Source organism: Podarcis bocagei (genome assembly GCF_964188305.1).
Source record: "Podarcis bocagei genome assembly, chromosome: 6".
Taxonomy (NCBI): domain Eukaryota; kingdom Metazoa; phylum Chordata; class Lepidosauria; order Squamata; family Lacertidae; genus Podarcis; species Podarcis bocagei.
This window is the reverse complement of record NC_138130.1, coordinates 69077846-70231278: the sequence shown is the minus strand read 5'-3', so window position 1 is coordinate 70231278 and position 1153433 is coordinate 69077846. Positions and strand designations below refer to the sequence as shown.

The 1153433-nt window shown below is 42.3% G+C and overlaps 16 protein-coding genes and 2 long non-coding RNA genes across 49 annotated transcripts; 14 read left to right on the top strand and 4 right to left on the bottom strand.

Annotated features, from left to right (window-relative positions):
* Positions 1-236323: 236323 nt before the first annotated feature.
* Positions 236324-240284, bottom strand: LOC308589700. The gene is made up of 2 exons (XR_014009421.1): positions 240145-240284; positions 236324-239734 (listed from the first exon to the last, which is right to left on the bottom strand). It is a non-coding gene; the product is annotated as an uncharacterized lncRNA (long non-coding RNA).
* An 80-nt stretch (positions 240285-240364) lies between these two features.
* NECTIN3 (nectin cell adhesion molecule 3) lies at positions 240365-285295 on the top strand. 3 transcript variants are annotated; one of them, XM_081198988.1, is made up of 8 exons: positions 241075-241383; positions 249900-250238; positions 259043-259339; positions 260454-260571; positions 264006-264157; positions 275424-275562; positions 277340-277424; positions 283532-285295. In XM_081198988.1, exons 1-8 carry the CDS (start codon positions 241182-241184, stop codon positions 283706-283708), a joined length of 1509 nt encoding a protein of 502 aa, XP_081055114.1. In that variant the 5' UTR covers positions 241075-241181; the 3' UTR covers positions 283709-285295. The 3 variants fall into 3 exon arrangements, with proteins under 3 accessions (XP_081055115.1, XP_081055114.1, XP_081055113.1); XM_081198989.1 differs by lacking the exons at positions 241075-241383; positions 275424-275562; positions 277340-277424; positions 283532-285295 and adding exons at positions 240365-240648; positions 269872-271402; XM_081198987.1 differs by lacking the exons at positions 275424-275562; positions 277340-277424; positions 283532-285295 and adding an exon at positions 269872-271402 and having other exon boundaries at positions 241087-241383.
* Positions 285296-287672: 2377 nt separating this feature from the next.
* On the bottom strand, positions 287673-761858 carry LOC308589698 (uncharacterized protein). 3 transcript variants are annotated; one of them, XR_014009418.1, is made up of 6 exons: positions 760925-761858; positions 760482-760570; positions 759263-759309; positions 758668-758702; positions 754064-756828; positions 287673-288227 (listed from the first exon to the last, which is right to left on the bottom strand). XR_014009418.1 is itself a non-coding variant. In XM_081199120.1 (4 exons), the coding sequence occupies exons 1-4, from the start codon at positions 760505-760507 to the stop codon at positions 756628-756630; spliced, it is 312 nt and encodes a 103-aa protein (XP_081055246.1). In that variant the 5' UTR covers positions 760508-761850; the 3' UTR covers positions 753182-756627. The 3 variants fall into 3 exon arrangements, 1 of the variants encoding a protein (XP_081055246.1); XR_014009419.1 differs by having other exon boundaries at positions 759263-759312; positions 760925-761850; XM_081199120.1 differs by lacking the exon at positions 287673-288227 and having other exon boundaries at positions 753182-756828; positions 759263-759312; positions 760482-761850.
* Positions 305989-310623, top strand: LOC308589220. Its single transcript, XR_014009164.1, has 4 exons — positions 305989-306742; positions 307888-307955; positions 309296-309425; positions 310420-310623. It is a non-coding gene; the product is annotated as an uncharacterized lncRNA (long non-coding RNA).
* On the top strand, positions 412141-454760 carry CD96 (CD96 molecule). The gene is made up of 12 exons (XM_081199010.1): positions 412141-412360; positions 415117-415521; positions 420317-420363; positions 427087-427177; positions 427774-427947; positions 428768-428842; positions 429343-429423; positions 439525-439599; positions 445705-445794; positions 448216-448308; positions 451477-451600; positions 453684-454760. The coding sequence occupies exons 1-12, from the start codon at positions 412300-412302 to the stop codon at positions 453853-453855; spliced, it is 1488 nt and encodes a 495-aa protein (XP_081055136.1). The 5' UTR covers positions 412141-412299; the 3' UTR covers positions 453856-454760.
* PLCXD2 (phosphatidylinositol specific phospholipase C X domain containing 2) lies at positions 466156-490258 on the top strand. Its single transcript, XM_081199067.1, has 4 exons — positions 466156-467227; positions 483112-483572; positions 485525-485766; positions 489635-490258. Exons 1-4 carry the CDS (start codon positions 467128-467130, stop codon positions 489783-489785), a joined length of 954 nt encoding a protein of 317 aa, XP_081055193.1. The 5' UTR covers positions 466156-467127; the 3' UTR covers positions 489786-490258.
* Positions 537441-613460, top strand: PHLDB2 (pleckstrin homology like domain family B member 2). Of its 10 annotated transcripts, XM_081198914.1 has the most exons (22): positions 537441-537554; positions 554896-554999; positions 556926-557024; positions 560768-562104; positions 572744-573127; positions 575658-575801; positions 577063-577200; positions 588736-588864; positions 590690-590845; positions 591544-591654; positions 592846-592935; positions 594453-594587; positions 596331-596504; positions 598737-598871; positions 599208-599307; positions 602678-602713; positions 603391-603598; positions 604708-604798; positions 606591-606737; positions 607762-607981; positions 609405-609490; positions 610486-613460. In XM_081198914.1, the coding sequence occupies exons 3-22, from the start codon at positions 556940-556942 to the stop codon at positions 610624-610626; spliced, it is 4047 nt and encodes a 1348-aa protein (XP_081055040.1). In that variant the 5' UTR covers positions 537441-537554; positions 554896-554999; positions 556926-556939; the 3' UTR covers positions 610627-613460. The 10 variants fall into 10 exon arrangements, with proteins under 10 accessions (XP_081055040.1, XP_081055038.1, XP_081055043.1 ...); XM_081198912.1 differs by lacking the exon at positions 554896-554999 and having other exon boundaries at positions 537452-537554; XM_081198915.1 differs by lacking the exons at positions 537441-537554; positions 554896-554999 and adding an exon at positions 537561-537703.
* ABHD10 (abhydrolase domain containing 10, depalmitoylase) lies at positions 617540-624226 on the top strand. Its single transcript, XM_081199077.1, has 5 exons — positions 617540-617689; positions 619957-620140; positions 620360-620471; positions 621584-621721; positions 622932-624226. Exons 1-5 carry the CDS (start codon positions 617590-617592, stop codon positions 623265-623267), a joined length of 870 nt encoding a protein of 289 aa, XP_081055203.1. The 5' UTR covers positions 617540-617589; the 3' UTR covers positions 623268-624226.
* TAGLN3 (transgelin 3) lies at positions 633903-644411 on the top strand. Of its 2 annotated transcripts, none has more exons than XM_081196919.1 (5): positions 633903-634010; positions 634727-634908; positions 635957-636131; positions 641956-642058; positions 643863-644411. In XM_081196919.1, exons 2-5 carry the CDS (start codon positions 634729-634731, stop codon positions 644002-644004), a joined length of 600 nt encoding a protein of 199 aa, XP_081053045.1. In that variant the 5' UTR covers positions 633903-634010; positions 634727-634728; the 3' UTR covers positions 644005-644411. The 2 variants fall into 2 exon arrangements, with proteins under 2 accessions (XP_081053045.1, XP_081053044.1); XM_081196918.1 differs by lacking the exon at positions 633903-634010 and adding an exon at positions 634031-634387.
* Positions 657526-693192, top strand: TMPRSS7 (transmembrane serine protease 7). The gene is made up of 18 exons (XM_081198177.1): positions 657526-657699; positions 659195-659396; positions 661679-661809; positions 664511-664578; positions 664876-665069; positions 666778-666816; positions 668941-669169; positions 669692-669822; positions 672238-672350; positions 674173-674279; positions 675856-675992; positions 677364-677471; positions 678824-678934; positions 679859-679975; positions 683898-684075; positions 684885-685153; positions 686170-686306; positions 693020-693192. The coding sequence occupies exons 1-18, from the start codon at positions 657649-657651 to the stop codon at positions 693188-693190; spliced, it is 2493 nt and encodes an 830-aa protein (XP_081054303.1). The 5' UTR covers positions 657526-657648; the 3' UTR covers positions 693191-693192.
* LOC308589639 (suppressor of tumorigenicity 14 protein-like) lies at positions 704072-727558 on the top strand. Its single transcript, XM_081198971.1, has 18 exons — positions 704072-704266; positions 704401-704569; positions 705308-705432; positions 706472-706539; positions 707605-707801; positions 707891-707929; positions 710310-710526; positions 711959-712101; positions 712572-712669; positions 716473-716585; positions 717777-717910; positions 718713-718817; positions 719412-719525; positions 721617-721736; positions 723062-723245; positions 724312-724586; positions 725062-725198; positions 726127-727558. Exons 1-18 carry the CDS (start codon positions 704186-704188, stop codon positions 726283-726285), a joined length of 2478 nt encoding a protein of 825 aa, XP_081055097.1. The 5' UTR covers positions 704072-704185; the 3' UTR covers positions 726286-727558.
* Positions 731114-752270, top strand: LOC308589827 (TPA-induced transmembrane protein). 3 transcript variants are annotated; one of them, XM_081199288.1, is made up of 7 exons: positions 731114-731323; positions 743033-743298; positions 744882-745005; positions 746743-746900; positions 748810-748880; positions 750040-750239; positions 751291-752270. In XM_081199288.1, exons 2-7 carry the CDS (start codon positions 743212-743214, stop codon positions 751308-751310), a joined length of 660 nt encoding a protein of 219 aa, XP_081055414.1. In that variant the 5' UTR covers positions 731114-731323; positions 743033-743211; the 3' UTR covers positions 751311-752270. The 3 variants fall into 3 exon arrangements, with proteins under 3 accessions (XP_081055414.1, XP_081055415.1, XP_081055413.1); XM_081199289.1 differs by lacking the exon at positions 731114-731323 and having other exon boundaries at positions 742375-743298; positions 746746-746900; XM_081199287.1 differs by lacking the exon at positions 731114-731323 and having other exon boundaries at positions 742382-743298.
* Positions 761859-762953: 1095 nt separating the features above from the next.
* Positions 762954-772490, top strand: LOC308589670 (OX-2 membrane glycoprotein-like). Its single transcript, XM_081199064.1, has 5 exons — positions 762954-763054; positions 765910-766242; positions 766580-766897; positions 768166-768317; positions 769245-772490. The coding sequence occupies exons 1-5, from the start codon at positions 763003-763005 to the stop codon at positions 769347-769349; spliced, it is 960 nt and encodes a 319-aa protein (XP_081055190.1). The 5' UTR covers positions 762954-763002; the 3' UTR covers positions 769350-772490.
* Positions 772491-777049: 4559 nt separating this feature from the next.
* On the top strand, positions 777050-794083 carry CD200 (CD200 molecule). Of its 3 annotated transcripts, none has more exons than XM_081199087.1 (6): positions 777050-777194; positions 781891-781972; positions 782957-783283; positions 785036-785299; positions 786132-786233; positions 792869-794083. In XM_081199087.1, the coding sequence occupies exons 1-5, from the start codon at positions 777183-777185 to the stop codon at positions 786224-786226; spliced, it is 780 nt and encodes a 259-aa protein (XP_081055213.1). In that variant the 5' UTR covers positions 777050-777182; the 3' UTR covers positions 786227-786233; positions 792869-794083. The 3 variants fall into 3 exon arrangements, with proteins under 3 accessions (XP_081055213.1, XP_081055212.1, XP_081055211.1); XM_081199086.1 differs by having other exon boundaries at positions 792748-794083; XM_081199085.1 differs by having other exon boundaries at positions 792707-794083.
* A 12399-nt stretch (positions 794084-806482) lies between these two features.
* BTLA (B and T lymphocyte associated) lies at positions 806483-819038 on the bottom strand. Of its 3 annotated transcripts, none has more exons than XM_081197603.1 (5): positions 818742-819038; positions 814564-814857; positions 810130-810291; positions 809480-809526; positions 806483-807977 (listed from the first exon to the last, which is right to left on the bottom strand). In XM_081197603.1, exons 1-5 carry the CDS (start codon positions 818809-818811, stop codon positions 807660-807662), a joined length of 891 nt encoding a protein of 296 aa, XP_081053729.1. In that variant the 5' UTR covers positions 818812-819038; the 3' UTR covers positions 806483-807659. The 3 variants fall into 3 exon arrangements, with proteins under 3 accessions (XP_081053729.1, XP_081053730.1, XP_081053731.1); XM_081197604.1 differs by having other exon boundaries at positions 810130-810273; XM_081197605.1 differs by having other exon boundaries at positions 810130-810252.
* Positions 819039-820760: 1722 nt separating this feature from the next.
* On the bottom strand, positions 820761-836517 carry CGGBP1 (CGG triplet repeat binding protein 1). 8 transcript variants are annotated; one of them, XM_081199097.1, is made up of 4 exons: positions 836354-836512; positions 828313-828372; positions 827165-827305; positions 820761-826390 (listed from the first exon to the last, which is right to left on the bottom strand). In XM_081199097.1, the coding sequence occupies exons 3-4, from the start codon at positions 827168-827170 to the stop codon at positions 825872-825874; spliced, it is 525 nt and encodes a 174-aa protein (XP_081055223.1). In that variant the 5' UTR covers positions 827171-827305; positions 828313-828372; positions 836354-836512; the 3' UTR covers positions 820761-825871. The 8 variants fall into 8 exon arrangements, with proteins under 8 accessions (XP_081055223.1, XP_081055224.1, XP_081055227.1 ...); XM_081199098.1 differs by having other exon boundaries at positions 836427-836478; XM_081199101.1 differs by lacking the exon at positions 827165-827305 and having other exon boundaries at positions 836354-836513.
* An 82-nt stretch (positions 836518-836599) lies between these two features.
* On the top strand, positions 836600-855735 carry ZNF654 (zinc finger protein 654; the record flags this gene model as incomplete). Of its 5 annotated transcripts, none has more annotated exons than XM_081198940.1 (9): positions 836600-837028; positions 844687-844832; positions 847024-847105; positions 847975-848110; positions 849121-849323; positions 850861-851000; positions 851306-851447; positions 852527-854804; positions 855102-855735. In XM_081198940.1, the coding sequence occupies exons 3-9, from the start codon at positions 847088-847090 to the stop codon at positions 855107-855109; spliced, it is 2925 nt and encodes a 974-aa protein (XP_081055066.1). In that variant the 5' UTR covers positions 836600-837028; positions 844687-844832; positions 847024-847087. The 5 variants fall into 5 exon arrangements, with proteins under 5 accessions (XP_081055066.1, XP_081055064.1, XP_081055065.1 ...); XM_081198939.1 differs by lacking the exon at positions 836600-837028 and adding an exon at positions 837097-837292; XM_081198942.1 differs by lacking the exon at positions 836600-837028 and adding an exon at positions 837479-837612.
* A 6308-nt stretch (positions 855736-862043) lies between these two features.
* LOC308589672 (uncharacterized protein C3orf38 homolog) lies at positions 862044-868644 on the top strand. Its single transcript, XM_081199066.1, has 3 exons — positions 862044-862262; positions 866645-866865; positions 867974-868644. Exons 1-3 carry the CDS (start codon positions 862124-862126, stop codon positions 868565-868567), a joined length of 954 nt encoding a protein of 317 aa, XP_081055192.1. The 5' UTR covers positions 862044-862123; the 3' UTR covers positions 868568-868644.
* The last annotated feature ends 284789 nt before the right edge of the window (positions 868645-1153433 follow it).

The following is a 1153433-nucleotide window of genomic DNA, read 5'->3' as shown; positions in this document are numbered from 1 at the left end:
CCCAGCTACTTCGCAGCAGGGCGACGCATCGGAATCGTCGGTCGAGGATAGCCTTCCTCTCCCTCCGAAGACGTCCTCGGGTGGTCATCGCCGCCATAAGAGAAGTTCAAGGAGGCGTGCCAAGAAGAGGCGTAGGGACACCTCGTCCTCTTCATCAGGTGCGTCATCCCAGAGTTCGAGTAGTGATGAGGAAGCGCCCCTTAAGTTATACTGGGGTTTTGGGGAAACCTCGGGGCTTCCAAAATGGGTTTGGGAGCGGAGGGCGAACTCCCATAGGGCCAGGTATGGGGCAGTGCTAGACTGCCTTGAAGGGGTCCTGGTGCCGGATGTAAAAGTCTCTACCAACTCGGCCAGGGACATTATTCCGGGGGCTCACCTGTCCGCCAAATTACGCTCAAGGATCTTGGACGGCCGCTACGTTGATATCTTTAGCTTAGCCCCCCCGTTGGAAGGTCAGGAGCCTCTGGATAAGGGCCTGCCTGCTCCTAAGAAGCGGTCGATCATAGCTAAGGCCGACAGGACCTTTGAGCGTTGGCTAGATAGTTTTCAGGTTTTTGCTGGAGTTGTGGCCGCGGCCTACCCCAGGAGATCATTGCATCTTTGGGTGTATCTATCCATTGTCCGTTCCGCCTTCACAATGGCCGGAGAAACTGCTGCGCTAGCTTACGACCAGAATTTTAGGCGTAGGGCGGCGAAGATCCCTACTGCCCGCTGGGATCGGAAGGACTTGGATGTCTGGACCACTTATGTGGCCCCCCGAATAGAGAAGAAGGTCCCTGACTCCCAGAAGTTTAAGGCTGCCCCTACCAGGTTGGGAAAAAAGTTTTTTTGCTGGGATTTTAATAAGGGTGCTTGCACACGGCAGTCTTGTAAATACGCACATGCGTGTGATAGGTGTTCAGGGAACCATTCCGGGTCCGCGTGCCAGACTGGCCGCCGCCCCTTTCGGAAAGGGGGGGGCTCTCAACAGCCCCCAAAAACCGCAGCCCAAGCCCCTGCCGGGGGAGCAGGGAAGTAGCTTGATCTCTTTAGCTTACACCCCGGTAAGGCTACAGCCGCTGCTTTCTTTGTTGGAGTTGTACCCCGATGCCAAGGCGGCGTCTTATTTGCGCGAAGGTTTTTCTTTAGGTTTTAGAATCCCGGTGGTCTCTACCCCGGTTGCCAGAAACCCAGCCAACCAGAAATCGATTAGGGATATGCCAGAGGTGGCACGAAGAAAAATTGGCAAGGAACTAGCTTTACGTCGCATGGCCGGTCCATTTGCGGTCCCTCCATTTCCCAATTTGCATATTTCACCTTTGGGCATAGTTCCCAAAAAAGCCCCGGGGGAATTTCGCCTAATACATAATCTCTCACATCCCAGAGGCACATCAGTAAATGATGTGATTCCCCCGGAGCTTTGTTCAGTGAGGTATGCTTCATTGGATCACGCGATCAAGATGATCCGAAAATTTGGGCCAGGCGCCTTACTGGCAAAATGCGACATTGAATCAGCATTTCGGCTGCTTCCTATTCATCCCGATGATTTTTGGTTGCTGGGATTTCAGTTCGAAGGAAGTTTTTACTTTGATAAGGCTATGCCCATGGGCTGCTCAGTTGCCTGTGCGGCCTTTGAGAGTTTTAGTTCGTTTTTGGAATGGGCTTTACGTGAAAAAACCGGTTTAAGCGGTGTCACGCATTATCTTGATGATTTTTTGGTCGCCTCTGCAGGCAATACGGGGGATTGTGTAGTCTTATTGCAAGCCTTCGCTTCCTTAACGGAAGAGCTGGGCGTCCCGTTAGCGGCTGAGAAGACCGAGGGTCCTTCTACCAAGCTGACTTACCTGGGTATCTTGTTGGATACCGTGGCTCAAACATCTAGCCTGCCTCCTGAAAAAATAACCAATTTAAGAATGGTCATTGAGGAGATGATTCCTTTAAAGAAGGTCTCCCTGCGGCAACTTCAGTCTTTGCTGGGCCACCTGAACTTTGCTTGCAGGGTGGTCGCTCCCGGGCGCCCTTTCTGTTCACGCTTGGCCAGACTCACCTCGGGCCTGCAGGCCCCGCATCACAGGGTCCGCCTTCCTTCTCAGGTACGGGCTGACCTTGCTATTTGGTTGGAATTCTTGGAGGAGTTTAATGGGGTGTCCTTGTGGCAGGACACTTTGAACCTCCACAACGACTTCCAAGTGCATTCGGATGCTGCGGGGTCCTTAGGGTTCGGCTTGTACTGGGATGGCAGGTGGTGCGCTGAGCGCTGGCCTCCTGCATGGAGGGGGCAGGCTATAACCAGGGACTTAACCTTTCTTGAGTTTTTCCCCATTGTAGTGGCAGTGCACTTATGGGTCGAACAATTTAGGGATCACCGTGTTTGTTTCTGGACTGATAACCAGGCGGTGGTGAATGTACTGGCCAAGCAGTCTTCACGATCCCCTCGGGTATCTGCCCTTCTTCGGGCCTTCGTTTTGCATTGCTTGCGTTTTAACATTGTTTTTTCTGCCCGTTTTGTCCCAGGAATTTCTAACGAAATTGCTGATGCTCTGTCCCGTTTTCAGATGGAGCGTTTCAGGTCCCTGGTGCCAGTGGCTCGAGACCGTCCGGAAATTTTCCCGGATCATCTCTGGAACCTTGGCAGAACTTAGTCTTACAGGGAGTAGCTGCATCTTGCACCTTCTACCTTGAGGTCCTATAAAAAGGCTTGGGCGGACTTTTTGTTATTTAGTGGGCAGCCTGCTGGGGAGGTTACCACCCCCCATTCCACCTCTCAGGTGCTCCGGTATCTGGCACATCTATTCCAGATGCGTCGGGCAGCTAGGACCCTACGCCTGCATTCTGCAGCAATTTCCTTTTTTAGTAAAGCATATTTTAATAAAGATCCGTGTAAGAAGTTTGTAGTGCGTAGGGCCCTGGAGGGATGGGGGCGACTCACTCCTTCCAGGCCCGTCTCCAGACGACCCATTACATTTGAATTGCTGGCGCAGATGCGGTCTAAGCTGCGGAGCATCTGTTGGTCGAAATTTGAGGTTCGTCTATTTTCAGCAGCCTTTTCATTAACTTTCTTTGGGGCCCTGAGGGTGGGCGACGTGGTCCTCGAGCCCAAGCAGGACGGAGGTTCCAGGGGTCTGTTGATGCAGGATGTGAGTGTGTCTTCAAGGGACCTGCAGGTTCACATCAGGAATTCAAAGACGGACCAACTAGGCAGGGGCGCTGTCATTACACTTCCTGCGACGGGCGAAGGTGGCCCTTGCCCGGTGAAGGACCTGAAGAAGTATTTAGCCCTGTGCCCTGGTGGCGAAGGGCCCCTGTTCATACACGAAAATGGCCGCCCGCTGGTGAGACACCAGTTTGCGGGAGTGTTGCGCAAAGCTGTGGAGGCTTGTGGCCTCCCGGCTTCCGAGTTTGCCCCTCACTCGTTTAGGATTGGGGCAGCGACAACTGCCGCTCACTGGGGTTTGTCAGTTAAGAGGATTAAGGACCTGGGTCGATGGCGTTCGGATGCATTCAGAACCTACGTGAGGAGATAATCTGTTGTCGTACTTACATATGTGTGTTTTACCCTAGGTCGGGCTGCTATCCGTATTTGGATAGTAGGGCACAGTATTGTGCACTGGGCTGCGGACAGAGCTCGCCAGTCCGGACTGGGTGACAGCCTGGGATTCCCGCGCCACGTTCAGGTGTCCTGGATTTCCAGAAGGGGGATGCTGTGGAGGGAATTGTTACCTCTCATGCGAAGGCGTGTCTTCCAATGTGGCCCTCCTTCAGCGATCGTGGTGCAGCTCGGGGAGAACGATATGGTTTCCTCTTCCTGCTACGAGTTGCGTGCTACCATATTACAGGACCTTGGGGAATTGTCGGCACGGGTGCCGTCAACTAAGCTATTTTGGTCACAGCTGTTGCAACGCCGCACCTGGCGTGGTAGTCCTTGCCCAGTCGCCACTGAACGTGTAAGGAAGCGGATTAATTCCGCAGCAAGCAGGCTGGTGGTGAATCTGGGTGGGGCTGTAATCCCTCACTCTCTGATTTCATTCAAGGCGATTGAGTTTTACAGGGATGATGGGGTTCATCTCTCGCCATTGGGGAATGATGTGTGGCTAGATGCTCTAGTGTCTAGGCTGAGGGTGTGGTTTAATTTGTGAGTGGTTGGCGGCGAGCGTAAGGGCTCGAATGGCGGTTAGGCATTGGTTAAAATTGGTTGGTGGAGGGGTATGGATTGGCTGTGCCTGCCCCTCCAATGCTGCTGAGACGGGTATTCCGTTAAAGGAATTCTGAAGCTTACCATCCCCCTCGTCCAAACCCTGACGGCAGGGTGCGGGCCGTGTAAGCTTCAAGGAACATGCGCGGAGCAGTGAGAGTCTGTGACGCAGCTCCATCTGACTCTGACCATGTTTCCTCCGGGACTGGCTAAGGAGTCAGTGCTGTCCCCCCAAGGCGGGGGGGGACAGGTAGTCATAACCAATGCCTAAGCAACCACTCTCAATCTGTATATAAATAAAGTTGTGGCCAAAATTATGCCAAAAACCAAAACAAAAATTATGTGTGATGTCTGAGTTATTGGGGTAGGGGCTTTGTGGGACCTCAGCACGCAAAGCGTGTTCTCATAGAAGAGAGAGCACGTGTTGCGGATGGGGCCAAACAAAGCCCCCAGTTAGTGACCATCCCATTGAGGGCAATGGGATGGAGCAGATTGGTTAAAGCTGTTGCTGGGGCAAAATCGATGTTGCCAATTTAGGGGTGGGTTTAGTCCCCTTATATAAGCAGGGTCCACAGCTTTCTCTTTCTCTTTTGCTGTGGACATCGGATCTCCCGCCCGCCCTCCCTTGTTTGGGCTTGCGCTTTGACCTTGCTTTGCCTGTCATGGGGTCGTTCGCCTTGGTGCGGGGGCCCAGTAGGAATTTTTCCAATTGGCTGATTAGTGCGTGCCTTTTGGGTTTTGCCTACTGCTTAGCAAATCGTCACAACTTGTAAGGTTGGCGGTTAGGCATTGGTTAAAATTGGTTGGTGGAGGGGTATGGATTGGCTGTGCCTGCCCCTCCAATGCTGCTGAGACGGGTATTCCGTTAAAGGAATTCTGAAGCTTACCATCCCCCTCGTCCAAACCCTGACGGCAGGGTGCGGGCCGTGTAAGCTTCAAGGAACATGCGCGGAGCAGTGAGAGTCTGTGACGCAGCTCCATCTGACTCTGACCATGTTTCCTCCGGGACTGGCTAAGGAGTCAGTGCTGTCCCCCCAAGGCGGGGGGGGACAGGTAGTCATAACCAATGCCTAAGCAACCACTCTCAATCTGTATATAAATAAAGTTGTGGCCAAAATTATGCCAAAAACCAAAACAAAAATTATGTGTGATGTCTGAGTTATTGGGGTAGGGGCTTTGTGGGACCTCAGCACGCAACCTGGAAACACAGCTTTTAAAGAAAGAATAAGAGGATCTTTGGGGGGGGCTATCTTTTTCCTTTTACTTTGAGTGGACAAACCTTGCTGCAAGACCCATGGGAATGAGTAGAAGTTGGTTGCAAGAGCACCGTAGTGCTTTAGCACACCTGTTCATTTCAGTGGGGCTTGTACATGAGAATATTCCAGTGGGCTGCCTAAGCTAATCTCAATACACCTGCTCATTGCAAAACGTGTTCTCAATTAAAGGAGAGCGTGTGTTGCGGATGGGGCCAGGCAAGACACCCCGTAGTTGCCAGGCAGGATAGGTTGAAGGGGCCCGGCTCAGATTGGTGGATGGTGTTGCTGGGGTGAAATTGATGTTGCCAGTTTGGAGGTGGGAACAGAGGTTATTTGAGCAATGCTCACAGCAATCTGCTTTCTCTTTTGCTGTGGGCACCGGATCACCCGCCCGCCCTCCCTTGTTTTGGGCTTGTGCTTTGACCTTGCTATGCCTGTCATGGGGTCGTCTGCCTTGGTGCAGGGGCCTGGTAGAAATTTTTCCATTTGGCTGATTAGTGTGTGCCATTTGGTTTTTGCCTACTGCGTAGCAAATCGTCACAACTTGTAAGGTTGGCGGTTAGGCATTGGTTTAAATTGGTTGGAGGAGGGGTATGTATTGGCTGGGCCTGCCCCTTCAATGCTGCTGCTGCATGGGAATTCCATTAAAGGAATTCAGGGGCTTACCATTTTTTCGTCCAAACCCCTGGAATCGGGTTTGGGCCGCGTATGCCCCTGGGAGCATGCGGGGAGAAGCTGAGGGTCTGTGCCGCAGCTCCAGTTATCCCTGATTTTGTTCCTCCACACTGGCTTTCGCTGGAATCCGGGAGTCAGTGCTGTCCCCAAGGCGGGGGGGGGGGGGACGGACAGACGGACAGATAGTCATAACCAATGCCTAAGCAACCACTCACAATTTGTATGTTCAATAAAGTTGTGGCCAAAATTATGCCAAAAACCTTAAACAAAAATTATGAGTGATGTGTGAGTTATTGGGTGTTTTGGGGACCTCAGCACGCAAAGAGGTTGGAACATACATTTCAAATTTTAGAAAATGTAACAGTGGAATCCAGGCATTTAAATGAGAAATACGTGAAGTTATTTACAATATTTTTACATCTATAAGACTCTGCTTTTTCCTAAATTTTTGAAGTTTAAAATAAGGGGTCATCTTATACACGGATAGTGCATAGTGCATTTTCTTAATTCTGAGTCCCAAAATATAGGGGCTGGGATGTCTTATACACGAGGGCATGTTACACACAGAAAAATATGGTATTTATTTGTTTTTATATATATATATATATATATATATATATATATATATATATATATATATGCAGGTTTTGGTGTCTTCGGGTGTCTTCCCGTGTAAGAGTTGGGGTGTCTAGGCGACGTTTCGACGAGGTCTCACTCGTCATCTTCAGGCTGGTGCTTTCGGCTTCTTGTTACTGGAACAGAGCAGGATCTCAGTGTTTGAGTTCCTATAAATACTGTTGGGGGGGTGTGGTGTATAGCCTCCAACGTTCTGGGCAGAGAGGAAGTTCCCAGGTTAGTGTGCCTTTTCTTCTTTTGTTCATTAATTACTTGAGGGATATCTTGAGTGATTTCTTGAGTGATATTCTGAGTACCACTTAGGAGGGTCATTAGGTGTGGATTAGTTGCTAAAGCTTTCGTGTCTTGACCTCTTGAGCTTGTGAAGAGTTTTTCTGAGAAGATGGCTGTACTGCAAATAGTTGTGCTCTGGCTTGGCTTCGTGTATAGGGGCGGGTTGTGGTTTTGTGCCCTGTGCCAGCCAGATCTGTGTAGGGATTGCAGGGGGGTGCAGCATCCGGAGGTGCCACTATGGTTTGGCTACTGGATGGTGTCTGTAATTTATCTGTGGAGAGGGTCTGGGTTTGGGTCTGTTGTGGTTGATTGGAGATGGCGTTCTGTGTGCCTCTGGTTCTGGTGTCGGTTTTTGTGGGGAGGGCTAATTTCCAGATGTCTGGCAGGCGGGACGTGTCGTCACGCTTGTTCATGTTGTGAGGGTGTTTCTCTATCTCGATGGCTTCCATGATTATTCTCTTGTGGTGATGTTCCATGTTAAAGAGCAATTTGGAATCTGCAAAATTAATTTCGTGTCCTGTTTCTTTCATGTGTTGGTAAAGAGAGAAAGTTTTTTCTTCTTTTTTGACGGCATTCTTGTGTTCTGCGATACGTGCATTTATTCGTCTGTTTGTTTGTCCAATGTACGTGGCTGGGCAGACTTTGCAGACTTTGCAGACTTTGACGACACCTTTGTAATTTGTAATTTGGCCACACGGGAAGGAAAAACTAGATAGCTTCCTCACACATCTCAACAGCCTACACCCCAAAATACAATTCACTATGGAAATAGAAGCCAACAACCAACTTCCCTTCCTTGACGTCCTAATCTACAAAAAACCTGATGGCTCCCTAGGACACACTATCTACCGGAAAAAAACACACACCAACCGCTACTTACATGCACAATCACACCACCACCCTGCACAAATAAACTCCGTAGCCAAGACTCTCATCTCCAGAACCAAACGCCTGGCTGACAAAGACCACTTGACAACTGAGTTACAGAATCTCTCAAATGTGTTAATCGCCAACGGATACCAGCAAAACAGGGTTACGAAGCTAATCCAAAAAGAAACACCCCCCAAAAACCAAGACACAGAAGAAAACAATGGCATGGCCCTCCTTCCTTATATCAAGGGCACTACAGATAAAATTAGCAAAATCCTCCATAAACACAATATCAAAACAGCCTTTTGCACCAACCAAAAAATAGCCAATATCCTCAGAAACCCCAAAGATAAAATCCAGTTAGAAAACCAAGGGGTCTATGAAATACCCTGCAAAGTCTGCCCAGCCACGTACATTGGACAAACAAACAGACGAATAAATGCACGTATCGCAGAACACAAGAATGCCGTCAAAAAAGAAGAAAAAACTTCCTCTCTTTACCAACACATGAAAGAAACAGGACACGAAATTAATTTTGCAGATTCCAAATTGCTCTTTAACATGGAACATCACCACAAGAGAATAATCATGGAAGCCATCGAGATAGAGAAACACCCTCACAACATGAACAAGCGTGACGACACGTCCCGCCTGCCAGACATCTGGAAATTAGCCCTCCCCACAAAAACCGACACCAGAACCAGAGGCACACAGAACGCCATCTCCAATCAACCACAACAGACCCAAACCCAGACCCTCTCCACAGATAAATTACAGACACCATCCAGTAGCCAAACCATAGTGGCACCTCCGGATGCTGCACCCCCCTGCAATCCCTACACAGATCTGGCTGGCACAGGGCACAAAACCACAACCCGCCCCTATACACGAAGCCAAGCCAGAGCACAACTATTTGCAGTACAGCCATCTTCTCAGAAAAACTCTTCACAAGCTCAAGAGGTCAAGACACGAAAGCTTTAGCAACTAATCCACACCTAATGACCCTCCTAAGTGGTACTCAGAATATCACTCAAGAAATCACTCAAGATATCCCTCAAGTAATTAATGAACAAAAGAAGAAAAGGCACACTAACCTGGGAACTTCCTCTCTGCCCAGAACGTTGGAGGCTATACACCACACCCCCCCAACAGTATTTATAGGAACTCAAACACTGAGATCCTGCTCTGTTCCAGTAACAAGAAGCCGAAAGCACCAGCCTGAAGATGACGAGTGAGACCTCGTCGAAACGTCGCCTAGACACCCCAACTCTTACACGGGAAGACACCCGAAGACACCAAAACCTGCATTCCTATACCCGTGAAAATCTACGAAAGCATATATATATATATATATATATATATATATATATATATATATATATATATATATATATATCTGTATCATAAAGATATATCACAGCAGTTTACAACAATATAGAAACATAGAACTAAATGAAAAAATCATAAAATCAACTTAAGAGCAAAAAGAAATTGAAAACAAATATCAACAGACCATTGTGGGAGATGTACTTTTACTTGCCTGCATAGGCCTGGCAAAACAATAAAGTTTTCAGCACTGTGGTGGTACTACTACTACTACTTTTGTTGTTTAGTCGTTTAGTCGTGTCTGACTCTTCGTGACCCCATGGACCAGAGCACGCCAGGCACTCCTGTCTTCCACTGCCTCCCGCAGTTTGGTCAGACTCGTGTTTGTAGCTTCAAGAACACCGTCCAACCATCTCGTCCTCTGTCGTCCCCTTCTCCTTGTGCCCTCAATCTTTCCCATCATCAGGGTCTTTTCCAGGGAGTCTTCTCTTCTCATGAGGTGGCCAAAGTATTGGAGCCTCAGCTTCAGGATCTGTCCTTCCAGTGAGCACTCAGGGCTGATTTCCTGAAGAATGGATACGTTTGATCTTCTTGCAGTCCATGGGACTCTCTTCATGGAGCAGGAACCGGCAAGCCACTCCAGTATCCCTGCCAAGAAAACTCCATGGACAAAGGCAACAGGCATATAAAAGTTATGACGCTGGAAGATGAACCCCTCAGATCGGAAGGCGTCCAACATGCTACTGAGGAAGAGCGGAGGACAAGTACAAGTAGATTCAGAGCTGATGAAGCGGCTGGGCCAAAGCTGAAAGGACGCTCAGTTGTGGATATGCCTGGAAGCGAAAGGAAAGTCCAATGCTGTAAAGAAAAATATTGCATAGGAACCTGGAATGTAAGAACCATGAACCTTGGTAAGTTGGATGTGGTCAAAAATGAGATGGCAAGAATAAATATTGACATCCTGGGCATCAGTGAACTAAAATGGATGGGAATGGGCGAATTCAGTTCGGATGACCATCATATCTACTACTGTGGGCAAGAACCCCGTAAAAGAAATGGAGTGGCCCTTATAGTCAACTACTACTACTACTACTACTACTACTACTACTACTACTACTACTAAATTTTGTATACTGCCCTATACCTGCAGGTCTCAAGGAGTCTCACAGGATAAAAGGTTAAGCCTTTTCTTTTATAGAAATACAATTATGAGGAAAACATCACCCATTCACATTCTGCCTGTCAACCATCTTATCGCCTGTGTGTAGACACCAACTTTTGGTGGCTCCTACACTCCACCTGCAAAAGAGGACTCAAACTCTTATATAGCACAAAGCTTATGCAGATTTTACGCATATCTACCCCCTTTTTTTGTTAGCAGGTGGAGAGCCCAATCCACATATAGCCCCAGGCAACTCCTTTGGCACCCCTGTGTAGATTAACAGCAGCAACAAAGCAATGACCTGTTGGCCATTGCTTTTGTTGATGCATTAGTCTTATTGCATTCTAATTGCTTTGAATTGTTTTATAGGAACACAGGAAACTACCTTATAATGAGTCAGAGCATCGGACCATCTAGCTCTGTAGTGTGGCTTTCCAAGATTTCAGACTGGGATTTCTCCCGGCCCAACTGGAGCAGCCGGGGATTGAACTTGGGACCTTTGACATGAAGAGCAGATACTCTACCACTGAGCTACAGCCCTTCCACAACAGAGCTAAGCAGTGTTTAACTCTGCAAGCCTCCTTGGTGCTCTGTGACACAAGGTGGGGTTCAGATGCATGAAACAAGTCAATGAAATATGGTAGCAACTCCCTGTTGACCTTCTCCATATGTACTTGTGTTGTTGGAAGCAGCTATGAAGATTTAATTAATGATAGTGATATAATTAGGTTGGGTTTGTGCTTGGGATCGGACTTATTTCATGGCTTTGGGCAACTCATTTAAGCCCCTGTGTATCCAGTCCCCCTTCTGATGATAAATCAATAGCGACAATGCTGCTCACCTCTGAAGGTGAATTCTTTTCAAAAATAGAATGTGCAATACGCAGCAAATTAGTACAATGCTTGGTATTCCACTATCCAGTAATTAAGCAGCAGTCTGTATAACCCCCCTATCTGGGAGCTGAAAACTCTCTCTCTCTCTCTCTCTCTCTCTCTCTCTCTCTCTCTCTCTCTCTCTGTGTGTGTGTGTGTGTGTGTGTGTGTGTTGTATAAATTCCAACAGACAAGGTCTAAGAAAAGAAAAAAGGATCTTTTGGTATTTTACTGTCAGTTCCCTGAACTGTCTCCCAGCGCTGTAATTTCAGGTCTGCTTAAATAAGACATCAATCTTCAGTATGTGTTGAACAATTAAAAACTGACACACACACTCTTTCTTATCTGTCATGCTGATGTTTCAGCTTGTACTCTTGTTAACTTGCCAGCAGAAAAATCCAAAGGATGAGCCACAGATGGCTTCTTACTAAGCATTCAGTACCATTAACTGTATTAAGATGCTCCTGTTAAATAAGTATCAGTCTATAATTGTTACACCCGCTGCTTTTACGGTTTTTCCTCAACTGTTGGGCTATTCTCAAGCCTCTGGGGCTCCTTAAGAGCCATTAGCTCTCCTCCTTTTGGGGTTTTTTCCTCAAGTGTTGTTATCTTACACTGAAGGAAGATGTGATTGTAATTAAGGCAGCACTGAGTGGCCCCAATTAACCCCAAGATAATCTGCTGTAAAGATACATTGAAGAGATTGACTATCTTGTCTGTTTAGATTTTAAGCTTTTTAACAGAGGACAAACAGTGGAAAAGGAAATGTTCTGAGGTGAAATGACTTTCCTGTTGTTCAACAAAATGAGAATGATAATAAGAAAGGCACACACAGCTTTGTCTTCTGTCCATATGGCCCTATTTAAAGCACACAGAGGATGTTTCTACAAGGTACAGAGATCCTGGACCAATTTTGTGGCAGATGCCTCATCTTTAAGAATTGATGCATTGGTATATCCCACTATTGCATCCAAGTTTTCTCATCCAAGTCTGTTCTGCCATGTTTCTGTTTCCAGTACTGTAATTTTTTAAATAAAAAAATGCATTAAATGTTGCATTTAAATACATTACTTACAGGGCTATATGAGGCCACAATTGTTACACCAGCCAAAGTTGGCAAAAGACACTCCTAGTCACTGAGGCGATCTAGGCCTCTAGTGACTGAGATGGTTCCAGAACAACTGTCATGACTAAGGTCTTTGAGAGCAGAAACTGGAAAGTGCTGGAAAATTCTAGCAGATTCACCTCTGATGCAAATATTGTTTTGACTACGTAAAGGTCATGCTGACCCAGGAGAGATAAATTCCTGTGCTCAGCGAGCTGCTCTCTCTCTTACTTTCGCTTGTACAGTGTTTGTAACAAAGTTTTTTTGCCTCAGTAAAGTTTTTCCTTTACTGTGAATCTTTTGTCTCTGCATTTTGACTCTGCGTGGTTCTTTTATTTGACTGTCCATCAAGAACGTCCACGACTACCAACAGGCTTTCTTCAACAGGTTCTACCCCATTCAAAGCAGACTGTTGGTACAGCCTATGGTACCCCCATTACACTTCATGGAGACAATTTTGTTTCAAACGAGCTATTCCAGTTGGATGAAAGTGTGTGTGTATGTTGATTGACATTGTTTTTGAACCAACTTCCAGCTGCCTTTATAGTAGGACTGTAAACCACAATGAGACTTATGTGCAAGGAAGGTGATTCATAACTGAATAAATAACCACTGCCTTTTCAAAAACAGGCAGTAGCTAACACAGTGTCCTGCCGCACACATTCAAAATATACCTGCAGACACTCCGGGAAATGACAGCTTGTGATGACAGGCCATATCTCCCAGGTCCACTGGAAGGGGAGGTGGGGAAGTGTCTGCTCCCTTGCAACCATTGGGGCAGCCATATTTTTCTCCATATGATGTCCTGAGGTCCTGCTGCTGATTCTTCTGAGTGGAGCTGTGCTTCAGTATTCTGCCCTGATGGCTCTGCTGTATCACATATTCATCTTTTCCAATGGCCATTGCACCCAGGCATACTCAGATCAGAGAAATCATTGTCATAATTATGATGCTGCCCATCTGATTGGGTTGCCCCAGCCACTCTGGGCAGCTTCCAGCATATACAGGACATAATAAAACATCAAACATTAAAAAACTTCCCTATAGAGGGCTGCCTTCAGATCTCTTCTAAAGACTGTATAGTTATTTATCTCCTTGACATCTGATGGGAGGGCATTCCACAGGGTGGGTGCCACTACCAAGAAGGCCCTCTGCCTGGTTCCCTGTAACTTCACTTCTCACAGTGGGGGAACTAACAGAAGGCAGATACACTGAGATGCACCTCTTAAAGTAAACCTTTTCAAAAGTAATTGTAGAATGCTTACATGCAGGAAACTTATGGTGAACTCTGAACATCCATGGCATCTCCTCGTCCCTCCTTATACTTTCTTGTCTCACAGCATTTTTATTCAACAGCAAGTGACACTCATAGTCATCCCCATTGTCTTGTGTCCATACCTGAATATCTGCCAGCTGTAGTGATGTACTGCTATGAAAAATGTAAAAGCCATGGAGGACTCAGGCGTATTCATTCTGCAGACAAAGCACTCTGTCTATTTGCAAAATTGGCAGGGTGCCCTTAAAACGTATCACTTTTCCATTATGTGCAAAGTGTTTTAATCCTGATCCCTAATCACCCATAATAATGATATTTACTGTGCCACTGTATCTCAGGGTCCATTATTAAGCCATTCATTCCATTACGAAACGTCTCCTTTATACTAGAAGGGCCAGAGGCAATTATGCCCTAAGATTTTCTAATATACAAGGTTCTCATTATGTATTTGAGCTCCTGGGTTACCAGCAAAACCAATTTTGGATTTCACTCCACAATCAATATTTTTATTTTGCTCTAATGGCTTTGCTGCCAAATAATTCGCTCCAATATGTGTAATGTTCCATGATGTAATCTTTCACAGTATGTCTTCCCTTCAGAACATAGCAACAAACTTGCACAGAAAAGTTCTTGATTAGCCAGAGTTTCAGTATTGAAGTATTTTAAGGGTGCATGATTAGCGGCAAAATTCTTAACTAGAGGCTTGATTCAGCTGTCCTTAACTTAGCAGAAAGCAACACGTTTCAGTAGAATTCCCTACATATATCAAAAACTGAGGGCAGAATTGCTTCAGTTCTTTGTAGATCACATTGCAAGGATGGTTCTAAAATGGATACATAATGGTCATATCCATTCTTTCAAAAAATGAGCACTAAATGGCTCACTCAGCAGACAAAAAGTACGCCTTTCTACGTTTCCCCCAGATGCAATCAGTCTTTAAAAGTTATTTTTCCAGAAAATCAAAGGCGTTTTCTCAGGCCATTATCTATTTCTCTTTGCTTTTAGGGGAAAATATGATACTAAACTTGGTCTTTAAAGTATCACTTTTAAAAAATAAATAAAAAATCATCCATGGCAAAATATAGCAATGCCACAATTGCTGAGATTTGATGCAAAAACAAACCACAGTTTTGAAGCAACCCTTCTCCCAGACTTCCTTGTGAATATGTTTTTTAAATGAAGAAGGAATTAGAAAAATAAAGCTAATAAACGAGATGTAAGCAGATATTGTGTTGTTGTTTTTTTAAAAAAGGCTGTTGATGAATGTTATTACTTGATGTATTTAACAAGGAGTAGTAGGCAGAGCATTATAAATTGAGTGGTTGAATAAACAATGATACTGGAGTGTATGACAATAATAACCTTGAGGATTTTTTTAAAAATGCATTAAATCCACTATGATGGACATTTGATCATTGCTATAGATTTTCCTTTTACTACCAATTCTATGAGTCTGTAAGCTACATTATACCTAGAGCTGATCTTATTAGTTATACTCTCTGCATTGCAGTTTAGAACCCAGGAATTTGCAGGCATCTGAAGGAGGCATCAATGCAGATAGGGAGAGAAGTGTCTCCTGTCTAAATATTCAATGTGCCAGCTGTTGGTGGGGAGAAACAGAGGCAAATGAGTTTTGGATGAACTATTGTGGAATAAACACCCCTTTGCTTTAATTTTCACAGTGTCTTCTTCAGATTGGAAAGTCCAAAGTTAAGAAGGTGTGCGCAGCAATAAGTTCCACTGGTTTTGTTGAGGTTAAAAAGGTAAAGGGAAAGGACCCCTGATAGTTGAGTCCAGTCGTGAACAACTCTAGGGTTGCAGCGCTCATCTCACTTTACTGGCCAAGGGAGCTGACGTTTATCCACAGACAGTTATTCTGGGTCATGTGGCCAGAGCAGTGCACGGAAACGCCATTTACCTTCCCGCCAGAGCGGTACCTATTTATCTACTTGCACTTTTTGGGCGTGCTTTCAGACTGCTAGGTTGGCAGGAGCTGGGACTGAACAATGGGAGCTCATCCCGTCGCGGGATTCGAACTGCCGACTTTCTGATTGGCAAGCCCAAGGCTCAGTGATTTACACCACAGTGCCACGTGCGTCCCTTTGTTGAGGTTTTTGTTGTTTAGTCGTGTCTGACTCTTCGTGACCCCATGGACCAGAGCACGCCAGGCACTTCTGTCTTGTACTGCCTTCCGCAGTTTAGTCAAACTCATGCTGGTAGCTTCGAGAACACTATCCAACCATCTCGTCCTCTGTCGTCCCCTTCTCCTTGTGCCCTCCATCTTTCCCAACATCAGGGTCTTTTACAGGGAGTCTTCTCTTCTCATGAGGTGGCCAAAGTATTGGAGTCTCAGCTTCAGGATCTGTCCTTCCAGTGAGCACTCAGGGCTGATTTCCTTAAGAATGGAGAGGTTTGATCTTCTTGCAGTCCATGGGACTCTCAAGAGTCTCCTCCAGCACCATAATTCAAAAGCATCAATTCTTCGGCGATCAGCCTTCTTTATGGTCCAGCTCTCACTTTTGTTGAGATTAGTCCTCAGTAAATGTACAGAGGAGCTATTTGTGTGTGTATTTATTTATTTATTTATTTATTTATTTATTTATTATGTATTCCATTTGTATCCTGCGCTTCCTCTCAAAGGAGTCTTTAATACCAAAATGTTAAAACAGTACCTTTACAGACCAATACAGCTATTGTTTAGAAAGCAAGTGAAAGCTATTCCTTGCAGATTCTCAAGGGCTGAAACACAGAGAGCTGCTTCAGGAGGTTCAGCAGACCATATAAAATGAAATTGGGGTCAAATACAACCCTGGACTGCAAGTTGCTCACCAGTGAAATAAGGTTAAGGTAAAGAACCCCTGGATGGTTAAGTCCAGTTAAAGGTGACCCTTGTACCTATGGGACTACCTCTCCTGGTATATCCCACAAAGGACCTTAAGGTCCACAAATAACAACACGTTGGAGGTCCCGAGCCGCATGGTGGTTAGATTGGTCTCAACTAGGGCCAGGGCCTTTTAAGTACTGGACCCAACTTGGTGGAACGTTCTGTCACAAGAGACCAGGGCCCTGCGGGACTTGAGATCTTTCCGCAGGGCCTGCAAGACAGAGCTGTTCTGCCTGGCCTTTGGTTTGGACTCAGTCCAACCCTTATGTTTCCCTCCCCTTATGGCTTTGATTTATGGGCTACTACTTGTTACAGGTTAAAATTGTATTTTAACCTGTATTTTAAATAACTATTTCTTTCACCCCCCCCATTATGTTTTATTGTAATTTTATTGGTGTTAGCCACCCTGAGCCTGTTTCTAGCCTGGGAGTGCAGGGTATAATTATTTTTTTTAAAAAAATATTATTATTATTATTATTCAGTGGTTTAGACTACAGCGCCACCTGTGTCCCATGTGAAATATCACATACACTTCCACTGTGGAGGGTGGGCAAATAAGGTCCCTTTTTTCATATTTCTGGAAAGCATAAATATGAAAGACTTCAAAACTTATCAAGGGAAGTAGAAATGGAAACTGAAATCCACAAGCTATTCATGCGACTTCCTGTACAACAAGATTCCACATTTGTGTTTTCTTTGAGATGCCCTCAGTCTAAATATTTTCCCTGTTGCATGGGAATGTAGGATGTTTCCATATACTGAGTCAGATTATTGATCTATCTAGCTAAGTGATGTCTACACTGACCAGCAGTGGCTTTTCATGGTTTCAGATAGAAGACGTTCACAGCTGGAGCTGCCAGGGAATGAACCTGGGACCTTCAAGTTAACAAGCTGGAACACGTGCAGAGGAGGGCAGCCAAGATGATCAAGGGTCTGGAAACTAAGCATTATGAGCAGCGCTTGAAGAAGCCAAGTATGTTTATCCAGAAGAAGAGGAGAGATACGATAGCCATCTTCAAATATCTTAAGAGCTGTTACAAGAAAGGAGATTCCGACTCAACATATGGAGAAACGTTCTGACAGTGAGAGCTGTTTGACAGTGGAACAGTCTCCCTTGGGAGGTGGTGGGCTCTTCTTCCTTGGAGGAGGTTTTTAAACAGGAGGTGGGATGTCCATCTGTCATGGATGCTTTAGCTGAGATTCCTGCATTGCAGGGGATTGGACTAGATGGCCCTTGGGCCCCTTCCAACTTTGCATCATTCTTCATGCAAAGCAGATGTTTACCACTTGAGCTATGAGCCCTTCTACCTTTCTAGAGAAAAGCCAGAGCCTTATTAAGATAGCCAGAATTCAGCCAGAAAAGGAAAGGAAAGGGGAAACACTTCAGCGAAGGCTTTAAAATGGGGTGGGGGACCTCCACCAGCATCACACAACACTCTTATCTTTCTATCAGTGACTGGGAAATTTCAAGCTGTAACTAGGCTGCTGCAGTACTTCCCCCCATAGTGATAATTGTATCAGTAGCAACGTAAACTCAGAGAATAGATTGAACAGACGAACAGTAATCCACACAAGTCAGCTGGGAAAGTTAATGGATTTTTTTGGCTCTTTCTCTCCTCAAACAGAAAAGGAGACATAATATGTGTTAATGGTCACAGCCTAGCCCAAGCCAAGTTACATTAGCTGAGGAAAATAGGCCATATTCATCTCACCACTTCAGTCCTCTATTTTTAATCTGTATCTCATTATCTCCTTCAGCTTCCACTCTCTCTCTCTCTGCTTTGCTTTCTGTTTGTTACAACCTGCCCAGATATCACACACCTCACACCCTCCCATGGTCTTAGAGCTGCTGTCCTCAGTTATTTCTGTAAGTGACTTTGGAGTTCTCACTTTCCGGCCTAGCAGTCCTTTCGCCAAAACAGTCACAGTGACTGGGATGAGTGTTAACAACATATTCTTGTTCTACTTATTATAGTGACCCAAAAGAATCAACTTCCCTCATAATATGCAACGTCTCACCCAAATGGAATTTCTCCACCTTTATCAGTATATCTTCTGTGTCTTGTGTTCTTTCCATAGCCACCAATGGGAATTCTATGTGTTGAGGACCTGGGCTTGGTTAGGTCCTATGTACATTTGGGACAAACGTAATTTAGGGTTTTAGCTCTGCCTAAAGATGCAAGGGGAGGAGGCTGGTGTGTGTATGCAAGCCCCTGCCCTGGAATCCCTGTATGCACCAACTTCACCTCAAATCTTTCCACACTGAATGGAAAAGTATGAAGAGGGCTTCTAAGAGCATTTGGCCAAGCACTCTTAGAAATCTCTTCACAGTAGAGATTCTTTGTGTTATATGGGGTCCAATCATTGGAAGGCTTCTAAGTGCATTAAGTCAATATGCTTGGCAGCTGCCTTCAAACCTTCCCACTAAATGCAGAAAGTGAAACTGGTATGTTCAGAGATCTTCCTGCATTGAGCATGTGGGTCTGGGTGCCCTCAGAACTAGGGATGGGGGAGAATTTTGATTTAGTTAGCATTTAAAGGTGACACTACCTAACTCACACAATGCACAAACCAAACCACAGCCATCCTTCAAAATCTGTACTACTCTGAATTTTGCGATGCAGTTCTCCAGTCAAGTAACTTGTATAAAGATGCATGCAAAATGTGCACGACAATACATATGCCAGAGAAAAGAATAAACAAAAATGCATTTTAATTGGGAAATTGCTTTGCTAAAATTGTGTCTATTAGGTGAAATTGCATGCAACAATGTGCGTACTAGGAGAAATTTGCACCACAGTGCTGATAAATTACTATGAGGTCTCAAAACCCAAAAACTACATGCAGACTTTCAGAACTTGCTCCTCAATCTAGGAAGGCCTAGAGCAGTGTTTCTCAACCTGTGGGTCCCCAGATGTTGCTGGACTACAACTCCCATCATTCCTAGCCAGCATGACCAGTGGTCAGGGATGATGGGAGTTGTAGTCCAATAACATCAGGGGGCCCACAGGTTGAGAACCGCTGGTCTAAAGCATGGGTAGGCAAACTAAGGCCCAGTGGGGCAGATCTGGCCCAATCTCCTTCTCAATCCAGCCTGTGTATGGTCTGGGAATCAGCATGTTTTTACATGAGTAGAATGTGTGCTTTTATTTAAATTGCATCTCTGGGTTATTTGTGGGGGATAGGAATTCATTCATTTCCTTCCCCCAAAAATATAGTCCGGCCCCCCACAAGGTCTGAGGGATGGTGGACTGGCCCCTTGCTGAAAAAGTTTGCTGACCCCTGGGACTCTAGAGTGAAGCTCTTTCCTGCAGGGGCATGGGGAGCAGGGTTTGTGTGCATGAACCAGCTTCTCAGCATATGTTTCTGCAATGAGCAGGAAGTTCTGAAGGGGCTTCTAAGAACGTTCAGCTGAATGCACTTGATACAACCTTCAGATCTTCCTACTCAAGTGCAGCTTGGGGGTAAAGTGAGCACACAGACTGCACACACGGATGGGGGTTGCATGTGTCCCTCTGCTTCTGCGGTTAGCCCTTGTGTGTTCAAACTGAAGAGGGCTTTTCTGTTCTTTGTAACAAAGGAGCTGCAGTTTGCCTCCAATATCTTACTGCAAACAGCTCAAGCAATGGCAAGGCAGGATATGATGCTGTCAGTCTCAGTTTACTGAAGAATGCACAAATATGGGTTACAGTTGCAAAATGTGTGCGTTTCCAGTGCTGCCACTGCCTTTGATTAATGGTTTTGCAAGAAGATGAGAGGATACAGATTTACTTGCAAACAGAGTTAAGGCATCACTGAGCCACTTGGGAATAAACTTCCCTTGTAAAACCAATATGCAGTATTTCACCTTCCTATCAAAATCACAGCAGATGAATGTGAAACTAGAGTCTAGGAGACAAAATTTTAAAGTGACTGAAAAAGAGAGAGAATGCAACTAGGAAAGACAGAATAATGAAAAGTGAATGATAGCAAATTGATTGTCCCTATTGCAAACAGCAACAAAGGGGAAATCATTCAGAATTAGTTTGGTACGAATCTTGTGAACTGCCCTGAGACCTGCGGGTATAGGGTGGTATTTAAATTCAACTAATAATAATAATAATAATAATAATAATAATAATAATAATAATAATACAATGGCTTGAATACAGAAAACCCAGCACTCAAATCTTTACATAACCATGAAGCCCATTGGGTGGCCCTAGTAGACAAGAGTCTCTCTACTGGACAAGCTTGTTGTGAGGATTAAAAGGGCAACCGACATGGAAAGATCATAAATTCTAGAGGTGGGCACAGGCTCCAAGATTCACCTTGTGTCTGTATTTGTGCATTTTTAAAATAATTCAATTTGTTTCTGAGTCACTCTGTGTTCACTCCTCTTTGATCTGTGTCTCAGGCTTCAAGAAGCTCTTGTGCAAAACAAAGCACTACCTTTCACCATTCAATCTAACGAAGAACCTCTAAACAATTAGAACTCACCCCTCTTTTTGGCCAAAGTTGATGAAATTTACAGGCACAGGAGCCTCTCCAGAGTCAAGCCTTCCAGAGTTAAGCCTTCCAAATTGCTGACAAATAGGCCCAGAAGCTTTCCCTTTTGTGGGGAAAGGAAAAGTGAATAATTTAATTCCATAATCCCTAATGGGGACGGAGTTGGATTTCATCCCTTTTTTTGCTTTAAAATAATAATAATAATAATAATAATAATAATTTATTATTTATACCCCGCCCACCTAATTAATAGGTGGTGCAATTTCTTGCTAGTTCATCCTTTAAAACTTCGCAACTTCACACCTGCCTTTCTTTTTTATCCAATAGACTTCACAATGTGAGGTTGTCTAGAACGAGGTCTGTGGAGTTGTAAAGAGATCAGTGCTTTGTTTATTTGGTTAAAGCAATGTGACATAGGATTTTTTTGGGGGGATAAATGAAGCTATTAATGTACAAACAACAACAACAACATTCTCCACTGCTCTGCTGTAACAATCAATCAATCAATCAATCAATCAATCAATCAATCAAAAAGATCAAAACTGAGAGCTCTTGAGTGCTCCACAAGCAACATTTTGAATCGCCTCACTTCTTGCAAAACCCATGGACTAGAGAAACAGAGATACTATACTGGGGGGGGGGGAAATAGAGCTACACAGCACAGAAAAACACAGAAGCAGAGCAAGAGAGTGAAACAAGGTTTTGTGGGGCTCCTGATCTGACATGATGAGAGAATGGATTATTGTCCTCATATTTTGACTTTGCCCTAATTTGCTTTATTATTTGGCCTGCACACAAAGCCAATGCACACTTGTAATAAACACTTTTGAAAACTTGCAGTTAAAGGAAAGCTTCCCAATATTAGATACAACCGAGCTCATTTGTACCAAAAACTGATCTTGTGCTTATGAATCAAAAATATGTGCTATATATTCACCAAAAGATTTGAGGTCAAGCTAGATGTGGGTTTTTGTGTTTTGTTTGCTGAATAGCAGTTACAAGGTTGTGGGTGGAGCTGCTCCACTGTGGTCCCAGTGTGCAATGGCCCCTTTCCTGGCTACTATTTGACCAATGAGGAAACCACGGGGAGATCATGGTTGAGGCACAGGGCTAAATCCCATTTCCCACCATGCTTTGTTCCAAGTATGGAGTAAAGATCCAAGCCTGCAAGGGCCAAGCATCACAACTAGCTTGGCCTTCAGCCTACACTTTTTAGTAGCACAGGTGGCAGCAGGTGTAGTATATCTTCCATCCTAGTGCAGCAATAGTCATGCTGGATTTCTGTCTGACAATAAAGAACTGAAAGTGTAGGATAAGTCCTCAAGGTTCGCCATTGAGACTGAAAATTCATTTCCCAGAACTGTCTCAATCCCTCACCATTATGTGATGGGTTTAATTCCATGAAATATTCCAATGACGTGTTTGCAAGAGTTTTCTAGGGCCATTGTACTGCAAAACTTTTTTTGGGTAAAAAATCCATCTTGTAACATATGTCCTGCAGTGTGTTATTGTATATGAAAGCCAGAGAACCTCTCTTTTGTGGACTCTGGACTCTGTTTGTCCAGACATTTTGAGAAACACACACGCACGCACGCACACACACACACACGCACGCGTTTTTACAACACAGCTAGTGATGATGACATGGGGAGATGTGTAGGTTTTACTTCATGTTGCAGAGCAAGAAGGGGAGAACTGAACAAGGGCACATGACATGCAATTCCATCCTCGGCTGCCTGGGGAAAATGGGAAAACACACACTCTCTCTCTCTCTCTGTGATAGTTCTCGTGCCGCTTAAACAAATATATATTTATCACAGAGAATGTAGGAGCCATTTCTAGGAAGTCACTGCACACCAGGAGCAAAATGAAAACACCAGTGAATCATTAATGACCTTTGAAGCATGTGCTGAGAAACTTCTACCAGGAGAACATTCTGCAGATGTCACAGTGATTAAGGGCAGATGCAGAGGATGAAACCAGTCTGAAGATTTCATTATATATATGTATGTGTGTGTGTATTATATGACTGCTGACGAGAGAGAAAATGGGATAAGCTACTGTAACCTCAATGACTCATACACAACATGCATAATAATTGTGACTGACAATTTTTATTTGTATAACAGGCTGTTAAGTCAGCATCAATTCATTTTTCTTACTGAGCGTTTGTTTTCATCATGGTGTGAACTCTGCCAATTTTGTTCCAGCTTGGCTAACACATTAATCCTGAAGTGTGACAGCATGGCTTCAGTCGTTGTGTTCGACAAAGTGATTATGTTGGGAGGGGTGGAACAAACTTCTGTCAAGAAGCAATGAGAGCTTCCTTCTACAAAGTACAGAACTTTAGGTCCAGAATCATGAAAACTGATTTCAATCCTGGACTGAGACAAGGTAGTGTTGGAGACTAGAAGCGAACCAACCATCCATGACCTTGTTTGAACTGACTTCAGTGCTTAGCCTCATTGACGCCTGTATTTATGTAAAGTTTCACTAAGGAAGGTCTGGGCTAGCACTCTGATGGGATGTATCTGATTCTAGGCCAGAATGCTGGAGCTTGGAACACAGCATATGGAACCCACCCCACCCCCATCCCCGATTCTTACCTTTTTATCCCACCATTCACTTCCTCTACAGACACTTGATGGAGGCCATTATTTAAATATGCAATTAGAGCTGCTTCTTCCTCACAATGTGATCATGTTCACAACATTGACGACGGTACAACATCAAATGGCCAATCAGATTTGGCTTGGAGGCAACATGACTGAGGACAAATGCAGCCAATCAAAGTAAAGATTATTGTATCATATTGCCCTTATTTTAGGAGGGTGGTGGTTGCTGTAACAGAGAGTTAGACTGTTATCCATTTTATATAAAAAACCCCCACAAACAGCAGTCAGGGGTTCTGGTCTAAAAGGCAGGTGCTTTCTCTTACAATTATTAACTTAATCTCTTTCTCGGTATTGTTGTATGTCTTTTGCCCCAGTGATGGGAGAGAACAGGAGCTTGTTTGTCCCAGATTCATGTTAGGTGGAGCAGAAAGGGGTGTATACAGTGGTGCCCCGCAAGACGAATGCCTCGCAAGATGAAAAACTCGCTAGACGAAAGGGTTTTCCGTTTTTGCGTTGCTTCGCTACATGAATTTCCCTATGGGCTTGCTTTGCAAGACGAAAACGTCTTGCGCTTTTTTTTAAAAGCCACTTGAAGAGGCGCAGTTGCGACGGACCGTGCTTCGCAAGACGAAAAACATCGCAAGACGAAAAGACTCGCGGAACGAATTCTTTTCGTCTTGCGAGGCACCACTGTAGCTGCAACCAGGCAAGTTGGGGAGTAAGGAACAGTTGTTATTGCAACTATTGCTACCACCTCCTCAATGGCTACTCACCAGTCAAATGATGCAAACACTTCCTTGTCTTAAACTCCATATCCTACTGCTTTCTTTCCCCCTGTTCTGGGTTCTCCAGTGCTCAAATTACTGGGGCGCCCATTTAGGATGAACAAATCTGTCAGCTACAATTTGGCTCAATTGCTCACTTTTCTAATCTTAAAATTCAGTGGTCTCCGTTTCTGCATCAGTTTGCAGTTTTGAAAAGAGTCCACAGAAAATAATATCAGCATTTTAGTTTGCATTTCTCCTCATATACACATTTCACCTGATAAACACATTTTGGAAAGCAATTTCCCTAAACGTAGTGCACATGGTGCTTCATTTTCACTACTAATATATTTGAATTTTATCCATACATTGCCCCATTAACACATTTTTGTACACTTTGTTGTTAGAAACATGCTATCATAGAGTTGCAAGGGGACTCCAAGGGCCATCTTCTTGTAGAACTGCATTGCAAAAGTCAGAAAAGTGAAAATTCCAAAGGATACCTGTGTTTTGTTTTGCAGATTGTTTTGGGAAGTGTGAATCAGGCAGGCCCACTTTACAATACTAACCTAGCCTATTTCCCCTATGCTCATAGGACCCTTTTTGTTGCCTATGAATAGGCTGCAAAGTCAAGGAGGGGGTTTCAATCCCTCTAATCAGGGGCAGACTGGGGCAATCTTTGGCAATATGGCACCCTGAGTGTGGCCAAAACATGGCATCCCCAAATGGGTCTTCTCAATTATGGATCTTCTCAATTTTGCTACCCTTAGCTCAGCACTCTGTGCGGGGGAACCACTTACACTGCCCTAAATCCTGCACTGCATCTAATCAACAGTTTGCATAGACGGGGTCAGTCAATGTGGTGCTCTCCAGATGTTTCAGACTACAATGCCAATCATCCCTGGCCATGCTAGCTGGAGCTCATGGGAGTTAAAAGTCCAAAACATCTGGGGGGAACTCTGCTGTAGACCATACTCAAAAGACTCATTTGCACCAATGAAAAAAACAAAGATCATGGTGCTGGCATATCATCACAAGAGAAGAATTTCATTGGGGAAACCATTTGAACCAGGCAGGAGCCTCACAGAAAATCAATTCCCCTTCGCATTCTAAAGCCTCTTTCTCCCTTTACTTTGAATCCAGCTTTTCTCCCTGTGCTATTTATAAAATAGCTATGGCTTCTTGAAAATGTTTTCTAACACAGTCTGCATGAAAGTTGCTTAATAGCAGCTTAGTGACACACTCTGATCTTTGACAAAAACCACCCAAATAGTCATTCGGTAATCTAATTGCCTTGATAAAGCTATTTTCTGCAAGATTGCCTATGGTTTTATTTCTTTCGCAGAGGTCAGCCTTGTTTATAGCGTATACATTAGAGGACCAATAGCCTCTCAGGTGCTTAAAATCTTGGAAAGTAAACTGTCTCAGAAGTGGAATTCCATCTTCTTACTTGCCCAGACCTCACTCTTGAATTCTATTAGCTTTAGTGTTTGGAACTAGTAAAAGAGAGAGTAGCATACTTTGAAATGTGTTTAAAAACCTGAATAACTCCAGTATTTTGCTGCTGATCTTCGCTTTTGTTGTTGTTTTTTACAGTCCTGCATGGTGAGGGATGATAGGATTGATCTATTATTTTTGGTCATCTGCTAATCACTAGAGCTCTTCTTGATGCTGCTGATTAAATTTCATCTATTACACACATAGAATCATAGAATTGTGGAGTTGTAGAGTTAGAAGGGACCCCAAGTGTCATCTAGTCCAACCCCTTTGCTGCCACCATGCTGGCCCTAATCCACATTGGGTCCTCCCACACCTACTTTTTAAGAAACAAACAAAATAAATACTGTGCAATTGCTAGTGGTGCAGTCATTGTCATATCTAATTTGACTTTTAGTAATCTGCACTGTTGTTGTTGTTTAGTCGTTCAGTCGTGTCCGACTCTTCGTGACCCCATGGACCAGAGCACGCCAGGCACTCCTGTCTTCCACCGCCTCCCGCAGTTTGGTCAGGCTCATGTTTGTAGCTTCGAGAACACTGTCCAACCATCTTGTCCTCTGTCTCCCCTTCTCCTTGTGCCCTCCATCTTTCCCAACATCAGGGTCTTTTCCAGGGAGTCTTCTCTTCTCATGAGGTGGCCAAAGTATTGGAGCCTCAGCTTCAGGATCTGTCCTTCCAGTGAGCACTCAGGGCTGATTTCCTGAAGAATGGATACGTTTGATCTTCTTGCAGTCCATGGGACTCTCAAGAGTCTCCTCCAACACCATAATTCAAAAGCATCAATTCTTCAGCGATCAGCCTTCTTTATGGTCCAGCTCTCACTTCCATACATCACTACTGGGAAAACCATAGCTTTAACAATCTGCAATATCTTGCTTAAATAATCAGGGGGGAAATTGCTGTGTACAGCTGTGAAATAAAATGTATGGTAAAATGGCCAGTTGTCAATAACCACCCTCATACCTCTCAGTCTATGCTTCTCTGGTGTGAAATGCCTCACATTTTGTCAATATAGTCTCTCAGTATGTGAATAGGGAGTGTGAATTAAGTACCCGAGTGGGGCATGTTTGTATTTATGAGTAAAATTTTTAAATGGATATAGACAGAATAATTTATTATCATTCAATATGGAGTAATGTTGGTTGGAATTAATGGCAGCAAAGTTAATATTAAAGAAAAAACATGGTTGACATATACCAATAATAATAATTCAGGAACCCCTCTTGAACTTTTCATGAGAAAAATAAATGAACGATTCTGAGACACCTTGACTTAAAAGAAATATTGTTTAACAGAAAGTGGAGAAGATGGGTGTTAGCATGGACTGAATGTTTTAAATAATCATTTTTTTCTGTAACCGACAGGTAGAAAATTGGAAGATCTTCCTTCCTTCCTTCCTTCCTTCCTTCCTTCCTTCCTTCCTTCCTTCCTTCTCTCTCTTCTTTTTCTTTTTTCTTTGGAGTCCTATGTCTGGGGCCTTTATTAAGGTCCAATGATCGTATACTCACTGGGTTGGTAAACGGTTAATGGAGGACCCCAGGTTAGAGACAAGGAAATGTCGATCTCTCAGGGTGAGAGGCTAGGAGGAAAAAGGAAAGATCCCAGGTGAGATCTGGAATGTTTTCTGTGGGTGGTAAGGGCTTCATATTCTACTTATTCAATTTGTATTGTTTGTAGCAGCTATTGTATTATGAAAAAAATTAAATAAAAATCTCATTACTGGCAATAGGTCGAGGCAATTTATTACCCTCCCCCCCAGCATATCCATGAATTTTCTCAGCTCCCTGTTTGCATAAACTATTTGTACAATCATATTTCTTCAATGTTAGTGGAGAGGAGGGGGTTTCACCAGAATTGTCTGTTTTACATGTCTTGGAATTTCATGCAATTAATATAGGCAGAGACAGTCATGTCAGACTAACCTGATCTCGTTTTTTGACAGAATTACAACCCTGGTAGATGAAGGGAACGCAGTGGATGTAGCCTACCTTGATTTCAGCAAGGCATTTGACAAGGTGCCCCATGATATTCTTGTAAAGAAGCTGGTAAAATGCGGTCTTGACTATGCTACCACTCAGTGGATTTGTAACTGGCTGACTGACCGAACCCAAAGGGTGCTCATCAATGGCTCCTCTTCATCCTGGAGAAGAGTGACTAGTGGGGTGCAACAGGGTTCTGTCTTGGGCCCGGTCTTATTCAACATCTTTATCAACGACTTGGATGATGGACTCAAGGGCATCCTGATCAAATTTGCAGATGACACCAAACTGGGAGGGGTGGCTAACACCCCAGAGGACAGGATCATACTTCAAAATGACCTTGACAGATTAGAGAACTGGGCCAAAACAAACAAGATGAACTTTAACAGGGAGAAATGTAAAGTATTGCATTTGGCCAAAAAAAATGAGAGGCACAAATACAAGATGGGTGACACCTGGCTTGAGAGCAGTACATGTTAAAAGGATCTAGGAGTCTTCGTTGACCAGAAACTTGACATGAGCCAACAGTGTGACACGGCAGCTAAAAAAGCCAATGCAATTCTGGGCTGCATCAATAGGAGTATAGCATCTAGAACAAGGGAAGTAATAGTGCCACTGTATTCTGCTCTGGTCAGACCTCACCTGGAGTACTGTGTCCAGTTCTGGGCACCACAGTTCAAGAAGGACACTGACAAACTGGAACATGTCCAGAGGAGGGCAACCAAAATGGTCAAAGGCCTGGAAACGATGCCTTATGAGGAACGGCTAAGGGAGCTGGGCATGTTTAGCCTGGAGAAGAGGAGGTTAAGGGGTGATATGATAGCCATGTTCAAATATATAAAAGGATGTCACATAGAGGAGGGAGAAAAGTTGTTTTCTGCTGCTCCAGAGAAGCGGACACGGAGCAATGGATCCAAACTACAAGAAAGAAGATTCCACCTAAACATTAGGAAGAACTTCCTGACAGTAAGTGCTGTTCGACAGTGGAATTTGCTGCCAAGGAGTGTGGTGGAGTCTCCTGCTTTGGAGGTCTTTAAGCAGAGGCTTGACAACCATATGTCAGGAGTGCTCTGATGGTGTTTCCTGCTTGGCAGGGGGTTGGACTCGATGGCCCTTGTGGTCTCTTCCAACTCTATGATTCTATGAAGAAGACCACCAACATTTCCCCCCTGGTAAATGCTTATGTAAGAACATAAATGGTCCAGTGTCTTGTTCTCACATTGGACAGCCTGATGCCTAGAGGCAGCCTGCAGGCAAGACCCAAGAGCCCCAGCCCTCTCCTCCCATGTGAGTCCCAGCACCAGTTATACACAGCAAACTGTCCCTAGCTGTGAAAGCAGAACACAGCCATCATGGATAATAACCCCTGACGTCATTATCCTCCATGAATCTGCCTAATTCTCTTTTAAAGTCCACCACATTGGTGGCAATTACTACATATCATGCAAATTGAATTCCATAGTCTACATACTGTGTGAAGAAATACATCCTGGGAACCAAATGGATGGCTTTGGTTCTATGATGGAAGAAAGACAGAATATAAAGTGTAAGAAAATAAGTGTGGAATGTTGTATCAGTTCACAGTAAAGGAACTAACCCACCTCATCCAATTTACTTGGGAATAAGCTCTACTGAAGTCAATAAGACTTAATGTGAAGTTAGACGTTGTTGTTGTTGTTGTTAGATTTTATATACTGCCCTATACCTGGAAGCCTCAGGGCGGTTCACAGAACAGTTAAGATCGCAGCCTCAGTCAGGTGGTGTGTGTTGAGGTGATTTGCACCAACATCTTTATTTCCATTGGTCTCATATTAAAGAACCATTGTGAGTTTGTTCCTTAATCCCAACCAGCTAAATCCTGCTAACAACCCATGACCCCAGGGGATTTTAAATAAATAAATAAATAAATAAATAAATAAATCCTTCCGAAGCCTACAAATCTATATTTGCTGGGGCCAGAATATTGTGTTTGACAGATTAATGGAAGGATAAGCAATGGTAAGAGCTTTCAGGCACACCCATAATTGTCATGTACAGTTATATTAGCTCACACATGGCTTTGTTTGGCCTGTTTATTTTTTTCGCTGGACCCATTTCAGCTCTTGGGCTGAAAAAGGTTCCCCACATCTGATCTAAGGGTATATGGACAACCTCTGCAGTTTTCTTGAACACACACAGGCATTAGTTTTGCAGAAATTTCCATGAATAGTGTATCAAATGGATGCGATGCTGTTTTGTTTCTTAACATGAGCCAAACTCACATTAATTAGCATGCAAGATCAATCTGATTGTCCCTCTTAACATTACCCTCACAAGTGGATTTAAAAGCTATTTGCCTTCAGTTTTACAAAGGTAGCTATACACAATGTCTGTTCACTTTTCATAAAAGGCACTCGGACTGAACATTTTATTCAATGCGTCCGTTGCATGCAGAAGAAGATCAGCTAATATAGCTGTGGCTTGTCAAATCCTCTCTCCGGGCCTAATTTTTCATTTTAGAGGGCTAAATCACATCGCAGCCTCAGGCGCAAATTATACATTGCCCACTTGTTGCCAGCGAAAAGGCACCACTCGGTGTACTCACTCGGCTCTGCCATTTCAAAGAGGAGCCTCTGAGGGCCAATGCACATATAAATCAGCTGCCCTGTGGAAGCTGCTCTAAACACACTCCCATGGTGCTTCTCTCAGCAACAAAAGCAGCAGCTAACAGACCCTATTGTGCAAGGAACTGAGCAGGCACTGCTTATTTCTCACGTGTGCCCGGTGATTCTGCTGCTCTTTGCACTTTGATTTCCCAGTACTACACACATTTTTTATAATGTGTGGGCACATGCCATTTACCCTGCAAGGAGATAGGCAAAACACACATTAAAGAGACTTGGGTGGAATCTACACACATATAAAAACTGTTCTGAAAATGCGTTTTTTAAAAAAATACACTGAATTTTCCATAAGGATCACCATCGCCATTTAATGTCACATTGTATATTGCACTTACAACACGCTTAAAACGTTTTATTTGCAGCTGTATAGCTGAGTCCTTGGAAAGTAGCTTGATGAACTGTTGAGAATGCATTCCATGTAACTAGGAATTTAATCTCAACATCACAGAAGTTGCTTGACGGGGTCTGTTCTGTGGTGGCACCCTGACTATTTTATTCATTTATTTTAGAAGCCTCCCAAGGGGTTTTTCTTTCTCCAGATCTGGAAATATGGGCAGCTCCAGGGTGCTGAAGAAATGTAATGATAATGTAAACTCAAAACACACCCACCAAAATTCTGAAAAAACTTGCTAAATTGCCTTGAAGCAGAGGCAGAAAACCCCTTTCACAGGAGAAGAAAACTTTTGGGAAATTGGGAAACTGATGTCAGCACAGCACTGGTTTCATGATTACATTTTAGGCATCAATGCTGGGGGAGGGATGCAACACTAGCATGCAAAGAGAAAGGGTAATGCTGAAGAGTTGCCAAGCTGGCATCTAAAGATGAAACCTCCAAAATTGCCTCCTGAGCCAAATGTGTACATGTTGCGGATGTAGATAAGCTATATTCCCAAACAGCCCGAGGTATATATTTCCCCCACACAGAAAAAGGTTCACAGTTTTTTTCTTGTTCACAGTTGAGTCCAGATGCTGCGAATTGCTCCTTCACTGGAGTGTTTCAATATGTTGGTGACATAATTATTCTTTAATTAAATAATTGCACACAGTAATACACAAATGCAGGTATCACAGGATAAATACCTAAACATGTTCTTGGCTGACACTGTCTAGCCCAGCAGTCTAATTCTTGGCTAAATGATTGAAAGGGGAACGGAGAGGCTAGCCAATGACATGATCAAAAATATTATTGACTAGGAAAGGATCCAAGAGGGTCACCTCTGGACCTGTTCAGATAGCAGGTAATTTTGGGGAAAACAGCAAACGGCCAGGAGCTGCAGCAGTTGGAGAAGAGATCCCCGGAAGAACAAATTTGTCAAAGATTAGCCATGCATTATAACAATTACAAAAGGCCATCAGCGATTTACAGCATAGGCCATTCATGTAGCTCCTGAAGAAACAAACCACTCAGTGCATATAGAAGAAACTGGTGTTCTTTCCAGTTCTGTATAAATTTACTAAGGAGTTTAATGCGCTTGGTTTCTTTCCTTTTTAAAAATGGAAAGGGGGCAAGGTGCAATAATACCATCAGGGGTTGTTTTTTCCAGCTGGAACTCTGTTCTGGCATCTCTCAGGTGAGCACCGTTGCCATTCTAATGGTGCTAATGGTGAGTTCCAGCACCTATTTTTCTAGAAAAATAGCACTGAATACCATCATTATTATGATTAGGTTCATAATCATGATGGGGGTTGCTTTGGAATAATGTATTACCTCACCGTTTTATATCAAGGGAAGCGATAACTCCTCCGCCACCACCCCAATGGTTGGAGCAAAAGGGTGCAGCTTCTCTTAGTGCAGCCTAGGTCAGATGATTCATTCACCATAAGTGGAATACTGTCACAGGCAGAACACCATCGGTAGGATTAACATTTAGGGAGGGCAATAAGGGAACGTCGCTCCTGCTTGTATTTCAAGTCAAATGTCATTTTGGAATGATCGTACAAGGTACCTGTACAATCAGCTACAGGTCACCACATCACAAAAATGATGGCTATTGGAAGAAAACCTCAAATTGCTTGAAAAGCAGCTTGGCACAGCAAATCCCCAGCTCTGCAGTTGAATTCAGACTGTGTGCTGCTGTTTGGAGCATGTGGGTGATTAGTCTGTTTATCACAATGGGGGTGGGGGATAACCTTTTCTAAAATGTCAAGAGCTTCATAGGCCATGGCCTTGATTTAACCTTGGTCTTCTATTATCGCAGCTGCTCTTCCTCCATCCATTAATGTTTTATTACCTTTTATCAACTGTTTGTCTCACTCTGAAGAGTAACTGATGAGTTGTAACTCAAAGGTACGAGTCCGAATGAGCGGCAGCTAGAAACATTTCCCAGACTAGGGAAGACGTGTAAATAAGAATTGCTTAACACAGAGGCTCTCAAATTGTGGGGTGAGCCAAGACGCCTGGAGGGAGGGGCACAAAGGTCAAGGAGCAGGGAGAAGATCCTGTAGCATTTTGCTTCCAGCAGCAGAGGTGTGGCAATGCAACCCCCTCCCTCCAAACTGCTGTGCTCATCAATGAAGCTGTGCTGAGGTAGCGAATGTGCCAGTTATCTTCCACAACCCTTCTTTCCTGGCTGCCTGGCTTTGGAAGGGGGTCTCAGAAGCCGTGTTGTCCTAATGTCAGTGTTGCATAAGTGCCCCAGTCCACAGATCCCAATACACACAGCACATCAGTAAAGCCACATACATGTGGCTTGTGCAGGAGGATGCTGAGGGCTTGCCAGGGAGACCTGCGCCTAGGTTGCATGACTGAGAAGTTGGAGTAAGCTTAGAAGGAAGTTTGGGTTTGTGTCTTTCATATGCAAGCTAAACTGGAGGATTTTTAAAAAAAAAATATTTTGCCAGTTCCTTTTTATGGATGTGCAATCAATATAATTTTTTATAGACACAAAGAGCTACATACCTAGGTCTGATACTTTGACAACCTCACCTAACAGACTTTGTTTTTCACTTTTTCTTTATGGGGAATAAACCCTGACAAGACTATATATTATATTAATTTACAGAATTTTCACTCAACCTTTCCGCTCTCAGTAGAGCTCTTCAGCTTCTTTTGAGCCTCCACTTAGGGTACATTCAGACTTGGGGAATACTTTTCCTGATTAGTGCTTTTGTCCTATTTTCTAACATTCATTTCACACTACAGTGCCTGTGTTGTGGAACTGCGGCTTTTTGACCACTTTAATGACACGTTGCACTTCATTCACACCAGTGGACAAGTCCTCTACACTTTCTGCATGTGAATGTTTCTGTTCCCCCATGATCCCCCCCCCTCCCCGAAAACAGCAGAGAACATTGGGGGAGAGAAACTTCACACAGAATACTATATACTTCATTGGTATTATCCAACATATGACTTAGTTGTATTCAAAATTTCTTTCTTAGGGCGCATATCTCATTTTGCATAGCAAAGGCAGGTTGGTAACTGACAGGGTGAAGGAATGTGTGGGAAGTAATCAGCTTGTTACACAATAGAGAAGGTAGCCTTCTCAGTAGAGAGAACATCTTCCCATTGTGTTTTTACTGTGGGGATAAGCGATTTACGTACTACCATCGTTGTCACAATAAACTTACCAGATTGAAGCTAGCTTGTTTTTCATTTGAGACAGAACAATTGACACAATTGTCTTATTTGTCAAGGATTTCCAATGCTGTGAAAGGGCAACCGCGTCACCTGAATATAAATGTGATTTAAATTGAAATATAGCATCCAGAATAGTATTTTCCAAGGAATTTATGTTAACTGTTGAACAATATCCACACAGAATGATGTCTAAAACTGTTGAACAATATCCACACAGAATGATGTCTAAAACAAAACAAAAGAAAGAGAACTGCTACAGCGGTGGTAGGAAACTGCTCATTGATTAATTTATTTTAAAGTGCATATTTAAATCCTAATATATTTGATATAGCCCCATCTACCAAATTCAGGCTGCATATATGCAGTTGAAGTTTACTCAAAACTGGAAATTTGGCAGTGGCCATTCCAACCCTCTTTTTAGTTTTGCAGTTTTTTTTACCTTAAATTCCTTGCTTTTGCACCTTTCCGCTTTTGCAGAGGTGAAGATCATGGCATCCTTCTGGACCAGCTGTCTGAGTTTGGGATGGGTGGTACCGCTTTGTGGTGGTTCCTGTCCTACTTAGATGGTGGTTTCCAGAGTGTGATGCTTGTTCTTCAGCCTTGTGGAGCCTTCAATGTTGGGTTCTTCTGAGTTCTTCAAGGACCGTTTTTCCTCATATGAACCGATCCTGACCCTGCAATCATAATCTGAGGCCCTTCTTTGTGTGCCTCTTCCACAAGAGAGTGGCAACACAAGAATGGGCTTTTTCTATGGCAGCTCCCCATTTGTGGAATGCTCTCCCCAGAGCGGCTTCCCTGGTGTCTTCATAACATTTCTTTAGGTGCCAGGTGAAAACATTCCTCTTTCACCAGGCCTTTGGATGATTAACATTCCATGTATTTTTAAATGTGTTTGTGGGAGGAGGATTACTGGTTTGTACATTTTGTTCATGCTTTTATTATGCATTTTGTGTTCTCATTTTGTATTTTTATGTTGTGAAGCACCCTGTGATCTTCAGATAAGGGCAGTATAAAAATTTAATAAATATTAAGATAATGATTTTTTTTTATTATTTCAACCAGCTTGTGCATTTTTATTCTTGCTTTCCTCTAAAATGCCCATCTTGCACTCATATTTTGATTTCAGGACTGCATTGCAAAATTCAGAGAATGCAAATTTTGAAAGAAAGTTGCATTTGTAGATCTACGTATTGCTTTGGTAAGTATGAAATAGGTTGGCTTGCACTAAAATGCAAACCAAACCAAATTTCTCCCTCTTCTTTTCTTACAACACCCATTCCCACACTGTATTTTTAAAATCTAAATCTCTGCTAACTGTTGTAAGAGAGGCATTCTCTCCCACCCCCGCCTGATAGCCACTGACATGAATATTAGCCTTTTCAGCACAAAACTTCAAGGACCACATGGTTTCCTTCCACTCCAGTTACATTCAGCTTTAGAAGAGCAACAGCAGGCTGTTCAGTACAAAAAAGTCCCAGGAAAGCAGAGCCTTGCCAACTGGCAAAATCTGATTGCAAATGCCATCCTGTATGTAAAGTTATCAGTCAAACTCAGAATTTCTTCCTACCATTTTCACTTCCTGAGTACATCATTGTTTTTAGGAGGTAGGGGAAAATGTGATTCAGATTATTTAACTCCACTAAACATATTGCTTAAGAAAGCTGGGGAAAGTCTGCTAAAATAAAAACTTTGTTTTAAGTAACAACTGGGGAGATTTTTGGTTCATTTTGCATTTAAAGGTGAAACTACCTAATTTGTACTTTCCAAACCAATGCTTAGGAATTCACACTGAATGTTGAAATGCAGTTTTCCAACCAACTATTGTGTACAGAAAGACATAAATGAGGGTAAAGTGTGCATAAAATTTCAAATATACCTGAGAAAAACATAAAAAGCATATTAGGGAATATTCATTTGGGGGGGAAATGTATATTAAACAAAACTGCATACCAAAATGTGTATAAAATTTCAGTAAAATGGTGGTGAATTTTCATGAGGATCTTTTTAAAAAACCCGTAAACTGTTGTGGAAATGATCTTAGGATTGGAGAACTGACCTTAAGACTGGAAAAATGAGAAACTGAAATCAACATATTTACCCGATCTCTTGTTTAGAGTAGTGTTGTGCCGATACCAGTCCTCCAGTTTCATGACACTTATATTCCCCTGTGAAAGTGGCTTTCATTTTTCTGCCTCTTTCTCAGGCCACTTTTGGTGTGGGATTCAATCACATACCAGCAAATTTAGATTGCCCAGTTATAGCTGAGGGAAGCCTTGCACAACAAACCTGCTTCCTGAAAAGATCAAACTTTTTGAGCAAAGGAAAGTGAAAATGCACTGGAAAGTGTGTGCTAACACTTGCTTTGATGCAACTTTGGCTACATTGGCCTCATACTTTTAAAGCAATATATACCATTTTTTTCTCCCTCTTGAAGATCACTCACGGCCAGATAAGAATGTCTTCCATGAACATATACCATTTTAAACAGTTGCTGGATTATCAGCTTGTCGTGGTGAGTGGGCCTGCATATTCCTGTGAACTCTGTGAGTGAAGCCGTTGGCAATCTCATACTCCTAGCAAGGTCACCCAAGGTGGTAAGGTCAAGGGGGAGGAACCAAAGAATGATCCCAAAAATCCTGCATGGCAGAACAGGCAGAAAATAACTAGCGATATGGTACAATGGCTGTGAAGGTGCATGAAGGCTGCAGCAGGTAACACAAGTCATCATGAAACTCATGAAACTCTGTGAATATTGTGTGTTGATCAGCATGCACTGATCTCCACAGATAAAACACACAGGCTTCTTCATATACCACTTCAGTCATGTACTCCCCAAAGTAACCTGGGAACTGTAGCTTGTTATGAGTACTGAGAATTGTTTGGAGACCCCTGTTCCACACACAGAGCTACAATTCTCGGCGTGGTTTCTAAATCAATCCCTCTTCCCAGAGAAACCTCCATGCAAACAAAGCAGAATTAATGTTCACTAAATAGCTGATGTCTTCTAACCTCTGTGCAAACAGATCAGGACAGAAGCTGGTCACCTGGAAGCACTATCCGAGATCCCAACTTATTACAGGTTACGGCTTATTTCAAAACAGAAGGAGGGATGTATAAAATGAGGGTACACACAGCTTGGTATACAGAGCAGAATCCATGAGGACACCTATACAAGTAATATTTAATTGGTAGGGGAAAATTAGGATGAGACTGGTGGAGAATTATGTCTTCTGATCAGCAAGAATTGCCTTAATCTTTTATTTGTTCCTATGAAGATCTATCTGGTTACCCTGGATTATGAAGAAAGGAAGATAGAAAAAAAAGAATGCCATAATCCTCAAATAATCCACACAGATACAGTTTGATTAAACATAAAATGAATACATGAATTTATTATCAACAAAACAAGATGGTGTTGTCATTCCTACAAGCAAAACTGTGGCTCAGCTTGGCCTGAAATTAGACAGAAATCAATGCCTTTCCCCCCAGCTTTCACTTGTCACACCTGCAAAATATGATCATGAAGCCAATCTAACTTAAGTTTTATCCTCCCCATCCAGTGTCTCCTTATTTCAAGGGTTGTTTTTATAGACATTTCTTTATCTAAATAATAGTAACATCTTTGCCAGTACCAGAATTTAGTAAGGGAGAAATCCCCAAAGTTTTATGTAGGTCTCTGTACGTTATACAGATATAATGAAGTAGTGACATGACAAGCTCAGCAGAAAAGCACCCTTTTTTAAATGGGAAATTGAATGAGGATTTCAGCTACCCCTTCATTAAAGGCAACTGAATGCTCACTGGCTGCACAATTTTTCATACATGGGAAGACAGCAGGGAGCAGGTTTTGACATTTGGGGAAAGAGATTTTTGGCATTTGTGATTATCAGCACTAGGAAGTGTACAGCATTTTCAATCACCCCTTTCACCGAAGTCCTTGTGAGTAAAAGTTTTACATTCTTGTAAGCAAGGTCCATTGCCTCCTACATGAGCACAATAAGATGGCTTTATTTATGTGTTTATAGTCCCTATAAGAAAATGAATTGTGGGTCGGGTGAGTTGGTGGAAAGGAAGAACGGTGTCCACAAGTAGATTTGCTCATATTGGGCGATTCACACTTAGTTCTGATAGCAGATGGCCACTTTAGGTATGAACACTGTTGTGATAAAAAAAAAGTTTTTTATTTTTATTTTTAAAAATACTGGTTACGTCTGTTTCTCAGCAAGCAGCTATTCTTACCACAGCAAGAGCTCCACACCCACTGAAACCAACTATGCATATCTCTGAACTTCTGGAGCAGTGCCTGCTTGAGGAAGCAGAATAATATGAAGCAAAGGTGGTCAGTTTCAGTATTTCTTGGAAAGGAGCACTTTATTTTCCAGACAAAGGACTGGAGGCTGGATGTGCCATGTGTGTTATGTTTGACTGTTCTTAATTAGCACAAATGGGCCTATCAGAATGGCTTTGCTGACAAGGACTTAACAGCAATGATTTATTGATTTATTTAAATGATAAAATTCAACCGTGCTTTTGTATACAGGGCGTTCAAGGCAGTCTATGGGATAAAAACAGCACAGTATATATATAAAAAACACCCAATAAAATCTTCCTCCCAGGGTTAATTTTATCCAAGTCTCAGTAGGGCGTTTCTGAGCTAGGAGAATGTAAGAGATTTTCTTCCCGCTCACAGGAAAACCACCTGAACGCACGCACAGCTCTTGGTGCAATCTCATTCTACTGGGGATAATGTGTGAATATGACAAGCATGTGTGGGGTGGGGGCTATACACCCAGTGAGCATCCTCACTTCAGATTGGGGCCACACACACACACAGAGAGATTACATTATGGTTAAATAATTCTCAACCCACTGAATGTGCTTGTGAAGGAGGCTGAGATACAGAACAAACATAGATACACTTTCATAATCGAGTGGGTGTGTGGGAGGGAGAGGGAGAAGGAACTAATATAGTTAGAAAAAGTTGAGCAAGTTGAGAGAGATGAACCGCTGTCAAGTCAAATGCAATGAACAGCTAAGCTTCCCCTTAGCTTTGGAGGGTTAAATTGTAATAAGAGGTAAGCTGAGGTAAAGCCCATCAGAGGGAGGAAAATCCTGGAGCACAATGCAGTTCTACGTCAAGGCAGCCATCAAATCATTCCACCTACAGAACTCAGCTTTGACAAAAGGCAAGGCAGGATTTTGATAAAGCCACTCTGCTCCAGCAACATCATAAATGCCTGGGACTGGACTAACATGGAGAGAGATCAAGAATAGAGTTAGCTACTGCAGGCGAAAGGTTTAGCATTGTGCGCCAGACTTAATAACTTGCAGGATGCTGAGCTAACAGGCTGCAGCATTCATAACAAGTCCATGTCCTTTTGATGTATACATTTGAAACCTAGACAAGAAAAAAGAGAGAGAGATGCATAAGGGGTCGGTGGTGGGTGGGAATTCAATGTTCAGTCCTATTATATAGTCCCTAGTGCACAATGTGATTAGTTATGAAAGCCACTATTGCTCCGAACCTCAGATTAAGCATGTGTTTAACTTGGTCCACATAATACATAAATCCCATTTTGCTGTTTGATTTTCGTGCATGTGCTTATTTGGTATTGCATTTTTATTATGCATTTATAGAAAGCTTCAAGATCCAGGAAGATGCTCTTGTTGTTGAAGGGTTCTTGATGAACAGACCAGCTTTTGAATAAGCACCCCATAAAATGTTGACCCACATATGCAGTTGTATCTATTATTCACATCATTGACATTCTCCGACTGAAAGATGGCAGCAGCAACAGTGGTCAGAGTCAGGCAACAATGAGGTATATATGAGAGATTCACAGTTAGAATGCTGATCCTAGGGCAGGAGGTTATGCGGTGAACCTCATTTGCATCTGCTACTCCTGCAAAAAGACTCTTGAACTCTAAAGTCTTGAACGTGAACCCAGAACCCATTCCTTTATGCCCAACTATACTTTATATCAAGGCTACTCTCTTCCTTTTCATTGCAGTCTGAGGAATGGTCTGTGCAGATTCATCACATAACTCATTTGTGCAATGATGGTTTGTTCTGTGCACCCAGTACAAAATAAGCTTCATACAATGTGGTATACATGCATTTACTACATGGACAGCTTCAGAATCATACTTAGAGATAATCCCTGCAATCCTATGGTCCCTGGGAGGGTCTTCCAGGGGTCACAAAATGCAATCTGACCTCCCTCTTTGAACCTGGAGAAAGGGGGCAGGGACAGAGCGGGAAAGAGTGGTGACCCCAGAGAGGGAAATCCTATGTCAGAGTTTCCCTCTCTATCACTATTGAAACTTCTGTAGTCCTTGCCCAACAGATATCAGAGCTCCAACATCAGTAATGCTGAGGAGAGGCATGCTAGGAATGGATTGGGGGAATGCCAGGGAAAGACCAAGTGGGCTTGGATCCAAAAGTATCCACCATATTTCTCACTCTATAAGACGCACCCGACCATAAGACGCACCTAGTTTTTAGAGGAGGAAAACAAGAAAAGCCAGCAAGAGCTGCAGACACGCTCACTCGGCATGGTTCTTTAAAGATAGAACGGCTCTTGCTGGCTTTTCCGGGAGGTGGGAGAAGGGACTGATGGGCTGCCCTCCAACCCTTCTCCCACCTCCTTGAAAAGCCAGAGCAAGCTGCGCAGCTATCGCTGAAGCCAGCAGAGCGGGAGGGGGAACGGAAGGGGCTCCATAAGGTCTCCCTTCCATTCCTCCTCCCGCTTCGCTGGGAAGCCAGCAGAACAAGAGGCATTGCGCAGCTCTCGCTCTTGCTGTTCTGGCTTCAGCGATAGCTGTGCAGCCTGCATTTGCTCCATAAGACGCACACACATTTCCCCTTACTTTTTATGGAGTGAAATATACGGTAACTCCTTCCCAGTCACTCAATATGCTATGAAACTGTGAAGTGTCTAGTGTGTCAAGGCCCCTCGACCCCGTCACTCTCTATGTAATGAATAACCAGCAGCATATCAATTTGGGTTCAAATAGGCCACAACTTTATTGGTTACAGACAGGGCTTTTTTTCAGCCAGAACTCACTGGAACTCAGTGCTGGTACTTCTCAGGTGGGTGCCATAACCATTCTAAGAGAACAAGGGAGGTGTTCATGCTGAGTTCTGGTACCTCTTTTTCTATAAAAATAGCACTGGTAAAAGGTTTGGCGTAGACATTGGGTAAAGTCTTTTATTGAACTCCAGCCAGTCTGCTGGGAGTGTATCTAAGGGTAAACCATGTATTGGGGAGGGGGGAGGCTATGACCTACAACAAATAGGGATAACCCCAAGAGGTGTTGTGTTTCTTTAATTTACCTTTAAGAATACAAAATACCTTGAACATAAGAAGGGCTCTGTTAGATTAGGCCAAAGGTCCACTCAGTGCAGCATACTGCTCTCACAGTGGCCAGCTAGGTTGCTGGTGGGAATCTGACAAGCACAACTCTGCTCACCATCGATTTCCAACAACTGGTATCTCAAGGCTCACTGCCTCTGGCTGTGTAGGTAGATCATGGCTACCAGAAGTTTTATCCTCCATGAATTTGTCTAATCCTCATTTAAAACCATCCAAGTTGGGAATCACCACTACCTATTTTGGGAGCCAGTTCCATAGTTTACCTATGCATTGCGTGAAGAAGTACTTTCTTTCGCTGGACCTGAATCTTCCAACGTTGAGCATCATTGGATGTCCTCAAGTTCCAGCATTATGAGAGGAGACAATTTTTTTTCTATTTTCTCCACAATATGCATAATTTTATCACTTGGCTTATTTTCTAAATTTAAATGCCCCAAATGTTGTAAGCTTTCCTCATGAAGAAGTTGCGCGAAACCCTTGATTATTTTAGTTGCCACTTCCCAAACATTTCCCAGGTCTAGTGCAATGGTACAATTTCTCCTCCCAAAAGAAAAAGAGGCTTTAAAAATTATTTCCCCTCACTATACTTAACGTCGTAGTGTGATCACTCATTACAAAACTATTCTGTGCCATGGTTAAGAACCTGCGCAATCATTAATGGCATGTCTATTCAAGAAACAATAAAACTGGTCCATTCAAGCAACAATAGCCCATCACCGATAGCAGCCAATTGCAACAACCTCTTCATCAGATCTGCTTGTCTCTTCTTCAAAGTGAGATCTGAAAACAAAAGAGATTTTGCAGTGTGCCAAGCAGAAGAACAAAAAACCAGGCTTTCTTTAGAGCAGCCTTTCCCAACCTGGTGCCCTCCATCTATTTTGGACTACAACGCCCATCAGTCTCTGCCAGCATGGATGTATTAGCTGGGTCGGATGGGAGTTGTTGTCCAAAACATCTGGAAGGCAACAGGTTGAGGAAATCTGCTGTAGAGGATTTCAACTATCTAATATCTAATATATCTAATATATATTAAGAGGGCATTTCAGTCTAAAAGGCCTGCCATGTGTTTCCTCATTTTTAAAGCAATTCTATAAATTGCATGCATGCTACGGTAATATATTCAAATTATGTATGGTGGTGAGGATTTAATTGATTAATTGTCTCCAGACTAGTGGTCTTACATATTTAAAGGACTCCACCTGCTTTTGGGAATTTATCAGGAGCCAATGGAAAACACAGCACACCTCTGCAATATTCTCTGTGCAAAGTCATATTCATAGAGCTAGGCAGGCAGTACAATTGCCATTTTGAGGAGCTGTGCATTTACTGCCATATCTAGCTTGGTGGTTCTTATTTCCTTTTTCATATCTATGTGACTGCTGTTAGTGGCGTGTGAGAAAACTCACAGCATTCTTAATGACGCAAGCTGGATACATCTAAAATTAGTTTTTCTAAACTTTGGGGAAACTAATTTAGTCATACATCATTAAGAAACTGTACTAAACAAGGCAAAAAATTAAAATGAAGATTAAAACAATGCGAATGTCTGGACTCAAATCCAATTTTGGTTACTTCTGCTATTTCTACCAACTGAAAACACTTATTAATTAACAGGCACTGACAGAGCGTGCGCCATCTGGACTGAACAGGTGGACTGTTTTGATAATAAGCAAATGCATGCTGTAAGAAGCGAGCCACGTTCTGTTTTCTAAAAAAGAAACAAGAGGGAAAATGCAGGGATTGTTAAAAATCACGGGTCAGAGAACATCCTACTTTGTTAGATAAGTGACACAGATAAAAACACCTCTAAGCTCCACGCACATAAAAAGCATGTTGAAAATTAAAATCAAAGTAGAGAGAAGCATAATCATGAAGTGACATTTCCCTGTCTGACTTTCTGTACTTTTCATATTGCTTTTTTTAAAGGTTGCATTTGAAGTGTTCTCTTTTTGCTTTTTTGCGCATCACTCTGGGTTTGCTTTTGTCTTTCAAAGTGGAAAAGCACTTCTAACAAAGAGAGAGAGAGAGAAAAAACAACCCTTGGCCTTGCTCTCTGCCATCTCTCTCCCCTGCTATATCCTGACACATCGGCTACCTGTGACCTTTGCTCATCACCTCCCCAAGACAATCCTACTTTTTCTCCTGTGCTTCCCCTTAGGCCTGGAACTGCCTCCCAGAATGCTTCTCTGAGAGACCAGTTTCCTTACTTCCTTCAAATCTTCCTCAAAACCCAACTTTACTGTAAAGTAATAATAATAAGGTAAAGGTACCCCTGACCGTTAGGTCCAGTTGTGGACGATTCTGGGGTTGGGGTGCTCATCTTGCTCTGTAGGCCGAGGGAGCTGGCATTTGTCTGCAGACAGCTTTTGGGTCACATGGCCAGCATGACTAAGCTGCTTCTGGTGAACCAGAGCAGCGCATGGAAGCGCCGTTTACCTTCCCGCCAGAGTGGTACCTGTTTATCTACTTGCGCTTTGATGTGCTTTCGAACTGCTAGGTGGGCAGGAGCAGGGACCGAACAACAGGAGCTCACCCCATAGCAGGATTTCAAACCGCCAACCTTCTGATCGGCAAGCCCTAGGGTCTGTGGTTTAGACCACAGCATCACCCGCGTCCCAAAGTAATAATAATAGTAATCGTAATAATAAGCCCTTGGAATGCTTCTGACAGGGTCTCCTTGACTTTAATTGCTGCAACACTTTGCAAAAGAAGGTGAGGCAACCACACACCCCTGTGCCACGTTTTTCTTCCCTCTGTGGACACTGTCAGAGGCAGTGTGCCTCTGCATGCAACTTGTTGGGAACATCATTGTTGCATCCAGTTCTGGGATTCCCAGTGGGTTCTGGTTGGCCATTGTGAGAACAGGATTTTGGACTAGATGGGCCATTGGCCTGAACTAGCAGGTTTGTTCTATGTTCCTCTAAGCAGCCTCCTAGTTCCATTACTTTTACTATAGCTAAACCTAATAATGCCTAGCTGAAACAATGACATATCTCCTCCCAATCACCCCCTGGCCCCATTTCCCTCTTTTTCTGTTGTTTCCCTTATTTCTAGGTTTTCTAAAATGTAAGTGCCTTTAGGGTGGGACTCATCCTCATTCAGACATAAATGCTATAAAAAATACATTGGACTGTAAACTCGGAGTAGATCCATTGAAATAAATGAGCCCAAGTTAGTTATTCCTATGAATTTCAATGGGTCTCATCTGAGAAGGACTAGCATTAGTGGCAATGTGTTATTATTACTTTGGTGGGGGTGCTTAATTATCAATATTTATTTCATTTATTTAAAATGGATACAGCCAACCCAGACATGCAAGATCCTGTAAAAGAGAACAGTACAAATCAAACCATAGTATTTTCACAAGCAGGGGCGCCGACTTATAAAAAATATTGGGGGGGCCCATACCGGGGTCCATACTGGCGGCAGGATGGCAGTGGTGCTTTTGCATGCAAGAACCGGCCTGCCCTCCCCAGGCTTCGCGCCGGGAGGCGGCCACCCCCTCCTACCAATGTCACCTTAGCCGAACCCAGAAAAAAAGCCCCGCTCTGGCGGCGGGAACTCCCGTCCCCTCCATTCTCCCCTCACCCCGGTCCCTCGCCGGCGACGAATACACCGTTCCTTGGCCCCGCGGCTCCATTCCTTTCTAAAGTCCCGCCGCTGGGGGTCTGACTGACCGACCTGCCCGCCCCTTCTCAGGAGCTCTCGGTCACTTTGGGAGGCGCCCGCCGGAGTCCCCTGCGCGGTTTTTGGCAAGGTGCCTAATAATTTTCTTAAATTATTGGGGGGCAGAGCCCCCCCCAAACGAATTTTTGAGGGGGCTCGGGCCCCCTCAGGCCCCATGGAGTCGACGCCTATGTTCACAAGGGCAATGGTACGAAAATCAGAAACGTTAACATTAATTCTCTTTTTACTGTTGGTCACTATAAGCAAGTCTTAAACAGGAGAAGTTTTGCATTGTTTCCAAGACTGAGATTTACTGACAGCCAAGATCGAGAATGCCTCCACCTATGTCCTTGATGTTCTGATTTGATACAGATGATACTTCTTGGACAGCATCCTCAGAGAATCTCCAGGACCAGAGGAAAACGGCAGAGAAATTGGCTCTTCAGATATGTAAAACTGAAATCACTCTACAGGTAATAAATACTCTGCTTCCTCCTCCTCCATGGTAGAATAAACTGTGTTTAATCTTCGTAGATAACAAGGAAGTATATGTGAGAAAAGAAATGGGAATGTAGAACATCAGCTTTGCACACAGAAAGCCCCAAGTTGAAACCCTAGCATCTTCAGGTACGTCTGGGAGAAGGCCATGCCTGAAACCCTAGAAAGTTTCCCTCCAGCGACTCCCACCATCCCTGACCATTGGCTGGTGCTGATGGGAATTGTGGAGTTCAACAATGTCTGGAGGGCACCAGGTTGGCTTTCCCTGCAATACATAAAACAAACATATCATTCTATACTGACGGGAGAGAGAAAAAACAAGTAGAGCAAACAAACAGACAACTCTGTAAAAGTGCCTTCGCAAATAAATAAGCTTTGGACTGGCAATGAAATGACTATAGTCCTGATGGGGAAGGGATTCTGCCGATGGGGTGTCTCTCATAAGGCAAACAGATGTGCAATGATACTGTTGTAGCATCATCAGCTTTACTTAGGAGGCGGTCACTTAGCACCCAACCTAACCGTGCACACCTTTCCAGAAAGTCCTAGGCAGATTGTGTTGTTGTTGAGTCTTTCTGAATCAGAAAGGCCCACTCATTGCTCCTTCCCCACCTAGACTGTGATGTACGGTTGACTCTCTTCTTGTCCTTGAGAATTGTTGGGGACAGAGGGGGTTGCATTTCGTATGCGACACAGAACATACTGGTACGTGCTGGACACAGATATTTGTTACTTGGCAACAACTCCCTTTCTCTTAGCAACAGAAATAGAATAATGGATGGGGTTTTGGGGGGGGAGGGGGGGCAAGATACGGAACATAAAACATGAAGTTGACTCACATTTCTTCACCACCAAAACATTCATTTTAGGAATGCTGAGAAACAATGGAAAAATATATTTCATATTCACTTGGGGGACAGAAAGGGTGAATCTAAAACTGGCTTTATTGTTTATAGGGACATTCTAGACCCCCGTAAACGGAAAATGGAATGCAGTCATGAAATCGTAGATCACAGAGCTGTCTATGATCCAAATATCATGAGTGTTTGGCTACAGAGTAAGGATGTTTCCAAATGGCAAGAGATGCCTACAAAGTGTTCAACAGTTACCTTTTAAAGGCTGTACCTTTAAAGCACATTCAAGAGACATTCTCTCAAAGAATTCTGGGCACTGTAGTTTACCACTCCCGGAGTTGCCATTCTCAGCAGCTCTTAACAACCTGAAGTGCCCAGAATTCTTTGAGGGAAAGAATGAGCTTTCAGTGTACTTTAAAGGTATAATGTGTACTTAGTCTTAAAGGCACTCAATGAACTTGTTAAAACTCCTGAGCAAATGGCGTCTCACAAAAAGACTCTATTTACACTCCATTACATCTTCCCCTCCTTATCTCCTGTTAACTTACTGTTGAGTGTAACTCAATTGGTCTAGGCAGCAAGAAAGATCAATGGTTCAGGAATCCAGTCAAGTTCTAAAGACCTAAAAGATAATCTTACCCCTTATATTCCCAAGCAATTCCTGTGCTCTGCAGGAAAGGGGGTCCTATGGCTTCCATCTAATCAGCAGGTTTGTGCCTTAGAAAATTGGAGGCTTATTAAATCGATGATTGTTTCACTCATGTTGCGGTGGCCTTTCTTGGCCTGATGAAAAGTTCCCATAAAAATGCAATAATCAGTTGGACATGAATTGTATAGTGTCAGAAATGTCTAATACGAAAGGGAAAAAAATATGAACACTAAAAAAGAATTTGAATAATGACTGGGTTTTTTAAACGGCAGCTTCAGACTCTACCAATATTTTCTTCTTGATGATTGTCTCAGGAACCAATCTTACGTAAACTTATTTCCGGGAAGAGAGCTAGCCAGCTAATCTTCATAAATAATGCATCTGACCACTTTTGTGTCAGGGAAGCATATTACTTGTGAAAGCATTTTGATTATTAACCACTGTCTCCATGGATAAGGAGGAAAATGCACATTAGAAATGCTTCCTGAACTGTTTCCAGCCATCAAATTAAGAATGTATGATTGTGGCTTCTCTTGCCGACCAGCTTTACCTGGCATTAACCAACAACTCATCACCTAATTGGCTGTTCTATTTATTTGCCCACATTTAATATGCCCACTTCTTTGATGCCATTTCTTGTATATTTGCTCTAGAGTCCCACCTGTTTATTGGGCTTGGTGAGATATTCCAGGAAATGCAGATATTCCGGGAATACATACCGCTCTTTGATGGAAGCGGGAAAACTATGGGAGTTTCCTGGGCCATGATGCCCATAAGATTGATTTATCAGAAACATATTGAAAGCTATTATGGCTGCCAATATTTTTAGAGGCCAATTGGAAGGGCCAGAACTACAGCATAGACTGGCCAGATGCAGAGGAGTGGTGGGAGGCACCAGTTGGGGAACCCCCAAGAGAATCCCCAGGGGAAGAAGGCTCAAAGCCAGGGAACTGGTGGTGGAACAATGATGAGTGGTCAGGGGGAGAAGAGAGAGCAGACAGCAGACTGGGATGAGGTGTTGGAAGCTGAAGTGGCAACAGGCTTTAGTGAGCAGGAAGAGACTGTGGCAGAGGGCAGTCCAGAATCAGAGGCAGAAGCGTAGGCTGGAGAGGAGATGGGGACAGACTGCTGAAGAAGCCAGGGAGTCTCCACCTCCTGCTGTGAGCAGTTTCCCTCTCCACTGGTCTCCCAGAACACAGAGAGGAATGAAGAGGGTGGAGCAAAGAGATACAAGACAAAGATGCCTCAGGTTACTGGGGAAGGACCTGGTGGGTAGGTGGGGAAGCTGCCTAAGATGTGTCTGGCCGTTGTTTCTTCTTTTCTTTTAAAGTAAAAGGAACTGTGGGGTGTAATCCATTGGAACAGTCAAGTACAACATTCCTTATTTCCCTAGAGTGGGCACAGGCAGGCGGATGTTACTCCAGTCAGCGTAACTTCCTGTTCCACTGATCTGGAGCTTCCTCCCCCTGCATGTGCCCTGGGAGATGGGCATGGCCCTGGCTGACTCTGTAAAAGAGCCGAGTCATGCAGCCATTTTCTCTCTAGATCTCTCACTCTTGCTGATCTCTTGCTTTCCCCTCTCTTGATGCCATGCTGCTCTCCTGCAGCCATTTTGTTCTCTATGTATTTTTGCTGCCTGTTGGCTCTCAGCCAGCAGCACATGAGCTCCAGCTCCATGTGAGGTGAACTCACAGATTGTTATGTAACTACTAAGTAAAGCCTGCCTTTCAGGGATCTAATCGTGAACTGAAATGTGAGTGAACTTCTTGTTACTTTTAAGGAAAGACTCTTGTGTCTTTATTCTTTTAAGAGGGATAAAAGGGGACACCAGGAATAAGCCATCCGGGCAAGCCAGATTGGATTATTTAACTAAAGAGATTCAAATGAATCTGCAAACTAGCTTCCTGCTATATTGAGGAAAATCTGCTCTGCTACATGAGGGAAAGATAATACTTATTCAATATATCCTTTCCTACAATCCCTAACATTCCCACAGGAACAACTTCCATTAACAACCAAATCAGGGAGTGCATCAGTCTTAGGCACTTGCAGCTAGTAACAGTGGTCAGTGGGATGGTGCAGGCAGGGCGATGCCACACAACTGGCTTCCCAATGCTGAGCATCACTGCTGCTTACTGAGAGGGGGGGGCAATTTGTGGGGAGCGCAGCATGGTTCGGGCGTTGCAGCAGAGTTGTCTAATTGGCTCCGCCACTCCCTGTCTCCCTCTTGGTAAATAGCAGTGATGCTCAGCATGGCAAAGCCAGGTTTGCGACATAGCTTTCCTTCACCGCTCGGCTAACTACTTCTGGTAGCTGGCCTCCCTGGCTTTCTGCATTTCAATTAAAGTCCAGGAGAAGATGTCACGTGGAAACATCTCCTGTGCTTTGGTTTTTTCAGATCAGGAAGCATGGGCAGCCAAGGAGGCTACAGAGTGCCAGAGGGAAACAGACACACCACCCTTGGCCACGTCACTATCATAAAGTACCGTATTTTTCGACCCATAAGACGCACTTTTCCCCCTCCAAAAATGAAGGGGAAATGTGCCTGCGTCTTATGGGGCGAATGCAGGCTTTCGCTGAAGCCTGGAGAGTGAGGGGGGGTCGGTGCGTACCGACCCCTCTCGCTCTCCAGGCTTCAGGAAGCTCTGCACAACCCTCGGGAGACCGGCTCCGAAGGTTGCGCAGAGCTGCCTGCAATCCCGGGACCAGCGCAGCTCTGCGCGGCCACCGGGAGCCGGGGGAGAAGCTCCGACCCCGCTCCCGGGGGCCGCGCAGAGCTGCCTGCGGTCCTGGGACCAGCGCAGCTCTGCCCGGCCACCGGGAGCCGGGGGCGAAGCTCCGCCCCGCTCCCGGTGGCCGCGCAGAGCTGCCTGTGGTCCTGGGACCAGCGCAGCTCTGCGCTGCCATCCGGAGCGGGGCGCTAAGCTCCGCCCCACTCCCGGTGGCCGTGCAGAGCTGCCTGCGGTCCTGGGACCAGCGCAGCTCTGCGCCGCCATCCCGAGCGGGGCGCTAAGTCCCGCCCCGCTCGGGATGGCGGCACAGAGCTGCCTGCCGTCCCGGGACTGCAGGCAGGTCTACGCCCCATCCCGAGTGGGGCGCTAGGTCCCGCCCCGCTCGGGATGGCGGCACAGAGCTGCCTGCCGTCCCGGGACTGCAGGCAGGTCTACGCCCCATCCCGAGCGGGGCGCTAGGTCCCGCCCCGCTCGGGATGGTGGCACAGAGCTGCCTGCCGTCGCGGGACTGCAGGCAGGTCTACGCCGCCATCCCGAGCGGGGCGCTAAGTCCCGCCCCGCTCGGGATGGCGGCACAGAGCTGCCTGCCCTCCCGGGACTGGTGCACTTCTCCCCATCGCCAGCCCCACAAGCTCGGGGGACAGCGGGGAGGCAGAGCGTGCCTTCCCACTGTTCCCCGACCTGGTTCTTCCAGCCCCGCACCTGGGGGGGGAAATAAATTTTTTTTTCTTTATTTCCCCCCAAAAAAACTAGGTGCGTCTTATGGGCCGGAGCGTCTTATGGGGCGCAAAATACGGTAACTTCCACTAGAGATCCCCACCAAAATAACAGAGAAATCCTACAGTAACCTTTAATGAGGCAGAGAAACAGACACATATCTGATAGGAGAAGTAAACTTTATCAAAAAATTGGAGGACAGGTTTTGGGACAAGACTACAATGTAATATTCCAGTTCTGCTTTTTTTGTGCTGCCAAAAAGTTTATTGGATAATTCCACAAAAAGAGGCTTTCCATGGCCCCCCCACAGTTGTTGTTTGGGCAGAATACGTCTTCCATCTGTTGATTTAAATATGTTAATAGAGACAGCTAATCAGCTACAGCCTAGAATATAAAAAATAAAATAAAACCCTACCCCAAAATTAGAGCTGATAAAGCTGAATGTATCGCAACCACCATAGCCTGGAATACCCACAATGGAGGCTGTGACTTGTGTCCTTTTGCGTGCGTAAAGAACATTCAGTTTAAACTACTGCTCCAAGGTGTGGCTATGGCAATCTGGACCAGCAGGTGCATTGTTTGATGGGTTAAAAATAGTAGGTAAATGTTTAGGACAAAATAATTCATTATTATTAGCAGTAATATTAGTACTAGGATTTACACGCAAGTTGATTCTACAACATGTCTAGATAATGGTTCACATTATCAACATTTATATTGCATATTCAGAATTTTCATCTTCCTTCTTGAGAGTAGAAGCCACTAGGGAAAGGCAGAAATCAAATTATAAATATAGTACACAAACTTAAATAAAGGCAAGCATGAATTTGCATCTTAATATGAATAAATAAATAAATGAGTAATGAAAAAATGAATAATAGCTTTGGGATGTAGAACCGAAGATTGCAATTTGAAATCTGAGCTTGGCATATTCTATTTTAATTTTGCATGAAACCAGTGCAGCAAAGGGTAAAATACGTAACCTGGGCAAGATTTTTGAAGACTGTAGTTTAAATGTCTCGCCTGGGCTTCCTGATATGGACTCTATATTGGGCTAGATGGGGCAATGGTCAGACATGGTATAAAGTAGCTTTCTATGTTTCTAAAAGTACGGTCCCACTCTGTACATGAATATACCCTACATGCAAATAACAGGTACATAGATCAGATCTCACCTAAAGTACAGGATTTGCACTTTCTGCTGGCACCAGCTGTTAGACTATGGGATGGAGGTCTTCAGGTGGAGGCTGGAGGGCTACCAATCAGGGATCCTGTAGTAGTGGACATCCTGCAGTGGCAGAGGGTTAGGAAAATAGGCAGTGAAAACACGGAAGCCAACTTTGACTTTAGCATGCTCTAGCTTCTTAAATTTTAACTATTCATCCTTAACATTCTGTTAATACATTTCAGTGTATTTAATATCCAAGAGTTATTTTTAGGGGAGAAATTAATTTACTGCATGAGTAAATACTGCCTAAAATCATAGATGCATTTCTTCCATTAACACGTGAGTACTTTTAAAGAAAAGAAAAATTCATTAACCAAGCACTGGACATGCAGGCAAGATTTGAAAATGTAGCCAGTGGTTTTACAAATTAGGGTTGGCAATGCCTCATTTCTGAAATGAATAGCGGAAGAAAACAATTACCGTGCCTGTTTATACAGCCTGTAAACAACAACAGCTGAACTTCCCTAAGTCACTGTGTGTGTGTGTGTGTTGTGTGTGTAACAGATTCAATAGATGAATTATGACAAAAATTAGGAGAGCAGGGATGGTAAACCTCTGGCCTATGGGCCAGATTTGGTTCATCAGCCCTCCCCATTTGACCCAGCAGGCTGCTTTCTCCAAAGCTCATTCACCTGCCCAACCCCATACTTCATATTTATTGTTTGTTGTGGGCCAGGTAGAGACATGTCTGGATTGGTTAATCATGCAGTTGAACCCTGTAGAAAACAAGAATGAACTCCCCATGTATGTGCAGATGGTTCAGTCCTGCTTCGTTCAAGTGCATAAGACAGGCCTGAACCTAAACCCTGGGGGAAGCAGAATTCAACTCCAGTTGTGTATGGGAGAGTTTCCTGAATTCTCATAATCAATTGTGGAAACAATCGGTAAGACAAACATGTGTTTAATTTATTCTAGAAATTAGACCTTCCTCATGACAAATGGAAGAAAGGGAGAAATTTAGAGTAACTGGCACTTGCTGAAAAGGCAATTAAACAAATTTTGTCCTTGTCAAAAGACCCATGCTTAGTATAGTATTGAGCAACTCAGTATAATCTGTTATAGTTTAACCCAAGTGTAAAGTCAGTCTTGTCTTCTACTGTAGCTTACTCTTTGTTCCAACTGTTTGTTCACAATTCCCCCTTGTGGCAACATCTAGAACCAGCTCATATGATGTTCACCTGGACTTTAACTTTAGTTGACCATGTTGATCAAGCTAGTGGTCATTTTTATGGTGTAAATACTGACACCTAGCCAGTGCTGGAGAACAATCGGTTTGCCTTTCTTTTGTTCTCAAATTCACCCACCCACTTGGTGATCCTGCAGCCTGTAAGTTGTTTGTGTCTAGCAGTACGTCTTGAGATGTTCCCAAGATCTTGAACCCTAGAGTATCAATGAAAATGTACCTGTACATGTTATTAGGCCATGTAAAAATGGGTTTCAAGAAACAACAGGGACAAGCATACAAAAAGACCCAATTCACATTGGATGTGCAGCTTCTTATTCTTATTACCATCATACATTTTAATTGTTGTTTTGCATAAGGAAGTCTCAAAGTGACTTGTGAAAATAAATTTCAATATGAATTGCAACATTTAAAACCAGAAAGCCAACAAGCTAAAAGTGACCATACAGTAATTATAAATAACAAATGCCTATTTTCCTCCGATATGCGTAAGATCACCAGAAGATTACCCAGATAAAATGCCAACCCATGTTAACATGGGGTTGAAATATTAATGTTGGAACCAGGTGACTCTCCCTGGGGTGAGCATTTTACTTGCAATGGGACACCAGTAAAGAGGTCTGATCTCTTGTTGTCATCTTCTGGACTTCTGTTGGAAGGGACTTGTAAATATAGTGCCCCAGTTATGATCTCAGGGTCTAGGTAGCAAAAGACATCTCACAAGATATGATGTTTTCAAGTCATGTACTGCCTTATAAGTTAAAACCAACATTTTGCACTGGGCTCAGAGATGAATCTGCAAACAGTGCAGCTTAACCAGAATTGGTTTTGTATGTTAAGAGTGTGTGGTCTTTGCTAGCAATGTGGCCTCTGAATTCTGCATCATCTACAGTTTCTACATTGTCTTCAAAGGGAGCCCGTGTATGTCAGCACTAAAGCAGATAGACATAACTTTATATATGGCACTAGTTTCCTGTGGTCTGACACTCATTCTGTTTATGGATTTTGCCATGTGAAGAGTTTGGCATGAGATGTTTGATAATGGAAGTCTCCTGGAGACATTTCTACTCCCTCTGGCCTTATATAGGCTTCTTTACTTTAAGGCAGAAACTTTGTAAATCACAATAATCTTTTACAAGGTAAAGCGCAATGCTGGGTGGGGATGTGTCAGCAAAATAAATAAATAAAAGGACAGGTTAAGATGTTCAGAATGCTACACTTTGGAGTATATGCGCTGCATATTTCTTGAAGAGACGTAGATGAATATATGGCTGTACAGTAGAACCTAAATCTATGGAATGGTGACAACAGCATGGTACAAAAATATCTCAAATTGGCTTGTCATTTCTTCCTTAATCCAATAGGCTCTGGGTTTTATTCCTAACCACTGTAAGTTAGGCCAAGATAAATAATTTTTCTTCTTTAGACAGAGGCATGCTGAGTGGAATATAGTGTTCTTTTGACATCAATGTGAACATTACTGTGTGAAGAGAAACAGCTACATACCTGGCTTAGAGTGGACAAAATGGGTTTGGATTTGATAGGAGGAACATAACAATGCGGGAGAATTGCTTTACTGAATCAAACTATGACCCATCAAGTTGAGCATTCTGTTTCCAACAGCAACTAGCCAATTACCTCCTAAAATCCAATTTAGAAATGAACAGTATGCCAAAGGGTGGGAAATCTCTCAAAAAGTTATCATACCCTACCCATTCTTGCTTGAAACTGTTTATTTCTCATTTGTAGTGCACAGTTCAAAGGTTAACCCTCATCCCACCCCATGCTGGATTTCTTCAAGAAGAAGGGTTGGTGGATCCCATACAATCACCTCAAAGACTGTGGACCTATGAGTCTACAACTGTGCTCAAACTGGAAGGCACTTGTGCAAGAGGCAATCACTACGTGGATGGAGATGCATAAATTGTGCCCTTATGTGTGAGTACCTTCTCATTACAACTATCAACCTCATTATGGTGTAGGAGGCAAGTGTGCTGTGGTTGCTGCATTTATGAGCCATTGCTTAATGTTATTTTATTTGGGAAAAGAGGCTGCAAAGGAGTTTTCTTTTAGGAAACCACCAAAATTGTTGAGCTTTGGGAAAACCTTTCCTCAAATTTTAAGCTTTTGAAGCTGTTTCCACTGCTTTTTCCATTGCGTTGCCATAATTCCGGGTTTCCCCAGACATTTTGCCACTTCAGCAAAATTCCCCCAATGCCATTTTTACACCCGAAAACCAGGACATGTCAGGAATTTTCCTGACATATGGCAAGCCTACCTTTGTGGGTGAAGCCATGAACCATACTGCTGCTGGTTGATTATTTGTCAGGATTAACCAAGGTAACCCCCTCCAAGATCACCATTTTAGGGAGTGCTATGGCCCATCATCCCCCATCTGGATGTCTGGACAGAAGCACCTCCTCCTAGATCCCTTTAATGGACTGCCCTGATTCCTTGGACCAGGGGGTGAGGCTCGCAGCCCCCTTTCACCCACCTTGACTAAAGTTTCAACCCAATGCCTTATCTGCCATCAAGATGGGACAATTGCTACAAGGAAGGCAAAACCCTCAGACAGGCCCAAGACAAATTGAAGACAAATTCCTCCCTGGCCCTGAATACATTGACCAAAAATTTCCATAGCAAGTTATTACACAAGACCTGCCTGATTACCCATGGACAGACCTGCAGAATAACACTTGGGGTAGGAGGATGGGGAATCCAGTGCTGACTGAGGCTGAGTGTAGGGCACGGCTGACCTATATAGTCTTGGACTAGAGGGAAGATGTTTTCCCTCTGGTTCACTCCCAGAGCACGCTCCTCAGCTTGACCATGATTGGCTGCAATTGTGTGTGAACACAGCCAGGAGGGGAGGAAGTGGCTTTCTACCCTGGCCTGTGCCAATGCCAGAAGTCCGCCCAGCTCCGCTACAGCTGTGCCAGATCCCAATGGTCACTTCCCTCCAGCAGCCAGTAAGGATTTATGCATCTTAAATTTGGAATAATTAGGTTGTCATTGGTCATACATGATTCCAGGTATGTTACAATACAAACATAAACACAGGATTCTGTCTCATAGCAGAATAGCCAAGAAATTTCCAGGGCCACCAAAGTTCAACTCTTAAACAAAGGAACAACTTAATTAGAGACATTGAGAAAGAGCACCCACCCATTCATGGAGACATAGGCCAAGAAATCATACAAGACCGCAAGAGAGTGGACTTGTGAAAAGCCAACCAGAGTAGCTTATGCTCAGATGAGATTTTCATTCTCTACTTCACCATTCAAAAGGTTGATTTTAATAAGCTGGACTAGTGGTAAGTCAAGGATCAAGGACAGAACAGATCATTTGCACCACATGCAGCTGCTGGGTGACCTTGGGCCAGTCACACTTCTCTGAAGTCTCTCAGCCCCACTCACCTCACAGAGTGTTTGTTGTGGGGGAGGAAGGGAAAGGAGAATGTTAGCCGCTTTGAGACTCCTGAAGGGGAGTGAAAGGCGGGATATCAAATCCAAACTCCTCCTCCTCCTTCTCCTCCTCCTCCTCCTCCTCCTCCTCCTCCTCCTCCTCCTCCTCTTCTTCTTCTTCTTCTTCTTCTTCTTCTTCTTCTTCCAGGCTAGATTGGCATAGGGACCCGGGAAATGCCCTTGGCTGCATTTATGGATACTTAACCATGAATCATCAGCGATTAGCCATTGATTGTAAACAATCACTACCTGAGGAGTTTTATACCAAAGAGTAGCCTATAAATCTTGTAGCAAGTGAAGCCATTCTGCATCCATCAGACCTTTCTTTCCAACAAAACGAAGGGTGTGGATTTGGAAATATTTCATGGGGACCACATGAAAATCCACTGACTTCTGCAAGATTGGCCTATGAACTTGTAATCCACACAAACACACATGCTTTATTGTACATTTTAAAAGAGAAGGAGTGGTTCATCAGACACCTGCCAATAAGGGAGCTGCTGCACACTTTGGAAATGCCATTGGGCTGGCATGATGCATTCATATAGAGTTTATTCCATTTTCCCGATGTTTTCCTAACTGCTAATTTTCACATTATATTTGAGTTTTTGCATAACATGAAAGACACTTCTGGGAATACAGCACAAGTATAGCACTCATTCCTGTGTTATTTGCTTCCATAAAAAAATCTGTTTGCAAATAACATGGAAATGAGTGCTAAACTTGCACTATATTCTGCTATATTTCTAAAAGCGGCTTTTGCATCATGTGAAAGCTCAGGTGTAATGTGTACATTAACAGTTATGGGAGCATCAGGGAAGTAGAATAAACTCCCATGTGAATGCTGTGGGAGATTTGCAGTCAAAACTAACAAGCACAATGTTAGCTAATGTATGAAAGGGGTTAGGACCGTAAAGTTGTATTTGCTGAAAGACAGACTCAGACCATAGAAATGTAATTCATAGAGTAGACCTGCAAATAGGAAAGAGGCAGGGAAATGCACTGAAAAGTGTGGAATGAGCAAATGATTAACAGCAAGATGTATAAACACCCTAGAAGTTAAGGTTGCCATACGTCCAACATAGCCGGGATTTGGCCATTGTAAACAGTGGCCAAGCAGAATTTGCTGAAATGTCCGGGAAAATCTGGATGTATGTCAACCCATGTTGAAAGTGTAGATTTTTGCAAATTTCCTTAAAAATAGGTCAAAAACTTTGCCCAGCCCCCAAAAGAAAAAGCTCAACAACTCTGCCAAGAAAGCTCAACTTTTGTGTCCAAATCTTCACTTTTTGAAATATGGCAACCCTATTGAATGCTCATTGTCATATAACTTCCCCACAAACACATCTGAATGGTCAATGAAGATGAGATGCAATCCTACTTCCATGCAAGCTTTGTGCAAGCAAATCAAGATGAACGCTCAATTAATAGGTCATGGTCAATTTTCAGAAGCATTACAAAACAAAGGTGCCGTAAGTTGCCCATTGTTTATAATGACAACGTGTATAAAAAAATGTTTTTCAGGCCCTAACGTATAATTACATGCTATTCATTTAAACGTTCCTTCTAATTTAAACCCATTCCTTTCTTTTTCTTCAAATGCATGTTATGTTGCATTGATGAGTAATCATTTCTATGTTCCTCCCTCAAGGTTCCTGTATTTCCTTTGCTCCAGGATGCAATTTCCATATATATTCTTTGCTGTACTTAGCATTCAAATACTTTAACTAGCAGGTGTCACAATAATACTTGTTGGGAGCATGATGCAAAGCGTTGCAAAATGCAATTTTATTAAGAAGCAGCAAGCTTTTTATTTCATATCTCAATGCTAATAGTACTTAATTTTTTTAAGTTTCACGAATGGCAATATTTCACAAATCACTGACACTGGCATTGTAGACAAGGCTTAAAAAAAAAACAACCCCAAAAAACCACCCTAGTTTTTTAAATATTTCATGTTTGATTGTGAGGTACATACATTTCCATTGAAACCATCCTCAAAATGTCAGCTGATACCAAGTACCAACTGTGAAGGAAATTAAATGGGTAATAATAGTAATTTACTCCAATTACTACGCTCTCTGAATAGGTTTATAATATACAATTCCACACAGGGTTTCACCTCACAATATGAATCCGCCGTTAGTTGCTGCTGAGAACTGAACCTCGGTGAAGCTTAACATTATCAGCCACCACATTCATATCTGTTCCCTGTAGATTCTTATAAGTTACATTTCCCTATTCTACCAGAGGAAGATAAGCTGCTCTGCATCTGTAGACATTCCCTGTAATGCCTCTTTTGACCCTGCAGAGTCTATACAGATAAGCAGAGCTGCAGCAGTAGGATGACATATGCAGCAGGAAGCTTGTTTATGCTTTCAGCTGACTGCAAGGGGTCCTGGCCATACCCCGTTGTTTTTTAGCAGCGGTCAAAGCAAGGCATATTGTTTGAAATAAAAGGGCTTTTGAAATGTCCTAAATTTCACACAGAGAAACAAACGCAAATATGACATTCTAGAGCTATAGAGCTGTCATTTCTGCACAAACATGAAATGGAAACTGGGGGTACAATCAGATTTATATATTGTTCTAGTAACAAGAAGCCGAAAGCACCAGCCTGAAGATGACGAGTGAGACCTCGTCGAAACGTCGCCTAGACACCCCAACTCTTACACGGGAAGATACCCGAAGACACCAAAACCTGCATTCCTGTACCCGTGAAAATCTACGAAAGCATATATATATATATATATATATATATATATATATATATATATATATATATATATATATTGGGGGGAATTACCGTATTTTTCGCCCTATAGGACACATCGTCCCATAAGGCGCACCTAGTTTTTTTGGGGGGGAAATAAAGGGGAAAAAATTATTCCCCCCCCCCCCAGGCACAGAGCTTCCCCCGACCCCAGCCCCCAGAACAGGCAACTCTCTGCAAGCCATGGGAGCCCAGCACCGGGCTCCCGCGCCTTGCAGAGAGCTGCGCGAAGCCTGGAGAGCGAAAGGGGTCGGTGCGCACCGACCCCGCTCGCTCTCCAGGCTTCAGCAAAAGCCTGCATTTGCCCCATAGGACGCACGCACATTTCCCCTTCATTTTTGGAGGGGAAAAACTGCGTCCTATAGGGCAAAAAATACAGTACTTGATTTTACAAGTGTAAGATTATAACTTTACCAAATACATATCCATATTTAGAGATTTCTCCAAGTCTCTAGACATCCAACCTTCCCCTCCATGGATCCTATTATCAACCTTCATATTATTATCAACTGCATATTATTTCATCATCTAGTTTTATGTCTTTCCATTTTGTCCATAGTATTTTCTACAACACAAGTGTTATTGCAATCTTGCTAATGTTTTCATCTGCTTACAGTGGTACTTTGGGTTACAAACACTTCAGGTTACAAATGCTTCAGGTTACAGACACTGCTAACTTCGAAGTAGTACCTTGGGTTAAGAACTTTACTTCAGGATGAGGACAGAAATTGCACTGTGGTGCCATGGCGGCAGCGGGAGGCCCCATTAGCTAAAGTGGTACCTCAGGTTAAGAACAGTTTCAGGTTAAGAATGGACCTCCAGAACGAATGAAGTTCTTAACCAGAGGTACCACTGTACAGTGGTCTCTCAAGTAAATTGTATTTTTTCCCCATTCTTTATTAAAGTTTTAGTCTTCTTGGTTTTAAAAGTATGCCTATAGTGTCAAGTTATGATCAGCAGGCAAGAAGTGAACTTCACTTTCCCCCATCTGTTCATCAATGAGATCCATAAAATCATTAAATAATCACATATGCAGATAAATCTGCCAAGATACCTTCTGCCAAGATACCTGGCCTTCCACAGTCTCTTCTGCCCTGTTGCTCAGAAGGAGAACCATTTCAGCCTAGCAGGATCTTACTGAGGGTTTGCCCAGCTTTCGCTGCTCCTCATAGAATCAATACTGGCTGGTGCCCTTGGGACTGGTAGGGTGGAGGGCAGGGAGGCCACCAGTTGGTGGAGCCAGAACCAATGACAGGCAGAGCCAGCTGATTCTAGTGTTTGTCCCCATACTCCTCTGTCAGGAATGAGCCAACTCTAAGCGAAGGTTTGCAGCCAACTGCAGAAAGCAGCCAGGAACAGAGAGGCTTTGATGTTAGTCATGCTGGGGAGCCAGTGTGGTGTAGTGGTTAAGAGCGGTAGTCACGTAATCTGGGAAACCGGGTTCGTGTCCCCGCTCCTCCACATGCAGCTGCTGGGTGACCTTGGGCCAGTCACACTTCTGTGAAGTCTCTCAGCCCCACTCACCTCACAGAGTGTTTGTTGTGGGGGAGGAAGGGAAAGGAGAATGTTAGCCGCTTTGAGACTCCTGAAGGGGAGTGAAAGGCGGGATATCAAATCCAAACTCTTCTTCTTCTTCTTCTGGGGAGAGCTGACAGCTGCAGACTCCGGCTCTCCCTGACTTGGCTGATAAGGCAGTAGCTGAGAACAGGCTAGAAGTACAAAGCTCGCCGGAAGTACAAACAGGCAAAAAGAACTTGGAGACAGCCTCTCGGAAAACAAAGAGGCGGGAGCTGATCCACTAAGTCCAAGGAATCGGCGAATGGGAGGGGTGCAAGGTAGGAAGCAAAACAAGAGATGTAAGGTTCATAAGTTCAATATCTTCTGTTGATGCCGGAAGGAGTCTTCAGAAGGGTCATCTTGAGTAATGGTGCCGGAGGCTTTGTTAGAGCCGTCTGGAGTTATCTGTTTGTTTTTGCAATAAATCCACCTTTTTAATTAGCTACGCTTACTGTGGTATCAAGCTGGGAACCTGGACTCCTGACATCCTCCCTGAATCACACAAGCCCAAGACTGAGGCTAAGGAAGAGGAAGATGACAAGCAGTGCTGCCCCCTGGATTGGTTGCAAATAAGAAGGTGAGCAGTTGTTGGCTGGTTGAGGTTGATAGGGCAGTGCTGTATTTGCCAAAATGGACCAACCTCCACAGCACAGAATTAGGATCACAAACAGATTCCAGGAGACTCTGCTGATCCAACACAGTAAACCTAAGTGACTAAATGTTCTGTGTAAGAAACCCGGCTACAGCTTGCTAGTACAACATTGGAAGTTTTATGAATCAACCTGTAACTAAGTGCTAAAATAAAAGCCCCTGACTAGTTAAGGGTTGATGTGAAAATTCTCCACAGCAGGGACAAGGCAGTGAATGTACAGTTTTTCAAGCAGTCTCTGTAACGAACTCAGCTTGAGCCTCTGTTACATTCTGCTTGTTAACCGTACCTCAGCACTTTTGTTCGCATTTATCCCCACCAGTTCAGCCAACTCAGTTTCAAGAAGTCAACAGGAACACACGAAGCTGCCTTATACTGAATCAGACCATTGATTCATCTTGTTCACTGCTGTCTTCACTGACTAGCACTGGGTTTCCAAGTTTCAAGTCAGGAGTCCTGCCTGGAAATTTCAGGGCTGAGCACAGACCTTCAGCATGCAAACCCCGGGTTCTGCCACTGAGATATGGCCCTCCTATGAGTTCTGTGCAATGGCATTGTGGTGATGATGGAATGTGAAAGAGCTAGTTTTGACATTTAAAATGCTTTATGTACTGGGACCAGGGTATCTGAAGGATTCATTATGAACTTCTGAGGCCCTTCACCAGGTGAGGTGTTCCTAGGGAAGTGAGGAGGCAGTGATTTCTGTTCCGTCCTGGGTTCATTGCAATCAGGGCTGTTTCTGCTAAAACTACATTCTGTAGCAATGTTCATCTTGCGATCTGCTATAGCTGGAACATAATTAATCATGTAATTAATGTCAGTGCAGTTCAATTGAAGGGAAACCCCCAAAACAATGCAGTACATTATGTGATTATTTACATTGGGTGATGCTCAACTAAATTTGAGTAAAACCAAATGAAATTAATGATGGGAGAAACAATGCCCCTTTGAGATGTTAATGTGTGACTCAGGTGGTATGTACAGTGGTACCTCAGGTTACAAACACTTTGGGTTACAGACTCTGCTAACCTGGAAGTAGTACCTCTGGTTAAGACCTTTGCCCCAGGATGAGAACAGAAACCACACGCTGGCAGCGTGGGGGCAGCGGGAGGCTCCATTAGCTAAGTTGGTACCTCAGGTTAAGAACGATTTCATGTTAAGAACGGCCCTCCGGAATGAATTAAGTTCGTAAACCGAGGTACCACTGTATGTGTAAATAAACCATATATCATAACGACACCACAGTCTCTGCTGTGTATCATTTACTTTTTAAAAAATAATTTTATTGTTTATTTAACATAATTGTTACAAATATAAGCAAAATATTGCAAATACATATAGTGGTACCTCGGGTTACATACGCTTCAGGTTACAGACTCCACTAACCCAGAAATAGTACCTCGGGTTAAGAACTTTGCTTCAGGATGAGAACAGAAATCGTGCTCCAGCGGTGTGGCGGCAGCAGGAGGCCCCATTAGCTAAAGTGGTGCTTCAGGTTAAGAACAGTTTCAGGTTAAGAACGGACCTCCGGAATGAATTAAGTACTTAACCCGAGGTACCACTGTACATACATATATATTTCAAATAAGCACATATACATGAAAAAAGAAACAAAGGAGAAAAGAAAAAAGAATGGAAAAAAATAAAGAGAAAAAAGAAGAAGAAAAGTTGGAAGAATTTCTCCCAAGTTTATTCTACAAATATCTCAATATAAAAATAATAATAAAATTTCATTGATTGACTTCCATCGCTTACATTGCATTTCCTATATACATTTTAAGCAAGATTGTATCTGTTATTCCGTATTTTTCCCATACAATCTCACACAAATATTCTAATCAATAAATTTTCTAAATCTCTCATAAATCTATTCTAAACACAACCAATACCTTACATTTAATCCTCATAAATACTCATTTAAGCATTTCCAAAAGGAAACACGAACCCTGAATAAATGCCTGGAAGCCCTGGAATCTTGGACCACTTGGAGATTGAGGTGGCATGCAACAATAGATTTAAACTACAGCTCCCCTACCTGCTGAATCCTGGGAACTGTGATGAAAATCATAGCTGGGTGAGGGGTAAACTACAGTTTCCAAGATTCTTTGGCGAGGAGGGAAATGTGCTTTGAATGTGTGGTGTGTCTGCAACCTTCAATAAAAGCTCCTAAGACTGGAGACGGAACATATCAAAACATCTCACCAAGTGCTGAAGGGAATCTGGACCATTGAATCCCATCCCTTTATATCTCAAGGGAAGCAAATCAGTTGGATATTCTGCCTTGTAATTTGTTATGTTTTTCTTCTCCATGTTCAAGGGATGTAACCAATGATTTATTATAATCATGGGCTCTTTAAGTCAGTATTGATAGGAGATAGGCTCATTGCTGATCAAGCTCAGTAACAACAATAATGGAATGGGAAAGATAAATAAAAATAAAATAAAATCTAATGAAGAATGGAAACTAAAATGAAAACTTCCTGCCCAATAGCTCTGTTCTGGCCCTGTTCCCATTGTAATTCCATACCATGACCTGCACTCCATTTTAAAAAGCAAGATAGATTGCTTCTCATTCAAGCGGATAACTGCTATACTAAGCACTGGTCCAATGCAGACAAGATAATTGAACAAAATTAGCATTTAGAATATGAATGCAAAAAAAGTGGCAAATGACCTATGAGATCAACATGAAGATATACAATGGTCTGAGTCACCCAAACTATGTTTAGCTTCATGGCTGAAGAAAACAAGGGGGCCAGGATAAGCCCGTCCCCCGCTCTTCAGCCCTGAGGGTAGTAGATCTGTACAGTGGTACCTCAGGTTAAGTACTTAATTCATTCTGGAGATCCGTTCTTAACCTGAAACTGTTCTTAACCTGAAGCACCACTTTAGCTAATGGGGCCTTCGGCTGCCACTACGCTGCCTGAAGCAAAGTTCTTATCCCAAGGTACTATTTCTGGGTTAGCAGAGTCTGTAACCTGAAGCGTATGTAACCTGAAGCGTATGTAACCCGAGGTACCACTGTACTGGAATCTGTCCCCTAGTTTCTTCCCCTTGTGAAGGAGGCTTCTGCTTTTCTGCCTTATTCTCAGAGCGCTTGAAAATTTATTTAGAATGCCAATGACTTGAAAGACTAACATGCACATACAAAGCACATGTTGTAAGCAGGCATTTTGTATGTGCATGTTAGTCTTTCAAGTCATTTTAATGATTGATTTGTATTGCTTTCAAATGCTTTTATGTTGTTGTACACTGCCCTGGAGTTTTGCAAGAGGGCAGTATATAAATGCTTTTATAAAGAGAGCATGTGTGGCGTAGTGGTTAGAGAGACTAAGATGTGGGAGACCAGGGTTCAAAACTGCACTTGGCCATGAAGCCCAATGGGTGACCTTGGGACATTTCACTGCCTCTCAGCCTAACCAAGCTCTGAGGGTTGTCATGGGGATTAAGTGAGGAGGCCGGTGGAGAATCATGTGCACAAAACTGAGCTCCTTGGAGGAAAAAGTAGGATATAATTGCAATAAATAAAAAACAAGCAAATGTTTCTTCAACACCCTGCAGCCTCCCCAGCTACCCCAGCTTCCTGATAGGAAACAAAACCCATGGGAGTAGTTAACATATGATGCTTTCCCCTGAAAGCAGTGCAGGAGAAGGTAAGCAAAGGTTGTTGTTGTTTAGTCGTTTAGTCGTGTCTGACTCTTTGTGACCCCATGGACCAGAGCATGCCAGGCACCCCTGTCTTCCACTGCCTCCCGCAGTTTGGTCAGACTCATGTTTGTAGCTTCGAGAACACTGTCCAACCATCTCGTCCTCTGTCGTCCCCTTCTCCTTGTGCCCTCAATCTTTCCCAACATCAGGGTCTTTTCCAGGGAGTCTTCTCTTCTCAGGAGGTGGCCAAAGTATAGGAGCCTCAGCTTCACGATCTGTCCTTCCAGTGAGCACTCAGGGCTGATTTCCTTAAGAATGGATCGGTTTGATCTTCTTGTAGTCCATGGGACTCTCAAGAGTCTCCTCCAGCACCATAATTTAAAGACATCAATTCTTCAGCGATCAGCTTTCTTTATGCTCCAGCTCTCACTTCCATACATCACTACTGGAAGCAAAGGTAAGCAAAGCCAAAAGGTCAAGTCAAAGTGAATAAACAATTAAACACAGACTAACACAACACTGCAAGATGGTGAAGTCAGTTCCTCCCACCCAAGGCTTTAGAAGAGGAGTATCCCGATAGAACACTGAAATTAGCATATTAATGAAACATATTAATGAAAAGTGGCAGCAATTTACAAAGTCAACGGGTCTTTAGCAGCTAATATTCCATAGTTAGGAAAGGGAGGAGTACAAGACAGTTAAGGGGAGAGAGATAAGTCTACTTAAGCAATGGATGGAGGAAGAGGACCAGAAGCTCCAATTTTCTAGTATCAGGATTCTTAATAGGCCGAGGCAAGCTCTTGCATAAGGAGTGTAATTAGTAGCGTCTCTTATCTGAGCTGGGCAGGAAAGCAATAAACTCATCCTTTCAGTCACTGCCCTTCATGGCATTTCCGAAGCCTCTGTTGGCGTCCAGCCTAACCTCCTGATTAGCCAAGCTCTAAATAAACTTCCTGCCCCTGTGGAACTCTCAGTCCTGAAAAATTTCCTCAATGATTTGTTACCTGCTGCTCAAGGTGTCCTCAGGACACTCCTAATTGAATGAATGTGCTGTGCCCTTGATTCCTGGAAATCTAGCTTCATCAAATATAGAGAGACCATGTCTTATAAAAAAAAAAGTCAATCTAGCCCTGCATCTCCTGCATCAACTGGCAGCTGCTCTCCAGAGTTTAAGAAGCATTTCCCAGACCTCCTTACCCATGGCATTTTGTAATGGCAGAGTCAAGCATGGGAAGCCTGGATCTTGTATGTGTTTGATCAGTGAGTTATTCTTTGCTAGAATGTCTTCTGCTGTGGGTTAAACCACAGAGCCTAGGACTTGCTGATCAGAAGGTTGGCGGTTCGAATCCCCACGACAGGGTGAGCTCCCGTTGCTTGGTCCCTGCTCCTGCCAATCTAGCAGTTCGAAAGCACGTCAAAAGTTCAAGTAGATAAATAGGTACCGCTCCAGCGGGAAGGTAAACGGTGTTTCTGTGTGCTGCTCTGGTTCGCCAGAAGCGGCTTAGTCATGCTGGCCACATGACCCGGAAGCTGTACGCCATCTCACTCGGCCAATAAAGCAAGATGAGCGCCGCAACCCCAGAGTTGGCCACGACTGGACCTAATGGTCAGGGGTTCCCTTTACCTTTACCTATATCCTGGTGTCAGGATGCTGTCAGTGTCTCCTGGCTGGTTGCCCAGGAAAGTATAAAGACAAGGTAAAGTATATTACCGTCCTTTTTTATTTCAGTTTTTACAGAGAGAGACTATGAAACGCAGTCTCTTGGATAATGGTGTTGTCCCGAGTGAATCTCCACTCCCTGTCTCTCCCACTTCCTCATTCGTCATTCTCATCATCTCCTCTACAAGTGTTGCTACGTGCCCTCTGTCTTTGAGCTCTTTGCTCTCCTACTTTTAAGGCTCTTCCGGTTCTGGGAGATGGAGGGCCTGGAATGCTTTCTAATGACAACATGTCAACTGGTTGTTCTAGTTCTCCCATGATTTCCCAGCTTTAGCCTTCATCTACCTCTGAGCTGCTACCTCCCTCAAAGCCCTGTTGTAAATCTATGCTGTCTTCTTCTTCCTCCTTCCTGGAAGGGTCAGGATGGGGAGGTGGTCTCCACCATTCCTCCTCTGCTCAGTCCCTGACACCTGAGTAGAAATATAATCATAACCACCATTTTCTCTAATCATCTAATCATCACTTCTGATGTCTAGATGGTCCAACTTTGCTCTCTGTCTTGAGACCAGTAGTAGATGGTGTACTGATGGGGCAGTGTTCACATGAGCTCCTGACAGCTGATCTGCTGCTATTGCTTATGAGAAAGGGGAGAGGTGAGGAGGTTGACATGGTGCGAAGGAGCTGGCAGACCTTCTTGCCACCTCCCTCCTCTTCATTTTGTTGAAGAGCAGCAACTCAGCTGTTGGGGGGGGGGTTAGGTAAACACCACCCCACCCCACTGTGCCATTCGTTACTCCTTGAGACTCCCACTCATATCATTTTATTTATTTAGCAAGATTTATGTGCCAATTAATCACAGAATATGTCTAGGCCATTTTCCAGATATAGGAGTACATGATACTCCTTTAAAAAAAGAGATAAAAACAGAATTTAAAAACAGCAGACAAGAACATGATTAACATAGGACTAAAATCAAGAGTTTAAGACACATTAATAAAATAAAATATTAGCTTTTGTTTGGGATACTGATAGCCTTTAAGCATTCAGTTGTAAAATACCCAGGGTTTGGTCCAGACTGCATAATAGAAAAGGCATTTCAAAATCAGTGTGACTTACATTAATCATAACTAACCAAGTTTCATTGATTTCACTGGATCTTTTCAAGGTATGACCACGTCAGGATTTTACCCTTTGTTGGGTACATGGCTTATTTGGGTAGCTGGTTTTTGGTGGGATGAAAGGGAAGCAGTTTGGTAGTTATTTAATGTATTGTTCTTGCTTTGTTTTTACCACCAGGGAGAAGAAAAGGTGCTTGTGGGATTCTCTGCCTCAGGTAAACCTGAGGTGCTATGTTATTGACTGGTCAGGATGGGGGGGGGGAGAGAGAGAGAGAGAGAGAGAGAGAGAGAGAGAGAGAATTTTGCCTCAGGCAGCAAAATGCCTTGAGCCAGCCTTGTCATCAGTGGGGAAAAATCCAACTGGTCAGTCAGTATGAGCATTGAGTCATCTGAACAGTGGTATTCCTAACAAATTGGTTCCTGTTTGCAGGATATAAACATCTCAAAAAACGCTAGCTAACTTTTCTTGAATGAAAGGCTCCTTTTTAGTCTCCTGAAATAAAATTACATTAGGAAATGTTCTGTCCTGTTTTAATGCAAAAATGATGCTGTTTTAAGGAAACTACTTCAGATTTGCTCTTATATAAAATCAACATTTTGCTCCTTTCCCCTCCTTTCACGTATGACGCAATATCTGCACATACAATTGCTAATTTTCACACGCTCTTATCCAATCTCCTGGATGCAGAAAGAAAGAAAGAAAGAAAGAAAGAAAGAAAGAAAGAAAGAAAGAAAGAAAGAAAGAAAGATTCATTTCCCTACAGTCAAATGCATCAGCCCTGCCCTCTCACCTAATTGAATGGGCAAACACTCATGCTGAGTGTAACATGATTCTGTATAATTTAAAGTTGGGGAAGGGAGCATCTATGATGTTGAACAATTTTCTTGAGCAGTTTTATAGAAGAACATAAGTCTAAGTGCATTAGGAATATATTAATAGACATTAGGAATGTCTATTAATCATGGACATTCATAATGCACCATCATTTTTATGATGTCTGTTGTGTTATATTTGATTATATTACTAAGTATTACTTTTAATTTTGTATTTGTGTGCTCTTTGTGTTTTAGATACCCTGTTGCTGATTTTCTCCTCTTTTCATGCTGTTACTGTTACATAAATCTGTATTATGTACTACTTATTATAATAGTATTTGTATAATTGTTTTAATTTTTATGTTGTGTAGACACTATGTTATGTGGTAAAATTTATTTATTAATTAAATTTCTATACCATGCTTCACCTGAGGAACATATGGCAGCTTACAACATGAAAACACTAAAATACATAATATAGTAACAAACAAAAACAGTACCCTTCCTCTGTATTTGTGTTGTATGTTGTAAACTGCCCTGTGTCTTTGGAAGAAGGGTAGTATATAAATCAGGCATAGGCAAACTTGGCCCTCCAGATGTTTTGGGACTACAACTTCCATCATCTCTGACCACTGGTCCTGTTAGCTAGGGATGATGGGAGTTGTAGTCCCAAAACATCTGGAGGGCTGAGTTTGCCTATGCCCAAATTTAATAAATAAATGAAATGAATGAACTAATGAATCTATTAATATTGCACTCCTCAAAATTTAGAATTTCTTACACTACTCATCTCCTTAGAAAGATAAAAAATTGTAAATTATACTGCTACTTCATATGAATAATAATAAAAATCATTTATTCTTATATTGTTTGTCTTTTAGGGAAAATATACTGGTAATTGACCAGCATATTATTGCATTTTCTCCCCAATTAGTTTTATACTAGTTAAATTATCCATTTTATTGATTTGGGGAGTCAACGCAATGGCTTTTATGATCTAATGCTTCATCTTGCTATGTGCCCCATTGACACAGAACAATTTTTCTCTCATCCATCCCTTTTCTCCTCCTCATTTTTCATTTTGCTCTCCTTTTTCTACTTTTCTTACTTACCTGGATGAAGACAGAAGCTTAGGCTACAAATTCACAGAGATAAATGACTTACAACCAGAGTATAAGGTAATTATTAGAAACTTATCTTCTGGAAAATGTTGTAGCACCCAAAAATATAATGGATGTCAATGTTTCTTTTTCTTTAATGCATTTTTGCTTTAAAGACATTTTCTAAATATATAGATAAAATATATAAAACACAGAAAGGAAATGCATTCAGGAGAGTTTAAAAAATGGTATGATCATTGCTATCAGTTAACAGACTTAGTCTACAGAGAAAGAGAAGAACAAGGTGGCATTTCATAGTATTTTGTGGAACTAATGCACTATGTATTTGAGCATGGATCGAGCCAGATAGTGGATGTTATGTGTAAGATAAGGCATCTGCTTTATTTTAGAGATGAGAGGACAATGGTCCAAATTAGAAAAGGAAGCAAAAAAAGAAATGGAACTCCAGATTTCTTCACTTGGTGGTCTCCCTATTGGCTTCCTTTTACCTCAGGGACCCCCAATATCTCTCTGTGGTGGACCTCTGAGCTTGGGCTGCTTCAAATTCCCATGGATGGGACTGAATGTTGTGTTGTTGGAGTTTTCCCTCCACACACTGAAAACACCTCTGGTCACTAATGCAGCAAAAGCAATGTGGGAGACAGCAGTTATGAGTTATAAGCTCAACCTGCTTGACGTAAGGTACGAGTGCTACGAGTGCTATGAGTTGGGGAATATCGCTGTGTCTTACTTATCAGTCACTGCCCGCCTTAAGCAAGGCAGTCCCTGGTCAATAAGATTCTGCCCTGCCACTATCTGCCTGCTTCAATGGAGCTCAGAGTATCACTTGACAAGTAATATAACAACAACAACAATTTATTATTTATACCATCTGGCTGGGTTTCCCAGCCACTCTGGGTGGCTTCCAACAAAATATTAAAAATACATTAAAACATCAGTCATTAAAAATTTCCCTAAACAGGCTGCCTTCAGATGTCTTCTAAAAGTCAGATACAGTGGTACCTCGGGTTACATATGCTTCAGGTTACAGACTCCGCTAACCCAGTAATAGTGCTTCAGGTTAAGAACTTTGCTTCAGGATAAGAACAGAAATCATGCTCCAGTGGCGCGGCGGCAGAAGGAGGCCCCATTAGCTAAAGTGGGGCTTCAGGTTAAGAACAGTTTCAGGTTAAGAACGGACCTCCAGAACGAATTAAGTGCTTAACCTGAGGTACCACTGTAGTTGTTTATTTCCTTGACATTTGATGGGAGGGCGTTCCACAAGGTGGGCACCACTACCAAGAAGGCCCTTTGCCTGGTTCCCTGTAACCTCACTTCTCATAGTGAGGGAACCGCCAGAAGGCCCTCGGCGCTGGACCTCAGTGTCCGGGCTGAACAATGGGGGTGGAGGCGCTCCTTCAGGTATACTGGGCCGAGGCTGTTTAGGGCTTTAAAGGTCAGCACCAACACTTTGAATTGTGCTCGGAAATGTACTGGGAGCCAATGTAGGTCTTTCGAGACTGGTGTTATATGGTCTCGGCAGCCACTCCCAGTCACCAGTCTAGCTGCTGCATTCTGGATTAGTTGTAGTTTCTGGGTCACCTTCAAAGGTAGCCCCACATAGAGTGCATTGCAGTAGTCCAAGCAGGAGAAAACCAGAGCATGTACCCCTCTTGCGAGACAGTCTGCGGGCAGGTAGGGTCTTAGCCTGCATACCAGGTGGTGGACTGAGCCACTGTACCATGTAAAGCAGATGGAAAAAAAGATATATAATAACACAGAATGTTGAAAATGGGACAAACCACACATGCATGTAACTTCTTTCGCAGATTAAGGGAAAGGTTTTCTACCTACCCCTTTATCCATAAGAAAGAGATCCTAATCAATCTCAATGTGTGCTTGGCTATGACCTCCAGTCACATGGCTCAACATATGCTTATTGTATTGTCCTTCTCTCTCATCGCCTTCCCCTCCTCAGTTACTGGTTGCTGTGGAGAAACGTCTTTTAACTCAAACTCATCATTAACAGCACACACATATCCCATAAGGTAGCCACCTACAATGAAAGGTATTGTGGTTTAAATCCACTTAAAAGCTAAGCCCCTTAACCTTTGGATCATGGTGCTAGGATGCTCAGAGGCACTTCTAGGAGGAGCAAAAAAGGATCAAAATAATCTTAAAACAGAAACTGAATTGTTAGGTTTTGCCTCTGATACACAAACTAGTTTCTGCAGCTAGGTTATCTCTGGCTCAATTCAAGTCCTTGATAGGTGGGATAAGAATGAAATAAATTAAGTAAATCAAACACTCTGGAAACCAGTTTTCCATTCAGGCTGCAAGTAAACTTTGCAGACCTTCTACACTATTCCATTTATCTCGCATAATTGGCTGAAATGTTTTGACGTTATCAGAAGTGAACCTCCAAATGATTTAGATACTTCCTCGTTACTGGGGTTGAAACAATGGCATCAATTACTGCAGCTGTTATTGGCTGATCTAAAAATATGTTTTTCATCTCAGGCATGAGACTTGCATATTGCCATATTTCTCTCCCATATATCACCAATTTCCCTTAAAAGAGTTGTCTGGAGATAAAAGATGTAAAAAGCCATGAAGTTAAGAAATAGGGCATTTCCATCCATCAACATCTTGGCGCTCCTGTATTTTTAATTTTTTAAATCACAAACTCTGACTAGCATCAGTACTGGAAACATAGTATTATAAAAGGATTAAGTCTCAGGGTCCTTCAATCACCAGAATTAGGAGTTTGAAATCTATGTAATATGATATCCAATTTGCAGTCTATGGGCTGACTATTATACTGAAGAGGCACTGAGAGACAGGCTGGTTCTGAAAATGTCACTATCTGACAGCTGGTTTCTACTCAAGTATACCAACATTTAAATATGATTCCATGACTGAAGGAAAACTAGCAAAATAAAAGAAGAAAGAAGCAAGAGAGCAACTTAGCTAAAGAACACACACTTGCTTTTTTGACTGCTTGTGATTCAATCTACTCAGAACATATGAAGAACGCTTCTAGGTCAGGTTAGTGGCCCATCTAGTCCAGCATCCTCTGGACTAGTGTGGTGTAGTGGTTAAGAGCGGTAGACTCGTAATCTGGTGAACCAGGTTCGCGTCTCTGCTCCTCCACATGCAGCTGCTGGGTGACCTTGGGCTAGTCACACTTCTCTGAAGTCTCTCAGCCTCACTCACCTCACAGAGCGTTTGTTGTGGGGGAGGAAGGGAAAGGAGAAGGTTAGCCGCTTTGAGACTCCTTAGGGTAGTGATAAAGCCGGATATCAAATGCAAAACCTTCTTCTTCTCATAATGGCCAACCAGATGTTTATGGAACGGCAAGAAGCGGGACAACTCTTTGCCTACTTGTGATTTCCAGCAACTGGTATTCAGACGCATACTGTCTCCAACAGTGTTGGTAGAAAAAATCCACTGTGGCTAGTAGCCATGAATAATGAGTTGAACTCCTTCCTTTTCTTTCCCCCCCTTTTTTGGAGGTGGAGCAATCTTTTAATATCAGTCTGGCAGAAATCACGCCAAGTCCTCAAAAGGCTGTGCTAAACCATGTCTAAGGGAACCCCCAACCGTGCTCTACTTCACATATTATTTTTTTCCTGTTTAGAACTATTGTTAATCACTTTTCTACTGAAAGGTAGAAAGAAAACAGTATACACCAGGAGGTCTTGGTTTGCCTATAACAAATCCAGGTTTGCCATTCAGCAAGAGACGCCGTCTATTCTGGTCACCAAATAGTCCATCTTTTATGATGCGTGTGTATTCCTTCCTGTCCCATTCACACTCCCATTTTTAGATGTATACCTAGAAACATGGTGTGAGATTCAGCATTAATCAGAATAGACCAACTGAAATCCCATTATATTACTTAAGTGCATGAATTTTAAGTCTTTTTTTCTGAATATGACTGGCATTATCACCCATAATGTGCTAAAAGGCTCTAAAGAGTTGCAGTTGCAAGAACAAAATATTTTACAGTATTTTTAAATCACTGGCCTTGATTTCTGTGAAGAACACATCATATGCCTGGTATCTCTCATAATTGCACTGCCCAGGATATGTATAACAAAAACTGGCCTTCTTTAAAGAATGCCTAGATTGCTTGCACTCTGCTGAGCCAGGTCCATAGAGCTGCTCACTGTATACTTTTGCTAACGCTAGACTCATGTTCTGCTGTGCAGCCTCCTGTGGAACCTCATGAAGCCTCAGTAATTCATACCATAATTTCCTGTTACCTTTCGAAAATTATGCCTGAGCCTTAAGTGACTGTGATCAGGAATCAGTGAAATATTCAGTCTGTGCCGCTGAATAATGAACACAATAACTTCATAGCAAAAAACATCATTCAGTGCACAATGCCTTTAATGTCAGAGAACAGAGCAAATGTTATTTCCTTTAGAAAGCAACTATCAAGGTCATTGTGGTTCTTGTGTGAAGACCAATGTAATTAACCAGAAGTTCTGAAGTATAATAATCAAACCATCAGAACCTGTCACTCAAAATGTCCTCAGATAGAATTGTCACAATGGGAACTTCCTATTGTGGTAAGGTTTTCAGTTGTTGCTGTTGTTATCCCACAGTAGCTGTCGTGGAATACTACTCAGTATTGATCCAGAGTAGATTCCAGTGTATAGTTAGCAGAGCAAAAACTTAAACACGTTGCAGGCAATTGTATTTCATCCAGCAGAGCTTTACTGCTATTGAAGGCAAATGAGCATAATGGTCACAAATCCAGGATTGGCACTGTCCATAAGATATCCAGTTGCAGCAGACTTAACTTAAACTCACACTAACTTATAACAAGACTAAACCTTAACACCACACCAGAAGGAAGAGAGATAGAAAGAGAAAGGCTCCTTCTGGCCTTACTTTTATAGTCAGCATGATCTTGACTGAAAGAGATAACAGAAACAGTTTAAGCCAGCTGTAACCAGCTTCTCAGAAGGAATAACCCAAACATCATGAACCGTCTGCTTGTTTCTTTCACACAGAGAAGCTTCCAGAACCCTCTTGAATTAAGTAGAATAGGAAAGATCTCTACACATCAGATCAATACTTTCTGTACTAAGAAATGCAAACTGACAGTAGCCACCCCATTAAACCTCACTTGACCAGAAAAGGGCTTTCATAGATGAGCTCCACATCCAGGTGGGCACATGGGGACGGAAGGAACCACTCAGGTAATCTGTTCTCAAGCTATTAAGGGCTTTCAGTCTCAAAAAAACCCAGCCCTTTGATTTGGCCCTGAAACTGGCCTAGGACCTGGTGAAGATGATAGAGCATAGCTATCAATCTTGGGTTCAAATAATTAATCTTGCAGATCAAGTTTGGACAAGCTGAAGTTTCCAAACCATTTTCAAAGACAGTCCACAGACAACGCATCACAGTAATTTAATCTAAGCAGGAGGTTACCAGAGCCTGGAGTTCTTAAATAAGAACTAAAGAAGGTTATTATTAAATGCCAAGCGTTTAATATTATTTTGTTGACTTACTGACAGAAACATGAAGAAATATTTAACGAATTCTTGACTAGGGAAAATAATTTTGAAATTCATGGATGGACATGTAAGCAGTAAAATAAAATAAAGGACCAGTACTTTTACCCAGAACCACACACACCTTGACAACTGTGGACCAAGGGGCAGAGCATTTTACAAATAGAGACTTGCAGTCTATTGCCATGGGTGCTCAAAACACAGAAGGGCAGAAGCTGGCCACAGTTGTCCAAAGATAAATGCTGGCATAAGGTTACCATAAAGGTAAAGGTAAAGGACCCCTGACAGTTAAGTCCAGTCACGAACAACTCTAGGGTTGCGGTGCTCATCACACTTTACTGGCCGAGGGAGCAACGTATGTCCACAGACAGTTTTTCCAGGTTATGTGGCCAGCATGACTAAGCTGCTTCTGGCGAAACCAAAGCAGCGCATGGAAACACCATTTACCATAGGAAAGCTTAAATAATTATTTCATTTCTATTCACACATTCTGTTTTTCAAGTGCAGGGTCAGAGGAAATGAGAATGAGACATTCAAACAGCTGGAAAGGAAAGAGCTCCATGTGAATGGTCACATTTCACTCTCCTTGAGTAAGAGAAGGATTGCAAATAAAAGTTTAAAAGGGTCATAAATGCTCCTTTCCTTGCTATCATCCTAATTTGTGCAGTGACAAGTTAATTTAAAATAAACAGGGCCTGTGATCACTTGGCCTAGTTTTTAATTCAACTGTGACACAAATAGGGAAAACAAAAGCAAGCAATCCAAGCCTCACATGCAGGCGTCATTACATGGAAGAAATCCATGCAAAGAAAACGGAGTCCAGCTTCTTGCCTGACTCAACCTAATCTGGGATGGCTGAAGCAGTGCATTATCAGCAAAATGCATCTGAAGCTATTGCCACACCTTATCCTAACAAATTCCTCTTCCCAGTAGCTGACAGCTGATTGTTGCACCCCTTTAATAGTTCTGCTCATATTCTAGACCATTCAAACATAGTCAAGAGCCAGAGTGCCAAAAAGCATTTAAGGATGTTTTGTTACAAAGTTAAATGCAGATCTGGGGGGAAATGTGAATGTTTTGATTGAGAAACATTTCAAGATACAAAAATGCAAATGCATTTAGTCCAGCTACTGTTTCAGCTTATTAGTTGCTTCTCTGTAAAATCCCTGAAGCAGCATTATGTACAACTGCATAAGTTCTGAATGCGTTTTCGGAAACTCAGTATACTCTCATAACTAATGCCATGACTGACGCCTGTCAGAGGTGTCAATCTAAATCAGCTGGCTTGGCCGCTGCTCTTGACTCAGATGAGAACATCCCACTTCATATTTTGCTTTGAAAGCATAAAATTTTGAAGAAAAATTCTGTGCAGTGGAGAAGCTTATGTTTTCTGCATTAGATGATCACATTCCCTGTCCTTTTGAGACGTGGACCTACAGCACCCCCAGTGGTGACAAAGAGTTGCTGAGGTAGAAGAATGCAAACTGTTCAGGGTGTGCTATAAGAAGGCAGCCTTTCCCTGCACTGTTCCAATACTGTAACTGTCTGTTTTTATGAAATTGCACTGCTCCCAATAAGTTCCGAGCATTTACACTAATAGACAGAAATCTTCAATTAATAGACTGCATCCTATGAATTAATAGACTGCATCCTATGAATTGCAGCAATAAATAAATAGCACAGCTGGCCCATGAAGGGGGGGAAACACATTGGGGCATATACCTTTATTAGGCCAACCAAAATGTTACAAAAGAGTGTGCAAGCTTTTTAGTTTTTCAGAATGATTTGTCAGTTTGGGGAAGACAGCTTGAAAAGCTTGCACACACTTTAACATTTAGGACACATTGCTCCCATCATTTTCAATTGCACTAGTTTCCTGTTCATCCCTAGACTCAATTGACAATGCTGTATTTGATATTTTAAGCCCTAAATGGCTTGAGACCTGGTACTCTAGGGACCACCTTCTTCTACATGTTCCATCCCTCAATGTACATGCAAGATGATAGAAAGTGTGCTGGAGTTTTAAGAAATAATTGCTTTATTTTGATGTGACATTTCCTAGGCAACATCACACTTCGTTTGATGTATGAAATGGGCAAACAGGAGACTATATATTGATATTAGGCTGGAGAACAGTGAAAGAACAGAGAAGAACAGAATTTTTTTTAAGGCATACCTTGATTCAAGGAGGGTGCGTGTTTTGAATTTCCATTATAAGGGTTAACTAATTCATAACCCTAAAAGCAAGTTAATTACATGTAGATTAGTTTACTTTTGAGGCATTCTAAAAACTCATTTAGGCAATCCAAATATAGATTAAAAGTGTCCTTCACAGTTAAATTTACACCTGCTGCACATGTTTACCTCACAAATAGGCAAACTAGATAAGGTGACTTCCTTAGCCAAAGAACTGTAATTTTTTCAGGTCAAGCAGATCTCTCTTCAGATCGTTCAGTATTCATCTTAATTATATACACTGGAGGACCCAACACTTCCATACCCCCCCCCCTTTGCAAACTGATGTGGAAATGTGGACAAGTAAACTTAGGACAAGAAAAATAAGAAACAGAGAGAAATCAACCTTGGCAGCTTTGCCTTTCCCTAATGACCGCTCCCCACATTTGCATGGGCGCACACAGTCCCTGGACCCGGTGTGGCTCCATCAGCACAGGCTTGGCTTCACATTCCCCCAGGTGGGATACTTGGAGGTCTCCACCTACCTCAGTCAGTTGTCCAATACCGCCTGGGGGAAGCGTTGCCAAGGAGACCAGGCCAGGTAGGGGAGGGACTACCTGCCCACACAATAGAGGGAGGATCTTACCTGGGTATCCTCAGTTGGCTCCAGAGCTTCTCCCACCCTACCTACCCTCAGTTAAGTCTTATTTTGCAGGCTAACCTTTTCTTCACAGGTATGCGGGCGCTGCTATGTCAAGGTCGCTGTTGAAGGGCCGGAAAGGAATTCCACTGCATTGGCAGGTTTTGCCTTTCCCGTAGCAAAACGTCACAACTTTGGCGGTATCAGGCCTTGGGTGGAATCCTTTAGTCTATCTTCCTGAATGGGGGAGGCATCAAGCGGTGACCCACACCCCCTTCCTCTTTGCAGCGGTGATACCAGGGTTCCCCGTTAAAGGGGTTTCTGAGGGGAGGCTTTGACCGTACGCCGAGAGACCGTCATTGTTCTCCCCTGCGGCAGCAACGTAATGGGGGCGGCTATCTCTGCTTCAACATATGTTCCCCAGAGCCGACCCCCCCCCTCACACACACACTGGATAACCCTGATGTTCCCTAGGTCCCCGGCTGGGGACTGGGGAGGGATAATGCCCAATGCCTGAGCCAAGGTCTACCCACATCTGAAAGTAAAGTTGTGGCCAATTTAATCCCATAGCACGTTGTCTTGAGTCGTTATTTCACATGGGGGGGCCGCCCAGGGTTGGGGGACTCCGCCTGTCCACGCAATGCTGAATTCCAAATATAGAAAGAAAAAGGCCACACCAACCTCTCTCGCCACCAAGGAAATATAACAAGCAAATAGAAAGAGTAACGCTGACACAAACCCCCCCCACACACACACTAAGCAGAAGAATAGCTTTCTAACCCCACCCCAACCCCTCTTTTCCCCTCTTTTCTTCCCAGTCTTACACTGCATGCAACACTAACGTCTCACAATAAATGAAACTGATCTGCAGAAAACACAACCTGAAAAAAGAGGTGCACGTACTCTTGTAATGCACATACTCTTGTAAACTAGGAAATCTGTAATAAAAAATTATTTGAAAAGAAAAAAACAAAATCAGACATAACCCATTGAATTCACCCTTTGTATTCCTATGGCAGGGATCACTGTATATAGGAATGCTCCCAAATTCTTTCACTAAGCAGATAGAGGAAAGCACATTTTGGTAGGAGTTCACAAATTTTTGAAAGAACCCATAGCAACATAGAGTTAAACTACAAATAGCCATCTATTTTAGTCTGTTCATTAAAATAGTCTTCAGCTAGCAGGGTATAATTAAACTGTGAACATTCCATCCTTCTTGGGTGAACCATCAGCAAATTATATAGTTGCACATGTTGTTTACAGAGAGCACTTCCCATTGGCATTCAGACACTGATTTTATGAGGCAAGAGTGTCAGAATTGACTTTTCTTTTAAAAATAAATGCAGTAATGCCAAACAGATTTTTCTAAAATAACGGGGTGAAATGTGCACCTTGCTTTCCTGATCCTATCAAAATGCTCTTGGAAATATTTATCATTATACTCTACAACAAGCCAAACTTTTGTCTCCAATGCAAATCCACTGAAACAAGAAATTTCTTTCTGCTTTTAATCCACTCTACATTCTTCCCAGTCTTTGAGAACATTCGCTGAGCCTTTATTTTTCGGCACTATTAAGATACGCAGCTACCAATTCAAGTTCCCCAGAGATACAGAGGAATAAACAGACAGGTGGGTTTGAAGAAGTGAACTTTTAAAACAGCCTTTGAATGTGGTAGTCAGGCTGTTTGGTGTAAAACTGACAACCTTGGCCTGCTAACCCCAAGGACGTCATGTCTTCTGCAGTAAATCACATGACCATCTCCCACAGAGCCTTGCTGCACTACAGTTGCCATAGCACTGAGAGGCAAACCTAGCAACAGGCACATCAACTTCCAAAGCATACAACTCCAAATGACATTTTTAAAATACAATTAGTTACCCAGACTTGCCTGTTCCAAAATATATTGTACTGTTTCAAGAGGGGACGTCAAGGCCCTTAGATGTCTTTTGTTATTGGGGAAAAAGTATGCTGAATAGAATGGTTAATTGCTATTCAAATTAACAAGAAAGGCTGCATAATGCAAAGAAAGGTTTTGCTAATCCAATTCATTTTGATATGTTTACAGTGCAAACTTCTGATCTCATTTTACTGTGACTCAAGTACTTGAAACACACACACACACACACACACACACAAAATGCAAAATCACTAATTGAAATTAAAACATTCTATGTATACTGCTTTATCGCAGTTGTATCTGTGGGTCCTTCTTAACACCTCCTGTTACACAGTATTTAAGGATAGAGACATATACAATCCTTTGTTCAATTACCAAGTTCATGTGAAAAAATTTCAAAGCACTGAAAGGAAAAAATACGATTTAATGCATGCTCTCAAGATCTCTCACATCTGTCAAAAATAGTTATAGAGTATTGTTCCAATCAAGTGGTTTCACTACAGAATGATCCTTGAAAATGGTGGGCCCCCAATTGCACAAAATACAGGTTATGTGGCGTGGCATTGCTAAAAAGCGTCTGTGTCTTGTGATGCAAAAGATTTTTTTTAAAAAGCCTTTCCTAACACAGAACATGAAGTTCTGGACCCTATCCAGAACAGAAGTCTTAATATGTTCAGTTAATTACTAACTATTGTATATTTCAATCAACAATTATTACCTTTGAGAAAACTGTTTTCTTTTCAGCAACTATGTTACTGTTGTTTCTATAGATATAATGACTTGCTCAAAGCAACTGGTGTGGGTCAGGGCTCTACAAGATTAAAACAAGGGCTGGATCTAGATACATCAAAGAAGTGTTTCAGTTTAAAGCATTTGTAAATTTAACCAGGGAAAACAGGTAGAGAAAAACAGGACTCCACATCGCCACCCGGTGACACAATTTTACATTGCATATGCAACGCATATACTGTAAATCACTTTTCTTTTTAACCAGTCCAGCTGAGTCGTAGGTCTCTCACGCCCACACCAAGAATATGGGTGCCCTTCCTGCTGCGTGAATTTAGCTACACCTGCATTTTCAGACTTTCCAAGTGTCCCTTTTTTCCAGGGACAGTCTTGGATTTACAGAAGCCGTCCCGGTTTCTGATTTGATCCTAGAATGTCCCTCTTTTCCTTAGGCCATCCCTATTTTCCCTGGAGAAATATTGGAGGGTATGGAGTTCTGTGACCCCCGAGCCAAGGAGATCAGTAACTATACAACTATTAGAAGACATCGGAAGACAGCCTTATATAGGAAAGTTTAAAAAAAAGTTTAATGTTTTATTCTGCCTTTATATATGTTGGAAGCCACCCAGACTGGCTGGGGCAACCCAGTCAGATGGATGGGGTATAAATAATCAAATTATTGAATAGGATGTCCCTATTTTCATTGGAGAAATGTTGGAGGGTATGCATTTTGCCTAGTGCGATTTATGTTTTCAGTAATTCTTGTTTCTATCGGTAAGTTGCCTTGAGTTCTGTCAGGGAAAAAGGTAGGGTATAAATAAATACAGAATGATAACAATAATTGTAATAATAATTTACACCAGGCTCATTAAGCGGGAAAAGTGAATGGCGTTTGGTTGCAGAACTCCACACCATTACCCCCCCTCCCTTTGCCCCAGCATAACTTCAACCAATTTAACTTCTGGAAGCAGCCCTTTTCCTGAGCCAGTGTAAGTAGATAACAGAGCCATGCTGGAGGAGGTCAATAACCCACATATATCCTGTTTTCAAAATGGCCACCCAGACGCCTGTGGGAAACCCGCAAGCAGGACTCAGCCCAAGAGCACTCCCTCCTCCAGCATCCAACACCTGTATTCAGAAGTGTTACTGCCTCTAACGGCAGGTAAGTCATTTGCACCTGCTTAGGGCTAGCTCAGCCATGACGTGGGTGGCGCTGTGGTCTAAACCACTGAGCCTAGGGCTTGCCAGTCAGAAGGTCAGTGGTTCAAATCCCTAAGACGGGGTGAGCTCCTGTTGCTCGTTCCCAGCTCCTGCCAACCTAGCAATTCGAAAGCACATCAAAGTGCAAGTAGATAAATAGGTACCGCTCTGCCAGGAAGGTAAACGGTGTTTCCATGCACTGCACTGGTTCACCAGAAGCGGCTTAGTCATGCTGGCCACATGACCCAGAAGTTGTATGCCGGCTCCTTCGGCCTACAGAGCAAGATGAGCACTGCAACCCCAGAGTCGGCCACGACTGGACCTAATGGTCAGGGTCCCTTTACCTTTAGGGCTAGCTCAGCCACAGGGTCGGGAGATGAAGCACATCCTAATCTCTCCTAGCCAGCATATCTGGAGGCTACGATTTCACAGTCAGTCCCCTTTTGCCTTCGCTGCCTGCCTTTGGTATCTGCTCCCCTGTCAGTTCTTTGCCTTTTTCACCCTGCCTGATTCATCCACTCTGCCTTCTTGCCCTCTCACTGCTCCTGATCATAGTGAGAGGTAGTGAGAGTTCATAAAATGCTTAAACCGGGCCTCCTCATCTTTATGATGCTAACTATTCTGCTCTTAAATTACTTCAGTGTCTTTGGTTCTGTTATTTCCACAACTGAAGGATCCCCTCTGAGTGAGCATTACAGAATGATGGCAAGCCGTTAAAATAATTTGTATGCTCTCATTTTATGACTCCGCTCACCTCCCTTAGAGATGCTTTGGATTAAGAGTGTGTGGATGAGGTCAATTTCTTTTTCTTTAAGAATAATTAAAACAGTGTAACTTGCTCTGCGCTTTAGGAATTTTTTTATTTTTAAGAATGAAATAATGTGAGAAAAACTGAACTTTGGGTAATATGGATCCAAATCAGTCTAGAAATTGATTTTTCTCAAGATCTTTGAGATGGGGGAAGTGGAAATACCCTTTTTGGGAGGGGGAACACTACCATTGCTATGTGCTAGTCATTTAATTATGACTCTCCCACTAAACCTAAATAAGTATTATTAAATAGACCAAGGCTAATGTGCTTAGGATCATAATGTGGTGTCAGGCTTCAGGGACTCAGCTGAAGTTTGTCAGGAGATAAACAGAACAAAGTGAAAGGAGTCTCTTACCAGTTAGAGATTTTAATGATCACAGCGAGAGAACAAGGAAACCAGCCCTAGGAATGAAGGTGCTCCCAATTGAGGATTCCACCCACTTCCCCCCTTGTCACCCACGTCACTTCCTCATCTTGCAAACTGATCTCACAACCACTGTGCTTTCTGTGCTGCTACCTTATCTGCTCTCCTTGACCTTGGAGAGTGGGTAGAACCCCCAGAACAGTGTAAAGGATAGGAGAGGGCAGATCATTCCACTGGGCAAGCAGAAATGCTTGAGATGATGGAACTATCTCCTTGGTGCTACATTGAATTCCACCATGTGTCAACAATATTGGGGTGGATAGATCAGTCTATTTCTGGTCTGTGTCAACTGTGCATGTGTTAAGTCATAAGCCCATGCTGTTTCTGTATTAGGTTGCCATTTCTTAAAGATGTAAAATATTCATAATTAAATAGGTTGCATAATTTCCCCCATCCCCACCTTCCCCCAAAATATGTATTTAAATATGCATTTTAACTCAGCACGGTTAATCACAAAATACACATTCTAATGCATTTTGAGATGTCCTTTGAGCTGAGGACTACAGTGTAAAGTCTGGAGAAGTGCAAAATCTGAAGAATAATTATATTCTTATCCTATATCAGTCTAGGAAGTGCTGCTTAGAAATGCAGACCAAATGAAATTATCCTCCCTATGAGAGTCCTGACAAGACTCTTAGTTCCAAACAAGCACCTTAACTTTCATTCAACCTTGTCATTTTAGCCACCTTTAAATGAGAAAAATGCACCTTCTTCATTATTTTTTTCCAGGCTGGTATTAGAATGAGGTAATTAATGGGAAACCACATACATATAAAAATTATACCATCTGGCACAATTAGTCAGCCTGAAGGGTGGTTAATGAACTGTATTAGGCACAATCAAGTGTGTGTGTGTGTGTGTGTGTGTGTGTGTGCATGTCTATGTATATATCCTATAAAGTACACACATACATTAGTCCATAAATGGTGGCTTCATCTGCTTTTACACACACTGGATTGCCCCCAAAACTTTTCTTTTAAATCCCAAGCTAGCTTTATATTTGTTGACATCTTGGAGAACAAATGCACAGAAGAATGAGCTTTCTAAATGTCATGAAGGAGTTTGATAACTGACATGAGGGAGCCTTAAAAACAAGCCATATCAAGGTTCGAATGGATTTGTGGTCTTTTTGTGCATGCATAACGTACACTGGTGGAGGAAAACCCTGATTAAAATTCAACTATTCAACTCTAATTTGAATGTGGAGGTTCTCTGTAATGCATCAACTATGACAGATGCTGCCATTTCCTGAAACTCATTCTTTTACATATACTCATTAAGGGTGCCGGAGGAATTCATCTTAATCTGTTTGTCCACTGAGAGAAATGAGCAGCTGTTAATGTTCCCTCATAGACATCTTTGTAGCCTTCCCCGTAGCCAACTGCTAGAGAGAAAATGAACATCTAACATATGTAATTTTATAGAGTCTCCTCCTGCTACCGTTGTGCAGGCATTCCTTCGCAACAGCAAGCCACAGTCCCCAAGGGGTTGCCTGTTTACAAAGAAAACTTTGAACACAGCCTTTAGCAATTGACTGAAATGAATTCCTTCATAACATTTCAAGGAAATAACAAACCATTATACATAACCTATCTCAAGACTATACCAGTTTTAACCTACAATATCCTAGCTGGCTGGCATCCCTTAGAAACAGCCTCTTTCGAATCTAGGAATCTTTGCCTTATACCAAATCAGAGATGTGATGTGTATTGTCTACACTGTTGGTGGGACTTCTCCAAGTTTTTCCCCCCTCCCCCCCCAACAGGAGTCTTTCCTGGCTGTACCTAGAGAGGTCAGGAACTGAGCCTTGGATCTCTTGCATGCAACTCTTGCCCATAAATCTGATATCTCCAGCCACTTGTTGACATCCGTCAATCTCGAGAGACAATGGAGTGTTTCCCCAGAAAACACAAATTCTCTTTACATTTCGAGCACATTTTAAGCTACAAAATGGGCATTTCTGTAAGAATTTTCACCTAAAATGCACATTTTCATATGCACTTGGGTATGTTTTTGAGCCAAGAACTGTATAGTGAAATTCAAAGACAGGTAAAAACCAAAGAATAGCTGCATTCTAATCCACGTATCACATATTAGGCTGAATTTGGACAGTTTGCTTGAAAATGTAGACAAAACATAATTCTAGGGCACCCCTGTTTATGATCTCACACTCCACCATTTTATTGTAATATCACAACAATATGTTATATTATTTCCTTAATATGAATGGGAAATCCTGTCTAATTCAGAATTATTCTGAACCACCAGATTTATTGGCATCATCCAGTCCATCAGTTTGTTTGGTTACCAAGGCTGCAAATAACACCTTTTCATTTCCCATGGCTATCTTGGAAACTTGAATTTTTTGTTAAGAGCAATCTAAATAATTGTTAATCTGAATGCTATTGTGGGGGGAATGCAACTTGTGTGAACTGCTTCCATGCAATGTCCCATCTGGTCTGACCGGACATGGAGACATCCACACTGGAAGTAGATTGCATGAGGGCAATTAACTTAAGGAGGTAATACATGCACAGCCTCACAATAAAATGCAGCCCAGTGGGAAGAAGAGAAGACAAAGGCGGAGGAGGAAGGGTAGAACATAGGGGGAAAAACTGTATCCTTACACAGGCATAGGCAGGTGTTTGGGACTACAATTCCCATCATCGCTAGCTAACAGGACCAGTGGTCAGGGATGATGGGAATTGTAGTCCCAAACATCTGGAGGGCCGGACTTTGCCTATGCTTGTCCTTACATAAAGAAGTAACCTATGATGAAATAGGGTAACCAGACCTCCTGAGCAAGGCCCCACCGGAGCATCTCAGAAAATAAGAGACCACCTGGAGAGCTGATGGTCCTTGGGATGTTAGGCAGTGCAACCTTGAGAGCAATCATTTGAAATCGTGGTATATTTCACAATAAATCTTGCTTTGGCTCTTTGCTGCTTAGCCCTTCTGGCAGCAAAGGAAGAGGCAAAATCTCCAGCTGGTACTGAGTGGGAAAAATCTCTTTATCAAATAACAACAGCCCTAGAGTCTTAATAAACATTTATGTTTCTTCAGCAGGAGGACGTTAGTCTTGTGTCCCTGGGGAGGTTTGTCATCAACTGAAACATTCTGGATATTTTATTTTATTTTTAATTAGGACTATTATTATTTGATAAAAATATTTTTTTCTAGTACCACTTTGAGGCTTTGCCTTTCCTTTTGCTTCCTTTGCTTTTGGGTGCTGTTACCTTCCCCAGAAAACACAAATTCTCCACTAAATTTTGGCAATGAGTCCAATGCAGAGGAGAACAGGCACTGTATTGTGAAGTAGCCTGCATGCTGCAAGCTTTGATGCAAATCTTCTAAGCGCTGTGGGTTCCTATCCTCCTAGGTGTAGAGAAAGGAATGGGTGAACACAGCTACACACAGATCAATGCCAGGCTATCTAAAACCTTCCATATTAGCCTAAAATTCCACAATGCAGCATGCTATCAGAAACATTTCATTCTAAAGGCTCACTGGAGGCTTAGCCTTTGCCTTGAAGCCAAAGAACTGATAGCCTTTGCCATTTATCACAAGTAAAATTACACTGCAAGTGCTTTCTGCTCATTCAGAGCATATTTCATTGCAGCATTTGCCATTTGAGTTGGGAATACCATGGGGGAAAGCGAGCTTCAGTTCAGAGCCATTCAGAATGACTATGTGACATTTTAGACTGGTATAGGAGTTTTCCCACTGGTTGTGGTATGAGTGATCCCAGAACCATGTCAGTCCCCACAAAAGGCAGAGGTTTCACAAGGGACTGAACTCAACTCTCAGTTAACACTCTGACCTCAGCTTTTCCATTACACCTCGACTTTAGATTCAGGAAATATCTCCACTGCTGGCATTTGTGGAAAATGTTAATGTTGATTTCCTTAGATTGCTACACACAATTAAACACTGAACTCACATTGTATGCAGTGAATGAACTTTCCTGTCAGTATCGCCTTAGCTTAGCAAGTGGTCACACATAACATTACCACATTTGGTTGAAAGCATGACCGATTATCGCCTGGGTGCCACCTGTCAAACTGACCCATAAATATTTATTTGCATCATCGCCTCTGATACATTTCCTCTTTCTTCTTATAATTGATATCTACTGCAGGTGGATGTGAGTCTGAAGATTATCCTATTTCCCTTTTTTCATTTACCCACTGTGCTTTTTTAGGCTCTCTAGGAAGTTCGCAATAAAAGTTAAAATTGTAAAATGGAACAGTACCTTCACTCTAAAGCAGGCTAAAAAAACAGTACAAAATAAAAACAGAATAAAATGAGCAACATAGGATAACCGCTGCTGAAAAGATCTAAGGAATTCTAAAGACCCCCAAGAGACTAAAAAGGTCCTCACAGGGTGCCACCAGGTGAGCATCTCTGTGGAAGGCATTGAACTACCAGAGCACTACCTAGTGGAGGTGGGGATTTTTCTCAGCTGAGTCAAGGCTTGAATAAGAAAAGAAACAGAATACAGTCGTAAGTTGGAAGTCAAACAGAATCCATTCCGGAAGTCCATTTGACTTCCAAAACGTTCGGAAACCAAAGCACAGCTTCTGATTGGCTGCAGGAATTCGGGTTCCAAAGAACGTTTGCAAACCAAAACACTCACTTCCAGGTTTGCAGCATTTGGGAGCCAAAATGTCTGAGTACCAAGGCGTTCGGGATCCAAGGTACAACTGTACACATTTCTGCCCCTGCCTCTTACCTTACCTACACTTTTGTGCAAATGAAATAAGACACTTTCTCTCATAGCCAGGTGGGAAGTCTCTGTGCTTCTCAGCTTCAGGTGGAGGGGAAACATCTGAAAACCTGAGGGTTACATGTTTTGGTTTTTTTCTTCATTTTTCCTTGCTCTTGTTCTACTTTGCAGTTCTCACTTATTTCCTCAGATTATATAATGATGCCTGAATGGCATGATGATGATGATTCGTGTTACAATTTAAATGGTTGCCATTCCTGAGTGTGTTTTAAAGTTAATCTCCCTTTTTAAAAAATACTTCTAAGTAGCAATTTACAACGATAGCTTTCACTGAGAATGCTCAAGAAAGGAGTTATAGACTCATATGTTGCTCAGCTCTGCTGGCAGGGAAGCCAGTGTCACTATTGTGTGGATCCTCATACACCAAGCCAAAGGGTTATTAGTGCTGTCCCACAATTAGCCAACTCAGCATTCCAGGACATACAGAGGCTAAACGCCGTTCCAATATTTGAACGAGCAACATTGCTTGGTCTTCCTGCTGAAAAGCTCTGACATTCCTTTCTCCGCAGATCTCGGGAGACCATGTGGTGCCTTTAATTGTGAACAAGCAAACATTAGTCTGGTGGCTCGAGAATTCGGCAGATGAAATGAAACAGAAGCTGTCACTGCAGGTGGGTTAACAGCTGCTGCCAAGTACCTCTCCATCTTCCGATCTTAGAGAACAAGCTCACACGGAGGAAGAGGATATCTCCCAATGTCAATGGAGGAGCAATGGGCGAGATGTAATCTGCTTCACCCGAGGTGGTGGAGGAGATATTGTGGACGGCATGTGTTCCTTAAAGGATTGAAATTGAGAGACAGAGATGAATCCCTCTTCTTAAAAGGGGGCTTTATATAGCATAATTTGCACCACTACCTTTGGAAAAGGTTGAACTGCACCGCCACCTTGAAGCTTAAATTGAAATTCATTTCTGAGGTAATTCAGCTATCCAAAGATTCTGAGCTGATATTATATGGAAAAGCAGCAGCAGCAGCTATGTGCCTCCCGGCAGCTGCCTCGGGTACAAGAAACCCACGGGTGCCCTGCCCACCCCTAGTGCTGCTGGAGTTGCACAGTGGCAGTTTCTTTTGGTGAGATCTCACAAGTAAGTAAGACTTTGGCAGGGGCAGCTTCCCGCCTCAGGTGGTATACAGGACAGGCCACCCCTCGTGCCTCCCTCCAGTCTATCTCTGTCTTTGGCTACATTTAAAGCACTATTGTACAATTATTATTTTTTAAATTGGGTTTTATAAACAAGAATAATGTTATACAAATAAGTATGCCAAGTTTTCTCGTGCCATTTGTATATCACAAAAACAGCATACTAAATGTGGATGCGGAGACTTTTGAGGAAGGTGAATGTCTTTTGCACAAAGGAGCAGTTAACAGTCAACCATTCTAAAACTGAAGTGGTGATTTTGGGGAAGAAGAGAAAATCTCACAGATGGAGCTTGCACAATAAACTTATTGAACAACAATGCTATTATAAGTACCAGGGCTTGGGCTTTAAGTCAAAACTGTCCTGGAAGCCACACCTCCTCGCAGCTAAATTGAAATTCTCTCACTCTACTCATTCTTTATAATGGGTTTCCAGAGATTGGGGGGGGGATGAGTTTAGTTGCCCCCACAGTTGAGGTATTTCAAAAGAAGATTGTGTCACAAGTATTGTACTGTGCAGAGATTTGGGGATATAGTAATGTCCTCCCCTTAGAAGTGGTGCAGAACTCTTTCCTGAAATCGCTGTTGATTGTCCCCAAAGGTACACCCTCCCCCCTTTTAAGAGCTAAAACAGGGCTAATCTCCATACTAAATGTGGAGTAATATTTACAACATAGTCATGGTTTCCGCCAAGGAATCCTAGGAACTGTAGTTTGTTAAGGGTGCTGAGAGTTATTTGTAGACTCCTGCTTTTCTCTGAGAGCTACAATTCTCACAGTGGTTTAATTATCAATCTCTCTTCTCAGAATACTCTGGGAATAAGTTCTATGTAAAAATCAAAGCCACGATAAATACTTTTCTATATAAGTGTGCTTTTTTATAGATGCTGTAAAATGGGTTTGTTTGTTTTTTGTTTGTTTTGTAGGGGGCGGGGCTAGTCGATAAGAGAGCATGCCTAATTATTCCTGAGTAAATCAAGAGAGGGGAATAGCTGCTTGCAAACCTTAAGGAGATACTATATCCTGTGGGAAGCCTGACACCTGATCCTATGCATCATGGGCTACATGCAGCAAAGCATAGATTTACTTGACAGGTAGAAGTTCCCAGCCTTGTTTTTATAGGCAAATTCTTATTCTTAGGATAGGATGGAATCAAAATGTAAATGAAAAGGAAGGATTAACTATTCCTGAATTATAGATGCAAAAACTTCATTTTAGATCTTTGAACATGTATAACCGCAACTATTGTTTATGGCAGTTTGCTAATTTAACTTTATTTGTAGATTTTGGCTACTGTATCATACATTTACATATTAAGATTGAAAAAGTACTGTTAAAACACTCACTCTGTGTATTTCTTCTTTACAAACCCTCTGCCATTCACCTAAATCCCTTGGACTAGGGAGCTATGGCGATTATTCTTCATGATAAACTGTTCCTGCTTTATCTTCTATAATCTCATTTTCAGCCTCTAATTTTATCTAGCACGTCCTCCCTTATCTAATCTTCTCTTATCCTCAGATCCTGATCATTTATATCTCACTTGACACCCAGACACATGACCACATACATAAATTACAAAAGAGCAGACTTGTTTATATTCTAGGGATACTGAAACAGTTTGCAGGCTTCGCGGTTCAAGGAGAACAACAGATTGTAAGCACCTCTCCTATTTGGAAATCTGGGCATGCTAAACCTTAAGAGTGCAAATTTGCAATGTTCACATTGTGTGTTGCTTCTTTCTGATCTCTGCCATGTTGCTATAACTCTTTTGTTTTGATCAATCTATTATTATTATTACCCCATATTTCCTGCCGACAGGACTCAGTCAATCAAATTTGGTCCAATTGATTAATTAATTAATTGTGCTCCAATTGATTGATTCATGTTGTTTACATAAATTAACCCTGTTGCTGTCTTATATTTGTTCATGGCTTCTCATGAAACACCTCAAAGCAACTTACAACATTTTTAAATACAGAATTTGTCAGGTGCTTAAAATCCAAAACACAAAGTAAAATGTAAGAATGATGAAAGTTTTCATCCATCAAACAAATAAAAAAGATGACTCCTACCCTACCACCACTAAAAGATGAATACTAAAAACTGGCCATTTTATATAAATCTATATGAACTTTCTTTTGTGGGGGGGAGGGCAAAGCCATTCCTATCATTAGACAGAGTGAGGTGAGTTCTTCAGGCAGCTGATGGGGCTGGGGGCAATTGTACCAGTTCCTAGCTGTTCCTCCAAAGCCATTCACCTCTGTTAAACTACAGAGCTATGTAAGCCCATGGCCTGTCCTTGGCTTTCTAAACTAGTCAGCTGCCTCAGGTGTGGTGGAGGAGACTTCACCTGGCTTCCTGATGTGGAACAGGGAGGGGTCTCACCTTGTCCCTCACCTCTGGCAACATAATGTCTCAGTCAAGTGCTCATAGGATGGTATTCAATTAAGTTTGAGTCAGAGCAGACTGAAATTACTGAACTTAGTCATGTTAGGCCCTTGTGAGGACCAGGACATTCACAGGGAAACCAAAATGCTTGTTTACAAAGAAGAAGAAGAGTTTGGATTTGATATCCCGCCTTTCACTCCCCTTCAGGAGTCTCAAAGCGGCTAACATTCTCCTTTCCCTTCCTCCCCCACAACAAACACTCTGTGAGGTGAGTGGGGCTGAGAGACTTCACAGAAGTGTGACTGGCCCAAGGTCACCCAGCAGCTGCATGTGGAGGAGCGGAGACACGAACCCGGTTTCCCAGATTACGCGACTACCGCTCTTAACCACTACACCACACAAAGCTATTGTACTACAAACCTTACTGTACACTTGTGAAACATGGACCACTTATAAACACCATCTTCAACTCCTTGAAAGATTCCATCAATGGTGTCTTCAAAAAATTTTACACATCACTTGGGAAGACAGGTGAACTAATGCCAGTGTACTGGAAGAAGCAAAGATCACCAGTGTCGAAGCAATGATTCTTCAACATCAACTTCGTTGGAGTGGTCATGTTGTGCAGATGCCTGATTATCATCTTCCAAAGCAACTACTCTATTCTGAACTTAAAAATGGAAAGTGTAATGGTGGTAGTCAACATAAGATGTTTAAAGATTCTCTCAAGACAAATCAGAAGAAATGTAGCCTAAACACTGACAACTGGGAAACACTGGCCTGCAAACACTCCAATTGGAGAACAGCCTTTACCAAAGGTGTCATGGGTTTTGAAGACGCCTGAACTCAGGACGAAAGCGAGAAACACACTAAGAAGAAGGCATGCTTGGCAAGCCCTCACTGTGATCAACTCCCACTCGGAAACCCATGTCTCCACTGTGGAAGGACGTGTGGATCCAGAATTGGCCTCCACAATCACTTACGGACTCACTGTTAAGACCATGTTCACAGAAGACCATCTTACTCAGCTACAAGTGATCGCCAAAGAAGTAGAAGATTCAGTCCAATAGGTTTCCTCTGTATAAAACTTAGTTTAATACCAGCCATAATTATTTAAATATGACCCTGACACACAGTGTATTTGGTTGATACAGCATCACACATGAAAACCATTAAAAGCGGGGGGGGGGGGGGTTAAAAATAGCCATCACGAATAACAGATAAACTGGAAGCAATGACAAGACTCTCACTGGGATGGTGGAGATTCATTTCAGTGTTGTTGTTGTTTTAACAGGTAATAAATCACAACCCTTTCCTTTCAGCTGCAGACAGCTTGTGGGGAGGGAGAAATGTCTAGTGACAAATGCGGAAAAGCAGCTTTTCTGGGGATGATATTTACTATTTGGTATTTCAAAAACCCAATGGAGAGGAAAAGACCAGTCCCTTAGATGAGTTTCTCTCTAGACAATTGCTGAGAGAGTTCTCTGCAGTTTCCCGTTGCTGCAAGAATGCTTTGCCCAGTTCCAATAAAGGCGTATGTTAAAGGAAACCTATTTACCAGGCTTTGTTAAGCCACATGAACAGGCAGACTAATATGTCTATATTATAAAAGGCAGACAATGCCTTTCAGAAAGCAAACAAAGACATTCCTATTAGGAGCCCAGACCTACAGAATCTCAGCTGTTTGCTGGGGAACAGAAGGTGTTAGCTGAGAATTTCTAGCCCTGTAGGGAAACCCATAATATCGCTTGCATTTGAGTTTACACTGCTCCCTCCCACCACATAAAACTAAATACATAGCTGCACCCCTCAACTCGTCCCCCCTCCCAAATCACATACCCGCTGCCTGCATCCATTTTATTTGAGGCTCCTAGCTGCCCATTAGAAACACAGGCATGATAAAACTTACAAAAGAAAACAGTTTTGTGCCTCTGAAGTTCAATCAGCATTTTCTAAAAATAACTCTTGCCAATGGGGAAGGGTTGAAAATTGAATAAATGAGCGCAAGCTGGTGTCCTGGCTGTGATTCAGACATAAAAAGCTTTTTAAAAACAGCACAGTCCCCTGAAGGCCACCACCACACACAAATATAGCTAGTTCAGTGTTTATAATTTCATTTATATCTGGTATATCCACAACTCAAAGTGATAAGAAAACAACAGGACAGAGACAAGATATTGGAGTTCTGTTTTCAGCTGCACAAGGTAAAGCGCCACAGAAATTTGCAGCCTATGAAGCTAAAACATACTGGTTGCCTGTCCTGAGGGTGGCTTCAGACATTACTATTCCCAGGGTGAACCAAAAGTTCTTCCCCCTGGCATCGCTGTAGTGATCAACATGACCTTTCCTATGGCAGCTCTCCAACTTTGGAAGACCTCCCTAAAAAAGACTGACTGCCACTGACATTATCAACTTTTCTTAAGATGTCCTTGCTTGCCCAATAATCTTGAACGTGTTACATTTGGTGTTTAGCTGTTTTCATTGTTTCATGGTGGTTTATATTCTGGTTTTATTGCATAGTGGAACCCCGGTTGTCGAACGTAATCCGTTCCAGAAGACCGTTTGACTTCCAAAATGTTTGACAACTGAGGCGCAATTGCCAATTGGCAAAATCCATTGAAAAAATGGAGAAATGGGCCTCGGAAGCCGTTCGACTTCCGAGGAGCGTTCGAAAATGGAAGCATTCACCTCTGGGTTGTCGGTGTTCGAAAACTGAAATCTTTGGCTTCTGAAGCATTTGACAACCGAGGTTCCACTGTATTTTATTATTGTTGCTGTTATTGCCCTACAATGCCCTGGGACCCATTTATAAGAAGGGCAATTCTAAATCTAGCATGAATGAATTAAATCTAATAAACACTCCTTACTCCACATGTCTGTACATCAGCATCTAAAGATCAGAAGCAACGGTTCCCTTATTCCCACCAAAAAAAGAATGGTCCCACATGGGAGAATCAGGGTTCATGCCCATGTTACCTAATCAATATGGAAATGTAGGAGTGCTGTCAGGACTCAACATAAGGACACAAAGCCTTGGAGCTGCACAGAAGACAGCCAGCAGCATTGTAGGAGCAATACACTAGAAAGTGAAAAATTGTATCAGCTGCCGGCCATATCAGTTCATTGCCATTTAAATGCTAGGGTGAAAGTAGCTGTGATCTCAGCCAATCTTATACTACCTTTGGGTTTGCAAAGCCAATGAGAAACCTAGAGAATGGAAGGTCTAAGCCAAACCCACTCAGTCGTCCCGCCCCCCTTCTGTAGCTCAACACTCACACACTTCTTCCTGTTCCGGAGGATCTCATAGCCAGTCTATGTGGGCAGAATCAGGCCAGATCCTCAAGCAACTTCATTGAAGAGTTGTGAACTTTCAGTCCAGTAGTTCACCACATGGGCCTGTTTGATAATGGAACACAACTGCTTTCCCCATTGACAATAGGATGCCTCTCCCCGCTTCTTAATTCAGCAACTGTTTGGTATTCATGTTTTCATGCTCCTGCAAATATTTAAATTTCGTAGGATACTTGTATTGTGACTGGTTTTTTTTTAAAGAGCTTTCCAGGATTGGTTGCTTTGTGTTCTCATTGCAGCTAGCTATCTTCTTATTAACTCAATTTATCTTCCAGTGCACCTAATATTTATTTATTTTTATATATTGTGGTGTGTCCCCCACACACAGAAGAGAAAATGCAGAGTAGCTTTTTTATGGAGTTCCCAACCATCTCCCAGCTCTGAACTGATCAGATTGTCACCCTCTTAGCTTCAACAAAGCTGAAGTCTCAGGTGCTCTCAGGCATGTATATACTGTACACACACAACACATTTCTACCACCTTCTCTTTCAATCCAGCTGATAAAATAGGCTGTTGGCTCACAAAAGCTCATGCTTCAGCCAATCAGGCGATCTCTGAAGTGCTATGGCACTCCTTTTCGTACGCACACATCAAATCATGCCATATACAACCTCCCAGAACAGACACTCTTGCCATCAAAGGCTATTGAAGTCGGTTTATTTATTCCCCTTTGTTCACTGTACATTTCCAGGACTTGATGTAATAGCTTTCGAAAGCAAAACGACTTTGCTAAATTCTGCAGGTCGGGGCTAAGGCACAGAGCTCCTCTCAGCTGTCACCCTCTTTGTCTCCCAGACAATTTCAAGATACGCGGTCAGCTTTTCATGCTGCTAACGCAAAAAGAGAGGAGCTTTCAAGAGCGACTTTCAGAAGCCCACGGCTAAGATGAGAGAGACCCCAAATCACAACAGCTCACAGACCCACAGCTTGCAGAGTTGTTGCATAGGGGCAGTGGGAGAGAATGACACGCCAGTGTCCCCCTGTTTAAAGCCAAGCGGTTCTGTTGTACGCTCTTTAGTCAACCGGAATCCCACCGTGGCACACAATTACAAATGATCCTTCCAGATAAATAAACATTCTAACCACCAGCCTTGAATGAGAGACACCGTTGTCCTGTGCTATTAAAGGGAATTAATCAAAGTCTCAAAGTGGTTTAGAGAAAACAATTCGATAGAGCAGGATTACCAAGCAGCTCCTCAGTTAACACTAAGCATTAAGACACCTGCCAATGTCCTAAGGAGCGCATTCTGCTGGGAAGCTGTTTCTCTCCGAAGCTCCATCTTTCTTGTGCTCATGCTAGAGACATTAGCATGAAAACAGAAGGGCTTAAAAAAGAAAGAAAGAAGGAAAGGAAAGCCCAATTTTGCAGCTCTTTCCCCCAGTATAATCAAAGATGCACAGTCGCCACACAACCCATTATTTGGGGCTTTGTTTCCATTTTCCTTTCTGTTTTCTCCAGTGTAACATAAATCTCTTTGAGGCAGGACTGGGCCCCATCTGCAATACACATTTAAAGCAGTATACCATGGCTACCAATGCTTGGCACCGGATTTAAAGTGGTGCAGGTGGTTGCCCCGCATAGGGAACTGAGCAGAGGGGGCACCAAACTAAGAAGATCCATAACTGAGAAGATCCATTTGGGGAGCACAAAATTTTGCGCTCTCACCGGGTGCCATATTACAAAAGGTTACCAAACTCTGCCCCTGCCAATGGTCATGGCTTCCTCTCAAAGAATACTGGGAACCCTAGTTTGTAAAGGGTCCCAAGAGTTGCTAGGATTCCCCACACAGAGCTGCAGTTCCCAGAGTTCCCTGGCAAGAGGGATGAATTCTTAGACTATGTTGGGAATTGTAATTCTTGTGGGATATAATCCACTGAGAGCAGATAAGTACAACATTCCTTGTTTTCCTAGAGTGGACATGCAAAGAAATGTTTGGTCCAGCCAGTTGAAACTTCCTGTTCCTCCTGGCCTGGAGCATCCTTCATTGCATGTGACTAGTGGGTGACCTTTCCAGACCTGGTAAAAGACCACTATATGCTGCCACTCTCTCTCTTTTCCATCTTCCTTTTATTCTGTGAACTGCTGGACTGCTAGCCTGCAGTCACTAGGTAAATCTCCCTTATGGGGTAAACCTGTATGTATATGTTTGAAACTTTAAGCCTAAAGCCTGTCTTCAGGGATCACACTGTGCTCTGCCTGATCGTGAGTAAACTTTCTTTTTGTTACTTATGAACAAGACTGTGGTGTCTTTATTCTTTTAGGAGGGATTCAAGGGGTCTTACCAGAAAAACATTAGAACACATTTCATTCTGGACAAGCCAGATTGAATTGTGTATTGTCTTAAGAAAATCACATGAATTTGCAAATAGTTTTCCACTGTGTAAAGGGAAATGCAATCTGCTAAGTAAAGAAGCTTGCTAACGCAAGTTAGGAAGGATATTAACAAACAATATATCCTCTCCTGCCACCCTGAACATTCTCACAGTTTTGTGAGGGGAATAATGGTCTCCACTGGGTCTAAACCACTGAGCCTTGGGCTTGCTGATCAGAAGGTTGGCGGTTCAAATCCCCGTGACGGGGTGAGCTCCCATTGCTCGGTCCCTGCTGTGGAGCTCCATTTTTACCAACCCGATTTCTCATACAAAGTTTAAAACTGAAACGCTTCTTTGTTGTGCCTAGATCCAGCATTTGATAGTGCCCCTGTCAGTCCCTGTTGAGATGCCCTGTTGAGCAGTATCCAACAAACTAGTGCCACCAGTTGGCAGTGGTGGACCTTGGGGGTCTCAAATTTCAGTAGCATCCTGTACAATACAAAAATTTGGTGCCCCCTGCCTCTCACCTTCCATTCTACAACATAGTTGCAGCACGCCCAAGTCTCTACGCCCAATGTGACCAAACCATCCACCTCTGCTTTGGGCTATGTAATGGAACTTCCTTACCTTCTCATCTCCCTGCCCAATGCCTCCAAATCCATACTGTACACGGGAAGAGGAGAAGGAGGAGAGGTTGCATTGCATAGCCAAAAGTGCTGGCAGTAGCAGAATTATTGAGATAGATAGTGCCCTTAGTCTTATATTACCATCAATGAGGCCCAAGTGCCGTTACGGACAATAATTAATTGTGCAAAGACATTGCTGGGTTCAAGCTGTTTGTCCAGGGAAGAGATCTGCAGAAAGGAAACTGCAGAATTACAAACAACAAACTTCTTCCATACGACAGAAAACCATCTTAGCTTTGGCCTCCTGTGCATTTTTCAATAAAGCCCATTCCCCACTCCCACCCCAGACAGTGACAACACTAAATTCTGTAATAAAAATATCTGACAATCTTTAACGTATCAGAATGATTCCAGTATATATACTGTAACCTAATTGGGATTTTTATTGCCTTTGTCCCCACATTTATTTTGGGGAGCCTTTTCCTCATTTCTCTGAAGGTATTTGGTTTATGAACAACAGCATAATTTGGAGCTTAAAATTGTTGTTGTTGTTTTATTTCACTAGCCCAAGATGATGGATGAAGTCAATATTAAATAAATGAATCAATTTCTAGACAGTCTGGGTTTGTTGTGGTGGTTGAGGTTGTTTTTTCTTCTTTCCAGAATGCACATGTATTGAATCCATAATTTCTCTCACTCAGAAAACTGTGCATGACCAATAAGCAATAAGCAAATGGCAGAAAGCTGAAAACCTATTAAGGGATTTGCTGTCGCATTGGGGTTTATATAAGTCACTTACATATGTTGAATTTATTCATTTTACTTACTATGTTTTATACAGCACCTTTCTGCAAAAGTTTCCAGTGCATATTGTAGTTTAAAATAAAGGCTCAACGTCTAAGGCTGCAGTTCTTAGCATACTTACCTGGAAGTCTCATTGAACTCAGTGAGATTCACTTTGTGCAGACTTACACAGAATTGTAGAGTTGGAACAGACCACAAGGCTCACTGGTCCAACCAGTAGATTGTGATCTACCGGAGATCCCCAGCTGATACTGGTAGATTGCGGGATCCTTATCGTGCACAAAAAGCTATGGAGTGGGGAGCTAAAAAATACTCTGTACAATCCAAAAGCTCAACTACCCTGGGCAATCCACCCACTCCAAACACGCTCCTTCTCCCTCCAGTGACAATGGGTAGATCACTGCCAGTTTTTTTTATACTGGGAGTAGATCACAGTCTCTTGGGGGTTGGACATGCCTGCTCTAGTGCAACCACCTGAAACGCAAGAATCTTTTGCCCAACGTGGGGCTCAAACCCACAGCCCTGAGATCAAGAGTCCCATGTTCTATCAGCTGAGCTATCCAAAGGGTCATAGGAATGCACTGTGAAAAGACATGACATGAAAGTGGGGGGGGGGAGAGAGAGAAATGGCAAAATGAGTGGCAAATAGCCAGTTTTAAGTACCAACTCTTTCATCCTTCCAGGTAGGGCTAGGCAAGTCTGGAAATCCTGGAGAGCTTGATAACACAAAGCTAGATGAACCAGTAGTCTGACTTGGTATAAGGCAGCTTCTTATACTGTGGAAATGAACTTAAGACAATGATCAAGTTGAATGGTAACTGCAGGAGGCAGTTCTGGGTAGGGAGGAGACCCAGGGCAGTTGATCCCAGCCAGGCCCATTGAGAAGGACTTGCTGTCTAACCTCTCCTTTTGATCCAGGGCGGAATGGATGGTGACCAGCTGGGGCCAGTTGGCCCTAGTTAAGTACTGACAGAGAGGGCCTTGCTGCCTCATTTCTCATTCAGATGTAGCATGGAATGGTTGCTAATGGACACTGATGTGCTTCAAACACACTTTAAAGGTTCAGTGTGTGAACCACCCCCCAAAACTTGCTAAATGTTATGGATGATGTCCTCTCCATTGCAACAGCCATGCAGCAAGTTTTTAAGTAGCTGTCACATGATTCTTAGTAGGAGTGGACAAATCAGACTATGGGCACATCTGCACCTTGCACTAAAAGCATTATATTGTTACTTTAGTCATCAGGGCTTCCTCAAAAGGATCCCTGGGAACTCTGGTTTGTTAAGAGTGCTGAGAGTTGTTTAGGAGACTCCCGTTCCCCTCCCAGCTATAAGGTGAAAACTGTTGAACCAACCAAACCAGTTATTTTGTTAAAGTATTGGCTGGCAAGTTAAGTCCAAAGAGGTTGCCCTGTTGCTATAGAGACAAATGGATAGTTGTTCAACCTCACCTGTCATCCTATGAGGAAGAACAGTAGGTCAAAGGGTCTGTATGTGAGAAAGTTTTGTGAGAAAGAAAGTTTTGACTAATGCTGGAAGCTGGAGGCCTAAGAGCTTGACTTGCTTTGTGCTGAACCCAAAGCTATGGCTTGCGGATCTTCCTGGGAACTTATTGGAAAGGCGAGACCCCTGTTTATGCCAGGGGTCAGCAAGGTTTATCTTGCCTGGGCCGGATTGGTCCCACAGAGATCCCTCCATGAGCCGGATCACGCATGCACCTGCAATTTCCAGCACCGCAGAAGCGAGCTCCCGCATTGCACTGTGCCGGTTTAGCACAGTGTGCGAGTGGGTAACTAGGTTTGGGGGCAGCTCGGGGGCCGGTCAAATGGCCTCTGCAGGCCACTTCCAGCCCATGGGCCTTAGGTTGCTGACCCCTGGTTTATGCTGTGCGTCCATCCTATCCTCAGGTTGTATACATCTGTAAATAAAGCCATATACCCCAAAGGCAGCACAGTCTACAATGACCTTCATTCCAAGGAACCGAACCCCACTTAAGAACTGGAACCCTGAAGTTCTTTGCCAATCAGAGATTGGGATGCATGCAACAATATGTTCATTAGAAACTTTCAGAGCAGGCAGCTTGATAAACTGCTTGATAATATTTATATTTATGCTGTTCGTTTTCACTCTTGTGAAGCAATGCAGCCATAAAAAGGGATTTGCTAGAATGAGCAGCCTTGCCACTTGAACGCCACATGTAATTGAAAGTCTCTTATGGTAGCCAGTTTTGATCCAATTCCTTCAGGATGCTGCTTTCCACGCTGCTGAAACCTCACATAGTATTGCAGCAGAATCGTCAAAGGGCACATGGGAGAAGTACACTCATGTGAAAACAGCCCTGTGAACACCAAATAACACCCCTCAGTTAAGCTCTGTCACAACTGTCTGTGACACATTTAACCCACCTACCATTTAAACTGTCAGAAAAGGCTAATCAGTGCTCTCCGAGGAGGCAATTAAATAGGCTGGAAAATATATTTTCCAAATAATCTGGCCTTTTAAAGTTGGTAAATCAAGAAAGCAAGCACTTAATGACTTTAACTGAAATAACATATTTACTAATTGACAGGGTTAGAGCTAGTGCCTCTCATCCTCTGTTGGTTAAATAGATAGGAACGGTACACGTAGCACTGTCTTGCTTTGCACGTAGTGAATTAGATCCCACACTAACACTCTGCAAAAGGCTGCCTTGGTTACAACATCCTCACTGAACCGGATAGAGTAAGTACAGGATTTGTAAGAAAGGAGAAATGGGTCTCCAGAAATGTCTAACTTGCCCCTGATGCGGAGGACATAGGCGCCAACTCCATGGGGCTTGAGGGGGCTCGAGCCCCCTCAAAAAATTTTTTTGGGGGGCTCAGCCCCCCCAATAATCTCGGGCGGGCGCCCTTCCAGCAGAGCGCCGCCGCCGTCTCCCGCCTCCTCCCCACCTGCTCCTTCGCCAGCCAGCCAGCCGCGCGCCCTAATCGGAGAGCCCCGGCCGTCCCCCGCGAGATTAGGGAATCCCCGGGGGCAGGGGCTCCTGCCTCGCTGCTTCGCAGCACCACCGCCACTGCCAAGGCACTGCCGGAAATCCCGCGAGAACAGGGGAATCCCGACTGGCCACACCTCCCAGCCAGCCAATCGGCTGGCTGGGGGGGCGTGGCTTGCCCTATTTAGGGCCGGAGCCACTTTATTTGCATATTCATGAGCTTATTTATTATTCATGAGCTTTCCCGGGCCCCCCCAATATTTTTTCTAAGTCCACGTCCCTGGCGGAGGACACAATAGGAAGTATCTCAAACCAGAAAATGAACCTACATTTATGGATTTATTTTTTGTGTTTCTAGCTCACCTTTTCTCCAAAGAGCTCAAGGTGGTGTGCATGATTCTCCACCTCCACATTTAATTCCAGTAACAACCCTGTGGGGCCACCCTGTGAGCTTCATGGCTGAGTGGGGATTTGAACCCAGGCCCTTGTCCAGTGCTCCAACCTCTCCACTGGATCATTAGTTCCTTTTACAAAGGTCCTGCCCCATCTCTATTTTCTTCTTTCTCACCTTCTTTCTGAGCATCTTGGGAATGTCCCATTCAAAACTCTAAAGTGAGGAACCTCAGGCTCTGGAGCTGAATGCATCCGCCTGGGCTTCCACAAAGGTGCACATCCGCCGCTCTGTCCACCTCTGGCTCCTCCCACTTTTGTATCAGGCCTCACTCACCCTGGGAAGATTAGCCAAGAGGGAATGTGGCCCTCGGGCTGATGAAGGTTCCCCATCCCTGCTCTAAATGGGCAAACTTCTCAAAGCAAAGTACAGAACAAAGTGCCTCTCTCTATTTTCAAAACAGTGATATGTACATAAGGAGTTGATCGCACATAGTGGCTATTATCAGAGCTGACAACAGCAGCCACCTGTTCAGCAACATACTTAAAGTTCCCAGTGCAATGCTGTAGAACCCAAAAGTTGCCTGCCCCAAAAGTTGAAGGCAGAGATCCAACTGCAAGAAACCAATGCATAAAATACCGTATTTTTTGCACCATAACACTCACTTTTTTCCTCCTAAAAAGTAAGGGGAAATGTCTGTGCGTGTTATGGAGGGAATGCCTATGGGTGGCATGCCTACGGATTTTCCTCCTCTAAAAGCTACGTGCGTGTTATGGTCGGGTGTGTGTTATAGAGCGAAAAATACGGTATTTTATGCACAGCTTGAAAATTGCTTCTAGGTCAGCGTGGGGAATTCTAGGAACATACACACACACCCCAACAAGGGCTGCTGTTCATGCCTCTAGAATCTCACTGAAAGAAGGCAAACGTCTTCAGAATCAGGGCATTAACGGCATTAAATGACACTGCTGTTTTTTGAAGTCACATTTTCTCTGCTAAATTGTGAGCAATGTTTCCTATGCTTAATTGTGTCTTCCTAATTATGAAGCCGTTGTAAGGTGCAGTTTGTTACTTTGGTCTGGAAACATTTCCTGTTGATGTTGATACTAAGAACCAATTCGCACAACCATTACACCAGTTTAGATTTTCTGTTTAGGGAGAGTAGGAGACTCCCTTCCCAGTTCAGACAGCGTATATTTGTTTCTCAAAATCATCTGAGCCAGGTTCTCAGAAACAGCACATAAAAAGGTAAAGTAGAGCCTGGAATGTACCTCTTTAGACCACAGCTGAGGACTCACCCCACTGAATGCAGTAGGAGAGTTTTTACACATAGAGCTAAATGCAAGGGAAGATAGAACCCTTCACCATAAGGCCTACTTCATTATGTGTAGGGAAATGGTTATTAGTAGTGGTATTATTAGATTATATTATTAGTGGACGCAGATGGTGCTGTGGTCTAAACCACTAAGCCTCTTGGGTTTGCGGATCGGAAGGTCAGTGATTCGAATCCCCATGACGGGGTGAGCTCCCATTGCTCTATCCCAGCTCCTGCCAACCTAGCAGTTTGAAAGCACACCACTGCAAGTAGATAAATAGGTACCGCTGCACAACCTGCCGAGAGAGTCCGTTCCCCTGCTAGATGACTCTTACCATCAAAACTATTTTCCTAAAATTCACCACTTATTTTTGCATTTTAATCTCACGTATAACCCCAGATCGCAATTTGCTGCAAATGACATCATGCCACACACATCTCTTTTCCTGGCTGGCTTCAATCTGAAGTAGTGTTCCTGCCTTAAGCATATCATTGGCCCTTTATGTTTTAAGGGTTCCATATTGCAGTGAGTTATGGTTGGTGCCAGCAATGCAGTGGTGCTAGCTACAAGTGCATTTTAGACCATTACCTTAGACAGAAAGTAAGTGATTAGCTACACACTGTGAAATGCTGTACTGTGTATGATTTTCTGAGTAAAGCTAATGACCCATCTACCTAGAGTTATATGCCAAGAAGTGACAGGGCATTATTTCACTGCCATGCATGCTCATTCAAACAAAAATGTCAACATAAATGTGTTTTTTGGTGTGGGGGCACAATGAGGGATCTTTATGGACAAAGCACCCGGTCACCTTCAAATGTACATGCCGAAAAGCAGAGAAAATTGCAGAAAACATGAAGGTCTATGTGCTCTGGTCTTCTTCTTCTTTGGCGAACACTCATAGCTGAGTAAGATTGTCTTCCGCACTCTAGCATTAGTGGGAGGGAAGACACGAGCTCTCTCAATTTAAAGACATACTTTACAAGATGACACAGTATAATTTGGCAACTGGTCCTAATCATGAATTCATAATATATCTTAAGAACTCAAAAGAGAGTTACGTAAAAGAAAGAGATAATGTGGAGATTATCTGCATTAGCTGCTTTCAAACAGGGCTGTAGCATCCCATTTACAGCATACTCCCTATTGTATTATTAGGGCCTCATTATATTCTCTTTTCTGGCTTCTATCTTATCTGAAAGAAAAATATATTTCAAGAGAAAGGTTTTGGATAGACTTCATCTTGCACAATAGAGCCATCAAGGGAGCTTTAGATTTCAATTGGACGTTATATAGGATAGTTGGCAACTAGTCACAGCATTTCAAAAAATGCTGAGCCGCAACTTTCAAGCTGTACCATATTTCACACTACATATATCACAACAACGACAAATGTTAGTGTTTAGCCCAGCATTAACCAACATGGTGCCCCCCCAGATGTGGTTGAACTGCAACTCCCAAGAGCTCCAGCCTGCATGGCTAATGGTCAGGGGTGATGGGAATCAAATTTTGAAACATCTGGAAGGTGCCATGTTGGATATCCCTCTATGGCAAGGTATCTGCCAGATGTGGTGGGACTATCAATCCCATCATCCCTGACCATTAGCTATGCTTGGTTGAGGCTGATGGAAACTGGCTTTCAACAACAACATCTGGAGGTCCACAAGATTCCTACTACAAGGCAGTTTTCAAAGGCCTAGGATAACAAGGTAAGAAAAAGGTGGCAATCATTCATGAAGAGAGAAAGAAGGAATCCTACCCAAGAGAAAGAAAGGTGGGCTGAGATGGACAATTGGAGCCACAAGTCATCCAGCCACCCAAAGGCAGCCCACTTCTATGGTACCATTTTATAACAAGCTCAGACAGTTACAGTGCAATTCTGTAGCTTTCACTCAAAATTAAGTCCCATTGGCATCATTGGGGCTTCCTCCCAGGTGCATCAAATGGAAAACTGGGAGTGATGTTCACACACACACACAGCTAGAATGCATCTATGTGGCCAAACTTCTGTACATATTTGTGTAGACCACTTTGGGGTACATTTGTTTTTATTGAACGGTCTATGCGTTTTGCCAAGTAAATCAACATCCATTCCATTTATTGAACACCATTCTAGTTCTAGATAAAGACGGTCAAAGTGCCATTGTGGGACTTTACAGTTGCCTAGCCAGGTGTGGAGAACCTACAACTCTCGAGATAGTGTCAGCCTCCAGGTCCATTATCTCCAGTTTGCATGGTGAATCATCAAGGCTGATGGGAGTTGGAATCCAGCTGTGAGAGGTTATGGTTTCCTGGCCTATGTGGGTCACAGGCCCAAGGTCCTGCTGGTAAGCTCCCAGGGGACAGTCAAGAACCTGTTTTTAGAAGCAGTCTTGTGTCACCCAAGAAATGGGTCCTGAAACTCAGGTCAACTCAGAAGCAGCCTACAGCATGTCTCTCTCTCTCTCTCTCTCTCTCTCTCTCTCTCTCTCTCTGTGTGTGTGTGTGTGTGTGTGTGTGTGAGAGAGAGAGAGAGAGAGAGAGAGAGAGAGAGAGGGAGAGAGAGAGAGAAATTAAATCTCACACAGATGTCTGGTGGGAAGTGACATCAGACCGACTGCAAACAGTGCTGAAAGCTAACTACATTTTGGACTTTATTTTAGCTAACAAAAAAGAACCCAAGCTCTTTATTAGTTTTCATCTATCACTCTGTTCTAAACTTTATGGTGCAGTCGCACCTGTCACTCTTGATGATTAAACACTGTCTCCATTAGATCATTTCAACGAGATATTTTTGAAAGGGCAAAAAGTACACTTGATGGAGCTAAGCCTGAAAAGGGCTTTGCAATATTGAGTTCTTCTTTCAATACCAGGTTATTGGCAGACGGAAGATAAACGGCACAGAAAACTCTCCTGAATCTGGAATCTTCCTGGGGGTTTTGGGGCTTGCTTAAGTATATCGTTAAAAATCTTTCTTTAAAAACTACCTTTTACTGAATAGCTCAATCATAAATTGATAAACTGGGATTCCCCCAAATCGGCAGATATTCAAAGAGGGAAGAGGGACTACTTTAAGTTTTGGTGATGGGAACCAGTTTCCCTATTTGCACATTAAAATATCACATGCGTTTTCAAAGGACTTCCTTTTCATTCATTCTAAATTTCTTGGGAAGACTGATGCCTGTGATCATTGTAAGCAAAAGAAAATGTGCAAAAGAATCCCAGTGCTTATTAAAAATCAAAATAAAGCTGCCATCCTCTACCCACTTACCTGGGAGTAAGCATCATTGGACTATTCATGAGTAGTTATTTATAGCATTGCACTTTAAGGAAATTTTCACCCTCAATAATGGATCTTTTAAATCATCTCATATGTTTTATAACTCTTTTTATTGATTTCCATTTATGAAACAATTTACAAATGCAATTTCAGATAATAGCAAGGGTAAGTGAGAATTGGTTCAATACATAACCAGTTCTCACTTATGCCCAATTCAGATACCTATTCAGTTTTTGATGTACGTTGATTTAGTCCTGGTGAGTTCAGCTTAATTGCACTGCCCGTTTCTGTGAGTCTCATAGGCTCCCAATACCAATATTTTCAGGTGAAACTTGCTCTCCTTTGACGATCATGATGGGCTTTCTAAATGTAAAAATAAAGGCTGAACTTGTTCTCTCTCTCTCTCCCCTCCTCCTAGGGGTGGTGTTAATGATCTCTGCTCCTCTCACATTGCTGAAGGAAGGTTTGTGAATAATTACATAATTAAGGCATATTGTTTCAGTTAATTAAGTGGTGTCCTAAACTGCACTGAAAAATACTTGAGATGCTGGCATATATAGCTGTGATAAAACGTACACCTTATAAACCAGGGATGGGCAGTCATGCAGATAAATACAGTTCCAGAGGCTGCTTTTTCAGCAGTTTTAGCACTCTGAGTAATAGCCAAAGAAAATATTCTGACATCTATGTGTATGTACTGCAAGAAAGTACAAAGGCAATATAAATTGAACAGTGGACACTGTACGTATTAATTTGTTTTCCAAGACTTGAAATTGCAGACTTAAAAACCTGTGAATACTCTTGGCTAGTTGAACAGGAGTCTAGACATCACTTAATAAAAATCCACTGAAATCACTGGATAAAACATTTTTACAGCCTCTCTTTCTGTTTCTCTGCATTGGTATAGTGCATAATATTTCATTACCTTGGTATTGCATGGGCATTCCAAATACTCATTCTGGATGACTCTGCACAGCAGAGCCTGACAAATATAACAAATAACTCTTATATTTATCTTCATATTGATAATATCAGTATAAGGAAACATGTCTTCCTTATTTAGGACTGTTTAGGTTTAATTACCATCATTGGCAAGAGTAGTTGTTGATCCCAACAGTGATTCCATGTGGGCCCATCTTGGCTGTAAGACTGCGTTTGACCCTACTTCTTCCAAAGTGACAGGTGGATGTTGCCTGGTGTGTCATGTAGAAGTTGCATAGGAACTGCACTGTACAGAAGTAGAGTAGGAAGAAATATGGCATGGAGACTCGGGAAAGAGTCATTCACACACACACACACACACACACACACACACACACACACTGCTGCCTAGCAGATAAATTAGCACCACTGCAGACAATTTAGAGCTAAGGCTTCCTTTAAATTTACTTGTAGTGCCACCCCAACCATTAGGCACCTGCCTCAGGTGGTAGATACTGACTGGGTGGAATATTGATGAACAAAGTTATATGTGCTACACTGCCTGCACTGTGTCTGCTAAGCTAGCCTGCTGCCCTTAGGTGTGATGGAGGCTGCTGTCCCATAGCAGTACAGTGGTACCTCGGATTACAGACGCTTCAGGTTACAGATGCTTCAGGTTACAGACTCAGCTAACCCAGAAATAGTACGTCAGGTTAAGAACTTTGCTTCAAGATCAGAACAGAAATCGTGCGGCAGCAGCGGGAGGCCCCATTAGCTAAAGTGGTACTTCAGGTTAAGAACAGTTTCAGGTTAAGAACGGACCTCCAGAATGAATTAAGTTCTTAACCCGAGGTACCACTGTAGATGCAACCCAGTCTGGCTGAGTTTCTGTTTGCTCTTTGCCTTCAGGTAGGAAGAGCTGCATGGAGTTCCCCCATTCACCACAGATTTATCCCTGTCAGATGTTTGGAATCCCTGTGAGGAGAGGTGACAGAAGAGCCTAGCAAGGTGAGGATAAAAGGGCCAACTGCCCTCTGCTTCAAATTTATTGAGGCAGATGAAAGGAATACGCTGTGCCATTCCCCCCCCCATCCAGTCTGCATCATTTAATAAGAAAAGAAATTGCATGCAAGATTATCAAAGGGAAAATAAAATTTCAGAGAAAATCCTGTGGCTCCCAAGGTATCTGTTGCACTTACCTTAATTTTTCTGATGGAGGTGCTTAGTTTTTGGTGAGTGTTCTGTCTTTCATTCCACAAATCACCTCAAGGGTGATCTGCTTCAGTAAACCTTCCATTCCAAAAAAGGGTGTCTCCAAACTAAGTGAATGAGTGGTAAAATAGCAAATGAATAGTAAACGTGTGTAAAGTGATGCATGACAACAATAATTTCACATATGGTATCTGAACTGATTGCAGTGGCGTAGCGTGGGGGGTGCAGGGGGGGTGGCCGCACCGGGCGCAACATCTGGGGGTTAGGGTTAGGGGGCGCAAATCCACGGGTTAGTGGGCGCAAATTACTTGCCTTGCCCTGGGTGCTGACAACCCACGCTACGCCACTGACTGATTGTGATTGACCAGGAACAAGACCTTGGGGCTATAGTGGATAGCCCAGTGAAGATGCTTCTATACAAATCTATGGTAGGGCAACATCTGTAATGCAGTTCTGGTCCCCTCATCTAAAAAAGGATATTGTAAAAAGTTTAGAAAATGGCAACAAAAATGATCAAGGGGGTGGAGTGACAGCCCTATAAGGAGAGGTTATAGCATTGGGGACTTTTTAGTTTAAATAACAGGCAAGAAAGAGGTGACATGATAGAAGAATATAAAATTATGCACGTCATGGGAAAAGTGGGTAGATTTTTTTTTTTTTTTAGGGTGGTTTAACAATCAACCCTTCTTCATTGGGAATTCTGGGAATTGTGTCTCTGTGAAGGTAATAGGGATCTCTTAACACCCTTCAGCACCCTTAACAAAGTACAAGTCTCAGAATTCTTTGGGAGAAGCCCTGATTGTTTAACATAGTGTTTTAAATGTATGGTGTGACTATGGCTCTATATGAGGTCCAACATCTCTTGCGGGAAGCCTAAGCAGGAAAAAAACCAACACCATGGTAAATGACGCCATCTTTTAAGACATATTTTCTACATGAGTACATTTTAACTAATAAAATATGTTGGTTTTGAATGTTCAAAACATGTTCTGAGTTGCTAAGATTGTAATGTGCAATGCATAAACCAAGCATGACATTAGAACAAGGTATGCAGTGATTGTTTCTGCTGTTTTTGTAAATTAGAGCTGTTTGTAATGAAGCAGTGTAATGGAAATATCAAACCTAGTGATGCCTCTATTAACTTTTCTCAAATCAACAGACGAGAAAGTTAATTTGAGCTTTATGTAAGACATTTGCTGGATGAAAAGAAAGCTACTTCAAGAATCAGATAAACAGTCTGGAGCTGGGGGGGGGGGGGACATCTCTCCTCTCTACCCTGTCCACAACTCTTGAAGTATAGACCCATGACAGAAAGTAAAGGAATCCTAGTTTGGTTTGAACGGGTGACTTTATGGCAGAGAATGAGGAGGGTCCATTTCTTGCCCCTGCATGAATCACAGTGATTAGGCTATTTGTACCCAGGAAAGGGCATAGTCGGTGTACCAGCTTAAGCTGATATTAGGTGCTCCTAGTCAGAGAGCTAACCTGGGCCTCCAGTGACAGAAATGGATCTACCACACACCTTTTCCTTCAGAGGGAGTGCAAGCCTGTCCAGAACAGGTGGACTCTCCAACTCCCTCATCCTTTCCAAGCACTGGTTGTGTATCTGGAAGTGACATAGTGGGAGCGACTGTTGTGCGTATACACTGCAGCATTAGAAGTAGGACAATGTCAACATTATACAGGGATCTGACAGGTTTGCATTTTATTAACGGCTCATACGAGCCAACTTCTAGGGGCTGTGGGGGCTTTGGCCCCGAGAATAAATATTTGAGGGGCCCTGGCCCCCACAAAGTTGATGGACATTCCCATTCAAATGGCATGTGTGCACTGCGTCATGTAATCAATTATGAGAGGCGGGGCTTACCTGGGCCACCACAATATTTTATTCAAGTTGGCACCCATGGTTATGGCTTAGTCAGAGTATGATGAAGACAAGTTATGCTTCACCAAGTTCCCCCTTTAACATTGAAGGGCACAGGAGCAATTTTGGACTCAAAGGGACCACCTTGTAGCATGAAGCCCACAGGTGATGAGCACAGTCCATCTGTTGCAAAAACATAAGGACACAGGAAGTCTCCTTATACCGGTCTCGCTCAGCATTGGCCCATCTAGCTCAGTATTGTGTACATCAACTCAGTGGCGTAGTGTGGGTTGTCAGCACCCGGGGCAAGGCAAGTAATTTGCGCCCCCTAACCCGTGGATTTGCGCCCCCTAACCCTAACCCCCAGATGTTGTGCCTGGTGCAGCCGGCCCCCCCTGCACCCCCCGCGCTACGCCACTGCATCAACTTGCAGTGGGTCTCCAAGGTTTCAGATGGGGGACATTCTCAGCCCCACCAAAGATGCCAGGATCGAATCTGGGGCTATCCAAGCACAAAGCAAATGCTCTATCAATAAGCTATGGCTCTTCTCATGGGAAGGCAGACAAGGACAGACAAAGTGGGCAGAGAAACGTTTTATGTGTGCAAGGATATATGCCATTCACACAACACTGAACATGGGAGGCTGAGACTTGCTTTTGCTCTGTATTACATGTGCAAGTGGCCTAAGCAAACAAATAGCACATTGTTGCTTTCTGTTATATGCATGCAACATGTAGTGTAAATAATTCACTTACTAACTTCTTCTGAATGCAGCTAAAGTTACAGTGATAGCCAAGTATGCTAAAAAAACAAAACCATGTGTCTGGAAGGGTCACTTCTGTGTCCAGGTGAAGGAGAAGATAGCATAGCAATCAGGGAACAGGAAAAGTGCAAAAGCATAAATTGAACTTTCCCAGCGCTGAAGGGTAAAAGGGATCAGACACACTTTATGTCAGAGCTGCCACAATGTTACGAGACACTGAAAATGATGCCAGGAGAATACAACAGTGTCAATTTCCAAAAGCTTACAATGATGCCCCTAAGGCACAGAATCAACTTTTGCTAGCAAGATGCTTTGGTACACTGACTCAGAGGACACCTTTGAAGTTTTAGGATGATCTGCACAGCAAACGCGAGATAACAGAAGGAGTTAATTAAAATGCTTATGCCACCACACATGTATTACATTATGCTACTAAAAGGACAAAGCACTTGAGGCTACAATCCTAGGGACACATATCTGTGCACATTGAGTGGAATGGAACTTACTGTTGAGTAATGATGATGATGATGATGATGATGATGATGATAATAATAATAATAATAATAATAATAATAATAATAATAATAATAACAACAACAACATATTATTTATACCCTGTCCATCTGACTGGGTTTCCCCAGCCACTCTGGCCAGCTTCCAACAAAAGATTAAAAATACATTAAAATATCAGTCATAAAAAACTTCCCTAAACAGGGCTGAAAACTTGTAAATGATAGCCGTATAAGGGATAGCACCATAAGACTTTTTTAAAAAAAACCCCAAAAACAAAACAGCCCTTTGATAACTGGAATTTCTGAATAGCTGAAACATTTATCAGAGGTGTGTACTCACATTCAGCAAAATACACACTCTTGTGCATCATGTTGGCAGCAGTAATGGGGACATTTCTCCAGGCACAGGGCTTTGTACTATTAGTGTGAAGCAGCAATATTTAATATATGTTCATGGTGGCTTGGCAAACTGTCAAGTGATGGTGGTGGTTGATCCAATCTCTCCAGCCCCATTTTGAATTGAATCATCATTTTGGTAAAATCCCCACACTGTAACACAGGCATACAATGAAAAGCATGATATAAAACACTTTCCCTAAGTATGTCGTCTAGACTGATCATAACTTTCAAAATTTAAACCAAATCTTATTATGTGGCACATAATTGCACATATGCTGCTCTGCGCACATTCTCAGACTAATGTGCCTTATGCTGTGAAAAGGATTATTATGTGGCTTTCAAGAAATCTGATTCAATATGTGGATCAAAATGCTGCCCATTTTCTTCCCTTAATGCAACAGCAAGGTGTCCTCTGTAGAGTTCACACAGGGTCGTTCTTTTCCCCATTGAAAAACCATTATTTAAGTAGCACACTTAAAGATTTATTTATTTTTTTTTACTTATTTGATATTAGCCTCTGATTTACCTGACTTGCCTTTGTTTAGCATGAAGAACTTGAAACAGCATTCATAAAGAATACATATTGGTAAAAGAACAATTCACTGTCTTCCATGTTGTAAAGCAGTGGGGGTGTTTTTTTTGAGACATCACAGATGAGAAACCAAATCTTTGGTGGTACAAAAGGGTTTAATTTAGAGGAATTCTATGGCCTGGCAGAAAGGAAAGGCACTTGCAGATATGCTTTGAAGTCTATAGTGTCCTTTTAATAACAATGAAGCTCTTGCGTGCAAAATAAAGACCACCAGTGGGTCGCTTCCCTCCCGTTCAGACACATGTCAATACGAATAGATGAATGTCTCTCCCATTGCCACTGACACATTACATAATTTTCTCATCACAGCAGCCCATGGAACAAGGCAGGATCCTAGTGGCAAATGACTGGACCAATATATTCCTTTATCTATCAACCCTATGCTACAGAACAACAAACTGGGAGGCGGATGAGATTGATATGCTTCTTAAATGTAGTTGATAATAGGATACAACAGCCTGATTGTTATACTGTATTGGCACTAAGAGGCTGTAGTTACTTTGTAGAATTCTTCGGATGGGGAAGACAGCATCTCACACTTACAGAAAACAAACGTAAAACCCACTGTGGAGACTCACCAGAGCACAATAAGGCCAGGAGTGCATTGGGAAGAAGTTGAAATGTTCAAGCATATTCAGTATGTTCCTCAGTTGTTGCTGCATTCAGTCTTTCAAGCTAGCTTCACCTAGCCCTGAAGCCAGGATGGGGCAAATGGAAACACAGTCTCTCCTTGACATGTGCTTCACCACCATCTCCTAGCAATTTATTGGAATATTATCTTATTTTAATTTGTGGTGGGACAGAAAAATGAGTGCTTACATTTAAAGAATGACAGCTTGTTTTAAGAACAGGAATAGGAACGTTGCTTTGCACACTATGGTTAGCTGACTGGCTGGCTACAGAGTCCTAATTTCTTATTTCTCCAATGTGTGAAGCTCAGCATGAGGCCTTTTCAGGGTTTCTGGTCAGAAGAATCAGCCCAGCAACCAGTAAAACAAATCCCAATTGGTTTCCATTTGCTTAGCCTTTTATATAGCAACCAGTGAAAACATTTCCCCTTGATTATCCAACTCGGAGGAAAAGCTAAAGGGCCCTTTCCTTGTAGAAGAGGAAAGGGCAAATTTTACTGACTCTCAGATTCCCAGACCATTGGAGTGAGATTTAGGAAAAGGAGAATACACCCAATTCTTGCGTTTCGAGTGCCAACCAAACCATACATGCACTGAAATGAATCTAGCTTTCAAAATTCACACTTCTCTGAATTTTGTGGCACAACTCTGTACCCAAAACCTGTTATTAAAATGCTTTATATTGGGAGTGGCAGGGCAGGTGGAATGTGCATAAAAATGCATATATGTATTAACAAAACAACATAAAAATTTAATACACAAATGATATCCTGATAAAAGGGAATTCATGATAAAAAGAGAATCCATTTTCATTCATGATGTCAAGGAGGGTTAGCTCCAGGGCCTGCAAAGGATAAACATGAATGGGTGCATTGCTGCTTCAGTCTTTCGCAGCAGTTATTACTTTCCTGGCATGGCATATAATCCCAATCCTGGGAAATTTACACCCAAGATGATGGGCAAATTGGGGGGGGGGATCAGGTCATACTGGGATTATATATATATTTATATACATACACGCACACATGGAACATACTGGAAGAAAAACTAAGAAACAATCCATTTTTGTTTTACTGAAATGGACTTTAAACCATTTCTTTAAAAAAAAAGTTCATTATTTATTTGTAAATAATTATTTTATTTACCAATAATAATGATTTTAAACAACACTGCGGATGTGAAAGGGTAAATTTGCTCAGTCCTTGATAAGTGGCAAACTACAGCCATTCATTGCCCCGTAAAATATGTAGTCAGTAACAAAACTGATATAAGACAGCATTACCTGGTTGCCAGTCTTATAAACAGTAAACTTTCAGCTGAAATAAAATAGAAGACTTGAGAGAATGGCTTTCTTTGTCTGCTGTAACCAAGTAAGGAAGGCCATCTCCACTTTATGTTGTTGAGAGTTGTTGTTTGCTATGACATAATTAAATCTTAGCTGGCAATTTGTCTGGTGGAGCCAGAGATTCAAAAAAGGCCTTTTAATATTCCTTCAGAGAAGAAAGAATGCAGGTGACATACTAAGGCAAGTAAACACTGTTTGAAAGGCCCAGCTGCAAAACATCTTTTAAGACAGGCCTCCGCCTCACAAGCTTGCAATTCAAACTGAGGACAGGTGCACAAACAAGGACAGGAAGGTTGCATGAGTGGGCTGCGGAAGGAGACGGGGCAAGGGGATGCTGCTTCGTGACCCAAGCTAGGTTTTTTTAAATACTGTTTGCTACAGTTTCCATTTCAATAGAGCCACCCCTGGGGTCCTGGCAAACTTCCCTCCGTCTCAGCAAAGCAGCTTGTAAAGTCCATGACTCTGTATGGCCTACTGCTGAGTCAAATAATGGCAGTGGCGTTTGCTTGCGCAATTGCTGCAGCTTATTGTGTTCTGCGCCACTGATGAAATCTGCTACTGTACATCAACCCCCTGAGAGAACAATTACCTGTTACATCTTCCCCACTCCTCAACCCAAAGTATTTGGTTGAGTTTATAGTTCGGTCAGCAAGCAGCCATATCCACCCTTTATCTTAAAAATAAAGCATCTCTTGTTTTTGTGTATGCGCTGGAGATGGTGCTGTTCGTTAATCGGGAACTTCTGTTCCTCAAAGCCCATGGAAATGAATGGAAGTGAGACAACTGGGCTTTGGGACAACCTCTGTTCATTTCGGAATGATTCAGTACCAACCTCTGATCAACTGTACCCCTTTTGCCATGATCAAAACCTCCATCAAATTCTGTGTATTTGTGCAAAGAGGGCACCTTTCTCTGCAGGGACTTTGATGTGACTGCAAAATGTTCTTTGATATTGAGAAGGCAGGAGAGTAGGGCATACTCAGCCCAGGCAGAGGTCCATGGTCTAATTTTCTGCAGCCCTGGGGTACGCTGGGAGCACAGAAGGCTTAGAAAAATCACAAGGTGACATGTTTGCCAAACTGCAGGACGAAAGGATATATTTGAAATGAAACTGGAAAAATCTGTGGAACACAAGCTGCAGCAGCAACACTTTTAGTGATATTAATGTTTGAAAGTAAAAGTCTTTTATGAATTGATGGATAATGGGATTCTAGATTAAGAAACTGTGCTTTAAATGTGCGCTGCTAGAATAATTTAGGAAGGCAGAGAGAGGCCTCTGGCAATGCTTCCTTGCAGCCAAATCCTTAAGCCGATTAGGAGGTGCTGGCCTTTCCCCGTTCTTTATTTTCACTTCTAAAAGAATTCAGTGCCACATGCCCCAGACATAAGTGTATGAGATCCCTCTATTGACAGGTTAGCCTTGGATGCATCTCTCTGGCAGACCATTGCTCGTAGCTGGAGGAAGACTATAGATCTCGGCCATCTCTTAATGCAGAGCCAAGTCATCCAGCCTGAGCTTCCACAGCTGCTGCCCAACAGGAAACCAATTGGCAGAATTGGCAGCAACAGCAGCAGATACCATTCTATGCTAATGATAATATGTTGTTCTTTGGTCAATTCTGCTGTTTTAAATGTGCATTTTATATTTGAATTCCTTTAGTAATGCTTTCTTTAGAAATTGTTGAGATGATTTTTAAAAAAACAAAAAACTTTGCTGCGTTAAATGTGTAAAAGGCGAAGGATTTATACGATCTGAGGTGAAACCAGAGTATTTTTGCTGCGTTAAATGTGAATCCTGTAGTTGACGTCCTTTGCAATGTTTTATTTTGAAATCTTTTGAGATATTTTAGTTTCCGGTTTAATTAGGTTGCTGTGAATGTACACTTCACATTTGACTTTCTTCTTTGATTTTTTGTTTTGTTTTAGATTGTTTTATTTTATGTTTTGTAGCTTGTAAAGCACAGTACAAAAATGAAATGAATAAATTAATGGTGATGATGATGTCAGCCAATGTCCTAGGTGAGATCAGTCAGCAGCCCTGTTCAAGAAGCTCTTTGTAAAACTATAACTGCAAGACCTCCGGAACATATTTCAGGTTTCTCTTCTGTATTTTACAATGCCTGATAGCACTTGGATTATAAAAGAATGCTAAAATTTTCCATGGCGGATAATGGTTCAGGTGTAATGAACTCTGGAAAAACAAATTAGGTTGTAAAAGGATAGGTCTGCATTGCAGATTGCCATACTTCAATCTGGCTCTTGGGGTGAGTAGGGCTAGCTGGCAAATCGTACAAACTGGGCCATTCATTATTTCATGCCAGTGGCGTAGCGTGGGGGGTGCAGGGGGGGGTTAGGGTGTGCAAATCCATGGGTTAGGGGGTGCAAATTACTTGCCTTGCCCCGGGTGCTGACAACCCACGCTACGCCACTGTTTCATGCTGTTAGCCCTGCACCTCAGTAGCTCTCACTTGAATGTGGGCATGTATCAAAAATGAAGCTGCTGTGACTTTGTAATGATCCTAGGATGCACACCCTACCCTGAAAGCACTCTGATGTCACTTTAATCGCTGGGGCTTCTGGCAAAGAATCCCGGGAACCATACTTTGTGAAGGATGCTTGGAATTGTCACTCTGTGATGCTGTGGGACAAGTCAGTGGTCAGGACTGAAGGGCGTGTCAGGAGTTACAGACAAACCTGGAGGCAGGGTCAAGGAGGCAGCCAGAGCAGGACTGAAGACTAACCAGGAAATATTGCAGCACACATGAAGAACATGGTGCTCAAGAAAGGGTCAGCTGGAGCAAGAAGCCCTTTACATTTTGTTCTCTCTGAAAATATCTAGTGTGCTGGAGACAGTCTAGTTCCTGTAGATACTTCACTGAGAAGGCTCTCATGTGTGGTTCAGCACGTTGGAGAACTGCACTCAAATCCAGCAGTGGGTGGACCTAAATAAATCAAAGATATACAGTGGTACCTCGGGTTAAGAATTTAATTCGTTCTGGAGGTCTATTCTTAACCTGAAACTGTTCTTAACTTGAAGCACTACTTTAGCTAATGGGGCCTCCTGCCGCCACTGCTGCATGATTTCTTTTCTCATACTGAAGCAAAGTTCTTAGCCTGAGGTAATATTTCTGGGTTAGCGGAGTCTATAACCTGAAGCATATGTAACCTGAAGCGTATGTAACCCAAGGTACCACTGTAAGTGCTTTTGAGGAATAATAGTTGCCTTTGCATAACCCTCGGGATGCGGGTGGCACTGTGGTCTAAACCACAGAGTCTAGGGCTTGCCGATCAGAAGGTCGGTGGTTCGAATCCCCGCGATGGGGTGAGCTCCCATTGCTCAGTCCCTGCTCCTGCCAACCTAGCAGTTCAAAAGCACGTCAAAATGCAAGTAGATAAATAGGTACTGCACCGGCAGGAAGGTAAATGGCATTTCCATGCGCAGCTCTGGTTTGCCAGAAGTGGCTTAGTCATGCTGGCCGCATGACCCGGAAGCTGTACGCCGGCTCCCTCGACCAGTAAAGTGAGATGAGCGCCACAACCCCAGAGTTGTCTGCGGCTGGACCTAATGGTCAGGGGTCCCTTTACCTTTTTGCATAACCCTCAGTGATGTTCCCAACTTCTAAAATATGGATGGTTGAAGATCCTCCAGAAAGAGGCACCTAATTGTTGGTGTTCATTTGAAGGCATAGTCTATTCTTGTTCATGTCCCTCTGTGTGGCAGCATTATCAGCGCAGCCTTTTTCAACTAGGCTCTTAGTGATATACCTGCACCTTATTTAGCCTGAGATGGGGTGGTGGAGATAAGGAAAGAAAGTGTATCCTGTGAACAAGAATACTGCAAGTTAAAATTCAGCAGGATTTCATTTTAAAGTCTGTATTCCTCCCATTAGACTTACAAACTGCAAGCCAAAAGTTCCACTAAAGCAGAAGCAACTGGAGTGATATTCCACAGTTAAAACCTCCAAATATGTAATTTAACAAAATAGAAACTGGAAGAGTCTCATCAGAAAAACACTGACTGTGCTCTTTTCAGAGCAAAAATATTGCAAAATTGGGACATAAACGAAGCAAAATCACTGGTGTAGATATGAAAAGATTACCTTATTAGTGTCGTTCAGAAAATAGCATTTCTAATGCAGATTGGCAAATTCTAGGTGACATTTGGCTTTTGAAATCTTACATATGCTCTTAAAACAAAATCTAACCCCGTTATTTTAAATTTAACGAAGTCCAAAAAAATAATAATCACCCAGCTATGTACTTCAAAGAATCAATTAAGCATTTTATGAACATAGGGAGTAATTTAATCTGATAGGAAGGCTGTCTTTTCTGAAGCTTTGCCTTGGATGGAGTACAAGAAAAAATGTAGCAATTCGAGTAAAAAGCCGATTACACTGCATAAGCCAGGAAATTAGTAGGATAATGGAGTCATGAAGGAATGAAGCCAGCAGCCACCTTCCTTCACAATGAACAAGTCTGGGCCTTGGATTGTTCCCTGAAAGGATTCTGTGGCCTCCTTCTATTGCTTCTTCCCTGCAAGGCAAGACTTGCAACTCTAATTTCACCTAAACTGCCTATTGTTATTATTATTCATGCCAAAATGCAATACGGCTTCTAAGCAGTTTACAGCTATAAAATCAATTATCAAACCCATGCATAAAATTCTAAAAATACAGCTACCTTTAATCAAAATACCCTGTAAAACAATAACCTTAAAATATCCCTTTAAAAATATAAAAAGCAAGCCCATTAGAATGGCACAACCCTTAAGAAAAACAGTTAGAACAATTATCAGCAATCAAAGCAAGCGATTCAAGACAGAAGATCGGGGAAATGCTTGTCTAAACAGGTGTGACTTCAGGAGCCGGTGGAACGCCAGTACTGATGGGGCTTCCAGCAAGGAGAGCATTCCGCAACGCTGGTGTTACTCAACTGTAACTTACCCCATATATGCCCACTTGACTGTAGAACAGGTACTGGCACAAGTGCCATATAACATTCATTTCACACTTGTAAGAAATCAGCCATTTAGCATAGCAGCACCTACCCTATTGACATAAGGCAGGCATTGTGGCTGTACTCTTTTCAGTGCCTGCTAAAAACCTTTTCATTCAGGAAATCCTATGTAGCTATGTAGAAGTTTGTGTTTTAATCTGTTTTTAGCTTACTGTTGATTTTAATTATATTTTGATTTTTTTAAAAAAATCTGTTTTTATCTTTGTCTTTCATTGACAATCTTAATGTTTCTTTTATTTTTTTCGTAAACCACTTAAAGGTTTTATTTACAACCAAGTGTTATTTACAGTTTGTTAAAGAAATCAATCGATTTCAGTGGGCCTACTTTGTTTATACTTGAGAGGTTTAGCATATACAACTAATACACACAGGGTATATTTTCCGTCAAATTGAAAAGAACGACGACACTCCTTGACTTCTTGTGTTGTTATTCCCAGTCTTAAGTCGCATCTATGATAAGGATCAGAATGAGGCCTCGTCTCCTGTGTTTGCAGTTTCTTCAATGACTTGGTGCACAGAGCTCTCCTACACAATACAAGGCTCCCATTCTAAGTGGAGACCTACGCAGATTGTTTGTTAAAGCGGAGCTATGGCTTCCGGATACAAATATGCTTGCTAGACATAAGACAGACATTTTTCATATTTCCAGACAACAATTTAGCATTGTGAAACAGTCGGTTTCTGCAGCTGTCAGGTTGATGTTTTGTTTGATAATTCCGCCCCCCACCCCCAATCTCTTTTTCTAAGTCTATTAATTTGTCTCCGGCACTAACAAGAACTTCTCTTCCACAGTTCAAAGCAAATTTCCCTGGAAGTTGCTGATCCTTGAACAATCTTTATTTATTTGTTATTTGTTATTTTTATTTGGGTGACTTGCACTCCTGTCTCTTGGATATATATCTTTCTTCTTGTCAATTTTAAGTATAGTATCAGCAGCATCTTTGTTCCTTTTGTAGCTCTCCTGGGCATCCTTTCTTGGTTTAAATTAAGTGATAAATCTCAGCTTTCTACATCCTGCAGTACACTATGTTTTTTTCCAAAGAGGTGCTGTCCCTTGACCAGTTCAAATCTGCCAGCCAGCTAGACCCCACGCAATGAATAAGCAATCTTGTTTTTCATGCAGAGAATTGCTTGTTTGAAGTGCTCTGCTGGATCAGACCAAAGGTCCATCTACTTCAGCATCCTGCTTCTCACAGTGACCAAACAGATGCCTCTGGGTAGCCTACAAGCCAAGAATGGAAGCAACGGACCTCTCGGCAGAGAAATGGTACTCAAAGAGGCGTACTGCATGGATGGTACTGAATATACATGTCAATAATCCTTAAAGGGAAAAACCACAACTTAGAGCACGTACCTCACATGTGGAAGGTCCCAGATTTAATCCAGAGCCTCCTTGCAGAGCTTAGAAAGACTCGTCTGAAACACTGCAGAGCCACTACTGGGCCATCTGCCCCATTGCTGTGCTCCTCACGTGATAACTCTCCCACCTCACTTAACACCGGAACTTGTGGACGTCCAATGAAGCTGAATGTTGGTAGATTGAGGACAGTCCAAAGAAAGCACTTCTTCATGCATAGTTGAAACTATGGGAACTCACTCCAATAGGAGGCAGCGATGTTGGTTCAGGTGTATAGAGACCTATAGAGCTTGGGACCAAGATAACTAAACAATCATCATGCCTTATAAACCCAATTTGTGTTGTCGCTCTGCAGGAGAGGGCTTCATGCCATCTAATCAGGAGGTCAGCTCCATATGATATAGGAGTTTGGCATTTGGTGATGTGGAACATTCCTTTGGAATTCTCTCCTGTTAAATATTAGACAGGCACAAGCCCTCTTGTCTTTTTGGTGCCTGTTGAAGACCTCTTTCAACCACCCTTTCAAATGGAGTTGTTTTCCAACTCTGCATCTGCACTGAATTGTTCTTCAATGTTTTCATTGTTTTGTCACTTGTTTGTTTGCCACCCTGGGGAGAAGGGCAGGATATACATCTAAATACTGATTTAGATGTAGGCAGAAAGATTTAGATGCCCAGGGTGGGGTGAGGGACAAAGAGGACAGCTACAAGTCAGGCCAATTCATAACTCTCAGGGGCTGGGGGGAGCTTCCACTAAGTCTTCTCTATAACTGTCAATCTGAATCTATTCTTGCCCATTTCAATTTTGAACTCTAACTTAATTATGGTTGTGAGTATGGAATCAGGGGTATAGAATCAAGATAATTATCCTGGGTTACCTAAAGTGGTGTATACAGGTATAATCATGTGTTTATTGTGTAAGTATACAGGGCACAGATGGATGGAGAGATTATTTTACATACATTTATGGGTGCTCCTGGGTAGGAGTTTATTATGGGTACAGTGTTTCTAATGCATGAAACTTTCTTGGATCATCCATGTGAGATCATGGATGTCAAAATGCCAACCTCTACCCCCCCCCACTATTTAATCTGGATTTAAACTTTCCAAGGAAAATCTGATAATTTAAACGGGAGGTAATATTTTCAACAACATTTTCAAATTAAACCTTCTTCTGGAAGCACCCTAAGCCTTCACATAATTGTCACAGGATATTTCATTTTTAGCATTTCACTTCCATGTAGACCTCACTGACCGCACTCTCCCCCCTCTCCATGTGTGTATCCATCCCTTCCAACTAAGGGCAACATGTCATTGTTTGCTTTTAAGATTTTACAAGACTCTTCATGGTTTTGCTTCCATCCAGAGAATAATGCACAAAATTGGCCATGACTGTTATTTTCTGTGTAGCACCCTTGGAAGTCCCATGCTAAGCTAACTATCAGTACTGATTTTGCTTTTGAACACAATGCAGGGTTCTCCTCTGATTCAGGTTTAGCTAATGATAAACATATCGGGATGGATCTGCGATGTCTTCTGCTGGAACTTTGCTCTCTCAATATAGCCTCCCACTTCACACCCCTCTCCTTGGGTAGCTGCATTCTCCTTACCTCAGCTGCTCACTCAGTCCTTGGCTGCTTATTTCCTCTGCCTGCTTGAAAAAAATTAAAGCAGCCAAGTATCTTTTGAACTTCCCTTGGGCATGGGGCAGTTCTCATCGTCTGCTCGGCTCCCACACAGCGATGTCTGTACACAAAAATCAAAGCTCACTTAATGAGGCTTCTTCAACCAGGCTCTCTGAAATGGTAGCAAGCCGTGTTTTTCTCTTTCCTTGCCTTTTCATAAAGGGGTTGCTATGGCCACTTTGACTGGTCCTAGCTTTGATTTTAGCTTCACTGGGTTTCTCAGAATTATTCTATCTTGTACATATTATCATTCTTTAAGATGGAAAACCCAGGGTTTCCTCCCCCTCCCACTTTAAACCTTTTAAAAACTTGATTGTTGGTAAGCTTAACATTCAGATATAATTGCATGTTGTTTCCTACATCGGTCCTCACCTCATATGCTTAAAAATTTCCCATGCCACTTAGATTAGTAATTTGTGCTGTTGTTGCTTCTGTGGATCTAAATTTTTCATATTGTGCTCCCAATCTGTTTTTCCTAGTAATTTTCTAGATTTGGGGGTCTATAAGGTCTTGTTCCTGCTCTGCCCAGAGTGGAAGGTCTGTTACCTGCCATGACGCTGTTGATATTCACTTCCTTCACATACAATAGCAGCAGGAAAGTTGTTTCTGCACTGTGAAAATATTACATTGTTGTCAACTGCATTTGAATGATGCAACCACATAGAAGAGACCAATTTCATGATTTTTTTCTAGCAACCTGCAGCATCCAGTCATGCTTCCCAATCCAGTTATGGAAAATATTAGGCCCATTTAAATACTTGTGGTGCTGTGGGTTAAACCACAGAGCCTAGGACTTGCCGATCAGAAGGTCAGCAGTTTGAATCCCCGTGATGGGGTGAGCTCCCGTTGCTCGGTCCCTGCTCCTGCCAACCTAGCAGTTCGAAAACACGTCAAAGTGCAAGTAGATAAATAGGTACCGCTCTGGCGGGAAGGTAAACGGTGTTTCCGTGTGCTGCTCTGGTTCGCCAGAAGCGGCTCAATCATGCTGGCCGCATGACCTGGAAGCTATACGCCGGCTCCCTCGGCCAATAAAGTAAAATGAGCGCCGCAACCCCAGAGTCGTCTGCGGCTGGACCTAATGGTCAGGGGTCCCTTTATACACTGTGTTCATATGCAAATCCACATTTTAACCCTTACCAGCTAAATAAAACCCTTAAGTTCAGGGTCAAACTGGACTGGAGATTCATGACTGGGTTTTAAATTTTAGGAAATAATAGCAGGGTGGTAGATTTAAATCTCCTGAGAAATCTCTATTAAGTCTCCTGAGAAATCTCTATGTGGGAAAAGAAGCTACAGTTAGAACTGGATATGGAACAACTGATTGGTTCAAAATTGGGAAAGGAGTACGACAAGGCTGTATATTGTCTCCCTGCTTATTTAATTTATATGTAGAATTCATCATGCAAAAGGCTGGGCTGGATGAATCCGAAGCCGGAATTAAGATTGCCGGAAGAAATATCAACAACCTCAGATATGCAGATGACACAACCTTGATGGCAGAAAGTGAGGAGGAATTAAAGAACCTTTTATTGAGGGTGAAAGAGGAGAGCGCAAAATATGGTCTGAAGCTCAACATCAAAAAAACGAAGATCATGGCCACTGGTCCCATCACCTCCTGGCAAATAGAAGGGGAAGAAATGGAGGCAGTAAGAGATTTTACTTTCTTGGGCTCCATGATCACTGCAGATGGTGACACCAGTCACGAAATTAAAAGACGCCTGCTTCTTGGGAGAAAAGCAATGACAAACCTAGACAGCATCTTAAAAAGTAGAGACATCACCTTGCCAACAAAGGTCCATATAGTAAAAACTATGGTTTTCCCTGTAGTGATGTATGGAAGTGAGAGCTGGACCATAAAGAAGGCTGATCGCTGAAGAATTGATGCTTTTGAATTATGGTGCTGGAGGAGACTCTTGAGAGTCCCATGGACTGCAAGAAGATCAAACCTCTCCATTCTTAAGGAAATCAGCCCTGAGTGCTCACTGGAAGGACAGATCGTGAAGCTGAGGCTCCAATACTTTGGCCACCTCATGAGAAGAGAAGACTCCCTGGAAAAGACCCTGATGTTGGGAAAGATGGAGGGCACAAGGAGAAGGGGACGACAGAGGATGAGATGGTTGGATGGTGTTCTTGAAACTACCAGCATAAGTTTGATCAAACTGTGGGAGGCAGTGGAGGACAGAAGTGCCTGGCGTGCTCTGGTCCATGGGGTCACGAAGAGTCGGACACAACTAAACGGCTAAACAACAACAAGATTTAAATCATGACTGCAGTGTTGGAGAAGGGGAATCCCACCCCACTCCCAGACTTTCCATTCAGAAAAAGTGCCCACAGCATCTAACAATTGATAAGCTATTGTTAGTTTATTATTTTGTTTGTTTATTTATCAGATTTCTTACCTGCCCTTCAGTCAAGGTTCAGTTCATAAGGTCCCAGGGTGGGTTACAACCATGCAAAATAAAAAATAATAATAAATAAATAAAAGTAGTTTAAATAGTTCACAATCAAAGGAGCAGGAGTATGTCCCAAAATATATATAATTCAGGTGTAAAAAAACAAAACAAAACCCAGGGCAAAGAGGCATATGGCAGAAGCTATAGTGAGGGTTCCAGACCCAGCTTTGTGGGCAGACTATCAAACAGCTCAGTGATTTAGTGCAAAATGGAACAAAACTGAATAGCAAAGCAATATTAAGCAGACACAGGATGGCAGTGGAAAGCAAAAGAAATTAACCGATTAAATAAAATGCCTGATGGAATGAAAAAGTCTTGAAGAGGCAACGTAGAAAGATAATGAGGGAGAGCCAGACATATCTCTCACAACTAGTAAGTCCACAAACTGGGCACAGATACAGAGAATGCCCTTTTGAGCACATTTGCCTACCTGACAGGCCTGAAAGAAGAGGTAGGCTCATATGGGAGAAAATGTTGTTTGGCCCTAAACTTTGTGAGGTATTTCCGTCCCAAAGCAGAACCCTGGAATGGATGATCTAGTGGGCTGCTTCCAGACCTATCTTTATAACCTCATACTTGCCTGTGCTTATTGGAACTGTTATGATATTTGAGGTTTCATTTCATTCCCCGACCTTCAAGCTGACGTACAAGGATTAAACACGGCACAATTCTGAAAGTAGGAAATGTTTAAAAAGACAATCTTTGCAGCTATGAAATGTTAGCTATTTTATTTTATTCCGTTAATGCCTTGAAAGGTCAAATGGATATCAACTTGTTAAATTGACTTTATTAAAAAAAGTATCTTATGGGTTGAGCTATTTCACACCTGCAGCTAATTTTTACGATCAGAGAATAATGCTTTGGAATACTGGGGTCATAATGGAAATGCTGACAGATTTGCTACAAAAGGTGCTGGGGGGGCACCATGTGTTACAGCTTTGCTATAAATTCCTATTAACACAATGCAACTATCTTAATTAAATTGCTTTTAACAGAATAAATTATGGGAAGAATCAAATTCTTTAAGCCTTTGAGTGTGGTGGCCAAACAACCATGTATATCGTTCTGCAATAAAGGAAGCAGGCGGGAGCAGAACTGCTGAAATTAGCTGCTGCATATATTCTATTTAACAGGGGAATTCCTTCTGCTTTGCTAGCAACAGTACGACTGTCAAGAACCTTTTACACTGCACTTGACTCCGTGAGAATTTTACTACTTTAAATTAAACTCCAAAGAGTTAGCAGGGAAGCACAGTGGACAAAATGCCTTCCTGTTCATTAATGGGATTACATGTAACTTGGGAAATGATGGCTGGTACTTCATCATGGGAGGGATGGGAGAAAAACATAAAGCTTTCACAGTGGATATCGACTTTGGGTCAACATTCAATTTCTTCCTCCCCCACCCCCACCCCATTTGTGTAAAGCACAAAGGACCATAATCAGGTTTTTAAAAGCTGCTAGATCTATGTGGAAAGTGGCTTGGGTTCAGCATCTTGGCAGCCTTCCAGGTGACCAGCAAGCCAAGGTTGATTAAAAACACATTCTGGATGACTTCCCATTTTGCTCCTTCTGATCCCCAAGGTGCTAAGTCACAATAATGAACTTTGGAGTGTCTGAGTGGTGGAAAGGCAAGATTAAGTCCTGAATAGAAGAGGGCCCAACCCTGAGCTGTTTTGTTAAGAGGATGCGTGGGTCTCTGCGCCAGCTTTGTAGGGGTAAGGTCAAAATGTTCAGATTGGTTTTATTGCTCAAGAGAATAAGGGACAAGGCCAACGAAAGAAGGCAGCCTGTCTCAATTTTTAAAAGAAAGCGGAAAATATATATACCTGCCTTGGGTCAAGTGTCCAATGAGCAGGCTGCATAGAGTGTGACCCACTTGCCTTCTGCGTTAACAGCTGCACAAATCTTACAGCAGCTTCCTGGTGTCTTAAAAAAGCCAGCTGTTGACCTTGCACTCAAGGGTGAAGAAGTATTACTTGTTCATTATCCACAATGTGGTTTGCAGCCCCTATTCCCTTTAGAATGCAAAGAATTAAACTGAGCAGTAGTTTTTGGATCAACTGGAATGGAATTCTCCCTGGAACAACCCCCCCAGAAATGCTTTTTTCAGTACTTTTTATGTGTAGCTTTTCGTGCTTTTGGTATCTTAGTTTTGCTTAAAGGAAGAAGCACGGGAAGTGGTGAAACTGAGGTATAGCTTATCAGCACCAATGTCAAATTCCTACTGCACTGACTATATGGTTCTTACTACCTGTCTCATGATTGGCCAATCCATTGTATGCATGCTAGGATACCAGCCTTGACCACAGTAGGCAATTATGGGTAATTTCCAATGTACACAAGCTGACATCTACTCACACAGCAGGACTTCTTTCTTTTCTCTCCCTGCAGTCCCACAAGTTTACCCCAAAACTTCCCTAACCATCTGAAGCAGAGTTTGAGAGTGGGTTGGAGGGCAGATGAGGAAAAGGAAGCCCCATTGCATGAGAGAATTTCTGTTCCGCTCAGTGCTATATCCTTAGCAGAATTCAAAACAGCTACTGAACAAGTTTGACAGCATTTTCCCACTGTGGCTATTTTTTGCTGACAGCAACCACCCCCAATAGAAGAACACAGGAGAAATAAACAAGAACCTTTTTAGGTGATATCTTTCCTCCTCTAGCTGCCTAGTGAAGTGATTGCATGTGCACATCTCCATGTGATGTTCTTCATATAGTAGATATGAAGCTGATGGCTTCTGCTGAACCATCTGATTGGTCTATCTAATCCAATATTTTCTACAGGGCTGTCTTTGGCTACTAGTCATGATGACGACACTATCTTCCATATTAGAGATGACAAGCAAAAAGTTCTACTATTCATTTGTCCTGATTGTAGATGGCATCTGGACACTGCATTGGAGAACAAAATGCTAGACTAGATCCTTTGGTCTGATCCAGCAGTGCTCATCGTATGTTCTATGCTGTCATCTGCTTCACAAAGTCCCAGCCATCCTATTAACCATGAGCCAGTGTGGTGTAGTGGTTAAGAGCGGTAGTCTCGTAATCTGGTGAACCGGGTTCGCGTCTCTGCTCCTCCACATGCAGCTGTTGGGTGACCTTGGGCTAGTCACACTTCTTTGAAGTCTCTCAGCCCCACTCACCTCATAGAGTGTTTGTTGTGGGGGAGGAAGGGAAAGGAGAAGGTTAGCCGCTTTGAGACTCCTTCGGGTAGTGATAAAGCAGGATATCAAATCCAAACTCCTCCTCCTCCTCCTTTAACACAGGCATGGGAAATCTCCAGCCCTCAGGCCAAACCCAGCCTCCCATGCTGTGGGACCATTTCCCCTAAACCAAACCCACCAACCCTGCAGCTCAGATCACATGTGAGGTAGCTACAGAGGACCATTCAGGAGCTTAATGTGAAGTCCTGAGTGTTCCTCTGCGGGAACAAAGTTGCACTCCTCCCAGCATCAGCTGATGGACAGGGGGAGTGTGTTATGCTCTGACAACAAGTGATTTCATTGAAACGGCTGCTGAAGCAGAGGTTCCCCCCTTGGTCCCCAATGCAAACTGCTTTGTACTACAGGAACAGCAAAGCCCATTGTGCTGTGGTTCCAGGTGATTGACACAGGTGGATTGTCCTGTTCACCTGCTGAAATTGGCCCTGAGGGGTCGAGGCACATTGGGCCAAAAAGATTCCCCACTCCTGCTTTAACAGGGCATGTGGGGAGTGAAGCTCCACACACAATCAGTCAGGTTTCTTTTTCTTATAGCTGAAAAAATATAATCATGTAGTCACAGTAATCACAGAACACTGAGCTCTCTCTGTATCAAAGAGAGCAGCACATAAGCAGAAAGGCATAAAAATAAAATGTTCTGCACACATTTATTAATGATAATAAGAGCACATTTTTTGTTCTAATACAGTTTTGTTTTGACCTTGCAATTATTTCTGATGCAGTATGTAATTTAGGAAAAAGCCATTTTAATTCAAAATATAGCTCAATCATTTAAAATGATGTGATAGATGAACAATGTAATTATCTATTATGACTATGCTACCTATTGAGGAACATAGCATCCAGATTCACCATGCGGGGAGGTGGAGTCGAGTTTTCTATTTTAGAAAATAATGGGTGTGGTATGATTAAGAAAGTGAATCTACTTCTTTAGAGCACACACACATACACAGATAATATAATCACAGAGATTTGGAAAATTTAAGAAGTGTTTCAAAAGAGCCAGTAGGAGAAGGCTATTGGCCCTTATGTTCAAATTGCCCTTAAAAGATAGTTGAAAACTGTGTCACAAAGTGAGACCTCTTAATGTAGCACTTCTTTAGAAGCTTAACATGGGATTTCAGGTAAGTTCCCCTGATAAGCAAAAAGCCTGATATGAGTAATGAAACTGTGCCACCATTTTGTATTCTCTTTGTTTCTTATAAAAAGGCTGCTTTTTACTTTTAGAGGTTGTCATCCACAGGAGAGTCACATGACTGGCATAAAAAAAAGAAGGGTCAAAATTGCAGCCTAGAAACCTGGCAACTGAGGTAAAAGAAAATCATAACCACAGGTCTGCTTGTCCTGGTTCCCACTGGATGGAGAACTCAAACTCAGGTTGCTGTTCACAGCAAAATCTTTAATCTTCAGAATTGGAGAGATACACAGGCAAATTATGGTTCAAAGGCACAGTGGGTGCTACGCATGGCAAGAATGCAGTTGTTTTAATCCAACAGCAACACACCCCTTGCAACCCCATTATGAGGGGAAAGGGTGGACACAACATGGCGTGGCAATGGTTCTGAGCCTTAGACTGGACAAGCAACCTAGCACTTTTCTGAGAAGTCTGAACCAGCCCCATCTGTTCGTGCCAGCATTGATGCCTCCATGACCTGGGTAATGGAGGAGCAGAAGCAGAAGGACAGATGGAGTAACCCCATCTGTGCAAGAGAAGACTGAAAACTGTGCTGCTGCACTGGGTCAAGAAACCCTTTTCTTGACCCGCAGCCATTTATAATATTTCTTGGCTCCACAGCCATTTATGATATTCTGAATCACTTGGAGTTTTACATTGAATTGTATTGTTTCATGAATTTATTTGTTTGTTTTGCCTTATGTGTATGCCACCGTGTTTTGGAAATGATTATAGCATTTGTAATGTTTGCTAATTTTTAATGTTACTGTTATTATTGTGAGCTGCTTTGAGCTTAGCATTGTTGTTGGAAAAAACAACCTTGATTTTAAAAAGGTTTTGCCATGTAACCTTGAAAAGCCTTAATTACATAATAGCCAGTATTGTTATAAAGGTATGTTTTGGGGACCATTTTCATTCATATGGGTAGTTTTAAAACAGCTATCTCCCATTCTGGATTTATTCATCTGTCTTGAATTCCTGCCCCCCAATTGCAATGGGCTACTGTACAGATTCCTTTCATATTTCCCCGGTTCCAATTATTTGTTGTAGTGTTTTGTGCTTTAACAACCAAGCTACAACAAGTCTCTCTGGTCTGTATGTTTATTCTAAAACACATACCCGCAAGTATAACTGAAACTTTTGACATCTTTTTTAAAAAAGTTCACATGTATTTTAGTTGTCCAATCCAATTATTGACCATTACTTTTAAATGTTTATCCAGTTGGGTTATATTTTCATCTTCTGTTTGTCTGCACATGAAGTTTCCAAGTACCAGAGTTTGTTAAACTTAGAAAGGTCTCAGGAACCAAATGTAGAATATTTTTCTGTTGCTCAGCTTAAACTTTTTTAACAAGCCATTAATGAAAGAAACTGGCTCTGTCCTTATTAAATCAATAGCGCTTCCTGAGTTTTCATGTTCATGGGAGGAGAATGTTCCTTCTCTTGCTTGGGCTTCTGATTAAGCTGCTCCTGAGCTTCTGAATTAGGAGAGAGAACCCCAACCCCTCTTCAGACTACCCCACGTGTACAGTACTGTTTGAATCCCAAGACCTAAATGTTTGCAAGAACATAGGAAGAGACTGCTGGATAAGGCCAGTGGCCCACCTAGCCCAGAATCCTGTTCTCCCCATGGCCAACCAAATGCCTATGGAAAATCAGCAAGCAGAATTTGAGCACTCTCCCCTCCTGTGGTTTCCAAAGCTGGTATTCAAAAGCACTGCTGCTTCCAACTGCAGAGGCAGAGCAGAGCCATCATGGGCTAGTAGCCATTGATAGCCCTCTCCTCCCTGGATTAGTCTCATCTTCTATTAAAACCATCAAGCTGGTGGCCATCACTGCCTCATCGGGGAGAAAGTACTTACTTGTATTTGGTCTGAATCCTTCCAGCATTCAGCTTAGTTGGCTTTCCACAAGTTCTAGCATTTCACGTGAAGTTGACTGAAATGATGAGATCTGAATGACAGATCTTTCCAGAGCTACATGTTTTTGCTGGTTACCAAGAGGGGAATGGGCATGGCAGCAGAGATTGACTGCATCATGCCAATAAATGCAGCCCCCCTCACACCACTCTGCCAGCCGCTACTTCATTTAACCCCACTTTTGCATTTTCCCCTTTATACCCATACGCAATAGCCAAGTGAAGACAATATTTCATGCAACTGATAAAGTAGACAAATCCACAAAACCTTTTACCATAACAAATTGGCAGCCTTTCAGGTGCTACTACTGGCTTTATTTATTTTTTAAAAAAATGTTTAGGGGTACTCCTATTCCGTCTGAGACTCAGGAAACACCGTGACAGGAAATGAGGCTGCCATTGGGGGTAGTAATGGAACTGACGATTCACCATGGTAGAGAAGAAACTAATTTTTTTTTAAAAAAAATTAGTTTCTTCTCCCGTTAGATTAACAAAATGTTTAGGGATATGCATACCCCTGTGTCCTCCCAGAAAAAAAGCACTCTGTATGTGTGTGTGTGTGTATTGTACATATATATCATACATATATATCATGCACTGTACATCTATATATTTGTGACACACGTGTGTGTGGGGGGGTGTATACACCCACACACCAACTTTTTTTCCAAGGAAATGAAAGTGGTGTACTTGGTTCTATTCTTCCCCATTTCATCACTGCAACAACCCAGGACCTTCATGGTTGAGTGGGGATTCAAACCCTGGTCTCCCAGGTCATAGTCCCAAACTCTAACCATTACACCACACTGGCTCTTACCATGGTATTTGCACAACCAGGAATGCAGTTAATAAAAAGAAATCCAGATTAGCTTACCTAAGGAACCGAATCTGAAATCTATCCTACACTCCGTTCTTGCATTCCTGCATTGCAGGGGATTGGACTAGATCACTGGTAGCCTACCTTTCAACTCTATAATTCTGTGATCACTCAGGTGGCAGGGTTCAACTCTACAATTCTGTGATCACTCAGGTGGCAGGGTTGCTGCTTTTGCATGTTTTCTCACACTGCTTCAGATATGCTGGTGCCCACAACAAAAGTGATTGTATGGAAGGGGCTGGTAGTGAGGTTTGTTGCCAAATCAGTGTCTTCCTTGAGGGCTGGTCGGTGCTGCTATGGAAAGTAATCATGGCACTGTTCTCTCCTGCATGCATTTCTCAGGTTCTACAGGGACATGAAGATATGCCCAAAACAACAGCCCAGACAGTGTCTTTATTAAATACTTAAGCTGTCCATTGCCTGGTGGGTGTGGCCCTATAATTACATTCCTTACCTGTCACAGGAAAAGTTATATAAGATAAGCATCAAAGCAGAACACTGTCTGATGCCTTATGTCCATTAATTAGGAGTGATTTGATATTTTAATAAGGACTGAGTTAATGCTTTTAAGTTTTGCCCTTTGATGCAATGCTATGGGAGGACCAAAAATGTGTGTGTGTACACACATAGCTATTATCTTGTCCTTATTCAAATGAATGGCCTAGATGGAACATTTATGGCTATCTAAGATCTGCTAGGATTTAATTTTACAACAGTTTGTAAAATCAAGATAATCGTAGTACTCTAATATATCAGCCCCACTTTTTTTACAGACCTGCATATTTTATCACCAAATACTCCAGAAACTACAGCACCAGCTTATAACTCTTTATAGGATATATCCTATCATCTCTGACCTTTGGACATGCTGGCTGGGGTGATCGGAATTGGACTCCAACAATATCTAGAGAGTTATAGGTTCTCTAACCCTTTGCTAAACTGACTATGCCATACCACATGGGTAGGCAAACTAAGGCCCGGGGGCCGGATCCAGCCCAATCACCTTCTAAATCCGGCCCACAGACGGTCCGGGAATCAGCATATTTTACATGAGTAGAATGTGTCCTTTTATTTAAAATGCATCTCTGGGTTATTTGTGGGACATAGGAATTCGTTCATTTTTTTTCTTCCAAAATATAGTCCGGACCCCCACAAAAGGTCTGAGGGATAGTGGACCGGCCCCCTGCTGAAAAAGTTTGCTGAGAATGAATGACACCCTCTTTCGAGACAAGGAAATCCTCACGAAGGCCCAAAAGACTTTAAAAGACTATTTTGAAATAAATCTGAGGGCCGACGTGGAGAAAAGAGTGATCTGGGACGCAAGTAAAGCGGTGATGAGAGGATTCTTGATTCAACAAAATTCAATAAAGAGGAAAAAACAAAATGAGAAAAAAGAAAAGATTTTGGAAAAGATAAAGGAAGGAGAGAGAAAATTAAGAATAAAACCAAAGTCCCAGGAGATTTTAAGAGAGATCAAGCTATATCAAACACAATATATGGAATTGATGAACCAAGAGATTGAATGGAAGATAAAACAAATGAAGCAAAAGACCTTTGAATCAGCAAATAAATGCGGCAAACTTCTGGCATGGCAACTGAAGAAAAGGCAGAAATTAAATACAGTTACAAGCCTAGAGGTGGATGGAAAAAATATATCTAAACCTAATGAAATTAGAAATTGTTTCTTGAGTTACTTTAAAAAACTCTACACTCAAGGCCCGCAAAATGAAGAAGATATAGACAAATTCCTTGATAAATATGGACTACAAATAATCTCTCATCAAAGCAAGATGGATTTGAACCAGAGAATTTCAGAACAAGAGATAGAGGCTGCCATTCAGAATATGCAATTGGGCAAATCTCCAGGACCAGATGGACTGACTTCCAGATACTACAAATCGCTGAAGGAATGGTTGATTCAACCACTAAAAGAAGTTTGCAACGAGATTCTTGAGGGAAAAAAGGCACCTGAATCGTGGAAAGAAGCATATATTTCACTCATACCAAAGTCAGAGACTGAAAAGACACAACTCAAGAACTACCGCCCAATATCATTACTTAATGTGGATTACAAAATCTTTGCAGACATTTTGGCAAAAAGACTTAAAAGAGTGTTGATGGAGAAGATTCATAGGGACCAAGCAGGCTTTCTCCCTAAAAGGCATCTAGCAGACAATGTAAGGAATGTAATAGACATTTTGGAAAAGCTAGAGGTGAATATAAACACTAAAGCAGTATTGATTTTTGTGGACGCGGAGAAAGCCTTTGACAATATTTCTTGGAGTTTTATGATAAAGAATCTTCATGGGATGGGGGTAGGTCAAGGTTTTGAGAATGGTATGGCTGCAATATATTCTGAACAAAAAGCTAAATTGATTGTAAATAACGTAGTGACGGAGGAACTTAAGATAGAAAAAGGAACACGACAGGGGTGCCCAATTTCCCCATTACTTTTTATTTCAGTTCTGGAGGTGTTGCTGAACATGATAAGGAATGACCAGCAGGTTAAAGGAGTGCAGGTCGGAGCTAAACATTACAAGTTAAGAGCGTTTGCAGATGACCTAGTACTGACTTTGCAAGAGCCAAACACTAGTACGAAAAAGGTCTTAGAAATAATACAACAGTTTGGCCAGGTAGCTGGATTTAAGTTGAATAAACAAAAAACCAAAGTTTTAGGAAAAAACTTAACAGATACAGAAAAGGAGAAATTCCAAGAGGAGACAGGGTTGACAGTGGTCAAGAAGGTGAAATACCTAGGGGTTTATTTGACATCTAAAAATGTGAATTTGTATAAAGACAATTATGAAAAATGTTGGTCAGAAATTAAAAAAGATCTAGAAATATGGTCAAATTTGAAATTGTCAATGTTAGGCCGAATTGCTGTGATTAAAATGAATGTATTGCCTAGAATGTTATTTTTGTTCCAGACCTTGCAGATTCTGGATAAGATGGAATGTTTTAAGAGGTGGCAGAAAGATATTTCGAAATTTGTCTGGCAGGGCAAAAAGCCCAGAATCAAATTTAAAATATTGACAGATGCTAAAGAAAGAGGGGGTTTTGCCCTGCCGGACTTGAAATTGTACTATGAGGCAGCAGCATTTTGCTGGCTGAAAGAATGGATGCTCCTCGAAAATACAGACATCTTAGATCTGGAAGGTTTTAATAATGCTTTTGGTTGGCATGCATATCTATGGTATGATAAAGTCAACAGTGCCTTTAAGAATCACATTGTTAGAAAAGCATTGTTCAATGTTTGGATAAGATACAAAGATCTGTTGGAAAACAAAACCCCTAGATGGGTCTCACCAGTGGAGGCCAAGGCAGTGAAGAAACTCAATATGGAGGTCGGATGGCCGAAGTATTGGGAAATCTTGGAACAAGATGGAGATAAGTTCAAATTGCAAAGTCATGAGAAATTGAAACATAAGGTACAAAATTGGTTTCAATATCATCAAATAATGGAATTTTTCAAACAGGATAGGAAAATTGGCTTCCAGATGGAAAAATCAAAACTAGAAACTGAATTGTTAGAACCCAGTACTAAGAATTTATCTAGAATGTATAACTTGTTGCTGAAATGGAACACACAGGATGAAACAGTCAAATCAGCTATGATTAAGTGGGCACAGGATGTCGGTCACAACATCATGTCAGATGACTGGGAATGGTTATGGAACACCGGTATCAAATTTGCGGCATGTAATGCCTTAAAGGAAAATATTATGAAAATGGTATACAGGTGGTACATGACCCCAGTCAAGCTGGCAAAAATTTATCATCTGCCCGATAACAAATGTTGGAAATGTAAAGAGACTGAAGGTACCTTCTACCACCTTTGGTGGACATGCCCGAAGATTAAGGCTTTCTGGGAAATGATCTATAATGAAATGAAAAAGGTACTTAAATGTACCTTTCCTAAAAAACCAGAGGCCTTTCTCCTGGGCATTGTCGGCCAATTGGTGTCAAAGAGGGATAGAACTTTCTTTATGTACGCTACAACAGCAGCAAGAATACTTATCGCGAAGTATTGGAAGACACAAGATCTACCCACTCTGGAAGAATGGCAGATGAAAGTGATGGACTATATGACATTGGCTGAGATGACAGGCAGAATCCGCGATCAACGAATAGAGACGGTGGAAGAAGAATGGAGAAAATTTAAAAGCTATCTTAAGGACTACTATAAACTTAATGAATGTTAAAGTGTTCTGGTTTTCAGAAACAAAGGGATACAGTGATACAAGGTCAGAATATAGAGAGGACTACGATGACAGAGGCGGAGAGTAACAATAGGGAGTTGCTATAAAAATATGGACACTGGGATGCAGAAAGGGGGGGTATGGGGAAGTCCGAGAAAAGAGGTTTATGAAAATAGGTGATGAAACTATACATGTATGTTTGTTCTTTTAAGTGTTTGTTTGTTGTTTAAAACTTTGTAGAACCAATAAAAAATTTTTTTTTAAAAAAAGAAAAAGTTTGCTGACCCATGATACCATGTACACAGGAGAATTTTCCTGTGGGTTGTATCTCATAACCCTACAACTGTTGTGTCACACTCCCTTGACACCCTAGAACTGAATGGACTTGGGTCTTGAAAATGTACGCTGACATGTTTCTGGAATGATGTGTATTTTGTAGGTCATGCTGCAACTCAGGTCTGCCTTTGTAAACTAGTGATTGTAAAATACACTAGGGAACTGCAGTAAGTATTAGTTTGGTATGGAAGCAAGAGTAGTGCAATAAATTCACTTTGAATTGGTCATTATCTGTTGTTGTCTTTGTATGAAATATTATGTCCTGCTTTTCCACCACCAGATCTACAAAGTGCCTGACAATTATTCTCTAGCAAATGAAATGAAGAAAGTTGCATCTGACTGAGTCATAGAGAGCAATTCAACATAGAGCTATGGCAATAATTCCAACAGTGCAAGCTTTTCGGCTTGCCAGAGGGAACAACCCCATGTGCTGTTATCCAGCCCACCCCAAGTTAATTGGAGTTTTTGTGGGGCACACAGGGGAAGGAAAAAGAGAAAGTGCTGTTGCATTACCGGAAGTCCTTGCACAGGCTTCGTCTAGAGGGATGCATTAGTTGAATCCAGCTGATATTCAGAGTATACCATTGAAATCAATGGGCATAAGTAAGGCATTACTAATTTAAGTCATTACTAACATAAGTCCACTGACTTCACTGGGTCTGCTTCTCAGTATGACTCAGATACAACCCAGATTGAATATTTCAAAAGGGAATAATGGCCAAATTCTTGTTCAGATGTTGGTCTTGTCAATCGTTTTGCACGGACATTTCATTCTGAAACAAGCTCACTGTTGTACTTCCTTTCAATCGATAGAAATTATTTTCTTAAAAGAAAATCCATGCTAACTCAATTCCTCAAGCTACAAAAAAGCACAAGTTGGACTCTGTCTTATAAAGGAAGATGAGGGGGTGGGGGGAGACAGAAATTCCATTACTCGAGAATGAACACCTTGGATTTCTATACCAAGTAAAAGTCAGGTGGTTCCTGCCAGTAAATACAGCCATTAAGTGATCAATTTTCAAGGGTAAGCAATAATGAATTGTATGTCATTTTTCATGGGCCTTCTTTTTGAATAAGCAAACTGACATTATGGACATACCAGTAAAGGTGCTGAATAAATACAATATATTGATATTGTGTTGTGACATCTCTTCCTAGCATAAAAACTTTCAGCTCGAAGTAAGCCCAGGCAAATCAGATTCTTTCGAAGACTTTCTACTAGACTGCCTAAAGTCAATTTTTTTCTCTAAAGACTGGGCTGTTATCTTAATTACTTTAGCTGGCTCATAAGATGCTGCAATCAGTATTTTCACTGATCCCTTGAGTAAGTAGGAAATTGTAAAAAAGACAAAAAGCAGAATTAGCCCATTGCATAGCTAACTGCTAGTGCAACCACCCACTATAGTCTTAAGGACTATAGTTTGTGTAATGGCTGTTCAATAAACACAATAAATCAAACTGAACTTAAGGACAATACACCAAAATGCTTATCTTTCAACATTAAAGACAGTCTGAGCAAAAAATCTCTTAAGATCAGAATACATGAAGAGACTTGTTGGATCAGAACCCTTAGCTCAGCTTCCTGTTTCCCAAAGAGGCCATCCAAATTCCTCCCCAAACCACTTATGTCCCATCTCTGGGGACCCCTCCTTGGCCGCTCCTCCAAGTCCAGAGGTTACAACTCACCACTGATCACAGGCTCTGCTATTGGCCTGAATCCAACCTTAAAAATGAACTGCCAAAGTACAGTAGTACTTGAGTTAAGGAAGGACAAAAGGGGTAGATGAGTTGGGAAGATTTTAAATCAAGCTGAGAAACAATTCAACAAGCTACATCTTCATGGCCCCGTGATCTTACTATCAGCAAATTAATAAATAGGATTTTGAGTTTGAAATTTGGTTTTAGATCTTTTGGCAAAAAGTGGGGTATTTTTTATTATTATTTCATTTTGGAAACTGCTAGTTTTGCATGTAGTACTCTGCACTAATATTGCCATCAGTGTAGGAGGGAAAATTCAACACTTGGTCTTACTTCATGATGATGATGATGATGACGATGATGATTTTATTATTTATACCCTGCCCATTGGACTGGGTTGCCCCAGCCACTCTGGGCAGTTTTCAACACATATAAAAACATAATGAAACATCAAACATTAAAAACCTCCCTATACAGGAGTGCCTTCAGACATCTTCTAAAAGTTGTATGGCTACTTATCTCCTTGACATCTAACTGGAGATGTACCACAGGCTCTCTCTGCTTTTCCAGACTGCCACTTTTGCATCCAGCTTCCAGCTTCCAAAACTCCCTAATCTCTCTACTCTAAACTCTGACTTTTTCTGTTGAGGGAGAGGTCTCTACCAATTTGTCCTCTTGCATGAGTCCCTTGATCCTTTCTTCTCTTAATGGGCCTTCACCCAGGATGCTAGCCAGGCTTGATTAGCTTTTAACACTTGCTGGATCCAAGGTTTAGAAGTCAGGCACCCAGTTTAACACCCCAGGCCTTGATTAAATTCTAATACAATATCTTTGCAAGTCACACTTGGGGCAAGTGCTTTTCAAAAAATGTTGGCATAACACAAGCATTCCTATTTTTGCAACATTCAGTTCTTAGAGATTATCACCTTTCTGAGCACATTTTTCATGTCTCTTTGAAAACTCTTGACAGTCCCTATTCATCAAGAACACTTGCCAGGTTTGGCAACTTTCCTCCTTTGTAGCTATCTCATCACATTGGAAGGCAACCAACAAGGACATGTAGGAGGAGGTGAGCTTGCATGACTCCTGTCCTTGGGTGGAATACAATCCAGCAGAACTTTCATTGGTTGGTCATGTGTAGCAGCAAACCCTCCATAAGACAGTACTTGAAATGATTTGGCAGTCCACAAAAACAGGTAAACTCTTGCTATAATCTTGAGTTTCTGGATGAGTTGTACTGCACATGATATGCTACATTACATGTGGGGATCAGCACATAGCTGAAGAGGAATGCAATTCCTGTTCTTATATGGCTAGTAGGTCTTTGTAATGGGCAAAAAAGAAAATGAAAAAAGACTAGTAGCGGATTCTTTCTAAATACAGGAACTGCTTCACAAAAGTTACTTTCAGTGTGACTGAAGATGGTGTCTCACAATAACATACAGTGGTACCTCGGGTTAAGAACTTAATTCGTTCCGGAGGGCCGTTCTTAACCAGAAACTGTTCTTAACCTGAAGCATCACTTTAGCTAATGGGGCCTCCTGCTGCGGCTGCGCCGCCGGAGCACGATTTCTGTTCTCATCCTGAAGAAAAGTTCTTAACCTGAAGCACTGTTTCTGGGTTAGCAGAGTCTGTAACCTGAAGCGTATGTAACCCGAGGTACCACTGTATCTGAATGATCAGCTCTGGGCTGAACCTGAGGAATTATCTTTTAGAGCCACTAAACTCATTAGACATGATGGAAGCCTCCATCATGAGTTCTGCTGATTGCAGCAATACCACTGTCAATCAGGACAACCTTAGAAGCCAGCTGCTGCCACTACTAAAGCGTCCTGCATTGATGTTTTACTTGTGGTCAGCTAGGCTAGCTAAACACTAAGGGACTGTAATCCAGTACATTTTAAAATGCTCTTTTTTTAATAAAAAAAAATGAACCTTGGAGAATGGTGTGACACAGGACACATCCAAAAGTTGCATCATTTCATCCATTTAAATAAATAACTACAGCTACATGGATGCTATACATTAAAGGGCACTTACCACTCTCTAAAACAGTTCAAGAATAATGCATCTTGTGATTTTACATTATTATTATTTTGCAGGCCATAACTATTTGCCTGATAATTTCTGGAAGAGGGGAGACCAGTGAAAAGTGGGAGAAATATTTTCTCAAACAAGAGGCACAGTAGATGGATTGGCAGCAGTTAATGACTTGAAGTCTTTTTTCAAGTCTACCCATTGGTGTGGGGAGATGTTTTGTCACTTACTAGGGGTGTGCAGATGCACTGTGGGTGGGCTGAATAACAAGGCAAAGTGAGATGATGATTTAGGAAAGCGTGTTCTCCTTCATGGAGAGCACGTGTTGCGGTGGGGTCTGCTGAGCCACCCCTCTGTTACCAGGCAGGGTCTCTAAAGATGGCCTGGGGCAGTGATTGGTTCACTGGGTTGCTGGGGTAAAAGTTATGTTGCAATTTTGGTGGGAGGGGTAATATGTTTAAATACTCTGCACGCAGCCTGGAGCTTTCTCTTTGCTGCGTGCAACGGATCACCCGCCCACCCGCCCTTGAGTAAGGGGTTGTTGCATTGACCTTGCTATGCCTGTCATGGGGTCATCTGCCGTTGGGGCAGGGGCCTGGTAGGAATTTTGTCCATCTGGCTGATTGGCTGTTGCCATTTGGTTTTTGCCTACTGCGTAGCAAATTGTCACAACTTGTAAGGTTGCGGTTAGGCATTGGTTATAAATTGGTGGAGGAGGGGTTAGGATAGGCTGGGCCTGCCCCTCCATGGTTGCTGCGGAAAGGGAATTCCATTAAAGGAATCCTGGGGCTTGCCATCTTTTCGTCCAATCCCTGGAATGGGACTAGGGCCGGTAAGCCTTCGGGGAGCAGGCGGGTGAGAGGTGAGGGTCTGTGACTCAGCTCCATTTCTCCCCGACTTGCTTTCCCCCGCACTGTCTTTCAGTGGTGCCCGGAAGTCAGTTCTGTCCCCAGGCGGGGGGACAGATAGTCTTAACCAATGCCTAAACAACCACTCACGGTTTTGTATTTAAATAAAGTTGTGGCCAAAATTATGCCAAAAACCTTAAACAAAAATTAAGTGTGCATTGTGAGTTATTTGGGGGGTGGCTTGGGGACCTCGACACGCAACATAGAATTGTAGGTTGGAATGGTCCCCCAAGGGACGTATTGTCCAACCCCTTGAAGTGCAGGCATCACAGCTAAATAATCACTGACAGATGGCCATCCAACCTATGTTTAAAAACTTCCAAGAAAGGAAAGTCCATCACTTTTTGAACTGTTCCACTGTTGAATAGCTCTTACAGCTAGCCAGAAAGTTCTTCCTGATGTTTAGTCAGAATATCCTTTCTTGGGATTTGAATCCATTGGTTCAGGTTCTACTCTCAGGAGCAACGGAAAATTGTGTCTTTTCTTCTCCAGGCTAAACATACCTAATTCCCTCAATTGTTCCTCATAACCCTTTATCATCTCAGTCACCCTCCTCTACACATGTTCCAGCTTGTCAATATAACTTCTTAAACTGTGGTGCCCAGAACTAGACACAGTGCTCACAGTGAGGCCTGACAATAAAGCCCTGAGCCTGATCAGGGTTCCCTGCAAAGCCTTGTATGTCACTCTGTGTTTTCTGACCTTATAGCTCTGTATTCCTCTATCTATATATTTTTCTAGATCCAAGAACCAAGGCTGTCCAAAAGTGTTTCCTTCAAAAGCACTGAAAAGCTCTGGGTTTTATTTCATTGTTCTTAAGGCATATCATTGGATGAATAATAATAATACAGTGGTACCGCAGTTTAAGAACAGCCCTGTTTACAAACTATTCAGTTTACGAACTTTGCAAAACCGGAAGTAGTGTCCCGGTTTGCGAACTTTACCTTGGTCTAAGAACAGAATCCGAACGGTGGAAGGGCACCAGTGGCAGGAGGCCTCATTAGGGAAAGCGCGCCTCTGTTTAAGAATGGTTTTGGTTTAAGAACGGACTTCCGGAACGGATTAAGTTCGTAAACCGAGGTACCACTGTAAAATTAAAAGCTTTGCTTAATTTTTCACTGACCTAAATTGCTCTGCTTTAATGAGCACAATAAAAATAAAATCCAGAGTTCTTCAGAACTCCACAGGACAACTTCATATTATAGTGCCTATCAGAGGCTTGTAATTCCCATCAGAAGATGCTAACAAGCACGGACCATGTTGGTGTGAAGCAGCAAAGTTTTCAGAAATGTACCAGAGTTCACACCACTCAGGTTTTCAATGGGCTGTGAAAGGTACTGGCCTGAGAAAGAGTTTGCCCTAATATGGAGGAAAGTATGTATGTATGTATGTATGTATGTATGTATGTATGCATGCATAAACAAACAAACAAACAAACAAACAATTGTATATCACCCTATACCTGCAGGTCTCAGGGTGGTAAATCTCTTTTACTTCCCCTATGAAAGGTACCTGGAACTGTCTGTCTGCAATTTGGCAGATCTCATCCACTCTTGTTGGGCTCACGTGACTGCAAATTTCATCTTGCCATTATAAAGCTTGTTATATTGTGGTAACCAGTCTGCCTCTAATTCTTGAAACTTCATAATGTATGGAACTAGAATGTATGGTTTTGCAATACAAATGCCAACATTTCTGTCAAAAACTGATCTGACTGTATTTACTTCATTCACTATTTAACAGCTTGATTTTAAAAGGATTACAAGGTTAAATAAAAGATACAAAATTAGGTAGTGAGTTAGCCAAATTCATTGTCTAAGTGGCCAGAGGCATACCCATAATTTTTTCTATTCTTCTAAATCAGGGTAGGAAAATCTGGACTCCTTCAGATGCTGTTTGACTCCATCTCCCATTATCTCCAGAAATGCATGAACCTTTTGCTGAATGTGGGGCTCAAACCCACAATCTTGAGATTACGAATCTTACACTCTACTGACTGAACTTGTAAAGCTATAAAGAGGCAGCAGCATGTGGTCATCCATTCAATTTCTAACCAAGGAGGACCCTGCCTAGCTTCACAAGCAAGCCAGCAGTTTCAGCACTGCACCACCAGAGGCAAACCCGAAACTTAGCTTTAACAATGAACTATGGACGGAATTCAGTAAGGTGAAGGCTAGTTAACACTCCATTGATGTCAAGGCTAGGTGGTGAACTCTACATTTTGATAATAAATCCTTAGCTGTCAATGATGCTTCTTCTCCCAGCGAAATGGAGAAGAAGAAACACAACTCCTGGCGACCTTTCCCCCCTCCCACCCCATCACTTCAAAGACAAATATGAAAGCCTTAATTTGAGTCTGCCTCAGACACAGAAACTATTTTGAATGATAGGGTGTAATTGCAAAGCAAGTTTCCACTCCACCCTCCAGAATTGCCCCATCTCTCTCCAAAGACTCTTTTCATCTATAACCCCCAAAGAAAGCAACTATATATGCAGTTTGTGTGAATACTCAAATCCTATCTGGCAAAAAGGAAGAAATCTCAAATTTACATCTCTTCCAGATATTTCCCTCACCCGTTTCATGCCTACACACTAGACTGAGCAAAACTCCGAGATCCCCTCCAATAGGATGCTGATCCCTCTGCACCCCTAGAACTCATCTTTAAGAAGCTTAGTTCAAGATGTAGCTTTTCATCAGGATCAGGTCATAAGTTTCTCCTTCATCAATAGATACTGTAATAGTCCTAGCTAAGAAAATCTCTGTGTTCCCATTCTTTACTCACTTGATTCAACTAACACATACTCATAGTAGACCCTTTTAAAACAATGAAACTCTTCAAATCCATTGATTTTAATGGGTCTGTTCTGAATATGTTGGCTACCAACCTGGATGTGGATTTTTTATTTTTTTGTATATAATACTTAAAAGCAGAAGCTTGAAGTCGCCTGACTTGGTGTACAGCTAGGTCTCATCTTAACTCACATGTCTAGACAGCTTGGCTCCATCCTACATATTTGAAAGCTAAAGTGTATGAGAATCACAGAGTTGACAATGAGCAATGGCCTGAGTTTTCTTTTTCTGCTCATGAGAAATCCCACTGCTCTGAATTCTCTTTGGGTTCAAAGGTAGGGGAAGGTGCTTGTGGTGGCAATTACTGATTAAAATAGGAGCATCTTTTCTGAGCATCTACAGTGGTACCTTGGGTTAAGTACTTAATTCATTCTGGAGGTTCGTTCTTAACCTGAAACTGTTCTTAACCTAAAACACCACTTTTGCTAATGGGGCCTCCTGCTGCCGCTGCGTCGCCGGAGCATGATTTCTGTTCTCATCCTGAAGCAAAGTTCTTAACCCGAGGTACTATTTCTGGGTTAGCAGAGTCTATAACCTGAAGTGTATGTAACCTGAAGCGTATGTAACCCGAGGTACCACTGTACTCTTCTTCGTCACAATGCGACATGTATAAGAATGAACACTCACTCCTCCAATTGTGGGCGCCCTTTGCGAGACCATGCGCAAAACCCCCGAGCCACTTGAGATTTACCAGCTGGTTGTGCTGGCCCGCCTCCCTGATGTTGCAGTCATTGGTGGTTACTGCCAAACCCCGGTTCAAATAATCCAATCAGCGGCTTTGGGGGAGGCGGGGCCAGCCGAGCGGACCGTGAGTGAGCAGGCTTCACTCCGGTCCACTTGAGGTGAATAAAAGGGGCGGAGCCAGCAGCAAAGCATGCAGTAATTGTCACAACTTTGGTGGTTGGGCGGAATCCTTTAGTCTATCTTCCCTAAATGGGGGAGGGGGCGTGAAGTGGTGACTCACCCTCCCCCCCTCGGTGGCGATTCCAAGGTTCCCTGTTAAAGGGGTTTTATAAAGGGAGTCACTGGCCATACACTGAAAGGTTGTCAGTGAACTCCCCTGTGTTGCACGGAAAAGGGGGTGGTCTGGCTGCCTAAACAGACGTTTTGCAGTGCCCCCTCCCCGGATCCGATTAACCCTGATGTGCCTCAATCCCCCGCCTGGGGGCTGGGAAGGATACACGCCCAATGCCTAAGCCAAGGTCTTCCTCCATCTGAAAGGGTTAATAAAGTTGTGGCCAATTTTAATTCCATAACACGTTGTCATGACTTATTCATTCCTTCTGGTGGTCTCTCGGGGTCGGGGGGGGCGGAGGGTGGTCTCCACCTGGGCTCGCAAATAAGAAAGAGCATCAAAGAACATGCAAGATACCTCTTGCACGCTACAGAGGCTCTACAGTTGGAATGGTCGGGCTGAGGGTTGAGGGCTCACAGTCCAGCAGCAGGTCCACTAACAAGAGCTCTCTGGACCTGCTTCTCCTCTTCACCTTTTCAATCTGCTTGTCCCGCTGCCTCTTGCTCTGCCCCTGACAATAGTGACAGTGATGATGAGCAGTAGATGTCACTGCCTGCTTGCTCGCACATTCTGTTTAGCAAGCAAGCAGATGGTAGCAATGATGAAAAAGGGGAGCAGCAGCAGCTGTTGATAATGGTGGAGTGCCCATGAAGGCTGTCTTCTTGCCCAGCACTCACTCCACTCACACCTACACATCTAGAATTAGATAACAGGTCAGTGTGATTCAAACATTGGTCCCTAGAAGCTGTTGGAATTCAACTTCCAGTAGCCTTGTGCCCATCGGCTAAGCTGGCTAGGGATGATGGAGTTTATAGTGCAACAACCCAGGGTTGAAGGACAGTGTCCTAGGTCAAGTCAGTGTTTGACTATTTCACAAATGTTCTCAGTTTGAGAATTGCAGTGAACCTGGGACGTGTTCAGTCACTCTTCTTCTCACCCACAGTATTCACACCTATCTTTGAAATGATTTCTACTCCAAATAACCAGCATTTTCAAGAGTGCTTTTTCTTCAGCTGTTACTCTACTTAACCCACTAGCAGTCTTCAAGCCTTCTGTTGCAGTTCTCCCACCGCAACTTCAAATATTCCCCACACACACACACATGGTGGTCACGGATTGCACAAACTACATCTTTTAAAGTGGACGTTCACAAAATAAACCACAGTTTCCCCTGTGCTCGTCTCTTTAAGAGTTTGAAGTATGGCGTTGCTTTGCTAAAATGTTGCAGCTGACACAAAGGGCTCTGACAACTGTTCAGACTGAAGGTTTTTCTTCTTCTTTAGGGTTCCAGCATCTATGCCATTCAATCCCTGAGGCTACAGACACATAAATATTCTGACATGTCCAAAAACAACAGGTGTGACCCTGCAGCTTCCCTACTCCTTCAGAGACCCCACAAAACAAAAATAACCCCTCCCTTTAAAATAAATGTACTCTTGAAAAACGTGAAATATCACATGTTCAGGCTAAGGGCAACAAAGCCATCACAGTGCCTGTCACACACCCTATCCATATGCCGTCATCAGATACTCTTACAAAGCAAGCTTTGTTTCTGCCTCTTGGACAATACCTATTACTGCCTTTGTGTTTGTTCTTCTCTCTCCTCTGACCTTTCCATATATTAAACAAAACATTCCAGCAACAGGTACGTGGAAACCAGGTACAAGCACACCTCCCAGCTTAAAAAAAAAAGCAGTGTAGTATAATCAGTCATTGTTCCACCAGTTCACTCCAACCATGGGAAATTCCTCTTTTTTGTTGTTGGCTTTCAAAGGGAAAAATGTAAATAATGTGGCCATGTTCCAAAGTGAAAGTGTCTTGTTATATTTCCAGAGGGCAACTGGTACTAGGTCTACTTAAAAACAACAACATAATTACCTACTCAATGCCCTTTTAACTCATGGAGGCTATTGGATTTCAGAACTTCCTCTGGCATCTGACACCTTATTTTGCTGGTGATCTGACTGACTTGCAGAGCAGCAAGATAACCTTGGTCATCAACACAGTTGCTCCACAAAGAATGCTTCCCACTACTTCATCAACGAAGGATAGTTCATTTATGTTGATTTGACACAACCTAAGACAGTTGGGAGGCACCTTGTATGCTTCCTTCTGGCAACTCCTGCAGCCAAGCTGGTGCCAAAGTATTGCTCTGCTTTCCTTTGGACCACATCAGTGAGGCTGATGTCTTGGCAGCCCAGGATCTTCATATCCCCTGCCCAGGCTTGCACCCTGGGGAGGTCACTTCGGTGCTGCTAACACAGTGGTTTGACTTCACCCCCGGAGGAACACTCCATTGTCTCTCAAGACAAACGAAGGTCAACAACAAGAAGATACATTTGATGCAGATCAAGAAGCTAGGAAGATGGTTACAGCACACAGGTTCAGGTGGACAGTGGGATAGATCAGTTTTTGAAAGACTATGCCATGGTAGTGGCAGCTGTGTAGATATTCTTTTCACCTGCCAACGAGTATGGAGATTGTCTTTCAGAAATGCCTTTCTAGGTCATAAAAGGCCTGTGAAAACCAACATATCTAACTGAGATACCATCTATTGATCTTGCAGACAAAAACCTCTTCTATGAGAACCACACATTCCACTTCATTGTCTCAGTTTGACATACCAGGGGGGTCTGTCAGATATGTTGCCTGGATTCTTTTCTGTTGTATTTATGCATCATAATATGGTATTTACCTGTCCCATGTAAGATTAGATGCTCGTGAACACAAAAAAAGGCCTCCACAGTGGCAGTGCCAATACTGCACAATGCACAAGGTCTTCTGCCATGCTTTCTCTCTCAGGACTGGCACCAGAGCCTGGCTTTAGCAAAGTGCACCAGTGTCTCTTCTGCCATTACTCATAGATATCAGAGGTGTAACGCTGAAAATGCCTCAGTGAACCATATGATGTGTGTTTTTCCAATGGTATATTTTTATTTTATTTTAAGTTGATGCCCATATTAATTTTGTATTGGCAGAATCCTTGATATTTACAGATGTACATGTAATTAAAAATTACGTGCCCATAGTATGGGGACTAACAGCTAGGAAACAAAAGTGGATTCTGTGTGCTCAGCCTCTAAAAGACTTGTTTTTCTAGCCTGGAAGGATAAACACTCACTACCTATTACACAATAGTCTGAGGACCTCACCATCCTGGCTACATTTGATCAGATTCCTGTGGAGTCCCATTGCAATATTTGGAAGGTTAATATTAACCTATAGTACCTATATGCTTAACCTAAGATGGGTGTACTAATGGTTACGGTGTTCTTAATCTGAGTTGATGGTGGTATTCCTATTTTTTCTTTCATTTTTTTGATTTTGATTATAACCCTTTTATTTTTTCTTTCTCTCTACTTCCTCTAACTTAAATATGCAACTAATATATATATATATATATTTAAAGAGAATTAAGACAAGATCAGGCATACAAGATACAATAAAACTCAGGGAGACTAAATTGCATGAGCAAACCTCAGGAAGTCCTTACATATTCCTTCCTGCTCAGCAGGAGCCAATGGCCTGCCTGGAGTCAGGCCATATCTTGAAGGTTCTTCCTTGAGAAAAGATATGTAACTCACCACACGAGGCATTTCCCAGTAGTTCCTGACACATAACTACGTAGCTAATGTAACACGTTTCTAGTTGCTCTGAAAGTAAAATCCGAGCCAGAAACTTTTATGTGGATTTGAGAATACCATGTGATGTCTTCTGACCTATTGGTGTAAAGAGGCATCTTTGCCAATCCAGCTGGTCTTCATACAGTCTCCTCCTTTAGCTGGCCAATAGTATACAAGTTGTTGATATCTTGGGCAGAAATGAACATCCTCATACCATCCAGTTGCCTCTCTCTCTCTCTCTCTCTCTCTCTCTCTCTCTCTCTCTCTCTCTCTCTCTCTCACACACACACACACACACACACACACACCCCATTTGCTAAGTTTACACAGCTTTTTAATTTGAAGGTGGGAGGGGAAGAACTTATAGAAGCATAGGACCCTCCTCTATTATCCAAAGATCAGTCACCTGATATACCGTATTGTCCAAATGCAACATGACACTATTTAAATAAATAGCACTCCATTTAACACACACTTTCGTCCTCAAGCTGCTCAGATAAACGAGGTTGCCCTGTACTTGCAAAGATGGTGTTCTCCTCCCTCCCTCTTTCAGTAAAAGAACTTTGTACCTTTGGATTTATTTTGCTACTTGATGCTATCACACTTCAGCATTCACAGGTTTGAGGCCAATAAGGTCTGCCTGCATATGTTGGCCTGATTTAAAGCTTCAGGTTTATCCTGAAGAATGTATTCTCCTGAGACTTGAGATCATATATAAATAGTGGCAGCATACCTTGGATGCTTCTAGCATTTCTCCCATGGCAGTAACGGAGACAGGGTTTGTTTTTTTAAAGAAAGGCTAGAACAGCTGTTGCAGATATTTCATGTTTCGACTGAACACTTTCCTTTATCAGTAAGGCAGCTTACTCCTTAGCAATCTTTTTCCCCTGGATCTTTTTTCAGATCACCAGGAAACCATCTCAAACCCCTCCGTGTAAAGATGCTGTCACTTAATGCATGCACATAAACAAACTACTTACAAGCCTCACTGCACATGTCAAGGAAACAGTCACTGAAACCATTAAGCAGGATGCAATAAACACGAGGCAACATGCATACATCTGTTTTTCTCCTGTCTCTGTGAATGGATTACACTCCCAACCATTTCTAATTAGTACAGTAAATCACATTTTGGAGATGAACTGGGTAAGAGTAAGCTTACAGGCTCCTGGTATATACCACACAAGATAAAGTTTTTACCCATATCCTCTACATTGCAGGGACCACCTGTGGGTATGGGGACAGGATTAGATTCTCATGGGGTATCCAGTGTCGTCTTAGAATCATAGAATCATAGAGTTGGAAGAGACCACAAGGGCCATCGAGTCCAACCCCCTGCCAAGCAGGAAACACCATCAGAGCACTCCTGACATATGGTTGTCAAGCCTCTGCTTAAAGACCTCCAAAGTAGGAGACTCCACCACACTCCTTGGCAGCAAATTCCACTGTCGAACAGCTCTTACTGTCAGGAAGTTCTTCCTAATGTTTAGGTGGAATCTTCCTTCTTGTAGTTTGGCTCCATTGCTCCGTGTCCGCTTCTCTGGAGCAGCAGAAAACAACCTTTCTCCCTCCTCTATGTGACATCCTTTTATATATTTGAACATGGCTATCATATCACCCCTTAACCTCCTCTTCTCCAGGCTAAACATGCCCAGCTCCCTTAGCCGTTCCTCATAAGGCATCGTTTCCAGGCCTTTGACCATTTTGGTTGCCCTCCTCTGGACACGTTCCAGTTTGTCAGTGTCCTTCTTGAACTGTGGTGCCCAGAACTGGACACACTTGTCTTCTTTTTCTTCTTCTTCTTCTTAAGATTACACCAATTCATGGCAGTGGCGTAGTGTGGGTTGTCAGCACCCGGGGCAAGGCAAGTAATTTGCGCCCCCTAACCCATGGATTTGCGTCCCCTAACCCTAACCCCCAGATGTTGCGCCTGGTGCGGCCGGCCCCCCCTGCACCCCCCACGCTACGCCACTGATTCATGGAATAGTTGCGGCAAAATAAACATATGATGGTATAGCAGAGGCGATGGTTACATTTTAAACATTTAAAATAAAAACTATTTAAAAAGCATTTTAGAGCTCATAATCCCGTGACTGAAAGAATCCTGAGGTCCATACAATCCTCACAGAAGTGTGTTGGACTGTAAGTTGGACAGCTTCTTCCTCTGCCCTTGGCTTACAGGTTGCAAGAAGAGTGTCAGTGGTGATGTTTTCCACTCCTGTCATCCAGTTTACAGACTGGCTGGCAAACCACAGCAACTGAACTGATGCTGGCAGAATATGCCAGTGTGGCAGCATGGTATAGACCAGCATAGTGATTACCAATAACAGTCAGTGGGGCAGGGCATGGTGGAACAGCACTGCGTATCTGGCTTCCCAATGCTGGGGTTGTTACCAATAGTGGGGAGGTAGTAGAGGGGTCCCCCTTCGTGGATCACTGCCTTGTCATGGTGAAGGGGCTTGAATAACCCCAAGAAGCTATGAGCTATGCTGTGCAGAGCCGCTCAAGATGGACAGGTCACAGCTGAGTGTTTAGACTAAATGTGATCCACCTGGAGAAGGAACTGGCAAACCACTCCAGTATTTTGCCAAGAAAACTCCATGGACAAAAAAAGGAGAAGCTCTGAAAAGAAAGTGAGAGTTTCCAAGGCATGCTCTGGTTCATGGGTTCATGGAGAGTCGACCACAACTAAGACGACTAAACAACAACAAAGTGGAGGGGTCAGCATGGTGCAGGTGCAGCAGCAGAGCATCCGAGTGGCTCCACCGCTGCACCTGCACTGCCTCCCTGCTATCTCACCCCTCGCCCTCCAAGTAACCAGCAGTGACCCTGGCATTGGGAAACCAGGTAAAGAGCACCACCCTGCCCTGCCCTGCCCTTCCAGCTGCTATTGGTGACAACAGTGCATTGAAGGAAGGGTTGACCAGTGAATGCTTTATACTAGCTGAACAACTCCATTTCAAGGAAAGGAGTTGCATTGTTAGTGAAGGTAGAAAGAAGGGGCAGACTACATTTATACAACTTTTTTGCAAGATTGAGGCTCAGAGGGAAAGTAGGAAGTCCAATCTGAAGCAAGTCAAAGTACAGAGCAGACAAGAACAGGACTTTGGAGAGCTCCAATGACACCCTGCTAGCTGTAGCCTTCTTTGGCGATCACTCATAGCTGAGTAAGATTGTCTTCCATAAACACGGTTTTAACAATGAGTCTGTAAGTGACTGTGGAGGCCAATTCTGGACCCACACGTCCTTCCACAGTGGGGACATTGGTTTCTGGGCAGGAGTTGATCACGGTGTGGATTTGCCAAGTGTGCCTTCCTCTTAGCACGTTTCTCCCTTGCTTCCTGAGTTCGAGTGTCTTCAAAGCCCATGACACCTTTGGTAAAGGCTGTTCTCCAATTGGCTAGCTGTAGTTATCTCTTCATGACGCAGCTCCAGTAGACGTTATCTCTGCAGAGAGCTAGAGCCAACTGGAGCCTTATATGGACTGACAAAAAACGGAGTGCATGTCCTCCACTACTCTGGAGGAATTTGCTGTTGGGTTAAAGGCCCCTTGCCTTATTTTGTTGTCTTTGGCTTCTGCAAGATTGGGGTGAAAGAGCTACTGCAGATGACTCATCATCTGTATCAGAGGATGGTGGCAGGAATGCGTTGCCTAGGCATCAATAAAATCCTGGTTCTCCCACAAAAAGGTAGCCTCAGCTTCAGCCTCATCAGAGTCTTTCTCTGTACATTGCAGGTTGCAGATTTTGGCAATCAGATTCTGTTCCTGAAAGTCATAGTTGGCTATATATTTTGTACCGGAAGAGAGCTGAACCTGGTAAAAATGGAGCACTGAGCCAAACGTTCTTGATGGAACATTTCCAGCAAAAACTTAGAGGGGTGTTGCAACTTTTTCAGGGTCAGAGCTTATTAGTTGCAGCGACAGCAACAGTCTTTTTCCTTTTAAAAAAACCCAACAATGTGGGTTTGCTGCTGCCACAAACAACAACAGTACTCCTATCAGCAGTTCGCTGAACACCATTGTTCCACACAATGCCAACCCTTGGAATGACAGTACATATTTGAAGGGTTCAAAATGTGGCAGCCAGCAAGAGCCACTGCTGCCACTACTTTTTCTAGCAAACCCTGGCCTACCACCTTACTAGACTCTTTTTCTTGCTGCTCCCAAAACAGCCACCCAATGCCCCCACTTTTGCATCTGCAAAAATGATTACCATCAGAATGTCGCCAACTATGGCCAGTGCCCCTGCAGTCAGATTAGTTGAGCCCCTCTGAATAAGCAGCCAGTCGGAATGAACAAAGGAATCAGATTAACCCCATTCATACCCATTTGCTCCCGATGGCATTCATTTTGTAACGAATAAAAAGTCAACAAAATTGATCTCATTCAGTTCAATTTTTCATTATTTCCAAAGAGAATGCACTCTGTGAGAGTGGACTGTCCATGTGAGTGTCATCATGACTGATGAGTGTCAGCATTGCTTCCAAGGTCTCTGTGGGAGTGAGTATCACTATTGCCATGTTAGCTCTTTTTTATCATAATAATATTTTATTCTTTTTTCCAGTTGCTATGTCAGATCTTGTTCCTTTTATTATTGTGCTTTGGGGGTTTGCTGCTGGGGTAGCAGAGGATCTAGAGAACATCAACTTGGCAGTAGTGGTGAACACTAATAGCTATAGGATTAGATTATCAGACATTTTTGAGCATCTATTAAAAAGTCATTTCTGCTCCCTTTTTTCATGAGATTCCCCCGCTCAACCAAACCAAGCTTTTTTACTTCAAAGATCCCTTTGGAAGTTGGAATGTTCATGAACATTCCATAATGGGTGGGAGAGGGTGGCAGGTGAAAAATTACATTTCAGTTACTCAAAAAAATCCATTACAATCAATGGGACTTCCTTTTAAGCCAATATTTTAGGGCCATTTTAGCAAATCATAGTGCAAAGTTTTGCCCTCTAATGGCACAATACAAGAAGTGATGACTAGTATGAAAAATGATCTATCCAGTTTTTTAAAAAAATACAGTGGTACCTCGGGTTAAGTACTTAATTCGTTCTGGAGGTCCATTCTTAACCTGAAACTGTTCTTAACCTGAAGCACCACTTTAGCTAATGGGGCCTCCTGCTGCCGCCGCGCCACCAGAGCACGATTTCTGTTCTCATCCTGAAGCAAAGTTCTTAAAGTTCCTGCCTCAACTAGAGCCAGGGCTTTCTCGGCCGCGGCTCCAATCTGGTGGAACGCTCTGTCACAAGAGACTAGGGCCCTGCAGGACCTGACATCTTTCCGCAGGGCCTGCATGACAGAGCTGTTCCACCAGGCCTTTGGCCAGGGCACAGCCTCACTCCCTCCTCTGGCAATCTGCACAGAATTTTGCTTAATGGTTGCCATCAATTTGATTTTAATTAATTTTTATAATGAAATGTTTTTAGAATGCTGGATTATTTGATTGTTGTTAGCCGCCCTGAGCCCAGCTTTGGCTGGGGAGGGCGGGATATAAATAAAATTTATTATTATTATTATTATTATTATTAACCTGAAGCACTATTTCTGGGTTAGCGGAGTATGTAACCTGAAGCATACGTAACCCGGAGCGTATGTAATCCGAGGTACCACTGTAATTTAAAACCAAAGATTTCATGATTTTCTAACATAATGTATGTAAGCACATGAAACAAGCTATACTCCTAACTGGGAAAATGTGTCATTCATGGCATAAGTACCATTGAAGGGCTCAAGGGCTGGAAGACGGCCATGAAATACACAAAGTGGGGAGAATATAGCAAGGTGCAGGATAAAAACTATTTCCCCTCATTTAAAATAGAACCAAGTTAATGGCAATGATAATTCAAGAAGACAGTAGACGTTAATTCAAAAGACCCCAACTGTGTTTCGGGAGAACAAGGAGTCTGGCCTGGAGGGAAAAAAAAGAATCAGGAAAGGGATTAAGACAAATCAAAGAAAGTGAAAGCATTCAAAGCCAGCTGGCTTTCTTCGTCCTACAATTTCTTAATTCCAAAGAGAACAGCAGCACACACAACAACAAATTAGGCTAGTACAAAATCCAGACTAATAAGAGAGGGTTTAGATGCTGCAGCTGGCTTTAGTAACACTGAAAACGAGAAGCAAATTAATTTTACATAAAAATTGAGGTGAGTAATTACATTCTCATATCACTTCTATAAACTTCTATGTATCCTTTATGTGAGGCCTGAATTTTCCGTGCTTCTATCACAATCTTTCCAAATTAGCACCATGCTCAGGATTAAACTGAATGTGGCACTGACCACACCTCTGAACCTCTGGGATGTTCTTCTTTTTAAATACAGTAACAAGATGGACACCCTCCCATCACAATCAGAGCCATGCAGTGGCTGAAAGAAGTTAAACTATTTTCCCCATGCTATTTTTCCACTGAAAATCCCCTCCAGACTACTATTTGCTCCAAAGAGCAGTTTCAGAGAAACCATTTCCAGTGGGTAGATGGCAGGAGGGAAACAGTTAGACTGCTTCATTGGACAGTTTCACAATTAATTGAGCGTGGACCCCTGTTGTGAATGTTGACACAGCTTCATGGCTCCTGGGAAGCCATTCCTGGGAAATGTGAAGCAATCCTTCAAGGCCCAAAGATTAGGAACATAGGGAGCTGCCTCACACAGAATCAAACAGTTTCTCACCTGTCAGTCTATGCAGACTGACAGTGGCTCTCAAGGGTTTCAGATGACGAGTCTTTCCAACCCTAACTGGAGATACCAAAGATTGAACCTGGGACCTTCTTCACCTGCAAAATGGGTATTCTACAACTGAGCTACAGACCTTTTCTTCAAGAAGTTACGGAATCAGTCCAAGGCTCCAGTCCTGCCCACGTTTACTTTTTTTAAAAAAATAATAATTTATTTAATCATTTTTTCAATACAAACAACAACTGCAAAAAACACATACAACAAAAACCATAATAACAATAATAACACAATTTGACAATTCGGATTTGAATACAGTGGTACCTCAGGTTAAGTACTTAATTCGTTCTGGAGGTCCATTCTTAACCTGAAACTGTTCTTAACCTAAAGCACCACTTTAGCTAATGGGGCCTCCCGCTGCCTCCACGCTGCTGCCACGTGATTTCTGTTCTCATCCTGAAGCAAAGTTCTTAACCTGAGGTACTATTTCTGGGTTAGCGGAGTCTGTAACCTGAGGCGTCTGTAACCTGAGGAACCACTGTACATTGATATACCTTTACCTTTACACCTTTTTAAAAAATATTTTCCCACCTCTCTCTCCTCCCCCTACTTCCCACCACTATCCGCCTTATCGCTTAAATATTCATTCCAGATTTCTTCATATTTATCCATTCTTATTTTGCGTCAACATGCAATTCGTTCATATGTAGCTAATCTGTCCATATTATCAATCCGTGTACTCAATGGAATCTTTTTGCTGCTCTTCCAATTCATCAAAACAAGTTTTTTTGCTTCTAATATAGCACAGTACATCCCTATTTATTTATTTTTTGACCCCTTGAAATCTCCCATGTTTCCAGAATATAATTTAGAATTAAATTCAATTCCCCTAAATAACAATTTCTTTTTATTACTCTTGCTATAGATATCCTCACCTCACACCAAAATGATCTTATCATTGGGCAGTTAATCAACATATGCACTAAGTTTGCATTTTTACTCCCACATCTCCAGCAGTTGTCTGCACTTGTTATTTTCTTCTGGTATAGTTTTGCTGGAGTCCAGTGGACTCTGAATATTATTTTCTGTTGAATAAGTCTTAGTCTTAAATCCGTAGAGGCTATTTCTGTTGATTTTATACTTGACTCCCATATATCATTTGTTATCTGTACCTCTAACTCTTCACTCCATTTTTGTCTATCATATTCTAAATCGTATTTCTTCCTGTTGAGTAGGGTTTTATATAGTGCAAGTGTAGAGTTCTTTGTTTTTGTTGCAGAGATCAAATCTTGTAGCAACATGGGTGTTTCCTATGCTGCTATAGGGTCAGGGCCAAACTGCCTTTCCAACATACGTTTCAATTGGATGTATTGCGATTGTGTTTCACTGGTTAATCCATACTTTACTTGCAAAGTCTTATATTCCACAAATTTGTAATTTTCATCCATTAATTGATTCAATGTTAAAATACCATTTTTCATCCAATTTTGCTAAATTATTACTTGATTTCCAATTTTTAATTTTGGGTTGGCCTGCAAAATGGGTATTCTACAACTGAGCTACAGACCTTTTCTTCAAGAAGTTACCGAATCAGTCCAAGGCTCCAGTGCTGCCCACGTTTACCTGAAAGCAGGCTCCAGTGGGACATATCAATAAATATGCTTAAGGTCAGGGCTGCTGTTGGTTGGCTTTTGTCATTGGCTGTTTCTGATCTTGCTCCATGAGAACAAGTCTATGTCTCCTCAGCCACTTTTTGGGTGTCACCTTCTGTCCATGTCCTGTGGCATCTTTCTCAGCAAGATGTTTTTACAGAGCGTCTTTTGGACCTGCGCCAATATCCAGCACTCTCAGCAGCCATCCATGATGCAATTTTGTGCAAAACACTTCAGCGCTTAAAACCGCCAGCCAAACTAGAGTGGTATTGTTGCCTGCTGAGCCCTCCAGCTTTCGAAAGAGGATTAAGTACTGCTCTGTTTACTGGCTTGTTCGTTGTATTGTTTTGCTGCATTAAAGAGATCACATCCACTGTGAAGGCTTTTCTTTTGTTTTCTGGGCTTTTGCTCCATTTTAAATAACCTTTTTGTGCTAGTCAAAAGTTTCCCTCCTTGCGGTTCCTGCTGTGCCAGACAAGACTGTGTGCGTGAAAATGCACTTAGTGGTGCGACATACATTACAATTACAGCCTTTGTTTCAAATCACTTCCTCAAACGCTTCATGCAAGTGAGTTTTTGACACCTGCTTCTTTTGCATGGGAAGATTTGCTTTTTCCTAAGAATATCGGAGCAAAGGTCTACGTCACCCAGCAGCTTATTTCCAACTGTGGGTAGCCAAATGCTTCTGGGAAGCAGAGCATGAAAACAATAATCCTTAGCACCTTAATATCTTTCAGAGTGTCTCTCCTGATATGAACCTACTTGGACCCTTTGGTCTTCATTCGAGACCCTCCTCTGGGTGCCCCCTTTGAGGGAGGTTTGGAAGATGGTAACAAGGGAGAACAAGGGTTCAGTTGTGGCTCCCCACTTGTGAAATGCTCTCCCCATTGAGATCTGCCTGGTGCCATCATTTACATCCTTTCAGCGGCAGATAAATACTTAGCCCTCTCCCAGGCAATTTGCTGAGTATTGTGTATATGCTCCTTGCTGAAGCTTTTGCTGCTTTTTCATTGGGTCCATTTTATGGGGTTTGTAGTGCTTTTATTGTACAGTGGTACCTCGGTTTACAAACTTAATCCATTCTAGAAGTCCTTTCTTAAACCAAAACCGTTCTTAAACCAAGGCGTGCTTTCCCTAATGAGGCCTCCCGCCGCCAGTGCCTTCCACCGTTCGGATTCCGTTCTTAGACCGAGGTAAAGTTTGCAAACTGGGACACTACTTCCGCTTTTGCAGAGTTCATAAACCGAATAGTTCATAAACAGGGCTGTTCTTAAACAGAGGTACCACTTGCATAAAATGTATTGCTGTTTCCTTAGGTAGCAAGTGAGTAATGAATTAATAACAATAAATATCATTTATTCGTTATATTTAAAACTGAGCCTTCCTCTAAAGAGATCACTGTGACATACATGGTTCTTCTTTCTCTCCATTTTATCCTTGCCACAACACTGTGAGCTAGCTTGGACTGAGAAATGGTGAGGTAGCTTCATGGCTTAACAGGGATTTGAACCTGTGGCCACATCTTCACCATACATTTAAAGCAATATTGGACCACCAAAAAAGTATTGGCTTTCACCTAAGAATACTGGGAAGTATACTTTTGTTAAGGATGTTGAGAGTTGTTAGAAGACCCCTATTCTCCTCACAGAGGAATAATTCCCAGAGTTCCCTGGGAAGGTGGGTTGATTGCTACACACTTGGAACTGTAGCAGTGTGAGGGGAAGGGGTCTACTAACAACTCTTGACCTTAAACTTGTCTTTGAATTTAACGGGCAATTTTTTCATGCAGTTATAAGTTGCTGGGGAGAGGGCTAATAATCATCACTGGGATCACAGCAAGCAAGGAAGAGGACCTGAACACTTTCCTTCTCTGATGTAGTCCTGCAAAAATTATTCCTCCAAAGCTGATATTTTTATGGAGAGGAAAGACTCCCTTGGAGCCAACAGGAACTTTTCTCCCGATGCGTACAGCAACATTGGAGGAGTACAGTGGTACCTCGGGTTACATACGCTTCAGGTTACAGACGCTTCAGGTTACAGACTCCACTAACCCAGAAATAGTACCTCGGGTTAAGAACTTTGCTTCAGGATGAGAACAGAAATCATGCTCCGGCGGCACAGCGGCAGCAGGAGGCCCCATTAGCTAAAGTGATGCTTCAGGTTAAGAACACTTTCAGGTTAAGAACGGACCTCCGGAATGAATTAAGTACTTAACCCGAGGTACCACTGTGTGTGTGTTCTCATTAAATGCAAAGATGTATTGGCCAAAGATTCACTGAAACATTGCATCTAGTTTTTCCCTAAATAGTTTAAATGCCATAAATATATAGGGTAACATATATTCTACCAAGCATCTTTCAGAAGAGTTGTGTGGCTACAAAGCTGAAGATTATTTCATGTTTTTGAGACAAAGAAGCCTGAAGTGTATAAAGTATTTGCTCCATAGTACTGAGCTCCATTTACATTCTACCATTTACATACGTAATTGTTTTGGAATATTTATTGTTATTAATTCATTTTGGAATATGGCATCCAGCTCTTTATGATATGTGGCTCTATCCACTTTCGTTTCCATTGGAGAAGTTTAGTATAGCTGTCTAGGGGTGGGGACTTGGTTATTTCTGTACAATGTCTTGGAGCTGTCTCATGATGACAATCTTATTTGTAACTTTGTTTTGCAACCAAAGTCCACAGTCCAACACAGGCTTTTCAAGAGACAAGATAACAGCCTCTGTGCTGTTTTTGGTTTTTTGGGTTTTGTTTTGTTTTTTTAAATAAACTAGTATAGCTTAGGTGTTAGTGGACGACTTCATGTGTAAATAATGAGTTATACAACTAATAAGGTGCATCTCTCATTGTGAAATCCTCAAACTTGGGGTCAGTAATTTGAGGAACAGGAGCACATAGCCAAGAGTGATTCTTTGTCCTCTAATTAACTGTTGTTCACAAAGCCAGTAAAAACAAATAAAACAAATAAATCCGATACCTGAAACCTCATTTTGAGGTGGTTTGGGTGACCAAGAGATTGTGCCCTTATATGGTAAGTAAAGGGTGTCAAGATACTGGTCTAAATCAATGTACAATGCATTTGCAGAAAAACACACCATAAAATATATTATTTCCCAGGGAAATCCACAACAGTCATCTAATCCAATTTGGTCAATATCTGCAAGAAGGCAAGAAACTCTCAATCAATAGGAAGTGGACACTGGGAAAGAGGGACAGTCCAAGCCAGGAGTGTCATCAATGTGCAAATAAGGTTTTCTTTTGATTAATGTTAACAGATATTGCATGCCTCATGTATTCTAAACTGCCACTTATCTAATATTCTTGGTTGTAAGCTTTCCTTTGATAGTCCCTTTTGGACATGCTGGTTTGAAGGGGGAAGAGGGTGAGGTGAGTGGGTGTGTTTACAGCAATCTGTAGTTCTCCTTACTCTGTTAATCAAGCCCTCATCCCTGGTGATGCTTGAAGAGACAGCCTGGAATTGTCCAACAGCTGTGTATTTTGAAGACACATTCCAGCTTGCTGCTTGTAAGACATGGATTTGTTATCCATACGGACTCTTGGACTCCACAGCCAGGGCTTATTGACAAATTCCAAGTGGAAGGACAGAGACTTTGAGCCAGCAGAAGGCAGTTGCCTGGCACAGATGTGTAAAATTTGTAGACACTAAAACTTAATTGGATCTTACAAAGCCACAAAGGCAGCTGGGATGGGTGAAGAGGGTCTGCTAGCTCTGAGGTCTAGAGCAGAAGACCCTGTGCAAAAGGGCGCCATTTTGATATTTAATGTCAAGCACCAAAATGCTTCAGGGTTGACATGTATCTGTCGGAGACTGGGACACATCAGGATTTAGAGATTGCTAATCAACCATGTAGTTGTGATAATGATGAAAATATACTTTATAAAAGCAGTGAACAAAGAATTATAATAATATACAGCTCGGACCATGCAAGGGCTTTACCACCTGTCGCTATGTTATGAGGTTAAAAAAAATAATAATCAGATAGAAGTAGTTAATGAAAGGCAATAAAAAAAATCTCTGAGGAATCAGAGCTGCCTTCCAGTATAATTATAAACAGTGCTCTGTCAATACTGCCAAAGCCTTGAGCAAAGGAACTTGCACCATGTCTCTGTGTGTTTCTAGGTCGTTTCAAGCCTACCTCACTGAAGAGGCTAAAGGAAAGGAACATGTCTTTCAGCAGAATCTTATGCAAGCCTATTCAGAACTAAGTCCTATTGAATTTACTGAGACTTATTCGCAGGCAAGTATATGTTGCAAAATGGTTGTAAAAGTAATGGGTGGGGAGCCAAATGTGGCTCCTCCAGGCTTCTCTACCTGTTTCTTGGAACCTCACTCAGGAACACACCCTCTCTTCAGGTCACACACCCACTAGTCCTGCTTTGTATCCAAAGTGTCTTTACTTCACTGGAATGTATCCTTAAAGTCCAGTACAGACGTACCTCAGAAGTCGAACGGAATACGTTCTGGAAGTCTGTTCGACTTCTGAAAAGTTTGGAAACCAAGTCACGGCTTCTGATTTGTTCCCGATTGCACAGGTGTGCTGGAAACTATAGTGGAAGCTGCGCCGGATGTTTGGCTTCCAAAAAAAGTTCGAAAACCAGAACACTTACTTCCAGTTTTTGATTGTTCAGGAGCTGGAACGTTTGACTCCCAAGGTGTTCAGGAGCCAAGGTACAACTGTAATGCCTTTTGCTTGTCTAGATGAAGGATCATGAGGAGTGTGTGGATTTGAGAGAAACTACCCTGCCATACAAGGGTAAAATTTACTTCTGTTGCTCTCCTCACTTTTTGCCTCCCACCAATGGCATGTGGACCTTGGAAAGTTGCTCAGAAGGAAATGTAGCCCTCAGGAAGAAAACGATTCCCCACCCCTGTACCAAAGCTTCACGATAAATATCTATTGCCACTTAGACAGCTACGATGATTCACTTTAGGTTTAAGTGTTAAACAATTCTGTGTAATGTGTAGCTTAGGGGCTACTGTGGGCCAGCAAAAGGAAAGCAGACAGCAAAGACTGGCTTTATGGCACTGATGATAAACAGAGTTTATAGCAAATGCAAAACTACATCGAGAGCACTGGAAGATCTCATAACATTGGCATTGAGTAGTTAACTCCTCTGGAAGGTTGTAGCGTGAGATCTAACTTAGCACTTAACCTTTGGATTAAAAGCAGTGCCAAGCATTACAGATGGTTGTACTACAATGGCAATAGCTGGGGGGAGGCAGCGGCAGTGGCGTTTCATAAGACTTTCCTTAATGACATTGCTTGCTTCCCTAGTCATTTTGTCTATTGCCCTTGATTTATGGGCGTGTAGGTGGTTAGAGTGCTTTCTTGCACTCCATATAAGAAGAAAACAGGATCAATTCACATCTTAAACTCATTATGCAGAATTTTACAAATGCAAATTGCCTAACACTGACAGTGTAGTTAAATGTCAGTATGCGGTTCCTAGATACTTATGAACAATTTGCAAGTGCCAGCTATAATTTAAGTTTGTTTTCTTTATGCCTTTTAAGCCTTGTTTTCTTTCTCTCTTTCGGAACTGTCTCTCTAGAGGAAACGCAGCCCCAATCGCCGCCAAACTGATCAAGTTGCTATGCAGGTCTGCTTTCCTCTTCTGATACTACCTTATTAATTATTGTAAAATCCCAGAAGTCATTGAAAGGCACTCATTTTACAGCTATTATCATGGCAATGCAACTGTATTCTTTATGCTGCAGACAGGAGCTCGCAGCAGCAGCCTTACGGCAAAGCCTTATGGGTGCTGCTGCTCTGAAAGCCCCCATGGTGAGCAGAAAGTTCATCTACACATGCTCAAAGGCAGGTACAAATAGAGAACCAATCACTACTTCTTGAAGCTGAGTCATAGCATGGAAAACAGGCTGAACCTGTTCCTACAACTCAGAGAAGGAAACGTACAGTCAGATTCAGCTAACCAGCAGAAGCCAGTGCAAGGAACCACGCTAGTGCAATTGAGCTTTCCCCACTTTTCTCCCTTGGACACCCCTGAGCCTCCATCAAATCCAGTCTAAGAGAGTCAGGAAAACCCCCAGAACAGCACACAAGAGGAGATCATTCTGTATGACAAGCAGAAATGCTTGTGCTTACGGAACAATTAGCATAGCACGGTGTTGAATTCCACCCATATGAAGCTGCCTTATAGCAGCCAGGTGGGCCAGTATACAACACTGAAAATCTAAAACTACTTAGGAAGCTGCTTAGAAGAATCTAGAACTGCTCAGAACTACTCAGGAGCCCTTGTTAACAATATGAGCAGAAAGGACAAGCTTCGAATAGAAATGGCCGTTTATTTACAGTGGTACCTCGGGTTAAGAACTTAATTCGTTCTGGAGGTCTGTACTTAACCTGAAATTGTTCTCAACCTGAGGTACCGCTTTAGCTAATGGGGCCTCCCGCCGCCACCGCACAATTTCTGTTCTCAACCTGAAGCAAAGTTCTTAACCTGAGGTACTATTTCTGGGTTAGCAGAGTCTGTAACCTGAAGTGTCTGTAACCTGAAGCGTCTGTAACCCAAGGTACCACTGTATTTGATTTCTAACCCTCCACTCCCACCTTGCCTTTCTCTGAGAAGTTTGCATGGGAGGCATGAGGTTCTGCGCCCTACTTCCTCTTTTATTCTCACAAAATACATTTAATCTGAGGAACTTTATTCCTTTTTGTTTGTTTGTTCAACTTCTGACCCGTCTTTTCCTCCAAGGAGCTCAAGGTAACATACACAGTCATTTAACCTCCACAACAACCCTGTGAGGTAGGTTAGGCTGAGAGGAGTGACCAGTCAAAAGTCATGGCTATGTGGGGATTTGAACCTTGGGTCTCCCACGTCCTAGTCTGACTGTCTCTAACCCCCACCCCCACCCCACTGGTACAAAATTCCATTTGAAATTGTCTGCATTGTAGATACGATTTAGAACTATTTAGGTGCATTTCAGGGCAGCATGTGTTTTGACTCACACAAAAAGATCCAGCTCTCACATGCATGTGGTTTGGGATTAATGTGTAAATCATGTATATGCACATGTTCTTAGAGACACAGGAAACACCTCTGCAAATCTGGTAGTGTCTCTGGGCCCAAGGTCTCTAAGTGAGATTCATGGCAAATTATCCTAGAATTGGGTTATCCCCACCCCCCACCCCTTGGCCAGGAAATAGTGGGTCGTGACTTAAATTATAAGCCCATTATAGTTGGAAAAGGGAGAAAATTAAGAAATTCAAAATATGCTTTTGGTCATTTGAGATTTTGTTCAATGCCTATATTTAGTAATGTGGTGGTGTTTTTTTTAAAGGGAGAAATGAGAATGCAGTTTTAACTGAATGAAGAATTGAGTAACAACAAAAAGTATAAGTACCATACAGCTAACTTAAGTCTGGATTCCCCCCCCCCTGCCACACACAAAATCCACATTTAAATACATTCAACTGAAAAACTCATTACAGACTGCAATTACTCGTTCCTAGATTAAGCCATCATTAATGCCTGTGGTGCCACTCTTGTAATTTGGCCAGAATCTGAAAAAAGGAAGAGAAAATAAACAAGCTGCACATGCCTATAAAAGGAACAGTGTGAGTCTAAGTGGGTATACTCATAAGTAAGCCATTTCACATGGGGCAGTAGCCACTGGCTTTGAATGCCTAATCTGATGAATGCTGCTCATACAGGTACCAAATTGGCTGACCTGTATACAATGTTACATTGTATACTGACACATATACAACATTATGAAGGAAGGAAGAACATCATGGTAAGGGAGTTTGATTTGCAATACAATTAAGTATCACAAGCTGGGAAAATACCAACACATAGGTTGTTTCAAAGCACCTGGACCACGTTGCAAATAGACCTGCCACAGTTCTTATCAGCTCCCCTATCTCTGACAATCTCCTTAATGGGAATATTAGTCGTGTGCACGTGAGATATAATCCTTCCAGTGCCAAGCAAATTCCTTGTTCCTAGCACTGAGTCACTGACACACCTCCAAGCGCAAACATTATAAGCAAACATATGGCATATGTCAACAAGAGGTGATAAGATAAAAAAAACCCCAGTTCTTGAGAAACTAGAGGTTTGAATAGACACCATGATTAAATCACTGTAGTAAGGGTTGTCATCTTGACATATTTCTTGTTTCGACTACATTTAATGGGGTTTCCAACAGCCATATTTATATCGAACTTAGAGACAGCTCAGGTGATTCACTCTGGTTAATATCACTATCTAGAAAATACCCTTCTTGAGAGATATGCCTTCAAAACAAAACAAAACAAAACAAAACAAGACATTTTAACGGTCTTCCTACCAATAGAAAGTAAATTTTAGTCTTGCTAAACACAAGGAGCACACAGACTCCCTAGAGGAAATTCATCAAGTGCAGCTGATATGTAGTCTTCACTGACACAGTGCTCTTCAAACAAGGATCTTCTGTAGGTGGCTTTGATGAGGGCTCCCTTTAGGACAGGAGAAATGCAGATGCCAATAGAAGACCAGATACAGGCACCCCTTGGTGGATACACATAAATGAAGAGATCACTGAACCAGTCCTATAAACCCCAGACGTAAGTAGCTTGTAGGATTCAGTGTAAAGGTCTTAGCTGTGGTATATGGGGGACTTTGGGCAACAGAAAGTCTAATTGCAGTGTGTGAGAAAGGGATGGGGTGGATTACAGTTTAGAGAAGGTTTGTGGTCCACATATAATGTCAGTGATAGTTTCTCTGATTTACACATGTGTCCACAGGCCCCCAAAAGTTGGCAAATCCCACACTGCATGAGTGTAACCAGTGCTCTTACAGTGTTGCTTCTCCAAGACCTCAGGTATTTTTTACAAAGAGCTGTATCCTGCACCAGACAGTGTGGGGAGCAGCACTCATTTGACCTCTGGCCACCTGCATCACTACTGCATGCTGGGAGGGCCAGAGGGAGGGCCAAGGGGGCAGAGAAGTCAGTGTGGTGCAAACACACACGCAAGGACAGCAGGTTGGCTCCGCTGATGCACTTGCACCATGTCAACCTTGCCGCCACCTCAACCCTCTGCCTTGCCATCGTGGTGTGCAGCAGAGATCCAAGTGATAGGTGGTCAGGTGAATGATTCTGTCACACTCCACCATCCACTACTGGCTGTCTCTGATATCAAATGAAAAACAATGAAGTAGACCAGGGGTCAGCAAACTTTTTCAGCAGGGGGCTGATCCACTGTCCCTCAAACAGACTATATTGGGGGGGGGGAGGAAATGAACAAATTCCTATGCCCCACAAATAACACAGAGATGCATTTTAAATAAAAGCACACATTCTACTCATGTAAAAACACCGGGCAGGCCCCACAAATAACCCAGAGATGCATTTTAAATAAAAGGGCACATTCTACTCATGTAAAAACACGCTGATTCCCGGACCGTCCATGGGCTGGATTGAGAAGGCGATTGGGCTGGATCCAGCCCCCGGGCCTTAGTTTGCCTACCCATGAAGCAGACCATCCAACTTTCACAAGCCTCTTGTTTTAAAAAATGTGATGCCTTCTTGCTTACACTAGCCAAGGGCCAAAGTAATATCTTGCCTTTGAGACAGAGATGCCGTCAGGGCTGGACCGAGACATTTTGCCACCTGAGGTCGCAGCAATCACAAATTGTTGCCTCCAAGCCAGAGAGGAAGGGGTGGGTGACAATCTATATCAGGAACAAGGAGGGAATAAAGATCTACATCAGGAACAAGGAGGGCAGCACCTCCTATTTGCCAAGAGGCTGCTGTAGAAGTGGCAGTTGGGGAAGGCTGCCAAGAAATGGAAGTGGCAGCGGCAGCAGGCATTGCATTCCTTGGAGGCTGTTTCCACTGCCCCTATGGATCCTGCCACCCAAAGTGGTCACCTCACATTGCCTCATGAGTGAGCCATCCTAGATGCAGTCATAAAACTGCTCTCTGGGGCTGGTTCCTAATGACAATAATATATGGATGATCCATATCACATTGGTACCCTCATTTATGTTAATACTTCCCACATTTGCATCAGTGGCTACAAAAGAAGGAGGAAGCTGAGGTCTAGGAAGCATGTACCTTATCTCATCCACCAATGGAGGTTGGGGATGTGACACAAATGTTGACGTCTGCAGGGTGGTGTTACAGGAGCAACCTTGCCAGAAATGTCAAGCAAGAACTTTGCATGTTTTCAGATTTGGGCATTGCCCTAATTGAGAGCAGCTGTCCTTCACAGGAATCACTTGAAGGGCCAGAATGATTGTTCCTGCTCCTTTTAGAGATGTTAGGTGTTTTTGGTCTATTATTTTGCAATTAGACACATACGCACCAATCCTGTTTATCTACTAAGGAATGCTGTGTGTTTTTATCAAGACAGTCATGCTTTATGAGCCTGCTCACTTCCATAGCACAATCCTATCTATACACGTCTACTCAGAAGTAAATCACACTGAGTTCAGTCAGACTTACTCCCTGGTAAATTGGTATAGGATTGCAGTGTTAGTTACAAATGAAGCAGGTGGCTGCAGGATATTAAATGTTTAGCAATAGGGGATGAAAAATGATATGAAGAAATAAGTTTCCCACAGGAAATTAAAGTTTGTACACAGTGGCATATGTTTGATAACACCCTCCAATGTGCCTTCTGTAAAGTGCACATCTTTGCTTCCAAGATCCACCCTTAAATGAAAACTGAACTGACTGCATTCCATGCCAAGGTCTTTTCGTGCTTTTTGTCGTACAATTTTCCACAGATAAATGTGGCTTAAAAGAGCCACATGAGAAAGAACATCTAATCCGAACCTGCAAAAGCTGGGCTATTTTTTTAAAAAAACACCTATATTATCAGCCACAGATCACCAGTGTGCTCACCAGTACCTCAATAAATATTGCCTCAAAAATCCACAGTGCACAAGAGACGGTTTGGTCTTCCTGCCCATTTCCTGTTTGAACTGCTCAGCCTCTCCTATACTGATCACATCAACCTTTAAGCATTCCCATATTTCACTGGATGACAGAATTGGATGGCTTCCCTCCCTTCACTTCTGAACAGAGAAGCGGGGCAAAGAGCATGGGCATGATGGTGGCTGATGTAGGTAATTTTTTCTCTTTGATGAGGGTTGCTGATGGGAGATGGTCCCACAGTATTTTTTGGTCCTGTCTCTTTTTCCACTCTGTTAGATGGAACAGCCATTTGTGTTATGTCTCACCCTCATGGCAGCCATTTTGTGTTATGGCAGATGCCATAGGCGCCGACTCCATGGGGCTTGAGGGGGCTCGAGCCCCCTCAAAAAATTTTTTGGGGGGGCTCAGCCCCCCCAATAATCTCGGGCGGGCGCCCTTTCAGCAGAGCGCCGCCGCCGTCCCCCGCCTCCTCCTCACCTGCTCCTTCGCCAGCCAGCCAGCCGCGCGCCCTAATCGGAGGCACTGCCGGAAATCCCGCGAGAACAGGGGAATCCCGACTGGCCACACCTCCCAGCCAGCCAATCGGCTGGCTGGGGGGGCGTGGCTTGCCCTATTTAGGGCCGGAGCCACTTTATTTGCATATTCATGAGCTTATTTATTATTCATGAGCTTTCCCGGGCCCCCCCAATATTTTTTCTAAGTCCGCGTCCCTGGCAGATGCCCCACAACCACCATTTTTTACTGACACCCATAGCACTTTCTCAAAATTCCAAATGTGCCCACTAGTCTAGAAAGGTTGGGAACCCCTGCTATAGACTGAGCTGGTCAAGGGATGCTCAGGCATGATATGAGAGCTTGAGCTAGTCATCTGACAGTAATTGGCCCTAATCAGCCTTTAAATCTCAACTATGGCCATTCAAGGTTGTGCATTGAGAGTACGATTAGGTGGATCTGTCATTTCCCAGTCGGTGTCAGTTTTGTATGCCTTCATTCATAAGTCTATCCTGTCCCATTTCCACATCAACCTGTGGTGCTGGTGGTTGTTTGTTTTGCATTATTGCAAAGTGCAGATTTTAATGCATGCTTTAAACTGAAAGACACATCTTTAGACAGATTTTGGTTTGGTGAGCTGCTGCTCACCATGAGCTAATGGCAGAACATCAACATAGGCAGGGGGATGTTTCAAAGGGCCCTCTCAGAGCTAGAGCCAGCTCTGGCACAGGCAGACAAAAACCTGCAGCCACTGTGGGTTTAAAGGGCTGTGTGCAGAAGCTCTGAGTAAATCTACACGAAGGCTGACTACTTACAAGATTAACAAGTTTACAGAACCCAACCCCTAGTACAAGCTAGAAGAGAAAGCCACTGGCTCAGATGACTTTATAAGAGGGTTAGAGACTCTTATAGAGGATAATAAGCAATAGCTTTGGGACATGATAGTTAAGTGGGACTCCTTTCATCAGAAGTTGGATGCTTCTGAAGTCAAGTTCCTGGGAGACAAAAATAGTGGGGGATAAAAATTGCAATCATGCCCTCCTTGTAGGGTTTCCAGAAGCATTTTGCAGGAAACTGATGCTGAACTAGGTGGTCCATTGTCAAATCCAGTGGTCTTTTCTTATAGTTGTACGACTTGGCAGAGGTAGCACATGGAGGAACTGAACAGCCAGTGCTTTAAACATACCTTTGTGGACAACGTGACTTGGATAGTATGCTGTATCCAGTAAAATATATGCAAGTCCACTGCTCAGTGCAAGTCTGATGTTTATGTTTCCAATCTGGAAGCCCCACCCATCAGAAGAACTGGAAAGAGTACAGAAATGTCCTTTTTGTTCCTTTAGCCTTGGCATTTGCATGTCTCCCTATACAAACAGCTGAATAATAATGTGTCGTGGCCAATATGCTTTAAAAACATTCTTCTCCTCCTCCATCTTTTTTTTTGTGGTATCTGCATGCCCTTGCAAGTAAAACTCTACAGTGCTGCCTTTTGCAAAGATTTTGACCATACTGACATTGGTACTTGGTGGGTGATTTCATTTTCAAATAATACCTGCCATACAAATTACATTTAACGACAGTCCTTTAGTAAGCAGAAAAAATGCTTGTAGAACAGCCTTTGTCAATGGGAGAATGCTCCCATGTACACCTTCTAGTGTACATTGATAGATGTCCTTGCACTGGGAATTAAAATAGTTTGTCTCCTTGAGAACACAAAGATGCTGATTGTCAAATGTTACATTGAAGAATTTTGAATGCTGTATAATGGAGTGCTGAGATTAACCCTGTTATAACTGTTTTCTGTGGCAATAAGTGAAGTACATTTTGTGCCATTTTTGTCTCTCTGTTGAAGTTAGCCACCCATGAAATTTCTGTTGAAGGGCATCATAGAAATATCTATAATGAATTAAATAAATATAGGAAAGGGAGGGGAAGCAAGACTATTGATTGTAAACACTATGAGTTGTATCCAGTTACCTTCCACATAGTGATATAAGAAGGCATTGATTTCCATTCTGACCCACGTTCACCACATGCAGAGCTGTTCCCATCCCACTGCAGTTCGGCTTGGAACAAAATCTACATTATTCATCTCACTGTCTGCTGGGGCAGAATTTTACGTAATTAATAATGTAATTAAATATTGTCTTTATGATGTTATTCCACACCATTCATTTCAGTGCAAATGTGGTGGGGAAGCCATCAACTGCATCATTTGCAGATTGAAAAGAACTGCTGCAAATATGAATTGTATTCATTGGATTGGTTTCCATTCTAGACACAGATCTATTCTGAGTATAACTTGCATCAGATTCAATCTTATATGGCTTGTTATTTATCACAGTACAGTGGTACCTCGGGTTACATACGCTTCAGGTTACATACGCTTCAGGTTACAGACTCCGCTAAACCAGAAATAGTACCTCAGGTTAAGAACTTTGCTTCAGGATGAGAACAGAAATCATGCTCTGGTGGCACAGCAGCAGTGGGAGGCCCCATTAGCTAAAGTGGTGCTTCAGATTAAGAACAGTTTCAGGTTAAAAACAGACCTCCAGAACGAATTAAGTTCTTAACCCGAGGTACCACTGTATATGCAAAATGCACACTTCGTAGAGACGTGAATATGATATTTTCATATCCAAGAGCCACAGAAAACACAGTTTGCTACACTTTCCAGAAGGCATGATGTCTGCCACAATAGATGGAGGTTAATTTGAGCTGCTCCACCTACAGCTCTCCTGAATATAACTGGCATTCCCTCACTCCCCAGCAGGTTCTTCTTCCACCTGTTTCAGATTTTAAGAACTCCTAACCTTTCTCTTTATGTTTCTTCTTGGTGAAAACATTGCCAGAGATCCCTTCCATTGAATTTCATTCATTCCCATTTCTCTTCATTCGTGGTGGTACCTCTTAGCACAGCAATAGGTGTAGCTGGGTCACATTCAGGCGAAACAAAGTAGCATCACATCAAGTTGAGGCAAAGCAAGGTCCGAACTCCAGTGAAAGCATTGACTGCAGTGTTAGATTTAGGTCAGTGCAGGCAGTTTCCCTGCACAGGGCACTGAGACAAGGGGGTACAAAATAATAATTGTTAGTACAAAATGTATTTATATGGGTACCTACTGAGAAGATCCATTAAAAAGCAACTGTACCAAAATGAATTATTGTGAATATAATGAATATTTAGGGGTCACACGGAATTTTATCTTTGCTCAGGATGCCATATTACCCAAGTCCACCCCTGCCAGCTGGAGTGGAGCTGTTCAGCACGTTGCAAAAGCCTTCTTGAGGTCTGCTGACATCTACCTAGCTTAGCCTTGCTCTTGGCTTCACCACCTCTAAGGAACTGTATGTTCTCTTGAAGGATCATAGCCTTGTTCTGCAACCACTGACTCCTCTGGTGTGATGTGGGAGGAGGTTGCCCTGAGACTGACCTGTCTGAATCACATGAGTCCAGCAACTACTTAAAACTATGTGCATTTGTCCAGGGGACAGTCAAGTAGGGAGGGGAATCAAAGGATATGGTTTACACATACCATTGGATTGAGATGGCCTGCAGCACACAAGGCTATTATACTAGCCTCTCCATCACTCATGGTAGGGGCCTGTACTTGTGTATGGGGGGGGGAGCGGGGAACCCATCAATTTGTGATTTATTTATTTATTTATGATTTCAGAGCAGAATGTTGCAGATTCTTGTGCTTCATTATATTTTAAATTCAGGTAGGTAGCCATGTTGGTCTGATGCAGTAGAAATAAAATAAAAATAAAAATAGAAAATTGTCCAGTAGTACCTTAGAGACCAACTAAGTTTGTTCTGGGTATAGGTTTTCATGCATCTGAAGAAGTGTACATGCACACAAAAGCTTATACTCTGAACAAACTTAGTTGGTCTCTAAGGTGCTAAGGACGTGGGTGGCGCTGTGGTTTAAACCACTGTGCCGCTTGGACTTGCCGATCAGAAGATCAGCTGTTCAAATCCCCGCGACGGGGTGAGCTCCCATTGTTGGGTCCCAGCTCCTGCTAACCTAGCAGTTCAAAAGCACACCAGTGCAAGTAGATAAATAGGTACCGCTCCGGCGGGAAGGTAAACGGCATTTCCGTGCGCTGCTCTGGTTCGCCAGAAGCGGCTTAGTCATGCTGGCCACATGACCCGGAAAAACTGTCTGTGGAAGTGGACAAACGCTGGCTCCCTCGGCCTGTAAAGCAAGATGAGCACCACAGAGTCATTCACGACTGGACTTAACTGTCGGGGGTCCCATTACCTTTACCTAAGGTGCCAGTGGAAATTTTATTTATTTATTATATTTTAAAGTTTATTTTTAATCTCTGTCTACACAAACTATTCCAGGTAGCAATAGATTTATTGCATATTGGGCTAGTTGCATTAAAGCAGTAGATCAGGCATCTGGTGTTGAAACTGCAAAAATCAATGAGAAATTCAATTTTTAAAAGGGCATGACATACGAACTACACCTGTAAATTGATTCCTATGTTCATTGCTTGCTTGTTACGGTCCCTAAATTAGCTTCTATACATTTTAAAGCACCCCAGACATTAATGTATTCACTGAAAATAAGCAACAGCTATTACAAGGTAGGTAAACAGGCTGCATTAAAGTACCTTCTCACTCCAGTGATGATCAAATCTGGAATAAAATCCTGCCATTTGAACTCGTTTCTAATTTAAACATCCTAAAACATTTAAGAATGGGTCATGGTGTAGATTATAGTTCATGCTGCATTTGAAATATGAATGGCTAATTTCCCTCTTTCAGTGTTCATTAAGCAGCATGATCATTCTTTGTGAGCAGGTAGGATGCATACTGATGAAACCTAATGCTTTTATAGCTTTTTATCAGTAAACCTCTAAAGAGGGCTAGATTGTTTTAACAAAACAAAAACCCATGTATCAAGACTTTTTTTAAATACCCCCAAATTTATCTTATTGTTGGTCTACATTGATGCCTCCAAGAAAGAACATGTACACAACAAGCCAGCTGAAAACTGGTGCTCATAGATAGGACTCCAACAGCTTTGGAATATGCAAAAATAGGTAGGTGTAGTCAACTTTCTTGAGTTGCATTTTTGTTCTGGTTGATTCCTCTTGTACATCATTTTTTTATTGCTGCTCTTTGATACAACATTGTCTCCTGGTGTTTTATTTAATCGCTATTTACTTTATAATATTTTAAAATCTTGCTTCATTTGTTAAGTACCTTGGACTTTATATTTTGAAAGGCGGCATGTATGTTTTATTAACAAATGATTTACGGTACTCTAGGATATGATATTGCATACTAAACAAAGGTGCAGAGAGAGAGAGAGAGAGAATTGAATAGAGTAAAAGTATGTATTGCAGAATTATATTTATCAAAAAACCTTAGAATTGGTTATAACACTATTGAAATAATTTGAACATACTCGTATTTGTATTTCATTTATTTGAACTTTTTGGCGGAAAGTTCAACAGTAGAATGGACCTCCTTGGAGATTTTTAAGCAAAGGTTAGTTGGCCATCTGCCATGGATGTTTTATTTGAAATTCCCACATTGCAGGGGGTCGGACTGAGATGACCCTCAGAGCCCCTTCCAACTCTACAATTCTTTGAGTACATGATTGGGAAGGGGATCGTGTTGCTTTTAAAAGAAGTACAGTGGTACATCGGGTTAAGAACTTAATTCATTCTGGAGGCCCATTCTTAACCTGAAACTGTTCTTAACTTGAGGTACCACGTTAGCTAATGGGGCCTTCTGCTGCTTCTGCGCCACCACCGCACGATTTCTGTTCTGATCCTGAAGCAAAGTTCTAAATCTGAGGTATTATTTCTGGGTTCGCGGAGTCTGTAACCTGAAGTGTCTGTAACCTGAGGTACCACTGTATTCAGATCTGTTGGGAGAATATACTATACCAAAGATATGAAACCTTGCACAGAGCATATGCCATTCTTGGAAAGAAACTGGCACGCTGTCTCTAGACTTTAATGTGGTCGGGGAGCACAGGGTGGTGTAATCATAGGCCAAGCTTCTACAACAGGAGCAGACAAGATTAATGGAGACCGGCTGAAGGGCAACCATAACTGCACACAGAAAAACAGACGGTAGTTGATGTTATGATTGATAGGAAAGAATTTTTGACCATTGGAACTACAAGACCTGCATTCTAATAAAGGGACTCAAACTATCCTCATGCAGGAATGCTCTAAGAAAGAAAAATCTATTCTAATGTCCCTTAATGTAATTAAGACTACTGACTTTTGATATAAGGAAATGCACATCAAACCTCACTTTTGCACGGAGAACAGTTATTTCCAATGCATTCTTGTATGATACAGTAGTAGATTTATCACATCTTGGGAAATTTTTGCTGGGTCTTCAGGAATGTAAATCACAGGTGTCGCATCTAGCAAAGCATTTCACCAATCACTTTTCCTGTGAGAACGTGATGGATGCCTTTGATGCTGAGCTGCCCTCCCTCCACCCGATAGCCCCAGGGATGCAGCCAGTCACGGGGTAATCAAATTGTTGGCAGCTTGTTCATCTAGTGTAAGATAATGGGGAGTAGCTCAAATCTGAACTCAAAGCACTGAGTTTCTGGCAGCTTCTGTTCTGCTCCACATGGGTGCTCTGTTTTCATAGCTCCCTGGCACTCTTAGCTCAATGCTTTGATAACACAATCTGGCCAAGAGAATCAGCCTGCTTGAATCCCCAAAGGCCAGTCCCTATCCACCACGCACTATAAAGTTTTGGCCTCAGAATCTGGCCCTTTCTAGCTGGTGGGAGAGCAGTTAATGCTCCTGATCTCTTTCCTTGCTGCCTTAGAGCCTGGTCCCTGTTTTTTTCAGACCACAGACCTGCTTCTGGCCCACTTGGATTAGCAGCCAGGTTTCCCAAGTGCCTTGTCAAGATTTGGCACTCACATCAGTGGGCTGCATGGGTGAAATGGATCTCAAATCCTGGTGATGGTACCACTTCGGAATCAGAATAATGCAAAATGAAGACAAATGGCTTGGTGAACAGTCCCTTTATTACCTGGGGAAAGCCTTGTAATCCATTGCCACCTTGCACAAAATTTCCCACTGATCCGCATTCATTGTCTACCTCCATGCATAGATTGTAGCCTCAGCATTTAGTCATAAGAAACACAAATAGTTATAAAGATAGAAGATGAAAAGGACTCACCTGTGATACAGGACCTTGGGGTGCTGAATCCGTGTGCAGCCCCCTTCACATGAAGTGTTTTCAAACCACCGGTCTGGTACAGGGAAGAAAGCTGCATTGGCATTCAAACTGGCTTAGGCATGGGTTAGAGACCCTTTAAATGAGATGGAACTGGCATGAAAGTCTGCATGGGTAAATTATTTTTGTGAATTCTGCATCAGATGCAAATAAGTCCTGACCCATTCTCACTGCTATTGTCATATAAGAGTTAAATAAAATAAGATAGACAGAGGTACTCATGTTGATCGTTTGAAAGAACAGGTGTTTGAAAGAACAGGTCTGTTTCCCCACCTACTTAAAATGCAAACATCCGGGCTGAAGAGATGTTTACCCTTTCCTTCATATCTCTGCTCATGCTCCCTTGAAAGTCAGGGATCCATTGAATGCATTTGCCAACACTTATACTTTCGGCTAAGTGCTAATTAGCAATAGCTTATTAAAACCAATTATGTTGAGTTACCCGTGATTTTAATCACCCAGAAGTTGAGCATTCTATCCAAAACAGCTAGTCCTTATGCCTGAATACACAAAGCTTTCCCTGCAGGAATTTGCTTTTATATATTGTGGCAAATTAACAATGAAAAATTGAGATCAAGCTAACAAATTAGAACGTTTTCCAACAAAGATTGCAACCTCCTCTGGCTGAGCCAAAGCACAGAATCTGAAGAAGGAATGGGTGTAAGAGTATCATTACTAGACTTAGTATCAGTGCAACCTCAGCATAGTACTGCAAATTCTGTATGGGGGTGAGGAGATAAAAAAAATTTAAAACCAATAATTGCATATTTTGTATGGTAGCAACCTATTTGTCCTTGCTTCTAGGCAATCCCCTTATGGACTATAATTTCTTACTGGCCATCTAGTGACCTACTTGCCTCTCAATTTCATTTTCCTAATCACTTCAGTTCTCCACATTTCCATATCAGTTTGCATTTTTAAAAATCCATATGAAAATTTGCCAGCATTTTAGTGAAAATTTATTGTAATGTGCACATTTTTATATGTACTTTTGCCTTATATACACATTTTTGCAAATAAATTTCCTCTGGTGACAGGCATTTTTAATTGTTCAGTTCACTAATGCATTCATCTTTACACACACTTTACACCAAAATACACAATTTTGTTCATAATTACTTGACTGGAGAACTGCATTACAAAATTCAGAAAAGTGCAGATTTTGGTGGATGGCTGGTTTTTTCCAGTTTTTGTATTGTTTTGCAAACTGTCAATTTGGTAGGCTTGCTTTTTAAAAGTGATCTGAATTGAATCTCTCCTTTGTCTGTACTGGCAGCAATGGGCCACCTAAGAGATACACTATTCTAGAAACTAGGCCCTGCAAGAAACTTGGGTGCTAGCTCTGTTCTCATATTTACTCAGGCAACACTATTACATAAGGTAACACCTGCGATTACATCAGGCGCGCCTGTTTACCCTACAGTGTGGCATTCTCCAAACTGGTGCCGTCAAGAGGTTTTTAATAATTATAATGGGGAATCAAAAAATGGCTATAACTTTTATTTTATTTTCACAGAAGTAGCTGACATTTTTCCCAGTAGTGATGTATGGAAGTGAAAGCTGGACCATAAAGAAGGCTGATCGCCGAAGAATTGATGCTTTTGAATTATGGTGCTGGAGGAGACTCTTGAGAGCCCCATGGACTGCAAGAAGATCAAACCTCTCCATTCTTAAGGAAATCAGCCCTGAGTGCTCACTGGAAGGGCAGATCGTGAAGCTGAGGCTCCAATACTTTGGCCACCTCATGAGAAGAGAAGACTCCCTGGAAAATACCCTGATGTTGGGAAAGATGGAGGGCACAAGAAGAAGGGGACGACAGAGGACAAGGTGGTTCAACAGTGTTCTCGAAGCTACCAACATGAGTATGACCAAACTGCGGGAGGCAGTGGAAGACAGAAGTGCCTGGCGTGCTCTGGTCCATGGGGTCACGAAGAGTCGGACACAACTAAATGACTAAACAACAACAACAGCTGACATTTGCAGGCAAATGAGCTCCTCTACAGAGCTCCTCTGTAAGTCTGACAAATTTCAAGCCAATCCGTCCAAGGGTTTTGTGCAAGAAACTTTTAAAAACATTTTTAAAAGAAGTCTCAAAGTTTCTAAATTTTCTTCCAGAATTTAATCCAAATTGCAGGCATGGTCAATGACACAATTTAATTCAGGAAGGTGAGATCATGACCCAGATCACTCTAAAGCACCTCCTTATTTAAGATGCACACAAAACCAATGCACACCCCTAGGGTTTACAAATGTCTACATGTGTGTCTCTCTCTGCCTCTCATATATAAAATTAGTGTTCTTATCATATAATGGCTGTTAGCCATGATGGCAATATCCAGTTAGCTGCTGGGAATCACCAGCAGGCAAGAGCTGTAGCAAGCACGATGATGAACAAGGTGGATATTTGCTATTGTCCACCAGTTCTTACGTAATGGATGAGAATGTGAATCTAGGATCGTGGGTAACTAATGGGGGAGGGAGTTATTTCTGTTCATGTAGCTTTTAGAATGGGTTGTGCCTTCTCTGTGCTTTTTTATTCTTTCAACCATGCTGCCAATTCTGGTTAATATTGCGGTTCTCCATAAATTTGGAACCAAGGCTGCAACCATAAATCAAATTGCAAAATTTCAAGCTTGCAAAAAAGAAAAGAAAAGAATTCTCTAGTAAACACAATGTCCTTGATTTTAATATGAATAAGATACATTACACTAATCACTGGACTTATTCTTACCCTTTGTTTCCTCCAAAATAGTCACTGAGGTCAGGGCTGCATTTAGCCAGCATAATTATGCCTGCAAAGAAACCAACTATTGTAACGGCCACAATTGCCCTGCAGTTATATCAGCAGAAAACCTTTTATTCTGGTCTAGCTTGAGGTTGAGCAAAATACCTTTGTGAATTTCAGTTTTGACACATGCAGGAAACTGGGATAAAATAGTCATTTCCCCACCTCTCCCTTTAAACATTTGCATGTAAATTTTATTAAGCAGATGCAAGTAGACCAGATTTACTGGGGACATTGGCACTGCTGTGTCTTTGTTTAAAAAAAGAAAAGAAGGGAAATAGCAGGTATTGGGGGCAGGGACTTTAATTAGGACTATGGTGCACTTACACAGGAGGTAAAAAAGGTAAAGGACCCCTGGATGGTTAAGTGCAGTCAAATGTCACTATGGGGTTGCGGCGCTTATCTCGCTTTCAGGTTGAGGGAGCCGGCGTTTGTCCACAGTCAGCTTTCTGGGTCATGTGGCCAGCACGACTAAACCGCTTCTGGTGCAACAGAGCACCGTGCCGAAAGTCAGAGCACACAGAAACACCATTTGCCTTCCCGCTGCAGCGGTACCTATTTATCTACTTGCACTGGTGTGCTTTCAAACTGCTAGGTCGGAAGGAGCTGGGACAGAGCAACAGGAGCTCACTCTGTCACGGGGATTCAAACCGCCAACCTTCTGATCGGTAAGCCCAAGAGGCTCAATGAAGAAGAAGAAGAGAAGAGTTTGGATTTGATATCCCAGTTTATCACTACCCGAAGGAGTCTCAAAGCGGCTAACATTCTCCTTTCCCTTCCTGCCCCACAACAAACACTCAGTGAGGTGAGTGGGGCTGAGAGACTTCAAAGAAGTGTGACTAGCCCAAGGTCTCCCAGCAGCTGCATGTGGAGGAGCGGAGACACAAACCTGGTTCACCAGATTATGAGTCTACCACTCTTAACCACTACACCACACTGGCTCTCACCACCCGCGTCCCTTGGGAACATAGGGTAGGGTAGAGTACTCCAAAAGTAGAGTACTGAGACTACTTTCCTCCTGCGTCATAGCCTCCACCCTGCCACAGTTTCTATTACCCTCAAGGGCACCAATGGTGGTGTTCCTACCTTAGCTTCTAGAAGCCAGGAGACAACAGTTGTTGGAAAATGTTCAGCTCCCCATTATATTGCATTCCCAAGAAAAATCACCTAGTACTAGAATCGGAGGCTAAGTGCTCTCATCAAAACAATGGAAATATTATAGCCTCACACCTTTCCACCAGGAATTTTGCCGTCTGTCGCTGGAAATGGTAGGCTAGTGAGCTACCACAGACTATCTACTCAGGTCTCATAGTCGCCTTCAAGTGCTGAAGAGAACAGGTTGTTCAATGTGATCCCTTGCAATTAATGATGGTATCTGGTTCTAGATTTGCCATGCCCAACAAAAGTATGGGCTGTCTACTTAGAATCATAGAATCATAGAGTTGGAAGAGACCACAAGAACCATCGAGTCCAACCCCCTGCCAAGCAGGAACTTTTCTTTGGTCAACAGGACAGCACTTTCCATTGGCTACACTTCAACCTCCAGATTCAGTTTCAAGGTGTTGACTATGGTGACTCTGAGATGAAGTGCATATCCTCCAGATGTTGGATATACTCTGGGTACAACCCAACATGTCTATCGCCTGGTTCTGACAGGTAGGCAAGTTAACCTATGTTCCTTGGACCCTTCTCTCAAACACAGTTCATTGCCTTCACCAAGGCTACCACATAATAAGTGTTTTGAAAACAGCAAGCTAAGCATTCCTCAAATTATTATCTCTTTTGAATTTTTGTATCTGAGCTCCAACCTGGTCTTAGAATTACTTACACTTCAGAACAACAGCATGATCCACCCCATTGATTTCCATTAGAAATGGTAAGTAACAAGCTTAACTCACCCACCTCATTGAAATGAATGGATTTAAGAGTGTGTGGCTGGATTATGCCCTTAATGATATATTATTTTCATATCACTTATTGCTACACAAATGGTTTTACAATTTTCTCAACTATGTAAGGTAGTGATATGCCCAAGACAATGATTTCCATGCCATTGAGACAGATAATAATTTATTGTAAGGAATACGTCATGCTGAAGTCAATTCACCGGCAAAAAATGTGGGTGGCTGCCCATTTTGATAAAAATATGACCAACCGTTTGGATTAGCATAAAGTAACTTGGGAAATTTCTTGTGTTGCTTACTTTCTGATGAGTAACAGCATGCAGCATTGTTAAGCTTGATTAAGCAAATTTAATTGGTTGTCCTTAATGCATTCTTGCAAATGTGAAATAGTCCATTTAAGTATGGCTGTTAATCTTTCAATAATTTGTAAGAAATAAAATAACTAACCATGAAGTATTAATCTAATGGTTCGCTTGAGGGACTGGCATTTTCTGTTGCTAAGAGTCATGTGTTTATAATGCTTATTCATTATGAACTGGGAAGTCCCATCTCGTGCATTTTACCTGTAAATAAATCCCATTGATTCCAATAGGATTTTCCTCCAAGTAATGTGTATATATACTATTGCAACTTTACATCATGATTCATATCTGTTCAGGTACAGATGCAGCCACCTGCATGTAGAGGGATTGGCACAGGGTTCAATAGAGCTCTGTTCTCTTCCCTTCACCTGTCCTGATAAGTAAATATCCTGATATGTGCATGCACTGGTCCATTAATGGAAACAGGAGAATCATATGCCTCCCACAATCATATCTGAACCTTAAGACAGTCTTCGGAGGCCCTGCTCCAGATGTCTTTGTCAAGTGAAGTAGGTAGCTACCAAGAAGAGCAGTGACACGTGTGCTGCCAGCTTTTATGGCTCACTGAGGAGGCAGCCAGCCAATGCTCTTTCATCCAGAGCGGTAACACCCACCCCCTGCAAGAGTAGGCCTCTCATTGGCCAATTTAAAGGGCAGGAGCTGGCGGGACCTCCAGTCAGCTACCCAGGTGATCAGAGGAATTTACCAATGACTGCCTGGCCATGTTTGTTCTGGATATCTAAGGATCAGGGACGCGGACTTAGAAAAAATATTGGGGGGGCCCGGGAAAGCTCATGAATAATAAATAAGCTCATGAATATGCAAATAAAGTGGCTCCGGCCCTAAATAGGGCAAGCCACGCCCCCCAGCCAGCCGATTGGCTGGCTGGGAGGTGTGGCCAGTCGGGATTCCCCTGTTCTCGCGGGATTGCCGGCCGGGGCTCTCCGATTAGGGCGCGCGGCTGGCTGGCTGGCGAAGGAGCAGGTGAGGAGGAGGCAGGGGACGGCGGCGGCGCTCTGCTGGAAGGGCGCCCGCCCGAGATTATTGGGGGGGCTGAGCCCCCCAAAAAATTTTTTTGAGGGGGCTCGAGCCCCCTCAAGCCCCATGGAGTCGGCGCCTATGCTAAGGATGGCAGAACAGAGTGTGAGGATCCACAACAACTGCCCACCTGGAGGAAAGGGTAAGCATCCAAAGCACCATATAATTAGGATTACTGTGAATTTTGAAGGACAGCTGTGCTGCAGTTTGTGTGCTTGTTTTGGAAGTCATGAGAATTAGAGAGTTCACATTCAACTGCGAACTGAACAAATCCCCCTGCCCCCCACATGCCTAAATATGCTGGAACTTTTACACCTAGGAGTTTGTTGGGCTGACAGGTACTGCCATTACTGTATTATTTCCTGTGAGTAAAGGAAAGGGTATAGCTATGCTTGGACTATTTGTGGCCAGGGATTACAATTGACCAACTCTTCACATGGTTACAGATGCCATGGTGATATTTTTTTTTTACAGATTTCTGTGAATAAATTCTAGCATTTCTGTTTAAAAATGGCTGGGCAAACTGGACAATACTCGCCTTCCAATATGTGCCTTTGCACAGAAGGCAGTGAGAGCCCTTCTCACAAACCAATCTTTCCTGCAGGCTCCCACTGGGATGTCATGTAGGGTTGCCATATGTCCGGATTTTCCCAGACATGTCCGGGAATGGAATTACTGTCTGGGGGGATTGAAATTACTTTCCCAAAAAAAGCTCAACATACGGCAACCCTAATCATGTTCAGATGTAGGCTTCATGTCCAGAAACTTAGCATGCATGTAGCCCCAAATGGCACATCTGATTATTTGGGGAAATAATCAAGTAATCAGCCACGCAAAATTGCCCTACATATGTAGGCTGTGATAAGGTAAAAAGGTAAAGGACTCCTGGATGGTTAAGTCCAGTCAAAGGCGATGATGGGGTTGCGGTGCTCATCTTGCTTTCAGGCCAAGGGAGCCGGCGTTTGTCCACAGAGAGTTTTCTGGGTCATGTGGCCAGCATAATTAAACCGCTACTGGTGCACGGAGGACTGTGACAAGTGCCGTTTACCTTCCCGCCGCAGCAGTACCTATTTATCTACTTGCACTGGTGTGCTTTCGAGCTGCTAGGTTGTCAGGAGCTGGGAAAGAGCAGTGGGAGCTCACCCCAAAGAGGGAATTCAAATCACCGACCTTCCAATCAGCAAGCCCAAGAGGCTCAGTGGTTTAGCAGAGGTGAGGCAAATAACCTGGGTAGGCTTGTGTGTGTGTGTGTGTGTGTGCGCGCACACACACACACACACACACACACACACACACACACACACTCCCCTCTCTGCAATGGACTAGGCTGAGTAGAAAGTATCATCCAATCCAGCTGTGCAGTGCACTGAGTGTGGATTGGTTCATTCTTCATCTGGCATTATGTACATTCCCTAATTGTGGATGGCCTTGATACAGAGAAAATGCTGAGTTTGAGTGTTAGATACAAAGATGCTTTGGGGGGCCTCCTCAGCAGGGAAAACCAGTGCTGGTTTAACTACTAGGACCACAAACAATGTGCTAATTGCCAGGAGGCAGATCTGAAAGTTTCTTCTAATTAGAATGAATGGGTTTCCTTTTCAGCTTACTGTCAGGGTTTTCTTTGTTTTTAAATAAAGGCCTGAAAAGCTGTGGAAACCTTGTATGCACTGAATAATATGAGGTCCTCCAGCAGCAAAGCCACTCCAGCCAAGCCCAGGTAATGTCCTATTACGAAAACTAATTGTCAAGCTCTTTTTACTGTGAGCATGCTATGTACACAGCTTTGTTGCAAAGGGAGCATGAGAAGTCACATTAGTAGCAGGAAATCACATTTTATCTTACTGTGGATGTAAAGTCCCATCTCTTAGCTGGCAATAACACGTGAAAGTGTCCTTAAATGCTACAATCAGTCCTGTGTGTGTGATTGAAAGGGCATGTATAACGTTCCAAATAAAAGGATGGAACTGAAATTGCCATATTGAAAGCAGTTCTCCAAGTTGCAATGGAACCGCTTGGGTTTGCTTCTCTAATTACTTTCTGATGCAATGAACTTGGACAGGTTGTCCTGCTTCTGCTGCCCTATTTTAATCCAGCCAAAATGTCCACAAGTCTCCTATTGTTTGTGAAAACCTTGTTAACAAACACACACACACATTTTGGGACTCCCATACCAGAGTCTTCAGCACTTTCCATTGGGAAAGGTTCCACTAGAAATAAGTCAATTTGGTCACCTAGGGTGCTTTCAGAAATCAGATTTGAACTGGCTTTTGCTTCAGTTGGTACAATACAAATGTATCCATCTATTTATATAGAAATTTAATTAACTGCTTAATTAATAATAATAATAATAAATCTCCAAGTGGCATACAAATAAAAATATATATAAAATATGACTAAAATCCACAAACCAAATAAAAATACATAAAACTGTTATTAGAACTAAAGATAAGATCAATACAACTTTTAAAACATAACTAAATTGTGTATCCTGAGAGACTTGCTGAAACAGAAAATTTTTCATCAGGCATCTTAACAACAACAACAACAATTTATTATTTATACCCCACCCATCTGCCTGGGTTTTCCCCACCACTCTGGGCGGCTCCCAACAGAATATTAAAAACACAATAAAACATCAAACTTTAAAAACTTCCCTAAACAAGGCTGCCTTCAGATGTTGTTCAGATAGTCAGATAGTTGTTCATTTCCTTAACACCTGACGGGAGGGTGTTCCACAGGGTGGACATCACCACCGAGAAGGCCCTCTGCCTGTTTCCCTGCAACCTCACTTTTCACAGTGAGGGAACTGTCAGAAGGCCCTCAGAGCTGGACCTCAGTGTCCAAGCTAAACTATGGGGGTGGAGATGCTCCTTCAAGTATTATAGTGAGGGTGCCTGCCTAATGTCCATAGACAGGGAGTTTCAGAGCACAGGAATGACTTCTCACAAATGCAGAATAGGCATTATATTGCACTTGTAATAGTGCAAGTTCTGCAGGTCAAAGTGATCAAACAGTATGGAGCAAGGCCTTATGAAAGCTGGTCCAAATCATTATGGGCTTGATATACCTGAACTTGGCCTGGTAACAAATTGGCAGCCAGTGCAGAGATCTCTGAGCACAGGTGGAATATGCTGGCAAACTCTCACTCAGCAAATCTGCTGTGGCATTCTGCACTTTCTGTAGCTTCCATATCAACTGCAAGGAAAGTCCTGCATAGAGTGGGCTGCAGCAACCCAGTCCTGACGTTACCAAATGCCTGGGCTAGCATGGTCAAGCTATCTTGGTTCAGGAATGGTCACAAGTGTCGTACCAGCAGGAGCTGGTGAGAGGTGCTTCATTGGCGGGAGCCAAAATGGGATATCCCAAGATCCAATCAGAAGCTGGGATGGCTTCCATTATTCTGGAATGTCCCACTCAGGTCGGGACACTTACTTTGGAGTAAGCTGGTTGAGCGCCCAAGCAAAATGTTCCAGCTTGTGAGCTTTGGAGCACTTTCTAGAAGATTTTCAGGGACTGCGTCCATCAAACGTCTGAGGAGTATCCCTTGAATAGCCCTTTGAGTTCAAAGATAATTCCAGAATCTGTGATGTATGCGAGGTAAACAACCAAAGGTGCTTTCATTACTGTAAAATGACATTAGCTAAAACAGTACTGAGAAATTTATTTTTGGCCTTTTGTGAGTTTTCTTTTAGAAGTGGTGTTCTTGGGAATGTAAACTGCTGTAGTTATGCTCGTGGGAAGCGCAAAAAAAAAAAAAAGAATTTGTGCATGTGGTGAGGCTTTTCTTATCCTTTCCCGTGGAGCAAACTTACTCCTGCCTTCCATACACTATTGCATCACAGGCTCCATTTAAATCTCAGGAGAGCTTTATAACAACCTTGAAATGCAGCACAGGAGGGAAAGAAAGGAGAGGAAATCTCCGTGTAGTTCATTGCACATACATAAAAGAGACTGCTGGATCATGGCTAATATCTTCATTAAGCAACAAAGCTCCCTTTACATTTCAAATCTACACTGAAATGCGCCCATTTACAGAAGGAAACATTTGGCCAATCTGTGCAGGGAAATCAATAACACTATAGCAAATGATCCCAAACACACCACAGCCCTCTATTTCCTTCAGAATGTTTGACATTTGCATTTGCAGTGTATTTTTTTACAGTGCCCTTGAGCCACATATGTCTTACCACCAGCTATTCACAAGCACATTAAGGGTCAATCTACCTTGTCAAAGGTCAGCTCATGGCAATCTTCCTTTTGTGCTATTTTGGATGGGCAAGCATCATCATATTAATATTTGGTCAATGTTGTTTTTAAGCGCAGCACTCACCAGAGTTCAAACGCTGAGTGGCACTAATGTTAATCTGTCCAGATATTTGCACCTCCCAACCTCCCTTTGGCCAGGCAGCTTCCAAGCTTTTCATTATAACTATTCCATTTGTATTTTCTCAGTCTGGTATGAGTACAAGTGAGATAATTGCTCAGCTCAGCAAGTTTCCTACCTTTGTGTTCTTAGACTTCAATAAAGCAGTATATTTCCAACTGTGGGTTTAGCACTCTTGCCTCAGGCCACTGTCCCAGAGGGGCTACTGGCGCATCATAAAATGTTCTACTTCTAAATATTTTTTTCTCCTTGTACGTAGAATCTATGCATGTGTGTTTTTGCTGCAAGGAGGTGAAATGCTTGGTGAACACGTTGCAATTTTTTGACACCTCCAAAAGCTCTTTGATTTTTAAGTAAGCCTTTGTGCAACAGTGCCACATTAATTGTAGTTGTTCAAAGAAAAGATCTAGATCAGAGATCTGACATTAAGGTAGCAACTTGTGAAGTTAAAGATAGCTTATCAGGGGTGCATTTCGATGGCTTTGTGGGGAAGGAAACACAGTGAGCTTTTGATGGAGAATTGCAGCCTTAATTACAAATAATGAGTAAAAACATTATGGCATATTTTAGAAAAGTCAGGTTTGGCAGATATGATAAAGAAATTACCCATTAAAGCAATACAATCTACTATTTTGCATCCCATACAACAATGAGTCTTATAGCACCTGAAAGACAAGCTCTGCTGGATCAGATCCAAGCCCCATCTAGTACAGTATCCTGTTTCTTGTAGTGGGAATGTATCTGGGAAGCCCAGGAGCAGGAGATTAAGTTACGAATACTCTCCCACTCATGTTCCCAGCAACTTACACTCAAATATATGCCACCTCCAAAACTGGAGGAGGCACACAGCCATTGTGACTAATAGCCAATGATAGCCTGCTTTGGGTTGTCTAATCTCCCTTTAAAATCATCTAAGAAAGTAACTGTCACCATATCTTGTGGCAGCAAATTCCATAGTTTAAGCACAATGTGAAGAAATACTTCTTCTTTTCTCTCCTGAACCTCCTACCATTCAGATTCATTGGAGGACCTTGGGTTCTAGCAGGGCTGACCCACCCATGAGACTAAGTGAGGAGACTGCCTCAGGCAGCAGGATCCACCGGGGCAGCAGATCCCAATGTTGATCCTTCTTCCCCCTTGTTCCTGATGCAGATCTTCCCTTACCCCTTCTTCCCTCATATGGAGGGGGTGTCATTTTGAGGTTTGCGTCAACTGCCAAAATGTTTTGGGCTGGCCATGGGTTACAGAATAATGAGATGGATCAAAATGCCACTCTTCTCTTTTATGGCGTAAGCTCTCATCGACCATACTCCCCTTCATCAGATATATCATCTGCTGAATCCACAGACCCTCACAGCATACCATCCTTCCATGCGTAACTTCCCAGATTTCCTCAGAAATTCAGCCTGAACAACCTGTGAATTCAACATAGTTTCAACTATCTGGAAAGTATGTGTTACACCATCTCTGCTCCCAGTTTATTGATTCTGAACAACATTTATGTCAAATCATTGCAACACACTAAACCACTGTGTGCCTGACAATATCATAAATATCCCTTCATACTTTCTGTTACCACTGCTGTAGTCACTGATGTGCACACCACTGAGCAATCTCTCGTGCTGAAGGGCCAGCAAAATGAAACATTTTTTTCCTTACACAGGAATGATGCTCAAAGGGCTGGAGGTGGATTCAAGACCTGCTCACTCACAGCCCCAGTGATGGGGACTGGGAGCAAAGTCTGAGCTTGTGTACCCTCTCCCGCCATGTGCCAAGCCTTAGTATGAAGTCCAGCTTACACCTGGGAATGCTGACACACATGTACCATGTGATTACCCCTCCTTGTGGCAGTCACATTATGCCAGTAGGGTCAACACTCAAAGAAATTTGACTCTGGTCTGACATGTGCTTGAGGAGGGCACTTTGACACAAGATGATGATGATGATGATGATGATGATGATAATAATAATAATAATAATAATAATAATAATAATAATAATAATAATAATAATAATAGTAATAATAATAATAATTTATTTATACCCCCACCCATCTGGCTAGGTTTCCCAAATCACTCTAGGAGGCTCTCAACAGAATATTAAAAACATGATAAAACATCAAATATTAAAAACTTCCCTAAACAAGGCTGCCTTCAGATGTCTTCTAAAAGTCAGATAATTGTTTATTTCCTTGACATCTGATGCAAGGACATTCCACATGCCGGGTGCCACTACTGAAGAGGCCCTCTGCCTGCTTCCCTGTAACTTCGCTTTTCACAGTGAGGAAAACACCAGAAGGCCCTCGGAGCTGGACCTCAGTGTCTGGGTTGAATGATGGAGGTGGAGTTGCTCCTTCAAATATTATACTGAGCCAAGGCTGTTTAGGGCTTTAAAGACTGAATACAATGTTCTTACATATACAGATATTTAAATTTCTTCCCATAGAAATTAGCGTGTCCACTGAGCTCAGCTGGTGAGGCCCTTCTGTGACTCCTGCCATTTTGTGAGGTATGGCTGGTGAGGATGTCTAATGGGGCCTTCTCTATTGTGTTATCAATAATATAAAGCTCCGTGACCCATGAGTTTTGTTTAGCCCTTTCTCTACCAGTTTTCTACCATCAACTGAAGATTTCACAGTTCTGTTCTTTTGGTCTATTTGCAGTCTCTATCTATTTATTTGCCCCCTGGTTGTTTCACCTGCACACACTCTCTGTGTGTGCTTCTGTTTACATTGTTTTAAAGGGAGATTGTTTAGATAGCCCCCGCCCCTTAATATTGTTTATTTGGAGATGGAAGAGCAGGAAAGAAAGGAAAATAAATAGACCCTCCCTCATTGGTGTTCAACAGATGGGTCAGGATCAACCTGAAATGAGAAGCCCAGAGATCATTTTCTGCTGCCTTTTAAATTTATTTTAAAAGGGAAAGTGAGAATCAAGTAGAAAGGTGCACAGAGAGTGAGAAGCAGAAAAGAAGGGAAACTGAATCCTCTGGAGCAGGATGGGTTTAAAGACGACTCCCAGGTTTGAAAAGGTTGAAGACTACAGTTCCAAGATACAGCTCTCCAAAACAACATTATTCCAGTATTTGCTTTTATCATGTGATAGCCTGTCCTCTTGGAACTTTTATCAAATGGTGACTAACTCTAACAGACTCCTGTATTTTCCTCAAAGAAATACCTTTCAATGTGTAATAAGGTCATCACAACCTGAATGAGTTGTCTGTAATCATTGTCCAGTATAGTGAAAAGAGGTACCATTGTGGAGTTGATTATAGTCTACCCTAAAGCAAGCAAGAAAGTCTGGCCAAGATCTAAACATTCTAGTTAGACTAGCCTCTGATACACTCATCTAATCTGGGAAGGAAAGGAAAAACGACAGCCAGGCATACTCCCAATTCATCCTGCAATATTTCTATTTTATTTTGAGTGCTGCTGCAAGACTTTATGCCACCTGAGGGAAGGTGGGCCAACCACTGTTGCCTCTAACCAAATCATCCTGCTCCCACCACTGGCACTGCTTCCTCTTCCATCCTCCTTTGGTTTTTAGAATGGTCCTCTGTGGCTATCCAGTCAATGTTTCATTCTGAGGAACATAATATTGTGAGCAAGTTGGCCCTACTACACCTGTGCTACTCCCACTTTTGCAGCAGCAAATCCTGTGGAACCATAAGAATCTGCATTCTTCAGGGCCAGCTCACTCCCAGTGCCTCACTCTGAGGAAGGGCCCTTTAGGAATGCCACACCACAGCCACTTTCCTGTGATGACAAGGACCTCATAGAGTTATTGGCAGCAGCTGCCAGGTCAAGAGTGGTGACTGGGTGACTGACAGCAGAGAGACTGCTACCCTAGCAGTAGCAGCAACCGCCAATCAGCCTGCCAGTGAAATGCTGACAGGTAGCCAATCACATCTCTGCAGGCAGGTGGAGAGCAGGGAGGTCCCTGATGGGCCATCTCTCCAAATCCACCTCCTTGGCTCATAGGGTGCCTGGACCTAAGTGAATTCCCGACCTTCTGGTCTGAATCATCCCCAAGGCAGCTTTCTATGGATTGTAACAATGCAAGGCAATTAACATGGCGAGGTGGCCAAGAGACCTAATGGGAAAACTTCTCCCTGGCTCTCTGTTGTTCCTACCACTGCAGCTGCAGAAAATCCAAGGGAAAATAATTTACACTTCCAAATGTAACTCTCCCTAGGATGTGAGGCTTCTCACTCAGGCCTGATGGAATCACAGAGATAAGAAAATCACAGTGTGAGCCATCTAATCCTTTGGACAGGAAACTTCCAGGTTTATTTCTCAAGCCATATTTATATCTCCCTTAGGACAGAAATGAGAGTTGGCCACAGAAACCAATGGAGAGAAATTAATGTTTCACATGAAATAAGACCTGACTTAGAAAGAGCACAAAATCCTGCCTTTGGTACTGCCTTTTCCTCCCAGGGGGTGGGACAGAAATGCTGCTGTCCAATCACAGGTTTCTATAGGCACCTGTCACTTTTGCTCCAGGTGAGTAAAAAAGAATGATAAAAGAAGCATAAGTTCAGATGGGGATGTCAGCTTAGCCAGAACCCATAAATTGGGATTCCTATTCCTGAGCGCTGCCTGTACCTTTACTTGCCTGAATAAATATCTCTCTCTTACTCACAAGTGCGATCCTTTGCTTGAATGTTTTTGGCTGGGAACCAGGATATGAGCAGAAGGAGGTGGGATGTCTTACACATTCCAGATGAAATAAAAGGAAAATATATATATATATATATATATATATATATATATATATATATATATGTAGGTTTTGGTGTCTTCGGGTGTCTTCCCGTGTAAGAGTTGGGGCTCTGTTCTAGTAACAACAAGCCGAAAGCACCAGCCTGAAGATGACGAGTGAGACCTCGTCGAAACGTCGCCTAGACACCCCAACTCTTACACGGGAAGACACCCGAAGACACCAAAACCTACATTCCTGTACCCGTGAAAATCTACGAAAGCATATATATATATATATATATATATATGTAGGTTTTGGTGTCTTCGGGTGTCTTCCCGTGTAAGAGTTGGGGTGTCTAGGCGACGTTTCGACGAGGTCTCACTCGTCATCTTCAGGCTGGTGCTTTCGGCTTCTTGTTACTAGAACAGAGCTAGCTGTTACTAGCTCTGTTCTAGTAACAAGAAGCCGAAAGCACCAGCCTGAAGATGACGAGTGAGACCTCGTCGAAACGTCGCCTAGACACCCCAACTCTTACACGGGAAGACACCCGAAGACACCAAAACCTACATTCCTGTACCCGTGAAAATCTACGAAAACATATATATATATATATATATATATATATATATATATATATATATATATTGCTACACAAGTGGCTGTAAGGATGCAAGACACTAACTCCAGATTATTACACACAATGGTCCTGGACACAGAGAAATGCACATCAGCCCCATTAATTCCAATGGAATGTGTAGAAGATATATTGAAATAAGTCTTTTGCAAAAGAGGTTACCAGTGGAGCATATCTCTGGTACATTATGTTCTCAATAGCATTGGATAAAAGTATATTTCTGCAGGCACAATTCTTAATGCAAGATAACTGCTTCTGCTTTTGGTGTCAACATCCTGTCTAGGACTGTTCGTCGAGGAGCTTGTTCCGAAGTAAAACAACAGTTTAGGAACATTCATCAGCTTCCCCGTTCCTCAAAATAAAATGTCAGAAAAGATTCTCTTCATGATAACAGCTCTTGTGCCTTGAGTAAATGCTGTTTTATTTAAGCGTTATCACTTCATCTCATGTACTCTGCATAATGGATTTCACATGAAAAGGACCTCATTAGTGAGCTGCTTTTTATGTCTACACCGAAAGTTCGGAAACTGTAAGAAGGAGAACAGTCTATAAGGAACTGAGAAACATCAAGGTGCAATGAACATCATAAAGCTACTAAGTGACTGTCTTGTTTTTCAAGGGAGAAAATGGAGCAGCAAAGGATTTCCTTTCAAGTAAAACAAGAACCTGTCTCCATATCCTGTGCAGGGAGTTAATGCAAACCTGAGAGGTCAATTTGAAAATTTCTGATGTGGATCACTGTTTCAGCCTTGAAAGAAATAGGTGCAGAGTGCAAGCCCCCTGACTCTTTGTCAGAAAATAGATCATGCAAAGACTGTGTGAACATCACTGTGATCTTCCAAAGTTCAAGGCTGCTTGAAGGTCATTGTCTCAAGGCATAATATCTTTTCATTCTCAGTAATATTGTGAAGTTCTTATAGTTCTTACAAGACGGTGATTTGGATGATCTTCCCACAGTTGATAAATATAAGGTTGGCATAAGTCACTGTTATGATTCTCCAGTTACTGCCAGTGAATATGAAGAGCCCTCTGTTTCACAGATGCCCTTTAGTGACTCTAAGAATAGCCAAATCAATCTATTTCCAGTCAATGTCACTTTTACATGTGTTTGCTCAACAATCTGGTTCGTTACATTTCCCCCCTTATATATTGCTTGAAAAATTGCATTTAAATATACATTCCTAATAAGGTTTCTCTCAAAATAAACACAATTTTATGCTTCTTTTTTTAAAAAAGCTGAAAACTACATTGGGACAACAAGGAGCAGTGAAAGTTGGTGAATAATGAACAGTGCAGTCCTAGCAATGTCTATTAGAATTAAGTCCTATTGAATTAAATGGGGCTATTCCTGGGTTTATGGGGCTAGGATCGCAGCCTAAGCTCTGAATGAACACTGTCAAAGAGGTGCAGTTGAGTTCAGTTTACCTTAGAATTCACAAATTCCTCAAGTGTCCCTAACTAGCTCAATGTGAGATACTTGGCTCCTCGCTGTCCATTTATGCAGCCAGTATGATTTCTAAAAGTAGCCCTTTTAATGGGAATTTTAAAAATTCATTAAAATGCAAGCCCTCGTTTGACAGCACTCTGTAATTAAATTTATTCTACTTAATGCTATTTTCATGTGGTGCTGAATTAGCTTACCGCCAGAATATTCCAATGCTTCTGAATTGACTTTTGGTTTCAAATTTTAACAATGTTGATAATGTTAAAACCTACTTTAATTTGGAAGCGGTGACCTGCGACTGGAATATTAGAAATTGGAGATAGTGTGCAATGGTGGCAGAGACCATTGGCCTCGGGTGGGAAAGATCCTGTCTCAATTATCCACTTGGCCATGAAAGTCACTGGGTGACTTTTAGCCAGCCACCATTTCTCAGCCTAACTTCCCTTACAAGCTTGGTGTGATGCTAAAATGGACTAACCCCAAGTACACGTCCCTGAACCGCCATTGTTGGTTTCAAGTATCAACATGGTTAGGCATCTGCAAAGCACACCCTGTGAGCAACCCATACTGAATACAGCTCATTGGGCATGTTACACTGGACTTTGGGGGCATATCAAAGTGCCAAGACTTTTCCCAGGCTCAGGAGAAGGCCAACAGCTTGCACCCAACATGCATGGCTTCAGAGGTACTCTGAAGTAGCAAGATTTCTCACTGAGCCCTTTGGATTTGAATGCTGGATTAACCACCAGAAGTGGTATGGTGCTGTAGTCAGAGTATTGGACTGAGAGTTAAACTCTTAAATCATGCAGGATGGTTGTAGGGGGGGGGGAATAGGGCAGGGGGTACTGTGCAGAGTAAAACTGTAATAAAACTATTTTATAACACACTGATTTTTATTTAATGCATGTAATTTCCACACAGAAAAGGGTTAAACCACAGAGCCTAGGACTTGCCGATTGGAAGGTTGGCGGTTCAAATCCCCGCGACGGGGTGAGCTCCTGTTGCTCGGTCCCTGCTCCTGCCACCTAGCAGGTCGAAAGCACATCAAAGTGTAAGTAGATAAATAGGTACTGCTCCGGCGGGAAGGTAAACAGCGTTTCCGTGCGCTGCTCTGGTTCGCCAGAAGCGGCATAGTCATGCTGGCCACAGCTGTACGCCAGCTCCCTCGGCCAATAAAGCGAGATGAGCCCCACAACCCCAGAGTTGGTCACGACTGGACCTAAGGTCAGGGGTCCCTTTACCTTTACTCTTTAATTTCCACAATTAGGGCCAATGCAAGATGCTGACAGTCACTGGTCTTGTACAATAATAATAAAAAAACTATCAAATTATAATTCAAGAATGTACCCAATCACAAAATCTCAGCAGTGTCACTTAGGTAGAGGGTCCAGGAATCAATTATAGCATAGAAACTCCTGCAAAGAAAGAAAGAAAGAAAGAAAGAAAGAAACGTGGGGGGAGAGGAACTGGAATAAGGAGTGGATGAGAAATTGTATTATAAAGCCACATTTTAATTATGAGCCTGCATGTTCAGTGGCTCTGTTTTAATAATCTAGGAATTAATTAGTTCATGAAGGATAGTCAGGCAGACAAGGAAGCGCAGCTGGGGGAGTGGGGAGAGGGTGGTGTGAGGGGTCTTTCTTACAATAAAGACACATTTTAATTATAGTCCTGGGTGTTCAGTGGCTCAGTTTCAATATCAAGTCTGACAGATTCATTCTAACAATTTTGGGATAGCATATTTTTTATGCCCTGTGGAAGGATACAAGTCAATGTCCCCTTGGAGCGTGAACAATGGGTCACTGTCCTTATAGAGGAATAATAATTTAATGCTTTTTAAAAATGTGTGTTATGGCCTATTCGCTATGCTCCGAAACTGTCTGGCTGAAGCTCAGCCTTCCATCGGTGAAATGGCTGTTTGGCTGACTGCAGAGGATGTGGCATGCTGCTTCATGGTTCTTTATTACTGCTAAATAGATGTGTTATAGTATACATTGCCATATTTAGCTCAAGCTTTGGAATGCTTGCATGCTAGCAGTCTTCATATGAGGCATCTTCGGTTTGCATCACTACACTGCCTCTGGCAAATGTGCTGCGGGGGGGGGGGGAGCAAGAGGTACCATTTATAATGCTTAGATCAACAAATTATACCATGTCGTGAATGGCATGCCATTTGTTGGCATAAGGCAGCCTGCCTAACCTACCTCAGAGGGCTACTATGAGGATTAAATGAGTGGGAAGATTTGGAGAACTGTGAAAACTGAAGGATATTTACATGCTGATCAGGCAAGTCTGCATCTGAATTCATAGGAAATGAATTCCTCAAGCATTCTGCATGTCCCTTCAGTGCTATCCTAGGGGGAAACTGATCCTGATACCCCTACTACCTATAGCAGGCTTCCCTCAGGAGAGAGGTGACATGGGAATTCAGAGCTGTTGCCAAATCTGGGAACCTCCGTATAGGACCACAGCTCATTTTGCCCTGAACGAGTCTTAGAAAACCACTTTTGTTCTCCGGCCAAATAGTTGGCACAGTGTTTTGTAGTTGTAACCTTGTCATGAACCCTGAATCCCAGCTGGAATCTATTCTGTCTATATGAGCTATGAGCATGATGCAGGCATTTGCTTCAGGTTAAACCTGCGAGCAACATGAGACTCACTGTGCATCTGTTTTTCAGGAAGCCAGGCGTGACCTCCCTCGCTGCTTGTCCTGGTGGGGAGATGTCAACGGCAACCGTCAGAAATCGAAGACTTGGCTGTGATTAAGGCTGAAATGAATGCAAAAGGCTTGCTGAAAACAATACCTGTTGGGTGTTTGGGACTAAGTATCTCTCATAAAGTGTTAATTCAATATATGGGGTAACTCTTGAAATTGGTACAGTTCTGCCCTATGTGAAACATGAGGGAACCTACTTTGTTCAATGTTTTCAGGGGCGGAGGAAGGGGGTTGCAGTGGGGGCAGGCCACCTCGGGTGTCACCACTGAGGGGGGTGGCAAAATGCCGGGCGGTACTTACCCTGGGGCCTGCAGCACACCTGAGCCACACATCTCTCCTGGGAGTGAGACAGTGGCTTGGGCACCCGCAGGCTCCGTGCTGCCCCAAACGGTCCACCATAGGACAGCTGAGTGGAAGGAGGCAGGCAGACTCCTCAGAGGCCCTGGGCAGCGTCCTGCCCCAACTTGCCCCATGGGCAGCTGCCCTGCCCCTGGGTGCAGGACACACACACCACCCCAGGATGTGCTGGGCCCGGGAGTAACCTAGGCAATGCGGTCCAGGTCCAGTCCCGAATCCAAGGGTTCCGCAAGGAGTCAGTCCGACAGAGCCAAGGCAGGACAGGATCTCAGGTAGGTTCTGGCAAACAGCAACGTTGCTCCCGCAGCCTGAGGCAGGGTCCAACAGCCTTTTATCTCTGACGGGGTAACGGCTGGTCCTGATCCCCCGGTGACTCACCTCCCTGTCTCGCCCGAAGGCGAGCACTCCTCCTGTGAGTACTCAGGTCTCTCCTTCTCTCAGACCTCAGTCTCTGCAGCTCGGGAAATGTCTGTGGGTTACTAGACCCAGAGGCCGCCTCAGCCTCTCCTGACCCAACCGGTAGCAGAGCAGCTGTAAGTGATTGCCCTGAAGGCAACGAGGTAATCCCCGCATCAGGAACCAGGGCAGGCTCAGGCCCCTGACTCGGCCCAGCTGGTGCTTGTTGCAGGGGAACCTGTGCAGACTGGGGCTCTTCAGAATCAGGCCCCAGACTTGGTTCAGATGCCGTCTGAGCCAAAGCATCCGCTGCGGACTGAGACTCCTCTGGCTCCGAGTCCAAGCCCAAGTCCCAGCCATCACACAGGCGCCTGATTGGCTTGCTCCACCACTGAATGTATTGTGTACATCTCAGGGGTGCGGACCTCATTCCCTTGTCAGGAGTCTTCCAGAGGCTGCCCATCTGCCAGTAGGCAGGGGCAGAGGCAAATGTGGGTGGAGAAATTGATGCACGTCTTGCCTTTCCACAGTTGGCTACCTTCCAATAGTGCAAAAACTAGCAGTTCCTGCACACACACGTCCCTCTATCTAGGCAAACAAGAGGCAGAATGCTGCAGCCAAATGCTTAAGGGAGCTTCTGCTTGAGAAGATGTGACACCATTGTTAAAACAGCTGCACTGCCGATCCAGCTTCAAGGTTCTTGTATCAATTTACATAAGCCTCAACAACTTGTGTCCAGGATATCTCAGAAATTGTCTGAACCCTTATATCAAGATCTTTTTCTCTGAAATGCCAACAAATCTGAAAAGCTGGGGATCCCCCCCCCTTAAAACACCCATGACCGTCTTGAAAACTTGCAAACCTTTGGAGATGGTTAATCAAATTTCAGCAGCAAATGGAAACCTCAAAGCAACCATCTCTTTCCCCCGCCACCAAATAAAGCAAGTCCAATTTTTTTTAATATTGTAAAAGTGTTTTAAAATTCTGCTATAATTTAACTTAGTTTGATTGGAAGCTGCCCTATATGTGACAGAAAGGTGAGGAGCACCTTGTTTATTTACTTATTTATCTACCTAAAAGCATTTGCAAACCACTTAATGTTTTTAAATAATCTGTATTAAGTTCTACTAAATAAAATTGGTTTCACCTTCTGGAAGAGGCAGAGAGGGAGAGCTAGGCAAACTTTTCTCATATGTGCTCCTATTCATTCCCTTAACTCCTTGCTTAATCTATGGGATAGAAGAGGAAAATTCTGACAGCTCCCGTCAAGCTCCAATTTTAGTGGCCCACCTCTGAGTCAGGGTTAGCAAATTTGACAGATGACCACAAGCCCTGTCATATTATACTGCTTTATACATTCCCTCATTCTGCAAATGAGAACATCCAAGCTCTGATGGATGCCTTTGTATGAATCCTCAGATTTTAATGGCTGTCTGTGAACCACGTCCAGAACTGACCTCACTCTCTACATTTTTGAAGACTTTGTCAGATTTAGCTACCCCAACATCTTTCTTATTATGCAGCTATCCCATTTAAGGAATATTTTACAAGCGATGCCTCCATATTCTTGCATTGCTGTCTGTAGCAGTTGCTTCTTAAAATCAGCCTCATATTCATCCATGGATCCCAAACTTCCATTTTCAAGTCATCTGAATGTGGATCCTGACAGGAAGGGACCTTGAGGTCTCAAATTTCAGCGGCACCTTGTGCAATGCCAAAATTCAGCAAAACCCCACCACCACCACCACCTCTCACACTCCATTCTAAATAAAAGTTGCAGTGTCCCCTGAGGTACACCCCAAGGCTCCATGCCCAGTGTGACCAAACGGGTCATGCTCCCAGAAATCCACCTCTGATCCAGAAAGCCCTTCTGTGAGAATTGCTCCTAAACCACATTACATGTTATTCCACAAGGAATCCTGACACTCAGATGTGACTCCTGAGAGGGCATAGAAGCTGCAGGGGAAAGAGATGGAGAGAAAACCCCACTGTGGAAGCAGAACTTTACCCCACAGATCTTATGACCAATGCCGTTATAAGCCTTCCGTTTCTTAAGTCTTCTTCAGTTTGAACATGCAAAGGGGCAAGCAGGAAAGTACAGAGTAAATCCCAGGTTCAAACCCATGGACCATCAGGAAAGCTAGGAAAGACTGAACTCCTGCAGAGCTACTGCCAGTCAATATTGAGCTAGATCAGGTGTGGGGTACATTTAGCCCTCCAGGTGTTGCTGAACTACAGCTCCCATAATCCCTGACCATTGGCCATGCTTGCTGAGGCTGATGGGAGCTGTAGTTCATCCACATCTGGAGGGTCAAATGTTCCCCACACCTGAGCTAGATTGGAGCAATAGTTTGACTATTGGTTCCTGTGTTCCCCTTGGTGCTGATGTGCATGTCAGGTGCATTCCCCGAATTAATGCATCGTGTCCAGTGCACACATTGTCACTGAGGGAAAGAGACTTGCCTTTCACATTCCCAGTTGCCCCTGTTGTACATTCAAACTGAACATCTGAGGAGTCTGAAGACCTCAGAGAACTATATTCAGTGTTGTGTGTGTGTGCCCTGCACTCAAGTGGGAATGCTACAAAAGATCAGACCACAACAATCTGGGCTGAGACCTGGGAATCTCAGTTTTCATTTGGCATTAGACTTTCTTCTAGTCCTGATGGAGGAAGTGTGTGTGTGTGTGTGTGTGTGTGTGTGTGTGTGTGTGTGTAGGCAGAAACGTAACAATATTGTAAGATTTGGGGTTCCTAGGCACAGACATCTGCTTATCTTACTACAAAAGTGTAGGTGTTATGGAAGGAAGGTGGTTAGCATTAAGTATATTCATTTATGATTATGGGTTTGATTTTTTTAAAAGTTATATCAGTAGAGCACCGATAAGCAATTTCTAGTCTGCCTTTTTCATTAGCATGCAAATTAAAACTATGAAAGAAAATGGTCTTTTTAATGTTTCCCCTTTCTATAGCAGGATCACTTTTTGTCCTTCGCTTTGTCCAAAGCACATGCTCATATATTAAAGACAACTGCAGAGTTCTGCCTTAGTACCTCATCAAAGAGTAGCAGCATTGAATCAAGATTCCTGGGCAGAACCTCATTGGAAACTCTTCTGTGAAAAAAGAAGACAGGGAGAAAGGAAGGAAGGAAGGAAGGAAGGAAGGAAGGAAGGAAGGAAGGAAGGAAGGAAGGGACCACGAAAACGAGCTGATATCTTTCAATTATTCCAGGAATGTTGCAATACACTACACTTTTCAGCTCTAGTTGGTTAATAGTAGTGATAGATGGACTACTCCCCCTTTGATATACAAATGGCTTCTGTGAACTGGCTTATCCAGAGTCAGAATGGGAGGACAATGAGGTCTGAGCCCTCTTCCAACTCTGTCCTTCACTTTTCTGCCTTGCTGCTAGAAAGCCTCCAGCCTTTTCTGCCGGCCTTTCAACCACTTCCCCGTCTGCTTCCCTCTGCCATCATTATCATCAACAGCAATGGCAAGAGAGAGAGTAAGGCTGTTCTCATCCCATTCTTTGCAGTTCTCCAACCATGGTGCTGCTTTGGCTGCAAGCCAAGTACCCGTAATCAGAGTAAATCACATTCCCCCGTGCTCCTGATGACTGGATCAGAAGTATAGCATAAGGGTTAAGCACAGGAGACACAATGAAAGACTCCGCTCCTTCCTGCTGCTGCCAGAAGAATAGGAAGGGTGGAGGGTTCAGGATAGAAGGCTGGTTGAGAGAGAGGGAAGTCACATAGATTCAAACTGCCAACCTTCCAATCGGCAAGCCCAAGAGGCTTGGTGGTTTAGACCACAGGGCTACTACTAAATCAGGCCCCTTGCTGCTAGAGCTGAAAAGCATAGCAGTGTCATTCCTCACCACCAATAAAAAGCAGACCACAAGCAAGATAACCAACACAAATGATAGTCCAGTGGTAGCAACAATCAGTGAGAGGCCAGCACTTCCCCTTTGGGATAACCAGCATTTTGATCTCCCATGGCTCCTGTGCTTTTCAAGACTGTAGGCTAGACAGCAATGAAACAGGTGCAGTAGTTGCTCCCAACAAGAAGGCTCGGTAAAAAGAAGCAGAGTGTTTTGCCTTTTACTTCCTTGTCTCACACACAGCTTTCAAATCCACAGGGCTACGACATGAACAGGGAAATTTTGCAAACAAGGGAATTCTATCTAATATATCACTGAGGTTTGAATAGGGAGCTGCAGTTATTCCAGCCCAACCACAATTTTCAATACCCAGACATTAGGTCGTGCAAATATAGTCAGTCTAGTGTAAATATACCATATATAATTCCTCCTTCTCTCTGGCTCATTGTCTGAGCAGGTCATTAAAGTACCTGGCAGTCAGACAGCCTAAGCTAGACATTCCCCTACTCAGCTTTTTAGTTGACTCTACTCTTGGTCAACTGCCCCTGCTTCTCTTGTTCCTATGCTGCCTGCAAAGGATCATATGCTTTCACCCTTGTGACAGAGTTATAACAAAATGCCCGTTCACCTTCAAATAAGCACAGCCCACTCTGTCTACTACTATCAATGGATAAATTTTGCACTTCTTGCACAAAGAGTTCTCTTTGCAATCATTTTGCTGTTCACAGAGGAGTTTTTACGCTAGATAAGGAGGTATTTTAAATGCATTAGGAGTAAGATATATTATAAGGTATTGTGACTTTTGTTGTATTCACAGACATTTGTGTCAGCAAAATAGTCATGACTATGACCATGAATGCTATTTAACTGTTCAGGTTTCCCCCTGCCTTCAAATTATAAAGACTAGGGCATAGAATTCATCATGTCTTGTGTGCACCCACGACACTGAATTTTTTTAAAGCAAGGGAATAAAAAGTGTCCTGTTCAGAGACCTAAGTAGCATACTGAGTACTGTTAGAATGGGTACAAACAAAATAATAATAATGAATACTAGCATTTTATCTTTTGAGGTTATGGTTTTCAAACTCTGTTCTGGTACCATGGCAAGCAATTATCTGTAGAGCAAACTAGGTTAGGAGGTCCAATAATGCAGAAAGTAGGAGTGCTGGATTTGTGCCTCAACTTTGATCCAAAGGCCAAAAGCTAAGAGTTGTTAGAATCAGAGACCCACAGAAACTGCAACTCTAAGCCTAGACTCCACCAAGGGGCCGTCTTCATTACCCCCTGGGGGTAACCCCATTTACTATCTCAGGAGGTCAACCCAAAAAGTGATAGCAGAAAGGCAACAGGTTCCAGGCCAGAAAAATTGCTCTCTTTACTGCTCTCAACTTGTCATCAAGAATGTAGCACCTGGAAGAGGTAGCCTGCTCCAAGGTTATACAAAAGTTCAATCGAAACCAAGTGCTTGTCAATTCTCTGTCCAAGGTTCTGAACAAACCTGTGTCTTTGTGATTTTGGTCCAGAATTTTGACTGTACTGACTAGTAGCAGCTCTCTGGGGGTTTCAAACAAGGATCTTTCCCAGTCCTACCTGAAGATGTTGAGAATTGAATCTGGGACATTTTGCACACAAAACAGATGGTCTACCACAGAGCTCCCCAGCTCACCAAGGACAGTGAGGGACAATAGCCTTTTCAGACCACACCAGGGTGAATGTGCGGAGTTGGAATGGCACCCACAGGCCCATCTCAACCCCTGTGTGTTCATCTGAACCTGTTCACACACCATATGTGCACAGGCTCCAGGCACAGCTTTGGGTGAATGCACAAAGGTTAAGATACAGGGCTATTGGGTGTCACTGAGATTCCCATGCTGTCACATATTTATTTTGCCTGAAAAGAGGGAATATGTATCAGATGTTCTTTGCGGGGAAGATCATTAATGTCGTGTAAGCTTCCTTACCACTGTCTGCTTTTTAAGTTTAAAAGAAAGGGGGTAAATTTTTAAAGAGCATTGCCATTGCCACTGCCAAAGAATAATACCGAAAGAAATTTTGCAGAGTTTAACACCACTCTGAAATGGCCCTCCTTTATGTCTAAATTTCAAAGTCCAGTAAAGTAAGCTTTCAGTTCAGACCTAGTTTCTATTTGATTTATCTAAAGAGAGGAATACTGAGCCAGAAAAGGTAGCACCAAGTACGGGGCATATCTCATACATGTAATTTTGAAGGCAGATGATATGAAACTTGTTGTTCCAGGCAATGTAACTTGGTTTTATGGTTTTGCATTGCTGACTTTCCTCTTGAAAGAAAAATCGATTTACATGATAAGAGAATGCCTGACGTGATAAGGGAATAAGGATAATATAATTATTTTAAACACCTAGCAATGGTTCTCCTACACAAAGAGTAGTGCTATTATAATTATTATAAAAACTACTCAGAAAAAATGACTGTTCCAAGAGATTTTCACATTCACAAGCAAATCACTAGCCACCAGATCAGTTTGAACACGGTAGTTACTACTCTAGGTCACCAATTGAATTTTTACCATAAAATTAAACAAAAACTGCACAGGGGTGAAGGTAAAGTACAATGTTGCATTGGCATTGTCAAGTTTTCACATTGGCAAATACAGGAAGATGTGTTAGGGATTCAAATGCCAGTCTTCCTTTGACTTTGATACCCATTCATAAAACAAGGATGTTGATAAAACTCTGACTCTGATTCATGTGTTATATGCATGAAGACTGATCCATGCACAGAAGAGGAAGCATGGTCAAGTTGTTGCCCCCATCCTCAATGTTGCAACCATCCCTGGCCCCTCATCCCAGCATCCATGCATTGATCATGGATGTCTGACAAGGAGAGCCCACACGTGTAGAGCTCAATGTTCACGGGCTTTCTTTTTTCAGACATCCACAATTGGTGCACAGATTTCAGGGGCAGGGATGATTATGACATTGGGTATGGAGGTGCCATCCTCCATGAAATGAAATCCTCTTCACCTGTATATAATGCAAAGTGGGCCAGTAGAATGTGGAAATCTGGACTCATTATGGTGACAGTGTGATAACTCTCGAGAGCTATGCATAAATCAGCTCTTTCAGGGGTATAACATCATCCCTTGCAAAAAAAATTTTTTAAAGTAGGTTTCTTTGTTTTGTTTTCCCACTTCCCATTTTAGATTCTAAGCTTCTCGGGGCAGCAACCCATCTATGCTGTATATGTAACTCTGTAAAGCATCATGATGGTGACAGGCTTGCTACCATAAGTAGAGAAAAGTGTGAGCCCATAAAATAAAGTCTCTCCTCCAGAGGCTTGCTGAAATCTGACCAACAGAAAGAACATATGAACAAAGAATATTGCCTTAGACTGTTGGTCTACCTAACTTAGTATTCTATACTGATGAGCAATAGTTTTGCCACTTTTCAGACAGGAGTCTTCCCCAGCCCTACCTGAAGATGCCAAGGATTGAACCTGCAACTTCTGAGAGCATGTGCTTTACCACTGAGCAATGGTAAGAACTTTTCACTTAACCTGGTTTGGGGCAGAGTTAATGCAAAAAGGGAATGGGGCTTTAGCCTTTTTCGTTTCCACTGTAACACTTTGGTTTAAGTGGGTATTTAGCATTTTTTTTATTAATCCATATTTCCTAACCTCAGGCTGAGTTTTAAACAGCTAATAGGGATTGTTTCAGCCCAAAGCTGAAAGAAACTGAGCAGATGGACAAAGGCAGTTTCAAATATGGCAAAATTCCCTAGCAGGGATGTTAACTAAACACTTAATCTTCTTAGAGGTAATCACATTACCATTGTTTAGAGTTTTAAATTAAGATTAGGTTTCAATTCAAACATGACACATAGATGCCCCGTGCATGCAAGAGGTCAGATCGCATCATCATAATGGAACCTTTTCACCTCTTGCCCCATGAAACAATGATAAACCGTTTCTTAATTAAGGAGCACATTTCTGAGAGCCACCTCTGCTTGACTTCCAAAAGGCAATGTGTTGCATCCTGCATACACAGCAGGGCTTTTCCAGCTTCCCATCCCACTGCAGCACTTTCTGCCCCTGTCCAGAGACGATCAGTGAAGACTGAAAACTACCCAAAGTGGGTTTCAACACAGCATGAAGAATTGCATTTAGGAAGAAAAATCAGAGACAAATGGAGGGCAACCGAAATGATTGAGGGAATGGGGAAACTCCCCCATGAGGCAAGGTTACAGTATTTGAGGTGTTTTAGAGAAAAGGCAAGTAAGAGGAGATTGGATAAAGGTTCTCTGGTTTAGAGGTTTATGAGTGGAACCCATAACAAAATGTTGCGGTGTATTCCCACACCCTCAGGGAGCCAAGTCCTTGCCCCCCCCCAACTCTAGACTCTCCTCTCAGATTCTTGCTATAAATTTCAGGAGATTGGACAGGCCAAATTCCTCTTCCCTCATATCCCTTTCCAGTTTCCTTTCCCCCACTTCAGTAGGCACCTTAACATTTCATAAACACTGACCATTCACAAGGCCATTTGTTAGCCTTTTTAAAAAATAAAGCTTCTTAATTTACAAGCTTCTTTACTTTGGCATACCTAGGAAATTCTCCAAGTATGTAGAAAGCACTATCCTATTTTGGGGGGCGGCCCTGTTTTTCATTTCTCCACTAATAGGCAGTCAAATACAAAAGTTCTCTGTTAGTGGGAATGGTCATTTTGACCATGGTATACATGTATGGAGAGCTGGTATTTTTAAACTCTCATACCACAACCACAGTGCTTATGGGGTCTGATGACATGACTGATGTGCTCTCTTGATGCAAACCCATAGCTGATTGAGCTGGGTAGACAGTACCACACTACTTTTAAGTTTCCAGCATTCTGTATTTTCGGATAGCGTCACATTGGTGTATGTTTTGTTTTTGTTTTTTATCTGTACATGAACCATTTTAGTGAAACCTGCAAAATTCCTTCAGATTTATATGACTGACACTTCTATAAAATGCCATATAATTGTCCTTCCCAAGCACAGATAAAAGAAATTGCAAGACTTGTATTGACCCAGTAAGTGCAAAATACAAATCTAAAACCTGTTTGTGGTGATGATCTTGTAAGTAGTGTCAAATTTGATTCTCTAGTCAAGCTAACATGTAAAATGTATTTGCCAGAATGTATTGGCAAATGGAAATCACACGTAACTGGATATCTCTGTTTCGGCTCAAGATCACTTTGTTCTAATTACAACTGATTTATCAGTTCACTTCAGGGAAGTCTCCAGCACACTCTAGTACAGTACAGTCATTTTCATCTTACAACATAAAAAATATGTGCTGTACAACAAAATCTCAAAGGTGGGAGAAAAATGCCTATTGTATATCAACAACGAACCATCTGTTACATGCCCGAAGAGATTAGCCAATCAAAGCAATAAGCTTTTGAAATTGGAGGTGTTCATAAATTTAAAAGAAGGAGGGCAATTTTATTAAATTCCCTCTTCCCTCTACTCACCATACCCTAAATCTGTTTCAGTCTCAGGCCCTTCAGAACAGCATAGAAGGTGGTGCAGGGTTCTTTGTAGGAAGGGGGGAAATCAAAGAAAATGATCTTCCCTTCTCTTACATTAGCAAATACAGAAGCCATTCTGGAACTGTAGCACTGAAACTTGCACAATCTCTCTCTCTCTCTGTCTCCATAACTTTGAGGAAAACATACTAGGAAACCCAATGTTATGCTTAATGAGCTATGACTCATTTGAATTCTCCTGTACAGTATTGCCACTTGTCTTACAGTAGCCACCTACATTTGATGCCGATACTTGAGCTATATTCCTCTCTCAGTATTTTGCCAGGCTGGGCTGCTTCAGAGAGAGGAACAATTCCAAAAGTCTGGAACCTCAAGCTTTCCTAGACCCTCTGATCCTGCTGCATAGGAAACATGGCACTTCCACAGAGCGGTTTATTGTGGATTTGGAACTGATCATGCATGGAAGGGGTTTTTGTTTGCTTTTGCAGTGCCCATACGACAACCTCATCCAAATGCCACTCCATTTCCTACTCCCAAAATTTCATTCAGGTTTATTGTTCCCATGGGTGTTTTCAACTTATCGGGTTTTCTGCAGCAATGGTAAATCCAGATTCAACAAGGAAAATACTAAAGGAATGGCATCTGTATGAAGACATTCTCAAGTGGACAAAAGTGCCTGAATAGCACTGAGTCCACCACAAACTGCAATGTCAAAGTGCACATAATGCTAAAATTCACCACACATTTGGTGCTTTTTCTTCAAAGGTAAATGTTTTGAGGAAAGTTTGCAACTGAAGTTAGAATACTCCAGAGTTGTGTGGCATACAGAACATAGGATTCCCAGTGAGCAGCTGAAATTCCTCTTGGGTCAGCAGAAGGGACCATGAGTTAATACAGAGTACATGCTTTGTCTGCAGGAGGTTCCAGGTTCTGTTTCTAGTCAAAGGGACCTCAGGTAGCAGGAAATATCTTTGTCTAAGACAGCAGAGAGCCACTGCCAGTTAAGCTAGCAGCCTACATCAGGGGAGGGGAACCTCTAGCCCTCAGTTGCTGGACTCCAACTCCCATCAGCCCCATGACCATTGGCCAAGAATGATGGGACCCTTATTTTGGCAGCATTTGGAAGGCCATAGATTCTCAGCCCTGGAGCTGGATGGACCAAAGATCTGATTCAGTATAAGGAGGCATTGCATGTTCATGCACAATAAACTCTGGAACTGGTTCCAAACCAAAGTGTTGTCCACCTGATATTAAATCATGTGCAAAGGCATCAAAAACTACCCTGCCTCATTTTGAATTAATATCGCCACATTTGACAAGGGGAGTTTTGCATGGCAGTTGTTTAAACACTGTCTTTTCTGCCCATCATGGTAGTGAAATTAGGAATAATAGGCATGCTTTATTCCTGAAACCGTAGCATTACTGGGGGTTTATGAACAAAATGATGAATTTAGAATAAACCCCATTTATGGTATTCCGCATTACCATGAGCACATAATCCTTTCCGCAGGCTAAAAGACTGTCAATAGGCTGCTTCATAAAATAATGAATGTTTGCAGTAACAATTTCATGGGTTGGCTGCAAGTTAATAGCCTTTATTTCCAGTGTAACTTCCTTAGAGGTAGCCTAGTAAACAGTTTTTATATTTATAATATATTATGTTAACAATGCTACTTATTTTCTAGTTTGATAAAGACATTATATTTTAGTATGACTGGCCGCAACAATGACAAGGAGGAATATTTAGAGTATACTATATTTTGACAGCCGTTTAGAATAATCATAGCAAATGGGAAATTCTGTTCACTTTGGTCTCTTATTGGTCTGTTTGATTTCTATCCCCATTCATCCTTCAGACTGTTAAGGACTTTGTACACAGAGTTGAATCCAGAGAGTGCTAGTTAGTTAGAGGATGGATTCAGGGGGTTTAGTCACAATGGAAACAATGACATTTTAAGTTTTCCATCACATATTTCTCCTATTGATTCCAGTGAGGCTAAAGGAGCAATCCTGTACATTCAGAAACACAGGATAGCAGTTTCAGTTCCTCAGGATCCAACTCACAGTATTTTGTTTTTCTAATTTATGTCATGCTGAGAAACAGTGTTTGCACGATCACCAGGGAATTTTAAGTATTTTATTTATTATTTAGGAGATTTTATAGCCTGCTTTCTTATTGGAATTCCTAAAACAGATTACAAGAAGGATTGGTAGATCTTTGGGTGATCTGCAGCAGGTCAACAAAGGCTTCTGACTCTCACCTGTTTAAAACTAGCAACAGCAGCTTATCCCAGCTAATTTTTCCCACAAGGATTTCATGATGAGGCTACAGAGTGCCGGATAAATGCTTAACAGAAAGAAAAATATATCACCCATTGCCACCTCGTAACATTCAAGTATGCTCAAGCCTGTACTAAACAACATTCTGAAATAATTAAAAAGTGTTCTGATGGAAAGGGAGAAAAATAGAAGCTTCTTTTGTGGGGGAAGAACTTTTTGAGAAATTGGCTCATAGGCTTCATCACAGCACTCACTAATGAGGATAACGCCAGAATGATCAACTCTGAGAGAGGCACTTTTGATTTTTTTTACTGGCCATCATATAGTCCCAGCCTATAGTTTGCTTCCTCTGTCTTGCTTCCTTTGTTTCTCAGTGTGTATTGATTTTGCAGGGGTGTGTGCAGGCACACTGACACATGCACGTGTGGGAGACAGAAATGAATGGTGGCAAAGCTGTCAAATTCAAAGCCCCACAAATTAATCATCCCCATACATTCACAGATCAGGCACAGTGCGTATAACAACAGATCAATTTTCTCTCATACCACCTACCGCTGTGTCTGAATCATGACCTGTAAAGGCTATTTTCAAGGGAGGTGGTATAATTCATTTTCCCATGTTTAGTTCATTGTTAGGCTCTCTGACAAAAAGGCAGAAAATTGGTGTGAAGCGTTTATTTAATTAATATTTCTCCACTGTTGCCACCCACCTCTTCCCTTATCCTGAGAGCTCAGAATTGGTGACAAGGCTAAAAAGACTTTGATAAAAAAAAACTAACAAAATAAAATACTTCTTTAAAACATTTTAGTACTCTGTGGATATTCTTTCTTTCTTTTTAATACCATTTGTTTGCTTAACCTTGCTAATTAAAGTGAGTGTAATGTTTAGGCCCTAAACCAAAATGCCTTATATGACATTTGGAAAGTGCTTGGCAAAAGGAACTCAATAGTTCTCAAGGGGAGCCCATATACCCTGCAAAATGAGTAGAAGACACCACAAACTATGGGTTCAGTGCATATCCTACTGAAATCAATGGGGACACTGCCATGCTACTGAATGGAATAGGCTATCCCCATGCACAGGTCTGTGCTTGTGAATGTAACCCCTGAGCCTAGCATAGCTAATTGCTCTTCGGGCCTTGCTGTGAAACGGGTCCAGGAGACACCATATCCTGCCATCTGTCAGGAGCTGGGGCCAGGAAGCTTCTGCTCTGCACACAGCTGCTCCAGGAGTAGGGATGTGAGGAGGCAACAATTCCTTTCACAGTCAACAAATGTCCATCACAATCAACAAATCTAAAAAAATGTAGTATAAACACCAATAACTGGGAAACACTGGCCTGCAAGTGCTCCAATTGGAGAACAGCCTTTACCAAAGGTGTCATGGGTTTTGAAGACGCTTGAACTCAGGACGCAAGGGAGAAACATGCTACGAGGAAGGCACACTTGGCAAACCCTCACCATGATCAACTCCTGCCTGGAAACCTATGTCCCCACTGTGGAAGGATGTGTGGATCCAGAATTGGACTCCACAGTCACTTATGGACTCACTTTTAAAATCGTGTTCATGGAAGACAATCTTACTCGGCTACAAGTGATCGCCAAAGAAGAAAAAGGAGGAGGAGGAAGAGGAAATCAACACTCATTCTGCTACAGTTTGGCTTCCTCTGAAACCCACTCTGATTTGATTATCTGCTATGGCAGAAATGAACAAAATTAATTAATTTTAATGCATTTCAATGGAAGAGAAATGTCAAACACAATGCAGAAAGTCACCTCAATATAACCTAGAACTGCACATAGTATTTAAATACAAATAATAAAGTGCAATATTTCTGTAACATCGATTCTACACTGTTCATGACAGCTGGGTAAAGAAAGAAGAAGTAAAACAGAGAGGCTTAATATTTTGAAGTGCATACTTTTCTACAGCTTTAAATCTTGTGCAGGCTGTTACTAAATGTGAAATGCAAAGGAAGTGAAGTGCAGGAAGTTTGTCATTCTGCCTCTTGCTTTCTTCTCTTGTACATGAAAAAGTACTATTTCGAACTTGCTATATTAGATTTTCAAAAAGTGTATTTGCAAAGAAGTATAACGGCTATCTCAAATTGTTGGGAATATATTTTAATGGTAGTTTTATCCCACGGTGACAAGCCAAGTGTAAATATTATTTCCTCCCAGAAAATCTTTGCTATATTTATGGAAAACTCTTATATGCATTCTATACTCAGAGAGCTAGCTCTGTTTAATAGTGTCTCTCCCCCACTACTCCACATACACAAGCTGACTGGACCAGCAGTCAAACCTGACATCAACACTAGCAACAGGGCACCATCCACTCATCTGAGGGCAGCAGAATTAAGGGACACAGGGCACAGTGGGTGGCACATGCAGCTGTGCCCTCCAACACATCACTCCTCCCCCCATCTGTTACCTGGGGCAGCCACATATAAGTTTGTCAACAAACATTTGGTTGGCAAATATATTTTAAGATAGACTGCTTCCTCAAATTGGCTTATTAGTGGAGATTTTCTAACTTTTTAAACAAGTGAAACTGGCTTTCTGTCCCTGAGAAGAAATGAAATTGGTTCTCTGTAAATTAAAATACAACCAAGCAAAAAATAGCTAGGAACTCATCTGCACATATTTATGCAATCATTAGTATATGTATATTTAAAGCCTTTGATAATAGATATGAACCATCTTTCCCACAATATCTCCTCCCAAACACACACATACACACCATGAAATGGTCCTCCCATTATCATTCTTTTCCACTGCTCAGGTCAGAGGCAGCTACTGCTTGTTAGATTAAAGATTGTTGTTGTTTTTACGTTGGGGGAAAAAACCACACCAATTTCTTCCACATTACAAAAGAAACCATGTTAGTTTTCATTAAAAAGATGAACAATTATTTTATACGATTCCATGCAGTAGCTATCACCCACAACACAGCAAAAGTTCTATAATGAACAGTGAAACTCTGAACTGAATTTTGTCTACACCAAACCAACAGATTAAGACATTTGGAACATTCAAACATTCCTAAATCTGAGATACAGTCCTAAAACAAGAGTGTAAGACCAAAACTCACACCAAGAGGACAACCATTACAGGACAAATAACATAAGAGAAACAGTAGGACAATCCCAAAATCACCTACTGTAACTCTCTCTACACAAATAAACACAATGCATCATAACAGAGTCACAGCCTATGTTAGAATGAGTCTACTCTCACAGATAAGCTAGACAAAATATGGCACACAGACAACCCCTCCAAATTAAAACTACTACTTAAAAGCAGTAAGTAGATCATAGCAGCATCACACCAATATGTCTAACCACAAATTGTGCCCCTTAATCAAAACCAGTAATATAGTCAGAAAACCTAACAACACCAACCCATAACATTACTACAGAGATGTACCTGGTATCTTCTATATAAAATGTGCACCAGCAGTATACACTGAGCAAAGAGGACTGTATCAAAGAATGACTGCAAATAATCTGATATTTTATAAAAATCAAATGTGTTTTTACTTGGGTTTGCCCGTATAAGCAAAGAAAACCAAAGCAACAAACACAACTAGGGGGCCGGGGCATCAACCAAATATCCTATCCCATAGGAACATGGTAAGAAGTAATCCATATTGCATTTTTATTCATGCATTCCAAATTCCAAGGGTACTACAAGCAGCCATTGAAGAAGATCTGCACTGCTAGCATATACAGTGTAATAAATATAAGAGTAGTGTAGAAAACATCCAGAGTTTCAATTCCTCGTAGAGAAAGCAAATTAAGAGTGATTTCTCTCTCTCTCTTATGCTAATATTCCACACATTACTGTACCAAATTGCAGTGTTCAAACTATGTAGTGGCTTCCATATCTGGGCATTAGCCTGTCTCTCAGAATCTAGTAAAAATATTATAAGGTCCCTAGATTTCACTGTTCTGTTTTCACATTCAAATATAGATAATTAAAAAGTTGTGGAGGACATTGTCAAGGTTCTTGGATAATATCACAGATTTCAATGAAACCTCTCCCCAGAACTGCTTACCTCGAGGGCACTCCCACCAGAGGCAGCATTTAATGCCTCCAGCACATCCTGCCAACATGTTGGTGTTATGTTAGCCGTCACATGCAATAATTGTACAGGAGTTCTTGTGCCCATCTATGGCTAATCTTTAAAATGCTAGAACATTAGCAGTGGCAAATGCTAGAACATTAGCAGTGGCAAATGCTAGAACATTAGCAGTGGCAAAGTTTTTATCGGTAGTTGCAAGAACCAATGATCCCTATATTCTGAACAAAATGCTTGTTTAACCTGGAGGTAGGCTGTAGGAATTGTGTATTGCTTTGTAACGATTTGTTGGGTCCCTAGACCGTAATAAAGATTGTTGTTGTTGTTAAAGTGTTTCCCGTCATGTAGTCTGACACTGACCTCACTGGTCTGGAACATCACAGATTTGTCCATTTCACTTGTATCTGTCTCCCAGACAACTTCAAACCCTGCAATTTCTATAAAGATCTTAGAAATACTTAGACTAATCCCTTGCTTTTTCAGCCAGCATTAATAAGAGCCTGGCTGCCTGTTTCTGAACGCCTAGATCCTTAAGAAATGTTGCAATTGACATAACTGGAGCCAGTGGCAGAGAGCAGGTGGGGCGGGGCTGGCGGGCATCCTGGGGGCGTGGCATACTGCCCGTAGGGGCATGGCGTGCATCCTGGGGGTTTGGTGTGCTACGCGTAGGGGCGTGGTGCCCAGCGCAGGTGGGGGGGCAGCCGTGATGGCACCCCACCCGGATCACACTGCTGCCGGTGGTGCACTCCCCCCACACGCCTCTTCCTCCACCAGTGACTGAAGCCATCGCATATTTAAGTTTCCAATCTCTCTCTCTCTCTCTCTCTCTCTCTCTCTCTCTGTCTGTCTGTCTCTCTGCTTCTGAATGAACATTTTGGCTTCCCTGGACACTCCAGCAAACCCCCTTGGAGTAGCCATCCTTAAGGAAATTAATTTTGATGGATTTAAGGAGTGTGAGGTGGCAGAATAGAAATTTATTCAACAATAGGACTGTATCAGTCAGGGGCTAAATGGGGAGTTTGGTTTCTTCTCATATCATAAACATAAAGAGGATTCCTGGTGTTATACCCTGAATTTTTCAGTATACAGTTCAAAGTATAGGTGACTGTCTCTTTAAAGACCGAGGACATCTCATTTCTCTGATTTGCAATCTGCAGTTGCTCAGCTCTAGCATCTGATGAAGCAGTCATCTGCAAAAGCTGGTGCTCTTTCAGTGAAACCATTCTGTTCAGGCTTAAAAGTGCAAATGGACTCTTAATTTCTCTTTCTACATTGCGATGAGCAGCTGCATTTTCCAAACCGCTGCTGTTCCTGCTGAATTCTCCATTATGCACAGTATATTACAGGACAAGGGCAGACACATTCTGCTGAAGTCTACTTGTCTCCTGGTCCTTTTGCATGCAGGACATTTGTAAAGAGGTGTGGCAGGAACTGTCAGGCACTCGATAACTCTGCCTCTAGGCAATGTCCTATAGAAGCTGTTGAAGCATGACATGTCAGGTTATTCTGCCCTGTACCTTGGGCCTAAAAGGCTCCCAGGTCTCAGAGCTCCTGAATAAGGAGCAGAAGTCAATCATACATGACGGAAACTGACACTTTCAGAGAAGCTGGGACTAGCGTGCATAATCAGACGGTTTCCCTGTGCGTTTTCAGAATTCCTACTGGGGAAAAATTTATTTGTCCCCTAAACACAAAGTTTCCTAGCAACTCTGTTTCAACCAGTATTTCTGCCTCAAAAGGTTTGTACTCTGCAGAGTGAAATTGACAGAAATCTTATTTGGTGGGTGTGAGAAGACATGAACTTCTCGCACTGAGGGGAACACCAGAAGGCCCAATAAGACAGTCTTTGGAACGAGAAATAATCTGAAGTGGCCACAGACTCAACAATGGTAGGCAACACAAAGAGTGCGCAAGCACAAATATTAGGTGAAGTAAGTCATGATGAGATGGTACCTTCATAACTCATGCATTAACTGCAGTTCAGAGGAAAGAAAAATATTATCTTGGCTAAGTGCATTTAGAGGGCTATAAATGAGAAAAGGTGCTCTTTGACTAGACCATGAAAAATTGGAGAAGAGACTGATTAGCCCAAGATGCATAGATTCTGGTTGAAGGCCCCAAAGCAAAGATATCATAAAAGTATGTCATACGTTGCTGTAATGTAGTGTAAGCAATGAATACACAAGAAGGGCAGAGAAGAAAGAAATGCAACTACAACACTATGATGCAACAGAAAAAGATAAGATAAGCCAGAAGAGGAAGCAGCGCTATTTTCCAAGTTGTTTAAGGTGCATGATTCAAAGTTTTATCTAAAACCTTTGAACTGTATGATAAGTTAAATGATTGTTGGACAATGCATCTGGGCTTATAAATAACCCTTATGCTATTTGGCATGTGTTCCTTACAGGTCATTTTAATTGCTTTCAAGAAGAATAAAATCACCACAGAGCGTCACTTCCAGAAATCAACTTTATACTTGGCCATGACCAATCCAGGTTGAAACTTCTGTTGACATTCAGCTCACTGGATGCTTAAACTCACGGCATGATTATGGGACTACGTAAGCGGGGTTTGAAAATCAGCTGTTACATTCAGAAAGATAAATTCAAAGAAGTGAAAACAGGAAAATGAATGTGCTTAATAAAATATAACTACACTCCTTTCGGAGGAGCCCAGATATTTCTGCAAGTGACAAAATTTGCCCATTCACTTAAAAATTAGAGGAATACGGTTCCGCAGAACAGGTCACTTAAATTCCAGATTCTTTCCTGCCCCAATATTTTATTTTTAATAATTAATATTAATTAAATTAATAATGGAGCACAAAGAGGCTGTAGCCAGGTCTTTCAGTGTGGATGAGACTTGGCGATATGGTGAGGAAAAGGGCAAGCAACTCAAACTTCTTGTTGCTTCTCTGAGAGATTTGGAGCAACTCTTTTTCCCATATATGAAATTCCTAGCATTCACTTGTTGTATTCCACTGCTGCTGATACACGCCAAGATTGCACATAAAGGCATAACTGGGAACCCATAGATTGCCCCTTTGTGAAAGTTGTTTGCCATGCAGGGTTAAAAATAAACATTTTAATGAGATTTTCAAAGTACAGTTTCGCCTGTGATACCAAAGTTTATGTGAGATCAGAGTCCAGACCCATCAAGATGCAGCTGCCATTTGAAACTACACCCACAGTGCACAACCATTCAAGGTTGCCTCCACACAGATTGTGCTGTAGGCTAAACCTGAATTTCATTACCTTTGAACCATGATCAAACTGCTATTCTTGCAGGCTGTAGTCCTGCCTAATTATACATAAACTAATCCCAGTGATTACAGGCAGAATTATACATATGAAAGTGTGTGTGAGAGGTTGTAACCATGGTAGCGTAATAGGTAATCTCTGTGTAAATTACAATGCTCTTTGGCTAAAGAGTATTACTCTTTCCCATGGCTCTTGATACATAAAAAGAGCAAAGGACATGTTCATCATTGCATTTCTGACAGGTTGACAGCTCCTTGGCATCATCTGCACCTCTATTCCCAATTGACTTCTCCAGACAAGACTCTCTGTGTTGATTGATAACCCTATTCAAAGTTTGTGCTCTGTTTACTTTTAGCTGTGAGATTTAAAACGCTCTCATTTATAGAATTGTAGAGTTGGACGGGACCTTCAGGATCATCTAGTCCAACCCCCTGCAATGCAGGAATCTTAACTAAAGCATCCATGACAGGTGGCCATCCAACCTCTGCAAAAAAACCCCTCTAAGAAAGGAGAGTTCACCATCTGCCGAGGGAATCCATTCCATTGTCAACCAGCTCTTACTGTCAGAAAGGTCTTCCATATGTTTAGTCACAGTCTTCTTTCTTGTAACTTGAAGCCATTGGTTCAGGTTCTACCCTCTGCAGCAGAAGAAGACATCCTCCATGTGACAGCTTGCTCCGTCCTCCATGTGACAGCCCTTTACATATTTGAAGATGGCTATTATATCTCCTCTCAGTCTCCTCTTTTCCAGGCTAAACATACCCAGCTTCCCCAACTGTTCCTCATAAGGCTTGGTTTCCAGACCCTTAATCATCCTAGTCGCCCTCATCTGCAAACATTTGTTTTCTCCTGCCCCGGAGAGTAGGAACTGAACCAATGGCTTAGATGTCATGGATGCTTGAGTTGAAATTCTTGCATAGCAAGGGGTTGGACTAGATGACCCTCAGGATGCCTTCCAACTCTACAATTCTATGATTTCATGATTCTATTATTTCCCTTAGTTCCATTTCTTATAAATGCCCTTCTTAAATTTTAGCTCATCTGTAAGCTCCTTACACAGCCTCACTAGTTTCTTTAGATGCCTCCCACTTTTCTTTCTTGTTGGAATTTTCTGCATTTGTGCCTTCAATATTTCACCTTTAAGAAACTCCCATCCATCTTGGACTCCCTTCTCTTTGAGTAATTCTGACCATGGGATCTCACTCAGTAGCTCCTTGAGATTTATGAAATCTGCCTCCTTAAAGCCCAGCGTACATATCTGACTGCATTCAGCTTTCCCTTGCCTCTTTATAATGAAACTCAAGTGGACACGATCACTTCCTCCCAAGGCTCCCAGGACTTCCACTTAATCGATCAGTTCCTCCTCGTTGATGAAGGCCAGGTCCAACATAGAGGTCTGTGTCTTTTTGCTTAGTACTTTTTATTTATTTTGGGACTTCCTGTGAAGTTATTGCGTTCGTCCTTGAATCAGAGTCTCTGCTGCCTCACCAGCGCTCCTAAAGCAGGGAAGGTCCACCTCTGAACTTCTCAGATATCTCTACCAAGGTCCGTTGCAAGGTGAAAGACAGTACGTGTCTATTTCCCTCCCTCCCACACTTCTCTAAGATGCCACAGGGTTTCATTCCCACCTCCAACAGAAGCTGAAAAAGTACATGCCCCAGTGGTGGACTTTGGGCTCTAAAATTTCAGCAGTGCCCTGTGTGATGCTAAAATTCAGTGCCGCCTGCCTCTCACACTCTGTTCTATAGCATTGTTGTGGCGCTCCCTGCAGTGCAGTGCTCAGTGCAGCCAAACCAGTTCCGCTACCCTAAAACTCACTCTGGATACCCATAGATTCTTGTTCCCAAGCTGAATTGCTACCTATTCCTTCAGTTCAATTACAGAGGAAAAAGTTAATTTTGCAAAATAAAATAAAATAAATCAAAACAAACCTCAGCACATAATCAGCTACACACACAATGAAGACATTGGCCTAGTAAATATCTTGTTTTAAAGTGAAAAAGATTAACAAGCATATATATGTGTGTGTGTTTGTGTGTGTATTTATATACATCACAGAATCTTTATCTGCCAAAGCAGATGTTCACATTTTAATTCTGCCATAATTCATGCTGGCAAATGAAACACACTAGCTATATTGTTAGCATTTTGTTTTAGCCACTTGAGCATCTTGCAATAATAAACGTATAAATGTTCTGTACAATCAAAGTTTCCTTGATGTAACCTTTCTGAAAACAGTGCAACTATTCTGCCATATTTACATAATGTGATGTCCTCCAGTGCCTTCTCTGACCATTTCTGTTCAGTGGGTGCTTTTAAGACTACATGCTTTATTTAAAGATATATGGCACGCTTATTCTATGAAAGTGGTTGAAAGGAACACCCAAAACTACAGGAGAAATTAACATTTGAATAAGTGGGAAGCTTTACTGTTACAAAATGACTTTATGTAGCAATGTCAGGATCCACTCTTATACACACATACCTGATGTTAAGTTCCAATGAACTCAATGAGACTTGTCTGAGTGCATATGCATAGGATTGCAGTGTCAGATAACTGAGGCTAAGATCATGGTCACTCTATTACAGGCCAATGTGGAATAGCACTTGCACCATAGGAAAACTGGACACATGCATTTGATTGAGGAATCTTGTTTGCAGAAAAGCCTTTTGCACCGATGGCTCTGGATTGGGCTTTTGTACATCAACCTTGGAAGAGCATGCCTAGTCCCATACCATAGCTATCCTTCATAATGGCTGCACCAAACAATTTGTGAGCAAAGGATAGCCCTGACAACCCTTACCAGCTTTTCTGCCTAAGTCACAAACCATTCATAGCTAACAATTTGGCCTGGCTTCACTGCCTCAAGTGACCTTGTCCATCTGTAACTTCCATAGTTGCCCTGACAGGTAGCATCAATTAGCTTGAGCCTTCCCTGTTCTATCTTATGCCATCATCATCATCATCAACAACAACAACAACATTTTATTTGTAGGCCGCCTTTCCATAGTTAAAACCGAGTTCAAGGTGGCTTACAACATGAAAAGATTAACGTAATTACCAACACAAGTAGTCACAAACAACAAATAAAACACATTGAAAGGACACCACCAAACTGAACAATTGAGTTCTCTGCTATATGAATGCACTGTATTGCCTCGGTATGTCCTCAAAATGCAAATTTGATTTGGATGATTTCTGAATCCGAGCCAAATCAGACAGATTCAGAGATCTGGGGCTCTTCCAAGGTGAAGTGTCTTGCAAGGTGTCAAAACTGAATTAGAGTGATTCCCAAAGCCTTGAGGCCAGCTCAGAGCTTCAGAGAGCTGAGGGAACATAGACTAAAACTATCTCTCTTTTATTTTGCTGCATCCTACCCCCTATAAGGATAGGGGACAGTTCTAGCTCCTAGCTAGGGAATACTGTAACTTTTTTTACTCCACTATGTGGAGGGATGTAGAAGGAAGGAACCTGCCATTGAGCACAAAAACCCCTTCCCCCAAACACCCCGCCCCATACCTGTTAGCTAATTATCTAGGGTAGCCAACATGATGTCCTATAGCTGTTGTTAGACTACAGGTGCCATTACCCCCAGCCAGCATGACCAATGGTGAGGGATGATGGGAGATGGGAGTCATACATGGCTCAGCAACATCTTGATGCTGCCTTTCAAGTTCTGGTTTGTTTGCTTGAGAAACAATTTTTTAAAACCTTAACAATAAAGAAACTAGCCAGCCAGTGACTTCTTTGGGCTGACTCAGGAAGTTCAGCCAGTCTCAGTTTGGAATTCTAATCCTAAACGGTACTGAATGCACAAGAACAGGAAGTTTTAGATGCATATAATGGTCCTAATTCTACACATAATTACAGGTAAGCGCGTGTCTGTTGTGTTGATTTCAGTGGGATTTTGGCATACTTTTCACTGGATGGTCACCGTGGTTTCCATATGCCCACAGCCATGTTTTCCTTTCATATTTCATACACACAGTTCCCTGTTCGGAAGGCCTTTCTAGCATGGCCTGGAGCTTAGCCTTCTTTTGAGTTGGATTCCTTTTAATGGTCTGCACATTTATGGGAAATAGCACATTATGCAGTCTGAGTGGCTATTTTTTTTATTACAACAAAGAAGATTATAGTATTAGAGACAATACAGAATTGTGGGTTTCATAGGAAATGAAAATCTTTAATTAATTTGTGAAAACTTTATACTTTAGGGCTCTTAATAATCTTTCAGTATAACAGATAAGAGCCATTACTGGAGAATTTGCGAGCCCAGCAGGAATTAATAAAATCATATTCTTTCTTTCTTTCTTTCTTTCTTTCTTTCTTTCTTTCTTTCTATCAGTCATGAAACAACTCCAGCCTTAATTATGGGTGGGTGGTTTTTTTGTTTGGCTTTTGTTTTTTTTAAAAAAAAAAATATTCCTATACACAATGGCGCAATAGTAGGAATGCTGGCAATAATTCCAACAAGAGTTCCTACCAATGAATATGAGTTTTTGTTTCAGAAACAATGAACTGTAATATTAGTTGGTTTGGTATTCTTAGAGAATAGATACTCGAAGGAAGATAATTTAGTTGAAAATGGATGGGGGAGCCTTTGTCCTTCCTGATGTTGCTGGAATCCAACCACCATCAACCCTGGTCAGTTTGGCCAATGGTCAGGGATGATGAAAGGCTCACCTTCATTACATATTTTTAGGCACCAGGCAAAAACATTCCTCTTCTCCCTGGCTTTGGGCTACTCAAACAATTTATGGCCTTTTAAACTGTGAGGGGTATTGGTTTTGTTCTTCATTATTATATGCATGGGGGGGGGCTTATGTTGTAAACTGCCCTGTGATCTTCGGACGAAAGGCAATATAAAAATTTAATAAATAATAATAACATCTGGAGGGACCCACATTTGCTACCACTGGTCTAAACATCTCCCTCCCCAATGCAGGATGCTAATTCACATTAACATGATATGATGATATGATATGATATGATATGATATGATATGATATGATATGATATGATATGATATGATATATGATATGATATTATATGAAGACCCTTCCATTCTTCTTTTCTTCAAACTCTTACGAGCACCAGACTCAATGGCAAACAGGAACCACAGGGTTTGCTTATTTCAGCAATGGGGGGTGGGGGGGTGGGGAGAGAGAGACATAATTCCTAGGTGAATGCCTTAGTTTAAAAATAAAGGAAGGGAGAAAACTTTTAGTACAGGTACTCAAGCCGAACTCTGTCATGAGACTTTCAGAAAGAAACACTTGCCACCAGTATCGCAAGACAGTGGTGGACACTTATTATATAATTGAGAGTTGACACTTAATATATAACTGAGAGTATGTACTGGGTTGTATATCTGTACAAAGTGCTTTCAGCTACCAAGCAAGGAATGAAGGAATTAGTGTGGGGAGCAGGTTCTGGGAAATAATTTTAGTCCTTGTGGGGAAACTAGAGCAACAGGACTGAGAAAAGGCTTTGCCAGCTGCCAGAGGGCAGGGAGACTGCTATTATTATTTTTAAAGTGGGCCAAAAATCTCTCCCCACTTTTGTGGGTCCATTTGTTCCTCTGTGAAAATAGGGAGTGATTTTCTGGGGGGTGGATAGGAATTTTTAGTGGGCTATATCAGCTATTAGACTGTTAGATTAATTATTCTAACCCCAAATCCAAATGCTGTCATTTGCGAGGCACATTCTTCTACAGTTTTTGTTTCTTTTAATTTTGTCCTGCCATTTCTCGGGGACAAAGGCCTACTTCCCTCTCACACCTCCCTCATACATGATCTAGATCCCTGGAACAGGCAGGGTTCCAGACTGCACACATAAGGCATACATGCTTACACCTAGGTCACATTCACCTCATGCTTTTAAAGGATACCACTTTAAAGCGGTCATGGCTCCCTCAAAAGAATTATAGGAAGTGCAATTTCTAATGGGTGCTGAGAGTTGTTAGGAGCCCCCTGGACAACTTTATTTTTTTTAATTTTGGGATGTGGGTGGCACTGTGGGTTAAACCACAGAGCCTAGGACTTGCCGATCAGAAGGTCGGCGGTTCGAATCACTGCGACAGGGTGAGCTCCTGTTGCTCGGTCCCTGCTCCTGCCAACCTAGTGCAGTCATACCTCGAGTTGAATGTGCTTCGGGTTGAGCGCGTTCAAATTGCTCTCCGCAGCAACCCGGAAGTAATGGCACACGTTACTTCCGGGTTTCGCAGCTCGTGCATGCGCTCAAAATGATGTCATGCGCATGCGCGATAGCGGCTAAACACAGCCCGAGCACACGCAGATGCGCCGTCGTGTCTTGTGTTCCATTTGGGATGCGAACGGGGCTCCGGAACGGATCCTGTTCGCATCCCGAGGTACCACTGTAGTTCGAAAGCACGTCAGAGTGCAAGTAGATAAATAGGTACCGCTCCAGCGGGAAGGTAAATGGCGTTTCCGTGCACTGCTCTGGTTCACCAGAAGCAGCTTCGTCATGCTGGCCACATGACCCGGAAGCTGTACGCCGGCTCCCTTAGCCAATAAAGAGAGATGAGCGCCGCAACCCCAGAGTCAGTCACGACTGGACCTAATGGTCAGGGGTCCCTTTACCTTTACCTTTATTCCTCTCCCAGAGCTACAATTCCCAGAGTGGTTTAAAAATCAATTCCTCTTTGCAGGGAAATCTAAGAACTGTTAGGAGAAACTGGGGTCTCCTAACAACTCTCAGCACCCTTAACAAACTACAGCTTCTGGTATTCTTTGGGGGAAGCCATGACTGTTAAAAGCAGTGTCACAAAAGCAGTATCACAAATGAATAGTGTGAATGTTCCTTACTATGTTCACAGGTTGTTCCACGGATTATCAAATGCTCATACATATAGGTGGAATCAGTAGCTGTGAAGAGGTGTGAACTTTCTTCCCCTCTCAGCGCATTTGGTGAAGAGCCCTGCCATTCTCTGTGTTTTCAAAGAAATAATGCACTTCCAGTTTATAAATGTCCTTTTCACTGCTGTAATATAATATCAATATCTAACGAGAAAAGGAGACCACACTGAGCTAATCTCTGTGAAGCAGCTGTTTCTCAAAAAGGCCAATTACTATTATATTTGCCTTATTTGATATTTCTGTGTTTTAAAGATTGCTCACCAAGGCATTTGTGGCCCTTTAATAGAAGCTTAAAACATTCGGGGAAATGCCTATAGGTAACTGGTAAGAGGAGTTATACTTACTCTGTAATCAGTCTCAGCAGGGAAGGGCTCACGTCACACACATAATAGTGATTCTTTGCCTTTGTCTACAATTGCCGGAGTAGACTTTCAGAGAGCTGCAGCAGCTCTCTTTACTTCAAGAACTGGAGTCTAGCCTTCTGTGTTTTGCCTGTGGAAGAGTGGAACAGGTCGTGCAGGTCCCGTATTTCCAGAAATATTTTATTTTAAAAGCAGATTGGTTTTACGCTTAAGTGAAACTGGAGTTTTCCAAGGTACAGATCTGGGAAGTTTGCTTGCTTATGTGTTTGCTTGCCTAAGACAAAGTGATCGCTAAATCTAAAGTCTGTTAAAGCTTTGCATGCTGTGATGGAGCTTAGATGTGGGTTTAATAAAGAAGACGGCAAAAGCCCCCACCTCTGGCCACAACAGGTAGCTATGGTAACACTTGATGTAATGTTACATCATGAGATCCCCTGCCCACACTCCCATGGGGAGAGGATGGGATACTCCATGTGTGGCTGTCTGAATATGGAGTTTGGCCCTTAGGGCAGCAGAGGAAACAGCTTATGTTTGTAAAGTAGATGGGATTGTCAAGACAGCATCATCCTGTCATCTTAGGATAGCTCCTTTTAAACTTGGAGGGTAGAGCAAAACTAGCAGAAAACTTGGTTTGCAGGCTCCTAGGAACTCAGAAGTCATCAACGCAGAACAAGGATTAACTCAGGATAAAGTTGTGGGAGCTCGTTAATTGCAGAGGTGGAAATTCATACCAGGCACCTTTCTCTCGCTTCAAAATCCTCAAGGCCCAAGAGCAGTGACGGACCTGGCTGCATGGTTACCTGGAGCAGCAGTCATGTGTGCACCTGGGGGGGGGGGACGGCGGCACAATCCTCCACATGTGGTGACGGCGCAATCCTCCACACAAGGCTGTAGCCCTGGGGCAGTGGTGTGAGTCCCCCGCGGTGTGCCTTTTTGTCACCCCCCTCAGAGATGGCATCCGGGGCAGACTGCACCCCCCGCATCCCCCTTCCTACACCCCTGCCCAAGAGAACAGAGAATCTCACGATGCCAGCAACAGAACTTTCAATTTATATGCTACATTCTAAACGCAATGCAGTGGTAACACAATATGGAAGAAGAAGGAGCAAAACAGGACAATTGTGGAAGGGAGTTATTTCTCCCTCCTACCAAAAGCACGTGCAGTGGGTTTCTTGAAATGTATGCAGTAGTGTGTGCAAATTCAGATTAACAAATAATCAAAATAAATAAGAAAATCCCCAGGAGAGCACATGCCCCAGTCTAAGAAGCACTGTCTACAGGAATGAAAACAATTTTGACCTGCCTGGTAAGAAGTTTTTCTGCTGTACGTTAATCTGTTTTCCAGAGCAGTGTTCCTACATCCACTATTAATTGCCTCAGTCCCATTCTGATTTTGAAGGTGTGAGGCAAGCCTTCAGAGGTGTTATAGGTCCACAGAGAGTTTTCAGCTCAGTACTAGCTAAAATCAGATACACTTAGAATAGAAACAAAAGGTTTTATCATTAAGATTCAACATGATATAAAGGTGATGTAAATGCTATGAAAAATATGTAAGAAAAAACAGAAATTTTAGAAAATGTGAAGAAATTACAAACAATTGACTTTGTAAAAGCTGATGCGACTTCTCTTATTCATTTCGGAATATTTTGCCGGACACCAGTCAGAGTGCAAAAAGTATTCACTACCAATTGGGAATGTAGTGCCAACAAATCAAGTCAGGACCACCGATTACTGCAAATACAGTTTTACTCCAGTTCTTGAAAATCATGATTTCACCTTCCATTTTAACAGATTAAACAACAGATTGCAATAGACCTGATGTAATTTTGATGAATGATAGATAAATAAATGGCTACTGTGCTAGATAGTGCAATACCTCTCAAATGAGAAAAACTGAGCATGTAAAAGCAAAAATTCAACAACCTCTAACACCTAGCCTTGGAAATAACACGCATCTGGAAACTCAAAACAATTTAAATAGCCTTCCTCTCAGTATCAGTTACAAGAATTCTCCCAAATAGCCCGAAGCAAAACTGCAAGTACCATTGTTCCTATTAAATGCAATGCAAAAAGCTGTCGCTCTCCAGACGTCACATATAAATCAGGAAATTCCTAAACAGTGACTGACACTCCTTACAGAACGATGCCTGGGATATCTGATCCCTGCCTGAATGAGCACAGAAACTGCCAGGGATCATATTTGACACTCCCCCATTCTGAGCGGTAGGGAATTCCGAGAGCAGCCGCTTTTACACAGGCAATGAGGAAACACTACCAGTAACTCCCGGTGTTTTCATAGTATCTGCTTTATTACAAATATTTACACCAAGGATGTGGGAAGGAAGGAAGCCAGTCTTTAGTGAAGAACGAACCAGCTGCAAACTCAGACTACAGCCTCCTTCACTGGCTACAGTCATTTCTCTCTATTTCCCACGCAAGCAGGTGCACTTGTTACCTATTGTGGCCTAGCTCCTAAAAATAAATGAATGGGTGGTAATTTGATTCGCTCCTCTGGGAGAACATTTGCCAAGAGTCTTGGGTCCTGTCTGTGAGCTATAATGATGGTGAGCTGGCTTGTGGGGTGTCAGAAAGTGAGGTGAGCAGTAGAGGCTGGTGATTTTTGTCTGAGGCCACTAATACTTTTCTCAAGGGGGCACGCTCTAATGCAATTCTAACATATTTTTCACCTGGACATTTATTTATTTATTATTGCTGAATCAGGCTGCTAGATTTGTTAGGACTAATCCCCAGGCAGTGGTTTTGCTCCTGAACCTATAGCTGCTCATAATCTGCAGTTGACAAGGGCTTATGCATTCATGTCAAATTGTTTCAGTCTTGAGCTCCTCTCAGCTTCTTGAAAGAATAATTGTTCAACATTCACTGCTTTCTCCCATCTCTGATTCATCACCCTTCCAAAGCTCAAGAGATTCCATCGCGGAGATGCAGGCCCTGGAATGTTTAAACTTGTGTCACTTAAAAATTCACCCGATCTGTTTTTATTTAATAATAATTTCTAATTTCCTCATTGAGTCTGTAAATAATGAAATTTATTTACTTGGAAAATAAAGTGTTGTCTATCTTCTGTTGGAACTGCCCGCCCCCCCCAACATTGCAAATGATCACTGCATCTGAAAAATCTGAAAAATTCTAACCCGGGAGTGGAATCTTGTGTGGCAGTGAAATGTAATGGGATGCTCCATGTCAAACAATACTTTCTGGGTTGGGAATGAAGAATATTGTGATGTTAATGTGTCAAGCATTCTTGTGTATGTCATGGCAACTCGACAAAAAAGGGGGGGGCAGCTCATTAGTCTTTCACCAGCGAGTGAAGAACCCAGTGCACCACACCATTATCAAAACGGAATTACACCAGAAGCTCTACCAACATTTCCTTTTCTTTATTTTTAAAATGGTGTTTTAAGAGTGAGAGTGAGAGGATGTGTACGTGTGTGTGTGCATGCGTGCGTGCGTGCATGCAAATCAGTGAAGGAAGAGAAGGGAAATTGAGAAAAATGAGAGGATTGGGGGGAAACTAAAATAGGTATACAAACAATAAAAACTGGGTCCCATGTAGCAGGATGGGGCAAAAATAGATCCTACATGTGAAAAAGTTCTGATTACGATTCAGAATTCTACTTTCTCTTAAGGTAAAGGTAAAGGGACCCCTGACCATTAGGTCCAGTTGTGACCGACTCTGGGGTTGCGGCGCTCATCTCGCTTTATTGGCCGAGGGAGCCGGCGTACAGCTTCTGGGTCATGTGGCCAGCACGACTAAGCCACTTCTGGCGAACCAGAGCAGCCCACGGAAAGCCGTTTACCTTCCCGCCGGAGCGGTACCTATTTATCTACTTGCACTTTGATGTTCTTTCGAACTGCTAGGTTGGCAGGAGCTGGGACTGAGCAATTGGAGCTCACCCCGTCACGGGGATTCGAACCGCCGACCTTCTGATTGGCAAGTCCTAGGCTCTGTGGTTTAACCCACAGCGCCACCCGCGTCCCTCCTTTCTCTTACAGTTACCAATAAACTAATTTTCCTGCAATCGTGGCAATCCACTCGAAGGGCAAGAGGTGCAGTCCCCCTCCCCAATGATTCATTTCTACCAGCTTCCCAGCTTTCATTTTTTAAAGAGGAAGTTTCTAGCATTTGCAGAGCCTGAGATATGAGCAAAGTGTACAGACTTCCTCCTCCTCCTCCTCCTCCTTCTCCTTCTTCTTCTTTTGGTGAAAAACTAGCTTGCTTCTCCCTTTCTGTGTTTTACTATCTCGCCGCCCCCCCCCCCAGCAAGAAAAATTCCTGCAGATACCCATGCCTGCAATTTACTCCTTGCGGAGTTTGGATATCAATATGCTTTCTATTCTGCCTTTTGTGTGCACGCCCAAAGGGCAAGACATGAGATGCAACAGAGTCATGCAGTAACAGAGATGATAGCATAAAATTACAGGCTGCTCAGAGCTCAAATATCCTCAAGAACAGTTAGAATTATGAGGAATGTAGCCTTCAGATTATATCTGTAGAATTTTAGAGCTGGGTTTATAACAACTTTTCCCAACTTGGTTTCCAACAGGTGTTGTGCAGCAGAGATGGGGAACCTGTGGTCCACCAGTTGTTGTTGGACTACAACTCCCATCATCAATGACCATTGGCTAGAGCAGAGGTCAACATGGTGCCCTCCAAATGTTACCAACTACAACTCCCATAATGTATTGTTATTATTAAAAATTATATGCCGCTTTGCTTTTAAAGGGAAATACCCAAGTAGTTTCCAAGAATGAGCATTAGCCCAGCAACATATGAATGGCGCTACATTGGCTACCCCTGCTCTAGAGGGCCTCAGATTCCCCATCCTTGCTATATAGAAAGTTTTCATCTTCCATTTCTAATGTTGGATGCTCCCACCTTGCATTTTCAAACTTCAGTAATTTTTCTTAAAATTTGCTAAAAGGAGAAGTTAATACAGTTGTGCCCATGTGTAAGCCATGGGAAATGATGATAATCATTTTCTTCGAAGTTCCCACCTTTTTATTGTATTGCTGTTTTTATAATGAGTGCTTAAAATAGGGTAAATTCTAAAATATAGGCATTCAGTGCCTCTCTAATCCCAAACCTCCAGCATTTCCACTGCCATTAACATTCCTTTTCCTCATTTAATGTCTTTGCTTGTTCACATCTTAGCTTTTCTGTGAACACCAGTTATGGTAGCATGATCGCGGGTTCCGTCTGAGGGCTTTTCAGGGTTATATATATCAGTTCTGAGTATTGAGACTATGGTGACATTTGAATCATATTTGAGTCTTGAGAATATGGTGACATTTTAGATGGAAACAGGACTCATTGCTTGCCATACCACTTTAATGAGTTACAATGAAGTGTTGTGGATCAGTGGTTGCCAGCTTTTTTATTTTTGCAAGCACAGCGGTTCCTTGGGTTACAGACGCTTCAGGTAACAGACGCTTCAGGTTACATACTCCACTAACCCAGAAATAGTACCTCGGGTTAAGAACTTTGCTTCAGGATGAGAACAGAAATTGGGCAGCGGCAGCAGGAGGCCCCATTAGCTAAAGTGGTACCTCAGGTTAAGAACAGTTTCAGGTTAAGAACGGACCTCCAGAACAAATTAAGTTCTTAACCCGAGGTACCACTGTATCGCTTTCTTTGTATGAGAGAGTGTCGCACTGGTGTGCACTACATTGCATACCAAGCCACCTTTCCTTGAGAAACCCCCTAACTTATCAACATACAGGCCCAAGTGTACAAACAGTGCTTTTTCCCTAAGAAACAAAGTGCTGGAACTCACCGCTCCAGTCGCCAACCCATACCCTGACGCCATCTTGAAACCAAAATCACGTGACACCAACTTATAGAAAGATTCAGATTGTTTCCCCCCTCTCATTGCCTTTGCTCATTAGCAGGCACAAGGCAGTCATGTGCTCTTCTGGGCTGCTGTTTCATACCCTCGTTTCTTTGCGTGAAGCTTCCCAAGCAGTGTTACTTGGTGGGCATGCCATGCGGTGCAGATTTCCCACATTGCACACAGCTATGGCAGCAGCCAGCGAGCACCACTTTCCCCTTCTGGCCTGCACCCGGCATCAGCCTGGCCTGCGTTGCACAGGTGCCCTCCAAGGGGCAAGTCTTGGTGAATTTCTGCATCACGAGGAAGCTGGAGTGCACCTTCTGCCCCACTGCTGTGCATGTGTCGCTCTTTTGCTCTTGCCAGCCGCTCGGAGGTTTGTGGCTTTCGTAAACAAGTAGCATTATCACCATCAGGAAGCTGGCCCACAGTGGCACCCACCTGAGATGTGCCAGAACTGCATTTCGGCGCGTCCAGTCTGAAAAAAAGCCCTGCCTACAAGTTATCCAAGCCTTTCACAGATATTTGCTACAAGTGCCCATCCATGATGTCGAATATTCAGTGTAGACCCTTCAAACCAATGTCTCTCGAATGAATCCTTTGTCATTTGAAGGGGTCTGCCAATACAAGTTTGGGTAGCAGAGCTTCAAAAGATCTCTTGCTGAAACCTTAAGAGCTTCAGCCAATCTCAGGGAGCAATACTGGACTAGATGAACCAGTGTAATTCAGCTGATGCAGCATGTAAAAGTGCAGTGGGAAATCAATGCACGTAGGATATCCATCAGCATGCAGAAGTCTGCCCAGCGCATTCCTTCTGTAGATGTGGGTTTCCCCACCCACTGTCCTTTCTGCAGTCCTATCTCCAGCTTGCCTTCTTTATTCTCCCCATATCCCAAATCATTATTTCTTCTCTGTATCACCAAAGGTCTCTCTGAACCCTATATCAATCCCACCTCCCTCTTTCTACCTTTTCTTACTCTACTGGTTTCTCTCTCCCACTTCCTCTCTTATCTATGCTGCTTCTTGAGTTCAGTGGCAACCACACGCAAGGCTTTCGGTCTCCCAGTAATGTGAAGGAACATCAGCCATTGTGATCTATGCATGGACTGGGGGGCAGCAACAGGCTGCGGAAAAATAGTACTAAGTCCACCACTCACTTCCGTAGTGAGGAAGAACAATGGAGAAGGTGGTGTTCTCCCATGCACACTTTGAAGAACTGAGATTCCCACAAAGTTGTGGGAAAGGACTACATATTATGAATTCAGGAGGCCACAAATGGTCCTGGTGGAAGTTGCAGTTGATCCACAGGTCGTGCCTTTTGCAGGGCTGTTCCAGACAGCATCAAATAATAGATATTCACTGGGTGAGGAAAAAAGGGGAGATTTAAATTTGATTTACTTATCAATAGTCTAGCAAATCATCTTGTTCTTTCTAAGATCAGGTAAATCTGTGGCTTGGGAACTAATTCCCAACATTCCACTTTCACATAATCATAATACTCATAGAAAGCTTTGAAAAGAACAAATGGCATATAATATATTCCATAGTGGAATACAAGGTTCGTATTTGCACAAAATATTCATGAATTTTGCCAAATAAACTCATATTTAGTGAGAATGTGCCAACCATGAGATTGTTTTGTCTTATAAATCACAAACGGTCCCCAAGCAGAAGAAAAGTCAGATGGGTCCACATCATCCCTAGTGGCACATATTTTATGAGTCAGTTTTTCAGAAATGGCAACGAACATGACTTTTTAAAACCATAGGTCCATAGATCTTAGCTATTACCATTGCAAATTATGATTACAGCAAGCCAGGAAAAAGAAAAGGTAATTTCTGTGTGGTGGGGGGGAGCTGATGAGCCTGTAGAATAGTGTGACATCTGAACTGAATTGTTAGCATGATTAACACAATGGGTGAAAACCTCAAGGCGTATACTCCAGAGTAGTGGAAATCTGCACACACAGTTTGTGTGATGTGTTAATCATGGTACAGTCCTTGTCATAACTAGCTAATAAATGTTCCAGATTCTTCTAACACAGCAGTAGCACTGATGCTTAACTCTTGTTGAGAAATATAGTGTAAGAACGCAAGCTGGGTTATAGACACTTTAAGAGCCATTGCTAGGTTAGAGTTACGGCATTTTTCAAATTCCAAATAGAGACATAATAACCTCATAATATTACACTCCCAAACAATGTCTTGCTGTCTTGCCTTTATAGCCTTGCTCTTAATAGATATGCACATGCACGAACAAGAAAATACATCTACATATTTAATACCTTTGTATAAACAGGTGCATATCATTAACTGAAATTAATGCCTGTAGCCTTTTCATGTATAACACAGTCACGGTGTAAGGTATAGTCACACTGTACATCATTTCTAAAGCCTTGCACATGCTTCACACATATTTGGAAGAAATGCCTGTGGAGATTGCTGCAGTCCTGTGAAGCTGTGCATTTGTGTTTCTAGTTCACATGGAATTATTACCTGCACAGTCACGAGGATGCTCAAGCCAGAAGATAATCATACTGAACAAATTCAGTAGTACTGCTCCATCTGTAATTCCTGACTGGAATCCAGAATTTATTCCTCACTCCCCATTGGTTGGCCAGGGAAGGAAAAACCTGCACGCAAAACAACCCATCACCTGAAATGTATAGAAGAGGGAAAGAGATAGAACCTACTCGCATGAGACACAGGCCTATGACCAGGATTTGTAATCTCAGTAACAGTTGCTGAGATCAGACTGCATCTACAGGAGGAGAGAGAACATAGAAACCTGCCTTAGACCGTCAGACCATTGGTCGCTCAAGCTAAGTACTGTCTACACCAGGGTTCCCCAAACTTGGGTCTCCAGCTGTTTTTGGACTACAACTCCCATCCTCCCTAGCTAGCAGGACCAGTGCTCAGGGAACATGGGAATTGTAGTCCAAAAATAGCTGGAGATCCAAGTTTGGGAAACCCTGGTCTCCACACTGACTGGCAGTGGCTCTTCAGGGTTTCAGACATGAATCTTTCCCAGCCCCACCTGAAGATGACAGGGATTGACTCTGAGTTTGTTTGCATGAAAAATCCACTAAACTAAGGTCCTTCATACACAAGTTCTGTGGAAGAGAGCCCTCTTTGGGTTCTACAAAAGAAACTTCTTAAAGAGTCTTCTTCTTCGTCGTCGTCGTCGTCTTCTTCTTGGTCCTTGCATTGCCTTTCACACCATCACTTGACATGCCCCCTTTAAACAACAGACTTAAAACAGTTTGACATGGCCAACAGGCGCACCTATTCATAGGTAGGTTTATTTGCAGACAGGCACCCAAACCACTGCTTCAAGCACCCCATTTGTACTAGTGTCTTTCCCCTCATTTCTGTTCTAATATTTACATATGCAAACTTGAAACATTCATAGATGAATTTGCTTGGGAGAAGTGCATGTTAAATCTCTCTCTCTCTCTCTCTCTCTCTCTCTCTCTCTCTCTCTCTGGCTTATCAGTTAACCACAGGGTGTATTCTTCTATGGTGTTTTGAATAAGATTACTGTATATGGTAAAAGATATGCAGGTAGTATCTAGCACTGTATTATACTTATTTTTTTCTGCTTTCTCAATACGGAGTATTCCTCTCTTTCTTATTTCTTCTGCTGCTGCTATATGACCTTTTTCATGTACAAAGTATGAATTATTGTGTTGCAGTCTGTTATAGTTCTTTCACAGTCTTCTCTCTCTTTCTCTCTATATAGAGAAAGTTCGCCAGAGGCAAAAGGAAGTTATAAGTTCTTTGTTTCTTTTTAATAAGTCACTTATATTACAAAACTGAAGTGAGTACCAAAGTCATTTTGAAGCAATATTTAACCATCGCTCCAAAGCCATCAAAGTGAGAAAATCAGTTAAGGCTGATGCTCTAACTTGAATTCACAGCGAAAGAAAATAAACACCAGATGCTTGGGGGGTGGACGTGATATACAGAATTAAAATTATACACACTATTACACAACAACTACTGCTGTGTTGATCCCAGAAGATGGAATGTTGACTTGCTCAAATGGAAATGAACAAACACCAAGTATCGTAATGAAATACATAATGACGAGGTTTATCACCAAAGCATTTGCAAGGGCAAAGTCCTAGCTGAACCGAAAACAAAAGTTTATGAAATAATCACAGCATCAAAGGGACCTGAGAAGAGGGGTGCCCTGTTCCTATTTGTAAGCACCAATGGGGTTGCTGGTGGAAGAGTACTCTAACACAAGCCAACTGGTGATAGCTCACTTTGGAAATGCTGACACCCTACTGGGGCAGGAGAGGAAAGGGGTAGAATGGTGGATCAGGAGTGGGTTGTTTGGCTGTAAGTTATGGCCAACTGGACCGTCTCTCCACCTGTTCCTCCACCAGCATCCCATCATACTAAACTGTTCTCGAAGAGTAGATAAGAAAATAATTTAAAATACAATATGTGCAGTAAGTTGCAATACCATTACCAATTCAGTAATTACAGTTTATTCAAAATAGCCATTTCCTCAAAGGAAAGGAAATGACTGTCTAAATGACTTGAATAATAAGATTCCATAAATTTACAGCAACTGAACTCACCTGTCCTCTGAGGTGGGAGAGATCTTTCACTTTATGTTGGGACCTGTTCCAAGTTCTCTGCTACGTGCAGAAGAGACCGGAAGGATCAGTCTCTTACTTCATCCTGTAGTCCAGTGACCCTTGGAAACAGTGAGAATCTCTGTTGATGCTTCTATGTGTCTCCCAAAGCAGACAGGAAGTGAGACTGAAGCCTCCTTGTTATCCCCCACTCCATAACTTGGCCATAACTTACAGCCTGTCCTCTGCGGATACCAAAGAGTTAGAAGAAAGGCAGGATTTGTCTCTCACACCCAGGGACAGAACACTCCCATGTCCACATTCTCTGCAATGTGAGAGAACTTGGGGAAAGGGAGAGGTTTCTGACTTTGAGATGGCACATAGGAGCAGCGATTCCCAGAAAGAGTGATGTGGTTGCCACCGGTCATTTGGCAGCTACATTTGTAGACCCCTGCCATATCACTAATTCTCTACTGTACTCTAAATGCATGTATGGTACAATCTTATAGGGATGCGGGTGGCGCTGTGGTCTAAACCACTGAGCCTCTTGGGCTTGCTGATCAGAAGGTTGGCGGTTCAAATTCCCGCAACGGGGTGAGCTCCCAGTGCTCTTTCCCAGCTCCTGCCAACCTAGCAGTTCGAAAGCACACTAGTGCAAGCAGATAAATAGGTACTGCTCCGGCGGGAAGGTAAACGGTGTTTCTGTGCGTTCTGGTTTCCGTCACGGTGTTCTGTTGCACCAGAAGCAGTTTAGTCATGCTGCCCACGACCCAGAAAGCTGTCTGTGGACAAATACCAGCTCCCTCGGCCTGAAAGCAAGATGAGCACTGCAGCCCCATAGTCGCCTTTGACTGGGCTTAACCGTCCAGGGGTCCTTTACCTTTTACCTTACAATCTTATACATTGTACTTTCCGATTGAGTTTTACTCATTTTCCATAAGGTTTCCCCCCCAGATTGCAGCTCTTAGAGTGGCTTTACAAGAATAAACCTTTAAAATACCAAACCCTAAAGTATGCCTGTTATACAATCCCAGCATAAGACTAACGACCAGGATAAACGAAAAGGAGTTTGCTTGCTTATGGGAAAGAAAATAACAGATATGGCATCAAGCCACATTTTGCAGGAGAGGATGGCACAAGTGAACCAGCTCTGTCTTTGGCCACTATCTGTTATGGAGGTGGCCTGACCAGAGTCTCAGAGGCCTAAGTGTTCTTACAGTGGAATGGATGATGTTGCCTTAGGTTGGGAATAGGCATCTGTTCCAGTGTTCCTTAGTAGGTTGTTCAAAGCCTGGCTAAAATAAAATATATTTTGCAGATTTGGAAACTGCAAACGTATACAAGAATAGGGAAGAAATAACAAAATTTGACTAGCTTTTACTCACTATTTAACTTCACTGCCATCCTAAAGTTAAAAGAAACATTCTTTGTGCTCTTACAAATATGTGTTTTTCTCACAATTCTTAATAGAATATTAGTGACAAAATTAATTATGTACTTGAAGGCTTCTTTAAGTCACATCACACAGACCCCATTCAGATTGTATGGCTTCCAGCATAGGTGCAGAATTATGAACTTAAAAGTTCTTCCGTGTAAAAAAAACAAGACCTCACAGACCACCCCCCCATGTCACATTCATAGAAATTAGTACTCTAGGGAGAAAAACAGACAGCTTGGCAATTTTAAAAGGTTTAGTCATATGCTAAAGAAATAGCATCCACACCTGCAGTCGGAACAGGTATAGTCTCAACACACCTGTATCATTTTATTGTTCTGAATATGTAGACTGGCTCTTCCAATAATAGGTTATTTAAGAGAAAAGGAACAACTAACTTTGGCAGCTGAAAAACCCTAGACCTTGATTAATAAAACCTTAATTTGATGTGTGTATGTTTTCTATAAGCTGCCTTGGAAGAGCTTTTAGCTTTGAGAGGCGGCCTACAAATAGCTCTGAAACATTTTTAGATTTGAACTGGATTCAAAATCCATACCTGTGTGTCTATGGGATGTATACTTTCAGTTGTACCAGGAGCTATGGGGTGGGAGAAAAGGCCAACTAATAGCTGCAGTGTATTCCAATTTACAGCTACCCCATGGTCTGCAACTTATGTTATACAACCTGAAATCACTGAGAACTCCCCAGCACTTCACACTGCAGACTCTTCTTCGAGCTCTCTACCTTTTGCCCTTCAAGCACAGCATGTTCCAAACAGGAAGGAAGGAATAATGCAGTTTGGCCTAAAGCTGCTCCTGTTAGGGGGTGCTTTTTATTTGCCTACCTACGGCTCCTTTATGTTCTTTGCTCCATTTCAAGTCAGGATTTTGACAGAATTGTCGGAAGTAGCAGAATATAGCTAAGACAAAGGCTACTCCTTCATCAGCCACATCAAGGTCTACCTAGTCTGGCACCTTGTTCCTAGCTAGATGTTTCCGAGAAGCACAAAAACAGGTTTTAAAAACAAAGAAAGAAACCAGCATCCCTCTGGCGTTGCTTGTACCCAGCATCTGCTATTGACTTTGCTACTTCTGCCTTGCAGGCTCCATTTAAAGCCCATGGCTGTTAGCCACAATAAATCCATTATCCACATATTTGTTTAATACCAAGTATTAAGGATACAATCCAAAGTACATTCACTAGGAAATATAGGCTGTCCACACATTACCGTTTATGCTACCTCTAGTATTTGAAGCAGTGGACACACAATATTCCCCACAATCCATATCTATCCTGTAGTTTCTTGAGGAATACTGTTGTAGGATACGTTTCCCCTCACATCAGCTTCCATCCACTTTGAAAACATCTTATTTATTATTATTATTATTTACTGAATTTAGATACTGCCCTATACCCGGAAGTATCAGGGCGGTTCACAGAACAAAATACAAATCCACAAAATTCATAATCAGAATAAAAACAACAAACCAATAACCCTGTCAAAACCCCCCACATTTTTAAAGGGCATAGAATGTTAATAAGATCAACCAAAGGCCTGGTTGACAAGGAATGTTTTGCCTGGCACTTAAAGGTGTATAATGAAGGCACTAGGTGAACTTCCCTGAGAAGGGCATTCCATAGACGGGGAGCCACTGCAGAGAAGGCCCATTCTTGTGTTGCCACCCTCCAGACCTCTTGAGGAGGCATACGAAGGAGGGCCTCAGAAGATGATCTCAGGGTCCAGGTAGGTTCATATGGAAAGAGGCGGTCCTTGAGGTATTGCGGTCCTGAGCCATTTAAGGTTTTATATGTCAAAACCAGCACTTTGAATTGGGCCTGGAAACTAATTGGTAGCCAGTGCAGTCAGACCAGGATTGGTGTAATATTCTCATGGCCACTGAATTCTGTACTAGCTGAAATTTCCAAACCGTCTTCAAAGGCAGCCCTATGTATAATGCATTACAGTAATCTAACCTTGAGGTTATCAGAGCATAGACAACAGTAGTTAGGCCATCCCTGTCCAGACAGGGGCGTAGCTGGACCACCAGCTGAAGCTGATGGAAGGCAGTCTGGGCCACTGAGGCCAGCTGAGCCTCGAGCGACAGCAAAGGATCCAGGAGTACCCCAAGCTACGACTCTGCTCCTTCAGAGGAAGTGTAACCCCATCAAGAGCAGGCGATCTCTCACCCATCCGGTCTAGGGAACCACCCACTAACAGCACCTCAGTCTAATCTGGACTGAGTTTCAGTTTGCTGGCTCTCATCCAGACCATTACCGAGATAAGACACTGGTCCAGCACTTCCACTGTCTCATCTGCAGATGTAAAGGAGAAAGAGAGCTGAGTGTCATCAACATACTGCTGACAACGTACTCAAAACCTCCAGATAACCCCACTCAATGGTTTCATATAGACATTAAACAATGTAGGGGATAGGACTGAGCCTTGCAGAACCCCACATTGAAGGTTCCATGGGGCGGAAAAGCATTCCCCAAGCAACACCCTCTGGGAAAGAAATTCCACCGCAAAGTGGTGCCAACCATTTAGGCAACATTCACTTCATAGGGAAGCTGAGGCAGCCCTTGCAGAAGAAAGCTTCATGAATAGGATTTGGGGGCTTACAGATGTGGTGAAACCAAACAGGTAATGCATATCAGGTGAAAGCATCCCTGCCTCCTATCTGGTGTGAACAGTAACATGCAAATGGAACTTGAAACACAGCAGGGGGGAAATAACTTTGTTGCATTGTAAGCTGGGACGCGGGTGGTGCTGTGGGTTAAACCACAGAGCCTAGGGCTTGCCGATCAGAAGGTGGGCGGTTCGAATCCCCGCAAAGGGGTGAGCTCCCGTTGCTCGGTCCCTGCTCCTGCCAACCTAGCAGTTCAAAAGCACCCCTAAGTGCAAGTAGATAAATAGGTACCACTCCGGCAGGAAGGTGAATGCTGTTTCCGTGCACTGCTCTGGTTCTTCAGAAGCGGCTTAGTCATGCTGGTCACATGACCCGGAAGCTGTATGCTGGCTCCCTCGGCTAATAAAGCGAGATGAGCGCCACAACCCCAGAGTCATCTGTGACTGGACTTAATGGTCAGGGGTCCCTTTACCTTTACCTTTAAGCTGTTAATGTGTGCATAGTCATAATTGAATCAATGGGACTTACTAAGTAAAGGTGCTTGGGTTTGGGCAGTAAATGACAGAGAAAACATGCTTTGTGACCTGTTTGTTCCTTTAAAAAAGAAAGTTTGCCGAGTTGCACAGAGACTTGATAATAAGAATATCAAACTATGTAGACAGTGATACCCAATAAGCAGAAATCCCAGTATTGAATCACATTTGTGAAAACACACTTATTTGGCATCCTTACACTCTCTGCAAATCTATCAGGCAGGTGTTTCCAAAATGTGCTACAATGTTTTTTGGGATTGAAGTCTCAACAGGTAGTTTGTGTTCAGTTTAAAAGATTGTATATGAAAACAGAAAAATTACACAATTCAAAAATTGATTTTGTTAACTCTCTCAGTTAATTTGCTCTTCCTGATAATAAAGCTAAGCAAGTTCACATAATTGGAAACTTAATTCTTATTTACTCTAACGTGATTTGCAAACCCTGCTTTTACAAAGTACCATTCGGATTCTCTTAATGTGTAGTACATACATATATACACTATTCTCAAACTTTTCTTCATCCTTGTTGAAGTAAGAGCATCCCCTCAACAACTGTGTTTCACTGACAGTTTTCTTCAAATGCTCTGAATGAGATGCTGAACCATTTTATTGGGAGTCAAAAGAACCTCCCTGGATGAAGTGAGTATTGCAAAATCAGGTTCTTAATATCTGCAAGCATCTCCATCCCGCATTCAAGATCTGTTCATAAACATCCTTCTGCCTTCCCTTCATCTCCAAACCCATTATTTGCTAAAGAGATCTGATTGGCTAAGAGGATTGGGAACATGATACCCTGCTTTTCACTGGTGCCAGTTCTAATCTGTTTCCACAGTGCAGAAAGGAATGAAGCTTACGCCCATCCCACATCTTCGATGGACTGTGCAAAATGAGTTTTGTTGCAGTCTTATTGGCAGAGGGCAAATGCCCACATCCTAGACATGACCACAGAAACGGGCAGTAGTAGTTGGGATGCAGGTTACAGAAGGAGAGAGCTACCGTACCTTCTGTCGCTTTCAGAAAAAGGCTGCAATAGATGGACAGGGAAGTAAAGGAAAGCTTGCACTGTCACTACCTTCATTAACCCCCATCTCCCCGCACGCTTTGAACGGATGCAGATGGTGCAACTGCTGCAATTGTCAAGCCCGTATCTTTCACCAGCAATTAAATCTGCTGATAAACAAGCATTTAATTTTCCAGTAACTGGTTGCCACATCTAATTTTGTCAGGTAGCCTGTAACCTTTCCTCCTTCATTCCGGGTCACATGCCCTTTTCCATTCACGTCCGAAAACTCTAATTCCAAACTACTTTTTCCTTTCGTGGTTGCTGATTTTTTTTTTTTTTAAAGCGGCAAAGGGGGCCGGGAACGAGGGAGGACCAGAAGGTGAACCTACTGGTGTTAACATTCTCCTGCTGCGTCGTTAAGCGCTCCTGAACTCAGGTGATTATTTGGAGCCATGCCACGGCTGGAAGAAGATGATGATGAGGATGAAGAAGAGTGTCGGGTATTTGCTTGCTGGCTGACGGTCGTTTGCAAAACAACCCTGTCGCCTTTCTGTCTCTTGCTGTGCTCCTGGTGCTTCTTCCAGCTGGTCGGAGGAAGAGGATTCTCGGAGGGTCCTAGCGTGGAAGGAGAAAGAGCGGGGCTGGCAACGGTTTGCGGACGGAAAACCAGCAAGCCTGTATTTTTCACCAGGCACGAAGGACTTAATAACCACCCAGAGTAAAACTGGCAGACGAGGCAAAGGAAGGTAGAGAAGGGGAAATCATGGAGAGGAAAAGGAAACTCAATCGTGGTTAGAAGCAAAGAAAAAGAAAGAAATGCTACAGAGGAAAGAGGGGTGGGTGGGAAAAAAAAATAGAAATGAAAGTATAAAAAACAGAGAGTGAGAAGCACTGATTATCTCTCTCTGCCCCGCCCCCCGCCTCTAAAAAACCCCCTCCTAATTTGCAAGTAGGGAAGGGGAGGGGGAGGAGCGGCATGTACCACTAATTCTCAAAGGGAGGGAGAGGGAGCCATTGTGACATACCCTCCGCTCCCACCTTCCCGCTCCCGGGTGCCAAGCTTCCTCGTCGGAGGCGTCGATTTGTTCAGACCGGGGACGTCCCGTCAGAGAAAGGCCTTCAGGGAAAGAGAAGCGCCAAGGAGGTGGGGACCCGCGCTCTTAACGCCCCTCCCCTCGCGGTTGGGATGGTCCGTCCCGTTCCTTCGGTGGGAGGAGGAGGAGGGGCAGCGGGCGCGACGCCTCCCCGCGCAGCGACACACGGACCCGGCGCTGCGAAGGGAAGGAGGCGGAGGAGGAGGCTGCGCTGCCGAGCCGTAGCGGCGGCGGTTGCTGCTGCTGAGAACGGAGCCCCCAGCATGGCCGGGTCCACTGTGGCGGCGGACGCTCCGCCGGCTCCTCCCGGCCGCCGCCGCCGCCGCTGCTCGTCCTCTTCCCCTCCATCTCGGCTCTGTTGCCGCCGCCGCCCGGCTGCGCCCGCCCTGCCCGGCTTGCTGTCGCTGGGCTTGCTCCTCTCCCGCGTCTGCTGCGGTGAGTCGCCGCAGAAACTTTTCTCTTTTTTCCGCAAAGGGGGCGGCGGCGGCTCCTCTCCGGACCAAACCAGTTCCCTCTCCCCCTCCACCCTCTCCCCTCCGTCGTCCGAGCGCGGGGCGCTGTGGGAGGGACGGAGGTTGAGAAAGAGCGAGCGAGGGAGGGAGAAGTGGCGGGCGGGACTTCGGGGAAACTTTTCCCTCAGCCGCTAGTCGGGAGAAGTTGGCGTGTCCGGTGGAGGCGAGGTGGGCCAAGCTGGAGGCGAGAGACCCCGGCCGGGGGTGGGGAGTGCCTCGCGTGTTTTCTCTTCATGAGAGGAAATGGAGGAATCCACCTCGAGGGTCCTTCCCGCCCCCGCCCCCGCCCCTTTTTCAACATTTCGCGAGGGGGGGCTGGAGGGTGAGCTTGTTCAGTGTGTGTGTGGGGGGGGCGGCTGCTTCTGGGTGTGGCGCTCGAGGGGGGCTTCTTGTGAAGGGGGGGGGGCGCGAAGCCGGGCAAGAGAAAGAGAGTTGTGGGGCGTCGAAGAGCAAGGGATGTGTGCGAGGGTGTGTCTTGTCTGCAGCTCATGTTCCTCTGCTGAGATAAATATTCGTTTTCTCTTGCGCTCGTTAAAAGGCACACACATACACAGAGGCAGCGCTTTCCGAGCCCGTGGCTGCGCTAGCACGATCAACATCGCCATCCGTTACAGTGGCGGGAGGTTCCCCCTGACTTCGGTAGGCGGGAGCCTCGAAGGTCCGCAGCTCTTTTTTATAGTTTGCGTGTATTTGTGCGTTGCCAACCCCGCGCATCTGCTATTCCGGGAGCGCTCCTCTGCCCGGCGTCGGCGCGCAGGCGGAGAGAGTGAGCGTGTGTGTCCCGCCGCCTTGTTGTGTTTTGTTGTCGGCGCTGTTGCTGGGAGTTGGAGCTGTTGGGATTCCACTTGTCACTTGGAGCCGCCGCCGCCGAGACCGTTACGTCCGGCATTCTGGGAGCTGCGCTGGCTAGAAGCTGCTCTCGCTCGTCTCCGTTCTGTCTGGGCTGATGACGGGGCAGCCGTGATTTGTGGGCAGGACAGGCCGATGCCATGATGTAGCTGGCCGCCGCCCTTTTAAATGCACCCCCTCCCGGTCTCTCCCCCCCCCCCAATCCCGTCTTAGGGAAGCCCCTGGCTTCAAAAACAACTGGTGTGCTTTGCCAGAATTGGCCAATAGCCAGTTTGATGGTGAGCAGCAGGTGCTGAAGCAAATGCGAATATGTGGGGATGGCTTATCTTGGAAGCACTCGTTTCAGGGTCTCTTCGTAGAATCGTAGAATTGGAAAGGGAGCACAGGGGTCATCTAGTCCAACCCCTGTGGAGGACTCCATAAGGAGAGTCAAATCAGCTGAGTGCTCCACTCCTCATTACACAGCCGTTAAGAGTCCTCCAGACTCTGATATACACCTGAAGATAATTGTAGGGTAGTGCAACAGATGCTTGTGGATTTACCAGAAAAGTGATGTGTTTCATGCATGTGTATTCATCACTTCATGTCTACCTTAGTTTGTGCAAAAGCCAGAAATCCTATAGACCTCTGACTACAATATTTTCAATGCTAGTTTAATACATGCTTTTTAAAAATAGCTTAATAGCTATTTGAGATAATTTGCTCCTAGAAGATCCACACTTTGTCCTTAAATTCCTCCTGGCTGCTTTCAAAGCAGTTGTTTAATGTTTGGCTCTAAACATTTCCAGGTGCTAGATATGATTGTAAACAATTACATTCACTGCCTTCAGTGTTATGGTACGCCACCATTTCTGCATGATATCTCAGTGAAAATTCCATTAAAAGACAACAGGCTTCAGTTGATTTGATCTTTTTTAACTTAGAATTATAGAGTTGGAAGGGACTCTGAGGGTCATTTAGTCCAACCCCCAGCAGTGCAGGAATCACAACTAAAGCAACCATGACAGATGGCCATCCAACCTCTGTTTAAAAACTTCCAGGGAAGGGGAGTCCTCCACTTTCCGAGGGAGTCCGTTCCACTGTTGGAACAGCTGTTATTGTTAGGAAGTACTTCCTGATGTTTCGTCAGAATCTACTTTCTTGTAACTTGAAGTCATTGGTTTGGGTCCTACCCTGTGGAACAGGATTAAAACAAGCTTGCTCCATCCTCCATGTGACAGCCCTTTAACTATTGGAAGATTGCTATCATATCTCCTCTCAGTCTCTTCCTTTCCAAGCTAAACATACCCAGCTCCCTTGATGGTTCCTCATAAGGCTTGGTTTCGGACCCTTGATCATCTTGAGCACCCTTCTCTGCACACGTTTCAGCTTGACAGTCAATATCTTCTTAAATTGTGGCACCAAGAACTGGACACAGTACTCCAGATGTGATCTGAACAAGGCAAAATAAGAGCAGTACTATGACTTCCATTGATCTGGATAGTATACTTCTGTTGATGCAGCGTAGAATAGCATTGATTTTTTTCTGCTGCTGCATCACACTGTTGAAGCATGTTAAGATTGTGGTCAACTAAGACACAGATCATTTTCAGGTGTGTGTGTTATACAATCACCTGCATCCCTTTTTCTCATTCTTGATAGTATTACTAGTCATCACAGCTTTTTCCAAAATTGAAAGCTGAGGAGTTGGCTTATTTACAGCTCTTCATCTGAAGATTTTTAAATCTTCAACAAAAGGACTAATGTAATGAGGTATTCAAGTTCAGCTATATAAGTAAACATGAAATATTTACAAATCACCATAATACTACAACATTAATCAGAAAAATTAACACACACTGGCTCATCCTTCACGAATCTGTATTTAAGACTATCTGTGAATTAGAGGTTGGTAATGTGACATTTTTAGTCCTTTAGCAGGTACCAAGAGTGATAAGTTGTTCAATATCAAAATATTAATAACATAACCATCATTTTAAGTTGTGCACATCTTTGAATTTTGTGGTGGTGTTCTTGGCTCAAAACTTACCAAAAGTGTTTTGAAATGTGTATTTTAGAAGAAAGTATGTTTAGAAATTCATACACTGAGGTAAAATACACTTATGTATGTTGTGATAAAATAGGAACATATAGCTGAATTCATCTGCACAGATTCCCCCTCCCCAATCCAGTGATAGACAGCATAGACTCCTGAAATGCATTTCAGTCATGAAGGGAATGGAGCTGGGCTGGATAAGGACCTGCTGAGTCCTAAGCTGATCCAGCTACTGGCCCAGCTGGCAGTGGATCATATATGTCTCTGCTGTGCCAGCCTGGAGATGCTGCAGTGACAGTCAGCATTCTTAATTGAATTCATGAGGACTGCAACGTTGTTGTGCCTATGATACTGAGATGTGAACCATCTAGTCAGGGGTTTAGATCTTATCTCTACCATGAACTCAGTAGATGACCTTAAGCAAACCGCTCTTGGCCTTGGTCCCCATCTGGAATGTGGCTCTAGTAAAACTTGCCTACATTGCAACCATCTGTAATGTGTTGAATTACATATTGGAGATGATGAGGCATTAAACACTGAAGAATCGGGGAAAGCCAAATTCAGATTTTTGAGGTATTTTAGTAAAAGATTTACTTAGTGAAAATTCTCTGCACACCATGGCATGTGGCCAAATGTAGTTCTTGTTGAATGAATCCTTGTCATATCTGTCAAGGTACTTAGAATATTTCAGTAAAAAATTAAGAGAGCCATATTCTACAGGATCTTCCTCTCTTCTTCCTTTATATTGGCAGCACTGAATATTTTAATGAGGGCCATGAAAATGAAACTAGTTTCATGTCTATAATTTTCAGGAAGAATTTTGTTCTTTCCTATCATACTTTTTAATCCTGGAAAGTCTTTCATATATTTATCAACACAAATTAGCCTAAGGACTCTTTAGTAGCTCCAGGTATTTTTGAATGATACTGATTCCTTCCAATCAAAATTTTTGGCCCAGCGTTGAATTGGAACCTACTTTGGTTGTCCTAGCGGACCGCTTGTGCTGGGAAATGAGAATGTAAACTTGTTGATTTTCCTGGAGCTCTCAGTGACAGTTGATGGCACCTCATAGGATTTGTATAGGAGGGGACTTTTTTCTATACATGGTTCCACTGATTTCTGGAGGGCTTGCTGCAGAAGGTGATGCTGGGGGACTGCAGCTCTGTCACTGAGGTGCAGCAGAGAGGATCTTGTTTCAGTATCTATATGAAATGGCTGAGTGAAGTCCAGAGACACTTTGCTGAGCAATGTGTTGGTAACACCCACCTTTTTATCTCTTCTTTACCTTGGAGGCTAAGGAGGCAAGGAATCTTGAAACTGTTTGAGTGTGAGACTTGATAGTATGTAAAAAAAATGAAACTTAATCCAGACAAGATGAAACTACTGTTGAGTGGGATATTTTTCTAAATCTGGATTTAGGTGATACAGATTGTTCTGGACATGGTTACACTCCCCCTCAAGGAATGGGTTCATAGTTTGGGCTGTTCCGTGACCAGCATGTTTGCCCTGGAGGCTCAGGTGACATCAGGACATAGGAGTGCCTTTTACTAGCTTCAGCTGGCACATTAGCTGTGATACATCCTGGCTAAGTCAAACTTCACCCATCAATCATGCCCTAGTAACCTACAGATTACTGCGGAAATGTGTGATAAAAACAAAACTGTGGTACAAAATGCTAGTGCCTAGCCTGGGTTGTGTGATTAGAACAAATGGTTGGAGTCTTGTATTATCTGAGCTAATTTTCTTTGTTTCTAAGCTTAAGGTGCTGCTTTTAACCTTTAGAGCTCAACATAGCATTGTGACAGGATGTCTTAAGGACCACTTTATGTGCCATCACTCTGTTCAACACCTGGGCCTTTGTGCCAGATGCCATTGCCAAATAAAGTCCAGTAGGCATCTACTAGAAGCAAGATCTTTGATAAGGACTACCATGTAGAATGCCCACCCCAGAGATTTGCTGGGTCCTGTTTCTGTACTCCTGGCTGTAAACCTCCTTTCAGTAAGCTGCTGCTTGTTGTGGCTTGTTTATCTGATGTGCTTTTCCTGCTTTGTACTTCTTGTTGTATCATATATTGGTTTTATTTTGTGAGCGGCTTTGATTTTTATTCCTGATAAGGTGGGATATACATTATTAAAATAAACAGATATATCTGGAGTTTTTGGCTGTCAACCACAGCTGCTGCAGGATAATAATTTCAGTGCTTATTTTATTTAAATGATTTATTATATCCTGCTTTAAAAATAAATTATTAAGCAGTTTGCTAGAATGAAATATGTATGCTAACATTATAATGCATGCATATATAATATATGTATACAAATTTAGCATTAATATCAGAATGAAACAGGTGGTACCATTAAAGTAATGATTATAAACTGCCTTCTATAATTTTTTTATAAGGTTTCAGCATCTCTCTCCAAATAGAGAGGGAGGATGTTCTGTATTACATTGAGTGAGAATTTCACCATTTCCATGCCACCACCAAGAAAGCCCTGGTCTTGCACTCCTCCACATTGAATATATACAAAAGGCAATCCAGAGAGTACAGCCTACAGTAGAGATCCTAACATCAGGCAGGCTCATATGAGTGTGTGAAGATATTTAACTCTGTCAGAGTTTAATACCTTCATTTTAGATTGATTCCGGAAACAAATAAGCAGCCAATATAACTGCTGTAGGATTGCTGCACTATGCTCTGACCATCTCCCCATATTTTGCCCTTTGTGAGAGGCAGCCTTGTGAGAGAAGAGCTGTAATAGTTTGGTCTGGGTGTAGCTGGTGCACAGGCCAAATCTGCCTCTTCTAGACAGAACCATAGATTGTAAAAGTTGCTACTGGACGCCAGCACCACCTGGGCATCCAGGAGCAAAGAAAGGTGCTTCTAGATCCAGTACACGGCATACTTAATAATTTCAGGGGGATCACAACCTAATCTGAGACAGGATGCACAGCTCTTTGCAGACTAGCAGAACTTCCAGCAGCAATTCTCTGGATTAAATTTCAGTTTGTTCACTGAAGTTGAGCTGGGCAGGATGTGGTAGATAGTTTCCCCTTGCAAGCTGAAAATATGGCAGGACTTGAAATGATATGGCAAAGTTAGCAGCCATCATATTGATAACCTTACCCAGCTTCTAGCGGTGATGAAAGCAAGGGAGGTAACTGTTGTGGGAGACTACTTTAAGTTGGAAAAGACTGAGATAATTGGGTTTACCCCTCTTATCCTTCCCCAAAGGCAAAGAGAGTTCAAGTTTGAACACTCCAGGAAAGAGCCTGTGGGGAAGAGTATTAGGAGATGACAGGAGATAACTGTGACCACAAGAGGGCAATCCTGTCTAGGCAATCTGGTTTAGAGAGTTGGGGGTTTGTAAAAATGCTGGAAGGCAACTAGTTAAATAAATAAAAACAGCTAACTCTTGATGGTTAAGAGATTTGGGCTCGCACTTTGAGAGTGGCTATATAATAGCTGGACGCGGGTGGTGCTGTGGGTAAAACCACAGTGCCTAGGACTTGCTGATCATATGGTCGGCGGTTCGAATCCCCGCGGCGGGGTGAGCTCCCATTTTTCGGTCCCAGCTCTTGCCCACCTAGCAGTTCGAAAGCACCATTAAAAAAGTGCAAGTAGATAAATAGGTACCGCTTTATAGCGGGAAGGTAAACGGCGTTCCGTGTGCTGCTCTGGTGCAGGCTCGCCAGAGCAGCGATGTCACACTGGCCACGTGACCCGGAAGTGTCTGCGGATGGCGCCGGCTCCCAGCCTCTAGAGTGAGATGAGCGCACAACCCTAGAGTCTGACAAGACTGGCCCGTACGGGCAGGGGTACCTTTACCTTTACCTTTATATAATAGCTATTCTGCATTGGCCTTCTTGCTTACCAAAACTACTTCTGCACACTGACTCGGAGGTTTGCATCCCCATCCAGCCATGAAGCTCACTAGGTGACCTTGGGGCAGACACAGCCTCTTAGTCCAACCTACCTCACAGGGTTTTTGTGAGGAGCTCCTTGAAAGAAATGTGGTATATAAATGAATTCAAGTAGAGCTTGAATGCTGAACCTGGTTCCTTCACATGGAGTACAACTCAATCTAAACAAGAGAGTGTTACTCAATCTCAAGTCAGGTTGTATACCCAGACATCAGTCAGGTTTATCATAGCTAACATAACTTTTGTCTTGTATGAATTAGGTAAGTTTTTGTTGCTTTGGCCCATATCTTTTTCTTCACAGTTTTAGAACTTCTCCCCATCAAATTCCTGGAAGACTATAAAAGAGTGAGCAAGATGTGCCATGGTCATACTGACCTCTTCCATTAGTTTAATTAGGGTTGCCATGTTTCAAAAATGGTTGAGATTTTTATTTTTGCCAAAGTTGCTGAGCTATGAATGTAGGTCAGTAACAAGGATAAGAACCCCGGTACCTGGCTGGAAGGCACATTGGAAGGGATAATTGGTCTCTTCATTTAGAAACTTACTCAACAGGGTCACCATTAGTTGTGTGACAAACTTAGATTCCCATATGGGAGCTAATTGTTCTAAATAATAGTCTAACCTCTGCTTCCTTCAGATTTAGATTGAAGGATTCATTTCAAGGATGCATGAAGACAAACTATTCTGCTAGTTGACCTAATAAACTAGAATAGGGTTCATCTTTTTAATACTGTGTAGTAATGATGCTCCCTGTATATATGCAATGATTCTAGCAAGCTGATAGTCATTTCTTAGTTGCCAGACCAGGTTTTCAGTTGCTATGGTGATTTTCCAGCATTCAATTCTCTGGTAGATGAAGTCAGTGTTACTCAGCTTTATATTTTAAACTTAGTTCTCTCAATTTTAAAGTGTTTCCAACCACAGTCATGTAAATGATTTCATATTTCAGATCACAAAATGTTGCTTCCATTGAGATGAACTTAAAGGCTCTTGTTCAAAATACGGCTTGTGGATTGTGAACGTTATCTTTAAGTTACTTTGCAGACATATAGTGAATTTTTTTGAGTTAAATGCTGTTAAGCATGAATGCATTTTGCTTTTAAGAACTACTTGGGATGGAAGTTGGCATGATCATGCAAGTCTCTTTCAGTTTCAGTGGAGAAGTTTAGTGTCCTGTCTTATCAAGTGGTGCAAGAGGATGTAAACTTTCTGGTACCCGTTATTATAACATCCCTGCTTTATTCAAACCTTTGCTGCTGTTTTAAATGACCACTTTCCTCCCTTCTCATGCCCATGGTGTAGACACTGGTATTGTACAATCTGCTTTCTCACCCTGACTTCAAACAAATCTAGAATTGTGATGAGGCACTACAAATCTTCCAGTGAGGCTTTGGGTGCACATGTGTATGTGTGATAAGAAATTACAACTCTACTATGTACATCAAATAATTCCATATCAATAGTTATGTAAGGGAACATAAACAGTACGGGCACTTAAAATCATTTCAAATTAGATCTAATGTTGTCTTGAAATTTTGTGTTCTAGTAGTTATTAGATTTATGAAAGAATGGGATTTATAATCATCTCAACTCTCTTTATGTGTTACAGAGTATGTTAATTTTGTTAGAAAAGATATAATCCATATTTTTCTACACCACTGGTGTACATTAGATCTGGTATAACCAGAGATTTCCAGTTAATTGCTATTTCTAGCTTTGCTGCTGCAAATAATGTCATCATAATCTCAACATCTGTCTCATTCAAAGCACCTTTTATGCAGGCAGAAAACATGGGTTCAAAGCTGTATTGTATCAATTGCTATAATTTAAGCCACGGTTTAGTGGTATGTGGATGAGCCTCAGCAACTACCTTTCTCTTGCCACTTGGTGGGGATTAGTACTTTTGCCAAATTTACTTCTGGTTTCAAAGAATCACAGATTAGCATTATGTGCAAACCAAGAAACAAACAATGGGGAAGGGTGCCCAGGGGAGGAATGCATTGCAGCAGAGAGGGAGAAAATCCATTGTGCAAGCCAAAGTCTGTTGCATGAGCAGAGCAGATCTTCCCTGAACACAGAAGTAGTCTGCAAATGTGTGTAGGTACCAGTATCCCAGGAAAGTATGGTAATGTTCAAATTTCTGTCATCTGTACTAAAGTTTTTATTGTAATATATCAAGCAAATCATTGCTAAAATTCCGGATAAAGGTAGTAATTTTGCTATGAGAAATTGCAATTAATAGCAGCTAAACTTTCACAATGGTAAAATACCTGTGGACTCAATGATAACACAAATTTTCACACAAGAATAATGTGTGATGCAGAATGACTCATATTTTGTTCTCTTTCTACTTTTTTTTCACATTCAGGTGCCTTAGCTGGACCAAAAGTTGATCCACGTGTGAGAGCAGTATGGGGGAAGAGTGTTACACTGAAATGCATAATTGATATAAATGAAACATTAACACAGATTACATGGGAGAAAATGCATGGAAAGACTCCACAGACTATTGCTGTACATCATCCTGATTATGGATTTTCCGTTCAAGGAGAATATCAAGGAAGAGTATTTCTTAAGAATGCCTCACTTACAGATGCATCAATCATCCTAAGAAATATTACCTTCTCTGATTCTGGAGAATATGTATGCAAAGCAGCTACGTTTCCTCTAGGAAGTTCCCAGTCATCAACAACTGTAACTGTATTGGGTATGCTTATTTTTTTATTTATTTTGTAGACATTCTACCTACATGTTTGAAGATCAGTATTAAAACTGGAGTTTGCAATATGTGTTCCAGCACAAGAATTGTCACTTTTGTTTCAATACTTCTTGGAAGTCCTTGCTTTGTTTAGAAAATTAACTAACTAAAGCAGTGGAGATTCAACCTGGTAAAATGGTTATCTTTCTGGTCTTTTGGCTATTTCATACCTCATTGTGTTTCAGTTAAGGTGGATTTTTCTTCCATTGATTAAAGTTTATGCTCCTTGTAAACCACATTGGAATCATTCTTGAAAAAAGTATAATATATACCTAAATATATCTAGATAAACTGGTTCGGCATTATGAAAATGGTAATGGCCAATGAGGTTTCCTGAAAGACCATTTGATTACCGTTCCTGTCTTCCCTTACAGTGGAGAGCTGCAAAAGAGGGCATTGCATGGGTGCTGTGGACCAATAATAGTTTCAGTATACAGTGGTACCTCTGGATGCGAACGGGATCCGTTCCAGAGCCCCGTTCGCATCCTGAGTAGAACGTAACATGCAACTGTGCGGGTCGCGTTTTGCCGCTTCTGCGCATGCGCGTGATGTCATTTTGAGCGTCTGCGCATGCCTGAGTGGCAAAACCCAGAAGTTACGCACTTGGTTACTTCCGGGTTGCCACAGAGCGCAACCCAAAAATACATAACATGAAGCTACTTCAACCTGAGGTATGACTGTATGTACTGTTTCCATGTATATTTGCTTCCATGTATACTAGCTATCTCAAAACAATTCAAGTCAAATCTAATGGGCTTTGTTCATTCATTTTAAACTGGTTTCATGGCCTCTGACTGATTTTTTGTTTGTTTATAATTATTGCCTCTTAGTTTATATTTTTTATTTTATTTTACTATATTATAGTTTAGCTCATTGACTTGGAATACCTCAGGATGAAGGGCTGTTTAGACATTTTAAAAATATATAAATACTTCTAGCCCCTTGGTAGCAAATTGTCTACTGAGCTGATGATTTGCCATTACTTGGTCATATTTTCACACATGCTCACTAGGGGGAACGTGACCTTGTAGCTTCTTCAATGAATAGAGAAAATATGTTTTATTCTCTGACGTATTTATCTAGAAGAGTTTTAGTTAGCTAGGTATTCCCTTGATTTAGGTTTGAATGCTATTGTCTGGAAATGGAACGTTCAGTTGGATTGTATTACAAAATTCTTTGAGTGTGCGAAGTTGCAGCATATTAGTATTGTATCTTATAGGAACATAAGAAGCTGCTTTATACCATGTCAAACTATTCTTCTATTTAGCTTAGTATTGTCTTCACTGACTGGTGGCAGCTCCTCAAGGTTTCAAGCAGGAGCCTTTCCTAGCTCTGCCTGGAGATGCTGGGGATTGAACCTGGGATCTTCTGCATGCAAGGCAGATTCCCCACCCTGATCTTCCTTTAAAAAACCCCCCTTCCTTTTTAAAGAGTTAATTGGTGAAAGTATTATCCTATATATTCAGTGATATACTCTAGATCAGCTCCAGGAAAATTATTTGATTTTCTCCTTTAGAAGCCAGCCTAATTAGGTACATCAATGTATATTATACTTGTTCCTATTACAGTGGTGCCCCGCAAGACGAATGCCTCGCAAGACGGAAAACTCACTAGACGAAAGAGTTTTCCGTTTTGGAGGTGCTTCGCAAAACGAATTTCCTATGGGCTTGCTTCGCAAGATGACAATGTCTTGCGAGTTCCTGCTGGTTTTTTTCCTCCCCCCCCCCTTTTTTTCTAAGCCGCTAAGCCACTTATCAGCTGATCCGATCAACAGATAAGCCGCTAATAGCGCTAATCCGCTAATCCTTCAATGGGCTTGCTTCGCAAGACGAAAAAACCGCTAGACGAAGAGAATCACAGAACGGATTCTTTTCGTCTTGCGAGGCACCACTGTACTGTATTTACCTTGAGAATAGCTCCTGTGCTACCGTAGAAACCTGGCATAAAGCATATTCCTCAATTTCTATTTTATGTGAATGTGACTAACCCATTAAAACTTTCCATGCTGTAACTGTACTGTGTGATAACTAACTTTAGCCCCCTCTATATGCCCTCTCTTAAAATAACTGTTGGACAATTTCCTTGAACTGTCCTTCCCATATTTATTAGTTGCTTACTTACATTCCAGCTTTCCCTAAGTTGGAATTCAAGGTGACTTGCAACATTTTAAAGACAATAAACAAAAAAAAAACCTATAAACTACCGTATTTTTTGCACCATAACACTCACTTTTTTCCTCCTAGAAAGTAAGGGGAAATGTCTGTTCGTGTTATGGAGGGAATGCCTATGGGTGGCATGCCTACGGATTTTCCTCCTCTAAAAACTACGTGCGTGTTATGGTCGGGTGCGTGTTATAGAGCGAAAAATACGGTAATTAAAACAAACTAGTTAAAAACAAATAATTAAGATACATCAGAATACATTTAGAACCAGGAATTAAAATACATTTTGTCCTGACAGTAGACTATTGATCAGCATCACCTGTGCCTTAAGTTTTCAAAGGCCTGTCTTAGTAGGAAGGACTTAGCCTGCTGATGGATAACAAAGATGGAGCAACTACAGAAAAGACTGTGTCATGTGCCACCAGCACCAATGCTTCTAATGTTGATGGAGCTCAGAGGAAGTTATCACTTGAGGATTTTAGTACATAGGCAGTTTCATATAAGGAGGTTTTTCAGGTAGCCTGGGTCCAAAAGCTGCATAGGCTCTTGACAAGGTTGCTGGTGGCGAAGTTAGAAGTGTGTCCTTGTTGTTTTTATAAGTCCTTAACAAGATTTTTTTCTTTGTTTACAGAATGTTATAAAATATAAGGAATTGGTTCTAGCAGTTCTTGTAATTTGTTCTGGTAAAATATGCTTCTCCTTGAGAAGGCGCTTGATCTTAACCAAAATGAAGCATCCTCATCCTATGCTTCCTTTTTTACCTTTGTGCACAGCAACAAAATGGTTTTTTTCCTCTCTCTTTTGGAAAGCTTAATTCTTGGCAATAAATGTGGCCTTCACAAAATAGCAACAGCATTCTACATAATGCTGTATAACCTCTTAGCATTGTTGTGGTAACATTTGTGATATATGGTTTGCTGTTTGATGCCTGCCTCCACCAGTAGATTCTTATATTGATCAGAGGACAACACATTTCTGAAATGACCCAGAACATAGAATATATTCCTATTGAGTGCACTGCTGCTGCCACAGGAACTTTCCCTGGTGACTATAACATCAACAGTTGTTGGTGTGTTTGGAAAACATTAAGACTTGCTCTGCAGTGTGAATAGACAGAGCCTGCATGGTTTCTATCAATATTATTTTAAATGTTAACTTCAGTATTTTGCAAATATGGGGAGATTGTTTATTTGTGTTTAACCCCTTTGTTTGCAAATGTTGAAATTTAAATAATTATTTCTGGTAAGCTAAAGCTAGCTGGACAAAGCTGTGTTATGGGATATTCTTTGTTATAAGATTAGAATTTAGAAGGCAACTTCCAAAATAGGGGTGAAATGAAGTAACTACAGACAGCTTAGATAAAACAGTGATCTTCTAGGAGGAGTCCGCAGCAAGTGTTAACAAGGTTCGCATTCTATGCAGCTTCAGATGTATAGTAATTTGGATCTTGATTTCTGCATTTTACAGGTTTTTCCTTTAGATAGTAATAAAATGCCCTGCCTTTAATTCTGATCCTATTAATGAAGGCATTTTCATAGAAGAAAAATAATGGTCAGTGCAATTTAAATACTGGAAATTCTCCATCATGTTCCTTTTACTGGTCATATTACCAAGTGCTAATTCCCACACCCTATACCCATACCCACCATCTTTGTGGGATAAGGAAGGGACAGGCTTTTAAAAGTTTATACCTCCTTGATGTATGTTTCTGTAATAGTGCATCACACCCAAGGGCAGTTTCTTACAAGTATTAGATTAGACAGTGATGATTGTTATTTCATATAACTTGGCTGCAACCCTTCACAAGCAGATTGACTTAAGAGTTAGGTCTGACCCCCGCCTGGATTTATCTGTAAAATATTAGCCTCTAAACCCATTATATCAGTGAAGATCCACATGAGACAGTCTCCAAGTTAAGACCTGGCAGGGCAGACAGTAGTCCTAGTTGCATGTAAATCTATTTAAGGGTAAATGTCTAGTCATCCCAAGGTACATTGCAAATAAGTACTTCATTAGGCATTATTACTTTGCTCAAGGAGGAAATAATATCAGGATGAGGTTGTGAATTTTAATAGTGGTTTCCAAAGAAAATAGCTGCTGTGGACAAGTCTTCAGACCATTTCCTGCCTATTCTTGGTTGATATGACCTCGGAACATTGCAAAGAAGTGCTGCACACCCTACATGAAGCAGAGTCTATCAGTCTATGATCTACTCTGTCATTTTTCCAGTCACTGAAAATAAGTAATACATGGTCCATCTCTTCTTAAGCCCTTTACTCACCCTATCATTCATTTTGGAAAGACATTGACTAAATATATTTTCACTTGGTTTCCATTACTAAGTTGACCAAACTTATTTCAAAGTTTTCAAATCTTCTCCCCCAGTAATCCTTCAGGTTTAGTCAGTTGATTTATTAATATTGAAAATAGATTATTTACTTTGATCTTTATGTTTGTCTTTCTCAAAATCCAAATTCATTCAGTAACTAACTAACTTAGTCTTTTTTCTTAATCCTGTATCAGTTCTGAATCTAATGTTCCTAATTTTATCCTTCCTAGTTTCTCTTATCACACAGAATTTATCAACAACTCTTATCTATATATCATAATGTTCAGATTAACATATTTAGAACAAAAGGGAGAAAAATGATTATTTTTGCATAGAGCATAATATATAAGGCATTGCACACAAACACTCATAAAACATGCATTGGACAAAATTTATTGTAATTGGAACAAACCTTGGCAAGTTGTGGTTTTCACTCTCCTCTCTGCAGTCTTCTCATGTGCAGCTGCAAAGAGTTAAGCTTCATTTTCTGTTCTTGATTAACCCTAATTTACGTTGCACACATTTGACAAATTGCGGTTCATCTTAAATCATGGGTTATGAAGCCGCTTACCTACAGTGTGGACATAGCCCAATACTGTGGTTAATCCAAAATTCAAAACCAAAGCAGAAAAGCTCTGGCAGAAAAGAAGAGGGAAGGATGGGAGTGGACAAGGTTCATCTATGGCAAGTTGAGAAATGGTGTGATGAGTCAAGTACTGTTTCTCTGAAACACTTGTGGCTTGTTTTTTTTGTCCTTAAAATTCAAATGAGTTAAAATGGAAGAATGGGTGCAAGTTTCCTCTGTTGGAACTGTTGGGTAGTTGATTCTAAGATGAAAACTTGCCCTTTGTGCTTTATATCCTATGGGGTGATGGGGCGGTGTGGCAGGAAGAGGAGAGGGAAGCAGGGACTGTATAACTAGCACTAGGAAAGATCAATAAGTGGTCCACTGAAACGTCCAGCAATTTTCAGGTGAAAATAGTTTGGAAATCCCTGCTGTTTAGGATTGAGCAGCATGCGACAAGCACTGTCACTTGACTGGGACCATCATTTTGTTTTCAGATATCTAGCAGTGTGAAGAAAGACTTGTAGTTTAGCTAGCATGACTGAGAAATTAAAACAGCAGTTATTCAGTGCCCAGAGTGTAAAGGACAATCTTTTCTTGCTCAAGTAGTTTACTGTAGGCTAAGAATTTCTGCTACTTCGTGAGAACTTATCTTTCAGTCTTTCTCTGCAACAATAAATGTTAGAAACCCATATTTAATCTTTGCAGTAGTAATTCACGGGAAGCCAAATATTAACATACAGGGGTGGGTTAACCTATGTGTTAACCTGTTCCACTGATATTGACAGTAGCAGAAAGAAAAACTCCAGTGGACACAGTGCTGGGGAGGGTGCACTGCTATGATGGTGATGTAAACCATTTCCTCCCTGGTTGTTGGGTTGATCATTAGAATGGGGTGTGTCTGTTTCTGTGCCTTGTGTGTTTATGAGCTGTATGCATGGTGGAGGGGGAGGAGTGTACCCACAATCACTGCTTTGTAGTAGAATTCTATATAGTAGATTTATGAAACACAGACTATCTAGAACATCCTGAGTATTCTATCATAATTTTAACTATTTATGTAGATAACAAATTAAATTTAAATGGCGCCATACTTCATGGTCTAAGCAAAAAAGTAGCATTATCTAACTTTGTTTCAGAATTAGCCTGTGCAAATAGCCTTTTCCCAAATTTCTTACAATTACCCCTTCATTGCAGCCACCTGAACAACACCACTGCATTCTGGGGCAAAGTGTTTAAGGGGGAGGCAGTGGGGATGGGGGTGGAAGGAAGGCTTACTGACTGTGTAAACTTTCCTCTCTGGTTAAAATCTTTACTTTTAAATGGGTTTATTTAGGAAATGTATACCCCATTCTTCCAGTGGAATCTCAGGAGGGTTTACAACAAAGGAAAATAACAATTCTGTTAAATCGACCATTTAAAAATGGGTGTTTGGTTGAACTTCCTAAAATGAGGTTTTTTGCATAAAAAATAAAGTGCTTGGTAAAACTGAAAAGATCTAACCTTCTGGCAGAAAGCAGAAGGGGGCGGGCGGAGGGTGGCAAACAAATCTCATCAGGTAAGTTATTCCACAGTCTGATAGGTATGGAAAACAATCTCTCTCACCTCAATCATGCTTCTGCTACAGGCAGACCTAGGAGAAAGGCCTGTCCACAAATATCTTAGGAACAGTGTAGGCTGGTAAGGAAGGTATCTTGGACCCACACAGTTTAGGACTAAAGGTAAGCACCAATACTTTGAATGCTACCTGGAAACATTAACAACTAGTGCAGCTGTTGGTTGAACACTCAGAAATACCCTTCCTGTATTATCGACCAACTGAAGTTTATTAAGATTCTTTCAGGTAGCCTAGTGTAAAAGTACATCTGTTTAGGAATGGACATATCACTATTTGCATTCAGATGCAAAGCTGGAAACGGGAATACCCCCAAATTGCAACACTGATTTTTGGAGGCAGGAGTTACACTCCAATCCAGAATAGACTGTATCCCGGGGGAGGAGGTGTGGTCTAACTAGGAGCATTATTGTCTTGATTCTGGGCATCAACAGTTTTTCTAATGTCTGATGAAAATAAGAATAAGTGTACCCTTAAATTGCACACTGTTGACAAAATGTACTAAATCCCTAAATCCAGAAGCTCCATGTAGATATTGAAATAGCATGGAGGACCAGACTAAACCCTTAGGTACACTATTTGCCAGTAGCCAAGGCATAGTATAAGAGTCCTCTAGTTTTATTTGAATGAACTGTGGAACTTGCTATGAATAAACTATGAAACTGTAACAGAACTCTGCATGTCTTGACTCTGGAAATAGGTTTAATTGCTTAAGTGGGCAGTAACAGTTTGTCTTTAGTAATGTTAATATTTATCTTCAGATATTCCCATTGGAATGTACTATATCCTCATATTTCTTATAAATGTGACATTTATTCAATTCAAGGTGGCTGTACTGATCTGATTAGGAACTGAGCTATTATGATACTGTGTCTAATTACCTGACAGAAGAAAGCCCTATTGAACTGTACAGAATAGGTTTGCACTGCTCACCTACTTGTTGTTTACTGGCTGACTAATTATTCAGGTAGGCAGTGATGGACTACGGGGTGTCCTGCCCTATTCAATTTGTACATCTGAGAAGAATTATCACAATAAGTCAAGTAGAGCACTTTTCTTTTGAAATAAAATTGCAGATAAGTTCAAATAAATGTAATGCTAGTTACCATAACAATGTATAGAAAAAAAGAAGCTATGTGAAAGGCATTCACCATCAGGCTGGAAGCCCTACCAGAAACTATTAAGGAAGATTATTGATGAAGTAATTGGCAGTATTTATATATGTCTGTGTTGAATATCTAGAGGTGGTTGGAGGATGGATGGCAGTTAATGGATTGAGGTTGAATCCCAACAAGACAGAAGTGCTGTTTCTGGGGGGCAGAGGGGGGGCAGGTGTGGGGAATTCCCTGGTCCTGAATGGGGTAACTGTGCCTCTGAAGGACCAGGTGTGCAGCCTTGTGGTCATTTTGGACTCACAACTGTCTGTGGAACCACAGGTCCTTTCTGTGTCCAAGACGACTGTTCACCAGCTCCAACTGGTGTGCCGCCTGAGACCCCACCTGTTTGCCCACTGCCTCACCATAGTGGTAGATATCCTGTTTATCTCCTGCTTGGACTACTGCAATGTGCTCTATTGCAATGGGCCTACCTTTGAAGGTGACTTCAGAAACTAATCCGGAATATGGTTGCTAGACTGGTGACTGGGAGTGGCCGCTAGGACCATATAGCACTGGTCCTTAAAGACCTACAAGGTGTTGGTGTTGACCTTGGAAGCCATTAACAGCTTTGGCCCTATATATCGGCAGGAGTCTCCACCCTTCATTGTTCAGCTCAGAAACTGAGGTTCAGCTCTGAGGGGCTTCTGGTGGTTCCCTCACTGTGAAAAGTGACGTTACAGGGAATAAGGCCGAGGGCGTTCTCGGTAGTCACACCTGCCCTGTGGAACACCCATCAGATGTCAACAGGATAAATAGTTAAACAGCCTTCTGTAGACATCTGAAGCCTGCCCTATATCAGGATGCTTCTAATGGGTGGTGGTGGTGTTTCTGTATATTATGTTGGAAGCTGCCCAGAGTTGCTGGGGCAACCCAGTCAGATGGGCGGGGTACAAAAAATAAATTATTCTTATGTATTTTTCTGTAGTTGAACCAGTCGTGAGCCTAAAAAAGGGACCAAATGCTTTAATTGATGGTGCCAATCAGACACTTGCCGCAATTTGCACAGCAGCCACCGGAAAACCAGCTGCAGAGGTTCTCTGGGAAGGTAGTCTTGGTGAAATGGAATCCACTTCAACTTCATATCCCAATGAAACTGTGACAGTAGAGAGTAAATACAAACTGGTCCCCACAAGATTTGCTAGAGGAAGGCATATAACATGTGTTGTGAAACATCCAGCCTTGGAAAAGGAGATTAGAATGGTGTATGTGCTTGACATTCAATGTAAGTAAGTTGCAATACGTTCTCTGTCCTCATCACTTTGTCCTCTAAAAACATTTCATATTGCAAGTGATAGGATATCTTGTTGATATCAAATATCTCCAGGCTTTAAATACATTTAAATGGTTCTAAATAGCCTTTGACTTAGACCTTACCCTTTAAAAATAAAAGCCCTAGGTTGGGAACAAGGAGGAATGTTGACATATGTTTCCTCTCTCAAGTCATCCTATCTTGAGAAGTAGCTAGTAGCTAGCAATTGCTCTCTTCCATATTCTGATTTGGGTCCCATCCCAAGGTAACTTATTGTTCTGCCATATTTATAATGTGGCTTCTCCCAGAAATATCTTGATCAGATTGCTTAAATGGTCAGGACCATTGCACAGCACATTTGAATTATTCCATAGTAACATCTTAATCTTGTCGTTACTGGCTATATAAAGTCAAATAGGAAATAATTATGTATTTCACACTCTTATTTTGGGTCTTTGAAGTACCAAAACTTCAAGTTACATATAGACTTAAGAGTTTATATGTAACTTGAAGTTTTGGTACTTCAAAGACCCAAAATAAGAGTGTGAAATACATAATGTGTTAACTTTAAGCTACAGGGTGCCCCTGGGATATCAGAAGTTATCTGGGGTGGTGGATCAATTCAGGGGGTGCATGGCAACCATATTCTAATTAAATTCCAGGTTAACTGAAATTGATAACCTGCAGGATAGTTTCCACTACTTAATGCTTATTTATTAGAATATGTTCCTGACAAATACATTTTGAAGTTGTATATATGATCTGTGCAGATAACGTGCAATAAATAGTATCTAATTTAGATAATGTTAAACGTGTTGAGAATGTTAAGATGGTTTCTCAACAGCCCTCTTATTGACAATTTCACTTAAGAATGTTCCTTAATGGAATCAAATGTATTTTGTCCAAATTCTATTGACGGTGCAGGTTGACAATGATGGCAAGCAGGCAGAAGGTGAAATCTGGGTAGGTTAGGTATTCATTAGAAGCTAAGAAAATAATTTAGATGGGGACTGTTTAAAGTTGCTATATTCCACAAAGTCTTACTTGATTGTTTTCCATAGCAGCTTACGTTTATATATGTTTGTAGATTCCCCCGAGGTTACAGTGACTGGGTATGATGGAAACTGGTATATCGGAAGAGAGAATGTTTTACTCAGGTGTAATGCTGATGCAAATCCACTGCCAATGGAGTTTACATGGAGTCGGTAAGTTCTTGTTTAATTCTGGCATTCATAAAAATGTAAAATATTTTTCAATTCTGAATCTTAATTTCTTAAATATGTATCAGTCTGTGAACACTATGTTGCAAATAGTTAATTCAAATTGTAAAGTTAAGGAATTAATTACCATCAAATGTGGTAGTAGCACTTAGCATACCTGACTTCTTTAAAGGATAAGGCCAATCCAAGGAAAATAGGTTATTCAATGGCTATTAACCATAACAGTTCAAAATGTTCATCTTGAGTGGCAATATACCTCTAATTTACCAGATGCTTGGAGTAAATAGTGTGTGGCTGTTTGAATCTTCCAGAAGTACAGTGGTACCTCCGGTTGCGGACGGGATCTGTTCTTGGGCTCCGGTCAGATCCTGAGGTTTCCACAACCAGAGGGAGTGCTTCTGCGCATGCGCGCACGGTGAAACCCAGAAAAATACTTCCAGATGTGTGCGTATCCAGAGGTACCACTGTATCTGACTGGTCACTTGAGGGGAGGGTCAGAATTGTAGATTAGATGGCTCCTTGGTCTGTTCTAGCAAGAGAAATATTTTAAGCAGCATATTTGTCACAACTCAAAGCTTTCAGGGAGAATGCAACACTGGTTTTCACAGAAAAAAACCATCTCCTGCATATGCTAACAGCGTAAGAGAAAGACACAATTTGAATTATTTATGAATAAAATAGTATGCTTTATTGTTAAGTAGTAATACATTGCCACATTGAATTTATCAACAGACATAACAGGCTTCAGTATAAACTGTAGAATAGTTTTTTTGCAGAATGTATTGATTTTATGTATAGCAGATTTGGAGACTAGATGGCTTTTTGAAATTCTGCAAAGCTGCTAGTATTTTGTTGGAGGATTGCCTGTCATGATTAATGTTAAACACAAATGCTGCAATTGATTAACTTTGGGCGACAGTTATACTTGATTCAGAAGTAATCTATGATCTATTATTTCATGGTATAAATATACAACAGAGTAAAATGTTGAATAAAATTTTAAAAAGTTGCATCATGTCCATAACTAGTTAATAGCTGCCTTGTATCATTTTAAAGATAATTTTATTTTAATGTCATTTTATGTATAATCAATTTAAATGTAGTTTTCATCTTAATTTGCTGGCTCTGCAAATTATTTGAAGTTAAAATGCTCTCTGAAACTACAGTCAGTATATTTGTAGTAATGAAATCACCACTACAAATGCAGTTCCAAATATAGCACAATGGAAGATTTCTTTCTTCTTTTTTTAAAGGTCCAAACGTGTCCTATTAGAGGAACCGAGTTTGGATGTTCGTAGTAGCGACCTATACTTTTTCAATTCTTCTGCCTCTGATTTTGAAGCCATTCAAACCATTCTTTTGAAACTTGAAGCACCTTGTATTTTCATTGTCACTTTGGAGGATAACTGGCTTAAAAGCTCCCCTTTTATGCTGATTGGGCAGCTCTAGGGACCCTGTTGCAGAACAATAACAGTTCTTTGACCACCACCCCCTGCAACTTTGGATCGCAACAAAACCGATCTTAAGGTGAAAAACACTGTCCATAACTGAAGACAGAAGATGAAGTGATATAAGTATTTAAAATCAACACTGATCAGGAGCATATAACTCTTTAATCAGTAGGCTCTGCCCTCCTTCAGGCAGGCCTACATGTTATTCTTTCCTTGTGACCTGGCATTTGCCCTTTTCCTTTATGTTAGGCTGTGGCTGTGTACATACCATACTTTTAAAGCATATGGCTTTCCAAATAGTTTCCGCTCACAGGGCTACAGTTCCTGGCAACCTTAACAAACTCCACTTCGTAGGATTAAATATATGCACTTTAAATATATGGTGTGTACACAGGCTCACATTAATGGAGACCAGGTCTAGTTTAGTAGGTGAATTAAATGATGATATGCCACCTTTGTGTACCGCTTGCATGCAGCAAGAAGAAAATATAATTAAATGCTCTTGAGAAGCCTTAATTTCTTCTTCTGTTGCATTGTGGGCAAGGTACTTTATTACTGAAGATGATATAGCTTCACATCCTGTAATCTTGCTGCAGTTGATCTTATTACATATCTGTTAAACATTGTTAACAAGACATTTAACATTTTTACTGTTGTAGTAGTTTGGTTTGAATTAAAGTGTTGGTAACCAAGAAAAAGATTTTGAACCTGCTTCTGCTATGTAGCAAAATTCTGCTTATGTTCTGTTTATGTTCATGGTGTTTACGTGAATATATACAAATGTGAACAGGTAACTTAAATGGGGGTGGGAGTGGGCGGTCCTTGGGTGCAACTAGTTAAGAGATTTAGAATGCTCTGTTCTCTCCTCTCCCTCAGTTTTGTCAGTGTGCCATGTACCTCAATGCATGAAGCAAATAAAGGATTTACACTTCTGTGCTGAACTTGCCAAAGATATGCATGTATACTTATAGAATAATTAACTCAGACTGATTGAGTTGTGATGCTACATTGGAGGTATTGTGAGAAATTTAAATAGCACCCCACATCCACTCACCATTGCCATCTGATAAGCTGCTGGCTTGCTCATATAGGAAAAGGGTGCATCAATTGGCACTTTACTGAAGGCTCTCCCAATTCTGGAGCCAACCCTAGATGAGAGAATAGCAGCTTTGTAGCTAATATAACTGGCATGGAGGTACTGAGTAACACTGATGAGTTTTCTGTAGAGGTTCAGATGAGGAGCTACATACGTGTATTCTGTACAGCATAAAAAGTAACTAAACAATAGTCATTTAGATTATGCTTTAATATTATATGAATGAATTATATTAATATTAAATGACTTAATTGTGTGATGTGAGAAGAATGACCAGAATTTAATATACATTATTTGGAATGGGCATAAGGCTAAATTGGTGTATGGACACCTAATGCTCAGCTCAGCACCCTGAGAAGAGAATTGTTTTAATACCAAATTTGACATTGTACACATCGCACCAATATTTTAAAGTAAATGACTAGCTCTTAGGAGTATGACAAAGTCTCAATGTTTGTGGCAATGTCTGCTGGGATCTTAGAAGTCAGTACAGAAGTTGAGCAGAATTTCAGGATGTCAAAACATGACAATTGAAATCCTTGTATATTTCTGTGTATATCTTCATGATTCTCACAGTTGCCTAGCATGGAACTCTTTTGGAAACTGAGGGAAGAGTGTGTTACAGAAACCTAAGACTGTTCAGTGGTTCTATATTAGTTTTAGAATACATGAACAAAATTACTGCTGAACTCCTTCAGTTCTCATATTAAATATAATTGTGAAATTCAGTTTTTTATTCCTCTTACTTTGAGATACTCTGCACATGAACTTATTTGCTTCTAGAGAAGGAGAACCTCTTAGCTATTTAAAATTATCTGATTTGAATAAAATATTAGATTTGGAACACTCAAAAATGTCTCTTTGTGATTCAGGTTGGATCGACATTGGCCTGAAGGTTTACAGCCTTTAAACAATACTCTGCATTTCAACAGTCCATTGACATATAATTATACTGGAACTTATGTTTGTACAGTGGCTAATCCACTTGGTCAAAAAAGTGATCAAAAGACTATCTACATATTAGGTAAGTCACTGGGTGTTTTTTCTTCAGTATTTGAACAAACTTCTTAATGAGAGGTCAGCAATATAATGGTCATAGTGTGTTATTTATTGTTTCGTTTTAACTATTAGCTTGAGAGAACATCATCCAGTTGACTTAAAGTTCCTTGTAAGAACATTTCTATTGCATGGGATATATATTATATAAGCAAAAATATAGGGATGCATCTGAACACAACGCTGACAGAAATAATGGTTGGCTTTATAGTAGCTGGAGAGATTAGCATTAGGAACACGAAGTGGGTTGTAAGTGAGCAAACATTTGCCCTCTTGTAAAGATGATTGACATGACATAATCTAGTATGATCTTTGAAAGCAAACCAGTGCACTTTTCTTTACTGTTGACACAGCTGTGGTTGAAATCAGAAGTTGGGGAAATGAAGTTTTAAGTAGGAGTTTTAAATGTACTTAACAATAATTTAAGGTAGTGTTTCTTGTACTGTGGGCTGGGGATTGCCAGTGGGCGTAGCCTTGGCACAACAGCCCATCTAGTGCCTCCTTACTTTTCTGCCCCCTGGTCTTTCTGTAACTGAGACCAGCAGCTCACTGCATGCACATGTTTAGACGTAAATGACGGCTAGAGAATGAAGCTGTGGCACGCACAAAACAGGAAGAAGAAGAATGAGTGGGCTGACAGGCTGGCTGTATGTGAGGAGGAGGAGAGAGAACAGGAAGAAGGGAGGCAAAAGGAATGGACAGATGGAGACAGAAGCCTTCTGGGAACTTCATTTCAACAGTGCTTGCATCCCATTCCTCTTGTTCCCCACACAGTCTCCTACCGAGTGATGATGACCTCCTGCCTAATTCGTGGCAGTAGAAGAGCAACCTCTCATTGACATATAATGAGAACCGGAGAGCCTGTTTGTGTGTGCGTGGCCACAGGAGGGTGGGAGAGCAGGTGGGCCTGAGAGACCAGGGAACTGAAGAGTTTTTTTGGGGGGAGGGATGTAAGAAGTAAAGTCCTTCAAAAATCAGTTTTGCTATGTGTGCTTTTAAATTTGTTCACAACTGACCTGGAATTAGGTTAGGGTAAGCAGTGAGGTAGCCATATTTACTGATGATACCAAAGGGTTCAAGGAAGTTAAGAGAAAAAGAAATTGTGAGAAGCCACAAAAAGGATGAATTCTTACTGTGTGAACATAATTTATGAAAAGAGCTATACTTCGAAGTGCTGAAAAATAGATGGTAGACCTGCAACAGTCGCATTGTTCATTCTTTTAAAAGCAAACTTGATATGAACATTCAATTACAGTAGGGAAAAAAATGAAAACTTGTTAAAGTTAGGGTTAAATTTTATCCTTTATATAAGGATTTCCTGCAGTCTGACTTTCACTCTTGATCTTCTCAAGAAGCAGATATATATTCTTATGTTTTATGTACAATACAATATCTAAGTCCATAGTGGGACATTATTTGTATGTTTGGTTATTTATTTATTTATTTATTTATTGCTCAAGGTAGCATACACAATTCTTCCCATTTTATCCTCATAATACCCCTGTGAGGTAAATTAAGCTGTAAGTTAGTGAGTGACCAGCCCAAGGACCTCCAGTGATCTTATTGGCTGATTGAGAATTTAAACCCTGGTCTCTGCAGGCCCTAGTTTGGCAAACAAACCACTACACCACACTGGCTATCTTGTTCTAAATGTTACAGACAGCATCCTATGCAACATATAACAGCATCTATTGCATTTAACAGAAAATCTTCACTTTCCGTTGTTTAAGAGATAAATGTAGTTACTTTGCCCTAAAACATCCAATCTTACATGTTCAAATTCACGTTAGTCATTAATATTCCCACTCTTCATAAGTTATATGTTTACTATTCTCTGAGCTCAATGCCTGGCATTTGGATTTTGTACTCCAGTGCATGCCAACCTCTTTTTTTCAAGCAGTCATATTTTGGCAGGTCACACTTTTGCACATTCACAGGTTGCTGGATCTCAGCATGGTCTCAGGTACTGATAGACCATGCAGTGTCTTGTGTAAGACTTAGGCTAACTCAAGCTATTTTGGAGGTTATTGGCCTGAGCTGAAGCATTTGACAGTGTCTTATGCCTAAGCAAAGCATTAAACGTACAGACACAAATCTATGCCATCTTATAGATGTCACTCTTCTAGAGGTGTGGGTTTATGATTTGTAGTAAGTCAAAGCTGCTTGTGGGAGTGCACACCCACTATTGTTTATTGATTGCTACAGTGGCATGGTGGTGCCATGCTTGGAAGTTATTTGCACCCAAATGAAATGTTGAATCATGCATGTTATATCTATATGTAAATTCCTATTGATTATTCACATACTTTTTTCCTTTAGATAAATCGTTCCTATTAAGTATTGGGTCTTTTTGCTGCTTATTTAATTGTATTTGAACAGAAGTCATGTGCAATAATGCATGGGTTCTCATTATATGAAGTTTTGAATTTGGAGTATGTTAAAGCTAGGGGGGGGACGCGGGTGGCGTTGTGGGTTAAAAAGCCTCAGCGCCTAGGGCTTGCCGACCGAAAGGTCGGCGGTTCGAATCCCCGCGGCGGGGTGCGCTCCCGCTGCTCGGTCCCAGCGCCTGCCAACCTAGCAGTTCGAAAGCACCCCCGGGTGCAAGTAGATAAATAGGTACCGCTTACCAGCGGGAAGGTAAACGACGTTCCGTGTGCTGCGCTGGCTCGCCAGATGCAGCTTTGTCACGCTGGCCACGTGACCCGGAAGTGTCTCCGGACAGCGCTGGCCCCCGGCCAATAGATGTGAGATGGGCGCACAAACCCCAGAGTCTGTCAAGACTGGCCCGTTCGGGCAGGGGTACCTTTACCTTTACCTTTAAAGCTAAGGGGGTTGGGACCATGGAAGGTCCTGTATCAGCAGGGCTTGAAGGAGAAGACTGAAGGGAAGGAGTTGGCTTGTGAGGAATAGAAAGGAGAAGAGTCTTTGAAGGAAGTTGATAGGGAAGCAGCTGTTGAAGGCAAATTCCAGACGGGTAGCAGTCTGCTACAACAAAACCAGTCTTTTACACATTTAGAGACAAACAGATTTATTTTGGCATAGGTTTCATGAAATAAAACTCATCAGATGCACCAGGTGTCATCCTTGGTTGGCAGATATACCTGTCAGCTTGTAATGGGTAGAAAGAAAAATAATAATCAACATTGGGGCCGAAAAGCCATGAAGGAAGGTCAAGAGGGGGTGCTGTACATAGACTTACTTTTCCTCTATTCTTCCCACTCCTCAATTTATCTGCCGTCTTCCTAGGACAGTCTAGAGCAGCCCACAAGCTTCAGGTCCCATCATTCCTCTGCCCTCTAGCATCTAATTCTGATGTGACCTTGAAAGAGGGAGGGACTAAAGGAAGAAGAGGAAGCCACCAAGCCCCTTCCATTGCCACAGCTTTGGCCAGTTTGGCATGCCTTGGCCTGGGATCATGGAAAGCCTCAATAGCCACTCCCTCAACAATGCTCCCTGTCTCTCAAGTAGTGTGGACAGAAGGTCCTCTGATTGCCTACTCAGGCCCATGGTGTGCTGCAAATAAATTATGCTGACTGGATTGGTATACTGTAAAACAGGTGTGGGGTGGAAGAGGAGGAGGAGGAGGAAAAAGCTCCCTGACATCACCCTGATCAAATGGCAACCTGATTTTCAAGACAACAATTTCAGCATGTTTCCAGATTTCCCCCTTTTTCTTTTTAGCCTGGTGATACTTCTGTTTCGAAAAATGATAGAAACTAATTAAATCTTTTTCACCTACCTACTTCATACAGGATCAGAGAACTTTATTCACTCCTTTTTAAACTAAACATCATTACTCTAGATCAGGGGTTCCCAAACTGTGGTCCATATAAGAAAAAGTAGCAATTAAAATATGATTGGAAATTATACAGCATTTAGCACAGTGCATTACAGTTGCTACAACAAGTGTGTGTGTGGGGGGGGAGATCATGAAGTTGTCTACCAAGACACTCGGCAATTTTCAAGTGGTCCGTTAGAAGAAAAGTTTGGGAACCACTGTTCAAGATCCCTATGTTCATCTGTGTAGTATCCCCATTTTACAAATTCCTCTCCTTTCTCTTGTTCATTTAATGTACTTAATATATACATAAAGAATTAAACAACTCACTGATGAAAGTGAGTGAATTATGTTACTTAATGACAAGTGGCATAGTAGCAGTAGCATAGACCTAATATTAGTAGAATTTTTTGAGAAAATTGATTTGTTATTAAAGCATGTCAAAAAGGCTATAAAGATTATATTATGAAAGTTACTGTTCATGGTATTTTAGGATTTAATTGAATTATTCAGTGTATAGCCAGCTAAAATATAATAATAATTATTAAAATTACTTAGATTGTATTTCAGTCTTCTAGATTTTGTCTACTTAATTAACCTACACAGCTAATAATTTATTTGAAGAAGTAGTCTAAACGTTAACAATAACATTTCATGAATAGCCTCCTCCAGTGGGCTATTAGTTTTTAAAATAGTTTTAAAAAATAATTAAATATTCTAAACTGTCTCCTACCCATTTTTATATCATCTAGAATTCACTTGATAAATGTGAAGTATATTAATACTATTATATTTAGGATCCAAAGAACACTACTTTATGTATGTCCTAGGGTTTGGGCATGATGAGTAGAATTTTTTTGTTTCCTCTGACATATCCATGGCTCATATCACAAGCAGCTTATGCAACTCAACACAATTTCAAGATCATTGCCATGTGAGACTGAAAAGGGACCCACTGTTTGTTATACACAGCTTCAGACTGTCTTGGGTACATAGAACAACTTTTGTTTCTTTAAGCAATTTCCTTATCACCCACATACAACAGTTTCCAATACCCAAATGTAGTCTTAAACACATCTTGCATATTCAACCCTTAACAAACCTGAGCAATACTGATGCCAAGTAAAGATTGTATGTGTTATTTGAGCTTTTAAGTACCCATACCACAACAGAATAAACCTGCAACTTTAGGTGTCAAATATTAGAAGGTTCATTAGGTGCTTTTCATAGAAGCTGAATAAATTATAGAATTGTAGTGTTGGAAAGGAACCCTGGGGGTCAATTTTGAAATAAGAAACAAATTTCTTATGCTTTGATTTGTTCCACAAGTCCTTTGTTTTTTTAGAAGGTTCCTATTTTGATTAAAATGTTTCTTTAGTACTAATGAGAATTTTGGAAGCATTGAAGTGCACAACAAACTTTTTAATGCTGCTATCTTTTAAAATCTTGTAACTATCAAATTGAATCCTACCACTACATACATGGTCAGGGGAAATGAAAATAATGAAGAACTAACTTCAGCATGCAGCTTATAGTTTTTCATTCTCTAACAAAACTATATATAATACATTATTTCTTTCATTCTTAACTCTGCCTTGGAATATAAGAAAAGGTTGACTTTTCAGCTGATAGCATTGATCCATGTTTGCTCTAAAACAGCATGGAAAAAATTGTTGATGATATTGTTAGAGTAAACTATTTTTTCATACTTCAGTAAGCTGGTCCAGAAGTTAAGTCTGCTCCCTCTACCCAGAGTAATGAAATTAAATGAAGAATGAAAAACTATGTTGAAGTACACTCACTTACTCATCAACTGTGCTTTCTTATCAGCTCTTAACTTAATTTAGTTTGCATTGACATTCTCTGCCTTTTCTGTGTCTTGTGTATCTCTGCTCTTTCATTAGATCCTCCTACTACTACCACTTCACCACCCACGATTCCATGGCTCCCTTCAACTGATGGCATCACAGGTTTAGCAACTCAGCCAAAACTAAAGCTTTTTCCAACATCACCATGGCCAGCAATGCAGGAAGACAATTGGGGCACTATCATCGGTAGTGCAGTGGGCGGGGCTCTTTTCCTGATATTTGTATGTGTCTTGGCTGGAGTTATCTTGTATAGGAGAAGGAGGACGTTCCGTGGTGACTACTTCGCCAAGAACTACATTCCACCATCAGATATGCAAAAGGAGTCCCAAATAGATACCCTCCAGGTAGAGGATGTGGATTCTTACCCTGACAGTGTGAAAAAGGAAATAAAACATCCTGTGAACAGTCACATAACTAAAGACTACTTGGGAGAATCTGAAAAAACAGACTGGAACAAAGTAGACACTATTAACAGGTACCAGGACAGGTATGAAAGACCAATGGATTACTATGAAGGTGGAACACTGGGAATGAAATACTTAGGTGAAGAATGTTATGAAGAAAATGAAGATGACTTAGTTTCACATGTAGATGGCTCTGTAATATCTCGAAAGGAGTGGTATGTCTAAAGACCACCTTCAAGTCTTGACTATACATAAAGCTCCTTCATTAGCTGATCACTTTCAGATTGTTTATACTTTTTCTTGAGGAATAGGTTTTTGAAGTTGATTTTCAAGCTTTTTATATTCTAACTTGACAATTGAAATGTAAAAACCTCATTTAAATGTATTGAAGCTGCTTTATTATTTTTTTCAATGCTGTACTACTGTCTTTCACAAGATATGAATTTTAATATAGTGCTTTATTTGGCCTATAGCACAAGATAACCAAGTGCTAAGTGGAAAAAGAAATTGTTATAAAAAGTTTGAAATGAAGCAACTGTCTTTGCTTGTGACTACAAATTTATGATCAAGACTTACCTTGATAGTACTTTTTGATCCATAATTCTAGTAAACAGTAACATGAAACTGATTCAAGTACAGAGCTGATCTAAGGTACACTTTGTTTACAAAAAAATTTATGACATGAAATATTCTGATGGCACAGTTTTTTCAAAGCTTTATTTTTAGGTTTTCTGCACAGAATTTAATACCTCTACATTTTTGAGCCTTGCCATTTAGATACTGTAGTAGGTGGTACCTTTTACAGATGACTTGTTGCACTGAACCTGCTGCAATAGACTTTTCAATGAATAAAGTCTTGCAGCATAACAGGAACTCTATATTTTTACACTGCATTTTATTTCCAAGCACTGGGATGTAAGATTCCAATCACTTCAGTTTTGTTTCCAGACTCATCCTTTCCAGAAGATCTATTAAATGTTGTTTCAATACGATACAAACAGTTTACCTTACCTAAATGGAAAAAGTAATGTTCAGTAAATATTAGGTTTCCATAACATTAATTAAGCACAGAGCTACAAATGCATTGAGTTGAAACCCAGATGCAACTTCTGTATTTGAATGGAGATGCATTTTAAGAAATAAACTTTTGGCTTTTCACAGAATTTGATGGTACAAGAAGTATTTGGACTGTCTAAAGAAATGTTGGCTAAAAAGCAGGGAAGCATTAAATGCAGGAGCAAATTTAGACTTTGTAAGCATTTGTCACTATGAAAAGCATGGCATATTTTGAAAGAGAAGGATGAAACACTTTGGCTTAAACAGAAAATATACTATTATGGTATATTTCATATGAGGCATTTTGAGAAATTTATGCTGCTTGAAAAGAATTGGAGTAGTGCAGTAAAATTACTATTAAAGTAAATTATTAATTAATAGATGGGAGAAACAAATATATGTAAGGAGGGATTTTCTCTGAAGGACATAGGAAATAGAGGCAACTGTGTTGTTTAAAAATACATCTCACATATAGGCTTTAGAATACCTAGTTGGTTGTGTAGAGAATATAGCACAACCAATAGGAGCCCATCATACTTGCTTAGAAGCAAATCCCACTGAAAATCTTACATTCAAACATGCTCAAAACTGAAAAGGTAGATGAGTGTTTGCTTCAATAGAAACTTCTTTAAAACACTTGCATATGAAGAATTAGATGAATTTGGTAGCATGTGTACAGACAATATTAATGCTTTTTAGCTTCCCAGTAAAAACCTTGGAAGTAATATGAGCACATTACATAATGACTTGCAGTATTTTATAGCTTTTCAGTCAGTACAGTATCTGTATTAAGGTGCAGTTTTGACAGCACACTGTGACTTGGTTGCTATGTCTTCAGAAATGTGACTGCAGTTGAGTATAAATACATGAAACAGGTTTTCTATGCGTCTCTATCACATTGATAATTTAAGTGGTAACACTATTTTACTTCACCAAAGTATATCTTCAGTACATTTGGAAGTAAAATTATTAAACCATGCTTGCCTGTGAACTCAAGTGAGTTCCAATAATTGCTTCATGGATCTGATCCATCAATGGCTGAAGTTCTTACTTCAGTTAGCTTTTGATCAGGCCACAAGGTAGCAGGTCCTAATGTGTGTGTGTGTTTTGGTTTTTTTTAAAGCTAGCTCATGGTCTTAGGAACATCTCCATTGTAATGCCATACTTTTCTGTAAGCCCTCTAGAAAGCTTTCTTGTAACACTCAAATTTAGAAGCAAGTACCTAATATTCTGTGTTTTCAATATAAATTTGTTAAAATTTGATCAAGAGCTTTACAGTTTAAAATGAAGAGGTTCATACTAGGTTTAAGATGTTCAGTGTTGCAGTGTTTTTATCTAATGTATGTTTGGTGTAAATACAGAATTGATTGTAAGTATGAATAGTTGTGTGAAATAAATCTTTTGTTAAATTAATTTCTTGAATGCAGGTCATATGCACAAATGATGGAAAGGCATATAAAATGTAATAGAGGTTAGATTTGTGGTGAGGAAACAGGTAGACTAGAAAATGAGAGCTGAATACAGAAAAAAACTGTTGAATTAGTACTTCTATATAGCATCTGAAATACTTAACTATATTGGTAAAAGTGTTCATAGATTACTTACTAGTCAACATAGCTGTCCTTGATGACAGATTGTATATTTTGTACTCCATAGTCTAGGTAAATTGCAGACAAAGCTGTAAGGTTACACTTAATTTTTAGTTGCAGAAAGTTTGGTCTGCTGTTTTGCTTGAAGTTGCCAAATTATTTTACTCTGTCAACTATGGAGAAAAGTTGATAACGATAAACACAAGACTTGAGTTGGTCTTGCCTTCAGATGACTCTACACATATAAGAATCCCCAAACAAATAGAATCCATACACAGGATAAATATGGATTGTGCCCAGTGTACTGTATTTTGTAGTACTATTTCTCAGCATGTCCAGAAAACATTTGCTGCTGTAGCCACCAACATGCCTTTAGTGTTTATATACAAAGTAGCTATCATTGAGATGATCCTTGTTTAAAATCAAATGAGCCAGCACAAGTTGATTTCCAGAATGAATGAAAAACGATTGCAGCATAGCATAAACAGTTTGAGTTTTGTGAGTTGTATCAGCTGGGAGACAACCTAATACATAGCTATGTATGTATGTATGCTTTGTGATGAAGATTGTATGCTTGTGTGATGAAAGCATATGTGCCTATTTTGTCAATGCTGCTAAATATATGTATACTTTGGTGTTCGTTGGATTAATAGCTTGGGAGTCATTATGCAGTAGCAAACTTCCAGACACTCATTCTTTGCCAGTTGGTTGTTGCGCATTCCATTCTTCCTGAGAAGAGCTGATTTTGCAGTTTGCTAATGATTCCCAGGCAGTCTCCCATTCACGCAGTTTTCAGAGTCAATTCTATGTAGCATCAGTAGAATTGCATTGTGTGCCTTCAGACCATTCTTTGGGCTGCTAAGTCAAAGAACTCAGTTGATAGTATTCTGCAGTTTGCAAATTACATTCAGTGTGTAATAAATCACAAGTCCTCATGAATATCGATGTTGAGTGTGAGAAGTACTGATTGTTCAGTTGGGAAATAGATTGGAAAGGGAAGGTGTGTACCAGATAAGGGCAGATCATACTTAATATTCATATTTGCCATGAATGAACAGGCTTTCTTGGGTAGGGGAAATGCAGTAGTGTGGCCCAAGTGAGCTTAAGTTAGATCCCCTGAAAGCAGTGGCCTTTTTCTTACTTAGTTTTTGCATTGGTTAGCCTTGGTTTCAATAAAACATGGTCTTGTATAGCTTGTCCCTGTATACATTTGTTGATGCAGGTGTGGATCTTTCCTCCAAGATGAAAAAAAAAAGCAGTTTGGGGTGATAGTGTGAAAACTCTTGTACCGGGAATGGATTAAGAAGTACCCCACCTGTACCTTCTGCTTTGGATTTCATCCTCCACAGCCACATTTTGCAAAAGGAAAAAAATAGGGACAAACTACACACCGTGTGTAGTTGAGACATGTATAAGTAATATTTTAGGTGGATTTGGGCCATTGGTATATAGACCTCCAAAGTCTAGACCTTTCCCCCTTGGAAATGATGTTATATGAATGTGTGTTTTTCCCCATTCTTGCAGCTGTCTAAAGCTTTTCATGGCAGTGTTGCATGTTGGTGAAGCAAAAAGCTGTGCATGCATTCATCTATTCTGAGATATGATGGAGATAAAAATAATGCTAAAGATATTTTCAAATACTTCTGAAATATTTAAGCAATGATTTGCACATACAATACAGGTAACACATTTCATGTAACAGAGTAACTGGGCAACTAATTAACTTGCCACTAAAGGGTAACACTCTTATTGACCTGCCACTGTGGTCCACTTCTGCTATGATGAGTCAATTGTGAACATTTCTAATGTACCTGGTACAGTTCCTGATTTTCAACATGTCATTGAAAAAAGTTACAGGCCTTCAGATTTTTACAGAGATTTTGTTTGTGTTTTAAGTAAAATAAAACAATGTCTACTGATTTCTACAAAAAAGATACAGCTAGCACATTTGATAGTAAAATTAGATAACTTCAGATATCGTCGTTTTGTCCTATCTCAGGGATATAGAATAAGCAAAGTTGCTTTGGTAAGTATAACTTCAGTAGCTTACGCTTTTGCATTCTTAAAGTATTAGATAACTATTTCTAAACCAGACGGAACTTTCAGTATAACTGCCATTTATTTTTGTATGTTGTTCCTATGCACAGTCTAAAAACAAATGGTTCTTTTTGTAGATTGAAATACAAAAGTTTGCTATGCTAAAAATTACTTTTCCAGACATTGTTAAAGGCATCTGTCTCAAATACTTAACGCCTTGTGAGTTAAGAATTGAAAATCATTTTCATGTCAACATATTTTGATTCCTCTTTTTTCATCTTTAAAAGTTTAAGACTGTATGTTCAAATTCTGCCTTCAGCAATCATTTTTTAATATTGCATAGCTGTTTATGACCCGCATGCAGTGGAAATGATAAATTGTAGATTCCACAACATGTTTAACTCAGAGGCAGCTAACTTTATTTCTTTTTCCTGAATTTGAGGAGTTTTGATAACATGACTCATTGCTTGAAAATCATAATGCATGCTGAATTACATTTCAGATGTTCCATTTAAGCAGTCGTCATCAGTAGCTGTAGCTGGGGCTGTAATAGGAGCAGTACTTGCTCTCTTTATCATTACCATCTTTGTGACAGTACTACTGACTCCCAGAAAGAAAAGGCCCTCTTACATGGACAAAATGTAAGTTTTTTGTTTGTTTCTAAGCTGATATCCTTGCTTTCTAAAAAGCTTGAAGTGTTTACTCTCCCTTTTCTCATGCTATACCATTCTATTCTGCTTTAAGGCACAGTCCCTGTAGTGCTAATACAAAATGTCAGCATACACTACTCAAAAAATATATACCTAGTCTAAGAACTTTATACTATCACAAATTAAAAATTATTTGTGTTTCTAATGTGTTTATTTTATTTTATTTTTATTTAGAAAGATCTGTAGACTGCTTAATCACAAAACTCTGTAACCAGTATACATTATATACTTATTGAAAAAGCACAGCTAAAATGATGCCATCTGCAGCGATATCAGCAAAGGCTAATTGTCTGTTATTTGTAAAGTTTTATGTTTCTGTTGAATATGTTGGTGGTGGGTGGGTGGAACCCCTAAAATAATATTGTATACCTGCCTCTATATGTTGTACACCTAGACGTACAATAAAGGTGTTGTTAGGTTTAAGAAACCATAGTGCTTCCCTTTTAATTTCTCAATAGTCTCTTACTGGCTATTAAAAAGCTAGCATCTTTCTGACTTTCTTTATAGATATTCTGTTGGCTTTTAGCTTTAATTAAAAAAGAAGAAAAAAAGAATGAGTCGGTTTCCTGCTGGGTAGGTGTGGGTGTGGGAGAGATAAACATGAAGATGATCTAGAAATCATTCATAGTTCTGAACTTCATAGACTGAACTTAATTCACCTTCAGTTCATCCAGCAATGTTAAGCACTACTTTCAGAGATTTTGTAAACTAGTTCTGTGAACTTCATTCAGCTGACCTGAGGGTCATAGTAGATAGCTCATTGAAGATATTGAGTGAGTGTGCTAGTGATCATTAGGAAAGGAATAAAACTACCAATATCCTAATGCCATTATAGAAATCTCTGGTGTGGCTGCATTTGGAATACTGTGTACAGTTTGGGTCACCTCACCTCAAAATGGATATTGAAGAGTTGGAAAAGGTTCAGAAAAAGGGCAACCAAATATCAAGGGGATGGAACGATACCCTAATGAGGGAACATTGCAGCCTTTGGAACTTCTTGGTTAAGAGAAAAGGTGAATAAGAGGTGACATGATAGAAGGTTGTAAAATCAGACATGGCATGGGGAAAGTTGCAAGAGAAAAGCTCCCTCCGCCCCCAATCATAAGACTAGAACTCCTCAACATTCAATGTAGCTGAATGTTGGAAGATTCAGGACAGATAAAATAAAGTACTTTTTCCATAGTTAAACTATGGAATTCTCCCCCCCCCCAAAGTAGCAGTGATCGCCACCAACCTGGATAGCTTTTAAAGAGAATTATACAAATTCAGGGAGAATAAGGCTGCCAATGACTACTAGCCAAGATGGCTATACTCCAAGGTTGGAGGCAGCAATGCTTCTGGAAACCAGTTGCAGGACATTGCAGGAGGGGAGAGTGCTCTTGTGTTTATGGTCCTGGTTGCAGTCTTCCCAGGTGCATCTGTTTGGTCACTGGGCTAGATGGGCCACTGAACTGATCCAGCAGGGCTGTTCTTATACGATGTGCTCTGTTTCTCTTTATACAGGTAATGCCTGACAAATCTGTTGAGTTATTGAAACCAATGCCATTTAAGAATTTGTCGCAAGTGGGATACTTGCAATTTTATATTAATGGCATTTCCTATTATATGACCAAGGAAGTTTCCATTTTACTTGTTTACAGCTGTAATCTACACTTGATTCAATTATTTCTCCAATAGTGGTGACTAAACTCCAAGTTTTCCAATGCAGGATTGATCTTCCACCAACACACAAGCCTCCGTGTTCATATGAAGAAAGAGCTCGTTCCTTGTCTCAGAAAGAAATAATTCTTCCAGTAAGTTATTGATGAAGCATACTTCCAAAGTAAAATGATCTTTTAATGTTGCTTATTACAAATTGATCTATAGAAGATATTCAGTTGACATAAGACATTATTTTGTTACTCAATTGATATTGTATATTTCTGCCAGCCAGACTTCTAAGTAATTACACTAATCTGTTTAATTCCCATATAAGGGTTTAATCAGGTTCTTGAACCTCAAAAGACTGTTAGGGGTTTATCCTAAGCTGGAGTCCTCTTTGAGAACGAACCTCAGATTGCATTATATATCTGAGTAAATGTATGCGTGTCTTGTCAAGTCTGAAGGGTGCACGCTCATGAACTTCATTACATGTCCCTTTTAAAATACTTGAAAGTGAGTGCTGAAGGAATTGCAGGTAGTAAATCTTCTGCAACCCCATCCCCACAAGAGTTCTACTAAGACTCAAGGCAGAGTGGCAGCAAATCTTTAGGGGTGGGCAGGGGAAGGTGGGAGAAATACTTGTTCAGTCAACTTTATTATTAAAGGTAAAGGGACCCCTGACCGTTAGGTCCAGTCATGGATGACTCTGGAGTTGCAGCGCTCATTTCGCTTTACTGGCCGAGGGAGCCGGCGTACAGCTTCTGGGTCATGTGGCCAGCATGACTAAGCCACTTCTGGTGAGCCAGAGCAGCGCACGGAAACGCCTTTTACCTTCCTGCTGGAGCAATACCTATTTATCTACTTGCACTTTGACGTGCTTTCAAACTGCTAGGTTAGCAGGAGCAGGGACCGCGTAACAGGAGCTCATCCCGTTGTGGGGATTCAAACTGCTGACCTTCCGATCGGCAAGCTCTAGGCTCAGTGGTTTAGACCACAGCGCCACCCGCGTCCCTCAACTTTATTATAAGCCTACACAAAAGATATTTTAATTTCACCCCCACCCCCATTCAAAAGAATGCTCACCCACTACCCACTGAAAGTAATGAAAAGTCTGGGCCACATACTTTGATTCAGCGTAACTTATAATGGATTTCTGTACCACATTAATTGGCTTTTCAGGAGTCCACATTCTGTATTGTTATTTAGCCACCCAAATCTGCTGTTAGGTTCTTCTATGGCTATAGAAACCAACAGGATTGGAGGAATGCAGCCACTCCAGAAAAAGCTAGAGTTAGCCCTAACAATATGAGGCAGTAATCTTGCTAGCCTGCACAGTCAACAACATGGTCACCATTGCATTCTGACTAAGAAAATCTTATCAAAGGCATGCAAGTTTCTGGTCACTGAAGCTTCCAGTATAAGATTGTGTAAATCCTTGTGTTCCCCAACTAGCAGTTGAAGCCCCTGAAATACTGATGTGAAAGAATATTGTGAGCAAAACGAGGTTCAGGGTCAAGCTGCCTGGTTAAAAGTTCTAGACATCATCTAATAGTGACTAAATACAGTCTAGCCAGGCCCCCAGCACGCACCATTCAGAAGTAATCGTGCAGTATTGTAGAACTGAATAGTGTTTGTTTAGTACACTATGAAGCAAAAAATGTTTGGCTTATATTATAAAATATCAAAGGAAGTAGAATAAACCCAGACAAAATATGACTACCAATCCAGAAAGCAGTATGACTCCATCAGAATCAAGTGATGTTCTAATGTTTGGCTAGCAAATCTCAGAAGAGACTAGCATTGTTAAGTTTTGGCATCCACTTGTAATGAAAGCTGATTGGCTTTGCATTAACTATTGCGAATTCATTGCATCCAAAACTACAGTTAAAATAGTTTTGCATATTGGAATCTTTACAGAATACAAAGCTGCTTCACTATAGTTGCCCAAAATTATGTAAGGATGAGCTGCAAGCAAGATACTTGTGTTTGCTTTCTGTGTTAAAGATTAGGCCAATGTTGGGTTGAGGTTGAGGTAGGGGGTTGGTATTCATTTCTGAGGTTTGGAGATACTTGTGTGCAAGTACCATAGAACTTTTTTTTTTAAAAAAAATCCTTCTCAATTCTTCTAAAATCAAAGTGCTTATGAAATTCTCTTTGTTTTCTATATTATTTTGTGGAATGATACCAGGTGATAAGAAGACATAAACAGTGTATCTTCTTCAGTGTATCTGAAGACGTGTGCATGCACACGAAAGCTCATACCAAGAACTAACTTAGTTGGTCTTTAAGGTGCTACTGGAAGGAATTTTTTTATTTTGACTATGGCAGACCAACACGGCTACCTATCTACTACAAGAAGACATAAATGCATTCTTACTGTGTACATTGCTGTAGCTGCATGTGATTGTGGTATAAGGCACATTCATACCTATCTTAAGGCAAGATGTTTTCCTTAAAATTTTTTTAAAAAATATTTAGTGCATTTCATCAAACTTCCATAGAAACAACAAAATAATACTATGCAAACAGAAAACAATTCAGCAGTAACTAAAAGCATAGCAGAGTGATTGTTAATTTTAAACTTCAACTGATACAAAACAAAAACTGGTGGGTCTGACCTGGCTAAAGGAATGGATCAAATTAGATGACTCGGATGTATTGGATTTAGAAGGAGTAGAGACGAGATTTGGATGGCATGCCTATTTAATAGATGAAAAAGTGAGAGTACATAAAGGCTTCCTAGGGCATATAATCAGAAAATCTATATATAAAATATGGGAGAAATATAAAAGACTTTTAGAACTGAAAACTCCCTGGTGGGCATCGCCAGCAGAAATTGTCGCAGTGAAAAAATTAAATATGAAAGAAAATTGGGCTACCTATAAAACTGTATTAAAGGAAGAAAACGGGGAATTGGAATTAAAGGACTACACAGAAATTAAAGCTCATATTAGTGATTGGTTCCAATATATTCAAATTAAGTATAGATTAGCAAAAGACAAAAAGTTAGGATTTGAAAAAGAAATATCAAAATTTGATAAATATTTAATACAAGAAAAATCAAAAAATATATCTAAATTGTATAATCTGATTTTAGAGTGGGAAACAAAGGATGAACTGGTTAAAGCATCAATGATTAAATGGGCGCAAGACATTGGGAAAAATATTATGTTTGAACAATGGGAAAAATTGTGGAAAGAAGATATGAAATTCACCATGTGTTATATACTGAAAGAAAATTACCTTAAAATGCAACATAGATGGTATTTAACACCTGAAAGAATAGCAAAAATGAATAAAAACTGTAGCGATATCTGCTGGCGATGCAACACGGGAAAAGGTACTATGATACATATATGGTGGAATTGTTTAAACATCAAACAATTTTGGGAAATAATATATAATGAAATGAAAAAAATGTTTAGATACTCATTTAGGAAAACACCAGAAGGTTTTCTATTGGGAATAGTACCAGGAAGCCTAAAGGAAGAAGATAAGACCTTATATTTATACGCAACAGTAGCAGCAAGGTTATTGATTGCGAAAAACTGGAAAAGTGGTATAATACCGACAAAAACAGAGTGGCTTGCCAAATTATTGGAGTATTACAATATATCCAAAACAATGGAAGAAATTGGAAGGATTTCAAAAGAAAAGATAGATAGGGACTGGAAGGTGTTTAAAAGATACTTGCAAAATCATATCGAAAAATCAGAACTCCTATTAGAATAAACAAGTTCCGTTTCAAATACTGAAATATCAAATAAGATGGAAAATAACATGTAATAGAAAAAGAAGTATAAAATTAGGGTAAAGGTGTGTGAAAGAAAGTAATAGAAGTGGAAAGATATTGTAATTGAGTAGATTGGAAGTCAACACAAAGGTGGGGTGAAGGGTCGGTGGATGGTGATGGGGAAAGGAACTATTTGTGGGATTGAGTGTAAGTATGTTTGAATATTTTTAAAGATTGTATGAAATGTATGTTTGTATGCTTGTATATATGTATTAATGATAAATAATAATAATAATAGTAAAATAAATTTAAAAAAAGAAAAACAAAACAAAAACTTGACTTTCTGGACAGCCAGCAAGGATGATACTCTTCACTTGGGGCAGAAGTTCTCTTAATACTGGGTTACCTACAGAAATGGCCCTGCATTGTGGGGAGGTTAGACCTTCCCTACAACATGGATGAATCTGTGGCAGGTCCTCAGCATTAGCTCTTAAGTGTCAGGAAGATCTTGTTTCTTGAAGCACGTAGTGACTGCCCCAACGCTGGTCATCACAGCAATCTCAGTAAGTTTGGCACCCAGCAGAAGTCCCGATGTGCAAGTGGACTGGAGTACTGCCACTGTCATGCCTGCTACTTCTTCACATTTCAGCAGCAAAAGATTATGCCACAGATTGTCTACTGATGAATCCTTCTGCTCAAAGCACTGAGACAGAAACCACAATGCCTACTCTCAGACCTTCCCCACTTTTCCACATTGATCAGTCTTCTTTGAGTCTTAGGATCCAGATGTTTGCAGTGGCTTAGAATCTGCTACTTGCCTTTCTCCCATCTAGGCAGCAAACAGTTGCCTGGTGTCCAAAACTGGGTGAAATGCAAGGTGCTGTAAGTTTTTATAAACCTGAGTTTTGAATGAGAAGGAGGACATGGAGCCAGAAGAAAGGAAAATACCCTGTTTCTGAATAACAGTTTCATATTTCTGCCTCCAATGCAAAGTGTTGGTTTTGACCTTTAGGGCCCTAGCTTGGATTCAGGGTACTTGGAGGATAGGCACTCCCAACATGTACCTGCCTTAGACAGCATCAGCATCTTCAGAAGCTCTTCTCCAGGTGCCCCAATCAGGTGAAATGTGCCAAATATTTACCAGTGGAAGTGCCCTTTCAGTAGTGGCACCCTAGTTATGTAATGTCCTCTCCACACTTTGCACAATATCGCAACCTCTCCTGTGCTGAACAGCCTGGTTCCCAGAATTCTGGATTCCTCACCGCTAACCAAGGGCAAACAAGATAGTATGCATAAACTCAACCTTGTGCAACTCAGCCTTTCCCCTGAAAAACACTCAAGGAAGAGGTCACATGGACTGCTGAATCAAGCAGAGGGAGCAGGTGCCACACATTCTTCACTGTTGGGTTTTTCCTTCAGATGACCCCTTGGTAAAAAATTGTCACTACTATATCACTTGGGACGCGGGTAGCACTGTGGGTTCAACCACAAAGCCTAGGACTTGCCAGTCAGAAGGTCGGTGGTTTGAATCCCCGCGACGGGGTGAGCTCCCGTTGCTCGGTCCCTGCTCCTTCCAACCTAGCAGTTCGAAAGCACGTCAAAGTGCAAGTAGATAAATAGGTACTGCTCCAGCGGTAAGGTAAACGGTGTTTCTGTGCGCTGCTTTGGTTCACCAGAAGCGGCTTAGTCATGCTGGCCACCTGAGCCGGAAGCTGTACGCCGGCTCCCTTGGCAAATAAAGCAAGATGAGTGCTGCAACCCCAGAGTCAGTCATGACTGGACCTAATGGTCGGGGTCCCTTTACCTTTACTATATCACTTAGTATGGAAGATTATGTCCATATGCAGAATAAATGTGGGCCTTAAATGAAGCTTTTCAACCATTAAATAATACTAAGTTTTGAAGAATACTGTAAAAGGGAGAATAGGCCTTCATTCAATATTTGTTTTTTGTTTTTTTTTACTGAGCTGTCTTAATACTGTTTTAAATTGCATGTTGACAAATATTAATGGTACTGAATGTGCATTATATTGAAGAAAGTATAAGTTACAGAAAGTCCATATCATTATACTATAAATTAAGTACAGTGGTGCCTCGCAAGACGAAAAGAATCCGTTCTGAGAGTCTCTTCGTCTAGCGGTTTTTTCGTCTTGCAAAGCAAGCCCATTGACGGATTAGCGGCTTTTAGCGGCTTATCGGATCAGCTGATAAGCGGCTTAGAAGGGGGGGGGAGGAAAAAAAACCAGCAGGAACTCGCAAGACATTTTCGTCTTGCGAAGCAAGCCCATAGGAGATTCGTTTTGCGAAGCACCTCCAAAACGGAAAACTCTTTCGTCTAGCGAGTTTTCCGTCTTGCGGGGCACCACTGTAATTGTATTTATTTATTATTTAGGATTCCACAGCAATTAGTACATCTAGTTTGAGTATTGTCATTCAAGGACATACCTTTTAAGAAGAAAGCAATATGATGAAGAAGCCAGATAGATTTTTGTATCATACTTTAATCATCTATTTTGTTTTTTTTAGAAGATGGTAAACTGCAGGCAACTGAGCTATGAAGAAGAAAATTCTTTGGCTCCTGATAGCCATCAGCAAATGTGCCCAGCTTTCAAGCAAACAAATTGCAAAGACTGGAGCAGCAAGAAGCATCCTGAGCCAGACAATAGAAGAGTGTATATCAATCCCAGGGAACATTATGTTTGACTTCTCACCTGTAAATTGATGATCAAAAGTAATATGACTTTTCTAATAACTGTTTTATATCATATGGATTTCTAGCTTATATGATTTAGGTTCAGTGAATGCTTTGCCTTCTCTTATTGTGGAAAAAATGAGGCAAAGGAAATGGGAATAGTAGTAAAACTCAAATTTGTAGAGAACAGTGTTTCTTAATGCTTTACTACAGTAAATATGTCTACCACAGATTTCTGTGTATTTTGAAATTTCTATGTATTTTTATTCAACTCAGATGGGGGTATAATGGTGAAATTAGAACCAATTTTTCTTAGCTATTCCTCTGATTTGTTTCTACCTAACTTACCCTATAATACTTACTGTTGTGAGTTTGTCCAATCTCCCCCACTCGGCAGCTTCATTGGCTGCTGCTTTTTGGAGTATGGAAAGTTGCATTGCAATGACATTGCATCATGTGTTTTGTAATCTTAGATATTACTGGAAGGGAGAAGAGAAGGCAATGGGGTCTTGGCATTTGGCTACAGCCATGAATGTTTGTAAAACAGTAAAAACCAAGTGCTCATTTACTGATTCGTTGCCTTTTAGGAAATGCTGGAAAGTGTTGCCTACTTCATAAATGGACGGTTTTGCTATTGTCCTGGGTTAGTGCTAGCCTAAATCGTTACCTTGCCATTTAAAACAGTGGAGCACAACTTTTCAGTATTCACTTCCATACCAGTGATTCTTACCTGAATCAGATTTTTTTTAGTCATTCGCTTAATCAGTCATACCAGAAGTAAAAATTGGAATATTGAAAAGGTAAAGAGTGACTTCATATACTACAGAAAGAGAAATAAAAATAACGTAGCAAAAATAATGGATAAGCTGTTTGTTTTTGTTCCATTATTTACATGAGTGTAGAAAACAATTTAACAGGGAACCCCCTTGGGTGCAGTTTCCCCTGAATTTCCCATATTTAGTATTTTTTAGCTAATTTCTTTGGCCCAATTATGTGTAATCCCGTAGCCATAAAGGGCTCCTACATTCAGTCTTTTCATTTACATTGCAAGGTGCATCGACTAGTTACTTTGCTGCTTTGTTCTCAAATGTAGTAAAAGGTTGGCTTCACCTAATGTGTCTTATTTAGACCTGCAAACAAGTGGGGAGGTCCTATCATGTTGCCAATAACAGGCCAGTGGGAGGTGTAGATAGTTCTACAAGCCTACATTTCATTGGTTTTCATCCTTATTATGTGGAACAATGTTAAAGGTTCCATGGGGTTTATAGAAATGCAAATAGGCCTTTGAACAGAGTTTCAAGTTTATTGCTGAAGGTAAGTAGCAAAATAAATGGCAAGTAACCTTGAAATGCAAATTATGTACTAAGATGTAGCTTTTATGTAAAAAGCCTGGCTAAGTCAATTGTGCCTGTACAAAACAAATGCATTTCAGTTCTATATGTACAGAGGTGTAGCGTGATTTAGGTGCACGTTTGCCTACATGATTTTGTGTTTTGAGCACAGAGCTTAGAAAAATGGGTGAGGTATGTACTGTATAGGGAGATTAGTGAATTTAGAGCAGACTATAAAGTTTCAATAAAGATGAATTTGATACACTGTTTTAAGGTCTTGTGTTGAAACACTAAACACATATTCATATTTTTGTTGCTTAAAAATGTATAAGTGGTTTTGCATTTTAAACACAAACAAACTTTGTTTTTAATACTTGTATATGTGCCAATATCAGTTTGAAGAAATGTGAAAGTAGAAAATTTGCATTGAACTATTCTAAACATGCCTGGGTGGATAGAAGAAGTTGTTACATTTATTTCTGCATAGTAAGCAAAATAAATTGGACCCAAGCAGGATGAGTGGATTGGGCATTGGTTTTATGTATGTTCCCACCCCCATGTAGTAGAGATTCATTAAGATCTGGTCTAAATCTCTGAGATTTGCCACCTGAGAGTCTATTTCAAGACTCCATCCTCACTGGGTCCCCTCTTTCAAATTTAAATGAACATGTAGGCATGACAGAAAGGGATTTACAGAATTTGCCACTAGGCATTTTTTTGAAAATATGCAGCAGTGTCTGTGTCAAGAACCATGGAAAGTGTAGTTCCTGTGGTTCTTGCCATAGGCATTAACTTGCATTCTCATAGCACTGCTTAGGGCCCAATAGATTCAATGCTGTGAGTTGTTCCAACCATTACCAGGTAAGTTTGCAAAAGAGCAGTGGCAATGGCACTTCTGGTAGGGTGACAGCCCTCACTGGGCTCAGTGCAAGTCATGGGTTGTATTGAAATACCTGGAAACGGAATCATATAATTGGGGTCCCAAAGGTCATTACTCCAACTGTCTCCTGGTACAGAAAATTTACTATGATAGCAGTGGCCACTTATCAGTGATAAGTAGCTGTCCAGCTTCTGCTTTAAAAACCTCTAACAGGAAAATCCACCACCTTCCAATGCATTCTATTTCCATTGTCAGATAGCTTGTAACACTTGGAAGTTTTTTGTAGTGTTTATCCCATTTCCTTTTTCTTGTAATTTTTCTGGTGGTTCCCTTGCTGCGAGAAGCCAAGTTTCAGGGAACCAGGCAGAGGGCCTTCTCAGTAGTGGCACCCGCCCTGTGGAACGTCCTCCCTCCAGATGTCAAAGAGAAAAACAACTACCAGACTTTTAGAAGGCATTTGAAGGCAACCCTGTTTAGGGAAGCTTTTAATGTTTAACAGACTATTATATTTTAATATTTAATTATATTTTAATATTTTGTTGGCAGCCGCCCAGAGTGGCTGGGGAAACCCAGGCAGATGGGTGGGGTATAAATATATCATCATCATCATCATTTCAGAATCAACAGCAGTTGAAGCAGAGTATCCTTTTCTGTCCCCACTGCCTTCTAAATTTATCAAAACATGTTTATAGTATGTTCTTTTCCTTTCGTCATCAGCTGCTTCAGTGGCCTGTTTTCAGGTAGAAAGGTAGGGCTCTTTTAAAAAAAATATGTTATTTCAATTGTTCTAGCAATAGGAGTATTACTTTTATATATCATGAGAATTGCATTTCATTCTTCAATATAGTATTTTATCTGGTTCACTTATTTAGGGCAAAGAAATCAATGTACTGTGGATTTTTTTAAAAAAAAAATCATACTCCATGAAATAGTTCTTATAGTTAAGTATTTGAGTATTAAAAATCTGAAGCACTAAAGCGTCGAGCCAGTAGAAGTTACACATTGGTGGAATTTTTGCAGAAAGTCATTCACCTCAACTCTTGAATTTACTCATTTATAATTGATACTGAGCTTTGAATTCGGTTGCAATTGAAGGTACTACAAAACATTTATCAACATAATTTGTTTTTTCCTACCCGTAACTTTGAAAGCAAACTTGTAAATTGCATGCTTACAACCAGTTCTTCTCTAGGTTAAAGATAGCTATTGGAAAGCCATAGCTAACTTCTGTCATCATAGTGGTGTGTCCTTCATCAAGGCCATGCTAAAATATATTTCCAAATGCTTTCTTTATTGCAGAAGCATATCTTAGTCTGTTACCAATACTAGTTTCAGCTTTCTGTCCTTATAAAAAATTTCCTAATAAACGGATTTGCTTGATGTCACTCTTGAAATGCAAAGTGGGGTATATGTGTGTTTAAAATGTATATTAGGGCAATTTTCAGCATACGTATCAGCTGATAGTTATGGCTTTACTCCTCTTATTTTTTAAAAAAAGTTCATTGTAAAGTGAGCTGTTTGTAGCCTAGTTTAAAATGTTAATGAAAGCTTCCTCTTCACTTGAGTATACTTGCTTTATAGTGGTTGGAAGGTAGAAACTTCTATGGGCTATTGATGATCCTGCCACATCACTTGTTAATCATTATGAAGATCATTAATGAGAAATGGGTTAAGAATAATTCCGAACTTATTTTGCAAGAAATACTATACTGGCAGCATTAAGAAAAAATATACCAAGGCTAACTCTGAATTGAAGCTGTGAACTGTTTATCTACTGCAGCTCAACAGATGAGGCAGAAAATTTGTGTTTTCCTCAATGCAGACTGCCAGCAGATAAACATTTCTGTCTGACGATGCTGCTGTCATCTAATCACTTTGGTTATGTTGGTCATCTTATGATAGACTGCATTATCCAAAGTAGCTTTCTATAAATACTGGTCATTTCTCCTGGTTCTTCCAGGTTTGGACTGAAACTTTTTGTTGCATTGGTTTTATACTTTTATCAGCTGTAAGGATGGGAAGGACTGGGCTCATGAAATAGGTTGTTGTTGTTGCTGCTGCTGCTGCTGTTGTTTTTCCATAGAGTAGGTGTGACCAGTATGGTGCCTTCCAGTGGTACGGTAAAGGTAAAGGGACCCCTGACAATTAAGTCCAGTCACAGACGACTCTGGGGTTGCGGCACTCATCAAGCTTTACTGGCTGAGGAAGCCGGTGTACAACTTCCGGGTCATGTGGCCAGCATGACTAAGCCGCTTCTGGCAAACCAGAGCAGCGCACGGAAATGCCATTTACCTTCCTGCCGGGGTGGTACCTATTTATCTACTTGCACTGCATGCTTCCGAACTGCTAGGTTGGCAGGAGCAGAGGCTGAGCAACGGGAGCTCACCCCCCGTCGCGGGGATTCGAACCGCCGACCTTCCAAATGGCAAGCCCAAGAGGCTCAGTGGTGTAACCCACAGCGCCACCTGTGTCCCGTTGCCCTCCAGTGGTAGATCCATGCTATTGGCAATGCCAGTTGGGGTTGATGGAAGTTCTAGTATAGCAACATCTTATTGGTCCCTCATTAGTTACCCCTGCTGTAGATTTCATGGCAACCTGGGGAAATGTCAGTACTTGCTTAACACTGGATAGTTCAGATAAGATGCTGACGAAAACCAGACAATAATTAAGGCATCCTGCCTTAGGAAAAGCATTGAAATGACAAAACATCTAATGGTATGCAAAAATATTTTCATCATATTACTTGGGCTTTCCAAAACCTAAAGTTTTCCAGATGCATGTACAGTCATTTTTATTACATTTCCGTGTGAGATGGTAATGCAGTTTAACTTTTCAAAAGCATGTCAGATTCCCCCCCCCCCCAGTCTTGTTAACCCAAGCCAAGAGAATTGCATTCTGCATTGGTGATCATGTTACAGAACTAAATCAATTTCATACTCTGAATATAAGCTGTCTACTCCTGCCTTTTGCATAGGACTAGCAATCGAGATATCACTATGTGTTTTCTGCTTATGCCCAGACTAAGTTCTGGATTATTCAGCCATGGACAATCTGGCTCTCAAGGAGATGGGTGAAATATGTTGAATGTTGCTATACTTAACTGTATAAAGGAAATCAAAACTTGATTAAAATTTAGCAGCCTTCAATATTTGTCTGTATGAAACGCTTCAATTCATGATGATAAGGGAAGAAGAAACCAAATAATATTTGTTGTTGCATTCTAGAAAACCTTAGCTCAACTATAATTTTCCTACACTTGGAACAGTGTTTCTATACAGTTATTTGCCTGCTGTATCCCAATTCTCATGGTAAAATTCAGCAATGCAACCTGACATAATATTGTTTTATCAAGTGGAGGCATATCTACAAGTAGCTAACAGAACTGTAGAACAAACAGCCTTACATTTTTGGGTTACTTTATGGTGTAGCAAGATCTCACTTGGTCTACAAAATGTGAATCACTCTGCCAAATACACTTAAGTCTACCCACTAACAGGAACTCCCTATACAATTTAAACTCTCAGGTGTTCACAATGCCTGAACAAGCCTATAGTGTCTTTTTGCTCATTGTGGACAGTTTGCTTTCTTTTCCTTTCTGTGGAAGGCTATTCTAGAAATTTCATTGCTGGTGGGTGAGTAGTGTTTTTCTCCCCTAGTCCCTGGACAGGTGATTTTGCTTAAATGTACCATACAACTGGAGTAGTGTAGCTAATTATTACCATTATTATTATTTACTAAATCTGAATACTGCCCTTCACCCAAATATCACAGGGTTCACAACATAAAAATACAGTTCATCGTTGAAGTTGCTTCTGTGCATTCATAGAAATGAATTTTGAGTAATGCATGCCAGTGGCGGGTGTGACCAGAGGAAAAAGTAGACAGAATAATCAGAGAGACCCCTAGATTTTTGCTTCATTCCAGCCTTTCAAAAGTCAGAGGCTATTTCCGTGGATTCAGTATGCGCATTCAGCTGCCAGTCAAGTAATGAGAGTGTAGAAAAATTAACATGGCATGCGTGCATGTGCATGTCAACTGGTAAAAATTTTTTAGTTTGAATAAACCAGAGAAGTACTTAATAGCATAGAGAGAGAGAGAGACTCTTGATATGCAGTGCAGGTGCTTTCAAGACGATGTTCTTTCCTCAAACCAGACTGAAAAGGGATCTCTCCCTGTTGCGTGCTAGCGGAGAGCATACCCAAATATAGAACAAAACAGTTCTGCAACATTTTTTGCTGCCCTGACTCTTTGACATTAACAATTGTGCAATGGATTGACTTCATACTCAGCACGTGCCCTGCAGCTTGGAGCCAGGGATGCAGCAGGGGGCCCAGATGGTTACCCAATGTGATCCCGAATTGGATTTGCTGCCACTCTTCATGGGAAGCAGAAGAGTGCCAGCACTGGGTAGTTGTATTCCAAACTGTCCCCATTTTTGTTCTACATACTTCCCCCTTCATTTTCAGCATCAAACTTGCTTCTAGTTTCTACAAGCAAAAAGGTCACCTCGTTCCTGCCCAAACAATGAAATTTCAAAAAGGATAGAAAGTGGTTTTTTTTTACTCCCTTTCCCAATATTCCCAGATTAACCATGGTGTTTTTTAACCCACTTCCAGAATCTTTTGGTGGCTCAGTTCAAGTCATGGATTGTATTGAAAGAACTGGTTGCTGCAGCCTATATTGTTACCGTTATCATTGCTTATTGAATTTGTATACCAACCTTTATCCGTAGATCTCAGGGCAGTTCATAATATTATTATATGTTTAGGGAAGCTTTTAATGTTTGATGCATAACTGTATTTTAATATTTTGTTGGAAGCTGCCCAGAGTGGCTGGGGAAGCCCAGTCAGATGAGCGAGGTATAATATAATATAATATAATATAATATAATATAATATAATATAATATAATATAATATAATATAATATAATATAATATAATATAATATAATATAATTTGTACAGATGAAGCCCCAAGGTAAACAGCATCTGTTGGTTACTGTCCGTTGTACTGGAATAAGGGAACCTTTCATTGGGAAGGACCAATAAAAATGTGGAATTCACAGTAAGATGTGATGATTAGAGACAGGAGGTAGTGCTAACTGAACTGTGGCCTTTTTGTTAAGCCGATTCTCTAATAAGCTGGGAGCTCCAGGGTTTTAAGGTTAGTTTGGCCATTTCATTTTCCAACAAGTTTACAGTTAGGTTACAAGCACTATAATCCTCTGGCACTGAATGGGACACTTCATCCCTTTGCAAATATTAGGTGGGGAGGTTCCAATCAAAACTTATCAGTATCAAGGTGTTTGAGGTTTTAAAAATTGCATTCATCATCCTGTCCATTGACTAAGAGTCAGCTAATGTTCTTCGTCTTCCTTTGCATGTTCCAGGAATGGACATTGCATTAAAATAAAACTGATGAAGCATTAACATCTTAGGAATTATTACAATTTGTATGTCTATTGGTTTTTCCTTCCTTTGAAAATAAATTTATGTCGTAATTAATTCCCTACAATCAAACTTCATATTTACTAGCTCACAGATTTTGCACTATGTATCCTTTTACAATTTTATTTATTCATTCAAAAACCTGTATCAGCTTTTCACTATTTGGTTCTCCAAGCAGCTTACAACAATAGCGTATGCAACATACAGAATCTAAAACATAAACCTACAAAATTAAAAACCTCAAGTATTTAAAAACTCCAGAAAAAAAAGAAAAATATGAAAAGCATTAAGTGTTCAAAGGCCTTGGGAAAAAAACCATTCTGAACAGGCACCTGAAACTCAGTAGGGAATGTTGCTTGCTTAACTTCTTGGTGGAGCGAGTTCCATAGATATGAGCTCACAACATTGAAGGCATGATTCCTCAATGACATCTGTTGTGCTTTTGGCTCTTGGGGAACCAAATGATCTGAGTGACCAACTTGGGGTGTCTAGGATAAGGCTGTCCTTACACCATCATGGCATAATGCCAGGGAGGTGTGGGAATCTACCCTCCTCCTCTCTCCCACTCCAAGAAGAAAAACATGGATATCTATGTGTTTGTTGTTGTTCTGGAATGCCTTATGCATTATGATGATGGATAGAAGGTGGTGCTAAATGACCTCTGACCTTTTGTGATTTCCTAGATAAACTTGAGGTTCTTAATCTGAATTTGACATAGTAGCTCTATTAATGACTGTTCTGTCGTAGTTCAGTTGCCCTGTGCATCTTTCACTGCCTTTCGTAATAAATCAAAGGCTATCTGTAAACCTGATAATTAATGGAGTTGTAACTGCAGTTCAGTCGACTGAGGTCTGCTTAATCTTGGAGCTCTTTGGTTACTCCCCAAGCTTTTATCAAATTGCAACAAATCTCTCAGTTCACTCTAGAAGCCACATATTTATTGCCAGGCATAGAACATGATTGGGCTATGGCTAGGGAGGGAAGGATGGGGAGAGGATTGTAGTGCTCAGCTCTCCATAATGTGGCTGCACATGACGGTGTCATTTGTCAATACCAGATGTATAAGAAGGATGTTGACAAGCTGGAACGTGGGCAGAGGAGGGCTACCAGGATGATCAAGCCATTGAAGGTGCTTGAGCCCCCAATGGCACAGGTGGTTCCATGAGTGCCTCCAGACTGCACTTCTGATCTTCAGAGATGGGCCAAAATGACACCCACCATTTCCCTTCCCCATGTACCCCAGAATAGCTTTTCCTAACCTGGTGCCCTTCCAGATGGAAGACATATGGAAGGGTACCCTAGAACAGTGTTTCCCAACCGGTGTTCCGCGGCACACGAGTGTGCCGTGAGACATCGGCTGGTGTGCCGCGAGATGCCTGGAGGGAGGCGGGCGAGTCGGGCGGCGAGAGGCGGGGCGGCGGCGGCGAGGAGAGGCCGCGCCTCCTGCTGCTGCCTGGCGCTCCTCGCAGCCGGCAGCGCTGCCTGGGCGCCTCCGCGCGACTCTGTCTCGCTGGGTTTGGTCTCCCAGCAGAGACGGGTCACACGCGCACCTCCCTCCCTCCCTCAGCCTGCGCGGAGGGAGAGCCAGAGAGAGGCATCGCTCCTGCGCGGCGGGAGAGGGAGCAGCCGGAGCGATGCCCCAAACGAGCTGAATTCCGAGCGAGGGACTGAGGGGGGAGGGAAAAAACTTTCACTTTCGTGCGTCCCTCCCGGCGTGACGCTGCACGCTGACGTCACGGGGCGGGGCTTTAATGGTGGTGTGCCGCGAGATTTTTTTTCAGTAAACAGGTGTGCCGTTGCCCAAAAAAGTTTGGGAAACACTGCCCTAGAATGATGCCACATTCGAGATACCATGGAGGAAATAAAAAGGCAGCTGGGCTACCAAAAGAACTCTTGCTGCCACAGAGGCCGTGGCTACAAGGAAAAGGAAGACACTCCCTTGCTGCTGGTTGGTGAGCTGCCTTGGATCCCGACAGCAATCTTTGCACATCTTCCCTGAAGTAATCATTGCTCTCTTCTTTCAGGGACTTAAAATATGACTGCCCCCACCCTAATTCAGCTGAAAGTGCTCGCTGGGGAAAAAATATGTTCAGTCCTTTGTATAAATATTGTAGATCTGGGGGATGCAATTACCCATCCTTTGCATCTGAGTCATAAGAGATGACTTCAGCTGCCGGTTGTGTTATTCTGAAAGCAAAGCTTAAAGTATCTGCCTCTCTGGTGCCTCAGATGTAGCTATCATCTGCCCCATTGCATGCTGCTATTATCTTGCTGGGGAAGCATTTGTGCTTTGTAGCCACACATCCTGCAGGACTTCTGTTTTCAGTAAATCAAAGGCATAATTTGCAAACAATGGTACTTTTAATAATAATAACAACAATGGTGATTATGTTATGGTTCCTTCTTTGTGCCAACAATTTAAAGGGCGAGACTTTTGCAATACTGCTTGTGGGAGTGACTGCGGAGGCTGTTTCTGCATTTCATCATTTACTATTACACCACTATTTGTATGTGTGATTAGAAGTTGCACCAATAGGCATTTTAAACAGCAATGTATCTTTGAGATGCTGGAAAAACATTGGAAAGAAACCAGATGCGCATCTGTAATCTCTAGGCATTAGGGGCTTCTGATCCCAGCTTCTTGCAAAACATCTACGTAGCTACTGTTGAAGTCAGAATCCTGCACTAGACAGAACATCTGCAGGTTCCAGCAATACAATTGCGGCTAGCTCTTATAACATGGAGATAATCCAGACCCTTGCTACTTTCTTTCATCCCCTTTTGTCAGCTGCATAAGACTTAGTTGAGCTGAATGCCACTCTTAAGATTTGAGAGAAAGAAAGAAAACAAGAATTAAATCTGACAGATGTATCCACCTCAGGGGCGGAATGGAGGGGAACACAAGGGAAGGAGAGATAGGAATCTGTTAATAAGACCCGTTGGTTAAATCTAGTCCTGACACTTTATTTGGATTTTTTAAAACCCAGTAAGATTTAGTGAAATCAAATGATGGAACCACTACTTGATTTGGTGGTACCCAGAGTTAGGTGCTATGGTGGATCAAATCTGGATTTCAGGGGTAAATATATAAAGGTGGTAGCATTCCCCCCCCCCCCCGTGACCAAATTTCTGAATCCTGATTGGCATATTTAGAATCCTAATGTTTGAATACCTAATGGGATTTGCCTTGTTAGGATTTGAAGTGCACAACTAACATTTATTTTACGGGTGATTCTTGCACATTTGATACTGTACCGAGAACAGGAGTTCACTCCAGGATGCTCAGTAAACACCACCACTGGTCATAAATAACACACAAGTGTACTTATCCAGCGTCATCGGCCACCATAGATGAGGGGCTGAAAATGAATATGTGGAATGTTTGGATTTCTTGAAGCACAGAGTATCTTGGTCAGTTACACCCTGGCAGTTACACCAGGCACCCTGAAAAATGGAAGGGTTGTGTTTCTTGGAAAGTGGGGAGGGATATTATATTTTAGTTTATGCTCAACTAAAAAGCGGTATCTGAAGAAGTGTGCATGCACACGAAAGCTTATACCAAGAACAAACTTAGTTGGTCTCTAAGGTGCTACTAGACAATTTTTATATATATTTGAAAAGTAGTCAACCTTTCTTTCCACTCCCTTGGCTGCCCAGTTCCAGACGGTTGTATCGTCCCCCAGTGTGCTGCTTCCCCTCACAACATGCGGTGGCATCGCTTGTCTTCCCACTGACTGGTACTGTAATTAACCTGGCTCTAATTACATGCAATAGCTGTTTGCACAGGGAGGCTGTATAATTAAAACACGGAGGCATCGAGATTAAATTAATTCCACTAGAATCAACAGAACTATCCTGCAGGGAGGAACCCGTTTTCCTTGCAGTCTCTGCAACATGAGCTGTTACGGACCCACTCCACCTCAGTATCCTGGCTGTCTACAACTAAGCACACTCACTGATCAATATAAGTACAAGACCTTTTCATACTTGCTTTCTTCTTTTCCTGGTCCCCTGGAGTAACTGCCTCTGATCTTACTTATGTGGTGACTTTAATTATTTTGCTTCCATCTCATTTGTGTGCTGTAATTTAATCTTCATCTAATTACTTACCATTTGCATTTATTTCTCCTGCCCTGCCCTTCGTGCTGGTAGTGACCTATGCTGAGGTTTAGCCATAATCACCTGTGTAGTCTGCACATAACAGCATTTTAATTTTATTTATATATTTATTTATTGGTGTGCGAGTGCACACACACACATATGTGTATATGTGTGTGTGTGTGTGTGTGTGTGTGTGTGTGTGTGTGTGTGTGTAATGTCTTTGCCACCTTCTGTGTTTGAAAACAAAATGTAATGGAAATTAAAAGCCAGTGTGGAATTAACCAAAACGTCAATTAAAAGGCAGCATATATGCAGCAGCAATCAGAAAGCCCGTTTTTCAAAGTGGCACTGCAAAAATCCTACCAGAAAATGTACAAGGAAATCGCGGGGAAATACTTCCAAGTCCTACAACTTCTTTATCTGCCTTTTAAGTCTTTTATCTCCCTGGATTGTGGGTGGTTTTCCAATCGATAACTATATCCCACATCTGATGATGTTCCAGGTTCAGATATGCCATGATTCAGGAAGCTAGGGATGACTGAAGGAAGAGGGCTTCTCCACTTAGGTGCCATTTCGATGCACTGTATTAAGGCAGAGTTTGGCCTGCTCAGACATAAAAATGAACTCTGTCTTACAAAAAGTTTCAAATAAAGCATTTTTCATGACCTATTCAATCAGGTCAAAACAATTTACAAAACATAAAGCAGGGTCAAGGATTGTTAGAAGTAAAGCATCTACTATTGCATAATCAATTGGAGTAATTGAGCGGACTATTAAAAGCTAGCTCGTTGGCAATTTCAAAGGAATACGCATCTTTCTTGCAGCTTCCCGGCTACCCTTTTACTCCCTCCCAACCCAAAAGTTATTACTATAACCACGAAGGAGAATGTGGTGCAGGTGGGGGAGTTGAACTGGTGGGGAACTGGGGAAGAAAGGGCCATCCCAGCACTCATCCTTGACTTCATAAACCAGGGATCGGCAACCTAAGGCCCATGGGCCGGTAGCAACCCACAAGGCTTGTCTAACCAGTCCATGGCGACCCCTGCCACCCCTTGCTCTTACCGGTGCAGTGCAGGGACCGCCTTCCAGGTTGATGGCGCCTTCTGGGATGTGCTCCTATGTGCTCCTGCTTCATTCTAACCCTGGAAAAAAAACCTTTTTGGGGAGGGGTGAGATTTTGCATGGCATTCCGAAGCACACATTTTTGGCTGTTGCACAAGATCGTCACCCCCACCCCCCAAGAAAGCGCTTCTTCAGAGCAATATTGCAACGTGAGAGTGCGCAAAAGTGTCAAAACACTATTAATGATAAAAAACTGGTTTTAAGAATAACTGTATTAAAATAATCCCCAAGCAATTAATTAATTGCTTTTTGATTAAATTAAGAGAACTGTTGGACTTTTCCCTCTTCACCAGCTAATCAGGGGTGGGGAGAGAGAATGTTCTGCTCCATATGCAGAAGAAAAGAGCAGAAAAAAATTGAAGACTTGCTTCTCTGTAGAACAAACAGGACGACCATAATCTGTTTTTGAAGTATGTTTTTGAGAAGAAAAATTCCTCAACGTATTTTGCCTCCAGTTTGGTTGGTTGCATGATCATATTTTTTTTTAAATGATATTTATTAAAGTTTCAAAAAAGGTTACAAAAATAAGAAAATGGAAAAAAAGAAAAGAAAAATACAAAATACAGAAAAATAAAAACACTTAAAAACAAATAAATCTTTCCATGTCTTGTCTTTCATTTACTTGTTTCCCTGACCTCCTCACACCTCCTTTTTTTGTATTCCAGTTGTTAATTCAGCAAATCCTTTCCCTCTTTGTTTTTATCCTAATCCTTTATCTGCCATTCTTCCAGGGTGGGTAGATCTTGTGTCTTCCAGTACTTTGCAATAAGTATTCTTGCTGCTGTTGTAGCATACATAAAGAAACTTCTATCCTTCTTTGACACCAATTGGCCAACCATGCCCAGGAGAAAAGCCTCTGGTTTCTTCAGAAAGGTATATTTAAATACCTTTTTCATTTCATTATAGATCATCTCCCAGAAAGCCTTAATCCTTGGGCACGTCCACCAAAGGTGAAAAAATGTGCCTTCAGTTTCTTTACATTTCCAACATTTATTATCGGGCAAATGATAGATTTTTGCAAGCTTGACTGGTGTCATGTACCACCTGTATATCATTTTCATAATATTCTCTCTTAAGGCATTACATGCCGTAAACTTCATACCTGTGGTCCATAACTGTTCCCAGTCAACAATCATTATGTTATGTCCAACATCTTGTGCCCATTTAATCATAGCAGATTTCACCGTTTCATCCTGAGTATTCCATTTCAACAGCAAGTTATACATCTTTGACAGAATCTTGGTTTTGGGTTCTAACAGTTCTGTTTCCAATTTGGTTGCATGATCAAAGGGTGAATCTGAGATTAAAGTGAATTGAAAAGGGATCAGCAACTCTGGGAGTTTGGACTCCTTTCTGTTCCGTGTATGTCAAACAATAGTAAAATTTGGGGTGGTTTTTTTAAACCTAACAAGCTCTGCTCCCATCACCACCCTGTGGAATATTGAAGGTGGAAGATCACTCACGGAGACTTGCTGTGTGGTTTAGAACCTAGATCATCCAGGGTTCAAGATTGCACAGGGAGCCTCCATGAACCTTGTAGGGTGACGGAAATGGCAAGAAGGGGTTTTTGCATGTTCACCCACACTTTCCCTGCTGTTGTGTGCATTTTCCTTCTGAGCAGAATGTACAGGATGCCTGTATAGACCACATAGGTGCATGTCAATGACCAAACACAGACCAAATATCTATGGCTTGATCAGCTCTAAAAGCCTTTGACTTTGTTGATGGGGATTGTGGTCCCAATAATTATTAGGATTTCTGTGTCTTCCATGTAGACATTGTCCTGGCTGTCTTGGCAATACCTATCTAGAATGATGGGGTATTCCTTAATGAATTTTCCTTTTCTAAAAAAAACTTTTTTTTTGTCTGTTGTCCTTCCACATTCCTGAGACATTTCATCCGAGAATTTATCCTTATGTTTATTTCAAATTTAATTTTTGGGGAACTCTCGTTGCAATGTAATGGTATGCATATGTCCCTTAGAAATCTTAGTAGATATTTTGAAACCCTCTTGCCTTTTCCTGTAAGACCTATTACAGTCGTTAAGAGTCGTCAACAGGCTCATCTCAGCTATCTGCCAATCTCCCATTCCCACCACCCTTCTGAGTAATACCCCTCCCCACCTTCTCACTATATAGAAGGATCTGGCAACTTCTGTTTCAGTGTATCTGAAGAAGTGTGCATGCACACGAAAGCTCATACCAAGAACTAACTTAGTTGGTCTTTAAGGTGCTACTGGAAGGAATTTTTTTATTTTGGAAAATGTGTAAATATATATATATATTAAAAGGCATCACCTTTTAAAAAATAATCAGGCAGCGCAGCAGGTCTTCAAATCTAGGCAATCTTATGTAAATGTTTTAAGATGCAACCATAGCCATTCAGTTTTCAAAAGTATCTTTGCCAAATGTGCTTCCATTCTCACTGAATTAAAGATGGCATAGCTGTCCAGTGATCACCCCCGATTTGCATAAATTTGAATCAAAGTCCGTAGGAAAATGTTTCTGAAAATTGAAGCATTCATAGAAGGGCCCCGTGAAAATTGATAGCCTTTGGATGACAAGGACCAGCTCATATTCCCCCCTCACCACAAGACAAACAGTTTGTCATTAGTTCTAAATCAGCTCAGAAATGAGTTTGCACTGATCTTCTATCCCTGACCTGGAGTGACAGCCTTTCCAGATTATCCTTTTTACTACCGCATCGCTTGTTTGCAAGGAATCCAAATGGATTTTTTTTCGAGGTAACCCTTTTGTTGTTGAGATGTCATCCTTTTCCAACAAATGACAGCATTTTGTCTCTGTGTGAGGCGGTGGTTGGAGATCACTCAATTTTGCTCCCAGCTGGCACATCAATTGCAACCGAGAGGGCTGTACAGAATGTGGTTCACAGGTGGCCTGGGTTCAGCGCTGGAGCAAACAATCCCCTTCTTATCTTAAAACAGCAAATAGGGCATGCAGCTAGTTATCCTGCAACATGGCTAGATGCTCACAGAAGAACCATGGGTGTTTAAAATCCTCTAATATGGCTTTGGGGCTTATTCTGAGACTAACTGCAGAAAGGTACTGAAACTAACCCTAGTTGGGTGAGTTGCTGATATGTAAGCGGGGGCAGGCAGGGGAAGTATAGTGAACACTGTCACTATTCCCTGTGTGTTGCCATCCTCTGTTGCTCTCCAGCTCACAGAGGGTGAATATGTGAAGGATTTATTTGTGGATGTTCCCCATGCAGTTTAGAACTTCAACTATGCAGGTTCACAAATTGCTTGGGGGCACACTATCACACACAACATACTGTTATGAGTTCGTGGGTGCTAGGCCTGTATAATCCCCGGATCCAGCAGGTGTTAGAATTTAATTAAGGCTTAGGGCAGGAGTGCCCAAACTTTTTTTCAAAGAGGGCCAGATTTGATGAAGTGAACATGCATGATGAGCTTTTTTTAGGATTGAAGTTGTTGAGAATTTTTTTATGATTTTACCCCCAATTTGTTAAGCTTTTTTTAAGGATTTGACCCCAATAAGTAAACTGCCACAGGGGCTGGTTTTGTCCAGATTAGGCCCCCAAAACGGACATTGGACTTGCCTGACTTCGGGTGTTAAAATGGGTGCCAGAACCATGTGTATTACACTTTTATCCCCTTGAATCAGCATATGTTTAAAGGCCAATTAACACTCGTGTATTGAGCTGTGTGCTAGACACTTTTAAATCCTGTAATCAGCAAGTGTTAAAAGCTATTTAAACTAGGATAACTTCCTTTGTGGAGGTGATAGCCTGGGTGTTGGGCCATTAAGAGAGCAATAGATCAAAGGAACTTGGTGTGAGATGGCAAATAGGTGGGGCCTCTCTCCCTCAACAGATAAAGCCAGAATGATGTGAGTTAGGAGTTATGTGATGGAGAAGCAAAGCAGCAGGCAGAGCAGGTTTAATGATGTTCAATGTCTGTTTGGATCCTTTTGGAGTATTACTGATATGAACTCTGCCATCGTAAGTATGTGTAGAGAAACCAAATATCATAAAGACACCACAGTCTCTGCTGTGCCTCATTTCCAACCGGAAACTAAAGCTCTGGGCAAGTACTGGGAATCCCTGGAATCTTGCCCTGGCTAAAGATTGGTGTGACACACAAAAAGACATTTAAAGGCTGTCCACCCACCACCACAAATAATCCTAGCAGCTGTAGTTTTGTTAACTGATCTGGGAATTATAACTCTGTGAGGGGTAAATTACATCTCCCAGGATTCTTGTGGGTGGGGAAGGATGGGCTTGAAAAACCTCCCAGCGAACAAACCACAATGAATGATCAGTAACAGCCAATGTTGTCTAGTCTCCCTGAAAACAAATCAGGATGAATGCTCAACAAACAGGTCATCTCAAAGCACTGAGAATAAAAGCAATTTTAACTAATCCAAAAGAAAACAAATTAAGATTTCACACTTGGTTTCCCCACCACACTCAGGTAACATACAAAACTACCATCATTTCTACTCAAAACAAACAATTCTCACCACGGCTTTTCAGTAGTTATGCATGTAACGGTTGGCATATAAAATTTCAAGGAACCCTGTGGGGTCTTTTTCATAATGATTGTATAATTCCTTGTAAATGCTAACAAGCAGCTCAGCATGCAAATTAACCAAAGTGCTCAGTTCTTTTTCTTTTTCTCTCTATTAACACCCTCGAACTGTCTATGTACTAAACACCACTTGCCCTTGCTATGCAACACATCTCATGGTGGCAGAACAGTCCTTCCTGCTCTCTCCAGTCGACTGGATCTGTTTTGCTACTTCTTCACAGGGGTGTAAATCTTGGCCAAACGACAGGTCTTTGCCGTTTTCTCCACTGAATTATTTACTTGCCTCCAGCCTTTATTTGCTCATTTGAAACCCCATGATATCCTCTATTCATCAAGGAAACTGCCTCTGTTGAGTTTATAAAACCCTTGACTCCTGGAAAGTTATATGTGTGCTTTCCATGAAAGAGAGAGAGAGGTTATGGACGTAATATGGTTTGCCTGTAGATTTTCTGATTATTCTTGCCTATAGCCTGAATGGACAGCCAATGGCCAGCAAGGTCAGAGGTTGAGAGTTCTTCCAAACTAGACTCAGAAAATCACCATGGGAGTTCTGAAAAACACATACCTCAAATAAGAGGAGTTGCTACCATTGCAATCACAGTTGAGAGAACTCCATTTTCCATGCATCCCTACGAATACCCAGATGCCAGAAAAAGGGAAAATAAGGAGATTTTCTTCCTTACAGGTCACACCGCTGCTGCCTTGCTGCTACAAATGGAGGGGATGAAATCTGATTTAGTTCACATTTAATGGTGAACCTGCCACAGCAGTACTTTCTGAAACAATATTTGAAGTGAAATGCAACCATCTTCCAAAACTCGCACTTCCTTCAATTTTGCCATACAGTTTTCCAGCAAAATAATGTGTAAAAAATACATACGCATGGATTAAGGGAAAGTGTGCATGGAAATGCATATGTGAGCGAATATTGCTTTGCAAAAATGTGTATTAGGCAAAATTGCATATAAATATATGTATATTCAGAGTAAGACCAAAAATTGCTGCTGGATTGTCATGAGGATGTTTTGAAAATGTAAACCGGTGTGAAAATGCGAAGGACTGAATAAGAACAAGAATTGAAGATTGGGGAAATGGCTCCTTGCCACCACCTATACATGCTTTGTCTGCAGAATATTTAACCCCTGCAAGGTTTAACTCTTTGGTTAAAAGAGTTACATAACAAGTAATGGGAAGGATCTGTTTGAAATCCTGGAGAGTGGATTCTCATCGGAGTGGACAATACTAGGCTAACTGGACATGATCCTGGCAGAAGTCAAAATACCATGATTAGCTTTCACATTTTCAAGCCACTTAGAGCTGTTCATAGTCCTTGACATGAATGAAGAAACTGCCCAGATCCTATTTTGGAAATCTATACAGGAAAGAAGGCTGCTTTTAAAATCTGGTCTAGATTTTGCAATCTAGTTTAAATTCTAACAAATGCCTTCAAACATCAGGTGCGTATTTAAAAGGGAGTGACTCCTTTTCAATGGATGTCTTCAAAGGCCTTGAATTAATGCCAAGTTTGAAACTAGTTGCAGATAGGTAGCCGTGTTGGTCTGCCATAGTCAAACTTAAAAAAATTCCTTCCAGTAGCACCTTAAAGACCAACTAAGTTAGTTCTTGGTATAAGCTTTCGTGTGCATGCATCTGAAGAAGTGTGCATGCACACGAAAGCTTATACCAAGAACTAACTTAGTTGGTCTTTAAGGTGCTACTGGAAGGAATTTTTTTAAGTTTGAAACTATTTGCAAACTGATGAAATTTCAATTTCACAAAATCAAAAGAATTCAGAAAGTTGCTTGAAGAGAAAGTAGAAGGAAAAACAGCAACTTTGGTCCAGAAGCGATGCATATTAAACCCTCTTTCCCAGAGCCTGCTTCTGCAATCAAAATGAAAGAAAGAGAAATATGCTGGTTAGTCATTTCTATTCAACTCTGGCGAAGTATGTTGATGATTCACGGAACTGAGCAAGCAAGCCAACAGGACTGCAGTACTTGCAGCATGTAACTGGACAGGAAACATCAGAGCTAGTCAGCCTTGAAGAGGCGTGTTAATGGCTAGAAGAAACTCAGTGCAATTTCATATGCCATCAATCTTTTCCAGAGCTATCGTTTCTGGACTTGGGTGATCAGCTGGTGGTTGCCTGTGGATTGGAACACACATCCAGACCAGGGAAAAAAAAGCTGCAGATGGCTGTTGCATGCGTTTGGGTTGGTCTTGTGGGTTTGTGGCAGTGCCAGCTCTGGGTTTCATATTTTTGGTGGGGTGGGGATTGTGTTGGTTTTGGACGAGACATCCTCTGTGAACTCCCCTTCTTCAATGAAATTCCTCACCCCTGGTTTCAGCAGCTGCTACTGCATTCACCATTGCTGGTGCTGCTCTCTGGCCAAAGAGTCTGTGGATGAGCAGCTGGTAGCAATTGCTGCTACTGTTCTTCTGTTGCACATGCCACCTCCACTGTTCACACCGAGTCCATCATATCACATTCTCTTGCATTTATAACTCACTTATTTTTTTTAAAGCCACCCAGGCAACATAAAAATACTGCCATTAAAACAAAATACCATACTTTTCTGTCTATAAGACGCCCCCATGTATAAGATGCCCCCTATTTTGGGGGACTGAGATTTCAGAAAATTGGTGGAGATGGCTAAAAGTTGTTGAGCTTTCTTTTGCAGAGGATTGGCCAGAGTTGTTGAACTTTTTCTGGGGTGGGGGGATTACCGAGGGTTGTTTAGCTTTTTAAAGGGGGGGGGATGGCGAAAATCGCTCACGCGTCACAAAAAACGCATCGTGTCTCTCCCCTCGCCGGCAGAAGCTGCCAATCGCACACCCAATTGCAGCAGCTTCGGCCAGTCAACACCACCCATTGACGCAGCAACCAAACACAAAACATCTAAAAGAGTGTTATGAAAGCATATAAAATCAAATAAAAACAGCCATGGAAGCACACTTTTTAGTACTACTTTTTGAGAGCTTGTGGCCTGATTTTCATGTTCCCCAGGAATCCTTCCTAGGCAGAATGGGAAGAAAATAGAATAATTCTAAGGACTTGTTGTGCAGCTTTTAAAGAAGGTGGATTTAGGAGCACGGTTCTAATGTCTTCAGCAGCATTCACATCCATCACACTAGTATTCATCGCAGCAGACATGCCCTGCACATGCAGCCAGGAAAATTAATAATAATTTCATTTTCAGCAATGGTTAATTTAAATACAGAGGCTCTTCTAAGAAGTAAAGAAAGATGCTAAAGCAATAAAAGACAAAAGTTAATCATGCTGGCTGCCTTGCCTCATTATACGACAGCTGTTGGAGTCTGTTATTTGGTTTCCACTGAGGGGGAATTATAGATCTTCTCAGCTGCATCTGCTTCCATCCATTCTGAAGACATTCCTTCATTGTCGAGGGATTGTTTAAGCAATAATTCGACCTTTCTTCTGTGATATTGCTGCATAATTAAGATCAGATAACTTATATGATATAAATGAGAAATAAATGGAGATTTGGGATGGGAGCTGTTGAACGGCTGCTGGAGGTCCAGTTATTCCTCAGCCTGAGTTTCTCATCTGGTACTAAAGTGTTGTCCAAAACAAGTTCCAGGGGCGCTGCTTATCTGGGTTGCTTTCTTTGGAGGAGAGATCACTGGGGACTTGAGGCATTTTGTAATGTTGCATACCTGCTGGCTGCCTATAGCCTCAAACAACTTGCACAAATACAAAGCCAACAAGGAGCATTTCAGAAAGAAGAAATGTAGTGAAGCCCTGTTGAGACGACAGCAATTATACATAAATGACGATGTGAACGATGTAAATTGTAAAGCAATTTATGTATCTGTTTACACAGAATGTGCACATGTGTTATTTTGTTGTACAGAACTATGGTGAGAAACATTCACAGCAAGACTCTATGCCATGTTGACAGGAAGACAGGAGGAAATTCACTTAATAGTTTGTTCTCAGCAGATTCCCCCAACAACTCTAGATAGAAGTCATAGTAGCAAATAAACAACTCACAACTATACCAAGATTGTAGCAAATTGAATCAATAATAAAAGCAACAACAATAGTTTTGCACAACACAGGGTTATGGTCAAGTAAATGTAACAACAACAACAGCAACAACAACACTTAAAGCACTGCTAGTTTCCAAAATATTCTTAGTGGTAAAATGAATCCTAGTTTACAAATGTTTCCCAGAATTTCAAAAACAGCTCTGTTTAGCTTGCTAAGCATTTGATTCAGCTTTGAGATGTTAGAAAACGATGGCTCTTTCATAAACATGGAGCTGCTAATTGATAGTGCTTGGGCATTCAGTCAAGAGTGGATTGCTCATGCTCCACTGAATAGCTATCTCATGATTTCACTGTAAAAATGTCACTAGCAGTGCTGGCTAACTCCGCCAACAAGATGACACAAATGCCTGGTCTACCCACACAGCAGAATGAGGTGGAAGAATGCTGAGGTGGGTGGACGAATTTTAGGCTGCAGGTAGGGTATAATTTGTTACAATTATGCACACACAGAGACCTTAAAAATGAGAAACCAGTCAAATGAGTGAGCTCCCTGACATGTTTTCCATTTTCATGTAGGTTGTGGTGCAGTAGTTCAAAGAGGCAAACCTCCCCCCCCCCACTTCGTGATCAGAAGTGGTACCCTCCATTCTACATCATTCTGCAGTAAGTGTGGAATCAGCCTCAGTGGCTGCTAAGCAACCCAGTGGCTCCTACATGGTAGGTTTGGGAGGGGGGGATGTTGGAGAGATGGTTCATCATCTGCAGTGCAAACAGATGACACCAATGTGGTTTTGAAGAAGGATACTGAAGAGTATGCATCTGAAGTTTCTTCTCATTCCAGAAGTCATCGTGTGACAACTGGCGACACTAGTTGAATATTCACACTGATCACAAGTAAAAGGAATAAAATACTTGCTGTGTTAATAAAGTTGGCTTGTAACACGCCATCAATTGATTTGTCATTGGGCAGAAAGAAGGATGCTCAAAATGAGTGGGAGACAGAGGGACGCACCAGAGATGTGTATCTTGCAAGGCTTCTGCTTAGTCCGAAGGAAAAATGAATATGGATGAGACTGTAATGGGACAAAGTGAGATGCTGGGACTTCCTGGATCCCAATGCAAACTGCAATGGAACTGGAAGCAGCCAGTAGATCAGATTCTTCTCTCCCCCATGGGCTAAGTTTGAGAAGTGGGCTGGGATGCTCTCTTGTGAGGCATCTGATGTCACAACGGCATCAAGTGACCCATTATGTCATCCGTGGTGCTGTGCAAGCTTTGACAACCAGCTAATCCAATACAAAAAGATTCCAGGTGCAGCAGGACAGGAGGAGAGGAAATGAGTGTAAGAATAGCAGATGTGAAAAAGAAGCAATGGCTTTGCTGGAAGACTTTGAGGAAGTGACTCTACATCACAGATTTACTGAGTCACTGACAGATGCAAAGCCTGACAGATGCGGCCAGAACATTGCAGATCATAGTGGTTTTGAAGCCTATTTGGACAGAAGCTGGAGGCTTGTTGGTGGGAGGGAAGCCACAAGTCAGACAGAGTCATATAATTCCGGTGCAGGGATGTTAAGGTGGGAGAAATTGGCTGACTGGCTTCACTAGCTTAATTTAAACGTGCATTTGAGGCTTTCTATATTGATTGTACTTTAGTCTAGAAAGAGCTTCATTCCAGCCAATTAATACTGCAATTGAGTCATAAGGCTCTTAGCTCTGCATACTATTTTTCTTTCAAGCCCAACTGTCTCCACTGGACAGATTTTTTTCCCCCAATCCCCCCTTCCGAAATAATTAGGGTTTCTAACTTGCAGAGGTTAATTGCCAAAGATCACTAGTAGTTCTTGTAGAATGGCAGTGGTGCCCACCTGAGAGGTGCCAGAGCTGAGCTCCAGCTGAAAAAACCTTGGTCACTAGGTACATTTTCTGTAGGTTGGTGGGTGAAAACCTTTCACAACAGAGTTGATATTCCTTGTTTCTGCTCCCCTCCCTCCCTTCTGTTCTCTCCATGTCAGTCTCAAATGGCACATAACAAAAAGATGCTACACTTCAGGAGGGCCACAAATACAATAAACAATGTACTAGATATTTAGCAGCTTTTCCAGAATAGATGGTTTGTTGGATATCCCATTAGTGACACATGGCTAAGATTGATCCACACAGGAATAACATACTTTCTATTTCTGGAAAGTCTACTATGATAAATCTGCAGGGTATTTATAGTCCCTATTTCTGAAACATCCGCTCTGACCTCTGAGCCCTTTATAATGCAAAGGGAATAAATCTAGAATGAAACTTAGACTGGGAATTATCCATCTTTTCCCACAGAGAAAAACCTATATAAAACTTACCTCCTTTACCATTTTTACCACCCTAGATCATGAAATATATTCATCTGCTGGTTATGATTGGCCAGAGACCCTTTGCAAGCTCTGTGTTTGGACTACAGTGGGGAAATTGTCCCATCTGTGCCTTTTGTCTTTTAATGTTCTTCAATTTAGCCCTGTCCTAAAACCACCCTCTCTAAGGTGCTACTGGAAGGAATTTTTTAATTTTGTTTCAACCACCCCCTGTGTTAGAGCTACCACCTATCAGGGTATCTCATGTCTTTCCTATAACTGTGCTCCTCTCAGTCCCTTTCCCCCCAAGAGGCTGCTTCACACCAATCTGGTTCAGTCTGTTGAGTATCACACTTCCTGGATTGTTCTTTCTCTCTTTCAAGCCTGTGCCAACTCTGAGGAAGTTTGCCTTCAGTCACAGGAAGTCCTCCAAGCAGAAGCTCCAAAATGGGTGAGTACAAATTGCCAATCTGGGCTGATTTCTCCTTCCTCTCCTTACACCACAATCCCAGTTTCTTTGGATGCTTGCCCCACACTCCATACAGGGCCTGCCTGTCCATCAGGCAGACTGAAGCAGCCGCTTTGGGTGGGAGAATTCCATGGGGTGGTGCCCCTATGGATGCCCTGCTAGGGATGGTCTTTGGTAATATGACACCCTGAGCGAGGACAAAATTGGGCACCCACCCCATAATATTTCTTATTTTCAAATAATTCCTTTTGATACAGTTGCTTTTCTGCTGCCCCTTGCTTCAGCACCCTGTGCAGGGGAACCGCCCACAGCACCCTAAAGCCAGCGCTGTCCCTGCCACTGCCAGGGTTGAATGGCTGTGATGGCTTTTGGTGAGATCATGCCGGAAGCGCATGTATTTTAATTGTGTAACAATAAAATGGGGAGGCCCAGACTGATATCTGTCTTGCGAGCCCATATCCTCTTATACTTCACTGCCTGGATATTAACTGGTTGCTTAAAACCTTGTAAGTAATTTGGGGAGGATATGCCTGAAGAGGAGTAAGCATAAACTACGCCTTTAAAATGATCAAGTTATGTAACTGCACAATGACACAATAGAGCTCATTTAGGTTCTGCAGTTAGTTAAGTGAGAAGCAAAAGGAAGCTCGACTGACAGGCATGAATGAGTAAACACAAACACTCTCAGCACCCTAATTTTAATAAGCACTGTAAATGGCCTCCCGTTTCTTTATTTTGAGACACAGCAGGTTTGTAGCTCGTAACTATTTAGCTGGATAAGATATCTGCTCTCTTTATTTCGTGGTCAAATTGCTTGTATAATTCATTTTAGTGTGTAACTTTATAAACTTTACATCTGAAATCCTGGAATCAATTGCTGCTCTGTTTGCTTTTAATTTAGATTATTACAATAGACTCCGCTTAACTTGGTGTCCTATATTTCCTCCCTTTCTTCCTTTATTAGGTGAACAAGATGCAAGAGAGTTACTGGGAGATACACAAACACACACAGAGAGAGACCTCTTGCCAGCTACCTTGATTTATTTATTATTTCTCAGGGTGCAAAGCATCAAGCAATTAAACGCTTGTGCCATAGATTGTCTCAATATTACATTATACAACTCTCCTTTCTGTATATTATTACAATGGTATTTCTTTCTTTCCTTCCTTCCTTCCTTCCTTCCTTCCTTCCTTCCTTCCTTCCTTCCTTCCTTCTTTCTTTCTTTCTTTCTTTCTTTCTTTCTTTCTTTCTTTCTTTCTTTCTTTCTTTCTTCTCTCTCCCCATTCCCTTCACTATAACCTATCTGCTCTAACTCATTTAGAGAGTTGCCAAAGGAAAGAGCCTATACAGCACTTCTTGTGACCTCCAAAACCGAACAAAGAGGCACCTTCTAGAAAATTCTAAATGGAATGCTTCATTGTGCCTTCATGCTAATTCCTTGTACTTCCCAGGTATGAATTTGTGTTTGACAGCACCAATTTCCAACGCTGCAAGCTTCCCACATTTTTGGCAACCTGTATGTATGCTGTCACTGTTGCATATGTGAACGCTTTTAAAGTTGAGACAATTTTCTGTGTCTGCAAGGCATTTTACACTTAGCATTCTGACAAAATAAAAAGCCACCAGAACTGGCAGTGTTTGTTTGTTTATTCCACAGGATGACTAAGGCCCCATCTGCACTGTACATTAAAAGCAGTGCCATATCATTTTAAAGAGTTACGGCTTCCTGCAAAGAATCCTGGGAACTGCTGTTTATGAATGGTGCTGAGAACTGTTTAGGAGACCTGTGTTCCCCTCTTACAGCCACAGTTCTAAGAACTGTACAACAAGTCCTTCTTCCCAGGGAACACTGGGAATTGTAGCTCTGAGAGGCAAAAGGGGGTCCCCTAATTCCGCTCAGCGCCCTTGTCCTCATGGAATGTTGGTGCAGTTGATAGTGGACCATGTTATTATCCACCTCTACTTCAAAACTTATTAGGGTATTTTGCTTTTCCAAGCGAAAAAACACCATAAAACAAATCTGAGCTCAGGAAACTGCACTGCAGAGTTTTTGCTGCTGTGGGAATTTCTTCAAAACTGACCAAAAATGAAAAGTCTATCTGTCTCTCCCCCTCCCCTCCCTTTAATATGGTCAGTAAATTGGCATAATTTTCTGAAGATGTTTTTCATTCATAGTAATTAATGCATACTTAAGCTTTGAAGCCTAAAGCTTTAGTTCAGCATTTCCGCTCAAACTCCCCAGCTATAGGGGGGAAAGAAGTCATCGTCAGAATTTAGCAAAGGCATTATTGCCTTGAAGGCCTTTTCTTTAGATCTCAGAATGGTACTAATTAGTGGATAGATGACTGATCTGAGAGATTTGACACCCACGTTTTCACTTCGGAAAGTTGGTTAAAAATGAGTGACTTTCTTGTTACTGCCACTTTGTCACTTGATCTTACCCAGGTTTGAAATCCGAGATAGTGGCCTCCTCCAAGAAGAAGCAAAGGGCCTGCTCCTTGTCCCAACAAAGAAAGTGCAAGAAGCGATGGTTCTGTAAATGGGATGCAGAAAACGGTCACCAAGGAAGGTTGGAATCAGGACTGAGACAAATATACAAAGATGAACCTTTTGGGCACATTCTCAACAGCAGTGGAGAAGCAAAAAATAAATGAGGTGGAGAAAGTTTAGAAATGGGGTTCTTACTTTTCTTTTATTAGCAGTGAGGAGTTGGGTAGGGGGCCTGGTTAGAGTGTAATAATAATAATAATAATAATAATAATAATAATAATAATAATAATAATATTTTTATTTATATCCCGCCCTCCCCAGCCAAAGCCGGGCTCAGGGCGGCTAACAACAATAAAATAATACATGTATCAGTGTAGTGCTGATAATGCCAAGGTTGCAGGTTTGATTCCCATATAGGTTCTCAGGGTCTCTTCCAGCTCCACAATTCTAAGATTCTATGAAATCTATCAATTTCTATTTCTCTCCATTTTTCAATTCCCTCTTCATCTTCAGTTTGATCTGCAGTTAAGAACACAAGAGCCTCCTCAATGAAAGCAGTGACCCAGCATCAGGTTCTCCCAATGGCCTCCCAGCTGATGCCTACCCCATCTTGACCAAAAGATGCTCTCTACTGCCCAGCTTCTCATGCATGTCCCTCCCAGCTATCAGAAGATCAGGTCCTCAGGCCTCCTCCTTTGATTCTCCTTCTTATCTTCTACACCAGTGATCAGATATGTGGTAATCTTGGGGGTTGGGGAGTGTCTTCCAGGCTGAGGTCACACTTTCAGGGGCATGGCTGGAAGCTGTTTCTTGTAGCTCCAAGGAGATTAGGCATCTCAGGCTTTGAAGTGTGTCTTGAGGCAGTTTTGTTTCACAATGTTGAAATACCAAGCCTGTTGCGTTGTTCCTGGTAGCGGACTTCATTCCTCCGCTACTGGAAGCTAAACATTCATTATTCACTCACACCATTTAGTACTGTTTCATATAACATCGAGAATGTTAAAGGCTGGCATACTTTGAGAAAACTAATGGGGCAATATTATAGAAATGAAAGTTAGTTTATGAAGAAAAGATAAAGAGTTTATACTTGACCGGAGGCATTAAAGGAAAGACTGCACACAATTTCATATACCGCACAAGCATTTCTAACGTATTTAAAACCATAACAGGACAACTAAAAGTATAACTCTCCTACCCATACAAGTTCCCTGAGGAATTTCTCCAGCCCACCCACAGATGTGCAGAAATTGGCACCACACCACCTCACCCTGAGAATGGGATTGTGAAGGAGGGGAGGCATTTTGTGATCAGCCATAGTTAGAATACTATTTCCATCTTTCTTAGACAAAATGGGAGAAGGCTCACACAGTTCTTTGCTATGCATAACACAGACAGACTGCCACCAGACTACAATTTTATCATATAAATAAAAAAAGCAGTGCAATCAGTTGACTAAAATACAACAGTGAATTAGCAGTAAGAAAACACAAGTGACCATAGGAGTCAACTCCTAGGGGCTGAGGTCTCTTTGCCCCCCCCCCAAAAAAATATGTGATGGGGCCAGGACCCACCCAAAGTTGATGGGTATTTTCCATTCAAATGGTGTGCATGTGCCACATCATGTGACTGATTATAAAGGATAAAGTCAGGACCATGTACACACTCCTTGGAGGAAGAGTGTGAAATAAGAGTTCTTGAATTATGATTTTTTTTGTTCAAATTTCACCTTTGAGTTTGTATGTAGAAAGTATGTCTGCCTTGTTCTTAAGTCTGGGTCCCCCCCCCCCCGAAATCATCATCTTCTGCTGTCTCAGAACTTGGTAAGTGTTTGCACATCAAATGATGGGAGCTTTGGCTGTATTTACAAATTGTCCCAAACTGTAAAGCGCTGTTGGAGAGAGTCTAGACTGAGAAATACAGTACAGTGGTACCTCGGGTTACATACGCTTCAGGTTACAGACTCTGCTAATCCAGAAATATTACCTCGGGTTAAAAAGTTTGCTTCAGGATGAGAACAGAAATCGTGCTCTGGTGGTGTGGCAGCAGCAGGAGGCCCCATTAGCTAAAGTGGTGCTTCAGGTTAAGAACAGTTTCAGGTTAAGAATGGACCTCCGGAACGAATTAAGTACTTAACCCGAGGTACAATGCTTGCCTCAGATGATGACCATCTGACCATTTCTGTGCTAGTGCAGGCTAGCACATGTTTAAGAATATCCCAAAGCCCCAGACATTCAGTATACATCCAGCATTGGTTGGTTTCTTTCACTATGAAGGCATTCTTAGCATACCTTGCAACAACCTCTGCTATATTGGAAGGTCATGAGCAGCAGCTGCAATCGTGGTATCCTCTGCTGTGGAAGCTCTAGGGAACCAGAGGTAATAGGATAGGCTGGGAGCAAAGTGCATTGCAGTAAGAGCTGCTAAAGATGTTCAAGCTGTCTTTCTAAGTTTCGACTAGACCTAGTTGCATAGCACTATTTCAAGTAATGTAGAATCACTGAGTTCGAAGGGACAAAATAGCCACCCTCTCTAATCTGAACCTGTGCCCTAGCATCGGGGTGTGACATCTAATTCCTTGGTCAGCAGCAGGTTTTTCTGGGACTGGTTTGCAGCAGAGGGACAGAGTCCGACTATTACTGTCCAATGAAAAGTAGACTTCTGAATAGTGCAATGATTACAGTTGCCTCCTTGATTTGGAAGCCAGAAAAGGGGACACGTGACTCCCTTCGTGGGTCTGTGATGAGCCTTACTCTTTACAACCAGATGATGTACCTTACACTATACAGCATCCATGGGGAGTCTTTTCCAAGCAGAAGACCACATTCCCCAGTGTGCAACCTTCCAGGAGCTACATGCCGGTGGCTGGATGGCAAAAGGTAAGTAGAGCAATGGGTGTAGTTCTTCGTACAGCCAGTGACATTTACAGCCATGCCAATGCCAGAGGTTTCTCCACCCCTCTCCATCCTCCATCCAGGCAAGCAAGAGGCATTATCACAGCTCAAGGACACACTCCAGACAGCCAAAGGCACTGGAGGAGAGCACAGTGCAAGGCTGATGAGAAAATTGTGACCAAAGGAGCAGGTGTGGTCTGGAGGGAGTCTCAAGCACCCCTGAGCCTGAGATTCCCCACCCCTGATATACAGAGATTCTGGCACTGATTGTTTCTCTTGCAGCTGGCTCTGAATAGCTGGCAGGACCTTGGACAGTTCCGTGGCTTTTAAAAAAAAGCAAATCCTCTCAACCCCAAAGCTACAAACCCAGTTTTGTTTGACTTTCTCGCGTTCTGGCAGCTTGATGCTGGGCAATTAACAATACATCTAAATCCATAAAGTAGCTGATAAATTTGAATACGCTGACTAAGTTTTAGCTTTGCATGCCTGTCCAAAGTAGTTTAAAATCTCATTATTAAGCAGAAGTAGAAAGTGCCTTTTCACACCAACGGCTGGAATCAAAATAACTTGCCCAGAATAATCAAGTTGCTTTCTTTCTCCTATCAGAATTAAATTTATCGTATGTTAAAAGAGCATTGCATGCCTTAGCCTTATTAGCAGTTCTTCTCACCATCTTGATAAGGGGAACAAAAGTATACCCCCCAACATTTATCTGATGAAAATAGGGATGTCCCATTCCATAATGATTATTTTACTATTTATACCCCACACATCGTATTGGGTTGTTCCAGCCACTCTGGGCAGCTTCCAACATATATAAATTCATTTTAAAAAATTAAACTTTTTTTTTAAAAAAAACCTTCCCTATACAGGATCGCCTTCAGATGGCTCAGGGGTTGGATAACTCCATACCCTCCAACATTTCTCCAATGAAAATAGGTGCATTCTAAGGAAAAGTGGGACATTCTGGGATCAAATCAGAAACTGGGATGGCTTCTCTAAAACAGGGACATTTGCAGGGTCTGCAAAAGTGCATTGCAAAGTCATTTCACAGGCGGACTAGATTTTTTTGGATCCCAAGCAAATCAAACACATTTTGTTGCTCAGAATTAAGAATATAAAATTAAGGCTTGTGACATCACCATAAGCATCAAGAGGATTGCAGGAAAAGTGAGCTTTGTTTACAGTAGTAAGACTACTAATATGCAGATATACCACCCCTGTGTGTGTGTAAAGTGGGACAACACAATTGCTAATTGCCAAATCATGCAACTGCTGATTGACATCATATCTAGTTTCACCCATAACAGATATGATTAGGGTGTGTACTCCCAGAATCACAGATGACGGCTGAATGACATTGGAAAGCATGCTGTGTACAGATTTCTAGCAAGAACAGCACCAGCTGCTGTTATCTGCTTGTAACTAACCTCATCATTGTACTGCTTAGTGAACAAACATGTGTCCAAGCTGTGATGATAGCCACAAAGTATTGCTGGTGGATGATAAACAGCAATACCTCAGGAGCACTGCTGCTTATTAAGTGTTCCATAAGCACATTTAATTTCTCTGCCACCTTTTGTTTCAGGAATTCAAATGCATTTGCTACAAATAAAAGGAGACACAAGAGAACACAAACTCTCTCTCCCCCCCCCATATTTGCCCTTTCAATATTTGTGCTGCTTAAGCCTGTGTGTCTTACTGTGATTGTAGCTCTGTGCTTTGAAGCTGTGACCTTCAAGATCTAAACAAAAGTCATTGTGGCTTAAAAGCAAAAGCAATGAACTAACAGAATGCTAAATCTGCCCAGACAGGGACTGGGAGAGTTGCTCTGCAAAGATGAACTGGCTTTTTAATGTTCCATAATCACCTCCTTGAGTTGTTAACATGTAAAATGTGCCCCTCTCCCTTTGTTTAGAAATAACTATGCAAGACATGGTGCATGTCTAACTAAAGCCCAGGCTGTGTCTGGCCTCTTTGTAGTTAAGGAATTCTACTAGCCCAAGAGCGCATTCTATTGATCCTGCAGGAAGACATGAAAATTTAGGGCCAAACTAGATATTTTCTAGGTGCATAGCATCTAGCTATCTCACACTGGGGGCAGGGGGGGGCATAGCAACCCTTATTGGAAAGGCAGTGCAATGGACAGAAGACTTAATAGTTTCTCTCGCCAGTGTGATTGAAATTAATTTGCTCTGCATGAAGCTAGGAACCTTAGAGGGGAAAGTCTCCATTGATGCTAACAGGACTTTCCCTGCTAAGGATCTTAGTCACATGTGGAGTGGGAGTAACCTTTGTTCTGATCAGTGTGTGTGTGTGTGTGTGTGTGTGTGTGTGTGTGTGTGAGAGAGAGAGAGAGAGAGAGAGAGAGAGAGAGAGAGAAGATAATTCTCCCCATACACATTCTGCCTTCTCAATAAGGATTCCCCTAGCACCATGATGTCTGTAATTAAGTAAGAAGAAAAAAACTATAGATCCATAACTGCATGCTAAATATTTAGCAAATGTCTAGTTTACCCCTTAAATATCTCAATGTCTCTACACCTTTTTTCATTCAGCTTTCTTAGGAAGGGTATTCACAGAAACAAAAAGCATTTTCCCCAATCAAGAAAATCTGGGCAATATCATAGGATTTGTAATTACATGAATTATTGCTTTGACCCGATCCAAAGTCAATTAGAGCACTATGGAAAAAGATTTGGTGTCAGCAATTCCATTGTCTCTCATCCAAGCAGTTCCCCGTGTGTAAACAGTTTCTTGAAGCTATAGTGTCAATTAAAAACTCCTTGCTGATATTTAACTGGCTCCCTCTCTATCCCTTTTCCTCCTTTAAAAAAAACAGGGGGGGGGGAGAAACACTCTTGCAAATATATTGCTGATCTAGAAAAGATTTAAATATGAGAATCCATTTTTTTTAAGAGATAGAGCGAGCAGAAGTTTCCGCCCCAAATGTCAGACAAAATGAAACTTCTGTATCTGTGTGCAAGCTTTGATATTCTCGCTTTAGAAAATACATTTTTATGTTTGCCTTTGAAGTGTGTGCTCTCCATTCAGCCCAGCTTAGCGGCTGATATATGTCAAATATGTGGCATTTAAAACATGAATGGAATCAAGATGATTCTTTGAAGCAAAATGACGGATCTCAGACAAAAGTTAACTTGTATATCTCGCAGGACATGTGATAGCAGGGCTGCTCTTGTTATACAGAGCAAAGTGGTGACCTTCTGTCACACTTCTTTAGAAAGCTCTAGTGATTTAGTCCATGGGGCTACTTAGCACACTGATTGGCAGGAGCAGCCCAAGATCTCAGGCTAAGGTTAATGATGTACTTGTTCCAGTCTCCGGATTGACATTGTCTCCCAATGACATTGACCAAAGTACAGCTGGGTCTGGAGGCTACCAGACTTGCCACAGCTTTCCTAGTATAGACCAGAACATCTCTGCCTCCTAGTATTATCTGATGGGTACAGTGGAGAAGGTCAAATCTATGTTATGGCAAGCAAGTGGCCTACAGGTTCCATGCTGATCCTGTTGACTTCATTGGAAACATGATGGGACTTGAAGCCTACTGGATCTTTAAACCCCTTTCCATAGATCCGAACCTTCACCTGAATTTTGCTATAGAGCACAAGAGAGCAGGGTGGCTGGTGCCCATTGAAATGGTATGGGCAGAAGATAGGAAGATCAGCACTAGGTGGAAGCAGAGCCAACTAATTCCAATTTTGCCCCCATCCTCCTCCGTACTGAGTTCTACAAGGGGCAGCACCAAGATTGAGGAGAAAGAATCTGGCAGCCACTGCCACACCCTAGACTGGATGTAGGCAGAACAAGGCTGGTGGGGCAAAAACCCATTTGCCCAAATCAACCAACCTCCACTGCTAGAGAGATTTCCTATCCAGCAGATGTATTCTAAATTAACTTTATTTTAGAATTATATTGAGGGGGTGCCTGTTCCTTACTTGCTTGGTACTTTGAATTAAAAAGGGACATGCTCTATCATGGGCTAGTGGCTAATTATGGTGTAGTTTGTTCTAGAACTTTACATAACACAAAATGGCTGCAGAAGAGGAGGAAGAGAGACAGTGCTGTAAAATGATACAGGGGATGCCTACTCTCAGTGGAAAATAAGGCCACGTACATCAGCAGCCGCCATGCTCACTCATAGAGAGAAGCTCTCTGCCCCTCTCTTCTGTTCATAACAGAACATAAGGAGGGTGTCTGATCCAGTGAAATTGATGGAATGTAGTTATGGTTAATGGGAAAGTGTTGAATGTAAGAATGACCAAGCCAGGGCAAACAGGAACTGAGCAGGAAGAGCAAACAGTCTCTTGTGCACAGTTAATTTTTTTCAGGGGGTATTTACTGAACCTTTCACAGGTGACATTGCCTCCTATGGCAGGCACTGGATCCACATCCCCTGCTTAATGTCTATAGTTGGGCAGCATGGGAGATGGTGGCATTTCATTAGCACATAGACAGGATCTAGCAGCCCAATGAACAATTCCAGCAAAATATGCTGTGCTCTAAAACCTCAAGGTCCTTAGCAGGAGGTTGAGCAAACAGTGACGAAAAGGACCAAGTCAAATATTCACATTTTCAGGTGTATCAAGTTTCACATAAAATTTGAGGATTACTGCTTCTTGATTTGCATATTTTAAAGCCTCTGTTAATTAAATAAGCTATCCTGCTGAATTCTATTTGAACCAAAAATTGAACAAACTTTGCAAGCTGCTGTCTGTGCTGCCCCCTTCCCCAATTTAGAGGTATGTGGGAAAGAAATTGAGACGGTGTTTTTCTTTGGAATGTGATTGCTGGACATTGCTGAATCAAAAGTAAAACAAACGTTAAAGCCCCGACTCCCAACAAATGGAAGCAGTGGGTATCTAAGCAGATTGCTAGAGCAAAGTCTGAGAAGAGGTGACTCAATTAAAGCTTTTGTATGTCATGGAGAAAGTGGAAAGATAAAAGTTTCCCCTCTCTCATTAAACATCAGAACTCATTATCATCCATTGAAGATTAATATTAAAAGATTCAGGACACAGAAAAGAAAATACTTTGTCATGCAGCACGTAGTTAATTGTGGACCTCGCTCCCACATCTCTCTAGCAGAGATGGCCACCAACCTTGGTGGCTTTAGAAGAAGATTAGGCAAATTCATGGAGGAGAGGACAATTGATGGCTACTAGCCATGATAGGTATGCTTTGCCTCCAAAGGAGAAGACAGCAATGCTTCTGACTACCAGTTAGCAGGAACCACAGCAGGGTAGAGTGCTCTTGCACTCAAATCCTGCTTCTGGCAGGATCTGGTTGGCCACTGTGAGTCCAGGATGTGGGACTAGGTGGGCCATTGGCCTGATCCAGAAGGCTCTTCTTATATTCTGAAAATGTTCAGGGCCTCACACCTCTGATTTTGTTAAAATGAGTTGAAAGGTTATAGCACATTCATATACAGTCATACCTTGGTTCTCGAACGCCTTGGTACTTGGGCCTTTTGTCTCTTGAATGCCGCAAACCTGGAAGTGAGTGTTCCGGTTGGCGAACGTTTTTCAGAAGTTGAACGTCCGATGCGCCTACTATGGCTTCCGATAGAGTGCAGGAAGCTCCTGCAGCCAATCGGAAGCCGCGCCTTGGTTGTTGAATGGTTCTGGAAGTCGAACGACTCCTGGAATGCATTAAGTTTGACAACAAAGGTACAACTGCACAGTGGTATCTTGATTCTCAAACGCCTTGGTACTCAAACAACTTGGAACCCAAACACTGCAAACCTGGAAGGAAGTGTTCTGGCTTGCAATTTTTTTTGGAAGTCGAATGTGCCCCGTTTTGAGTGTTACGCTTCCAATATGAGTGCCACACTTCCGTTTGGAGTGTTACACTGATGTCTGTTTGTTTTTGCTATTTATATTGCATTTTTGTTTTTGCGACTCTTTTTTGTTTGTTTTTGTGACTGTGGTGACTGTGTGGAACCCAGTTCATCTACTGATTGATGATTGCGTGACTGCAGTACATTGTTTATTGCTTTCATTTTATGGATCAATGGTCTCGTTAGATAGTAAAATTCATGTTAAATTGCTGTTTTAGGGGTTGTTTTTAAAAGTGTGGAATGGTTTAATCCATTTTGCATTACTTTCTATGGGAAAGCATGCCTTGGTTTTGGAACACTTTGGTTTTGGAACAGACTTCTGGAACAGATTAAGTTTGAGACCCAAAGTACCACTGTACAGCCAAATTGCAACTTACACACATTTTAGCTCAGCTTTATGTGCTTGGCCTATACACCCACCCACCCTTGGGAGAGCATTTGGAGGTGCGGGTAAAGTGTGTTTTGACTATACACAATTTGGGCTTTATGCGCTGTCCCCAGAACATAACTCCTGCCTAAGTTGAGAGTTGACGGTGTAATCTGCTGTCTTTATGGTATTGCTCTTTTTAATGTTATCAAAACAACTTTTAGGGATGAGAGACTGATGACCAAATCTTTGGAACAGTGGCTCTGTGAGGTTGCCGAAATCGGGAAGATCTCTGCAGCGCTCCAAGGAGCAGTGTGAAGCTTCAACATCATCCTGCTCCACCATCTCTCTGTGCTGCTAAGCTGGCCACTCAGATGCAGCAACCACCTCTGGTAGCTATAGTCCTGCAGAGCATGTGTCATTGTGCTGTATGATTGAGACCTCTTTAATAAAGGAAACAGACAAACATTTCTGAAAACTAGTCCCACTGCCTTGGTCTGTATGCATTCCTCCAGTCTTGGATTGCACTTTTGACATAAACCCTCATGTCACTACTCAGCAGGCTGGTGGCTTTAACAAATTGTGCTTCCTTGAAGGAGAAACTCTCTGTTACTTCTGCCTCACTCCATCATCCACTTATTTCTTCCCAGGAAACAAATATCTTACAGTTTTAGTTCTATTGCATCAAGAAGATCGCAGAGCTAGCAGACCAAAAATCCATCCCATACTGAATCTATCATCATGCCTCTGCTCCTGGCAATTATAGTGGCATATTTCCTCCTCTCAGTATAGCTCCTGCCCTTAGCAATGGGAGGTTAGAAATTCAAATGTGCTGGTACATTAATCTGGGACATTAAAATAAAATAAAAAAGCCCACCATTTCCATGTGTTGATGGAAATAGGATTATAAATACTCCTGAATTACAACTGTCACTCTGAAATGCACGGGCAACAAAGAACATAGAAGAATTGAGTATCTTGCATAAAGGACACTGTTCTTTATCTACCAAGCCCATTTCAATGACATCTGAAAAGGATTCAGGTGACTGAGAATGAGATGGAACCATTGATGTTCAAACTCCTTTGGACCAACATTTTGTTATAATTCGATCTTTGCTAATTTGAAACAGGCTTACATCCTGCCTTGCCATACAGAGTGACCCAATATAAAACTATTTAAAAAACAACACCAAAAACGATCAAATCCATATATAAAGCAAATTTGAAAGCAGACTGAGTAGCAAATAAAAGCAGATGACGGAGAAAATCAGTTTCCTATTCTGCTATTTATTTTGATTTGATTGTTCAATTACATAAATATTATTTATTGATTTTTTTTATTTGCCTGATTGTATATTTTATTGCTCTGGTTTTGATTTTAAATTGTATTGCAAACCACCTTGAGATAAATGACTGTGAAGAGCGATACAGAAAAGCCCATTGAAATATACGTTTTGACAGGTGGGGAAAACATTCTGAGTCTGAGAGCTGCATTCCCTCCTGGGCAACATTCTGAGGGTCACATGACCATAGTGGATAGAGACAAAAGAGAGGGGGACTCGGAGGTGTGTACAACCATGTGCACACACTCTCCATTGAGGGAAACAAGAGGTATCATTGTACCTCAAGGGCACAATGCAGTGAGGCAAAAGGACAAGAAGAGGGTGTGGTGCAGAGCTGGTGAAGCAAAGGTGCTAAGGAGATAGGGATGTTGCCGGAGGAGGAGACAGTCCTATTGGGGGGATAGAAAAGCCTGGAGGCTCCCCACTCTTGCACTGCAGGAAACCAGCATAGAGGTTGCCATTTGGATTTCTAGGGAAGAGACTTCCACAACATGTGTGCAGCCACAGAGAAAGGCCCTCTTAGCCTGCTCCTGTCAAACATTTGTCTTCTTCCTTTTCTTTTTCATTATGGCTGCATTCAGACAACACTTTTTTCCATCTTCCTGGTATTTTCTTACCCATTTGTTTTTGCCTCTTTCACACAGCTGCTGGAGATCTAGTGGAATCTACCAAAAGTTCAGCATCTATTTCCATGTTGGCAGTTGACAGGTTTCCCGACAGCATTTCCAAAGAGATGTTCAGCATCAAGCTTATGGGAAATTAACTCAACTGAAAAGGGCTTCTGTTGATAAATCTCCTGCCTAATTGCTTAGGAAAATATTCATATTCCCAAACCCTCAACATCTGCCTTTTTTAAAAAAAATTATTGAATAATCAGGAGAATCTAAAAAGTTAAATAAATGTTATCATTCATTATTAGATTGCAAGAGCTTCCTTATCTTCCATTCTTTTGTATGGTAACACACCAGGCCCCAAAGAGTTTCAAGCTGAAAGTTTGCCTTGAACTCACTGCCCCATTTCAACTGTCAATCCATCCATCAAATAATTAATTGGCTAATCTGTGTAAATGGCTTCCAGGCCTCATTGGTAATGGCATAATGTTTTCCTTAATCTGACTTTAAGCAACTGTGTATTTAACCATTATACAAGATATTTAACAAAGAGCATCTCATGCTTCTCTCTCCAGCTGCCTTACACAAAGTGTATCATATCTAGAACACCTGCCACTTCCCAGAAGAACACAGGTATTTAAAAGAGTTAGCATTTTCCCTCCTGCTAAGATTTTTCAGCCAAACATGCTTAGACTACTCCAGATCAAAACAGAATGGTTAGAGGCAAGTCTGCTATGTGCCTTCTAATGCCCCAAGTTGCTATTCCCAGGTCAGACATAATGTCTAAAAAGGACTATTCCTTAACAGCCATTTCTTCTCTTTTGGAAACCCAGAAGAACTCTGGATTTCACTGAAAGGGCAATCACTACTGGCACCAACAATTACAGCGCCTCACATTCTTTGCAGGAAGTCCAGAAGCTTAAACTTGCATAGGGCCATTCTTGTTTGCAACATAGACATGTTCTTCCAGGTTGGGTTAGCGAGGGGCACATGTGCAAACGATGTGCAAACGATGTCACTTCCCCTCTGTGACATCACTGTGATGCACGGGGGCAGGTTTGCACAGTTGAATTAAACAACATTAACTCTTGAAAGGATGGCGCACACCCGGCCCATGCTCTGCTACAGAGATGGTCCTGGCCTTTCATGTCTCCAAAAAGTGCCCCGGGTGCATTTCAGTAGCACAGTGGGCAATCTAGCAATGGCAGCATGTTGTTGAGAGCCACGTGACCTCACCGCACTTGGCAACTGCCGCAGTTTAGGACCTGCCAGCTGCTGTGATGTGTGAAATGCATCTTAGTTCATTAAGATCAAAGGAGCCAGGCATTTGTTCTCGGTGTGGATGTCTCCAGCCAAAAGTATTTACGCTGATTAACGGCTTTTGCTTGAATTGTTAACCTTCAAATAAGCCATCCCTTGGGAAATTGCTGATGCCACAGTCACTTGTCTCAAAACTCAGCTGTCTGCTCTTTATTGAACTTGATGTGCAAATATTTAAAAGATAATTGAAACACTAATTAAATACTGTGTCTGGGCACTCTATTCAGGCATTCATAGGTGGGGTAAATCATCTAATGACAATTTCAGAAGCTACAAACCCATCCTAGAAGCCTGAGAGAGGGGCTGCTTTTTTAATCCACTCTTGCTGACTTATCATTATCTGCCTGCTCTCAAAATATCACAGTGAGCAGGTAAAAAAAAACACCACAAAAAAACCCAGCCAAAAACAAAACAAATAAAAGAAAGCAACTCCAGGGAAGTACAAGGGCTTCCCTGACAAAAGAGACTATGACTTAAGTGGAATAATGGGCAAAGCTAGCTCTCTCATGAGGCAATATCAGGCATCAGTGCAGCAAACTTTCCATTATCAATTTATTATGGGTGCTTTCAGTCTTTTGCTATTTTTGAGTGGGATTTGGTCGCTGAATCCTGGTAAATTCAGGTTGCATAATTAAATCTCCTTTGGGGCTCTGGCACAAGAAACCTGCTTCTCCCAGAAGTTGATAAGAAAAAATGATAGGGGAATTCACGGGAAAATGTGGAGATAGCGCTTGCTTAATGCAATGTCACCTAACCTGCCCGCAAACAGGTCAGAATGAATTTGCAGTAAATAGCTGATGCCATCTAACTTCCCAGCAAAGTTTGTGCAAACGAATCAGGGTGAAGGCTTAATAAACAGGTTGTCTGGAAGTGACCTGTGTTTAACAGCAAAACTGGGGGGACTGGGGACCCTGATCTTGTGCTTGTTTCTTTTATGCAAAATGTAGTGATTTAGTGGAAGGTCTAACATGCTGGACCTTCCACTAAACAGGAGTGCCTGGCGTGTTCTGGTCCATGGGGTCACGAAGAGTCGGACACAACTAAATGACTAAACGACTAAACAACAACAACTAACATGCTGGAGGTGAACAAATTCAGACTGTGAAGGGGGGTGGGAATGTTTTGTTCATGCTGGTTGCAATAGAGGGGGGGAGAGTTTTTAGCTTTGGGGGTGACCAAAGTCTTACATTGAGCTGAATGCACTTACAAACATCCTTGAGGGCTTGTAGGTATCCTGATTGCAAGGAGATGTGTAAGCACATTCAGCTGAAAGTCCCCTTCAGACCTCTTGCACTCTCACACAGGTACAAAGCTCTATCTTCAAGTGGGAGAATATTCAGCACGGACCAAATCGGAGCAGTATCCCAGAGTCACTGAAACTGATAAAGTTCCTTCTGTTGAATTCTAGCTCCCATCTGAATTGGCCAGCTGGAATGGCCTCTAAAATACCTTTCTCTTGAATAGCCACCTGCAATAGCCAGTTGGGGGGAAAGTCTTGCGATCTGACAAAGCATACAATTCTCAACTGGATAAGGTAAAGCTATCTGTTTTGCTGGGGTTTTTTATGGCAAACAAGCATGTTTAATGCATTTTGATACTTTTTTTTTAATACAAGGACTGCATCAGAACATTTGTGAAGAAGCCAGTGGATAATTTCCAAATCCATACACCAGTCCAGAAAACACAGATCAACTTTCTTTATATTGGAATTCAGAAAGATTAGACTCCTCCAGGATGCCTAGGCGCATGCACATTCGTCATGTGGATGTTTGTAGTGGAGGAGACACAAAGAAATATAATACTGCAGGGAACTGTGCATGCAGAGTGCTCTAAGCTACTGTTACAGGCCACCTCAATCTCTGCAGAGCGGTGCATGAGATTCCAGGGGTCTTGACACTCACCCAGGGTTTGTGTTTCCTTCAGAAAACTAGTCACAACAGAGGCTATAGTGTCTTTATGATATATGGTTTCTTTACACATACTGTACATGCAACCTGAAGCTTTTGATGAAGGGGCTCACAGCAGCAGCACCCAAAATGTGCCAGCTTACTCCATAGTAACTGCAGCATCAGCATCCTTCCTCTGCAGCCTCTCTTGTTCAGTTTACCAGTTCCTCTCTGATTCCTGGTTTCATCACCCCATATTCCTAAACTAAGCCCTCTTTATCTACAGAGGGAGGGAGGGCTCTTTCCATTTGCATTCCAGAACCTTTTTCTTTTGATGCTTTGATCTCCTAACGGTTCATCCCCACCCCAACCGGATGCCTGACTTAATGAACACTTGTCGATTTGGTTAGGATTACAGTGTCCATTGCACAACTCAGGAAGTGTGCCTAAAATACACGCTGCGTTTTCTTGGAATCTAAGATTAGCTTCCTGTGTGAGGTGTTTACTTAAGCTTGTGTTAAAAACTATGTATCAGACTATCTAGGAGTTAGAACAGGGGTAGGCAACCTAAGGCCTGGGGGCCGGATGTGGCCCAATCGCCTTCTCAATCCAGCCAACGGATGGTCCGGGAATCAGCATGCTTTTACATGAGTAGAATGTGTCCTTTTATTTAAAATGCATCTCTGGGTTATTTGTGGGGTATAGGAATTTGTTCATTCCAACCCCCCCCCCCCAATATAATCTGGCCCGCCACATGGTCTGAGGGACGGTGGACTGGCCCATGGCTGAAAAAAGGTTGCTGACCCCTGAGTTAGAAGATGTCTAATACATAGTTTTTAAATACAAGATTAAATAAACACCTCACACAGGAAGCCAATCCTGATTTAGCTTAATTACACGCTTAAATGCAAACAAGTCTAGCTATCACTTCACAACAGAGACTAGCTTATGCCACCCCAAACATTAATTAAATTCTGACATTAGCTTGATCCAGAACTTAGGCCATCATGCACCCCTGATTTCATAACGCTACATTTGGAAATGCTATATTAGAATGGGTGCATTCTAATGTGGATAGGGAACCAGTGGCCCTCCAAAAGGTGCTGGATAATGGGATAGGGAGGCATCAAGAGGACCAAAGATTCCCTACCCCTGTTCTATTGCACCAGTTCATCTCTAGAAACAAGACCAAGTAATTTAGAAATCCTGACCCTAGAGAGAAATCTAGATTGAGATATTTGTGGGAGCACCTGTATTTCAAATATAGCCTTGGTGCCCTATCTTTACTGCCCCTTCTTAAGTAAAGGTTATCTTATTTCAGGACCAAGGGTTGTGGAGTAGATGGCCTGTGATATCCACATTGTGATGATATTTGATTCTATAAAAGGCTTTCTATAATAAATTTATGGCAGATTGTACCATAATTGGCTTGTCAGGATATAGCAGGGCAACACGTTCCCATTTATGCAACCTTGCATTCATTCTCCCCAATAAAATGCTCCTGTTCGGCATTGTGCTGCATTGGCTTTTTCTCCCTGCAATGCTCCTGGGATTGTTGCCAGTTGTACAGCCAACAACTGCTTGGCTAAGGATGGATTGTCTGCCTGTCTCGAATCCTGTATTCCACATAATTTATCGATTCCATTTCCAAATGGATCCCAGCAGCCAACGGCAAAACACAAAATACTTCAGAGCACAACTGTAATCAAGGGGTGCTTTACAACTGGTAATAGAGCCGTGAAAAAGTGGTATTTTTTAAAGTAGCATTAAAATATCAATTGCCCCAATTCCAAAGCCACTCATATGGATTATTTTTAGAGGGCTCTAAACTGGTAGCTGTGGAGACTGTAATGGGGAAATGAGTTATTTATAGAAGCCATTAACACAGCCCTTTTAACTTACTCACTTTCACATTTGTTTTTTTTGTGTTTGTGTGTGATCAAGGGACTAGTCTCAAAAGTAAAGACAGTGCTTGCTCTTTCTGCCCGGATCCTGTTTGCCCTGGCTCAGCCTCTCCTGATGGTGGCGCTGTGGCCTAAACCACTGAGCCTCTTGGGCTTGCCAATAGAAGGTCAGCAGTTTGAATCCCCGTGACGGAGTGAGCTCCTGTTGCTCTATCCTAGCTCCTGCCAACCGAGCAGTTCAGAAGTACGTCTGTGCAAGTACAGTGGTACCTCGGGTTAAGAACTTAATTCGTTCTGGCGGTTCTTAACCTGAAACTGTTCTTAACCTGAGATACCACTTTAGCTAATGGGGCCTCCCACAGCCGTCCCGCCGCCACCGTGCAATTTCTGTTCTCATCCTGAAGCAAAGTTCTTAACACAAGGTACTATTTTTGGGTTAGCGGAGTCTGTAACCTGAAGTGTCTGTAACCTGAAGCGTCTGTAACCCAAGGTACCACTGTAGATAAATAGGTACCGCTGCATCGGAAAGATAAATGGCATTTCCATGTGCTCTAGTTTCCATCACGGCATTCCATTGCTCCAGAAGCAGTTTAGTCATGCTTGTCACATGATCTGGAAAGCTGTCTGTGGACAAACACTGGCTCCCTCAACCTGAAAGTGAGATAAGCGCCGCACCCATAGTCACCTTTGACTGAACTTAACCATCCAGGGGTCCTTTACACTTACCTTTTACACCCCTTAAGCATGCCCATATTTCACTGGATGTCAGGATTGAACCCTCTCATTCATTCTGAATAGAGGAGAGGTGTAAAGAGCTTCTTTTTGTGAATTTGGCTGAGGGGAAGGTGCTTTCCCCCCCTTGATGGGGTTGGTGTGCAGCATGCCTGCAACATTTTGTGGTCCCATCTCTTTTTCTGCAGCGTTAGAAGTGGGGGCCATTTCCTGTTATGCCACATCCCCCAAGCAGTCATTATGCCATACCCCAGCTGCCGCCATGTTGTGACCCAAGGCACTCAAAATTCCAAATGTGCTCATTGGTCCAAAAAGGCTGGCACCCCCCATGCTAAGCACATGTTGCTTGGGGTTCTATTGGCTAAGAAGAGATTCAACTGTCCACTGCAATTTAATTGTCATAATTTGATTATTGAACCCTGGCCAAGATGGCTCAGCTACCTGGAGCAGCTGACTAATGTAGTAGCTAGCTCATTTTCCATTCTACAGACAGTATGCTACTTAAGGATATTTTAATTTGTTCTCTTCAGACCCTCTGCTCGTTCAGTTGCCAGGATGTGCATGGTTGCTCTAATTATGGCATCTCCACTGACTGTTCCTTCATTCCCAGCATGTGAAACGGTTGGTCAGATTACAACTTTGAACCTTGTCTGAGGATTTGTCTGCTTCTGATGTTTTGGTTTAACCTCCATTCTCCACACACACACCCCACCCCACTACTCTGATCATGCTCTTATTACTTTATATCTAAATATTTCCATCACCCTTGGAGATGGTCATTAAATCTTGTTGGGCAGGGGCTTGAAACAGTTTGACTTCCTTCACTTCTCCTTGAACTTTCCAGATGTATTTTCTTTAATGAGGATTATTAAGTTGTGATCTATTAGCGATGTTGCAACAGTCCCCTTTCCCATGTGACCCTGCTGCTGTAATAATTACTGTTCTAGGTAGAATCTGGGGGAAGCCTCCACATTAATCCTAAGCTTCCTATGTGCTTCTGAGCAGTGGTGACTTCTGACAGAAGATCGCCAGTGGTGTTCAATTACTGCACAGTGTGTGCCTGACACTAGTTTTAGATCAAAGAAATCAAAACTGATGCAGACTGATTACTTTGCAATCTCAAGACTCTGGTCACCTGAAATATGGATTAGACATGGCAAGTTTGGTTAACTATCTAGGCTCTTGTACTAATTAATTAGTTGTCCTAAGGCCACCTTTTACTTGGTTCACTTACTGTGTCACATTGTTATGTGAATGACATCTGTTATAACACATGTTAAGACATTCTGAGTCCTACTTGAATATATTACTGGGGTCCTAACTGCACTATATAGTTAAAGCAGTATCATACTGTTGCAAATAAACAGGTGAAAGGAAAACCCACACACGTTGAGGAGAAGAAAAGGGTTTATTGTCTTTATTGGCCAGTAAAGTTGACTCAGAGGAATCAGTTCAAATTCTGAGCAGCACTTACAGAGCAGGTGCTCTCTGATACACAGTTCTTAAGGAATGAATATGCATAAGCTTCTGTCCAATCCTAGAATTACACATTCTACTAATAAGATCCCTATATGGGCAACTCTAATTGCATATTCATTAGAGGCAGAACAAAGACTCTTTCTAAGCATCACCTTGCAGCACGTGAAGAAGAGTGGGCCTCGTCTTATTATGCATGTACTCTGGTATGTGGTAAACAAGATAAGGAGGAAGGCCGTCCCTGGTACCTTAAGAACAGAATGTTTCCTGATACAATGGGGCAACTCTTTGGTGCAAAGGAGATTAGCTAGAGGTCTCTGCTTCAATACCACTTTAAACAGACACGATTTCTTCCAAAGAATCCTGGGAACTGTAGTTTGTCAGCAGTGCTGAGAATTGTCAGGATACCCTGATTCACTTCACAGAGCTACAGTTCCCAGATTTTCCTGGCAAGAGGGATTGATTGTTAAACCATTCTGAGAGCTGTAGCTCTGTGAGGGGAACAGAGGCCTCCTAATAACTCTCAGCACCATGGGTGCAGCCAGGATTTTTGTTAGGGGGCAGGCCTTTTACTGCGGGGGGCAGGCTTTTAGTTGGGGGTGCAGAACCTCAGTTAGCTATGTATTTTTATTGCTTTTTATTGATTTGAGGGGGCAGCTGCTCCCTGCCCCCCTCCCAGCTATGCCCATGCTCAGTACCCTTAATAAACTACATCTTCCAGGATTGGGCGAAGTCATGACTGTTGTGGTTAAAGCAGTATCATACCGATGCAGATAAACAGGTGAAAGAAAAACCCACGCACATCGAGTGGTATGATACTGCTTTAAATGTAGAGTGCAGATGGAGCCTTGGCACAGATGAATCTAGCTGAGCTTAGATACTGATGAATTCCTGTCACTTCTATGTAGCAAAGCATCTGTCCAGGGGAGCCTGACTGCATCTTGACTGAAGGTTATGCTATACATTTCTTCTGGATTCAAGAATGCATAGTTTATTACATCTTCCTACAGCCTGCCCCATCCAGCTCAGGATAGGTAATAAAAATAAATAAATATTCCATTAAAATTTGGTGCCAGCTTAACCCTGAGCACCAAAATTTAGCCCAAGCAGGTACCGTATTTTTCGCCCTATAGGACACACTTTTCCCCCTCCAAAAATGAAGGGGAAATGTGTGAGCGTCCTATGGGGCGAATGCAGGCTTTCCCGGGCTTCCAGCAGCTCTGTGCGACCCTCCGGAGCCCGGTGCAAAGCCGCACCAGGCTCCAGAGAGTGGCGCAGAGCTGCCTGCATTCTGAAGCCTGGTGCGCGCTAAAGAGCACGCCCGGGCTTCACGCAGCTCTCCGCAAGCCTGGAGAGACCGGCACGGCTCCCTAGGCTTGCAGATTGCAGGCTGTTCTGGGGGCTGGGGTCGGGGGAAGCTCGGGCTTCCCCCGCGCCTGCCCCGTGCCTGGGGGGGGGAATAATTTTTTTTCTTTATTTCCCCCCACAAAAAAATTAGGTGCGTCCTATGAGACGGTGCGTCCTATGGGGCGAAAAATACGGTATTTTCTGACTTCCAATCCAATGCTCAGGCTTGAATTCTGGTGAGTGTCCAAAGACAGGAAGTTCAATGCATATCTGCATGTATAAGATGAATCCAAGATCAGACCTTATTTCTGACAGAGCTGCATTGACAATTGAAGATTCCATCCATGTTAAGGCTGGATCCTGGACTCATAAGAGTAAAATTAGTTGTAGCTCAGGAAAATAAGCTGAGTTGCACCCAAAGAGTGCCTTTTAGGCTTCTGTGGTTTGCAGTAATTAAATAGTATTTGGCATTAGCAATATTTGACAGTAAGTTTCTTTAAATGAATTCAACTGTCAATGCTTGCTGGAAGTGCTCTCCCCCTACTTTTTGTGAGAGTGGGGAGGAGGTATATTGCCCTGAGCTTCCAAGTTGTCTTATATGCTTATCATCCGTGTTTCATAGCCGACCGTGAATTCTACAAGCTATTGTTCCTGTCAGTAACTTTGTGACTGTTGCTCTGTAATTAAAGTGTAGTTACGTACGGCACTCATCCAAATGCTGGGGGATTCAATGATTAAACAGATTTTTATTCCTTGCACTGATTTATCACCATGGCATGAGAACTTGGTTAGAATTGATTTTTGTTTTCAGATTTCTCTGCACACCAATAATGGATTGTTAGTTAGCTTAAAGCTTTGTCTTCCTATCAGAAGATTGATAAGGATTGTTATAGCAGCCTGCTGTTTAATCAGTCTGCTGCACAATTCTTGTTGCTGTGATTATTTTGGAGCAGCTCTTTATTAGTGATATTTCTTGTAAAATGACTTAGTCATTTAATAATCCATCAGTAGATAGTAATTCAGTCACTACATAATAGTGTTTAGTGGAATCATCAGGCCCTTTGCCTGGGTGGGTGTTTCGGTCTTTCTAAATGTCTTGGTTTGGCAGGCACCTTTTTTTTTTATAAAATTTTTTTATTGTGTTTCTTTCCATAGGTGAACAAATTTGTTTGGACAACAATATACAAGAAACATTTTCCATATATATAAAGAAAAGCATAGAAAAAAGAAAAGATCATTATAAAATTTTTTCAACATCTTTTTGGACCTCCTCGCATCCTCTCAGCATTGCGTTCATCATTCTAACCAATTCAGCAATTTATTATCTTATTTCCCAACTTATTATACCTTTGTATTTATTATGTTACCAATTTCAAAAATTTGTAATTTAATTTTAACACTCTTAAAAAACATAATATTTTGTTTCTAGTTTGTCTCATTTTTTCCATCAATACTTACTTTATCATTTACTTAAAATAAATTGCAGAAGCATAACATTTCTTAATCGTGCACAATCTTAACACTCAAACAACTTATAATGTTTTTGCAAATAGTCCTTAAATTTTTTCCAGTCCTCCTCCATTGTTTCTTCGCTCAGATCTCGAATTCTGCCGGTCATTTCTGCCAACTCCATGTAGTCCATCAGCTGCGTCTGCCAGTCCTCCAGTGTGGGTAAATCTGGTGTCTTCCAGAACTTTGCGATAAGAATCCTAGCTGCTGTGGTTGCATACATAAACAAGGTTCTGTCCTTCTTTGGCACCTTCCGGTCCACCATGCCCAGAAGAAAGGCCTCAGGTTTCTTAGAAAAGGTATATCTGAATACCTTTTTCAACTCATTATGTATCATTTCCCAAAAGGCCTTTACTTTCGGGCAGGTCCACCAGAGGTGAAAGAATGTCCCTTCTGCCTCCTTGCATTTCCAACACTTATTATCAGAAAGATGGTATATTTTAGCCAACTTGACTGGGGTCATGTACCACCGGTATACCATTTTCATAATGTTCTCTTTCAAGGCACTACATGCCGTGAATTTCATACCGGTGTTCCATAACCTTTCCCAGTCCTCAGACATAATGTTGTGTCCTACATCCTGTGCCCATTTTATCATAGCAGATTTAACTGTCTCATCCTGTGTGTTCCATTTAAGCAGCAAGTCATACATCCTCGAAAGTACCTTAGTCTTTGATTCTAGTAACTCCGTCTCCAGTTTCGATTTCTCCAACTGGAAACCCACTTTTTTGTCCATTTTGAATACCTCTTGAATTTGAGCATAATGTAACCAATCTCGCACCTTACCTTTTAATTTGTCCTGGCTTTGGAGCTTCCAATTGTCTCCAACTCTTTCAATCAGTTCCCAATATTTTGGCCAATAGGCCTCCATATTGGGCTTTTTTTTAGAAATCTTGGCTTCGAGAAATCTTGGCTTCTGGCAGGCACCTTTATCCATTGTTCTTAAATGGAGATAGCATGTCTTCCCTAAAAGAGGGCACATGTTGCGATGAGACCTGGAGACTGATCTCCTGGTTGTGGGTAGGTATATTGGACAGCCACAACACCCGATTGGTAGGTCCCACATTGCTGGGTTTAATCTGACCAATGGGGTGCAGTCTAAAAGGACCGAGGGGCCTATATATGCCCATGCACGTGACCCAGAGCTTCCTCTTTCGGCTTGTGCATTGGAACACCCGCCCACCTCTCCCTACATTCAGGGCATGTTGAGATTGACCTTGCTATGCCGTCGTGTGTCGTCTGTCATTGGGACAGGGGCACAGCAGGAATTTTCCCCACTTGGCTAATTGGCTATTGCCATTTGGGTTTCACCTGCCGCATAGCAAATCATCACAACTTGTAAGGTTGCGGATAGGTGATAGGGGTGGGAGAACGGTCTCGCCATCCCTATGTGAAGGATATTCCATTAAAGCAATCCAGGGACTCAACTTGGTTTGATCAACCCCCAAGAAGGGGTTGTGCCCGTGCCTGAGTCCAGGGGAGTGGGCATAGTCTGTTCCCGGGCTTTCCACCTACCTCAGGTGTTCACCTTTGGCTGACCTATGATAGAGCTCTGGGTCAGTGCTACCTGCAAGGGTGCAGGGAGCTAGTCGAACCAGAGTGTTTACAACCACTCACTTTCTGTAATCAATAAAGTTGTGGCCTAAATTCTGCCAAAAACCAAACTAAAATTTGAGTCAAATGTGTGTTTATTTAGGGGGGGAGGTCTCTGTGTCTGAACATGCAAAAGCATGTGTGCCTAAGTGCAATGCATGTGTGGAATAGTCATAGCTTATGAAAAGGAAATGTAGTCCTCCTTAAACTAGGGACCTGGGAAAACCATTGCAAGACCATAAGGCAGTTGTGGGGAACCTGTGACCATGAAGATGTTGTTTGACTTAAACTCCCATCAGCCCCAGCCAGTGTAGCCAATGGCCAAGGATGAAGGGAGATGTAGTCTAGCAACAACTACAGGGTCACAGGTTCGATGGTTGGGTAGGGTTTCACAGCTCACATGACCTCCAGTTGGTTGTGTCACTGCTGCTTAGTGGATATAGCAGGGGAAGGATTGTTCTGTATAATTGTTTAATTCACACTGAAATGTAGAATGTCTGAATGTGTATTACTGAAGGCTTTAACATGGGGATTTCCCATGGGGCTACATTAAGCTTTCTGAGCTCCTAGATGGGTTGAAAAATCATGGTTATTGTTCTCTGTTAGCTCTGACGTGGTGTTTAACCCTAGATCACATGAAATGTATTGAATTGCAAATTTGACATCATGGAAGGATGGTGGCTGTTTGTCTTTGCTCCCAGGCTCCGGGGAGTAAGGATGTGTAAATGAGCCTCTCCGAGAGTGAAAACAGCTCCAGGCAAAATGGAGGCTGTAAGGAGAGAGAGAATTTTGCATTTAGGTCTATTTGGAATTATCTTTTATTTCTATGATGCTGAGCCTATGCTGAACTTGCCCAAGATATTGTATGGAATTCTTTGGATGTATCATAGATGATTTTGTTCTGTTTTGCACCCATGCTTACATACCTGCTTCCCCTCCTTTCATGAAAATTTAAAGTTGATGCAACTACGGCAGTGTACCTGGTCAGTGAATTACCTTCCCATGATGGTTTACCTTTGCAATTCAAAGACATAATCCGTTTCCTTGACAAAACGAATTTAACACAGTTGCTCTCTGCTATGTTGAATTTCTTTCTCCCCCTTTCTATAAATTGCCCTTAAAAATCTTCAAATGTTAATCTCTTAACCTTTAAGAGCTCATTAGAGGGGAAAAGTACATCTCTCTGCCGTAGAATCGATCTGTCACGTTTCTGCTTAAATGGAACCTTCTTGTTTGTTTTTCCTCCCACGGGTGTAAAGTTTTGCTGCATGTTTGGCTTAAAGCAGGCATGGCCAAACTTGGCCCTCCAGCTGTTTTGGGACTACAATTCCCATCATCCCTGACCACAGGTCCTGTTAGCTGGGATGATGGGAGTTGTAGTCCCAAAACAGCTGGAGGGCCAAGTTTGGCCATGACTGGCTTAAAGTATACAGGAGCAGGACCCCCTATTTCATAGAATCGTAGAGTTGTAGAGTTGGAAGGGACCCCGAGGGTCATCTAGTCCAACCTCCTGAAATGCAGGAACTTCTTAAAATAGCTTACATAGGAAGTATGTGGATTCCCTTTGTTTACAAACACATTTGATTTTTTAACAAGAACATGTTCTTTTGAAGGCTAACAGAAAAACACTAGCTTCATGGAGAGAAGCAGTACTCTGGCAGTACTCTGATTAAGGCATTGCCAGCTCTATAACTAACATTGCTTGGAGTGGGAGGGCATAGCTATAGCCACTGCCCACCCTCCCATCATCGTATCCCTGGATGTCCTGCATCCCCAACATTGGGTATGAAATGATAAAGAGGGGAGTCGGCAGTAAGCCTGAAATCTCTTCCCCCATCCCATGACACAATCAGGCTTCCAAATCACAGAGAGGAGCCTCCCTGTGTAGAGGAGGGCCTCCATTTCAGATCTCTCCCCTGAATGCATAGCCAGGAATGGACCACAGTCAATGGGGACGCCCCTTCAGGGTGTGGCCCTGCTCTCTTGTATCACGTGATGTAAGGGTTCCTCTTGAGAGTTCCCTGGCTATCTGCCCAGGAAACCAGAGGTGCAGAGAGAGCATTTCAGTTCTTTTATTTCAATCCACAGGAACATCCACAGGAACACAGGAAGGCACGGAAACTACACCCTTTCGCTCAAGCCGACATTGCTCAGAGTAATGCTCCACCCACATTACTTGTCACTTGGCTGCTGCACAGATTCTAACACATCTGACTTCTGCCTCTGTTCACTGCTACCTTGTTCCTGTTCTTCACCACCCATTCTTTCCCAACTCCTTTCTCCTTCTGAGGTGTGACCTGTCTCAAGCCACCAATTCGATGCCTCACTCTCTTCTCCTTCCTCCTCTCTGGAATGCTCTTAGGGTGACAATCTCCACCACTCCTCCTCAGGCCAGTCCCTGACACGTGCTGTTGATCACATGACTTGGAGTACCCAAATAGGCCCTGTGCAGTGATTACAGTCTTGAACCAGGAGTTAGGAGAGACAGATTCACATTGCTACTCCAACATGAAACTCTGGGCCAGTCACTAACATATCAGACAAGGTTTTGTCAAGGCTATATATTTGAGGTTAGGGACTGAACCATTGGCTTGCTCTGAGCTCCTTCAAAGAAGAAGAGATTACTGGGGTTACTAGGTCAATTGCCTATTGAAACCCTTTCGTGTGAGCAGTGTTTGGCAAGCAACTCTTGTTTAAACAGTAGACTTTGCTTATTGCAATCACACATGCAGAGAGATGCTTCTTGGCTGTCTCTTAGTGTGGAGCCAAGTCACCCAGCCTGAGCTTCCACAGCTTCCACCTGCCATGACCACCATGGGCAGCGACAACAGCATATATGTTCTATGTTAATGATGACATTTTATTCTCTTGCTAATTGTGCTGTTTGAAATATCCATTTCATATTTGACTTCCTTTAGTAATGTTTCTTTTGAAATGTTTAAGATTATATTTGTTGTTGTTAGCTTTGCTGCCTTAGAAGTGCATTCTGTAGTTGACCTCCTTTGTAATGTTTCATTTTGAAATCTTTAAGATGGTATTTTAGTTTCCTGTTAATTATGCTGCTTTGAATGCATACTTTACATTTGACTTTCTTGAGTAATGTTTTGTTCTGGGTTGTTTTATTTGATGTTTTAATGTGTTGTAAACCTCTTGGAGATTTTATTTCTAAAAACTACAAAGTGATATAGAAATGAAAGTAAATGTAATGCTTGTAGGTAAGAATATAATAATGTTATTTACTGTAGAAAGTGCATAACTTGGATAGAAAGCTTCTAGTTGTGGTTCGAGGACCCGACCCCCGTGTGGTGAAATAAAGACACAAGGACACGTGATATATGGTTAATGGGCAAGAAAAGGCCACAACTTTATTGGTTACAGCAATGGAAAAGGTATTGGCTTAGGCATTGGATGATGGGTTATTCAACCAGTGGGTGGAGCCTGTCGATGCTGATCCGACTCTAAGCCCACCCCTGTTGTCACCGAGGGCCGTGCCAAGGCCTCCCGCCAAGCAGGCATCGGACGGATACACGACCCCCAGATTCCTTTAACGGAATACCCCTAAAAAACAGAAGGCATAGGCGATGGCCACACCTAGCACTTCGACACACCACAACACATTATTCCAATGCCTAACCTACCCGCCAATACCGCAAAAAAGTTGTGACGATTGCTACGAGGTAGGCGAAAAAACCAAATAGCCTAGTGCCAAGTGGAAAAATTCCTACCCGGCCCCCCAAGCAACCAGGGCGACCAACCTAAGGTCCATAGCAAGGCCAAAAAACCTAAGCCCTGACTAAAAGGGAGTGGAGGGTGGGTGACTTTCCGAAGAGGCGACGAGGGAAAAATGAGGCCGGGGAAAGGCTGGCGCCGCAGCAAAAAGCTGCTGAACACGCCCCCTCAGCAGCACCTGGTTGGGTGGCACACAGAGGGGGCGTGGGCGCCAGCCAGGTGAGTTAGAGGCAGGGGGCTACGCCCCCTGCAAGGCGGAGCTCGGGCTCCCGACCACAACCACTCCCCTCTCTTTCAGGGAGGAGAGTCTTTGTGGTTCGAGGACCCGACCCCCGTGTGGTGAAATAAAGACACAAGGACACGTGATATATGGTTAATGGGCAAGAAAAGGCCACAACTTTATTGGTTACAGCAATGGAAAAGGTATTGGCTTAGGCATTGGATGATGGGTTATTCAACCAGTGGGTGGAGCCTGTCGATGCTGATCCGACTCTAAGCCCACCCCTGTTGTCACCGAGGGCCGTGCCAAGGCCTCCCGCCAAGCAGGCATCGGACGGATACACGACCCCCAGATTCCTTTAACGGAATACCCCTAAAAAACAGAAGGCATAGGCGATGGCCACACCTAGCACTTCGACACACCACAACACATTATTCCAATGCCTAACCGCCACCCGAGCCAAAGGCTCGCCGCCAATACCCTCACTGCTGCAACCAATCCCGAATGCTTTTACTGACACTAGCTAGCCAAATGTCGCTCCCCAAGTCCGAAAGGTGGACACCATCATTCCGGTATAGCGCTTGGTCGCAAATACGAATACGATCATGCCGGATGACACGGCCAGACATAAAGCACACCCAACGGGCTACCGCCCGATTTACGAGTTTCCTGGTTCTTTCAATGGCCAAACAATTTTGCGCTCCGCGCCACTCAAGTCTTTTTAAGAAGGAGGACCAGAACACCGTCGTTCTGGGGCACAATGCTGCCAAAGTATTCAAGTCTCTTTTAATGCTCCCCAATAAGTCCACACTTTTTCTGCTGGTTAGGTCATTCTCTCCCAACTGTATCACGATGGCGTCGGGAGGGCCAAAATTGGCTACTTTCTCCCGGAGCAACGGCATCAGCTCCTCCCATCGCATGCCTCTTCTCGCAAACCAGGAAACTCGGACATCATTTGGGAGGCCAAGGTTAGGTGCCAGGCCGCAACTTGCTGCGCGTGCGCGGGCCCAATGAACAATACTGTGACCGCAGATCCAAATATTTCTTCTGAGCAACGCTAGGGGTAAAGACAGAAAAGACGGCAGGTAAGTGGGGCCCAGCGACTGAAAGCGTACTAGCGAATGTAAGACTTATAAGCATTTGATCTCCACCGGCCCATTTCTTTGATCCTATCCGCCGGTAGCCCTAAGTGCGCAGCCGTGGTTGCGGCACCAATCCTAAAAGAGTGCGCAGCGTACTCCTGGGCAGATAGCCCACAGTCCCCAATTGCCTTGCGCAGCACCCTGGTGAATTGGTATCTCGACATGGGCGACCCATCCTCGTGAATCAAAAATGGACCTGGGCCAGGCGGCCTAAGCTCGAGATACCGCCTAGTGTCCTTTACCGGACATGGGCCCTGCTGTGTTGATGCTGAGAGTTTCACCAGGACACCCTTGCCGGCCTGATCGGTTTTGGACTGTCGTATGAGCACTGACACGGAAGAACTAGACAGCTGCACATCCTCACACTGGAGTCCGCGGTTTGAACCCCGTGCACTAACTTCAAACACAACCTCCCCAACCCTTAGTGCGCCGAAAAAGGCGATAGAATATGCTGCAGAAAAAAGGCGTGCTTCAAACCTGGACCAGCAAATCAACCTTAGTTTTTTACGAATTTGAGACAGCAACCCATACGAAATCGGCTTACGGCCTTCGTCCCTGGGAGGCTGTAACCTGCTCCATCCCTCGATTGCCCTACGTATCATGAAGTCGCAACACGGGTCATGAGCGAATGTAGCTTTTGAGAAGAAACTGATAGCTGCTACATGAATTTTTAATGTTTTTGGGGCACGCCCCAGGTCGTCGAGATGTGAAAGGTACTGCAAAACGTCGTCTGTGGTGGGAGGCACATTATATGAGAGCCCGGATAACCTAAACCTGAAACCCATGAAATCGCTCCAGGCCTTCTTGTAGGACCTGAGCGTGGAAGGTGCTACGGACGCTAATACTCCCTGTATCACTTTGCGTCTCCAACGTTCCACAGGTACTCCGGAAAGGGTTCGGGCAACTGTTGTGCTCCAGGTGCCAGCGACCGGAAGCGAGGAATCTGGAATCGAGATAAGGCATCAGCTATATCATTCTTGGCTCCAGGTACAAATTTGGCTGAAAATATTATATTGTACTCAAGGCAACGGAGGACGAAGGCCCGAAGAAGGGAGGAAACCCTCTCAGACCGAGATGACTGCCTGGCAAGAATGTTCACCACCGCCAGGTTGTCGGTCCTGAAGCACACACGATGGTCCCGGAACTCCTCCGTCCAAATGTGAACAGCTACCACTATAGGAAAGAACTCGAGAAAGGTGAGATCCCGTGTGATGGCCTGGCCTAACCAAGCCGCCGGCCAACGCTGAGCACACCAACGCCCCTTGAAGTACAGGCCGAAGCCAATGGATCCGGCCGCGTCCGATTGTACCTGGAAGTCTGAAGACAAGTTCAACACATCCTGCCATAGAGATACCCCGTTGTAATTCTCTAAGAAGGCCAACCACATCTCGAGATCTAACTTGACCGACCTTGGGAGGCGAACCCTATGGAGCGGGTGTCTAAGACCGACAGACAATCTAGTCAGGCGGGCACAGAAGGGGCGTCCGGGGGACACCACTCTGCACGCGAAATTAAAGTGCCCTAGCAACGACTGAATCTGCCTAAGGGTAATCTTTTTAAACCTAAGAGTGTCCTGAATTAATTCCCTAAGGGCTTCGATCTTTTCAACGGGAAGGCGTGACGACTGAGCCACAGTATCTAACTCAATGCCCAGGTAAGTGAGTAGCGTGGCGGGTCCCTCCGTTTTCTCGGCTGCAAGTGGGACCCCCAGGTCCTGCGCAAGGGCAGCGAAGGCCTTAAGTAAGGCTGCGCATTCCCCGGTGTCGGGGCGACCCACAAAAAGGAAATCATCCAGGTAATGCGTGACACCGGAGGCATTTGTCCTGAAGCGAAGGGCCCAGTCCAAGAACGTGCTGAAGGCCTCAAAGGCCGAACAGGCCACTGCGCAGCCCATAGGCATGGCCCTGTCAACGTAATACTTTCCTTGAAATTTGAAACCCAGCAACCTAAAGTCGCTGGGGTGGACTGGGAGAAGGCGGAAGGCCGATTCGATATCGCACTTAGCCAACAGCGCCCCGCGTCCAAAACTACGGATTAACTTGACTGCCTGGTCAAAAGATGCGTACTTGACTGTGCAAAGCTCAGGTGGGATAGCGTCGTTAACCGAACCGCCTTTCGGGTAGGAGAGGTTGTGAATGAGTCTAAATTCCCCGGGGGTCTTCTTGGGCACAATACCTAGTGGAGATATGTGAAGGTTTGGAATTGGAGGGCTGTCAAACGGGCCTGCCACCCTGCCTGCGCTAACCTCCTTGGCTATCTTACGTTCGGCGACTTCCGGCCTTTCCCTGACTGATTTTTGGTTTGGTGAATCTTTCGCAATCAAAGAACCTGCAATAGGAATTCGAAACCCGCTGGAAAACCCTTCACGTAGATAGGATGCAGCTTTTTTATCTGGGTAAAAGGCCAAAAGGTTACATAGGGGGGCCAGCTTGATAGGGGAGAAGGCCAATTCCAGATTCATCTCATCTCCTGTTCCCAGCTGCGGGGGCTCCCCTGGGACTGGGATGATGGAACCCCCGGCCACCCCGAAAGGGCTGCTTCCCTCCCTTAAAGCAGGATGTAGCGGGGTGAGCCCCACCGCATCTCTCACATTCATGCAGGTATCTACAAGATGGCCTCTGGCATGACCCTTTATTGTACTCCCAGCATACGCGACGCCTGTAATCCTTTCTCTGCTCATTCCTGGCCGACCGATATGGGTCAACTGGTTTCTTCTCCACGTATGGGCCAACCGCCACTGACCAAATGCCGCTCTCAATCTGATCCCAGCGTGCCAGCGGGATCCTGGAAGCTTTTCTCCGAAATTTCTTGTCGTAGCTTATGGCTGCAGCCTCCCCGGACAGGGCGCAGGCCGTGCGGATATGTGAAAGGTAAGCGACAAGGTGAACGGCCCTCTTGGGGTAGGCAGCAACAATAGTCCCCATAAAGGCCTGAAAACCATCAAGCCAGTTTTCGAATGTCCTAGGTACGGAAGGATGCCTGCTCCTTTTCTTACCGTGGGAAGGCCTCTTTTCCCCCCTGCCCAACTCCTCAGCCGGGGGCACTAACTTAAACATGTCCACAAACTCTCCATTTAAGATTTTCGCACGTAGCTTGGGGGATAGATGATCACCTGGTATAACATCTGAGGTTGAGTAGGTGGATATGGAGGCGTCTTTTACCAGAGCCCCATCCTTCCACTCTTGGGTCCCCCCGAACCTTTTTCGGTGGGTATTGGACCTCCTAGAAAGAGCCCAATCCGGGAGACCAGACACTTCCTCGCCCTTCCCCCAGTAGGACCCCAGGGACGCGTCGCTATCATAGTCCGAGGAAGAAGTACCTGTATCATCGTCTGAGTCGTCCTTTCTTGACTTGCCTTTCCTGCAGACGTGCTTTTTCTTCTCGCGCCTCTTACCCGAGGGTTTCTCCCCCGATGCTGCAGTGGTAGCGTCCTCCACCTCCTGTGGTTCGTCATCCTCGCCTGCTGAAGACCCTGAATCCGGCGACTGCGCCCTGGGCCGCTTGTCCTGCGTGCGGGTAGAAGAGCTGGGGGCAGCAAGATCGTTATTACGAGCAGACTTAGAGCGTGCTTTTCCCCCCCGAGCGCGAGGCGCAGAAGCCAAGGCCTGCGACTGGGACCTGGTCCGTACCGGACCCGGGCTGGAATCCACAGCTGCCCTAGCTCCCTGAGCATCCTCAAACAATGCGGTGGACGTACAAGGTAATTCGTCCCACCGGTCAGATCTTGAACCCCCAGGAATCACCTGGGTCTCAGGGATAACGTCGGGCGAAGAGGGGGGGCTAGGATCGGGGTAGCGTTGTTCATATTCGTCGATAAATGATCTAAAAGCGTTAAGAAAGTGGGAAACGGGCTTTGCTTTATTGCCCTTCCGCTGCTGCCCCCTGGCTGTGCTCCCCCCAGCGTTGCGTGTGGCTTCGGACACATGTTTTCTCTTAGGAGCCATGAGTCCGCCTTGTGCCCTAATACCGCAACGGTGCTTGATAGTGTGTGAGTGTGTGTGTGTGTGTGCAGATTTATGTGTATGTATATATATGACTAATACTTTCCTAATGTATATATGTTTCTGTTTCTATCTATTTATTATTTATTATATTATTATAATTTTTGAAAATTTTTTTTTTTTTTTTAAATATATGATATTATTATTTATTTATTCTAATATATTTATTTATTATTGTTGTGGGTTTTTTTTTTTTTTTTAAATTATTTATTTATTTATACAATTATTATTATATTATTAATGTATCTCCCGGAATTGATTGGGTTAGTAACCAAATGCAATACCAATATGAATTTGAAATCAATCTGCTACTCTTACTATCCCCAGGATTAAAGAATATTATGATAAATTGTCAGTGTCTGGCGATGTCCCTAATTGCTTGACACAGTACAGTGTATTAGGATTGCAGCTGCAAGGAACAAGCAAGGGGGAAATAAACAACCACTAACACTACTAAGGAAAGAAAACAAAATGCAAGCAGCGCCAACTGCTCAGGCTTATCACTCTACGAAACAGGAAACTGCCAGCAGTTTGGTTGCCGAGCAACAAGACAACAATCCCAATCCCCCCAGCAGCCTAAACAAAAGGTATTCAAAGAGTGCAGCAGAATTAAAAGACTCCCTCCCTCAGGAGAAACAGCCCCTATTCAAAAGCACTTTCCGAAGAGGCGACGAGGGAAAAATGAGGCCGGGGAAAGGCTGGCGCCGCAGCAAAAAGCTGCTGAACACGCCCCCTCAGCAGCACCTGGTTGGGTGGCACACAGAGGGGGCGTGGGCGCCAGCCAGGTGAGTTAGAGGCAGGGGGCTACGCCCCCTGCAAGGCGGAGCTCGGGCTCCCGACCACAACCACTCCCCTCTCTTTCAGGGAGGAGAGTCTTTCTAGTCTAACTAACTAGTTTAGAGAAGAACAAGGCAGCCATGCTTACTCCTTTGCGCCTCGAGGCCCCAAGACCCACCCTGAAAATAACTACACACGGACACTTCTGTTAGTTTAATTTTTTGGGCAAAATTTGGCCACAACTTTATTGCAATACAATCACGTGAATGGTATTGGCTTAGGCATTGACTCCCCACTATAACTGACTCCACCTCTCAGGGGGATCGTCCAATGGGGTAAACCAAACAAGGGAGCAAGGTCGATGAGGACCAGCCTAAGCTCACCCTGGGGTTCCTGTGGTACTGGCATGGCCTTAGCCCCTCAAGCGGACTTTAGACAAGATCCAGGACCCCCAGATTCCTTTAACAGAATACCCAGTTCCTGGAGGGGCAGGTGATGGCCGCACTTCACCTCCCCACAATCCAACCGAGCCAATGCCTAACCACCACCTTACAAGTTGTGACGATTTGCTAAGGGGTAGGCAAAAACCAAAATGGCTAAAGCCAATCTGCCAAATGGAAAAAATTCCTACCCAGCCCCTGTTCCAAAACAGGCGACCCAAACCAAAGCAAGGTCAAGCAAACTAGGGAGGGAGGGTGTTCAGCAGTGCAAAGCAAGTGCCCCTGATTGCATCACACTGCCAGTTTTAAAGCCCCTGGGATCACGCCACCCTCCGGCTATTGGCTAAACAGCCTGGCGCAATCCCAGGGGCATGGCCAGGACTTCCTGCTACTCCCGCCCACAATTTTAACCCTATAGGTGTGAGCCCCTGAGTCCTGAGCGCAACCAGGACCCTCTGATATGACGATCCCATTTGTACTCTCAGGGATATTTAAAGACAACCTTTCATCTTCAGGTCTAAGTGCGAGGAGGAAGTTGTAAAACGGGACACAACCTGAGAATATCAATCGAACATAGAAGAGATAGAGAGTTCAGCTCAAGATTTATAGGGGAAGCCTGGGGAAATGCAGGTCCTAACCCATGAAAACCCCTCTTCTGGAAGCTGAACTGAACCCAAACTTTCCGGATAAATAAAATCAAAACACTTTGAGAAGCAGACGGCGGTTATTAACTTAGCAGAAGTGTACTCATCAACAGTGTGGCTTGGTGCCAGGATTTGAGCTGACAACCCATCTTGAAATGTCACGATAAGGTGAGACATCACACATTTATGTGGTCTTACAAACCTCAGCATCCTTAAGGAGGGGAATTGTTTATTGTTCAGTGGATGAAATCTATGATTATACCCAGGGATAGACCAGGACATTTTGTAATGGAACGCAAACTCCCCTGTTGCTGCTGCCACCTCTCCCACAGATGTGGGACCTCTCCCTGGCACGGCACCTGCACTGCTGCTAACCACAACTGCAACCTTGCCCGTGGCTGAACCTGCACTGCCGCTATGATGCAGCAGCAGCAGAGCAGAAAGGGCGCAGCTTTAGCAGTGAGGTCAGGGGTCCTGTGGCAGCAGCGGTGGTGCCACGGGTGAAGCTGCAGCAAGGCTTGCAGCAACACAACAGCAGGGTCAGGGGAACGGATCTGCCGCCTGAGGCAAATAGCTTCGTCTCAAGGAAGCATCAGCCTTGATTGTGTCTCAGTCACTGAGAGGTCATATTTGCCCATCAGTTGGGCAGCATGATGTACCCAGTTTTTAAGGGGTAATCCATTTGAGAGCTCAATCAGGCATTTTTTGGGTAGCCTAGTGTTGTCCATCTGTTGAACTCTAAACCAGTAACAGAGAATTCTTTTATCTATTTGGCTCTCTATGCTCAACATGCGAGTTTCCAACCTGACCATGGCAGATTGCACGTCTTTGGGTAAACCTAAAAGAACTCTTAAAAAATAATTCTGTGGGGGTTCCAAAACCCGAGACCGATTGTGTCTCCATTTATAACAAGGAAGTATGGGGAAATGTGAAGTTATCTATCACACACACACACATACACACACACAAATGTCATAGCACTATCTGTCAGCTGGCACTTATTGCGTTTGATCTTGCGATTTGTGTTTTGTTTTGTTCTTTGGGCTTGTATCCTGAATGCCAGGTAAATGAAACAAATGTGATTAAGTGATTAAAGTGCAGCTCACACAGCAGCTGGGAAGAGTGTCTTCAGTTCTCACATCTCTCCTTCACTGCTTCTGAATATGTCAGCTTTTATGTTTGCAAAGTAGGTTACTTCATCTGTGCCGCCTCCACTCTAATAATTGAAGCTGTATAAGCATTTTATAAATTGCCCTGAATGTCTTTACGTTGATACGTTGTTTTTTTTCTTTTTAAGATGAAAAAATGATATCAATAAATAGATTTATTGCTCCTGCCCCATTCTACCCCAATTCTCCACCTGTGGATCCTGAAAAATTGCATTGCATAATGTTGCCATTTTAGAGGCTGTCATGCCAATTAGATGTGATGTGAAATGTCATCAATGCCACTTGCAAAGATCACATTTGTTTTATTTATTTTGCTTTCCTCATTGATTTCTGTTTGTCACTCGCCGGATGCCATAATTGGTGCTTTGATCTTAAACACACCTACTGATTACAAGAAAGGTTAATTTCTGGGCTGCTTATTATAATAAATGTATGTTTCATGATCAAACAGCCCTGCATGACCTTTCTGTAGTAACAAGTTAGGCTTTGTGCTTTGTTTGTTTTGGTGGTCAGAAACTGGCATGATCTCCACGGGAAACAATGTGAAACAACCACATAACGTCAGTTTCAGAGACATCCCTCCAACTGCATTTATCATTTCTCTTTTAAGTGTCAGCTCCCAGTTCCCTCTGCGAGTTTATCCCCTCACTCCCTTTATCACCAACTGCTCCTGCTACACTTTCTTACACTTTTAAATAAGTTTGCTATGTTTTTATGCTGCATGTATTCATATATTCTTCCTATTTTGAAGAAAAAGGCATAAGTCAGTGGTAGAGCATCTTCCTTGCATGCAAAAGGGCCCAGGTTCAATCTCTGGTTATCTCTCTTTTTTAAAAAAATAATATTTATTAAAATCAAACCAAATTATATATTCCAAATTATACAAATTATCCAATAATCAAACAATCCCAATGTTATGCCTAATTATAAATTATTATTATTTTTTAGCTGACTTCCCATGCTTCAAGATTGGAGGGAATCTTAATCATCTCATAGTTCTACTGCATTTCAAAATATTACAATAATTCTCTTAATACATTCTGATTTTAATCCTCCATTATTTTCAACAGCCTCTGCATTCATTCTGCAAGTGAGTTTAAGTCGAAATAAAATGTTTCTGTGTGGATTTTATGTCTTTATTCTTCTTCTTTATAGTCCAAATTTGTAGTCCAAGATTCCCCTCTGTAAATTAACATCCTCTCTTCACAAACTGGTGTTCCTGCCAAATCAGTCCAGGAGTCTTCCATTGCAGGTAGCTGCCATATCGACACACAGCCCAGATAAAATCACATCATGGCTTCTGCCCAATGTTGTTCCTTAACCTGTGGCTAGTCAAACATTACCTTTTCCGGCGGGGGGGGGGGTGTTACCAAGTAAACTGGAACTACAAGTATCAAAAAGTAAAATGTTAGAGGTTTACCCCCCTCCCATAGCAATATACAGTGGTACCTCAGGTTACAGATGCTTCAGCTTAGACTCCGCTAACCCAGAAATAGTGCTTTAGGTTAAGAACTTTGCTTCAGGATAAGAACAAAAATCGGGCTCTGGCAGCACGGTAGCAGCAGGAGGCCCCATTAGCTAAAGTGGTGCTTCAGGTTAAGAACAGTTTCAGATTAAGAACGGACCTCTGGAACGAATTAAATACTTAACCTGAGGTACCACTGTAATTTGATTCAGCTAGCTGGTCAGTCTACTTTCGGTTTCACTCCTGGCTCCTTGCTGAAGTAATACAGTGGTACCTCGGGTTACAGACGCTTCAGGTTCCAGACTCCACTAACCCAGAAGTAGTACCTCCGGTTAAGAACTTTGCTTCAGGATGAGAACAGTAATAGTGCGTCGGCGGCACGGCGGCAGTGGGAGGCCCCATTAGCTAAAGTGGTGCTTCAGGTTAAGAACAGTTTCAGGTTAAGAGTGGACCTCCAGAATGAATTAAGTTCTAAACCCGAGGTACCACTGTACTGCGTCACAAACCTCCCAAGCAGATATCCAAAGTTCTTTGGTCTTTCTCCAGTTGTTAATGAGATGTCTCTTCTAAATCTTTTGATCTTCTTCCAGGAAACCCAAAATTGAAAGCATTGATTTTCCTTTTTTCTCCCCAATCTATGGTAATCTCAGGGACAACTGAAAATGACTTGTGTCTGAAACTTCCAGTCAGTGTAGACAGTACTGAACTTGATAGACCAGCAGCCTGACTCAGAATAAGGCAGCTATCTATGTTCCTAATGTCAAGTAATGCAAAGTACCTATGGATGTTATTCCCCTATAAGAAGCCAAGAATGCCTCCAGTGAAGCTTCAAAGTATAAACCCTGTATCTTTTCTGTATGAACTTCCTTCCCATTTCTGCAGCATTTTCCTCAGATGTACACCAGTCTTTACTAAGCCAATGTAATTCATTTGGAAATGATGCAAGTGGAGAATGAATGTTTGGCTTAGAAAAGAACATTGTGGCACAAGGAAAGACGCAACAGGCTGTGTTTGCTTCATCACAAAGCTCGGAATGCAAAATAAAACTGAACAAAGATGCATGTCAAAGCATGAGATAATTAATCTCCTCATAGTAATATTACTTTGAGTAATCTTTATTGAGAATGTTTGATCCCTGTGCTCCCTAAACTTCTTTCTTTCTTTCTTTCTTTCTTTCTTTCTTTCTTTCTTTCTTTCTTTCTTTCTTTCTTTCTTTCTTTCTTTCTTCCCTCCCTCCCTCCCTCCCTCCCTCCCTCCCCCCCTTCCTTCCTGATTTTTGTAGTATTATTCTTCAATCAATAAGCAATTAAAAAAACGCCAGCAATGAGCAGTGCCTTGCATGGCCCGTGTAAGTGTGACCTCAGTCAGGGGTAGGCAGAAACTCAGTCACTGATAAATATCTTTTTGACCCTGTGCTGACAACTTGTGGTCATGAAAACAAACTGGTTGAAAGGAGGGTTGAACAACTGGTTCCCTGATAACGTAAGAGCTTGAGCAGAAGACAGTATCTCTTAGCGAGATTTCTGCATTTACTTGAAACCGTGTGATGTGTCTGATGCCACAGCCCAGGGGTGGGGAATTTGTCAGCAATCAGTTATCAGGGAAGAGCTTCAGGGTAGAAGTCAAAGACCCCACTTAGCAGAATGGTGATTTACCTGCCCTTCACCCTAAGGTCCTAGGGTGAATTGCAATAAATAAATAACTATATTGGAAATAGTCAGTGCTTTTTTTTGGGGGGGGGGGATGCAGGGGTATACATACCCCTAAACATTTTGTGAATCTAATTTTGGCCTCACAGATCCTGAAGCTGAGGCTCCAATACTTTGGTCATCTCATGAGAAGACTCCCTGGAAAGACCCTGTTGCTGGGAAGGATTGAGGGCACAAGGAGAAGGGGATGACAGGGAACTAGATGGTTGGACGGTGTTCTTGAAGCTACTAACATGAGTTTGACCAAGCTGCAGGAGGCAGTGGAAGACAGGAGTGCCTGGTGTGCTCTGGTCCATGGGGTCATGAAGAGTCAGACCCAACTAAACAACTAAAGAACAACAACAGATTTCAATATGAGTAGGAAAATGAGAGTACCCCTAAACTTTTTTCTTTTTTTTTTTAGAAAAAAAGCATTGGAAATAGTTTAAAACAACTTATAATCACAGAAATTAAGTGGGTCCTAAAATAAACATATCTGACGTCAAAGCCCAGAATAAAAAGGTGCTTCTTCAGCAGTTACCAAAAACAGTACAGCGGTACCTCTGGTTGTGAACAGGATCCGTTCCAGAGGCCTGTTTGCAACCTGAAGAGAATGCAACCCGCATCTGCGCATGCACAGGTCATGATTCGCTGCTTCTGCACATGCGCGTGACGTCATTTTGAACGTCTGTGCATGTGCAAGCAGCGAAACCCGGAAGTAACCCTTTCCGGTACTTCCAGGTTGCTGCAGGAGGCAACCTGAAAACATGCTACCTGAAGCAAACGTAACATGAGGTATGGCTGTATAATGAAGGTGCCAGGCATTCCACAACTTAGGGGCTGCCACAGAAAATGCCCTCTTCCGGGCCACCATCCTCTGAGTTTCTGAAGATGATGGAACAACCAATACAGCACCTTCTGTGCATTAACACCTGAGAGGGTCGCTAGAGAAGGAGGTAATCTTTTGGATATTTGGGGGCTCAATAGGGCTTGAAACACCTTGAAATGGGTAGGTGGGTCCCCCAAAGGCAACAAGACTTGCTGACCCCATTTCAGTGGAAGTGAGGAAATACTCCTTGCAATCTATAGAGTGACAATTATGTCCAGACTCTGCCCCTCTGCTCACAACAACATATAAATCGAAGACAGGCAAAACTAAATAGCTTTTGGACAATTTTGGCCAAGAATGTCCTTAAGTCTGTTTTTACCTTAATACTGCAACTGGCATTGTGGGGTTGGTTGAAATTCCTGATATGGTGGCAGATCTGACCATGAAAAAGCACAGAGTTCAGAAACCCTTCATGAGCACAGGAGAGCCTGTGTGCCTTATCAAGGGGCAACCAATGAGGCTTATCTAATCTAATTATTACTGTGCTACTAGGGGAATTTAGAACCATTATGTATATTTGAACTTAACATGACCCGCACAGTTAATTTTCCTTAAACAAAGGTGGTCTCGATAAGGATAGTGGCATTTGTATCCATCTGCATTTTATCTCTGTGTTTGAAAACAGGAACAGTTTTCAAACTGTTCCTGTATTAGGAAGCTGTATTAGGAACAGACAGGTTCTCTTGAGTGAAAAAAAGTTCTGCTCGTGGACCACACTTTTTTTACGCTGTTGAACTACAAGTCCCATCCACCCCAGCCAGTATGACCAATGTTCAAAGAATATGGGAGCTGCAGTAAAAGAAAATCAGGGGAGGGGGGCACCATGTTAGTTAACCCTGTCATAGATGCTATGTTTCCCATAGCTGTATTTTGTATTATATTATTATTATATAATTATATTTATGTTTACTATGTTTCCCATAGCTGTATTTCCCATAGCTACTTTTCCACAAGTGACACCCATACTCTGAAGAAGTTACCGGTATGTCCTGAGCTATCATGGATCTAGACAATTTTGATGGAAGAGAACATCTTTTAATTAGAACATTAGAGATACTTATTTCTACACAAACACTTATACATATATCAAATAGTCACACATTGAAGGAGAATATTGTTTCATATGCTTTAGGTGAAATCTTTGCAAATGGCATTTATCTAGCACATTTTTGTGTGAAAGTGCTATGAGGTATTCCCTAAACCTTCCCCTACAAAGTAGATACAATTTTACTTATCCAGAACTGACACAGGCTGATATTTTGCCATATATTTCCTCCTAGGCTTCTCCCTGTAGTTATGCTATCCTTGGACAGTGAAGCTATTCAGTGCATTAGCATTTACATTATGCCAAGTGCTGCAATTGAAACATTTATCCTGCAATTTCCATATAAATGTCTTAAACAGCTCTCCAGCTTGTCTACATGTTCAGCTATAAAAGAGTCATCTTTTGTTGAAGAGGCTAATATCAGATGCGATAATACCTTTACCCCAAGGCAGGCCCTCTTTGTAATGATCACTTTTTAAAAAAATAATTTAGGTTCACTTTCCTTTTCTCTGTGCAGACGCCTCCATTCATAATGAATTTAAATCCACGCAACACAAACCCATCTGGAGATAGAATTATGTAGGAGGCTCCATTTTGGAAAAAAATACATAATTGCATTATAATAAAGATGTCATTCCTGAAGATAGTGGGTAGTGAAATATGCCATAAGCTGAGACAGGTGCCAATTATTCTTATAGATATTATTCTTTTTAGATAACTCAGTTGGGAGTTTTAATAAATAATATGCTGTTCAATAGGAAAATCTCTGGTCTCAGAAACATTAACTGGATGACAAACAAAATATGTTTGTCTACTGAAGCCAAAAGCAGACTCCAAAGAGCATTGTGTTATTAGATGGACAGCCCAGATTTATATGAATGATGCCTAACATGACTTTAACCAACATCTAACAAAAAGTATAGCCTATGTGGCACCTCTTTTTGTTCTCCCAGTAACTCTATGCATAGAACTATTATGAAGCATAATTGTCAGTCATGCATGTCTAGTGCAAGCAAGTAATACGTAAATCCAATGATGATTTTTGTGGTCATTAATAAGTGTACTTATAAACGTGCAGCATTGCTGCGACATGGAGAACAAATGATATGCATGTCCAAGAAATAATATTAAGCAGCCTGAAAACACACACAAACACACACACACACACAGCTTCCAATTATAAGCAAATTTTCTTAAAATTAGGACTTATTTATTCCAAGGGCGGAATCATTTTTTATTCTGATGCAGCCATTCAAAGGACAAACTGGAGAAGCTTGACTGTGTATATGCAATTTGATTGTTTTATAAGTAAATGAAGTATTTTTCCATTGTTGTACGGATGGTGTCAGAAGAAGCAAAACCTCGATGCACAGATTTCTGCTTTCTTTTTTGTGCATTTTATGGTGCAAATACCTTTGAGTTGTTTGTTTGCAGCTAGTAGTTCAGTGCTCAAGAACAGATGGCAGCTTTTCTCAAAAAAGGTGCCAAAAAGGGGGGGATTTGCTAGTGATTTGTGTGTCTGCTTTTCATCAATCCAGAGTAACATTGGAATGGAAAATCTCAATTAGCCCACCTCCTCTCTTGCCTCTTGGAGAGCCCAGCCCAGGCTTTAGAGACCTTAAAGCCAGAAGGTATTTTGTGAGGCATTGGGGCTGGATTGATGGTAGCTGCTTAGTATTATGCCACTAATGATCTCCCCCTCCCCTCCTAGTGCCCAATTCCACCTGCTTTGTGTTGGTTCCATTTCTGCCATTTGTTGTCTTTTATAGTGTTTGTATATGACTCTTGTTCCAATATTTGGTTGTTGGCGGCCATTGTCTACAAGAACAGTGGGGGATAATTTTAAAGGAACAAATAAATAGTGCTTTTCAGTGCTCCCCATTGGGTTCAAAAGTATTACAAACGTTGCTCTTACTATTATGCAAAGGAGGAACATGGCAGAATTTTATAAGCAAAGAAGACGGGAAAGCTGCTTGAACAAGTTGCGTCTGCCTGATTCTCCTCTTCAAGACCTTTCCTGGGGGTCCCATAAACAGGGAAAGACCAGACAGTTGTATGGGGAAGGAGGAGGAGAAACCCCTCGTTCATCAGCAGCCTTCTTAGGTACCATGGAACACAACTGTCCATTTTTCTATTTTAACATCTGTGGCGAGTGAACAGATCAGTGGCCTCAAAATACAGTGGTTTCTACATTCATAACTGTGCTTGATTCAGAAGGAAAGGTGGACGGCTGCATCCCTGACAAGGTCCTTACCTGACCAAATCTTACCTGACTATATGCAAAAAAAAAGTCCCCAGCTTTTTCAACCATTGCCATAGGAGATTCAGGACTAGCCAAAGGAAGGATTACTTTGCACATTGCATAGTGAAGCCGCAGAATTCGCTATCACAAGATGTATTGACATCCACCAACTTGGGGGTTAGGGCAAATTCATGGGGAATATGTCTACCAGTGGCTACTAGTCATGATGGCTTTATTACCTTCAGTATCAAAGGCAGTAGGCCTCTAAATACTAGTTGCTGGGGATCCTGAGCAAGAGAGGGCTATTATGCTCACGTTGTGCTGGTGGTTTCCACAGCCATCTGCTTGGCTGCTGTGACAATGGGATGCTGGACTAGGAAGGCCTTTGGTCTGATCTGGAATAGCATTTTTTACCCCCATTAGGCAAGAAACAAGCATGTCAGATAGAGACCCTCTGTTTTAAACCTTTGAGCACTTGGGAGTTGGTGGCAGGGGGAAGAATTATGTTTATGACTTCTTACATGTTATCAGTGCTTTTTTCTGGGGGTACGCAGGGGTATGCATACCCCTAAACATTTTGTGAATCTAAGTTTGGCCTCATTGAGGGGGCAATATTTCAATATGAGTAGTACCCGTAAACATTTTTTTAAAGGAAAAAAAGCACTACACGTTATTAATGATCAAATAATTGATACATGGACATTTTAGTTGAGTGAAGGTGACTGCCAGCTGACCCTTGTTTTAGAGAGCTTTGCTTTCAATCTCTAGAGCCATATTCCCAAAGGAATAAAAGGACTATAGGAAATAATTCCTAAGTGGCTTCATCAACAGCTGGTGATATTTTTAACTCTACCATTACGCTTGGATGATATGCAGCACATTCCCTGGGTGTAATGTTACCTTTTAATAAATCCACAGCGAAACTCCCTAGACATTCCATACTGATCTCATTGTTTGGGACTTGTGCTGATGTTCTGCCTTTGAAGCATCTGAAGAACCGACAGCAAATGAAAGAAAGGGAGATTTGCGTGTTCCCATTTTATACCTGTGTACAACAGAGCTGAAATGAACATTCACAAATATTCAAAAGCTGTTGAATTTTCAATGTGGGGCATTCTGATGCCTGAATGAGAATCTGCAAAAGTAAAACTTCAAATGTTGGACTCTGACTGTTAACATTTCAATTAGAATTTTTCAGATTTCTTGGCATCTGTTGTTTTGTTTTCATTGTAGCAGACTTCATGTACAAAATCTCATAAGCTGTCTACTGTTACATACTAATTGCAAGGTTTTTTGTCATCAACTGTCAAATACTTAAGTTAAATGTTATGGGATGCCAACCATAAAAAAAAATTATCGTATTTAACCGACTAGTGATTTCATGCAAAACTTATTTATAAATGCTGATATTGCTCTTCCCAGCCAACATATCCATCTCATCAACCACATTTTATTTTGTTTCTGAGAGATTTTGTTCAGGTTTAGATCAAAGAATCATAGAATTGTAGAGTTGGAAGGGAGCCTAAGGGTCATCTCATCCAACCTCCTGCAGTATAGAAATAAATGCAGCACTGGAACAAAGGAGCAAGACAAATTCACACCATTTTCAAAGCCAGAGGAAAAGAAACAAGGATCCTTTAAAAGAGAGAGTGCCGTATAATTTTATGAAGCACCTCATCTCTGATCTATTACCAGTAATTAAGACCTGCAAATCGTATAACACACCATAACATACAGTGATGTCTTTTACTGAGCCTGATCAATGGTTTTGCTGTTTTCATGGCTGGCCAGCATTTCAGCCCTTTCTTAGCCTTATCTAGAGCTTTAGGAGCCAGTATTGGATAGAGAAGACCACCTTGCAACATGGTGATCAGTTTTGATCGTAAACCTCTTCCACTGTCTTCTTCTTTAGGAGAAGAAAAGGCTATGGAGTGGCACCTATGGGACCGCCTCTTCTGGTATGCCCCGCAGAGGACTTTAAGGTCCACAAATGACAACACTTTGGACGTCCCAAGTCGCAAGGTGGTTAGATTGTTCTCAACTAGGGCCAGGGCCTTTTCAGTACCGGCCCCAACTTGGTAGAATGCTCTATCACAAGAGACTATGGCCCTGCGGGACTTAACATCTTTCCGCGGGGCCTGCAAGACAGAGCTGTTCCACTTGGCCTTTGGTTTGGACTCAGTCTGACCCTTATGTTTCCTTCCCCTTATGGTTTTGATCTATGGGCTACTTTTAAAACAAGGCTGCATTTTAAATTGCCCCCCCATTATGTTTTTATTGTAATTTTATTGGTGTTAGCTTTGGCTGGGGAGGGTGGGGTATAAATAAAATTTATTATTATTATTACACAAATCCAGAGTGGAGTGCCTACGATGGTTGGATGGCACCTTGTACGCCTCCTTCTGGCAACTCCTGCAGCGAAGCTGGTGCCAAACATATTGCTTTCCTCTCCTTTGGACCTCATCAGCAAGGCCAAGAAGGGGGTCTTGCCATCTGGGCAGGCCAGGACCTCCACACACACAGCCCAGGCTTGAGGTCACTTCCTTGTTGGTAACACATCAGTTTGGCTTTACCCCCAGAGACACACTCCATTGTCTCTCAAGACAGATGCCAACAACACTGTGAGTATTGTCTTTATGACTGGAGTGGTGTTAATTAATTTGGCTTGATTGGCATTTAATCCAGGTGGCTGAGAGAATTTAATAAATGCTTGTGCTAATAGCTGAGGTAGTTTTGGGTTGTGGGCACTGTTCCTCAAGCCTTCCTCAAGCTAGGCCTGCAGAGGTACTTGAGATGTCCTTTACCTGGTATGCACGCTGAGATGAACATTGGCGAATGGGGGCACAGTGTGCATGTCAGGTTTATACACCCAAGGAGGCAGAAATCTTGACAAACTTTGTTGCATTGGCCCAGTGCTTGGCTGTCAACTCACCCAGGAGATAGAAAAGTTAGAATCTCTCCATTTGTTGCCACTCACATGCCTAGACATATTTGGTCTGTTTGGTTTAATTGATTTACAGATCCTCTAGTTTGTTATAGGTTAATAAATGCAACCTGTTCAGCAATAAGATTGTTTGTCTCGAGTCTTCTTTCTAATGCGATGGCAAAGAAGACACCTGAAGATCTTCTGCACAACAGCTTATTAATATGAAAAGAGGTATTTGGGTCACTATGTTTAGGGCTTAAAAAGAAGCAGCTGGGCAGCCAACCAAGTTTTAAAAGAAATGTACTTTTATTTATTTAATAAATATGCTTTAAGAGATTAACACACTGGAAGACAGCATTACTGTAATAAGTTTCAGAGAATCAGATACTTCTACTTAGAGAAGTGCTGGCCTCGTCATCTGCCTACTTATTTTTACAGCAATTATCATTACCTCTCTAACAAGTGTTTGCCTGACAGTTCAATATGTGAATTATGATTAATTAGGATTTTCTTATCCCCCCCCCCCACAAACCTAGTCATCATTAGAAGTGCTGTGAGCAGTGATTAACTGATGACCTGTGCCTATTCATTTTGGATATAAAAGCATGTCTGCCAGGAAGGAGCAAAGATCTTTTCTTCTTAGATGTATTCCTTAGAAAAGAGGACATTTTTAGTTTCAGGACAGAAGGTTCAATTAGAAGATGAAGAGGAACTTTGTTTCAGACTTTATTGGTGTCTCGTTTCACTTGACAGCCGACTTCCCGCGACTGAGAGTTCTTATCCATATTGTTGCAGACCACCCCAAACTCCAAGCGGTGCTAGATTCCAGAGGTTTCAGGTGTTTACTCAAAGTTTGTGTTTCCTTTTGGGAATGAGGCACAGCGGAGACTGTGGTATTTTTATGATATATGGTTTATTTACACATATCTACAACCTAAGCCTACAATGGAGGAGTTTACAACATTAACACACCCAGAAGTTATTGTTTCTCCCACAGCTGTAGCCTTGGATTCAAACAGAAATCAAACTCAAACGTTGCTCTGACTGTCTCTTCAGCTTGCTGCTCTACTCCTGGGTCACATCACTGTCACCAAAACTCTCTACTCTAAACTCTGACTTAATCTATTGAGCAGGGGGCTCCATCCATTTGCCATCTTGCACCAACCACCTTAATGGCTCATCACCCAGGGTATTGCCTCACCAGGAGACCAGCCTGATGCACAATGTGAGAGACATGACATTGCACACATTATTGATGTAAACACCTGCAGTGAAATTGATTTTTTAAGAAGGAAATAAGCTTAGTTAAACTGTGTATGCTGCTGGGGATGTGAACTTCAGCCTGGTAAAACAGGAGCACTTCCTGGGATGTTCCAGATCTCATGAAGATCCTGATCTCCTGTCTCTTAGCTACACCTGCACAGGGATGACTAAGAGGGATTGTTTCATGGTTGATAATTCCTAGCTTTGCCCGATGTTACTGAATGTTGTGGTTTAAAGCAAGTGTGTGTGTGTGTGTGTGTGTACTCAGCATAGACATAGTGGAGAACTAGTTGTATAACCCAGTAATTTTAAAACAAGGATGAAAATATCAGAGATGTGCCTATTTAGTCTCCTAAATCAGCACCAATCTTGAAGCCAAATGCTTGTATTTCATACAGTCAATGCAACCAGTTTTTAACACATCCACCTAGGCTATTTTGCACAGCCCTCTTGGCAGCCAGATTCTGAGATGCTGACAAAAGATTACGGATCACCTTATCTGTGACAGGTGAACAGATGAGTGTTACTGAAGTCCTGCCTAGAGGAAATAAAAGCACAGTTGGACTTTCTGGAACTGGCTAATGATGATGCTGGCAAAACACAATGAACTGAATGAGAGCATGATTTTTTCCTGCACGGTGTGCCTGACTAATGTGTTGCTCATCACTTCATAATGGGGGACCATACAGTGATAATTTTTTGTCTGCTTTCAAATATCCATACTATTTAAAAGAGAATAGAAAAACCTGATGGGTAGGAGCTGATAAAGGGAAGTTGAGCCTAACGATCCCCGTTCAGTTTTTAATCTTGCTTTTCAAAGAGTTTGGCTTGTCCAGGCTTTGTATTTCATAGGCTAATCACACTGTGATTCAAAACACTCCCCTCAACGTAATCTGGCACACACATGAATCATTAGCAAAGAAATGAAAATTTAGACACAGCTTTGATGTATTTAGACTATGAATGTGGTCCTAAATGCTGTGATTTGGAGGTTATTGGAGGCACTCTCTCTTTTTCATTGGATTTAGATACCACATAGAAAAGGTAAGCTTCCAAGCAGGGATGAAGAGCAACTGGCCCTCCAGATGTTGATGGACTCCAACTCCCATCAGCCCTTGCCAGCCTGGCTAATGGCCAGAGATGGTGACAGTGATAGTGCAGCAACATCTGGAAGGCTACAGATTTCCCAGCCCTGCTTTAACGAAACCACAACACTCTGACCTCTTCATACTCACCTAGTGAGAATACAAGAAAAAAACCTGCTGCCTGGTTCTTTTCCTTCTTTGTTCTTTGCATTACTGCCACTGTCCCTTTCTTGTCCCATTCTCAGCTGCTGGGGAAAATCAGCTGCAGATAACAGAAAAACACTACCACCCAGAGCCATGCCAACGTATTGACACAAGAATGTAGAGGGCTTCAGCTGCTGCGGCAAAGCTGAGCCAGCAGAGGAAGCAACGCAACCCCATTTGACCCTTAATTTCCACACTCCAGGCAGACCCACTGCAGTTGCTACCAGATTTATCCAGATTAATAGTACTGCAAGTCCGCAACTTTCACACGTTTAACTTATGCGCATTCAGCTTTACACGCTTGGCAAATAAATAAATAAAAAGAGGACGGGCATACAGGAAGAAAGACTTTGGCAATTCTAGGTAAAGGTAAAGGGACCCCTGTCCATTAGGTCAAGTCGCGGATGACTCTGGGGTTGCGGCGCTCATCTCGCTTTATTGGCTAAGGGAGCCGGTGTACAGCTTCCGGGTCATGTGGCTAGCATGACTAAGCCGCTTCTGGCGAACCAGAGCAGCGCACGGAAATGCTGTTTACCTTCCCACCAGAGCGTACCTATTTATTTACTTGCACTTTGATGTGCTTTTGAACTGCTAGGTTGGCAGGAGCTGGGACCAAGCAATGGGAGCTCACCCTGTCACGGGGATTCAAACCGCCGATCTTCTGATTGGCAAGCCCTAGGTTCTGTGGTTTAATCTACAGCACCACCCATTGTGGCAATTCTACTCGACATTAAAGTCAATGTGTTTTGACTATTGGCTTTAGGCACGATCCCTGAAGCATAACCCTGAGTAAGTTGTGGGTTTACTGTACTACTGCACAAAGACCATGGCCACCAAAGATGAAGATATCGAGATCTGAAGATGCTGTGAAATCATGTCCATGGGGGGTGGTAAGGTGCTGGGATGAACAGTATGAAGAAGAAAATGTTGCTGGAAGGTTCTGAAATCCCTCCTCCCCTTTGCCTTTTGGCAGCCATTGCTAACCTGTTGCCCTCCAGATGTTTTGGAGACGTAGCCACTGCTGCATCAATTATGTGATCCTAGAGAGGCCTTAGGACATGTTCCTGTTATTTGATTATACTGTATTGTTTTGTTCATTAACTAAGCCACGTACGTTTTATCTCAGGTGCAGTCCCAGGAAAGTCTCTTCTATTTTGCAAAACAAAATAGTGGGAGTCAGATTAATGTTCTATTGCTCCACAACACCTCCTCCTTCTCCTTGACAAAGGTTGCCCATGGGGAAGGACTGTAGCTCGATGGTGGAACATCTGCTTTGCATGTAGAAGGTCTAGTCCCTTGCATCTCCAGGTATGGCTGGGAATGTCTCCTGCCTGAAACCCTGGAGAGCTGCTGGAGTCAGTGCAGGAAATATTGAGTCAGATGGTCCATTGGTCTGACTCAGAAAAGGCAACTTCCCAAATACTGCCTTCTGCTGTGAGGAACCATAAGTTCAGGTGGCTGAGGGGAAGCAAGTAGCTCACTCCGTGAAAGTCCCCTTGCTCTTGCCCAAGACACTTCAGACCTCAACAGGTATAGAATATATTGGGGATGAATGTAGCTTACTGTGTTCTTTTCCTAAGCCCAAGACAAGCTCCACAATGGCACTAGGGACAAGTTCGCTTCCCACCTCTGAGACCCAAACTCATCACAGAGGCCACTGAAAAGACTCTAAGGAGGACTGATTTCAGAGATTTAGGTATGTAATATTGTTCTCTCCAGGGATGCCTCATTAGCTGGGTAAGGAACTGGGGTGGGGGTTTGGGGGGAAAGTCAGAAAGAGAGAGAGAGAGAGAAATCATTTTGCCCAGTCTCCTTACCCCACCTCATCTCCCAAGTCCTCATTGGTTCTAGTTTTTTTATTGCTGGCCTAGTTTTATACTCATTAGGAGGATAGGGTGCTGGTTTCCTTATTAATTTTGTATGCATTGTGATTTAGAGACCACAAAAAAACCCGCACACAACTTTGGTGCTTAGCATAGACAATTTCCTTTGACTTTAATATACATTAAAATAAGTTCTTAGAGATAGGAAAAACTGTGTCTACTTTATCCTCCAGAGAGTTATATACTGTGAGTGAGATTAAATCTGCTACAGGAGGATGTCATCTGAAGAATACAGATGAAAATGTACTAATATGAATAACAAATTAGTCTGTATTTAACATTAGTAATTCTTCTCCAAACTCCTCTTGTGTTTCACTTCTCGCTCCCAGCACTTAACTGTTTGCCTGGAGTGACCCACTTTGGAGATCCCTGGAAGGGGCAAGTGTTTTGATCCTGAGGTGTCTTGAAATAGGACATCTGAGAGCCCTCTTTACAGATGGACTGATAATGGATTGCTAGATGGACTTCAGAATAGATTTGGCTGACTCAGCTGATGACCTTTATATAACTGTGTGAATTTTCCAAGCCTAACTCAAGGGCAGGGGAGTTGGTCTGTAGGGAGAGGACGGCCATCCATGCAACTTGGAAGTGCAGCCAAGGTCCCCTTTGACAGCAGGGAGGATCCTAAGACATATACTCCTCATTTGCAGATTGGCCATTCAGGAGACCTAGGTACTGTTCACATTACTGTGTTAGGGAATAGTGAAGTTGTTGTTTTCTCCTAGTGTTTCACAACTCTCCCCTCACCTTCTCCAGCTGTTCACATCAGCATGGCTTCAATTAATTTCTGTTTTGCGTACACACCAGGGGGCGTTGATGGGGGCAGGAATGTCTTTAACCTATGCTAAGGCTTAAGGATGCCAATCAGCATGAAGCCGATTTGAGAAACAACACATCAGACAGTAGCATCTTATAATAAAATGCAAGATACTGATACGTTTTGGATAGTGTCCCATGAACATGGGTTAAAAACCCAGCACTGGCAATGCAGTGAGTGCACAGTACATAGGACTACATTTACCCACTATTTCTATTGCAGCAGGCATCCTTGAATTGTTTGCCTGTATCTGCACATCAATATATCGGGGTGAGGAAGCTGTGGCCCAGAGGTTGATGGACCACTGGACTTTCTTCATTCCTACTGTGCTGGTTGGGGCTGGTGGGAATTGGAGCTCAACATCTGCAAGGCTGCGTGTAATGTATCTCTGAAACATATGAAGCTGGCTTAGTACTGTGTACTTTGCCTGAGAATAGCTTTCTGAATATTTGGCAAAGGTCTTTCCTGCCACATGCAACCCAAAATCCTTTGAGAGGAACCTGGGATCTAATCCATGTAAAGCTGTGGCCCATCTCCACTAGGGAGTCAGGAAAGTTCAGGATTCATGTGATGGAGCCAGTGGTGTCCCTTTCTGGTTTGATTGTCTCTTACATTTGTACTGTATCATATTTGGCTGGTCACCATCAATAACTAGAAATTTCACCCTGGAGAGGGCAAGGGATGCCAGGAGAGGGATGGAGCACTCATCTCTTCTTCTGGCAGCCCACTGCTAAGCACGAAGGAGGGTGCTTTGCTTCTTTCCCACCCAGTGTAGGAACTAAGTGGGCTGCTAAGTGGGTGGAGTCAGGGAGAACTTACAGTATGGAAACACAGTGAGCTGATGAAGAAGGGATGATGTTCTCCCTGCCTGTATCCAGGGGATGTCCATGAAGGACTTTTGGGGTAGGTTCCCAACTCAGCTCCAGCAGCAAAACCCATGGCTATGTCAAAGGAGGAGGTCAAGCCAAACCTTGAGAGTTTCAATGCTGGAAGGTCCAAGCCCAGGTCAACAGGGCACACACCAGAGATGCCAATGTCACTGCATTAGGTGCAGTGGTTCTCAACCTGTGGGTCCCCAGATGTTGTTGGACTACAACTCCCATCATCCCTGAGCTCTGGCCTTGCTAGCTAGGGGTGATGGGAGTTGTAGTTCAACAACATCTGGGGACCCACAGGTTGAGAAAGGCTGCTCTAGATTAAAGGGTGCTTGAGGACACTTGCAGTCCCTTGAGTGAAAAGGCTCTATGAGAACCTTGGGCATTGCCCAGGAGGTCAGGCCATATCAGCTTTCAGTTGGCCATTCAACTTCCCCTCCTAAAACTTGATTTCTTGTCTTGCTTTCTTCCAGATCTCCCCAGCTGCCAACCCCCTGAATTCCTGTTTTATTGTTTTATTGTCTATTATAGATTATGTTTTGTCTCAGATCTAATCTCTTGTGCCTAACTTCAGTTTGCCCTTACTTTATGCGGTCCTATTGACACAGCTGGGCAATTTTGCATTTTGACCTAAGCCTGCAGTGGACTAATACCTAGACTACCCCAAGCAAGACAGCACTGTGCGAACAAGAGAAATGAAATAGGTCCTTTTTGCAGGCTCAGAATCTAAAGGCAAAAACCAAGACACAATATAAAAAAGGGAAGGGAAGTATGAAACAAAAACAAATGTAGAGCCAGTTAGAAAAAGCCAGAGTGAGGCATCAGTTGTGATTTTAGGAGATGCTTGAATGTAAAAATCAGAGGAGAGTAACTTCTCAAGTGGAAAGCCATTCCAGTGACAGGGAGCTGAAAGGGAAAGAGAGGGTAATCTTAACCTCAACTAAAAGACTGGGAGCTGTAGAGTGAAGGGTTTGCATAACAGCATACAGAAAAAGAACATTAGATAGGCCGTTGAGATCTCTGAAAGTAAGTATAAGAAGTTTAAAGAGTAGATGGAAATCTAAGGAAGAGAATGGTGCAAAGGAACAATATGATCTGAATGACAAACAGGAACCAATGTCAACATTTAGAGTTGGGACGCTTAAGTTGAGTTGAAGCAGGAAGAACAAGGAGAACGATGTTTCAAATAACAGTAGGTCTCTTCAGCACCAGAGCTCTTTAGTGTTGCCCACCTGTGTCCTTCCACCCACCGCTCATGTAGTGTTGGTTCAATGGGCGGCCAACTTTGGTGTTTCAAATTTCAGGAGTACCCTGTGCAAGGCAAAAAAAAATTGGCACCCCCACCCCACCTCTTGCCTCCCATTCTGCTCAATTCACTATGTGATAGTTGTGGCACCTCGCAGAGCCCCCTAGGCTTGGCACACAGTGTGGCAGAATCAATCATGCTACCCTAAATCTGGTTCAATGATCTATGCTACATACACCAGCCCACAAGTGGATGAACCACATCTAATAAGAAGTAGGGTGCATGATGTTATCAGCCTGCCCAGATCACTCTGCAATGTGTGGATGGCATCTGTACTGCATGCATGGGTTGTGATATCAATTTCCTCAGCTGTTATTGTTCAAGCAGAAGGTAGGAAGTTCGGCCTGCACATACTAGCACAGCCTTGACTGTTCCAGTCATGAAATATCAGGATTTCTCAGTTCAAAAAAGTAAGTCGACTGCTTACTGGTAATTTTCAGGAAAAGGATTTTCAAACCCCCACCCCACAAAAATGATGGTGAATGTGTGGAAGTTTACACTATTTGAACTACAGTGGTACCTCAGGTTACATACGCTTCAGGTTACAGACTCCGCTAACCCAGAAATATTACCTCAGGTTAAGAACTTTGCTTCAGGATGAGAACAGAAATCGTGCAGCAGCAGCACAGTGGCAGCAGGAGGCCCCATTAGCTAAAGCAGTGCTTCAGGTTAAGAACAGTTCCAGGTTAAGAACGGACCTCTGGAGCAAATTAAGTACTTAACCCGAGGTACGACTGTACTGGGTTGGTTTTTTTTTTTGCTATTGTCCTATTTTGGCAGACGGCTAGGTCATGGTGGAGTATTATGTGGGCCATGTGACACTGGCTTGTCTGCTTCTATTGCCAAGAGACCAGGTGATCCATATCTACTTGTTTCCTGATGTCCATAGCTGTCAACTTTTCTCTTTTCTTGCGAGGCATCCTATTCGGAATAACGGAATTTCCCTTAAAAAAGGGAAACGTTGACAGCTATGCTGATGTCCTCTGGGTGCCCTCTGGAAACAGATGCTCAGCAGACACCACCCTGCGGCTGTAAGTGACAATGTCATATCTACCACCAAAGGTGATCTCTAGCTCTTCTCTTCCCTTTACACAACTCGCACAACTCACCATGGGATGTGATATCATCAAGTTGGGTGCTTGAATGTAAATGTGTATTTATTGGCTGGTTAAACAGCTGAGCGGCTTCAGTATTTGCTTAAGCCCTCTGCTTCAGCTGTTTCCCATTCACTGCATTAAGTTAGGTTGTGCAAATGGATTACACTTGTCATAGTATCACAGCTGATTCTTGACTAGATGACAGCAAAATGCTTCCACAATTACTCAGAGCATAGTTTAAAATACATCGTGCTGGGGATTTACTAACATCTTGACAAATACCCAGTGATTGTCTGAAGCACTGAGTCTAAGCAAACAAACATGACTGACTATTAATGAAGCAGCTAATGATATTTTATCAGCTATATTTATCAGCCATTTCTTCCAACCATGTGCAATGACTACATGGAGAGGACATGAGATCATGTTTACTTTCTCTTACCTATCTGGGCTTCATGTGTGAACAGTCTGCATAAGGAGACCACAGGCATTGGGTATAAACCCCTCTCCCTCCACACATTTTTTTTTTTTTTTGCAAACAATGCAACAAAATGAAAATGAAAATTTAACATATGCACACACACACGAAACCCAAAATTGGGCTGCTTCATTCACACACCCTGGGAATAATAATAAATATTATTCATGTAGGAAGGTGGTAACATATTTTTAAAATATTTGCTTTATTTAAAATATCAGAATATTGCCCTTGAGGTCTTACAATATTTTCACTTGAAACCAGAAAGTTATGATCAATTCCAAATAGTAGCATATTTCATAGAATGCATTTGAACATTGTTATCATTCTTATATAAAATGAAATTTTGTCGCAAAGTTGAAAATGAATCTTTTTTTTCTTTGCCCTCTAGCATCCCTTAATTTTAAAGTTAATTTTTCATCCGCAGCTGCAGTACAGATTTGTCTATACCAAAAATCCTTATTTAATCCTCCTACGTTTCCCCCCATTTTCTTACAGTAATCATCCTCCCACATCTGTAGAGGAAGAGGATAGTTAACAAAATGCAACTTTTGAATGGGAGCCATGTTTAGCATTGCTCCAGTGATATGGATTGATTTCCTGCAGAGTGGATGGGCTGGAAGTATTGGACTGTGAGGGATGGAAATTGCTAGAAAGGGCCCAGGAAGATACAATTCAGATGCAACATCAAGAGCCCTCATGGGAGGCAGACAGGGAGCAGGCTAAAAGGGAGCACTTCTAAACAGAAAAGGTTCAGGAAAAGGGCCAGCAAAGCAGGACAGGGCAAGGAGGAGAAACAAAAAGGAAATAAACAGAAGCAGAGTGTGAGACTCATACAAGCTGTTGACTCACTTCCTTTAGCACAAGAATGCAAGAGCTCTGCTGGGTCAGGTCAAAGGCACATCTCTTCTAGCATCCTGTTCTCACACAGGCTGACCAGATGCCTATGGGAAGCACCTCAGTGCTGCAACCCTTGTAACTCAAAGTAACTGGTATGTAGAGCACGTTCTCTCTAACTACGAAAGTAGAACACCATGGCCAATAAAACCATTGATAGCCTTATCCTCCATTAATTTGCCTAATTTGCCTTTCTTAAATTCAAACAAGCTAGTGACCAGCATCACATTTTGTGGAAGCAAACTCCATAATATGCACTGTGTGAAGAAATACTTTATTTTGTCTGTCCCAAATCGTCCAGCATTAAGCTTCATTGGATGGCCCCAAAATCTAATATTATGAGGGGAAAGCCTCTCTCTATCCACTTTTCCCACACCACATCTTATGCACCTCTGTCATGCTCCCTCCTTATTGACTTTTTTTAGAATATAAACCAAAAAAGCCCGAATCTCGTAACCTTTCCTCATGGGGTATTACTCCACTCTCTTAATCATTTTTATTGCCCTTTTCTGAACATTTTCCAACTCATTTTTGAGGTGTGGCAACCAGAACTAAAAACAATATTCCAGGTGTGACCTACCCATATGACATTATGACAGGGACATATTTATTTTCAGTCATTTTCAAAATGATCCCTAACATGGATTTCACTTTTCACAGCTGCTGTGGGCAGCAGACTACCATATAAGTGCATATATGTGAAATTAGGATTCCCCATCCCACCATATGAACACTTGCTTATATTGAATTTACTTTGTCCATTTACTGTCCATTTACCCAGTGCCTTTCCGAAAGCTGGGGCTTGTTACTTATGTCCTTTTTCCAGCTAGGTGTAGATGGCAACCTCAGAAAGCTATGGGGTGGATGGGAAGCAATCTTTGGTCAAGAAACTCAGGCTCAAGAAAGCTGGCCTGAATGGATGTCCATCTGCCTGTCTGCCTGCCTGCCTGTCTTGAGGGCAGAAATGTCTCTCTCTGCCTAGACTCTGAAATGTGGGAAGCAGAAATACCTCAGTTTTATGGCAAGGTGCCACTGTGGAGAAGATACAGGATGTGTTACTTCTTACAACTTGCAGCTCTGAGTGACCTTCATGGGCTTAACATGTTCCCTGATAAGGCTTGAGAACATGACCCCTAAAACAATGGGAAACTATTTTTGCAAGTTTCTGCCCCCTGATATGTCATTTACCAACACAGAAACAAATGCCTGATATAAATGAAAGGAGGGAGGAGAAAAAGAATCAGCCTACGATGAGAAAAAGCATTTGGGGGCACAGAGCTCCATCTCTTGTTCACACAAATAGTTCCCTGCCCCCAATGCCTTTTTAGGCAGCCCTATTTAGGGAAGCTTTTAATGTTTAATAGACTATTGTGTTTTAATATTCTGTTGGAAGCCGCCCATTGGGTTAGGATGGCGGGGGTGGTGGTTCTGTACTGTTTTCCTCATACTTTTTGTACAGCTCCAATTAATCTTTTCTTTTGAGGTATTCTACTTCTCTATTACCAGAACTGTTCCTGGCTATTCCCCGCCCCCCACCCCCACCCCCACCGACGGAGCTAGCTTTTTTCTGTGTTGGGCTTTTAGCAGTTCTGATTAATTTGTTACATAGAGAGAGCTTTGGCCATGGACAGTTGTTACAGGTTAATGTTTCTTTCTAAATGCAGCTCAGACTCCACAACTTTATTCTGAAACATTACACACACATTTCAGGAGAAGAAAAGGCTAAGGAGTAAATCAATACAGTGGTACCTCTGGTTGCTACAGAATCCATTCCGGACGCCCGTTTGCAACATAAAAAGAGCGCAGCCAGAAGCGCCATATCTGCACAGGTGCACGGTGTGATTTGGTGCTTGTGTGTATGCGCGAAGCGCGATTTAGCGCTTCTGCATATGCGCGAGTGGCGAAACCAGGAAGTAACCCTTTCTGGTACGTCTGGGTTGCCGTGGGACGTAACTTGAAAGAACGTAACATGAGGTATGACTGTACACAAATCTAGAGTGGAGTCCCTAAGACGGTTGGATGGCACCTTGTACGCCTCCTTCTGGCAACTCCTGCAGCCAAGCTGATGCTAAATATATTCTTCTGCTTTCCTTTGGACCACATCAGTGAGGCCAAGAGGGGGGCCTTGTCATCTGAGCAGCCCAGGATCTCCAGATACACCAGCCAGGCTTGCGCCCCAGAGAGGTCACTTTGGTGCTGCTAATGCAGCAGTTTGATTTCACCCCTCATTGTACCTCAAGACAGACAGATGCCAACAGCTTTGGCTAAAAGCCAGGAAGGTAAAACTGAGAAGTATCTCCTGATCCAACACAGGATGAAGGCACCAACATAGGTTTATGTTGTAGGTTTAAGGGGATGAATTTCAGCTGGAGACACATCAGTCATCCTTTGAGGAACCCACATTCTATATCTGCCTTGATTGAGCCTCTCCACTTGTACATATTAATATCAATATTTTACTAAGGTGATTTCAGTTAAAATAAATAAAGTGATACGGAAAAAAAGAAGGAAAAGTGAGAGGGAGAAAAACAACAACAAAGATACATATAAAAGCAAAAATATGCAAAAAGGAAGAAGCAATATATGATATTCCCATACATCCTTGTATAAATTGGTATAGTGTTATTGTCCTAGTGCTTATGTAAATGCTAATAGCCTACTACGTTTTGTATAAACTCATTGCAAATGTTATTGTATTTATCCACACAGAGCCTGTGCCTGGAAGCAGTCCATTCATAATTTGCCAGGGATGTCATATCGTCAGTCCAATGATTGAAGGGTATCACATCTTTATTTCCCCCCTAATTCTTCAGTATCAATCTCTTGGCCACCATATAGGGCATGGAAAATCCATTTCTGTTGTCCCTTTGATAATTTCCATAGTGGAGGTATATAGTTCAATAAAATATTCTCCGCTGAAACATTTAACTTTTTTTTTGCACAGTCATAGTTAAACAGTCCAGCACTTTCTCCCCAAACCTCTTAAGTAAAGGACACTGTACAAACATGTGTTTCAGAGAGGCATTGTCCTTGCCACATCTCCAACACTGAGCTATCTTAGCTAACCCGTTTTTATTCAGCTGTACAACCACTTGCATGTAGAAGATGCCTGTTTGCTTAACCACTCAGGAATTGTAGATCTGATGCTGGTTATTAAGTAACCTGAACTGGCTGCCCAATATTCTGTGGTGTTACGCTTCGCTGAGCTCATTGTAACTAAGAAAATATTTTTTTGTCCACAGCCTTCTCTAATTCATTTGCATGACTGGCTATGAGTGGTTTGATTGTTAAGTGATGGGGAAAAGCACAATACAGTGAAGCTTTTAAAGTAAAAATAGCAGGCACTGAAAGTTTGCATTTCATTTGAGGCATCTCTGGATATAATATTAAAAAATAATAACAGGAAGAAGCAAAGACCATCTTGCACATCATGGACTTTAACTTTAAAGGCTGTCGTTTCAAGATTAAATATCTCACCGTCTTGACTGCTGTCCATTAAGCCTGCGTTCCTTGTTCAAATTCTTCAGAGTTTATTTCCCTTGACTAGATGAGGTCGTATGATTTCAGTTGGAACCAAGCATGTCATGATGTCTCTCTGTCTGCTTTCTGATTCATGTTATTAGTCAATCTAATTAGGACAAATATTCTACATTATCATTTGAATGCTTAAGGTGTATCTTGATTTATTGCAGAGAACACTGAAAAAGGCAGGCATCCATCTAACTTTCTGCATGTTCAGCTTCTATGCTAAGCTAAGAGTTCTTTACCTTCTGTGTTTTTAGCATTTTAGTCTTTATCCATAAGCCACCTTGAGTCTTGTCAGGGGAAAATGAGGGGTATAGCAGCAGCAGCAGCAGCAGCAACAACAACAACAACAACACACCAGTATAAAAGAATGCAAATAATATCTATGCATTCTAAATACCTTCATGCTCAGTGGGATTTCTGGCAGAGAAGATTTCAGATTTGACTGCATTCATATCGGTTGAAAGAGCATGCTAAACATACTTAGCCCAAGCCCAGAGAATGCTAAAATCTCATTGAAATGAATGAGAGTTTCGTTGTGACTGACTTGTCCCATTGGATTTGATGGGATTCAAATGAAACTAACTTTTGTTGGATTCTGGCCATCTTCTTTTCAACATTTGTTGAAATGAATGAAGGAATCTAGTCTTATTGCCCACTGGCAATGACTCCCAAGGTTGGGTATGTTGCACACAATAATATCTGAGTGGCAGTAGTATGAAAAGAGAAAGGAGACATGGTCCTAGGTCAGCCTTGCCCTTTCGGGTGCTCTCCAGATGTTCTGGACCACAATGCCCATTGGTCACACCCAGCACAGTCAATGGTCAGGGATGGTGGGACCTGTGGCCACCAGGTTCCTTACCAGGGTTTCCCCAACTTGGGGCTCCAGCTGTTTTTGGACTACAACTCCCATCATCCCTAGCTAGCAGCACCAGTGGTCAGGGATGATGGGGATTGTAGTCCAAAACCAGCTGGAGACCCAAGTTTGGGAAGTCCTTCTGTAGGCTATCTCATGTATGCCTAACTGATGAACATTTGGCTGAGGCTGGAGAAATCTGGCTTCCTTCCATGTTGACAATCCACAGGGAAAATAGGATGTGGTTTGCAAATATGGGAGAGCCAGATCCAGCTAATTCGACTCTCTGATGCTGCTGTAGCTCCAGTGACAAATCTACTGTTTCCTGGGCCACAGCTAAAGTTATTTATAGCTTCAGGATGCTTGCTGTGCAAATCATTGCCTTTGTTTCACAGTGAAGTTACACGATCTGTCCACTGGAGATGGTCTTTTAGCCATAGTCAGGGCCTACAGTTCTGCACCTGTCTACAAAGATGGGGAAACAGAAACTGCATCCATATAGAGGGCAGCTGTGCTAATACAAAATTTCATGCTGAATTGGAGGTGCAAGGAGTAGTACCTCACACGAAAGAGAGACTGAACATTCTGAGCTAATTTATGTGGACTGCACTTTCCATATTCACTTCACAATTCCCCATTTTTTCTGTCTGGAGAAAAACAGCATAGCGATGGGCACAATTTCTAAGTGCATATTGGTCAGGGACCAGAAAATGTAGTTCCCACAGTATGCCTGCCAGGACCTCCTATGGCATCAGCAATGGGTCTCAGTAAATGTCCCTTCGCAAAGTTTCTGTGCATTCAAGACTGTTTGTTCTTCATGCTTCAACTGGCTCAACATCTCCTACATCAGGGTTGCCATACGTCCAGAATTTCCTGGACACAGTCAGTATTCAGCCCTCGTAAACAGCATCCAGGCGGAAATCGCTGAAATGTCCGGTAGTGTAGATTTTCATGAATTCCACTAAAAATAGCTCAACAACTTTTGCGTCTGGATTTTGACTTACGGCAACCCTATTGAAGATGCCTCCACGTTCCTATTTCATTGGATGCTAGGACTGGACTCCCACCCTGCTCTCTTTGTGTGGTTTTGTTTATTGTTTCTGCGGAAGAACATTCTCTGTGGGCTAAATGCTGCATAGTAGTATTAATGAACATTAATACATTAATTATCCAAGTTGTATACTGCATTTATATCCCAGAAGCCATCACCATGCATAATGCAACATTGGAGAAAATAAGTAGAAGCAACAGAGACTGAACTGTCAAAGCTGAAACACATTGCAATAATTATCCCCTGGATGATACAGCTTTCAGAGAGGCCTTGCTCACCAAATCATTTATCCAGTACAGAAATCAAGTCCAACAATGTGATCGGTCATTAGGGTTTTACTAATAGTAACAATCAAATGGCAGTTACCTTACTTTGCCTAATGGTAGATCTGACCCTATGGAATAGGTAAGGGGAAATTGTGCATGTAACTTCATCCTAGCTCATCATCAACCAATGGCATGGCAAAGGAGCAGCCTACAGGCTTGAATTGTCTGCTCAGCAGCTGGTGCGCAAAAGATTCAATCCTGATGTGGTTCCTACCGCATTCACTGTGGGGTATATGCAGGCGAAGGAGCAGCCTTCTGCCTTCCTGCCTGATGCCCCACCTCCTGAAAGCTCTGGATCACCCTGGGCAGCCTAACCCGATTTTGGGCTATCTTGATTTGACTTAGCCAAAGCCCAGATGGGTCCTAATTGGTTCAGCATTTGGCCAAATCCAATGGACATTGGCCTGGTCCTCTATAACAGGTATAGGTTCTCCCAGTTGGTGAGTACGGTATATGATGTGCACATAAGAAATAAACAATAAACCCTGTATCATTTGCTACTGACAGTATTCTTCTGTGGGGATTTCCGTATCATGGGAGCATCTCTGTCTTTCCATTGTTATCCAGATTCAATATTGTTTGCTCATAAACAGAACAGATAGTTCAAATCTGCCTTGTGGAAGTTAATTGTAGAAACTGGATGACTTTCAATTATACAGACCAATGATATCCTGGCTGCTATTCGATAAATCAAGACTAAGGATAAAAGTGAGGACTTTAGCTGCTTCACTGGTTTTTATTACGATATTAAATGACAATATGAAACCTTATAGAGCAAGGCAAATTAAGAACTTATTGGAAAAATGCATCCAGGAGAGCTCTTTCCCCTTGAAGGTACATCTTCAAGCATAATGCCTTCCTAGGCTTTATAGTGGTAAAACCAAAGTGATGATATAAATTCACACAAACATGCTTGAATTTAATTTCTCCGTATCTGCACACACACCCAAATGTAGTTGGTGAAGATAGTTTAGGATTATATAATATGATGGGATGCATCATTCTGAAGATGGGAAAAAATGGGAACATTTTGATTCATGTTTCTATAGAATCATTTCCAAATGTCTTTCCCTGACAACTAAAAGGAAAGAGAGCTTTGAAAGAGGAAAATAGGTTTGTTCCATTGCATAAAATTATTCAGTCCAAGCATAGTTTAACATAAGCTATGAATCTAGGTGTACATTTATCCTATATTATGCCTATACATCTATGTGTAAGAGAGTTTATCTTCCACAGTCTCACAAACTCACACATGCAATGATAACTACCATGCTCTAACATGCATAATAATAATAATAATAATAATAATAATAATAATAATAATAATAATAATAATACCCTTATCAGGGAATTTGCTATTGGAAGGAGAGAGGTAGAAGCATTTGCAATTAATTCTGACTAAAGGACAGATAATCTTATGCTGTGTTAGGAAGCCTCTTTGATAGACATTTACAGATGTTCTAAGAGTCTCATGTATTAGAGCTTTTAGACAGTGCAATAGGGCATCTGGCAGATTTATCCAGTAACTTACATTCATACAGGTCTTAAAATGGGGATAATATTTATTGAATATACACATGGAATCAAAATATGTACATTTATTACGGCAGTGGGGAATAGCTCGCAAACAGGCACATTTATTATGGCAATGGGGATTAGTTTAGGAATATAAATTATTCCCCGTGTGTGTGTGTGTGTGTGTGTGTGTGTGTGTGGTTTGAAAAAATTAGCTAGATAATTCTAGCCACAACTAAACTAATACATATACAGCTCACACTTGAGGAGGAGCATGAGGCATTAGAGGAGGTGGGCGAAGGGTAGGTCTATAGAAATGGAGGAGTGAAAGAGAGTGTAATCTGAATTATGAGGCAACACAGGGTTGCAGAAGAAAAGGAGTCCTCAGCACTGCTTGAAGTGGTACACTTATCTCTTCTTTCACTCTGACTCACTAGGCCTCAGTCACGTGCAGCTGCCATGAAACTGAATGGGAGGCTGAGTTAGGAAGGGATCTGAGGTTGGCTTTGAAAGAACAGTCACACACAGTCAAGCTTGGATAAGGAAGCTGATGGGGATGCTACAATTTGTAGGGATAAGATCTCCTGAAGATAGGATAGAAGGTGACACAGATACATTTTTCAGCCCTATTGAAATTGTGGACAAATAAAACTGGGGCAGAAATAGTAAGACAGGAAATGATTCTGAGAGTGATCCCAATTTCTAGTGCAGTTCATAGCAATAGGATTCGGTGAACATATGCCGTATTCCACAATCTTCACAGTGATGCAATCAACACTTCCTGGAACAGGGGTGCCAACTTGAAGAAAATATTGAGGTGGGCAACTAAGCCCTACCCCACATAATCAATCACATGACGCAGTGCACGAGCACCATTTGAATGGCAATACCCATCAACTTTGGGGCTCCCCAGCCATCTCAAATATTTTATTGGGCAGGGGCAAAGACCCCTCAGCCCCTAGGAGTTGGCTCCCACATCCTGGGATCCCTAGGGGAACTCTTAGGAGCTCATGGAATGCCCTAAAGTGGACTAAATAAATTTCAGTGTGCTATAAAAGTCTGTGGATCTACCAAGTTATTTAAAAGTCAAATAGAAAAGAGTCTCTTCCACTCACTCTGGTGCTTTTATCAGAAGCAAAGCAATTATATTTTGGAAGCACAGGTTAAAAGTTCCAAGAAGCAACATTACCCAAAATGAAGGGTGGAAATATTTTCTACAAATGTTTCCCACCCACATCTATTAATATGATTCCCAAACACCTCTCCTCTTGACTCCTTGTGAATGGAGCACTGAAAACCTTTATGCCACCCTTCTACTGGCTTGACCTCTTTTGTGTTAATAATGCAAATTGCAGCAATGTTAAGCCAATAATTGTATAATGATGAGTTGACCCCAGATTATTTTCTCTTCCTTTTTCACTGCCCTTCTAAAATAAAACAATCATTTGCTTCTGAAGATGCTCAGAAAGTTTGCTTCATTACGAAGCTTAATTATATGGACCTCCGAAAAGTTACTGTTAAGTGTTCTGCACATTTCCAGATGTTAAGAAGTCCAAGGACAGTGTTAGTGGAGGAGAGAGAGTCCTGGAGAACAGCTATTATATTTGTTTTAACAAATGTTGCAGAGCATAATCAGCACTAGCAGGAGAGCTAGTGATAAGAATTACTGCCAGCCATACCCTCCTGCAGGATATTGCATATTGTCAGGGACTGAAGCTCCCACCAACTTTCCTTTAATGTTTTCCTCTTTCAATTCACACGCAACAGTCTGTGACTACTGAGCATTCCCAGCCCTGACTAGGCTTAAGATTTCTCTGTTGAAACCTGTGTTCATGTTGCACTTGCCTTTGTTGAAGCTAGTTTTCATGAATAACTGTCACCCCCCAAATGCCTTCAAGAACAACTGCAAATTTGATCCCCTAAATTCTCTCAGCACTACCTTGCATGCTTATGGGATTAATAATGAGGTATTACCTACTTTTTTGTTCTAATAGAGTCAAGCAGATGTTTAAAGAAAGCATCCATCTCTATTTTAAGGGGTGGCGGTTGTGATCAATCACACAAATGTCTAATTCACCTTAGGACCCATTATACAAAACGATACTTGGTCTAGAGAATTACTTTGTAACCCTTTAAGACAATCATTCACAGCACAGCCTTATTGCCCTCTGATTTCTTGGTTGGGTGGTTAAAAAACTTTCCAACCCACAAAAGACTTTGTGAGTCAGGTGAGCTCAAGGATGTCTCCCATTATTTACTAAGGTATCTGAAGAAGTGTGCATGCTCACGAAAGCTCATACCAATAACTAACTTAGAACATGGCTACCTACCTGTAACTAGAATTATTTACTAAGTTACCCTATGCACAAATTTCTTATTTGTATCTTTTGATCATTGTCAAATAAATCCCTCCTGGGCCAGATATCTACAGTACTTGCAGGCAAACATGTATTCACTAAGATCAAGGTAGCAAAATTTGCTCTGGCAGCTAAGAACATACAAGCCAGGTTGCAAAAACCTTAGGATGGGTGAGTGGGTAAAATGTGCTTTTGTTCTATTGTATTTTTAACACATGTATAGCTCCCTGTGGAGGGACAATGTGTGGTTTATATTATGCGGGGAGTATTTGGGGGGTTTTTTTCTTGGCGTGGGAGGGGTTGTATATATATATTTACTGAATATGTTAAATGGATTGCTATAATTTATATTGTGGTGAACTATGACTTGAAGCAATGGCATTTCATTCATTTTCTCTCTAGTGAATGAATGTTAGATATTGTTGGGACCTACCACCTTGAACCCACTGCATTCCCTTTCCGCATAGGTTTGTATTTGTATTGCACGCTGAACTTTGGCAAAATAAATAAATAATCTTTGCACAAGGGGAACAAGGAAGGCAAAAGGGGGATCCTTAAACTTTTTATCGTGTAAGTCATTTGTCATTTATCTTTTGCCAGTTTCATTGTGAGGCCAATCACAACCTTTGTGCATCTATAGCCTCTAAAATGCAGGCAGCCGCCTGTTTACATGGGGGTTACATTCTGAGGCACTGTGAGCATCAGTGAAATCACATATAATTGAAACCCATTGAAAAAAGCCTGCAAACACCCATTCTGTCCCGACCCTGACTCTGTTCCACCCTCGTTCTGCCCTTTTAGTGATGTTTCACTGACATCTGCATGATTTTTCCAGTTCACTTCCAGATTTGGCATGATGCATGTTTACACAGTCACACACATAGTGAACGTGCATAAACGGGGGTACTGCCTGTATTGAATAATGACCGCTCCCCGCTTAAAACGGGGGGCGCCCTTTGCGTGGACGCGCGCAGCCCTGGATCTGGAGCGGCCCCATCAGCATAGGCTTGGCTTTACCTTCCCTCAGGTGGGATACCTGGAGGTCCCCGCCTACCTCAGTCAGTTGTCCAATCCCACCTGGGGGAAGCGTTGCCAAGGAGACCAGGCCAGGTAGGGGAGGGATTACCTGCCCACACAATAGAGGGAGGATCTTACCTGGGAATCCTCACTTGGCTCCAGAGCTTCTCCCACCCTACCCACCCTCAGTTAATGTCTTCCTTTGCAGGTTAACTTTTCTTCACAGGTTTTGCAGGTTAACTTTTCTTCACAGGTATGTGGGCGCTACTACAATAAGGTTGCTGTTAAAGGGCCGGAAAGGAATTTCCCTGCATTGGCAGGTTTCGCTTTTCCCGTAGCAAAACATCACAACTTTGGCGGTATCAGGCCTTGGGCGGAATCCTTTAGTCCATCTTCCTCTTTGCGGCGGCGATACCAGGGTTCCCCGTTAAAGGGGTTTCTGAAGGGAGGCTTTGACCATACGCCGAGAGGTCGTCATTGCTCTCCCCTGCGGCGGCGGCGTAACGGGGGCGGCTATCTCTGCTTGAAGATGTGTTCTCCAGAGCCCACCCCCCCCCCCCACACACACTGGATAACCCTGAAGCTCCCTAGGTCCCCGGCTGGGGACTGGGGAGGGAGAACGCCCAATGCCTGAGCCAAGGTCTACCCACATTTGAAATTTAATAAAGTTGTGGCCAATTTAATCCCATAGCACGTTGTCTTGAGTCGTTATTACACATGACGGGAGGGGGGACCGCTCGGGATCTGGGGACTCCGCCTGTCCACACAATGTAAATTTCCAGTCAGCAATTAACATTTATTACATTGCTTTTTATGGGCATTTTGAAGATGGTGGACTAATCTACCTTCCCAATAAAGAATCATGCTGTTCCATTATCAATGAATCTGCAGGCCGATGGAATATTGAATAGTGTGCATGCTCAGAAATAACAAGAAATTATTCCTGAGATCATATATTTTGCTAGCACTATGATAACATTTCTGAAGAGCAAATGTGTACATGGCACAGAAATGCCAAATGAGATCACCTGTCTTAGATCACCTGTCACATCTGAGTTCTGATTGGCATTGCTTTACTCTAGAGGAGAGTACATGCATCTCAGCAGCTTTACACCTAAGGAGTGCATTAAAAATGAAAGAAATCCCGAGGTATAATCCATACCACTTAGAGTTGAACAGTATGCAAAAGCTAAATTCAGTTTAGTAAGTGAATTATGAAATCACTTCTTGAATTACTGGATAAAAAAACACACATCTTCTGCATGCTGTTTCCCCCCCATGGATAGTGAGCAACAGCGCTTCCACCTGTTACTGAGATATGCTCCCTTGGATACATCTGTGCCTGCCTGGCTATGCTAAGGAAATGAGGAGCCATTAAAAAGGATAATAGAATAAAACACGCAGTGAAAAGTCCAGGGAACCCATCAATAAAAGGGAAGGAAGCAATTGCTAAAGACAAGGCACTCTAAATGTAGCTTTTATAGCCAGAGGGCAGAAAATTGAGAGAGAATTTTTGCAAACAATTGAATTTATAGTAATAGAATGTAAACACATTGCGCCCTTCAGTTCAAAGTGCTGAACAGATAAAAGAGGAGAACAGAACACCAGTGTCTGTTGGAAATGTATTTTTCCTTGTTAAGTCCTAATACTGGAGATTTATATTGCAAGATTCTAAACCTAATGTATTATCCCTCAGTGCCAGGGGGCTCAGCTGTACTGGCAAAAGGTTACAGATGAGACAGAAGTTTGCTTCAGAGGCTGGTGTTTGCGAGTGAAGGTTAAGCGTGTACTTGAGTGAACTTTTAATGATCCTTTACTTTGAGAATAGAAGCTCAGTGCCTTTTTGCCATGAGTTTTCACAAGCAGAAGTCCAGGTGCTGTAAGCAGATGGAGAAGAATGCTTGAGCATTCGCTGTAGGTAACAATGCTGGTTAGCAAGACCTACTCAGCCGGTCCTTTGGAGCACATGCTGGGACTTTGCTCTCCGCTGGTTGTGGAACAATGAGGAAGATCTCCCAGATCTGTACCCTACTGGGGAAGGCAATCTACTAGATATCCCGGTCTCAAGTTGTTCATGGTTTGAAATAGCAACAACGAACGCTTATAGTTTGGCCTTATAGCTGTTAGGCTGTCAGTGCAGATCTGTTAACAGAGGTGTGTGATGTGTAAAGCCAGGTGCCCCATGAAGCATCGTTGCAACTGCAGTTGGCACTAGCCTCAGCTTCTGAACCAGGTGCAAGGGTCGATCCACATACAGCACATTACAGTAGTCTAATTGTGAGGATACTAATGTATATAGATTGCCAAAGCAAGGCTGTTCCGGTCCAGGAAGAACTGCTGTTGGTGCACCAGCCTAGATTGGTAACAGCTACTCCAAGGAGAAAGGAGAGCAGTTTTGTGCTTGGCTCCTGCTTACAGGCTTCCCAAAGGCATCTGTTTGACTATGATGAGAAAGGATGCTGGAGTACATGGGCCATTGGCTTGATCCAGTAGGCTCTTCTTAGGATTTTATCTTTTGTCCTGCTGGTAATAATAATAATAATAATACAGTGGTACCTCGGGTTAAGTACTTAATTCCTTCCGGAGGTCTGTTCTTAACCTGAAACTGTTTTTAACCTGAAGCACCACTTTAGCTAATGGGGCCTCCCGCTGCCGCCACGCCGCTGGAGCACGATTTCTGTTCTTATCCTGAAGCAAAGTTCTTAACCTGAAGCACTATTTCTGGGTTAGCAGAGTCTGTAACCTGAAGCGTATGTAACCTGAAGCGTATGTAACCCGAGGTACCACTGTAATTAATACCCTGCCCATCTGGCTTGGGCGGCTTCCAACAAAATATTAAAAATACAATAAAACATCTAACTAACTAACTAATGGGACGTGGGTGGCACTGTGGTCTAAACCAGTGTTTCCCAAACGTTTTTGGGCAACGGCACACCTCTTTACTGAAAAAAAATCTCGCGGCACACCACCATTGAAGCCCCGCCCCGTGACGTCAGCGCGCAGTGTCACGCCGGGAGGATTTCCCCTCCGGTCCCATGCCTTCGTTTGGGGCATCGCTCCGGCTGCTCCCTCTCCCACCGCGCAGGAGCGATGCCTCTCTCTGGCTCTCCCTCCGCGCAGGCTGAGGGAGGGAGGGAGGTGCGCGTGTGACCCGTCTCTGCTGGGAGACCAAACCCAGCGAGGCAGAGTCGCGCGGAGGCGCCCAGGCAGCGCTGCCGGCTGCGAGGAGGAGCGCCAGGCAGCAGCAGGAGGCGCGGCCTCTCCTCGCCGCCGCCGCCCTGCCTCTCGCCGCCCGACTCGCCCGCCTCCCTCCAGGCATCTCGCGGCACACCAGCCGGTGTCTCACGGCACACTCGTGTGCCGCGGAACACCGGTTGGGAAACACTGGTCTAAACCACAGAGCCTAGGGCTTGCCGGTCAGAAGGTCAGCAGTTTGAATTCCCACAACGGGGTGAGCTCCCATTGCTCGGTCCCTGCTCTGGCCAACCTAGCAGTTTGAAAGCACTTCAAAGTGCAAATAGCTCTGGCGGGAAGGTAAATGGCATTTCCGTGTGCTGCTCTAGTTCGCCAGAAGCAGCTTAGTCATGCTGGCCACATGACCCGAAAGCTGTATGCCGGCTCCCTTGGCCAGTAAAGCGAGATGAGTGCCGCAACCCCAGAGTCGTCCTAACTAACTAATACATCAAATACTTTGGTTCTTAAGATGCATTCATGATGCATTCATAATGCTAAATATTGTTGCAGACCGTTTTTGTTCATGCCGATCCTGCTAATATAATATTACTATGTGATATTTTAACATGCATGCCTGTCCTTGCCCAGTGGCGCCTGCCATTTGAGGATCCAATACAAACGGACGGCATTCATCAGGGTTTCTAAAGTGTTTGACCGTAAAGACACAATTTCTCTCCCATTCTGTGCGGATTCTTTTAGATGTAAATTGTGCCTTCATCAGGAGCTATCTCGCAAGAGTGCTCTATTTCAGGGCATCTGCAGCACTGCATGTAAATGAAGCCCCTGGGAATTATGAGGAGCAGGCAACTCCTTTGGGTATCGGAGCCATCAGTATGCAGGCAACATGGGGCCTCATCACACTTTTCATCACTTGCACATGATGTACTCTCTCTGCTGCCCTAATGCCTCCACAGCAAGGAAGGGAATGAGTTCCCAAAGATCGCTGCAGAGAAAATGTCAGTGGTGGTGGGGGAGAACGGTGAGATGAGGCACTTCAAAGCCGATCCTAAGCATGCTTACTCAGAAGTACATCCCACTGGGTTCTGTTTAAAGATAAGCATGCCATTCAGTTCCTTTATTGTTACATTGAATTACTCTGCCCCGTCATTCCACTTCTAAATTCTAGTTTAACTAGGAGAATTTCTATTGTAAAAAAACCTATTTCTGGAATTGGAATCTCTGCAATCTGCTGCAGTGTTTAGTTCATTTGCATCTTTGTTTCAAATGTAATGTTAAATCATATTTCAGCCTTGTGTGCTCCACACTTGTCCTCCTCTGGCATGGTTGTGAGGAGTCTTTCTTTTTGAACCACCCACAGTTTGTCAGTTTGTTTAAACTATGGTTTGTCTGAACAAGCCAAGATCAAACCACAGTTTCCGATTCTGGCTTGTTTCTTTAAACCATTGTTACAGCTAACCACAGTTCAGACAAGGCAACAAGCACAGTTTAAACCAGAAGTGAATGCTTCTGATATCTTTCTTGCAGCTGCACAAGAAGGGGAGTAGGAAACTGGCTCCATGCAGACACTGTGGTTTAGCATTCGGTCTCAGTTGCATCACTGTTTCCAATGTGCATTAATAAAACACCACAAAAGTGGCAATCTTGATGTGATTTCATCAATTGTTTGAGTTTTATGCGGTGTTGTGCAGGTTTCCTGATCCTATGTCTATGCTAGACCATATTGCTTTTGGGCAACCAAAAAGGAATATCTGAAATGAGATTGTGAGACAAAGCATCACTGTTGACCTAATAAAATAATAATTTAAAAAATCCATCTGCTCATTTTTAATTGGTGAGGTAGATTATTATTATTGCAATGCAAATCTTTGGAGATGGATAGAGTTAGAAGTGGGCTTGTCCTGAAGCTGTTATCACTAAGGGGACTCCATATCTCATTCTGTAGCTCTCCCAGGATGCATCACTTTATTTAGGTAAGGTTTCACAATTATTATTTTTTCCTGCTTATCTGCTCCTTTCCTTTTGCCCTTTGTGATTTTCCCATCCATTTATCAGACAATGTCATTTGTTTATTTCCCTACAACTCAAGGCAGGAAGTTAACCTACACCAAGAGACCAGATTGAGAGACTACTGGCATCATCCAGCCTTTTATGTGTGACATGATTAACTATCTCTCGTAAGTGACCCTTACAAGTGGGTAAGCAGTGGCCTGGTACCATGTTACTTTCCTAGTGGAAGCTGGGCAGAGGATATATTAGTGAGACTTAACATTTTTTAATAGGAAAAAAGAGCATGACAGCATTTATACTGATTTCCTGCTCAACAATTCCACAGGGCGGTTTAATCTGCATGCAGCGTAATAGTTTTGTGCCCACTGCCACTACCTTTGGCAAGGCTTCCCACACCATCATTTGTCAGACAGAAAAGCTGCTCTATAACTCACTCCGAAGATACATAGACCTCGAAGGCACACTACATGCTGCATGTGAAATGGATCCCATTGTTTTAGGGCTCCTTTCCAGCATTGTGGAAGATTCCTATCACTCTGTTGGGTAAGAGAAGCACTCACTTAATGGGAGCACTAGGTGTTGCCGTGTACAAAAATGCAAACAAGGTTTGGAAATTCTAGGAAATGAAAAAGGACTTTGCTTGATTACCTACAACACACACCTTTTTTTTTGCTGTTAGCTGCCTTTATACCAGGTGTTTCCAATAATCAGATGCTGCAGAACAGACATAGCTCAGTGATGTAGCACATTCTTTGCATTTAGATTGTCCCAATTTAACACACACACACTTTGCCTGAAGTCTTGGAAAGCTACTGGCAGTTAAAATAGGATACCAGACTAGATGAAGGTGCCAAAACCATTAATATGTTGATGGCACTCAGTTCTGTTTTCATATGACTCAGAACTTGCAATCTCAGGATTTTCTCAGTATTTGGCTAGAAGTGGGGATTAAATATGGGCAACAATGAGATCTACAGCCAGCTCCAGGACATGAAACTGCAGGAGTGGGGGACTTTTGTCATGCTGGTATTGTTACAGTGCTCTTCACCTTTCACACTGCAAGGAAGAATAATGTAGAGTCCAACTTCAGCCCCTGTTGCATTGTGGGAAATATAAATGCAAAGTTGAATTCAGTCCCTTCTTGTTTTGGCATCTTTCTCTGTAAAGCTCTCCAAAAGAGAAAAGGAGAGGACAGTGTGTCTTTTCCATTGGTTGGAGAAGCAACAAAATCTCTTTTTTAAAAAAGTTTTTCCCCTCCCCAATTTTACTGCTTTGATAATAACGATGCTAAGCTATGTCATACAAAATATGCACATTGACCAATTGCATTGATAATTGACATAATGAGCATCTAGCTGATCCTGGAAAAATTAATTGAGAGGTTTGAGTTCACTGCCTTGAGAGTCCTAATCTTCCATTCCAGAACCACTAAGCAAGGATGGATGGATGGATTTTGCTCTCTGGAAACGAGACAACAATCCCCTGAGACTGCACTTGGCTGCTTCTCAAAGTACATCACACTGGGGGGTCTGGCTGCAGAAGCCAGACAAAGCACCTTCCTTGTGTCTGGATATGCAATGCCAACTTGAGCTTGCTAGCTAAAGTCAAGCAAATAAACAGCCATCCCTTGGGCCTGGCTGAAAGGACCATTGATGTTGTGACAAATGGCTGAATTTAAGTTAATTGGTAGGGTTCTAAAACGGATCTCCCTTCACTCAATGCTTGACAAGGACAGAGGTAGAATAGGCAGCCATGGCCGTACTTAGAGAGTGAAATGTTTTGTTTGACAACAGCCTAGTCAGTCAGTAGCAAAATAAGAATGCATGAAGAGCCCTGCTAGATCATCCCAACAGCACATCATCTAGGAGCCAGTGTGGTGTAGTGGTTAAGAGTGGTAGACTTGTAATCTGGTGAACTGGGTTCGCTTTCCCACTCCTCGACATGCAGCTGCAGGGTGACCTTGGGCTAGTCACATTTCTCTGAAGTCTCTCAGCCTCACTCACCTCACAGAGTGTTTGTTGTGGGGGAGGAAGGTGTGGTGTTTGCCTCCTAGGTGGGTCATAAGGAAAGGGTTAAAATGAGTGTGATGTGATTGGCCAGTGGAAACTGATAAGAGGAGTTAGGACTAGAGGGGGAGTTGTGTGAAAGTCAGTTGAGAGTTGGGAGTTGAAGAAGGAAGAGGGAGGTTTAGTCTGTGGGTTGGTCGAGTTGTGTGGTGAGGGAATGAGAGGGATTGTTAGGTGGAGTCAGATAGATAGTTGGAATAATCAGTTTGAAGTTGTTAGGAACACATAGAACAGTTACGGAACTAAGATTAAGAAACTGCCAAGAAAAATTAACTGAAACAATAAGTTTGTTCATGCCTATAAATAAACTTGATTATTTGTTAATGTTAACAACTGTCTGGACTCCGTGATTACCCGTGAGGAGAAATGAGTTGGTGGCAGCGAAGAAAGCAATCACAGTGGTGGCACAGGGTCAATAGACCGTCAAACGTCCGGGGGCCCTATGTGATCACCACAGAGGGAAAGGAGAATGTTAGCCACTTTGAGACTCCTTAGGGTAGTGATAAAGTGGGATATCAAATCCAAACTACTACTCTTCTTCTTCTTCTTCTTCTTCTTCTTCTTCTTCTTCTTCTTCTTCTTCTTCTTCTTGTTGTTGTCAGAGAATCAGAGAATTGTAGACTTGGAAGGGACCACAAGCATCATCTAGTCTGATCTCCCAATGTGGGACTCAAAACCGTGACCCTGAAATTAAGAGTCTCATGCTCTATCAGCTGAGCTATCCCTACTTACCCAGCAACCTGTCCTGACAGTGGCCAACCAGAAGCCTGAATGCAACAGCATTTTTCCCATGTGAGATTCCTAGCAACTGGTATTCAGAGACATAAAGAAAGCTCAACAACTTTGGTTCCAGCACCTCTTTCTCTAGAATAATAGCCCTGGGTAGAACCTAGCCATTGAAGGCACCTGGAGAGAAAACATGAAGCCGACGCCATGTATGTGTGGAAGAGGAGGAGGATAACACCCCCAGTGCCTGCCCCAACCTCTGTGTCCATTCAGGGGAAGGTCTAGGCAGAGTCTGACCTGCATGCATATGATCAGGACTCAGCAAGAGCAAAACTGGGAACTTCAAACCAGTGCTCACACGTGAGTTCTTCAATGGGATGAAATACCGTGCAAAACCTGCAACGCTTTACCATTAAACAGTGTTCACTCCAAATCTCAAAGCTGCTTTCATACTGGAACTCAAGAAATATATTGGAGAAGCAGAAGTATACAGTCAGTTTAATTGTGCTCACTTGTTCATCTCTGTTAAATCCTTTCCTGCTGGTTATGTAGATGGAACATGCTTTTCTTACACCATTTCAATCTACTTTTCATGGGTTGCTTTTTCGGGAGAGTCAATGGTAAAATCTCGAGTTTCTCCAGGGCCCAACAAATCTTAGCTCTGATTGTTCATTTATTCCCCAGGAAGTCATTAGGAAAGCAGCACAGGAACCTGCCTGAAATGTACCAACATCAAAACGGGATGTGATGGTGTGGCTCAAATTCCATAGGCATACATTATTGCCTTGATTATTATTGCTAGCATTTCGTTTCTGGTTTTGTCATAAGCTTTATTGGAAGAGTAAAACATTAGGCTGCTAATATTATTGTTGTTTGCTGAGTGACTGACTGAACTTTAACTGAACTGCAGTCAACATCTTGAAAAATATCTGCAAGTTGGGTCCTCCATCATGGAGGGCACGTGTTGCAGTGAGATCACCAGAAACTGTCTCCCTGTTGTGGGGTGGGACCGTTTGGATGGCCACAACACCCCATTGGTTGCTGGGGCAGAAATTTGATCAGTTGGGTTGGCTATTGGCTGCTGAGGGGCTCCTTAAGCTGCCAATCGTTGCACGTCGCTGGAGAGTTTCACTTTCTTGCGATGTGCAGCAGATCACCCGCCCTCCTCTCACTATATTTAGGGTTGTTCTTTTGGCCTTGCCATGCCTGTCTAGGGGTCGTCTGTTTTCGGAACAGGGGCCCGGTAGGAATTTTGCCACTTGGCTGATTGGCTGGTGCCACTTGGTTTTTGCCTACCGTGCAGCAAATCATCACAACATTGTAAGGTTGGCGGTTAGGCATTTGGTTCAATGTTTTGTGGAGGGGACGTGGTTGGCTATTCCTGTCCCTCCATTGCTGCTGCTAGGGAATTCCATTAAAGGAATCCAGGGGCTCGCCTTGCTTTTTTCTGAACCCTGTCAAGGGGCTAGGGCACGCCAGACCCCTGGGAGCATCTGGGGTGAGCTGTGAGATCAAAGGAGTTATCACTCCCCCAGGATGCTTTCCCTTACTGACATATGGTGGAGTCCAGTGTCAGTCCTGTTCCTGCCACTGTCCACGTTCAGGTAGTCTGGAACCAATGCCTAAGCAACCACTCACATGCTGTAATCAATAAAGTTGTGGCCAAAATTTAATGCCAAAAACCTTAAACTAAAATCTGTGTCTATTGTGTCTTCATTTGGGGGTGGTTTTGGGGGTCTTCACATGCAAAACTGAGCAACTAGGCCAACTTATCTGTAGCATTCTCACTTAACAGTAAAGCTGATATTAAAATGAATCGAATTAAGTGCCCTTTTACTAAACTCTGTTGGGAAATTATGCTCCAAGTTACCATTGTAAATCTCCTTCTCTCCTCCTCTTCCTCTTTCATGATAGATAATATAATTCAATAGCTGCTTCTGTTGTTCGTTCTTGTGTAATGATATACACATGCATGCATGCATACTCACACACACACACACACACACACACACACACACACGGAGAGAGAGAGAGAGAGAGAGAGAGAGAGAGAGAGAGAGAGAGAGAGAGATTCTCTCTGGCCTATATGTAAAAAGTAGTTGCCCATAATGCATATGCTTTCAGTTTGGCAATTAAACTTATCCCTTTATTTGCCAAATACTTTTCTGTTTGTGTGACAGAGCAATCTCCCCTCTCCTTCCCCTCCCTGTGCACCCCCTTGCATAAACAAGGGGGAAAAGTATATAAAAAAGGGAAACTGCTTATGATGTTTTCAAAACACTTAACATTGCATTTATCCTGCCCTTTTTTTTAATTTAAAAAAGATATTGCAAGTTGCTCTCTTCAAAATCCAATTATGGAAGCAGACTGAAATTAATTTACTGTATCATTGATTTTTCAAGGGGCAGGAGTTGGCTGCAACAATTCGGAACAATTAAATAATTATAAACTTCAGAGTTGCCTAAACAACAATAATATAGAGAGTAATAGGTAAATGAAAAATCTGAAAATCAATTACTAATCTACTAACTGACATTGGGCAAGCCTCTACTGGCTTCAGTTGATTATCCCCCACCCCCAAAAGGAATGAGGAATAGCCGATGTTGATGTAAAATGTTTATAAATGCTACAATTGGACTTGCACAATCCATGCTGTAGAAATGGTACCATGAATTTGCTGCAAATGAAGGATGGCTTGTCGTGTGTGTGTGTGTGTGTGTGTGTGTGTGTGTGTGTACACACAGAGAGGGGGGGGGGAGGAAGTCATAGTAAGGTAAAAGATAAAAGACCCCTGGACGGTTAAGTTCAGTCAAAAGCATGGGGTTGCGGCACTCATCTCGCTTTCAGGCCAAGGGAGCTGGCGTTTGTCCACAGACAGCTTTCAGGGTCATGTGACCAGCATGACTAAACCGCTTCTGGGCCAATGGAAAACTGTGACTGAAACCAGAGCGCACGGAAATGCCATTTACCTTCCTGTCACCTGTTTATCTACTTGCACTGCTAGGTTGGCAGGAGCTGGGGCAGAGCAACGGGAGCTCACTCCTCACGGGAATTCGAACCGCTGACCTTCCGATTGGCAAGGCCAAGAGGCTCAGTGGTTTAAACCACAGCGCCACCTGCACCATAGACATGGTATTACTGTGCTAGCAGTGCCATATAGGTGTCCAATGTAAGTATCCACATCCTCTGTGTGTGTTGCTTACTGGGTCCACAGTAAATCAGTCATGTGTGATTACTTAATAACCAAACCAGCTCATAGCTCACCATACTTACCTCCATCCATTTCCAGGGGTGTTTTGGGGAGTCTAGTGTTCTGTAATAAATACTGAACTAATGTATGTGGAGGAACACAACTAGGTTTTAGGGGAGGAATGGCAACCCATAACAACAGCCTGGTCCCTTTGCTACCCTGTTTTCTCCCCATTCCTCAGTGTCCTGGTCAGTCTGCTCTCCTAGCTGCCATCACCCTGACTCATCAGGCAGTATTAGGAAAGGCTTTGTTTTTCTTTTTTAAAATAACCAGTTGCATGGCAGCAGTAGCAGGTATCAAGCATCATCTAGCCAGCTCCAGCTACCAGTGGCCGATTGTTGGGTCACACCCACATCAATTGGATCTTGTACTTCTTTCATTGAATTCCATCCAAGAGACACCTGAAATTCAAAGTTAAAATGCCTGACAAATCTCTGCTGGAAGAGCGTTTCACAGCACAGGCCTGGCAAAACTGCCACTTCTAGTTGAGGACACTTTACTGATTTATATAAGCTGCTCACCTCCCCTAAATGACTTATGACTATCTTAGAAGCCAAGCCAATTTGTCTCTGCCAAATAACTTTGCAGAAGCGAAGTTTTCTGACCCCTGTTTCTTTCAACAAGCCTCTTCAGAGGGTTGTGGGAAGCACACGAAAATGCTCAAATAGGGAGGAAGCTTTCCTTCAATTAATATGTGTTAGCATCTGAGCCTAATTTGGGGCAATTGCCCGCCTTACCTCAGACCACATTGTTCAGGAAGACCTTCAAATCTTGTGAGATCATGACAGGCGGTTGCATGGGGAGCAAGAGATGGAAAACTTCTTTCTCTGAACATAAGTTAACTTACCTTAGGATCCAGCCCAGTAACTGCAAGACATGAAAAGAACATCAGTTAAAGAAATCAAGATAAGGTAGGAGGCAAGATTCAAAACAGCAAATTTCAGCACCCATAAGCATGTTCATAGGACTGGTCAAGGATGGTTTTCATGGCTTTTCTAAAAAGGAGGCAGGGAAATCCACAATCAAGGAGGTAGCATCAAAAAGGCCATACAGTGGTACCTTGGAAGTCAAACAGAATCCATTCTGGAAGTCTGTTTGATTTCCAAAATGTTCGGAAACCAAAGCGCAGTGGACGTTTAGGTTCCAAAGAACGTTTGCAAACTGGAACACTCACTTCTGGGTTTGCGGCATTCAGGAGCCAAAACGTTCAACTTGCAAGGTGTTTGGGATCCAAGTTATTATCAATATAACCATTCTCAACTCAAAAGGTAGTTCACCAGCAAAAACCCTCCTTTCCTGATCTCAATGGCCAAAATAGGCACATCATGATCTAACTAGATGACCACTTTATTGGTCAACCAGATGCCTACAGGAAGTCCACAAGGAAGATCCGAGTGCCACAGCATCCCTCCCATTCATTTCCCCCAGCAAGTGGTATTAAGATGTAAACAATGGACCAGTAACCATTGATGCTATTGACCTAAGCCTGCTGTTTACTGCTGGATACTACATGTTCAATAAAACCCTTCCCAAATGCAAAGAGATCAAAATTAGCCATCATTACTTTGCGGTCTTCGAATGCAGCATATGCCCCCAGCTGAAGAGGAGGGGAAAACCTGTTGGAAATAATGTACTAGAAAAAAGAACCTCCTTCCTAGCCTTCTGCTATTAGTCAAGTGGTTGCCTGGGCTTGACAACTTATGGTGATTAATGAACTGGAGAGTGTTCAGGGAACAGCCATAAAAACTACAAAAAGGTTGAAATGCGAGGTGAGCAATTTAGTCCAAGGAGGAGAAGACTAGCAGTGTTGGGGTATTCAAAAAACTGTGCTAAGCACAATGTCAATCATTTGCATGTCTCTGTGTGTTTAACCACCGAGAAACACCATGAGAAATAAGCACCGCAATTCAGATCATCTGTGTGTAACTGATTCCCCTTGGCAACTATGCCAGGCAACACCTTGACGGCTTTCTGCCCATCCAAGTCTCAGAGCTCTTTGCCTATTCAGCATCACAGTCAGGAAGTCTGCTTCTGGATCAGGACCAATGACTTAACTTTTCTGAGCCTCCAAGCAAGGTGATGAGCCGCTTCCTGCTTTTGAAAAGTTAAGTCCCTTGCTACAGTACATGTGAATGTCATGATAAACTATGCTTTATCCTCATGGTAATAATCCCAGCCTTCCCCTGGGCTTCCAAACTCCCCCGTGTCCTCTTCTGGTATAGCCACAAGTAAGGGCTTAGATACTTTCGCTTATGATTGGAATTAGCCACAATTTAGCATTAAACCTGAACAGGAAACTGTAGTTGATCTTAATGATGGTTTATTGAAAAACAACCCAGCTTCATAAACTGCAAAATGAAGTTGGCTTGTTTCAGCAAGCCATAGATAAGATTAATCACAGTTTATTGCAAGCTGTAGTTAATCAAGAAGGGACGTAAAACATTCTGAGCACCTCCTTACAACTGGTGGAAACAGGGGGAGCAAGACTCATTCCCCTCATGACAAACCAAGGTGATTCTGATTTCCTACTGCAGTCATTATCTAGATACTATGCATTGGTAAAGGTAAAGGGATGTGAGTGGTGCTGTGGTCTAAACCGCTGAGCCTCTTGGGCTTGCTGATTGGAAGCTAGGTGGTTCAAATCCACATGACCGTTGCTCTGTCCCAGCTTCTGCCAACCTGACAGTTTGAAAGCATACCAGTGCAAGTAGATAAATACCGTTATTTTTCGCTCTATAAGATGCACCAGACCATAAGATGCACCTAGTTTTTGAAGGAGGAAAACAAGAAAAAAAATATTCTGAATACCAGAAGCCAGAACAGCAAGAGGGACCGCTGCGCAGCAAAAGTAGCGATCCCTCTTGCTGTTCTGGCTTCTGGGATAGCTGCGCAGCTTTCATTCACTCCATAAGACGCACACACATTTCCCCTTACTTTTTAGGAGGGAAAAAGTGAGTCTTATAGAGCAAAAAATACGGTACTTACAGCTGTGATGGGATGGTAAATAGCGTTTTCATGCACTCTGGCACTTGTCATGGTGTGCTGTTGCACCAGAAGCAGTTTAGTCATGCTGGCTATATGGCCCAGAAAACTGTCTGTGGGCAAATGTCTGCTCCCTTGGCCTGAAAAGCAAAATGAGCGCCACACCCCATTGTTGCCTTTGACTGGACTTTACCATCCAGGGTCCTTTGCTATGCATTGCTTGGTCTGCACAGTAGCTCATAATATTCAGAATACCCTCCATGCATCTTCAAACTTTATAAATACATGTGTTGCTTGGTTTTCATTTTAATCTTTATTTAGTTCAAACTGCTTATGTCTATGAGTCATGCAACTTTTGGGAGTTTTTTTATTTATATATAAAAAAACCCTAATCTTGCCGAGTGAAGTAGGGGTTTGTTTCCTTCCTGCAGGAAAGACAGATTCTGCCAATTGTTCTTCTCTGCTTTGTGGCAGCTCAGATGAAAAAACGACAGTGATAAGCCCTGATTGGGGAGGAAGGAAGGATGTTTGTTTTATGTATTTATTTTTGTCTCTGCTTTGATTCAAAGTCTCTTATGTTTCTAATTTCTGGGGATTTGGAGAATTGACTCTTAATCCTCACTGTTGGCTTTTTAAGATGCAGCATGAAATGCAGTTTCCACACGAAAAGAACGAAAGAAAGAAATTAAGACATTATTGACTTCTGAACGGCTCCTCCATGAAATATTTATTCTGCAGGGGTAAGCAACATCCAGATACTTCTGGACTGTTTGCATGCACAAATAGTGTGAGGCATGCTTAAAGGCTATTTAATATGAGGGTGAGACACCCTCTTATTCTTGTTTGTCTTCACTCTCTGAGGCAAACTGCTACTATTCCCGTACGACGGGTGAACAGGTGAGGCAGAGAAATACCGACTGAGAAACTCCACCAGTTGTATTCAAGGCTGAACCAGAATCTGAACTGAGACCTCACAGGTCTGAGGCCCACAATAAAATTATACAGCTGAACTCTCTTGATAAAACTCTTTTTGTAACCTGTGTGATAGACAAACCTAAGAATTATTCAATGGGAGATTCTGTGAAAGAAGCAGGATTGTACTCATATTTTATTTTTGAGCTGACATCTGGTGCGATCCATCAAGTGTGTCACACCTCAAAAGGTGCCTCAAAATAAGGGAAAATCGGGTCAGCCCTACCATTGGGCTGAGTGAGGCAGCTACCTCAGGCAACAGATCCTAAGGGAAAGGGAGTGTGTGTGTCATGTGGCTTGCTCTGCCCCTTCTAGGCTAGCCTCTGCCTGCCAGTACAGCCTGTCCTGTTGATAGTGTTGAGGAGAGAGTCAGCTGCAGCCTTTGAATAGCCTGAGAGCAATCTAAGATTTGCATCCAATGTAGTGCTAAATGTCTTGTCGGCAGAAGGATTCATGCTTGCACAATAGAGCTTTCTCCCTTTTCTCTTACTGTACCCCTTAAATAGTTCTGGGGTCCCCCAACCCCCCAGAACAGATTGGGGAGTGCATGGATTTCGAATAAATGTGCAATTAATTGTGACTGTTTTGAATTCCGTTGTGTTGTCTTCCTCAGTGGGTTGTGTGAGCCTCAGTTCTGAATACAGTGGTACCTCAGGTTAAGTACTTAATTTGTTCCGGAGGTCTGTTCTTAACCTGAAACTGTTCTTAACCTGAAGCACCACTTTAGCTAATGGGGCCTCCTGCTGCTGCTGCGCCACGCCGCTGCACGATTCCTGTTCTCATCCTGAAGCAAAGTTCTTAACCTGAGGTAATATTTCTGGGTTAGCGGAGTCTGTAACCTGAAGCGTATTTAACCTGAAGCGTATGTAACCCGAGGTACCACTGTAGTGCTTTTTATAGGATAAGGGGCGCTAGGAGCATGCACATGAAAGCTTATACCCAGAACAATTTTTGTGCTACTGGACAATTTTTTAATTTTTTAATTTATTTCAACTGTGTAAGACCAACACGGCTACCTACCTGAATTATGGAACCCAGTGAGCGTTGGCTTGGGGGGGGGGAGTAGGAACCACTAGGGTATCCTAGCTCACAGGGTTGTTATGAACATGTAACAGAGGGCAGAGAGTCATGGATACTGCCTTGGAGGAAAGATGGGTTTTAAATGTAATAAATGGGAAGAGCTGATATATCCTTTAAAAAGAATAAGACTGAAAGTTATCCCCTCCCCCTGCTAACTAACATAGCTGTCTAAAGTTGCGAAACAGAAAATAGGCTAAAGTAAGACTACGTGGTATTTGAACACAAGTCTTTTTTTTTTTTTTTTTGCAAAGTTAGTTTATCATTTAATGACATTCCTGCTTCAAAGTATCCTCCCCACCCCCCACCCCGGCCGGTGGGGAGCTGCGTTTCCTTAAGCGATGTTTAGAGGACACCGGGCTGCAAGGGAATCATTTCTCGCCTCTAGCACGAACAGCTCTCGCGCCAAGTCCTCTGAAAAAAAGGCTCGCTTTGTGAATAATTGAAAGTGTCCCCAGAGTTCAGGATTTCTTTTGCTGGGAGAGGGGGGGTGCATGCCTGCGCTGCTCTCTCGGAGGCGGCGCGGCTGCAACCGTCGAAGAATTGCCAGGCAATTGATGTTGTTCTTCTGAGCGGGAGGGATAATGGAAGGGGCTGGTGGGCCTTGGGTTGCGAAAGCCATTTTAAAAAAAAACAAACCCCAAAACCTTCAGGATTGCCTTCACTGGAAGTGAAAGCACCAAGAGGAGATAATTGGGGAGCCCCGTCGCCATCCTCCAAATGTGAGCAAAGTTAACGCGCGCCGGGGGATTTGATTTCCCTTCGCTGCACGTGGAGGCTCGCAAATGAGATTGCGGCGCCACCTACCGACGGTTCTTCAATACTGCTTCTCTGGGGAGCGGTAGCAAAAAGCAGTGAATTCCGAAAGTGGGATCCGGGTCAACTGCCAAGAACTTAAAACAGAGCTTTCCAAACTTTTCATGTTGGTGACACACTTTTCAGACATGCCTCATTTGGCGACACAGTAATTCGGTTTTGCATCATTTCGCGACACAGTAATTCAGTTTTACCAGCAACGAAAGTGTTCCAGCATGGATAGCTGGCTATTTGAAACGTAGATATCGAATCATGTTCACATGAAAGCGTATGTCCTTGGGGTACGGCTAATGACTTCTGTCTTTTCTAAAGCAGAGCATCACAGTGCCTCCTAAACTGATGACTTTGAAGCAGAACGCTACACACTGTCTACACAGAACACAGAATTTGTCTCGTTTTACGTTAGCATTCCAACTTTGTGAAGTTGTGGCCACAGTTCCACCGAGCTCTTCCCTGACTCTCCTAACTATCGTGTCTTCTGGAGCTGCAAGCTCTGCACATTTCCCAGGGAGGTCTGCATATCAAAGCAGAGAATCTTGCACATTGTCTTCCATCCAGGATTCTCACCTGGCACTGGCTGTGCTATATTCAGTCTAAGGATGCGGAAGAAGTTTAGCTTGGTTTGTGTTGTAATGCCAACCTAACCCGTGCTTCCTGGAACAATGTGTGAACTGAAACCCAGAATTCCCTCAAAACTTGCACTTCCCCTCATTCTGTGGTGTTGTTCACAAAGGAAAGTATGTATCTGAGGGGAAACTGTGAATTATAATAGTAGTGAAAATAATGTAACAAAAATGTGTATATATATCAGGAGAAATCTGCACTAAAAGTCTAATGAATTTTTGTCAGGGTTTGCATTTTTTTTTTTTATCCTGCAAATTCCATCCCTATCTGAGACACAGAAGAAGAAGAGGAGGAGGAGGAGGAGGAGGAGGAGGAGGAGGAGTTTGGATTTGATATCCCGCTTTATCACTACCCGAAGGAGTCTCAAAGCGGCTAACATTCTCCTTTCCCTTCCTCCCCCAGAACAAACACTCTGTGAGGAGAGTGGGGCTGAGAGACTTCAGAGAAGTGTGACTAGCCCAAGGTCACCCAGCAGCTGCATGTGGAGGAGCAGGGAAGCAAACCCGGTTCACCAGATTACGAGTCTACCGCTCTTAACCACTACACCACACTGGCTCTCGAATGTTAGCTGCGCACTGTGGCCTAGCTTTCAGCCTTCTTCCTCTTTCCTCTTGGATTAGCAGCACTGTGCTTCAGGTCCTCTGCATAGTTCCCTGCCATGGATCTGTTTATAATCCTTTTTAATAAACCTGTGACGTCAGAAATACCTGTGTGCCTAGTACAGATTCAAGAGACAGAATAGAGGCCAGGGGTCTTTGCACCAATGTATCAGTGTGGACTGCCAGGAGCAGTGTGAGGATAAGGCAAGGGAACAAGGCATAGACTAATTGGAACAAGGCATTGCCCAAACATCCTCCAAAACTCAATCCTATAATGGAGCTCTTAGAATCAGAATTGTAGAGTTGGAAGGGACCCTCAGGCCAATCTAGTCCAACCCCCTGCAATGCAGGAATCTCAGCTAAAGCATCCATGACAGATGTGTTAGAATTCCTGCTCCATGACTGCAGTCATGGGATTGTTGTCTACCACATGATGGTATATGTTTTGACTCCACAGAGTGGGAAGTGATGAAGACAGGATGTTTATGTTACTGTATTCTGTGAAGTGGGACTATTGTCCTTTGTTCTTTTTCTCTTTGCTGTCTGATGCTAGAGAGAGAGGGAGCCATGTTGCAGTGCTCTGTGTGTGTTTATATGTAAATAGATTATGTAATTAGATTAGCCAAAATGCTGAGTTGCTGAGGTCTGTTATGCATGATGCGCAAACTCTGCAGATCCCTAAGTGTGCCGGTGTTGGTTGGCATCGGTCGCTGTGATGTTCGGGCTGAAGAAAGCTTATGAAGCAACATGCCAGTCGGGCATATATCTCTGCCAGGGTCCTACTCGAGTGTAGGCTGAACTCCTGACAAGATGGCCTTCCAACCTCTGCTTTAAAACCTCCAAGGAAGGAGACTCCAGAATGTTCGACTGTTCAACAGCTCTTACTGTCAGAAAGTTCTTCCTGATGTTTCCCTACATGATATTGAAGAGTTGCAGCAGCTTTGTGCTGCAACAACCTCTCCCTGCCCTGACTTTTCTATAGGCGAGATACTCATATCTGTTCAGTAGCTTTGCTTCTTTTTTCTCTCTAATGGCCCTCTTCTGAGCAATGTCCGTGCCCAATCTGCTGTGTACATAGTTGATCAAACTGGCAAATTAAAGGAGGGGATACCTTGTATCAGACAAACCTTGCTTCCTGGTTTATGTTGCCTCATATGACCCATTGGCAAAAGGAAGAACTCCATTCCACCGGCATTCTGAAGTTGGCGTCTGCAAGAGTCAAGCAGAGAGAGATTTTTCAGAATCGTTCCATATATTGCATTGAAAGAAACAATGTCTTCTGCTGAGCAATCAGTTCTGCAAGATTGTTCTTTGAGATATTATTGCCCAGACTGCAGGACCTGAAGGGACTGCAGTGTTAGGTTGTGTGTGTGTGTGTGTGTGTGTGTGTGTGTGTGTGTGTGTGTAAGCAAGCTATTTGTTTATCTTATGCTGCACATTCATGAATATTGCAAAGGAGCATTTCGGGCATAAGGATACCACTGGCAAGCCAAGGCACGTTTTGAATCGGAGTCGTAACTCATGATCTTACATTCTTTTCCAATGCTATATTTTATCTCAAGTGTAAATAACTAGTGGTCCTGTCCACATCAGCTTGAAGAGGATAAATTAAATCTTACCACCAAGCAGGAACCTCTTGTCTCATCTTCCCTGACGTGCCCATTCCCAGTGTTATGACAAGGGCCAGCAAACAGGGTCCAAGGAAAGCCAGTGCAGATGAATAATGGTTGTTAGCATACCTCTCTGAGGACAGGACCTAATGACCTAGGAACTACAGTGGAGTTCAGAGTGACCCTCTTGTGCACATGGCATATATCATACTGTGCTTGCGCTGTCGTCTCCAATTGTGATGAATAGTTATGGGATCAATAAAACTGCTACTGTGCAATTTTTCTACTGTGTCACACAGATAGCTGTATATGCTGACCTCTTGCTCTTTTTTTCCTCCTGCTGTTAAAGGAGAAGTAGGTGAAGGGAGAGAGAGGTAGAAGGCAACAAAGCAGAAAATGGAACAGAGTGCCTCCAAAAAAAGGGTGAAAGTTGAAGCAGTTATATAAATCAGGTGAAAGTAGACTTCAGGCTTGTGGGGTCTACTGTGTTGTTGTCTCCTAGGTCCCTAAGATCTGCCAACCAGAGTATATAAAGTACAGTGGTACCTCAGGTTACATATGCTTCAGGTTACAGACGCTTCAAGTTACAGACTCCGCTAACCCAGAAATAGTACCTCGGGTTAAGAACTTTGCTTCAGGATGAGAACAGAAATCGTGCTCTGGCGACACGGCAGCAGCAGGAGGCCCCATTAGCTAAAGTGGTGCTTCAGGTTAAGAACAGTTTCAGGTTAAGAACGGACCTCTGGAACGAATTAAGTACTTAACCCGAGGTACCACTGTACATATAAGGTGTTATCATTTAAGGGTGAAGAATTTTCAGAGCAAGAATTTATTTTGAATACCGAAACTTAACTGAGCTTACATAGGAAACAGTCCCAAGAACCTCCCATCTCTGGCATTTCAGCCAAATAATTTGGGGTAGGGTGGGAATTAATTTATGGTTGCCATTGCTAAGCAATCCTCGCTGATTTACGTACTTCAAACCATCCAGAGATCTGCCAGTGGACCCCACCAACACTCACCCCCAATTTACAGTAAATTAGTAACATCCCAGTCTTCCTTCTGAGCTTCCGCCCATCTACTTCTGCAGTTGAATTCACATTTCAGAGTTGATTGGCTGAAGCAAAACGTATAATGGTGCAGAGTCCCATCCTTGGTTCCTTTCAAATTATGAAAAAGCCATTTGCTAAGAATCTTTATATATATATATATATATATATATATATATATATATATATATATATATATTTGCTTTCGTAGATTTTCACGGGTACAGGAATGCAGGTTTTGGTGTCTTCGGGTGTCTTCCCGTGTAAGAGTTGGGGTGTCTAGGCGACGTTTCGACGAGGTCTCACTCGTCATCTTCAGGCTGGTGCTTTCGGCTTCTTGTTACTGGAACAGAGCAGGATCTCAGTGTTTGAGTTCCTATAAATACTGTTGAGGGGGTGTGGTGTATAGCCTCCAACGTTCTGGGCAGAGAGGAAGTTCCCAGGTTAGTGTGCCTTTTCTTCTTTTGTTCATTAATTACTTGAGGGATATCTTGAGTGATTTCTTGAGTGATATTCTGAGTACCACTTAGGAGGGTCATTAGGTGTGGATTAGTTGCTAAAGCTTTCGTGTCTTGACCTCTTGAGCTTGTGAAGAGTTTTTCTGAGAAGATGGCTGTACTGCAAATAGTTGTGCTCTGGCTTGGCTTCGTGTATAGGGGCGAGCTGTGGTTTTGTGCCCTGTGCCAGCCAGATCTGTGTAGGGATTGCAGGGGGGTGCAGCATCCGGAGGTGCCACTATGGTTTGGCTACTGGATGGTGTCTGTAATTTATCTGTGGAGAGGGCCTGGGTTTGGGTCTGGTGTGGTTGATTGGAGATGGCGTTCTGTGTGCCTCTGGTTCTGGTGTCGGTTTTTGTGGGGAGGGCTAATTTCCAGATGTCTGGCAGGCGGGACGTGTCGTCACGCTTGTTCATGTTGTGAGGGTGTTTCTCTATCTCGATGGCTTCCATGATTATTCTCTTGTGGTGATGTTCCATGTTAAAGAGCAATTTGGAATCTGCAAAATTAATTTCGTGTCCTGTTTCTTTCATGTGTTGGTAAAGAGAGGAAGTTTTTTCTTCTTTTTTGACGGCATTCTTGTGTTCTGCGATACGTGCATTTATTCGTCTGTTTGTTTGTCCAATGTACGTGGCTGGGCAGACTTTGCAGGGTATTTCATAGACCCCTTGGTTTTCTAACTGGATTTTATCTTTGGGGTTTCTGAGGATATTGGCTATTTTTTGGTTGGTGCAAAAGGCTGTTTTGATATTGTGTTTATGGAGGATTTTGCTAATTTTATCCCACCACCTATCTGGAAAAAACAGATCCCACCACCTATCTGGAAAAAACCACCAAATCCAAAATAAAAGCCTCTCCTATCAGTGAAGAAATCCAGCTAAGAATCATCCCCAGAGAAAAATCATCCAGATGCCCCAAACTCTACGGTCTCCCCAAGATACACAAAGAAGGAACACCACTCAGACCAATAGTCAGCTCCATAGGCTCACCTCTACAAAATCTCGCTAAATTTCTCGCTAAGCAACTTCAGCCCTATGCAGAATCTATCGCTTCACACGTTACAAACTCCTTCCAGTTCATAGAAACAATAAAGAAGCAAAACCTACATCCCGATGACCTACTTGTGAGCTTCGATGTTGTATCTCTCTTCACACAAGTGCCCATTAATGAAGCCTTGACAGCCATTCAAAACAAATACAATCCCCCCGAATACATCCTGGACCTGACCAACCACTGCCTAACCAACACGTACTTCATCCACAATGGACAAAGATACAAACAGATAGAAGGAGCACCTATGGGATCACCCCTCTCTCCGGTCATCGCAAATCTGTACATGGAACACTTTGAAACCAATGCTTTAGACAAGTCAGAACACAAACCCAAACTTTGGCTCAGATATGTTGACGACACCTTTGTAATTTGGCCACACGGGAAGGAAAAACTAGATAGCTTCCTCACACATCTCAACAGCCTACACCCCAAAATACAATTCACTATGGAAATAGAAGCCAACAACCAACTTCCCTTCCTTGACGTCCTAATCTACAAAAAACCTGATGGCTCCCTAGGACACACTATCTACCGGAAAAAAACACACACCAACCGCTACTTACATGCACAATCACACCACCACCCTGCACAAATAAACTCCGTAGCCAAGACTCTCATCTCCAGAACCAAACGCCTGGCTGACAAAGACCACTTGACAACTGAGTTACAGAATCTCTCAAATGTGTTAATCGCCAACGGATACCAGCAAAACAGGGTTACGAAGCTAATCCAAAAAGAAACACCCCCCAAAAACCAAGACACAGAAGAAAACAATGGCATGGCCCTCCTTCCTTATATCAAGGGCACTACAGATAAAATTAGCAAAATCCTCCATAAACACAATATCAAAACAGCCTTTTGCACCAACCAAAAAATAGCCAATATCCTCAGAAACCCCAAAGATAAAATCCAGTTAGAAAACCAAGGGGTCTATGAAATACCCTGCAAAGTCTGCCCAGCCACGTACATTGGACAAACAAACAGACGAATAAATGCACGTATCGCAGAACACAAGAATGCCGTCAAAAAAGAAGAAAAAACTTCCTCTCTTTACCAACACATGAAAGAAACAGGACACGAAATTAATTTTGCAGATTCCAAATTGCTCTTTAACATGGAACATCACCACAAGAGAATAATCATGGAAGCCATCGAGATAGAGAAGCACCCTCACAACATGAACAAGCGTGACGACACGTCCCGCCTGCCAGACATCTGGAAATTAGCCCTCCCCACAAAAACCGACACCAGAACCAGAGGCACACAGAACGCCATCTCCAATCAACCACACCAGACCCAAACCCAGGCCCTCTCCACAGATAAATTACAGACACCATCCAGTAGCCAAACCATAGTGGCACCTCCGGATGCTGCACCCCCCTGCAATCCCTACACAGATCTGGCTGGCACAGGGCACAAAACCACAGCTCGCCCCTATACACGAAGCCAAGCCAGAGCACAACTATTTGCAGTACAGCCATCTTCTCAGAAAAACTCTTCACAAGCTCAAGAGGTCAAGACACGAAAGCTTTAGCAACTAATCCACACCTAATGACCCTCCTAAGTGGTACTCAGAATATCACTCAAGAAATCACTCAAGATATCCCTCAAGTAATTAATGAACAAAAGAAGAAAAGGCACACTAACCTGGGAACTTCCTCTCTGCCCAGAACGTTGGAGGCTATACACCACACCCCCTCAACAGTATTTATAGGAACTCAAACACTGAGATCCTGCTCTGTTCCAGTAACAAGAAGCCGAAAGCACCAGCCTGAAGATGACGAGTGAGACCTCGTCGAAACGTCGCCTAGACACCCCAACTCTTACACGGGAAGACACCCGAAGACACCAAAACCTGCATTCCTGTACCCGTGAAAATCTACGAAAGCAAATATCTCACCTCTACGGGGAGGAAACCTTCCAGCTGACAAGAACCTACGAGAAACTAGAAATCCGAAGAGCCACCATCTTATGTGATCTCTTGTTCCTACGCAACTGCCGAGACAACAACTTAATTCCCACATGCTTCCAACTTAAATTCCACTCTAAAACCCCAGCTACCGAAAGGATCCTGAAACGAACTGAACTATCCCTAATCAGAAACGAACTACATAAGAAAAGATACCTACTAAACCAAACCAACAAAGATCTGCTCACTCTTCACCTCAAACTCTGTAACAAAATCCACCCTGCACTCTGGGACAAATGCAAACAACTAGCCGTTTGGAGAGCTGAAACTGAGTCCTCTCACAAGACAGACACACACACCAACAAACTCCACAAACTAGAGAAACGCCAGAAGCCCAGCCACCCTCCACAACAACCCATGAAACAAACAGTACATAACATATCAGACAGGATCCTCACCTCAACTGAAACCAAAGTACTCTCCAAAGGTTTCAACTTTGCAGTCGCCCCGAGACGCATCCCCACGGAAAACATCATATGCGGAGTCGAAGCTAGCCTAACCAAAATCAACCCAGATGAAGCCAATAAAATCAGACTTGAAGTCACCAACATCCTCTGCTCCAGCAAACCACCCAGAAGCAATTTACACAAAGAAGAACGGAAAGCACTCACCAACCTGAGGAAAGACAACAACATAATCATTCTCCCAGCAGACAAAGGTAATGCCACTGTTGTGATGAACACATCGGACTACCAAGCAAAACTATCAAATCTACTCCAAGACCCTACCTACCAACCTATAAAAACAGATCCCACCACCTATCTGGAAAAAACCACCAAATCCAAAATAAAAGCCTCTCCTATCAGTGAAGAAATCCAGCTAAGAATCATCCCCAGAGAAAAATCATCCAGATGCCCCAAACTCTACGGTCTCCCCAAGATACACAAAGAAGGAACACCACTCAGACCAATAGTCAGCTCCATAGGCTCACCTCTACAAAATCTCGCTAAATTTCTCGCTAAGCAACTTCAGCCCTATGCAGAATCTATCGCTTCACACGTTACAAACTCCTTCCAGTTCATAGAAACAATAAAGAAGCAAAACCTACATCCCGATGACCTACTTGTGAGCTTCGATGTTGTATCTCTCTTCACACAAGTGCCCATTAATGAAGCCTTGACAGCCATTCAAAACAAATACAATCCCCCCGAATACATCCTGGACCTGACCAACCACTGCCTAACCAACACGTACTTCATCCACAATGGACAAAGATACAAACAGATAGAAGGAGCACCTATGGGATCACCCCTCTCTCCGGTCATCGCAAATCTGTACATGGAACACTTTGAAACCAATGCTTTAGACAAGTCAGAACACAAACCCAAACTTTGGCTCAGATATGTTGACGACACCTTTGTAATTTGGCCACACGGGAAGGAAAAACTAGATAGCTTCCTCACACATCTCAACAGCCTACACCCCAAAATACAATTCACTATGGAAATAGAAGCCAACAACCAACTTCCCTTCCTTGACGTCCTAATCTACAAAAAACCTGATGGCTCCCTAGGACACACTATCTACCGGAAAAAAACACACACCAACCGCTACTTACATGCACAATCACACCACCACCCTGCACAAATAAACTCCGTAGCCAAGACTCTCATCTCCAGAACCAAACGCCTGGCTGACAAAGACCACTTGACAACTGAGTTACAGAATCTCTCAAATGTGTTAATCGCCAACGGATACCAGCAAAACAGGGTTACGAAGCTAATCCAAAAAGAAACACCCCCCAAAAACCAAGACACAGAAGAAAACAATGGCATGGCCCTCCTTCCTTATATCAAGGGCACTACAGATAAAATTAGCAAAATCCTCCATAAACACAATATCAAAACAGCCTTTTGCACCAACCAAAAAATAGCCAATATCCTCAGAAACCCCAAAGATAAAATCCAGTTAGAAAACCAAGGGGTCTATGAAATACCCTGCAAAGTCTGCCCAGCCACGTACATTGGACAAACAAACAGACGAATAAATGCACGTATCGCAGAACACAAGAATGCCGTCAAAAAAGAAGAAAAAACTTCCTCTCTTTACCAACACATGAAAGAAACAGGACACGAAATTAATTTTGCAGATTCCAAATTGCTCTTTAACATGGAACATCACCACAAGAGAATAATCATGGAAGCCATCGAGATAGAGAAGCACCCTCACAACATGAACAAGCGTGACGACACGTCCCGCCTGCCAGACATCTGGAAATTAGCCCTCCCCACAAAAACCGACACCAGAACCAGAGGCACACAGAACGCCATCTCCAATCAACCACACCAGACCCAAACCCAGGCCCTCTCCACAGATAAATTACAGACACCATCCAGTAGCCAAACCATAGTGGCACCTCCGGATGCTGCACCCCCCTGCAATCCCTACACAGATCTGGCTGGCACAGGGCACAAAACCACAGCTCGCCCCTATACACGAAGCCAAGCCAGAGCACAACTATTTGCAGTACAGCCATCTTCTCAGAAAAACTCTTCACAAGCTCAAGAGGTCAAGACACGAAAGCTTTAGCAACTAATCCACACCTAATGACCCTCCTAAGTGGTACTCAGAATATCACTCAAGAAATCACTCAAGATATCCCTCAAGTAATTAATGAACAAAAGAAGAAAAGGCACACTAACCTGGGAACTTCCTCTCTGCCCAGAACGTTGGAGGCTATACACCACACCCCCTCAACAGTATTTATAGGAACTCAAACACTGAGATCCTGCTCTGTTCCAGTAACAAGAAGCCGAAAGCACCAGCCTGAAGATGACGAGTGAGACCTCGTCGAAACGTCGCCTAGACACCCCAACTCTTACACGGGAAGACACCCGAAGACACCAAAACCTGCATTCCTGTACCCGTGAAAATCTACGAAAGCAAATATCTCACCTCTACGGGGAGGAAACCTTCCAGCTGACAAGAACCTACGAGAAACTAGAAATCCGAAGAGCCACCATCTTATGTGATCTCTTGTTCCTACGCAACTGCCGAGACAACAACTTAATTCCCACATGCTTCCAACTTAAATTCCACTCTAAAACCCCAGCTACCGAAAGGATCCTGAAACGAACTGAACTATCCCTAATCAGAAACGAACTACATAAGAAAAGATACCTACTAAACCAAACCAACAAAGATCTGCTCACTCTTCACCTCAAACTCTGTAACAAAATCCACCCTGCACTCTGGGACAAATGCAAACAACTAGCCGTTTGGAGAGCTGAAACTGAGTCCTCTCACAAGACAGACACACACACCAACAAACTCCACAAACTAGAGAAACGCCAGAAGCCCAGCCACCCTCCACAACAACCCATGAAACAAACAGTACATAACATATCAGACAGGATCCTCACCTCAACTGAAACCAAAGTACTCTCCAAAGGTTTCAACTTTGCAGTCGCCCCGAGACGCATCCCCACGGAAAACATCATATGCGGAGTCGAAGCTAGCCTAACCAAAATCAACCCAGATGAAGCCAATAAAATCAGACTTGAAGTCACCAACATCCTCTGCTCCAGCAAACCACCCAGAAGCAATTTACACAAAGAAGAACGGAAAGCACTCACCAACCTGAGGAAAGACAACAACATAATCATTCTCCCAGCAGACAAAGGTAATGCCACTGTTGTGATGAACACATCGGACTACCAAGCAAAACTATCAAATCTACTCCAAGACCCTACCTACCAACCTATAAAAACAGATCCCACCACCTATCTGGAAAAAACCACCAAATCCAAAATAAAAGCCTCTCCTATCAGTGAAGAAATCCAGCTAAGAATCATCCCCAGAGAAAAATCATCCAGATGCCCCAAACTCTACGGTCTCCCCAAGATACACAAAGAAGGAACACCACTCAGACCAATAGTCAGCTCCATAGGCTCACCTCTACAAAATCTCGCTAAATTTCTCGCTAAGCAACTTCAGCCCTATGCAGAATCTATCGCTTCACACGTTACAAACTCCTTCCAGTTCATAGAAACAATAAAGAAGCAAAACCTACATCCCGATGACCTACTTGTGAGCTTCGATGTTGTATCTCTCTTCACACAAGTGCCCATTAATGAAGCCTTGACAGCCATTCAAAACAAATACAATCCCCCCGAATACATCCTGGACCTGACCAACCACTGCCTAACCAACACGTACTTCATCCACAATGGACAAAGATACAAACAGATAGAAGGAGCACCTATGGGATCACCCCTCTCTCCGGTCATCGCAAATCTGTACATGGAACACTTTGAAACCAATGCTTTAGACAAGTCAGAACACAAACCCAAACTTTGGCTCAGATATGTTGACGACACCTTTGTAATTTGGCCACACGGGAAGGAAAAACTAGATAGCTTCCTCACACATCTCAACAGCCTACACCCCAAAATACAATTCACTATGGAAATAGAAGCCAACAACCAACTTCCCTTCCTTGACGTCCTAATCTACAAAAAACCTGATGGCTCCCTAGGACACACTATCTACCGGAAAAAAACACACACCAACCGCTACTTACATGCACAATCACACCACCACCCTGCACAAATAAACTCCGTAGCCAAGACTCTCATCTCCAGAACCAAACGCCTGGCTGACAAAGACCACTTGACAACTGAGTTACAGAATCTCTCAAATGTGTTAATCGCCAACGGATACCAGCAAAACAGGGTTACGAAGCTAATCCAAAAAGAAACACCCCCCAAAAACCAAGACACAGAAGAAAACAATGGCATGGCCCTCCTTCCTTATATCAAGGGCACTACAGATAAAATTAGCAAAATCCTCCATAAACACAATATCAAAACAGCCTTTTGCACCAACCAAAAAATAGCCAATATCCTCAGAAACCCCAAAGATAAAATCCAGTTAGAAAACCAAGGGGTCTATGAAATACCCTGCAAAGTCTGCCCAGCCACGTACATTGGACAAACAAACAGACGAATAAATGCACGTATCGCAGAACACAAGAATGCCGTCAAAAAAGAAGAAAAAACTTCCTCTCTTTACCAACACATGAAAGAAACAGGACACGAAATTAATTTTGCAGATTCCAAATTGCTCTTTAACATGGAACATCACCACAAGAGAATAATCATGGAAGCCATCGAGATAGAGAAACACCCTCACAACATGAACAAGCGTGACGACACGTCCCGCCTGCCAGACATCTGGAAATTAGCCCTCCCCACAAAAACCGACACCAGAACCAGAGGCACACAGAACGCCATCTCCAATCAACCACACCAGACCCAAACCCAGGCCCTCTCCACAGATAAATTACAGACACCATCCAGTAGCCAAACCATAGTGGCACCTCCGGATGCTGCACCCCCCTGCAATCCCTACACAGATCTGGCTGGCACAGGGCACAAAACCACAGCTCGCCCCTATACACGAAGCCAAGCCAGAGCACAACTATTTGCAGTACAGCCATCTTCTCAGAAAAACTCTTCACAAGCTCAAGAGGTCAAGACACGAAAGCTTTAGCAACTAATCCACACCTAATGACCCTCCTAAGTGGTACTCAGAATATCACTCAAGAAATCACTCAAGATATCCCTCAAGTAATTAATGAACAAAAGAAGAAAAGGCACACTAACCTGGGAACTTCCTCTCTGCCCAGAACGTTGGAGGCTATACACCACACCCCCTCAACAGTATTTATAGGAACTCAAACACTGAGATCCTGCTCTGTTCCAGTAACAAGAAGCCGAAAGCACCAGCCTGAAGATGACGAGTGAGACCTCGTCGAAACGTCGCCTAGACACCCCAACTCTTACACGGGAAGACACCCGAAGACACCAAAACCTGCATTCCTGTACCCGTGAAAATCTACGAAAGCAAATATCTCACCTCTACGGGGAGGAAACCTTCCAGCTGACAAGAACCTACGAGAAACTAGAAATCCGAAGAGCCACCATCTTATGTGATCTCTTGTTCCTACGCAACTGCCGAGACAACAACTTAATTCTCACATGCTTCCAACTTAAATTCCACTCTAAAACCCCAGCTACCGAAAGGATCCTGAAACGAACTGAACTATCCCTAATCAGAAACGAACTACATAAGAAAAGATACCTACTAAACCAAACCAACAAAGATCTGCTCACTCTTCACCTCAAACTCTGTAACAAAATCCACCCTGCACTCTGGGACAAATGCAAACAACTAGCCGTTTGGAGAGCTGAAACTGAGTCCTCTCACAAGACAGACACACACACCAACAAACTCCACAAACTAGAGAAACGCCAGAAGCCCAGCCACCCTCCACAACAACCCATGAAACAAACAGTACATAACATATCAGACAGGATCCTCACCTCAACTGAAACCAAAGTACTCTCCAAAGGTTTCAACTTTGCAGTCGCCCCGAGACGCATCCCCACGGAAAACATCATATGCGGAGTCGAAGCTAGCCTAACCAAAATCAACCCAGATGAAGCCAATAAAATCAGACTTGAAGTCACCAACATCCTCTGCTCCAGCAAACCACCCAGAAGCAATTTACACAAAGAAGAACGGAAAGCACTCACCAACCTGAGGAAAGACAACAACATAATCATTCTCCCAGCAGACAAAGGTAATGCCACTGTTGTGATGAACACATCGGACTACCAAGCAAAACTATCAAATCTACTCCAAGACCCTACCTACCAACCTATAAAAACAGATCCCACCACCTATCTGGAAAAAACCACCAAATCCAAAATAAAAGCCTCTCCTATCAGTGAAGAAATCCAGCTAAGAATCATCCCCAGAGAAAAATCATCCAGATGCCCCAAACTCTACGGTCTCCCCAAGATACACAAAGAAGGAACACCACTCAGACCAATAGTCAGCTCCATAGGCTCACCTCTACAAAATCTCGCTAAATTTCTCGCTAAGCAACTTCAGCCCTATGCAGAATCTATCGCTTCACACGTTACAAACTCCTTCCAGTTCATAGAAACAATAAAGAAGCAAAACCTACATCCCGATGACCTACTTGTGAGCTTCGATGTTGTATCTCTCTTCACACAAGTGCCCATTAATGAAGCCTTGACAGCCATTCAAAACAAATACAATCCCCCCGAATACATCCTGGACCTGACCAACCACTGCCTAACCAACACGTACTTCATCCACAATGGACAAAGATACAAACAGATAGAAGGAGCACCTATGGGATCACCCCTCTCTCCGGTCATCGCAAATCTGTACATGGAACACTTTGAAACCAATGCTTTAGACAAGTCAGAACACAAACCCAAACTTTGGCTCAGATATGTTGACGACACCTTTGTAATTTGGCCACACGGGAAGGAAAAACTAGATAGCTTCCTCACACATCTCAACAGCCTACACCCCAAAATACAATTCACTATGGAAATAGAAGCCAACAACCAACTTCCCTTCCTTGACGTCCTAATCTACAAAAAACCTGATGGCTCCCTAGGACACACTATCTACCGGAAAAAAACACACACCAACCGCTACTTACATGCACAATCACACCACCACCCTGCACAAATAAACTCCGTAGCCAAGACTCTCATCTCCAGAACCAAACGCCTGGCTGACAAAGACCACTTGACAACTGAGTTACAGAATCTCTCAAATGTGTTAATCGCCAACGGATACCAGCAAAACAGGGTTACGAAGCTAATCCAAAAAGAAACACCCCCCAAAAACCAAGACACAGAAGAAAACAATGGCATGGCCCTCCTTCCTTATATCAAGGGCACTACAGATAAAATTAGCAAAATCCTCCATAAACACAATATCAAAACAGCCTTTTGCACCAACCAAAAAATAGCCAATATCCTCAGAAACCCCAAAGATAAAATCCAGTTAGAAAACCAAGGGGTCTATGAAATACCCTGCAAAGTCTGCCCATCCACGTACATTGGACAAACAAACAGACGAATAAATGCACGTATCGCAGAACACAAGAATGCCGTCAAAAAAGAAGAAAAAACTTCCTCTCTTTACCAACACATGAAAGAAACAGGACACGAAATTAATTTTGCAGATTCCAAATTGCTCTTTAACATGGAACATCACCACAAGAGAATAATCATGGAAGCCATCGAGATAGAGAAACACCCTCACAACATGAACAAGCGTGACGACACGTCCCGCCTGCCAGACATCTGGAAATTAGCCCTCCCCACAAAAACCGACACCAGAACCAGAGGCACACAGAACGCCATCTCCAATCAACCACACCAGACCCAAACCCAGGCCCTCTCCACAGATAAATTACAGACACCATCCAGTAGCCAAACCATAGTGGCACCTCCGGATGCTGCACCCCCCTGCAATCCCTACACAGATCTGGCTGGCACAGGGCACAAAACCACAGCTCGCCCCTATACACGAAGCCAAGCCAGAGCACAACTATTTGCAGTACAGCCATCTTCTCAGAAAAACTCTTCACAAGCTCAAGAGGTCAAGACACGAAAGCTTTAGCAACTAATCCACACCTAATGACCCTCCTAAGTGGTACTCAGAATATCACTCAAGAAATCACTCAAGATATCCCTCAAGTAATTAATGAACAAAAGAAGAAAAGGCACACTAACCTGGGAACTTCCTCTCTGCCCAGAACGTTGGAGGCTATACACCACACCCCCTCAACAGTATTTATAGGAACTCAAACACTGAGATCCTGCTCTGTTCCAGTAACAAGAAGCCGAAAGCACCAGCCTGAAGATGACGAGTGAGACCTCGTCGAAACGTCGCCTAGACACCCCAACTCTTACACGGGAAGACACCCGAAGACACCAAAACCTGCATATATATATATATATATATATATATATATATATATATATATATATATATATATATTAATTTTTATTCAGTTTCCAATATACATTCCATCCATATATAACATCCTCTTCTAACATATACATCTTTTAGACTTCCCTCAGCCTATCTGACAATTTTCCATATAATCACAATTACTCACATTTCTTAAATTTATATTGCGCTTTAACAATCTTAATCTTATCATATCTTTTAAGCAACATTTCTATCCATCATTTTCACAGAGCTTCTTGAAAGCCAACAAGCGTTATTTGCTTTTCACATACATTTTTGGTATACTCTGTAAATTTATTCCAGTCCTCGGTGAATCTCTGATCACGTTGATTCCGAATTTTCCCCATTAATTTGTCCATTTCTGCATATTCCATCAATTTCATTCTCCATTCTTCCCTCGTCGGCATTTCTTCCTGTTTCCATTTCTGGGCCATCAAAATTCTAACTGCTGTCACTGCATACCTAAATAGTTTCACATCCTTCTTTTTAATTTCATTCCCTAATATTCCTAATAAAAATGCTTCTGGTTTCTTAACAAAAGTATATTTCAACATTTTCTTCATCTCATTATAAATCATTTCCCAGAAGCTTTTCACTTTCTTACACTCCCACCACATGTGATAGAATGTTCCTTCTTTTTCCTGACATTTCCAACATTTATTACTAACTTTATACATCTTACCAAGTTTCACTGGTGTTACATACCATCTATACATCATTTTCATAACATTTTCTTTTATTGTAGTGCATGCAGTGAATTTCATTCCTTCTTTCCACAATTTTATCCACTCATCAAATGGTATATTATAACCAAAATCTTTAGCCCACTGAATCATAACTGATTTAACTTCCTCGTCCTTTGTATGCCACTCAAGTAATAATTTATACATTTTTGATAAAATTTTAACATCACTATCCAAAATTTCTTGATGAAACCTAGATTTCTTTTCCTGAAAACCTCTTTCTGACAACTCTTTTTTGAACATTGCATTTAACTGAAAGTAGTGCAACCAATCATTTACGTTTTCTTTAACTTCTTCATATGGTCTCAATTTCAATTTATTACCTTCTTTAATTATCAAATTCTCATAAGTAATCCATCTCCCTGTCATATTGATCTTTTTCACACTCATTATCTCCAATGGTGATAACCAGTATGGAGTTTTAAACTCTAGTAAATTTTTATACCTATTCCAAACTTCCATCAACGATCCTCTAAAGATGTGGTTTTCAAAACCTTTATGCACTCTATTCTTTTCACACCATAAATACGCGTGCATTTGCTAAGAATCTTTGTCACAACCCTCTTGTTTTTCAAATATCATCTATACTACAGTAATGCCATCAGCAGTCACAGACACGCACACACCTTTTCCCCACCAGCAAAGGATGTGACCTTTAGATGAGCATCTCTCATCAACGGCACCAGGTTCAGGCCTGGCTCTGGGAGCGAATCACCCTTGGTCACCCTGATGGATGACATTTACAAAGAGAGGGACAAGGGGAATGTGACTTTGATCCTGCTTCTTGATCTCTTTATGGCTTTTGGTGTCGCTGACCATGTTTCCCTCCTGGTTTGGCTCTGTGGGATGGGAACTGGGGGCACTATGTTACAATGGTTCTGGTCCTACTTACAGCACTCCTGTTCAGTACAGATTGGGCGGTGGGTGTGCGATCGTAGCATCCAGTAAAATATGGGTGTACTTAAGGGTGTGTATTCAATGTAGGAAAGACTGAATTGCTGCAAACATGGGCCGAATAGGAAGTGCAAATGGACCTTTGTGTATTGTGGATTTTTGAGCGGCTATTTATTTAGACCTTTGGCAGTCACAATAGTGCCCACAGGTATTAGGATGACAACTCCTGCTATAATATAAAAGGGGAAAGAACAAGCATTTGCTCTAACACCACATGAGATATACATATGTCACTAATGGCTTCATGTTCTCCCAGGGAACCGGAAGGTGTTATTGGTTTGTTTTGTTCTTGTTTGTAATATGTATTTTGTGTTTTTATCTAGAAGAAGTAGAAGAAGAAGAGTTTGGATTTGATATCCTGCTTTATCACTACCCTAAGGAGTCTCAAAGCGGCTAACAATCTCATTTCCCTTCCTCCCCCACAACAAACACTCTGTGAAGTGAGTGGGGCTGAGAGACCTCAAAGAAGTGTGACTGGCCCAAGGTCACCCAGCAGCTGCATGTGGAGGAGCAGGGAAGCAAACCCAGTTCACCAGATTATGAGTCCACCGTTCTTAACCACTACACCACACTGGCTCTCATCTAGCATTTATATGCTATGAGCCACCCCGAGATCTTTGGGTGAAGGGCGCTATACAAAATACCGGTAAGTCAATAATAATAATGTCCATTGTCAGGTCAAACTGTTTTATTTAGAGCTGAAAACTCCAGCTAAACATGACCAAAAATATTTTGGAAATAGGGGCAAGTTTTCTTATCATACGCTGTTTCATTTTCTTCTACTCCTCCTCCTCTTCCTCCTCCTTCTTCCTGGCAAACTGCATATGAACATACGTTTATTCAAATAAAAAAAAACCCTAAACACAGTGGTTTCCTGTAAGCATCTATTTCCTCTCAGAGATGTGAGAAAGAAAGCATGAAAAGCAGAACTCATCATGCAAATAGTAGAAAAGTCCTTCTGTTGTATATCTAACCACGGACAGAACATTTTATCTTCTTTGAGAGACATCTGAATGTGTTGTTACTCTTTCTTTAAAAATAATTTTTCTTAGCAACGTGAGGTAAAGATGGAGAGGAGATGGCAGTTTCAGGTGCATTATTTGTTCATCCTCACACACTTGATCAATGGTAAGTTCATCTTCTTTAAAGAAACCTCTTCCTGTTAGGTTGATAAATCTGTTGCATGCCTGAGCTGAGGGTGAGGACCCAAGTCAATTATGTGGTGTCTCCTTCCAGCTCTATAGCCATGGTCGTATTTCTTGGGGACTTCCGAAAAGTCACTTTTGGATATGAAGTACTGCATTAGGCTGACATTGCAGAACAATTATTTTGGTTCTTACCATAACTGTATTTTCAAGGGGAGTTTGCTAATAACGATGTGGTTAAAATATTCTTACTATTTATTAATAAGAATTCAAGAATAAGCTGTAATTTCATTTCTGAAGGAAAGTGCTGGGTTGTCTGTTTTTCTCTGGTTTTTGGAACCTCTGTCAGTGTGGACTTTGCACTAAAGAGGACAGAATGTAACACAGGGAATGGGGAAACAGGAAGCATCTTGCAGATGATACTTGATTCCAGCTCCCATAAGCCACAGCCATCACGGCCACTGGTCAGTGATATAACAGTTTTAGCTCAATAACATTTGGAGGGCCGCAGGTTCCACACTCTGTTGCAACATTTCAGAAGTAAGGGCGTTAGTTGTACACGAATTGATCACGAATTAGTTGATCACAAATTGTAGTGATCTTATGCAGCTTTTCCTTCACATGGGGCTTAAGAGAATATCCATGGGCGGACTTTGGCAATATGGTGTCCTGAGTGAAAACAAAATTTGGTCACCCTCCCAAATATTTCTTATTTTCACAATAATTCCTTTTAGTACAGTTTCTTTTTAATGGATCTTCTCAGTAGGTACCTGTATAAATATAGATATTATTATTATTATTATTATTATTATTATTATTATTATTATTATTATTTTGCATCTCTTCAGCTTGGTGCCCTAAGTCTGCTGCTGGAATATCCTGGTAGGACAGGGGTCGCAAACCTTTTTGGAGCCTTTGGGCATGTTTGCAGACAGGAGAAGCTGTATGCAGTTTTGCCTACAATATACATTTTTTAAAAGCAATCCTCCTCCCTAATATAATGCATTTTGTATGGTGTGTTTTTTTTGGTAATGCATTTTATGTGGACTTCAGCCTAGTGTATGCTACACATTGCTTGACTGAAGAACCACAGTGCTGAATTTAGAGAAATGTGAATTTAGAAAATTGGCTGCTTTGCTTTGTGTAATCTTTAGAAAGGGCAAATTGTGTAAGTTTGCCTTTAAAAGTGAATGGAATCAAGTTTCTCCCCTATCCCTACCGCTATGGTAGGATGTGCCAAAAACCAATATAAGCAAAATGGCTGTGGTGCTACCGTAGTTCTATCTACTGGTTCTCCCTAAGTGCTCCTGTACTGGTTCAGCGAGTCTCATGGATAGACTTGATCCTATCAGATAGGGCAAGCAGCTGAATCTCTCTGGCTAGGATTATAAACCTAAATGCAGACCAGACAGTCAAACTAGAGTCAGCCCATACTTAACAACTTTGGCCTGATAATAGACCCCTCATGACAACTTGAAAGATACAGATACTCAAGAGTTGCAGCACGTTCTGAGATAAAAGGACTATTAATAAAAGTTAAGTATTAAAATATTTATTCCTAATTCCCTGTTGATGTTGCACTTTGATCTTCATGCATGCTCTTAAGCATAATTCTCAGGAAGAATTTCCTGTGTAGAATTCTCTCAAAAGTGAAGCAGCTTCCTGAATGCAAGATGCTGAATTGAGATCCCTGGGCTGTTTATACTGCTCTTTGTTCCTCGTTAGAGAAATATATACTCTTGCTCTTTATTCTAAAAAGTCTCTTAAGGCGTACTCACACAGCGTTTAAAGGCCAGGATACTATGATTGTAGGTCCTAGATAAAGCTCTTCACTTGACCCCTGCACCATCTCATAAAAACCCAATCTCTTCTCACACGGGAATATGCTCCCAACATTTTCTGTCCCAAATCGGGGACACTCCCTCAACCCCCCGTCCCTTACCAGCCCAGGCTACCTTGGCCCACCACCATTTGCAAGCATGCCCAGGACACCTTCTGGTGGGAAGGCAAATGGTGTTTCTGTGCGCTGCTCTAGTTCGCCAGAAGTGGCTTAGTCATGCTGGCCACATGACCCGGAAGCTCCCTCGGCCAATAAAGCAAGATGAGTGCCGCAACCCCAGAGTCGGCCACGACTGGACCTAATGGTCAGGGGTCCCTTTACCTTTACCTTTACCTTATGTGCACATAAGAAGGGGTCCCCAGATCTCTTGGCTTTCTGAGCTGTGATAGCAGGCAAAAGGACTCTTCCAGCATTGAAGCATTCTACACAGGTAGAAAAGGGCTGTGGGGGCCAATCTTTTAGCCTTTTTTCTCTAGGCCATACTTTCAGAATAAAAATTTGCTCGTGCCATTCCAATTTTTTATTGAAAACAAATACAATGGAAAACAAAAAGAGACAACTCCTAGCAGTGCTACATTTATAACATAGAACACAGCTAATTTATAATGTTTGAGGGACATCCAGAAGGTATAAAATAATGCAGCTATGTAATAACTTGGATCATTCCCAAATATAATATGGATTGCCCTTGAATCTCATGCCACATTTGTCAGCGTCTCCTGCCACACCAGGCCACACCCTTTGAGAACCACTGTTTTTGCACCACTATCTCCATCACATTGCTCATGCCAGTTTCCCCATATTCTACTGCCAGGTGTGTGGTGGGAACCTAGGAATTATAAACATGAGGATATAGAGCATGTGAAAATGACACTATGTGCATTTGTGTTCTCTTGCAGCCCAGTCTAACATCATCCTTCAGGACGGGAAAACTGTCTATGGTTTGCCTGGCAGCAATGTGACTCTATCATGTAGCATCCCGAAGGAAAAGGGTATCTATGTAACACAAATGCAGTGGACAAAGATTCAGGATGGTCGGCCGAGAAAGATAGCTGTATACCACCCTACCTATGGCACACGATACCATGAAAAGGCTTACAACTACTCTGTAAGTTTCAGGAAGGATGTCCACAATTGCCTGGGTGGCCACACTGATATTACAGCCAGCAACATAGAATGCAGTCAATGGATTCTGCAGCTGAAGAATGTGAGTCTGGAAATGTCTGGCTTGTATGAGTGCAACTTTGCTACATATCCAACTGGAACAAGCCGCTCAGAAATCAGTCTTGTTGTTAAGAACAGTGGTAAGCAGTAATTGACACATTAAGATTTGTTTTTAATGAGGGGCATTATAATCTTTTAAACAGTATCTCTTTCGCAGTGACTCCAGATAATGCATTTACATTGCTGCTCGGCTGACCGTGTTCCTGTTGCAAGTAATGTGCTTCAGTTTACATTCCATTCAGGGCAGAAACAGTAAAACGGCAAGTTTTTTAAAATTCTGCTCCGCAGCCAACAGATTAAATAATCGTACTGTGTAAAATCAATAATGTTTGTTTTACCAGTGCAATAAAACTCAAATTGACAAATCCAGCAGTCATCAACATAAATGCAAGTTATTTCATCAGCAAAATGTTTTACTAAAAAGCCACATCTCTGCCTGGTGCCCACAAAGAAGTTACCTGTCACACCATGCTTGGGTGGGCAGCCCAGCAGCAACAGCCCTAATCCAAATTGACACCTGCCTTTCCTCACATGGCTGTGAGATCTGGAGCAGGAGCTCCAATGGCAATCAGAATTTGATTGAGCATCTGTGTTAGGGAATCATACTCCATGAAAGCTGAGATGAAGAGTCAAAGGAATATAGAATACTTCAGATGCTGGAAAGGTTGCCATAATGTGAATTTACCATTCTCCTGAAATATCGGGTTGCCCACACACCCGCTTGTGCCATGTCTAGAAAGCACCACTTCCCCCAGGAATACCTGCTCTTTAGCACTGAATCAGAGCAAATGTCAATCTGCAGAAAACCCAATTGATGTTTGCTCCGATTCAGCGGTAAAGATTGGGTTTTCCCAGGGGCAAGTGGCAGTCTTCATGAGCCCTTAGTCCCAGTTCTCATTGATTAGATAAGTCTATGTCTGGTGATGGTTTCTATAACAAAATGCTCTCCACTGAGGAGAGGAGTGACATTCTTGCATATGGAAAACTAACATGTCAGGGACTAGGGACACCTCTCCTTGATATGTAGTTTAATATGTGGATTATTATTTTTCTGTGAAAAGAAACTTCCTAGAGCATGTCTATATGAGTCTAGGGAGGTTACGAGCATTTGAATAAGGATGCTTGCCAAAGGTTGGAGGCAGGATCATAGCAAGCAAGGATTTACTGTACAAGCTCCCTTCTTGCAGACCGTCCTGCTGCAGGCATGCATGGAAAACAAGGGACAGGACTTGTTTGTTCTGATAATCATAGAATTATAGACTTGGAAGGAAACCTGAAGGTCACCGAGTATTGGAGGCAAGACTAACTGGACTGATAAATGCAGTTTTGATTGTGACAGGCACACTGATCATACATAGTTCAGGGTTTTTATCTGCCATTGACAACTTGATAGATAAGAAAAAATCCAAGACCATAAAGATGATCTGGTCAAATGGATAGAGCACCTAGTGGAATGGATGGATTGTTTGAGATGGATTTGTGTTTGTTCCTGATGCTGCCCTTTTCAAGCTTTGCTCTTCACTTCTTACAGAAGTGTGACCACCCACCCCAGCATTATCACTAACTACTGGACAAAAGTCAGACAAACTGTTTAGTTTATATTTCCTCTCTTCCATATAACAGCACTAGCCCTTGCTGTCTGCTGCATTCCCTGGTTGAGAGTACAAAATAATAGCTAGCAAGAAAACAGACAAACCCCAACATCCTGCAAAATTTGTCTTTTCACCCAACTGGGTTAGAAGATGCTCAGAAACAGAGTTGGGGGATGAAGGATATTAGTCATTAAGAAAACATAACTTCACTTCAAAGTAAAGCAAACCCATCTGGAGGGAACAAAGCCCAACCCAAGTCACTGGGGAAGGATAATTGGCAGACGTGGAGGACCAAAGTGGAGGCAATGAGTGTTACTGCAGAACTGGATCAAAGGAAGGATGACACAATAAGACTGTTGACGCAGCATTGTGAGAATGCAGAGAGCAGCTCTGGGAGCTGCAAAATATTCAGCTACTTAACCAACCTCTTCCTGACCTTAATTTAAACCACCTGGTCTGCATTTTTTGCATTCATGCACTTGGGGTGTTTACTGGTTGACTATATAATTGGCCTGCTCTTTCTCTAGCAAACACTGTCCTTGGTTATGATGCTAAACACCACAATTCAGCACTGCGGGAACAAGGCTGGGTGAGCAACAGACATAAAACCAAACCACGGTCCATTGAAACAGGAAGCAATTGCTTCTCTTCGCCTCCTTGCAGCCATGCTAGAAGAAGAGAGGATGTGAAGCGGGGTGGTGGTGGTGGAGGTGATGCAAACCTGAGACTCATCTAAACTCATTTGAATAGAATCATAGAATTCTAGAGTTGGAAAGCACTTAAAGGTCATCTAGTCCAACCCCATAGGTAAAGGGATCCCTGACCATTAGGTCCAGTTGTGACCGACTTTGGTGTTGCGGCGCTCATCTCGCTTTATTGGCCGAGGGAGCCGGCATACTGCTTCCAGGTCATGTGGCCAGCATGACTAAGCCGCTTCTGGTGAACTAGAGCAGCGCACAGAAACACCGTTTACCTTCCCGCCGGAGCGGCACCTATTTATCTACTTGCACTTTGATGTGCTTTTGAACTGCTAGGTTGGCAGGAGCAGGGACCAAGCAACAGGTGCTCACCCGGTGCGGGGATTCGAACCGCCGACCTTCTGATCAGCAAGTCCCAGGCTCTGTGGTTTAACCCACAGCGCCACCCGCGTCCCTGTCCAACCCCATAGTATGGTTTAAACAAGGCCACTGTGTGGCAATGCTGTACTGCAGGGACAGGGAAACTGTGGCCATGCGTATGTTGGACCGCAACATCCATTGTTTGTGATCAGTGGCCATGCTTCCTAGGTCTGATGGCAGCTAGAGTCCAACAATTGTAGAGTTGACAATTCCAACTCAACAATTCTATGGTTCTAGGATTCTAACATCTGGAGGACCACAAGTTCTTCGCCCTCCTGTCTTACATTCTGTCCAGTGCTCATCAGTACAAAGCCTACATTCACAGAGGAGCCAAAAATTAATTACATGCAGGCCGTTCTCTTTGCAACAGGATTCTATTTACCAATGTCCTTGCTATAACAGAATGATGGCATTGCAACTCGTTGCATCCTAATTGTATAAATAGATTTTCTACTGGGGAGTTTGAATGAAGAAAGGCATGCCAACGATGTGAGGGAGAGTAATGCCTGCCTTATAAAGTCTCAGGAAATGCATCCCTTTGTTGGCTCTGCTCTACAGCGTTGCAATCCTGAGCATGTTTGATATTATCCCAAATCCTCTGATGATCTGGTGTACCAGTGGCTTATGATATCTGGAGTGTTTTAATAACCTCAGTATCCATGTGCTGGAATGCCCAGTGCTTGGCATCTGGGCTTAAGATGGGGTGCTCTGAGGACAGCTTCATCAATTCGTACAATCTGAGTTTGCCCATAGATCATCGCCATTGATGGAAAATTGCCTTGGACCCCAATCTAAGTGAATTGAAGGGAGTTCACAGAATGAAAGCTTCCAGTCAGCTCTTCCCACTACCTGCCGTCTGCAACCCTAAGAAAGTCTCTATGGAGGAACATAGATAGTTGTCTTATACTGAGTCAATCATTGCTCCATCTTGCTTAGCACTGTCTGCGGTCACTTGCAGCAGGTCCTCAGACATGGGATATTTACCCAGATCTACCAGGAGATACTGGGGAGTGAACCCTTTGACCAAGCAGATGTTCTGCCACCAATCTATAACCTTCCTCAGAGGGGGGAAAATGTGGGACATAGCTCAGTGGGCTGCTCAGGGGAGGAAAGAAAAGACAGCAAAGTTTCCTTCTGGGGACTTCCTTAAATTATCTTGGTTTAGGATCCAAGCCCAATTTGTGGCAAATCCTTTCTCAGCAGTCATCTGCCTTGCCTCACCTTGTTCAGAAAGCCTCCCTGACCCTCTAGTTGCTCAACTTTGTTAATTGTTTAATTGCACACTGAAATAGAGAATGCCTGTATGTGTGTTGCTAAGGGTTTAACATTGGAAAATTTCTTTGGAATATGCTAAGCTAGAAAGAGCTCTCTGAGCTTCTAGCTGGGTTGATAATTAATTGTTGATGTTCTCTTCACATGAATGTTTAACCTTAGATCACGTGTTCAAGGTATTCACTTGCAAATTTCATTTTGAAAGGTAGTTGCCTTTGCCTTTTGGCACAGTGAGAAAAGGATATGATAAGATGCCTCTCCAGGAGTTGCATAACCTTAGGCTGGATGCAGACTAATGCAGGATATGAAAGAAAGAGATCTTTGATCTTTGATTTGATCACAATTATGTTATATATTTAAGAAGAAGAACCTATGCTTGAATATGCATATGCTTTATACAAATTTCTGGATGTATCATTGATTGTTTTGTATCTGTTTTTTGAAGAACTTTGAATAATACTTATGGATATTTATATTCCAAAATTATTACATTTTTATGCATCCAATTTCTTCATGCTGTGCAATATTAATATCTGCAATAAACCTGGGTCCCCAGATGTTGTCAGAATACAACTCAGAATACAACAGAATACAGCTATCCCTGGCCTGCTAGACAGAGAAGATAGGAGTTGTAGTCCAACAACATCTGGGAACTCAAGATTGAGAAAGGATGCAGGTGGCTGCATAGGAAGAAATGGGAAGAAAATGTCTTAAGTTATTGCTAGGCTGTTGAATGGATCCTAGTATCTGTAGTACTGTTCTTGAACATCATCTCCTCTTCTATTTGAATCTGTTTCATAAATGCAAAGTAATGATTATTGTGTAAGAATTTGCAGTGCTGACTTGGCTGCTGTCTAACTAATATAAATGTGTATTTTCTTTCTGTGCTCAAGTGAAACCAGAAATCTCTATTGGACTCCAAGCAAGTTTCGCAAGAGAGGTTAGTAAATTTAGAGGTACAAATGCATGAGTTAGTGTATAGCTTTATTGCTCCAGTCATCCAATCAAATGGGACAAAATTGAGAATTCAGCCACAAGCAAACTAGCTAGGGCAACTGATTTGTGAACGTTTCCCCCTCAAGTTTGGAATCATCCAGTCAGAATTTCCTCCTAGTAATTATGTGGCCCTTGGATGGTATTGAACCTTTGAAGGAAAGAATTCAGAATGCTCATTAGCTTGAAGTACTTGTTATTTGACATCTGCAGGTGGCATAATAGAATAGAAAAGAACAACACATTATCTCATTATCTCATCCTTGTCCTTTGTTCACATGCAACCTGTTTCAGGATTTACCTGACCACAGGGAAAGGGCTGTAGCTCAGTGCTGGAGCAGCTGCCTTGAATAGAATCATGGAATCATAGAGTTGGAAGCATACAGAAGGCACTATGTTCAATTCCTAGCATCTCCAGGGCTCATAATGTCCCCTCTCTGAAATCCTGGAGAGCTGAGGCCTGTCGATGTACACAATGAAAAGCTAGATGGACCAATGCTCTGATTCAGTATAAGGCAGTTGCCCATAGAATCATAGAATCATTGAATTGGAAGAGACCACAAGAGCCATCGAGTCCAACCCCCTGCCAAGCAGGAAACACCATCAGAGCACTCCTGACATATGGTTGTCAAGCCTCTGCTTAAAGACCTCCAAAGAAGGGGACTCCACCACACTCCTTGGCAGCAAATTCCACTGTCGAACAGCTCTTACTGTCAGGAAGTTCTTCCTAATGTTTAGGTGGAATCTTCTTTCTTGTAGTTTGGATCCATTGCTCCGTGTCCGCTTCTCTGGAGCAGCAGAAAACAACCTTTCTCCCTCCTCTAGTAATAATAATAATAATAAATTTTATTTATATCCCGCCCTCCCCAGCCGAAGCCGGGCTCAGGGCGGCTAACAACAATAAAACAGTATAAAAGTATAGCATAAACAACATTCTAAAATCATTCATTATAAAATTAATTAATTCAGGCCACTGGCAACCATTGGGCCAGAGCTCCGCGAGATTGCTGAGGGAGGGAGTCAGGCTGTGCCCTGGCCAAAGGCCTGGTGGAACAGCTCTGTCTTGCAGGCCCTGCGGAAAGATGTCAAGTCCCGCAGGGCCCTGGTCTCTTGTGACAGAGTGTTCCACCAGATCGGAGCCACAGCCGAAAAAGCCCTGGCTCTAGTTGAGGCCAGCCTAACTTCTCTGTGGCCTGGGACCTTCAAGATGTTTTTATTTGAAGACCGTAAGTTTCTCTGTGGGGCATACCAGGAGAGGCGGTCCCGTAGGTACGAGGGTCCTAGGCCGTATAGGGCTTTAAAGGTTAAAACCAGCACCTTAAACCTGATCCTGTACTCCACCGGGAGCCAGTGCAGCTGGTGTAGCACCGGGTGAATGTGATCTCACAGCGAAGACCTCGTAAGGAGTCTCGCTGCAGCATTCTGCACCCGCTGGAGTTTCTGGGTCAGTCTCAAGGGCAGCCCCACGTAGAGCGAGTTACAATAATCCAGTCTGGAGGTGACCGTCGCGTGGATCACAGTGGCTAGGTCCGGGCGAGAGAGGTAAGGAGCCAACTGCTTAGCTTGGCGGAGATGGAAAAATGCCGCCTTTGTTATAGCTGTAATCTGCGCCTCCATGGAAAGGGAGGTGTCGAAGATTACACCCAAACTCTTAACGGACAGTGCTGGCACTAATTGCGCCCCTGCAAGAGATGGGAGTTGCCCCCCCCCAATCCCATATTGCCCCGTCCCAGCCACAGGACCTCTGTCTTCGAAGGATTTAGCTTCAACCGGCTCCCACGTAACCATCCAGCCACAGCTTCCAAACATCTGGTCAGTGTGTCTGGGGCCGAGTCAGGATGGCCATCCATCAACAGATAGAGTTGGGTGTCATCGGCATACTGATGGCAACCCAGCCCAAAACTCCGAACAAGCTGGGCGAGGGGGCGCATAAAGATGTTGAAAAGCATCGGGGAGAGTATCGCACCCTGAGGTACTCCACACACCAAGGAGTGGCGCGATGACAATTCCCCCCCAAGCGCCACCCTCTGTCCCCGACCAGAGAGAAACGAGCGCAGCCATTGAAGGACTGTGCCCTGGATCCCCACGTCGGCAAGGCGGTGGTCCAGAAGTTCGTGAACGACCATGTCAAAAGCTGCTGACAGATCTAGAAGAATCAGCAGCCCCGACCCGCCTCGATTCAGCTGTCTACGAAGATCATCTGTTAGGGCGACCAGAGCCGTCTCGGTCCCATGACCAGCGCGGAAGCCAGACTGGAATGGATCCAGAGCCGATGTTTCATCCAGAAACCCACCAAGCTGCTCAGCAACCGCTCTCTCAATCACCTTACCCAGGAACGGAAGATTCGAAACCGGGCGGTAATTGGATAGATCTAAAGGATCTAATGATGTTTTCTTTAAGAGCGGGCGCACCACTGCCTCCTTCAGTTCCCCTGGGAATGTCCCCGTGCCAAGGGACAAATTGATGATATCCCCCAGGAGGGCCCGCACCTCGTCTGGAGATGCTCTAATCAGCCAAGACGGGCACGGGTCGAGAGGACAGGTGGTGGGCTTTCCAGCTCGGAGGAGTCTGTCCACATTGGCTGGGGATATCCGGTCGAAGTTGGAATACTGGACCCGAGGACAGTCGAGGGGCCTCCAGTTCCTTTATTGTATCCAAATTGGCAGGGAGGTCATGGCGGAGCAACAAGACCTTCTCCGCAAAAAAGCTCGCAAATGCTTCACAGCTAAGTGTCAAATTGTTATTTAAATTTGTCTGTCCCTCAAGGGACGTTAAAGACCTGATTATACTAAATAATTGCGCTGGGCGAGAGCTAGCGGATGCAATGGAGGCCGAGAAGTATGACTTCTTAGCAGCCTTCACCGCCATCTCGTAGGTTTTCATAAAAGCCCTATAAGATGTTCTTGAGGCTCCGTCACGGGCACCCCGCCATACTCGCTCTAGCCGTCTGAGGTCCCGCTTCATTTTCCGGAGCTCCTCGGTAAACCAGGGAGCCCGGTTTCTGCGGGGTCGCAGAGGGCGCTTAGGTGCGATCTCATCGATGGCTGCCAGGAGCTGGGTATTCCAGCCCTCAACAAGCTCAGTCAATGAGTCGCCAGGGGGAGCAAGGTCCCGCAAGGCTTGGCGGAATCTATCAGGGTCCATCAGCCTCTGCGGGCGAGCCCAAATTGGCTTGCCACCTAAGCAGGGTGGGGGTGGAAAGTCAATCCTGGCTTTCAGAGCGTAGTGATCAGACCATGGCACCTTCATCGAAGGAGACAGGATCACATCTATACCTGCGCCAAAGATCAAATCCAGCGTGTGGCCTGCTTGATGTGTGGGGCCCGAAACAAACTGGGAGAGCCCTAGTGTCGCCATGGAAGACACCAGGTCCAGAGCCTGTGAGGAGGGAGTGGCATCAGCATGGATGTTAAAGTCCCCCAATACCAATAGGTTAGGGAACTCCAAGGCCTAGCCGGCCACCGCCTCCAATAGGCCTGACAGGGTGGCTGCTGGTGCGCTAGGTGGCCGGTACACCAGCCAGACAGCCAAGCTCTCCTCGGAGCCCCACACTAGGCCAACACATTCAATGCCGGGGATCGATGGCGATGGTAGAGCCCTGAAAGAACAATCTTCCCGGATTAATAATGCCACCCCTCCCCCCTGGCCCACAGTCCGCGACTGGTGGAGGACGGAGAAACCCGGGGGCGCCATCTCTCGTAAGGTAACTGTTGCCCCTTCGCGCACCCAGGTCTCCGTCACACAAGCCAGGTCGACCCCCTGCGAGATAAAGAAGTCTCGCAGGGTGGCGGTTTTATTGCCTATAGACCTGGCATTGCACAGCACCAGTGACGGAGGTGAGTAATCCTTGCTCACCCTACCCTCGTCCCTTGGGATGGGGCGCAGATTGGAAGGGGTACGAGCGTATCCATATCTCGATCCCCTTCGCCTATAACATCCATGCTGTGACATCCTTTTATATATTTGAACATGGCTATCATATCACCCCTTAACCTCCTCTTCTCCAGGCTAAACATGCCCAGCTCCCTTAGCCGTTCCTCATAAGGCATCGTTTCCAGGCCTTTGACCATTTTGGTTGCCCTCCCCTCCATGTCGTTCCCCTCCATGTCGTTCCCTTCTTATGAATGGGATCATCTCAGGAGCAGACCACGCCCATTACCAATCCACTCTACTCTATGCATTATCATGCAATGCATAGAGGGGATTGGTAATGGGAGCCAAGCTTTGTACACTGGTAACTGTATATATTTACATGCAAGAAGAACAACCGAAGCAACCGAAGAAGGCTCCAGGAGTCATCCTGTCTAATTCAGATTTTAACAATTATATATATATATATATATATATATATATATATATATATATATATATATAACAATATTATTTTAATTTTAAAATAAAATGTTTTATTTGGCCCATTTCAGATCATAACATTTTCCCTAAGTTTGATATGCTTGAAAACACAGGTCCACCTTTTAACATAATCCCTGCTTCGATAGCCTAAGGAGTCATTTCAATCTCATGTGATGTTGTTCCTATATCCGTCCATCTTCCTATCGCATTTCTTGTTCTCAGTTTTATACCCGCAGAGAAAAGTGAAATAAATTATTTATATGGTCAACAGGGGGGCAGTAAAAAATACAGCAACCACCCACAGTTCTGAGCTTTCTAAAACGGCTGGAAATGTTAAGTCCCTGTCTATATTTTGCACCTCAGATCACATTCAGTTTCAAACTTCAGTTAACAAAACACTCTGCAGGTACGAGCAGATCTATGAAGGTAAAAGCGTTTTTTTAACAGCTCATCTTTCTCTAGGTAGTTTAGTATTTTGCATTGTATGCATCGAGAATAAGGCTCTTGCGGTCTGCTCGCGGTGTCCTCATATTTAGCACTGTCTACGGGGTACCAAACCACATCCTCTCTGCTTTTAGACTAAACGCATGCCAGATGGAGCCACAGCTATGATCATCCTTTCCTTCATGTTTTGAACTATTTTAGTGGTAATGTTTTAGTGGTTTCATTACACCTGCAGCTCTGTACAAAATGTTCAGGGTGATTATGGGGACAGAGGATCAAAGACTGAATGTTTCTGTAAAGCTTACCCTGAAGTATTCAAACATCTTATTGATTTATTGATTGATATGGCACCTTTACTATGGTGATTTAGACCAGTGTTTCCCAACCACTGTTCCGCGGCACACTAGTGTGCTGCGAGATGTTGCCTGGTGTGCCGCGAGATGTTGCCTGGAGGGAGGCGGGCGAGTCGGGCGGCAAGAGGCGGGGCGGCGGCGGCGAGGAGAGGCCGCCCAGCGCGGGGCTCTCGCCGTCTGCCTGCCTGGCTGCCTGCGAGCTCCGCAGCGCCCGCCTCGCGGCTCTCATTCCCTGCCAAAGCTCACCCAGCCAAGCCGCGCTCTCCTTCCTGCCTCGCTTTGCTGCCTCCTCCCCCCCCACCCCAAAGCTTGGAGGTTCCCGGCTTTCTGGGAAATGATATACAATGAAATGAAAAAGATACTTAAATGTACTTTCCCTAAAAAAACAGAGGCCTTTCTCTTGGGCATTGTCGGCCAATTGGTGTTAAAGAAGGACAGAACTTTTTTTATGTATGCTACAACAGCAGCAAGAATACTCATCGCAAAGTATTGGAAGACACAAGATTTACCCACCCTGGAAGAATGGCAGATGAAAGTGATGGACTATATGACATTAGCTGAGATGACTGGCAGAATCCGCGATCAGGGAAAGGAGACGGCGGAAGAAGAATGGAAGAAATTCAAAATCTATCTTAAGGACTATTATAAACTTGTTGAATGTTAGAATGTCAAGGTTTTGAGTAAGAAAGGGTTACAGCGAAACAAGATTAGATTGAAGGAGAGATTGAGAGGACAGAGGATTGACAGATATATTTAGAGTTGCTAAAAACTTTTGGTCATTGGGATGCAGAAAGGGGAGGTATGGGGAAGTCTGAGAAACATGGTTTATGAAAAAAGGTTATGAAATTATACATGTTTGTATGTCTTTTTATATGTTTGTATTGTCCTAAATTTTTTTTGTAAAACTAATAAAAAAATTTAAAAAAAAAACAAAGCTTGGAGGTTCCCCGGCAAGGGGGAGGGAAAAAAATTGAAACTTACACTTTCGTGCGTCCCTCCCGGCGTGACGCTGCGCGCTGACGTCACGGGGCTGTAATGGTGGTGTGCCTCGAGATTTTTTTCATCAAACAAGTGTGCCTTTGCCCAAAAAAGGTTGGGAAACACTGATTTAGACCATCTTCCCTGTGGGGGAAGAGGGAGAAAGCAAAGGGGGCAGGCCAAAGAAAAGGTCTGTCCCTGTTCCAGTCAAACTGCTCTCCCCCTCAGGTTAAAGGACACTGGGACTTCTTCAGGGAAGAAGGCAGTGAGGGAGACAGGTAATCAAAACATCAGTTGGACAGTCTCATTGCCACCACAGGGCAACTTTACCTTTAATAACATGTATTTGTTTGGGTATTTTAAAAGTGTAAACCACCTTGGGTACCTTGGCAGATAAGCACATAAGCGCTGTAAATAAATAAGTACAAAAGACAGGTTATGCGAGGCTGATTATCCCACACAAAGATCCAACATTACTCTGCAATGTAATGTTCATTATAGCCAAGCCATTACTGACTTGTTTTCCTTTGATTTTCTAATAGGCTAATATTACTTGTGTGGTAAGGAAGGCATTTCCTAAGCCCGACCTTCAGTGGTACATGGATGGAGAGATACTGAAGGACAAATCCAGAGGTAATGCAAACATGATCTAAAATGGCATTTCAAAAATTCACTTTTAAAAAATATCCTGCTGTAACCAGAGAGCACAGTACTCTTTCTGTGAGCAGGAGAATGTAAACATTCATAATCTATGTGGGAGGAAAAGCAGCTTTTATGCTGAACACAACTCTCATTTAATGATAAACTAATGCTCCACCTTCCTCAAAAATACAGAGAAAGAGGTACACACAACAGTAAGGATTCCATTATCATAATTCCACAAAAGCAGGGAGAAGAGGTGCAATTTAACCTGGCACTGAAATGATGTTCACATTAAGCTAAGTCAGACCATTGTTCCAGAAAGCTCAGTATTGACTTTCCAGGGTTTCTGGCAGAAGTCTTTGTCAGCCCTTTCTGGAAGCACCAAGATTTAACCAAGGATCTTTTGCATGCAAAATAGGTGCTCTGTCACTTTACTGTGGCCCAGTGCTAAACCTCTGAGCTATGGGTTTATCCTTCTTGTTAGCTGGTTTGAGTTTTCTTTGAGTTTTAAAGGTTTGATTATGAGTTTTAAAGGTTAAAAAAAGGAATAAATAAAGACCGATCTCATTTCTACTTATTTTTCAAAGGAATATCCATACAAAAAGAAGATGCAAAGTTTGAGGGAGGTTTTTATGAGAGGAGATCACTGTTGACAATACGAAGTACAACTTGGCCATCCATTTATCAGGCTTTCAAATGCATGTCTGTGTATCCTTTCCCTGGAAATGACATTTCATCTGAAGAAATAGTTCTCCCTTATGGTAAGTCAAATTAAGTTATGAGCCACCTGAAATCCAAAGAGCATATGATATGCATGAACTCAATCTAACTGAAGCCTCTTTGACAATGTGAAGTCTGCAGAAACAAAAGAAAAACACTTCATTCCATAAATCACCTCACACATGTTTTCAAGGTATAAATTCAGTCATGCTAAGAAAACAGTTGAATATGCTGGTATATATTCAGTACTAATGCATATTCAGCAGGCAATACATTTTTTTGTATTATTTATAAAATTTCTAAACCACATTTATGACAGAATCCACAGTGGTGTACAGCAACAGTAAAAATGATAATACATCACATCAACACCACACATCTTTTATAGGGGAAAAAAACCCTGAAAGGCAGCAATACCTATGAAGCAGGCTCAGGCAGTAAAACAAATTTAAAATGCCTGGGCAAATAAAAATGTTTTCGTTTGTTGGAGAAAAGTTTGTAATGTCAGTGCAAACATTGTTTTGCAAAAAATGCTGCTGGATTTTTGTGGCCTCAAAATTCTATTCACTTTCTCTACAATATTTTCATAATCTAGAAATTATTTAGAATAGACATGAAACTTCACTCTTTACTATGTTGCCCAGCACCACAGAGTACTTAGAAATTTGTATTCTCATCTTAAAACATTGGCCTCCAGGGATTAGCCTGTGTTGTCATTGTAAGGTCACTGCAATATTGATGAAAAGTCATGTTTTGTGTGTATTGTGTTGGTACATCAAGAATCCAATCAAACTCTCAGTTATTGTGATGTTGTCATTAACCTATTATTGGATTGTTCACTGCAATGGTTATTTTCAACAGGGTTTCTGACTACATCTTTGCCACTCTCAGAATCTGTTACTCAAGTTACTACAGTCTCGGACAGCTCCACACAAAGTAAGTGAAGTCTATATTTTTGTGCTTTGCTTAAAACCTGCACACACAAAAATCACATAAATACTGAGAGTAAATGTGGCAATGGTAGAGCATTTTCTCAGCTACCATGATGTTGTTTCCCCACCTAAATACAGAACCATAAAGTTTCTGGGAGGTTACTAAAGCTCCATTGTAAGCTCTGTTGTAAGAAGAATGAATTTAACAAGCAAAGATATACACTAAGCTGGAAGAGCTAAACCACAAGACCAGGTTCAGTCAATATCCTAAGCCAAACCATGGCACAGCACATGTGCAGTGACAAAATGACCAGTGAGAAACCTGCATCCTTGCACTCTTGAATTTTTGCTTAACCATAGTTTGACTTACCCCACCATACAAACCCTACTATTGTTTTAACGTACCAAGAATCAAATCTCTCGGTTAGTACTGTACTAAGTTGTTCTTAAGCTATTATTAGACAGTTCATCCACTACATTTGAGACTATTGTTATTTTCAACAGGGCTTCAGACTACGGCGATGGAAGCTTCAAAATCCAGTAGTCAGGTTACACCAGTTTTGGATTCCCTCACAAAAAGTACCGGTAAGTTATGTTTATCTGTATGAATCACTTTCTGCACTTTTCTGAGAAATTCATCCAACAATAAATGATTAAAATACTTACCAAGCTCTGATATTGCTATTCCAACATGTATCCCATTCCACCTAGGATGGTCCAACTGGAGAACATCTCACTACATTTGTTGTTTATATGGAAAGTTCAATATGGCAAATTGAACCCACATGCTCCATGCAATGCCCCTAGGCTAAGTGGCATCAAGTTTCCCCCTCAAAGCCTAATTATGGGGAAAGGGTGGTAGCTCAGTGGTAGAGTGTGTGCTTTGCCTGCAGGAAATCTTAGGCTGCAATTCACACCATCTCCAGGTAAAGCTTAGAAACAATGAAAACCAGAAACCTGAAGAACCATTGTCAGCCAACAGATACTACTGAGTAAGGCGAACCACTGCTCTGACTCAGTCTAGAGCAGCTTCCTACAGTCCGGTGTTGTGTAGGGATTCAGGAATGTCTGATTCGCACCTCGAAAGACGAAAGATATACCAAGTATGCAAATATGTTCTCAAGTTGCTCTTACACACTGCTCATGTAAGGAAGGGAGAATGTTCTGATCTCGGGTTGAGGACCTCTTTCCAGCCAAATGGCTGCAGTTCCTTTCTAGCCAACCTCCCAACAGGCAGCCACAGGTCAGTGGTGGGCAGGGGCCAGAAGCAAAACATTGATTCACTCGCATACCTCTCTCCATCCCCCATCCAGGCAAACAGGGAGCATGGGCAAAGTTCAAAGATGCAATCTAGCCAGGCAATAATAATAATAATAATAATAATAATAATAATAATTTATTTATATCCCGCCCTCCCCAGCCGAAGCTGGGCTCAGGGAGGCTAACAACAATCAAAATAATCCAACATTCTAAAAACATTCATTATAAAATTAATTAAAATCAAATTAATGGCAACCATTAAGCAACATTCTGTGCAGATTGCCAGAGGAGGGGGTCAGGCTGCGCCCTGATCAAAGGCCTGGTGGAACAGCTCTGTCTTGCAGGCCCTGCGGAAGGATGTCAGGTCCTGCAGGGCCCTAGTCTCTTGTGACAGAGCGTTCCACCAGATTGGAGCCGCAGCCGAGAAAGCCCTGGCTCTAGTTGAGGCCAGCCTAACCTCTCTGTGGCCTGGGATCTTCAGGATGTTTTTATTTGCAGACCGTAAATTTCTCTGTGGGACATACCAGGAGAGGTGGTCCCATAGGTACGAGGGTCCTAGGCCGTATAGGGCTTTAAAGGTTAAAACCAGCACCTTAAACCTGATCCTGTACTCCACCGGGAGCCAGTGCAGCTGGTATAGTACCAGATGAATATGATCTCGCAGCGAAGACCCCATAAGGAGTCTCGCCGCGGCATTCTGCACCCGCTGGAGTTTCTGGGTCAGTCTCAAGGGCAGCCCCACGTAGAGCGAGTTACAATAATCCAGTCTGGAGGTGACAGTCGCGTGGTTCACAGTGGCTAGGTCAGGGCGAGAGAGATAAGGAGCCAACTGCTTAGCTTGGCGGAGATGAAAAATGAGTGTGGAAAACAGCGGTTTGGTCTGGGCAGAAGGGGGTATGCTTTGGGGAGGATTCTGGGAGACATATAGAGAAGCCTGGAAAGCTGCATTCAACCCTCAGGCCTGAATTCCCCCATCTCTGTGCTAATCTACCACCACTGCCAAATCTTCTCAACCACCATCTCCCTTCTCCTTATATTCCCCCATCTACTCCCCATTACCCTACATATAGGAGTGTGACCTTTCAAGGTAGAGAAGGAGAGAGGGGAACATGAAACAGCAGATAATCTATGTGTGTGTTTCTCCAAGTTCTTATAGGGTGGTTTTGTGTACTCTCCTTTGTTTTTCTCTTCATTTTGCCTTCCCTGGCCAAGTCACAGACTTGTCAAAAGACTAACCCGCTCCCTCCGTTCATCTGCAGCATTTTTATTTTTATTTGCCAAATCTCTAATATACATATTTAAGTCCGCCTCAGAAAATAAGCAGAAAAAGCACCGGCAGTGAAGTGACTTCATCATAGCCAAGTGATGCAGCCCAAAAGGGAATGCAGTCTGAGAGATTCTTAAAATATTCTCTGAATCCATCTCTCCTGGGAGCCATTGTGCACATGTGAAATTACATTAGGAGCTGCCGAGGTCCAGATGGAGCACAAAGTCAACTGTTTGCTGAACATTTGTCTTGAGCTGGCTCAGATTTCCTTGTAGGACAGGCACAGCATAGCATCATGATGAGATTTCATACATCTGACAAAGGGCAGCAGTCGGCTGTTTCTCCTTTTCTTTTTTTAGTTCAGGTTCACCTACTCCTGAGCTTGTTTTCTTGCGGCCGCATTTGTTGCCAAGCTAACTTTTTCTAAAATATTTCTTAAGTTCTTTCATGGATGTCTGTGAGAAAGTGGGATGGAGCTCAGTGGTAGAGCATCTGCTTTGCACAGAGAAGGTCCCAGGTTCGATACTTGACATCAAGATAGGATTGGGAAGATACATTGTCTGAAACCCAGGAATGTCGCTGCCCTTGAGTGTAGATAATACTGAGATGGATGGATTGTCATGGACTGGCTGGATGCTTAGGAGTGGTAGGAGGCATCAGCTGAGGAACCCCAAAGGGCACCCCTAGGGGAAGAAGGCTCAGAGCCAGGGGAGTGGTGGTGGAATGATAATGAGTGGTCAGAGGGAGAAGAAGGAGCAGACTGGGAAGAGAAGGTGTCAGAAGCAGAAGCGGTAACAAGATTTGGTGAGCAGGAAGAGGCTGTGGCAGAGAGCAGTTCAGACTCTGAGGCAGAAGTAGAGGCTGGAGGGGAGTAGGGCCAGGAGACAGAGAGGCAGGCTGCTGAGCTAGCAGGGCAGCGGCGCTCGCCTATCGGCGCGCGCAGTTTGATCCATCTTTTAGATTTAGGGGAGCTAGTCTCAAAAGTTTGTTGGGGGAGACCTAGGTTGTTGTTTTTTTGTGGGGGGAGTTATTTGTCCTGTCTTCACACTTTTTATGATGGAGGACCGCTGTAGCCACCCCCAACGACACATTCTCAAGATGGAGGGGGAGGGAACAGCTGCTGTCGCCTGTGGTTCCTGCGCAATGTTTGCCATCTTGCCAAAGGTTGCAAGCAGCTTTACCTGCAGCAATTGCATGTTGATTGCCCTCTTAAAAGACAAAGTCCAGCAACTGGAGGAACGTGTAGCTACGCTCCAAAGAATTAGAGAGCTGGAGCTCTTCTTGGAAGCAACAGACCACACCGTCTCCACCAAGGAGGAGACAAGGGACTCCCCAGAGAAGGAGGCTAGTTCACCAACACAGGAGCCAGATATATGGAGAAATGTGACTCAAAGAAGTAGGAGGCCCAGGGTTCGTTCTGATTGTTTAGAAATACACAATCGCTTTGAGGTCCTCTCCCCTAGCATGGAAGACGAAGAGCAGACTCCATTTGAGGATCTCTCCCTCATTTCATTCGATCAAGTATATGAAGACGAGCAGCAAAGTCAGTCCTCAGGGAATGTGCAGGCGACCTTGGAACGGACAGCTCATGGAAGAACCCCGACCAAACCTAAGAGGAGGCGTGTAGTGGTGATAGGGGATTCCCTACTGAGGGGAACAGAAGCAGTGATCTGTGGGCCTGACAAGATGTCTCGGGAAGTGTGCTGTCTCCCCGGGGCTAAGATCCAAGATGTAACTGAACGACTGCAAGGAATCATAAAACCCACTGACAAATACCCCTTCCTCTTGGTTCATGTGGGAACCAATGACACTGCAAGCAATAGCCTCCAGAAGATCAAAGGAGACTACGAGGCTCTCGGCAGGAAATTGAAGCAATTAAATGCACAAATTGTCATCTCATCTGTCCTCCCAGTTGAACGACGTGGCCCAGGGGGAGAGGGAAAAATAGTGGAAGTGAACAGCTGGCTTCGCAGATGGTGTAAACAGGAACGGTTTGGATTCTTAGATCACGGACTGCAGTTTCTTGAAGATGGACTTCTGGCAAGCGATGGGCTGCACCTCACAACGGTTGGGAGAAATGTTTTTGCCAAAAATCTCAGAAACCTCATCAGGAGGGCTTTAAACTGACTAATGTGGGGGAGGGAGACAGTGCTCCTGAAGGTAGGAGCCTATCAATTGATGAAGATGATCATCCAAATGTCATAGACCAAATGGAGCAAACAGCACGCAGACCTAGTGGTGGGAGGAAAAAATCCTTAAATAAGAGACACGGGGGAATGATTAATGGACTTCAATGTCTGTACACTAATGCGCAAAGCATGGGAAATAAACAAGATGAGCTTGAGCTCTTGGTACAGCAAACTAAATATGACATAATAGGCATCACTGAAACCTGGTGGGATAAGTCCCACGATTGGAATGTAATAATGGGGGGATACAATCTATTTCAGAGAAACAGACCAGACAAGAAAGGAGGAGGAGTGGCGTTATATGTCAGGGATGTGTATACCTGTGAAGAGATCCAAGATTTAGAACCTCAAAGCCAAAGTGAGAGCATTTGGGTCAAAATTAAGGGAGAGAAGAATAACAGTGACCTCATTGTGGGAGTTTACTATAGATCCCCAAGCCAAACGGAGGACTTAGATGATGCCTTCCTGGAACAGATGGCCAAGCATGCAAAAGGAAGGGAGATAGTAGTAATGGGGGACTTCAATTACCCGGATATTTGTTGGATGTCAAACTCAGCCAAGAGCATAAGGTCAAACAGATTCCTCACTGGCCTTGCAGACAACTTCATTGTCCAGAAAGTGGGAGAAGCAACAAGAGGAACAGCCATTTTAGATCTGGTCCTAACCAATGTTGATGACCTGGTTAGTGGGGTAGAAGTGGAAGGATCATTAGGCGCGAGTGATCATGCTCTTCTGAAGTTTACTATACAGCGGAAAGGAGCAGCCAAGCATACTAGGACTCAATTTCTTGACTTTAAGAAAGCCGACTTCATAAAACTTAGGGAAGTGCTGGGTGAGATCCCATGGACAGTAATACTAAAAGGAAAGGGAGTTCATGATGGCTGGGAGTTTGTTAAGAGGGAGATAGTAAAAGCACAACGTCAGGCAATACCAATGAGACAGAAACATGGAAGGTGCTTAAAGAAGCCAGGGTGGCTATCTAAAGAACTTTTAACTGAGTTAAGATTAAAAAAGGATGTGTACAAAAAATGGAAAAGGGGGGAAACCACCAAAGAGGAATTCAAACAAATAGCCAGCAACTGTAGACACAAAGTCAGAAAAGCTAAAGCACAGAATGAACTCAGGCTTGCTAGAGAGGTTAAAAGCAACAAAAAAGGCTTTTATGGGTATGTTCGTAGCAAAAGGAAGAACAAAGAAACAGTGGGGTCACTCAGAGGAGAAGATGGTGAAATGCAAATAGGAGACACAGAAAGGGCTGAACTCCTCAATGCCTTCTTTGCCTCAGTCTTCTCCGATAAAGAAAACAATGCCCGACCTGAAGAATTTGGAGCAAATGATTCAGCAAAGGAAACACAGCCCAGAATAACTAAGGAGATAGTACAAGATTACTTGGCTAGTTTAGATGTATTCAAGTCTCCAGGGCCAGATGAACTGCATCCAAGAGTATTAAAAGAACTGGCAGGTGTGATCTCAGAACCACTGGCAGTCATCTTTGAGAATTCCTGGAGAATAGGCGAAGTCCCGGCAGACTGGAGGAGGGCAAATGTTGTCCCTATTTTCAAAAAGGGGAAAAGAGAGGACCCAAATAATTACCGCCCAGTCAGTCTGACATCAATACCAGGGAAGATTCTGGAGCAGATCATTAAGCAAACAGTCTGTGCGCACCTAGAAAGGAATGCTGTGATCACCAATAGTCAGCATGGATTTCTGAAAAATAAGTCATGTCAGACTAACCTGATCTCGTTTTTTGACAGAATTACAAGCCTGGTAGATGAAGGGAATGCAGTGGATGTAGCCTACCTTGATTTCAGCAAGGCATTTGACAAGGTGCCCCATGATATTCTTGTAAAGAAGCTGGTAAAATGCGGTCTTGACTATGCTACCACTCAGTGGATTTGTAACTGGCTGACTGACCGAACCCAAAGGGTGCTCATCAATGGTTCCTCTTCATCCTGGAGAAGAGTGACTAGTGGGGTGCCACAGGGTTCTGTTTTGGGCCCGGTCTTATTCAACATCTTTATCAACGACTTGGATGATGGACTCAAGGGCATCCTGATCAAATTTGCAGATGACACCAAACTGGGAGGGGTGGCTAACACCCCAGAGGACAGGATCACACTTCAAAACGACCTTGACAGATTAGAGAACTGGGCAAAAACAAACAAGATGAATTTTAACAGGGAGAAATGTAAAGTATTGCACTTGGGCAAAAAAAATGAGAGGCACAAATACAAGATGGGTGACACCTGGCTTGAGAGCAGTACATGTGAAAAGGATCTAGGAGTCTTGGTTGACCACAAACTTGACATGAGCCAACAGTGTGACGTGGCAGCTAAAAAAGCCAATGCAATTCTGGGCTGCATCAATAGGAGTATAGCATCTAGATCAAGGGAAGTAATAGTGCCACAGTATTCTGCTCTGGTCAGACCTCACCTGGAGTACTGTGTCCAGTTCTGGGCACCACAGTTCAAGAAGGACACTGACAAACTGGAACGTGTCCAGAGGAGGGCAACCAAAATGGTCAAAGGCCTGGAAACGATGCCTTATGAGGAACGGTTAAGGGAGCTGGGCATGTTTAGCCTGGAGAAGAGGAGGTTAAGGGGTGATATGATAGCCATGTTCAAATATATAAAAGGATGTCACATAGAGGAGGGAGAAAGGTTGTTTTCTGCTGCTCCAGAGAAGCGGACACGGAGCAATGGATCCAAACTACAAGAAAGAAGATTCCACCTAAACATTAGGAAGAACTTCCTGACAGTAAGAGCTGTTCGACAGTGGAATTTGCTGCCAAGGAGTGTGGTGGAGTCTCCTACTTTGGAGGTCTTTAAGCAGAGGCTTGACAACCATATGTCAGGAGTGCTCTGTTGGTGTTTCCTGCTTGGCAGGGGGTTGGACTTGATGGCCCTTGTGGTCTCTTCCAACTCTATGATTCTATGATTCTATGATTCTATGAAAAACCCAGGCAGTTTCCCCCTCCTGTTGTGACTAGCTCTGTCTCTCCCCACCAGTTTCCTAGAACTCAAAGAAATGAAGAAGGCAGAACGGAGGGGGGTTGTGTGCAGGCACAGTTTATGACTGCTTGGGAAAGACCCTGGAGAGGAGGAGCCTTAGAAAGTGAGGGGAAGGTGGGGACCTTCAGTCCTTGCAACTTCCTTGTTGCTGGGGAAGCAAGGGAAGAGTTGCTGGGATCACTAGTCCTGCGCTGTTTTGGTTTCTTGAATAAGGGATTGATTTCACTGACACCATGTTGTGCTTTGATTTCTTGGCTGTAGCTCCTGAGATGGCCCAATACACTTATATATTTATACTTCACCTTTTTTCCTTGGTGGGACTCAGAATGGATTGCAATAAAAATAGTAAAGGTAAAGGGACCCCTGACCATTAGGTCCAGTCGTGGCCAACTCTGGGGTTGCAGCGCTCATCTCGGAAGCCGGCGTACAGCTTCTGGGTCATGTGGCCAGCATGACTAAGCCGCTTCTGGCGAACCAGAGCAGTGCACGGAAATGCCGTTTACCTTCCCGCTGGAGCGGTACCTATTTATCTACTTGCACTTTGACATGCTTTCGAACTGCTAGGTTGGCAGGAGCAGGGACTAAGCAATCGGAGCTCACCCCGTTGCGGGGATTCGAACCGCCAACCATCTGATGGGCAAGTCCTAGGCTCTGTGGTTTAACCCACAGCGCCACCTGCGTCCCTACACAATAAAAATAAGAAGCACTAAAAACATAGGGGGGGGGGGAATCAATAAAAACCAATTATATATATTCTCTCTCTCTCTCTCTCTCTCTCTCTCTCTCTCTCTCTCTCTGTGTGTGTGTGTGTGTGTGTCTGTGTGTGTGTGTGTGTGTGTGTAAAATATGCTTAAAACATACCAATAATTCCAATAAAAACAGCATGGCCCCAGAACTTTCAATAAAAGCAGGCAGTTCCCAAAAGCCTGTTGGAACAAGAAAGTCTTCACCTGCCAGTGGAAGGACAACAAGGAGGGATCCTTATCCAGTATAAAACAGATTCCAATGCTCCTTTGAAATGTCAACATGTACTTGCCTTTTAAAAACATGAACCTGAATACAAACTCCATTGCTTTCAAGTATGCTCTTCTTATCTAGTTGATGTGTAGGGGGCCCTGATACAGCCTCCTCTTTTGTATGCAGCAATGTTATATGAGAAAACACTTGCGGAAGTCCTTCTTTATTCACTTCATTGACTGGCACTGCTCAACATGACTATCTGTACTGCGTGCGTGGAATATCTCTGCTGCCGAATTGAACAGGGCACTCGACTTCCTTAGACGTCCCATGTCATGGTTCATAAATGTCATGTTGGTTGCAAAGTGCTTTTGTTGCTCTTGCTGTCTGACAAATCCCCTGCTTGCCTTAATAAAGCTGTAACTTCCCTTTGCCTTCTTTTCACTGTAAAAGTTTCCCATTCAACTTTGCTCAGTGAGATAATCCGAATGACAGCTGTTCGGCGCTTAGCTTCCATAGGAACATCCTTTGTGCGCCAGGCACTAAGAGACACTTTGACACAGAGTGTTAATCACTGTACGTCTCTCCTTCTCAAGCTTGCAGCCAGTGTCAAAGAGCCAGTTTCTTTTCTCCCCAAACCCAGATAGATGTCAAGGATGATTGACCTCTTCCCATAGAAATGTCTGAAATAAGACTTTGAAATGTGTCATCCTTCAAAACATAGTCTCCGTAAAATTTGGGCAAGAGGTATTGAGAAAGCTGTGGCCGGGAGAAAGGGAGGGAACCTACCAGTGCATTTTTTTCTGGGGGTACACAGGGCTACACGTACCCCTAAACATTTTGTGAATCTAATGGGAGCAGAAACTAAAAAAAAAATTTTAAATGTTTAGTTTCTTCTCTAGCACGGTGACTCATAAGTCCCATTGCTACCTCCAGTGTCCATTTACTGTTTTTATTTTTCCTGATTTGAACTATAAAATGGTGGTTTTCTTGAATCAAAATGAAAGTTGCCCTAAATATTTTTTAAGGGGAAAAAAGCACTGGAACCTACAGTAGGAGGGAGGAGGAGGAAGAAATGGGGAAGAAGCCAGAAGAAGTGGGGGAGAGGGGCAAGGAGGCTAAAGGGAAGCTCAGGAAGATTTTAAGTATGTTCCACTGTTTATGTGGAAGATTCTAAGTCCATTTTCCAAATGCAGGAATAATACCCCTTCAGAGTTGGAGGTGGCAGGAACATGGCAATGAGGAGATTTCACCCCTCCCATACCCAAGAATCTCCTGACCATCTCCTGATGGTCTCTGCTGACTCTCCAGAGAAGAGGAGGCGTGTCCTACCTATCTACTTATTCTGCCCAGCAACATATCTGTGTGTGAGAGAGAGAGTCAGTCAGTCAGTGTATCGGAGAGAGTGAGAGTGTTAGAGATCCTAGAGATAAGATTGCTGCTAAGAGCAGCTGCAGACTCTCAGTGTAGCATTGATTTATGCTTAGAATATTCAGCTCTGTATATAGTTTTGTATCATAGTTGTAGTTATAGAATAAAAGGAAGATATTCTACAGAGCTGCTCTCCGAGTGGTTTATACTCTGCAAGACTCTGCAAAACTCTGCTGCGCAACGACTGTATTATTGAGACAGTGAATCCGGTGCTCTCAGCTCTAAGCTGTGAGTCCACAGCACTGTGACCTGTTCCTGTGAGAAAGGAGGTCTCTGGCGGTGCTACCCAGCTCGCCTAGCCCAGTCGGGGTTGAGGTGCATGAGTCCAGTTGGTGCACTGGCTCTAGGGCGATGCTGACAGGCATTGGTGTTGCTATGCACAGCACACACCCCTACTCAAGCCACACTTCATGTCCATGCATGTTGTTCAAATGAATGAACAGGGCATTTGTATCCCCACAAAATGAAGCTTTTTCACTAGCGTTGTGACCTGTCCCATGGGAAATCTCTTCAACAAAGCATTGATGCAACACTTTGAACAAGGACCTTAAAGACACTTTGATTTCCACAGAGACCGGGCTTTCGACTAAAAACCTGCAAGATAACACCGTTACTAAGATCTCCAGTTACTCTGCAGTGCCACAAAGTAAGTAGCCTACAGTAGCTTTTTATGTTAACAGCCAGATGCGTTGACCCATTGCCCAACACAAACCAGTTGTTTGGGGGGGGGGAGAGGGAAGTTAACTTCAATGAAAGATCCAGAAGTGAAGAGAAATGCAAACTATTCCTTTGCATATACAGTCATACCTTGGTTCTCGAATGTAATCCATTCCGGAAGTCCGTTCAACTTCTGAAAACGTTGAAAAACCAAGGTGTGGCTTCCAATTGGCTGCAGGAGCTTCCTTCACTCAATCAGAAGCCATAGAAGCCACGTCAGTGTTGGAATTCTGCCTGGGTCAGAGGAATGTGCCACAGCGTAGGCACCGGCAGATATTCCTGTCGACCTCCCCGCGTCTCCACTCTGCTGATAAGCAGGCGAGGTCCCGGCGATTCATCTCAGATGTGTGAGAGGAACACACCGTTCACCCTCTCTCCCCTTTGGTGTCCCCCAGAGAGGGGAAAGAAGCAGACAGAAAACTATTTACATCTTTTATTTCTGTCTCTCATATCAGTACAGAGAAACACGTCTGCACTCGACAACAGCAAGAAGAAACTCCACCCATGTACTTCCAGTACAGGTCATATGACACACACACTGAGCTAACATCCGGTGCTCAGTACGGATTGGACTGCCCCTTTGTTCCCATGGCAACAGTCACAAACATCCTGTCTGGCTTTCCAGCCACAAGCAGCTGACTGAGCTGCTGGAGCCTTTGCTTGCTGCAACATTGGTGCTTTATGGTAACATACTCCCCCTAAAGTATCAATGCGTGCTGCGAGCAAAGCGTCATCCAGAGAAGAAAACAAACAGTTGTTATACTTATAACATTCCCCTGTTGTTTCAGTTCCACCCTTGGAACTACCCGCCACTGGTTTTACCAATGTACCTCTCTGGTTGTGTGACTTCACATTTCCTTGGTTAACAACTCTCTGTTGTGCCTTTGTCTCTGACTTAGACACAGCTTCAATCTGTCCTTGGTCGTTTACAACAGCAACATATGCAAGGTTAGCAAACTCCTTTGAATACCTCTTGGGTGGTATACCCTTCGTTGCTCTCTCAGACCTACGTAAGAGCTGCTGCTCTTCTCTGCTTTCTGGTTCAGCCTCTGAACTCTCTGGAGAACCAGTACTAAGCTTAATCAGTGGTTTATCCTCCTTTCCTGAGGGTCTAGTCATTATTTGAGATTTCCTCTCAATGACTGTGACAACTGAGCTGTCTGAGCTATCAGTGTCATCACCATCAGTACCACTGAACTCAATAAGATCAAACTCATCATCATCATCATCAGAATCATCTGTGGAAAAAGTGTGAACAATTACTCTCTCCCGTTCAGGAGCACTCTCTAGAAACTTTGTGAGAATCACCTGACCAGATTCAGACAAAATTACTCTGTAGAGACCTTTTTCATAACCCACAAAGATGCCTCTGGCATTCTTTACACCACTTGGAGCTTCTGTTCTCACATGAGACCCGAAAACCTTGAAATAGGCAACAGAAGGTTTTCTATTAAACAGCTTCTCAAAAGGAGAACATCCCAACTCTGTTGAGACTTTTCTCAACCACACATGAAGATAGGACGCTAGAGATTCGGCCCAATATTCATGTGGCAAATGTGAACTCAGCAATTGCGCATTCATCCCTTTTTGCAATTCTTTGTTCACCCTAACACAGACACATTTCTTCCATGCTTCTTCGGAACTAGCAAGTTTGTGCCTTATCCCTTTCTCATCCAGGAACCTCTGGAAATCCTGTAAAAGAAAAACTGGCTTGTCATCTGTGAAAAGACAATCAATGTTAGCATCATACATACTTTTAACCTTGTCACAAAACTCCTGAAACTTTTCTAAAGTTTCCTGCGGTTTCTTCATCATATAAACCCAAGAATAATTAGTGTAACAATCAACACACACAAGGTAATATTTTGCACCGCCTCTAGATGGTTCTAGAGGACCAATCACATCAGCATACACCCGCTGAAAAGCTCTGTCGACCTTCTTGGACACCTTCCTGGTGCTCATACTGGTCACACCTGCAAGAGAAATTTTGTTAGAATCAGAAGTATTACATTTCATGTAATCACTTTGATCAAAAGTCAACAAATACAGTCCATCTTTCTCTTTGGCAGTTAGAAACAGTTCTCTATCTTTGTAGATCTTGCATCTTTTAGCATCATAGTACAGTTTTAGTCCCTTCTTTGCAATCTGCGAAGCACTCAGCAGACTAAATTTCAGTTCTGGAACCAGGTAAACATCGCTTATAGTCAAGTTCAGACTCTCAAGATACACAGTTCCAATTCCGGTCGCTTCCAGTTCTTGACCGTTGGCTTGTTTCACAGTGAAGCTTTGCTTCTTCAACGTCGAAAACAGTTCTCTGTGTGGGCAGAGATGCTTCGTGGCGCCCGTATCAATTATGAATGCGTTCCCAACATCTGGCGTGGTTCCTTTCGCCATCATCACCTTTGCAGGTTTCACCTGGCACATGGTACGGCTTTTGCTTGACGCCTCAGGCTTCGTAGAGCTGTTCTTGGCTCCTTTTGACTGTCGCGGCTTCTTACAGTTTCGCTGTAGATGCCCAGTCTGTCCACAATTATAGCATCGGACGGCACTCAATGCTATGGCATGCTCTCCAGTAGCATCAGCAGTGGGAAGATTTGAACTCTGTTCTTGCCCCCCTCCGTCTTTCACTTCCAGTGCAGCAAGTCTGTCGTGTTCGTTCAGGACGACGGCACACACCCTTTCCGCGGTTAGCTGCTGAGCAGGTAGCGAACCAAGCTGACTGGCAACAACCTTGTAGGTGCGATTAAGGCTGTTTATCATCATGAAGCAAAACACTTCCTCCTGTAGACGGAAATTGCGTTCCACCATCTGTTGACGCAGGAACTTCATTTCTGTCAGGTGCGCTTGAACATCTCCATCAGGCGCTAATCTCAGATTGGTCAACTTCTCAAAATACAGCAACGCTGAAGAACCAGCATCTCTCTGGTGCGTTGTACGCAGCGCGTTCCAAACCTCTTGCGCAAATTCCAAATGCTGTATATGCACCAATTGATCATCTGAGACGCACAGAATTATAGCAGTCCTAGCCTTCACATTCTGTGACTCCCAAGCACGCGTTGGTGCTGCTGGGATGGGATTCTCTATCACCCCAAACAGTCTCTGATTCTGCAGCAGGGCCTTCATCTTTACAGACCAAGATGAATAATTGTCATTGGTCAGGAGGGGTGGAGAAGGCAAGCCTCCCCCCTTCTTGGCATCCATTTTGAGTCCTTGCATTGACTCTAAAACACAAGCCTCTAAAATCCAATAGCTGGCTTGTTTACTCTCTTGACACCTGGCAACTCTGACACTGGCTGCGTTGGAAAGTCCCTTCCAGCAGTTCGTGAGGACCTAGTCATAACAAAACTTTGTTTTCGCCTCTCTGAGGCATAGACTGACTGTCCAGCCCTCTCGAGTAACATTCCATTTCTCCTCTCTGAGGCACAGCCTTCTGAAGGACGTTGCCTAGCAACAGCGCATTCCTTTCCTCGGACAGGAAACCACAAAAATGCCTGGTATGCAGGCCTCTTCTAAGTTGGAGCTGCTTTCCCACACTCGCTCTCCGTGAAGCAGAGAATGAACCATTCTGCATTCACACTTTTAAGCCCTTAAAGTCTCATACCTTGAGCATCGGCTTGGCTGTCAGCTTCTTCTGGTCAGCTTCTGGCTGCAGAGAATCAGCCTCTCACTTCAGGCTTCCATGGAGCAGAGGAGGACAATTCACCAGCCTCTCATGCAGATGTCCGATGGATCGAAGAAAACAGCAACCATCCGAAGGCTGCCACTGTTGGAATTCTGCCTGGGTCAGAGGAATGTGCCACAGCGTAGGCACCGGCAGATATTCCTGTCGACCTCCCCGCGTCTCCACTCTGCTGATAAGCAGGCGAGGTCCCGGCGATTCATCTCAGATGTGTGAGAGGAACACACCGTTCACCCTCTCTCCCCTTTGGTGTCCCCCAGAGAGGGGAAAGAAGCAGACAGAAAACTATTTACATCTTTTATTTCTGTCTCTCATATCAGTACAGAGAAACACGTCTGCACTCGACAACAGCAAGAAGAAACTCCACCCATGTACTTCCAGTACAGGTCATATGACACACACACTGAGCTAACATCCGGTGCTCAGTACGGATTGGACTGCCCCTTTGTTCCCATGGCAACAGTCACAAACATCCTGTCTGGCTTTCCAGCCACAAGCAGCTGACTGAGCTGCTGGAGCCTTTGCTTGCTGCAACATTGGTGCTTTATGGTAACAGTCAGACGTTCAGCTTCCAAAAAAAGTTCACAAACCAGAACACTCACTTCTGGGTTTGCAGCATTCAGGAGCCAAAACGTTTGCGTCAGAAGGCGTTTGAGAACCAAGGTACAACTGTACTATCAAAGAAAGATGATAGAGCTTGCTCACTATTTTGTGACGTTTTGGTTGACAGGGAATTTGGGATTTATTTATTTTTATCAAACTAAATGTGGCAATGTAACCCTTAGCCGGGCATGCAGATACAACTAACCCCTTCTTCTGCTTACCTTATCAGGTGGCTTTCTCTTTGAGAAAAGCTCATTTATATGGCACGCAGAAGGTTATATCCTCCTCCCTGCTGTGGATTAAGTGGGAGGAGCTCATCCATGCCTGTCTCTGTCCCACTACACCTCTGCCTTTGACTCTGGGCTCATCCAGACTCTGAGCCCTCTGTTGCCCTTCCCATAGAGACTGAATAGTTCAACCCGTGCTAGATTCCCCCCCCTAGCTGTACCATATTGCTCCGACTGAAATGTTGCTTGTCTTGCTGCCTGGAAAAAGGCTCCCAGTCATTAATCCGGGAAGACTCTAACCAGTGGCCTAAGGGTTAGTGCTTGCTATTCACAATTACGATTCTCTTAACACAATCATTTCTCATGTGTAACACGCTTAGCAGGCTGCTCCTCTTTCAGGCTGCGGATGCTTGCTTGACTTACAAGCTGTGAAAAGCTATTCCCTGTGGCAAGTCATTCTGCTTAAAAGTTCACATACATAACACGCAATTAGGATCCAACAAACTAATATTGATCGCTCGCTCCCAAACTGTTTCCTACACAAGTGAGAAGTGTCGGATGAAATGTGGAGGGCAAGGGTCTGACAAGAATACCCTTTTCCTCCTTCACCCACCCACCCCAAATACATGGGGTGCAATAGATCACTGGAAAATAAATTATATTTGCTCAAATCTCCCCAGTGCAGAGGTGCAAGAGCTGCAGATTCTGAGGGAACTCAATGCCCTCACCACGGGGGGAGAAGCTTTGGATGTTATAATGGAAATCTGGGGAAAGATGGACGATTCTCACAGAATGCCTCCCTCGTCCTGTTCCACAATGTCTGAAATTGCCCAGACAACAAAGGTTGTTTTCAGATATGGGGCTAAATGAAGATATGCCCACATATATTTATGACATGTTGGGAGGAATGCTAGAACATTATTTGCTTTTCTGTTATAACTATATTCAAAAATCTCTGTGTGTCTGCAATTTAATTGTAAACATGTATAATTAAAGCCACCATGTACATCACTTCTGCTCATAGGGTTGTCATATGTCTGGAATTTCCCGGGCTTACTGGAATACTGCAGTCGGAAGCAGTATGTGATTGGAAATTGGCAAAAATATCTGGGGAAATCCGGATGTATGGCAATCTATGTTGGGTTTTTTGCTGATTTTTCTTAAAAATATCTCAAAAATATTATTATTTTTCAATTTTGCCCAAAGCTCAACAACTTTGGCAAAACAAAACAAAACTCAACAATTTTTGTGTCTGTATTTTCACTCTTTAAAATATGGCAACCCTGGGATACAACACAGTGAGTGACATCTTACACTCACTAGTTCATCATTTAACCAATGTTTTTGTTTTGCTTGATGTTGATGCCAACAGCAGCCCTTTTACAAAACTGAAATATCTAGTTGGCTAATTTTTTATCATATAAATAAATAATGGTGCTAAAATTGTTACAATTTCAGAACACGGAAATCAAGCCAGTATAATATATATCATGTTGGGGGTGTTGGTTTGGATTTGTTTTTAAAGGGAATCTATCCACCAGCAGAGAGCCAGAAGTAACCACACTGACTACACTTGATCTATCATCCACTGGGAAGGACTGGTTTAATAATACAGGTGAGTTACTGTTTCACTTTCAGATGTATCCTGCTGCAAACATTTCTTTTTGATCCTGATCTAGAAATCTTTCCATTGATCTCTTGGGTGGAGGTGTGGGAATAAAGGAAGGTGATTCATGCTTAAATTTCCCCTCCCTAAATCTCCATGATCATAACGATCGATTATGGCAGTAGGGATGTTCAAATGACCTTCTCTCCGAATACAGCAAATGTGTGTTGGAGGAACCAGGTGTGCCTGGTGTCTCTCCCTCCAGTGTCACAGCAACCCTTCCCTCACTGTCCATATACTCAGCACCATGTTTGAAGTGGGAGCCCTCAAGAGTACAGATATGTACGTATTGGCTCTACATTGAGAATGGTTCACAAACAGGGCTGTGTATTGGGTGGAGCTGATGTGTGTACAGCTGGATATGTTTGGAGTCCCCATCAGATGTCACCTGTGGACATTAGAAAATTATTTATTTATTTATTTATTTATTTATTCATTCATTCATTCATTCATTCATTCATTCATTCCCCGCCCATCTGGCTGGTTTTCCCCAGGCACTCTGGGCGGCTGGCAACAAAATATTAAAATACAATAGTCCTTCAGATATTAAAAGCTTCCCTAAACAGGGCTGCCTTCAGATGTCTTCTAAAAGACTGGTAGTTGCTTTTTCCTTTGACATCTGGTGGGAGGGTGTTCCACAGGGCGGGCACCACTACCGAGAAGGCTCTCTGCTTAGTTCCTTGTAACTTCACTTCTCGCAGTAAGGGAACTGCCTGAAGGCCCTCGGCGCTGGACCTCAGTGTCCAGGCTGAATGATTGGGTGGAGATGCTCCTTCAGGTATACTGGGTCTGAGGCCGTTTAGGGCTTTAAAGGTCAGAACCTACACTTTGAAATGTGCTCAGAAACATACTGGGACCCAATGTAGGTCTTTCAGGACCAGTGTTATATGGTCTCGGTGGCCGCTCCCAGCCACCAGTTTAGCTGCCGCATTCTGGATTAGTTGTACTTTCTGGGTCACCTTCAAAGGTAGCCTCATGTAGAGCGCATTGCAGTAGTCCAAGCGGGAGATAACTAGAGCATGCACCACTCTGGCGAGACAGTCTGCGGGCAGATAGGGTCTCAGCCTGCATACCAGATGGAGCTGGTAAACAGCTGCTCTGAACACAGAATTGACCTGTGCCTCCATGGACAGCTGCGAGTCCAAAATGATTCCCAGGCTGTGCACCTGGTCCCTCAGGGACCAGGGAGTCCTCCACACCTACTCCCCTCCTGTCCCCCCAAAACAGTACTTCTGTCTTGTGAGGATTCAACCTCAATCAGTTAGCCGCCATCCATCCTCCAACCTTGCATGGTGCAAGTGGAGTGGAAGAAGCAAAGATCACCAGTGTCAAAGCAAATGATTCTTTAACATCAACTTCATTGGACTGGTCATGTTGTGCAGGTGCCTGAGTATCATTTTCCAAAGCAACTACTCTATTCCAAGCTTAAAAATGGAAAGCGTAATGCTGGTGGTCAACAAAAGAGGTTTAAAGACTCTCTCAAGGCAAATTGGGGGGAAATGTAGTATAAACACTGATAACTGGGAAACACTGGCCTGTGAGTGCTCCATTTGGAGAACAGCCTTTACCAAAGGTGTCATGGACTTTGAAGATGCTCGAACTCAGGATGAAAGGGAGAAAGGTGCTAAGAGGAAGGCACGCTTGGCAAACCTTCATCAGGATCAACTCCCACCTAGAAACCTATGACCCCACTGTGGAAGGACGTGTGGATCCAGAACTGGCCTCCACAGTCACTTACGGACTCACTGCTAAAACCATGTTCATGGAAGACAATCTTACTCAGCTACGAGTGATCGCCAAAGAAGACGAAAGAAGAAGAGGGAATGCATTAGTTGTACACATGAAAGGGGTCACCTGAACACCTCTAGTACTATCCATTGATTTGGAAGTGTTTACCTGGTACAGGGGCACTGGATGCTCATTATGGGTCTCCCTTTGTGTATGAGCAAGCATATACATAAAAATTAATTGCATGGCATCATATGCATTTGGATATATGAAGGTTCAGGCACAAGTGAGCACAAAATGTGCAGCTAGAGAATGCGCTAATGCTTACGTGTACAAAAGTTAAGGCAGGTACCTTAACTTACCATTTCCATGCTTTTTGTGTGTGTGCATTACTGAATTTAAGTGCCTGAAACAAAACAAATTAGCCCTTAATTATAACCCATTGGGGTGTGGTTGAGCTTTTAAGATTGTTTTATTTATGTTGATGCCAGTTTCAGCCCTTTTCAAAGTGGAAATTATCTAGTTGGCTACAATTTTATCATCAAAATAAACAAAAGGCTAAGATGGTTAACATTTCAGAATAGGAATTTAAAGTTTCTGTAACATATCATGTGGGGATCACTGGGTTTTTGTTTTTTTAAGGTGATCTTAACTCCACCAGAAGAGTGACTGAAGAAACCCCTCTGACTAGCCATGATAATTCATCCACAATAAAGGACCAGTTTAAAAGCACAGGTGAGTTACTGTTTCTTTTTTAAACCTACTTCATTTGGGCCCAGATCTAGTAGGTTTTCCAGTGCTGGTTCTGGTAACATGTATCTCTTAGGTGAGAGAATTATATGAAGGGGATTCATGTTTAAATCCTACCCTTCAACCCTCGATGATAATGATTGTATCTGTCTATCATCTATCTATCTATCTATCTATCTATCTATCTATCTATCTATCTATCTATCTATCATCTATCTATCTATCTATCTATCTATCTATCTATCATCTCTCTATCTATCTATCATCTATTACCTTTATCTTCCAAGGATCTCTAGGTGGTGTACATGGTTCTTCTCCTCCCCATTGCATCCTCACAAAAGCCCTGTGAGGTAGGTTAGGCTAGGAGATGGTGATTGGCCTGAGGTCACCCATGGTTGAGTGGGAATTTGAACTTTGGTCTCCCAGGTCCTAGTCCAACACTCTAACCATTACACCATACTGGCTCTCCACCACAACACCATTAAACCTAACAGTAAGAGCATTCAAATGGCCTTTTCTATGCATACATGCAATGGGTGGAGGGAGGACCAGGTTGAGCCTGGTGTCTCCACCTCCAGTACCATGGGTTCCATATCCCTATCTTCTTTATCTGGGATGCAGGTAGCATTGTGGTCTAAACCACTGAGCCTCTTGGGCTTGCTGATCAGAAGGCTCAAATCCCACCGACGGGGTGAGCTCCCGTTGCTCTGTCCCAGCTCCTGCCAACCTAGCAGCTTGAAAGCACACCAGTGCAAGTAGAGAAATAGGTACCGCTGTGGTGGGAAGGTAAACAGCATTTCCATGTGCTCTGGTTGTCATCACGGTGTTCCATTGCACCAGAAGCAGTTTAGTCATGACCTGGACTTTCCACATGACCTGGAAAGCTGTCTGTGGACAAACGCCGGCTCCCTCAGCCTGAAAGAGAGATGAGAGCCACAACCCCATAGTCGCCTTTGACTGGACTTAACCATCCAGGGGTCCTTTACCTTTTTTTTTTTTTTTTTTTTACTTCCTTGTCCACATGCTCAGCATAGAGTTTGAAATGGGAGCCCACATGAGTATAGCTCATGGGCTCTCCATTCAGTTAAAAACTGTTCACAGGACAGCTGACTGGATGGCGAGCCCATGCTTATACAGTTGTACATATATTGGCCGGCTTTCTTTCAAATGTCACACATGGACATCAGAGGGTGATGGTGCCAGCAGAGTGTACACTATTGGAGGTGCAGCCACATATTAGATGTCTGCATGGAGTGGGCTGTTTGAACACCACCAGTACTAACCATTCATTTGGGACTGTGGGTATGTGGTACAGGAGCAGTGGCTGCTCCTTATGAGTTTTTTTTTATTGGGAGACCTAATCTGTCACAGAGCACATGCAGAAAAATGAATAGCACAGAATCTCATGCAAAAATTGCTCTTTGTAGATATAAATCTGTGCATAAATTGCCCTTTCTTAATCAGGAAACATGTGCTATTCTTGGTCAGTTCTTTTTAATGCATACCAATTATGTATGTGTGTGTACATTGTACAGCTTTTGTGATATTTTTGAATTCTAATACAACAATGTACTCGGAACAAAAACAAATAAAACAGCCTAACAAAAGCCAGTGAATGCAATCAAATAAGCCCTAAAAGTGGCACAGAGCAACTCTAAGCATATCCGCCAAGAGCAATTTCATAAGTCTGAAACATACATCCGGTGAACCGACAGACAATTTGAGACACAAGCGTGTGTTTGATTTTGTTATTTTGACTCAAATTAAAAATCCTCAGTGACCATTATGCCATGGTACGTGCTCCAGAGAAACATCTTGCATTTGCCTCATTTCCTTTTGCTAGAAGTAACAGCCACTAGTTTGCATATGTCAGTGTCTCACAGTGCCATTTATAACCACCTGAGCAGTCATACAAAACTAAATTAGGCTTCCTGTTCTTTGCTCTTCCCTTTGCACCATTCACTCCTCTGAGACCAATCTGAGAATTTCTGTGTGGGCAGAAAGGGCAACACCAAAAATATAGGTTAGAGCAGAGCAGAGATAAGCAAAAGCCTCTATTTTCCCCTTGTCAGAGGACAACAGGCAAAGGAGTGCTTGGACAGCTCCTCCCAAATGCTTCTATTGACATAGATGTGACATACATGCAGTTGCCTTGAAAGACTGAAACTGCAGGATGTGGCTACTCACATCCTGAGTGGGAACTAGTTGCTCAGAGCTACTTTTTATTGCTTGCTAGGCATGCTGCAAGATGCTGGTTTTGACTGTGAAACTGAAAACCATTGGGATGGTTTGCCTGCTTAGAAACAGAACCTTTTGTCGTATCACATCTGCTTTGCACCCATAAGGTTGCAGGTTCAATCCCTTACATCTCCAGATATGGCTGGGGGAGACCCCTGTCTGAAATCTTGGAGAGCCTGTACCAGTCAGAGTAAGGCTTCCTTGATCTTGACACTACTTCAGACAGTACTTCATATGTCTCAAGCTTCTGTTTCACAGAGCTAACTGGCACTTTCTACCTTTCCAACCTGCAAGGATTGAGATGTGTATTAATGTGTCAATCAGTCAAAAGCAGATATGGCTGTCGCAGTTTCCAGGTTCGCCTCCAGACTGCCACTGTTTCGTGGGAGGGATTCGTTTGCATACCAAAAATGCAGATTTGTGAAATTAAAAAGGATTAAAATACCCTATCATAACAAATCTGCTTTAAAAAAGAAAAAGAAACCCAGACATTTTGCTGTAAGGAAAGTGACAGGGAAACGCACTAGAAATAGATAGTGGTTGGTTGACGGGAAGTCGTATAGCCTCTGCACAAACACATCAGAAGGAATGCTCATTAAATAGTGGACATTGCATAACCGTCATGCATGCATTGTACAATCAAATCAGAATGAATGTTGAATTAACAGCTCCACTAGAGGAACCTCAGACTCATAGCCACTCGGTTGCCAGCTGCTGTGAACAAGCGCTGCTGCTTTACTTGCAAACAGCAATTTCACACAATTTGTTTCTCATTGTGACTACCAGGTACAACTCTCATGTTGACAAGAAAAATGTATTGTCTGAATCAGCCCTTGGTTTAGAAATGGGGGAGGAGAAAGCAGCTGTTTGAAGTTGTATTGTTTTTGCCTATGATAGCTGAGGTTCATTTTTTAGGTACTGCAACTAGACCAGGAAAGACTTCCTTCCCCTGGCCAGCAGTTGTAGCCGTTCTGCTTCTCTTATGCACATGCTTATTCATTTTGGGAGTCAGAAAATGGTGTCAGTATCAAAGAGAAATGTAAGTAGTACATGCCCTCCTGGCATTTTGCATGCTAATACAAAATGTGCTGTTGTGAAATAAATCCCCAACGAAAGCACTCGGAAAGGGCCATAGCTCAGTGGCCGAACAACTGTTTTGCATGGAGAAGCTTCCAAGTTAAATCCCCAGCCTCTCCAGGAAGGGCTGAGAAAGACCCCTGTCTCAAAAACTTGGGGTAATGGTGGCAGTCACAGTGGACAATAAGCTAAATGGACCAATGGTCTGACTCAGTATAAAGCAGCTTCATGCATGCCTGAGATTTGCAATCTGGTTAGGACGGGGTGTAATTTAGCATTCTTGAAATTGCAGTTGCTGAGTCCCCTTGACCACAGTGGGACTTGAGCATGTTCAGTGCATCTGCACCAATCTGCATAATGCAGGGTAGCCAAGATGGCACCCTTCTTCAACATTGCTGGACTACAACTCCCATCAACCCCCAAATATTGGCCATTCAGGTTGAATCCAGCAACATCTCAAGGCATCTCATTGACTTGCCCCAGTTGGAGGCTGCATCACAATAAAGAACTGGAATACAACACGAGTGGTGCTGTGTAAAACCTTGGCTAATTTCTTCAGACAACATCAGAATCACAGATACTTATTAAGCATGGCGAATAAGAGACAAAACATATTTTCCTGCTGGCATCCCTATTGAAATCCTCAGTGTTTTATGTACTCACATATACACAGAAGTGTGAGGCATCATGCAAGCAATTCCAACTCCTGTCAACTGTAATGAAGTATAACATTTTGCTTAAAAGAGACATCTATACTATTTAAAATGGCTGGTTGTGTCTTTTTATATAACTATCCATGACCTCCATTATTGCGTACGACAAGGACAGGATTGGGGCAAGTCATAATTATAAACCAGACTACTGCAATATGCTCTACGTGGGACTGCTCTAGAAGATGACTTAGAAACTTCAACTGGTCCAAAATGCAGCTGACATAGACCCTATTTTTTAAGACAGCTGCATGGGTTATCAGCTCATTTCCAAACCCAGTTCAAGGTACTCACCATTAGTGAACCCCAAACAGCTCAGTTCACAAATATCTGAAATACCACTTCCTTCCCTACAGACCTTCTCAGATGTTAAGATTGATAGTTCCACTGGCCTCAGGAGTTTGGGAAGGAGGGGTTTCCACTGCCCTCAGAAGGTGTCCAGAGAGGGGTTTCTCTGTGACAGTCCCTAAGCTGCGTAGTTCCTTCACCACAGAGGTGTGCCTGAGTAGTTTCTGTTTTATTCTGAAGATGCACCTGGCCTGAAACTTGAGATTTAACAGATTTTCATATCGCTTGTTCATTATTATTATTATTATTATTATTATTATTATTATTATTATTATTATTATTATTATTATTATTACCCCACCCATCTGGCTGGGCTTCCCCAGCCACTCTGGGCAGCTTCCAACAAAATATTAAAATACAGTAATGCATCAAACATTAAAAGCTTCCCTAAACAGGGCTGCCTTCAGATGTCTTCTAAAAGTCTGGTAGTTGTTTTTCTCTTTAACATCTGGTGCGAGGGTGTTCCGCAGTGCGGTGCCACTACCGAGAAGGCCCTCTGCCTGGTTCCCTGGAACTTGGCTTCTCGCAGTGAGGGAACCACCAGAAGGCCTTCGGCACTGGACCTCAGTGTCTGGGTAGAATGATGGGGATGGAGATGCTCCTTCAGATATACTGGACCAAGGCTTGCATGCTCTCTGAAGAAGCACACGCATAACTTGGGGGTAGCCTTCAATGCACCTTTGCCATCAGAGACCTAAGTGACCTTTGTGGTTAGGATTATCAGCATTGTCTATACCCATCTCTGGACTGGAGTAGTCTGGCTAATGTAGTCCATTCATTGGCAACCTCAAAACTAGATTGCTGTAATCTGCTCTATGTGGGGCTGCCCTTGTATATTGCCCAGAAACTTTATGTATGAGGTTGTTTTCTCCTCAGAAGTATGACTTCTTAATTTTGTTTACCTTCCCTACCATTTTATTGTGTGTTGCTGTTGTGTTTTGCTGTGTATTATTTTTAAATACACTGGGTGTTGTTTTTTCATTTTAGTCTGAACAGACCGCCGTCTTTCAAGCCGCCTCCTCCTCCAGTTAAATACACCTCTATTCAAGAATTAGAGGGAATGTACTCATCATGCAATGAACAGGAAAATGGGCCTGAAGCCTTCCAGGATAATACGAGTCTTTATTGTATGAACCTCACAGGCATGCAGTGGCAGTGAGCCACATGGAAATTTAGACTGCTTAAACCTGCATGGATGCGAAAGCTGCAATATAGCATAACTACGTGGTCAGAAAATAATGCAAATGTTGAGCAGCTTGTGGAGGAACCATGAAGTGGTTGTGTTGCAGGAAGTAAAGCATAAATCAGAGCTAAGTGTACCATCCATATCATATCCATTCTACTTTGTCTGGATTCAGTACGTAGTAACGGTAGCGTCTCTGAAAAGCGCTAACATCAGAATTTGAATGAAATCATTGCCAGGTGATTTCCAGATCTCCTTATTTCTAAGCTTGCCTTGTGATTTTGAGATGCCATTAAGAAGGGGGGGGGGACACAAATTGGGCAGATACATATTTATTCTTCCTTCTTGTTTGTCCCATGATTTGGAAAATGCCATAATTATGCAATCTGTGAGGCATTTGGGAATCAGAATTTTAATGTAGTTCTCGTGCAATTTTAAATTACCCTTGTATTTTGATTTTCCAAACACTGTCTTGTGTATGTTTTTAAAGGCACTTTAGGATAATAAACGGCTAAAAAATAATGCTGTAGTAACTATGTAGGACCAGAAGGTGGCTCTGTAGGCTTAATTTTTGCATATACTGTAAAATGTTTCCCATAATATGGTGATAACCCAGAATGTAAACAGCTGCTAAATCTGCTAATATGCAATATGTTTCAAAATAAGTGATTTGTGGATATAAACAGAGATAAGTAGGCTGAGTAGTTGACATTTTTCTTTTTTTTCTTTTTCTTTTTTTAATGTACGAATTTAAACCAAACATGAACAATATCCATACCAGAATTTGCCTCTGATTTTCTGTCAACAGTAGCTACTTTTGTGAACTTCATATCTGAAAAGCTCTGATACTAGGATGCAAATAATATATTTGCCAAATGGTTTCCAAATCTCGTAATTGCTAAGCTTATTATCATAATTTAAAAATACAATTTAAAATAAAATTAAACGAGTGCTAAATATTAATGGATTTATTCTTTTCCCCCTAGCCACAGTTCATGTATGTTTGCTATAAGGTGGAAAGTGATACTGAGTTTGCGATCCTCATCTCACCTACCTGGGAGTAAGGCTCATTTAAGCATGCTGTTAGGAAGTCTTGAAGATGGATAGATTACCTGATTTTATTTAGGAGGCTTGAGATAAAGTCACCCTGAAATGGTTTGGTGATTTGTCTTTAAGGAAATGTGAAAGCAGCTGCCAGTTTAATTTTAATCATATTTTGAGTCTGGATAGCTCAGTCGGTAGAGCATGAAACACTTAATCCCTGGTCTTGAGCCACACGTTGGGTGAAAGAAGAAGAAGAAGAGTTTCGATTTGATATCCCGCCTTTCACTCCCTTTAAGGAGTCTCAAAGCGGCAAACATTCTCCTTTCCCTTCCTCCCCCACAACAAACACTCTGTGAGGTGAGTGGGGCTGAGAGACTTCAGAAAAGTGTGACTGGCCCAAGGTCACCCAGCAGCTGCATGTGGAGGAGCGGAGACGCGAACCCGGTTCCCCAGATTACGAGACTACCGCTCTTAATCACTACACCACACTGGCTCTCAAAAGATTCTTGCATTGCAGGGGGTTGGACAAGATGACCCTCGTGACTCCTTCCAACCCTACAATTCCATGACCCTATAAGTGTTTGCATAAAGACATTCAATCAGATCGCTCAGATTTTCAAATGACACAGAATACTGAGCCTTCCACGGTTACTGGTGTTCCAATTCCAGAGGATCAGAGGGAGGCCGCCCCCTCATATTCTGTGATATCCCATGATTAATTAGTGTTTCTTAGAAAGTTATCAGAGGTGCGGTCATAATTTGGCTAAAACTGGAGTAGGGAGCCAAGAAGATATCATTAAGAGCCATCACCTTTAATCTTTTAACCACTAGGGGACAGGGGACAGCAAACTTTTTCAGCAGGGGGCCAGTCCACTGTACCTCAGACCTTGTGGGGTGGCAGACTATAGTGGGGGGGGGGAGGAAATGAACAAATTCCTATGCCCCACAAATAACCCAAAGATGCATTTTAAATAAAAGCAACACGCTGATTCCCGGACCATCTGTGGGCTGGATTTAGAAGGTGATTGGGCCGTATCCGGCCCCCGGGCCTTACTTTGCCTACCCATGTACTAGGAGAATTAAGCTGTCTTGTCACAGATGTAACCGTCCTGATAGACTGTGTTCTGTACTTGCAGGATCTCCTCACCTCACATATGCCCACTTGACAACTTTATTCTGTGGAACTAGTACTGTTACAGATGCCGCATAATATGGACTCTGCACTTGTAACATACCCTCCAACATTTCTTTGATGAAAATAGGGATGTCCCATTCCATAATGATAATTTTACTATTTATACCCCAGACTTCTTACCGAGTTGCCCAGTCACTTTGGGCAGCTTCCAACATATATTAAAAACATAATAAGAGATTAAACTTTTTTTTAATATTGGGGGTCAGATAATGCCCTACCCTCCAACATTTCTTCAATGAAAATAGGGACATCCTAAGGAAAAGTGGGTCAGGGGTCCCTTTACCTTTACCTTTTAAGGAAAAGTGGGACATTCTGGGATCAAATCAGAAACCGTGATGGCTTCTCTAAATTAGGTATGTCCCTGGAAAATAGGGACACTTGGAGGGTCTGTTGTAAAAAATTGATCTTTGGAACTCCCAGCCTCCTGACATTAGGTGCCTTGGCTGTACTCTTTTCAGTACCGTGGTACCTCGGGTTACATACGATTCAGGTTACATACGCTTTAGGTTACAGACTCTGCTAACCCAGAAATAGTACTTCGGGTTAAGAACTTTGCTTCAGGATGAGAACAGAAATTGTGCTCTGGTGGCACGGCAGCAGTGGGAGGCCCCATTAGCTAAAGTGCTTCAGGTTAAGAACAGACCTCCAGAACGAATTAAGTTCTTAACCCGAGGTACCACTGTACTTGCTTAAATATGTGTGTTTAGCCAAGCCTATCCAGACATGCAGAAGTTGCATGTGTTTTACTTCTAGTTAGCTATTGTGGATTTTAATCTTTTGAATATTTTTAAATATCAATCTTAACTATTTTTTTAAATCAAAATACTTCATATTTCTGTAAGCCACTTGGAGGCTTTCTTGCAATCAAGAGGTATCAAAATTTTGTTAAATGAGTGCAAAAAATAACTGCACGCTGCTCAAGAGAAACTTTTCCAGAGTTCTCCTTTGCAGGCAGCTTGTAGCTCACATCAGATGTTTTGTTCAGTCATGAAGCCATCTAATGAATCTCTCAATGGTATGCATAGGTACTTATGGAATGCTAGCATGGAGCACGTGGCAATCTTAGCAGTGCATCAGGAAAACAGTCTAGCAGAGCCGCTCATGTTGATCGTGATGTGATCTTCCCATGCCCAGCAAATGACGATCATCACATCCTGTAAATGCAACAGAACGTTGGAACAGCATGTGATTTCCAAGGCTCAAGGCAAGCCGTTTCGCCTTCCAGATTCATTAATAAAGCACACTATGTTTTAAAAACAGACAGGTGACATAGATAATACCTCCGTTTTGAAGGTTTAGGGTGTGGGTAGCTGGCAGAGCTGTGTGATCTGGGTGGGTAAAGGAAGATTTCAAGAAGCAGCTGAGGGTTTAGATTTGACATTAATCATATTTGATGTTAATTGCGTGAATACAATTGATGTTCAAACAGCTGTTTCACTGGCATCAGTGGAGGCTTACCTTGAAATGAAAATGGCTTCAGAGAGCCCCCCCCCTTTTTTTTAACAGGACCTTGCCTGGGATAGAAAGGATTAAACTCTCCCTTCCCACCTCCAATCCCAAGGCTGCTCAGCTGCTTCCCACAAAGGCTGTTTGCATAACAAACCACACACACACACACTTGCATACCTGAATGAAATTAATGCCACATCTAGTTTGGTTAGCTGGGATGTGTGCCCCAAGTTAGCTAGGACAAGTGTTGAGAAACTGCTCTTTCAAAAGCATCCGGGACTGAGGTTTTAAAACTACCTTTTTCTCAATACCCTTTTCTCACTATACCTTTAATTTACAGGTCTTGCAACTCCACTATTTAAACAAGAGACGGCTAATGGGAAAGACTCATTTACGTCAAAAAGTTGTCTGCTGATTTTGCCTTGTTTGACTCAGTGCTACTTTGTGGTTTCGAAACCAAAGTAAGATTTCCTGACTGCTGAGATTGGGAAATACTAGACTGTTTTCCCCTACAAGTCTTCTTATGCTCTAGAAAACGTCTTAATTAGTAAATGCTCAAATCTATATTTTAGATGACGGTGAGTTGGTGAAGCTATCGCTTCAAATTTCCTTTCTCTCTTTCTGTCTTTTCTTAGTAGTGTGCTGTTTATAAAGACAACCTACCATTTTCAAAAGCTACTCCGGTGTAAGAAGAAGAAGAGTTTATGTCCCCTCCAAAAATATTAAAGTCATTTTAAATTTACCATCACTTCCAAATGTGCCTGTGAGGTTAAAACAATAAAAAACAAAACAAACAAGATTTCTAGACTGGTTTGACTGGTTTGGAAATCTTTTTTTTCCCCACAGCCAAACATGTGCAATCCATCCATAATAGAAACTCCCTGAAGAAGGAGCATGAAATTAAAATATCACATTGATCTTCATCTGAGATTTGATCCCTGGTGAATATGAGCTGATTACTCTTCCCCTTGCATAGCTCCCAAGAGCTTTATTGGCAGGAAGTCAAGAGGTTTGCTAATAAGCTCTCCTAATCATGTAAAAATACATTCAAAGTAAGACAGAAACACAGTGTTGCACTTTTGTTCTATAGGGGGTGATCCCAAAGAACTGTTGCAATAATTACATTGAACTAAAACCTTCTTCTCTCTTCTGTTTACTTTGCTTCCTTGTTTTGTTGTTTACTTTAAGTTAGAAGAGTACAATCACACTCCAATTCAGTGGTGAATTGTTATTTTAATTATCTTTGGGTGATAGCCATACAAAGTTGTAGAGCAGATTCCTTGAAATCAAGACTTAAGTCTATTGATTTCAAGGGGGTCTACTTTGAGCATCACTTCAGTGGATAACACCCAATATAATTAGAGGACCCAGAAAACACTGGTGGTGGCAGTTCAAGAACTGCCCTGATCATTTTAGGTCACTGCAGTAGTAAACTTGTGTGTAAACCGAACCACTCCAGGTGGCAGTTGTGGGCTCATATGAGCAGTGCTATTTTTCTAGAAAAAGAGGTGATGGAATTCTCCATGAACACCTTCCTTGTTCTCTTATAATAACAATGGCGCCCACCTGAGAGGTGCCAACGCTGAGTTCCAGTGAGTTCTGGCTGAAAAAAAGCCCTGCGTATGAGGTAAACACCTCCCTATAAACACACAAGCACACACATGCCACTGTGGTTTGCCGGCAGAAGGGTGTCACTGCAAAACTGAGAAAGTGGATGAGGGACCTCATGAAACTAAGGCTTCCTCAGGCTTAATTACAGCAGCAAACAATGGTTTGACATTCATTCATTCTTTCTATAACCTGCCATTTATCCTGAAGGAGCCTCATTGAATGTAGCCAGTGTGTTAGCTACACCTAGGTTGAAGTCATTATTAAGTTTCAGCTGAGTGAAGATTCCAATCCTTCATTCAAGGCTAGCGTGCTGATAATTACAGTGCATTGTCTTTCCAGCATGCTTGAGAAGAGAGTTAGCAGGGACAGATTTGGTAAAAATTAAAATCAGTCAGTGAATGAGATATGCTTAGGGATGGTTAGAACAGTGTGGAAGAGGAGGAAAGAGTGACTGTTTATATATGGTAAAGGGAATGTTTTACCTTCAAAGGGTTCCAGGTACCATCCCTGACATCTTGAGATAGGGCTGGGAGAGACCCTAGAAAACTCCTACCTGTCAGTACAGACCATAATGACCTAAATGGATCAACAAACTGAGTCAGTAAACAGCAGGCTCCCATGTTCCTACAAAGTGCAACTTCTCTTCTTCCAGTTTGGCGGCATTGTGTGTGTAGGCGATAGAAGTACCTACCTGAAAAACAAAGGAACACTTGGGAGGTGGAAACAATTTGTTTCACTTTTATTATGGATGATACATCTCATCAGATGCTCTTGTTTCCTGGTCCACATTTCTTCTAAAGCAGCTTTTCTGTTCCTGAAAAATTCCGATTTTCAGAGCTGCAGAGTTATGGATTTGCTTTGGGTTAATGGGGCCTTGCACTCGTTCCTGCTCCAGGCACCTGAGTTGTCCTCTGATTGACCTCAGTGGCTTTAAAAGCAAAGTGCAACATTGCCTGTAAATGGGATTGACATGAACTATGCTGGGTCCATAGATTCTGATGACAGAAGCACTGTGTGAGGATTCATTGTATTTTGTGCTATGGAGTATATAGCGTTCTCTCTCTCCTCCCTCCCTCTCCCTCTCCTTCTCTCTGTGTGTCTGAAGTATAAAAAGTACATCTGCTACCTGCAAGGGGTATTATGATCCTGGGAGAACTTTTTTTACTATTTGTAAAACCAAAAGTTCAACAAGGCAATACTCAACATGCCTAGTCAGTACAGAGTTCAATGGGATGAGTGGGGTCAGGATTGCAGCCTAAAGCCCAAATCACATGCATGCAATGACCATCTGTCAAAGCTTGCAGAGGCCATCAGAAGCTTAGGGATTTTGTAAAATATTCGGCGGTTTATAAATGCTTTTAAATAAATGACTATGTGCCGGGCAAAAGAGGCATTTAGCCCTCTCCCTGCTCTTGCTTGCCCTCCAAGTGGTGTTTTTTAATGTCCTAAGGCTGCAATACTAAGCACACTTCCAAGATGTTCCATTCCTGATCCCAGCAGCCTTGCTTGCCCTTTCCTGCCACCTACCAGCACAATTTGTCCTACAAACTAAAGTCCAGGTGAGCTGCAGAGGAAGCAGGAAGACAAGGCTGAGCAGCTTCCATGCAACTGTCTGCTTTGCTTCCACCTTCTTCCTCTTCGGCCTCCAATGCTGATGAGTACCAAATGGCGCTGTCAGTGTGAGGCTGTTGAGGAGCTGCCCTGCCCTGCTCTGACTGTTCCTCTGCTGCTTGTCTGTGCCACCTGCCACCTGGGCCATTTGGGTGCTTGCTTATTTGCCTCCTCCTCTGTCATCACACTGCAGTTGACCTGGATGCCTATTGGCAATGTGACAACATTTTTCCTTACACATTATATACCTAGATACACATTTATATTGTACCCATATACAGTGGTACCTCGGGTTACATACGCTTCAGGTTACATACACTTCAGGTTACAGACTCCGCTAACCCAAAAATAGTGCTTCAGGTTAAGAACTTTGCTTCAGGATGAGAACAGAAATCGTGCTCCAGCAGTGTGGCAGCAGCAGGAGACCCCATTAGCTAAAGTGGTGCTTCAGGTTAAGAACAGTTTCAGGTTAAGTACGGACCTCTGGAATGAAATAAGTACTTAACCCGAGGTACCACTGTATAGTATGTTATTATACATTATATATAGTCAGACAACTCCCCCCCTATACAATATATCTCCTGCATTTCTTCCAGTGTGACCACCCCAGACCTGCCTAATTTCAGCAAGGTATTGGCCTCATTCACCTTCAGACTATACACTCGTACTTCTTCCCTTGTGGTGTCAAGGGAAGCGAGACCCAAACTACACATTAAATGAAAATATGTACAGTGGTACCTCGGGTTACATACACTTCAGGTTACATACGCTTCAGGTTACAGACTCCGCTAACCCAGAAACAGTGCTTCAGGTTAAGAACTTTGCTTCAGGATGAGAACAGAAATCGTGCTCCGGTGGCGTGGCGGCAGCAGGAAGCCCCATTAGCTAAAGTGGTGCTTCAGGTTAAGAACAGTTTCAGGTTAAGTACGGACCTCCAGAATGAATTAAGTACTTAACCTGAGGTATAGTAAATCCCCATGATTGCTGTCCATAGATTTAGTTACACAGTAATATTGCAGGACAACCTTTTTTGCAGTTATAATTGCTTCTTTCTTGACTTTGCCATACAGCAGGTTTCAGTTAAAGGATTTGGAAGGTAATAGTTTGTCAACCTTTTTAACGACAATGTAATATAGCCTATTGTATAAATGACATGTGCTATCCTACTTAATCCTTACCTCTGACTCTTTCTCATTTTACATTTTACGACGGTATATAGAAACCGTCATATGCATAGAGGTTGAGGATGGATGCATTAAGAATGAAAGGCAATCACTTTATTTGACTGCTGTGTGGACAGCTGGTGCAGGAGGAGGAAGTTGCATGGAATTGTGGGAAACATAAGCAGGCTGACTCAGGAGAACATAAAGAGCAGGCCACTAGAAACCAGGGATTCTTTTTTGATGCCTGGGGGAGAGGGTGAGATTTCATCCGGACAACAGCTGATATCCTACTGCATTCTTAACTTTGTCTCCACCACAGATAGAGAGAGAGAGTGCACATTCCAGTTTTTGTATTCTCATAGAAAGTGGATCCAATTCCTTCCAAGATGCCTTATCTAATTGAGTGCATGTTTATTTGAAACTAACTCATTCCACATCAAAGCCCTTCCTCTCCTTTATACTTTGGCTATTGACTTGCATTCACAGCATTGAGAAAAACAGATAAAACAAGCCTTACATGTCTATCACAGCTGTGCAGCCAGTGCTGACATGTCATATTTACCATTAAAAAGATCCTGAAAACAACATTATTGTACATATTAGAGCATGTCTGTCTCAGGAGACAATGGAGAAGTATGCCTTTGGGGATGAAGTCAAACTATTGGAAGGTTGCAGCACCTGCTGTGGCTGTAGAGACCAATGCAGGAGAGACATGTTTTGTTGCAGCCGAGGTAAGAAGAAGAAGAAGAGTTTGGATTTGATATCCCGCTTTATCACTACCCGAAGGAGTCTCAAAGCGGCTAACAATCTCCTTTCCCTTCCTCCCCCACAACAAACACTCTGTGAGGTGAGTGGGGCTGAGAGACTTCAAAGAAGTGTGACTGGCCCAAGGTCACCCAACAGCTGCATGTGGAGGAGCGGAGAGCCGAACCCGGTTCATCAAATTACGAGTCTATCACTCTTAACCACTGCACCACACTGGCTGGATGAAGACATCCAGTTTTGCTGCTATCGGTGCACCATTGTGCTTCTTCTCTCTGTGCTCCTCCAAGCAGTCATTCCTCCTCTGGTCACTGCTGCGGATACACAACATGTCCTTTACCCTTTACCTTCACTGTATAAAGGTATCATGCCCATTGCCCCATTGGCATGTGCCCACAAGAGAATGTGGCTCTCAGGTTTCCCAACCCTACCTTAAAATCACACCTCAGATTTCTTATCTGTAGGAAAGACTGGCCCCTGTCATGTTATACCACAGGAAGGAGGTGACCATATTTGGGACTTCCAGTTGATATACAGCTGTCAATGCGCAGGTCCTTTTGGACATGGAAGAAGGCAGAACATGGGTGGGGAGGAATGGGGCATGGCACACTCCACCCAATGCACGAGGGGGCCAGGAATGGAACCCCCATGCAAAATAGTTACAGCCTGTATATCACTTACATCTTTTGTGTGTTTTAACACATGCTGTGAGAGTGGCAGGTATGTGCTTGAGGGCATGTGTTTTTGGCATCAAAACTGTAATGTTGTGAAACAGTCTTAAGAGTTAATTTGGAAGTTCATCTCTACCCCCCCCCTTCTGTATGTGCCTTTTTGCCCGCATGAAGGGTAGGGAGCCACAAAAACTAGTACTGCATACAAGTGAGGCAAACAAAGAGCTCCACTGTAATTCAGTTTTAAGTTGATCCCACAGTCTGGGATGAAATTCATCCTGTGAATTCATTCTCAACCTCGCAATGTGACAGATATCATTGCAGCAGGATCCAGCTCTGAAACCAGCACTATCACTTGTCAGTATAGTGGACATGCATGCCTCAGTGAAAATAAAACCCTGAAATGTTTTGGCAAAGTACACGTGGTGTTCGGTCTGCAGAGACTGGGCTCTTTTCCAAAGTGTCGCGTCTAACACATATTTAAAATGAGCCTCTGGGATCAGGTTACTGAATTAGGAACATGAAGTATTTTCTGGAAGTGACAATGAAACCACGTAATACATTTGATGATGAAAAACTGTAATCTCTCAAAGGTTATGGACATAAGGTAAAGCCACTGGAGAATTTTCCAGGCATCTCAGAATGCAATCCAGATTCTGTATAAAGGCTTTGCGTTTTCCAATTGCTTCCATAAGGTTAATAAAGCAATGACTTCATTGCAATGGCCAAGAGGTTTGCTCCAGGTCAGACCAAAAATTCATGTGCTCAGCTTCAACACTGACATTTTTTTTTTCCAAATCCAACACTCCTAGATTAAGGTGAATGAGCAACACATTAGTCATTATGTGTCTCAGAGACATAGGGCTTATTTAAGATAGGGATCACCGGTGCCTATTATTTTCTAAGCTCAAGAGGTAACAGATGAAAGAGAGAGAAAATTCACTTCTGTGCTGTAGTTCGGAAACCTGAGCTCTGCTTCAGCATTAATAGATTTGGATGGCAGGAATAAAAAGATGGGCTCTGTCCCATTGAAATTTAGTTCTTGTGACTGAATTCCATTGAACCTCAGAGAACAAATTGGTTGCAACAAACTGAAGCTGTATTTCTGGCTGGGATGCCAGGCTGGGTGAGGAAGTTGAATTGGATGGAGCTGTCCCACCCCCCAGTGCTGCTGCCCTCTGCAAAGCAAGAATGCACATGTGGCAGTAGCCCTGTCACTCCATAAAGTCACACAGGGTAGTGTATGGGAGTTAGGATTACTTACAGGAAATAAGCCCCACTGAACTAAACTGTAGAGGCATATCTATTTCCAATTAGACATAAATAGGATTGCACTGTCAATCAGAGTTAACTTCAGCTGGATGTTTGTTATGCAGGGTCTTGTGTATTTTGGCCCATTGGTAGCAAAGTGCATTTGTTTATCTTTGAAAGTAACATGGAAGGGCGGAATTACAAGAAAGAGGTCAAACCTTATGCTATGACATTTGTGAGATATATCCTAAATGCAGCTATATTGGCTGTTACTGTGATGAAGACCATGGGGGATACATAACCCTTTCTCTTGCACGATTTTTCTGAACAAGATTGGCATGTTGCTATCGCAGAGAGAGAATACAGGCATGATACAGACACTGGTATTTTGTTTTTTAACCACTGAGGAACATAACAGTTTGGGCAGATGATTTGATCATGAAAATAGAGGGGAAGATTAAGAACATCAAGCGATCCCTGCAAGATCAGACCAAAGACCAGTTCAGTTCATCATTCTGCTCTGTGCGTTCTTTGTACTAAACAAAACATAATCAAACTGCTGTGCCAAGCTAATCCAAATCCCACAAAAAAAGCAAAATTCTGCAACCCGGAGAAACAATGCACATTTGCTTGAGCCCTCTTATTTTGCATGTTTTGTGTTTTTGTTTTTTGCTTTAGCTAATCAGAAGGAATAGTAGCATACAGACCTAGCATCAAAAATATTCGTGGAAACCATGGGAAATACTGTTGTTTCAGCTGTACTGCTACTACTACAGTAGCACGATCTCGCTGAAGGGGGGTGGGTAGCCTGAGTCTCTCCAGATGTTGTTTGCTTCTATACTGCATCAGCCCCAGCCAGTGCAGCAAAAAGTCAGGGATGATGGGAGTTATAGTTCAACAACATTTGGAGGAACTCCCATCCTTGTAACAGAGTATAGCTATTCAGAACAGTTTTGCATTTAACTTTATTACATGCACCAGCATCAAAAAGAAGAAGAAACAGAGTGAGTGTGCTTCAGTATTTGTTTCAAAGCAGACTTGCAACCACAGCCACTAAGCACATTTCAACAAACATTAGAACGTGGCTTTATTTATCCTGCTGCTCCAGTTTGATCTACTTTACAGAAAAGAAATGGTAGAAGCATGTTGTCGAGGCTTTGGAAATAAGTAGGGCAGCTGAAATGAGATTACAGAGGAAGAGTTTCTATTTATTTATTTATTTATTTATTTGATAAAGGATTCCAACCTCATTGTGCTGATCCTGTTTTGTTTTAATAGTTACACACAATGATAAATTTTAAAAAAATATCTCAAAAACGATTTTTGTCCAATGCTTTTTCACCCTTTTAAAAAGTAAGGATCTTGACAAAAGAGATAAAAGCAACTTCTGGAGAAAGTGGGTAAAATTGAGTGTTCTCTCACAAATGACAGTCAGATGATGAGCCTCATCCCCCCCCAAAAAAAGAAAAATCATAAAGAATCCTTTTGGCTACTACACTCCTGTATCACCTTGCAGCTAACATGTTTATTGCAGCAGAAGCTTTTGCTGAAGAGAGAACCAACTTCATCAGACGTTTGTCCATCCTGGAGTTTCATTTTTAATGTTTCCTTCAAAACTGGGAAAGGAAACCTGTGTCCCCTCCAGATGATGCTTTCTGAAAGCAGGAGCTGTTTGACAGCGGAATGGTCTCCATCTGGAGGCTGCGGACTCTCCTTCCTTTGAGGTTTTTAAGGAGAAGTTGCACGGCCATCTGCCACGAACGCTTCAGTTGAAATTCATGCAGCGCAGTGGGTTTGGATGGATGACCCACGGGATCCCTTCCGATTCTATGATTCTGCCACCTTAGCGCCACGTGCCCTCAAAGAATCCGCAAACTGAGCACGTTGGGAGCGCCCTGGAGAAAATTAGCCCAATTAGCGCTGAGCCAGCCTTCAACCAATGGGCGGCTGGCTGGGAACTGCCCTCCTGTACCAACCGGCTGCGCCAGCCACCCTGACACGCGACGAAGGGAGGGCTGTGCCATCAGCTCGTCGCCAGCCAATCAGCGCGCCGAGGCTTGGCCGGAGAGCGATAATTTGTTTTGACCGCTCGCTGGTGCGCGCTCCCGTGGGAGATATCCTCAGGCTTGTTCTTGGCGCAAAGGCGGGACTCCTCTGCCCTCGCCTGCCAGGTGCGCCGCGGGGACCCGCGCGCTGTGACGTCAGCGGGGAGGGCGGGGCCTCCGCTCGAGCCCCTGGCAGAGGGAGCGTGAGGTCAGGCGTCCTGAGCGAGCCCCTTTGGCGCGAAGGCGGGATTAAGCCGCAGAGGCGGCGGCGAGGCAGCCGCTCGGAGCATGGCAGAAAGGGAGCCGCGGGCGCTGGCTGACCCAGAGAGCGGCAGGTGGACGAGACCTCCGAGGAGACGCCGCGGCTGCTGACGAGGACTTGGACGAAGCGGGAAGCGGCGAGCCAGAGCAGCCTCGGCAACGGGCAACGGAGTGCCGCGGAGAGGATGGCGCTGGAAAGCAGCAGCAGCAGCAGCAGCGCGCACTGGATGGGCTCCCTGCCGTCCGCCCTCAGCGCCCTTCCTCTGGCCAATCTAGCCATCCCAGGTAAGACCCTGCTCTGCTTTGGGCTCCTCTAGGGTATCCCTGGAGCACCTGCTCCTTCTTGGCTTGCTTGTGTCGGGGAATCCACCCGAATTACTAGGAAGGGGTTTTTGTTTGTTTTCTAAGCGGTGTAGCCTAGTGGTTAAGAGACTTAGCCGAACCAGTTAGGGAATCCCAGGGAAGCCACTCTCTATTTCAGCACCACGGCTCCAGTGGGATAACGCTGACTTCGCTTGTTGTAACGATTACAGATGTATGCAGTGGTTTTTTTCCTTTAAAAAAATGTTTGGGGGTGCTCTCATTTGGACTCGAGAAAATCCCCATTTTATAGTTCAAATCGGGGAAAATAAATACAGTAAACGGACAGAAGTAAAAAGATTCACAAATCTTTAGGGGTATGTGCCCCCCCCCTAGAAAAAAAGCACTGGATGTATGTGATAATAGATCAAAGAGTTGGAAGGGACCACAGGGGTCATCTAAGTCCAACCCCCTGCGATGCAGGAATCTTTTGCTCCACATGGGGCTCGAACCCACGACCCCCAGATAAAGAGTCTCATGCTCTGCCAACTGAGCTATGTTGGATAATGTTTGTGAAACATTTTAATGTGCTGTACAAAATGTGAAGTATTAATACTGTTTTGCTGTTATTAGGCACTCGTGGAGTAAATCATCAATCTTAAACCATACTATCACAATGAGGAAAATGAGATCTAAAATTGTATTGTTTTGGTGGGGTGACTAACACACAAACATAAAGTTCTTCTGATTGCAGTTTTATTTATGAGGGTGGGTTAAGATGTCTTTCCCTTCCTGTTTATGGGGTTTCAGATTTTATTGTTGATTTATTCTATGCTGTCAGCTAAATCAGGGGTATTCACTGAAACAGGTTAGATACTCCATAGGTAACAAAAACATTTTGGAATACTATTGTTTCCCTAGTGTGTTTTCACCAATCTTCAGGCAAGGCAGAACAACAAAAAATGAAAGGCCTCTTTTGGATAGTACCCAAAAGGAAGGTTTGCGAGCAGAAGCTGCTCTTTTCAATTATTTTTTCTCAAGGAATGTGTGTGTGTGTGGTTATTTCAGAATACCAATCTGCAGCATAATTTTTGAGTTTTTGGAAACTGGGGTAATCACCAAAGTTATTAAAACCTAAAAAAAATAAGGAAACAAGGTGCTTCTAGGGCTGCAGTATTAGGAAGTGGAGGAAAACACTCTAGACTAGTTGCTTAGTGCTTGATCAAAGAACTAGATGTATTTACAACTAGAAAGTGTTGACTCTGAAATATATATCTTGGGAAGAGCTTACTGCCCTGGATGTGTTTTTCTCCTATGTTTCACCCTCTTTGGTGCAGAGGTATTCCATTCTCCCAGTCACATATCCATTTGTTAAATATCTGAGCACTAGTCAAATGCGGCTCAAAACAATCTGGTGTCATTCAAGAAATGATCCTCTCTTTGTGGTTAAATCTGTGGTAACTAGTTGTCAGTGTCTTGCTGTTTAAGGGCATCCTCTAATCTTCCACCTGAAATGGACCACCTTACCAGTAACTTTTGTACCTGGCTACAGTATGGTTATTTACCATTTGTTCATTTTCATTTACGCATATATTCTGGTGAAACATCTCAAAAGTGATTAGCAATTTTTTTTAAAAAAAATCAATAATAAAAGCTTTCTTGAAAAAAAACCAGAAAAACAAGTACAGATACAGACTGGGGTTTTGTGGTTGTTGTTTTTTAAAAAAGAATCCACCTAAATGGTTTGTTGCTCAGGTTCCCAAACCTGTATCCCCCTCAAACAGCCTCTGAATAAGTAAAGGCCTGTTAAAACACTCATACTAGTACAGTATTGAAGAAGCTTTCCTATGGGGACTACTAGCCACTGCTATAGAACCATCAGTGGAGGCGGAATTCCCACCTGTATCTGTCATTGTTGGGGATGTGTGTGTGATGGGGGCAACTAAGCTAAGCACTGAAAAGCAGAGATTTGCTGATTACCCCTTGCTCTGCAAGGTTTCCGGGCAGTCTGGACTAGATTTTGATGTTGTGGGGAGGGGAGAGGAAGGGATGAGAAAGTTCCACTGCACAAGTGGAAGTCCACTTTAAAAGAGGACTTGGATACACCCCATAATCCCCCCTGAGTCTCTGCTGCCTAAATAGCTTTCATGTCACTGCGCCAGTGAAAGTTGGAGTTATTTATGTGAAGGATTTAATGAGAAGATGTGCACAAAACTTGACATTTGATTGCAGAGAATACTCATTCTTGGTACCACTGCCAAAGTCTTATCAAAAAGGTGATAGGGTCAAGCTGTTCTCTAAAGGGGTTTCCTGTGACCTAATGTTTTGTTATTGAACTGAATTCAAATAGCACAGATGACTATATATGCCTGGTTTCTTCCTGGGGAGTGGGGAGAGGAAACACATTTACATACTCATGTGCATATGTATTCTGCATGATACGCTTCTCTGCCCAGTGCCCATAAAGGTGTGATAGAATAATTTCCCCTTTTTTAAGATAAAGAGAATGGTGGTTGAACATTACTGTAAATGAGCCTGGTTAACCAGGATAAAATGTTCAGTACTGTCTCCGGCTTTAGGATGTAATCGGATAACTAGCTGAGGTCAAACAACATTCCCCAACACAGTCTAGGTAGACTGTGTATTATTGCAATTATAGGCTTATTATTGAGGAAGGGTGACCTTTTCTTAGAAATATTCATCGTTGGTTTCTGCTAGAGACAGGATACCAGACTAGATGAATCATTGTTCTGCTGTAGTAATGACCATGTCTGTTCATCTCCCAGAACTGGCAAAGCACAGCTAGACACGACCTGGCATTTGGCTTGTCATGTTTTGCATTTGCAGGACACTTGTCAAACAAGGAATGTCGCAGTTCAGCAGAACCACAGCTTCAGCCCTGCTCTTCAAGATATTAATAAGTCTTTGAAAGGCCCTGTTGGGGCATAACAGTACAACTGCTCCAGTAAATGTCTGCTCATAATCCTCCATATGTTTCTTGATAAGGGATGGAGAGTGTATCCCTATTAAAACTAATCTCATTTTAATGTCTAGTGAGACTGAGGAGATATGAAAACATGCTTTGAATTTAGAGGTCGATTGGCTTATTGAAAGAACTTTCTCCAAACCTAGATCCTGCTACTGCATTTTCCAAAATGGCTCAACATCTAAAATTGACCATAAAACTGATAATTATAATGTTGCAAAAAAGAGGCTATCTTTATCAAAATTTGCAGGTCTTCTATAGTTCAGGGATAGCCAACCCCCATCATCCCTGTTCAATGGCTAGATTGGTTGGGCTGATGGGAAGTGGAGTCCAATAATGTAGAGGGCACCACATCTACGCCAATCTAGTTCCTCTATCTAGTTGTGAGAGGCCTTGTGTATGCTGCCAATGGAATAGAATGCGGAGAGATAAGAAGAGCTCCCTGGCTGTAGCATTCCAGAATTTCAGGCAGGATTCTTGCCAAGCCCTACCTGAAGACTCCAGGGATTGAACTAGGGACTGCATGCAAAGCAGATGCTCTACCACTGAGCTATGGTGCTTCTCTTATCTGGATTCAGGAGAAGCCATAGCTAACAGACTAGCCTTGGCTGGGCATAGGCACTTCTAGCCCCAGAAGCTGCTTGAGACTTCAGTCCTTTAGGACTTTGTCTTCAGTCAAAGCATATATGGAATGAAACGTAGCTAGCAATGAGAACTTTTAGGTATGGCTTCCTTTAGTTATTAATGCTTACATCATAAATAGCCACGTGCCATAATGCTGATAATGAGTAATGCTCAAATGATTTCTACTGTTTATTCTAGTCATTCCATTGATGTGCCTTAACATAAAGATAACATGAGAAATTGTGAGCTGTGTGAATAAGTACTGTCTTTTCCCACTCCTGAATCTCCCAACATTCAGCTTCTTTGGCTCTTCTTGAGTTCTAGTATTATAGGCGGAGAGGGGGAGACTTTTCTCTATCCACTTTCTCCACATCATTCTGTATATCTCTGTTGTATCTCTTCTTATTCAAGTATGATTAATATTGGCTAACTCCCCATATCTCTAGTTTTCACAGCTGAATTATAACCAATTTCTTTTACTGGCTTTAGTCTCCCTCCTAGAAGTTAATACTATCCAATATTTTGTTGTTGTTTTCTTTCTCCAGTAAGCATAGCATATCAGTTCACTCTGAGCGATGCTGTACATTGGTAAGTCACATTGAGTACTGAAATAATTTCCTATTACATCATGAGCCAGATACTTTGCAGCTTTTACACTAAGCAACTTAAGCCGTCTCTGTATCTATTTAACAGTGCAATCCTATGCATATCTACTCAGAAGTTAGTCCCATTGAGATCAATGGAGCTTACTCTCATTTAAGTGGGAATAGGACTTCAGCCTCAGTTACTTCTTGTAATTTTATCAGTCCTATGGTGTAATATGAATATGTTATAGTACTTGATGTACCTTACATAACTGATCATGCTGAAATTGCATGCTGTCTTCTGCTGAATATTAGTAATGAGTGGAAGGGATGCATCAAACCTTAATTATATTCCTCAGTAGTAGTTATGTATCCTATATGTGTCAATAAAAAAACACTTGTTTCTTGGTTAATGTTTGCTCAGTGAAATTGTGACAATATGGAATGGGAGAGCCATGTATTCTGAGCTGGAGCAACCAGCTCAAACCTCTTCACATGTTGAGCTTCTCAGGTAGACTAGAGGTTGAATAGTAGGATTGATTATGCATTTTCTCCCAAGGTAAGGGGAAGTGACCTTGCTAAGCCTGGTATTAACCCATTCATACATTAGATTTAAGTATGTTGATTATATGAGGCTGGTTATCACACATGTTATGATTTAACAGTAAATAGTGGGACAACCCCCCACCCCACTGCTCAGACCTATACCTACAAATCATGAACCTGTGACTAGAAATCGTCACACCAACAGAAGCGTGGATGAACCCTGTGCAAGTGTAATCCCTGTGATGAAGAAGAGTTGATAGCAGTGTGCTGAATACGTAGGTGCTTGTTAAATCATCAAGTTTAATAGATGCTCATCCAAGCTTGGCATATGATTAAACAAGACACATGGGATTGGGTGATGGCACATACAAGGTTCCTATTCTTTAGCAGCAAGTTTAGGAAGATGGAGGGAAATGATGACAACTATTGACTTGCCTTTTTCACTTTTCCTTAACCAGCATACGTCAGGAACAAATGTTTTACTTCCTTACAGCACATGACATTTTATATCATGGGCTTCTAACATTCAAATTCATGGGCACCAGTATGTCTCTTTGCTAAGCCAAATTTCTAGCCACTTAGATGACGGCCATTTGGTGTCCTTTAACTTACCATTGTAAACAAGTAAACTTATTTTGGCAAGTTGGCTAGTTTAACTCATTCAGAATTGTTACACTAAAGTTTATATTGGTCAAATGCAATATAAATGGTGGATTTCTTGCAGGTGGTCCTGATTGGTTAGAATTGCTTGACAAGGCCCTGGCTCTGAAGTTCCCCGCAGAAATAAACACACAGACACAAGTATGTTGGGTTAATGGGATAAATTACACCACAACTTTAGTGGTTACAGATGTTAGCGGTTTGGCTTAGGCATTTGGGTGAAGCCAGACTATATCCTGGCTCTCCTGCCCATCTGCAGGAAGTCTCTCAAGGGTCAACCACCGATAAGGGGGAGCCCTATGATATACATCAATTGAGAGCACCCCCCAGGGTCACTGATGGGGTCATGGCATGGCCTTAGCCCACGCCCGGGCTTTGGACAGGAACCACACCCCCAGATCCCTTTAATGGGATACCCTTAACAAGCAGGGGCAGGCAGAGGCAACAACCTCCCCTCCCATAAACAAGGCTTACCCAATGCCTAACCGCCACTCAAGCCAAAAGGCTTGCCGCCAACAACCTCACCTGCAACCAACACCTAATGCCCTCAACAATATCAACCAGCCAAATATCATTACCCTTATCAGAAAGGTGAACACCATCGTTACGAAACAAGGCCACCTGGTCGGACATAATAGCGGGGTGCCGTATCACCCAGCCCTTCCATTCCACCACACAATTAGCAATTCTCTTGGCCCTATTGATTGCCGCCAGATGGGGGCAATCCCGCCAACAACGCCTCTCCAAAAGCTGGGACCAGATTAACGTCAAGTCCGGGGTGTGTGACACTGCCAGGAGCCCTGATGACATGAGCAGCACCCCTCCGCCCACTCCTGGGTCACCACGAGGTCCCGGATGTCCACCAGCAATGGTGCACCTCCGGGGAAGGGGAGCAGTCTAATAACATCTTCAGCCCCTCCAAAAAGCTCCCTTGTGTGTGTTGATAGACCCAGCTCTGCTTTAAACAGAAGCATGAGTAAAGCATGGTAAATTAATTTGGCGAAATGGTGTAAGAGGATTGTGTGTGCTTGTATGAGGGTAATGAATAAGGTATTCTTTACAATTTCCTCAAAATAGTTTTGAACCAGCCTGAATTAGTTCAAATAATAAAAAAATAAGTTGCATTGGACTCCTTTCAATCTGTACTACATTTGTCTGAAGTTTAACAAATAGCAACAGGTTCTTTTAAAGTCTGTGTTTGATTGCTTAATTATTTGATTATTTGCTCAACTAGAAAACCATAAATGACAATGATTAATTATATGTTACCATTGCTTTTTACAAAATATTAAAATAACTCATCAAACATTTAAAATGTGTGATGCAGGATAAAACATAAGAAAGAGTGGCTTATGGTCTGAGTTTCAAGAATTATGTTTTCTGCACTGTTTTTCCAGTATTAGAACTAACTCCAGGAAAATGATGATCTGCTAGCTGCTGCCTTTAATCTCTGTGGCATCTGTTGAACTGTCCCTTCTCTCTTCCACCCCCTCCTCCCTTCCTTTCATCTCTCTGTGTGCGTGCTGCATAGTAGTTTCACTGGGTTTTGACACAATTCTTTCCATGAGGATAGGTTCAGCTGTTTCTCTTCACAGCCTGCACTACGCCCTTCCGCTCTCGTCCCTCCCTCAGCACTTAGCAAAATCATGATTCTTACAGCCTGTGGTGCTAGGTCTATGACTGCACGTGTTTATTACCCTACTTTGAATAATTTGCTTCATAAAAAGCTAAAAGTCTGTAAGATGCTTTTAACCATTTCTGGGTTGTTGTTTTTCTTTTCTTTTAAAAACCAGTTTAATACACAGTGATCTGCTCTTGGTGTAAACAGTTATTCTTATCAATTACTGCTGCACACATTAATAATAGAATCATAAAATTGTAGAGTTGGAAGGATCCCCTAGTTCAACCCCCTGCAGTGCAGGAATATGCACCTGTCACATGCAGGGATTGAACCTGCAACCTTGGCGTTATCAGTGCCGCACTCTAACCAACCTAGCTGTCCACACCTATATTATTCTTACTCTGGATGTGTTAAGTCTTCACAGTAAACCAGGGATGGATATCCCTTTTCAGCTTGAGGGGCCACTTTTCTCTGGGGGCTGCATAGCAGAGTGGTTATAGCCAAATTTGCGGTAAGGTCCACACTCTTATCCACATGTATTCACACACCATACACACAAACACACATACCACTTACACACCGTCACACACCCTAACCATGTTATTGTTTCATCCTGTTATGAAAAGTACTGACATCAAAAGATCTTGTCTGTGGTAGGCTTATTACTATGCAGATCTCCTTCAGTGAGATTATGCATGTGTCACCTGAGATAGCAGTTTTCAATAGCTATTGAAATCGCCCCAAAACTGAAGCTGTTATCTTGAGAGGGCTAAACCCTTTGACAGTGGTAACGAGGAAATTCCATTACAGACTTGCTTGTCATATATTTCTGGTGTTTGCAATTCCAGGATTTCAGTTTGAGAGAGAGAATGTGGTGAGCATAAATTTGAAGAGGACAGGTGTTGATGGGCAAGTGTGCATTGATGAGACAAGGACGAAATATTTGAAGTGGGTGCTCACTGCTAATTTTCCACTTCCCCAAGTTAACATGTACATAGTTGAAATTACCTTTGCACCTTGATGATCGTCTAGTAAAAGACAGAAGGCATTCCATGTTAAGCATTGAAATTAGAACAAAACTTGGTTAAATGGAAACATTGTTTAATGTTGCACAAGAGGCGACCTCTGACTTCTCTGACATATGCTGCAATTCTGCCCATCAGCATTTTCTATTTCACATTTTTCCTCCCTTGATTCAACAAAATAAAGATTCTGCAACACAGTGAAGGCATTTGAAGATTCCATGCCACCTTATGTCACTTTTGGGGCAGGGCCTAGAATGCTGTTGCAATTGTCATTTCATTTACTCAAGCTGTGATTCATTTGTAATACATACTCATGGAAAGTAATAACCTTGCAATGTTCTTGTACAATGTGGAACTGAACTCACAGAAGATTACAGATAACAACTGTAAAATACTTCATGGTTTAACTTTGAACCTTGGACCCTGACCTACAGCAAAATCATTTTATGTAGTATGAAAATACACACAGCCCAGGAAAAATGTAGGAAGCATAAAGGCAAATGCTTCCCTTTAAAAGCTTGGCTAAGAGGGGAACAGATTTCTACTCCTATGGCATGAGGACCAATCTGGAATAGGCTGATGAAGAGATTCATTGAAGGGCAAAGCAGCTAAGCTTGACCATCTGTTTTCTTGGAGGTCATGTCAGCATGAAAATGCAAAGATGCAAATTTAGAGAAGGCAACACCACTACAAAAAAAAAACACACCCCTGCTTTATTTAATCTCCAATTTACAGCAGCATAATTATGACTCCACAAAACAGTTTGAATAGAACAAACATTATACTTAAAAGCTCAATGCTGGTTAACTGGGCTTCCAAACAGTGCACTGCAGTGGGCAGGTCAATCTACAATTGCCTACTAGATTGCTAGATTTTTTCCTAAAGGAGTGGATACTGACTTTGCTGTCAGATTAGCCTTCAGCTCTAGTATGCCAAATTCATACGTTTGATAACATTTATCGATAGCCTACAACTTCTGCTTGGATTTCTATATGGGAAAGAAGTAAGTGTGCAAAAGTCAAAATTATATCACACCTGCAAAGACAGTACCTAAAAGCAGATATGAGAACATATCTCTGAGAAAGGAGAAGGATGTGGATGAGCCACTGTAAAAATCATCATCATCTTCATCAGCTTGAGATAATTTGCCCCTGGAAAAGCAACAAATTTCAGTATCCAGAATATTGTTAGTTTCCTAGTATTGTGTATTTGCCACTTTTGCTGTGTATGGCATTTTCACTTTTATCCCAGAAAGATAATGGTGATCTTTTTATCTTAAAAAAAATATAATACGGTTGCATGCATTAGACCTGCTGATTTCAAACAGCAAATGACCCTGGGCTGAATTTGAATAAGTGTTTTGAAACCACTGAGCATCTTATCTCAAAAGATCCAATTCACTGTAAAAATGGGGTCTTAGAGAGAGAGCATGTGTGAATGCTCAGCAGAATTCCATGTTGCTATCTTGTGTGCATCGTCACATCATGCTGATCTCTGCTGCTGAACCATGTCTGCAAACGTTTCTTAATGTGGGTTAGTGATGGGGGTGCTGAAAACAGGATCCAGGAAATGGCAGTGAGTGCATGTTATTGACTCAGCATGCCCTGGGTAGGGCTAGGAGTGAAGATGAGTATGTATCCCACGGCTACCATGCCCCTATGTGGCTATGAGAACATGGTCTAAAAATACTCCGCAGAACCCCCTAAGCATTCAAATGCTTTGACATGTGAGAGAAAAATCTCCCTAGAAGCTGCATTTTTAAAGTGGAAAAAATAACAAGAAGGGAAATGGTTAAGCAGCCTCTACCCCATCTTTCTCCAGGTCTCAAATGTTGCCACTGAATCTGCTATAAACAAGAACCCCAACCCAACTGTGCAGAACATTTAAGTTGGCCCTAAGAAGGCTCTTGATGGCCTTCCTTGTCTCTTTGCTGCAGCACTGAAGAGAACTCTATTAAATCAGTTTGCTTGTCAAGAGAGGTCAGTTGTGTTATTCATTTGGCTTAATTTGTCAACATAATGTTTCCTCCAGCCCTTAGCCTTCTAACAACCAAAGCGAAGTGAGCAGTTCTGTTAGCTTATATTTTAAAGGCTGGTTTAAAGATACTAATCGGCTTATTAATGATTTGAATCCTCAAGCCTCATGAGGTTTTACTGGGTGCATTTCCAACTAGGGCAGCTTTGCTTCCTTGCTAGTGCAGTGCAGTGCCAAACTGGCAGCCAGGAAATAAATAAAAAAGCACTTTTCCACAATTGACCTGAGGGGGCATTTTATGAAGATTTATCGTGGTGTATCTACTATTTGAGAACAAAATGCAACATATTTTCATACAGACTTTTTTTTATAGCCCATGCTATTCTGAAAATGTACGGTGGTGTTTGGAAATTACAGTATATACTACAGAAGGTAGCTTTCTGGGACCAAAATAATATTTAGCCTTTTACTGCAGGGTTTCCCAAACTTGGGTCTCTGGCTGTTTTTGTACTACAACTCCCATCATCCCTAGCTAGCAGGACCAGTGGTCAGGGATGATGGGAATTGTAGTCCAAAAACAGCTGGAGACCCAAGATTGGGAATAATTGTTTTCCTGCATAGGACAAGGATGGAGAACTGATGGATCTCCTGATCACAGACCATGCTTGCCAGGACTGAAAGTATGCGGAATCCAACAACATATGGAGGCACACCAGTTTTCCATCCCGAACATAGGGCCCACACAGATAGACCTGTCTGCTCCTTGAGGTGTAGCTACTTTTCCACTTCCTGGACAGATGTGTTTAGAATAACCCATACACTCTACAGCAAGTTCAAATGAGGCTCCTGTAACTCCTTTAGAAATAATGATAGAAATAATTTACAAATATTGTGTATATACTTGCTGTTGTTATTCAACATAGTGACTGCTTAGCAAGGGGTGCTAGAATGGGCAAGTGATGGGTTTGCAATTGGCTGGGCTAATTGCAAGAATGTTAGGAAGGCTAAAGAGATTATCCAAAGGGCATGACATGTTAAATTAAGCAAAGTCAATCACTCTCCCCTGTTCCTCTCTCCCTCTCTCTGACTCAACTGACACAACTAACCCAGCCTTTTCACTTTCTTCTCAAATATATGGAAGACAAATCAGTTTTCTTTTTAAAGCTGAGAAATATTAGTTTCAATATGTGTGTTTTAACATGCATTTTCCCTTCTGATATGTACTTTTTCAAATGACAGGACTTCTGCTGTAAAGGTGCAGAATGTTGTAGTCCTTTTTTTTTTAAAAAAAAGCTTATTTTCTGGAAAACTGGGAGAGGGCATTTTGCAAATCTTTCTTAGATTTTCAAATACAACCGTTTGACTGACAGTGTGCATGATTTGCTGGAATCAGCTGGCTCTAAAGTGGTTTTGTGGATTGTGAATATTAGCTTCTTCCAGTGCAACGAATTAGGTAGATTACAGATGGAAAAACCAATATACATATAAGGGATTAGCCTCACTTCACACTGGAGGTACTTATAGTCATGTGAGGGCCCGCAAATCTTTGTACTTAACTCTGTGCTCTGATTGCTAGCTAATGCATCTTCATTCCATTGTCATTCTGAAATTCTTGCAAGGGAGGAATGGCAACATTAATTTTCTTTCTTTTTCAGTAACATTTATTGGTTTTCATTGGAATAATAACTTTTCCATGGAGACCAGCACTGTATATTGAGAAGAATCTGAATGCATGAATATTGCTATCAAGCTCTATTTATGTGTGCATTCATAGCCTTGAAGAGCATGGAGTGGCCACGAAGCTAAATTTACATTGAACTCTTTCACAAGGCCTTTTACCATCGCACTGTTAGAATGGTTGAGTTGTGACACTAAACAGCAAGATTAAAAAAGCAATTCTGCATCTGTAGTTACCTTCTATGATTAAAAAGATAAGAGGGTTGGGGGAGAGCTTAATAGGGGCGTGATATGCCCATATGCTAATTTTGTGAACATGCAAATAGGTTGTAGAACAGTTGTTTGCCCCTGCTATGTTGCATTCCAAGGGTACATGTGCATTGGTGGCTTTCTAGACTTTTCAGTGCAATACAGTGCATGTTTATTCACATCTGAGAATTCAGCTGGATATTAACCATGATGGCTATTGTTATATTCTGAAGTTCTCGCCCTGGGCCAGCAGGGGGATACTGTAGATAGTTATGCAAATGAAGGATCAAAAGTGACGTTCAGTGATTGGATAGTTTGTATGCAAATGAAGGATAGAAAGTAACGTTCAGTGATTGGATAGTTTTAGAAAATGGCAACAGTTACATTGTTCTGGAGCTCTATATAAGCAGGCTGACTGAGCTCCTCAGTTAGTTCTGTTCCAGCTTACAAATAAAGAGCTGCTTTGGAAGAATCGTTGTGTCGTCTGATATGTTCGCCCACAACTTAGCAGCTATGTTCCACTGTCAGCGGCAGTATGTCTCTGAATAGCAGTTTCGGGGACTTGAAGATGGGCAAAGTACTGTTGCTCCTGCTTGCAAGCTTCCCACAGGCATCTGATTGGCCATTGTAAGAGCAGGGTGCTTGTCGAAGTGAGCTATTGGCCCAATCTAGCAGGTTCTTCTTACAGTCTTATGTAATGGGACTTGCTCCCCGATAAGTGCATGCTGAAAAGCTGTTGTGCACTTCCTTGAATTGTGTGGGAGCTGGATTTGTTCTGATTATGAGACATCGTTTAGTTCCTCCTGGATGATCAGAGTATGAGTAACTCTCATTAGCTGGCATCTTTCCTTTTACATGGTTTTGTGCCAGCTCACTGTCATTTATATTCAGTCACAGAGGAAGAAATTCTTCTTTGTTTATCTGCTCTAGCTTCAGGCGAAAGAAGCTCTTACCTCTTCAACATTTCTTTTTCTTCTGTTGTTCGGTCTCTGAAGATCAAATATGTGAAGTGCTTTGAACAAGAATTCCATGTGTAAAGCAAAAGAACCAATTTTTAACAAATGTGTAAAGTAAAAATAAAAAAGTCCTAAACAAAGAAGTGAGGAGCGTAAATCCTTCGTGATGCTGATTGTTGCTGGCATTCTCAGAATGCGGCACATTGATGTTTTGATTTGTACACAGTATGGGCATCCAGGTGGATTCAATGCCACTAACAAGGTAATCCATTTAAGACCTTCATCTCATTTGCAGCTCAAACTGGGCATGGCAGGAGACATGTTTTTGAAGAGTCTGCTTCCAAGCACACTTTAGGTGGATTCCAACCCCCAGCAAATGGCATATGTCTGATAACTCTTTGCAAATAAGGAACCCTTTTTGTAAACTTTACTGTTTGGTGTTTGTTTGTTTTTTTAAAGGAAACAACTGGTGAAATTAAAAATAAAATATCATGTTGGTTACAATGACTATGTTCCAAGAACAAACTCTGGCTACAGATCATGTTTCCTTTCATCCCTCTGTGAGCCAGGAGGAGCGAAGTGAGTACAGTTTTGTACATGCACAGCAAGCTATGATTTATGCCTTTCCATGGCATGCTGAAGCAGCCTAGATGTGTCATCATACCAGCATGTGCTCTTTAGTATTTAGCATATGATGTACCTTTAACAAGAAGGTATTTCTTAAGATAACAAGACAACGGTGATACATTATGTATCAGTGTTCAACGCAGCAGGCTAAGTAATCCAGAGGGAAAAGCTAATGGTAAGCTGACTGCTTGCTACTCCCTATCTCTGACTTGTTTGCCGGTGCCGGTCGCTGGAAGACTGTCCAGTGTAAGACTAGTCCAATATTAGCACATGGAATGTGCAGTTAAAGCCTTTGATCTGCAAACATCTAGGAAGCATTTCTCTCACCTAACACAATCGCATAGCAGACATAGGATGTCGCCTTCTTAGGCCAGGGTAGGCTACAGTGTCAGAGGATAAATCATCACAGGAATGAATGGCTTTATCTGGAGCACCTTATTTGGGTGTGTTGGGTGTATACACTCTGGGGAAGTTCAGTCAAGCAATTAAGCTCACCCCAGAAAACAACTGTTTAGCAGAGTTGTTTTTACTAGGTCAACACCAACATACACTACTATACACTACTATACACACACACACACACAAAGGTAAAGGACCCCTGGACAGTTACATCTAGTCAAAGGTGACTATGGGGTTGCGGTACTCCTGTTATAAGTAGTCTTCTCTCTCTGAACCTAGAGAGGGCTCTCTGCTTCAAAGTGCTTACTGTGTTAAAGTCCGTAGCCAAGTCTTTAGTTCAGTTGATTTCAAAGTCCTGCAACTGGCGGAATTCTCTCAAGTTCTGAAGTCTAGAAGTTTTCCAACTCCCTCCTCAGAAAATCTCTTGAAAAAGTCTTCACTCAAATCTTCACAGTCTTCACAGTTCCAGCAGAGAGCCATCAACAATTCCTGCAATCTCCCACCAGGACCCACACAGTATGCTGTAACTTGAGCTCGTTTATATACAAAGTGACTTACCAAGTAACACAGATAAGAGAGTAGCAAGATGCCTGCAGGTGCATTGTGGGGAATGAGTTGTCTCTGCTGACTTGTGGAGAATTAACCCTTTAACTGCATTCCCGAAGACACTTCTGTATTACAAAAAATGACATTTGAATACAGTGGTACCTCAGGTTAAGAACTTAATTCGTTCTGGAGGTCTGTTCTTAACCTGAAACTGTTCTTAACTTGAGGTAAGTGTGATTTCTGTTCTCATCCTGAAGCAAAGTTCTTAACCCGAGGTACTATTTCTGGGTTAGCGGAGTCTGTAACCTGAATCATCTGTAACCCGAAGTGTCTGTAACCCGAGGTACCACTGTAATGGGGTTATTTCTTGTCAGCTTCTAATATTTCTGTATAACCATTTCTCATTAGACAAGGTCCCAGCTGGGGATATCAGTAACTTTTACAGAAAATAGTGTCTTGGCAGTGAAACATGAAGTTCAAGGTTTTGTTAAATTCTGAGTTGGTAAATGCTGAATTGGTGGATGGTAAAGGTGTGTGTGAATCCTGACATTGCAAGCTGGAAACATCTGTTTTTCTCCTTTGTGCGCATGGTTCTTCTTTCAAGGAGTCTACACAGGAGTCTGGTCACCTGCTTATCTCCTTAGGCAGCCTTTACCAATCTGGTGCCCTTAGTTGTCCTGGCTGGGGCTGATGAGAGTTGCAGTCCCAAACAACTAGAGGACAGCAGATTGACAAAGGCTTTCCTTTGATGACCCATGGATGACATTTTCTCATCACCAAATATTGGGTGGGGAGACTGAGGTGCAAAACATCTAACATTGGAGCTTCTGTTTCTCCAAATCCTGGCTTCCAGAATGCAACTACAAAAACAAACACCACAACTAAGGGCCAGTTCAGGCTGTAAAATTCCTCCACTGAGGATACGTGCAGCTGTTCTATATGATGGGTTTTTTAAAAAAAAATTGTTAGTAACATTTCTATGTTTTTGTAATGCTGCAAAACAGTGACTGTTTTGATTTTAATTAAATGCCTTAGGAATTCTGGTATAGAAAGGCAGAATATAAATCTCTTGAATTGAATAACATGTGGAGAGAGAGAGGTGCCCACATGTCAGTGACTGCAACTGTGTTTCCCCCCAACAGTCCTGGCTGATGGTATTCCATTTTTGTTGAACCAAACTCATCCTAGCAGTAGCTCCATCTGGTCTTATAACCCCCATTTACAACTGTGTGTAGTGATTTAGAAGTGTTAACAAGTGGCCCTAAGTGATTTTCCTAGTGTTAAAAATGAGCAACACAAGAATGGAATCCAGTTTTCCAGAATCTGCTTCAGCAAAGAGCATTTGGCAAACCCCAAGTTGTAGGACTAAAATGATGTTGTCTTTCTTCTCTGTAGGGTCACATGATTCCTTCAGCTACTGGGTTGATGAGAAATCTCCTGTGGGACCAGATCAAGCCACAGCAATCAAGCGGTTGGCTAAAATCTCTTTGGTGAGGAAGGTAATGAAGAAATGGTCAGTGACACAAAACCTAACATTCAAGGAGCAGCTTGAAGGTGGAATCCGCTACTTTGACCTGCGTGTATCTTCCAAACCAGGTGAAGCAGGACAAGAAATCTACTTCATACATGGTTTGTTCGGAATCAAAGTATGGGATGGGCTGATGGAGATCAACACCTTCCTAGAACACCACCCTAAGGAAGTGATCTTCCTGGATTTCAACCATTTCTATGCTATGGACAACAACCACCATGCATACCTGATCAGTAGGATCCAAGAGGTTTTTGGATCAAGACTCTGCCCAAAGGAGTGTGTGGAAAACGTGACATTACAAAACCTCTGGGAAAAGCAGCAGCAGGTAGGAAAGCGTTTCTCATTTGGCAACAAATTTCTATAATTCAAAGAACTCTTAGAATTGAAAGTGTCTTGCTTGAAGCTGGAATGGGGAGGCAAGCATGGAGTGCACCTTTCTTGCTTTGAGCTGGAGAAAGGAGCAGAAGATTTCCCTCTGAGTTCATCCTGCATTTCAGAAGCATAGCATAATACCTTGTCCCTTTGCGAACAGAACTCTAGTTGGCCAGTAAGGCAAGCCCCAGTTTGATTCCTGTCTATAACATTCATTAACTGTGGGTTCAGTACTGTTAGGATTACTTTTGGGCTGTGATCTTTCATAGCTTCTGTTCCTTATTGGGCCCTCACCCCCTTTAAAGACTGCTGTGGGGCCTGAATGAAACTAAAACTTATCTCATGGTATGGCAACCGAAATGCTGTTCTTTAAAGTACGGCTGGGAAGCCGGTAATTGGACTTCAGCTCCCTTCAGCCACAGCCAGCATAGTTAGTATGCAGGAATGTTGGGATTTGGAGTCCACAGTGTCCATCTGGAGGGCCACAGACTCCCCATTCCTGCTCTGAAGCACCTGGTATCCCACCACCTTCCAGATCCCCTACCCATCATGATCTGGCTACCCTACTGTCCTAGTGACCAGTTCCCATCCTCCTCTGCTACTGTTGGCTGTGTCATTCCAGTCTGAAATCCACATCTCATAAAGGCTGGATATGGCTATATTCTACTCTGCTATCAGAGGTATTATGCATCTGTATACCAATTGCTAGAAATCACAGGTGGGGAAAATGCTGTTAGGGCTTCCCATAGGCATCCGGTTGACCATTGTGAGAAGAGGGCTAGATGGACATGTGTTCTAGTACAGCAGGGCTCTTGTGCTTTCCTTAATCACTGCCTTTCCTATGAACAAGTGTCTGATGCAGTTACCCCAGGCTTTCTCTTCTCCTGAGCTACTGTGGCCTTCAGTCTCTTTAGTTTATTAGTTGTGGTGACAGCCCTGCTTCTGCTTGCCCTTCTCAACTTATCATGTTCTGTTGGTCCTGTGGATTGCTGCAGACATGGTCACCTGTACCTACCACCAACCAGATGGTCAGCGCACCAACCCCCTGAAACTGTCTTTCTCTCTTCCACTTGATTTTCAGTTCCTTTTTTCTCAGTAACCAATCAGGCTGACAGCACAGCAGTCAGTGCTAAAGGAGCTCCTCCTGGTGGCGTATATGGGGGTTAATGCCACTAAAGGTGCAATCCTAAAACACAGCAGATAAAGTATGTCTCATGGAATTTGTAGGGACTTGTCTCTCAGCAAATGTACTTAGTGTTGTGCCACATAACTACGGCAACAACAACAACAAAAATCAGTGCAAATCCTCTTCTTTCTGCATGTTATGTTACAGTATACGTATTATATACGGTTTGGCCCAAAGCAGTGAACGGAATAGTAATACAAAAGAAGATTACAATAAATACAGCATACCAATCAAAACACTATGAAAAATCATCAGGCACACCGGATATACATTGGTTAGCTGCATTCATGCACTTACCTCAGATGCAGCCAGCATTTCTGCTCTCACTTAGAAGCCAAGGTACCCCCCCCCCCACACACACACAGAGAGAGAGAGAGAGTCTCTCACCTAGGAGCAAGACCATCCACAATCACCCAAGGGAAGCATCCTCACCTCCTCACAGCCCAAAGATGAAATCCAAAAAGCAGACTGAGCAATAGTTGCATTCTTATTGTCACCTTGTGAAGTGAAGTGAGTCTTGAACTCCCCAGCTCCTGCTTTTAACCTTTGTGTAATCCCTATTTGTGGCAAATATTGACACCAATACTGCTGTCGCCCTGCTTGCCCAGTGTATAAAAAGCAACATTTTGTGTGAAATTATTTTTTAGCGCTGAATGTAAATGAAAGAAGAGCTTGTGTGGGGAAAAAGGCTTCTGATATGTTCTCTCTCAATTTCCCAGGTTCTCATTTTCTACCATCATTGTTTCTATGAACAACATCCCTTTCTGTGGCCCGGGAATAAAATCCCAGCACCATGGGCAAATACGACCAACGTACATAAACTGCTGCAGTTCTTGGACACTACTCGTGGGGAACGAGCAAAACAAGGAACTTTTCACGTTTCCCAAGCTATTCTTACACCAAGGGTCAAAACCATTGCACGGAACCTCATCCGTGGCCTGAAAAACACACTTGTCCACAAGTAAGTGCCTGTTTTAGCTTCCTTTGGAAACCTTGTTAACCTGTGCTTGCAGTCCTAAACCCAGGTACCTAGGAGTAAGACTCACTGAATTCAATAAGACTTACTTCTGAGTAGATATGGTAGCCTTGTCCTTCTTACTTGAAATGCATGTAAAAATAATCAAGAGTCCTTTCCCAAACCTCCAGCCAACAGAAGATAAACGATAGAAAGAATAAATTGACTCCACTTATTAATTTACTCAGGGTGCAATCCTGTTCACACTTAACTGGAAGTAGGTTTGGGTGAATCTGCCAATTTCATTTTTTCTATTTTTTCTTTTTTCCAGTTTTAAATTCAGTTTTCCACATTTCCATATCAGCTTGCAATTTTTAAAAAGTCTTTATGACAGTTCATCAGCATTTTAGTGCAATTTCTCCTTGGATAGGCACATGTTGCATGCTTTTGCAAAATTCAGAACAGTGCAAATTTCAAAGGATGGCAAACTTTAATTAAACTGCAGCCATTTTGCTCAGAGTTTGAATCAGATCAAATGTTTTCACTAAGAAGGCAAAAATCCATTACACACACACACACACTGATGGTGCCATGGGTTCCAATTCTGTGCTCAAAATTTTATTCCATTTTACTGAAATAAGTAGGCTTACTTATTTCTGTTGATGTGATTAGAAACTGTAGCCGATACTGTTGCAAGTTGCTGCCACCTACAGACCACAGTAAGGAATTGAGCCCATATCTCCTCACTATATTAGGTGCATATCCATGCATTTAACATATTAGTAAGTAGTGATGGCTTTCATTTGATTTCTTGGTTAACTGATCAAATTTAAAATAGCCATGTAATGCTTTAATTACTTTCAGAATTCTCTCTGGATGAAATGAGAAAGCACTGCATTTATTGAAGTGAATATTTTTAAATGCAGGGGAACTTTTAATTCAACACAGCTATCAATCTATTAAAGCTACAGTGCCATGGTTGCTAGTATAGCAACTAGCAATACTGGCTGCAAGTGGAAAATGCATAATTTTAAGAGTAAAATCATATATGGGGTTAGGATGTCATTGATGTATCTTCATCTCTGACACATTTCTTATACATTGCCTCCAGACTGTCACTATTTTGTGAGAGGGACCCAAGCACTTGCAGGAAATTTAGGTTTGTGCTGTTAAAATGGGTTAAATCATTCTGTCACCCTAGTATAATCCGCTTTAAGGGGGGGACTTTTGCACTTGATAGGGTGTTGAGAAAAGTGTGAGAAAGCATTGGAAAGTGTGGGGTGAACAATGAACAGGAAGATGTTTGAATACCCCACAAACAAATCAGGATGAATGGTTAATAAAGACTGAATATAGTCTAACCTCCACATGAGCTACATACAAGCAAATCATGATTAATTCTCAACAAACAGGCTCTGTGGAGGAGCTCATATCCACAACTTGTCAATGCCACTTTTCCAAAGTAGTTGTACCTGCAGTAATAAGACACTAGATGGTGCTAAAGTGCTTTTTTCCCCTTCTTGGGTACAAATGTATTTGATTAAGAACTTTTGTGCATTTAGTCCCCTTACTCAAATGTTTAATAGCAAAAATGTAAAAAGAATGGATTACCATCAGCATGCAAATTCAGAAATGATACAAATACCCCAAAATACCTAGTATAAATTGTGTGGTATTTGTTCAACCAAATATTATGGGTCATTGAAATCAAGTAGCTTCATTCCATTGACAGGACTAACACATTGTCCTGTCTAACACAGTGACTAACACTTTGGCTTAGCTTTTCCTTCTGTAATTCCTCATTGCCACCCAGCTAAGCAGTGCCAGATTACCGAATAGGCAGAGTAGGCCCCAGCCTATGGGTTCCATGCCTTTTAGGGGTCCTGCAACAACGGACCAAAATAATATTGATTTGATCTTGAAGGAAAAGTACAATCAAACTTTATTAGTTCAATGCTATCCCACTAGAACTTGTGTGAGGGGGGAGAGCCAAGATTTCTACTGCCTGGGGCCTCTGCATGGTTTAATCCAGCATTGCAACTAAGCCATCGCTGAAAATTTCTGGATGTAAAGATGACTATAAATGCAAGCCAAATATGTATATAATGGCCCAGGTAGTCTTTGTTAGCATGGAAGGAGGCTTCTAGGAAAAAGAGCGGAAATGAAATTACTGCAAAGCCTGGTAATACATAAAGATGTTATTAACACAGTTTTAATAGAGAATTTCCTTTCAGTACAATACCTTCCACTGTTAAAACCAATACATCATATTTTATAAGCAATTCAAACAAACAAACAAAAAATAACTTCCACATTACATTTATAAAGACTTACTAACTGTACCAGATAATCTCAACTTTTAAACTTGCAGCTTTCCTGAGAAATTTGTCATGGCATGCTGTCTACTGCCAAAATGTACCGTAGTTTTTCGTTTCATTCAGATAGAGTTTTGAAAGAATAACATACAGCAATATTAATTTTTAAGGGAAGCTTGGGTGAAAAACTGCTCAGCATACAGCTCCTTAAGAATGTGTGAACATATACCTGCCACTTCCATGCACATTCATCGCATATATTTTGAGTGCCAGAACAAGGCCACTGTGATTTACAGAGGTTTCCTTTAGACCTTGAAAAGGAATCCTTTACTTGGACTCTGATACATTCACCCTAGTATCTTAGCTCGAATGTAAAAATGTTGCACAACGTTGTTTCTCTCGTTTGCATATATAGATAGATAACCTCTAAGCAGTTTAGATAAAAACAATAAAAATACAGCAACTTTCAATAACATTTCCAAAACACAAGGAAACACAACCCAATTGTATATCACAAACAAAGCCAAGCAGGGTACAAAACAACAAAATAAAAATGAAGAGTCAGAGTCTAGGATAGGTTGGGTAAACATAAGGTTTTAAGAAGTGCTTAAAGGTCAATACTCGCTTTGCCTCACAAATTACCCAAGGTGGGGGGCATTTCAGATGCCAGGTGATTTCATCTGTTTCGGTATTGTCACCAGGGGACATCCTGCTAATCAAAAGATCTTAAAGATTGGCTTGGTCTGTACAAGGGGAGATGGTGTGCTAGGTACCTGATTCCAAGGTGTTTAGAGCCTTGGGTTCAAGGCTTTGTAGTTGACATTTAGCTTGGTAATAAATAGGCAGCAGTACAGATCTTTCAATGCTGGTATAATACATGTAGCAAAGTATGCTGCCGGTTTCATTCTGCATTAGCTGCAGCCTCTAAACCAGATACAAGGATAGCTCCAACAAGCTGGAAAACATTTCCTTGTTTATTTCCTTCTCACACACCTTGTAGCGTTGTTCCCGAGCCAATCAGAATTTTGCTTTTAATGGGTGAGAGATTATCAGATGTGGCTTGCTCCACTGATAAGTTCACCTATGAGCTTCTGCTGCATCTCATATTGGGTGAATTGCTGCCACCCCTGTTTCTCAAAGAGACAGTTCCTTATTGGCATAATGGTTTGAATCCAAAGCCTTCCACTCATGAAAAGTTCCTCCATTCATGAAACAGGGCTTAGATCCAAAGGAGGCTTACATTAATAGAAGTACAGAAAGGACCATTTTTGCCAAAACCCCTTGCAGACCCCTGATCTGGAGAGCGCCCATCCCCAACTCCACAGCAGATGGGGGCATAGTGAGCTGCAGGAGGAAGGGGGAGTGAGACCTGAGTGCGCTCCTTTCTGTGAGTTGAGCTCCACTCACAGAACTCTGGATTCAAGACAATACAGTTTGGGAGAATGCTGTATTTGTAAAATCCAGTATACAGTGCCAGCATGTTGATTATATGCAGGATGCAATGTGCCTCATGCACACGACGAAGGATCATGTTACATTTTCCTTTCTTTTCCCTTTAGGAATCTCCCTTCGATTCTGGACTGGGTGAAGCTGCAGAAACCAGGCGTCATGGGCGTTAACATAATTACATCAGATTTTGTGGAGCTAGTTGACTTTGCAGCTACCGTAATTGCATTGAATGAGCTTCTCCTAGAAGACAATGAATCCTGACAACGGGAGAAGTTTTAATGTGGGAATGTTGTCCAGTCATATCAAGAATTTTCTTTCAAGCTCTCTCTCCACCTATCAGTTTTGCTGTTTCACACAATGCCAAGGCACAAGGCCATGTGTTGATTGGACTGCACAGCCCTCAACAGCACGGCTTCCTTCATCCCTGTGCTGCATATATGGCTGCTCTGCCTGCATCTGCTGAAATACAGAATGTGTGCCGGCTGGACACTTCAACATCTGTAAATCATTAGCAGGAGCCTCTCTCTAGACTTGTTGAGTGTGTGCCTCCTGCATGTTATGAAACCCAGGAGCCCAACTCTAAAGATAATTATTGAACTCTAAGTACACATTTACCAGACTAGCCAAAAGATTTTGTTCTTGGCGACAAAAGTCAGGCATGAGCCCTGCTTTCTTCCTTTCAACTGTACTGTATATTAAACTACCTCAGTCACTAAAATACAAAGCACAAACAGCATCTCAATTGCTAAGAGTGACCTTTTTGTAAATATAGTACCGTGTATGAGTTTTCAAGAGATTATTGTGAGGTATAAATGAAGTTTTTAAACCTCTTTCTTTCTTTTTTTACTTGAACTCTCATTTTAATCTATTAAGAAAATGTGGTAAGTTAAAATTATTGGAGCAGAAAGATGGGCATTTTAAAATACAATGATATTTATTTTGTAGCAATTGAAATATCTATGGTGGTATGAAGTATGTAATAAGTTTGTGGATGTAATAAGTTTGTGGATTTTGTAAGAAATGTTTCCCAGATTGTGTACCACAATCTAGTGGGTGGTGAAAGAATATATTATGTATCTCTCAGCAAGGCACTGCTCTGACCTTGCCTTCCCCAATTAGCCACCTTCTGAGGGAAGTGAATTCTGCTGTGAATTTTGCACCAGCTGTAACAGAATATTTCAAATACTCCCCTATGCAGAGTTGGAGCAAATTTGCTACCATTAGGGGAGTCTGTTACATCTTTGCATGAATTGCTTCATTGCCCTGGCCTCCTCCCAGTCAGAAGATGAACCCAGATCAGAAGGTGAAGATGGGCAATCTTTGCTCTTTCATGCTCTGAAAGTACCCCTTTTTGGGTGTTAGCATTTTTAAAGTGTAGTTTGGTCATCAGAAGTTTGGAAAAAAACCAAAGTGAGTTCTCATGGACATTTCCTACAGAATCCATATGAGTTTTGCATTCCAACATAATGTGTGTGCAGTTTGGTGGTGGAAGACTAAGATCAAAACTACTTTTATGTTGGCAGAAGTTTGCTTATTTTATTGTTTGTCTCCAAGACAATATGCAAAAAACTATATAAGAGGAAAGCTAGGGTTTCTGTGAGCCTCAGGTGGGTCAATGTCACCCCTCCAATATTTGACCCAAAGGTTTGCTGGTGCTGCTACCTCTGCTGCTTTTGTAACCCAATATCTAACATGTAGCATCTTAATTTATTTTAAGTTTCACATATGCACAATATGTGATTAGTGTCTCTTTTTGAAGTTTGTGCTGATGGGGGAAAGCATTTATGTTGACTTTGATAACTTCCTGTTTGGAAGTTCTTCCCTTGGCATTCATAAGGGTTAGATTCATCCACTGTTGTTATATAATTTTAATGGACCTTCAGGGAGAAGCAGATTTGCTGAAAGGAATTTCAGCTTCAGCTCTCAGGCTTGCAATGATTGCAAATGATGCCCCAAAAATTCCAGGTTTCAAATCTGGTGGTTTGAGTTTTCTTTTATGTCCATTCCTCATGCTAGGAACCATTTCAACCTGTGTGCATTAGTTTGAACAGGAAATGAAGGCATTATTTTCCTGCCTTTCTAAAGGGCTTTCACAGGAGTATACAGAGCCTGAGCTTTTGTTCATTTTATGAACCTACTTCGAGATGGAATCACTGGGCTTAATAGTTAGTAGTGATTTAAGGTTGATAAGTGGTTGTGTTTTCTTCCTTTCTTCATCTCGGCTTATATTTATTTGTACATAATAGTTTGATATAACAAAATGTGGTTGTTGAGCATACAGTGTAGCAATGAAAACTGGCATGAGGGATTTCCTCTGAAACTGAAGCATTTGCACAGCAGGACTTTGAAGGTGTTTGATGGTTTTGTCACCAGTAAAGAGAAAACGATGGTCAGGGACAAGTGCTTAAGATTTTGAGGTCTATTCCTAATGAAATCTCCATTATCATATGGAGGGGACATACTTGTTGCAAGTCTCAGAGTGAGAGACAAGTTCACACAAGTTCACCCTTTGAATAGACAACTCCACACCTGAACTTGTTTATACCATTCAGGAAGTGAATCAGTGGTTGGAAGAGTCAAACACTGATTTGCTTAGAATTTGTGACTATATGATCTCACCTTTCAGTAAAAATGAAGTGACCTGTGAACAAATCACAGTCGTGTGACTGAAACTGCCTGGAATTACCTACAGTATTTGTGTAGACAGAGGTAGTTGCTGAGAAAAGATTTGATAATGACCTCTGATTCTCGATCATGTATATGGATACTTTGATGTGGGGTTGAAACAGACATGTATGCAGTTAGGTTTGTAAGCTGCCTGTTATTAAGATGGTGAGTTTGTTCTATTTATTTTGTATTTATTTGAGTTTGCTTTCGGTCCTACCATGCAAGTTTCAGAGCAAAAGTATAATTTAAAGCAAATGAAAATATAAGAAAGGTATATTTTGATATCTTTGATATGGCCAGTTGAACTCTGTCAGAGCACCATATGTTAATGCCAGACGATTCTCAGTGTGGGGCCTCATTAAACTTTTTCACATGATAAAGTCGCCCCATGGTGATTTTTGTGATGTTTTGTTTGCATGATCAATATTTCATTTGGTTGCTTCCTCAGTGTTTGGTGAGCGGTGGTTCTCTCTGTCCTGGTTCACATGCAGTGTTGAAACATAGTTTTAAGATGGTGCTTTTAATGTACATGAGCAATCTGATGCTCCTCCACTTCTGTGTTGCACAGCAGAGGAAGCAATGCAGAATCTGGTGTTAGTGTGAATCTGGGAAAACAAGCCAGACTCTGCCTTGTTTCCTCTCCCAGACAGCAGCAGGGAAGGAACAAAGTACTTGCATACATTTAAAGCTACCATTTACTTTAAACTAAGGTTAGATGTTGTGGGCAAATGCAGTCCCTGTGCAAGTTGGCTTTAATTGGGTTAAAGTTAGACTTGGCATGCTAAATATCATGCCTCAGTGCATGGAGGTGAGTTGCTACATGGACATCTGCACTTGGACTGTATCGGTTTTCTTGAGAAAGGGGGTTATATAACTTGAACAGTTACTGTGAATTTCATTTGCTGTCCTTTTCATTTGAGCTTGGTGTATAATAAAACAAGTCCTCTCAGTGATCAGAAGCATAGCAACTAGACATAAACAGGAGGCTGCTTTCTGGTTTATGAAGGACCTAATCTATTTGATTCCTCTGGCTTAATAAGTGTCCCTTGAGCATAGTCTATCCTCTACTCCTTTTCAGAAAGAAATTTAAGGCTGATTTGCACATGCACCACAATGGCACAAGTGCAGATTTCCACAACACAACTGTGTGAATTGGCTCTCTTGTGCGGGTGAGGAAGGGTATATTGGCATGATTAAAACTCACCTGAACCTTACTGTGGGTTGCCAACAGCTTTTCAGAGGAAGCTGCACTCAGAGGAAACTTCCCTTTTCAGAGGAAGTTTGCAGAACTAGGACCACTCCTGTGGTTTGTAGTATCTATCATTTGCCATTAGAGTCATGCAGAATACATTTAAGAGCAAAGGTATCAAAGGCAGAAAAATAAGGCCAAGTATGTCAATATTATTTCAGTTCTTACAAACTTTAGGTTGGGATTTTATTGTGCAATTTAGTGGTTGTGCAGATGAGACCTTGTGGTATAAAGGGATTAGATTTTTTAAAAAATGGTTATTTATTATTCTGTTAATTTATTCTGTAGGCTTCTGTAAATTATTGCATTTGGAATTGTTATGGGCCATATTATGTTGTGAATTGTTATGGACTGCATAAAATGTTTTAATGAACCAGAATAAATATTATACTTTGTCCAGTGCCTAGCACAGTAAGCCCTAGTATTTGGGGCAACTTGATGCATTCCTGTAGCCAGCAATATACAAGGGTGGTGGTGAGAGTTTGGTTGTCTCAGTTAGCACGAATACGCTTATCACTATGGTTCTAGCTGACCAAAGCAATGGGTGATCAGACACTTAACAAAAGTGCTCAAATGGTCTTTTATGTCCTGGAACTCCTTTGCAGTCTTGGAAATGTGACAACCATGAAAGTTGCATGGGTGAACCAGAGAAACATTTTGATTTTGAAGCAGACAGGCCGATCAGGTGGGAAAGAGCTATGAGTCAGCTAAAGGGAAAGCATATTTGTGTGCAGAATCTCTTTCTTTAGCAACCCAATACATGGTTAGGAAGTGTGGTGTCTGGTTTTGGAGTCTATTTGCTTATACTATGCAATGCTGATATGAGAAAGTCTCTAAGAATTTGTGCTCTATCAGGTTAAAATTTGACGGAAAACATGAGAGATTTTTGTTTTGATTTTCACAGTGTAGCCCATGAAATATATCCTTATGGTCCATAAGCAATCTGCAGCTAATACTTTTTGCTACAAACAAAAGTGATAGAAGAATACAAAGGTCTATTAGGATGTCAAGTATTTATTATGACTATTTATTTCCTATAAGTACCTGATATCTGACTTTATGTGAGCTACACTTTTTCATGTCTGGTGTTTTTCTTTAATAGTCCTTGATTCTTTTCCTGAAAATGTATACATTTCATTTTCCCCCCTCTCCAGAATGTTGACTGTTCCAAGTCGAAATGGTTCATTGTACCTTACGTTTTCTATTTCAAAACTCCTGGGTATTGTAAAGCCAGTATACCTCACTTTATTTCTGTACGTAAAATTTGGGGCTACATCTGTTCTTCACATTTACTTGCTGTTTTGTTTCTAATTGTGAAATTTCTAACTTTATATGTGTGTGACTGGATACAATGGTTAGAAATTTCTAACTATATATGTGTGTGACTGGATACAATGGAATTATTCTGTTAATTGTTCAATTGTTGTGCGAAGCAATTACAGGAAATGTACAACTTCTCTTCCAACAACTTATAAATGCAGATAACAATAAACAGATGTATTCGCATTAGAAAGAAGTTTGTTGTATAGATTTCAAAGTTGTGTGCTATCTAATTCAGGAGTAGCTGACCTTTTTGACCTGGTGGGTGCATGTGCAGACCAGAGGAAATGTCATGGGCACCACACACATTCCATAACACTCTCCATCCCAAGTGTAAACCCCCCACCCCTTGCCCTTCATGAGACTATTAGACTTGGTAGGGAATGCCTTCTGTTGTCTAAGGGAGGCTTCTTTCAAGTGTGATTTCAGCAGAGGGAGGGGCAGGGGCAGTGGCACAGGACCCTGTGGGATCCAGGAATGGCTTCTGTGAGCACAAGCCTGCCTGTGGTCCACAGCAGTGATCCCTGATGTCATAGTTCATTGCCAAGGTTTATTACTGTTCCTTTCATCTAGAAGATGCTACTTCACCTTCTTGTCTTTCAACCTGGGAAATTACATTTGATTCTCTGTAGAACTTCATTTTGGCACTATAAGGCAATGTTTCAGAAACTTGGCTGTTTTTGGGCTACAGCTCCCATCATTCCTAGCCAGCAGGATCAGTGGTCAGGGATGATGGGAATTGTAGTCCAAAAACAGCTGGAGACCCATGTTTTGGAAGCCCCGCTATAAGGAATCCTTTGTAAGATTCCTTAATAAAAGCAGGTACATCCAAGTTAGAGAGTATATTGGTCAGGTTTTTTGAGCAAGGGACGGAGGTGCTGTTCTTCCCTCTCAGACAAATCCCACTATAGAGTACTCCAGTGTAGCATAATGCAATAAGGATCCCAGAACCAGAGTGCTTATGTATTCTATTCTCCCCCAAATGGTCTGGTGGAAACCAAAACTGCCATGCTCCCATGATGACTTGCCGTTAGCTGTTGGAAAATGATGAGGTTAGCTGTACAGTGATCAAACAAACCTACTTCCAGGTTTGTTTGTTTGACGGGGCAGAACTGGTAAGGGGCAAAGTACACAAACAGAGAGTGTCACAAGGACCAGCCCTCCATGGACACATCCTGCCTTTGAAGAGAGCCACCAGGTGAAAAGGAAAGCATGACTTTTGCACTGCTATTAACCTTTCTGGGTATTCTGCATGAACGCACTGAGACATAGGGTCCAACACCTTCAACAGTTCTGTAGAGGAAGACCTGCTGAAAATTTACCCTTCTGCAAAGCTATTAAATGTGCAGAGCCCTGCCCTATCTCTCTGATCAGGCAGAACACTCAGAAAGGTCAAAAGTAGTGCAAAAGTCATACTGCTTATGACTTTACACAGATCACTATGCAAAATTAAGAGTGGCTGCATTTTCAGCTTGGTGGATCCTTTACCAGTTTCCAGACTTGTTGAGCAATATTTCTGGTCATGTGGTCAAAGGGGTCTTGATTTGGATTTTGTCCCAGAAGCATGTCTTTGTCTAAACAAGCCTACATTTATAGGCAGTTACCTTTCAGAAGCTAAGAAACTGTTATGGGAAAATCTGGTAAAGATAAGCCCTCCCCCAACAAAAAACTAAACACCCCACAATAAATAAAACAGACAAAAAAAGCAGGCCAACCCCTCCTAGCAACAACATAAACCCACTCATTTTTAAAATAAAAATTGTGAGGGCACCGTATGAGGATGGAAAATTGTGAGGGCACCACAACATTATATCTCTATCATTACTACTACTACTACTACTACTACTACTACTACTACTACTATTACTGAAAGTTATCCACTTTTTGTCTAGAGAAAGGCATTTAAGAAAAAGAGTTAAGCTTCATTACAGAGCAGCCCAAAGTACTTTGGTTTGTGCAACAGCTCATTAATTTACCTTGTGGAAAGGCTTTCTGGCAATGTGATAAGCCTCCTGGTTGCTGCTTCAAGACAGCCACATTCCTGAGTGGCACATGGCAGAGAATTTGCCTCTTATGAAATACGCATCACGGAGCCTTTGGCTGGGGATGGAAAATGCTCTCTTAATGCCTTTTGAAGGAAAGCCAGTTGGGGCCGCGGAGTGTTTGCCAGCAGGTCTTGTTGCACATATTTTACTCTTAAGGTAAGCACTGCATATGAAACCTGTAGAGTTAAGTAAATGTTGGTTACTAATTCAGCATTCCAGCCACATTCAGTTGGAAACAAGGTCAATCATTCACCTAAGGCGGGAGGTCTCTGTTAACTGGAAATGGGGGGACAACAATCTGAAGTGCACTTGCCTTTGTCGGAGCTGGGGAAAAGGGTGTTCATCCTCTCAAACTAACATTTCAGATTAATTCACTAGATGAAATCCAAAGTACTGTTCAAAAAAGTAAAGCAAACAAGTGGATTAAAATACTTGAACTAGAGTAGCCGTATTATTACTACTATTTGCTATTTTAGTTTCATAAGAGAAGGTTTTACCTAATCCTTAGCAGTAGCAATATTTGGATGCACTATTTGGAACAGTTTAGGAGAATGTTCAGTATTTCTTAAGCCAGCAATTGGAATGTCTAAATCGGAATTTGCAAACACCTTGACTGGTTAGGGGGTACCTATGCGCCCCTTGTTTTGCTGCATGCCACATAGGAAGGAAGCTATGTAAAATAAGCCACATTTGTAGAATTGTAGAGTTTGAAGGGACCATGAGGGTCATCTAGTCAACCGCCTGCAATGCAAGAATCTTTTGCCCAATGTGGGGTTTGAACCCACAGCCATGAGATTAAGAGTCTTGTGCTCTACTGACTGCCCAGGTGTGACCTATATGACTTTTATTGTATGCTGCACTGGTAATCTGTTCAAAGCTAGGGTGTTATACAAAATATTTCTTTTACCCCCCCCCCAAAAAAAAATAGCATGTTCAAATATTAGAATGAGAATTGGGTGTGTGTATTACCTAAAATACCAAAGTTTAGTATTGCATTTTAGTATATAAAATTGCACATATATGTGTGTGCTTCTTTAAAAGCTCCTTTTGGATACAGTGGCCTTATAAACTTGCTTCCAAGCATGTTGGGGCACAGTCCTCATAGGAACATCTCCTCTGCAAGCCAATTACAGTACAATGCACCACAGATACAGTCTTAACCCAGCTGCCTTTCCTTCCAATGAACCTTGCCAAGAAGAAGGAGGCTTCATGCGCAGATCAGATTCTTGCTTTTGGTTCATACTGTCCTGGGGGGGGGGGTAGAAAAAAATATTGTGAAATAGTATTGTTCAGTTATAGGTAAGGATGCTACATAATGGAAATTAGTCATTTAAAAAGCAGAGAGCTGGCGAGCAAGCCCTAAGGGTACATTAGTACAACCTTGAATCAGAAGGTAAAATCCCAAGGAAAAAAACATGTAGATGACAAAGTATCACGTCAGACACTAACCTTGGCCATACACCAATGCCATCTCATTCAGGGCGCACCTTTGCTAGAATGAGACAGGAAGTGGGCAGGGTTGGTATACAAAGAAGTTGTCTGGTGCCAGGCCTGAAATGAGTCATGTGCTATCAGGAGATCTTGAGCCTGATTGCTAGGATCCAGGAACAGGAGGATTATTGCGTCCTTGATACCTGAAATGCCCTAAGGCTCTGATTCTGCATGCCATGTTAAAAATGTGTCTTTACATTTAACAAGTATGGTTTTTATGGTGTTGTTTTAATGCAAATAGCACCAGCTGGAGAAACTGATAATTATTAAGATCACAGCAGGGGCGATCGAACCCTTCCTTGGGAAAATCCCTCCCATAAAGCTCAAATTTGCATTGCTAGGAAACTCCTGACTGGTTTGGATCCCAGTAGCAATTAGTTCCCACTGAAATCACTGGGTCTTAAAGTCACGATTCACTTTTCATACCGATTTCATCGGCACCCCTTGGGCTAGATTCAATCCACTGGTGCCAGGAAAGAGTTAAATCCCTACTCCACAGCTGCTGTGATCCCAATAAGGATGTGCATACCCACTGCTTGTGTGATTTGCGGTTTTAAAAAGCTACAGGTTAGATGCAGATTTAATATCACATCCAGGTTAGCTCTCAAGTATATACATTTAAATAGAAGTTAACATCCACTGTCAGGAACAGGAATTTTAAATCCCCCCCCCCCCCCATCTTACAATTTTCAACTAAATAAAGAGTGGCTAGACCTTGGTTTTGTAGTCTGACACTTTCTCAAGGCATTATTATTGCAAAGACTGATATCATCACATTCCTTATTTTGAAAAGGTATCCCATTCTTCATATTTTGAGGTCAGTGGTCACCACAGCATTCTTTTCCTTATTAGCTTGCCTCTTCTGGGAAAACTAGATTCTCGGTTGCAATTTTTAAAATATAAAAATGTGGTTCAAAATGTGGAAAGCTCCCTTCTTAAAACAACTGTGCCTTTGTCTAAAACATTACAACAAAGCAACATTTTAGCTCAGGCTGGTGCGCTTGCTGATTAAGGCACATGTGATACAGTAAGCTAAAGCAGCTGGGGCCTTGTGGGAGATTTTCAAAAAGAGGATGAACATCCTTTTGGAGAATTATGGATTGCTGGACTCTCCACAGATCCAAAGCTAAGATGGAAAAGATTTCTTGTTTGTTTTGACAGGAAGGGGGGGGATATAAGCTCCAAATTACAAGTCTCGCAGCATCAGCTCAATTGTTCATTTTGGTCAATCTTGCTCCCAGCACTTCATTAGTCATGGCCACTACAGAGGGCAGGTGTAACAGCACTGTAACTGGTTACTCAAGTCCATCTCAACCACTTCTGCCTTTAACAGTCTAGTCACTGAACCATGAGTGCAATGGGAAACAAATTCTCCCAGTGCTGCTTACATGTCTGCTGCAGATAGTTCAACATGACCTCTCACGAGCCGCCATGCACTTGGTAGCTAAGCATGACTATGGGCTAAAAATCAGATAGTTTTTTATTTCCTTGACATCAGATGGGAGGGCGTTCCACAGGGCGGGTACCATTACCGAGAAGGCCCTCTACCTGGTTCCCTGTAACCTCACTTCTTGCAGTGAGGGAACCGCCAGAAGGCCCTCAGAGCTGGACCTCATGAATGATGGCTGAATGATGGGGGTGGAGATGCTTCTTCTGGTATACTGGGCCGAGGCTGTTTAGGGCTTTAAAGGTCAGCACCAACACTGTGCTCAGAAACCCCACCACAATCCAGGACCTTGTAACATCCCCATGTAATTGCAAGGCACTTGGAAACACAAATAAACTTGAAGTGGATTGGGAAGAGTTGAGCCCTACCTGAGCCAGTTTGTTTCTAAAATTGAGAAGGAATTGGAGGTTGCCCAGCAGCGGAAAACTTTTCACCCACTCCTATTTCTTGATGCATTCATAATATATGTTAAACTCTTGATGCAACAGAAAACCATATGGGACACAGACAATATACACAATGGCTCTATGCTTTTATCTTTTCATCTAAATGTAGGCTTATGTCATCACTAAACAGGTTCTCTGAATTCTGGACTGGATTAACAAGGAAACAGGTTGTTTATTGAATTGTGGTGCCTTATGGGCATGATTTACTGCACTCAAACTGTTCCAGTTTAAAAATAGTATCTAGAATATTGTGCCTCTAGAAGGAAGGGCATTAACATTTGAGATGAGCTTTGTATGGCATTCAGGCTTACATGAATTTCAAACTGCAATAAAAATTCTGGCCCAAACCTGAGCAACGTCTTTCCTGGATCCTACCTAATACCTAAGGTTCTCTTGTTATGACTGTTTCACACAAGACATTTTTTTTCCCCTGGTGCTGATATAACCTCACAATTGGAACACCATGTAAACATGGGTTCCATATTGTCTGACAGTTGTACAATGATGCATAAAGTATTTAAAGTTTGGTTCTCTTAAACCCAACAATGACAACAACAATTAATTTACCGTATTTTTCGCCCTATAAGACGCACTTTTCCCCCTCCAAAAATGAAGGGGAAATGTGTGTGCGTCTTATGGGGCGAATGCAGGCTTTTGCTGAAGCCTGGAGAGTGAGGGGGGTCGGTACGCACCGACCCCTCTCGCTCTCCAGGCTTCAGGAAGCTATCCGCTAGCTGTGGGAGACCCAGCTCTCCCAGGGCTAGCGGACTGCTTGCCGGCACCCAGAAGCTTGGGGCGCGCTGAGCTCCGCACGCTCCAAGCTTCGGGATTAGCGCAGCGGTCCGCTAGCCCTGGGAGAGCCACGCGGCTCTCCCAGGGCTAGCGGACTGCTTGCGCGCACCCAGAAGCTCAGGGCGCGCTGAGCTCCGCACGCCCCAAGCTTCTGGTGTAGCGCAGCAATCCACTAGCCCTGGGAGAGCCCCGCAGCTCTCCCAGGGCTAGCGGACTGCTTGCCGGCACCCAGAAGCTTGGGGTGCGCTGACCTCAGCACGCCCCAAGCTTCTGTATTAGCGCAGCGGTCCTCTAGCCCTGGGAGAGCCCCGCGGCTAGCGGAGACCTTACCGGCACCCTTGCCGGCTGAGCTCCGCACGCCCCAAGCTTCGGGATTAGTGCAGCGCACCTGGGGGGGGGAATAAAAAAAAATTCCTTTATTTCCCTCCCAAAAAACTAGGTGCGTCTTATGGGCCGGTGCCTCTTATGGGGCGAAAAATACGGTATATGCTGACTATCTGACTGGGTTTCCCCAGCCACTCTGGGCGGCTTCCAACAGATATAAAAACATAATAAAATATGAAACATTAAACAAAACTCCCCTAACCAGAGCATGTACCACTCTGGCAAGAGAGTGCGCAGGCAGGTAGGGTCTCAGCCAATGTACCAGATGGAGTTGGTAGCCCAGGACATAGAATTAACCTGTGCCTCCATGGACAGCTGTGAGTCCAAAAAAACACCCCAGGCTGTGCAGCTTGTCCTTCAGGGGCAGTTACCCCATTCAGGACCAGGGAGGTCCATTCTTAACCTGAAACTGTTCTTAACCTGAGGTACCACTATAGCTAATGGGGCCTCCCGCTGCCGCAGCGCCATCATCATGCAATTTCTGTTCTCATCCTGAAGCAAAGTTCTTAACCCGAGGTACTATTTCTGGGTTAGCGGAGTCTGTAACCTGAAACATCTGTAACCTGAAGCGTCTGTAACCTGAGGTACCACTGTACTCTGTACACTGAAATTTGTGGGTGCCGGGTCCCTTCGTGGGAAATTTTGTGGATGCCCAGGCACCCAGATCCCCAAGGAGTTGGCACCTATGCCTCATAGAATCATAAAATTGTAGAGTTGGAGGGGACCCTGAGGATCATCTGGTCCACCCCCCTGCGGTGCTGGAATATGCAGCTGTCCCATACAAGGATCAAACCTGCAGCCTTGCCATTATCAGCACCATGCGCTAACCAACTGATCAGACCAGTTGTGACCCATCTTCTATTGCAATGGTTTACAGAATACCAGCAGAGCTGTTTCAGAGAAGTACAGTGGTACCTCAGGTTAAGTACTTAATTCGTTCCGGAGGTTCGTACTTAACCTGAAACTGTTCTTAACCTGAAGCACCACTTTAGCTAATGGGGCCTCCTGCTGTTGCCGCGCCGCCGGAGCACAATTTCTGTTCTCATCCTGAAGCAAAGTTCTTAACCGGAAGCACTATTTCTGGGTTAGCGGAGTCTGTAACCTGAAGCGTATGTAACCTGAAGCGTATGTAACCCGAGGTACCACTGTATTCAAGTCTGCATTGAAACTATTAATTCAGCTACAAACCTTCTTTACCAGACCAAAGTTACTAGAGGATAATTGCCCTCTTGAATGATCCTTGAACATCTGAATTTTCCTGACATTGTTAGAACGAACAGCAGGCATCTGTTTTGAAACTCCATTAGATGGTTCTATGAGGATTTTATTAGCATTATTTATCACAATTCTTCTGCCTACTATTAACCTCATGCTTGTTTAAAACTGAGAAAGCAGACACAAGGATACAATCAGGCAGCATCCTCAGACATATAACAAAAGCCCTTTCAAAGCTAAAAATAGCTACTCAGAGGCTCGGGGGGGGGGGCGTATTTTAGCCCAGGTTTACATTTTTATTTTGTTTTTGTTTTACCTCATTTGGTCATACAAAATAGAATCCAGAGGGCTTTGGGGATTCAGCTGTATGGAGGTGGAGTCTCACTGGGATGAAAGGGGATTCTTCTTGTGCTGTAGATACATTGCTAAATATGGCTTGCATTAATAACAAATGAATCAGTTCACTGGCAGAGCTGAGGAAAATTTCTCCAGCATATCCCAAGACATGTGGCAACAACATTAATACTGCGTGCAACTGGGTAAGCAAGATTGCTGTTTTATACCAGCAATAATTATGTGGATTGGAGATGAGATTTGTTAAGCTGCTTTTTCTCCTCTTAAAATGGTTGCAGCTAAAATAAAACAAAAAGCCCAGAAAGTTACACTTCTGATATGAACTTTTGCCAGGTTTTCTTTTTACTTTATTGCATTATTTTATCTCAGAATGCACAAAATAACATGAATTATGCAAATATGAGCTGAAGTAAACAAAACTTCAACCAACAGATAATTGTGGAAGGCAAGAGAAGGTGTTTTCTGCAATGCCAAAAGGGCAATTCATTAAGCAAAATAAGGAATCTGGGGTATCAGCACATGATAAAGCATTGAAGGGAACTCGGAGAGAGGGTGGAGTGGTTGTTGGATCCTGTGGATCTCCCTCTCCAGGGGCAGAGAGGGAGATTTGTTTGTGGAGAAGGAGATCTACATGCATCCTGGAGATCCCTTGGTGTGGGGGCAAGCTCTCTGATTGTCCTGCAATGCCACCTGCATGGAAGGCCAGAAACATAGTTCTCTGGCAGTGTGTCTTGGGAGACTGTGCATTCAGCAGATTCTGTGCCACCTCATTCACCCAACATTTACACCCAAACTGGCCAATGCAGGCAATGGGAGGGAAATATTTTAATACCAGACAATGGAAGGAAAAGTTGCTCCCTCCCACCTTCCACAAGCCAAAAGGGCTTAGGAAGTGATGGTTTCTTCACTATGGATTTCCCCCACTTCTTTATGATCACTCTGCCCATAAAGTATTGACCCTGTCCAATGGAGCTTATCCCGGGCTAAGAGTATGATGGCCACTTCTGCTAAACAGATTTCTTAGGGAATAAGTTCATATCAGCACCACGGGATTTGCTTCTGAATAAACACACAGAGATTGCACTGATAGTCTGTCTGAAATCTGAGAATGAGGATGCAAAGAGGATTGTGTATGTCATGCCCAAGTCATCTCTGCCCTGGAGAAATGAAACCATGAGCCTGTGAAGGTGCCTTCCATACAATGGGAAACCGGATGCCCCATGTTCTTCTTTTGCCTGGCCTTCCTAGCCAGCTGGACTCAATGAGTAAGTTTGTATGATGCTTACTAATTTATATGTAAGGATTTGTCTTCAGGAACACAGAACCAGAACCAGAAGTGAGAAAGAAATAGGACTATTCTGCTTTAGTGACAGGGAAATGGTTTAAGCTTCAAGCCTAAACTCACTCACTAGGAAGGAAAAGCAAGTTAGGCTGAGACATCCAAGACTTTGCCCAAGACTTCACAGAAAATTTCATATCTCAAAAAGGTTTTGAACATGAATTTCCCGAATCCAGCAGTCTAGTTACTGCACTTCCTGGTTCTAAACTTTTAGTTCTTCATTTTTATGTGTGTACCTGATGCCCACAAGGCCAATGTATGCATGTATGGATCTGTCTATTTCTGATCGATGTAAGATATACATGTCCTGAATCATGGGTCCATTTTCTCCTTTTTGCAGGTTGCATACAAACACACACACACACACACACACACACACACACACACACACACACACAGCACTGTACTTAAATTGCTCACTTTTTGTACACATTCTTCCCTTAAATGTTCCACATTTTTATACATTTTCCAGTGCGTTTTCTTCTAAAACAACAATTTTTGGAACACATTTTTAAAAATACATGTATACATTTTTTGAACCAAAAGTGCACTGCAGAATTTGGAGACAGACATAATCTTAATGGCAGCTGCATTCTGATCTGCATACAAGTCAAGAACTAGCAAGTTAGACCAGTTCATTTTAAATTGTGGACTGAACAAATTTCTGCACCCCTAGATGAATGCCAGCTGTTAGATACATTATTATATCATTTGTTGAAAGCCACTGAGCAAAGCACAAGAAGCACTAAATATGCTTTTGGAATGTGCCAAATACAGTGGTACCTCGGGCTTTGGCTACATACACTTCAAGTTACAGACTCCGCTAACTCAGAAATATTACCTTGGGTTAAGAACTTTGCTTCAAGATGAGAACAGAAATCATGCTCCGGTGGCGCAGCAGCAGTGGGAGGACCCATTAGCTAAAGTGGTGCTTCAGGTTAAGAACAGTTTCAGGTTAAGAACAGACCTCCAGAATGAATTAAGTTCTTAACCCGAGGTACCACTGTACCGTTGATGTGGCTTGCAGTACCAAAGAGGTCATTATAAAACTGAAAGCATCTTTTAGTTAACAAAGATTCTTCATTCCAGTTGAAAAAGTCTAGCCAGGAGAAAAAGTAATTTAAGTTGTCTCTTTGAAAAAGGTCTCAGAATTTGTCTCTGTATGTTCTGTTCAGTAAAAATACTCAAAATAAGTCTCTGGACCAAACTGTCTTCTGTAGCTGAAGTGCCAGAAGTAGAAATGGGCCCTGGGGGATACTAAGAATATACTTACAAGATTTACACTGACGGTTAAAATATTTATTTATTTTGACTGCGCGCTACAAGATAAACACATTACATAGTTGGCACAGGGCTGTAGTGCAGTTGTCATGATGCCAGGTTTCCATATATCCCTTTTCACCCAGGTAAGAAAATGTTAGGAGTAGTATTTGCATCTGGGCTTGCAAGGTATGTAGAAGTGCACTATCCATTTGTAGAAATAGATGGAGAACTGCTATAGTTTTAATGGGAAGTTTGCCTGGACAAATTTGTAAAAAGGTCCTGTGTTGACCTTTGGAATCCCATTCTTTGTCACTGCTGATCCTGGGAATACCTCATTACAAAAATCCCGTCAGAGAGGGCAGCTTGTGGGCAGGTGCTTTGAGACAGAATACAGCAGCCTCAAATGTTATACTTGGAAGCTTCTCATGAAGAAAGGGCTTGCAACCCAAAGATGGGACTGTGTTCTATAACAACCACCTAATTTGGTTTCCATTGCCTTATTTTTTTATTTTTTAAAAAGTATAGTACCACCACCTAAAATGAATCTTCGGCTTGACATAGTGTTTCTCTTTCCTGTTGTTCTCTACCCCAAGGAACCTGTGTGTCTCAATTTAGACAGGAGACAGGTCTAGAGGAACTGCTAAATTTTGGATCTTTAGAAGTAGGGGATCAGCCATTGTGTGTTTCTTCATGCGAGGATCACAAGTGTAACCTGGAACCTACATAATCCAAAGAGAGCCAATCTAGGAATGGCAAATCTGGGCTCTCCAGGTGTTGAACTCCAACTCCAACCACCCCTGGCTGATGGGAGTTGGAGCTCAACAGCAACTGGAAGGCCACAGGTTCCTCATCCCAGGTCTAAAATTATTAAGTCTATGGCTTCTTCCTGCACTCCATCTTAAGACTGACTTCAGTGTAGCTGTTGCAGCCTTAACATTATGACACAATTTTCTCTTCCTTCTCCCACACCTTGTATAATATCCAGCCAAATGAAGAGTCCTGGAGAATTCAAAATCTTGCTCACTATTTTGTGACTTTTCAGTCAAGCTGCTAATTATTTTGCCCTATTGTGGATTTTGGAACTTTTCTTATGAACCAACGCAGTTACCTTTGCTTTCGGGGGGGGGGGGGGAACTACTGAGAGTTCTATTCTGAAGCTATCTGTGTGTGTGTTGGACTATTTGCTTATGACTTTTGCAAAGAGGAGGAAGACGCTCCATTCAGATTCATGTTGTGGGAGTCTCAAAACCTGATAACCATTTCACTATTGGCTAGAGCTATGGACATAATTCATGAGGGCTTCCATTCAGTCTTCTGAATGGCACCACTGGCATTCCTAGCTGTCTGGATATACACTTAGGCAGTCTTCCTCTCTGAAGCTCAGCCGTGCCCACGCATTGAGATGCTATGAGACAATGCCTGACTTCAGATCTGGAATGTTTTAAGCATGCCATCCCACCCACTCCCACTCCAGACTTGTTTGGAGAAAGCACTTGTAGACCAAAGGGCCATTCCCCGCCTCTGATAAGCATGCAAGCTAATTGTTTCTGGCTAAAATATTCATGAGGTGGAATGCACCTTCCTTTCAACGGCTGATGATGATAATAAAAAAAGAGTTGTGCTGGGAGCATTGTTGGATGAAGGAATAGTGTTGCAAGGCTGTGCATAGCCTAGAACGCTTAGGAGGGAGCAGTTTCCATGCTCTTTTATAACAACACTGAAGCGGCTTTAAAATATTTATTAATAGAACACTGGATCCGGCTTGCAAAACCTCCCAGAGTTGAATGCCTTATTCATCCACATGCAATGTCCTGCGGAGCCTGAAGCTCAGCACTTTTAAACCACAGTTCCTATTTTGAAGGAGTCCACTGGAAAGAGTCTTCTTTTTCCTTTTCTTTTTGGTCTTTTCCTCCCTGTTGAGAGAAGTGATAAAGTCAGCAATATTCCCTGGAGGCTGTCAGGGACATTTGGCATGAGTCCAGAGACAAGAGCAGCCGGCGAGGATCTGGTCTTCTTGAACCAGTTGGCCCCCAAGGCAGCGGGTGCTGAAAGTAATATGGTAGTGGCAGGAACAATGCAGTAAGGAAGGGGCAAAGATTGCCAGGGCAACTCTCTCTCTCTCTCTCAGCAGCACATGAGATTGCCCATAGTCATGAGATCACAGGTCCATTTCTCAATAGCAGAGTATAAGGAGAAGGACTTTCACTTAGTGATAGAGCAATATGCCTTGCAGCCCAAAGGTGCTAGGTTCAGTCCAGGTAGAGTCATGGTGAGTCAGCTGACAATACTGAGCTTCATCAACCAATGAGCTGACTTGGTGTTTATTATTTACTTATTTATTACAATTCAATTCCAACTTTCTTTCAAAGGAGCTGAAGGGTGGTGTACATGGTTTTCCTTCTCCTGGTTTTATCCTCACAACAACTGTGATGTAGGTTCGGCTGAGGGATTTATCTCAAGGTTGCCCTGTAAGCTTTATGGCTGTGTGCGGATTCAAACCCAGGTCTCCTAAGTCCTAGTTCAACACTTTAACCATTATGCTACACTGGTATATAAGGCAGCTTCCTAGGTTTCCATGCATGTTTTTGCACGCAGGACGTCCCAGGTTTAATTTCTGGGACCTTCCATTAGAAGGATCATCTAAGAAGTGTTGGGAAAGGCTTCTGAACAACCTTTGCCAACCAGAGTAGACCAAATCAAGGCAGATGGAATGATAATCAGACCTAGTATAAAACAGCTTATTATGTACTGGAACCAGCTCTTTCCCTATGCACCTCTCTATGTCATTTGTCTACAGGTTAGATTAGAACTAGTGTAGATGGACCTTTCTTCAAATCAGTAATTCCTTCTGAGCTGGAGCACACGATTGTGCTGTGTGATCATTTGTTTGTGTGTTCCAAGAAATCAATATATGAAATACGGTAAGCAGGAAAGTCCTCTGTGCCCAAAACACCCACTGCTAGAGCTGTTTGCCAATCACATCTCCTAACAATAAACTGCTCAACCACACTTTTTTTCCTGAGGTATCTCTACCTGAGGTGGGACTGCATAATCAGATCCCTACTGTAGTAGTAGATAGGTAGCCGTGTTGGTCTGCCATAGTCAAAATAAAAAAATTCCTTCCAGTAGCACCTTAAAGACCAACTAAGTTAGTTCTTGGTATGAGCTTTCGTGTGCATGCACACTTCTTCAGATACACTTCTTCAGATCCCTACTGATTCAGATAAGCAGCCGCATTGCCTGCCCTCAGAGGGAATTTCTAGTTGTACTCTGCATAAGTCACTGTAGTGACCTTGCTTCCTCCTAATCAGGATGCTTAGGCAGAGCAACGATTCACACAGAATCATCCTTACTCTTGCACAATCTGTCAGCAAATTTCTATGCTATCTTCTCAGAAGTAAATTTGCGCACGCTTGGCATTCCAACTTAAAAGTAAATATGGGTGGAATTCAATGTCTTACTATGGTGTACATCACATCAGTACAACCTCTACAGCTTGCCAGCTGAACAATCCCACCACCACCCCATGTGTGCTGTTCTGGGGGATCTCCCAATACCCACAGAGCCAATAGGGTAGGGGGTGCAAGGAAAGGAGCTGGGGAAGCCCTGTTGTGCAAGCAGAAACCATCCCACAGGGCTTCCACAAATGGGACTTGTTAAATGAATCCCACCCCATGGATGGAAGCCAACACTAGTCCTACTCAGAGTAGACCCACAGAAATTAATGGACATGGCGAACTTCAGCCCATTAATTTCAATAGGTTGACTCTGAATAAAACTTAGTTGAATGAGCATGTGTGTGTGTGTCCCCGTCCCCCACAACAAAACGTTGCAGGCTGGGGTGCTTCTGTTTATGGCATGGGTAGGCAAACAAAGGCCCGGGGGCCAGATCCAGCCCAATCAGTTTCTAAATCTGGCCCATGGGAATCAGCGTGTTTTTACATAAGTAGAATGTGTCCTTTAGCAGTTGCAGTGCACCTTCCCTTCTGCAACTGTTAGCACTGCATACCCAATAAGCATGTTCAGTTTTCATGGGCTGTTTCACAGGATGAAAGTGATGACCAGACCTGCTGAAATCTTGGATTTCCCCATTGATTTCTGTGGGCTGCTCTCTCTCCCATCCCTGGGGACAAATCCTCATTTGCTCCATTTACTCCTCCACATCATTTTCCATAGCCACCTCTTAGTCAACATTCCATGAGCACTGAGCATGCTCAGTCCACGCTGGGCCATTGGGGGTAGGATCCCCCCAACAAGGCTTCAAATCCTGGGGGTACCCCAAGTCTTCGGATACCTCCTGTGTGCATGTGATGCCATTTTGGCTGTCATATTTTCTTATCTCAATCCCCTCTTTGCAGAACTGGGCAGAGAACAGTTGATTCCTCAGAGAGGCCAGGGTCAGCAGCAGACCTCTGCATGCTGCTGAGACAACTGCATGCTTTGGGTGACCTCCAGACAGCATCTGCCACAGTCATCTGACCAGGGTCCTGACAAACCCTGCCTTGCCTGTTATGATCCCATGTATCGTATCTTGACTCTCCTGGACATGACCCTGCTCTGCCAGTTAGTGCCAGTGCTGGAAATCAGTCTCTCCAGGGTCCTCCAGCTGATTTAGGGCAGGACATAAACATGCAAAGTCTTGAACCTTTATTAGTATACAAAATAAAGAATGCAAAACACATTCATGTTATTAATTGCACTGTAGACTTTGCAACCCAGACATCTACTGCTTGAAAGGGCTTTCAAAAGAATTATAAGCATGCCATATGTTTATCTCCAAACACTGATAAAAGTTAGTGAAACTTTTCTTGGGGGGGGGGTTCCCCATTTAACATTTGGCCAAGGAGAGGATAAATGGGCTAATTCTTTTTGAAAATTAAGGCAACTGCAGCTAGCAAATCAGATATATCAATGAATAATGCACAGATTTGGCACATAGCTGTTTATGAAGCTTTTGGGATTGTCAATGAATTACTATTGATTATAGTGATCTATTCCTCACACACAAACTGTAAAGAAGATTGAAACTGGCCTTGGTGTTAATTCCAATAAAGCTTCAGATTTCAGAAAACACTGTCTTTAAAAATCCCCTAAGAAGAGAAATCAGAAATGATGGTGCTCTACATTTTAGGGACAAAGGAATTTTCCTTATTTTATGCCAGAACATTGGTCCATCTAACTTGGTATTGTTTACACTGACTGGCAATGGCTCCAGGGTTTCAAGCAGGAGACCCTGCCAGTCCTATCTGGAGATGCCAGGGATTGAACCTGTGAACTTCTGCAAGGAAAGCAAATTGTCTGCCACTGAGCAATGGCCCTTCCCCACATCCTTAAAATGGCAGAAACTGTCCAAGCTGCGATATTGGGCCTTCCTACACTGATCCAATGGCTTAGACTGTGGTTCCTGTACTTAACAGACCTTCCGGAGCCATAAGAAATGCTTTGGAGTAGATTAGGAGAGTGGATTAAACTTCGAGGGCCTGAGAAAGGGCATGTTATTCAGGGGAGCACACACATTAGTCTCCGCTGTATAATCTTGTTTTACGTACCAAATGCTTGACTTGGAGCCAAGCTTCAGCCACCTAAATGCCTTCTATGTTTCACATGCAGTGGTTTTATTTTAGCTGCACAGATCAATCCAAAGTAAAACTATTTTCCTCAGGGGAAAGTTAGATAGGAATGGAAATAATTCTGAAGGCAGTAACATTGTCATTTATCACTGAAATAATTACTTTATTTTTATTTTTTATTTTTATTTTTTATTTTTTATTTTTTATTTTAAAGGCAAGAAGGAGTAGCTTAGTCAGTGAAAGTTTCTCACTGCATTGCTGGTAAAACTCCAGCAACAAAAGAAAATACATTGGCCTTAAATGTGCAGAATTTGGAATTTAAAAGAAAGAGCAAGTATAACTCATAGGAATGTACTATATTTAATTATAAGGATGTGTCATTTGTTAATCAGTATGTTCTGGGGATTTAAAAGTCAAGTTTAGCTTCTTTATTTTCTGCTTTCAAATCTAGGCTGTGAGTCAAGAAAAGCATACCTTATATAGGTCTCCTTTCCCACTTCCCCCCTTGAAATGGAGCCCCTTGCATACCCACACATTGCACATGGCTTTTGAAATGTGGCGGAATGATTTTCAAAGCAGCTTGCAATGCAGTGCGGAAGGGCAACTTTCAGGGGGAAAATACATCAGAAGCTGTAGCATGTGAACCCAAGTTTTTCCCTGCACACGAAGAGGCTCGCTGGAGAGGACACAAATCCTAAACTGCACCACTGCACCACTCAGTTCACGGACAGGAAAGGGGGAGAGGAAATAAAAAGAAAACAAAAGGGCAAAGTCCAAAATGTGGGAAAGAGAGCACAAAATGCAACATGCCCAAAATGCTTTTCAGCGTATCTTCTTTTTCAGGGGGAAATAGATTTTTCTTTCACTTCTTTCATTGATTCATTAACAGCATTTTGCTCAATTTATTGTCTTCTAGTTCCAGTATCCAGCCTCATAGAAATTATTCCTCAACTTCTTAGATACTTCAGCAGAGGAACTCCTCTTGTGTCTCCTGCTCCGCCTCTTCTCCAGTCTCTGATTCTGGACCACTCTCTGCCACAGCCTCTTCCTGCTCACTAAACCCTGTTGCCTCTTCAGCTTCCAACATTTCCTCCTTGTTTTCTGCTCCCTCTTCTCCCTCTGATCTGTCAGTTTGCATTTCTTAGTGCAAAAAGTATTGCTCTGATGTGTAGAGTTTCCCCCCTGTTCTGATTAGTTCAAGAAAGTGTGAAAGAGGCAAGCAAGAAGGTTCCTGATGTTTGGGTTATACCTTCTGGGAAGCGGAGTACAGCTGGTTTTAACTGGTTCTGTTAACTTTTTCTGTCAAGGTCATGCTGACTATAATAGTGAGGCCAGAAGGAGCCTAGGTTTCACACACTTTATGTTTCTCTCTCTCTTTTTGTTCTGGTGTGGTGTTCTGTATTATAAGTAATTGTAAGTTTGTTAAGTCTGCTGCAACTGGATTTCTTATGGACAGTGCCAATCCTGATTGTATTGGATTTGTGACCATTATGCTTATTTGCCTTCAGTAGCAGTAAAGCTCTGCTGGATGAAATACAATTGCCTCTGGTCTATTTTGGGGGGAATCCTGCTAACTATACATTGGAATCTACTCTGGATCAATATTGAGTAGACTTCCAATGACATTATCATCATCCCACCACCGATCCCCTCTCTCTGAGCCCTTTTCTCCTGGGGGTTCCCCAGCTGGTGCCACCCCTGCAGCCTGCCAGTCCATGACACTTCACTGGGGGAAAACTAGGGAATGCATCGCAATACCGCCTTCTTTACCCGACTTTTGTCCAGTCCTAAGAATGATGATGATTGAGGAACTGTGAGATTTGTATCGCCACCCTTCAGTTTAGCATCTGTTGACATGTACTAGCTATCTGCATCATTGGCTGGGTGTACAGGGACTATAGTATCTTTATATAACCCCTTGGTCTCATGAGCAACCTAGACAGGCCAGAGTGCTCCTTTGCGAATTCAAAACAGTCTATTTTATGAGTTGATCTGTGCGAATATTCAGTCTAACTTGACACCAACAACTCGAGAAGTTTCTGAGAAACAGGAAAACCCTTTCCAGTACTGGCTATGCAGAGAAGGAGAAGGCAAAGTAACTCCCTCTCTAACTTCTTGATCTGCTTATACCATGAAGTGTGAAATGTGATTACCATTCTCCAGGGCTGGAACTGAAAGGTTGATGTCAGCATTATAAGCTTGGGCTAAAATGTAAAGAGGAACAGACAGGAAACAGACGTGACCACAGTGTGCCGTCTCACAAGGGGTGTTCACATCCTACATTCAACCGGTATATAATTGGCCTTGATCACTACTTCATTTTCTTCTAATGTTGATGAAGTACTAATCAGGCTTAAGCCACAAGAAGACAACTAGACAACACTAGACAACAAGAAACTAAAAATAACCACCTTAAAATTTGCATGGAATTCTGGTTATAATTTATAAAACTTTCCATTTTGAAGTCATTTATAGAAGTAACTGTATTCACTTTTGCCCTCTCATGGACATGGACATCCATTAAACCAGCTCTGGGAGCTCTGCAGCCTCAAATTCTTTCCTTTGAACCTTAATGTCCATATCACCGCTAGATCTGGGATAACAATACACCATAAAAGGCCAAACCATGCAAAATTGCACTTGCTACAGAAAGAAGAAAACAGACCCAGCTGCACTGCAGTTGGTTTTCTCTAGACTTTTAATTGGCAAAGTCAAACTGATGCTTTGTAATGGAGTCAGGCTTCAGTGAAGTTCACAGCCATCAGAGTTAATTGGTGGCTGCTTGAAGAACAAAATAATTGAGCCAAGCGAAATAAAAATAGCTAAACAGTAAAATAAAATCCAGTGGAATCTACACGTTCTTCTTGGTTGCTCATATGGTGTGATGTGTTGATCATATTTGCCAAAATACAGCAACACATGCTCATATCAGCATCTAAACACTATAGATAATACCAGGAATTTGGTCGTAAAGTGTGTGTTTTATTTGCAGAAGGTCCTATATTTAATCCCTGGCATTTCCATCTTAAAAGGATCGTAAAGAGCTCACCTGAGACCCTGAGGACAATACTAGCCTAACAAACAAACAAAAATCTGACCTAATTAAAGGCAGATGGTGGGGAGAAACTATTGTCCTTAGCTTATGCAACTTTAAGACATTTGAAGGCAGCCCTTGAAATGGAGCCCCTTGCAGCTTTTAATGTTTGATGCATTACTGTATTTTAATATTTTGTTGGATGCTGCCCAGAGTGACTGGGGAAGCCCAGCCAGATGGAGGGGGGTATAAGTAATAAATTGTTGTTGTTGTTGTTGTTGTTGTTGTTACTACTACTATTATTAATGTATGCATTGTTCAAACATTCATAGGGGAACTATCACCCTGCTGTAACTATTCCAGAACAAAAAAATGAATGTCTGCATATCTTCTCAATCTTGCTCTTCTGCTTTCAGCTGACAAGCAATTGCCATTTCCTCCATAACTTCTCCCTGTACAACCTGTGAACATCCAAACCTGTGGCCTTCCAGGTTTTGTTGGACTCTAACTCCCATCAGCCTCAGTGAGCAGTGCCAATGGTCAGGGGTAATGGGAGTTGGAGGGCCACTGTTTCCCCATCTCTGTGCTAAACCAAGTGTAGGTCAACAGCCATGTGCTGTGACCTGCCATCTACTGTATGTGCTCAGTAAGACTTCTGCTTTGGCAATCCAGTGCAGGCACCTAAATCAGTATGGTTGGCAAGCACCAGGGAGGTTGTCCTGTATGAGTAGAGGGTTATATATTTGGTCAGGAGGGATCCAAGATGCAGCACAGTACATTTTTAAGCATCATAAAATTACAAGGTCTGGGTAGAAACTTGAAGCTCTTTGCAATTTCCTGGCCAGTGATGAGGTGTGTGGCTGAGTCTATCTGTTGTTGGTCATAAAGATGAATATACCATAGCTCTTATTTTCACCACCAAAATCACTTTGGTCATGGAAATATGGCCAACTCTTTTTGCTTGGTAGTTAGGAATGAGAATTTCAAATGGATTGCATTCGATAGGAATTCCTATGCCTTTAGAGAACAAACCAGCAATGAAAGGTTTGGCGTGTGTGGCTTCTGCCACTATCTTGCTGGACAAAACTCTCCTAGCCAAATAGCAGTGAAAGTTGGATAAGCCCTCTTTGGGTCAAAGGTTGGCAAGATAGGTCAAAAACTCTATAACACTGCATTCATGACCTTGGAACTGTTTCAGTAGCAAATCTTCTCTCTTTTAGGGTACCATCACATTTACTAAATGTTTGGCCCAAACGTTCCGGATGACAGCAGGCTTATTTATTTTATGGTTGTAAAAAAAATTGCTGTCTGTGTGACTTCAGATAATAAATCCCTTTGTAGGGGGAAAAATGTTCCTTTAGGGAAACTGGTTATTAACTTCAACCTTCCTAGAAGGTTTAATAATACACTGTGTACAACAGGACAGCTGTGGTTGGAACAGGAAGAGCCAATAGGAGAAATAGCATTCTGTGTTTGCGTATTAACCAACATCCCCCAAAGAGCGTATGAGGATGGTTGGAGCCCAGAGTTATTTGGCAAGCAAATGGGCCATGTAAATATGAGCTGCCTCTGGTAGGAACAAACATACAATATTCAATTGAATAAAGTTTGATTTTCATACGAATATCTACACGTTTTTTGTAACAGAATATATACAGTGGTACCTCGGATTACATACGCTTCAGGTTACATACGCTTCAGGTTACAGACTCCACTAACCCAGACAGGAGTTAAGAACTTTGCTTCAGGTTAAGAACTTTGGTTAAGAACTTTGCTTCAGGATGAGAACAGAAATCGTGCTCCGGTGGTGCGGCGGCAGCAGGAGGCCCCGTTAGCTAAAGTGGTGCTTCAGGTTAAGAACAGTTTCAGGTTAAGAACGGACCTCTGGAACAAATTAAGTACTTAACCCGAGGTACCACTGTACATATATCGATAATATGTAACTGAGAGATTTGTCTCAGGACAGCCTCAAGGAATATCAGGGTGATATCAAATAGCCATATGTAGCATGGGAGATGCTTTAAAAGCTCCTTCATCAAGGCTCAAACACTGTAATCTTTCCTGAAATTCTTTAATATCAGATCGGTCCCCTCCACGCCTTCCAAAGGATGGAATCCATATGTGTTAATGCATCTCTTCTTTTCAGCAAGCGCGCGCACACACACACACACACAGAAGTAATTGTTTCCACTCTTAGACTGTGACAAATGACTCATGCTTCCCAGCAGAGCATGGGGGACATTTAAACATCCCTCCCAATGATGTTATGTGGGCTGAGTCCTAAACACTTACAATTAAGGAGGTTTTCCCTCTTGCAAACTTATCAGCAAAACATTTGTTTCTGAGCCTTGATAGCAGCAGGGGTGTGTAACCTGTGGTCCTCCAGATGGTGTTGAACTCTAATTTCCATCAGCCTCAGCCAGGATGGCCAGTGGTTAAGGATGATGGAAACTGCAGTCTTCCAACAACTGGAAGGGAAATAAACAGAAAAACACGCACAATCAATTTTAAGAGTAGTCATAAATAGTGGGTGATATCTCATGCAACCTACTCAAAGTGAACCTATTGAAGTGAATGGATGCAACTAACTTAGGTGCATTAATTTCAATTATTATTGAGTTTTATTCAGTTCCCAATCGTCGTCATCGTCTTCTGATGATGTTAGCGTCCTCTCTTCTTACGTCTCACCTACTGTGGCTTCCCACAGATACATGGCAAAAGCCATAATGTGTGTGTGCATGTATATATTTTGAAGATTTATACTATACCTTCCAATCAAATCATTCTCAATGTGACTTAGAAACAACAGGTTATTTTTACACCCCGCTCCCTGGAAAAGTGTCTCTCATACATATGCATTCTCAGCAGCTATCCCTGTTGGATCGGGCCAGAACATCTTCTCTGTCTGTTTTGCAGGCTGAAGAAAATGGTTAGTTGGGAGCAGAGTATCCTATCTGGTAGGGAGCGGGGAAGGAAGATCTCTGCAGCTGCTGCTTCTCTAACCAACACTTGGGCCAAGTTGATCTTCCCTTTGCCATGATGTTCTTCCTGGGAGGCAGGATGCACAGACTCCCAATGGTCCTTGGTCCCCTGACCAGTGGCAAACATCAGTATCTCTACCCTGTGTCTCTTTGAATAACCTTACAATGCACACACATGTTTTATTTCAGTTTGACGCCATGCAGACTGAAACAGCTGGATTTCTCTAACATGCACTCCTCTTCCCAAGGGATGCTTACATTCAGTCAAGCAAACAATGGACCTTTTAGTTTTGATTTATATTTCCTTAATGGTTTGGCTTTGTTTTATTAAAAGCAGCGACCGAGCATAGCCATTCTAAGAAGAGTGACTCTTATTTGGAAAGCGCATTTAATATGTACATATCCTGAGCAGTGCACGCTTAAGTAATGTAGCTGAATGTTTGAGGAACAACAGTGTAGTGTCTGTGGGAGAAGTGGGTGGAATCCCTAAGGAGAAGAGTCAAGCTTGTCTAACAGAGAAAGCCATTCTCCGCCATGACACCCATTCAGCCTTAAATGGAGAAATCAAACCATTATTCTAGCAAAATTCTCTGACCTAAATCCACAGGCCCAGCAACCAGGGAGCAGTCAAACAAGAACCCAAATGGCTCGGAGCAAGGTTTCTGTGGCCTTAGGAGTGCAGGAAGCTGCCTCACACCAAATTAGGCTATTGATCCATCTCAATATGGTTGACACAAACTAGCAGCTACTCTCAGGGTATCAAACAAGAGTCTTTCCTCCTTGCTCTCTCTGGAGATGTCAGGTTTTGGGTCCAGAACCTTTTGTATGAAAAGCACCGAACTATGGGTAGAGCTGGTGTATCGGTGCAACAGACTCTTCACAACGTAGAACCATGGAGGATGTTGACATTTTGAGCACTGTGTTTTGAAGTGTTTTTCCCCACAAACCAGCTTCTATCTGCAACTTCTGTCCAGGTAATTTGTTCTGTTTCTCCATGGGTCTGCCCTTTAAAAATGGTGTGGTGTGTGTGTGTGTGTGTGTGTGTGTGTGCAGTTTGGTAACATGACTTATTAGCTTTGAATTTACTCTGGTTCCTTTATTTCGAGCCAGTTGGGTTACAGAGGCAGAAAGCAAGACATGTGTATAGCCTGAGGCCAAACAACTTTAATAGGCTTAAGGTTTATGCCACAAATGAGAAAGTTGAGTTATTATTGTCTGGTGATTGGAATAAATTCACCCCGGAGTGGAAAAACAGTGAAAAGAAGTAATGAGAACACTCTTCCAACTTTCAAACTGTGAAAGCGATATGAGCACTGCAACCCCATAGTCACCTTTGACTGGACTTGACCGTCCAGGGGTCCTTCACCTTTACCTTTTTACTGAGAAAAAGAGAGAGAGAGATTGGCAAGCAACAAGGTGTGTGTGCATGTAAGAAGCCCAAAGTTTTTTGTTTTGTTTTTAGTTAGGAATATTGTCTTAATCCAGTATTCAGGGAATATTAAACTTCTTAGATCAAAGACATATATCCTGCTAAATTGCAACATGATCAAAGTCTCCCCCTCTCCCTCTCTCCCCCTCCCCCACAGATATCTCGCCAGAAAAAAAACCTTTTAGAAATCCATGTTCTACATCCCTTCACTTTGTTCTGATCATTTTATAACTCTTGTGGTTACATCTGCAGAGTCTTGTGTGCCTCTTGTTAAGGAAAGACACATACGTCCATGAATAATCTATTTTTTAAAGTTACCCCCTCTAACTATGCAGCAAGAGGCCTTGAATTAACAGAGTAAAATAAGAAACATTTTGTGGCCCAGTGGGGCTCAATAACTCTGGAAGTAGTTATTTAAAACCACAAGACATCTGTACACTTTATTGCTGTGTTTTGACCTTTTCTGCAAATGGTATCTGATACCAGAGAATGCTGGAAGTTGGAAGAGTGTTCCAATCTGATATGGATTAAGCATAAGAGAGAAACTTGCTGTCTGGTTACTCTTACTAATATTATTCGTTCAGTTCTATACCGTTTTATATTTTAAAGGGAAAAAATCTCAAAGCAGTTTACAACCTACATCAAATTAAAACATCAAATAAAACAATCCAGTATGAAACATAAAACATAATCCAGTAGTCAAACATAAAAAGTATAACATTCAAAGAAACATGATGGCGTTCAAGAGATCTTAGTATCCAGGCCATTTCAAATGGTCTAATTGTTTCTTGTTTGCACCCCCCCCCCCAAAAAAAAGACCTCACCCGCCCTCATTTGTGTGCATTTTGTAATGGTAGTAAATACAAAACGGCTGGAAGACTTCCTGTTTCTAGTATTGCATTTAGTAGTACATGTATAAAATGTACTTTATATGCTCATTGATTCCTTTCAGTGAAAGAGCGTTCTGATTGCCCTCTTGTATATTTGCTGTGGTTGCTGTTTAAACAGCAGTTATGATTGCAAATATAGATCTCAATGAAATTCTTTTTATTTCTTGCTTTCCTCACCTGTGTCTCGGAAATAGGTGACTGAGCACTCAGCAGGAAACAGAGCACCCAATTTAAATAACCATATGGATCAATATTCTTGCCATGTTAAAAATGTGTTTCCTGAAGGTGCTCCAAGCTTGCGGGTTTGTGAAATGTTAATTATAGAGGCACTGACCTCATGCCAGAAGTGAAGTTTCTCTTCACTGCGTGAACCGGATTTCCCTTCTCGTTTTATAAACTTTATAAATAGCACCTTATTCCCCTGGGAAAGTACTGTCAATGAAACAGTTCAGTTCAGTCAGTTCAGATGTACTGTTTATAAGCAACCGTAAGCCATCACAATATAAAACAAAGAACTGAATTACTACTGAACTAAAAGTCCCAGTTTTAAAAAAATCAAGCCAGATTTGGCAGCCAGCTGCTTACTTTCCAACTCAGGACATTTGCACACTTGGACTACGTGAGGCATAATCACAGATTAAGAGCCCTGCTGGATTGGACTATCTAGTCCAGCATCCTGTTTACTCAGAAGTAAGTTTCAAGACCTCATCACAGAGAAACGCATGCAGCCATACTCATTGTCTTCATGACCTCAGTTCAGGGCCTTATATACGTGATGCAGGCGGTGTTGTGGTCTAAACCACTGAGCCTCTTGGGCTTGCCGATCAGGAGGTCGGCAGTTCAAATCCCACTGACAGGGTGAGCTCCCGTTGCTCTGTCCCAGTTCCTGCCAACCTAGCAGTTTGAAAGCACACCAGTGCAAGTAGATAAATAGGTACCACTGCAGTGGTAAGGTAAACGGTGTTTCTGTGTGCTCTGGTTTCCATCATGGTGTTCCGTTGCGCCAGAAGCGGCTTATTCCTGCTGGCCACATGACCCGGCAAGCTGTCTGTGGACAAACGCCAGCTCCCTCGGCCTGAAAGTGAGATGAGCACTGCAACCCCATAGTCACCTTTGACTGGACTTGACAGGGGTCCTTCACCTTTACCTTTTTACCTATATGTGACTATTTCATTTATTCGTCTCATAAAATACAATTGGGGAAATCAATATAAATTCATATAAAGCAACAAAAACAATATTCAAAGAAAACAGTCAAAAAGCTATATATGACAGATAAAACTGAGCAGGGCAAAAGAAGAAAACAATTTTAGGAATTAGGAGGCAGAGGCAGAGATATATGTCTTTAAAAGGCTGTTTAAAGCTTCAGTTTATGAGCAGGATGTGCCTGCCTCCCGTCTTCATTACAACTCTGGCTCTTAAGAATGCAGAACACTTTGAAGTTCTGATCACACCACCTCTCCAGTTCAACAGTTCGTCCTTCGCTTTGTCACGTTCCCAAGTCTTTTTGTGAGAGAGGGTGAAGCGGTCACTTCCTGGAAAGGGTTATCACCACCACCCCAAATATGGAGCTTTGTACTGAAGACATCTAATGATTCAAACGCCACCTCCCTCAAAGTGATGACTTCTTCAGAATCGCCTTCAGAAGTTTCTGCCATCAAGAGATGAGCTAAAAGCATTGATGCATATATGAATAACGATGTTGGCTTTATTTCTACCTTCCTGAAACTATTGGTCTACAATGCAGTCCGATGCCGGTAACCCAAGAAAGTCATGTGTATCATATATCTCAGGGAAGGTCTTATTACTTGTCCCATGATTGCTGTTTGAATCTCAGTTTGTTTTCAGCAGAGCCAAGTGTGACAACTGTAGAGGATAAAGAAAAGGCCCTAATGTGGGAGGCATTAATACAGAAAGTAGCAGATCAAACCAGAACTGATGAGAAAGCTGGCATCTTTCCCTTTATGTACAAACAACACCTTAAATGGAGCTCACAAAAAAATTGGCACACCTCTGGGACATTTTTTGTGCGCAGTTTAAAAATCTGTTGACTCAAACAGCAAGGATGCTTCCAGACCACTGCTATTTGGCGGTGGGATTCAGTTCTGCAAACTTAGGTTGTTCAATTAAAGCTGCTTTGGAGTTGTTGCACAACAAAGCCACACACACACACACACACACTGCAACTTTCACCCCCTGCCTGAGCTTTTGAGATAATTCATATAATGGGAAATGCACAGAAAAGTGTATGATAACTTTTGCTGGAGGCAACATTGTCTAACCTCTCTGCAAACAAATTGGACTGAATGGAAGCAAGATAGCTCAGTTGGTAGACCATGAGACTCTTAATCTCAGGGTTTGAGCCCCACATTGGGCAAAGGTTTCCTGCCTTGCAGGGGGTTGGACTAGATGACCCTTGTGGTCCCTTCAAACTCTACAAGTCTACGATTCTATGAACTCAAAATGGTTTATATTATTGTAACACAGAGAGAAATAAGCGCACCCCGCCTTTTCTAATGGACGTAATTCAGATGTACAGAATTTGGGGGCCTTAATGCCATAACTCACTGTTCTTTGCAAATTTGTTATTCACCATAGCATAAAATACTGGTCATATTTTTTTTAAAAAAACCCTCTCAACTGACATTCAGTATTAATACCTAAGCCTAGCAGCTCAATCAGTGACTCCAGAAACCTTAAGGCATCATTTCACAGACTATTATTAAAAATCATAAAATTAAAAGTCGCAGCAAATTGCCTTACCCTATATCAGGTCTGACCATTGGTCCATTTAGCCAGTGCTATTTTTCTAGAAAAAGAGGTGCTTGCTCTCTTAGAATGGCAATGGCACCCACCTGAGAAGCGCTGAGCTCTGCTGAACTCTGGCTGAAAAAAAAGCCTTGCATTCAGCTCAGGATTGTCAATTAATGGCAATGGCTCTCCAGGATTCCAGACACAGAATTTTCCCTTGTCGTACCTGGAGATGCCAAGAACTAATGCTAGAACTTTTTTTCATGCAAATCGTGTGCTCTGTCACTGAGCTACAGACTTCCTTCCAAAAGTGGAAAAGACAGTATAACAAATCCCTGTTAATGGGGCAAAACTCACAGTTTTTTCAGTCACTGCAAACTGTAGAAGGCAATATCTTTTACTTTCATGTTTATGTGCATGTGTAGATTTGAAATATGAGTTTCTCTGCTTAGAAACAGAAACTTTGGAAGCCGTACTTGCCTTGCAGTGTTCCAAGATCTGCCTTGGCCAATGTAGAATAAATTGCCTGGAGCTGTTGCTGATTCACTTTTGACTTGAGTCGAGTGCTGTCATCGTACCATAGGAAGGAATTGAGAAAATCTGCATGTGAACCTGTCAGTTATTCTTTCTATGCTTTCGCCAAGGCCAAGTTTCCAGTTTATATACGGTATATTCAGCATGACTCCATTTTGTTTGGAATTCAGCACCAAGCATATGCTATTTAAATTTTGACTTTAAAAGTCTAATCAGGTTTTGGTACAAATTTTTACCTAGATACACATTTTTACCTAGATAAAGTATGTCTTAAAGAAAGTAGCAGAAATGTTATGGGTATCATATGCTTCTGCAGGCACACACACACAAAATTAAGTGATTTGGAATTTTGTACTTCATTACATACAAGTTAATACTCATTTGCAGGGGTGGGGGGAACCAATGTAGTGCAAAAAACAATCCGTTCCAGAAGTCCATTCCAAAACCAAAGCATTCCAAAACCAAGGTGCACTTTCCCAGAAGAAAGTAATGCAAAATGGAGTAATTCGTTCCAGACTTTTAAAAACAACCCCTAACACAGCAATTTAGCATGAATTTTACTAACGAGACCATTGATCCATAAAATGAAAGCAATACTGTACTATAAAATAAGTAAGATAGTATTGTAGATGGTAAAAAAAGTTTAAAAATAATCTTACCTGCACTGATGATAGTCATTGTTTGGATGGAGGGTTTTTTTATCCATTTCAACAGCCACACAATCAATCAATCAATCAATCAATCAATCAATTAGTAGTTGAACTGGGTTCCACACAGTCACAAAAACAGATTAACCGAAAAAGCCTCAAAAATGCAAAAATGCAAAATAAATAAATAGCAATATCCGTTCCAGAAGTCCATTTGAAATGTTCAAAAACCAAGGTGCAGCTTCTGATTAGTGCAGGCGCCCCGGAAACAATAGCCCACAACCTCATCGGACGTTCGGCTTCCAAACAACATTCGAAAACCGGAACACTTCCATGTTTTTGGCTTTTGAGAACCAAGGTACCCCTGTACATCAGCAGTGGGAGGCCTTCACAGTGACTGGAGGCTCCCTCTGTGATTTTGAACCCAGGCCAATCAGGATCGGGCTTCCCACTGCAGACAAGCTAAACATTAGAGCAATGGTGGGGCGAGTGGAGAAGCGTTAATTCTGGATAAGCACACAGGCTCTACTTTGTGACCATGTGCATGGAAAATTTGCAGAACAAAGTAATTATAGAAGTACTGTAGCTGTGTCACCAGGCATCCTACATGGTTAAATAATCTAATAGCTGCCTGAAGAGCAATGCTTGTGTATTTTGGAGCAATCCTGTAAATGCATTCTCCCAGGTAAGTGGATATGAGATAGCAGCCTCAATACCCCTTCATGTAGAGGAATACTTTACTTAATGACATGGTAACTGCATTCTTCATGTTAAAAAATAAATTTAAAAAGCACTGGCAACTATATCTAAACAAGTTTCTGTCTTTATTTTGAATGGAAAAACTCCAGAATTCCTGCCAAATGTGTGTTCCAAGTTTCAGAAACTCCAACAAGTTTGTCATGCCAACTGGGTCACTGAAAGGCTGCCTCCACTGTGGTCCAGGATTGTATCTGGCCTGTCCTTTTGGGTGTATTTTTTCTTGCAGAACTTTAGATAAATATAAAGATTGCTTGTTTGTTTGTTACATTTTTGACAGTATTCCATATGTTGAGAGAGAGATATGAGAAGGCACTCTTCAGCTTTAGGAAATGTTTGACAAAGCTGGGCTGGTGTTTGGGGGAATCAGTTTGAAATACATTCTTTTTTGTCATAAACAAGTTCATAAAGAAGTGACTTTTATTTTAAAAATCACCAGTATGGTTTTTGGAAAGGGGAGGAAATGTATACAATAATTTCCCATTTCTGTGGTCTCTCTATACAAAGAACAATGAACCAATTCACATTATCGGACTAGCATGGGACATTGTTGTGTTCAGAGCATATTATGTGGTAAAGAGATTAGCTCATTTCCGACCCTTATGCTGTTCCTCTTAAGCACACATAAAGTGTGGGATGTGACCCTAGTCCTGATATAAAGGTAAAGGGACCCCTGACCATTAGGTCCAGTCGTGACCTGATATAGACCCTGATAAAAAATATGTTCCCATTTGTAGCATATCCATGCATGTGTACACATCACAGAAATGTGAGAAACATGCATCCATTTCACTTTGCCACTGTTAGCCAGTTCTTTGCTTGACTTGCTAGTTAAATGCTAAGTATTATTGTCATGACAATTATAATATTGTTATTACATTCTTGGAGACTGTGGTTTGTTAAGTGTGCTGGGAATTGTAGCTCTGTAAGATGTAAACTACAGCTCTCAGATTCTTTGGGAGAAGCTAAGTGCTTTAAAGGTAGGGTGTGGGTGTGTTTGAGGGGAGGAAAGACACTTGGAATAGCTGTAATCTTTTGTTTTTTGTGGTGGACAGTCTCTGATTGTGCTCAGGTTTGAAAAAGGAATCAGTGGTAGTAGTGTTGTTCTGCTGTCACTTGCATGTTGTTGTGTTTTAATTCCAAGTTTTCGTGTGGCCCTAGACCAGCAAGTCGGCTGAGTTCTTATATATAAGCTCCTACCAGCATCTGCCCTGCAGGGCTGGTTTAAGATGGGTAATTACAAAACAACCACAAAATCAAAGGTTGAGTAATGGCATAAAGAGCATACAGTAAATAAATAACTGCAATTTGAGGGGTTCTTTTAAAAAGAAGCCCCAAAGATGTCTTTCTCAGCAGCAAAAAGGCTGCAAAACTAGGGCCTGAAATGTTTCTTCACTTAGATGTGCTACCCAGTTTCCTCAGTCAGATCAGAAAGCATTCTGCTGACATAAATAAGCTTACCCAAGATGCCCTTTCTCTGCACATAGAGTCTTCTGTAGTTCCAGGACATCAATTGCAGTTTCGGAATCCCCAAAAGAGAATTGTTGAAAGAAAAATAACGTATCTATCCAATTTCTGGTTACTGTCAGGCCCAACTGTAATATTGCAATTGCATTGAGGACAAATTTAAAGCAGACAACCAAAGATTAAATCCAGATGTGGTAGTGATAGAGAATTTCTTCAAGAGATTTCAGATATTTATACCCTATCTGTACTCCAAATGGGTTTGAGTGAAATTCATGTTCCATTGTGGTCAACAGCAACATTTTTAGATGTTGCTCACAACCTTTGTATCTGCTGCAGCAAATATTTAAATTATGTCTTTTGCATATCCAAAACGAGCTGAAGTCACAGACTTCCAAGTCAGTGGGAGGATGTGAACTGCGGGCTCCTGCATGTTTATTCAACATCCATTCTGATTTTCTGGCATAAAGCCTATGCAGTGATTAGACTAGGTCTGATCTTCACTGAGTGTTCATTCTGATTTGTTTACAGGGAGGTTATATGAAAGTGCACCCTGCATCTGTCCGGATTTGCTTGTGAGGTGTTTACACATCTTCCCATGAAATGTTCATTTGGCACAAACTTTCAATGCATTTCTCTATCAGCTTGCAAACTGCAAAAACCTCCAAAGAGCTGAAGACTAACATAAAACTTAAAGGATCACACAATGGTGAGACAGCAGGTAGCACACTACCCTAGCATATGCATTTTTGTACATAATACATGGCTGGGGAACTGTATTGCAAAATTCAGGGAAATACAAATTTCAACAGTGTTTGCATATTGGTTTTGAATGTGTGAATTGGTTACGTTCACCTTTAAATGAATCCTAGCTGAATCTTACTTAATTGTTCCAGTCCTGAATAAACAGACTCTGTTTTTCAATACATGCAAATCTCCCAGACTTTTAACTAGTTACTAATCTAGAGGAAGACATGTGACATTTTCCTAGTTTTGGCATATTAACATTCTGGGAGCTGCTAACAAATACGTTATCATTTCCATTCACCCTGGATCTTGTTGACGATGGTAACCCAGTATTTATTGCTGCTGCTGTTGTCATCATCATCATCATCATCATCACCATTTCTGAAATAACTAAATCCCAGATTACTTGAATATTAGTGTGTGCCACATAACATGAATTACATTAGCTTCTGGCATGTTGCATCTACAACAGTGGTCTGTATTGTTGCTCATCATCCCAATCTCTGAGCGGTGTGAGATTTTAGGGGTTTCAGGGATGCTTACCTAATGTTCATGTTTCCTTTGGAATGAGGAACAGCAGAGAATGTGGTCTTTAGGATATATGGTTTATTTACATACACACATATATAACTGGAACTTGTGATGAAGAGGGTCTTCATTGTTCCAGGAATTGAATCTGTACTGGATTCAAGAATTAGAAGGGGGCTCAGGCATACTGCCTACCCACCCTCCAAACTCACAATAATATATTCTTGGTATATATTTTTCAATCTAACTGGATTAGTAACTTGTAAAAATTTCCTCAACTTTCATACGTATAAACGTGAAACATTATTTTTAAATATTTTGTTGGGTCTAAGTTTTACTTCCTTTTAAAAACCCTACTTTCTTCCATGAAATTCTTTTAAAAATTGAGTGCTGTAATAGCTAAGAACTATGATTAAATAAACACAAAACAATATCAACATCAACATCAAAACAAAGTGTTCAGATAGCCATAGAAATGATGATGTTGCCTAGAGGGGAGTGCAAGATGGCAAACATCCCATTTCATCCTCAGAACTCTATGATGTAGTTATCCTGAAAGATCATGATTGGTGCACATTTAACCAGTGAGCTTCATGGGCAAGAACTGAAGTCTTCCTTGTTCATGCCCTTATACTGCCTCACATACTGGCTCTTTGTGGGCTTCAAAAATGCTCCACAACAGAAGCGCAGCAAGAAAGATGTGAGGAGTCTGCACAATAAATGAGAAACAAATGTGCACTTAATATGCTATAAACCTGATTATGTGAAAAGGCCCTTAATCTTGAACTGATAAATTGAAAAACAGCAATGTGCATTAATGTTCTACTTATGTAAAACTAAATGTAATTTAAAGCATATGTGCTATTTTCTCTTTCTGTGCGTCAGCATATAAGAATCTTGGCTATAGGATAACATGACATGATTGAAGCCATATGTTCTCTACAAACAGGTGGGGGAAAGCTGATTAAAAATGTGTGAGAAAAAAGATGGAATTGTTATTTCTTCCCAAAAGGTGAAGAACCGTGGGCCGGCACTGTATTCCAATTAATTCTTTTAAATTATTTCATTTAAAGAATGGTTTACTTTCCACTTACAAGAGCAAAAAGCTGGACAGGAGGTTTATTATTCTGATGCATTTTTGGACCCTACTGGTTGGTCCTTCTTCGGGGCAACAGCATGAAAAGAAGAGAGACAGACAGCACAGCTAAATGTTTAAGCTTCAATTCTCCGAATTTCCCTGAAGAAGGACTAGCACTGTGTTGACATATTGGAACACTGAAAACAAAGCAGGTACTCCAGATGGATGGAAAGGGCAGGCAATCTCACTTTGCTCCTCAAATATTGGCTGGATCAGAACTGTCCAACCCAGAGTCATCTCCAAAGCATGATAGAGATGAAGCCTAAGGCTTATTATGTCTTAGGCACACTCATTGGTGGAGAAGCCTATTTAATTCAGTACACAGTGTAGTTGATGTATCATGTTTCCCTGGGACTGTGACCCAGCAAAAAGTCTAATGGTCATAGTCTGTGTGCACATTATTGTTCTTGGATTAGGGCTTTGCACAGATGCTAGAGCTGACGTTTGAGGCAGTAGCCAGCTGTTGCTGAGTTTAATTGTCACCTGTTGTTGGTGACAGTGTGACTGCCTAAGTTCCTGCTCACCCACTTTTCATCACCATTGCATTACCCATTGCACCATTATTTTAAATCTCATATGTATGCATAGACATGTGCATACCTAAAAGGTAGACAAATACAAAAGTGCTCCTGCCTCCTAGGAACTGATAGTAAAGGAATGATATACCCTATCCTTGCATGTTGATATGCCACATAGCTTTTTACTGGGCCCACATGAAGTCTCTGGCATAGGATTTATGTCTGAAGGAAATTTCTGGGGCCATTTTTTTCAAAACCACACCCCTATAGGAGAAAGTGAAGAGAGAGAAAAGATTTGCTTCGCTTCCTGTTGAGTGTGTTCCATTTGTAAATTGAGTCCCCCGCTGCTATGGGAAAGCACGCCTTGGTTTAAGACCGCTTTGGTTTAAGAACGGACTTCTGGAACGGATTAAGTTTGTAAACCAAGGTACCACTGTAATCAGTTTTAGCACATCAAAGGAGGGACCTTCCCCTGAGTTATAAAAGAGACCGGAACTTAGGGTAGGGGAGAGGAATGGGGTTAGAGTTGGGAGTGATGTAACCAGGAATCAGAGAGAGGAGCTGTTATGCTGCTTTGCTTCTTCTATAGAGTAAGCTAGCACTTTTTGGGGTGCTGTTGCCGTGAGCCCCTCCACTGAAAGCTCCAGGTTGTATATATGTGTAAATAAGCCAGACACTAGCCTCTACTGAGCCTCATTCCCAAAGAAAACACTAACGCTGGGTAAACACTAACCCCAAGTGTACCGCTCGGAGATACTACTGCCCCACTGCTGAACCCTCGGTTGTGTGGCAGTGGCAGCATCCGGATTCTGGCGAGATCTTGTGAGAGAACCCAGAAGCTGATGTTACTTCACCCCTGGTGGGGTGGCTGCCTCAGTCTCTCTCTTGAATAACCCAATCCTGGTGATTCCTGTTAGCTGCTGTAACATGTAGATAACCTGAAATCAGAAATGACTGTAGCTTATTGCAATAATTTCTCCCATTCTGCGCAGTTCATGGCAATTGGTTATATTTTGCTGAGGTTTCCAAAGTCATATTTTAATGTGCAGATGGAGGAAGTGGGTGGGTGCTATCCTATTATTTCCCCCCTTGTTTTATGATACTGTCTATGGAGGATACAGTTGCTAAATAATCTTGAATAATCTTGAGTAAAACAAACTTTGAAACAGCAACGAAAACAAAACAAAAGCCCACAGATAATCATTAGACAAAACTAACGCGCTGTTAAGTGTGGCCTTTTAATTTTTATTTTTTTACCATTAGACGTTGGTTTTGTAGTTTTGCTTCGTAAATGAAGTCCATGATCCATTTCCAGAAGTTAGTTCTGCTTGGTGACTGTGCAGGACTGAATATGCCTTTTGTCTGACCTAGAAGAGCTTGTCTTACAGCCTTGATGCTCTCAACAGTTCTGGTAGGTATGTGAATCAGTCTGTGTGTTTGTGATGGGAGTAAAATAACAAATATCTATAGCTGGTAACATTTGCACTTTCATACACCACCAATTTTGTTTTTTGTTTTTAATACTTTCTGAAATATAAATTGGTGTGAAATACATCCAGATATTTTTCAAGCATTGTACATGAATAACTCCTGCTAAATATTTTGTAGAGGTAAGTTGTGGTTTCAACAACACATGGGAGTATTTTTGTATTCAAGGCTGGTTCCATGTAAGGCAGTTGCTGTGAAATGGTCATGCTTTGTTCATTCATTTTATTAAGGGTGTGGAGAATTAAATGGCCTTAAAATATTCACATGAACTAGCAGAAAATAGAGCAGACAGAGGGAAGGAAAGCAAATAAAATAACCCACTGTTTTTCTCAACGTTGGAGCTTATCCCACATTGAACAATGCCCTTTTCAATACACAACCCCAACACAAAAATGGTATTGCAGTCACAAAATGTGTGCTGGGTTCACTTTACTACAAATAAACTTCTCCTAATAATTTGATAGTATTTACATTCATTTGTCAACAAGGGTTCTCCACTTAAAATATTTATTTAAGGTTTTGTGGAGGGAGGAAGGGGGAATCTAAATATTAAAACACGGAGCACCAATTAAGTTGACTGTCTCTTGGGCAATGCAGATTTTTGAGGGAATATGTCCTGAGATCTTTTGTGGGTACTGTTGGAGGTCCTGACAGGAACACCATTGGCTGTAGGTGCCATATTGGTGACACCTGCCCTTACCTCTGAGCCACACAGCAGCAGCAAACATGAAAGACACATGTTGTGGAACATTTGTCTTGCCACCCAGCCACTAGACTCAGCCATAGATGCCGTGTCAAGGGAAGTAGTAGTAGAAGAAGAAGAGTTTGGATTTGATATCCCGCTTTATCACTACCCGAAGGAGTCTCAAAGCGGCTAACAATCTCCTTTCCCTTCCTCCCCCACAACAAACACTCTGTGAGGTGAGTGGGGCTGAGAGACTTCAAAGAAGTGTGACTAGCCCAAGGTCACCCAGCAGCTGCATGTAGAGGACCGGAGACACGAACCCGGTTCACCAGATTACGAGTCTACTGCTCTTAACCACTGCACCACAATGGCTCTCAGTGTGTTTTAACTGCCTATTTGTCACTTCCAGGGAGAGGTTAGAAGTTCGAAGCAATGCTTCTGAATACCAAGAGCTGGAGACTACAGGAGATGAGAATGCTCTTGTGCCTGAATCTTGCTTGCAGGTCTCACACAGGCACCTGGTTGGCCACAGTGAGAATGGACTAGATGGGCCATTGGCCTGATCCAGCAGGCTCTTCTATGTTCTTAATGCTAGGAGAGCAGTGGCTTCAGGAGGAGCTCTAGCTGCCTGGAATTGTTCTGCCCGTGTATCTTTTGTGCTGGTCTCATATCGTAAATTCCCCTGGCAAGGTGTGGTTTCTACCAAATCCTTTAGTCCTTCAGTCAGCGCACTCTAAATAGAGGTTGACGTGTGACTTGATGAATCACCTTTTTCAGTCTAATATGGTTTTGTGTGGGCTAGTTTGGGTATATCTTTAGGATGTTTTTGCCCAGCTTGTATAAAGTACCTTCACTTACCCTAGAATAGTTTTAATATTCGGTTTAGGAGACAGGAAAAAATATTTGTATTTCTGTGGAACAGCCTCTGTCCACTTATATATTAAAGAAACCACACCAAAAACTTGCCAACATTGGCAAAGGTTCCCTCTTGTTTGGATTGTCTCAAATTTATGTTTTGATGAAGAAGAAAAAAGGTACCTCAAGGTCAGAAATGAAGGTTTGGATGCTACCAGGCCAATATGTTTTACAACCACATTATTTATATATTCAATATTTATCCATAACAATATTGTAATGTTCTTTTATATTGTAAACTGCTCAGTGATATTTGAATGAAGGGTAGTATATAAAATGATTGAATGATGATAAGATAAGCTTTGTCTCAAATTGAGCCGTAACCATATCTGGTAAGTGGTTGGTGATGGAATACTAGCTATTTGGGGTGAATTGTACATATTAAATGTGCATCTGTAGGAATAGTTTTATTGTTTTTATTGTTTGCATTTTATTTCATTTTTATTGGCCTTTTGTTTTATAGGCCTTTGGTCTGATCCTTTTACACTTCAAGGCTCCTCTTTAAGTCATTTTGCACATGCTCAATGGTCTGCTTTTTCCCTGGTTACTTCACATGAACCAAGCCAAAGGCTTCTGGAGCAAAGTCTGGGTAAGCCTTGGCCCCAAATAATTCTTGATTTTACAGTTGCAGACCAGGCTGACATAAGGAATTCAGAACAGATCTGAATCAGCTGCACCCCTAGAATGGAATGTTATGCTAGGAAAGTATTTTATAAATGTCAAGGACCCCATACTCCACCCCTTCTCAACTGTAAGTGGCTACGTCCAGTAGAAGCAACTTGTAAAACACAAGCACCAGAAATTCAATGCAAAAAGTTTTCTCTTACTAGTTAGGAAAGGACAACCACTGGTGTCTGATACAATGTAGAATGGCCTTTCAGTGCTCGGTGCTAATGAACATCACCTACTATTCTAAATAGGTTTTTTTTTAAAAAAACAACATCCTAAGTCAGTGATATATTTGTCTTCTGAGTCAACATGTTTAGCACCAGGTAGTTGGTCATTTACATTAATCAGGAGTCTGATTAAGGGAATGTTTTGACTATTTTCAGGAAGCTCTTAATGGCTTAAGTGAATGGAAAACACATACGATTGCTGTAGCAACAAAGACAACAATTTTGTTGTGGCTGCAGACTGGCTTATGCACTAGCCTACTTAAGCAGTTTCAAGTTATCGGTTACTATGTTCCTTGTCTCACACAACCCCCTCTTTTTCATTCCTTCTTTTTAGACACACACAGTCATTGTTGATTACTATCATTTTAATATTTTATGTATTTGTTTGCTTGGCATATTTATGGCCCATCCCTCATTACTGGAGATCTCTGGGAAGGTTACAACACACAGGGTGCTTATTAACTAAGTTTGAGGAAATTCATTGGCATAAATTAACATTGCAAAGTAAGGTCATGTTATTAATTTCAGTGGGTCTTTGATGAGTAAAACTTTGTTGAGTATCATCCACAGTTACAAGCTAAAAATAGCATCACTCGGTGATATTGGGGTAGTCACTACCTTTCACCCTAATGCATAAAGGTAAAGGGGCCGCTGACCATTAGGTCCAGTCGTGGCCGACTCTGGGGTTGCGGCATTCAGCCCGCATTATTGGCCGAGGGAGCCAGCGTACAGCTTCTGGGTCATGTGGCCAGCATGACTAAGCCGCTTCTGGAAAACCAGAGCAGCGCACGGAAATGCCGTTTACCTTCACGCCGGAGTGGTACCTATTTATCTACTTGCACTTTGACGTGCTTTCGAACTGCTAGGTGGGCAGGAGCAGGGACTGAGCAATGAGAGCTCACCCCGTCGTGGGGATTCGAACCGCCCACCTTCTGATCGGCAAGTCCTAGGCGCTGTGGTTTAACCCACAGCGCCACCTGCGTCCACCCTAATGCGTACAACAGGATAAAATGGGGATTTGTAGAGGAAAAGTGAGATGCAAATGTTTTTCTTATGCTGCTTTAAACAGTTATGGCTTCCCCCAAAGAATCCTGGTGTAAACAGTCTTCACGAAGGCTTCACTCAGCTTTATTGAAGTTGGCGCTTGCCTTGCCAGGTCGTAACCATCACACCATGAAAGTATATGTGAAGCACATCGAACTCTCTCAAATCCTACAAGCTAGTAGCACATTCGTAATTTCGTAATTTAAACGTGGATCCTTATGTAAAGAAAACGTTGCCATCTAGGAATTAAGAGGAAGTATCAGCTGGCTTGAAGGAGCCCCAAAATTGACAGAAGTCCACTATCTCTTGAGAGGAAAATACTAAAGGGGAAACCCAACACAGCTCAGTGAAGATTAAACGTGTTAAGTAAGCAAGGAATGATGACACTGTGTTGATGGGGGAATCAAATGGAATGGACACTGGCATGCTTGGCTTCAGCACAATTGTCCTGTCATCATTGCTACCATGCTGATGAAATGCCAGCTGGCTAATGGATCTGCCATTTTAAAAATAGTTCTGAGGGAGGGAAACACACACACAGTTTTCAAAGAGTATTAACATCAGAATCCTATACATGTGAACTTGGAAGTAAGCCGCATTGTGTTCAATGGGACTTACTCTGAGCTGCAGCCCAAGTGAAGCTATACATGCCTTTGTAAATGTGGCATCTATACAGACTAAAGTTTGGAGCGTGCATAATCTGGCATATTCCCTTCTGAGTATCGCTTTTATTTTATTTTAAAAAGATGAAACAAAGCAGTAGAGAAGGGCATGACAAAGTATTTCTTTTTGTTCAGCAATATAACAACAGTACTTTTAAATATACTAGAGGTGTTGTTGTTGCTTTTTAAAACAGAATAAATGTTTGTTTTGTTCTTGTGGATATTAAATAGGTATGCCTCTGTGGAATTGCTATAAAAGAACAAGATATGTGGGCTTTTGCCAGTTAACATTCCATGTCAGGGATCTTTTATAATCTTATTTATATAATTTACAGTACAGTAAATATTATGATAACTGTGGTTCTTCTGACTTTTGTCTAGACATTAGGAATTTTATGACTAGTTTTAAACTGCCATGCTACACCATGTTGTTTTGTAGCCACATGAGATATCATCTTGAATTAACAAGTCACTAACTAACAACTAGACACGATTTACAAGACACTTACCAGAAAATGAAACCTAATTTCCCAGCAGTTACTGGATCTTTTTGCTGGATTCTGCATTTTGCATGCAGCACTCAATGGCTTCTGATAAACAGTAATCAGAGTATTGCTTGCATGGCAGATGTTGGTGTGTGGACTAGAATGGGAAATGGGGAGAGAGGAAGGGAAGAGAGTGTATTCGTTGTCCTTGACAAAGAAGGCATTTTGAGCTGATGCTGTTGCTGTGTTCAGAATGCCAGATGGCCACCATGTGGGGCAAGAGGCACAATAACGGTGGGCATAAGACCACTTTCTGGGTGAGAGCCAGGATGGGATGTCTACAGTGCCCTAGTTGAAAGTTGGGGTGGAATCTATGGATGTTTGAAGATGGAGTCTTGGATCCAAACTACAGATACATCATCTGGACCATGGTGGTGCCTTTGTGCAACAATTCTACTTTTGTATTGGTATCATTTTCTCCTCTGTTTAAACTATATATTGATATTATATTTATCGATAAGATTGTTTATAATTGTTTCTATTTTTTTAAAGCTATTGTTCATTTTATATGTTGTGAGTGAGTTGCTTTGGGCACAATTTGTGGGAGGAAAGCTGCATCTACGGCGATGGTACTTTTCTGAAAACAAAGGGATTTTGTTAAAGCCAGAGGTTGCAGAATGCACCCAAAGCAATAAAACAGCAGCCTGGAGCAGAAGCAAGAGCTACAGGCAACCTCTTGCCATAGTAATGGAGGAAACTCTGGCCAATGTAGGCACAGACTTAAAAGGATTATGTTGAACTCAACACAACATTGTCTGGGCCAACTAAATGAATAATGACAAAACAGAAAAGGCCCTCAGCGTTTCCTGTGTAAGGTCACACATGACCAAAACAAACCCTCTCTTTTTTACTCGTGGGGTTGCTATAACCATTTTGCAAGCAATTTGAAATAGCTCTCCGAAGCTCCTTTAGAGAGCAAGAGTTTCAAGGAGGCGAACTTATCCCAATCTTTTTTCTAAGGAAGTGATATTGAAGGGTTGCTGCTTAAGCAGTCCAAAGGGTGGACGCTAAGCAGTCCCCCTCTGAAATGTCAAGTCTCTGTGCAAGAGGGGAGAATAAACACAGCTGGAGAGTCCGGCTGCAGACATCCTTTTCCTGCGAGTCTGACTCCAGTCCAATCTCTGGACAGGAGGAGGAGAAGGAGAAGGGGGAGTCTTCTGAGACTAGACTCCTTCCCTCCCCTCCCCTCTTTCTGGCTCTCCTCCTATTTTTCTTGCTGATGTCACAGATAGGAAGCTGACTCATGATGAATAACTATTTGTTGTTCCCCAACAGCCTGCCCTTTTGCAGAAAATCTGTGCAAAGTTTTACAAGAGATTTCTCAACCAGCTCCCCTAAAGCGCTCCAGGCACAGTGCTCCTAGCATGATGTCACTGGGAGTAGTCCTGGAAAGGGGGAATTGTATTGCCGCAATCCAGGACTTTAGCCTGCAAATGCTCTATCTGCAATGTGCTCTCCAGCAGCAGTGAGAAACTTGCGCCCTACAAGTCAGCCAAGGGAGAGAGTAGGAAGTGTGGCACCAGTAGTGCAATGACATAATTTTGCACTCCAGAGTGAATGCTTTTATGTGGCCTTCCTTTTTAGATGGTAATAGGTCAGATTCAGATTTACACTGCAAGCCTAACCATGCCAATGGGCATTCTTACTCCCAGGTAATTGGGGTTAGAATTGCAGCCTCGTTCAGGTTAAGTGTGTTTAGGGCAGCAGACACACTTTCTTGGAAGTAAACCCCACTAATTTAAGCCCCACTGATTTTAATTGGGCTACTCCAAGTATGAATAGGTCTGGATCCAACCCTTATTTTTTAAAAAAGTGACAATCCAGCCCTGCTGCTTTTGAGTGCCTTCCTGCTCATCTTGCTTTCATTGAATTGTAGAGTTGGAAGGGACCCCAAGGGTCATCTAGTCTAACCCCCTGCCATGCTGAGTGGCACCTCGGCTTTCTGCCCCCATCCTGCCCTAAAGTGGGTGTCACTGCAGCATTGGCAAATCGACTTCCCAAGAGCCTCAAGGGAGGATTTCACCTTGTTCCCCCAAATACAGGCTTTCTTCTCCAGAACTGGATTCTAGACGGCCAACCTGAATTTCTTCTCCAAACCGAGTCTTGTAAAGACATAACGGATTTACAACCGCAGCCAATAAATGTCCACTCAGAAGAAAATCCCACTGACTTCAGCGGACCTCCTTCCTAAGTAAGTGTGACCAGCACTGCAGTTTACTATTCGTATTACATCTTTATTCCAACTTTTCTCCAAGGAGCTCAAGATAGTGCAGGTGGTTGTTCCCTCTCCGCTTTATCCTCCCAAGAATCCTACCAGGTAGGATAGGCTGAGAGACAGCCACTGGCCCTAAACCTTCGGGGGCCAAAGTGCAATCAGATGCAGAGCGAAGTATTTGGAAGTATCCCCCCCTTTCCCCTTTCTCCCAGCTCGTTAGCTTTCCAGTGCTAGGAAAAATTATCTTTCTTCCTGACTCTGCGCGCGTCCCTCGCACCCCTCCTCTTTCGATCCTTCCCTCTCCCTGTTATCCCGGAGGGAACGAACCATTGTAGCCGGGAGGGGTGTGTGAGAGTTTGTGTGGCGGCGCTCTTCGGCTGGAGCTTGGATACCCTAATGGGCGGGACTGGCTTCGGCTGCGCGGGGAGGAATAGGAGCAGCAGCAGGAGGAGGAGGAGGATCCTGTCGGGCTGAGGAAGGAGGCGGGAGGGGGGTGTCTCTCTTGGTAAGGCGCCCGCGATGGGAGTCTCCGGAGTGGCTGGGGAAAGCGAAGGATGCACAAAAGGCAGCAGCGCCAGGAGGTGAGTGAGGCGCTGCCTGGAGCAACTGCTTTTGTCCCGCGCGCGTTTGGGTATCTGCGCGCCCGTGCGCGCAACGTGCGGGGAGAAGGAGCGCAGAAAGCGCGCAGCAGGCAGCTTGTGTGCCGGGCAGGGAGCGCTGCCTGAGAAAGGCAAGTCCGTCTCTCCGTCCGGAAGCTAAACAAAACCCAGGAGAGGATTGTAAACTTTGCCCTGAAGTTTTGTTTTTGGAGGGAATGCATTTTGGAGGGCATCTCCGGAAAAGGCACCTACTTAACAACCCAAAACCTGTCTCTGTTGCCCACCAGGACTCCCTGCTCTTTTATGCTCCGTGGCAGACAGATTTGTTTTGTCTTTCATGGGGGAAGATTTACTGGTCGCTTTGCATGCATTTTAATCTTGCTGGGCTTTTTGCTTTTGCAAACTGTGGCGCGTTTGTTTTTCAACTTCTACAAATTTCTGCTAATGGGCTTGCTTAGATTAGGCTAAAAGCCTCTGCTGAGAAGAAACGGGGACAGCACGGCATTTGTTTTGTTTTTTTGAAAGTCCAGGGCACTGTTGACTTAATGTAAACTGTTCCCTTCCGCTGAGAATCATTCAGCAGAGCTTTGGTTAGGAACCCGCTGTAGCTGAAGGATTAGTGCTTGCCTTGAAAGAGACTTTGTACAAACACAGCTAGGCAGTTTCCTCTCACCCACTTGCTGTTTCCTCCTGTAGGGTTTCCCTCTTTTGTATGTTATCCCAGATGATTGTTGCCCTTTAAAAATGTCTCTTAAAGGAAGCTTTTTGTGTTCTGTTCTCTCTCTCTTTCTCTTCATAAGCCCAAAGACTTCATCTGTGCATTCACAAATAGGATCTGTTTGGTGATGCTCTCCTTAGTTTTGCATAGAGTTTTTATAAGCAAATTAAGATGTGATTTTACTGCTCTTATTCAAGCAAAGTTCATTGGTTGTTGTCAGGAGAGCACAGGACAAAAGTTGAAACATGTGCTTCAGATCACATAATCCAGAACTTGAGCCTGGAAAATGATAGCTGTGTTTGTCTGTTACAGCAAACACACACACACAAAGAGAGAGAGAGAGACGTCTTGTGGTGTCTTAAAGACTAACAGATTTATTGTGGCATAAGCTTTTGCGGACTCGTCAGACACACAAAGTGCTAGTCATGGTAGACTGTTTACGTATTTTAAATCTGTAGGATAATTTACCCTGAGATGCTTATGGAATACTGAATCAAGTTTTCTCTAAGATGTCACTAGACTCTGTCATTTTTGTGATCAAAGTGTAACATGCTGAACTCACAATCAGGGTGGTCAAGAGATGGATAGCCCCTTCACCGCAGTTTGGTCCAGTACATAGACTGAATGGTAGCCAACATAAGGTCAAGTAATTTCGTTGTCCCCGAGAGGGGGCAATGACAATAAAGATATTATTATTATTATTATTATTATTATTATTATTATTATTATTATTATTTCCAACGTTACTGGATTCTGTCTCCCATCAGCCCCAGCCAGTATGGGGTGAATGGCCAGGAATGATGGGAGCTGAAGTTCAACACCTGGAGAACAACGTGTTGGCTCTGCCTGGCATAGGTTGCTGAACTGTGATTTTCTGGACTGGAGTTTAAGTCTCAGTTGCGTCAAAAACACAGAATGTCTTTGGATAATACAGTCAGTGCTATCCTTATGTCAGGCATGGGGAACCTCTGGCCCACTGGATGTTGTTGGACTCCAGGTAGCATAGCCAATGTTCTGGGAGGGGGAGAGCTGTGTCCCCATCTCTGCCTTAAGTGAGTGCACAGGTTCCTTGCATTGGTATTTTTGCTCTTCCACTGCAACTTATGCAAAATTGGAGGTCACTCATACAGCATGCATATCTCTGTGCAAGTACTGTATAGAGAATGTGAGCACAGAGAGTTCATTCACTTGCTAGTCAGCACTTCTAGTATCATCCAAAGTTGCTGTAGTGTGTGGTAAATCTCTGATCATCTTTTAAACAGAAATAATGGAAACCCACTTCAAAGCTATTGTGAAGACAAGAAAGACTGCTAAATTCTTTACAGAACATAAAGGCTATGTGCATAGGTTGTATAGATGTAAGCAGTAACTTCCCTTAAGTTATACTCTAGTAGCAGTCGTCTGCAGGTGATGGATTCAGTGAAGTGCATCACCTTCACTGAGTAGACCTTGGAATTCAAACATAATCACTGACTGACATGAGAGATCTGGTTGAGACTGGTTGACTATTATGGGAAGCAAGTTACAGAGTAGCGCCACCATCTAGATTCTGGTTCTTATGGTGATTAGCTATATGGGAGGTTAAGACTGTGCCTGCACCTCGGAATATTCTAAAGCTCATAATATAGCAGTTGCTTCTTCATAAAATTAGGGAACTGAATAAATGTTTTCAAGTTAGGAAAAACATCAAGGTATGAATAGCTTTTCCAATTGGAGGGGTAGAATGCTGACTATATTATAGACAATTTCAGAAGCTGAGCAGAAGGAAAGGAGGCTGTGTGAATCTGAATTTATATTCCAGGAGCAGCAGGGATAAAATAATGGGTGGCAGACTCATTGGTTTAGCATAGGATCCCCTATTCCTTTAAGCCGCAACAGTCTGCTGAAACAAAGATACATTTGCAGGCTTTCAACCTGTGAAATAGATTTAATGTTTGCATGCTTTCAACTTGCTTTCCTGTACTACTTCCTTCTTGATAATTATGAAACATAATTAATTCTAATTAGTTTGGACTGATGCATTTTCTGTTTGATAAGGGATCTTGTTTGCCCTTGTGGTACTGGCTCCTATATAGTTTAGTTTGACTGGTCTTGCTGTGGTTCCCTGAACCACAAAACTACTGTGGAATGAAACCTCTTGGTGGTGGTTGGCCTCTGGACAGTGCAGCCTAATGCATTTATGACAATGTCACTCAAAAATCAAGGGGGAAACAAAGCATATTCAGCTTGCATTGCTTTTAAAATTGATTTAACTTTAGAAAAAGGCAAAGGGATCACTGACCTTACAAAGAAGGGCAATGTCTGCTGTTGGCAAAGGTCTTTTCACAGCTCACTGTGAGGTTTGGGAGAAATCTAATGAGAATGAAAAATGCACTTGGTGAGAACACTTAGGAACTTACGCATATTTTCACTGGAAATTCTAACCTGGGAAAAGGTTGCCTGAAATTGAAAAAGGTAATATGGAAGGTAATATAGAACCCATAAAGATTCAGATGTTGCAGCTCTAAACCTCTATTGAAGTGATATACAGTTGTATCTTGGTTTTCGAACAGCTTAGTTCTCAAATGTTTTGGCTCCTGAACGTCACAAACCCAGAAGTGACTGTTCGTTTGCAAACTATTTTTGGAAGCTGAACGTCTGATGGGGCTTCCACGGCTTCCGATTGGCTGCAGGAGCTTCCTGCAGCCAATCAGAAGCCACACTTTGGTTTCCTAACATTTTGGAAGTCAAATGGAGTTCCAGAATGGATTCCATTCGACTTCCAAGGCACTAGGTTTCCAGAACTCTCTTAAGGTTTTCTCCTCTCACAGGGGTGGAAGGTATGTTGACTTGTATTATCTCTGAAGCAAGGGAGCTATGGACTCTTATCTCCTTCTCCCACTGAAACAGCAGTGGATCTTCCTATGGCATATAGAAGCCCTGAAGTACAAAATAAATGTCAAAAGCTAAGGTTGCAGAAGACTTCTACCCAATTTGGCATAAAGTTCTTTAGAAAGACCATGTGATGACAGTGGAACGATCTTCATCACCACCATTGCATAGTATCATACTTCAGTCATTGGCTGTAATAAAGAGATTGATAATATTACTTTGGCATGTACTGCGTGGACTTCTTTCTTCCCACCTGGGTGTCAAATTATCTGTCGTTTCTGCAACAGATTTGGAAGGCACTTTACAGATAAAATTCTCTAATCTCCAATCTGACGTTGATAACATATTTGAACCAAAATCCTGGGATTATTTTCAGTTTGTTTCCCCCTTGACAGATTGCTTGGTAAGAGGGACTATCCATACTAAATGCTTGCCCTTCCTGGGTGGTTAAGATACATGGGAAAGGCTGGACCTCTTATAACAAGAGTGATTTTTAGTTCATGAAGAGAATGGAAGATGGCAACTGCTGAACACAGGGTTCATTTGGCTACTGTGTTAGAAATATTTACTTTATGTCAAAAAGCTCATTTTCATTCTGCCGCCTCCTTTGTGGGAAAATTGGGGAAATCGTTACAGCATGTAGTTGGCGTACAGTTCTAGGCATCTAGGCATTCTGCCTTGTCCTTTTTTCAATCCTGCTTCTAGCTTTGGGACACAGTTTGCTTCAGTTGTTTCAAGATCAAGTTAGGAAGTTTCTGACCACTCTGGACCATCTCACACTGTGGATGTCCAGATATTGATAAACCATAATCTTTATTTTGTGAGCACACAGGGGTTATCCTTGAATGCATGTGTGAGTTTCCTGGTTGATAACCTGTGGGATTCTTTAGTGATCATATCTGCACTTGTTGTTACCAGCTCTGTTTGTTGAAAGATAGCAAGCAGCCAAAGGTTCAGAGTAAAGTGTGGTAATACCACTCATCTCATTCTCCACTCAGTGCTCTAGGGGCAGAAACCTCTCTTCTGAATCACTGTCTGGGGTCAAGGTCAAATTATGACCTTGGAACTGAAGCCATACAATACAGAGGTGGTGGCACTGGGGATTTTAAATACTCATTTAACGTATGGCAAAGATGTGACCTAATACAACTATCCTTCTAGATGGATGGAACATGGGTGGCGCTGTGGTCTAAACCACTGAACCTCTTGGGCTTGCAGATCAGAAAGTTGGCGGTTTGAATCCCCGCAATGGAGTGAGCTCCCATTGCTCTGTCCCAGCTCCTGCCAACCTAGCAGTTTGAAAGCATGCGAGTGCAAGTAGATAAATAGGTCCCACTGTGGCGGGAAAGGTAAACCGCATTCCCATGCACTCTGGTTTCTGTTACGTTGCACCAGAAGTTGTTTAGTCATGCTGGCCACATGACCCAGAAAGCTGTCTGTGGACAAACGCCGGCTCCCTCGACCTGAAAGTGAGATGAGCTCCGTAACCCTATAGTCGCCTTTGACTGGACTTAACCGTCCAGGAGTCCTTTACCTTTACCTTACCTTCTAGATACTGTAAGCACTGTAGGAGGACCTTATTATTTGAGTTGGCTTATATCACTAGAACTATTTGTAGTGGTGGAATTTACCTTAAAGCTTTATATGCTTGGTAGATAATACCTGTGTGCTGGTTTTAGATGTGCTCTAAGCCTTTGAGATAGGATGGAATACAAATCATGATTAATAAGAATAAATGTTCTTCAGTTTTAAAAAATGGATGTGAGTTTGAAAACTGAAGGGAAACTATTTTATAGAAATATATGGCTACTGTCTGCTAAGAGCAATTTGTACTGGGATTGTCTTATTAACATTCTGTAGCACTCAGACGTTCTTGAGTAAGTACCTTGATAATTACAGTATGTTATGTTAACTGCTGCTTGCCACTTCCATCACTGATGAGGTTTACTTCACATTTGGCAACACTGATGCTGTAGTTCTTGCTCTTATTAAAATGCTTTGACCATATGGAGCTATGAAGCAGTCAAACATGTTCTAGCTGTTAGCTCGAATACATTGTCAGCATATGACATTAGGGAGAGAAAAACGAAGAGGAGGTGCTAGTTGGATCCAAGTATAGATAACTGTTGGGACACGGGTGGCGCTGTGGGTTAAACCACAGAGCCTAGGACTTGCTGATCAGAAGGTCGGCGGTTCGAATCCCCGCGACAGGGTAAGCTCCCGTTGCTCGGTCCCTGCTCCTGCCCACCTAGCAGTTTGAAAGCATGTCAAAGTGCAAGTAGATAAATAGGTACCTCTCCGGCGGGAAGGTAAACGGTGTTTTCGTGCAGTGCTCTGGTTCTCCAGAAGCGGCTTAGTCCTGCTGGCCACATGACCCGAAAGCTGAACGCCGGCTACCTTGGCCAATAAAGCGAGATGATCGCTGCAACCCCAGAGTCGGCCACAACTGGACCTAATGGTCAGGGGTCCCTTTACCTTTTATAGATAACTATTATGAGTTAAAAACAAGATGGAATAAGGCTGCAGTCGTAGGCACACTTACATGGATAAACTGAGCAGGGTTTTCTGGGGAAATGTGTAGGATCAGGCTGCATGTTTTGAACAGGTTCTTCAGAGGAAACCAATTACTGAATGTTTTGTGAAGGGAAAGAATAAATTGATAATCATACTAGCATTCAAAACAGGATTATTTTTAAAACAAGATGGCAAAAGTAAAAAAGAGGAGATGAGGATGAAGATGTAATAGTTACAAGGACTAAAAGAGCAAGAGCAATTAGAAGCCCCAAATGCATTTTGTTATGCTCTTATTCTTCCTGTATGTTTTATTTCCATTGTTGTGCCAGTGAAGTAAATACAGAACTGCATGTGAGTGCCGGTTGTCTCTTTTCTGAGGATCCTGCAGTGACAGGAATGGTGATATATACCGTATTTTTCGCCCCATAAGACGCACTTTTTCCCCTCCAAAAATGAAGGGGAAATGTGCCTGCGTCTTATGGGGCGAATGCAGGCTTTCGCTGAAGCCTGGAGAGCGAGGGGGGTCGGTGCGTACCGACCCCTCTCGCTCTCCAGGCTTCAGGAAGCTCTGCGCAACCCTCGGGAGACCGGCTCTGAGGGTTGCGCAGAGCTGCCTGCAATCCCGGGACCAGCGCAGCTCTGCCCGGCCACCGGGAGCCGGGGGAGAAGCTCCGCCCCGCTCCCGGTGGCCGTGCACAGCTGCCTGCGCTCCTGGGACCAGCGCAGCTCTGCCCGGCCACCGGGAACCGGGGGAGAAGCTCCGCCCCGCTCCCGGTGGCCGTGCAGAGCTGCCTGCGCTCCTGGGACCAGCGCAGCTCTGCCCGGCCACCGGGAGCCGGGGGAGAAGCTCCGCCCCGCTCCCGGTGGCCCTGCAGAGCTGCCTGCGCTCCTGGGACCAGCGCAGCTCTGCCCGGCCACCGGGAGCCGGGGGAGAAGCTCCGCCCCGCTCCCGGTGGCCCTGCAGAGCTGCCTGCGCTCCTGGGACCAGCGCAGCTCTGCCCGGCCACCGGGAGCCGGGGGAGAAGCTCCGCCCCGCTCCCGGTGGCCCTGCAGAGCTGCCTGCGCTCCTGGGACCAGCGCAGCTCTGCGCCGCCATCCCGAGCGGGGCGCTAAGTCCCGCCCCGCTCGGGATGGCGGCACAGAGCTGCCTGCCGTCGCGGGACTGCAGGCAGGTCTACGCCGCCATCCCGAGCGGTGCGCTAAGTCCCGCCCCGCTCGGGATGGCGGCACAGATCTGCCTGCCGTCGCGGGACCGCAGGCAGGTCTACGCCGCCATCCCGAGCGGTGCGCTAAGTCCCGCCCCGCTCGGGATGGCGGCAGAGATCTGCCTGCCGTCGCGGGACCGCAGGCAGGTCTACGCCGCCATCCCGAGCGGTGCGCTAAGTCCCGCCCCGCTCGGGATGGCGGCAGAGATCTGCCTGCCGTCGCGGGACCGCAGGCAGGTCTACGCCGCCATCCCGAGCGGTGCGCTAAGTCCCGCCCCGCTCGGGATGGCGGCAGAGATCTGCCTGCCGTCGCGGGACCGCAGGCAGGTCTACGCCGCCATCCCGAGCGGTGCGCTAAGTCCCGCCCCGCTCGGGATGGCGGCAGAGATCTGCCTGCCGTCGCGGGACCGCAGGCAGGTCTACGCCGCCATCCCGAGCGGGGCGCTAAGTCCCGCCCCGCTCGGGATGGCGGCACAGAGCTGCCTGCCATCGCGGGACTGGTGGACTTCTCCCCATCGCCAGCCCCACAAGCTCGGGGGACAGCGGGGAGGCAGAGCGCGCCTTCCCACTGTTCCCCGACCTGGTTCTTCCAGCCCCGCACCTGGGGGGGGGGAAATAAAATTTTTTTTCTTTATTTCCCCCCCAAAAAACTAGGTGCGTCTTATGGGCCGGAGCGTCTTATGGGGCGCAAAATACGGTACTACTCTCTGGTACTTCATGTGTTCTTTCAGGGATCAGGAATCTTAAGCCTGCTTCTGGACAGCTTTAATACAGTTCCGTCTGCTTCCCAGCATCCAGAGTTAGTTTGCCTTAAGCCAAAAACAACACTTTTATAATGTTCATTGCATGGGGACAGGGTCCACTCATTGAGGTTTGAGGTTTCTTGGACTGAAAGGCCATTGTTCTAAATTTCACTCGAAATGAAATGATTTCCTTGCCATATGGTCAGAGTGTATGGTTTTTAAGCCTCCCCTCCTCCGATATTATTAACCTTTTAAATGAGGTCCCAGCACTGTGGCTCAGTGGTAGTGCATCAGCTTTGCTTGCAGAAGATGCCAGGTTCTTCAGAATATCCTGGTAAGGCTGGGAAGGATTCCATCTGAAAACCAGGAGAAAAAGAACAAAATGAGAATATAAAAGCTAGGTTGATTGGCTTATACAATCTTGAATCCATTTGTTTCGTTTTTGTTGGAAGCTCCCATTCATCCTCATGCACTCATGAGATCTACAGCTTTGCCTACAAAACCAGCAAAGTGAAAGACTAGCACATTTGCTTTGCTCATATGTATGAAGTATTGTCCTTAGTTAGCATAAACATATATGCATAGATTTAGACAGATGATAGTCAGTGGGTGAAGGATGTTATGCAACGATAGGTGTGTCCTGTTGCAATTGACAGTCAAATGCAAACAAGGTGATGTGAAAAGGGGAAATGGCAAATGAGTAGGAAGCCCTCTCGACTTGTAAAGAACCTTCAAAACAAGATGAGTCATTGACATAAACACTGGATAAGGAAGAATTCCTTTCTGGAGAGAGCTTTCTGCTCTCAGGCTCTGTCCACTCCCCATTGGATAGGTGTCAGGTCTGCAAATGAATTCCAGCTCAGCAGTGGCTGGTAGGTAGAAGCCCACTAACGCAGGGGTGGAGAGCCTCAGGGCCACCAAGACTCTCTTATCTGGCCCTTGGAATCCTCCCCAGGCCACATCCCCTATTGGTCCTGCTTTGTGTCCTGGTTTTGCCTGGTTGGAATGTGTCCTTGAATTCTGATAAAAACACTGTGATTCCCTAAATGGAGAACAGAGGGGGATGTGTGAAACTCAGTCTCCTGTACACAGGTAAAATCTGCAACAGATGCTCAGCTGCATTTGTCACCTGCTGCTGGCATTTGGCTCTAGAAGGGAATGTGGCTGCCAAGCTGAAGAAGGTCGTATCCCTCAGTTTCTCTGTTGAAAATAAAATAAAAAAACAATTCATCTCATCAAACCCATACCCTTCAATAAAGTGTTGGATATAGGCTGCAATTTTAAACACTCATCCAAGTGAGATACATTTTATTGTAGCTGGGATTATATATTACTCTTGTATAAACTGCCCTGGGATTGAAAATGTCCTATACTACCTTAATTAAAATCAAATCAAATCTTTCCATTAAATAGAGGGAGGCTTACTTCCACGAATGATCTGCATGAAAAGCAGTGCAACTTATTTGCAAGTAAGCATAACAATGATAAATCAGACTGTATGGACTTTGCATTTCAGATGTATGAGCTTCTTGAAAAGGATAATGTGAGCACTAACCTCAGCTGTGGAACTTCTAATTTTTCTCCCAAGAATACTAATAGTAGATTTCTAAACAGACTTAACATCAGAGCTATCTGATGATGACTGTAAACCAAATCAAACAACGATACCCTTCCTTTCAAAGTAGAATTGGTTGGGTTTTGTATCAAGCCAGCAAAACCTTTCTGATCTGTACGTGTGTATCCTACCTATGTACATCCTGAAGACAGCCTTAAAAAATATTTTTCCAATAGATGTGGCCACCAAAAGTGTAGATTATCTAGCAAACTACTGTAATACTACACGTTTGTTAAAAGATGCTGCTCTTGCAGTGTCCCACATGATTTCCTCTGAGGAAAAGAAAAAGTCATAAGAGCTTCCTCTGCCAGTCTTTTCCCACATTTGTAGTGTTACAAGGGCAGTACTTTCCAGTGGTAAATTGTGGTTTATATGTCAAGTTCTTTCTATAACTCTTCTGTGACACTAACCCCCACCAGAAAGTTTAACATGCAACAGTCTGATAGACACCAATATCATCTTACTTCATTAATACATATACCCCAAATACAACCTCAATGAATATTCAGGTTCATTGGATGATACCAATTTCTAGTCTAGTGAGAGAAGAAGAGAAATGTCTTTCTATCCACCTTCTCTACACCATGCCTGATTATATATAGCTGTACATGTCCCCCCCCCACCTTACTTGCCTTTTCTCTGAACTGAAAAGCTCCAGGTTTTTTAACGTCACCTCACCTCACTACTTGAGTTGCTGCAGGCCATTGTTCATTGTTGAATATTACTTCATTTGATATAAGTTGCTTATTTTAAAGTTATGTTTTATTATCACATTTTTGTATTGGATTAGATTGTTATAAGGTGTACATTCTTTGTTTCTTCAGCTTGTAAACCGCCTTAGGTATTGTAAAAATAGAAAGACGGTATTCAAATTAAAAGTGCTGCTGCTGCTGCTGCTGCTGATTTCGGATGCCCTTTCCTGCCCCTTTTCCAGCTCTACAATACCCTCTTTGAGGTGCAGTATTCCAAGTGTTCTCACAGCATATATTTGTATAATGGCATTATGGCAATGACAGTTTTATTTATTTTCAATTCCTTTCCTTTCAATTCCTTTCCATTTTCATAGCAGCTTCCCAGTGGGTCAACACTTTAATCAAACTATCTATGGTTGGCCATAAGATCTCATTTGTGGTCAGTCACTGCCAGTTCAGACCCCAAGAGCATAAATAGTCATACCTCGTGTTACGTTTGCTTCACGTTGCGGCTTTACAGGTTACGAACGTGGCAAACCTGGAAGTGTTTCCTTCTGGGTTCGCCGCAGGCGTAGAAGTGATCTGCACGCTTCTCTCATGCGCAGAAGCACTCTATCGCGCTTCGCGCATGCGCAGTACCAGCACTCTACTTACAGACTTTTTGGGGTGCAAACGGCACCCCGAAACAGATCACGTTCGTAAGTGGAGGTACCACTGTATGTGAAATTAGAAATTTTTACCCCGATGTGTATCACTTGACACTTCTTTCATTGAGTTTGCCATTTTCATACCCCTTAACACAGTTTGGATACATCCTTTGGAAACTCCCCATGACCCAACCCTCCTTTAACCACCTCAAATAATGTGGTATAATCAGCAAACTTGGCCAGCTTACTTCTGACTCCAGGTCTTTTTATGAACAAGTTAAAAAGCACAGATCCCAGTCCTGATCCTGGGGGGACTCCTTTTTTTGTTAATCTTTCCATTGTGAGAACAGTTCATTTCTTCTTCTGCCTCCTTATATCATGACTCCTCTAGCAGTCTTTGGTGTCGTACTGTACCAAAAGCTTTTTGAAAGTTGTTAACCTCATCCACATGCTTACTGAAAAAGCTAACTCCAAGGGGTGAGTTAGAAATGACAAATTTGTGGAGGCCATGCTGGCTCTTCATCAATACTTCTTCTATGTGCTTTCCACCAGTGTTCCTAGAACATACATTAAGTTCAGATAATTTCCCATATCCTCCCTGAATCCCTTATTTAAAATTGTTGTTACATTGACCTCTTCTTGGTGCTCAGATAAAGAAGCCACCCTTAGGGACCAGTTGCAGGGGGTCGGGTATTATTTTTGTTTCTTCTTAAAAAAGAGCAGCAATTACATATTTAAGTTCTTTAAGAGCTGTTGGGTGGATGCCATCTGGACCCTGCAATGTGTTCATTTCAAATCTGTGATGTGGCTGCTGTTTGCCTCAGTTCCTCAGACTCCCTCAGAAAGTCCCTTCAGCCACAGGATCTGCCCTCCATCTTCCGAAGTAGAATAAGACTTTAAATGGTAATAATAGCTTTCAAATGTTTGTGTGTCTCGAACAGTTTTATTTTCACCTGGAATGGTTTTGAAAAGAATAACAGTATTGGGACAATTAAGAAAAAATTCCAGTGTTTTAATAATAAATTGTTTGGCCATGAGAGAAATGCATAAAACAGGATCCACACAGATTTGATGCATTGCTTTGACTTTTTAAATGGCTCTGACAATGTTGTAAGTGTACTTCTCTGGGGGAAGGGTTAATCTGAAACATCTGGATCACCAAGGTTTTTCTTCTTCTTCTTTTTTTGCTGAAATACATATTGCTGGATGTGTCCTTAAACTCTCTCACTGCCAAATTCTCTCTTAGTTCAGGATTTCAGAACTTAGTAGCTGTCGAATGTGTCAAAACACAGCCTCTGAGTAAGTGATCTGTAGAACAGATGCCACAAATTGGTAGTCCTGAATCAGATTACAGATTTTGTAGTTGCAAATTTGGGACTCTCGCCTTTCCCCTGCAACTTTAGAAAAGGGACCTTTGTTCTGTGTTATCATTCTGATCGCATGATTTGATTTTGATGGTAAATATGTGAAAAGCTTGCGTGACGTTTCTGTGATCATAAAATTCATTTTGGGAGGCAGAAATGCATATTGCAATTAGACTTGTGAAATGTTCAGATGTGTGCCATATGGGGAATTTTTGGCCTTTCTATCATCAGCTCTTTCTGGCATCACAGTTGCATTTATTATGTTCTTTGCTTCTAAGGTATAAAACTTGGCTTTCTGCTGTTCGGATGTGAATATGCCGCATTTTGCTTATTAAGTGAAGATAAGGTTCCTTAGGGACGCGGGTGGCGCTGCGGGTAAAACCTCAGTGCCTAGGACTTGCCGATCGCATGGTTGGCAGTTCGAATCCCTGCGGCGGGAGTGCGCTCCCGTCGTTCGGTCCCAGCGTCTGCCAACCTAGCAGTTCGAAAGCACCTCCGGGTGCAAGTAGATAAATAGGGGCCGCTTACCAGCGGGAAGGTAAACGGCGTTCCGTGTGCTGCGCTGGCTCGCCAGATGCAGCTTGTCATGCTGGCCACGTGACCCGGAAGTGTCTGCGGACAGCGCTGGCTCCCGGCCTATAGAGTGAGATGAGCACACAACCCTAGAGTCTGGCAAGACTGGCCCGTACGGGCAGGGGTACCTTTACCTTTAAGCTTCCTAAGAAAAAGAAGTTTAATGAACTAAAAGTTTTGCAGAATACGGTATCAAATACACCACGATTCAAGGAGGGGCAGTAAATAGACCTGCATTGACACAACTGTTATTTTCACAGAGAGGTTCATTTCCCTTAAGTTCTGTTTTATAAAGCAGGGAGGGAAAACTTTCAGCCCTGCAGAAGTTGTTGGGCTCTAAATCCCATCAGCCCCAGCCAGCATGGCCAACAGTCAGAGATGGGAGGAGCTGTTCAACAACATCAGGAGGGTCATACTTTACCATCCCTGTCATGAAATGTTTAGTTTCTCATTGAGGAAGGGTTTTTTGTGTTGTAATTTTTGAGTCCAAGATCTAAAAGAAAAAGCAAAGAAGGCCCTTCAACATGATTTGTTGCTGCTTGCTTCCTCCAACCAAATTGTTGTCCATTCCCTCTTGACTGCATCTCCTACTCTTGAAAGAAAATAACTTCACAGCTACATATCACTTTCAGTACATATATATGAATTAAGAGTACAACTTAATGGCTTGGATCCTGAATTCCTTTCCATGGACCTAACAGGGCTCTGTTAACAGACTCTACGCATTTCTCTGGGAACCGTGAAAACATGAAACATGGTTGGGGGAATCTTCTGAACAGAATGACATTATGTTATGGGGGTGCTTCAACAGAAATAGGTAATGGGGAGCATTCTCTTTTCACAAACAGAACTAATTTCACTTGCCCAACACTGAACTTCTGATCCTATGATGCTAGTAATAATGTGAATTTTAAAGTTTTAATTTTGATTAATCGATGTTATCTTTCTCTCATTCTGCGAAGTATTTGTAACGAAACCCTTTCTTTCCCAACAATTCCTTTCCTTTCAGTGCACGAAGGAAATGGGTCGAGTTATGTTAGTTTTGTTCTCAGAGTGTTGTTACTGTACTCACAGGTGTGAAGAGTGGGGAAGCTGAGGAGAGAAAATATGGATTTAACTTGTTTAAAATATTTTAAGCGTAGCTAAACCTTTAATTTAGCACAGCTAAACCTTGAATTATGGTGCTGGAGGAGACTCTTGAGAGTCCCATGGACTGCAAGAAGATCAAACCTATTCATTCTTAAGGAAATCAGCCCTAAGTGCTCATTGGAAGGACAGATCCTGAAGTTGAGGCTCCAGTACTTTAGCCTCCTCATGAGAAGACTCCCTGGAAAAGACCCTGATGTTGGGAAAGATGGAGGGCACAAGGAGAAGGGGACGACAGAGGAAGAGATGGTTGGACAGTGTTGTCGAAGCTACCAGCATGAGTCTGACCAAACTGCGGGAGGCAGTGGAAGACAGGAGTGCCCGGCGTGCTCTGGTCCATGGGGTCACGAAGAGTCAGACACGACTAAACGACTAAACAACTAAACAACAACAACAAACATTTAATGAGATTTTAAATCAAGGTTAAAAGCCAGTGTTGATCTGATACTGCAATCCAGACCCGGCTTTACACTCCCGTTGGCTTTACACTGCCTGTGACTCTGTTTGTGCGGAGCTCCCTATTCTGCATTGCTGCGGCAGGTAGAAGTTTCGTGGGTGGCATCTCACAGATGTGGTGAAATGTGGTCCTGAACAGACAGGGAGTGTCTTATATGGCATGGCGTGGGAAGTCAAACTAGGACTGAAGCACACGTAAGGTCTGCATTAGTGCGTTTTGCTAGGGCTGCTGTATAATCAGTTTTGCAAAAAAAAAAAGGAGTTAACATTAATCCAGGGCAGTCCTTGGCATTCATGAAACAGCTGCTGCTGGTGGCCCTGACAGAGGGCATTCCCAGGCGCAGAGAGGCTGTGTTGGCCCAGGATCACATGACTGCATAGGCCTGCTCTGGAATGGTGCATCAGTTTGCCTGCCCCTGACCTGTGTGAGTTGATGGGCTGCTAAGTCCTGCTGCCACTTGTCCGGAGTTCAAAATGTGCCCAAAGCGGCTGCTTTTTCTTTCAGACAAATTCTTAGTGAGGCTAAACTACTTCACAGATTTTCTACATTGTACATTTACCTTCTGGTTTTTAGTCAGGACAGATTAAGTCTTTCTTTCTTTTTCTTTTTTTGCATCTCATGCACAGTTAATTTATTATGTGATTGGAATGATTTTGGTTTACTCAGCATGTTAGCATACTTGTCCAAATATAATGATGATTGTCCTTTTCCCTCTCAGATGAAAATGTTAGGGTTGAAAGCTGTCAAATGCTGTGAGGTAAACTGGTGCAGAAGCGATTTTTTAAAATATTTATTTTTAAAAAGAGTATTTTGTGGAGAGAACCTTGTCAGTCAGAGGAAACATTGATACAAAATGGCAAGAGAGTACAAATAATAAAACCGTTGTATGGAGTTTTCTGCATTTGATTTTTAGAGGGCTCCATTTGGAGAAATATCCAACAATAAATGCTATACAAAATAAGATCCTGCATTTTTAACAGAGGGATGAGTAACATTTGATATCTTGCCTGTTTTCAGCGATATTTCTTTATTTTTTTTCATAATAAAATGTTTCAAGAGTAACACATGAAATGATTTAAACAGAAAATGTTACCAGCAGGAGCTAAAACAAACAAACAAAAAAGGATAATAAAATGTTCCACAAATCTATTGACAAGCTGGAATGTGTTCAGAAGGGGTGACCAAGATGATCAAGGGTTTGGAAACTAAGCCTTATGAGGAACGGTTGAGAGAGTTGGGTACGTTTAGTGGGCTAAGAGAAGACTGAGAGGACATATTATAGTTGTCTTTGGATACTTGAAGACCACAGGAGTGATGGGGGGACATTTCTGCCTAAGAGCAATGACGCATTATCAAGTCCTGTCACTCTGGGGAAGTGGAAGTGTGGAAGGTGGAAGGAACTCCCCAAGTTGGCCATTGTGTTGTATTCAGTATTATTCGGTGTAGACGCAATGAAATTAAGGAACATGACAAAGTTAGATACATTGATTTCAGTGAGTCAACTCTTAAGGAAAAACTTAGCTGAAGGTATTTTGAAATACCTTTTCAAAAAGGTAGAGGGGGGGCACCACTGCAGCCCTTTGGCCACCTTATGTATATTTATTTTATTTTTAAAAAACAAATTTTGCTTTTGTGTTTCCCTATGTATTTTAAGCATATGCCATTAGAAATCTGCACAGAAGTGTGAAAGGCACACTGGACTTTAATGGGTCCATTCATTTCTAGTGCTCAGTGATCACCCCCCTTTTTTTAGCGGGTGGAGAGCGTTCCACTGAAGCTTTCATACTGGAAACAGTTCCATTGGGCCTCATTGGCTTACTTGTCTGACCCTAAACTTCCTATTTTTGCATGCCACATTTTGAGATTCCTAAATAAGAACACAAGAACTTGATATTACTTTATAGAGAGCTAGGCCTTCAGTCCATGCAGCTCAATCCATTGTCTACCCTGACTTGTAGCAGCTATTCAGGGTTTCAGACAAGGAAACTGATGAATCTGGGATCTTGAGTTATGGCACTTCCCTATACAGTAGTACCTCAGTTTAAGAACTTAATTTGTTCTGGAGGCCTGTTCTTAACCTGAAACTGTTCTTAACCTGAAGCACCACTTTAACTAATGGGGCCTCCTGCTGCTGCCGTGCCGCCGGAGCACAATTTCTGTTCTCATCCTGAAGCAAAGTTCTTAACCTGAAGCACTATTTCTGGGTTAGCAGAGTCTGTAACCTGAAGTGTCTGTAACCTGAAGTGTATGTAACCCAAGATATCACCGTATTAACCTTCTACCAGATTTTTCTCACCGATCAGCTCTCTATAGCAAGCATAATACAGTCGTACCTTGGAAGTCAAACGGAATCAGTTCCAGAAGTCCGTTCGACTTCCAAAACGTTCGGAAACCAAAGCGCCACTTCTGATTGGCTGCAGCCAATCGGAAGCTGCGGAAGCCCCATCAGACGTTCAGCTTCCAAAATAACGTTTACAAACTGAACAATCATTTCCGAGTTTGTGGCATTCAGGAGCCAAAATGTCCGAGTTCCAGGGCATTCGGGATCCAAGGTATATATTTGAAAAGCAAAAACAAATGTTAAACCTTCAGGGTTTATCCAGAAAGTTACTTGCTGTTTACCAGCTTTATTTTAGCTTGTTTCTAAACTCTTTACTGCTCGCTTGTGGGTTAAAATATTTTATTTATTTATTTTTGCTCATAGAAGGCAATAGAAACTGTAAGCTTGGATTAAAAAAATATATTTTATTTTATTTTATTTTGGTATTATTTCCTTAGACGCTTCAAAAGTGAATCATTCTCCCACTGTGTTTTCGACAACTTGGCTCATGGCTTCATTTTGATGGAAGATTGTTTGTGAAGGCAGAGCCGTTGGAATTAAAGTTCGTTCCCATTTTCTTATACCAATAATATTTGTGCGGCACCTTTGATCTTTCTTGAATGTTCTTCAAACATCCATGTCTTAAGAACCTGCATACAAGGCTGCTTGCCGAGATCAAAATATTTTTTTATGCATGTCCTCAAATAGCTTGCCTGTGTGTGGTATGCCAGCGAAACGCAGTGAAGGAAATAAACGAGCTCTTCCTCATTATGATCCTTTCTGATTTTATTAAATATTTTTTTCCCATTCTTCTGTTTAATGATGAAGTACAAATTACCTTATTTGTGTCAGTTTTAAAGAAGTTATCTCCTGTGTGCCTTTTGGATGGGGCAGACTAAACGTGAATAAATATATGTTAAAAAAGAGATCACTTAATGATCTTTGGTGGAAAACTTGCTTAGGCAGTAGCTACATGAGTTGTGTCTGAGAACCACATTCCCTTTTGGAGCCAGTGTGGTGTAGTGGTTAAGAGCGGTGGACTCATAATCTGGTGGACCGGGTTCGCTTCCCCGCTCCTCCACATGCAGCTGCTGGGTGACCTTGGGCTAGTCACACTTCTGTGAAGTCTCTCAGCCTCACTCACCTCACAGAGTGTTTGTTGTGGGGGAGGAAGGGAAAGGAGATTGTAAGCCGCTTTGAGACTCCTTAGGGTAGTGATAAAGCGGGATATCAAATCCAAACTCTTCTTCAGTCACCCGAGGTCCACATGCCAAGGGTAGGAGGGCCAGAGGAAAAAGGGAGCAGAGCAGTGCAAACAACTTTTACCTTTCTACAGTTGCCTAGTTTCTGCAAAACATAGGGTCATAGAATCTTAGAGTTGGAAGGGATCCAAAAGTCATCTAGTCCAGGAATCTCAACTGAAGCATCCATGACAGTTGACCATCCAACCTTTGCTTAAAAATCTCCAAGGAAGTTTGTTTTTTTGTTTTTTTATAAAAAAAGAGGTTGCACCCCTCTCTAGCTTCCATCCAGGCAAGTATTATAATTCAAGGACACATTTCTATCAGACAAAAACAATTCAGTGGAAAACAGAGCTAGTTCTGGTCTGGAGGTAGGAATGTGGCCTGAGAAGAATTTCAAGGGTGTGTGAGAGAGAAAGACCTTGGAGGGCTGCTTTTGGCCCCTCGGCCTGAGGTTCTCCACCCCTGGTATAACTGAGTAGAAAGCATTGTTGGCATCCATCTGTCTCTAGAGACAATGGAGGGTGCTTCTGGGGGTGAAGTCAAACTGCTGTGTTAGCAGCACTGAAGTGACCTCCCTAGATGCACAGACCTGTGTATGGAAGTCCTGGGCTGCCCAAATGACAGGACCCCCTCCTCTCGGACTCACTGATGTGGTCCAAAGGAAAGCACAGCAGTTGGTTTGGCACCAGCTTGGGTGTGGCCACTGTCACATGCTGACAGCTTCAAAGAGCCCCAGGTCAGAGCCCCTCCATTTATGTCACTGAAGGGGACCAAACAGCATATGCAAGAGGAATGACTATGTGGATTGACTCTTTCTATCATCATGAATGTGACTGGTGACACATATGTGTCCTCCGAATGCAGATTGGAGAGAATGGGGAACTTTGGAGGACATTGTTTGAATGTTAAAATCTTTGACACATATCAGTGAAATGTCTATCCAGGGCGTGTGTTTATCCTTTGACCCCACAGAGCTAATCTTTTTCTTGATTTGGCTGTTGCTTTGGGGCCTCTTTCTTTCTGTTCTGCCCCCAGCCCACTCCCAACTTCTGTTTCTGTCTTATTCAGATTTTCTATTTGTAACTTGTTTTTGGATTTTACGCTTATCAGTTGTGCTGCAGATCTGCTTAGTTTCAAATGGCAGCTATAATGCTTCAACAAGTAAATCAGATTATGTTTTCAAAGCATTTGTGACCATTACAATGGTTGGTTTATTAAAGTAACACTCTTTGTTTTATTTACAGGTGTCAATATTTACATGGCTCAGCCTGACCGCCTGCTCCTTCTAGCAAATGATATGATGTCAGAAAGAAATAATCTCACTTACCAGAATCTTGGGACAGGTATGAGTTGTGTCATTTATATTTAGAGGGATGTTTACTTAACACAGGGGAGGAAGCGCTACAGTGAATGGATTCTTTTTTGGCAGTGTGTGTACCCATGTTTTTTGAATGTGAGAGTCAGAGAGAAAGAGAGAGAATGGGAGGATGAGTGAGATGTGCTTTTGTGTGAGTGGAAATGAATTGATGTGCACTTCAGGCTCTAGCCAAGCTCAGTTTTGGCTTCAGACTCACCTGCCACTGTCATATGCTTCTGTGAGGAAAATGTTCCCCACCTCAGTCATAACATTTAATGGTTCTGGTACTGTTTAAATGTTGGTGCCCAACTCTGCTGTACAATTCTGTCTCCACCCCCATAATTCAGCCTAGACACTGAGGTCCAGCTCTGAGAGCCTTCTGGTGGTTCCCTCCCTGAGAGAAGTGAGGTTGCAGGGAACCAGGCAGAGGGCCTTCTCAGTGGTGGTACCCGCCCTGTGGAACACCCTCGCATCTGATGTCAAGGAAATAAACAACTATCTGATTTTCAGAAGACATCTGAAGGCGGCCCTGTTTAGGGAAGTTTTTAATGATTGATGTTTTAATATTCTCTTGCAAGCCGCCCAGAGTGGCTGGGGAACCAGCCAGATGGGTGGGGTAGAAATAATAAATTATTCTTCTTCTTCTTCTTCTTCTTCTTCTTCTTCTTCTTCTTCTTCTTCTTCTTCTTCTTCTTCTTCTTCTTCTTCTTCAGGTTACTTCAGTAATTCACAAAATAAACCTGCACATGCTTTTTCAAAAGCGAGTCCTGTATGCTCTGTGAGGCTTATTCCTCAGTAGATGTGTTTAGTATTGCAACCTCACGTATGCCACTGTGGTCTGCTACAGGAAAACAAGCTTCATTTGGTTAGTCTTTCTGTTCAATAATGCTGAGTCTCCCCATTAGCTACCTATTTTAAGAAACCGGACAAGTAGGAAAAAGACAATGTATCCGTATAGCTTTAACTAGCAAATCCAGCCTATACAGATGAGACAGGCACTCTGTAATGAAAGCTAATCAATTTCAACTCTGGCTGACCTTCAGCTGGAAAAGGTTCTTCTTGCACCTATGAAAACAAACTGTTTTATCTGTGCTATGTTGGGAGTGCCAATAAAACCATCTCAGAAGTCATACTTCAGCAGGGAACTCCATATCAGAAACAGCTTAAATGGAGTCTAAATTTAAAAATAAATGTAGATATGTGATCAGTGTGGTAAGGAGAAATGTGCACTTATTAACAGGAAATATTGCATTAACTTTCTGTGTTCCTAAATCGTCTTGAAAAATCCATAGCGTTTAGCTGGAACCAAATCTCAGTCCCACAAACCTGCTTTGGCTACCTTAGTTCAGCTCTGGAACAAATGATGTGCTTTTCTGAACATCTATTTTACCATCTACCACATTTGAGGTTAAGGGGGAGAGTTTTCCATTTCAGGGCAGTTTTCCAGATCTTTATGGGTTTGCTGGCATGTTTGTCAAAGTTAAGTGTGCGGTTGGTCAAGAAGGGGGAAGTAGCAGAAACTTTCTTAGGCAATGGACATCTGGTTGTGGATTGCTGGGATATTAAACATCCAGGCTCCAGTCCTTAGGTGGCTGGTATGTGAAGCTGCACATAATAACTCTAGCAGTTGAATCAAATTGTTCTTGTGCGTGTTGGGTGGAGTAATGGAAGATACTTGCCAATGAATAAATTTTTCCATGTGCTTTGACTCCCTTTCACAGATGGATAGTCTTTTGTATCACCACTGATAAAGCTAAACTGTGTTTGACAAACTTTCAGGGGTTCAGGGGGAAATGCTGTCTGTTTTGTTAACTTGAAAACCTGGGTCCTTCCATCTAAGATTACAGGCCATGCTTAGGCAAAACAAACAGGTTGCTTTGTTTCTCTTTATTTCTGTTTTCCAACTATAACAGAAATAAAGAGAAACAAAGCAATTTTATACAAACCGAACTGGAGATTAGTTTTAGGTGGTTTATTAGGTTAAAAAAAAGTAATAAGCTTCAGCTCTGTTTATACAGAAACTTCATATACCAAGGAACCTGTCTGCTTTTGCTATTGATGGAGACCGAGACCTGGGGCATAGGAATTTTAAAATATATTTTCAAAATATGTAAAATCGTATAGAGTGGTACCTTGATTCTCAAACTTTAACCATTCAGGACATCCGTTCCAAAACCAAAGCATTCCAAAAGCAAGGCGCACTTTCCCATAGAAAGTAATGCAAAATGGATTAATCCATTCCAGATTTTTAAAAACAACCCCTAAAACATCAATTTAATATGAATTTTACTGTCTAACGAGACCATTGATTCATAAAATGGAAACAATAAACAATGTACTGCAGACGCACAATCAATCAATCAGTAGCTGAACTGGGTTCCACACAGTCACAGAAACAAACAAAAAAGAGCCGCAAAAACAAAAACTCAAAATAAATAGCAAAAACAGACAGGCCTCAGCTTAACACTCAAAACAGAAGTGCGGTACTCAAAACGGAAGTGTGGCACTCAAAATGGAGCATGTTTGGCTTCCGAAAGAAGTTCACAAACTGGAACACTTACTTCCGGGTTTGCAGTGTTTGGGTTCCAAGTTGTTTGCGTACCAAGGCGTTTGAGAACTAGCTGCTGCCATCCCTGATAAAGGCAGGATTGCACTACATAGTTCCTGTTGTACCATTTATTAGAAATGACATCCCATTAAGTATGAGAAACTTTGAGACTTCAGGTTGGATTGCGCTTCTTGGCAGGCAGGTGCAAAATAAAATACTTCTCCATGATAGTATTTTGATTGGAACTGTATTCATATTATAAAACATGAGTTTTTGTTCGAAGTCAGTTTGCCAGCTTACTAAAACTGCCAGCTGAATCCAGAGAGTTTTGGAAAAGGAACAGCATAGATTGTGAATCGTGCTACTATGACCTTTGCCAGTAATCCCATATAATTCTGCTATCTCGGCAAGATGAGAGACAGAGACTTCATTAGGGGAGGGTATAAAGTGATTAGAGTGTTGGATTAGAACCTGGAAGACAAGGGTTTAAATCTCACCTCGGCCAGGAAGCTCGCTGGACCAGTCACTTTTTCTCAACCTGACCTACTTTTCAGGGGTGTTGTGAGAATAAAATGGAAGCCAGGAGAACCCATGTACACTCCCTTTTGCTTTTTGGAGGAAAAGTGAAATCTGAATGTAATAAATTTAATAATGTGGTCTGATCACCAAAGAAACTCTGGGTAATCTGGAAGATTTAGACAGGCCAATGGTACCTGTAACCCAGCAAAGCCTAATGAAACTTACCACCCATATACAGTAGCCAGTCAGAGCTTTAACCATCCAGTCCTTGTACCCCATTTCTGCAGGCAGGCAGGCAGCTAAAACAGGTTATTGTGTCCCGGGTGGGTCATTGTGCATTGCTGATTTGGTAGAAACACATGCTGGGCAAGTCTGGTGTAGTTATTGCTTCCACTACATTGAGATAACCCTCTTCTCCACCTTGATTTTTCTTACAAGATGGTTATTTGAAACCTCCCCGAATTTTTATAAAGTACTTTGAAACACATTCTCTGAAAGTAACAATCAGTATTGGATTATATGACCATATTTACTAGAAAGGCATTATGGATTTCATGCAATGTGAGTTTCTGCACATGAATTGTAATCTGATTGCAGGTTGAATGCCAAATAATTCACTTGCTGAAACTTTTTTCTTTTCCTTCTCTTCCTCCCTCTTTCAGATGCCAGTAAAATGATGGAAGAGTACGGTCACGTGCAAAACCAGGTGGAATTACAAAATCCCAATTTAGGGAAGGAGGGAGTGATGAATTCCCTTGAAAATGATCTCCAGGATATAATGGACAGGCTTAACCAGAAAAAAAAATCGCCGAGTCTGAGGTTCAAGGCAAACGGTGATTGTGCCGGTTCTTACTTAACACTCTCGCAGCCGCTGCCACCCAAATCCAGCCCTGCGTCTAGCGTTAAGAGTATGTCGTCTGCTTCCAAGCTCCAAGGAAGCAAGCCATTGGCTTGTGAGAGCTCTTACCTTTCAGAAAAGAACATCTCTGGGAAACATCTGGGCTCCATTTCAGGCACGTCTCCATCCTTAAGTGGGTACAGCCTAGGGAAGAGAGACTTTGATATTTACCTTGCCAGAGAAAATGAGAAACAGTTTGGACATCTGGATAAGTTTCCCTACTCAAAGTATAGTCAGAAGAATAAATCTTACGATAACGTCTACTTCCCAGGAGTGCTGGATGGGCGGAAAAACGCTGCGTCTCTTCTTGCCATGTGGAATGGAAGCTCAGGGAATGAGATAATTCTTTCACCACTCGGCTGCTCGGGAGCAGCTAGTATGCCCTCCAGCCCAAAGCAAGGCAGGAGGATGAATATTCAAGATCTCCTTTCACTTCAGACCAGAGCAGCTAAACAGAAGGACCCAACCGTGGACATGTTGGGGTCTAGAACCAGGAAGTATTCTGGAGGCTCCCTGAGCCATATGGGAGTTTATAGCCGTTCTTTACCCAGGCTTTACAAATCGTCAGAAAGCCAGCTGGTGCCGCTAAGTTTACCCCCGAGGAGCTCCCTTGGGAACACCAAAAGAAAAAAGATTGTGGAAAAAGATCTTCTACCTCAGAGTATACTGGATGCTGACAATTACCTTAACTTTTCTTCCTACACCTCAGGGGTTTTGCCGCATACGAACTTTGCATCTGAAACCAATTCCTATGTTAATTCAACTCTCAGTGTTCCTGCCAGCCCCCGCATAGCTCGGAAAATGCTCCTGGCTTCTTCTTCCCCGTATGGGCCCGACGACTTTGACAGACTTGGACTCTCTGGGACCAGCCCGATCAATTCTTTCACCCCTGTGGATCCCGAGAGAGCGTTACCTATCAGAAGGAAAGTTTCCAGCAGTTCCATGGAGTTTGAGGAAATGGAGCTGGAAAGCCTCAGGCAGACCCCTTCCGTCCGGGAGCGAAAGAATAGCATTAGTTCTGTTTCCGGAAGGGATGACCTCATGGATTACCACCGGAGGCAGAGGGAAGAAAGGCTGAAAGAACAGGAGATGGAACGACTGGTAATGATACTTTCTGGTTAATTTTTAACAAGACGTTCTGCTTCCAAGCCTTTGCCCAAGTTAAAATTATTAAGTGGTGTGTGTGTGTGTGTGTGTGTGTGTGTGTGTGTGCAGGCGCTCACACACTGCTGTTGTGTTCTCAGATTTGGGTGTTTGACCTTGTACATGGGTGAGACAGTGTTTACTCTGTCAACCTCTGATGTCAATTGACCATGTAGTGTCCTGCCTTGAAATCTGGGCGGTCTAATGAAATCATATGTATGATGTAGGAAATTGATAGGAATTTCAGCCATTCATCCTGCGTGTTCTGCCAAAATGACCATATACTTAAAAGCCACAAATTATAGGCTGCAAGGATACAGCACTTAAAGAAAAAAAGTTGATGTCATTGTTTTGTGGTGGCTGGGTAAGTAACTCATGTCTCCAGCCTAAGCTGTTTGAGGCATTCTTGTGTGCATTTTGTTGAAGGGAGCAAACTGGAAAATTTTGTGACAGCATGCAGACCAGAGTATGGTCTGAAGGCATGTGATGGCACCACCTTGTGGGTGGCACTGTGGTCTAAACCACTGAGCCTCTTGGGCTTGTTGATCAGAAGGTCAGCGGTTCAAATCCTCACGATGGGGTGAGCTCCTGTTGCTCTGTCCCAGCTCCTGCCAACCTAGCAGTTCAAAAACACACCAGTGCAAGTAGATAAATAGGTACCACTGTGGCGGAAAGGTAAACGGCATTTCCTTGTGCTCTGGCTTACATCAAGGTGTTCTGTTGTGCCAGAAGCGGTTTAGTCCTGCTGGCCACATGACCTGGAAAGCTGTCTGTGGACAAACGCATGAAAGTGAGATGAGTGCCGCAACCCCATAGTTGCCTTTGACTGGGCTTAACCGTCTGGGGGTCCTTTACCTTTTACCTGCTGAAGCTAAACAGGTCTGGGTGGGTGGCCACCTGGGAACCAAATGTACGCTGCCTCAGGTTCTACAGTGGTGTCCCCGGACCTCTTCTGAAGGCTGGGGGGGGGACAAGAGCTTTTCTTCCCACCCCCAGCATTTTAAAAAACCCCGGGACAGCGGAGGACTTCTCCGCTGTCCGGGCGATCTTAAAATGCTGGCGGGCGGCATTTTAAAATCGCCCGGGACAGCAGAGGACTTCTCCGCTGTCCGGGGCGATTTAAAAGCCCCTGGGAAGGCAGGCAGGGGGGACAAAGACTTTCGCCCCCCGCCCGCCTTCAGAAGGTTTCCCGCCCCCCCCGCCCCGCTTCGGAGCAGCGTTCCGAAGCGGGGCGGCTGGGGCAGGTGTTCCCGCACCCCCCCGCCCCGCTTCGGAGCAGCGTTCCAAAGCGGGGCGGCTGGGGCAGGTGTTCCCTCCCCCCCGCCCCGCTTCGGAGCAGCGTTCCAAAGCGGGGCGGCTGGGGCAGGTGTTCCCGCCCCCTGCCCCGCTTCGGAGCAGCGTTCCGAAGCCGGGCGGTGGGGGCAGGTGTTCCCTCCCCCCTGCCCCGCTTCGGAGCAGCGTTCCGAAGCGGGGCAGCTGGGGCAGGTGTTCCCGCCCCCCCGCCCCGCTTCGGAGCAGCGTTCCGAAGCCGGGCGGTGGGGGCAGGTGTTCCCTCCCCCCCGCCCCGCTTCGGAGCAGCGTTCCGAAGCGGGGCGGCTGGGGCAGGTGTTCCCGCCCCCCCGCCCCACTTCGGAGCAGCGTTCCGAAGCCGGGCAGTGGGGGCAGGTGGGGAGAAGGGATCTCCCCGCAGCCCCTTGTTTCAAAAGAGGTCCGGGGGCAGCGGGAAGCGCTTCCCGCTGTCCCCGAACCTGGGGCTGCGGGGAGAAGATCGCTTCTCCCCGCCGCCCCTTGCTTCAAAAGAGAAGACCCGCTGTCCCCGGGGCAAGCTTCGTTTTGCAAAGCAAGCCCATAGGGAAATTCATCTTGCGAGGCAACTCGAAAACGAAAAACTTTTCGTTTTGCGAGTTTTTCGTCTCGCGAGGCGTTCGTCTTGCGGGGTACCACTGTATATCAGAAGAAAGGCTGAATGTACCGGTAATTGCAAGAAAATAAATAAATAGATTGTTCAGTCGGAGCATATTTCCATTTGGGGGCATCATAGCTTGTGCCAGGCAGTTTTTAAAAATGGTGAGATAGCACAGGACTAACCTTCAAAGCGCTTTTTTTCCAGGGAGAGTTCACACATGCATGTAAATCACTGCACGACTTGCAGTAAGTATCAAGTGGTGACTTGAATGTGTGAACGAGCCATTCCATAGAAAACAGAGTACCTCAAATAACAGTGGGCTTCATACATGCAGCTGTAAGTCATCAAGCCCGTAAGTGATGAGAAATCTAACAATGTGTGTGCATTCTGCACAGGCTCTAAGCCTCTTGTCATTGGTTTGCAACAGTCAGCAAGTATTCCGGTGGTTCCTGTTCCTAGTGCGTTCTGCTTGAAGGATGGAATGTGCAGAGAAACATGTTTCAGAGGCCTAGTGGGACATTAGAGAGTCATACTAGGTGCCCTGTGGCCCCACACAATAGAGGATATTAAGTGCTGATGTGGGTATACAGAGCTAAAAAGAGAAATCTCTTAATGAGAGATTTGGAGGAATCAGTAATTGTACCCTTGTGAAAGCTTGAGGAATAGTACTTATCATAAAGATAAAATGACAAAATATTTGTTTCCGATTCTGTTTGGCTGTTGTTTCCCTTACAGCAGCACTTTCTTCTCCATTTAACAGCTTTCATCCTGTAATAGGATGTAGGCCTGCTGGTTTGTGACATGTGGAAAGAGCCTCGGTGTTTACATATGAAGGAATTTCCTCCCACTTAATTTAGTTTTCCATTTTTAGCATTCTAGAAGGGTAATTGTCTTTCAAGTTGGCCACTCAGAGGGCTGGGATTGAGGACTTTGTGTTCAAACCTTTGAAGGGCGTTAAGAACCAACAATAACAGCTCTGGAAGGAAGCGTGTATTTGTCGGGCAGACCCCTTCCATCCTTGGCTTAATGCTTTTTTCAAAAGGTCAGCTGTCCTGCAGCTTTAATTGTACTATCCTTCAAAGGAGCCTCTTGGTGTTGTGCTTAGTTACAGGGCAAGCTGTGACGCCAGACCCGCTCTGCGTTTCTGCCCTGTGTGTGGAGAATCAAGCAAAGAACAATCTAGATCCATTTCCAGTGGATAAATAAGAAGCTAGTTTTAGCATCTTCTCCGCCTTACTTAAAAAAAAAAAGTGTTCAGCATTAATTATTCTCAGATCACAATAATTTATTCTGTTTTCTTGAGAACTCATTCAAATGCACAAGTAGAGATGTTACATTTCCAGGAACCTTGTAAGTATGCCATGGAGGATTCCCTGCCTCTTCAGGGAAAACAATGAAATAATATGCAATATTAGTGTCTCACTTTGAGGCTACAATCTTAGGTCCAATTTATGTGGGAGTAAGCCCCATTGAAGCAAATGGGAAATACTTCTGAGTTGGTATGTATAAGATTTCTCTGCAAGAATATAAAATGTCCAACGTCTGGATATAATTCAGGGCTGTTTATTTGATAGTGACAGTGTGGGGTTGCTGGCTTTCTGGGTGGCGCTGTGGTCTAAACCACAGAACCTAGGGCTTGCCAATCAGAAAGTTGGCGGTTCGAATACCTGTGACGGGGTGAGCTCCCGTTGTTTGGTCCCAGCTCCTGCCCGCCTAGCAGTTCAAAAGCACATCAAAGTGCAAGTAGATAAATAGGTACTGCTCTGGCGGGAAGGTAAACGGCATTTCCGTGTGCTGCTCTGGTTCGGCAGAAGTGGCTTAGTCATGCTGGCCACATGACCCGGAAGCTGTACGCCGGCTCCCTCGGCCTATAGAGCGAATGAGCGCCGCAACCCCAGAGTCGTCCGTGACTGGACCTAACGGTCAGGGGGTACCTTTACTTTTACAGCACCAGAGGAAGAATTGTTTGACTCTTTCTCCTGCTCTATATTCCTGATCCAACTTACCCCCAATACAGTACTAGGCCCCTGTGAGTTCCACTTCCAATGAGGCAGATAAATGACTAGCAAGCAGGGAGAATTCCAGCTTCTGGAATTGTGCATAGATCCTTTGTTTACCAAGCAGAGATAAAACATAGATTTAACTCATAAAAGCCGAAGCTCCTTCCATTTCCATAGCATGCCTAGTTCCTTGTTGGCACATCAATTCAGGAACAGTAGTCAATATCATGCTTGATCGTGGTACTGACCCCTTTAGCAAGTTAGCATATTTTTAGTAACAGGGTTCTTCTGCGTGTCTGACAAGAGGCAGTGCTGAATCTTCTGGGATCTTTCAGCGACACGTGGCCAAATGATTTGGCCCAGTTGGTTAGCCTTTGCTTCTCTGTGTTCAAGCATTGGACCATGGGATAGCTCAGCTGGTGAAGCAAGAGACTCTGAAAATCAGGGCATGGGTTTGAACCCCACGTCAGGCAAAAAGATTCCCGCATTGCAGGGAAGTTAGACTAGATGAGCCTCATGGTGCCTTTCAACTCTACAATTGTCTGGTTCTATTATTCTGCCTTGCTTTCATGCCTCAGGCTGCTGACATGTTGAAGTTAGGGAATGGACTGCTGAAGAGAAATGGACAGCTCTGCCTCTGGTGTCCAAATTGAGTAAAACCAGTCTGCAGTTTAAGGACGTGCACAGTTTTGCCTCTAGATGGTGCTACTTAATAAAAAATTCTGTAATAGATACGCAAAAGCACACATAGGGTTGGTTTCAGTTGTTTTGCATCCCATCTCAGTGATTAAAATAGCAAAAAAGGTTATTTATGTATGACACTACTGCGGCCCGGGTTTTGTTAGCCCTAAAATGGAAAACGAGCATGTCCCAACCAAAGAAGAGTGGCAACTTAAGTTGACAGAATATGCGCGGCTTGCAGACTTAACATATAGAATAAGAGAACAAGAACATATGTTTAGAGAAGATTGGAAAATGTTTATTGAATATATGGGGGAAATTGTGTACACTTGAACACAGCATTAAGATAAATTCAAGAGCGCAAATAAGTTTTGATAGATGTAACAATGGAATATGGAATGGTTTAGTTTATGTTAAATATGCAGGGATTTATGGTATGCAAAATGAACTATGGAAAGGGAAGAAGGGAAGTCATTGGTATTTTAAGGATGTTTAGATGAGTATTCAGAATTGTAAAACAGAAAATTTAATACAAATTTAATATATACATTCCAGTCCAAGTGATCAGGATATGAAGTTCTCTGCCTGATGTTTAGAGAGCAATCCGGATCCTGGAGATCTGGAGATGAAATCCACTACAGCACTAAGATCAGAACATAAATCAGGCATAGGCAAACTCCGGCCCTCCAGATGCTTTGAGACTACAATTCCCATCATCCCTGACCACTGGTCCTGTTAGCTAGGGATGATGGGAATTGTAGTTCCAAAACATCTGGATGGTCAGAGCTTGCCTATGCCTGATATCTTCTAACTCAAGAGCAGCCAGAAGGATCTCAGTGCTCAGCACCGCAGCACTGAGAGGAGAGATAAAGCCCTCTGCCTGCTCTTTAACAGTAAAGAGTCAGTATTTCACCTGTACCTCAGGGCTGGAGTGGAGGATGTGTGGACATGTTCATTTCATGTTACACGTAGCTTTCTGTGGAGAGTAAATGGCACGTTCCCCAAGCATTGGAGTGGAAAGGGTTGGAAATGCTGATTATGTGTGTATGCATCTGCATGTGTGAATGAAGGGGTGCTGTGTTCCTGCAAGTTTCGTGAGTGTGCTGTGTATGTACATGTGCTAGTTCATGAGGCCCACAGAGATGCGTGTGGCCGTCAGTGTGACCTTAGGGCAGAAAAAGATTCAATCACCACCCTATCACAGAATCATAGAGTTGGAAAATAATAGAGTTAATTTATTCATTTTATATAAGGAGTATGTTCCGATCTGTGCTATATCTTGATTAGACCCTTGAAGCGAAGCGAAGAGAATAGTAACGTTTGCTCATCTCCTTGTATCACAAAGATCTCAGGGCTACTTGCAAGATAAAAAAGGGGAAAATATAGGAATTCGCACACACCAGGATGTAAGTGGTCACACACAAACAGGTAAAAAGCCTCATTCCCCCAAAACATCAGAAGGATCACTGTTAAAGCAACCACCACCAAGCAGCCAGAGAAAAAATTTAAATCCAATCCCTGGGAGTAGAGAAAAGTCTTGGCTGCTGGAGAGGCTGTTTCTTCATGCAAAATGGGGTTCTTATTTTGCTCTTTCTAGCGCAGTTTATCACTTTTCCTGCTTGCAAAAGGTCCAATAAGAAAAGTGACAGAAAATTGCACTGGAAAGTGCAGGATAACAGCTGTTGTCTCCCAGTGCCTGCCAGATACTTTTGCATGAATGTATTGGGATGAATGCTCAGTAACTTTTGTATGAACGCGTTAGCATGAATGCTCAGTTGAAAAGCTGGTTAAGAAGCTCCCTAGTCCTGGCACTAAAAAAGGAAGTAATGCTGCCACCTGGTGGTTTTTTCTGGGGAGAGCACTCCATAGCCAGGGACCTACAATTGAAAAGGTTCTCTCATTGCCACCTTACTGCCAGAGAGGATACTCCAAAGATGGTCTCTGCTGATGACCTAAGGGTCATATGAAAAGAGAGTTTCCTTAGGGTGCTGAGCCACTGAAGTCTTCACAGGTCAAAGCCAGTGCTTCTTAAGGAGACATTGATCACATTACTCTTCTTATTATTGTGCTACTCAGGATGGTCTCAGGGGCCATTGGTTGTGCTGCTCGTGTGTGTATTATTATTATTATTATTTATAAATTAAAATCTTATTGCCATTTCACATAGCAGATGTGGGATTAGCAGATAGTGGTGGAATATAATAGGCAAAACAATGACACGTTACCTAAACAGCCTCGGCCCAGTATACCTGAAGGAGTGTCTCCACCCCCATTGTTCAGCCTTGACACTGAGGTCCAGCTCCAAGGGCCTTCTGGTAGTTCCCTCACTGTGAGAAGTGAGGTTACAGGGAACCAGGCAGAGGGTCTTCTCGGTGGTGGTGCCTGGCCTGTGGAACGTCCTCCCGTCAGATGTCAAGGAAATAAACAACTATCTGACAGTTAGAAGACATCTGAAGGCAGCCCTGTTGGGGAAGCTTTTAATGTTTGATGTTTTATTGTGTTTATTATTATTCATATTCTATTGAGAGCCAACCAGAGTGGCTGGGGAAGCCCAGACAGATGGGTGGGGTATTAATAATAATAATAATAATAATAATAATAATAATAATCTTAAACTAAATCCATATATTGAAATGCTGGGTTATGAATGTGCCAAAAGCCTGGTTAAGCTTACCATCCCCATATTTCATATTGTGGGTTGAGGTTGGGAAGTAGTGACACCTTAAAGGCAGCAAGTGAGTTCATGCCTGAGGTGAGATTTGACACAAAGATTTCCAGTTCACTTGTTACTACACTTGCTCCAGCTCTTACCTGTAGACTAGAAAACTCAGGAGGTAGGGAAGCTCCGATTTACATGTGCAATAACATATTGAATCTATGTAACACCATAGAATGTAAGAGAGCAGCAGTACAAATGGAACAGACAGAATTTGTAAGGGTTGGAGATATGCAAGTCTGTTTGCACTCTGTTCCACCTTCGCAGAACCATAGATTTCATCACAAATTTCTTTTGGGGGGAAAGGTGGTTGTGACCCTATTGTTGAACTATGAGGCAGAGGAGTTGCTAGAACCAAGGACACAGAACATCTTCTGTGGCCAGCCATGGACTAATAGTGTCAAACCATAGGCCCAGAACCCCTTTTCTCACCTGAAGGTAGCTCAATCACAGAAAATACAGCATGCATAAAGTTTCACAGGCTAATGGGAAGTACTTGGACCCTACTGAATATTGGGTGGTATTCAACTGCATTTTACCCAGCTTAGATCTGTTGAAATTAATGAGCCTCATTTAGTCATGTTCATTCATTTTAATGGGCCTAAACTGATTATGCTTAGTTGAATACTACCCTCTCTAATAATCTCATTGTGTTTTTTCTTCTCTACTTAATTTCATGGTGGATTGTGCCCTTTGAATCTCCATAGAATAGGCAGTTGTCTTATACAGTGGTACCTCGGGTTACATACGCTTCAGGTTACAGACTCCGCTAACCCAGAAATAGTGCTTCAGGTTAAGAACTTTGCTTCAGGATGAGAACAGAAATCGTGCTCCAGCGGCGTGGCAGCAGCAGGAGGCCCCATTAGCTAAAGTGGTGCTTCAGGTTAAAAACAGTTTTAGGTTAAGTACGTAACTCCGGAACGAATTAAGTACTTAACCCGAGGTACCACTGTAATGCGATGAGTGTCATATTTTGTGAAATATGCTGTGGTAATAAAAAGAAACTTGTGACTATGTGTGCGCTGTTAATTCCTGCGAGTCTCTTGGTTGCCTCTCTGTTTTCCTGAGTTGCAAAAAGAAATTAAATTTATGGCATGAACAGAATGCAGGTGCAATGAAACCATGACTAGCTGGCAGCCAATAGGATGATATGAACAGACAGCACAGAATAGCAGCCGACAGAACTTCCTGTGCATAAGCTTTCTCATACCACGTTGTGCAAGTCAAAATAGAAATGAAGCAATGCAACATAGTCTCCTATTACCTCTGTAGCAAAAGGAAGCTATGTTTGTTATTTAGGCATAGAGGAGTTCTTTCTTGCAAATATAGGCATTTAGGGGCTTGTGGTTTCTCGCTGAACCTACCTGTTTTCAGCTTTTCCAGATTTAAAATCCACATCTTGAGTTGTATGTTTGAAGTATCAGCAGTTGCATTCAGAAAGAAGCTTTTCTCTGCATTCTCAGTGGTTGAGAATCAGTTCTTAAAACGGTGATATCCTCAAGATTTTTTTCTGCATTTTTTAAATATAAAAAACACCCGTTTACCCTAAAGTTTGGTGCATTCTAGACTGTGTTGTCAGTTCTGGATTGAGAGCAAAACTCAGCCCGTTGCATTTGAGAAAGGCTAAGGTGAACGGCAGCCACGCAGGCTTCCATTTGATATGTCCTGTCTTCCAAAGAGTGGGTGAGGAGAGACGCCAGTACAGACACATCCTGTCGCTCTCTGTGGGGGTGGAGTTTTGTTTATCCCAACCGTTGCCGTGAAGGTGTAGCAAAAGTGCCAGCACAGTAGCCTGTTGCAGCATCAAGGGATGGATAAATGTTCCTGGCCAGCAGTTAGACGATGCTTTCAGAAATGGGTTGGCTACTCAAAGAATACGGGTTTAAGAGGAAGAGAGAAAATACGGGCTAAGCAAATGAAGAGGGAGCTGGAGGCTTGTGGAGAAAATGCATGGAGGGAACAAAGGAGTTTTGAGGTGCAAGGATTTTGTTGTCATTTTGTCTTTTCAGTTTACTGTCTTGAAAGGGGAGAAGAGGGGAAGTCAGGTTACAAGATAATTCTAGAATGCATTTGACTAGCTATGCTATACAATATCATTCAAGAATGCATTTGAGTGCAGAATTTTCTCATAATCTTATCTTTTTCGGGATAGCATCGGGCTCTTTTTTCATATACTTGCATGTTTTTCATGGATATGCAGAAAATCTTGATTTCACAAACTCCACTTGCCTTTCCCCCAAGATTTTTTTAAAAAAGGGGGGGAGGAATGAGTCCTTTCTATAACATTGTTAAGCATTTTTATTTATTTTTAAAACTATCTGTATACCACCCGCTTGCAAATCACCCAGAGGGTGCAGACACACTTATCCTGGAATAAATTCCACGAGACTCGTTCCTATATAGACATGCATCAGATTGTGCTGTAACATTGCAATCCTGTGCACATTTACTTGGGAGTAAGCTCCCTTGGACTCAGCAGGCCTTACAATCATATTCTTGGACTGGATCTTATTTTTTGTGTCTATTCTTATGTTCAGTTTGCAGACAGATTGAAGTTGAGTACTCGGTTAAGATTAAGGTTAAAGGAGCACTTCTTAACACTGAAAATTAGGTAGCTGGCAGCTGAGACTCTAGTTGCCCTAGTTGTCATGTACAGTGCTTTTGAATGCAAGGTTAAGGCTACTGTAACATGTTTAACTTGCATCCTGAAGAACCATCCTTTAAAACTGACTTTATACTGTACCTGGAGGTATGTAAAGCTATGTGTTGGTGACAGCTTTCTCAAGCCTATGGTGGTGTAATTTGGCCAAACCCTCAGCCTTGCAGTCACATGAACTGCACAAGTACAGAGTACTCATATGTTGAAATGCAAGCATGAAGTGTGGTTTGCAGCGTTTCTCAAGAGGAGATTCAGCAATCACTGATGTTGATGTAGTCGTAATCCTTCATAGTCTGCTTAGACCCTAACGTTTGCATTACCACAAATGTTTATTTAGAAGATTTGCCCTTCTGAAGTCCATTGTTTTCTGTGAGTGATCATAATTTACTAAAAGTTTATGCCTTGCATGACCTTTGCATGTTGCTTGCTTAAATTTATAAAGTATGTACGAATTGCTTGCTAATTAGAAGAATGTTAGATTGAAATCCATGATGCCTACATTCCAGGATATAGGATTCAGGATCAATGTGCCAGTTTTTAAGTACCCTTTTCATTCAGTTTGATGCTAATATTAATTTCTGCATGTATCCTAGCCCTCACCTTTAATGGTTTTCATTGCTTCTTTCAAATATTAGGAGCGTCAGCGGCTGGAGACCATTCTTAACCTGTGTGCAGAATATTCCAAGCCAGACAGTGATCCTGCCACTGTCACAACTGTAGCCGATGTTCAGAAAATCAATAAAGAACTTGAAAAGCTTCAGGTATCTGAAGAAGATTCTGTCTTTGACGATTCTCAGATGACTCCCGAAACGAGATTCAGAAATCACTTGCAGATGCCAACTGGAGATTCCGAATTCTCTGAGTTCAGTGATCTAGGTCAAAATGCTATGGGATTCCTTACCTCCCGAGGGATGAGAACAAATAAACATTTAGGTGACAACAGGACAACATCACCCTTACCTTCTTCTCCCTTCTTGAAGAGTGCCAATGAATCGTCCTACCTGAGCATCATGTCCAAGGTAATGGCAAATACTTTATAAGACAAACTGGCTGGGGATCCCGTTCTGTGTTAGATCAGTTACCATGAGAAATAGTTAAAATCCACAAGTTTCAATCGCAAACCTGCGTTTATATATATGTTTAGCTTAGAGATGCCAGTTTTGAGGCCACAATTCAGATAAGTGCAAACTAACACCTTGTAACTTCTTTTCTGAACAGCACCAACCTCCTCTTCACGGACAGGTCCCAATGCTGTTTGTTAGTGACTGACTGCCACTGCCAAGGGGGGTGGGTGGGTCTACTTGATTTTCAGCTGCCATCACTGTTGGACAACCAAAGAAAGAAAGCCCAGTTCATATAGTAGTGCAGGCTACATTCAAGGCTGCCACACTGTGGCGGCATCCAGGAATTGCACAGTCCCCTTGGCACCATTCAGAGCAACAGATGGGAAGTGAAGCCATTGCAAAATACGCAACCAGATCAGTATTCAAAAATTAAAGCTGGTGACTTCTTTTCTTTTCAATGCTGACATATGTCCAAATGAAACAACAAGTAGCTGTCAGTTAGACCTTTCTTGTGCCTCTGGACGTTACTTTTTTCTAGAGAGAGAGAAAATAAAAAGGGGGGCAATAAGTACTTTTGTCTCTCTCAAAGTGGTCTTCGTTAAACTGTTTGTCCACAAGTGTAGTGTGATGCTATTTGAAAGAGAGGATTCATGATGTCCGGGCGTGCTCAGTTGCCTCCAGGAAACACAGAATGTTATATGTCAGCCGGTAAAGGAAAACTAGGATGAGAAAAGTGAATTCGCATCCTCGAGCCCTTTAAACCTTATAGTATCCTGTACTAGAGAATGGCATGGTGCCTGGAACTGTCAACACAAGCACTGCACATCCCACTGAGCTATGATTAGCAGACTGCTAATGGTTTTGGGAGGGCAGAAAGAGAGGGGAATCCAGGCTGGAGTTTTTTCGACACCCCGAAGAGATCGGAATTGACTTTTTAGAAAAATTGAACCCTGAATCTTCAGGTCTTAGTAGAAGTGTTGTGCTCTCATGGGATCAGCATAATAATTTTTCAGAAGCTAAAACACTCTGCACAGAGCTCCCAGGAGGCAGATGCTGCTGTGTATTGTTGGTGAACAGGGAATCATATAAGAAAAAATGTATTATTGTTGCAGCAGTGACCAACTGGGTTAGGCTGAGGATGAGGGACGGTCCTGTTAGTTTCTCCCTTTTGGTACATTCTTCATATCATAAGGAGAGAGAGAGATGTATGGAATTGTTCCATGTCACCTTTATACTTCTTTCCCTCTCAAAGCACATAGTGCTGTTCCTGGGGGGATGGTCTATACTGCTCACTATACTGCTATATGAACTGACCCACACCTTGCAATAATCATCTAGTCCCTTCTTCATGCACCCCCTCTGCTTGTTTATAATGCCCCCCTTTTGTCTTTACAGGATTGTGGTCTTGCATCTCTTCCTTATGATTATACTTTGCCTCCTATAAGTGAGGAGCAGTGTTGTTAATTCTCTGCTAGTAAGGTGAAACCCAAGCTGCAGTGTTAGAAATAGCTGAGCAGGGATTCTTGTGAAAAGAGGGCTTTCCTGTTAGGATTACTAGTGCTAGTAAGGACTACAGTTCATTAAAAAAACTGTTATATTATGTTAATAGCAATAGCAGTAATCACTTGAATGCAATTCATTATTTGTTCTAAAATGCCAGAGTTGTAGCTCCAAAACTGTATCGCTTAACAGACGTCTGAGAGAAGGGCATATGGTTTAGTAATTTAAGGCAAAGGACAGAGAATAGGAACTGAGTCCTGGGTGTAGTTCTGATACTGAGAAATACTCTTGTGACCTTATGCAACTAATTGGCCCTCTGAAGACTAACCAGCCGCCCTTGGAACACAAAAGCCATAGTCAGGACACCAGGGATGCAGTCCTAAGCACAGGCAATGTGTGAATAAACATGAAGAGATTGTTGTGCTATCAGTCTCTGCCTGTGCTAGGGTTTAAAGCAGTTTGATGCAGGCAGTGCTTTTCTTTCTATAAAAAAAATAATGTTTAGGGGTACTCTCATTTTGACTCAAGAAAATCACCATTTTGTAGTTCAAATCGGGGGAAATAAATACAGTAACTGGACAAAAGTACAAAGATTCACAGGAGTTTAGGAGTATGTGTACCCCTGCATCCCCCCCAGGAAAAAAATCACAGGATGCAGAAAATAGTTGCTCAGAAAATAGCCTTGACACTAGTTTTTGTATCTTCCCATATTGTCCAATAGGTAAACGGGTAGGAGTTTTGAAACAGCACCTTTGAGGAATATGAGAAAACAGTATTAACAAAGGAGGTGGGAAATCTGGTTTATATAGTGCGATTCTGCTGTTGCTGTTCTTAAAAATCTGCTGGCTTAAGCAACGTTTTGGGCCTGGTATTTTTAGGTAATACTAAGAGCAGTTGTTGGGGTGGGGGTGGAGCAATCAGAAAACATACATTTTGGGAACTTGTATTTTTAAAAAGTAACAACACTTCCTTGTTGTTCTTTCAGACACCAGAGTGCATAAGTGATGAACAAAGATCACTGGAGCTTAATCAGATGGAAGAACAGCGCATTATAATACTGAATAACTTGGAAGAACTTGAACAGAAGGTCAAAGATTTAAATGATCAGATGGATGAGTCCTCTAGGGAGGTATAAAAAGTATTCTCTTTGTTTTTATCTGATTAGATTTGAGCCTCTATCTTGCTGCAAGAAGCTGCAGGTGTACATAAAACACATTCATCTGATTACTGAAATGTTGGTTGATATAAAACAAGGCTGGAGAGCCACTAGCCCATGGATCAAACCTGGTCTTCTGGTGGGTCCAAATTGCCCCCCCCCCATTTCCCCCCAAGCCATGCTTACCTGCCTATCAGCTGAAGATTGACAGGTGGCTCTGCCCACCTGTCAAAGTTGGCCTATGGCTTGGTGGGGAGATAACCATCTGTTCAGCTGGGCCAAAAGGGTACCTTGCCCGTGGTACAATGGTCATCATGCCACCACATGTATTTTGTGAACACATGAAGGCACCATAGCTGTCAACTTTCCCCTTTTTTTAAGGGAAATTCCCTTATTCTGAATAGGATTCCTTGCAAGAAAAGGGAAAAGTTGACAGCTATGGAAGGCACAGCAAGAATGTGCCTTTTACAGTAGCTGTACTCATGATACTGATATACCTGCTGGCCACACTCCTTAGCACCAGCACATTGGGTGTTAGCATTTATTTTTAGTCCTATGCGAATGATAGCACAATAGCACATCCAAGTGAAGGGTGCTATAGCAGCTTGGAGTGGGGGTTGGTGATCCTCATTGGGACAACAGCTTGGATCTTGGTGTCTAATCTATAAACCGCACTATATTCAAGGGGGCTTACCCTCTAGTAAGTGTGTTTAGGATTGCAGTCGTGTAAGTAATGAATGCTACAAAATTGCAAATATGAACTGCGAAGTATTACTTGGGAGTACTGCAGAGGTATCTGCCATAGCCAAAGCGTAAGGAAATGAACGGCACCGTTAAATTATAAATCCCTTCTGAATTCTGCTTTACTTGGGATCTCACATTGCCAAAAACAACCTGCAAATGACTCAGTTCCTAGTGAATAACCTTAGTAAAGGGGGAGCAGCTGTTGCAAAAGGGATCAACATAACAACTGTGCCATGAGGAAGTGAAAATACTACAAGCAGACAGAAGCAGAAGCACTAGAAAGTTCTTGAAAAATTGCCAACTTTGGATTCCGTTTTCAATAGCATGCTGTTTTTGTACATGTCTTAAACTATCTCAAGAGAAGTTAATGTGGCTTTGCATCACAGTGTGTTTTAAAATATGCAGCATGCATGAATAGGCCTTCAAAAAGTGTGTGTCAGTATTTCTTTGTGAGCTGGCTTGAGGCTGAGAAATTTTTTCGTGTTCTTAGATGGATATGGAATGTGCCCTATTGGATGGGGAGCAGAAATCTGAAACAGCTGAACTTCTCAAGGAGAAGGAAATACTGGATCATTTAAACAGGAAGATAGCTGAGCTGGAGAGAAATGCCATTGGTGAAAAGACCAAGGTAAATAAAGTTATGGTATCCCTGTTTTAATTATATTTTTTGTGCAGAATTGGAATTTCAGTAACTGGTATTTTCAAAAGAAAATAGTGTGTCATGGTGCATTGTTTTAAGATGAAATAAAAAATTATGTGAACTAATTTAGAAGCCACTGTGGAAATTAAAAAAGAAAGATAACTTGAACTTGGTGTGGGTTTTGTTGGGCATTGATGCTATAATTAGTTACTTATTGAAGAAACACAGTTATTAAGAAAACACACAACATGTTGAATTATGAAGAATGAGAACTAAGGCTGCAATCATTTGCAGTTTCCTGGGAGTAAGTCAAATTAAACTCAGATTTTCTTCTGAGTAGACACGAGTAAGGCATAACAGGGGGGATTCTGCACTTTAATGTGGTGTCTACAGTCTTTTTCTTATTGTGCATGTTCAGCAATTTTAATAATGTCATCTGCAATGGGTTTCCTTCATAGTAGTGAAAATCTTGAGAATTTTATTTACCTCTCATGGCTACATATTTTTAGCTTAAGTACATTAAATTTTGCACGCCTGTAATTTGCTCTCCTAAACATAATGTTTTGATAACCTGCTACAGAATACTGAGGGGACAAAAGGAAACAAAAATCTAAATTGCAAAAGAGCATTGAACATTACATTAAATCATTTTATGTGTAACATGGAAGCCAACGTGCAAATACTGTAACATTTTAATGAAATGTTATCACATTCCAGAAATTCAAGATTATGTAAAAATGAGAATCCACATAATCACTAAATTAGGTCCAAAGTTGTGTGCCAGTAAAAAAAAAATACCCCATGGCCATAGCTTTTAGGAATGTGAGAAGTGATGTGCATATGTATATATAAATGCTTTACCCTTTCAGCAGTCCTCCTACATCGGTCCTCCCATTGGGAACTCTTGTATGGAACTTGCCTCAATGAAGCATGCATTTGGCATCAAATTTAAAAGCTGCTGAATGCAAGCTCTGCTTGCAGAGAAACAATATGGAGCGCATTGCGAGGCTCCTGCTTGTTCATTTGCAGCTGCAGCTTTAGCCGTCCCACATCTGCCCTGATGTTCTATGAGATTCAGTGTGTATGGTTGTGGAAAGACAGTTTCATGGGCCAAATTAGGATGCCTGTAACTAAAATTCACCCAACAGAGAGAAGATTTACACTGCCTTCACAACCGTTGGCAGTTATAAAAATAATAATATAATTTTATTATATACATTATTATATATATTATTGTATTATATTATAGTATATAGAGTTTGACCAGTGGAAGACAGGAGTGCCTGGCGTGCTCTGGTCCATGGGATCACGAAGAGTCGGACACAACTAAACGACTAAACAACAACAACAACAACATATTTAGATTGCAGCTTAATGTATGTAGGAGATGCACTAGTTAGGATTGCTCTGTGAGTTCTGTTTTTTAACACGCTGTTCCTGAAAGAACCATTGGAATAAATGGTTTTGTAGCTTCTAGTTTCTAGTGGTTTACAAATGGTTTGATGATACCGTATTGACGTGAATCTCATGCGCCATCGAATCTAATGCGCACCTAAGTTTTCAAAACCTATGAACCCCCAAAGTATTTGCTGCATCAGCGGTGCTTTTCAAGCTTGCGATTGAATCTAATGTGCCATGAAACCTAATGCACACCCTAATTTTCGTGACATAATTTGGCCAAAAAAGGTGCGCCTTACACTCGAGTAAATACGGTAGTTGTAAGGAGCAGCTGTAGTTCACACCTGCATCCTTCCCATGTATCATTTTGACTCCTTCAGTATCTTCCTTCAGCCTTAAAGCCCATGTGGTATCATTTCCCCACTCATATTCCGTTTTCTGGTATTGCTGTTCACTTCTGAACAGCTGTTCTGATCTCTTCCACCAGTGAATGGAGATTTGTGAATAGTGAAATGATATCTGTGTACAACTTGTGAAAGACAAAACCATTTCATTCATAAAAATATATAGCACAAATGATGGCAGGTCTGTTTTGCGGTGGTGATAGCTTGATGTTTATGGAAAGAGTTAAGACTGGAATTAATTGCTGATCTAGGCACCTGTTTGACAGGAAGTCTTACGCAAAGTCATCTGACCGTTTAAGGACACCTGCTTTAGAAGCTTGTGAAATTCTTAAGAGATATCATGAATGAAAACATAATCAGCTTTCCATCTGCTTGCTTAAAATAGACTAAAGGGAGAATTTTCATATTACTTGTAATCTTATTCATCTACTTCAAAGACCATAGACACCATACAACACGCTGCAGAATATTGAACCACTTATGCTTTCACAGTAATTTACTGCAAAGCACATCCCATTGTTCTGCAGCAATTGAAAAGGAAACTGCACATTCACAACCACCCGAGTAGGTTATATTAAGTTAAAATGTTTTGAATAAAATTGAAGCTAGTTTACTTGATTTCTTAATTTGCAGGAAGACTAAATTCAACGTCAGCAAAAAAATGCCACCATTATGAGACTACCGCTGAATTTAGGCTGTGTATTATTTGCTAATGTGGAATAAAAGATCAGTGGAGCTTGGATAAATGTTCGTAGGACACACAATTAGTGCAAAAGAAGTGCTTCACTGCATTAAGCCAAAGGTCCATAGAGCCAACACAATGCCTCTAGGATGCTTCTGGCAAGCCCACATCCAAGGCATGGAAGCAACATACCTTCCCTGAACATGGAGGTGCCTCACAGCCATATAGACAGGCATATCCTCTTCCATGATTTTCTCTAAACTAGTAGCCATCATCACATCCTGTGGCAATGAGTTCCATAAGTTATGTTGGGCGGTGAGGCTATATGCACTTTGCTCTATCTGCCTAGAATCTGTCGTTAATCTCTTTCTTTGGATGACCCTGAGTGTTTAAATCTTCACATTATGGATAATTTTTTAATATTTTATCCTATGTGTGGGGAACCTTTTCCAGGCTGTGGACTGTATTCCCTCATGGGGCAGAGTTCCCACATGCTAGTGGTGGGAAGGGGCCAGAGCAATAGATGCGAATCTTACTTTTGCACGTTCTAGCCATGCAAAAGTTGGAAGTTTCTACACAGAGAGATGCGTCTCTGCATCCTGACAAAGAAGATGCAGTAATCTCAGATCAAGAACACATCCCAGCTAGGCCGAAGCACTCTAGGAAGGGTGCCGAGCAGTGTTTGTGAAAGGTGTGGCCTGGGAGGAATCTTGAAGGCCAGATGGAGGATCTTGGAGGACTTCACATGGGGCCTAATCTAAGCTTATTCTTCTGGTTTGTCATCCTTAATTAAGGTCAGTTTCCCATTTCAAACGCACAGGGAAATCTGGCCTAATGTAAGCCAGAACAGTGGTACCTCTAGTTACGAACTTAATTTGTTCTGGAGGTCCATTCTTAACCTGAAACTGTTCTTAACTAGAGGTGTGCTTTCGCTAATGGGGCACACGATTTCCATTCTCATCCTGGGGCAAAGTTCTCAATTCGAGGTAACTGTTTCAGATTAGCGGATTTTGTAACCTGAAACGCCTGTAACCCGAGGCATTTGTAACTCGAGGTACCACTGTATCTTGATGTTGAAAGGAGGGGTGAGGGAGGAGCATATGTCTATGGTGCTCATCCTGGCTTTATAAGCCATGGTTTATAAAGTCTTGGCCAACCATCTGACAATGCCAATGGGTAGTAAGCTTATTGAGTGCTTCTGTTATAAATTTAATATCAGTTTATAGAATCATATTGCTAATGGGAATGTAAAACATTAGACCTGAACTTCACGTGGTCCAGCCCTAAGGCAGGAGACAAAATGCATTACTTAGCCCAGCCATCTCAGTTATAGCTTATTTGGGGTGACATTTTTTTTGCAGTTCAGAACTGACTTTCATATTTCCAGAACTTTCTTAAAATTATATTTAGGCTCTATGCAATTATACAGGTTGTATTTCTTAGACATGTATAAAATGCCCCTTTCCCATAGTGTAGCTTATATGGAATTATCTTCCCAGTGGGAAAATGGCTTTGATATAAGATGAGACTGGTGAAAACAGGTGTACTCAGTGGAATTTCCTCTGTAGGAAAGAAGTTCCTTGCCTTGTTTGTGCATGTGTAGGGAACAGATAGGATTCACCGCTTCCAGCTACAGCTGGGAATCCAAGCAGCGACTCTTGACGGTGATATTTGACACGGTCACAGCTGTCAGAGAGGAAGGGAAGGGTATCCAGGATGGGATGTGGCTCTTAACTTCCCCCTGCCGCTGGACCTCTGCCGCTTCCATTTCTCTGTTGCTGCTTATCTCCTGGTCAGGATCTCCCAGCTCTTCCTAATAGCAAAGATCTAGTGGAAAGGAAAACAGTGAGCTGCAATCTCTATCATGCATGTTCACCTGGGTGGAAAAAGACCTCTCATGACTAAGGGAAGGAAATGGAGGATGGTGGCGGCAGCACTAAGAAACAGGAGTTTGATCTGGGCCAGTTCCCAGCTGGATTCTTGGCTAAGCTTGTGGGTTCCTTTCCGGCATCAAAGGGTATGTAGTCAGTATGGGATTGGCTGCTCCACAAGATCCTCAAAACTGCGCATGTGCATGCATTCTAGGACTTCCTAAGTGCCAGAGAAAAATTCTGATTCTTTACTAGCATCACAAACTGCTGTTCAGTGTTTTGTAACTGTCTCATTTACAACTTCCCGTGTTACTTGTTTATAGCTGCCTGGTGTGTCCCATTAAATCTGAGTCTTTTCCTGCTAGTAACAAAATGCCTAATTTGTGCAAAGGACTGCAGATGTAGTTGTCAGTAACAACAAAACAAACCCCTGCATAACATAAAGAGAAGATAAAGGAAATTATTGTTCTCTGGTTGAATGCTGGACAAATGTATTAAAGTGGTGTGGAGATTCACCCCTTCTTTAAACAAAAATATTGCAAAAGTGCTAGCATCCTGTCGAGATCTAATTTGACAGGTTGGGGGATATGAATCATTTTGTTGCTTGTTCCATGTGATAATCATGAAACTGGACGTCAGCCCAGATCATAGCTTACCATGCAGAAGCGGTATGCTAGTCTGCCTCATTGCATCAGTTTTGCACCTTAGCTTGCATGATCAGGAGCAACAAGCCAAGAATACAGACACTCAGGAAGCCAAGAACAAACTTTGGCTTCGTGATCATGGTTTACTAGGAAAAAATAAAGCATAATTCTGAGTTTGTGCATAGTGATAAGCCAAGCTTAATGGCTTGCTCTTCATCCCAGAAGAGGAGCAAAGTGGCAGGAATTTGGATAGTGTGCACTAGTATACTACATGCTCGTGGTAAGCCACAAACCACAGTTTACTGTGATGTGCAAAGTTGGAACATTATATATTTCTCTGCCTGGAAATTGTGAAAGGTTTTGGAGGTAAAGGATAGAGCCTTCTGCTGATTATTCATGTCTTCCGCTTGCCCTTTTTTGTTCTATAAAACATAGTTCTTGCACATATCAACATGCATCACATTCATAGCTGAATAGCACAAAACACATTCAATAGAAATGTTTGCGCTAGTGAATATTTATTTTAATAGAGAGGATTCAAATTATTTTGTGCTTGGGTTGTTGTTTTTTTAAGAGTCCATAGGAGATGCTGCTTTGGCTTTAAGAAAAAGAATTCCTCTCTTTATTGAGACACTGCATGCTAAAAAGAAAAAGGAAATGGCTCTTCCACTTAGTCTCAGGTTTCCTTCTCCATCCGTAGCATGCAGCTGTTAGCCTCCCAAATTAACTGCTTCCCTTGTAAGATGAGCTCAATAACAGCCTTGTATTTAGCACCACTGTGCAATAAACTATGCTAGCTTTTCTCTGTAGTTTCCCTGTTACCCCAGCAAAGAAGAGTGTTTGAAATAGAAGCTCTGGAAATGCAGAAAAACTGTTTAAGGCTATATATAAGACGGAATAGACAGTAGCTGTTCAGAGAGTGGTATTTAGCTCTGCCATTGCCTATGGCACATGTGTTCATCTTTCCTGCCCCATTGCAGTCTTTGTTCAAACCATTTTCCAGGTATTTTAAGCCATAACATATAAAGAAGTACCTTCTAGCTTCAGAACTGGCAGAGCTCTCTAATATACATGGGCACCTATTGGACAGTGCCTACTGTGACATAACCCTTATCCCAGATTTCATTGCATTGTATTTTCTTTCTCAACATATTCAAGAATCTTTATTATATTTTCTGGTTTCCTTTGGGAGTACAACTGTCTAGATCAGGAGCTGCAGGAAATCCAATCCAATCAATTTTATCATTCCACTGATCTGCATAATGTAGTGGAAATAGCTGCATATAGTAAACAGAAAAGTTTGCCTACACTTGGCTTTCCCTTATTGTAGACGCACAGCTGTCAACCTGCTACTGATAGACCAGAGTTGGAAAGTCACTCCTATTGCTGCTATAAACTACTGCTAATATTTAACATCAGCTGGCATTAGAGGAATGCTAGGTAGAAGTGTTTTTATCATGAGTGGTGCTCAGTCCTTTTAATGGAATAGCAAAGCTTAGGTTTGAGAAGCTGTTGACTTGCAAGACTTGTTGCACCAATCTAGTAAATACAGGCGCCTTCACTGTACTGTTTTTGATGCCTGCTAAAAAATTTTTTGTTCAGACAAGCCTAGTCAGACATGTAATTTGATTATGTATGTATGTTTTTAAAACTGATAACTTTAGCTACATTTTGATAATTCCTTTATGTCTATATGTGTTTTATGTGTTTACTTTATTGGGATTTTCTTGTGAATATGTTATATAAACTGCTTAGAGATTTTTATTTATTTAAGCAGTATATAAATATAGTTAAATAAATTGGAGAACCCATTTTGCACTGAAAAGTTTGTTGACAAAAGTGGCTATACATTACATAAAAATAGATCAATTGCATTGATTGCTAAATCAGATTTGCGTTTGTAATGTATATTTGTCTGGCTGCCTTTGAAAACTTGCTCCAGAATTGCATTTTTCTTGTGGGTAAGAATGCTGTTGCAATTTAAGGATAGGACCCAGAAGAGTCCCCACTGACAGTTTAGATAATTCAGCTGCTCAGCAGTTTAGGTTTTGTGCTTCTGTGGGATTGCAGTAATCCAGTTTATAAGGTTATTGGTCTTGTAAATATAAGCCATGCTTCCACGGACCTTTATGATCTCAGATACAAGCTTACTGGAGATCAAAAATAATGCATCTATCTTGCGTAATTGTTGTCCTAGGCACCAAACCAACATGTAGCAAATAGCACTGGTCAAGGTCACTTGACTGTTTGCAGAACGCTTGTCAGTGATAAATGCTTAATATATCAATTCCTGCTGTGGTTAAAAGAGTTGTCTTAGATAGCCTCAGTTCCCATGCAGTGAATAGCAAACTGTGGACATCTTGTCACTTTGAGTGATAATTAGGTTGCTTCTTTCTTGAAATAAGCCATATTCTCTCTGTTGTCTTTTTCAGTGGGGCAGTTTTGCACTGTGATTGCTTAAGGAGTATCCTCACACTTTCACTGGCTCCTTTTTAAAATTATCAAATACGCTAAGCTATTTGCTAGGCAGAAAATATCCCTAGAAACCCATTGGCAATCTCAGTAAGGATGCTGCAGTAAAAGTCTGAAATAGTTCTTCCTTGCTTTGGATTTTTCATCAAAGCCAGGAATTATACTGCTCAGGACATCTGATATAAATCAGTATGGGGAACAATGTGTGCTTATTTATTAACCATGTTCAAATGCCACTCAGTAAGACCTGCATTGGCTCCCAGTACGTTTCCGAGCACAATTCAAAGTGTTGGTGCTGACCTTTAAAGCCCTAAATGGCCTCGGTCCAGTATACCTGAAGGAGCGTCTCCACCCCCATCAGTCTGCCCGGACGCTGAGGTCCAGCGCCGAGGGCCTTCTGGCGGTTCCCTCACTGCGAGAAGCAAAGCTACAGGGAACCAGGCAGAGGGCCTTCTCGGTAGTGGCGCCCGCCCTGTGGAACGCCCTTCCAGCAGATGTCAAAGCGATAAACAACTACCTGACATTCAGGAGACATCTTAAGGCAGCCCTGTTCAGGGAAGTTTTTAACGTGTGATATTTTATTGTATTTTTGGTTTTATGGAAGCCGCCCAGAGTGGCTGGGGAGGCCCAGCCAGATGGGCGGGGTATAAATAATAAATTATTATTATTATTATTATTATAGTAAGGAAAGTTCTCCAGTTGGCTTACAAAAGCAGTATAGATGTGGACTTGTGAAACTTTCAGAAGGTAAGAGCCTGTACTCACTGTGGCTGCCAGCCAGAGGCCTATGAGAAGCCCGACAGTGGGACTTCGAAACACAACAGCCCTTTTCCCACTTGTGATTCCCAGCAAGTGGCTTCTGGCTGTGGAGATGTAACATAGTTGTTGTGGCTGGTACCATTGCTAGCCTCTTCACTGACAGCCTGGACATTAAAACCTTATGCGGAATTTCAGCATGAGCATAGGGAGAATGGTGCTTGTGTCTCCCTTGGCGCATGGGGAAGAACAGCAACCCGGGGGGCCCTACACATCCATATGAAAATTGTGTAATTGGAATATTGTGTAAAAATGTAGCATACCAAATACGTGGTTCACATCTATGTGTGCGGAATGCCTATCCCTGTGTGGAATGCCTAGACTTTGGGGGTTGTGAGGGGGGCTGGAGCTGGCATGATCCAACCCGCCCGCCCCCCCTGCCCTGACCCTGTATAGGGCTGGCTTCAGTGCCAGGAATAGCACATTCATGGGAAGAAGCATAATGTGAAGAGGCGTTGAGCTACTGGTATTTACCTTCTTTCTTTTTTGGTCATACACTACTTATCTATTTTTTTTCTTTGCTGAAGCTGTTGTTTGCCCTATAGGACAAACATAGAGGTTCCTATAGAATGCCTGCATGTTTCCTCCTTTGGGACAAAAAGCACCCAGGTGGGATTTAGTCAGAGTGGGGCAAATGCAAGAGGAATGTCTAGAGCATCTTTGTCAATGTTGGGTCTAACAAGTAAAGAAAAAAGGGTATCAAGGTTAAAGCAGCCCAGTGTTAGGATAATTAAGATGACAGCTTTTAATTGTGAAGTGCCTTCCGTGCTTGTTATGGCAGAATGCTAGACTACTAATCTGAAAAATAAAGGAGTAAATACAGATAGGAAATACCTAGAATTCTTTAAATTATAGAAATCTTGGTGCAAAAAAAAGAGATGTCTAGTTGAGAGTAATTCCTGCATGATCATACAGAACTACTGAAGTGTGTGACTTTCCTTCATCTTGTTATGAATTTTTACATGCACCCATATGCTAGTGGTAGCTGGGGCTGAATAACCTAGAATGGTCTGTTGGGAAGAGATGGGACCTAAACCCAAAACAATGTTATGTGTACTGGAAAATCTTAACTGTTCTTACTAGTCCAAGAAATACTTTCCCCGCATGAAACCGCAGTTGTTTGCAGCAGAAAGTACATGTGACAAAGTATCCTATTGTTTGTCCCTGCTTCCAACTCCTATAAAGTTTCCAGGACATCTGTAGTTTAACAGGATGGATATACCCCTTAATATACAAACACAGTAAGTGAATGAAAAGAGTGGAATCCAGCTGGATGTGCTACGAAGATTGATGTTGCAGCTGTATGAAGCCCAGCAGTTGTTGCAGCAAAACAATGAACAATTAGGTTAATTTTGAACTAATGTGAAAGATTACTGTGCACATTGTATTGCCCACCGCAAGTGGAACAGTGTGCCTTTTGTTGTTTCAGAGGAGGCACTCAGGGTAAGAGCATGTCCTTCTATATATGTGTATATCAATTTTGAACCAGTCGTTGTTTAGGCACTGCATGAGGCAATCTGGGCTAGTGGTGCAGCAATAAAACCGCTAGCATATTTACAAGGGGTTGGACGAGAGGATCCTCACAGTCCCTTTCCGTCTCTGCAATTCTATGATTCCATGAACCATAAGTATAGGAATTAAACAGCTGGCAGAGCACATGTAAGCAGATACAGCTTGCTTATTGACAACTTGAGTCATAGCTGCAATTCTTTCAGTAGTGTGTTTAAAAGCCTTGAAAAATTGCAGAACTTTGGTGACTGTACTATTTTTCCAACAAAATGCTGTGGTCTGAAATATGTTGTTCTTCTGCAGTAAAAGTTCCGTTTTAAAAAGTGAAACTGTAACACACACATGAGTTGTTTACTGACAATATGGTTTCAGATATAGGACAGGATCTAGTCCTATAACTAGAAGGAATGATTGATGTTTTTCTAGATCTGTGTGTCTAAAAGGTTTTGTTCTGGAGAAGTCCAAAAGTCTTATGACATGCTTATCAGAAACACAGAAAGACACAAATTTAACATATTTCAATCTGCATTAAAAGAAAAGTGCATACTATGGAATTCCTTTCATCTTCAAAATAGGGACTGGATGTCTTGAGGGCCAAATTTATATTGGAGGTCATTATAGCATTCCCTTTAGAGTGAATTGAACCAGTCCTGTTCATTCAGCATGTTTGATTTCTGAAACAGAATTTCCTGTTCCAAACCGATACGCTGTGCCTCAGTTCATCCTTTCACTGCTTATAAACTATTAAAAACCATCATTCTTGTCCCCTTTGCCTGTTACTTCTGTGTCATTCTGGATAGTATTCTATTTAGTTCGCTTTGTAAAATCTCACTCTTTTCTGTCCTTCTCTCATTTGGAGACTAACATACTACTGATTCCATTTCTAAATAGCTAGTGTCCCATTGATCTTGAAAGTACTAAAGGATGCCATTTCTTGTATATATATATATATATAAAGCATTGCGACACTGACAATTGCAGTCAAATTACAAACCCACCTCTTAAGTTGATTAGTTTCTACTAATCAATGTCCTAGATCCAGTAACATGTTCTGAAAAATCTAAATTTAATTAATGGAATTTAATGTGCAGTGGGGATGAGTATACCCACAAATTATATATGTGTAGCACCTGATCTTTCCAAGGTCCAAATTTAATGGAGGCAAAATTCCAGCCTTAATGGAGCTGAACTTTATGGATGGTAGAGAGAAGTATGAAATAATTCAGACCAAGCAAACCTTTATTTCAGTTTCCAAGGTTTGAGGGTGGATGCAAATTGCCACAAGCAAAGTGGTCATTGCTTAACAGTTTTCCATGTGGCATCTATATCCTTCAACCATATGGTTTTTAGCCAGCATTACCATCCCTCTGCACTTTTAAGGAAGCTTTGAAGTGACTCTTATCCAGTCTTCTGAATCCATCTCCAGAGTCTCCGTTTCGCAATGGAGAACTTGTCTTTGTGCACCTGAGACATAATCAATAAATGTTAACACATGTCAACTAACCATTCTTTAGCATCTGCCAGGTTTATTAATATGATACCTAGATTATGCTGTGGCACATGAAAATTAGTCACAGCCTTCCAGCATGTTTAAGCATCCCTGCTGCACCTTTAGGACCGATCCTATCCCCGCCACTCAACCCTGCTCCATGTGCCATCAGAATCACTAACAACTGCTTTGGGTTTGAAGGTAATTCTGTTCTTTATTTTTCTGGTTCAAACTCCAGGAAAAAATAAAGCTTGATGCTCAGAGGGAAAAACTAGAAAAGCTTCAGGAGCTTTATACCGAGCAGAAGACACAGCTTGATAATTGCCCCGAGTCCATGCGGGAACAATTGCAACAGCAGCTAAACAGGGTCAGTAGCATGGATTCCTCTATTTTTTTTGTAGAAGCACAAGTGTTGAAAGACGACTTGCTGACTGCCTCTCATCTCAAGGGTTTACTGGTTTTCTGCACTGCTAACAGGATTGTTGCATGGTGATGAATAAACAGAATGTGAAGGGCTGGATTAAAAATTGGTTTGTGATACATACTTTAGAAGTTGCCAAGCAGTTAATGTTTAGCACCCTTTGGCTGTTGGCAAATCAGAGTTGTGTGTGCCTGTGTTTGTGTACTTGTGATGTTTAGTTGAGCTTTAGGGTAATTTGCTGTAAGCGTGTTGGATAAATTCTTGAGTCTAATAACTGCACTTAGCTATCTAATTTTAGCCCTCATTATGTTTGCAGTTGCTTTTAAGTTTACCTTTGCCACCACTATGAAATTCTTTCCTCCTTCAAAGTTGTTTCTTACCTATTGAATGAAATCTGTTTTTTTTTTAAAAAAAAAAAAAATCTTTATTAAATTTCAAGAAAAAAAGAGGGGGGAAATCACCATTGCTGTAGGTGCTGTTTCAAAATTATAGCTAGGCGACTATACAGGTTTACCCACCCACATTCAGTGGGCTTTCTTTTGTTTTGTTTTGAGGAAATTAACCCCTCCCCCCAATATTGAGACATGGAAGCGTTCTTGGGACAGTGAGAAAGAATAAGCTAGAATACAATGCCAGAAGAAATTCCAGTTCAGACGCATTCTTAGTGTAATACATTACACTTTCACCCCCATGTTGAATAAAACAATTCTAAATGGAAATTAGCTACATATTCAAGGCATGCTGCTTGGCATATTAAGTGTTTCTTTATGGAGTTCTGCTAACACCATAGATTAGAGGTGAAGACATGTGGTCCTTCAGATGTTGTTGGACACCAACATCTACCCCCAGTCAGCATGACCAATACTCACAGAAGATGTGAATTGTGGTCCCGCTACAGCCTCCCCATCCTTGCCATAGACAGAGAATTCTGTCCTTCAACAGCTTCGCTTGCCATATTGTTGCAAAAGAACACTCATCTATTTATCCAGGATTTGGCTCACCATTATGAGACACTTGGGTGATGACTATTCATAGACCGAAACAAGATTTCTTTCCCAATATTCCATTTATATTCGGTTCCCCTTTTTATTATGGAACCTGCTTTCTTGAACTAAGGGAGACCAGAGTTTTAAACAGCATCTCCTGAATTTCCCAGTTCATACTTTTATATTACGTGGAATTCTGTATACATTTCACTTGGCTTTTTAATGCTAAAGTAGCTTTTGGAGGTTGTAGTGGTGGAAGGGGGTGTGGGGGAGAGCTGCATACTATCTTTCCATCCATCTGCTTTTCATCCAACTTAAACTTGGTCATCGATGAATGGCAAGAGGCACAAAACTAGCATCCCTGGAGAATGAGGTAAGAGGGAAGGGAGGTCAAGCCTGCTGGATGTTCCTTTCCTTGCTTCTTAACTCTTTTTATCCTTACATCTACATAGTTCTAGATCATCTCTTGGTTGTGCTGAACTGTGACCAAAAGATCATTACACGGGTGGGGCACTCAGATTGATCTGCTATTCAATATCACGAATTGATTTGAGGATATACATGATCCTTTTTAACATCCAGTCAACAGTTCAAAAAACAATGTAAATGTCATAAATAGCTGTTTTTCGTCTTCTTTTTTAAAGGTCTTAGAGTGTGATCTTATGCACACTGACTTGAACTTCCTAAGCCTTATTTTTGTTTGGGATGGTGCCGCATGCCTACTTTCGCTAATGATATACAACTTTAAAATATATATATATATATACTGACTTTTGTTGTTAAAGGATGCTGACCTGCTGGAGGTAGAAAGCAAACACTTTGAAGATCTGGAGTTTCAGCAGCTTGAAAATGAGAGCAGGTTAGATGAGGAGAAGGAGAACTTAACACAGCAGCTCCTGCGTGAGGTGGCTGAATATCAACGCAACATTGTCAGTAGGAAGGTAAAATTGCTTTAAAAATAAAGTAGGTAATATCATTGCTTTTTTGTGGCTTGGTTCCATTTCGTGAGATGTTGTTCTGGCCAATTACTGGCCAATTCAGTATTCAGTAATGGATTTATGTTCCAATTCATGTTGAAAAATGTAAATACTATTCATAGGACAGTGAAGATTCACAAAATGTGGCTGAACAAGTTCATGTTTACAGAGCAATCCTAAACACATTTACAGAGGCTTACATTCTTGTGAAACTGCTTCCTTTAAGGCCTGAATACTGGGAAATTCATGCAGTCTTTACTTTTTGAAATATGGCAACCCTACCACAAGGTGATCTGATTTGCTTTGGGTTGTTCCAGTTCAGGAAAAAGTAAAGATTTCCACTAGTTTTCAGCTCAGATTAATTTAGATTCTGCAATTAAAGCTGGCATCCATCCTCAAGTGCTTTCATTTGTGTTTCTTGACTGAGTACATCCGCACCAGCTAATGTTGTAATCTACACTGCAAGTTAACATTTCTATATATTGTTTGTGAAAATGGTCGTTGTATGAAATATACACAACAACAAGAACTACAGCCAAGAGTTACTGGTGCAGAAGTGTCTTTAGTTTCCTTCCTGGGAGTGTCTTCCTGATCAGTAGTGCATACGTACATTATACTCCCAAGCTCATATTGACTATGTTTTGGTGCTATCTTTGCCATAGGAAAAAATTTCTGCCCTCAAAAAACAAGCCAATCATATTGTCCAGCAGGCACAAAGAGAACAAGATCATTTTGTGAAAGAGAAGAATAACCTTCTAATGATGTTGCAGAGGGTAAGCACTTTTCCTTGATTCAAAGACAACAACATTATTGAAAGAGAAGTTGCTGAATTACAACTTATTACTAAACTGAAAACTATGGTGAGAGCTGGTCTGAATAGATATATTGGATTCTTGTTTCATTACACATGCTAAAGCTATTTTTGGTCATCTGCATACTATCCCTTGCTTTTTCCTGTAGGACTAATTGCAGTCGTTAATAGTCATCAACAGGTTTACCATACCCATTGAGTCAATCACCCATCTCCAACTATCCTTCTGAGAAAAACCCCACCCCACCTTCCCACTATATATAAGGGACTGGTGACTTCTGTTTCAGTGTATCTTGAAGAAGTGTGCATGCACACAAAAGCTTATACTCAGAACTAACTTAGTTTGTCTCTAAGGTGCTACTGGACTATTTTTTTTAATTTTTTATTTCGACTGTGTCAGACCAACACGGCTACCTACCTGAATCTAGCAATTACTGTACAACTACAATTATCATTAGATTTTCTTGACAATTGCTCTAAACTGTGCTGTCATTTTGCAGAATGTTTACTAAACGGAATTGATGCCATTCTGTTGTGGGTGTCATCCCTGTTTGTACAGGTGATTTCACAAGCCCTTGGACATGGCCCACTCAGGATTCCAGGCGCATAAACACAACCCACATGTGCATGTTATCCAACCATATTTTATGTGCTTGCCATAGGAAATACTGGTTAACACATGCCAAAAACCAAGATGCTTGTCAAGCTACCCTAAATACATGGCGAGATAACTGTGTACTGGGATATGATTTGATGATGGGGGGTTGAAAGGAATGAACAGAGATACAATGCAATTCCAAACAGAGGCTGATATCCAATGTGAGTATACTCAAGAGTAGACCCATTGAAATGAATGGCTTCAATTATTTAAGACACTGGGTTGCAGTCAAAGCTAATCCTATTCTGAGTAATCCTATTAAAATTAATGAAGATGACAAAATTGGGTCCATTAATTTCACTGGGTCTCTCCATGACCTACTTGAGTATCACCCAGAAACATTTATTCATCACTTCATTAATTTTTTAGTCTAGTTTTGTTATTTCTGAAGAGTACAAACAAAGCCTGAGACTGTTTGTGGTCCTCTGTGTGTGTTCTGTCATAGAAGTGACTGTCAACATTTGTATCTGAAATATAACTTATATCTGCTAACAGGAGAAGGAGAACCTTTGTAATCTAGAAAAGAAATACTCTTCACTATCGGGAGGAAAAGGCTTCCCCCTAAGTCCCAGCAGTCTAAAAGAGGTAAAAATGTGAAACTTGGGAGAAGGAGAGAGAAAGCAGTTACTGTTCTCTGTATTAGATGGTGATTTAGAGCTGCACGTTTTATAATATTCAGTGTGAAATGACATGTGGTCCAGTCTCCTTTGTGTGTAAATGGTCTGCATAGATGTTTTTAAAGATAGCTTAGCCATGCAGGATTTATATAAAATTTGACATAATTGTATCCCTTTTTGTCGGGTTTGGGGTTTGGAGGTTTTTTTGTGTATGTCTGTAAATATGCATCTATTGTGCCTTCCCCAGCTTCCATACAAGCACATGTCCTTGTGTCTACTTTATGGTGGCGTGGTATTCCTATGTTGAAGATAATTACCAAAACGACTCCTTCCAGTGTGCACATGCAAACATGGTGGTCTCACCCTTCATACAAAATATTGAAAAATGAAAACTAAGTCCTACAGATGTATTAAGTGTTTTTCTGAAGCCATTCTAATACCTTCCAAAATATAGTTCCTCAAAACCAGAGTTAAATCTCCAGATATTTCCATCTGTTCCAGAGTATTTCGGCCCAGATCAATCATTCATTTCTAGACTATATGAAAAATTCTGGCAGTGTTCTTGCAAGAGTACTTTTCAGGGACTAAATTTAGTTAGGATTTTTAGAAAGCACATTCTCTTCCAATATATCCTCCTGCAGCTTGCTTTTGCCTAAAACCCTTCTGCTGCTTTTGCTACTGCTGCTGCTAATGAAATCCTAGACTTATACTTTTAACAGAGAATTGCAGCTACTCTGATGACCTTAACAAAACCCTAGCTGATGAATGTGTCCCTAAATTATTAAATTGTCAGTAATCTATTTTGATATTAACAAAAAAAGTGAAATTTGCAGGGAGGGTGTTGCTTAGGACCAACAAAAACCTGCATCTGATTGCAGTATAGTAACTCACTGAAATGCACTGGAATAAAGGCAGCCTCCCTTTGCCAGAGATTCATGCTCTTAAATGATTTTACAATTCCTTTGGAATTTTTCTTTTTCTCTCTCTCTCTCCCCCCCCCCCCATCCTCCCGCACACCGATAGTTTGTAAACTGTGCTGGGAGCCAATATTTCAAAAACATCTTCTGTTGAAGAACTGCCCTCCCATGGTTGTAGATCATAAAGCTACCACATTGTAATCTGTGGTACATGAAATAGCCACATGAGGGGCAATAGTGGGAGCTACCTTTGAAATCTAGCAGTATTTTTACATTTAAACGTATTGAACCAAACGTATTAAGTTATAATGGTGCTACCTCATAATGAAAACCACTTCAGATATAATGATAACAATTTTGTTTACAGTAAGTTAAAGCATTCAGATTTTCAGTGCTTGTAATTTCGATGATTTTAAAAAATATTTTAATGAAACGTTTTTGTAATACCACAGAAATTGGCTGGATCACTCTAAACTAACTTTCACAGCACACTGTGAACCTTAATACTCTTGCATGCCATTTAGCTTGTGCTTCTTCTTATTTTTAACTTCTGAATTCCTCCCTTTAGGGTTATGTGAGTGTAAATGACATTAGTGAGCCGTATGGCAATTCCACGAATATATCCCCTTCCACTCAAGCCCCCACGGCTGCTGAGGCTGTTCCTTCCACAGCTGGCCTGATGAGCCAGACACAAAATAAAGAGGTTTGTTCTGAGAGACATTTCCCGTTTGTATGCATTTTGCTTGCAACGTTCTGTTCCCTTGGTTTTTGCAGGTTCGTGGTAAAACTGCATATATCCAATTTAAAAGAGAGCTAAATTTAGTTTTATACCTAGAGTCTGTTTCAGGGAGAAAACTCAGGTTTAAGACTTGGGGCCATCGAAACATCTCCACACCTTGGGAAGAATACTGCAACTGAACCAGGAGCTCTACACAGTCGTACCTTGGAAGTTGAGCGGAATCCGTTCTGGAAGCCGTTTGACTTCCAAAATGTTTGGAAACCCAAATGTGGCTTCTGATTGGCTGCAGGAAGCGCCTGCAGCCAATCAGAAGCTGTGGAAGCCCCATCGGATGTTTGGCTTCCAAAAATAGTTCGCAGACTAGAACAGGTTTCTGGCGTTCAGGAGCCAAAACGTTCGAGAAGCTGTTCAAAAACCAAGGTACAACTGTACAGTGTTCATTTGCAGATGGCCTTCCATTAACCACACAACACGGTGAAACCACACACACAAACCTTTGTTTCCAGGGATAACAGCAATGTCAGGAAGATTCACATGCACATTCACATTCAGATAAGGCCCAGTTAACTAATTACTTTCTCTTCAGTAAGGGGAAAGGATGTTTTAGAGGTATACCAGGCTGAAATAAGGGACAAGCCTTTGAAAAGGAGGTATATTACTGATCCCCAAAATTTGGGTTCTCCTCCAAACCTGTGCCAATGTTTTGCAACGAACCCCACCCCTTTTCTTCAGCACTGCCCAAGCTGAGTAATTGATACTTCAAACCCTGAAAAGGTACATTGACATTGTACAGTCAGCTTTTTAGAGAGCTGAAAATCATATGGCATTCGGACAACAGACCAAGTACTTGGGGTATGACTTCTGTGGAATGAGGTTTAAACCACATAAATTTGGTTTTACTAAATTGTGGAGTTCACTCAAACATCACTTGGTGGAATTTAACATTGTGAGTGTAGAATGTTTTACACTCTTTATGTCCCGTTAATTTATACAAATTTAAGTATATCCCTAGATGGTATTTTCTTCAGACTGTTCCCTGGTTGCTTTCCCAGCTGTTTCCTGTGACTGTGTGAGGGGTGGGGGAGAAGCACCTTTTTAGCTATGAAAAGAAGTAATTCCATATCCAGAAATATTTAACTGCTTCCATAAATAATACATACATAATATACATTAGCTGCAGGAATTGAGCCTGGTATATCTAATTTTAATCTAAACACTTTAGCCACAAAAGCAGTTAAATCTGTAAAAACATGTGTTTTTCATTTCACCATCAGCATTCATACATTTTATTGCTTTGGTTTGGATAGCCCCAGATTTGCTTTCACCCAGTAGAATGCCGCAAGCCCTTAAGTAAACTCCTTCGACAGAAAATGCTGCTTGCCTGCTTTCTCTGCACCTGCCTGTTATCACCTGTGGGTTACACCTCATGCTTCCCATCACGTAGGCTGATGAAGCAAGTCCAGATGTTGTTGAAGCCAGCCCAGATTCCCCAGATGTTGTTGAACTACATCCAACATCATACCCAGGCAGCATGGCTAGTGGTCAAGGATGTTGAGAGTTGTAGTCCAACAACATCTGGGGACACAGGGTTGCAACAGGCTGCTTTGTGCTACCATAAAATGCTTCTCTCTGTGTGTGCATTGCTGTCAGCTTGTGTGTCATCCTGTTTAGAAGCCTCTGAACGTAATTTCTCTCTTTCCTATAAAGCTAAGATCGCCTCTCTGTTCTGGATTTGTGTTTCCTCACTCCCTTTCTCCTCGCCCTCTTGCACAACTTTCACCAGCCCAATGGTCTGAGGTCAGGGCTGCAAATGTAGAGCCTTTTCCTTTGCCCGACACACCACCACCTCTTCCAGCTAAGAAACACCGAAGGCAGTCACAGGTAACCTGCCTGAAGGCTGACTGCCTTGATAACCATGTAATTATTTTTGCACGGAGTTTTCTGCTTCAGTTTAAGGGAGTGCATGCAAAACAGGCAGCCATAAAATCCTGCCAAGCAATCAGGTGTTGGAAGGGAGTGAGGAGGGTGTGCGGGGGAGGGGGGAGGGGGAGGCTGAATTCAGCACCACATTCCCTTTCCATTACAGTTGATTGGTGGAATTCTAGCATTTTCTAAAGGACTTTGCATGCACAGCGCCCCCAGCAGCCTTTTTTACACGTGCATAGTGCATAGTGCCCTGAGCTGTGTCATCTCACAGTTTCTAGGTCAAACTAACAGAGTTCAGTGCCTAAGGGAGACCCACTTACAATCTGTTCTTGCTTCTGTGGACATCAGTAGTTATTTGAATATCTGTATAAGGTTTTTAAAAGTTAATCCGCATCTTCCTGATGTTTGCCAGCTGATATTTTCTGTTAATGAGAGCTGCACAGTAAAATATATTAACAGTGAAATGTTTTATTCAACAACTTGGTCTTGTATTTATGGCATGTAGAAATACTACAGCTGTTGCTTCAGAAATCTCAACTGAGAGAGGCATTTGCAATCAATAGTTTACAACAGTAGGAATGCCAGTGATAGATCAAGTTTAAAACATTTATTTTAATAGAACAGGAGTTGCTTATTTTCTTTCAGTACTGTGTATGGCTTAAGCTTCTGAAAGGTAGTAGTAGCCAGTTTGAGATCATACTAAGCTGAAACTGCAGGACAATTAGTTGGATCCAAACCTAGCACTCTGATCATGGAAGAAATCTGTGGACGCAGAGAGCCTTTCTACAAGTGGAATCTTCCTTCATGAGTGGAGCATTGTTTGGATGAAACACATAATATAGGAGATGGAAACCTGTAACATCCAAGTTTTCTTATTTATGAAATTTGTATACTGCCCTTGATCCATAGATTTCTGGGCAGTACACAGCATAAAAATACAATATTGAAACACAAAATACATAATAAAAACAGTAACAACAACAAAACAATCACTACATCCCCCCTCACTTTTCCCCAAACATATTTAAAAGGATATAGGATGTCAGTCAGGCAAAGGTCTGGTTGAAGAGGAGTGTTTTCGCCTGGCAGCTAAAGGTGTATAAGGCTGCAGACAGACCTCACTTTGTGGGATTAAATCAGATTTGTTTTAAGGAAGCCTGTTGGCCTGTATAAAGCTGTGTATTTTTTTTTTTAACTACTATGAATCAAATCACAATGCCACAATTAGACCAAATAACATTGTTCTTTTGTTGGCATTATGTATCATTTCTGTAACATTGTTTCATGTCCAATGTGCTTAATCTTTTTACCTTAGTGAAAATGTCACAGTAACTTTTGGTGATTTTTAACCATCCTAAAATGGGACAGCAAATTCACGATCAGTAAGATTTGTATCCAGTGTCCTATTCAGAACACAAGGGGCACTCTGCATAAGAACATAAAAAGAGGCTGCAGGATCAGGCCAATGGCCCATCTAGTCCAGCATCCTGTTCCCACAGTGGCAAACTTGGGGTGGCCATGAGCATGAGGCTGTACATGCTTGTCCTGTCTGCAACACTCTACTGTTCCATCATGAGCAGGAATATCTGATGGACTGTTCTAAGTGCCTTCATCTGAACATAGAATCCTATACACAGCTGGGAGCCTTGATTGTGCAGGGCTCCCTGTCACAGTCTAAGCACTCAGCCAAACACACTTAGAATCCCCCTACAGAGTTTTCTTCTCAATTCATGAAGGTTGATGTTAGGGCAGGATTAGTGCACATGGCCCCTTCCTACTCCTTAGTTTCTGCCCTCGCATGTTCTCTTGGATGCCTGAATACTATCCCAAATGATTCAAAATCTCCTTAAGTTTCATTGAAACTTGTCCAGGGAATCTCCCTTGTAATTTAATTATATTAAATCACCCTTGGAATTTTTTTTAAGGCACTGTTAGTTTAAATATGTGGAACTGTAAAACATTTCTCTTTTTGGTTTGTGTGTGTGCTGTAATTCCTATGCACTTAAGAATTTTTAAACAGAGAAACTCCCCCCTACTGGCTTTTCCTTGTCCTGTTTTGGGCTGTGTTTTCAAACAGCATTTAGGTTTGTTTGTTGTTTGTTTATTTAAGAACTGCACCTTGTTTAATGCCAACATTTACAGCCTGCAGGCTCCCATATGATCACACTGCAATTTCATATTTTTAAGCATTTCCGAAATCTGGAAGAGAGGAAGAAGCAGCATAAAGAAGGCCCATACATGAGTGATACCTTGCCACGCAAGAAGCCAGCTCCCTCCGTGTCTCCCCATTTCAGCAGTTCTACTCTTGGAAGGAGTGTTAAGGTGATTATAGATCATAGATTATAATATCTAGGTTACAGAAGTATTTCGTTCATCAAAGACAAGCAGGAATTTAATTTCTCAATTTGCTTTAATTTTTGCATCCCGTTGTGTAGTCTGTGATTCCTTTTACTTTATTCCTGTTTTACATCTTTGTTATTTCTTACCCTTAATCTCTTTGTCTTAAGTTGAGCATCCTGGATTCTTTTGATTGTACTGCAGTGTGACTGGGTGTGCTGACTGAAATGAGCAGAAACAGTTTTCAGCTTAGGCAAAGCCACCATTGGACAGCATGGAATGCTGATATTTGTGAATGCTAATCACTATTGTTTTATGCAGGGTCATCCTCCACTTGGACAAAGCAACAGCTGTGGCAGCGTACTCCCTCATTGTTTGGGAACTATGACCAAAGAGTCTGAACCAAGGAGGATGCATAAAGGTAAGGCTGTTTAAAAATTATCTTCATACACTGCAACACAATGCCATTGAAAAGGAAATCCCATTTCACACTAATCAGTTTTTCTTTTTAATTTGATAAGTGGAAAATGCATTCATTCAGCTGCAATGCTTTTTTGAGTCTTAGATTAATTAAGTTTTCTTAATATAATTATTGATTGCAAACCAAAATGGGAAATGGCATGATTCTGTTCAAATTATTTTATACACAAACCACTCTGCTCTTGCATAAGTGTGTGCATAATACTCTCAACAAGTGGGCAATATCTTTCCCAGTGCAACCTTATTTGTGTCTGCTCAGAAGGAAGCCCCCTTGAATACAGTAGGAATTGGAATATGCTGGGGATTGCCCTGTGTATAGAATTATAGCTTTAGACTGATTAAAAGCCAGGCGCCCTGTTTAGAAAATGGATAATCCCGTGAAACTTCATGGTTCTTGATCCTGCATGTTATTCTGACTGGTCCTTGAGCATACCAGCCTTCCAGAGCCTGATGTTCTTACCTAAGATGTGTTTGTTCAGTCTATTGTGTGGGAGGATTTGTGCATATCCAGTCCCTGTGCACTACAATGTGCACATTATATAATGCATTTATATTGCATAATATAATGCAATTTAAAGTGACAGCTTGGACCTTAAATACCTTTTCCTTCATTACAACTGGTCCATTAGATGCCCCAAAATGCCTGTACAGTCGTACCTTGGAAGTCGAACGGAATCCGTTCCAGAAGCCCATTCGACTTCCAAAACGTTTGGAAACCAAAGCATGGCTTCTGATTGCAGCGTTTGGGAGCCAAAACGTTTGAGAACTAAGCTGTTTGAAAACCAAGGTACGACTGTAGTATCTTCTTCTTTCTTAATGCTTAAGATAACTACTGCAGTACTTGTGTTGAGTCTTAATGAGTCTTCATTTGACATTAATTACTTACTACAGAAACTATTGGCTAAGCAAAGTTTTATGAGTTGGTGACTAATTAATATTTGGACTAACCCTGATGATCTTAGACTCCAACTCCCATCAGCCTCAGCTGGCAGAACCAATGGTCAGGGACGATGGCAGCTGTATTCCAATAGCAACTGGAGCCGCTGTTTCCCCATCCCTGAACTAAACCATTAATGGAGAAAACCTGTTTCTTAGCTGTGAATCTTCTGCAACCATTCAGATGACTGCAGCATTACTACTATGCTAATACACATTAAAGGGACTTAAAGAGAACTACATAAAGGCAAATGGGACTTCATAACCTTAGAAGCCTTTATTTCTGCAGCTGCCTTTTTGTCTGTGGGCTAAGGCAAGGCGAGTTGGGCTTTCCACATCTGCAGTAGTAATCAAGAAGCGTAATCCTAAACATGGAATTTATTCCTGGGAAATGCCTGTAGGATTGCAACCGAAAAACTGATGCTTAAAATTATTAAAAATAATTCAGACTTTTAGATTGTGATGTGGTCTCGCAAGAGAGCTAAGTAACTTTTAAATTATTTCTTAGGGACTTACAACTGAAGCACATGTCCATTTATTTGAAATTAAGTTCAAATAGGACTGTAGTCCAGAATAAACTGTACTAAATAAAATTGTGCACCAAGACATAGATTAGCCAGCTTATCTTTGCCAAGTCTGCATTCTGTGCTTGTAGCTCTTTTTAGCCTATCTAATTATTTTATCCTGCTTTTAAATGTCTATAGCATAACACTTTTTATTTTTTTATGTCTTATTTAAATCAGGAAAAAGCAGAAAAGGTATGAGGAATGTTCTTTGTGTGGCTGTATGTGTTTGCTTTTGTGGTTGTCACTGAAAAAAGGGACACCATCAAGTCATTCAGAACTGGCAAACGTGGAAATTCTAAAGTTCCTTTAATTTTTTTCTGGTGGTTGCGGTGATTTTTGTAGCTCCCTTCAGGCTACATTCATGTGCAAGCAGCCTGGCTTCTACCATTTTGCCTGCCTATCTATGTGATGGGGAAATGTCTGCAATGGAGAAGTCTGCTGCATGTGTGAAGACTTGCATGATCTAGAACCCTGTGGAGTCAGGGTTCCACATCACAGAGAGAGCTTAACTGCATTTTCAGCAAGCTTCCCCACTGCAGTCAATCCCCTAACATGTGAATGGCAGGGAATGAGACAATGGAGACAGCATGGCTCCACGATCCCCATTATAAGATACAATCTCATGTTGAGAAACACCTGAAGAGGGCTTTAAAGAATGAATGTTTGAAAGTAAACTTTGCCCACTGCTGCTGCTGCCAGCTTGGATTTGCAAATGAAACTTGAAATGAAAACACAATTAGGTTAACCACCCAATTTCTTCTGTATTGTCTAGTCTGAAATATTTATTTTCATCCAATTCCTCTGCTGCTGACATATAAACCTGATGTTTCTTCAGAGTCAATCTGGTTCATATGTCAGCAACAGAGAATTTGCATGAAAATAAATAAGAGAATACACAGATTCTAGATTCTGTTCACACACTTGGCAGTACAGCCACACCAACCCGTTTTAGAAAACGTGCTGACTCACAAAATTGTGTAGCATCTGCCCTTTTGTGCTGAAGGATGCAAAAAGATTATCGAGCATAATAAAGAAGCAGCAATGGAACAAAACATTGACGATAAAGTTGGACATCTCCATGTTTTCTGGGTTGGCAACTTCAGAAAATTGTGACAAGTTATTTGTGTTTGCAGCACATAGGAGAACTAGACTGGTCTGTATAACACTGATCCAAAATAATAAAAAGGGGGTATTTAAAAGGATTTATGTTTACTTGACTGTGTTCCTTATTAAAAAACAAAACATTTGAGATGAATAATTGTGATTTCAACACAGATTGCATTCGAAAAAGTTTTTATAATAACATTTAAATAACTGGCATTGCTTTTTTAAATTTATTTTTGTTTCTTTTCTGTATACTTCTAGTAATCTATTTTTTTCCTGTTTACCTCTAAAAACCTTTAACCCAGTTTGCTTTTCTATCAGATGTAGTCTTGCATGTCTTCCTGGATTAAAGCTAAACTAAACTGAATGCTGTAGTTTTCCTCTGGATTAATAACTTCAGATTTAGTAGAGTATCTTTGGTGCTTAAGTGTCTGCAGCACTCCTAAACAGCTAAATGCTGTTGGAGGCAGAACAAACCTCCAAAATAATTTTTCCCCATCCCCAAAATGCCCACCCCTGACCCAACACGTACTGTGGTGCTGCATGTTATGAATAAAAGCAGTTAGTGCATGAGTACTTTTAAGTGCTCTCATCTGGATTTTTTTAACTCAAATTCCCCAAATGGCAAAATTATAGTAATTTCTCTTTTCTTCTTTCCTTCTCTCTCTCTCTTTCTCTCTCTCTCTCTCTTATAAAAAAATTAAGGAGCAATTAATCATTCCAAAAGTGCAAGTATTAAAGGTAATTTTTATCCATTGTTGCAAATTATATCCTCATAATTTTCTCCAGTGTTCTAACAATGAAAGCTTCTTGCACGTTAATGCTTGCCTTTAAGTTACATGCCATACTGGTATTGGCTTTATATCATATTATGTGTGTTACAAACTATTCCAATGTGATTTATTTATTTCTTATAAAATATTTCTAGTTCACCTTTCCAGACCTATCCAAGGCTGCTTACAACAATAAAACAAACAAAAAACACAAAAGAGGAACTCAGCAATACAAAAGCTAAAATTATCAGATCCCATCAGAATAAGGACCAATAAGAAATACATATGCAGCCAACCAATAAATCATTTTTCAGCCAGTAACTTACACACAGTATTCATCTGCTTGCACACCTTTATCTAGCAAACAGCGTTGCAGATATCATTAGATGTTGTCCAGAAGACCAACCCTGTAATTGAAATCTCATTTTACAAAAAGAGACAAGAATACTGATCAGAAATATGTCAGATACATAATCCAATTAGCTGCTGTTTTACTAAGAAAGATAGTAGTAATAAACATTTGCAGTGCTTCGATCCCGGTTAGAATACAGCAGTGTTCAAAATGCTTCTCTTTTTTAAAAAAAATATTTTAAAAAATATAAAAGGTAGGAAAATTAACTCATATTTTTCTGCTTCTCATTCTAGGTTATAACAACCAACATATTTGTGAAGATCAAATCCAGAAATCTCCCCAGTTCTACAGCAGAACTGCTTCTGAATCGAATGTGTATCTGAACGCCTTCCATTATCCTGATCATAATTTCAAGGACCATGCCTTTGATACTCTAAGCTTAGACAGTTCTGACAGTATGGAGACCAGCATTTCTGCCTGCTCCCCAGATAATATCTCCAGGTAAATAATTTTTTCCAGTAAATTTGACACTTTAAAAATATTGTTTTTTAAAAAATATGCAGTTTAAGGGCTTATCCAGCCAGCATCCTAACATTATTTCTAAAGGCACCCTTAGTGGATTGCAGAGGGTCATACAGAACAGTATTTTTCAGGCATGTACATGCATAGATAGTTTCATTGATAGAGCAGAAGTTGCACGTCTCCCTGTAGTTTTGCTACAGGTAATTTCACAGGCTTACATATACAGTGGTGCCTCGCAAGACGAAATTAATTCGTTCCGCAATTCTCTTCGTCTTGCGGTTTTTTCGTCTTGCGATGCACGGTTTCCCATAGGAATGCATTGAAAATCAATTAATGCGTTCCTAGGGAAACCGACTTCAGACCAGGTCCGGGGACAGTCTGTCCCCGGACCTCTTCTGAAGGCTGGGGGGGGGGGGGACAAGGGCTTTTCTTCCCACCCCCAGCATTTTAAAAAACCCTGGGACAGCGGAGGACTTCTCCGCTGTGCGGGGCTATCTTAAAATGCTGGCGGGCGGACTCCGGACAGCTAACGCTTCGCTCCCGACCCCCAGCATTTTAAAATCTCCCCAGGACAGAGACTTCTCTGCTGTCCCTTGGAGATTTTAAAATGCTGGGGGTCGGCAGCGAACGCTTCGCTCCCGCCCGCCAGCATTTTAAGATCGCCCGGGGCAGGCGGGGGGGGGGAGGCAGGCGGGGGGGGGAGCAAAGACTTTTGCCCCCCGCCGGCCTTCAGAAGAGGTCCTCTTCTGAAGGCCGGCTGTGGGCGAAAGTCTTTGCTCCCGACCGCCAGCATTTCCCTATGGGCTTTCGTCTTGTGATGCAAGCCCATAGGGAAATTCGTCTTGCGAAGCGCCTCCAAAACAGAAAACCCTTTCGTCTTGCAGGTTTTCCGTCTTGCGAGGCATTCGTCTTGCGGGGTACCACTGTATTGTTTGCACTGAGTTTGTGTCTAGTTCTCTGCACGTTATGGTAACCAGAGCATACCCAGATCTTGTATCCAAACTTATCAACAAAAAGACTGGAATTACATCTCTAATACGGAACTGTTTTCTGAAAGTCAGACTCTCTTTTTTCCTCTCCTTTACTAGTGCCAGTACTTCAAATGTTGCAAGAATAGAAGAAATGGAAAGACTTTTGAAACAAGCTCATGCTGAAAAGACTCGATTACTTGAATCCAGGGTAATCTAACATTAGCAAACATTGTTATAGTACAAATTGACTTTGTATCCCCAGCAGGGGTTTGAAAGGGTTCGGTTTTCGCACAATTCGTTTTGAGTTATTTCTTTGCTCCTGCTTCAGTCCCTTTTAAAATTACAATTTTATCTGCTCACCACAAAGTATTTGGTGGTTCTGCCTAAGAAATACACAGTAAAGTACAGAGGATGCTCAGGTTGCGAACGTCACCCGTGCGGGATACATGGTCGCAACCCGCAGCGTCCACAACCTGCAGCATTGCATCTGTGCACATACAGGTTGCAGTTTCGGCAGTCGCACATGCACAGAAGCGCTAAATCGTGCTTTACGCATGCGCAGACGCACCAAACCCGTTCTGGTACTTCCGGATTTCGGTGGTCTGCAACCCAAAAAATGCAACCTGAAGCGTCTGTAACCCGAGGTATGACTGTACAGAGATTCTGTGCTCTAAATTCAGCGTTATCCTAGAACAGGCTTCCTCAACCTCGGCCCTCCAGATGTTTTTTGCTTGCAACTCCCATGATCCCTAGCTAGCAGGACCAGTAGTCAGGGATGATGGGAATTGTAGTCTCAAAACATCTGGAGGGCCGAGGTTGAGGAACAAAACAGGTATTAGGGCCAGTAATAAAGCAGGACATTGTCTAAGATATGCACCCCAAGAAGTCCTTGCAGCATGAAATAGGACATTGCAACCAGGGGATATCAAAATGTATTGAGCTGCCTCTGACTCAGTTGCACCCTTGCTTTCTCTAAGAGGAACTGGAACTAGGATTAAAAAATAAGGGGTTAGACAAAAAAGAGATTATTGGACCCTACTGGTCCTACTTCAAGGAAATTCAAAGAAATACAGGTTCAACCTTTAGATGTGTTACCTCATCACATCTAAACATTGAATCTTTATATGAAATCCCCTGAAGTACATATGTTCATACGTACCTCCAGTTCTTTTGTAGGATTTCCGCCTATATTTGGAGTTCTGAAAATGATTAACCTTGCAGCTTAGCTTAAATAGACACCAGCTTTGTCCTTTGACTGTAGATGTGTTGATTTCTGAGCCACTTTATACAGTCGGTTCATGTCTCTCTTTTCAGCATTGGGAACAGGGCTCTGACAGATTTTTGTGCAGAGCCTGAAGCAGAAGCCTTTCATGGCTGAAATGGTTTCACTGAGTTTTTAACTAAGTACCATAATATGTAAGCTCTATGACTGAACCATGAACCCACTTTTCAATAAGGTTGACCTTGCACATGAGCAAAAGAAAAACTCTATCCTTAGCATAATGAATGTAGCCACTATGGGCAATAGATGTTTTCATCAGCCTCTGTTTATTATAGTTGAGTGAATGAAAATATGCCACATGTTGTCATTTACAAACTTCTAGACACAGGTGTTAACTGAAATAATTAAAAAGTAAAAACCTTGACACGGAGGCAAAAATATTTACTTTTCATTCTTTGCCAAGGCCTCATCATTTATATTTATGTTCAGTTCCGGCATTATTTCATAGTCTCATTTTTACGGGCATATCTTAGACTCAGACACAAGGTGGATGGGTAGTAATAATATATATGTGTAAAGGCCATGTTTGTGTCATTAGAACAAGAGTTTAGTTACGATTTGCCATCAGGCAGTGCAATACTGTAGAACTGGCACACTGATGAATGTATTGGTAGGGAATGTGTTTGAGCTTAATGTGTATTTAATAGGGCTGGGGGGGTTGTTTTGTTTTTTTACAACAACACATTTATAATACAATGTTGTATGGGGCGGCTTTTAGGAACGAGAAATGGAAGCTAAAAAAAGAGCGCTGGAAGAAGAAAAACGTCGCAGGGAACAGCTTGAAAAAAGACTGCAAGAAGAAACTAGCCAACGACAAAAACTAATTGAAAAAGAAGTTAAGATACGTGAAAAGCAAAGGTCGCAGGTAAGAAAATGTGGGCACTGAATGGGAAGACAAATATTAAAGAGATGGGAGGGAAGCCCAATTGCAAGACACTATGGATTCTCACTTGTGAAGGGCTTTGAGTCCCAAGAGATAAAGCAGGGGCTGTGCCAACTTTTTTTAGGCCTGTGAAAGCAATTGGGTTATGAGTGACTGCTGTGAGGGCCACCCACTTTGGTCGTGTCTTTCCCTCTCCCCTGGATCAGCCACCTCAAGAGCAGGAAAGAGGGCGTAAGCACACAGACTTTGAAATGATATTAAGCAAGCATAGGCAAACTCGGCCCTCCAGATGTTTTGGGACTACAACTCCCATCGTTCCTAACCACTGGCCCTGTTAGCTAGGGAGTTTTAGTCCCAAAACATCTGGAGGGCCGAGTTTGCCTATGCCTGATATTAAGCCTTCAAAGTCTTCTAGAATGAGACGGATGCAGTCAACTTAATACTAGGCTGCTGGTAGTACATAGCCAGCAGAGGTCACTGTGCTATCTGTCATTCCTTTATCTCCTATCTCCCAGGGTAAATACTGAAGACCAAACTAGACAAAGTGACAGAGATCTGTGGTCAGATGTTTCCTTACTCTTGTAAAAAGCAGCCACTCTCTCCTCCCTTCCAGTTCTCTTCAGTACTATGGCACTCAGTGGTGGGGTTTATAATTCTTTTACACTTCCACCTAAAGGTTGAGAAAGCATACATTTATCTATTTCAACTTCACATATTTACATGTGCACTTAAAATATGTGAGGGGTATGTACGCCTTCAAAATTTAATGTGTGAAGTTGATGCCTTTGTCAGATAATTAAGACTGAGATTATCTATCATGAGGGCTGTCGACATTTGGTTTCTAAGGTTGTGACTAAGCACTCTGTGTGTAAGTGTGCAATAAAAAGCGTAAGTTTCAGATTGGGTACTTTATTTCAGGTGTTGAATGCACATGAATATATTTTACATATAAGCGGAGAAAGGAAAAATATTGATTTTTATTTTTATTTTTTGCTGTTCCCATTAGTCTCGCCCTTTGACTCGTTATTTACCTGTCAGAAAGGAAGATTTTGATCTACGCAGCCACATAGAGACAGCAGGACACAATATAGAGACCTGTTACCATGTCTCACTCACAGAGAAGACCTGCCGAGGTTTTCTTATTAAGATGGGAGGGAAAATTAAAACCTGGAAGAAGCGATGGTTTGTGTTTGATAGGAACAAGAGAACATTTTCTTATTATGCAGGTAAGTTGTATGGAGCCTTCCTATGGTTTGTCTATTAAGTTACATCAGTGCTGCTACTTGTAATTTAAGTTACTTGTTGCTTGCCTAATCTTACCCGTTTACATTTTATCTTGTAATAACTCACGGAGCTTCCTAATGCTCTGATGCTTCTAGTCACATGACTCAAATATTAAGACATGCAGGTAAATCTCTTCTTAGCAAACTGAGTCATCCTATTTGTTTGGAACTTTCACCAGTGGGACTTAACTCTTGGTAAAACAGTTGTACCTCAGAATTCGAACAGAATCCGTTCCAGAAGTTTGTTCAACTTCAAAAACATTCGGAAACCAAGGATTGGCTGCAGGAAGCTCCTGCAGCCAACTGGAACCCACGGAACCCGCATCGGACATTTGGGTTCTAAAGAACGTTCGAAAACCAGAACACTCACTTCTGGGTTTGCGGTGTTCGGGAGTCAAAACGTTCAAGTTGCAAGGTGTTCAACTTCCGAGGTACAACTGTAATGATTTGGGTTGCTGTCTCCACCACATATAGACTACAATCCTTGTTAATAATTTCATTCTCTCATTGCTGTTGGATCTCGCGATCCACTGTTTACATTCCATAGTGATAGGAGTGTGGGAACAGAATTCAGACACTGTATTTCCGTTCTATCTGCTTTTGTACTTTCTCTCTTTGTTCTCTGCTTTTGGACAGAGAAGACATGTGTGAAGCTGCTGCTCACACACAGCCGTGTTTGCTGTTTTGATCTGCTGTAAATAAAGAAGCTTTTGTGATGCCAAATACCTACAATCGCTTCTTGCTGATATTCTGCTGATGCTAATAGCGTGCCCACAGCTCCACTGGATGTGAGTCGCTGGCCACCTGCGTATGAGGAAGGAATGTATGCATAATCCTAACCTGTGGCTGGGCTTTATGGAGTGGCACAGCTAGCACCACAGCCACAGCCCCACTGCTTATGCCAACCAGGGCAAAAGATGTGAGAGCAGGAAGAAATGCTTCATCACTGCACCAGCTACCAGGTTGGCACAGCAGAGGCAGATTATGCCTCTTGCTGTCACCTGCTGGTTGCATGGCTTTCTCAGGATGCAGCTGACCCTGTGCTGGCCCTGTCTTTGCCAGGCTCCATGGATACAGTTTTGTGTGCAGATAAATGCCTGCATATGCTTCGTTCTCCTTTACAAAACACTCAGATAAGAAGTACTGTACCTATATTTCCCTTTCATGTACGTATATACACTCTGAATTAGTGTGCTGTAGTAAAGGTAATCTAAATGAAGAAAGAAGTAGAGGTTTTCCTGGAATAGTTAATAAATAAACTTTTTTAAAAAAACTTCTATTGTTGGTGGCAAAACATGTTGTATAGGTTGATCCTTCAATCCCTATGGTGGGGTGTTAGTTTCAACTTTTCTTTTCCTTATTGTAGACAAACATGAAACCAAGTTAAAAGGAGTAATTTATTTTCAAGCCATTGAAGAAGTCTATTATGATCACCTAAAGAATGCTAATAAGGTAAAAAAAAAATGTTTTCCTATAAATATATACTTATTTACTCTTTGAAAGTATCATAGTTCCTAAAGTGGGTTAGAACCTAGTTTTAGTAAAACACTTATTTGCTGCCAAGATTTTTTGATGTAAAACACCACTTTTTCACATATGTACAGTAATACAACTGACAGAAAAAGTGAGACACATGATTTTGATGCTAAAAATCCCACTACTACTCATTATCATGTCTGTGATAAATCAAGTCAAGCGGAGTTGTCATTTCAGTAAGTATACTGTCAGTATACTGTTTCAGTGCTCCTTCAAAAATTCACAAAGTGTTTTTACAGTTTTTTAAGTGGCTTTTAAGGAGGAGCAGTGAAAACTTGCAGGCTGTGGCACGGAAAACTTGAAGATATGTCTAGTTCCCACTGCACAGATCATTGCACAGATGTAAAAAACAGAATTCACAGAACTTTCATAGTTGGGCAGAAGAGAAAATTTTGACAGGTGAAGACTGTCAGGTGGGAGGAAAGCTGTGCCTGGGGAAATTCCCTTGCCTACAACAGTTAAGATTCAAAAATCCTGCACTCCTGTCCTACTGTCATCTGTGGAAGGCAGAGAATCAGAATTGGTAACACTCACCAACTTAGTAAATTGATATACAAACACGTCTTTTCAGCCCCTTTGCACATCTTCTATAGCTTCCCAGTTTGACCAAACCAGGTAAATGCAGCTATTAAATGAGTGGCTAAGCTGTGGGTATCCATATTTTTTTATTCCGGCTTCCATCAGCATGGCCAGTGGTTAGGGATGATGGCAGTTGTACTCCCTGGACTAATGGAAAACCGACTGGTCTGTATCCTAGCTTGCACGAAAGGTCTCTGCGGATGGCCATGGGCTCGTTCATATTTCAGCTTACTAAGTTAAGATATGAACTTCTAATGCATGTAAACTTACTTTGCAGCACACAGATTGTATTATGCAATTGACTTTATGTATTCTTTTTTCTTTCCTTCCAGAGTCCTAATCCGTTGCTTACTTTCAGCGTTAAGACACATGACAGAATATATTACATGGTGGCCCCCACACCAGAAGCTATGCGGATATGGATGGATGTAATAGTTACAGGGGCAGAAGGCTATACCCACTTCATGTTATAGTAAAATGGGGCAAGGTTTCTTTGGCAGGGCATAATGCAATAAACAGCCTCACATTTGGGGAAGGTGGGGAGAAGCCATATTTAATCATGTTGGACAAGTCACACACAAAAACAGGAAGCCACAGGTCAGAAACGGAACACATGCTGTGTTACGGGAACATTAATTCTTAGATTTGTTAATCACTGACATAGCAGAAGAAAAGAAAAGCTGCTTAAAAGATTGTAGTGCTCCAAAATGGATAATCAGATCGCCATAAGCCTGGCACAGAGATTCTATGGCAATTTCCTGCAAAATTTCCTAATAAAAAGAAACTTCATAGCATAAAAGTGTTAATATACTCATCAGTATTTCACTATTAAGAAATGAAAGGGAAAGGTATGATGTCTGTATTTAATGCACAGAAATTCTGTATAATTTTAATTTCCTTATAGGTTTTATAACAAATTTTTAAAACTACAGTGTGCGATGTTTTTGTCTTAGTTTACTGCAGAACCAAAGATTCACACTGTATAATGAGATTTAGCTTTCATGTGATGAAAAAGCATTAAAACACTTCATAAATATTATTGGGGCATTTCAAAATATTACCATTAGCTTCTTTTGAAAATACTGTACATGAATTGAGTAACTTCCAAACATCACTCATTTCACTAAAAGGGCAGTATCAGCTGAAAATTTGTATGTAGAGAGGTTCATTTCATGTCCTGCATTTCTTCAGTATCAATGACTTAAATTATTTAAGTTCTTGCAACATTATGACATTCTGCCTGCTAAAACTGAAGAAAGAATTTTGTGGGTAAAGAATATTGATAGTGCTAAGAACTGTAGCTAAAAAGCCAAAACTTTAAAATTATGTGCTGGTAGTTTTAGCATCCCCCAAAGGCAGAAATTTTCCCCAAATGCAAGATTTTGTAGTATATAGCTACAGAGAAATCTTTGTTCCGAATATCCGGGACCTCACATAGGGGATATATGATCAGCCCACAGATGGGTTAGGGAATGCCCTGTATTTGCATTGGAAAAGTTCACAGATTTCAACCCTTTTGCATAAAGACTGTGACAGATTTCAGTGTAACTGAATACCCTCCGAGGGTCGGTTGACAGAAACAAGAAGCTGGGGCAATTTTCTTGGGCACACATGAGACCAGTCATCAACCAGACTCCTTCAGTCTGACCAGAATTTTATATGTGCTGGTGGTGAAGAGGGGTAGGAGTATTTCTATCGCATTTCACCAGGACCAGCAGCTATGTTTCAGTGCCTGAATAGAGTAAACTTACTCTGCATGATAAACAACGCAGCTGCTGCTAGTTCCACTGCCCATTTGTCTTACTGTTACGCTCCCAATTCAACCCTCCAGGGTGCCATCACAGCCTTATGTCATCAGTTACCACATGCATTTGTACTCAGACTTCTATTTGACCTGTATTTTGATTGTATTGTGTACATATTAATTCTCCCAGGTCCGAGGGCTTTTCTCGCCATTCTGCAGTTTCCCTTGCAAAAATCGGATTTTGCCCGCTGAATCGGACCTTACCAGATGCGTGAAAAAGCTGAAGAGATATTTTACTCACCAAGCTTCTGATTCAGTGGGTAAGATTGGATTTTCCCAAGGCACAGCCATGAAACAATAAAAGCTCTTGGGCCTAGATGAATCCATCGGTATATAGTTTGATCGAAATACAGGACAAGTGAAAGAGTGAATTAGCCCCAAGACAAGTATTTTATTTTGTGAACTGCCCTGAGATCTGCGGATGAAGGGCAGTATACAAATGTAACAAATTATTATTTTCTTTCCCACATACTTGAAACTTTCTTACAAACTAAATATACAAGAAATGTAAAAAATATAATACATTTCCCCCTAGCCCAAATACAGTGAATACAGTATTTTCTGTGCCCTGTGATCTCTAAGCAACTGATACGGGAGATTGTAGATCAGTGGTAGAAAAGATGTTTTGAGTGCCAAAAGCCCCAGTTTCAATCCATGTCCTCTCCAATTAAAAAGGTTCAGGCAGGTGATGTAAAAAGGCTTCTACCTGAGGCCCTAAGGAGATGCTGTCAGTCATAATGACAGACAATACTGGACTAGGTTGTCAAATGGTCTTAATTTTCTATAAGACAGCATCCTATGATGATATGGCAAAGTGTTTTAGACCCAGTGGATCAGTTAAAGTTCAATAGTCTGAAGGTGGCTGCATTCGCCCAAGAAAGTCTGAAGTGTTTGTGTAATTGAAGGGATTACTGTATCTCTCTCATAAAAATTATATATTCCTTGAAGATCTTTTCCATTAAAAGAAAACACATTTTAATCCTTGAATATTGTGTTCAGATGAATGATCGAATTTTTAAGTTCAAGTCTGTGTTTGATATTCTCTTTTAATAATCTGAATTTGTAAGTGCCATATGCTTTTTAATGTAGGAAATGAAAATCATTGTTTCTGTTCAAGAAAAATATAGATAATAAATCACACTCGCAGAAGTGGTTTAAGTTTAAATATATCCTGCATGAAAAGAGCTGTTTGTTTGTTTTTGTTTAAAAAAATCACACAATATGGTATGGCCAATAATGTGGTTACAATAGTTCACAAATGCCGCAGTCCTGAAAAATTACGTCCAAGTGTGCTTGCAGCAGGGTTAGAGAACTTTTCTCGACATGAGGGCCCTATTCCATTGCTCCCCAGCCTACTGGGGACCACATGACAACGGTGGGTGGGGCAGAGGCAAAGTGGGTGGAGCACTGAATGAGACTGAACGTTTTTCAGTAGGCTACATTACAGCCCTGCAGGAGGTTTCTACAGAAGCAGCCTACACAGCTCACCCTCCAGGCAAACAAGAGGCATTAACAGAGGCAAAAACACTCCAGGAGGGTGTGGCACAGGCTGGTGAGGGGTGTGGCCTGTGGAGGGGGCATAGCCTGCATAGTCCCGCCCAAGGGCTTCCTGGCCTGAGTTCCCTCACCTCTGACTTGCAGCCTGACAAGCATGGTTTAAGGCTACATTTGCTTAAGTTTGATTAAAGTTTCAATCTACTGTGATGTAAGTGATTTTTCAGGAATGCAGTATAAATGATATTCATTGTGAATAGAAAGAAAGGATCTCTTATCACAAAGCATAATTAAAATCCTCTTAAAAAAGAAGAAGACTGGATAAACAGCTTAGATGGTTTTAAAAAAATAAAAATTAAGAAGTATAGAAATTCCCATAAATGAAAACAAATGATGTTTGCAATGTTTGAGGATAAATTCCAGAAATGAGTGGCATTGGGTTATATAATTTTTGTCATGTATTTTGATTTTACTTCTATATCGTTTTACAGGTTTTCTAATCTTTTTGTATCTTCCATGTTGTAATAACATTCAAATAAATGTTTGAAAATACCTGATCTTTTATTTTCAAATAATATGTCTAGTTTCTTACAGCAGGAAGCTTTAATCAATGTGCAGCCCTGAAGGTCTTTAGCTCAGTGCTAGGACTTCTGTTTGCATGCACCAAGCATCATGAGCTCCCTAGCCCATAGCAGACTAGCTGCAGGATACGTAACTTTTCTGGGCATGTTTACAAGGCTGATCACACCCTATATCATGGGTAGGCAAACTAAGGCCCAGGGGCCAGATCCGGCCCAATTGCCTTCTAAATCCAGCCCACGGACGGTCCAGGAATCAGCATGTTTTTACATGAATAGAATGTGTCCTTTTATTTAAAATGCATCTCTGGATTATTTGTAGGGCATAGGAATAGGTTCATTTTTTTCTTTTCTTTTCAAAATATAGTCTGCCCCCCCCCCAAGGTCTGAGGGACAGTGGACCGGCCCCCTGCTGAAAAAATTTGCTGACCTCTGCCCTATATGCTCATGCTGCTCAGCTCATGCAATCCTAACCACATTTCCTACAAGAGCAGGGAACATGGGGCTGTATTCCCTTTGGGGTACACCTTCCGGGGAGCTGAAGTTGTGTGGGACCAGAAGCAAAACTTGGTGGAGTAATAAATACACATTTTATGTTTCTACAGAAGGCTAGTTTCTACACATCTCACACTATCTTTCATCCATTAACAGAGTTCAAGGATACACATTGTGACCAGCAAAAAAACAAAAATTGAAGGACAGGGCCAGCCAGAGCGTGTGGGTAAAGAGAACCTGTAACTTCAGGACTAGACAGGAGAGCTGCCTTAAAATCCCAGGTTCCCCACTCCTGTTCTAGGGTAGAATCAGGCTGAAAACCTTGAATCTATTTTAAATCCCCATTCATTTACTGTGGGTATGGGAACATGGGATGACTAAGACTGTTCAAGACACAATCAGTTTCTTCAAACACCTAATTCAGTGGTTTTCAACCTGGGGTGCCTTGAAGGATAGTCAGAGATGCCTTGAGCAACACTGGCCTCTGTCCCTCTTCTCTCCTTCCGATGCCCTCTCGTCTCTGCCTCCCAAAAGCTTGCATGGCTTTTTGTTGCAGCAGCCCCAGCTACAAGCTCCCCAGCAGAATGGTGCCTCTGGGGCTGGCCTTGGGATGCTGGTTGCTGGGAGCAGAGGTGACCTCGGAGTAAGCAAGCAAGCAGACAATGGGGCCAACCAGCTAATCCACCAGCCCTTGCTGTTGGGATACCAGGCATGCAGGTGCTGCACTGGCCTTGTGCTTGCTGTGTGCAAGGCCTGCCTGGGAGCTGAGTGCCCGGTGCTGAAAGGGAGCCCTTCCGCCATGCAGGCCCAGCAGCACCCATTGCTGCCACTGCAGCCTCCCAAGGTAAGGTGCTAGCTTCACATTCACCTCTGGCCAGTCTCCGTTGGGCCACTAAGGCTGGGGGCATCCTCTTCCCAGGCCCTTGTGGGGCAGGAAGTACCTCTCTTTGGCGAGCGGGGGGGGGGGGAGAGAAGTCAGAGACCAGGGGCAGCGGCTGCCCAAAGGACTCTCAAGGAGAGGAGGCTGAGAGAACACTCCACAAGGGAGGCTGTTCAAAAAGGTTGAGGGGCTGCCAGTTCTGCAGGCAAGGGGTGACATAACTGGGGTCCTGAGGCCCACAGGGGTGCCACAGAAAAAAATTAGTTGGTCAAGGGACCCGTGGACTCAAAAAGGTTGAAAACCTCTGACCTAATTGTATGGGGCAAACATAAACCAATGTGATGATCATTTGAAAGATTGTATCTAAAGATAGATTTTTCTGTGGGCTTTCCAATAATAACACTAAGCAGCTAAGTGTTTACGATATAGGATATATCTTTATTGTCATTGTCCCATGCAGGACAATGAAATTGAAAAACTACATAAAACTACACAAAACTACCACAAAACTACATAAAAACTACATAAAACATTCAAAACCCCCTAAAAACTCTAAAACCCTATTTTAAAATACACTATACTATAGAAACCCCTTGTGCTGTGTTTAGAACCAGAATTGCATTTGCATATAAACTGTTTCTCAGGTGGCTAGTCCTGGCCTTTATAACCTTATACCGTCTTCCAGAAGGCAGAAGCTGAAAGAGATCATTTCCGGGGTGCGTACTGTTATGTGCTATCTCTGCCGCCTTCTTATGGCACCTGGCAGCATAGATTTGATCTAAGGTGGGAAGAGTGCACCCAATTATTCTTTCTGCAGTCTTTACAACCCTGGATAGCATTGTTTTTTCCCTGGCCGTGCAGCTCCCAAACCACACACTCAGACCATAAGTTAGTACACTCTCCACAGTGCAATGGTAAAATGCCATCAAGAGGTCCTTTGAGAGATTGTTTTCCCGGAGGATTCTCAGAAAATATAACCTCTGCTGTGCTCTCTTCACCAGGTCTTTGCTGTTCTCTCCCCAGGTTAGGTTGTCTCTCAACTTCATTCCCATTTAATGAGTTTGTACTCATTAAAATCAATTCCAACACATCTTTTAAAGCTGCATCCTTCACAATACTGAACTTTCTTATTTTAAAGCTATGTTGTTTCCTTAATAAATTCAAATTTAATACTGAATTCACTCATATGCTTGGCAGCATAAGGGGTGGAGCAGCATCAAGGCAGGACTGGGGTCTCTCTCTGGCAGCAGTCAAGCAGTCAAGCCTTTCTTCCAAAATCCTTATGTTACACCAGACCCCCAGTCCCAAACCTGAGCTAGTCTCCTACATCTTGCAGCTTCTAAGGCTAAGGATTAGTTGGATGTCTGAACACGAATGTGGGGGAACTGCGTCCTAACTGGGGAGAGGCTGTGTAGTTCACACAGAAGCTCACAGGTTCAACCCCCAGCACCGCCACATAGGGCTGGGAATTTTCCTTGCCTAAATCCCTGAAGAGCCTCTCTGAGTCAGTGCAGACTAACTATACTGCTCTGGGGAAAAGGTGTACTTTTCCCTCCCTAACCCCAAAGCATCTGTCCATAGAATAGGGAAATGAGTTAAAAATAATTAAACCACCCTCGGGGCATGCATAAGATTCCCCATAGGGAGGTGAGACTGGGAGGGGAAAGCAAAAATAGATGTATAAAGAAATAAATAAGTTTACATCAGCTTCGTAATAGGCCGGTTATTGTGTTATTATTTGGGACAATCTAATACACCGTAACTAGTGTCACCGTGGTTTGACGGCGAGGAAGCAGCAACGGGCAGTTTCCATAGAACTGGTTTTCAAAAGGGCCCCCCAAAGATCATCCAGCCCAACCCCAAACTTCCCTCCCATTCCCTCTCAAGTGTTCATTTTTACCCCGCCCGTAAGGTTCTCACTGCGAGCAGTCATGAAGACGGACAGCAAAATCCTGCCGGCTTCCAAGCCCAGCTTCCACTTCCTAGCGGCTCTCCTCACCTTAGCGCGCCTTTCCCGCGCTTCCCACAGAACTCCCCCCCCCCCGCGGGCTTTTCGAGCATGCGTAGTCTAAAACCGACAGGCTCCACCCACCACTTCCTGGCTAGGCGCATGCGCACTCGCTTCCTCGCCGAGCGGCCGAGGGGAAGGGGCGTGCGCTCCCTCGCGCGTCTGCGCTGCAGGGCGATGGCGGGGGCGGCGAGAGTCCTGTGGCGGGAGAGCCGCCGCTGCTGGGGCCCATTGGCCGCTCGAGCGACGGCGCTGGTGGGCTTCCCTCAGCTGCCGGGTAAGTGCGAGGGGGCGTGGCTCGGCCGGACGGTAGCGCGATGGAAGCGCCATTCCGCCTCCTCCGCCGCCGCCTCTTCTTCTTCCCGTGGGTTCCTGCCGAGGCTTCACGCGGGCGACGCTCCAGGTGTTGTCGGACTCCATTTCCCCTTAGCCCTGTGGCGAAGGATCATGGGAGTTGTAGTCCGGCAACTGGCGGGCCGCCAATCCCCCCACCCCCCACCCCATCCACGTCCTTGCTGGGTCAGGAAATGGCCCGCCTAGTCGGGCATCCTCTCTCACGGTGGCCGCCCAGGTCAGCGAACAGGATTCAGAAGCGCCTCTGGCTCCAAACAGTAGCCATCATAGCTGTCAACTTTTCCCTTTTATTGCGAGGAATCCTATTCGGAATAAGGGAATTTCCCTTAAAAAAAAGGGAAACGTTGACAGCTATAGTAGCCATCGTGGCCGCCAGTGGTCCTCTCTGCCATGAATTCGGCCTTTTTTTTTTAAGCCACCCAAATTGATGGCCATCACTGCCTCGGGCCTGCCCAGCCAGAGGCGGACTACAAAGGCTGCCCTTGTGGTGAGAAAAAGGTAGGAAGAGAAAGAGAAGTGGGCAGCCATGAGGCTTTAAAGAAAGTCACTCCAGATTGAACACTGTTGTGTCATTTCTGTGTGGCCACTCGCATTGTGCGAGACAGTTGGCCACGCCCAATTCCCACTGCACTGTTTTGTTTTCACAAGGACATGTGAGTCCCTGGAATTGCAGTGTAGCCCTGGGGCAGACAAAGCCTCCCTTCCTCCTGCCCAAGAAATCACACTCTACCATAAAGTTGATGCAAGCTTGTTTGAAGTAACAAGGTTCTTCTCCAGTAGTATCATTTCGAAGCACAGGCCAGAAGACCCGGACCTGCTTAGCTTCAGAAGATGGCTATAATAATTATAATTTATTATTTGTACCCTGCCCATCTGGTTGGGTTTCCCCACCACTCTGGGCGGCTGCCAACAGATTGAAAACAGAATAAAACATCACACATTAAAAACTTCCCTAAACAGGGCTGCCTTCAGATGTCTTCTAAAAGTCAGATAATTGTTTATTTCCTTGACATCTGATGGGAGGGCATTCCACAGGGCGGGCACCACTACCAAGAAGACCCTCTGCCTGGTTCCCTGCAACCTAACATCTCGCAGTGAGGGAAACACCAGAAAGCCCTTAGAGCTGGACCTCAGTGTCGGCACTGAACGATGGGGGAGGAGACACTCCTTTGGGTATACTGGGCCGAGGTCTTTTAGGGCTTTAAAGGTCAGCACCAACACCTTGAATTGTGCCCGGAAACGTACTGGGAACCAGTGTAGGTCTTTCAGGACCGGTGTTAAATGGTCTTGGCAGCCACTCCCAGTCATCAGTCTAGCTGCCACATTCTGGATTAATTGTAGTTTCTGGGTCACCTTCAAAGGCAGCCCCATGTAGAGCACATTGCAGTAGTCCAAGCAGGAGCTAACTAGAGCATGTACCACTAGTGAGACAGTCTGCGGGCAGGTAGGGTCTCAGCCTGCATGCCAGATGCAGCTTCAGCTTTGGGTGTGCCCTTGGAATAGGGATCACTGCTAGGGTGCCTGCGAGTGCCCACAGAGGCCTTCCTTTGTGCCCATAGGCTCCTGCCACCACATAGGCTCCGCCGCGACCCGGAAGTAACGGAATGCATTACTTCTGGGTTTCACCGCATGCGCAGACGCTCAAAATGACGTCATGCATGGAAGCGGCAAATCACGACGCACAGACGCGGGTTGCATTCGGATCCCGTTCGTATCCAGAGGTACCACTGTATACCAGTAAAAATGAGTATTTCTGTAAAAAAAGAAAAGATTTAAGTAGTCTTACTGACTAGTGATTTAAATCAATTTGATTTAAATCAAATCCACCCTGATGTTGATGGATGTGTGGAAGGTAAATTTAAAAAATAATGGTTTGTTTATTTTCTGTATATGCGTTAATTCGTTGTATAGTGTTTGTCAAATCAATGCATATAATTTTAAAACATTCATGTGATTCTTATTTCTATGAATATCTACCTCAATAGATGACAATGTTTGCATATGATATGTGTGTTGCACATTCTGGTCTCGATTTGTTTTTGTTTTTTACTTTGAAAACAATAATAGTGAAAAGTTGCAGATAGGACTGTTAGGCAGCTGACATCAGACCACTGCTAGCTTTTCCGAATGATATGTATCAATACTGTCAATAGGCAAAACATACATGGCTTAGAAATGTCTTCTGTTTAGGTTGCAGACAAAAATCCTCACACAGTTTTCTTAGCCGTCCTGATAATCCAAACCTAGCCTATCACAAGCTAAAAGGCAAGAATCCTGGAGTTGTCTTCCTCTCAGGTTTTCTTTCAAATATGAATGGTAACAAGGCACTTGCACTCGAAGACTACTGCAAATCAGTGGGCCACGCTTTTGTAAGGTATGTCTTAGAAGTATATGCTAATTAAATGCAAACACCGTTCAATAAATTACATTGATAAATTATTATTATTCTGAACCTTCTGTAAATGTTAATGAAATGTATTCCAGCTCTTTGTATTGTTAATGTTTTCCAGACTTTTCATTTTGTGGCCCTGTTGAGTGTCATTTGTGCAAAGCTATGCTTTTATTGAGATCCCTCTCTTGCCTAATTTCACAGGTTTGACTATAGAGGCTGTGGAAGTTCAGAAGGCGATGTTAAAGAATGTACGTTGGGAAAGTGGCGGAAGGATGTACTTTCAGTATTGGATGAACTCACACAAGGACCACAGGTTGACTATGTCTTTATTTTTAAACCTAGCATAAAAATTTCTCTCAGGTACAAGTACAGGGGTTGCTAGTGTGGTGTTCTGCTTCCTGAAATTAAGCCCCCCCCCCTTTAAAAAATGGTTTCTGCTGTAGCCAGTAGAATTGGTTGTGCAGGGTTTGTGGTGCCTAAATATCCCCACAGATCCGAAAAGGTTGGCAGCCCCTGTGAATGTAGTCCAAGCCCTCTTTTGTGAATAAAGGTTGTTGAATATGTTGCCATTTTCAGCCTGTGTAACTTTCAAAGAAGCAAACATATGCAACTAAACAGTTTCACTAGCGCAAGGAGTTTCCGCTCTCCCTGCGTATGCCCCAGGGAGAGGAGAGCACCCCTACAACAAATTTAGGGAGCACCCGAGGAGAGCGCGGGAAGTTGCATGGCACAGCTAAAACTCCTTGCACTGGAGGAACTGTCTAACTCAGGGGTCAGCAAACTTTTTCAGCAGGGGGCCAGTCCACTGTCCCTCAGACCTTGTGGGGGGCCAGACTATATTTTGGAAAAAATAAATAAATGAACGAATTCCTATGCCCCACAAATAACCCAGAGATGCATTTTAAATTAAAGGACACATTCTAGTCATGTAAAAACACACTGATTCCCAGACCATCTGCGGGCCGGATTTAGAAGGCAATTGGGCCACATCCAGCCCCCGGGGCTTCGTTTGCCTACCCTTAGTCTAACTGGATATCGCTCACATTCCCAGATTTGCACAATGCTGCTGGGAATCTCACTTCTGGTTGATAACATTTTCTGGGTAATTGTTGTTCATGAGACAATTGAGTAAAACTGCTTTTTTAAAAAGTTCATTTGAGAGCATATTTAAGCATGTGTGTTACACAGCTCTAAAATAAAGTTTTAAAATATGTTTAGAGCAATAGAGCCAACATGTTTAAACCACCCAAGAACTATGCTAAGTAATAACAGCCCCCCGAGGTACTGATTGAATTTCCATGTCAACTGGTGTTCATATTCTCTTGGACAGTCCTCATACCTTTATCTCCTGACTCTTTTTGTTTATGGTGGCGCAGTTGATTAACGAGCTTGCAATAAACTAACTAATACTGGTCTCACATTAAGATTTTAGTTGGTTCCAGTTTGGGCGGATGGTTGATGCTTCATGCTGCAATTGCTCGTCCAGAGAAGGTGGCTGCACTAGTTGGAGTAGCTGCAGCGGCAGACTATCTAGTATCAACTTATCAACAGCTTCCTGTAGAGGTAAGGAGGAATAATAAGGCTTTCCTGATCAAAATAGGCACTTTTTTCATGTAGAAGTAGTGTTCTGTCTTAAGAGTACACAGTGTATGTCAGACAGAAAAAGCACCACAGAAAACAATTCTTCCAACTTTTGCAAGCCTCTTGAGTGTTGTCAAATAAACGCTTGACATTTTTAGGATGCCTTCGCTAATTTTTTAAGTAGCCCTCTTTTTTTGTACGTTTTACTTCACTACATAAAAGGCTTCTGTTATTATAGACAGCATGTGTGTAGAGAAATGTCACTTACATGACTGGGCAACAGCTGATTGGTCCTGTGGCATTGACAGTACAGGGTCCTACAGGGTTCCACCATGTCCCCCAGGCTCTTAAAGGAGTTCTCATTGGGGCAGAGCTTCAGCAGTAGCCTCCTGGCAGGTGCATCACTGGCACTTTCTGTGACGGTGGATTTGACAGTGAGGTTGGGATTCACAGGTATTGTCAACAGCAACGTTAGATTGGCTGTGCCGGTGTGTTTGTGTTGCCACAACCTTAGCATCAGCGATGCTGTTTCTGGGAGGTCTATTGCTGAGGCTCCACCCACTGAGCAAGGCTCTCCTAAGCTATTTAACATCTCTATAAAGCTGATGAATAACATTATCTAAACCCTGTCTAAGAATCTGGGTTTGTTCACTTTCCAACTGTTGCAAATTGTAACTTGTTAACTTTCCCAACTAGATCACAGTGGGAATTATTAAGAATAGATCTGGTCCTTTGCACCTTCACTTGAATATTCTGCTTTGAGTTTTATTTCTTCTGCTGGTGCTTGGTGTGACAAGTCCTGAAAATGGTTTTTGGATGTCTTGATAACTGAAGAATCTTCATAGTGCATTGACAGCAGAATCAAGCTTTGTCCTTCCTAGTTTTTTGTAGCCCTTTTTCTTAACCAGCACACAACAGCAGGTTTAGCTTGTAACAATTATTTACTTGATAAAAGCACTACTTTACATGTGGCCTATCCCAGCTGTGAAAAAGATTTGTTTTGAACTTCCTCTCCTACTCTTGGTGTTCCTTTGATGATGATTCAAGTCCATAATTATGTGATGGTGAGGTGCTGATATCAGTTAACACTTGGAGAAACTCACCTTAGGATGGAGAGTGACTTTCAGGTCCTGCCTTGTGAGTTTAGTTTGTAATAGATATATATAGATAGATATATGTTTTTACTTCCTAGCTAAAAAAGGAAATTGAAGAAAAAGGTGAATGGAAGGTGCCAACCAAGCACAACGAAGAAGGGGTTTATTCTGTGCCATATGGACTCATCCAGGAAGCAGAAAATCACTGTGTGTTAACTAGCCCTCTTCCCATAAAATGCCCTGTGAGGCTTATCCATGGTATAAAAGATGAGGATGTCCCGTGGGAGACTTCTATGAAGATTGCAGAACGCGTTGTTAGCACAGATGTGGATATTATTCTCCGCAAAGCTGGTCACCATCGGATGAAAGAGAAGGAAGATATCAAACTCATCATATACACAGTGGAAGACTTAATTGAGGAGCTCAGCACTTAGCATAAATTCCCTAATGAGAGAAGCAGAGGAAGTTTACATGGGCTCTGTTGCTCAGTCGGGGCAGCAGGACATTTCAGAGGGTAACTTGGAGCCCTACCATGGTTTCCTTGCTTAGTTTTCTTCTCTTTTTTGTAAATATTCTTAACGATGCATTTGCACAAATAATAATGTGAAGAAAATGCTGCTGTTTAAACCCTTCTGCTCAATGCAAATCACCACTGACCCTTTTATGCAACATACATTTCCTATAATTTTGTACCCAGGTATTTTTGTGCCAATGATTACTACTTGCAGTACGGTGTGACTTTTTCACCCTTTTGTACACCTTAAAAATAAATATGCATTGTAAAGTTTTTCCACTTGAGTTGTGAAATATAACTTGACAAGTCAAACTTTCTAGAAATGAACCTGAAATATATGTGCAATGTTTGTTATTTCTAGCATGAATGAATGCACCTGGTTTTCATAGTGTAGAGAGAATGTAAGGAGAAAGCATGCTTAATATTGAATTATTTAAAATGGGTTTCAATTATTTATGTACTTCCTATAAAGGAGTTACATGCCACTGGAATTGTTCCTTATTATTTTTCAACTCAGTCACCAAAGGAAAAGCAAAAACAATTATCTTTCCACCAAAGAAGGAACATGTGTTGGGGGAATTTCACGTTCAGAAGCCTAAACACAACTGGAAATTACAGTGAATGGGGCTTGATTCCAGCTGTGTGTAGTGCCTAGTATTTAAGTGTGCTTTACATGTAAACAAGTCAAAGATTTCTGTTCCTTTTTGATAAACTTCCGTGGGTAGTCTGCCAAAGAAGATCAGATTTGTAATGTGGACTTTTGTGTAATTTCACAAGCCTGATCTTGTGGTTGTCAATGCTTCCATTTGCCAGTGGTGAGGATCATCAGGCTTTCCAAAACAGAAGACCTAGTTTGCAAATAAAATTCTGTTATAGGAATTGCTCTGTGCTAGTTATAAGATTGTTACTAGAGAATACTGTTAGACATGTAGTCTTGAGGAAGCCATTCACCATTGAATCCTAAGGTTAACATTTCTCACAGTTCTTGGTTTTTGACTACACAACGTATCCTTTCTTAGGTGAGGGGGAACAGGTCTTTTATCATTCATTTCTAATAAAATTTTTTTTATATAAAGTTCATTATAATATTAAAAGATTTATACTTGAAGCCACATTTCTGCAGCAGAAAGGCAGTATTACTAGATCATGCAACTAAAGGTTCAAATGTGGGATGACCTATTCTGTTGTAATTCTTGGTTATAATTGAAAACCTTAACAGTCGGTTCATGTTGCTGGTTATTGCAGGTAGAATTGCCCTGACTGTATGGCATTTCTTCAAAGGATATGCTCCCTGTGCACACAGAGGGGCGCTTTACTGGATTTTACCAGTGTGTGAAATGCAGAAAAGTAAAACTTTTCCTGAATAATATATGGAAGAAATAAGTTCTAAATTATGGTGTGGTTTGTTTTGCAGCATTTAACCAGATCTTACATTAAGTTCTTACATGTGGAAACCCTACCATCTCAGAAGGTGCTATTCCCGCTGAGACTCTTCATCAATTGGAGTTCAGTGGTGCACCTTAAGGATTCGCAGCACAGCATTTCACATCTCTAGGGAGGAGGATGCCTTTAATTGCGAGGTTGCAAACGTAGTTTTTCAACTTGAGAATGTGATGCTACATGTCAACACAAGCCTGGGTGACCTGAGTTTGAACCTGTCGAATAACATAAGCATAAGTTTGTAGTGCACCTGTAGTTTTCTGGTTGACATTGTACCTTCCTGTAATCAAGAATATTGCATAAGTACATCTGAGGACATTTATTATTATTATTTCTGAGTACTTGATATGAAAACTGTTGCTGATAATTTCTATATTAGGCTACAGCCAGTTAATACTTCTGAGGTACAAGAAAAAGCCTTTTATCATAGCCCTTTACACAATTGAAGTGTTGCCTTTTTCAATTTGGGTAGATTTAGTATCAGCTCTTGGTGTCTTCTATTTTGCTGTTGTGTATCTCCACAGCTACTTGTGCTGGTGAGAGGTTGGAGCATAGAGAATGGTCCCATACTATAGAAAGTCAATGATAAAACAGTTATCTCAAATTTGTACTAAAAGAAATGCCATATATATGGAAGTGCATGTGTAGTAGAAACTTGTTTTAGGTGCTAGAAATTAATCCACCGAATGGACTTTGAAAGGAATTAAATGACGCTGCCTAAACTACAACCTGAATTGAACTGTAGTGACAAAAAGTAGCTCTTCGTTAACATTCTTATGCAATTATTCAATACGTTTAATAATAAAAAAGAGATGCTGTTCTGAAGTGTGTTTTTATACAATATATGACACTATCCAACAAGACAATTGAATGGCTTATCTATAAAGAGTTTTGAGTGGGATATTTTACTCCTCAAGCAGCTAAGCCACCGCAGGACTTTGTCCTCTGAATTTCTTTCCTCCATGACTTAACAACATGCTTCCAATTTTCATAGTAGCTTTTCTGGATTAGTCGAATAGCCATGCTAAAATTTACTCTGGTGCAGAGTGTAAAGGAGTGGAATGCCCTTCGTAGTGTATATGTAATGCTCATGACTGGACCATTGAACCAACAGTAAGAAAAAGGTCAGCTGATCACTTGGCTGTGCTTTTCATACTTCTCTTGGAAGCAAGTTCAGTGGCAAACTGAGGCAGCACTGGTTGCTTATTCCACTATAAAATGTTACTGAGTAACCAAATCACCATGTTCCAAAGGTGTAGATCTAATCTTATCCTCCTGATAGTATGTTGATTTTTGCTTGCCTATATATCAGTTCCTTCAGGAAATTCAGATCCTAAAGTGGTTTAGATTCTATATGCTGATTATCAGCAATAGTTCTTCCCTGCAGCTTTATAATCCGAACGACTACAGCAGGGGAAGGGGAGAGGACAGTGAAGCAAAATTGGACAATTTTTTTTCATAAAACTACATAAATGTTTATTGAAAAGGTGCAAGAGACAATTCTAGGAGTGAAGAAACCAGCTGGCATTTCATCCCAGCGAATATGAGAGTGGACATGGTCAAAGCTTACTGCAGTCAATAACTGCTGAATATATTCTTTTCTTCATTAGAAATAAAGCTTGAAATTAAAAATGCATTTTCAATTAACATGACTTTTAAGAATCCTTGTGTAATGATCCCAGTGTTGTGCAGTAGCTAAAAAGGTGATACTTAACATCTATGAGTCAGTTTTTGGAGGAAGCTGCTACCTCACAATCATATCCTTATATAAACTAGTGGCATAATACTAGCTTGCTTTACTTTGTATTAGTGAGAGAGGAATGTGAGATCCCTGTTGGACTTCATCAAAGGCCTATTGAATTCAGCATCCTTTTCTCTACCGTGGCCAACTAGCTGCCTGAGAAATGCACATAAGCAGGAAATGAGGACAATGTATATGGAGCATGTAAAAGCTGTTGTGTAAACCCAATTATTACAGCCTTTTGACCCAGGATCAGACATGCTGTGAAACAGTAGTTTCAAGAAGCAGAAGCAAAAAGGAGTGTGATGCCTTCCTTTCAGTCATTAAAACAGCTGGAATGAAACTGATGCTGTTTTGACCTCACCCCAGATGTCATCATGTCCAAAGCTATAGTTCCTTCTGCTGTGTGATTTGAAAAATTGGCCATTACTGACTTGTTTTAGGACATCTGTACTTAAAATAGAAATGAATTATCTGTTTGAAATTTTTTTCTACATCTGAGCAAAGGAAGATGACTTTAAGGGCAGATATTTCTCACAACTGCAGTGTTAAATTTCTTTTAACATTCATGGTCAATAAAGACAATCCTGTTCTAATCGCCAGGTTTCAATTAATTTGAAATGCCTCTTGCTGTGACAGGTTTGATTAGGTTTGTAGTACTAAAACTCTTCATTATTGTCCCCCTCTACAGATTTGTCTGGGAAATAAAACAGCCCCAGCTGTCATGAACGAAATAAGCTGGGAACGTGTATTGGGAAATGGGTGGAATTTGATTTGAACAGTTAGAAGGCTGATTGAGATGCAATGTATATTTCATAGATGCTCAGCTCAGTTTCTATATTCTGCCGCAACCATTGTACTTCTTTTATTGTTTTAAAATTTGGAGTTTAAGAGTTCTTATTTTAAACATAGTATTCTCATATTGATGATACCAAACTCAGTGGAGTAGCCACTGCTGCTGCAGACAGAAACAGGATTCAGGTTGACCCAAACAGATTGGAGAACGGTGCCAAAACTAACAAAATGAATTTCAGTAGTGACAAATGAAAGGTTTTACACTTAGGTAGGACATCTGGCTTTCCAGTAGTACATATGAAAAAGATCTAGTGATCTTAGTAGACCACAAACTAATGATGCAGCAGCAAAAAAAAGAAGCCAATGCTATTCTAGGCTGTATCAGCCTAGTTTCCCAATCAAGAAAATTTGATTCACTGAGCTGATTTTGTTCTGCTGTTAACATGCTGCCAAAGCTTCCAGTGACGCTTATGGGGCATTTGGTTTTTTGGTGTGGGTGTGTGTGGTGTTTGAGAATGTTGGTATTTTATATGAATTTCATTGGTATAATGTACATACACTTGTGCTTTTATACGTAAATTGCTTGTCGACCATGGAAGGTAACAAGCAACTAATAAATCTAAGAAATAAATCTAGGTGCCTGATGAAATCAGTCATGCAGATATTCATAGCTTTGTCTGGTGACTGAGAGTTCTGCACACGTGAGGGGCCTCTGGGCTCCGTCTTTGTTCTTCAACGGCTGTCTGCTGTACCATATGGCAACCCCTTTCTGAAACTGAGGAGACTTGCAAAAGCAGTTCATGATTGGGCATGGGTGTGCCTGCTGTTCAAAGAAACAATGGCAGTCAAAAAGCCTTAAAACCATACCTAGGCCACAGGGTGTATTTAATGGGGCTCTATGGAGCAAAACCCATATTTTGAATTTACTGTGTTGGTTTTAGCGGAGTGTGAAGCAGTAACATTTTTCATTCCCCTTGATTTACACATCCAAGTCCCCACTGGCTTTTTCTCTTTAAGATACTAGATCACTGTAATGCCTGCTCAGTTTCCAAGGGAAGCAGGAGGAATCACCAGCTGGACTTCCGGGTTGGCGCGATCGGGAAATGGCGGATTCCCTCCGAGCTCCGGAGGGAATCGGCTCAGCGGTGGATGGGTCTTTGCCGTGCCGGCGACACGGGGACCCTTAAAAACCGCAGGCGCGGAAGCCTGCGGACTGAAGACTCGGCGGGTGCCTTAAGCGCCCCCCCTGATTCGCAATGAGCCTTTTTAAAGGCTACGGAGGGGATACAGGGGACGGCGTGGCACTGAGAGTCGACCGCTACCGCCGCTGAGCGAAGCCGCGAGCCATAACCGGAGAGCGCTGACTTCCTTCCTTGAAATTCGGACTGAAAAAAGAACCCGTGAGTAATTTGGAACTGAACTTTAAAACTTTTACCTTTTGAATTTGAGACGACCGGGGGGTGTGCTAAAAGGAAGTCCCCACACCCCCCCTTGCAGACGATCCAGAGCAACGAAATAAGAACTAAGCTGGAGTGCCTACCCTGTAAAGGGTGAGTTTTAAAAAGACAGTAACTTCCAAGATTTAGAAAGGTAAATTTGAGCAGGAGAGTGGAGTGTTGGAAGAGTCTTTGTTTTGTGGTAAACAACCCTCCCTCCCGGGCCCGGGAGCGACCTGATTTGGAGCCTGTATAGAGGAGCAGAATTTGACAGCTGTCAAAAGCTGTCAAATGGACTATTAATAGTGGGGGGAAAAAATTGCTGTTTAAGACCTCTCCGGATTAAAAGGAGTTACAATTGAACTAAAATCTTGAGAAACAAAGAAACAATAATAGGACAGAGGATTGTTGGAGAAAAGGTTACTCAGTAACCAGATTCCCTCTAGGGGGAATTCTGTGGAATTACAATGGCTGTGGGTGGAAAGATACTGAGAGAAATCGAAAGAATGTTCTCACTGGTGGGAACCCTACAGGAGCAGACTACAGCTATGAGTAAACAATTGACGACCTTGGATTTGGAAACAAGTAGTTCTGCTGAAAGTAATGAGGGCCTGAGTGAGAAAGAACCCACAGCTGAATTTGAAACAATAAACAAAGAAGAGGAGAAGACAAAACAAGAAAGAGAACAAGTTATCTGGGAAAGTACTAACCAGAAGCCGGCATCTGGAGAACACAAGCAAGGAGATTATTGGATTAAATCCACTCTAAGCCTACGAAAGATACAGAAGATGAAAGTGGAGGCCCTGGGACTTTATGGAATCCAGGAGCTCGAAATAAAGAAGTACAATTGGGGCCTCCACATAGACTTTGATTTTGACTATCAGCAAGACTTAGGCCTTGTGGAAATTCCTCAGCAGTTGCCTTTAAATATGGGAAGAGACTATGGACTGACTGGATTGATTGTTAAGGAAATCTTTCGAGACTCGATGATAGACAAAAAGGACTACCAACAAAACCGGCGGAGAGGGACTAAAAGAGAATTGAGAGCCTCGGATATCCGGAATCCAGGCTAAAAACTGTTAATTTGGACATGTCTTGGGAAAGGACGCAAAGCGGGGAGGGGAGGGAGGGAAGTATTAAATTTAAACAACACTCAAGACCAGGGGGTTTAGTATTAAGAAAATTATGTAAGAAAAAATGAGAAATCGAGGGAAGAGAATTGGGGTCCAACTTAGGGAAAATTTATTTTTGTTTTTTATAAAAGGACTAATATTAAGATGGAAGAAATGCCAACTTGCTGACATAAGTTTGGGAATAGGGATGCAGGGGAGGGGGTGGGGGGAAGTCAAGGACTAGGGTTAGAAAATAAGATTTTCGGGAACTATTCATGTTTGTTGTTTTTTATGTTTGTTTTGGTGTGTTATTTGTGTTTATATAAAATGTGAAAACCCAATAAAAATATTTTTTTTAAAAAAAAGGAGGAATCACCAGCTGGACCACATGACCTCTTACCATGTCCTTTGGAAGACTGGGGACAAGGTTGGTTGCTGACTCATGGTACCACAATCAATATGGGGAAATAGGTGGCGTTCTTTGTTTTTCAGGCATCAGCTTGCAACTGTCTCGTTTTCTTGTCTATGCAGTTTTATGCTGTAGCAGCTTATATAATCAGGTGGCCCTTGTTAATTTGAAACCAATGCATTCAGGGTTCAAGTGTGCCAGTTTACTTCTGTGTATATTGGCCATGTGTATTTATCAGGGTCATTTTCCACCATATTTTCTCCTGCATTTTAAGATGCTCCCCCCCCCCAAAAAAAGGAGTAAAATATTTATCATTTCAAAAGCTTGGGTTTTTTTTGTTTTTTGTTTTAACTCACCCTAACCTTAGGAATTGTACAACTGCTATTCATAGCACCTCCGGGGCAGGGTGTGTGTGTGTGTTTTCAGATCTTGACCTGCTTCCTGCCCTGTAATTTCTATGCTAATTCTGCCTACATAATTTCCTGTGACCTGGTGACATTCACTATACCACCCTGCCTTTGTATTAAAGAAGTCACAGTTCTTGAAAGCGCATGTGATATCATCAATGGATTTCAAAGATGCATATTTGACTGTGGGCACTAAGATGTCTGAACAATCCTTCTGGTCTTACTGAAAAACTCATGAACGGCTTGTCTGAAGCCCAATTTTTCAATAAAACTATATTGGACTATATTGCATCTGTTGTTTGCGCTGTCTCCATCTGTCTACTAAGCAGAAAATAGTGCCCATTGTGTACCCATGGGAACAGTTTTCAATGGATGATTTTGATTATGCACTGCATGAGGAAAGAGTGACTATGAAATAAGCACATGCTAACCGTAAAACATACCGTGCTTATCTACATTAGAGTACCGTTTTTTGTGTGCATTGCCAGAATCGTTTAATTTTTATTCAAGTATGCCAGAATTCAGAATTCTTCTTTTCTTCCCCTGTCACCAAGATACAGCCACTTTTATAAAAGTCACGTTCTGTTTCCTTCTTTTTTAAAGTACACATTCAGTATGTCTGGCCTTGGGAGGAAAAGAAAGTAGCATTTCAGCTTGGAACATTGATTTGCAGAGGCTCCACACTCCACTTAGCATCAGCACTGGTTAAAGAACTACAAATCTCATCATCCCTGGCTGTTGGCACTGCTTCCTGCAGCTGCCTGGAGTTAATAATTCAGAACTTTTGGAGGGTGAAAGGTCCTCCACACGTGCCATGGAGCCCTCCCCACCAAGAGAGAGAGTGCTCTTTCCTTGAACATAGGAAACTGTCTTACACTGAATCTGACCACTGGTCCATCTAGCTCAGTATTGGCTCTCTAGCGTTTTAGGCCCTACCTGGACATGGCAAGGATTGAACTCGGGACTTATTGCATGCAAGGAACTCTACCACTGAGGTGTGTCCCTTCCAAATGCATATAGTAAGTATTTTTATTTATCTGTTAAATTTGTATGCCACCCTTCACCCAAAGATCACAGGGCAGTTCGCAACGTAAAAGATAAGGTGATGGCTATTCATTTGTTGACTACAATCCTTACAGTGTGACTCATCCTGTTGGAAGTGGATCTGAAGTGACGCTGCCATGTTCTAGAGTTGTATGAATTAATTCAAAGGAAATGCAGTGCATTAAAATCCCTTTTGGTATTACAGGGATAGTAGAATAATAGACCCTCTTCATAGCTTTCTTTTCCAGAACAAAAAAATTGAATCTTATCAGTATATGCAACCTAGCTGTTTGTACACGATTGAGGCAGTACTTAAAAAAAAAAAATCCACAGATGCCTCATTTCTTTATCACAAACAGCATGCTGTGTGTGCAGTAGGATGAGCTCTAAGAGAGCTGAGTTACATAAGAATTTTTTTCAGGCGACTTATTTAAAAATAAATACATACCAGTACACAATATGAAAATCTTGCAGGGAAATGAGGTCACCCACTGAATTTTTCATGTATTCAAGTCAAGCCAGGAGAGTCTGAGAATTATATAAACTAGAGAGCTCACGTCTTGAGTATCTGAACAGTCGGGAATGTGTGGAACAGGCCTGGCCGCAAATCTGAAAAGATGCAACATAGAATGACTATATATGAAGTACATGACGGCAGTTCTCTCGAGTGGCGTGGAAAGGAGGGAGAAGGAAACATGATCAGCATACTCATGTGACAAACCTTTTGCTGGACTCAGGGCCAGCTCTAGCATTAGGCAGAGTGAGATAGCTGAGTCATCCCAATGGCAGATACTGTGTTTGTGTAGAAGTGGAAACCCCCAACCATTTCTCCTGAAGATGCTGACCTTTTCCTTCTGTTGAAGGACAGAGTTTCAGTTGCCAAGCTGGTGGGCTTCTGTAAGTGAAAAGGAGGTGCTGCCTTGTCATTCGCTTCAGGACTGGATATCTGAATGCTTTCCCCATAGGCAAGGGAGGAAAACACACATATCTACAAAATGGACGTTGTGGGGAAGAGTTCTCCCTTTGCTAATTTTGCATGGCAGGAGCTTTCAAAACATATATGGGAGCCTTCAAAGCATCATTCCCCAAGCTTTCATCTGAACCAGTATAAGCCAACGTTTTGGTGCGAAGTTGGTGTAATGCCTGCAATGCAAGCAATAGAATGAGATCCTCTGGTCTAAGTTCAGCAGGCACAACCCATGGTGTTGTCAAAGGCCATTGAATAATGAGCTGGTACTATAGATAAGCAGGACGCGGGTGGCACTGTGGGTTAAACCACAGAGCCTAGGACTTGCTGATCAGAAGGTTGGCGGTTCGAATCCCCGCGACAGGGTGAGCTCCTATTGCTTGGTCCCAGCTCCTGCCAACCTAGCAGTTCGAAAGCACATCAAAGTGCAAGTAGATAAATAGGTACCACTCCGGCGGGAAGGTAAACAGCATTTCCATGTGCTGTTCTGGTTCACCAGAAGCGGCTTAGTCATGCTGGCCATATGACTGTATGCCGGCTCCCTCGGCCAGTAAAGCGAGATGAGCGCCGCAACCCCAGAGTTGGCCACGACTGGTCTTAACTGTCAGGAGTCCCTTTACCTTTACTATAGATAAGCAGAACTGAGGTGGTCACTTCAGGTTAGGTATCATGAAATGCAAAGAAATTGCTAGCTATTTGAATTACTATTATCATACCATTACATTTGCAGACAGAGATGCTGGTGGGCTATTCTTCCTCAGCTGCCAAAACAACTTGTCCATTTGATGTCCTGGCCTTCGGTGCCATGCATCTTGCCTTTGGGGTTGGAGCACCATTTGCTGTCTCAGCTCAGGCAGCAAAGCATCTTGGGCTGGTCCTGAACAGCTGTTGTTGCGACCCACCATGCACCTTTGCTTGCTACCCTCAGTTCTGCATAAGACAAAGCTTGCTTAGTCAGAACTGGAAAAGTTCTAGACTTTTAAAGAATGTGGAATATTCTGTCCGGCACTGCATTGCAGGGAATTGGGGTGGAGAACTCTGTCCTCCTCTGAGATGGCATTTAGCTGCTTAGCTTTCTTATTTCCATTCAAGCAGATTAAAATAGTCGCCTTCTTTCAATTTACACTGGTGATTTTTGCTGTTTATTGACAATACATCTTTGCTGCTTTTTTACGGGCTCTGTTCCATGCATTTTCTGCAGGTTTGTCTTGGGTTTAAAGAAGCCAACAGCGAACGGATGTCATCGGGAGAGTATTTTTAATAGCAATCTTCTTGGGCACCATGACAACGGCTGCAGCATAAGAACGTAGAAGTGAGTACCAAAGCCTAGAATACAAGGAGTGACAGCAGCAGAAGTGTGTGCAGAGGAGCAGGCTGCAGAGGATTGAGATGAATAGGGATCCTTTTCTGGCCATGACAGAGTAGGAGGGCCTCTTTAATAGCTCTTAGCAACGCCCCTGCTTTGACCCTCCTCATCTGTGAGGAAAATCAAATCAATACAGCCTTCTTCAGATCACGATGCTCCCACAGCAGCAGTTCCAGGAGCAGCAGAGCATCGCAGCAGCCTTCGACTCTTCATAAATTTTACCAACATTTCTTGCTTCGATGGTCTCCGCATTTCTGGACCCAGATCACTGCTGAAAATCACCAGATCACCTGCGTCACTGAAAGGCTATTCCAAGTTGTCCTGTAATAGACCTTTTTTTCTTTTTGGCCTTCTTTTTGCTTTTAATTCCTTTGGATTTGCTGGCAATTGCAATGTTAATATGAAATGCTTACATCTCTTCCTAGCAACGACAGAAATTTCACTTGCAGCCGAAATGTCAGCTTTGATGATTTCATGCAAGCACACACAAACACACAAACTGGCATCACAATTTATGAGGCTTTTGGTTTTGATTTTTTTGTAATGCATTTGGGATTGTGTAGTAATCCCTTTCCAGGATGTTCAGAATAGATGCTGGGTAATAGATGCTCAGCACTTTGCACCTCTTGCAAATTAAATAAAGTGGTTTTTCTTCTTCCTAGAGATGGCCAATAGAGGACCCAGCTATGGTTTAAGCCGAGAAGTCCAGGAAAAGATCGAACAGAAATATGACACAGAACTGGAGAGTCGGCTGGTGGACTGGATTATCATACAGTGTGGTGAAAACACAGAGCATCCCCCTCCAGGAAGGCAACATTTCCAGAAATGGTTAATGGATGGAACAGTAAGTAATAGTCTGATAATAATAATAACAACATGTGCTTTAAGATTTGCTCCTTAACTTTTGCCCTCCGCAGCTCCTTTGGAGAAAGCTAATCAATTACCTTGGACAGTGTTTCCCCACCCCCCACCCCCGGCAACAACCCTACTTCCATATAAACCCTGTAGAAATCATTAGGTAACAAAGTAATACTTAGGGATTGGAATTTAACTTTACATTTTACCAAGAGTATCAATTTCATTACTAAACTGTTTTTCTCTTTTAGGACAATTAAAATATTTAAAACAATTGCTTATTATGATCAGGAGGTTTTAGAAACAATAGCCAGTATATGTGCATAGAGACAGATGGGCAGATTATATAATTCGGTAACTATTTCTCTGACAATTAGAAGAAGAAGAACAGATTTCCTTTTTTTTTTTTTTTTGCTGAGCTTTTAATACCAGGTTTATCTTCTTTAGAAACCAGTCAGTGTTGGTTTTTAAAAAGAAAAGAAAAAGGAAAATGTGCTTATGCTACATTCCTGATCTGTTTTTGTAAACATCCTGAAGACTTTAAATGACATGTTGGATTTTTATTTTTTTTTAACCAAATAAGCACAAAGATGCTGTCCTTTGCCCTGGAGATATAAGACATGAGAAATTATTGAGCCTCTGTCATTGTGTTTTTAACAGTATACCAAATGGAAGCACTTACAGTTGGACTGCAGCTACCGTTTTGCTCTCCCACACAACTGTCAATTGTTATGTAACCTTTAGCGAATGATTTGATTTTGTCCGCCTGAGTACATCCATGCATGTTTGGTCCAGCTGCAGAAATGGAAGCTTTGGCTTGCATTTTTTTTTTTTAAAAAAAAAACTTACTTGCTTCTAACACATTCAGAATTATTCTCAGTTGTTATTTGATTTGATTTTTGAGAAGATTTCCTTCCGTGAGTGGCACCAGAGCACCCACACCATAAAATCAATAGCGTGTACATGTTGTCTTTAGTCAGCTGGAACTAATTGATTTTCCCCCCTCTTCATTTCTGCTTCTATCTTTAATCTCCCAGCTGCTGTGCAAGTTAATAAACAGTTTACATCCCAAGGGGAAAGAACCCATTCCAAAGATCACAGAATCAAAGATGGCTTTCAAGCAAATGGAGCAAATTTCCCAATTCTTGAAAGCGGCAGAAATCTATGGAATACGAACAACAGATATTTTCCAGACAGTGGATTTATGGGAAGGTACCAATATCCATTTATATGAGCTTTTATTGAAGGGACAATTGCCTTCTTTATATTACACTACTTAGACTGATGCTAATCATGCGCGTCTCTAGGGTGGAAATTCCCTGATGTCATTATCTTTCTCTTCTGTTTCTGTTGTGTCACAGCCATGTTTTCCCCAGCTTGTTATCTTCTCTGAGAGATTTTATATTTTTTCCAGGAGTTTATGACATCTTTTGTACTAATCCATAACTGAAAAATATATCACTTTAATGGAAAACTTTTAAATCTAAGAGAAAGGGTAGTTTCTATAGAAGGTTCAGCAGAAACTGTGGTAATATCCAATTTTCACTATGAACAGTATTTCCACAACAGTGTCCATTTTCATGCTTGAGTGAGGCGGTTATCTAAAGTAACCTAGTCAGGCCAAACTGTTGGATTGGGCCGGGCCTGGACCTACATGGTCTTACTCCATCGCTGGAAGATGGGGCAATTCCCAGCTAGCATTTAGGCCAAAGATAGGGAGACTATGGCCCTCCATTGTTGAATTCCAATTCCCATCAGCCCCAGTCAGCATGGTCCACAATAAGGTTTCTGAAATAAGGAACACGGTCTCATTTCTATGCTGCTGTTATGCTCTGGAGTTAAAGCATGCTCCTAAATGCCAGGGGGCATCTAGTAACCTTGAATGTTCATACTCACACGGGAAATATCCACTAGCAAAGTACAGGACTTCTTTTAACAACTTATAGATCAACCACTAATCCTCTTCTTGCCAATATCAAGCCCAAACTGTTAAGCATGTTGTCCATCACTTTCTGGAAGGCCCATAGCTGTGTTGTAGATCAACTGCTTTGCATGTAGAAAGTTCTGAGTTCAGTCCTCAGCATCTTCAGATATGAGCTGGGAAAGACGTCTTGTCTGAAACCCTGGAGAGCTGTTGCCAGTCAGTGCAGCCAATATTAAGCAAGATGGGTCATTGGATCTGACTCAATAGAAGACAGCATCATGTGTTCCTACCATGAACAACATGTGTGCATTTTGAAGATGTTTGCCCAACTGTATGATCATATTATAACTCAGAAACTCAAAGGAAGAGAGTTGTACGTAGTCATGTACAGCATATAGAGAATTCTTGAACTAAATTTTGCTAACACTTTAAGCTTTGATCAGAATTTTGGGTTAGGAGATAGGATTCAGAGTCATTTGCGATTTAGGCTGCAATCCAAACCTCCCTTCCCTTTGCCGGTGGGGTTGTATGGAGCAGCGAAACCACCACCACATCTGTAGTTGTAGTCCTGCAATGCACAGTGGGTGGGGAGCAGGCAGATCACTGAAGCAGTCTGGGAGTTGGTGCAGCGATCAGGTCCTAAGCCATTGCAGGACAGCAATGGAATCAGCTCAGGGTCCAATCCATCCAGGGTCCACACTGGCTCAGTCTCTGTCAGTCACCCACGGAATGCCTTCTTTTAAGGCTTTCCACTGGCTCCCACCAGCAGGAATTTTGCCAGCGGCCTACCCACCAGCTGACACATCCAGCAGGTGATGGGAGGCTGGCTTAGCTGGGCAGAGGGACATCTCTGTTCATTTCAACCTCAGTCAGTGGGGCGCAAGGAGCGGATGCAGTGTTTTGGCCACTAGTGTTTTGCTTGTTTTCTGAGCTCAAGATTGCAACATCTTTCATTTTCACAATCTGATTCAGCAATTTCCCTTCATCTTTGATTTGTTTTCCCTTCCTAAAACTCTCTCTCTCTTTGGAGGACTAGAGTTAGCGTCAACCCATGTGATGATTTGAATCCACTTTACACAACAAGTTGTTTCCCAGAACCTCTACTGGGTGTCTACGTATGTACACCTTCCAGAAAAGTAGCCATGTTAAAATCTTTTCACGCATGACATTTTTCTCACATGGAGCTAATCCCTGTGTAAGAAAAAGCATGCATGCAGCAGCTGTCTAATCTGTGTACATGATTCAAGACAAAAACACAAATCAGTTTTCACAACCAACTCATTCTTCCGTTTTCTTTGGTTTTGATTATTTTCTATTTCTTAGTCCTATGTAGCAATCAACAAACCACCCACTTCCCCTCCTTTCTGTTCATTCTGTGTTTTAAATTAGATTATGAGCCTGCAGGCTCGTCTAACCCATTTACTGTGACTTTTGCATCCATGGTCCTTTTATAGATATGTAATGACGATAATGGCCAGGAAGGCTTGAGACAGTGTCAGCTGAAAGCCCTGAAGTATGTGACTACTAGCTCTCAGGGGAGAAGGCTGAAGCAAGCTCTTCTTCCTGTGGCTGAAGTCCATTCTTGGGCTTACTTACACATTGCCAAAAAAAAAAAAAGGCAAATTGCATGTGCTAATTTATATGTATTTGCAAATAATGACTATAATTTACACAGAAATACAATACTAAAATAGGATAAATAGGTGGCCCGTTTGCCTGCTTGGTCCAGGTGCTAAATATTGATGAGAAACTTCAAGGACACTGCTCTCCTCCCTTCGTGTAGGATCTTTATCTGTAAGCTGAACTTGGACCAAACTTGGACCTCCTCAAAGAGAGGATTGTGTTCTGTAAAGTAAGACATATGGCCCACCCTCTCATTTCCCTTTGCCTCCATGGGGCAAGATAGGGAGTAATCTTACAGGAAGCTGGTGAAAAACATGCAGGTGTAAAATAAGCTCACATAAAGTAGCACCATATCCAAACTGCATTCAGCAATGGAGCTGCTGCTGCTGCTACTCTGCCAAACCCTGGCAGAAGGGAGCCATTAAAACTGTGTTCTGTGCCAGGTTGCCTGATGACATGACTGAGTGGAACAGGCTTAGGATCCAGCCTTGGTCTGCTCTCTCTGGTGCTTCCTCTACCATGACCTTGGAGTGTCCCTTTCTGGGGACTTGCACTGGCCTCAGATCAGTGAGCTTCACCTCATTTGAGACGGGCAAGTTACACCAGCATATCTTTGACTGAGCCAACGTTGGAAATTTAATGTCAGCTGAGCCTGGCTGAGCAAATGGACACAGAATGTAGAGAGCTGAATTTAACATTCAGAAAATGGGTAAATGGGAGAGCTAAAATTGATGGATTTGCCTATCCCTGATTATAATTATTATAAGGGACACGGGTGGCACTGTGGTCTAAACCACTGAGCCTTGGGCTTGCTGATCAGAAGGTCGGCGGTTCGAATCCTTGCAACGGGGTGAGCTCCCGTTGCTCGGTCCCAGCTCCTGCCCACCTAGCAGTTTGAAAGCACGTCAAAGTGCAAGTAAATAAATAAATAGGCACTGCTCTGGTAGGAAGATAAACAGTGTTTCCGTGCGCTGCTCTGGTTCTCCAGAAGTGGCTTAGTCATGCTGGCCACATGACCTGGAAGCTGTACGCCAGCTCCTTCGGCCTATAGAGCGAGATGAGTGCCACAACCCCAGAGTTGTCCGCGACTGGACCTAACGGTCAGGGGTCCCTTTACCTAATTATAGAACAGGGGTAGGGAACCTGTAACCCTCCATATAGTGGTGGGCGCCAACTCCCATAAGCCCCAGTCAGCATGGCCAAGCATCAGCAGATGATGATAGCTGCAGTCCAGCCATGTCTGGAGAGTCACAGGTCCCCCAGCCCTGTAAGAAAAGCTTAGAACAGAACTTGAAGATCCTGGATGTATTTATTCATCATTCGTTGATCAGTTGTTCTGAGTTCCTGAACTGTACTGAGATCAACTGCTTGGGACAGCCATTTTCAAGCCATGATTTGCAGTGTGCTATAACAGAATGCAGGGCTGGAAAAGGCTTCTGCTTGGGCCCTTTGCAGGAGTTTAAAATATGTGTATGTTTCTGGAACATTGTGGGTGCAGGCTCCACTCTGTGTGTTCATTAAAGCACCTGTGCTCCTGTTCATTCAACAATAGAAGATGTGTTGGATGGAATGAGGAGCTTGTTGCTATGATGCTCTCCCCTCCATATTTCTGGTACGTGTTTTGTGTTTGTGTTTTATGTTTATTACATTTATACACCACACTTTCTTCCAAGGAGCTCAAGGTGGTCTACATGGGTCTCTTCCTTCCCATTTCATCCCTACAACAACCCTGTGAGGTAGGTTAGGCTGAGAGACGGTGACCAGCCCAAGCTCACCCAGCGAGCTTCATGGCTGAGTGGGGATTCAGTTTGGGGCTGAGATTAAGAAATCACTTAGGAATTTACGGTTGGGGTGAGATTTGATCTAAGACACCTTCCCAGTTTAAGGCTCAGACTCTTGGCTCCCACACCAGCCTAATTGATCAATTGATTGTATTTCTATGCTGTTTTCGATTCAAACAAATCCTCAAACTGCTTGCAAACAGTAAATAACAATAACAGAACAGAACCTCACAAGTACAGCATAAATCATATAATCTAATTAACCAATTATTGGTAAAATGACTTCCAATCTGACGCTCTGGCAATCGTCAGCAGGGTTGCATCAGAGCATCCTTGTGCCAGAACGCTGGACCAAAAAATGAGCTATTCCAGGACCCAAACTGAAGCCAGGATTGGCTTCTGTGATCCAGGATAGCCTGCTTAAAATGGGACACTGATATTTGGAAGCATTGTGTGGCTGCAGAATATAGCCATCAATGGCCCTCGCCTCCTACTGTAATGCTGCCTCTTTCTGTTGCCCCTGACCATCTCTCTGCCTTTGTTAAATGAAGATAGCAAAGCTGATTTACTTTGGCACTGCTGTGAAGATTAATGAGTTGAATGATGTTTCTAACAAGGATTGGTATGAAATCAGTGGCAGCCTATTTCCACAATAAACACAGTCACTTTCCCCTGCAGTAGCTCCAGCAGTGATTTCTCTTTCCACACACTGCGCTCCATGGTTTTCAATATTGTTGTGCCACTTTAGATTTGAGGTTAAGTGGGGTCACGCATCAGTCTCTCTGCAATTAGGTCAATTTAAGGCCCCATCTGCACTATACAGAGTTCCTTGGGAAGAGGGTTTGACTGTTAAACCTCTTCGGGAATCTTAGCTCTGTGAAGGGAACAGGGCTCTCAGCACCTTTAACAAAAGACAGGATCCAGAATTCTTTGGGAGAGGCACGGTTGTTTAAAGAGGTATGATACAGCTTGAGATGTATGGTGGAGATGCAGACTAAGACCAAGCTTTGCAAAGGGAAGCATTTTTATGTGGAAGGATTGGCTTGCTAAAATGGGGAGACTGAGGGATCAGTGTAGGGTCTTGTCTTGACACAAGGAAGGGATCTGACTGGTAGTGGAAGGTCAATGAGTTCACTGGACATGGAGCAAAGTGTGAGGCATAAGCAGAGAAGGTTGTATGAGCGGTCCTAAGTTAAGTGTGCTGTATACAGAGCTATACACAGAATGGGCAGGCCCAGACTTCAGTATTCATAGCTTTAGGAATTAGGGATGAAGGAGAAATGTGATTCAATTCACCTTTAAAGACAAACTTATCTAATTCCAAAAACAATTCATCCTCCAAAATTCACACTTCTCCAAATTTTACAATGTCAGGTAGCATTCACAGAGATGTGCACACTAGTGTAAAGTGTTGGGGGGAATGTATATATTGGTGAAAATAACACCCCAAACTGCACTGTATTGGGGGGGAATTGCAGAACTACCCCAGTGTCAACTGCAAACCATGCAGTTTGCAAGGTGAAAGAAGCAGCAGTTCTGGGTGAGGGAAACCCTGATGGTGCCCATGAGACCAGAAGAGAAACAGAAAACATAATGGGATAACAAAGCCTTGGGGATTTCTGGGATTGAACTGGTGTCTACAGAACTGTCAAAACTACAACCGAACAATGTAGCAGTAAAGAATCTCTCTCTTACTCTGCCTTTCTAGGGAAGGACATGGCTGCTGTACAAAGAACTTTAATGGCTTTGGGCAGCGAAGCTGTCACAAGGGATGACGGATGCTATAGAGGGGATCCAGCCTGGTTTCACAGGTAAGGATCTATAGCTCTTCCCTGGATCCCCTGGGACCATGTTTTGGGTGTAGACTAAATGTGTCAATCAGCACCAAATTCACCGTTTGCTGAATTCATATTGTCAATCTTTGAGCAGGGTGGTTCCCAAACCTCTGTTCCCCCACCCACCCCAATGGGTCACATGAAAATTGCTGAGAGTTTTGGTGGACCTCTTAATTATTTTTCTGTTGTTGTAGGAATTCTAATGCACTGGGAGGTATGGCCTTAAATTGTATTTTTCCTAGGGCTGCTATATGTCCAGAATTTGCTGGACCCTCTTTTTTTGAGATTTTGCTAAAAAAAAAAAAAGGCTGCACAACTTTGGCCAATTTTTTTGAAATATGGCAACCCTAGTTAATGGGTTAACCAGAAGGTTGGTGGTTCAAGCCCATCCAGGGGCATCTGTGGGCAGGATTATTTTTTAGCAAAATCTCAAAAAAGGAGAAGTTTTTGAGGTATTTTTAGGGAAATTCACCAAAATCTACATTTCCAACATGGGTTGCAATCTGGATTTTTCTGGACATTTAAGTCATTTCTGCCTGGGCGCTGTTACAGTCTGCTGAATCCCGGCTACATCTGGGAAATTCCGAACATATGGCAACCCTACATTAACTGACCCATTGCATCACATAATATAGTCATCTAATTGTCCACAGATGATTCTAAACTTCTAAATAAATTTCTAAATTATTTCCCACTGTATTCATATGTGAAACCAGCAGGAGGAGGCAATACTCCAGAGGCTGACTGACTGAATGTTGGGGGTGGAATGAAGGAAGAGTGCTATGAAAGATTGTCATGAAAAGGCTGCTAGAATTATGGCACACGAGGCCCTTTTTCAAATTCTGATAAGCAGTTTCATCCCCCTATGATAATTCCAAAGACATTTGTATTCATAATCAAATAAATGTATTGCATGCTGTGTGCTTTTAAAAATGGAGTCTTTCCTCAAAGTTTTGTTGTATAACTCTATTATCCGATTTGTGCAAATTAATCGGCAGCTGTGACTAAATCATCCAGAACCTGCAATGAAACCTTTTTTAAAAAATAAAAAAGCAAGTATACACCAGTGTAAGAGAGCCAACTTTTCTGGACAACTCATTGCAGAGTTGGCATTTTATGGATTTTGTAACACCAGCTCCTGGGACAATGGTGCTCAGTCTTCAACATTCTTGCCTTAATCTAGCAGATCATTTGGGCATCCACTTAAGTGTTTTGCTGGATGGTGGCCAGATTACTTAAAACCTCAGCCATTGGGAAAGCGTTATATTGATTTGGCCATGCTAAAAGATTTTCCCCCTCTATTTTGTGGGCATAGCTAATGCATCAACAGCAGCAAACCCAGGAGATCTAGTTTTCTGATCGTTAGGGTGGATGGGAACCTTTCTAAGAAGGATCAGAAGCTGTCTAAACTCTAGAACAGCCTTCCCCAGTCTGCTGCCTTCCAGATACGTTGGGACTCAGCAGTGGCACAATAGTCAGGGATGATGGGAGTTGTAGTCCAATTGAAAACATTTGGAGGACACCAGGCAGGAGGAAGGCTGCTCTAGTAGGAGTCTTTCTCTGATCATGCCCCACTTGCTTTGCCCTTTGCTGTCCTCTGGATGAGAGCTACAGCACTTACTGTACCTGTGTTCCTTTTTAAGGAAAATGAATGCGAGGAATTAAAGCCCAGAACATGTACCACTTTTGATCTGCTTCACCAATCCACCTAAGTGCTCAAAGCGATGTGCAAATGAGAACTAACTTCAGGCTTGTCACATTTACAAATTCTTCTTCACAGGAAAGCACAAAAGAACCGGCGAGGGTTTTCGGAAGAGCAGCTTCGTCAAGGACAGAATGTCATCGGTCTCCAAATGGGGAGCAACAAGGGAGCGTCTCAGTCTGGGATGACGGGATACGGCATGCCAAGACAGATCATATAGGTCACATTCTCCACCTTTAAACACACACTCACACAATCTACAGCATGGCCTGACTGGGGGGAAAAATATAGCTAGTTAATGTTCATGCTAAAAAGAAAAGAAAAAATCTGCTTCTAAGTTTTCCCTTCTAAGATTTTTGCATTTCTTTTTCCAGCTGCAACCTTTCAACCTGAAATGTGGACCTGTGTGCTTGATGTGTACCACTTCGCACAGCACATTGATGCCCTGTGATGTTCGTTTCTGAACTATGCAAAGACTGTTTTTCTGTATTTATTTGCAGTTTGTTACCTTCTGTACTTGTGTCTTATTGAACTTGCTCTCTTGCACCTCGGCAATCTTCTTCTCCACTCTACTGGTGAAATAATTTGCTCTTCTAAAAATAAAAATAATTCAGGGGGAAAAAACAATCTGGAAAAAGACTTGCTCTGTAAAGAGAGAAACACAAGGCTTTCTATAAAGCAAAGCCAGGGTCTGATTTAATTGTTCCAAGAGGCAAGGAGGGAGAATATGTTTTGCAGGGTTTGATACCAATGAGAAGAATGTGCCTAACTTTGAGCTTTAACATGGGCTGTGATGCTGATGACGATGATCCCAATAAAGGGGGGGGGTGGACCAAACCTGCAGCTTCACCCGGGTGCCATTTGGATCTGCTATACCAGGGATGGCCAACAGGTAGATCGTGATCTACTGGTAGATCGTGGGGAGCCTGTGGTAGATCGCGGTAGATCGAGGGACCGCTTCCACCCCCTCCCAAAAAACTTTGAGCTCCCCAAAAAAGTTCAACAACTTTTACTTTTCCATAAAAGCTCAGCAACTTTGACTTTCCTCTGAAAGCTCAACAACTTGATTTTCTAAAAAAAGCCTAGCAACTTTGGTCAATCCAGTGGGTAGATCACCACCAGCTTTTTTATAGCAGGAGTAGATCGCAGTCTCTTGGAAGTTGGACAAGCCTGTGCTATACCTAGAAGAAATGAATGGGCTGACCTATCACAGGAAGAGTTGAATGAGCCAAACAATCCTATAGTTATTTTAGGCCAGGTATGAATGTTTGCTGTTGCTAAACTGGCTTAATGGGTGCTTCATCCAATATATTCTCAGCCCTGGAAAGGAAGGCGAAACACAGAAGAAATGTTTATTTAAAGAATCCCAGGCCAGCCACACACCCAGTTTTTAATTTTGTTTTTTGGAAATACACCAACAGCATCCTTGAGAACCTTGCTGGGTATGGTGAATCCATGGAATCCAATGACATGGTGGAAGTGATGCCTTCATGGCCAGAGGCAATAATGCTTCTGATGCCAGTTGCTGGATGCCCCATGAGGGTGGGGATGCTGCTGTCTTGCTTGTGGGTTTCCTGAAAGCATCTGGTTGGCCACTGTGAGAACAGGATGCTGGAACAGGATCCTGTTCTAGAGTAGGACTCGAACCAGTGGCTTCAAGTTACAAGAAAGGAGATTCCGACCAAACATACAGAAAAGCTTTCTGACAGTAAGAGCTCTTTGACAGTGGGAAAGTCTCCCTTGGGAGGTGGTGGGCTCTCCTTCTTTGGAGGTATTTAAGCAAAGGCTTGGTGGCCTTCGGTCATGGATGCTTTAGCTGGGATTCCTGCATTGCAGGGGGTTGGACTAGGTAGGTTCCCTTCCAATTCTACAATTCTGTGATTCTGTGACTGGATTGGCCATAATGTTCTTTTCACTGAATTGTAGGGTTGGAAGGGACCCTGAGAATCATCTGGTTCAACCCCTGTAGTGCAGGAATCACAATTAAAGCATCCATGACAGATGACCATCCAACCTCTGCTTAAAAAGCTCCAGGGGAGGGGAACCCACCACCTTTCATGGGAGTCTGTTCCACTCTTGAACCGCTCTTACTGTCACAAAGCTCTTCCTGATGTTCAGTCAGAATCTCCTTTCTTGTAACTTGAAACTGTTGGTTCGGGTCCTCCCCTCCACAGCTGGAGAAAACAAGCTTGCTCCATCCTCCATGTGACAGCCCTTTAGATATTTGAAGGTGGCTATCATATCTCCTCTCAGTCTCCGCTTAGGCTAACCATATGGAGCTCCTTCAACCATTCTTCATAAGGCTTGGTCTCCAGACCCTTAGTTGTTGTCCTCTGCACATGTTCCAGGGTGTTAATATCCTTCTTAAATTGTAATGCCCAGAACTGGACACAGTAATCTGGGTGTGGTCTGATCGAGGCAGAATAGAGCAGGAATATGCTTCCACATTGCCCAGAAACAGAGGGCTTCTTGCTGGCCAGCCTGGTGATATGGTCAGACAACATTCAGAACACTAACAATGACACCAAATTATCCTGAACATAAGAGTCCCAGGCTGCTCCGACCATGGGCACTTAATATGAAACCAACTCTATTGGTTTATCACTTCCCTTTCTAATTCATTTTCTCTCCTCCTCCCTTCCCAGTAGGCAGGAGTGGGAGTCCTACAAAGCTCAGAGGGAGCATTTAAACATCTCTCTACACCCAGTGGTCTCAAGGAAAATTGTCCCCCAACTTCTGGGGTTGGAAGGAGAATAGCTATTCAATTTCTAAAAGCATGCTTGTAAATTGTCTACACCTGGAAGCGCCCTTCTCCCAAATAATATAGAGAGTAAACACACAGCTCCTGTGGGATTCCCAACAGGCCTGCAGGAAGGCACCTGAGACCCAAATACTGCACTGTGCACACACAAGCATCCCTGGCCTTAGCATTAATCAGTCTAAATTTGGCACCATTCAGCCTGTTCCATTTTTAGAGAAATGCGATGCCATCTTCTTCCTCTATATACTGAGTCTATGATGAATTATGGTTCAATAAAACCAGGCACAACTAAGATAATAAACACTGCAATGGACAATAGGATCCTAAAACATCATCTATCATGCCCGTATCCTGCTATATTTCAAAGAACACTTCTTTGAAATGGCAAACGCTGAAAAGGTTTCTTAACTATTATAGGGTAAGACACATCATAAGCTATTCCGGACCTGCATTGTTCAGGGGTTTGTGCACTAGCAAAAGAACCTTGAACCTGGCACATGCAGCATTGCTGCCTGAGGCAGTCACCTCACTCTGCCTAATGGTAGGAATGGCCGCAGTGTAATCCGTAAAGCTGCATGCTTTGTCTGCTAGATGATGGCACATACTAAACAGAAGCTGCTCAAAGTCACATGATCATAGCAGTCCTCTGGTTTAGTTTTGGTCAGACAATGGCCTCCCACAAAAGCAAGAACCAGTATGCTTCTCTCTTCCTACACCCAGCTTGGTCTGGTCTGCTCTGCTCTGAATGCGTCAGCCCAAGCAAAGCTTATTACAACAGGCAGGAAACACAATAAATCCTAGGATATCCAGTTAGCCAGTTCAATCAAATCAGGGCTTGGGAACATTAGAGTAATACAATACAAGTAAGCTTTAATTGACAAAGGAGGGGGGAAAGATGGAAGGAAGGATTCTGCCACCGCCCCCGCCCCCCGCTGCCGCCGCCACACACACACTGTGGGTGTTTGCTCATTAGCAAATGTGGCTGGTTTATCATGAAACATTTCAGTTGTTCCTGTCGCCCACTGTTACTAAGTAAGCAAGAGAAATGGTGTTGAAATGATCTCCTACCGGCCTTTCCACACACCCCCTTCCATTTACTGCTCATCTGCAACCTCTTCTTCAAATCCCCATCTTTCAAGCCGGGTTGTAGCCATGGGAGGTTTTTGGGGACCTGGCCATTGAGGTGATTCAAGTTTCCTTCCTTAAATACCCAGCTTTCACTAAAAATAAAAGTTCCTATGGAGATATAAAGATATATCCCCATATAAATCTGGCACTGTTTTACTTTAATCTTTTTTTTAAAAAAAATCATCCAGCAAAAGAGAAAGATAATCTTTGTGCTGATGATATTTTAGTATCCTATTGTTGGCTGCAGTTTTTATTATCTTAAAAGATGCCTGGTTTTATCGTGTTTTATTTATCAATTTTATTTATTCATCATGGGTCCAATATATATTGAAAAAACAAAGTATTTTTTGTCTGAATTTAGCAGCTTTAAAAAAACTGGAAAAGATTCATGCCTATATCCTCAAGCTGCAGTAACATAAACTCATCCAAGCAATAGCAGCTAGCTGGGAATGCTTGACAGCTATACTATATTCAGAGTGACACCTCAGTCAGAACAGATGTGAAGGATGTTATCTTAGAAGCGATTAGTAAACATTCTCAGTGTACAGTTTTCTGAGAGAATCTGCATCAGGGATGGGAAACCTGTGGCCCTTCAGACAGGGCCAGTCCTACCATTAGGCAATGTGAGACAGCTGCCTCAGGCAGTCTAATCAGTTCTGTATGCATAATGGGAAAGGAAGCACCATCTAGTCCTTAATCTCAGGCAGTGAAATGTTTTGAGCCAGCCCTGCCTCCAGATGCTGGGGGACTCCTAACACACAGCAGTGCCAGCCAGCCAGCAAGGGCAGAGATGTTGGGAACTGGAATGCAGCGATATCTGCAGGGTCATGGATTAGCCCTGCCAATCTACCTCAAGTAGAATCTCCATGAGCTTTGTGTCTGTAAGGGAGATCTTTCAGAACCTGTAAGAACAGCCATTCCACTGGCCAGTTTTGAATGGAAAAGTGGTCCTCCCATCCTTCCAGGTGACTGGAAAATTAACATTTTCAGCTTCGTGTGTATTTCACCCACACCCAGACCATAGCTGTCCAGGGCTCACGTCTCTGTCAATGCATCATCTGTGACCTTAAATAATGTTATAAAATAGAGACTTACTGCTGTGTTGGAGCAGCAGGAATAAATATGGCTAGAGTTGTGACGAGTTTAGTACTACATACTGTGCTGTGACCTTTAGTTCTAATGAGATTTCTCTGGAATGGCCCCCATGATAGAAATTCTCTCTTGCTGCCCTGATAATGGATCAATCCTAGCAGAAAATGATTAGTGGCAGCAGATAGACAATGCTTTGGAGCTGAGGCCTGTAACTGTATAGTCTGGAGTGCAGGCAGATCTTCTGCTCAGAAGAAGAATCAACAAAATAGAATCCTTTAATTGTGTAGTGTCTTAATATTTGCTGATATGGTCAACAACCAAAGGGAAGTCAGGGAAAAGAAAGGAAAATATATACAGTATTCGCTTTGGGACATCTTCATTCTCTTCTGTTCTGTCTTATTTAGTAAGCATGCAAACAATAACAGGTATACATAAATAACCCATTTAAAATGTGTATCATTCAAAATCTCAGATACAACGTAATCTGTGAACCTATTGCAGCCAACCTTTTAATAGCTGTGCATGCAATGAATTCTTATACTTTGGTAATCCTGGTTTGTATAAACAAGCACTGCTGAATCAGGATAGGCTGAATGAGAGCTTGCTCATATAAATCAACGTTTAGTGATTTATGATTTAGTTGATTATATAAATGACTCTGAGATTTTCCCAGATATTTGCCTTGTTGCTGCGTGTGCAGTTGAGACAGCTAGACAAAGACAATTTTTGCTATTGATAATGTTCATTCAATAAATCATGCATATCAAAGGAGGATTGGATTGTAAGTAGGGGGAAATATACAAGCCACACGGCTTCACACATGATATGGATATGGCAATATATTTATAATCTTTGGGGCTTACTATGTCTATGAAACTGTAAGCTATTAACTGGTTAACATTTCCCATTTGGAGGACAGTTTCTAAAAGCCACATGTCCATGTCCCTAAGCTATCTCTTGCTAAAGTGCTTGTTCAATAATGTGTGAAATGCAATGAAGTGTGATGGGTTTGCACATGAATGCTTGGTTTCTGTTGATGGGTAAAGTAAAATATAAAGGTGCAAACAGAGGCCTGAAATGCTAATTTAGTTTGGTTATCAGTCCGGTGCTTTCAGAAGTGACTGAACTATTGTTTTAGGTAGAATTCTTACAATTCCTAAGATACGCTATAGGTCTTGGCTAGTGAGCAATCCACTGGGATTTCACTTTTTGAAGATCATTTCTCAGTCTTGAGCAGCAACAAACTGAAGGAGCCAACCTGAATCTTAGTAGTTTCTGGGTGCACCAATCTATTCAATATTATTATCGCCTAGCTTTTAAGACTGGCGGTATGAAGGATGGGATGTTCTGTGGAGAGAGGAGATTCCTTCCCATTCATTCTTCCTCCCATTGCTGCAGTCCTGCTCCTTCACCATCCAACTTGTCTTGTCTCCTGCCAGGCATGCCATGTAATCTCCCTGTGCTTTGGTTCCTTCCCTTTCAGTTCCTAGGGTTGTATTGTGGTTTGGTGTCTGCTGCAGTACTGACACTGGTGTGTAGGTCAACCAAAGATTAGAAGGACTCTTCTCTTTAAAAAACCCCTCCATGTAACAGAGGTAGCACTGGAAAGAGATGTTAGTCAACACAGTTCAGGTGACCTAAACTGTCCATCACAGCATCATCTCCACAACAGGGGCACTCTGGTCTGCGGTGGCTACTGGTTTTTTATGCAAGGGCCACATTTGCCCTTAATGAACCTTCTGGGGGCCACTCCACACAAGAGTGTGCACATATCTTGCAACCAGTGATGGCTGGTGTCCACTGAGACTGGTAGGGTGAAAAGTTGGGAGACTGACAGCAGATGGAGTGAGAGCCAATGACAGGAGGAAACAACAAATTCTAATTTTGCCCCCATCCTCCTCCCTGCTGGCTTCTACATGAGCAACAATGCAGACTAAGGAGGAGGAAACTAACAGGCCATGCCACTCCTGCAGTGTGGGTCTGGCTGAAGCTGGTGGGGCAGAGCCCCATTTTCTCCTATGAAACACTGCTTGTAATAATAAACATAGTTTAGTATGAAAGGATTAGCATATTGTGTAAACTGATGGCATCCCATTCCTTGCAGATGTGAGAATTAAAAGGTATGGGTTAAACAACAAAGGAGCAAAAATGCAGCTTTGTCTGCTGCTGCTGCTAATTGTAATAACAGTGATGGTTTTAAGAATTAGAGTGAAAGAGTAAAATGTTGCGAGGTTCCAGATGGTTTGTGAAAAGGCTGAATGATTGCTAGTATAATTACTCATTGGTGTAAGTGGGATTCTCAAAAGATGGCAAGAATCTGGAGTGGCTGCCATAATAGTTGGAACAGAAGTCGCTTTCTAAACTGCAACATTCAACCAGAATGCTTTTTGAGCTATAGCGGGAAGACTGCCCTAAATGTTTGATGGACAGTGAATCTGATCCCTGTGAAATGCTGAGCTGTCCAATTTCTCACAAGGAATGGGTCGAGAATTCAGTTAAGCATCTGCATGCCTGGAAAAGAATCAGCTGCTCAATTTCTGCTCGTCATGCAGCTGTTGAAAGGCACAGGAGCCTTGCCAGAATAAAAAGAATGGAAATGTTCCCTAACTCTATAGAGCAAGAGAACACCATCCCAGCAAAAGAAGAAATTTCCAGGGTGAAGATTACATATCTTGAGTTAGAGCCTGTAAATATCGCACAAGGCAGTTACATCCCACAAGGCAGTGGAGGTTTAGGATCAGAGTTTTCCTTCTCTTAGATGGACTACCTTCCCAGGTTCATGAGCCCCATCTGCCCCTCACTTCCCTCTGCAGCACATGCAGAAACGGCCTTCTTGACCATTGATCCCACTATTGGTCTCATCTCCTCCATTTACCAGAATCTGTCTTTGCATGCAGGGGAAGTCCCTAAGTCATTAAGGGTTTGAGACCCATTGACTACCCTCACTTGGTTTCGCTGGCCAGTTGAAGATGTTTCCAGGGTGTGGCCACTGTTGTTGTTGTTGTTGCTGCTGCTGTTAATAATAATAATAATAATAATAATAATAATAATAATAATAATAATATGCCATCCTGAGGGGGAGGAGAGGAAAAGAGAGTCCTGTTGCATGACTCTGTTGGTACAGCATTGGATACACAGCCCCTTTTAATTACTTTTGTAGTCAATTTCATAGCACAATTTCTCCCTGCCCTATAAGACAATGCTGTAAATCAATAAACTAATATATTCCGAACTGTTTATACTGTTTGTTTTTGCTGCTCCCTCTTTTTACGCACAGGGTCCCTTTTCCAGACAACCATTCAACAGTTTACCTTGGCACACAACTACAAGAGCAATGTCTTAAAGGGATTCTTGTTCACATGATATGTGTATTATGTGCTAAGCATGAATTCTGACAGAGAGCTCAGAAGAAAGAATGCTGTCTGGATGCCATTGTCAGTATTGCAAGGCCACTGCTATAAGTGCCACATGTGCCTCTCACTCACAATAGGCTGTGCTTTGAGAGCAGCAACTGGGTAATGTGAGCAGTCCCTTAAGAATTTGAATCTACGATTTTCTGTACCTTGAATTCCCGCCGGAATAGGTTGATGCAGGCAAACTGGATCCACAGATGTAGATAAAGGTAGCATTTCACAAAGCATTGAGAGATTGCTGGCTTCAGTTGAATAAAAGCAGCTTTAGGGATTCGTATAGCAAAGAATTGTGATACTCTCTGATGCCTGACCTTCTGAAACTGTGTCAAGAGAGATGGACCTAGTTTACAAATTTGGCAAATCACTTACACGACTTTAAGTTGATTTTATGCTTATGACATATATCTAGATGAACTTGGGATTCAATAATGGAATCGACACAAGATAATATCACCAAGGCAACTATCGGTAAACAAACAATAAAGGTCCATAAAAATGGCAAAAGTAGTTTCTTTCCCAAATAGGTTTTATCTTAAACAATAGAAAGCACTGTAAATAAAGAATTCAGTGGTTCAGTGCTCATTTCTTCTCTTTCCAAAATAGATTTTATCTTGAACAATTGCAAATGCAGTAATAAAGAGTCCAAGTGTGATATAACAGTGGTTCAGTGCTTGGACATCATTCCGGTAATCTGACGTTTCATCGCTAAAGAGTTTAGTCATCGATAGTAGTACATAATAAACAAGAGAAGGCAGGATGTAAATGTCTTAAAGGAGGGGTATATCTGTTTTCCATCAGGAGGAGCACAGAAAGAGGACGATGTCCTTTGGTTTGTTGAGCTTTCCAAATGACATGATGGGGCACCACTGCACACCTGACCTCCAGTCGGTCATGTTGCTGTTGCTTGCCAGGGGGCAGGGCGCACTGGAGAGGTTGTTGTGATGCAAATACACCAGCAGAAGTGTTGGATAGGCTCTGCCAGTGCATTTGGACTGCACTGAAGTTGCCACCACCACTCCCTCTACTTCCCAGGGTGCATAGGAGCCACCTCCTAGGGTTTGATGGGAATTGCCATTCAAGTGGTGTGTTTGCACCATATCATGTGATCAATTATGTGGGGTGGGGCTTACCTGTTCCCCTGCCCCAATATTTTATTCAAGTTGGCACCCCTGCCAGTAAGCAGTAGGGAAATACCCAACAGGAGGTCACATGCCTACCACTGGTATGGCACATTACACAGAGGCTGTTTTAAAGTAGCAGCTGATACCACATGGTCGGATTGTTTCCATGATTGTGGCTTGTCCTGCTGACTACCTGATAGTCACCCTGCCATCTCAGACCTTTCATGCTGGGTGCTTGCAGTCCAGTTTTGTTAGATGACTGGGTTTTAGAATTATGAGAGCGGGAAAGAAATATCTCTGCATCTCCTTTCTCCAAGCCAAGCATAATTTTTGCACCACCATATAGCCCCGGGGAATCACAGGTGACTTTTGGGCCATTATTCCAAGGAAGTGAACCCAACATTTTAAGCCCAATTTCAGATCTATGTAGCTTTCGAGTCCACTAATTCCAATCACAAGGATCATTTTACTATTTAAGGCTATATTCCTAGCCCTACTTACCTGGGGGGGAAAGCCCCATTGAATTCAGTAGGACTTCAATCTCTATCTGTATCTCTTTCTTGCAAAATGATATATTTGTTTTGTGGGACTGTCACAAGTGGTACAAAATAATAATCAAATCCATTTTCTGTAGAGTGTACATTGCCAAGAACCTCCAGGGGAAAAGACCACTCCCTTTTTATGGCAAAAATAAAATAAAATAGACAAATATAATGCTGGCCAGAGACAATGATGTAAATATATATTTTAGCACAATTAAATTTAATATTATACTCTCTTTCCATCTTCTTGATTTCATTTTTTAAAATCTTTCTCGCTGAAGGGAAAAGCAGGATATTCCTTAAGTAAATCTCAATATATATGGAATACCTGTTTCCAGCAAAGTATAGGAGTGGTTTTTGATTTGTTTTGTTTTCTATGCTGGCAAAAAGGTAATTTTCAAGATGTCATAGGCTACATAATTTTAATGGAAGTGAAATGTTTGGGCTTATTTCTACATCTAAAAATAAGCTATTGAGCTGATGACTAAGCTTCCTTGCTCATTTAAGAGCCTCTCTTTAAATACAATAATGGTTCAATCACCTGGGATACATATTCCTAATTTTGGAGGAAATTATTGATTGAATGAAACTGAAGGCAGTGTCCTTGTCTGTCTTCTTTGCAATATGAACTGTGGAGAACAAAAAGTCATTTGGCACCTCAAAGACTAACAAACCTCTTATGGGGCAAGCTTTCATGGACTGCAGTCCACTTCACCAGATGTATGATGCAATCCTAAATTGGCAAGCACCTGTCCATAGGGGGTGGGGGGTGGGAATGCAGAGGAGTGAGGTCAGGGGGCATGAAGGGCAAAAACAGAAGAGTACAGCAGTTAGCAGGAAACAGACTAGTGACAGTGGAAAATAGAGCATTGGTAATAACACAAACATTTTGGCATTGGTAAGCCAATTAGCACCAGTTGATGAAAAAATACATTCACACTTCCACCGCTAACAGTTTCAAAGTTGACAGGAACAGCATCTTCCAACCATCAACTGCCTGTTCTCAGCATCTGCTACTCCAAGATAAACTGTTCAAGAGACTGTTGATATATCACATCAATGGAAAGAGAAGCTGATGAGACTTTCTTTTGGTCACTTGGATGAAAGGGTAATGAAGCAAAAATGTTAGCCAATAGGAATTGATGCCTCTTCTGTGTCCTTAAAATGTCACAGGGAGCTGAATGGATGATTAGCTATAATATGTGCTCTGTTACCCTTTCAAAATCCATGGCCTATCATAGAAAAGAAATATGCAAGCTTCATCTACATAAATTCATTTCAATTTGCTGGATTACACTTGTTACAACTGCGTCATAAGCCAGACGTTTTATTCTGGAAGCTCTGTTGGTGACAGTTATATATCGGGTCTGGAAACACTATGAAACCCCCACCAGTCTTTAATTTTCACAAGTCAAATGTTGAAATTCAGGAGAAATCGATGGATTTCAATTACAAGTTGGATATTAATCAACAAAAGAATCTACTGCCAGCCATAAGAGTCAAAGATCTGAGATGCCCATGTGTTTGACTGTGAGGAATGTCCCTCAAGAAAAGAACTGAAATCTAGTTGTATGTGGTGGTGGTAAGGGACCATTTCCCCATGATGTTGGGTTTCTTTAATACTGTGCTGGTCCTGCTGCAATGCAGGGTGGTCCTGGTGGATATGAAGGCAGTACAAAGAAACAGCTGTGCTGAATTATATTTGCAGCTGGTGTGACAGGCAAGAGCCACAGTGTCCTCTAGTGGTTGTGAGTTCCAATTAACACAGGAGACTGACTTATACCAGGCCAGCCACATATTAGCTACTCTGACCAGCTGCAAGGCTACTTCACAGAGGTCATTCTACCTGCAGAACATGTACTCTACCACTGAGCTCTCTGCTGCCTTTCCTAGCATCTCTCAGGAGAGTTTACAAAGATGGTTGAACATTCAGGAATAGCTCCTTATCTGTTTTTGGAAAGGGCTAGGGGTAATGACAAGAGTTTTCTTGGCTTTGCTTTACTAGCTGTACAACTCCACTGAATTTGTGCTGTTTGTGAGCAGCGGTTCATTCTGTGCGACATATTAGGGCATGCCATTTTAGGGGGTGAAACATAGTTTTTGCCATTTACTTCAGTGAGGAGTCTTAAAAACATGTTTTTTGGTGTGAGGAATTCAAATATGCTATAGGTTTTGTGGTCGGACAACACTCAGCTTGGTCAAGGTTTGATGAAGGAGCACATATACTGCTTTCAGAAAACCCAGGAAATTTAATTTCACCTTCTGAAAATGTCAGGGAATGCTAAATAATAGTAATCATAAATCTTATTGATATATAATATAACTGCAAGTGCTAGGCAATCATTTTTAATGTTTTCCATGCAATTTTACGCATGCTTTACAAGCAAACCTAAATTATATTAATTTAATCAGAATAACTTTTGAATTCCCAAGTCATTTTACAACTTTTTAGCACCGCTCATTTTTTAAATTTGAAAGTAGAAAAATTCAATCAACATGCCCTACTGTTATATGCAGGAGATGCGGTAGGACTGAGTCTCAGCTTCATGCATGCCTCTGACCTGGGTTGTATACCCTAACCACAAAACCAGCTCATCTGTTACCATTTATTTTCTTTATACATGTTACATACCAGTTAATATAAAAAAGCTCCCTCTGCCATCCTCATGTGACCCCCTGCACCTTACCCCCATCTGCCTCAAGGGGTTAGAGAAATAGATTTGGATGGTGGCACAGGCTCACACCTGATTATCATGCAATGTTCTACCACGGTTTACTGTTATATTCAAACAGGACTGCTAAACTACTTAAAGTCTGCAGCATAGTTATACTCTTAGATTAATGTGCAAACCTGAATGTTCTATTTAATTGAAAGAAGCAAGGGATAAATCACTAAGAGGAGGCAAAGGTTATCAAAAGGCCACATCCATCTAGGTTCAGAATTAGGTTAGTGCAAAAAGATCTTATGCAACCGACTTGCAGAACTCTGCTTTTCTAGTGATACCCAGCTGCAATTCCAGCATTGCCATGTGCAGTGCATAGGAACCAACTCCCTGGACCCCGCAAAGTTGATGGGCATTCCCATTCAAATGATGTGTGTGCACTGTGTCATGTGATCACTTTTGTGGGGCAGGGCTTTCCTGGGCCCCCACAATACTTTATTCAAGTTGGCGCAGTACTGGGTTTCCCAATAAGCAGACTAAGCACTTGCTTAGGGCACCCATGAAGTGGGGGCACCAAAAAATGAGATTTTAAAAAATAGAATTTAACATTTGATATTTCAAAAACAACAGCATTGAACTAGTCGTCAAAAACAGAACTTTGTGAGACTTCGTTACACCCCATTCCCTCTTCTTTCCCTGCTGTTCTGTTTTAATTACTTTTAACTACTTATCCTTACCTAAACTAGCAGGCACCCTGTGAGGCACTGTCATTGAAAGGTGTCTAAGCCTTGCTGCTAACAATGTTAAAGTATACATAATATACAAATACAATATTTTTTAATGTACTATAGTATTAGGAAGATAATTTGAGCAGCCAAATTTAGAGTCCAGTGCTGCTTGATAATGTTTTGTTTCTTTTGAAATGTTCACAGCGGCAGCAGAAAAGGGCAGATGAAATTACCAATGGAAATTCTTTGATGTAAATTGATGCCACCCCAGGAAAGTCTGCTTTGACGGTGTTACCAGTTCTTCTTCAAGCATAGTTTCTAACAGTCCTTGGCAGTAGATACCTGCAGCTCTCATTGTGCGAGTTCTGTTTATTTGTTTGTTTGCTTGCTTGTTTGCAAAGAATCAGCCTCCTACAATGGATGAACAAGGCAGTGACAGACCTGCTAATCCTGAAGATGAATTAAGTGTAAGTAAGTAAACTTTAAATGCACTGCAATGTTGTGCCTGGTTGAAATAACAATGTGTTCTGTTTATCATATACTTGCTGAGCCCATGAATTATGAAAGCAATATCTGAGAATTAACTGGTGCTGTCAATGCTGTAGCTAATTTTAACTGGGTTTTTTGGTGAAATATGATGTGCATTTATTTACATGCAATTGATAGGGCACAAGATCAGCCCTTGAGAGCTGATGGCAGGAGATTTGCATCAGGAGGCGGAGTGAAGTTCTGTTAAAACTTATTTCATTCCTGGGTGCAATTTTTGAAAAACAAATCAATTAATTATACAGCATATCTAAATATAGTTCGCATTCAGCTAGTTGGCATAGTAACTGTTATCCTGGACTGCTGACAGGTGGTTAAAAGGAAGAGGAGGACTTAAATAATTCAGTGTTCTGTGATACTTAAATTGCTTTATTAATGGGAATGAATTCTACAATGCATAATCAGAGGTGGCCCAAGCGAGGGGGCGGGGAGACACATTGTTCTTTAACCGATTAAAGGAATAATTTGAGATACTTAAATTATAGCAGTCAACTATGAAATTTGCTACTCTGGATGAAGTAACCTTGCTGAAAATGCACTGTTCTGCTGTTGGTGTCTGACCAAATAGTATGATGGAAGGAAAAGCAAGGAAGTTCAAAAGAGTTTATAGTCCCTGTGAAATATTTAAAGGGAGAAAGGGTTGACCAGGAAAAATGTGAAGCCCTGTTAATAGGATTTGATTTATATCCTGCCCTTCTTCACAAAGAAGCACAGGACACTTTGGATATGGGAGATGGCCCTTTTTGAACTGAGTGTTTCAATAGCAAAAGGTGATTCTTTGATGGCTACTGATAGCTGGAAAATTGAGCAGTAATGGCAGTTGATGTCTGGTGGCTGCTATGTACTGACTCCACCTCACCTGCTTGGGCTGGAGAGAAACATTTTGTGCTGTAGCCAGCAAAGTAAAGGGAGGGGGAAGCAGATGTGGCATTATTTGCACGGATTTATAAAATTATTATTATTATTATTAGTAGTATTTACAAATTGTAAGTAGCAACCTTAGTGCTGCATATGTGGGGTGCTTCAAGCCTATCACTTCACCAGATTCCAGATTGTCATCTCTGCTGACTGTGTTGAAATTCTTTGCTGCTGGTATGTTATTTTATATAGTGCACCAAGGACACAGTAGTAAAATAATAAACAGACCATGAGAAACAGTTTTAGGAGTGTATGGTTCTCCTAACTGAAAAGTAAGACTCATTGAGATTTACATTTGTGTAAGCATACCGGGATTGTGTGGGATATCACAACTGCTGTGGCATTTTGATGAAGCAATAGAGCACTGAAGAGTCACTCAGGACTACACTGACGGCATGCCATTCAAGTGTGGAATGAATATGTCTGCCTTTGGGAAATGCTGAACTGAGAGATACTGGACATTTATCTATGTGATTCTTTCCCCCCTCTTTGATTAAGGTATCAAATGTATCAGTACAAATGGCAGATTCAGAAGAAAAGTGGGAAAGAATTGCAAGGAAACTCAATAGGTCAGCAAAATCAAAGAGGAAAGCCAAAAGAAACAAGTCTCTCTGGAATTTTCAAAATAAAATCATCCTGTTTACAGTGGTCCTCTTCATTGTAGGTGTTATAACTTGGACGTTATTGTGGCTCTTTATTGGTGAGTTTCTGTATCTCTGTTGTTGTTTTTTTAATATATAATAATATTTATTACTTTTACAACAATTTAAACACTTACAAAAGAAAAAACAAAGAAAAAACAATACATTATAATACAAAAACACTACATAAAAATTAACAAAACAAAACAAAAACACTTTAAAACACATCAAAAGAAAGAAGGGAAAAAAGGAAAAAAGGAAAAAACTTCCAATATCTTATCTTTCTTTCCCATATTTCCACGGCCTCCTCACACCTCCATTTTTGTATTCTACTTCTATTAATTATTTCAGCAATTCCTTACCATCTTCCCCTGTTTCTATTTATAATAGTCAAAAATGTCACCTTTAAGCGCAACTCGTACAATCCAAAGTTAGTTTCAGTTTTCAGTTACTTTATTACTCCTTTTTAGAAGCAGCCGAAGACAGTAGAAACAATATATCTCTCTTATTCTGCTAGCTGTCAAGGAACGTTCTAAGTGCTGTCAATGGACATTCCAAAAGGTCAGTCCTACTAGCAGCCCTTTTCCAGGGTCAGAGCGGCAGTATTTTAACTCTCTTTACTCTCTCCTGCAGGCATACTCAGTCCACAGCTCCCCCCCTCTTCTCCTGCCTCCAAGGGGGATTTTATACTCTTTACCGATGGAAATTTAATCTTTTACAAAAGGCTTTCCAAGACTTCAGCTTACAGACTCCTTGCCTCAGTCTATTTACAAATAGGGAAGGTGGACTTCCTGTTTTGAACCCCCCCCCCGTTTCGATGCCAAATTAAACGTTTAAAATCCGATTCTCCCGTATCAGCTCTACTCACGGGTAATTACTTTGGAGTCAAATTGTCCACAGGAAAAAGTCAGTGCTCTCCGGCAACAGCTATGCGGCTTCGCTCCGTGGAAGAAGCAGACAATTCGAAGCACCGCGCCACTCACCCCACGTCACTCCGGGTCCCCGAAATCGGGTTCCCCCACGAGTAGGAGAGGCGCAAAAGGTGCCCGCCGAATCCCACATTCACAGGCTTCTCCCGCCTGTGATTTTTACGGGTCTCCGCCTTCGCCGCGGCGGTACAGACCCAAATTCCCACGGGGCAAGTTCCTCCTGATCAGAGGAACTCCGCCATTGCCGGAGGCACCAACCCGGAAGCGCGAGTTTCTGTATCTCCATTGTAGGCAATGCTTTATGAGGCCTTTCCCCATATTTACATTTAAAGAACACTCATAGAGGTATAAACAATGCTCTAGAAAATCATTTTCTATTATGTTGCTTTTTATTGGCTCTATAAAAAGGTTTTCTATTTACAATGGAGGCTGTTTTTCTCCTTCAGAAGATGTCTATGCCGGAATGTCAGTTAAAAGAGAATCCTAGCAGCATCTTGGAAAACCTGTTCCTCAGAGCCCAACATTTAGCTAGATATAGGAGAGTAGACTGGATGAGAATTTGGTTCTATAAGGTGTGCACCCACAGCTCCAAAGTGAGAGGAAGTTCTCCATTAGCTCTTCTTAATGAACTGTCCTCCACCATAATCAACCCAAACCGAAGTTTGTGTGTGTGCTTTATGTGATTTTCTGTAAATGCATTTCTTCCTTGTTTTACTTCATGATTATGACTGAGCTATTGCATTATTTTTCTGGCTCTATAGTAAAAAACTTTTTAAAGGGCAAAATTCTAATATATTATTATGTAGTGAAATTCCAACATATTAACATATTAAGGAAAACCTGGTCATGTGGGGGTCTATTGGCTAGTGTCTGTGCCCTTGACAATATACTTTTCCCAAAGCAGTTTACTTGTTTTTAAAACGAGTCTTCATTATATGTAAGGACTGACACACACATGAATAGATATATGCTGCTTTAATATTTTTAAAGTAGTACTTTGTCCAAAAGATAAGGTGACGCACATGACTGATTACTGATCTACCATTCAGATTGCAGGACTGTGTGCAAGACTGCACAGACTATCATTGTGTGCTACCTGGTTGGTGTTGACCTATATCAGAGCCTTCTTGGTAGCAGTTCTCTATCTGTGAGATGCCTTCCCTGGTGAGGTGTATCTGTCTCCCTTATTATTAACATTAAGGAAAGTCTGAAAAACATTCCTGTTCATCCAAATGTTTGATGGCTGAAATATACTATTCCTGGCAACCTTGACATTATTATTATAAGCTATTAGGATACGTTACTATTTTAAACTTTTAAAAATGTATTGTTTTGATGCTTTGTTGTGCTCTTTTTATTACCATAATGAAAAAAGGAAAAATAAAAATAACACTCACCTTTTTGTTTTACAGTTCAGGCAGAAAACAAAGATGCACTGTATTTTGTTGGATTATTTCGTGTTGCCAACATTGAGTTTCTCCCAGAGTATCGGCAGAAGGAATCCAGGGAGTTTCTCTCTGTTGCACAGAATGTGCAGCAAGTGGTAAGGAAAAAATAGCAACCCTTGTGTTCCACATTATCTCCAAAGCATATGCAATAATCAGCTGGTTGTGTGGACCCAGCAATCCTTGTCTTTTGTAGTGTGTCAATAAAGGGAGATAACACATTCTGGAATTTTCTCTCTGTGTCGTATTTGCAGTACCATAGAAAGATTACTGCTGTATCAGGATGAAAGCTCACCTAGTCCAGCATCCTGTTCTCACAGTGGCCTGCAACAGAACTCTCCCGGCTGGCGTTTCCTAGCAACTGGTATTCAGAGTAATACTGTCTCTGGCCGTGGAGGTAGAACATAGTCATCATGGCTTGTAGACACTGTTTGCCTTATCCTCCATGGATGTGTCTAATCCTCTTTTATAGCCAAGTTGATGGCCATCACTACAATGCCACAATGTCATGTAGTCTTCCCAGGGAAAACACACACACACACACACACAGAGAGAGAGAGAGAGAGAGAGAGAGAGAGAGAGAGAGAGAGAGAATCATAGAAGTGTAGAGTGGACCCCGAGGGTCACCAATCCAACCCCTTGCTAAGCAGGAATCTCAACTAAAGAATCCAGGGCAGATGGCCCTCCAACCTCTGCTTTAATACCTCCAAGGAAGGAGACTCCAAAAAGTTTCAAGTGAGTCCATTCCACTGTCAAACAGATCTTACCACTAGAAAGATCTTCCTCATGTTCAGTCATAATCTCCTTTCTTGTAATGTGAATCCATTGGTTTGGGTCTTCATCTCCAGAGGAGGAGATAACAAGCTTCTTCCACCCTCCATGTGACAGTCCTTTAGATATTTGAAGATGACTATCCTATCTCCTCTCAGTCTCTTAGCCAGGCTAAACGTACCCAACTCCCTCAACTGTTCCTCATAAGGCTTGGTTTCCAAACCCTTGATTGTCTTGATAAAAAAATTCCTTCCAGTAGCACCTTAAAGACCAACTAAGTTAGTTCTTGGTATGAGCTTACGTGTGCATGCACTGCACACTTCTTCAGATGTGTATCTGAAGAAGTGTGCATGCACACGAAAGCTCATACCAAGAACTAACTTAGTTGGTCTTTAAGGTGCTACTGGAAGGAATTTTTTTATTTTGACTATGGCAGACCAACACGGCTACCTATCTACTACTTGATTGTCTTGGTCACCCTCCTCTGTGCATGTCAAGGATTGTCAATAGCCTTCTTAAATTGTGGTACTCTGAACTGGACACAGTACTCCAGGTGTGGTAGACCAACACACATATGCAGATAATGAATCCCCCTTATACTGAGTCAGACCATTGGTCCACCCAGCTCAGTACTGTCTACACAGATTAGTGGCAGCTGTCCAGGATTTCAGGCAGGAGTCTCTGCAAACCCTCCCTGGAGATGCCAAGGATTGAACTTTGGACCTTCTGAATGCAAAGCAGATGCCCAACCACTGAGCTGCAGCCCTAATGTGGCTTCTTGAAGGAGTATGCAGCTTTCAAAGAACTAAATTCAATAGAAAGAGGGAAGTGGAAGGGCACTGCTGATGGGCGGGGGTTCAATAGTTGTTGGAATTTGGTACATTCTCTCCAATAATGAGTGCTTGAAATGGTGCAAAGGAGAGCAAAGGCACGAGTCCCAGTCTTTAATGAATATGCTTAAAATACAAGATGTGTCTGTGTGCATGAGTTATGCTGCACAGTCACTATCCAGTAGGTCCCATGCAACTTGTACAGCCACATCCCCAAAATAAATGGGTCTTGGTGGGCTGGATGGCTCAAAACTAACTTACCAAACTTTCAGCACTGTTCATTGTATTTCCCCTTTCTCTTAACCCACTGTCTCTGTTATTTACTGATTATTCACTGTGCACTGGAATACCAGCCAAGAGCTGGAAGAAAAACATGATTCCCAGGGAAGCACCACTTCCCAAGGATTCCTTCTGCTTTACATTGAAGATGCACCTGTTTACATAGGCATTCCCTCAATCTCTCAATCTGAGTCTTCTGATTTACTGTAATCATGGTGCTTTCTTGATTGAATTGTTTTACTGCATATTATATAGATGTGCATATTTTAATTTTTAATGAGATTGATTTATTGCATAGTTTAAATATGGATGCTTATATTTAAACGTTTGCATAACTGGGTGGGATTTTTTTGTGTGTAATCTTGCTTAGAAGTCTATATTGGCATTAATATGAATAATGCAGTCAACATCTTAAATAACTTATCATAAAGGTTCCATAAATCTCCAGTACTCCCTCCTTCAAAGCTGAGAATGATATTCTTGTTATAAGCAAACAGGGCTGCTGAATCTGCTGTACTGCATATCAGGCAACTCTCAGGGTGCTTCCAGACTTTCGCTATTTTGGGGCAGGATTCAATCACGTACAGACAAATTCAAGTCGCACAATTAAAGTTGATTTGAAGGTCTTGCATGACCTATTTCCTTTGCCTAAAGATCAACTCTTTTGTGATAAGAAAAGGAATGGGGGAATGTACCAGAAACTGTGGGGGGTAACACCTCCTTGACACAACATTGTCTAACCTCCCCACAAAGAAATCAGAATAAATGCTCATTAAACAGCCAACATTGTCTAATTACCCTGCAAAGAAATCAGGATGAATACTCAATAAACCAGTGATCTGGAAGTGCCCTCAGCAAGATTAATTTTAATTTAGTCTGTGTGGGATTGCCCAACCATTCTGTGCATCTTCTCTTTCAGATGAACTTGGTATATACCAAATCTGCTTTCTCCAAATTCTATAAGCAATCCATTGTCTCAGATGTCAGGTGGGACATATTTTCCATTTCATTTGTGGCTGGGGGTCTTAGCGAGAAATAATGTCGTGTTGCAGCATTTACTATCCATGTACTGTCTCTTGTTGCAAACCAAAAGCCTCATCATATGTGACCAAATCCAAACACAGAAAGCACTCCCATGTCCCATAAAGTATCTTACATTTTAAAAATGTTGGTACATTAAAAACAACAACAGCAACAACAACAATGATAAGAAAAGCTATAGATTTTCAAGCACCCGAGTCTCAGAAACACCGTGATGTAATTTCCTTTTTCATTTGATTTCAGTAACAACAACAATGGGGGTCTTCTTGTCCATTTCTGGATTGTGTTTGTGGTGCCACAGGCTAAAGGCCAAGTGTTTTGTGAAGATTGTGTAGCTGCTATTTTAAAGGACTCAATTCAGACAAGCATCATCAATCGAACCTCAGTAGGGAGTCTTCAAGGCCTTGCTGTCGATATGGACTCCATTGTGCTTAGCGGTTGGTATCCCTTGGCAGTTGCTATTTTTCCTCTGAAGAAAGTGAACCTTCTGACACAATTAATAGCTTGCTGTACTGAAAAAAACTAGAATCTATAACTTTTGCCTCTGAAATAATCACCTCATGGAACTGGAAAAGGAGAATTGCTATGTGAAGATCTGAACTGGGCCTAATGGTACTAATCCAATTTTTCTCAACAGGGTGATGGTGATAATTGGATTTATATCCCTTTGTGTTTATCATCAGTTGATGCCATTTGTCACTGGAACGTCCTCCCTCCTAATGACTTTCTTATAGAATTCAATCCATTCATATAGGAATGTGCTCACGTGTCTGCTTTGATACCTTAATGTAGAGCTAGCCCTACATTAAGTAGAGTGAGGTGTCTACTTCAGACAGCTAGTTTTTGATAGGGTTGTGCACAGCGCCCCTGCCTGGCCTAATTTGGGCCTCCAGGATCAATCCAAACCAGGGAAACCTGCCCTGCCCTGGATTCAGCCCCAAATAAATTAAAATACCCTCATTAAACATATGGCCAGGAGAAGCACTGGGGAAGGAGATGCTGTCTCTCCACCCACTTAAACCAAGAGCATGGGGGTTCCCACCTGCAGGATGCTGCTCTGCAAGTGGCTCTGCTAAGGGGAAGGAGCTTGTGAAGAAGCACCCTGAACCCCACAGGCTGGAATCCTCCACTCAAACAGACTGGAGAATTAATGTATTTTTTTTACCACCAGGGAGAAGTGAGAGACGCTCCTGGGATTTTCAAGCTCAGGTGGTTGGCCTTGGGACTATTACCTTACCTTGCAGTGTGGGGGTGGGTGGGTGCTTTAAGCAATAAGAAATGTTTTCGGCCAACCCTATGTAGAGTTCCAGAGTGAAACCAGCTGACAGGATCCCATATCCCTCTCCCTGCAAGTTCATTGCAATGCATTTTAATTCTTTTTGTCTGAATAAAATCCTGGAAAACATCCTTTCGTGGCGGCTTCACAAATTCACACGAATTATTGTCATATCAATAGGTCCCTATTCTCAAGTTCCCAATTAACACTGCAATGCAGCGCAGTGCAGTTTCATATTGTGTGGTGGTTATATTCTGGAGATGGCCCTTATATGCAAAAAAGTGTATACTTCAACCAGCCCTTTGGAACTACCCAATGTGAGCATCCTTATCTTTCCAGAGTTGTATACCATGTCTGCCTTTCCTGTCCCCCAAGCAAGGCAGAGAGCTTTTACCAGGCTCTGGGATGCTCTCACAATATCTCGTGGGACAGTTCAAGCTCTAGCAAGATATCACAAGTGCATCCCAGAGCACAGTAAGTCTGAGAGCTTAAATGCTCTGAGGAGTAGTTCAGTCAGTAGAGCATGGGACTCTAAACCTCAGGCTTGTGGATTGAAGCCTCACATTGGGTGAAAGATTCCTGCGTTGCAGGGATTTGGACTCAATGATCCTTCTGATCCCTTCCAACTATGCTTCTATGATTCTTTCTGCACTGAGAAAACCCTGCACAGAAAGAACATTTAAGCTCTCTGCCTTCTCTGCATGTCATTTGTGTGATTACTACTGGCCAGACTTCAGCCACTTCATGTTGAAATCACACATGTTAAATGCATATATGTTGTGATCATACTGTATTACATTCATATGTTGCCTGCTGGTCTGTTTGTTTAAATATGCGCAGAGTCATTTGTATTTTCTCCTCCCATGCAGTTGGGCTTCGATCAGATTACTCTTCAACAACAGGAACAGGTACATGACTGAGTTTTTTTAAAACACATTTTCCCATTTAACACATTTCAAAATGGGAAACGTATTTATGTGGTGAAAATTGAATCCTGCCTGTATCTGTATCACCTTCTACAATGTAAGCTTTATACAGGGCTAAACATGGGATCTGTTGGGTAATTTAGCATTTAGATTATGCTTTTGAGTGTTCAAAGATGTCATTCTTACAACAACCTGAAAGGGAAATCAGTATTGGGAAATGCTTCCTGTTTCCCTGGGAGATAATGAGTTTCAGAAGGAGACACTACCATGGTTTGGGCTTCTTTAGAGGAAGGGTTTGTGATATTTCAAAAATATTTTGTTTGCAACTATAGAAGCATAGAATCAGTAGGGACAATCAGTGTGTACACTGGTACCAGACAGCAGAAGTGCAGCCCTCACATCAGATCTCCCAAGACCCCAAGATGCTCCTGATTTCAAAGCTAGAGATGAGGGGGAAATTCACCTTCAAACCATTATGCAAACCTAAGCACAGTTATTATTCAAAATTCATATTACCCATCTTTCATGTGGTTCTTCCAGCAAATAATGTGTATAGAAATGTGTTTATTAACCGGAAGTATAGCTAAAAATGCATATATTAATGAATATACATAATATGCATTATATCAGGACAATTGTTTGCAAAAAGGGAGACATCTGCACTAAAATGCTGCCACATTTTAATGAGAGGTTGTTTTTTTAAAAAAATTAAATTGATGCAGAAATATGGAGAATTAAACTTAAAACTGGAAAAATGAGAAACTGAAATCGATAGATTTCAGAAGAAGCTAGCAACTGCTTCTTCTAGGTCTGCTTCTTTCAATCTGAAAATGGCTTTTATTCCTCTGCTCACCCACTCTCCCACACATACATTCACACCACACATCTCTCTTTCTGTCTTTCCCTCTCCTCCTGTCTCGTTGTTTCCAGATGACCTGTTTACTGAATATTCATTCTGATTGTTTGCACAACTTTGTGGGAACGCCAGCTCTTTACTGAGTGCTCGTTCTGGTTCGTGCACTGCAGGCCCACATGTGAGGCAAGGTGAAACAACTGCTTTGGGTGGCAGGATCCTCAGGTGACAAAATTTCTTGGCCTGGCCCTATCTAATTCTCTCTCTCTCTCTCTCTCTCTCTCTCTCTCTCTCTCTCTCACACACACACACACACACACACACACACACACACAGAAAGAAAGAACTCCTTTGGTGTCTTCCCCTCCAATGCATCTCCTGACTATTGAAGTAAGAGGCAGCTGTCAACCTGGTTAGCTTTTTGGAACGGAGAAATAAGGAGTATCTTATCCTTTGCCTCAGGCAGCAAAATGTCTTGGGCGGTTTTTGTGGGAAGGTTATATGATGTCACATCAAGCAATTATTATCTCACACTTTTCAGCACAGTTTTTCCTGTCACTTTTCAAAAGTCCATTTTTTAGAAAAGTGGCTGCAGCAGCATTAGGTGGGGTGAAGCCATTGCCTCAGGTGACTGAATTCCCATACTGAATTCCGTGTGGACACCTCACCTGCCCTGCAACCACTGCCACCAATGTCTGGTGATATCTCTCTGAAATCACATTAACTTGGTTTTAGCATCTGCTTTTATGGGCATTTTTAATTTATATGATGTATTGTTTTTTTTGCAAACTGCTTAGATTGAGCGGCATTTAAATTTAGTTAATTTTTTTAAAAAATACAGTGGTACCTTTGTTCCCGAACGGCCTAGTTAATGAACAAATCGGCTCCTGAATGCCGCAAACCTGGTTTTGCGAACATTTTTTGGAAGCGAATGTCTGTTTCGGCTGTCGGCATTGTTTCTGGGGCCAATCAGCCAATCAGAAGCTGTGTCTTGGTTTTTGAACATTTTGGAAGTCGAACAGACTTCCAGAATGGATTGAGTTCGAGAACCAAGGAACCACTGTACAGAAATACATTTTTTGGGGGGTTGAATCCAAAATTAAATGGGCAAATCTGGTTATAAATGTCAGTAGGATCAACTGATATTTTATTAGTGACATGTGAAAAATATTATCTTGCCTTTCCGTAAAGCTTAAGCATTGTCTTTTACCAAGCATTGTAATCTCCATGATACTAATCAACATTTACTGTAGGTTCAAGTTGCATATATGATCTGCATGCAGACCGGCTGCACCAGCACTTTCCATTGGACATTTCAACAGCATCTGGAAGGATGATCTGCTATTTCAAACTAATTGCATTGGTCGGCTACTTAATCCGCCTCTCCGTAGCATCCATTCAGATTGAAGCAGACAATTGCATCACTGATTCGTTGACCATTTATGACTCCCTGATGCCAATCAAAAGTAAGATACTGTATCGGTAGGTATGCCTTTTCAGTACAATTTATTTGGTTTCTGCAAGCAGAAAAGAAGTTCATTTTTTAAAAAACAAAATAAAAACGTGTATATTAAACTTGTCCATTGGCAGCCACTGTAGATTCCTTAGCAAGGTATTGCTTGCTAGCAGTATGTTGCTCCTAACAGCAGTTTGCAGACCAAACTTTATGGGAAGACCCACAAAAGGGTGTGTTGCTATAATCTGGGAGTCATTTGGAAGGAAGGGCAGGATAGATTGGGGCAGGGGTCCCAAAGGCATGCGATTGGCAAACATCTTGTCCATGTTATTGAATTGTATTAACTGATTGAAGCAGACGGGGCTTAGAACACCCCTATAGCATCTGCTGTGACAACAGTATCAAAGTCTAACATGAGTTTACCATCCCAGTTATTGTGGCTTCCTTAAACTATTGGCTAGCCAAAGGGCCAAATCTAGTAATGAGGCTAATGATGCATTGTAATTCCCATACTTTCTACACATGAAGAAAAATCAATTCATTTTCAGAATTTGTGAACCAACCAATTCATTCCTGTCTTTCGTTTCTACAAATAATTTGATGCTGGTTACTCTGAAGTCCACGCAAGTGAAGAAAGTGAAGGAATTTCATGGGTACTTTGAGGTCATCCCACAAGAAAGTAAGTGTTCTCATTTGTTAAATGTGGAAACTCCAGCTGTAGACTCATCATTAGTTAAGTTTTTCCTCCTACCATCAAAAACAGTACACATCCTACATCAGATATGTGAGACATACCTGTCTGAATTTATGTTTTCTGTCACCTTTATAACATTTCTCTCTTTCATCTTTCCCATGACCTGCCTAACTTCAGCTCTTTTTACAACCAGTTGTTTGTTTGCTTGCTTCTCAATGTCTTCAGTCTCCAGGGCTGACCCAGCTGTATAGGTAATCCAAGTAATTGCATGGAAGGGCAGTTTATTCAGGTGCCATTGAAACAGCATGTAATCTAAGAACTGCACCTCAGCATCTTCTGTGACCCTGCAAGGGATTCTGGGGTCTCAGATCATGCAGTGCAGCTCTGCAGCATGGAAAATGCCTTGCTGCCCCAACCCAACGTGAAACATCAGTTGCATTTTCATTATAGAAATAACCAGTATCCCTTTTACTCCATTATGCCAGCAGATGGAGTAGTTGTCAAATACACATATGACATGAGATTGTTGTTAGTTTCACCGTAACAAAGGAATATAGGAGGCTGCCTTGAATGAAGTCAAACCTCTGATTCATCTAGTTCAGTATTGTCTTCACTGACTGACAGTGGCTCTCCGGGGTTTCAGACAGGGGACCTTCCTAGCCCTACCACAAACTGAATCTGGGATCTTCTGCATGTGAAGCAGGGACTCTGAGTGATGGCCCTTCCCAAACAATTAGGGGCATTTCAAAATAACAAAGGTCATTATGTCACTGGAACATAATGATGTTTTTCTTGTTGACATGCTTCCCCATTATGGGTCCTTGTGGTCCATTTCACCCTTTTTTCTTTATCTGTCACATCTTTTCCAATAGGGACAATAGGGATAGTTGTTGGGTCAGTGGGACAGACTGGGGGTGCTGTTGGTTAACTACCCACCCAGTTGCCCAATGACCACCTTAACCAACCTGTTGGAGGTGGTCTCCATGATTATAGTTCTGCATGACTTCAATATTCATGCCAAGGCTGCTATCTTTAGTTCAGCTTGGGACTTCATAGCCTCCATGACAATCAGGGGGCAGAACAACACAAAAGTGCACTAAACTTAGTCTTCACTTTAGGGCAAGTGCTGGAGTAGAGGTTGGAGGGATGGAATTTATCTTTTTGTCATGGTTAGATCCCTAGTAAAGTTTGGGCTTGCAGCATCAGTATACCCCCATAGGGGTGGAGGACTGATTCAGATGGTCTCAGATGAGGAGATTTCACCCCTCCCATACCCAAGAATCTCCTGACCATCTCCTGATGATCTCTGCTGACTCTCCACAGAGAAGAGGAGGCGTGTCCTGCCGATTTAACTTATTCTGCCCAGCAACATATCTGTGTGTGAGAGAGAGTCAGTCAGTGTATCGGAGAGAGTGAGAGTGTTAGAGATCCTAGAGATTAGATTGCTGCTAAGAGCAGCTGCAGACTCTCAGTATAGCATTGCTTTATGCTCAGAAGACTTAGCTCTGTATATAGTTTTGTACCATAGTTGTAGTTATAGAATAAATGGAAGATATTTTACAGAGCTGCTCTCCGAGTGGTTTATACTCTGCAAGACTCTGCAAAACTCTGCTGCGCAACGACTGAAGTATTGAGACAGTGAATCCGGTGCTCTCAGCTCTAAGCTGTGAGTCCACAGCACTGTGACCGTTTCCTGTGGGAAGGAGGTCTCTGGCGGTGCTACCCAGCTCGCCCAGCCCAGTCGGGGTTGAGGTACATGAGTCCAGTTGGCGCACTGGCTCTAGGGCGATGCTGACATCAGAGACTTGCAGAATCTGATCTGGGGGATTTTCCAGTAGCCATATCTGGTTATTCTTTTGAGGACCTAACTTTACTGTGGAATACTGAAATGGGGAAGGCAATTAACACTAAATCCACAGAGTGCCCCATCTTACACTGCAAAGCTTGCTGTGTTCCTTGGTTTCCCCTAGAACTACAAGCAATGAAGCAGGCGGATGATGGCCAGAGCAGAAGTGGTGCAACTTCTGGTGTGAAACCAACCACACAGTGGTTAGGAACCACAACCACATGCACCATGAAGTGAAGCGACGATGGTAGCAAAAAAGACCTACGTCTCCATCATGTCCTCAAGTAGTCCTCCATGTGATGAAAAAGCTGATATTGCTTGCCCTGGTTAATTTTTATGCACCTTGTTTTGTGTCTGCTGTTTACTATGTTTTGCCTTGTTTTCATTGTTCACCACCCTGAAACATACATAAAAAGGCAGGACAGAAATCCTAAAACAAACAAAGTATTACTTAAAAAGAAGAAAGCCATACTGGAAGTAATGACTTCTTCTTTTGGCTGATTCTTGGTTTCCAGATTGTGCAATAATATGGAAATGCATCTTTCTTTTCTCAGAATGCGGCAAAGCTATACTGGCATTGGGAAGTCCTCGGTTTGAAGGGAGAATCATGAGTCCTTATTACCCAAGTTACTACCCTCCAAAATGCATTTGCACATGGAGTTTCCAGGTAATTTTGAAACCCCATTGTGCAGGTGTTTCGCAACTGCCCTTTGGTGTGTTTCGTGTCAGTTGGAAACAGGGCTCTCTGTCTGTCAGTCTCTCTTTGCAAGATTCCGAGCCCTTTGATCTCAGCACAAAGCTTGGATCTCGATCTCTCTCTTTGTGGGTCAAGTAGCTGTAGTGGGAGATGAAAGGTTCCCTTGTGAGGCGATGGAAAGCTGCACTTCCTCTTGGCCACTGCTAGTCTGACCTCTTTCCCAAGGCTCTGAGGAGCTGGCATCTGAGCTGCGGCAAGTGCTGTTGCTCCCTGTAGCCTGGCACAGGGAAAACAAAAAGTGCTACTGCTGTGATGAGGACCCTGTGGTCAGTTTTGAACCAGCAGCATGTTAGTGCTTAAACCTGGGTGTCAATGCTCAGATCTGAAAGCCCTCATTCACAGCTGTATCAGACCTTGATGTGGCTACTCAGTGGGGAGTATGAAGTTACAGGGAACCAGGCAGAGGGCCTTCTCGGTAGTGGCGCCCACCCTGTGGAACGCCCTCCCTTCAGATGTCAAAGAAATAAACAATTATTCTGACGTTTAGAAGGCTTCTGAAGGCAGCCCTGTTTAGGGAAGTTTTTAATGACTGATGTTTATTCAATGTATTTTTAATCTTTTGTTGGAAGCTGCCCAGAGTGTCTAGGGAAACCCAGGCAAATGGGCAGGGTATAAATAATATATTATTATTATTATTATTATTATTATTATTATTATTATTATTCATAAGCAGGCTCCTGCTGGATCAGGATAATGACCCATTCAGTCCAGCATCCTGTTCTCACAGTCACCAAACAAGTGTATACAGTTCCACAGAATCCTTTCACAGAGTCTAAGACAAGGATTTCCAGAATATTAGCCAGGACAGTGGATCTTATAGCATAGTAGTAGTGATATATGATATATGAGTTTGTACTACTGATGAAGCCCAGGACGGCTAAACAAGGCATAAATTGATTAGAGAATGAACTGATCCACTGGGTCTTCTACATTTTCGTTGAACTTTATGAGCTACTTCTGTTGAAATTTACAATTCAATACATCAAATAGTATATCTTATTTTTTCAAACGTACAGCCGGTTACATCTTGTGTGTTTATTGTACGTGTGATGTCATGACACCAGAGGAAGTGAAGCCTAGCACAGCAGCAGCGCATTAGCAGCACAACTTCAATGGCCATGGCTTCTCCTGCTCCTGCCTGGAGCTGCTTCCAAACTCCTTCCCGTCCGCAGGAGGAGGAGGAGGAGAAGGAGGAGCCAGAGCATTGAGGCTGCATCCTGCTCAGCTCTGTGCTCGGCCTCATTGGGAGGCCTTTTGGAGGGCTCGGTCCCCTCCCCCCAAATATTTCGGGGCCCAAAAGGGCTCAGCCCTCAGGAGACAGTGCCCCTGGTGGAGGTAGAACATTATTCCCCATGAACTTGTTTAACTTTATTTTAAAGCCATCCAAGTTGGGAGCCAATCATACATATTTAGGGAGAAAATTCCTTAGTAGACATTCGGTGCCTAGTTTGTCAGAGCCTCCACCCAAAGCATACTGCAGTAATAGCCGGGTGATTTTTCTCAAGGTAGCAAACGTTAGCACACATTTAACCTACCAAAGAATGTGGCTCTCATCAGATGTGTTTCCATCTTTATGTTGTTACTGGTATCTGAATGAAGCCTGATGAGCTCTGGGACAAGTGAAACCCTTGCATGTATCTTATAGTAGGAGGAGGAGTAGTAATATCAAGCTGAATTGTCCACAGTTGTTAAAAATATTTTTAAAAATGTATCCCTTATTTCCTTAAAACAGACTCCCCTAAAAAATCTTGGCATAGCGCTGAAATTTCATAATTATACTATCAGTGAAAAAAGCATTAAAGGCTGTGAGCATGGATGGTGGAAAATTAACGAACACATGTAAGTATATGAATATAGACTATATATTCTTGAGGAGGTAAGCAGCAGATTGAGGAAGTTGTCATAGCAAGTAGTCATGTGATCATCACATCATCCTGATGGTCTTTATTTTAATGTGCACGGCAAGATACAAACTGTTCTCATTTGCTTCCTGTTCATTCTTCAGCATTATTTGGATACGAGGTATCCTGTCTGGCTTCTGTCAATTGTAGAATGGGGAAGGCTTTCGAGCCCAAGGCAGTAGCTGATGGTGCAGTGAGACAACAGTGCTTACCTGACCTCCCAGTAGTGGAGTCGCTGCTGCTTACTGGGAGGGAGAGTGGGAGAATTAAATGGTGGAGAGGTTGGTGCTGAGCGAATACACCAGCAGGAGCTCCGTATTGACTTAGCTGATGTGTTTGCTCAGCTTGGGCCTCCCCAACACCTTGCCCCTCCTGTTCTCTCTTGGCTTCCAGTAAGTTGTAGCTACTCTACTGCCATAAGGTAACATAAATGATGACGCCCTGCCACACTGCCTGCTACAGGCCCAACGGCCACATTCCTTTGTGGGTAACGTTCTGAGGGCCTCATGTCGCTGATGAGTTGGGCAGAGGCAAAAGCTGGAAGGATATCATTCTCCATTCCAGTTGGCATTAAGCCCAGATATTTATAGGGGCAAATAGAAAACATGCTGGTGTGTGTCTGCATAGAAATGTATAGCAGCACCCTAAATTATTTGACCTCAGAAACTTGTGAACATAGGAAACATACCTAATGATGTTATTTGTCCATTGGCCCAGTACTGTCTACTCTGAACGATTGCAACTTTCCAGGCCGGGTGTATGGAGAGAGATGTTTTTCATTATCTACTGCCCGGCTTAACTGTGGAGACAATTTAACCTGCAACCTTTTGAATGCAAAGCACATCCGTCACTGTCACTGAGCAAATTCCCTACCCTAAGCATACAACAAACATACAACCTCATATTAAAATACTGAGATCACATAAGAAAGCTTTACAGAGAAGGCAGCAACCTATGAACCACTTTGTAAAAAATGGAGTCGTCTGAACAAATAGATTGATTAGGATGGAAGGGTTATGTTTCACAGACAATGGCCCAAACAGTACTCTCCAGATGCCAATTTTAGTTGTGTCATTGCCACAATGTTTACTGAAAGGGGCTATCAGATACACCAGTGGAAAGGCAATGGGCATAACAATTATTTCCACATGTACAAATTTCCTTTGGGTGAAATTCAATGTAGTACTCAATCAGCACAAGCATTTTTGCTACATTGACAGAACAGCCTCTCCTCTCCTTCCTCTATGTGCTGTTCTGGCAGTTCTCTTGATCCTCCAGAATGGATTTGGGGGAAGTCATTGGGGTGCACATAGAGGGAGGAGAGGATGGGAAAAGCCCAGTTGTGCTAGCAGGAGTTGAACCCTACTCTTACTCTTTTGTACCAGGTGATGATTTTAGAATGCAGTTATTAAAAACGTTGAGGAATTCAAATATACTACAACTACGACTGTTCTTGTCTTTTAGTGATGAAAGATGTTCCATGCCCCACAAGTTAACATACATTCATCCCACAGGTATTGCGGTTATTACATTGATCATCAAACAATATTCCGAGTTGCAAGCTTTGCAGTTAACGTTGAGTTTCAATGTAGTTCCAAAATTTCAGAGCAGCCACTGCTTGTAGAATATGGAAGCTACAATATCAGCCAACGTAAGACTGATTTTAACTTTCCTTTATAGCTTTTGGAACACCACCTGAATGCATCTTTACTAAAAAATACTGGAAGCCATCTTTGGCATGCAGGATAATGCTGAGTTTTTGTGTGTGAAGGTTTTTTCTTTCTTTCTGTTTTCTGTCCAGCAGTTATAATCCACATTTCAGCTATATAAACTTGATGTGACATGGTTTTATGAACATGTGTATAAGATGGCAGCTGCTCCTATTATTTTTTTTAAAAAGCATGACTTGCTAATGCAGGCTAAGCAACATGACTTGCTAAATATGCTGAAATATGAAATTGTAACAGATAGATCAGACTTCCCAAACCTGGTGTCTTCCAGATGTTTTGGAAGACTCCATTTACCTCCAATCTACAGAGTTGACCTGACTGGGGTTGATGGAAGTTGTAGTCCAAAATATATGCAGATCGCCAGATTAGGGAAAGCTGAAATAGATTACACCTATAAATGATTTGGCAACTCAGCTATTGAGTTAACTCTTCCTAGTAGAGCATGGCATGAGATTGAGATTGAGATGAGTCCTTGTATGCTATCTTTCTTAGACTATACACCTCAGCTTTGACCAGTATCTTCTTTTCCTGATAAATTGGTAGTTTTAAATTTTATCTCAGGTTTATGAGTAACTCACAAAATAATATTTCATTGAGTTTTATTAAAAGGCAGTATCTTCCAAGTAGCATTCCCGCCCCCTTTGTAATAAATAAGAGTGATGCAAAAGCACCTATGAAGCACACTTCATTTTGGGAGACCCAACTGTGTCATTAACTGGTGTTATGCCATTAATTTTTCCGACTTTTCTTCTTCTTTTTTACAATTTCCCATCATTATAAGAAAAGGCATTGCATTTGAAAAATAGCAGATAGTGAAATATTTAATGAAATATTAATGACTGCAGTGCAGAATTTGTGTTGCTCTTACCTTACTTTGGAGGTGCCCAATCACTCAACAGATCATCTCATCAGAGGTCTGCACTCCGTGGCCTTCCCAGGTCCCCGTGCTTTGGTTAAAGCCGAGGGGAAGACATCATGAAGTATTTCCTTCCAAGAAATTTTAAAGATCGTGAAGTTCAGGCAGCCAGGAATGCTGCAGCAGAGTTACTGGGCAAATGTTTACTGGAAAGAGACATGCACACATACCACACTTGGACACCTCACAATGCTAAGGTCGGCTCAAAGCCACCACACCTACAAGCATTCCACAGAAATTCTCCAGTGCCCTGAGAATATGGCAGGAAAAGAAAACTTTTGAGATAGTTGAGAGCAGGCTTCAGCACAGTATAAGTGTAAGAGCCAAAATTACTTTGAAAGCTAGAGGTCCTAACTGTTTTCCCTCTTGCCTTCAGCTTGTCCACTTGGAACTTTTGAATGCCACACAGGTTTATGTGTTCAACAAACTCGGCGCTGTGATGGGATCAATGACTGCTTTGATGAAAGCGATGAGCTCTTTTGTGGTTAAGTATCCGTAGCAGATGAGCCCTGAAATATTATGACCACTCTTTAAAGTTACCTTTCTTAGTGACTTAGAATCATAGAATCATAGAATCATAGAGTTGGAAGAGACCACAAGGGCCATCGAGTCCAACCCCCTGCCAAGCAGGAAACACCATCAGAGCACTCCTGACATATGGTTGTCAAGCCTCTGCTTAAAGACCTCCAAAGTAGGAGACTCCACCACACTCCTTGGCAGCAAATTCCACTGTCAAACAGCTCTTACTGTCAGGAAGTTCTTCCTAATGTTTAGGTGAAATCTTCTTTCTTGTAGTTTGGATCCATTGCTCCGTGTCCGCTTCTCTGGAGCAGCAGAAAACAACCTTTCTCCCTCCTCTATGTGACATCCTTTTATATATTTGAACATGGCTATCATATCACCCCTTAACCTCCTCTTCTCCAGGCTAAACATGCCCAGCTCCCTTAGCCGTTCCTCATAAGGCATCGTTTCCAGGCCTTTGACCATTTTGGTTGCCCTCCTCTGGACACGTTCCAGTTTGTCAGTGTCCTTCTTGAATTGTGGTGCCCAGAACTGGACACAGTACTCTAGGTGAGGTCTGACCAGAGCAGAATACAGTGGCACTATTACTTCCCTTGATCTAGATGCTATACTCCTATTGATGCAGCCCAGAATTGCATTGGCTTTTTTAGCTGCCGCGTCACACTGTTGGCTCATGTCAAGTTTATGGTCAACCAAGACTCCTAGATCCTTTTCACATGTACTGCTCTCAAGCCAGGTGTCACCCATCTTGTATTTGTGCCTCTCATTTTTTTTTGCCCAAGTGCAATACTTTACATTTCTCCCTGTTAAAATTCATCTTGTTTGTTTTTGCCCAGTTCTCTAATCTGTCAAGGTCGTTTTGAAGTGTGATCCTGTCCTCTGGGGTGTTAGCCACCCCTCCCAGTTTGGTGTCATCTGCAAATTTGATCAGGATGCCCTTGAGTCCATCATCCAAGTCGTTGATAAAGATGTTGAATAAGACCGGGCCCAAGACAGAACCCTGTGGCACCCCACTAGTCACTCTTCTCCAGGATGAAGAGGAACCATTGATGAGAACCCTTTGGGTTCGGTCAGTCAGCCAGTTACAAATCCACTGAGTGGTAGCATAGTCAAGACCGCATTTTACCAGCTTCTTTACAAGAATATCATGGGGCACCTTGTCAAATGCCTTGCTGAAATCAAGGTAGGCTACATCCACTGCGTTCCCTTCATCTACCAGGCTTGTAATTCTGTCAAAAAACGAGATCAGGTTAGTCTGACATGACTTATTTTTCAGAAATCCATGCTGACTTGCTGCATTTCTTCTCATTTTAGGTGTTCCCAAGCAAAACTGTAACACCAGCTTCCTAACACAGCACCATTCCCTTTTCTGTGATGGAATAAATGACTGTGAAGATGGTCAAGATGAACGACATTGCACTGAAAGTGAGTCACACCCCATAAAAGTTGTTAAGTGCAACAGTTTCACTGCACAAATTGCTCATTCTAGTTATTAGAGTGATCCACAATACTTTGGGCTTGATACCAATTCAAGACCATTATTTTTAGCTCTGATTTTTTCTAATCAGGAGAGGAGAAAGATCTATTGAACGGACTGCTTTCCGTTCATGAAACCATTGGATACAACCCTTTGCCTCTGGCTTAGAAAGACACACCAAGTACTGGTGTCAAAAGTGAGCTGGTAGCACCTCGTCTGGATGTGAGCCTTTTGTGAAACTGAATGTCGGAAGTTTCAGAGCAGATAAAAAGAAGTACTTCTTCACAGAGCACAATTAAAATCGAGAATTCACTACCACAAAATGGAGTAATGGCCACTGGCATGGATGGCTTTAAAAAAAGGGTTGGACAAATTTATGAACGATAAGACTATCAAAGTCTACTAGCCTTGAGGGTTATGTTCTACCTCCACAGCTGAAGGCAATAGGCCTCAGCATACCAGTTTCTGGGGAACACAAGTGGGGAGAAGGCTATTGAGCATCAATAATGCCCTACTAGTGAGATTCTGATAGGCATCTGTTTGGCATCTGTGACAATTCCTCTCACAGAGCTACAATTCTCAGAGTTCCCACTTTGTGCTCCAGGCCCAACCATCCCTGGCACATGTCTCTTGGAAGTTTGCTCAGGAAGGTGTGCTCAGGCAGAATAGGGATTTGACCATTAAACATTTTCGAGAATTGTAGCTCGGTAAGGGGCATTGGGGTCTCATAACAACTCTCAACACACTTAACAAACTACAGTTCCAAAGTTTCAATGTCTGAGCCAGTGCTGAAACATTTTCATTTCTTGGATGAAAAAATGAATAAAACTGAAACTGCTGAAGCATGTATTTTGTCACTGGTTCTTTTTCAGGCATTCCGTGTACCAACAATACATTTAAGTGCAGCAATAATATTTGCTTCAGGAAGCAGAATGCAAGATGTGACGGGATTGTAGACTGCCTCGATCGAAGTGACGAAAACAATTGCAGTAAGTCTGATCAAGGCTGCAATCCTTAAAAAATGCTTACTAGGACAGCCCTTCTTAATCTGGCATCCTCCAGATGCTGTAGGACTACAGATCCCATCATTCTATATCATGGCTAATGGTCAGTGATGATGGGAGTTACAGTCCAAAATAACTGTAGACGACCAGTTTGTAGAAAGCTGTGCTACAGTATTATGGTGCATCAAATACTTCATTGCATTCAATGGTCTTCAATGGCTGCACTCCACCTCCAATCTGTTTCAGATTTTGAGGGTGGGGGTGGATGGGACAGGAGAGGGGGAGGAAGTTCCATTGCATGCATGGAAGTCCCTTGCACAGGGGTGTAGTGTGGGTTGCCGGTGCCGGGGGGGGGGCAAGTGTTGTGCCATCCTGTTGGACTGGGCAGCATTCAGTCCCTTCACCAGCCAGAGTCTAATCAACTGAGTCTCTCCTTGCAAACTAGCCCCAGCCTGGGAGCAGAGATAAGGCAGAGAATCTCAAAGCTATTGTTTCATTGATTCAGATTAACTAGTTATCAGTTGTTGTTTTTTTTATAAAATTTTTATTGGTTTTACAAAATTTTTAAAGACAAACAAACACCTAAAAAGACATACAAACACGTATAATTTCATAACATTTTTTCATAAACCTCTTTTCCGGGACTCCCCCATACCCCCCCTTTCTGCATTCCAATGTCCATAATTTTTTAGCAACTTCTAAACATTCCTTTCCAACCTCTGTCATCTTGATCTTTTCTATAATCTGTTCTTATGTCACTGTATCCCTTTTTTCTCCTGCAAACCTCAACATTCTAACATTCATCAAGTTTATAATAGTCCTTAAGGTATCTCTTAAATTTTCTCCATTCTTCTTCCGCCATCTCTTTTCCTTGATCACGGATTCTGCCTGTCATCTCGGCCTGTGTCATATAGTCCATCATTTTCATCTGCCATTCTTCCAGAGTAGGTAGATCTTGTGTCTTCCAATACTTTGCGATGAGTATTCTTGCTGCTGTTGTAGCATACATAAAGAAAGTTCTATCCCTCTTTGACACCAATTGGCCGACAATGCCCAAGAGAAAGGCCTCTGGTTTTTTAGGGAAAGTACATTTAAGTACCTTTTTCATTTCATTATAAATCATTTCCCAGAAGGCCTTAATCTTCGGGCATGTCCACCAAAGGTGATAGAAGGTACCTTCAGTCTCTTTACATTTCCAACACTTATTATCAGGCAAATGATAAATTTTTGCCAGCTTGACTGGGGTCATGTACCACCTGTAAACCATTTTCATAATGTTTTCCTTTAAGGCATTACATGCCGTGAATTTAATACCGGTGTTCCACAACCATTCCCAGTCAGCAGACATAATGTTATGACCAATGTCCTGTGCCCACTTAATCATAGCCGATTTAACTGTTTCGTCCTGTGTGTTCCACTTCAGCAGCAAGTTATACATTCTTGATAGATTCTTAGTATTGGGCTCTAACAGTTCAGTCTCCAATTTTGATTTTTCCACCTGAAAGCCAATTTTCCTATCCTGTTTGAAAAACTCCATTATTTGATGATATTGAAACCAATTTTGTACTTTATGTTTCATTTTCTCATGACTTTGTAGTTTCAATTTATCTCCCTCCTGTTCCAAAATTTCCCAATACTTCGGCCATCCGGCCTCCATATTGAGTTTCTTCACTGCCTTAGCCTCCACTGGTGACACCCATCTGGGGGTTTTGTTTTCCAACAGATCTTTATATCTTATCCAAACATTAAACAATGCTTTTCTAACAATATGATTTTTAAAGGCGCTATGCAGCTTGATTTTATCATACCATAGATATGCATGCCAACCAAATGCATTATTGAAACCTTCCAGATCCAGAATGTCAGTGTTCTCGAGGAGCATCCACTCTTTCAGCCAGCAAAAAGCTGCTGCCTCATAGTACAATTTTAAGTCCGGCAGGGCAAAACCCCCTCTTTCTTTGGCATCTGTCAATATTTTAAATTTAATTCTGGGCTTTTTGCCCTGCCAGACAAATTTCGAGATATCTTTCTGCCACCTCTTAAAACATTCCATCTTGTCAAGAATCTGCAAGGTCTGAAACAAGAATAACATTCTAGGCAATACATTCATTTTAATCACTGCAATTCGGCCTAACATTGACAATTTCAGATTTGACCATATTTCTAGATCTTTTTTGATTTCTGACCAACATTTTTCATAATTATCCTTATACAAATTCACATTTTTAGATGTCAAATAAACCCCTAAGTATTTCACCTTCTTGACCACCGTCAGCCCTGTCTCCTCTTGGAATTTCTCCTTTTCCATATCTGTTAATTTTTTTCCTAAAACTTTAGTTTTTTGTTTATTCAACCTAAATCCAGCTACCTGGCCAAACTGTTGGATTATTTCCAGGACCTTTTTCGTACTAGTGTTTGGCTCTTGCAAAGTCAATACTAGGTCATCTGCGAATGCTCTTAACTTATAATGTTTAGCTCCGACCTGCACTCCTTTAACCTGCTGGTCATTCCTAATCATATTCAGCAACACCTCCAGAACTGAAATAAAGAGCAATGGGGAAATTGGGCACCCCTGTCGTGTTCCTTTTTCTATCTTAAGTTCCTCAGTTATTACGTTATTTACAATCAATTTAGCTTTTAACTAGTTATCAGTTGTTGGGTAATATTCTGAGAATATTTTAAAAGGATCACAGGTAGCTTCAATAACAACGTGGGCAGAAATTCTAGTCAAAGCTGATGTGTGTGAGCATGGGAACATGACTCATAAGAAACACTCAGCTGGGATGTTCACATCTGAATGGGGAAGTCACATCTCCATTTAAAAACAGAAACAAAACCAGCTTTCCGGTTCACGTGAATTATTGGCTTCATTTTTCAAAGCTGCACATGCTTCTCCCAGCCCATGCACACTGCTCTGTGCAACACGATAGGTATTCATTAGCATATTTTAGTCCATAGATACTGAAAGATACCTTATGCCAGGTCAAACTGCTCATTTATCTCATGATAGTCAGAGTTGCCAGTGGTTTTCAAGGGTCTGAGGCAGAAGTCTTTCACATCCTTTGCTTCCAGATGCTTTTATTTAGAGATGCCAGGGACTGAACCTAGGAAGCAAACTGAAGCTATGGGCACTCTTCTTCCAGCTGAATGTAAATAGTTTATGGTGCTTGATCCACCACAGAAAATTCCTAGGCCTAACTAACAGCTGCATGAATTAATCTGCAAATCCTCAATCCCTAATAATAGATTAAGATCTTAACTCAGTATAGAATTGGAGATAATGACATCTACCATTTGCATTAATTACCAGTGGTCTCTGTAAGGCAATCCAAGTGTCACTGGGTCTCCGCCCATCTAAGCCATGCAGCTTCTCCTGCAGGAAACAGGACTTTGCTTATCTCAGTCCTTCCCCATCCCCTACAATGTGATAAGGGCCAATGAATGATGTGCTACATGGATTCCCATCCCTAACTAGGCTCTCATTGCACCAGCCACAGGTTTGCATAACAAATCCAGAGGGTATTGTGTTGGTCGCTATACAGACAGTGGGGACTTCTGACTTTTTTCCTAATGGCAATGGTACAAAGTGTTTGAAATTTGGGGAGAGTTTTTAAAAAGTTGTGTGCCCCCATGCAAGGGCCTTGTGTAAAACAAAAACATAAGTCAGAAACCTTCCTGTGAATAAAAAAACCCTTAATTTGCACCTGAATCAAGACCACTGTCATGTATTCCCTTGCACTCCAAATAGGCATACCTCAGTTTGCACATAAACTAGTTATATTTAGAGTGCTCAAGTTCAAAAAGATTAGTTAACAGATCATCCAGTTAACTGTATTATTGGAAAATCAGTATTCCACCATGGCTGCTGCTGCAAGGGAAATGTTGAACTGTTAACCCTCTTCCAAAGGCTGTGGCAGCACTAAATACCGCAACATGCCCCCCCGGATTGTGGGGGGGCTGGATGCCCACGAAGGTGAATGGCCGTGGCAAGTCAGCCTCCATTTTGCTGGAGTTGCTTACTGTGGAGCCTCTGTGATATCAAAGGAGTGGCTTCTTTCCGCTGCCCATTGTTTTCAAGGGAACAGGTGAGTAATTAGAAATCCCTTCATCCATAGCTTCTCCTTTCTCATAACTCCAAAGTAGTGGCATGTATGGGATAGACATGAAGTACAATGCACTCCTTCTTCTCCTGTTAATTTGTAACAGTCAACCATGCAGCGCAATTATGAGATTTCCAATATGCAGCTTGAAAAATAGCCTGGCCTCCCTTTTGCATAGGTGAAGGGTCAGTGCACAAGGCTGCCTAGTGCTTGGCTTTTCCAATATTCACCCATTTCCATCTGTCCATGGCAGATCCCTGCTCAGAGCCCACTTTGTGCTCCAGGCCCAACTACCCCTGGCACATGTCTCTTGGAGGTTTGCACAGGCAGGTGTGGTCCTTGGCTGAACAAAATTCCACGCTTCCATCTTAGTCCCACAACCCTTGTTTTGGATTCCTCAGTTGCACACCCTCCAATATTCCCCTGAAGAAAATGGGCACAAGTGCATGGTACCAAAAGACACACATCTTTTGGTGCTGTGCTCTTGCCCAAGTCAGTTGACTCACACAACAATGTGGCACCACTGTCAGTTCATTCCTGGGACATTATGGGCAGCAGTGAGTGGTCAGTAGAGTAGGGGGACAAGTCTAGTCCTCTAAATTTTCCCCTGGCACCTCCTTACCAAAGCCCAGAGCTTCTGTCTGGCTTAGGAAAGGACACATGATGCTCTAACGGTTCACAATTGCTGTGTGTGTGTGTGTGTGTGTGTGTGTGTGTGTGTGTGTGTGCTCCAGAGTTTTCATACCTTGTTCTAGAAGTCTGGTTACTAATGCAGATAATCTGCTTTCCTTAAGGTTATCTGATCCTAGAATCTGGACAGCTCATTTGGGAATGCGCACTCAAGGAAAAGCCAAATTTGTCTCTACCCTGAGAAGGATTATTGTGCACGAGTACTACAACAGCAGGAATTATGACTACGACATTGCCCTGCTCCAGTTAAGCACACCATGGCTGGACACAATGAGGTGGCTAATTCAGCCAATTTGCCTGCCTCCCATCACACACAGAGTTCACACTGGGGAGAAGTGCTGGGTAACAGGATGGGGGCAAAAGCAAGAAACAGGTGAGCTTCCTGCTCCTTTGTGCCAACATTCTGGGAATTGCAATGAGAGATTTTTTGTTTCACTTTTTTATGTTTAGCACAGAGTTTGCATCTGTAATATCAATGCATAATCATATTTTCTCGAAACAGATAATGGATTAGGTGACAAAGCAGAAGCAAAGGGAGTCCATGTGGTGTCGTGGTTAGAGTGCCAGACTCGGACCTGGGAGACCAGGGTTCAAATCCACACTCAGTCATGAAGCTCACGGGGCCAGCCACTGCCTACAGCCACAGCCATGGGGTTGTTGTGGGGATTGAATGAGGAGGGGCAAGAACCATATATGCCACCTTGAGCATCTTGGAGAGAAAAATGGGACATAAATGCAAAAAATAGATAAAAAGTGACTTTTTTTGCTCATTTTAAGCAACATCTGAACTCTGGCAAACAAGTTAGAACTTTCTGAAGGAAGCATCAGCATTGTGCCATCCATGCCAGGGATGAGGAGCAGCCTATAACCCTTGGACTCCAACTCCCATCAGTCCCAGCCAGCATGGGCAAGGGTCAGGGACGATGAGAGTTGTAGTCCAACAATACCTGGAGAGCCACACATTCCCTGTCACTGACATGCTTTCTGTAATGGTTCTACTGGCACCAGCGTAAAAGGAAGCCCTTTTTGTCAGCCTCAGTTGGCCACCTGCAATATGAGGACGGTAATATTTACTTACCTCACAGGATTATTGTAAAGATCATTGAAACAACAAGCGCTGATTTGATCCCTCTAAACTCATAAATAATAACAGTAACAACAATAAGAGCTAGGACAGAAGCCAACATCACCTTTCCTTGGAAGAGAATCCCATTTCAGTATAACTTACTTTCTATTCATAAGATGTATAAATAAAGACGTTATTGGTTTTCTTAGATTTGATAAGAGCCAGGTTTAGTATAGTTGCTATAAGGATTGCTATCTGGATCTGGAGTGAGAGATCAGGTACTCGAGAATTATCATCTTGCCTAAATTATTAAACTTTTCCAGATGATGAAACCTCGACAGTTTTGCAAAAAGCAGAGGTAGAGATTGTTGATCAAACACTGTGTCATTCAACGTATGGGCTTATTACAGCCCGCATGCTGTGTGCTGGGATGCTGTCTGGGAAAAGGGATAGCTGCAAAGTAAGTACCTTGCTCTCTCACATACTTGCCCCAATTATACTTGCTCACCACCGCTGCTTACTATTCCTCACCCCCACCACCCAAAATATTAGCATTGACTTTTGACTGCATTCCAGTTCAGGTCTGTGCTAGGAAACCTAATGACACTGGTCTCAACTGGATCTTATATACCAGGGGTCAAAAAAAATTTCAGCAGGGGGCCGGTCCTCTGTCCCTCAGACCTTATGGGGGGCTGGACTATATATATATATATATATATATTGTCAGGGAACTGCCATCAGAGCATCAGGTGGTGGAGGGACTCAGGCAGGATGAAAGAGACTCAACTGCTGAAGCAGGGACCAGCAGGGGGAGGAGTGGGTCTCTGAGGGAATGCGAGCAGGAGGGAGGGCTCAGGGAGGCTTCCAGCGAGAACAGTGGTGAGGTATCGGAGTCTCCCATAGGGAGACCCATACCTCGCAGGAAACTGTCACGCCGTGAGTCCAGGAGACGCGTTTCCGTTAAGGAACTTCTTTGCTGGAAACGCTTCCGCAGACAGCCACTGTCGGACTCTACTAGTGACTAGAGCAGACATGTCTGAGGAGCTCCGTCACACACGGAGGTTTGTGGGGGCGCACAAACTCTGAGGGAGCACGTTTTCACGCACAAGCAGCTAATCAAACCCTCACAGCAGTCCGACAGTGGCTTGTACGCTGCCTGTGCAAGAGAAGGCATCATGAGCGAACCAACCGGAACCGGAGGAGCAGGGGCTGGAGCTGGTCCAAGCTTGGAAGATAGATACCGAGCGTTGGAGGTTCAACTGGCCCTGCAGACGGCGAGGCTGGAGGAGAGAAGGGCTCAGGATGCAGACAAGAAGGGGAGAGCCACTCAATTCCCCAGAAAGGTACCAGGATTGGTGCAGAAATTTGGGGGGGACCCCAAGGACTACCATGCTTTTAGGACAGAGATGCAATATGCCCTTAATGTGCAGTTCGATGAGTTCCCTGATGAGGAATCGCGAGTTGCTTTTGTAATTGGGCATCTTGAGAAAGGGGCTAGAGACTGGGTTCGACCCCTAATGGCAACGCACAATGACATACTAAAGGACACAATGAAGTTCTTTCGTGCAATGGATATCATGTTTTCCAGCGATATTGAGGAAGGGGTGGTGCGCAGACAGCTAATGGCTTGTAAGCAGGGGAGTCGATCTGTCCGTGAATATTGGACTGAGTTTACCATGCTGATTCACAGACTGAGTTGGGATTTATCGGCGGCACCCGTTCAAATGCTATTTGAAGAAGGTCTTTCTTCGGGGGTGAAAGACGAGCTGGCACGGAGCCCCAGGGCGGAGTCTATGGATCAGCTGACCAAATCTGCGCTGACCATAGGAGCGCGGCAGGAGGCAAGAGCCTTGGAGAGGCGGGAAGGGAGAGGGGAACGTTGGAAGGAGTTCCGCATTCCAGACATTCCTGAGCCAGCTTTCCCGCCGGCAGAGCCGATGGAAATCGGAACAGCGCGCGCGCGCGCATTTTCAAAAACCAGCGAGGGAGCTAAGAAGGAGGGAAAGGGCCCCCGGAAATGCTATCTCTGCCAACAGCCAGGCCACTTTGCCAGAGTCTGCCCCCAGAGGAAGGAATGGCAAGGGATGGTGGGAGCTGTTGAGGGGGGAGAAGAAGGGGGAGCGGAGCAGGTAAAAGCCAACGCCTGGTTGCCACAATTGGGGCACTGCAGCCAGGCCAAAGAGCAGTGAAAGTGCCCGTGCCAGAAGCTCCTCGACCTGCTCTAGTGATTGAAGTGTCGCTAGAGCTGCAGAATGGGCATCCCCTAAAAATAAAGGCGCTATTGGACTCAGGCAGCTCCTGCAATTTTATGAGCAAGGAGTTTGCTGCTGAACACCAGATACAGACCATCCCTTTAAGCAACCCCCTGCAGGTGACCACGATTGATGGCAGGGAGTTGTTGGGAGGAGGAGTCCGCTTGCAGACTGTCCCAATGATAATGAGGGTGGCAAGGCACACAGAACTGATAGCGTTTAATGTGGCCACCCTGGGAGGCGCTCCCATTATTTTGGGAATGAGCTGGCTAGCTCTACATGATCCGCTGGTTGGCTGGCATCAAAGAGTGGTGTCCTTTGGTTCAGCACATTGCCTAGAACACTGCAAAGGGGAGAAGGGTTCAGTAGGGGCCCAAGCCACCCTAGCAGGGACTGAAGTAATGGGGAAGGTGAAGGTACCACCACAGTATGCAGATCTCAGCGACGTGTTCAGCGAGAAGGAAGCTGACCAACTACCACCTCATAGACCCTTTGATTGTCAGATCAATTTACTCCCTGGAGCACAGCTTCCCGTGGGCAAGTTGTATGCCATGTCAGACAGGGAAATGCAGGAGTTGCGAGGGTTCATTGACAAGAACCTGAAGAGAGGCTTCATCAGAGAGTCCAAAGCAGCAGGGGGGAGCCCAGTGTTCTTTGTGGACAAAAAAAATGCGGACAAGCCAAGACTTGTATGTGATTTTAGGCGGCTGAATGCAGTGACTGAACCGGTGGCGTTCCCTATGCCCAGAATTGATGATATTTTGACCATGGTGAGGAAGGGAAAGATTTTCACAAAGCTGGATCTAAGGGGGGCGTACAACCTGATACGCATAAGGAAAGGGGATGAATGGAAAACCACCATGTTTACCCCTTTGGGGGCGTTTGAATACCTCGTTATGCCATTTGGATTACAAGCAGGCTCCGCGTGTTTTCAATCTTTTATGAACCACGTGCTGGGCCCTTTGCTCTACAAGAATTGCGTTGCCTTTCTAGATGATGTGTTGGTGTATTCTGAGAATGAGGAGCAACATGTGAGAGACGTCAGAGAAGTGTTGAGCAGACTGCAAGCCAACAGGCTGTGGGTCAAACTGGAGAAGTGTCGGTTCCATACCAAGGAGGTGGAATTCCTGGGGTACCGCCTGTCAGACAAGGGATTGGCCATGGATCCCGGCAAGGTACAGGCAGTGCTGGAATGGAAAACACCCAAAACCAAGAAGGATGTGCAGAGGTTCCTAGGGTTTGGAAACTTTTATCGTAAGTTCATCCGCAACTTCGCCCATCTGACGGCGCCCATCACTGACTGTCTCAGCAGTAAGAAGAAGTTTGTATGGACGGCGGAGGCGGAGCGAGCGTTTGAGGAACTGAAAAGGGCCTTCGCCTCTGAAGAACAACTTCTGCATGTGGATTTACGAAAGAAGCTAAGGGTTGAAACAGACGCATCTGACAGAGCCATAGGGGCGGTGCTTCTTCTGCAGCCGGGGAAGGAGGAGTCGGAGTGGCGTCCGTGTGCCTTCTTCTCGCGGAAGCTGAACAAATCCGAGAGGAACTACACGGTGTACGACCGAGAACTGCTTGCTATTCATGAGGCGTTCCGGAGATGGAGGCATCTGCTAGTTGGTGCACAACATAAAGTGCAAGTGTGCACGGACCATAAAAATCTAGAGTACTGGAGAACGGCGCGAGTGCTCAACCAAAGGCAGTTGAGATGGGCCCAAGAGTTCTCCAAATTTAACTTTGAGATTTGTTATGTGCCAGGCCCAGAGAATGTTAGGGCGGACGCTCTCTCACGCAAACCTGAATATTTGGAGGGGGAGGGAGCACCCGAAGAAACCCATATCATTCCAGAGGACCGCTGGGTGTGTGGGGGGACTTTGGTGGGGCAAAGGGAATTGGTAGAGGGTACGGTGCAGGATGCATACGCCCAGGGGAAACTCAGGGATCTCAGAGGGGAGGAAGACAAACCCGGTGGTTTTGAGGAGAGAAATGGGGCATTGTATTATAAGGGAGCGTTATATATACCTGAAGGGGAATTGAGGGAGAAAGTACTCAAGCAGCTGCACGATAGCCCCACAGCAGGGCACTTTGGGCAACACAAAACCATGTGGCTGGTTACCAGGGAATTTTGGTGGCCCAAGGTCAGGGAAGATGTGCGGGAGTATGTGAGAGGGTGTGAACAATGCCAAAGAGCCAAGGGGGAGAGGCAGGCGCCGGCTGGTTTATTAGAACCACTGCCCACACCTGAGAGACCGTGGGAAGCAGTGGCAATAGATTTCATGACTGATCTGCCAAGGTCTAGAGGGAAAACAGCCATCATGGTTGTAGTAGACCTGTTAACTAAAATGGCCCACTTCATAGCCTGCTCACATGCGGTTACAGCAGAAGAAACCGCCAAATTGTTTGTAGAGAATGTGTTTAGGTTGCATGGCGCCCCCTTGAGGGTGGTTTCAGACCGAGGGAAACAATTTACTTCCAGGTTCTGGAGGAAGCTCATGAGCTTACTGCATGTAGAGGTTAATTTCTCGACGGCCCGTCATCCTGAAACCAACGGGCAGGCGGAAAGAGCAAATGGGGTTCTCCAACAATATTTGAGGTGTTATGTTAATGACAGAGAGAATGATTGGGTGGAGAAGCTGGCGTTGGCAGAATTTGCCTACAACAATGCAGAGAACGTGTCCACGGGGATGAGCCCCTTTTTGGCTAATCACGGGTGCCATCCCAGAGCCTTCCCAGGGGGGGAGGGGGAGAACTGGAGCGTTCCAGCTGCGGAACAGTTCGTGGAAGAAATGGAAGCGATCCATCGCCAGCTCCAACTCAACTTAAACAGGGCTAAGGAGGAATATAAGAGGCAAGCAGACAAAAACAGAAGGGAAGGTGAAAGCATCAGGGTGGGGGACCAGGTGTGGCTGTCAACCCAAGGGTTGCCATTCAAAGGAGGTTGTAAGAAATTAAGACCCAAAAGGCTGGGTCCGTTTGAAGTCATACAGCAGGTCAATCCAGTGGCTTTCAGGCTCCGGTTACCGAACCACATGAAGCTGCACCCAGTTTTTCACAGGTCGTTGCTGTCACCGTATAGAGGAGACAGTGAGGGGAGGGTCACTAGGGGACCAGCAATGGAGGAGAAGGAACACAGCTACCATGTAGCGGAGATCCTCGATTCCAGGTGGAAGGGAGATCAAGTAGAGTATTTGGTAATGTGGGAAGGGGAACCGGAGTCGGAAAACACCTGGGTTAGGGCAGAGGATGTCAATGACGAGGTTTTAATAGAGACTTTTCATCAGAGGTTCCCACGTAAACCTCAGCCTGTAGCGAGGTTCCGAAGGGAATACTTTGCCACCACCGACGAGGAAGAGGAGTTGGAGGGGTTCCCAGATTCTGAAGAGGAGGAGGATTCAGCTGGCCAGGACGACGATCGATGGAGAGAATTGTTCGAGACGTCAGAAGATGAGGAAGATTCGTTTCGGGGTTTTAGCCCTTCACCTCCCAGGGGGGAGGAATTGGGAGGGGGTGAGGGGGGCCCTGGAGGGGAGGTGGATGTCAGGGAACTGCCATCAGAGCATCAGGTGGTGGAGGGACTCAGGCAGGATGAAAGAGACTCAACTGCTGAAGCAGGGACCAGCAGGGGGAGGAGTGGGTCTCTGAGGGAATGCGAGCAGGAGGGAGGGCTCAGGGAGGCTTCCAGCGAGAACAGTGGTGAGGTATCGGAGTCTCCCATAGGGAGACCCATACCTCGCAGGAAACTGTCACGCCGTGAGTCCAGGAGACGCGTTTCCGTTAAGGAACTTCTTTGCTGGAAACGCTTCCGCAGACAGCCACTGTCGGACTCTACTAGTGACTAGAGCAGACATGTCTGAGGAGCTCCGTCACACACGGAGGTTTGTGGGGGCGCACAAACTCTGAGGGAGCACGTTTTCACGCACAAGCAGCTAATCAAACCCTCACATATATATATATATATATATATATATATATATATATATATATATATATATGCTTTCGTAGATTTTCACGGGTACAGGAATGCAGGTTTTGGTGTCTTCGGGTATCTTCCCGTGTAAGAGTTGGGGTGTCTAGGCGACGTTTCGACGAGGTCTCACTCGTCATCTTCAGGCTGGTGCTTTCGGCTTCTTGTTCTAGTAACAAGAAGCCGAAAGCACCAGCCTGAAGATGACGAGTGAGACCTCGTCGAAACGTCGCCTAGACACCCCAACTCTTACACGGGAAGATACCCGAAGACACCAAAACCTGCATATATATATATATATATATATATATATATATATATATATATATATATATTGGGGGGGGGGATGAATGAATTCCTATGCCCCACAAATAACCCAGAGATGCATTCTAAATAAAAGGACACATTCTACTCATGTAAAAACACGCTGATTCCTGGATCGTCCGCAGGCCAGATTGAGAAAGCGATGGGGCCGGATCTGGCCCCGGGGCCTTAGTTTGCCTACCCATGTTATATACTCCCCTGACAGGTTGCGCTCCTGCAACCTAAGACTTCTCCTGCATGGAATGCGCCACTGTTCTTCCCAATTCATACGTCTCCTGGTTCTGGGAGACGGGGTGGGGTGGGGTGGGAGAAGGTAGTGTGTCTACTGACCCATCTATTGGCTGAACAGCCTTTTCGTCTTCTGCCACATCTGGTGCACCTTCCTCTATCTCAGACTGCTTGACCTCCCCCCCCCCAGCCCGGCTCCCACCTTGTGAGTGGCACCAATCCCCATAAATCACTGGTCTCCTCTCCTGGGTCATTCCCCATGCCTCCGCCACATAGTCTTCAGAGCCCTGCCTGTCCCTGACACCTGGGGACAGCTTTTATCCACATTGGTAGATAATTGATGCTATCAACAGAAATGATCTAAAACAGCAGAATGTGTTGACTTTTGAAAACAATGTCTTTTTTTAGGGAGATTCTGGAGGACCCCTATCATGTCGAAGCAAAAGTGATGGAAAGTGGTTCTTGATGGGAATCGTTAGCTGGGGCTACGGCTGTGGAAGACCCAATTTCCCTGGAGTATACACAAGGGTGTCAAATTTTGCTACATGGATACACAAATATGTGCCTTCAGTTTTTTAATTTAGCGGCAATTACACTTGAAACAGAGTCAGCTCTGAAATGTCCTCATTAAAACCACATTTACTAAATGATTAGCGGTGTTTTCAGTTTGCCATTGTGTCTGCTACACCCATGGCCTCAGAATGAATGACACAACCACATGCTCAGTAAGTAGAATTGTACAGAGGTCTTGAAAAGTCTATGTTTCTACTCTCAAGTGATGGTATATTTTTAATGATTATTTGCATCAAATGCAGGGGAAATATACTTTATAAGACTACAACACTAGGCATGTGTCAGGATGTCAGTGTCTCCTGGCTGGCTGCCCAAGAAAGTATAAAGACAAGGGATAATTTCTTACCATCCTTTTTATTTTAGTATTTACAGAGAGAGGCTATAGAACCCAGCCTCTTGGATAATGGCATTGTCCTGAGTGAATCTCCACCCCCGTCTCTTCCACTTCCTCATTTGTCACTTCTACAGGTGCTGCTACATGCCTTCTGTCTCTGAGCTCTTTGCTCTCCTGCTTTTAAGGCTCACTGGGTTCTGGGAGATGGAGGGTCTGGGACGCTTTCTAATGACACCGTGTCAGCCAGCTGCTGCTCCGACTCTGCCTGCTTCTCCTCTCCTACTATTTCTCAACTTTTCCCCTTATCTGCCTCTGAGCTGTGACCTCCCTCAAGCCACTGTTGTAAATCTATACTGTCTTCCTCTTCCTCCTCTCTGGAAGGGTCAGGATGGGGAGGCGGTCTCCACCATTCCTCCTCTGCCCAGTCCCTGGATGCATGACACAGGATGCCTGAGACTATTATATTTCCAGCATGCAACCACAGGGGCTGTAAAATATGGGGAAGGAGACACCATCTTTGAATCTCTTCCCCTCTTGAAGGAAATATTGCTTGAGGAAGGCAATGCTGATTGGGAAAAAGTTAAGTATCCCTTTCCCCTAAACCACCTCCTCTTCACACTGCCATCTGGCTACATTTCAGCTGGGAGATTAATCACTGGGTTCTCAAATTGCATGTAGTTGGGTCATTTCCCCCAAACAAAACTTGAAAGTGGAACCTTATTCAGGGATGCAACATGGAAAAGGACATAACTCATTTCAAAACGCCTTAGGACAAACCAGTTGTGTTTCTTATAGTTTATACTTCTTGTTGGCATCCATCTGTCTCAGGAGACAATGAAAAAATGCCTTCAGAGATGAAGTCAAACTGCTGGAGAGTTACAGTGCCTGCTGTGGCTGAAGAAACATACAGGAGAGACATGTTTTACTGTAGCTGGAGCAGATGAAGGTGTCCAGTTTTGCTGCTACAGGTGTACCATAGTGTTTCATCTCTAAGCACTCCTCCCATCAGTCATTGCTCCTCTGGCCAGATACAAGACCTGACTGCCTATTTCCAGTTTTTACTAGGGGTGGGAAACTCCAAGCCCATGTAAACAATTCAGCTCTCCAAGCTTCTCTGTCTGGCTCTCAGGACTTGCTCCAGGCCACACTTCTCCTCAGCGACACACCTCACCTGACCTGCTTCACAACCTCCCCAGGTGTTTTTACCAGGCTGGAATTTGTCCTTGAACTCTGATCATGCTTCTTGTTTGCCTGGACAGAGGATAGAAAGGGTTATGTGTAGAAACTAGCTTAGTTTGTTGTTGTTTAGTCATTTAGTCGTGTCCAACTCTTCATGACCCCATGGACCAGAGCACGCCAGGCACTCCTGTCTTCCACTGCCTCTCACAGTTTGGTCAAACTCATGTTGGTAGCTTCAAGAACACTGTCCAACCATGTTGTCCTCTGTCGTCCCCTTCTCCTCGTGCCCTCCATCTTTCGCAACATCAGGGTCTTTTCCAGGGAGTCTTTTCTTCTTATGAGGTGGCCGAAGTATTGGAGAATCAGCTTCAGGATCTGTCCTTCCAGTGAGCACTCAGGGCTGATTTCCTTCAGAATGGATAGGTTTGATCTTCTTACAAAGTTAGAATTTACAATTCTTGCACCCCTCCCTGGTTTATACACCCACATGAATGCAACTTCTATGGATGACTTGCAGATGTGAAAGATTACTCACAAGTTGAAACACATAATCTGAACTCACCTCAAGTGCAGTACTCTTCAGTGGAAAGGTCTGCTAGATTCAGGTGCCAATGTCATAGTGCTGAGAAACCAAATAATAGTTCATACATAAGTGCAAGTCTAAAATACTGTAATAAATGCTCTGCAAGAGATAGACATCAGTGGCAATTTAGAACACGCTCATTTTATGATACGATTGGAGGCCAGAAGTGTTCTCTAGGACTTATTTTCCCCTAAAGCTTTTTAGTAACCATTCTGAGGGTTAGTCCACACTTCTGCTTGCCCTACCACATGCCCCATGGAAAACCTGCTGTTTATCGCTGAGTTGGAGCGAACATCAATCAGGTTTTCTCTGGATTGATGTTCAGTAAGATTTAGCACTGAAGAATGGATTTTCTGGGGGAAAATGTTGAGGCAAAGGCAAAACAGCTCAGATCCGTGCCTAGAAAGCATGGGGCAAGTGGGAAACAGTTTGGACATGTGCTTTCTAGGCATGGGACAAGCAGAAGTGTGGATGAGCTGCGGTTCGGGATAAATAAAGTACCACTTCTGCAGAAAGTGACCTCAGCTCAGAGGGCTGCCAGGATTTGCAGTCAACAAAGAGCTGCTGGGAAAGAAGAAAATAGAAGCATGCTTGGGGGAATACCAAGTTCTACAGAAATACATAAAAAAGGAAAAAACATAAAACATCAGCCAGCAAAAATCAAACAAATGGCCCAGCAATAATGAAGTATACGCAATAGCCACATAATGTAGATTGTTAGTTGGAAAAGAAAATGGGGAGATGGGAAGTAGAGTACTCTGTTTGAAAGGAATTACTGGCTGGAGAATGCACCAACATTTTGTTGCAGGTCCCACTTGCTGGCGTTTCATTTATTCCGTTTTTTGGACTAGTTACAGTGATTGGTGTTAATAGAATCTGAGCCAGCCTGAGTCTCTAAAATAGGGCAGAGAAGAAGTATGACTACATGGATCCGAATATGTGGTTGTTTTACACATTTATGAACCACATTCCCGCTACAACAGGACACAAGACAAAGTACACCTATTACTCTGGTGTAAAGTAAAATGAGTTAACTTGGGCTACACACACACACATCATATATTTACAGCACATGACTTCCCCCAAAGAATCTTGGGAGCTGTAGTTTGCGATGGTTGCTGGGAACTGTAGCTGCGTGAGGGGTAAACTACAAATCCCAGGAGAAGCAATATGCTTTAAACGTGTTTCAGATTTATGGTGTGTATTACTTCCCTTCACTACCTTCAGGGGGAATGCCCTGCTATTAAACCGTCAAGAGAGGAACCGTTTTACTACCTCTCCTGCTTGAAAGTCCAAAGCACAGCATAGTGAAGAATACCTACAAATGCCAGTAAAATGTGATTCTGATCTCATCATACCATCAAAGCATGCTAGCATTCTAAAGATGCACAGGGCAACTATGCTATATATTAGATGACCTTGGGTTTTAGTACAGTGGTACATCAGGTTACATACACTTCAGGTTACATACGCTTCAGGTTACAGACTCCGCTAACCCAGAAATAGTGCTTCAGGTTAAGAACTTTGCTTCAGGATGAGAACAGAAATCGTGCTCTGGCGGCGCAGCGGCAGCAGGAGGCCCCATTAGCTAAAGTAGTGCTTCAGGTTAAAAACAGTTGCGTGCTGAGGTCCCCAAAACACCCTTAACCCCAATAACTCACACATCACACATGAATTTTGTTTAAGGTTTTTGGCATAATTTTGGCCACAACTTTATTTGCATACAAATTGTGAGTGGTTGCTTAGGCATTGGTTACGACTAGCTGTCCCTCCCACCTTGGGGACAGCACTGGCTCCCGGATTCCAGCGGAAGCCAGTGTGGAGGAACAAGTTCAGGGATAGGTGGAGCTGCGACACAGACCCTCAGCTTCTCCCCGCATGCTCCTAGGGACTTACACGGCCCAAGCCCGATTCCAGGGGTTTGGACGAATGGATGGTAAGTCCCTGAATTCCTTTAATGGAATTCCCATGCAGCAACCTCATTGGAGGGGCAGGCACAGCCAATCCATACCCCTCCACCAACCAATTTAAACCAATGCCTAACCACCAATCGAGCCCTTTACGCTCGCCGCCAACCACTCACAGCCTCAAACACACCCTCAACTTATCCACCACTGAACTCAACCACACATCATTCCCAACAGAGGACAGATGAACCCCATCCATCATAAACAATTCAGTGGCTTTGAACCTAATCAAGGGGTGTGGAATCACAAACCCACCCAATTCAGCCACCAACTTGCTCACTGCAGCATTAATCCGTTTCCTGGACCGCTCGGTGGCTTCCACACAAGGGCTACCCCTCCACTTACGGCGTTGAAGTAACTTTGACCAGATTATTTTCGTTGGCGGCACCATGGCCGCCAAATCCCTCACATCCTCCAATATAATAGCACGCAGAACAAAACAAGAATATGACACCAAATCATTCTCCCCAATGCTGAATGACAATCGCCGTAGGAGGGCCTTCCAAAAGAACACGCCTCTGGATAAGCGGCAGAAGTTCCTTCCATAGCATTCCCCTTCTGGCAATCCAGGACACCTTCACTTCCTGCGGAAAGCCAAGATCGTCACCCAAGCCAGACTGTCGAGCTCTGCAAGCCGCCCAGTGCACAATACTGTGCCCCACAATCCAGATACGTGTAGCTGCTCGACCTAGGGTGAAACAGATACGTAAGCACACGAAATTGCATCATTTACGTACATAACCCTTGTATGCCTCCGACCTCCACCGACCCAGGTCTTTTATCCTTCTTGCCGATAAACCCCAATGAGCGGCCGTTGTCGCGGCCCCAATCCTGAAGGAATGAGGCGCAAACTCAGCGGCAGCCAGGCCACAGGCCGCGATGGCCTTGCGGAGCACCTTTGAGAACTGGTGACGAGCCAACGGGTGCCCATTCTCGTGAATAAACAAGGGGCCCATGCCTGGTGGACGTAAGGCTAAATATTTCTGGAGGTCCTTGACCGGACAAGGGCCCTTCTCCCCAGTCGCAGGGAGCCGGATCACCGCTCCCTTACCCCGCTGATCAGTTTTTGAACTCCTGACATTGACTTGCACCTCAGACGGAGACAAACTCACGTCTTCCAGTAATAGACCCCTTGAACCGCCACCCCGGTTAGGTTCAAGCACCACTTCACCCACTCTCAGGGCCCCGAAGAAGGCTAAAGAAAAGGCTGCTGAGAACAGCCGGGCCTCGAACCTGGACCAACAGATGCTCTTCAGTTTACCACGCATCCGAGACAGCAGGTGAAATGTAATGGGCTGCCGGGAAATAGGCCTGGAGGGATGAAGCCGACCCCAGCCCTCAAGTGCCTTTCTCACCACAAATTTCCCACATGGGTCCTTGTTAAAAAGTGCCTTACTAATGAAGGATATTGCTGCAGAATGCAGTCTGAGCGTCCTGTTTGCCCGCCGCTTTTGAAACAGTTGCGCCAGATACTGGAGCACCTGAGAAGTAGAGTGGGGATTACCCACGCCTCCCAACTCCGGCTGCCCAATAAACTTTAAAAAATCACACCAAGCCTTCTCATAAGACCGCAAAGTGGAGGGGGCAACAGATGCAGCTACTCCCTGTAAAACTAAGTGCTGCCAAGGTTCCAGAGGTGATCCGGGAAAAATTCCGGACGTTCTCGAGCCTCTGGCGCCAGGGACCTGAACCGCTCCATCTGAAAACGGGACAGAGCATCAGCAATCACATTAGACACACCAGGAACAAAACGGGCAGAAAATACAATGTTAAAACGTAAACAATGCAAAACAAAAGCCCGCAACAGGGCTGATACCCTGGGAGACCGTGAAGACTGCTTGGCTAGCACATTCACCACCGCCAGGTTATCGGTCCAAAAACAAACTCGACGGTCCCTGAAATGCTCGACCCACAAGTATACAGCCACTACAGTGGGAAAGAATTCCAAAAACGTTAAGTCCCGAACTACCGCTTCCCCACGCCAAGCTGTTGGCCAGCGCTCTGCGCACCACCTACCGTCCCAATACAGGCCGAACCCTAAGGACCCTGCCGCATCAGAATGCACCTGAAAATCTGTGTGAAGGTTTAGGGTGTCCTGCCACAAGGACACCCCATTGAATTCCTCCAGGAATTCCAACCAGATCTGGAGATCAGCTTTCACTTGGCATGACAGGCGCACCCTATGCCTCGGGGCTCTCAAGCCTGACATGAGTCTGGCCAAACGGGAACAAAAGGGTCGCCCCGGGGCGACCACCCTACAGGCAAAATTCAGATGGCCCAATAACGACTGGAGCTGACGTAAAGTTACCTTCCTGAGAGGCAACAATTCCCTAATAACTGCCTTCAGCGCAATTATCTTGTCCGCCGGTAAACTAGACGTCTGGGTCACGGTGTTCAACAAAATACCTAAATAAGTCAACTGTGTGGCAGGACCCTCCGTCTTCTCCGCTGCCAATGGCACGCCCAATTCTTGTGTCAACTTATCAAAGGCCTGCAATAGTTAAACGCAGTGCCCCGTGTCTCTAGCTGAGGCCAATAAAAAATCATCCAAATACTGCGTGACACCGCTTAAACCAGTCCTCTTGCGCAAAGCCCAGTCCAAAAATGAGCTAAAACACTCAAAAGCCGCACAGGCCACAGAGCAGCCCATCGGCATGGCCTTATCAAAGTAAAATCCCCCTTCATTGGAAGCCCAGTAACCAGAAGTCATCGGGGTGAATTGGAAGCAAACGGAATGCCGACTCAATGTCACATTTCGCCAACAGGGCACCTGGCCCAAACTTCCGAACCATCTTGATCGCTTGATCAAGGGAAGCATACCTCACTGAACAAAGCTCCGGGGGAATAACATCATTTACTGATGTGCCCTTGGGGTGCAAAAGATTGTGAATTAGGCAAAATTCCCCCGGGGCCTTCTTAGGGACAATGCCCAACGGAGAGATATGCAGATTCGGAATTGGGGGCTCTACAAAAGGGCCTGCCATCCGATGCAAGGCCAGCTCCTTCCCAATTTTCCGTCGGGCCACCTCTGGCATATCCAAAACCGACTTCTGGTTTACTGGGTTCCTCGCCACCGGGGAAGAAACCACTGGTATCCTGAAACCCAATGAAAAAACCATCCTGCAAATAAGAGGCCGCCTTCTTGTCTGGGTATGACTGCAGCAACGCCAAGAGCGGCTGCAGCCGTACCGGGGTATGGGCTAATGAGGACAAGATGTTATTTAGCTGCTCCGCCAGCAGGAGCCGGGGAGGCGGCCTTTGGGGGCTGCTGAGAGCCCCCACCTTTCCGAAAGGACCGGCGGCCTCCCGTGCAAGCCGATGCAGGGTGGTTACCGGAGCACTTTTCACATACGTGTGAGAACCTGCAATATTGTCGCAGGCAGGTTCCTTTGTTATAATCCCAACAAAACAACTTGCGACCCACCCTGATGGGAATGGCCTTAGCTTTCAATGGGTCCGCAGCCTTCTTGTCAATACGCGGCGCCACATAAGTGGTCCACACATCCAGATCTTTCCGGTCCCATCGGGCCGTGATAATCTTGGCTGCCCTGCGCCTAAAATTCTCATCATACGATATCGCGGCAGATTCTCCCGCCATCGTAAATGCCGAACGGACGATAGACAAATAAACCCACAGGTGCAAAGATCTCCGAGGATAAGCTGCATACACCACTCCAGCGAAAACCTGAAAGCTATCGAGCCACCGCTCGAACGTACGGTCTGCCTTTGCCACCGCCTGACGTTTTTTAGAGGCGGCAAAACCCTTATCCTGATTATCCTGGCCCTCCAATGGGGGGGCAAGACTAAATATGTCAACATAACGGCCATCCAAAATCCGAGAGCTGGTAGCAACTCTTACATCGGGAACCAAAACACCATCACGACACTCTTGAGTTGCCCCATATTTCGCCTGTGGGAGTTTGCCCTCCGCTCCCAGGCCCATTTTGGAAGTCCCGAAGCCTCGCCAAAACCCCAATAGAGCTTAAGAGAGGCTTCCTCATCGCTACTGGAGCTAGAGGATGAGGTACCTGAAAGGGAGGATGAAGTGTCCCTCCGACTCTTCTTGGCACGCTTCCTTGAGCTCTTCCTGCGGCGGTGGCGTCCCCCAGAAGAAGCTCTTGGAGGAGGAAGCAGACTATCCTCTACCGAAGACTCGGAAGCGCCACCTTGCTGATCTGTGTTTAAGATAGGCTGAAAAGGGACAACCTGTGAATGACTAGCAGCTGCCCTCGCTAGAGGGGGTGACACTCTCGCGGCGTGGGCTGCCCGAACCCGGGCAGACGCCCTTCTCCTGGCAGTACCCTTAGGACTCTTACGGCCCCTAGCCGCGGCAGCCGGAGGCTCAGGTGAACTCGGGGGCTGAGGGGATGCATCAGGCAAGAAGCCCCCAGCTGCTATAAAATCACTCTCATCATCACTAGATGATGCGACCGGCGGCGTTGTGCCCCCAGGAAGGGCTGGCCTTGCAGAGGAAGTCGATGGAGGTGAGCGCCGTTGCAGCAAGTTGTCCACTTCAGCTTCAACACGGGCTAGCGCAACAGGGTCGCTAGCTAAACCAGAGATCATGGACTGTATGCGGCTCATCGACTGATTCGGCTCAGGAGATCGCAAGGCCTGGGATGGGCCTTTAATAGGCCTCTTTGCTGAAGAGACCGAACTAGGCCTTTGTGATGCCCTCCGCTTTGGAGCCATACCTACTACCAAGGAAGAACAAATAACAGTTAAACACGAAACAATAAAGTAAACACACAATTAAACCAGCCAGGCAAGTAGTGCGATTATTGAGACACTTTCAGTGAAGCGTAATATAAAACTCAACACCAGGTGGTGCAGCCTGTAATTTCAATAAAGGCTGCACTTCCTCCAACGGCCACTGGGGGCCAGTGGCAACCAGGCTAGGCAGCAGAAAATGGCGCTCCCGCCAAAAGAGCTTTTTGGGCCTACAATCCCTTGACCAGGCCCAAGCCCGAGGCCTTCAAGGCCTCAGCCTAGCCCAGCAGGGCCGCAGGCCACCCAATTCCGCCTGACGCGCGATGCGCGCCCCAGGCGCCAAACGGCTCCCGCCGCAGCGCCCCGCCGGCAATGCCGGTCAGGCCACGCAGCATGGGTCAGGGGCAAGCAGCGGCCCAGCAAAAAAGCGGGGGGCCCGGGGAAGGTTCCGCCCGAGGCGCGACGCGTGCCGAGGCCGCAAGCGGCCCACTCCACCGCGGCCCCGTCAGGCGCGCGAGGGCAAGGCAGCAGCCACCGGCGAGGCGGGAGCCAGGGAAGCGCGGGCCGCTCCCTCCCTCCCAAGGCGAAACCGATCCGCCGGCTCGCCCGTCCCACCCCAGCCGATCCCGGTCGCAAGGGCAAGGAGAGGGAGGAAGGCCCCAGTGCCCGCGCCGCAATAGGCCGCCGCGCGGCTCCTCCGGGCCGGCCGCGCGGCTCCGCCGCCGCCTGGCACCACCCGCAGCACCCCCCGCCCGGTCAAAGCGCCGGGGCGCACCGCAGGCAACGCCGCCGGAGGAGGTAAGGGCCGCAGCGGGACGCGCACACCAATTCCCGGCCGTCAGCGGCCGCAGGAGGGGGGGGGGAAGGTTTTAAATCAACTAAAAATTAAATAATAAATTAATAAAGAAAAGCGCCTAGGTGCTCGTCCCGACACCTGCGGCTGGGAAGAGGCCGGGAACCACCCAGCACCCAGGCCGGGAACCAGGCCGTAGGCAGTTAGGGGCGCCCCAACCCCCCCAGCCCCCAGGAGCCCACAGGGCTCTAGCCCAAGGGAGATGCACAAGGCAAATTAAGTAATAAAAGGAAAGAGTAAATTAAAATCAAAGTAAGAAGGAATAGAAGCAAGAAAGTGTTGTTTAAATACCACCGTCCTTCACTGTGTCCAGCTAGATCCAATGTCCACAGCGAAAGAGAAAGTACCCTGCTGTGGACCTTCCTTAAATAACCTCTGACCCCTCCTCCAAAATTGCAACATCAATTTTGCCCCAGCAACACCAACTCCAGCCAAAAGTAGGCCCCTTAAACCAATCCACCTAATTACTACAGGGTGCTTTGTCTGACCCATCCGCAACACGTGCTCTCCTTTAGTGAGAACACGCTTTTCAGGTTAAGAACGGACCTCCGGAACGAATTAAGTACTTAACCCGAGGTACCACTGTATGTTCATAATAGGCTTTTAATTTAACTAAATTGTTGATAGATTTTCTTTTTGGGGTGGGGTGAGCGTAAGAAAAACATCATTCCAGAAGCAGATTAAAAAAACAAACAACCCTATATCATTTAAACACCCCTCCCCCCAGTGCCATGTCCTGTAAACAAAGAAGCCAAGAAGTTCTACTCAAAAGGGTAAAGTGTGTGCAAGGTTTTCAGGCTTTTAAATACGTCCCTCAACCGTAACCATGCTGTAACAAAATCCCTCTGTGTTCTTAATTACTGTTCTTGGTTCACTTGGTTTTGTTGCAAGGATGTAAGCATTTTAAAAGGGTCAGTAAGTTCCTTTGATTTCACTCAGGCTATTTCAGTCATTGTCCGAGTTGCTCATTACAGCCGATATTCTTTCCCCTCCCTTTGTTTTAAGAAATGCTGGTGCGCATGCTGTAAAGCGCTGCTATCAAAAACTGAGTTTTTGCACGAATAGCATTGGGGTTTGTCTCATTTGTCCATTTTCAAAGGAGATGCTATCTTAACCGAGAGTCCTTTTGTGTAAACCTGATCCCATCTGCCTGGTTTGGAAAAGAAAGAGTTACAGCCAGGATGGCTTATTTTCCTTCCCACCTACTACCTGAACCACAGGTGCTCAGCCGGGAGGCTGTTTAGTCATATAGCAAAGGAGAACCAAGGACAACAATAAGAGGGAAAGGCATTGTTTTCCCCTGAGGTTCCAAATACAAAAGTTGCTTCTAGGATTTTGATATGTAGAAGGCAGAACAAACCAGGGAAGCATCATCATGAGGTCTTTCCCATCCAGGCGCCTCTCTGTTATATACAGCATACCTACTCCTTGCGACTCACACTTTCTCTCTGGACTGGTAAGAAATTGCAGTTCGGTTTCCTAACACGCTTGTAAATTGCTCATGAATAATACAACGATTAATTCGCTTGTCAGCTGAGCAAAGGCAGAATCATTTTCCTCAATTTGCTTGCTGATTCCTTCCTTGAACAGGGTCTGCCTTTTCACCACAGCCAGGCTTCACAAGAAGATATTGCAAGTCGAAAGCATTCTTTTGGCCAAAAAGTGCCTTTTCGTTTCTGGAAAAGATGTCTTTTACAAATATTACCTGTGATTTCCTTGACTGTCACTGTGATTCTGCTGGTGCTGTACTATACATTATGTAAGTGTCACTACTTCAAGATTTTAATTTCTATAAACATGTAAAGGTTGCCTTCATTGCTTTTCAAGCAGGTTAATGTTAAAACTATTTTTAATGGGTTTTTATTTAGTTCCAGGATGCCAATGATGTATCGTGTTTATGACAAATATTCATAACCAACTAGTTTTGGCACACTATGAGAATCTTGTGTTTTTGGTGTTTTTGTCCACTAATGCAGAAAGTTGTTGCATTGGGGGGCACACTGTACTCAAGATCTATGGTTTGCAAATAATGCTAATCCTACACTATCTGCAAAGCCAAATCATTTAAAAGTGTTGCCCCTTGGGTATGAATTTAGCTTTAACCTTTTAAAAGAAAAAGGTTAGAAAACATACAAATAAAAATCAATAACATTTCAAAGTTAAACATTTGCATAGTGTGTGTAAGAAAGTCCTACATACACCTTCTTGATCACTTGAGAATATTATGAGCAGGCACTGACAAAAGTCAGATTCATCCGATAGTTGTGTCTTCATTTGAATCCAGTGAAAGTAGATTTCCATTTGAATACTGAAGATCATCTGATGATATTTTTTGAATAAAATCTTGTAGTGGACTTTGATTTGATGTTGTGTATTAAAAGGGAGTGTCTTCCTGTTAACACAGAAGTTAGTCTGATGCCTTTTAAAGCAACCTTTCCCCCCCAGCACGAATTAACCTGTTTTTGTTTTGCTAATATTTCCCCTCCCTTCCTTCCAGCTCCTGCATTCTCTTTCATCTACATTGGTGGAAGCCTAGAAATTCCTAACCTGACCTACACAAGTGACCTAATGCACCCCAAATCACATACATTTATATTGCAAGCTGAAGCTGTCCAGAATAGTGTGAGTTTGCCTATGGAAAATATAAGGGACTACATTTTGGTTCAAATTTCATTTGATAGGTTTTGTACTTGGGATATGCTGCTGATGAAACTAGACCTGATGAGGCACGGTTAAGGGACATGCGCCTATCTTTTTTGAGTTGCCTTAAAGGGAGGGTTGTGGTGGCTTGATCAAAATTGAAGACCATTACCAATGTCAGTCTTACCACTAAGCATGCCGAGACAACCTGGTATGGGCAGCACTTTTCACACCCACCCAAAAAGTGGTCAATTCGTATTTTTGCTGTTGCACGTGGGTGCCACTTTGACGTTATGCTTCAGGAACTGAAATATCTTAAGCCTTCTAGAATTAGAAAAAAACAGTTTCTGGTTCCATTTCCTGTAAGCAGAGTTGTGTCTTCTTCTGCTTTACACAGTAGATATTTCATATATATTCTCTGCCTACTCAGAAATAGGCCCCACTGAGTTCAATACAACTTAGCCCCTAGGAAGATTGCCGCCTTAGTGCATTTCTTTGTGGAGATTTTTGGACAATTAGTTTATATTTAAAGCAAACCCCTTTTCAAATTTCCTCTTCCAGTTCAACAATACTTGCTTTCTTGCACTTCTCTCCCAAGTTTACTCTATTTGCGAGATCAAAACACTTTTCTAGCTCCTTGCTAACAGAAGGCTTGAAAATACAAAGCATCTCTCTGTTAGCTTGCATTTCCCAACTGAATTCACCGGGTACCTCAAAGCTGCTTTGTGCATGGGTTGCATGAGTGGCCCATGGCCTGATTAGAAGCCAGAAATGACAGAGATCTTAAATAGTCTAAATCAATACTGATTTTTATCATTCAATAACTACTATTTCATGAAGAATCAGTATCATGCTACCTTGTAAAAATGAATCGATCAGCGCTGGCTACCTACTTATTTGTGCTAGACATAAAACAATGGCAAGAAAATGTTTTTGTTACTTGGAACTCTTTAAAAAGCTATATCTTTTACAGACTTTTTCTTGTTCTTTATATTTAGTTTTCTAATTGTTTAACTCTCAGCTTCCAGAATTGTATGGATCTTCTGGCTTAGGGAATTATTACTTGACATCTGTTATTACTGCTTTTAGGTAAGTACCAGAATTTCAAAAACCCTTTTTCTGACTGTAGGCATTTGTTTTGTCTTCTCTAGTCATGTTTTCAAGAATCAGAAGATAATAAAGTTAAGTAGAGGATCTCATTAGGAATTTAGTCTTATTCCAGTTCAGATTAGACTTTGGCTAGAATGCTAAATAAACTTCCCATTCCATCTCAGATAGCCTTTTTTTGAAATAGTCTAAGCAGGGGAAGTGAATGTGAAAGTCAGTGGATGGTTAGCACTGGTCTAAGACTATTTACTGCCTGAGTCAAAGAACATATACAAAAGCAATGGAACTTAGTTCATTGCAGCTCATTTCTGCCATTGGCTGCATACACAATATACCTTTTAAACACATTCAAAAGACATTTCCCACCTCAATATGAGCATTATGCCTCATGAGATGAATGAGGCTGAGAGACGGTGACTTGGGCTGGGTACATATTACCAGCTTAAGTGAAGCTAGGTTGCTCTTTTTCTCTGTTTGGATCAGAGCTGTTTTTGTTTCTTATTTGTTTGAGGGGGAAGATGGATATCAGAGCATAGTATTTCATAAGAAATGGCAGGATACCTAAGGATTGTGGCTAAAATGGTGCTTATACCGCTTCCCAAACCAATGGTGGGAGCACGCTAGATGCAGAATAGACAGGAACAGGTCTACAGTCATGTATAATGCCACATAAATATTGTGCATCTGAGGTTAAATGTGAACCAAGGACTTCCCAGTTCACCAGCTCTTTGCAGATGTACATAGCCACATTGTTAGTGGTTGCATTTCACCCTTAGTTTATGGTGAAGTGCAGGATCTGAATCTTAAACAACCATCTTCACGTGAGCAGGAATCTCCCTGGGGGGGGGGGAAAGAAAAAAAAGAGGTCTCTGTAAGCACTGATTGATTGGTGCTTGTAGTTTGAATGTGTGACCCCATTTAACTCACAAACTTCTCCCTATGTGCTGGAAATCTGCCTTGATACCCCTGTGCACAGGCAGAGAGCAACAAGGCACCCCTCTCCAAGCCGATGCTCTTCTTCAGTCTTATTTTGTCATCTTCCTCCAGTGAAGGAAAGAGTGGCCTTCGAGCTTATTACTGGAGTACATTTTGGGCCCCACAAGATATGGTTCTTTCTATTCAAAATCTGTCTTCGACGAAGCAAAAGCAAATACTCAGTAAACGGGCACCTGCAGCTGAAAACAGCACGGCTGAAGTATATTCTTTGGAGGAGGATTTTGATGTTATTACCATGGAGCTCTTTGGTAACATTATTTTTTATATTCTTTAGAAGTTCCAATAATTCATAGGAATGCATATGCCACTAATTTTGAGGATTCTTCGTCATTTTTAGTTTCAGATTCTATGGACTATGATGTGACATGGAAAGCAGGTAAGAGCTATGTTTGTCCTCATTGTCCAATGGCACACCATTTCAAATGTTGCTCTAGCACAACTTTCTTTTGTTTCATCAGTGCTTGCTCTTAAGTTGAACCTAAAGGATTCAGTGAGTAAGAGGAACATCTCCAGCTCAAGAGTCATGGAAATGAGCAGGGTTGCTCAAGACCACCTTTGCACCCCTATGCAACTCATTTTCATTCCAAGGCTACTTCTGCAGAAAAAAAATGTATTGCACTCTGAGTCAATTGCAACCATTGTCTGCAAAGATGGATGGACCTATTCGTTTCAGCTCTCCACATTTCTGCAGCAATCTGCCACTTTAAAAAAATCTTCATGAAATCTTCATGAAAATTCACCAGCCCTTTAGCATGACATGAATTTATCCTAATAAACACATTTTTGCATACAGTGTTGACAGATATACATATTTATGCAATCAATTTCCCCTGACAAAATCCTTTTTTGTATGTTATGTTCACTAATAAAGATATTTTGCACAGATGCTCCCCTAACAGATTCCAGAGAGAGAGAGAGAGAGAGAGAGAGAGAGAGAGAGTTCAGATAGAGAACTGGATTGCAAAATTTTGAAAAGTGAGAATGTTGAAGGATAGTTGTGTTTTGGTTCACCCTGCGGTTTGAGAAATGCAAATTATGTAGTTCCTTGTTAAAATGCAAACAAAATCAAATTTCTTCTGCATCCCTATTTTCAGCTTATAAAAACGAATCCAGACTATTTAAGCATTTCCAAAAGGCCTTCTCCTAATCTTCTAAATCTGGGACTGTAACCCATTCAAGGTTTCTCAGTAGATGGTGTTATAGCACTGGCAAACTGAAGTCTGTGTATGGATCCCTATGTTATCCATGCATAAGAGGGAGGGAAAATAATAATACAACAGGCGGAGGAAGGACATAATGAGGAAAAAACCCAAAAGAGCCCAATGGGTACTGAGCTGATTGACAGTTATGTGTACTTGTGACTGAAAACTGAGGAGAGGGGGAGTGGAATGGATTATCTTAGAAGAGGACATGGCTGGCTGGAGAGCTCCACACTGCAGCATTTTTCTTACAGGCCCCACTTGTCAGTTGCATAATTGGCCAATTTAAATCAATGTTGCACTCTCAAAATGTGAGGTATGTCGAGTTATTTGCTTATTTTATAAAGGCTGTATAAGAACTTGCTAGAGCACTCAGCATGTGGAAGTCAGTGGTGGCGGTGGCAGCAGTAGATTATCAGGAGTGCACCTGCTGGCCAGCTCCTGTATCTTGCAGTAGTAAACAGAGCACACATAGGCTTTGTTCACAGCTTTAGGTGAACAAGCAGATGGGGAGAATGAGGGCTGCAAGACCAGTACTGTTCCCTCCATCCATGTATTGCTACCCCCACAGATGTCATCTGAGTAGGAGCTCTGGAAGGGGCCAGAACCCTTGATCTCTGCTCCAGCCCTTCACCAAAGATAAGAACAAAAATCTCCCTCTCTTTTGGGAATTGCTGCTGTGCCTTGAAGCATGCTGCTCAAAGATAATGGCATGATAACAGCAGATCAGTTCTGAGCTGTTTTGTCCCTACAATATGACTGTAATTAATGGGATGATATGTGAGAAGAACCGTAATTGTTTAGTCCTGCTGGCTGGGCCACAATATGGTCTTAACCTCTGGATAAAGTAAAAAGAAGAAGACCAATATGCTGACATGGTTTATGGATCTGAGAAATTTTGAGCTGGCTTGGCTTAGTGGACTAACAATTACACTGTTCGCCTCAACAGCTGTGGACAAGTCAGTCATGATTCCTCATCCGCACAATGATTATGGTGAAGCTCATAATGATCTTTTTAATGCTGGAAGAGTTAGATATTATATAAATGATGTTTGCTGTATTTACCTTAAGGATACAGCTGTAGTCGAGAGTAAGCCCCATAGACCTCAGTAAGATTTCTGAACAATTGTGCTTAAGATAGTGCTGTAAGAAAGAGGAATTGTCTTCTACTGTGTGCTCTACTTAAGCTGATGTGCTTCACCTGTTTTTTCCATTAGTTGATGCACTTAGAGCTGCTTTGCATTCAGTTATCTGGTGAAAGGTGCTGGCTTGGTACAGAGAAATTCAAGTCTTCTAGCCACTAATCAGGTGCCCAGTGTAGATCCTTTTTCATCTCCTTTGTGCCTCCGCCTTGTCCCAAAGGAGGACAACTTCATCGGGTGAGAGCATAGCACAGAGGTGTCTCATAATGTATTCAGTCCTTGTCTGATGTGATGGACAAGCCTGTCTTTTGTGGTGTAGACAACTGGTTCCTGGGATCCGGGCCGACAGGGTCTGGATTCATTTCTCTGCTTTTCTGCTTTTCAGCCACTGATCTATTTTGGTTTTGTCTACCAGTGGCCTTTGACCTCTATGCAAAGCCTGGTAATAATAGGACCTTAACACTGATGAATCCTAAGAGATCTTTTTATCAGTGGAGGCTGCGAGTTCCATCGGACCACGTTGTGAGACTAGTGGTTGTTCCCTTGCATAGCGTGACTCCTGGGAGCTGTGCATCTCACAGGCTATCCGCATATGACTTCCTTCTCCCTCTGCAAAGTAAGATCATTACAAGGTAAGAGCATTTACAAAGTTTGCTCCATGCTGGAGATCTAATGAGGTTGAGGGTACATTTTATCATATGTGGTGGACTTGTAAAAGAGTATTGGGAAATGATATACAGTGGTACCTCGGGTTAAGTACTTAAATCATTTCCGGAGGCCTGTTCTTAACCTAAAACTGCTCTTAACCTGAAGCACCACTTTAGCTAATGGGGCCTCCTGCTGCCGCCACGCCACCGGAGCCCGATTTCTGTTCTTATCCTGAAGCAAAGTTCTTAACCTGAAGCACTATTTCTGGGTTAGCTGAGTGTGTAACCTGAAGCGTATGTAACCTGAAGTGTATGTAACCCGAGGTACCACTGTATAATGAACTGGGGGGAAATGTTTAAAAGTACCTTTCAAAAAACAAAAACAAAACAGGGTCCTTTTTGTTGGGGATAAATTCCCAGGTGTCAAAAAAGACTATTTATGTATGCTACTACTGCGGCCCATGTTTTCCTAGCCTCAAAACGGAAAATGAGTGAGGTCCCAACCAAAGAAGAATGCCAATTTAAACTGATGGAATACGCACAGCTTGCAGTTTTATCATTTAGAATAAGAGAACAAGAAGAATGCATGTTTAAAAAAGACTGGAAAATGTTTACGGTATACATGGGTGAAAACTGTGTTCATTTTAAAATGCTGGTGGCATTAAGATAAATCCACCAGTGTAAATAAGTTTTGATGGATGTAGCAATGGATTATGGAATGGTTTAGTTTATGTAAAATATGCAGAGATGTAAGGCATGTGAAGGGACATGGGTGGCGCTGTGGGTTAAACCACAGAGCCTAGGAGTTGCTGATCAGAAGGTCGCAGTTCGAATCCCCACGATGGGGTGAGCTCCTGTTGCTCGGTCCCTGCTCCTGCCAACCTAGCAATTCGAAAGCACGTCAAAGTGCAAGTAGATAAATAGGTACTGCTCCGGCAGGAAGGTAAACTGAGTTTCTGTGCACTGCTCTGGTTCACCAGAAGCGGCGTAGTCATGCTGGCCACATGACACAGAAGCTGTACGCTGGCTCACTCAGCCAATAAAGCGAGATGAGCGCAGCAACCCCAGAGTTGGCCACGACTGGACCTAATGGTCAGGGGTCCTTTTACCTTTAAGGTATGCGAAATGAACCGTGGAAAGAGAAGAAGGGAAGTCATTGGTTTAAGGTTGTTTAAATGAATATTTTGAAATGTAAATTAGAATATGTAATGAAAATTATATATATATAAATAAAAATAAAAAGTTTGCCCCGTAGACACAAAGCAATGCTCTCTCTCTCTCTCTCTCTCTCTCTCTCTCTCTCATTACATGGGATAGAGCACCCTGTGTCCCAAGGCCCCTTAGGTGGTACGTATAGTAGTGGAAGAGACTTTCTGCTCTCCAAATCAGCTTTGTAATCTGCCTGGATGTATTTCAGATGGTGTGGGTCGTCCGGGGCCTGGACGTCCCCAGTTATACGTTTAACTTCATCGAGTAATGTCATGTTGGTCACATTCTCATTGGACCGAAGAAAAGAGAGCAATATATTGAATGCATATTTTCAAGCAGTTCCTAAAATTGGTATGTAGTTGCCAGATGCCAAGCATTGTTTGTGAACAACTTTTGATGGGTCACATGTAGTTGTGTTATATTTGAAATATTTATGTGGATTTAAAATGGGGAATAAGACACGGATTCAAGGATTATTTTGACCCAACTCTATAATAATATTAGGGTTTTCTAAGACTGACATGGGGTGCACAAGTGCTGGAGTGAAACGATCCACTTTTTGGCTGTATTGAATGACTCGTGATGCAGGTTTTTAAAATCAGGTTGCCCACGCAGAACACCTGATCTATATTTGGTGGTGGTGGTGAATTTAATACTACCCACCTATAGTAATTCTTTTTTGCTCCACCACCTCGTACCAGCTACTTGCATATGAAAAAAAAACCTCCCATTCACTTCAAGAAGAGCTTTTCCCATGCTTTCCATAACAAGAGATGAGCAGTTCTTCAGAATAATAATGTTTTGTTTTATTTTCTCCTTAGTATGTGGCGGTCGATACATCTCTTGGAATGGGACTGTAATTTCTCCATACTACCCAAGTTACTATCCACCGAATATTGACTGCCACTGGATTATTAGAGTATGTACTCTTAGAAGTAACAGGGAACTTTTTAATGAAAATCTTTTAAAAACTTGATTCCCCTCCAAAAAAAAGAAATAAGCTCTTCTAAAACAAGGAGACCAGAAAAACAGAAGGAAATAATTTTAAATGAAATGACAGATCTTGCATACATGTGATTATCGTTTGTGTGGTGAGGAGAAATAGGCATTATATCAGCCTAATATGGATTTTGGATTGTTATAACATTGTGTCCTAATCTTCCTCGAAGAGACTAGGGTAGCATTCATGATCCTACTGCACTCTCTATTGCAGTCAACTCACATCTTGCACACATGTAACGCTCTTGGCAGCTGGCCAGCTGCAACTGGACAAAAGAAACACACACAAGGTGAAGAGCTTAAAAGCTCTCAGATTTTCTTACCAGGCTCAGGGAAGATCTCACACAGGCCCTTGTGGGATCTCTCTGGGCCATCTGAGATATCACTACATTTTGCGAGCCCACATAAGATTTTCCCAGAGCCTGGTAAGCAAGGCAGAAAGCTTAAAAGTACCATATTGGCCTGAATATAAGCCTCACTTTTCCCTTCCCCCAAATTCCAACCATGAAAAGTTAAAGTGTGGCTTATATTCGTGATCTTACAGTATGCAGCCAGGAGCGCGGCAAAGCGGCGCCCACCCCTCATGTAGTCCCCCGTCCTCTCCCCCAAGGCTGGGAAGGGAGAGAACGAGGGAGGGGAAAGGCCGCCAGCAACACAGTGCAGTTCCCACCTCCCTGCCCAGTATGCAGCCAGGAGCAGCGAGGAATGGAGCAGCTTATATTCGGGTATTTTTTCTTTCCCCCCTCCAATTTTAAAGGTGTGGCTTATATTCGGGTTCGGCTTATATTCAGGCCAATATGGTACTTTTTGCAGTGGGAAAACCGGGGCACATAAACACCTTGCAATCTCTTTTTTTAAAAAAATAATATTTATTACTTTTAAACCTTACAAAAAGGAAAGAAGGGGGAAAAAAGAAGAAAAAAGAAGAAAAAACATACAGTACAATATATAAACAATACACAACACAACATTAACACATTAAGCAAAACAAAAGCAAAAACAGTTCAAAAAACACACATCATACCATCTCAATGTCCTCTCTTTCATTCCCTTGTTTCATCAACCTCCTCTCAGCTCCCTTTTTGTATTCCATTTCTATTAATTGTTTCAGCAAATCCTTTCCATCTTTCTCTATTTTCTGTCATATAATTATCTTAACATATTTTAACCTTATTTTCCATTAAAACTATAATACTTATTTATGCTTAATTCCTTAAAACATTTCTACTAAAGCCATATAATTTCCTTCCAACATTTTTCTAACATTCATTAATTTTACATTATTGACATATATAGATTTTAAACTTTTTCCAATAATCTTCCACCGTCTCTTCTCCCTGGTCTCGGATTCTGCCAGTCATTTCCGTCAATTCCATATAGTCCATCAACCTGGTGATCTTCTGTCCGAGGCTCTTAACTCTTTTCCAAGTCCCTTCTGCGAGTCTTCTTCATGTTTATACATGCACTTTACTTTGTCTTCTCCTGATCTTGTTCTTATTTTCCTTCCTTTGATGCTGAAAAGTAAATCTCGAGGAAATTCCCACCTAGCAATGTTTTTATTCCTTCTCGACAAATCAGCCAAATCTCCATAGTTAAAACTAAAATTCACAAGATATTTCCAGTCGTATTTCAAAGTGCCTCCAAGTCTGGCAGTCTCCACAACTCCAGTCTCCTCCTGACCCAAGTCCAAGTCCCAAAAGTCAATAAATCCCTGCATGAAGGGATCTATCCAACTTTCCTTCTCCAGTCCAAGCGGGGCTCCAATCCTCAAAGTCTGGCTTTCTCTAGATTCAGTCATAAAAGGCATCCACTTATAGTCATCAAATTGCATCTGTGAGGCTGGGGCTCTAACAACTTTCTCCCCCGCCTTCTCCTCAATTTGCCATGTCAAGGTAGATCCCTGTATCGATTCCTGAATAGTTTCTGTATTAATATTCACTTTTTGTCCCAAGTTAGTCACTTTTTGTTCCAAGTTATCAATTTTTATAATCATCACATCCGTCTTCCTATGGAGCTGTTCCAGTGAGTCATTAATCTTACATAATGCAACCACTAAGGCTTCTTCTGTCAACATTCTTAACAGTCCAAGGTCAATCCCAGATTCTCACGGTCTTGTCTTACAGCTGGAAATTCCCCGCTCAGCTCATGTAACAATTTCAAAGGCTTCCTCTAGGGGGAAACAATTTCTATTTGTATCAATCATTTTAAGCACAATTCAAACAATAAAGTTAGTTTCAATTTTCAATTACATTTACTCCTTTTTAAACGCAGAAGGAGACAATGGAAACAATGTATTTCTCTTCTTTAACTTACTGTCAACAAACGATCTATTCACAGTCAATGAACATATCCAAAACTTCAGTCCTACTAGCAGCCCGTTTTCAGGTTCAGAGCGGTGGTAATTTGACTTTCTTCACTCTCTCCTGCAGGCTTACGCGGTCTAAAAATTCCCCCCTCTCCTCCTGCTTCCAAGGGGGGTTTGATGATTTTAGCCGATGGAAGTTTAATCCTTTATGAAAAGCTTTCCAAGACTTTAGCTTGGAGCCTTTTTGCTCCAGTCTATTTATAAAAGGGGAAGGCGGACTTCCTGTTTGAAACCTCCCCGTTTCGGTACCAAATTAAGACGTTTAAAAATCCAATTTTCTGTTCTACTCACGGGTAGTTGTTTTAAAATCGAATTGTCCACAGGAAAAAGTCAGCGCTCTCCGGCAACAGCAATGCGGCTTCACTCCATGAAAGAAGCAGTCAATTCAAAGCACCGCGCCACTCACCCCATGTCGCTCCGGATCCCCGAAACCGGGTTTCCCTGCGAGTAGGGGAGGCGCAAAAGGTGCCAGCCGAATCCCACATTCACAGGCTTTTCCCGCCTGTGATTTTTTGTGGGTCCCCGCCTTCGCCGTGGCAGTCAGACCCTAATTTCCACGAAGCGAATTCCTCCCGGTCAGAGGAATTCAGCCATTACCAGAGGCGCTAACCCGGAAGTTCATAAACACCTTGCAATTTCATGCTCATTGAAAGAAGGGGGTTTGTTTCCCTTATCATCCAGCCTATGTTCAGTTGGGGGGAGATGTCGGAATCTCCGCTACAACCGAGCTACTCCTCTGGTCGAGCCCTCCGGAATCTCCTCCGATGATGATTAATGACCTGAGCCTTTGATAAGGCTCCAGGCACGTTCCCCATTCACCAGAGTATCCAAAACAGCAGAAGGGATGAGAAATATGAGCTGCATTGCTAGGCTTTATTTCTCACTACGCAGACAGAAAAGAAATATACATGCTCTCTCTGTGAAAGCTGAAGAACAAAGGAACAAGAAACCAGTAACATCACATCCGTCTCCCAACAGAAACCAACAGGGGAGAGGGTATGTTCCAGGTATGTGTGTAATGGATCCCATTCTATAATCTACGGTAGAGAACCTGTGGTCCCCTGGATGTTGGTAGACTCCAATTTCCATCAGTCCCAGCCAACTTGAGCAGTGCTTAGGAATTATGGGAACTGTAGTCCAACAATATCTGGATGGCCGCACAAGTTTCCCATACCTTCTATGCCCACTTCCCTGGGTGTACCACTGAACTTGGTAGGACTTACATCTCAGTAGACCAGACAGGATCGCACTGTTCATGTGTTTAGGACCAAGAGGCAGGTTGTTTTTAAGTATTAAAAGTACAATAAATGTTCTTCCCCATGCTTTTTATTTTTTTAAATGCTTTTTTTATATCTTAGGCACCACTGCCTGGCTATAGATTGCTGCTAAAAATTCTTGTAATACAAGTTCAGGAACCATCCCTTGGATCCAATAGATGTGATAAAGATTGGTTGGAAATTGATGGAATTAGGTGAGCTACAACCTTTTCTGCTACTTTTCTTGAAACAACTCTGTTGACATCCATAGGTGAAGAGTCGTTTATGGTTATAGATAATTAAAAAAGGAAAGGGTTGTAAGTAAAATTAGAATAATAAAATTTGAAAAACTGACCACATTTTGCCACAATGTAGGGTTGCCATATTTTTAAGAGCAAAAAAGAGGACGCTATGATGACTAAATACCCCTATTATATGTAGGCTATAGAAGCTGTGATATATTGCTGAGGGGGGCAGGAGAAGAGAAGACCATTCATTATGTCTATGTCACATCCAGCAAGTATAGCCGGAGACATTTTGGCAAATTAAAAAAATCTACCCAGACAGAAATTATGCCCCTGAAAAAGAGGATGTGTATTGGAAAATGAGGACACATGGCAACCCTACCGCAGTAGGACCAAATTTCAACTGACTCTGAGTGGTTTAACAGACACTCCCTCTTACTTCTGAAAAATGGAGCTCTGTGAGGAGAAAAGGGGTCCCCTAACAACTCTCAGCACCCTTAACAAAGTACAGTTCCTAAAATACTTTGGGGGGAGCCATGAATGATAAAAGTGGCATGATACTGCTTTAAATGTATAGCACAGATGAGTCCTTAATCTGGACTGGAATTCTGAAAATGACAACTGTAACACGATCTTGAGTCATGAGAAGTTGTCAAAACGACAAGTTATGATGAATGCAATTAAAGAGGAGCAGTCCTGTGCTGCCTGTGATGGAGGCTGAGAGACCATAGGATGCTATGGACATCCCTTTCCACAGAAAGCTCCACTGCTATTACTCTTCCACTGTCAGTGAGCTGAAGGCAGTAGGAAGAAAAAGGGATGCCTTGGGTCCAAAGACCTCCTGGTTTCTCCATCACCTTCTCACTGCCTCGCCAAACCAAGGAAAGAACTGTGCCAGCCTTGGAGATGGGGTACTTATTTTCCCTTCCATTGACCCTACTTCTACACCGTCCACTATAAAATCTCTCCACCACCATCTTATGGTTGCTCCGCTTGGTTGCAATCCTATACTTACTGACCTGGGAGTCCCATCGAATTCCATGAGGCTTACATCTGAGTAAGCATGCACTGTAGAATCGCACTGTAAATACACTCTTTGATTAGTTCTATTATAGTGATGTATTATATATCTGTAATTTTGTTGTGTTTTATTCATATCAGATATTGTAAACCTATTGGGGAAGGCAGCAGGGTCAAGGAATATGGCTATTCAGTGGCCATCCATTTCCATTCAGATGAACTGGTCACACACAGGGGTTTTTATATTGAATTCAGAGCTTTCAGCCACACAGACCGTAAGTGGACACAGATGTACGAAGTATTAATAGCATTATCATGGTCATTTACTGATTGAGTATGAACACATTTCTTCTAGCTTGTCCCAAATGTGCCTCCTTCACACCTTTCCATCCCTATTATGAAGCAGGAGGAGTCAGCAGATCTGAGGCTACAATTGAAAGTTCAACAAATGTTTGATTTTTTGGTTTGCTAGAAAAATGCTTACCCCTAATGATTGGTATACATGTGGGTTGAGGGCTTGTGAATAAACAAATAGTCAAGGTCATCCAATGAGCTTCATGGCTGCGTGAGGATTTGAACTCTGGTCGCCCAGGTCCTACAGGTCCAACACCCTAACCACTATACCACACTGGATCTCAATGGGTTGGTATCTCTGTGGATGATGGAGGACTGTTTGGTTGCCTGTAGAAAGACATGGGCAGTGTGATGAATGACTTAAAAAGGGCTGTTATCAACAAGATACTATTCCATTCCCAACCAAGCTCCCTCTCTCCTAGTGGCAGACCGAAAGTCTGTATTGGGTTACTAACCTGTTTGAAAATATAGTGTAGTCATTAGTCATCCATCCCATATAAGAAATTGCACTGAAACTCTGTCTCCAATGGTATGTCCATTGCCATTTGACTTTGGTCCTCTGGTACAAGGTTATAGCTATTCTAATATGTTTTCCCCTGTCACCAAAGCAGGTTTGGGACAAATCTTATCCTACTCAGCTGTCATAACAGTACAGAATTTTACTCTGTGACTCAGTGTCATCATGATTATCTATGGTAGTCTGATATTTTTCAATTCTTTCAGCTTGTCCTAGGCAATTTAAATGTTCCGACAAAACATGTGTCTCTTTAAACAGTAGATGTGATGGGTGGAAAGACTGCGCCGATGGAAGTGATGAGGTAAACTGTGGTGAGTTCATCGTGAGCTAATTAGAATATTGTAAATATAGCTTGGTAAGGTATTGGCTGGAAAGAAAACAGCTTGCAGGGTTGATTGGTTGGTTGGTTTTAAACAATCAAACAGCTTATAAATTTTATGACATAAATAATAAAATCAGAGCCATTAAGCATATAGAGCTTGAATATCAGTACAGGTCATCAGACCCTTTCCTAACCCATTCATTTATTAAAAATACCTTTCATTTTGTGAAGTGTTTTAACAGCTCAGTCAAGAATTGAGATTCGTTTCATATAAAGAACTTTGAATAGCAAACTAAGCAGTGGTGATGCTAAAGAAAGTAAATTTTCCTGGTCTACTGCATGAGAAGACCATGTTTTATTGGGACATATTCTCATTTCATATTGGTTTAACAGTACTTCCTAGTTTTCAGTCCAGGATTTGGACTTGTTTCAGGTGGGACTAGGTCTCTCTAACTGAATTCTAAGGTTGTCAACAATTCCCAGGGTTCATTTTAAAGGAAGCAACGGCAGTGGATATGTGCTCTCTGGGGACATCTGCTGTTGAATGAAACACCACAGTCTTGATGATAAAATTCTTCCCTAGGTTGCAATCCTGTGAAGTCTAATTGTGGTAATGGGAAGTGTAAACGCCATTCCAGGCCTTGTAAAGGAGATGGCAGCTGTGAAAGTGAGAGTGATGAGGAGGAAGACAATTGCGGTAAGAACAACATAAACAAATTTTAGACTGGGAATTACGAAAATGCCAGCAACGTAGGGCGTTCTTGCATCATTTTCTCATGGGTTATGTTGATACGCACCATGCTCTTATTTATTGAAGGGACAGTTGGCAGGGAGGGATGCTGCCACCCATCTGGTCTACCATCAGTGGTCTCACTAGTGTTTATGGGAGAAAGAGGGGGAGGAGCAAGGCAGGGGTGAGGTTGGTAGCTCAGGCACACTAGCAGAGCTAATCCAGTGCTCTCACTGGTGCATCTGCACAATGTTGACCTCTCTGCTGCTGCATCCCTCCCTCTCTCAGTAAGCACTAAGAATGCCACTGATGGGATGCCAGGTGCAGTGCACTGCCCCTTCCTGACAGCTCTTTCTGATTTATCTTATGCTTGCTTAATGCAATATGTCTAAAACATACATTATATTTGTTCCCACCACACAGGAAAAAAACCCATTTAGAATAATAGAATCATAGAGTTGGAATAGACCACAAGGGCCATCGAGTCCAACCCCCTGCCAAGCAGGAAACACCATCAGAGCACTCCTGACATATGGTTGTCAAGCCTCTGCTTAAAGACCTCCAAAGTAGGAGACTCCACCACACTCCTTGGCAGCAAATTCCACTGTCAAACAGCTCTTACTGTCAGGAAGTTCTTCCTAATGTTTAGGTGGAATCTTCTTTCTTGTAGTTTGGATCCATTGCTCCGTGTCCGCTTCTCTGGAGCAGCAGAAAACAACCTTTCTCCCTCCTCTATATGACATCCTTTTATATATTTGAACATGGCTATCATATCACCCCTTGACCTCCTCTTCTCCAGGCTAAACATGCCCAGCTCCCTTAGCCGTTCCTCATAAGGCATCATTTCCAGGCCTTTGACCATTTTGGTTGCCCTCCTCTGGACACGTTCCAGTTTGTCAGTGTCCTTCTTGAACTGTGGTGCCCAGAACTGGACACAGTACTCCAGATGAGGTCTGACCAGAGCAGAATGCAGTGGCACTATTACTTCCCTTGATCTAGATGCTATACTCCTATTGATGCAGCCCAGAATTGCATTGGCTTTTTAAGCTGCCGCGTCACACTGTTGGCTCATGTCAAGTTTGTGGTCAACCAAGACTCCTAGATCCTTTTCACATGTACTGCTCTCAAGCCAGGTGTTTGTGTGCTTTTTCTGAAGACTAATATTCATACTTTTAAAATTATTAAATGCATGAGTACCCAAAGATGTTGCAAGGATGTTTTTTAACAGTCTGTTTTTTAAATCTCCACAATAAGACATTTTGTCCAGGATAAGCACAAAACATCTTTTAGACATGGCAGTGAAAGCAATGAAATAGTGACTGCCTGAGAGTAGTATCTCAAGAATACTGAAGAACGTGTTCTGCAAATGGGGAAAAGTTTAAACATTGTGAACTGTTGTTTTACTTAATCAAAAAGTTTACGTAAGGGCAAACAATTGCCAAGCAGAAAATTCTTGCCGAAACCTTTTTTAAAAGAAGACTAGCTCCCCTGTGCACTTTAGCCACACAACAGACTGTGCGCACACAGAAGAAGTGTGCGTTGTTTACTGGTCACAAGGTTTCAGAATCAGATCTGAATATCTTTACATTAAACAGCTTTTCCAGTGGCAAAATGGAACTTTTGGCATGTGGAAGTCAAGGATAGAAAACAGATGTTCTTAGACTGCAACTTCAGACAACCTCAGACAGCATGGCCAATGCTAATAGATAATGGAAGCTGAAGTTTCAACAACATCTTGAGAGCACCATGTTGGATAGCCCTGGTCTAGGTTATCAAACATATTGCCAAGACACCTATGAAATTGTACATTTAGCTCACTCAGTAGAGCCTGAGACTCTTAATCTCAGGAATGTGCGTTTCAGTTCCACATTGGGCAAAAGATTCCAGCATTGCAGGGAGTTGGACTAGATGACTGTCATTGTCCCTTCCAACTCTACAGCTTTGTGATTCTATGTATTTTTAGAAAATGCATTGCTTTAATTATGCTGCATGACCTATGAGGCAGCACCATGAAATGCATCATTGCTATGTTTCTCATCTGTCACTCTATTCTTTCAGCCTATAGAAGCTGCTCACAGCATGCATATAAATGTCTAAATGGAAAGTGTCCAATAAAGCAAAACCCAGAGTGTGATGGAATAAGAGACTGTGCAGATGGATCTGATGAAATGAACTGTGGTAAGTCAATAATGAGTGAACAACGAAGTGAGCTGAAATGTGTCTGTGTATTTCAGATCAGGACTATGTACACACTAATGTGCACATGGAGCTCCTAGGTACCCATTATCTAGGAATATGGTACTTTTTCATCAGTGACATCGCTGCTATATTATCTCTTTGCTCTATGCTCTGTCCTGATGGCCCAGGCCTACACTGGAGCTCAAAATCTGTCCAGTACAGTAAGGAGAAGAGGTTCTCATATAGTAATTCCCAAGGGTTGTAGTTTAGGGAGATTGAGAAGAAGAAAGGGTGCCATTACCATGTCTCACTCCAGTTGCTATCAATCTCTTCTACAGGCCACAAGCTCTACCACAACGTGTGTACTTCCCTACCTCTCCTCCCTGACCATTATACTGAGGTTCTCATCATTCACAGAGGCCTTACATCAGAGATAGCCAACATAGTGCCTTTGAAATGTTCTTGGACTACATTTCCCATCAGCCCCAGCTACCATGACCAAATAACCTTATTTCAAATCAATTGAACAGGAAAACTTTATCTGAAATAAAAAACCAGTGCCTTGCTCCAATGATACATTGAAGGCACAGGAGAAATCCCCTGCATTGATGGGGGAAAGGAGCTCTAGGAGTTGTCATAACATTTCTCATCATTTAATTGGAAGGAGTAGCTCTATGTGTTCAAAGGGATATGTTGACATGTGTGATTTCTCTGCTGAAGTAAGAATCGGCAAAGTGTGAGAGCATTGCATCCACTGCAAGTCACACATGGCTCTGAATTAGGGTTTATCCTTAAAGACCTACATTGGCCCCCAGTATGTTTCCGAGCACAATTCAAAGTGTTGGTGCTGACCATTAAAGCCCTAAACGGCCTTGGCCCAGTATACCTGAAGGAGCATCTCCACCCCCTTCATTCAGCCCGGACACTGAGGTCCAGTGCTGAGGGCCTTCTGGCGGTTCCCTCCCTGTGAGAAGTGAGGTTACAGGGAACCTCAATGCCCTCTGCCCATCATCCTTGACCATTGACCATGCTGGCTGGAAGTGACAGGAGTAAGAAGTCAACATCTGGAAGGCTTCAGGAACCTAACCCTGTCACAAACCCTTTACATGAAAGATAGATGTCCCAATATATTTAGTAGGTCTTTTGTCCATGTATGTGCAATTGCACTTCTACAGTGCAAATCTAAGCAGATTTACCAAAGAAAATCTAGTTAAACTAAATGGGACTTGTGCCCTAGAAAGTCTGTTCAGGATTGCAGTGCATGACTGGTAGAGTATTTTGTTTTTACATACATAACCTCCATATGTATTTCATTTTTTTATTAGCATGTGGAAGGAGTCAGGTAAAAAGACCCAGAATTGTTGGTGGTGAAGATGCAAAGTATGGAAAGTGGCCTTGGCAAGCCAGCTTGCAGCTAAAAACATATGGCCATATATGTGGTGCATCTATTATTTCAAATAGTTGGCTGGTATCTGCTGCCCATTGCTTTCAGGACTCCGATTCGATAAGGTACGCATTATATAATGTGAAGCATTCATTACTGATAAATAATCACTAGGGGCGTACAGTAACCACAAGATTTGCCTTCTATGTCTGTAGCACTTGGAGGCAGCCCAGTCTGTTTCAGATCCTCTCTGTGTTGTTCTGATTAGAATCTTTATTTCCAGATTTAATTTTTGCAATGTGCTCTAAGTGGGGCTACCCTTGAAGAGGGTTTGAAAACTGTGACCTGGTCCAGAATGCAGCAGAGCACAGTTGCTGGTGGTTGTTCATGGCTCGACACCATACAACTTAACCATCCTGATTTAAGGAGGAATTGCAGAAATCACAGAAACCAGCTTCTTATTGGATCCTGGAATGTCCCCTTTTTTGGTCCGTGCTCTGGCACTTGTCAGCTGGCTCTTGCAAGAGCTCGGGACCAAAACTCCCCCAAGCATTACAATTTGGATCACCTGGATGTTGGAGGCTATGCAAAACCCATTTCATCAGTCTTGAAAGTGCCAATGCAGTATGGAGCCTAATTAAAGGTGGTAACACTGACATATACACAACTTGGGTCCCAAATATTTGAATGAGTACCTTTTCTTGCGTCAAGCTGCCTGGGTGTTAAAATCAACAGGAGAGGCCATGTTGACAGTATCGCTGCCTTCCCTGGACTGAGAGATGAAGATACAGAAGAGTGTGGTGACCTAGGTTGTGGAATGACTCCTCCCCAAAAGTGTATTTTGTGATAGCTTGAGGGTTGTTTTTTTAAAATGATTGATAAAGATCTAGGCCTTGGGCTGAATGGAGTCTTCCTTCCTGCTGGATTGGTGAACTGTGCTGTTTGGTTACAGTATTTTCTTAGTTTTGTTGTATTATTTTATGATTTTATTAGAACTTGTATGTGTTTTATGTGGAGTTTTGGGGGGGTGTTTTGTTTTGTTTTTTTAGTAACCTGCCTTTTGAGCAATTTGGTGAAGGCTGAGCTATAAATACAAATAATAAAATGAATAAATTATGCAATTCCCATTCAAATGAATGAGACCCGTAGAAGAAGAGCACATGGAAAACTGCACGTTTTGTTGTTTTTCAGATACTCTATAGCATCTGGCTGGACAGCATATATGGGTATAAAGGTCATTAACAGAAACAATGATAATCACGTAGCGATGAGATCGATCAAAAGGATCATTGTTCACCCACATTATGACCAATATATCTCAGACTATGACATTGCCCTGTTGGAAATGGAGTCACCAGTATTCTTCAATGAGCTGGTACAGCCCATATGTTTACCAAGCAGTCGTAGACTATTAATTTATGGAACTGTCTGCTATGTAACTGGCTGGGGAGCCGTAAAAGAAAATAGTATGTTCATTTCTGGATATGTTTATTGCAAATGCCAAGCATCCTAATATATTGTACCTTTTTGTGGATTGTAAATGTGAGCCACTTTGGGATCCATCCTTGGCTAAAAAGTGGAGTATAATGAATGTAATAAATAAATAACATTAATAGAACTTAAGGTATATGGCCTAGCTCAATTGGATATCACTTGTGGCAATTCCAAATACATATCTTTAATTTTAGTTTATTCTTAGAGGATAGTAAACTTAAGAAGCCACTAGGAAGGTAATATGCTTAGATTTGGAAATGTTCAATTAGATTAACCTTTATTCAGTTTAATTCACCATGTGCTGTGCCAATCATTTTTTATTCTGGGAACATATAGGCAAGAAAAAGTTAAAAGATCTAAGGCAGATCTTGATTATTATTTTTTCCACCTCTCACTTTGCAATCAGAACCACCATACTGAACCCATGCAATGTTTCTGTTGTTGTAGGTGAACTTGCAAAAACACTGCAAGAAGCGAAGGTGAAAATAATTGATCAGAGTGTTTGCAACAAGCTTTATGACGATCTGATTACTTCTCGGATGCTGTGTGCTGGGAACCTTAATGGTGGCATTGACGCATGTCAGGTAAAGTGGAAAATGATTGTGAAAAGTGACACTGATTTGTACATCAGTCCTTTCAAAATTATTTTTCCCAGGAATGTTTTCTTATTCCCATAGAAAAAAAGACATTAGACATCTCTGGGTTGGATCCAGACTTAGTCAGAGTAGACCCACTGAGTTTATTTTGAAAATTAGGTAGGATAGAAGTTTTTTAAATAAACGTAACCACAATGATATCAATGGGAGTAAGTTAGTAGCAACTAACTTAAGTCCCATTGATTTCAATGGGCCTACTCCAAGCATGACTAGAAAATTATCTGAGGTGTCCATTAAAGATTCTTTAAATATTATGTTCTTAACTTTTAATTTCAAGAATACTTGCATTTGAATCCTAAATGAGTACCAATTTGTACTGACATATGTCTTCTTGAGCCATATCAACCTCAACCTCATTCCTTTCTGCCTTTGATGTTGGAGTAACATAAAATAATATCTGAGGCACATGCAACATACACCTACATATTAACCTAATCTCCCGGATCTCTGAGGCTATGTTGAAGCAGGCTTCCTCATGGTGACTCTCTTCCCAATCCTGGCTCAAGTCGTGTACCTGTAAAAGCATATTGTCTAGACTGCAGTAGTATGTTAGTTGGGAATCAGACACATTGTGCCAAACAGTGTTAACAACAACACTAATCACAGGAGTTCAAGCATTCATTTAACCAGTCACACCCACCAGGGAACAAGTATCATCTAACATCATGTGAACCTGATAGACAATACATCGTCAGACCACAATTACACATGGTGACTTACGGGTTTTGGGAATGACTGTATAAGAATTGATAAAACAGCACAAATGTGAAAGTGTGTATCATATCACAATCCTAACTGCAAATATGCATTAGTTATGCAATGAAGCAAAAAGTGAGGCTTCTGTCCTTCCTTTTAGGGTGACTCTGGGGGTCCGTTAGCCTGTTTAGGAAGAGGGAACAGATGGTACCTTACAGGCATTGTCAGCTGGGGTGAAGGATGTGCTCGACGGAATCGCCCTGGCGTTTACACCAAGATCACAACACTTTATGACTGGATTCGTCAATACACAAAATGACAGATGAGTTCTGGAGAAAGCCAAAAGTATGCGCAAAAAACAGGATTTATACTATGATAAAGGAGAGACATTACAGATATATTTTGCATGGGCATATGGAATGTATATAAAATTTTAGCAGGCAAAAATCAGTGAATGTTTCCCACTGCAAAGGGCAATATGAACACAACCACAAGGTTTATTTCACTGTCTTTGTTGATTTTCTCAGTGTTCCATCAACAGGGATGGGTAAATGGAGTAGCACTTTTGATCAGTATCTGCCTGCAAGTATTTTGATGCAGCTTCTGCTTTGCATTAGCTTTGATCTTGCTTTTGATGATTTGCTGTTAATAGGCATGCAGGCTTTCTTCTTCCCTGACAACAAAAATTGTCCATTTCTGAGATGTATGAAGACCTTTGGAAGATACCAAATATGCTGAAAATAAAGGATGCTTTAATTTTTGGGATGGGAGTTAGAGACTGATGAAGCTTCGATTTCCCTTCTCTGTCAGTTTCCAGAAGGTGGTTGTGTTGGTTGGCTGCAGCAAAAACATCAAAAACTCTTGCAGCATTATAAAGGCTAACAAGTATAAAGTTTCACAGACAATATCCCACTTCATCAGATATATGAAGTGTTATCCTGAGTTACAAGTCTATAGATACTAATTATTGGAAGAAGAAGGAGATTATAAACAGGGAGGCCAAAGGTAAATGAAATGCAGAAATGCAGTGATGAGTTATTTTAATAAGTTACCACTGTCTGTTCTTCCTACATTTCATTTTCTTCTGAAGCCACGGTGGATTTACACCTGTTACCTAGGCTAACATTTTGATACAGTGAAGAAGTGGGCTGTTAGCCTACAAACGCTTATGCCATAGTAAAATGGTTGGTCTTCAAGGTGCCACAAGATTCTTCATTCTTTCAAAATTCCTGGTTTTATTTTGCTCTTCTCAGTCGACTTTTTAACCATCTATTCACCCACCCATCATCACCTCCTGGTAATATGAGTGTTAGGTTAGATAATGAATTGTATAGGACCTTTAGCTAACTCTGTAACAAGCTAAGCCAAAGAGATTGTTCCATCAGTTTGAGTGAAAAGTCTGTTCAGCATCCTTGTTTTGTCAAGTTTCTTATGTACAATGAAACTATGTCCTTCCTGCAAGCATCACTTTCATTTCACTGAGACTATTCACATGACACCTTGTATTTAAGTTCCCTCTTTTTAATTTTGTTTGTAAAGCACAGCTTCTGGCCTGGCAAATATAATCTAAATCACCAGTAGCTCTTAGAATGCCAGTGATATGTTTCATGACACCAAACTGGGAGGGGTGGCTAACACCCCAGAGGAAAGGATCACACTTCAAGACGACCTTGATAGATTAGAGAACTGGGCAAAAACAAACAAGATGAATTTTAACAGGGAGAAATGTAAAGTATTGCACTTGGGCAAAAAAAATGAGAGGCACAAATACAAGATGGGTGACACCTGGCTTGAGAGCAGTACATGTGAAAAGGATCTAGGAGTCTTGGTTGACCACAAACTTGACATGAGCCAACAGTGTGACACGGCAGCTAAAAAAGCCAATGCAATTCTGGGCTGCATCAATAGGAGTATAGCATCTAGATCAAGGGAAGTAATAGTGCCACTGTATTCTGCTCTGGTCAGACCTCACCTGGAGTACTGTGTCCAGTTCTGGGCACCACAATTCAAGAAGGACACTGACAAACTGGAACGTGTCCAGAAGAGGGCAACCAAAATGGTCAAAGGCCTGGAAACGATGCCTTATGAGGAACAGCTAAGGGAGCTGGGCATGTTTAGCCTGGAGAAGAGAAGGTTAAGGGGTGATATGATAGCCATGTTCAAATATATAAAAGGATGTCACATAGAGGAGGGAGAAAGGTTGTTTTCTGCTGCTCCAGAGAAGCGGACACGGAGCAATGGATCCAAACTACAAGAAAGAAGATTCCACCTAAACATTAGGAAGAACTTCCTGACAGTAAGAGCTGTTCGACAGTGGAATTTGCTGCCAAGGAGTGTGGTGGAGTCTCCTTCTTTGGAGGTCTTTAAGCAGAGGCTTGACAACCATATGTCAGGAGTGCTCTGATGGTGTTTCCTGCTTGGCAGGGGGTTGGACTCGATGGCCCTTGTGGTCTCTTCCAACTCTATGATTCTATGATTCTATGATTTGAAGGCATAGGAGGCAGCAAGCTTGTTGAAGATAAGTAGGTCTGAATGTGGTCAGTTCCTGGAGAGGAAACGACCTGGGAGCCTTATACACAAAAGCAAGGGAGGTTGAGAAGCAAAGCAAGAGAAAATAAAAGCAAAAGGACTTCACCAGAGGACTGTGGCTGTAAATGTTTATTTATAACCTGCCTTTCTTTCGCCACAGAATGCAAAGCAATGTACACACACTTCAGAACATAAGAGCCTTGGAGCAGGATAAAGGCCCATCTAGTTAGCATATGGTTCTCACAGTGACCAACTGAAGGACTGTGGGAAACCTTGAAGCAGGATCTGAGTACAAGAGCACTCTCCTGCCTGGTGGTTTCCAGCAACTTATATTTAGAAGTATACTGTCTCTGATGGTGGAGGCAGAGAATAGCCATCATGTCTAGTAGTCCTGTTCTTTCCTTTAATGGTGGGTAGTTCTTCAGGTTGTGTGTGCTTTGAATGATACTGAATATGCCAAGAGGCAACTGCCCCCTCTTACACCTCAGTAACTTTGCAAGCAGAGGTGGATTTAAGACATGGAGCCTAGGGGCCACCGTAACTATGTTGGAGAGTGGAAGGTGAGAGGTGGGGCGGGGCGAATTTTGGCATTGCACAGGGAGCTGCTGAAATTTGAGACCCCCAAGGTCTGCCACTGCTGGAAGACTACAGAAAGAGAAAAGTGCCTCTTCTTTTGGATTTCAGATATAGAGGGATATTGACATGGGCAGACATTCCTTAAACAAAAAGGGAGCATATTGGTGTGAAGGGAATAGTGAAAGAAGAATATCAGATCAGTGACAAAACATATCTAAGATTATGACTAAGATTATGGTATCCTCCCAAATAAACATAAAGGATACCATGGACAAATTTGCATCAAGAGAAACTAAGATGTAATGTTCAGTTGATAGTGATGATTCAGAAGAAATTATATGCCACCTTTCATTTCAAGAAGATTCCCATTGCGTTTACAAACAAATAAAAGCCAACAGCAAAATAATGAGTATAAATACAGCTAGTTAAGATTAAAATACACAATAAAACAGCTTCATCTAAACATGAAAGCATCCATTAATTAAAATGTGCAGGAAACAAGCCCATTAAAACAGTGTAACAGTTACACTATCAAAAGAAGAGGTTCTCTTTTGGAGATCAGGGGAATATTTGCTTAAGCAAGTGTGACTTTGAGAGACAGGGGAATGGTAATATTTCAGCAGGAAGAGAAATTCACAACACTGGTGTCACCAGTGAAAAAGCCCACTACCATGTTACCATAAGCCAAAAATCATTAGGTCATGGCAAATATAATCAGGTTTCATTTGTTGATCTAAACGTCTTTGCTGGTCTTTCGGGTAACCCTGTTGCAAAGTTGCTTTAAATGCAAGTAACAGGATTTTTAAAGTGGTTTGGTTTTAATAGGTAGCCAGTGGAGATCCTTCAGCAATGGTGTGTGACATGCACCACCTGGGCTGCAGCATTCTGCCCCAGCCACAGTCTGCCCCAGCCAAAAGCGAAGCCCCACATAGAACACATTGGAAAAGACTAAACAGAAGGACACCAACACATGTGCCACAGTGACTACATTATTCCTGACTGGAAAATGACACAGTTGACGCACCAGCCAAAGCTGGGGGTAGGTGCTCTTCACCATGGAGGCCACCGGGAACCCCCATAGACAGCGGTGATTTCAAAAGCACCTCTAAACAGTTGAACAGTCAATGTTTCCAAATGAATGCATGCCCTACCTACTGTATTTTTCACTCTATAAAACGCGCCCAACCATAAGATGCACCTAGTTTTTAGATGAGGAAAACAAGAAAAAAAATATTCTGAATCAACTGTTGTTGAAGAGGCTTTGCGCAGCTATCCCTGAAGCCAGAACAGCAAGAAGGATAGCCGCACGAAGCCTCTTCAGCACAGCTATCCCTCTTGCTGTTCTGGCTTCAGCGAAAGCAGCGCAAAGCCTCTTCAGCGCAGCGGGAGCAACGCTGTGCAGGAAAGCTGTGCAGCCTGCATTGGCTCCATAAAACACACACACATTTCCCCTTACTTTTTAGGAGGGAAAGTGTGTGTCTTATAGAGCAAAAAATACAGTATCTTCCAAGGTTGGTGTTGGAAGAAACAGTTTTTCAGTTGGTGATGGGGCTAGTGAAAGTGAAACAGTCCGATTTTTTTTGAGATGGAAGTAATTTTAGGGAATTCAAAGGGCTTATATAATAAGTATTTATACAATAAGTATGGGTAATCTGTGGTGTTGGACTCACATCAGTTCTAGCTTTCGGAGGGTCAAAGGTGACCTGACCTTGCTATACAGGCTGCCTAAGTATCTGCTTGTTCCTCTACATTCAACTTGTTAAAATAAAATAAAATAACCAACATCAAGCATTACGGGAGCACTACATGACTTGTCAACATTAACCTTGTAAACACCTGCCACTGTGACTTCCTCCTGCTCAGGAAGTGGTGAGTACGAAAAATGTAGAGCCGTAACATAGCAATAAACAGATAAATAACAGATGAGCGATATACTAAGTTATACTGAAGCTAAAGAACCGTGAATGAACTCTGGACATCCGGGTTATGTGGAAAAGTGAAGCAACACATTAGCACAGTTAATGATTCATCTGCAGTTTCACCTCCTGAGCTATAACAAAGAATATTCCCACATTTTCTCCTGTCTGGTTAAGAAAAAGCCAATGGAGAGTGAAAGGGACTAAACACTAAAAGAAAACAAAAGAAAATTCCATTGGAAAGATAATAGGTTCCCGGCACACATTAAAAGATTGCAGCTTCAAAGTGAATTCAGAATTTCAGGCTGCTGGACTGCTGGACTGCATAAACTTAAGGTATTTAAGATTTAGATTCTTCCTTTACATGTATACTCAAATAAATGTGATGACAAATGCTTTTTTATTTTTTTAAATATCCTTGTGTTTTGTCATTTCCCCTTAACTTGACCTATTTTGTCTAATTTAATATAGTACAGCTTTGATGCCCTAGGTAGTATTACATCTGCACAGCTCAGTACTATAAAGCGTGTTCTCCCTAGCAGAGAGCACGTGTTGCGGTTGGGAACAGGCCACCCTCCAGTGACTAGGCAAATTTAGTTGAATCCCGACCATTTAAATGGTTAAACTGGGTTGCTGGGGTGTTTTGATTGTTGCCAATTCGGAGGAGGGGTCAGAGTCTATATATACAGGGGCCAGACGTTGGCACGGCCTCTTGGCCGTTTTGCATCGGATCACATGGAGCACTGGGACAATCTTCTCATTGTCTGGTTACATTTCTTTATTTCTTTATTTCCCCTTTCTTTTAATCCTCTCTAGTCCCTTAAATAATTTAATTCCCCCCTTTTCCTGTTCAATTTCCCACCCCACCCCTTACCCTGCCCTGTAGGAAGATTCTCCCTGTATCTGTGGCTTGCCTTTCCCAATAGTGAGAGAGCCCCCGTTAGGGGCTTTCTTTCGCAAAAAGGTTTCCCCCATTTCTCTTGTTGAAATTGTGGGGCTAGTCAGGGCTGTTCCCAGCTTAGCTGATATCACTTTCGTTTATAGTATCCCCGAAGGTTGGCTTTATGGCTCCCTGTGCCTCCAAGGACTATGAGCACTCTGTATATGCTCTTGAACTATGCTGTTTCTGAACAAGTTTATTTTCTTTAAGTTTGTTTTGCCCTGATAGAGGCGACTGCCATTTTGAGATGAGCCATTGTGGCTTAGTGGCTAAAGTGCAGGACTAGGACCTGGGAGTTCATATCCCCCTCTTAGCCATTGTTATAACAAAACAAAACAAACTGCTCCTTATGGGCTATTCTGTTGCTGGGCAGTTCGGCCCATTTGTGATAAAAGAACTTTGGGTTTCTTGAAGGGGTGCTTCCCTCTAAAAGGGCAAGCAGGGGTACCTGGACAAGCTGTGGGCTACCTCAACTCTGCTATTTCACTGGAAACATTTATGCCTGGCCTAGCAGGTGATCCTAGGGCTTTGCCCTAGAATTCGATGGCCTGGAAGCGTTTCCGGCCTGAATAGTGTCCCCATGTGGTCCATGAAGCATTGGTTTCACTGGGTCAGCGCATAGTGCCGGTAATGCCTAGGTTGCAGGATTGGTCCCTGTATGGGACAGCTGCATGCTCCCCCATTGCTATACCTGGACACTTAAGTCCTTTTGGTGGTTACCTCACTGCGAGGGATGTAATGGGCGCCATGTTTGCAATATGCAACTGGGAGAAAGCACCTTTGCGTGCCCGCATTGCAGTTTGCTCTGTGCGTTGCAGAGCACGGCGCTGCACGGGCTGCAATTGCATTGCATTGCTAGGAGATTTGCAGTTGCATTGCACGGAGGGTGTGTAGTTGCATTGCACGGAGTGTGTTGTTGCATTGCACGGAGTGTGTAGTTGCATTGCACGGAGTTTGTTGTTGCATTGAACAGAGGGTGTGCAGTGCACGGAGTGTGTAGTTGCATTGCATGGAGTGTAGTTGCATTGCATGAAGGGTGTGTGCATTGCAGGGAGTGTGTAGTTGCATTGCATGGAGTGCGTGTGCATTGCAGGGAGTGTGTAGTTGCATTGCATGGAGTGCGTGTGCATTGCATGGAGGGTGTAGTTGTATTGCACAGAGTGTTTTTTGTTTTGCTTTGGTTTTTTGCATTGCACGGAGTGTGTGTGCATTGCACGGAGTATGTAGTTGCATTGAACAGAGGGTGCAGTGCACGGAGTGTGTAGTTGCATTGCATGGAGTGTAGTTGCATTGCATGAAAGGTGTGTGCATTGCAGAGAGTGTTTTGCATTTCACGGAGTGTGTAGTTGCATTGCACAGAGGTTTTGTGTGTGCATTGCACGGAGTGTGTAGTTGCATTGCACAGAGCGTGCTTTTTGCATTGCACGGAGTGTGTAGTTGCATTGCATGGAGAGTGTGTGCACTGCACGGAGTGTGTGTTGTTGGTTTTTTTTTTTTTTTTGCATTGCACAGAGTGTGTGTCTGAAAAGGAAGCTGGCTTGGCGGCAGCTTGGTTGGGACTTCTTTAGGGGTTCTGGCCAGCGTCGGCCCTGTAAATTTACATATCATGATGGCTGCACAAGATGCCCCCTGCCCAAGCGGGGGCTGGAAGCTGGCAAGCAATAGCTCAATACCTTTTGCCCATATTCCCATTTTATTTAGGGATCCAGTTGGATATCGTTGCTAAAACATACCACTTGGCTATGGAGAAGCTGTCTGCCTTGAAGGAAGTTATTTTGTAATACTTCCTCTGTAGCAAGTGATGCTTCACCAGATCCGATCTTGCTGGGTCACTTAACTAATCTTCCCACTAGGCCAGGCTGCCTAGATTTCACCCCTCCCATATCCAAGAATCTCCTGAGGAGTCTGCTGATTCTCCAGAGAGGAGGAGGCGTGTTCTGGTCTCTACTTATTCTGCTCCAGCACCAAGTCAGTCAGTCAGTGTCGGAGAGGGAGAGAGACTGAGTGTTAGAGATCATGTGTAGAGATAAGGTTGCTGCTAAGGGCAGCTGCAGATACTCAGTGCAGTGCAGCATTTATTTATGCTTAGACCTATTAAGCTCTGTATATAGTTTGTATAGTTGTAGATAGAATAAAGAAGATATTCTACAGAGCTGCTCTCTGAGTTGTTTATATACTCAGACTCTGCTGTACTCTGCTGTGCGACGACTGTCTTTTTGTTGGAGTGAATCCGGTGCTCACAACTCTAAGCTGTGAGTCCACAGCACTTTGACCTGTTCATGTGCAGAAGGTGGTCTCTGGAAGTGCTACCCAGCTCGCCTAGCCCAGTTGGGGCTGAAGTGGATGAGTCCAGTTGGTGGCACTGGCTCAAGGGCGATGCTGACAGAGGTCCCCTTACCTTTGTGTATGCCTACCAAATGTGGTGAAGGCAGATATCAGGCGATGGTAGCAATTCCTGAATGTATGCAATAGTAGTTCGCCATGGCAGGATACCTTGAACCCGCTCAGGGATTTTCAGGTTCATGCTGGTGCTGCTGGATCTTTGCCCTTTGGTTTTTATTTCAAGGGCTGCTGGTGTGCAAAGCTATGGCCTCAAGCCTGGTGTGGTGAGGCAATCATGTGACATAACTTTTCTTGAGTTTTCCCCATTGTAGTAGCAGTTCACATGTGGCCCGAGGAGTTCAGTGACCATCGGATCTGCTTTTGGTCTGATAACCAGGTGGTGGTGAGCGTCTTGGCAAAACAGTCCTCATGCTGTAGCACAGTCTCTGCCCCTCCGCTCATGCTTTCGAGCTGCGCCACTTAAGGTTTAATATTGTGCTTTCTACTCTCCAAATTACGCTGACACTATCCGATTTTCAGATGAAGCGCTTCAGATCCTGGGCTCCAGACTCTGCTATTGCCAGACTTTTCCAGTCTTGTGGCATTTTGACAACAATTAGTAATTTCAGAGAGCGGCAGATTCCATTTCCCCTTCTGCTTTTACCTCTTATGGGAAGGCCTGGATGGATTTCTTAGCCTTAAGCTGGCAGTTCTTGGCCATTCGGAAGAATTTGCCCCCATCCTCTGAGCAGATCCTGCAGTATTTGGTCCACCTGCTGCAGATTGGGCATGCGGTTATAACTATCCGAATTCAGTCCGCTGCAATGTCTGTTTCATTGAAGCTTTAATTTTTCAGAGACCCTTGTATAAAGTTTGCAGTGCGCAGGGCCTTGGAAGGTTGGAATAGGCTCCAACCTCATAGGACAGTGGGCAGGAAGTCGGTCAATTTTTACCTATGCAGTATCTGCAACAAGTTAAAACTTGTCTGCGGGTTAAAGATCAAGGTGAGACTCCTTTCAGTAGTCCATTGCATTTTCGCACTGAGGGTTGGGGAAATGGTTGTTGGAGCCAGCACGGGGCCGAGATTCTGGAGGCTTATTGCTTCAGGACTTTTCCTTATCCTTTGGAGCTTGTCATTAGAGCTGGTAACTCTAAAACAGACTTAGTGGGCAGGAGTGCCACAATCAGGCTTCCCGCCACAGGTGAGGAGGGCCCTTGCCCGGTTATGGATAACAGAATATTTGGCTTTTTATTCCCTGGGGGCTGGCCCGCTCCTAGTGCATGAAAATGGGTTCCCGTTAGCCCGGCATCAATGTGCTTACGTCGTGCACCAGTTATTAGAGCCTGCGGCTTGCTTACCGCTGAACACTCCTCATTCCTTACGATTAGGTGCTGCTGCAAAGGCTGCACATTGGGGGCCTGTCAGTAGACAGGATTGTGAATACGGGTCATTGGAAGTCTGACGCTGACAAGGATTATATCAGGAAGTGTCACAGTGATGTCTGTGCTGATGCTTGTCTGTTGTTTCCTTTTTTCATAGGAGCAGCTGTGCACATTTGGGCCACAGCATTGTACACTAGGCTGGCAAGCATGTTGACGGGTTTGGACTGGGGCGTCATCTCAGTCTTCCTGCCCATGTGAACATATACTGGATGTCCAGATGGGGAATGCTTTGGGAGGAGATCCTTCCTTTGGTGCGGTCGAGTGTGACCTGTGCAGGTCCTCCCGCAGTGCTGGTGGTACAGCTGGGCGAGAATGTTTGCTGTCTTCCTCCAGCATAAGTTTGCATTCCTGCATGCAAGAGGGCTTGGATTGAGTTGATGGCAGCTCTCCCTGGACTCAAAATAATTTAAGGCATTGGTTCAAGGTGGTCTGGAGGGGGGGTTGGAGCACCTGTCCCCTCCAATGCGCAAAGATGTTCCATTAAGGGAATCCAAGGATTTGCCATGCTTTTGTCGCCCCCTTTTGAGGGGTAGGGCCATGCAAGAGCCCCTGGGAGCATTTGGGGTGAGCTTGAGTCTGATCCTGGTTCATTGCTCCCCCATGCTGTTTACTGGAACTGACGATATGGTGGGGCCTGGTCGTCAGTGCTGCCCTGCTGAGGTCAGGTGCAGCTAGTTGCGAACCAATGCCTAGACAAACTACCACCGAGCAGGCCAGAAAGTATGTTAATAAGGCGGTGGATAATAGAATAAAACAAATAAAGTAAATAAAATAACAAATAAAATAAAATAGGTCCTTGCTTTAGGTGGTTCTGTAATATTGCACCCTCCTAATTTTCTTCAAGGCTATTGCCCTCTTTAGGGCAGATGGGGTGCATCTTTCCCCTATGGGGAACGACACCTGGCGGGATGCGATTGCCTTGGGATTCATTACTGTCCCACAATGTTTGCTGGTACTGACGATATGGTGGGGCCCAGTCGTCAGTGCTGCCCTGCTGAGGTCAGGTGCAGCTAGTCGGGAACCAATGCCTAGACAAACGTACCACCAAGAAGGCCGGAAAGCATGTTAATAAGGCAGTGGAAATAAAATACAGGTCGTTGGAAATCGAATGCATTCAAAGATTATGTTCGTTAACATTATTGGTGTCTTACAATTTTTGCTTGTTTCATCTTATTTATCAGGTTTAGCGGTGACCCGTGTTTGGATTGTGGGGCACAGTATCGTCCATTGGGCTGGCGTCGCAGCACGGCAATCTGGATTGGGTCCAGATTTCGGCTTTCCTCCACATATTCGCTTGTCTTGGCTGTCCAGACGTGGGATGTGCTGGTCGGAGTTCCTGCCAAGTATCCGGAGGCAGTTGCTCTTGGAGGGGCCGCCAGCTGCTATTGTGGTGCAGCTTGGTGAGAACGACCTGGTGCCCATGGACTGTTTGTCACTACGTGCTGCAATTTTGGGTGACCTGGAGACGCTGCGTGCAATGGTGCCGACAGCGAAAATTTTTTGGTCAAAGCTTTTGCAACGCTGCGTTTGGAAGGGCAGTCGTTGCCCGGCTGCCACTGAAAGGGCCCGAAAACGCATCAATTCTGCTGTGGTCAAAAAAGTTTTGGAGCTGGTGGCGATGCAATTTCCCACCCCGAGATTCTTTTTGAGAGGCCATCCTTTTTCCAAGCTGATGGCATGCACCTTTCCGCTTCAGGGAATGAGGCTTGGATTGGTGCGGTGGTGACCAAGCTGAGGTCTTGGTTGGGGCTGTGAGTGGTTTGGCGGTGAGCTGAGGGCTCCATGGCGGTTAGGCACTGGTTAAATTGGTGCTTGGAGGGGTAAGTGCCTACCCCTCCAAATGATGCGAATGGGAATTCCGTTAAAGGAAATCCAGGGGCTTGCCATTCTTTCGTCCTTGTCCCCGGAGTCGGACTTGGGCCGTGCAAGCCCCAACGGAACATGAGGGTGAGAGGTGTGGGTCTGTGTCCCAGCTTCATCTCTCACCCAATACTTGTTTCCCACGCTGGCTTCCGCTGGTATCCGGAAGGCCAGCTCTGTCCCTGAGGGCAAGGACAGATAGTCGGAACCAGTGCCTAAGCAACCACTCACATTTTTGTATTTGAATAAAGTTGTGGCCAAAATTATGCCAAAAACCTTAAACAAAAATTGATGTGTGAAGTGTGAATTATTGGGGGGCAACTGTGACTCAACACGCAAAGCGTGTTCTCCCTAGCAGAGAGCACGTGTTGCGGTTGGGAACAGGCCACCCTCCAGTGACTAGGCAAATTTAGTTGAATCCCGACCATTTAAATGGTTAAACTGGGTTGCTGGGGTGTTTTGATTGTTGCCAATTCGGAGGAGGGGTCAGAGTCTATATATACAGGGGCCAGACGTTGGCACGGCCTCTTGGCCGTTTTGCATCGGATCACCCGCCCTCCCTCCCTTTAATAGGGGGGTTTTTTATTTAAGCTGATCGCTTGACCTTGCTATGCCTGTCATGGTGTCGTTCGCCTTGGTGCGGGGGCACGGTAGGAATTTTGCCATCTGGCTGATTGGCTGGTGCCATTTGGTTTTTGCCTACTGCGTAGCAAATCGTCACAACTTGTAAGGTTGGCGGTTAGGCACTGGTTAAATTGGTGCTTGGAGGGGTAAGTGCCTACCCCTCCAAATGATGCGAATGGGAATTCCGTTAAAGGAAATCCAGGGGCTTGCCATTCTTTCGTCCTTGTCCCCGGAGTCGGACTTGGGCCGTGCAAGCCCCAACGGAACATGAGGGTGAGAGGTGTGGGTCTGTGTCCCAGCTTCATCTCTCACCCAATACTTGTTTCCCACGCTGGCTTCCGCTGGTATCCGGAAGGCCAGCTCTGTCCCTGAGGGCAAGGACAGATAGTCGGAACCAGTGCCTAAGCAACCACTCACATTTTTGTATTTGAATAAAGTTGTGGCCAAAATTATGCCAAAAACCTTAAACAAAAATTGATGTGTGAAGTGTGAATTATTGGGGGGCAACTGTGACTCAACACGCAAACTCACATGTACACTCACACAGTGTTGTAGCCAAAGTCAGCAATACTGAGAGTGGGCCCACTGAAAGAAACGGGAATTTCAATGAACCTACTCTGAATAGAACTTAGTTGGATACAACCCACCCACATAATATTCTGTGTTGTGTACTTGGGTAATTAACCTGAGTCATGGAAGGTGCTTTCCATGTGAAAATACCACTGTATCAGAATCTAGATTTGTCTGACAAAGCCTGAGAATCTTCTGGGAAGAGATGCAAGACTTTTCTTGTTTAGATGAAAGCCAAGCATGCAGAAAAGTGACTTAAGTGTATTATGCAAAAAAGGAGCAACAATGTAATCCTACTCATATTTACTCAGAAGTAAATCCCATTGAGTTCAATAGACCATCCTCTTGGATAAGTGTGTATAGGGCTACAGCTTAAACTGTGTGCATTTTTAGCTAATATACACATTTCTACATAGCATATTTCCCCGATACAATGCCTTTTTGTATTTGTGTGTGTGTGTTAGTTCAATCCATTCTGAAAATGTCCAGAGTTGGTAACGGTTTCTGGAGGAAACAGCATGAAAATCCACAGCAACTATGTCATAGTTCTATTTGTTTTCCATAAATACCATGTTTCATTCCTTCTGAGCCTGAACCTCAGAGAATAGCATCAGTCAGGAATCGAAAAGAAATAAATTATGTAATGAATAAAATGTTATCCAGCTCTTTCAAATTCCAAAGTCTGCATTTGCTCCACAGGTACTTGGTGGTAGTGGTGGTTGTTGTTTTGAAACTACAGATGTGTTCCCAAAGAACTTTAAGCCCTTTGGAGGAATGGAAATTAAAACTAATTTTGGTAAAAGTCAAAAACAAAACAGAAACCTGTTGTATATGACATGTCTTACTGGGTTTATTTTAAATGGCTCTGACAGAATTTAAACTCCATGTTTCCTGTTGAGCTTATGGAAGTTTTAAAGAGTAGTGTTCTCATTTTCAAACTGGGGCTTCTGTGGGAACAGGAAACTATTTACCATAAGTGGTGTAAATAAAATGTGCTCATCTGGATTGCAACATAAAATGAATTGAGCAAAAAGTGACTCATATCCATTACTTGAAAGGACTGGTTAACATCACTGTTCATTTTGGGATGGTCCACCATGTGCATGGTGAACACAAACACAAATGCACTTAGGTCAATGCTACACCTGCCATAGGATGTCTAATGTTTCTCAGAAAGATGGTTGCAAATTCACCAGTGATCCAAGTGAGTGGTGATCGTATTCATTCTCACAGGACCCCTGGAAAAGACCACCTGAAACGATCAAGATAACAGGAAGGGTATAGTGCAATCATATAAATATTTGTGATTTCACTATTGTAATTATACATAACATAATTGTTATATAATCAGTGCAACAGTGCACCCCAACTCTTGACAAAGAAGAAAAAGGTAGACTGACCACAAAAATTGCATTTCTCTTGGCCAGAAGGATAACTTCCTATTGCAAACCACCTTTACCCTGATGCAACCATGCATGGGGCAGGATTTTCAAACCATTGCAATAATGAGGGTGAGGGAATCATAGAACTGTGGAGTTGGAAGGGATCCTCAGGGACATCTAGTCCAACCCTTTGCAATGCAGGAATACTTCCCTCAGCTGTACCTGAGTGGGCTCGAACCACCAAACTTTCGGTTAACAGCCAGACACACTGACCCATTGTGCCACCTCTAAAAAGACCAAAGGTAGTTGTCCATGCTTCTTCCTCGTCTGCTGATCTGAAATCATGTAGGGCTAGATGTCTGTATTTTGGTTGTAGGAACCGTGGGGTGGAGTCATGTGTGCAACAGCACCCATTTGTATTTAGAATTCTTCATATATCCTTGTTCCCTGGCTAGTAGACTGGCCATGTAAGATTTATCAAAAGGAAAAGAAAAAGGAGGAATAAATGCATTATTAGAAGAGAGGAGAAAAGGTTTGTATTAGTGTGTGTTAATTTATATGTCTGAAATGATGCAAATTCAGAAATAATTCCTATAATTTAAACAGAAACGTGTCTCACTATAGTATGGAAGACAAAGAACAGGTGACCCACGTGGATTTGGTGGTGTCCAAAACTGACCGTTGCATAATTTCAAGTCATCCTCTGTTTCTTTATATCTTTAAAACTGGATTGGGCTGGACAGAACTTTGGCTAGACTGCTTGAAACATAGGCTTCTCCCCTGATAGCCTCACCGGCAGGTCAGGGCACTTTAAGTTCAAACATACATTTAATATTGAGCTCAATGGCATTTCCGAGCACAATTCAAAGTGTTGGTGTTGACCTTTAAAGCCCTAAACACTCTCAGCCCAGTATACCTGAAGGAGCGTCTCCACCCCTATCGTTCTGCCCAGACACTGAGGTCCAGCACCGAGGGCCTTCTGGCGGTTCCCTCACTGTGAGAAGCAAAGCTACAGGGAACCAGGCAGAGGGCCTTTTCGGTAGTGGCGCCCACCTGTGGAACGTCCTCCCATCAGATGTCAAAGAGATAAACAATTACCTGACATTTAGAAGACATCTGAAGGCAGCTCTGTTCAGGGAAGTTTTTAATATGTGAAATTTTAATGTATTTTTAATCTTTGTTGGAAGCCACCCAGAGTGGCTGAGGAAGCCCAGCCAGATGGGTGGGGTACAAATAGTACATCATCATCATCATCATCATTATTATTATTATTATTATTATTATTATTATTAATTTACTACTGGGTGGACATGCTTTAAGTTTAGCTTGAACTAGTCACTGTGAAGTTGAAGATGTATAACTATAGTCTCAGATGACATACCTTTACAGCCATGGAAACCAAGTATGATATCTCAATAGTAAGAAACAGACACTAAAGTTGCAATAATAAACTCACTTACCCAGGAATAAATCCCACTGAGATTTATCATTTGCCTGATAATAAGTGTTGGAAATGTAAAGAATCTGAAGGTACTTTTTATCACCTTTGGTGGATGTGCCCAAAGATTAAGGCCTTCTGGGAAATGATTTATAATGAAATGAAAAAGGTACTTAAATGTACTTTCCCTAAGAAACCAGAGGCCTTCCTCTTGGGCATTGTCGGCCAATTGGTGTTAAAGAGAGACAGAAACTCTTTTATGTACGCTACAACAGCAGCAAGAGTTCTCATCGCAAAGTCTTGGAAAACACAAGACCTACCCACTCTGGAAGAATGGCAGATGAAAGTGATGGACTACATGACACTGGCTGAGATGACCGGCAGAATCCGTGATCAGGGGAAGGAGACGTCGGAAGAAGATTGGAAGAAATTTAAAATTTATCTTAAGGACTATTATAAACTTGATGAATCTTAAAATGTCGAGGCTTTGAGAATGAAAGGGTTACAGCGATATAAGATTAGATTTAAGGAAAAATTAGGAAGACAAATTTTTGATAGACCTATTTAAAAGTTGCTGAAAAATTTTGGACATTGGGATGCAGAAAGGGGGGGTATGGGGGAGTCTGAGAAACAAGGTTTACGAAAAAAAGGTCATGAAAATTATACGTGTTTGTATGTCTTTTTATATGTTTGTATTGTGTCAAAATTTTTTGTAAAACTAATAAAAATTTATATATATATAAAAAAGGAATAAATCCCACTGAAGTCAATGGAGCTTACTTCTAAGTAGACGTGCAGAATATTGTGTTATTAACCCTTGCAACAGTACTCTAATGTTACAATTCTGCATTTGTTTATTCAGAGGTACTGTAAGTGCCATCATGTTTGATGCGACTCAAATAAGTCTGCATAGGAGTTCAGCCTTAATATTATATTTCATTCTTTCCCAGTTGGCTTAGTAGGGCCAAGTCTATATTTACAAAATTCCTTCAAGGAATTAATGATCAAATGTTCTTTGAAAATGCCAGGGTTCTGCTGGGGTCCTTTAGGCAAGATTCTTACCTAGATATATGTAGTTATTAGTCTAGCAATTAGCCACTGTCAGACAAAAGAAGCTTTGTATATAATTTGAATTTTTCCAGCTCTCACCTACAATCACGGTTTTTTGTGCTAGCGTTCTTTGATATCTAAGAAGGCCATCCCTGTCAAGGATCTAGTTTCATTCTTGTACAAGCATGAGCTTTTATTTGTCACTCCAGCAAGGGCTGGGCTGCCTCAGGTTATATTACCTGCTTGTGTCTGCAGAAGGCAGGCTTACCAAACTGGAAAATCCAGCCTTTCTTTGCACAACCCTCGAACGAGACTTTGCATTTCCCGAACGCTGATAAAACTGGGACTTCTCAACTTTTACGTATTGATTTTTCCAAGAGCTCACTTAAAATCTATTTTTTGTTTTTGTTTTGAAGCATTCCAGTCTATCGTCCTGTTTCAGGGGCACAGGATATGGGACATGGGAACAATAGAAACTTTTCGGCTCTGGCGTGTTATCATCAGAAACATACCCAGGGCTGAAAATGCAGAGGAAGTTAGTTTTTCCTGCTCACATGTCCTGTGTTGAAAAGTTCTTCACTGGGAATAAGAAGCAATGAATGGCCATGAGACCATTGATTTACCAGCACTAAGCATTGAAGAACGGGAGCATGAACCTCTTAATCCTGAAGCCCATAATCAGGTAAACCACTGAATTATTCACTTTCTGTTTGCTAAAAGTGTGTTACTACAATTAATCTGTATTGTTTCAGAATAATAAAGAATTCTCTTGGGACAAGATTTGACTTTAACAGTTTTAAAGGGGTGTGTGTGTGTGTGTGTGTGTGTGTGTGTGTTTGTGTTTCACATGGAAAAATTGGGTAATTCAGTGTGAAACACCCCCAATTAACAGATACAACACCTGTTTCTCACTAAGAATGCCAACATATCAGTTTCAGGGGCGCAGCGATGCATGAATCAGCCAGTTTCAGTTTCTCTCACTTCCTCATTTTTCTAATCTTAATCTTGCCACATTTCCACATCAGTCTGCAACTTTAAAAAAAGTTGTCATGAAAATTCACCAGCATTTTCGTGTGTGAGCTTCGTGTGTGAAAAGTCTTACATTTATGCATGTTATGTATAGATGGTTTTCGACTAGTAAAACCAAGGTGGGTTGTGATTAGTTTGCAATTAAGCCCTATTTATGTCTGCTCAGAAGCAAGAGCCATCAAGTTCAATGGGACAGGTAAATGTCTCTAAGGTGGCTGCCTTAAAAGAGTTATCACTCTCCCCCATTCATTAACAGTTCTTAGAGTGGGGGGGGGGGGAGAATCTGCACATAAATAAAAGATATACCCTATACTTTTACAAGTTCAGATATTAAAATTCAACATGCTAACAACAATCTCAGTTCTCAAAGCATTGCTTCTTATAAAGCAAACAATAATACACAAACAAGATGTTGCTATCAGCAGGTTGAGGTGATCCCCAAGGCTTGCTGAAGTACAAACAAATCTTGGGGAGGGGGACCTAACATGTTGGGAAGGTGGGAATCTGGTGAGAAGAGGGATGGGATGGAGTATTTTGGGGGAAGCAAACAATACGGTCAACAGTACAATGTGTGAACAGTGCACTCAGGCACTCAACACTGCAACATTTTATTGCAGGTCTCAGTTGTTAAAATAAAATGTTTAAATCTGCATGTGATTTATTCCTAGGTAGTCATGCAACATGTTGCAACTCTATTTTTAATGTGATGTGCTCACTATCATATTTATGGCGCAAGAACATGGATTTCAAAGGCTACAGCTATTCACACCTGAAACTGTTGTAACCCTATCGCTCTTTATTCTCAACAAAGAAGGTGCTGGTTTAAGCAAGTATGCATGTGATAGCAAACATCCTGCTTAGCAAACACAGATGTTTACTAAAGGTGTAACAGTTAGCTCTTCAAGCTGGGAACTTAGTATGACAGCTTCTACTTGTTGAGTTCCAAGCTCCAACATCTCCTTTTGGGGTTTCCAATATTGTTATAGACTTGGGGGTAGGAAGAATGATGCTCTTGAGATGTTGTTGGACTCCAACTCTTGTCAGTCCCATCCAGCATGAGCAATGGCCAGGGATCATGGAAGCTGTAGTTCAACAACATCTAGAGGCATTGGTTACCTTGATCTACAAGGTCAAATCTAATACATGTGTGTTGGAATAATTCAATTAGAGATTGCTTTCAATCTTTCACATAACTTATTAACGTATTTCCCCCCTTTTACTCTTTTATTGTGACAGACGCCAGCCTACTTCAAGTCATGTTTTGAAACTGTTTTTTGGAAATGCAAGCTGTGGATGATTTTAACTTCCGCTTTTCTGGTGTTGATTCTTGTGACTATTCTAAGTTTAGTTTTCTATTCAGGTATGTACCCTTCTTCCAATATGAAATGACATCAAAGTTACGTAGGGAGAGCTACTCCGCACCATGGTCTCAAGTTACTTGTGACTAACAGGGCAGTCCTTATATGATGTCTACACCAAAGTAAGTCCTACTGAGTTCAATGGGCTTTACTTCCGGGTAAGTGGGTATAGGATTGAATCTGAATTCCCACTGAAAAGCAATAGGACTTAATGTAATAATCTAGATTGGGACTTCTATGGCAGCATACACACCATACCTTTTAAGGACACACATACCCAAGAATCCTGGGACTTATAGTTTATCCCCACAGAGCTACAATTTCCATAACCCTTCGCAAACTACAGTTCTCAGGATTATTGGGGGGGTGCTTTAAATGTAGAGTGTGTATACCGACAGTGTTTCTATGTGAGGAGGGGGTACTCCTGTGGATTAGAAATGGCAAAGAATTTAAAACCAGCATTGCCCCTGCAGTTAGACATTTATCTGAAGCCTTGGATCAAGGCTCACCTCTGCCTTGAACTTCTTATGTGATCTTGGGCAATGTCTCTCACCTTTCTCCATCTATGAAAGAAAAATTAGGATTCCTCCTCACAAAGCTGTTTTGACAGGCATAGGCAAACTCGGCCCTCCAGATGTTTTGGGACTACAACTCCCATCATCCCTGACCACTGGTCCTGTTAGCTAGGGATGATGGGAGTTGTAGTCCAAAAACATCTGGAGGGCCGAGTTTGCCTATGCCTGTGTTTTAACTATGATGCAAAACTGACAGAACATTGAAAATTTAACATGTTATAGGTGGTTTAAAAATGGCTTTCAGACTTATTCAGTTTTCAACACACTTTTATTTCTTTGGGGGTTATAGATCAACACTGAGAGTGAAACATGTTTATTACACATAAAGTGTGTGTGTTTGCATAAAACGGATAAATGTTAAATTCCCCTCCTGAGCACTGTGATCCCAATCTGAACTTTCACCATAGCTGCTTTATTTATACAGAGCACATGATACTATTCATCCTATGCACTGTGTCTAGTTAGGTCCCAAGAGATAGCTGTGTCTGTATGCTGTGAAAAAGAGGCACCACCAGTGTCTGGGTATGCTAGCATTACTTCTGCTTTGAATTTGGCCCTGGGTGTAAATGTAAGCATGTCATCGGCATGTGTATTGAACATTCACTGAACATTCAATTAAAAATGTAAAAGGGGAATAGCATGAAAGAGCCTAAATGCGTACAGACTGTACATATACTTAGAAAACTTTTCAAAGACAAGGTCACTGGTTTTATTTATTTGCTTCACATTTTTTCCATGCCTCTTTTTCAAGAATCTTGATCATGTGAATTGAATTTTCCATGTGCAGTTTGTATGCACATAGACTCATCTGTGCTTGAATGCAGGTATATGGCTGGGCATAAAGCCATCATTCTACTCTCTGCCCACCCACTGCTGTCATAGAATGGGTTGTATTTGCAAGGTTCCTGCACTGAGCAAGAAGTTTGTCTAGATGTCCTCCAACTCTAATCTCCTATGATTTTGCAACAGCCCACAGCCCAAACCACTGATCTTGGTTTAATGAAATTGAAATATAGACATGCGTTTCATCTCGTTGAGAGGAAGGTGTTATTGTTATTGCTATTGTTGTTATTGTTGTTATTATTATTTAGAATCACTATATGATGAAAAATATATTGGCTAGCTTGTGAGAGTTACTACAAATACTTTTTATTATTATTCTAGCAGTTTACATAGATGAAGATGACTACTGGGACCCTGAATCAATAGAACATGGCAGTCTTCATAATTTCACAGGGATATTAAAAATTCACTGTACTAATCCTGACCTGGAGCTCTCAGAATCAGCATTTAAGTTGATTTTTGAAAATCTTAGTAAGAGGGTAAGTTTTCCAGCTAAAGTCCCATGGTGGTATCCAGTGACATCATTGCACAAACTGAACAGTTTCTGCCGGTGCAACAGAACTCCCTTTACGTCTCCTGTATTTATTCATTCTGCCACTTCATCCTGCATTGAGCAGTATATTGGACTGGATGACCTTCAAGGTCCTTTCTAACTCAAATGATCCCATGATCTCACACATGAACATATTTTCTGTCCCATTCTTATAAGGCACAAGAGCCTCATCCTTAGGAGATGGGCCATAGGTCAGTAACAGAGCATCTGTCATGCATGTGGAAAGTCCCAGGTTCAATCCCAGGCATCTCCAGATAGGGAAGAGAATGGCCCTCTGTCTGAAAGCCTGGTGAGTGACTTCCAGTCAATATAAGGAGGGAAAGATGGGACAGTCATCTCCTCCACCCCATACAATCTCCACGTAGGAAATTATCATGTGCAGTCATTTCTTGGAAATTTGTTTACACACACACACACAGTGCAGCCACAAAGCTGCTCTAAACAAACCAAAATATTTAAAAGGTTGAAGAAATAAGGAGGCAGCCCTAGGACCAGTCCCTAAGCACCTCCCTCCCTCTTTGTAAAAGTGGGTGGATTTGTCCACCCGTCAACAAGCAAACATGGAGCCAGTTCTGGGGGCAATGAAATTTGTTCAGAATGGCTCTGTGGTGAGCCATCCATCCTTACTGTTGCTTGAGGTGGCAACAATGAGCCAAACAAGGTCTCCATTTTGAATAGAATATTCCAATGAGATCATTCTTATGTCATGATGCGTTGTCCAGGAGCACCAGCTCTATGGGGCCAAGGTGTTTTTGCCCCCCCCTCCAATATCTGCTAGGAGCCCCTCAGTGTTGAGGGGATGGAGGAGGGCCAGTGCTGAGCTGAGCACAGCACAGCTTCAGTGGCTGGTTCCTTAGTGTGTGAGAGAAGGAGCCACCAGCCATTGAAGCTGTGTCATACTCAGCCTCCTCCCAACGACGCTTCTTGTGCACATGTGCGCTGTCCACTAGGACCCCTCAATCTTGGGTGCAAGTCAGTGCCTCTGGTGTTGTCGTTCCCAGGATCATTCTTGGGGGAAGAAAATGACTCCTCTCATTGCCCAAACAGGTCAGCTGCATGCCCCCCCCCCTTCCAGGAATGTCCCTGGGAATAATATGATGCAGTGACAATTGCACCAGGGCCTTCTAAACTACATGAAGCCTGGTCCAACTGATGGTGGTATTTTCATTGTTCATCCCTTGGGTAACCTGGTCAGAATGTTAAGACAACATTTTCCCCCTTAGAAAAGCAGGAAGGATCGCTACTTGGGAACTAGTTGGGAAACAAAAGTGATAGGAAGGTGTATTTTTGCCTTCAAGTAAGGAAGGCAGGATGTAATTTAGGCAAGCAAAATGTCAGAAGAAGACTTACTATTTATCTAAAGTAATTTGTAACTCTGTAGATGACATTTCTGAAATGTTATAACCCATAATGTCACGGAGTGTCATGGAGAATAGCTAAACAGTATCAATGCAATGTACAATATCAGCAACCAGTGTGGTGCAGTGGTTAGTGTGTTGGTCTAGGACCTGGAAGAGACCTGGGTTCATAGTCTTTGTTTGTTTGTTTGTTTGTTTGTTTGTTTGTTTGTTAAATTTGCATACCACCCTTCATCCAAAGATCACAGGACAGTTCACAACATAAAAATACAAAATGAAAACACATGAAGCCCAGTTGTTGACCTTGGGCCAGTCACTGTCTCCAAACCTAACCTACTTTATAAGGTTGATGTGGGGAATAAACTAAGAGGACGAGAACCATGTACACCACACGGAGCTCCTGAAAGAGACATAAACACAATAAATAAATAGATAAGTGAATAACATGTGTCAGTAATTAATGTCTTCTCTCTCAAGCTTACAGACGTATACAGTCATTCACCTGCACTTGGACGGTATTTCGTCATGGCTGAAGTTGTTTCCTTCAGGTAGGAAAGGGGAGTCAGCTCCAAGGATTCAATTATGTGATTTAGAACACCTGAAACTGAATGGGGGGAAAGTGTGTTGAGAAAATTTTAACACAGTCCATATTTGATTTCTTAAAATGTTCAGTCCTTTTTTTTTTAATTGTTTCTTGGTGGCCTTGTTTTGGCTCTACTTTGTTCAGCACTCACCACCTGTTGTAGGATTACCATTTTCTCCCAAAGTGAAAATCCGGAGGCTTTTTTTTACTTTTTTGTTGAAGTTGTTGAGCTTTTTGGGGGAACACCCCGCCCCGCATTTTTTTGTTAACCCAACTTGCCAATTCAGCAAAAATCTGCCAGGACGCCATTTTTCGCAGTGATTCCTGGATGTGTTTGAGAAAACCCAGATGTATGGCAGCCATAACCTATTGCTATTAAAGTATTAAGGGTGGCTGGTGCAATAACAGTCCCACCCAGCAAGCTACATTCATTCCTCTTTGCAATGATTAAGGGTTCAGGAGCCCTACAATATAGCTTTGGGGCTTTAAGAAGTTGTTGGTACACACTCCCAGTGAGATTTATTTATTTTTAAGCCACTCCAACGTGAAACAGCCCCAGCCCAGTATACCTGAAGGAGCGTCTCCACTCCCATCATTCAGCCTGGACACTGAGGTCCAGTGCTGAGGACCTTCTGGCGGTTCCTTCACTGCGAGAAGTGAGGTTACAGGGAACCAGGCAGAGGGCCTTCTCGGTGGTGGCACCCACCCTGTGGAATGCCTTCCCATCAGATGTCAAGGAAATAAACAACTATCTGACTTTTAAGAGACACCTGGAGGCAACCCTGTTCAGCGAAGCTTTTAATGTTCGATGTTTTATCGTGTTTTTAATATTCTGTTGGGAGTTGCCCAGAGTGGCTGGGGAAACCCAGCCAGATGGGCAGGATGATGATGATGATGATGATGATGATAATAATAATAATAATAATAATAATAATAATAATAATAATAATACTGCCAGCTTACATTCCTTTGATGCAAAGGAGAGCACCCCAGTCTTTCTTTGTTTTTTGCTCCCAAATGTGCATTTATCACATTACTTCATGAAGTGTATTGAAAGTAGGGAAAAGAATAGCTGTATAACCCAATGGCTTTTCATTCCCACAATGTTTCTTTCCTTCTTACAGTAAAGAAAACAGTTCAGCATCCTACCTTTTATGGTTCACGGTGCCGCCTGAGACTGAAGAGTTTATGAAGTCTAGAATGAGTGAAGGCTTTGTGATGAATATTTTAAGGCAAAATATTTATGACAAGGAAGAAATGGATGGGCTGAATGTACCTGATTGCACAAACATGACGCTTGATCCAACTTCCCTTTCAGTAACGCGTAAGTACCTCATGCAGTGAAGAACTGTACTCTTTATTTTTAAAAGTGTGAATTTTCTAGAAAGGTTATTTAGTGAATGAACCTCTCTGTAATATTTCACTCCCTTAGCATATACCCAGGGAAGTTATCTGATTAGCACAATAACTTACACCTGCACACTGGGACTCCCTTTCCTCATGTGCCTCTTCCAACCCTAATCTGTTCTGGGGTGTCTTCCAAGCTTCTGGAGAAAATTTGGGGATGCAGGGAAAGGAAGACCTGTTGTGCAGGCATGCATTCTTGTGCCAATGGAACAACTTTGCTCTATGCAACCTTATATGCAGATTCTGTGAATATTCTGATTCCCTTACTGTTGTATAATTCCCAGAGTATAAAACAACAGTACAGTCACACCTTGGTTTTCGAATAGCTTAGTTCTTGAACGTTTTGGCTCCTGAACACCGCAAACCCGGAAGTGACTGTTTTGGTTTGCAAACTATTTTTGGAAGCCGAATGCCCAATGGGGCTTCCACAGCTTATGATTGGCTGCAGGAGTTTCCTGCAGCCAATCAGAAGCTGCACTTTGGTTTCCGAACATTTTGGAAGTCGAACGGATTTCCGGAACGGATTCCATTTGACTTCCAAGGTACGACTGTATTGTCATTGGTTCTACATAGTGGAGTTAAAAACCACTTGCTTAACCTGCTCAAACAAGTGCAGCCCCTAAGATTCTTTTGAAGGAAGGCATGGCTGTTTAAGTGGTATAATAGTGCTTTAAATGTACAGTGTGGATGTGGCCTTTATGTCTGATCAAATATTGCATAGATAATAACTTTATGTGATCTAGAAATAGGCTGTGTGTGTATGTGTTGGGTTATGTGTGGTGTGTGTGTTTGTATGTTTGGCACATATATAACAGTTGGTTATATGTTTGTATATTTGTGGATGAGTGTAAATTAGAGAAGATAAATTAGGGGAGATGTGCCAATCAGTTATTAGTTTTATCTGTAACTAGTTTTAGCAATGGCTTTCTTTCTTCTTTTTAAAAGTAATAATATTCTTGTTTCTAAAGAAATACAGACTGGTGAATAGCACGAGGAAGCGTGAATAGTAAGCAGACTGGTGGAGCTCCAAAATGTCATCAGAGGAAGGGTCATATATGGAAACAAGGACATCTTGTTCAAAGAACCATGGATCATTTCCAGCATGTCTTCAGTCCTCTTACTGAAATCAAGAACTTCAGGAGAATATGACTGCATCAGTCAAGTGGATAAGATGGTAGCCCCTGGCAATGTTATAGATGCCCGTTTAGAAGAACATATGAGTTTGTTGGATTGCTATCTGACCACAACCAAATCTGGTTGTTTGCAGCTTGATGAAAGGAGAGTTCCAGAACATAGACACATAAGGCTTCATTCAAGCTTGAGCTGCTCCTTAGTATCATGAACCCAAAGTTAGTAAGGGATCGTTCTGAAAGCCATTTTGGTTTCTCAGTTATGAAAGTCTTTCCAAGTTTCTCAGCAGACTGCTGGCATGTGCGTATTAAGATGTCCAGACTCATGTTTTATTGTGGGTGTGTTATGACACTATAAGAGTGGTGGATATATTCTGATTTGTTAGTTCTGTTATTCTTGCATCCACATTACTGCTGCCTGGAGGGGTCTGTAATGTGACAAAATCTGGACAAAAAACTCCAAACATTTGTGTGGTATGAAAAGTTACAAGATAAACTTTGGTTGACAATGAAACAGTGTGACCACCCCAAAACATGTGCAAGTGTAAATAGTATGGTAAGCAGGATCATGTGTGATCCAATAGCATCAGAAGCATAAATCATCATGAATGTGCAATGAAAGGGACATCTAGAGGGACACAAATAGAAACAAAAGTGCAGTTGTATAATAACATGATGGTGCTGAAATGCCTTGAATGTTAAGCAACAACGTTCTATTTTTTAATTACTGGTAACTAATTCTTTTTTTATGTCCGTTGCTTTGCTTTCCTCTTATGGTGGATGAAATGTGCCATCAGTACAGTATGTTTGTTTCAAAACCCTGGAGTGATAATCTGTAGTGAGTGGACAAAGCAAACAATATTGGAGAGTTTTGTTTTCTGAAATCTGAATTCTCCTCCGTTGCATCTAATGGGAAGAAGCTGCAAACCCTGGGAGCGGACGCTGAGAAGGTCCACTCAAATTCCCACCAAACATGCTTGAGAAGTTGAAATGTATAATATCTTTAAGATATTAAGATGCAGGGAAACTCATATCAGGGAATAGTTATTCAGATATCTTAATTTTGATAGATCATAATCAGCACTTTGAATTGTGCCTGTAAACAGGTTGGTGGTCACTGAAGCTGCTACAACATGACATGAGAGGAACAGTGATACCTCAGGATGCGAACGGGATCCATTCTGGAGCCCCGTTCTCATCCTGAAGCGAACGCAACCCGCAACTGCGCATCTGCACGTACGCGGATCGCGATTCGCTGCTTCCCCGCATGCAAGTGACGTCATTTTGACCGTCTGTGCAAGCGGCGAAACCCAGAAGTAACGCGTTCTGTTACTTCCGGGTCGCTGCGGAGCACAACCCGAAAGCGCTCAACCTGAAGCAACTTCAACCCGAGGTATGACTGTATATGCTTTCTATAGTCTGAGTGTAATATTCTGATACAGTTGGAGTTCCTGAACACTCTTGAATGGCAAGCCCAGAGATGTAACTAAGGCAGGTCTCACTGAATCCAGATCTGACATTTTGAGGAACAGAAGCAGTGTATAGAATCACTCCAGGCACTGGAGGAGGAACAGGGGCGGGGGGGGAGTGCATCACCCCTGGCACGATCGGGGAGGGGGGTACCATAGCTGCCACGCCCCCGGACACACGCCGTGCACCCCCCACTGCACTGGGCGCCACGCCCCCACAGGTGGCGTGCCATGCGCCCCTCCCCACAGGGTGGCATGCACCAGCCATTCCCTCACCTGCTCCCCGCCCCCGGTGCTGGAGCATACAGCTTTGCCACTGACTCCAGGCCACTTCTGATACCTGGGTAGCCAGTTTCAGGGCTGAATCCAGGAGTGTGACCAAATTACAAACCTGAGTCTTCAGAGGAAGTGCAACCCTATTCAACATAGGTTGAGCCCCTCTTCTCTGAACTGCCTTATTACTGACCAGAAGCACCTCTTCTCCTGTATAAAGCTTCAGTTTGTTCATTCACATCCATAAGATCAGACACTGAGGTCTTCACATGACACTAAATGTGTGTTTGTATTTACTGTGCCGGCTTTTTCAAAATGCAAATTATATCAGTAGCGGGTGTGGTGTTGATAATTAATGGTATCAGAGCGTTCATGTGGGGAAGGATTTAACTCTTACCTCCCCTGCTGCAGTCCTGAGGAAAGCCCCTCTTCTGGTGTCAGTAATGCTTTGGTAGGAAAAGCCCCATTAGCTCCAATGGGGGATTTCCTACCAATACAAATCCTTGCTTCAATGGAGGGTTTTGCCTCAGAACTGCAACAGGTGACTAAGGAGTTAAATAATTCTTTTCTACCTGCTGTATGGCAATAATTATGCTATTTGCATTTTTTAAAAAGAAACCCCTACATTTTCAGAGCAAAGCCATATTTAATGTCATGCATAGTAAAGGTAAAGGGACCCCTGACCATTAGGTCCAGTCGTGACCGACTCTGGGGTTGTGGCGCTCATCTCGCTTTATTGGCCAAGGGAGCCAGCATACAGCTTCCGGGTCATGTGGCCAGCATGACTAAGCCGCTTCTGGCGAACCAGAGCAGCACACGGAAACGGCGTTTACCTTCCCGCCAGAGCAGTACCTATTTATCTACTTGACTTTGATGTGCTTTCAAACTGCTAGGTTGGCAGGAGCAGGGACCAAGCAATGGGAGCTCACCCTGTCGTGGGGATTCGAACCGCCGACCTTCTGATTGGCAAGCCCTAGGCTCTGTGGTTTAACCCACAGCGCCACATAACTCCATAGCTGGAGCTTAATTCAGAACTTGAACAGCTCCCTTGGATTTAGATGGAAAGAGAAGGAGATGGTCCTTGGTTGTATCCAACATAGTGTGTTTGGTGTTCTACTCATGGAACAGGGCTTACCCTTCCTCTCCTTTCCTGCCCCCCCTAATCTGCTCCCTCTGTGGCAGATTATGAGGGTGTACAAGGAACTGTAGGGATAGAGAGCAGAATGAACCTTCATTGCGCAGGTGGGATGGCTGTGTTGGAGCCAACCCAATGAACTTCAAACCTCCAATGACCTCACCCAGAAATTTCATGTATGTGTTAAATATCATGAGGGACAAGATGGAACATGGGCAGCAGGAGTTTCCCCAGTATCCCTTTCTGAAACTACCCTTCTGAGAATGACTAGAGCCACCTTAACAGGGATACGTTCATAATTAACGAATCACAGTATTAAAGAAAACCAACAAGGAATTCTTATGAAGGGACCCCAGGAGAGGAATCAGTAGGTGTTAGTTTCTTCATCCAATAGATTTGTAGCTTATCATTCAATGTGAATAATTTCCAGGGTGGTTTACAGTGACAGCTAAAGGCCCATCACAATCATCAGTCATTACACTGTGACATTTAAAGAGAGAAAACACCTTTTTTTTATTTCTTCAAAGTTTATTTCAGATGAGGAAGTACCCCAATTAGGAGAAGCCCAAGAGACAGACCCACATGGGCAAGCAAACTCTTAGATAGGTTTCCATGATTCTGTGGAACTTCCTGCCAGTTAAGATTAAAGAGGGGCTCTCACCATTCAACTTCAGGAGCCTGCCAAATACCTTTCTTTTTCAGCAGGCATTTTTCAGGGAGTTTTCTGTTTTTATGATTACTTTTGATTGCTTTTATCCATTGTATAAATTTTAATACGGTAATTTTTGTGTACACTACTAGATACTTAGGTAATTAAGCAGCAGATAAATATGTCAAATAAAATAAAATTTGGCTCCTTCTCTCCCGTGCATTAAAACTCTGCTGCCTCCACTGAAGCCAACCAAATCCCAGACTGACCTAAATCAGCCCAATTCCATTTGGGATCTGGGATGAGATCAGATCCAGCCTTTGAATGAACGACCATGGCAGTGGACACCAGCCACACTGACCAAAGCTTTCTTCCCTTTCCACTCATCACCTTGAGCTTTATTGCTGCCGCTGCTGCTGCTGCTGCTGCTGCTGCTGCTGCTGCTGTTACTGTTAATGACCTACATTCACCACAACTGCCAGGTAACAATATAAAAATGCAACATGAAAACCAGGTAAAACAATTTACAATCAAAAGAGCAGAAAAAGTCCTAACTAAATATATATATGTCTTATGAAGGCATTGATTTAGATTCTCTCTCTATTCCCTATGAATGCCTCTGGATCTGTGTGGATGTCATTATACAGTGGTACCTCGGTTTATGAACTTAATTCATTCTGGACGTCCGTTCTTAAACCAAAGCCGTTCTTAAACCGAGGCACACTTTCCCTAATGGGGCCTCCCGCCGCCGGTGCCCTTCCACCGTTCGGCTTCCATTCGTAGACCAAGGTAAAGTTTGCTAACCAGAACTCTACTTCCGCTTTTGCGGAGTTTGTAAACCAAATAGTTCGTAAACAGGGCTGTTCTTAAACCGAAGTACCACTGTACTGCACTATGAAGGTCTTAAGGTCCTAATGACTACAACAGCAGTGCTTGGGTGAGAGGGATGTTTATTGTTTTCTATTTTGTAAAATTTATACACCACTTTATTTTTTTATTTTTAAAAAACCTCAATTATCACTAACTACAATAATAATTAGTGAGAAATAAATTGCTAAAATAAAATTATCACTAACACAATAAACAGTAAATTTATCACAATAAAACTAACAACAATCATTTAAGATACTGGAAAAGTTAAAATAACAATAGACCAAAATTAGATTAAAATCCACACCAGCTTTCTAAACATCTGGGTAGGGTGGTCTGGACAAAAATTCTCTTAGCAGGTGGAAAAAGGAGTACAGTGAAGGGGTCCTTCCTGATCAATAGACAGGGAGTTCCAAAGTGGAGGTGCTGCCATATGAAAAGATCGAGTTCTTACAAATACAGAACAAGTATCATTTGACACCTGCAGCCATGTCAGTTCCACTGCAGTTGAATGGTCATATATGAGGGGAGGAAATCTCATAGGTAAACTGAAGTTGTTAAGGGCTTTATATACTAATAGCAACACCTTGAACTTGGCCCAGTAGCAAATTGGCAACCAGTGCAGATCTCTGAGCGCAGGTGCTTATGCAATGCATGTGTCACCACCACCCCAAAATAACTTGAGGCACTATAGCTGATGTAGTGGGAAATATTTATGGCAATGAAATTTTCGCCATTATGCTACGGAATGTAATGTTTTCTTATCCCAAAGAGGAGAACTAATCTTTCACAACATCATCATAGTCACTGTTGTACTGGAAGCTGGAAGAGCTCACTCTTTTCGGAATAATGATGACATCTTCATAGATGGTGGTAGTGTTTGTTTTGTGTCCTTTAATGTCATTTCCTCTAATAATATGGTCAAGGGTAGCGTAGCATATTTCAGAGGGCTCTGCAGAGACTTTGTCATCAGTCTTCTCCTGGGAAGAAAGAAATCAACTTTAACATAAAAAATGCAGCTTTCAACTGTGTGTGGAGACCGTAAATGAAATTCTTCTGCCTAATACTGTTACCAATCATTGGTAGTGCAGCTAGGAACTGGATAATATGTCAGTGGTTACCTCTGCTGAACATTGTAAATTTTCCCAGTTCGTATGAGGCCATCAAGTTCACACAGCATTTATGACTCATCCTTATGCAAAACCCAAACTTCTCTTTACACTCCTTGGCCTTAGAGCATGACACCAGAATAGGAACCAAATGGGACAAGAGAGTTCAGAACGCAAGTAAATAAATAATCCCTTGTTAGTGTAACACAATAATGCTCTAGCAGGGCCTCTTTCTCATTTATCAGCTTGACCTTAGGTATTACAAATATCTGTCAGTTCTCATATATGACTGAAAAGATATTGAAGCAACATTTTGTAATCCTAAAGAATTTGTTACCTTTTTAAAAATATGATATTTATTTATTTAACTCATGCATTTAAATCTTTATTTAACTCATGCATTTAAATCTAGGGTAAACACCAAAAGAGGCAGCTTTTAGCAATTAATAAGTACAATACGGCCTGACCTGTGCTATATGTTTAAAGCAGTATTGCTCCACTTTAAACAATCATGTCTTCCGCCAAGGCATCCTGTAGTTCATTAAGGGGTAATTGAGAGTTGCTAGGAGACCCCCTTCCCTTTACAAAGCTACAATACTCAGGTTTCCTGTGAAGAGGTGTTTGCTTACTAGGAACATAAAATGGGAAGGGAAATACAGTATTTTTCGCGCCATAAGATGCACCTGACCATAAGACACACCTAGTTTTTAGAGGAAAACAAGAAGGAAAAAAAATATTCTGAATGAAACAGTAGATGTATGATTTTTGTAGTTCATGCTGTGGCCACAGACATGTGATCTGACAGTGAGTTTGGGGTAGCCCGATGCAAAAATCCTGAGGATCCATGTGGATCCGTGTTTTGTAACCATGTTTTTGTGCCATTGCAACCCCACGAAACAGTGGATGTGTGGTTATTTGGTGCAAGCTGTAGCCATGAACATGCTATGTCATCTGATGGTGAATTTGGGGTGACCCAATGCAAAAAACCTGAGGATCCATGTGGATCCATGCTTTGTAACCACGCTTTTGCACCATTGCGGCTCCATACAACAGTGGGTGCATGTTTTTTTGGTGCAGTCTGTAGTCATGGACATGCTATGTGATCTGATGGTGAATTTGGGGTGACCCAATGCAAAAATCCTGAGGATCCATGGGCTTTTACCTCCCCTTCCCAGGCAGCCTCCTTTATCCCTAGTGTCCCTTTTCTCCCTCCCAATTGCTTGCCGATCAGCTGCTTCCTTTCAACACTCCCTTCCCTCTTGTTTGCCTTAGCTGGAGCAGTTTTTTGCTCCTCCTTTTCTTCTAATTTCTCTCCTCATTGCTTTAGTCTTCCTGTCTCCTTTCCTTGCAAGTTCGCTGTCTTTACCTCCCCCCTCCCAGGCAGCCTCCTTTATTGCTAGCGTCCCTTATCTCCCTCCCGATCACTTGCCGATCAGCCACTTTGTTTCAACACCCACTTCCCACTTTCAAAAAAGAAAAAAGAAAAAGTATTATCTGTTTTCGCCCCTGGGCAATTCGGCTCCAGGGACCACACATTCACTCCATAAGACGCAAAGACATTTCTCCTTACTTTTTAGGAGGAAAAAAGTGTGTCTTATGGAGTGAAAAATACAGTAACTATTGTCACTTTGAGCTCCTCAGAGGGAAAACAGGATATAAATATAAATAATAAACACAATCTTGAAGAGGATAGGAAAAATCTTTCAGTACCTCATCATGAACTGATGAAACGTCCTCAGCTTGTACTGGAAGGAGAAGCAGAAATAAGATTTGAGTGTAAAAATAATGACAACAACATTGAGGTAGGCATGAGAAACTACAAATATCATGGATCCTGCTTCCTGACTGGCAACAACAAAATTAACTTTCCCCACCTAATTTAGGCAGCAGAAATAAGAAAAGCTTATGGTAACTAGGAGTGGGCTTTTTTTGTGAAAGCTCACCTCAGTTCTAATACTGAAAAAAACCCAAAGCCCTTTGCTCCGTCGATCTGAAAAGCGTGAAGCTCTGCTGCAGTGCTGTCATTTTCACTTCTACAAAGCCTGTTTATCTAGAATTCATTTTTGTTTCCTTGTGTTGTGTCAAGCGAGTTGTGATCCACACTTTCCTGTGCAATTTCCCATCATGTGGGGAAAGGCCGATCTTTGGAGGAACTGGGTTTGTTGTGCAAGACCTCCAGACCAAATTTAATTGCATAGCCTGCCTTTGCCAGTGTGCGATTGAATGCCGCCCCAAAGTGGTGATGCTCTAGAAGCCCCCCTAGCCAGGCTCTGCAAGAGGCTTAGAGAAGTAACTACTCACTCACTTCTGATGTGAAAGCCTTTCTTTCTCCTCAGGCAGGGCAAAGGCTTTCTGCTGCAACATAAAAACCAGAGAAGCTGTTTGAGAATGGAGTTCAGCCACAGTGTACAAGTACTGTAAATGCTTTCCCCTTCTGAATATCTGTTCCCTACCTGAGATGGGAAGACCTCTCCCAGATCAGGGCAATAGATGAGTGGTAGAGCATCTGCTTTGCATGCAGAAGGTTTCAGGTTCAATCCCAAACATCTCCAATAAGGGCTGGAAGAGTACTCTGCCTAAAACTTTTGGAAGGCCGCTGCTATTCATTGTAGGTAATTCTGAGCTAGATGGTCCGGCTCAGTACAAGGCAGCTTCCTATTTTCCTTAGCACCCATTTCTCCAACTCCTTGTTTCATCTGGGTGTCTTACTAAGGCAGAGGCATGTCAAAGAGAGATAAACTGATCCTACATACAGAAACTCTTACATGAATGGGTGTGTGAAGTGATTCGTGGCACAATAGCAAACACAAGACTTTAGAATTGTCTTTCTTTCTTTGCACTGGTGTCCATTTTTATATGAAATAATGCCCACACCCCATCTGACTATGAAATGGTCCTGCTAATAGGGAAAAGGGAAAGTTTCAGTATAGTGAGGCGAGCCCACAACTTAACATAGGAAGCTACCTTATAATAATGAATTAATAGAAATAACGAATTAATAGAAAAATGCATAGAGTTCATGAAAGCCAAATTGGACGGCATTGTCTAGTGGATGGAGGGCTTATCCCTAACACTTCAGCCTCATCCCAAGGAAGTCCAGCCTTAAGATGGTAGAACATCACAATCCTTTAGGTTTAGGATCCCTCTTCTGTACATCTAAATTTGAGATCCTCAAACATTATTAAACCCAGCCTTTTTCCCTGGCAGGGATTCAAGGTGGCTTAAAGATAAAATAAGAACAGTTAAAACACAGAAAAAGAATAATTAAAAAAACAATTAAACATTAATAGAATTAAAACTATATCTACATATCTATAGCTATATGTTATAGATTAAAAGCATGCAGACATAGGATGCCAAGTATACAAGAAGCCTTGTCTCCCAACATCATTTCATAAGTACAGCTTTTACTAAACCATTGAAGAAGTTTGGTCCATTATCTGCTTGAACTGGGAAAGTCCAAGGTTAAATCTGGAGCTGGGATAACCTGAATCCTCTCCCACTTGAAGTAACACTAAACGTACCTTTCTTTGGTTCCTTTATTCCCCATCTCTTCTGTGAGAGTTTTCAACTTCCCCTTCCTTCCTTTTTTGAGTGTGTTATAGTAATTGCTCTGCCAATAACGTTAGAAGAGTAAAATCCCGTCAGAAGGTATAAACGTTCTTTCACGTGGTTTCCATAACCAAAATCAATAGAGTAAAATGACACAGCAAAGAAATTCCCCTTTTACATCACAGGTAGGTGTGTAGCTGCCAAAGAGATAAATGATGTCACTTCTTCAAAGTGATATGTCAGAACAGGCTAATTGTGGCTTTCTAGTAACGAGAGAGGAAAGACCCAGGTGATATGGCTGGGATTCTTTTTGGGGGTTCATCATGATTCATCATCTGACTTTCACCTTATCTCCGGCTAAACATTTTGCCCACGTGATAAAATAGCATAAGAGAAGTTTGCTCATAAAACGTACCACACAATGTTGTTCCTCTTTCGTTTGCAAAGCAGCCTGATGTCCACCTCCTCATTTTTCACCCAGTGTCCCCAAGCACAAAAATAGAAATAAATCCTGGAAGAAGGTTTAAACAATCATGTTACAAAAACTGTGTTTTAAGGAAATAAATAAGAAGTTGGTTTCTTGGGGATAAAGAACTGTGTGTACGGTAAACTTTTTGCTATCTAGTGGTTTCTGGGTGTTTTCCTTTTATAGCACATATCGTAAACTGACAACATGCGGTTTTGAAGTATGATGAATTATGCAGCCAAAGTGATTAGTAAAATGTTTCTTCTTTAGAATGCTGTGTCATGGATGTAACACTATTGACAGGGTTGCCATATGTTTAGGAATTCCAGGACATGTCTTCTTTTGGGGGTCCTACATGCCCACCTGGAGAGAATTTTACATTTTAAAGCAAATGTTCAGGATTTTTGGTTTTTAATTTTTTGGGGTGTGTGCAAGGGCAGCTCTGGTTCAGGGTCTGGCTCTGGCTTGGCTCTAAAAAAAGCTCAACAACTTTTTGTGTCCAGATTTTTACCCCTTGAAATATGGCAACCCTACCATTGACCTTGTCTGCTATGTATGAGACATCTTGGGTCTGTAGAACCAGCTGAGCATTGGAGTCCATAGAAGCTCAGGGTAAAACATGATTAAATTCAGTGCAATAAACAGTATTTGGTCTTATTAGTCTTTTGGTGTCTGGCCTACGAGGAGCTTATGCTGTTGTAGGAACATAGGAAGCTCCCTTATACAGAGTCAGAACATTAGTCTATATAGCTCAGTACTGTCTACACTGGAAGCTGCTCTTCAGGCAAGGTTTTCTTCCAGCCCTACCTGGAAATGTTGGAGTTGAACCTGAGACCTTCTGCATACAAAGCAGGTGCTCTACCTGAGATATGGCCCTTCCCTGGTAGAATCTCACACTAACTTGGGCATATAAAGGCTAAGAAAGTGCAAGGCTAATTGGCTGGGCATCTGTCCCCACAATTGAATATGTGAGCACTCATGGTGAAAGGGGCCACGCAGGGGTAGCCAACACTACAGTTCCCATCACCCCTGGCCATTGGCCATGCAAGCTGCGGTTGATGGGTGCTGGAGTCCAAGAACATTGAGAGAGCATCACCTTGGCTATCCTTGGGCTAAAGTCTTGAGCCAATGCGTTGCCTGAGGATAGCTTTAAAAGATTTTAGTTGGTATTTTAAAAAATGATTTTTAGGTGTCCTTTATTATTTTTGAAGGTTTTAAATAGGTTTATTTAATTTTAATTATCCTGTTTCTACTACTTTGTTGTTTGCTGCCTTGTGCTCTTTTGGGAAGATAAGCAGACTAGAAATTTGATTCCTTTGCCATTTCACCCCTTCGTCTCTCCTTCTTGGTTATAGACAGTGGGGAAGTCAGGTAAGCAGCACTGCCCTGCTACCTACTATCGGAGAAGATGTGAAAGAAATAGGTGCCTATAGGCACATGTGGCGGCCTTGCCTGAGAGCACAAAGTTTGGGGGGAAAGAAGATTTAGAGAAATAAGTGTTGTCATGGGTCAAAGTTGTAGTGTGCTCAGTGGTTTTATTTACTGTCTCAAGTGTGAGGAATCTCAGACCCAAAGGCCGATTATGGCACTCCAGGCCTCTCTATTTGGTGCTTAAGACTCTCTCTCTAGGCCAGGCCCTTTTTGAGTGCTTTTGCCTGGCTAGAATGTGTCCCACATTCAAAACAGGGACAATAACATTCAGGAATGCAAAGCTTCCTTTAGCTTTAATATGGAAATGTTTCTCTTCTCACTATCCAAAGTCCTGAGATATGAAAATATCAGTTTCTTTTGAAATGGAAAAAGATAAGACCGATTAATTTAATTTGTTTATAGTTAAAATGGGCCAGGGTGTGTGTGTGTGTGGGTGTGTGTGTGGGTGCGTGGGTGTGTGTGTGTGTGTTCAATTACCATCAAAGTGTAGCTGTTATGAAAGCCAGTTCCCCCTGGGAGTATCCAAAGCAGAAGTAGCTATATTTCTGAATACACAATGCAGAACTGATCAGTGGACAGCAGACTACAGAGGCAAGATGTACTCTGCGTTTCGGCTCACCTTCGTATTCTGCATGATGGTGCTATCTGGTGAGTACTGCACCATGGCAAGCTAGTTTAATTCAGGCCCTGGGGTGTCAGTGCCTGGAGTGGTAGGGCAACTGTTGGTCCCACTAGGTCTGATGCTACCATCCCCTTTTACATTTTTTGGTCAGGACTCCAAGTGAAAACTTGTGGTTTTGCTGCTATACGGCAGCTGTCCATTGCTCCTGGAGGTATTTTAAGGTAATATAGCGGTTGCTGCAACAGCAGCTGTTTTTAAAGTGCAGCTAGTCCTTCTCCACTGCTGCTCATTAGCTTATGCAGGGAGTGGTTGCAGGAATGGGTGCTGGTGCTCAGCCCAGAAACATCAGCTGAAGTGCCTGCAGCAGCCACTGCTGTCTTTGTTTGTCGAGAGCAGTGCAGTGTAGTGCAGTGGAAGGTAGCTCAGACCTGGTTTTACCCTTACTGTATGCTGTTTTTATTTACAGATAAATGCACATAAGGTGGTACCTCTAGTTACAGATGCTTCAGGTTACAGATGCTTCAGGTTACAGACTCCACTAACCCAGAAATAGTACCTCGGGTTAAGAACTTTGCTTCAGGGTGAGAACAGAAATTGTGCAGTAGTGGTGCGGCAGCAGTGGGAGGTCCCATTAGCTAAAGTGGTATCTCAGGTTAAGAACAGTTTCAGGTTAAGAACGGACCTCCAGAACGAATTAAGTTCTTAACCCAAGCTACCACTGTACTGTAGTTTAATTACTGTATTTGCAAAATCCCTGTGAAAATGCCACTGATTCTCTAGCACAGCTGTTCCTAAACATTCCCCCTGCAACAGACCACTTGAAAATGGGTGTGAGTCTTGGAAGACCATTTAATTATCTTTCTGCCTTTTGTAGCCATTGCAACACCACATCGTTTTTGCTGTATTTTTATTCATTCTATCATTTCTCATGTATTGGACTTTTATTATATTACAATTTGAATTCCATTGAGTTCCACTTGTAATCTTATAAAACACAACAGAAGAAATAGAAGAAGCATTACAAATTACAACTGAAAATCCATATGGATATTTAATGTAATGGATGTGCCATCTCTCATCTTCAACTGCAAATCCATAGACACATCACAGACAACCTGATCGAAGCTCATGGACCACTGGTGCTCCAAAGACTACCAATTGACATGTAACAAAAATGTAACATAAATGTAGTGAACTAGACCCTGTAGTGAATGAAAATGATCTGTGCCATGGAGCAACAGGGCTGAGCCCTGCCACCTACTTTTTATTCAAGGTTCAAATCTGGAACATAATAGAATATATGGGACAAGGCGTCTCACATTTCAGATCCTGCACCAAGAATGTAGTTGAACTGCTTTATTCAGTCATTCATTCAGGAAAATGTATGAATTGCTAAATAGAAAAAGTAAATATCGTAAGTGGTGTACAGAAAATGATTATAAAATAATGATCAATAAAGACTCAGATGAAATCAGAAACACTTTTAAAACAAGTCTACGTAACAGAACTATATGTCTGGGCTAGAGGTGAACTCTAGGGACTTATGCATCATCTCTGTGTCATTCAGGTGGGCCCTGAATGCTGTTCTCTATACAGCTGCCTTCAGCTGTTTCTGACCATAGGTTGTGTCTCCAGAGCAGCTTATCACTTATCATACGATGCATCTATTCTTTTGTTATTGTACCTGTTCTGTCACTCATATACATGTTGCTTGCTGAGAGTGTAGCTTTAAAAAGAAGCTTAACATATTTCGAAGTCACTTCCAGTTCTTTGATTCTCTGATTTAATGAAAAAAGTACCTCTGAGCAGGTGAAGTGTGCATTTCTTACATCAGTGATTATGGAGAAATATTTCCAGATCAGAGAATGTTACTTCAACACAGCCTTGAGTTTCCACATGACTATCGAGAAGGTGGGAAGTTTGCAGTGTGTTGCTAAAGCTGATGATAGATGCTTTGTTTATTATTTTTTAGGGATGGAAGAGTTCACATTAAAGTTGGACCTACTATATTTGCCCTTACCAAAACAGGACATGAACAGCAACTGAAATCAGTTTAATTTTGCAGTGCAGTTTTGCAGCCAAGTAGTGTGTACAAAGGGTGGCGCTGTGGGTAAAAGCCTCAGCACCTAGGGCTTGCCGATCAAAAGGTCGGCAGTTCGAATCCCCGCGGTGGGGTGCGCTCCTGTTGTTCGGTCCCAGCACCTGCCAACCTAGCAGTTCGAAAGCACCCCCGGGTGCAAGTAGATAAATAGGGACCGCTTACTAGTGGGAAGGTAAACGGTGTTTCCATGTGCTGCGCTGGCTCGCCAGATGCAGCTTGTCACGCTGGCCACATGACCCGGAAGTGTCTGCGGACAGCGCTGGCCCCCGGCCTCTTGAGTGAGATGGGCGCACAACCCTAGAGTCTGTCAAGACTGGCCCATACGGGCAGGGGTACCTTTACCTTTACCTTTTAGTGTGTACAAAAATGCATATACTAGGGTAAAGTGCGTGTACATATGCATATATTAGTGAAAGGAAGATATAAAAATGCATTTGGGGAAAATATTTTGCAAAAATTGGTGTATTAGGCAAAATCTGCATAGAAACAGGTACATTATGTGAGCACGGAAATGTAGATGCTATTCTTGAGGGCTATAAAAAAACAGCGGTAGAAATTTGGAGAACTGAGCTTAAGATAGGAGAAATGAGAATCCGAGATTGCCAAATTTGACCATCACTGTTTATGAAAATACCATAGGAATCTGGCGTCTGGTGGCCATTGTGAGAACAGGATGTTGAGAGAACAGGTGGACCTTTGGTCTGATCCAGCAGAATTTTCTTATGTTCTAAGCGTTTGTTGAGCTCCCAAGAATTTAAGCAGTCTTGGCTTCTTTTGCAGGTGTAACACAGGTGATTCACGAGCGGTTTCGGAACATCACAGCAGGAGAAAATGTCACTTTGCAATGTCGGCTGGCCAAAAAGCACGACGTTGTTCAGATCACCTGGCAGCAGGAGCAGGGGGAACAAGAGACCAACATGGCTACTTACAGTGAGGCTGGTGGCACTACAATACTGAGCAAATTCAAAAGAAATGTCCACATGTCCCAAAGTGGACTGATGGTTTCTGCCATCACCTTCCATGCTACACTCAAGGATGAAGGCTGTTACAAGTGCATCTTCAATGTATTTCCCATAGGACCCATCACAGGCAGGACATGTCTCAAGGTCTATGGTAAGAGTCGTATGATCTTAAAGGAAGCCTCCAATCTTACTGGAAGGCCAACAATGCCATGTTATTTCTTTTCAGCAAGAACATTTGTACTTGAAAGGGCAACGTTTCCTACATCAACCCTTCCCATGCTCTCAGATCAGCAGAGGGGGCTCTCTCTTTTTTACATCTAATGGCAATGACAGATACAGCCTTCCCTTGGTGGTGCCTTGTACTTATGAGTGCATCAAGACCTCTTGCCATTTCAGCACCAAGTGAAAGATGTACCTGCTTTCTCAGGCTTCTTAGTTTTTAATTAGCAGTTACAAAGACAATTTAACTAGCTTCTTTTGTTTTAAAGCTCTAACACAACCCCAAGTGACGGTGAAGAGTGTATTGGATCCAGGCAATCCTGAAGAAGAAGTGGTGGAGATAAGCTGCTCAGCAACAGGGAGACCAGCTCCAGAGATCACCTGGAAGGTCACCAAACCTCTTCTGGTGGAGCCAAAGCAGTATGTCACCCAGCACCTAAACCAGACAGTGACCGTTGTCAGCAATTTTTCTTATGTCTTCCTCAAATATGTCTGGGACAACACAATAACCTGTGTTATTCATCATCCATCTTTAAACACTGAACAAGAGGTGACTTTACCTGGGATTATACCTGGGATTATACATGGTGAGTTTGATGATTCTGGGTTTAATTTACTTACTTTTTTAAAAAGCTGATTGCATAGAACATTAAAAAAGAAGAAGACAACTTGATTGCAGGGTGTGCCCATCACCTCTAGTCTTTTAGCCACCTGTCTTCAGGGTGCTTGCAGTTTTGTGGCCTGTTGTGATCCACATTGTTGGGCACAGGTTTCCCCATGAGTGGAGGGTCCTGCTTTTGGCCAAATCAGTAGTTCTATAACATTTCTTTTACTTGGCACTCCCAATATTTTTTAGCACCCTGTAGAATATGCATTTTCTAAATGCACCACCAATGCCACAATCTGAACAAAACATGGATTTTTTGGGAGGTGGGGTGGACGAAAGAGATTTTGAAGACCATACTACACTTTTGGAATAGCTAAAAATGAGACATTGTTTCCTGGTCGGTTGAAAGAAAGGCATCTTCACAAATCATTATCTTACATGTGTTAAAATCCAGGACAGAAGATGGGGAGTGAAAATAAAACGATGTCCTTGGCTGTTGACTGTGCTTCTGGCTGTGTTGTTTATATAATCTTTCCATGATAAAATACCTATGTTTATAAAGAAATGACATGTTAGGAAACAAGATGGTACTTACACCATGGCACTGCCTCGAATGCTGTGCATATGCCAGTGGTAACAACAACAACAACAACAACAACAACAACAACAACAACAACAACAACAACAACAACAACAACAACATCTTGGGGATCAGTTAAAGAAATGGAGGGACAAATCTATCAGTTTCAGTTTCTCTCAGTTTCTCATTTTCCCAGTCTGAGATACATATTTCCACATCAGTTTTTAAGTCCTTGTCCTTTCAACAGCATTTTAGAGCTAATGTCTCATAATGTACAAATGTCTGTATGCACATTTGCATGATATACACATTTTACAAGGCAAGTTCCCCCAAAATAATGTGTTTTAGTATGCTATTTTCACTTATATATGCATTTTTATGCACACATCCCCCCAACATATGTACCTTTGCACATGCTATTTGGCTGGAGAACTACATTGCAAAATTCAGATAAGTGTAATTTTTGAAGGGTGGCTGTGTTTTGGTTCATGTATTGTTTTGAAACTACTAAGTGAATTGAAATTCCTCCCTATTGGTATACATCTGCTGAGCTTATTATGTATAGACATCAAGCTATTTTCCACTACTTTTTCTGATGCTGTTTCAGTAGCAATTCTTATTTATTTATTTATTTGTTTGTTTGTTTGTTTATTTATTTATTTCTGCAGTTCAAAATGAAGATCTGCTGCCAGGAACGTCTGCCACAATTGCAATTTGCATTTTGGTGGCCATGTTTTCCCTTGGTCTATTGCTCTTTTTTATCTGGTACCGCTGGAGGAGGCTACACCCAGCCAATGAGAAGCAAGACCTTCTATGCATGGTAAATATATCGATTGATTGAGAAAGTAAGAAAGAATTTGACAAAGTTGTACAAAAAAGTATATATATATATATATATATATATATATATATATATATCCACAAGACTTAAGATTTCAGGCTTCTAGACAGCCAGAAAACTCAATTTCAAAAAATAAGATTCAAAAGTTGAATTTGAATTCTGAAATATTGCTGCATTTTGTTTTTTGTTTGTTTTGTTTTAAAAACCTCTAAACTAGCTTATACTGCCTATCTGGGCACAGTAATGCCTACTTTAGTAGCAAAAGTTTACAATCCAGCCTCTTTTATGGTCTAGATATTGAGGCAATTGATTTTGCTGTCCTACGGAGCATCCTTAGGTGGCAACCATCATAAAGTTCACTAGTAACTTGGCACCTCAGAATGTTTGTGATGCTGCAACATTCTGTAGAAGTGACAGAGAAGGAAGAGAAAAATTGGTACAAGCTTTACAGCAGGAATGGTTCATAAACTTTCCAGCCTAAGCTGCAATACTAGATGGTGCCCTTTCTCCATTCTGTGTATAGAAGTCTACTGGACTCGCAGTTGAATCTGATTTCAGAACTGGTGATGGAACAGCAGACTAGCTTAGGGGCTGAAGGGTAGACCATGTAGTACATGCAACTCCAATAAAGGGGAATATTGAAGCAGGCCACCAGTTCTTACCAGCACCTGCTCTCTGAGGTCCTCTGCATAACAGTAGGAATGGCCCTGCTGCAAAAACTAAACTCCTTTGCAACTTTAGAAGGCATCATACTTGCCCATGGTTTGAAGCCAATATATGGTCAATGTGAGAAGATATTTCTCAGCTGCAGGTTCTGAAGAGAACACATTTACGTGCAAAAGTCAGCATTCTGGAACTGCCCATCTAGTTCACCATCTTTAAAGTAAAATATGTCTCTGTTGATAGGTTCTTCCTGTATGTCCTGGATGCACGACGGGTGCAAGATATTCCTATACTCAGGAACATGTTGTAGTGGAACCATTTCCTGAAGAAAGCCTTCTGAACAGATGAAATATATTTTGGACAAACAACACCAGACTTTTAAGAATGTGAACTCAGAATGTTTCTGTGCGAACAGAGAATTGCCTGCTGGATTCTATATTAAGTTCATATAAAATCTTCGGTAGGATCTTCAGGAATTAAGCTACATTGCCCAATATTATGACTATTTATTGGAAAAATCTGTTTCTATAGACTAGAATAATAAAAACAGAACATATTTATTTGCTACATATTTTATGCATTTGTGGCCACTGGAATTCTGAAACTGTGAACTCCGAGGGCCAGTTTGCTGTTGTGACACTTAAAAATGCAGTGGAAATTCAAATGAAAAATGACTCAGTCCATCTGATAAAAGTGAGACAGACATGACTGGCTTGAAGATAAAGTTCTGATTCTGTTGCTGGGTTAAGGGAGGTGACATGTATGGAAAATACATATCAAAATACTTCAAGACCATTAGGGGGAAAATGAAACTCATTGAACCTTTTTACATCATGTGTATATATGTGAGGCAGCCACAATAAAACATCTCACTAAATATTGAGAAAGCTTGGGTGTATATGTTATATTGGTGAATCATAATAAGAAAAAAAAATAGATGACTCTCATTCACTCCCACCTTTGCTAGTGACCAGGACTGCTCCCTATTTTCTGGTATCTAAACCTGGTAGAACGCTTCTGGTTTGCCTTTTGGAAAGATGTTAGGATGCTTTAAAAAATACACCAAAGGGTGGTTCTAAGCTGGAGTTGACCTTAAAAGCTCTAAACCATTTGAGACCAGCCACTTTCTCCCATGTATACCTACCTGAGTCTTGACAGCCTCTTCAGAGGTGCTTCTTCAGATGCTTCTGGCAAGTGAAATGAGGCAGGTGACTACCGGGAAGAAGATGCTCTTGGTGGTAGCAGCCGGTTGTGGAATATTGTAGAATTGTAGAGTTGGAAGAGATGTAGGGTCGTCTAGTCCAACCCCCTGTGATGTAGGAATTTCAACTGGCTGTTATAATTAAGCAACATGAGGAATCACAGTTCTCATAAAGGTGTCTCAGAGGGTGGCCTCCGAATGAGATTGTTATAATGGTTGCTGTTTTATTTAATTTATTTGTCGGTGGTTTCTATGAGAAAAAGTCTCAAAGCAACTTTCTAAAAACTTTTAGAATCCGTAGTTTTAATGGTGTTAGCAATGTCCCAGTAAGCCAGAGGAGTGAGAGTTAATCATAAAAGGAAAAGGAGACAAAATCATTATTAGCCTAAGCTTCCCCGTGACGGGGTGAGCTCCCGTTGCTCGGTCCCAGCTCCTGCCAACCTAGCAGTTCAAAAGCACATCAAAGTGCAAGTAGATAAATAGGTAAACGGTGGGAAGGTAAACGGCGTTTCCGTGCGCTGCTCTGGTTCGCTAGAAGCGGCTTAGTCATGCCGGCCACATGACCCGGAAGCTGTCTGCGGACAAACGCCGGCTCCTTAATGGTCAGGGGTCCCTTTATCTTTACCTTAATATCTCCAGGTGGGGGCAACAGCTCATTCATAAAAGAAAAGGAAAAATGCCATTGGGGAAAAGTGGTGTCATCATTCAACATACCTTTTCACGGGATAGTCTTGTGAGGGGACCTCAAACTCCCAATTCTTGCAATGTTCTTTTTTGTCAGACCCAATGCATAAAACTGTGGCTCCTATTTAACTGCAGTCATTGGCTATATCATATTTTATTATACAGTCACATCATATTCCATTCTAGACAAATAATACCACGAAGACGGTTGTATTTTCTTGGGCTTGAGTTTAGTTGTCATTTTTTCAACTAAGTGACTCATCGTTGGATGGGAAGAGCGTCTGATGCCATCTGGTGGTGCTTCTGCGATCAACGGCAACGCAAGCTGAAGTCACTTCTGAGCTTCTCAGAGAAACACCACAGACTTCATCTCTTGCATTTTTGGTCTTCCTGCCTCCTCCACTATTTACATCCCCCCCCCATACTTATAAATGTGTGTGAACTGAGCATGCCTTATGCCTCTGGAGAAGGTGGTGGTGGTGTGGTTTTGTCAGTGAAAATTCATGCAGCAATATTCATGCACCACCACCTTCTCCAGAGGCATAAGGCATCTGCCTTTAAGGTGCTATACTTTCTGTGCTTGCTGAAGCATATACAATGCAGAGTCCTTTCTACAGACATATCTGCCAATGTGCAGGGGCATAGTGTAAGGGGGGGCAGTGGAGCAGTGGTCCAGGGTGCATATTTTTGAGGGGGTGCAATGCAGGCGCCCCTGGTGCAGTGAGGCCTGGTGTTCCACTCCCAGTGTCAGTGGAACCAATAGAGAGGTTACCGATAGACTATATTGCCTAATTTTGTTCATGCAACAGTGATAGACTTTTATTTTCTGCAAATCTATTACATATTCTCTGTTCAAGAACTGCTACGCTTGGAGTTTCTATTATCACATGATTACAGGATTGGGACTATTGAAAGGCTTGTTTACCACTGTGATATTGATTGATTACCTTCCGTATTTTGTTCATACAATATTGATTTATTTTATTATTTGTATCTCCATCATATATTCTCTGTTTAAGAATTGTGAAATATTACAGGTTATATATATATTGTTAGATCATTATTAGCCTCAATATATATAATGAGTTTTTAAAAAATGTTCAGATACACCTTTCCAAAAAGACCTGAAGCATTTCTATTAGGAATGATTTGGAGTGGAAATACCAAAAATAGATCAAAAACTGTTTATGTATGCTACAACGGCAGCAATAATTTTACAAGCCCAAAAATGGAAACAGGAGCTACCAACAATAGAAGAATAGCAGGTGAAAGTAATGGAATATGCGAGAGTGGCAAAGCTGACCATACGCATCTGGAACCAGAGTGAGCAAGCATTCCAGAAAGAATGGACTTAAATTTATATTATATTTAGATACTAACTGTACACATATAAAGACACTAGCAGGATGGAGATAGGGCTCACTTCATGAGAAGAATCAACATCCTATTTAAGACAAGCAAAGTTAAATATAGGATGGAGATGTTATAAATGTGCAAAATAAAATGTAACAGAAGGAAACCAGAAAAGGGACGGAGGGAAGTCGAAATCTTGGCAGAGCAAATGATATAATGGTTGTTATGTTATGGTATTATATAATTATTAAAAGTTGAAAATTAATAAAAATTATATACAAAAGAACATTATTAGCCTCGTGTTGCCTGTTATTGCTTAAATAGCAATATTGCTTAGGAGGACTGAGATGTGGAGATATGCTTCAGAGGTCCAGACTATAGGGAGCTCCAAAAAATCAATAATTAATTTGGATTATAATTTGGTCTTTTTTATTTTAGCTTTTTATTTGGATTATGATTGGATATATTAATTGGATGTTTTTTATTGGAAAATTAATAAAAATGTTTTTATATATATAAAAAAATAACAATACAGTGGTACCTCTGGATATGAACGGAATCTGTTCCGGAGCCCTGTTCGCATCCTGAAGTGAACGCAACCCGCGTCCATGCGCGACTCGCCGCTTCCGCGGGTGACATCATTCTGACCATCTGCGCATGCGCGAGCGGCAAAACCTGGAAGTAACGTGTTCCGTTACTTCCGGGTCGCCACGGAGCGCAACCCGAAAGCGCTCAACCTGAAGCAGCTTCAACCAGAGGTATGACTGTATTGCTTAATATTGTCTGTTTTTGCAACACAGGGAATTTCCTTTGTTACATACCTCTCTCAGCATCAGCACAACCAACAGAGAGGAGCACCGTATCAGGCCATGCTGGGTGCACTGCGGTGGGTGTGCTTCATTCATGCCTGCCAAGTACTGTGTTGAGTGGCCAGGCTCCTCCTGTGTGGGTGGGCAGGCAACACAGTGTGATTCTTCTTGGCTCTGGTGTGGGATCGCTCTGGCAGTGTCAGCGGTGAGAGCTGGGAGGCTGGGGTGAGATCCTCCACCCTCCACCCTTTGTGACCCATTCCGTGGCACACACGCATGCCCCCCCCAGCACGCACACACACGCCTGGTGCTGGGAGCTCATGGTACGCGGCTACCTATGTGTGAACACCAGGGTGGGGTTGAGCCGGTATACCATGATGGGATGGAAGGGGAAATAAGTGTAGACCCATTCTCGACCTTCACAAGGTTACAATGGCTTGGAAGACAGGACCTCAAGAGGGCCAAAGAAACAGCCTGCATACTACAACATATTTGGGTTAAGGATATTGTCTGTTTCTTCAGGACACAGCAGTTTCAATAATCTATGTTAGAGCCTAAAATGTTTTAAAAGAAATTGAACAAAGTTGGTGCTAGAAGACCAGTATATTATATCACCTATTAAGGCCTTCAGACAATGCCTTTACTCTTCCAAAGTCACTAGAGTGGCACTATCTCTTTAATGAGAACTAATTCAGTGCAATTGTGTTTTGTTTACTGCTGTTTCTGCCAATTTCGTCCACCGGCCTTATCTGATCTCAGAACTGGGTGCCCCTTTAAGATCTATGAATTGAATACCTCTTAAAATAGTCTGTTACCTCTTGACTTTTTCATTGTTAAACAGGCAGGCAGAAAACAATGCTCTATACAAGAGTATCCTTTTCAAAAACCTGCTTTCCCCTTTACAGTATATCAGTTTCATGAATCTGTAACAGTAAAGAAGATGGCTCTTGTACAAATTCAGCAGGAACGCTTAAAAAGCTGACTGGTTTGACTGCTAAGCTTTTTCCTCAACACTGGAACAAAAATTATAGATTCATTTCATTGCCTAAGGAAACAGATGTGCTTAATTTTTGTTTATTTTCAAAATGGGGTAGTGCAAATTCGTCCAGTAATTTAGAAAGAAAGAAAGAAAGAAAGAAAGAAAGAAAGAAAGAAAGAAAGAAAGAAAGAAAATATATATTCCTCTGGAGCTGTTAAAGAGAAGACACCATCCTTTTGATGATGTAATTATGGCTGCTGGTAACAATAACAGTAATCTGGAACTGTTAAAGAAGAGGCCATATTATTATAATAATTTATTGGGGGGGGATTCAAGGCAACTTACATGTTACAGTAATATACATTTAAAAAAAGCAAAAGAAGGAGTAATTAACATATAAAAAGTAATCAGGACCCTTCCCAAAGGGTACCTGGTGGTAGAGGAGAGAGTTTAGTCATAGAATTATAGAGTTGGGCAGGACCACAAGAATCATCTAGTCCAACCACCTTCAATGCAAGACTGTTTTCCCCAAATCTTTGCCCAAAGATTAAGAATCTCATGCTCTACCAACTGAGCTACAGTCTTTACAGAATTTGTCAACTTCTTAACACAAGCCTTTCAAAGCTGAACAGATTTATTGGGGAAGTAAGATCCCAGAAATGTCTTTTTGTTTGTTTGTTTGTTAAACATGATGGCGTCCTGTTCTTCATTTGGCATCTCTTGAGATTTGCTATACACAAGAGCCCAAAAAATGAGCAGTTGAGAGATTCAGAAGCAAAAAGAATACTATGATAATAGCTGGAATGTTTTTTACATTTTTCTGAATTTTTGACGTTAACATAACAATAACAAAGAAATAAACAAGGGAAGAGACCAAGGCCGGCCAATACATTTTTGCAACTGAGGTGAACCACAAAATGGCTGAGTTTGGTTTGAGCCAGGGGTCAATTTCTCTTGCAAAACCTCTTGTGAATAATTCAGAAATGAAGATGGGATCAGCACCCGATTTAGGGCACCGTAGGTGATTCCACTGCAAGGAGACCAAGCCGAGGGCACACAAAATTATAATAAATAAAAAAGGAATTATTGTGTAAATAATAAATATTTAAGTGGAGTGCGGGCTGCTCTGCACGCCATGACTGCTGCCAGCCTGAGCCAGCAAAAGAGGCCTGCATATCTCTTTCTCCCACTCAGTCTGGTAGCGTCTCAGGCTGTCCTCTTTTTGTTCTTCAAGATATGGCAGCTATATATATATCCTGTATGTAAACTTCGTGCAAGGAAATCAGGAAGGATGCTTGATAAACCAGTCATCTAGGAGCTCTAAAAGCAGCAATCAAATTTGCGTTCCTTAGGAAGTGGCAGCTGGATGACTCAAAGAGCTATTATGACTCAAAGAGCTATTATGCAAGAACGCAATCCAGACCATTCTTGCAGGCCGCCTTGCTCACTCACTGGCTGCACATATGAGAGGAGGAGGCTGAGGTTGGTTCGAAGCTGGGTTGCCATATTTCAAAAAGTAAAATTCCTGACGCCCGCAAAATTGTGATTTCCCCATTTTTACACCCCCAAAACCAGGACATGTCAGGAATTACCATGACTTATGGCAATCCTAGTGACAAATTTTCAGTTCCTTTTTTCCCATGAATATTCAAAACAGAATCTAAAATGTAGTTCCTTATTGGGGATGCTCATTCACCACTGTATAAAAGGCGGGACGAACAAATTGGGAACCAGTAACCAACTCCAGTCAGGTCCTAAAGGGCATCTGTTAAGACAAGTATGCAGAAACACAGAAAGCTGCTTTACATTGAGTCAGACCATTGGCCTATCTACCTGGAGATGACAGGATTTGAAAGCTGGGACGTTCTTCATGCAACACAGAAGTTCTATCAGTAGCTGAGGCTGTTGTTGGTGTTTTATTTTAGATCTTGTTGTAATCTATGTAAAAATTGTTGTTTAATTGTGTATTTTTTAATGTTTTGTTTATTGTTTATGACTACTTTTGCTATGTTGTAGTTAATGTATTTAACTGTTGTATTCCCCCTCCCCATGATGTAGGCCATCATGGTTTAAATGGTATGTATGTATGTATGTACCACTGAGTTAATGCCCTCCCCCGATGAAAGCTGCTATGGAGTTTTTCTCCTTCATAATACTAGACTAGAGCTCCAAGCATCAGCCAATCAAGATGCAGGGAACTGAGGAGCACAGGAAGTTCCTTATCCCAAGTTGGACAATTGGTCCACCTAGCTCAATAGTATCAACATGGGGTGCATAAAGGCCACCCCCACTTCTGGGCAAACCTCTAAGGTCCAAATGCCTGCGGTGATGGAGGCAGAGGCAAACATGGGCACAGCATTGAGTATACATTTCTTCTTTGTGTAGTAGGGACATCTCCTCATTGCTTGTAGGTTCTCTTACTCCTTCTATGTGTGCCAGCTATGCCTCTGTGTACCAACTGCCTTGCATTTACAATATTAAGAAACAATATTTAATACGCCGGCTCCGTGGAATATATAGGGTGGTACTCAAACATGTTTTACTCATAGCAGATCCACTGAAATGAATGAACGTGCCTAAGTTAGAGCCATTACAGTAATTTCAATAGGGCTACTCCTGAGTAAAACTTACTTGACTACAACCCATAGGTCATTTCTTACTTTAGAATATTCTATGATCTCAGGACTTTGGGCTTTGTTTAAAGCACAGTCATAAAATAGAACAGGAACAGTAGTAAAGACCTCAGATTTTTATTTAAAGCATTTCCCTAGTAAAAGCCATCAATAGTTAGGGGCCCTGATAATCTCACAAACATTTTATACAAATATCCTTTCCTTTCTTTAAGTATATGCTCCCCGCCATATGCACACATCTAGCATAAGCATCATTTTTCAAAACAGACACTAATAAGACAGTGGCCAATTTGTGCTCTCAGTTACTGCTTTATAATCTCAGTTTAGCTCTAAGAGCATGCTTTAGACTTCTGTCTCTCAGAGTTCACTGCCCACCCCCACCCCCAACCATTAGGGAGGGAGGAGACGGGAGATTAGACATTCCCAACGCATTTTCCTGCTTTCCTTTTCCACACTGTGGCTTTTCCAGCCTTCACTGGAGGCAGCAACTGCCCTCGTGTGCACTCTTCTTCATACCGGAGCATGTGTCCCAAGGTAAGATGCTTGCTGTGATGCAAGTCCAAAGCTTGGGGATTTGTCTCTGAACATAGGGAGAAAGTAAAGAGAAAGTGCCTGCATGTTCTCAAATGAGGCTGAAATTGGTGTTTGCTTAAATTGGTCCAAAGCCGTACTGCCTGAATTCAATTTGCCTCCGGCATTCAATTAGCTCAAGAGTAGTGGCGCAATTAGTTTTAGCCTCTGGATTCAAATAGGCTTACGAGGGGCACATCTCACTTTAGATAGTCATGCGTGGTGTGCTCACTTCAAAATGTGGTAATCCAAGATTGCTGCATTTGGAAGCCCTTCTGCTCAGCTGCCTGGAGTGGGGCCCAGCCCTGCCCTGGTAATGCCATTGCTCAGGAGCAGGGCCAGATTAAGGTTTGATGAGGCCCTAAGCTACTGAAGGTAATGGGGCCCTTTATATGTCCAGCTCTCCTTTGTCAACAATAAATTGTCGCTGTTTTTTTTGTGTTGAATATATGCAATATGGTAATTGATGGACCTAATAGATATCTAAAGCCATTTGCACATAACGAAATAGGTATTTTATCAAAGTAATTCTTGAACTAAAATACAATTAAGAAGTATATTAATAGTGAAATAATTACTAAGCTCTAACTTAAAATGATTTTTTATTCATAACAAACTTAACAATGCAAACACATTGTCATTTGGCAATAACAAATGTTCCTTTAGAAACACAATTTACACATTTTTTTTCCTTTAAATTTTTTTGGGGGGGCCAAGAGAGTGGGGGCCTAAGCTATAGTTTGTTTAGCTTATACATAAATTTGGCATTGCTGAGGAGAAGCACAAAGGTGCTTTTATGACAGCAATGTTCCACATGCTTAACTGAAAGGGAAATCTTAATGAACTGCATGAGATTCAGGGTGCTTCTAGGTGGGGACCTAGTAGTGCAAACAGGTATTTGACTATTGGGTTTCCCACCCCCACCCCCCAAAAAGACTGAGTATGGATTAAAACTGAGGGGCAGATATGGGGAGAGGGGAATATGACAAAGATGTTGTGTGGTTGCAGCAAAAACAATGGCACACATGAGAAACGCTAATCCCACACTCCTGCTTATAAGTAAGATCATCTTTATGTATAGGATTATTTTCACACTTTGGCAAGAAAAAAAAGAAAAGAAAAGCCATCACCCTTGTCTTCTAGTGAATGTAATAGGAATATTTGAAGCATGAACATGAGAAATGCAGAACAGGATTTGCGTTCCATGGAGCCTGATCCTATTCTTTCTTATGCAGAAGCAAATCCTACTGTGTTCAATGGGGCTAGGTCACAGATAAATGTGCAACAGAGTTGCAACCTTTTTGTTTTTGAATCCTTTTGGTGCTATCTGTGTGTATGTGTGAATACTGTTAATGTGGGGTAGAAACTAATGAAGACCACAAATTTTAGACAGGTTATACCCTTGGGGATGATGTTGTAATATTAGTAAGTCTGCGTGACTCATGTAGTGGTTTCCTATGTTGAACAGGCTCTGTGCAGTTTAGATTTCAAGCATGACTGTTTATGGTACTAAAATCCATCAACCCCAACTTCTCATCATTTCTAAGGGTTATATCATTACTGTATTATTCTGGGTGCTATTTCCATAACGTCACTAACCTAGTTACTGGCAGGAGATTTCACATATAAATCTCCTGGGTCTGTACTCAAAATCACTGCTGTGGTCTGAAATTCTTATCCCATTCATTAATATGCACTGCATGGTTTTAATTCTGATCTATTATTGTGGTTTCAATTGCTTTTTATGTAAATTCTTGACTTTATGATTGGGTTTGGAGTGAGATGGTTCTATATTCTTTATTGTTGTGACATTTCAATTTGTTAGTCACATTGGGTTTCTTTGAAAATTAAGCGGCACATACATTTTATTTTAAAAATACATGAACTGCAAGCTGTGTCCTTTGTTCAACCTTAATATGTGTAAATAAGCACAGATGTAAAGATCTAATAATTTTCTTCTGGGGGGAACCTAACCTGGGTGTTGCAGCCAGGAGTTTTGCACTGCTTGGAGAAAGGGATTGATCATGTTTTGACACTGAGCCAATCCAAAAGTTCTATAGGTGGGGATTAATCTATTAGTGCTCATTCACACATGCGCATCACTGCTTGGTGCAAAAGATAGTCAATGTGTCAAGCACTGTGTGTGTGTGCGCACGCGCGCACACGCGTGCTTGTCATATGAAGGAGAACAAAATGTGTTAGGGTTTTGAGATTCTAGAAATACATTTTACAATAACACAAATCACATTGATTGCTTTGCTTTCTCACTTCTGACATCCTGTTAATCCCTCTCCCTTTATTGTGCCAGCTCTCTTGAGGGAACGTCTTGCCACTGAGATACTGAGGAGATTTAGTTTCCATTGACCTTAAAGGCATTAACTACCCACTGCTCATTTTGTTTTTCTTTTGAGAAGTAGTTTGCTTGCCCCATTGTTCCTTGTTATTCTTCTCCCAGATGCTTCCTTCCTTGATTCTGTAGCTGAAATGCCTACCTTCCTTTAAGTTTCCACCCACAACACATCCTTTTCTTAACTATTATCTCATTTCCTTTTGATAATAAGTCTGTTTCTTAATCATATTTAATCCTTGTCGGTAGCTGGCATAACATAATGATTAAGAGACTGAATTACAGATTGAGATACACCAAGTTTCACCACTGCCATGTGCTCACTTGGTGATCTTAAACCAGCCTGTAGTATTGTGGGGGAGTTTTAATACTGGTTTACCATAGATAGCTGCTGTAAGGACTACAACTAGAACATGAACACGAAGAGCTCGGAATGTATGAAAGCGCTACACATTTTGTGCAGTGTTTTGTGATTTAGAATACAGGGCTTAATTGGAGCCCAGGGGCTTTCTGAGTCTCATCACCAGAACAACTTCTTCCAATGCTAGGGCCTGGAGTTGAACATGAGAAGTAACAATGTGAAAAAATACTTTCCATGAGCTTCTGAGAAACAACAACCAGAGCCCATGCACCAGGGGTTTGTGATAGGCATCTAAGCAATGTGACTAGTTCCAATAGATTATTGGCAGTGGTGAGAGGTAAGGGACTCCCTGATAAAATTGACAATCTCCAACTGCCGACTCAATCCCAAAATTTACAATCTCAATCTGCTGACTCAGTTCATATATCTACCAACTCCATCTTCTGACTTAGGCTGAATAAACATCATACATTTAAAGCACATTATTATTATTATTATTATTATTATTATTATTATTATTATTATTTATTAAATTTGTATGCCACCTTCATCCAAAGATAAGAGGGCAGTTCACAACATAAAAAATACAAAATGAGAACACAAAATTCAAAATACATAATAACAACGAGAACAAAAGCAAACCAATAACCCTTAGAATGCTAATCAGCCAAAGGCCTGGTTCTGGAGAAACGTTTCCGCCTGGTGCCTAAAGATATGTAATGAAGGCACCAGACAAGATTCCCTAGGGAGAGCATTCCACAAACAGGGAGACCTGCAGAAAGGCTTGTTCTTGTGTTGCCACCCTCCGGACCAATCATGAAGGAGGTCCTCAGATGATTATTGCAGAGTCCAAGTTGATCCATATGGGGAGAGGCTGTCCTTGAGGCACATGACTTCAAAGCACATGACTTTCCCCAAAGAACCATGGGAACTGTAGTTTACACCAGAGAGCTATAACTCCCAGCACCCTGAACATGCTACAATTCCCGGGATTCTTTGTGGAAATTGATATGCTTCCGATGCATATTAAATGCATGGTATGTATGCAGCATAGTCCCAATCACTTAGCTAAATCATGGCTCTCTGTGGTGTGTTCTAAAAACAGTGGTTTAGAAAGCTTCCACACAAGGTTAGCAGGCTGGACTGCCACTGGTCCTCCTGAAATTTAAGAATCAAGACCCACTACATTAGGGATAACCAATGTTGTGCCCTACAGATGTTGTAGGACTACAACTCCCTTCATCCCCGACCACTGGCCGTGCTTACTGAGGCTGATGGGAGTTGGAAGTCCAACAACATTTGGGTAGCACCACATTGCCAGCTCCTGCATTGCATGATAAGCTCCTCTACCAAATTTCTACTCTATGCAAGGAGAAGAAGTTTAATAAGAAAAACAACAACACGGCCCTGTTTCCTCTTTATCTGTTGATAGGGCATTCTCAGATTTTACAGTCTTCATTTCATAAACAGAAAACACTTCTGATAGGAAATCCCATGAAACCAATGAGGATCATTTTGAATGTTTGTACACCACGGCACAGAAATATACACGCACTGGGAAACTAAAGCCTGTCATAGCTTCCCAGGTTGTACATGCTGCAAAACACCAATGAGGTCAAGTCTCATTAGTGACAGTCCATAGGTGGATTTCAACTTCCCCACTATTTAAAGAAATGGGTAAAGTACGGTATGTACAATGTGAAGTAGCCTTCAGGCCAATGACCTGCCATTTGTTAGTTCTTAGCTAGACATGGAAAAGCTTCACTGCTTGTTTTGGGGAGTTTTGTCTGCTATGGCAACATTTTGAAAATCCCCTGATATGGTTGCAGTGGAACGACAGCCTCTATCTTCATTATGCACCTAGGCTATACCCAAAATCCAAATAGTAGAGCATTGTAGTGGCAAAAAAGGCTATTGTGTATCTGTAACACATCTCTTTATTCTATTCCTAGTTAAATGAAGGTCTCTGTTCCCCATGGACTTTCCAGGGCCTGACTCTGTGCATCATATGTACTGTTCTCTGTAGGATAAAGGGTAAGTCTAACATGATTGTGCATTGGGGAAAGTGTAATGACTAGGCAAGGGTGGCTCAAGACATTTTGCCACCTGAGGCAATGGACAACATGGTACACGCACACACTCTTGATATCAAGTAGCCAGCTGGACTGACTGCTGAATCCTAATTCAGTACTAGCAATGGGGCACTGCACTGTCCTGGAGGGAGGTCAGCACCATAGTTGTAAGGCTGGAGCCCCACAGCTCTCATCTCCAACAGTATGGACAGGGATATCAGGAGGAAGAGCTAAGGGCTGCCACCACCTCCCATCTTATGGCACCTGCACCAGTCACCTCGTTCTACCTAATGGTAGAGCCAGACCTGTGACTATGAGCCAGTAGACCAGCAAGTGTGGCTGGCAGAGGGCTATGGAGAGTCTTGTGCTGCTGTGAGCAGGATGGGCTTCTATTTTGAGTCAAAGAAATGTATTTTTTTGGCATCTGTCTGTCTCAGGAGACAATGGAGGAGCACGCTTTGAGGGATGAAGTCAAACTGTTGGAAGGTTGCAGCACCTGCTGTGGCTGTAGAGACCAATGCAGGAGAGATATGTTTTGTTGCAGGTCAGGCAGATGAAGGCATCTGGTTGTGCTGCTACAAATGAACCATAGTGTTTCTTTTCTCTGTGCTCCTCCCAGTGGCCTTTCATCTTCTGGTCACTGCACAGACACACACAGAGCTACCTTGTGAGGTTAAGTAAGGTATGCAGCAACCCTCTTCCCCAAATTGTTCCTACCATGAATTTCAGAAAGGCTTCCTTTTCCCTCCACCTATCCAGTGAAAGGTTTTTTAAAAATGAAAGAAAAATATTTTGGAATTAGCAGCCCAGTTCTAATCTGTTCATGGTTGCTAGAAGTGCAGAACAGGAATTTTTGCATAAATAAATATTTTCCTTGGATCTAGACCAAGGGATTTGTAAGCATAAGATACGAGAGGTGATTATTAATTATTTTGTCTTGCCGCAGGTGCCATATTGACAAGTGACAGAGACGTGGAGCTGGGCGGCAACGCTACTTTGAGATGTACCCTAACAGAATCTCTTCCAACTATTCAAATTACATGGCAGCAAGAGGTTAATAAAAACTTTGTAAATTTGGCAGCATATGACAACAAACAAATTCCAAATATTAATGACCAATACAAAGGTCGAGTCAATTTAACAATTTTAGAACTCAATGACACTGCCATCAGCTTCTGGAATGTTAGCACCCAAGAAAATGGTTGTTACCGATGCATATTTAACATCTTTCCTACAGGATCCACTAGCAAAAAAACTTGTCTTTCTGTTTACGGTGAGTCATTTCATATTAAAAGGGCATTTCTTCAAATATGCTCCTTTGATAATGAAGCAATACAACACACACCATTATCTCACCCCCGTTCCAGGGGCGCAGGACTTGCCCAAGTTTGATTTCCTTAGGAAGAGTGTTACAAGAGCCCTACAGCATTTCCTAATACTTGGTTTCATCCAACAATATAACTACCGATTGAGTATAATTGGAACTACAGCTTAAACCACAGGTGGTGAACCTGTGGTCCTTCAGTTGATGTTGGACTACAACACCTACGATCCATGAGCACGCTAGCTGCAGATTATGAGAGCAAAACCTGATAGTCTAAGATTACAATATCCACAGCAGATCGGAGGCAGTATATTTCCAGTTGCCCAGGTCCTGCCTGTGGACTTCCTGTGGGCATCTGATGGGCTACTGTGAGAGCAGAATGCTGAACTTGATAGGTCATTGATCCATTAGGTTCTTATATTCTTCTATGCTGATATGGGGAGTGGAACAGAATACTAAGAAGCTCTGGAGACCAAAAGCTCAGCTTGGTGTCTGATCTCCATCTGCCTCAAAACTGCAGGCTTCTCCTTTCATTTCCCTGTATATACAGAGACCTGGATCACAACATTTGTTAACTGTGCAGAAGGATCTGTCCCTTTCTCTCATAATTCTTCCGATTCAGGACATTCCCAAATCTTTTGTTAGCAATGGGCTAAGCAATTTGTTGCTATGGCAACATATTCCTGAACAATTAACAAGTCCAAGGTTCTGGCCTGTTATGCCACTAACGAAAACCCCTTTGTAAAACTGATTAGAAATCAACCCACTGTGTAATAATGTTACAACATATGTTTTGGTTTTCAGCCAGAATATTGCAGTATGGAACATTGGGCTTTTCCACATGTATAGTGTGTTGAATAACACACTATAGCACACTACAGTTGAAGGATGATTGCTCAAAGTTAACATAAGTTTCCTACCATATAGTAGGAAAGTAGTAGTAAAGGGACCCCTGACCATTAGGTCCAGTCATGACCGACTCTGGGGTTGCGGTGCTCATCTCTCTTTATTGGCTAAGGGAGCCAGCGTACAACTTCCGGGTCATGTGGCCAGCATGACTAAGCCACTTCTGGGAAACCAGAGCAGTGCACGGAAACACCGTACCTATTTATCTACTTGCACTTCGTGCTTTCAAACTGCTAGGTTGGCAGGAGCAGGGACCGAGCAACGGGAGTTCACCCCATTGTGGGGATTCGAACCGCCAACCTTCTGATTGGCAAGTCCTAGGCTCTGTGGTTTAACCCACAGCACCACCCATGTCCCTTTTCCTACCATATAAGGTAAAGGTAAAGGGACCCCTGACCATTAGGTCCAGTCGTGACCGACTCTGGGGTTGCGGCGCTCATCTCGCTTTATTGGCCGAGGGAGCCGGCGTACAGCTTCCGGGTCATGTGGCCAGCATGACTAAGCCACTTCTGGTGAACCAGAACTGCTAGGTTGGCAGGAGCAGGGACCGAGCAACGGGAGTTCACCCCATTGCGGGGATTCAAACCACTGACCTTCTGATCGGCAAGTCCTAGGCTCTGTGGTTTAACCCACAGCGCCACCCACGTTCCTACCATAAAGTTTGCCTCTAATTCAACAGTTTGCAGTTTGCCCTGCTGAGTCCCTCGCTGATACAGTAGCATCTTTTCATCTTCCTTTTACTGCCCACCTGCGGTCCTTATGGTGAAGCATTTTGTGCCGTCATTTATGTCACAGGCCGCCTCAACACATTTTTACACTACAGCATCTCTGATGGGCGCTTGAATGCCACCTGCTCAGCAACGGGCTTCCCACGTCCCAACATCACATGGGTTGCGCCAAGAGGCCTGAAGGAGGAACATGAGATCACAAATCCCAATGGAACAGTATCGGTCATAAGCAATATCCTTGTAAATGCCTCAGATAGTCATTCTGGACAAGAGATGATCTGCAAGGTTACACACAGGGGGAAAGAGATGGATCTCAAGGTACCAAGAAAAGGTAAGTGAGCAAAGCACTCGGTGCCTGTCATCTTCCTAAAAGGTAGCAAAACTTTCATCTTAAAAATCTTGTATTTTCTTTTCTTCCATTCTACAAGGGATGGCGAACCTGCAGCCCTCCATATGTTACTGACCTACAGTTTTCCACCATCCCTGATCATTGTCCATGGTACCTGGGGGCGATGAGAACAGGAGTATAACAACCTCTGGAGTGTCACAAGTTTGCCATGCCTGATGTAAAAGAAAAAAAAACAAAATTCAGACTAAAGAGAGGCTTTAGTGCAGGGATGTGGAACAGGTTCCAGGTGGCCAATTTTGGCAGTTGAGTGGGGCTACCCACCTGTCCACCCCTGGATCCTTTAATACTGTATATTTCACACTTCCCCTTATCAATAATAATTATCATTTTATTCTATTGTTACATGCATGCATTCTTCCTTATTTTTCCCTCCTTCAAGATGGATTTGGGCATGTGCTTTTAGTCTCCCTCTGAAATTCTTTACTCTTACCTCTTTCATAAACTGAAACACACTCACTGGTTTTCAGCGAATGCAGTTTGAACATATTCTTAGAAGTTATTTCAACTTCTAGTCATCTCACCCACTACAGCAAATTAAGGACCTCACTTTCACTGTAGAATTGTGATTTTATTCTATGTTATATTACATTATTATATCATATTATATTATAATATAAATCATTATGTTATGTTATGTTATGTTATGTTATGTTATGCTATGCTATGCTATGCTATGCTATATTATTGCATTTATATTTATATTACATAGACTCCTCTCCATACTGTCAGCAATTATTTTTTTTCCTCCATATAGGCTATCCATATGCTGTGGTGGTAACTGTACTTGTCCTAATTTCTCTGACTGTGGTTATTATTGCGGTGTGCTGCTGGAAACGACACCAAAAATAATACAGAAGTAAGTTATTTAAACCAAAAGAGGATAAATATACGTTGTTGCTATGCAGACTACTTGAATGGTAGCCGATGCACATAAAAATGCTGGATAGCAGGCTGAATGATAGGGCTTGTGCTCAGGAATGGAGAGATATGTCAATTTTGGTTTGTCCTGAATTCTCAGTTTTCTGAGAGCTCCCAGGTAGGCTCCGCCCCCTTTTGTGCTTGAAGAGCAGACCAGAGTGAAGACTACTTCTACTTGGTCAGCTCCCATGGCTCTACCTCCCCAGTCACGATTGGTTCGTTTGAACTGAGGTTTGGCGGGAACCTCAAGGTCTGTGACCTGAAGAGGTGGATCAGGAGCACTCTGCCGGGAGTCATGGAGGATCAGGGGTGCTGTGCATGGGCACGCAAAGGGTGCCCTCCATTTTATGGGGAGAGCGGTTATTTTAGCACAAATTTATTGACTGGAGAACACCATCACAATTTAGAAATTACGAATTTCAAAGGTTGGCTGTGTTTCAGTTTTCATATTGTTTCATAACAATACTCCGGACACCTGTACACATGATCTCTACACAAGTGCACGTGTTGCATGGAAGTATACACTTGTTGTACATCCCAGTCACTGTGTACACAGACTGTACACTCATTGAACATTACACAGGAATAGCAGCAGGGTTGTGCAGCTCATCTGTTGTGTACACGGGGACCAAGATGGAACACACGATGAACGTATTATGTGAACATCTCAAGTGTTATCTCATAAAGAGGCTTTGCAAAAGTTCTGAAGCATTACCAAAACTACCATATCAGTATGCGTGTGCTTTCCCCCACAGGGCAAAAAGCATTTTGTGTGGATGGGAGAATTTTTTTTTTTAAATCATATTTATTAGAGTTTCCAATAATATAGAAATATAACAGAAAAGAAAAGATAGAATATATTTAAAGCCCTACTTTCGTTACCTTCTTTCTAGGACTCCCTCCTCCCCCTCCCGACTATATTCCCCTTTCATTAATTTGGTTCCACAAGCTCTCACTCCCAATTTGAAACTTAATATGTTTAACCCATTAACCAATTTAAATTATACAATCTTACCATCATCCCTCATCGTTAACAGAAAAAGAAAAAAGATTTTTCCTCAAGATCTACCCCAATTTCCTTCCACGAATTCCCTTTTTTTAAACATGTCAAATCAAAATACCATGATATACAAAAGTTATATAAAGAAATAGAAGATAAAAAATATAAGAAGGTTCAAAAAGATGGTTACATAGCCTTTGGATTCCAAAACTCCCCCCTCCCTTCCCCGGTTTGAATTCCCCATGTCCATCAGTCTATATGTTGTCAGCCTGGAGGTCTCAAATCCATGGCCAGATTTTTCCCCATTCCACCTTGCCGGTTTTCTTTTAATTTATTTATTTTAATGATGTTTAACTTCAGAAATCCAGTCTAATAGAGGCCTTTAATTTCCTTGGTCTTTGCTGCTCCTCCCATTGTTCTTTCCGTGTCGTAGTTAGTCCTTTGTTCTTTTTATTCCTTACTTTCTCAGGTTTCTTGTCTTGTTCAGCTGCTAAAACGTTCTTATTCCGAGATCTGGTATCTCTACAGAGGTTTGTTGTTCAGGAACAAAAACTTACGTCCAGTCCCTTCCTTTCTTCAATAGAAAATTCTATTGTCTCCTTTTAATGTAAACACCTCTGTAGACAAAATACTATTTCAGTTTTGCAGCTTTCCCAGAAGATAAGTCCTGTGCGAATCCCAGAGTGATTTTCCACGTACGACCACTTGTAATGTCCCGAAACCCCTCTAGGGGGATTGTAGTAACTTTGTATCCTCTAATCCAAAAGTCAAATTGTTGTTCCTTATTTTCCAACAGTTTATATCCATATTGTGTCAAATTGTAACAGAATTAGCCAGCAAAATCCTTGTAACAAAGTCCTCTTTATATTCTCCAGCTTTGACAGCTACTTTGACAGCTGTCAAAGTCTCCGTCTCTCTTCGCCAGGTTATACGAATCGCCCCGGTTCCCAGGGGGGGTTGCATTTTCCCTCTCACCCTCCACTCTTCTCCTCCAGCACAGTTCTTGTAATTTCCCATCGTGGAATTAATGATTTTTATCAGCAATACACTTCTCTTTCGATCTTGGTTACCCAGTCCTTGTTTTAGAATGTTTACAATCGGGGGGGGGGGACTGACTTCCTTTTTAGATCACCCCCGCTCGTGCCGAATCCGAAAAAAATTCTTTTTTTCTCCTTTTGTACACTGTTTCCCAATTACTCACGGGTTGTTGTTAATAGTCCGAATTTCCAATGGAAGAAGTCAGCGCTCTCCGTCGAATGGCATGCGGCTGCGCTCGGCAGGGGAAGCGATGGACTCAAAGCACCACGCCACTCCCCGGCACCCGATCCGAAGCCTTTAAAAAGGCTCCTTCACGAGTCGGGAGGGCGCTAGCGGTGCCAGCCGAGTCCCCATGTCCACGGGCTCCGTGCCCGTGGTTTTAAGGGTCCCCGCGTCGCCGGCGCGGTAGGACCCAGCCCCTGCCGAGCAGACTCCCTCCGGAGCTCGGAGGGAGTCCGCCATTCGGCGATGGCGCCAACTCGGAAGTCTAGATGGGAGAAATATTTTGACTGGGAAAATGTCATGGAAGGAAAGGCTTAAATGTCATTCACAGCTCTGTATTCCAAATCTGGTTCAGGGGCTTCCCATGCCCCATCTAGCTTGGCCCAGAGATGCTTATAGACCTGAACTATGCATCATAGGCAACACTGATGATAATATGACTTCCCAGTACTGGGAGATGGAGTTTTCATTGGCCTAAAGCCTAAATTCCTTCATGTTTAAAATATGCTCCATGAATTGGCAAGGCTTGTGAACAAAGAAATTACATTCAGCGTTTAACTTTCTCCAGGCAGCTTCATTTGAAACAGCTTTATTCCTGCTTAAGTCATTCACAACGTTTAAACAAAGTGAGCTACCCATAACATTTTAGCGATGAGGCAGTTAAGCTTAGTGAGAGTTTTGGATTGATGTCAGCCACAACCCCATATGAAGCTGAAGATAGAGGCTTCTAGAACTTTCACTTCCTCTCTCTGGAACTTTCCTGCACGCAAACAGGCACGCACACACATAGAAGCAGAATCATAGAATCATAGAATCCTAGAGTTGGAAGAGACCACAAGGGCCATCGAGTCCAACCCCCTGCCAAGCAGGAAACACCATCAGAGCACTCCTGACATATGGTTGTCAAGCCTCTGCTTAAAGACCTCCAAAGTAGGAGACTCCACCACACTCCTTGGCAGCAAATTCCACTGTCGAACAGCTCTTACTGTCAGGAAGTTCTTCCTAATGTTTAGGTGGAATCTTCTTTCTTGTAGTTTGGATCCATTGCTCCGTGTCCGCTTCTCTGGAGCAGCAGAAAACAACCTTTCTCCCTCCTCTATGTGACATCCTTTTATATATTTGAACATGGCTATCATATCACCCCTTAACCTCCTCTTCTCCAGGCTAAACATGCCCAGCTCCCTTAGCCGTTCCTCATAAGGCATCGTTTCCAGGCCTTTGACCATTTTGGTTGCCCTCCTCTGGACACGTTCCAGTTTGTCAGTGTCCTTCTTGAACTGTGGTGCCCAGAACTGGACACAGTACTCCAGGTGAGGTCTGACCAGAGCAGAATACAGTGGCACTATTACTTCCCTTGATCTAGATGCTATACTCCTATTGATGCAGCCCAGAATTGCATTGGCTTTTTTAGCTGCCGCGTCACACTGTTGGCTCATGTCAAGTTTGTGGTCAACCAAGACTCCTAGATCCTTTTCACATGTACTGCTCTCAAGCCAGGTGTCACCCATCTTGTATTTGTGCCTCTCATTTTTTTGGCCCAAGTGCAATACTTTACATTTCTCCCTGTTAAAATTCATCTTGTTTGTTTTGGCCCAGTTCTCTAATCTGTCAAGGTCGTTTTGAAGTGTGATCCTGTCCTCTGGGCCACCAGCTGAAAGAGACTTTTCAGAGGTGGAATCGCTTCCCTTACAAATCAAGGCAAATTAACTGTGGTGATTTAAAATTAGACTTTTGTAAAAATGCATATTATTCTATTAGGATTTTGAATGCCCCCCCCAGGTTTAAATGAAAATTCTATGAAAAATGTATATGTACAGTGGTACCTCAGGTTACGTGCACTTCAGGTTACATACGCTTCAGGTTACAGACTCTGCTAACCCAGAAATAGTGCTTCAGGTTAAGAACTTTGCTTCAGGATGAGAACAGAAATCGTGCTCCGGCGGCGCGGTGGCAGCAGTAGGCCCCTGGTGCTTGAACCTGGTGCTTCAGGTTAAGAACAGTTTCATGTTAAGAATGGACCTCCAGAACGAATTAAGTACTTAACCCAAGGTACCACTTTATTGGAAATGAATTTATTTTTTAAAAAGGAAGTTATAACTGGAAAATTAAATGTTCATCAACATACAAAATCAACTTTAAAAATGTAGGGCAGGAGTAAAAAATTTCAGCTGACCTATCCCAAATCCTATATCTTGACAAGCTCTCTACTTTCCAATTTCCCCCTCAGCTTTCTTATGAGCCAACAATGTTGTGCCATACCTCCACTGCCCAGTCTCTTGTCTGGAACCATATCCTGCTTGAAATTCCTGGAAACATCAGATTAAGACAGATACGGACAGTCATAAGGCGTGTCTACCATAACTTAAAGCCAAGTATCATAAGGAGGGATTTTGTTTCCTGTGCTAAACAAAAGAAATGGACACTTATAAATTCTTATCTAATATTCAGAGATGTTTTCGTAGGGTAGCCTAACAAGGTTTTTACAGCACTGAGGAAATAGGAACGAAACTACAAATTAAGGGCATGTTGTTCTTGACGTGAGAACATATTCTTCTCTTGCTGGGGCTTTAGGCTGTGGCAATTTTTTTAGGAGATCATCATGGCAGCCAGAGCCCATGGAGTGTCCAAAAATGAAGGCAGCTGTGTTGCTCCATTGTGTATGTGTGTAAACATGCAATCACACATGAAAGCACACAAAAGCATAATATCCAGCTTATTAGGGATCTGCCTGGCTGAAACATCTGCATAATTACAGTGGTACCTCAGGTTAAGTACTTAATTTGTTCCAGAGGTCCGTACTTAACCTGAAACTGTTCTTAACCTAAAGCACCACTGTAGCTAATGGGGCCTCCTGCTGCTGCTGCGCCACCGGAGCAAAATTTCTGTTCTCATCCTGAAGCAAAGTTCTTAACCTAAAGCACTATTTCTGGGGTAGCGGTGTCCGTAACCTGAAGCGTATGTAACCTGAAGCGTATGTAACCCGAGGTACCACTGTATCTGGACATAAGCTCTATTGAACTCAGCAGCGCTTCCTGCTGAAGGCATATAAGATGATGTGTGTCAGAGGTGATTCATACATTAATAAACAATAGTAATGATAATAATAAGTTCAACGTCTGAAACTCACAGCAGGGGTAGCTAGCTATATCTTCATAAAGAAATCTGCTCTTGTATATCTAGTACCTTCTTCTTGTAAGGAAATTGACTTGTCAAAGGATTTCTTGAAACATCTTAACATTCAGACAAGTGCGGAGCAACAGCAACACCCAAACCTGCCCTTTCAGCTCTCAAAAGTCCTGTTTCCTATATAGACTGGATCCCTTCCAAACAGTAGCAGCCAAGCCCCAAACAGGATATATTGCACAATAACCCTGACCTTTCCCTTCACCTTCATAGTTCCATATTTTCTCTTGCAGCTATGGAGTGGCTTTTTATTCTGAAACATTTTTGATTGTCACACAAGTGAGGGCTGCACACCACACACTTCCTCCTGCAATGTGGGTTTGTGGTTGTGGAGCAGGAGTAGTTCTGAGAAAAAAAAGCAACGTTTCTCTCAAGAAATAAGTATTCCTCAAACACTCATGTGCAATCTATTCCTGTATTCCCCCTCCCCCTTTCTTCAGCAACCTGGGTCCTATTTAAATAGGGCTTGTTACAGAAAATGCAAGTTTAGTACTGTTTCTGCCATGACTATGTAGAGCCCATTGCCATACCCAGTTGGTGTGAAATTTTTGAAACACTTGGAGCAGTCAGCTCATTCTTTCCTCATACACTATATATATGAAGATTCGGGAAGAAAAGTGAGAATGGACTATAATCATCATACACAATGGGAAAAAACTGTGAAATGGCTCCCTGACAGTTGAAACACGCCTGACATTGTCATTTTTTAAAATGCAAATAACCTTTTATTTACCCAGGTTTTAGGTGGGTACAGTGATGCTCATCTTTTAGTGGAGCGGGACTTGTTGGATGAGCATTTTAAGAATTTTGTATTGTACATCTTTTTCTAATTTGGCTCATAATTTTAGATTTTACTTCACGGTATATTAAGTTGTTAAGTTACCTTGTATTATGGCAACAAATATGTATAATATTGATAAAATAAAATAAAATAATTAAAAGTACTCTATCTATCTGTTCTCTTTTAGGAATCTAAGAGAATAAACCAACATTCTGAATTTTGTTCCAGGGAACTGAAAAAACATTCTAGCAACTGTGTCTATATAACTAGAATGTCATGAATTTAAAGGAGAATCTGTACCAAATTTGTGATTCATCATTGCCAGCTTTTCCTCTTTTTCCACTGAAAGGATCTCCATGGCTGAAGCTTAAAACTGTGCCTACAGCAAACAATGACTGGTCTCCAACAGGAAAATAACATGTACCTTGGCAGGCCTACCTTCTGGGTAGTCCTTCCACCAATATAGATGCCAGATTTGTGAACATGCATTTTCAGTAGCAAATACAATATCAGCTGGGATCCAGAGGTTCTCTTGTACAAGCAGAAGGCATTTCTGTGGGTACAGAGATTCTCCTAGATTCTGTCGATTCTCCCGTCTATTTGCAGCCTCTCTTGCTACATCCCACGTTTTTCCCAGTGGTGGGAAAGCACCATTGTCTGAGCAGTGTCCTGCTTGTTTGTCACTGGATCCAACCCAAAGAAAATGAATTATTAATTCTTAAATGAAAATAGAATGAGAAAAGAAGGTGGTAAACAGCAGGATTATAATCTAGTAAAAGGCTTAGAATTGTTAAAACCAAGAAACACATGTGCAGGGTTTGGGGCCAGTTTCCACCATGAAGTATTCATTTGCTCCCAAAAGAAAAAAGCACAATGCAAAATAAACACAGATCTGCTTCTGTTAATATAATTTTGGCTTTCCTTCTTTAAACACACTATTGTTAGCTGATTTTAAAGGGAAGCTTAAAAGGAAAATGCAAAGGGCCAATGTTTTCCAGCAATCTACTGAAGAGGAAGGGCATAGGTTTGATGAATAAGAGCTAGTCAATAATTCTGCAACTATGGGGATTGAACAGGAAACAATTAATTGGGCTTAAAAAAGAATTAAGGAAAAGAGGAAGTTATTGTTTAAAGGGACAATAGCCCAAAAGACCTTAGCAGTGCTTACCAAACCACACTGAACAGGCTAGTGCTGAAATTGATTTCATTTTAAGAAAGTAATAATTAGAACCTACCAATCAGGTAAAAAAAAATTAGAAACAAGGAAAAAATGGAATGCAGCAGGTAATCATGTCACTGGATTTTGTAAAACCTGAGAGAATAAAGGGATGTCAATTTCAAATTAAATGGCTCATATAAAAGGAACCCAAGTAAATATTTATGGGCATTAATTAGTTCCTGGTGTTAGTTATCCTAACTGTGCTTTATGGTAATTTCTTGTACATTCAATGTTACCTCTTCTGTGGCTACCTCTCTTAAAATAAATCATTGCACTGAATGTATGGAAAGACCTACTGCATTTTATGTAGAAACCAAATAAAGTAATTTCAAAGAAAAGTGATAATATGCTCCTTATTGTCAATGACTTTGGCTTTTTTTTTGTCAAAATGGGACCTCAGATTAAAATAGTGCTACAATTGGATGTAGATTTGATGTGATGATAGTCTAATACAGTAGTCCTTTTTACCTTTAAAAATCTTTCTGCACTGATTTCTTTAAAAACAAAAAATGACATTTAAAAAATAGCAATGAAGCTCTATCAGAACTAGTAGACAGTTTCTCTGGCTTCCTGCAGTTTCTTGTGGTTACAAGAAAGCCCACCTGAGGTTATTACAGGGGCACTTGGGAAGGCTGAGGAATGTGGACCACCAGAGAGAGGATTTGTAGAATCAAACCAAAGACGAAAAACTTTGACACCTCTAAAGTAAGGGAAGTGCCCTTCACCCATAAGAATTTCACTGAATAATTCTCTCTGCTTTGGTAATTTTTAATAATTTGATTATTTTTAATGCAATTTCTTTTCTAGTGCATTGATGGAGAATGGTAAACAAGCAAATAAGTACATTTTTCCTGATTACATAATTTCTAATTATGTAAGCCACCTCAAAGTTTTGTAGAGAGGTGGGAGATTATATGGATAAATCAAGAAATCTGTGCTAAAGCACTGCAACCTCCCTGTCACATTTGTTTTCAAAACTTTTTTGAGACTGTACGTGCCCCATTGCAGTGTTAGGATGTTCAGCTAGTCAGATTAAGAATGACAAAACTCAGCACAACTACTAAAGCAGTCAGCTGGTAGTCTTTTTCCAACCACTTACTTCAGCTATGCTGCTAAATGAATCAATATGATGAAGGCAGAAAGATGAGAACTTTGCTGAAATCAACTTTCCATTTCCTTGCCTAGATCTGAAGATAATTGTTTGCAAATTAGATGGGTGACTTTGACAAGGAGCGTAAATGATTCATCGCAGACGGATAAATATTTTGCACCTAGATTTGCACGCTTGCAGTTTCAGAGGTCTGGTGATGAACTTTTCAAACACAGGGCAACCTGCCACTCACCCACCTGCTCTAGGCCTAGGAGCCCAGCATGTCACAGAGGATTCTGGGAGGTGTTGGCTCATCAGGCTGTTGGCACCGTTGACATTCTGCAAGAACTGTCCATATGCACTAAAACATTACTAATGTTTTGATGTGGCTGTCACTCACTGGATAATATCGTCACCAGCAGTTGCACAATACCTTTACTAGGAGGACCAACCAAAATGTCACAAAATAGTAGCAAGCTAGGTCTGGTTAACATCAAGCCTTTGTGTTTTCAAAAACAGGGGGTGACCACTATCCCAGAATACTAGCTGTGTAACCATATACTGGGAACACCTAGTAGAGACTTATTCAGTTTGAAATATCCATTTTGTAAGAGAATCTTGCCCTTATGACTACAACATCCAGCCAATTTCTGTACTCCCACCCCTTCTTTGTTTTTCCTTGTCTCCCTGCCACTTGCTTTGCGTAATTTCTTGCAGAAAGAAGCTCCCAGCCCCCTCTAAATCTTTCAGCAACTTTCCATTTTGCTAACTATGTCTGGTTTAGCAATAGGGTAGTAGTTTAGGCTTTCCACAGGTGGATGATCACAATCATGGTGAATTCATTATCTGAAACGCCACAAACTACTCACAACAAGTGGGTATCAGCAGGCTTAGGGGCACTAAAAATAAATATTCAGGGGTAAATCACTAAGGGGTGGAATGGCCCAGTGAACACTGAGTGTGCTTAGCAAACACACAATGCTAGCTGACTGACACTTGTTGGAGGGGGAGGAAAATGGACTGCTCAGGAAGAGAGCATGGTTGGTTGTTTGGATTCCTGAGCAGTAAAACTCTACACTATTGCAGTTTCCCACTTGTCCTTCCTGGGCCACATTCCCAAACAGAAGTTTCTAATAACAAAACCTTTTGCCAGCAGAACAAGTGTACCACCAAGAGACTTTAACTTGGCTCTACACTGAATGCTATCCAAAGATTCTAGATAACTAGGGAGCCATGTAGATGGTCCTTTGGGCTCATGTAAGCCTTGGATTTATATTATTCATTCATTCATTCATTCTCCTGTCACACAGACAGTTCTGTCATAGCACAAAGAACAACTGCATCACAGAATTGCTTCTTCCCTATTTATTTACACCCAGTGCTTTTTTTCCTTAAAAAATGCATGTGTACTCTCATTTTGACTCAAGAAAATCACCATTTTATAGCTCAAATCAGGAAGAATAAATACAGTAAATGGACATCGGGGGTAGCAGTGGAACTGACGATTCACTGTGCTAGAGAAGAAACTATTTTTTAAAATATTTTTTCAGTTTCTTCTCCTGTTAGATTCACAAAATGTTTAGGGGTATGCATCCCCCGGCATCTCCCCAGAAAAATCACTGTTTACACCTATTAAAAATTGTTCTTAAACGCTACCCTTTTGACATAACTGTTGTGCCTCTTTTGTGAGGTCATCCACTGGTTGCACAAACTTTAACAATGAAACTCCAACACTCTTAATAAACCTTTTGTTTCCACATGTACTTCAAGTTTACACCCTCCAGATTGCTTTCTTCCAACTGAGAATGCAGAGTTTTCCCCAAAGTTTTTCACAGTGACTCCAGCTGTGAAAGTTCATGGGAGATTTGCTCTCGTTTTGGCTCCTTTTCAGAAGTTGCTATGTAGCTCACTCCTTCACATGTTTATTCAAAAGCAATTACCACTAAAGTTGATAAGACTTGCTCCAACTAAATAAGTCTGCATAGGGCATGGATTTGAGAAAAATAACAATGGGCTTATTACTTGGAATTAGGAGATCAAACTATAATTCGGTAATAGAAGATTTATTTTCAAAACCCTAAAACGGGTGTTTCCAATCTTTTGGATTTGTCTTCGCAAACTTTGCCATTTCCATTTTTAGAAGGCTAGGAAGTCATGGGAAAAATCCTCCCCCTTCCAGCAATGGAATGAATCAATATATCAGATTTCAGAAGGATGCCCTCCAGTTTCTGCACAGCAGTTTAAAGTTACAGCTGTCTTTTCATGGCTGGCTTTTTAAACAGTTGTTTTGCACACTCCACAATACAATCCTGTACATGTCTATTCAGAAGGCATGCCCTTTAAGTTCAGTGGGGATTACTCCCAGATGAGGATTGTGGCCTAACTCACAGAAATACCAAAGGTGTTGTGGGCTTTGAAGACGCTCGAACTCAGGACAAAAGGGAGTAACGTGCTTAGAGGAAGGCATGCTTGGCAAACCCACACCGTGATCAACTCCTGCCCAGAAACCTATGTCCCCACTGTGGGAGGATGTGTGGATCCAGAATTGGCCTCCACAGTCACTTACACTGTCACTGCTAAAACCATGTTTTGGAAAACAATCTTACTCAGCTACAAGTGATCACCAAAGAAGAAGAAGTATGCATTTGTATGTGCTTTGCCTGTGTGGAAGTATGAAGAATAAAACTGTGAGAATCTATTAGGTATTGTTAAATTTATTAACAACACATTCAAATTCAATATAAAGCAAGCTCTCATTGGCTTTTCTGGGGGGGGGGGAAACCTTCTTGGATTTCTAAATTCATTATTGCTTTTAAATGTGGAAAATATTTGATAAGTGCCAAAGGAAACGCTGATGAGTAATTGTGTGGGGCTGGGCATTAAAAGTGCAGGTCCTTATAAAGTTAAAATCTCTGGGGATTTTAGCTTTGTATTTTTATTTTTTTATCTGCTTGGTTGAACTTTTTTTGGTTATCTGTCATGGAAATATTGAGAGCTTTTTGGATTATGTTGGCAGTGAATGTGGGAAATGTAGATTCAGCAAGTCCATTGAACAAACAAACAGACCCTTATTGCCTCAAATCTAATTGTGAACACATAATAGCTAGTTTAGAAGAGGGAAACATTTTGTCCAGCTCCAGCGTGGGACTGGGGAACTTTTGGCCCTCCAGATGTTGCTAGACTACAGCTCCCAACTTTCCTGACCAATGGCCCTTCCTGGTTGGAGTTGGTGGGACTTGGAGTCCACCAACATCTGGAGGGCCACAGGTTCTCCAGCTATGCTCTAGCAGCATCATGCCCATCCTTCTTGGGTGGGTTTGGCCCCTTACCTAATAGTGCTCCTGAGTATGTACCTTTACTTGAGGACACTTGCAGCTGAGGCAAAACTTTTCCACTTCCATGACACTGGGTGCTCTTATCTCTGCTATTATGGATTCCCTGACTGGAAGAACAGTAACCAAATCCAACCACCTTCTTTGGTTCCTCTGTTAGCAACCACATTTGATTACCAGGCAGGGCTGGATGTAGACCACAGATGGAGAACCTCAGGCCTCTCTAAATGGCCTTCTAGATTCTTCTCAAGGCACACACCATCCTGAGCCACATCCCTCACCCTCCTTTGCACCCTCCTTCAGTGTTTTCGGCTGGCTGGAATATGTCTGTGAATTCGGGTAATGCTCCTCCATGTCTGGATGGAAGACAAAGAAGAGTTTGTGAGTGAGTAGAAACTTGTCCACTGCATGAGGGTAAAATTCACATTTGTTTATCAGTCCTTTTGCCTCTGGCCTCACCTACTATTGGATGTGACCCCTGGAACATTGGCTAGAGGAGATGAGGAACATTGGCTGAAAAGGTTCCCACCCTGATGCACTTCACGCAAACTTCCACAAAATGCCACAATATCAAGCCAACAACCACATCTACTGCCACCTCTCACTTCTCCTGTCCAACCAAGGACCTCTGCATTGGTCTGGGGTGGGATTAAAATGGAGGAATAGCAGTGAAGACAGTGACTAGTGCTTCAGTTCTCCAGCAGGGAATGGAGCCTTAAGTACAGGCATAGAGTCTCTCTTCAAATGCTGTTGTGTAATGGGTCAGTGCATCTGGCTGTTAACCAGAAGGTTGGTGGTTCAAGACCACCCAGGGATGGCTGTGGGCAAGATTCCTGCATTGCAGGGGGTTGCACTAAATAACTCCCAGGGTCCCTTCCAATTTTATGATTTTGTAAGGCTACACATGAGTGTGGTGGCATGACCCCTGCGCAGATTGGTACTGAAGGCGGTGAAAGACCCATGTGGTCCCACCTCAGGCATTGCTTCAGAGTATGGAGGGGGGCATCTGAACCTCCATCTAACCTTGCAAGGTTATTACTGTATAGGCCCGAATATAACCCACACCTTTAAAATTGGGGGGGGGGGGGAGAGAAAAAGGAAAAATACCAGAATATAAGCCACTTCATTCCTCGCTGCTCCTGGCTGCATACTGGGCAGGGGGGCGGGAGCCACACTGCGTTGCCGGTGGCCTTTCCCCTTCCTCGCTCTCTCCCTTCATGGCCTTGGGGGAGAGGATGGGGGACTACGCACGGGGCGGGCGCCGCTTTGCCACGCTCCTGGCGCTGTTTGCCCAGCGCTCCTGGCTGCATACCATAAGGTTGAGAATATAAGCTGCACTTTAACTTTTCATGGTAGGAATTTGGGGGGGAAAGTGAGGCTTATATTCAGGCTAATAAGGTATGTGGCTAAGAGGAGGGGAGGACCATGTAGGTCACACTGAAGTCCTTGGAAGTTATTAAGCGTAATACAAAGAAATATTAATGCAATAAAAATAAAGTGGCAATGTGTGCAGGATTCTGCCTTCTGGTTCTCTTAATATGTGCTTCAGAAAGCAGATCTAGTAATTACAGTGGTACCTCGGGTTAAGTACTTAATTCGTTCCGGAGGTCTGTTCTTAACCTGAAACTGTTCTTAACCTGAAGCACCACTTTAGCTAATGGGGCCTCCTGCTGCCGGAGCACGATTTCTGTTCTCATCCTGAAGCAAAGTTCTTAACCTGAAGCACTATTTCTGGGTTAGCAGAGTCTGTAACCTGAAGCGTATGTAACCTGAAGCGTATGTAACCCAAGGTACCACTGTATGGGCAATTGGTGGCATCTCAAAAGCTGAGAGCAGGGTAGGCAATTAGCTGAAATGGAGCAACAACTGACATGCTAAACACAGCCACACACACAGAGGAACAGGGTGGTTGGTGAATTGAACAGTGTCTTTTTTTGGTGTGTGTGTTTTTTAAAAAAGAAGTTTGTCATAGATTTCTTCTAACCAGATCAGTGTTCCTGCCTAATCTACAGCCATGTAGTGGTCCCCAGTATTAACAACACCTCCAAGAAACAAACGATTCGGCACGGTGAAAAACTTGAAATTTGTAGATGACCCCAAACTGGAAGGGGTAGCTCATGCTGCAGAAGACAGAATTGGGATTCAAGATGACCTGAATGGATTGGAGAACTGGGCCAAAGCTAACAAAATGAATTTCAGTAGGGACAATTCAATTGACATCACTTGTAGGGTTAAAAGAAGTTTTGTAAGGAGTAATTTATAAATTATTGTGAAGAGAATTAAGAATAGATGTACTGGAAATTTGAGTTTATAGCAATAACCATAGTAACAAAATGCATAATTAGAAAGACTTTAGAAAACCATCAGTCGAGGCTGAAGGAAGACTCAGGCTGTGATAGCCAAAAGTTTTGAAATGATGTTTAAAAGGATGTTATGCTGGAAAATATGTGTAAAAACTAATAAAAAATTAATAAAATAAAATAAAATAAAATGAATTTCAGTGGGGACAAAAGTAAGTCTTATGCACACACGGCCCAGGAATGGAACCCCTGCACAAAATGTTTGCCACCTGTATGTACGTTACATAAATTATGCAGTGTGGTGTAGCGGTTAAGAGCGGTAGTCTCATAATCTGGGGAACCGGGTTCGTGTCTCTGCTCCTCCACATGCAGCTGCTGGGTGACCTTGGGCCAGTCACACTTCTCTGAAGTCTCTCAGCCCCACTCACCTCACAGAGCGTTTGTTGTGGGGGAGGAAGGGAAAGGAGAATGTTAGCCACTTTGAGACTCCTTTGGGTAGTGATAAAGCAGGATATCAAATCCAAACTCCTCCTCCTCCTCCTCCTCCTCCTCCTCCTCCTCCTCCCCCTCCTCCTCCTCCTCCTCCTCCTCCTCTTCTTCTTCTTCTTCTTCTTCTTCTTCTTCTTCTTCTTCTTCTCCTCCTCCTCCTCCACCACAGATAGCAAGACCAATAATGTAGGGTTTGTTTGTTTTTTTGCAGAATACGAACTGCAGTGGTACGAAAGGAGCTCTGCCTGCAGCAAATGCACAGAATGGAAAACGATGCCTCCTTGCATCCCTAATTGGCAGCCACTCCTGGTGTTTGCTAACCCCCCCCCCATGCTCTATTGGAAAATACTATGTCACAACATAATATAATTCCAGGGTGCATTGTGGGCTGGGGAGAAGCTGATGGTGCGGACTCTGCTATCACGAACACTATATTTTTGCTGCAGCGCTAGCAAACCAAAGTTTTAAATGAAATGGGGGGAGCTGCTTCTGGTAGCCTGCCACAGTCCCACCCAAAAAAATAACTTTTGGGGTAGTCTCCCACCCCACCCAAAAAAAGCCTTTTCATTAAAGAACCTAATTTAATCACCTTATGTTGCAGTGGAAAACTGTATTTATCTGGGGATTCCCCACCTAACAAATGATGGGTGCATTACTAATACTTCAGGCTGGTCCTAAAGGCAAAACAGTGGAATTTTCGGAAACTGGCAGGATTTTTCCTTAACTATTCCATGGCTGCTGCTGCTAAGTAATGCTACTAGCAGTGTACAAGACGGAAAGGAGACAAAAGCCACACATGAAAACCTTCACCACCATCATCAAGATAAAAATTCTCTGCTTCAAAAGCACCACCAAAACACCAGTAATATGGGGGTGAAATCGTCTATAACATTCAGCCTGCTTACTCACAGGTGGTTTGCAAAGATTCATTCAAGCCACCTTTTGGTTTCAGAAGATACCACAGTTTGTGTGACCTTTTTTTTTTTTTTTTAACTCAGGAAGATTCTGAAAGCTAATCTCAGTAAGGAAAGATTGTTTAGGTCAACTTAGCAAAGTGTGTGCATCTATCTATCATCTTTCTATCTATAAATGTTAAAGCAGGCATGTCCAAAGTCTGTTTTGGGGGCCTAATCTGGCACGCTGGTCAATTTAATCCAGCCCCTGGGGTAAAATCCTAAAGAAACCTCAACAAGTTCAATCCTAAAAAAAAGCTTAACAACTTTGGTCGGCCCTCATGGCCCTTCACCACATCAAATCTGGCCCTGTTTGGGAAAAGTTTGGACACCACTGTGTTAAAGGGATTTGTTTCTTTCAGGACTGCAATCATTGTTTAATTTGCCAGATTCAGGGGAATTTTTTAAATGAAATATGCAGGTGCCTCTGATTAACTGAATAGCAGATATGTACATTTTTAAAAGTCAAGTGCCTATAAAAAGGACAGATTGGAAGCTCACTCATTAAAAGAGGCAATCACCCTTTCTTGACACAGACAAGGAATTCCTCTTTTTCTAAAATGATTTGGCCTGCAACACCACATGCATGCATCAACATTTCAAAACAAAGAATCCTTTTCGATGCTCCAGAAATATTGCCTTGACCCACATAACTGATGGCCGCAAATTTAATTAATAGACTACAACTCCATGCACACATGCAAATTTAGATGAACTGAGTAAAATTCCATGCATTTAATACCTACATCTTCATCCCACTCTTTAATCCTAAATGGTAACGAGTCATCAATATTTTTTTTTGGGGGGGGGGTAGCAATTAAAAATAAGCAATTCATGTTCACATACATAAATATGTATCTTGTTTTTTTCAATTTCAAGAAGTAGCAATTCATCAATAAATTAAAAGTAAAACAAAATACGAAACTAGAATAAAAAATACAATGGAAACAGAAAATGTAGATGTTCTAAACCAAAGCCAGGCAAGATTCCAAGCTCCTTAAAAAGCATCTAAAATCATTATTACAACACTTGGGCTTGTGGGGGTGGGTGGGGCTTATGCCTCACCTGTGGCACATAAATCATGAATTGAAATAATACACCTACAGTTAAGTTTGTGAAGAAAGAACAAGAGAGGTGTGGTGTCTACAGGGGAGATCATTCAAACACCCTCATGTGTTGCAAAAATTCATGGGCGGGTTACACCGCAAGCCCTTCCCCAATTACTAACATGCATTGCCCACATCCCACATAGACATAGATTTAGGAGCTTTTTGAAGGCTGCTTACTGACATGCCGATGTTCTGTGTACAGCTCCTTCATGTACAGGGGATGCTGGGCCAATCAGAATCCACCCTTGCATGGAGGACTTCTAAGAGTCTACATCTGTACATGGCTTTGTGTCAACACCAGAGAGCAAGGCTACACAGCTAGGAAACCATGAGCTCAGTGGGTGACCTGGGGTCAGTCATTATCCCTCCACTGAACCTACCTCCTGATCTCCTTGGAGAAAGATACCGAAATGCAATTAATCAGTAAATGGGTAAATAAATAAATATTTAGCTGAATCCTAGGCACTTAACATTTGGAAGCAACAGTTTATGACCTACTGGCAGCCAGGAAGTGTCATTTTAAAAGTTGAACTGGAATCACCAAATCTAACCAACTGTTGTCCTCTTCAGCATAGCTATGATAGTTTGTTAAGTGCTTCAGATAATTGTTTCTTTTGAATCAAATGCAAAACTTCAGTCAGTCATTATTCTTAATCTACCCCAGACCTTCAATTTTGGATTGGTAAAGCATGAGAATCATCACTGTGTTTTTTTTAAAAGGGGACTTACTGATATTTTGTCATTCTATCTGATGTTTTCCTGTCAACTCATCCATTGCCCTATGCCTTTGAGGTGACTCCAAGTTCCAATGCCAGCAGCCAGTGAATAGTGACTAACTGGTGAGGCATGGCTGACCTTTTAGACGTCACTGAATATGAATGCCATATATATATATATATATATATATATATATATATATATATATATATATTTTCTTCCCCCAGGAGGAAGCCACCATCACAATCATACATTGCCTTATCATTTTTCATTTTTTTCCACCCAAAATTATATCTGATCTGAGCTGCATGCACTTTCACATCCTTTCATCAACGTCACGAACCCACTCTTATCTATACACAGCACTCTTTCCTCTGCAGTCAGTGTGCTTGGTGGCGAGATGCTAAAGCGCTTCCTGTTTTTCTCACATATTGTGTCTTTCATATCAAAAGGGGAGCAACGTGTTCATTAAGCCAATACTTTCAATCCTTGGGTTCTTCTACTTTCTGAGAGACACTGTGGGCACTTTTAGCTGAAAGAGTTCTGAAATGATTTCTTGAGTTTTCCTTTTTCATCCCTCTATTGACAGTATGGCAAAGCAGAGTTTCAGGTACTGGCATCCTTCTGCTTCAGTAATCTGCCAGAGATTAGGCAGGTGGCAACTGGGTACTGGATCTTTTCAAGGGGAATGTCCTTCCCAGAGTCCCCCTTTGTGCTCCAGCTAAGCACCCTTTTATTTTCTCCTGCTTAACTTTTGTTGCTGGTTTTATGATCCCACTTCTTAATTTTATCTCATTCAGCTTTCTTATTATTGATGGTTGCTTCCTTCCTTGGGCTTTATAGAGATAGGTTGCGTTGGACATTGGCTGGCTGAATGAAGAAGCACAGAGGGCTCCTCTTGGAAAGTGAAGCCTACTGCAATTCCCTTTTCTACACAAACTGTTAAAGGTGCAGGAGCCCTGCCATCTCCATATGGCCACCTTACATGGACATTGGATCAAACAGGCATGAAATGCCATTATTAAATAAATAAAGAGAAGATAAGAAGGTTCCTGCTGGTTCAGATCAAAGGCCAAGTCTAGAATCCTAGTTTGCCACAGTAGCCAATAAGATGTCTTTGGAGATGTCTACAAGCTTGATATATGAGTGCTATCCTGCTTTTGTTCCTCAGCAGCTTGTATGCAAATACTTATGAACTGAGCATGAAAGGAACACATATAGCCACTGTGAACATGTGATAGCCCTAACCTCCATGAATTTCCTCACCCCACCACCTTTTAAGCCAGTTTGTAGACTATAGAGGTAAAGGTAAAGGGACCCCTGACCATTAGGTCCTGTCGTGACCGACTCTGGGGTTGCGGCGCTCATCTCGCTTTATTGGCCGAGGGAGCCGGCGTTTGTGCGCAGACAGCTTCCGGGTCATGTGGCCAGCATGACTAAGCCGCTTCTGGCGAACCAGAGCAGCGCACGAAAACGCCGTTTACCTTCCCGCTGGAGCGGTACCTATTTATCTACTTGCACTTTGACGTGCTTTCAAACTGCTAGGTGGGCAGGAGCTGGGACTGAACAACGGGAGCTCACCCTGTCGCAGGGATTCGAACCGCCGACCTTCTGATCAGCAAGTCCTAGGCTCTGTGGTTTAACCCACAGCGCCACCTGCATCCTGCATTGTGGACTATGCTGGCAGCCATTTCAGCATCTGCAACGACAGTGAGCAGCAATCATTTATCTATCAACCATAATTTCTTGTACACATCTAGTTCTTTTCCAGTTCATTCCTAGTGGAGATAATCACTATATTTTTTTTTTTTAAAAAAGATATTTATTAAGTTTTCACAAATTATAAAATACAAACAAACAAACACAAACACAAACAAACAAGTATAATTTCAAAACCTTATTTTCTTACACCTTACTTCACCGACCTCCTCATACCTCCCCTTTCTGCATTCCAATTTCGATTTAATTCAGCAAATCCTCACCCTTAATTTTATCTAGTTGTATTCTTTTCTTTTCTTTTAACTTAATCTTTATAGCTGTAATCCACTTACTTTCTATAATCATAACATTTTAACACTCATTAATTTTGCAATATTTCTTAAGATAGATTTTAAATTTTTTCCAATCTTCTTCCGCCGTCTCTTTCCTCTGGTCTCGGATTCTGCCAGTCATTTCAGCCAGTCCCATGTAGTCTATCACCTTCATCTGCCATTCTTCCAGAGTGGGTAGATCTTGTGTCTTCCAATACTTTGCTATGAGTATTCTTGCTGCTGTTGTAGCATACATAAAAAATGTTCTATCTTTCTTTGACACCAATTGGCCGACAATGCCCAAGAGAAAGGCCTCTGGTTTCTTAGGGAAAGTACATTTAAGTACCTTTTTCATTTCATTATATATCATTTCCCAGAAGTCCTTAATCTTTGGGCACGTCCACCAAAGGTGGAAGAAAGTACCTTCAGTTTCTTTACATTTCCAACATTTATTATCAGATAAGTGGTATATTTTTGCAAGCTTGACTGGAGTCATGTACCACCTATAAATCATTTTCATAATATTTTCCTTTAAGGCATTACATGCCGTGAATTTCATACCGGTGGTCCACAACTGTTCCCAGTCAGCAAACATAATGTTATGACCAATGTCTTGTGCCCACTTTATCATAGCTGATTTCACTGTTTCATCTTGTGTATTCCATTTCAACAGCAAGTTGTACATTCTTGACAAGTTCTTAGTATTGGGCTCTAACAATAGTGGAGATAATTACTATAATCTATACAGTAATTGGTTCATTTAGCCTCAAAATTCTTTTGCTTAATATTCTGACTTGGGATATCCCTAGTTGAGGATGAGATCAATGAAATACATGATTAAAGTTCTGCTAATTTGGCTTTCAGTCAGTAGAAAACGTATACATTCATTCTACTCACTGAGCACACTTCCAGATGACCAGATTATTGGGCATTCGTCCCAACTTGTTGGCAGGGAGATTAGACGACACTGGCTATTGAATGAGCATTTATTCTCATTTGCAAGGAAGTTTGATGATGTTGTGGACACTTTCCAATGAATTTCCCTGTCACTTCCCTTATTGCAAAAAGTCCTGTCTTTGGGGGAAGGGAGTTTGTTATGCAGAAGCTCCAAATCATTTTAACTGTGTGACCTGAATTTTTTGGCATGTGGTTGAATCCCACCCGAAAATAGCAACTATTTTGAAGTGCTTTGAGAGGGCATGTCCACACTTCTGCCTGCCCCATGCCTAGAAAGCTTCTCCTGGCACGAGTCCAAGCAGTTTTGTCTTTGTTGTGCCACTTTCCCCTGGAAAAACTGCTCTTTAGCCCTAATTCAGAACAAACATCAATCCAGAGAAAACCTTATTGCTTCGATTCAGTGGTAAAGATTGGGTTTTAGTGGCGGAAAGCAGCGGGGGAAATGCAAGTCTGGATGGGCCCCTTATCTCCTGCAGTCTTTTAGTAAACTGGAAGTGCAAACAAAAGTTGACAGTTTCTCAGAATATTTTTTCTTTTCTTTTTGTTGTAGTATTCCTAAGCTTTCACCATCCAATTCTATGGAAAGCTAGGTAGTGATGGGGATTTGCTTACAGGATTTGTCTCTCTTTGCTGAAGGGATTTAGTAATAAACAGCTAGGCTGCTTATGCAACCAACTGTAATGTGGTTTGATTAGATCAAGGTTTCTGGAAACTAGGACTTGCAGAGCAGCTTATGAAAACAGAATAGATAACATCAGCATGAGAGTCATTTTAACAACCCCAAAATAATAAATAGCATCAATGAATGAACACATGCTCCTAGTGGAAATAGATGGTGCGATACCCATGCACTAAGCAATTATCAGAGTGAAGCTGGTGAGAAAGCTTGCAGAGTCACAGTGGAAGAAGCTATATGATGCTAAACAATGAGCGGTTGTCCACATTTAGTGATTCAGTCCAATGGCAGCATATTCTGTAAATTCCGTCTCAGCAGAATGCTCATGTCTCTGAACAGGTTCCCCATAGCTCAGTGTTGCATAAATAAGGGCTTCCTTCTTTTGAGGTAAGAGTTGCTGGGTATTGGAGACACATTCATCACAAGTAGGCTTGGGTGGTGCCCTGGTGGCATTTGAGCAATTGCATTGATTGCTGTAGATGGGATCATCATCTGGAAATTGCAGCACATAAGGCTCAGCAGCTTGATGAAGTACAGATTTCATATGGGAGACATTGCTGCACTGGGCATCTGCATTGCTATTAAGCTGTGGGGGAAACAAGAGTACAATAGATTCATGAAAGAGTGCAGTATCTTAATCACATATCTAGCTAGCATAGACAACAACCATGTCAGACGTGGACAGCTCAAACATCAGGGAAGATGTCGCTTTTCAAGCCTTCATTAAAATCACAGGTTTCTCCCATCCCTGACCCTCCAGACCTTGTTGGGCTGCAACTCCCATAATCCCTGAGCATTGGCCATGTCTGCTGGGGCTGATGGGAGTTGGAGTCGAACAACATTAGCAGGGTAGCAGGTTGGAGAAGCCATTTTAAATTTTAATACCCAGGATAACATCGAAGGCACCTGGATTAAAAGAAGTGCAGTTGACACTCATCAGATTATGTATTGTTTTGATGTGACGTTAGACACAAATGAGATGTGGCACTATTCATGTCTTCAGTACTTGCTAAAAAATCAAATGGTTGATTTTTTTAAAAATAGTGTGGTAGTGATCAGGGTGAACTAGATTGGGATTGCATGTAGAAGAGGAGTGTTAGTCCTTTGTCCCAAACATAGTCCCGTTCCCAATGCAATGGCAGGAAAACTCGAATTGGGAGTCTGTGCTCCCAAAAGAAAGATCAGCCATGCAAAGGCTAAAGTCATGATGCCTCATTTGGACCTCTTCTGAGTCTAGAAAAAGCTGAACTTTGGAGCAAAAAACCCAGTTTTGCACAAAACTAAGAACATTTGCCCATATTTCTCCCTCCCTTCTTCCCTCTGTTGTTTCACACTATCTGGTTAAGGTTATTAGCAACTTGGGAGGCAGAATTTGTCCATGTAGTTCAGTAAGGTGCAATGTCACTGATGGCTAGCATTTAAAACACAACTAAACACCACTTAAGTTGAAGGCTGAGCTTTCTTCCTGTGTTCATCAATGAAAACTGCTTCCTTTAAGTGGCAAAGTCCATGAGGTGAAGGTTTTTATATGTATCTTGAAGGGGTTGGAACATAACACGTTAGCCCTCTCCAGGAATTCGAGCTGTAGCTCCATGGTAGAACATCTGCTTTGCCCATAGAAGATTCCAGCTTCAATTCTTGACATCTCCAGGTAGGACTTGGGAAGAATCCTGCCCAAAATCCTGGAGAGCTATTGCCACTCAGTGCAGACAATACTGAGCTCAATGGACCAATGGTTTGACTCATGGGGATTGTAGGGATGAGCACCCTAGCTTCACCCCTTCTCATTATTCTCACCTCATGGTGGTATCCAGGTGAATCAGGGAGCCTCCTGTACTTGTGGGGCTCTCCGTGCATTTTGGAACCAATATTTTCCATGGGTCCAGGAGGCTTGACACAGTCACCCTGCAACTCATGGAGGGAGGTGGGTGATGATTAGGGAGGTAGGGGAAAGCTAGCACACACTTCTCCATGGCCTCAGCTCATGTGATTACTGCACACAGGGACGGAATGCCTGAAAGGGGCTTATGGGCATTTAAGTACCATACTTGGAAATTCAATACCAGGCTCATCAGTGAAGAAACCTACCACATTCATTTCACTTTGCGAGATTGATGGGCCCTTATTGCTGTTCACTGGAAAGGAAAAGAAAAACACCAGCTATTGATGGAACGACATTTGGATAGTTCATCACATTCATTGTACAAAAACAAGAACGCAGCTTGTGAAAATGCCCTGTCTCATAAAAAGGGGATCATGGAAATCCTTACCAAATTTTATGGATAGGCCAAAACTGCTATGCTGTTATAATGAAAGTCAGGCAATAAATATTTAAAATAAGTAACTTTTATCCAAGACTATGAGTTTTGGAAGATAGTCATGGAAGCGGTCCCAATACACTTTTTTTTTTAATCCTCAGGTAGAACAGAAATGGGGGTGGCGCCACTTCCCCCCACCCCGGTCAAGGCACATAGTGGTTCCCGAGATTGGTCAACTTATTTTGACCCATAAGGCAGAAACCCCCCACAAACACCTCACCCCAAGAATAAAGTATGATCATAATAAATATAGAAGTAGCCATTTGCTGCAGTTCTGTAACACTCAAACTCAACTGCCTCACTCTGCCTGTGGGTAGGTTCAGCCCTGGGAATATGAGAAATGAAAAGATATTTGAGTAGCAGAAGTGAGACAGCCCAGGGAAAAGAGGGGGAAACTAGAGAGATCTTGAGCGAATTCACCTTGATGCTTCCTTATGCAGCACAGCAGGCCCAAGCAGCTCAAAATGAAGAGGCACAATGGTCCCAGGAATGACAGGAAATAAATAATCAGCTTCATGTCCTTTCCATCTGCTTCATTATCTTCTGCAGTAGCATTTTCAGATTCTGTTATTTTATTGTGATCTGTTATTATTGTTGTTGTTGTTGCTATAATTACTATTTACATTTGCTATTGTCCTAATGCCAAAGCAACATAATGTTATATTTCAATATAGCAATTCAATTATTAATCATTAAGCAAATACAATGAGCTGAGCAGTTAAAGTCTCCCCTCAGCCCCCTACCAAAGAAGAATTCACCATCAGTTAACTTAACAGGGGTGAAATAACCAATATGGTAAAAGTTAAACACTGTTTAAAAGTAAGCATTCTCAGAAAGAGAAAGAGCATTCAAAAGTCAATAAAAATAAAAATAGCATGCTTCCTAACAGAAGTAATCTGCTTGATCCAGAATGGTTTCACAAGGGTCATTGACAATACATTATGATCTCTAAATGTTCTTAATGCAATCTAGAAAGCCAGAGAGGCTACAATGAGGGTCAAACTACAGCGTAGGCAGGAGGATCCAGAATTCATCAGTGTTTTTGTAGAGGAGGACAGAAGATGCTGAAATGAGGCAAATAAGGGCAAATGAGGCACTGCCCCAATAATCTGAGTTTGCTCTCCTCCAGTTCATGCCTGCCTGCCTTCTTACTAACATTCACTCCGGGGTGGCACAGCCCATCATCTTCCTCCTCAGTCTCAATGTAGCTATTGTTGAACTCAGCAAGGAGGAGGATCCCTGGAGGGGGAAACATTTCACGCTTTCCCCCCATACTGTTTTCATTACCAAAATAGCTCCTTCAACCTGTTATTAGAGCCCTAGTTGCCCTGAGCCCCAGCTGAAAGGATGGGTGTGTCATGGAACTGCATGCTGGGTAGCTGCCGACACACCATCTCTGCGTTTGGAGCATGTCAGAAGAGCCTCTACAAGCAGACCAATATACAGTACATGCGTAGAACTCCATGAGGAGGGAAGCCATGACCTAGTCAGGGTTCTCTCTTACTCAGAGACACACTTCAAAAGGATGGATGACAGGAAGAAGAAGAAGAGTTTAGATTAGATATTCCGCTCTATCGGCTAACAATCTCCGTTCCCTTCCTCCCCCACAACATACACTCTGTGAGGTGAGTAAGGCTGAAAGACTTCAGAGAAGTGTGACTAGCCCAAGGTCACCCAGCAGCTGCATATGGAGGTGCGGAGATGCAAACCTGGTTCACCAGATTACAAGTCCACTGCTCTTAACCACTATACCACACTGGCTCATTTCCACTGGGCACAACAGCAGCAGGGGATGGGCTAGCTCACTCAGCCCCCATTCACTTTCAATACTTGGGAGGAGGATCATGTGAAACACCCCCCCCCCCACACACACACCCGTCCAAGTGTTTGGGTGCATGGAGGGAAGCAGTTTTATAGAGTACAAGTAGAGACTTGAAACTCAGCCTCAAAGTAAACCTGATATTAAACTTATCTGTGAATTCTTTGCTTGAGATTCTCTTTTTCCTTCCTTGCATAAAACAAACTAATAGCAGTCATAAGGGTGGGGTGAGGGAACAGGTGCTAATTCTGGCTGGAAAAGTGGCAGGGTAGGAGAGTATTGACCTCTCCTCATGTGCCACACAATGGCATTACCTGTGCCATCCTTCCATTGCCTCCCTGAAATTGCTCCTTGCATCAGATAGCAACATTAGGGTGAATTAACAGTTTCGGAGAGAGATAATTTTCAGTAGGAAAACATCATGGGGGAGAAGTTGGATAAACCCTAACCCTAACCCTTTCTTCAGTTTTGATGCAGATGTTGTTGGGATGGGGCTTATGACTATTTTTAGGTTTTTGTGTGTTTTTTAAAGAGAGAAGTACTGTATCCCAACTATGTGTGTCAAAAGTCACATTTAGCTCAACCCTTAGAGAACTGAAACTAAGGTAAGTCAATTTGAGATCAGCTATAGCAGGGGTCAGCAAACTTTTTCAGCAGGAGGCCTGTCCACTGTCCCTCAGACCTTGTGCAGGGGCCGGACTATATTTTGAAGGGAAAAAAAAAGAATTCCTATGCCCCACAAATAACCCAGAGATGCATTTTAAATAAAAGGACACATTCTACTCATGTAAAAACATGCTGATTCCTGGACCGTCCACAGGCCGATTTAGAAGGTGATTGGTCCAGATATGGCCCCCGGGCCTTAGTTTGCCTACCCATGGACTATAGTAAGAGTTGCACAGCCTTAGGTGTGCTTGTTTCGTATTTCAGCCTCTTGTGGGATTTTTATTTTGTAAAGGTTTCAGCATTTCAATTTTATACAGGCCAATTATTAAGCTCAAATGTAAGTTCTGGGCAATGTGACCCTCTTGATGAATTTACATACACAGAAAGTCCAAATACCAATTTGAGTCATTTAGATGTTACAACATGGGCTGTTTGGCACTCTGTACAGGTTTCATTTCTTTGCACTACTAGACAGCCTACTAGACAGATGACTGATAAGGCTACCGCTCTACACATTGTTTGCAAATAAGGGAGCCGTGATGTCTTTGATGTGTGATTAACATTTTGTAACTGCAGCACTTGGGTTTAACTGTTTTCTGCAATGAACCCCATCAAGATTTGGAAAACTGAAATACCGCAAAGCAAGGAACAAATGAGCAACTCTTAGCCAATGTTCACACCATATATTTAAATCACTATGATACCACTTTAAACAAACAGGACTTCCCCCCAAAAAGAATTCTGGGAGATATACCCAGTGCTTTTTTCTGGGGGGATGCAGACCCCAAAACGTTTTTTAAGAAAAAAAGCACTGGATATACCTTTCTCCATGCATGGCCTTCAAGACATTTTACAGGTAAAACATTTATGTATACTGCTATTATTTATTAAATTTGTATACTTCCCATCATCTGAAGATCACAGCTGGTTCACAACATAAAAAGAAAAACACAAAATACATACTAAAACAAAAGCAAAGCAATAACCCCCCCTCTCCCAAACACGTTTTAAAGGACATAGAATGTTAATCAGCCAAAGGCCTGCTTTATAGAGAAACGTTTTTCCCTGGCACCTAAAGATATCTAATGAAGGCGCTAGGTGAGCCTTCTTGAGGAGAGCATTCCACAAACAAGGAGCCACCACAGAAAAGGCACGTTCTTGTGTTGCTGCCCTCTGGAACTCTCACATAGAAGGTACATGAAGAAGGGCCTCAGATGATGATCACAGGGTCTGAATCGCTTCATATGGGGAGAGGCGGTCCTTGAGGTGATGATGATGCACCCTTCATAACTAAGTTCCACGGCAGGTTGCAACAATTTAATACACATCATTAGAAACAGTTTAATGCACATGACAAACTTAGGTCTATTCATTTCAGTGGGTTTACTCCGAGTATAACTCAGTTGGAAACAAGTCCCTTTTCTAATAGCAGTCACACACTTCACTATAGATTATGCTGCCTCCCCGGGCTCACAGTGTCATCAAAAGAGTTCAGCTTGTTGTCTGTTCCAGCTCTACAGTTCTATGATTCTATGACCAAGAGAGAAGTGCTGGATTGGGGGAGTTTGCACAGAAGGGGGCAGATGCCCTTGTGGCAGTTTTGGAGTGGTGGCAAATTACAGGCTTTCTCCTGAGCATATCCCTGTGTATGTGCCCCTATCCAACTTTGCCTTGCTCCAAAGGGGAAGAGAAATTCAAAGTATCAGTGTGGGGTGGCCTTTCTAAGCCTCCCATGCCCTCCATTCAGGCTCCACCTGAACCAGAACTTGAAAAGATGGATTCAGGGAGGCTCAGGAAACCATGTTAAAAGGATCAATTTTCAAGTCCCCCCCCCCAACTCCTTTGAAGCTCAGCTGGATTTCCAAGCCTCCCTTATGCCTTGGAGAGCTCACCTGCTGCTGATCCTTTCAATCTCCAGTTTCAAATCAGTCTCTTCATCCTTCTCAACTGCTGCCACTGGGCTAAACATGCTGAGATGGAGAAGCGGGGCAGCAGTGCAGACCATTGTTGCCTATTGCAAAATTTGTAGATCCAGCATTGTAAGAGGCAGAGCGTGCAACATGGCTGGGCCTTTTGACAGTTGGCTTTCTATACCGTACTAAAGAGCGCTGCACACAGATAAGAGGAAAGGGTTAGCCTGCAGCATGCCAGAGGTGCTTAGAGAAGAGGAAATAAAATCAACGTACAGTTGAAACCTTGATTGTGTTGATGTGCATTTCTTGAGCAGAGCAAGAACATAAACAAATGACTGCAGGGCTATAAGCACCAGGCAACTGACCAGGAGGCTGACTGAATTGCCTATAGGCCTGTTGCTGCAAACAGTGAATTGGAAAAAGGCCCTCATTCTCGGAATTGCTTATGTTGCTTACCTTGTACAATGACTTGTATTTCATGACCTGGGAGTATGCTTTCCCCCATAGTAGCTCGACACTGATAGCGTCCACTGTCATTCTTAGAAATAGGCAAAAATTGCAAAACAAAATCACGGCCTTGCCAAAGAATATTGTGTCTTTGTCCTTGAGGCAGAATTTCACTGTTCCTGTACCAATTTATCGTAAGATTCTCTTGGCAATCCATCACTGGGCACTTTATACTGAATGAAACGCCAGCATTTATCGTGTAGTTGGTTCCCCTTCGGACAGAAATAGTGCAGTTTTCATTCCCTGGAAGAAAAAAGTGGGGTGGAAATTATGCCTGACACACCTCAGATATTTTTGTATTGTTAGCAATAATCATTTCACTGGCGTCTTGTTGGTTTTCCCATCCATGCAATACCTTTCTACAGGCAATGCTTTAGATGAGAAGAACTGATTGGCAAGCTAATATGACATAAAATATTGACATCAGTCATCTGTTATTGGTTTAATCACAGCCAAGATATTTATAAATTATTATTATTATTGTTTTTAGTATATTTATTTCTATCCCTTTCCCCCAGACTGGAACTCATGGCGCCTTACAGATAAACCAGAACAAGCTTAAAAACAAAGAAAAGACAATTATTTAAAAGGTAATTAAACACTAACAGAATCAAAATGCTATAAAAAGAACCATTAAAAACATAAACAATAACTACACATCCCAACAACACCCCTTTCCTAAAAAAAAGAACAGTCAGTTCCCAAAGGCCTGTTGGAACAAGTCTTCACCTGCCAGCAGAAGGACAGCAATGACACAGCCAATCTAACTTCTTTAAGGAGGGAGTTCCAAAGTCTGGGAGCAGACACCATGAAGGCCCTGTCCAAGTGGGTGGTAGGACCAAGAGAGTTCAGAGCCTGGACCGGTTTGTATCAGGGAATGTGGTATTTCAGAAACCTGGACCTTGGCATCAGAAGTCTGTTATCAGAAGTCTGGGTGGTCAAACAGTTACTTCTTGCTAAGCCCTATTATTCTTCCTGGACACTGAGGTCCAGCTCCGAGGGCCTTCTGGAGGTTCCCTGATTGCGAGAAGTGACATTACAGGGAACCAGACAGAGGGCATTCTAGGTAGTGACGCCCGCCCTGTGGAAAGCCCTCCCATCAGATGTCAAGGAAATAAACAACTATCTGACTATTAGAAGACATCTGAAGGCAGCCCTGTTTAGGGAAGTTTTTCATGTTTGATGTTTTATAGTGTTTTTAATATTCTGTTGGGAGTGGCCCAGAGTGGCTGGGGAAACCCTGCCAGATGGGCGGGGTTCTATCTATCTATCTATCTATCTATCTATCTATTGTATATATTTCAAAATCATGTTGAAAGTTTTGGGCTGGTGCAGCTAACTTCCATCAACCCCAGGAATTCACAGCCTACCAGGACACTTCCTGCACCCTTCAAACCCAGCAGCTTCAGCTCGCTTACCAATGGTAGCCCTTCTTCAATGCCTACTGTGGTCAATGGGGCAATAGGCATGGGGGAGGGGATTTGATTCCGTTTGCATTTAAAGGTGAACCTACCTAATTTGCACAGCATGCAAACTGAAACACAGCCAACATCCTAAATTCAAATTTATCCAAATTTTGCAGCACAGTTCTCCAGTCAAATAATGTGAGCAAAATTGCATATAGAGTGGTACCTCGGGTTACATACGCTTCAGGTTACATACACTTCAGGTTACAGACTCCGCTAACCCAGAAATAGTACTTCAGGTTAAGAACTTTGCTTCAGGATGAGAACAGAAATCGTGCTCCGGCGGCGCGGCAGCAGCGGGAGGCCCCATTAGCTAAAGTGGTGATTCAGGTTAAGAACAGTTTCAGGTTAAGTACGGACCTCCGGAACGAATTAAGTACTTAACCCGAGGTACCACTGTACCAGGGCAAAGTGTGCATAAGAATGTATACATCAGTGAAAATAACACAAGGAAACATGTTCTATTCGGGGAAATTTACTTTGCAGAAATGTGTACATTAGGCACAGGCAAAAGTGGGCATATTATGAGAAATTTGCACTAAAATGCTGATGGATTTATATGGCGACTTAAAAAAACACACCATATCATGAACTAATGCAGTATGCTAAATTTCAGATTGGAAAAATGAGGAAACTGATTCACCTACCCCATTCTGACCCGTGACCACAAGGCAACTTCAGCTACAGAAGGTGGAAATGGAACTAGGTGTGTGGCTGAAATTTGAGAACAAGGACTTGTGTGGGGCTTATGTAAATCTGTGGTTTTAGGAGGAAAGACGAAGTAGCAGGCTGCAGCCAGTTTGCCACAAAAAGTGGTAGAAGAGAGTGCTGTTTGGTTGCCTGGGTCAAGTAGGCATAAATGGAATGACACGGTGCGGTTCAATCACTTGATCTGATTTACGAAGTTCAGGCGTTTTAAAAGCCACAACAATATCCTCATGTAAGTCTTGTTCCCCTCCCCACATCTGAATAGAAGAATCTACAATCAAGACCCAAACACTCTCCCCTCCTATGGTTTCCAGCAAATGGTGGAATTGCTGTCTCTGACCTTGAAGGCAGAGCACAGCCATCATGGCTGGTAGCCAACAACAGACTTAGCCTCCAAAACACAAAATTCGTGGCGAGGTCGATCGCTGCCCGAAGGTGAATGCCACTGGTTTCCTAAAATTCACAAAGACTCTTCAACATCCAGCAGTCCAAATCCTTCAGTTGTGGATGATATGGTATGAGACCACTTGCAAATTTGAAAGGCACACAAGCATGTGCACACACACACACACACACACACACACACACACACACACACACAGGGAGAGAGAGATGCAAAAACATTCCTTTTAAATCTTGGGAACTGAAGAACTAGGGCACACTTCTCTTTGGTACTTTGAGAAACACACATTTGCTGGTTTAACGTGTAGTTTCATACTTGAATATGCACTGCTGAATACAAATGAAAGTGTTAATCAACCTGGCATTACTTTATTTATTTGCTGTATTTGTGTCCTACCTTCCCTCCAAGTTGCTCAAGGAAGCATGCATGATTTTCCCTGTCTCCATTTTTCCTTCTCAAGGACGCTTTCATGTAGGGTTAGCTTGAGAGATAGTGACTGGCTCTCCCATGATCACTGACACCCAGCGGGCAACACCAGTGGGGGGATTGAATCTGGGTCTCCCTGATCCTAGTCCAACACTATACCCACCTACACCACAGAACAGCCTTTGGTGATAGAGAGCCATTTCACATGTTCTAACGTTTTATTATTCATTGAAGATAAAGTGCTCTATAAAATGTTTAAAATAAATAAGTAATGTTCCAGGAAAGACAAGCTCCCATTTGTCTGCTCACAGTGGCCATAAAAACATATGGAGGTAAGGTGAAGGTATCTATGAGATGTTTCCAAACATTTGTCTCTCCTCTGCATGGTACAATGGCTGCCACAGTCAAATCATTTCCTGTAAAACATTAGTTGTTTTCCTTCTTTACCTTGAGTTCCAGACTGATTAAAAGCAATAAAATACTGATGCATTTATCAGTCACTTTATCAGACAACTGCAGAGAGAGGATTTCAGAATATTATGCTCTGATTAATAGTTAGAAGCTTTCTCTCTGACCTAAACTCTTATTCTTGAGTAGTTTTATAGTGTGGGTACCTGCAACCTCCCAGCATTGTTGGGCCTCCAATCTCCTCAACAATCAGCCATATTAATTTGCCCTTTGCACTGTATTGTCATATTGCCACTCATTCTCCTGTTTTTTAAACTGGAATGAACAGGATTAGTCATTTCAGCCTGTTTTCATTATATAATGTCTCCATCCTGCTAACACTCTGCTTGCTCTTCTCTGATACTGCACCCATTATTATATGGAAGACAACAATTCACATATGAAGGGTGGCTGTAATTATTCAGTGAAGAAGAGAAACTTCAGCCCCAATATAGATATATAGTGTTCGAATATAGATTAATAGTGGCTTCTCTGTTGGGGCTGAAGCCTGGTGTGAAATATTCTAAGGCTGAGAATAAGGCCCGTTGTTGTACTATTTAACCCAATTTGAGCTGTAGCCTGAACTTAACAGTTGTGTCTAGCCACCTGAAAACGTTTAGAAATAAAGGTTTCACACACGTTTCACTGGCATTCAGATAGATACAGCCATATCTTACCATGTGCCCACGTATGCTCCAGCGTCAGCATCAGAAAGAGGGAGCGCATTGCAAAGCTACCTGCGTACATGGCCTGGAATGTAGCTTCACTTCATAGTCATCGTGGAAAAGAAAGCTGATCCGTCGGGATGAAACTGTTTTTCTGGTGCAGTTTCAGCAGCTTCTTAATTCGGCTTGCGGAGGCTCGTGTAGAAACACTTCAGTTACCTCAAGAAAGTGAGCCAGACTGGAGGCGTGAGGGGATGTGAAAGAGCTCTGCCACGCTCACAACAAATCAAATTTGCTCACCGTAGAACTTCCTGCAGCCGCAGCTGGTTTCCAAAGCCTCTTGCCTCCAAAACCAGACAGAATGAAATGGGTTTTTTTGTTTGTTTTTTTTTGCATCTTGAAAGAGGAATTGGTGGATGGAAACAAAATGAAATCAGCAGAACATTTTTCAAACAGCAGCTTCAATTTTTTAAAAAGCATTTGAAAAAGTAAAGGTTTTTTGAAAAAGTAAAGAATTGTTGCAGCACCTCATTTGGATGTCTTCTTTTGGAAATTCATGTCACTCCTTCTAAGAGCGAACTCATGTGCTGAGTGACAACAAAGTTGTAACCAAAATGGGAGAGCAGTGCTATTTTTCTAGAAAAAGAGGTGCTGGAACTCCCCACAAATGCCTCCCTTGTTCTCTTATAATGGCCATGGCGCCCACCTGAGAGGTGCCAGAACTGAGTTCCGGCTGAAGAAAAAGCCCTGTAGAGAAGTATCAGCATGCTCAGTGGGAACCCTGAGTTTTGCAGAGGGGCAACAAATAAAAATACTCACACCACTGGGTCAACCCTATGAGGACTGCACATGCTCAGTAGCCATGGAATGGTGGCAAGGAGTTGCAGAATGGCTTGATGAAGGAGGGCCTGGCTGGCACCCTGAGCAGGAATACCTGTGTTAGGAAGTAAGAATATGCTGCAACATTTTGTTGCCTCTGCCACTTGTACACATAACAACATGACTGAACAGAATTTCATAACACAGATAGCTTATGGATATTAATGATAGATAGATAATGATATACTTTTGCATTTTTGTTAACACAGAGGGAGTTAAGAGATTGTTTCTCTCACCACTGTTAATGCCAGTGAGGTTTCCTCTAATTTTGCCAAGCCAAATTAATATTTAGGGCTAATGCAGATGATGTCCTTCAGCAATGCTTGAGACTATAAGGAAAAGGCTGCAGGAGTCTCGGACAGCTGTAGGAGGAAATTTCTACGTCCACAGCCTGCTCCTGATTTCTTAAATATATAGGACGTTTTGTGGGCAAGAGGGGTCCTTTAATCAGGTTGAAAAATCTTTTCTATTTGTTATTTTAGAAGTTTGCTCACTTAGCTTATCATTGTCTCACATGCAAGAGACATCCGATAACCCGTGGGCTTATTCTGCAAAGGTATCCCAACTATGAAATGCCCTCCCCCTTGGCATACAATTGGCATCAGCTCTGATGAATCTTTGGTGCCATTTGAAAACTCTCCTATTTCAGCAGGCTTTTATGAGAGCTTAATTACCTTGGACTGGTTTTGGTCCTTCTTGCTGCTATTGAGACTGTTGTGATTTTATCTGCTGCTCTTATTTCTAATTGTGTTTGTCTCCAGACACATCCACTTGCTTTCAGTTAAAGGTGACATTCCAGAATTTTTGTGTTGTCAAAAGGATAAAATTATTTCATAGGCCAGCAGTGCTGTCATAACGTCGTCAAAATAGCTACACCTTTACATTAGTCCACTGCGCTGTACAAGAAATAAAATATTATGGAACCGCCAGGAATGAGAAAGCCGAGCCCCGCTTTTTATCCAGGTGTTTTCTTCTCCTGGGTATTTGGATAAAACAGGCTTTCCCCAATATGGAGCCCTCCAGACATTGTTGGTTTCTTAACTCCCATCAGTCCTAGCTAATACGGCCAACAATCGAGGAGGGTGCGAACTGGAATCCAACATTTGAAGTCCCATAGGCTCATTATCACTGACTGAAATGATTCTTTTCAAATAAGGAAGCAAAGCCTTTATTTTAGATAATGATTATGCTACAATATAACACACAGACACATTTTTAGGTGCAACCCTAAACTCTAAGCAGGGCATCATGGACTGCCAACTCGACACTCCCAGTGCTCACACCAACCTGTGTGGAATGTGGAGTGGCAAGCAAAAACACCCCTTTGCTCTGCTAGCAGCCAGGCTGGTGCAGCAAAGAGGATTAGATTCTCTCCAATGTCATGACATGAGGGTGGCAAGATCTCAGGAGAATCTAGTGGATGCTAGGCCAGGCCAGGCCTGCTTCCCCAAAACATGTCAAGGCTTTCTGCGAGTGGGATGTTAGTGGTAAGATCTGCCTGTTGTTTGGGTGGGCATGTTGGGGGGCCCCTGTCAGTAGAGGCTAGCAGAGCTAGGAAGGGCTGGGAAGAGGGACATCTCAGCTGCACCCAAACCCCATGTAGAATGGCGGCCTGGATTGCTCTATTTTGCCAAAAGAAATAACAGAAAGGGGGAAACTAAAAGTAGTCAGTGCCACCTCTCTATCTGGCAGTTCTGCTATGTATCTTTTGCTGTTCAAATATGACCTTGCTGCCATTGTTTTAAAACTCTTTATTTTGTAAAGTTAACACAGAACTTTAAAAACATAAAGACAATGAATATTCAACATGCATAAGCAAACAAAAAATATCCTAGCAGCAAATTCAAAGATGGAACAGTAAAAAGGGATAGCAAGATTATCCATACAATATATATCTATAAATAAATGGTAATGGTTAGCACACTGTTATTTTGTTCCTTATTTCACTCAAGAAAAAAAAGTTATAATGGAGACACAAAATCAGTTTAACTACGTCACTACCTATCTTTGCATGGTTGTAATAGACTATTTTTTTATTTATTTAAAAAAACCCTCAGGGAGTTAGGGATTTTTGAGTAGCATAAGAACATATCCTAGTTGGCAGAAACTATTTTTGCCATTCTTGTAAACTGGACAGGTTAGTTCAAAAGTTTTCTCAATCCATTATAACAATCAATATAAAAACCTGAACTTTTAACTTCATAAAAATGCAGGTTTGAAAATTTGGTGGGAGCCAGTTTTCAAAAGACAATTAGGTATGTCTTGACAACTATATGAGGAACAGTAACACCTTGGTTTGTATTCAAACTTACAGGGCAGTCCAATGCATTTCTACTCAATATATTGCTCCACTGAGTTAAGTGTGAAAAGTTAATCATGACTTAAGTTCCATTAACCTCAAGAGGAACTAAATGCAACTAATTCAGGTTGTTCTCTAATGCACACTTACTTGAAAGTAAGCCCAATGGGACTCACTTCTGAGTAGACATGCATAGGATTGAGCTTTCGGCTTGGATCCAACCCATTATTAGCGGCGTCCTTCATCCCCAACCCAATCTGCATGGTTTGTACAACATTAACATCTGATTGTGAAGGATGCTTCAGTAAATGTACGCTCTTTCTCAACCAGATACTCATTTTAGAATTAAGAAAGTTTGAAACATTTCTGTCTCACAAAAGTAGAAGTCTTGTGTTCAATGGAGTCTAGAACAACAAAAATTGATGTATTTGAAGTTTCTGCTCTATGTCAATTGAGAACATATGAGCAGCCAAATCCTATACTTGGAAGCAAGTCCCATGAATTCAATATGACTTATGTTGAAGTACGCATGTACAGGACTGTGGCTTTCAATAGCTATTCAAAAGCCAAATCATGTTTAGGCAACTACTCAGACCAATCTGTAAAACATTGTTATATTCCTTTGGCTAGGTTGCTACTAGTTACTTATTTCAGTTCTAATTTTTACATGCACAAATGACACAAAAATAATGTGCGCAAAGGTAAACTACCCATTTTATGCTTACAGAAGTCTGGCTTTCAACAATTCTTCTCATTGGTATGGTCAAAATAGTGATTTAATATCCTAAAGAAAAGGAATCTAATGTTACTTGTTTCCATGATTTGTACCAGTCATCTGAGTTAATGGCATCATGGTGCAGCTTCCATTCTTCTACATAGCACACTTATGTACGGCCTTTTCACTTAAAACATAATGGGCCAAACAAGAACTGTTTAACTGAACGGCAGCCAACCAAATGTTGGTGGACTACAACTCCCATAATCTCTGAACCTTAAACCATTGAGGGTTGGTGGGAGTTGGAACCCAACAACATCTTGAGGGAACCAAGTTAGGACAGGGGTAGTTAATGTATTTTGTGTTGAGATGTGTAAGTTTCAGAAGCACAAGGCAATTCATGGATCACCACTCTGCACATTAATTGAAAGGGTGAAAAGAAAGTGTGCAAATGCACACATACCGCCTCCCCCGCTCTTTGCTGACATTTCCTTGTGAGTGATGAGGCTGCCCTACAAATAGAAGAACCAAAGCAATACAAATATCCCAGGAGTACAACATATGCATTTCCCACTGCCATGCGCAATGGGCACCTACTCCCTTTCTGACATCATATAAAGGAAGCTTGTAGTTGAAGATGACAGGGAAGTACACATCTATTGATGCCACAGCATTCCAATTCACTAGAATTAGTAGATAAGCAAAATAAAATAAAATAAAAACAGGTTGGGTTTTTTTGTAGGGAACTACCCACTTGCTCCAGCATTCCTCTTTGACAAAGGTAGATTACTGTTTAATGTTTATATTTTTTTTAAAATATAAGGTATCTGAAACTAAATGAGATAAATTTTCCACAGAATATCTGCTATGGACCCAAACAGGGCATTTTTCTACTCCCAATTCATTATTATGAGCTTTCTTCATAGGCAAGAAAGCTGATCTAATCTTAAAACTTGACAATGGCCTGCCTATGAAACTGATACACCAGTGTCACCCAGTCCAATAGAGTAACACATTTCTTTTTAATGCTGCACTGGAGTACTGCATCTCTGCACTTGAGAACTATTGTGCAGGAAGTCTATACTGGAACACACATTCTGTGTGCCAGTAACTGTTTTTCATTCTGGAACTGAATATTAAGGCTGTGATCCTTTGTTCAGCTACGAGTTAATTAAGCTTAGGGCTGATTAGGTTCAGCCCAAGAAAGAAAACCTCAATATTTTCCTCCATGCTACAGATGTAACATTAGGAGCAATACATGGGGTTTATTGGATTTTTAAAACAAAAAATCAAAGTACTTTGGCAACAACTGCAGTGGTAGGAAAAAAACAGAAAAGGGAAAAGGAAGGTGGGGTGGGGGACACACAGAAGCTCCTCCCCAAATATATGGAAACCTGTAACAGATGCCACCTATGCAATTTCATACATATATGAGAGCAAAAAAATGGATTAAATATGAAATATACTGTTTTTCGTAAGCCAAGTTGTCCAGATCCTGGGCTATGTTCACCAATGTCAAGCTCAACGTGGCATTACAGATTTTGGATAATCTCCAACATAAAGAGTATATACCTACTAGAGTAACTTGGGTCCATTGATTTCAATGGGTCTACCTTGATGATCACCCGCTTCCTCAAACTCTATGCAACTTTTCAATGCAATATTGCCTGTGTGACTGCGTCAAAACCTTCCAGTGAATCTGCATGTTCCTTAAACTGCTTTTTCTGCTCTCTTATCTGTTTTAGTCCAAGAAAAGAGGGGAAAGTGTGGGGAAAGAAATGGACCCATCATCTGACTCCAACCAGATGTCTATGGTGAAGTTTCCCATTCTTTTCTATTTGATTTGGGCTTTGGATGTTAATTAATAATAATAATTTTAAAAAAACAGGCCAGTAATAAGAAGCTACTTTGCTTCCTTTGCAATTCCACCAAGAAAAAGTAAAATGTCTGGGGCATGATGCTTTTAAAAGTTATGCATTTAAAAACTCAATCAATAGAAAAGACAGTTATGGTAAACTCTCCCATTCTAATCAACGGGAACCAAAAGTGCTTAACTGTGGTAGGATCAGGAATTGCTGTTAGCTAATGCATGAAGAAATATTTTAGTCATGAATTACAAATTCCTAATAATGCTTTGCTCCTTGGAAAACATTTCATAAAGAAAAAGACAACAGACAGTGAAGCAAAAGGTATCAGTAACTCTAGGAATTCGTATTACATAGACCTAAACTGTGCAAAGTTCAAAAACATGAGATATTAACGTAGATTAAAAAACACACACCCAACCACCTATTTGAGCCAGCTTTGAAATTAAACAGGGAGCAATGAAAATGCACATTAGACTTCTCTTTATATCCATTATTTGCAAAACACTGCCATCTATAGGCAGCTAACTGCGTAACTTTACTCTTACAGTCCTGCAGCTTTCCTCTGATCTGTAGTATAATTAGGGATGTGGGAAAATTGCTCCTTTAATTCTGTGGAGTATGTCATATACTCTTGCTTTCAGGACTGTGTACACAAAAGGGATGCTCAGCAGAATGAGCATCCAACAGTAGATGCTACCCTTGGCTTTCAATGGGATGCACATCTACATCCTTTCAACCCTCAACAGCTATGCAAGAGTTTGCACATCCAGCCACCAGTTAAAACTTCTCCATCCAACAGAATGTAAATCACATAAAATGAGACAGAAAGTGGGTTCAGGATAATAGCGCAAACCAGAAAAATGGAAACAATAGCATTGGAAATCAAGCCTGCAGGATTGCTTTGGCATCCCTAAGTATAGCTATGCTGGAGATAAATTTATGCTGAAAATACGGGGCACACATATTGGGCATATATGAATACATGTTAAAGCCAGAAATTAGACTATTGAGTTTGACCATGCCTAATTTGATCATTTGCAATTATCAGGTAATGCAGGAGGATGATAAGCGAGCAAAGGAATTTTTCTACAATAATGATTTAGCACTGGACTGTACAAACTCAGCAACATGGCACCTTTCTGCCATTTCCCCCCATTCCCACCCCCTTTCTCAAGGAGCTTAACAACATTTTAGATCCAAACTCTTGTAATACTAGAGTCACCAACAATTTGTTGCACACCGTTGCGTTTTGCAATAGATTGTCATTTTACAATACAAAAACCATTACGTAACATTGCATGTGCATGAATATAAAAATAAACCACGTCACTGCTATGCAACTGTTAATACTCCACACTTAGAACCAAGTGGCCTCCTCCACTCAGTGGTCTTCAGACTTGAGAAGCTGGTGTGAATACCCATCAGGCAAGTAGGTTTTTCTTAGCTGGTCTGCCTTGGGTATGGAGTTCCCATTCTTCACGTGGCGAGAGAGGAAAGCTCGCACAGCTGGGTGATCAGCCTTCTCAAGGGGAATGCTAGCTTCCAGAAACATTTTTACAAAGTCCTGGACGACACCGGGCTTCTCTGTCGGGGCTGCGCTGTTGCACTGCAAAGAGGCAGTCAGAGTTCGCGGTTTCTTCCTGACAGTTTGCTCCTCAAACTCCCCCTTGCGTTTGGTGTGCGTTTTGGATTTGAGATGGTCATTGATGGCTGACTTGCGAACATGATTCAGGACCACATTGCAGAACGTGCAGTACAGTTTCCCCCCGTCTTCATACAGTTCACTGCCAAATTCAGTAACGCGATCCTGAGGAGTCACATACAAAGCGGTTTTAGAACGGCTCCGGGAGGGAGGTGGCTTCACGTCAAATCGTTCCATTGCAGTCTTCAGTAAACTGATCTTAAAACAAACAAAAAACCAAGAAAGAGTATTACATTTATGTTCACTCTGTGCAGTCTCCAGTAAACAGCGGGATTTGTTTACTTGGGTATAGCTGAATACCAGAATGTTCAGTCACCAAAACGTTCCTACACCAAGAGATACAAATGCCGATTTCTCTACTAGTTGACTGCAGGCAAAAATGTTGTACTCTGTACAAAATGATTATACCATGCTGTGACATTTGTGAACAACAGCAAAATTATTATGGGAAGGTCGTTTTAAAGAAAATGGGCTGTATGCATCTAAATAGTTCCACTACGCACCGACTTTTAGCTACACAACAGAACTTCCCACAGTCTCCTCTCCCTGTGCTCCTCCTAAATCTGTTTCAGGTTTTCCAACCCTCCGGAGCAGAATTATAGGGTGAACAGGAAGAGGAGAGGGCAGAGAAATTACATTGCACAGCCAGAAGTCTTGCACTAAAGGGCCTATTTAGCTGGATACTGCCCTATGTTTATGTTAGAGACAGACATGTGTAAGTCACATGTTGGTCCCTGGCACTGATGACTGGCCCAAGGTTCTTGTTAAAATAGAGTTTTCATGATTTTTTTTTAAATAGGCTTGGGAGATGTAGCATATAAATTAAAAGCATATAAATTATATTTTTTTGGAACAAACATTACTGCAATGTACAGTAATTTGCAGCTATCTTGTCCATGAATATGATGCATACTTCCATTATTTGTAGCTAAAGTTATGAACATCAGCTGCAATTCCCAGTGAAAAACGTACTTCCATGGTGTTATCACTGCTCTATCAGGTGCTCCAGTTCCACACACGGCTCAGGTTTGTTACGGAGAGGCTAACTTTCACAGAATTATAACTGGGAACCTAAACTAACTGAAGAAGCTTAAATCCAACTCCTGCTTCCATCTGCAGTTGAGAAAGAAAAGGGCACGTCACAGTACTTTAAAACATTTGAATGAAATGGCTTGCATAGCATTTTACTTCCACCAGCATGACACTTTTAAATAACTCTAACACTTATGGTCGCAGTTCAATTTTATTTTTATTTTTTTTACATTGCTGGCCTTATGGTTGTTGCATTGATTTGTATATTTGAATATACCATCCTAAGAATCTTCCCAGCTGAAATGTGGAATACCAACAATAACCACCTTCATGGCAAACATGTGCGCTTCAACCAGGTCTTATTATTTTTATGATAAATGGTTTGTACATAATACAAATAGTGCTTGATTTTATACAGGTAAATGTGAGATATATTAAGGTAATATTAACAGTGAAGTATAAAGCCTCACTGCTTGTTCCAGTGCAAAACTGAGTGGAAAAAGATTTATTCAGATAAAACTAAATAGATTTAGTTTCAAAATATTACTTAGATATATGTTTTTATATATTTGTAGATTGCCCTGATGATTGAACTTCTTGTTTCCAAAACACCTCAGACAACAATGGAATATTTTTGGCGCTTTTCTTTGTGGTTTATTCTTGCATTCACTATCTCTCCCCATTTTTATTTTGGTTTTGAGTCTTAAGGGAAGGAAATGCAGAAATGCCTTAAAGCATGGTGATAGTGGGCAGAATCAAAGTATAACATCTAGCCCATTCAGATGGATTAGAATTCAACTCACAGCACCATAAACTAGGCAGACATTTTCAGTATTTAGGAACATTCCTACAGTGCTCTGAAAACCCAACCTGATTTTTGCTATGATTTCAGAAAAGCAGTACTGCTGCTAAGCAGAAACACATTTCTCCAGTATGAACAATTACTAAATGAATATTGCAAAATTCCCAATTATGATCAATTATACAAGTTGCATTTTGGATTTATGTTATCACAGTCAGTACAATTTGATGCAGGTATATGCAGAAGGAAATCCTAGTTACTCAGCTGCAACCCTACATACACTTACCTGGAAATAAGCTCCAATGGATGCAATAGGTCTTACTTTACTGAGTAAAGAAGGATTGATCTGAAAGTAAAAATTGTCCTCCTGTTAACTATGGAAAAGTAAGGTGAGCTACCTTAGAGTAGTCTCCCAGTCTTGGTTCTCTTGCTATTCCACGCCCCATCCCCACAACCAGAAAATGTTTACAGTGGTACCTCGCAAGACGAATGCCTCGCAAGACAAAAAACTCGCTAGACGAAAGGTTTTTCCGTTTTCGAGTTGCCTCGCAAGACGAATTTCCCTATGGGCTTGCTTCGCAAGACGAAAACGTCTTGCAAGTTTGTTTCCTTTTTCTTAACACTGTTAATACAGTTGCGACTTGACTTCGAGGAGCAACTCATAGAACGCAGTGTACATAGTAGCCTTTTTTGAGGTTTTTAAAGACTTTGGTGATTTTTGAAGCTTTTCCAGAACTTCTTTTGCAGCCATTTGGTAAGTTAAGTTTTTAAAACTTTTTTGGGGGGTTTTGGATTTTGGGTTGGGGTGTTTGGAATTCAAGGACTTGGTGTTGGGGAGGGGTTTGCAAGAATCTGGAAGCTTGTGTGTTTTTTTTCTGCATTTTTATGATTTTCTGTGACCATTGGGCCACTCTGCTGTTTTTTTTAAAAAAAATTCTGGATTTGAATTTCTGTGTGCTGGGTGGCTGGGGGAACAGTTGGGGAGGGGTTTGCAAGAATCTGGAAGCTTGTGTTTTTTTCTGCATTTTTATGATTTTCTGTGACCATTGGGCCACTCTGCTGTTTTTTTAAAAAAATTCTGGATTTGAATTTCTGTGTGCTGGGTGGCTGGGGGAACAGTTGGGGAGGGGTTTGCAAGAATCTGGAAGCTTGTGTTTTTTTCTGCATTTTTATGATTTTCTGTGACCATTGGGCCACTCTGCTGTTTTTTTTAAAAAAATTCTGGATTTGAATTTCTGTGTGCTGGGTGGCTGGGGAAACAGTTGGAGAGGGGTTTGCAAGAATCTGGAAGCTTGTGTGGTTTTTTCTGGCATGGAGAGGCTGCCAGTTCTGATGTTTCTGCGGCTGAAGACTTTGCAGCGGAGTTCCTGGAGGTTGTGAAGACGGAGGGCTACGTTCCACAGCAGGTCTTCAACTGCGACGAGACCGGGCTGTTTTGGAAAGGATGCCCAAAAGGACTTTCATCACACAGGAGGAGGCCAAGTTGCCTGGCCACAAGCCCATGAAGGACCGTCTGACCCTGCTCTTCTGTGCCAACGCAAGCGGCAACCTGAAGATCAAGCCCCTGCTGGTGTACCACTCGGAGAACCCACGGGCCTTCAAGAGACACAAGATCGACAAGGAGCGGCTGAGTGTCATGTGGCGATCCAACGGCAAGGCTTGGGTCACACGTGTGCTGTTTGTGGACTGGGTCAATCTTGCTTTTGGCCCTGCTGTCAAGCAGTACCTGCTGGACAACGACCTGCCGCTGAAGGCTTTGCTTCTGATGGACAATGCTCCTGCCCATCCTAAAGGCCTTAAGGTGGACTTGTTGGAGGAGTTCAGCTTCATCAACATCATGTTCCTGCCGCCTAACACCACGCCACTGCTCCAGCCGATGGATCAGCAGGTCATTGCCAATTTCAAAAAACTCTACACCAAGGAGCTTTTCAGGCGATGCTTTGAGGTGACTGACTGCACCACCATCACCCTGCGGGAATTCTGGAAGGACCACTTCGACATCGTCACCTGCTTGAAGATGATCACCACGGCCTGGAACGGGATCAGCCAGAGAAATTTGAATTGCGCTTGGCGCAGCCTGTGGCCGGACTGTGTGGCACCAAGTGACTCTGATGCACCAGAGTCAACAGTGGTGCAGGACATTGTTGCCTTGGGGAGGACCATGGGCCTGGAGGTCACGGAGGAGGACGTCTGGAAGCTGGTGGAGGAGCACGACGACGAGCTGACCACCGTGGAGCTGGTCGAACTGCAGGCAGAGGCTGCGCAGGAGCAGGCCTCACTGGAAGAGGAGGAAGCAACTGAGGAACGGCTGTCCTCCGAAAAACTGAGGGACATTTGCCTGAAGTGGAAGGAGGTGCAGACTTTTGCAGAGCAGCACCACCCTGAGAAGCACGTGGCACATGACGTTGGGAACATTTTTATATGAGGGTCATGTTGCCTTTCAGGGAGGTGCTGAAAAGGCGGATGAAGCAGCAGACTATGGACAGGTTCTTGAGCAAGAAGCAAAGAGTGGAAGAGGAGCCTTCTTCGAGTGGTCCCCCAGAGTCTTAGAAAATGTACTGTACACTTTGTTGATTTTTAAATGTTTTTCTGTCATGTTTATAAAGTTAATTTATTTTCCCTTCAATTTTTGAACTGCTCTTTACAGTATGTGTGACTTTAAAGAGCAGTTAATAAACTGTTGTTGTACCAAAATTTGGCTTTGTTTGGACTTTTTTTGACCATAGGAACGCATTAATTGATTTTCAATGCATTCCTATGGGATTTCGTGATTCGCAAGACGAAAAATTCGCTAGACGACAAAACTTGCGGAACGAATTAATTTCGTCTTGCGGGGCACCACTGTAATAAGATTAAATGTTGAATGAGACAGAAAATGGGGGTGGAATTGTCACAAGTTTTTATATTTATTTTTAAAAATCACTTATTTTCTTGAACTGAGGAAGCAATATATTATTTTGAGCAGATGGGATGAGCTGATATTGCTCATTGGTAACAAACTAACAAGCAAAATGAACTGACAAATCACAAGCTTATCAGGCAAAGAAGCTGTATCCCTCTTTGAATGGTAAAGGGTGACACCTAGTGGTTGAATTCTATCACGTTCCCTATTATAAGAAGAGGCCATTGTGAAGTCCGGCAGTGGTAGCTGGGGAAATTCTACTTGCTACACAGAAGGAGCAAATTGGAATATTCAGTTGTTGTTTCGATAATGATTTTTTCTTAGAAGAATAAAAGTGGATTCAAGCTGAAAAGGGATGTCTGTTCCAACCTCTGCTCAACAGCACTACTTACTTACCCTGTCTTTGAAAGAAACCACTTACTAATAAATTTTTCCAAAACTTATGCAGACGATCTATTTTAACAAATTCCAAATGCACTTTTTACAGTCACTTGCATTCAGCTAATGGGGAGGGGGAGGCTTCCCTATCTTAGGTTCTCAAATCTAGGATTATCTTATGTATATAAGGACATCATGAGATTCACAAGGCAACTACAAATTTAAGATATACTCTAGGATCTGCTCCTGCCCCAAACTTACATTTGTAGATACATAATTCACTCCTTCTCACATCCTAAAAAATTTCATAAAGCTGTCTCTCACCATCCTATTGCCAAATTACTGATTGATTAATTAATTAATTAATTTCTATCCCAGCTTTTCTCCAGAAGGAGCCCAGGGTGGCAAACACATCCACAATTCAAAAACAACACTGTCAAAACATTCCAAAAACTATTACAACTGAAAACATCTAAAAGCAAATTTCAATTAAAAACAGTATTTCATCCAGTACTCTTTAGTCACTAAATGCCTGGGTAAAGAGGGATGGTTTAAAATTCCTTCTGAAAGTTAAAAGTAATGGAGACAGATGCACCTCACTAGAGAGGGCATTCCACAAACAGGGAACCTCCTGCCAACCTAGCAGTTCGAAAGCACACCAGTGCAAGTAGACAAATAAGTACCACTGTGGCGGGAAGGTAAATGGCATTTCCGTGCGCTCTGGTTTCCGTCACAGTGTTCGGTTGCACCAGAAGCAGTTTAGTCATGCTGGCCACATGACCCCGAAAGCTGTCTGTAGACAAACACCAGCTCCCTTGGCCTGAAAGCAAGATGAGCGCCGTAACCCTTTGACTGGATTTAACCGTCCAGGGGTCCTTTACCTTTACCTTAAACAGGGAACCACCACTGAAAAGGCCCTATCACCGGTTAACCTCAACTGGGCAGCTCCTGGTGAGAGCATTACCACCAAGACCTCACCAGCCAATTGTAGGGACCTAGATGGTTGATATTAGGGAAGGTGCTCTCTTAGGAACTTGGGTCCCATTTATATGCTCTGTATGCTAATACTAACACCCTGGATGCCAGTGGTTCACTGGTAGCCAGCACAGTGCTTGCACAATGATAATCTTCTACTATCCTTCTTATGCATGATTTACCTTGCAAAATTTGTAAATCCTGAAATCACCTCAATAGAGTATTTCTATCACTTAACTCAATTTCTTGCACACTGAAAAGATTCCACTCTACAATTCCTGGAATACTTAGCTCTGATATCTTTGTAGCTTTTGACATCATTGATCATGGTGTCCTAGAGAAACTCGAGGGAGGCACTGTAATGGGATGGTCCTGCTCTTACCTGTAGGGTCCTTACTAGAAAGCAAGTAATCGTAAATAACTTTCTCAGCAATATAGCTTTTAAGCCAAGAGTCCATTATGTCTCACTATTCAACATATGAAACTGCTAGGAGCTGTTATCCAGAGACCTTATGTTGGTGACATACAGTTCCATCTCTCCATTTCATCTGAATCAGGGAAGACTACGAAGGTGCTGAACTGGTATCTGAAAGAAGTGATGGGCTAGGTGGGAGTCACAAAACTGAGAGGTGCTGTAGGTGAGCAGTTCCTGTGTCTGGAAACCTGGCTCTGGGCGGTGTCGCATTCCCCTTGAAGAAATTTGTAGATTTGTAGTCTGGAAATACAGTACTCCTGGATTCGAATCTGTCACTCGAATCTGTCTGTGGCTAAGAGTGTTTAAGACCAGCTTAGGCCAGTTTGAAAGCTCAAGCTATCCCTGGCCCAAGATAGCCTGGTCTCAGTTGCCTATGCTTTGGGGCCCTCATGTCTGGACTACTGCAATGCACTGCTGTAATATGGGATGCTGGAGGCTGAAGCTAGTGCAGAATTTGGCTGCCAGGTTGGTCAGTGCAATGGCACCATGTACCACCAATCCAAGGTGTTAGTACTAGCATACCAAGGCAGATGTGGGTTGGGACTCAAGTACCTAAAGGAGTGCTTTCCCCAATATCAATAATCTCGGGCCCTTGCCTTGCCACTTGTAGGGTAATATCTGGTATACACTCAGACTTTCAGCACATTGCTCTAATTAATTCAGTATGGTGCCCCTTAGCTACCATGGACAGATACTTCCCTTATGAAGTGGATGTTCCACACCAATACCTAGTTGCATGAATCCCAATGCACACAAATTCTCTCTCCCCCAGAAGAAGCACATGTGTACACCCATCAATATAGAACAGCAACTTGATATGTGAATTGAACAACATGGGGGCGGGGAGAGTGATGCCCACAGCTTCACCATGTAAGAAGATAAGAGAAGAAATTTATGAAGAGCAGTGGCAACCTGCCCCAAGTCAGAAGGAATTATCCTAGCATCATGCCCTATCCTCTGCCGCACATGAGCTTTTTCAATCTCTCTTGCTCATTCGCCAGAAGAGCTCAGAAGAAGTACTCAGTAGATCACTTCATCAGTTGCCTGTGCATGCCCTAAATGTGGTCACTTAACACAGATTAACAATGCATCTACATCATGTTGTCATAATTACAGTGGCTACCTAAAATTATTTCACCTCTTTCAATGTCTGCTTATGAGTGGAGTGAGAATTTTAATCTGTGTGAGTACAAAACTGGGAAATTACTCTATATGAATTAATCTGGTGGGTGCGATTTTGTGCAGACATAATAGCCCAGATGTAATAAGAATGGTGAACTGAAAAAAGAAAAAGCTGCAAATGGTAGGAGAACTTTATCTAATGAGGGACTACAGTCTAGTCACTGGTTGCTGGGTTAAAGCAAATGTCATAGAATGTCCTCATTATTCTTAACTGAGACATCCATTCCCAGATTTAGCAAGTGCACATTTGTGGAACAGTTCCTCCTCATGTGTGCCTGGAAGCCATATTTTCTGATTTGAAAGCCCTGTCCCAACTCATGGATATTTGAGGGAGCTTGTGGTTACTTAACAGCAAGGGCAAACTGTTGTTTGCTGTATGAATTTAGTCCACACATTCTGTGGCTGAACCATGTGTGATCAAGGTGTTTGTGCTATAATGATACCACAAAGCTGGGTATAAAGGTATTTGTTTTTTGATGGTGGATACTGATATGAGTTGCAACTGGGCAGCAGTTATAGGATAAGTACCTATAAAAACTGAGAATCTCTTATCCATTCCTTATTATTGTTGTTGGTTTTTTGTTTTGCACCATCGGAATGCCACAATATATTGAATTTATGCTTTTTTTACCATTGTAATCTGCGAGCTATGATGAGGCAGTGTATTTTTGTTATTCTAGTAGAAATCACTTGGATCTATGTCTTAAACTGCCTTTTACAGAATGATGCTGCTGTAATGTAGAGCATTAGGTGAACTATTTCTTATGCTGTACTCTCAGTTATGCCTTGATGATGGATGGGACAGTGCAGGTGTGAAGAGAGTCTGAATTTAAGCCAAAGAGCAATCTTGTCTCAGACGTGCAACCATGCCCTGGACCTGCATTTTTGTGCCATAGCTTTGTCATAAAATGCTAGATTTTCATGTGTGCATGTGAGAGAGAGGGTTTCTTTAACTGTACAGCCTGTCAGTATTGGAGTGAACTATAATAAATGGTGGGTTTTACAGATCCAGCTGTAAAAATAGTACGGATTCATGAGAATCCATATGTGAGATTTCTATTTCTAAAGCATGAGGGGCTGGAGATATTATTTCATGGCATAATCTTGGGTCAAAATGTGAGCTGTCACCAGATTCATTAGAGTGTTCGTCTGTAATAATAGCCATAATTTTGAAATTTAAAAGATTATGGTCTTCTTCGCACCAGCTGGTAAATACTATGAAAGGGTTAGTGAAAGAATCAGCTTTTCAGGTAAAATACAATTCACATATTTTCCTATTATCAATATTGTTATTGGAACTAGATTAAAACAAAATGCACAGAATCTAGGCCAGACAATGCCTTAATGACTGTGAAAAGCCTGGAACTATAATAGTACTGAAGTCTCCAAGATAAGCCAAAACTAAGTGGACATCAATAAAACTGAAAGCTGCCCTGGGGAAAAAACTATAATCCAGACTAACGTATCTCACAGAGACTGTGCAAGAACAAATACTACCCTGAGCTCTCAGGAGGCAAAATATAGTACAGTGGTACCTCAGGTTAACCTGAATCTGTTCTTAACCTGAAGCACCACTTTAGCTAATGGGGCCTCCTGCTGCTGCCGCGCCGCCGGAGCACGATTTCTGTTCTCAACCTGAAGCAAATTTCTTAACCTGAAGCACTATTTCTGGGTTAGTGGAGTCTGTAACCTGAAGCATATGTAACCTGAAGCATATGTAACCCGAGGTACCACCGTATACATAGTGCAGAAGCCCCACTAAGTTCCCCACACCTTAACTCCCAGAGAAGTGTATATTGGATTACAGCTTTACAGTTCAAATTTAGGCATGTTACTGTTTACTTTGAAGTAATTCAACTACGCTCAACAGGGCTTACTCCATGCATTAGTACTATACGCATAGGACCCTAGCACCTGAATCATCAAACCAGTCAGTGGGCAAGGACCTCATGCAAACGTTTCCAGAACTGGACCCCCCAATAAATGCTCCATTATGATACCTCACCAGGAACATGTTTTTTTGTTCTTCGGTGAATTTTACGCTACTACAGTGCCAAACTCTTTCTCAGCGGCTCTTTAGAGGTTCCCACATTTCGCTGTGCAGATTTTTCTTCATCAGATACAACATTTATGCTCCACAATGGCTTCGTCTTAACGAGGAGCCCCAACGTGTGCCCCCCAACACACCTCCTTCCTAGCCCCCCCCCTTTAGTAGTCTACTCGCGCTTCCAAATCTCAATGGTTCTTTCAACCTCGGCAGAATTGCCTGCGCCCCCTGACCCGCCATTTCCCAACACCCCCCATCTTAGCCACCCCTTTCTCCATGCAACCCAATGCTATGTCTCCCCACCCAGGTGGGGAGGGGGGACCATTTCCCTCCCGCCCGCCCCCCCCGCCGCCCAACCTCCTTCTTACAGCTCTTGACAGCCGCCTGTTCTGTCCCCGGGGGGGTCCGGGGCTCAGCTTCGACCTGCTGCTCCGCGCTCACCTTCCAGGTCCCGCGACAGCGCGGAGCAGACTTGGCGGAGCCGCCTACCAGACAGATAGACAGACCGGAGAAGGAGGGCAGGAGGGAGGGAGGGGGGCGGTGAGGGCGGTTGGACAGAGTTGCTTCCTCTCTCCGGCTCAGCCCAAGCGGGGCGGGACTTACCCCCCCTAGCAACACCGCCGCCAATCACGGCGTCGGGAAAAGGGAGAAAGCCCATGCGAGAGGAGGGAGGAGCGAACGGCGTTCTCTGCACCTCGCGACGAGGAGAGTGGCAGGGGCTCGCGCCAGTCGCTGAGGAGAGGAGGCGGAAGTCGGGGTGGGATGCCGCGGCCCACTCACAAGGGAGGAGGCGGAGATTGTTTACTTTGAAGGATGAAATGCGGGCCCAATCGCCGAGGGCATAGGAGGAGCTTAGGAGGGGGGAGGGGGTTGATCGATAGGGTCTCCCGCCAATCAAAATGTGGGTCTGAAAGTTCAGCCGCGGATAGGGAGGCGCGTTTCCCAATCAGGAGCCGGAAAGCCGGAGCTGTGCCGAAATTAAACGGCCGGAGGGTCGGAGGTTGCGGGGGCCCGTGGCGTCTGATTGACAAGCGAGCTCGCCAGTAAGGACGGTCCTTGGGGGGGTGGTGCCGGAATTGAGGAACGCCGCGACAGGGGGCGGGCCATCCGGCGGATCGGGAGCAGAGGGGAGGGGAGCTGGAGGAGCTCGGTACGCGCAGGGCGGCCGGAGCAGCATGGCGGAAGACGAGAGCGATCAGGAATCAGAGAGGCTCGGCGAGGAACTCGAGGCCATTGCCGGGCCGCGGCTTCCCACCGGCTTGTCCCCGGCCTTGAGCAGCCAGTATTATTGCTACCGCTTCTGCCAGGTGAGGCGCTGGCCCCGCCCCCTGGAGGCTGACACCTTGCGGGGTGGGGGTGGGCTGGGGAGGCGGACAGAAGGACAGGGGCGGCCGGGCAGGAAAAGCTGCTCGGCGACGGGTGCCCTGCGGGTGGTTCTTTTGGAGGCGCTTCGCGGGGGCGGACCAACCGTCGGAGGGGGCGACGCTGAGGGCCCCTTTCTCGGCCAAAGCGAGGCGCCGTTCTCCGGGCCCCCTGTTCGCTTCTTCCCCCCCCCCCCTCACGGGCGACGACCGGTCGCGGAGGAAGCTCCTTCATTTTCTCTCCCATTCCTCTAGTCTCACCTCAGGTCAGTTTCTCCCCTCGGGAATAGCGAGGTTCACGAGCTCGTGGTTGGCCCTCCCTTCTTTTATTGTGAGAGGGAACAGTGATTTGTGTGGGGTGTCAACAGTGGAGCTCGGCCTGACCTTTTCATTCCCCCCCCCTTCCCTTCCTGGCGCTGTCGCGGTGGGGGTGCTGGGGAGGAGAGAGCTTCTCTCCCCGCCCTCTCCGCCCGCCGGTCGGGCAGTTAGTTAGTTGTCAGGGTGGCGCGCGGGGGTCCCCGTGAGGTCAGGGCTTGGCGGAGGGGGTGCGAGTTGTTTGCAAGTGGTGAGGCAAAAAGGAGCAGGAGGAGAAAGATAGGTTTGTTCTCCTCCGGGGAAAGTCTTTCCTGGCCTGTCCTTCCTATCTTTTAATAATAAAAATAATAATAAGCCTTCCTTGCCACGGGGGAAAAAATGCGCTCCGAGGAAAATGGCTGGTGGCAAACTAGTTTGCGTTGCTGGTGCTGTTTGTTAGGAGGGGTAGCTGTCCCTGAAGGCTTTTGTTCCCTGGGGAAGAGGAGGACCATGGTTGGTTGAGTGGTCTTGTTTTATTAATCAACTGCTTGGTTCGTATTATTTGAAACATCGCTAGGCTGCTATTTCTACAAGGTATCTTATGACACTAACAGTCCTGTGCAATGCGTGCTTGAGGTGAAGTTCACTCTATTTAGCGAAACTTCCTTGCAGGTGTGTATGCTCATTGGAATCAATCAGGGTTTTTTTCCCCTCCTGGAGTCAATTGTTCTAATGAATTATTTGCTTAATTTTGAAACACTTGCTGTTCAACCATTTACCAGGTTTGGAACATTTTTAAAGCAGTTTCAAGAGCCTAAAGATGATAAATGACAGCTAAATGTCATTGCTACATTGTTTGCATTTTTGTAGGTTGCTTGTATATAAGGCAACAGCAATTCACAATGTATTGACTTGGTGGCCAAATAAAATACCATTTTTGCTATCCTTATTTTGTATTTTAATTATTTGGGATGGACTCCTGTTACCCACTTACCTGGATGTAAGTGAACTCATTGAGTTTTAGTTCTGACTAGACATGTTCATATTGGGTTGTTAATGCAAAGGTAATCAGAAGATAGCTTTGATTTCACGTTGGCCATGCATTTTATATAAATAGTATATCAAATGCTTGACTAGTAGATTATTGTAAACACCATAGCTTTGTAACCTGTGTTAGGCACTTTTGAATGTGGTGTAGTGACAAGAACAGGCAGAAGCTCACAACTGTGACTATATGCTAGGTGCTTCTCTCTCCCCTTCCCTAATAGCATGCAGACAGAAAAAAATGCCAGTGTATAAAATGCTATGCTTTGGAGGAAGACTGCTGATAGAAACTAACTTGCAAATATCTAGCTAGCTACATCTTGTGTGCTGATACCCTTTAAAGAATCCTTTCTTCGTAGCTTTTGATTTTTAAAAACTAGATTTAATAGGCCTGTGAATGGCCCAATCTTTGTTTCTCTCTCATTCCCCATTCTCTCTAACACGTAGATTCTATGCACTGACAGTTCATCTATTCCACACTTACAGTGCTGTGTCAGTTGGTGAAAAATCTGGTTGGCATGGTAAAACTTGCAGTTTTAAACAGTCTTCATTGATAAACATTTAGACTTCCAAATCAGTGTGTTTAGGGCTGGAATGGAAATCTACTTAACCTGCCTTTCTATTTTTTATTGGCTTCATACCCTCCATTTTCTGTTTAAACCAGGCAGTGTTGTGCCTTTCCACTGTCACTGTTTCCTTGGCTCTTTTCTCATACAGGATCTGTCTTGTCTTGTAAGCTGCATTTTTCTCTGTCTCTGCTGTGAGGAGGCTTAGGTATGGAAGGCCTTGCTAGCTGCTTCGGCCAGGCAGTGTTGCAAACTCGCTTGTGCACTCATTGTGTACAACCCTGTGAATATGTTCCTGACTGGTGTAGAGTAGTTTTAAAATGATATACAAAGTTACTGAATTATTACTATAAATTTCCACAATTGGATGCTCAGGGTAAAGTAGTGGTATACAATGACAATTTTAATAAATTCCAATAACACATTCATTGCTGTGTGCTTGATATGGAAAAGTGTGTGGCTATTCATTTGCGTGAGTCTGACTGTCATATATGTGTATTGACAAGCAGTACCTTGCAGTCAATTTTTTTTTATATTAAAAAAACCACCTTAACAAAATTGATGCCTTAAAATGGAAGAAGGAGACATTGTTATTACAAGAAAGCAATAGTGAAGCAGAGCTAAAGGAAGCTGTGCTTTTTCATGGCTACAATTCTTATTCCTTATCATATGGGACTAGAGGATTAAGTTGTCATAACTAGCTTATGCGTAAGCAACGGGTGTTCCTAACTTTGACATTGATTTTGCAATTTGATGTTGAGTAACACACCTGTTCAGTTAGTAATGTTTGTAGGTAGAGGATATGCATAACACATGTCGGGATCCAAGTTTGGAGCTGGTTTTTAGTCTTTGGGCATTTCAGTTTACATGAACATAATCTGATTAATATTATTCTACTAAATTATTTCCTTGATGGTAAGTACTTTATGGCAGGTGCCCATTTACCTTGCAAGCTCTGAGTTCTGAAATTTGAGGTAGGCCTTTATAGGAATAGCGAACTTAGCTGCTACTTACAAGATTTCTTATTTTCATCAACTACTCCCTTTGGCTAGAGCTGACTATATTTTTGCAGCATCTTAGCAATACTATCCTGTTTTCATATACAAGATTCTGGCTGCAATCCTGTGCATACTTATCAACAAGCAAGTCCTACTGAACACAGTGGGATTTGGTAGAATTGCACTGTTTGTCTCATTTCTCAGTAGATGCTGAGTCTTTTACATAACTTCTGAAGACCAAGAGTTAAAAGGGCATTTTAAATAGCCTTGTGTTTAATAACTCACCAGGAAGGTGTGCATGTAGTTTTGTTTCCCCTCAGCCAGTCTTATTTGGTTTCCATGCTGTCTGAGGAGAAAAACAAAGTCTTTCACTAGCATAACTGATAAAAAGCTAGTTAGTATCTTGTGTTCCCATGCTGATCATAGAGGAAGGGGATTCCCCTGCTCTGCAGCTATCATGGGACCAGGCTACTGGCTTCTTCCTGTGTTCCTTGACTTTTAAATAGTGATACAATGTGTTCTTTGCTTTCACAGTGAAAGGTGCATTCATGATTGTTAAACTTGTAAATCATAAAACAAGTAGTTCTGCAGATGTTGCTGGACTACAGATCCTACCATCCCTATTGGCCACTCCAGCTCAAGTTTGTAGGATTTGGATTCCAGCCACATCTGGAAGCCCACACGTTCCCCATCTTGGCTGTAAACATTTCTCCTACTTCTTCATACATTGTTTAACTGGCTGATAATCTGTAAGAGCATAACTTTAATATCTTTGCTCTTGCTTATAGTTGTTGGTTCAAAATACCTTGTATTTTTACATTTTCTCCATAGCATATAATTATGTGTATATGCAATAGAGTAACTTTGAATTGCAAATTTTATCTCAGAGTAAATCTAGCCTATTCTAGACTGAGTGAGGAAATATAAAAGAGAAAACATTAAGCTTTTTTAAAAGAGTATACTATGCTAGAAATGTCACAGGGTAGCCTTCAGCTCTTTACAGGCAGGTAAACCACTGTGACCAAAGGACTACTTCAAGATGTGCAGTTGAAGTGTAAGCTGGTTTTGGGTGCTGATATTTAGATAATGTGCTACAAGTAAAACAGCTAGTTCTTTAACAGCTAGACCTTCTTGGCTGTGAGCCCTAGAAGACCTGCTCTCTGCCTTGCAGGCCTTTTCCCACCTAGCCTGGGAGGGCAGGGCCCTGAGGCTACTAAGCAGACTCTTGGGTTGGGGTGTTATTTAGGGCAGGCATGGCCAAACTTGGCCCTCCAGATGTTTTGGGACTACAGTCCTCATCATCCCTGACTACTGGTCCTGTTAGCTAGGGATGATGGGAGTTGTCCCAAAACATCTGGAGGGCCAAGTTTAGCCATGCCTGGTTTAGGGGTTTTGTTGGGGGTGGGGTTGCTGCAGTTTTTAATATATTTTTTTGTACCTTATTTTAGATCATATTATGATTTATGTGGAAATGGTTACATCTGATTGTGTACTTTTTATTTTTTTATGTTGTAAGACGCCGTGAGCATGGTTTTAACTATGGAAAGGCAGCAAACAAATAAAGTTATGTATATATGTATCTGATGCCAGCTGACTTATACAGTGGAACCTTGTGTTACGTATCACCCTCCTTATGAATGCTTCCGCTAACCCGGAAGTAGATGCTCCTGGTTGTGAACTTTGCCCCAGGATGCAAGCGGAAGTCACACGCTGGCAGCGCAGCAGCAGGAGGAGGTGCCATTAGTGAAAGTGCGTCTCATGTTAAGAACGGTTTTGGCTTGCAAACGGACCTCCAGAACAGATTAATTTTGTAACCAGACGTACCACTGTACCTGGTAGTTTGCCACCTGTTATCATGAAATCATCTCTCTTCTATCCGAATTCCTAAGTGATATTGGTGGGGGTAACAAGTGTCATTTCAACCATTCCCATTGATGATGATGATGATAATAATGATGATCTATTATTTATATCCCACCCATCTGGCTGGGTTTCCCCAGCCACTCTGGGCGGCTTCCAACAAAAGATTAAAAGTACTTTAAAACATCAGTCATTAAAAACTTCCCTAAGCAGGGCTGCCTTCAGATGTCTTCTAATCCTCGGATACAGTGGAACCTCGTGTTACGGACGGGATCAGTTTCAGAGGCCCATCCGTGACACGGAACTGACGCAAGCCAAAGTGCTGCGTCTGCGCCCGCGCACAGCGCTATTTATTGCTTCTTTGCATGTGCGAGCGGCGAAACCCGGAAGTAACCCATTCTGGTACTTCCTGGTTGCCGCAGGACGCAACACAAAAACATGTAACCTGAAGCGGACGCAACATGAGGTATGACTGTAGTTGTTAATTTCTTTGACATCTGATGGGAGGGTGTTCCACAGGACAGCCGCCACTACTGAGAAGGCCCTCTGCCTGGTTCCCTGTAACTTCGCTTTTTGCAGTGAGGGAACCACCAGAAGGCCCTCAGTGTTGGACCTCAGTGTCTGGCCTGAATGATGGGGGTGGAGACACTCCTTCAGGTATACTGGGCCCGATGCCATTTAGGGCTTTAAAGGTCAGCACCACCACCACTTTGAATTGTGCTCGGAAACGTAGTAGGATTACAGCTGCTGCAGCTAGTATGGCTATGTTAAAAAGAATTATAAATTACTGCAGTATTGTTGTTTCTGGAGAAAATGCATCTCATGCTTGACATCTATTTATGTTAAAAACATATATGCTTAATTTTTACTAAGAGATTTGGATCAATTTAATCCTATCCAGCAAAAAAGCCTATGGGAAACAATGGAAATGGGATATAAATCAACCTCTTCACTGTGTGAAGCTTCATTGGTTGTCCCCAGGATTGGCAAGGCTCATTTGACAGCAACGAGAAAACAAGCCTTTAATGTTATTGGCCCTGTCCTATGGAAAGCAATGCCAGTAAAGTTTCAGCAGACTTTAATCTTTAAATGTCTGCTGAACTTTTCTATGCCGCCAAGCATATTTAATGTTTTTATTAAAATAAATGAATGAACACAGTTGATTCAACCTCATAATCTACATGCAAACCCAGATTCTGTCCCCTCTGTAGTTAATATGTTGCATATTCCATTGTGTTTACAAATGCAAGGCACACTCAACATATTCATTTAAATACTGCTTTAAATATTATTTGAACAAGTCGTGCAGCTTCTGCAATACATACTTGATGCTGAATACCCTCCTCATCACAAGACTTGGTAGCAAAATATTCAAAGCGGTAAAAACTGAATGGGAGGAGTTGCCTTATGCAATGGTCACTTCATGTTGATGATCTCTAGCAGGCCACCCCACTGCCCTCCCTTCAAGTATTCATTCTCATCCCCCCTCCAACCACCCCTCCTGTCTTTATTAGTCCATCCGTCTTGTTGGAGGATGTGTGGAAGAACTGCTTGTTACTAAATGCCTGCAAGCACCTTTGTTCCCTCTCCCTGGCAAGAGCACACATCAGCTTGCTCAAAACAAAGAGCCCCAAATAAGCATTCCTTCCTAAGACTTGGCCTTATTGGTGCTGACAGGTAAAATGAGATTTCTAAGTGCAGTTTTTCAAAAGATAATTTGTTAATATGATATTTGATCAGCATTGAAGCCCACGCATATCCATTAGGTTGGTGGTGGTCTACCTCTCACTCTTTTTTCCTTCTTTTGCTTTGTTTTCTCTTCAGACTACCCTTTATTTTCTATTTCTTTGCTATATCTTGCTTGTTAGCTCTTTCTGAATGTTATGGAGAGGATGGATGCAATGAGGTGGTGTGTATATATCAAATACATATTTAAACAATAAATACAGTAATTCTATTTGGTGAAAGAATTCCAGCCCATCACTGAGTGGGTAATGAAACATTCCAAAAGTAAAAAAAGTCAGGACAAATAGTTGTTGGGCCCCTAGCCCCAGTAGTTTTTCTGTGTATGTAGGCACACTTGTTTATATTGTGCCTGTGTTAGCAGTCCTCAGTTTCATCCAGATCTAGTTCTTGTTTATCAGAGTTCCTGTCCTGTCTCAAATTGTTGTAATTTTTGGTAGCAATTTTATTCACCCTGACAGTGGACTGCCCATTTGCCAAATACAGTGGTACCTCTGGTTACGTACTTAATTCGTTCTGGAGGTCTGTTCTTAACCTGAAACTGTTCTTAACCTGAAGCACCACTTTAGCTAATGGGGCCTCCCACTGCCGCCGCGCCGCCGGAGCCCCATTTCTGTTCTCATCTTGAAGCAAAGTTCTTAACCTGAGGTACTATTTCTGGGTTAGCGGAGTCTGTAACCTGAAGCGTATGTAACCTGAAGCGTATGTAACCTGAGGTACCACTGTATTACAAAAGAGATCCCCATGGCTTTGCAACTTGTTAGGAATCCTCTTTGTTCTAATTTTGACCATATTTAATTTGTACTCTTTTTTTTCCCTTTTCCCCTGCCAATAGGTTGTGGAAGACTATGCTGGAAGATGGCAGGTTCCTCTGCCACAGCTTCAAGTGCTTCAGACAGCGCTCTGTTGTTTCACATCTGCTTGTGTATCATTCCCAACTGATTGTGAGCACGTGCAGTATGTGCTGAGTAGCTTAGCCTTGTAAGTATTATTATTTCACTCTTCATCCTGTAAGATTCCAATGTTGTGAACAAGCAAAAGTGCTAAACTATATCTGAATGAAACCATAAAGAATAGTTTGAGGCCTCTGCAAACCTGTACAACTGGTTAATAAAAATGCCTGGGAAAATAGAAACAGAACAACTTCAGCAGAACATGTCAAAGCAAAATATTTGTTTCTCCTATTTCTGTCCTAATTTTCTGGATAATTCATCACTTGAGAAACGCATAGTCAATGACAACTCTGTGTATTTTCTGAGTTAAGTGTTGTGAAGAAAATTAATCTCTCATCCCCCCCCATGCAAAAATCAATGGTTGCTGTCATAACCATTTCACAAGTTTCAGTTTGTAACTAACAATATCCTCCTGTGTGTTCACATGTAAGGCTGGGATTGGCCTATATATATTGTTCGATGATAGTTCTCATTTTCCACATGTTAATTAATCTAGCTCTATGATAGATTTTTTGGGGGGGATTTACCCTTGTGAATTTAAGATGTGAAACAGAGCTGAACATTTCATAGAAAAGCTAGTTTTAGATGGGATGATGTTATTACTATTTTTAAAAGAAACTTAATTGTTAATATGCCATATTAGGATGTTTGCTTATTTTTAAACCAGCTTATGGAAACCAGCTCAAGCGCTTGATAAACCTGCTTTGAGCGTTTTTTTAAAATGATGATCAAAATAATCTGTGATCAGATTGAAATACTTTTTATTTTTAATCCCCTGTCTCCTCACGTCTGCCACCTCTGTAAATAATAGTTGTGTTCAGTTTGACTTGTGAGTCACAAGTTCCTGTACAGTCTCTGTTTTGAAATACTGAAAGCTCAATCTTGTCTCTTTTTGATACATATCAGCCAGTATCAACTGCCAGTGCAGAGTATGTACTGGGTGTGGGAGGGGTTTTCCTTGGCTGGTGAAGACTAGTAGACACTTGGCTAGTTGCTGGCTGGAATCACCTGTCTCTTCCTTAGGCACTGCACATTAAAAAGCTTAAATCTGTAGTTGGTCAATATTGATGTAGGTTCTCTAAGTGTTCTATACCTTAGCTAGATTTCCGTATTTTTACAGTGGTGCTTCAGTACTTTTGTTCACCACAGCAAGTATGACACTGCTCTCTGAAGAATGTAGCAAGCTGCCAGCCTTCCTCCCAATTTTGAAGCAGTATAGGGGTGGAGATAACCCTGGCATTTAAACGGAAATCTCCAGCTTGAAGGTTTTGAGCAGGCATAGGCAAACTCAGCCCTCCAGATGTTTTGGGACTACAATTCCCATCATCCTTGACCACTGGTCCTGTTAGCTAGGGATGATGGGAGTTATAGTTCCAAAACATCTGGAGGGCTGAGTTTGCCTGTGCCTGGTTTTGAGGAAGAATTTTGGCTTCCAGATGTGTTCATTTATGCCTTTAAATTTTGCCTGTGGACTAAAATAATCTGCACTTTTGTTTGAGTTATTTTTGGTGTCACGAATGCCTTAGCAGAGGCTTGTAAAATTGTTCAAGAAGTTACTTGTATTTTTGGCAGGAAGGCCAGAATGGATAGTGAAACATGTTTGGAACTTCCCTTGCAAATTCCTATAAGAGTTGCTTCTTATAATACCACATGCATTTGGGGTCATTAGGCTAGATTATCCAGGAAGCTGGAGTTGACTGGCTCTCTCTCCTCTTAGGTTCCGCAGTCTTGAGGATTGCCCACTGCGTAGCCATTATGAAGTTGAATACTGATAGGACTGAATTAATACTGACTGGCAAGCCATGTGCAATACGAGGGAAGGGATAGTCAGAATTAATGCTGACTTCATAGCAGAAATGGGGATTCTGTTGCCGTCCAGATGCTGCTGAACTACAATTATTGTCATCCCCAACCATTGAACATGCTTGCTGGCAGAAGTTGGAATTCAGGAGCTTCTGGACAGCCACAGGTTCCCAGTCCCTTCCTATCTCAGTCACACAAGTTTCATCTTCATGATACATAAGTGAGAACATATGCTCTAGTATATTCAGTGGCTTCCTTATGTGTTCTGATGCAATTCAGGGTGCTAGTTGATATAAAGCCCACAGGGGCTAGTGTCACATTGGTGCTTAGTTTAAAATTCTTCACTTAAAACTTGTGAACTAAATATGTCTTCATTTTTTGCCTCGATTTTGATTCCTAATTGCTTTGATTTTTAGGAGTTTTTTTGAATTGCTGCTGTTCTTTGGAAAGGATGAATTCTATGAAGATCCTTTAAAAGATATGCTGGGCTCAATCCAGGTAATTTATTGTTCATATGTTTGAGGAAAGGCTATTATTACAGTTTTCAGAGTATGTGACAGAGACTCAGTAAGCAAAAAGTAGCCTCCTGCTTTGAAAAATCTTAAAATTGAGAAATGCGATCACTGGTAAATATTTTATGCTATGATCAGTAAGATTAGCTTTTTATGCTAAATTTCCCTAGGACAAGGATGGCCAACTTTTTTCAGCCTGTGACTTTGGATCCCACAGTTACAGTGTCGTGTCCTCACATGCACACTGGGAAAGTACAGTAGAAAACAGTTTTTTAGTGCTAAATGACAAGGTGCTTACAGGGAGCTGTCAATTGGAAATAAGCCTGAGAGTCACACAGCTTTTTGCCAGGCCAATACCATTGTCTGATGTCTTTCTTGTAGCCTTTTCACTCACCAAGAACACTGAGCACTTTGGGCTTGCCTCCCAGCATTGCCACTGCCATCTCAGCCTTCACCTTGTGACGCATTGAGAGAATGTTGCAGAAGTCTCTGTGATATATTTGTGTGCTGCTGGGGGTGTTGGGGAAGGAAAGCTTGAAAGAGCTAGTCAAGGTGCATTGAGAAGGGTAACCTGAACGCATTACTGGCCAGCACTCTGACTTCCCTCCCACCTAGTCAAGATATCGCTGTTATCTTCATTTTTCAAAATTTTATTTTAAACTTTGAAAATACAAATGTAAACAACAGAAAAGGTTCCCCTTAACTCGTGACATAAGCTAAATGAGAATTAATGCTTTGAATGTATTTTACCCTGTGTGTATATGGAATTATATTAAATTATGCAATTTATTTATGAAAAGACAAACAAAGCTCAGTCCACTTGATGTATTAAAGAAATATTTGTATCTATTTTAGGAATGTCAGAACCTCTTGAGCAGATACGGAAGCGTTAATTTGGAGTTGGTGACTCGAATTATCAGAGATGGAGGGCCTTGGGAAGATCCTATATTACAAGCTGTCCTTAAAGCAAAGCCAGTTTCTCAGGAGTTGGGTACTAAGCTTTTTTCCATAAATAGACCAAAATAGTACCACAGAGAAATGTCCTAAATCATGATATCTGCTTATAATTTTATGTAACTTCAATTGGAGGTTGTCTGTCACTCTTTTTATACTGGGGATAGCGGGGTAGAATTGACATTTATAAGTTGATTAATTTCCCCCCCCAAAACGGAATTTCTCTTCCTTCCTTCCTGCTGTATCATTATTCCCAGGGCAGCTGACAGTTATGGAAAAGAAAGAAAAAAGAACACCCCATAAAATCACATAACAGAATAAAATGAATTGCCATGGAAATTAAAAGACACGGGTGGAATAAATGGCCTGTGTTATTCTTAATATGAGCACACTAGTCTTGCCCTATTGGCCGCTTATACATGTGGAGCTTTCAATTTCTGTGTATTGCTCCTGATGAGCAAAGAGTTCAAAGAACAACTCCATGCATTTCCCCCAATTGTCTATACAAATCTTCCCCTCAGTCAATTGTGAAACATTTGCTTGTATAGGAGTTTGAAATGCAATTGTAATGAAGAATATTGCAGTAAAAGGCTTACAGTTGTCATTAAACAGTCACTGGGGCTGAGTTAATATAAAAGAGGCATGTGGAAGTGGAGGTGATATGCTATTTCCTGTTAATGTAAGAATTTTTATACTGATTTCTAAAGTAGCTGACACCTAACTGACCTCATTCTATTATTAATCTAGATATTTTACCAATTTTTTTTTTAATTAAATTTGTTAGTTTGTTATGGAAAAAAAGGCTTCCAGCATACTTAGAACATAAAGTACAGGTAAAAATACAGTATAATATAACCAGATTTACACAACAGCATATGCAATTCAGAAATACCCAAAGCAATTTGTTGGGAGGTTGACCTAGCATAATTTGTTAACTTTAACAGAAGCTCTTACCTTACATCTTTGTAAAATAGAACTTTTTGTTTAACCTATGTTTCAATTTAAGATTTTTGTAATCTAACTGTTTTTTTCATTTGTTTTTACCAGTTAACAAATATTTAAGCTCTGAAAACCCACTGTTCTTTGAATTGCGTGCCAGATACCTTATTGCCTGCGAACGCATCCCAGAGGCAATGGCTCTAATCAAATCTTGCATGAATCATCCAGATATTAGTAAAGACCTTTACTTCCATCAAGCATTTTTCACGTGTCTTTATATGTCACCACTGGAAGACCAGCTTTTTCAGGAGGTACTGTTCAACACATTTTTGTGCTTAACAATATAGCTTAATGTTTTGATGATAATTGTAAAATTCCTATTACAGCAAAGTAGACAAATGGTAAAACAAGGATGTTTTAAAATCAAATTCCTGCACTAAATATCAAACTTTGCACAGAAGATAATTTCTGAAGAGCAATAGAAGCTGTTTCCATCCTAATGCTAGCATTGCACTACCCCTACTCCAGAACTGGATGTCCATAGTTGGTGTGATGGGGGCCATATAGAAGTAAATGGAGAGGTGAAATTGATGGGACCAAATTGCAAGCAGTTCCTGATGAGATCCATGTTTTCTCGTGGCGTGGGGGGGGGAGTGAGAGAAAATGCATTGCATTTTAATGGTTTATAGTGTTAATTAATGTTATTTAAAACATAAAACATTTTTAAAACATTTTAGGCTGGAACAGTATTAATTGTTAGTCTTCTCAGTAGAATCCCATAGCAGTGGCACTAAATTTCCTGCAACACTGACAACCATGCTGCTGAAAGCTAATGTCTTCTTTTGCTTGCGAGTTATTGAAATGCTGTATGTAAGGTTAAAGGACCCCTGGATGGTTAAGTCCAGTCAAATGCAACTATGGGGTGCAGCCCTCATCTCATTTTGGGCTGAGGAAGCCAGCGTTTGTCTGCAGACTTTCCGGGTTATGTGGCCAGCATGACTAAACTCCTTCTGGTGCAACGGGACACCATGACAAGTGCCAGAGTGCATGGAAATTCCATTTACCTTCCCACCACAATAGTACCTATCTATCTACTTGTACTGCTATGTTTTTGAACTGCTAGGTTGGCAGAAGCTGGGACAGAACAACAGGAGTTCACCCCTCGCACGGATTCAAACCGCCAACCTTCCGATTGGCAATCCCAAGAGTCTCAGTGGTTTAGACCTTGTTCAGAAACAGTGTTGATGCAGAAAAAAATGTATGTCACAGGCAGTGATGACTCTAAAACATGGTCTCCAATTCTCTAAATAGTCATCTTATACACAGATGGCATGCATACATTAGTCATTTTTTTCTGGAATTAAAATAATACTTGATACTATCTTTCTCAATTACTCTGCTACAAAACTAATAAGGTAGCAATTTTTACTCTGTTACAATCAATAGTTTTACACAGAGTTGAATAAAAATACATCAATTTACAGCAAGTTATAGTTTACTGCTAAACTTCCATCACAAGTTTCTGTGTGTGTTAATATTATGAACTTATTTTTTTATCCCTTTTAACATTGTTACTGAGTGTTTTTGGGATGCATTTTACTGAAATCAAATTGCCAAACTAGCTGCTTACAAGGGTCAAATATATGTTGCATAAAAACTTTCTTAATATACTTCCATTCTAAAATAAAAATCTAGGCAACACTCCCAATCCTAACCCAAAATAAAATTGGCATTCATATTTGACAGCAGTCGCTCTAGTAGCAGCAGTTTGAGGATTCCAATTACTGTTAAATGGTGAGCATTAATGTTACTAGACTTACTCAAATGGATCTCATTTTGATTGTATAGCACTTGCTGAGGACTGATTGCAAGAATGGCACTGAAATCATCTGCAACATTGCAAAGGAAGGGAAGACTGCTTTAGCCTTGTACCTTTGTGAATCATTCCTTATTCCACAGCTCAAAAAGGGAGAGATGTATTGCATATGGTAAATACTTTATCTCTCATAATATTCTACTAAAGGCTAGTAGAAGTATAACTTATAGTTGTAACTAATACATAGTCAAGGTTTCACTTTTCTGAATTGCTATTGAAGATACCCTTACAGCATGGGATATACTGCATATTCTCTCTCTCTCTCTCTCTCTCTCTGTGTGTGTGTGTGTGTGTTTATAATCCTTAGTTATATGTAAATTACTGTGTTCTTAGTAGCATGATTACTCTTCTATAAATATTTCACTTACAGAATTGCTGTTTGAGCTTCATGCTAACAAACCACTTTCTGTTTTATAGGGAGCTGATCTTCATTTGGAGTAAACTGCAGCTTAAATCTAATCCATCAAAACAAGTATTTGTAGAGCAATGCTACCACCTCCTAAGGATAGCTACAAACATAAGAGTTATATTCCCTTTCATGAAAGTTATTAGGGATGAAGTAAGTTATTGTTTCTTGCAAACTTCTTTTTTTTAAAAAAATACTAGATTCCACCACTGCTATGAATAATTATTGTACACAGAGTACAGTTGCATAATAGAACTTTTAGTTTAAATGTCAGGAAATTGTTTATAGATGCTGAGATAGGAGCATTGCAGACATAACTCTTAATCATAATTAATGCTAACCACTATTTTAATCCTGGTTAAGATCCAAAACATACTGTGAAATCATGGTTTAGTTTGCAGCAGAAATGTACACAGTGCCACTAGTGAAACTTGCAGTTCTTTGTCTGTATAGGGACATAAGATCAAGTGGTGTTTAAACAGAAACTTTGAAGATTGATTTTATTGCATCAGCTTGTTAGTTTTTTGCATTCTGTAAATTTATTCGAGAAAAATGCATTTAAAAAATAATAATCTTCCCAGTATTACTTGTCTATATTGCCATTGTTACTTATGCCATCAAGTATTAATTCAATAACTTTATTACTCATTTCATTGCACTATAATGTAGACATACTTCAGTAAGATTCATACATTATATGTGCATCTGAAGATTGTGTGTTGCACCATAAGGGAAATATGTCTTTTCCTCACTTTTACATCACCATGAAAGTACAACCAGAAGTATGACTTCCTTCTAACATCCAGAGGTGCAACTTGGTGCTTTCAGAGGTCTCCTTTATAAATCTGTAACAGTTGTGCTAGTATATAGGAGGCTGCTGTAGCCTCAGGCCATCAGTCTAGCTCATATCAAGGAAGACAACTTCATTGGCCCTTCCCCTGATGTAATACTCCAATTGAAGGCTTGGTATAATAGTCAAGGTGTAATAGAAAACAATAACTGTTGATTAAGAACGTAACATGGCAAAAATAATACTTTGGGTCTAAACAGAAACTTTTTTTAAACAACATATTTGGTAGGGATGTTCATGCCTGCTCCATTCAGTATATTATAATCTGTAAATAGCTGTAGAATATTATGAGATGTAGAAGGATCCCAGTAAATTGGATTGTCTTTGTGTTCTGGGTTTTGAAAACATTGGTAAGTTATATTGTCTCATTTCTTTTTCATAGGTTGGCAAAGAAGGCCTGCAGATTTGTGTTGAGATATGTGGAAGTGCTCTCCAGTTGGATCTCCGTGATGATCCCAAAATGAAGTGTCTGATATATAAAACCATTGCTCACTTTTTGCCAAATGACTTGGAGATTGTCAGAATATGTGCTCTTTCTGTCTTTTTCCTTGAGCGCACCTTGGAATCATATAGCACAGTTGAACATCTGTATAAATGTGCGGATGAAGAGTACAATGATCAAACCAGTTCTGTTCAGAATCGTGTGCGATTTGAGCTGCTTCCAATTTTGAAAAAGGGGTTGTTCTTTGATCCCGAGTTCTGGAATTTCTTGATGATCAAGCAGAACTGTTTAGCACTGCTAAAAGAGAAAGCATCAGTTGATTTGAATAAAAGTACGCCAGGGCATTCTTCCGCACATGTTTCAAAGACACGTCGAGGATTGCGTGGTGATCAAGCCTGTATAGCTGATGTAAACAATACAGAACTAGAGCATGATAGCCCTTCTGGAGCACATGATAATTCCAAGAAAAACCATATAACTCTCAGTTCATCTAAAGTCGATCACAATGTACCAAGGCACCGTTGTGTGTTATGTAACAGGGAATTTCTTGGTGGTCACATTGTGAGGCATGCACAAGCTCATCAGAAAAAAGGCAGCTTTTCCTGTGTAATGTGTCGCAGGAAATTCAGGCAAAAAGGAGTAATGCTCAAGCACTTAAAGAATCACATCAAGAAAATGACAAGGCGTCACCTTGCTGTTACTTGTCATGATCAGGAAACCCCTAACGTAAATGAAATAAACTGTGCCGATACAGGTGTCACAACTGAAAATGGGAAGTCGGAAAGCTGCAAAGACAGCAAAGTAGAGGTTGTCATCATACCGGATACAAATCAGGAGATGCAGAATTCTGAACTCCTATTTGATATAACTGAAAATCATGATAGTTGCCAGGATACCATTATCGGAAATGGTAGTTGTGATAGCTGTTCAAATAATACTCCTGAACCAGAAACCATGGGAGGATTTCCAGAAAGTGATAGCAACCTAAATAAAGAGTTGCCTGTACTTCATAAAGTAAATGGGGTGTTATGCCCTCAGAATGACTTTGACATTATGGACCAAGCAGGTAACTTCAAGTGTCCTGCTAATGGCTGTATTAGAGTCTTTAAAAAGATAAGATTTCTGAATAAACATGCCCGGAAAGCTCACCCCTCTGATCTGAAGGTGCAAGAACACATAATGAAGTCTAATAAAGGAAAATGTCGCTTCTGTCAGAGAAAGTTTTTTGATTCTCAACATTTTATTGATCATCTAAAGCAGCATGTTTATCCAAATGTTTATTTTTGTTTACACTTTAACTGTAATCAGAGATTTAAGCTATCCACAGAACTTGCGGAGCATATAAAAAGCCACAGTGAGTTTAAAGCTCAGTGTAACTTTGCACAGTGCGGTAAACTTTATGAAGATCTTTCGTTGCTGTATGAGCATGAAGCTCAGCATTATTCCAACAAAACTGGTCCTTCGGAAGAAGCTGATGAAAACATTTTTTCAGATACTACTTTGGAATCCCAGTGTAGCATCCAGGAAAAAGAAAGTAGTAATAGTAAAAAGGAAACTGTAATAGACTTGCCAGTTCCAACATGGAAAGCGAGGAAAGATTCTACAGAACCAAAGACTTACATTCAGAGTGAGAAGAAAATTAATAGTGTAATTCCGAATGGGAATGAAAATGCATGTGAAGGTACTGCTACAGTGGTGAACTTGATAGACCAAAAGATACCTGCGGTAGAGCCAAATTCGGAGAACTGTAATGTTACTGACCAACTAGTCAATGGGTATGGTGAACTGGAACAGACTTCTTCAGCATCCCTAGATACTGATTCAGAAAGTGTGATTGATAAAACAAGGACAGAAAATGGATCCGTTCTGCCTGTTTTACAGAACTCTCCTGATACACCACCAAACAGTGTTGCTCAGTTGCCTTCCAAACCAAATCTGATAACAGAAAATACTTCATATGGCTTAATTTTAACAAAGCCTTTTGTTAGACCATTGCCACCAAGTTACCTGGATGAGCGATACATTAGCATGCCAAAACGTAGAAAAACTTTGACTGAGAAAGTAGATACCCATTCAGAACAAGATAAAAGTAGTAGCAAATTGGAAAGGTTAAGATGCAGCAAATGCCTGACCACCTACTGTAACTCAGAAGCACTTGAGCTTCACCTTGCACAAAAGAAATGTCGGACACTCTTTGGATTCGATTCAGATGATGAAAGTAAGTTTTGAAATACTAGGTCCATGTATAGTTGAAAATATAGTTGACAAATATTGAAAATGAGTGCAGTACATTTAAGGAGAAATGAATCCAAAATGTTAGGGTAGATAGATGCAAGAAACAATTGAATATAAGCTGTCAGATTTAGAATATAATATAGGCAAGCAAGTTAGTATGAGTGATTTTTTGAAGACAGTATTCCGTACTTGTTAAGTAGCTGAATTCCAGTATAATACAAGAATAGAGAATACTATATTGTGTGTACTGTAAACATAATGATGTAATATTTGTTCACAGGTGCCTGATCAAATGTTGTGAGAAGATTTCTCAGTGAAGAGTGATGTGGTGGAGCACTACAATATTCTGCATCAGTTGTCTTTCCCTTGTTGGCCTTAATTATAAAGAAGTCTGAAGTTACTAAAGAAAATCATGATCTTGCTCACTTGGGTCAGATCTAAGTGACTGTAGGAACTGCAGAATTTGAGTCCAGAAAAACTGTGTTAAAGCCCCCAAAGTACCAGTAATCTAGAAGCCACAAGGTCCTACATGAAGTTCCAGTGTAAGTAAGTTCAAAGTGCAGTAACATACTGAGTGGGAACTAGGGAGAAACACAAGTGGTGCATGCCTCTTTCAGATGTGCACAGTCAAAGGAAGCCTGTCTATATTATAACGACTATTTTGAGTCATTCTATTAAATGTCCGTATGCATAAAACCCAGTCAATTAAAAATTCATCTGTTTGTAGAGGTTGATTATTCTTAGCATTGGCATTTGGCTTATATTGTACTGTACTTTGGAAAGAGAACTCGTGAATGTAACAGAAGATCAGAACATGGCCATATCCTGGTAAAAATGTTAAGGCATACAAAACATGGAAGCATGTCTCAATCTAATATTTCAAAACACAAGTAATTAAACTTCTTTCAAATGCACCAACTTTCCTCCCCCCCCCCCCAATACCTGACCCATAGATGACATCTATAAAGAATGCAGGCGAAGTGAAAATTATTTAAGTACAGTGTTGGATACATGCAGTTTGAGGCTTAAAAGTAAATGCATATAATATTAAAGGCATCTGAACTTGACCTGGAATATAAAATGATTTTTTTATTCAAAGTATAGTTATTATGTTGGTACAGTTGATATCTTGAAAGACCAGTTTCCTCTATAAAATGAGCTACTTGGTTGTTATTTTTTAAAAAGATACATTTCCAACTTTTCTAGAGTCCCACAAGATTCAAAGTAGATTGTCAATCCTAGGAATAAAAGCACTTGGCAAAATAACTTCATTCTTGGTGAAATAGCAGGGAATTAAACAAATATACCCATATTGTAATCAGTATAGGAAGATATAATTATCTTTATGAAACAGTTGCTTTTTCTGAAAGATTATTGAAATGTATTTCTTTACAAAATTTGTGGTAAAAATTTTAGGACTCACTGTTTCTTTAGCTAACTGAATGCCTGTAAGGACAATTCGCACTGTGCCTTGAGAGGTGAAGCTTTAACCAACCTCATTCATAACATAGTATATGTAAAGACAGAGCATTCAGATTCAAAATAAGATCCAAACAAATATTTTCTTGAATAAATCAATATGCAAATTTTCATTTCATGAAAGGTCACATGTCAAGAGACTTCGCTAACCACAGATATTTTGGAGACATTTATGTGGGTGGAGTAGTATGTTTCAAAGCATTGAATGATGGTGTGTGAGTTATCAACACAATTTTAGGCATTTCAACTTGTTGATCAGGTTCACATAGTTATCTCTTCTCATCCATAAAACAAGCGTATTTCAGTGTTCAAAACCTCCATAATCAAATCTAGCCAAACGGCGGGGAAAGGATGGAATTATGATCTCACACAAACATGCTTGTACACTAAAACTATCATTTAGTGTATTGGACACCAAAGTATGTGTTTAACCTTTGCATGCATTTGAGGTTATTGACTTGGATCCAGATTTTTGTTGAGCCATAGGTATTACTTAATCTGCACTTATTAATTGCCTTCTAAACCAATCTCAGCGGTTTACACAGAATAATTTAAAGCGGTTAAAAACACAAAAACATAAAATACAGTTAAGACAATACTAAAACCCTAACAAGTGGACCCTCTTGGCAAAGCCCCAGCTGGGAGAGCCTTCTGGAACAAAAATGGCTTCAGCCATTTCTGGTAAGTGCAGATAGCGGCCACCTGTCATATCTCAACAGGAATGCTATTTCACAGAACAGGCAGCCACATTAAGAGCTCTGCTCTGAGTTAATGTGGAGCAGGCTTCTGAAATCCTTGAACTTGGAGGAGGAACTCTGATCTACTGGTTGTAGGTAAAATAAGGCAGTTTCTTAAGTAACCTGGTCCTGAGCTGTATAGGGACTTGTATGTCAATACCAACACCTTGAACTTGGCAGCAATTGCCTACTTTTCCTTCTGCCAGTGGGAACAATGGATCAGAAGTCTTTGAAGGAACCGTTTTGCAGAAGGCCTAGTTTGTATTCTGCCCACCGTCAAAGCTGCTCTAGACTATACTAAAATAGCAAAATTCAATCCCAATATAATCCAGATTATAATAGCAGATTTCTGTTATGTATAAATTACAAAATATTACTTTGCATGGAAATAACTCTTATAGCACATTACACAAATGCCATACCTGGGTTCTCTGCTTTTTACCACTTGAGATCCAATATAACAATTTTTTTTTTTTTCTGTGTACCCTGGCACCCGTAAGTGTTTAGTAGTTTACATTAAATGGGAGTCATTAACAAATTTTGGAATTTAACTGATTTAGCTGGAATCTGCTTGATACCATTACTAGATTAGTAAATATTTTTTCCTATCATTGGAATATTAAAAGTGGAAATTCTCATAAATGGCATTTAATTCAGTGGATTTCTGTCAAAATGAAGATAATGACCAAGGAACGTAGCAAGAGTCCACAAGAGGTTGTTTTTCAACAGCTGGTAATTCAGAAGCATGTTGCCTTTGATTCTGGACGTGGTATATAGCCATCATGACTAGTGGCCATAACACTTTCAGTTTTCAATAGTATTCATATTCAGGTAGTCCTGGACTTGTGTGTATTGGCTTTTTTATTTATTTCTAGTTACATTGCTATATTTGAATGGAAGAGTATTAGTGCTGTTCAAAAACCTGCTTCAGTGGCATCACACTGAGTATCTTAAAAAAAATTAAATTATTATGCACTATATAATCAAGTTGCTTTAAAAGACAACTGGGTTTTGCAGTGCTTTCCCTCTCCAGTTTATGTGGATATTGTAGCTGTGATACTTTATCTGCTCTGCTGTTTTGTTTTTTGGATATGGACAACAATCTTGGACACCTCTTTAGTTTGAAATTGTGTTTATTTTCTGTATATCACCATATATTGGGTATTCAAAATTTGGCTTCCTCAGGAATGATTTCCTTTTTGAAGTTGATGAATTATTTTCTAAAGTGTAGAAAATCAGTCAAAATAGCTGTAGGAAACATTTTGTAAAAAAGAAAAACTACCCTTCTCTTAAATGTTTACTTTTCAGTTTACTTTGCCTGTTGTATCAAACCATTTTTTAAAGAAAATTTTAAAATGAATATACCAGTACTTTTCAGTTATTATCTGATCTCTTTGCTATGCCACCACACAAATGCTTTGGATATGTTTTAGTACTGTACTAGGACAGCATGCCATTGTATTGCAAAAAGGATGGGTCTGCTGGCAGGTATCTGAATATTTGGGATTTCAGGCACCTTAAAACAGGAATCGGAGGCAGGTGGTGCTGTGGGTAAAAGCATCAGCGCCTAGGGCTTGCCGATCGAAAGGTCGGCGGTTCGAATCCCCGCGGCGGGGTGCGCTCCCGTTGTTCGGTCCCAGCGCCTGCCAACCTAGCAGTTCGAAAGCACCCCCGGGTGCAAGTAGATAAATAGGGACCGCTTACTAGCGGGAAGGTAAACGGCGTTCCGTGTGCGGCTCTGGCTCGCCAGAGCAGCGATGTCACGCTGGCCACGTGACCCGGAAGTGTCTCCGGACAGTGCTGGCCCCCGGCCTCTTGAGTGAGATGGGTGCACAACCCTAGAGTCTGTCAAGACTGGCCCGTACAGGCAGGGGTACCTTTACCTTTACCTTTTAAAACAGGAATGCTTAAAAATCAAGATTGCAAACCCAATCTGTGTGGCTTTTAAAGAATAAGTTTACCGTAAACAGTGGCCAGAATCTAGCAAACCCACTAACTGCAAAATGTTGAGAGAGCAAGAGAGCTCAGGATAACTTTCTGATTAAGGGCTCAGGTTACAAAACCCAATCTTAGGTTTTGGCTGTTTGTAGGCTGCTACTGTTAAACTTAATACAGGGAATGGGAAACTTCAACCAACCAACCAACCAACCACCTGCATGCCCCTGGTGTAACTTCTTGATTGTTCTGGGAAATAATTGGGATCCCTTTTCTTGTTAATATAGAAGCAGCTTTAGATGTACAAAGACTGAAGCTGCCGGGACCATAGGGGGAGGATCCCCCCCCCCCGTGATCCTGTTCAGTCTTCCTTGTTTCAGATTTTTGGCCCAAGGTTTGTTGGATAGTGGAGATTTGCTAATTCAGATAACACAGTGATGTAGTTATTGAGATGCAAATACCTAGGGGCAAATATTTGAACTTCGTGTGCTTAAAGCTGTTATATATGGGTAGTCTACATTCTAAGTAACTGAAATAAGAAAAACCATTGAACAATTATTAATGGATGGTGTTCCATCTGTCTGTCTGTCCGCAGGACTGTATTTCTCCAGCTGTTTATGCCCCCCACCTCCAAAAGGGACAGCACAATAGATAGTTGTTGTGAAGGGTTTACCCAGAGAAATGTGCTGTGACAGGTGTTAGTCCCTTTCCAACTCTTCCTTACCCTAATGTCAAGAGAAAAAGAATGCCCACAGCCATGGAAGTGTTACTGAACTCATGACTATCTTCTTGTCTTAAGATTTAAAGGCTAGAAAACAACACAGTGCCGTGTGTTCTATGTTTCACCAGCTGGTGGCAATATTGGCAATCTCCGCTTGCCCCAATTAGGGTGACAAATACAGATTTCATGGCTGACCATGTTTTCTAATTGAATGCCCAGTATTTAACTATGCTATCATATGGGGAAACTCTATTATTTTCAAGCATTTCTGTTTATTCTGACCCTCAGTTACATATCTGATTATCAGTTGTTCTTTATTTTTTAGAATAACCCTTAGTGCCTAAAAGGGTCCTAAACTACCCAACTGTTGGGTGTGTTTTCCAGATCAGTTTCTTTAGGATTTGAAAGACACTTAAAAAGGATGTTCACAGGTTTGTTACTATATAAATTTGGTTCATTTTAAAGGATATGTAAAAATCTAATTGTATTATTTTCTGGGTAACCTTCCTCTACAACCAGTTTTCTAGAAAAAGTTGAAAATAGGATATCTGTGGGAAAGGTCACTGGTACTTTGGTTATTTAGCCATATTCGTTAAACATCTATAAATTGTATAGTTCGGATCATGTATAACAAGAAGGTTCGGCGATACTCTTTGTTTAACACCAAGGGGTAAGATGAAACACTTAAAAGGGGTGTTTTTTTATTTATTTTGTACTGTATAACACTTTGATTAAATGCAGTGTGTGCATTTTGAGACTCTTACTTTGTAAAAGCTATTACAGATTCACCAAGAAAGGAAATTTGTGCTTCCTTCTTGAATGTTAAATTATTTTATTTTGCATTTTATATGAATACAAATTAAAACTGAGCCATCAAACTGCAATAAATCAACAGTAGTGTTTCCATTTTAAACTTTTTGTATTGTAAATAGAAATGTTCAATAAAATATTGTCTGTTATTAAAGATGATTTTTATGGTGTCTGGGATTCTACCTAGGAAATATTTGACAAGTAGATACATCATTGCTTTACAACTTCTAGACTACACAACATTGCATTTTGTATAGCAGCCATACAAAGCAAATGATCAAGGCCATCAAGCAAATGATATTGCTAAAGTAAATATGGTCTAATATGCCAAGTAGCAATGGAACACAGTGACGAGGTTGAAACATTGCAGAGTTAAGCTGGCTTTTCTTAGTTGATCAGGGTTTGGCCAGGTTTGAAAACTCCTTTGGCAATAGACTCAAAAGCATGGGGAAATATTAAAGTGACAGGGCATGCAAATAGTTAACCTTTTTATATTCTACAATTCCTATTTAAATATTTACCCACAGAGCCACCCATGTTTGTGATGGCTGCTTTTCTGCCACTACCAACATCTTTGCAGATGAGCTAAGGTTTCTGACTCCCAAATATTTAACAACAGTAGCTAAAATGAAGACGGTTAACAGTGTGTGGACTTCAGTTCAAGTAAAGACAAGTGCCTCAGATAAATTCTATTATGATTGTTATCTGCATTTTCCACCTTGCTCTGGGTGGGAGATTTTGGGGTTCTAGTAAAGTAGATCCAGCAGTCCAAAAGCCTGTCAACCCCCGCATGGTACCATCTAGGCACAAGAGGGAGAGGTTTTCGTAGTTTTGGAGGAGCCCAACCTTTTAAGAAGTACAGGATACTCTTGGGAAAACTCCCCCCACCCCCCCAAAAAAAACCCAGTGAAGCCTCAGCAAGTTACGGGGGGGAGGGGATTAATGAATGATCCTAGAAAAAGGCATGGCTGGAACCCTAAATGCTGCCACATATTGAGTTGTTTTGGAGGATTTTATGTTTAGAGAAGTTTTTTTTACGTTTGATGTTTTTAATATTCCGTTGGGAGCCGCCTAGAGTGGTTGGGGGAAATTATTATTTATTATTATTATTATTATTATTATTATTATTATTATTATTATTATTATTATTATTATTATTACGTGTTTCGCTGGCCCCACTAGGCACTGGGCCTAGGGAGCAGCCTTTTTCCTCAGCGCCCTTTCCTTGAGTATCACAGCAGACAGGCGACAGCCACTTTCTTCCAACGGCCAAAACTTGGCTAAGAGGTATGCTTGGGGAGATCCTCCTTATTAGATGAGGTCTCATAAGACAACGGAACCAATGCAGCCCCCTCCGCGTTCCAAGCCGAACCCGTTCAGGCCGCGCTCGCGTCGCGCGAAGTGTCGAGGGGGCGGGACCGGAGGCTGTTCGCAGCACACCCGAGCGGCGGAAGCACGTTGTCCCTTGAGCCTGTCGGTTGCCAAGGTTTCCTGTGGCGGGGGGGAGGGGGAGAAGAGGGGGGCACTGGCGGCTTCGGGGGGGGGGGGAGGCCTCTGCCTGCGCTCCTCACCTCGCGCTACCAAGAGGCGACGCCGCCGCCGCCGGCCGCCACCACCACCATGGCTTCGGCCTGGGCGGGGTTGACTGAGCGCGAGCGGGACGGCTGCCGGGAGCTCCTGGATCTTCTTCACACGGACGACCTGCTGTCGCTGACGGACACGGTGACTAACCGCCTCGTGCAGCCGGAAGACCGCCGAGGTATTTGGTGGTGGGGGGGGTGAGGGGAAGTACGCGGAAGGGGCCTTCGGAATTAAGGAGTGAGGGTGGGAGTAGAAGTGGAGCCTTGTGGGTCTCACTCCGGAGCGGACTCTCGTCTTTTAGCTTAGCAAATGCAGAGACTCTGGCCAGAGATGGGCGAAAGCGGGGCGGAGACCCTGTCAGGGGAAAAGGCGGGGTTTAAGTAAACAAACAAGAACAATAATCGCTTTTTCGAACATAAGCGCCTATAGAGAGCCTCGAAGGGAAATGTTCGAACCGAATGGAAAAATAATAATACTGCATAATTTTGGTATTTCTAAGAGACGGGGGCGGGGGGAGGATGAGGACAACAATGACAGATGGGGTTAGTATTATGGAGTTTGTTTTTAAGCTACTTCATTTCTCTCCACACACACATCCTCCTGTCAGTGTTTTTTTAAAAAAAACACACCGCCAGCGATTTGAAAACAAGTGCAGATATTTGTATGCTGTTTTGCCGCAGTAGGTCTTCGGGTTGTAGGAACAAAACTGATATTCTGCTCCAAGTGTGACTTGACTCTTTGGCTCATAGAACTGCAGAGAAAACAGCAGGCAGAGTTCACTTAGCAAGTCTTTGGACTTCAGGAGCTGTGTTGTCATTGTGCACTGTTTTAAGGGGGCACAGTTGCAAAAGAATGTATTTGGAAGGGGGGGTCCTTAAACTTCATTAACATATTCTTTTTTAATCCTTAACAAATCCATCTGAAGATTCTAGCTGCTAGGAACAGCCCTGTCTGCTCTCTTGGCCCAGAGTTTGTCACCCGTCCGGCTTCCAGATCTGATTGAAGAGGTTTATATTTGTAAGCCATTCCAGGAGCCTTTTTCACTAACATTTAGTGGGTGTTAGAAATAAATTTGTTTGACCAGAAAATATGTCCAGACAAAAATGCATGCTGTCATGTTAGCTATAATTTTTTGCTTTATTTTGTAAAATAGGGATTTTTATGATCTTCTGACAGCGTATGTTTGTTAAAGACTACTTGCCAATTAAATATGATACTGGCATATTAAATTCATGTGTCTTTGATGAGACCAAAATAAAGAAGTACTTTATATTGCTAATATACCTTTAAAAATAGCTTGCAGTTTGGGTCTTTTACTATTATTTTAACGGTGTCCAGATATAAGGGAGCCATTATGAGAAAATCGCTTTGTGTTGTTTCCTATTGTTACTTGGCTGATGATTTCATACAGCTGCGTGAGTAGTAGTGTCATATGATAAAAGGTAATGCTTATTTGTAGGTAGATAGAAGTTGAAGTATGTGGTTACTGTGTGGAGTTAGTAGTGTTCATGGCTTCATGCAGCCCCACAGGTGGGACACTGAAAAAAAGTAGGGGAGCTTCTAAAGTTTTCGAAGTCTGTTCTTGCCATTGAGAAGGAGGCATTAGTGACTCAGTGCCGGGGTCAAGAGGCAGCTTCCATTCTGCTTGGCTCTCTTCTGACCGCCAGGACAGTGGCAGCTCTTCCTCTCCAATCCTCAAGTGGTATTGAACACTAGTCCTACTCGCAGTAGATCCATTGAAGTTATTGGACATTAATTTCAGTGGGTCAACCCTGAGTAAGAATTGGTAGGATACAACCCGTTGTTTGCAACTAAAAGAAAGTGTGTTCAACTGATCTGCCCTTGCCTCTCCCGTCCCTGTCTGAATTTAGTTTGTATGTATGTGGATTCTTGGTGTAGGGGCTTCTTTGTGTTGCTGCCTATTGTTACATAACCAATATTTTCATACAGCTGCACATCTACCACATAACACAAATGCCCCAACTAATACCATACCATGTGCATGTGCAGTCACAGAACTATAAAAAGGAATTGCAGCTGTGTGTGCATTCATAATTTAAAATACAGTGATCTAGTGATGATTTTTTTACCTGGTGAAGAAATGGTTCTAAGACTCTTACCAGGGAGCATTTAAAACCTCTGTAATTCTTAGTGTTGTATCCAGTGGACTTCTGCTTATGTAACAGAACTTAATTTTTTAAAGCTTCCTGAATGTTCTTTCAAATTGCTCTGGCGGGTTAGGCCCTCTGAAGACCAATTTTGAGGGCAGTTGCAGGACTATGGTAGGGAAGCAGAAGAAAGTGAAGTCCCATTGTGTGAACAGAAGCTAGCTTCCACAACACTGGATTCTTTGCTTACTCAGCAGTGATCAAATACATGTGATTGCAGCAATAATTTATAATAAAGAACTGAACCTACAGAAAGATTATACCAATGAATGTGTTCATTTAAGTTTAGCACTTTGTTCTGCCTATAAACTAGAATGCTTGTAGAACACTAGAATCCTATGTTGTGTTTTAATTGTGGGATGTGTTATGTTTCTGGGGAAAAAGAAATCCTACACGAACTTGTCAGTATTCTACTATACTGAGCATTTGGCTAGATTGTCCAACTTTCATCTCTTCCCATCTTCCATCAGCGCCTAGGGGAAGGGCTACTCTGCTTTGGAACACAGTGAAGTAAAGTTATAGCTCCAAGTGGGAGGTGGGAATTAAAATAAGAACATTTATGTGCTTATCTGAGAAGGTATTTGGGGAGTACATAGCTGGCTTTTTAGTACTTAAAATATAGCCTTTGGAAGGTGCTCTGATTCAATTTAAAAATTAAGAAGCCAAACTAAATAAAGTTATAAGACTTTAAATAAATTAAATATTTGAAGTGTAAATGGTAGAAGTTTGCTGTGAGCACAAGTTGCACCTTATATTTGTAGCATTTGGAAGCAACTCAAAACTGTTTTGGATCCACTCATTTCCTTCTCTAGTTTTTTGGTGACCCAATGACTTTGGGAGAAGGAGAGCTTTCCTGCTAGGTGATTTATTTTATCTTTGTTATACTGGCAAAGGCATTTTTTCTCACCCCTCCACCACCTCCTTCCTAGAAGTACACTCTGAAATAAGAGAGAACACTATGATTTTTTATTGTTAGGAAAAAGAATGGTTGGGAAATAAGTCTAACTCCATCGCTTATGCCCTGCTTTCACATCCAGAATGATGACCTAAGTAAAGAAAACCATTCCTCTCTCAAATCACTGTGATTGGAGTACACCAGGGGTGTCCAAACTTTTTTCAAAGTGGGCGGGATTTGATGAAGTGAACATGCATGAGGGCCAACCAAAGCTTTTTTTACAACTTTACCCTACAATAGTTGAACTTTGTTTAGGATTGAAATTGATGAGTTTTTAAAAAAAGATTTTACCCCAGAACATATACTGCCATGGGGGCTGGATTAAATCGACCGGCGGGCTGGATTAGGCCCCCGAAATGGACTTTGGACATGCCTGGAGCACACTGAGAAAATTATCTACTGTGATTAAATGCTAGTCCTGTCAGTCAAAATGAAATATTATTCCACCTCCCCTCTCCTTTGCGCATACACACCCTTTTAAATTCTGGGCATTTCCCCACTCAGTTTGGATTTGTATCTCAAAAGAAAAGTGAGGGATGTGTGTTTAATTTTATGGAAAAACACAGGCAACAGACTTACAAGTTTGGTGATTCCCTGTTTGCCCTTGATACACTTTGTTAAGCAGGCAGTCCAAGTTGGAAACATCAAAGTCTTCCTGAATCACCCCAATATGCATCATTATTTGAGGTATACAGAGAGCTGATGCATATTCCTAGTAAATATGGGGGGAAACAACTTGTTGCATATATTGATCCTTGTAGTTGAACATCTTTAGGCAGACTTAATTACGATAAGGATTATTCTGTTTTGATTGGTGAATAATTCTTGATTGAAACATGCATTTCCAATGGATCTCTTATTGGCTGTCAATGGCAAGCTGAAGGGTTGTTGCTATGTAGCAGAGCAGCTGCTTTGCATGCAGATGATCCCAGGTTCAGGCCCCAGCGTCTCCAGGTGGGATAGGGAAAGACCCAGTCTGAAACCCTGGAGAGCTGCTGCTAGTCAGTGTAAATAATGCTGAGCAAGATGGAGGAATGATCTGACCCAATATAAGGCAACTAGCTTCCTATGGCACATGGAACTTGTTTTCTTGCCAACCAACATGTGACTTAATTACATTGGACCATGAACCTGTGTGGAAAAATATGTTCTGAATAGCAGTTGCCAATGAAGACAGGCTCAACAATATTTAGGCCTCTGTCTTCAGCAAGAACCTTGCTGCCTTTTACCCATCAGAGTAAAGTTTCTTTGGCTTGGGAGAAGGGTATGAGGGAAGGAACACCAGTGGCAAAATTTGGTGTTTTTGAGAGACATAATAGCTCAAAAGGACCTTTTAACGGTTCTCAAGTGATTAAGACCAACACTCAAGTTCCAGCTTTCTTTTGCAGAATGATAATTGGATTCAAGGAACACCCCTGTTTCTGATTTTATTTTCAGAAGCCATAAATGCCATCGTATTGTACAGTCAAAGTGCTGAAGAGCTGCTGAAGAGAAAGAAGGTATTTCGAGAGGTAATCTTCAAGTATTTGGCAGCAAAAGGAGTCGTAGTGCCGCCTTCTTCTGAAAAGCACCAACTTGTTGATCGTGCAAAGGAGTACTGGTGTGAACAGCTAAAAGATAATGGCTCAGAAGAAATCTATACTAAGCCTGATGTACAGGTGAGGTTTATTGTACATGTTTTATAAATTCAAAGCATTCTTTTTGGAAATTAGTTGCTTGTTCACGCTTTAATAAGTTGTTCACATTTGTCTTCTATGGAGGAGCAGGGGGCATATTCTTTCTGTTAGAAGTGTGTCATGTGACAGCGTTTTTGTGCAACATAAGCATCGGACCTTCCTGTCTGTTCCTCACATGCTTTGAAGATAGTAGAATAACAGGTGTCTAAATGAGAGAGGGTTCTGTGAGTGATTCCTACAGAAAGCAGGCCGATTTTGGAAGCCATATTCAGCACAACTGTTCTTTAGAGCAGAGATGGGGAACCTCTGACCATCTAGAGGTTTGAGTCAAACCCCTTTCAATCTCTGCAAGCTCCTACACATTTTTGAGGTGAGGCAACCAGAACCATAAACAGTATTCCAAATGCACTCATGCCATAGATTTGCATCATTGCATTATTATATCAGCAGTTTTATTTTCAGTTCCTTCCTAATGATCCTTAGCATGGAATTTGATAAGATTTCTTTCTCACAGCTGCCGCACACTGGGTCAGCATCTTCATTGAACTACCCAGAACTACTCCCAGGTTTTGTTCCAGGTTCAGGCCCCATGAGTGTATATGTGAAATTAAGATGCATCCGTTTTCACTTGTTTATATTGGTTTGCATTTGCCATTTTCCTGCTCATTCACTCAGTTTGGAGAGTACTATGTGTACATCTGATTTCCCCCTACTTCTTTTGCTGCCTTGAACATGGGGGAGGAGAGGAAGTAGAAGTCCTATTGTGTGAAATCCACTTCAGCATTTCATAGAACCCATGACTAATGAATGGTTCCTGTTTCCACAAAAGAGAAATCTACAGAGGTTTTTTCTGCCTAATAAAGTGGATCCAAGTAAGCTGTCTATTCCACACATCTTTAGACAGCCCCTTCATTTGGTATGCATAGTTCTGAACATTTTCAAAGCAGAAATTATGGCTGCATTAATTGTTGCATTCCATGTTAGTTGTAGTCGTAGGGTCCATTTCAGCTTTTCTGAACAGTACCACATGGAAAGGAATCAGTACATTTTGTTACTGCTTAAAAGTAAAAGTCCCTACTTTGTTTTTCAGAAACCAGAAGAGGGAGGGAAGGAAGGAGGAGACAAGCAAGATCACAGCAAAGACTGCCACAGCCTGGGAGAGGAGTTTTGCCAGTGGTTCTTTGGAATTTTGAACTCTCAGAACCCGTTGGTTGGAGAACCACATGATGAATGGGGACCACAACATTTTTGGGATGATGTAATCCTAAAGTTTTGCTATAACACTTCAGAACAAAACATGGAAGAGTACTTGGGTGCAGAATTGGTTAGCCTTCGTTTACTGTCATTGGTGAAAGAAGAATACCTCTTCCTGAACCCGAACTTGGACGCTGGTGGGCTGAAGTGGACAGTTTCACGACATGGGTTAGTTGTGGTGGCAGTAGCAGGCACAGTTCATAGAAATACTTCTTGCTTGGGCATCTTTGAACAAATCTTTGGACTCATCCGATGCCCCTTTAGGGAGAATACGTGGAAAATCAAGTTTGTGAACCTAAAGATTGTTGGTCAGAATGCCCTGGAACCTGGGACCCACTTAGAAAGACCTTGCATAAAATATGAGCAGGAAGAACTCCAGGAATTCTATGTTTCCAATGATCTTTCCTTGGTTGAGTCTCAAAAGTCCTGAGCATTCTGTGTGCAGAATGAAGGAGAACAGTTTGTGGGCCCAGAAAATACAACACATGAGCATACTTGAGCATTCAAGTAAGTTGTTTGCTTCTATTTCTTGAGTTAGACTTTCTGGTTGGATGACAAGCCAAAGTACCGCCTAAACAACTAGTGCTAATTGGGTTGACACCTAGTGCTGGTTGGGCTGACTCAGGTTTCCTAAAGTTACAGTCTGGAACCCTGAAGAGAAAGGAGGAATGGTGAGCAGATGCTTACCTTCTCTCCCTTCTGCTACTGTTCTCTCTCCTGCCCTTGCTTTCCCCCACTGTGAGACACGGGGAAGCAAGCAGAAAGAAGCAAGCACAAATGAGAAGGATGCAAAACGGGGAAAGACGCATCATCATCATCTTGTCTGCCTGTGGCTTCGTCACCTTCTCCTTGGGGTAGCAGTGGGGGGGGAAGGGATATGTGTGGCTCAAGACCACCATATTGCCAAAGATTACTTAACAGTCACTGGATCTGTGAAGGTGTCTTCTCTTAGAGTAGTTCTTTCACATTAAAGAAGCCCTAACAATGATGGAGCCAACATTAATGTGCTACTGTTAGTTGGAAAATTACATTTCTCTTGGGTTCTTTTTGTAATTTGCACTTGTCACTTAATATTTTTTGTGTAAAAGAAACAATGTTAGAATTAAAGCTGCTGTTGTTCTCAATGCAAGTACTATTTACTAGGTATATAAAAAAAGGTTAATTAAAGAAATGTTTATAAGAATTTTACGAATCTCAGGGTTGTATAGTGCAATGTATTTAATTTTTTAATTTGCAGACATTTATGACTTGATTAAGCTAGACACGATTTAGGAGCTGTATAGTACAACTATACTTAGTCTTACATCTAAAATTATAGCTACAGTGTTTAAGAAATTTCCATTGATAAGCCTTAAAAACAGACTAATTTCACTTTTCTATAATTGTGAAATATTTTAAATCTATCCCACTACACAGTTCATTGTGTCTGATTCTTTGTATGGCATTATAGATACTAAGGATGAGCAGCTATAAAATTCAGAAAATGTGGTTCTGATTTGGGTCAATTATATCAAACTACTTTTTCTCTCGTTATTTATTTATTTATTTATTTTAATCCAGTACAGGCTCCAGTTCTGAAACTTAACTGGAGGATAGCCAACATTAGCCATATGTAGAACAGACCCATTTAAATCAGTGGACTTAAGTGGTTCTGCTCTGAGTATGTCTGAGATTAGTTGAAATTTTTACGGAAAATTATTGGGGGTTACAATTCTGAGTTTCAAGTTTGCAATGCACCTTTAATACTTGTATTCTTGTTAAAATGTACTATTTTTATATAAAAACGAGTGAATGGCAGCATTTGAAAATCCTAACGTTCTTGAAATCTTCAAGACTATTTTTGAAATTACACATCAAAGACTTTTTTGTATTACTTTGCCTTTGGCAAAAAGGTGGAGGAGCTCCTTTCCAAGCAAAACAAACAACCAAAAAACCTGACAGCTATCCTGGAAACAGAATGCCACCTGTATGTACAACTATAAAAAACAAAAACAAAATGCTTGCTAAAAAGGACAGACGTTTCATTTTGTGAAAATGTTTTGTAAGGTCATTCAATATGCAGTCTTATCTTGATATCAGTACAATGCAGTCAGCTTCCATTAATGTTTTACTGTAGGCGTGGGGAACTTTTGTCCCTCCAGATTCTGCTGAAGTGCTACTCCAGTCAGCCCTAGCCAGAATGCCCATTGGCCAAGGATGTTGGGAGCTATAATTCAGCAACACCTGAAGAACCAAAGGTTGCCCACACCTGTTCTATGGGCTGTTGTTTCTTCTTTGCCTTTAACAACAGGTCGTGTTAGCAGGTAGTCACATTGGCCGCCATGTTTTCCAGTCATCCTTGCTGCTACTGATCCAGGTTTAAGTTTATTGTATTGATTTACAAAGCCCAGAATAACTTGGGTCCAGGATATATCTCAGGGATTGCCTTAACCCTTTATAATCCAGCTTGATCACTAAGATCATCTGCACGAGCATCTTTGGTCATTTCCTGAGTTGGTGAGGCTCATTTGATATCAACAAGAAACCAAGCCTTCAGGGCCATCGGCCCAGGCCTATGCAACATCCTGCCAATAGAGATTCAGCTGGGCATATTCTGTGCCAACTTTTAAACACATGCTGAAAACTTTTGGGACAGACCTATGCAAACAATTAAGAGTGCATTCACCACAATCGTCTATTGATGTTTATTTTTAATTTATTTTTGCTTTTGTTTTTAACTTGTAAAGTGATAAGCTTTACATTTGTATACTGTTAAAAACTGCTGTAATATATTTTTAATGATACAGCAGTATATAAATATTTGTATAAATAAACAATAAATAAAGTGAAAACAAAGAACCACACGGCTATAATCGCCAATATACCTACAAGCTTTTCTCAGCTGACACTAGAAATTTCTGCAGAATTTTGAAATTCCTGTTTTGCCAGCAAGGCACATAAGACACCCTCCAGTTGGTGCAAAGAGTTGCAAACCAGCCGGTATAGAGTGAAATCCAGTGCATAATTCACCTACAGAACAGAAAGCAAAATCCTTGTGAGAGGTGAGGGCCGATTGTATATAACTTTGCTGTACTGCATGCTCAAGACATCATGAGTTTAGTGCCATCTGGAAGTGTGTGTGTGTGTGTTGGATTTGAACATCTCTCCTTTTTGTTATTTAAAGAGATTTCTTTTTTCATTGACACGGGGGTGGGCAACCATTGTACCATGGTTAATATTTGGTAGAGGTGGCCAGGGCCAGATAAAAATGGCTAGAGGTTGGATCTAGCCCATGGGCTATATGCTGGGGATTGCTGGATTAAGCAGAATTTCACCACTGCACACTTCCTTGATGCCTCATCAGTAACGCAAAGGCTGGATATTTCCTTTGGCTGAATTACCTCTATCAGATAGAGCAGTTGGAGACGATCAACCTGCCATTGATAAAGATCTGAACCCGTCCTTGCTTTTTTCAAGATCTGCCCCTCTCTCAAGCTGGTCAATAATGTCAAGCTGTGATTTATTTTTTTAAGGGAGAAAATAAAACCTGTATTGTTGCTGGGGTCATGCAGGAAAATGTTATCCATGACAGCTGTCAGGAAGAGAGAGAGAGAGTTGGCTGGCTGGCAACAGAATTTCAACTGACTTGTTAACAAACACATTTCTGAGAGTCAGGATCCCTGTAGGCTTAGGAGCTCAGGAAGGAATATAGAGCACTGTTCTGGCAAAAGAATAGCTCTCTCTTCACCTGACTGCAAATCTTAAGAATCATGTTGAGAGTGAGATTGAAAGAGGAATTGCTTGCTTTCAGCACCTGTCTCTCTGCCTTTACATCATCTCCAAGTAAGTTATTTATTCTGCTGCTTAAAGAATGATGCAATAATCGTAACAAATCAATTTCATTAAGGTAGCAGGAAATATTTCCTGAAGAGTAATTCAATTTCGTCTACCGCCAGACTTGGAACAGGTTCACACATACACATACATCCCTTGATCATCAGATTACTTGACATTTGGCCAAATGTGTGAATTACCTCTGCTGAAAAATGTTTATCCATCACCACCATGTTAATAAGTGATTGCTCATTAAGTACATCAGAAGCAGGGAACCCAACGGGAAGATGGCTGGAATGTCAGTTGCTACCAAAGGAGTGACAGAACTTCTAAAGGTGGGTTGCACAGAAGCAGCATACATTTCTTTGTATGTGTTTCCATTGTAGAAAGTGCAGCAGGGAGAATTGGTTGGGATGGCTACATCCAAAAATGTCTTAGTCCCCCCCCCCCGAAAGTAGATAGTGAGCACCTGTAGTATCTCAACAGGAGCACTGTTTCACAGACTTGGGGCTGCTGTACTGAAAAGTCTGCTCCGAATCATTATTCTAAACATTGTGACTTGAGACACTCGTCTTAACTGATAAAAAGTAGTGTGTGCCATATATGTCAGTTTGGCTTCAAGTTATATCAAAGATCCATGAGCCCCTCCATACTGCAAACCTGATACTTTAGGGCAGTGTTTTTCAACCTTTTTTGGGCAAAGGCACACTTGTTTCATGAAAAAAATCACGAGGCACACCACCATTAGAAAATGTTAAAAAAATTAACTCTGTGCCTATATTGACTATATATAAAGTAATTCTCTTGAATAGGAATCAAATAAACACAAAGAAAGTATTTTATAATTACTTTATTATGAAATAGTAAACAGAAATATGAAAAATTATAAAATACTTTATTCAGTGCGCAACCTGGGCCTGTTTGGCTGAACACAAAGCTGATATTCTGGCTGGAATCGAAGAAAGACACACACGTAGCTCTTCGTCAACAGCTCTCAGTCTCTCTCTGTATTTAGTTTTTATAGCAATCATGCTTGAAAAGCTCATATGTAGTGGAAAATGGGAGCAATGTCAAAATAGCTTTGTTTGCCAGAAGGGGGAACTCCTTGGCAGTATCCAACCAAAAACTGTCCAAAGGTAGATCAGCAAATCTTAGCTTGAAACCACGATTTTGTCTCAGTTCAGTTAGTTCCTCCTGCTCCTGTAAAGTCATGTCCTTTCCACCAACTGATGCTGAGCTATAAGGGTCCCTAACCCAGTCAAGGCATTCAGTGGAGACTGAAGAGAAATAAAATGACAACTTCTCCGGTCCTCCTGGTGACTCGAGTCACGACGTCTTCTTCTCTCCGCTGCTGCGCACACTGTGCTCGGGCAGGAAGGAAGTCGGAAGATGATGTCCTACTGTGATAGGTCCAGGCTGGAGTCTGGACCAATCACAGCCTGGACATCAGAAAAGTGGAGGGTGTCCCCCTGAGGAGTGCCAATTGGCGCCCCTGCTGGCCGAGGGTGGGGTCAACCCCCCCCCCATACCCAGGACACAGTCCGGCACCCGCCTAGTGGGCGAAAATTTGATTATTATTTTTTTAAAATCTTTCGAATTTTTCTATTTTTCCCACGGCACACCAGGCAACATCTCGCGGCACACTAGTGTGCCGCGGAACAGTGGTTGAAAAACACTGCTTTAGAGGCAATATTTTTTCTGTTGAGGGGCCACATGCTTGTGGTAGATGGAGCCAGAGCCATGAACAAAGGGGTTATTGCAAGTTTGGTGAGGGTTTAGGCTGCATGATACCTGAGCTCCTAATTCCTGGATACAGCAAGGGCTAACATCTAATGGGGAATCCCACTGTTGAATTAACCAGGCAAGGCCCATAATGGTCCCTAAATAGTGTAAGAAAGAAAGAAGCTTTGTGCCAGAGGGCAAATGGTTGAGCCCTCTGCCTCACCTGCCTGGTAGTGTGAAGGCCAATAGCCAGAAAGTGGCTCCTGGAAAGACCAGAGCCCTTCGTTTGTTTGAAGAACAAACCCATTCCCTTCTTTTTCATTTCCCCATGGTGCTTCTCCTCAATAATATTTTAAGCAACATATTTGTCAACCACAACGGTGAAACTTACGTGTCACTTTCTTCTTTAAGTTGTTCTCTCCTTGTAGTTCATCAACATTATTTATTACTTGTCCAGGTTTGTAGTAGAGTATTCATTCTTTTAGCAATTTGCATTATTTATTGAAATGGCTTGCTCCTACGTGACATCATTTGTAGCAATTATGGGGTTTGGCATAATAGCTACGTGATGCCTCAGATGTCGCGTGGAAATGAATGATGACAAAATCCTGTCCCGGTGGTTAACACTGATGTATTGCTGTGAACTTTAAGATCTCTAATACATTTGATTTTTCCTCATGTTTTCATAATGCTTCAGCACAGAAAGCGACTTTTGGGCTTAGGTCATATTCAAGTCATAGCATAATGTCTGGCACTTATCTGACATGTGTCTCTGTAGTCCTGTAATTCCAAAGGTGAATTGCTATCAAATTTCTCCAATAGTTACTAAATTAAAATATAGAGAACAATAACGAGTCTGTAGCTGATATGAGTAGAACCATTCTGCCTCTTTAAGTCTGATCTTGTGAGCAGCATTCACTGTTCTGCCATCATTGATATGAGATTCTGATCACTGAACTGAGATCCCCTGGATAGGGGTTCCTGAATAGGAGTGGGGAAGAAATTTGATTCAGTTCACATTGAAAGGAGAAGCTGCCTAAAATCACACTGTCCAAACAATAAGAAAACTGAAACACAGCCATCCTTCAACATTCAGATTCCTCCAAATCTTTCAGTGTAGTTCTCTAGCCAAGTATTGTGTCCAAAAATGCATATACTGAGATAAGATGTGCATCATAATGCACATATTAGTGAACATGGCGTACAAATATGCTTTAGATTATGGGAAACTGCTTCGCAAAATGCAAACCTTAAGGAAGATTGCTTACAAATGTACATATTGGAAGTTCACACTGAAATGCTGATATATTTTTATGAGAATTTATTTTTAATCACAAGCTGATGTGAAAATGTAGAGAGCTAAAGATCAGAAAATGAGAACCTGAGAGAAAATGAGAACCCCAGTGACCTCTAGGGGACAAGGCCTTTTCCAGTTTCAGTTTACAGTTTAAACTGAAAACTTAATAAAAAATATTCAAATAAAAGGCCTTTTCCAAATCTAGTACAGTAGTACCTCGGGTTATAGACGTTCAGGTTACAGACTCCGCTAACCCAGAAATAGTACCTCAGGTTAAGAACTTTGCTTCAGGATGAGAACAGAAGCGGCGGCAACAGGAGGCCCCATTAGCTAAAGTGGTACCTCATGTTAAGAACAGTTTCAGGTTAAGAACGTACCTCCAGAACGAATTACGTAAATTCTTAACCTGAAGTACCACTGTAGTGTGCTGGGGATTCAGCTAGGGAATAGTTTGCATCAGGCAGTGTGTTGGTTGGCATCTGTTTGTCTCGGGAGACCATGGAAGGGTGCACCTTCAGGGCTGAAGTCAAACTATTGGAGAGTTAACAGCACCTGCTTAGGCCATGAGCTCCAGTATGGGAGAGACACGATTCAAGTTACAAGAAAGCAAATTCTGACGAAACACCAGGAAGAACTTTCTGACAGTAAGAGCTGCTTGACAGTGGAACAGTCCTCCTCAGGAGGTTGTGGACTCTCCTTTCTTGGAAGTTTTAAGCAGAGGTTGGATGGCCACCTGTCATGGATGCTTTAGTTGAGATTCCTGTATTTCAGGGGGTTGGACTAGATGAGCCTTGCGGTCCCTTCCAACTCTACAAATCTGTGAGTCTATGTTTTGTTGCAGCTGGGCAGGTGAAGGAGTGCAGTTGTTCTGATGTGGCTGCACCATGGCATTTCTCTCTGCGCTCCTCTTAGCAGTCATTCCTCCTCTAGTTGCTGCTGTGGATACATGGCCTGATTGTCTCTGCAAGGGATTCCCACATGGTGGGGTAATGTGTGCTATTGATTATAACACAATCCTCAGCCTGCTTAAGCATCCATGCTTTCAGTTAATGTAACCTGGTGCTCTCTGGCTGCTTTGACTACAGCTCCCATTAATCCCAGCAAGCGCAGCTACACTGGTATAGACAATATGGCCATGCTGACTGGGGCTGATAGTTGTTGTCCAAAATAGTTGAAGGGCACCAGGTTGGCAAAGGCTGAAGGCATGTACCCTCACCCTGAGTTCAGGATAGTGAATCCATTTAGATGTGTGCAAAGAGGTTGGTCGCTGTCATCTAAAACTCCAAATATAATCACCCGATGATCTGTTTGTTCCCGCTCTTTCAAGGGAAGATACAGGAAAGCTGCTAATGAGAGGGCAATTATTTCAGCTGAATGCACTATTTGTTTATAGCTGGTGAAGAAAAATAACAACAACCACCCCAGGTTAACCACACACTCAATGCAGTCTGGCAATTAAACAGTTCAATAGCAATAAAACAATTAGATCACAATGGTGAATTTCCATTTAAAGCTAATTAAAACAGTGTAAAAAGTGATTTGCATTAAGGGAAAACAAATGCAACCATCAGTATGCGCTATGAATACAAACAATGGCTCTGTATCTTATGGGTTTTTATGCAGTAATAATTTTAAATGTATTTATTTAAATGAATGCTAGCTGTCCTAGTAACATTTCCTCTGCAGCCTTACCATCTCGGGTGGAAATGAAGATGAAGGAAGGCGTTCTCTAAAGCAGAGGGCAAAAGAGAGACAGGGCAGCAGGGCACCCAGTTGCTCATCGCATCTTAACAGTTGTTGATGCCAGAGAATCAATAGGAGCTGGGGAAGAAGGGGAGCAACCACAGGCTAGGAAAGAAGGAAATGCTACACAGGGAGATGGCAAATTAATTCAGGTGAAAGTCAAGCACACAAACCCATTAAAGCTAATCATGCTGAAATTCCATTGACACCACTGAGAGAAAGAACATGCTTCCCCATCCATGGAACTGAAAACTGCATAGTGGGGTAGTGCACAGGCTTCACGTGGGTAGGAAATTGTCTTGCACTGAGATCAGTGGTCCCTCTAGTCAGTATTGTCTATTGACAGGGACTGGCTGGATACTGAGGAGGGGGCACCGGGAGAAGGTGGGGTTGGAGACTGAATTGGAATAAGGGACCAGTGAACTGGGGGAGCCTGTAACAGCTGGAAGACAAGAGTCGGAGGCAGGAGGAGCTGCAGGATTGGAGAGTGAAGGAGAAGAGAGTTCTGCAGCTACTGGGATTTCCCCCAGCCTTGAGGCTTGTATCTGATGTGTGGACGGTCAGTACAGAAGCTGATAGATATGCAGTCATAGTTCTATGTCACATGCTCAAAAATGGTTACCGTTTCCCCGCCACCATGGTGGGAGACTTGCCCACTGCATTTCAGTACGTTAGATTGCTTGTTAGTGACTCGGCTAGGTTAGCTGATATTAAATTGCATCTCTAATATTAGCACTGGCCTCAGTTCTGGGCTAAAAGCACCTTTGGCTACCTATATTGAGTAAACGGGCTGTGGGCACTTGATGAGGCAGTCCTAAGCTAAGCAGCTATGGTCCTTTAAGCTGCCTGGATGGAAGACCACTTGGGAACCTTATGGTCCATCTCCAGCTGTTAAATCAGCAGTTTGGAGGTGATAAATGTTTGTTTCTGTCATGAAAAGAGTCACTTGCTGATTTCTGTATATCAGACATTTATTAAAAGCTTACAAACAGGTCAGCCCCTTACATACACACACACACACACACACACACACACACACACACACACACACACACTTGATTATCCACAAGTATATATGAATGGTTCATGTGAAAGTGTAAAAAATGAAACTACGTTGCAAATGTAGAAACTGCCTAATGCCCGGTGGTCATATTATTTGTCTGCCTACCCTGTTACATTCAGAACCTTTTCTGACCAGCCACTCCTGTGCACTTAAATACAAAATCATTGCCTCTTCCTTGAGACGGAAACATTTCCCGGTCCTGGGGAATTTCGTGGTATTCCCACAGTTGCCACTGTGTGGAGATGTTGTGTCATAATCTCATCCAGACTGTGAATATTGCAGACGGCTCGAGGCTCAGTTGAATTGTCATTGTCCAAAGTGCTTTTCCTGCCAATTCCATCGTATCATATTCTGAAAAGCTCTGCCTGCATCTTCCTATTGAACCAATATATCTGGTGATACAGAATTTCTTACAAACAGCATGTGGCCTGCAATGTTAGGTGCATTTACCTGGGAGTAAGCACTGAACCCAGGGGAACTTGCCTCCATGTAAACATGCATAGGATTACATTTATAGCGATTTGCAGGTTGAGGTGCTGTCTGTATTTATCACTTTTGTAAATGGGGTGTCATATTTTTCACACACCCCTAGAGGAATTGATCATTTTTATTTTTATAAAGTGTGATGGTAGATTGCAAGTATTACCATATATGCATTTCAACCCTGTTTTTCTATCAAGTGGACACTCAGATATCTGTATCAGTTGTGGATTTACCTTCTTGATTATAATAAAGGCAAAGTGTTATTTGCTTTGCTTTTTCCCTGGGACAAGTAAGTGGAGGTTGCATTCAGAATCCAGAGCAGCGGTTCAAGTGATAGATCTTACTATCTATCCAGGAAGAAAGCAGCATTACGGTCATGACACAACAACAAATAAAACAAAATGTAACAAAGGTGAGAACAAGCAGACCCTTCACAAATATTATTGGGATACTGATATACAGAGGGTGGCAAAGAGCAGAGGTAAACCCTCTGCTTTCCTCCCCTCTTCCTCAGCCAGCTCTTTGGAAATCCCTCCCTAGAGAAGCTAGACTGGTTTCCTCCTGGCTGTCCTTCCACCAGCAGCTGAAGATAGTTTTAGTCTGACAGGATTTTATGAACTGGCTGTTGTTGTTTTTTAGGAAAAGGCTTTTGAATTATGCTGTATATTAACAGATTTTTTTATATCGTGTTCATTCTATTATAGTTTTATTACTTCTTAACTGTTATCTTTCATAGGTTTTTATGAAACATACTCTGTATTTTAGCTGTGTGATTTTTAATTTGTGTAAGTTGCCATGAGTCCTGCTCTGCAAAAAAGGCTTGCTTGCTTTATTTATTTATTTATTTCAGTCGTACCTTGGTTCTTGAATTTAATCCGTTCTGGGAGTCCATTTGACTCCCAAAACAGTTTGAAAACCAAGGTGTGGCTTTCAATTGGCTGCAGGACGTTCGGCTTCCAAAAAATGTTCACAAACCAGAACACTCACTTCCGAGTTTGCAATGTTCGGAAGCCAATTTGTTTGACAACTAAGGCTTTTGACTACCAAGATATGACTGTGTTGTTTCCTTGCCACTGCTGCTAGTTCCACTCAGTAGTTTTCCTGGACTTTGGCAAGCCCTCATACTTCTTCAGGGATATGGGAACTTGGGGGGCTCGCCTCCAAGTGTTAGGGTTGAGGCACATAGGACTCAGGTAGGCAATAGAAGCATCCTGGCTTTTCAGCCAGAAAGAAGAGGGTGTTGCTGGTCCCAGCTATTGTTTTCGTTGTTTAGTCATTTAGTCATGTCTGACACTTCGTGACCCTATGGACCAGAGTACGCCAGGCATTCCTGTTTTCCACTGCCTCCCGCAGTTTGGTCAAACTCATGTTGGTAGCTTCAAGAACACTGTCCAACCATCTTGTCCCCTGTCATCCCCTTCTCCTTGTGCCCTCAGTCTTTCCCAACATCAGGGTCTTTTCCAGGGAGTCTTCTCTTCTCATGAGGTGGCCAAAGCTCCGGAGCCTCAGCTTCACAATCTGTCCTTCCAGTGAGCACTCAGGACTGATTTCCTTAAGTATGGATAGGTTTGATCTTCTTGCAGTCCATGGGACAGCAAGTGCCATATACTTGTCCATAAATAAATATGCTAAGACAGACATAGACATAGACATAGACATAGACATAGACATAGACATAGACATAGACATAGACATAGACATAGCTATCACTTAATCAACCCAAACCTCTAAATGGCTTGCATAAAACAACAGAACATATTCCAATAAAATAGAATATAGACAATATCAGTAAAATCAAGTGCTATTATTAACAATAAATAAATGAAATCAGCCATTTTAAAACACACATACATAACATAAAATTCCATCTTAAAATTCCATGTCTGGGGAGACTTGTCTGCACAAAAGTTCTTAGGAGCCACAAACAATACAGTGAAAGCACCTAGCTAATATTAATGGCAATATTAGTATTGTGTTGTATCTGATAGCACTGAAACCAAAGATGATTATAGCCTTCCAATTTACATACATCTATCTAAACAAACCTTTTCCTGTATATACAGGGTGGCACCTGAGGTTGTGCGAGTGGACTTCTGCTTATGCAACAGAACTCCCCCCTTTTTTTTCCTCCCGCAAAACCCCCACTCCCCACCCCATTACAATCTGTAGGTTTCTCATTATTTCTGTTAGTTTATTGTTCTCTTGTATATTCAAGTTCGGACAAGTCATCCCGATTTCTTGCAATTAATTATGTATTCTGCTGAAATCCCACCAAATGCTTTCTAAAATGATTAAAAACAACACCAACCAACCATTTCTTGATCTTGTTGGATGGGTCATAAAATTAGCAATGCTATCTATATAGAGGCTAATTTAAAATATTGTTACTATTCTAATTATAAATGCATTTCCTCCATCATTACTAGGCACCACTCAACAGATAAAGGGGAGCCTTTCCTTGTACTCTCTGAAGTGGACTGTAGTCCACAAAAGGATACACAGTAAAAGATTTGCTCATCTTTTAAGATGTAACAATAATCTTTGCTGAAATCAAATTTCTGTGGCAATTGCTGTAATTAAAATGCAAGAAAACAGGGATTTCAGAGGCCGAAAAAGAAGAAAGCAAGAACACCACCACCACCACCCGCCTTTGTCTCCAAAAAAGGTAAAGGGACCCCTGACCATTAGGTCCAGTTGTGACCGACTCTGGGGTTGCGGCGCTCATCTCGCTTTATTGGCCAAGGGAGCCGGCTTACAGCTTCCAGGGCATGTGGCCAGCATGACTAAGCCGCTTCTGGCGAACCAGAGCAGCACACGGAAACGCCGTTTACCTTCCTGCCGGAGCGGTACCTATTTATCTACTTGCACTTTGATGTGCTTTCAAACTGCTAGGTTGGCAGGAGCAGGGACAGAGCAACGGGAGCTCACCCCGTCGCGGGGATTCGAACTGCCGACCTTCTGATTGGCAAGCCCTAGGCTCTGTGGTTTAACCCACAGCGCCACATAACTCCATAGCTGGAGCTTAATTCAGAACTTGAACAGCTCCCTTGGATTTAGATGGAAAGAGAAGGAGATGGTCCTGGGTTGTATCCAACATAGTGTGTTTGGTGTTCTATCTCTGGCGAACCAGAGCAGCGCATGGAAACACTGTTTACCTTCCTGCTGGAGCGGTACCTATTTATCTACTTGCACTTTGACGTGCTTTCGAACTGCTAGGTTGGTAGGAGCAGGGACCGAGCAACGGGAGCTCACCCCGTCGCGGGGATTCGAACCGCCGACCATCTGATTGGCAGGTCCTAGGCTCTGTGGTTTAACCCACAGTGCCACCCGTGTCCCTTTTGTCACCAAAAGGAACCCCAAAGAGGTCTTGCAGCATGAGAATTAAAGCTTTAATTGCTCATGTGCTGTTAGCAATAAGAGTGATGCTGGAAAGATTAGAAAGTAGCAATTGCAGTTAAACCACTGCTGATCTGCTAAGATTTCCAAGCCAGGCTAAAAGAAAAGATACAGTACAATTTACAGCACCAAAAAGTAATGAAGAACTCTAATACAGGAGAAGCCTACATGACCACCTCCAGGTGTTATTGGACTACAACTCACATCAGCCACAGCCAACGTGGCCAATGTTCAGGGATTTGGGGAGTTTTTGACCACAACATCTGGACCATGTCATATTGCTCTAACAGAACCAGCAGCAAGGTGTTTCCCCTTCTCAACTTTCAGTTGTCGATTATTTAACACCGCCTCCGTCTAATAACTGAGCTGAACTTAAAAGCATCACAAGAAAGATGTCCCATCCGCAAATGGTTTAAATTGCTCTGCTAGCAAGCATTCCATTGACTCCCCAGAAATGGGAAGGTTGGATACCTATCTAAAATGGCCTGGGCAATCATTGCAGCCATGATGGTTTCTTTTTTTAAGGAGACAGCTATGCCAAGCTACCACTTAGCATAAATAAAATGAGTTCACACACCAATATATTTTATCTAAAAGGGACAGGCTGCATTTTTCTATAAATAAAAATGAAATGGCCATGCTTTTGATTCATTAGATCCTCTCAAGTCATCTAAGATTAGTTAAGGCTGCAGTGACTGTGTCACAGTATAAACCTATGCATATGCCCTCAGAAACAAACCCCACTGAGTTCAGTGGGGCCTACTCACTGGTAAAGTGCATAGGATTACCACCACAAACTTTGAGCCTGGCTACACTCACCACAGGCTACCAGGCCCATCATGCAGGGGCAGATATACTATGAAACTAATGAAGTTTAAGCTTCAGGGCTCCTAATCCCAGAGGGTTCCCATAAAAGACTTTAGTCCACATTGCTTAAAATTTTGGGGGTCTGGTAGACCCAAATGGAGTCGCACAACTCAGATTGATTAATTTTTGGTTGTATATAGTTCAACAATCACAAAGTTTTGAGAGTCAGTAGCACAGATGTTGTAAAGGTGTGCTGGTCTGTTGTGGAACAACTCCACTGAAGAACATAACAGTAGCTACCCAGACCTCTTTGCTGGTTCTGAAGGGCCCCCCTTAACAATTCAAGCTTTAGGGCCCCCAAAATGTAGGTCTGCCATTGCCATTATGTCTGTCCAGTTTCAAAACAACGGAGGAGGGCCAGATGGGGCTCCTATATGGGGAAAGTCCCTCTGGTAGGTGGGAAAGTCATACAGTTGGGGAGGAATCACTCAACCCACTTTGCCCCATGGCTCTTGTGAGGGGTGGCATATGAGTCTTTGTGTCTAGCATTGGGGAGTAACCCCAGTGGCAGAGATAGGCATTGTATTGGCTCAAAAAAGGGATAGCACTATTTTTAGGAAAAACAATATGGAGTCTTATGCCACATATATCATGGCATAAGCTTCTGTGAACTAAAGTCTGCCTCATCAGTTGCATGAAGTGTTATTCTGAGCTACAGGTATATACACACACATCACCTTTACCTTTACACACATCACAGCAGGCCCTAAACAATGTGATGCCTGTTGGAAAGGACAAGATGGTCCCCATCCAATGCCCAGAAGCTGACTGGACAGGTAGTTGAATCTTACTTCAACATAGGAGATGAGACAGTATGCTCCACCACATTAGGGAGCATCAGACTAGCTTCGTAATGTATAACAGGCCATGTGGGGAACATAACTGTTGTCCAACCACTTACCACTTCTCCAGTCCTCCTGCTTGTCTGAGGTGGCCACCTCACTCAGCCTACAGGTAGAGGTTTAGGGGTAAGCAGAATTGTAATAAAACGAGGTCAGATGCAATATCACAAGTATTTCCCTCTGGCCTCACAGTTTGAAAATGCACACATATACCACCATATGTATATGACAGCAATTCATGATAAAGCTTCATGCATCTGATGAAGTGGACTATAGTCCGATATAAACTTAGGCCATAACAAATGTATTTGTCTTCAAGGAGCCACAGGGCTCCTTCTTGTTGTTGCTGTAACAGACTAATATTGCTGCCCCTCTGAATTTTCTTAGTGGTGCCAATGAAGCCCCAGATAGTTGAATAATTTTATTTATTAGTACCTCTTACAATGCATAGCTATGAGACCATTTAAAAACAGAAGTAGATCTTTGGATTATGATTGAAAGATAGCAGAAATTATGCACCACAGAAACAGAGCAGATGCAATATGGGGATTGTTAAACAGTTAATAGATTTTGTCTAACATCTGCTTAAAGGCCTTAACAGCAGGGATGTCTATTGCACCACTGACTAAATTCCACTCTTTCCTTCTCTATCTAGTGGGGAGGGAAGATGAGCAGGGAGAAAAAATGGGCAGGTAGATTTTTCAGCTTTGCACTCAAAAGAAAATGAGCAGGAAATGGAATTCTTAATTTCCATTTCAGAGAGCCATATATAGACTTTGGCCGTGTCTATAGCGCAAGGCATTCTGATTCTTTTCTGTGCAGTTTTAATTCACAGGTTTGTGTCAAGATTTTACCTCATGTTACCTGATTCTTCCCTACTTCTATTTTTAATGTGTGTTTTTCTTTCGCTTGTTTACAGGGACAATCACCTGTGCCCCACCATAAAGCCTTCTTGAAGGCTCAGGGAGCCCTCCCAAACGCTCTGGGGCCACCACCACAATTGTACAAGAAACAGACCAGATTTTTAAAAATCCTCACTAACTGGGTTAGGAGACAATTTATAGGCAACACAGCATCATTCACATGCATTTTAATATGTCAGCTTGGATAGTTGAGAGCCAATGTGGCACACAACACAGTGTCTCACATTTTCAAGCTTTGCATCCCACTGGGGCACAGCTCATTTGGCAGCCATTTTCTCAAATGATGGTTAATAGAGCCTCTTTACACAGAAGTAAGTTCTAGTGAGTTCAAATGGCTTATTTCCAAGTAAATGTGCCAGGAGTGCAGGATAAATAACTTGGGTTTGTTTTGTATTTCCCAGCATTCATTTGTACCTCTAGAATGTATATTTGGCTTAAAATGGGCTTGCTGCCATTTTCTATTCTACATCAAACATATTCACAACTGATCCATTTCAGATTAAAAGGTGTTTGTGAAAATCTCCTAATTGCGAATGTCATAGCATCACGCTGCCAGACACATACATGGGTTCACAGATGTCTGAAACTGTAAACTGCACAGGTCAGATGACTGTAAAAGGAAGCTCAAATCTTTTTACTGCAGAATTCTAGAGGTACCAGTCAGAGAAAAATGTAGGTATGCCCAAATTCTTACTGAAAAACTATTTTAAATTGTCCACCCAAGGCCTTAATCATGGAAAAGGATAGTAAGGATTCCTTGAGCTTCAATGTTCTGTTTATCAGCATTCATCTTGATTTGCTTGCAAAAAGCTTCTTCTGTAGATAGACTATCTAATGTCTTTATTAAGTATTTGTTTTTATTTGTTTATGGGGTGGTTATATGACAATGAGCATTCATCCTGTTTGCTCTGTGGGGTGTCGACATGTCTCCTCATTAATCATTCACCCCACACTTTTCATATCTCCATCAATTTCCCAATTGCAAACATTTGTGTGTGTGTGTGTTTTTAATGTGGATTTGTTGCACGATGGCAACAGGGTTCTTTAATTCACTAAAATTGTACAAACGTTAATTTCAACTATGTGCTTGAATCCCTTCCACAAAATAGTTGGTCTGCAGACACCCTAATATGTGTGTTCTTGCACAAAGCAGTGTAACCAAAAATTTCCTCAGTTTATGCTTCCCAGCATCTAACACTATGTATGATTTTGCTTTGGAGAAATACGGAAGTGATGCTCTTTATCAGATGGATGGGCAAGGCATTCTTTCTCATGTGTACCTTTTCCAAAGGGGAGGCAGTGCTTGTGGGACAGGCTCATCATAGCAGCCTTGATCATATAAGGAAGGAAGGATTGAAGTGGAGAGACAAGGATGTTTCTGCATACTTTAGAAAAGGCATAAAAGCTTAAATGGGGGAATCAACTGAGTGCAGCAGTTACTGTAACAATTAAGCTGACATGATGAAAAGAGGGAGCAGAGAGGGTGGGACAGATCATCCACCCCCACAGAATGCCTGCATGGGCAGGTGGCAGTTTTGAGCCATCCCTCCTGCCAGCAGAAGATAATGGAGCTCAGCTACAAAGCTCCAATGAGTCACAGAGGAGTTTGGGTGGGGAGGCAGATGTCTTTTTCTAAAGTTAAGGAAACACAAACAGATTAGCTGACTAAACCAGGTCAAATAGGAAATGGGAGACAATGAATCGTGGAAGCCGAAGCCATGATAGGTGCTGGAAGCAGTGATGCAGAAGATGTAGCTGGTACAGTCCTACATTCATAGCTGCCTTATACTTACTGAGACCATTGGACCATGGGTCTCAGTATAGTTTACAGTGACTAGCAGAGAGGGTACCTGGAGGCAAGTCCCACTGGTGTACACGATTCCACTGCAGATGCTAGCACAGGCATCCCCAACCTGCAGCCCTCCAGATGTTTTGGTCTACAACTCCCATGATCCCTAGCTAACAGGACCAGTGGTCAGGGATGATGAGAATTGTAGTCCAAAACATCTGGAGGGCCGAAGGTTAGGGAAGCCTGTGCTAGCACATAGTCTGGCAGACTCACAGCTCCAAAGTGCAGTGGACCAAAGCCTCTGCAGCTGATCCAAGGGTCAGGGCACCTAGAGGTCAGTCCAGCACAAGCTCAGAGCCAAAGAGCTCCCTGGAACATCCAAGCCATGGTCTGGGCAATGTGGGAAGTTGAGCAGAGTCAGCCCCTCAGCTCTGTTGACCTTTTATATGTTGCATGCTGATTGGCTTGCATCTGAGCCTGAGGAGGCATGTGACCTTCACCTGCTCCAGCTGAGGAATCACACACCTCCTCCCAGAGCTAGCAAGCCTCAGCTGGCCAGCTAGGGAGCTGGGCTGTGGGCCCTTGCCTGCCTCAGCCTCCTGGAGCACCACTCCCACTGCTCCCTATGCCTCAAAGCCTGCTGTGTTCATGGAAACAGGGGGCCCTGCTGCTCTGGTTCCTGTGCACTGACTGCTATCCCCTGGTCATCCTCTGTCACCCTGAGAGTACTTCCCACACCAACCTCTCCTTCCCCATCCCCAGCTTGCCCCAGTCCTGGCTACACCTCTCACCAGGATCCCCTTCCTCTTCCCAGCTGTCCTGCCAGTTCATGACACAGAGACTCTTCAGAATTTCAGATCCGAGTCTCCCTCAGCCCTACTTGGAGATGCCAGAGATTGAACCTGGGTTTCTCTATGTGCAGTTATGGCTTCCCTGCTGACAAGTTGTGCTTCATGTATCTAGTGCAGTTTGCGTCTGATCAGAGGACACTCCTACAGATGGATTTGAGGATCTCCATCCTCACAACCCCCAGCTCACCAGCTGCTGCTGAATGTCCAGGGCAGTTGAGGCCAGGACCCTTGTGGGGTCCAGAAATTCAGAGCATGCTGCTGGTTAAGTTATTCAGAAATTGGCGTTCAGGTGAAGTGAACAATGCCAAATGCTGAAAGACGTGCAGAATGGCAACATAAATTATTTCTGTAAACTGCTGCAAAATGCAGTTGACAAATATCATCCGCCAAAGTCTTTCCAGATGAAGCATGTGAACACTGGTAGGTAAGGGCTCACCTTCACTTCCACTTGTTCAAGTGGTTTTGCCTTGGAAAACTCAATTGTTTTGTCTCTTTTCTCTGGAAAACTCAAATGTTGTTTGGGGGAAAGTGGCAGGCCAAATGAAAGTGTGGATGGCTCCTAAGTTCTGAAGTGTCCCATATCCCACCACGGGAGTGACTGGTCAACTTCCCATGATACATCATGGCTTGGACTGCTAAATTCTGTCATCTCTCCCACCCTTTCTTAGTTGACCTGGTTTACTCTACCAGGCTGTTTGCGTTTATGCAACTCAAAAAGACATCTGCCACCAGCCACCCCCCCAAGTTCTCATCTGTGCCTCAGTGGAGTTTTGCCGTTGACTGCTATCCTATTTATATTAATTGAATGCACTGTATTCTCCATACACCACTGATTGGCCTAATTTATTTCAGTTCCTTAAAGGCCTGGGATTTTCCTGTTTGCCCTCACTGCATTGTTTTTACTCATTTGGCTCCAATTAGCCTCAGCTAACAAAAATACATTATCCTGAGCCTCTCCTTCGCAGTGCTGTTTCTAATGGCACAATTTCTGATTTATTTATTTTTATTTTTAAAGAAGTCTTTAATGTATAGACATTAGAATTAAGTTACATTTCTCTAGTGGGGAAGAGAAATATTAATTGCAAGCACCTGGGGTCCCCCCATCTTTAAAGAAGAGTTGCGATTTTTAACTTTAACTAATAAACGTTGACAGAATCAGTTGACAGCTATCAGCACCATGCGTCAGCCCTTTGTGAGGGACAGATCATCCCCCTTGCTTGGTTTGCTGAGGAAGTGCTTGAATTTTAGCACCCACACTTGGTATATTTTTCAACTATCTTTCAGCACCAGGATGTTGCTGTGGGAAAGAGATGAACTGTCCCTTCTAAATTGCTGGATTGTTTTCCTTAGCTAGCCAGGTGAAAAGGAATTGCATGCCCAGCCGCAGAGTCCCCGCCCCCAGGGAGTCTGGCTAACTAGAGAGATGAATGAATGGACACGACAAGTGGCTGGGATTTAAAAGGCCACAGCTTTACTGATTTCAGGTGTAGGTAAACTTTGGCATAGGCATTGGGCGTGTATCCCTCTCAGTCCCCTGGCATGAGAGGGTCTAATTGTGGAAGAAGGGACCATCACAAAACACAGGTTTATGCAGATAGTGCCAGCCTGCTGTTTATGCCTGGGGAGCGGACCTGAGTGAAGACTGCAACACCAGATTCGCTCCCCAAGCACCACCCCCAGGCCGCCGCGGATTAGCTGAATTTGAACTGAGGGCCTGGCAGTGCGCACAATGGTCTGTGGCAGCTGCAGATGAGTGGCCACGGCCACAAAAACAGGGCTAGGCTCCGAGGGCGCCATGGCAGGCTGCAACCGCTGCTCACTGCTGAATTGGGTAGGCGGCCATTAAAAGAGAAAGACAATTGCTGAGGCCATTTGAGGCCTCAAAAGATTAACCCACAAGCTTCCTTTGCTCTGAGGCTGTTCTTCCACATGGCACCACCAAATAGTACATTTGAGTCTCTATTTGTGCCATATTGTGTAAATTAGTTAATGTAAAAAAATAAATAAATGCACAGAAGTGTTAAGTGTATATTTTAGCTAATATAGCATGCATATCTTGTGTCGCACAGCAATTTAAACATGACAACTTTAACTTCACATTGTGTAAAACTTCCCTACTCTTGCCTGTGTTTTGAGTAGAGCTGGATAAATCTGTCAATAATGGCTTCTCTCTGTTTCTCTCCCCTTCCCCAGTCTTAAGTTCACTTGTCCACATTTCTGCATTAGTTTGCAATTTGTTTTGTGAAGAAAAAGGGAAAAAGTACTCATGAATATTGGTTTGCATTTTAATATAAATGTATCCTGAGACACACGTTTTTGTATGCATTTTGCCTATAACACACATTTTTGCAAACAATTTTCATCAATGTAATACATTTCTGAATGCTTTTTACAGACCAGTGTAAAAATGATATTGATAGCCTATCATTTTAGGATACTATGGTCAATCAGCAGGGTTTGCTCCTAGCATAGAGCATTCGTTAGGGTGTACAAGGCAGGTTCTGTGCCAAAAACAGACTGTAATGGATTCAAATAATCCATATCTTCCAATATGGTTTGTGGGTGGATTTTGTAGGGGGTGGAGAAGGACTCAGTCTCCAGCGATACTGGAATAAAATGTTGTGTGTACGTAGTCTATAGATGGAAAGTGCTTAGAGAAAAGAGATTTAAGTTAGGGGTGAGGAACCTATGGCTTTTCAGATGCTTTTGGACTCCATCAGCTACAGCTAGCCTTGCCAGTGGTTAGGGATTATGGGAGTTGGAGTCCAGATTTCCATCCCTGATTTAAGCAGCAAGATTATTTTCTTCAGTATCTTAAAAAAACAACAACCCTTTGTATGTAGCTAGCATGTAACCTCTGAGACCCACCTTCAGTTCACCACGGTGAGTGGCTGTGGATACTTCCATGAATGCCACCAGCGGAGGAGAAAAAAGTTTTGCAGTTTTCTTTTCAAAGGGTTTCTGTCACTGTTCTTGCTGAATTGATCATCTTAATGGGATATGTTTGGAAAGGATCCAAATTCTAATTTTGGAAATTGAATTGTTTTAGTGATTAAACAAAGTAACCGAGGGCATCACCCTATTAAATAAGATATTTCATGCATGTGATTAATTGTAATCTCAATGTAAATCCTTTTGATTTAGAGATTAATGTTGATTCTTTGCTTTGAGTTTACTGTCCATTTGTTTTGTTAATTAAAATTAAAGATAGAAGACAGATAGCTGTGGAACCTCTTCAGGTTGTTGATGCCCACTTTATTAAATAGGACATTTCCCATTACTATCCTCAAAAGTAATGGGCTTGGTATAACTATATTAACCTTCCTGGGGAGCAGCATCAATGAATGAGGGAAGTTTGCACTCATTTCTTCTGATTGTAAAGCATGTCACATTTCACATCACTTTAAAAATAACAATAGACAGCCTTTTGGTCTCCAATGCCGTTTTCTTCCTTCAAAAGAAAGCCAATGTGCTTGAAAAATATATCACTTTAACAAAGAGGGTCATTTTCCCCTTGTGCAGCTTAGTTTATGGCTTCCGTATTAAATAGCCATCTAAAGCAACAACAGTTTATTGCAGAATGGTGTGCTGCTTTTTTATTGGCATCGTGTGTTGAAAATCCACCCACTACTGCTACAAAGTGGTTCTGTGATCATGGGGGAAACTGAAAAAATAATAAACTTCAAGCTTATTTTATTTAAAAGTGTATCTGCCTTGCTGGACCAGGCTAAGGCCACTGTTTCAAGCAGTGAGTCTGATGCCTATAGATGCTCACAACAGGGCATGGAAACAACATTCCTTCTGTTCCTTCTGCATACGGCAGTCAGAGATACACTACCCTTATTTATGGAGGTTCTAGTAACCTCTAATGTCTAATAGCTGTTGATGAATCCATGATCCATCCATTTGCAAACCTTCTTTAAAGCCATCTAAAAGGCCACCGTATCATCCTCTGGCAGCCCTGTGACCTCTAATTTTACTGTCAGTTTCACTGAGTGACCATGGAGGCTGGTATTGTAGGGAGGAGTGTTAACTGCTGTCCCTGACCATTGTTTCCATGACATTCATAACTTTGCTAACTCCTATAATGCTCCCCCCAATCGTCTGTGCTTTAAAGCAAAACAAAAGTCCCAAATGTTTCAATCCAAGGAAACTCCCATTATCCTGGACCATTGGGCATGCTGTGGGGAGTCGGAGACCAAACCATCTGGGAGTCACCATGTTGTTGTTGTTGTTGTTTTGTTGTTGTTTATTGAATTTATATACAGTGGTACCTCAGGTTACAGACGCTTCAAGTTACAGACTCCGCTAACCCAGAAATAGTACCTCAGGTTAAGAACTTTGCTTCAGGATGAGAACAGAAATTGTGCGGCGGCAGTGGTAGGCCCCATTAGCTAAAGTGGTGCTTCAGGTTAAGAACAGTTTCAGGTTAAGAACAGACCTCCAGAACGAATTAAGTTCCTAACCTGAGGTACCTTACCGCCCTATACCTGGGGGTTTCAGGGCAGTTCATACAATAAAATCAAGATTTAAAACCACAAAATACATAATAAAAATAAAAACAACAACGCAATAACCCCTCCCCAAAACCACACATTTTAAAAGGGAATAGGATGTTGGCTACTTGAGTGTTTCTTCATAGGGAAGATGTATCAATGACTTGATTGCTTTGTTGTTCCCCTTGGTGGAATCTTTTTTGAATAACAGTTGCTGGAAACTACAGGAAAAGAGAGTGTTGTTGCACTCAGATCCCGCTTGTGGACTTTCCATAGGCAACTGGTTAGCTACTGCAAAAGAGAATGGTGGATTGGATGAGCCACTGGCCTGATTCCTTGATAACCTTTTTTGAGATGGGGAGCCTGGAAGCGCTGTAAATAGCATAGGAGCTTGGGAAGCTGTTTGCCTTTCTAGCTCTGCATTGGCTACAGCGATTGGCAGCGGTTTCCCAGCCTTTCGGACAGTCTTTGGTGGAGACACGAGGATTGAATGCCAGGGGTTGAAGCTTTCTTCAATCAGAGCATGTGCTCTACCACTGAGCTGTGAGGCGATGTGAAGAAGGCTGGCTTTTGCATGTCCAAGAGTTTTGCAGAACTTCTTTCAATTTCAGTTGTTGATCCGTAAATAGCAAACTGGTCTCAGATGGCACAATGGGTTAGTGCATCTGGCTGTTAACCAGAAGGTCGGTGGTTCAAGCCCATGCAGGGATGTCTGTGGGCAGGATTCCTGTCTTGCAGCAGGTAGGGCTAGATGGCCCTTGGAGTCCCTTACAGCACTACAATTCTATGATAAGCAACCTATTTTGTCATTGGGGGTCATAGATAGTGGTGCATGGGTGCCCTGGGGTTGTATGCCAGCGGCTCGTGCTGTGCAAAGCTGTGAATGCACAATGTGAACACACACACATATTCAACACTCCCTCTTCCCCCCTGAAACACAATCCCCAGTACAGGAACAGTGATTTGGACTGCATCAAGATTGCTGAGAGGAGTCAGATTAAAACCTCTACTTGCTAATGAACCTGATGAAATCGAGAGAGCCCTCTCTGTGCCGCTAATATCCACATGGGGACGGCAATCTTTTGAACATCAGGATTGCTGGGAAGCAGAGTATTCAACTTCCCTGCAAAAGCCTGATGCAGTCAAAACTAAGCAGTATGGAAACGTTTTGCACCATAGTGATGGAGTGATGAATCCCAAGAATGACTAAGTCAGGAAACCGGAGCATAAACACTATAGGAACACTGTATCTGGAAGACGCACAGGGATGTAACAATACGCAGGTAAGCTGAAAACAGCTCATTTCCTGTACAGTGGTACCTCGGGTTAAGAACTTAATTCGTTCTGGAGGTCCGTTCTTAACCTGAAACTGTTCTTAACCTGAAGCACCACTTTAGCTAATGGGATCTCCTGCTGCCGCTGCGCCGCCGGAGCATGATTTCTGTTCTCATCCAGAAGCAAAGTTCTTAACCCGAGGTAATATTTCTGGGTTAGCGGAGTCTGTAACCTGAAGCGTCTGTAACCTGAAGCGTCTGTAACCCAAGGTACCACTGTAATTCACAGCAGCCTTTGCAATGACGCCATTGTAAGTCTAGGGACTTTGGGTCAAAAATGCTAACTGCAACAGTCTGGGTAGAAAGAAAGACTTAGATCCAAAGCAGAGTAGAGGTAATTTTAAGACACACAGAATCACAGAATGGTAGAATTGGGAGGAACCATGAGAGTCATCTAGTCCAGCCCCCTGCAGTGCAGGACTCTTTTGCCCAACATGGGGCTGGAACCCTGATTGTGAGATTAAGAGTCTCATGTTCTATCAACTGAGCTATTTCCATGCAGCAAAGGAAACCTTGAGTTTATGTGTCTTAACCCCACCAGATTACAAACTCCTACTGAAATGGAGTGTCTGGAAGTATGGTGTATGGAGGCCTGCTGTTCAAAATGGTTGGGAAAGGGTGCTAAAGCTCTGGGATGAACTTAAATGTATGATGTTTCCTCATCCTCCACCTAAATTGAGCCCTTAATCTGTAATTGCCAGGAGAGAACACAACAGAAAGGAAGATGCTTCAATTAGCTAGCTAAATAGGATAAATGCATTTTTAGTGAAAAGTCTGCTGACCTGCATTCCACAATCAAACCTTTCAGTGATTTGATAATTGGGAGTATCCTGTGTGGAGCTATTAATAGTTACATGCTTGCCAATGAGAAAGGGGGAAAGAAGCCTGAGCAGATATGAATAATGGAAATGTAAAGCAACGTTAAATGCAAAATAAAGGCACGGTGTAATTGGCAAGCTGACCTTTCATCTAATATTTCAGGTCTGTGGTGCTAACTCTCCTGGTGATGAATTTTAGTACAGTACAATATTCAGATAATTACAGCTCCAAATAATCCAAATCTGTTAATAAATGTCTTCTGAATTCAGGGAGGTTCCCAGAGATCCATTTTGGCAGCACAATATTAAGAAGCTCTTACAATAAATGGGCTGATTAAGGCTATCGGGAAGAAATTATTGCCTGTTAACTATTTAGCTACTGCTCAACAGGCAGATAGCAGCCACATACATCTATGTTAGAGACGTGTTTGTGTCTGTGTATACATATACATATACATATACATATACATATACATATACATATACATATACATATACATACATCCTTGATTGAGCAATATTACATGCTACTAGCAATTCTTCTCACTTTTTTGCATTTTTATATTTGAATTTTAAATGAAATTATATCCACAGTTGATACCTATACACAAGTCTTCTTTGGGTGTTAGAAATGTAGGTAAGGAAGACAGCAGGCAGGGAGGCTGGGACAGGGCAGCAGGACGTGGGTGGCGCTGTGGTCTAAACCACTGAGCCTCTTGGGCTTGCAGATCAGAAGGTCGGCGGTTCGAATCCCCATGATAGGGTGAGCTCCTGTTGCTCTGTCCCAGCTCCTGCCAACCTAGCAGTCCGAAGGCACACCAGTGCAAGTAGATAAATAGGTACCACTGCAGCAGGATGGTAAACAATGTTTTCGTGTGCTCTGGTGTCCGTCACGGTGTTCCATTGCACCAGAAGCGGTTTAGTCATGCTGGCCACATGACCCAGAAAGCTGTCTGTGGACAAATGCTGGCTCCCTCGGCCTGAAAGCGAGATGAGTGCCGCAACCCCATAGTCACCTTTGACTGGACTTAACTGTCCAGGGATCCTTTACCTTTTTACATCCCCATGTAGCCATGAAGGTCACTAGGTGTCTCCACCTGACTGACCTCACAGGATTGTTGTGAGGATAAAATTGGGAAGGGGAGAACCATGTATGCCACTTTGAGCTTCCTGGAGAAAAGGTGAGGTATAAATGTAATAAATAAATAAATATATGCATCCAGAAAATCCCAAAATTTGCAGTATGTAATAAAAGAATATGATATTGGCGGTTGGAGGATGGATGGCGGCTAACAGATTGAGGTTGAATCCTGACAAGACAGAAGACTGTTTTTGGGGGACAGGAGGCGGGCAGGTGTGGAGGATTCCCTGGTCCTGAATGGGGTAACTGTGCCCCTGAAGGACCAGGTGCGCAGCCTGGGAGTCATTTTGGACTCACAGCTGTCCATGGAGGCACAGGTCAAATCTGTGTCCAGGGCAGCTGTTTACCAGCTCCATCTGGTACGTAGGCTGAGACCCTATCTGCCTGCGGACTGCCTCGCCAGAGTGGTGCATGCTCTGGTTATCTCCCGCTTGGACTACTGCAATGCATTCTACGTGGGGCTACCTTTGAAGGTGACTCGGAAACTACAACTAATCCAGAATGCGGCAGCTAGACTGGTGACTGGGAGCGGCCGCCGAGACCATATAACACCGGTCTTGAAAGACCTGCATTGGCTCCCAGTACGTTTCCGAGCACAATTCAAAGTGTTGGTGCTGACCTTTAAAGCCCTAAACGGCCTCGGTCCAGTATACCTGAAGGAGCGTCTCCACCCCCATCATTCTGCCCGGACGCTGAGGTCCAGCGCCGAGGGCCTTCTGGCGGTTCCCTCATTGCGAGAAGCAAAGCTACAGGGAACCAGGCAGAGGGCCTTCTCGGTAGTGGCGCCCGCCCTGTGGAACGCCCTTCCAGCAGATGTCAAAGCGATAAACAACTACCTGACATTCAGGAGACATCTTAAGGCAGCCCTGTTCAGGGAAGTTTTTAACGGGTGATATTTTATTGTATTTTTGGTTTTTATGGAAGCCGCCCAGAGTGGCCGGGGAGGCCCAGCCAGATGGGCGGGGTATAAATAATAAATTATTATTATTATTATTATTATTATTATTATTATTATTATTATTATTATATTGTAAACATACCATAGAAACCCTCCAATAGACAGCAGCATGTGGTTTTAAAGAGGGAGCAACTGAGTTACTCAAGTAAAATGACAAAAAGAAAGGGAAAGGGAAGGTTAAAATAATTAACCCTGCTCAAAATCTCTGGGAGTACCCAAGTAAAGTCCCCCTGCCAGCCATTATTATGATTTAAGATGCTTAGGTACCTTTCCTGAAAGGCTAACTTACCCCCCTGCAATATCTGTTGCTGTAATATTATTTTAACACTGTAAGATATGTGTCTGAAAAGTTTAAGGTTACAGCTATATAAATGTCATTCTCGAGGAAAAAAAAGTGATACATGGTAATATGATAATGAAGCACTTGGATTAAAAGCTTCCAGTATTTTATGATCTATGGGAGCTAGCTGGAAAGCCCCTATAAAGTATTTAATGATTAGCTTTTCTTGATAAGGTTTATTGGCTTTACATAGAATTGATTTGGAATGGTGACGAGGAATCAGGCTTTTGTTTGAGTTTATTGTGCTCTTTAATATGTGGATGGATATTGGAAGACCAGTGGGTTATACTCATGCAATACCTTTCGCCTCCAGGGCATTTTAGAGTAATAAAAGTAGCAAACCTAAGTCAATATTGATGCATTTGATCTGATTAATGGGAAGTAAATTGTGCCCTACATCAGTGGTTCCTAGCTTGGTTCCGTGGTCAGTTTTTTCTTCTTCGTCAACAAGCAGCCTGGCCCAACAAGATTTCCTTCTGTGTGGACCTTCTTCTGAAATGTCTGCTGCTGGGCAGCTGGCCCAGTACTACCAGGCAGTTTCCACAGCCAGCTGCTGGGGATCAAATATCCCAAGCAGGGTCCACTGCAGATGCTCTCCCTTGGCCTCCATTTAAATTTGGTGTAGTGGTTAAGAGCGGTGGACTCGTAATCTGGTGAACTGGGTTCGCTTCCCCGCTCCTCCACATGCAGCTGCTGGGTGACCTTGGGCCAGTCACACTTCTCTGAAGTCTCTCAGCCCCACTCAGGTTTGTGAACAGTATCTTCTTGTGTGTTTGCAAGACCTAGCTGGCTCCCATTACACAAGTACAATGAGGCAGGTGAAGCGAAGTTACAGGGAACCAGAGAGAGGGCCTTCTCGGTAGTGGCGCCTGCCCTGTGGAATGCCCTCGCATCAGATGTCAAGGAAATAAACTAAACTATCTGACTTTTAGAAGACATCTGAAGGCAGCCCTGTTTAGGGAAGTTTTTAATGACTGATGCTTTATTATATTTTTAATATTTTGTTGGAAGCCACCCAGAGTGGCTGGGGAAACCCAGCCAGATGGGCGGGGTACAAATAATTTATTATTATTATTATTATTATTATTATTATTATTATTATTATTATTATTATTATTATATAATGGGTTTCAATTATCAGCTTGGATAGCTCAGTTGGTTAGAGTGTGGCCCTGATCACTGTATGTGACAGCTGCATATTCCTGCCTTGCAGGGGGTTGGACTAGATGATCCATAGGGTCCCTTCCAACTCTACAATTCTATGATTCTATGAAAAACCACCTTTCCAGAGAGTGGGCAATCCCTTCAGGCATTTGTAGCCCACATGATCCATGGCCATGCCAAGGGATCAGCAACCAATAAATAAACCTCTCAGCACATCCACACCAAGCACAAAGATCAGGATGAGGGCAGCAGCACAGACAGACACAGATACTTCCCAAGGTGTCCCTCCATCTTTGCATTGGAAGATCTGCCGCCATGCCACACACAGAGCGAGAGCAAGAGAGCTCTCTGGTCCACAAAGTCCAGAAAATCTACACAGCTAAGCACAGATTTGGGCTCCAAGCAGCACCAATGCGCCTTCCCTCACCAACAATGTTGAAAACCACCGTTCCAGAAAACAAGGACATCTGTTTCACGGGTTACAAAAACCCATTAAGGACCATGGAAACCATGAAAATAAACTCATGTGCTTTTTGTGGTTTACTTTGACTGGTTTTTGTTAAGTTATCCTTACTTTTGGAGTAACTATAAGGAAAACAGAAGTTTCAAGGAACTGACCACACTGATACTTCGGTGTTTCTGCATGTCTTAGGAACTGCCTCAGAGGAAGGAACACTGCTTCCCTTGAGAGACTAATTCACAGTTTAGTAGATTTCAGTGGCAGGAAGTTGTGACCACAGTTTATCTTCCATATATTTTACATGATCTCCACTGTGCTTATGTAAAATATGCTAAAAGCATTAGCCAAGGGGTGGGGGATGCTTAGCCTAGAATATGGGGAAGGAAAAGAGCAGTTAAGAAGACAAGTTTAAATAAATTTGAATGCAGATTATTTATTTTAAGTAGATGTTTCGTGCAGTATATTTTAAGCTGACGTTGATTTATTAAACATGAATATATAAGCATATATAATTCATTTCATGGGTAAGCAAAAAGGATGCTAGATAGGAATTGCACATTAATTTAAAAACAAAGAATTGGTAGACTTGTGCAAGCCAATTCATATTCTAGAGCACACAAAAGGGGAAAAATCCATATGTACATAAATGTGCTTCTTCCTTATTAAAAAGCCAATACCCTGGTTCTCTTTTTGTCGGTGAGGCAGTGTCTAGTGGCAAATCCATATGTGCCACTCAAAGCTCTAGCAAAAAGGGACAAACTGGATATGACATTACTCACACACTGGACTGGAACCTGGCTTAGGGTAGACCCATTGAAATCAATGGTTTTCCAGGGTTTTAGACAAAAGTCTTTTTCTGCCCTATCTGGAGACGCAATGGCAAATGCTCCACCAACTGATGTACTTCTCAAACAATTTTTCAAGATTTAAAAGGGAAATCCTCAACAATTGCGAACAGCTTTTTAAAAAAAGGGGTGGACAGTTTTAACAAGAAAAGAGCTCAACGAAAACATTTTTTGTTCACCATTAATATTAACAAGATGTTTGTCTAAGACGGTTCTGGATCATTTGCTCTTCTGTGCGATGACAACTCTCTTAGCTTCAGGCTACCTCTTTCACAGGCGATTGAAGTGTGAAAGAATAAATCCTTATTATCCAAAAAAATGTTTGAGACTTTAATCAGACAAAAATGTCGAGATAAAGTGCATGTTCCATCTACTAACCAGATGGAACAAGAAGTTAAGCTGGGCTCATGCTGTTGCCGTGTCTTCAAAATGTAGGGAATGTGCTTTAACAACATATACTTTCTTGAAATGAGAAATGCTGTAGCATATTAAAAACTGATTTCCCCTCCATTTATTCAGAATCAAGTAAGCTTACAGTCATGTATCCAACCCTGTGGTTTATGACCATGCACAGGGAAGCGGTTCCATTCATAGACAAATGTCCAAATCCATGGTGGAAAGCCCTGGACATACAGTGGTACCTTGGGTTACATACGCTTTAGGTTACATACGCTTCAGGTTACAGACTCCGCTAACCCAGAAATAGTGCTTCAGGTTAAGAACTTTGCTTCAGGATGAGAACAGAAATCGTGCTCCGGTGGCACGGCAGCAGCAGGAGGCCCCATTAGCTAAAGTGGTGCTTCAGGTTAAGAACAGTTTCAGGTTAAGTACGGACCTCCGGAACGAATTAAGTACTTAACCCGAGGTACCACTGTATCTTCAAGACATGTGGCAAGTTTATGAGGCCCTGCTGACCTTCTTTGTGCCGTCATTGTGAATATTTCATATCATGGACATGGCAAGTCCTTTTAGCCAAAATTGCTACCTGTAGGCCAGGTTGGCGAGCAAGGACAGCTGTTAATTTACAGTACATTAATGTAGCCCACCCTTGTATTGCTTGAGGTAGAAATCCATTACCGGTAAGGCCAATTTTACGTACACATGGGGACAGCCTGGCCACAAAACAAGGAGGAGCCTGTTGCGGAAGAGCCTAGCAGACTGCTAGAGTGAAAAACAGCTCCAGAAAAGATGCTCTGCAAGTATGGAGAAAAATTTGAGCTGGGTGACTGTGCGAAGGACTGTGGTTGGATGAGAGATGGTGGGGCAATCAGGGGCAGAAGTTGGTTGGAGAGAAGGCGAAACAGCCCAGATGAAGCATTTTTTCCTATAAAGCATGTATCTTAAAGGAAGGCTCTCGCAGACTCTTTGGACCTGCAATGCATTACTAAATGAAAGTCTGACTAATTGCGAATCTGGTTGGAGCCTCCATACTGAACCCCCAGAATGATTTTTCTTCCTTACACTCACAGTGATAAAGGACGGGTTACAACATCTGAAAATAAATAAATAGAGTCTGGTTCAGCGATGGGTTTATTCCCTGATTTTAAATGTGCTGTTCTTTTTAATTTTGTCCATCTGGAGTACAAAGGACAGTCTTTCTGCTTAACTCTCTTCCACTGAAGTAAAAGGAGCTCATTGAATGTGACTTCAGTTGAATCATGTGCACAGGGCATATGTGTTAAAGGTAATGTCTTTTCTTGAACTGGATATAAAATGTCAACTTTTATTGTCTTTGCTTTATAGCAGGAAAACAAAATGGGCAACGTCTTTCCCTTGACAGTAGGCTCATTTGTACCACATTTTCTGTTAATAAATAAGCATTAAATTGCTCATTAGAAGGTAGACCTTGGAAGCTTAAAATGGAAAAGTCAATTGAATTTATGATATATTTAAATCAAGGCTGGTTATAATAGCATGCTTGCATGGAAATGTGTAAAATATCCACCCATTAGCTTGCTTGTCAGAATCTTCAGGTTTTAAACATCTTCTTAGTGCAAGATAATAAAAATATTATATTTAATGTGATCTCGGCGGCAGGGGGAAAAGGTTATGAACCTTGCTATCTGGTTAATGACCTCAATGGTTCCTAGCAAGTTATTTAACTAACCATTTATTCATTCTAATTTATTGTGCAATTAATGAGAGCTAAAACACAGCCATGGGATTCACAGTCCTAGAAAAAAATAGACATAAATTGTGGGCAGGTTTAAAGGGGCATGACTTATCGGACAATCTTCTCAGTTTTCTCTGGGGAATTGGTGTCTGCCCCACACATTTATGAATGGTGCTTGTGACACAGCGTTCCGCCACTTGTCCCTGGTTAGAGGCTACTTCAAAAGCTCCTCGCTATCCAGCTCTTAAGGCTTGCAGCAAGGAAGACTATCTGGTGGCACCACTCAGTAGCAGCTAAATACTTACCAAACTGGAGTTCCTGATTCTTGTCAGGACAATCATGAAAATCTTTTAAGAACATCTGGAGATCCTTGCCGAATCAAACCACAGAAGCCAGCCAGATGCTAAGGGAAGCATAATACTGTACTGATTTGAGGCTGCCTACACACTGACCAGTGAGAGATTTTACTTTCTTGGGCTCCATGATCACTGCAATGGTGACAGCAGCCACGAAATTAAAAGACGCCTGCTTCTTGGGAGAAAAGCAATGACAAACCTAGACAGCATCTTAAAAAGCAGAGACATCACCTTGCCAACAAAGGCCCGTATAGTTAAAGCTATGGTTTTCCCAGTAGTGATGTATGGAAGTGAAAGCTGGACCATAAAGAAGGCTGATCGCCAAAGAATTGATGCTTTTGAATTATGGTGCTAGAGGACTCTTGAGAGTCCCATGGACTGCAAGAAGATCAAACCTCTCCATTCTTAAGGAAATCAGCCCTGAGTGCTCACTGGAAGGACAGATCCTGAAGCTGAGGCTCCAATACTTTGGCCACCTCATGAGAAGAGAAGACTCCCTGGAAAAGACCCTGATGTTGGGAAAGATGGAGGGCACAAGGAGAAGGGGACGACAGAGGACAAGATGGTTGGACAGTGTTTGCAAAGCTACCAGCATGAGTTTGACCAAACTGCAGGAGGCAGTAGAAGACAGAAGTGCCTGGTGTGCTCTGGTCCATGGGGTCACGAAGAGTCGGACACGACTAAACGACTAAACAACAACAACACACTGACCTGTTTGTAACACAGTTATTCTAAATCAGGAATCACTCGTGCTCATCCTCAACATGCTCCTTTCAGTGAAGATTCTAGATCCTGCCTTCCACAAGGGTGGGTGTGGTTACTTGATAGTGTTATGAGTTTTTTGGGGAGGAGGTAGGTTGTATGCCTGGGCCCCCTTCAAATTCCTGGATCCAGAAGGGATTCAATTCCTGGAATAGTCAAGCTAGCTTCCTGGTGAGGTAATTGCCCTCGAAATAGGGGCCATTAAGGTAACAAAGGAAGTGTCTCTGTGCCAGATAGCAAACGGGTGGGCACCCTTCCCTCATCTCACTGGTTAGTTAGAAAGTTGAGGCCAGAGTGGAGAGTTGAGTTACATGAGCTAGAAGGTAGAAGTTGGCAGGTTGCAAGCTGGGCAGCTGGGAGACAGAGCTATGCCTGATTTCTGTCGGAATCCAAGGCTATGGCAAAGGGAGAAGCAAGACCCTCTTGGCATGTTAATTTGTGCAACCCTCCATCATAGGATCTGGTTGCATATGTGTGTAAATAAACCATATATCCTAAAAAAACCACAGTCTCCTCTGTACCTCATTCAGAAGGAAACATGATCCCTGGGTAATCGCCTGGAACCCCTGGAATCTCACATTGCTGAGATTGGGGTGGTGTGCAGCAAAATGCATTTGGAAACCTTGCATTTGAGTAGGCTTTCTATGCCTTTTCCTCCCTCCTCATGCCCTGGAAAGAAGGAAGTGTTGATTGTTATCTTGATAGATGCCCATACAGAACATCGTTGCGCAGGTGTGCATATACCCCGTTGCCAGGATTGTCTGCTTCCGTTTTCATCTGTTTCAACTGGATACACTGTGGAGCAATGTAGAATCAATCTGCAATGAGCATTTATTTTAGAATGAAATCAGTTTCTCAAGTAGTGCTGTCCGGGGGTGGGGGTGGGGATGTGAAATGCATCTAGATTGTGTGCAGACTACGAAGAGAAACAATTGATTCTGGAATAAAATGAGGAGAAGTGAAATCTAGTGGATTGAAAGGGAGAAGGGAGAAACACAGGCATAGATACAAATACTTAGATCAAGACATTTCATTGCTTGAATAGATCATTTCCTAGCTCACACAGTCTTCCAAAAATTTCCTGCCTGTAGCCATCAAAGGAGACACCTGAGATTCCAATGTACCTGGAACTGGGCAAAAGTATGTGCTTTAGTTGACATTCCTGCATTATATGGGGTTGGACTAGATCAGGCATAGGCAAACTCGGCCCTCCAGATGTTTTGGAACTACAACTCCCACCATCCTTAGCAAACTGGACCAGTGGTCAGGGATGATGGGAGTTGTAGTTCCAAAACATCTGGAGGGCCGAGTTTGCCTATGCCTGGACTAGATGATCCTTGGGGTCGCTTCCAACTCTACAGTTCTATGATTCTCTATGTACCTCACTTGTCTCCAAACCTGAGTGTTTATTTATTTTTATTTATATACTGTGTGTGTATCTATATCTATATCTAGCATATGTGCATTTATTTACAGTTTGATCATTAGCATTTATGGTGTAGATAAAAATAAACCATACAGAGCATAAAACAAAGTCATACTAAAACTTAAAATGGATTGAAAACACCAGATTTTTTTTTTTTGGGAGGGGAATAACCTCAGAAACAGCCCAGTGGGAACTGAGCATGCTCAGTGGGCATGGAATGCTTATTGACTGGGGGGGGGAGAGAGAGAGAGAGAGAGAGAGAGAGAGAGAGAGAGAGAGAGAGAGAGAAGGTAAAGGGAATGGAATGGAATGAAGCAGGAACCCTGAACAGAAGCTCTCCTATCTGCAACATTTTGTTGCAGGGTCATGCTTGCACATTCCTAATTACATTTGACCACATTGGACTCCCAAAAGTAGAAACATCACCTCCGAGATTTAAGATGCACTTGTGGTCCATTCTCTTTATGGTCCTGTTAATTAGTTAATTTGTCAGAAATAAATAAGATACAATTAGCGTGATACTTTGATATTTTACTTCTAACGACAAGAAGACGATTACCTTCAAAAATAATAAGACTTAAATCTCAGTAAGGATCTAAATTATACTTGTTGAGTTGTGAAGAAAAAGCAAATTCATTTAATCCCTATTTGCATGTGCCAATTAGCTAAGTATTAATCAATCTTCTATATAAATGGAAATGAGGATACTAAGCCCTCTTTGGTAAGATAATGTTTTTCATTAACACGCGTACAACCTCCTAACACTTTAATGTAGAAAAATAATCTCTTTGCTGCACGCTAAAAAGCCCAAGCGAATGGACCACAACATCCACCCAAAGTCATTTTGGAACATTTCAACATGTCTGTTTCAGCTATAACTAGCCTGGGATTAAACCACAGAAAGAGGAGATAAGTAAAGAGAGATGAACTAGGAATCTCAGAGAAAGGTATAGAAAATGTATGTATCTATAAACTGACTGTATTTTAGATAATCATACATCAAGGTGGGCTTAAATGAAAAATGACGGCTAATAACCTTATCTCCTTTGTTATATATTTATGTAATCCATCCTAAATTTCTTAATATCCAACGTATGTTAAATCTAATATTCAATTACAGTGGTACCTCAGTTTACAAACTTAATTAGTTCCGGAGGTCCGTTCTTAAACCGAAACCGTTCTTAAACCAAGGCGCACTTTCCCTAATGAGGCCTCCTGCCGCTGGTGCCCTTCCACTGTTCGGCTTCCGTTCTTAGACCGAGGTAAAGTTCACAAACCAAGACACTTCTTCCGGTTTTGCGGAGTTCGTAAACCGAATTGTTCGTAAACAGGGATGTTCTTAAACCAAGGTACCACTGTATTTAATGTATTGTAATGCATTGTAATATGCTTATGATTTTTTTTCTAGAAAAGGAGGGGGTACTGAGGAGATTGACAGCCGAAAAATTATCGTTCTGGAAACTGGTTATTGTTTCAGCCTTAGTTTTTAAATATTTTAAGGAACACTTCCGATTTTTTCAAAAAGGTGTGATTCTGTATCCATGTGTACTAGAAACTTGTTAATTGTTCCTGTGACCTAGAGCACTGGTCTTCAATTGGTGGGTTGGTACCCAGTAGGTTGCAGCCTTATTATTATTATTATTATTATTATTATTATTATTATTATTATTATTATTATTACCACCCAAGAAATGGGTCCCCAAATGCATGTTTGCATTTTAAGTGGTCCTGGATCTGAAAAGGTTGAAGATATCTGACTAAGAATTTTCTCACTTGAAGAAGGCATTTTTTATTAAATTAGCAGGGCACATTTCCATTATATGAATTTCTGAAAGATCTATCGTACACTGCCAAACTATTACTTGCAAGATCCAAGATTAGACCTCTTAGTGTATTTTGCAAAACACAAACATCTGCTTTAGTGAATACTTAAAAAATGTAAATAAAAACTGAGATGACTTTTCTATCATGTAAAAGTTAACATCAGAATCTTTCATTAAGTCTTCTTGATCACATTTAGTTATCCCTTTATTTTGTCCCATGACATCATTCCATAAATTTCTCTTATAGTCATTGCCCAATGTTTACTCAGTCAAAAGAATGTCTGAAAGTCTCTCTCTCTCTCTCTCTCTCTCTCTCTCTCTCTCTCTCTCTCTCTCTCTCTCTCTGTCGTGTGTGCATGCACACACAGAGACACACAAGACAGCGAGATTGATGTATTATCCTGTTACCTGCACCATTTTTAAAGGGAAGGCATTCAAACACTGCAGATTTGTTCCAATCAGGTGCAAAGATCCATCCGGTGCACCCCCCGGTTGCCCAGTCCCAGGTGCGCAGGAGGGCGGAGCCGGACGGCCGCCTCAGCATCTCGCTGGCTCAGTTGCCCCCAAACTCGCAGTGCAGAGCTGCCTGCACTCAAATCTTGGGCCTCGGACTCTCGGCCTGGCGCCCCTGAGAGCCCAGTGCCCGGTGCCCCGCACCCCTTGCGCCTATGGGTAAGATGGCCCTGGTTCCAATCCCAGCTGGTAAAAAGGAACATATGAATAACCATGTGTTCCATGATTATTACATGCCAGCCACTCGTATGCATGTTTCTAAAGTAATATGGTCCTCATGGGGTTGATCTAGATGTTCTCGTGCTGACCATCCCTTTTTGTTTGAGAAAGCTTGGCTTGAAATTGCTCATCCTCTGCCCATCAAAGCAAAGAGAGTGGCAATTCCACTGGGGAGAGAGGTCAGTTCCCTAGATATTGTTCACACAGCCTTGCGAGGGTAGGCCTTGCTCAATCGGAGAGCTTTAGACAGAGGGGATTTTCAAGAAAAAGACTGCAGAAAATATTGGCGAGATCTGCTTACGCGTTATTTAGTTGGAGCATAAGGAAATGGTTCATAAAAGTTTTTAAATTAATGTTACCCTTGCTATCTTTTAATGTTAGAAAACTAATTAGCATTTCATAGCATGAGATTAGAGTGCTGTAAACAGAAGAATAAATCTAAGCTTAACAGTAATGGTGAGCACTCTAACTGAGCTCTTTTCCTCTCACACTGTTGAATGCTCCAGCGGAAAATGAATGGCGGTTTGGTTTTAACAAATGGTTTGCAATTTGTTTGTTGGCTCTGCACCAGCTACATGCACCCATTCAAAATGATTATTAATATTTAAAATATTAAGGGGCTTGGTTGCACCTTTAATAAATATTTTCTTTACGAGCTCCCTGAGAGATGCAATATATTTCAGCTCCCCCAGGACTAGCAGGTAAAGTCCGCAATGTAGACGGGGGCCTTTAATGCATACACATTCGTGACTAATGACCATGGGCTTGGAGGCAGGTACTAAATCTACTTTATTGTGGTCAGTAAAATTGTGTTGGAAGGTAAACCTCAACTAATTGCTTCTATCTGTTCATTCTGAAAGCAAAGCTGGAACTTTTAGAGTTAGACAGGGAATCCTTTTTTAGCCCATTCTCTTTGCTGAGACCCTTTGCTGAGGGCCCATGGACCATTGCTGGGCAGGACCAGAGGCAAAAGTGAGAAGAGCAACAAATGTGAATTGTAGCTTTGCACAGTAGACTACTTTCTATACACATTCTCTCACACTCTCCTCTCTATCCTCCATCCAGTTGAGCAAGTAGCATAATCAGAGTTCATAAAATCATAGAATTGTAGAGTTGGAAGGGACCCTGAGACCAATCTAGTCCAACCCCCTGCAATGAAAGAATCTCAACTAAAGCATCGGTGACAGAAGGCCATCCAACATCTACTTTAAAATTTCCAAGGAAGGGGAGTCCACCACCTTCCATGGGAGTCCATTCCACTTACAGCCCTCAGAGCCCCTTCCAGTTCTACAATTCTATTATTCAGTCCTTGGTACCTTCTACAAAAGTCTATATGTTTGCTATGGTGGATTTCAGCCCTCATTTCCAGGGTCATGAGATGTTTCAGAGCCTTCTGCTTTGCTGGGTTCTTCTTTTCTACTGTACAGTAGAATTTCTATGGTGACTTCCCAGGCTGAGCACCGAGAGAAAAGGTAACTATTGCTACCCGAACCACTTCCTTTCCTACTGGCTTTTCTCCGGGATTATCAACTGGGATAAGGGGAAGCTCCTGTTCCTTAGAATAGATCAGAGGTAACCAATATGATCCCTCAAAATATAGTTGGACTCAGCATCCCATCAGCCCCAGCCAGCATGGTCAGGGATGATGGGAGTAGTAGTCAGCAATATCTGGAGGTTGCCTCATTGGCTACTCTTTTCCTCCTCTCCTCCTCCAAATGTACAGATAAGCCAAGAAGAACACAAGAAGAGCCTGTTGGATCAAGCCATCATCTTGTTCCCACAGTGGCCAACCAGATGCCTATAGGAAACCAGCAATGTCTTCTTGAATAGAAATCTATGTGGAATTCAACCTTGTGAATAGGCTCAATGTACCTTCAGCTGCTTTTCTGCCTCCCATTTGCTGCACCATATGACCTAGAGCACAGGTGGCCAATGTGATGTCTTCCAAACATTGTTGTCCTACAGCTTCCTTGATTCCTTACCATTGGCCATGTTGGATGAATCCAATGGAGGCTACAATCCAACCATATATTGAGAGTACCATATGGGTCCCCCTTTGACTAGACTTAACCATCCAGGGGTCCTTACCTAACTTTTTACCTGTGGGTCACCCCAGTCTAAAGGCAGCTAAGCCTGAAAAAAGTTCTTCACGGTATTAGGCTCATAGTAGGGAAAATGGGGCCTTTTCAATGCTGTGCTTTAAAAAGCGTTTCTAGTCCTAAGAGGAGAGAGAGAGAAATAGCAGCACCAAGCTTAAGAACAGATAACATACCTCTCTTGTGTGTGATATGTTGAGCTTTTTCTGTCCTAAGGCATAAAAGCCTTTCTAAATAACTATACATAAATCCTCAGACCAGACCACATTATCTTCAAAACACATTTGCTATTCCAAAATGTCACGAAATTGCAAAGTTCCTATCAGAAAACCCAGGGTGGCATACAGAAAGGAGCCTTTAAGTAGTGTCATTTCCTCTGTGCTTTTGCAGCGAGCATCTCTTGAATCTGAGCACCTGCATTTTAAAAAAATTGTCACTGGAGATAGGATGGGATGCAGTGGGCCTCTTGTTTAGATTAACTGGATAAAAGTACCACTTCGGAATCCATCTGTACTTTTTGCTGAAGTAAGTTGAGCTTGTCAGAGGCATTTTCTAAAGCAAGAAAATGCTTTAAGTAGCTAAGTCGGGGGCCTGATCCTTTCCCAATCACTGTTTCTAAAAAACAGCCTTCGAACATTCACAAGTGACATAAGTATATGTTTTGTAAGGAACATGGAAGAAAAGACATAGACAACCTAATCAAGAAGAGGGATTTCAAATGAGTACCAAATAACTATTTATTTATTTGTTTATTATTATTATTATTATTATTATTATTATTATTATTATTATTATTACTACTACTACTACTACTACTACTACTACTACTACTACTACAGTCGTACCTTGGAAGTCAAACAGCCTAGTTCTCAAATGTTTTGGCTCCTGAACGACTGGAACCCGGAAGTGACTGTTCCGGTTTTCGAACGTTCTTTTGGAAGCTGAACGTCTGACAGGGCTTCTGTGGCTTCCCATTGGCTACAGGAGGTTCCTGCAGCCAATCAGAAGCTGCTCTTTGGTTTGTGAACATTTTGGAAGTTGAATGGACTTCTGGAACGGATTCCGTTCAACTTCCAAGGTATGACTTTATTATTATTAGCTAAAAACGAATTAGAGTGCATGCAGCCATAGCAGGTCACTGAATGCCAGCTCTTATCATCCCTGACTATTGGTCAAGCTGGTTGGGACTGATGGGAGTTGGAGTGCAACAATATTTGGAGGGCCATCGTTTTCTTATCCCCAGTTTACATTTTTGCACTACAAACAGGTGAGTGTTTACACAGGCTATGTGTGTATATCTAGATCTAAACACACACATATACATATTCAGACAAGTATTGCATGCTTTTGAACTACATGTAAGCCTTTCTTCTTAAGCTCTTGGGTTCACTCTGCACTGGTACCTAGATTTCAAATATTTAAATAGAAGGTATTCCATGTAAATTCTGCTTTCTAAGTTCAAACCCATAATCCTGGCCTTTGCATAGTGAGATAAAGCTTGTCGACTCTTGCTATGGGCCCATTTATGCCACTGCAGCCAGGCTGACAAAGAAGCAGCCCACAACATCCTGCCAAAGCACTTATAAACATTTGACAATGAACACCATTCTTTGACTATTATTAGGGACTTGCATTCTTGGATACGACAACCCAAAGAATAAAATCCACTTTGACCTGTCAAGACTTATTTGGCTTCTCTATAGTATGACTGAATTTGCCTGCCTTTCAGTGTACAGCTTCCGTGCGTGTTTCAGCAGGGTATTTAAAATCCTATTATACAACCTCATTCTTGGGAATGGTGTGTGGTTTGACAGCTCCATCCTCATCATGCAGAGAAATTACATCTGGATGGCTAGAGCTTTTGCTGTATAGTTTCAGAAAAAGGGCAGGGAATAGTAAACATTTATCAGTTTAGATTTATTTGCTAGTACTGAGTGTTCTGACGAATTGAGACCAGTGCTTCTTAATTATACCCTGCCCCCATTTTAAACAAAACTTGTGTTAATAACATCATACAGCATATGGTGTGTATTCTATCTTTTTACAAGTTATCAGCTTAGCATCAGCAAGAGCATTCGGCGAGTGGGGGGAACCTCCACAGAAAAATCTTCTATTTTTCCCTAAAATAATCTGATTCCATAAACAGTTACTTGAAAATCTGTCAACAGATTGAAAATGACATTTTAATTACAACAGAAGTTGAGGAGTACTCCTTGCAACAGCTTTGCAGCCTTTCAATTATTATTTCAAGCTCTTTTGTATCTGATTACTTGAACCATTTGTAAGCTTTCTTAACCTAAAGCGATTAGAGAACACAAATATATGTGGGCAATTTTACTCAGCAGCATAAACCAGCTGAATGCAATTGAATTACTTGTGCATTTGTAGGTGCTCATGTTTGTGGTCCTTAGCTACTTATGGCACGATTATCTGGATTTCCTAATTATCATTGCCCTTATTATCAGTGATGAACATTATTATCCCATTCTTACAGTCAGCATGATGAAGTATAATAAAAATAGTCTCTGAGATTTGGGATATGCTAGGTTAGTCATATTCTGATTTGATCAGACCTGTAGCCCTAGCTCAGATCTCCAGCCAGGTTTCATATGGTCAGTAGTTTGTTTAATTCTACAGACCTCCAAGCTTACCATGCCACTTCTCAAACTTCTCATGAAACACCTCCCAGTAACAATGGTGATTTGCCAGATGGTATGGAAAATTAGTGATCAGTAAACAAACAGAAGCCCCAAACCCCTTTGGACAAATGTAGTTTGATGGTCTTTATGTATTTGTTATCACATTTATATATCACCTTTCTTCCTGAGATCTCAAAGTGGTGCAGATAGTTTTCCTGTACCCCATTTTCTCCTCCCAGCTACCCAGGGTCACTCCATGAGCTTAATGACAGAGTAGGGATTTGAACCTGTGTTCCCCAGATCCAGGTCACATACTCCTAACCACTACAGTGGTACCTCGGGTTACATACGCTTCAGGTTACATACGCTTCAGGTTACAGACTCCGCTAACCCAGAAATAGCACTTCAGGTTAAGAACTTCGCTCCAGGATGAGAACAGAAATCGCGCGGCGGCAGCAGGAGGCCCCATTAGCTAAAGTGGTGCTTCAGGTTAAGAACAGTTTCAGGTTAAGTACCGACCTCCAGAACGAATTAAGTACTTAACCCGAGGTACTACTGTATATCACACTGGCTTATTACACAGGCTTTTGGGTGGGTATTGGTAAGAGGATATATTAGTCGTACTTAATCCTCTACAGACCCATGTGTGGGGGTTAGCAAACAAAAGAACAGGGCTTTCACATGGCAAGCCCCAGTAGCATAGGCAGATTTAGTCAAGCACAGGAATAAACCTTCTTTTAATACATTCCAGCTACTTTAGGCAGCTGGCCTCCATTGGCACTTCTGCAGAGAAAGAGACTACACACTGAAGTAAGTTTAAAATATACTTTACTTACAGTCATGCATTGCCCTAAGCAGCAATGACAAAATGCAGGCAAATGTTCTTAGCTGAAAAATACAGCAAGGGCAGCCTCAGACACATGTCTGAGATAGATATATGTTGAGGCATGTCTTCCTCCATTGTGTTCAGTGTGAAAAGAGAGAAAGAGAGAGAAACAGGAAACAAGGTTTACTTCCTCCCAGGACAAGAGGTAATGTGGCATCATTGAGCCTATACTAGCAATTTAGAACTCTGTGGTGCTTAACCCCTTTACATACTAACTAGTATTGTTAGGTTTGACAGCAAATTTCCCACACTTTTAGCTCATAAAATAACTCACAAGCGTGCTGTAAACTAAATTGCTCAGTGAAGGCACAATGTCAGTGGATTTTTTTTGATAAGAATACATAAACATACCCCCCACCAGAAAATCTCTTCAAAGCATCAGAGTCAAAAAAATCAATTGGTAAAAAATTGCTAGCATTTGCAAATCCAAGTCTTAGGCTGAGTAAGGCAGCAGCTGTTACTTTATCAAAACTTTGAATGGTAATGGCAAAAAATAAAGTTTGTGCAAAATCTTGTGCGTTGGATACGGCTGTCAAAATTCTGTATTTTGAATAAACGTGTGTTTGGTTTAATAATATTTCAGAATCTGATGGAGAAGATTCATAAAGACCAAGCAGGCTTTCTCCCTAAAAGACACCTAGCGGACAATGTAAGGAATGTAATAGACATTTTGGAAAAGCTGGAGGTGAATATAAACACTAAAGCAGTATTGATCTTTGTGGACGCGGAGAAAGCCTTTGATAATATCTCTTGGAGTTTTATGAGGAAGAATCTTCATGGGATGGGGGTAGGCCAGGGTTTTGAGAATGGTATGGCTGCAATATATTCCGAACAAAAAGCTAAGCTGATTGTAAATAATGTTGTGACTGAGGAACTTAAGATAGAAAAAGGAACTCGGCAGGGGTGCCCAATTTCCCCATTACTTTTCATTTCGGTTCTGGAGGTGTTGCTGAATATGATAAGAAATGACCAGCAGGTCAAAGGTGTGCAGGTCGGAGCTAAACACTACAAGTTAAGAGCGTATGCAGATGACCTAGTATTGACTTTGCAAGAGCCAAACACTAGTACGAAAAGGGTTTTAGAAATAATTCAACAATTTGGCCAGGTGGCTGGATTTAAGTTGAATAAGCAAAAAACTAAAGTCTTAGGGAAAAACCTAACAGATATGGAAAAGGAGAAGTTTCAGGAGGAAACAGGTTTGACAGTGGTTAAGAAAGTCAAATACCTAGGGGTTTATTTAACACCTAAGAATGTTAATTTGTATAAGGACAATTATGAAAAATGTTGGTCAGAGATTAAAAAAGATCTAGAAATATGGTCAAATCTGAAACTGTCAATGTTAGGCCGAATTGCAGTAATTAAAATGAATGTATTGCCTAGAATGTTATTCTTGTTTCAGACCTTGCAGATTCTTGATAAGATGGAATGTTTTAAGAGGTGGCACAAAGACATTTCGAAATTTGTCTGGCAGGGCAAAAAGCCCCGAATTAAATTCAAAATACTGACTGACGCTAAAGAAAGAGGGGGTTTTGCCCTGCCGGACCTAAAATTGTACTATGAGGCAGCAGCGTTTTGCTGGCTGAAAGAATGGATGCTCCTCGAGAATACAGACATCTTGGATCTGGAAGGCTTCAATAATGCTTTTGGTTGGCATGCATATCTTTGGTATGATAAAGTTAATAGTGTCTTCAAAAATCACATTGTCAGAAAAGCATTGTTTAATGTCTGGATAAGATATAAAGATTTATTGGAAAATAAAACCCCTAGATGGGTGTCACCAGTGGAGGCTAAAGCAGTGAAGAGACTCAATATGGAGGTCGGATGGCCGAAGTATTGGGAAATTTTAGAACAGGATGGAGACAAGGTTAAACTACAAAGTCAGGAGAAATTGAAGCACAAAGTAGAAAATTGGTTTCAATATCGCCAAATAATGGAAATTTTTAAACAGGATAGGAAAATCGGTTTCCAAGTGGAGAAATCAAAACTAGAGACCGAATTGTTAGAACCCAATACTAAGAATTTATCTAGAATGTATAACTTGCTGTTGAAATGGAACACACAGGATGAAACAGTTAAATCTGCTATGATTAAGTGGGCGCAGGATGTTGGACACAACATTATGTCAGATGACTGGGAATGGTTATGGAACACCGGTATCAAATTTACGGCATGTAATGCCTTAAAGGAAAACATTATGAAAATGGTATACAGGTGGTACATGACCCCAGTCAAGCTGGCAAAAATCTATCATTTGCCCGATAATAAATGTTGGAAATGTAAAGAGACTGAAGGTACTTTTTACCACCTTTGGTGGACATGCCCGAAGATAAAGGCCTTCTGGGAAATGATCTATAATGAAATGAAAAAGGTACTTAAATGTACATTTTCCAAAAAACCAGAGGCCTTTCTCTTGGGCATTGTCGGCCAATTGGTGACAAAGAAAGATAGAAATTTCTTTATGTATGCCACAACAGCAGCAAGAATACTCATCGCAAAGTATTGGAAGACACAAGATTTACCTACTCTGGAAGAATGGCAGATGAAAGTGATGGACTATATGACACTGGCTGAGATGACAGGCAGAATCCGTGACCAACGTAAAGAGATGGTGGAAGAAGAATGGAAAAAATTTAAGAGCTATCTTAAGGACTACTATAAACTCAACGAATGTTAAAATGTTGTGGTTGCTAGAAGTAACAGGGTACAGGGATACAAGGTTAGATGATAAAGGAGGACTAAGATGACAGAGATTAGAAAGTAACAACTGGGAGTTGCTAGTTCAAATATGGACACTGGGATGCAGAGACGGGGGGTATGGGGAAGTCCAAGAAAAGAGGTTTATGAAAATATCTTTGAAAGTATTTTGTATGTTTGTTTTGTTTTGTGTTTGTTTGTTCTTTTTAAAAAATGCTGTAAAACCAATAAAAATTTATTAAAAAAAAAAATAATATTTCAGAATCTTTCGTTTAGGAAAAATTACTCCTCCCTTTTTCTGCACTCCCTGAGGGTACTTGTAGCAAAGAAACAAAGAGTGAACTTAATAACTTCCATCTGAATGAACAATACTATAAAGAGAGATTTCATCTTTAAGCTTCCAGAACCAAAGGAGGCTAATTTTTATAAGTCCCAAATGCTTATATTTTCCACCTGGATTAGGTTGTTGCAGAATGATAAAATACACACATACAATGGCTTTATTTCCTTAAAAAATAACCCCTAAAATTATGGTAATGATTAAAAAACAAGAATAATCTAAATCAGCCTTCACCAAATTGGTGCCATCCAGATGTTTAGGACTATAGCTCCCATTAGGCCCAGCCAGTTGATATTCATAACATCAACAAACAAGATGAATTTTAACAGGGAGAAATGTAAAGTATTGCACTTGGGCAAAAAAAATGAGAGGCACAAATACAAGATGGGTGACACCTGGCTTGAGAGCAGTACATGTGAAAAGGATCTAGGAGTCTTGGTTGACCACAAACTTGACATGAGCCAACAGTGTGACGCGGCAGCTAAAAAAGCCAATGCAATTCTGGGCTGCATCAATAGGAGTATAGCATCTAGATGAAGGGAAGTAATAGTGCCACTGTATTCTGCTCTGGTCAGACCTCACCTGGAGTACTGTGTCCAGTTCTGGGCACCACAATTCAAGAAGGACACTGACAAACTGGAACGTGTCCAGAGGAGGGCAACCAAAATGGTCAAAGGCCTGGAAACGATGCCTTATGAGGAACGGCTAAGGGAGCTGGGCATGTTTAGCTTGGAGAAGAGGAGGTTAAGGGGGGATATGATAGTCATGTTCAAATATACAGTGGTGCCTTGCAAGATGAAAATAATCCGTTCCGCGAGTCTCTTCATCTAGCGGTTTTTTCGTCTTGCGAAGCAACCCTATTAGCGGCTTAGCGGATTAGCGCTATTAGCGGTTTAGCGGTTTAGCGGCTATTAAAGGCTTAGCGGCTTAGCGGCTAAAAGGCTATTAGCGGTTTAGCGGCTTAGAAAAAGGGGGGGGAGCGGAAAAAAATCGGAACACTCGCAAGATGTTTTCGTCTTGCGAAGCAAGCCCATAGGGAAATTCATCTTGCGAAGCAGCTCAAAAACGGAAAAGCCTTTCGTCTAGCGGGTTTTCCGTCTTGCGAGGCATTCGTCTTGCGGGGCACCACTGTATAAAAGGATGTCACATAGAGGAGGGAGAAAGGTTGTTTTCTGCTGCTCCAGAGAAGCGGACACGGAGCAATGGATCCAAACTACAAGAAAGAAGATTCCACCTAAACATTAGGAAGAACTTCCTGACGGTAAGAGCTGTTCGACAGTGGAATTTGCTGCCAAGGAGTGTGGTGGAGTCTCCTTCTTTGGAGGTCTTTAAGCAGAGGCTTGACAACCATATGTCAGGAGTGCTCTGATGGTGTTTCCTGCTTGGCAGGGGGTTGGACTCGATGGCCCTTGTTGTCTCTTCCAACTCTATGATTCTATGATTCTAAGAGGACACCAGGTTGATGAAGACTGATCTATGTACTGGGGCTTCTTCAGAAAAATGACAGCTACAGTATTTCCAGCAGTAGATGTGTAAAAGCGAATGCAGATCCAGCAGTGAGTTGGGGGGGCCACATCTATTTCTGTGATCATTCTTGTTCCTCTTGTGCTCCCAAATTGAGGGGTAAAAAAATGCTAATGAAACATATAGTTTGGGAATCCCTGGAAGACATTGTTGTAAGAAAAACATAAAGTAGAATTTGCTTGCCTTGTAGATGCACACACTGACAGTACCACACCACAGCTGAACTTAAGGAAGCTTCTTTCCATCGTGTTCCAGAACTGGTCAGTTAAGGTGAATATGCACATGGAAGAGAGGGACAGTACATTATTTGACATATTGTGGAATGCACAAAAGACCAGTTTAAGGAGGTTCTCTCTCTCTATCTCTTTACTTTAGCTGTAAGCCGCCTTGAGTCCCTGTTAGAGATATAAAGAAATATAATTCAGCTGCTTGACTTCATCCCCGAAGGCACACTCTTCCATTATCTCCCAAGACAGATGGATGCCAACCAATAATAACAGTCCGGCATCCTGTGTCCCAGCTCAAAACTTCCAGAATATCAGTAAGCAGAGCATGCAAGCAAGCTGGATAAGCAACGTGCTCAACTGTCCTTGAACAAGGAGATTCCATTTAGTGATCATGACTAATAGCCCATGATAGTTGACTTGCTCCATCTAATCATCCTTTAAAGCCAACCGAGCCATGACCATGACCATCACCATATCTTGTGCTAGTGAGCTACATAAGGCAATTAGGCATTCCATAAAGTAGTATTTCTGTTTGTCTGTCTTGAACCTACCATCAATATCATTGGTTGACTCTGATTTCTAGTGTTATGGGATAGGAGAAAAACTGCTATTTGTTCTCTTTCTCTACATCATGCATTGTTTTACAAATCACCCTTATGTTTCTTCTCAGTCATTTTCTTGAACTAAAAAGCTCCAATGGTTCAGATCCATTCTTAGTTATGCTTAGAGGAGACTCACAGAAATGAGCCATGATTAACTTGACTCTCATTGAATTTGGCAGATCTTCTCTAAGATTGACTAACTTTGGATTCAACCCTAAACTTTTTAGCTCCTCCCCACAAGGAAGGTATTCTAGCCTCATAATCACTTTGACTGCCTCTTTCTGCACCTTTCCCAGCTCTATAGTAAACCTTTTTCCTTAGATTTGGTGAACCAAAAAATGTACAGTAGTCTGAATGCACATGCACAATAGCTCAGAACAGAATCCTTTGGATCGTGGTCCATATGAATACATTTAAGTAGCATAGGACATGCATAGGATTGACCTCTGGGAGTGATAAATGCAGCATTTGCAAAGATTTAACCTTTGCTATGTGTGTCATAAAACTGAATTACCATATTGTATATAAGGGACTAGAGGGGACGCGGGTGGAGTTGTGGGTTAAACCACAGAGCCTAGGACTTGCCGATCAGAAGGTTGGCGGTTCGAATCCCCGCGACGGGGTGAGCTCCCGTTGCTCGGTCCCTGCTCCTGCCAACCTAGCAGTTTGAAAGCACATCAAAGTGCAAGTAGATAAATAGGTACCGCTCCGGCGGGAAGGTAAATGGCGTTTTCGTGCGCTGCTCTGGTTCACCAGAAGTGGCTTAGTCATGCTGGCCACATGACTCGGAAGCTGTACGCCGGCTCCCTCGGCCAATAAAGCGAGATGAGCGCCGCAACCCCGAAGTCAGTCACGACTGAACCTAATGGTCAGGGGTCCCTTTACTTTACCTATATAAGGGACTAAGTATACAGCAACCAAATACAAAACAAGAACAACAAGAACAGTTCATTTTGGGGGGGGGGGGCTTCCTAGTTTATGAAAAAAATGAGTTGGGGGCATGATGAAGGTCATAACATTAAACATAGTGTGGAGAGAGCAAATAGAAGCATTTCTTCCTCTCCTATAATGCAAGAAATAGCAGCAGCATCTAATGAACCTGAATAGAGAGGAGTTTTTGGACAGGAGACACAGTGCATTCTGAACATATGGAATTTGCTACCAATAGACACGATCACCAGCTTAGATGTTTTGAAAAGATTAGACAGACCCATTGAATTCATGGAAGATAAGTCGCTCCACATCTACTAGTCATGATGGTTATGCATTTTCCTAGGGGGGAAATTGTTCAGTTTTCATTTTAATGCAAACCTACCTCATTTGTGCTTCTTGGACCAATATATGAACCAAAAATGCCAGTCAAAGGTTCCATAGAAAAATAATTATATTAGAAAAAATAAATTATGTTACGTACATATATTAGAGAAGAGTGAGCATAAGATGTGTTTATTACTGAAAACAATGCATAAACATGCTTTATATTAGGGGAAATTGCTTACAAAATTGTATATTAGGTCAAATGCACACAAACATGCATACATAAGAAGTGTATTAATTCTAGTCCTTTACTGTAATGAGTATGGGTTGCTCGTGCGTAAGTTGCCGCCTCTCCTGGCTATGTTGCCTGGTTAAACCTTTCTGTCTGGACAGCCCTTCACTTCGTGGCTGCCTCAGTCGCTAGCAGAATCCGTTAGTGGGCGTTTCTTAAACCTTTTCCAACATAAAAGTTGTTTGACACCCAGTCTCCTCCTACTCTCCCTGCGCGGAAGTCTTCTGCGCAGGGTGGGCGTGGGTAGCGGAGGACCCGTGCTCTCCCCGCTGGTGTCCGGTGAAGAGTCCTGGAGCCCTCTCGCCGATTCCCCCATCTGCCCCCTTTATCCATGGTGTTGCGCTGATTTCCTTCCCCAGCTGATGAGCTGCCTCTCTCCCTGCTGGGCCCTTCTCCAGCATCATTTGAGAGCCTTCCCTCCGCCTCTAGCTCCGATGTCAGTTCCCTGACATTTACCTATCCTGATCTATGCATCATGTTTTGATGGTAAATGCTGCCGGGCGAGTCAACACAATTTCTTCCTCACCTTGAGAGTGCTGAGAAAATGTGATCTCCTGATTTCAAAATGTTTAGGGATGTGGTATTTTCAAGTATTATCAGCATTCCTGTCAGCGGTGATCTTGTCTCTACAACAAAGTGGAGATGCACCTTAATAGTGTCTCTTCTTTGTGTGGCCAGACGGAGGGGGAAAGATCCACATTTTATCCTCTTGGCAATGACAATCACATGTGAGGGCAGGTTATTGCTTGAAGGATATTAATGGTGATCCACCACCAGTTGCTAGTGATGTGGTGGATTTTTGCTGCTATCACAGCAGTGAAATGTAACATTGCTGGCCAAGGAAACATGGCAAGAAATGTGTAGAACCTGGGCATGCCTTTCATGGGCGCAGCCATCCTGCTCTTCTGTACAATTCCCACTGGGAGCAATGGAATGTCATCAAGCTCCTTCACCTGCAAGTGGACCTTTTGCTAATTCAATGTATGTATATACTTGTTGCTCAGGCTGTAGGTGGCTGGGTGCACAGTTTCAGAGGTTTAAAGAGGGGGAAATGGAGCTCTCCCTTTGGAAGTTTTCACCATCTCTTTTTGTTTTAACAACCCTGAACAATTAATTCGGTGTCGTTAGTAAACTTGGCCACATCACTGCTCACCCCTAACTGTAAAGGGTTTATGATGAAGTTAAACAGCACAGGTGTCAGTACCAATCCTTAGGGGATTCCATTTGGTAAGTTGAAAAGATTGACAGATTACGCAAAACGATCTCCTCTGATTGACACATGGGCAAAGGTTGTGAAAATGCAGGAGCCTGGAATTAGGCTTGTGGGCCAGAAGTTCCAGACTGAATAGGAATTTCTTGGACCTTACTTTCTTGGCAGAGTTTGAGTTCCAAAAGATATCAGAGTAGTTAATGTCCCCCATAAGTACTATATCTTCCTTGTTGAATCTTTGGTAATCTACTCTAGGAAGGCATCACCCAAATCCTCCGTCTGATTACACTCTCTGAATACACATTGCCATCTTAAAATGCAGCTAGGGTATTCTCCTTCTCAATTTGGATTGAAGTTGGTTTTGTGGGAAATGCGTCAAAATATTTCAGAAGAAATTACAGGATAGATATGAATTGTGGCTAACACCATATGTGCACCACTTTCCACCACTGGATGCAGACTAAATGGGAGTGTGTACACAACCACAGCAGTTTGGATACAACTACTGGATTGGATCTATTCCCAGAGTTCTAGGAACTGTAACTCTGAGAGTGGGATAAGTGTCTCCTAACAACTTCACAAGCTACAGCTCCCAGGATTACTTGAGGGAAGCCATGTCTGTTTAATGTAGTATCAGAGTGCTTTCTGGGTCATGCTCAGATCAGACCCATTGAAATAAATTCAATTCAATTAGATTAGATTTCAGTAGTTCTACTCTGAGTGTAGCTTAGTTGGATACAACCCACTGTCTCCTCTGACTTTCCAGTAATATAGGTTTAATATGGTAAAAAGACTCAACAAAGAAAACATTTTCTTGAACCGAAGGAAAAGGTGCTTATTGAGAATGTAAATGCTGAAATGCTGCAGAAGACACCACAGTGTTAGCTAAATATCTCAAATAAAGTTGAATGGAGTCCGAGTGGTGCTTCCTGTCATAGACTGAAGTGTAATCTAAACTTTATTTTGTCAAGAAATGAGAGATAATCTATATCTAATCTCTGTCTCATTTGTAATAGGAATTGGCCATTGCTGTTGGTCAACCAGCTTCAAATGTTCTCCTTTCCTATTTGGAAGCACTGAGAAGAATGTTTACTGGCTGGCATTTTCTTTCTCATGTGCTGTTTTATTGTTAAGGAATCTCAGCGCTGTAACCTCAATATTTGGCTAGGCTGACCCATAGGGCTTTTATAACCTTTTTGTCAACTTAACTGCCAGTCACCAAACTGAAGGCAATTACTCTTCAGAGATGAAGTAGACCTTTCCTCCAGCTTTGAAGGCAAGAAAACAGCCTCAGGTATTTAGGTAACTGCTTGAACTTTTCTAATTGGTACAAACTGTCTGTAATAATTCCAGTTTGCCTTGGACTGCCACCCAACAGCTCTGCTATTTTAAGTTAATACACTTATCATGATGTTATTCAGTGATATACGATATCAGCAGCTCACTCAGATTCTGAGACAGACAGCTTTCTAGGCCATTGCTCTTTAAAGTACATGCTAATAAAATAACCCTACATTGATCCATGTAAAGTTTCCATCGTGCACTGGAATACCGAGCATGGAACATTGCTTTCTTAAATGCAACTGAAGTTTATGTGATGAAATATAGCTGGTTTCAATATAAAATTGCGTTCCATTTTTGAAAAGAAAAGGCATACAAAGACAGTACATCTTGATATGCAGCCAGCTGGTGTCATTGTGCTTTTAAGGCCATATTCTCAATAGGAAAACAGGAAGCTGTCCCATATGGAATCAGACCACTGGTTCAGTCATACCTGTACAGGTGATTGAACCTGACTTCTTCTGTGTGCACAGCAGATTCTCTACCACTGAGCTGCAGCCCTCCAGTTCAGAGGAGATGAAGCTTCTACAAGAGAAGCCTCTTTAAAAGGAGCGAGCCTGCTTTTATGGATAAATTTAAGATTCTGATGCACCCTATGAGATCAAAGGCAGATCCGCACTATATATTAAAAGCATATCCAATGCACATTTAAAGGACACAACACCCTCCAAAGAATGCTGGGACCTGTAGTTTTCTCGGCACAGTGCTACCAGTTCCAACGACCATTTTCCCCACTATACAGACTATAGTTCCCATAATTATTTGGGGGAAGTCGTGTGCTTTAAATGTGCATTGACTATGCTTTAGATGTATGGTGCGGGCCTGCATTTCTGTTTCTTTCGTCCAAGTTATCCAGCGAGAAGTAAGATCCCCAAACAAGCAGAGTACAAAGAGAGTCCACAGTGACTTACTTATCCAAACAATCAAACAAACAAACAAACAAACAAACAAACAAACAAACAAACAGTAAAATGCATTAAGAGCCATCAGACTCTACATATCGCACATTTGACAGATAAATACATCATTAATTTAATTTTATGTGACATTATTTTTTGTGATGCTGCTGTTTCTCAGAATTTGTCCCTCTGTAAACTGAATCAAGAATGGCCATAATTCTCAAATACATCTCGAGCTCTGACTTCACTGAGCTTTAATATTTTTGTATTTCAAACTAAGACTGATTGCTAATTAATTTGTATTTTCTGTGCAGGCACAATCTGCATCTAGGAGAGGGGAAATATCAAAAAACTTACAGTATATCCAGATGGTCTGAGGGCATTATAGTTATTATTCATTATTATTATAACATCTTGATTTATAGGCATCCTTTTTAGGACATAACACTCATGAGGTAGCTTACATAACCATAAATTGCTTATACAAACAATAAAAGGCAACAAAATGAAAGAACGAAATTTTTCAAAACATATAAACCAGCTGATTAAGAACAAATGGACAAAACAACAGCTTAGAAGCCAATATATCTAGTAATACTAAAACATTTTTGAAACAGCTCCACCATAAAAAACCCTGTGGCATGTGGTGATGTGAGGGCAGTCCCCCTGGAAACGATGTTACATGACCACATAGTGCCATTTGCAGAGACATTTTTGGCCCCATTTTGGAAGCGCGTGTAAGGAGCTATGTTCCTGGCCTATTCAAGAGACCTCTACCTTTAGGTGAATATAAGAAGATGAGGAATATAATAGTTAACAATCCCACGGGCAACTTTGCATTACTGCAACTTTAAATTTGACGATACTTCAATTTCTCATAATAATGGAGGCCTTTCAACCTTATTGATGCCATTGGATTTGTAACTCGGTGAACAAACTGCAAATGACGATACAGTCGCTTTGCCTCTCCCTCTTATATTTGGTTCGCTGTGATAGTTTATCTGTTTAGTATAGATTCACCTGATAAAATATGCTTGTGCCTTGAAACGTTATTAGGTGCTGCTTATATAAGAACAAATCAGCATCTACATCCTTCTGTGGATTTTCTTTGCATTGCACTTGTCCTTTGCCTTTGTTATCTTTTGGGGCTAGAGCCTGATCAGGCAACCTTTTAATAATGAGGTCACATTTAGGGTATACTCTGTCAAGGCCACATACCAGCTGCATGTTGCATACCCTACAGTGTGATGGGGGGGGGGAGACCAGGACACCATCCTCTGGGGCTGCATTCCCGTGCAAGTCACGTGACCTGTGTAAGACTGTGTCACCCCCCAAAAAAGCACTTTTTCAGGCACAGTGCCCCCCAAAGTGAGTATGGGGTGCTGTGTCAGATTGCAGCCCCTAAAATCACCACCCTCTTCTCTCTCTCTCTTTCTGTTCCCTACTTTCCCTGGAATTTTACTTCCACTGCCACTCACAGCCAAGGTCTGCATGAGATTGGGCTAGAGAATACAGACTTGGCCTTCACAGTCACTTACAGACTCATTGTTAAAACCATGTTTATGGAGGAGAATCTTACTTGGCTACGAGTGATCGCCAAAGAAGAAGAAGGAAGAAAGAAGAAGAAGAAGTGCTGGAATCTGAGCCTTGGTCTGTATGGCAACTATGTGGATCATTAGGATCACAGTTTGCTTCAAAGCCAGAATCAGTACCCTCATATAGAACAGGGATGAGGAAGCTTTGGCCTTCCAGGTGTTGTCGAATTACAACTTCCATCATCTCTTACCCCACATTGGCTGGGGTTGATGGGAGTTGGAGTCCTGCAGCATCCCCACCCCAGATACAGGTCATGTCCATGCCACGCATTCAAAATATGCATGCCACTTTAACAACCATGGCTTCCTCCCAAAGAATCCTGGGAACCGTAGCTTATGAAGGGTGTTGGGATCTGTAGCTCTGCAAGGGACCTCCCAACAATTGTGTCCCAGCAGTGCTTTCCCTACATTCCTATGGAAGAAAGGTGGGATATTCTTAATAAATACATCACTTTGCAGAGACAAGATTGACTACGCTCATTGCCTTCAACATCACATCAGAAGTCCTATGTCCCAGGTCCCGATGTAGAAGTGAAAGGTGGAATGAAAGGTCAGCACAATCTGGAGCGCTGGCATTGATCTCGAAAGAGTGGATTAGCTCATGTTCATTTCCTTGAGGACATTGATATCATCAGAGAACCCCACCCTTCTCCATACATCATACTTGCTTTGTATTGGCAGACAAAAGCTAATTGAACATGCCTTAGAGCTGTTGTGGAAGAAGGCAGATCTCCTTCTCTGTGTGCATGCAAGCTTCACTATATAATACACAAGGGCTCCTTAGCAGTCATTAATCTGTGTCTCTGTGCTGTCACGGTCCCGTGATATATCACAGCACATACATAATTAAATATGGAAAGGAGCTGTTGCTGGAAGAACATCCCTCCTACCTCCGAGTGACCAAAAATTCTTAACATTTTCCTCCCTGCTTAATCCATTTTATATCTCCAGGCAGATAGCTAGCGCAGGAGCAAGAGGTAAATTATTATGTGTCCAGTTTGTCGAGCAACCTCTAACTGAATCTAGGAGCCAGGAGCTACATAAAGCACTTAAGTAGTTCTTCTCTCTGAGAATGTGAATACCGTTCGTCACTATTTGTGGTCCAGGGGGCTGCAAATGCTGATAAACCAGTGTCTTATGTGCTCATCCAAGACTCCAGAAAGCCGTGGTTCACTGTGTGGCTAGTCGTCGGTCACAAATAAAATGAGTTTCAATAGTATGAATTACAGAGGACAATGTGGAAGAATGTGAGGAAGAGACTGGGACAGGTGGAAGTTCTTCCCTCCTCTCGATCCTGTCTGGCTCTAGTGTGGAGAGAGGACTTCTAGCTCCCTTCTCTCCTGACAGAGATAGAGCATTGTTGGAATCTTGGGAAGGCTCGGAGCCACGTCCTGAGGTGGCTGAGCAGGATTTGTAGAGGTGGGGAGGCAGGTCCAGGACTCTCTCCCAGGGCCACACATCACCTCAAGGCAAGGTATGAGAGAGGCCCACCTACACACAGTGCCCATTTGCTGTCCAGCTGCTCATGTAGGAACAGATGCTCTCACAAGTAAGGACTGCACCACCTTGGTTCTAAAGCTGGGTGGGTGTGAGAAACTTGTTGGAACAACTTCTCAGCTCTGGTGAAGTCTTGAACTTCTTGTTACTGTCCCTGAACTCATCACCTTGGCCACTGTTCCTAGACCTGGACCGTCCCAGCCAGCCCATCACCTTGTGTGCAGGGACTGGAACAGCTCATTTCCTGTACAATGGTACCTCAGGTTAAGAACTTAATTCATTCTGGAGGTCTGTTCTTAACCTGAAACTGTTCTTAACCTGAGGTACAACTTTAGCTAATGGGGCCTCCTGCTGCCGCCGTGCGATTTCTGTTCTCATCCTGAAGCAAAGTTCTTAACCCAAGGTACTATTTCTGGGTTAGCAGAGTCTGTAACCTTAAGTGTCTGTAACCTGAAGCATCTGTAACCCAAGGTACCACTGTACGCTTCTTCAACAAAGTTCTGCCCTTACCTGTAGTCCTGTTTTGGGAAGGAAAGCAGTCCAGGCAGTCAAATGACAGAACTAGAAGTGGCACAATGGAGTTACAATCCTATGCAATCATAGCAGCAGAGTCAACAACTACTGAGTCAAGAGCCGTAAAGACAAAGGCTAATGTACTGTAGTAATGCTACACACAGTCCTACAGTGTTCCTGGAACCCTGACTTTGCAGCAACATTTGCTGATGTTGCCTCTAAACTGATCATGTGAAGGCATTGATCAATAAGAAGGAATGAGCAGAATGACCCTTTGATGTCACCATCGTACATACTCACCCTTCTGCACAATATGTGCAGCTAGTCAGCTTGAAAGGGACTATGATACTTCTCTCTCAACAAACTATGATGATGTTAGAGACAGGAGGTCTTTATACAGAACCCAGAAGCCTCTCAGGAGCAAAAATACCCCCATACATATAATTTTAACAGAACTGTGAATGGCATTGTATTGAAGAGGGGCAAAGAGAACATTTTCTTTTCTTTTTTGTAGGGATAGGGTGGATAAGATGCAGTGGGAGCTACACAAGGTGGAACAATGAACTGCCCAGAAGCCTACTAGCAAATGGCAAAGCAGTGAAACCATTGGATTTGAGTCGGACAGGCTGCTATTCTGTGGTTTCAGACAACCTTGTTTTGTTCTTCCTGCAACTTCTTTTCCATTTTGCTGTTGCTGTTGATGTCAGGACCTGCAAAAGGCAGAAGAAACTTGTGGAAAGTGGTGCTGTGATAGCAACAGAAACTTTAAATGGGCCTGGAATGGGCCGTGGGGGTGGAGGAAATCAGGCAACCAATGCCCCATGCTGATGCAAAGAAGACCTGTTATGGGGCCTTGGTCATCATCTCTCAGACACCAAGACCATCATAGCCCTTTTAATCTTTGCATCATCCTTGCTTGGTCCTGACTCCAAAGCTCTTCCATTTGCAGAATGGAGCATTTGGATTCCTCCCAAGTTGTTTATAAAAATTAAAGCAACTATTCACACTATCTATTTGATTTGCATTCTCTCCACTTTCCCAAACCCACAGACTAGTATGTAACTTCCTGGAAACTATGGGGGAACTTACTGGAAAGTTACACAACTGTGGGAGAGTGTCATGTTTTGAATATTTATGAAGAAAGACAAGAATGGAGGATATTTCCTTGAAACTGAGTCCAGACATGTAATGAGGCTGATCTGAATCTTAAATGTGTATCACAGCACCAAGCCAGCTGGATTCTCCTGCTTCTGGTTTTGTCTTTGCTGTGGGAAGTATCTTGTATCCCTCTTAAATAGGGATTTTTGGTGGAAAGCATGTGCCTTTATCTTCCATTTAGAGGCAGGAGTTCATGCTGTGAAAGAAGCATCCTTCCCTTGATCATATTTCTGTAACAATTCCAGAATGCAGTTCAATTTGGTAGCTGTATCCTGATTAAAGCATTCCCCTTGATTAATTGTTCTTTGACTTTTGGACAGTGCTGGTTTCTTCTAAAAGCCAGCACACAATGCCTGGATTACTTGACTGCACATCTGCTCTCTTCAGTGCCTGCAAATATTTATACACATTTTAATGATTCCCTGTCCACTGTAAGGTTTTACTGCTTTGCTAATCCTGATAGCATCTTTCTTGCTCTCTAACATTTTCCATTCTAAGATCCAATTGTGTAAACAGAGAGACAAACAGCATGTTTTTGGTAGATTATTTTGTTTTGGTTTATGTTGAACAAGGAGACTAAACTGAAATGTTATATAGAGATATATACATCTAAGGTGAAATTACACTCTGGTTAAGGAGAGAAAAATGCAAGTAACAGTGGCCAGGGCCCAGAGCTAGATATATTAGATTCAGAGCTAAGAGTGAACATTTGTTAGGTGCTATCTGCTAGGCTGTACTTTTATGGAATCGAGATTCATGATCATTACCATTTGGAAGCCTTCTCACAAGAGGATGGCTGGGCAGGCAGAAAACGATACAAAGATCTGTTCTTATATGTATTCCAGATTAAATTGAAAACAGGCAGTGTATTTCAGAAACACATGTTGTGGTAAGGTGTGCTTGTGTGTATATACTTAATGACAACTGCAAAGTTATCAATACAAACCAGTTATTCTATTTCCACCCTTGCCTGCAACTTTTTAAAGCAGAGGTGGTGCATATAATTGTTCATTTTTTTAAAAAAATGGTTCGTTGGCTTGCTGTACATTTATATTCCATCCTTCCATTTTCCTCTGCTCAGGACAGCTTCAAAAAAGTAATAAATGATGAAAGCACCAATTTATAGAAACACACAAACACACAGCACCAAAAAACAACAACCCACACAGCATAAAATTAAAAACACTGAATCCAAGTGCAAAAAACTAAATCAAAAGGGGGTTGTGGAGGGAAGGGGTTAGTCCTCTGCCTACTTTATTATAATAAAACTCAACTCCCAGTCCAGCAGTCCTCCTAAACCTCAGCATCATTTGGGCTCACTTATTCCCTCTTCATCCTTAACCAGCAACCTGGTAAATGTGAATTATAGGCATGGTACAAAGCCAGTTAGATACATATATGATATATAACAAATGTATCTACGTTCATTTATTACAATATTATTAAGTGCACAAGCTTATCTGGTTACTTTAAAATAGTAAAATAGTACAGTATCTCTAAATGAGTATCTAGAGTTCTTTGTTCACATGTTACAGTCACTTTAAATATCAGCTATTAATGTTAAACTAAGACAGTTAATTTCCCTGTTAAAATCCTTTAGCCAAATTGCCCTTTTATGCTCTTCACTGCAGTTAAGCCTCACCAACACTATAACTGGGGACTCTAATGGAAATCCTTTCCCCCCACTCCTTTACTGACCTATTGAAGTGCAGGTTTGTTGTACGGTCCTGCCCTGGATATCTCTTTGGTATTCCTATCAGAAACCAGAGTCCACCATTCTAAGTTGCTTCTCACTTGCTCCCTTAGTACTGCAGACAAGTTCTTTCTTTCTTTCTTTCTTTCTTTCTTTCTTTCTTTCTTTCTTTCTTTCTTTCTTTCTTTCTTCAGCCTAAGCCAAGCCATTTAGCTATTGCCAGCAAGTCTTTGACCACCAAGCCACTCCACCTGCCTTTCAGGTCTTCCTTCTTCCTCCCTGACCCTCTCCCTCTGATGTCTTCTGCCTCTTCTTCTTCTTCTTCCTGACTCCATGACCACCAATGACTCTCCCTAACTCCAGCTCTTCTCTGCTGACCAGAACCTGTTCATAAATACACTTTTGTGGAGCGCTGAAAACCTTTGCTCAGGGTCATTGCCCTGATGGCTCCAGAAATGAGGAAGCAAGGAGGGAGGGAAAGAAGGTCAGAGCAGAGCCTAGTGGTGAGAATTAAGTAGTATGGTTGGGCTTTGCATTCTCTGGACATAGCAGAGGCACTTTTGTTCTGTGGTGGGCTGCTCAAAGACCATGAGGACCTGGTTTCCAGAAAGACTTCCACATTGACAGTGACTTCTTCAGGAGCTTACCAGCAGTGCTCTCTGAGGTAAGTCCCAAGTTGTTCACATTGCAATAGATAGCTCGGGATGTGGCAGGGAGGGGGGGGAGGTGAGAGACACTTCAGGTGTGGGGATCACAGCCCTCCAGGCTTCTCTATCGCTCCCTCAAAGTCTTCCCCTCTCTGCAGGCCACACCCCTTATTGCTCCTACTTCACATTCTCCTTTAATGCTTTTGCCTCGATAGACTGTCCTCAAACTCTGGCTGTCTGTTGATTGGATGGAATATAGAGAGGACTGTGTGAGTGTGTGCAGAAACTAGCCTACCCTACAAAGGTAAACTTGACATGTTTACACCCACCACTGACACGTGACTCTTGGAAGATTATGTCACAGTGAATCATCCAACTGGATGGAAAAGCATCCCCACCCATAGCTGCACAGAATGGGCTGGGCAAAGGGAAGAGGCAGCCGTTTTCTGACATTATTGTTGAGCTCCATTATGGAAGAGCAAGGCTTGGACAGGGCAACGGGGAAGTTTATCTTTTGAGAAAGGAAAGCTGGGGGCGAGGTGGGGAAGCTGCTTTTAGAGGGAGGTGCAAAGGAATTCTTAAAATTTAAGTTTCTTTGTGGAGGTTTCCTGGAAGACCAGCAGCAGTTGCCTCCCCCTCCCCATTCGCTTTTCAATTGCTCTATTGCCGAAAGTGTAACTTGTTGTAAACTGTTTCTAATATTGTGTTTCAATGCTGTAACCTGTCCTGGTACCTTAAGGGTAAAGGGTGAACAATAAATAGATCAATATTCCTTCACAGTGCCTCCCTATCAATGGCACCATGTTATTATGCAGTATCCTTATGGGGAGAAAAGAGCCTCCAGTCCTGTGGAGTTACACATGGTCTGAAACACAGAGACAAGGGAGTGGTGGCTGCCCTTTCCCACCCTCCTTAGATGGTGCTGCTCCTGGTTAGATTGGCTGGTGAAACAGACCATCTTCCATTAGCTCCACAGCCTGGCTTGTTTACATTAGACACATCAGCCACAGATGACCTTCTCATCCTCCTGTTATTCCCCACACATGGAGCAAATATTGCGACAAACTTACTGATCAATGGATATATTATTTTAACTCCAGAGAATCTCAGCTTTCATTTTTTTGAAAAAAGGTTTGCTGTCCCTTGTGGTTCCAGAGTGGTTTGTAAATATACTCAGTAACATGCCTGTGTCTGTGTATTGCTACATATGTTGGGGAAGGGTTATAGCTCTGTGGTAACTGAGCCCATGCAGTCCCAGGCATTAGGGGCTGCAAGCCCTTTTGAATGGTCTGTTTGGAAGTGAAGAGGTGTCAAGTTTATGAGGAATTTCACTGTATCAGTTTTAAAAAGGAAGACTATGGAGGTGATGAAGAAATACAGATGTTCCTAATGGGAAGAGGATAAAAAAGGGAATAGCTTTTTAAAAAGTAACAGACTGGTGAAAGTCAGAGACTGCGAAATTATTGAGGAAGGTGTTTGTATGCAGAAGCACGTATAGCTATATATAATAGCCTTGTTTTTCATTGCTGGTGTGTGATGTTTTTGATTGAAGAACAGAAACAGTTGATATTTTGAGATATAGACTCAAGCAATAGGGTGCCAGATATTATTCCAGCATGTTGAAACTAGGAAGATATTTTGATCTCCACTGGATATTAAATTATCAATGCTGGATTAATACCACAATACAGTGTGTGTGTGTGTGTGTGTGTGTGTAAAGAGAGAGAGGGAAGAGGGGACTTTTTATTTAATAATTTTATACTTTGGATTTCCAGATCCTTGTGGAAAGCCACTTTTTCTCCCCTTGTTTCTCTTGTTTTAGTATAATAAAATAAATCCTACAAAACATGAAAAGGCTCTAGCAAGTCTCTAGGTGTGAAGATTGCACAACTGAGGAGCAGCCCCCAAAGAATGTTTCCTCACAATTCAAACCATCTCTGGTATTACAATCACCACGACCCTGAGATGTTCCAGAGGGAAGGGTAGCCTGGGAGTGGGCATTCTCACTGGCAACTCCCAGACTGTGGAACTCTCTCCTCAAAGAAGTGCATCCAGTCAGGAGTGGGGCTATCACTAAGCCTATCACTAGGGTGCAGACCTCAGAGGGTTCAGCACCTTTGAGGGACGCCATTTTGTGCAGCTTTATGCAGATTATTCCAAATGATTTGTGTGCTAAAACATTTCCTTTTGTATGTAAGAAAGATAAACAACGATTGATGTATTACTTATTCTTGCAACTTAAAATAAGTTTAGAAGTTTCAAATTTTGTGCTTTTTATTTTTTTCTACAAGCCCGCTCACCCCTTTGTGTGTGGTGGCATTGCAGGACGGGGGAGACTTCACTGGGGCCCCGGCGTGGGAATTCAAACTGCTGTGCCCTTCCTGATAGGCTGAGGGGGCATGAACCCCCTCGGCTTACCAGGAACCGAATCCTAGCCTGCAGCCTGCTTTGGCAAATGGGGCTGCAGGCTGGGACTTGGGCTGTGCTGGGGGCAGTGCCGATGGAGCAGATGGTGGGCTTCCTTTGGATCTGCCCCTTGCCCATTTAATCAGCCAGCACCTGGGGCTCTGCCTGTTTGTTCCTGTGCTGGGTTTTCCCTGTCACCCACCCATGGTTTATGCTGATAGTCAATGTCTTTGCTGTGGCTATGGTGGTCGCTGTCCTTCAAGGATAGGAATTTGCCCACCGAGCTAACTGGCACTGACCCAGTGGTTTTGCCTATGTCACAGCAATCGTCACAACTGGTTGGGCATTGGGGCAATCCTTTGTTTTGAATGGAGGGTGTAGTCTCCACCTGCCACTCAAAATGCTGGGGTATCCCGTTAAAGGGATCCGGGGTGAGTGGCCATGTCTGCATGCCCACTCCCCCAGACAGCGGTCCCTGTGGGGGTCACCCTATTGGATGTAAGTCTTAGGAACCCCTGCCTGCATTGACCATGTGCCATTTCCGGGGGGCGGGCTGGAAGTATCAGGCGAATGTCCCACCCAGTTGAGCATTCTGTTTTCACAGTGGCCTCTGGGGAACCTGCCAGCAGGATCCAAGAACAAGAACGCTCCCCCTTCTGTGGTTTAAAGCAGCTGGTATTGCGAAGCATTACGATAGCCATCATAATACCTAAGATATGTGTTTTTAGGACCCACCTCTTCCAGCAACTGATTTGTTTTAACTGTTTTTAATGTTGAATTATAGGTTTTTGTAACTCACTATGGGACCTGTTAGTGAAGGGCAAGTGGTAATAATAGTACTAATAATAGTAATAGTAATGTCATTAGTGTCTAAACAGACTGTAGATGGTACTCTGGCACCTGTGCAGCTTTGGCTGAGCAGTAAAGGCAAATCCAAGCAAACTTTTTTGTGTGTGAATTAGACACTGAAAGAGGAATTTATTCCTAAGTGCTTGTTAGTTCCAAGTTGATGGAATACTGAGGGGGGGGGAAAGAGATTTGCTTCTATTTACCAAAAAATCAAAGTATAAACAAAGCAGTATCTACAATATAAAGATGTTCTACAATACTCTCTAAAATAGCCTTTAATGTCTCTGCAGTCGAAAGTTATTTCATTTCCTCGGCTCTTTCACATTTCCACGGTACTGTAGTTGAAAACATTCCTTCCTTTGCTTAACCTCGACACTAAAGTAAACCATACCACAAAGCACCCCTCCCCTCGTCTTGCTGTAGCTTAGGCAACCTACCCCAAACACACCAGCACCAATTTACTATGGTTCTAATCAGCATTTTGCACATGGAAAACTCACCATGTGTCTCCGAAACCTTTGCCACTCATCTCTTTCTAATGCAAGTGCCTGTTTCTCCCTCTGCTGGTTTCAGAATAAACGCCTTGTCAAAAAAAGAATTAGATTTTGACAGCTTTTTTTCCCTATGGTTAATTGAGGTGATAGATACACTTGACATTTATCTAAACGCAGAAAAGAAGATTAAGACATATTTTTCTACATGCATTCTCCATATTAGAGGAGGTCACTTTCCAGGGTCTCTTTAATATGTCTGTGCAATTAATAGCGGTGATAATTCCGCTTCGTATCACAGCGTCTTTAAAGTTCTCTTTCAAGCCGGCAGATAAAACTATCTTTTCTGTATATGGGGCTTGAATTAGACTAATCTTTTTCAAGTTTGCCCTCAAGGCCTCCTTCTTCTCACAGTCCTGAAAATTAATACTCACTGAAATATACAAAGGCCTGTATGCTGCTAGCTCACTCAGCTGAAAAGAAATGGTTAGGAATTCACATTTTAGACTTCTTTAATTATTTCCACCACATTTATGAGGGCTTTCCCCTCAGTAATGTATTCCATGGCCTGTGTGAAATGTCCCCTCATGTTGTCTGGCTCTTATTTTGTTGGTTGCATGGATCCTTTCCACATTTTTATTATAATATGCATACCATTATATATGTGTGTGTGTGTGTGTGTTTGTGTGATTTTATTCATTGTCATATGTAGGCTGACCATTAGATTGCTTTATATTGTTTCCAAACATAACTGCTTGGCAGGAGTAAAAAAATAATTGAGAATGTAACACTGCCAATGCTACCTGTTTCTGCAGACTGCGAAGAGAAGTGAGTCTTCCCATTCAATCCACAGCTCAGTTGAACTGAAGTATTTGGGTTGAAATCTGATGAATCTCAATTTTATCTGCATCATGGGTTTGGCTGCCCTATGCACAACCCATAGGTCAGATGAACCCTCTTCCAAAATGATGTAATATCTTCATACATATTGCAACTGTTAGCGTTTTCATGCTGCTTTTGATCTGTGATGTAACAAAGAGTATAAGGAAAACATACAGCAAGCTGTGCAGTGAAATCATTGCTTGAATACTCCATCGTGGACCTGGGTTGCTTTACAGCATGTGATGAGTGGGAAATATACTTAAACCCACTAAGATCTTCCTGGCCCCTCTCCCTTCAGTTGCTTATTAAAGAGTTTTCATTATTTTTACAAATAACTAATATAAACAGCATTCAGTGAATTCTGGGAAGTGTAGCAATGTGTAGACACGTATATGTTTCTCAATAGGGTTGCTTATTTAGTTTGAGGGATTTCCCTTTGTGTATTGTCACATCATTACTGAGGAAACCCCTGGCTGTGAAATAACACAGCCGAGTGCTTAAAGGCATCCCTATTATGGGAACCATTTGAATGTGCCTCTATTATATTCCAAGGAGCTGAACTTTGACATTAAAGTCTAACATGTGTTAAATGTTTTCCTTAATATTTCCCCAAAACCATATCACAGGCCATAAACAAAATCTTTAATTTAGGGCCAATTCTGATGTAACGTTTTCCCTTGAGGTAGTATTCTCCAAATGATCACTTTCAGTAGAGTACATGTTACGTGCAAGGTGTGGATGGAAGTCCTATGTGGTTTTTTATGGCAAATATCCCTGCGCAAGTGCTGTCAGGAGTGTAGCATCTCATTCTGAGATAGCTTTTGGAAAATCTACATAGATGCTGAGATTTCACCAAACAATTTACACATGTATTCTTAAAAAAGAACAGATTAATAGTTTTGCAGTATCAGATTGGACCAAGGTCCATGTAGTCTAGTGGTAGTCAACATGGTGCCTGCCAGATGTTGGATCACAACCGCAATCCACCCCCCCAAAAAAACCCCACCATTTTTGTTGCATGTTTTTGTTGGTTTCTGCTTTCCTTCACTGTGCAGCGAAAGGGCTTGTCACGAGACAGGTGTTTACATTCCACAGTCTGTACTGTTGGAGTTTCTCACGGGAAAGGGAAGCTGGATGTGACGTACACTGGTTTCCTGTTTTTCACTGTGTGATTCTCTCCGAGCTGTTGAGGAGAGAGGATGCACTTTTTCTGCTCCGGCAGAAGCAAGATGTCTTTCTGTAATATACCAGCTTTGAACTGTAAATAAAAGCAATATAGAGTATGCAGCACGTACTCCTCATCCTTCCGCTGGGCACGAGACTCTGCTTTAAATCAACACGTGGTTATGGGCTCAGAAGTCGAATCGGAGTGCCGGCAAAGGATCGGAAAGCAGAGGGACAGATCGGAACGGTATCTGCTCTGCGCGTAAAAGTGATTGATGAGGTATGTGCTACTGCTCCGGGCAGCCTGCCAGCTTCTAGTTAATTGTTTTATGGCTGGTCTTTGAACTTTTAAAGCCGTTTTGCCGGGAATAGGCAAAAGGCTCCCAGGCTCAAGTTACTATGCTGGGGAAATCGAAAGTAACTTTTAAGTGCGCTTTTGGAATGAAGCAGCTGCAGCAGTGACGCAGCAAGATTTAAAGCAGCATATATGACGCTGAAGGCTAATGCCAGAGTCATGATGGCCCTTCAGGATGCTTGTGGGATTCCTAAGCTCAACAAGAAGAATTACGCCGACTGGGTTCTGTATGCAGAGGCAATTCTGCGGAAAGAGGGTTTGTTTGAGGTGATTACAGAGACCCCCCCCCCAGTTCCAGTTACAGATGCATGGGAAAATAAAGATTCCAAAGCTAGGGGAACACTTACATTGATAGTATCCCCAGAAGAGCTCTGTCTATTGCGTGATAAGACCTCAGCCAGAGAAATTTGGGACGCTTTGAGAGAGGCTCACTTAAGGACAGAAGCTGGATCTACTATGTTTTACTTTAACAAGCTGCATAATATGGCTCTTGCTGAAGGTGGAGATGTGCGTTTACATCTGATGGAGATGCAAAATCTGAGACATGAGCTGCAACAGAGAGGACTCAACTTTCCAGAGGCTGTGTATTCTTTCATGATACTACAATCTTTGGGTTCAGGTTGGGAGTCTGTTGCAACCCAGATTGCTGTGCAGCCAACCGCTCAGCTGACAGTGGACTATGTAACTGCCGTGATATTGAATGAAGCGGATCGCCGGGGTGCTAGCTGCATGGGCAAGGGGGAGTCTTCACAGACGTCATCCCTTAGTGCAGTGGAACCACCAGATGGCGCCAAAGCTTTGAAGGCAGTGAAATGCTACTCGTGTGGACGTCTAGGCCATATGAAGAGGGAATGCAGATATCCCAGGGCCAAGACAGAGCAGCGCAGCGAAAGCTCATCGCGTGGAAAAGGCCGAGGCAAAGGCAAAGGTCCGGTGTCTAGGACAACGCAGCACAAGGCTATGGTTTCACGCTTCACTCCAAAGGTTGCAGAGGTCCAGAAGACGTCTAGATCTTTCTTCGTTGTTGATTCAGCGGCAACTCACCACATGTGCAACGATAAGAGACTATTTGTGTCTTTTACACCGCAGGAAGGTGCGATTCACCAGGCGGATGACCACACTATTCCAAGTAAAGGCTACGGAACTGTTGTTCTTCACAGTTTGGACTTATCGATACAGAATGTGCTTTACGTGCCAGACGCCAAACATAATCTGCTCAGCGTTGGACAGCTGAATGAGCGGAACATTGACGTGTCCTTCAAGAACAAGAAGTGCATCATCACAAAGAAAAATGATTATGTATTGCATGCTGAATATGTTGATCGTTTGTTTGTTTTGTATTATGATGATGTTGAAAAGGATGACACTTGTTGCATTGCAGGTTCTAACAAAAGTTTGCATGCAGAATGTATTCATGATTTTCACAGGAAATTTGGTCATTTGCATTTTGAGGCAGTATCTAAAATGCCTGCCTTGGTTGAAGGTATGACTATTAAACCCTGCAGGTACCACATGAAGTGCAAAGCATGCGCAGCAAACAAGGTGAAAATGGCTGCGAAAGGTAAGGTGTCTAGTAGGCAAGCTACAGAACCATACCAGGTTGTTCATGCAGATTTGGTTGGACCACTAGCGCCCTCTTTGGGTGGAAATAGGTACTTCATGGTTCTCATTGATGCATTTTCTAGGTATATTTTTGTGTACAATCTCAAGCAGAAATCAGAGGCTTTTCCTAGGTTCAAGGAATTCTGTGCTTGGTTGGAAAATGTGCATGGTAAGAAGATAAAGACTCTTTTCAGTGATCACGGGGGAGAGTTCACTTCTCAGCAGTTTGAAGCTTTTCTGACTGAGAAAGGAATTCAACACGATTTGTCTAGTCCTCGCTCGCCATGGCAGAATGGACTTGCGGAACGGGCAAATCAGACATTGCTTCAAGGATTAAAAACCTTGCTGCATGATGCCAATCTTCCAGAGAGTTATTGGGCCGAAGCTCTCTCGTGTTTTGTTTACAGTTACAATCGCAGGTTATCTTCAGCGATTGGTTGTACCCCCTATGAGAAGATGTTTGGCAAGAAGCCATACATCAAACACATGAAAATTTTTGGTTCGGACATGTGGGTTCACTCACCACAAAACTCCAAATTAGACAAGCGTGGATTGCATGGTATCTTTCTAGGTTATCAGAAAGGGTCTTACAGAATAATGATGACTGACTCTAAGACAATTAAGCTCACGAGAAGTGTTGAGTACAATGCAAAGTGGGGGGAGAATGTGGGAATTTTCCAATGTTATCCTGATGACGGTGATGAGACTGAGGATAGTCAAAAGCAACCACAACAACCCACTGAAGAAGGTTCTGAGTCTGAATCTGAAACTGAGTCGAGTGGTTCAGAGGATTTCAAGAGTGCGAAAGCCTCTATGCGACCCTCTGAAAGCTCTGATCAAGAATTGGAGGAACCATTGTTCACAATAGGTCGTTTTTCTCCCAAGAAGGAAGAGGAGAGTGTTGAAGACTTAAGGCTAATTCGTAGGTCACAGAGAGCCACAAAAGGCAAACCTCCAAAGAGATTTGCTGATGAGTTTGCTACGATAGCAGTAACAGCTGTCAAAAGCTCCAAGAAGGTATTTGAACCTTCAAGTTTCCAAGAAATCCAGGGTTTGGATTCTAAGGAAGCTGAGCCATGGTTAAATGCCATGAAGGCTGAGCTTGATTCCTTAGAAAGGAACAAAACATGGGAGCTAGTTCCAGTAGTTCCAGGAATGAAACTGCTTGGAAGCAAATGGGTCTTCAAAGCGAAGACAGATCAAAATGGCAAGATAGTCAGACACAAAGCCAGATTGGTAGCCAGAGGTTTTGCACAGGTACCAGGTGAAGACTATCACGAGACCTACTCACCCACAGTGAGATATGAGAGCATTAGGCTTATGCTCAAGCTAGCTGCAGAGGAAAATCTACACATTAGTCACCATGATATTAATACAGCTTTTCTGTACGGATCTCTAGATGAATCACTTTATATGCTTCCACCTGATGGCGTACAGGTAAAACAGGGATTCGTTTGTGCCCTGAAGAAATCCCTTTATGGTCTCAAACAAAGTGCACGGTGTTGGCACACAAAACTCACTGAAGTATTGTTTTCTCTAGGTTTTCAGCAAGGGAAAGCTGATCCATGTGTATTTGTCAAAGAGGAGGGGCAAAAGAAACTGTACTGTTTGTTTTATGTTGATGATTTATTATTCTTTTGGAAAGATGTCGCAATGTACAATAACGCCCTAGCTCAACTGAAAGAGCACTTTGACATGAAAGATCTTGGTGAGGTAAACAACTACCTATCTCTGGAAATAGAGAAAGATCAAGATGGTAACATTCTAGTACACCAGTCACGGAAAATTGCTGATGTGTTAAGCAAACTAAACCTGATGGATGCTAACCCTGTAGACACACCGATGACAACAGGTTATCAGGTAGATGACACTGAAGAAGCATTTTCTGACACTACACTGTACAGAAGTGTGCTAGGCAAGCTAAACTTCATTGCCAGATGTTCAAGACCAGACATTGCTGTTAGCTGTAATTTGCTAAGCAGACAAGTAAACAATCCTAGTGTCAAGGATTGGAAAGCTCTGAAACGCATAGCGCGGTATTTGAAAGGCACTATGCATTACAGACTGAGACTTAACAATTAGAAGTCTGGTGGTCTTGAGATATTTGCAGATGCAAGTTTTGGAAGTGACACTACAGACAGGAAGAGTACGTCTGGAGTTTGCTACATGTACAATCAGGGTCTGTTTGATTGGTCATGCAAGAAGCAAACAACAGTTAGCTTAAGTACTTGTGAAGCTGAACTGAATGCACTGTCTTATTCACTTAAGGATTGTGAATGGTTAGTACAATTGTGCAAAGATATGAAAATTCCTGTCAAATGTCCAATCCAGGTTTACCAGGACAACAAGGCATGTTTGGCTTTGCTGAAGTCTGAAGGTTGTAAGCAAAGCACGAAGCACTTGCAATTAAAGTTGCAGCATGCTAGGGAATGTATTCAGAAGGGACTCGTAACGGTGTCCTATATGCCAGGTAATGAAATTCCTGCTGATGTATTGTCCAAGATTATATCAAGGGATCAACACTGTACCTATGTGCAGAAGTTGGGTTTGTACTGATATTGTACGAACACGCTGCCCAGTGATGTTCACAGAAAGGGGGAGGATGTTGGTTTCTGCTTTCCTTCACTGTGCAGCGAAAGGGCTTGTCACGAGACAGGTGTTTACATTCCACAGTCTGTACTGTTGGAGTTTCTCACGGGAAAGGGAAGCTGGATGTGACGTACACTGGTTTCCTGTTTTTCACTGTGTGATTCTCTCCGAGCTGTTGAGGAGAGAGGATGCACTTTTTCTGCTCCGGCAGAAGCAAGATGTCTTTCTGTAATATACCAGCTTTGAACTGTAAATAAAAGCAATATAGAGTATGCAGCACGTACTCCTCATCCTTCCGCTGGGCACGAGACTCTGCTTTAAATCAACAGTTTTTGCTGTACGGAGGCTCCATTCCAATCTGCTATGATGAATAGCCTTTGATAGACCTAACCTTAATTTGCTTTCACGTCGTTTTATGGCAACACAATCCACAAATTTCCTGGGTAGAAGAAACTCCTAGGTAGAGCTGACCATGAGATGTCACCAGAAGTCTGGATCTGGTGGTTCTTTGCTCTGATACCAGAGAAACTTTTAATGTTCTTAAGAATAAGTTAGCTCTGGCATATTGAATTAATTCCAAAGCCTTTTTAAAGCATGACATGGAATAATGGCCTTTCCAGGAAAACGAGAAACTTATAGGTGGTGCCAGTTGGAGAAGTTACTTTGAAAGGAAAGATGCGTGTGATGGGGGACTGCAGCCCATGGGACCAAAATGCAACCCTCCAGGGGTTTCAGTATGGTCCTCCAATTTCTCCCTAGGCCACATTGCTCATGGACCCTGTTTCACACCCTGAATTTTTGCCTACCTTCCTTTTGCATGTCCAGATAGAGGATACAAAAGTGTGAGAGAGCAGGTGTACCAAGTAACCTACTGTATAAAGGGAAAATCTTCATTGGTTGCCATATTGTCAAGCTATGGGGAATCAGATCCCTCCCATGGTGGCAGCCAAGAATCAGAGAAACAATAAAAGTCCTTACCAAGCAATTTATTCAAAAATTCATGGAGAGCGACGAAGGAATGCAGCCTTCCCTGAAAAATGGTTCTGCTCCAAGTCAAGTCCCATCCCCGTACATCTACCCTATTCGACGTCACTCCTGCGTCGGCTAATCTGAGCTTTCTGCCTGTGAGCCCTCTGTTCTAGTACCCTCATTGCCCGCCTGGTCCTGGGAGGGAGAGGGGTCAGGAATGCTCTCCAAGGACACTGAGTCTGTCAGCTGTCTCTCCACTGGTGCTTCTTCTTCTTCCTGCTGTTCCTCTTCCAATATTTCCCAGCTTCTGCCTTCTGTAGCCTCTGAACTATGGCCTTCTGCAGAGCACCGTTCTAAATCTATACTGTCCTGTTCTTGGGAAAGCTCAGGAGAAGGGGGGGCGTTGGTCCCCACCATTCCTCCTTAGTCCAGCCCCTGGCACATATCCATTTTTGCCTCTGGCCCCACACACCAGTGGGATATGGCCTCCAAAAGGTTTCCCACCAGGAAAGGTGGGCAGACCCCCATCCCTAATGTAATTTTTAGCCTAGTCTCAGTATCCTTTGCATTTAAACACATTAAAAATCTGTAGGGGATGGGGATACTGTTTCTCACCTAGACCTGTGTTTGGGAACAGATTACTCACCCCCATCTTCAGATGGACCTATAGCTATTGGCCATTATGGTGTTATTGTTCAAGTTCTGATTCATGGATTCTAGAAGCATGTGGTTGGACACTGTAAGAAGCAGGACATTGGAGTAGGAGAACATGATTAGATGCAGGGGGGGGGCGGGTGGTCTTTTTACTTGCTTTTCTTGGTTGCCGAAGTTGACTACTGTACTTACTTTTGGAAGAAAATTTCCCACATATTTGTTAAATACTCTCTGAATTTTCAATGCAGCGCCATCATTCTTATTTATTATGTCAGGGTGGCAGCTAAAGTAATGAACAGTGCAAAATCATTATTGAAAAGCTCGATAATTTGATCACAAACAGAAGAATGGCTTTGAATCCCTTAGTTAATAAGATGAGAAAACAGTGCCTGAACAACTCCCTGATGGGCAGCTATGCTACAAAAAGTTGGGCACTGAACACAAAATGGTGCTATAATGTGCTCAGCCAGAGTAAGTCATTAGAGTAATCCATCTGCTGCTGCATATCAATGGTTAATTATTAAATGTTAATATCTGCCTCTGACTGATGACATCTCTTTTCTGAAATATAAAAATGCTTTTTAGAATTAACTATTGATCATTATAGCAAAAGTAGTACAGAACTTTGCTATTTGGCCATAATACACAGAATACGAAATTTAGTCCCACTGATTTCAATGGATCTACTCTAAGCATGACTAAGTCTGGATCCTGTCATCTTTTCTCCTAAGACAACTTTCTTTTTTATTATTCATTTATTTATAAGGATTTTTATTCTACTCTTCATCTAGAAGGAGGTGGAAGAGGGGAAAGCTTTGGAATTTCAGTAATGTCAGTTCTTGCCTTCAGGCTTGCACTCTAAAAGGCATGGCACAAAAGGTGACAACATTAGGAGAAAGGAGGAAAAAGACAAATTCCTGTACTTTTTTTATAAAAAAAAATCACAGTTCTTTTCATAATCAGCAGGGATGATCATTCAAGGAGACAAGATAAAAACTGCAAAATGTGCACATATTGACCATACCTCTAATACAAGTTAATACACCCACCGTATGCATCTTTAGTAATTAAATATTATGGGAAAGATGGAGGGCACAAGGAGAAGGGGACGACAGAGGACGAGATGGTTGGATAGTGTTCTTGAAGCTACCAGCATGAGTTTGACCAAACTGTGGGAGGCAGTAGAAGACAGAAGTGCCTGGTGTGCTCTGGTCCATGGGATCACAAAGAGTTGGACATGACTAAACGACTAAACAACAACAAAAAATTCCTTCTTCCATCTTCTTCCATCTAGTAAGAAATATCTTACTAGAATATGTACATTAATGAGTTACCAGTCCATACAGTAAGGAAGTAACGGTCAGCAATATTAAGAAGTTATGAAGTCTACTTTTGAAAAACGGCTCCATTTCACATACCACAACGATTTGTTATCTTTGTAGCTCTTCTTCCCAACATTTTCTAGCTCATTGACACCATTTTTTGAAAACGTCAGTTCTCAAAACTGTTGTTTGTAAACTGCTCTGTGATGTTCCCAAAATACATGATTGTGTGCTTCCTATTAGTAATAAGAAGATGGCCACATGTCAGAATGCTGTTTACTGATCATAGCAGTTGCTGGCAATATTTCCTTACCTGCTTTCTATTATTTGTGTTTATTTTTCAGGGCATCTTTGTCTTGTCTTTCTTCCATTGGAGGCCCTGGAAAACATTATGTGTCCTTCCTAGTAATTCCAGCAAGATCAAACACATCCTATGCATAACATCTGGAAGGGATAGTCTTGTTATGTTCACAAGGAGGTGCTCCATTTCTGTCATGGACTCCCATTCTCCTACATTGAATCTCACAGGGTTCAATACTGTATCAAAGATCTCCTTCCATAGCTGCTATTTATTAAGCAGTGCTTTTCAAGCTGGAGCATTCATTTCCTCCCAATATTCAAATTTGCACTCTGAGCCAAGAACATAGTTGGATTCCAAGTTATCAGTGAATATATATTTCATTTTCTTCTGGACTGTGTTCATTTTTTCAAAGAGATAAAAGGCTCTGAGAAGGTTTTTCTTGTACACATGTGGCTTAAATTTTTTTTCCTTTGCTCAAATTGGTCTATATTATGAATGTAAAACCCACATTGTCCAGAATGTATATTTAATTTAAAAATTCCTCTGTTTCACTTTCTATCTTGACATAACTCTCTGGTATCAAGTGCTCAAAGATGTGCATATGTGATGTGCAAAAGGCTTTTGGGGATCACATGACCATGAGCACATTCACACCATACGTACTATGATTTCACTTTAATTCCCAGAGTGGTTTAACAATCAATCCTTCTTAGAATCATAGAGTTTCAAGGGAATAAGAAACTCATCTAGTCCAACCTCCTGCAGTGTAGGAATCTCACCCAACTTGGGGCTCAAACCCACAACCCTGAGATTAAGAGTCCTAAGCTTTCCAATTAATTAAGAGACTAAGCTTTCCAATTAATGGGGAAGACTGGGAATTGTAGCTCTGGGAGGGGAATAGGGGCCTCCTAATAACTCTCAGCACCCTTTACAAACTACAGCTCTCGTAACTCTTTGGGGGAAGCCATGACTATTTAAAGTTGTAACATGATTCTTTAAATGTATTGTGTGACTGTGGCCCTTGAAATGAATGCAATCAAAAGGAGAAACACACCATAATTACCAGGCCAGGATACATCAAGTGCATCAACTGTGGCTTAGCTAGAAGAAATGGCTTCAGTTATGCATGCCCTGGTCACATCTATCCTAGACTACTGCAGTGCTCTCTTTGAGGGGCAGCCTTTAACTACAGTGAAGCTGGTACAAAACACAGCTTCCGGAATGCTGGTGGATATGTGATGTTTGGCGTTGGTTATTCTGATTTTTTGTCAAGCGCTTTGTTTATCTATTCAATTTTGTGTTCAGTTTGACGTGGGTTATTCATCCAGTGGTGAGGAACCTGTCACCTCAGTTCTCATGTATTTTAATAATAATAATAATAATAATAATAATAATAATAATAATAATAATAATAGTATACCACCATTCATCCTAAGATCTCAGGCAGTTCACAGCATGTATTTCAATACACTCTTCACGTGCCACAAGTTGACTCTTGCTCTCTAGACCACACTTCTGGGAATCACTACTTCTGCAATGTGTAAGTCACCCATTAAATCACTATTTTATTTACCTTCTCAGTAAAACACAATTTCTGGGAAAGCTCTGATCTCATCTCTATTGCTCCCTGAGTACCTTATGAGTGAGCTCTGTTACCTAGACTAAACCATCCAGAGTCACTCACAGTGTGCTCCTTTGTGTTTTGAAAATATTCTGGTTTCTGAGCCAGATCTACCAGACAGAAAATAGCTTGTCATTTGGCAGAATAAAGCTTTGCTTCACATTGGGAAATGGTCTCATTGCCCATCTGAGCTAAATTTTCCCTAGTTATTCATGTTTTGGAAGTATTTAGTCTCTGAACACAGAGAATAGTTTGCTAATGCATGTCCTAAGCAAATACGTTATATCACTATTTTAATAGGTGTATCAATATTCCTATTATACACTACTTTGAATATGCTTTGGTATAGAAACACAGAATAAAAATGCTATGAAACTAATGAAGTAATAATATTCGCTTACCTAACAAGGTTGGTGTATTTGCAACAAGAAAATGGATGTGAGGAATTTCATACACTCTGAAGTCCTTTACAAAATACATGCTAGGTATTGCTTTTATTTATATTTAAAAAGTTTTGATCTAGTATCCTTAGCAACAGTTATGTTCCTGGCCTCATTGCTGTTCCACAATTTTTGGATGGACTGTTATGTTTCATTGATCCAATGCTTGTTTGTTGCAGGGCCCAGCCCTCACACACTAAGAAAGCAGGATATCTGGAAAAACCAAAGATCTTCAGTAATCTTTTGAGTTTGTCACTGGCAGTTTTAAAAATGTAATGGACATCTAATTATGTCATTATAGCCAGTTAATGATGAGCTGGGCCAATCCATGCAATTGATTGCTTCTGTCCACAAATTAAGCATGAGATCATTAAATTCTAACTCCAGGGCATTATCAGTTGCAAGAAATGCACCTTCATGTTAGGACTTTGAAAGATCATACAACTATATTGGTGATGTGGAAAATGAAAAAGATGTCTATTAATAGGTTGCTTAAAAGCATTCCTTTCCTCCATGTTGCAGATGTTGTTATTTGCCAATATTAATATGAAATGAGTAGAACTGACTCCATCAGCATTTCAGTTGATGAAATGTTCATGGACAATACAGTGTAAAACTCAGGTTTGCGAGCTAGTGGCTTCTTGTTACAGAGCTGTAGCTAATTATGGCTCCTTGGTAAATAGACTTCCTATATTGTTATGAGTTTGTGGGTGCCAGACTCCCTCAAATTCCTGTATTCAATTAAGTGTTAGAATTTAATTGAGACTCCTGAACATCTGGATCCAGCAATGTTTAAAATATAAGCCAGGCCAGCTTCCTCATGAGACAATTGCCTGGATGAGGGCCATTAAGGAAATTCTTAATGATGACCCATTAAGAAAACTAAGGAGATGAGGCTCTGTGCCAGATGGCAAATGGATAGAGCCCCTCCTTCAACTGTTAGAAGACAAGGACAGATGTTGAAGCAGAGTTTTAGAGTTTGCTGTAAGCTAGAGAAAGAAAAGGGTGCAGGTGGGAAAGGCAGCAAGCTGGAGAGAGGATCACAGCACAATGGTTGATATCTGTTTGAATCCATGGCTGTGACTGTGGAAGAAGCAAGACCCTCTTGGAGTGTTAATGCTGTGAGCCCCTCTATTGTAGGATCAGGTTGTATATATGTGTAAATAAACTATATAGAATAAAGACACCACAGTCTCCACTGTGCCACATTCCCAAAAGGAAACACGGGTCCTGAGTAATTATGCCTGGAACCCCTGGAATCCTGTACCACTGGCGTGCAACAATATGAGTGCAGAAACTGTTTGTTGGTGTTGAAATTTTACATTTTTAGGTGCATAGTAGAAAACATCTTACGTGTACAGTGGTGCCTCGCAAGACGAAAATAATTCGTTCCGCGATTCTTTTCGTCTTGCGATGTTTTTCGTCTTGCGAAGCACGGTCCGTCGCAACTGCGCCTCTTCAAGCGGCTTTAAGAAAAAAGCGCAAGACGTTTTCGTCTTGCGAAGCAAGCCCATAGGGAAATTCGTCTAGCGAAGCAATGCAAAACTGAAAAACCCTTTCGTCTAGCGAGTTTTTCGTCTTGCGAGGCATTTGTCTTGCGGGGCACCACTGTACATCTAAATAATATGATATGCGAAGTGGCTCTCAAGAAATCAAATGACGACTTGAGAATTATAGCAAAAGGTTCGAGTGAGAAAACAATAGCTGATGTTCCAAATTGTCTACATATCAGTTTGAACCTGACTGGGCTGCTTTTAGGTTCTTTGCAGTGAAGAAACAGGTTCTACTTTGGGTGTCGTTGGAAGCCAAAATCTGTTCTTACATCGATATCAGACTAACCTATCACCTTGGCCTGTCTTATAGAAGAATAAAATCCATTCTGTATAAATAAATCCACTTCCTTTTCCTAGATGTTATACAGTGGTACCTCGGGTTAAGTACTTAATTTGTTCCAGAGGTCCGTACTTAACCTGAAACTGTTCTTAACCTGAAGCACCACTTTAGCTAATGGGGCCTCCTGCTGCTGCTGCGCCACCAGAGCACAATTTCTGTTCTTATCCTGAAGCAAAGTTCTTAACCTGAAGCACTATTTCTGGGTTTGCAGAGTCTTTAACCTGAAGCGTATGTAACCTGAAGCGTATGTAACCTGAGGTACCACTGTACACTGTATTGACATTTCCATCCAGTTACCTACCATGGCTCCATGAACAGCCATACAGCTCTTAGATAGTGGTGAAGCTGGAACTAACCACAGGTGGCCACTTTTAACCTGAACATGTAAATGGGGGCCTATTTCTTATTTTTTCACCATCTGTTTGTATGGTGGTAATGCTGGTGCTACGACCTACCTTAGATTAGGCCATGATCCAGTATTAGTTCCTGGCCCACCAATTGATGACCACTAAGATAACATACCATATAAACATTGCCTAAATAATGTGTCTGTTAAGGGCCTGACAATTTTGAGTTTGAGTGAAAACCCTTAACACAGTATGTTTCAGTTTAACAGTTTACACATGTTAAATTGAAAGGGTTTTCTTTTTTAATCAATTGAATCTCCTATATGCTTGGTAATCCTGTCTCTGATAATGCTTTCCACCAGTTTTCCTGGAACAGCCATTAAGCTGAAAAGCCTGCAATTTCTCGGATCCCTGTTCTTAAAAAAAAAAAAAAAAAAAATGGTGTTACATTGGCCACTTTCCAGTCCTCAGATATGGAGAATGATCTTAGGGGCAAGATACAGATTTTTGTTATGAGATCAGCAATTTCACTTTTGATTTCTTTAAGAACTCTTGGGTGGGTGCCATCTGGCCCCAGTGATTTGTTCATTTTTAATTTGTCAATAAAGCCAGAGTTTTGTCTTTTATTAGGATAGATACTATCCTATTATTTTTATTCCAGGAACTCTGGGTGGCATACATTGATGTTCCAATTTTATCCTCACAAAAAACCTGTTAGGGTAAGACAATATTATTTGCTCCTCATGGCCACCCACCAAGTGAATTTCAGGTCTAAGCAGGGACCCAGGTCCAATTCAATATTTTACCTGCTATACCACAGTGGCTTTCAAAATCCAGGAAGCGGAAGTTGAAAGATTGGGGCCAAGCAAAATGTTCTCACCCATTTCTAGCCTTTTTGCCTTTTCATTTAGCAGGGGGAATGGGCACATGTGGTCCTCCAGATGGGGTTGGACTCCTGTTCTTGTCAGTGTAGCTAATGGTTAGGGGTAGTGGAAACCGTATACATCTGGAAGGGTATCAGTTCTCCATCCCTGATTTAGCCAATGGAAGACATTTCATGGAACTTCCATGAGGAAGGTTAGGTGTCATTAGCAGAAATGTGGCCATCAAGTCCCAGCTTTCTGGTGGCAAAGGGGGATGGAGCGCAAACCCCCTGATCCTCATCTTGAACACCTGATTAGTGAGAATTCTTCTTTGTTTTGTTAGCTGTTAGATTATAGTCTGTAAAGCACCTCTCTCTGATATTCTGTCCAGCTAGAACAATACATACCTTGAGACCTGTTCTTGAATGAATACAGCTCTTAGCAAAATCGGAAAACTGTGTTATATTAATTAGAAGTTTTAAATATTTAAAGCTATAATCAAACTTCCATTAAAGTCCATGGTAAAATCCTTTGTAGGCTTTAATAGGATCTCATTCCATCTGTTCAGCAGTTCACAAAATGACAGTCAGCCATGAATAGGTATGAAAAGGAGATTTTGTTCTACAAAATGTGTATTGTAATATATATATGCTATATATGCCTTAAGGTGTATAGTATTTAAAGAGGGGGGGACCCATTTTCCCAGTACTCATTCTGCAATATTGTATTGCTGGGAAAATGTAATTGGATGTGTTAGCTGGAAGAAAATCATCTTGATTGCACTCGAAAGCTGAACAGCTCTCTACATGTTCCTTGAAAATCCAGAAAGGCTCTCAGAAGCTATATATGTGTTGTGAATATTTGGCATCATTATCATCATTTATCCTACCACTTAAAAAAAAAAATTATAAAGAGCACAGAATGAAAAACAAGCAATAACACCACAAATCAACAAGCATAAAAAACCTCACAACAGTTAAAATTTCAAAGCAGGAGATATAAAATCTTTCCAAATGGTTAAAAAATTTAAACACTATATCTGAAAATTTTGCATCTCCATCTGCATTTTTGTAATTCTTAGCATATATTGCCTCTGACAAAGGTGATCTCTTTCAGCTTTTCAGCAGTGGATTTTCCCCCCTAAAAGAAGATATAGAACTGAAGTGTAAGATGATATTCTGGTGAACAGATGATGCAACTCAGGTAAATTATGAGAGTGGCAGGTGTTGTTTAGGAGGAAAGGTGGTCATACAATGCCAGTTTCTTCTACAAGATGAATAACAGAATGTTAATGGCTTCCAATGGGCAAGAAATAGCCTATGCACACAGTTCCTGATCTACAGGAAGCAGACTAATGCTTTTAGTTAATTAGGAATGTGCAAATTACCCTGAACAGGGCAGCTGACTTCACAAGGTGTCTGAAAGCCCCAGAGTAGTTTGTATTTTAGATGTATTTATTTAGTTATGGTGCAAAGTGAATGGGAAAGTGATGAACAATGTAGGAAGTATGTGAAGTGAAGAAAGGAGGTGTAGCACAACATCATCTGATCTTAGATTAGATAGGGGGTTTTTAGCCTCCCCAACTGTGTATAAATGCAACATTCACAGAGTAGTGAGGTGGTACAGTAATGCACTTGCCAACTGCAGTAATTTTCTGTACATTTATTATTATTATTTTGCTGCAGATTTGCAGAAGTTAGGCATGGACACATCCTGTCTGTTCTGTATATTGTGTTTCAAATGCAGCGTGGTGGGTCAGCGATGCCAATGTTGATGTGCGTGAGACACATCTGGAATTGTGCAGCTGGATTTAGAGGTGGAGATCATTCTGTTAGTTGGCTTTGATATAATGCTAGTGCTTCCATCCTGGATTGCAACATTCCTTTTACACTGAGTTACCTGCTGCATTATGGAACTGTGGGGATTTTGATTTTTGTTGATACACCTCCATGCTGTACTAAAATTTAAATGTCAGGAAGGAACTGTATGCTGGGCTGGAATGCCACCCCAGATTTCATCATGATGAATGATGATACAAAATTCTAGCAATATAAAGCATATTTAATGCACATGACCTCCCCACAAAGAATATTGAGAACTGTGGTTACGCCTCCTTTTGGAATGGGAAACGAAAGATGAGGAAGTGAAATCAGTAATGATTAAATGGGCACAAGACATAGGCCATAGCATACAATTTGAAGATTGGACAAAACTCTGGAAAGTAAATTTGAAATTCACAGACTGTATATTGTTAAAGGAAAATCATATGAAGATGATGTATAGATGGTATATCTCACCGGTGAAACTGGCCAAAATATATAAAAATGAACAGAGGGAATGTTGGAGATGTAAAGAGGTTGAAGGGACATTCTATCATATGTGGTGGGATTGTAAAAAGGTTAAGGTATATTGAGAAATGATTCACAATGAATTAAAAAAAAATGTTTAAAATAACATTTGTTAAACAACCAGAAGCCTTCCTGTTGGGCATTTTAGGGCAAGACCTGCCAAAAGAGAAAAGGACACTATTTATGTATGCAATGGCGGCGGTGAGAATACTGCTAGCACAGAATTAGAAGACTGGATAAATTTCAACAAATGGCAGCAATGGCAAGAAAAACTAATGAGTTATGCGGAGATGGTGAAGCTGACACACAGACTTCGGGAAAAGGACAATAGGGATTTTGAAAAAGAGTGGGAACCTTTTATATTATATTTGCAGAAACAAAGAATATTGATCTGATGGGAGGATTTAAATAAACATTCACAATTTTATGGATAGGGAATGGGGAATGTAATAAAAGGAAAAAGTATGATATTTGTAGAAGATAGAAGAATATATAAGCAGGTAAATAAATCAGAAATGGAAGCCAAGGGAAAAGGGGGGAGGGAGAGATGTTTATGTAATCTGTATGTTATAAGTATATTTGTAATGAGACAAAAGAAAAATTAATAATTATGTTTTTTAAAAGAGAACTGTGGTTACCCCTCACATAGCTACAGTTCTCAGAATGCTTAACAAGCTACAGTTCCCAGAATTCTTTAGAGGAAGCCAGTGATTTCAGTGGGTGGTATTCAATAGACATTTTTGTGCTATTGCAAAGATTAACACAAGCACAAGGGGATTCTCCCCCCCCCCCAGCAGTGCTCACCTCAGGCTACCCCCAAATTTGCTTCAGAGGGCTGGGGAGGAAACCCAGATCAGATTTAGGAGCTCCACAGAGTCCTACCCTCCAACATCCTGCTGATCAAAATTAGGATGCTCAATTTTGTGTCCTGAGCTCTTGTGGGAGCCAGCTGATTCGCACGATAGTGCGAGACCCAAAAATAGGTGTTTGCTGGTCTGGCACTCTGGCGCAAGTTAGCTAACTCACACCACCGACTGAAGTTAGCAAGTTAGCTAACTCACACCAGAGTGTCATGCTAAAAAATGAGACATTCCAGGATCCAATCAAAAGCTGGAATGGCTTCTGTAATTCTAAGATGTCCCACTCAGATCAGGACGGTTGAGAAGTATGCAGAGGAGAAGGAGAATATTCTGTCACGCAACGAAAAATCCGTTCCACTTTAATGTTCGCCTTAGCGCTATGTTGAATAGAACCCAATGTGCTTCAAGTGTTCAGTGTTTAGGCAGCCTGAATTTATACTTGACATGGAACCTGAACAACTGACTACATATTCTTATCCCTGGTGTGTGCAGTGATAGAGATAATAAAAGGATGATTTATGTGTGTCTCCATCAATTCCTTACAGGCCTTCCTTGCATCAAATTATTTCATTAAAGGGAACACTTTCCTCCTCCTGCCACTCAGAGAGACAGAGAGTGTTCAAAAGCAAGAGGCATAGCTAAGATAAACAGAGGCCCTCATTTCTCTCTCTCCTTCATTCACTTGCAGTGCCAGCGGAAGAGCTTTCCGCAGCCTATGTGAGCATCACGGGAGCCTCCATGCAGTCACTGAGCTGAACTAAGACGGATGCTTCAGCCCTGGGAATTGAGCAGCCTGCGTGTTAACAGGCAACGCTCCCTTCTGTTTTGATGTTTTGGTGGTGTCGTGATTGCTACCGCTTTCTTGCAGTCAAAACATAAATTTGTCATAACTTTGAGCCCACAAAGACTTAATTGAAATAAATCAGCCATGACCACTCAGGGCCAATTGTGACAGTGAGGCCAGAGTAATGGAACATTGTAATTAGGTGCCTTTACATGGGTGTCCACCCAAATCGCTTCGCACAGATTGGGCTGCGGCGGGTTGCCTAAGTAAGTATTTGCACGCAAACCAGTGATATTTGATCCACCTCCGTGTCAAGTGCTTCCATAACTTTAAATATTAAAGAAGTCGGGAGTCTCCAGTGGATTTCAGTTGGCGGTTAGATTCAGATTTTATTATCAGCAATGGGTCTATAACAAGTCTGAACTGTCCTCTTGGATTAGCTATGCCTCACTAGGCATCTGCTCCACTTATTCCATTTCCCCCTGCAGTGACTGAAAATGGAAGAGGCCGTCTGCAGGCTCCGACTTGCTCTTGAAGCTGGCTGCATTGAAGGCTGCTCACGTGGCCAGTGTTTTCTTAAGGCCTGGACATTATTTTTACATGTGAGTGCAAACCAAAAAGAAGTGAAATGGTAGAATGAGAAACTCTCCCTGCCCACCCCTACTTTTAAACTCATAGGTTTGTTCGAATTATGAGTGGGAAAACTGGATTGTTTTGTTCAGCGCTTTTTTGCTTTAAAATTTTTTTAGGGGTACTCTCATTTTCCTACTCATACTGAAATTTTGCCCCTCAATGAGGCTAAACTTAGATTCACAAAGTGTTTAGGGGTATGCGTACCCCTGCATCCTCCCAGAAAAAAGCACTAGTTTTGTTCCAAAATCTATTCTTTCTTTGAAACTTTAAATAATAGTGTTATTTTAAGGGAAGAACAGCAGGAATTTTGAAGCACGCCAGTGCAAGTAGATGAATAGGTACCGCTCCGGTGGAAAGATAAACGGCGTTTCTGTGCACTGCTCTGGTTTCATCAGAAGCGGCTTAGTCATGCTGGCCAAATGACCTGGAAAAAAATGTCTGCGGACAAACACCGGCTCCCTTGGCCAGTAAAGCGAGATGAGCACCGCAACCCCAGAGTCATTCGCGACTGGACTTAACTGCCAGGGGTCCTTTACCTTTACCTTTCCCCTGGAAATAAAGGTAAAGGTAAAGGTACCCCTGCCCGTACGGGCTAGTCGTGACTGACTCTAGGGTTGCGCGCTCATCTCGCTCAAGAGGCCGGGAGCCGGCGCTGTCCGAAGACACTTCCGGGTCACATGGCCAGCGTGACAAAGCTGCAACTGGCGAGCCAGCACCAGTGCCGCACACAGAAACGCCGTTTACCTTCCCGCTATAAAGCGGTACCTATTTATCTACTTGCACTTAGGGGTGCTTTTGAACTGCTAGGTGGGCAGGAGCTGGGACTGAATGACGGGAGCTCACCCTGCCGCGGGGATTCGAACCGCCGACCTTATGATCAGCAAGTCCTAGGCACTGATGTTTTACCCACAGCACCACCCGCGTCCCTCCCCTGGAAATACGTTGGGTATAAATAATTATTTGCAGGGTAAAACAAGAAACAGACAAGTCTCTGTTCTCTAGAATATTACTGTATTTATTTTTTTAAAAGACAACTGGAAAGACACCAGATGATGGGGAAGGATAGACAAGGATGGTAGGGGAGGAATGTGAGGTCAGTTACAGAGCAGATATATTTAGATCTTGCTGTGGGAATCTGTGGTTTTTGCAGGGGCAGTTTCAGTGGTGTACTGGTGATGGCAAGAGGTTGAGGGTAGATTCTCTCACCCTTTTGTATTTCAATCCTCATAATGACACCGTGAGGAACAGGTTAGGCTACAATAAAGTGATTGGCCCAAGATACCCAGTAAGCTTCACAGATGAACCTGCACACTCTGAACTGCATGTGGCTCGCTCAGGAAGGCTGCCACAATTTTGTTTATAAGAAATAAGTGCAAATGAGCAAATGCTTGATAGGTTAAGTATTATTTGTCTGCAATGTAGAAAATATGTGAAATTCTAAACAACATTTGCCCTTAATAGTCAAAATAATGTTTGCATGTTTATTGACATATTTATGTGAGTTGGTCCGTTAATTGCGCCCAAGATTAACATTAAAGGAGCCTGCAGGTAATATCCAGGGCTTATTAATAACAATCTGTTATTATCTGTATTATTAAAATTTCTCATAAACGTTCCTCTAAATATTAAAATACCTCATTACTGTAATGGGAAGGAGTAGAAACAAAAACAGTAGCTGGCTTCTGTAACAACTGCAAACATCAACAATATATCTCGTATGGCCAATATCTGTGTCAGGATCATGTGTCATCAGAATAAGGAGGAGCTTCTTCCTGCTGAGGCAATGAAAACCTAAATTAATTAGATCAATAAATCCATCATGGGGAAAAATGTTTTTCAGCACATTAATTAGCTATGTGACAAATGACTGGATTTTTAAATGGTGCCTAGTTTCAGACCAAACCGAATTTGCATCTTCACAAAAGTCCAAGATTAAATAGCAAGGGAATTTTTAAAAACACTGTTCCATAGAAAAAAATAGGGTAGTCATGCACCTCAGTTCTTTTGGCACCATAATGGAATGAAACATACTGTATTATGATGAGGATTGGGGGAAGTCTGATACAGAGCTGATTTAGGGTGGTGACACACAATTCTTTTTAAAAAGGAAGATAAAGGTTGTGTTCACATGAAAGTCTCTTTCAGACCTGCCTGGAGATGCCAATGGATTAGACCCGGAATCTTCTGCATGCAAAACTGTTGCTCTACCACATAGTTATGGCCATTCCCTTCCTGTAATGGAATTCCATGGAATTTCCTCAATATACAATATTCTCTATTTCCATTGGGGCTGCAATGTTCTGAGTGTACGATTCAGAATGTAACAACGCTGATGAACATCCTGAATTGGAGCTCCAGAAGGTCGGGCCAGTGCTTTGTGTGGTTCAATTTTAGACATCACCAGGTAGGGCTGGGGAAAACTCCTGCCTGAAGCCTTGGAGAGCTGCTGCCAGTCAGTGCAGACAATACTGATCTAGATGGACTAATGGTCCAGCTCTGTATAGGGCAGCTTTCTATGTTCCTATGATGTGTACAGGAATCTGCCTTGTTTCTGAAGCTTCTCCCATATCAAGCTAACAATTTAACAAAGGAATGTTCATCTTCCCTTACTTGTATATAAACTGTGGCCTGTCTTGCTGTCATGACTTAAATAGCCTTAAATAGGGCTACAGTGGTACCTCAGGTTACATATGCTTCAGGTTACATACGCTTCAGGTTACAGACTCTGCTAAACCAGAAATAGTGCTTCAGGTTAAGAACTTTGCTTCAAGAAATCGTGCAGTGGCAGCGCACCAGCAGCGGGAGGCTCCATTAGCTAAAGTGGTGCTTCAGGTTAAGAACTGTTTCAAGTTAAGAACGGACCTCCAGAACGAATTAAGTACTTAACCTGAGGTACCACTGTATTTTCTGTTACATGCATACTTTACTTCTGATAGACTAGATTGATACTGTATTTATTTATGCATTTATTTTAGCTATTCTACATCCAGAGAATACCCAAGCGACATGCATAAAGAGAATATAAAGCATAATGCAGATCATAAAACAGTATTAAAATATTTTTAAAATGTGTGGCTGAGTAGTCTTATACTTAGGCAGGAAGTTAAGGGTCCAATCCATTTCTATTCTTCAAGGGACAATCTCATCTTTGATATCAACTTAAAAAGTTGGATAAATGGATGCATTTTCTAGGTCTAATGTTGTAGCAATAAAATCATTAGCCTGGAAGTTTTAAAATATGAAACATGTTTGGATCAGCAAGGTCTAGATTTAGCATCAATAAAACGTCCAGGTTGCTTGAATATGCACTGAAGATAAATTATATAAGGGCTTTATATGTGGGCTTGGATTACAGACAACTCTTCAATGGGAAAGGCCATAAAATGAGGTTTTATGAAGTCTAAGGAAACTGAGAATGAAAACATTGGATGGAATTTAACATCACCCTATGATGAACAAAGTCTGTGCAAGTACTGCAGCTTGCCAGAAAGAACCAACACCCATCTTCCCCTGCTGCACACTGTTCTGGGAATTTTCCTAACTTATCCAGAGCCAATTTTGAGGGATGCACAGGGAGAGGAGAGATGGGGAAACTATCTATTGCATAAGTGGAACCCCATGCTTAGGGCTTCTGCTGATAGGACTCATTAGATGAATCCTGCCCATTGTGTTGTATTCATCCAACTTTTAACCAGAGTAAACACATTGAAAATAATGGACCCAAGTTAGTAATGGTAATCAATTTCAGTAGTACTACTTTGAGTAGCACTTAATTGACTACAACCCATTGGATTGCATCCAACATTCAACAGAGTAAACCCCTAGAAATGAATGGACATGACTAAAAAACCAATCCTAACCCTTGACTGGTGGTGGGATAGCTTGAGGGAATGGTGCAGTGAGCATCACATCTGCAGCCCTGATGCTTGTGCCATTTAGGGCAAAAGATGGAGGAGGATCAGGCCTATTGTCTTCATGCCATCCAGTGGATTCTGTGCTGGTCCAGTTTCACCCTCCTCTGCGTGTCCTGAAACTACTCCCCCCCCCATTTTGGGGGTTTCTGCTGCCTGCTGGTGGCTGGGATATTGCTGGTAGTAGCTTCATCCACCTGTTTTGGGGGCACGTGTTTGCCTTGTTGGAATAATCTTGCATGTACTGATCAAAATCCTACCCACACGCTAGGTTGTAGTGATTTAAATATATAGAATGCAAAGTCATTCCCCCCCCCTTATAAAAAGGACAATGGAGAAGCTAGATGTCTGTTCCATTGTGGTTTAGAGCAGAATAAGAGGTTTAAAACAAAGAGGAAGGGGGAAAAAACACAGGGAAAATGCAGGCACATTGTACTTTTGTGTATTACTAAAACTGCTAAACAGCATTTTCAACATGCATATTAAGGACACTGAAAAATGAAAAGTCATAAGGTAGTATATTGGGAAAAGATCTCATGTATTTAGAACTTATTGTTCTACAATGCAATTGCTCCCGAGACACACTGTGGACTACATTTCTAGCCATTTATCACAGCAATGTTTTTTTTTAAAAAAGATTTTTTTGCTACTGTGGAGTTGGAATGGTTTCATGGATGATATGGAAAGCTCTAGATCTGGGATCAAGAAATACCTATTCCCACCAGTGCAGATTAACACACACGTGCACCCTGATGTTCGTTTTCTTCTTGTTAAAATATATATAGCCGCAAACGATGTTGTTTCCACCCCACAACCTTGATTTACCTGCTGTAGTTTAGTTTCATTTTCAAATTAGATGGCATTTCTCGCTGGGTTTATTGTGTGTTCTAATAGCATTTATGTGAGGGGTTTTTATTTGGAGAAGCAAGGCAGGCAAATAATTCAGAGTGCCATGCCTGTCTTGCTGAACTCTCCCTGGTTTACTGCATTATTAAATATTGCATAAATTATTCAAAGTCCTTTATATCAAACAATTTCTTTCCTTTGCAAACAGCACCATCTCAACAAATGGGTATTAAGCCCAAGACTCCCTCCCTTTGCCCCGACATCACAGAAACAGCTGGCTGCCTTTTGCTCCCCCCCTCCTTTCTGTTGGGATGAGTGGGGACTTGGCTAATGTATGTGGCTAAATGCATACAATACGAACTGCAAAACAGTACATCTCCTGCTAAAATGCCAGCAGCCGGCGTGTGATCCAGATGCTAGGATCCCAAGCGAGCTCTGCTTGGTGGACCTGTCGAAGATGGCTCTGGAGAGGGTTGTGAATCCGCAAGCATCATTCCTTAGCAGCTGAGATGGCAACCTGAGCCTCTGCTGAGAGGAAAACAAAGGGAATGTTGATGCCACATAATATGCAAGCTCTCTTGGTGGATGTTTCATTAATCCACGTATTATGTCTTTCCCCTTAAGATTCTGGCCCTGCAGATGTTGGTTGTCTGACCAGCTTTTCGCACACAAGCAGACCTATGAATCCCCCTCTGCCCTGATAATAGTTCCCAATGCTTGTGTATAACTGCTGGGACAATCTACAAAACGCAAATGTTAACGATGCCGGGGAATGGAAGAAGGGTATTTAAAAAGCACTTTACGGAATTGACATGCTCGTATTGCGTATATTTATATGTTCTCAGTGCTTTCCTCCCTTCTCCTTCTTGAGCTTCACACATGTTCTGAATACTGTGTGGCTAGTTTAGACACGCCGCTCTGAGCAGTTTAAGGAGGCCTGAGAATTTCTCAATCTATACCATGAATTCCATTCGGCCGAGGCTCCCCCTTCCCTGCCCCATAGCAACAGCGAGGAGACGGACTCAATAGCAAGCAGAGATATAAGGAAACAGAGATGAATAATGGGCCCTTAAATGAAAAGGGGTGTTCTAGTGGATTGATGTTTGGGGAGGGCTAGGGTTGAATATATATATATATATATATATATATTCCATGTGAACATACACCTAAATCCTTTTGAGTATAAAGGATCACATTGTGTCTATAGTGTAGAATTATGAGCTTTGTGTTTTACAGTATAAGCTCTTGAGCTGTGGAAACAAACAAAAAAATTAAAACTGAGCATAAACAATTAAAAACACAGGCAAAAAAAGAGGATTGGCTTATGGTCGATCTTGCATGTTTCCACACAAACAAAAAAGCAAAGCCCAGCTTGTTTTTCTTAATGTAATAAATAATTTTTCACCTTTCCACCAGGTGCACAAGAGAGTTTACACTTAAAACTCTCGTACCCAAAAATAACATAATAAAACTGGCAAAGCCTTGATTCTCTAAAGTCTCAATATCAGACAATTCCCCCAAAGAAAGCAGAAGTACAAATGAGAAGAAGTTACTCTAAAGGCTGAAGAAGATGGAAAAGGCTTCGCCAACTTCCAAAAGGTTCACAGGGATGAAGCCAGGCAAGTTGCCTGGGGGAGAGCATACCATAATTTTTGTGCCACTACCAAAGAGACCCCGCCATTAGCAGAAGCCAAACTCACATCACCACTGGTCCTGTTCAGCATCCTCCTCTGGAGATTGTACCTGACTGGAACACCAGGTTTCAGAACTGGGATGATACCTCTTATCTGGTTGGAGTATGGCATGCGTGTCTGGGCAGTGGCCACACAACCTATTGCCTCATATGCCACTGGTATGCATTATAATGTTGTCCATGAGGGAATGGGGACCTTGTGCTGATCAAGCTCCCCCTGCTTTCCAGGAAGTGCTTGTTTGGCCAGTTGAAACCGTGTGTAACCTTCTGCTGCCTCATGCAGCAGATGCTATGCATGTGTGAGATAGTGGTGGCAGCCCATGCAGCCATTCAGCTCTGCTGCACCATATAAGTTAGCCTGCTGCCCTCTGGTGCCATGGAGGACCAGAGCCGAAGTCCAATTCAGCTGTCAATCTAGTTGACTTCTGTATGTGAAATGAAGTGGTGGGGGCAATGCTATCTTGTAGCATTGAGAGCCAGTGTGGTGTAGTGGTTAAGAGCCGTAGTCATGTAATCTGGGGAACCGGGTTCGCGTCTCCGCTCCTCCACGTGCAGCTACTGGGTGACCTTGGGCCAGTCACACTTCTTTGAAGTCTCTCAGCCCCACTCACCTCACAGAGTGCGTGTTGTGGGGGAGGAAGGGAAAGGAGAATGTTAGCCGCTTTGAGACTCCTTAAAGGGAGTGAAAGGCGGGATATCAAATCCAAACTCTTCTTCTTCTTCTTGTAGTTTGCCTCAGGTGGCAACATTTCTTAGATCAGCCCTGTACATGCAGCTGCAGTGTAATACATGCTTTGCTCTCCACCCCGGCCAGTTGTGAATCTCGGTTTGCCCTACCTGCATCATGTGCAAATTGGCCTTCCTCTTCCTGCAACACATTTGCAAGGGATTATTTCGTATTCTGGTTCATTCCTCTCTCACATTGTGGGTTTGAGGGACAATGTTTCATTGTGGGAAGACACAGAATCTCTATTCATAATGTGGAAATGAAGTGTAAATACCAGTGGTACCACAGTCTGGACTCCGAAACCTAGGCACTATCATTTTCATATTATGCAAATCAGTTCCCCTTCACTCAGAGTTAAATTACAGGGGGTTGATCTCCAACCTTCCCAAGTTGTTGTCAGGGGATTTAGCCATTCTGTGTAATTACTTTTGTTGTTTAAACTGGTGAGTTCAGAAAACAAATAAGGCTTTGTCAATAATATTCAGGCGCCTCAGTCAATATTCTTTTGTCAAAGGGAAAGGTTCATTAAGGAAAGAAAACACTTGAGTTCCTCCATCTTACCAGCTCACGAAATGGAAGCATTGATTTTAACAAAGATGGCAAGGCTGCCACAAAACTTCAATATCTGGCATCTGGAAATATCAGGCTCTTATTCAATAGAAAAACGTCTCTCACTTGCTTGCGGTATTGTTTTCTAAAAAACCATAGACTGTTTCTGCCAAGTTTAGCAACTGGGAATTCTAGTGGGATCCTAATGGCTTATGCATCTGCAAAACATTGCTGTAACTACATATTACTAGGTAGTTTTGTTCCCAAGTTTTCGCAGTGAAATCTCCCCTCCCCCCAATGACATTTACTGTTTAGAATGACTTTCTAAAAATAAAAATAGGCTTTCATAATGAAACTAAACTAGGGGAGGAAATCATTTCCAAATAACATAACTGATCCTTCATTTATTATTTGCAAGCCTGGAGGAACGACATAGATTAAATACAGGAAATCTTTTATTTGTTCATATTTGTTATGAGTTGTAGTACAAGACAAACATGCTTCCCCCCCATCTCTCAAGTTTGTATATCTAATTGATGTTTTGTTGAATAATGAGTGGCTTCAGTAATGGCTTGGATTATAAATTAACTTTAGGGTACATGGCTATCTCAGGTCTGTCCATTTCTCCTCGCACAACTGGCAAGGGCATGTGAGATTTCAGTGAGAACCTGTGACATCTTACCAGAAATTGGTGCCAATGTCTGAACTGCTTCTCTGTCAGTGGCACAGGCAATTTTTTTTGGAGGGGTGGCACTCACAGGGTCACTGCCTCTGAGGAATCTGCTGCCCAAGATGGCAGCTTCACCCTGCCTCATGGTGCACTGATCTTCCCAAGTGTACATTGTGCAAGAATGTTCCTTTTAGTTCTGTTCCTAAATAATTCAAGCTATGGGAATTTCACCATGATCCAGAGTTCTATGGAGCTTCCCACCTTGTCTGTGTGCTTGCTGATTGGTATCACTTTAAGCATGCACTAAGAATTTGTTGTACTCTGGAGGTGAATGTAGAGCTGTTGTGCTTGGGAAGATCATCTTACTGAAAGTAATGTGACTGTTGACACTGGGCTTTAGGTCAGAGTGTCAGGTGCAATCACATATGCATTTAGTTGCTCATAGCACCCATTTGAATCCATGAGACATGGATATAAAAGTGTCAGGAGTGCATGCAGGAGCCAGGCCCTGTGACCAGTAGGGCTTTGCAGGACTGGGGCCTTCCTAAGTTTGTTCTGGAGAGGCAAGGCGCGACCGCACAGGTGAGGCCGCTTGGTAACTCACAGCACCTGGTGGCAAGAGCCAGGAAGGGATATAAGGTCAGCATTTCCCTTTGGCTCTTTACCACAGTGACACATTTCCTTCCTTGCTGCGTTTGGCTTCTTGCTTCCTAATCCTCGGACCTCAACTTCGTGTCTCCTTGCTTCTCGGCTCTCGGACCCTTGACTTCGTGACTCCCTGCTTCCTGAACCTCAGACCCCTGGCTTCTGGACTCTCGTTCCCGCTCCCAGCCCACTGTCTTGCCCCCAGTCCCGACGTCCTCAGCTGGGACTTTGATCGCCCGTAGACCAGACTGTGACAAAAAACACATAAGTGTAATTTTTGCATTATAGCATAACAAATGTGTTGAATTCTATGCTCTTAAGAGCTTCATTTGAAAAAAGATGCATGTAGAACTAGAAATTGGATGAAACCTCTGGTTCCTGCAAGGGCCAAATAGGTTTTTTGGGGGTGTTAACATGTTACATTCAATGAGTGAACAATCAAGGTACCTGTGAGCTCAGATAGCTGAGCTGAATACTCATACAGTTATTCACATGTGAGTGCTCAATGAGTGTATAGTCTGTGTACACTATAGTTGAGCTGTAGAAATCAAGTGAACACCTTTTTACACAAAAACATGCACGTATGCAGAGACACACTGAACACAGGTAACTCATATGTTAGCCTGTAGCTGTGTTCAGTGTATCTCTGCAAATGCGCACTGAACACAGGTACAGGCTAACATATGAGTTACCTGTGTTCAGTGTAACATATGAGCAAGCCTTTACTTAAATTTCAAATGTAGGTATGTAACAAATGCTACCTTACGTCTTACCTTAACTCTAGTTTTTCTTACTCTGAACATTAAATAAGAATTACTTACGTAAGTTAGATTGCATCCCTACTTGGTAACTACATTACTATTAAATAATTCCCATTTAAGTTATATTTATTAATTCATGGATTTAGTTGATTTAATAGATGTTGTGTCAGATTGGGAGACCCAACTCTCAGCCTAACCTACCTTGGGTAAACCTACATTGAGGATAAAATAAGTCCATGGGCTGTGATGCCTGGGATGTTGCTTTCGTTTCAAACAGTGCAAGTTTTGGATGGGATGGATTGTATCAGGAGGTGGCAGAGGGATGTTTTTGGAGTTGTTTGGCAGGGCAGGAAGCCTCGAGTAAAACTTAAGATATTGACGGATGCTAAAGAAGGAGGTGGACCTGCCCTGCCAGACCCTTAAACTTTGTTGTGAATCATCTGCTCTTTGCTGGCTGAGAGAATGGTTGTCTCCTGGAAGTACAGAAGTGTTGGATAATGGCAGATGAAGTTGATGGACTAGATAGAATTGGCGGAAAAGACTGGCAAGATCCGAGACCAGGGAGAAGAGTCGGTGGAAGAAGACTGGGAAACATTTAAAGATTATTTATAGAAATATTGTAAAATTAATGAATGTTAGAAGAACGTTGGAATGAAGAAGAAGAAGAGTTTGGATTTGATATCCCGCCTTTCACTCCCTTTAAGGAGTCTCAAAGCGGCTCACATTCTCCTTTCCCTTCCTCCCCCACAACAAACACTCTGTGAGGTGAGTGGGGCTGAGAGACTTCAAAGAAGTGTGACTGGCCCAAGGTCACCCAGCAGCTGCATGTGGAGGAGCGGAGACTCGAACCCGGTTCCCCAGATTACAAGACTACCGCTCTTAACCACTACACCAAACTGGCTCTCTGAAGTTATATGGCTTCAGTAGAAATGTTATAAGTAATTAAGTATAAAAAAGATTAATAGAGTATTAAAGGAAAATAAGGTTAAGATGTGCTAAGATAATTATAGGATAGAAAACAGGGGAAGATGGATAGGAATTGGAATTAAGTATAAATAGATTAATTGAGCTTTAAAGGGAAAAATATGGTTAGAATGCGTTAAGACAATTATAGGATAGAAAACAGAGGAAGATGGAAAGGAATTGCTGAAACAATTAACAGAAGTGGAACACAAAAAGGGAGGTGTGAGGAAGGTCGAGGAAATAAGGGAAAGAAAGATAAGATGCTGAAATTGAAATTTTAAATGGTTTTTGTTTTGTTCTGTTTTGTCTTGTGTGTTTCTTTTATTATGTTTGTTTTGGGTTTTTTTTCTTTTTCTTATTATTATTATTATTATTATTATTATTATGTATTGTATTGTATTGTATTGTATGTTTTTTTTTTTCTTTTTTGGCCTTTTTGTAGTGTTGTGCTTAATTTGTTGGAAACTTAATAAATATTATTTAAAAAAATTAAAAAAATAAGTCCATGGGCATAACTCCTGACGCCACTTGCTGGTAGTAGAGCAGCCTTCCCCACCCCGGTGACCTCCTTGTACTTTGGACTGCAGTTCCCATAATCTTTGAGTATTGACAATTCTGAATGGGGCTGGTGGGAGTATTAGACCAAAACATCTTGAGGGAAGCATGTTGGGGAAGGTTGTACCAGAGCCTCAGCTTTTGAGGAATAGGTAAAAATACGGCAACATATTTTCAAATTTATTGGGGGAAGGGATCTCTCTGAAAATACTGTGAAACATACCCAGAGAGATCGACTCACATTATGACCACGTTGTTCCTAAGATGGTTATCTTATACTTCACATTATTAGGCTGATTCTATTTTGGTTCATTAGTGAAATCAACAAATATGAAGATTAGGAATGCCAAAGTAGCCCTGGGAATTTAAATGCATTAGATGCATCTCTGGGAACATGTCCTTTGCAATAATGCTTGTGCATGAACTGTTCCCTATGACTTACTTAAGCTTATTATGAACACTGGATGTTAGCATGTTTAACACTGTCCAGAGACCTACTGGGGGCAATAGCAAATATTTGATGTGCTGCATCTTAGATTTCCTACTTTTTGTTTCTAGTAAGTGTGTCTGCATAGACAGGAGAATAAAAAAAAAAGACAGTGTTATTTCTGAGGTGAAAATGAATGCTAGCATGGGTCTTCACAATTAATAGTGACTAGTGACAGCTTCAATTTAGCTCCATTGTGAATGAGATTCCAGGCTGCTGAACAGAATAAATGGAATAGAATTAAACAGGGATTTTTGTTGTCCGCTATCCTGTATTTTGCCTATACTTTCAAATAGAGCACATTCATTCATTATTGCCCAGTGCTCAACCCATTTTAGATGATTTAGACTTATTCTGGTCCAGTCTTATTTAGGATAAGAGGGTATGAAATTAAACAGGACTAAACGGGTACAATAAGCCTATTTTCTTAAATGCATTTGGAGAGTCATTTGGAACAACAAAACTGCAAATGTTTTAGATTGGCTGAGCATCTTATCTCATTAACATTGGAGGATGGGCACAGAATGTGCTTAGCAAAACCAAGAAAGATCTTGAATAATACAATTCTCAGTAAGTCTCACTGAATTCAGTGAAGCTTACTTCCAGGTGTGCAGCAGCCTGAAACATTCCAGGTGAACTGGACCTAAAGAAAAATGAGCAGGGCAATCCCATATACATCAACTTGGATGTTAGTCCCATTAAGTTCAGTGGATCTTATTCCCAGGTAAAGAGCCTTTAGGTTGCAGCCTGTATCTTTCAGTCAAAGTAGTGGGACATTCGATACATACATGGAGTTCTTATCCTCCTTCAGGATGAGGTTGGGTATGTCGGTGGCCCTGCTCGCACCTGGTCTTTGTATTCTCCAACTCCTGAGCTCAGGTGCTGGTACAGGAGCAGCTTTTCCCAAGCTGGTGGCCTCCAGAAATGGATGTGGCTGCAGTCCCAAACTTCTGAAGGGCAGCAAGTTGGGGAAAGTTGTGTTAGAACCTAACATGCAGCAGCCTCAACTCACATCTGATTAATTAAAAAAGGCCATCTTCAGTGGGAGAGCAGAGATCAGTGTGCTAAAGTTTCACCACCCTTGTCATTTTCTGTGAGTTGGAAGCAGGGAGCCTCCTGTAGTCCTGTAGTCATGGATGTTCAGTAAGCAATCCATAGTTCTATATCTTCCATGGTATAGGAGGCAGCTTGCTTTGGAAGTTTGTCCTCCAATTCATAGAGGGTGATGTGGAAGTATGGGTGATTCTCTCAGTTTTGATTCCTCCCAGCTTCTCATTTTTCCAGTCTTGAGTTCAGTTTTCCACACTGTTATATCAATGGGCTTTAAAAAAAAAATCCCTTAAAATAGTACAGTTGTGAGTGCTATTTTCTCAGAATACATGCATTTTAATTCACCACAGTGTATACATTTTTGTAAACAACTTTGCCAGAAAGCTGCATTTGGAGATGTAGGGATTTGGAGATGTGGGCTTTGTTTTGGTTTGCATATTGTTTCATTAAGTACAAATTAGGTAGATATGCCTTTAATTATGAACCAAATTCCATCAGCATCCTTATATGAAAGTCAACAGGGGGTGGAGCTTAGCACACTCATCTTTGCTCTCCCTTTGTTTTTACATGCAAACAGAACACCCAAAGAAGGCTCAAGTTTGGGACAAATTCTTCGTGTGCAGAATTCTGATTTAAGTAAAGTATCTCTTAGTTCAAAGGAAGCAAGAAGAGAGGCAGCAGAAAAAGAAACGGGAAAAAGGAGGGGACAGAAACAAAACTCGTGGTTTTCCTAAGTAAAGCTAATACTATTACAAATTTAGATCAATAAATTTACAGCCTGCGTCAATGAGGAATGATCTCAGGACCTGATTCAGATAACCTTCAATAAAAGACAAATGGAGACAGAGACAGAAAACCTGTATCTAACAAATGCTTTTAAAAGAGGAGTTCTTGCAGAGGGATGAAGCGATGTTGGGGGAGCTCAGCATCCAATCAGACAGGAGGAATTGGGGCAGGGGTCTGTTTGCAACTAAGCTGAACCCCAGCAGAAGACTGCTGGATGCTTCCAGCTTTTTGGATGCGTATTGGATAGAACTACTGCACACTTCATTTCTTTCATTTGGGGAAGACGGGAGGCTGTCTGCAAGGATGTAATTCCGTAAAGAGGCAGGAGGGATGGATTTTTTGGAAAGGGGTAGAGCAAAGGTGGAAGCTGGATCTTCTGTCATGTGTGCTTGCACGATGTGGGCTTCAGCATGCTCACTTCCACTGCCAACTCTACACTCTACATTACCTGTAGAAAGGTAGTGGCAGGATGGTCCTTCCCCACCAGGTGGTGGTCTGTAGTTTCACTTAGTAAGCCACCTATCAGCTCCTCAAATTTAGGCCCATAGGTGCCAACTCCTAGGGGCTGAGGCACTTTGCCCCCTGCCCCAATGCCCAATGTTCAGAGGGTGGAGGAGGGCGAACATGAAGCTGGGTGTGGCACAGCTTCAGTAGTTGCTGACTCTTCCTCCTCCTGCTCCCTTCTCTAGCTGGGACAGATTCTCCCGTCTTTCTCTTGCACAGCAGGGGGAGGGAAAGGATGGGGGCTGCTGGCTACTGGGGCCATGCTGCCACCATGTTCTGTTCTGCCCCCTGGTTCCTTGCGACGTCGTGCGTTTGACATCAGGATGTCACATCAGGCCCCCACAACTTTATTTAGTAGTTGGCACCTCTGTTCAGGTCTTTCTTACGATCAACAAACATGCGACTAAATAGTTACCAGACTCTGGAGTTCTCCAGAGTGTTTCATGGGGCAAGCAAAGCAGAGGGTGGGAAAACTGGTCCTAAAGGCTTTCTTGAGATGAATCTTTCAGGTTGAGTGCAGGAAGAAGTATGAAGGCTAATAGGTTAGACACTCCTAAGAGCTATGAAGATTTCAGGTTGTGCCCACGAGAAAGAAGCTAATAATGGCTGGTTCCCAATTTTTTGAAATATGAAATCCAGCAGTTATCCAAATATTACTCCAGCTACTTTTTCTCTACCCCCTCCCCATTCCAGTGTTTCTTAAAATCCAACTCTGGAGAACTCTTCACCAGACACCTTAAGCGAGTCCCCCCCCCCGCCCCCCCAATATTATGGTTATTTTTTTAATATATCCTGTTTCCCTCTTGCATCGCTGTTTCACACCCTTAGAAACCACGGTGTTCAGCAGTTTATAAATGGTTTAAATAAATAAATGAACTCAAAGGAATGCTTCCTGTTTTGTGGGATTTCGTAATTAGAGTATGCCCTGTCAATGGGTTTGGGGTTGTTTACCTTATAGACCAGGACAGGCTCTTCTGCTTTCTGTAGCCCAAACCTCTCTGATTAATTTCATGCTGCCTCATTCATTTCCGCATGGAGATTATGCAAAGCAGTGTGTAGATCTGCTTACTGCATTATGATGGACACCACCTGACCTTCCAGAAATGGCTCTGTCGGGGTTTGCCTACATACTTAATTAGATTTACACAAGCCTATGCATTTCTGCTAAGAAGTCAGTCCTGCTAAATTCAATGAAATTTACACCCAGGTAAGGATTTGTAGGGATTAGGCTGTTAGAGTTTGAATTCAGTTTGCAGGCATTAACTTTTGTGGGACTTACTTGCAGTTAACTTTTGGCAGGCTTCCAGACTCATTCCTTGATTCCCACCCCAGTGACCTAAGGATGTCATCAATGGTAACCAGCATATTCTACAGAGGTTCCATTTTTCACGTGTTCCCAGTGGTCTGTGTCATTTTCACAACACATAATAAGCACGGTCACGTTGAAATATATTGCCAAATCACCTGAACGTGTTGTTTTAAAGATCCAGGGCATTCCATTCCTAGTGCTAATTGATGGGAAATATTAGCTGTGAAAAAAAATTCAATCTAGCTTTATACAGACATGGAGTTGTTATTCAATACCTGTAATCTAAGGACACTGATAATTCTGCACGGTGCTGAGTGCTTTCCTACCATATCGATTTTGCTAAGAGCCACCACTCTACTGTGAAGGTTTGTGCCCCTGGAGTAATATGCCTATCAATACTGTCCTAGAGTCAAAATTTATGTTTGGTGAACACTTGACTGAACTTCGTTTTGGACACAGCATGTTCTTTCTGTAAAGCTCATGGTACATGCTTCCATAAAGTAGCAGTTACTATAAAAAGGTACTGTGGCGGTAAAGACTTTTATAGTCCTTACAGCTTTTGTCTAATGCCAAAATGAACAGTAGATTTATTGTAATGGCTAGTTATATTAGGGAGTCATTGTTTCTGTGTTTAATTATCTGTTAAATGCAGCCAAGCCTATGCTCATGCCAAAACATAACACGGTTGGTCTCTCTCTCTCTCTCTCTCTCTCTCTCTCTCTCTCTCTCTCTCTCTCTCCCTCCCTCCCTCCCTCCCTCCCTCCCTCCCTCCTTCCCTCCCTCCCTCGTTCCCTCTCTCACTGTTTCCCTGAGTTGGGTACATTTGTCTAACAACAACAATTTTATTATTTATACCCCACCCATCTGACTGGGTTGCCCCAGCCACTCTGGGAGGATTCCAACACATAGAAAAGCACATGTAAAGAAATAAAAGTACAAAAAGCTTTACAGGTATTGTTTATTACAAGAAACTAGAACACAGTTAACATTTGCTTTTCATTTTGAAGTAAAACCTGCACTACTAGCTACTCTGCAATGTAAGAACACCACTGATTTGACCTTAAGGTGTGCATTGTGGTTTCAAATGAGAAGGAAGATGCCAAGGCAATACTTTAGCAAAGGTTTGTAATAAGCAACAAGTGGATAACACGCAGCCTGCTAACAACTGAAATTGGGCTGAAATACATCCACCAAAGGTGGATCTACACTCATGGTTTATAACGTTAAGGAAGGGTTAAGGAATGATTTTCATAACATAGATGGACACATTACGTTTTGCTTGTAACAATGTGTTATTAAAATGTAACACCAGAGGGCGCTGCAGAGCAACCAGGAACCGGCAATAGGGAAAACAAAGCAAAACAAGGTAAGAAACGTTTTTTAATTTACCAGTATGCCCTGTGACGTTTTAGAATGATATATCTAATAGCGTTCTAATAATGTTAAAATGGTCAGTGTAGAAACAGTAACAGATGCTTAAGTTGCTTACTTGTTTGTCCCTTGTGGTATTACATTCTTTCTCCTATATTCTGGGTCCACATATCTGCAAATTTCAGCCCAAGAATGAAAGAAGAGCAAGACCGCCAGTGCTTTCCCAGGGGCAGCTTGGGCCTTGCAGCCTGCTCAAGGAGATCAGGTTTCCAGCTGCAGACATTCAGCCCCAGACACATGGGGAAGGGACTGCAGAAATGGTGAGGAGGTGCGCAGACGTCTTATCCCTGTTGTCCCTGAACTATGATTACTGTTTTGTGTGTGAGAAAGAGACAGAGACAGAACGAGTGAATGGGACTGATATGTACGTTAAATCCACCTCTTTAACTAATCACATAATTCATGTTAAACCATCTGAGCCCTTTAAATTTGATCACATTCTTTTCGGCAGGCAGTGTACCTGCAGAACTTATGGTTCCTGACTTTCCCCAATTGCATTGTTCAGGATCAGCAGGCTTGACCGAAGGCTATGCACTCAGTCTCTTTGCTTCTGAGACCAATCTAAATAATCAACATTAAGAAGAAGAAGAAGAAGAAGAAGAGTTTGGATTTGATATCCCGCCTTTCAATCCCTTTAAGGAGTCTCAAAGTGGCTAACAATCTCCTGTCCCTTCCTCCTTAAGGTTATGTCAGTGAAAGACATAACACCAGCAACTGAAATTATAGGTCATTTCACCCCATTGATTTTTGTATCAGTGGTCTTCATTAATTATCCTGAAGAATTCTGCCTTAACAACAACAACACACCCTATGGTGTTTCTGTCCTTCATAACACATTATCACAACACACAAATACACAGCACCATGCCTTCATTGTCATTCTACTGCCAGGTTTGTATGTAAAACTAAGCTATATTTGATGTAACCAAATTTTATAACCAACAACAAACCATGGTTAAGAAGTGTATTTGACCATGGTTAGCAAACTGTGTTTGAGCCTCTGGGGCAGAATCAGACAATCAAACTAAGTGATGGCAGAGTGTTATGTGCAAAGAAAGCCTATATGGCAAATTAAAATCCTAGAAAGCTCCATGAACCAGGCAAGAAAACAGAAACCTCTTTCACAGGTGAAGAAAACTTTCAAGAAATTGGAGCGCAGTGCAGCACTATCCTATGCACAGACCATTCTGTAGAAAGTTGTTGGACGCATAGAACTTCCACCAAGAGCAATGCCGATTTTAATTTTAATTAACAATAACTAGCAATAGCAAGGGGAGGAGAGATTTAAATATGAAGAAATGTATTTTTAAAAAATCTTTCCAAAACTATTGAAATACATTTGGCAGCTTGGGCAGACTGGATGTAGATTTTCTTTTTTGACTGTAGTTCTATCATAACTGGATTTGAGTTTATTACAGTGGTTTTAGAGTGATGAATTATAGTTTTCTTTTTAATTGGGATTGTATTGTCATTGTGTTTTATTGATTTGTAAGTATACTCAAGCATATCAGAGAGAGAGGAGGGGGATAATTTAGATAATTAAATACCTACTACTAACCATGCCATTGTTGCTGACACCACCCACTGACCTGTGCGTCCTGCCATTTAGTTTCTCTCTCTAACGCGGCAGCTGCATTTGGTCAAAATTCAAAATTGTGGCAATTCAGGTAGCAACATGAAAGCAACAACAAACCCTTCAAGTGCCCCTATTTTCCAGGGGAAGTCCCAGATTTACAGAAGCTGCCCCAGTTTCTGATTTGATCCCAAAATGTCCTGCTTTTCCTTAGGACACCGCTATTTTAATAAAATTGTTGTTGATGCTGCTGCTGCTGTTGAATAGGATGTCCCTTTTTTCATCGGAAAAATGTTGGAGGGTATGCAACAAATGGAGTTATGTAGGGTGGGGCCTGAAGTAGCAAAGAATCTGGCAATTCTAGAGCTGCATTTTGAGCAATTTTGAGATAAAAAAATTGACCCCACAAAATTCTGAGTAGGGCAATACCATTTAGCAGTCCAGCCAAAAAATTCCCCAAATAGCAAACAATCCAACAGTTGCTGCTGTTAGTATTGGAAAGAATGGCCATACATTTAAAACCATAAAGTCTGTATTGGTCTCTCAGTCTTAAGACCTAGGTCCTATGTGGGTTTCAAGATATGCCTAGGAAGGCTGGGAAGAAACACAACAACAGATTCCCTGTATTTTAAATATAATCTCCAGCAATTCTTGACATATGTCTCCATTCCTAACCAAAGCACCGGTTTCTTGTGTTAGGGTAGAGCAGTGAAGAGAAACATGGCAATTTTTAGATTAGAGAAACCAGGCATTATTTGTAGCATTCTCATATTTATACTATTGGGTGGGGTGTAGAAACTCTTAGCTGACACTGTAGCACCTTCAATTTTAGATAATATATGCCATTACTTAACTCGCTTCTGCGTGTGTGAGGCTTCTGCATATTTAAAGCCTGGGTAGTCAGGGATTATCTGTCGTGCTTTTTCTTTTTGTTCTGATCACGCAAGGAGAGGCTGTTAGCCCACATTGCCGGAATCATGCAATACTACTCAGAAGGCATTTAAGGCTGCAAAGGAATAGCTGGGAAGCCATTCTTCCTTTTAATCAGCCCCTCTCCCTTGAAAACTGTGAGCTACAGAGGAAAGTTTACCAGACTTGGGAATGAACAAAGGTCAGAACAAAAGCTTTTGAGATCTTATGAAACAGAATTTAGAATTCAGAATTAAAGCTCAGTTGAACACGTCACTTTGGTGCAATGCCTATTTACGTTCAGATGTGTTTAAAATTGGGAAGCCAAGCACCGTCTTTTAGAACCAGGAGACATGCTGGCCTGCCATTGTTCATAGGACTGAAAATGAACTTTTGATTCTACATTAGTTGTTTTTGTTGTCTACAAAATCGCTACCTGCTAACCAGCATTCACACTGCCATGTAATTAACTCATGAAACTTTGCAACATATTACAGTACTTAATCACGACAATGCTAATTTCTAAAGATTAGTGGAAAGTGCAGTGGGGTGATCAAACTGATTTGTGTAATGCCAGAGAAAAAGTGATTTTTCTTACAAAGGCAGCTTAATAATTTGTAAGTAGAGTTAAATTCTATTGCATGTCCTGATTTGCTTTATGCCTTCTTTGAAATTCTTAATCAGAATACTTGTATTTTTTTCTTTTGCTTTTTCAAGAGAATTTACCCATTTTAAAAAGGCTACGCAAACTTCTTTTTCTCTTCAGATGTTAAGCCTTTAATCCCATTTTAAGTAACAACAGTTGTACTAGATGTTAATAGTAATTACTGGATGTGTGTACTTTGGTTCAGGGAGGGGAAAAAATATGAGTTCTAGGGACTGATATCACACCAGGTTTCTTTGTTGGAAATGATTTGCAGAAGAGGTTAATTAGGCCACCTCCCTCTGTGGAATTGGATCCCATACTTGTGACACAAATTCAATCATAAACCTGATTGTCCAGAAATAATGAGCAAATACCCTTCACAAATTATCCTCAATGAAAGTCATCATGAAATAAATAGCTACTCCAACAAAAAAAAACCCCACACAAAACCCATACAACACAGGGAATCCCTAGCTAAATTGGCTGATTCAATAAAAGTCTTGAATATGTAAAATCAATAAATAAATTCTTATCCTTGACATTATTTTAGTTGTGATACATTTTTGTGGTAGTATAATAATTTGAGCATGAAATGTACATGTTTATCTGAAATATTTCTACACTGCGCTCCCATTCAAAATTTCCAGGTCAACTTATAAGAACAAATAAAAGTAATAAAAAACAGGGCTAAAAGCAGTTAACATGGGGGAGGGCGGGGAGGAACAGCACAGGTCAAAAACCTAAGAAAATAGAAGGACATTACTTGGCATCTATAATTATTTGTATGGGTGCTGGTTGAGCCTTTCTAGGGAGAGAATTCTGCAAGCGAGGTGGCACAGCCGAAAAGGTTCTCTCCCACTCAGTACTCACATGCCTCAGTTCACAAATATTGTGGCTGTGGTAACCCAGTCAGATGGACGGCATGAAAATAAAAATAAAATAATAAGAGACCAATAATAATAATGGTCTTTTGTCTTCTAACCTGTGATTGGATTTATGCATGGTTATTAGCCTTGTTTTGAAGTGAGCATTGAGTGGATGGAAGGATGCGGTTGAGTGCATGGAAAGTGTGATTGTTGAAGGATTCAGCATGGCTCCTGAATTCGTGATTTGTATTATTATATGTATAGAAGGTGGTGTTTGTGTGTGTGTGTGTGTAAAACATTTATGAGATGTTGTGTTACTTTGATACTGTGTCCTTATGCATTGTTTTGTTCATGCTTCCCCTTTGATTTTATTTATTTTACTTACATTGTTCAGAGAGATTGCTGAATGATGATTAGTGGTTGTGTTGAATGTGGAACGGGTATATTTTTTATCAATCAGTCTCCTTTATTGGCATACAGTGGATACAAAAGTATATAAGTCAAAGCAAAGAATTGGCATCTGTTCGTAGAAGGAGATACTTTAAGAAAAAACTAATGCAGGCATAATAAGGTTAAAAAGTCTTATAGCAACATAGTTTCATGGCATCTGTCAGAAATTTCTCTACATTCTCCATAATGTCATGCCTACGACTTTTCAGTAGAAAAGAAATCCTGGAGTAGTTGGGGCAATTTAATCTTTCTTTCAGCATGGATATTTATTGAGGATGTTTTTGTAAAATGGGCAATAAAGTAAAACACGTGCAATGGTTTATATTTACATATTATACCTTGATTTTTGTTATGTAATCCCCTTAGGGATTTATTGAAGTATAAAGTAGTATACAAAGTAAGCAAATGAATAAATGAGTGCATGCCAGGAGCACTTAGGGGAAAGCTTCTGAGGTAGATTGAAGTGCATGGACAGATTCATGTGGTGAAAGACTTTCTGATAACTATTCAGTCTTGAACTATGAGTGTTGAAAATGTAAAGAAAGGGAAGGTATCTAAAGAGCCAGGGTGGTAAAGTAGATAATGATGATGTGAATGTATAGTATTAAATGAAAAGGAAAAAAACCAACACAAAAAATATATAAAAACAAAAACAAAACAAAGTGAGCATGGTGATGACAACTGGCTGTCACCTTTTCCATAACTTGCAGATGAATCTTCAGCTCCTTACATAATAGTAATAGATTCCATTTCCTCATGAAGTCCATGAGGTACTACCATGTTTAACCTGTAGACTCGCCTGACTTGCTGAACCATATGCATCCTCATGACACCATTACTTTGAAGATTTAACATCACATTCTTTCACTTTGCTTACTTTCCCCAGCTGAGCAAAAGCACTAGAGAAGGCCATGGAGCAGAGTGTGATCTGGGCATGGGCCAGAGAAGGAGGTATGGAGGGCTGCATTTGGCTCCTGGAGCCATCATTCCCCATTGCTGCCCCAAAGGTAATCTCCGGCATTTTGAATCATGGCTGGCAATGGACAGGAAGCCAGGGATCTTGCTAAGCACTGGTGGGTGCATGCTTTCCCAATGCTCAAGCCTAGTTAGCAGCATACATTTTGAAGTAACTGCAGATTTCAGGCAGTCTTGAAAGGCATCCCCCACATACATCACATTGCAGAAATAGCTGTGCACCTGGAACCCGGTTTGAGACAAAATACTTGGCTTGTTGAGTTATTTCCTTATTTCCAGGGAAGAGCACCCTCAGTTCAGTCACAGGCAGGCATAAGGAATTATAAACATGTAGCGCAGATGGTATAAAAGCACAACAGAGAGATTACTTGAATTAATCTTGTTGTTATACTCCATAATGTCAGGGTTAATGATGATTGCCTTTTCCTTGATTACACAAAATGTGAGTGTCGGAATGTCAGTGCGGTGTCAGTTCCAGCAAGCCCTATTTATCCCGTGGAAAACTGGATAAATGAGGCTCTGCTAGGCATCTTGCCCTCTGGATCCTGGTCTCGCATTTGTCTCTCTGATATTGCCTGTGTGGTTACACTATATAGTTGATCACACTCCTCCCAAATATCCACACCATCAGTTTTAATAATTTAAATAAGGAAAAATTCTATGTATTTATTTTGGACAGAGAAAATAAAGTAACACAAATACTACTGTTTACTTCTTTAGGTTTTTTGTTTGTTTGTTTGAAGAGAAAAATATTATTAACTTTCATTGGGATACGATTCAAAATTTGGCCATAGCTTGAGAATAATATGTCACTAAAATAACAGAACTGCTGGTTTAAAACTTCATAGGTTGGTACAGGATTTGCAGTTTTACAGAGCAACCCTAACCATGCCTACTCAGAAGTAGGCCCTACTGAATCTAATGGGGCTTACTCCCAGGTAAGTGGCATTAGGATTGCACTCTTAGCTCCTAAAATAAGTTAACAAACACCTCTCCTCTTTAAATTACAGTAATTTAAATAGAAATACAATATATCTCTCCATAGTGGGGGGGCTCTATCACCACAGACCAGAAACTGGGGAAGGGGCCTTGTCCCTCTCTTCTGAAGCCAGTTATGTATTGCCATGTCAGAGTAGTCACATCATCAAGAAAGAGGACAATGTTTGTGTATTTAGAAGCAATTGCTACAATATAAATAGAAATACAGTATGTCTCACACCACAGTGAGGAAGACATCAACTGTACCTCCTCACGCTGCAAACCTCACAGTTGTTGGGCAACTCCTGATCTCCCTTTTTATTGTTTGTTACATCTTTAACCAGACCTGTAATGGACAGCCCTCTAACAGAAGACACCTTCAAATTGAAGGATGTCATCTAACTGCTCTTCAAAACAGAGAATTGTCCTTTGTAAAGGGGAAATGGGAACTTTTGTGAACTTCCTTAAGTTCACTTATGAGTTCAACAGCTGCCGTTGTCCCATCCCACATTGTTCAAGGGTCTGCCTCCTTCCTATCTCTACAGAGGATTTTTGGAAGACACAGAAAGTGCGGCGCGGGAGGTGAAAGATGAGGAACTTTCTGTGAACTTCCTTAAGTTAACTTATATCAGGAGCCACTCCATTAGATTTTGGACTTCTCCATATTCCCTCCCCTTTCTCACACAACAGAATACTTGTATGAAGAATTAAAGCACATTTCGCTCAAGAGTTTCATAGGAAAAAGGGTTGATTATTAAAGCACTCTAGGAATTGTAGCTCTCCTTACAACTCTCAGCACTCATAACAAACTACAGCTTCCTGGATTCTCTGGGGAAAGCCATGGCTATTAAACTGGTATAATGATGTTTTAAATGTACAGTCCGGATGTGGCCTACATCTACCAGCTAATCTTAGAGCTAGTTTTTAATATATATATTTCCTCACCCCATGCCCTCTACTTTTGTGTTAACATCTTGCCTGAATAAGAGTTCTAAGCAACTCGAAAGTTTGTCAGGTATTTTATGACAACATGGCTGGTCCTAATAGAGGTTTTGCCTACCTGTGGATTGTTTTCTTGTGCACCTATATGGCTATCTTTGCTTTTTGTGTTACAAGACTAGACATGGGAGTTTTCCCCAGTCACAGATCCACATTAATATATCTAAGATGTAGCCATGTAGCCATGTAGCCATTCCAAAGCTGCAAGTGGGAGCTAGAATTTTCCTTCCCAAGGTTGAAGTGGTAGAGAGAGAGAGGACAGCATCACAGAGTCATCCTCTTCATCTCTGTTCTCAGTTGTCAAGTTACGTCATGTTGTGTTTTTGCCAACCAGCTTTCCATCTGAAAAGCATTAGCAATAAGACTTGATCAACAAACTGGCTTTATTGACATGCTCAACTGCAATGGCATTTTCTTTTTCTTTTAGTTCATAAATAGGAGATAAAGACGGGTTGTTCTTGTTGTTCCAATTGAGATGCATGGGAACTTGTATAATTTGTAGAACAAAAATGCCTTCAGTAGAGGTTAATCGGTGATTCAGCGTTTCAATATGGGTTCACATGAGACTGGAAGTCCAGACTGCTTTAAAAGATTTTAAAGTCCAGAGGTTAGAAACCACACGAAGGAGATAATAGGGAGATTTCACAAAAGCTTACATGGATGTAAATCCACCCATTCTGCTTCAGCAAGGCGTCATGGATTCTATTGAGGGGTGAAGTGTATCGATCTGACAGGCTGGCTGTTGGATTTAACAGGGCACCAGTGCCCTTGAAGATAAAATAAAACAAAAAACTAAACTTTTTTTAAAAGAAAGAAAGAAAGAAAAGAGAACATTTTAGTTCTGCTAATTATACTAAACTATAATCAGACTCATTCTTTCCCTACAATGGTGAAAATTTATAATTATACAGAAAACTACTACGTAATAAAAGATGTCAGGACTGAAATGAAAATACATGTATTGGATTCACTATGACAATATAATTTATTGTTTGTTCTTTAAATTTTCCAGTCTCATTTCCTTTTATCCAGAAATTCAAGCAGATTCCCCATTTCTTGATAAATCTGCATATTCAGTTGCTAAATAATGAGCAGTTACATAGGGACAAACTGTGGCTAACAAAAGGTATTTCTGATAGTTCTGCACTTGTAGTTTCATGATTTGGGGGGGGGGAAACACGCTTCATAATTAAAATAAATGATTTAATTTCCAAGTAGCAGCAGCCCCTGTTTTGGAGTGGAAAATATTTTAACAAGTGCCACAAAGATCATCCCAAGAAGAGCAGCCATTTTTTCTTAATCTAAATGCTTTCTTTCTTTTTAAATACAGAATTCTTTATTTTTTAGAAGTTTCAATCATTAAGAATTGGTGCCTGGATTTCTTTTCATCTCCTTTCTCCTTTCCTTTTGTGTTGTATCTTTTAAATTGTATACCTGCAAACAAAGACTTCCTTGGTTTTGCTCTAGGAGACTTTTGGACTGGTGTTGGGAAGAAATAAACAAACCAAAAGGAAAGCTGCAATCCTGTGATCCCCAGAAGGGTGTCCCAGGACCCCACAGGATTCTTTGGATCACCCTCCCCACCCCCAGAGAGAGAGGGTCCCCCATGATCGCATGTGCCTTTTCTGTGGGGCTACAGAAATGTTGAAAGCTGCTGTCCCTCCAGCAGTGGAACTCTGATGTCAGAGAGGGCAACTTGACCCCTAGTCAAGTTGGGGGCGTGCTGGCCATACTGTGCATCCACAGGATCTGAACCTCCCACCCCTGTTCCGCCAATACAACCAGGAACAGAGGACATCTTATGCATGTCCTGGAACAGAGGACATCTTATGCATGTCCTGGAACTGGTATAGATGATTTTCTTCCTATTGGAATCAATGGAAAGGAAGCTGTGGAAGAAGCAGACGCATACTCAAGCGAAAAGCAGAACAGGGCATAGGAAAAGGTAATTCACTCACCTGCCTCCTCAATCCCACTTTTGGATTCCTCTTTTGGATCAGAGTTTAAGAGGTACAATGTGCTTGAAAGTTTCATCAGAACTTCATCTAAAAATGGGTGCATGGATCACATGAACGGGAGAATATATGTGTTGCACTGGAACAGAAGAAGCACATCAGCGAGGAAAAACTAACCTGGTTGGTCGCTCCTGTCAGAGTGCTGAACATCTACACAAATTATGCCCATGATTTTGTAATTCCTTTTGTAATCTGTTTAAAATACCATTTTTGGGGGCGGGTGGAGGATGCTATGCACCACCAAAATCCTGAATATGTTTGTGTTTAAAGAGTTTCCACCTCATCACAATTCACATGATCCTATTTTTTCTCCCTTATATAATGTGGCCTCCCACAAAACCCCTCATTCTTAAAAGAATAACAACCTTTCTTGGATAAAGGGAAGGTTTTGTCAGCTGCAATGAAATCCAAACTTCTTAACTTATGAGAAGGTGGGACGCATCTTTGCACTATGGCCTGCTATCAGACATTCCTGGTATTATACAAATGTAATGCATTGACTTCAGGTTTCCTGTGTCTGGAATGCATGTAGCACCTGTTTGCCATGGACATAAGGAAGTGTTTTCAAAAGGATGTGCTGCCAAATGAAAAGGCCAAATAACTGAGCGGGGCAGACCATCTCTAACTTATTAAATTATCCATGATCTAGTTAACGAAACCTTGGGTGTGCGCTGCAATCAACAGGTTCCCAAGCGTGTATTACGGATCCTCTTCTTTTTGTTTGTACAGCTGCCAGATGGCGCGCAAAGTATCCCGTTTCGCCACATTGTTGTGCTTATTTCTCTTGAAAGATTGTTGAGTGCTACAAGCAGGGTGGAATTTTTCACACTTTATGCTCGATTGCACGTTTGACCCATGTATTAATGCAGATTAAACTCTGAAAAGATCCAGGCTGTGCAAAAAGTTCCTGTGTGGTGGATGCCCAAGAATGTTAGGTCTCTGGGGCAAGCGAATTATCTTCAGAGAAACTGGTAAGGTACATCTTTTCCATTGCTATAGCAACCTCTCCCACGCTCCAGCCTTATGCTTCCTAGGATATGTTTTCGGAGGTCTGCCAGATTTTAAATATATCTGTGCTTTGAAATGCAGTCCACTTCATTTATTTCTCTTCAGGGAAAACATCAATGATATCCTGACCCAGTCATGAGTATTTCCAAGTAACCCCCAAGACATTTGTCCTAGTCTGATGCTTGGTCTAGAGTAGGAATGAGGAACTTGTGACCCTCCAGATGTTGTTAGACATCACCTACCAACAGCCTCAGCCAGTATGGCCAATGATCAGGGTTGATGGGAATGTTAGTTCATCAACTTGTGGAGAGCCACAGGTTCCCCACTTTCACTCTAGGGGGTTTCATTCCTTAATGTTTAAACATCTTCTGTTTTTGTTGACTGCTGAGGCACTGCTGAAAAATATCTTTAGCTCAGTTCTGCGTGTTTAAATTACAGTTAACCACTTGACCCTAAAGAGTTGATCAGATAAAATTGACTTTCTGCTTCAGAAGGGCCTATACAGCTCAGGATTATGATACTTAAGAGTCCACCTTGCTCTTTTTACACCCCTTATATACTCAGAAGGCCGTTCTGTTTTGTAGAATAGTCTCTTTGTGAAGTCCCTAAAATATCAGGAGCCTATAGCACAGCAGCTTGAAGCTTCCAGTGTGGTTCTGCCCATTTTATGGGAAACACTCCCTGTTGAGATATGACAAATTGCCTTATCTGTATTTGTATTTTCCCAAAACATGTAAATACATTTTTGTTTCAACAAGCTTTTCCAGCTGGAGAACACACACACACACACACACACACACACACACACACACACACACACTGGCACTGTCTTGGGTGTTCCTTTTTGTTTTAAAACCTATTTTTAGTTGTTTTTATTGCTTGATTACAAATTATCTGGACACTTTATGTGACAGGTGATTCATAAATTAATAAAACAGCAACAGCAGCAGCAGCAGCAACAACAACAACTTTGGGAATTGTAGCTCTGCGAAAGTGGGATGTAGTTGGGATCTCTAGGCAAAAGGAAAGGAAAGGAAGTTCTTAGCATCTTCACCAAACTACGGTACCTTTCTTGGATTCTTTGAGAGGATCCCTGACACTTAATCCCCAAATTGATGGTAGTATCAAAGGATCTTAACTATCATTTGTCATGCTGTTCTTGTCTTATCTATTTTCTGAAATTAGAAATGGGTGGACCCAGTCCAATCACACATTGTGGCCAATTGAGAATGGTTCAGTTGGTTACAGTTAAAGGATCTCAGGTAAAAAGACCTGTTGTGTAGTGCTGATACTATCAAGCAAGGCAAGACAAACTGAGGCTTCGGTGGCACCCTGGACATCTCCATGCAGGGCTCAAGCTGAAGATTCCAAAAGAGCAGAGCAGAGATGTTGTTTCAGCAGCAGTCCTCCTAAGATTGATCCTCAAACAGGAGCTGAAGCTCTATCTCAGTACAGTGGTACCTCGCAAGACGAATGTCTCGCAAGACAAAAAACTCGCTAGACGAAAGGTTTTTCCGTTTTCGATTTGCCTCGCAAGACGAATTTCCCTATGGGCTTGTTTCGCAAGACGAAAACGTCTCGCAACTTTGTTTCCTTTGTCTAAAAACAAAGACATGTTTTGTTTATAAAGTTAATTTATTTTCCCTTCAATTTTTGAACTGCTCTTTACAGTATGTGTGACCTTAAAGAGCAGTTAATAAACTGTTGTTGTACCAAATTTGGCTTTGTTTGGACTTTTTTTGACCATAGGAACGCATTAATTGATTTTCAATGCATTCCTATGGGATTTCGTGAGTCGCAAGACGAAAAATTCGCTAGACGACAAAACTTGCGGAACGAATTAATTTCGTCTTGCGGGGCACCACTGTAGTTACCCTGCCTTTGATTCAAAGGCAGAGCTGGTGAATCTGACAGAATGGTGAAGCCCAAGGTTCCACTAGGACTTCTGAGCAGGAATAGTCAGAGGAGAGCATTGCAACCTCATGAAGTCAGAGAGGTGCTGACACACTGGGCTCCTCTTGCACAAATGCTTCTGGTGGCGTATGCACATCTGAGGCTGGATAATTCCCCCTTCTACTCCAGATCCCTAGCCTTATACTGTGACAATGGTAAGTCTGACCCCAAGGTCAAGACACTGGGTTGAGAAAGACTTTTCTTTGAGACTTTGGAGAACTCCTGCCAGTCATGTAAGACCATACTAGATTAGATGGGCCAATGGTCTAAGATAAGGCAGCTTCACCTGTGTAAAACCAGTCATGAATAATTCGTTCGGACTTTGCAAAAAGAATGACAGGCATCATGTTATGTTAAAATCAAGCCCCCTTCTGTTAGATTGTTTAAAAATCTGGGTTCCATCTTGAATGTGCACACTCTGTAATCAATGATATTTGTGTTGAACCAGTTACTTTGTTTTGTGGAAATTTTCCTGTTCTGACTATGGGACATTCCCCCCCCCCCATTTGCTACTACTTTCATTATGGCATCTTTTATAAGTACAAAGCAGGTGGAATCAATAGCTCTACTGTAAATTTCAATTAAAATAACTTGGGATGGTGCCAAGCAACTCTATCAATGTTTGTGCAATATATGCACTTAATGTGGATGTGCAGTATTTAAAAGAGCACTCAATTATCCTCAAGTACCATTACAGGCTCATTTTGCACAGCTTTAGCACTTAAGCGGACCTCTGCAACGGATCTCAATTCATTCATACTGTTTTAGCCCTTGCATGCTTTTGTCCCCTTAATTCAATCAGTTATTAAACTACCATTAGCTGAGCATCCTATTAGTCTCCGAAATTCATTCAGTTTGATAGAGAAAATGTTGCACAGCATGGGGGAAGTTATGGATTTTAAAATAAATCCAGAGGCACTTGAGTTCAAAACTCATTATTAAGGCATTGTTTCTGAAGCACTCTGACTTGTCATAATTGCATTTCGGTGCAGCACAAATAATTCTTTGTTAGTCTGCGGCAGGTTGTTTGCAAATGAAGGGTGGGGGCCCATTTTTCGGCTCACATCCTTGGCAACAGATTGTGTTCAGTTTTGTAACTCCAACACAGCCTGGCAAATGAATGCCTCACTCTACATGCTAATGGAGAAGATTCATTTGCTTAGGAACAGCACCCTTATCAATTCTGGGGGGAAAGGACATCTATTTCATGTGCTCCTTGCAAAAATATATTATTGGTGAATAAACTTTGGAACTCATTTCCACTAGATGTTAACGCAACATTAATAAAGTGATAAATTTTAAACAATATCTTTAAACTATCATATGCAAGAAGAACATAAATAGTTATTAAAAGTCAGAGAAGAAGAAAAGAGTTTGGATTTGATATCCCGCTTTATCACTACCTGAAGGAGTCTCAAAGCGGCTAACATTCTCCTTTCCCTTCCTCCCCCACAACAAACACTCTGTGAGGTGAGTGGGGCTGAGAGAATTCAAAGAAGTGTGACTGGCCCAAGGTCACCCAGCAGCTGCATGTGGAGGAGTGGAGACGTGAACCCGGTTCCCCAGATTATGAGTCTATTGCTCTTAACCACTACACCACACAGAGATTATATCATTATTTTCAGAATATTGTGAGTGGGTCAATAGCTCCAGGTAGGGTTGGAAAATACCTCCATCTGAAACCCTGAAGAGCTCAGTCTATTCAGTAGAGACCAGGAGTGGGGAACCTATACCCCATGGGCCAAATTTCTCCACCAGCCCTGCTCATTTGGACCATGACATCATTTTCCCCAAACCATACCCACATTCCTCACTCCTGATGTCACCTGACATGTGGAGCAGGTAGAGAAACAGCTGGCAAAAAAAGCAGGATTGAACTCCCTGTCCACGTGCTGAGGAAATTTAAAACTGTTGTATGTTTTAAAGTATGGTTGTGATTTTTTCTTGATTTTACTGTTTGGTCTTTTGTAAACTGCTTTGAGGGTTTTTTATGCTCAAGTAGTATATGAATTTTATGAAGTAAAGAAATAAATCCTGTTTAGTTCCTACCGCACCCGTTTTACCTGCTTTCATCTTTGTGTATATTTATTTTTGCACTCTTGGAGATACTATGTGTACATGCATGTGTGCACACAAACTTTTCTTTGAGGTCTATAATGTTCACACATGAAAATTCCACACACACACACACACGCACACACCCCTTGGCATTTTATTTCATTTTTCATAAAAATATTTCCCTGAATAAAAAGTTTGCAATGTGGAGGAAAGACCCTGCACTGCTTTGATGATTGTATATAGAAGACCTTCAAGAAGCAACTAGTAGCGTCTTAAGGGATAGGGTCAATTTTGCAAATGCAATGGGAGAATAAAATCCAGCTTTTTGAATGGTAAAGACATTTGATAGAACAACACTGCATCTTTCTTCCTACCTATCTAACCAACTACTGGTTACAAGCTAGTACTGACAGAGATTTCTGACTTCCCAGATAAGTTTGTGGCCCAAGATAAGTGTCTTGCCTTTTATCAGATTCAAGGGTAATTGCAGAGCCTATAAAATCTCGCCCAATGGAGGTTCTCGTTTTAAGGCAATGACTTTGGGTAAAATTTCCTTTAAAAAGGGGGGGTTCTATGTGCCATTGATTATAGTGGCTTTTCTGCATGATTCTTTGCAGTTTTGAAGAATCTATTTAATCAGGAAAACATTGTGTCAGAATCACATTATCCAGGAGTAATATCAGCCAAGATTGCACTTCGATGTGAGAGATGCCTGAAAGGTAACAGTGGCGTTTTAGAGGGAAAGAGTGTTAATTGCAATACCTTGGGATATGAAAATGAATGGAAATGATGCCACACATTTTGCAGTAAACTGCATTCAGCGACCTTCCTTAGAAAGGAAAGAAGAGTTTGGTATACTGCCTGCCTTCAAGACATATTAAGAGAACAGGGGTGCTTTATTATCACTGCTTTAGCAAAAGCTAAAGCTTGCCTGCTTTTCAGCTCCAATGCACCTCTCCAGTCCATTTCAACCTGCATCCTGCCTGCTGTTCTCTTCCTGTTTTTGAAGCACCATTTTCTGTACATGAATTGCTCTAACTAGTTGCTTGTGAGAAACCAGAAAGCAAGGTTTGCTTATAGGTCTGTTTGGAGTATTTCATATTTTGTAAGATGCTGAGCCTATGCCTTGGACTGGCATGTCTTATGGAACTATTTTGATGTACAGTCAAACCTTGTTTCTCAAACGTCTCCATTTTGGAACATTTTGGCTCCCAAAAGCTAAAACCCAGAAGTAACTGCTCTGGTTTTTGAATGATCTTCGAAAGCCAAACGGTCTTCCGGAATGGATTATGTTCGACACCCGAGGTTTGACTGTACCTTTGAAGAATGTTCCGCAAGTAAAGTTTAATTAAACTTATGGGCCTTGATGCTGTTCTATTTCCGAAAAAGAGTCAGTTTTCATGCATCTAATCGCTTCAGAATTTGCAATATTAATATCTGCAAGAACTGCTGTTAGTGCACTGTTGTTGTTTTAGAAGAGTGTGTAACAAATCTGGAGGATCTGTTGCTTTGGTGCAGCCATAGAAACAGTGGGTTATATCCAGACTTAGGCTGCAATCCTAACCATGTTTGCTCATAAGTAAGTCCTATGGCATTCAATGGAGCTGACTCCCAGGCAAGCAGCCTTTATTGCAACACTGAGCACTAGCATTGGTATTGCAACAGCAGCCACGCCAACAGCGAAGATCCAAAATGGTCATCTTCATTCTTGGCATGTCTGGAGTGAGTAATTACTTTGGCTTTGCACACCATAAAACTGCGCTGCATAATTTATAAGCAATCCCTTCCTCTCCCATGGCTCACGGAGGCCCCCATCACTCTTGACAAACTGAAAACACAGGCACAAGCATCTAACTGTAGCACAGGCTTTAGCACAAAGGCAGCACAGACTGCGATGTGTGTATCAAATAGAAAACAAGAACCCAGAATACGGAAACGGACCAATTTGGGGAATTCTTTCTGGCATTCAGTTGCTTCCCCTGCCTTTGCTCCTCTGTATGGATGTCCTCCTTTTGAACTACAGTAAATTTTGCTTACACTAGATTTAGACATTGCCTGTGGTAGTAATAAAAGAAACTGGGGGAAAATATTTTAGTCTACCGGCACCAATAAAAAAAAAATACTAAAGCAATAAAAAAGTTATATTTTGTGGGTGGCTCTGAAGAGCTGCACCAAAACTGCTTCAGTCATATGTGCTGATTATTTTTTGATTTATTAAAGTAATGGATCTGCCTGAAGGGACTTTCTTTCACCAAAAGGACTGAACAGCGCACATTAGAGAAAAATAATTTTGGGGGAAGAAGCGAGCTCCGTGGCAATCTCTTTTTCTTATGGAGAAAAGTGTTGGAGAAAAGAACAAAACAGCCAGGCTACATTTGCAGGTGATGGGTTGTATTCAGCTTGTGGCAGGAAGAAGTCTGAAATGGGGTAATTAGAAACTTCAGCATCGATATGGGAATGATTTGGCTTCTTACCCACTTACTCACTCCCTTAGGCTGTTCCAGATGGAGGTTTTTTCTCTTGATTTGACACACTTGGCACCCTCAAGCTACACGGAATCTGTGGCAATCCCCAAGCTGACCCTTGATAGTTTGAATAGCAGACCAGGGACTAACAGGATCAATGCATGTGGGGAAGTCCAAGCAAGTGATAGTTGCACAAAATCCCCTGAATTAATTGGCAGTTCTTACCATATACCATGACACTTTGAATACTCCACCCCACAAAAAGCTTTCAAAAACATATTACTCTGCTCCAGTCACACACACACACACTTCTTTTTTTTATATATAAACATGCTGTATTTATCCCTTCTTCAGTGCTAGAGAAAATATGTACAGAGTGTGAAGAAGCTATAAAACCTTATGCATTATTATGTCTGCATCTGTGTATCTAGCATGGAGTGATCTATGTAGCCTTTTGATGTAGCAGGTTATCAATATTCTTTCCAATATGAGAATTTAAGCCTTCTTTTTATCATAGGGCAGGTTGCAATAAAACAGTAAAGCAATGCAGTAGTAAAACCAGTTCAGCACAATTTATGAAAAACACAGCTAACTTTTAAAAATACCCAGGGAATCACACTTCCTATGGGAGTCAGTACAAGTGAATAAAAACACAAGATCTGATTTAGACTTTAATTCAGCACTTTGCAATACAGCCTGATTTGGCTAAAACTAATTCAGAGGTTGCCTGATTCAGCTCTGGGGATTGGGTTTGCCTCATTATCCCCTGTTCCCTAATGGGAATTTTAAAAAAAACCCCATTGTATTTTAATATTTTGTTGGAAGCCACCCAAAATGGCTGGAGAAGCCCAGTCAGATGGGTGGGGTATAAATAATAAATTCTAATTCTAATTATTATAAATTATATAAATTTCCCTCCTTTTAACATAAATGTATGAAATTTGCAAACATAGTAGGCCTTCCAGAATGAATAAAGCCTGCCAAATTACAGGCAAATAGGTCCATGGAATTTTCTGCTGGAAACCTGTAAAGTGTTTGTGTGTGTGTAATATGTGTGTGTGTGCTTTCCAAAAAAGGAATGGGATTTAACTTTTTAATTTTTGGCTATTATTGAATGAAATTTGCAGGCAGGTTTCCAGGCAGAGGGCCTTCTCAGTAGTGGCACCCGCCCTGTGGAACGCCCTCCCATCAGATGTCAAGGAGATAAATAACTATACAACTTTTAGAAGACATCTGAAGACAGCCCTGTATAGAGAAGCTTTTAATGGTGATGTTTTATTATGTTTTTATATTTGTTGGAAGCTGCCAAGAGTGGCTGGGGCAACTCAGTCAGATGGGCGAGGTACCAAAAATATTATTATTATTTGCCCACCCCCATTGAACTGGTTAGTCAGGTGGTTTTGCATAGTGCCAAAACTTTTTCTAAGCAATTGTATCAAAATTAAGAGAATTATTTATGAAATAAAAGCTATAATTCCATATTAGAAAAGAAATCCATCTTTTTTTTATTTCAGTAACCCATCAGAACCATAATGATCTAGAAAATAAAACAAGCCTAACATCTAGCCCTAACTTTTGTTATTTAATTGACTTACTAAAGAGCTTAAGACTTACTACTCTAATTAGAACAACCACAACAACATCTCCTATGATCTTGAGCATCTACTTTGGGTTTTGATAGTTCAAGAATAGCCAGTGTGGAACCCTCTAGATGTTGTTGGACTACAGCTCCCATCATCCTTGACCATTGACCATGCTAGCTGGGATTGACAGGAGTTGGAGCCCAACAACATTTGGAGGGCAGAGGTAAGCATGACAGATGCGGTCACACTGGGCACAGAGCTTCTGAGGTGCAGCTTCAAGTGCCACTACTATTATGTTCAATGGAAGGCAAGAGGAGGGGGCACCAGGTGTTTTTTCGTTGCACAGGGTGATGCTGAAATTTGAGATGCCAAAGTCCACTACTGCTGGAGGGCACCAGCTTGCCTACCTTTGCCACAGATCTTATAAATTACCATGAACAACACATTCCTGATCATATTGTTCAATGAATGTGGCTTTGGGCATCATACTTGTGTATGCCAACACACTGACAAAAAAGAAGTGCAGCAGCAACAAAACACATCAATGTAAGATACCAGCCAGATCTATGTGAACATGTTAGACAGAATCAGAGTGCCAAATCCCCTCATTTGTGGCTGAAATTTCCACCCATTGTAGGTTGTGCCATGGTAGCCTTGGGGGGAAAAGAGATTAGCTTCTGTATTAGCATCATCTTGCTTTTCTTCAGAGATAACAGCGCTGCTTCTGAAATGCTGCAACCCACTTTGGAATGGCCACAGCTGTATGAAAAATAAAATAAATATACACCCAACTCTGCTGTCAGTTGCAGTTACATCAGTTTCCCAGTCCTAACCCATGCAAATACCTTCTTATTATCAGGGAGAAGGGAATAAGGAACTAAATGAGAAATGGCAAATGACAGCCCTTTAAGTGAAGCATTTTGGTTTTAAACTGAAATGGGAAAACCAAGCATAATATACAATAGGATATATAGGAACAATTCCAGAGAGAACAAGGATTTGTGCAGGAACTGTGCAGTTATGACTAATGCCTTGTTAGTGGTTTTAGTTCCAGATTAAATCTAACAGATTTGTAAACATCTGTGGGTTCATATTAAAATAAGTTGCTTGCATGATGTTATAAATCTCTTTTAAAAAGAAAGACAGGGAGAAATAAATGTATACAGATGTCATATTGTGTGATTTGTTTACTTGTATTCTTTTTCCTCATTAAAGTTGTGGGGTTTTTTTAGTTCTAAGTTCGGATTCTGTAAAAAGGTTAAGTTGGCTAACCTTCGACCAGGCTATAACATTTGTTTGTTTGCTTGCTTGCTTGTTTTGTTTGCTTGCTTGTTCACAGCATTTCTAAACTGTTTAATATTTTTAGAATCTCTAAGCAGTGTACATTATAAACCCATCAAATAAAAATGCAGCCTATAATCAATAAAACAGTATAAAAGCAAATAAAACAGATTCAGGGGCACCATATGTATACATAAATTGGATCTTATGGGTTAGAAAAGGCCTGGGCAAAGGGATAGGGTAAAGGTAAAGGGACCCCTGACCATTAGGTCCAGTCGTGACCGACTCTGGGGTTGTGGCGCTCATCTCGCTTTAGTGGCCAAGGGAGCCGGTGTACAGCTTCCGGGTCATGTGGCCAGCATGACTAAGCCGTTTCTGGAGAACCAGAGCAGCGCACGGAAATGCTGTTTACCCTCCCGCTGGAGCGGTGCCTATTTATCTACTTGCACTTTGATGTGCTTTCGAACCTCTAGGTTGGCAGGAGCAGGGACCGAGCAACGAGAGCTCACCCCGTCTCAGGGATTTGAACTGCCGACCTTCTGATCAGCAAGTCCTAGGCTCTGTGGTTTAACCCACAGCGCCACCCGCGTCCCTGGGCAAAGGGATAAATAAGCCTTTACAAGACACTTGAAGCAACTGAGGTTTCTGCTTCAAATGTGGCAGAGGGAAGAGCACTGTAAATAACAGCGACAGCAGCAGAAAATGTCAATTTCCAGTTCACCTCCCTGTGATATTCTGCAGGCTGTAGTGCCATGAGTAGAATTTCCCCCTGATGATCTATGTGATCTTACAGCTCTATCCAGGGACAGGTGGTCTTTCAAGTAACCTCATCCAGAGTTGTTTGGGTCTTTGTATATTAACAAGAAGACCTTGAATATGGGCTGGTAGCCAATTGGCAGTCAGTTTAGCTCCCTCAGTACTGGTGTAATAGGTGCACCACTCAAGAACCTGGTTGCAGCTTTCTCCACTAGCTGCAGTTTCTGGACCAGTTCCAAGCAAAGCCCACATAGAGCACATTACAGTAGTCCAATTGTGAAGTTACCAATGTGTGGATCATATGCACATGAATGGCTAAGCTTTCCCTGCCCAGGAAGGAGTACCACAGGTAGAGACAGCAGGTAACAGATATTTAAGTGCCCCACTCTTTCTCTACCTGGGTAGATGGTCCAGGCTTCATTTCCCTCCGCTGGTGCTGGGGGTGGGTGAGTTTAACAATTAGCATACATGTGGCATTAGGATTTTTTTTTTTTAATTCCAGTATCCATCACTATACACTTGCTTATACAGTGGTACCTCAGTTACAGATGCTTCAGGTTACAGACGCTTCAGGTTACAGACTCCGCTAACCCAGAAATAGTACCTCGGGTTAAGAACTTTGCTTCAGGATGAGAACAGAAATCGCGCGGCGGCAGCGGGAGGCCCCATTAGCTAAAGTGGTACCTCAGGTTAAGAACAGTTTCAGGTTAAGAACGAACCTCCAGAACGAATTAAGTTCTTAACCCGAGGTACCACTGTATTGGATGCATAGTGGGACAATTTCCACCCCCCTAATTTCACATAATACCATGGTTTGAACTGAACAGGAATAAGACACTGGGGTCCTGGGCTCAATGAGAGTGTCATCCCTGTCTTCGGCATCAATGAAGAAAGTGGATGTCATGTTAAGGATTATTGGGAAAGGGATTTAAAATAAAGTGCCAATATATTTACAAAACAGAAATCATCTGCTTACTTAGGATTGCAGCCGCACCATGGAGTAATGCCTAATCATTTTTTTTTTAATTTAGATACTCCATCACAGAGCTTTTATGCTAGCTCATCTAAATGCATTCTCCTTATCTGTTTTGTTCGGAAGGTTTCAAAAAAATCCCCTTCCAGAACAGATTCTGTTCCTGTAATAAGAAAACACTAGATACAATACATCACATAATTTTGGATTGCCCTCTTCTTGACACCCTTCGCAGAGATCTCCTAGTGACTCCCTTACAGCTTAAAATATTGATTTACAAAGAGCTTGTAATCCAATCTTTGTTGAGGGATGGTACTCCTGAAACTATCAAGATTGTTTCAGGGTATTTAGCCAAGATCTTTAAAAGTAAAGCTAAAGTTGCCTGATTTATTCAATGGTGTCTATCTAGCCTTTTATATACCATATGTGTTTGGATTATCAATGTATTTGGATGACTTACAAATTTATTGTTTAAACTTATGCCAATAAAGGCCAATAACAAAGTGCCAATATCATAACATGGTTATACAATCTGTGGCGGAACTGAATTTGGAATTCTGTGTGAAGGTCTGATTGCTACACCTCAAAAACGATATTGTAGAATTGGGAAAGGTTCATAAAAAGGTACCCAAAATGACAAAGGGGCTCAAGCAACTCCCCTATGAGGAATGGTTATTACATTTCAGGCTTTTTAGTTTTTTAAAAAGTTAAGTGAGGGGGACTGTGACAGAAATGTACAATATTGTGAAAAGTGGGACATGGGTGGCACTATGGATTAAACCACAGAGCCTAGGACTTGCCGATCAGAAGGTCGGTGCTTCAAATCCCTGCAATGGGGTGAGCTCCCGTTGCTCGGTCCCAGCTCCTGCCAACCTACCAGTTCGAAAGCACATCAAAGTGCAAGTAGATAAATAGGTACCACTCCGACAGGAAGGTAAACGGCATTTCCGTGCGCTGCTCTGGTTCTCCAGAAGCGGCTTAGTCATGCTGGCCAAATGACCCGGAAGCTGTACGCCAGCTCCCTCAGCCAATAAAGCGAGATGAGTGCCGCAACGCCAGAGTCGGTCACGACTGGACTTAATGATCAGGGGTCCCTTTACCTTTACCTATGGTGAAAAGTGGGTAGGGTGGCAAGTTTTTTCTTCCTCTCTTTTTCTCATTATACTAGAACTTGGGGCCATCCACTGAAGCCAAATTGGAAGATTTCAGATAGAAAAATGAAAATACTTCTTCATGCAGCACATAATTAAACTATGGAGTTCCTTCCCATAGGAGCCAGTGATGGCCACCAACTTGGATGGCTTTAAAAGAGGATTAGACAGATTTGTGGAGGCTATGCCTGTTATGGCACAGGAAAATCAGCACATGATTCTGTCTTGACACTGCTGAAGTTACCAGCCATAAATTGCAACTTTGCTTGTCATCCCAAATATTTATTTACTAGTGCAAAACCTCCTAGGATTAGGGACATAATTTCTAGGCAATACACCTTGGCAGATTTATTGTAGCACGGTTTACCCTTTGGGGTCTTTTGAGGATGATAGTGTTGGTTTCCTCCTATTGCACATAAACAGACATTTGCGCCTGACCTTGGTACAGTGTTGTGGTAGCTGAAGATATAGCCCAATATATTTTGATTGTGGCAGAGGTCATGGTCAGCCACAAACCCCTGGCTAGGTTAGAGCAGAGTTGGATGCTGTGAGAAAAGTTTGCCGTTATGTTTTCAGTCTCTCTGATAGCATGAGAAAAAGTTTAGCTGGCAATTGTGGTAGGAAAACATTTCAATTACAAAGATCCTGGAGGTGGCTGACACAAAAGATTTCACTGCCTCTGATGCATTCTTACTTGTAATAGTTGAGTGAGAAGGAAACCTTCTTCTGATTTCTCTGGCAGACTTAAAGTCTGCAGTAAATACCACAGTTATTTCATGCGGGATTAAAGTGTAGGCATAGTTAGCATTTGCCAAAATTCTGAGTCAAATGAGGTTGCTCACATTCGTGATAGCCTTTGAAAGCAATTGTTGGGAACACCCGTTGTTTCTCAGGCCAACGCACATTATAAATGATGTTCCCCACGTATGTTCACATATGGGTGGGTGGGGAGTTTGTAATGTGAGAGTGCATCCTTTTCAATTATGTTTTTGCCTAGAGTCTTCTCTCTGGAAACTGAGACAAGGATTAAAGCTGAGGTGAGGAACTTGTAGTTCTCTGGATGCTGTTGGACTCCAGCTCCCATCAGCCCCAGCCAACATGGCCCAATGGGCAGGGATGATGGGAGTTATAATCCAACAGCATCTGAAGGTAACACGTTCCTCATCCCTGAATGTCACTGGTAAAGACTTTGGCAGAGTCATTTTCACATCACAAAATGCATTTATGTTCACACTTGAGTGCGGCCTTGCATGTCTAAAAACAGAACATGGGAAATGGCCTTTGCTAAAGAGAGCAAAGCACAACTGTTTTCAACAGGAGTTGAGCCTATTGCACCTGCCATTATCCAAATCAGTGTTTTGTGTACCCCTTATTTCTAATAAATACACACAGCCATATGAGAGGGCCAGATGTTATGAAGAGATCCATCATTCCTTTTCATCCAGGATTGGCTTAAAATAGGTAGAAGTGGGGAGCCTACTTTATGCCACACTTTGCTCCCATCACACTGATACCATGGCCTCTGGTTCTGTGTACTGTTTGACTATTTTGGGTCATGCAAACTGTTAAAAAGCCATTCTCATGGGTGGCTAAACCTTTTAGGCCAATGGACACATTTGGAATTTTGAAAAAGAGAAATAGTCACAAAATGATTTCCATGGGACTATAGCCTACATCAAAATGCCTTCCACATATAAAGTACAGAAAAAGACACACGACTTCAGAATGGTGTGGACATCATCAACCCACTCATCCGCCCGTAATATTGGGAAAAAGCACTTGCATCAGCGACCATATGGGCTTGCAGAAAAATGTTATTTGCACCTCTCCACTTTTCAAATTGGGAAGACGGTATATAATCCTTGTATCTAATGAAATGTGGGCAAGATTAAAAATGTGTGTTCAATCTAGGGGAAGCTGAAGCAGCACAAACCATTTGAACAGTCTCTCACCTATGGTGGATCTTTGAGGGGATATTTACTGAGACTTTTAGTTGGCACCAAAGGAAGTCGCGTTGGGCATGCTTGTCCCTTCAGGTGCCATATTTGCAGGCCATGGCCTATGTACTAGGTTGATTGTGTTGGATCAGTCTTAGGGAAATAAATGTGAGACATCACCTTGCTGACAAAGGTCTGTATAGTTCAAGCTATGGTTTTCCCAATAGTGATGTATGGAAGTGAGAACTGGACCATAAAGAAGGCTGATCGCTGAAGAATTGATGCTTTTGAATTATGGTGCTGGAGGAGACTCTTGAGAGTCCCATGGACTGCAAGAAGATCAAACCTATCCATTCTTAAGGAAATCAGCCCTGAGTGCTCACTGGAAGGACAGATCCTGAAGCTGAGACTCCAACACTTTGGCCACCTCATGAGAAGAGAAGACTCCCTGGAAAAGACCCTGATGTTGGGAAAGATTGAGTGTACAAGGAGAAGGGGATGACAGAGGACGAGATGGTTGGACAGTGTTCTCAAAGCTACGAACATGAGTTTGACCAAGCTGCAGGAGGCAGTAGAAGACAGGAGTGCCTGGTGTGCTCTGTTCCATGGGGTCATGAAGAGTCGGACACGACTAAACGACTAAACAACAACAAGAAGAACAGTCCAGCGCCCACCCATGCCCAGTTCTCTTCTCTTAAATGAGGATAAACCCTGCTGCAATTTAATAATTCCATCCAATAATATTATCAGCAGCTGTGCAGATCTTGACTTAAGGTTGAACACAGTCAGCATACCAAAGGCAGAAATGACTTTGCTCCAAAAATGACACTGTCTTGTATTTGCACCTTGAATGTATCCTTTCTGCATTCCCTCCTCTCCCCCATTCCATTGACTAAGATATCTTACTCCTCCCCACCAAAAAAAAAACCAAACACGTCTGTGAGCTGCAAACGGACACCAAACATTTCAAAGTGGACAAAGGTCAAACTCTGGAAAATATGAAGAGGCTATGCATACAATGTTTGGGAGGAGTCCAGCAAAACCCTAAAAACACAACCTCTGTCTACTGCGATGTTCAAAGATTGTTTAGAATGTGGCTGGTTTGGTCAATCTCTTTTATCTGTTTTTTCTTTTGGAGAGCAGTCTAGTGGGAAGCCAGTATTATTTTATTTTATTTTATTTTTAAAGAATTCTTTCAGAAGCCCACAACACTGCGAAAGAGAATGTTAGGCATCCACTTTTTTCTCGGTCCAAACTGGATCTCTGGAATCATCCAACTCCCCCACCCCCACCCCCGCCCACTTACCCTGGAAGCAAACTGTATTCTTCATGTAAATATTTCCGGAGGAATAACCGTCCTATCAAAGGGAGATGAATGACAGCATCACTTTTCAACTGAGCTAATCCTGTTTATATTGGGGGGGGGGAGAAATACAGATATGTTAAAGTACGGAAAATGAATGTGTCGTGCAGGAATCACAGGGCCACTGGGGGAGCTTGTCCGAAAGAGGATGTGTGAAATGGCAAGCGTTACCCTTGGATCTGTTACACAGCTGGCAGCAGATACTGCGGAGGTCTCCTAACGTGGCTGCGAAGAGAGGAAAAACAAAATTCACACTGTGGTGGTAACACTATATAAGAAATATTTCGACAGTGTAATTGTTCAAGCAGTTTTAAGGAGCACTCTGCACTGAAGGGATAAATTTAATCTCCACAGAGGATTCTGTGGCTCAAGGCCCTTCCCAGGCCAGGAAATGACAGCATGGCTCAGGACTTTGGAATTTTCACCCCCAGAGCTAATGATATCTTTCTTCCCTACAAGCTTCCCAGCCACAACTATTGTGGCCTCCTTGTCTTGATCGACTAGCTCTGTCGTTTATTCTATACCCAGCTCTCTTAGAAATAAATAAATAACATAGTCACTAATTTCATGCTGCTTATCAGATAGATTCCATGATCATTGGCAAAGCTACCAAGGGATGCTTTAAAAATGGCTGATGGTGAATGGTGACACACTCATTGACGTCATGGGTGCTGTCCCATAAGAGTCTGTGCTAGTAGGTTAAAAGAATGACCACCTCTATCTAACAATAGTACCTGTTGCTGGGCAGAGAAAAGCTTTCACATTTTAGGAAGTACCTATTGAGGCTTTATGAGAACGCTGAAAGAGTCTGCCTGCGATGAAGGAAAAGATAAATGTGTGTAACGTGGAACAAGAGGAAGACAAGAGTGCTTCCATGTGTCTGGAAATGTGTTCTCTGCAAAGCCCTAAGAAGCAAAGCTTTGTCTCTGCCAACATTGATAAAAAACACTCTATCCATCCCAAAGGCTTGCTGTATAGTTCTTGCCATCAGCTGAAAACATTTCGGCTTTCTAAAGTGTTTGCCGAAGTTTGCTGAAATGTGCCTGATTAAGGGTTTTTATGTTGGCTTCAGAAATGTAATTTGTTTTAGATTGGTTTTTAAATATTGATTAAACTTGATGTTTTTAGACTTTCATTTTGTGTCACCCTTTGCACTCAGTATTGAGCTGAAAAGTCATCTCATATATATTTTAAATAAATAAGCTGGAGGCATGTGAGGTGTTCAGCCTCTCTTTCCCCTTCCCAAGTGATCCCGGGGATGGGAAATTGCAATCAAGCGCCTGATGCGGAAGTGTTGGCACGTCCACTTACACATTGCCAAAAAGAGGACAAAAGTGATCTGCATAATATTTGCATATGCTAATGTGTATGTATGCAAATTTAGAAAGAAGTACTTAAATCTAAATAGAACTATTTTGTGGGGAAGACATCACATAGCAGTTGCTCCCACAAGGCATAGTGATAGCCACTAACTTGGATGTCTTTTTGAAAAGGATTAGAGAAATTCATGGAGGCAGCAAGATGGCTTCTGCTTGTGGGATTCCCATGGGTATCTCTTTGGTCAGTATAAAAAAATTCCTTCCAGTAGCACCTTAAAGACCAACTAAGTTAGTTCTTGGTATGAGCTTTCGTGTGCATGCACACTTCTTCAGATACACTCTTTGGTCAGTGTTAAGTATAGAGTGCTGGATATGCTTGCTAGGTCAGAAGCATCCCAGACCCTGAGGCCCAAACCTCAAACCTATGGGCAGACCCTGGAGATAAGGGGTTAATTGACAGAGGGAGCAAAGGAGGGCAGACCCCACAACCCAAGTGCAGCCAACTCTTGCTGTGTTGAAGCCTGCAAGCTGCATCTGGTTTGAATTCTTCGAATCCTGAACTTTTTCATTTCGGAGCATCTCTTTACACCATCCCTCTTTTCACTATTTCTCCCCTTCTTTCTTCTCTGCCTCTTTTCTGTTGTGTTCTGGGTTATGAATGAGGGTTGCTTGCACACATGCACACACACATTTCCTTCCTACGGACTAAATGTCTCCATAAACGTTCACATTTTTTAACAATGCCTTGGGCCCAGTTCACTTGCTTCATCTTCTATAGTCAACTTTAATTTGAAAGGAAAGCACTCCTGAGCATTTGCTGTCTAGGTGCTAAATTCCCAGCATCCTTAACAAACAACAGTTCCTAGGATTCTCCGTGGCTGTTAATGTGGTATGAAGCACTACTAAACTATTGGAATCCCACCAGCTCTTAAAGACACACTGATGTTGGAGCTCCACTATCAGTGTGGCAATAGCCACGGAAGCTGCCACAGTAATGCAGGGAATCTGACATGGGATCTCACTCTTCTGTGTGATCACTCTCTGTCCACCCTTGAGGGGGAGATCAACTGCTTCCTGTCACCCCAGGGATGCCCCCTAAAGGGTCATAAGAGATTGGAATGGGTGTGTTCCTAGGATAAGGTAAAGGGACTCCTGACCATTAGGTCCAGTTGCAGATGATTCTGGGGTTGCGGTGCTCATCTCACTTTATTGGCTGAGGGAGCTGACGTACAGCTTCTGGGTCATGTGGCCAGCATGACTAAGCCGCTTCTGGCGAACCAGAGCAGCACACAGAAATGCTGTTTACCTTCCCGCTGGAGTGGTACCTATTTATTTGTTTCACTTTGTGCTTTTGAACTGCTAGGTTGGCAGGAGCAGGGACCAAGCAACGGGACCTCACCCCGTTGCAGGGATTCAAACCGCCGACCTTCTGATTGGCAAGCCCTATGCTCTGTGGTTTAACGCACAGTGCCACCCACGTCCCTTGTTTCTAGGATAGCAGCCTTATTTTATGATTCTGGATTTGCAACGCTATTCACAAATGGGGATAAAAATGGATGATGCCTCATTTAGCTTACATTTCTACCTTCCCTCATAATCGAGCATCTTGCAAGAGGAAAGGCAAACTCTTCTTAATTTTCAGTGCTATCCTCCGCTCTCCCCTATAATTTCTAGATTTATTTTCAATGACACCACATGGAGTACTGTTTTAGTAGAAACAAAGAATAAAGCCGGTGAAAACTGTAATTAAAAGTGATTGGATATTCCCTGTGGTTATCAAACTACATTGAAGCATCCAGGTCAAATATCGTAAAGGTAACAATCGGCTTTAGACCTGTGTTTGTGAATGGAACAACAACAACTTTCTGAGAGTTAAAGCCCTTCGGATCTATTATCCCTGTGGTCCTTATAAGAACCCTGCAAGTAGGTTTGCATTATTATCTCTGTCATGCAGAGAGTATTGAGACTGAGAAAAAGCAGGTGACTCTGCATTACTCTGCATTGCAGCCACAGGACCATTCAAACAGCAACATCTAATTAGCAATGGTTTTCTTGTTTTACTCCACAGGCATTAAAAAGAAGAAGTCAGAGCGCATGTTTATACTTGTCTGTGAAATCATAATGCACAGAATTTATATGATCAGCCAACCTGTACTGAAGAAGCATTAGGTTTTTATGTGGCCCAGGTGCACGCTTCTTACAATTTAATCAGCACAAAACATACTCATTTCACAAGAGAGCAGTAATCCATGCTTTAAGCTACACTGGCTTACGTGCCTGCCCCCTCTGCTTGCCAGTCAGTTGAATATGACTAACAGCACACAGCTGAATTTACCTGCATTTAATCTAGTGACCTTTCCCATCAGATACGCCAATTTTAGCTCAGCAAAACATTAAGGTTATGCGGAGTGAATGGAATTCTCTTCAGAGATCAAATATATCCAAAGGGATGGCTTTATGAAGCATATTAATTGCAGTCAGGAGGATTTGTGTGTGTGAAATACATATTTCTCTGCTAACAAACGGTGTTGTTTTAGCTCTGAATGAAAAAACAAGGGTGGGGGAGATGAGAAGGGGAGTTAAAACTTTTTCCTCCTTCCCCCTTTCTTCCTTCTCTCTCACTCTATCTGCACCTCCTGTCACAGGCCAGTGGTCAGGTTAATAGCCTGAAGAAAAAGCTATCTTGTCAGGGTAAACTAAACTTTCATGATGACTCGATCCCACTAGCAATAAGATGTCAGAAACGGAAATAGGGAGGAAAAAAATCTCTTTAATGATCTCTTCAATTTATCCCACAGAGCAGCTGCTGCCAAAACCATGCTGCCAAGCTGAATGACAGCAGGTACTTTCCATGAAAGAAACGGCTCTCCTTCTCCTCATCTTCTTTTTCCCGCTTTCCTTCAACTTCCTTTCAGGATTGTTTGGCAGAAAGAGTCAACTGTGCGTGCTGTCAGCCAGAATGTATCTACTATACACTTCAAAATGGAACTGTATGTATACACACACGTATGCGCACACACAAACGCACATACAGAGAGACATGTGAACAGGGACATGCACACACAGAGGCACGTGCACACAAAGCTATGTGCACAAACACACGTGCACATGTGTGCGTGTAAGCACAGAGACACATACACAGACAGGGGTACACATAGGCAGGTAGACACATGTACACAAACACAAACGCACATACATTTTTAAAGCCTGGTTACCAAGTGTAATGAGCTCTGAAATATATGTTCATGAGTTTGCACTATTTCTGACTGATGATAAGAGATAACCGCAAAGAACAGCATCAGTGTGTAAGTCAGGCATAGGCAAACTTGGCCCTCCAGATGTTTTGGGACTACAATTCCCATCATCCCTGACCACTGGTCCTGTTAGCTGGGGATGATGGGAGTTGTAGTTTCAAAACATTTGGAGGGCCGAGTTTACTTATGCCTGGTGTAAGTGCTTGCAAAGACCTGGAAGCTTTCAGATGAGGACCTTAGCCCAGGCTTCTTCAAACTTGGCCCTTCAGGTGTTTTTGGACTACAACTCCCATGATCCTTAGTCAGCAGGAGCAGTGGTCAGGGATGATGGGAATTGTAGTCTCAAAAAATTTGGAGGGCCGAGGTTGAAGAAGCCTGCCTTAGCCTGAAAGCAGAGGTGAGTGTCACACTCCATAGTCAAATCTGACTGGAGTTAACTGTCCAGGGGTCCTTTACCTTGTGAGGCAACTGGTTGGCTGCTGTCAGAACAGAATGCTGCATTAGATGGGTCATTGGCTTAATCCAGAAGGAATCCTCTTGTTCTTGTTCTGTATGGGACTCATGAACCACAGCTGCATCCTACGAAGAACACATCAGCTGCATTTTACATAACCATGGTTTACCTTGAAAGGAATGAGCCATGCATCTCCTAGGGCTTGCATAGCCTTGTCTTCTCAGTACAACCATGAGGAGACGATTAAGAAGTTTAAGAATTAACTACATGCATTTTTATATTGCATCTAAGCCCTGAACTATGGTTGATTTTAACTGTAGTTTGTTTGAACGAGCCAGCTAATGAACCACAGTTTGAAGTTGGCTTTTAAAAAAAACCACAACTCTTTATAGTTAGGCTTAGCCACAGTTTATCAGGTTTGGACAAGTTACATGAGCCAGGTTGTGTTGGGATATGACTACTACGCAGCTGCAAACAAGTAGCTCGGTGTTTACATCACATGATGTGGCTAGTCCTGGGAAAGGAAATTCCAGGCAGTTCACAGGATTCACAGAGCTGTGTTCTGTGTGTAATATGAGACCTTCCTGTTGCGTATGCGAAGGAAGTCTGGGTCACTTGCTCGGAGGAGACTGAACTGATCGGACATGTTTTTTGTAGAGTTAAACAGTCAGAAATAAACAAGATGTAAATAGACTTTCTGACTATCTTCTTTCTCCTTGCTGGTATGCAAGGAGGGAAGGGGGTGTGCATTTTCCACGCTGGGAGATGTCGCCTATCAAGACCTCTCTGGACTGCCGTGATGCCAGCCAGGGTAGGTCACTGGAGACAAGCCCCGGGAGCCTGGAGAGGGGCCAGCCTCTCCCGAGGGGGCTAGTTTTCCAACAGGTTGTTGCGCACAAACTGGTCAAGAGTTTCTGGGGAATGAAGCTGTTGCAATCCATTCCTTATTTCTCTCATCAGGCCATGGAACCAGAATCATTGTAGCAAATGAAACTGTCACATAACTGGATCACTAAAGTACTTGGCTCACTAGTGCCAACTTCACTTAATTTAAGTCAGATTATTTTTTTAAAAAGAACTGTTGGCACAGCATCCTTATCTTGATTAAAAGGTAGGCTGATGATGCTGAAATAGCTAGAACTCAATCTAGAAGTGTAACTCTTCAGCCATAATTTAGAGGTAACTATTTAATTAGATTGGTAACCATGTTTGATTAACAGCTAACTGCTGTGTGTGATCAATATTTATTTGAACCATGTTAATACTGTCTTTGGTTCACTCATCTGAGATAGTACAGAATCTAAATATTTTGTAGAAACACCACAGACAAGTAAACATTTGTTTGCGAGATATGAGTCTCCTCTTCCCTTTCCATGTTTTTACTCCATGTGTGAGGTCAGAGGCATGACTGATAAATGCTAGAGTCACATGAGTCCAACAAAGCCCGCCCCACCCTCAAACAACTTCAAAATGAAATAGGACAGTGTTTCCCAACCGGTGTTCCGCGGCACACTAGTGTGCCGCGAGACGTTGACTGATGTGCCGTGGGAGGGAGGCGGGCGAGTCGGGCGGCGAGAGGCGGGGTGGCGGCGGCGAGCACACGCGGGGCGGCGAGCGAGCTCCCTCCCACATCCCATCGCCGCTCGCTTCGGCCTGCCTACTGGAGGAAGGCGCGAAAACCTCGCGCATGCGCAGGCCTTCCGCCTGCGACAGCCCAGTAGGCCGGCCGAAGCGAGCGGCGATGGGATGTGGGAGGGAGCTCGCTCGCCGCCCCGCGTGTGCTCGCCGCCCGACTCGCCCGCCTCCCTCCCACGGCACACCAGCCTACCTCCCTGCTTTTTCCAATTAAGGCAACCTCCACTCTCCTGCCCCTCCGCGTTTCTCACCCCAAAGCCTTGTGGGCAGCAGGAGGTGGGGCCGTCCTGCCTCTACCCCACGCCGGGTGGCTGCTGACACGTCCCTTGGGCAGGAGAGGCATCCGGCTGGATGAAGGCAGCGACGCCGGGGGAACGAAACAGCACGGCAGGTCTGAGCTGGCGCCTGGAAGGACACAGATTGCTTCATGTCGCTGCATTCCACAGCTCCGAGGCTGGCAGGTGAATGCGTGCACTTCTCTCTCTCGTTTTATTTAATGTGCATTTTAGAAGCATGTGGAAATATCCTGCGTCATCAACCACTTTGGGGAAAGTGTGCGTGTGTGTGTTTGGGGCTAGATTTCATGCATGCCTTTTTTTTTAAGTTCTCTTCCTGCTTCATCCACATTCACCCCCCAAAAGGCCATTTTCTGCGCGCTGAATAAATTCTGCAACTTACTATTTCATAATAAAGTAATTATAAAATACTTTCTTTGTGTTTATTTGATTCCTATTAAAGAGAGTTACTTTATATATAGTCAATATAGGCACAGAGTTAATTTTTTAAACATTTTCTAATGGTGGTGTGCCGCGAGATTTTTTTCATGAAACAAGTGTGCCTTTGCCCAAAAAAGGTTGGGAAACACTGAAATAGGAGACCCCATCTCTGTTGTCTGTCATTCTGAAGGCACTTCCTTGTTCTTCATAAAGCTTATTTTTATTATTTTCCATGGTGGAGAAGTGGTGGTTGTCCAGAGAAAATAACTAGGAAATCCAGGAGTCTAGTTGAGCTGCTCCTGAGCAGCAGCAGGTAAACATTAATAAACTAATTAATCTTCAAATGCAAATAAAATTAATGCATAGTTTGGGGTAGGAAATTAATTCAATTCAGTTCACATTTAAAGCCAAATCTATCAAAGGCACACTTTCCAAAACAATACGAGCACCTAAAAACAGACATTCTTAGAATTTTTCACACTTATCTGAATTTTATGATGCAGTCCTCCAACCTAATAATGTTTCCAAAAATGCATATATTTCAGGGAAATGTGCCTAAAAAGGAATATATTAGTGACAATAACATACCATATGGTATTAGGAGAAATTGCTTGAAAAACAATGTGCACATTAGTCCAAACAGCATACACAAATATGTTTAGCAGGAAAAATGTGCATTAAAATGCTGAAGAATTTTTATGAGTTTCTTTTGATAAATGCAAATTGCTGCAGAAATATGGAGAACTTGGTTTAAAGTTGGAAAAATGAGAAATGGAGAGAACCAAATTCCCTATTTACTAGATGATATTGGAGGCAAAATCAACATACATTTAGCCATACATTTTAAAGTCAGACTGAGATTATGGTTTGACCATTGTCCCACCATAGAGAAGAGAGATAAAAATAATTTTCTCTAACACCTTCCAGTCCCACCCTCATGGAATTTCAAGCAGGTACTTCTGTTCATCTGGCATCTGGATTTCACATTGCTGTATTTCACTGCCTAGTTAAAAACATTTACTTGTTTAGCAATACATATAACCACAGTTTCTTTTAAAAGCTGCTGTCCTTCTAGCAAGTCAATGTATACAATATTTTACAAATGAAAAGACAAAACTGATCCCCCCAATTAAATATAACTGGATTCGTACATGAAATCAAATATTCATATTTATTTGTAAATTAATATATTCATATTTATATTCAATTTAGTCCAGATCTTGAATATTTAGGATAGGATTTCCAGCAACATGAAGCCAGTGATATACTTGGAATTAATTTGGTGTTATCTCTCTTTTTTGGGGGGGGGATATAGAGGGAAAGAGAAATGAAGGGAAAGCTCACATTTCTCAAAATTTGACTGGCTCAGTTTTTAGAGTAACTGCTTATTCTCTTCCTTGTACTTCATTTTAAATGGAAATTATATGCTGCCAGAAACTGTTGATATAAAGGACACTGGTGCATACGTTAAAAGGGGAGTTATCAGTCTCCACCGTAAGATTTACCACACAGTGTAATCTTTTCTGACTTTACATTTGTACATTTTATTATGTGCTTACTGGGAGTTCAGTGCTTCTGAAAGGCCTCTAATATTGTAGCAATGCAGATTGAAGTTATTTCTCCACTTGGTTAAAAAAAAGAAAAAAGAAAGAAAGACATGACAGGCAGCATCAGGCTTATTTTCCCCCTCTGTCCACTGAAACACTTCAATGCTGTTTTGAAGAGAGACCTTTCTGGGATACAAGAGAGTGGTCCAATTCTCAGGCGATTAATTTCCTTGCTTGTCTTTCACATACCGCCAAAAAGAAGTTCCATTTGTGATGATTTTTGGTTTGTTTCCTTTTGACTCTCAAACTTATTGCACATAAATCACATCCTCAAAACTGGTGGCTTTGTGTATGTGTCAATTGGTTTCTACCAAGCTCATTTTGGAAAAGAAATGATCACCCAGATATGAACAGTAGGACGGAGTGAATCTGTCTGTTTTGGTTTCTCTCAGTTTCTAATTTTTCCAAGCTTAAGTTCAGTTCTCCCCACTTTTACATTGGATTTCAATTTTTTTTAAAAAAATAATGCAGCATTTTAGCGTGAATTTCTCCTAAATAGACATTTTTTGTATGCCATCTCCTTGGTTTAATGCTTATTTGTATGTTATTCTTGATACTGTATGCATTTATAGGAACACTTTACGCTAATGTATACCCTTTTGTGCACATTCCTCAGCTGGAGAACAACATTGCAAAATTCGTAAGAAGTACAAATTTCAGGTGAGAATATTTCAGAAAGAATGGAACACTTACCAGAGGCAGTGTTGGGTTGTTGTTGTTGTTGTTTAGTCGTTTAGTCGTGTCCAACTCTTCGTGACCCCATGGACCAGAGCACGCCAGGCACTCCTGTCTTCCACTGCCTCCCGCAGTTTGATCAAACTCATGCTGGTAGCTTCAAGAACACCATCCAACCATCTCATTCTCTGTCGTCCCCTTCTCCTTGTGCCCTCCATCTTTCCCAACATCAGGGTCTTTTCCAGGGAGTCTTCTCTTCTCATGAGGTGGCCAAAGTATTGGAGCCTCAGCTTCACGATCTGTCCTTCCAGTGAGCGCTCAGGGCTGATTTCCTTCAGAATGGAGAGGTTTGATCTCCTTGCAGTCCATGGGACTCTCAAGAGTCTCCTCCAGCACCATAATTCAAAAGCATCAATTCTTCGGCGATCAGCCTTCTTTATGGTCCAGCTCTCACTTCCATACATCACTACTGGGAAAACCATGGCTTTTACTATACGGACCTTTGTTGGGTTGTAGGCATCCATTATTCACTGTTGTCAGGCATGGCCCATGGGTTCTTGGGGGTGTCCTTTGGGATGACAGACACATCAGGGTGAATGTTGGCCAATAGGGCCATGGTGTGCCTGTTGGACTGTTGTGCTCAAGGTCCATGCAGTCAGGAGGGAGGAAACTTAGGAAGCCTTGATGCCTGCACACAGTGTGCAGCTTTTGTCTTGCCCAAGTGATGGGGGTAGAAATTACCCCTATCTATTAACAAACACCTGCCCAGGTGTTTAATTGGTTAACATTGATTGAATCTGACCAGTTTGTTTAACAGATCCTCAAGTTGTTATATTTCATAAATAGAACCTATTTATTTGGTCGTTTTGACTCTTCTTCCTGGTGTGGAAAAAAGCAGTTTATTTGCTCTCAGCTGAAGCGCTTTCCTACCAGATGTTGAGGGAAATATCAGCAACCTTAAGCTTCATGCATTTCCTTATCCATGGCAGTGTTAATCTGGAAGGGAACAGTTTCATGACAACCCAAAACCAGATACCATTTCTTGGCTTACTGGTAGGTCTGGCTCTTCCTGAACATGGAATAAGTGTCTCCACAAAGCATCACGCACAGACCGTTACATGGACACAGCTATAGGTGAGTAGGATGCCAAATAAAATCTGTCCTTTCCATTTTCTTTTCTGACTGGGCTTTTATAATGAGAATAATTGGAGAGAGACAATGATACATTTTTAAGCAAGGAGATTCCATTTAGGGTGCAGCTTAAATTTTCTCCCTTTCTCTGAGTCGGGAGAGCCCTACAGTTTATAACGTTCATTTGAGATGATAATTATTCTGATCTGGAATGCTATGTATAATAATTAAGTAGCCAGGCAGAACAAGGAATGTGTTACAATGAGATAACACATTCCCTGGAAGAATCAGGAGGCATGAGAGGAAATTAGTGCTTCCAACAACCTGGTAAAATACGTTATCTTACCATACCACATGCGTTGGGGGGGGGGTGTATTAAAGGTTTATACAAAATATTAGACAGAGTATTCTGACTCATTCTAGAACATTAAGCATATGCTTAAAACATGCTCACTGTTGTGTACCAGCAAAACCAGGCTCTTAGAATACTGACACCCAATGGTTATTTGCAGCTAAAGGAAATATTCGTTTATAGCAAATTCTTCAAGAATCATGACTTTTTAAAGGTGTCTACCTCTCTCTCCCCTGTAATAGAGGTGTTAAGCATGTTATATAGCTGGTACAATCAACACCTATGTTCGGTAGCACAATTAAATCTGCAAATATATCTCCTCTCAGGATTATCAGGCTTCATATCATGTTAACACTCAAAAAACAACTATTCCCTCCTTTTAAAAATAATTTCCTAAACATTCAGGCCAAGAAAGAGTTTTGTGCAACTTAAAAGACAGAATTTGGCATTTTAAAAAACTGTATCCTCCATAATCAAAACTATTATTTCTCAAGGTCTGATTCTACCACACGTATTTGTGAAATAAAGTAAGCACACATATTGATGGCTATTTATATCATATCATTTATAGCATACCGTTTTCCCATGAAACTTTATCCATAGCCGTTCAGCAGTATTACTCTTTGGGATACACACACAAGCTTTTCTTTCCCCAAGGGAGAATGGACTCCAGCAATCGAAGTAGAAATCCTTGTAATTTTAGAAGCTGGAGCTTATAGAGTTCTGAAAATACTGCAGATGGTGTTTTAAAATTTTATTTTTCTCTCTCTCGCTGTGTGTGTGTGTATGTGTGTTCAGAAAAAGACGAGAAGATTTCACAATTCATTTTAACCTCTTTTGGCATCCCAATGCTGTTGGTTCCTATGCTTTTCTTTTGAGTGACAGGAAGCCTTTTCTAGTTCATTCCCCCATCAAACAGCTCAGCACTTTACACAGGAAGGCATTCTGCTGGCTAAAGAAGCCGTATCAGACAAAGACCTTTGTAAAGTTTGCTTCTTCTCACAGCTAAGAGGAGCACAGCAAGAGGAAACATCAGACAGCAAAAGAACACCCACCTTTAATCTGAGCGACTTGTGGGAATCAAAGGAAATGGATTAAAACAAGCGCAGTATCTGATTCTCCCAGGAGATCACTTTTTTGTTCCATTTGATATAACAAACAGGAGGATCAAAGCAAGGCAAGGATAGGTTTAAAATGTGCAGTGCCCCTTTCTAACCCGAGAAGGTCTCTGTGGTGTTAGTTCAGAGACTAATAATAATCATAATACTTCTTTTTTAAAGAAAAGTCACAAGAAGGCCGGGGGGGGGGGCTCACGGCATTCTATTTCCTGCCTAGGAACCACCTACGGAGACTCCAGGTAGGGTGTCTTGTTAGCATACCAGCTGATTGGACTACTGGGTAAAATAGGCTATTTGAATGCAAACCAGTCAAGTTCCATCGCATGCATATACAGAACTTCACAGAGGAAGGATAGGGATTGTGTATTCAATATTCCTCTTAAATGGAATGTCTGGCTGTGTTCCCTGTTTTTGAACACTGAGCTGCCTGCCAGTGAATGGTGAGGATCAGTAGGGAAGCTAAGAGCCTTGGCAGTACGGTAGAGAGAGGCATTGTGGACTGGCTAATATGTGCTATCTATCTATATAGGATAGAAGAAAGTATGTGTGGAGCAGAACTGGGGCTGCTTGCATGTTTTGTACATAAGCTTCTGCTTGTCCATCCAGGGGGTATAAGGCCAAGCTTAACCCATGTTCTTTAAGAGAATAATGCAGCAATCAATTGGGGACGATGATGAATTTGCGAATCTCTGCTTGGGATCGTTACAGTGGAAGCACAAATTCAACAATGTCAGGCAACCATGCATCTGTAATTCTTTCTGTTTTATGTACAAATTGGTTTTTTTGTGAGACAAATAATGGTTGGTGCCTAGCCAAGAAAGAAAGTAAGAAACTCCACTAGAAAACAAACCATTTATCATCTTCATATTTGCCTTAGCTGGATCTGTCTCGTCCTCCCCCTATTTCTACTGGGACATTGTGCTTCCCCTTAAATCAAATGGCTGGAGCGATGGATGGATCAGGTAATCCAGCCCAATATATGATGGAAAGTGAGTATGCGCACCTAGAGCAGCAGCCACATCCTCGCCAGCCCTGCAGGTACAGGTGGCGATGGAATGTCTGGCTGTCTCTTCTAAGCATACAGTTCAATGTACACAGAGGGTGGGACACATGTCTGATTTCCTGAGAAATCAAACCATGTGGCTTATTCCCCCCCTTTAAACTATTCGAAGCCACCTTTCAAGACCATGTCTTCTCAAGGCGGCATACAGAAATAAAAGCACAATTCAGTAATGTAACATCAAAACACCAGTTTCAGCCATAGCTAATGAGCAATAACCACAAATAAACAAAAGGACTTGGCAGCATCTAACTGCCAGTAGCAGTGGATGTGTGTGGGGTGGAACTGCCCACCTGATTCAGGTGTTGCTGCAGCTTACCTGGATAGGTCTGGGATGGGACAGTGTGGTGGCAAGATCAAAGTTGCACAGGTACACCAGTGGAGCCTATGTGTTTGCACCTGTGCAGCCCCAACCTCATCACCACCCTGCCCAGTCCCATTCAGGTAAGCAGCACATAGACTAAGGAAGAGGAAGCTGGTAGGTAGCACTACTTATAGGACTTGTTGTAAGTAAGAAGGCAGGCAGGTGGTGACTAGCTGAGAGCAGACTGAGGCTGGTGGGGCAGTGCTTTAACAGTTAAGACTGAAAAATGATTGAAAAGGCCTCCCTCCCATGCCTACCAACCTAACCTTCCCTATACTCCCTGAAAAAGAAACAGTGGAGATTATTTGAATCAAAAGATCATTTGTTTACAATAAAGATGATTCCAGTTAAATTTCAGGGAGAACTTTCTGATGGTAAGAGCTGTTCAACAGTGGAATAGATTCCTTTGGGAGCCAGTGTGGTGTAGTGGTTCAGAGCTCGTAATCTGGTGAACTGGGTTCGCGTCTCCACTCCTCCACATGCAGCTGCTGGGTGACCTTGGGCTAGTCACACTTCTTTGTTTGTTGAGTGTTTGTTGTCGGGGAGGAAGGGAAAGGAGAATGTTAGCTGCTTTGAGATTCCTTAGGGTAGTGATAAAGCGGGATACCAAATCCAAACTCTTCTTGTGGACTCTCCTTCACTGGAGGTTTATAAGCAGAGATTGGAGGGCCACCTACTGTTGAGGTTGGGCTACATAGATGACCCTTGGGATCCCTTCCATCTCTTCAGTTCTGTGATTCCATGTGATAACTTAACTTCTGTGTGCCGGGCTTCAAATATATCGGTGGTAGTTAACATAGTGCCCTCCAGATGTTGCTCATCTACAACTCCCATCATCAATGACCATTGGCCATGTTGGCTGCAGTTGATGGGAGTTGGAGTCCAACAATATCTAGAGGGCACTATATTGACTACCTCTGTTATCTATGATAATATTGCATTTTCATAAACATGCCTTGTCAAAGCTTTCTGAAACCCTGAATGTCTATAGAAGCAGCTTGTGCTTTCATGGGTGTATCTGCTACAAACCTAGGCTTAATGTGTGTCATTCAAGTCTGAGGGTTATAAAATAGGGTTAAGGGGATCAAGATATCGTGTGATCTCAACTAATTCCACCCTGGTTTTGTCACGGTTTGGGGAGACTATACACAGAAGGCTTCCATCCAGCTCCGCATTACTGCTATTTCTCATTTTAATGACCCCTGTAAATCTTTAATGATCACCATCACTGTCAGAAGGGCACAGATGAGGCACTCGTCTGTCTTGATGCAACCCAACAAAATATGCTCACAGATGTCAATTGAAATAATGGTGCTGGTGATGGGTCATTTATAATTGTGTTGATGCCTTGCGTTCTTCCCTAGAACGATATTAAAATTCTATACTTATGAAAAATATCATTTAAATATCACATAATCCCTAGACAGAATAACATGATGCAGAGATAAAGAAGGCAAGACAGGTATTCCTTAAGGGTAACTCTGACCATTTAACTAAACAAGAACTTTAAAAGGTGTCCTTTTCTTTCAACTAGGGAGAAGACTCTGAAATGTGATTCTCCTACAATTTAATGAATGTGTGCCTGGCTCCTTGTTAAGCAGAAGACTGCTTAATATTAGAAACAGGATGTTTCCCCCACTATTTAAGCATTGTTTCATCATGCATGATTTTTCCACCAGAACCTAACCTTTTGAGACATAATCTACACAAATTATGGGGTATGTTTGCAGCTTGGGGAGACAGGAATTAGATGCACACTTTATTCTTAATGAGAGCCGCATGTTATTTCTGTGCGTACCATGACAAAATGCATCTCTATGAGTCAGCATCAATATAGCTGTTGAGTCCTTCGCTCTGTAAAAATGTCATTAGCGGGAGTAATAGTTATGGTGTAGAGTACTCACGAAAGAAAGCACAAAGTTATTCTCAAGTGGGCAGACGCTGGCATAAAATATGGTTCTTGTCTTGTCTTGTTTGCTGACGCCCCCATAAATCGCTCTTGTGTGTCCATTTGCAGAGACGAAATGTATGAAGGTTGATGATATGCACATAAGAAGTTTTTTTCTGTAGTTGAACCCATTTGCATGGAGATCTCTGTCCACATGCATTGAAATATTTCCCGCTGCCCTTTGCCCTCTTCACATATGTTGTTTGTCTTGCAAAAAAAAAAATGGAGTTCAGGACGACGATATGTAACTGAGAGAAAGAAATCTTGACTAAGGTCAAGATGGCATGTTTTTTATCTTCTTGGGCCCTTGGAGAATTCACAGACTTTTTGTAAATTCTCATTCTATCTGCTGTGTTTATTGAGCTGCCATTCAAAGAGCAGCTGGGATTTCCCTCATTCTGATTGCCATGCAGATATCACCATTTTAAAACTGGACAGTGACCTCCAAGCAAAGCCATCACGTTTAGTCAGAAGTACTGATACTAATATAACAGATCAGTAGTATAAAAGAAAAGAAACGATTCACATACAAATAAATTTAAACATATTAATCCACAGTAGATTACTATGGCACTGAGATTTGTTGGATCCCTTAAGAAAAATATCAAATTAGGACATCAGAAGACAAAAACGAAAGAAGAGGCATATTGGACTTCTGGAGTGTCAAAATTAGAAGGCAGGAGGCCTGGAAAGGCAATTTGGGAAAACACAATCTTGCACAAATAATCTTTAAACATAAAAGAAGCAAATCTGTCTTCTAGGGAGCAGAATGGGCTGATTCAGATGCCATGTTAAATCATAGTTTATCATTACAAGAACAAGTCTTCGCCTTCGCTCTGTGTCCTCTCCCTCCCTCCCCATCCCAATATGTTATAAGTCTGGGATCTTCCACTTCCATTTTGAATCAACAACAGTTTTCCATGTGTATTGTTTGATGTATTATAGTATTTTAATATTCTTTTGGAAGCTGCCCAGAGTGGCTGGGGAAGCCCAGCCAGATGGGCGGGGTCTAAATAATAAATTATTATTATTATTATTATTATTATTATTATTATTATTATTATTATTAATATTACAAATTGTGGCTAATCTTAATTACGTTTTGTAGAAACAAGCCAAGTTCAAACCATTGTTTATGAAGCTGCCTTGTGGTAATCTATGAAAAATGAACTTACACTTTCTCCATCACCTGGAACTCAGAGTTCTGCTTGCTAGGAGACACATGAAGTCCCTCCTGTCATTACAGCTTGTGTCATAAGGCTAGTGCTCCTGTCCACTCCAGCTTCCAGCTGGCCTGGATACTGAAACATGTGGCATGACTTCCTCACCACTCCATCTGAGGCAATGTCTAGATAGCAATAACATCTGAGGAAATAGTTTCCTTGATGAGTGCCTCATAATTATGGAGTTCACTGCACTTGGAATCTTGTCAAAGTACGGTCATGAACATCCAGAAGCACCATAAAAACTCTCTTTTTTAAAAAAACAAAAGCTATCTTTCATCTGTGGAGTTCAGCTATAGAGGGAATGCTTTTTGTGACTTTTACCAGGAGCGATTTGCTGAGGTTTTTTATGCTGATCTTTTACAAGTCTTAATTTACAGTTTATCTGTGGATGTCTGCTAGGTTAAGCTGTCCTGATCCTTCAGGATTGGGTGGGCCAGCAAATGCAAGTAACTTGTAAACCTAGGTTGGAAAAATGATCCCTGATTTGTGTATCTTTACTATTGCGGGGAATGCATCTATGAGACCAGGGGTACAAATTACATATATAGTCAGAGGAAGAGGAACAAAACATCAATATTATTGCTTGGTTGTAAAGTTCAAGAAAAATGATGGAAAGTGCATGGAATGAAACTTGGGGTGTACTCTGTCAAGGAGCGAGGCTTTGGAACTCATCACACCACCTGTGATGGCCAATGGGAGGAGTTTTCTTCATTTTAGGGGTGGCAGTTCCACTTACTAAGTGCTGTGTGTGTGTGTGTGTGTGTGTGTGTGTGTGTGACAGAGAGAGAGAGAGAGAGAGAGAGAGATGGATGTTTGGTCTCTGAGGCAGTGAGTGAATGTGTGTGTTCTCTTTGTGTGTTAGAGACCAAAAGAGAGGGAAAGGAGAGATGTTTGTATGGGGAATTAAATATATGAATCCCTATGGACTCACATGTGCGGGTGAACAACAACAGAATTGGCTGGGTGCCTGGATTCAGAACTCAGGGCTAGCACACAGAGCGCCCCAGTAGCAGAGTATTAAACACACAAAAATTACGCAGCAGTATAGCATTAGGAATATAGATTGCTAAACCATTTTTATCCCATTCAGCTGCACACAACAGCCAACCTCTTTCTTCCCTTACAATGAGCAGACCACATACCATTAAGTTTAGAATTGTTTACTTACAGAGTCAAGGTCTCAGTCATGCATTGTTCCATGCAGCGGCAAAGATAATACATATACTTGGGTAGAAAATACAGCAAGATAGCTTCAGACACATGCTCTAAGCTCAGGAGTATTTTAAGTTTACATGATGTAGAGAGAGAGGAAATAGGAAGGCTTCACTTCCTCTCTGAAGGAGAGGAGGCATGACTTGAGTCTTCCAATGCAACTCTGTGGTCCTTAAGCTCTTCATGTATGAACTAGCAGTTGTGCATAGTTATGTTTGACTGCAATTTCCCATAGTTTGTGTGGTCTGTGAGAGAGGGGCAGTTGGATAGTTGTGTGGTGTATGTGTGTGTGGGTGTGAGAGAGGGGGGGTAGAGAAAGAGGAAGGAGGGAAAGAAAAATGGATGTGGGGCTGTGTATATGTTGAGATGCATTAGGTCTCTGGTCTGTTTGTGCGCAGTGAGTATGGATGTGTTTGTGTAAGAGAAAAGGTGGAGCAGACGCGTTGTATACTGTTCCTGAAACTGAGAAATGCTCGTTGTTGTTATTAGCCAACAATAGAATCATTGTGGATGTGGAAAAAAAACCAATAGTGTGTTCCTCATCAGGATCAGCATGACACAACCAACTTCTAACCACAAACATGAAGCAATCAGGAGGCAAAAGAGAAGAAACAGTAAGTTTGGATTTGATATCCCGCTTTATCACTACCCAAAGGAGTCCCAAAGCGGCTAACATTCTCTTTTCCCTTCTTCCCCCACAACAAACACTGTGAGGTGAGTGGGGCTGAGAGACTTCAAAGAAGTGTGACTAGCCCAAGGTCACCCAGCAGCTGCATGTGGAGGAGCGGGGAATCGAACCCGGTTCACCAGATTACGAGACTACCGCTCTTAACCACTACACCACACTGGCTCTCTTTCTAAGCTTGTTTTAAGCCATGTGTACCCATAGCAGACATTTTGTGCTGTCACCCACAAAACCTTTACCAAGAGATGAGTAGCAGCACTTCATTTTTTTTTTACAGAAAAAGCACTGTTACAGTAATGAAATGAGGGCTCATTTTTTATTGTTTAAAAAACCCTTCTATCTCAGAGTGTGCAACCTCCCAATTTGGAGATTATCGGGGGGGGGGGCTGCAAAAGAAGATGGAAATACATTTTCCCTCCCAGAGTGAAGAATGGAAACATTGTCCTCTCTCTGAATTGGCTTCATAACATCATCATGTAGCCAAAGCCAATGACTGCCTAGTGTAATCAGGAATTCTATACAGTGAGAGAGCAATGCATGATGTTCTATCAGTAACTGGACTTTGGAATTTCAATTCACCAGATTTTAGACATGTGATATCGTGACATTATTATGTTAACTATTAAGCAAGGGAACACTTGGGAATTGCTCCCCCCTGCAATCGTCCTTTTGCTTTGGACAAAATGCAATAGACGCTTTCACCTCTTCCCCTCTCCCAGTCTTTAGGGTAACATTGAGTAGAGTCAGTGTAACAATGTGCCCAGCAGCTACCACTACATAAATATATTTCTGTTCTGTCCCTGTATTCCTCATCTGCAAAAGGGACAAGTTGTCTTTGCCTCCAAGGAGATTTTGTACATTGATCACATCTAAAATGTATGGAGTGACATACAGTAATATGATTAGATGTAATATACTGGCATTAAGACAAGAAGTACATTAGGGGATTTTGTTCCAATCTATTTGAGAAGCTGCCATACATTTTCATTTTTATGCCATTCCACTGCAAAGAGAAAGTACAGGAGCAATCAGGTCTCTTTATTTCTGTGTTGATGACTCCCATGCACAGAGAACTTGGCACCAGCATGTCCAGCTGTGTTGTTAGTGTGTGTGTGTGTGTGTGTGTGTGTGTGTGTGTGTGTTTATAAGCAGATACTAATTTCCAATGTTCAGATCAACATAACCTGATTTTTATAATTAAGCCACAAAGAGTTGTTGTGCCATATTATTCAGAACTAATTAGAACAGATGGCAGAGTGTGGCACCACAGACCTTTTGCAGAGAAGTTATTAATATTCCACATTGATTGAATTTTTACAACTCAAAAATAACCACTTGGAGCTGCTAATTCAATGTGATATGTTTTAATATAGTTTATTGATGGCTTTATTTTTACTCACAAGCAGAAATAGGGTTTAAGACGATTAATAGAAAAAACTAATGTTGCCATTTGAAAAATGTCTCAAGGTAGGAAAATAATAAAATCCATCCATTCTATATTTCATTTCATTTAGTTATTGTTTGGAAGACGGGGAGGGAAGTAATGCTCCACTCTTTAGTTTTGTGTGTACTTCATACAAGCAAGCCTTTTGTGATGGAGACGGTTTTCACAGAGTTCTAATTTAAAGGAAAATTAAAGGGAGAGTTCCTTGGCAAGAGGGATTGTCTGTTAAACTACTCTGAGAATTGTAGCTCTGTGAAGGGAATAGGGGTCTCCAAACAACTCTCTGCACCCTTAACAAACTACAACTCCCAGGATTCTTTGGGGGAAGCCATGACTGATTAATACTGCTTTAAATATATAGCGCAGGTTGGGAGCATGTGGGGCTTTGGTGCATTTTGTCCAAGTCCCCAACTCTCTTTCTCTTATGATTTATGGCACAGAGGAATGCTCCTCAGCCTCCATCCATTCTTCAAGCAGCCACTCTGCTGCTGGAGTAGTTGCAGCAGGAGAGTGAATGGGCTTTTCTCAAGTGCTATTACCCCTCCTGCATGAACACTCCAGGGAGAGAAGTGGGCTGAATGTAATGCCAATCTCGTTCCCTTCCCATCTTTGTGAATGCTTCAGGGACAGACCTTTCACCAGAGAGAGAGAGAGAGAGAGAGAGAGAGAGATTGTGCTCAGCCAATACAAGCTCTATCTATCTATCTTTCTGTGCCCAATTCTTCTTCCCATCTTCTCCACCTCAAGCAAATGGCTGGGTGGATGCTAAGCAGGACCATCAGCTTCCCCTTCCACCAACATTTTTCTATGTGTTTCTGTGAGTGAAAATTTAATCTGAACGTCAATATTTTAACGGAAAGCTTTGCATTCACTATTTTGATATGTTTATATATAGGCAAAACATCATAACATTCACCTTGCTTTGAAAAGTATCATTTTTGTTTGCCTTTGGGCAGAGAGCACATCTTATAAATATTCTCAATAAATACAGAAAGAGCGGCCTTACAAAAAAAATAAAAAAATAAATCATGGATTGTGTGTTTTGCTCCGTCTTTCTTGGTTATAGTCCTAAGCTCCCTTCAACTAATATTTGAAATCAAACCAAAGTTGTGTTTAATAAATGTGGAGGAAAGAATGCAACGAAGAGGGGTGGAGGAAATTTCCACATTTTGCCTTCTTTCTCAGCTTTGCTTTATCACCCCATCAAGCTAAGAATATTTCATACAAAAGCAGCCGTTCCACCTGAACCACTTCCTGGATCAGGAACCAGAGCCTGAATTATCCAAGTGCACATCAGAGTGCCAGCGCAGTCTACCTGCACTGCATAACTTTCCATGGGATGCATATAGGAACACGAAAACAGAATATGAGAAGGGATTTGTATATAAATCTGCATCTCCTTGAAAGCAACGTGGTGCAGATAAACAGCAAACAAAGCATGCCTGCATTTCAGTTTCTGAAAGAGTAAATCACATAAGTTCACCTTAAAATGTGAGTTGAACTGAAGAGCTTCCCCATCCCTCTCTTGAAGATTAAGAGGTCCGTTAGGGAAATCCAGGTTGGTTTAACAGAAGCATGCCTACAATATGCAGGCACTACAGCATGCCATTGCAAAGGTGGGCTTTTTCATCAACTGTACCAAGTTGACTCTATGGATGCATGGTCTGATCAAGCTACGGTCTGTTCATTGGATGCAGAACACTCTTACACAGTCTTTTTGCAAACCAAGGCCATAGAAAGGATGGGCTCTGAATAAGGAGGGTCCACTTAACCAAGTCCAAACGCTCAACTGGATATTACACTGGTTCTGTGTTTCATTATATCCCTCCCCATCACAAAGCAAAGATTTGTATTTAGGCTTTGGTTTTGAAATTGATCTAACTGGCTGATCCAGTTATTCCAAGTCTAGTGATATCAGCGCTTATTAAGTGGACAAGATAATGGCCCATAATATTGAAGAGCTGAATGATGCTTCAAGGATCACTTTATAAAGAACTCTCCTTATGAAGGAAGGATTCGTTCTAAATGGTACCTGACTTTTATCACATGAATACTTCCTGGTGAAAGAGAGTCTACAGTTTCCAAATGGAAACACCTTTATTATTTGTTATATTTGTTCATCACCTTTCAGTCACAGAAGAGTGTCACAAAGCAAGTCACAGCTTAAATGACATCAAAAGATCATATAAAACTGATTAACTAAATAAGCTCATTCAAGAATATTTATAAAAGGAGAACTCCTATCCAGCCCACTAAAAAGTAAGCACTGAAAGGTTTGAAGACATAACTCGCTAGCATCCCAATTAACAATCAAATACCTGTATTAACAGAAATTTTATATCCTGGCACCTAAAAGCAAACAATGATTTCATCAGGTGTGCTTCCCCAGGGAAAGCATTCTTCAAACAGGGAGCCACTACTGAAAAGTCCTGTTCTTTTGTTACCATTATCTGTGTCTCCTTTAGATGACATATACAAAGAAGAGCCTCTGGTGATAAATGCAGTGCCTGGATAGGTTCATATCAGGAGTGGTAGCCCCTGAGGTATTGAGAACCCGAGCCACTTAGGGCTTTCTAGGTCAAAAACATACATTGAATTGAGCCTGAAAATGAATTTGAACCAACTGCAATCATGCCAGAATTGGTGTTATGTGCTCTGATCTTCTTACCGAGTCAGCAATCTGCCTGCTGAATTATGTCCTAGCTGCCAGTTTCCAAAACATCTTCAAATGCACCCCCATGTATAAGGTGTTGCAGCAATGTAACCTAGAGGTTACCAGAGTGTAGACAACGGACATTTCTTCTCTGACAATCACTCATAGCCGAGTAAGATTGTTTTTCCTAAAGACGCTTTTAACAGCGAGTCCGTAAGTGACTGTGGAGGCCAGTTCTGGATCCACACGTCATTCCACAGTGGGGACATTGGTTTCCGGGTGTGGATTTGCCAAGCGTGCCTTCCTCTTAGCATGTTTCTCCCTTGCGTCCTGAGTTCAAGTGTTTTCAAAGCCCATGACACCTTTGGTAAAGGCTGTTCTTCAGCTGGAGCGCTCGCAGGCCAGTGTTTCCCAGTTGTCAGTGTTTAGAAAAATAGAACAGCCAACCAAAAAGTATATATTTATATATTACTCAATAAAAATATGCACAGATTTTTTCATGGCTTCTTGGTTATTAAGAGATGTATTCCTGAAGAAACCCCACGTTCCATTAGATTTGTAATATACAATTGAAAATGGTGTCACACCCATTCTTTGTGCTCCTGAGACCAGACGTACATTGAAAGGCACAACGTAAAGACAGGAAATCCTCCACTTTGTCACCAGGCACACACGTTACAACCCTTCCATCATTTGGGAAAAACAGACATGACCACATGCAATTTGTGTAAGATTCCTCAGTGGCTGCATTCATAATGGTAACTCAGGGTTTGCTTTAAACATGGTTTGCTGAAGATACCAGTATCAGTCTCACAGACCAGCAGGTAGTAATCATGGCTTGTTTCACCTTATGCAAGTTTGCGTTTTTCAACTGTTCTTGCTTTCTACCTCTTTCTATAGGAAAGAAGCAAGGATTAGGCAAGGACTCTGGGTTCAGATGTAAGGGAAATATAAGCCAGCTTCAAACCATAGTGGTAAACTTAATTTTACTTGGAGTACAACCACTTAAATTAATGAACATGACTTACTTAGGTACTTTAATTTCCATAGACCTACTCTAAGTGAAACCTAGTTGAATACCACCCATGGTTTCATATTCTTATTTGTTGAGCCCAAACCCTAATTAGTTGGCAGGGGTGGGCTTGGATGTAAAAACAAACCATAGTTAAACTAAACAAACCATGGCTTAACGCTATGTGAAAACCAGGCCACTGTCTAAGAGTTTCATCATCTCAGCATAACATTTTTTATTGGGACTTGTGCCAAGAGCAGGAGGAAATAGTGAGAGTGGTGAATACAGAACACCAGCTGTTGGGTGAAAATCAGACCAAATATTTATTGACTAACAACAGATAAGCAGGGCTGGCATAGCAAATGCAGACCCCACAAGTGTCCCTGAAAAAAGGGACATCCCATTTTCTTGTGGAAGACCATGGAAGCCATTTTGGGTGCAATGATTTTGCACCAAGATCTCACCCCCAAGGGGGCTGTGATCTGCGGTACACCAAAAAATGTGTTTCTGGCACAAACATTATAAAGGCAGCGTCAAAGTAACTCAAAAACTCTAAGGCATAGGAAAATTTTATTCACACCAGGGACTTCAACATGTGACATAATACAGTACAGCAATTTTAATCAATATCTGAGCTGTAGTAGTTTTTATTTTATTTTAATGTGAACTGTCTTAGAACTCCATTGAAGGAGATAACAGTGATTACCCAGATCTTGTTGCTAGCTGCTCCATATCAGTTCAAGCTTCAGGGCCCTCAACATGCAGGTCTGCCACTGGTCATTGGCTATATTTTGTGTTTATCTTGGGGGCAAGCAGACCAGTTTCATTGCATTTGCATTGCGGCAGCCCTCCTCGTCTTTTGTTTCCAGAGAGCAAAGTTCCTCCAGCTTCCTATTCCAAGCAGCTGCATTTGACACCCTTCTCTTGCTTCCCTCTCACTTTTATTCAATGTGCTTTTATCTTTAAACCTAGCACAGCAGTTGAGAAGAAATATAGCCAGTGCCTGCCTGAGCGACTCTCTTACTTCCCATGTGAATGAGTGAGTGATTTATTTCGAAGCTGATAGCTGCAGCAATATCCAATATAAAACAAGCTTCGCATAAATGCAGAATAGGCACAACCTCAAACCTAATAAAATATGTTAAGCAGCGGCAAATGAAGTTCTAAAAACCCCCAAAGATGAACGATGATGCACAAAATAAAGCAGACATTATTCTGTCTCTGCAATGATTCTAGCCACTTGACAAAAGTGCCTATTAGTCACCAGGTCCAACTGAACATTTCCTTACAAATGTACAAAGCTCTGAACAGCATAGGACCCTGGTATTGTTATTTATGATGTTGATTTAGAACATTTATAAACCACTAGGTCAACATAATTCTCCAAGCGGTGTATAAGTCTGATTTCATATAAATCATGCCTAAAATACAAATGTACATAAAACCATTATTAAAGCAGGATGAAATAAATAAAACATTAACTAAATCATGTGTCTGCATAGGCTTCCTGAAACAGATTTTTCCCCCCAGCAGGTGTCTAAAACACTGCCATGTCATCCTGCAATGCCAGGTTAGGTCAGTGTTCTGTGACATTGTTATAAGCTGGTACTATTCACCATGACAGCATGCCTTCACTTGTGTGCGATCTGCCATGTTCCTCACTCACGCAGAAAGCTTCGAAATAAAGGAATAATTGTTAGAGGATCCTGGAGGCTCAAAATCACACTTGTTTTGACTCTGATCCAGCAAAACACTTAAGCAAGACCAGGAGTATATGTTCTTGAGCACTCCCATTGATTTCATTGATGCTATTCATGTACCTAAAGCTAAACATGTGCCTTTAAATGCATTGCTGGCTCACAGACAGCAGACAAAGGGGGCAGTCTAACTAGTGCTGCCCTAGTGCAAATTCTATTTAGGCCTTGTACAGGAGCAGCCGTAAGTGAATTGAACTCAAATTAGATTAGACAGCATGATAGCTCTTATAGTTTTGCTAGATCAGTTCATCTTTGCAATAAGGAGAGACTTAGAACTGATCCTTCTGACCTTCTGCATGCACCTAAATGTGGGTCACGTGCTTTCTTGTGCATGACAATCATATATCAGGTTGGGGGGTCTTTCGGACAACTTCCCTGTCAGTGTCCGGGTAAGATCTCTCAATATTCTCCTTGACCTCTTTGCACTCTGATGTCTGAACTGAGCAAGTCACCAAGCAATCAAATGGCTGCTGATTCAAATACGCAGCCTATCATGGAGATGCCCATGGAGGGGATGGTAAGATCCTGAGGAGGAATGGGAGGAGCGTTGGGAACTGGAGTTGGAGAAACCTAGGGAGGTTCTTAGTGGGATGGGGAAGGTGAAATCAGGTCCTCAATAAGTATCTGACTGTGGAAAGAGGACAGTTGTCTAGGAAGTGGAGAGCTCACCAAGCAGACTGACACCCAATGTCACTTGTTGGATCAATGTCTTAGCTTGCCCTTAGCTATGTGTCTATGCATCTTATGCACCTTGTAACCTGTGCCTTACCTATGTACCTGATTTATGGATGAAATCATTGAACAGAAAGAGAGCTGGAAGTTCAAGTTCTTCATCTGGCAGTGCCTAAGCATCATCAGCCTGCATATGGCTCTTGGATGCATCCTGGGCCTCTTTGCATTAGACTCTGAACGTGTGTTGAAATATGTAGACTGAGGGAATGTGAGCTGAGTCTGGGCATGTGAGAAAGTCCCCATGTTGCTGCTTTACCACATAGTCAAGTCCTGTTTTTCTCACTGAAAGTGGAAATTTTACGATGCCAGCTTCTGAGAGCTGATCAATGAGACTGTGGTTACAGATGGTTGAGGCATGAGATCTTTGCAAATTCCGATAGGAACTGACCTGATCCTCACCTCCCAGACTACTGTGTATTGGAATTTGGTTATCTACCACAGACTTTCACATTTCCCAAACATTTTGACAGAGTTCGACTTCTCCCCTCACAAGTATCACAACACATTAAAAAAACCCAAACACTCAATACCTGTATGTTAGAAAAAATAATTTCAGAGCTGCACATTTATGTGTGTAAATTTTGGTTAGGTTAATATATATATATAATGTTATATCACTTAACAGATATCCCCCGCTCCCAGTGCAAGATTCCTGGGAGCTGAGCTTGTTAAGAATGCTGAGAACTGTTAAGAGACTCTTATTCTCCTCACAAAGCTACAGTCAATACCTCTTCCCAGACAACTCTGCGAATTGTAGTTCTGTGAGTGAATATGGGTCTCCAAGCGACTCTAGCACCCTTAACAAACTACAACTCCCAGGATTCTTCAGGAGAAGCCATGACTGCTAAAGTGTTATCATAGTGCTTTCAATGTCAAGTGAGGATGTGGCCTCAACTTCTGAACATGCAATGGATGGTGGTGCCATCTTGCAACTGCCTCAGGCAGCAAAATGTCTTCAGCTGCCCCTGATTATGTTTACTCAGAAGTACGTCCTGTTTCATTAAGAATACTAGGCTAAACTAGCCAGTGTGAGCCAGTGTGGTGTAGTGGTTCAGAGCAGTGGACTCGTAATCTGGTGAACGGGGTTCAATTCCTCACTCCTCCACATGCAGCTGCTGGGTGAAGTCTCTCTGAAGTCTCTGAAGTCTCTCAGCCTCACTCACCTCACAGAGTGTTTGTTGTGGGGGAGGAAGGGAAAGGAGATTGTTAGCCGCTTTGAGACTCCTTAGGATAGCGATAAAGCGGGATATCAAATCCAAACTCTTCTCTTCTTCTTAAACTGGCAATTTGTGTCTGAAATAAAGTAGTTGCCTATATTTGTTAAGATCTTGTGCTTTCTCCAGTAAGTATTGGAGAGACGTGGGGACAGCAAGGGAAGGGAAGGTGATACTTTGCATGCTTTTTTCTCTTGCTTCTGTTCTTACCAAACCATAAGTGTTTGGTTGGCCAAAAGGAGGAAATGATATCTTGCATGTGTCAGTGTAGCTGAAATTTTAAAAAAGAAGTGTTTCAGCCTAAAGGACACCAGAGTATACAAACTCAGTATTTCCTTTTCATAGACCATGGTGGAATTGACTCCCACATTCTATTTTTTAAACTCAACAAGACCTGAATGTTCCAGCCAGTCCTCATTTTAAACAACCCTTTATTGTCTTCCAATCGCTGGTAGCTGCTATGGGTTCAGCGGTTTTTCTCTCATGATTGAGATCACTTTGTCATTTGTAGTTTTTGCAGTTACAGGTTGGGAAGTTTCAAAACTTGATCTCTGAATATTTGTACATCAGATAGGACTCTGGACAGCCATCTCTTTCAGCTCTCTCTCCTCTTTATTTCTGGAACATGCTGGACAATAAGTTTATTAAAATAACATAAAAATTTTGCATTAAAACCAGAACCCATCTTTGCTTCTGTTAGTGGTCGTTTTGCCTTAACACCAATAAACCTGCATCTATTATATGTACATAAATGATCAAACATAGTTCATAAAGTCATAAACTGTGTTTGTTGGCAATATTATTCCAAATGGGAAACCATAGGCCACATCCACAACATACATTTAAAAAACTATTATTTCACTTTATGAGTCATGGCTTCCCCCCAAGACTCTTGGGAATTGTAGTTTGTTAAAGGGGCTGAGAGTTGCTGGGAAATCCCTAGTTCCCTCACATAACTACAGTTCCAAGAGTTCCCTGGGAAAAAGGATTGATTGTTAAACTACTACAGCAATTGTAGTACTGTGGGGAGGCCAGGGATCAGCTCTCAGCACCCTTAACAAACTACAGTTCCCAAGATTCTTGGGGAGAAGCTGTAGCTGTTAAAGTGGTATAATAGTGCTTTAAATGTATGGTACAGATGTAGACATATACTCTGTAACTCTTCCTCCCCTCCCACAAATTAAGATGCCTCAATCCATCCAAAATATGCTACTAAATTCTTCTTTTATGCTTGTTTGTTTCTCTGTGTTACACTGACATTGAAGCAAAAGCTTTTTACAAGGCAAGAAGATTTCCATAGTTCTTTCATTTCAGGCTAACAGTTGCCATATACATTGTAAATCCCTTCTATTTTAAAACAATACTGACTTGGGTATTATTACAATAGCCCTTCGAACATGGTGACAAATCCTAAGGAAAAAATTGGGGGAGCTAATGGGACACACAACACAATGAGATTAAAGCGGATTTTATTATTGTTAAAGCAGTCGCCTTTACTGACACAAATATGACTGAGACATATGGTTCCAGCCTTTGACCAGGCATTTCATTTGAATTATTCTTTAGAATGCTGTTCTCCAAACGTGAATCCAATTACCAGCTGAAGTCAGGCAACTGAATGGCTATAGGAGAAATAGTCTAATGGATGAGAGGGAGTAAATGGAGGGGGGGATGACTATGATTTGTGTGGTAATCAGGAAAAGAAGGTCAGTTGTAATAGAGCAAGCTGGTTTAAAAACATAGCTAATGTAAGTTGCCTTTCTACATTTTTTATTGAGAAAAAAATAATCCACTTTCTGACAGGGTGAATAGGCAAAGAGAAAACGCCTTTTGATGATTCAGTTGATTAAAGCTCCTCCACAGACAGGCAATTAACACATGCAAAACCGATGAGCTGTGTGAATGCTCAAATGTAGAACAAGAAGGAGCCAAGAGCAGGTTCAATAATATCCACGTGGATGCCATAGACTGACGTGGAAGAGGCTTTTAAAAATTTATCTCTCAGTCTGAATAGACAGAGTGTGTTTTGGTTAATTGGTTTACTGCAATTTAAACAAGCAGTGTTCTGCTAATCAAGAAGCAAGGAAAAATGCAACAGACTCTCTCAATGAGACACATTTTATGAGTGTACTCAGTGGTTGAAATAAATGCTTATGCCAAAATTCATTATGAAATTGAGTCGTTCATCACCCAGATCTATTTAGATCTGCCATATCAGATCAAATCAAATAAAGTTGCTCCAAATTTGGTTCAGAAATACAGAGTTGTGACATTAATGAAAAGTACCCAGAATGGTCTACTTACCTTCTTAAATTTCACGTCTCCTTTCAATGAATGTTGGCTTCATACTGGTGCTGCACAAGACATCAACCTGTAGCCTGCCAGTCTACTTCCAGTGTTATATTTCTGTATTTGCATAGTAAAATGTTTTTCTTGGAGATCAGCCAAAGACACATTGTGGTAATTTCAGAAATATCCAATAAAATCCATGTCTTGCATAGGTCTGGAACCTTGAGTTCATGCTTCTTATATTTGTGTCTTTCCAATATTATAAACCACTTGGCGATTGTAAGCCATTATTATTATTATTATTATTACTAATAATAATAATAATAATATGCATGCGGTAGTAATAACTGAAAAAAGGAAAACACATCTGAAGTGACCTTGAGAGCATTTTTGTACAATACTAGTAATTTTGTCCATTTGGTATATTCACAGCAGAATATGTTGGGGCCTTTTCAACATTGTGAACAGACTTTTCCTCTGCTCCAAGCCAATCAAAGTTATAACCTGTTGTACGGTGCTGTAAATAGATGTGCCATTTGATGGCATTAGGTTGTAATGATGTCAGGGACCGTGCTGAGGAGGACTACACTGAGGAGGAATGGTGGGAGCTACCCCCTCCCCCTGCTCCTGATCCTGAATCCTCCCAGGAGCAGGAGGACAGTATAGATTTGGAACAGTGGTTTGCAGAGGGGCATAGTTCAGAAGGCAGAATCTGGGAAATAATGGATGAAGAACAGCTAGGTGAAGAAACACTGGAAGAGAGAGGGTTAACAGATTCACAGTCGCTGGACAGCTTTCCTCCAATCTCCCCAAGGTCACGAAGAAGTTTCAGAAAAGAAAGCACAGAAAGCACAGAGGCTACAAACTCAGATTAGAAGATGTAGGCGTGACATAGATTAATAGGGATGGAGGGGTATACGCTTAATATGGGTGGATGCTTTCTTTTGTCCTTCGCTGTGTTTATTAGAGAAAGTAACTGGTAAGAATTCCTTTCATTTGATCTGCTCATTTACAGCCACGGAGGAGGAAGCTGATTCCCCAAAGCCTGACAAATATTGTTTTTGGTCAATCTAACTGATGGTGTATGAATGGCATTATGATATATATATTACATAGACATGCAAATGCCTGAACATGCAGTATTTAAAAGTGGGGTGGGGGCAGGGGATGCACACAAACGCTGTGCCTCTAACATCCCCATCCATGTCTGCCCTGTCTGCTGATTCCCTCCCACCTTCCCATACTGAGTAGGGAAGATCTGCCAAGGGCTTTTAATAGGCTCCTCCACATGATCAGGGACACTGCTTTGTCAAGGCCTCTCAACGTATGGAAACTTCTAAACATGGTCAGATGAATGTGACTAGAAACCCCCTACAGATCCAACGTAAGAGCCTGTTGGATCAGACCAAGGACCCAGCCAGTCCAGCATCCTGTTTGCTCAGTGACTACCCAGATGCCTGTGTGAGACTCACAAGCAAAAGAAAGTCTAGAGGGGTTTTGCATACACACCCTGCCCGATCTGTATTTTCAGCATTCATCAGTTCACTATGTCTCCCTTCCCACAATAGCTTTGGAAAGGAATAGGAACTAGCCCTCCGAAGTGATCATCGAGAGGGGGGCATTGGGCTCACTAAACATGTGCCTACCAAAGGTCAAGGTTGTCCTGCTTTTTCTGAGCCCAGTTTGCCTCTTAAACCATCCGTTAATTGCAGTGCAGGGGGAAAGGGAACAAAGGGATTTTACAAAGTCTGTTTTCCCTGCTTACTTTCTCCCACCATTCCTTGTTTGTTCCCACATGTAAAACCTTCCTGTATTATAGCACCGTTCTTCAGTTCAAGGTATTCAGAACAGAAGCAATATGATTTTGCAGGGCAAAGCTGATATTTACTTAGCCAGAGCTGCTGCTTTTCAGTAAGATGAAACCAGTCAAGACAGGCGTGGCTGCATTGATTAGGTTACAAGATTCTTGTGGCAAACACCTTCCAGAAACAACAAAGCGAACAGAAAATGTGTGTGTGTGTGTGTGTGTGTGTGTGTGTAATACACACACACACACACACACACACACACACACACACACACTGCACAGTCAGGTGTTCCTGCAATTCCAACCTTATCTGAATCTCACGTAATTAAATGAAGATAAGAGACCTGTTAAATGAAACACAGCAACACTCCTGCTAACAGCATATTCAGGTGCTGACAGAAGCAGAGCCAAAATGGGACCACTGTAGGGTTGGGGGAGCAGAATGTATCAGCATGCTCTGGGAAAAACCTAAGGCAAACCAAAGGAGGTAATTGGCCAGAAAAAAATAATGTTGTTGTTATTCTTTATTACATTTACATCTTCTCCCACTCTCTTCTGAGATACGTTAGGCTGAGAGGCAGTGACTGGTCCACGTTCACCCTGTGAGCTTCATGGCTGAGTGGGGATTTGAACCCTGGTCTCCCATGTCCTGGTGCAATACTAACCACTACACTAGACTGGCTCTCAAAATAACAAAACCCAGTGAGGATCGCGCATGCTCAGCCATGGAATGTTGAGTGTCCCATCCATTAGGGGAAAAGATGGAGACCAGGAGGCTGGGGAGACAGAAGTAGAAATGTCCTGCTTCCACCCTTTACAGCAGACAGAAGGAATGGGGAGCCTGTGCTCCTGAAAATGTTGTGGACTCCAGCTCTCATCAACCCCAGCCAATAGTCAGAGATGATTGGATTTGGAGTCCAATATTTGGAAGGCCACAGATTCTCCTCCCCTGACTATCTTGAAGAACTACATGTCTCAGCAGGTAAAACCTTGAGCAGGAGTGTTCCAGTAGTACTGTAACATTTTGTTGCAAATCCTCCTTGTTCATAATACTGTATTAGCAACAGCAGAGTTTGGCTTGGGAAGCAAAGCAGACAGAGGATCGAGAGACATTGAATGTATGTAACATATATTATCTGGTCGACGACTTATTATGCCTTCTTAGAAGTAGGCCTTCATGCTCAAAACTATGGTGGACTTCAGCAACCTGCCTCTCTTCAGTTCTTGCCATACAATCCGTTACCAGTAAAAATCAGTGTCAATATAGCCACCCATGACCATAAATCCATCACTCCATAACATGCTTTGCAAAGTGCTCTAACACAAAACACGAGGCAGCCATCTGCTTCCCGTGTATGATTGCCGTTCTTTGCACACACAAAATATGGCTCTGCTTCCAGCACTTAAGAGTGATTAGCTGTAACTTATGGTGCTTGCCGTACCTCACTCCGCTGCTGGGTAATTACTGGAGAAAGGAAGCTTGGGAATGTCTGGGGAGACTGAGAGCAACATGTTGGCAACGCCAGGCAGTTGTGACAAGCTTAACGTCCAGCAAATCTCTTTACACAGAGAAGAAGGGGATGGCGGCCGGGCCACAGTGCAGCGTTCTCAGGGAATGTTGATCTTTAACGAGACTGCTCCAAGGTCTGCTCTGCAGAGCTTGAAGGGCTGGTTTCCTTTCTCCTTGGCAAAACACTCTTTGATTAAAAGAGGAAAGGTTTTAATTGCTCCTTCTGTCACAAGCCCAGCTCAGCGATTTATTTTTCCAGTAGTCGCATCTGTCTTTTATTGACTGTTTGGCGGGCACCTCTGCTGGCTCCACAATACTATTTTCTGTTCTACGTCTCACAGGCTGCTATGGGGATGGGTGTTGGCTGGATCTGGAATGCATTGCCACCTTGTTGCTATTTTATGCCCGGTTATAAATTTTGATGGTAAGCTCTCATTCAGTGCTTTGAATAAAGTAATATTCAATACCTTTTTATGTCCAAAGAGTCTGCACTGGGATCTCTCTGCAGAATGGCTAGTTTATAGAGTCCAGTGGTTTATAGAGGATGATGTATTCAAATTTGAGCCTCTGTGGTCCCCTGTTGTGCAGACCCCACTATTCAAGTGAATCTCATTTATTCTTTTTATGTGCATATTGGCTTGCAGTGAAGCAATACAGGCAACACCTCCATTTATGCAGGGTTATGTTTTGAGGCGCCGCATGCATACATGAAATCACATATAACTAGAACACCCATTGGAAAAGCCTGCAAATATCCTCTAAATCTCTGGAAACCCTAGAAAAACCTGTGTATAAACCAGCGACTCTACCAGATGGACAGGAATAGTGACAATGCTGCCACTCAGTCTTCCTCATTGCTGGAGGATGATCTGCAAACAACAATTGGGGCAGACCAGTACCATTAAGTGCTTGGCTGTGAGTCAACTTCACTTGGTGGAGCTGGTGCTGTCTTGCAGAGGAATATGGTGATGAGCAGCTGGCACTTTTGTCTCTTCAGCTGGTCATGATACTCTTAGGCAGCCTTCTGGTCCATGGATGCGGTTTCACCACTGGTGCCAATGTTCTTCAAATTGAAGAAGTAGGCCAACCACCCAGAGTTGACTTGGAACTCAGAACTCCTTTGCAGGCTGAGAGCCTTCTTGCAAAAGGTGCTGTCATTGATGGGGATACACTGGTGGTTCATGTCCTCCAGTCACATGTTCATTTTCTGAAACAATATGTGAACTAAAAAAACCCAAACACAATTCTTTGAAATCTGCACTTCTCTGAATTTTGCAATGGGTTATCCAGCCAAATAATGTGTACAAAACTGCATATACTTGAGTGAAATGTGCATATAAATATACCTTACAAAAATGCATTATATTAGGGGAAATTTGTACATTTGGCAAAAATGCATACAAAAATGTGTATATTGTGAGAAATTCACACCAAAATCCTGATCATTTTTCATGGGAACTTTTATATTGAAAAATCCAAACTGATACGGAAATGTGGAGAACTGAATTTAAGACTGGAAAAATGGGAGAAACTAAAATGTACATATTTGCCCATTCCTAATGGGAGGGAACTATTCTCTCTTCATCAGTGGATGCTGATCCATTAGGGCAAATGGATCACTGCCAGCCCTGCCTTCATATCTCCTCACAATGAGTCTAGCAGATCGCAGTGGCTGTCAGCCTCCTCTAGTCTCATTCTTTTTAGAACTCAACAGTGGGGACAGAAGCAGAACTATGGTAGTTGGCTCTGCCTGGCATTGCTTGTGGCTCCATCTACTGTTGGCCTCCCTACTTTCACCCTACCAGTCTACGTGGTTTCTCCACTGAGATGTTGCTGGAGCCGTACAGAACTGTGGTAACAAATGAACTGTCTGTTGCACAAACAGCAACAAAATGCTACATGTTTTTGAGTGAGCTTCATAGTATCTGTTTAAATAGGTTTTCAGAAACCGACAACCTCTCTGCACTACCTCTTTTTCAGGTCTGATTTAAACGTGCTATAAGTCACAGTGAAATCACTTACCTAGGTGCATATTCTATGCCACTCTCATTTAAATGCTTTTATTATGTGTGCTGGTTCCACATTAGCACTCCAGTGATGCATGGGCCTGGATGTAGATGCATGGCATGCTAATGCTGCATGCATTTGGCATAAACAAGATTTGGTTGGCGTTTACTCCTTACCTGGGTAAGTGTTTTAACCCTAGCTTGCATCACAAAGTAGACTCCAGTGACATGGCATTCACCCCTAAATAAACTTCACAAATTCAGACTCATGGAATCATTCTTGACATTTCCGATTCTGGCCACATTCAGCCAGCCAGTAAGTTACTCTGTGTAACAACTTCCCCGATAAACTAATTCAACATTTGTTCATGATATAGTGTTGAACAAATGTCTCTTTCATACTTATTTATGGTAATGACTACCCTCATTACACTGCTAGGTCAGCATATATTACCCTCGTGCCATTTTCTGCTGACAACCAATATATGTAGTCCCTTTCCTTGTGTTGGAGGTCATTTGCTATATGATTCTAACAATTCTGAGGCATATTTTGGATAAATTGGTTCATCCAGCTAATTCCTATTCACAGCAGGCTGGAAGAACTGAGGGAGGCCTGCAGAGTGTAAGACCTATTAACAGATGCGTAGGGATTCTTTCCTACCACGGGAAATTTCAGATATGTATCGTTTGTGTCCCTTACCCACCTTGGTTGTGCAAACACCAATGCCTGACCAAGTCTATCTAAAGTTGGCCCAGGGCGTGATAATTTCTGCATTGCTCCCCCTCTCCCTAGCTTTACAGGCACATGGAGGAGTTGAAATTTCAACTCCTGTGGCAGCTTCTGCCTGGCTCACCTGCATCTAAATGCACTCTCACCATATGATCCTAAGCATGCTTCATCTGAATTCTCAGTGGGATTTATTTGCTAATGTGTGCTTAGGAATACAGTCTCAGTGAATGAATTGTGTGAGAGTGAAAGCTGTGGGATGTAACCAACATGCTTAATTAATGCATGAATGGGTTAAGACCATAGAGAAAGCTCTCCTGCCAGGCTTAGCTAGGTGATACACCTTCACCTTGGGAGGGTTTAATTTAAAAAATTGAATTTAAAAATCAAATACTAAGTGAAATGCGTAACAAAAATGCAGTTCTGCACTTACCATAGTAGTGTTGGGACTCCTGAGTTAATAAAAAAGTGTTTAAGTGGCCTTCAGAGTGATTTCAGTTGTGCAGTCCTGAAGTAGAATATATTCTAATGCAGATTACAGGAAGCAGGAGGCTAGCATTGAGAAGAGTTTAGAGCTGTGTAAAATTGAGCTGTGTGTCTTTTTCATTCAGACATTGCTGACTGTAGCATCACTCTCCGGTGACAAGCTGAGTATTTATCTTCTAGAGGGGAATTCCACCTGCCAACTAGTGAAGTAATTTATCAATAATGAGGTCAGTCAGGGGGCAATGAAATTGATGGTGATTCCATTTTGCTACACTTCTCTTTTGGAAGACTGAGAAGAGAGAAAACAAGAGATGTTATCAAACAGGAATTGAAACCATTCAAGGACTTGACAAAGGGAGGAGGACAGATGATCATATCTAAGAAAGTCTACATGTATAAAATGATAGCACTGAAAAGGTGTAGTAAGATGCCATTTCCTGACAGTATTAGTGTCTGATTGGTATCCACTTGTCGAAGTGTTAATTTCCAAAGAATTGATTATATCCTTCAAAATATTAATTATTCAGAAGGATTTGCTTTCACTCACTTTTGGAGAGACTGGGGCCTGTCCAAGATGTTTCTCTGAGTTGCTGAGCAGTGTTCTGGCCATGGGATTCTCCACTGGAGGAATGGCGGAACAGCTTTCTGGGGAGCACAGGAATCTGACTGAGGAACTGGCAAAAGTTACTCCCCATTCTTCTGCTGGACCAGAAATTAGCCCACATACTTCTGAAGGAGCCCTTCTGTTCATGGAAGTACATATCTGGATCCAGCCCAGTATACTGTTTTTATTATTCTTAGTAAATCTCAGTTTTAAAAAGTATTTGCATCATTTCATTTCAGAAAAAATGTTATTTTACTACTGAATAATTACTGCTATGTAGGTACAGCTCTTGGAATAAAAACATTTTTTAAATTAAAAATTAAAAATTGAGCAGCCTTTGGGGGGAAATGGCATTGCTTAATTTAGTGCAAAGAGACAGAAGTGTAGCAGAAATCCCTCTTCTTAGCTTGTGAAGTTCTATAAATATTTATCCAGATCAATATCAGATTCCAATAAGTTATGACCTGAAAAACTTATCTGGTACTTCAGAAGCTCAAATATTCAGTAAACATTCCTAGATTGGGTGGTTTTGTTTGTTTTTGCATTAACAGGGCTTTTCTTAAGTTGTGAATATTTCCATTACAAATATTTCAGTATCTTGATGTGAGGAAATGGCATTGTAAATTTGAATGATAGCATTACGCATCTAGCTTAATATAATTCAGCCTAGCATTTAGCTTCTCCACCTGGTCCACATGTGTTCCTTGGGTCTTTGGAGACATGCCACAAAAACAGATCAGAGAGGTGTTGAACTGGCCTGAATTTGTGAATGTGACCCTGATGTCTAGAATATCAGCATAATTTCCTAAAAAACTGTTCCCCATTTTGTAGAATTATCCGGCCAATAGTTCTGATGTTCATAAAGTAAAATGGCCAGATTACGCTGCAGACCCAGAACTAGAAATCATGGCTTTCTTATTTTTACTTTGATACTTCTGCAGGACTCTCCAGTTTTGACCAGAGCAGTGATGCGTGGGTGGCCATTAAAACCTATGCATTTGCCATTTCCCTTATCTAAATTATCCCTTACAAGCTGCCAACAGCCCCGCAAAAGCTTTTTCTCCCTCATTGGATTAACATGAGCATCAAATAAACTTTACATTAGGAAGATGGTATGGGGAAAACGGTTAAATACTGCCTTACCTCTGCAGCACTGCTCCAGTAAAATGTGAGCCCCCTCCCCCGACTTCATTCAAAGTAAAAATACAAATTTGAGACTACTAATCACATATTTCTCATGTATTTTGCCCCTAAACCTTTTCATGATGTCAGAGTAAAAGGTTGCTCATTACAGAGTTAAAGGGTTGGCTTTGATTAAAGAGACCTGGGTTCAAATCCCTGCTCACTTCTCTCAGCCTACCCTTCCTAAGTAGGTCGTTGTAAGAATAAAAATCATGTACACAACCTGGCCTTCTTGGAGGATTAAACAAATTATATTGTGTTTTTTTAACTCACTCTGAACCTTATTTATCCTGTAATCTTTTGCTTGCAAATTCAATTAATAATAATAATAATAATTGTCAGAGCTGCCCAAGGTCCCAGCTCACAAAGGACCAACGCCAGTCCGTTGTTATATACAAAAGTCTTTATTGAAGTTCATTTTCGTTTTACAGCCGCAGCGTGCAGCTCTACGTCTGAAACTCTAGACCGCTGAAGCTCCGTCTGAGTCTCCTCCCCCCAGACACCAGTTTAAGACCCTAGCCTTGCTCCACCTCTTCCTCTGCTCTTTCCACCTCTGGGTCCGCCTGTCAGCTGGGGTCTCGCCCTTTCTAGACTCTTCTGACGCTGAGTCCCCTGAGTCTTCCCCCTGCCTCCGGCGGGCTTTAGGACCTGGTTCCCAATCCGGGTTTTCTGCTGTCCCACGCGCCTGTACATTCAAACTTGGCGACCGCGCCCAGCCGGCAACCTTCCTCCTGACTGTTACACTGCTCCTGTCACTGCTTCCCCCTTCGGGGAGGCTAGCTGGACTTGACCTCCCCTCCGTTCCCCCACTCTCCGATAGAGGCGTGGTCAGTCTCGTCTCATCTTCTCTCCCTGCTGAAAGAGACGCTGGCCCTGACACCTGGGACTCTTCCCCCCCACTACGCTCTGGTGGGGAAGCTGGTCCTGATCTCCAGCTGCCGCTTTGGGAGTCCCCGCTGGCCCCCCTTGCCCTGACCATCGGCACCTCCTTCTGGGAATCTTCTGATTCGCTGGAGAAGCTCATGGAATCTCTCGGGTCACTGCTATACCCCCCTACGCTGCCCTACGATTCTTCCCCTTCGCTCTCCATTTCCTCTCTCCCCTGTGCCTCTGTTCCTGAGGCCCTGACAATAATAATAATAATAATAATAATAATAATAATAATAATAATAATAATAATAATATCCCACCCATCTGGCTGGGTTTCCCCAGCCATTCTGGGCAGCTTGCAGCACATAAAAATATATATAAGACACTAGACATTCACAATTTCTCAATACAGGGTTGCCTTCAGATGTTTTCTAAAAGTCAGATAGTTGTTTATTTCCTTGACATCTGATGGGAGGGCATTCCACAGGGTGGGCACCACTACGGAGAAGGCCCTCTACCTGGTTCCCTGTAATCTCACTTCTTGCAGTGAGGGAACCACCAGAAGGCTTTTGGAACTGAACCTCAGCTGGACCTCTCAGAGCTGGACCTCACTGAACAATGGGGGTGGAGACGCTCCTTCAGGTACACTGAGCTGAGGCTATTTAGGATTTACATGTTCCATGTTCCCAGTGACAGGGAACTAGTTGTAATTGTTTGCTCATTACCTTGCTCATCATGTTAAACTGTGTCGATCCTGCCAACAGCATGATATTATGGTGTGTAACACATTTTACAATATCTTCAATATCCCATCCAGACTATCAGTGTAACCTTATTTAGTAGAATTCAATAGCTTAGCAATTCCACTCTGAAGTGTGTAAAACTACTGGTTGTTTTCCTGGATTCTTATTTCCATAGTTTAAATGCCTCAAGGGGCACAATCTGAGTCGTTGGTATTGATTCCTTGACCCCCAGTTCCTTTTCACTAAGTGGATTAAAGTAGTGATTTGGAATGTTAGTCTGTCCAGTGGGAACTACCAATGAAAGCAGTCTCCAGGGGGAACAGAAGGTAAACCATTGCATGGAGAGGTGAGGCAGGTGCCTTTCAAGCAAAGTTGACTGTGAAACCATCAACTACCAAAGCTGGCAGTCTCACAAAATCCATGATTTAATCTGAAGGAAAACGAGCGATACATTGGTATTCTTTTTTTTTTTTTTAAGAAGTATGGATCTTCAATATATGCAGATATAGGAGTTCAACTTCCATGCCAAAAAGCCATTAGCAACTATGAATGCATGTAACTGTGACATCTTACAGGGTGGCACATGCAGATCAGGGATTGCTACAGTAAATAGCTGTAGCTTTATGGTAACAAGGTAGTACAACTAGTATTATCGAGGATCTTTAGTAGACCACAAGCTAAGCATGAGTCAGTAGTGTGATGTGCCCACGGAAAGGTCTAGTGCAATTTTAGGCTGCATCAACAGAAATACAGTGTCTAGCTCACACTTTGATTAGACCTCAGTTCAGGACACCACAGTTTAAGAAGGATAACAAACTGAAATGTGTTCAGGGGAGGTTGACAAAGATGGCAAAGAGCCTGGGAACCAAGTCCCATGGGGAAAGGTGAGAGGATTTGTATATGCATAGCCTGGGGAAAAGGCAATATGGCAGCCATCTTGGAGTGCTATCACACAGATGATGGAGCACAATTGTTTTCTTTGCTCCAGAGGATAGGATGCAAACCAACAGGTTCAAATTTCAAGAAATGAATTTCAGCTGAACATTAGAAAGAACTCCCTGATTGTACAAGTTGTTCAACACTGGAATAGACAGCTTCAGAAGGTCGTAAATTTTATTTTGTTGGAAGTTCTTAAGCAGATGCTTGATGGCCATCTTGGGGGTTGGACTAAATAACCTTGGAAGCATCTTCCGGGTCCATGAGACTAACCATTGTTGTGTGTGAAAGGGGAGTGGGAATGCTGTGCTGAGACTGAAAAAATGGCATGTTACCAAATCTGAAACCAATAGCTTGTCCCTTCTTCTGTCCTCTTTGGTCACTTTTTACAGTAGGAACTTCCTACCCATACACAGAAATGTGTTTTCTGCATTCATTGTCCTAAAACAATGCAGGCTGCATTCAGACAGCACTTTATTCCATCTTCCTGATGTTTCCTTACCTGTTATTTTCTGCATTTGATGCAATCCTTCACATGACATAAAAGCCACTTCTGGAAGTGTAGTGGAGTCTAGCTGAAGTTCAGTGCTTATTTCCATGTAAACTGTTTCCCAAAAGATCCATTTGCAACCCTGTTAACTCAGAAAATTGTGGGAGTTTTATGTTGTAGTTTCATGTGACAAAATTTGGGGTGGTATCCTGGCTTACAGCTCTTTCCCACCATTTCAAATTTACCGTGACATGGCAGTGTATCGATCCATAACCCACGATCCAATAATGTGACAGGCACTGTAGTGCAAATTGGGGGCAGAAGTGCTAGCATTGTAACCAGTAAAATTAACACAATAAATGCCACATCGGAATGTAGCCTTAGCAGATATTTCTTAGTTTTTCAATGATGTTTGGGCAAGTGTGTGTGTGTGTGTGTGTGTGTGTTAGAATGTGCATTTCAGTGCTTCCCACCTTTGATTTGGGGCCTGATGGATGATTTCTTTCATCGAAGGTCATGTGTGCTGCTAAATATGAAGCCTGTGTGGTCACTGTTTGTTCAGTTGTTGCATATTAGCTCCTCAGTGGTTAAGACGATCTGAACAAATAAGAGGGCTTACGCGACATTATATTACCCTTTATTAGTAGGAAATTGAAGTCTAGAGATTATTATTAAGCCTTAGCCACTGAAGTTTGACAATGCTCTGGTAGAGACCTTTCAAGCTGACCTCTGATCAGCTGTATTAGAAGGATTTTACCCTTGTTACTAATTAAATAAACAGCCCTGTTAGTATTAGTCTTCCTTCCAGCCATTTTCATGACATCAGCTCTCTAATGGACCACAGGACAAAGGGAATCGGGTTCCTCTTTGAAAAGAAATGGTATATTTTGCATATTAAGACTCTGACATGAGGGTCATCCATTGCTCAGCTGCCTCGCTGTGATTAACTCGCTAGTATATCCAATATCAATGAGCTTTTCATTGAAGTTAAGGGAGAGTAAATGTAAGATTTCTAGTCAGTTGAAACTTTCTCAATGGAAGCAAAACAATGTAATGTATTATATAAAGGTCCCCTGAGCATTAGATCATTTCTTTCTTGGGGGTGCTGGGAAATATAGGTGGGAGAAGCTTGATACATCCAAGAGGGTTAAGAGTCAGAAGGGACTTGTTTGTGGAAATAGAGTGTACCTTTTTCCTGTATTTGTTCTGAGTATTACTGACCTACAGGGGGTTTATGCAAATATAGTATCCCTGCTAAATATGGAAATGTTGTTCACAGTGCAATCCTACATGTCTCCGTGCAGTCAAAAGTAAGCCCTATTGAATTCAACGGGACTGATTCCCAGAAAAGTGTGTGTTGGACAGTGGTCTCCACAAAGCCTTTAAAATGTTATTTAAGTAGGAAATTACATAGCTGAAAGGCATGTTGTTGTTTTTCTGCCAGAATATCAGGAGGTGTGTGTGTGTGTGCGTGTGTGTGTGTGTGTGTGTGTGTTTGTGTGTATGTGTGCATGGACAGGAAATATATATAAAACCACTTGTAATTTTGCTTTACTTCTGAAGATCTATTGCTTTATCAGAAGGCATGGGAATTATTGTTAACTTTTAAAAGCGATTATCTGTCATTGAATGAAATTGGACCTGCTATCGATAACAAACTGGATATTCAAAGTGTGGGATATGAGTTACATGATTCTCATTCACCAACATTATTAAAGTTAGATAAAATAGGTAAGAAATCAAGAAAGTGAGTTATATTTATTGCTTTTGTTGGCATCCATCTGTTTCAGGAGAGAAAAGAGTGCATCTCCAGGGGTGAAGTTAAACTGGAATTCCAAGGCCTATGCTCATCCTCCATATGCTTTATGAGGAGTTGCAAGATATTTTATATTTAAAATAATATGTAAAGTTTGTAGATGATGTAGTCTCCATTTGGATATATGAACTAATGCTGTGTTCATTTTTCATGTTTTGGATCCAAAGTTGCCATTCTTCAAACTTAAAAGCTCCTTCAGTTAGTTATTGTTTCTAACCATACAACTTTGAGAAGCTCAAAGGACAGACACTGAAATAGTAGTAGTAGTAGTAGTAATAATAATAATAATAATAATAATAATGATGATGATGATGATGTTACATACCAGGTCCTGTCCATAACTAGATAACCAGACTATTTCACATGTTAGAGGACTTGGTCTTTACATTGGAAACATGTTCCAGGCTGAGCCATGGTTGAAATCAATCTTTCATTAAGCCTTGATCATCTTAGTTTAGCAGAAGAGTGACAATGACTTGATCTCACATAACCTAAAAATACACGAATAACACATTTTAATTAGCATTTCACTTTTTTCCTAGTTCATATGCAGAGAGAGAGAGAGGGAGGTGTGGTAACTTTGGTATACTTATGTGAGGCTGTGTGTGTGTGCAGCTATAATACATACACAGTGTCAAAATCCATGTTATGCAGTTTATTTTTACATTGCTTAACTGTCAGATACAGTCACCAAGGGGAGAAATAGTGTTATCCAAAAGGAGGCAGTGCTTTAATTTTTTTTCCTTTCGGCGAAAAAGAGAAAAATGAACCCAACTGACCTTGTTGCTTCAGCAAATTGTGTGTCCACGCTGGTTCTGGCAGCCTGAAGTGCTGAGTATTATATGTAAATTTTAGTATGAAATATAGCTGGGCTGTTAGTGAGTATGACTTCAGTGTTTTGAACCTGCAATAAATCACAACCAGGTAGTTGTGAGGAATGGAAAATGTAAATAAATCTGTGCATGGTTATTAAAGCCATCTTTTACCTCCAGAATTTCTGGATAAAACCAAAAACCAAAGGTGATAAAGTGAAAGGGAAAACAATTCTCCCAATGCTCTTTCTAAGATAATGTGTGTCAATTTGTCTGCAGTCCTCTCAGGAATTCTCAGACTTCAGACAGGCTGCATGAATGAATTTTACACAACATTTTTGTGCCCAGCTTTACGGATTCATCCTGCCTTCCAATATACAGGATAAAGATAACAGCCGACAAGCACAACTCTTGGCCATAGCCTTGGCAACTTCCACCTGCAGTGTCATGAGCTATTTAGCTGTGGATTTGTCAAACCACATGCAGAAGTTAGGAGCTCCCCCCCCCCAACACAACTTCAGCTTTATATATTTGGTTATTTTATACAGAAATATACACTGCCTGTACACAGCCTTGCCATAATTTAAGAACACAGTTGTAGGGTTGTATATAATGGAACTCCCCTCTCCCCTCTCCCCTCTCCCCTCTCCCCAACAAACGCGCACCCTCAAAATCTCAAAAGAGCTATGTGTGCCACATGGCCAGCCTTGCACCTGCTAAGCCTGCTGCCCTGAGATGTGGAACAGCATGTTGTTTCTTCACCAGTACTGCAGTAAGATTCAAATGCCAGCCTCATCAGGTTGTTTACATAATATGGAGGCGGGGAGACCATCTTCTCTTATACCTCAGGCAGCAAAATGTTGCAGGGCAGCCCTGCCCACTCATCAGTGACCCATTGAGCTTTATTGTTGGCACTGAATGGCCTATTGTCTTTATACAGCTGCTCTGGGCTATCTATAGCTCCGACTCTGCATGCTTCGCCTGACTGTGTGGACCTTTATTATTATCTGCACCATAGGTAGAAAACAATAGTTGCTGTTGGCCCACCGCCAAGGAACCGAGAACAGCTTTTACGTGGACACCTCTTTTGGCCTGAAATGAAAGGGAATCTGCAATGGGCTAATGAAAGGCCTGTGTATGCAAAGCCCGCGGGATTTCATCAGTTACTGGGAAGGAAAATAAAAATGAAATAAATGAACAGCACCGCTGCAGATTGCAGTTCACAGCAGGAATCATAAAATGCCAGGTAAGAAATGCAGCTTTCCCAGGGAAGCGTTAACTGTGAGCCAGGACTGGGCTGGCCTATGCAAGAAAATGTGATGCATCGTCATTGGTAACTGGAGACTCATTGGCAAAGGCAGCACATTTGGCAGTTGCACATGCAAAGGGGAGAGCAGGCTTTTGCCGCATGGTACCAGATGTTGAAAGAGTGGTCACAAATTTGTGGCTAGGAGTTTCGGGCCATGACTTTTCCAACTTGGTGGCATGCGGTAAATGAAATTCAGAAGGCAGAGGAATGAGCAGCAAGCAGTCTCTAAAGTGATTAAAGTCTGGATAATGGGCGTAGAACGCGTGTTAGCAATGCATTTTGGGGGAAAAAAGGGAATCTGCCAAACGTTAATAGAAATGACCTGGGCATGTTTATTAAGCCGAAAGACCCAATTCTCCATCCCCAGCTGTAGGCATGAGAAAAAAGCCAGGTTTTAATGAAGTAGCTATTTTCGAGACTGGCACGATTTCATCTCTCATTTCCTTCGTTATAGAGTCCACCACCAACGAAGTTTGGTACATTTTTGTGTAAAAAAAAAGGTGGGAGGAATCCCTACTGTGGAATCCAAAATATGACTGGAAGGGAAAATAAAACCAATGGAACAGAACACATCTGTGAAGGGGGTCTCAATTTGTGCATTCTTGTGGATACATTTCTGTGCCTTGCGTTTGGCAAATTTGACCCAGTGTGTTAAATTAGACAGAAGGAAGTGCATAAGGGTATGAAAACAAAGTTGACTGTTTAAATCACATTTTTTTCATTACTGATCTCTGAATCTTTATGTATACAGTGATGTGTGAAAGCTGTTTGTTCACATGCTTCCTTAAAACCACCAGACTATATGTGTTTTACAGTACTTTAAATTTGGTGCAACTGGATGATAAAATCTATGGATAGTGATGGTGCTATAACTGCTAGCGATGTGCTCAGCAAGTTGCTTCATTTAAAGGTTTCAGGTATAGTACATTATTAGCTATTACTGTAGAATGTAGGAAGGACAAAACATTTTCCTAGAGAATAAACAAATTAACCATGCAGTACTAGGGATGTCTACGCAGAAGGAATTGCCTCTGAGTTCAATATGTCTTACTCCTCAGGCTGCAATTCTATATCCATTTATATGGGAGTAAGTTCTATTGAATTCAATGGAAGTTACTTCTGAGTTTACATTCATAGGATGTTATGCATAGTTAATCTAGTTTACTATCTATGAATGGTGGGGGGCGGGTTATTGGGTTGTTGTTTTTATTTTGATTATTTTGATTATATTTTGATTTTGTTCTGTGAACTACCCTAAAACCTCTGGGTATAGGGCAGTATACAAATTCAATAAATAATAATAATAATTTGCTGTCATTATACTATCCTCCCTCATGAAACTGCTTCTGCAGGTTGAAGGCCTGATTGGTGTCAATCTGCTGATTGAGATAGGGTGTGTGGTCATAGAAAACATGGCCTTTTTTGTTGTGGCACCTAAATTTCAGAACACCTTCCTTTGCACCCCTCTCAGTTGACCACTGAGCAGGTGGCTATTCCACAAAACTTAACTGTGGAAAGTGTGACCCCTTCTCCCTTTTGGATGCTGAACTATTGGTAATTTTATATATTTATCTGTTTGGGGGCTTTTTATATAATTATCATTTTTTATTATTGCTTTTATATTTATGGTTGCCTTGAAGAATTGTACTGACCTGAAAAAGGAAAGAGAATTGTTTTTATAAATGCATATACCTTCAGCTGACAGGGGCCATTTGTTGGTATCTTTCATATATCAAATTCAAACACAGGAGTTACATGGAGAATTTTTCTCCCTGAATTGTGAATCTCTATATCCTCAAGAGATTGAAGCAAAGCCATCATATTCTAGAAATGATTAATCTTCTTCTAAAAATGATGAAGCAATTCATGGCCAGGAATAAGCAGGAGATTGCTTTTAAACCATTTTTATGGTGCTCTGATAACGGTCAGGTAGTTGAATTCAGGAGCAGCCATTTAAATTTCCCACAATGCCCAGGAACAATGCTATATTTGGGTATTGCAGGAAGTCTAAACGATGGTTCCCAGACCAAGCCACTTGATACTCATCAAAGCATTTCTGCTGGTGGTACCCAGTAAACCCAATGGAGCCCAATAAGAAGGGGCCCACTAGGAGGCATTTTGCAGAACCCCCTTCCAGTTTGGAGATGGCACTGACCAAGTAGATGAAAGTAAACAAAATGTCCAGAAAGTGTGTAGTAAAATGTAGTGAAAAAAGTGTGACTAATTGGGCGTTTAGCCGTTGTATCTGCATAATGCTTTGGTCTGTGGTATAAGGGTGAACTGCAACACTTGCTTTCCTGCCATTGTGTCAGCTCATCTCTCTGAGCCATCAACAGCCACATACCAAAAGTTTGATATTCACACAAGTCCTGGGACCTGAAAGGAACCTTGGGAAAATTCACTCACCAGGTCTTGTTTTCAGAAGGAAAAGCCATTAAGGTTTTATAGACTCACAGCTGTCCATTGTTTCTTTACACAGTGGATTAAGTAGTACAGCTCAATATAGCAACAATACTGTTGTTGACACGCAGATAGCGGTTATTGTGTGGCCACAGAAGCCAGTAGATTTAGAACTGTTGGGATTCTGGAAAATGTTACAAGGATTAAGCTCACACCCATGAGGGTCTCAATATCCTGCATAATTTGCAGAACCATTGCTTTATGTTTTACATGACCATTCTAGTCCCAGCTCTGGGGAACTATAGAGGGAGAAATATGTATGTAATGATATTTTTACTCCATACCAGTAAAACAGAAAGAGCAAGACCAACAAATGATAATTGCCATGACCCAAATCTCTACAGGGCTCTGAAGCATGCATGGAGGTCCAAATGAACAGTGCCTCCCAATTCATTTTGGCAAAGGGGAAAACTTTGCACACACAATGGAGAACAGCCTTACCCTACTTTTCTGTTGCTACCTTACTCTCATTGGTTATAACCTAACTAACGGGTTATCTCCACCCACCCCTCATCTCTATCTTTCTCTATTGAAAGAATTGTAAAAAGGTAGGCTTGGTGCTAAATTAAAAAGGTAAAGGTAAAGGACCTCTGAAGTTTTTAACGTGTGATATTTTATTGTATTTTTGGTTTTTATGGAAGCCGCCCAGAGTGGCTGGGGAGGCCCAGCCAGATGGGCGGGGTATAAATAATAAATTATTATTATTATTACAGTTAAGTCCAGTCACAAACGACTCTGGGGTTGCAACACTCATCTCGCTTTACTGGCCGAGGGAGCTGACGTTTGTCCGCAGACAGTTTTTCCGGGTCATGTGGCCAGCATGACTAAGCCGCTTCTTGCAAAACCAGAGCAGCGCACGGAAACGCCGTTTACCTTCCTGCCGGAGCGGTACCTATTTATCTACTTGCACTTTGACTTTGTGCTTTCAAACTGCTAGATGGGCAGGAGCAGGGACTAAGCAAAGGGAGCTCAGCTCGTCATGGGGATTCGAACTGCCAACTTCCAATCGACAAGTCCAAGGCTCAGTGGTTTACAGATGATAGCAATTAGAGATGCAGCACAAAAAAAGGAATGTGTGCAAAAATGAGGGTAAAAAAGAAATGCATTGTATCTGGGGAAATTGCTTGTAAAAATATGCAGATTAGACAGTATGGTAGGCAAACCTACATGCAAATAATATGTATAATTAGGAGAACTATGCACTGAAATGCAGATGGAATGTTCATGAAAACTTTTTACAAAATCACAAGCAGATATGTCTTTGTGAAGAACTGATTGGACCAATGAGAACAGAGAAACCAAAACTGTCATATTCATCCATCTCCAGTAGCAATGTGAAAAAGCGGAAGGAATAAATCTCAGTGTGGCTTTCTGTGGGTTATAGTGCATGTTGAAATAGTCATGGGATTGCCACTGAAAATAAACTCCCTGTGTCAACCGATCCCTATCTAGGCTACCGCATCACGAAGCACTTGCCATGTGGAACTTGGTCATCATGTTGTGAATGCTTTCACCCTTTCTCCAAATTCCTGTTGGTCACTGGAGGAGGCATGGCTGAATAAGACATCCTGTTTATTACTTGTGACAGGGAGACATCTCTAGTGGTTGATCTGTTTTCCGACTTTTTGTCTGCATGTTATGTTTCACTGTAGCCACCAGAATGTTTTTTAGATGTGTCAGAAATGCAATGCTATATCAAAATTCCATGTTTATTTTGGATGTTTGCTTGTTTATAGAGCTGTATACAAAGGACATTTTGAAATTCTCCATCCCAGCTGTGGGCAGAGAAAATGAGGTAACCAGTTCTCCACATTTCTCCAAGAATTTCTTGGCAAGGTCGGTAGCACAGCTTCTTTCTCCTGAACCCTAGGGCAGCAGCAGCAACAATTGTGTCAGTAGCCTGGCTGCCATTTTGCATCCTCCACAATGCAACAGACCTAAGAGCATTCACAGGGCATTCTGGAACAAAGATGGCAGCTGCCAAAAAATGAATATTAGGAAACAGCCAAGGAAAATGATGCAAGTGTCCTTCAGTTTCTGGGGAGAGGAGAATGAAAAAAAGGTCAAGCACTCTCTCAGAAAGGAAGGTGAGGATAGTATTCAACTGAACAGTTATGCTATAGCTGTACAATGTAATGTCCTCACCCTCTCCTCTCTCTGTGCACCCCGCATGACCTCTTAAACTGCTCCAGGGGTTCCACCACCCCTCCAGAACAGATTTAGGGAGTGCATGGGAGCACACAGGTAAGATGAGATGACAGGGAAGTTACATTACACAGCTAAAAGCTGTTGTGCTAGTTGAATGCTGCGTTGTGTAAGTGTGGCTCAGCTCAGTCTCTGTGTGAGTGCATATTTTTTTCACCAGCCTGTTAAACAGGAGAGATGGTTGTGACAGTAGCAACAGTAGTAGCATCGGCAGTAGCCAGAGAAAACCACACACTCCCTTCTTTCCGTCTTTCTCTTCCTGTTCAGAGGTGAATGTGGTTTGCCCGCTTGGAACCTTCCCTGCCATTAGCACTCCTTGTTCTCCAATAGATGTGAACAACTATATAAGGTTGGTGCTGTTATGGAAGAAGCAGGGAGATTTAAATTCCTTCTCACTTTTGCTTTAAATTTCTGTGAAGTTTCTGTACTTGAGGAGATCCAAGGAGAATGTCAATCATATCCTGATTAGCATGAGCTCCTTAAACTGAAGCTTCATCTTTGACAACTGTGAAATAAACTTATTCTTCCAAGAGTAACCAGAGGACAAGTACCTAGAGGGGTCATCCATCACCTTCAGGTCTACTTGACTTCCTTGCTCTCTGACTTCCAAGTCACTGTTTAGATGCCTTGACCCTGGCTTGATTTCTTTAATAGTTTGCCCTTTGCACTTTACAAGTTCATTCCAACAAGAAATGTGAATATTTAGCTTCCAATACGAAGGGTTAAAAAATATGTGTGTGGAATACTTGTTTTGAAAACAACAACTCCCAAAATAGCTCCTGTTTAATTACTTGCATGGATTTAATCACTCAGTGAAGCATCAATATTTCTTACAAGAAATGTGGATAGTTTTAGTTCAAAATTCAAGAATACCTTATTGACAAAATTAAGCCCCTCAAAGTCCCAATGAATTCAGTGGGAAAGAGACTGAACTAGGTATGTGATTAAAACCCCCTGAAAATAATGGAATGTAAAAGTGCTACATCTGTTTGGATCTTGTCTTCAATTACCCTGGTTATAGCGGAAATGAGGTCAAGGACATGTGATTCCCCCTTCCAAGGCTGTTCGTGGATAATATTGTTGATTTTATCTATATTTTGATATTTTTTTTATTTTCAACGTCTATTTATTTTATGAGTGTTTTCTATGAATATCTTCTATTATTTCATGTAAACTACTTTGTGATTTGTTGTTTTTCTGATTAAGATAAATCTTCATACATAAAATAAACAATTTGATGTGAGGACATGAAAAACAACACTATGAATGATTATCCCTTAAAAAACTCCATATCCTTATTAATTTTTAAGGCATTTTAAGTGGGCTTTTTGTTTATTCTTGCTACCTTCGGAAGTCCCTTTTCTTTCCAATATATTTCTGAAATGGAAGATGAAACTGACTCAAGTTTTTCTGGACATGTGCCTTTGCCTACATGTGACCCTCACCATAGTTTGTTATTCTTATGAGATATAACTTAATTCAGCAAAACTGCAGGCAACCTCTGACAACCTGTCTATTATGGTCACAACTTCCTATCTGACCAGCCCTTAAAAATTATGAACAGGTGGCAATCCTATACAGGCAATCCTGAGCTCGCTGAGTGAACCTCTCTCTTCAATTTGGTAAAACAAGACACATCTCCCTTGATTCACTGATCCCCAAGGAGCCTGAGCTTGACAGGCATTCTTGACACAGTCTTTGTGTTATTATGAACCCAGAAGGAAGAGGATGCCTGCAACTTCGGGCGTGAGCTTCAGAATTATAGAGAAATATTATCATACGGTGAAAAGGCTAGATTTTCTTTTCTTTTTAAAATACATAGGTCAAAGCACATAGAGACAAAGGACATAGAGCAAACAAGAAGCAGAAGGATGGGAGCATAGCCATTTATGAGAAAGCAAAAATGTGCCCAAGGGATGGAAGAAAGAAAATTATAGGGAAGGAAAGAATCTTTGGCTTCAGAGGGCAGAGCTGCCCTCCAGACATTGGTGATGCTGTACCTGGAGCTCTTCCCAGGGAACTCTGAGATTTGTAGCTCTGTGACGGGAATAGGGGTCTCCTCACGACTCTCAGCACCCTTAACAAACCTCAGTTCCCATGATTCTTGGGGAGAGCCAGTGTCTGTTTAAAGTGGTATGATACTGCTTTAAATATATTGTTATGAGTTTGGCAGGTAGGGGAAGGTAGGCTGTGTGCCTGGCCCCCCTTCTAATTCCTGGAATAGCCAGGTTAGCTTCCTGGTGAAGTAAAAGCCTAGGTAATGGGTCATGCTCTGGTCCATGGGGTCACAAAGAGTCGGACACGACTCAATGATTAAACAACAACAAATGGGCCATTAAGAGAACAAAGGAAGTGCTCATCACCAGAGAGCAAATGGATCAACAGGCTGGTAGTTCATAGACTCATAGAACTGCAGAGCATGAAGGGGCCCCGAGAGTCATCTAGTCCAACCAATTCCTGCAAGGTAGGAATCTCAACAAAAGTATCCAGGACAGATGGCCATCCAATCTGTGTTTAAACACATCAATGAAGAAGAATCCAGAACCTACTGAGAGAGTCCATTCCTCTTTCAAACAGCTCTTACTAACAGAATGTTTAGTTAGAATCCTCTTTAGTCAGAAAGATGAAAGCCAGAGTTGAGAGTTGAGTGATGTGAGCTAGAAGCAGGAATTAGCAGGCTGGGAAACCAGAGAGACAGGGCAATGCCTGATTTCTGTTTGAATCTATGGCTGAAACTATGGGAGAAAGAAGACCCTATTGGAGTGTGAATGCTGTGAACCCCTACATCATAGGCTCAGGTTGTATTTATGTGTAAATAAACCATACATCCTAAAGACACCACAGTCTCTGCTGTGCCTCATTTCAAAAGAAACACAACCCCTAGGTAAGCGCCTGGAACCCCTGGAACCTTGCACCGCTCAGAGATTGGGGTGTTGTGCAACAGTATAGTGTAGCTTGGGCCTCACTAAATAACACCAATAGCAGCAGTAACGCAGTAACCAGGTTTTTCTCCAAATACCCATCCCCAAACTGTGTCTTAACTAACTGCCTAAAACTATAGAGATATGGGACCAGCTAGGAGGGAGTTCCACAAAGGAAGAGCCACACAGTCCAACATTCAAGCCACTAAACCACACTGGGTCTCATAAACAGCTTCTGTAATAGTGCTTGCCAGTTATATTCCCTGCTTTCCCCTTAGCATTTCCTATTTTCAGTAATAAGAGTAGAGAAAATTGTAAGCTAACCAAATGCTAAATTCACAATGGCCAGCATGCCAGGCCATGATGTGATGATTCACCAGTCTTTTTTCGGGGGGGGGGGGCTGGTTCTCCCCACCTAGTCTAATTGACTTCAAAGCCAGCTGCAGAAAGCACTGAGGATCTCAGGATAAGTGGGATTAGGTTGCTAGCAACTGTGATTACTTTTGGGGCTGCAAATTGGTTTCTTTCTGAACGTTTCACTCACAGCCATTTACCTAATACATCTCAAAAATCAGCACTTGAAGGCTCAATTTATTTTGCTTCCTTCCAAACTAGTGGGTCAATAAGAAAATGAGGATCTGGCTGGAAAACACGAACAAGCGCTTGCATGCTGGAACAGTCCTGTAAGCATCAAGAGAGGGTACTTGATCGTTGTACATGAACTGTCAGCGATGCGAACCAAAATGTGTTCCAGGTGTGCACAGCTGTTTGCGGGGGGGGGAGGGACAGGATGGAGTGCAGGAGAAAGGCAGAAGTGCACATGGACAATTATTTTTAAAAGAGTTAATCCGCGTATAGTTTCTTTGGTAGGGCTGAAGAATGACCTGCAGGCTATTTCTATATCCGAAATGCATTTCTTTCTTTATTTACCAATTTACTTAGGGCTGTGTTCCGCTAAGTCCTATTCAGAGGAGATACACTGAAATAAATGAAGCTGAGTTTGTTGCTGCTGTTGTTGTCTCCATGGACCAGAGCACACCACGCACTCTTGTCTTCCACTGCCTCCCACAGTTTGGTCGAACTCATGTTCAAGAACACTGTCCAACCATCTCGTCCTCTGTTATCCCCTTCTCCTTGTTAGCCATGAGTTAACCATGTCCAATACCTTCAATGGGTGGGAATTGCCTTATGCCACCAATAATAATAATAATAATAATAATAAATTTTATTTATATCCCGCCCTCCCCAGCTGAGCCGGGCTCAGGGCGGCTAACAACAATCAAATAAACAATCAAATAATAACACATTCTAAAAATATTTCATTAGATTATTGGTCCACAGTATCAGTAGCACAGTATCGTCTACAGCAGGGATAGCCAGCATGGTGGCCTCAAAATGTTCTTGGATTACAGTTGGCCAAGCCTTCAAAACCAATTACCAGGAATTATGGGAGTTGCAGTCCAAGAACATTTGAAGAATATCATGTTGCAATGAATGGCAGCACCTCTCTAAGGTTTCAGGCAGGAGTCCCTCCCAGACCTTGCCAGGACATGTCAGGAATTGGACCTGTGACATTTTGCATGCAAAGCAGATATTCTACCACTGAGCCACAGCCATTTAAAAGGGTTTTGTTTCCTTGTGGGCTTCGGAACTAGGAAATGTCAATTGCTGTGAACACAGCAGGGCTGAGGACACATAATACATCTGGCCCTTGGCAAGACCATTGGGAAACAGTAAGTTTTTGTATGGGTGGGTGGGAGTCCCAGCAAGCCATCCTGGTGCTCTTGATTTTAAGTCAGGCTTATGTTTGGACCTGTTCCCAAAATTACCCACTTTCTCAATTCAAACTCAGAGTGATAATCCAGCCATTTCTTTGAAGCCAGTCTGCATGACTCTGAGTACAGTGGTACCTCGGGTTAAGAACTTAATTCATTCTGGAGGTCTGTTCTTAACCTGAAACTGTTCTTAATCTGAAGCACCACTTTAGCTAATGGGGCCTCCTGCTGCTGCCGCACTGCCGGAGCTCGATTTCTGTTCTCATCCTGAAGCAAAGTTCTTAACCCAAGGTAATATTTCTGGGTTAGTGGAGTCTGTAACCTGAAGCGTATGTAACCCGAGGTACCACTGTACAGAATTAATGATAAGCTGAGCCTGATGTGCAGAGGATCTGAAATAGATTTTTTTAAATTTAGAAAAGGATCAAGAAGATTGTCTTTTTCTGTCGCACTCCCCACCCCCTTAAAAGCCAGAAAGCCCACACGTGCAAAAGGCAGCTGTAATGAAAACCCGGCACTTTCATTTGTAGGCTCTCCGGTAGGTCCATCACTCATCCAAAAGAGTGTCGCAAATGTCACCTCCTTCAGCCTGGAGGAGGTAATTGGTGCAGCTGCTTCTGAAGTCTGCCTTTCTGCTGGCAATGTTAACATGGCATGCTGGGGGAATCTAAGACGCAAAAGAAGATGCAGGTGTTTCAAAGAGAGGTACTATGCAGCAGGAGGCTGGGTCTGATTAGTGAGGACAAAAGACATTTCTCCGTAAATACAAAGACACATTTCTTTGTGTGCATGTCACTGTCAGCACACAGTGGAAGAGTGTTACATTGCTTCACACGTTTACAAGGTTACCAGCAGATAGATGATAATGGTCTCAGGTCTGGGGTGGCCACCGTCATGTTCTGTGGCACATTTTCCAAAAACGGTTGAAGGTCCTCATTGCAAGTTACGGTTGAGAACAAGACTGATGCCTCAGTGCAAATTTACCATGCTCCACAATGGCACATAGGATGCCTGTACATGTGACAAGTCTGTGCTGTCTCCTTGCTAGATGCAGCAGGGTGAAAAATCTTCATTGCATCCCTGTGCAAAATTTAAGTGTGTTTAGTCCCATCCTTGGACAGTTAGGCCAGAGGTGGGGAAACTGTGGCCCTCCAGATGTTGTGGGACTCCAAATCCCACCCATCGCAGCCAGCATGGACAATGGCCAGGGCTTTGTTTATTTTTATTTTATTTAACATTTATACACCACTTGATTGTAATAAAATCTCTAAGTGGATTACAAAAACCTTAAAATTATTAATAAACAACGGGTAAAAGTAGGTACAGTGGTACCTCAGGTTACATACGCTTCAGGTTACATACGCTTCAGGTTACATATTCTGATAACCCAGAAATAGTGCTTCAGGTTAAGAACTTTGCTTCAGGATGAGGACAGAAATCGTGCTCCGGCGGCGCAGCGGCAACGGGAGGCCCCATTAGCTAAAGTGGTGCTTCAGGTTAAGAACAGTTTCAGGTTCAGGACCTCCGGAATGAATTAAGTACTTAACCTGAGGTACCACTGTATTTAAAAACATTAAAAAACAATTTAAAAAAACAATTAAAATTGACAGTGAGCTAAAAGATGACAACACATGTCAGCATTTTACATTTTTGGAGAGGCTTGTCTAAACAAATAGGTTTCATGCGGACACTGAAAAGCATACAATGAAGGTGTCTACTTCATGTCATCAGGCAGGGTGTTCCAAAGTGTAAGTGCTGCTACATTAAAAGCCCATCTGAAAGTAGCCTGCAGGCCTTACCCTTTGGGAAATTCTCTCATGCAGGCTATCATATTCTCTTTGGCACAAATAATGCCCTGCATTTGTACTAGTGGTCACAGGGTGGACACCTGCTCTATTTTTCGGAGGATTTTAATATTTTAAAGGGTCGTCAAAGGACAGTTCTGTTTTTTATTTATATTTTATTGAGAGTATTACAGTGAGTTAAAGTCAATAAGAAAAAAGAAAGAAAGAAATACATTAAGTAACAGTTACCAAATGACAATAAAATAGAACTAGGGTTTCATAGCTATGTAGCACATGGGTAAGTAGATAAACTGGTTCATGGGTCACTTTGGGTTTGAACAATACATTCTAAGTTTGCCCATTCATAATCTTTGTCTGAAAGTGATCCATTCATGGGTTGCATGAGTTGTCATGCAGTCTATCCACGGACAGTCCTCTGACTGAAGGGGCTGCCAAGTTGAGAGCTGTCTGCTCCAAGTCTTTGTTAAAGACAGAGGAAAGTAGAACAAGAGAGCTGGAGCCTTGAGGTTCCCCACCAATAATGAGCAGTACCTGGTCAGCAGACCTAGCAGGCATGCCAATCACCCTGGGTCTTCCCCACTATGGTCTTGTGTACACTGCATTTTTATTTGAATTAGATCAGTTATTTCTTGATGCGTTAACCTTTGCAAATTTCATGCAAACTTTTTTTGGTGATGCAAATGCTCTTTCTTTTGGGCAATGTGTAACTGGCCACCTTAGGTGTTCATGCATAGTTGAAACAACTGTGAACCGTCATTCTCTGGCCCCATGATACACCAGCCTTAAATGAAGGCCATGTTCAGTCAGGGTTGGAAATTTAGTTATGCCAAGGGGAACCCATCCATAATTTATGTGGGGAGAGTATGTTTTGTTTGGGAAGAAAGGAACAAACAGTTGCAACAACAGTGCCCATCACCAATTCCTATGCAGCTATCAAAAACCTACTGTGAGGTCTGTCTATTAGCTGCTACGCAAACAGACCCATGTGGCTTTGCCATGGGGCTTGCTAGGAGGGAAGATAGCTTGCTTGCTTCTCAGTCGTGGGATCAGAGCCTGGTTCTTAAATCAATTGTATCTCTGGTTTGCTTGTTAAAGCTTTGCCCTAGGGTGGTGGTGAGAAAGAAAAGAGGCATTTTTTTATATATTTTCTAAGTTTGTATTTTATTGCTAACAGTTCAATCCTATGTATGCCCACAGACAGCTTTCCAAGTCACGTGGCCAGCATGACTAAACCACTTCTGGCACAACAGAACACCATGACGGAAACCAGAGCACATGGACATGCTGTTTACCTTCCCGCCACTGTGGTACCTACTTATCTACTTGCACTGGCATGCTTTTGAACTGCTAGGGTGGCAGAAGCTGGGACAGAGCAATGGGAGCTCACCCCATCGGGCGGATTCAAACTTCCAACCTTCTGATCAGCAAGCCCAAGAGGCTCAGTGGTTTAGACCACAATGCCACCCGCATCCCCCTCAGCCTGAAAGCGAGATGAGCACCGCACCCCATAGTTGCCTTTGACTGGACTTAACCATCCAGGGTCTTTTATCCTCTTCTTTTTTACCTATGTATGTCTACTTAAAACTAAGCCCTATTGAGTTCCATGTGCACCCCTAAATTTGTTCTAGGGGTCCCCCAACCCTCCCAAGCAAGTCTGGAGGGAGTGCAGGTCACATGCAGGGGAAGGATAGGGGTACATGGAGTTCTGTTGTGCAAGCATAAGTATTTGCGCTGAAAAGACATGTTAGTTGGATGCCACCCCATGATACTTATTCCCAGGGAAGTGTGTACTAGTTTGTGACCTTTGAAAAGCTTTCATCATGTTAAGTCGGGAAGCCAAATGTTTGAAATAGTAGCATAATGCATTCACACACACATGAATTGTAAATGCACAGAAAGCTTGTGCGGAATCCTGTTTTCTATAGTTCAGGAACATTTTTTTCCAAGTTTAAATGTTGAGCATGTATAAATAAGAGAGAATCAGCAATATGCAACATTTATGCTGTTTTCTGACTTTGGCTTTTGGGGGGGGGGGATAGAATGGCTTACTGTCAACATTTTCTGCTCCCCCCCTTGCTACTCTTGACAGAGAGATTGCTAATAGCAGCAGAACCTCAAAATCAGGCTGCGACTCAGGATGCATACTATTTAAGCAATAACACACAACAGGCAGAGCTTTTCTGGGGGATTATTGTGAACTGCAGGTGTGTTGTGAAATGTGAGGCTAAAGGCCAAGTGATTCCAGCTACCTGCAATCTCTGGTAATTCCTTCAGGGGTCCTCTATGAGAAATATCTTTTGCCTATTATTAGAACTGGTTTTCTTTTCCTCGACTGCGATATACCCATGTATTTTCCATGAGGTGTTGCCAGGAGAACTCCATGATGTGGGAAGCAGGTGGAGGGGAAGCGCTTAACCCATTTCTCTCAGGCTAGCTAATAGGCACTTCAAAATAGATAACCTCCTGATCCTGAACAACATTATCGCAAACCTGTCTGACATTGTGTATGGTGTAGAGCAGTGTTCCCCAACCTTGGCCTCCAGCTGTTTTTGGACTACAACTCCCATCATCCCTCGCTAGCAAGACTAGTGGTCAAGGATGATGGGAATTGTAGTCCAAAAACAGCTGGAGGCCCAAGGTTGGGGAACACTGGTGTAGAGAACCAAATTATGGCTTGATTCCTTGGAGTGCAACATCCCTTCCTTTCCCAGCTGGCCCAATGCACCACTGGACAATATAAAACATCCCCAGTGCTTCCTTTTGCAACAATCGACCTGTTAGCAAGTGCAATGCAAAGACTTTCTGGAAGAATGTTTAGTTGATGGCTGCCAAACACCCTTTGACCAGAACAGGAAGCCAGGGCTTAGAATTTGGGGGTGATTGCAGCATTGAATCTCAAGGGTGGGATTTAGACTAAAAAGATGAGGTCAGGGAAAGCAGTGGAAGGGAGCAGAACAAAGTGATGATTCTCTCTTAGCAGGGTTCAGACCACAAGCCATTCCAGATGGCCTATCAGATATTCCTATCCATGGACTCTGAACAGAGAGGCAGTGGGAATTCATTTTAAATTCTATGCTTATTCACTTTGTTCTTTCACTGGGTTGGATCCAGACTTGGTCATGCTTAAAGGAGACCCAATGATACTTACGTTGGCTTTCAGATATGGTAAGAATGGCTAAGGCTCCTAACCCCAATTACCCGGGACTAAGCCTCGGTGAAACAACTAGGACTCACTTCTGAATAGGTATGGTTAGGCTTGCAGTCCAAGTCTGGTTCTAGTTCACTGTTTCCATGGCTGCCCTAACACAACAGGTCCTCCAGATTTGTTACACTCTCTTATAAAAACAGTAACACATAAACAAAAGTTATTACATACAGCAGGATCATACCAGAGGTATAGCAACCTGTGGCCAATCAGATTCCTTTGGAAAACTTACAAGGAGGAATGAATGAAGGGCCAATGAAGGACATGAATGCAGTGGTTTTTTCCCTGGTGTTGAGCCCCAACATCTGGTGTCAAGCTATACTGCCTCTGAACTTGAATATTCTACTAATAGGTGTTGACAGACCTATCCTTCTTTTATGAATTGGTCTAACCCTTAAAAAAAAATCATTAACTTAAAGTGCTTATCACCACATCTTGTGCAAGTAAATATCACATTGAGTTATTTGAAATCGTAGTTCTTTTTATTGGTCCAAACCAATAGGCTCTTATTTGTAATTTGTACTTCCTTAATGCTTCCAATTAAGAGGGATGCGGGTAGTGCTGTAGTCTAAACCACAAAGCCTAGGTCTTGCCGATTAGAAGGCCGGCAGTTCAAATCCCCGCAACGGGGTGAGCGCCCTTTGTTTGGTCCCAGCTCCTGCCCACCCAGCAGTTCGAAAGCACATCAGTGCAAGCAGATAAATAGGTACCACTCCGGCGGGAAGGTAAATGGCATTTCCGTGTACTGCTCTGGTTTGCCAGAAGTGGCTTAGTCATGCTGGCCACATGACCCGGAAGCTGTCTGCAGACAAACGCTTGCTCCCTCAGCCTATAGAGTGAGATGAGCACGCAACCCCAGAGTCGTCCGCGACTGGACCTAATGGTACCTTTACCTTTAATGCTTCCAATTATCCTTCAACCGGATCCTACTGCCAGGTGCACTGTACTATATCTGATAAACCAAGATACCATTTAGACACTCCAGAAATGTGGGTGGCCACTTATCTAAGGACAACTGTGGTGTGGTTAGGAGAATGCTTAAAGAAACCCAACCACATGGCCATGGACAAATCCCATAGGCTTTCCCCATGCAATTTCTTCCACATGCTGCTATTGCTCATGGAGAATGTCTAAAGGGAACCTCAGTGCCACTGACTTGCGGGGGGGGGGGGAAAGGTTGATTCAACTGTCTGTGGAAGGAGGCTGGAACATTCTCCATTAAATTGACCTCCTGTCAACAAGACATTGTTTCATAAACCTGTAGCTAATAAATTTGCCTGGCACCAGCATTGTATGTGAAAGTGAGCCAGGATTGTCCAGACTGACAAAGTTTGAAGTAGAACATTCCAGCTAAAATAGAGACATACAGAATTGTTGTGTCATGGGATTGGCGGCAGACAAAAACAGGCTAAGGGAACGGAACTATTTAGACAAATAGAGAAATGTATGGTTTGGTATACTGGTTAATATTTGGAATAGTCTGCTGGATTGGACTATTCTGTTGTCCGCCAAATAAACTGAGGCCAAGATCTCATTCGTCTCCTCAAATCATTTTATTTGTTTATTTCAGTAATCAAAATCACACTTTCTTCCTCCAGGCAGAACAATAAAGGAACTTTTATTGGAAATGGGTGTGACAAGGCAGAACAGGATATTTTATTTTGTTGCTTGGCTATTGGAAAGACATGGGCTCCCATTTTCACTTAATCAGGTGAGGTCTAGGGACTTAATAATATGTCAGCCATTTAAATCTGTCAGGATCAAAAGGGCTGTGGCCATTAGAGGAGGCAGCTTTCCAGCAGAACATTTTGAGAAGCCACCCAGAATTGCCTGTTTAGTAGGACTTAAGAGCCACAAATATCTTGGCCTATTTGCTACCCTCTTAAGCCAACGGAAACCACATAAACCGAAGGCTCCATTAAGATCTTTAGACAGTGCAGACCAGGCCAAATACAGCTCGGATTCATTGAGATTCATTGAGACAAGATTTGACAAGAAAGAGAGACTGGCCTCTCTTTGCTAATTCAAGTGGAATTTGGGATTAATAAGGAGCCGACAGTAGTCTACTCTCAAGCATAGTAGCGAAACCATAGAAAAGCCTACAGATCAAGCTGAGCACCACCCAGAGATGTTATAGTGAAGCCAAATCAGGAGCTGTGAGCCAATGAAAGATCTCAGGAAGAAAATAACTTTTATGGATCCTAATGAAATTACTAGCCCCAAAGAAAACATTTATTCTTAATAAATGCCTCTGAATCCATGACAGATGTCTGGTGGGGAATGTCATCCTCCATATATTGTTAGATTCCAAATTCTATCAGTCCCAGCCAGTATGGTCACTGTTCAGGATGATGGGAGTGGTAGCCCAGCCACATCTGCCTGCTCTACAAGAAATAAAATATTAGCAATTTAAGTCTTTGTATAAATAACACTTGATAACAAAACACCTTATTAATTTTGCTTAACCCATATAAATGTAGTACCAATGTAATTCATGAGTGTTTCCTCAAGAAGCAGTCAATGTGAGGCCTGGTTCAGATGTTAGGACAAGCCATGAGTTGTCGTTATGGGCACGAAACTTCAGCTTCCATTCATAGTTCCTCCACCATCCTACCTAAAAGTGTCGGAACTGGGGGATGGAAAGCCAGCTGGCTTGGCCCCAGCTGGAGTGTCTCCCTTCTCAGTCTTGCCACTGTGGAGAACCATCAGTCATCCTCCTCTGACGTGCGTCCGCGACTGACGCTGCTGTGCATGCATGAGCACACATTACTCAGCAGAGTAAACACACAACAGATTTGGCTCAAGGCATGGATACTAGACTACATTTATTGAACATAAATCAGGACAAAGAAAACATGGCTTCTCTCCTTGTCATTCTTCTCCAAGAGAGCGAAAAACAAAAGCAATACAGAGTGGGTGTTCCAGAGTGGTGTAGTGGTTAAGAGCGGTGGACTTGTAATCTGGTGAACTGGGTTCGCGTCTCCGCTCCTCCACATGCAGCTGCTGGGTGACCTTGGGCCAGTCACACTTCTCTGAAGTCTCTCAGCCCCACTCACCTCACAGAGTGTTTGTTGTGGGGGAGGAAGGGAGAGGAGAATGTTAGCCGCTTTGAGACTCCTTAGGGTAGTGATAAAGTGGGATATAAATCCAAACTCCTCCTCCTCACGGGACTCCAGCAATCTGTGCTGGAATGTAAACAGACATGTGAGATGTAACAATCCCACATATCTGGAGCAAGGGTGGAATGGAATTCCCAACAAAAAGAAGGACATTAGGAGTTTGCAGTTCATAATGAACTACAATTTCCTGTTTGATTCAAATACAGGAAGCTGTAGTTTATGCAACCCTCTGGTTGAACAAATTCGAATATCAAATCAGGATCTGCTTTTGGTAAAATTTGTTTACTAACTATGGTTGTTACTAACAATAAACAAACTTTTCTCATCTATGAACCTCACCGAAGGACCGGGTGGCTTCTGAGTCTAAGGCTTGTTGTGGATCATGTGCATAACCAGACATAGTTCATTATGGTTCCAAAATGTAATGTGTTGTGTATGCATCTATAACATGTGGGGAAAGGATACATGAAGTTATGTTTGAAATGAACTTTTGACATTTGCTCGCAACAATTTGAGGAAATCAACTGTAAAACTGCAGCAGCCAAAGACTGTTTGAAACTGTCAGTCATTATTAAAGCCGAAGGAAAACAGAATAGCCATGCCAGATGCTATGTGCCAGTGTTGCACAGCGACTCATACTGCTGAAAGCTGTTTAGCCAATAGGTAGGAATGCATATAATACAATGTTAAGCAATTCAATTTTTTTTTTAGAAAAATGCCCACTGCCCTGCTGCCAAAATCCATTCTTCCACAAGAACAGAGGCGCTTATAGGAAAAGCCAACTCTTTGCCATCTCCTTCTCTGACATTCCCAGCAGTTTGCAGAATACTTCATCCTCTCCATTTAATTCCACCTCTCCTGCTTCCCCCACAAACCCAATAGATTTCAGCCTTCCAGTTTGTTTCCTACTGAACTTTAAAGTTTAAGGGCTGGAGAGTCCAGTCTGGCTGAGACAGAAGCTTTTCTCTTAGAAGAGCAACAGAAACAACTTGACCTGAAGCCTAGTTGAGGTTTCACTGTACAAGGCTTTCTGACTAATTACTAACAAAAGCAAGCTTTTGCGTTTCATAATTTATTGTTAACATTCAGATAGAGCAAATGTATTACCTTATCTTTAGTAGTGAAAAATTTCTCAGTTGTTTCTTCTTCTCGTTTTTAAAAAATAATAATTATTGTACTCTGTCGAGGCTACACACACACACACAACTTGCAAATGGATAGGATCCAATCACATTTTATATCAGGGGTAGCCAATGTGGTGCCCACCAAACTCCCATCAGAACCAGCCAGAAAGGCCAGGGATAATGAGAGTTATCTGGCAAACACCACATTGGCTCCCCCCTGAATGAGACAACCATGTGAAGACAGGGGTGTCAACTTGAATAAAATATTGGGGGGAGCAGGTAAACCCTGCCCAGCATAATCAATCACATGATGCAGTTCACGAACACCATTTGAATGACAATGCCCATCAACTCAGGGGGGCTGCCCCCTCAAATATTTTAGGGTGTGTGTGTGAAGCCACCTTAGTCCCTAGGAGTTGGCTCCTATGTGTGAAGATGGACAGTGGAGACTTTGGTTGTGACCTGGCTTTCTCCTCTCCCTCTTCAGTGAATGTCTTAAAAGGACCAATGAGGCTAGAGCTTCAAGTAATTCTGAGGGTGACCCAGACGCTACATGAGGCAGTTGGGTTACTGTTGCTTACTGGGAGGGAGAGGAGGGAAAGGGGCAAGGGGCAGTGGCAGGGAGGTCTGCAGGATACAAATGCACCAGCAGTAGCTCTGGATTGCCTCCATCAACATGTTTGCACAATGCTGACGTCCCTGCTACCTCAGCCCTTCCCCTGCTAGTAAACAACTTGCTGGGTTGGTTCCCTTCAACCAAGGCTACCTTCTGGGAAGCAGGCATAGTGTCTCCATCCCACCTGGCTGGCTGCTCCTGTCAGAGATTCAATAGCTCTCACCGCAATGAGACTGTTTGTACATTAAGTTATGTATTTTTTATGCTTTGCTATTGTCTCTGGTCAAGAAAAAAGATAATGAGATCAGTGGTAACCCACACAAAAACACTAGTACCCAACATGCCCACTTATAAACATATAACTACAAAAGTTAATGTGGTGTGAAGAATGAATGCTAAATGATACCTTTTAAACATCTTGGGGTAGATTTGTAGTGCATTAATGTACTCATGAGGGTTGCCTTCAATCTTCTCATCCTTCTCTTTTCTGCTATATCCCATTGTTTTCATGAGCAGCGCTTGCCTATGCTGCAGGAAACTTCTATGTTTTGTTTATTTCTTAAATGCCTCTTATTCCAGTGCAAGTATTATGCATAGTCAGGAATGGCACAGGGAAATGTTCTTTAGGGCATTATGTTGTATTCCCCAGAGCTACCTCTGTGTACTGGATATTTTTCAGATTAGCAAGGCATTAGTTGTTCATTAAAAAGGTATCAATGATTTAATTTAGAATTGTAATGAGTGGTGTAGTTGAATTAAGTGCATTTGTGCATTTTGTGTTAAGAATGAAAGGGATTGTTTCCCTAATATAGAAATATTCCCTTATGCCAGACCTGTTTCAGAGAATATGTCCACTTCACTGATGGCAATTTTGTGCAATCTCACATTTGTTAAATGTGTTAAGAATGTGGACCAACCGGATATGACTGATTTGGATGTGTATCGACCACAAGATTTGGTTGGGTCCAGAATCTCACATAGTGAAACTCAGTGAAGTGGATACTTGCACAAGTGAAAGGGAAATGTAGTGTCTGGTGTGGTTTGGGAAGGGTATTCACTGTGTGAGCAAATCCTGCAACAGGTCAGCCCTTATACCAGGAAGCAGCAGGAATCAGGAGAACTTTGATAGCTGTATTTGTGAGCAACAGATCAACATCTCAGCATAGGAGATAGGACTCACCGACCTATGAAGGGAACCACAACCACCTAAGGAGGGGGCGGGGTGGGTTCATTTACAGACTAGGCATGCTGCACAAACCACAGGGAGAAGGCCATGCTTACTGATTCCACCTCACTCTACAGTCCTCTACATCACCTTCCACACTGTTCTGGATAAATCTCCAACTCTTTTGAGTGGATTTTCTTGTTGGGTTGCATGGCATTTGTAGCGACCATTTTGTGGTTCACCTCAGGTGCCAAAATATCTTGGTCTGGCACTGAGAAGAAGCCTTTCTGTTTGTGAAACGTGGTTAATGTCCTTTCTCCCTATGCCAGGGTCCTGATCTGGCCTTCCCTCCCTTCCCAATCTAGGCTTCTACTTTGGCGATCACTCGTAGCCAAGTAAGATTGTCTTCCATAAACACAGTTTTAACAGTGAGTCCGTAAGTGGCTGTGGAGGCCAATTCTGGATCCACACGTCCTTCCACAGTGGGGACATAGGTTTCCAGGTGGGAGTTGATCATGGTGAGGGTTTGCCAAGCATTCCTTCCTCTTAGCACATTTCTCCCTTTCATCCTGAGTTTGAGTGTCTTCAAATCCCATGACACCTTTGGTAAAGGATGTTCTCCAATTGGAGCATTCGCAGGCCAGTGTTTCCCAGTTATCGGTGCTTATACTACTTTTTTTTTTTTTTTTAGATTTGCCTTGAGAGAGTCTTTAAACCTCTTTTGTTGACCACCAGCATTACGCTTTCCATTTTTAAGTTCAGAATAGAGTAGTTGCTTTGGAAGACGATAATCTGGCATCTGCACAACATGACCAGTCCAACAAAGTTGGTGTTGAAGAATCATCACTTTGACACTGGTGATCTTTGCTCTTCCAGTACACTGGCATTAGATAGCCTGTCTTCCCAAGAGATGTGTAAAAAATTTCAGAGACAGCGTTGATGAAATCTTTTGAGCAGTTGGAGATGGTGGTTATAAGTGGTCCATGTTTCACAAGCATACAGTAATTTTTTTAAAAAAAAAATAGGCACACATGGGCTTAAGACATGAATAATGGCATGTCTAGTTGGGCCACCAGATAGCACCTGAAAAGGAAAAGGGGTGGACAGCTTGAGCAAGCCTTATCCTCTCCTACAGTGATATTTTTCTGTTTCAGAATACTTTCTTCCTTATGAAAAAAGGCTGCATACTTCTTGAATGTGATCACACAATGCTTTGTTTGTTTGAAGGGTGACCAGGCAATTCCAAGGGCCCCTTTTGGCAAGAGCTGTCCTACGCTCTCTGTTACCTGTTGTCACAGTGTTGCTGGAGCATTGAGACTACTGTGATAGTTGTGGCAGGAGGGAAGCCCTGCAAAGCAACGAACAAACAACGTGGAGGCGCCTACTATCTGTGAAAGCTTGGTGACACTGACAGTCCTTCGCTTTCATGCCACTTTCATTTCCTCTAGCACAGTCAGCGTTGATGTCCTTGCGGGCCTGTAAAAAAGAAATCTGATTGAGAAAAGCTGATCCCAGGGCACATCTGCGCCGGGATTTTCAGTCTCCTCATAGCACTTGAAAGATCAGTCAGCTGTTGCAGATGAGGCAGGGACAGCAAAGCAATTTGAGTGATGCCTTAAGGATATCGTTTGTTATGGTAGTACATGTTTACCAAATAACTCAGCTGACCAAGGAATTTATTTATAAAATCTGAATTCCGTCCTTCAGTCTCTGTCTGTTTGTCTATCTACATAATAGATCGTTTTTAAGTGTTTTTAATGCTTTCAAATGTTCTAAACATGTTTTTATTTCATTTTTCATTATATTGTTTTATGGCTCTGCCATCCTGCGCTCCTCTGGGAGGAAGGGCAGGATCAAAATTTAATAGAACAACAACAGCAACAACAACATATAGCCAGTATGTACACATTCTCATTTTTCTTGCAATCAAGAAAATTGCCTTAGAGCAATCCAGTAAGAGTCAAAAGATTAAAACAGTAAAGGTAAAATAACACACAACAGCAAGAACACTAAAGAGAATGCAACCAGTATTTTAAAAGCATTTAGATGGATAGATGATAGATAGATGATAGATAGATGATAGATAGATAGATGATAGATAGATAGATAGATGATAGATAGATATAGATAGTTGGAACAGAGAGAAGCAGTCACTGCACCCCCCCCCCTCCTGAGAACAAGAAGTTTCAATCCTGCTGGGGTCTGCTTTGCAAGCACCTTGTCTGCAGAGAACACAACCTTCCCACCCAACACCGTACCACTTGACATCCCCAGATCACTCTGGATGACCTGACAATCCATGGCCCAACACCAGATTTCCCCAAATTGGCTCAAATCAATTCAGAAGCTGGAATTCAGTCAAATTTGGTGCATGGCTCTAATAAACATAATATTAGACACCACCAGCATAGCCGAATGGTGCAAGATTCCAGGCAGAGCCATCTTTCCCATGGGGCTTAGTGGTGGGCCGCGCCAGGGCGCAGCCTCTCAGGGTGCCCCAGGAAGTGGGGGAGCTGCACGGCTTTGCTGGTGGCCTCCCCTTTCCCTGCACGCCCTCCAGCTGTGCCCTGCCAACCATAAAGCTGGCAGGCATGCAGCTTCCCTCCCAAGCCTCCTTGGGAGGAGAGTGATCCCTGCAGAGGCTTGGGAGGCTTAGGATGGAAGCTGCACCCCGCCAACCATATGGCTGGCAGGCGTGCAACTTCACTCCCAAGCTTCTGTGGGGATTGCTTTCCCACAGCGGCAGGGGGGAGAGTTGCCCCCTCCAATGGCTGGCAGTCCACAGCTATGGCCACCCCAACACTATCCATGGTAATTTGGGGGCACTGGGCGGATATTTGCACCCCAGTATCACATCTGCTAAAGACGGCCCTGATTCCAGGGGTTGCAGGTGCTTACCCAGGGCTTGTGCTTCCTTTTGGAAAATGAGGCACAGCAGAGACAGTGGTGTCTTTAGGATGCATGGTTTATTTACACATAGAATCATAGAATCATAGAGTTGGAAGAGACCACAAGGGCCATCAAGTCCAACCCCCTGCCAAGCAGGAAACACCATCAGAGCAGTCCTGACATATGGTTGTCAAGCCTCTGCATAAAGACCTCCAAAGAAGGAGACTCCACCACACTCCTTGGCAGCAAATTCCACTGTCGAACAGCTCTTATTGTCAGGAAGTTCTTCCCAATGTTTAGGTGGAATCTTCTTTCTTGTAGTTTGGATCCATTGCTCCGTGTCCGCTTCTCTGGAGCAGCAGAAAACAACCTTTCTCCCTCCTCTATGTGACATCCTTTTATATATTTGAACATGGCTAGCATATCACCCCTTAACCTCCTCTTCTCCAGGCTAAACATGCCCAGCTCCCTTAGCCGTTCCTCATAAGGCATCGTTTCCAGGCCTTTGACCATTTTGGTTGCCCTCCTCTGGACACGTTCCAGTTTGTCAGTGTCCTTCTTGAACTGTGGTGCCCAGAACTGGACACAGTACTCCAGGTGAGGTCTGACCAGAGCAGAATACAGTGGCACTATTACTTCCCTTGATCTAGATGCTATACATATATACAACATGTCTACAATGGAGGGGTTCACAGCAGCCACACCCAAGAAGTTCTGCCTTCTCCCATAGCCATAGCAGACTTGGATTTAAGAAGGCCACAGCTATTGCTCTCAAACATTGCTCCCTGACTCTCTTTCCAGTCTGCTGTTTACTCACTCAGTTGCATAACTGCTAACTACTACCTCGAAACTCTGGCATTGTCATTTAAACTAACTCTCAGTTAAGGGAAGAAGAGACCCACTCATTTGCAAATGAGATAAGCCCTTGATCTTTTTTTCACCCTAATTACTCATCAGCCCCCATCCCCAGCTATCAGCTCATGCAGGAAGCTGCTTCTGACTTAATTAGCTCTTGACACATCACAGGAAGCACCATCTTGGCTTAATCATGTTGATTCCAGAGGGTTAGAAGTGTCTAGCACACATCTCAAATACCACACATGGGTCTAGCACAGCTTTTACACTCTAAGCCTTAATTAAATTCTAACACTAGTTTGATCCAAAATTTAGGGTGCTTTGCACCCACCAGTTCATAACAATATGTATATGATAACACCTGCATGTTATTGATATCTTTCCAATGGCTTCAGTTTGCATGTACTTATGGCAGAAATGGGCCATTTGACACTGTGAGGCATGTGAAGCAGGAGAAGTAATAAATTGCTTTAGGAAATAGAGGATACAAAACTTTGAATGCTGCTAAATCAGTAGGAAATTTTAATATTAGATCTTGATGTGTTTCATCCATAAAGTATCTGGCTTCAGAAATGTTGATATCGAGTTATATTTTGTTGGAACATAAATGCTTCTCTCATCAAATACTTTCCATAAACTTATTTTTAATAGGAAAAACATAAAGCTAAATGCAAGCTAAATGTGGCATTCCCTACCCCCCGCATTCATATCTCAGATTCAGCTCCAGCATTTTTTATGTTGTTTCCCCACTGAATCACCTCAGATTACATCTATGCCCTGATAAAGCTGCATGCTTACTCTGCGTTACTCAAAATACAAAGCCACACAGGAATCATTGTGGTTTTTCCTTTCAAAGACTACACAGACTTTGACTCATTTGAGAACATAATGACAACTTTTTTTTTTTAGAGGGGAAAACATTTTACAGCAAATGCGTAATTATTTGTAATACATTTCTCCCCTCTCAAATGTGTTTGGGGGTAACATTTGTTAGACCCTAAAATGGAAGGTGCATACTTCAAGCACCAGTTTTTACTGGATCCTTTTGAGAGCACATACCAGTAGTGGGAGGCAGTGGAAGACAGGAGTGCCTGGTGTGCTCTGGTCCATGGGGTCACGAAGAGTCGGCCACGACAAAACGACTAAACAACAACAACACCAGTAGTGGGTGTGGTGAAAAAAGTGAGTATAACCCCAAAGTGGATGTACGGGCACCCCACACCTTTGCACACACATGTGCACACACCATACATTACACTCTCAAACAAATTTGCACAGCCCCAATGCAGGTAGAGGAGAGTTCATGAAAGGATCAAACCTTTATGATCTCATCCCACACATACAGGTAAAATAGCAAAGAGGGGAGGCTGTTTTGCTGTATCTGGCTTTTGGTGAGAAGCCATATTTTGGTGGAGGTCATCTCTCCACCTCTACTTGGGAGCAGTACATGCGCCAATTTGCTCCATTGTTTCCTGAGCACGGGCAATGGTCCTTGAGCAACTGTTTGGAGCCAACTGAATTGGCAGCAATCTCTTTTCCTAACTTCCACGGAAGAGGCAACACTTTTGATTTTGGGGTGTTCTGATTGTGTTTCAGATGTAGCAATTTACTTTGTGGTGAATGTAACCTTTGTACTTCAAGGTATATATTCTAGGAAACCATTGCGTTGAGAGATAAATTTGCCTCCTGCCCCAAGTAGCCAACCCCCAGCAGTGTTACTGATGATTATTGCAGCCTGTTTTCTATGTCCCATAGAAATAAACATATGGTTTTGTGAGACACTTATAGCCAAGCTGTTTCTACCTGTATAGCCTAACACCTTCATCTACATCAAGGATAGTAAAGCTGTGGGCCTTCAGATATTTCATCTCTGATCACTGGCCATGCTGCCTGGGACTGATGGAGTTCAACATCTTATGGAAAGCCAAAAGCTTCCTATTCCTGATCAGCAGGTTTCCATATTGCTAGACATTGTTAGTGATGCCCAACAAAGAGGAAAGTGGGGAAAGCTGGGATGGCGTTTGTCCAGTTGGTCTGCTTAATTCTTCTGCAGATCAGTCCCTGTTTGACCTTGACCTTGGTGCTATTTATATGCTGTTTAGCCATTCTCAGCCCTGAAAAGACCACCTACCCCTAGAGCCTTGACTTGGGTGGCTTTGAGATTCGATAATAAAAGTGACCCACCGAATACTGGAAATAGTGTAGGTACGTGAGTGATTACAAATATTTTACAGCAAGGAAAATTATTTCTTTTTGTAACGTAAAGTGCATTCATTTCCAGTGAATGGGTTATTTATTACACAAACATCCAACAAAGTGTGTTGCTAACCACAATGTATTTATAATGTGAAAATTCCCATTAAAAAAGCTTGCCAAGCAAAGGTTTATTTCATATACTTAATCACCCACTGTGGTGGCATGCATTAACTTTGAATTACTTTGTGATATATTACAGGATACCCTAACATGTTCAACCAAAATTCTGTGGAGTTCAGAGGGAAGGAGGGTGTGAACCAGCATCACAAAGTAATTGGAAGGTTTACCTCTTGTCACCACTGTAATATATCTTGATTGGGAGAGACCCATGTTATTTACCATGTGGCTTGCAAGCAACTTTAAAATATCCCGTAGGCTACATTAGCCAGTGTCTCTGATGTATTACGCTATGCAATTCTAAGCACCCAGCCACCCAGAAGGATTGCATTAAATTAGTAGGGTTTCTCATGACTAAAAACATGCAATATCTTAAAATTCACGTGGAATACTATAACAAAGAAATATAGACTGCGTTTAAAACTTGTGCTTCACTTTTCCCTACAGGGAGCTCTGGATAGTATGTGTGGGATTGCACTCATTTATAAAGAGCCGGTTGGAGTCAGGCCAATGGCCCATCTTGTCCCGGATCCTGTTCTCACAGTGGCCTGTGGGAAACCTGCAAGGAGAATTCAAGCAGAAGAGCTCTCTCCCCTCGTGTGATTTCCATCAGCTGGTATTCAGAACAATTAGTGCGTCCAAGTGTGGAAGCAGAGAATTGCCATTATGGCTGGTAGCCATTGATAGCTCCCTCCTCCATGAATTGGTCTAATTCTCTTTTAAAGTCATCTCCGCTGATGGCCATCACTGCTTCTTGTGGAAGCGAACACCATAATTTAAATATGCACTGCATGAAGAAATACTTCTTTTATCTGTTCCGAATCTTCCACTAGCTCTGCCTTAAAACAAGGCCATAATTCTGTCAAACACTGTCTTGACATATTCATCTTTTAAGCATTTCAGTTGATTATATGTGATAGGAAAGTTAAGTAAACTTTGCTATTGCATTTATCGTATTTTTCGTCCTATAGGACGCAATTTTCCCCTCCAAAAATGAAGGGGAAATGTGTGTGCGTCCTATGGGGCGAATGCAGGCTTTCGCTGGAGCCTGGAGAGCGAGAGGGGTTGGTGCGCACTGACCCCTCTCGCTCTCCAGGCTTCAGGAAGCTATCCCTCCAGCCCGGCAAGCTCCCAGAGCGATGCCGAAGCTGCACGCAGCTTCGGCATCGCTCTGGCTCCCATTCTGGGGGCTGGGGTCGGTGGAAACAATTTTTTCCCCTTTAACCCCCCCCCCCACAAATCTAGGTGCGTCCTATGGGCCAGTGCGTCCTATAGGGCGAAAAATACGGTATATTATGGAATTACAATTATTATTATTATTTACCGAAACAAAACAAAAGAAGTGAATTTCTCAATGTTATTAAGCGGGTCAATAGATTATCTTGATTTCTCTGTTAATGTTTAAATCCTTATCCATGGAAATTCAACATTAACTTATCAACTTTCCTCAGTCCTTCAGCTTCTGTAAACAAACCGTTATGTTGTTTGGAGTGGATCATTGTTAACACTCTTACACCACAGAATTATGAAGTGTGGCTAGAGTTGTATAGCATGTTCTCCAATGCTTAAATTATTTCATCAAATGATCACTACTTTGTATATGAGAATAAGCTTCCAGGTATCTGCTTTTAAAACTTAAAACTTTTTTTGAACTTATCACTTAGCCAGCAGTATATAAGAGGAGCAAGTAGGAAAGGAAAACTTCAATTCAAAATATAAAGCAATTAAAGAACAAATTAGTGTATATAAATTAATAGACTCAATCCACAAATGGTTAAGCAGTGAGGTTCCAATCTGACCCTACAATTAAATTACTTGATTCACATAAAGCAGAGAGAGGGCATTTGGCAGGCTCAGTTAACTTCAGGACTTCCAATATGTTTTATGGACTACCAACCCAGCAGGGATATAAAGGAAACTTCTAGCCAACACAAGAAGGTGAACAACTTCTGGAGCCCACCAACACTGTTCTTGTTACTCTTCAGATCTTCTTGAAAAGGAATTCGCTATCGTGAATTTAAAAGGATGCCAATTGTCCTCTTTGGTTTTAGCAGATTTTCTTTTGAACCATAATGGAAGTATTGCTTTTACTAAAGGAAATGACATTCTGCTGGAAAGAAGTCATACTACTTTTAAATATAGGGACAGCTGTTTTGTAAGAATAAGTTAGGGAACAGAACAAACTGGCAAACATGCTATGCTATGGATCTTCTTTTCAAGGATTTTAAGGAAGGGCAGGAATGATATCTGATGGGGGTAGTAAATCTAGCCCATGATATCCTCCCAAATATCAATGGACAGCAACTCCGATCGTCCCTGATCATTGATGATGCCAGCTAGAACTGGTAGAAGTTGACATCTAACAACATCTGGAGGACCGTAGATTCCCCATCCCTGCCTTTTCACACCAGCATTGTGGAAGCATGGACCATGCTGAGGGGCAGAGGAGCTGCAGCATAAGTTCCTGTCATTTTTCTCAGGAAGAACTTGAAGACTACCTTTTAACAAGCATTGGGTTATACCACTTGCAGGTAAACTTCTTAGGTAAAGCAAAACTTTTCAAACTGTTTATCTCGCATGTATGTTGTTCAACCTTTCCCCTTGCTTTCGTCTGACCTTCACTTCCGTTAGCTTATTAAAGATGAATTGATCTGTTCTGTATCTGACATTTTCTGAGTTTTAGGTTACTTATTGAAAAACTTCAAGTTGACTGCAAGTTCTTGAAACACAACACACCTTTGACACACCAGTTTAAGGTTACTCAGTGATGACACAGAGGGTATCTATCTATCACATTAGTGACAATACTCAAGACACTTGACGATTAAGAAACAGAAGAGGAAGGGCCATAGTTCAGGGGTAAAATAACAGAGTCTTCAGCTCATATGGAATGAGTTATGAAGCAAAATGTGCAGGTACCATTCTAAGTAATTGCATTGTGAGAAATTTGCCTGCTCCCGCTTTTCAGTGATTTTACCCAGTGGGTGAAATAAAAGGCTGTTATTGACCTGTGCTAAAAAGAAATTTGATGGGACGCGGGTGGCACTGTGGGTAAAACCTCAGTGCCTAGGGCTTTCCAATCGCATGGTCGGTGGTTTGAATCCCCTTGGCGGGGTGAGCTCCCGTCTTTCGGTCCCAGCTCCTGCCCACCTAGCACTTCAAAAGCACTCTTAAGTGCAAGCAGATAAATAGGGACCGCTTACTAGCGGGAAGGTAAACGGTGTTTCCGTGTGCGGCTCTGGCTCGCCAGATGCAGCTTGTCACGCTGGCCACGTGACCCGGAAGTGTCTCCAGACAGCGCTGGCCCCCGGCCTCTTAAGTGAGATGGGTGCACAACCCTAGAGTCGGACACGACTGGCCCGTACGGGCAGGGGTACCTTTACCTTTAAAGAGAAATTTGGAGTTATAGAAGGCCCCCCAAAGGGGTCCAAAATGAACCAAGAAGCCGCATCAGACAATGGAGAAGATCTTCCTTGATCATTCTGAGGTCATTTTGAGGTTATTCTTAGTACTTGTGTCACTTCAGATTATCTCTCTAGATTCTGACAATGGAGCACAATTGCCTGATTCATTTTGAAGTTGATTCCCCCTGCCCCAATCTTCCCTGCCAAATATGTCCTGTATTTGTGGAATGCTCTCCCCAGGGAGGCTCACCTGATACCAATACTGACATATTTTTGTCAATAGACAACAATGTTCTTGTTCTTCTAAGCATATGGGCACTGATACTGTGTTGGTTTTATTCTTTTTCTGATAGCAACTGGCGCTCACCCTGTTGATAGGTAGGGAAGGGTTTTCCTGTGTTGTCTTTGACTTCTGCAGGTGAACTTTTTAGTGTATTGGATTTTTTTTCCTTTTCAATTGAGTCACTTTGGAACTTCTCTGTTTTGTACAAAGTGATGCTTAAAACAAATAGCTAGTTTCATGGAACTTATTCTCAGGGAAATGGATGGAGGATTGCAGTCAAATTTACTATAAAAGAGTGAGGGCTAAAATTGAATGAGCTACCAAATGAAATTGAATCAGCAGTCAAAACTCTCAGATTAAAAATAAATACTCTGTCCTAATCCTAACTGAAATTCAAGATCTTTGCTTGCTTTTTCCAAATGCTGGCCACTGCTGATGTAATCTGAAGAAATAGTCATCTGGCACCTTGATGTAAGTATGGGTCAGATTGCTCTATGTCATCTGCCCCTGACTCCCAACATGTTGTTGTTTAGTCGTTTAGTCGTGTCCGACTCTTGGTGACCCCATGGACCAGAGCACGCCAGGCACTCCTGTCTTCCACTGCCTCCCGCAGTTTGGTCAAACTCATGCTGGTAGCTTCGCGAACACTATCCAACCATCTCGTCCTCTGTTGTCCGCTTCTCCTTGTGCCCTCCATCTTTCTTAACATCAGGGTCTTTTCCAGGGAGACTTCTCTTCTCATGAGGTGGGCAAAGACTCCCAACATAGAATAGTATTGTGTATGGAAAACAATGAGTCAACAACACACAATAGACTATATACTATTGGCAAATCTGCTGCCTTCTCCAAAACCTGGGACAGATAGAAATAAACTATAAAAATGTTGCGGCATGCCATAATGTTACTGCCGCTTACAGATTAACATATGATTTCAGAGAGGGTACTACTGCATCATTGCAATAGTCTGAAAATGATAGGCATCCATTTTATTTGTTTGACCACATGCCATAACAATGTTTGTAAATGGACTCGTTGCAGGATTAGCAATGTGCTAATGGATTTATCATGGAGTTCTTATATCAAAAACGTTGGAGGATAACTTCTTCTAAAGCTGTTTTTAAATACAGCAAGGCAAACCCTATGAAACCAGAAGAATTACAGTAATCCTTTTAGAATTAAGTTCTTGGCCATCAAAGAATAAATATTTCAGGAAGAGGTACTGCAGTCATCCTTGTTAAGTGTAGCATGAGTACATTGCTGGCAAACAGCCACTGCAGCGTTGGTCTAATTACAATATGCACTGCCTCCCTGGCACTGTAAAAGATGACCGACACTAAAGAGATCACGGATCACCTAAACCAATTTAGCTCGTATGTAATCTGAGAGTGAAAGTCTTTTAGGAGAATAGAGGTGTCACCTGGGGAGATGAAGAATTAGCATGGGCTTTACGATGGCTGGGAGAACCAGAGTAGAGGTGCTCGCCATGGAGGGCTAAAGTTATTCATACTTACAGTCTCCTGATAATATCCGGCATATGTAAGAAGTAGGGTCATTGTCTGCCTGGAACAGTGGAAGAAGAAGGTGGGCATGAAATTGTAAAATACCTCAACTTTTATTTAATTGTAGGACAGAACAGCATTTACTGTTCAATCTATAAACCTGAGTACAGAAGCAGAAAAGCACAGCATGGGAGAAGAGCCTTTGCTCATGGATATAGTGCACGTTGTGCATGCATAAATTTCCAGATTCAGCCTTCAGTTAAAAGCTCTAAAGTCCCTCATAGAGTCTGAAGAAACTGAACAGTACTTGAGCAAAGATGCAGAGCTTTGGTGTATGTGAGGTTAATAACTCAGCATCCCACCCCCAGGAAAACAGGCAATATACAGTACAGAAGAATGGGGGCAGCTTTAGAAATTAAAGCAATATGTTGCAATGGATTGAAATTGGAGTTTTTTGCGCTGGGTCATCTCTTTTAAGTGAGAACTCTTATCTCACAGCTCATGCTTTGCATGTGGAGGGTCTCAGGTTCAATCACTGCTATCTCTAGTAAAAGTATCTCTGGTCATAGTCATCTGCCTGAGACCCTTGATGGCCACCGTCTAGTGCATGGGTAGGCAAACTAAGGCCCGGGGGCAGGATCTGGCCCAATTGCCTTCTAAATACAGCCTGTGGACAGTCCGGGAATCAGCGTGTTGTTACATGAGTAGAATGTGTCCTTTTATTTAAAATGCATCTCTGGGTTATTTGTGGGGCATAGGAATTCGTTCATTTTTTTCTTTCAAAATATAGTCCAGCCCCCCACAAGGTCTGAGGGACAATGAACCGGCCCTCTGCTGAAAAAGTTTGCTGACCCCTGGTAGTCAGAGCAAACCATACTGAGCTCAGTGGTTCCATGACCTTATTCAATATAAGTCAGCCTCACATGTTTATATACTCAAGCTGAGTTAAGTTGGCTGTATTTTTCTTTCTGACCTTCTTCAAAATGTCCAAACTCGCACAGTGCTACTGATCTTCTATTTCCACAGAAAACGGATTGTAGTACTGATCCATACTGTTTCAAAAGGTGGCAGATCAAAATATTTCTGATCATAATTTCATGGTCACAAGCTCATTTCCTATTTCACAGAGCTATTTGCCCATACTGAGTGTTACGGATCAATGTTCATGAAGGCTGATTACTTCATTCCACCAACAAGCCTTGTGCTGAATATTGGCATCCCAGCAGATCAATAAGTCAAACACTGCATGGAAATAGATTATGTAGCAAGTCTGTGCAACGCAGTGCATATGGTCTACACAATGAATGAAGCCTCTTTCAGGGTCACATGCAGCCTTGAGTAAAGTTGACCTAAACTGAAGTAGGGTCACAATTATCTTTGTTTACCACTAGCATATATCTTCTGTATTCTAAGTTAGTCCATTCTGGGTATTGTCTTAGGTTGCAGTTTATGTGTATTTCAGCTGCACTACAGATAAGGCCTGAGAATTCTCCCTCACATTTGAAAAATGTGTGCTGATACAATACTTTATAAAATGGCTGGAGACATGAGACTTTGAATGGTAGATTGACAAGATGTGAGGGATATGAATTTTGATGAATGAGCAAGGAGCTTTTATATTCATCCAAGCTCCCTCATCAAATATAGAATATAAGAACCATATCCAATTTCTCAGGTCATTTATGTGGCCGTATTTATGTGGCCTCTTGGCTCATTCATGTTGATTTCCTGTCCTTCATTTCTCCTGTTGATTTTTTCCAGTCCATGTTGATGCATGGCAAGTTGCTGCTATATTTCTTGTACATTTCATGGTTAGCTTGTTTCCCTCCAATAAAGATGCAGACAGCTGAATGTTAAATACAAACATAGTAGGACAAAGGACTCAAAAACTGCAAACAGGTTGGTGAGTAGCAAGAAGGAATTGGTGTCCTCACCATGAACCTTCAGAAAGCACATTGGTTTATGCCAAGTGAATGCAAGCTAGATGTCCCAATGTTTTGCACAAATAAGAACATATACAAGTCCTAGGACCCATTGCATTGAAAACACCTATTGCTAGTTGTATAAGTCCCTTTCCATTTATAGAAGCTAAGTCAAGACGAGGGACAAATCCTAAAAGTGAAAGCTCTCCCTCTCTGGGTGGGCTATCCTTTTCATTTCCTCCCACAATCAGTCAGTTACCATTTGACAAGGGCGTCTACCTGTTGGCTTTAGCAGTGTTGTACTTTTAGCTATACCACTTCCGTTGGAAAATCCTGTTTCCCATATATGTTCGAAAGATCACACAGGTTTTGTTCCAACAAGCCTTGATGAGTTCAGTGGAAACTGCATGGCCAGGTTTTCTCAGACAATCCCACAACGGCGCTAAGCATCTTTAACTCACATCTGTTTTAATCAAAGCTTCAGGTTTAAGCTTCACTTATGGATTATCTCTATGGAACAAGAAGCAAGGCCAAGGCATTAAAGTGAGATATTGTGTGAGTGTCTTGACTATCACATATTTATGCCAGCTATGAATGAACCAATTCCAAGGTGTTTACTTTGCCAATTCTCTCTCTATAGTTTAGAATGAGTCAGAGAAACAGTCAGCTTGTAAATAGTCCAGCTCGAATGTGTTCAATACTGTACTAATATGCTCTATATTGCAGATTTCACTTCATCAAAGCTTCAGTTCTACATCTCCTGTTTGTCAACAGTGTTACAGCAGTTATCTTCATATATAAAATGCATGATGATCAAGGGCTTATCTAGAGACATGGAACAATTCCACAACTGTATTGTACAATATTGTATTGTAGAACTATTGTGTTGTACAACTGTACTGTACAATAATACAACTGTATTATTGTTGGCATGGAGACAACGGAGTGTACCTCTGGAAGTCAAACTGCTGTAGAATCACAGCACTTGCTTTGGCTGGAGAGATCGGTAACTCAGCTGTTGCCACCTGTGTTGCTTTTGCTGCATTAGCAGCACCAAATTGACCTCTCTGGGGTGCAAGCCTGGGCAGTATGCACGGAGGTCCTGGATTGCCCAGACAACAAGACCCCTCTCTTGGTCTCGCTGATGTGGTCCAAAAGAAAGCAATACATTTGGCACCAGCTTGGCTGTAGGTTTCAGAGGGAGGCATGCAAGCTGTTACTGAAGGCAGCTAATGATGCATTTCCCACTGTGACATCTTCCTGGGCATCAAGTCCAGTCGCTGTCTCAAGGCAAAGACTGAAGAGTTCATGGCAAGTGTCTTTTCGATAAAGGGAATATTCACTTCAGGTGGAGTACTCAGTTTCAGCTCCCATGTCAGTCTGCTAAGGATTCACTAGGAAGAATGCAAAAGCTGTGTTGCTTAACATAAGTGATGTTAATATGGACATTGTCCAATATGTGTTAATGCAATGCATGCAACCACATTCTTTGCAATACTTAAGAAAGAAAGAAATATAGTGGCTCTGCTCAGTGGAGAAACAATAGGATTGTCACAACAAGTCCTATTATAGCTAGGCAGATATCCAAGGGAAGAGTTTCCATAAGAGAAAACTGAATCCCACGTGACTACTGCACATTTGTTGCACTAAAAACCCCCTCCCTGATGCAAAATCACATGCAATTAATCTTTCTTCACTGTCCTGGTCTCTTTCTCTCTGTTACACACATTCTCATAGTCACTTGGAAATCTTAGAAATGTAGGTGTGACCCTTACTAATACATTCCCATATGTGTCTAACACCTTTGCTTAACAGCCACAGACTTCCTCATGCACAGCCCTCCATGGAAGTGTGGATTTATTCTCTTATGAGCTCGTACAAAAAGCTGCAAACCGAAGTGTAAATAACATTCATCACACCAAGTCAATTGGAATGCGGTTGCTGCTGTTGTTAAGGTAGATTGGAGCTTAGGGGAAAGTGAAGGATTTCTAGAAAATAATTACCAGACTGGGTTTTTTTAAATGGTGAAGTCTGATATGAGCTTCAAGCTGGCAAAAAAATGCTCAACTTATACTGTGGTAGTGTTGTTGTTTTTAAGATAAATAACTAGGAGACCCTGATATATCCCATGAGCTTCTGGTTCTGTTTTTCATCAGAAGTAGTATGCCATGTGTACCCTGCTTCCTATGCACAGAAATAAAAAGCAAACACTACATTTCTTCAATCGCATAATCCAGTTGTGCAATCCAGTTGGGAGGGGGAACATTCTTATCACATAGAATGTCAGAGGCATAGTAGAAAGACAAAAGATAATGCAGTCAGGAAAGGAAGAAAGGAAGCTTTCAGCAGCTGTTCTTTGAGTCTTTCCTAATTTTCTGCATGGGAAACTGTCAAAGTAATATCCAAGTTGGTATAATATTTGACATTTCCTGGTGTCGTCCCATTGTCTGGAATGTAGTTTATGTGGTTTTACCTTTTTAAAGCCCTAATGTGATAGTGGCCAGTTTTTCAGACCTGGGCATCAATATGCATTTAGTATGTCAAAGGCTTTGTGTGCTGTACATTTCGTCATGTTGGCCAAGTGTGATCAATATATAATTGTAAGGAATGATAATGGTGATTTTGGAGAAACTTTGAGTGAAGCTGCAGTCTGCAAAGCAGATCAGGCTGAACCAAGCCATTCTCAATGGCCCATCAGCCTCTCTCTTTCTGTTACAGGGCTGGGAGGAAAGGTTATTTTCTTCCTAACCCAGTTATGTGATGGGGAGGAAAAACACTCTCCCTGAGGGGGAAAGCAACTGTCCTCCCCATTGCAGCACTGGGCTGGGTGCAGAATGACCGCTCCCCACATCAAATGGGGGGCGTATTTTGCGTGGTCGCGCACAGCGCCCTGATCCTACACGGCTCCCAGCAGTATTGCCTGGCATCGCCCCCCACCGGGCTGGATACCTGGAGGTTCCCACCCAACCTTGGACAGTCAACCAATCCCGGTGGGGGAGGCGTTGCCAGGGGAATTGGACAGGTAAGGGGTGGGAGTTCTCTACCCACACAATAGAGAATGGAACTTACCTGGGACATCATGGTCGGCTCCAGAGCTTCTCCCACCCCACCCTCCCTCAGTTAAGTTTTCTATTGCGGGTTAACTTCTTCACAGGTATGCTGGCACTGCTACGTATTGGTCGTTGTTAAAGGGCCGGAAAGGAATTTTCCTGCATTGGCAGGTTTTGCCTTCCCTGTAGCAAAACGTCACAACTTTGGCAGTTTCAGGCCTTGGGTGGAATCCTTTAGTCTCTCTTCCCTAAAATGGGGGGGGGCATGAAGCAGTGACTCACGCCCCCCCCCTACGATCCCAAAGTTCCCCATTAAAGGGGTTGTTCTGAGGGGAGTCATTGGACATACGCTGAGACGTTGTCAATGGTATCCCCTGTGTTGTGGCGAATTGGGGGTGGGTGGGCTCTCTGCTTGAACATATGTTCTCCAGAGCCAGTTCAATCCCCACTCAATCTGGATAACCCTGATGTTCCCCAGATCCCCGGCTGGGGACTGGGAGGGATAAACGCTCAAGGCCTAAGCCAAGGTCTCCCTACCTAAAGCTGTGGCCAATTTTAATCCCATAACACAGTGTCATGTGTCTCTTTTCCACATGGGAGCCGGCCTGGGGTTGGGGGAGGGGTCTCCGCCTGTCCGCACAATAAACTTCTTCTCCCAACCCAGCAATGCAATAGGGATCCATGTGTTGTGTGCCTGCATATGTGTGTGTGTGTGTGTGCGTGCACACACAGACGAAAGAGACAGTGAGATCACTGGGCTTGAATGCTGTGGGTGGAAACAGAGGTATCTATGGGCAAGATCTGAAACTTCTCCGCCAGTGCTGCAGCCCCAATCCAATTTGTGGATCCTGTAGCTATGGACTTAAGAAAAACAACTGCAGAAATCTCTTATCACAGATCTCCTGCACTTCATCACATCTAGACAAAAGACCTTAACCATCTGGAGACAAAAGATCCAGGTTCAGCCAAATCATTTTCTTTGGGTTTGTTGACATGAGATTTGGATCATCACCTTTCCAAGATAAAAATAAAAACTCGAGTATTTTGTAGCCTGAGATGGGGATAATCTTTTCTCACTTATTTATAAGTGCTTCAGAGTAGTGATTGCCAGCTATGAGGTTAACTGTGAAAGGTATAGTTTATTACAGGATGGGAAAATGTCACAACATTTGGTTCTAATTGAAGCTCAGCTTGGCCCACCCAAAGCTTGTTGGATTTTTTCCTCTCATCATTTGCTCATATAGTATTTAGTTTCTTCCTATAACTTGTCATTGTGTGATGATGTACTGTTGCATGAACATGACCCCAGTGCAAATGCCAATTTCCGAAAGGAAGTCCAAAACATCTGTGCCCTTGTGGGAAGAGCTTCTGTGCTGTGTGCTTGTAGAAGGGGAAAACATTGTCAATATTTCACTGAATGTCATGATTTAGACAAAGTACATATCTGGCTATTATGGTGTCCTCCTACCATTGTGCTTTGAAAAGCTCTATTATTCAGAGGTCATTTGTTTTATTTATTTAAAAATCTATATCCCAATCCTGCTTCCCTGAGATATTAATGGCCAAGGTAACTTAAATAAAATTCTTGGGTTCTGTTTTTTTGTTTCTTAATGCAGGGAACATGCACCAATCTAATACAAGCCAGACCACCAGCAGCAATAAAGCAGATATACAAAGACCAGCAAGAATTAAATGCCATCAAAAGCTTTCCCTGTTCAGTTGGCATCAAAAGTGTGTTGAAGAAGGCACCAGAAAGTGCCATGGTATAAAGGTATATAATATACAACTATATAACACAATCGCTTTTATTGTAACTCTGAAATTCCATATAGTCATTGCACCGATCCACAATTTTAATGTATTTTTTTAAAGGCACCACATATATACAAGTAGGAATGACATACCCAGAAGGCTACAACAGAAAATACTTACCCCTGGTAGCCATCCACTCAGAATACTTAGGGCCTCAGCTGTCAAGGTCAATGTTATCAAGTACCTGCAGAGGCTCATAGCCCAGTGAGACATCTGAAAGCAGCCCTGTTTAGGGAAGCTTTTAATATCTGAAGGACTATTGTATTTTAATATTTTGTTGGAAGCTGCCCAGAGCGGCTGGGGAAGCCCAGCCAGATGGATGGGGTATAAATAATAAATTATTATTATTATTGACATCCTTGAAGCTCCCTTACCCTGCTTCTCAATCTTTGTCACAATGATGGCGACATCTCCATATCAAGTAAAGTGACCTGTGCTTTGGCACATCTACCCTGTACATGCTAACCATTATCATGGCATCCTTCGAAAACTCTAGATATAGTCCCAGGGTTCCTTCATGGTTTTCTTAGACTCCACTGGTCCTCTTATTTGTTCACTAATCTTTTGCATTCATGCCTCAGAGATGGGGAGAGTATCTTACATATGTATGCTTAACAGCAATCCTTTGTACTTTGGTAATATTGCTGTGTGTGAGTGGTTTATTTCTGAGCGTTCGGGTGATATAATGTTTGAGATAGTGAATGATTGTTGTGGTTGCATGGAATGGATAGTGACTGAGATTGGGTGCTCATTTGAATTATGTGTGTTATGTTGGTTGAATTTTACATTATGCTACCTTCTAATTCTCTGATTTTATTTATTTTGATACTGTTTATACATGTGGATATTGTTTATGCATTTGTTCCATTACTGTATATATAATGTATTTTTACCTATTGTAAACTGCTTCAAGTTCTTCCAACAGTAAATGATCTATAAATGCAAATAAAAAACAAACGAACAAACCAATAAAGCTGATTTTGAAATAGGTGGGCAAATATGCATTTTTACTTCCTGGATTAATACAGATGTAGACGGAGTGGAAAATAAATGAAAGCTCACACCTGCCAAAACATCTGTCTCAGCATCTTTAAGAGAGGCTTTCTTTAAACCTGGAGAATTGTGGTTCTGGTGAATAGGATCATTGCACAGAATTCAGGAATAAATGAGACTGCTTTGCACAGAACTAGATTTAAGGGGAGGCAGGAGTTAAAAATAAGCCAACATCTCCATTACTTTTTTAAAAGCAGAGGATGTGCTTGATGTCTAAATTTTCCTTTACTAAGCAGGAAGAAGGTAATAGTACAAAAATTTAAAGATTAGGGACCATCAGCCACTTTAGCATTTCCTGTCCCTGGGATCTGTAATCTCCCATTAATTACTAATGTGCCAGTGTGATGGCTTGGCTAGTGGAACAGCAAACAGAGGCTGATGAGTGCGCCAAGCTAAAACTGGATTCCTTGAGTTTGAGCCAAGGTTGATGGCTGATGCTATTATTTTATAGCAACTGCATAAGAAAAGGGGGGGGGGTGCGGAAACAGAACGACACTGTTTTGCTTATTTTGAAATTTCTCTAGGTTTGGTCCTCTAGGAAACAACAGTGCAGCAGTAGCAGATAACTGGTTCACAGGAGTGAGAAGCAAATCTTCAGGACCTAGGAGAGCTCCTATAAAGCTCAGGCTTTGTCCTGGCAATAGCCAGAGCTATTGAGTATTAAAGTTAGCCAAATCACTATCTAAGCCAGGGAGAGGGAACCTGTAGTCCTCCAGTTACTGTTGGACTCCATCTCCCATAAATCCAGCTGATTGTTGGAGAAGATGATATGATGTGGACCAACAGCACCTGTAGGGCCATAGCTTCTCCATTCCTGAACTAATTCTTGTCGTTTAACTACAAGCTATTATTTAAATGAAGGCTATTAGTTCAGAGTCTTATGTTGCAATGTCACTATATGACTTCTGGAAATACTTCCATCTCAGGCCAGGACTTACAGGATAATGTGGTATCTGCTGATAGGGAAAGGGGTGAAGGCTCCATACTGAAGAGGTCTGAGTAGTGAGCTTCAGTGTAGTGATGTGAGGAGTCGGAATAATTTGTGGCCTGTTGTTACCAGCACATTATTGCATTGCTTATTGGAATTTGCAGCTCACTTGTTGAGGTACATTCATTGGAGATATGTTTCATGGTGATATACAGAGAGCATCACAAAGTAGCATCAACCCACTATTGGTTGCACTTTAATGGGAGTAAACTAAAAAATGCTAGATTTTGCTATCAGGATACAGCAATGCCAAGCTTGAATGGGGCTGAAAAACAACTGAAACAAACAGCAATTCTACTGAATTGTGTGAATACAGAGTTCTCTCACACAGAGATGAATTAGATATACTGAATTAGATATACAGCAATTAGATATAGAGGCAGACCAATGTCCTATCTGCCTCAGTATTGTTTTCAGTGACTGGCAGTGGCTCTATGGGGTTTTAGAAAGGGAATATTTTGTAGTTTGAGAATCTGGGGTATTTGAAGCAGCACTTGATGGGAGTTTATTAAATGATTAACTGTACAGACAGAGGGAATAGGAAGAGAGACTAGAGAATAAAGAAATGTAATACTGCATGCAAGTAAGAAATAGTTTGTGGAAGTAATTGTCACAGCATATGGCAATGTCTACAAAGAAAGGTGATTTTAAAATAGATTAGAATCAAATCATTAGATAAACTGATTAGAAGATCCTCAAGGAATCCAGTTTCAGCTTGGTGCACTCATCGGCTATTATATGCACGCACACACAAAAGACATTTGAACACAATATACTTCTAATTAAATAATGCAGGGGATCAAAAAAATAATGGATTGACCATCACCATATTGACTTTCTTTTGAGTTTCCTGGGGTAATCTCTTATTCCAGACAGACCACTGGCCTAGAAGGAAGTTTGGTTTGTGGCAATTATGATGAATGATTAGAATGATCTGGTCACAATGGTGCTTTAAAATGAAGAAGTATACAAATGGAAAATATTAACACAGTCTATTCAGTTTCTGTGACAATTTACCCAACACACTGCAGACAATTTCAAAGATTATTTTAAAAGTGCAATTCTATACAAGTCTAATCAGAAGAAAACCCCTTAGGGTTCAATGGGATTTACTCTGAGATATATGTATATAAAACTGCAGTGCTTCATGCTTAAAACTAGTGATTTGTTACTCAAGTATCTGCCTAAGTTTAATATTAAGCACAGATATGAGCATGATCATTTCAAGAACGATAACCATGTAATAGTTTTCACTCAGTCCCCTGATTATTATTACAGTATTATTTTATTCTTTGACTAGTAAGAATCGTGGACAAATTTATTGGGTTTGCATTTGAACCTACCTGGTTTGCACTTCCATAACCAATACACGAACTAAACACAGGTGTCCTTCAAAATTTGTGAATTTTGCTATACGCTTCTCTGACCAAAACAATAGGTACAAAAATGCATATATCATGGAAAAGTCTGCACGTATACTAGTAAAAGTAATGTACAAAAATCAATTAAAGGGAGAATTGCTTGAAAATGTGTGCATATTCAGCAAAACCATGTACAAAATAGGTACAAAAATGAATATGAATTTTCCTACATACTTTTTTTTAAAAAAACACCACAATTTTTAGTAGAAAGTGTCTTAACTTAAGACTGGACAAATGACAGATTGAGAGAAAGTGGAACTGGCAGATCTAGTGCCATGATTAATATGTATTTTTTTAAAAAAAAGAAAGAAAGGGCAACTTTTAGATAGTTATGTTTAAAATGTCCACCAGACAAAAATAATGAAGTCACCGCACTGCTTCTCTTTTGTTGCAGGCTGGCATCTCCCCTCCCTCTTCCTTATCTGAAGATATTCACTTCTTGTGTAATCTGTGTAAACAGGAATTAATCTCACGGAACATGCCTGGAACAAAGAGAGAGACAGACACAGACAACACGCAGGCAGAGCTGCCCTTCTTTGGAGAGACTCTAATTAATAGTCTAATTACTTTCTAGCGAAAATGGTGCTCCTTTGGGGGAGGGAGGTGGCAATGAAAAGTAGAAGGTCTTGGATATTATAACAAAAGTAGGGGCAAAAGAGAGAGATTTGGCTTCTGAGGATGTTTGTAATGCATCAGTGTGCCTGGAAATTGCTGCTGATGTAACCAGGAGCTGAACCAAAGACCAGTGCCAGAGGTGGCACATTTATAATGAGACCAAATGAAGAGCCTCATTAGTCTCCCAAACGGGAACAAGCTGCCCATTCCTCCTCTCATTATCTCCCTCCCATCATTACTTGAGTGTGGGGTGGGGAGAAGCGGGAAAGCGAGTGCTATCCTGCTCAGGATGCAAGCTGATCTGCATAGACCTACTGGGAAGCCCCATCCTTCCCAAACCCGAAATGTTGCAATTTGCAAGAAGACAGGGCATTACTATGGAATGCTTTATCGGAGCAAGGGAGAGGCTCTTTTTCTCCACTGTGAAGCAATGACCAATTCTGCTTAGCCATCACTTTTGCACCACGTTGTTACCAGTACTGCTCAGAAGCCTTTATTCCTTCCATTTTAATACAAAACAGGAACTCACCACGGGCTTCTGAGCTGTACTGTGGAAATATAATACACAGCAAAAAAACATTCTTTAAACATTTGAGGTGTTTGCTCTTTAATTTAGATGGCTGACAAAGCGGAGAGGTGTGGGACAGGCTGCAACGTGCAGCAAAGTCACACTCGGTATGTTTTACCAAAACAGAAATGAGACTTGACCCAGAGTGATTGGAAGGCTGCGTGCATGACCCTTGGATGTGTCAAAGCAAAATAGCACTCAATAAGCAATTGCAAGGATTTTTCCTTCTATGACTATAGACCTTCCCCCTCCCCCCCCCACACACATACACACCTCCACTTAGGCAAAAGTCAAGCAGACACTCTGAACAGCAATGAACAAACTCCAAAAGAAGGCTTTTCTACAGGACACTTCCAAATTCAACCGATGAATGACTTCCTAATGAAAGATCAACAAGAAAATAATCACACAGAGACACCTTGGTTAACCATAGCTTAGTGTTGCAAGCACTGAGCCAGACCATTGGTCTATCTCTTTTAGTATTATGTGTTCCCAGGCTGTCAGTTACTTTCTAGCATCTCAGGCTTTCCCGTCAGCTGATATTCTGAAGGGTAGAAGATCACTGAGGTTGAATCTAAATGCTTCTTCATGAAAATGTTATGGTTCACATGGCAAACCATAGTACATTATCAAATATGTGACCTACCGCTAGGCTATGTCTGTTCCCCAGACATACTTTATTTTTTTATCTATAATTGTATATGATGTGTGTGATACTCTATGCAGTTCAGAAACATCTTATTATTATTTTAAGGCAAGGATAATTGCAACATATCCCATCCCACTTCCTTCAGGCCATCTGATTATGGCATGTGGGTTGGATAGCCCTTTAGCAGATTCTGCTACTACAGAGAGGAGGAAACCTAACCTGAGAATTCTTATTTTGCCATTAGGGCTTGACCACAGGCTGTCAGCCAATAGGCTTTAGAATTCAATTAACTGGTAAAGGCAGCTACAATGCATAAAAAGGCAAAAAGAAAACCTGGGTAATGGAAAGCGTAGCTTTCTCCTGGACTCTTGGCAGATGTAATTAAACTAAAAATACCACTTCCTTTGCAGAAACACGAGTGAGGAAATTGAAATTTAATTGGCAGAAGCTTTGTGACTTCTAGCAATGTCTTGATGATAGCTGAGAGGGCAATTTGCATGTTACGCGCAAGACTGCCATGTTATGCAGAGTTAGGAGTATGGCTCATTGAAATCAAAGGGCCTCACTTCTGAGTTAGCGTGTTGAGAACTGCCCTGCGATTTTTGTATTTAGCAGCTGACATAAATGGCCCACTCATGTAAACAGAATAACATGGGAGGACAGTCGTATATTTTAGCAGCAGCATCATGCCACCCAACCCATTTCGTTAGTGTTGGCCCCAGTATACATACCACAGAAAACCAGAGGTTGAGAACCATTTTCAGTACAGTGGTACCTCAGGTTAAGTACTTAATTCATTCTGGAGGTCCGTTCGTAACCTGAAACTGTTCTTAACCTGAAGCACCACTTTAGCTAATGGGGCCTCCTGCTGCCGCGCCGTCGGAGCCCGATTTCTGTTCTCATCCTGAAGCAAAGTTCTTAACCTGAAGCACTATTTCTGGGTTAGCAGTGTGTGTAACCTGAAGCGTATGCAACCTGAAGCGTATGCAACCTGAAGCGTATGTAACCCGAGGTACCACTGTACAAGAAAGTGCTGAAATCACAAAGCAGGGCTGGCTGGTGAAGGCTGTGTCCTGGGCATAGGTGTGTGGCTTACAGAGTCCCAAGGACTGTTTACAGAGGCCTGGAGGGCCACAATTTATTCCCTAGGCCTAAGGTTCTCTACACCTTTGGTAAACTATAGTTAGTGGTTTACTGTAAACATACTGATCTGAACCTCTTTATTCCATATCACTAGTGCGAAGAAGAAATAAACCATGATTCCTGATTTAGCATTGTGTCTGGACCAGGGATTACAGTTTGTTTCTTTCAAACAACTCATGAACTGGAAGAAATCTTGGCTACACATCATGGTTTGTTTGGAATGAGACAAACCACAATTCCCATTGTGGATGTAGCAGTAAACCAGAGAACGTGGTTTATTTCTTCAGTTCACTAGTAGGAAGGAGCAAAATGACCTATACTGGCACAGATGTATTCTTTTGTGCCCAGGGACCTTCAGATGGAGGGCGGTATACAGATTAAATTACCAATAACATCAACAACAATAATAACAATAACATCTACAGTAAAAATATTAACTATGGTTCAGTGGCGTAGCGTGGGTTCTCAGCACCCGGGGCAAGGCAAGTAATTTGCGCCCCCTAACCCGGGGCAAGGCAAGTAATTTGCGCCCCCTAACCCGTGGATTTTAGCACTCGAGTCTCTTCCGCGCCCCCCCCCCAGATGTTGCGCCAGGTGCAGCAGGCCCCCCTGCACCCCCCACGCTACGCCACTGCCCCCACCACAAGTCTTCAGGACAGCCATCCGAAGGCTGGCGCGGGGAGAAGGTCTCTCCGCCCCACCGCCAGGCTTCGGAGCATCCTTCCGAAGGCTGGCGCGGGGAGAAGGTCTCTCCGCCCCACCGCCAGGCTTTGGAGGAGGTCCGAGGACAGTGGGGTTCCTGCTTCCTCCAGGAGGGCCGGCCAAACGCGCCCCCCCAAATTTTGCGCCCGGTGCGGCCGGCACCCCTGGCACCCCCCACGCTACGCCACTGCTATGGTTTACTATGACCTTTGAATGAGGTCACTGAGTTTAAAAAGTCATTATAAAGCATCCGTAGATTACAAAATTTCTTAAGAAGTCAAAAATTGATGGAAAGCACTTTCATAGACACCAGTTAGATATTGGATATTTATAGTATTCATGAGGATATATAAATTCGCTAGGTTTACAATAATAAAGAAATCAGGAAATACTGTATTTCTTGGCATAACTGTAAGGCTTTTATAAAAGTTCCAAACGATTTTTGCTCACTAACCACAGATATATGATATGAGCTAGAATCTTGTGAATCATAGGACTAAGTAAGTATTCTCGTCTGTGTCTTGAGGTTTGCTACTTCCCCTTATGTATACAAGTTGATTTAATATGGGTCTTGAACTATTCCTTTGTGATGTGTTTATAGCAATTAGCCCACTGGAAATCCTGGTCCAAGACCCAAGATGGCCGAATGTTGGCCTGCTGAGCTGAATTTAATGCATAACACACTTATTTGGTTTGCTCTTTCTAGGGCAGGGGTGGTTCTCAAAAAGTTGCTGCAACTCCTATCCCTATCTATTGGCAATGCTGTGAATCCTCAATTTGTCATCCTACATGTAGCCCAAATTCTCCTCACTTCTACTATTATACATGCAAATGTAGATTTTTCCCCCAGTCCATTTTTTCCTGCACAATGAACTATACGTTGTTTTTGTGCTGTTCTTCATGCTCACATTTAGATATCTTCATTATGCTTTCATTATATAATAATAATTTAATAATAATAATAATAATAATAATAATAATAATAATAATAATAATAATAATAATAATTTAATGCATAACATACCCCGCCCATCTGGCTGGGCCTCCCCAGCCACTCTGGGCGGCTTCCATAAAAACCAAAAATACAATAAAATATCACACGTTAAAAACTTCCCTGAACAGGGCTGCCTTAAGATGTCTCCTGAATGTCAGGTAGTTGTTTATTGCTTTGACATCTGCTGGAAGGGCGTTCCACAGGGCGGGCGCCACTACCGAGAAGGCCCTCTGCCTAGTTCCCTGTAGCTTTGCTTCTCGCATATGAGTAATCACTATTCTATTTCTTCTGTTAAGTAGATATCCCTTTGTTAAGTAAATAGGCAGATATTCTGGCTATTGAAGGTACATAGGCATGAATTGAAGTGGCCTGTGAAGACACAATGTCAGAAGATGCAAAGGTGCCTGCTTATCATGTTAAACAAGCATGTGGCCCAGTGGTCTTTTTACTTGTAGCTTAAAAAAAATAAAAATCCTCCTGCATAACTACATTGTGGTGCAGGGCTCTTCTACCAATGGTTTACACATCAACAGCACTTCCTTCCTTGATAATGCGGCCACATACCACTCAGCCAGCCACCCCATTTGTTTAATAGGGTAATCTGACACCCCTCAGCCACCAGCACAAACATCTGCTTCTCTCTACAAAACATGCAGAAAAAAGCAATGCCTTTTCCACTGGGAGTTGAAAACTTACATGAAATTCACCCCTCTCCCCATGACTTAATTTCTTAGTTAGCTGGTTCCTCTTCCTCTGAGCAGAGAACAAACCTTGCAAAGAAGCCCATTTCCAAAGGACATGCTTCTGCATCGCTTCAGCAGCAGAATATATGAGAAAGGGAGAAGACTGGATGTTGTTTGCTGCCCCTATAACTTGCCCCCTGGGGCAGTTCTGCCCCCCACCTAATCACCTCCCTTAAACTGGGCTTGGAGTGGATAGACATTTATTCATCAATATTTGCTTATCTTTTGGAGTCTTTTAAGGCAGGCTTCTCAGCTCCACTGGCACCAGTGTACTGACAGAGCATTGATCAAGTCAGCATCCTTTCAAATGTGTCATCGAGAAAGACAAGAGCATCTGAATGCTATGGGGTGGGGGTGGGGAAACAAACCTATTCCTGGAGGAGGAAAAAATATTGCACTGGGTATTATGTACCAATAGGATAAACGGAAGGAACAACAATAGGCATGTTGAGTTTGACACCCTGACTGTCAGTCGTAGTTGCATAGTTTTTGTGCTGTTGTTTCTGAAAAAGAATCCACAAAACTTTCTGGTTCAGTTTCACTGCACAGAGCCAAGCAGTTCCCATTAAAATGAAAAAAGGCCAATTCCTAGTTGCTGCTGAAAGGACACTAAGAAGGAAGATTTTTTAAAATCCAGGAGTGTGCTTATTTTATTGAATCTTAGAGTCTTAAGAGATGGAACAGACCCCAAGGGTCATCTAGTCTAACCCCCTGCAATGCAGGAATCTCAAATAAGCATCCATGGCAGATGACCATCCAACCTCTGTTTAAAAACCTCCAAGGAAGGAGAGTCTGCCGCCTCTCATGGAAACCTGTTCCCCTGCTGAATAGCTCTTACTGTCAGAAAGTTTTTCTGAATGTTTACTTGGAATCTCCTTTCTTGCAACTTGAAGCCATTGGTTCAAGCCCTCCAGAGCAGGAGAAAACAAGCCTGCTCCCTCCTCCAAGTGACAGCCCTTAAGATATTTGAAGACGGCTATCATATCTCCTCTCAGTCTCCTCTTTTCCAGGCATACTCAGCTCCTTCAAGCACTCCACATAAGGCTTAGTTTCCAGACCCTTGATCATCCTTTGCACATGCTTCAGCTTGTCAACATCCTTATTAAATGGTGGTGCCCAGAATTGGACACAGTATTCCAAGTGTGGTCTGACTAAGGCAGAATAGAGTGGTACTATTACTTCCCTTGATCTGGACACTATACTTCTGTTGATACAGACTAGGATAGCATTAGCTTTTTTTGCTGCTGCATCACAGTGTTGACTCATGTTAAGCTTGTGGTCCACCAAGACCACTAGATCCTTTTCACATGTACTACTAGTAAGAAAGGTGTCCCCCATCCTGTATTTGTGCATCTGCTTCTTTTTGCCTAAGTGAAGAACCTTACATTTGTTCCTATTGAAATTCATTTTGTTAGCTTCTGCCCAGTTCTCCAATATGTTAAGTCATTTTGAATTCTGATTCTGTCTTCTGCGGCATTAGCTACCCCTCCCAGTTTGGGGTCATCTGCAAATTTGATGAGCCTCCCCTCTATTCCTTCTTCCAAGTCATTTAGTAAGACGTTGAACAACAATGGGCCCTGGACAGAACCCTGCGGCACCCCACTTGTCACTTTTCCCCCAGGATGACAAGAAACCATTAATGAGTACAGTGGTACCTCGGGTTAAGAACTTAATTCATTCCGGAGGTCTGTTCTTAACCTGAAACTGTTCTTAACCTGAAGCACCACTTTAGCTAATGGGGCCTCCTGCTGCCACCACGCTGCCGGAGCCCGATTTCTGTTCTCATCCTGAAGCAAAGTTCTTAACCCAAGGTAATATTTCTGGGCTAGCGGAGTCTGTAACCTGAAGCGTATGTAACCTGGAGCATATGTAACTCAAGGTACCACTGTACTCTTTGGGTTTGGTCAGTCAACCAGCTACAAATCCACCTAACAGTTACCTTGTTGAACCTACATTTGACCAGCTTCCTCGTGAGAATATCATGGGAGACTTTGTCAATACACTGTCCACAGCATTTCCCTGATCCATCAAGTTTGTAATTCCATTAAAAAAGGAAATCAGATTGGTCTGGCATGACTTTTTTTTTTAAGGAACCCATGCTGGGTCTTAGTAATCACAGCATCCTTTTCTAAATGTTCACAAACCGATTGTTGAATTATCTGTTCTAGGACCTTTCCGGGAATCAATGACAAGCTCACTGGTTGGTAGTTACCTGGGTCTTCCTTTTCCTCCTTTTTGAAGATGGGAACAACATTTGCCCACCTCTAGTCTGTAGGGACCTCACCTGTTCTCCAAGAATTCTCACAAATAATAGACAAAGGGTCTGAAATTACATCTGCAAGCTTCTTTAGTACCCTTGGATGCAGCTCACCAGGCCCTGGAGATATGTATTCATTTAAAGTAGTTAGGTGTTCCCCTACCACCTCTTTTCCTATCTTGGGCTGCAGCTCCTTCCTTACATCATTTATTCTGTTATCACCAGGTTGGGCATGACTTTATTTTGGGAGAAGACAGAGGAAAAGTAGATGCTGAGTAGCTCCTCCTTTTCTCTGTCACCCAATAGCATTTCTCCATGTTCCCCATGCAGAGGACCTACCGCTTGTTTGTTCTTCCTCTTACTTCAGACATAGCCGAATAAACCTTTTTATTATTTTTAACCTATCTTACAAGCCTGAGCTCATTCTGAGCTTTAGCCAGCCTGACTTTCCCCCTGCAACTGTTGCCTACTTGTGCATACTCCTCTTTTGTGATTTCCCCTTTCTTCCATTTCTTAGACATGTGCTTCTTAACTCTCAGCTCATCTGTAAGCTCCTTATGCAGCCACACCATTTTCCTTAGATGCTTCCCACTCTTCTTTCTTGTTGGTATTGTCTGCATTTGGGCCTGCCTTTAATATTTCTCCTTTTAGAAACTCTCATCCTTCTTGGAATCCCTTCTCATTGAGTATTTCTGACCATGGGATCACAACCAGTAGCTCCTTCAGCTTTTCAAAATTAGCCTTCTTAAAGTTCAGAGTGCGTGTCTGACTACACTCAGCTTTCCCTTGCTTCTGTATCCTGAAACCCAGGAGAACATGATCATTTCCTCCCAAGAACATGATCATTTCCTCCCACTTCCACTTCATCAATCAGTTTCTCCCTATTGGTGAGGACGAGGTCCAAGATAGATGATCTCCTTGTTGGTTCTCCCACCTTCTGGGAAATGAAATTGGCAGTGAGGCAATGGAGGAATTTGTCAGACTTCCCAACAGATATCGGGGAAGTTGAAGTCCCCCATGATTACCATTTCTCTCCTTTTTGAATGTTTGGTAATCTGCTCTAGTAAGGCATCATTCAAGACTTCAGTCTGGCTTGGCAGTCTATAGCAGACACCCACTATAAGGTCAACCTTTTTCCAAAGCAATCTGTTGTATTACATATGAAGAAATAGAGCAATTCTGCAGCTTTCCCAAACAGCCGAAAGCAGCAGGTAGAGCATTGTTAGAGCAAAGGTTTGTGGAGTTCATTAGAGAGAATTCACTTTGTACATAAAAGGCCCCTTGGTCCGCTTTCTTGGCTGAAAAACTGATTACCCATTTTTGCACAAAGTATATTTCTCTCAATGGCATCAATCTCTGTCAACCCTTTTATACATCTGAAAAGTATTCCGTAAGCCACCAAGCGACGGCATGGGTTAAAGGGCTGAGCTATACAGAGGTATTGGGATGGAAAGATTGTGTAAACACTGCACTGAGCAGTGTATTCTTAAAGGGGTGCCCAAGAACCCCTCACTTCAAAAGAGTTCAGTCTCATAACCAGGCTCATTATGCTGCAGAGTTCTAAACCTATATTCTGATAAGTGGAAAGTCGCCCTACTATGTGATCAGCAGTCGAAATTTAGCAAGTTCAAAACACACAACCAAAGGGATATGATTACAAGGTGATCTTGGAAGGCTTTTTAAAGGGCTGCTTGTCTGGTGTTATCATTAGAAGTCACTGCTATAAAATAATAATTCCTAATTTGTATGTATATGCCTATTACGTCTCCAATCATACTATCCAAACTGGTACACCAGTGATTTATATTGTATCTATTAACTCACCTGGTGACAATGATCTCGTATGCCAAAGAGGTTTCAATGAGAGCAGTTGTACACAAGTGTGAGGTGTGAGTGATCATGTATATTAGGGTTGATATAAGTCAATTCCCAAAGCATTTTATGGTGATACATTCAACAGTTTCTTTTTATTTATTTTTTATTATTTTTTACAAGATGGTCTTCAATGATGTTTCCAGGGTAACTGGCACAGAAAGGCAAAAATGTCTCATCATTAAAACAGCAGCAGCAACAACAACCTGTTATGGCAACATCTCTAGTGTGGCACCCACAGAGTTCTCAAGGACCCGTCTCCTTCCCTCCCCCTGCTGAAACTAGGCTTGAAAGAAACTAGACATATGTGAACAATTTTGCTCTTGAAGTGTTCAACAAATATGTCATAATATGCTTCTGAGAACTCTTTCATATCTTCTGTGGGTCAAATTTGGGCATGCCCCAAAATCACTCAGTAAAGCTGCACTGTATGACACTTGAGCAATGCAGTTTATTTACTTATTTAAATCACTGTTTACCTGCTTTTTTTCCTCCCAAAAGGCTCTCAGAATGGCTAACAAATGTCCTTGATAAGAGAGTCCTGCTCTTAGGCTATAATGTAAAAAGACATGTCAAAAAGGGGAAATGAAATGGGAGAGGGAGGAGGAAATAAGCCAACTCAGATACAAGTTATTTCATTGCAAGATCCCTCAGATCTATCCAATTACCGCCCGGTCTCGAATCTTCCATTCCTGGGTAAGGTGATTGAGAGAGCGGTTGCTGAACAGCTTGGTAGGTTTCTGGATGGAACATCTGCTTTGGATTCATTCCAGTCCGGCTTCCGCGCTGGTCATGGGACCGAGACGGCTCTGGTTGTCCTAACAGATGATCTCCGTAGGCAGCTGGATCGAGGCGGGTCGGGGCTGCTGATTCTTCTAGATCTGTCAGCAGCCTTTGACATGGTCGATCACGAACTCCTGGACCACCGCCTTGCCGACGTGGGGATCCAGGGCACAGTCCTTCTATGGCTGCGCTCGTTTCTCTCTGGTCGGGGACAGAGGGTGGCGCTTGGGGGGGAATTGTCATCGTGCCACTCCTTGGTGTGTGGAGTGCCTCAGGGTGCGATTCTCTCCCCGATGCTTTTTAACATCTTTATGCGCCCCCTCGCCCAGCTTGTCCGGAGTTTTGGGCTGGGTTGCCATCAGTATGCTGATGACACCCAGCTCTATCTGTTGATGGATGGCCATCCTGACTCGGCCCCAGACACACTGACCAGATGTCTGGAAGCTGTGGCTGGATGGTTACGTGGGAGCCGGTTGAAGTTAAATCCTTCGAAGACAGGGGTCCTCTGGCTGGGGCAGGACAATATGGGATTGAGGGGGCAACTCCCATCTCTTGCGGGGGTGCAATTAGTGCCAGCACCGTCCGTTAAGAGTTTGGGTGTAATCTTCGATACCTCCCTCTCTATGGAGGCGCAGATTACAGCTATAACAAAGGCGGCATTTTTTTCATCTCCGCCAAGCTAAGCAGTTGGCCCCTTATCTCTCTCGCCCTGACCTAGCCACTGTGATCCATGTGACGGTCACCTCCAGACTGGATTATTGTAACTCGCTCTACGTGGGGCTGCCCTTGAGACTGACCCAGAAACTCCAGCGGGTGCAGAATGCCGCGGCGAAACTCCTTATGGGGTCTTCGCTGCGAGATCACATTCACCCGGTACTATACCAGCTGCACTGGCTCCCGGTGGAGTACAGGATCAGGTTTAAGGTGCTGGTTTTAACCTTTAAAGCCCTATATGGCCTAGGACCCTCGTACCTACGGGACCGCCTCTCCTGGTATGCCCCACAGAGAAACCTACGGTCTGCAAATAATAACATCCTCAAGGTCCCAGGCCTCAGAGAGGTTAGGCTGGCCTCAACTAGAGCCAGGGCCTTCTCAGCTGCGGCTCCAATCTGGTGGAATGCTCTGTCACAAGAGACTAGGGCCCTGCGGGACCTGACATCTTTCTGCAGGTCCTGCAAGACAGAGTTGTTCCGCCAGGCCTTTGGTCAGGGCGCAGCCTGACTCCCTCCTCTGGCAACCTGCACAGAATTTTGCTTAATTGGTTGCCATCAATTTGATTTAATTAATTTTCATAATGAAATATTTTTAGATTGTGTAATTATTTTACTCTTTGATTATTTGATTGTTGTTAGCCGCCCTGAGCCCGGCTTCGGCTGGGGAGGGCGGGATATAAATAAAATTTATTATTATTATTATATTATTATTATTATTATTCTAGCTAATGGGACGGATCTTAAAGTCCCCTCCCCTTGTGACCAATTTCGATAACTTTGACCTAATGTCAATGTAGTGTCAGGTGATACTGTGCTCTGAAGCCCCTGTCAGAACTTCAAATCCTCTATTGTGGTACTTCAAAGTGCAGCATAGACCTTTGTAAACATTGCCCTTTAAACTTGAAGGCCTTGTGGTGCTCCTTAAAACAAACAAACAAACAAACAAACAAACAAACAAACAAACTGGCACCTGGGTTATTTGAGAAAGAGCTTTCGAACAGCCCAGGGCTGCTCTTTGAACCTGTATCCCTTCTCTTTCTTTCTGAGCTACTTTTGCCTGATGCCCAACTCTCCTGCTGCCTGCTGCCCCATCCACAGGCAGTCCAGATCATTCTGGACCATCCAACCTGACCCATAGCAATCTGTGGCTGTCTGAACCCCACTCTCTTCAGATAGGCCTGATTTGTGTGTTGGCTGAATGCAGTGCATAGCCCTGTCGAAATAGCATCATACATAGAGCTGTCTTACTTTTTTGTTCTGGAAATTCCCAGACTGTTTGGATGAATAAGGTTCCAGCATTTCAACTTGTTATTGAGCACATTCTCCCCACGTCATCGCTAACCTCTCCAGCCTCTCCCTCTTTTGCCAGCATTCCTTTTTGGACAGAGTTCATGCAGCACATAACCTAGCGAAAGCCTTTTAATGCTAGTCAATTCCAATCTAGAAATAAAATCCAGGCATCTCATTTTTCAGCAATACATAACATTAACCCCGTGGCTATGTGTCATTTATTTAGCAGCAACCCTGAAAGCAACCCAGTCTTAGGATATATATATTAAAAAAACCCAAATAGCCAAGTTCAGAAAAGGCAGAGGGGCATGTGACCCTTTCAAAGGCACACAACCACCACCCCCCGCCAAAAAAACCTGCTGCCTATTTTTATCATGTAATTTATTTATCCAGTTAAGCTCATCACAGATGAAGTATTTGATAAGGGTAAAGAGGTTGTTGTTGAACACTTGACTGAGGCACAAAGAGGGCAAATGATTTGCTCAAGGTCATTCAGTGAGTCTTAAGCTCCGCCAGGATTATGATCAGTGGTAGATCTCTTAAACAATCAATAGGACAGAGGCAGCTGCCTTATGTTTATATCAGACTCTGTCTCTATATAGCTCACCATTGTCTACTCCAAGGCAGTCAACATGGTGCCTTCTGAATGGTGTCAAACCTCACCCCTTGGCAGTGTGGCCAGAGGTCAGGGATGATGGGAGTTGTAGTCTGTCAACATCTGGAAAACCTCATGATGACTGCCCTGGTCTACTCTGTCAGCAGTTCTCCAAACTCTCAGGCAGATGGTTTTCACAACAGCAGCTACTTGATCCTTTAAATAAAAAACGTGGAGATAACAGGGATTTGGATACATATTCCAGAAATGAGTCCAATGAGGTTCAGTGGTTTAAAGCAGTGGTTCCTAATTAGCTAAGTACTGGAAAACCCCTGTTTTTCAAAAGCCAAGATAGTGGACCCCCTACTTTTGAAAACTTTGGTATCTCTATGGTAGTTTTTGTTTTGTGAATGGTGCCACAGATCCCCTGGGTGGGTTATGTGGACCCCCTGGGGTCCATGGACCACCAATTGGGAATCACTAGATTAAAGAATAAGAAAAACCCATGGAAGATGGTATCTGAAGAAGTGTGCATGCACACGAAAACTCATACCAATAACAAACTTAGTTGGTCTCTAAGGTTCTACTGGAAGGAATTTTTTTAAATTAATTTTCGACCATGAAAGATGGGTTTGTCTTATCCTACTAGCCACAATGGTTACACTTTACCTCCACTGTCAGAGGTTGGGTGCCTCTGAATACCAGTTGCTCAGAATCATCAATAGGTAGAGTGCTATTGTGTTTATGTCCTGCTTGGCTTCCCACAGGCATCTGGTTGGCCACTGTGGGAACAAGATGCTGGACTAGATGGGCCATTGGCCTGATTCAGCAGGCTCTTCTTATGTACTTACGTTATGGCAAAGACTGAAAGAAGACCATAGCCCCCATCAATCATATATAGCAACCACATCAGACAGTATGTATTACTTAGCTATGCTTCTTCTTTCAAGCCCTGTCTTAACCTGACAAGCCAACCCAAAGACACCTTTCTACAACATGGATTAAATGGTGGCTGGACTATAGCACCTTGACATTTTTAACATGAAATTGTTGAAGCCATACGTTTTCACCTAAAGTGACAAATGCCATTTCTTCCCATAAGTCTAGCTACTTAGTCTGCTGCAGCAAAAACAGCAAATAATTTTTGTGGCGCCTTAAAAGACTAACAAATTTGTTTTGGCACATAATTTTTTGTGGACCAGAGACCACTTAATTGGATGCACAGTGTACTATCCTCAGTTGGCAGGTGGGTGTAGGAAGAGAAAAAGCAAGGTTAGCAGTGAGGTCAGAAGGAAACGAATGGTGAGAATAATACAGACGGTGATAATTGCGTTAAAGCTTAAATGTATGCAAAATAGTTCCAGTGGCCATTCACAAAGCAGTGTCGATAATAACACAAACAACCTAACATTGGCAAACTAATTAACACCATTAATTTGGTTTTCATATATACTTCATGGAAGCACCTGAACAGAACAGAAGTCTTCTGTTGAGTTTGTATCAGGCAGATTGGGTATGAGCGGAGGGGATGAAAATCAGTGTTGTGTGTCTTTCACACATAAGACCTCAGGTTCAGTCACTAGCCTTGTCAGGTAGTGATAGACAAATCTGTCAATTTTAGTTCTCCAACTTTCTCATTTCTCTCATCTTCAATTCATTTCACATTTCTGCAGCAATTTTTGATTTAAAAAATATTGTGAAAATTATTCAACATTTTAGTGAAAAATTATTTTAATAAACATATTTTTGTATGCGGTTTTGACTAATGTACAGCTTTGGGGAAGCAATTTTCCTTAATATAATGCCTTTTGGTATGTTTTTTCACTAATATGTATTTATATTATTATTCTTTATTTATACTAATATTTATGCACACTTTAACCTAGTATATGCAAAAGGAATATTGCACATGTGATATATTATTTGACAAGCCTTTAACCCAGTCTTCACCTGGTGCCCACCAGCTGGCTGGGGCCTAGTGGGAGAAGTAGTCCAGATGTAGCTTGGAGGGCACCAGGTTAGCAAACGCTGCTTTATCCAATACAAGCAAACTGGAGGCTGGAACATTTCTTCTGTCAGTCTGCTACTCATTTCCACTTGTGGTGTAGGACTTCACTGGACACAGACTCCCAAATGAAATGCCAAGATTCCTAAACTCTGTCAATGATTGGCTTCCCTCTGAATATTCATGACAATAATGTTATGGTTCAGTTTTGAAGCATGAACACAGTCTGTCTCTCAGATAACCACAACCGAGGATCTTTCCAAGAAGGCATATTGAAAACCATGAAGGCCCAGAAGCCTTGACTCCATGTTGCATGCAGTTATTATTTTGCTCAGAAATGTTAGTGTCTAATGTCTTCTATAATTATGATGTTACCACTTACCTCTTCTTTTCCCTTAGGTAGAAACACTCTTTATGACAATTTGTCATAAAGCATCGTGGTTCAATTGTCCCTTCTCTCCTATCTTTCCTATGACGAATAGGAGTAAGAGAGCACATGTCCACTTGTGACCAGACAACACTGATAATCTGCTAACTTGGAAATCATGCACTCGGCACTCATAAGAACACAAGAAAAGCCCTTCAGGAGCAGGCCAAATGCTTATCTAGTCCGGCATCCTGTTCTCACAGCGGTGGAGTCAGATGCCTACACAAAGGCCACAGCCAGGTTATGAGTATGAGGCAGGTAATATCTACATTGTAAGCCCCTCTCACATGTTACAGCCACTGATCATTTCTCACTCGCTGCCTTCTGAGTACCCTATAAGAGGTCCCTGTTTATTCCATAGCTTTGTTTAAATAGTATAGCACATTGACAAAGCGTGTTCTCACTAGCAGAGAGCACGTGTTGCGGTTGGGGAGCAGGCCACCATCATGACTAGGCAAATTTGGGAACCCAAGATTAAAAAGGGTTAATTGGGTCGCTGGGGAATTTTGGGTGTTGCAAAATTGGAGGAGGGGTTTAGAGTCTATAAATTGAGGAGCTAGACTAGGGGACTTCCTCTTGGCCGTTTTGCATCGGATCACATGGAGCACTTGGACAATCTTCTCATTGTCTGGTTACATTTCTTTATTTCTTTATTTCCCCTTTCCTTTTAATCCTCTCCAGTCCCTTAAATATTTTAATTCCCCCCTTTTCCTGTTCGATTTCCCACCCCACCCCTTACCCTGCCCTGTGGGAAGATTCTCCCTGTATCTGTGGCTTGCCTTTCCCAATAGGGAGAGAGCCCCCATTAGGGGCTTTCTTTCACAAAAAGGTTTCCTCCATTTTGCTTGTTGAAATTGTGGGGCTAGTCAGGGCTGTTCCCAGCTTAGCTGGAATCACTTTCGTTTATAGTACCCCGAAGGTTGGCTTTATTTTGAGTGTGTGCAGCGCTGTTGGCCAAATTTTAAGCTAGCCTTGGGTGGGAGCACTAATTTGAGTTCTTTTAACATTGCTATGAGACTAAGATTCTCAAGAGCTGAAGCAGGGAGGCCTATTCGGCCTGCACATAACTTCCAAGCCTGAGTCTGCTACAGGTAGCAGTTAATTGTTAAGTCTCTGACACGTGATTCATGATCTCTATGTATCTGCTTCCAGGCCCAGTTGCTGCTAATGTATATCTGAGGCAGACAGAGGGCCCCAGAGGCTCCCTGTCCCTCCAAGGACTATGAGCACTCTGTATATGCTCTTGAACTATGCTGTTTCTGAACAAGTTTATTTTCTTTAAGTTTGTTTTGCTCTGATAGTGGCGACTGCCATTGTGGCTTAGTGGCTAAGTGCAGGACTAGGACCTGGGAGACAGGGTTCATATCCCCCTCTTAGCCAGTTATAACAAAACAAAACAAACTGCTCTTTTTGAGCTATTCTGTTGCTGGGTAGTTCGGCCCATTTGTGATAAAATAACTTTGGGTTTCTTGAAGGGGTGCTTCCCTCTAAAAGGGCAAGCAGGGGTACCTGGACAAGCTGTGGGCTACCTCAACTCTGCTATTTCACTGGAAACATTTATGCCTGGCCTAGAAGGTGATCCTAGGGCTTTGCCCTAGAATTCGATGGCCTGGAAGCGTTTCCGGCCTCAATAGTGTCCCCATGTGGTCCATGAAGCATTGGTTTCACTGGGTCAGCGCATAGTGCCGGTAATGCCTAGGTTGCAGGATTGGTCCCTGTATGGGACAGCTGCATGCTCCCCCATTGCTCTACCTGGACACTTAGGTCCTTTTGGTGGTTACCTCACTGCAAGGGATGTAACGGGTGCCACATTTGCAATATGCAACTGGGAGAAAGCACCTTTGCGTGCCCGCATTGCAGTTTGCTCTGTGCGTTGCAGAGCACGGCGCTGCACGGGCTGCAATTGCATTGCATTGCAAGGAGATCTGCAGTTGCATTGCACGGAGGGTGTGTAGTTGCATTGCACGGAGGGTGTGGTTGCATTGCACGGAGGGTGTTGTTGCATTGCACAGAGTGTGTAGTTGCATTGCACAGAGTGTGTAGTTGCATTGCACAGAGTGTGTGTACATTGCATGGAGGGTGTAGTTGCATTGCACAGAGTGTGTTTTTTGCATTGCACAGAGTGTGTGTGCATTGCATGGAGTATGTAGTTGCATTGAACTGAGGGTGTGTGCATTGCAGGGAGTGTGTTTTGCATTGAACGGAGTGTGTAGTTGCATTGCACGGAGGGTTTGTGTGTGCATTGCACAGAGTGTGTAGTTGCACTGCACAGAGCATGTTTTTTGCATTGCACGGAGTATGTAGTTGCATTGCATGGAGAGTGTGTGCACTGCACGGACGGTGTTTTTGCATTGCACAGAGTGTGTGTCTGAAAAGGAAGCTGGCTCGGCGGCAGATTGGTTGGGACTCCTTCAGGGGTTCTGGCCAGCATCGGCCCTGTAAATTCACATATCATGATGGCAGCACAAGATGCCCCCTGCCCAAGCAGGGGCGGAAAGTTGGCAAGCAATAGCTCAATATCTTTTGCCCATATTCCCATTTTATTTAGGGATCCAGTTGGATATCGTTGCTAAAACATGCCACTTGCATATGGAGAAGCTGTCTGCCTTGAAGGAAGTTATTTTGTAATACTTCCTCTGTAGCAAGTGATGCTTCATCAGATCCGATCTTGCTGGGTCACTTAATTAATCTTCCCACTAGGCCAGGCTGCCTGCGGCCTGAGGTCCCCTTACCTTTGTGTACGCCTACCAAGCGTGGTGAAGGCAGATATCAGGTGATGGTAGCAATTCCTGACCTGAATGTATGCAATAGTAGTTCGCCATGGCAGGATACCTTGAACCTGCACAGGGATTTTCAGGTTCAGGCTGGTGCTGCTGGATCTTTGCCCTTTGGTTTTTTATTTCAAGGGCGGCTGGTGAGCAAAGCTATGGCCTCAAGCCCGGTGTGGTGAGGCAATCATGTGACATAACTTTTCTTGAGTTTTCCCCATTGTAGTAGCAGTTCTCATGTGGCCCGAGGAGTTCAGTGACCATCGGATCTGCTTTTGGTCTGATAACCAGGTAGTGGTGAGCGTCTTGGCTAAACAGTCCTCACGCTCTAGCACAGTCTCCGCCCCTCCGCTCATGCTTTCGAGCTGCGCCACTTAAGGTTTAATATTGTGTTTTCTACTCTCCAAATTACGGGATCCTCTAATGATGTCGCTGACACTCTATCCGATTTTCAGATGAAGCGCTTCAGATCCTGGGCTCCAGACTCAGCTATTGCCAGATTTTTTGCAGACCACCTGTGGTATTTTGACAACAATTAGTAATTACAGAGAGTGGCAGCTTCCATTTCCCCTTCTGCTTTTACCTATTAGGGGAAGGCCTGGATGGATTTCTTAGCCTTAAGCTGGCAGTTCTCCGCCATTCAGAAGAATTGGCCCCCATCCCCTGAGCAGATCCGGCAGTATTTGGTCCACCTGCTGCAGATTGGGCATGCGGTTATAACTATCAGAATTCAGTCCACTGCAATGTCTGTTACACTGAAGCTTTATTTTTCAGAGACCCTTGTATAAGGTTTGTAGTGAGCAGGCCCTTGGAAGGTTGGAATAGGCTCCAACCTCATAGGACAGTGGGCAGGAAGTCGGTCAATTTTTACCTATGCAGTATCTGCAACAAGTTAAAACTTGTTTGCTGTTTAAGATCAAGGCGAGACTCCTGTCAGTAGTCCATTGCATTTTCGCACTGAGGGTTGGGAAAATGGTTGTTGGAGCCAGCATGGGGCTGAGAGTCCAGAGGCTTATTGCTTCAGGACTTTTCCTTACCCTTTGGAGCTTGTCATCGGAGTTGGGAACGCTAAAACAGACTTAGTGGGCAGGAGTGCCACAATCAGGCTTCCCGCCACAGGTGAGGAGGGCCCTTGCCTGGTTATAGAAGAGAATATTTGGCTTTTTATTCCCTGGGGGCTGGCCCGCTCCTAGTGCATGAAAATGGGTTCCCGTTAGCCAGACATCAATGTGCTTACGTCATGCACCAGTTATTACAGCCTGCGGCTTGCTTACCGCTGAACACGCCTCATTCCTTACGATTAGGTGCTGCTGCAAAGGCTGCACACTGGGGGCCTGTCAGTAGACAGGATTGTGAATACGGGTCATTGGAAGTCTGACGCTGACAAGGGTTATATCAGGAAGTGTCACAATGATGTCTGTGCTGATGCTTGTCTGTTATTTCCTTTTCCTCCCCCCCCTTTTTCCCCCCTCCTCTCTTTTCTTTTCTTTTTTCATAGGAGCAGCTGTGCACATTTGGGCCACAGCATTGTACACTAGGCTGGCAAGCATGTTGACAAGTTTGGACTGGGGCGCCATTTCAGTCTTCCTGCCCATGTGAACATATACTGGATCTCCAGATGGGGAATACTTTGGGAGGAGATCCTTCCTTTGGTGCGGTCGAGTGTGACCTGTGCAGGTCCTCCCGCAGTGCTGGTGGTACAGCTGGGCGAGAATGTTTGCTGTCTTCCTCCAGCATAAGTTTGCATTCCTGCATGCAAGAGGGCTTGGATTGAGTTGGTGGCAGCTCTCCCTGGACTCAAAATAATTTAAGGCATTGGTTCAAGGTGGTATGGAGGGGGGGTTGGAGCACCTGTCCCCTCCAATGCGCAAAGATGTTCCATTAAGGGAATTCAAGGATTCACCATGCTTTTGTCGACCCCTTTCGAGGGGTAGGGCCATGCCAGAGTCCTTGGGAGCATTTGGGGTGAGCTTGAGTCTGATCCTGGTTCATTGCTCCCCCATGCTATTTACTGGAACTGACGATATGGTGGGGCCCAGTCGTCAGTGCTGCCCTGCTGAGGTCAGGTGCAGCTAGTCTGGAACCAATGCCTAGACAAACTACCACCGAGCAGGCCAGGAATCATGTTAATAAGGCGGTGGATAATAGAATAAAATAAATAAAGTAAATAAAATAACAAATAAAATAAAATAGGTCCTTGCTTTAGGTGGTTCTGTAATATTGCACCCTGCTAATTTTCTTCAAGGCTGTTGCCCTCTTTAGGGCAGATGGGGTGCATCTTTCCCCTATGGGGAGCGACACCTGGCGGGATGTGATTGTTTTGGGATTCATTCCTCCCCCACAATGTTTGCTGGTACTGACGATATGGTGGGGCCCAGTCGTCAGTGCTGCCCTGCTGAGGTCAGGTGCAGCTAGTCGGGAACCTATGCCTAGACAAACTACCACCGAGAAGGCCGGAAAGCGTGTTAATAAGGCAGTGGAAATAAAATGCAGGTCGTTGGAAATCGAATGCATTCAAAGGTTATGTTCGTTAACATTATTTGTGTCTTACAAATTTTGCTTGTTTTATCTTAGGTTTAGCAGCTGTCCGCATCTGGATGGTGGGGGACAGCATCATCCACTGGGCTGGTGTAGCAGCACGACAGTCGGCAAAGGGTCCAGGTCTTGGCCTTCCTCCACATATTCAGTTGTCTTGGCTGTCCAGACGGGGAATGCGCTGGCCGGAGCTCCTGCCTCGGATCCGGAGGCAGTTGCTAAGGGAAGGACCCCCATCGGCCATTGTGGTGCAGCTGGGTGAGAACGACCTGGTTTCTACGGACTGTTTTTTCCCTGCGTGCTGCAATTTTGTCGGACTTGGAGGCGCTGCGGGCAATGGTGCCAACAGCGAAAATATTTTGGTCAAGGCTGCTACAAAGGCGTGCTTGGAGGGGCAGTCGTTGCCCAGCCGCCACTGAGAGAGCCAGAAAACGCATCAACTCCGCAATGTCAAAAAAGATCTTGGAGCTGGGCGGAGATGTGATTTTTCATCCTGAGATTTCCTCTCAGAGGCCATCATTCTTTCGAGATGATGGCGTGCACCTTTCTGCTTCGGGTAATGAGGCTTGGTTAGGTGCAGTGGTGGCCAAGCTGAGGTCTTGGCTGGGGCTGTGAGTGGTTTGGCGGTGAGCTGTGGGCTCCATGGCGGTTAGGCATTGGTTAAATTGGTGCTTGGAGGGGTAAGGTGCCTATCCCTCCAAATGATGCGAATGGGAATTCCGTTAAAGGAATCCAGGGGCTTGCCATCCTTTCGTCCTTGTCCGTGGAGCCGGACTTGGGCCGGGCAAGACCCCACCGGAACATGAGGGTGAGAGGTGTTGGACTGCATTTACCCAGCCTCATTTCTCCCCAATACTTGTTTCCCACGCTGGCTTCCGGTGGTGTCCGGAAGTGCCAGCACTGTCCTTGGGGGGGCAAGGACAGATAGTCATAACCAATGCCTAAGCAACCACTCACATTTTCTGTATTTAAATAAAGTTGTGGCCAAAATTATGCCAAAAACCTTAAACAAAAAATTAACGTGTGCTGTGTGAATTTTTTGGGGGGTGGCACTGCGGAACTCAACACGCAAAGCGTGTTCTCACTAGCAGAGAGCACGTGTTGCGGTTGGGGAGCAGGCCACCATCATGACTAGGCAAATTTGGGAACCCAAGATGAAAAAGGGTTAATTGGGTCGCTGGGGAATTTTGGGTGTTGCAAAATTGGAGGAGGGGTTTAGAGTCTATAAATTGAGGAGCTAGACTAGGGGACTTCCTCTTGGCCGTTTTGCATCGGATCACCCGCCCCCCCTCCCTTTTATAGGATGGTTCTTGGGTTCATTTGACCTTGCTATGCCTGTCATGGGGTCGTTCGCCTTTGAGCGGGGGCCTGGTAGGAATTTTGCCATTTGGCTGATTGGCTCTTGCCACTTGGTTTTTGCCTACTGCGTAGCAAATCGTCACAACTTGTAAGGTTGGCGGTTAGGCATTGGTTAAATTGGTGCTTGGAGGGGTAAGGTGCCTATCCCTCCAAATGATGCGAATGGGAATTCCGTTAAAGGAATCCAGGGGCTTGCCATCCTTTCGTCCTTGTCCGTGGAGCCGGACTTGGGCCGGGCAAGACCCCACCGGAACATGAGGGTGAGAGGTGTTGGACTGCATTTACCCAGCCTCATTTCTCCCCAATACTTGTTTCCCACGCTGGCTTCCGGTGGTGTCCGGAAGTGCCAGCACTGTCCTTGGGGGGGCAAGGACAGATAGTCATAACCAATGCCTAAGCAACCACTCACATTTTCTGTATTTAAATAAAGTTGTGGCCAAAATTATGCCAAAAACCTTAAACAAAAAATTAACGTGTGCTGTGTGAATTTTTTGGGGGGTGGCACTGCGGAACTCAACACGCAATAGTTGGACAACACAAAGGTATGATGTAAAGGCCCATGAAGCTGGTTTCACTTCCCCAGTGTTTAATGCACCACTCACACAGAAGGTTGGAGGACATATTTCTGGGTAGGAAGTAGTCAGAGCTTCCAAAAACCATTAAAATTTAATTTGTTTGGAGGGGAGGGGCATATGAAACACAGGAGATTAAGTTCCATTTTAAGTCCTGACCTTTCATATTTAGTCATTCTTCCCGTTTAATTTAGGTTCATGAAGTACATATTTCATATGGCTCTGGTTATTATTACATACTCCTTATTTTATTAATGCTAGTTATGCACGTATAACAGAGGATATCACTTTCTTTACTGCTGTGTGAAATAGCATCCTGTATCAGTCAGGAAGTACATAAGCAGTGAAGTATTCTATATGGGGACTAAAAAGCAGGATATCAAAAAGATACTGTTTAAAAAATTTTCCTGGCAGAGGAAGGCAAACAATTTGGCAAAGGACGACTTTCTTCTTAAAAGAAGCATCATGCTCACTGCAAAGGACCTCAGATTTGATCACCATCCTGCTCATTTGGATGTCTTCTGTAGACTCACCTCCGAGCAGAGGACGGTGCCTTTAAAAACCTTTATTTTGTGCCAGCGCTTTTGTTAGTGCTTATGATCCTCCTTTCCAAGTGCTTTTGCTTCTAACAAGTTCCCAAATCAATGTTTTCATTACTTGGTTTATTTTTCCCTTGGACTTCTAGCATTACTTATTAAGACTGTAATCCATAAACTGCTTCCTATGGAGCAGCTGCTGAGGTTTAGCTGGAACTATTAGGGAAGAAATAGATTCAGGATCCCAGCTAGGAAAGAACAATGCCAAAATAGCATCTGGGCAAAAAATAAAAAATAAAATTAAGTATATGAAAGTGTAGGGAAATAGATGCCCAAGTAAGTTTATTTCTTATTTCCCATTCTTACACATACTATTAGAATGAGCAATGATAAAACCATGGATGTAAAGCTTTTTCATTTATACATGTGTAGGTATAAAACATTAATTTGTTGTTCCAGCTCCCAACATTCTTCAATAATTAGGCATAATTGACACATGCACATTCTGGCTTTTATCCAGCCAAACTTCTACTGAAATCGATAGGACTTAAGTTTGCTATGATTGCCTTGCATCATTGATTTTAATGGGACTTAACACAATGTGCGTGCAGCAATCTTTTCTTCCAGGGTAGGGGGTGGGGAAGAGGGAAAAGGAGCCACAGTTTGGATTTCCACCATGGAGCTGCTGGCGACTGACCTCAGGAAGGGCAGTTGCAGCAGCAGGGGCTCGGAGGCGCCTCGGGAGCGATGCCCAACAGTGTCTGTGGCGGCAGTGCTCCCCGCCAAAGGAAGCGGGGAGTGCCTGGCAGCTGCACTCCAAAGCAGTTCTGGCCTCTGCTGGGGAGGCCACTCATTAGCTACATGGTGTGAGCCCTGGAAAGATATATAGCCACCGCCACCTCATCTTCCCTCACACAGGGAAAAGAACGTTTTTGCTTGAGTGGTGCTGGCCTGACTTAGCATGGCCAATAGCTTTTCCCTTCACCCACGCATGCACACACGCTCTCCAGGGCTGACAGGAATGGCATGCTTACCTCAGCCCCCCCCCCACCTGAAGAGAGAAATAATAACTGTCAACGCGTAAAACGCAAAGGAAGCAGCGTGGGTGTATGAGGGAACCCCCTCCCCCCAAAAATAAACGTTAGGGTTGGTCCCAATAAGGATTTTTGCCAAAAATGTGGGTCATAATCATGGCATCATATAGTCCGGCCCCCCACAAGGTCTGAGGGACAGTGGACCGGCCCCTCGCTGAAGAAGTTTGCTGACCCCTGAATTAAAGCATACAGAAATCACACACAGAATCTTTGGAACTATAGTTTGCAGAGCTAACATTTCCATCACCCTTAACAAAACTACAGTTCCCAGGATTATTTGGAGTATGTGCTTCAAATGTATGGCCATGGTGAACTGCCAGGGGCTTACTCAAATCTAGGGTGGTTTCTGTCTCACTTTTCTAACATGCTTGAAGCAAAGGCTCAAATTGCCCATGGAGTGTGATGATGTCATTGCTCTACAGTGATGCCAAGACTTACTCATTAAGGAAATATCTGTCTGGGGGGTCAGAAATCCAATGGAAATTTAGAGTTAACTTCTAGCTTGTACATCTATATGTGCATTTAGGCTAGATCACACAGGTGATTCTTGGTATTTGCTGGTGCAAAACCAAGCTGTTGGAAATATATCCTCATGGAATTCTAAGATAAGAATCTCATCTGCTGTTTATAGCCTCCAGGTGTTAGCTATGAAAGCTCAATCATTGTTAATAACAATAACTAATACCTTCCCACTATAATCAAGCTTGTAACAGAGTGATAGAGAAGCAGTTTTCGGATTCCTCAGTATCATTATCTGAATAAGCACATACATAGTTTCTATTTAACAAAATCAGTGATTAAGGGTTATGCGACATCTAAGATGATGGCCCTGTTACTGGATTAGTTCAGAGACAAACAAAAACAAGGTGAAACCATTTTAAAACATCCCATTGAAGCTTTGATCTCCTGTTAAAGAGATAATTTCTTGGAGCTATTTTGGCAGAGAGAGAGAGAATATATGGTGAGAATTGCCTTACTGCAATCTGTTCACACCTGAGGTCTTAACACATTCTAGAGCCCTAAAAACTGTTTTCTCATTTTCAACTCTTAGAGCACATTGCAGCCCCAGTGATGAGTCAATTAAGGGTCAGACTCTATATCTTCTGGAGATAAATTTTAATCCTCCAAAGACTACCCGACATTATCACTACCCCAAAAAGTTTTCTTTTTTTAAAAAAATAGTAGCAAGTAAATCACTAACTGCAATAACCAATTATTGCAGGACTCGAAATGATCCATTTTAAATCTGCATCTAAATCTATGGGGAGGGAGCAAAATGTTCACAAGGATTGTTCAAATACAGTAGTCTCCTGGAGGCATGGAAACATAAAAAGTAAGAAAGAAAAACTCTGTGGGCATGCTTGATCAATTCACCTCCATCCCTCTAGTACTTCCCTTTCTCAATTCTCTCTCTTTTCTGAATGGTTTCATGAAGTATTGGCAGCTCCAGCTTCATTTGTCACAATAATTTGGCACTCCAAAAGGGACAATTTCTCTTGTAAGGAATACCTGAACCCTTGGATTTCCAAATCCAGCGATCTCCCATGCTTGACCACCCAGAGCGGCAACATCATCATGCAGCAGTCTCTGTTCTTGTCCCAGAACTACAATATTTGATCCAGCCTCAAGCTTGGCAACGGAAGACTGTCAACCCACAGATTAATAATAAGTTGGAAGTAGTCCTGATGGTAATCTAGTCCAACCCCTCTGCAATGCAGGAATCACAACTAAAGGCTCCCTGACAGATGACTACCCAGCCTCTTCTTAAAAATCTCCAATGAAGGAGAGTCCCAAGTTTAAGACAAGTAATTCCAGCTCAGTGTGTTTCACTGTTGCATGTTAGAGCTTCATTCTGTGCTGACTGTGTTGTCCCAGCCTAGCAAGGACTAACCTTTGTAAAGTGAGCTCAGTCACAGACATGTTTAAGTTGGTCCCATTAGGGTTGTATCTTTATGCAAGCTGTAGGATTGTATCCTACTGCAAATCTTGGTGGGTATGCCATAAATTTATTGAAGGCAGAGAAGTCCCACAGCTATTAGTCTGGCTTCCTCAAAAATAAGTGGTTTGAAAATTATATCCCGGCAAAATATAATCTGAAAAAATTAATGTATTATCAATACAGATATATTCTCTGAAAAGACAAAAAAAAGTCCTTAAAAATGATAAAAAAGTAATGAGACACAGGCTTAGCTGTCTTGCTGAAACATATTGGCTACTAATAAGCAACAATCTGTTCTTTCCTTGCAATATTATCTGCCTTCAATAATGACAAACATGAAGGTATGCCCAATGACACTGCTGTTGAATGCTGAATTTTTCCATTCATCATCTAACACCTCTGGAAAAGATTGGTTTCAATGCCTTACAAAATGACTGTTATGGTAATTTCCTCAGTTTTCCCATGTGTAGAAAAAGTTATTATAATATTGCTGTCCTAGAGGACTAAGGATTTGCTAATAATAATAGCCCCAATAAAACTTGTATTTGCTCAGAGGCAACACATGGTATCATTACAGAGGATGTATGGATTAACATTTAGTTGCTAAAGTGCGAGCATCACGCACAGAGGGATATATTGTTGCTTTTTGTTAAAGGGGGGGGGGCAAAAGGAGATTCATAATAAAATTAACAGCAAAAGGTTAATGAATGGTTTTTATAGCTCATTTGTGTGCAGTTCTTTGTCTTCTAAAATGAGTGTTACTGGGATTCAGGTTCACCTGAAACACATTTCTTAAAGCTGCGAGAGCTGAGCTGAAATTATCTCCACCCCAATTTGGCATCCCATTTTTGGGAGGCGAATTGGAGGCTATTTTGGGAAAGAGTTTCGGGTGGGGGGCTGACTTAACACTGTCTCATAGCTACAGCTGCTCACCTTGTTGCCTGGATTTCTGCCGTTTTCCTTACCTAATGCCCAAGCAAGTGCCACTACTGTCCCCTATTTTGCAGAAAGGATTGCAGTGCATATTGGAAGTTTAAGTTTCTACAAGGAATGTGGATTAAAATGCTTGGCCCCCCCTGGCGCAACAAATCCACCTTTTAACCAAAATTGCCCTTTTGCAGTAAGGAAAGTGATGGGGAGAGGCACTAGAAATGAATGAATAATTAATGGAAAGGCAAATAACCATCAATCACAGAAGCAAATCAGGGTGAATGCAGGATGACTGCTCATTGTCCTCTACAATGAATACTCAATAAAGTCTGGATATAGCTTAACCTCCATATATGCTTTGTGCAAGCAAATCAGGATAAATAACAAACAGGCCATGTAGGGGAGCCCTACATCTTCAAAAGCTTGGGGTGGGGAGAGAAAACTAGTTATGATCACTCCAGAATGACTTAATATGTATTTGTGTACCAGAAAAGTGAATGTTTCTATGGGATCTTTTTTCTATTTTTATTCATTTAGCATTTAATTCATATGCTTAAAAGAGTTTCCCTTCTGTATTATTTACTTGTTATACTTTCTGGCCATATTATTACATGAATGGATGAAACTAAGGATGGGAACCATTCTGGTAAAGTGTCCCATCTTAGGTGGCACATTTTGAAGTACCACCAAAGCAGCACATTGCCAATCATTTTACTTATTATTGTAATACTTGTACCACCATGGGTATTGTTATTTGGATTTTTAGCACCCTGATCCCTTGGGCTTGCCCTGTTCTGTTCACTCGCGTCTTGCACTTAAGGAGTGGTTGTCATGTTCTGAGCTGAGGAGATTTTTAAAAAACGAATCCCAACATTGAAACCAGAAGCACACTTAGCTAGTTGTGCTCCAGCAGGGGAGCTCTCTCAATTCGGCAGCCAGAGTGCTCTTTCTAGCATTGCTGCTTCCCTTTGCAACACACAGCAGATCTGAGGGTGGTTGTAATATAACGGTGGTGTTTACCTCATTCTGTGGCGACAAGTTCGGCTGTGGGATGTGTAAAGTAGTCTTTCTTCCATGCCACTTATGTCATACCTGTGAATGTTCCTAATCAGTTGTTCTATTCACACTGTCTTTAGGTCAGCTCTTGAAAAATTGAGATATCTGGCAGCTGTCTCACTTGAAAGTGAGAGCCACAGCTTACCTTTGGCCTCTCCTTATAGTGTCTGGACAAACAGAGGCTCTGGCAGACGTAAAACACACAGAGAGCGCAGCAACATCTGAATGCTGTTTCCTGTCCATTGTTCCCCATTTTACTCTTGGCATGAGTTGCTTTAACCTTCACCTGGTTCTTTCAAGGCATTGCTTTATGAGGATTATTGAGAGTTAGTCTTAGTGGTTTCAAACAGCTACTGAACTACACGCCAGCTGTTTTGGGACTACAGTTCCCATCATCCTGACCACTGGTCCTGTCAGGTAGGTATGATGGGAGTTGTAGTCCCAAAACAGCTGGATGGCCAAGTTTGGCCACCACTGATCTATCAAGTACCAGAGTATTCATTTGTTCCTGTGCTAAATAATCAATGCAGTAAAACACTTCAGAATTAGTTGTGATGAGAACTTCACAATGCATGATGTTGCCACCCATCCCACAAACAATACACATATGGAATTTTAAAACAAAAATCTCACAGGGATCTATCTATCCATTCAGACAACTATATTTTGGGAAGAGATGAACAGTGTGCTATATGGAAGAAGAAAAAGCCTAATTTTCTGTTTACTGCAGTTCTTGTACAGGTTAATGTGAATCATCTGATGTCCTTTAACAGAACTGAATTATAGTGAGCATTATGACATCAAGGGGTGGGAGACATCTGTTAAACTGCAAGGTTTTAAAATCCACCTGCTTAGCAGAAGTACAAGTCATTTTGTTTTACAGTGTATTTCCCAAGTGTTTGTCAGATCCGTTATGAAAACCAGACCTCAACCATGCTGCCTATATAAAGAGAATTAGCCAAGGACCTGTTGCCTTGGTTCTGCCATTCAAGTGATTCGGCTTTCTAAAACTGATTTGCTTGACTCAAATGTGCTTTGATCTAGCACTGATGTTTAAAGTAGGAGCTCCATCATTCATTGCTGTATACACATTATTTCACATTGTATGAGGCTTAATTCCACACTGGTAGAATAATTTTATTTTTAGTTAGACAATTTATAAACCGCTAGCTCAAAATTTATCAAAGTTAAATTATATAGAAAGCATGACTAAAACCCATGAATCGATTAAAAACAAATACACGTAAAACCTTCATTAAAACAAAGACAAGCTCAATAAAATGTTTAAAACAAATATAACGAAACCATGTGTCTGGCTAGGCCTGCCAAAACACAGAATTTTTTATCTGGTGTTTAAAAGTGCCTGCTTAATGTGAATGGGCAGGGCATTCCAATGCACAGGTGCTGCCATACTAAAGGAATGACTCCTTGCAAATGTGGAATGGACTTGTTAAAGTTCAAGTACAAAGTGAAAGGGGCTAAGGCAATCTGTTAAGCAGACTGGTTCCAAACTCTGAAGGCTTTATATATCAGCAGTAATGCCTTGAACAAATAAGCAGGCAGTGCAGTTCTCTGAGCATAGGTGTGATATGTTTGACAGATCCTGCAGGGGTGAATTGCTGCCACCCATTCAAATTTTACCATGTGGTGATCAGAGCATTACACAGTAGTGCACTGCATGCACACAAACACACCTTCCATTCATGCCTCACATTACTCAGGGCAAAGACGACATCAAAGATATGTGTTTGTTTGATGCGTTGGCCCAAGAAACACTTGCAACAGTTCCATAATTGCCACGAAGGTCTTAAAGTCCTGAACTAGCTCAATAGCAGTCTTTGGTGAAAATCACCCAGTAAGTGCTATACAACCCAAGCAACAGAAAAATTGCCTTAGAATACAGGGTGCCCCAAAATTAGGTAGGTATACAGTTGGATCAAAGTGGCAGTTAAATTTCAGGCTGGCAGTTGGAAAGAATAGTGGAGTCAGATAAAAGGATTGTTTTTCTTTTCTGATATTGTGAATGATGACAGCGAACTTGAGTCAAGAACAAAGAAAGTGGACTTTAAAGCAGCCACCCTGTATATACAGAAACTTTACAGTTTCCTTAGACATAAAATTGAGATCAATCCAGCAACAATTGTTTCAGGTATATTGGACTCCTCAGCATTTTTGGTGGAAGGTACTGTCTTGCCAAAAGCAAGGTGGCACTTTTAAAATGAGATTCAGAAGCAATACAAAATACACAAGTGAGTGAGAAGTTTGAAGATTTATTCTAAAACAGCAAGCAATGTATACCTACCAAGCAAGCACTTCAATCTGCCACTTGGAAGCCCTCAAGAAGCGGTGAAATGACTCTCCCAGGTAGCCTCAGTTTGCACGGCCCTGTGGCCATTCAGTCTGTGCACAAGCTTCAAAGAAACTCTGTCTGAACCATCCAATTTTATAGATAGCCTGTGTGGCTTCCAAGACTGGCTACACACTCCCAATGCCTCACTTTCTCAAAACAATGTCTGATTAAGGCAGCTGTGTTGGGGGCTTCACCTCCCAACGTTCTCAGGACATTAAAGACTGTTCTCACACCATCAAAAAACAAGAGTGAGGGAGGGGGAAGGAACAGAGGCAGGAAGGGCTCCATGTCATATTACTAACTCCTCGATACACTTTGTCTTCTGGGTGCATTTCCCATACAGGTACTGTCCAATACAGATTGTCGCTTGTCTCCAGCTCACATGAAACAAGTGGAGCTAGTATTAGGATAAGGGTAGCAGTCATGCCAGCCAGAGAGAAAGGGATCCATTGGATAAGCTGGGTATCAGGTTGAGCTGAGTCACTGGGGTTTTGAGGCATGATTGCCTTCAGAGCAGGGGTCTAGGGATAATAATAAATAATAATAATAATTCAATATTTATACCCTGCCCCTATGACTGGGTTACCCCAGCCACTCTGGTGACTTTTACCTCCTATAGCCTTGCACTTTCTACAGTATTCAGTGTACAGAACACAATGGACCTCTCAGCATGACACAAAACTAAAGTCACCAGCCTGGAAATACATTATTCATTTAAATTACAAGTCAGGTCAAAACTTTGAACCAAATATGCATCAAGGGCAAATGCTGCACCTGTCTGGCAGCCCTTCCTGTCCAAATCTGAAAGCATTCGGTTTACAATGCCTTTGGCTGTCTCTTTTTCAACTCCAGGTTTAGCTGGTGTGCCAGTCAGGTGTGAGAAGAAGCTCGTTATCCTTAGGGATGGCAGGGAAAAAATGGCTCAGTTCACCGTTTAATGCATGTCTACCCAATTTGCATTTTCCGAAATGAATAGCTTTAGAGCAGTGTCGCACCACTTTAAACATTAAAGGTGACAAGAGTTGTTTAAGACCCCCTATTTTCCCCACAGAGCTACAATCTCCTCAGCTCCCAGAATTCCTTGGAGGAAGCCACGACTGTTTAAAGTGGTACCATAGCACTTTAAATGTATGGTGTGTACATGGCCTAGGCCCCACCGCCTCTGCTTTTCTTGTCAACCTTTCTACCTTTTACCTTTTCTACCCACTCCCTGCTGTTTTGCTTCTCAATAGCGCACAAATAATTTCACAAAATACATCTTTATTAGAAGAACCAAGGTAGGTCTTCTCGGGAGTCCTGCTGTCTGGATATTATCCGCAACTGCTAGGAATCCAGAGTAGAAAGTAAAAACTAAGCAAAAGCAACTGCCTTGCCCCTTTGTGACCACATCAAAAGAACTATGCAGTTCAGTAAATCCCCAGTTGCCAACAACAGATACTCCCCATGATATCATCGGCTGCCTCCTCTCCCCAGGAGAAGTGACAGAACTATAAGTTTATACCTGCCTATGTGCTTTGCACATCAACTGCTTTGAGGGTCACATCTCACAAATCATCAGTGTGAGCTCACTTTAGCTTTTGTTCTAATGGCTTGATATCTTGAAACTCTTTAATGCACACATCAGACATGTGAGAATTAATGCCTCTTACGGGCAAGGTATGACACATATGGATGTTACTCCAAGGCAATGGCTTTCTTTCTTTTGGAAGTTTTCCAGCGCCTTCTTAAGAATTTGTATACTCTTGAGGGTTGCCACCTTTCCTTTCCTTTCCTTTTCAACTGACCCCTGTGTCTTTTAGCAGTTTGATCAGGGGACATTAAAAAGCAATAAATGCTTCTTCCCATGATGTAAAAAGAAACATGTGCCAATTTCTGCTAGTCAAATTGCTGCTAGAAGCACAGGAGAAGGCAAGGCCAGCTGTCATTTTGTTTCAGGTCAGTTGGCAACCCTACCACTTCAATATGTAATAAGACCCAGCCTGACCCAAACTTGATGATCTGTAGAAGTGGGTTTCTTGGACAAGCATAAAGCTTTCTCAAATGTTTATTTCAATGCCTCTGGCCTTGGTATGCATTAGGAATGCAGCCTATCTAAAACTTTACACTATGAGGACAAAGTATGTTGGTTTACTCTTCCATTAGGATTTGTTCAAGTATAATTATGTATGCTTTCATATCCTTGTTTCTGAGAACTTTTGTGGAAACGTAAGAGAGACATTTTCAAGAAGAGAAATGAGGATCGGAAAAATGGGAGGTAGAGGGCCCATCCATGTGAGGTATACCTGGCTCCTTCCATGGCCTTATAGGCCTCACATATTTTCAGTGTTATAGATGAGCTTTCACATGAAGCAAAAGGCACTTCCAGAAACATAGTGGAATACAGCACAAGTTTAGCACTCATTTCTATGTTATTGGTTCCAGAAACAATCTGTTTACGAGTAACATGTAAATGAGCACCAAAGTTGTGCTAGATATAAACGTCGAGAAAATGGAATAAACTGCCATGTGAATGCAGCTTCTGTCTACTTTTAATTGATGGTTGGAGGAGGAGCTTTGGGCATGCTTTCGAACTGCTAGGTTGGCAGGAGCTGGGACAGAGCAACAGGAGCTCACCCTGTCGCGGGGATTTGAACCACCGACCTTCCAATCGGCAAGCCCAAGAGGCTCAGTGGTTTAGACCACAGCGCCATCCACGTCCCTATGGCATGGGAGCTATTATCAGAAGCCTGCACCTGTTGAATTTCTGACCTTCATGTGACTTTTTATTTTTATTTTTTATAATAATATTTATTAAAGTTTCACAAACACTTCATGTGACTTTTTAAAAGCTCAGATTTTTCAAAGGTTTTAAGGAAGGGGAAAGGTGGCAACTTAATTTCAGTATAATGCTTTTGTGCTTGTAATCTTCATTTATAATAATGAAAAGGGGAGCTGTTTTATGATGGCAGAAATGGGGTTAATCGGCATCTTGTAATTCCCCTCTCTTATAGTACATATGGTCTCTCAAAATCAAAGTGCAGGGACGTCATGAAGTTTGGAAAACGATAAAACCACAAGTCATTTTTAACTAATTCCTTCATGCCCATGTTACTGATTTTTACAAGGTATAGCTTAAAAACACATGTGGTTTCATTTAAGCATGTGTTGGAGCTTCTAGGTAATTTTTTAAAAACAGTGCCAAGAGGTCAAGGTTCAAAGTATATTAGTACTGAAGTATTTTAGCTACTTTTTGTTGCTCAGTATTCAGGTCCATTGCATGGCGTTTTGCGGAGTGTAACACCTAAATGCTAAATGGAAGTCGGACGTTAATACGGTTAAATTCCTAATTTGCTGAACATGAAAAGTTGGCAGAAGGATGGGGAAGACATGAATTGTGCTTTACAGACACTATAGTCGTGTCCGACTCTTCGTGACCCCATGGACCAGAGCACGCCAGGCACTCCTATCTTCCACTGCCTCCTGCAGTGTGGTCAAACTCAAGTTGGTAGCTTCAAGAACACTGCCCAACCATCTCGTCCTCTGTCATCCCCTTCTCCTTGTGCCCTCAGTCTTTCCCAACAACAGGGTCTTTTCCAGGGAGTCTTCTCTTCTCATGAAGTGGCCAAAGTATTGGAGCCTCAGCTTCAGGATCTGTCCTTCCAGTGAGCACTCAGGGCTGATTTCCTTCAGAATGGATAGGTTTGATCTTCTTGCGGTCCATGGGACTCTCAAAGCCATGTGCATACCAGCACTTCTAGTTCTATGGACTGTTATTTTATGCTGGCTGGGTTTTTTAATGATATCTGCCATCATGTTACTTTTATCTTTATTGTAGAATTTGTTTCACCACTTACATCCATATTCAGGGCCGTCTTTACCCGGGGGTGCAAGGTGTGGAGGCACCTGGGTGCTGAATTCAAGGTGGGGGGGACGCCAAATGTACAGTGGTACCTCGGGTTACATACGCTTCAGGTTACATATGCTTCAAGTTACTGACTCTGCTAACCCAGAAATAGTACCTTGGGTTATGAACTTGGCTTCAGGATGAGAACAGAAATCGTGCTCTGGCGGTGCGGCAGCAGCAGGAGGCCACATTAGCTAAAGTGGTGCTTCAGGTTAAGAACAGTTTCAGGTTAAGAATGGACCTCTGGAACGAATTAAGTACTTAACCCGAGGTACCACTGTATACCTCCTGTATACCGCTCCCTTTTGATCAGCGGCATTGAAAAGCCATGGAACGAAAACATCACTCTGTTACTCCATAGCATCAAATATTCCCGATGAGTCAGGAAACAAAAGCAGTTTTTTCCACTGTGTCATTGTTACAGGTAAGCGATCTCCCCCCCCCAAAAAAGTCAACAACTTTGTCTCCCCCCCCCCTCCCTAAAAAAGCTCAATAAAAGTTAATTTTGGGGTGTTGGCCAGATCTTTGCACCTGGCGGCACATATTCTAAAGACGGCCCTGTCCATATTCATAACTTGTTGGCCACAATATAACCACACAGTCCACAAAGTGGCTTGTAAAGAGTCTAAATCAATAAATATAACCAAGGTGAGTATGCTAAAGAAATGGAAGGGCTTATAGGTAGGAGCATACCTGGTCCCCAGTGCCTCACATTCAGTTGTATGGGATGAATCAACAAGATGGTTTTTGAGGAGTAAAAAATGTCTCATTGGAATACTTTGTCACAGTAGGCCTGCTGGTCACCACCTGAGTACAGTCGCACCTTGGTTCTCAAACAGAATGCCTTTGACTCCTGGAACCGTTCGAAAACTAAGGCGTGGCTTCCAATTGGCTGCAGGAGCGTCCTACAGCCAATTGGAAGCCGTGCCAGACATTCGGCTTCTGAAAATCATTTGAAAACTGGAACACTCACTTCCAGGTTTTGATCGTTTGGGAGTTGATTTGTTTGGGAGCCAAAGCATTTGAGATCCAAGGTATGACTGTACACACTTTTTATTTATGATGACTTCAAAGCAGTCCTATATGGCTTTACATTTAAAAAACAACAACCCAAAGGGGTTTGCAAAAATAAAACACAATGCAACAATAATATCCTAAATTATTCATCCATAATTTGCACTACATCCATAATTTGCACTACATTAGTGTAAAGATCCCAAACTGTATAAAGGCCCCCAATCCCATTTCCTATTGGACACCTTAGATTGCCTGCTTTTCTATCACTTGATCCAGCTCATGGAAATATCAGACAAAAGAGCCCTGCTGGATCAAACCAAAGGCCCATTTAGTCCAGGATCCTGTTCTCATAGTGGCCAATAAGATACATATGGGAAGCCCACCAACAGAACCTGAGTGAAACAGAACTAATCCCACTTGTGTTCCCCACCAACTGCTATTCAGAAGCATACTGGATGTAGAACATAGGCATGATGACTAATAATAATAATAATAATAATAATTTTTATTTATATCCCGCCCTCCCCAGCTGAAGCCGGGCTCAGGGCGGCTAACAACACTAAAATAGTGCAACATTATAAAAACATCAAAGAATTAATTAAAATCAAAATTGATGGCAACCATAAACTAAAGTATTGTAAAGATTGCCAGAGGAGGGGGTCAGGCTGCGCCCTGACCAAAGGCCTGGTGGAACAGCTCTGTCTTGCAGGCCCTGCGGAAAGATGTCAAGTCCTGGAGGGCCCTTGTCTCTTGTGACAGAGCGTTCCACCAGGTTGGAGCCGCAGCCGAAAAAGCCCTGGCTCTAGTTGAGGCCAGCCTAACCTCTCTGAGGCCTGGGACCTTCAAGATGTTTTTATTTGAAGACCGTAAGTTCCTCTGTGGGGCATACCAGGAGAGGCGGTCCCGTAGATACGAGGGTCCTAGGCCGTATAGGGCTTTGAAGGTTAAAACCAGCACCTTAAACCTGATCCTGTACTCCACCGGGAGCCAGTGCAGCTGGTATAGCACCGGATGAATGTGATCCCGCAGCGAAGACCCCGTAAGGAGTCTCGCTGCGGCATTCTGCACCCGCTGGAGTTTCTGGGTCAGTCTCAGGGGCAGCCCCACGTAGAGCGAGTTACAATAATCCAGTCTGGAGGTGACCGTCGCGTGGATCACAGTGGCTAGGTCAGGGCGAGAGAGGTAAGGAGCCAACTGCTTAGCTTGGCGGAGATGAAAAAATGCCGCCTTTGTTATAGCTGCAATCTGCGCCTCCATGGAGAGGGAGGTATCGAAGATTACACCCAAACTCTTAATGGATGGCGCTGACACTAATTGCACCCCCGCAAGAGATGGGAGTTGCCCCCTCAATCCCATATCGTCCCGTCCCAGCCAGAGGACCTCTGTCTTCGAAGGATTTAACTTCAACCGGCTCCCACGTAACCATCCAGCCACAGCTTCCAAGCATCTGATCAGTGTGTCTGGGGCCGAGTCAGGATGGCCATCCATCAACAGATAGAGTTGGGTGTCATCAGCATACTGATGGCAGCCCAGATACTGGGCAGATACTGATAGCCTTATTGTCCATTAATTCATCTTATCCTCTATTAAAGTCCTCCAAATTGATGGCTATTGATACATCTTGTGGTACCAAATTCCATAGCTTTAACTATGCAGTGTGAATAACCACTTTGGAGGGGTTATATTTTGGTACTGGAACATCTCCTGAAGTGTGCCTATTTTAGTAGCCAGGGAAGTTCAAGTAGGGCAATATTGTAGAATTATTACAAGGGCATTTACATTTATTTACAGAAATTACTTTTGGAATATACACCTGAACACTTTTGCAGAGACGAAAGGCACAGGGTAGAAATTGCTACCCGTGTGGAATATGGCAACTTGCCTCTTTCCATTACCTGAAATTTGCAAGAAGAGGAAAATATAGCAGGGTGGTTTAAGAATCAGTTGTGTGAAATTGTGCAATTATATTATATTCCCTCCTGGCTATGATGTTTCTCATTGCCTTACAGCTTGTGCAGTAGTTCACCCAAATGAGCCTTTACATTATGCTTATTCTCATCTCTGTTGTTACAAATCAGGAATAATTGCAATGAATTCAAAAGTGCGGATGTATTTAACGAAATGTTCAAATATTGGAATAAGAATGACTTGCACACAGCTCTTCGTCATATTTATTCCCGTGCTCTGCGTACCTGATGTACCCAGAAAAGATGGAATTAAACCGACAGTGAAGTAGACTATTAGCGGGGCTGGGGGCAGGGAGAGAAGTGGAATGCCCCTGATAAACACATGCCCTTGTTCATTTCTAATAATTCCAGCTGCTGATGAATTCTATTGCCTGAGGATTTGGCTATGTAAATCCGTCTGCCTAAAGCTGCACAGATTTATTTTTTTTTATGAGAGCAGACCATGTCTTTTGTGTCGCCAGACGCAATAGTCACTAGGTTTTGTGACCTTACTCTATAGAGATTGGGGTTTTTAAAAAATGAAATGGGAGACACACACACACACAATGCACAGTGGGATATAAATGAGACCCTGGACACTGTTAAAGCAATCAGGAAGCCTATAAGAATAACAATCCTTTTTAATATATATTTTAAAAAACCTGCCAATGGGGACGAAATGGGGGTGGGATGAAGATGAATAGATTAAGCGTGGGTACCGATAGTAAAGGAATGAGTGTTCCGAATGATGTTTGCATTTGTTCAACAAAGAGCCAGGGGTGCAGGCCTACCAGAAGGTTGCCGGGAATCAAAGCAGAAAGTCGAGGAAGGTCAAAGCAGTTTACTGGCGGATTGCTCAAAGGATTACAGCAATAGGAGTCCCTGAGAAGTTCTCTGGTGCAATCCCTACTGAGACGTAAGGAAGTTACACAAGCTTTCATTCATTAAATGGGGCTTGCTCCGGAGACGCATGCATCCATCTCATCATAACCCGTAACAACTGAGCGGCTATTCATAAGCATGTGCTTTTCTTCATTTGGAATGCAATATATAGAATCAATAGCTCGCGGCTTTATTTTAATTGTTTTCTCAGTTCTCCCACCTCTCTGAAATATATTTTTTTTTAAAGAAGACTAGATCCAGGTTCTCATACTTATCATGTTAATTAAAGGTTGAAGATTTCTACCACATCTTTGAACAAGGTGTCCCAGGTAGCTTACAAGAATTTAAAAAGATAATACAGTATACAAAAGAAAAAAGAATCACAACAGTAAAATAACAGCTAGTAGCAGATATTTATTAGCGTTACCTAAATGTGCGTAAAATTAGTTTGGTATTATTTATTTATCGATCTGTTTATGATATTTATAGTAAAGCAAAGAGGTCAGGTAGATAAACATGGTACTCTCACAGTGATGAAGATAACTTATTTGTTCATTAAAAAAACCAAAAACATTTAAAGCCCCCTCTTCATCAATACTGATATGAGCATGGGGCAGAACATAAAAAAGAATAGAGCAACAAAATCAATAAAACATATAGCATCCATCAAAATACAATGAGGATCAGCTAAAAACAGCAGAGATGGGTAAAACAGTAACCCAATAAAAAAACTCTTGGGTGAGCGATGGTGAATGCCGCATGATTATGGAATGAGCAAAAAAGCTGGCTATTTACATATGGAAAATAATTGCACTGTACTTCTTTAATGTACAACATTGAAGAAAACCCACAACAACTAGAGTGCTAGCATAGACCTGCCTCCAGTCAGCTTAATGCGAGATGACATCAAGCAGCTCAGAGGGCCAGGCTATAAATGAGCCATTGACATAATATATTATTTTGGATAAGCTGTGTTTTCAGTAACATGGTTTTGATATTTTAAAGATTTGTATGGTATGTATGTTTACTCTATATATGATTTTATGCAGCATTGTATACTGCCCCATGAGCATCAAATTGAGGGAGGTCTAGAAATAAATAATAAAGGAACAGTATATTTTTAAATCCAAACAGGATTTTTATCTTTCAAATGTGCTATTACATTAATTTACTCATAATTCCCTAAATATTTATTACATGAAAGGTACTCTTGGGATGCGGGTGGCACTGTGGTCTAAAGCACTGAGCCTCTTGGGCTTGCCGATCAGAAGGTTGGCGGTTTGAATCCCTGCGACGGGGTGAGCTCTTGTTACTCGGTCCCAGCCCCAGCCAACCTAGCAGTTCGAAAACACACCAAAAAAAGTGCAAGTAGATAAATAGGTACCACTCCGGTGGGAAGGCAAACACCGTTTCCGTGCGCTGCTCTGGTTCAGTGTTCCATTGCACTTAGTCATCCTGGCCACATGAACCGGAAAAACTGTCTGAGGACAAACGCCAGCTCCCTCGGCCTGTAAAGCGAGATGAGCGCTACAACACCAGGGTCATCTGTGACTGGACTTAACAGTCGGGAGTCCTGTTCCTTTTACCTTTTTTATGTTTTCAAAGAGAGATCATGCATGAAAATCATTGCAGGTTTGGGTGTATTTTCACTAGAAACCAACAATTAGATGAAAAGAAATGATCACATGGGATCTACTTCCTGGTAATGGTCTTTAGATTGGGAACAGATGAAAGAAATACTGTTTTTGATTTCCAACAGTACTGGTGTTTTTCTGCTACATTTTTTATTAGAGGATTGACCATTCAAGATAATACTTGTTTTTGCACAAAATACTGGTTTATAAAGAAAGAGTTTTCTCCACTTTAATGTCAGGAAACTTAAGAGAAATGCCCCATTCAAACCATCAGTGCACTGAGAAGTGTTTACAAATCCTCTTTAAACAATGTGATGGGACCAGCTTTCCTTTAAAAAACCGAAACCAAAAATCCTATTTATAGCAACGTTTGCTGAAGTGATGCTGATATTTACCTTGTCACGCTCAGTCATCAGTGTAAATATCTGTACGGTGCCTCATTCCTATTTTGTCTTGCATGATTTATGATGTTACTGCAACAGCAATATTAGAGCTTTAAATACCACAACAATATTTAGGATGAAAATAGACACTAATCATGGTTTGAAAAGGTTGAACACTGTGATTCATGTGATTCACTGAAAATAGCAATTTGTATTCTCAAACATTCACATTTGGAATCCTTGTCTCATTAATTGCCAACATTAAGCTTGGTAACATTAGTAAAAGTCAATCGGAGTGACTGGCATTATACAGAAACAGAACACATCGCAAATTGGAACGCATTTCAGTGCTCAGATCGAACATGTAGTAGAGATCATTGAAATAATTTTTCTTTTAGCATGCAGTTCATTATTTATCTGATAAGGTGACAAAGAATCCAGTGTCCACAGTCCAAAACAGTTATGTGTGTTTAAGCCCATTAATATCTAGCATAATTAATTCTGTCTTGAATTATGGCCCAATACATTTTTCATCTTAATTGTTTTCCTGGTGAATATGAAAAAATAAGCCCAGAAAGAGAAACTCAGTTATTAATTTACCTGTTTTATTAAAACCCTCGAGTTTAAATCTCTTGGCTTCCACACAGCAAGAATCCTGTTTTCTTAGTGTCGAGAGGCTCTGACGTGCTGCCATCTTTGTGGTGGGCTTTCTTCTATGCTGTCCACATGGCGAACAGGGAAGGAGAAAATCAGGCTCTGTGACTGGCACTGTAGCCATGTTGCAGCAAGGGTCAGCAAACTTTTTCAGCAGGGGACCGGTCCACTGTCCCTCAGACCTTGTGGGGGGCCAGACTATATTTTGAAGGGGGGGTGAACGAATTCCTATGCCCCACAAATAACCCAGAGGTGCATTTTAAATAAAAGCACACATTCTACTCATATAAAAACACCAGACAGGCCCCACAAATAACCCAGAGATGCATTTCAAACAAAAGGACACATTCCACTCATGTAAAAGCCAGTGCGGTGTAGTAGTTAAGAGCGGTAGACTCGTAATCTGGTGAACCGGGTTCGCGTCTCTGCTCCTCCACATGCAGCTGCTGGGTGACCTTGGGCTAGTCACACTTCTTTGAAGTCTCTCAGCCCCACTCACCTCATAGAGTGTTTGTTGTGGGGGAGGAAGGGAAAGGAGAAGGTTAGCCGCTTTGAGACTCCTTCGGGTAGTGATAAAGCAGGGTATGAAATCCAAACTCCTCTTCTTCTTCTGATTCCCGGACCGTACGCGGGCCAGATTTAGAAGGCGATTGGGCCAGATCTGGCCCCCGGGCCTTAGTTTGCCTACTCATGTTGTAGCCCTTTGCCAACCCCTGAATCTGGCTGGTCACAGCCAGTCATGGGTTCTGCCTGCCAGTCAGGAGTGGGGCCTGGGAGTGGACCAGAAGGAAACCTTCCATCAGCAGTGTTGTTGCTAACATCCCCATTTACCCTTCCTATGGCAAGAATACTGTGCTTCAGAAGGGTTTTCTCTCACCACCACAATTGGCTGAAGGCCATATAAGGTTCCTTACTTATATGACTATTGTGTGACAATTTTATATGGAAATAATAGTGGTATTGGCAGGATCCACAGTCCAATAGGCCTGCTGATGCCACCCAAAACCCCTTGTTCTGTTTAATCTTTCTTGATTAGCAAGTAATTTTAATGATTATTTTATATTATTTTTATGATGTTTTCTGTTTTTATATATGGTTGTATACCACCGTGATATTTTATATGAGTTTGCGGTATATAAATATTTTTATAAATAAAATAAATACATTTCTTTTGTTTGCGGCTTTAAATGTGTTGTACGGTATAATGCTTATAATTAATCAGCAGGTGGTGCTACAGTTGCTGACTGGTTAATTACTGCAACAGGTTCTTTGAACAAATATGAAGTCTCCCTCTGAAAATCAGTCAACCCATCATTCATTTTCTATAGCAGAGGCAGAAACCAGTGGCACTGTCAGGGTAGGACTTTGAGCCCCATAAGCAGGGCTGGCAGTAGGGCAGACTTTCCACATTTTGAAGAAAATGAAGTACAATACATATTGTGGTCTATGGTGTGTGTGTTCTGTAAGAACGTTCCATCCAGAATGTAAAATTTCATAACCACACCACTGGCAGAAACCATTAATTTCTGGATAGGGGACATGCAAGAAAATAGCCACAGAGGAAGTCTCAGGAGATCAACAGTGAGAAAACCTTCAGGAAAGACAATTACTTCAGAAACATTCTGAAAAGTATTTTTAATACATTCAAAGGCTCAAAGAACTATGTTGGATAGAGATAAGGGAATCGTGTGCCTGCAGATCTTTGTTTGGGCTCACTTTAAGTCCAGAGTTATTTATAATTATATTTGGACTACATTACCTACATAGCTATTGCTGAAGTTGCTGCCCAACTACCGTGGCTAAAAAGGATTTTGAAAACCATACCTTAAATGAACTTACCTGTTAGATGATGTTATGGGTATTTCTTATCCATGCTTGTTAACAGAAGCAACTTTCTGGGTAGGGTGGAACTACTCTGCTAGCTTCCCAGAAGATGGGTTGCTGTTGTTTACCGGGAGGAGGAAAAGCGAGGCAACAAGGATGTTGGCATCGTGCATTGACAGAGACATTCCTGCTGCTGCTTTTGCACCACACCAACCTGCTCATCGCCTCACCCCTCTCCCTCTCAGTAAACAACAGTGACCCAGCTGCCAGGGAGTTAGCACTGCTGTTCTGCCACACCCATTCAGCTGTTGCTTCTGCTGTCCCAGGGTTCAACCCCCACCATCTCCAAGGAGGGCTAGGAAATATTCCCTGCCTGAAATCTTGGAGATCCACTACTGTTAGAAGCAGGAGACAGGAGCAGGTCAGCAATAAATCACACTTTATTACAGCCAGCTCTTTATTCAAGGAAACAAGGTCAACCTAGGAGGCCATGCCTAGTGAGCACAGCAACTCAACCCAGTAGATCTTGCCCCTATGAGGTACTAGCATTTTCACAATTGCCTAAATCTCCTCCTCCCTCAGGTCCTTCTGAAAAAATCTGAGACTTCTTTGCCTGTCCTCTTCATACCTCTTCTCGTTCTCGGAGATGGGGGGGGGGGAGCTGGTCACAGCAGGAGTGGGGGATGCCCTGGCTTCTTCACCAGCCTAATTCTTCTCTGCCTCTTGGCCCCCCTCCTCTCCAGGCTCCGCTTCTGCCTCTGCTTCTAGACTGCTCTCTGCTACAGCCTCTTCCTGCTCACTGAACTCTATTACCTCTTCAACTTCTGACACCTCTTCCCAGTCTTCTCCCTCTGACCATTTATCATCATCATCATCATCCCACCACCAATCCCATGGCTCTGAGCCTTCTTCCCCTGGGGGTTCCCCAGCTGTTTCCTCCCACCATTCCCCATGACAGCTACCACCCATTGCAGATGATATCAGTGGTGACTTCGCTGCCTTCAGCCATAGTATGGCACTAACGTAAGGTTACCAGATGCCCCCGTTTCCCGGGGACAGTCCCCGGATTTACAAATCAGTCCCCTGACAAAATCCTATCATTCCTACTGAAGTTGAATAGTGTTCCTGGATTCATTGAAAAAAATCTGGTAACCTTACACTAACACCAACAGCCACTCACCTCATCCCAGCACTCCTGGATTTGTCTCTGGAAGGGTGGTGGTTTGGTGGTGGTGGATCTGCTGTCCTTATAGAAGGTATTGCAGTGTGAAATTATGGTTAGAAATTGGGGCAGAGGCATTACCATTATAATCATCCCCTCTGCTTAACGGTTGTGGAGGGGACAGGGCAGTCTTGTTGAGGGGAATGAGGCTCCAAAACCAGAGGATTGAGAGTGAGGCTCTGCACCCTGCAAGATCAGAGGGGAATAAGGCTTTGTAGTTTGATTTCCTACATGAAAGTAACTTGCTGAGCATGGCCAACAGCACTGGAGGAAGGAGGCAAAGGGAGGCAGAGTTAGGGTGCTTGCTCCCTGTGAGCTGGCTGCCTATTCTATGGACATTTCAAGTTTTACAGCAATAGTGAACTGGCGAGAAAGGCATATGGAACAGAAGCACAAAACTCATGCAACTTTCTGTGTTAAGGAAGCTGCAAACAGATTATTTCTGGAATCATAAAACACAGAAACAAGAGCTCAACATGCATTATATTCCATTTGTTTACTGCAAGTGGCTTTTACATCATGGGAAAGCTCAAACACAATACACAAAATAACAGGGAATCATCAGGCAAATGGAATAAACTGTCATGTGAATGCAGCCTTGGTCAGTTTATAGAATGTTTGCAAGCAATTTGTTCTTCTCAATAAATAAAAACAATTAAACACCAACAGGTTCATACCTTTATGGACTGATATAAAAAATAGGAATCTTTGTAAGTCTTGTTACCCTATGTTAAATGAACATGGCAAAAAGGCAGAGGCAAGGAAGTGTGGTCCATGAATTAATTTCTAAAGTGTAGAAAATGTCATTTAAGGATTATAACAGAAACCTTTCTTTCATGGCTTATGAGCCTGTCAGTATGGAATAGGACCATGGTATGTTTGTCAAAATATCATGCTTTGGTCCCTGGTTAGGGCCAACATGCCCTTGAGAACAGTCAAATTCCACACACACGCACACACACAGCCGATTAATTTTTTTTATACCTGCTCTTTATCGCAGCCAATTTCTCCCATTTCAGGCATTTCAAAAATAGTTTCCATGCTGTCAGAAAGATAACAAATCCTTTCATTTTTAGTAATTCCCCCCTTCAAAGTTAAATATAACAGAGTAGGCTTTTCTACCCACATCCCTGCTGGTTGTAAACAGTTTCGCAGCACTGTTGCTTAGCAGCTCAACAATGCTTAACTCGTATGTCCCATTCTGGGAACTACTTAGGATTAAATAAAGAGTCATTTACACCATCAACTTGGTTAATGAAATCCCTGATCACGTGGGGTCCCTGTGGTGTACAGTACTTTCAGAGAATCCTTATGCCCACCCAGCAGTGGGCAGCAGGGCAGCATTGCACACCAGTTGCTGTCACTTACCAAGTGGAAAGGTGCAAGGGAGTTCAGTGTGGCGCTGGCAAGAGCAGCAGTCACCATGCTGAGCTCCTCACCCCTCCTTCTCTTGGTACACAGCAACAACACTCAGCATTGGGAGGCTAAGTGCCCTGCTGGCTGCTGCTGCTGCACCAGTCTTTCCCCTGTGCAAGGAAAACCAACTTAAATGGGCATTGGAGCCCATTTAGCATGGGAAATCAACTGACAACAAAATTGTCCAGGATCAGCCAACTCAATGTTCTCCAGATGTTGCTGCTCTATATCTCTCACCAGCCCAAGTCAGCTTGGTTAATGATTAGGGATGCTGGGAGTTGTAGTTCAACAATATCTGGAGAACACTACATTGGCCACCCCTGGAATAGCCCAGTAAGTGCCGCCACCACCACCAACTTGAATTCAAAGCAGTAGGACTCTCTAGAGGCTTGGCTAAGAGGCCAACAATAGGCATGCAGGGTTAAATGCTTTAGGCTATTCACAAACAGCTGGATTTATCAACAACAGATAAGGAACATGGTATTGCAGATAATTCAAATAAACAAGGAAAGTGTATTCTAACTTTGACACTTGCCATTACTGCTCACAGAAATGGTGTCTCTTACCTGCTGCAAATGATCCCCTTTTGACAGCAGTGGAGCATGGAATCATCCATCTCTCTGTTTCAGGCTCTGTAAACCTTGTGCTGACCAGATACTGGCAGGGCCTTATGGCAATTGTAGTCCAGAGCATCTGGGAAGCACAAGGTTGGTGAAGGCTGCTCTAGCCCCAGGAGCTAAAAGTTAGATTCAGGCAAACCTACCAAATTTTCACTTTCTGAAACAATGTGTGAATGTGAACAGAGCAATCCTTTAAATTTGAACTCTGAATTTTGTCGTGAAGTTAAACGGTACCTAAAAAGGCATATATTTGTGAAGCTAACAAAAAAATAAATAAATGCATTGCATGCATTATAGTAGGGGAAACTGCTTTGCAGAAATGTGTCAATTAGGAGAAATTACTTAATTTACCTAACCAGTTCTCAGAGTGATTTAACAATCAATCCCTTTTCCCAAAGAACTCTGGTACAGTGGTATCTTGGATTATGTACTTAATTCGTTCTGGAGGTCCGTTCTTAACCTGAAACTGTTCTTAACCTGAAGCACAACTTTAGCTAATGGGGCCTCCTGCTGCCGCTGCCGCTGTGCTGCCGCTGTGCTGCCGCTGCGCAATTTCTGTTCTCATCCTGAAGCAAAGTTCTTAACCCGAGGTAATATTTCTGGGTTAGCAGAATCTGTCACCTGAAGCGTCTGTAACCTGAAGCGTATGTAACCCAAGGTACCACTGTAATTGTAGCTCTGTGGGGGCAGGGAGCGGGATAGTAGACTCCTAACAACTCTCAGAACTCTTAAAAAAGCTATGGGTCTCAGGATGCATTTGGGGAAGCCTTGACTGTTTCAAGTGAGATGATGCTGTTTGAAATGTATAGCATAGATAGGATCACACCATCTGCCTCCTGATCTTTTCAACTGGAGAATCAACCTTGGCCCTTCTGAGACAAAAGTCACTCTACTATTGAGGTAAGTCTAGTCATGAACTAATACATTTCCCCCATTATTATTATTTTTGCCAACTATCTACAGCAGCCAATTTAAATTCCAACATGCATCACTTTGCTCTCACCTCATCTCATCAATCTATTAATAATAACCTATAGTAATTCAAATAAGTATACTCGAAGAACTTGAATATTGTAGAATTTGAACTGATGAATGAATCATTAGGCATGGCAGATTAAAGCATCTTAGAAAATCTTGTCCCTGGCCCTGAGTGGGTCCCCCCCACACCCTCGTGTTTCAACCTTGACCAGTTCACATCTGGTCATCCCACTCACTTCATTGTTTTAACAGTCTACAGTATTTCATCTCGTTAGTTCAGTCATACAGATGCTGACCTTGACAGGTGGAATAATTTTAGCATAGATAATCTGCTCAAGGTTTTGTAGTAAAAGGCATCTGGTTTTCCAGAATAGGCCGTGCTCTCAGTTTTTAGAACTGATTTGCCCTTGAAGGTGTATTTGACTTTCACTTGCTTTTTTCTGATTTATCAGGGTGAAAACATCCTGCTTTAACAGCAACAACAGCTCAAGTTAACACTATAGCATGGATGGGGAACTTATGGCCCTCCATGTATTGCTACACTACAACACTTATCATCTATTGACCATTCTGACAGGGGCTGAGGGGAGTTGGAATCTAGCAACACCTGGAGGGCTTCCCCTGCACTAGACTTCAAACAGTAAGCAAGTCTTGGTGGCTGCAGGTGCACTTGGGTGACCATGAGCAAATCACTTATATTTCCATTCAGCCCAGTAAAGCAGTTGACAACAGCTATTCAAAAGACTTTTGTAGGTCATACTCTCACCAAGTAAATGGGCATAGGATTACAGCATAAGGCCCACTTATCTGGAAGTAAGCCACACTGAACTCAATGGCGCTTATTTCTTCTGAATAGGCCTAAAACCATAGGGTGATAAGGAATTTCAGTGCTTATGCTGCAGGAAATCAAATAGGTTTAGAAAATGCCCTTCTTGAGTAAGTTTAGAAATTGTTAACTCCTGGTCCTAAAATTTGAAAGTAATGCAGTGTCAGGAAAGTGGCCCCCCAGAGCGCAGAGGATGAGTCAGCCTCAGAAATTGAGCTGTGCAAGCAAGGGGCCAACTATGCAGAGGAGTGCTGTTTGTCAAGGTTTAGAGAGGACAGCCTGGCCATCCTCATTCCCAGGAAAGAAGCTGTTAGCTCTCAAGGAGAGGAAGAGTTGGAAGTCAGCCCGAGTGTTGCCAGGCAACTAGCAGATAAGCCAGAGTCGGAGGCTGTGTTTTTTGGGAGTGGGGTGGGGACGGGCCAGCCATTCAGTCCCCGTACTAGGAGGCTGGAGAAGCTCAGAGAACAACATAAGGGAAGGAGAAGAAAGGTAGGATTTTGGAGTTCTTCCTGTTGGGAGAGGGTCGATGAGTCAGACTGAGCAACTACTGTTAATGAGAGCACACAGGAGGCCGTGCTCTGGATGTGTTTTTTCTTGTATATAAACTTGCATAAAACTGACAGAGAGACTGTTATATGCAGTTTCCGTTTACTGCATTTGAAGTTTGGAATAATAATGTAAAAAGTTGCTTATTTCTCATGACAAACAGGTGGCACCACCTACTAGATGGATGGAGGTGGGTTAGGGAGTAGCCAGGAGGCCTGGACCTTTGGGGAGACACAGAGCGTGGCACCAAAAGACGCATGGCACCACTGCAAGTACCAGCCCTGGCTCATCCCTGAGACATTCTGGAATCAAATCAGAAATCAGGGTAGCTTTTGTAATTCCAGGATTGTCCCATTAAAATAGGGTTGATTGGAGAATATTCTATTGATTTGCATTATTTGACTGTCTAGAGGAAGTCTGTTAGTCTCTCTGCTTCCAACATATGCTGGAAGTAAAAACTGGCTGCAAGAGAGAGAGAGAGAGAGCGCTATGGGTCCCTTCAGACTAGTAACATGTCATTGACACAATGATAGCACAATCACAAAGATGATTAGTTTGGACCAGTACCAAATAACCAGTCTACTTCCTTTAGACCAAACTATTTTAATACCTCGGCCTAGCATAAATGTTGCTACTCCCATATGAGCACCACCTTCCTAAGGGGTGGTGAATCCTGAGCCCACAGGTCAATGTTGACCCATCAGGGGTTCCAATTTGGCCCGTGTGGCTTTTTTTAATGAAACCATGCCCACCTGTCAATCAGGTTGTCCCACTTTGATGGGCAGGTGATGCTGGATGATGGGCGGGTCTGATGGATGCAGTCAATCTCTACAAAAGGCAAGATTGAAACCCATTGCCCACCAGCTGGTCACTGGGGTTCAATCCTGCACACAGCAGTTTCAGGTGGGAGTTGCTCTTCCTGCTCAGGTTTGTTTTGGCTCAGCCTCTCTTACTTTTAGCACAACAACATTTCATAGGATTCCAGGACTGAAAACCCACCCTCCCATTCTCTCTGCAAGCAGCTTCAGCATTGATTGATCTAGAAATTCTAGATGCCTTTTCCCCATTCATGGGGAGACAGACTAAAAGCGGGCCATACCATTCCCCATACCATTTTGTGGTCCTGTCCCTTTTCTGCTCTGATGCAGCAGCCATTTTGTGTCAAGTCATAATCTCACGGCAACCATTTTGTGACCAGCACCCATGGTACTTTCTTAAAATTCCAGATGTGCCCACTATACCAAAAGGGCTGGCAACCCCTGTGGAGCCACTCACAAGGACTAAGGGAACAAGGCATCACTGCCTGCTCTTCCCGGCAGTCACCTCTAAAGAAAGGCAGTGGGTTTTTATTTAATGTATATAGCTAGTGTGCATTTTAAGATTCCACCGACTTCCTCTTTAAAGCACAGGTTACTGCTGACCTTGTCAGTTTATGCCATACTGCATTTCAACTACCCTTTGTGTATGAAAATGTCTTCCTGAATTGCGTATTGGCTAATCCTTACTTCTACAGCTTCCGCACTAACATCTTGCTTCTGAATTAGTTACTATCATTTAGGCTGACCTTTTCAATCTCTGTGTCCTTCCTTCCTGCAACACAGAAAACCGGAATTGCATGCTATAGCTATGGTTTTCATCCTACAAGCATCTTAAGTCCTAATGATAGCAGTTCTGCTTATTTATTTACCATACTCCAATGCTCCAATGGCATGTTGCCGCTGGGCTATTGTTCTTTCCCAAACGCTTGGGATGCTAATTGGTTTGGCACCAGCACTGTGAGGCCGAGACGGAAGTTGGCTAGGTGTTAAATATATCTTTATTGTAGAGTTAAAAGCTACCTATTACATTATTATGGATGATCATTTCCAGCTAACTGTGGCTGCTTCTAAGCAGCAAAGTGCTCCCTCTGGATTATGTACTTTAACCCATGTTCAGCATAATGTTTCCTACAGCTTCAGCAGCTCTCTGAGAAAAAGAGATTCAACAGGTACAGTACTTCCCAGCATTGCATAATCACCATGAGACAAGTGGCATCTGTCTTTTTTTCTGCCTATCCTGCAGCTACAAGAACCTTTCAGGGGGCAGTAAGTAACCTGTAGCTTTAACCTTTTTTTTTAAAGGCAGCATAAGCCCATTGCCTTCCTTTTGCAATATTTCCCAAGGATTTCCTGAGAGACAGATTATAATCATAGGCTCCAAATATATATAGAAACAATTTCTTTTGTTTTACATAGTCACACTTTCTTTAAAGCAATACATTTGTGGATGCACATTGCCAGAGTAAAAATGCTGGGCATGAATGAGCACGAGGAACTGATGAAATTTAATCCAAGACAAGAGATTTCAGAGAGCATAAAGCAAGTCTGGTTCGTTTAAGCCAGCTGTGTGACAACATGTACTCGCTTACTGAAACCTTTGTCTGGCATCACAGAATTGGCTTTCTTAAAGAAATGTAAAACCCGAACTTCTCAGGATGTAAAAGTCTGCAGAGAATGTCACATCATACACAGACTGATTTCCTGTAGAATGCAATAGCAATTCTATTTGTGAATTGCCACACAGGATCCCACATACAGGATCCAAGCTATTTCCTACACTGTGGCTTACTAGGGAGGGAGGGAGGTGAGAGATGATGGTAAGGACACTGTGGCGCAAATGCCTTGCCAGTAATGCCAGATAGGCACCACTGGTGCATTTTCACTGTGCTGATCACAACACTGCCTCTCTCACACACCCCTTTCCTCCCGGTAATCTGAATTAACTCCCACTAGGTAAAGGTAAAGGGACCCCTGACTATTAGGTCCAGTTGTGACTGACTCTGGGCTTGTGGTGCTCATCTCACTTTACTGGCTGAGGGAGCCAGCATACAGCTTCTGGGTCATGTGGCCAGCATGACTAAGCCGCTTCTGGTGAACCAGAGCAGAGCACGGAAATGCCGTTTACCTTCCCACCAGAGCAGTACCTATTTATCTACTTGCACTTTGACGTGCTTTCAAACTGCTAGGTTGGCAGGAGCTGGGACTGAGCAACAGGAGCTCACCCCGTCGCGGGGATTCGAACCACCGACCTTCTGATCGGCAAGTCCTAGGCTCTGTGGTTTAACCTACAGTGCCACCCGTGTCCCTCAACTCCCAATAAGGGCTGCATAAAACTACAGTGGTACCCCGCAAGACGAACGCCTCGCGAGACGAAAAACTCGCAAAACGAAAGGTTTTTTCGTTTTCGAGTTGCCTCGCAAGACGAATTTCCCTATGGGCTTGCTTCGCAAGACGAAGCTTGCCCCGGGGACAGCGGGTCTTCTCTTTTGAGGCAAGGGGCTGCAGGGAGATCGCTATCTCCCCGCAGCCCCTTGCTTCAAAAGAGGTCCAGGGGCAGCGGGAAGCTAAGCGCTTCTTCCCTGCTGCCCCCCGACGTCTTTTGCAGCAAGGGGCTGCAGGGAGATCGCTATCTCCCCGCAGCCCCTTGCTTCAAAAGAGGTCCAGGGGCAGCGGGAAGCTAAGCGCTTCTTCCCTGCTGCCCCCCGACGTCTTTTGCAGCAAGGGGCTGCAGGGAGATCGCTATCTCCCCGCAGCCCCTTGCTTCAAAAGAGGTCCAGGGGCAGCGGGAAGCTAAGCGCTTCTTCCCTGCTGCCCCCCGATGTCTTTTGCAGCAAGGGGCTGCAGGGAGATCGCTATCTCCCCGCAGCCCCTTGCTTCAAAAGAGGTCCAGGGGCAGCGGGAAGCTAAGCGCTTCTTCCCTGCTGCCCCCGGACGTCTTTTGCAGCAAGGGGCTGCGGGGAGATCGCTATCTCCCCGCAGCCCCTTGCTTCAAAAGAGGTCCAGGGGCAGCGGGAAGCTAAGCGCTTCTTCCCTGCTGCCCCCCGACGTCTTTTGCAGCAAGGGGCTGCAGGGAGATCGCTATCTCCCTGCAGCCCCTTGCTGCAAAAGACGTCCGGGGGAAGCGGGGAAGAAGCCGCTTCCCCCGGACGTCTTTTGCAGGGTTGCCGGCATGCCGAAGCCTGCGCGCGCTGACATCAGCGCTCCCAGGCTTCGCGGCGCTGATGTCAGCGCGCGCAGGCTTCGGCATGCCGGCAACCCTCCGCCAGCAGCGGCAGCGCTGCCGCTGCTGGCGGAGAGGTCCGCGAAGCCTGGGAGCGCTGATGTCAGCGCGCGCAGGCTTCGGCATGCCGGCAACCCTCCGCCAGCAGCGGCAGCGCTGCCGCTGCTGGCGGAGAGGTCCGCGAAGCCTTGGCCGGACAGCTTTTGAAGGCAGGCGGGGGGGGGGAGCAAAGACTTTCGCCCCCGCCAGCCTTCAGAAGAGGAAGGCTGGCGGGGGGCAAAAGTCTTTGTCCCCCCTGCCTGCCTTCCCAGGGGCTTTTAAATCGCCCCGGACAGCGGAGAAGTCCTCCGCTGTCCGGGGCGATTTTAAAATGCCGCCCGCCAGCATTTTAAGATCGCCCCGGACAGCGGAGAAGCCCTCCGCTGTCCCGGGGTTTTTTTAAATGCTGGGGGTGGGAAGAAAAGCCCTTGCCCCCCCCAGCCTTCAGAAGAGGTCCGGGGACAGACTGTCCCCGGACCTGGTCTGAAGGCGGTTTCCCTAGGAACGCATTAATTGATTTTCAATGCATTCCTATGGGAAACCGTGCATCGCAAGACGAAAAAACCGCAAGATGAAGAGAATTGCGGAACGAATTAATTTCGTCTTGCGAGGCACCACTGTATTAGCTGTTCCATATAGGAAACAGTCACCTCTGCTTAGAAATATCAGTGCCCAACTTTCAAAAGTATACAAGTGTATCAGGTTCATACCTTAAAAAACCATTGGTGACCAATCTTAATAGCTGCACATCTATAGATTTACTGACAGCCCCACCTAAACTAGATCCATGAAGCATGTGTGTCTTTTGAAATTGTTGGATGTGCTAAGTAAGGTGGCTGGAAGTAGTCATTTTCAATAAAATTCAATGACGTGTGTCAGGGAACTGCCATCGGAGCCAGAGGGAGATGGAGGGCTCCAGAGGGATTCCGGAGAGCGTCCCGGGAGGGAGAGAAGCAGCACATCTTCTGGGGAAGGAAATCAGCGTAACACCAGTGGAGAAGGGGGGCAGATGGGGGAATCGGCGAGGTGGCTCCAAGACTCTTCGCCGGGAACCAGTGGGGAGAGCACGGGTCCTCCGATGCCCACACCCTCCCTGCACAGAAGGCTTCCGCGCAGAGAGGCTAGGATGAGACTAAGCATCAAAGAGCTTCTTTGCTGAAAGAAGTTCAAGAAACGCCCACTAACGGATTCTGCCAGCGATTGAGACAGCCACGGGCGTGTGGCTGTCCAGACAGAAAGGGTTCATTCAGGCAACCAGCCAAGAGTGGCATTGATTTACACACAAGCAACCCCTAGAACCATTACAACGTGCAAGAAAGAGAATCTGTTGAAGAAATGAATGCACACCATAAGACATTGCACATATGTTAACTTTTGGAATGGCACACTAAAATTTAAAAGACTGGTGCAGATAGGTGGTTAGAAGGTGTAAAGTTCTGCTAGGGAATAAAGCACAAAAAGACATTCAAGCATGTAATGAGAAAATAGCATATGCCTTACCTTTATAAACACTGGAAATATAAAACAAACACAGATCCTAATAGCATAGCAACATTTCTATATGTCAAGGTGCAAAACAAAACAGCTTGTCAACCATTTGCATTTATTTCTCAACATATCCGAGCAAAAGGATTCACAATGCAGCAGAAGCCAAGACAGCTCTCTGTGCAACTTGAAGCGCATCACATTTTTTACACAGTGTAAATCAGGAATGGGATTGGTATTATTAAAAATTTCTATATTGCCCTTCACCCTAGGATCACAGGGCGGTTTACAATATAAAAATATATACCATAGTAACAAAAACTACACATCCAAACACACAGCTTAAAAGGCCATAATACCTGGGAGAAGAGGAATGTTTTTGCCTGGAACCTAAAGTTATAAAGATGGCGCCTGGGAGAGCATTCCACAAATGGGGAGGAGCCACCACAGAAGAAGATTCCTCAATCGGCCTCAACCACTTTGGCAAGTGGTCAGGGAACAATATCTGGAGGGCTGCAGGTTCCCCATCCTGTATGTAAGCTTTTTTGATAGATAGGGATGTGCACTTTAAGGGTTTTTTCTTTCTTATTATTTTTTTTCTTTGTTTCTGGCAGCCCTGCATCTGTTTAGTTTTCCACTCATTAGTGCACCATTTGTTTTTATTGTTCATTCCTGAGTAACATTCTTGCTTCACTCATTGTTTTGCATACATTCTCTGTGAAGTCCCTTTCCAAGTTCCCACTGAACACACAATGTTATATTTTCTTTCAGTGTTGGCACACCACAGGCACTGCTACGTACTTCATTGCACAACCTATATCCATACACACCTTGAAGCATAGGTAAAGGTAAAGGGACCCCTGACCATTAGGTCCAGTTGTGACAGACTCTGGGGTTGCGGTGCTCATCTCGCTTTATTGGCCAAGGGAGCCAGCGTACAGCTTCCGGGTCATGTGGCCAGCATGACTAAGCTGCTTCTGGCAAACCAGAGCAGTGCACGAAAATGCCATTTACCTTCCCACCAGAGCGGTACCTATTTATCTACTTGCACTTTGACGTGCTTTTGAACTGCTAGGTTGGCAGGAGCTGGGACTGAACAACGGGAGCTCACCCCCACGCGGGGATTCGAACTGCTGACCTTCTGATCAGCAAGTCCTAGGCTCTGTGGTTTAACCCACAGCACCACCTACGTCCCACACCTTGAAGCATACTCAACTAGAAACAAGGTTCTGTTTCTAGTTTGCTTAGAATATCGAGTGTCTCCCTTGTGACGAAGTTTTGTTGATAGGTGTTTGGCTACTTAAGCAAAGAATCTGGCAGTCTGAATGTCTGTTGGACCTGAGCCCCTCCCATTGTGTTTCCATATTCTCATCAAGGACTTTTGCACCTTTGAACACCGTTGCTTCTGGGTAATGAAAGAATATCATAAACACAATTTTCCTGGCTGCCAAGATAAGGATGCTGGAGAAGTGTTAACATGATGGATACACAGTACATGAGATTATGCCAATGATTAGGTTTTGCTTTGGAGGATAAACACCACTCTGTATTCAGACATGATCTGAACTCTGACCTTAGTGCCTGGTATTCAGTAACTGGCAGGACTGAATAAAATGAATTGCATTTAAAAAAAATAAAAATACTCATATTTATGTATATCATCGATCAATATTAAAGTTGAATATACTATCAAAAATGCTTAAATGTCCAGTCTTAAGTGATAACATTTAAGCATTTAAGTTTTATACAATAACATTATTTAACCTCTGGTATAAAATAATATTGACATTTTAAAATACAGTGTTTTAATAAAATCCTCCATGATATTGTGGAGAAACCAGTAAAATGTGTGCTGGACAAAGTAACTGTTAGGTAGATTTGTAGCTGGTTGCCTGACTGAACCTAAAGAGTGATCACTAATGGCTTCTTAGCAACTTCGAGAAAATTGACAAGTTGATTGCCACAGGTTTCTTTCCTGGGCCTGTTGTTGTTTACTGTTTTTATAAATAATTCAGATGAAGTTCACTGGGCCTTTTCCCACGTGTGTGCATCCTAACCATGCTGCAATCCTAATAATGTCTACTCAGAAATAAACTCTGTTGAATTCAGTTGGGTTTACTACCAGGCGAGTGGGATTAGAGTTGCAGCCAATGTTGTTAAGACTATAATTTAGAAGTTCTGTTCCTGCTTTAAAGAGTGGAGAACATTCAGCCTTTAGAAAAGTTTATATAAAATTAAAGGATAAGAATATAATTAAAATATATGGAATAAAAAGTTAAGAAATGAAATAAAAAGATAAGAAATAAATTTGTTTTGCTGAAACTTTGGTTTCATAACTGCTTACCACTGACAATCATAGAAATACATCTGCGCGTAACAATGCTACAATGCACAGTTCTTTCTGTAGAATTATAGATTTTTGCCAATAATCATGATCTAAGAAAAAAAATATATGTAAGCATAAAGATAGAATAGAGCCAATAAATAACAAAGAGATTTCCTGCAACCCTTAATTTTAATAGGTTTTTTTTTTAAAGTAAAACATATCCTAAGCAAGATACAGTCGTACGTTGGTTGTTGAACAGAATCTGTTCTAGAAGTCTGTTCGACTTCCAAAACGTTCGCAAACCAAGGAATGGCTTCTGATTGGCTGATTGGCTCCAGATACAATGCCAACAGCCGAAACAGATGTTCGGCTTCCAAAAAATGTTTGCAAACTGGAACACTTACTTCCATGTTTGTGGCGTTCGGAAGCCAAAACATACGAGCACCAAGGCGTTTGATAGGTGGCAATCTAGCAGGAAGCAATGCTTACAAGTAATAAGCATAACCTTGACTTTTTTTTAAAAAAAAAGACCCCAGTGTATTTAATTTGAGCAACCCAGGATAAGATAAGAATTTGATATTATATAGGTAACAAAATATTTACTATGGAATCTTGCTTTCTGTTAAAACTTATTCCAGGAGCTTATTCTGAATCCCACTCTGCACTATAAATTAATTCTCAGTGCATGACTATTTTGTAACATTGGTTTATCTAAATGTTCCCTAGAATTTTGCATAGCAAAATGTATTAAGAGGATTATCTCTTTTCCTTGGAATAAGCTCAGTGTCTTTAGGGGGGAATCAATAATTAGTTTACAGGCTGTATAAACTATAGCACCTCCTAACTGTTTTAAAAAGTTAACTTTTTCAAAGACTCACTAAGAGGAGGCAATAAGGAGTTGTCATGGGATAGCCAGATGTAAAAGAACCTAGGGATCCTGAGCCTTTAATAAGTGTATAGAAGAGCGAATCTGAGCTGATACAACAGGCCTGGGGAACCTTTGGTCTGCCAGATGTGTTGAGACTCCACAGTTCCATCACCCCTGAGCTTTGACCAGGCTAGCTGGGACTGATGGGGAGTTGGAATCCAACAATACATGGAGGGGCAAACGGTCCCCCAGCCCTGACTTATAGTTTGTATGACAAACTTATGCCTGCAAAAATTCCCTCATGTACGCAAGTATTAAAGGAGCAGGAGCCCTGTCCTAGCTTCACCTGGCCATCCCAATTTGACTATCTATTACGGTAAAGGGTACTTTATCTCATGCAACTGATGAATGCATAAGCTTCTACAGCCTATGATACTTCCTTTATTCAAAAGCCAATTCACCATGCAAGTATTCAAAGATAACGCAAGCAGGAGACAGAGCAACAGAAAGTTAGTTCACATCTAACACCAAACCATGATTTGGTGCTGCAGGAACAAGGCCCATGCATCCTTCCCTTACGTTTTCCCATAATATGCCCTGCTTGGTTACATCTTGCTTTATTGGAAACAATGGTTTTCTGTTACTTTTAGCAAACTATAGTTTGCACTTGACTTCCATGCAAACATGGTTTGGACCTGTTTTGCAATCGCATTTTGGAGAGTAAATTGTATTGCATGTAATGGTAAACTATGGTTTTCTGCAAACCAGGAAGTAGCTATTCAAGTAGAGCACTGGTGATGTGGAAAACCTGAACCCCAAGATTAGTATTATATTTGAGCCAACTCAGTCATGCTAAACTAGGAAGGAAGTGGTGAACATGCATTCATGTACAAAAACATGCATCAAACTAGTTCCATTACGGAATTAACAGCCTGACAGGGAGGATGTGGATGGGAAGCCCCTTCTACACACATGCCTATTTGTGTACTTCCACCATGTTCCATCAGGTATGCAGAATTAAACAACCTTCACCAGATTTTGCCTTCACCATTCATCCCTGCCCACCCGCCCCAAGGTTATTTTGATTCATATGTTGCATATGATTCTGCCCTAAAGTAGTGGTGGGATGGAGAGAGAAAAGCTTGAAATGGGTGGCTTTGTTTGACTACAGATTTCCAATCCTTCCATCAATGTCTGTTCACACAGGCTTTCCCTGAAGGAATGAATTAGCAGTGTTGATGTCTTAATCTGACCTACTGATTTGTGATGTATTTTGTATTAATGTGATTTTATTGTTTACTCTATACTGTGTTCAATGCCATGATATATTTTTTTTCTTATTGATGGCAATGTGGACTCTCTCTCTTCCCCGCCCCCCCCAATTAATTTGTATTTTCTCAATATAATGAAAAGTAACTTCTGATGTGTGGTATCAATCAGTTATTTCTTTTACCAAGCATTCTAGATATATCATGGCATTGTACTAAACCACAAAGATCCTGAAACTCCAACAAGCTTAGCTAGGCAATTGTTATACATTGGAGGACCTTAGCCTTCCTTAATTGGAAAGAAATGCTTCTAAAATACAGATTTGTGGAAATCTCTCTCTTTCCAGTGCAGGAAGGAGTGAAGCAAATTGTTTTGTGAGCTAACCTAGTGATACTGGATCTCTATCCTGAGAATAACTTGGTAAAACTATATGTATTGACTTAACACCTTTAGACCTCTTTAAAATAATCCTCCTATATTAATTTTTAAGAGCTACTCAGGCAGAAAATCACGTTTCTGCTCAAATCCTAATTAAAGACCCAGACTTGCATGTAACTGCTGGGAAGCCAGAAAAGTCAAATGGAGAGTTTGACAAGACTGTGCATGCTTTAAGCGATGAATGTTCCCCTAAATAAATCTTCTTGTCCCAGAAAAAAGGTAGAGTAATCTACTTTAGAAATGAAGGATACTGCAAGGAGTAATATTTCAAGCTTGTGCAAGTCAACCTACAATTAAATCCAGTGGTTTTAATATGGCTTACTACCAGTTTGTACCAGTATATGTGTAGGATTGCAGTAGTACTGTGGCAAAACCTGTGCCCTGCTTTCTCAAAAATTTTCTCCCTGGAAAAGACTTCCAATTTTTCCCCTCATTTGCAGGGTGATTTAGAATTTCTTTAGAATTGTGGTGGGTGTGGGGTTGAGCTTCTTTTGTTGGAAGATGATCAAGGATGGCTTGTGGCTTCTCTGAAGTTCTACAGTCTCTCCATATGCCTCTGCTTCTTGGTTTGAAATGTCCCATGGGAGGAGTTTTCTCATGACATCTTCCCTTCGTGCAAGAAGCCAGGAAGCCTGACTACCAAGTGCGTGGGATTGGCTGGTTTTGTTTTTAAGGGAAATCCCTTTGACTTTTTTATTTTATTTTAAAGACTTCATTTTTAAAAAAGCAATGAGCAGCTGTCAGGTGCAAAATAGACAGCATCCTTGCCTTCCCACACTTACAGGAAATCTCAGCCAAGGCTGTCATGGGTATTTCAGGAAGTGTGGGCACCTGAGAAGGCTTTAGAAAGTAAACCACAAGAGAGATTACTTGTGTTCTTACTTTACTTCTGCTAAAGTTGTTTTATTTTCTCTGGTGCTGACAGTTTTCACTGCCAGTTCATGTATCCACCACAAATAGATTTAGTGGTGTTCATGTTTGTATATTTAAACATCTGAAAATTAAGTCCATCATCCTGAAGCCAAGAAATCATGCTGAATCCTGCCTTAGGAGGCCAATCTGCCTATTTGTACATAGACACAACTGTTTCCTGCTTTTCTCGTTCTTGAAGATTGACAGATAATGACATATCATTGGCTTTCAGGGGCTTGGACTGTTTTGCTTTAGAAAAAAGAATTTTCTAGAATTCTTAGAATGATTCCTGGTAGGCTTCCACAGCTGCCTTTGCCTCGTGAAGCTGCTTCTCTAAGCACAGCAGTTCCTCTCAGGAATGTGTTGCACAGCACGTCAAGACCTGGAAATATGTTGCCTGTGTAATGTCAAGACCTGACTCAATCAGCACTTTCCGTTTTGGTAGAAAGCAGTGGGATCAAAGGCGCCAGGGTGCTGAGCCCTGATGCCTTCTGCTCTCAAACAACCTGCCATCTACATAAATTAGACTGGTTTCATCTTTCTTCCTGCATTAGCTGATGCAAATCCTAAACTGCTGGGCCTACATTTCTCGGTGAAAAGTGCAGAAGGAGATGATGTGTGAATTTCCACTATTTGCCTGTACCTTGTGTATTAAGCTGTCAGTGAGCATCTAAATCACTTCCTTTTCTGTCACTCCACCCTCAGACCACATCCTTGGAGACACAACACTATTCAGAAACAACCTTCAGAAAAGACACCCTTTAAAATGATATGTAAATCCCACGATTCATCATGCGCTGTGTAGTACAGGTTTAATTCTTCCTGCTAGGCCTCAATCTGCTGAAACATTACTCTGATATACAGTACAAAGGAGGTAACAAAGATGTCCATATCAAGCCATTGTGAGCTAGTGGCAGGGAGAGAAATCGGTGAAGCCACGAGGACAATAGCTGCGGTTTAAACAGGCTGCAGAAATTTGCTAAGATGCAGACAAAAGGCCTATGCTGAAAAGCGGCTGCTGTGGCATTCCTTGGGCTCCATTATATTACCTCAACAATCCTCACTCAGAGAGTGGATTTGCATCTCTAATAGAGTTCAGGGTCTGTTTGTGAAAGGCTTTCGCTGGACCTGACCCCATCTCTCAAGATCACATTGATACCCAGCGCCTTGTCTATGCCCTGCCCTGCACCACAGAGAGCAGTATCATGGGAAAATGCACGAACTTAAAAGGAAGCAAAGTAAGGCAAGAGGAAGGAGAGGGAGGGAGGGAGGGAGGGGAATTAAAGGCTTGAGGCAGTTTTGGTGGTACTTAGCAGTGAAAATTACTTTGGCAAATAATAGAACCTACTGCTGGTAATTACTGCTAACAAGCTTCTCCCAACCCAAATGTGACACTTGGACTGATATGAGAAAAAGCTGGTATAGGCCAAGCTTATTAAGACTTAAAGAAAAGAGTCTTCTCTCCTCTAAAAATACAACCTTGCCATTTGTTATCACTGTTCGTAACACCCAGTGATAGTCACTTCTCCAAAATTAAAATGCAGGCAATCTTTTCTAATTGATATATCAACACAGATTCCACACGCCCTTTCAGCTATCTTGTTATTTTAGTTTATTTTCACAATGAGAAGCACCGTTCAGAGGCATTTCATCCTCGGTATTGTTGTATAAAAGATTAGGTCTGCTTTGGTCACATTTTGGAAACCCTAAAAATATGTCAATATAATCAAGTTCAGCAAACGCAGAACAGCTTGGCCAGTTCAGAATTGCTGAACATCTATGGATGCTGTGCAGCTATGACAGATTTCTGAAAACAGTACCTATACAGCCATAACTTGGTTCTCGAACAGAATGCGTTCCGGGAGTCCATTCGACTCCTGAAACTGTTTGAAAACCAAGGTGCGGCTTCCAGCTGCAGGAGCGTCCGGCAGCCAATCGGAAACCGCAGAAGCCGTGCCGAACGTTCGGCTTCCAAAAATCTTTGAAAACTGGAACACTCACTTCCGGGTTTCGATCTTTCAGGAGCCAATTTGTTCGAGAACCCAAGGCGTTTGAGATCCAAGGTATGACTGTACTTTAAAAATAAAAAGTATATCCAGAACAGTGGATGGCACACACATTTTTACTTTCTAGCTGTTTTTCAGCATGGAAAAAGAGCTTTAAGTGTATGACTTCCCAACAGTACACTTTTAAGCAGAGGTGTATGGCCATGTCTTTGTGAGCTGGATAAGAACATAAGAAGAGCATAGTGAATCAGGCCATAGCTCCACCTAGTCCACTATCCTGCTCTCACAGGGGCCAACACAATGCCTATGGGAAGCCCCAATGCCCAACCTGAACACAAGAGTGTCCCTCCCCCACTACAGCTCCTTTTCAGCCACTAGTATACAGAAGCATATTGCCTCTGGTCATGAGGCAGCCATTGTGCATAGTAGCCACTGATGGCCCTCTCCTCCATGAATTTGTCTGAGCTTCTTTTAAACTCATCCAAGTGGGTGGCCATCACTGCCTCTTGCAGGAGCAAATTCCATAGTTTTAACTATGTGCAGAATGGATCAAACCTACAAGGAAAGTTCTTGGTGAGCAATGGGAAGGGAATGAGAATGGTAAGGAGGAAGAAAATAGAGGAAGGGAGAGAGAAGGTCGTTGATGGGAAAAGACTGAAAGAGAAAGAATGCCTACCAGTGTGTTGCTGTGTTAAGTCATACTTCTCATCTGATAGCATGCATCAGCTGGAAAACTCATCTGGAGGTACTTGACTATGATTTGTACTTTGGGTTTCTAAATTGAAAGAGATTGTAATTCTGCTGTTCAGTCTGTGGCCATTAGAGCTGGAAAGGTTAAATGAATAGTGATAGTATGGGGATTTCATCCAAGTAAGAGACTCCCATCTAGAGTTCATGAGCCATATGCAACTAAATTGTTGCTTGAGTGGAAGCTGGCTGAAGGATTTCCATGAGCGCAAAAGGACTTTCCCCACATGCGCCCTGAGGCACCCCCACTTCTTCTCTGGAGGGTTGAGGGGAATTACCAGAACAGATTTAGAGGGCACTCTTGGGGAGGAGAGGGGGAGAAGGAAAATTCTTGCACTGATGGGACTTTAGCCTTAACTCTATACTGCATACAACCCCATATTCCTTCTTCTGCAATACATTTGTGGCCATTCAGGCAGCAAGTTCCTGGGTTTTAACTTCAGAAACTGCAAACTTCATAGCATAAGAAGATGTGGGCTGGATCAGACCAAATAGGCATCCATTCCAACTCCGTTCCCACAGTGGCCAATCAGATGCCTATGGGAAGCACCGCTTGAGAGCAAATATGGGATGGTTCATTAACGACTTTGTTTTGTTGCCTGCATCTCCTCTTGCCTCTTCCAAACTCTGTGGGACAGAGGAGATGGTAGCAGCTGCTTAATCCAGCCTGAAAATAAAAAGGTAAACCTGGGGGTGGCAACAACATTGACTGGATGGTATGCTGGAGCACCTGTTTGGTTATCCATCAGCTGACATTGCAGGAAGGGCAACTGCATGAACTTGAGTGGGTTTGTGGAGCAGGAACACATGCTAGATTAGCTTTGCAAATGGGTATATAGTTTTTCAGTGGTTTGGGATCCAATATGTTAGACAATACACCTGTTCTTGTGAGGCTGTATTCCTCTCCAGTCTATTTTTAACTTGATTTTTCTCTGCATTGGCAGAGAAATTGACTGCTTAGCTAGCCCAAAGGTTTTCACTGATCTGAGAAACATCCTGCAATGCGAGGCAGATTGATATAGAAAATATTCAAAATAGGTATGCATTGTATCCCTTGAATGTCAGAAATCAGGGGAGGAGTTCATTGTTGTGTTAGCTCAAGCAATCAGTCAGTGCAAGCATTTACAGCTGCCTGACAGAACAATCTCTCCTACTACCCTCTCCCTATGTGATGTTTTGAGAGTTCTCTTGACCCCCCAGAGCCAACCTGGGGGGGCTGTGGTGGTGCATGGGGGGGGGAGGAGGGGAAGAAAGTCCTGTTGTGCTAGCTGTAGCCCTTGGCTCTTGTTAGCTCAACTACTTAATTGAATCTAGTCCATAGTCATTATTTCCAGGAGATCTACATAAACCATTTCCATGGTGCTTCCACTAGCAACCTTGACCAACAACAACAGACACTGTAATCACCATCACTGTTGTACAGTAGTGAGCATGTTTGATTCAGATATACGAGATCTAATTTCAAACACCATTTTCCAAAAAGCTCTCCCTTTGGAATGCCCTTCATGAAGTTTGGGACTTCTTGAGGCTGCAGAAATGTTATAGTGTCAGTCACAATCAGTGCTATTTTTCTAGAAAAAGAGGTGCCAGAGCTGACCACGAACTTCTCCCTTGTTCTCTTAGAATGGCAATGGCACCCACCTAAGAGGTGTTGGAGCTGAACTCCAGTGAACTCCAGCTTGGGGGGGGGGGAGCCCTGGTCACAGTGGAGATTTGTTCCTTAGGCAAAATGGGACATCCCAGCAACCTCAGTCTACCCCTAGCCAATTTCCATCTTCCTAACTTCTTATTTACAACTAGGAAGTGGATCTGCCTATTAGCTTCCTCCTTAGTCTTAGTGTTGTCCTTCTAGAACTCAACAGAGAGGAGGAGGAAACTAGAATTGATTGGCTTTGGCTTTGCCTGCTATTGGTCTCTGTGTCTTGTGGGCTTCCTATAGGCATCTGGTTGGTCATTGTGGGAACAGGATGTTGGACTGGATGGGCCACTGGCCAGAGCCAGCAAGTTGATCTTAGCTCTTGCACCCTACCAATCCCAATGGGCACCAGCCATCACTAGCCAGTCTTTATTTGAAAAGCTGAATGAGATTTGTAAGCAGTGAGAATCTGGAAATCACAAATCACCAAGTGTAATTCTTTAGGTCAGACAGTAATGAAAAGGCAACACTTTTTAATGAGAACTTTAAAAAAAAAATAAGCTAAATAGAAATCATGGCTATAACACTTTAGTTGTACTCTCCACCTCAAAACATACTATATTAAAAAAACACTAAGTTCAAATCTGGGTCTATAGTCACAGAAGATGCAGAAGAAAGGATGGGGAAATCGAAATTCCATCTCCAGTAAAAAATAAAAGACCCTAAAAACAGTCTGGCTTCTATGTTCCATCTATTTATATATTGTTTATTATATATTGTTTTTATTATATTGTTTGTAGTTTTGCTGTTCACCACTTAGAAACTTCAGTGGTTAAACTGTCTATAAATAGATGACATAATAAATGATAATACTTTTTAAATAGTAATTTGTATTTTACTTTTCAAAGGAAAAAACCTTAATACAGATTACAACATATAAATCAAAACAATCCTAAAAATCGCTAATATTTTTTTTAAAAAAATAAAATCTAACCAACAGGTAATGACATACAAGCAACCCAAACCCTTAGTGGAGAGAGCCAAAATCAACCTTTCTTGCAATAAAGTAAAAGTCAGTCCCCACCCCCTCTGCTTCAATTACTTATCTGTAAATCCCAAGGCTAAAGACAGAGTTAGGCAAGGAATTGTGATTTAGACTTCATAATGTCACAAGCAACTCTAAATTAGTGTTCTATGCTTGAGAAGTCAAAAATATTTTTTGGAGAGAGAGAGAGAGAGAATATACTGTTGTAGTACATGCCACCCCAAACTCCAAGGGGTGCAAGATTCCAGGGGTTCCAGGTGCTTACCCAAGGTTCATGTCTCCTTTGGAATATGGGACAGTCAAGATTGTGGTGTCTTTAGGATATGGTTTATTTACACATATATACAACTTGAGCTTGCAATGGAGGGGTTCACAGCATTAACACCCCAAAGGGTGTTTATAACCACAGCCTTAGATTCAAACAGAAATCTCTCTCTCTCTCTCTCTCTCTCTTTCTCCAGTCTGCCACTTTTCTTCTAGATTCTAGCTCATATCACGCAACCCTCTCAAGCCTCTCAAGCCTTTTCCTTTCCTACTACCAGCCAGTTGAGGGAGGGTGGAGGGGGCCCACCCATTTGGCACCTGGCACAGATCCACTTTTGTTTTCCCTTAATGGCTTTTAAAATGTGTTGGTGGGATGGCATTACCGGTTTGTTTTTGCTTTTGCTTTATTATGTATTCCGTATTCTCATTTTGTATTTTTATGCTGTGAACCACCCTGTGATATTTGGGTGAAGAGCAGTTTACATTACAAATTTAATAAATTCCAGTTCATGGATAGCTGAGTGGCTTAGAGCATGGTGCTGATAATACCAAGGTTGCAGGTTTGATCCTTGTAAGGGACAACTGCATATTCTTGCATTACAGAGGTTTGGACTAGATCAGGCACATCCAATAGGTAGATCATGATCTACCGGTAGATCACGGGACATCTATGGTAGATCACTGGCTCCCCCCAAAGAAGCTCAACAACTTTGCCTCCCCCAAAAAAGTTCAACAACTTTGACTTGAACCCCCCAAAAGGGGGTAGATCACTGCCAGTTTTTAACTCTGTGAGTAGACTGCAGTCTCTTGGGAGTTGGCCACTCCTGGACTAGATGATCTGCAGGATCCCTTCCAACTCTACAATTCTATGATTATAATAATAACTGATATATAAAGAAAACTCATATTTAAGAAGATATACAACACGGGTGGTGCTGTGGGTTAAACCACAGAGCCTAGGACTTGCCGATCAGAAGGTCGGCAGTTCGAATCCCTGCGATGGGGTGAGCTCCCGTTGCTTGGTCCCAGCTCCTGCCAACCTAGCAGTTCGAAAGCACGTCAAAGTGCAAGTAGATAAATAGGTACCATTCTGGCGGGAAGGTAAACGGCGTTTCCATGCACTGCTCTGGTTTGCCAGACGTGGTTTAGTCATACTGGCCACATGACCCGGAAGCTGTACGCCGGCTCCCTCGGCCAATAAAGCGAGATGAGCGCCGCAACCCCAGAGTCGGTCACGACTGGACCTAATGGTCAGGGGTCCCTTTACCCTTTACAACACATGAGAACACATCAACATGTAGTCTGTTTTCTACCTAAAGGGTAGTCTGCCTGTCAGTTTCCATTGCTTATAAAGCATGAAGCTGTTGGTTCAAAGCATTTTGCTACCCAGCTGAGTTACTTTTGCAGATTAATACTCAATGGATTGCCGGTGGGTTGACTAAGGACTGCAGAAATGGTTGCAATCCTTTTTAAAAAATGGAGACTAGATAAGATGAGCATATTGCTTTGTATTTAATTAATTTTCATTGATTCTACAATCAAGTTCTCTCTCTGTCTGTCTGTCTCTCTAGCCTTCCCAATTATGTTTAGTGTGTTATATCAATTGTCTACTGGCCTTTCACAATGGAAGAGGTTGGAACTGCCCACCATACTTGATGAGCTAAAATCAATAGAGAACTGTCTGGCAACAAAAATGGGTATTAAATCCTTCAGTAGATGAAGTTACTGCTCCTACTTTCTATCTGTTATTTTTTGCTTTAGTTTAACAGACTGCAATCCTATGCACACTTAATGCTGAAGAAAGCCCCATTGAAGTCAGTGGGACTTATTACTGGGTAGGCATGCATGGGATTGTGCTGTTAAACTGCTTCAGTCAGATGTCTTGAATCAACACAATGTAGTAAAATCCTAAATTTATGTTACTTAAGGAAAGTCCCATTGTCTCAAGGACAAAACCAATATGACAATTTACTTTAACATCTATGCCTATGTCAAATGAATAGTCTTGAGGATCAGAGGAAGGTCTCTCTAGTTCAGCATTAACAATTCAGTGGGGCTTACACCCAGGTATTTGGGTATAGCATTGCAGCCAGCAGTCGGTGAGAGAGTGGGGCGAAGGCACACACCTTTCTTTCCATTGCCTGTGTTACTGCTACTTTCCAGGAGGTAGAGAGCAGTGGCAAGTTCACCATGGTATAAATGCACTGGCATGAGCACAGGATTGGGTCCGCCAGTGCATTTGCACTACACCGACTTCACTTATGCCTCATCTCTACTCCTCTACAAGCAGCAGCAACAACCAGCATGGACCAGAGCACACCAGGCACTCCTGTCTTCCACTGCCTCCCACAGTTTGGTCAAAATCATGCTGGTAGCTTCGAGAACACTGTCCAACCATCTCATCTTCTGTCGTCCCCTTCTCCTCTTGCCCTCAATCTTTCCCAACATCAGGGTCTTTTCCAGGGAGTCTTCTCTTCTCGTGAGGTGGCCAAAGTATTGGAGCCTCAGCTTCATGATCCGTCCTTCCAGTGAGCACTCAGGGCTGATTTCCTTCAGAATGGATAGGTTTGATCTTCTTGCAGCCCATGGGACTCTCATGAGTCTCCTCCAGCACCATAATTCAAAAGCATCAATTCTTTGGCGATCAGCCTTCTTTATGGTCCAGCTCTTACTTCCATACATCACTACTGGGAAAACCATAGCTTTAACTATACGGACCTTTGCTGGCAAGGTGATGTCTCTGCTTTTTAAGATGAGTTATTCTACCTATGAGTAAATAAAGGGTTTCTCCAATCATTTGAAAGAAAGGATTGGTCAACTTGCTATCTGAAATGCATCTGGTTAGGACCAAGGACAAGACCTTTTTAATTGCTGTGCTCAAACTTCAGAACTCTGTCTCAAGGAAAGCCAGCTTTGCTATCCCATTAATGGCCTTTTGCCATATTCTTTTATCGGGCATCTTTTGATTGTCCTTACAACTGCTGTTGTTCTTAATTTCTGTCATATTTTATGGCATTTTGTCTTCTTCTTATTACTGTTAGTTGACTATGGTCAACAACTATGAAGTTCATTTGGGAGCAAAAACATGGTTTTCTTTTAATTAAAGTAAATGAAAGCGATCTAAGCAAGGGACAATTATCAGAACCTGCGGGAAGGAATCCTGTGTGGATATAAATATTTTAGCCTCAAACGGCATTATTTCCCCCCCCCCTGGCTTATTTCAGAGATGGTGGGTTATTTTTAGAGTTTTGAATTGGACACGTTCAACCCATTGTGTAATTGAGCACTCATAAGTGAATGTATAAGGCAACTAGTTCCATTGCAGTGGGGTATTAACGAGCTTGCATATGCAGTGAACTCATAGCATCTCCCATCGGCTGCAATATAAAGAACCAAACTTTCTTCCTAATAGAAATTGTCCACCACCTTTGAAAAAGATGCCGCCTTGGTAGTCATGCGGGTGGCCTATAAATAGGTAGACCAAATACTTAAATGTATGCATAAATAAGTCTAAAAGATTTGTTTTGTTTAAAATCTAAAACAGAAAATGTACAATGCCTTTTTCACCCATGCTTTTGCTTACTACAGTTTTTGCCATATAAGCAAAAGGATTTCAGAAACTGATCGCAAGCTTCAACCTTTGGGGGTGCCTAAAATGCTTGAGTTACTAAAAGAAGGATAATTTTTCAAAGTTTGTAAGTTTGTCAGCCAGGGTTAATTTTCATTCAGTCTTGTGTATTCAAATTGAATCAAATATAATTTATTTACAGTCCACCGACCACAAATAAAATGAAAAGTTACATAATATAAATACACAGGTTTATGAAAAGGTAAGGAGAGGATTAAAAATGCAACTGTAGATTGTGAAACTGCTACATTGTTTGATTTTCCAGTCTTTCCTATTAATAGAATGAATGAATGAATACACATACACATACATATACACATACACATTGTGCCAACAAATCTGCTTTAGTCTATTGTGGATTTAACTTTATGTATGTTTTAAATGATGGTTATAATTTTTTTAGTGATCATTCTATTTTTTAAATCTTTTTTGTAAACTGCTTTGAAGGTTTTTCTACAATCAAGCAGTATACAAAGTAGTAGCTTGATATCAGGCCTGATATCAGGTCTGGCACCATTACATAGCATGATGGGCTGACTGACACTATATCCCTTTGGTTTCTTGGAGACACACACACACACACACACACACTGTTTTTAGAGCTTGGATCAGAAAAACACTTGGCAAAGTGGTTACCGCCACAACCATCTTAATTTCTGTAAAATGCCTCTGGGCCCTGAGTGCTTTTCTTATTGATTTCAAGTGAGGATGGGAGAGAAATGCAAGCCAGTTTGCATATCAAAGGAGAACCTACCTAATTTACACATTCCAAAACAGTACACGAATGGAAACGCAGCCATCCTTCCAAATTTGCACTTCAGTAAATGTTGCAATGCCGGTTTGCAGTCAAGTAATGTTTACAAAAATGCATACATTTAGATAAAATGTACATAAAAATTCATATATTAGTAAAAACGACCACATAAAAATGCATTATATTGTTGAATTTTGCTTTGCAGAAATGCCTATGTTAGGGGAAATGGCATATAAAAATGTGAGCATTAGGACAGATTTGCACTAAAATGCTGATGAATTTTCATGATGATTTTTTTAAAAAAAATAGCACTAAAACAAACGAGCAAAAGAGCGCCGCCAAATGTATTTCCATGAAGAGAGTGCCACCACAGAGAAGGCCCTTTTCCACATAATGTACAAGTCCCAGCAATACTTAGAACGTCAATAAGGTCAGTCTTAGGACATGCAAGCTAGTATAAGGAAAGGCACTCTGTCAGGTATTTGGATCCCAATTCATTTAGTCTTATGCCCTCAACAACCCTTTTATAAAGCTACTAAATTTGGTGGCATTTCACTTACAGTAGGGCAGTACACAAAGATACACCTGTCCCTGAGCTTGACTTTTAATGCTATTTTAACAGTTCTCTTTTATGGTTTTATTGATGGATTATATGATTTAGTATTTTATACAGTTGTAAACTGCTTTGAGAGGCATTTTTGCCTAAGAAGTGGTCTAGAAAGAAAGAAAGAAAGAAAGAAAGAAAGAAAGAAAGAAAGAAAGAAAGACAGACTAAGTCCCATGCTATTATTGCTCTTCTCTTTGCACTGGTAATTATTTGGCAGATTCCATTGTAAAGTGAACACCTTTGCTGAAGGAGACAATGAGGACCAAGCTTTTCAGGCAGTGCCAAGTTCTCCAAAAGGCAATAGTGTACAGGCCACTATAAAATTAGTTTTCATGCAGGGTTCTGTCAGTGTCACTCAGGGCTGTCCAAATAGACAACCTTCCAATGATTTATCTCCTGCTCATCAGTCAATGTCCATTATTTCTTGAACAGTGATGGATCAGCTCCCCTGTTGAATTGACTACGGCCTGCTGGGCATTGTTGAGCCTGAGAGGAAACAGGAACAAAAATCAAAGCATACCCCACTCTGAGGTTGAGTTGGTTTGTTCATTAATTAAGTGGAAGTAGCATAAAGTACACACACAAAGTACAGAGCAGGGAAATCAAGGAGCCCTTTTTGAATCAATGGTCTGACAAGTGGAGCACATTGCAGTTAACTTTTTAAATCAAGTATTATCCAGTCTTAAGTCATAATACATTTGAGTATGAAGAAGAGTGATTGCACTATAAGGGAAAAAAAACCTATTATGGCTTTTGGGTATTTAAAATATTTAAAATGCAATAGTGCAGAGTTTGGATTTTTTGTGTGTGTCCCGTAATCTTGAGGCACATTTTTTGCTTTTTCATACTGCTCTCTATGCAGTGCTCTGGTATTCTTAATTTGGCTAAGTAAATTGGCTTTCAGTTGCCACAAACGTTTAGGCATGTAGTGTGGGCTGAGAAG

Excerpts from the sequence above, each read along its gene's own strand:
- PHLDB2 (XM_081198914.1), top strand. The coding sequence starts at position 556,940 with ATGGCTCAGCCTGACCGCCTGCTCCTTCTAGCAAATGATATGATGTCA. Across the intron at positions 598,872-599,207 it reads CTCTTGGAAGGAGTGTTAAG|GGTCATCCTCCACTTGGACA; the intron begins GTGATTATAGAT and ends TGTTTTATGCAG. Across the intron at positions 602,714-603,390 it reads CAAAAGTGCAAGTATTAAAG|GTTATAACAACCAACATATT; the intron begins GTAATTTTTATC and ends TTCTCATTCTAG.
- CD96 (XM_081199010.1), top strand. The coding sequence starts at position 412,300 with ATGGAGAGGAGATGGCAGTTTCAGGTGCATTATTTGTTCATCCTCACA. Across the intron at positions 415,522-420,316 it reads TCTTGTTGTTAAGAACAGTG|TGAAACCAGAAATCTCTATT; the intron begins GTAAGCAGTAAT and ends TCTGTGCTCAAG. Across the intron at positions 428,843-429,342 it reads CTCGGACAGCTCCACACAAA|GGCTTCAGACTACGGCGATG; the intron begins GTAAGTGAAGTC and ends TATTTTCAACAG.
- CD200 (XM_081199087.1), top strand. Across the intron at positions 783,284-785,035 it reads AACTTGTCTTTCTGTTTACG|GCCGCCTCAACACATTTTTA; the intron begins GTGAGTCATTTC and ends TTTATGTCACAG. Across the intron at positions 785,300-786,131 it reads TCTCAAGGTACCAAGAAAAG|GCTATCCATATGCTGTGGTG; the intron begins GTAAGTGAGCAA and ends TCCTCCATATAG.
- ABHD10 (XM_081199077.1), top strand. The coding sequence starts at position 617,590 with ATGGCGGGGGCGGCGAGAGTCCTGTGGCGGGAGAGCCGCCGCTGCTGG. Across the intron at positions 620,141-620,359 it reads GTGGGCCACGCTTTTGTAAG|GTTTGACTATAGAGGCTGTG; the intron begins GTATGTCTTAGA and ends CTAATTTCACAG. Across the intron at positions 620,472-621,583 it reads AACTCACACAAGGACCACAG|ATTTTAGTTGGTTCCAGTTT; the intron begins GTTGACTATGTC and ends TCTCACATTAAG.
- LOC308589639 (XM_081198971.1), top strand. The coding sequence starts at position 704,186 with ATGAGGTCTTTCCCATCCAGGCGCCTCTCTGTTATATACAGCATACCT. Across the intron at positions 710,527-711,958 it reads CAAAGTAAGATCATTACAAG|ATGGTGTGGGTCGTCCGGGG; the intron begins GTAAGAGCATTT and ends GATGTATTTCAG. Across the intron at positions 724,587-725,061 it reads GGGAGCCGTAAAAGAAAATA|GTGAACTTGCAAAAACACTG; the intron begins GTATGTTCATTT and ends CTGTTGTTGTAG.
- BTLA (XM_081197603.1), bottom strand. The coding sequence starts at position 818,811 with ATGTACGCAGGTAGCTTTGCAATGCGCTCCCTCTTTCTGATGCTGACG. Across the intron at positions 809,527-810,129 it reads CTGCATAAGGAAGCATCAAG|TGAACAGCAATAAGGGCCCA; the intron begins GTGAATTCGCTC and ends TTTCCTTTCCAG. Across the intron at positions 807,978-809,479 it reads CGCAAAGTGAAATGAATGTG|CTTAATAGCAATGCAGATGC; the intron begins GTAGGTTTCTTC and ends TTTCCCCCACAG.
- LOC308589672 (XM_081199066.1), top strand. The coding sequence starts at position 862,124 with ATGGCTTCGGCCTGGGCGGGGTTGACTGAGCGCGAGCGGGACGGCTGC. Across the intron at positions 862,263-866,644 it reads GCAGCCGGAAGACCGCCGAG|AAGCCATAAATGCCATCGTA; the intron begins GTATTTGGTGGT and ends TTTTATTTTCAG. Across the intron at positions 866,866-867,973 it reads ATACTAAGCCTGATGTACAG|AAACCAGAAGAGGGAGGGAA; the intron begins GTGAGGTTTATT and ends TTTGTTTTTCAG.
- TAGLN3 (XM_081196919.1), top strand. The coding sequence starts at position 634,729 with ATGGCCAATAGAGGACCCAGCTATGGTTTAAGCCGAGAAGTCCAGGAA. Across the intron at positions 634,909-635,956 it reads AATGGTTAATGGATGGAACA|CTGCTGTGCAAGTTAATAAA; the intron begins GTAAGTAATAGT and ends TTAATCTCCCAG. Across the intron at positions 636,132-641,955 it reads GACAGTGGATTTATGGGAAG|GGAAGGACATGGCTGCTGTA; the intron begins GTACCAATATCC and ends CTGCCTTTCTAG.
- LOC308589670 (XM_081199064.1), top strand. The coding sequence starts at position 763,003 with ATGTACTCTGCGTTTCGGCTCACCTTCGTATTCTGCATGATGGTGCTA. Across the intron at positions 763,055-765,909 it reads CTGCATGATGGTGCTATCTG|GTGTAACACAGGTGATTCAC; the intron begins GTGAGTACTGCA and ends CTTCTTTTGCAG. Across the intron at positions 766,243-766,579 it reads GACATGTCTCAAGGTCTATG|CTCTAACACAACCCCAAGTG; the intron begins GTAAGAGTCGTA and ends TTTGTTTTAAAG.
- TMPRSS7 (XM_081198177.1), top strand. The coding sequence starts at position 657,649 with ATGGATGAACAAGGCAGTGACAGACCTGCTAATCCTGAAGATGAATTA. Across the intron at positions 657,700-659,194 it reads ATCCTGAAGATGAATTAAGT|GTATCAAATGTATCAGTACA; the intron begins GTAAGTAAGTAA and ends TCTTTGATTAAG. Across the intron at positions 677,472-678,823 it reads AAGCGATGAGCTCTTTTGTG|GTGTTCCCAAGCAAAACTGT; the intron begins GTTAAGTATCCG and ends TTCTCATTTTAG.
- LOC308589698 (XM_081199120.1), bottom strand. The coding sequence starts at position 760,507 with ATGGGGAATAAAGGAACCAAAGAAAG. Across the intron at positions 758,703-759,262 it reads GAAAGGCTTTCACATCAGAA|TACAAGCTGAGGACGTTTCA; the intron begins GTGAGTGAGTAG and ends TTCTCCTTCCAG. Across the intron at positions 756,829-758,667 it reads TTTCATCAGTTCATGATGAG|GAGAAGACTGATGACAAAGT; the intron begins GTACTGAAAGAT and ends CTTTCTTCCCAG.
- NECTIN3 (XM_081198987.1), top strand. The coding sequence starts at position 241,182 with ATGTGTGCGAGGGTGTGTCTTGTCTGCAGCTCATGTTCCTCTGCTGAG. Across the intron at positions 241,384-249,899 it reads GGTAGGCGGGAGCCTCGAAG|GTGCCTTAGCTGGACCAAAA; the intron begins GTCCGCAGCTCT and ends TTTCACATTCAG. Across the intron at positions 259,340-260,453 it reads GTATGTGCTTGACATTCAAT|ATTCCCCCGAGGTTACAGTG; the intron begins GTAAGTAAGTTG and ends ATATGTTTGTAG.
- PLCXD2 (XM_081199067.1), top strand. The coding sequence starts at position 467,128 with ATGGCGCTGGAAAGCAGCAGCAGCAGCAGCAGCGCGCACTGGATGGGC. Across the intron at positions 467,228-483,111 it reads GGCCAATCTAGCCATCCCAG|GGTCACATGATTCCTTCAGC; the intron begins GTAAGACCCTGC and ends TCTTCTCTGTAG. Across the intron at positions 485,767-489,634 it reads AAAAACACACTTGTCCACAA|GAATCTCCCTTCGATTCTGG; the intron begins GTAAGTGCCTGT and ends TTTTCCCTTTAG.
- LOC308589827 (XM_081199288.1), top strand. The coding sequence starts at position 743,212 with ATGAATGGCCATGAGACCATTGATTTACCAGCACTAAGCATTGAAGAA. Across the intron at positions 748,881-750,039 it reads GCTGAAGTTGTTTCCTTCAG|TAAAGAAAACAGTTCAGCAT; the intron begins GTAGGAAAGGGG and ends TCCTTCTTACAG. Across the intron at positions 750,240-751,290 it reads AACTTCCCTTTCAGTAACGC|AAATACAGACTGGTGAATAG; the intron begins GTAAGTACCTCA and ends TTGTTTCTAAAG.